The 1,138,986-nt window shown below is 44.5% G+C and overlaps 14 protein-coding genes and 2 long non-coding RNA genes across 29 annotated transcripts; 6 read left to right on the forward strand and 10 right to left on the reverse strand.

Moving 5' to 3' along the window:
• Positions 1-304: 304 nt before the first annotated feature.
• LOC127049906 (sodium/potassium/calcium exchanger 3-like) lies at positions 305-500,811 on the reverse strand. Of its 8 annotated transcripts, XM_050951276.1 has the most exons (28): positions 500,579-500,811; positions 451,821-451,958; positions 285,739-285,815; positions 249,196-249,270; positions 242,767-242,851; positions 241,078-241,181; positions 210,299-210,373; positions 198,275-198,300; positions 196,426-196,479; positions 195,627-195,760; positions 190,506-190,666; positions 189,611-189,875; positions 187,700-187,866; positions 185,205-185,319; positions 183,866-183,978; positions 160,394-160,459; positions 139,157-139,234; positions 79,088-79,180; positions 48,423-48,517; positions 38,037-38,229; positions 35,577-35,688; positions 33,140-33,212; positions 28,391-28,482; positions 24,281-25,411; positions 11,039-11,344; positions 8,866-8,997; positions 5,516-5,679; positions 305-811 (listed from the first exon to the last, which is right to left on the reverse strand). In XM_050951276.1, the coding sequence occupies exons 1-28, from the start codon at positions 500,787-500,789 to the stop codon at positions 491-493; spliced, it is 4,656 nt and encodes a 1,551-aa protein (XP_050807233.1). In that variant the 5' UTR covers positions 500,790-500,811; the 3' UTR covers positions 305-490. The 8 variants fall into 8 exon arrangements, with proteins under 8 accessions (XP_050807233.1, XP_050807236.1, XP_050807234.1 ...); XM_050951284.1 differs by lacking the exons at positions 305-811; positions 5,516-5,679; positions 8,866-8,997; ... (7 more) ...; positions 79,088-79,180; positions 139,157-139,234 and adding an exon at positions 143,744-159,574; XM_050951279.1 differs by lacking the exons at positions 139,157-139,234; positions 160,394-160,459; positions 183,866-183,978; ... (12 more) ...; positions 451,821-451,958; positions 500,579-500,811 and adding exons at positions 120,572-120,631; positions 124,701-124,776.
• LOC127049926 (uncharacterized) lies at positions 500,734-509,367 on the forward strand. The gene is made up of 3 exons (XR_007774110.1): positions 500,734-500,818; positions 502,585-502,670; positions 507,964-509,367. It is a non-coding gene; the product is annotated as an uncharacterized LOC127049926 (long non-coding RNA).
• Positions 509,368-635,216: 125,849 nt separating this feature from the next.
• Positions 635,217-635,934, reverse strand: SCP2D1 (SCP2 sterol binding domain containing 1). Its single transcript, XM_050950279.1, has one exon. It carries the CDS (start codon positions 635,932-635,934, stop codon positions 635,461-635,463), a length of 474 nt encoding a protein of 157 aa, XP_050806236.1. The 3' UTR covers positions 635,217-635,460.
• Positions 635,935-679,864: 43,930 nt separating this feature from the next.
• DTD1 (D-aminoacyl-tRNA deacylase 1) lies at positions 679,865-782,008 on the reverse strand. Its single transcript, XM_050951308.1, has 6 exons — positions 781,886-782,008; positions 774,491-774,581; positions 772,270-772,505; positions 764,338-764,435; positions 688,336-688,511; positions 679,865-680,476 (listed from the first exon to the last, which is right to left on the reverse strand). Exons 1-5 carry the CDS (start codon positions 781,926-781,928, stop codon positions 688,356-688,358), a joined length of 624 nt encoding a protein of 207 aa, XP_050807265.1. The 5' UTR covers positions 781,929-782,008; the 3' UTR covers positions 679,865-680,476; positions 688,336-688,355.
• Positions 782,009-785,730: 3,722 nt separating this feature from the next.
• SMIM26 (small integral membrane protein 26) lies at positions 785,731-788,224 on the reverse strand. Its single transcript, XM_050951312.1, has 2 exons — positions 788,052-788,224; positions 785,731-786,186 (listed from the first exon to the last, which is right to left on the reverse strand). The coding sequence occupies exons 1-2, from the start codon at positions 788,176-788,178 to the stop codon at positions 786,032-786,034; spliced, it is 282 nt and encodes a 93-aa protein (XP_050807269.1). The 5' UTR covers positions 788,179-788,224; the 3' UTR covers positions 785,731-786,031.
• A 3,102-nt stretch (positions 788,225-791,326) lies between these two features.
• On the reverse strand, positions 791,327-815,727 carry SEC23B (SEC23 homolog B, COPII coat complex component). Its single transcript, XM_050951297.1, has 20 exons — positions 815,610-815,727; positions 810,386-810,621; positions 808,717-808,774; positions 807,901-807,987; positions 806,730-806,966; positions 806,252-806,337; positions 805,011-805,155; positions 803,957-804,115; positions 802,962-803,077; positions 801,389-801,512; positions 800,233-800,313; positions 799,637-799,726; positions 798,929-799,035; positions 798,588-798,741; positions 796,099-796,176; positions 795,635-795,796; positions 795,048-795,134; positions 794,116-794,271; positions 793,169-793,234; positions 791,327-791,811 (listed from the first exon to the last, which is right to left on the reverse strand). Exons 2-20 carry the CDS (start codon positions 810,604-810,606, stop codon positions 791,722-791,724), a joined length of 2,304 nt encoding a protein of 767 aa, XP_050807254.1. The 5' UTR covers positions 810,607-810,621; positions 815,610-815,727; the 3' UTR covers positions 791,327-791,721.
• Positions 815,728-817,273: 1,546 nt separating this feature from the next.
• Positions 817,274-823,011, forward strand: RBBP9 (RB binding protein 9, serine hydrolase). Its single transcript, XM_050951307.1, is given in 6 exon segments — positions 817,274-817,351; positions 817,354-817,476; positions 818,966-819,008; positions 819,797-819,902; positions 820,543-820,628; positions 820,935-823,011. Coding segments are annotated over 6 exon segments (663 nt in total). The 3' UTR covers positions 821,162-823,011.
• A 12,167-nt stretch (positions 823,012-835,178) lies between these two features.
• On the reverse strand, positions 835,179-849,479 carry POLR3F (RNA polymerase III subunit F). The gene is made up of 9 exons (XM_050951303.1): positions 849,318-849,479; positions 848,953-849,070; positions 847,189-847,256; positions 846,105-846,172; positions 845,236-845,348; positions 840,582-840,725; positions 838,924-839,031; positions 836,907-837,098; positions 835,179-835,798 (listed from the first exon to the last, which is right to left on the reverse strand). Exons 1-9 carry the CDS (start codon positions 849,371-849,373, stop codon positions 835,721-835,723), a joined length of 945 nt encoding a protein of 314 aa, XP_050807260.1. The 5' UTR covers positions 849,374-849,479; the 3' UTR covers positions 835,179-835,720.
• Positions 849,480-849,517: 38 nt separating this feature from the next.
• Positions 849,518-883,894, forward strand: DZANK1 (double zinc ribbon and ankyrin repeat domains 1). 3 transcript variants are annotated; one of them, XM_050951291.1, is made up of 21 exons: positions 849,518-849,604; positions 851,210-851,421; positions 852,193-852,346; positions 854,233-854,350; positions 855,646-855,742; positions 856,581-856,705; positions 858,089-858,171; positions 858,616-858,733; positions 863,047-863,160; positions 864,256-864,348; positions 865,812-865,934; positions 866,902-867,066; positions 867,766-867,994; positions 872,148-872,251; positions 874,905-874,979; positions 875,894-875,990; positions 879,626-879,720; positions 881,239-881,319; positions 882,646-882,773; positions 883,270-883,344; positions 883,648-883,894. In XM_050951291.1, exons 2-21 carry the CDS (start codon positions 851,313-851,315, stop codon positions 883,811-883,813), a joined length of 2,349 nt encoding a protein of 782 aa, XP_050807248.1. In that variant the 5' UTR covers positions 849,518-849,604; positions 851,210-851,312; the 3' UTR covers positions 883,814-883,894. The 3 variants fall into 3 exon arrangements, with proteins under 3 accessions (XP_050807248.1, XP_050807250.1, XP_050807251.1); XM_050951293.1 differs by having other exon boundaries at positions 849,524-849,604; positions 851,297-851,421; XM_050951294.1 differs by lacking the exon at positions 849,518-849,604 and adding an exon at positions 850,087-850,100 and having other exon boundaries at positions 851,297-851,421.
• A 354-nt stretch (positions 883,895-884,248) lies between these two features.
• On the reverse strand, positions 884,249-887,165 carry BIRC5 (baculoviral IAP repeat containing 5). Its single transcript, XM_050951313.1, has 4 exons — positions 886,957-887,165; positions 886,631-886,740; positions 884,889-885,006; positions 884,249-884,609 (listed from the first exon to the last, which is right to left on the reverse strand). Exons 1-4 carry the CDS (start codon positions 887,083-887,085, stop codon positions 884,526-884,528), a joined length of 441 nt encoding a protein of 146 aa, XP_050807270.1. The 5' UTR covers positions 887,086-887,165; the 3' UTR covers positions 884,249-884,525.
• An 868-nt stretch (positions 887,166-888,033) lies between these two features.
• Positions 888,034-899,727, forward strand: LOC127050375 (uncharacterized). 2 transcript variants are annotated; one of them, XR_007774194.1, is made up of 5 exons: positions 888,034-888,508; positions 889,867-889,917; positions 890,001-890,067; positions 893,989-894,091; positions 898,124-899,727. It is a non-coding gene; the product is annotated as an uncharacterized LOC127050375 (long non-coding RNA). The 2 variants fall into 2 exon arrangements; XR_007774193.1 differs by lacking the exon at positions 893,989-894,091.
• Positions 899,728-899,806: 79 nt separating this feature from the next.
• KAT14 (lysine acetyltransferase 14) lies at positions 899,807-922,128 on the reverse strand. Of its 3 annotated transcripts, none has more exons than XM_050952069.1 (10): positions 921,589-922,128; positions 920,005-920,123; positions 914,676-914,797; positions 911,067-911,248; positions 910,051-910,467; positions 908,390-908,961; positions 907,677-907,813; positions 907,207-907,382; positions 903,327-903,517; positions 899,807-901,266 (listed from the first exon to the last, which is right to left on the reverse strand). In XM_050952069.1, exons 1-10 carry the CDS (start codon positions 921,842-921,844, stop codon positions 901,093-901,095), a joined length of 2,346 nt encoding a protein of 781 aa, XP_050808026.1. In that variant the 5' UTR covers positions 921,845-922,128; the 3' UTR covers positions 899,807-901,092. The 3 variants fall into 3 exon arrangements, with proteins under 3 accessions (XP_050808026.1, XP_050808025.1, XP_050808027.1); XM_050952068.1 differs by having other exon boundaries at positions 910,051-910,470; XM_050952070.1 differs by lacking the exons at positions 920,005-920,123; positions 921,589-922,128 and adding an exon at positions 915,872-917,326 and having other exon boundaries at positions 910,051-910,470.
• Positions 922,129-922,147: 19 nt separating this feature from the next.
• Positions 922,148-932,404, reverse strand: LOC127050369 (protein PET117 homolog, mitochondrial). The gene is made up of 2 exons (XM_050952259.1): positions 932,223-932,404; positions 922,148-922,304 (listed from the first exon to the last, which is right to left on the reverse strand). Exons 1-2 carry the CDS (start codon positions 932,316-932,318, stop codon positions 922,155-922,157), a joined length of 246 nt encoding a protein of 81 aa, XP_050808216.1. The 5' UTR covers positions 932,319-932,404; the 3' UTR covers positions 922,148-922,154.
• Positions 932,405-965,026: 32,622 nt separating this feature from the next.
• Positions 965,027-978,781, forward strand: OVOL2 (ovo like zinc finger 2). The gene is made up of 4 exons (XM_050952229.1): positions 965,027-965,145; positions 968,749-968,948; positions 973,166-973,355; positions 977,801-978,781. Exons 1-4 carry the CDS (start codon positions 965,046-965,048, stop codon positions 978,109-978,111), a joined length of 801 nt encoding a protein of 266 aa, XP_050808186.1. The 5' UTR covers positions 965,027-965,045; the 3' UTR covers positions 978,112-978,781.
• A 10,218-nt stretch (positions 978,782-988,999) lies between these two features.
• Positions 989,000-1,000,524, reverse strand: MGME1 (mitochondrial genome maintenance exonuclease 1). The gene is made up of 4 exons (XM_050952208.1): positions 999,933-1,000,524; positions 993,199-993,421; positions 992,451-992,583; positions 989,000-991,118 (listed from the first exon to the last, which is right to left on the reverse strand). The coding sequence occupies exons 1-4, from the start codon at positions 1,000,471-1,000,473 to the stop codon at positions 990,957-990,959; spliced, it is 1,059 nt and encodes a 352-aa protein (XP_050808165.1). The 5' UTR covers positions 1,000,474-1,000,524; the 3' UTR covers positions 989,000-990,956.
• A 4,077-nt stretch (positions 1,000,525-1,004,601) lies between these two features.
• On the forward strand, positions 1,004,602-1,042,965 carry SNX5 (sorting nexin 5). 2 transcript variants are annotated; one of them, XM_050952193.1, is made up of 13 exons: positions 1,004,602-1,004,669; positions 1,023,271-1,023,375; positions 1,028,002-1,028,112; positions 1,028,767-1,028,888; positions 1,029,417-1,029,540; positions 1,031,439-1,031,534; positions 1,033,504-1,033,609; positions 1,033,696-1,033,771; positions 1,035,665-1,035,704; positions 1,035,787-1,035,873; positions 1,037,674-1,037,833; positions 1,041,167-1,041,252; positions 1,042,362-1,042,965. In XM_050952193.1, exons 1-13 carry the CDS (start codon positions 1,004,652-1,004,654, stop codon positions 1,042,410-1,042,412), a joined length of 1,182 nt encoding a protein of 393 aa, XP_050808150.1. In that variant the 5' UTR covers positions 1,004,602-1,004,651; the 3' UTR covers positions 1,042,413-1,042,965. The 2 variants fall into 2 exon arrangements, with proteins under 2 accessions (XP_050808150.1, XP_050808149.1); XM_050952192.1 differs by lacking the exon at positions 1,004,602-1,004,669 and adding an exon at positions 1,004,764-1,004,899.
• Positions 1,042,966-1,138,986: the final 96,021 nt, after the last annotated feature.

Genomic DNA, 1,138,986 nt, shown 5'->3' on the forward strand with positions numbered 1-1,138,986 from the left:
CAGCCCATGTCCAGACTAACCCGCAGCATCAGGTGGGTTAAAATCGATTGCTCGGGGATCGATATATAGCGTCTAGTCTGGACGCGATGTATCGATCCCCGAGCGCGCTTACATCGATTCCGGAACTCCATCAACCCGAACGGAGTTCCGGAATCGACACGGAGAGCCGCGGACATCGATGCCGCGCCGTCTGGACGGGTGAGTACCTCGATTTTAGAAATTCGACTTCACCTACGTTATTCACGTAGCTGAAGTTGCGTATCTAAAATCGATTTTAATACCCTAGTCTGGACGTGGCCTCAGACACTGTGGTAGCATATACTGCACAATTGGCCGTAAGTACTGTATGTACATTTTCTATAGGCAGTGCTAAAAGCTGCTGCTCGTGTTCTTACTAGGCATTTAATCTATAGACTGTTTTTCCTCCTAAAGAAGAAGACAGCCACCCAAGAGATGTTTTCAACAAAAACACAAATAACAAGCATCTGTTCTATAAAGTGGAGTTGTCATCATTGTTCTGGAAAATGGCACCATAAGGATCACTGTTAATGCGCTTGTATACAAAGTGAAAAACCTGGGGTTGTGGCCGGCTGTGCAGCTCTGCCTTAATCTTCTGAGGGTAAGTATCTTCTGTTAGCTGCTGCCAGGTATCATCAATAAAAAGAAACAGGCTATAATCTTCTGGGCTGTCCACTTTAAATTTTTCAGCACAGAGCTGACACACATCTTCTGTGGTGATATAAGGTCTTACTAATAAGGTCTTTCCTGTACAGCCACTGTTAACCTCCTGAAATGCAACTCGAAGGTAGTTCTGTAAAGTGAGAAAACAGAGAGAAACCAAAAGTCAAATTAAACACCTAAAAAGAATATGAAACTGTTCTGCTCAGCCTAGCAGACTGAAAGGTCAACAAGTAAGCAGCAAGCCTCACCACACTAATTGTGAGAAATATCACACTACATTTCCAAGCTTCCAAAACTGATATCACTGCTGATGAACATGATTTGTAATGTTGGGAAGCAATACACACATCCTGGGCAGTATGTCCAAAAGATGCTGCTGCTGTTCTAGATTGCACAATAGAGACTTTAGGAAAGCACCAGAATTGGTTTAACAAATCAGATGAAATCTGAACTCTCCGCCTATTTTAAAATAAGTAACATTTTAATTTTAAGAGGCACAGAAAGATGGTACATGAAGACAATCCACTGTGCAATATCTGAATGCATCGATACAATTTCGAGGCAGAAATCAGATCTTTTTTCTCTTTGCAAAGTGACACCTTCTCCCCTAGGCATTACATATAAATACTAAATACTGCAACATAAGAAGAAATAATATTACCTTTCTGCTTTCCAATAAGCATTAGAAAAGTAAAATATGGAAACTGAGAAATAACATCCACATTTTTAACCAAGAAAAAATAAGTCTGCTACAGAGAGTTTCTACAGAAAAATTGTATCTGGGAGTGGAATTGGAGGAAAGGAAAAAGTCAGAAAGAAAAAGGGGTTATTATCGAGGAAGAAGAGGTTAGTATTGAGTGAGAACTGCAGATGGGACTTGTGTTTGTGTGTGACTAAATGGAATGAGCCATTAAAGGGGCCAACTCACATGTAAGTTGTGCATTTACAAAATGTCAATACAAGCCATTAAAAGCTAAGACAACACTAACATCTGTATAATTTTTAAAACTTTCAATGGAAACCTTTTTCTTAATAATTAAATATTCCCCTGCGGGGTTTGTAGCCCAAACCTTTCAGCCTCATTGACAGTGCATGAGATGACTAGAGTGAACATGACTGTAGTGAATGCAAAAAGTAAATAGCACAGATAGAGAAAAGTAAATTAGCTTTAATTTCTCCTCCAGTTTTTTTAATGATTTAATATGTTACTAACGTGAATACAGAGAAGTTTTAAACATGCATGATTTGAACCCTGACAGGATGCTTTAAGGAGAAGCTAAAACTTGGAAAAGTTCCCCCATAACTCACAGCTATCAAGGTAATAATTTATCCATCATCAACTTAGGGGGCAGTTTGCTTTTCAACTCAGATGAGGGGTGTGTACACCCCAGTATGTGACTGAGCTAACAGGAACCATATTATGTGCATCCAGCCACCATGAATTACTAAAATAGAACACCACATAGTTAAAGGTTAATTTGAAGCAGGCTTTTAGATACAAGGTCAAAAACTAGCTGGCAGCTTCTGCTAATCAGAATGGGAGGAGGGGACAAACAAGTCAACAGTTGGGACTGAAAACCTTGGTGGTTGGAAGACCTCGAGTCTGGGCTCCTCTGATATTAGAAGTTTATTGAAAGTTAGAAAAGTGATTATTTAGTAGGTGTCACTATGACCTGTGTGTTTTGCAGAAGTTAGTTATAAAAGATTAGCTAATAGAGTGTACTTTAGAGCAATCCTCTGAAGCCATCTTGAAAGATGTTTTTCCAAACACCTCTTCTCCTTGGCAGGAGAGCAAATGGCCACTGCGAACCTGCTGTTAATTACTCACTACCATTCCAGATGTTAGGTAAATATTTGGGATGTTCTAAACCTATTGTTTATGTCTGTGTGTGCTTAAATCTAATAAACTGCAATGTTAGACATGAGCACACTTGCATTTAATTATTGATCAGACAGAATTGCTGTGTTCCTACTGATTTCTTCCTGACACCCCCTAGAGTGACATAGTTAAGTTACCACTGCTGGGGGTTCTGAAAACCCTGGGTAACAGAATCTTTCCAGTGTCAAAGAGTAACTTTTTGATTAGCGACAAGACTGTTGCTGTGCAACTTAAAAATGATGGTGATGAAACGGGCATGTCTTCCCCCAGAAATAGCTGGAGCAAGAAAGTATGCAGCAATTCAAATCATCTGGGTTTGGCTTTGCACATCTGTCCATACAGGGGATATTTTATTTCAGGAACGCAGGATATGTGAGAAAGGATATGAAGAATTCTGGCATCTCCAGCAGCTAGCTAAGTGCATGAATTTTGCTAAACGTAATCTGGCTGGGGTATAATCCTGATGATTCAAAATTCTGTTTTGGAAGAAGCACCCAGAAAGGGAAGCTGTGGTCTCTCTTACGCAGTATCAAATCTGTTCTCCAGGCATCCTCACTCAGCAAAATTCCCAGTCATGTGACACACCCTGACTCTGAAATCTGAGTGCACAGGAAGAAGGAGTGGCACAGAGTATAGAATTTAGCCCACAGCAGAAGCATTCTGAGGTGAAGTCCTCCATGGGAGATGTATTAAAATTAGGACATTTCTTTAACAAAGTTGCTACAAAAAGTTTGCAATAGTCTGGTAGATGAGGAGGGTAGACTCAGGTAGATTGAGATGTCATATAAGTACAGGAAAATTGAGATGTATTTATAAAATGGATCTCAGTGAGACGTGACTAGCTCTGTGCAGTGATCAGGGTTAACTGCCAAAGTTAATCAATCCTCCTCCTAAAAAGAGACATTATGCAAGACTGCTCTTTTTCCCAACTCCCTCACGTTCAACCTCAATCTTTAATTCTTTGCAATGAAAACTGCCAGGCAGGCAGAGAGAACATCATAGCTGCCTTGAATGAAATAAGTTTTCACTATCCATTGACAGCCTCCTCTTATCCCCTCAGTCCTTGATTGTGCAATTTACTATAGATAATCATCATTAACTAATATGGAAACTTTGGAGACTATGATGTGAACTGTAAATAACTGAAACCAAAGAGTTTTCTATGGATCCACCCTCCACACACATATTTTAGTCCAGCAGTTGACCTATCTTGAGTTGTGTAACTCTAGACTTGAAAAACTATCCTCCCTTAATACAGATGTTGTCCCTAGCTCACCCTTTCTTAGCTGTGTTAGGAGGCAGTAAAACGCTTCCTTGTCACTGACAGCTGATATGATTCTGAATACACCCAGAACACAGGTCTGTACAAACACTTTTCAGAGTAGAACCATACTTCAGTCTTTTGTAAAGTTTAAACTTTGCACATGGATTATGGTGCGTTTACAGCCTCTTATACTAGGTTCTCAATACTGCCAATGTCATTACTACAGTCACTCTGTTAGCAAGATAGCCTAGAAATTCCAACTGTAATTACAATTTTTATCAATATTTTCAAAACCACTGTACTCAGCGGGAGCTAAGGGTTTGCAGTATTTTTGAGTCAAATTTATTTAACAGACTAACGTTAGGCGCTCGTTTTTTAATTCTTGGCCTTTATTTTCAAATGAAAGAAACGTTCAGAGAGAGATGGAACTTTCAGACTTTGAGCAAAATTATTGAAGTTGGGCTTTTATATATAAGTAAAAAAGCAAAGTAATGACTGTGTGTTAGTTCTAAAGGCATAGACTCAGCCTGGAGAGGAAGGTAGAAAGAAATACCACTTCAGTTTCTGAGTTTGTAGGAACGCAAATAAATGGCTCACAAATTATAATATTATAAAACACAATTTTAGGCAGGAAATACCTAGAGAAGAGAGGGGATGGAAACAACTTTTCTTATTAATGCTGATCTGAAAGGACAAGTTGTTACTGTCAAACATTCACAGGAAGTTGTAGGATGAGTATGTCCCAGGCAATAAGTGCGTCTACACAACCAAACAAATGATTTTAAAAGTCATTAAGTAAAAATCTAATTTCCTTGTCACAATCTAGCCAACTAATCTGAAGTAATTTGCAAGAACAGTCTGTCTAGACAGTACTTGGTTACACCACAATTTCTGTGAACGACTCTCAGTTCTGCTCTAAAGGGGTGACACAATCCTAACGCTAATATCAGTAATTTTTTAGTGGAATCTACAGCCCTACACTTAAAGAGTAGCAAGGAAAGGCAGAAAGACTACTAAATATCTGCAATTCAGCTTCTCAGAAATACAGTAAGCCAGATCCTCAGCTGCTGTAAATTGGATTGGCTCCATTATCTTCAACAGAGCTATGCTAAACTACACAAGCTGAGGGAATGCGCCTGTGCTTGGTTTATAACAACAGTAGTGAAGCAAATAGAGAAGTGAAACCAAATGAAGATGCAGCAGATTAGCACACTTGTCAGCCTTTATACTTGTACAAAGGGGAGGGAAAAATTAAGTTCCTTCAGTTAATATGTTTTCTCCAAGCCGTCCGGTAATTCAACTCTACAGTACGATGCAAGGACTGTCAAAAAAACTGAGCGAGACATTTTGGGTCAGGTTCTGAAGTGAAAGCTAAAAACATCTCTCTAGCTGGGGATTCTCCCAGCATAGGGTTGTCTCCACTAGGCATACAGCTCATGTAACTGGCTCCCTTATATAGGGAATATGGTGGGGAATGACAGAAGAGGTGGCCTGAAGGGCTACTGCCAGCTGCTGTAGGTTAGAGCAACCTCCAGGCTGCTCTAAGCTGTGCCACGGCCAAGGCACAGCTGGACAAGAATCAGGGAGCCATAACCATTTTCCTCATGGCCAAACTAACTGTTGCACCAAAGAGATCATAGCCACAATGGAGAATCTGGCCCTTTATTTCTCTCACAAGCCAAATGCAGTACCTGAAAATCATCAACTGAAGGAATTGTTCTGTTAGCTGTCCTCCTCTTATGCCACTGCCGAAGGGTATCTCTGGCTTCTGAACTCAGCAATCGGGCTGCTTGTTCTTCCTGGAAATTCTTGATCAAAGAAAGTGCTCCATACGCGCTTGTCAGGTAATAGCCTCCTGTGAAGGAGTGCAAGAAAAGAGATTTTCAAAATGTTCGGGAACATGAAATTAGTCAGCCCTGCTGATATAGCAGGGGAAAAACTATAATCAGAGTACACATAAAATTCTCTATACTGTTTCCAAAGTAGTCATATTCTGGCTAAAGAAAAAACCAAAACCACAGTGGGCCTGTTACCCTACATGAACATTCTTAATAATGTAACCAGACAACACTTCTACTAACACTAGTGGAAAATACAAATTCTTCTGTTGAAATCAGTCCATCCATCCATCCATGTAGTTTGCAGTAATGGATTTGGTTAATGTGCTGGCTGATTAGAATTGCTCTGTATCAGGGGTGCTCAAACCATGGCTTGTGAGATACATGCGGCTCTTTTACAGTTAGTCTAGCTCCCTACATCCCTTCCCCCGCATTCTCCACCCATCAGACTGGGGTGGGGGAGGGGGGTGTTGAGACCTCTCCCTTGCAGCACAGTGGTAGGGTCATGGCCGGCTCTGGCTTTTTTGCTGCCCCAAGCAATAAATAAATAAATAAAAATTCAGGGGGAGGGGAGTGAAAGCAAAAAAAAACCCTGCAGGGCAGCCGGAGCCAGGGTGCAGGGGGACTCCCTGTGCTGCAGACATGCTGCAGAGTGCGTGCCCAGTCTAGCAGGGGGAGGGGGAGAGAGAGAAGGGGGGCGGCCGGGCTTCAGTGGGGCGTCGCCTCATGGCCCTTCCCACCGCACCTGCTGGGAGGGCTCTGCACCACTCCGGTCGGCTGGGAGGGAAAGACAAAAGACGCAGGCTGCCCTGCTGAGTTTGCTGCAGGGCGCTCCCCTCCTCCGTGCCGCTGCCCTCTACAGGGCGTCCAGAGTGGCGAACCAAAAAGAAAAAGAAAAAAAAAGGGTGGCCAGAATGCCGCCCCTTGGAATCTGGTGCCCCAAGCACAAGCTTGCTGGGCTGGTGCCTGGAACCGGCCCTGGGTGGGGTAGGGGTTTCTGCCCAGTGGGCGGAAGGTCTCGGGGCTTCAGCCGGAACTGGGCTGAAGCCCCAAGCCCCGGCAGGCGTGCCTCAGTTCTCAAACTTCTGAATATCGTCATATGTGGCTCGGAGGGTCAGTAAGTTTCCCCCCTCCCTGCTCTGTACCTGTGTTTCTCAGTTTTATAGACACTGCACGTTATGAAGTGATAGGACATTTATAACACTACGCACAGCAATACTGTGCATAGTTACTTAAAATGTGCTTTCTTTAAAAACAAACAAAAAAAGACACATAAGCAATGCTCCTTTATTTCTGAGCATTTGCACTATGCTCTTTGAAGTTGGATATTATTTTCCCTTAATTAATTTGAACACCCCATTTTCAAATAGTGTTTTTTTAATTTCCCTCCTGAATTTTGGGTAGAAGTAAAATTAACAGGCTGTTTTTTAAAACAAAAATTTCAGTTTACAGTACACAAAATCTTATCATGTCAAATTATTGTAATTGCTCTCAAGCAACAGCTGAGAATTCAATTTGTTACACCCAGGAAATATTCCAGAGAGTCTGCTACAATTTGGAGGCTGAGACACAATCCAGTCTGAAGCTTGGCCCTAGTTTGTTTGTGTTTTTTTAAAAGGAAACCCCCCTGGCCTCTTTATCTCCTTCAGCATCCCCTTGTGTCAGTCTAGCTCAGGAGGTGGTCTCTAGTAAAAAGCTCTCTTGCTACTTACTTCATCTTTATTAGGGATTTAAATGAAGCCAAGACAGAATTACAGCCGAAAATGCAAGCCCCAAAGCAGTAAAAGTCCCAGAGTGAAGTCAATGGTAACACTGACTGAGCTCTCTGTAAGTAGGGGACACAGGGCATCCCTTTTATTTTTTTAAACAAGCCAGTCAAATGGGAGATTTCCACGGAGCTGAAGCTATAGCCATTCAGTGCCATTTAAAGATTACCAACATGCCGGTGGCAGTAGTTTCAGGATTATAGTTAGCATCCTCTTGGCTTTTAGTCTCCAAACAAAATTTATATATAAAACATGTGACATAACCACTAACCCCACCAGCCAAACTGGACAGTACATTCCTTTTGAACCACATGGTCTCAAATCACTAGACAGTTCTTCCTACACATTATCAGAACATCTAGTGTTAAAAGACAAGAGCCAATCAACTGTGGACTTCTCCTTTTATTGAACTAAAAACAAAACTTCCTGTTAGTTCAGCAGATGTTTCTGTGTTTCAAGCACGTTAATATTCTTCAGCTTCATACATCAAATGTTTTCCATTATGAGATTTCTGAACCATGTGCTGGAGGAGCTCTATACTCCAACGCAGGGAACAGACAACTGTGGGATCGGAAGAGACCTGACATAATCCTCTCAAACGTGCCAATTTCCAATGGGATACAGCAGTTTTGTTCAGTCTAATGAGAGCAGGAAGTTGAATTTTCTTGATGGCAAAAATATGTAAATTTAGACTCAAAAGTGACCTTGACCACAGGAGTTAAAAACTATCTTCCTAGCTATAGATAGTGATGGGCAGTCTGCAGGAGCACCTTGTTAAATATCACAATGAAACTGGAGAGGGCTGGGGTGATTTTCCTGCCTCTGATGGCATTTAGCCCTCTCTGTCATCCCAGCCACAGATAACTTGTTCCACAGGGCTAAAAAAAAGAAAAAAAAATTCCCAAGAAGCAAATATTTTGCCTTTGGAATGGGCCAGAGTGTATCACGTGGGAGGTATTCTCAAAGTATTTCCCAGGAAAGAATCCCCTAGGCATTCACCCCAGCCCCCGTTCCAAATTACATGTGAATTGAAAGCTGCTGCACTATAAATAGACTCAGAATATTTTTCAGGACTTGAGTATAAAACACATCCAGCATGTGCACATAATACAAGCTTGTTTGCTAAGTCATGCCACGTCCCTCTTGGGTTATTGAAATCCTAGTCACGGAAACGGGAACCCACACAAACAGATTCCCCAGTCCCTCACCTCTACATGCTGCAACCTCATGCACCCCTGGGACTCAGGGTATATCACAGCCTAACAAGGACAGTTTTGGGAGCCTCTCGTTAACCTACTGGCAGGACACCATTAGCTCTGGGGCTCCTTTAAATACTTTTGGTTAACATTATGTTATGAGGGAACTCCTCTCCCCACCTCCACCCCGCCCCCTGCACACTTCCAACTGATTTTAATAAAAACAAAAACAAACATTTACCTTCTCCATGTAGTAAAGACGGATCCAACAGTTCCATCATGTATTCAATTTCAGTATCAAGCTCCAGCATGTCACACTGGGCCACTACATAGGTCAGCACTGGCAAGAAGTCATCTGCTCCATACATCCTCCCTGGAGGAAAAGGAGCACAGACACTGATACAATGGCCAAACCCTTTTGCTGTTGACGTATCTTAGATTGACTTACTTCGCGTCCTCGTGGCGCAGGATTGAGGGCCGCTGCTCCCTCGTCGACTCCGTTTCTGCCTCTCGCCCTGGTGGAGTTCCGGAGTCGACAGGAAGCACGTTCGGGGATCAATGTATCGCATCTAGACGAGACACGATACATCGATCCCCGATAGATCGATCACTACCCACCGATCCGGCGGGTAGTGTAGACATACCCTTGGTTACATCAGCTAAATGGCCCCCTAGAGACTCCTCTGCTAGCTGGATATATAGCAGAGATTCTTAAGCAGCTCCTAACCCTTGAAAAAGCCCTCCTGCTGCACCCCTCATGATTTATATTACAGTAACACTTAGGAGCAACAATGTGCTTGCTAGCAATAGAGCACAACTCAGGAACATTCACCTGCTCCCAGCCCCACCACTTCAGTGCAGTAACTTACTGATATGGCCTTCTTAGTTAGGTAATATTTTTATTATCCATGCAAGAAACACTTCACCCAACACTAATGTAAGAGCCATTTAAATACCATGAAGTAACAACCTGCAGCAGTTTAGGGCCAGGAAGTAAACACTACTATATCAGACTGAAACTGCAAGAGGAATTCAGACAGGCGGAATATAACCTGGGCAGAATACCGGACCTAACTCGTGCAAAAGTGCCATCCATAGGAAGGAAAAATGGCACCTCCAAGAGCACTGGGCCTCTAGCACCATCCTGGAGTAGGGTGACCAGATGTCCCAATTTTATAGGGACAGTCTCAATTTTGGGGTCTTTTTCTTAAATAGGCTTCTATTATCCCCCACCCCATCCCAATTTTTCACACTTGTTGTCTGGTCACCCTATCCTGGAGTCCAGATTCAGTGTCTCCTTAGAGGGGAAAAATGCACCTACCAACATCACTTCCTGCAATATCTTGTATTTGCCTTGGGAACTCTCCCAACATAAGCTTCACCCAGCTTTGCTTGTGACACCCGATAAGGCCACAGCCTGAGAACAGGGTGACACCCCTGCATTCTCACCATCTAGCAGCACGTTTTAGCTGCATGCCTCCTGTTGACTCTGCACAAGTATTTTAAAAATGCCTCTTATCGATATGTAACTCCATTTCATTATCTAACTCTCAAGGTCGCTGGTTGTACTTTTGATACTTGTTGCAGTGTAGAAGTGGTAATGTTATTTTTGATCTAAAACATAAAAGATAGTGCTCAGAGTAGAGCATGCACAGGCACTGCTAGCCAGAAGTATAGGCTTTGTTTGCCACCTTCCAGTTACAAAGTATTTTTCAGACTGTAGTACTGTATCTACCTTATTAGACTCCACTACTGAAACACAGAATCTGTTTAACTGCATCTACTATGGCTTCCAGAAAGCATTCAGGCTTAGGTTATGTCTACACATGCAGCGCTGCAGTGATGAAGACACTCTATGCTGATGGGAGGGAGCTCTCCTGTCGGCATAAAAAAACCCACCTCAGTGAGTGGCAGAAGCTATGTCGGCAGGAGAAGCTCTTCCACCAGTATAGCCCTGTGCACAAGAGCACTTATGCCAGTGTAACTTGTGTTGCTCACGGGCGTGGCTTATTCACACCTATGAGTAACGTAAATTTTGCCGTAATTAAGCTGTAATATAGATACAGCCTAAGAATATCAAATTCAGGCTCAAAGGACAGCTATGGAAAGCCGTGCTCATAGCTTCAATACTTCAATAACTTCAAACGCTAGTAGTTAACCAGAGCTGTTCTTCCAAAGGCTGCTCCTGCAGTTCATAAATCTGCGTATGTGATCCGCTGCCAGGAGCAGCACAGCACTCTAGAAAGAAACTGAGTAGCAGAGTCTACCAGAGACTCTGAGGAACAGAGAGGCAGATGACAAGAGATCAAAGCTAAGGGAAGAAAGGGGAACTCCAATCAATAGGGAGACAAAGGATTTACTCCCCACTCCTAACTGTTTCAAGGCAGGGAGATTTAACCTGAAGAGAGAATTACCTGAGTTATTCTCCATGACAGTGTAAATCAGTTTGCACACTCTCAGCAGCAACATGACTTTCTTTTCAGGTGAATACATTTTCTGCATGGTCATGAATTTGACTTTAATCTTTTCAACGTCCACAAAGTCCGGTGTTGGGACATATACACCCAGTTCCTGAGGATTCCTCTGCCGCACTAGCTGCAGGTTTTCTTTCAACTGTTTCCAAGAGCCATCCACAGTATGGAATTCTTTCAGCATTGCTTCAATGTGGCCTTTCAAGGGCTTCAGGATACACTTGTGCATGGCCTTCTCCAGCACAACATCTGCAAAGGGAAACACAAATTCATTTGATTTCAGCATCTAGAGTAGAATCAGTATTAACGTATCCACTCCCAAAGGAGAAATTCGAGTAGACGCTATTCACTAAGGTCTATATACTAATGCAGCCAAGTTTCCAGATGTTTGCTAAGAAGGAATTAAAAGGCAAATCAGAATCTGTATTTCATTTGAATTCACAGTAGTCTGGCAAATATGAAAAACAAAATAAAAACAGACTATTCAGCTGTATGGAACATAGTGGCTCTAGTTCACAGGAGTATATGCAAACCTATCCTCTTGGATTTGATGGATAAGGATCTAGAGACTAAGTTTTGCTTTGAGTTTCAGTTTCAAACAAATCCCAACTCAATACAGTTCAGTCAAAACTCATAACTTGTCTCTGGTTTGGGGTTGAAACGATCCAGTTTTGCATAGTTTCCATCAGAAGCCATAAATCAATCCAGATTTGCTAAAACTTAGCCCAGCTTTGCCAAAAGGTTTATGAACTTTGGCCTGGTTATAGGTTTTTCCAACTGAAATGAAAATCAAGCTGTTTTTGTCCAGTTCAGATTTCATTATGGAAGTTATGCACAACTCTGTCATCAACCCTAATGGTCTTTGTTTAGCTACGGGGCGCACATGATATAGCAACCACTTGGCTTTTTATTCCTGCTCCTCCTAGGTTTAACAACAGATTCTCTGATTTTTTCAGTGTGGACCCCATCTTTGTGGATCACTTCCTTTCCAAATCATGGGTACACAGGTCTCCTCTTCTACCCTTGCAGTCATGCAGACCACATCACCTCTTTCACAACCATCTAGCATCCTTACAGCAATGACAACAGTAGCTCACATAGAAAAACAACTTAGGAAAGTATATGGTCACTACATGATTAATTGTACTGCAGTAGCTCCTAAAGGCTTCAATCAGGACTCAGGCCCTATTATGCTGAGCACTGTACCAATACATAGAAAGAATCTATACCATGCAGAGCTTTCAATCTCAAACCTCTCCCCCACTGCTTCCTCCCCCCGTTTCTCCACCACATGACCCTCCCCCCCATCTCCTCTTTCCCTGCACATACTTCCCAAAATACCAACACCTTTTTCTCCCACAGGCAGCTCCAGTCCTATAGAGAGCTCCTGCCTCCTCTAGCATGCTCCAGTCCTGCTGGTGGCTCCGACCTCCTGTTTCCACTTCTCCTCTTAGGTAGAAGCCCCTCATGGAGGTAAGTAAGCTGGCTCCGCCTCATTTCCAGCTGCTTTTATAGGCATTCAGGCGCTTGGCAATAGAGCCTGTAAAAGCAACTAGAAGCAAGTACGATGTAACTTGCCAGCTGTCCACAGATCAGACACCACTGATGATCCATCTAGGTCAAAGTATACACGATATACATCATGAAGGCTGGATTCAGCTAACCCATAAGTCTCCATTATGCCATAGCTGCCAATTGTGACCAGATGTGACATTTCAAATAAGTTGTATCTTATCTACAGCATTAGGGAATGAGCCAGGCAATCCTCTCCTGACCCATCCATTGAGATCCACTGTCCACCCAGCCAGAAGAAGAGCATAAAGGAATACTAGGCAGGAACAGAGGTGTAAATGGTGGATTCCAGAATAGAGTGAGAATCTTTAGACCCCATTTGGACTAACATTCACTCAAGATCAGATTTGATGAGAAAATACTTACATTCGTACTTGGTGGAAGAGAGATTTGTTCCCATCCAGGAAATACACACCCTCATCCTCAATGTAAATGAACTAGGATAATCCTATTTCAGTATGCTACATTCTATTCCTTGCTAAAATCATTAATGCCAGATTTTTTATTTATTTATGTATTTATTGGCAGTTTACCTTTTTTTTAAAAAAAACTTTACTGACTTTAAATATCAAAAGCTCTGTGTAACTGATGTGCTTATAAATGGAACACTTCTGTAGCTAGCATTTCATCTGTTGGAATTTGCTGAAGTCAAAATCAAAGGCTATTTTTTAAGTGCTGCCAAACATTACATTTAAGGCCTTAACTTTCCATTCACTGTGAATCAAAACTCCCATTGACTGACTTCAGCTGGAGTTGCTTACATAGACAGCTAGCAGGATCTGACCCTTAACAGAGACCACAATCTAAACAAATCATGTAAAAAATCATACAAAGGCCATTGGAATGTAAGAGATACAGTTTAGATTCCCTACATCTCCTGGTTCTAATGGCAGTGGGATGTCTGTGATAACTGTCTTTATCCAATGTATGCATCTAAGGGAGTGTCTAGGCTAGGATCTGAGGACAGAAGTCTTGCCCATGTCTTGGATCAATCACTACCTCCTGTAGTTTGAAGCTGGCGCACTTGTTTCTGATTGGGGCAAGGCACCTGTTTTGTTGGCTAGTCTTCAGAGGCTAACAGAACCTAAGCAGTCTCAAAGGGCTGAGAGAGAGAATGCTGCCAGCAGACTCACTCTACCAATAAGTTGTGAGGACAAAAGATTATGATCAAGCTCTAACCTTTGTGTGGGTGGTACCCTCTTCCCTGACTTCAATCTCATGGGTCACCCTGCTTTATGGATAAACAATGCGTAAGGTTAAGATTCTGTCCCGAGTATTTTTAGTCCAAATCAGAGACAGGTAGCGGGCAATAAACAAAAGTTCATGGAAGCCCATAACCTGCCCCCGATTATTACTAAAAATAACTGCAGAAAGGGAGGACAAAGGGGCTTGCAGCTGTCCCAACCTCAGCTGCTGCTCCGGTGGGCCCAGGGCTGGCCACTCGTCAGCTGTTCAGGGGCCCTGAGGCTGGCCACCCATCAGCTATTCTAGTGACATACACACATCCTGGCAGCTGCTGCAGCAGCCCTGGGGCTGGTCACTGGCCAGCTGTTCTGGGGGCCACTGTTCTGGTGGGCCTGGGGCTGGCTGCCGGTAGGCTGCTTGGCAGCCCCGGGGTTGACCACTGGTCAAGCTGTTCAGGCTTGACAGTGCTACAGATCGCAAGCTCCCACACAGCCACTAGCCAGCTGCCCTGGATGAGACAGCTCCTCTGCAAAGCAGTCAGGACAATCTTGCCATAAAGCAGGCAGCATAGCAGCACGAGCAGCAGCATGGTCTAGTGCAGAAATTCCCAAACTGTGATTCACAGAATAGTGGCTGGTGATTCATGAATGTTAACAGTCCTTGGTCTCATCCTTCCTGCAAAGAGTGAAATGTTTAATACAAGTCTGTTCCTAATGGCTTCTGTTACATTACTCTGATCAAGCAAATCTGACTATCTGGGGGATATTCATAGGGGGGGGGGGGCAAAGGGTAGGGTGAGGGTGTTAATCCTTCCATACAGCTCAGTTACTTAGAATCATAGAACTGGAAGGGATCTCGAGAGGTCATCTAGCCCAGTCCCCTTCACTTAAGGCAGGACTAAGTATTATCTAGACCATCCCTGACAGGTGTTTATCCAACCTGCTCTTAAAAATCCCCAGTGATGGAGATTCCACAACCTCCCTAGGCAATTTATTCCAGTGCTTAACCACTCTGACAGGAAGTTTTTCCTAATGTCCAACCTAAACCTCTCTTGCTGCAATTTAAGCCCATTGCTTCTTGTCCTATCCTCTGAGGTTAAGCAGAACAAATTTTTCTACCTCTTCCTTGTAACAAACTTTTATGTACTTAAAAACTGTTATGTTCCCCTCTCTCTTCTCTTCTCCAGACTAAACAAACCCAAGTTTTCCAATCTTCCCTCATAGGTCATGTTTTCTAGACCTTCAGTCATTTTTGTTGCTCTTCTCTGGACTTTCTCCAATTTGTCCACATCTTTCCTGAAACGTGGCACCCAGAACTGGACCCAATACTCCAGTTCAGGCCTAATCAGCACAGAGTAGAGCAGAAGAATTACTTCTCGTGTCTTGCTTACAACCCTCCTGCTAATACATCCCAGAATGATGTCTGGGGTTTTTTTGCAACAGCGTTACACTGTTGACTCATATTTAGCATGCAATCCACTGTGACCTCCAGATCCCTTTCCGCAGTACTCCTTCCTAGGCAGTCATTTCCCATTTTGTATGTGTGCAACTGATTGTCACTTCCTATGTAGAGTACTTTGCATTTGTCCTTATTGAATTTCATCCTATTTACTTCAGACCATTTCTCCAATTTGTCCAGATCATTTTGAATTTTAATCCTATCTTCCAAAGCACTTGCAACTCCTCCCAGCTTAGTATCATCCATAAACTTTGTAAGTGTACTCTCTATGCCATTATCTAAATCACTGATGAATATATTGAACAGAACCAGACCCAGAACCGATCCCTGTGGGACCCCACTTGTTATGCTCTTCCAGCATGCCTGTGAACCACTGATAACTACCCTCTGGGCACAATTTTCCAACCAGTTATGCATCCACCTTACAGTAGCTCCATCTAGGTTGTATTTCCCTAGTTTGTTTATGAGAAGGTCATGCAAGACAGCATCAAAAGCTTTACTAAAGTCAAGATATACCACATCTACCACCTCCCTCCTATGCAAAAGGCTTGCTACCCTGTCAATGAAAGCTATCAGGTTGGTTTGAAATGATTTTTTTTTGACAAATCCATGCTGACTGTGATTTATCACATTATCTTCTAGGTGTTTGCAAACTGGTTGCTTAATTATTTGCTGCATTATCTTTCTGGGTACAGAAATGAAGCTGGCTGGTCTGTTATTCCCTGGGTTGTCCTTATTTCTGTTTTTATAGATGGGCACTAGATTTAACCTTTTCCAGTCTTCTGGAATGTCTCCCGTCTTCCATGACTTTTCAGATATATTGCTAATGGCTCAGATATCTCCTCAGTCAGCTCCTTGAGTATTCTAGGATGCATTTCATCAGGCCCACTTCGTGACACATAATAAGAAAGATGAAAATTAAATAAAGGAAGACCACATTTTAAGAAAGAAAATGTATACACTATTCAAAGACACACTAATCACGCCTAGACTCGACTAGACAAATTGAGGCTAATGTCCCTTTTTAATATAGTGGTTTTGCACAGAGATAATCAATGACAAAGGCAGTCATTTACTTCTTTACTGCCAAAGAGAATATAACTGACAACATGACTTCACAGGCATTTGGTTTATATCTCATTGGTTAATTATTGTAAACAGCTGCTTTTCTTTTAATCTCATAGTCTCTATTGCAAAAATACTTCTTCCACCCTCCCAAACTATCAGAATACACTAAGAACAAAAGAACATTCAGTTAAATTAAAATGGCAAATTCAAAACTGATAAAAGGAAATATTTGTTCACACAACGTGAAGTTAGACTGTGGAACTCATTGCCACGGGAAGTTGTTGGAGGCCAAGAATTTAGCTAGATTCAAAAAGGAATTGGACCTCTATATGGATAAACAAGAATATCCAGAGTGATCACAATGAATTACAAAAACTTGGAAAAGCGACTAAACCTCATGCTTCATGCCATAAGGCAATTTCCAGCTATTAGAGATGAGGCCTAATGTGGGTGTGCCTACTGTAGGGTTCTTACACCTTTCTCTGAAGCATCTGGTGCCGGCCAGTGTCAGAGACAGAATACTGTGTTAGATGGCCCTAAGTCTGGCGATTACTATCTTCCTAATGGGCTGCACTGGTGACCAGTGGAAATCTGGGAACTGAAAATATGGCATTTCATGAATATTTGGTAGAATATATTGCACAGACAGCCTTAGTTGCTTGTGCTTTTCTGAGGTTGGCATTTTTTAAAGCACTCAGCATTGGCCTCACTCAACCCCCACTGGAATCAGTGATATAACACCGAATGATTTAATCAAGAGCACAGTTTGGCCAGTGCTGAGCACTCTTGAAAATTCTACCAAAAAGTGTTCAGGGGACATTACAGATGCTCCCCGACTTATGCAAGCATTCCGTTCTGGAATGCCTTGCGTAACTTGAATTTTGCATAAGTCGGAAACACATACCCAACAATTACACGAAATAAAACAACCACTTCCCCATATCTAGCTTACGGAACTTTTTCTGTAAGTGCAGATTTGCACAAGTCGGGTTTGTGTAACCTGGGGGGCATCTGTACAAAAAAATACATATACTTCACATTTTTAAGTGCTTATGTGATGGCCACCATCTTGGCCAAAGCACTGGAGATCAAACCAGGAACCTCCAGAACTAAAAGCATGGGCTGCTACAGCTTGAGCTTAAGTCCCAAGCCCCCCCAGCCAGGGGCTGTAACAACTCATCTCCTCAGTGGATCAGCACAAAGGGGGACCTGTCACACACACTTACTGAGGGCTTCCATGTAAATAATTTTAAATTAAGTCTTGTTAAGCCTTCTTTACTCCATATTTACTATTAGTCACTAGCCACAAAATGGGAACTGGAAGTGCTTTGATAAATTAAATGAAAGGCTAGCGAGTTTCGCTGCGGCTTGTGGAAATACATCTGTATCCTGTGCTGACATGCTGTTGTGTAACTCTGCAAAAGGGCAACAAAGGATAAGTTTAAATCTGGGATGTTTGATACACTGATCATAGCAAGTGTCTTTGCAAGTCCTCCATGCACTGAGAATACCGTGGTCTTCCACCGTCCCCCGCCTTCTCCAAGGTCCCAATTTTAAAACTTCACTGCACCCAGCTTCCAACTATAGCTCCTCCACTGAGATTATCTTCCCTCCTCAATTCCCCCTTCAGCCTCCATGCTCACACAGGCCATGTTTCCCTCTATTATGACCACAAGCACTGTTCTGTTCCTCACTTTGGTAATTTAAGATGGACAGTATTGAGGGGAGACGCGCCCAGTCTGGGCACTGCCACAGCAAGATGGAGCCTGTAGGAACAGAATTTCTTGGAAGGCTGAAAGCAAAAAGATCACCTAGGTACAGCAGAGATGGAAATGTGGGGGACCTGACTGCTACACACTATACTGCATTAGCCGAATTTGGGGTTTTCTCAATACCCTGCATACATCAGCAGGCTGGTACTACACCACATGGAGCTACAAGAGAGATACATGCCTCCTATGCTTGGTGGACTTTCTGGCATTTCTATAGTGCCTTTCATCAGAGTACGTTAAAGCTTCTGCAGACCTTAAACTAGATTGCTCAGTTTGCCTTTGAGGTAGCTATATATCATTACACTCTTCTTATCAAAAGAAGAAACTGAAGGACAGGAAATTAAATGATTGCTCAAAGTCACACAGCAAGTCAGAGGTACAGTCAGGAAAAGAAACCAGAAGTCATGTCTCTCAGTTCTGATCTCTCACCACAGGATAACATTGATTCCCATTTCTCAATCGTGGAACTGTCTGTGACAAAGGATGTCCTGAATGAAGGGACTGGCCAATTCCACACATACTAATAGGCCCTGCATTAAAATACAAACCTTAAAAAAGCATGCTGTGAACAGCTAAGAGTGCCAGAACAAACAATTTAGTTTATACACCTTTACACTGCTGTAACACAACCCGATATAACACACTCGGTAGCAGTGGGGCTCCGGTGGCACTTTAAAGGGTTCGGGGCTCTGGCTGCTGCAGGGAGCCCCAGTTCCTTGAAATCACCACTGGAGCCCTGCCACCACTACCCCAGGGTTGCAGCAGCAGGGCTCGGGCAGCGCTTTAAAGGGTACAGGGCTCCGGCTGCTGCGGGGAGCCCCGGGCCCTTTAAATCACCGCTGGAACCCTGCCGCCGCTGCCCTGGGGCTGCGGCAGCAGGGCTCGCCAGCAATTTAAAGGACCCTGGCTACCCACAGCAGCCGGAGCCCGGAGCTCTTTAAATCACTGCTGGAGTCCTGCCGGCGCTACCCCGATATAACAGGGTTTCAGCTATAAGGCAGTAGGGATTTTTGGCTCCCCACAACTGCGTTATAGCGGGGTAGAGGTGTATTTAGGTGCCTTTTTTCACCACTCAATGTTTTATTACCTGTTTGTATTTAAACTAGGAATTTCTCGGGATAGGCCTAGATTTTGGGGGTCAGGCTGGAGCTCTGGAGTTGTTTAGATCCTTTCTAGTCACAAATGCCTTCCATAAGCATTCACATTAATCTTTTTCTGGCCAGGGACAGAAGAAGAATCAGGGTTGTTGTTATTGTTTTGTCAAGTGCCACAGAGATAAAACATAAATAAAGCATCCAACATCTGTAATTCAAACATCTGTGAACTTTGAATTCAACCTGGGTTTTCCAAAACCAGTCTCAATCTCTATTTTGGGCTTATACAGCTGGACATGGATTCAACTCTTTACACTCAGTTTAGTTTCTCTCTTAAATAATAAAATGAGTTAGGACTGGATTTTCAAAGCATCCTAAAATATTAGGTGCTCACACTCCACTGAAATTTAAGGGGATTTAAGTAACCAAATCCCTTAAGATCTTTGACATCTCACCTTAGAGCTTTATTTTAAGTTTATTTTATTGATCAGCTGTTATTTACTATCCATCGACGTAAAAATATACCCCCATTTTACTATCCTAGCAAAACAGAATAGAAAGAACAGGTTCCCAGATTTAGAAGTGAGATTTTCAAAGGCACAAAGGGCAGATAGGCACCCAACTCCCATGCAATTGAGGCACTTAACTCCCTTTTATGCCTTCACAAATCTCCCCCATCATTTCCAAATTAGTGCCAAAGAGGAATACACGCATGCTCTGCTGAGTCCTAATGCACAGGAGCCTACTCCTTTGTTCTTACCGGGGAAGGCTGTTATTTCATAAGGGGTAGCAGTTTACAGCATTAAAATTAGGTGACATCTGTCAGGAATCATTAGAAAGGCTGGTGCATGTTCTTTGGATGGTTTGGCAGAAGTTAAACTACTTCATCTGCCTCTCTCTGGGAAACCTGGAAGATTTCCTACGGTATCTTTTGTTTTCAGGAGTCTGAGAAAAACTACACACGGTCATGCAGATAATTAAATAGAACTCTTAGAAACTGGAGCTCTGATGCCTAAGTACTTTGGGCTTGACTAAGCCCAGGGTTACACCAGCTTCCTGCAGCATAACCTCGGATATGGGGGAGCCTGTTGAAGAAAGTCTGACTGGCTGCAGAGGAACAAGCTGGCCAAAACATTTGTTTTGTTGGGGGAGGGGAGAGAAATGAAGCAGGAATTGGCTACTGCAGCTCTCAAAGTGTGCAGAACAGGCCAGGGAGGGGGAAGCAGTCAGGATGCCCAAAGATGGGCTCATTCAAAGCGTCCTGTATCCAGCCTCCACCAGCCCTAGTGACAAAATAAAGCTGCCTTTCCCCACAGGAAGGCAGTAGTGCAAACAGCACCTCTCCTCCTCCTGAGCATTCCCAATGGGGTGCAGCTGCGCCTACTGGCTCTAAATCTATCCACTCTTTGTGGCAGGGGCCATGACTGCCTCTATGGGCTTGTCTTCAAAATGGAGCTAAATCGGCGCTGCTGCAATCGATGAAGCAGCATCGATTTAGCGGCTCTAGTGAAGACACACTCAAATCGATGGAGAGCGCTCTCCCATCGATTTCTGTACTCCATCTCAACGAGAGGTGGAAGCAATGTCGGTGATAGAGCATCTCCTATTGACATAGAATAGTATGGACACTACAACAAGTAGATCTAAGCTGCAATGACTTGAGTTACACTACAGACGTAACTCAAATTGGGTTGCTTAGATCGACCAGCAGCTGTAATGCAGACCAGACCTATGTCTGTAAAGGGCCTAGCACAATGGGACCCTGATCAGAGCAAGTGTATATAATCATAAAATAAACATTTATTAATAACCACTACCAACACTACAGCATACTCTATGAAGGATATTAAAAGGAAATATTTTTCAAACATGGCAGAAGGTGCGGCATATCTATAAGCAAGTCAAATGTACCTACAGTAAGAGCCTTTGGGTTATGTCTACACTACAAAACCAACGTCTGTCTACACTGACAGGGGGGTGTTGATCTAAGATACGCAACTTCAGAAGAACTACAAGAATAGCGTAGCTGAAGTCGACGTATCTTAGATCGATTTACTTCACGTCCTCGCAGCACGAAATCGAGGGCCGCCACTCCCTCGTCAACTCCGCTTCTGCCTCTCGCCCTGGTGGAGTTCTGGAGTCGACGGGGAGTGCGTTCGGGATCGATGTATCGCGACTAGATGAGACGCGATACATTGACCCCCGACAGATCGATCACTACCCGCCAATCCGGCGGGTAGTGTAGACATACCTTAAGTCAATCTATATTAGTTCAACTTACAGCCACCACAGTAATTACTGTGGTGGTGCATGTCCACACTCCCTTCCTTGGGTCAGTGGTATGTGTCCTCATCAGGAGCACTTCCACTAACCTATGAGGGACAGTGTGGGGAGCTGAGAGCCCAGTCTCACAGCTCTGCTGGCAGCTCCCTGCCAGGAGCCCTGCTGCCCCAAAGGCTCCCGGTGGGCTGCCTCATGCCTGTTCCCCATGGGGAATGGGAGGAAGCTCCCTGGGGCTTCTTGCCATCTGGGAGTGGAATCCCACTGCCCCAGATTCTCACGCTACCCCCACCTGCTCCCCAGGACCCAGACAGCTTTGTCAATTTCACAGCTCATTGAGCTGTGAAATGGACAAGGCTGCCCAGCTCCAAACTGGGGGTGGGCAGGATCCAAAGCCACCCTGGGTCCCAGCTGGGAGTGGGCAGGATCCAAAGCCATCCTGGGTCCCAGCTCGGAGTGGGCAGGATCCAAAGTCACCCTGGGTCCCAGCTGGGAGCAGAGGTCTGAAGCTGCCCTGGTTTCAGCTCCCAACTAGGAGTGGGGGAAAGCCCCCTGGATTTCTCACCCCAGCTCCCAGTTAGGAGCAGGGTCCAGCCACCCAGCTCTCTAGGGAAGCAGGGGCTTTTTTTTGGTCAATCTGAGGGCTCCTGCCATGAAATTGACAAGACTGCCATTGTAAGGGATGTCATGTCTACACAGACTCGGTGTCACCCTAACTACACTGACATAAGCCTTACGCCTCTCGTGGAGGTGGAGTTATGATGTCGGTGTAGTAAAACACTTAGATCAGTGGGAGGAAGGCTGTGGCATAGACACTGACATAATTAGGCCGACATAAGGGACCTTATGTCGACCTAACTGTGTAGTGTAAACCAGCCCTTTGTCTCACAATGTAACTTTAATAGGAATTATAAATTAACAGACTATTTATCTGTAGTCACAAGTCTAGTTGCAATTCAGTACCAAAACTGTGAAATAAAACACTAAATGGGAGATTAGACTGGCCTTTGTTCTGTTGGAAAGGGTTTTGCTATGTAGGATGACTAAGTCTGTCTGCCACATAACTATCTGCTTAGGTCAGCAACATTTGATGTTCCTGCTCTGCTGTGGTGTTTTGCGGGCTCCAGTAGCGGTGAAAGAAACAGATTGTTCAAATGCAAGTTCCATGTTTGCTTAAACTTCCTCACTGTATAAATTATTTAGAAGAAACTGCACAAAGAAAGTAAGATGCTCAATCACTGTAGAAAACTTTGGTTACAGTGCTCAATAACTTCAGTCACTCTAATTTACTGAGGCATTCAAAAGCAAGCATCATTTTAGAAAGCTATGATGAGACCCACCGGCTGGATTAAACCACACCCTTGCAAAGAACCATGAAAGTTAAAATCAAACCTTGACCAAATCACAAAAAAGAAGCTCTGTATTTCTTTGTCAAATATCTAAGATTATGCAGAAACACTACAGAACTGATACATGTACAGAGCAAAAGCCCAACACACAATGTCCACACAGTACTTTTACTTTTCTAACTAAAGCAATCAGAATCTTTAAAATACTCTTGCTTTTACAGGAAACCTTTCAGAGTGTATTATTTGCCTGGCAATACTTGTTAGCCTCACTCCCTCCTTGTTGACTAGCAATGTGACAAAAGCACCTCTTTAAGTTCCAAACTTTCAAAACAAAAACACTAACTGCTGCCAGTGAAAGAAATATTTGCCAATTTTAAAAGTCACTGAGTTATTCACTCGTCAAACTGTTAGGACACTGAAGTGAGGGGGAAAACAAGCAAATTATAACTGAAATGACCTCATGAGGAAAGTATTTCTCCTTCAGGGATGTTTACCTTGTAAATGTGGCTTACAAACTCTTTTACTAACACCACTGAGAAACATCAAGACTAAGGAACAATCAGAGTTTTTATACAACAAATTCACTTTTGTACATACACAAGTCATTGTCTGTTATTAGAATGTGTGTAGCCATCCAACTATTTCACTTTTGTGCATACACAAATCCCTGACTGTTAGAAACATGTATATCCAACTATTTCACTTTTGTGCATACATAAATCCTTCTCTGTTAGTAAAATGTGAACCCAATCATCCAGTTCATTTTCAGACATTTATAAAACACTTACAGACAGAGGGACACAGAAATCCAGAGATTAGCATCTCCCTCTCCCTTTTATAAAAATCTCTTGTTTATATCACAACGCCAAGTGGAGACACTGCAAATTGCCGATAGTGAATGAGAGAGTATTTGGATAGTAACTTATGGAATCTCTCCATATCACCATCTGTTGTTCATTTTCAATGTATTTTAATTTTATGGTTGCCGTATATGATTAACACATGGGGGGTGCATATGTGTGTGTGTGTACACACTGTTTTAAATAAATACTAAAAATATTTCCACACACATCAGAGAAAAACTGCAGGGTAGAATCCGCCAATGTAACATTTCAGCTTTGAAATTAAAAAAAAAAATTGTCACTTATAAATTAAAGTCCAACATTCACCATTATAGTTTTAAGGCAACTTCTCAAAAACTCTTTTCATTCTAACATAGTTGTACGGAACTTTTGCATTTCAGCTTTAAAAGCATAAAAACAAAAAAAACCGGAAAATCAGTGGTTTTGAATTTTGCTAGAAAAATCTATATCCCCAAATCTGGTTCAAAGACTCAGACCACGGATTCAGAATTTTTTTTTTTTTTTTTTTACATGCCCTGAAAAGAGAGAGACAATGTTTTCTTACCTATTTGGTCTTCTGGAATCAGTGACTCAATGGGGGGGTCCAATTCAGAGCTTTGTGACAAATAGTTCTTAACTTGTGTCATGAACTGCCGAATTGTTTGTAACATGTCAGTACTCGAAACGTGGCATTCCTTGTTTTCCTGGAGAAAGCTGACATAGTCCTGCACCAGGCACCCAAAATAAGTGCGCTTGTCATGGGACAGCTCTGCAATTTTCTTGATCATCCTCTTTTCGGGGGTCATGAAAGAACTGAACACCCCACTTACTTTCCTCAGCTGGGATTTCACAATCTTGGGGAGAACAAATGAACTGTTTCGTTTCTTTTTGGGCTTCAAAGGGGGTGCCATGCTTTCCTGGTCACTTTCCCCTTCGAAGTCCTCCAGGCTGCTATTAGTGTCCCCTTCGTAGCCAAACAATGGCATACTACGATCAAAATCCAGCGAGTCAGATGAGGAGGTGGAAATGCTCATGTCGCTCAGTCTCTGCCTGCCTCCATTCCACTGTATTTGTGACTCAGAGTTTGTAGCCAAGGTCTTTCTGCAAGCTGCTAAATTTTGCTCACACAGGGCTTCACCTGGAACACTAGCAGCTTCTGACCCATGCACTGAGTTATGACTAGATCGAATTACTGCCAAGGTCTTTGCATTACCTTCCCCTTCTGAGCAAACAGCCTGCTTCTTTAGACGAGGAGGCGGAACAGGGGTTGGTTTCTTCTGCAGCAAATCCAAGTTCCTATGTTTGTTACGGTTCACTGTTCCTGGCATGCTCCCCTGCTTTATAGTCCTGGAGAGCTGTGGACTTGTGAGAAGGCTATTAATAGAAGGTGGTGGAGGTCTGGGTGGGGGGGAGCGAGGCTTCTCTGTCCCATTCACATCTTGAGTTCTTGGGCTTTGCCTTTTCAAACTTCCACTAACATCCTGGCTGTGCACTTTTAAGAAGAGAGGATTAATAAAACACAAGGCTCCGTTGGTCTGGCTACACTCCAGCTCCGAAGGCGTTCTGGTTCTTATAGAATGCACTCCATTTATAAGGCAGAGCTGACGTGAGTCTTTGCAAGCATTGTCTGAGGGCAGAGGCCTACGGGGAGGTGAAGGACTTGGGGGGTGGTTGTTAGCCGGAGAGTTCCAAAAATCTGAAAATCATTATTGTGTTAACATAAGAATTTAGATATTATGCAGTTGGCTTTCAGAACATTAAACTTAACAGAACAATGTTGAAGCATGGAAAACTTTAGACAAGCTTTTATTTTTTGAAAAAATTTCTTAATAAGCTTCATAAAACATTGCCAGACACAACTGAATGCTAAACCTTCAGGCTGCAGCTATTTGTCTGCAGAGTTTATAAATATCTTGGCCAATGTGAATCTTCATAGCAAGTAAACTGGGATATACAGAAAAGAATGATTGCTATAAAGTATTCATTATTTCTGTTTTGAGACTGAAATAAACCCTGAGCTAATACCCGCGGCCTTGATTAGAAAATAAGAGCCAGATTTTCAGCTTGTGTTAATCAGCGTAGCTCCACTAACATCAGCAGGACTATGCTGATTTACGGAGGTTAGGCCCTGGGAATTTGCGAAAAAACCTATATTTTTTTCTGGAGTAAAAAACTAATCAAACTGAGCATGACGAGGTTGGAATCAGATTTTTGTCCCCTTGGCAGATACAATCCTCAGCCATGCTGATCAGGCATTCGTGTCTGTGTTCCAACCTGCAGCTGTGCATTTGTAATAATTACACAATTTGTTTGTGATTTTAAGATACTCAGCAGCACATAAATAGATTGAATATGCAGGGCCATCAGCGAAAAATGTGTACTAACACTAAAATCTGTACTAACTTGTCAAATTGTAATTGAAGTCTCCTCATAGCCCTCAGTAAAACATCTGTGAGAGTCTATGGAAATCAGACAACAGTTCCTTCAGCAACCTCAGACTCCTGCGAACTATACTACAGGTGTTCAACACGCTTCAGCTTAACTAGCTCAAAAATGAAGTAATCGGACAGAAATAAATTCGGGCGCTACCTGACAGCTACATTCAAAAACTATCCAGATGCTTATATGGCCCCTATTATCACAGCAACTGAGTGTGTCGCACACAAATGAATTTAACATAAAAACAGCCATACTGGGTTAGACCAAAGATTCATCTAGCCCAGTATCCTGTCTTCCAACAGTGGCCAATGCCAGATGCCCCAGAGGGAATGAACAGAACAGGGAATCATCAAGTGATCCATCCCCTGTCACCCATTCCCGACTTCTGACAACAGAAGCTAGGGACACCATCCCTGCCAATAGTCACTGATGGACCTATCCTCCATGAATTTATCCCGGTCTTTTTTGAACCTTGTTATAGTCTTGGCCTTCACAATATCCTCTGACAAGGAGTTCCACAGGTTGACTGTGTGTTGTGTGAAGAAAAACTTCCTTTTGTTTGTTTAAAACCTGCTGCCTATTAATTTCATTTGGTGACCCCTAGTTCTTGTGTTATGAGAAGTAAACAACAACACTTTCTTCCAATTGGTCCTCCCAATACCCCATGAGGCAGAGAAACGCTATAAACCTCATTTTACATATGAGAAACTGAGGCAGAGACTCTAAGCGACTCATCCAAGGTCACGTCAGAAGACTGTGGTGGAGCAGGAAATTGAAATTGGGGCTCCTGACTCCCATGCTTACACCTAGCCACTAGATCATTCCTCTCTCAGCTTTCAAACACATTAGTTTTCAAAACCAAGGGCAGAGGAAGTCTAGGGATAGGGATTACAGGCCTGCACCACACAAGCAGTGGTGCTCTCGGGTATTCTGTCTGCACAGGACAAACACAAGCACAGTAACTCTAGGAATGGATGTAGCGGAGAGCTTGTGAGCAGTGGCCTATGCACCTCCTTTGGACAGATTCCTCTAATACATGTTGCCATCAGGTGTACAAGAGGCTGAGATTCCAATGACAGCCCAACCCAGCTCATCATGCCCTTCCCTGGGTACAGTGACCTAACAAACTCCCCCACAAGAGTGCTTGCCCCTTAGCCTGGCGGCAACATGTGTAAGTCTAAACGTTCATTAGTTACCTGAAGCTACAGATCATCGATGCAAAAGACAACACACTTTACACTGACTTCGATGACCAGAGTCTTATAAAACGATCACCACAGTTACTGCTGCAAAACAAAATCCAGAGCCACCTCAGGGGCTCACTGCAGAGTAAAATCCTGTGAAGATCCTTGTGTTCAAGTCCTATTACAGTGCAAATCACTGTGCTGGGAAAGGGCATACAAAAGTCCACTAGGCCAAATTCTGCTCTCGGTTAAATGGGTAAGTGGGCCAGATCCTGAAAGGTGCAGAGTGCCCTCAACTCCCACTGGCTTCAAAAAGAATTCAGCATGGCCCAGAGGTCCTCGATACTATCTGTTTCAGGTCCAAGTTCAAATTCTGCCAGGTTTCACTTCTGCTTTAGGCTCAAAACACATTTTGGGATGTGCTCGTATTTGTTTTAGCAGTGGAACTAAGCATTTGCTAGGGACACGCCCCTGTATTTTCCCTCCCACTTGAAAATACTCATCATACATATACTTCACATGTGTTTCTACTTGCGTTCGGATCAGCACACCTCCGAACAGTCAGTCCTAAATCGTTTTGCAAATGTAAGCATGTGCCAATTGGAGTAAAGAATGCTGTTCATGATGAATCCGTTCAAAATCTTCCAGCAATTACCAAGCTGAGAGCTATGACGTACAAGCCAATAACTGCCATTCCACTTTCAGCTGCATCTGCTCTAACCTGCAATGCATGTGGGACTGCACCAAACCCTGCTCTCAGGACTCTGGGACTGTATTTGGATCAGCCGGAGGTGTTCTGTGGGACCGAGTGCATACAGCTAGACAGAAAGTAGGGGCAGCGGTACAGCACACCTAATCACAGAGGCTTATCAGCAGGATAGGAAGGCAATAGACTGCTACTAAGTGGGATAATTAAGCTACTTGCAACAACAAAATCATTATTTAAAAAAACTAACTGGGCCACGGTTTACCGATTTTTTGCATAAGGACTATTTTACTGATACGGTTACAATGACACAGGGCAATAAACCTATGTAAAGAGTCATACTTACTCAGTCCCAGCTGAGCAATGTCTTCAAGTTCAGCTTCCGTCTTTGCTGCCGCAATAGCATGGGGCAATTTCAAGGTGAATGGCAGGACATCCCTGGTTTTAAAAGGAAGAACAGTATTGGTAGTTTTTGCTGTTATTTCCATACTTTAAATTTTTCATTATCTCCAGCATATGCAATGACAACAGGTCAGATCTTCATTTACAGCAAAGCTACTTTGAACTGCTCTGGCAGTTGAAAGGGGCCATAAAGTGATATGATGTAATCAACAATCCTTTAAACCCCATTGGTATAAAGAAACTTTAGTGTAAATGAGAATCAGTCCCCCGATGTTCCTTTCTTCTGGACTGACTCTCCCTGTTCCACCCACTTTTCCTCTTATTATAGCAGTAGCTTTTCCACTGCTCTTCTAGACTGCATCAGTCTGTTTATTGAAACATCCATCTGCCAAAATCAGCACTTTACCCAAAATTCCTATTTGTAAATAAAACTTGAGTTTTGTTCCAATTTAACCTCCAGTTTTCAAAAATCACCTGAATGGGGATTTAGGACAGAGAATACAGAAGTGCTTGTAAACTCTGTCAGTCTGAACATACCTCTAGTTTGAAAATATTTATTGCAATAAATACAGTTACATTCATACTACTGTCACCATATCTGTTTTCTATTCAATATGTATTAAAATAATAAATGGATGTTTACATATGGGACTCCACAGATGGTACTTAACTACAAACCACATTGACTATATAAATCCTTTGAAACAAGAACTTAAGAATTACTTTGTCTAAGTACTTTGTGTAAGCACTTATTACATTGTATATTAAATTTTTTCTCTACCCACTTGTTTATACTTGTACCAGTGCATTCTTAAACATCAGAGCCTGAAAAAACTGCAAAATTTGTAGAAGTACCTATGTAATGATAGTAAGTAAATAAGAACTGGTCGTGTAGCAAAAATGTCCTACACACTTTTATGTACATTCAGATACAACTGGTGTCAATACAGGTGATTTATTTTCAAAATTGTAAGCACACTGAGCATCTGGCGTAATACAGACAACAGGTCTTTGATAACTGAATTGACATATTTTATGTTTATACCCACAAAAATCAGCAACAGCAAACTCCAAACAGATGAAAATCACAAACATATGCAGTGAGTTGACACACTTACAAGTAATTGAAGGGACACTGTCAACACTCCATGGGCCAAAATCTGAACTCTATTTTAATCTAGGGTGGAATGTCTCCAAATGCTAAATATATAGTGTAAAATTCTGATCCTCCTTAAGGCTATGGCAAAATTCCCATTGATCTCACCAGGGCACGGCTTTCACCCATAGGCTGGGATTCTCAAAAGAGCCTAAGGAAATCAGGCACCCAAACCTTACTGAATTTCACTGTGACTTTGGTACCCAGCTCTCACAGGTTCCTTTGCAAACCCCAGCTGTGTTTTTTAAAATTCTCTATTCTTGTCAAGAATCTATTCTGTTTTCTCTTTGGCCATGTCTACACTTACCAGGGATTGACATTGCTGCGATCGATGCAACAGGGGTCAATTTAGTGTGTCTACTGAAGACCTGCTAAATTGACTGCAGAGTGCTCTCTAGTCAACTCCAATATTCCACTGGAACAAGAGGAGTAGGGTAAGTTGATGGGAGAGCGTCAAGTTGATGAGAGAGCAGTAAGTCCATCTAAGCTACGTCGACTCCAGCTCTGTTATTCACGTAGCTGGAGTAGCGTAACTTAGGCCATGTCTACATCTAAAATTTTGCAGCGCTGGTTGTTACAGCTGTATTAGTACAGCTGTATAGGGCCAGCGCTGCAGAGTGGCCACACTTACAGCAACCAGCGCTGCAAGTGGTGTTAGATGTGGCCACACTGCAGCGCTGTTGGGCGGCTTCAAGGGAGGTTCGGGGAACGCGAGAGCAAACCGCGGCGAAGCTGGTCTCCTTTCCCGGTTTGCTCTCTCGTTCCCCGAACCCCCGAACAAGCAGGTCTCCTTCCCTGCGGTTTGCTGGGTGGTTCGGGGAACGCGAGAGCAAACCCGGGAAAGGAGACCAGCTTCGCCGCAGTTTGCTCTCGCGTTCCCCGAACAAGCAGGTCTCCTTCCCTGCGGTTTGCAGGGTGGTTCCGGGAAACGCGAGAGCAAACCGCGGCGAAGCTGGTCTCCTTTCCCGGTTTGCTCTCGCGTTCCCGGAACCACCCAGCAAACCTCAGGGAAGGAGACCTGCTTGCTCGGGGTTCGGGGAACGCGAGAGCAAACCGCGGCGAAGCTGGTCTCCTTTCCCGGTTTGCTCTCGCGTTCCCGGAACCACCCAGCAAACCTCAGGGAAGGAGACCTGCTTGCTCGGGGTTCGGGGAACGCGAGAGCAAACCGGGGAAGGAGACCAGCTTGATTACCAGAGGCTTCCTCAGGTATGCTGGGATACCTGCTTATTCCACGGAGGTCAAGAAAAGCGCTGGTAAGTGTCTATATTTGATTACCAGCGCTGGATCACCAGCGCTGGATCCTCTACACCCGAGACAAAACGGGAGTACGGCCAGCGCTGCAAACAGGGAGTTGCAGCGCTGGTGGTGCCCTGCAGATGTGTACACCTCCTAAGTTGCAGCGCTGTAACTCCCTCACCAGCGCTGCAACTTTCTGATGTAGACAAGCCCTTAGGTCTATTTACCCTGGTAATGTAGACAAGGCCTTAGACACACATGCTCCCTCTGCTGCTCTGTCACAGTCACTGACTACAGCTTCCCCCAGTATTGTGCATACTCCCACTTACATCCCACATGCTGCCAAGACACAGTCTGAAAAGGATAGGAACTGGAATGGTTTCTGCTGCTTGAGAAACAGCAAAATAAAATGTTCATCAAAGAAAGACATTGAATGAAATAAACCACAAGCTTCTAGGAGCATCTTGCTAATGACGGAGGATAAAAAAAAATCTATTAAAATCTATTAAAACCCCTGGATATGATTTCAGGTGAGGGTGTCTTTATGAATATCCAGGAGCAGCATTTTGGAATAGTTACAGCTGTGTGGGTTTGCATCACCCTTCGGTTTTCTCCTCACTTTTCTTTGTCTTTCACTGTATGAGGGTGCAGCAAGAAAGGAACCAGGGCTGCAAATTAGTGTACAGCTGCAGGGATAGTGCAGTCTTGCATCCACCCCTGCAATTTCTGATTTATTCAGGCAGGATGATTCCATGAGACTGCTGGGCCTTCACTGGAGATTCAGGCTCAACCTTGCGTAGAACAAAAATTAATGTAAAGCTCCATATGGAAAATTAAAAGCCATTCTGTAGAAATCTCATTTTAAACAGAGTGTGAATGAGGATGAGATCGAGGACTTTTCATTGCCAGGTTACCAGTTTCAATCCAGTCTGGCTCAGTCACTCTCTGAATGCTAAGTTATTTATATGAGTGAGCTTGTCTTTTACCATGTGCATCTATAGCATCTAACACAATGGGGTCCTGATCTTGGGGGTTCTGTGTGCTCCATAACGGTAAATAACAGCAGCAAACTTGGTGCTCTGAGTCTTCTCTGGTAAATATTCACACTACCATTAATCACCACCATAACCAGCAATAATTGGCAACCTTGTTGGCAGTCTGAGCCAAGGAGATCGAATTCTTCCTGCCACTCGCCCTTAGAACAGATTCCCCTAGAGAAGAAGTTTGGCCTGGCTCTACCTGGTCTATGGCTAAACAAAGGACCTGACTCCCCAGAGCTATCAATCTGGGACTTGTCACAAATACTGAATTCACACTAAAATGAATGTAAGGGGCACATACCAGGCGCTTCAACACACACACGCAACTGTTTAACACAGGGGTGGCCAACCTGTGAGTCCGGAGCCAAATGTGGCTCGTCAGAAATTACTATGCGGCTCCTTGTATAGACACCAACTCCGGGATTAGAGCTACAGGCACCAACTTTCCAATGTGTCGGGGGGTGCTCACTGCTCAACCCCTGGATCTGCCACAGGCCCTGCCCCCAATCCACCCCTTCTCACCCCCTCCCCGAGCCTGCCATGCCCTTGCTCTTCCGCCTCCCTCCCAGAGCCTCCTGCACCCCACAAAAGAAACTGATTGGGAGGTGCAGGAAGGGAGGGGGAGGCACTGAACCCTGCCGGTGGCCAGGAGGCACTGGGGGAGGAGAGCTGATGGGGAGCGGTTGACGTTATTACTGTGGCTCTTGGGCAACGTACATTGGTAAATCTGGCTCCTTCTCAGGCTCAGGTTGGCCACCCCTGGTTTAACAAGACAATCATAACACTGAAATCTGTGAAAACTTTCACATTTTTTCTGCAGTTTACAAACCTTTTGGCTGTCCTGCTGCATAACAAACAGATATTTACCCAGTCTAGTCAATGAAGTGTTCTATACTACTTTCTGCAATAACGGTCACTATCCTTTGTTAGTCAGTGCCACGTAAGACAGTGGGTAACAAGGACTTTCTTTTGGGTTTTCTTAGCTTCAGTTCAGGCTCTCTTGTTATTTAGCCAGTTATCCTCTAAAACAGTCTATTAATATTTATAGATTAGTAATATTTATACTAGACTTAAGGTGGCTGGCAGTCTAGGTACTCATCTAAGCCAAGAAACCAATGGAAGTCAACCCTACCCAACCTTAGCAAAGGGAGATGATGAATATTTATACCATATTTAATCAAGAAAATCCTTATGGACAGTTACTCATTAATAAGGATGGTCTAGCAAACGCTACTCAAAACATAACATAATACAATCTTACCTGCTAATACAGTAGAAAGCGATGAGCCTGAATAAATCAGCAAAACTTATTCCAGAGCCCTCCAATGAAAAGGCTGCAAAGAAAGATTATGAAAAAAAACAGATCAGTCTTTCAATGCACATTCCAAGAAACCAGGCTTAATATAAAGACTCCTGGCTTTTGCACAGTGCAAGTAGTAAGGAGCTTGCACCATCAAACTGACTACTGTTTTGTTAATCAAAAACAACTGTGTGGAGGAGGAGTATGTCTCTCGGTCAAAAACATTCTAGTAAACATACTGATAGTCTGGACGGTGGGTTTGTTTTTTTCATTCCAAACATGTTCTAATCCTTAGGAAATGAATCAAAGGAGATTAAAATTGCACAACTTCTAACAAAACAGCCAGTCAACAACTGAGACCTTGTGTTATTCATAGTACTAATACAGACAAGTTAATGAAAAATCTCTCTCTTTCTCTTTCTTTCCTTCCCTTGGCACCCATTTTTTGCCTCAATTACATTAGCAGCAATACAGTAACCACTAGTAATAATAGGTGGCAAATCTTTGAATCATTCCCCTTTTAACAAAGCTCTCCAACCAAGTCTGATTTATACTAATGCCCTGTGACTGCTATTACAAATTGTTTAGCTAATTTTTTTTCTAATAAAATTGCACTAGAACTTTTCTAAAAATTCAAACATTGTTATTTTAAATGCACAGAAATAATAAAGACCTTTCCCATGTAATTTCCACCATGGTTTTGTATTGATATCAATACATGTTTACAGACCACGGAAAAATACAAATAGAAGCTGGTGCAACTCCATTGACTTCAAACATGGAGCCACCCATTCTGGTCTGTAGTAAATGTCACTCTGAGTAAAGAAGCCATGTAAGTAAAGATTCAGGGTAATAGTAATAGATAAACATGAGAAAGAAAAAAAAGCTCAATCACATAAGAACACTATAGAAAGATAAAGGTCTTTATTGCTTTTCCTTCACAGATCATTCCTGAAGAAGGCTGCTTAGCTGAAACTCTGCTGCTAAATTTCAGTCCCAGTTTTCAGCATGTTGTTAAGATAATCCCTTTGTTCTATCTGCATCTTCCAAACTGTGCTATAATCTGAGGAAGATACAGCTTCCTCTTTTATTCTCAGTTTTACCTAGAACTGTTTTTCACTCCCTCTTTTCATAGAGATCACCTACAGCTTTGTTTTGAAACTTACTGGAACCCAGCCTATGTTTTATTTCTAGTAACTAAGGCCTTGGCTACACTCACACTTTACAGCGCTGCAACTGGGGTGTGAAAAAACACCCCCCTGAGCGCTGCAAGATACAGCGCTGTAAAGCGTCAGTGTAATCAGGGCAGCAGCGCTGGGAGCACGGCTCCCAGCGCTGCACGGTACACCCGTAAGGGATGTGGTTTACATGCAGCGCTGGGAGAGCTCTCTCCCAGCGCTGCCGCTCTGACTACACTCACACTTCAAAGCGCTGCCGCGACAGCACTCCCGCAGCGCTGCCGGGGCAGCGCTTTGAAATTCCAAATGTAGCCATACCCTCAGGGTATGTCTTCACTACCAATGTTAGAGTGCTGCCGTGGCACCGCTTTAACGTGGCTGTGTAGTCACAGAACCAGAGAGCACTGTAAAAAACCCACCCCCACGAAGGGAGTAGCTCCCAGCGCTGGTGCACTATCTACACTGCCATTTTACAGCGCTGAGACTTGCATCGCTCAGGGGGGTATTTTTTCACACCCCTGAGCGAGAAAGTGTCAGCACTGCAAAAAGTGGCAGTGTAGACAAGGCCTTAGACATGGAACAAATAATACTTGCATCATCATGAAAACTAAGGATTATTAGAAATGTTTCTCAATGGTGTTAAATTTCTGATTGGTGAAAACTGTTTTTAGATCTGAGAAACAAACAACTAAAAATAATACATAAACCCAGATTCTCCTTTGTGCCCAGTGCAAAGATGTGCCAGAAGAGAAGTCACCTAGTGGAGAGTGATGGTGGCATCATCAAGGAAGGACAGTTTTAAATTCTGGTGGGGTTCAGTGGAAGCCTCACAAGTGGAGACTGCCTATAACAAGCAGTGAGGCCCCCATTCAGCATCGTACTTTTGCAAATGCCTGAACTTTAAACATATGAGTATTCTAATTGACTTCAGTGGGACTACTCACTTGCTTATGGCAAGTTAGGCATATGTTTGAATCGAAGCCTTAATCTGCACATTGTCCACTCTCTCCAGGGCCAGCCCCACTCACGGGAAGGTCTGCCCAGATGGTTTTGGAACCCACAGCAGAGTGTGGGTTGTAGGCAGCTTGCACAGTTATTCCCCTGACCCTGGTTGATTTTTTTGCTGCTTACAGCCTAGAGCCCAGACACTGGGTTTCACCGATGCAAAGTGAATCTAGCCCATACAGTATAGCAAATGATTCCCATAATACATGGCTTACTATATGTGCTTTCTTTTATTGCAAATTCCTTGAGGCGAGATCCAAATTCATTGGGTAGACGGAGCGATAGGACTTTCTTCTGCATTCTTGTGGATTTCCTAACCAGAAAGATCTATCAAGAGGGAAAAAGAAATACAATTTAGAAATCTTTGTTATAGATGCTTTTCATAGATTTTAAGGCCAGAAGGGACCATTAAAATAATCTAATCTGACCTTCTGCATAACACAGGCCAGAGAATTTTCCCAAAATTCCTCGAGCAGATCTTTTACAAAAACATCCAATCTTGAAGTAAAAATTGTTAGTGATGGAGCATCTATCATGACCTTTTGTAAATTGTTCCATGGTTAATTACTCTCACCATTAAAAACGTATACCTCGGTTCCAGTCTACATTTAGCTAGCTTCAACTTCCAGGCATTTGATGTGTTATACCTTTCTCTGCTACACTGAAGAGCCCATTGTTAAATATTTGTTCCCCATTTAGATACAAAGAGCTCCATCTATTTCGTTTATCACTACTGGCAGGTTTTCTAATCCTTTAATGACTCTTGTGGATCTTCTCTGAACCCTCTCCCATTTATCAACATCCTTCTTGAATTGTGGGTACCTGGATACAGTGTTCCATAAGTGGTCACAGCAGTGACAAAAACAGAGGTATAATAACTTGTTTACTCACACTTGAGATTTCCCCGTTTATGCATCCCAGGATTGCATTAGTTCTTTTTGGCCACAGAGTCACACTGGAAACTCATGTTCAGCTGATTATCCTCCACACCACATCTTTCAGAGACACTGGTTCCCAGGATACAGTGCCCCATCCTGGAAATGTGGCCTACATTCTTTGTTCCCAGTGGTCTACATTTACATTTAGCTGTATTAAAATGCATATTGTTTGCTTATATCCAGTTGATTAAGTGATCTAGCTCGCTCTCCATTACTAACCTGTCTTCTTAAATCCAGTAACTTATAGTGGAATTAAACTACATCTTTTAGAAAGATCCCACTTCATTTTAAAAGACAAGTGACAGCGTATCCACTATATCCATCTATACGCTGCTTCACTATTAAAAAAGAGGAGCTTTATTTCTGGTTTGAATTTGTCTAGCTTCAACTTCCAGGGTTATACATTTTAACACACAAATGCAATACAAATATTTGAGGATGTAAACAGCTATAATCAAGAATGCAAATTTCAATCCCCCAAAATATGTTTAATAAAATGTAAATTTTGATTGATTACAGGGATAAGAGAGTTGAAAAACTCAATCTGGGATGTTCAAAGAAATTTAAGTGAGTTAAGGTGCCCAATTCCCACTGAAATTCGCTTCAGTTGAAGGTTTGTTTTTTTTAAATGGATTTATAAGCACTTTTCTGCTCCCCTCCCAATACTCATAAAGGGCTTTTCATCAAGAAATAAACTAACTTTAGTCCTAGTCTTGCAAGCTGCTTTTCACATATTTGAGGAATAATCCGTGTAAGTCAACAAGGCTCCACATGGATTGAGGTCCACCCACACGGGGCTCATTGAAGGACTGGAGCCTGACTGTAGAGGGGAAATAATTACACTGACTACACAAATGCTGTCACCGACACAAAGTAAACAAAAGGAATTAAAAATGGTTTTCTACTAACTGCTTTCATCTTAGGCACAGTATTACTCATAATAATGGAAAATCAACATTTTCAGACAGAAATGAGCTATTCAAATTGATGATGGCCCTTTTAGGCCTGAGGCCAAGTGTGATGTGCTGATAGTTAGAAAAATATTTTTGTTTACACTTGTAAGCCTAGCAGGTTGGATTCTTTCCTGCACAGAGATCTGCTGAGGGTAGGAGAAAGATGGGGTGCTACAAGAGAGCCAGATAAGGCTCCCCGAATTAACATGCTGCATCTAATCCAGCTCCAGCACAGGCGAGAGAGATCTTGGAGAGTCCCCAAGGCCCATATACCAGCCAAGAATTAATGGAGTGCAGCTGCACTCCACCCTGCCCAATCCCACCTCTGACAAGCCCCCTGGGCCAGGAGGTGGGGTGCACCTAGAGAACAAACTGCCTACTCCAGCTTTACACTAGCCGAGAGCTCCCCCACCTGGGGAGAAAGTTTAGCTGAGCCCAGGGTCCAGCCCAGCAAATCTAATAATAGTGTGACCCATTGGTCAGTGTGCGTTACAGGTCCCTCCTCTGTGCCTGATCCATAGAGAACATGAGTCTTCTACAGCCCTAGCTAGAGAGGCAGGGCTCTGTAGCTATATCAGCTCATGTTTTTGGCCCTAGTTCAATCCACGAAGCATCAGCCAAGATGGTGGCTATCACATAAGAGGGATGACTCATCCCAGCCTCGAACTGCTGTGGCCCTAAGGGATGAGCTTCCTTTCATGTATGTAACCCACTGGTGAGTGTGTGCTACATTAGGAAGAGATACTTTAAATAAATAAAAACATATTGAAGATTTGTCTCTTACTCCGGGAGGCTGGGACTGCAGAATTTCCACTGCTTCAGCATCATTCAGGCCAAGCTGTAGCCACACAGGATGGGTGTGGAGAAGTTTATCTAGTATGCTGAGTTTATTGGAGAGGCTGTCATAGCCAGAGTCCCGGGGACAGCCTTTTAAGTCCTTTTTCTCAGGACAGACATTATCCATGTCCTTTACTAGGCTATGAGGAAGAGAATTAAACAACAATTAAAATGTAGGCAAGTACATTTCTCAAAGAACAAACAATTCTACAAACAGGGAATTCTCTTAAATGACCAAACTGCGGGTATCCCCCTTACTAGGTATGTCTGCTGTTGAGATTTCATATCACCAGTACTGACCACAAATTCTCTTTAAGAGCGAGTTCTAGTACATTACTATCTGGTGGACAATAGCCTTTTGACAATAGCAATTAATTACAAGGAGATACTATACACACCCATATGCATGCCGGTCTGCATTAAGTAGGATATCGTTTTTAACAGCCATTCCTCTCATGTTCATGTTAAAGGAGTTTTATTATTATTATTCAGATATTTTTATTCCCCTCTGGATCCCAAAAGTTAGAACCTGCAGAAAACCTGCCCCACTCAAGTCCATTCAAAATGCTTCTCAGTGCTTCGACCATGGCACTCCCCTCTTTGCACCACTCAACTAGCACTCCCTTTTCCTCCACATGAAGCAAAAGCTTCTTCTCTTTGATGTTAAGGCTCTTCATGGCTTAGGCTCCACCTAACCAGCCACTATTAATCTAGTGCTCCTGTCACTCAGCTTCTCCTTCAAACACCTCTATGCCTTCTCCCTTGGTGACCGTTATGCATGGGAGAAACCCCTCCAAAAAAATTCAAGCGATCCTCCTTAAGACTCACCTTGACTGTGATGCCTACAAAATGCTGCCAGCTGACGACAATGAGCTGTGACTATCAATTACAGTGCAAAAATGGCTTGTTTCACCAATCCCTCATCGTCCCATTTACCCATCTGTTGTGTTCTATCATAAATCGAAGATTGAATGCTTTTTGGGGCAGGCACTACTTTTGTCCTTCCTGTGTGTACAGCCTCAAGCACGATGCGACTCTGATCCTGACCAGGGCCTGTCAGTACTAATGTAATGCAAACCAACATGGCCTGCATTTTAAACCCACTTTCTTCCAGCTTCTCTATCGAACATTTTACTGTGTGTCAAAGTGAGGCCTTTCATCAGTACCTTTTTTTAAATGTCCTTGCCTCGCAGTTGAAAGTAAACAGATGTACAAAAGTTTAAAACGCTTTGGTTTTGACATTTAATTCTTCCCAAGTAGGGAAAGAAGGCAGAAGCTGGCCCTAAAAGGGGAAGTTGGCAAGCTATCCTGAGTTAAATTTATTTAGTGGCGGGGTAGCAAGTTATTAAAATACTAGTTTAACTGAATAATAACAGCATGCCCTGGGGCTGCTGATACTACATACTAAAAACATGTGCTTGCAGAGAAAGAAAATGAACTCAGCACTATATGGTTGTTTTATTCAAATTTTCTTCATCAATTCCAAACTTTTGAACACGCAGTATGGCTTCCACATAAATGTCTGCACTCCTTGCTTATTTCCCAATTAAAGAACATCCTGTGATTCTTCCCTTGTTAGAAACAATTACAGAACTGTTACTGTGGTAGCTGATCTCCTGATGCAGAAATTAGACCAGGCACAGGAAAACTCTGAGCACAAGTGCTGTATGCCCTAGAGATCAAGAGCAGAGATGTTTTCCCTCTGAATGAGAGAACATGGCTCTCAAGCCTACCAGTCACACCAGACTACGTTGTGACTTTAGGATCTGCCCTGAGTAAGAAGGGCTGGCACGTAGCTGTGCCACCCCAGGAGCAGATCAGAGACCAAATTGTAGGTCACATTTCCTCCATGCTCCCTGCTTGTTCTGAAGGGGGAGCAAGTTGCTTCACCCCTTTTCATGGAGCAGCTCGTTCTCCACTATTTACCCAGCCAGAATAGGAGAGGCAGCGTCACGCCCCACACCACATTGCTTCCCTACTCCCTGAATACTTGCTCACAGCCAGGACAGCTGGACAAAAAGTCCCAGTTCCCCCCACTATGGTCAAAGTCTGAGAAGAGATGGGGTGGGGGGAGTGACTCACTCTTATTGCATGGCCAAGTAAGAGCTACAACAGTCATTAACATTTTCTATTACCACACTGTGTCCAATCACCACCTGCCCGGCTTGCATCTCTCCATTCCCCTACCCTCCATGTCTGCTTGTTACATTAGAATACAAGCTATAAACAGAGACAGTCCCTTTTATATTTGCAAAACACCTAGGCTGCTGTTGGTGCTGCCAGAAACAAATGATTTGTTATAACAAGTTACAGAGATTTTTGACTTCTGTAATCATGGTAATATTTTCTGAAGCTGTAACTCAAAAAAGCCTAACAGATTTTCTGCAGAAACATTCAGTTTTTGCCTTCAGAGCAAGTTAGCAGTACTCAGCCAAATGAATTTTCCAAGCCAGAGTTATATGAGGGCTAAAGAAGATCTTTTTAATAGAATCAGCTGCAAACTTAACTCTTGTCAAGACTATTGCCTTTTGCCTACTCGGGTGGTGGAGACAGAGGGAGTGAGTTTTACTGCTGGCTTAAGTAACTATATATAAAGAGTGCCAAGGGGTGAGTGGCTGGGTGGGTGAGTGTATCCTAGCTCCCCACTTATTTACCAGTGGATTAAAAGCAACTCAGATCTTAATGCTTCCAAACACATAGTCATACACACCCTTTATGCTATATGTAAGAAGATTAACCTTGACATCTACTTATTTAAGCCAGAGAGTGTTTATCAGAAGCTCTAGCCACACAAACCATTTCACGTGCCAGGTACAGGAAGGAACATAGTACAGGTGTCCACACCTCCGTGACCTAGATACACAAAATTAAACTGCAGAAGCTCATTGCAGCTGTTTATGTTGGCCTCTCACATCGAGACAAAATATTATGGATACAAATCAGTGTAAAGTCTCTTTCCACCCCTACCAAATGCTCTCATTCACATGAACTAATGCTTCAGAGCAGGATCAGCAGTGGCTCATCTTACCGACCCCACGCAAGTTAACTGGGAACAAATTGCCCTTTTAAAATGTATAATATTCCCTACAGGTTTTCTGTATAGTAGATGGAAGGAAGAGACACCAGTCATGCATGAACCAGTCATGTGTGAACTAAAAGTCCAGGAAGACCAGTTGGCAAATGATTAAACAACCTGCAAGTCATTTATGTACAGCTAATTTAATAGACACCACGGGACAAATCCAGCCAACCATTTACACCACTAGAAAGGCACTTTTACACTGCCGTAGTATAAATGAGAATCAAGCCCCTAGTCCAGTGGTTCCCAAACTTGTTCTGCCGCTTGTGCAGGGAAAGCCCCTGGTGGGCCAGGCTGTTTACCTGCCACGTCCGCAGGTTCGGCCAATCGCGGCTCCCTGTGGCTGCGGTTCGCTGCTCCAGGCCAATAGGAGTTGCTGAAAATGGCGGCCAGTACGTCCCTTGGCCTGCACCGCTTCCAGCAGCTCCCATTGGCCTGGAGCAACAAACCGCGGCCACTGGGAGCCGCGATTGGCCAAACCAGCAGATGCGGCAGGTAAACAACCCGGCCCAGCCCACCAGGGGCTTTTCCTGCACAAGCGGCAGAACAAGTTTGGGAACCACTGCCCTAGTCTTTGCATTTTCTTTAAGAAATGGTCCACAAATCAAAGAAATAAGGATTATTCCAGAGAGAAAGGGGTTACAGATATACAGTCTAAACTGGAGAAGTGCTGAAAAACTCCTTGGGGCAGGGTCTTGTTATGTATTGTTTCTTTGAAAACAACAGTACCTTAACAATGAACAATAGAAAGTTAAAAGGATATTTGATTGAGATAGCAGATAGTAAAAAGTTGCTACAACACAACTTGTGCAATAGCAGCAAATAATTTTTAAAATGCATTACATTTTACTACTTAATGACTCTCCCGGTGTTTTATAATGTCGTCTTCTGTTGATATTCAAGACTAGTGCCAAGTAAACCAGAAAACCAAAACAAACAAAAATCTGCATGGAAGTTCTGTAGGTTTGAGATAAAAGTATTATAGATTCTGGTTTGTTCTGCACTGATTATGTTCAAATCCCCCTAGAAAGATTTATATTCTCCCTAGGTTTCAGCATAACTCACATGGGGACTAAAGAAAACCAGATATTTTGCCTAGTTTGTTTATGTTCATGAAACCCCACAATTATGTGGGAAATACCTGGAAGGTAAGAGCTGAAATGAATAATTAGCTGTATCCTAACTACAATTAACTCATGGTAATAAGTCCACAGCGCACGTTGAAACTTGTAATCAGTATGATCTACTGCCTGTAAGCAGAGGGCTAGAATGTGTGTCCACATCCATGTGCACACCTCTGCCACCCAATGTGACTGTTTCCCCTGGGATTGTCAGCTATAGTGGCTTTTTCATCAGTTTCTCAATCCCCTCTGGATCTCTTGCTTTGACCCTGTAACCTGCACTCCTGACTGTGTCTTTTTCATTCTTAGTCCCCCATAATCAATTCATTTCAGGCCTCTGCAGGCCCTTATTTACCTGAAGGAGCAGGCCTTTTAGTTGCTTTTGTGATCTCTGGCCATCATTGCCTAAGCTCAAATGACTTGCTCCAGCATTGTCAATACAGACGACCTCCATATGCAGTATTTCAATTTGTTAGTCCAGGAAGTGATACAAAAATACCCCAAACCAAAATAACAGGATTTTGTTGTGCTTAGCAGCCATGTCTAAGCATTCTGGGCTTTGGAAATCAAAATTTCAATTCTTGGGCAGTGAAGCCAAGAAAGCCTCACTGAAGCCCTCACCAAAACTGCAGAAACTGAAATCAACCAGTGTTGATTTTAAAACACCTGTAGTTAGAAATCTAATATGAGATCAGTGGTATCTAAGAAAAAGACACTTTTTCAGGAGAGGACATAAAAGAATAGCTGTTCTCTTATACAAATGGGGGATTATACAAACTTTAAAGGTTCTTGCCCATTGCTAGGCCAAGTCTCTTCTTAAGTCCTGCAAGCTTTACTGTGCCAGTTTATCCCTTCCAGAGAGAAAATGCAGAAAATGATCTTCTCCGAGCAAGAGGGCAGGACAGACATACCCCAAACACGGGAGACCTGGCTGGTCTGCTGTTCATATAAACAATGAGTTTAACCCACAAAGGTTAGGAAACTGAGTCCTTATAGTTTCCCGGGACTGTTACAAACAAGATGGTGAGTCTGATTCCCATTAACACAAAGGCCCCTATATATCACCCAGGCAGCATAAAGGAACCTTAAAGTGATCTTTAAATTTAATCCATGCTCACTGTAAAGTCTGTTGTAATAACTGGGCCTACAAATTTACCCTAACTGTAAGCTCAATTGTAAAAAGTAGGGCTGTTAATTAATCATAGCTAAGTCACACGATTAACTCAAAAAAATTAATCACCATTAATCGCACTTAATAGAATACCAATTGAAATTTATTAAATTTTTTGGATGTTTTTCCTACATTTTCAATATTGATTTCAATTACAACACAGGATACAAAGTGCACAGTGCTCACTTTATATTATTATTTTTTATTACAAATATATGCACTGTAAAAATGATAAACAAAAGAAATAGTATTTTTCAATTCACCTCAGACAAGTGCTGAAGTGCAACTTCTTTATTGTGAAAATGTAACTTACAAATGCAGATTTTTTTTTTTTTGGTTACATAACTGCACTCAAAAACAAAACTGTGTAAAAGGTTAGAGCCTACAAGTCCACTCAGTCCTACTTATTCTGTCAATCGCTAAGACAAACAAGTTTGTTTACATTGACGGGAGATATTGTAAAGAAGAAGAAGTAGCCAGCAGTGTCACCTGAAAGTGAGAACAGGCATTTGCATGGCACCATTGTAGCCAGCATTGCAAGGTATTTACTACCAGAGATGCTAAACATTCATATGACCCTTCATGCCTCGGCCACCATTCCAGAGGGCATGCTTCCATGCCGATGATGCTCATTAGAAAAATAATGCAACAATTAAATTTGTGACTGTACTCGTTGGGGGGAGAATTGTATGTCTCCTGCTCCATTTTACTCACATTCTGCATATATTTCATGTTATAGCAGTCTTGGATGGTGACCAGCACATGTTCGTTTTAAGAACACTTTCACAGCAGACTTGAAAAAACGCAAAGAAGGTACCTATGTGAGATTTCTAAAAATAGCTACAGCACTCAACCCAATGTTTAAGAATCGAAGTGCCGTCCAAAATCTAAAAGAGATGAGGTGTGGAGCATGCTTTCAGAAGTCTTAAAAGAGCAACAGTCTGATGCAGAAACTACAGAACCCAAACCACCAAAAAAGAAAAATCAACCTTCTGCTGGTGGTATCTGACTCAGATAATGATAATGAACATGTGTTAGTACACATTGCTTTGGATTATTATCAAGCAGAACCCATCGTCAGCATGGAAGCATGTCCTCTGGAATGGTGATTGAAGCACGAAGGGACATATGAATCTTGCAATGCCAGCTACAACAGTGCCATATGAATGCCTGTTCTCACTTTCAGGTGACATTGTAAACAAGAAGCAGGCAGCATTATCGCCTGCAAATGTAAACAAAATTTGTTTGTCTGACTGATTGGCTGACTAAGAAGTAGAACTGAGTGGATTTGTAGACTCTAAAGTTTTACACTGTTTTGTTTTTGAATGCAGTTTTTTTTGTACATGATTCTACATTTTGTAAGTTCAACTTTCATGATAAACAGAGTGCACGACAGGAATTTTAAAGGGCCATTACTGATGGCACATATTTCAGAGACACGAATTATGCTGCTGTAATTGTAGTAGCAATAATTGAGCTGCTGTCCCTCCCTGAGTCTAAGGCCTCGTGTAAAGGCATCTACACTGCTCTGCAATTCAGACTCTGGGGGTGTGAACAGCAGTTGTGCACTAAAGTGCTGCACTGTAACTCCCCTGCGTGGACCCTGCAAGTGTGAACTAAAAGGTTCCTATTTCGCATTAATACAGTTCTGTTTGAAGAGGACTGTTAATGAGAACTAGGAACCTTTTAGCTCATGCCTGCATCGTCCACATGGGGGAGTTACAGCAAAGCACTTTGGTGCTCACTGCTGTTCACACCCCTGTAGTCCAAACTAATAGAGAGTTTAGATGTGCCCTAAGTCTAAGGCCTTGTTTAAGGATTTGCACCAATGACAGCTATTAGTATACCTACACTGGTAGACAGATGAAGTAATTGTTTGCACTAGTGCTCTGCATCACTGTCTGCCATACTAGGGACTGTGCTGGTGCAGTTCTGATGACTGTCATTATAGCAAAGCCCCAGCCAAGACAAGCCCTAAGAGGATAGTGGAGCTTTCCCTCTTAAGCATGCACATGAAACACGTGGAGTCTTTTCCCTACTCTGTAACGTTGGGTATGTCTTCACTGCAGAGCTAACTCAGTGATCAGCACCTGGGTCTGAGCAGCAGGTTAGCCTAGCCCAGGTGTGAGCAGGCACACTGCAAATTCCTACCCAAGTTACTGTGTTCTCACCAGTGTGTTACTAGAACTTCTGAGGGCATATCCCATGGCTCTCCATGCTGCAATAAGTTGAACCACTCAATTATTTTTTCAGTAAACTGGAGGAGAGCCTGTCTGTCCTTCTGGGCACAAGGGGGAACTATGGGAAGGCACTGGAAGATTAACAACCTGAGTGGTCTAGCCTATGTCCTCAGCAATGTAGCCAGGTTACCAGCCCAAGGGTAGCACTGTAGCCTTCAGCTCCAGACAGGCCAGCTAACCCAAGTTCAAGACACCACCTCATTTGGGTGAGAGAGCTCTGCGTATGGACAGAAGGATGGCTGGCGCAACACTTTCGTAAGAGCCTGAGTTAACTCTGCACCAAGGACATACCCTCTTTTTGGTGCTTGCTGATGCATTTGTTCTTTCTTTCTTGGTCCCATTCCTCAACTGGTTTCCAGGCCACTTTTACTTTATCTCCACTCCTCAGATGCTCGGATACTAGGATGAAGGGTACCATGGTCTATAGACAGAGAGACAAACAGAGGCCCTGTGTCTCAAATCTGACTCTGGAGCGCTCACACCTCCTTGACAGTGCAGCTTAATGAAGACTTGCTGCAAGCTCTTCCTTTTGTCATCAGACCTTCTGGACCCTAGCTCCTCGAGGGGACTTCACTAGAGCAGAAAGGCTGCACAGCAGTCAACGCAGCAACTGGCTGCATAACTTTCCAGTGTAGCGTATGACAGCAAGTTCCTCATATAATAGTGGTGATGTGCATTCTCCCAGCCTGTTTCTCTCCCATCCACAAGGGTCAGGGCAAGGTTGGGGGAGGAAGGAGGGGAGAGAGAACAGAGCTGCAGACATGATTGTTTCCTCTCCTCCACTCAGGAAGCTCTGTGATGAATTTTCTCCATGCTGCTATGATTGGAAGGAAATGAATGGAACCATGGATTTAAAAAACCACTGCCAGATGACACTAATATGGACAATATACCTTAGAATACCACACCATGAAAACTATTTAAATACATTATTAATTGGCCCTGACAAATGTAAAAAATATTTAGACATAAGGCTGCCAGTCTCACTTAACCAGTTTAAAAAAAACAAACTTACATGAGACTCCATCTGAAAGAGGCAGGGCCAAATTCTGGCCTTATCAGGACAATAGGAGGGGGTGGGGGGGAAAGAGACGCATACGGACAGAATAGCAGCAGTCAAACAAAAAACCCCTGAGCTGTCCTGTAGGCACAAAGCAAGATGGCTCAGAAAGCATGGACAGCAATGGGCTTTGTGGCGCTCCTTACAGCTATACCCCTGTATGCCCTTCCCCCTCATGCCTGTTAATGAAAGGAGCCAACTCACAGAAGGTGGGGCAACACTAGCTACACTCCCCAAGATGCTGATTATATCTCTTTAAGACTTCTTTGTGCCACACAACTGCTGAAGTGAATGGAAGCTGAAACTTCACCATCTGAACATTTCTTTGGAGCGTTTTTAGAGCACAACTATGGGTCCTTGCAGCTGCTACATTTCTAAAATCCTGGGTATTTGAAAAGCAGTTAAGATGATTTAAATCATTTTTAAAAGGAAACCAAACAAACACACAGACCTCTATTGGCTTACAATTTGTATATTACTTTTTCTCTGGATTCAAATTCAAGTATCAAGTTATAGATGCCTGAACGAGCATCCGCAATGACAACAGCAACTAAGCACTAGCTACAGAGATATGAATAGGTACTGCAATAAGAGGTCATTCCACTGCCCTATAAAAGACCAGGTGGGTGAGGTAATATCTTTTATTGGACCAATAAAAGATATAACCTCACCCACCCTGTCTCTCTAATATCATGGGGCCAACACAGCTACAACAAGGTTGCATATTATAAAAGATCAGTTAGTTAGAAACCTGCATATTTACTCAATACACTCAAAGGTCTAGATCTGTTACTTTCCTTTCACAACTAATATTTCACCTTTTAGGAGGAATAAAAATCCCCTAAAATTTAACCTAATGGACTGAATTGTCAAACGTTTCTAGATATCAGTACTGCTAAAAAAGATAAAACCAAAGAGGTTTGGCCCTAATATTTACCATACACTATCTATTTCCCTAGCTTGACAACAGAAAGCAATAGATTTAGATTAACAGTTACAATAACCCACACCTGCACTCTGTTTCATTTAAAAGAGAGTCAGAACTTTATTTGTACTGTAACATCTTTCTTAGCCTTCCCAAAATTCATCAGTCTACTGTCCATATATTTAAAGATTGTTTCAATTAAACTAACTTCACACATATCTCACAAATACTTTAATAACGTGGGTCACTTTATAGCAGTTGATACTTCACTATTATTAACCTGTAAAGGCAAAACTACCATCTGTTATTGTACGAAAATTCCATTGAATCTTCACAAAATTGACTGAAGCAAGAAATATTTCTAAAACACTTTACAATGTAAAAGTTAGGTTCATCTCCACAGCCAGCAGTAATAATGTTAGTAGTTTCCGTGTTTAAAATTGTATCTGTTTCCTAGGTTTTTGTTGTTTGTTATAAGGAACTGGGAGTGCACAAAGTTCAACTGCTTCTAAAAGAAATTAAAACAAATACACATACAATATAATCAGCAGACACTCCCACTGCTCACAGGCAAACGCCTTCATCACTAATCTACACAGCACCTACAACATTTTGTGTTCGCAAGAGGAAAGCTAATGAATATGACAGAAATGTCAGCTTCCCAAATAAAGCGGCATGGTGAAAATAGGCTTTATGTTGCCAGGAACTATTACCGGTATATTATACTTTTTAATCACCTTTGCAAATCAGTGGATCCATCTTCCAGCATGAGATCTGTCTGTACCATCTCTTGTTTCAGTTCTCCAATTTCTGAGGCAATTGTGTCAATGAGCTAGACAGGGACAAAAATAGCATGACGTCAAGCAAGCGGAAGAGGCGTGGAAACAGAATGGACAAGTTTAGTCACTGAACATTACAAACCTTTTATCCCATTCTATTTGGACTTCCCTTGCAATAGAAAAAATAAAGGGTAAGGGACAGACTGTACTTGTTCTTGGAGGCAGGACAATTGAAGTTTAACAGCAGTATATAACATCCCATGAAATTAGATCAGATTATTATTTTAATTAGATATATTAATACTGTAGTCTCAACAGGCACAAACATAGTAAGGTATTAATTTAAAAAAAACACACCACATGGTTTGACTACTGTAACATTCAATTCTACAATTAAAAAAAGGTCCCAAAAAAACCCACAGACTTCAAAAGTTCTTTCAGAGGTACACGAAACCATATTTTCAGCATTCTTTGGTAAAAAAATAAATATATTTGCACAAATAAAAGAGCGATTACTTTTTGCACCAACTCTTGGACTGCATCTGAACAGATCGGTTATTAATTAAATGATGAAGTGGTCCAGTACTTTAACAGAGGGATCAGAATGAGGTTTCAGTTTAGGGTTACTGGGAAATCTCAGTGACTGTGCAACTGTGGGAATTATGGCCTATATGAATCCAATGTTTGCAAATATTTTGCTAGAAAACAGCAGAAATTGATTCTCCCATCAAGTTTACAAGTCATAATCATTCAAGCCCCTATACTTTCCATAGGGATAGCATCAGAGTGTGCTTGGTACATGATGCAAGTGAGATGGAATAAATACAGGAGAAGTCAGATTTTTAAAAAATAAAATAGCCAAAAGTAAGAAAAGCTTTAAAAAACAAACAAAACCCAGACCCTTTCCAACCCAACTCTAAGCTATCTTCTTCACTACATAAGAGGCAATATCCTAAGATCTCAGTCATATCCGTAGCCTTACAACAGCAGTGTTTTCAAAGTGCTGTACTATTACCAAACACCATTTTTCCCCATTGTGTCATAATCACAAAAAGACTTTCTTCTGACCTCAGATAGGCATGCCTTCTTTTACTGCACATTATTATTTTGATAGATCCAAAGGCAAGGTTTCAGTCTACATTTAGATTAGAGCTCTCCAGTCCTGTTATAGGTCCCAGGGTTTAGATAATAAAACTACAGGAAATAGAGTACATTCTTCTATCTTTTCATAGGTTTTTTCCCTTTCAGGATCACAATCCTAGTAAGTAATCTTAAGTACCAGTGTACCACTGTTTTGAGAATTTACTGAAGAAAGACTTTCCTCATGTTGACTAGGGAAAATGTGCATAGTGCATCCTTTGACCCACTACAGTGAACTTGGAAAAAGCATGGTGAGTCTCTAGGCATCAGAAGTATCCACATCAACAGTGAAATTGTACTGAAGTCAGTTTCTCGCCCTACGCTAGCAGGCAACCCACCTCTTGTGCACTACACACCAATGGAAATGGCATCTTTACTGCCAAGAACAAAGCTGTGTATTCAGTTGGCTTTTAATATATGGGGCCAAATTCATTCTCGATGTTACAGTAGGGATGAATCCAGCCCAGGTAGTCCTGCTTTATATGATTAAAATAAAGAGTCCTTGTTTCCATAGTTGAAAATCTAAACTAAAAGATGTAGTTGGCCAAACCTAATCCAATTCTAGCATGTGGTCATGTATTTCTGAGGTTATAAACATCGAACAACAAGCCTATCAATCAACCAGTTACTGGAAAGTGCTGGGTAGGAGAAGCTTCCTAGAAATAATTGGCAACCTGGTTGGTTGGAAAAAAGCAGGCTAGTCCTTGACAGACCTAGGCCACGAGGATGAGTGATCCCTTTGAGGTATTATCTATTTTATGTGCCTCCCCTTATCACGGTATCTGAGCACATTAAAATCTTTAATGCATTTATCTTCACAGCATCCCTGCAAAGCAGGGAAGTGCTATTATCCCCCATTTTACAGGTGGGGAACTGAGCCACAAAGAGATTAAGTGACTTGGTCATGGTCACACAGAAGTCTGTGACATAGCAGGGAATTGAACTCAGATCACCATAGTCCCAGGCTAAATTTATTCATCAGCTAAACTAGTCGAGAAATATATATGCCAAGTCCTATACAACCAGTACGACTTACTGGACTTCTCTGGCTTTTATAACCTTCTTGTTGTTCCTGACTCCACTTGAGTTTTTCTTCTCTTTCCTGTAATAAATCAGTGTGTCTTTTTTATGAATTGTCTTCAGGGTCTGCTTCCACTTTTCTTTCTCACGTCTCCTTTTCCCTAAATTGTGCACGCTATCTCCTCCGTTATATATTCTGTCGCTCTTTCTGTCACCACTTCTCTCTTCCACAATAAAATCTCACATATATTTATACAGATATGCACAAAATACACACAGAGGGCTTCCCTCTTCCCTCACCCAAACTTACCCCATCATCTGTGCACTCAAACAACAAGACTGGGAAATTTTTCCAGAGAACTAATTCTTCTAGCTGCAGACACAGACAAGAGATTCAGAGTTCCACTGCTCAGCAAATGAGTTACAGTAGAACCTCAGAGCTATGAACACCAGAGTTTCGAGCTGACCAGTCAATCACACCCCTCTTTTAGAACAGGAAGTATGCAATCAGTCAGCAGCAGAGAGGAAAGGAAAGGAAAAGCAAATAAAGTGCTGTCTTAAAAAAATGGTTACTCACCTTCTCATAACTATTGTTCTTCTTCGAGTGGTTGTTCATATCCATTCCAAGCAGGTGTGTGCGTGATTTTCCCTTAGCAGCATCCGTAAGGTCAGCCTGGACGCTCCCTGGAGTGGCGTCACCATGGCACCCTATATAGGGTCCCGCCGACCCCCCATCCTCTCAGTTCCTTCTTGCCGGCACTCCAACGGCGGGGCAGGAGGGTGGGTATTGGAATGGGCATGAACAACGCACCTCGAAGAACAGTTACAAGAAGGTGAGTAAACGTTTTTTCTTCTTCGAGTGGTTGTTCATGTCCATTCCAAGCAGATGACTCACAAGCCTGAATTTAGGCAGTGGGGTCGGAGTTCACTGCAGATTGGAGCACTGCACAGCTGAAGGCTGCATCGTCTCTCGCCTGATGTATGGCGGCATTATGCAACATGAAAGTATGGACTGGAGACCATGTGGCAGCTCTGCATATTTCCTGTGTCGGGATTTGAGCCAGGAATGCCGCAGAAGAGGCCTGTGCCCTTGTGAAGTGGGCTGTGATCGGCGGGGCAGGCATCTTAGCCTGATTGTAGCATTCACAGATGCAGGCCGTGATCCAGGAGGAGATACACTGTGACGAGACATGTAGCGCTTTCATCCTGTCGAGCACAGCAACGAAAAGTTGGGCTGATTTCCTGAATGGCCTGGTTCTTTCGATATAAAATGCTAGGGCCCTGCGAACATCCAGGGAATGCAGCCTACGTTCCCTGCTGGAGGAACGTGGTTTGGGATAGAACACAGGGAGAAAAATATCCTGACCCATGTGGAATTGGGAGACCACCTTAGGGAGGAATGCCAGGTGTGGCCTGAGTTGGACCTTGTCCTTGTGAAAAACAGTGTATGGAGGCTTGAACGTCAGGGCTCTGAGCTCCGAGACCCACCTGGCCAAGGTGATAGCCACGAGGAATGTGACCTTATAGGAGAGATAAAGTAGTGAGCATGTAGTGAGGGGCTCAAAAGGAGGCACCCATGAGGGCAGAAAGGACCAAATTAAGGTCCCAGACCAGGACAGATTGTATGACTTGTATGCAGGAAGAGTCTATCCAGGCCCTTGGAGAAGCAGCTGACCAGTGGATTAGTGAAGACTGAAACTCCATCAGCTCCTGGGTGGAACGTACAGATGGCAGCCAAGTGGACCCAGACCGAGGAGAGGGAAAATCCCTGCTGTTTCAGATGGAGTACGTAGTCTAGCATGAGAGGAATCGGCACAAGCAACAGAGCTCGACCCTGCTGTTCTGCCCAGATGGAGAAACGTTTCCACTTGGCTGTGTATCTGGCCCTGGTAGAGCACTTCCTGCTACCAAGGAAGACTTACCTAACCTGTTGTGAGCACTGCATTTCCATCAAGTTCAGCCATGGAACATTCAGACTCTGAGGTGGAGTGACTCCTGTGTGATCAGGTCCAGGAGCAGGGTCAACGCAAAGGGCGCCTGTACGGACATCTGCAGTAGCAACGTGAACCAGTGCTGGCGCAGCCACGCCGGCGCTATCAGTATGGCTCGAGCACGATCTCTGCGAATCTTGAGGAGTACCCTGTGGACCATCAGAATCGGAGGGAAGGTGTAGAGGAGGCCCCTCTTCCCATAAGAGGAGGAAGGCATCCATGAGAGACCCTGGACTGTGCCCATGAGGGAGCAGAACTGTTGGCACTTCCTGTTGTCCTGCAAGGTGAACAGGCCTATCTGGGGATAGCCCCAGAGATGGAAGATTGAATGTACCACATCCCGGCAAAGGGACTACTCGTGATCGTTGAACGAGTGGCTGAGGGTGTCCACTAGACAGTTTTGCACCCCCGGGAGGTAGGATGCCTTCAGGTGGATTGAATTCTGTACGCAAAAGTCCTATAACGTGAGGGCTTCCCAGCGCAGGGGAGAGAAGCGTGAACCCCCATTTGTTGATATAGAACATCGCCGAGGTATTGTCCGTGAGGACTGCTACACACCTGCCTGTCAAGGGGGATTTGAAAGTCTAGCAGGCAAGGCGCACCCCCCCACAGCTCCCTGACGTTGATGTGCAAGGAAAGGTCCTCTGGGAACCAGAGGCCCTGGGTCCTGAGATTCGCCAGATGCGCCCCCCATCCCAGATCTGACATGTCTGTTACCAGGGATAGGGCTGGTGAAGGGTACTCACGCGCAGACCTGTTGCAGGCCGAGCCACCAGTAGAGGGAGTCCAGCACTGCTTGGGGAAGCGTCACCACGGAGTCCAGTGCATCCCTGGCTGGTCGGTACATGGTTACTAGCCAGGACTGAAGAGGGTGCAGTCTGAGACTGACGTGATTCACCACATAGGTGCATGTGGCCATATGCCCCAGTAACTTGAGGTAATTCTTTGCCGTAGTGGTCGAGAAGCACCGGAGACTGAGGATGATGTTGGACATAGACCAAAACCTGGACTCTGGGAGGTACACTCTGGCTTGCATCAAGGCCAGGACTGCCCCTACAAACTCCATTCTGTGGACGGGAGACAGGGTAGATTTGGCCTTGTTTAGCAGGAGGCCGGGCTCGAGGAAGGTCTGTCTGGTAAAGGCCACTTGAGCCTCCACCTGATCTTTGGAATGGCCCTTGATGAGCTAGTCATCCAGGTATGGGTGGAGGTATTTGCGCCAGAACCACTGACATTGAGGAGACCAATGCGGACCTGGAGCGTGGGCCATGCACCTGACCCTGGACCTGATGGTAAGCCCAGGGGGTCCAGAAAGGCCACTGGGAGGGTGGTTGCCATTGCTGCTGCCAAGGCACCAGGTAAGGTTGCTGACTTCTTTGTGAAGCCAATCTCCTGCTCCTTGATCTATTGGAGTGGTGGGATTCCACCTCGAATTCCGAGCTTCCAACTATGAAGACCGAGGAGGGGCAGTACCCACTGTCGCTGGCGAGCGGTACAGAGCGTTTGTTCTTTCTGCGCCAGTGCCGCTGGAGCGGCATGGGGCAGGGACTGAGGCATCATTATAGCTGGCTTGCCCCTCGATTGGATCGGGTAGTCCCTGGCAGCTCTTCCCTCTGACGTGGGGAGGCCGGTACCAGAAGGCTTAACACGTCTGAGGCTGCCTCGAATGCCTTCGGCGTCGATGGGAGGCACACATCCTTGCAGAGGTCCAGGGACCTGGACCAGTCTGGACTCAACTGTACCCCCACAGGGGCAGGAGTCAACTGAACTTTGGGAGGTGGCTCCTGAGGCACGGCTTGTCCCACCACACTTGTGGACGCCACCGGCCTTTTAAGGTCCTGGCAGAGTGATCAGCCCCTCACCGGCCTCTTCTTTTACAAAGGCACTGGAGACGGTGATCGGTGCCACATGGAGGCCGATTTCCTATGTCCCGATTCTCTCCAGTGCCGGGACTTAGAGTTCTTAGATTGGGCCTCCTGTCTGGCTAATGGCGCTGGAGCGCTGCGTACCGAGGATGAGGTGCTAGGCGCCGGGTCGGCAGGCTCAGGGTCCAAGTGTGGCTGTAAGGCCGCCCCCATCAGGAGCACTCTAAGTCTTTGCTCTCTGCCCTTGAGAGTCCAGTCTCTTTGGTGGCTCTCTCTGAGTCACCTCAAGCAGGAAAAGTGCAGGTCACTCTTTGGCATAAACTTCCCGCAGTCCGCACAGAGTTTAAACCCTGGGGACCTGGGCATGCCCAGGAGGGGACAAGGGTTACGTTGGGGAGGGAACCCCCCCAACTACTACTAAACTTACAACTAATGCTAACTCTAAAACTAAGAAAAAAAGCGAAAACTATATATACGAACAGAGACACTGCTAGGCTTGCTGTGAGAGCGAGCAAAGTTCCAGCTACCGTCACCGGCAGTAAGAAAGAACTGAGGTGGTGGAGGGTCGGCGGGCCCCTATATAGGGCGCCACGGTAGCGCCACTCCAGGGGGCGCCCAGGCTGACCCTATGGGCGCTGCTAAGGGAAAATCTTCTGGCTGGCGTGCACACGGAGCGCACACACCGGCTTGGAATGGACATGAACAACCACTCGAAGAAGAACATCAACTACTAAAAAAATAAAAGGGAATGTTTAAAAAATAAGGTTTGACATGGTAAGGAAACTGTTTATGTGTTGGTTTCATTTAAATCAGTGGTTCTCAAACTTTTGCACTGGTGACTCCTTTTTTACTGCAAGTCTCTGTGCGACCCCCCTTTTAAATTAAAAACACTTCTTTACCTATTTAACACCATTATAAAAGCTGGAGGCTGACAGCTCGCGACCCTCCATGTAATAACCTAGTGACCCTCTGAGGAGTCCCGAACCCCAGTTTGAGAGCCCCTGATTTAAATTAAGATAGTTAAAAGCAGCATTTTTCCTTCTGCATAATAAAGTTTCAAAGCTGTATTAAGTCAAAGTTCAGTTGTAAATTTTTGAAAGAACAACCATAACGTTTGTTCAGAGTTACGAACATTTCTGAGTTACTAACCACGTCCATCCCAAGGCGTTTGTAACTTTGAAGTTCTACTGTACCATCCTTCCCCACCCTATCAAGATACAGGGAAAGGGTAATGTTCCAGGGCTCCATCTTTCATATCAGTTTCCAGCTAGCAGGTGTCTGAAAAAATTGGAAAAACTCATGTACCTTCTCTCTCCCTTCCCAACCTGCCTGACTTCTGGAAGAATGAAGGAGAATTCTCTCTCTCTCTCGCGGTTCCAGTACTCCCTTCGGTCTCCTGACTGCTACAACACAGACGTGAGAGTCCACTACTCTACCTCCTCCCTCAGCTTTCTGGCTGGAATATCAGTGTTTCCACTACTCTACTCTTCCTACAGCCTTCATTTTTGAGTCTCTCTCTCCAGCAAATACCTCAACTGACTATGTCTGCTGCTGCTGTTGCTAAGAGCTTTCCAAAGAGGCAGCAGAATGCAACTCAACTATTTTTGTCAGTTTCACTATCATTGCAGAGAACTGAAAACTGAAATATTGTGGCTTGTTTCCATTTTGCTACTGTTTGAAAAAGCAATGAGCAGCAGCAGAGGCACTGGAATAATCTGCACATTCAGAAAGGCAGCAGTGCAATGGATTAACCTTGGATTGGCAGGTTTTTTGGGTTTTTTTTGCACAATAAGGGCTAGAAATGGTTATGGGGGGGAGTTGGATTGTGTTTGTTTTTGTTTTGGAAAAAAGAAGAACGCTTAGGTTCTACAGAAAGTGATGGCACTTGCCCTCAGAAGTTTCCTATTCACTGTGGGGAAATAGTTTTCAAACTCTGAGCGTGAGTTAGAAAACCTGGGTTGAAACTCTTGATTGACAATGATGCACTGTGTGATCTGTAATTCTATTTACTTTTATTAAGTATGAGATACTTCAATGAAAATCACTACATAGAAGCAGATTTTTAAAATATAATATTACTAATTATTATTATTAAAGGATTATTCTGGTTAATTCGGTATACCAACTCTCAAAATGACCTTTGCAATATGAAGTAGTAAGATGACAGGGACATCTCTGAAGTCAAGAGAGCAGCATTTTGGGTATTTCGGAGCACCCTTAGACCTATGCTATGTATGTGGTGACACAGAGTCCCCTCTCCCCCTACCCAATCCTCCTGTCAGAGTGCCTCCAACACCACCACAGAGAATGGAGGGCCTGATCACAAGGGAGGGAGGAACTACAATAGTACCTCACACTTCTTTGCACAAGGTCCCATAAGCCCTAAGACCTGCCCTGCAAGCATCTTACATGATGCAAAGATTCAGAATAACTGTGTGGACTACTCTTAATTGGTTCATTAAAAGAGGGAGCCGCAGTTTTTAAGAAGACATTATCAAATAAGGCAAAGGGAACAGAGATTACTTAGGCACTGACTAGCAACCCAAGTGACTTCCACGATAGGTCTCTCTTTTAATTTCAGGTGCTTTCTTAGGACTTAGGGTATGTCTACACTATAGGATTATTCCGATTTTACATAAACCGGTTTTGTAAAACAGGTTGTATAAAGTCAAGTGCACGCGGCCACACTAAGCACATTAATTCGGCGGTGTGCGTCCATGTACCGAGACTAGCGTCGATTTCCAGAGCGTTGCACTGTGGTTAGCTATCCCGTAGCTATTCCATAGTTCCCGCAGTCTCCCCCGCCCACTGGAATTCTGGGCTGAGATCCCAATGCATGATGGTGCAAAAACAGTGTCCGGGTGAGTCTGGGTAAATGTCATCACTCATTCCTTCCTCCGTGAAAGCAACAGCAGACAATCATTTCACGCCCTTTTTCCCTGGATTGCCCTGGCAGACGCCATAGCATGGCAACCATGGAGCCCGTTTTGCCTTTTGTCACTGTCACCGTATGTGTACTGGATGCTGCTGACAGAGGCGGTACTGCAGTGCTACACAGCAGCATTCATTTGCCATTGCAAGGTAGCAGAGATGGTTACCAATCGTTCTGTACTGTCTGCTGTGCCATTGTAAATTGGCAATGAGATGACGGTTATCAGTCGTTCTGCACCATCTGCTGTGCCATTGTAAATTGGCAATGAGATGACGGTTATCAGTCATTCTGCACCATCTGCTGCTGTCATGGGTACTCCTGGCTGGCCTTAGCTGAGGTCGGCCGGGGGCGCAAAGACAAAAACGGGAATGACTCCCCAAGTCAATTCCTCCTTTATGGTTTATCTAAAAATAGAGTCAGTCCTGCCTAGAATATGGGGCAAGTGTACTAGAGAACCAGTGTATCAGAAAACCAGAGAGCACAGTCGCTCCATGTCAGATCCTGCAGAAAATGATGAGCTACATGCCATTCACGGGGGGGTGCCCCTGCAACAACCCCACCCGTTGATTCCCTTCTCCTCCAACCTTTCTGGGCTACCATGGCAGCGTCCCCCATTTGTGTGATGAAGTAATAAAGAATGCAGGAATAAGAAACATTAACTTTTTAGTGAGATAAAATGAGGGGGAGGCAGCCTCCAGCTGCTATGATAGTCCAGGCAGGACATTAAATGGTGGGGGGGAGAGGAGCCCAGCATCCCACTGCTATGATAGTCCAGGCAGTACAGAATCTTTTCTTTAGACATGAAAGGAGGGGGGCTGATGGAACTCAGCCCCCAGTTGCTATGATGAGGACAGTTACCAGCCGTTCTGTACCATCTACCGGGAATGACCGGGAGTCATTCCTATTTTTACCCAGGCGCCCCCAGCTGACCTCACCTGAGGCCAGCCGGCAGCACTCACGGGCTGATGATGACGATGGATAGCAGTCATATTGTACCGTCTGCCACCGGGGAGGGGAGGGGAGAGGATGCTGCTATTCATTGCCACAGCACCGCGTCTACCAGCAGCATGCAGTAGACATAGGGTTACATATAAAAAAGTCAATAAACGATTTTTTTCCCTTTTCTTTCACGGGGGGGGGGGGAAGGTGTAACTTGACGACATATACCCTGAAACACCCCGGACAATGTGGTTGACCCTACCGGCATTGGGAGCTCAGCCAAGAATGCAAATGTTTTTCGGAGACTGCGGGATAGCTGGAGTCCTCAGTACACTCTCCCTCCCTCCATGAGCATCCATTTGATTCTTTGGCTTTCCGTTACGCTTGTCACACAGCACTGTGCTGTGGCCTCTGTCTATCATAGCCTGGAGATTTTTTCAAATGCTTTCTCATTTCGTCTTCTGTAACGGAGCTTTGATAGAACAGATTTGTCTCCCCATACAGCGATCAGATCCAGTATCTCCCATACAGCCCATGCTGGAGCTCTTTTTGGATTTGGGACTGCATTGCCACCCGTGCTGATCAGAGCTCCACGCTGGGCAAACAGGAAATGAAATTCAAAAGTTTGCGGGGCTTTTCCTGTTTACCTGGCCAGGGCATCCAAGTTCGGATTGCTGTCCAGAGCAGTCACAATGGTGCACTGTGGGATACCGCCCGGAGGCCAATACCGTTGATTGGCAGCCACACTAACCCTAATCCGATATGGTAATACCGATTTCAGCGCTACTCCTCTCGTCGGGAGGAAGTACAGAAACCGGTTTAAAGAGCCCTTTATATAGATATAAAGGGCCTCGTTGTGTGGATGGGTGCAGCGTAAAATCGATTTAAACGCGTAGTGTAGACCAGGCCTTAGCAGGAGCAGAGGAAGGATTCTCCAGCTGCCCTCTGGCTGCCACAAAGGCAATTGGTACAGAGAAGTCTATCAGGAGTGGGGGGAAGGAAGAGTCATTTCTCTAATTACCTGTACTACCTTTGGCATCCCAGAGGTCTACCAACCTTGCCCACTTTTCAATTGTAGAGGTCTGCTCCCCCCAGTAGCTACAGCAGCAGCAAGGAGTTGGGTGTTTTAGATACCTCAGCCATGATCATGCATTACAGTTGAGAAACTTGCCATATAAAATGCAGAGGAGCTGGTCAGACGAGATAGTGCACTCTCACCACAATAGGAGCACTTGATTGCTTTCCTCTTAGCCTTTAACTAAACGGAAGAGGGGGGAAAAAACTAGCAAAAAGGAAATGTCTGAACAGTAAGGGAGAATATTAAAAATCATGGCGCTCCTCACTCTAAGGAAGGAACAGGAATCTAAAGACAACCTGGGTTGCCCCTACAAAGTTCTGCTATTCAATTGTTTCGTGGCCTCTGAAGTGTGACTCAAGCAAAATCTCATCTAGCTAGAGAACCATTTGTCCATCTGAGAAAAGGCCCTAGCTAGCCCACAGAAAGCTGGCCCGAAATTCTTTAGCAGGATCCCTGGAATCCATGGGGTATCAAACTGCCATTGTTGCAGCAGCTTCACTTATTTTTGAAAAATTGAGCTTTTTAATTAATTAAATATTGGAATAAAGCAACCAATTGATACAGTAGCTCCGTGTAATTTTTCTGTTAAAAGCAATTTTTTGTCACTGGATGACTGGCCCTTTAAGAGGGGCAGGGGCCAGTGCATCTGCGATGGATTACCTGCTACCCAACTGGGCTTAAGAAAAAGCACCTGGGCATTATAAAGGGGGAGACCGCAAAAGGGGACAGCTGGCTACCTGCTGAGTTCTCTCAACTCAGGGAGGTGAGGATGTTGCTAAAGGAAGTTGTGGCAGAGGCTATAGAGAAAAGACGGTTACTCACCTTTGTAACTGTTGTTCTTCGAGATGTGTTGCTCACATCCATTCCAGTTAGGTGTGCGCGCCGCGCGTGCACGTTCGTCGGAAACTTTTTACCCTAGCAACTCCAGTGGGCCGGCAGGTCGCCCCCTGGAGTGGCGCCGCCATGGCGCCCAATATATATCCCTGCCGGCCCACCCGCTCCTCAGTTCCTTCTTGCCGGCGACTCCGACAGTGGGGAAGGAGGGCGGGTGTGGAATGGATGTGAGCAACACATCTCGAAGAACAACAGTTACAAAGGTGAGTAACCGTCTTTTCTTCTTCGAGTGATTGCTCACATCCATTCCAGTTAGGTGAATCCCAAGCCATACCTAGGCGGTGGGGTCGGAGTGAGAAGTCGCGGCATGGAGCACAGCAGATCCGAAGGCCGCATCCTCTCTAGACTGCTGGACCAGGGCGTAGTGGGAAGCAAAGGTGTGGACCGATGACCAGGTCGCTGCCCGACAGATCTCCTGGATGGGCACACGGGCGAGGAAAGCCAGCGACGACGCCTGCGCCCTGGTAGAATGCGCAGTCACACGGCCCGTAGGGACGTGGGCCAAGTCATAGCAGGTCCTGATGCAGGACGTTACCCAAGAGGATAGCCTCTGGGAGGAGATAGGAAGCCCTTTCATGCGGTCCGCTACTGCTACAAAAAGCTGGGGGGATTTGCGGAAGGGCTTGGTCCTCTCCACGTAAAACGCGAGAGCCCTACGGACATCAAGCGAGTGGAGCTGCTGCTCCCTGCCTGAGGAGTGAGGTTTCGGGAAAAAAACCGGGAGAAATATCTCTTGGTTGACGTGGAAAGCTGAGACCACCTTGGGGAGAAAAGCAGGGTGTGGTCTCAGCTGCACCTTGTCCTTGTGGAAGACCGTGTATGGGGGGTCTACCACAAGAGCCCGGAGTTCCGACACCCGTCTAGCTGAGGTGATAGCTACTAGAAAGGCCGTCTTCCAAGAGAGGTAAAGCAGGGAGCAAGTAGCTAACGGCTCAAAGGGGGGCCCCATGAGTCGGGACAACACCAGGTTAAGATCCCAGGTTGGAGCAGGGGGACGGACGTTAGGGTATAAACGTTCCAGCCCCTTAAGGAATCTAGACACCGTCGGGTGGGAAAAAACAGAGTGACCATCCGCACCCGGGTGAAAGGTGGAGATAGCCGCTAGGTGGACTCGTAACGACGATATGGCCAAACCTTGCCCTTTGAGGGACCAAATGTAGTCTAAGATGTTGGCTACTGAAACTTCCATAGGGCGGAGATTTCTCTCCACGCACCAATAGGAGAATCGCTTCCATTTGGCCAAATATGTCGCTCTTGTGGACGGCTTCCTGCTGCCCAAGAGCACTTCCCTCACCGGCGTGGAACAGCGCAGCTCAGAGCCAGTCAGCCACGCAGGAGCCACGCCGCTAGGTGCAGCGACTGCAGGTCCGGGTGACAGAGGGTCCCGTGCTCCTGGGTAATCAGGTCCGGATGAAGGGGCAGGGGAACTGGGTCGGCTATGGTGAGGTCCAGCAGCATGGGGTACCAGTGCTGTCTGGGCCACGCCGGGGCTACCATGATCACGTGAGCCCTGTCCCTGCGCACCTTCAGAAGGACCCTGTGGACCAACGGGAATGGGGGAAATGCATAGTACAGGTGGGTCGACCACTGGATGAGGAAGGCATCCGCTATCGACCCGGGTTCCCTGCCCTGAAAGGAGCAGAACGCTTGGCACTTCCTGTTCCCCTTGGCCGCGAAGAGGTCCACCCGGGGATAACCCCACCTCCGGAAGATGGAGAGGGCGACGTCCGGGCGAAGGGACCACTCGTGTGACAGGAAGGATCTGCTCAATCGATCCGCCAGCGTGTTCCGTACTCCGGGGAGGAAGGAAGCCATGAGGTGAATGGAGTGGGCTACACAAAAGTCCCAGAGTCGTATCGCCTCGTGGCACAGGGAGGAGGATCTGGTGCCGCCCTGCTTGTTGATATAATACATGGTCGTCGTGTTGTCGGTGAACACCGCGACACAACGACCCTGGAGCTGATGACAGAACGTTTGACAAGCAAGACGGACCGCTCTCAACTCCCGCATGTTGATGTGTAGCCCCACCTCCTCCTGGGACCACAGGCCCTGCGTCCTCAGGGTCCCTGCGTGGGCCCCCCAGCCGAGATCTGAGGCATCTGTTGTTAGGGACACCGAGGGCTGAGATGGGTGGAAGGGGAGACCCGCACACAACACTGACTGGTCCAGCCACCAGCCGAGAGAATCTAAGACCCTCTGGGGGATCGTGATTAACATATCTAGTGGCTGTCTTGTCGGCCTGTAATGACTGATGAGCCACAACTGGAGTGGCCTCATGCGGAGCCGAGCGTAATTGGTCACGAAAGTACAGGCCGCCATGTGGCCTAACAGGGTTAGACACGTCCTCACTGACGTCAGGGGGGCTGTCTGTAGTCGTTGCACGATTGCCGACAAGGCCTGGAACCGCTGCAATGGCAGCAAGGCCCTGCCCACAGTGGCGTCCAGGACGGCCCCGATGAATTCCACCCTTTGTGTGGGGGCCAGGGTGGACTTGTCTGTGTTCACCAAGAGGCCCAGAGTGGCGAACATGTCGGTGATCACACGGACATGGCTGCAGACTTGTTGTTCCGACGTGCCCCGAATCAACCAATCGTCCAGATACGGGAACACGTGGATACGACTGCGCCGAAGCTGCGCCACAACAACTGCCATGCATTTCGTAAACACTCTCGGGGCCGTGGACAAGCCAAATGGGAGGACTGCAAATTGGTAATGCAGAGACCCCACAACGAAGCGAAGGAAACGTCTGTGGGGTGGCCAGATAGCAATGTGGAAATACGCGTCCTGCATGTCGAGGGCGGCGTACCAGTCTCCCGGATCCAGGGATGGGATAATGGTCCCCAAGGAAACCATGCGGAACTTCAACTTCACCAGGTACTTGTTGAGCTCTCGCAGGTCGAGGATGGGCCTGAGGCCTCCCTTGGCCTTGGGGATCAGAAAGTAGCGGGAATAAAACCCCTTGCCTTTCTCGTTCTCCGGCACCGCCTCTATAGCTCCTTTGCCGAGGAGCGTCTGCACCTCCTGCCGAAGGAATTGCTCGTGAGAGGGGTCCCTGAAGAGGGACGAGGAAGGGGGGCGGGGAGGAGGAAATGAAACAAACTGCAGGCGGTATCCCGACTGCACCGTGCGTAAGACCCAGCGGTCTGATGTTATTAGGGACCACGCCGGGAGGAAAAAAGAAAGGCGGTTGGAAAACGGGGGGAAAGGATCCAATGGGGAAACTGTTACTGCGCCCTCGGGCGCACCTTCAAAATGAAGGCTTGGGACCAGGCGGGGGCTTAGAGGAGCCTTGGTTTTGGCCCCCTTGGTTCCCCGAGTGCCTGCGCCTTCCGTTCCTGCCGCGGCGCCTGTTAAGGTCCTGCCGCTGGCGGAACTGGAGATACGGCCTGCGCTGTTGTTGTTGTTGCTGCGGCCGGAAGGGTCTGCGCTGCGTCACTGGAGTGTGCATCCCCAGTGACCTCATGATGATACGGTTGTCTTTTAGACTCTTGAGTCTAGGGTCTGTCTTATCCGAGAACAGCCCTTGGCCTTCAAAAGGAAGGTCCTGTATTGTGTGCTGGAGCTCCGGCGGAAGGCCGGAAACCTGCAGCCAGGAGAGGCGACGCATCGTTACACCCGACGCGAGGGTACGGGCAGCCGAATCCGCAGCGTCCAGAGAGGCTTGCAAGGACGTGCGTGCGACCTTCTTGCCTTCCTCTAGGATGGCCGCAAACTCCTGACGAGCGTCTTGTGGCAACAGCTCCTTGAATTTGTCTGCTGCCACCCAGGAGTTAAAGGCGTATCTACTTAACAGGGCCTGTTGGTTGGAGACCCTGAGTTGCAGCGCCCCCGCCGAGTACACCTTACGGCCGAGGAGATCCATCCGCCTAGCCTCCCTAGATTTGGGGGCTGGAGCCTCCTGACCATGACGCTCCTTATCATTGACGGATTGGACCACCAGGGAACACGGAGTCGGGTGTACGTGGAGGTACTCGTAGCCCTTAGAAGGAGCCATGTACTTCCTCTCGACGCCCTTCGCAGTGGGAGGAATGGAGGCCGGAGACTGCCAGATGGTGTTGGCATTGGCCTGGATGGTCCGTATGAACGGCAGGGCGACCCTGGTGGGAGCGTCTGCCGAGAGGATGGTGACAATAGGGTCCTCTACCTCCGAGACCTCCTCGGCTTGTAGACTCAGGTTTTGGGCTACTCGCCGGAGGAGGTCCTGGTGCGCCCTGAGGTCCAGCGGGGGGGGGCTGTTGGAGGAGGTCCCAGCCACCGCTTCATCAGGGGAAGAAGATGAGGAGACCCCCGGCAAGAGGGTGTCTAAAGGGGGGTCTCCCTCGGCCCTCGCCTCTGCCTCAGGAGCCAAAGTGGAGTCCTGTTGCTTGGATCCTTCCTCCCCATCCGGGGAGGGAGGGGGGCGAGACAACGAGGCCTCAGGTGCCCTGCGCTCTGCAGTCGCCGGCCTAGCAGGGAGCTGTTGGGGGCCCTGGGCCTGATGATACGCCCAGGGTGTCCAGAAACCCCATTGCTGTGGGGCTGCGTCCTGCTGTGGAGGCTCGCTGAACAGCGCCGCCTGCCGGTCGGTGCCGAGCGCGTACCCACTGTCCGCCAGCGAAGACACGGACGGCTGCCTCGAGGGCCATGGCGGGGCGGACCCTGGATGGTAAGGGTCCGCGCGGGCCGGCACGGGCGATCGTCTCGGTGCCGGGGACCGGTGCCGGGAGTCGTAACGGTGCCGGGAGCGGGACCGAGTTCTGCCACGGTGCCGGGATCTGGATCGGTACCGGGCGCCGCTTCGGTGCCGGGATCGGGACCTGCCACCGGTTCGGTACCGGGAGGTCGACCGGGACCGGGACCTGCCACCAGCTCGGCGCCGGGAGGTCGACCGGTGCGGCGAACGTCTGGATCGGCTCCTGGACTCGCGGTGCCGGTAACGACGGCTGGAGTCTGACCGCGATCGTCTCGGTGTCGACCGGCGCCGCGAGTGCGACCGGTACCGCTGAGGGGAGCGGTGCCAGGACTGCGAGCGGCGGCGGGATCTGGAGCGACCCTGACGTCGGGACCTGGAGCGAGAGCGAGAGTCCCGGGACGGTGCCGACATCATAGGCTTGCCTCTGGACACAACCCGCACCGGAGGTACCGGGGGTGGTAGCTGAGTGGGCTCGGTCATGGCTATGAGGTCCCGTGCCGAGGCGAAGGTCTCTGGTGTAGATGGCACCACTATCTCGACCCCAGATGTCATGGGGGAGCTTGGCGGCACCGGACTCGACGGACCCGCCGGGCCCGGAGTCGACGGTGCCGGCGGCGCCGCGGCCGATGCTGAGGCCGGGCGCTCCACTCGGGTGTGCCTGGCCGGAGTAATGGACTTCGACGGCCTAGGCTCTGTCCCCGGTGCCGGAGAAGGTCGGTGCCGGGGAGTCTTCTCGGTGCCGGTGCGATCCGGTGCCGGCGCCGACATCACGGCCTGCGAAGCCGCCGGGTCAAGTGCCGCCTCCATGAGGAGAGTCCGGAGCCTTTGATCCCTCTCCTTCTTAGTCCTTGGCTTAAAAGCCTTGCAGATGCGGCACTTGTCGGATCTATGCGATTCCCCCAGGCACTTCAGGCACGCGTCGTGGGGGTCGCTCGTGGGCATAGGCTTCTTGCAGGCCGCACACTGCTTGAAGCCCGGCGAACCAGGCATGAGCCCGGTGCCGGGTGCCGGGAAGGGCTAAGCCCCCGGCGAAAAACTATTTACAACTACTTAACACTTAACTACTACTATCTACTTAACAGTCTAATTAACACTACAATAGAGATAACGATAGAAAAACAAGGAGAGCTAGGGACGTGGAGGACAGCTATGCCGCGCTCCACAGTTCCAACGACCGACACGGCGGTAAGAAGGAACTGAGGAGCGGGTGGGCCGGCAGGGATATATATTGGGCGCCATGGCGGCGCCACTCCAGGGGGCGACCTGCCGGCCCACTGGAGTTGCTAGGGTAAAAAGTTTCCGACGAACGTGCACGCGCGGCGCGCACACCTAACTGGAATGGATGTGAGCAATCACTCGAAGAAGAACAGAAAGTTCCTGGCAGGAGACGCTGAATAACCAGAGGAGGGCCAGGAGAGCAGCAGAAGGGGGCTACCGAGAGACAAAAAGAGCTCAGCTCCAGTTAGAAAGGTCTGGGAGTGGCTGCTTGGTGAAGAGCAGACTGGAAGAAAAAAGCTTCAGGACTGGCTGAATGTCCCAGACTGGAGTATGAACGTCTATGTTGTTGTGGTGATGGACTTCATTTTAGGACTTTGAGGATTGTTTTGAATTGTTTGTTATTAAATCTGCTCCAGACAAGACTGGTGTTAGCCATGAGAGAGCCTGTGTGGAGTTTATTAATGGAGTAGTTCCCAAACTTTTTATGAAGGTGGCCCATAAACTGCATTCTCTCTTTTTTTTTGGCAATCCACCCAAGGTCCACGATGGAGGGGTGGGCAGGCTAAACATGAGTGGCATTGTGACCCCATGCTAGGGTTACTCTCTTTCAGGTTCCCAAAAAGAGGAGATTGCCGGAGGGGCAGGAACTGAGGGGGAGCTGAGGGAGAAGGATGGGGTACCTGCAGCGGAGGTACACACTGGAGGTAGGAAGCAGTGCTGCTCCCTGTCACAGTGGCAGGGCAGCTGGTGCAAGCCCAGGACACAGCGATTTGTTAAGGAAAGGCTGTGCATCATGGGGGTCCTCTGACCACGATGCATCATGGGAGCTGAAGCCCAGCTGACATGTACAAAGCACAGAATCGAATGGGGACATAAGCCAACTAAATTGCAATTCCCAGAAGGCATTGTAGCAACATATCCAAATCAAAATCTCTGTTTTTGGCCTAAATATTTTTGTTTTCAAGTTTGTTTTTTGTTTTTGTTTTGACAAAAGAAAAATGATTTTTTCACAGAAAGCACAAACAATTTTTTGCAAAAAAACAAACAATTAGTCAAAGCAAAAATAGTTGCCCTAGTCTTGACAGAATTCCAACTGGAAATTGTTATAAGAATGTTTACATTTTTGCTCTTTATAGGCAGATATTGTTACAAGAGCTACTATCAGCTAATTTACCAGCAGATGGAGCTCAAGAATGTGTAGCATAGTTCCTGGGTTTTCTAGGATCAATAAAAATATTTGTTGATGGGATGGATGTGGACCTTTTGGTAATATGTTAATGATTAGTATGCATGCCTGAACTCCCCTATGCACTTTGCACACTGATTGTAAAAGAGAAGGGATGAGATATTTGGATCACTTAACATTCTGGTTCAAGACCAGAATCATTAACGTGAACTGAATAGAACCTAGCCATATGAACGGATAAGCTGAAACAGACAAGACAAAAGGCTGCACATTCAAAATGGAGTTTGCACTTTAGTATATATGGAGAGAGAGTTCATAATCTCACACAGAGTGCATAGACTGTACAGCAGTGGTCTGCTACCTTTTTACGCACAAGATCACATTTTGAATTTAAGTGCCACCCAGGATCTACCCCGCCCCTCCCCCAAGGCCCCACCCCTCTCACTCTATCAACCCTCCTTCCATCGTTCCCTCTCCCCCACCCTCGCTCACTTCATGGGGTTGGGACAGGAGGCTGGCTGCTGGAAGAGGGTGTGGGCTGGGGCCGAGGGGTTTAAGAGCCTGGGAGGTGGCTCTGGGCTGAGCCTTAGGTAGGGGCTTGGGGTGCAGGAGGGGGTGTGGGCTCTGGGAGGGAGTTTGGGTGCAGGAGGGGGATCCAGGCTGGGGCAGTGTGTTGGGGTGCAGACTCTGGGAGGGAGTTTGGGTGCGGGAGGGGGCTCCGGGCTAGGGCAGAGTGTTGGGGTACAGGAGGGGGTACGAGGTTCAGGCTCCAGGAGGGGGCTCAGGGCTGGGGCAGGGAGTTGGGGGGTGGGGGGGTGCAGGCTTCCGCCAGGTGGCATTTACATCAGGCAGCTCCCAGTTAATGGCCAGAGATCGCGATTGACTGTCAGAGGTACCAGGATTGACCAGTCAATTGCGATCTACCAGTTGGTGACCACTGCTGTTCACACAGATCCCTCAGTTCCTCACAGTTGTACACAATAGGGCAGCTTGTGTGCAGGACTTTACATGGAGCTCTTAACAAACACACTTCTACCCAAAAGTACCAGCTAGAACGCTGAACATGTAATGACAAAAGTTATGATGTAAAGAGGTCAATGCAGTTGCAGGTGGTCGTTACCTCATAAGGGCCAATATAGTTGAATTCTTGAAATTCAGTTCTGCCTTCACAAAGGGTCTGTCTGAAATCTCATTTAACTCAATGGAAAAAAGACCACTGACTTTCAAGGAGTTTTAGATCAGGCCCCAAAAGACTAATATTTTGAGGAAATTTTCTTAAAAGATCAGATGAAAATGGCTCTGTACCAAGCTCATAGCAATCGTAAGTTTTAAGAGCACAGAAGTGATCTGCAGAGATCTTACAGGGATTATTCATGGCAATGAGATACTGATATCAAAGCCAATACTACAGGAATTACTGAAACTGGGACTATTGGTGCACATATACAAAGAATAAACAAATAAAAAAAACAACAACACACAGAGCAAATGCCTAGGTGGAAACAGAAGGCATCATCTGGAATTCAAGGTTTAAATTAAGTCAGTAATTTCTACATACATAACAACCAGTTTCATGTCCACAATGCCTCCTCAGAAATAATCCAAAACAGGAAAACCCTTTTCAAGGCCAAATTCTGTAATAACATCATTTAGCCATTCATTTTCATTTGAAGAAATACACAGCCATTATAAACCCAAATGATAGTTATCATGATCCAGAGAACATGACATCACATATTAGCATACCATCATAGTATATACATCAGCAACCACAGAACTCTTCTCTGGCATGATATTGCCCAACAAAATCTATTCCAAACATTACCCAAGTACTAACTGCTTACACTCACAAAATCCAGGAATGAAATTGCAAAATACAAGTATCTCAAAACCACACACACGTTTTCTTTTGTACGAAACCCATTATGCTTAATGGCAGCCAACAATATTCAACACATAGGCCTGGACTTTTGAAGGCTAGCGCAGATGGTATACGGACTAGTATACATTGTCCACAAATGGAGTAGACCACTGCTATTCATGCACATCAGTTTCCTCTGCTCCTGAACTGATGAAACTACTCTTCTACTCTGCTTTACAATCTTTAGGACCTTATTCCAGCGGTATAAGTCAGAACAGTCTCTAAGCCAGGGGTTCTCAAACTTTTGTTGTCAGAAGGGGGTCGCGGTGCAATGAAATTACAAGACGACCCCAGGGAGGGGGGACCGAAGTCTAAACCTGCCTGAGCCCTGCCGCCTGGGTGGGGGAAGGCCAAAGTCTGGACCCCACTGCACCGGGTGCGGGGACCAAAGCCGAAGCCAAGCGCTTCAGCCTCAGGCAGAGGTCCAGTAACCTGGGCACTGCTGCCCAGGACTGAAGTCTTCAGGCTTTGGCTTCGGCCCTACGAGGTTGGGCTCAGGCTTCTGCCTCGGGCCCCAGCAAATCTAAGCCAGCCCTGGTGAACCCATTTAAACGAGGTTGTGATCCACTTTGCGGTACCAACCTATAGTTTGAGAACTGCTGTTCTAAGCTATTCTATCAGACTCAGGGACCTATAACCATCTCCCAGAAGTCCCCCTCCCATCACCACACACTACTGCCCTGTGTCTAGAGGAGTGCAGCCACAATGGATAATCTAGTCCACTGGCTCACATAGCCCTCGGAAAGTTGTCCATACCATTGATTTTTACAGGCGGGTCTTTCTATCCATTGGACTGGTGCAAAAAGTCTCAGTGTTGCAGAACAGGTGCCTTTTGTCTAGATGGTTGTTGCAGGACATCTGCTAGAAAGAAAAATGATGCCCTATCTTTGCATGGCAGATGCATTACCTGCTTCTGTACTGCAATGTAACTAAAAGTTCACTGTGAATTTATGAAACCTCCAAGTTGCTCATAATGCACTTCAAAGATCAACTGTAGTGGCAACAGCTGAATGTTTCCAAGGGATCACACTCAGACCTTAAAAATAGCTAAGATGGAAAAAGAAGAATGAACATTTCTAACCTGGAAAGGGAGTATAGCCTAAAAACAAGGACCAATGCTGTACGTAACTCCCCGCTCTTGCTCCCTTTCCCCCCAGCATTTCCATTTTTCATTCTTTCTGGAGCCTTGCATCCTCTTTGGCATCTGAGCTTTTTCCTTCCTGTTTTGATAAGCAGAGTGCAGCAATTCTCAAAGGGCGTTCTGTATAAGAGCCTGGCCAAAAGCCAATCATGGCCGAATGCTCGAGAGTTCCTATTCGTGGACTTTTCCCAATGTCTGTGCAGAACTGAAGTATTTATATACTTCAGCAACTTGCAACTTGTGCTGTGAGCCAGGAATTTCTAATATCCCCTCCCTTGGGCTGGTAACATTTAACTCTGTTACGGATTAAAATCTGGTAAAGTAATAGGCAAGTCTTAGAAATTGTTTATTTTCAGGGAAGACAGACAATAGATGGGTCCCTCCAAAATGTTCTGACGGTTGGGAGAGCTGACAGAGAGGAAGGATGACCTGTTGGTTAGGTACTAACCTGGGACTAGGGAGATGAAGATTCAATTCTCTGCCAAAAAAAAAAAAAAAGATTTTGTGTGACCTTGGGGTGACTCACTTAGGGCAGATCTACACTATGGTCTACAACCAGGAGTGGGAGACAGGGGTGAAGGGGCAATTGCCCAGGGGTCCGTAAGATTTAAAAGGACCTGGAGGCTACCAGCCGCCACCACTGCTGCAGTAGCAGCGGCAGCAGCCGGGAGCCCCGGGCCATTTTAAATCACCCAGGTGGGCCGCAGGGCTCCTACGGACGTGCACAACCGCTCTGGGCCCTGCACTTTGGGGGGCCCCACAGGCTGGCATGGTTGGTCCCAGAAGTAATGGTGTCCTGGAAGTGATGAATCATCACTTCCACCGCAGGCCCCACCCCCACCAGGGACAACCCTGGTCCTGGGGCCCAGAATTGCTCTTGGCAGACCTGGACATAGCTTAGGTTGACCTTTTGCAGAGCCTACACCGCGCTGGGTCAACAGGAGAAATTCTCCCGTTGACTTACCTTATATTTCTTGTTCCGGTGGAGTACCAGAGTTGACGGGAGAGCGATCTGCGGTCATTTTAACAGGTCTTCAGTAGATCTATTAAATCAACCCTCAATGGATTGATCACCAGAGCGCTGATCCCAGTAAGTGCAGACATGTCCTTTGTCTTTTCGTAAAATGGGAATAGTAATATTTCCCTAGCTCCCTCCGTTGTGAGAATGAACATTAAAAATTATAAGGGGCTCAGAAGCTATTACAATGGGGGCCATTTCGATATTATTGAGAAAGGACAACAAGCTGATGAAATTTGCCATCGAAACCTGCTAGGAGGTTTTTTTGTGTTGGTTTATTGGTTGGATTTTTATAGTAAAAGATACTGAGAATTGCAAGACATTCCAGATAGATTTAAGTACATTCAGAAACTGGGCAGCAGATTAAATGTAACTTGAATAAATGTAAAATAAAACATATTAGCAAAATGTCCCTAAATTCTCCTATGACGACAGGCTGTGAATTTGGGAGGACATTCTAAGAAATCTCTCTTAGGAGTCATCATGGATATGAACATGTCTCTGATATGCCCTCCAAACACAAAGCAATGAAAGATTAAGTAAAATATTTGGGTGCAGTAATAAAAATTAAAAAAAAGAAAAAAAATATAGCATTCTTTTTTAAATCTGAACTTAGAAGTGTTTTCTTGTCTAACCCATCCAGATGCAGCTAAGTTACTTAGCTCTGCTCTAATGACCCCACATATGGAGAAAGAGAAGGAAATCCCCCTGTAGAGTGAAAGAAGTCACCAATACATCTGCTCTCCAACTGTACAATACAAAAGGAATGCAGTCTGCCTGAATACACAGATTGTTTGAAACTGCCAAGATGTTCTAGCTTAGATCCTGAACTACAGCCAAACTGTACTCAGCATAATCTCCAGTAGGAATTAAAAGGTAGCTTTGAGCTACATTTCCACCCGTCCAATCCAAGGGCCATCCACCTACTAGATCGGTCCCCAGCAAAAATTAGAGCAGCCTTGGGGCTGTTTTTTATATTGGCTGCTAATACCACAAGGGGACATTCTGGTAGCTGGAGATTACTAGGGCACACACATGCCCTAATCATACCCCTTTTTGTCTAGTTACCCACACACCAGTGCACAAGGCTGGCGGAAGGTGCCTGTACCACCCAAAAATCCCCTTAGTTGGGGAGAGAGGAAAAAGGAGGGTGGAAATCTTCAGTGACCAGTTAAATTGATGTTACGGCTGCTTACGTTGCTATAGTGTCAAAAAGAAGCCTTAGTAACCTGGAGAATTTGGTCTCCTAATATAATTGTCTTACAATAAGAAGGCTTGAAATAAAGCAGATTAAATGGTCAGTTTGTGTTGTTTGTTCTAGTTACCATGAGGTCTTGTTTTGTTTGTTTCTTGGCAGAAAACAGCAATAGTTTTCAACAATTATACACAAACTAATGAGAGCATCTCACTTACCAAAAAAAAAAAAAAAAAAAAAAAAAAAAATAATTCATCAGGACCCCATTCAGCAAAGCACAATGCATGTGCTTAAGTCCAACTGAAGTCAATGTAGACAATGCACACCCTCCTAAACTCCCGGCCTCCACCATGTCTGAAGATAATCTCCACATACTCCTGAGAAATTGAGCTAGTTTGGTCATATTAGTGAATTGTCTGGCCAGTCACTTGAAATGAAAAAGACTGTGGATTGCCACCAAATAAAGACAATGGCTGGGTTTATACAAAGCAGAACATAACCAGAAAGTGTTCCAAAAATGGAGAAGCTAATTCTATCCCCAAATGAACCGGTTATTTTTGATTGCATGAGGCTTTCCGTAAGTTAACACAGGGGAAAAAGTTCTATCACTGCAATATAACTCATGCCTCATTTGTTTTCCAATGACTTGCCTAATAAGACTGTGTTAAAATAATAGACAAACAAAATCTGTGCTGCATTAACTGAACATTTCAGCGTGCAAGTATGTCTTTGTAATCAGACTATGAACTGTCAAAGTGAAAATTAATGACATGATGCTTTGTCAATTAACATAATAACCCCCTATGTGCTGGGGAGTCTAGGCACGTCCACTGCCAGCTAAGGACTTAAAAGGAAGACCTGCACTTTGGTTTTTAAACAGCTGGATTGATAAATATATATTTTAAAATGAATATGACTGGGATTTTCCAAGGAACTTAAGGTGTCCAAATCCCTTTGAAATTCAGAGGAAGATGGGCATCTAACTCCTTTAGGTTTTGGTTTTTTTTTTTTTAAACCCCAGGATATAGCATTACAATTCAAACCCGACATACTAGCTAAGAAATGCCTATAGAAGTTTTAACTTCTCCATGGCTGTAGGTAGTTCTGATCCATCTTGCAGGACAGACAGTGAGTAGGTTGTGTCTGACCTGTCATACCCATATGTCCCACTGCACTATTGTGGACACTCTCCACTGCCACCTTTCCAGCACAGATATAGTGCGCAGTTCACAAATACTGACCATCCTTCATCAAGGAGGGGAGGAGCAGGGAGAAAGAGGAAAATCTCCCAGTTGGTTGAACCTTAAATACCAGAATCCAGGGACTTGTCTACACTTGGAAATTTTGTACCCATTTTCCATCAGTGTGCAGCAATATCAATGCTAGCAACAGAGAAAGCTCTAGTGTAGATAAGGTGTCAGTCACCGGTGTGTCAGTTGTTAAAAACTTGTGCCCTCTATTCTCCACTGCTTCCAACATTTGCTCAGTGCCTGAAGTACGCCAGGTTGAGGGGCTCACAGTCTTGAGAAATAAAATTTCTAATTAGTGAACTGGACAGCTCAAAGTTGCACATTCTTAGTACCACCTGGGAGAAAGCCACCTCAGACTGGTTGCTTTTCTCTACTTGCCTCAGCCTGTCTCCTGGAGTAGGTAGGGCAGTTGCAGGAAACAGGCACAGTTCTCTTCCTCCCCTTCCCCTTCAGCAAGGGAACATCACTCTCACACAAAGAGAGGGGGAGAAGGGAGCAGAAAGAACCAATCCCCTCAAGGCAGCTCCCTTCCCTCGTCCTCACCCTCCAAGCAACAACAGCTCCTCCACACTCCCTGACTCACCCAGCCTGGGAAGGAGTGTGGACCCCAGGCCAGGAGCTGAAGAAGGAGCAGGAGTGTGTGGGGGGAAATTGGCTGGGGGTGGGGCTGGAGGGGACAGAATAGATTGGGCAAAATTGATTTGGGAGTTGCGATGCAGAATTAATTGCTGGTCAGGACGATAAACTGATGTGAGGATACTGAGATACCCTACGCCCCCGCCCCCTCCCCCTCCCCCCTTTGCTGGCCATTTTAAGCACTGCATTTACTAGGCACCAGCATCACTAAGATTTTACTAGAAAACTGGTACAAAACACTATAGTGTAGACACACTGTAGTGCTGATTCCACTCTGGAGAACTGATCCATTTATAACTGAACTGGTGAGATTTCACTGGTACAAGTACCAATGCTGCTTTTAATTCACTTTTGCCACCCAGCTGCTCTTGCAATGCAGTTGTACTGTCCTCCAGATACTAGGGTGACCAGATGTCCCGATTTCATAGGGACAGTCCTGATATTTTGGGCTTTTTTCTTTAATATGGGCTCCTATTACTCCCCACCCCTTGTCCAGATTTTTCACACTTGCTATCTAGTCACCCTACTGGATACCTACCTCACAGCCCCCAGCCCAGTTCCCTGAAGCAATGGCTTCTGGGACAACTGTTTACACCAGTGGAGCTATTATGTAAGCTATCCTCATTCATACTGACACTAGTGAGAGGCACACCATGGTTAGCTTTGCTGGAAGCAAGTCTAATCCGAACTGCTGTGCTTGTCTCTGCACCACTGGGAGTACGGAGGTTCATGGGAACATGGGGTTTTGCTGGCATGCTAGGCATACCAAATGTCTCTTCTATAGACAAGGCATTAGGGTACAGTTTGCTGGGAGGGATTCATACAGCAAGAGATGTTTTCAGCCTTGGTGTGGGAGGGGCAACAGCTGTGAAATGTCTGGAATGTAACCTGCTGGGGGGAAGATTAGGGTATGATAGAACAGATGGGGAAGGCTGGGCAACTAAGACTCCGCAGGATGGCAGCTGCCAGGCGTCAGTTACCTTTTGGCTTTTTGCGTATGTTAGCTGCAATGCCAGGAGAAGAGTCAATACCATTATTTCTGAACGATCCATCTCTTCGGTGTCAAGTAGCTAAGTTTGCAGCAGTATGCCAATATTCTGAGACAAAAACAATCCAAACATATGAATTCAGCACCAGCCAGTCCTCCAAGCATTTCAGTCGCTACTTACAGGCCCTGTCTACATTTGAGAAAATTGTACTTTTTTCAGCAGTGGTGTAAGATGTAGTGCAAACTGGTCCGGGAGCAGAATTAAACCAAAACACCTGTGTCTGGTCTGCACTACTATTTACGCTGTCGGTAGAGCTGGGACAGAATTACAGATTTTCCTAGTGGAGAGTCTCTCTGTGGATACCTCTTCACTGCAGAGTCAACTCAGGCTTCTAAACAGGTGCTGCCCAAATTCCTCTCCCATCCACACAACATTCTCTCTCTCAAGTTTAGTGGGACTTTCAATCCAAGCCAAATGGCTCATCTGAGCCATCGACCAAAACCCAAGTGTTGCTTTCATTTGGGTGGGCAATCCACCCACTTCGCAGTAAGGATGCAGGCTAAACCACACAATGTCCTCCAATTCCCTTCTATGTGCCCAAAATGACAAACAAGTTCTCCCACAATTCATTGGGAAAGAATCTGAGTGGTTGCAGTGCACAGCATCCTAGCGACACACATGGGGAAGCGGAGCACCAGCGAGGATGCAGTAAATGGATTATGGCTTTGCAGTGTAGCTGCTCACACGCAGGCTGAGCTCCCCAGGTGCTAATCACTTGGGTTGAATTGGCAATGAAAAGGGGGAACAGCTAGGTCAAAAACTCAGCAAGATAGTTCCTGACACATGCTCCCTGGGGAAGTAGGAATCTGTAGCTGTGCACAACAACAGGTGGGAATGGGGGAGGAGGACAGTAGACTTTTCATTCATGGGGAGCCTAAGGATCTGTGGAAAGCTCTGGCCCACTGGTTTTGGGGAATCCACAGGGTGTTCCTTCCCCAAGCAGACGCTCATGATTAGCTTAGTGGGAGTAAAACACACTAGACCTGAAGTTAATGTTGTTCAGGAATTCAAGCACTTCCAAGGAGTATTCAGTGGGATTCGGAGGAGCCCATGATGCCTACAACAGGGGCTCCACACTGTCACCCAGCTCTGAGCAGTTAGATCTCCCCTCCAAATCCATAAAACCCCCAATGGGTGTCAGTGCTTCAGACGGTGTGCCAGGCTGTTGGTTCTTTTCCATCCTTCTATAAATGTCCTCCTGGCCCATTTCATGCAATTATTACACTTCAGCTCTATTCTGCAGTGCCTTTTGTATTGAAACACAGGATATCAGTACCCGTATGCCACTGTGACAGCTAAAAATAGTATCCCTAGAATCAGAGAGCCTGAACCAGTATCCTATGTGAAGCTATTAGCATTTCCTCTCAATAAACCCAAGGTGTATATTGCCATGGTGGATGGATTTCCTAATATCTGTTTCACCCAGTATATTGGTCTAAGCAACTTAAGGATCTAAGGGCCAGGGTTTCAAAGGCATTTAGTCTCCTAAAGATATAGATAGGTACCAAGCTGGGTTTTCAAAAAGACTTAAGTGAGAATTAGGTGCCTAGCCTTCTTAGATGCTTTTGATAATCTCACTAGATGCTTATCTGCATCTGTAGGCCTCTAAATGCCTCAGAAGATCTGATCCTAAATTAGCAGGGAAGATAACTGCAAATTCTTAAATTTAAAAAACAAGTGTTCCTGCAGTGTCCTCACTGTCTACTGTAACACCGTTTTCATTGTAATGTACAGGCGGATAATATCCAAAAGGGCAAGTATCATCAAAACCTCAGACATACACACACACGCCCCCTAGGAGTCACATTTTCCACATCACAAACTAATGATTTTTATGTCGACATGCAACAACCTTCTGTGTAAAAGCTTTCATTATATCCTTATCTTCAGGAGGGAAGAAGGATTTCTTAAATAAAATGAAAACATAAAACGAACTGCAATCCAGCAATACATTGTTGGTGCAACAGTGAGTTAACTAACTTGAGACGTTCTCTGCATATTAAGTATACTTTTAACATACCAACTACAGTAGTAATAAAAAATATTCATAGATTCCAAGGCCAGACGGAACAATTGTGATAATTTAGACTGACCTTGTGTACAATACAGAGGCCATAATTCCCTGAAATAGTTTCCGTTTGGACTACAGGATCTATTTTCGTAATAATCCAGTCCTGATTTTAAAATTGCCAATGATGGAGAATCCACCACAACCCTTAGCAAATTGTTCCCATGGTTAATTATTCTCACTGTTAAAAATTTCCTCCTTATTTCTAGGCTGTTTGTCTAACTTCAACTTCCAGCCACTAGATCTTGTTATATCTTTGTGCACCATGAGGGTAAATCAATGTTGCTATGAGAACTTTAACTGTTCCAATTTTATGACTGTTATGTTGAAATTTGCTGTCTTAATGTCAAATGCAACAAGCATTTTTCATGTAATTTCCATGTTTTTATTTACAAATATGTAACTCAGGGGAGTGGAAGAAAGAAAAATCCTGACTGTACAACTGTGGTGTTACACAATTATGTTTTTTTGCTATTCCATAGTGTTGCAGGTGAGCATGTAGCTTAAAACTTAACACATTATTTAACAGTAAATGCACGAACTCCACTTTTTCAGGTCACTTTTAACCGGGTATTTTAAAATATAGTCTCAGAATTGACACAGTTATTCCTCACTGAGGACTAGTCATGTATGAAATCCAGAATTTTAAAAGTCCAGTCATTTGAATTTATCAGTACATTAAAAAAAAGTCTTAAATATCTGCTTAAAGTAGAAAAACAATACATTTTTTCATGCTCAGGTAACTCAAAAACCATTAAAGACTTTTTTTTTTTTTTTTTTTTTAAGTTTTCATAACATAATCTATGGACTGAAACTAAGCAAGCAAAGATTCAACCAAAGGGAGAATTTTTTAGAAAAAATTATGAACAAAGCAAAATCAAGAGTTAGAATGAAAAAAGTCAAGGTTGTCTTGCAACTTTAACTACAGCAATACCTACTGCAAGAACTATAAGAACAGGTGGTGTCTGTGTGTGTATAATGTGTATTGTCAGTAGCAGATGCAGGGAAAGACACGAGAAACCTTTATACAGTATATAGCAAAAAACACACAAATGAAAGGATCGGACTTTAAATCAGACCTCAAAACTTGTAAAATGAGACACATAGTAAGATGCTTACCAATTTACCAATAAAGCACTCTATATATCAAAGGCTGTTTGGCATATTTGGCAGCATCAGTTTCACATAAAGCCATGTGCTTTTTGTGTTTGTATTTGTCTGTTCAATTACAAAATCCTAAACTGCTGGAAGACAGGATAAACTTCCAACTGTGCTAAGGCAAGTTCTCGCAGCATAGCTTTGTAAAAGTACCAAGGTTTTCTGCAGCTGGTAGTGAGATTATAAACAGCCATACTTTTCGAAGCAAATGTGTCTTCCTAATTATTGAAGTAAATCAGATCTTCCTTTTACCTTAAAGAAACTTCCTCTCTTTTCCAGACAACGGACTTCCATTGTCACAGACGACATCTTCCCTGGGAAGACTCCACTGAATGTCTTGAACTCCTAAAAGTAGAGACATTTTTAAAGGTTAGTCCAGTCTGTAGGAAATTCCTTTCTAAGCCACAGGAACAGTCACAACAACAGTGCTGCCAAGATCTTTTTCCGTCAACAACATAGTGCCATTGATTTCCCACCAAAGCCCTTACATATCCTTTTTGTCTATTATTTCCTATAAATTGCACTGCTTCAAAAGACAGCTACTAGAAGTTCCGTTTCCCTCCCCCTTTCCCCTTCACAACTGATCCTGTAATGCTAAGACGATTTTAATGCACTCATTAAAAAAGAATGCTAAAACATAATGATTGCTTTGTTTGTTTGCTTGACCTCAGTCTGAAGTACAAATAGAACAAATGTTAGATGTCACCACAATCCGCTCCCAAAGATTACAGCTTTAATGTAGCTGATCAGAGAAAAAAATATCAGCAGCAAGGGACAGAAAACAAGTAACTGTAAATGTAAGGGGGGAGGGGGAAAGGAATCCTACTTTAAGGCAATGAAATAATCATTAACCTTGCTGACCCTTGCGTCAGAGAAATGTATACAGAGGATGCAATTATAAAGATATCACCTTTTCCCATAGCAATTACAAAGATATCATCTTTTTCCATACCTGAATAAAATGTGATTCACTTAATATAATGACTGCACAAACATATCTATACTATATGCATTTATCCATAAACACAGTTAGCCGATTAGCAATGTTTAAAAAACAGTCTCAATTGATTCAAGTTTGTATTTCCTGCAAACAGTCCTGAACTAAACAAAGGCCAAAATCTGCAGTCTTTAGTCATCATTTTTCACCTTAAATTAAAAAACTCATTCTCTTCCTCCGCCTCCCCCGACTTCATTAAACTATATTAGTTTATTACATTGGAGTTTTCACCTAATTATCTACAAATCTTCGATGTGCAAAATGTACCATACTACAGAAAACATGATGCTTGTTTGGATACAAATGTAAGTGAAAAATTGAGTGCATCGAATAGCTGCAGTTTAAGTCTGAGTGAAAGTAGCAGCTGAGCCAAAAATGTCTGCAAGAGCTTTAAAAAAAACAAAACAACCAACAGCCACTCTTGCTTTCCTTTATTGGCATTATTAGAAGGAGCCAAAAAGGGCAAAGACCAAGGTTAAGGGCAAAGGAGGAGTTAAAAAAATAATAATAAGCGGGTGACTAAAAAGAGTGGAGAAGCAAAAGATAAAAGACCTACAAAAGAAGGAGAGGGAAAACTATGAGCTAGAAGAGGAGAGGGAGAAAACGGAGTATTTTCTTTCATTTTAGCATGTAGCAGGAAGCTTACCATTCGCCCCACCCTGAACCTGTGCCCATTTCTAGAGCTAATCTGAAAGTGCAGAACATTAGAAGAGGTGATCGTTTTTCACTTCTGAGGTGCGGCCAGAAAGAAAAGTATTAGGGCTGGGAAACTCAGGAACGAGCCTGTTTTCAAGAGACTTTCAATCTGATTTTGCAGACTGCAGAGGTCCAGATATGAATCTTGAATTCTGTACGCCTAACCAATCTGACCTCAAACTCCATTGGTTTACCAGGCTACTTTTACACTTCAAAGTGGAGGTGTGCATTCCAGTGGAAGGAGACATACCCATGTGAGCTCTGTTAGCACTGTAGCTTGAAGTATAGCCACAGCAGCATGAAATATTGGGAGGGGCTAGCTGCCCTGCCATGCACCTAGTGTCTTGGATGGGATGGTACCTGGGAGGCTGTCCCCGCCCACCACTTGTGCCATCATGACTACACTTCTGTTTTTAGCATGCTAGCTCAATCAGAGCTGGCATGGGTATGTCTCCTTGAGCTGGAATTTACACTTCCAGCTTGCACTATAGACATAAGCTCAGGAGTCGCTATAAGCAGGTACTCTCTTAAAGAGACGTGGTCAACTTTTCTAATTTTAAGAGATTTAACTTTCTGACAGAGCTCTCTTTAAATAGTAAGGCCTGATTTGTTTTGTTTAAATTTCATTATTTATATTTCCCGGCTGAGGCTAATAAGGGTCTTTTTCAGTAAGGAACTAACAAGTGATACTTGGACTAGTCACTTAATCTCTCTGTGCCTCAGTTCCACATCTGTAAAACGGGAATAAAACCTCTTCCCTTCTCCCAACCTTTGTCCCTCTTCTCCATTTAGATAGCAAGAGACTGCCCCAAAGAGTGTACAAGGTATATGTACAGCATCTAACACAGTGGTCTCAACTGGGGCTTCTAGGTGCTACCGTCATGCTAACACTACCACCACCACCCCACACAGATACACACCCCAAACGTGTTTAGGAGCTTTGGAGGAAAGGTCAGCCCCCAAGGTTTTGATCACGCTTTGTCTCCATGCAGGAGTCTGGGATATCCACGAAGCACAGAAGGGAGTTCTCAAATCTCCCATCCACCCTTCAATGCCCGAGGAATCCTCTTGCTCTCAAACTCTGTGTAGGGAACCCAGTAAACAGAGAGACTCTTCCAACCTCCAATTCAGGGGCTTGTCTTCACTAGTGAGTTAACACGAGGTATAGTTCAAGAGTTCTCTCTAACTTGTCTCCATGCACGCATAACTCATCACTTGTGTGTACTGGCTGTAGTAAGATTAGCTGGTTGGCATGACCATGTGCATAGGGCAGACCTCAAACGAGCTTTTCGTGAGAGCGGCTAACTTGATCTGTATGTAGGGTGGATGCAGTCTAGCACCACTATACAATAATGAAGTGCTGTTCATCCTCCATTACCTTCCCACAACCACTAGGATCCCTTGCCTCTCTCCTTTTCTTGACATAGACCTCTTTTCTGGTTTTCTGCTAACATCCCCAAAGAAGACATCACCACAAATTGTAGCCAGCTTGTCAGAGGCAGACACTAAGGTACTGAATGATTTCTGGTGTAATGCTACCAGTGCCCACAAATTTGGGAAGAAGAACAGAAGTGGCAAGCTCTATGATGAGATTTCTAAGAAGCTCACTTAGCTGAGAATTCAACGTATGGGACCACAGCTCAGGAAGAATACCAAAGGGGTTTAGATACTCTACTAAAAGGCCACAGATCATATCCCAGGCTGGTAATTCCCTGCTGACATGCCCATATTATGATGAGGTGAACTGCACCATTACCAGCACCCCAAGCACAGACCCCAATATCACTCCGAAGGGTTCACAGGCTTCCGTCAGAAAGGTGGATGAAGTGGAAGAGCATGATCTGGGGCATGTATGCAAGTTTCACTCAGTCATCCCCACAACAGCCCATGGGACATGAAGTGCAAATGAGGACCAATTAACTGTGAAACTAAGCAACAGATCCTCTGCTGGACTGACTGCAATGGAGCTGCACCCATTTACAGCAGCTGAGGATTTGGCCCAAAGTACATAAACTAAATAAAACAAATATTTATTTCCTCATTATCTTCCTTCAGTTACAGTCATCTTAGGGGGTTCCCATAACAATCATAGGTAAAAAGAAATGAAGACAGAAATGCAATTTTCAAGTTGCTGTCCCTTTAAAAGACAGCATCAAATTCATCCCCCATGCAACACCTCAGACTTTAAGAGCCTTACACTGGGGATTTATGAGCTATGTAATTTAATTACACATTCCTCTCTACACATTCACATAAAAAACTGATCTCATTAATAACTTCATTTGTAAGAAACAGTCCTTTCACAGGAAAATCTAATCTTCGGTTTTACTGCACCAGATGTATATCTATATACAGCCCCGGTACTACCAAAATAAGACTAAGCCAAGATTTCATTTTTAAATACATTTTTATTTCTACAAGTAGCAACAGTAAAATTAATGTTATAAGATTTCAAACACACACAAAACAAATATGTTACAAATACTAAGAAAAAGAGCAACATTTACAGTGTGATGATCTGTAAGAGGTTTTTAAGGTCAGGCTTGACAAAGCCCTGGCTGGGATGATTTAGTTGGGGATTGGTCCTGCTTTGAGCAGCGGGTTGGACTAGATGACCTCCTGAGGTCCCTTCCAACCCTGATAGTCTATGATTCTATGAAACTATTAAGCCTAGTTAGATTCAGCATCAGTAATAAACAGTACCTGGAAAACAAGATAACTGTACACTTTTCTTGCTGAGTATTTCAAGGCTGTACACTTTTGCATGGCTGCTTTTGTTACTACTATTTGTATTAAAGGTAACACAGAGGCCTCAACTGGGAACAGGGTCCCATTGTGCTCAAAAGTGTACAAACAGTGCTCCACAGATCTTACAGTCTAAACAGACAAGACAAAGGGTGGGAGGAAACAGAGGCAGGAAATGACTTGCCTTACCACCCAGGGTAACACAGCAGGTGAATGACAGCACTGACAACAGAGCCCAGCTCTCCCGACTCCCAGTCTAGTGCACTATTTATTAGGCTGTTACTGCATCCCTATAATATCCAAATGTTGTTGATTCACTTTATCATATGTATTTCAGGATTCAACTACTGAGCTGCTGCAGAGCGCCTCACTGCGGTAAACCGGTATCAAAGAAATGGATCACCTCTGCTTTCGGGGACTTTATAATAAACAAATTCCCAACAAGGTAGCTGACACCTACAAGTGTACCGGAAAACTCAAGATCAAACTCAGTTGATTCTTCAACATTTCCCCCAAAAAATTGACTCAAAAACCTTCTGTTAAACCAATTACAGTACTCTTAATTCCTCTTCCAGAGCAGTCCCTTATCCTCTTTAGAAGATCTTTCTAAATAATAATAATTATGTGTATTTCCTTTTGTGCTTCACATTAAAACAGAACTTCTCAGCTCCAAATAGGCCTCTCTATTCAAGATCCAGCACTAAGGGCAACTTTATATATCAGCCAAACCTTAGTTTCTGTGAAAAAAACAGACTCCCTAAATTACACCCATTCCTCCTTTAAAATATCCTGTTTCGTCTCCTCAGTTGCAAGAGACAGAAACAGCTTCATCTGTCCAGCGTAAGCTCCATGCATACTCTAGCATTTCACAATGAACTGAGCCACACTTGATCACACACATTTATCCAAAATAAAGGTGTAAAACAGACTGAAGTAGGTAAAGAACAAAAGCCTTCAGTTTTAGCAGTGGCAACTAATTTTCTCCTAAAACAATAGCACAAATGGAACCGTATAACCAGGAGATTAGGAAAGAAGTCTCATGAATTCTGGAAATAAAGCATAAGTTTTTAAACAGACAGTAATTAACCATTGGGACAACTGCATCACAATTTTAAAATCAAAATTAGATGATTTTCTAAAAGATCTGCTCTAGGACTTATTTTTTGGGATGTTCTACGGCCTGCGCTATACAGGAGGTCAAACCACATGATCATAGTGATCCCTTCTGGCCTGGGAAACTATGAATCAATTTTTGGAGGGGCAACATTGTGAAAACCAACAAGCAAGGAAATGATTCTGTGGCTGTTCTTATCAACAGGTAAATGCAACAAGAGAAAACGGTTTCCTCATTAAATATTAGCCTCATATTTTACGATATGTCCACGCTGCAATCAATGGTATGATTTTGCAGCTCATGTAGGCATACCCCCACTAGCTTTAGTGAAGATGCAGGCTTCAGCCCTGGCTCGAAATGCAAGTATGTACCCCTGGTTCCAGGTGGGCTTGTTCAGCAGACCCTGAAGCCCACCACTACCTCTTCACTGCTATTTTTAGCCACACTAGCTAAATTGTTGGGCCTATGCAAGCTGCAATCCCACTGCCTAAGGTCTGGTCTACAGTAGGGAAGGAGGAGGGAGGAGGAAATCAATCTAAGGGCTTGTCTACATCAGAAAGTTGCAGCGCTGGTGAGGGAGTTACAGCGCTGCAACTTAGGAGGTGTACACATCTGCAGGGCACCACCAGCGCTGCAACTCCCTGTTTGCAGCGCTGGCCGTACTCCCGTTTTGTCTCGGGTGTAGAGGATCCAGCGCTGGTGATCCAGCGCTGGTAATCAAGTATAGACACTCACCAGCGCTTTTCTTGACCTCCGTGGAATAAGCAGGTATCCCAGCATACCTGAGGAAGCCTCTCTGGTAATCAAGCTGGTCTCCTTCCCCGGCTTGCTCTCGCGTTCCCCGAACCCCGAGCAAGCAGGTCTCCTTCCCTGAGGTTTGCTGGGTGGTTCCGGGAACGCGAGAGCAAACCGGGGAAGGAGAGCAGCTTCGCCGCGGTTTGCTCTCGCGTTCCCCGAAGCACCCTGCAAACCGCGGGGAAGGAGACCTGCTTGCTCGGGGGGTCGGGGAACGCGAGAGCAAGCCGGGGAAGGAGAGCAGCTTCGCCGCGGTTTGCTCTCGCGTTCCCCGAAGCACCCTGCAAACCGCGGGGAAGGAGACCTGCTTGCTCGGGGGGTCGGGGAACGCGAGAGCAAGCCGGGGAAGGAGAGCAGCTTCGCCGCGGTTTGCTCTCTCGTTCCCCGAACCCCCGAACAAGCAGGTCTCCTTCCCTGCGGTTTGCAGGGTGCTTCGGGGAATGCGAGAGCAAACCGCGGCGAAGCTGCTCTCCTTCCCCGGCTTGCTCTCGCGTTCCCCGACCCCCCGAGCAAGCAGGTCTCCTTCCCTACGGTTTGCAGGGTGCTTCGGGGAACGCGAGAGCAAACCGCGGCGAAGCTGCTCTCCTTCCCCGGTTTGCTCTCGCGTTCCCCGAACCCCGAGCAAGCAGGTCTCCTTCCCTGCGGTTTGCAGGGTGCTTCGGAGAATGCGAGAGCAAACCGCGGCGAAGCTGGTCTCCTTTCCCGGTTTGCTCTCGCGTTCCCCGAAACCCCTTGAAGCCGCCCAACAGCGCTGCAGTGTGGCCACATCTAACACCACTAGCAGCGCTGGTTGCTGTAAGTGTGGCCACTCTGCAGCGCTGGCCCTATACAGCTGTACTAATACAGCTGTAACAACCAGCGCTGCAAAATTTTAGATGTAGACATGGCCTCAGTTAAGCAACTTCAGCCATGTGAATAATGTAGCTGAAGTCAACGTACTTAGATTGACTTACTGTGGTGTCTTCACTGCAGTAAGTCGACTGCTGCCAGTCTCGCAGCAGTGGAGTGCAGGAGTCAATGGGAGAGCACTTGGGGATCGATCTATCGCATCTAGACTAGATGCGATAATCAACTCCCACTGGATCTACCACTGCCCACCAGTCTGGCAGGTAGTGTAGACATACCCTTAGAGACAGAGTGTGAAAAAAGATCCGGAAAGCTCCTTAACTGGTGAAAAACATTCACACCCATATCCTTAAAAATGGCTCAATGGCTTTTAATGAAACTTTAAAAAAAATATATTTTTAGTGCTAAGATGAAGCAAGAAAATTTTTGGCTAAAATGCTGGTATACAGAGAGAGTTGTAAGAATAGAAGTGCCATTGCGACCTAAGGCCCCAATTCAACTAACCACTAACAGCTTAACTTTAATCACATGCTTAAATCCCATTCACTTTAATAAGACTTAAACATATGCTTATGCATTTTGCTGCTATGGGGCCTGAGTGATAGCACTGCTACCGCAATTCTGTAACACTTACCTACCTACTCAGGTTTTAATATAGTTGCTCCCATGAGCAATAAAGACAAATACACCAAGTTACATAAACATTTATCCCTTAGCCCTACTGGTAGGAACAAGCCGCAAGTCACTGTTTGTTTTTATGTAAAGCGTGACGATGCTGCTGTGTTTGAAAGAGTTAGTGCAAGAAAGCTAAGTGAAAGAGGTGGGTTTGGAATTTAGCTCAGAATATGCAGAAAGTAGCAGGTCGTGCTTATTTCTTTTAGCAGCAAATGTCATAGCCTTGGGTCCAGCTCCTGCCAATTTGGGTCTTCCCACGTTTGTCAACAGTATCGTTTTGCCAGTGCAGTGAAGCTGTCATCAGGTCATGGTCTCTAGAAGGGGACCTGGTCTCCCAAGGAGCCAGGGCCAGGACCAGGTAGGGCTTTGAACTCAGAGTCTAGTTCAAGGTCACTATACTGATTCAATCAGGACAGATATTATCAGGTGGTTTGTTCCCAATAACCTAGGTTGGCCAACAGATGGAATACATGTATTATTTATTTATTCAGCATTCAGAATGTAGTTAAGTGCTGTACAAAACACAGATGCTGACCCTGCCAGCAATGAGCTTCTATCTAAATTAGACACAGGGAGTACAGCCTTACACTTGATTCTACATTCAGGTCTGCTAGTACAGATGTCTACCAAAGTCAGTGGGGCTCTATGTTGGTACAGGGGTCTGTACTAGTGGATCTGATTGCAAAATCAGGGCCACCATTTCATATATCCATAAATCATTTTTGTAGATACAGACTAACACGGCTACCCCTCTGATAGCAAAACTAATAATAATAATAATAAAAATAAAAAAGCCTATCACAAGAGAGAGTGAAAATCTCTGCTATTTTCCCTAAGACAAAGGTCAGAAGTCTCCGTTACACTAAGGGCCAGAGAGGGTAAAGGTGCCTTAATGTAAATGAGAAGCAGCAGGTGGCAGCTTTTGGGGAAAAAAAATGAGTTCAGTTTTTGTAATGCAGAGCTTGAGTGGGTGTTGGGATATCCAGGAGAAGATGTAGTTTATGGCACTGCATTTCATAGGAATCAACAAAGCAGATTTTTTTCTCCCTGCCCCCTCCGCCCCCGTCCAGATTTGACACAGCCAAAGGAAAGCAGTACTTGTAATGGTGTAGTCTAGCACAAGGGTTCTCAAACTGGGAGTCAGGACCCCTCAGAGGATTGTGAGGTTATTACATGGGGTGGGGGGTCGCGAGCTGTCAGCCTCCACCCCAAACCCTGCTTTGCCTCCAGCATCTATAATGGTGTTAAATATATTTAAAAGTACTTTTAATTTATAGGGGGGCGGGCACACTCCACAGGCTTGCTATGTGAAAGGGGTCACCAGTACAAAAATTTGAGAATCCCTGGTCTAGCAGAAGGGAAGGAGCCATCCAGGAATTATAGAACTTGCATCTGCATCCAGGAATCAGGTAAGACGTCAGTGACAATATCTGCCTCTGTTTTTCAGGAACCAACAGCTCTATGGGTTACAATGCAGGTAACGCACTATATACTTTCACAAACACAAAAACAGTAAGATTACTGATTCTACCTTCCAGCTGGGTAGACAAAAAGGTACGTACACAGATAGTTCCCATTAATTATAGTTACACACTAAATGCTGTTCTGCTCTGAAAAATGCCATTGTGCAATTCGGCTTATTGTCTCTCTCTACTTTCCAGACCAAGTGTACTCTGTTTGAAATACTTCATTTTTTTCTCTTACTCGGCAACCCCATAAACTCACTCTGAGATCCGAAAATCAAACTGGGATTTTCCCTGTGTGACCATCATCCTCAGAAATACAGATTCTGCTGGTCAAACCATCTCTGCAGTTACACCTGTGAAATCCCCTGGTCCTCAAACATGCCCTGAGGAACACATGTGCAGCCTCAGTCATGGTTCAGCTGAATATGACATAGATGTAACAGAGAGCATAATTTGGCCTACAGAACTTGGATTCCTTGTGACAATCCATGAGAAGGAAAGAATGTAGTTTGGCTCTCAGATCCTGAAGTGAGATTACAGGACTAGTAGTTAAAAACAAAACAAACTTTGCTAAGTATGTTGATTGGACCAGGAAGTTACTGAGAAAAACATTAAACATGGAAACTTATGTTTAGGTCATGTCAAGAGCCATAAAATCTAATTGAAGCTATACAGTGGACAGAGATGAGGGTTTATATTTATTTGTTTAAAAGGCATTTATAGGTTTTTTTTTTTAAACAGAGTCTGAAAAAAACCTTTATGAAAGGGTAAAACACAATTTACTCATGTATTTGAGCATCATCTCTGCAGGCTTACTTTTGTGTTGGGTAGTAAGTAGCCAAAAGAAAAGCTCAGCCCTTTTAACAAGAGTGGTTATAATGATCTGATTCATTCTGGGTGTTGGTACACTATATACAATTAGGCATTTATTACATTATATGCAATGTATACATATTTATTATATTTTTTAAATTGTGTCAGTTAATATGCTTCTGCTCTCTTTCATACCAGTTTTTGCCAAGGGCAACTCCACTGATTTCAGTGAAGTTACCACCATATAAAATTGGTGGAACACAGAGGAGAATCAGGCCCAGGATGTTTACAATTCCTCCTTTTCCTCACTGAAACAGGCACTTAACACTTTCAGATTGGGCTTAAAGGCAACCTGAGAGCAAAAAAGCCTTAAACTAGGTGTAACTATCATTCACTCCACCTTTCTGGCCCTTGTATATGTCTAAAGCAATGTCAAGAGAGTCTTAGGGTAAATGAGAATTCAGGCCAAAAAATAGATTTGCTCATATTATGGAACAATTGCAAAGCAGAAGCTTAAAAGCCAAGACATGCAAATAAAAGTTAAGCACGCACCTGACTGTTTTGCTGAATCAGATATTTCTAATTTCAGTGCAGAGTGAATTTTTCTACCTGACGTGAAAGGACTGGTGCTCCTACCATCCATGCTAACTACAATCTCAAAGTGCTATCTAGGCCTGACCTACACTAGGAAATTTGGTTGTTTTTGCTATGCCGGTCAGGGGTCTGAAAAATCCACACCCCTGAGCAGCATAGTTAAGCCAATTTACATGCCTGTATAGACAGTGCTAGGCCAATGGAAGAATTCTTCTGTCGACCCAGCTACCAACTCTTGGGCAGATGGATATGTTGACTGGAGAACCCCTGACATCAGTATAGGTAGGGTCTACACTGAAGCACTACAGGGGCTCGCTGTGCTGCTGTAGCATTTTAAGTGTACAGGAGCCCTTAGTTACGTAGGAATGTTGGAGGAGGAGGAGGAATAGCAGATTAGAATGTTCTGCTTTAATGTCTTGTTCCAGGAATTCATGCAACACATTAATTATACAAAATATATTAATAAGGAATGCAACAAAAAGGTGCTGAGTTAGTTTGCTAAAAAAACCCTAATCTATTCACCTGTGTAAATGTGTTGTTTTTAAGAAATAAAAAGTTAGTCCTAATCTGAACATATCTGCATGTCTTTTGAAAGCTACAGGCTATTAAGAGGTTTTTTAATTAAAAATGTAATAGTAATAAAGGCAAAGTCCACTGAGTTCAGAGATTTTTTTTTAATTTAAAATGCTTCCAAGTACCAGTCAAATCCTTTAGTTCTCTTTTCCTACAAAAATGAAGCAGTTGTCACACTGTAGCTGTGAAATGGTGTCCAATTTAATAATCTTTTCAATGAAGAGTGTTAATGAAGGCCAGAGGAATCTCCCTTGGTGCCATGGAAACAATGACTATCAATAGGTTAGGAAGGACTAGATCTTTATTGACAAAAGTCAGTAAATATCCACTTCACTGTACATACACAAACCAAAAAAAAACATTTCCATCAATAATACTTGAAATTTACAGATAGGCAAAGAAAGAAAAATGATGCTTCTGATTTCATGGAGCTATACCATTTTATACCAGCTGAGGCTTTGGCCCATTTTATGCGACAGACACACACCGGAACAGTACTGCATAAAGCTCCAAATAGTTTCAGTTAACAAATTACATACATATGAGCTGTATTATCTAATTATACTGAACATGTAGTTTATATTACCTGTGCCAAGCTACCTAACCCTAGCTAGTTAGAAAATGTGTATTCGCCTGAGTAGGAGACCCATCTGTGAAAAAGTTAACTTGGTAACTCCACACAGCTCCTGATCCAAAGCCCATTTAAATCACTAGAACTTTGTACTGTGGGTAGGGTCCTGTATTGTAGATAATCCCAGCGAGGCAAACTCCAACATTTGTAGAATCCATTAACTCTGACCAGAGTCTACTCAGTACTTTTTTCTAGTATTCAGGTACTTACGGGGCCATATCATGCCTCAATCAGGGCATCCAACTCCCACTGATATCACTGGAAACTACACACAAGAACAGAGGATAACAGAGCCCTATCTAGTTTTCTGAGTCTAGACAGACTAGCCTGGAACGCTACACAACCTAACAGTAACCAAAGTCAGAGTAATCCCAAAGCACACATCCAGGGAAGAGTATGTCCTGTACTTTCAGTTATCACTGTTGTTATTTATTAGGCCTCATTTAGCACCCCTCACTGGGAAAATAAACTCATCTTTAGGACCATTTTCATTTTTGCCCTGTGTTTCTCTCCCTTTCACATCCTCCTTCATGTTTCTCTCTTCCTTTTGTCTTTGCATCTCTCCTCCTTTCCTCTCCCTACCCTGCAGGAGCTACCAATTCCTGTAACCTGTGGGTTTATTACAACCGAGTTCCCCATCCCATCTGATACGATGACCAGTGATGAAATGATTAACAATAGCAAGTAAAGTGCATGCATTGGCTTTGGAGTTAACACCTCAATCAGATTAATGGGGGAGCTGATGAGTTCATACCACTGCAGTGCCCTTGTTTCAGGCTGTCTGCAGACTCAGGAAGACAGAACTGAATTAGGGCATGGCTACACAGGAAACTTCAAAGCGCTGTTGCGGGAACGCTCCCGTGGCAGCGCTTTGAAGTGCGAGTGTGGTCATGTGCAAGCTTTGGCAAAGAGTTCTCTCAGAGCTTCTAGTAACCAACCTCCACAAGGGGATTAGCTCCGAGCACCAGGTGGGAGGCTCCCAGAGCTCAGAACCTGTCTACACTGGCACTTTAAAGCACTCAGACTTGCTGCGCTCAGGGGCGGGGGGGAGGGGTGATTTTTCACACCCGAGCCAGCAAGTTAGAGCCTATAAAATGTAAGTGTAGACAAGCCCTGAGATACACTCACTTAATATTTGCAAGCTTTCCTTTGACACTATGAGAGCTAGAAACTTAAAAAAAAAAAAAAAAAGCAGATTCCACTGAATCAAATATGCTACAGGGAATGCATAACTATATCAAATAGCCCAGATCCAGTCCATAAACTAGGTATCTGAAAGCTCTGAACTAAACACTGAAGCAATGGAGAAAAATGCAGGGCAATGCAGCATTTGATACTGAAATTTCTTTTATTGTTACAAAGTAACAATTTTACTGTCAAACTCAACTACCACCCCTTTGGCTCACAAAGATCAGGGGTGGGATCTTCGGCAGTGCTCAGCACTGACCTAATTCTTCTACCTTTGAAGACAACATTGAGTGCTTTTGAAAATCCCACTCTAGATCCCATTTTTGTTACTTACAGTTGTCAGGGTAGAGACAATCTTTGTTGTCGTTGTTGTTATGTTTGCATAGTGCCTAGCATAATGGAGCTTCTGATCCATGACTCGGGCTACTAGGAGCTGCTGCACTGCAACTAATAAATGATTGTTACTCCCTGCCATGGAAGAATACCATCAACTATAAGGGCCAATCCTCAGCACGTGCAGACTAGCATAGCTCCATTGAGGTCACTGCAGTTATAATTGTTTACATATCTTAAAATCTGGCCCCTTGCCTTCCATTTATCCAGTGTCTGGTTATAATATAGTAGCTGAAATATACTCTTCACCACCTCAGCACAGAAACACATGCTGGTTGTCGTGAAGTATTATTTATGTATCTAGTAGGCCATTGTGAATCACCACCACATATCACATCAGAGCAAGAATGTTACAGCAATAAAGGGTTTTTTTAGATTAAATTAACAAAATGCTAATAACGACCCCAGCAACAAAGCTGCACGCAGTTTCCGTGAATCTTTTTTCTGGGGGTTAAATTAAAAGCTCCCTAGCTTTAAGAAAATGTAGGCGACATACATTTTTTCAAACTCTTTTTAATGAGAAGGAACATTTCTAAAAAATCAGATTTGCTCTACAGGGTAAATCAAAAAGACAGACTAAAAACTTCAGATTGTAATCACATCATATGAGCCTCACACATTTCATTTCCCATTTTCTTGGTGCATTGCCCCAACTGCATTGCCCCATCTAATCCACAAAGCCCTAGGTTGTCTAATTACGATGTCTTTATCTGGATGTTGGCAAACTTAAATTCTTCCCTTTGAAATTATTTCCTTTTGGAGGTCAGATGAAGGCCTTGTTTAAGCAGCACATTGATGCAACCAAACACAGTATCACTTTGAATATCTATCAATTAAGGGCCTCAGTATGAAAACTATCTTTGGTGCCAGGATTTTAACAGACCTCTTAACTCAAACGTTGCATTGTGTTAGTACAGCTGTATCCACAAGCAAAAGTAAGAGAATTATATTAAAAGGATTCCAACTTCCGTCAGTTTTCTGACTGCAGAAAGAGATTATATTCATTCTTTCAAATTATGCAACTGTATTATGCCCCTATGTAAGTGTCCCTTTACTCCCCTGCATGGGGTACCGGCATCACAGATCGCAGAAGGGGGAAGAGCAGCTTCCATGAGGCAACTACTCTCCTTCCTGGGCAGGTGGGCAGTTAGGGGCAGGCATTGGACAGAGCCTTGACTATAGTGATGTCACATATAACTTCTCTCCTACCTCCTCCCACACCAAGGAGGAAGCAAGGACCCTGTTCCTAGGGCAATACAATTACATGACCCTGCTTACTTTGGTCTCATGGTAATTCCACACTCTAGCTTCAAGTGATTACACAAATAATACTATCCTAATACCAACAGTTTAACAGTTCCTATACTCTCTCTAGCCACCTGTATATCATTGCTTACCTAAAATTAAATTCAGCACTGTACACCATGAGGTATATATAGATACACACACACAGACAGGCACAAAATCAACAGTAATTTCCTATAGCCTCTATTTTACACACACACACACAAACTTCAAGGAACTAAAAATAGAGAACATAAATAAAATCTACTCAATGTAATAAGTAACCTATAAGGCAGGGGTAGGCAACCTATGGCATGGGTGCCGAAAGCGGCATGTGAGCTGATTTTTAGTGGCACTTACACTGCCCAGGTCCTGGCCAGCAGTCTGGGGGGCTCTGCATTTTAATTTAATTTTAAATGAAGCTTCTTAAACATTTTGAAACCTTATTTACTTTACATACAACAATAGTTTAGTTATATATTATAGACTTAGAAGGTCTCTTTCTATAAAAAGGTTAAAATGTATTATTGGCATGCAAAACCTTAAATTAGAGTGAATAAATGAAGACCCGGCACACCACTTCTGAAAGGTTGCCGACCCCTGCTATAAGGTATATAACAGGGATTGGCAAGCTTTGGCATGTGAGAAAGCCCCTGGTGGGCCGGGCCAGTTTGTTTACCTGCAGCGTCCGCAGGTTCAGCCAAATGCGGCTCCCACTGGCCACAGTTCGCTGTTCCAGGCCAATGGCGGCTGCGGGAAGTGGCAGCCAGGACATCCCTCAGCCCGCGCCACTTCCCACAGCCCCCACTGGCCTCAACCTGCAGACGCTGTAGGTAAACAAACTGGTCCGGCCCACCAGGGGCTTTCCCTGATGTGCCGCGTGCCAAAGGTTGCCGACCCCCGGTATAAAACCTATGGATGATCATATTTTTAAACCAATCTTTAAACCAAATTGTTAAGTAACTTTCCAGAAGTGACACAGACGTCCTCAGATTACCATGTGTCATTTCTTGTCTAAGCCTCCAAAGAGTCATCATTTCCTGTTGTCCCTTGACTGACCACAAAATGGAAACAACTTCAACCTAATAAAATCAGGGACCAGAGGTGTAATGAAGCATACATCCACAGAGCAGCAGCAACATCCTTACACAAGTGTTTGCCATCCAATGGCCCCAGTATATTTGTCTGAAGAAAGGGAGATTCAATACTATGCTGAAGGCAGGCTCTGTAAGTAATCCATTCTATTAATTTTGAGAGCAGGAATGGCCAATATGCTACTCAAGCATTAAGGTCAAAATTCTCAGAAAGAGCTAGTAATTTTTGGTGCCTCAGTTTCTAGGTGCCCAACCTGGGACATTTCAAAATGTGGCCTGATTTTCAGAAAGTCCAGGGCACCCACCACATGAAAAAATAAGGTCATTTTAAGGTGTCTGAGCTTGGACCTTCAAAAATTCAAGCCCCCACAAATTGCTCTTTTCTTTTTAAAATCTTGACCTAAAATTCCCATGTACTATCTAGTTAGCCTGAAAGCACTTTTAACTATTTTCTTATATTCATGTCCTTTCTTGCCCTAATGTCAGGAACCCAGTGGTTCAACTTAATCGAAGAGATGACATAGCACTCCTTATGTTTGGATACTGCTTAGTAATGGCCTTTGGCTGGTTCTCAATGAAGACAATTCCAATCCCAGTGTTAGGCCAATAGTGAATGATTTTGAAAATTCCACACTCCATATATGATTGACTTTCAGAATTCTGTTTGTTTACATGAAGTAGCATGCAGTAAAAGATACTATTCCTATGCAGGAGAGAGTTAGATAACAAAGTTAGCGTTGCTTATCTCCTGACTTTTGAGTGCTCAGAAATGCCACCTTTACATTTTCAATACACACATACACACACAGACGTAAAAGATAGCAGCCTTTTCAAATTACTTTGCTAAGATGCTCTATAGTATTTCAGTGAAAAGAAAACATGTATCTTTTAGCCATTTCAGTATTTTTAAGACTATTAAATATATTTAGAAAATTTGCATTTAAGTTCACACACGATAATTAGTGTTTAATGTTTTTCCCTTCTGCAAATTTATTCTGATGAAAACATTGTATTTTTAGTGATTACTTTTTGCTAAATTATGGAAATTAAGAAAGCGAAAGATTTTTCTGTTTGAAGTGGCTAATACATTAGAGGCCAAACCCAACGCATTTAAGACACCAGAAAGACTCATATTGATTTCCACAGCCACTGGGTTGGGACCCAAATTACAGTGCATTAAACAGCTTGCACAAAAAGCCAATGAAGCATTTAAGCCAGTAAACCTGTCATTCCAAATTAGATTTTAAAACAGAAGCAGTTTATAGTGCTCACCCGTTTTGCTGCATGCAATTTCTTAGTGTATTTGCTACAATTAATTGTGCATCTGGACTTGAGCACAGCATTAGAAGTTGAGGTAATGATTTACTAGAAGGAAAAGGTAAATTCTAGTTGTGTTACTAACTTTGAACTGTCTTATGTAAGACATTCTAAGAAACTATCTTTTAGAGTTTTAAATAATTTGCTCCCATTATTCTAACATTTTACTTATGAACTGGGGTATCACCTGCTTGTTCTAAAAAAAACCAAAACCAGTACTTTCAGAATCTTTATTTTTCAAAGAACTCCCAGTATAGAGCTGGTTGCCCCTTTACTGCTGGCATGCAGCTTGTCCTAGGAACACAAGTTAATGTTCTTGTTTTAACTGTCATAGCCCAAGTCCAGACTAACCCGCGGCATCGGCGGGTTAAAATCGATTGCTCGGGGATCGATATATCGCGTCTAGTCTGGACGCGATGTATTGATCCCCGAGCGCGCTTACATCGATTCCGGAACTCCATCAACCCGAACGGAGTTCCGGAATCGACACGGAGAGCCGCGGACATCGATGCCGTGCCGTCTGGACGGGTGAGTACCTCGATTTTAGAAATTCGACTTCAGCTACGTTATTCACGTAGCTGAAGTTACGTATCTAAAATCGATTTTAATACCCTAGTCTGGACGTGGCCATATTGGTTAAAGTTTAATATCCTTTGTCAGAGTATAAGGAACCATATGGTGGAAGAGGGGAAAGAAGATCCAGTGGGTAGGGCAGAGGCCAAGAGTTGGGAAACCTGCATTTGAGTAGCCTGCCAAAGATTTCCTTTGTGAACTTGGGAAGTCCCCAGTCCCTCTGTGTTAGTTCCCTATCTGTAAAAACAGGGATAATAGCACTATCCTATGTCACAGAGGTGTTGTGAGGATAAATGCATTAAAGAATGTAAGGCACTCAGATATGGTGTTCTGGGGGCCCTGTAAGTACCTGCAGCAGACAGGCAAATACAGGAGGCAATAAGCAGGAGGGAAAACACAAGAACAGTGGGCTGAGGGCAGAGAGCAAAATCAGGAGAGACCACAAGGAAGAAAGGAGAATATAAAAAAAGATGGTTGTGCCTAACTGGGAACCCTGTTCCAGTAGGAACGCTGGAGATGAGGATAAGGAGACAACATGTGACCACCATACAACAAATATAAAGTCTCTGATTGCATAATAATCATTAAAAAAGGAACTCCGGGCTTCTATACCACCATATATTATTAGGCTCTCTTTCACTACAAGCAAGGGCTACACCCATGACGGAAATGTCAAGAAAATGAGTATTTCCTCTCCATTTGACTTACCAGGAGCTTCACACAGATATGCTTTTATATATAGCACTGGAGTGGAAGTAGGTCTTGAGTTTATACTTTACAAGTGTGTTTATACAGAGGAGATAAGAAAGCAAAGTACAGACCTGTATTGTCCAAGTCTGCATCCCATGCTTGATTTTTATTTAATTAGGGGGGAGGAAAGTAAGAATGAATTCTTGAATGAAACCTTTGTTTCTTGCCTTCTTTCTGTAATTCAGTTTTTCCTATGATACTACTGCATGGTGTCACTTTATTTGCATAGCTCAATGGAATTCACATATTTAAAACCCTGATAATTATTTTATAAATAATGCAAAACCTATTCAGTTGTAACTTTATATTTATATGCAAATGAAAATATTTTGAGGGACATTGTGGTAAAGGTGAAATGGAAATAATCTATCTGGGCAGATACAGGATACTCTGTGCTTGTGCTCTCTGTGGGACAATGAACTGGAGAGGGCAAACATGGGTACTTAATTCCTGTGAATACCCCCTATGGAGGGCAAAACACCTAGGATGAAACCCTACCCCTACTGAAGTCAATGGAAGTTTTATCAGACCGCAGTGGGGCCAAGATTTCACCTCTAGGAGTGATTGCTCCATATTGTTTGACTTAATACACCTCTACACCGATATAACGTGACCTGATATAACATGAATTCAGATATAACACAGTAAAGCAGTGCTCCGGGGGGCGGGGCTGCGCACTCCAGAGGATCAAAGCAAGTTCAATATAACGCAGTTTCACCTATAATGCGGTAAGATTTTTTGGCTCCCGAGGACAGCGTTATATTGGGGTAGAGGTGTACTATATAACAGTTTGAACTTACTCCTGGGAATAAAAATCTTTGTATTAATAGTACTTCTGGGGAATAAGATTTAAGGTGGCACTGCCCATGGTTTCAGAAGTAGTTCAGAAAGGTAAAACTCACTAGCTTCACCACTAGGTGAGAAAGCATCTAATATCTGACCAATCTTTGAAGAGACATCAGCAGAGATAAAATAATTTTCGATTTCTTTGGTCTACAATGGACAGCTTTATTGAGCAGTCACAGCTATTTAGTTATTCTTTCCCCCAAAGGAAAACATTAATAGAAATTTGGCAGTTCATCCAGTAAGTGGTATGTGAAGCAGAACATGTATCTTATTTTAAAAAAAATCAGTAAAGATGGAATGGAATGCAATGATACTCCCCCGTCCCAAGAATGAGAACAGACTGAACATTTTGGACCAGCTGGAGTAAATGTTTGGAAATTCTTTGACTTCAGAAATATCATGGCTGAATTTTCATCATGTCTGTTGGGAAACATTATTGACTTTGAATTCTCACAAGCAGTTGCTTTTTATTGGCTCAGTTACAATTTATTAACTTTACTGGTATAAACTACAGAGTCTCCAGCAGAGACAACCCGGGCCTATGGATAGTGGGAGGGCACAGTGAGAGCAGTGGCTTCAGCAGATGTTACTGAGCATGTTCAATCCGTGTGAACATGCTCAGTACAAGCCAAGCAGCAAATTGGGGAGAGCATGTGACCCCCATGTGACCCACACACGCGTTGCCTCTGGTCTCAGGGGTTTTTTTTAGTTCGTGAACAATTGTGCATGAAATATTTCTAACAAAAGAGATCAGTTGTTTTTCTGACATCTTAACCTTCCCCTCCTATCCAGAAAGTTAATGCATGGATATCCCACATTACATGAACTACAAATAAGGTCCTCTATTATTCATCCCCACCACCCACATGAGACAGGATTTACAGACAGTTTTCACTTATTTTCTCACTGAACATTCACCTATAAGATATTTTGCAAAAGTACCATCCTCTCTTTTTAGTCCTCTCTTCTGCAGCACACTCTTCAAAGCTGCTGTCAATTCCTCTTGCAGATACACTGTATAAATACAGTGAGTCATGAAGTTTAGTACCAGGGAAAAACACATTTATGACTCACCCACCGACTGACAGAAAAGGTTCTCATTGGAAAAACCACAGACATGAAACGATAGTGTGTAAATGTCTCAATATGTTCATTTTCTGCTTTATCACACACAAAGATTGCTGGAGACATATACTTTATCTAACGAAAACAGACTTTTATTATCCCACAGAATAACAAAAAATCCTCCAAGTAAATTTAATAGACATTAATGAGAGCAGCCCTAAAACAGAGGTCTAAACACACACAGCTTTGACTGTCCTATATTCAATTAGAAGGCATTGGGAATATGCTGGTATGAAACATTCTGTGTCAGATAACTACTATTATTTGGCTTCACTTTGGAACAGGACCAGCTTGGTGATGTGAATAAGCCACACAGAGGAATAAAATGATCATAATACCCTACTGCCCCTCCCCTTAAAGTGTACCAGTGGCAATAGGGTATTAAGATCCTTTTAGGGAAAAGTACAGTCTTGCTCAGAATGTGTAATTTGTTCTTGAATCACACTCTCTCATCTAAGCTATGGAAATAAACAGGGACTGAGCCATGTACAGCATTGAACTGACTGACTCACAGACAAGTGTGCCAACATACCAAGCAGGATAATCCTCAAAGCACAACCATTTTCTTGGTCCTTTCAGTGAGGCCAGCTACATATCTCAGTGGATGAAGCCTCTGGAAAAAAAGTTTTATTGGCCCTTACTTCTCGTCCAATGTGTTTACTGCTCCAAGATTCTGAAGTTCTCCAGAATGCACTAAACATAGCACTGTTTTGCTGTGTTAAAGCAAACTTTACAAGTACTCAAGATGAATGCAAACTTTTGCTTTAAACAGAAACATAGCTGCAACCTGGATGATGACATAGCAAGGCACTGCACCACGTATTGAGATTACAGGGGTTTATATATCATCGGAAAACAGAAACAGACTATTTAGTAATGTAGGAAAACGGCATGGTATCCTGTGGAATCTTTTTGATAGAGTGTTATTCTCTCTCTGTTATGACCTCAGCTACCTTTCTTGAATAATTCATAGCCAGTATTATAGAATCCCCTTGAGTTTTGCCATCCCTTCATGTTTCAGAGATGCCTGTTCTGTCAAGGTTCTCTTCCCTGTACTCAACACCTGTCCTCCTGCACTTTAATTTCTCTCCTAGCCTATGCTGGATACAGATACATGTGTATTCTTGAGATCCCTACCAGATGTCTTTGGCAAACACCAGTGTCCCTTGGCACCTGTCAGCTTTCCTCCAGCTCCTAGTCTGAATGATCAACCCTGTGAAACCTAGTCAGCCAACTGTCTGTGCCAGCTCTCTGGTTCCACTTCGGTTAAGGGAGATCTTTCCCTTTCCTAAATGGTTCTTCAGTGCCTTATAAATGTAACTTCTTCCACTTGATATCATCTCCACCCACAGACATGCTGAAGTCCCTACTGTCTTGCTGTCCTTATCCACAGAACTGGAAGAAATCTAATATAGGGGCTCTGGACGTGAGTCTTTTTCTTAGTAATCTAAATGTAGCTTCCAGGTTCTCTCTCCTAGGCTTCTGTTTATTAGTTGCACCAATATGAACAACCACAGTGGGCTCTTCCCAAGCACTCACTAGAGAAGTTTGTCTATATGTCTTGGGAGATCTCCGAATTGGCAGAGCAGTCAACTGTTCTCACAGGCACCACATACCCAGCTATTGGTATTTCTAATGACACAGTAAGTCTATGTGAGCCCAACCACTTCACTATTTGATTCTTTTGAGAGAGACTGAAGAAAGAGGTTACATGTCTTTTAATATAAAATATCTATATACCCCTTATCCTTTCAATGCAATGAAGATAATTTGGCCTTGTGATTCATACACCGAGGTTACATATAACACTTCTAAAATGAGGCACCAAGTGCTGATGTCTCACTGACAGTCACTGGGACATCAGTGCTTATGTCGCTTTACCCTATAGCTCTAATTATGACTTATTTAATTTGTTCATTTACATTAGTAATGCTCTTCTAAATGGATTTTCCATACAGCTGACATGCTTCTTTTTCTTACATGCTAAGGTTTTTCTGGTTGTTTTTTTGGTTTTGTTTTTAAAATCAGATATCTAAGTATTTACTCTACAAGGCAATTTGGATTCCATTCTGAATATATATATTTACTGACAAGATGGGAAAGATGCCAAATGTGGTGGTCTGATCTATTATAGTGTGTTTAATTTTCTTGTGTCAAGAAAAGAGGATAAATAGTGAGATGATATTGAGGTTACAACACATGCTAACAAAACTCAGGAAATTCAATGCTAAAAATTGCTGAGCAGTCTCCTTGAGCTAATACCATTGCTCTTTCTTTATGTAAAACACTGTAGGATAGAGCTGAATGTCAGCCGTAGGCCAAAGCCAGGAAGCTCCAAGCTATGTGTCATGTAAACATGTTATCCTTCTCTCAGTCACAGTTCATTTGCCTTTGATTTTTGAGCCCTTAAATTGACTCATGTCATGTTTTCAAGCTCTTCTCTGCAACCACGAAGGCTAGAAACGCACTTGTAAAAAAAGAAAGCTGAGAATTTTGCCTAATCACACAATTCCAGAATCTGGTACATTAAGTAAGACATCAGATATCATGAGACTGGCAAAACCATGAGTGTTGGCAATGCTGCCTTTCCTGCTGAATTCCTTCAAGAAATTGTTTCCCTGTCCCTAAAGAAATCCTCACTTGATCCATTTCCCTTTCCCCACACGCCCTCATTCCACTTGTCTACACCTCTATGCTTACTGAGCAATCTGTTCCCAATGTCTTGAATTTTTTCCCTCCAATTTCTTCCTTGATCCACTCCAGTTTGACTTAGGCCTTCTCTAGCCCACTGACTTTACTCTAAACCTAGAGTCTCTTCATATTCCTCAATCTCCCGGCTATCTTTGAATCAGTCAGTCACAAACATTTCCTAAAAAACCTTCTTCTGGGTTTCTATGTCCCTCTTTTCCTGGTTATCCACTTACAAGGATAATCACTTCTTCAGCGTTACCTTCTATGAATCTTCTTCCTGTCACCTCCTCTGATCTAGTGGTGTCCCTGACCTCAAGGGTTTCTTCTTGGTTCCCTTATTTCCTACGTTTACACTCACCATGTGGGTGTCCACATACACATAATCAGGGTCGCACTATCACCTATTTGCTGTCCTCTCAAATCTCCCCAACCACCCTGAACAGACCCTCCACTGTTCAGACACTCATCTCTCTGTCTTTCCAGCATCTTCTCATCAACATCCCACCACTTTATTAAATTAAAGTCTAGAAGTGGTCACCAACAACATATAGAAATCTTAAGCTGAATATACCTCTGTTTAGGAATTGGTGGTCACATATACCACATAAAAATCACCCTTTTTCAGAAATCTCAGGCCAAACAGCAATCCCATCTGACTTTAGCAACAGAGATCAAGGCAGAAAGCCAACTCTTGCAGCTTACCACAGCTTTCCCAGAAGAATTTTCATCAAAACACTAAGGCCATGTTTACACTATCAAACTTACAGCAGCACAGCTGTACTGATTCAGCTCCACTGCTGTAAGATCACTCATGTAGCCGCTCTATGCTGACAGGAGAGCGCTCTCCCGTCGGCATAGTAAAACTACCTCAATAAGCAATAGTAGGTATGTCAGCAGCAGCAGTTCTCACACCCACATAGCGCTGGGCACACAAGCACTTATGCTGGCGAAACTTACGTCGCTCACAGGGGTATTTTTTCCCCACACCTATGAGAAACATAAGCTTTGTCCACATAAATGGTAGTGTAGATATGGCCTAACAATAATACACATTTCTTCCAAGACTATATACTATTCATATGCCAAGAAAAAGCTTGTAAGACTACATGTGACAGCTCTGCCTGGTGTCTTCTGCCATAACAGCACTCTCACTCCACTCTATCCTGCTTACTCCCGTCCACAAGGAGCACACAGAGCACTAGTGTCGGGAATATTCTGATGGAAACCAATTTAAACATTTATTTGTTTTCTCCTCTGGATTTGAGAGTTTATAGAGATCTCTAAAAGTGGAACAACAAGCCTCATACGGTAGGATCAAAGCAGTGACCAAACTAGAGGAGGAAAGGTTGAAAGTAAAACATGCTGGTAAGTGCAGATGCTGAGTCCAACACTTTATTATACTCAGGGATTTGTGTTATATGCGATGTGCTCATTAATTTAGAATTGTGTATGTTATGTATCTGATGTGAGTCAAAACATGGTGGTAAAACCCAGAAGGGAGTGTCAATCAGTTGAATATACATTTTCTGGCTAAAGGCTTTCTGGAATACTGGCACCTGGGGAATTCCCATGGCTGATAGTAACAACAAACATATCGACAACTTATATTAATTCTGGAAAAAAATAATCACTGAGGCTGCTGGAAAATAGGTTTTACTGCTCTTTTGGAAAAGAGTAAGTTAGCTTGTTTAAGTAATGTAACTAACATCTGGGGGAAGTGATTAAATCCCATCTCTTTCCAGAGACCATAAAAAGAAAACTGCCTGTGAGTAAAAATTGTTCTTTCACTTGTATGCCATAATTTCAAGACCTGTTTTTAATATGGCAATATTTGGACAATGTTTTGTTGCTATTGCTATTAGTGCCAGACAATATTATTCCTCTCTATATATAACAACCCAGGCAAAATGGTCCCAAAAATAATAAAAATCTTACCAGCCCTGATAGAAATCTGTTCACATATCCTTAAACACCAATACGTGCACTTCTCCCTGCGCTATGTAACATACATACACACACACACACACACACTCATACATGCAAACTTCATACCAATCTCTCACTCACACACACAAATCCTTTTTGTGTCTCAAACTACACAACCACATACCCCATCATTCACTCAGTTCTCAAGGTTATCTCATTTGGGCACATGCCTGCCATTCATCTCTCCATTTACCCTCAGCCTATCAATTCTCTAACCATACCCCACATTCACCAGTTCTCTTCCCGACCCACCTTTCAGCACCATCTATCCACAGTTGCACCAGCCATATATGCCTCACCCTGGCTTCCTCATGATTGCAGCATCTTTCCCTCAGTTGAGCCGTGAGTCTTCCCCTGATGGAAGCCCTCTCACCTCTCCTGCTGGCTGCTCCCAGTCCCCCCAGAAAGGGCTGGGGGCCCTGCTCTGCCCCTTCCTCCACTTATGAAGTTGCCCATGAGGGCTGGTAGAATATTTTGGCCTCTCCCTAGAGGCGGGTAAGGAGCTGGGTATTATCTTTTCCTTTCACTAGGCCTGGGGAAGCAATCTCTGGAACTGGGCAGGAGGAGCAGCCAGCTAGGGCCAGCCATGGGAGAAGGCCTCAGAGTGGTTAAGTAGGAGCACCACGGCCATGCCATCTGGTGAGGAGGGAAACATCTTGGCCCAGGAGAGGCAGAGCCCAGAGGGGCTGCTGATCATCCCTCCCCTTCCTCACGGTCCCAGAGGATTCAGCTGTTACACAACTGACCCGCCACATGCTCTGCTGCTGAACTGAAGGCAGAGCAAGGGACAGCAGTGGCAGCTCCTCTCCTATTGCCTGGCAGCTGCAGCACTGGTTACACTCAGCTCATGTTTTTAAGATTTTGTTCACAGCCTTAAGGGCGAGAGCCTGTTTTTAAATTTATTTTCAATAAATTCAGTTTCTGCAGAACCTGACCACAGTAGTCTCCCTTGTCCAAAGATACTATTATAAATCAGAGGCAGCATGTCCTAGCGGACCGGGACTCAGATGAGATGACCTGGGTTCTAGTCCCAGCTTTACCATGTCTGCTGTGTCCTTGGACAAGTCATTTTCCCTTCTTTGTGCCTCTCTTTCCCCTCCTACCCATTGTCCACCTTGTTGATTTAGACTAAGTTCTTTGGGCCAGGGAACAGCTCCTACTATGCATTTGTAGAGTGCCTAGTGCAAGGGGCAGCATTATACGTGCTGCCAAAGTATAAATAATTATAATAAGCACACATCTAGGGGCAACATCCCTTTGATAAAATGAATTTACTGCAGACCTTTGACTGCCTCTGCCCATTAATCTCCCTTTGCCAGGATTAATAACATTCCAATCTTGTGAGCAGCTTTAAACAGCTGCTGTTTCCTTAAGCAGCCTACCACAAGCATGCTTCCCTTCTTTCTCCCCAAATGTGGAATTTCACATGAACATACCCATCCCACGCCCACGTACGAGATACACAGGCAGCACCTTTTCATATTCACTCCTAGAACAGTGAGTTTAAGATCTGTGATCTCATGACTACCAAGGCTAGAACTTGGGAGTTTACCACTGAACATTGCTGCTTTCCATTAAGACAGAGCACATGCATCTAGTCCTGGGCTGTCTAGAGATATTGAATATTTAAAGATGACCTTTTTATGTCCAGAAAAACTACTTGAGGTTATTTGCAGAAGTTCTACAAAATATATTAGTTATGTTTCTTTCTCTCCCTCTGCTTCTAAGCACAGTTGGACATAGTAAATAAGGCACCTGGCTTTACAGATAGAAGTATACAAAAAATAATCAAAAAATTTAAGTGGCTTCCTGTTAAATATGTAGCTTATACTAGACTTTATTTTTATAACAGTGACATTCCATATGTGGTACTAGGCAATGTACAGACATGCAGGATGACCCAATCCCTGCTCCAAAGAGCTTACAAAGTAAAACAATAAAAAGGTGAGGGAAAGAGATACAAGGTATAAGCAAAGTGGTCAGAGTGATCACTTGGAAGATCATATTTCTCTTGTCCTGTTGGTTATATGTTCATATAATAAGAGATGAAGTTTTGGGGGGGACTTGCAAGTTACTTAGCTGATCCCAAAACTTGTGGTTTCACTAGCACTCATGGGTAATACAGCCATAACAAACTCATGCCAAAAAAAATTGTACAATGCCACCACAGATTCTTGCTATATAATCCCACACTTCAGAAATTCATTAATTTAAAAGTTAGGCTGTTCATGTGTATTTCCTCACAAAACGCAGACACTAAAAAAAAAAGGAACTAACAAGTCAAGACAACATTCACACCCAATACAACAACCTCTAAACATCAGCCTGCTACCATCATGACACCCAGCTCAGCACACTAAACACCTTCTCCAACATGTTGACATTCAATTATATTGCCACCCTCAGTACTTGCATCACAGAATGACAAGTCTCGCTGTGATGTATAATATTCACTCCAGTTTTCTAACAACAAACACAATTTTAGAATGACAGTTCCCGGCCAATAGGAGCTGCGGAGTTGGCGTTCGAGGCAGAGGCAGCGCATGGAGACCTCTTCCCCGAGGGGCTGCAGAGACATGCAGGTAGCTTCTGGGAGCGGTGTGTAGTTTGGATGCAGGCTCTGGCCTGGGGGTTGGGATGCAGGAGGAGGTGAGGGGTGTGGGTTCCGACCAGAGAGCACCTACCTCGGGTGGCTCCCAAAAGCAACCGGCATCTGCTAGGCGGGGGGACCTAGAGATCTCTGCGCACTGCTCCCACAGCTCCCATTGGCCGCAGTTCCTAGCCAGTGGGATCTGTGGAGTTGGCGCTCAGGGTGGAGGCAGCACACGGAGACCCCTTGCCTCGCCCTAGGAGCTTCAGGGACATGCTGGCCGCTTTCAGGAGTGACACAGAGCTAGGGCAGGTAGGACGCCTGTTCCCTGGTGTGCTGGGAGGCAGCCCGTGGACCCTCTGGAGTACCCTTGGTGGACGCCCAGGGGTCCACACATCCCAGTTTGAGAAACGCTGCTTTAATATAATGATACTAGAAAAATATGTGCAGCATTAAACTCAGTCTGCTAGCAAAACGGGAATTAGAAATGACAAGATAGATAGTTACTAACAACTTCATACCAGACTCAGCTGGAAAGCAGCTGTGTTTCAATATCCTTGTGACAAAGAAGGGTTCTGCATTCTATGCTTAGAATTTGAATCTTGGACTCTGCTTTGCAGTGCAAAATTTGATGGGTATAAGTTATCTGCGTCAATAATAATGAGGGAAAAATGGAGGTTTGAAAGCATTCAAGGAGGTGAACTTTCTATGAAAGGTAAACCCCTAGCAGCCTGTCTGTCTTGTGAACGTTAGAAGTAGCTCTACAAAGCTATCTTGTACATAACAGATGTGGCTGTCTTGCTTAGTATTTCCATCTACATTTTATTAAAGTTTCAAAATAAGGTAAGTATGTTCAAAAAGGAATTGTTGGGTGTGGCGTGACAGAGGCCTAACATACTAAATGAGTTGGAAAAGCAGACAAGAGGTCTCATTCTCATTTACACTATTGCTCCTTCTTCTGACACCAGTGTTACATTCCAATACAAACACTGCCCTTCTGTTAAGAGGTAGCAAATCAGCCTCAGTCAAGGAAAAAAATCACTGACTCCCAGTCTGGGTATATTTTATGTGTAACTTCTTTTATTTATATATATGCACCAGTCCTGGAACAGAGGTGGTCAAACAGCATGCAAGGCAATCCATCCTTTCAGGAATCTCAGCCTAACTCCAATGCCCAGTTCTCAGGAAACATCTGTCTCTCATGAACTGGCTCTAACCAGAGACCAACTCCCCTGTTGCTCACAGAGCTCGTGCTCGAAGGGCCACTCACTGCCTCAACACAGAACCTTGCGTAAGAAAAACTGACTACGACAAAACGCGACTTCCCAAAACTGAACACTTGCTCATATGGTGGATCTGTCTACACAGCTGCTGGGAGCGAGTCTTGCAGCCTAGGTCAACTAAAAAAGCTTACTAAAAAAGCAATATGGACATTTCAGCTCAGGCTCTGAAGCTTACCCACCCATCTCTAAGGACAGCTCCAGCTGAGCCCGAACGTCAAAGCAACGTCTACATGGCTATTTTTAGTGCTCCAGCACGAGGCTGTTGACCCAAGCTGTGAGACTGGCTCCGAGCAGCTGTGTACACATACCCTACATTTAACAGAAACACCTGGTGACACCTGCCATAACAACTATGCCTCCTTGTGCTGGGTCATTGAGAAAACATCCGTCAGAAGAGGGAGTAGCTCAGAAGAGGAAAACACATTTACTTTCTGTCTTGGGGAATCCTGAAGCAGCAGGTTCATCTTCAATGTCTGAGATGTTGAAGGAAGATCTGAATTGATACATCTCTTATTCAAATACAACCCTAATTTCACAGAGAAAGATACAGACTCTGTCCTGAAAAATATACAGTCTAAGTCCCCAATCCTGCAAAGACTTAAGTACAAGCCTAACTTTACACACAAGGAATAGTTTCATTATAGTCAATGGAACTATTGCCTGTGTGTAAAGTTAAGCACATGCTTAGGTATTTGCAGGATCAGGGCCTAAAACAGAACCTTAATCTAATGCCAATTTATCACAACAAAATGAAGAAATAATACCACAAAGTGTACACGGTATGCATGCCACATGTAGTAATTTGGAGTGGAACTCATGTGCACTGCCTGTTCACATTGCTGTAAAGTGATTCACTTGATTGGGAGTGATGCAATACAAAAAGTACATATAACTGGATAAATTACAAATATTAATTTGTTCATATTAGGCAGAAGTAGTATCATGCAGGTGGCTGCTCAGTATACCTTGTAGATTAACAATGTTATAAAATTAACATTTCTTATAACCCTTGTGATTCATTCAAGCAGACGTCCCAGTCCCAAAACTACACAAGGGAGAGGCTGTGATTCCAACATAAAAAGTAGGTTTTGGAAATAATATTTTAGGAGAGATGTCTGTAATGCCAGCTGACAACATTTGTCAGCATACATGTAAATTAAACATCTCCACGGTACAAGTCAGATCTATTCCAGAACTGCATGCTTGCCAACAGAGCCCAGTGGTTGCTGGAACATATCTGATATTTACTTCATTGTCATGGGTGTTACATTGACCTGATTTTTCACTGAGCCTCTGAAGCTTTGTGCTCATGTTTTGGATGCCAAGCATAAACTGTTGAAAACCAACAAGCCAAGAAAAATTCTATTGTCCATCAGGTCAGGACAACCCAAACTAGTTCCAGAAAAGTGACAATTAACTGCTGCATGCCAGACAAGCTGCTCCTCTGCACTTAGCGATACTCAGAGCATGGACTGATGATGGGTGCAGTCCATTTCAAGAATGGAAATGAAAGCTCACCCTTACTTTAGTTTACTTTTAAACACCTCTGGATGCAAAAAAAGAAAGCTGATATGGTCCTCTACTTTTCCTAAACTCCTCTGTGACAGCTCAGTCAGACCCCATCATGCACTTCGAGAAGACAAAATGACCAACTATACAGTACGCGCATTCTTCCCAAATTACAGTCTTGGGAGTAGCTGCTATTTAGAGATGGGATCAAAAAGAAGACTAAAGGAAGAGTCCTTTATCAAATATTTGTTCACCAGGAAGGTACTTACAGACTATGATAACCCCTTAACCTTCGCTTTGTTAAGCTAAATAGATTGAGATCCTTGAGTCTATCACCGTAAGGCCTGTTTTCTAACGCTTTAGTCATTCTCGTGGCTCTTCTCTGAACCCTCTCCAATTTATCACCATCTTTCTTGAATTGTGGGCATCAGAACTGGACACAGCACAGTCCAGTAGCAGTCGCAACCCTGACAAACAGAGGTAAAATAATCCCTCTACTCCGACTTGTGTCCCCTGTTTACACATTCAAGGATCACATTAGCCCTTTTGGCCACAGTGTCACAATGGGAGCTCATGTTCTGCTGATTATCCACCACAACCCTCAAACCTTTTTCAGAGTCACTGCTTCCCAGGATAGAGTACTCCATCCTGTACGTATGGCCTGCCTTCTTTGTTTCTAGATGTACATATTTATATTTAGCCATATTAAAGTGCATATTGTTTGCTTTATCTAGTTTACCAAGAGATCCAGATTGATCTGTATCAATGACATTTCCTCTTCATTACTACCAATTTGTGTCATCTGTAAACTTTATCAGTGATTTTATGTTTCCTGCCAAAATATTGATAAAAATGTTAAATAGTATAGGGCAAATAATCAATCCGTGTGGGATCCCACCACAAATGTACCAACTTGGTGATGATTCGCCATTTTAATCCATGCCGTGACACTAGTAAGGCCTCAGGTGGAGTATTGTCTCCAATTCTGGCAGCACACACTGAGATTTGTCTACATCTTTCCTAAAGTATCCAATGGAAAGCAACAAAAATTATAAAAGGTCTACAAAAGGAAAGGTTAAAAAAATTGGGCTTGTTTAGTTTTGAGAAAAGACGACTGAGATGGAGACCCAATAACAGTCTTCAAATATGTTAAAGGCTGCTACAAAGAGGATGGTGATTAATTGTTTTCCATGTCCACTACAGGTAGGACAACAAATAATGGGCTTAATCTGCAGCAAGGGTGATTTAGGTTCGATATTAGAAAAATCTTTCTAATTATCAACTCTGGAATAGGCTTCCAAGGGAGATATCATCATCACTGAAGGTTTTTAAGAACAGGTTGGACAAACACCTGTCAGGGATGGTCTAGGTCAGGGGTAGGCAACCTGCGGCACGCGACCTGATTTTCAGTGGCACTCACACTGCCTGGGTCCTGGCCACCAGTCCAGAGGGCTCTGCATTTTAATTTAAATTTAAATGAAGCTTCTTAAACATTTTACAAACCTTATTTACTTTACATACAACAATAGTTTAATTATATATTATAGACTTACAGAAAGAGACCTTCTAAAAACATTAAAATGTATTACTGGCACATGAAACCTTAAATTAGAGTGAAAAAATGAAGACTCGGCACATCACTTCTGAAAGGTTGCCGACCCGTGGTCTAGGTTTATTTGGTCCTGCCACAGAGCACAGGGCTGAACCTGATGACTTCTCAAGGTCTCTTGTAGCCTTGCAATTCTATGATTCTATGTTAATTTTATATTGTTCTAGTTTTTTAATCAAAATGTCATGTGGCACCAAGTCAAACACCTTACAGAAGTCTAAGTATACTACATCAGCACTATTAACTTTATCAACCAAACTTGCACTCTCATAAAAATAAAAATGATATCAAGTTAGTTTGATATTATCTATTTTCCATAAACCCATGCTGACTGGCATTACTTATATTACCCTCCTTTACACACAGGAAGTCTGTGGAGCAGGTGAGAGTGGAACCCAGGTCTCCTAAGTCTCAGAGTAGCACTCTGATCTCTGGGCCATCATTCCTCCAAATGTACTCAGCATCTTGCTCTTGAAGAAGGAAGATTTTAAAAACCCAAACTATTCATTTTAGAAAACCAAGACATTTGGAATAATTATATTTTCTTCAAGAACAACCTGACTCTCACATTTGGTCGTATGAGAACAAGTGACCTTCCAAATATATTTTCTATTCTGAAAAGCAGAGTGAGATCCTAGTTAAGGGATATAGTGACAGAGATTAAGCGGAAGTTTTTCAAATGTGAGTGCCCAAAATTAGGTGCTTAAACAGGCATTTAGGTACCTAAATGAAAGCGGCCTGATTTTCTGAGGTGCTGAGTACTCTCAGCTTTCACTGAAGTCTATGAGAGCTTCACTGATCAGCACCTTTGATAATCAGGACACTTTATATAGGTATCTACAGAGGGGTTTAGGAGCCATACTTAACAAGGCAGATATTCAAAAGGCACAAAGAGCAGTTAGGCACCCAACTTTTATCGGCAGTTAATAGGAGTTGGATGCTTAGCTGCCTTGTATGCCTTTGAAAAAAAACTCTCCCTCCATAAAGAAGGGTCCCTAAAGTTAGGCTCCTATGTCTTTATTTAGGCTGCTAAGTAAGTGACCTGATTTTCAAAACGGTTGCTCACTCAGAAGGTTCTACTGAGTCAATGGGAGCTACTGAGCAATCAAGCACTCTTCCAAATATGGATTTGGAAGCCCAACTTTAGGAACCTATTTCTGAAAATATGGACCAAAATCTTCCAGAGGGGATGAAGTCAGTAAACCTGCTATTTGGATTTGATTAATAGGCTGTGTAGAAGCTACTTGGAAGCAAAAAAGTTTGTTCACAGTCTGGGTCACTACAATACAGAGGAAAGTTTAAAGTGCAAGATAGTGGAAACATTTAATACGGTTCAAAGGAGTGATTTCTCACTGGCACCGAGTTTCATAGCATTAGACATTTAAATTCATAATTATGAATTAACCCCCAAACAACACTCATTGTATTGCATTTAGTAAAGTTCCATATTCTACATGTACTTCTGCTATTTAGTTATCAAGTAACAATATCTTGTATAATTTTAAAAGAACATCTGCTGTGTAATCTGGTCTGGTGCTTCCAAAAGTAAAATTAAAGTACTAATCTCATACCTGTGATTATCTGGCCCTGAGTTTCTCAATTCATAGGGAATAAATGCCTTTATAAAATTCATTAACATATAGCTATCAAAGGTACCAAGCATAATGAGACTTTTGCACGTATACATTTAAACGAGCAACCACATTCTGAATATTGTATAGGTTTTAAAAACAATGGGGACTCGGTATACAACCTCTACACCACTAAGGCCAATACTGTAGTAGGACCATTATAGGTACTCTAACAGTCAAACTTAAGCAAAATCTTTTCTTAGCCTTTGACATGATAGATCTTACTTAAGAATGTGCATAACTTTAAACGTGCATAGTCCCACTGAAGTCAAGTACCTCACTGCATCAGGGCACTACTGATCAGGATTGAGTTCCTTTCACTTGCCTTTCTTAAATTCATCACACTTGTCCTATGAAATCCAGATTTTATCAGGAAGCTACTCCAAATCAAGCTCTGATAACGAAGTAAAGTTTTTTTCCTTCTGTACAATTTGCCGGAATTCAAAAGAGTACACCAGGCTTGGTTACACACAGAGAGGAAAATAATTACTTACCTGTAACGTATTTTGTCGATCTGCCTCTTCTCCCATCCTGGAAAGGAAACATCCCTGCAGACAGTGTTATAGCTCCACCTATACCAGGAAGCAAGGAGGCAATAAATAAATAAAAGTCTGCCAGCCACAACTGACACACAGTTTCCTGGTAGGTGGAGTTATAATAATGTCTGTAAGGATGTTGATTTGGAAGGAAGAGGTAGCTGTATGACAAAGTATATTAATTGGTCTTATGAGAGCAGCCCTCTCTAGTCACTAGCAGAAAATAAATGTGTTTTATAAGAACAGCTAGAATAGCACTTTCTGCTTTTTGCCTTCTATTAAACACATTAATGGCATATTCAAAGGCTCCAAACTTTTCCACAATTCTACAGAGTAAACCTCTGTACTCCCACCTTATGACAGACAGCTCTGCAAAATACATGAGAAGCTAGTAATAAAGCCGTAGTAGCTGTAACTGATAAAGAAGGCAACTGTACTGTGTTACTACTGTTTCTTACACAACCTATAAAATAACTTTCAGTGATTGGCAAAACATAATACATTATGAAAATTAAGTAACACAAAATCAAGTAACTTGGCAGAATATTTTTGTGGATTGGTTGACCTCAAAAGAAAGCTGAAGCAGAATTAGGCTTTAGTTTGCCAAAACTGTCAAGGTGGGTGTTTTGGAGACATTTAATCTCCACTATATGCCACATCACAGAAACTGTAGGGATTTTCAGTCAGCACAACAACACATGGCAACTATAAAATTACCAAGAAAAAGAAGGCAGTAAACGGGAAATGCCTAGTCTAGAAGAAAGGTGGATACATATCATTAAGCTATCTTCAGCAAGGAACAAGAGATGTGAAGTAGAACCAAATCACTTCTTTGGTTTCTAGAACCACGGTTAACCATATGGGAAACATATATTATAAATGATAGCTTACATGTATGCAACAGTTGCTGAAATAATAAGAGATTAAATAATCCTTTTCTTCTGGACATAAAAAAAGTGAATCTAAAATTTAGTAAATTAAATATTTATCTTGGCAGTTTACGTGTCTTGAAAAAGCCTCAACAAAAGTGTGTTTTCAAAAGATACAGCATATAAAAAAAATGGTAAGTTTATATTTAATAATAATTCCTACTCAATTTGATGTGTTATCCATTTGCCTAGACAAGACAGAAATTTGATTATAATTGCAAAATTTGATGAAAAAATTAAGTAAAAACGTAATTAACCTTAGTAAGGCTTACTGCTCTCCAGATACTGCAGCTTCACTTCTAATACCAGCTATGCCAAGAATTCCAAGCACAGTAATTAGTGAAAAGCATAGTGGATAAGTAAATGGGAATTGACACAAGGTCAGGCTTGGTCTACATTATAGACTTATTTCACTATAACTATGGCGCTCAGGGGTATGGAAAATCCACACCTCTGAGCAACACAGTTATGTCGCCCAAACTCCTGTTGAGACAGCTTCTCCCGTCAACATAGCTACTGCCTCTCAAGCAGGTGGGGTACCAATGAGATAAGCTCCCCCATTGGCATAGGGAGCATCTTCACTAAGCACTACAGCAGCACCGCTGCACCAGTGTCGATGTAACACTGTATGTGTAGACGAGCCCTCAGACTTAAGGCTGTCTGTGAAACCTTTAGTTATCATTATTTATAATTTGCCAGACTTTGAAACATTTCTGTTATATTTTTTCAAAACGTTAACTTCAGTGTAGTTCCCAGCTTTCCAATATTTGGGTTTGTTTTTTTTGTGTTTTATAATCACAACTTTACTTTTTTAAAGAGATCCTGACAACTTCAAAAAAAAAACTGTCTGAAAATGTCACACTTACTAATGTCAGCAAAGATTCGAGAGCCTATTCCTAAAAGCACGTATACACACACACACACACACACACACACACACACACACATATACACACACAGAGTGTCCCAGGAAACTGAGTGAAACTAGTCATGGTCCCAATCCAGCAAACACTTGAACACATACACGTGTTTAACTTTAAGTACACAAGTAACCCCACTCATGTCAATGTGTTTAAGCACATGCTTAAGTCTTTCTAGGACTGGGTCTCATGTGTGTTTGCAGGACCACAACCTAACACTATTATAATTGAAAGCTATAGGAAAAACATTGTTTAATTTTGTGCATCTTGACTCTGTTTTGTATGTAGTCAATTCCACTATTTACTCTGCATAACCAATACAATCTTGTTTTCTTGCCTATGCAGGTCGTGTGGGGAGAGAAAAATATTTTAAATACATTTACACGGTAAAAGGAAAGGCTGTAAAATCACAAAACTTGGCAAGAGGACTAAAGGACACGAAGTACCTGAAGCTATTTTTATCTCAAATTTAAACCAGACTAGATTTCAAATGGATGGTGTTTCTTTATGTAATACATAGGTATCTACAACCTTTGTGGTCTATTAACTATAACTTTTATTGGAAATTTCCTTATATTTTTATATATGCATCAAGGAAAAATAGAGCTGCCACTCCTACATATAACTCTTAATAACACTGATACCATCACAGAATTAGCATATTTTGGTTTCATGCCTGGTAGCACTCCAAGTTCAGGCATGGTCATCACACACTTTTTACACTGGGAGGGAGGGACCTCACAGGATGCTGTGAGTCTCCTCAGATATTTCCTCCCACAGAGCCCCTTCCTATAGCTCTTAACACAGGATGGGGTAATGTGGCAATGGGATATATCTTCTACAGCCTGAATTTGCTCTGTACCATGCAACTTTCATGAAAGCTGTGCACTTGCAGTGGCTCTAGGTGATATTCTTGTAGCTCTTCCATTCTGACCTCAGGGTTTGCTGCTCAGAAATTTGTAAATGAGTTTTCTATTCTTTTGCTGTGCTGACACTTGGAAAAAGTCAGGTGTCACCATTGAACAATTTCCACCCTTCTATTCCCTGATATTAAAACAGAGAACTCTCTGGGATCCTTCAAATTAAGAAAGGCAATAAAACCAAAGCCTTCTACGGCATGTTTCTGTGCAAGTAGGAACCCTGATCCTGCAACTGTATCCATGCAGACAGATCCCTCCGACAAGTCCCAATGGGTTCTGTCTACATTTGATTTGATTCAAAGCCCATCAAAGTCAACAGAGTCTTTCCAGGATTGGTGTCTGTGCTCCTTTTGCAAGCACTGGGCCTGTGTTTGTATTTTTGCCATTTTATTTACAAATTCTCACATTGATATTTATAGTTTAACAAATCTAACTAAAAGAGGAAAAGTCTGCTCATTGCTAAGACATTTTCCAAGTTTCAGTTTGTATAGCCAACTTACAAAGCATTCAGCTCCCAGTTCCTAACGTATGTAATGGAAGATACTTGATCTTAGCTACAATAAACTGCTTCATACATACAAAAATCAAGGTCAAATGGCTCATATTATAAAAATTACAGGACCAAAAATATTATATCACCAAGTTACACTTTCCAAAACTGAAACTCATGTCAAATATTGATTGAGTTTTTGATCCAATTCCAATTCCAGTGTATTCACAACTTATAAGATTTTCTCTGGACTCTAATAAAAGCCATGTACAACAGCAGTGCTCATGACTTGGAACTTGGACAGAGAAATTTTAAATGATATATGGTACCCTGGTGTTCCCCAAGCAGCCAAACAGGTGTGGGCCTTATGAACACACTAAGAATTTTGGCTTCCTTTTTGATAGGTATTTAAAATTTCTAAATCATCTTTTCCATTTTGCATTAACTGCTCTGAACATTGCAAAACATTTTTTTAAATCCCCAACCATTGCTAGAACAGCTTATTATAAAAATTTTACTACTTGTCTATGTCCCACGGTTGCCAACATCTAAATTTTTCCCAAGAAATGCAGCAAGGGCCCAGACACGAAAGCAGTGGTGTTTATTCTCGTGAACTTGATGTTCTTTTTTATAATGATATGTTTATCGAAAACAGAATTCATGTGCACAAACTGATGAGCTGTTCCACACACACAGACAGTCTAATTAATGCTAGAGGAAATATTCGTATCACATTCTGGCCCTCAATTATTATCAGGTCAAACCTAATACATGACTCAATTATGGAGTTCCTGTGAATCCTGAGTAAAAGGCTGGATATAGCATAGCTATATTTGCCCAGGAGCAGATATGAGGCTGAACTGGGACTCAGAGAGGCACAATTTTGTCCTTTGCTCCATGGGGGAGTTTAAAGCATGCCAGCCCGTTACATGACACAAATTACTTCCCCCTGTGCACTAGCTCTGCTACCTTACCTGGCTGAGACCAGGCTCCATCCACTCATTACCCAATCTGCCATACCCTTCAGCTCCTGGAGGAACAAACCAGTCTCAGGTTGGCCAAGCTGGGATTTCCAGGTCTCTCCATATATTCGCCCTCCTAAGCATACAGTTGAATCTGCTACTTTAAGTCTGGCCAAGATGCAGTTTGGGTACTTTTCTCTAACTCGGTATATAAATATCTTATATGGCATATGTCCAAAGTCAATCATTAACAGAACAAAGGAAGCAAGAGTTTAGCTAAAAGAGGATGTTACGGATCTTCAAGTAGATGAAGCAAGGTAAGGGAATGTCAGCAAATGTAATGTCATGCATGCAGGGAAAGCCAATGAGACTGTATGTTATTTTCGTGTTGAAATGTATTTTGGCTCTAATACAGAATGAAAAGAACCCCAGAGTTAATTATTTGAACATAGGGACTCTGTGTTGACCAAAAACAAAGTAAAAGTAAAAAGAATAATTTTGAATGCAGAAACAGGGGTATCGTTTACAAGAAAGGAAAGACAATTCTTCTCTGCGAAGCACTTGTGAGGTCACATTTAGTCTTGTGCTTAGTCCTAGGCGTTGAGCCAAAAGACAGACATACACATTCTGGAGATGGTGCAAAGGAGAGCAAAAAGAGGTTCTGAAAGGAAAGGCTTTGAAAATTGAACAGGCCTCAAATTAGTGTGTGCAGTGCAGGCCAAGTCCATAGCTGGTGTCAATTTGCATAGCTCCATTAATGTCAATGAAACTGGACTGATTTACATCTGAGGATCTGGCTCCCAGTATTTAAATAGCTTACAAAACTACACAGGGCCGACCTTTTCAGAATTCAGGGAGATAATCATGGCCCAAGGGCAACATTGGATATTAAATGTGAACTGGGTATTTAAACACATGTTCTCCAAAGAACCTATTTTTGCAGGGAATTTTGCACTCACCTGTGTTCTGAGGTTAAGGAAGGAGATGACTAAGTTCCCTTTTATTACTGCTACCTTGTCCTTCTTCCCATGCCACCCACATTTTCGTCTCACCCACCTGGGTGGCATGGGAAGACACCTTGTCTTGTTTTTTAGACTGTAAGTACCTTGGGACAGGAACTGTCATTTATTATGTGTTGGTACAGCACCCAACCTGAACCTGCTGCCTGAACTTGGTGCACTGTCTACACTGGCACTTTACAGAGCTGGAACTTGCTGCACTCGGGGGGTGTTTTTTCACACCCCAGAGCGATAAAGTTGCAATGATGTAAAGTGCAGTGCAGACAAGCCCTCAGTTTCAAACAGCATGTGACACCTGGACCATGTTTCCAAACTGCACTCTCCGCACGAAGATCAAAGCAACAGTCAAAGGCCATACGAACCAGCATGCGGTCAGAAATGGAGGAAAGTGTTCCATATGTCAACAATAAATGCTGAAGTGAATTTTGATTCTGTTGTTTAAATGACTAGACACAGAATGCAAAACATTCCTGATCCGCTCCTTAATGGCTCTATAAGGGGCTACATCACAAAAATCCTTTCATGAAAATGCATTAAGAGGATATCACAATTGTTTGTCACTTTACTTAAGCAAACCACTTTTGAAATAAGATTTAAATATACAATCTTTTCCCCACACTATTGGTTAGATTAAATGAGGGTACAGTTTCAGGGACTCCCTTTGCAAAATGAATGTTCAGCTGTACTTAAAAGTACAGCATGTGCCCAGTGTAAGAGCACTGAATAATATATGTGCTTACATGCAAGTACAATGAGGCAGCAGCAAGTTATAGATGAAGATCAACTATTTGGACCAGACTCAGCTCTTATTGACAATGGTGTAAATCAGAAGTAAGTCCTCTGAAGTATGAATAAGTGTAAAACTAATGTAAAAGGAGAATCCGACCCCTAGTCTGGATCTAATAAAGGCTCTCCTTTCTGCTATTGTTACTGCAGACACAATCTTAGAGTGAGATTCACTTTTGATGCAAACTAGGATCCTTCCAACCCATTTCAGCTCTGTGGTTAGGCTACAAAGGGTATGGGGGGGGGGAAGAAGGGGAAGAGCAGGGGTGGCCAACCTGAGCCTGAGAAGGAGCCAGATTTACCAACGTACATTGCCAAAGAGCCACAGTAATACGTAAGCAGCCTCCCATCAGCTCCCCTCCCCTGCTCCCAGCGCCTCCCACCCACCAGCACCTCCCCCTCCTTCCCGATCAGCTGTTTCATGGCGTGCAGGAGGCTCTGAGGGGGAGAAGTCAGGGCATGGCAGGCTCAGGGGAGGGGGCGAGAAAGGGTGGAGTGGGAGCAGGGCCTGTGGCAGAGCCAGGGGTTGAGCAGTGAGCACCCCCCCAGCACATTGGATAGTTGGCACCTGTAGCTCCAGCCCCAGAGTCGGCGCCTGTACAAGGAGCGACATATTAACTTCTAAAGAGCCACATGTGGCTCCGGAGCCACAGGTTGGCCACCCCTGGTATAAACAGTCTCTTTCAGCACTGACATTCTGTTGCACACAAGAGCACAGTTTCAATAGCAACTGTATTACTTAATGACAGGTTTCAGAGTGGTAGCCGTGTTAGTCTGTATGAGCAAAAACAACAAGGAGTCCTTGTGGCACCTTAGAGACTAACAAATGTTTTGGGGCATAAGCTTTTGTGGCCTAAAACCCACTTCATCAGATGCTGGGTTTTAGCCCAAGGAAGTTTATGCCCAAATAAATGTATTAGTTTCTAAGGTGCCACAAGGACTCCTCACTGTATTTGTATTGCTTAAAGTCTTTTACCTTATCATACACCATCTGTAAGCAAAGAGGTATTTATTTTCAGTGTACTAAACTCAGACAAATATTGGATAGATACTCCCTCTGCCCTCAAAACAAAAACAAACCAAACCACATATCTATCACACTGCTACTACACCATACACCTCTACCCCGATATAACGCTGTCCTCAGGAGCCAAAAAAACCTTACCGTGTTATAGGTGAAACCGCGTTATATCAAACTTGCTGTGATCCGCCGGAGTGAGCAGCCCCGCCCCCCCGGAGCACTGCTTTACTGCATTATATCCAAATTCGTGTTATATCAGGTCATGTTATATCGGGGTAGAGGTGTATTAAGTTATTTTAAATCAATTTGTTTCCTAAGCAAATGTCCTAATCTTACCACCTCTAGGAGGTGAGGCAACAATTCAGTCTCCATGCCAGTCAGGTCCTGATCCAAAGCCCACTGAAAAAAAAAAAATCAATGGAAAGTCTCCCATGACTTTAATAGGCTTTCGATAGGGCCTTATCCCTCTGCAGAGACTGCCAATAAAGGTGGTAATTATCTCACTGGTTTTGTGATGTGCCTTAAGAGTAAGACTGAGACCACCAAATTCATTTCACATAGTGAAATACTGATTCTCTACAGTTGGAGGGATAAGAATTACAGAATGCATCACTACTGCATCATAGCCATGTTTGTTAAGCTGATAACATTGCACAGAAGCCCGTGAGCTGCTACGTTGTTGGTGGTGTTTTTGTGATAAGCTACATACTCAGAATTCAGCCTCCCAATTGTTCATTATAAAAAAAAAAGTTCTCCCAGTAAAATCAAAAGCTGCCAATTTTAACAACATATGGAGGATAGGTCCATTGATGGCTATTAGCCAGGATGGGTGGCGATGGTGTCCCTAGCCTGTTTGCCAGAAGCTGGGAAAGGGAGACAGGGGATGGATCACTTGATGATTCCCTGTTCTGTTCATTCCCTCTGGGGCACCTGGCACCGGACACTGTTGGAAGACAGGATACTGGGCTAGATGGACCTTTGGTCTGACCCAGTAGGGCCATTCTTATGTTGTTAGTAGGATCCTGTCTAAAATTAGTTTATAAACTCTCTAGGCAGGGACTGTGTCTTCCTAGGTGTATGCACAGAGCCTAGCACAAAGAAGTCCCAATTTGGCTGCAATTTTTAAGCAGTCCACTAATTCTCATGTTCAAAGATATGACCAATATGAAATTTCCAATGTTCTTTGCTTAGACTTGAATATTTACTCAGCCATTCCAAACTCTTGGTCAATCAATAACTTTGGTTTGTTTTATACAAGCACTTTTAGAGGCTATTTTTAAACGTTGGATTACTTTGCTCCACAACATATGTGGGTTACTGACTCACTGACCTATCAGGGATGCTTTCCATTTCCAGGCGAGACACCCTAGCTAGGTTCCCATTTCCATTCTTATTGTCTGGGTCAGGAGACACAAAGAATGCTGCAAAAAGATCATGTTTAGGCCCTAGAGAAGGAACTATCTTCTCTCACTCAACAATGATCCTCAGAACAATACATTTTGTAGAATACCAATTCCAGTCCAATTCTCCTCATCCTGAAAGACTACGGCTGCAACCCAGAGCCTGAAGGGATGTTAAAAATAGCAGCATGTTTGGGGGCAACCCTCAGAACACCACCACCATGGGACATGGAAGATCCTTGGGGGGAAAAGGAGGTGGGTATTTTGCTGTACAAATCCACCAGTTCATTTCACAATGATTATATCAAAAGCTGGTTGCAATTTTTTCATCTAAACATTTTTAGATGAAAAATGGCTATACCACCAAAGCAAAACTTTTCACAGAAAAAGTTTGTTTTTTCTTGAAGTTCTCCAATGAAAAGCCAGAAATTGATTTTCTTTAGGTAACAATGTATGGTGTTCCGTTCTTAAAAGAGTTGGGTTGCTTTACATTGAAAAATTTTGAGTTTTTATTTCAGCTTTTGATAAAACCAGAAAAGTTCCCTGGGAAATTTGTGGGAAAAAAGTGATTGACATTTTTGACCAGCTCTCCTCACAGCTTTGTATATAATCTCTTATTCGTTTATTAAATGTGAACAAATTGCTAGATAGATTTGCAACAAAATTATGATGAGAGCACTGAGAGCTATAAACATAGAATCTTCGATGAGTGGATTCAGGGAAAGTTGCAAGATTTAAGGATTTTCATCTACATGACTTTCCTCAAAATATGGAGGAACAGTTAATATTCATCCCCCCCATACTAATCTTGGTAAGCATTTAGTTTTATTTTTTAATTAATATAAAAGACAAATCAATGCATTTAGCAACACCTTTTGTTAGTGATATCAAATGCAGTCTGTATTTAATATTGTACCACTAAAGAGGACTGTTCCAAATCAGAAATTCAATTCAGATAGAAATATGGCATATTTTTCTTGCCTAGTTATGTGATTGAGAGAGAGACACACGGTAGTGAGGTAATATATTTTTAATTGAACCAACAAATGGTTACCTCACCTACCCTGTCTCATATGCTGGGACCAACCTGGTTGCTGTAATGACAACACTACAAATAACGTGTTATTAATAGATGTTTCTAGCTAGTAGAGTCCTAACTGCACACATAATCAAGTAATATTCAAAAAAATCTGTCCCAAATAAAGTTAACAATTAAATTATCTCAAAGATAACATATCTTACATATTAAAGAAGTGGTTGCATTTTCTCAGTCCAGATTTACACTAGGCATACTTTCCTGGTATAGCTATGCAATATATACTTCTGTCCACTGTTAATGAGCAAGGGCTTTTTAGGCACTCAGATACTACAGCGATGCATACAGTATACAAAACCTAGAATAGACTTGAATAGTACTGGCAAAGTGCCCCTAGCATGGATGAAGCTTATACTAGCAAAATGTGGTTTTGCTAGCATAGCTTATTCCAGTGCCCTACCCTTAACTACCAAGTGAAATAAATTATACCAGTATAACTCTAAACCAGGGGCTTTTGCCTGCATAGCTATATTGGCCAGGGATCATCCTTACGTTAACATAGCTATGCTGGCAAAAGTTTGTACCGGAGGCCTGGAATTCCTCACTCAATGATCAGACCCAATTGTGCTACACACCATATGCTAGAAGACGGTCCCTGCCCCAAGGAGCTCATAATCTACATATCAGACAGGATGCAACAGGTGGGCAAAACAGGTAAGTGGAGGCTGGCTGGGTTGGAAGGATGAGGAAGCAATAAAAAACAAAATTTTGCAGAAAATCAGAAGTCAAAGTTCTCAACCTGCCTAGCCAATCCCAGATGGGAGTAATTTGTAAATATCATAATATAGGCAGTTTTAAGGAAAGATTTAAAAGATGGTGGGTGGGTGTGGATGTGTACACAGCCATTCCATTTTGAAAGAGACTAACAGTCACTGGAACAGACTACTGGACCAAGTAATCACACTACGTTTGGTCCATCTGCTTATCATTTGTATTGCTGTAGCTCCAACAGACCCAGTTAGCATCAGGAGTCCATTGTGCTAGGCACTGTACAAACACATAGTAAGACACAGTCCCCGCCCCAAGGAGTTTATGATTTAAGTTAAGACAAAGTGACAAGTATGCATGATCAACAACAGAAGGCAAACTAAGGTGTGAACATGTGATAAGCAATGTCAGTTACACGTGCAACATAGGTGGGAATCCTTTTAAAGTAGTGTGGCTTTTTGTATAGGGTGACGATCTACCTCTTACAATTACTAAAGAGAAAATCAACCAAGCAGTTTTCCTCACGTATAGCCACTAGTAACTGAGTGTGAGACGCACAAAAGGATACCAGCCAATAAAGGAGAGTGATAAGATAATGTAAAGGGAGGTTAAAAATAGGAATTCTAATATTTTGCTTGGCATTGCTCAAAACAACAACTTCCGGATCAGTTTTTTGAGCTACCTATAGGTTATGAGTCTAACTGATCACCATATACAGGGTCAGGAAAGAACCCCCCCCCCCCCAGGTCAATGACCCTCCCCAGCAGTGCATAGGTGCGGGTCACTTGCCAGGACCAGTCATGTCCTTGCCATTGTGGGGGCCTTGAATAGCAGGCATCGGGGTCCATCCTGCTCCCTGCCTAGGGCACAGGGCAGGCTAGCCTGGGGCAGGCTGTGCTACTTCGGTCTCACTCCGGATGCTGAGGTTCCCTGCCACACGCAGGCGCTCAGACTAGAGGCGCTGGTGGCTCCCTTCTGGCCTTGAACTCTAGACAAGGGGTGGGAATTTCAAAAGCGGCGGAGCCATTTCAGGGCTCCAGACTGGCTCCCCAACCACCCAGATGGGTTTGAAAATCCCACCCCACAACAGGCCCCGAGTCTCCTCCCAGCCGGCGCGGCCCCCACGGGCGCCAGGCCACTGAGAGGAGCCGGCCCCGGCCCCGGCCCCGGCCCTGGCGCCGGGCGGGGGGACCCCTCAGGCCACGGGGCAGCGCTGGGGACCATGGCTCGGCCCAGCCCCCACGCGTGTCCGCGCCGCCCTTACCTGGCTCGGCCCCCTGCCCGCAGCCCGGCGCTGTCCGCCTCGCCGAGCAGGGAGCGAGGGAGGAGCCGGGGCTTTGTGCGGCCGCGCCGGCCGGGCTCCCGCGCCTCACTCCCGAGGGCCGGCCGGCCGGCGAGCCCCCTGGGGCAGGGCGCCTGCGCCGAGCCCCTCAGCTGCCCCCCGGGAGGGCGGGGCAGAAGGGTCCGGCGGGGGCAGGGGCCGGGCCTCGCTGCGGCCATTTGCCGCCCCGCCTGCTACGGGGAGCTGGGCAGCCGCGGGGGAGGGACGGTCCTGACGGCGAGGGGACGGGGGGGGAGTTGAGGGGTAGAGATTGGGGGCGGGGAGCAGGGCAGGAGGGCAGAGGTTGGGGGGCAGTGGTGGGGGTGGGGGCGGGGAGGGACGGGGGTGTTGGGTAGAGATTGGGGGCGGGGAGCAGGGCAGGAGGGCAGAGGTTGGGGGGCAGTGGTGGGGGTGGGGGCAGGGAGGGACGGGGGGAGTTGAGGGGTAGAGATTGGGGGCTGGGAGCAGCGCAGGAGGGCAGAGGTTGGGGGGCAGTGGTGGGGGCGGGAAGGGACGGGGGTGTTGGGTAGAGATTGGGGGCGGGGAGCAGGGCAGGAGGGCAGAGGTTGGGGGGCAGTGGTGGGGGTGGGGGCGGGGAGGGACGGGGGTGTTGGGTAGAGATTGGGGGCGGGGAGCAGGGCAGGAGGGCAGAGGTTGGGGGGCAGTGGTGGGGGTGGGGGCAGGGAGGGACGGGGGGAGTTGAGGGGTAGAGATTGGGGGCTGGGAGCAGCGCAGGAGGGCAGAGGTTGGGGGGCAGTGGTGGGGGCGGGAAGGGACGGGGGTGTTGGGTAGAGATTGGGGGCGGGGAGCAGGGCAGGAGGGCAGAGGTTGGGGGGCAGTGGTGGGGGCGGGAAGGGACGGGGGTGTTGGGTAGAGATTGGGGGCGGGGAGCAGGGCAGGAGGGCAGAGGTTGGGGGGCAGTGGTGGGGGTGGGGGCAGGGAGGGACGGGGGGAGTTGAGGGGTAGCGATTGGGGGCGGGGAGCAGGGCAGTGGTAGGGACGGGGGTGTTGGGTAGAGATTGGGGGCTGGGAGCAGCGCAGGAGGGCAGAGGTTGGGGGGCAGTGGTGGGGGCGGGGAGGGACGGGGGGGGAGTTGAGGGTAGGGCGATCAGACAGCAAGTGTGAAAAATCGGGGGGGGTTATGGGGTAGGGATTGGGGGCAGGAAGCAGCGCAGTGGTGGGGATGGGGAGGGACTGGGGGCAAGAAGCAGCACAACAGGGCAGTGGTGGGGGCAGGGAGGGACTGGGGGGATTTGAGAGGTAGGGAATGGGGGGAGCAGCGCAGGAGGGCAGAGATTTGGGGCAGGGAGGGACTGGGGGAGTTGGAGGAACAGAGGCAGTTAGGGCTGTGCAGCAGCAGGAAAGTTGAGGGGCAGGAGTAGCGGGTTTGGGAGGTGTGGCTGGAGCCATGAGGAAGTTGGGGGGCTGGAATCGGGAGAGGCTGGGGTAGTGGGGGGAGCAGGAATAGTGAGGACCCCTTAAAGCACCAGCCCCATTTCCCTTCAGCACCTGGCTCTCCCCTGAGCTGTAGGGGAGATCAGTGCTATGGAGGAAAATGGGACAAAGGGAAATGTGAGAGTCTCACCTGCTGCCTGGAAGAGAGTGGGTAGAGAATGGACCTGGAGCTGGACAACCAAAGGGCAGGAGGAGGAAGAGGATGTGAATCCTGCTAAACACTAACATAGGAAGCTAGTGAGCTGCATACTTAAAGAGCTACATTCCAAAGGCATCTGTTGAATCCCTTTGCTCCAAATGCATGCCTGTTTAGCTGTTTGTGCGCTTGAAACCCCAGCTTTGTGTGGGCAGAGGGACACAGATCATAGTGCTTTGTGCTATAAGCTCTTTGCATCCAAGGTCTCCCAGTGGCTTGTACACAGTAACTGACTAAATCTCCTGTGTCTCAGAGGCAGGAGAGGGTTAACGTCAAAAATGCAATAAAACCCAGCAAGTCCAGACTTGCTGAGGAGTGTGTGTAAAACTCATGACAATGTTGCGTTGGGTGTCTTAACACACTTCTTTCACTGATGTGGGTTAGGAACAAACTTCCCCTGGGGCAAATTATTCCACAACTGCCTGCTGCAGGGTTTTTTGGACCTTCATCCAAAACCGATACCACTGGCTTCCAGTGGAGACAGGATACTGGACTGATTACCCATCTGAGACTGTATGGCAATTACCATGTTCCCTCCCGCACCTTGTTGGTCTGCCTAATTTTTCCTGACCCAGTCTCGTTGACTTCAGCTAATGCAACAGAGACATTGAAAGCGAGCTACAGCACCCAATGCAATTTGAATATAAGGATTGTGTAGTTCAGACAAGGTGTGTTCCTTAGTTCATTCCAAGATCCACATGTGCAATATTTCACAAATACATCACACTTATTTTCTTGCATTTTACTTCATTAATAAAACTTTAAGAACAAGCCCTTCCCTGCGGTTTGGCTTTTGCTTTCTCCATAAATAGGGCACTCTTAAGAGAGCCATGTTGGGGTATTAGTGCAACCAAACACCATGTTGTTGTTTACACTTCAAACACTGGTAGGGCTTGATTCAAGCCAAAGCCCCAGGCATTGAAAAATCCATAGAAGGAGGTTGTGGTGGCACAAAGTATTTTCAGTTCCCTCACATATACTGGGTGCAAAGGGTCACAAGAATCCAGGGATGCTCCAAAAGGGCATTGATACCCAGGGAGGCAGATGTGGCCAGAATAGTCTGCGGGAGGCACAAGAACATCCATACTGGGTCAGACCAAAGGTCCATCCAGCCCAGTATCCTGTCTTCTGACAGTGGCCAATGTCAGGTGCCCCAGAGGGAATGAACAGAACAGGGAATCATCAAGTACATCTGAGCAGCTTCTGCTAATAGAGCTCCAATGTATCCCCAGCTGTAAATTACAGCTAGCTCCTAATGGTGTGATGTAAAGTTTTTATTGGAATGTCTGCATTAGTCACACGGGGTGTAGCAAAGTAGGTTCTGTAGGCCATCCTAAATAAGCACCAATAAAGCCTTTATATTTCACTCAACCAGCATCAGACTGGAAATAAGACATCATTTTTAAATGGTGAGTGTAACTACCCATTGGAACAATTTACCAAGGACAGTGGTGATTCTCAATCACTGACAATTTTAAAATCAAGACTGGATGCTTTTCTTGAAGATCTGCTCTAGGAACTATTTTGGGGAAGTTCTCTGGCCTGTGCTATACAGGAGGTAAGACTAGACTCATAGATTCCAAGACCATTGTGATCATCTATTCTGTGCACTCTACCCCGTTACTTTGTTTCAGAAATGTTTTAAGGAGTTTATAAACAGAAATATTAATATGACTTACTTTTCTATTCCTCATCTCTGAAGCCAGATGCCTTAGTTGGACTGGGCTGGCTTGGACTACATGCCCCAGCAGGAAGCAGGAAGATATTAGGTCAGGTTGTGAAATGCCTGCTTATTCCCCACTGGGGCAAGGGAGCAGGGAGAGACAGGGAGCCGTAGGCCATGCTATATTGTTAAAAGCAAACCCCGCTCTCCCCAAGACTGGTGATTTGACATTTTAATTTATGGAACCAATAGGTTTATACAGAGGGTGACACTTCATAACACCAAAGCATTTCACACATTTCTGCATGTGCTGGCATTGGAATATAACTTTCCCCAGTTGCTTTGCTAGCCAAAAAAACTCCTATTACTTTTTAAATAATTTACATTCCCCCCTTTCTTTTATGGAGCTAACTAGCAGGTGCCTTGGTGGAGTGAGGAACAAGGTCACTGTGGACAGCTACATGAAGTGAATGTTGAGATCAAGCAGGCTACTTAATACTTGCTTGTTGATTGCAACTGATTCTATTATTTCAGAATCCATCAGGAAGCTACAATTTAGAAGACAATTTTGGGCCAGATCCCCAGATGGATACACCTTTCTACTCCCCAGAACCTCAGGGCTGCTCTAACTTGCCCTCGTGGACGATTGCTCCCAAGGTGTTACACTTGAATAACAAACAAACCATTTTATGGAGCTTACTAACTTAAGGATATGTCGCAGCATTACTCGTATGTGCTGCACCAATAGTTGCACTGCTTATATTAACTAGCTATCATAGGGTGATGAAATTCACCCTAGGGTACTTTAGAAACTAGCTGAAGCAGTCTCGGAATCATTAGCAACTATCTCTGAGAACATCTGGAGGATGGGTGAGGTCCCAAAAGACTGGGGAAGGGCTAATATAATACCTACTTATCTTTAAAAAGGGGAACAAAGAGAACCCCGGGGATCTGCAAATCAGCCTAACTTTCATACCCAGAAGAACACTAGAATAAATTGTTAAAATAATTTGTAAAAGGATGATAGGCTGATAAGTAATAAATAACATGGATTTGTCAAGAACAAATCATGCCAAACCAACTTCATTTCCGTCTTCGACAGAATTACTGTTTTAGTGGATGAGGGGAAGCAGTAGATGTGATACATCTTGATTTTAGTAAGTCTTTTGCCCCACATACTCATATGGTAACTAAGAAATGTGGTCTAGATTAAATTACTATAAAATAGGTGCACAACGGATTGGAAATCCATACTAGGGATGTAAATACCATTTAAAAAGTTAACCATTTAAATGATTAAAAATGTCATTTAAACGGTTAATCACTTAAGTGGCTGGGGCCACCGTGGCTGGGGCTGGACCTGCTCTGGGCCAGGTGGCACGGCTCACTGCTCCGGCCAGCGCAGGGCTGTGGGGGTCAGCCAGCCGGCCGGCCCAGAGTTAACAGTTGAGGCAGGTTAACCAGTAAGACTAATACTTACTGGTTAAGCTTCTACATCCATAATTATCAATGGTTCTGCCTTCTGCTTAGTAACACTTACATCTCCAGTCTTTGTTAATAAACCTATTTTTGTTTTACTACAAAAAACTAACTCAGTGCTGTGTATTGAAGCAAAGTGTAAGGCTCCAAGCTAGATGAACAGGCTGGTGTGTACACTGTCTCTTCAGAAGCAGGGACCTTAATTCCTGTAAGAGTCACGGGGGGAAGGACTGGACACTGCAAAAAGACATCTCTGGGGAACTGGGATTCACTGATAGTTACATGCAAGCCGAGGTTAACACTGGCAGATGCTTGAGGCATTTGCTAGTAAGGCACACAGCTTAGCAGCAGCAAAGCTCTCACTTGCTGAGGCAGAGGGGTAGCACCGTGGCTTACAGCTCTGGATGTCCTGAGCAGAACATCACCATATCCCATGAAAATATGGGTGGCAAGGCATCCAGGTAAGCACAGAAACGCTCCTATATCATTTAACTGCTGGCTGCCAATGAAAGCCTGGGCTGAAAAGTGGTTTCTAGGGAGGAGAGGAAGGATGGGCTTATGGTTGAGGGCCTGGGCTGAGAATCAGAGATCTTGGGTCAATTCCCAGTTCTGACACAGGCTGCCTGTATGACTTTGAGCAACTAAGTGTGCCTCAGTTCCTTGTCTGTAATGGGGAACGGCCTCCAGGGGATATTGGATCTGTCGTTTCTGTGCAGTGATGTCTGTTGTGTGAGTAGAGGAGCACAGAAGTCTATTATTGCTGTAGACAGTTAGGGCTGTCTGTAGCATATTTGGCAGTGCATTGTAAGGCAGAGATAAGTGCAGCTGAGGTTCCAGAAGGACTCCTTGCGACAAAGGTCAAGAGGTGGTAACACTAAGGTGGTTTTGCAGAGTAGGGGAATAATGGGTCAATGATAGGTCATGCATAACCTGCCCTAGGTACAACTTAGTGAGGACATGCTCTGACAGTTGCACCTATTACCCCACATGCTGAGTTTCTGCAGTGCTCCATACCCTCTGGGAGGACAGAGCGCTATGAGGTGCATCAGGAATGGGCTGGGACATCACTTATTCACATTCATAACATTTTTGGGCACTGAATTTCCCTGGTTTTCTGAGCAAGTGTTAGAAGTGAGAGGAGCATGATTGGGAAGCACCTGTGTGTGTGAGGGGGGGAGATATAAAGAAGCCCCCTGGGAATACCTCACTGCCACACAAATATCAACTCTGCCCTCATCCTGGCTCTCCATGCCCCCAGCACCATGAGGAGGAAGGAAGATGGTAACTGATGGGCTGGGAGGAGCACATTATCAGCTGGAGGCAGCGATGGGGGTGAGGGAAGGGAGCCTGAGACTCTCCGCTCCACTTCCACGGCTAGTGTGCAAAGGGATGCACACCCCTCAGCAGCACAGTGGGACAAGAGAGGTGTGAAATCGCCTATTGATCTTATTTGGATGTTCTCCAATGAATCAGAAAACCACATGGAAGTGAATACAGCTCCGGAGGCATGAACAGACCCATCTGTCTCATGTCTCCTCTGCCTCTACCCCCTATTAAGGAATACCAGTTTTCAAAATAATCTCACTATCCATGTGGGTTTTGGATCAATTTAAATATTAAAATCAGGTCTTTACTGAGGGAGGTGTATCTGTGGGCTTGTCTCCATGAGGGAGCTATTCCAGAATAACATAGTGTGTGAATTTAAAACACAATAGCTATTCCTGAATAACTGTCTATGTGGACACTTATTCCACAATAAGAGTGTCTAAAGGGGGAAAGATTGCAAAGTTGCTATTCCACTCAGTTACTCCATGGAGACAAGCCCTGAAGAGCCTTGACCAAAATGACATCAATTTGCACCCACTAACTCCGTGGCACAGCAATATTATTGTGGGGCAATAGTGTTACCACTGTTCAGGCTACACCAGAGTTTCCATATTAACAGGGGTGAAAAAAGCATACAGATGGTCTGTCTGTTGGATTAGAGTAGGATTTACAGATGTTTATTGTTTATGCACTGCCTGATTTTTCAATAGGGTTTGTGAGGCGGGGGGATATAATTGGAGATTTGCTATGACTGTTTCAAAAAGGGACATGTGACTGAATGTTTTCTGGTGTCTGATATTTCCTTTGGACCCCTCCTTCCAAGAAACTACAGCACTGAGGGTTGCGAGTCATAGATGTAATCCCTTAGTTTGTGTAGCTTGGATGAATTATTGTAGAGAGCTCAAATTTGTTTTGTTTGTTTTTCATTCTAAAACAAAGTGACTGGTTTGTCTGACAACATATCCTGGTGCTGCCTTTTAGGGTATGTCTACACTGGAAACTTCAAAGCGCTGCCACGGGAATGCTCCCACGCCAGTGCTTTGAAGTGTGAGTGTGGTCACATGCGAGTGCTGGGAGAGAGCTCTCCCAGTGCTCTTGGTAATCTACCTCCATGAGGGGATTAGCTCCGAGCACTGGGAGGGTGGCTCCCAGCGCTTGGAGCCTGTCTACACAAAGACTTTAAAGTGCTCAGACTTGCTATGCTCGGGGGGTGATTTTTCACACCCGAGCCAGCAAGTTAGAGCACTATAAAATGTAAAGTATCAGAGGGGTAGCCGTGTTTGCTGCTTTTACAGATCCAGACTAAGAGTCCTGTGGCACCTTATAGACTAACAGATGTATTGGAGCATGAGCATCCAACGAAGTGGGTATTCACCAACGAAAGCTCATGCTCCAATACCTCTGTTAGTCTATAAGGTGCCACAGGACTCTTTGCTGCTTACAAAATGTAAGTATAGACAAGCCCTTAGCCAATGTCAACCATGTGCCAGTCCTTAGAATAGGGTTCTCTATTGGGAGTGCATTCCTGATGCTCAGCAGTCACTATGAACATGCTGCTATTGATGAAAACTGCAGTTTCTTGCTTTTCTTTGATCACATTCAGTGCCATTGTTCAGGCAATGGGTGAGGAGCATGCAGCGTGATTGCATTACACTAAAGCTAACTAAAGTCTTTCATCTTCTTTATATTTAATTAATTCTATTTTCCCTTATAATACTTCTGAAGTATTCAGAGACTCCCCTGGGGATAACAAGCCTGATACATATCAATTTCTTTGTTAAACTGACAAACTCATAACTTTGCAGCGTCCAGCTGGCGTAACTGGACACTGCAAGATGGCGGTTCCTAGGGTTGTGTCTGGGACCAGAGATATTGGTTAGTGTCATTCAGTTGCACAATCCAAATTACAGCTTACATGCCGGAGGCTGTGCATGAGCAGCCCAGGAGTGGGGGTTCTCACAGCAGAGCAGGGTAAGGCTGGCTCCCAGAGTCAAGGATTGGAGTGACCTATCAGATCACCAGTCCAGATAACACCAGAGGGGAATGTCACACCCCCTACAAAAGGACCCTGGCCTGCCACAGTCCTCCTGGCCCTCAAACCCAGGCTTCTTCCCCTGAGGTAAGAGCAGCATGTCAACTCTCCTCCCTAGTCATCCCCCAGCTGCTGGACTTTCCTCTTAAATCCAGTATGCCAGGACAGGTGTAGCAGAGTAGGATCACTGGCCCCAGACCGCCTGGCCCTGAACACAGACTGCTCTGTTACAGGGGGGCTGTATGTATCTCAGAAACCCTTATTTAAACAATTTCAAACTTGGACAACTAACCCCATCTCAGACCCTCACTAAGCACAGCAATTTTCAAGACAGAGTATGCCAGGATTTAGAGTGCTTAGAAAAGAGTTAAACAGAAAGCTAGTCCCAGATTCTCAATGGTATTTAGGTACCTGACTCCCAAGCCTTAGTCTCAACCTTAAGTATCATGATGGAGTAGCACCATTATGTTATCATACATCTTCACACCAGGGATCTCATTCAGCCTCTGTGCCTCCATCCCCAAACCACATGCTGGCCCTTCCAGTCATCAGGAGTCAGGACAGTCTTAACTTGCAGAACGCTAATGAACATGAGCCTTGCTTTCATCTTCAAAACTTTATGAAACAAAAGAAAAGAAAGGAAAATGGCCATGTTTCAGGTTGTGAGATCGGCCCATAAGCTATTCCATTAAAGGCAAATGAGAGTGATTTAAACCTCCAGTTAAAAGGGGAAAACAATACACAGGCTGTTCATTTAAAGGAAAACAAATCCCTAGAGCAACATTTAACTAATTATCTGTCACCGTGACATATACCTCTTAACACAAATTGCTTTTTAACTGAACCTAACAAAGATGTGTTAATCAGATTCACATTTAATTAGTGTAGCTAACATTTGTTCACTGCTCTCCAGGACTTCTATTACTATGCTCTTCTGGTATTGTGTGCGTGTGATGCTAAATGTGTTATTTTCAAGGTGACAAAAGAGTTTAAATTACTCTGTTGGTGCTCTCTTAAATATGGGCTTGCCTTGTGTGCAGCTGGGGATATAGTCTCTGAAAACCAGATCAACTCTTTTAAATACAAAAATAATTTCTTGTTGCTGGGGTGAAAGAAATAGGAAGAGGACTGTGTGTTGGTGTAAATCAACATAGCTTCATGAAGCAGGCAGTGGACTAGCACTTCCAGGACTGGGTCACTGGAATTTTTACTGTATGGCTACACTGGGTTAGTTCACTGTATTCATATGGTAGCTTCAGCAAGCCTTTGAGCAAGTCCCGCACCAAAGGCTCTTATGCAAGGTAAGCAGTCATGGAATAGGAGGGAAGGTTCTGCTATGAATCAGTAATTGGTTAAAAGGCAGGAAATGAAGGGTAGGAATAAATGGTTAGTTTTCACAACGGAGAGAGGAGTAAATAGCAGTGTCCCCACCAGGATCCACACTGGGACGTGTGCTGTGCAACATATTCATAAATGATCTGGAAAAAAAAAGGAGTAAACAATGGAGTGGCAAAATCTGAAGATGATACAAAACTACACAAGATAGTGAAGTCCAAAGCTGCCCATGAAGAGTTACAAAGGGATCTCACAAAACCGTGTTACTGGGCAACAAAATGGCAGATGAAATCCAGTGTCGATAAGTGCAAAGTAACACACATTGGAAAACATAATCCCAACAATACACACAAAATAATGGGATCTGAATTAGCTGTTACCATTCAGGAAAGATCTTGGAGTCATTGTGGATAGTTCCCTGAAAATATCTGCTCAATGTGCACCAGCAGTCAAAAAAAGCTAACAATGTTAGGAACCATGAGGAAAGGGAAAAATAAGACAGAAAATATACTACCACTATATAAATCCCTGGTATGCCCCCATCTTTAATACTGCATGCAGTTCTGTCTCCCCATCTCAGAAAAGATATGTTAGAATTGGAAAAGGTGCAGAGAAGGGGAACAAAAATGATTAGCTTCCATACAAGGAGATTAAAAAGATTGGAACTGTTCAGTTCAGAAAAGAAGACAGCTAAGGCATGGATATGATAGACGTCCATAAAAATCACAAATGGTGTGGAGAAAGTGAACAGAAATTGGAGTAATCCAATTAAGTTTAATAGACAGCAAATTTAAAAACAAACATAAGGAAGGACTTCTTCACACAATGCAGTCAGCCTGTGGAACGCGTTGCCAGGGGATGTTGTGAAGGCCAAAAAGTACAACTGGGTTCAACAGAGAATTAGATAAGTTCATGCAGGACAGGTCCATCCATGGCTATTAGCCAAGATGGTTAGGGATGCAACCCCATGCTCTGGATGTCCCTAAACCTCTGACTGCCAGAAGCTGGGACTGGACAACAGGGGATGGATCACTTGAAATTACCCTGTTCTGTTCATGTCCTCTTAAGCATTTGGCATTGGCCACTGTCACAGACAGGATACCGGGCTAGGTGGGCCATCAGTCTGACCCAATATGGCCATTCTAATGTTTTAGTTTAATAACAGGGTTGTTAGGAAACAAGCAGGAAGGCAACACTATGGATCCACATAAAGCACCTCAGGGTAAACTTGTCAGGAGGTTAAGCAACAATACCTGAGCTATTAGCTGTGAAGCTACTACTTGGAGACTCCAGCCAAAGCTATACAGCTGTTTTGCCAAGCCTGGGAACAAACAGATCAAAAAGGACCATAAACAGTTTAAAAACTCTGTCTGTGTCCAGAGGTGTGGCAGTTGTCAGGCACTGTCCATGAGGAACACTCACACTGGCTTGGTTTCCTGAAGTCATTGGACCTTCCTAAAGTTCTAGAGGAATGGTAAGCTTCGGGTAAGTAGAGGTCAGTGTAGACCAGTGGTGGGAAACCTGCGGCCCATCAGGGTGATCTGCTGGCAGGCCGTAAGACAGTTTGTTCACACTGACCGTCCGCAGGCACGGCCGCTTGGGGCGGGGGCAGCTAAAAGAAAGCTCTCTACTCCCTATATTAACCATTGCTCATAGCTCTTGAAAGGAAGACTTGCATGCTCTGAACCCAGTCAAACCTGCTGACAAATCACTGTTGGTACACATGGGCGGTACCCCAGGGGCCAGTCTGTGAATTGGAGAATCATGGGATTACATCCCAGAGAAGGAAAGGCTGGAGACCTAAATGAAGAGACGTCAGAGAGATTCAAGGGTAGGTCAAACATATAGCTAATCCTGTAGCCGTGATATCCCACCACCAGGCTGTGTGCATGTAACACATGCTGTAACATGGTAAGAGAGCACTGAGGAATAAAGGCTTGAACAGAGTGACACTCACCATCCAGTGTGCCTCCTCATGGCCAGGTGTGGTGCAAAAGGCTCTCCTCTGGCACACTCTGTCAACTGCCACACCTCTTCTTGTGAGTCAGCTGTCAGGAGGAGTTTCACATCACCTTCCTTGGGGCCAGTTGAGGGGCCCAGGCCTGCCTTTTTCTCTGAGTCCCAGACTCTTTCCTGTCTCTGGGGATATCTTTCTACCTTGGCCTGCCTCTAGGCCCCTTTCTGGGCTCTGCAGCATTCTTTCTGGCTTCTTGTACCCAGGGATGTCTCCCAGAGCAGCGACTCTCAAACTTTAGCAATCCCAGGACCCCCATTTTGATTTAAAAATTTATGGGGACTCCCAACAGCTGTTCCCTGGCATGCAGGAGGCACTCGGAGTGAGGAAGAGGAGTTGATCAGCTGGGCCTGTGTACCCAGGGTCCACAGACCCCAGTTTGAGAAACACTGTCCTAGAGTTTTCTCCCTGGAGGTCCACTTCCTGCTTTTTTATCAAGGCTTACCACAGAGACTTGCTCATGCCACCTTTGGCCAGAGTTCCCATTTCAGGAAAGGACCCTTAAGGCTCTGTGTTCCTCCCTTTATGAAGACGACCCAGCAGGGTCTGATAACAAATTGATTTGCCACACCCTCCCGGTGACAGCATGTGGGCTAGTTGAGGCCTCAGGCTCTTGTTAGACCTTCTGCGGCCAGTGTGGGGTAATCTGTCACACAGGGGTCTCCAGAGTCATTCCCTTGCATGATGCTCTGTATTGGTGTTAACCTCCCAGCCATGCCATGCACTGAACTCCCAGAGAAGCAGATAGGCATGCCACACACAAACCAGGCGCAAGATTGGGTCTTATCCTTGTTTGTGCAGTGATGTGCCTACTGTGTCGGTAGACAGGAAAGAAATGAGAGTAACTGTGTTAAGCACTCTTATGCTTTTTTTTTTATTAGCAACTGAACTGTGGACATTTCCCCAGGTGCTTTCATGTTATAACAACAAAGGGCTGTGCCTGTTGCTGTGAGAGGGGCTCCTCCACAGCTGTGCTTCACCTTCCCTGCAAAGTTATCAGCACCCTGCTGGGGAGGGTGCTTGGGATCTGCTCAGGGGGAGGCAGCACAGAGACCACAACTTACCTCAGCTTGTGAAAATGAGCCTCAATGTACCTCAGGTGATCTGCTGACTGGGGTGGGGGCAAGCCCAGGTCCCTGGTGTAAACCTATGTAGGAAATTCCCTATGAAGGTGATGCCCTCCTAAAACCTAGCCAAATGTTGGTGTCATTCATCAACAAGGCTGAGCCAAAAGATATCCAGTTCCTGCCCTTTTATCAAGGCTCACCACAGGGCTCTCTCCACCACTATCTTCTCCATGACCCTCCTGGCCTTTGGCCAGAGATCCCACCACAGAAGCGGATTCCAAGACACACTCTCCCCATGCCTCCCAGCTCCTCATCATTGCACTGAGCTCCTCCCCTTACAAAGAAGGCCCAGCTGCATTTAATTACGCCAAATGAGAGGATGCAACTGGAGTGAAAGTCCAGGACTGTACCCCTAAGCCTTGTCTACACTGGCAGCGGCATGCAGGGTACGTGTAACTACATACCACAGTGAAAAGTAGGCTGTGTCCACACTGCGGTGTGTAGCTACATGCAGCAGTGAAAGGTTCCAGTGGGACGCTATGCGGCTAAAAATAGCAGCGTAGATGGGTGAGGCACTGCTTAGGTGTGTTGAGAGCTGTGTAGGATACACACCTTAGGGTTCTGGTGTGTTTGTGCTCAATTTGCTTAAGCAGTGCGAGGGACATGTGCAGTGTATGTATTCTACATGCTAACGTTGGCATGGCCCAAGTGTGAGAAAGTATAGCTCTCGCGCATCCAGTTCAGTGTCACTCCACTGACCTCAGTGGAGCCATGCTGATTTATAGCAGCTGAAGATCTGGCCCTTAATCTTCTGCCAATTATTTATGATATAAAACAGCCCAGGTAATGGTTATATCCAGGGTAATAACACAGCTAAAATAGTGCCAGATTCTTATTGCCTTATTCAAGCTAAACAGCACCTTACTCTACATGTAGCCATGTTGATTTCAATGGGATTATTCAAGTAGTGCTACTCATCATGAGTATGGGTGCCAAAATGTGGCCCATAATACATACATTTTTCAGTTGTCATCCAAGGATACAAGATGGTAATTACCACATTGAGCTTTTCTACCCCCACACTGCACTAATCATTACCAGCCATAGCGGCCTCCAATGGTTGATGATTAGTAAGAATATCAATAAAGTGGTTATACCACACAGATTAAAATTATTAAGTGTATTATTATACACACACAAGCACAGTTAGCTTCCAAGTCTTTTTCACCAAGAAAAAGCTGTCATTTACTATCTGACAAAGAACATATCCTGAAAAATCAAAAGCCGCTACCAATAATAAGTATGACATGAGCAAAGCCTAATTGCATTAAAATAAGTATTAGAGATGCTCAGGAATGTTTGACAAAATGTTTTGCTCTCAAAAAATGTCCATTTATCAAACCAAACGTTTTCTGGAAAAGAGATCAGTTCAGTGAATTTGCCCTTTCAAAAAAAAATTGAAAAAAGGTGTTAAATTGTCAAAGTGTCCTGTTTTGACATTTTCTAAACATAAAGTACCATATTTTGGTTTGAAAGGACTTTTAGTTTTGAAATTTTAAGTTAATTTATAGAAAAAATTGTAACAAAAATAAAAACTTGAAAGCAAAACAAAACAATTTTGAAATTACAGAAATTAAACATTTTAATCAACCTGAACTAATTTTGTCCTCAGATTATTAGGTTGCAAACATTTTTGAGATTTCATCTTTTTGTCCCGATTTGGAATCGTAAAAAAGGTTTCAAATCTCAAATTTTCCCAGTACAGAAAAACTGTTTCCCATCCAGATCTAATGTATATTATTATCTGATTTAAGAGTGAAAAAAATACTCACCAGTATGTGTGTATGCACCAGATGGCATTGCTCTGCAACATTAAGAAATATAATGCTGAAAACCATCTTTCTCTGGAACTAAAGCAAACGATTCTATGAGCAGACAAAGCTTTGATTTAAGAAATATAACTGAGTTTCTTTTCAATGTTATTTGCCTGATACATTTTCACCACAGCTGATACTTTAATTATGCTGCATTATTCCCATGCATTCTCTAAAAGGGATCGCTTGTAAAATCTTCTTGTGTGAGAGGCATAGAATGACTGCTTAGTTCTGAAGTGGTTTCTCTGCACCTGCTCTCAATGCTGTGGTATTTGCTTGTTTTTAATATTTGATGCTGCTCATCTCTAGTGATCTGGTTGGCCCTACAGAGAGGGTCACCCAATTTCAGAGCATGCTTGGTGGTGACAGACAGGCGGTTTAAGATGCACTTCTCACTGAAAGCTAACTCCATCCCATTTAGAGCAGATGTAAGGGAAATGGGGCAGATGTTGAGCTGGTCTAAGGAGGGATGATTACTAAAGCAACAGCCACAAAAAAGGGTACCCGGGGTTTCCCCTGAGTCTTGCTTCTGCATAGTCCCACTTGGGAGATGTAGCCACCCATTTGCTAATGAGCTTCTGGAACTTGCCTGTCAGGACTGCATGAGAGCCCCTACCTCACAGCACCAAATGGTAGGAGCTGAGATTACAAAGGGCTGAGAGGTCTCCAATGCCTCAGTTTCTTCTGCTAAAAATCATATAGTCCCAGAGAGCAGAAACCTGAGGAAGTGGGCAGGGTGTGTGAATATACAAGTTCAACACTCTCCCAAGAGCCACCGTTACCAGTATGTAATAATTCTTTCTTCTGCAAGATGGCCTTTGTCTATTCTCACTTGTGGGAGTCTAGCTGCCAGTACAGCCCCTGGAAGGCGGGCGGAGGTGTTCTAACTAAACAAGTATTGTAGATTTCCCCTCCCAGAACAAGCACCAGCTCTGCTGCTAAGCTGAGAGAGCAGAGATGTGTGCAGAACTCCAGGTAGCAGCCTTTCACGCATCTGGAACTGGAACACTAGTGACAGGCCGTCCATGCTGCTTTAGTCCTGGTCAAATGAGCCTTATAACCTGCAGATACCGATGCTCTTGCCAGGATAGAATAAGGATCAGTGCCAAGCCTACTCCACTTTGATAGGCAGTGGGCGGAAATTGCACTCCCCTCATAGAACTCCAAACACAACTAAAAGTTTAGGTGATTGCCTAAAGGCCTTAGTCCTACCCAAATAAACAAACATGTAAGTCTTCTTTCTGGTGAGGGTATGGAGCCTAGTATCCTCTGGGTGAGAATGAGGGTTTGGAAGGAAAATCAGATTGACATTCTGGTCCGGGTGCATTCAGACACTACATTTTGGATGTGAATATAGGGCAACTTTGTCCCTGTAGATTGGAGAGATTGGAGGACCAACCATCAAAACCTGCATTTAACACTTCTTGCAGATGTTTTTTTCAGTGAAAAATAAGGCAACAGAGAAAATAATTAACTAGACCTTTGAAGTGCTCCAGGATGTTGAGATGGCTGAAGACCTTGTCAACTGGAGGCTGTATGATGAGGCTACAGGCAGGTGCAATTTGATCCATGACATGCAGAGGCAGAGATACTTCAGGTGTAATAAACAGCCCCAAATCAATGTGGCAGAGCATGGAGAGAGGATGATATCTGCTACCTCTAGAGACAGGCCTTTTAATTTCTGGGAGTAACATTTCAAAGCAAATGACAAAAATACAGGTTGAACCTCCATGGAGTAGGCTAAAGGTGACCTTCAAAGAGACAAATAAAATGGGTTTGTGCCCTAGTTTTTCCTTCCAGCATGTGGATGTGAGTGAGTAACACTAGAAATTCAGGTCCTGTCAAGGCTGGAAGCCTTTGACTGGAGAATAAGTGCAACAGTGGCATGACAGAAGTTAAGCGGCTGGCTGAGGAAGGTTTCAGAGTAGCAGCCGTGTTAGTCTGTATCCGCAAAAAGAACAGAAGTACTTGTGGCATCTTAGAGACTAACAAATTATGCTGAAATAAATTTGTTAGTCTCTAAGGTGCCACAAGTACTCCTGTTCTTTTTGGGTGAGGAAGGTATTTTTGAGTGAGAATGCTTAAAACTTTGTTTGTATTTTGTGTTTTATTTACACCTATGAAACTTCAGTAACTGATTAATATTTTGGCTTAAGAAAGTTCTGTTACAGATTCAACACTCTTACTCCTTCAGTCAAAGTGTTAGAACTTACAATAAACATCCCTGAGAGAGATACCTCTCAAAGGTTCTCCAGCAAAACCAGGAGAGACCAGTCTGGATGTTCCTGATATTTCTAAGGTTAAAAAAGCAGCAGTAATAAATACTGTCTCCCCAAACTTCCAGGCTCTTATACATCATACAGAATAAAATAACAGACTAAGCCCAGAGTTTTTTTAAAGTCCTTCGCAGCACACCTTTAAGACAGAGTCCGTTGAGCTAATGTCCCATGAGCTAAGTAGGCAGGTGGAGTGGCTCCAAATGAGGATGTGAACCTAGATTTTCCTGAGTCAAAAGGTTTAGGGATAGTGAAAAACTACATGAGGTGTCCCTGCAGATTTGTGCACCAACATAGTCTGGCCCAAGACAGAGCCATCAGACTGGCCTGGGCCCTCTGCCAACCACTTTCTGGAGTACCAACAGAACGACTGGAGATGCATACACCAATTCTTTTCCCAGTCTGTGTCTGTCTTGAATTGATGAAGAACATCAAGGCAGATTATTCTCCATTTATTCATGGACATGACAAACAGATAGTTTATCCTCGCCAGGACTTCTCAAAGGGAGTAAGCTTGAATCAGCCAGCAAGCTGTCCATGTATGGGTATATGGGTTCTTCCTGATGCAAGAGATATACAGCCGCTATGTGTGAACAGCTGTGGTGCTTCAGAATGGGCAAAGGAAAAACTTTGTTGTGGTAGTGGCTGTCACCAACAAACACAAAAGTATCTGAGAAGAGCTAGCCTGATGGGTGAAGAGCCCTAAACCAACCTCTGAGGGAAAGGATAAATGATAAGAGATGCCAAAGTCAGCATGTGGAGCCTGACATTTCTGATGAGACCATTCAGCTCGCTGGAATACTACTACCTAGCTCTTATACAGTGCTTTTCATTTGTAGCTCTCAAAGCACTTTACAAAGGGGGTCAGTAACATTACCTTCATTTTATAGATGGGGAAACTGAGGCACAGGCAGGTGAGGTGACTTGTCCAAAGTCACCCAGCAGGTCATTAGAAGAGCTGGGCATTGAACCCATCTGTCCTGAACCCCTGTCCAGTGCACTATCCAGTAGGCCACACTGCTGCCCATGAATAAGGAATTATATTGATTAGAAGCCACAAAGAACCTGTCACCCAAGCAGGAAGAGCTGACAGAGCCCTAGGAATTGTTATTACTGTACAGGCAGGAGGTGTCCTTGGAATAGAAACTTTTGATCTATTCTTGAGCTCCCTGGGTGAGGGGGTGTTCCTCCTTTATGATAGCACCCAGTCCCATGCTGTGGAGACTATCCATGGGCTCTGCTTATTCTTATCCTGGTGCTTGAGGGCAGAGGAGAGTCAGATCTCATATCCAAGGAGATCTTGGCACTGAGAAATGTGTGCTTATAACTATGGCTCTGAATCCTTGGTGCTGCAAAGGGAGAGCTTGTGCATTCCCAATGACCAACACTTTCCAAGAAGGTCCACAGAGATCAGCATCACCAGAGAAACAAATTTCACAAGTTAGGAGATGCAGAGAAAGATGAGCAGTTTTGTGGTCTTTGCATGGATGGGACAGTTCAGGTGTGGCAAATGTAGATGCCAATGTTTTGTGTGATCCAAGCAACATTTTGAATAGGGACAACAGAAGTCTAACCTTTATCCAAGTTCTTTTTGGTGCAGGGCAGAATGTACACTGGATAAATTCCATCTGATCGCAAGGCTATCCTACATAACAACATTGTCATTACCATATTTTTTTTATATCTGAAAAAATTACTGTCTGACTCATTAACTGAAGACAAAAAATGCTTCTCTTTAAGTTACTTACAGATACTTCACTATTCCAGAAGTATGTATAACCCTTCCTATCTATAATATTCCTTTTCACAGGGTACCTGAAGCTTGGCTCCCAACAAAAGTTGATTACAACAAGTCTTGCTGTACTAATAGCACCTCCTAAGTTTTGTCTTCTAAGGCTGGATCCATGGGCCTGAATCTGCACCAGTGAAGTCAATGAAAGCTTTTTCCATCAACTTCAGTGGTGCAAGACTGGTCCCAAAACAAGGATATTGGACTAGATCAGTTCCAGGTTAAACCAGGGTAAATCTGGAGCAACTCTATTAACTTCAATGGAGTGACTGCAGATTTATATGGATGTAAAAGAGCAGAAACTGGCCATCTATAAGGCAAATAAAATTCCTCAATGTCTGTTTTCTGTATGGCAGTCAGATACATAAAATCTAGCAGCCTCCTTCCGTACTACATCCAACAGAGCTTCTGAAGTCTCAGAGGGTGAAAATTTAATAGTGAAGGGAATGTAAAGTATAAACACTACTACATTTCTTTTCCCTGGTCTTTTTTTATTCAAATGTTCAGATCAAAACAATGGTACTGGATGTCCTTAGAAGAATAAGTCAGAAAATTAAAAAGTAGGATATTGACCCACAGTTGATTTTCTATTTGTCACAATGTGCCCTAAAGTGTTAAGTTAGTACCAAGAGAAGATTTTTTTTATTGATAAAACATATTGTCTTAGTGTAGATATCTGACACAGTATCAAATCAAATGACAAAACATTTACCAATCTATTAAAACTTTCTGATATTCCTTAGACAACAGTGATGTGAATTTTTGTTTATAGTTATAACACTTGAAAAACACAGAAAATACAAGTTTCTAATTCATAGGTTACCAGCGAATAGAGAAATGCATGCTCTCATTTCTGTTAAATTTCTAACTGACACAGGCAAGTGGAACAACTATGCATACAAGTAATACTCTATAACAAATTGCAAAACAAACGTACAGAAAGACAGACAATAATACTTGTACAAGTATGACAAAATTATTGTAACTTATCTGAAAAGGTAACAAATGTTTTGTCTGTGGCGCCGCCATTTTGACATTTCAAAAGCACGTTAATAAGAAGCTATTTGGAATAGAACTTTATTACTATAAACAGGTGAATTTTCTCCTTGCTGGTGAGCCCCGGCTGCTATGTGAACTATATGTTGTGTGCATTTCAGATTTACACTCAGTTGCACCTACATTTTCTTCATTATGGTTAGAAGCATCATGGAGTCTTCAAACTCAATGGGAAAGAATCCAGATAACGTTATTTGAATAAAAGATGTTCAGATCAGTCACTTTTATTGCTGTACTTCTGATGCATCATTAAGTAGAAAATTAAGCATGCACACAATAGTTTAAGGAAAGCTATACAGTTTGATCACTGTTTAGTTTAGAAAAAGCCACACCAGAGACTGCATTCAGTGGTCTAGAGACTTTAGCAAGGTTAGCAAAACAAAAAAGTTTTCCTTAAGCGTTCCAGGGAATACATTACATTATTCTTTATCTCTTACAACAATGTAATTGTAAACACATTCTAGCCACAGAAGCATGTGCTGTCAAGCCAGTGCCACTAAAAAAAAATAATTAAAAAATCAAAAGGGCTCACGCTCAACAGCACCCGTTACTTTCAATGGGAGTCACTGGGTGCTCAGCATTTTTTTTTAAATCCATCCATTTATTTAGTGCCTAAATGGGAGCTGTTGGGATGCTGACCTCTAATGAACATCTGACCCTGAAAGCACAGCTACTTATGATGGTTGAAATTCACCTCTCTGCACAGGGTTAGTACTAGGCTTATGTGGCACGTACGTCCTACTTAAATCCTATTTATGGGTTTAAATGTCTCAACAGCCTTGTACTGCCTTTCCGCACAGGGGTGAAGTTCACCCCATAGGACTGCTTATCCTGTGCCTATTTCTGGATACATAACAATGCACTAAAAAAAGCACCAATACTGTCTTCCTGTGTGTACACACCCTTTTGAATTTTTGCTCGTGCCTTCTAATCATGAGAACACTTCCATGGTTTCACCATTTTCCTGGCGAATTTGACATTGCACAGGACACTGCCAGACAGGGAAATATGTCTCTTCTAGCTTATTTTCCATCTTGTATTTCACTGTGGGGATTAAAGTAGCTCTTAACAATTATTTAATCAGCTAACCATGGAGTTAGGTACCGAAATATCTTTGAGTATCTAGGCCTAAGAGCCTAATTGTGACTTCCTTGTTCATGAGAGTAGATGTTGAACTGAGTGAGGCTTCTCTTATGAGAAAGTTGGTCACAATTTGGCCCTGAGAATTCAGTAATTGCAAGGGTGCAATTCATCTCTCAGGCCTATACTGACACATGTGCATGGTAGATTTTCATGATCAGTGATACACACGTATTTACCTAAAGTAAGAATCAAGTCTGATGCATGCAGTATTTTGGACTCATCTTCTCCATTTTGCCTGGTAAGGAAATACAGTACTTGTTACTGGAACAAACAAAACCAAACCCTTTTTCAGAACCAGGAAGAGAAACTGTAAAGATCAAATATTCTTTCAGACACATCACAACATAAATGCAATCCTTGAAAAACTTGCCAACATTCTCATTACACAAGAATCTGCGTTTCATAATGCAGTTTTATTTTCCTTTGCATTTGCTCTCTGCTTGTGCTGTATAAAACATGTATTTACCTGCTGTGCCCTTTTGATATGCCATTCATTTTTAAAATTAGAAAACTTTAATGACTAAGGTATCAAGAATTTATGTGTGTCTTTTTTCAAGATCTCAACAAATGCAATCTTCTAGCTGGAGTTTTAGTTTATCTAGGAATGTTCTGATTTCATATCCCAGTTTTGACACAAAGAAATGTATGTTGTACGTGAAGATTTAGACTCACTATGGAGAGCTACCAGAAAGAAAGATGTTTTCTGTGAGAACTTAAGAAGAATTCAGTTGAGTCATGAACTCTGCAATAAATGGAGAGTCATTTTATGCAATTCTTGCTTCATAATCAGCTTTTATCCTTTTGATTTGCAGGATTTTTTCCTAAAATGAAAAATACCTAAGCGTCTAAGAGCTTCCTCAAGCATAAAATTCTGACCTTTCCTCTCCACTGTCCCATTCTTACGAAGACTCCTGCACTGCTTCTTGCCTCCTCCACACTGAGCTCTACCATAATTCACCTCGACAGCAACGCCAGGTGATACATCCTCCTAGAATGGAGATGTACTGATCTACATGAAAAAACAGGTTTATTGAAATGGGGGTACCCACTTGCATGTTTGCAAGGAGTGAGAGCATTTTACTGCAAGATTTCAAGGGGCTGATCCATTGATCTGTCAATGCTGCCATGACAACTTACACCAGCTGAGGATCTGCACCCAAACATTTACTTTCATGTTACAAAGATGGAGGTCCAATTAGACTTTTTTTAAAAACAGTTTTTGGAAGAAATTGATGCAAACTTGGGAAAGGAAGATCTTTTATAAAATACCTGTTGGCACCTCATGAAATGTAAATGTTAATGACTGTAAATGGTGCTCAGAAAAAACACGGATGGTTGCCCTCAAAATATGATAGATTGACGGACGGAGATAAAGGTTTGATATTTACGCATTTCTACTCCGGTGATCAGTATAAGTGACCAGCACAGAGACATTTTTCAGGTTCTCTCAATGTTCGATAACTACCTGCACCATACAGGTTGCAGGAAGGAGAATAGCAAGCAGATTAAAAAATCACAGTAAATTAAATGTCTCACCGCTTTTCTCGAAAGTTCAAAAGAATGGTACTAATGTGTTTAAACAGCTCCAACTTTAGGACCTGATTCAGGAAAGCACCGATGCCTGCACTTAACTTTAAGTGTGGGCTTAAATTCTATTGACTGCCCTGGGTTTTAACTGCTCTTTCTGAACAAGGTAAAGCTTTCCTGATTCAGAGGTGTAATTCTTTGTGTAAGAGAAATAAATAAATAAGTGTATAAATATTTCAGTGCACAATTTCCTGACCACTTTAATCATTTTTAAAAAATTTTCTTACATTCAGGAAAAGGAACTAGAATTTAGCATAGTGGTAGTAACAATAATTGGAAATACTATTGAATTTACAGAGATATGCTGTTTCGACTTGTCCTGTTATATTTCTTATATACATATATGATTGGCATGCAACACTAATATTTACTTGCTGATACAAACATGGAAACAAATTAAAAACAAGTAACCATCTTTTGCACTTACAAAAAATGTGTTTGTGTGTGTGTATGTAAGTATCTTAAATACTGACATCAGTTTCTGTCTTCTCAATAGCCTGAATAGATTTATTTTCCTATTCACATGGCAGCCAGCTGCCACAGGACTTTGTTTTAATGACAGAGAACATACTGGGTTAAAGTACATAATATAAATCTTTGTTTAAAAATTTAAAAAAATAGGGCCCAAAATCTGTCATATTCACGACCAAATCCTTTAATGAATATAGTTAAATATGGGATGGCCTGGCTTCAGGAAGCTTAAAATACCCACATCAAAACTATTATCATTCAGTTGGATCAGTAATGCTCATAGTGTAATCATTGTCTTTGTCTATAAAAAAGCCAGGATCCTGTCCACTTCACTCGCTTACAGTGGACAGAACGTTTTGTCTATTTATAAATGAACAAAACAGGGATCCCCAGGAAGAGAATCGAATATAAAATACACCTGCGTATTGTGCAAATTTCACTTTGAAGAGACACTGATTTCTCTTTGGGAAAAGATTTTGGAAGAGGATTCCAATGGCCTGTTTATGAGCTGATGTTTCAATGAACATGTGCAGTGTAGGGTACACTGTGAGTTATACCAGTGTGCTATCGAGACAGGTACTTGAAGCAAGAGGTCCACTCTGCATTTTCTCCCATCTAGTCTTGGGCCCAAAACTGCTTCCTATTTCTGTTAGTCCAATGCATGACTTCTGTCTTAGGTGGTGCACTAGTAAACATTCAAATCCACAGGCTGACTGTATACTTAATAAAGAGATTATGGCAGCAAATCTCACATCCTTTTGACACAAGGAAACCAATAATACCCATCTACAAGCAACCAACCAAATTCAGAGGGGAAGCTGCTTTTGAAACAGAATCCACAGGATTTGCCCAACATTATTTTACATCTGCTAATTTTTCAAATTCTCCACCTCTCAAACTATATCAGAAGCCTTCCTATATAATGGCCTATGGACCAACCAGCCATCACTCGGGTTGTTGTGTCCTAAAAATGTGGTGGGATGTGCAGTCAGTCAGATATTTGTAGGGAAATCAGGGAATTTTGATCCTTCACCTTTCAAACATTCAAGAGCATCCCTGCTACAAAATGTATTTCTTTCACTCCATCCCCCCCACATATTTTTGTTCAGTTATTATTATCATTTGCTACACATATTATGACATGGAGCTATAGTCATCCTTGGTGTGACTCTATTACTCTTACAACAGGGATGACATTTTCCTGTGTTATAGACCTCATTTTATAGCTTTGAGACTGGTGGATGGATTCTGTATCACCCACCCCATAAGGACCTTCATAAATAAATTGCAAGGTGCATTCCCCATCCGACTAAAGGAAACTAACCTTGCCTCAGTTGACAAAGACTGTCCTGATGAGACTTGTACTGATAAAGGACTCATTCTGCAAACTCTCAGTCACAACAGTAGCCCTTCCTACAGTAATCCTATGGACGCAAATGGGTCTGTATGTGTAATTAATGACTGGACTCAGAATTTGGGTGAACTTTCACCTTATAACAGAATGTTATCGTAAGAGTGCTTTCAACATTTTGTGTTAAATCCTGGCTCCTTTGAAATCAATGGCAAAACTCCCATTGACTTGAATGGGGCCAGGATTCTGCTCTTTCGTTGTATCTTAGCCTCCACACCTATAGATGCAGCCATATACACAGAAGGAGAAAACGGGTAACTATCACTGCAGTACTTGAGCCCAAAATTTGTCAGCCATACCAGAAATCTCTTTCCTCCTTCAAACTAGGCTATAAATACTAAAATGCAACAAAGAGCTCCAAGTCTGTCAACGAACATTTGGAATACAGAGAAACTGCCAAGCTTACTAAACATACAGCATGTGCTATCTCACACCCTTTTATGTATTTATGAATCACTCAGAATCAAATGAACAGTGACACACAAACTTTGCTAATCAGACCAGCTGAACTGTGATCTATCTGTAGGAGAAAACAGTAATAAGCATTCTTGATTTTCCTGACTGTGGGCCTGATCCAAAGCTCATCGAATTCAAATGACTTCAGTGGGCTTAAGATCAGACCATGTTTGCTAAAAACATTCCGACATGCTGCCTCATTTGTGTAGCAAAATCCAGGAATGTGATATGCCAACTCATGGCAAAACTTAACAGGGAAAATCTACTTTCCTAAAGAATACTACAAAGAGTAAAAAGCTCTCTCAGTAGTTCACTCTTAGTTAAAATCTCTTTTCCGTCAAAGGCACATTCGGTAAAGACTCTCCTTGCTAGAGTCTTGTATTCTGCTCATTCATCACTGAATGACTTTTTCTACAGCACTGCTTGGAATGGGTATACTTTACTGCATCCATGGTTTATGCCAATGGGTTAGATCCACTGAACCTGACCTTTAGACTCCAATTCAGCAAAGCACATAAGCATATGCTTAGCTTTCAGTGCATGCTTAAGCTCCATTGACTTCCTTGAGACATAAGCACGTGCTTCAATGCTTTGTTGAATTGAGGCTTTAGGGCCTGATGCAATTCTCATCATAGTACATGGGACTCTGTCAGAGCCTGTAACGGGAGTTGGATCAGGCCCATAGGGAGGTGTAAATGACACCATGCTGTGTCAGCCTGGCCCCCTATATCCTTATGCGCATTTACCCCAATGAACCTCAGGGTCTTGGGTGGAGAGAGAATTTTAAGTTATGGTTGGACCTCCACAGGAGTGCTTCTGATAGAGGTTGCCAGGGAGGGAGGGATGTGTGCTACACAAAATCAGCACATTCCTAGCTATACTAGCCATGCCCCATCCCTGTTCAAGGCCATGCATTTTTTGAGTTTCACTGTGTCTTTGCAGGTTCCCAGACAAGCTTTCCTGATGTGCTGGCTGCCTCAGAAGCCCTGTGTGTGGCGTTAAGACCATAAGTACCATCATGACACTGGGCTGAATTATATCTACTGCACAACCCCTCTCCCCCAATACTGTAAGCCTATCTAATTTCAGAAACCAACAACAATGGAACATTAAGCACATTTTTCTTTTCCATAATGTCATGGCTAACTGAAAGGAAATATATTCTCAGAAACTCTATTCTGATTGTGGTTATCTCCCTTCTAACACTCTGTTGAACAGCAAAGTAACTGCAGCCTGACCCCTGTCAAAATGAAAGGGTATTGTATACATCTGCCTGAGTTATAACTGCAACTCTTCATAGGACTCAAAACATTTGCTTCATTCTCCAAGACAGTAACATTCAGGTAACGTATATTAAATGTGAAGAATGAAATTTAAAGCTACAGAAGTACTGAAACTTCAAAACAGCTACTCTGTTCAAAATACCCCTGATGTTATTAACTCAATGTCATTGGCAGTTGCATTCCTTTATAGCCTCTTCTGTTAACAGTGAAGGTAAAGGAGTGTTCTTTCCTAAGGCTCTCATCTAGTGTAACGGCTCAAAAATTTGGCATGAATCCTTATAATCTTGCCATTCTGTATGTAGAGACAACCAGCTATACAATGGTTTGTGAACAGTTTGTCTGTCCAAAGAATTATTTTACCAAAACCATCCAGTATCAGTTACTTATGTTCAAATCTAAATCTACCTGTATGTAGAATTTTATCTGGACACTTCTAGTAACATAGTAACTAAGATTAGCTTTCTTACCGCTGATGAAGCCCATTTATGTTGATAGACATTTTTTCTTTGCAAGAAGAGGTAAAAAAGAAACAGATACGATTTGTAACAATCTTACAGTTGATTCTATTATGAAATCTGTACACTGTTCTATGGGATCCAATAACAGAGACCTCCTAAATTACAGGTGAAAATTCCCTGCTTTACCTGTCACAGATATGCTGATCTGCAACCACAAGGCTAATGGGAAAATATTCAGCATTTGAACAAACTTCTGTGCCTATAATGATTGTCCATGAAAGTTCAGGTACTTAACACTGAATCTCATTTCTCCAACTTGCTATAAAAAGTCATGTTTATTATTAAAAATGTCCATGTTAATTTTAGCACATTCAAGTACTACTCAATTGAAAAGAACAAAATAGATAGGGGTTTGGGAGTTTTTTTTGGTGTGGAAGTTTTAAAACTTGTTTTACTGGTAATTTGAAAATTACAGTTAGAAACTATTAAAATATTTGGAACCTTACAAGAACTGTGCTTCTTTTACTAAAAGCTTTCATGAAATTAGCTGGCTCCACCCACGCTTCAAAGACTTGGCATAGTTAGTGGGCTGTTAGAAGTGGATAGAGTTAGATTCACAGCCAAATGTTACAAATTATAACACTTGATGTGTGATCAAAGAAACAAAACAAAAAAGTGTTTTTCTTCCATGCGTGCCTCGTTGGGCATACCATGCCTTTTCCCCTGTGGCATAAATTTGGCTTCAACTCCAGTTCTGGAAACTTAAAAACTTTTAATTGTCTATCCAATGAGTCAGCAGAGGCAGGGATAAAATAAATGAATTTTCTCCAAGTGAAATATGCTCCAAGTTCCAGGCTCCTACAGTTCCTAGCCCCTATAACACTTTCATGTGCAATCTCCTTCTTTGTGCCAAGCTGTATTAGTAAAAACTAGTTTGTTGATTTGGCTTAAAAAAAAAAAGAGTTCTGTGTCTGATTCACGTATTCATATTGTTAAATAACTGGTTTTAAGACCAACAGGATGTGCTGTTGTAAAGACATATAGGAAGAAATCTTGGCCCTGCTGAAGCAATGACATTTTTGCCATTGAGTCCAACGGCGCCAAGGTTTCACTCAGAGTCTTAGGGCACTGGAAACACTTATCTTTCTTTCAACTCAGAGCCTCACAATATACCCAATGCATTTGTATAGCTTATTCAAACTACACGCATTACCAGGCATAATTCCTTATGTTGGAAGCAAAGCTGCCAAGGCCATGTCTGTATTCAAACTCGCATCACTTCAACCTAAATGTGTGATTTTAAACTGATTCCATTAAATTTGTACAAATCCCTGTGAGGATGCTCTTAACTGGATTTAAAGCTACCTTATATTGATTTAGCTTAAGCCAATGCTTTACCAAATGAAGTTTCATTGCTATAAGGCAGGTTTAAATCCAATTAAGAATGTCTGTCCACATTGAGTTTGCACTGATTTAACTATATCATTTTAAAAACCATTTTAAAGTTAAACTGGCATATTATGGCATCCATCTTTGACAAGTGAGGATTTGTTCCCTGGACCAGCTTTTAAGGTGCACAATTCTTTATAGACAGTCCCACAGGCATTTCTGGCTGATGCAGTTTCCATCAACTGAGCCTTACTTGCCCCAAATGTCCTGCTTTAAAGCTGTGTTATGCAAGGCATTGGTATTCTTGGTTGTTCCCATTTTAGCAAGCCAGATGGTATTTTTCTTTGATGTCCAGGGTCTGTTCACAGATCCATTTATGTTTTGGCCTGGGGTGCCTTTTCCCCAGCACCTTGTTGATGGCATCCATAACAGAAGACTGGAAAGAGTCTCATAAATTGTTGACTTGCTCCTGTTCAAGGCTTTAATCTGCAAGGGCTAAAGCTTCAAATCAGTTGCAGATTTCAGCTGGCATTCCACTTTGACAGCAGCAGTCAATCAATTTCAGTAAGTCTAAATGACTAATGGAAGGCTTGCCTTCAACCTCAGTTCCACCATGGCGACAAGCAACCTGTGATAGATATTGACCACTTCAGCACACCCAAACACCCAATAGTGGTGCATACAACTTCTCCGCCAATTAAATATGAAAATGTGATCAAGTGCTTTGTGAGTTTGTCCCTCATTGGAATACCAAGTCCATGTGTGTATGTTCTTCCATTGGAAATTGGTATCAGAAACATGGAGTCCAGTTGCAGCACAAAGTTCAAGCAGTCGCTCACCATTGCTGTTCACAATTGCATCCGCAACAAAACTCCCAATGCTTTCTGGCCAAGCTTTCCTAGTATTGACTCCCAGTGTAGTGCTGGCATCGCATAGCACAATGATAATGTGATGAGGGATACTCCTCTGATGACATAACACATGGCTCATGAGTATTGTTCCTTGTCCTCCTCACTGGCAAGGTAAGTGGGGGCATAAGCATCAATGACAGTGATGTTGCCATGTCTATAAGAAAGTCCTTGCCACATGATACATTTGGAGATGGGAGATCAGCTTATAAGGGCTTTACAAGCATTCCTTGACAAGGCCAAGGTGACACTGCTGAGGCCTGACCATACATAATGATTGCTGTTAATAATTGTCCTGCTGGTGCAGCTCCAACAGGTCTCAGTGAGTCCTGCAACAGAAATGTTGTATTGGTTCAATTCAGTGATGGGAGGGTAGGAGCAACAATAGTTTTCAGGGTACGTTCCAAATTGCAAATCTACATTGTGTGCAAAGGTCCAAAAATTTTGGTTCCATCAGCCAGTAGGTGGGGGTGAGGGTGTCTCGTCTCTTCCGGGTTACAGTTTGAGTAATGTTTTGTGTGCACTGAGGCAGAATGTCTGAGTAGTTGGAAAGAAACATTTTCTGGTGTTTCTTAACCATCCTATCAGAGCTGCAGCTCCACAACTCCAGGAGGATGTGAAGAGCCCAATGAGAGCCCCTCCATGTAATGCAGAGGATGTCACTATCGAGGAGGTTTGAAGTGCAGCCTGTAAGCTCAAGAATGGCCATGCTGCCGATGTTTGTGGTATAGCTGCTGAGCTGATCAAAAATGGCCAGGATTCTGTCTTGGGATGGCTGACCCAAATTATCAATGAAGTATGGATTAATGAGAAACTACCTGATGACTGGAGCCACAGAATTATTCTCCCATTTTAGAAAGGACAAGGCGATGGTCTGGTGTGTTCCAATCATTGCAGCATGACTTTGCTTTCCATTGCAAGTAAAACTGTTCATGCTGATTCTTCGTGAGCATGCTAACCCCTGATAAAGAATCTATGCTACCTACAGCAAGCCGATCAACCACAGAACAGATTTTTACCATTAGACAAATTATTGGAAAAGATCAAGAGTTTTGGCACAGGGAATATGATGTATATACAGCTTTTATTGATGTAAATGCTGCCTCCAACTTGGTTGATCATTGCTCCCTGTGGCCCTGTCTGCAAGCTGCTGGTATGCCTGGTAAGCTTTTCCACCTTCTCATAGAAATATACTACCAAAGTGAGAGCTGTATCCATGTAGGTATCAGGATGTCCAACAGTTTTGAGTAGAACAGCACTGTCCATCAAGGATGCTTGGTTGTCCTGATATGCTCAATACTGTTACTGACTGAATGATGGAAACTGTCACTCATCGCATACCAGGGGTGGTACTGCATGATTCCCGCATAGCAGACCTGGAATATGCAGATACCACAGCTAGATCCTCATCCTCAAATACTAATCTCATCAATGCCCTGAATATATTTATGGAAAAAGCAAGTAAGAAGTAAGACTGGTCTTAGGGTGATAAGATGTCCCGATTTGATAGGGACAGTCCCAATATATGGGGCTTTTTCTTGTATAGGCTCCTATTACCCCCCACCCCGTCACGATTTTTCACACTTGGTATCTGGTCAGCCTAACTGGTCTTCAAGTCAATTGGAAGAAGACCAAACTGATGAAAGTGGCTAACAGACCTCTACCCCTATCCATCATAATCAATGGGCAAGAGATTGAATTTGTCAACTCCTTTGAGTGTCTTGGTTCTATTGTCATTAGGGAGACAGGTTGCCTTGCTGACATAAAACATCAACTCGGCAAGATCAAGGTTGTTATGCATGCTCTTTGGAAGCCTCTGTGGCACCAATACCATATATCAACTCTAAGATGAGTATCTATCAAGGAGCAGTGGCTTCCATCCTTTTGTATGGCTCTGAAACCTGGGACACCACAGAGATGCAAATGTGCCAACTGGATGCTTTTGACATGAAACAGTAACATCATATTGAAAGTATATGGTGGTTTCATCATGTTCTAAATGAGGATGTCAGGTGTCAGATCAAACAGTCTCCAGAGTCATCCCAAGTGACTCAACACCATCTCAGCTAGCTTGGCCATCTGCTTCATATACTGGAGGCCATACCAGTCCACCAGCTTTATACATTTGATTCAACAGAAGCAGGATGGAGAAGACCTTGTGGATGGCCTCGCACAGGCTGGAAGGATAGTGTGGCTTCCGACTTCGCCTGCCACAGCCTTAATATGGAGCAGGCCACAACCTTGACAGGAGACTGAGCTCTCTAGAAATGGTTGATCCAAAGTGTGTACTCTGCTCTCCATGAGCAGGAGAATTAATGAATGAAATGAATGGTGTATTTCTGAATATAGACAAGGCCTGATATTGTAGCATGATCTGACATGCCCTCATACTTAATTTGAAAAGATAAAGTTGATAAAAGAAACATCTGTCAGTAGTCAGAAAGTTGTAGTTTTTTTTTTTTAAAAGTATCCAACAGTATTTGCTACCTACATTTTATTTTACAGATTATTAAGAAAAGTAATTGAAAATCTGGGCTACTGTTATTGCACGTTAGATGTTAACCTCTGGTTCTTACACTGACATTAGACGTTGTGTCCTCAGCACTTGTGGGTCTTTTTCCCACTTCCTTTTCTTTGTTTTTGAAATAAATTTTTGTTAGGAATTTGAATGCTTAAAATTAGCATAAATTGCTGTTTCACAGGCGCAAAAGCCACAAATCCAAAGCATGCAAATTAACTAACTTCAGTGACACAGCTCAGGACACAAAGTCAAACACAAAGGAACAGAGCAACACAGAAACCTCCCAAACCACACTAGTGTAAATGCCCTCTACGCGAGATATTTTCTGTTGTAGGTACCTACAGCTACAAAAAATGCATTATTTCTTTAAAAAAACAATTATAATAATAATCAGAAAAAGGAAGGTATAGAATTCTACTTTGGCAGGGCAAAAGCAATCTTTCCTTTGTCTCTTAAAACCACCCACATCCACAAGATTTTGGCATTTAATCACTGTCAAGGGAGGGCTAACCATGTGTCAAACAGAGTTGAAACTATAGGAGCAGATATTTGGTGTCAGCCTAGACAAAATCAGGTCAAAAGTTACTGAGGAGAAGGCTCTTTAAGCTCTCTTTGAAATGCTCATTAAAAATTGTCTAGGATTGCTTGGAAGGAAAACTAAATGAAAGCTGTGAAAACTCACTGTATCAGTTAGCATAGGCAGCGATCTTATTAATGTATGCCTTAGGGAGACCTTTCACGAAGAGTGATCACAGAATAAACTTTGCACAGAAAAGTGCTTACATTTTTGTCTTGGGAGATTTTTCCATGGGCTTTAATCAAGCTATCAGTTTGAAAGGCTCTTTCTTTTAAAAACAAATGAGAACTCACACACTCAACCGGCCCTCAATTTCAAATCAAGCTTGCATCATGTGCTTTGGTTTCAGATCACAAGTACATCTAACTCAAACGGTTATCAAAGAAAACATTCTATTACATCTCATAAGAATATGGCACAGGTAAGAGCAGTTCAGTGCATCTAAGATACCTCTTTGCTTACACCTGGAATGAGCAACTTTCAGAATATTCTTGCAAAATGCACAAAGTTCAGGATACATATACAATGCAAAGCTACGATACTACAGTATTTGATGTATGTCAACAGGAAAAGTTCCTAAAAAATCAGTCATGCAGTTTTTGTGACATGGGATAGATAATGGCTATTTCGTAGAAATAGATCCAACTGGCTCCATTGGAGCAGCAGTATAAATATTCAAAATAGAAATAATAATAGGCCCTGATGTGAAACTTTTTTTGTCCAAATATTGTCTCTTCTGCGAGTAAGGAAAGATTCAGCTTAGGAGCTACTATATCTTGTTATAAGCTTATACTGTCCTCAAGGTTGGAATTTATTGAAATGTATCACATCGTGCTACTATTTTTTAATTTAAGGAAGTCTTTTGAGACATTTTAGTGGTTATTATTAATTAAAAACACACTCTGAAGGTACAATGGGGATTTCTAATGCAATGGGATTTCCATATGGTGTAGTTCTTAGCATGCTGTTCTTAGAATGCTGCTTAGAGAAACAAGTGGGATCACAGTTATGTTCCTGAAGAAAAAATAGCAACACATATATAAAATGGAGCCCCTCTTTTCTCTCTCCTTTATCCACATCTGCTCTGTCTTCACACCTACTTTCCTCCAGAGACCCACCAGTCTGCTTTTACCCAAGGTGGATGTGCATCAACTTTCCATGGAACTTGCCTGACAAACTTGTATTTTTGCTTGTTCCATGTGAAAAGGATAGAAAGTAACGTGCTGTGTCGAATGGAGATCACAGATTGGAAAGGTTTATTTGTCCGAAGAGAATTAATCTTAAATAATCAAGTGCAAAAGTGCAAGTGAGCTGCTAAACTGGTCTTCACTCTGAACTGTTTTTCTTCCGCTAGTTCAGATTTTTTTTCCCTCTTAGGGCCGTTTTGTTGTGTCCTGTCTACCAATATTGGCCACTGTCTGTACCATAGACAAAAACATTCACCTTGTTGGTAGTATCTTATTACACTTCATAGAAGAACATATACAAGGAAGAGGAAAAAACTATACCAAATGAATCAGAAGTGATCAATGCTTAAAGTAAATACAACAGCCAGCACTGGCAAGAATCCACAATTTCAATACATACAAGTGTGGCAATCATAGGTGTTCCCTCATGTAGTAGAATTTATCTGCATATTAATACAGTATTATACAAAACCTTGCAGGTCTGTTAGAACAGCGAATGGCAAAACTTTCATCATAACTTAAATTTGTGAGTGAATCTGCATTAAAGATATTCTGCATTTTAAAAGTGCCATTTCTCTCTCTCTCTTTCTTCCTCCAGAAGGAGGTGGAATAAATCCACAACAATCTGATATCAGATAAGTTCAGCTGTAAAAATTTTTGGCCAGGTCCAGTGTATTCTTTAATGAGTGGCAAATTATGACTTCAGTAATAATGTCAGTGCAAAGTATGCCTCTTTCCTTTTAAAGAAACCAGTGTCTACAACTCATTTTGAGAATGTGTGACTGTGCTTATGTCTCTCTCACAACGAATAAGACACAAAACTACACACTCCCCCAAAAAACTACAAGAAGTTGGATGATCCTCTGAAGTTCTGACCTTGCATCGCAATGTGTGGATCATTAAAAACCAGGACCCCTCCTCGTTAGCCCTCGTGGGCTGGCAGTCCTAAACCATTGCTTGGAAGTCATATAAATAACCTAGCAATAAAACTCTGACATTAATAATGAAAATGGTAGCAGTGTTTACCCTTTGAATCCATGTTCACCTTGCATTCCTTACAACACCTTTAAGAGATCCGTTAATCATAGTATAAGGATGTTATCCACTGCCTTGCCAGTCATTTTTTTTAACAAACAGTCAATCCACTCATATGCTGAGTATTTCAAATTGAGTTCCCATAATACACTGCACTTGTGACCTTTGGATCATTACATGAAATCCAGCACTCAGAAGGAGAAGTTGCAAAGAGAGGCTGTTGATCTCTGAAAAAAATAAAAATAAAAGATTCCCACAGTTCTGCTTGAAAAACACCCCATATACAATGTACCCTCTTCTTCTGCATTCTAGCAATAGTCTTAAATCATAAATTAGATTAGTCTTCCACCAAATAACTTAAAAAGGAGGGAATTGTAGCAGACCAGTTTTGCCTGGCTCAACGCCAGATAGCAGCCAGTTCATTTAGAATCCCAGTCACTGTTCAAAAACTGAACTTGGAAATCACATTAATGTTGAAAAAAAATTATCTTCACATCGATGCAGGATTTTTCCAGGTTTTGGGGTCGGAAGAGGGTAAACCGAGATGGGAGGAGAATCCTATGAACAGTGAGCAGGATCTATTTCACGACCGTTGGGTGCACCGTGTTCTGGAGACGCCAGCCGTGTTTGGTATTGCACAGGTAAGAAGGAAGTACCTCTTGACAGTCTGCCACCCGGATCAGTGATCTCTGCACATCGGCAAGTTCACAAAAGTGAAAACATTGAATTCTGTCATGATGGAGAAACATAAGAAGATGCCGTACAGGAAAAGGCACACAATTCCCAGCTTCTTGTCCAGCTTCCATTTGTTCATGTGGACACCAAATACCTACAATACACACAGTCATTTGCTCAGAGTAAACTGCAATATCACAAACATTTACAATCAGTGGCCAGCTCCTTTCTCAATAGCGTGACCATGAAATTTACTTTTCCGTTGCTGAGTGCCATTGACTTGCTTGAAGAATGTTCTGCTCTCAATTGCAACGTATCATTTTAGGATATTACTATACAGTGCGCCAGATGTATTGCTGGAGTAAACTGGCATAGCTCCATCAGCTGCACTGATTAATACCAGCTAATGATCTGGCCCAGTATTTTAATAGTCAGTTCATTCCGGCAAGAACAATTCCATTTAATTCTATGAGATTCATACCCCTTAAACTTTTCAATGGCCATCTCCCTTCTGTGTGTCTAAAACAGCTTTCACCTGTGTAGCTGGGCCTGCAATTTGCAGGTGCAAACACCTTAGTATGCTTTAAACAGTCTGATGCTTGAATATGAACATGTCAGTTTTGTTGTGTTTTATGGTAAACTCATATCTGCCCAGCTGGAGAGTGGATTGTGCACAAGAGTAAGTCTGGCTTCATTTCTACCATGGAAAGTGACTAATGATTACTAGTGAATTTCCCGGGGCTCCTCTCAGGAAAAAACATACAATGTATGAGACATCTTGTGTCAGGCCAGATAATTGCTTGCAAAGTACCAGATTAGGCCCCTGGAAATTTTACAGTAGGAATCAGCAGTACCTCTCAACGGGACTCACAGCAATTGCTGCTGCTCTAAGAGAAAAGGAGCACGTGGAGAAAAAATAAACGTCTATAAAATTACTATCTTGGAAATGAAGAACAAGAGATAATATACATACGGTGACAAAAACTGATGCCAGCAGCAAGCCAACGGAATAGATAAGTCCTCTGCTGTTTAACTGGATCTGAAAAGAAGGAATTTTATTAAAACTATGTGAGAAGTTTGAAGAATATAGTTAATCTCTGCTAATTATTCTGTAGCCATAAACCACAGTTTCTAAACATCTCCAGCAACGTAAAAGTCAAGTAAGACCATTATATCACTGTTTTTAGCCCACTCCTCATTCCAGAAGAAGGTGTTTGATCAAAGGGTGACATACTCAGAGCCTGAGAGCATTACAAAGCCTGCCACTCCCACCTCAACTTTCTTACTTGTCTCTTCATTATACCATGAGAATGTACCTTCCTTCTGATTGACTCCTGTGTGATTCCTGCATGAATAATATGGGGAAAGGCCTTTTATCCTGACCCCATCATTTGATTTTCCAACTATCATGAAATAAATTCCAGGATAAAAATGTCCTTTCCCCTGTACCGTTATTAGGCTGCATAAAGGAAACAAGATGTAATCTAATAGTGCAGATTGGCATGGCCAGTTTATGTCATTAGAGGGGATCTCAATTATCTAGTGCTAAGGCTCTTGGTTCTGTTTATCTAACTAGGGCTCCCATCACCCAGCGTATGAAAGCATCTCACAGTTGTTAATGAATTTATCCTCACAACAGCCTTGTGAGGTAGGGAAGTGCTATTATCCCTACTGGGCAGCTGGAGAACTGATGTGAAGAGACTAAGTGAGTTACTCTGGGTACGTCTACACTACGGGATTATTCCGATTTTACATAAACTGGTTTTATAAAACAGATTGTATAAAGTTGAGCGCATGCGGCCACACTAAGCAAATTAATTCGGCGGTGTGCGTCCATGGTCCGAGGCTAGCGTTGATATCCGGAGCGTAGCACTGTGGGTAGCTATTGCATAGCTATCCCATAGTTCCTGCAGTCTCCCCCGCCCCTTGGAATTCTGGGTTGAGAGCCCAGTGGCTGATGGGGCAAAAATCATTGTTGCAGGTGGTTCTGGGTAAATGTCGTCAGTCATTCCTTCCTCCGGGAAAGCAACGGCAGACAATCATTTCGTGCCCTTTTCCCCTGGATTGCCCTGGCAGATGCCATAGCACGGCAACTATGGAGCCCATTCAGCTTTTTTTTTTTTTTTTTTTTTTTAAAACAGTCACCGTATGTGTACTGGATGCCCCGGACAGAGGCGATACTCCAGCGCTACACAGCAGCATTCATTTGCTTTTGCATGATAGCAGAGACAGTTACCAGTCATTCTGTACTGTCTGCTGCTGGTGTAAATTGGCAATGAGATGACGGTTATCTGTCCTTCTGTACTGTCTGCTGCCATCATGGGTGCCCCTGGCTGAGATCGGCCAGGGGCGCAAAGGCAAAACTGGGAATGACTCCCCGAATCAATCCCTCCTTTATGGTTTCTAAAAATAGAGTCAGTCCTGCCTAGAATATGGGGCGAGTGTGCTAGAGAACCAGTGTATCAGACAGCACAGCTGCTCCGTGTCAGATCCTGCAAAAATGATGAGCTACATGCCATTCACGGGGGGGTGCCCCTGCAACAACCCCACCTGTTGCTTCCCTCCTCCCCCAACCTTCCTGGGCTACCGTGGCAGTGTCCCCCCCATTTGTGTCATGAAGTTATAAAGAATGCAGGAATAAGAAACAGTGACTTGTTAGTGAGATAAAATGAGGAGGAGGCAGCCTCCCGGTGCTATGACAGTCCAGGCAGGACATTAAGCGGTGTGGAGGAGAGGAGCCCAGCATGCCGCTGCTATGATAGTTCAGGCAGGACAGAATCTTTTCTTTACACAGGAAAGGGAGGGGGCTGATGGAGCTCAGCCCCCAGTTGCTATGATGAGGATGGTTACCAGCCGTTCTGTCCCATCTACTGGGAATGACCAGGAATCATTCCTATTTTTACCCAGGCGCCCCCGGTCGACCTCACCTGAGGCAAGCCAGGAGCACTCACGGGCTGATGGTGACGACGGATATCAGTCATATTGTACCGTCTGCCACCAGGGAGGGGAGAGGAGCGGATACTGCTCTTCACTGCTGCAGCATCGCATCTACCAGCAGCATTCAGTAGACATAGGGTGACATTGAAAGAAGTCAAGAAATGATTTCTTTCCTTTTTCTTTCACGTGGGGGGAGGGAGTAAATTGACGAGCTATTCCCTGAAGCACGCCGGACAATGTGTTTGAACCTACAGGCATTGGGAGCTCAGCCAAGAATGCAAATACTTTTCGGAGACTGCTGGGGACTGCGGGATAGCTGGAGTCCTCAGTGCCCCCTCCCTCCTTCCATGAGCATCCATTTGAGTCTCTGGCTTCCCGTTACGCTTGTCACGCAGCACTGCGTAGCCTGTAGATTTTTTTTTCAAACGCTTTGGCATTTCGTCTTCTGTAACGGAGCTCTGATAGAACAGATTTGTTTCCCCATACAGTGATCAGATCCAGTATCTCCCGTATGGTCCATGCTGGAGCTCTTTTTGGATTTGGGACTGCATCGCCACCCGTGCTGATCAGAGCTCCACGCTGGGCAAACAGGAAATGAAAATCAAAATTTCGTGGGGCTTTTCCTGTTTACCTGGCCACTGCATCCGAGTTCAGATTGCTGTCCAGACCAGTCACAGTGGTGTACTGTGGGATACCGCCTGGAGGCCAATACCGTCGATTTGCGGCCACACTAACTGTAATCCGATATGGTAATACCGATTTCAGCGCTACTCCTCTCGTCAGGGAGGAGTACAGAAACCGATTTAAAGAGCCCTTTATATCAATATAAAGGGCCTCGTAGTGTGGATGGGTACAGCGTTAAATCGGTTTAACGCTGCTAAAATTGGTTTAAATGTGTAGTGTAGACCAAGCCTCAAAGTCACCTAGAAGCAGAGAATTGAACTCATTGCTCCCAAGTCCTGGGATTAAACCCCTAACCACTGGACCATCCTTCCTCCCTTTACACTCATATGAGTCAGTCAGAGCTGTTATTGTTTGTTCCTTTAGGTACTTTAATTGTTTTTTTCTAACTGGCATATCGGAGAATTCAGTTCCGGACTCAAGCTGGTTGAGTCAAAACTCTCTGCTTCAACTGGCCCATGTACCTGGAAGGCCAGGTGTTTGCACTAGGATTTTAATGAGTGAGAGAGAAATGTACAAGAGTCTTTTCCTTCACTGGAAGGTTAATACCTTCCCAACTGGAAGCAAAGCAGCTGGCCATTGTGGAGTAGGTATCATAGGCTACTGCAATTTAACCCTTCAGACTACTGAATTTTTTAGTTTCTCCATCCAGTTAAAACCTTAAAGCCTAAATAATCTTAAGACTGTCTCAAATTCTGCTTATGCTTTCCTGGGTACACCTCACAGAATAAGTTTCATTAAAAAAATATTGTATATTATCATGTAAAAGCAAGTTAATGTAGAGAATTTTTGCTGGGTAGATGCTGCAATCTATTAAAGCAGTATTCCTGAAGTGCACCATTAGCAACAGAGCATTATAAAGTAACTGAGCCAAATTTAGTCCTCCACTCAAATCAGTGGAGTTACAGAAGGGAAGAATTTGGCTCATTCTGTGCAAAGAAATCATTAGCAAAGTTCAGCTAGAATCAACAGGCCTCCAAAAGGCAAATCATTTCGCTCAGTTTAAGATTCTTTGTAGCAGGAAGTCACTTTACACACTACAAGCATCTTTAAAAGATACTTCAAATGAGGACACTTCTAATGTTTGTCTGGGTGTGTTTATTTTCATTTACTGCCGGAATATTTCCAATAGCATAACTCTGCGTGTTACTGGGATCAAAAGGACAGCTGAAAGTGCAGTGTTCTTCCTTCAGTGGGCTCATTTCCAGCTCTTAATTACTCCGCTGGGTCTACAGATGTATACAGAGCAAAGCAAAGCATTAGTCCATTACTGCAAATGATTTGCAGAGCAGAAAATAATTCTGAGGATACAAGTTCATGTACCTCTAACAATGTGGGCCTTGTGTTTTAACAGCTGGATTTCTGTCTGGTTTGCAAAACTGTCCTTAATCTAATGAGCAATTCAAATGAGAATTTTCTGTGACAATGTAATTTACTCAAGTGCCAACAGGGGAAATAATGGTACACAGTGTATCACCAGCCATCTTTCAGCCCTCACATCCTCTCAGCTGGATTATAAAGTGGCATATCTGTAAGAGAATTAGGAATTGTAAATGCAAGGGACAGCTAAGAACTCAAGAACTACATGGCACAGGATTCCTAAGGCACTCACGGAGTTCTACAGTTACATGCAGGCCAAACTCTGGGCTCATGACACAGGTGCAGATCCACAATAACTCCATCGATTTCAGTCCCCCAGTGCAACTGAGAGTAGAATTTGACTGGAAAGGGGAGCTCAATTCTGGCATTTGGCAGTCACAATCCTGCAATAAACTCCATGCGGGCAGATCCCTCTAAGCAGGCACTACTACTTTTTCCGCTAGATTCCACTTCAACTGGCATATTTAATACCGACAGTTATGAAGTGGATGTCTGTGCTGGAGGCAGGGTGCACCTACATGGCAAGATCAGAGTCTTTCACAGGCTTGAAGAGGAGATTGTCTCTTATTTCGTGCTTGTTCAGAGCCCAGCACAACAGGACCTCTGGAAACCATTGGAATGAAACTAAATTATAATAATGAGAACCGTTCATTAAATTCGTATTGTTGCTGTAAACTGGAGATGTTACATGACCTGTAGCCCAATCAAATTCTGGAATTCTGTTGCTGCCACTGATTAACAAGACCATCATGGTTTATTCTCAGTAGTATGACTGCCCCAGGAAACTAGAACACGGATTGCTTCAAAACAGTAAATCTGGCATCACCTATGGAACTGAAGGAGGGAAAAGTACTGATCCTGCTTTTAATATAAACTGCAGGCTGCAAGTGCCACCCACGGAGCTGTGTGCTTGTGTAGCTGTGGCTGGAGAATGGAAGAAGGCTCCTGAGCCATTTCTGCTCACAGCATCAATTACCACTTAACAGTCCTCGCAGTTTTTCTGAAACAACATTTTCTCCTAGGGTTGGAAGGTGTCTCTGCCTCCTTGTCTGAGTTCTGAGGACCTTCTCCAGTACTTCTCTCTAAACCTGTCTGCTCTCCTCTGAGATCCTCACATTGTGCATGCTGTAATTATGGCGAAGGAGGTCTGGACAAGATTCCCTTCCTGGCCTGTTGACCATGCTGATACTTCCTCTTTGCTGAGGCTAGGCTTGTTGCCTTTGGACCACTCCCATCCTTTCCTGACCCTGAACTAGAACAGCAAGTAGTCTTACTGGCTCAATTAATGACGGTAGTATGGATTTACACTGGTGTAACCGATATCAGAATCCAGCCCCTAGGGGTCCTGCAGAGCTGTCAGGGGCTGACCAAGAATCACTAGGTTTTGTTGTACAATAAATCTTGTCTGGATTTTGATTAGAGGCTGTTTCTATCCAGGCTCCAATATATTTAATAGCTGGTGGTATTAAATAACCCAGCTAAAGTGGAATATAGCGGAAAAAGAAATAAACTGAAGCAGCTGAATATTTTTAGCATGGAAAATACCTGCATTCAACATGAAGGACAGATGGTGCTTCTCAGAGACATGACTGGACTGGTTTGAAAACAGGAAATGTACCTTTGAAAGCAGAAAAGTTCTTAAACCTACATCTAAAATGGGCCAAATGTTGATATATAAAAGGACAATTGTTACAGCGATTTGTTCTTCAGCCTGTCTGAAAAAAAATCCTTTTCTTAATTAATTAAGAATTATTAAAATGTACTAAATATATGTTAAGCATTTATTAATCTTTTATACACTATTTATAAATGGAGCCTTAAGAGAAGGCATGACCATATGGTCTGCTGGTCTTAAAACCCAGCAGACCTTACAAGAAGGTTGAGTTTATAAAGGGTTAATAAGGATTAACAAATGTTTTATTAAATGATTACTCAACTGTTACAGGGCAATGGATTGCTTATGACCCCTGTAACAACCCCCTATAACACACATGACTCAAGACTGTAACATGTTTACAATGTCTATTAATTATTTATTAACAGAAACTTAGTATAAAGTGTGTCTCATCTCACAACAGCAAATCAAATAATCCAATAACTGCCACCCATCGCAACACCTCAAGCTGGAGACTTGAGCATCAGTTTTCATGTAATGGAGTTGCATTAGGAGAGATGAACTCTCACTCCAGCCTGACAGTTCTTGTTTTCACCATTAGGTAACTAGATATGCTTCTATCCTTGAGTCAAACAAAATGATCCATTGTACACAGGCAATATGCAGCAGCTTTTCTTTTGTGAGGCTTGGCATCCTCCTAGAAAAGGATGATTTTTTGGAAGCAATGGGAGAATAGTTGTCTACTTTAATTTCCATGTCTGAGCACTCTATGCCTCTGTGATGGGGTGTCCACCCCCACACAAGACCTGAAGAGATAAATTAGGCCAATTAACCTCTTGGCTGCACCTGGAGGAAAGCTAGAGCATGCTAGGGCCTAACTAGCTAGGTGAGGAGCTGGGCAGAGTCTATACAGAGAGGAAGTTAGCAGCAGATAGGGGGCTGTAGCCAGGTGAGTCTGCGGTCACACTCCCTGAGACAAGGGGGAGAGCAGGAGCCTGAGACAGGCAGGGTAGGAAACGGTCAGGTCTGAGAGGGATAGATCTGAACCGTAGGTTTGAGGGACCCTGGATTGGAACCTGAGGTAGAGGGTGGGCCCGGATTTCCCTACTAACTACTGCAAGAGTGGCAGAATCAGCACAGTGGAGACTGCCTAACACTCTGAGGATAATATCCGAGAAGGAGAGGATGGTGGTGACTTGGCTGGAGGGCTAAGCCACGAAGGAGAGGGACTGCAGCTCTGGACTAGCAGGACATCAGTTGCAGAGCTACTGACTGGAGCAATGGGCTGAGTGACTACTGGACAGGGACGAGTATTTCCCCAGATGAGGCCCAAGGAGGTGCTGCTGAGCGTTACAGCCTTGTTGCAATGAAAATCGTTACATGAGCCTTTTTCTGATGGCAGGATTAAACCTTTTCCATGTAAACAGAGAGAGATGGTTTCCTTGGGGAAAACAATGCTCGCCATGGAATGCACTTTGTCAGGAAGCTCAGTTGGCTGGAATTGATATTGCAGCTGTATTTTCTGGAACAAAAACTACAATTCACTGGGCAAAAACCTTGTTGGGAAATGCAAAGTGTTATACAAGCGACTGAGAAGAAGTTTCCATGGTGGTTTAGGAGTCGGAAATGTGTCTGTGGTATGCCCCATGTGGGCCTAGCAAAGTGGAAGGACTCAGACTGGAAGAGGGAAAACTGGAAAGAATCTGCTGGTAGGTGAATTGAGAACAGACAGCAAAACTGCGTAAAGAAAGTTACCAATACAAAACTGCCCACGCGTCAGATTTTTACCTGTTGCAAACAGGCCCAGCTCCTGTGGTTTCCTCTGACTAGGAGCGGCATTGATTTGCACCAGCTGAGGACTTGGCCCGCTGTATGGATATAATCCATTTTTTTGTTCCAGCTTCAGCTCCTGTTTTTGCCTCCCTCCTGCTGCTGCGGGATGTGTAAGTGTCACTGAATACTAGGATCCTACAGGACTCTGTCATCACGGGCTTTACATTGGGCAGTCAGAAAAGGACCAGGCCTGTTTGAGATTAAGGGCATTTGGATCTGGAGTGCGATGCTGTTCCAGTTTTTGAGGGGCTGTTGCATGGGGTTCTCACTCTAGGAGAGAAAGGTCTCTTCCCAGCAGGGCTGAGCTCATTGCCTGAGCAGCACCGGGGAAAGAGATTGCAGCTGTGCACACTTAGCCAGCCAATTCCTAGCCCTAGCTGCACTTCTCATGAAGACACCTGAAGCCACTCCCCTAATATCAATGAAAGCACAGTAGCTTTTGTTCCAAAAGACACAGTTGTGATTCTTCTATCCCTGAAAGAAAGACGAGATGAGTGCTCATGGGGCCAGATTTAGACCTGGTGTAAGCAGGTTGCACCTCCCTTGCAAGTGCCTGCCTGGGCCAAATTATTTGGTGGTGTAAACAGTGGTGTCCAATGACATGTGACAATAGGGCAGGAAAGCAAAGCAGGTGTCAATGGGCTCCTACTGCTTTATTTTACCTGCTTAACCAGCTAGATGTTCTACCCGGCACACCCGCTTCTGTCACGTGGGGTGTAAGTTATGCCCATTTTACATACACACCTATGGCCAGAGCGATGCAGGTCACACTGCTTCATCGTCTTCCAGCCAACTTACTTCTGACATGTAACATACACTGCTGTTCTCCTCATCCCACAATATGGCTCAGTGTCTCACTGGCTTTACTGGCACATAGTTTTGCTGTTGTAGCCTTCTCACTGGCTCCTTTCGCCAACCACTATAATGCTGCAGCCTGACCTATTCCCACTAGCCACAGGGGAAGCCTCAATGGCTCTGAAATGTGATTCAAATGGTTAGGCAAAACTGTTCAGACCTCCCCAACTTTCAAACCTAAATTGGAAATAGGGTGGCCAGATAGCAACTGTGAACAAATGGGACAGGGGGTGGGGGGTAGTAATAATGATTGGAGATATACCTATCTCCTAGAAGTGGAAAGGACCTTGAAAGGTCATTGAGCCCAGCCCCCTGCCTTTACTAGCAGGACCAAGTACTGATTTGAGCAGAGTGGGAGTCGGGGTCTAAGAGGCAAGTGAAGGTTTGATTGTAACATGGGTAGGGCCTGGGTAACAAGAGTTAGCAGATATGTTGGCATGGACTTCAGAACAGGTTAGGAATCAGAGTCCATACCCAGGCTCCCCTGTGAGATTGTACTCTTGGTTGCTAGCCTGGGCAGAAGTCCGTGCTGCCACATCTACACTACTATTGTCACCTGTGTTTTAGATTAAAGCTAACCCGGGTTTGCTTACCCATGCTGCAATTACACTTTGACTTGCAGTGTAGACGCATCCTTAGTTGGATTTACCCTATTTCCAACCAACACCGCTTCCTTCTAAATCATAGAGGGGAAAAAAAACTCAACTCCCTCCCTTTATTTAAAAACAGGAAATCCTTTCCTGGGAGACAATTGTCTACAAGCAAAGCATGGTCTGGTATTGAAATCAGGAGAAATAAACTCTCCTTTGAGGTTTGGCTTGTAATCACATAGCTAAGCAGAACAAGAGAATACCCTGTGTTGACTGATTATGGTTGACAGGTTTGCAAGTTCAAAACATATACAGCTTGAATTTAAATGAAGTGCTTCCCTTCTTCCCTTTCTTGCACCGCACATGCAAGGATGCTACCATGAATTCCAGATAGCTCTTGCAGTAATGAGCATTGAAGGGCAACCAGCCTAGCAGCATCTGAAGTTGAATAATAGGGAAATAATGTAATTCCAATCTCCAGTTCTGTTCTGGAAATTGCTGAGAGGAAAAGGACTTGCTGTTGCCAAAACCAAAACTGATTTTGCTCCAGGATCCATATATGTAAGAAATTATCTCATTTGATCGCAATGGCTCTGGTATATTTCCAGCCCATCCTGCTGGCAAAAGCTGAGAGTTCTGAGTCTGCTCCCAAACCTAATTTTGGTATAGCTTCTCCTGCAGTGATGAGGTTGGCATCACAAGTTAGTGAACTCTGCATTCCCTGAAATATGATGGGGTCTCCAGAGTGCAACAAACCCAGCTGTAATTCAGGACATGTGCTACATTCCTGCCTGTCTGCGTGCATTTCCTTACTGGACAGTTTTGAGCTGGGCTGCTGTGTGAATTTCCTTTGTACAATCCAACACAATTAGTATCACCAAGGGCTTGGTTTTGAACAATGCAGGCATGTACAAACTCAAGGTAATAAGGAATGAATGCGGGAGTACAGGAGGACCGGATCCTGTGCTGAGAGCTCCCTTTGAGATCAGAAATAGGGTTGCCAACTCTCTAAATGCACAAAACCGAACATCCGTGCCTGCCCCCCTGCCCCGCCCATTCTCTGAAGCCCCACCCCCACTCACTCCATTCCCCCTCCCTCCATCGTTCGCTCTCCCCCACCCTCATTCACTTTCACCAGGATGGGGCAGGGGTTGGGGTGTGGGAGGGGATGTGGGTCCTGCCAGTACTTACTGTGGCTCCCAGGAAGTGTCTGCCAGGTCCCTGCGGCCCCTGGGTGCATAGGCGGCCAGGGGGAGGCTCCGTGCGCCGCCCTCGCAGCTCCCATTGGTCGCAGTTCCTGGCCAATGGGAGCTGTGGAGCTGCCATTCAGGGTGGGGGCAGCGCACAGAGCCTCCCTGTGCCTAGGGGCCGCAGGGACCTGGCGGCCACTTCCAGGAGCTGTGCAGAGCCAGTGAAGGTTGGAAGCCTGCCTTACCCCGCTGTGCTGTTGACTGGCCCAGCCCTGCTGCGCTGTCGAAAACCAGACTCTTGGCAACCCTAACTGGAAGCTTTTATCACTGTACATCATTCCAGCACCCAGTCATAAAAGCCTGGGATGAAGAGAATTAATCAGTCAATGCAAACTAAGTAAAGGAAGCTGCAGGGCTCAATTCTAGGCCGGCTATGCCCCTGCCTAGGGGAGTCATGAGCTCTGTTACTCCCAGTCACAGGCTATGGATATCATCAGGCTCTGGGTGAGGGGGAGAGCAGCTGCCACTCGGCTACTATTCCTCTGCCTGTGCAGATGAGCAGAGAGTGGGTGGAAAATTGGCTTCACTCCCCCAAGTCCAATACAGTTGAGCTGGCTCAGAGTGGGAAGGAAGTTGTCCCACCGCAAAGGCTGAGGCAATGGTGAAACAGAGACCCAATTGTGACTCTGTCACACCACTCAGTCTGTACCCTACCCCTGGCACAGGGCCTTGCTCAGACTGGACTGCCAGGGCCAATCCTGCCCCATGTGAACAGATGTGACTTAACATGAGTAAGGGCTGCAAAATTGGCCCCATGGTTGCTAGCACTTCAGAGGAAAACAAGACTTCACACCATGGAGGCTGAGTCGGAGGGCACACACCACTGGTGGAACAATACTTTGTCAGGCAGGACCTAGTTACACAAAACGGCTTCATGCCCAGTCAGTCGTTGTTATACTGTGATATAAATTGATGCCAACATGTGGTCATTGGTGGCACTTTTGCAAAGCACACTCATTAGCAGGTCAATATTAATACTGTACATCTGAATTTGAATAGGCCTAAGGACTAGGTTTTGTTCGAGAGCTCCTGGCCAAAGAAACAATACAGTCCCATGGCTGGAGGCAAGAACATTCCTCTGTGGGGACAGCAAGTGCTAGCCTCACCTCTCATCTCACAGGCAGTTCTCTCAGATACACCTGTGGGATTGCCCAAAACAGGAACCAGACATCAGCTTTCAACAGCCTTCACAGTTAAAGCCTGCCCCAGTGGCTGATGGGGAGATTGATCAACAGTCCGTAGTGCAGCTAGTACACTCGCTATACAGATACATAAGAAGAAAACAGATACAGGAGGGGACAGTGAGGTGAGATCAGTGACAGCTCCATTTCAAGGTGGAGCTGACCCTGCTCTCCTAAGGACGTTAAAAAATATGTCCTGGCCCAAACCTGTTCTGATTACTGAATGTGCTGCAGGTTCACTAAGGCTGCCAGATGAAGACTCTGAGAAGCACCTGGAAGAAAGATAGGAAACCTTTTCCGTGGATGGTTTTGTTTCTGTTCTGCATTTGCTAGGCCTGCATCACTTGGCTCCCAAGGCATTTCAGAAGCAACAACCAGTTCAGGACTCTGAGTGTTGAATAACTGAAAATGTGAGGGCTGCAGGGGACAAGGATGGTGTGGTTCTTTGATGGAAAGCTGTACATGAGGGCTGGATGAATGACAGGGCCAGTACAGAGGCAGGTAGAAGGGTGTGTGACCAAACTCTGTGAACAATGAGGCGAGTTCTGAAGGAGTAAGACTGACAGGTTTTTCATACTGATAGGCCTTAACAAGTAAAGAGGCTACCTTGAATGAATTTAACTGGGATATAGATGAGATGCAGAAGGAACCAAGGTAATCCGGTGAGGAAGCTTCTTGATATTTATTTTCTTAGACAAAGGCCAGGAGGGTTTCATTTGCATCTGATTTGCAAGCTGCTTTACTTTCTGGCGGAGAAAGGATGGAGGTGGTGGTCTGAGCAACAGCTGACGGCAGTGGGAGAAACCTAAGAAGACAAGGTGGATGAGGCAAAAAAAGGAACCACCAGGGATATCACAGGTTGAGATCATGGATAATTCTCCTGAAGGAGGAGACAGCGAACAACTATGGTACCTTTCAATCTGGTCACTAACAGTAGTTGTTCTGCCCTGGAGGAAAACTAGATTGAGAACTAGCTGTATGCTTTGACCAGACTCTTGTCAATTTGTGACCAAGAAGTAAGCCAGGGACAGAAAGAAAAGAAAGAAAGAAAAGAAAGAAAGAAAAAAATCCAGTAACCCAGATTGGTGACTGCACAGGGAGAGATTTGGCTCCAGGCATCTGTGTCCAGAGGGAAAAAAAATCAGAGTGGCTTCTTGCCTCCTGGTTGCCAGGAGAGATGATCACAATGAGGTTGTCTGACATTATAAAGGAGCAGTCCACATTTTAGTCCACGTGGGAACAACTGATTCGAAAAAGGGAGATTCACTATAGCCAAGATTCACTCCAGGCCCTTGGAAAAGAACTAAAGATCACCTCGGTTGAGCCCATCTTTTCCAACATCTTCCCAGTGCCGAGTGAGAAAGGGAGAATGATATCAGAGATCAAATGATAGAAGCAGAAAAATGGAGGGCTGGAAAGGATCTTGAAGTCATTAAGCCCAGCCCCCTGCGCTGAGGCAGGACCAAATAAACCTAGACCATCCCTGGCAGGTGTTTGTCCAGCCTGTTCTTATAAACCTCCAATGATGGGGATTCCACAACCTCCCTTGGAAGCCTATTCCAGAGCTTAACTGCCCTTAGAGTTAGAAAGTTATTCCTAATAACTAACCTAAACCTCCTTTGCTGCAGATTAAACCTATTAATTCTTGTCCTACCTTCAGTGGACACAGAGAGAACAAATGATCACTGTCCTTTTTATAGCAGTCCTTAACATAATTGAAGACTGGTATTTGCTCTCTCCTGAGCCTTCTTTTTTCAAGACTAAACATGCCCAGTTTTTTCAACTTTTCCTCATAGGTCAGGTTTTCTAAACCATTGATCATTTTTGTTGCTCTCCTCTGGACTCTCTCCAATTTGTCCACATCTTTCCTAAAGTGTGGCCACCAAGAATTAGACACAGTACTCCAGGTGAGATCTCACCAATGCTGAAAAAAGCAGGATAATTACTTTCCATATCTTACATACCATACTCCTGTTAATACACCCCAGAATATTAGCCTTTTTCACAGCTGCATCACACTGTTGACTCATATTCAATTTGTGATCCACAGTATTACCATCTAGCCAGTTATTCTCCATTTTGTAGTTATGCATTTGAATTTTTCCTTCCTATGTGTAGTACTTTGCATTTTCTTTATTGAATTTCATCTTGTTGATTTCAGACCACTTCTCCAATTTGTCAAGGTTGTTTAGAACTCTAAACTTGTTCTCCAAAATGCTTACCATCCTTCCCAGCTTGGTGTCATCTGCAAACTTTAGAAGCCTACTCTCCACTCCATTATCCAAGTCATTTATTAAAATATTTAACAGTACCAGATCCAGGACTGACCCCTGGGGGACCCAACTAGATACACCTTCCCAGTTTGGCAGCAAACCATTGATAACTACTTTTTGAGCATGGTCTGTCAACCAGTTGTGCACCCACCTTAGAGTAATTTCATCTAGACCACATTTCCTTAGCCTGCTTATGAGACTGTCATGTGGGACTGTTTCAAAGGCCTTACTAAAATCAAGATATATCACATCTATTTCTACTCCTCCATCCACTAGGGCATTAGCTCTGTCAAAGAAGGTATGATTTGTTCTTGACAATTCCATGCTGGCTATTCCTTATGATCCCATTATCCTCCAGGTGCTTACAAACTGATTGTTTAATAATTTGATACAGTATCTTTCCAGAGATCAAAGTTTGGCTCACTGGTCTATAATTCTCGTTCGTCTTTGTTCTCCTTTTTAGAGATAGGTTCTGTGTTTGTCCTTCTCTAGTCTTCTGGGACCTCACCTGTCCTCCGTGAGATGCTGAAGGTAATTGCTAGTGGTTCCAAGATAGCTTCAGCTAGTTCCTTAAGTACCCTAGGATGAATTTCATCAGGCCCTGCCAGCTTGAATACATCTAATTTAATATTCTTTAACCTGTTCTTTATCTATTTTGGCTTGCATTCTTTCTCGCTTGTTGTTAATATTAACTGTGTTGAGATTCTGATGACCATTAATCTTTTCAGTTAAGATTGAAGCAAAATAAGCATAAAACACCTCAGCTTTCCTAATGTCATGAGTTATTAGCTCTCCTTCTTCACTAAGTAGAAGACCTACTCTTTCCTTTATCTTTCTTTTACACTCTAATGTACAGTAACTCCTCACTTAAAGTCATCCCAGTTAATGTTGTTTCGTTGCTTATCAATTAGGGAACATGCTCGTTTAAAGTTGTGTAATGCTCCCTTATAAAGTTGTTTGGCAGCCGCCTGCTTTGTCCACTGCTTGCAGAAAGAGCAACCCATTGCAGCTAGCTGGTGGGGGCTTGGAACCAGGATGGACCAGAAGCCCCCCATCAGCTCTTCGCTCCCCTAAGTTCCCTGTGCGGCAGCTGCCCAGCAGGCTATCAATTGCCAGCAGTTCAGCTGTCCCTCCCCCCTACTGCCAAGTGCTGCTCCTGCCCTCTGCCTTGGAGCTGCTCTCAGGAGCCTCCTGCTTTCTGTGCAGGGGAGGAGGGAAGAGGGGAGCTAATGTCAGGGTGTCCCCCTCCCCCCTGTTCCTGCCCCCCGCTTACCCCTTCTCCATATAGAGCAGGGTGGGGACAAGATAGGGCTCAGGATGGAGAAAACTTGCTGGTCGCAGCTGCTGTCTCAACTTCCTGATCTTTTTAAAGACAATGTACTTAGAGTGGTGTCAGCGTACTTAACGGGGCAATGCGCATCTCTCTCTCTCTCCCACACACAGGGTGTGTCTCTCTGTCTCTGTTTGCCATGCTGTCTCCCCTCCCTCCATTCGTGCTGCCCTGTAGAGTGTGAGGCTACATTAACAACAACGTGTCAACCCTTGAGGGCTCAGCCTAGTGCTAGTTCATCATTTAGCAGTAAGGCATTCCCTGGGAAATATCTCACCCTCTAACTTCACCACCTCAACCAAGCTTCACAATCACCATTGCTGTGTACAGTATTAAATCGTTTGTTTAAAACTTGTACTGTGTGTGTGTGTGTGTATATATATATATATATATATATATAGTTTTTTGTCTGGTGAAAAAAATTTCCCTTGAACCTAGCCCCCTGCCCCCCTTTACATCAATTCTTATGGGGAAATTGGATTCGTTTAACATCGTTTCGCTTAGTCTCATTTTTCAGGAACAGAACTACAACATTAAGCGAGGAATTGCTGTATTTAAAGAATCCCTTCTTATTGCCTTTTATATCCTTTGCTAGGTGTAACTCATTTTGGGCCTTAGCCTTTCTGATTTTGTCCCTACATGCTTGTGCTATTCTTCTGTACTCCTTAGCAATCTGTCCATGTTTCCACTTCCTGAAGGATTCCTTTTTGATTCTGATGAATGATGCACCCATTTTGTAGATTCTCAGGGCACTGGAATAATGCCTTCTGTGATGAGTGACGTTTTGGATTAGGTCTCCATTTATGCAGATGGGTACCAACAGCCTTCATTCAAAATGCAGATGTGCTTGACACTACTTGGGAAAGTGGGAGGAGGGGAACTTCCACAAACTCAAACAATATGGCGCAGGATTCCACACACATAACAAGAGACAAGAAAGAGATTTTTTCTGAAATAAAAACTGAAGAATAAAATAATACATGCACTAAAACGTACACTCACCAAAGCAAAGAGCATGGGAAACAAGCCACCAGAACCAGGAGTGTCACTTACAGTGGGGAAGCTTGGGCACTGAACTGGGACTCTGAGTTCTATTCCCAGCTCTGACCTGCTGTGTGAGCTTAGGGAAGTCAATTCATCTCTCTCTGACTGGTTCCTTTCCCAGTAAGATTTTTTTTTCAGGGTCTCTGTTTATCTTATGTGTTTGTACTGAGCAAGATTTTTAAGGATATTTAGGTGCCAAAGATTTCAGTTGGAGATAGATGCCTCCAGTGACTAGGATGATGGCCCTTGCTTTCAGTTGGGGCCGTTAGGTGCGGCTGTAATACACATAATAAATAATACTGCTCTATTACTAAGGAGGCAGAACTGGGACCTTTTGGGATGAGTCTCATCACAGCACTGTTAGTACTGATCAGTACAATCTATCCAGAGTTTCTGTGATATGTTAAAGGTATTTACAAAGCTAGTGAGCTACAATTCAGCAAACAAAAGAATGCCGACCTCATGTCCTAATATCTCTGTGGCTCAATGGACCCTCTGTAAAATAGGCACAGGAATCCTGCTTTACAGTGGTTCTGTGAGGCTTACTGTTTGTAAGACACTTGGAGATCCTTGGATGAAGCACAACACAGTGTTAACAACACAATGGGGCCTCACTTTCAGAACTTTACCACTTAAACCTATTTCCTGCTATGAGCACTTGATCGGCTGGTTAGTGGGTGAAACCACATTACCACAGAAGGTTAAAAAAATGTCAGCATCTATAAAATCATAGCACAGCACACTGCCAGTTGTATCCACACATCACGATACCCAAGCTTGTCACATAGACAAAGAAAAAGAAATCAGATTCTGCTCCACATTTCACCAGTGTAAAACCAGCATAATGCCATTGATTTCCTCTGGATTTACACCAGTGTAAATGAGAGCAGAATTTGGCCACTGGTGATTATAAATCAGATGGGACAAAACAACAGACATAGAGGGATTTCACCAGACATTACATAGGAGAACAGTCTAGGAGCAGATGTCAAATGGATTCTTGCCCTGCCCATTCTCCTCCATCAGGAGGATCCCTCTAGGGTTCCCCACAGGCAGCCTCACTGACCTAGCCACAGGAAGGGGCGGGCAGCATTAGTATGTGACTAGGGATGTGTCTACACTGTGTTTTAAAACCCATAGCAGCGAGTTTCAGAGTCTACAGACTGGGGCTTGTGCTATGGCACTAAAACCAGCTGAGGAGACACTGGGCTGAAGCCCAGGGTGCGGGATGGGTCTGAGTCCAAGCTCCAGCACAAGCAGCAACATCTACAGTGTTGATTTTAGCACCACAGCGCAAGCCCTGAGCGCCCAAGTTGGTAGACTCAGACTCACTGCCATGGTTTTAAAACACAGTGTAAACATATCCTTGGTGCTGCAGAAGCCCTCCTGGCAGATACTGATGAAGGGATGTACTGAATCAATGTTTCACTGGCTGCTCTGTCCAGGACCTTGTCCCAACCAGCTAAATCCTTCCAGCTTCTGGGCTGCACGGTCATCACAGACCCGTTGGCTGCTTTCTGTCACCATTACCTTCCCAGCAAGCAGGCTAACCAGTTCAGGGACCCTGTGGATGGGTTTCCTCTGATGGACGATGGCATGAGCCCAAGCTAACTCTGGCCCCAGGAGCGCATGATATGGATGAAATCCTGCCATTCTCCCCACCCCGAAATCAATGGCTAAACTCCCAGGATTTCACCCTATGTGTTTTAAGATATTCATCCTGGACTGATTCAGCAGAGCATGGAAGCACGTGCCTAACTTTAAGCATGGACCTAAATCCCATTGACTTAATGTGACAAACATGTACTCAAGTGAAGAGATGGTTGGGAATTTTCCATCAAAAGGATTTTTCTATGGAAAATGAGGTTTCACAAAATCAAAATTTTTTCACAGAAAAACTTCAATTCTGCCAACATTTAAAAAAAATATTTCTTTCAGGAAAACCGAAACATTATTTTGTTTTGGATCAGGCTGTCATGAATTGAAAGGTTTTGATTTGTTGAAATGACCTGAAATGGCTTGTTCAATATTAAACTTCATTTCCCTATGGCACTGAAGCAAATGAACCTATTCACATGTTTAAAGTTACTTGTGCGCTTAAGCGCATTTCTGGACTGGAGGCTTCACTTTTAGCCCACCTACTCTTTCCACCAGTGTCTTTGCTCCATTGGTCTTAAAGCTACAAGTGCCTTAACAGTTTGTTTATTAAAATGCATTTACCCTCTGCTTTCTCTCAAATTTAATTTCAAATCCCCTCATCCGGCTGTGGCACGATTCAGTTATCTTGCTCATTCTGGTGGGGGTAATTTGCAGTTTTGTATGGTAATTTAAAAGTAATTATGCTCAAACTGGCTTTTCTTTTTTTAATCTTTTCTTGTGTGTGTGGGGGGAGAGGGGGCGAATGCTTCAAAGCTTCAGAAATAGCTTTGGGGACTTCCTCTTTTGGATGAGGCAATCCAAATGGGAAGTTGGGAATCAGCCAAACATTTACAGAAATGGTAATTATTAGCTTTGAAACCTTCCAGTGTTTAACATGTAAGCAAAGTCATATTTGTCTGTTAAAACCATGGGCCCAGTTGTGCAGGGCCTTAATGATGTGAGTAAGTCTTGTTCGTGTGAGGAGTCCTAACACTTATTTTCACAAATCCCTCAGCATAATCTTCGTGTGGTTGTCTTCTCTATGTTTAGTCCAGTACCAGGCACACTGATGGGGTTGAATAAATAATGAACAATCATAATTCACAAGTGTTGTCAGTGTCAGTGGACTAAATCTGAGCCAAGTGGAATCTAGTCCTTACACGCCAAATACAGTTTTTAGTTTAGCTAATTGTGGATTCTGGGCTAAATCCATGAACTTGAAGTAAATAGTGAGGAAACACTCATTGCGGATTATAGGGTTGTTTGTAAAACTGCTTTTTAAACATGTGACCACATTGCACAACAAATAATCTGGATAAATTAAACAGAGAGGACATTGTTACACATGCATGAAAGCAGTCTACTCATGTTCAGCCTCTTGTTTATGTCCCTTTTAGAGGAAAAACACAACAAATATAGGGATGAGCTACGATCTAGAAAAATGAATTTGATTCCTACTACAGTAAATTTAGTTTTGTTTTTAACCCCAGCCTCTTTTCCCAGTCCAAGTGAAATGTCAGAGTTCTGTCATAAAGTCACTACTCCTCCACACAGAGACTTTAACTTTGGATCTTTAGTCAAGATCAAAAGTATCATTATTCATGGAAGATGTTTAATACGTTGAAGCTTAAAACGATGAATAGGTGAAATAGAGGCACAGATCTTTTTGATATGCACTGAGTTTTAATTAGTCCTTTGCGCTCTCTTAGCGCCACGTGAGTGGGGTAGGGCAGGAGAGCTTCCACTGCTGCTATTTTTATTAGGTATTAGGAAAAAGTTTCTACAGATAAGGGTAGTTAAACTCTGGAATAGGCTTCCAGGAGAGGTTGAGGGGTCCCTGAACTGAGTGGGGGTCTCTAGGTGCTGTTGTAATACAGAATCATATTTGAAAGCCACTAAGTGTTGTTTATTGCTTTAAGTGTACGTAGTGCCACCAGTGGAGGTGTTTAAGAACTGGTTGGACGGACACCTGCCAGGGATAGTCTCGGTATATCAGGCCTCAGTGCAGGGGGCTGGACTTGATGACTTCTCAAAGTTTTTTCCAGCCTTACCTTTCTAGGATTCTGTATTACTGCAGATCCTTGAGACCCCTACTCAGATTGGGACCCCATCAGGTTAGGTGCTGTATGGACACATAGTAAGAGCAAGTTCCTGCCCCACAGAGCTTCCTATGTAAATAAACAAGGCTGATAAAGGGTGGGAGGTGAAATAGAGGCACAGAAAGGGGCAGTCACTTGCCCCAGGTCACACACAGAGCAGATCACTGGCACAGCTGGGAACAGAAGCCAGGTCTCCTGAGCCCCAGTACTCTACCCATTGGATCACACTGCCTCTAAATAATGAACATGCCCTGAAGACAGACAGGGGACCGCAGTCTTCAGGGATGCCAGGTAATATGCACTGCATTCACTTAAAGCAATAAGCAACACCTACTGGCTTTGTTCAATAGGGTGCCAAAGTTTAATCCATGTGCAAAGGTCTTTGTTCCTCTTATGAATTAATCCTGGATGCATTTGTGGGAGTGGGAAAACCTTCCTGCCAATTCCTGATCCTTGAATGCCTGACTGTGTGCCTTTAATGTTCCTTTATCACACAGGGTGTTGGTTGGGATAGATTAGGGTACGGGGCGGGGAGAGAAACCCATGAAACAAAAAAGCAGCAGCTTCACTTTGCAGGACTTGAAAGCTCATCTGGCTGGCAGGAACTGGCAATGGCACGTGTCAGTTCCATCATCAGGAGCTGTTTGGCTCAATGCCATCAGAAAGCACTTTCCTGTGCATCTTAGGCCTGGTCCACACTACACAGTTAAATCGATTTAAACAGCGTTAAATCGATTTAACTCCGTACCCGTCCACACTAGAAGGCACTTTAAATCGATTTTAAGGGCTCTTAAAATCGATTTCTGTATTCCTCCCCAACGAGAGGAGTAACCCTAAAATCGATATTACTATATTGATTTAGGGTTAGTGTGGATGGAAATCGAAGTTATTGGTCTCATTCCTTTAATGTAGCTACCCAGAGTGCACCGCTCCGGAAATCGATGCTAGACTAGGACCATGGACGCACACCACCGAATTAATGTGCCCTAGTGTGGACGCATAAAATCGATTTTATATTATCGGTTTTATAAAACCGGTTTTAGTAATTTCGATTTTATGCTGTAGTGTAGACGTAGCCTTAGGAGGGATACCCTCTCCTGAGCCCTCAGGAGGTCTGCTGGAGAGCAGCAGAGCGAAGGTACAACCATGCAAGAGCAAGCCCTGCTCACTAGCACTCCTAATCCCTTTGAATTTCACAAGACCCAGGGGTTTTTCACTATGGTCTTGATGGTCCCTAAGTCTGTGGGTGCTGGGGATAGTGGATGCCATAGGCCCATGACAGCCCTTGCTTGCAGCAGGTGGGCAAGGATAGGGTGGGGTGTGGTTACACCCTTGACTCTAGCCCCACAAAACTTTGGCCAGCTGAGCTGTCACAGGGGTGCAAACCTTTGCTGCTGATATAGGCTCAGGAGCAAGAAGGAAGCACAGTACAGGCCTCGTTAGCCAGGCATGTTGGGCTCGATCCTGCAACGTGCTGAGTGCTCTGGGCCTGACCTGGTGAGACACTTCAGCACATGCTTAAATTAAGCACAGGAGCAGTTTCACAGCCTGAAGCATAGACATTCCTGCTGGTTCCACTAAAGTGCACTCTTAGTAACTGCCTTGACATCTTACTTAGATTTGCAAGATTTTGGGGGCAGGGACTGTGTTTTTTGTTCTGTGTTTGTACTGTGCCCAGCATGGTGGGGTTCTGGTCCATGACTAGGGCTTGTAGATGGTATGGTAACATAAATAACGATGATAATTAAAAGGAGATGGTGTAATTGTGTCATTCAGTGACAAACATTGGAGAAAAAGGAAAAGTCAGATTTCAAAACTGCATTTTCCTTTTTCAAAAGTCTTTAGTCTGAATATCTGAAGTACAAGATATGGGGGTTTGCAACAGAACGACACGGTCTAGTGTCTTCTCTAAACAAGTTTAAATGATGTTACCAACTTCCCCAAAAGAATGAAGCATAATGAAAAATTGTTTCCTCAGAATAATTAAAAAAGCTATTTTAAAGTATATCAGAACAATTGCTGTTGGGGTGACCTTGAGGCTAGACACAACAGTTTTTCTTCCTACATTTTCTATAATTACTGCAATGTATGACATGTATGAAAAATGCACTCTTCATTGATCAGATTTAGCACTGTCTCAAAAATTAGCCAATTATTTTTTCTAAAACTTCCCAAATGACAGAAAAAGAGTGATTCCTCTGTTGTTCCCCCCTCCATTAGTCATGTTCTCCCCCCTCACAAGAAACAGAACATAATCTCAAACGTACATGATTACTGCAGCTTCACAAACAAATTCCAAATGTATCGGTAATCTAGGAGATAGAGGGACCAGGCACTAAAATACCTGTTATCAAATTTTTCCTCACCAATCAGCTACACAGGAAGATATAAAGTGAAGGCGAGCATGAGACAATAAGGGACAGATACTCAGTGGGTGTTTTGTTATAACTCCAATGACTTCCATGAAGCTATGACAATTTACACCCAATGAGGATCTACGCCTGAGTATCAAAAGATTGTTCCACAGGTAACGCTGTACAAATGTTATATACAAAAATCAGTATTAACAGAATGTTAAGGTTGCAAAGTCAAACACTCAAATGTTAGGAAATGCCAGAATTAAGGTTGCCTGTGCAACCTTAATTTGCCCATCTTCTGGGTATATGTTATGATACAGTCTATATCTACATGATCACCATAGTATCTTAGTGTTTTCCATTTAAAATTAATAGCAATACAAAGTCTCTAGAGGACTTGGGGGAGTCTCTGATACTTCTCCCTTTATGGGCACTCTAACACTCTGGTTTTTGACCACCATCACACATTTGGTAAATATTTTCATGGAATTATCCCCAACAAGGTCCAGGTCATTTCCCTGAGTAGTTAGTTATCTTATTATCTTGCAATATTAAGAAGCAGTTCAAATGATTCCTTCCTATGTGCATCACCTTGCACTTGCCAACAAAAAATTTAATCTGATATCATGTTGCCTAGTCACCTAATTTTGTTAGATTGCTCTTGATCCTCACAGTCTTCTCTAGTCTTAACTCACCTAAATAATTTTTTGTCACTTGCAAATACAACCATCTCACTATTCCCTCCCTTTTCCAGATTATCAATTGATCGATTAAACAACAATGGTCTTAATATAGTTCCTTAGGGCACCCCCACTGTTAAACTTCTCCTATGCTGAAATCTGATCATTTATTCCTACACTTTGTTTTCTGCCAAGTTAGTGATATTCTGATTCATGGTAGTGTTTTACCCATCATCCTGTGAATACTTAGTTTTCTTAACAGCCTCCTTCATGTACTAGTTTATTGACATGCTCCAACAATTCTGATGGCTTAGTGAGGCATGATTTTCCTTTCCAGAAGCTATACCCGTTTGTTCCTATCTAAACCTTTTCATCTATGTGTTTTATCATTTTATTTTTATCCCTTCAGAGTAGAGCTCTCAGTCTATTATTAATCAATTTATGTCTCTCTCATGTATCTATTCAAAATACAGTATAATATGGTATCTTATTGCAGTTTGGGCTATTGCATTCAACGGGAAATAAAAGTACTCATGCCACAAATCCTAGAATGAATTAACTACAATTTCCTACATCATACATAGGTATTGTTATTTGCTCACTCAAATTTCAACTGAAAGAACTTTTACCTGACAGACAACATGACAGGAGCCCAAAAGAAATATTTGTACTTAATAAAAAATAATCAAACACAGGACTTACATATGAACCATAATCCACTGCTAGAGTCTGCAGAGCCCATGGGAGACCCAGGCCAATTAAAATGTCAAAAACATTACTTCCAATGGAGTTCGACACAGCCATATCCCCCATGCCTGCAGAAACAGGAAACCGGATACAATCAGGCATTTCAGTAAAGGCTTCTTGCTCTTCAACAAGAATATCTGCATCTGAATTACTCCTGACTCTGCATAGATTAACACTAGCTAGATTTGGCCTCCTAAAGCAGTACTGCCAACTCAGTTCTTCTTAAAGCTCCAGCTTCTGGAGTCATGGGAAATCTGTTTTAACTAAAAATAATTTTCCAGCCCTCCTGATTGCAGAGAAAAGCTAGAGAAAATGACTCAAGTGCCCCCAAAGTCTCAGAAACCAGAAGAAGGCAAATAAACAGAAGCCCAATTTAAAAAATCCTTAATTTTCAAGTTAACCATGTTTTTTTGAGTGCTTGGCATTGGCTATGCTGCTAAAGCAAGGTCCAGATTCGGTAATGGCCTTTACTATCTCTGTGATGGCAAGTTAGTTCTAGGACAATCTCTTGTTCTCTCTGCAAATATTAAATTTCAAATCAGCATTGATTTCACTCCTCAGAACCACTCCCTGCTGCTCCTTTGGACATATGAGCATGCCACTAAAGTAGTTCAGCCACCCCACCCCCCAAATTTGACTGCTTGATATAAGTGGCCCTCCCCAAATGTTAAGTGGAACCAACACAAGACTCCAAGGACCATTCCTCTGCTCTAATGGAACTATGAGAATTTCCATCAGCTGATGAACTGCCTCTACAGGCATAAGAATTGGAAAAGAACAGAAGGACAGAGGCTGTTCTATCTCATATGTGTTATACTCCTCTGCCCATTCTGCCCTGCCCAGAGTATAGCTCTGGAAACCTATGGTTCTGAATAATACAGAGCAGATGTCCAAAGGCTGCAATGGCTTCAAGTAATTATGCCAATTAAAGATCTGTTGGAGTCTTATTTGAAACCCTTACATCTCTGCCACATCTTGGAAACCCTGGATTACAGAACCTGAGTAGCAGGCACACTAAACATCATACTCATTTTTCCAGTTGAGCTAGTAAGGGAGAGCTGGGGAATGCTCATGTCTTGCCCCTCAGCCCCAGCCTGTTTTTTTCAAAAGCTTGGACCCCCTGAGAATAGCATCTAGATACCTCAGGGAAGATGCAATTTCATATCATCCCCTTTATCGGGAAAGCTTATTTGGAGGTTAGCAATCCACACTTCCTCTGTACCTCCTTAAAAGGCAATGGACATGTAGGAGATGTTTTCACATCCATGTTTACTGATATAGGAGGCAAACCTACCTTGTCTTGCTACTATAAGGCTAGCCATGCAGTCCGGCACGCTGGTTCCAGCTGCCAGGAATGTGATACCCATGATCACATCTGGAATACCCAATGTGTAGCCAATGATCGTAACCTAGGGAAACAAATGGAACTGTCAAGAGGCTTAAATTCATTTAAAACCTAGTCAAACTTGTCCCTACATTGCAATATGTTCTAGGTCAGTTTCTATGTAAGTTTGATGGTGATGCAAAAGAACTTTTTAAAAAGGGAAAATGAAGAGAGGGAGGGGTTTAGTGGACAGGGCAACTGGTATAGGATCTGGCAACCTGAGTTCTATTCCCGCTCTGCCACTGACCATTGACAAGCCACTTCACCTCACAAGGCCTTTCATTTCTCTACGCCCTTTATCTGCTGTGACTATTTGAACTGTAAACTACTTGGGGCAGGGACTGTCTGTACGGTGCTGAGCACAACAGGGGCCTGATCTTCGCTAGGTTTTTTGCCTTCCTCTGCAGCATGGGGCACTGCTCACTTGCAGGTTTAAACTAGCATAAATGGTGGATTCTCTGGGCTTGTCTACACTTACATTTTATAGCGCTCTAACTCGCTGGCTCGGGGTGTGAAAAATCACTCCCCCCACCGCGTGCAGCAAGTTTGAGTGCTTTAAAGCGCTAGTGTGGACAGGCTCGGAGCTATTCCCCTTGCGGAGGCTGGTTACCAGGAGCGCTGGGAGAGCTCTCTGCTAGAGCTCATTCGTGACCACACTCACACTTCAAAGCGCTCCCACGGCAGTGCTTTGAAGTTTCTGGTGTAGACGCAGCCTCTGTCATTTGAAGTCTTTAAATCATGATTTGAGGATGTCCTTAACTCAGCCAGAGGTTAGGGGGCTCTGACGGGAGTGGGTGGGTGAGGTTCTGTGGTTTGCGACGTGCAGGTCAGACTAGATGATCATCATGGCCCCTTCTGGACTTAGGGTCTATGAATTAGAGCCATTAGGCATTACTATAATACAAGTAAGAATTAAATAATCATGGAAACCACAGATAACTGTATCATAAGCATACTGTATTCAGGGATATAGCCTCAAGTCAGTGCAGGTAACTTAACACAAAGGAGATACTGCTAATCATCTTTCGGTATGCATCCAATGAAGTGGGCTGTAGCCCACGAAAGCTTATGCTACATTTGTTAGTCACTAAGGTGCTGCAAGTTCTCACAATCTATTAGTGCTGTTTGAATCACTATGCATTTTGGAACTTTGGAAGCCCTTGCTTAACACAGAACTTATCAATGCAAGTTACACTTGTGGTCAAATCTGCCTACAGGGAGTGACATAAAAACGTTCATGGTATACTTGATTTCCATGCTCTCTAAAATGTAGTCTAACAAATTTGAACCATATGTTACAAGCAATCCAGTGATCCCATGTCTTCTGGTATTCCAGCTTTGGAAAGGTGGACAGGTACTCGTTCTTAAAAACAGTTCATCCTCTCAAATTAACATGGGGGGCGGCGGGGGAGACTAGTCACTCTCCAATTCCTATTTAGGGAATTAAGGCTTTCTTAAAAAATTCTTTCGCAAGATTTTGGCTTGGCTCTGAGAGAAAAACCTGACCTTAATTTTGCATTCAGTACAGGAGTTAACCGTGCATGGACTGGAAGATTTTCTTTAATTTCTGATCTCTAGTGAAGAAGGCGTGTTCAGTTCTTTAGAAATAGATTAGCTGTATTTCTGTAGTTCTAAAATCAGAGTAAGTGGTCAAACGCTCAGATGCTCAGTTACAAGTGCAGAGGCTTTATTCCAAGTACCCCCAAACCCTTCTCTGCACCCCATAACTGTCTGGTTTTTCCTCAAGACAGCTGGGATTGGAAAGGAAGCATGATCCATGCTGCATTGCTGACATTATTATAACTGGGGCTACAGAGATGTTATCACCTACCCAATTGTCTAATGAAGCCTGCAGCAGCTTAATGAACGAACAAGCACACAGGACTCTAATTGCAGAGAATAAGCCAATTACATTTGGATGGCTTCTGTTCATTCTATTGATCCCCAACCACCTTTTAAATAACAAGTTAGAAATAGATTAAGTAGTTCCTACTGAGTAGAGCAGTAATGCAGCAAAAGGCTGAGTTTCATGGCGTATCATGTGCAGGGGCTGGGCTGTACCGTTTGTCAGCCCTGCCATTCAAACTTGTTTACTCCATAGAGAAAGAGAGAACGCAATTAAAGAGCCTGATTCTCATTTACACTAAGGCCGTCTACACTATTCTGGAGGTAACATGGCCTTAAATTGTGTGTAAGTGGAATTTATTCCCAAATTAAAAACACTGGCCCCAGTGACATCAATGGGAGTTTTGCCCCGACTTCAAAGGGGCCAGCGTTGGATCCCCACCACGTAAAGGGGCTTTAGTATTTGTGGGAACTGATGCTGATGCAAAGAGATGTCCATTGATCTCAACAGGCTCTGGACCCAGCCCAAGTCAGCTTCCCGCCCTGGGTTCAATACGTACCATCCACACCATCACGTAGGATAAGGCTGCAATCCAGAGGGTAGAGGAAGCAAAGGTGACCATGAACCATTTTTCCCAGTAGGGCTTGTTACAGTTGGGGACTGTGAAGTGCAGAAGGAAGCTCAGTGGCCAGGTAAACAGCCACTTCAGGATTTCCATTTTGCCAGCTGCCAAAAACAAAAGGGGAAAACCATACGTCTCTGCCCCATCCTCTCTGCTTTAATCCTGAGCAGGATTTACTAGGTGTATTGTGCTCACAGCAAGAGCCGCTGAACCCCCTAAAAAACACATAACAAAGAGGCAGTCCTTGCCCAAGAAAATACAAGCTGAGGATAAGACAAAGGGCAGGGAGATGCAAGGGGACTGAGACGATCCCGATTACTGTGATAGGCCATGGTCATAGCACATCAGCTGCCTAGCTGCTGTCAAGTATTTTGTAGGTATCACGGAAGAAGAGAGTTTTAAGGAGGGATCAGATCTAGTGCCCTGGCTCACAGAGCCTCCTGAGAGCATTCTTAGAGCCTTCATTTTCCCCTGCTGAAGCACCATCCTCTTACTACAGCTGGGCTTTCTGGGTGAGTAGCACTGGAAAAGGACTTGCTGTGAAACCACTCTGGATCTGACAGGAGCAGTCCCTTATAGGGGCAGAGTATGCTGGTTAATTTGCAGCACTCCAGGTCTGTGTGCGCCTAGGGTTGTGACTCATCACAGATTTATAGAATTCATCCCAATTTTCAAAGGGCCAATCCCGAGCTGGCACGCCTAGTACTAGGGTGATAAAGAGTGGAACTGATGTAACGTTTGCACCCACACAGTGTTATTGCATGCTGGTAAAGGCACAGGAACAGGGCAGCACTGCATCATGAGGTGACACTGGATGTTGGCAGCCCTGGGAAGATGTCGAAGTGGGGAACAAGAAACCAAGACAGGAAAATAAACCCCAGATGTGCCCACTTGAGGCCCATCTACGTTGCCAGAGTGGTGGAAATGACACTCAGGACTTAAGGATGTTGAACATAATAGGCCAAGAGCTCATTTGCACTGAGGCCCCTTTACACTTCTCTTGAAGTATAAACAGGGACATAAAATAGGATTAAACTATATTCACATACACTTGAATCCCCTTTATATAGCCAGAGGAGCGTAAAGGGGGCTTGGTGCAGTTCAGAACTAGGCCCTGATGTCTGGTTCACCAATGTCCTGCATCTTGTGTAGTTGTTTATACCAGTGCAGAGAGATGATAAAATGCAACGGTTCTGACTGTTTGTGCAGTCCAGATGGACTATGGAGCTCATCGTGGGGGCATCTACACTAGGAATAAAGGTTTGTTCTTCCCTCATGTTAGTGAACTAGTATAAACAGGTGTTAACGTATGGAGGTAGATGTAGTCCCTAAGCTCCCCTATACTTTTAACCTGCTATCACCTGTTAAAACTACACACTGCCTTGTCTTCACTAGGATTTAACCTAACATGAGGAAAAATCCTAGTGAAGTTAAGGCAGTGTGTAGTTTTTAAAGGTGTTTACATTGACCTGTTAACATCTGTTAATAATACCACTGCCTTGTCTCCAGTAGGCATTCACCATGTGCTGTTATCAGGTTTTAGATAACACAAACAAGAACACACCTTTTTTCCTAGTCCAGACAAGTCTTAGGTGTCTGCAGCAATTACAGCAGCCTGGCTGGGTTCTGTCACATTCCATTCTACTGTTACTTCCCTCGGAGGGGAGGGGGCCTTATCTATTTAAACCGGATGGACACAATCCCATTTCATCAATGACGAGGAATTAAACCATTACGGTCAGAACGATGGGGTTATCAGAGAAGCTCCTAGAATTTCAAATGTAACTGTCCTGCTGTTTGGTGTTTTCAGAGTTATACTAACACAAGGAAAGCCCAAGAGCTTCTTACAGGGTAAGTCAAAAGGAGTGTAAGGTCCGTCATTATCATCCTCCTCTTCCTCCTCTTCCTCATCATTCTCATTGTTCTCATTGTCCTCATTCTCGGTCTCATTTCCAGCCTCAGCCATGTCCTCGTCTCTTCGGGTCCCATTTACGCCCCTTTCAGCGGAGTTGCTGGGGCCTGTCCCGTTCTCCAAGGCATGCTTGATAGGAATTTTGATAGCCACTTCTGATTCCCCATTGGTGTAGGCTCTGCTGTTTATCAGCCTTTGCCTCTGGAAACAGAGTTACAAAGTCTTGGTGAAAAAGAGATGATAACAAAAATAAGGAGAGATCTGAAGAACTTTGTTAAAGCAGGTTTTAAAAAATATGGAGCCAGATCCTCAACTGGTGTAAATTTGACATCTACTCCTGCTGCAGATCTGACATAAATACTATCATTTCGGCAAATGAAGGACCGAGTATACCGGAATCTAAAACAGACTGACACTGAAGGCACGGGTCATATACTAATCCAAATTACACTGGTGTAAATTTGAAGCCTACTGAAGTCAATGGAATTACAGTGTTTATAAAACCAGTGTAAGTGAGATCAGAATAAGACCAATGTCTGGGAGCATCTTCTCCTTGGAGGTGGTGATGGAGAGGGAAATGGAACTCTACTGCCATTTAGTGTGATCTGGTACATTGTGTAGAAAAAGCATTCTCTTCAGGTATCTTATCAGGGAACAGTGTCAAGGAATGGCTTAGCAGCATACTTGGACACAGGGGAGGGAGATGAGAAACTCCATCAGAGCACAGAAATGCTTGTCAGTCAGTCTCCCTTCAGTCTGAAGACAGCTGTGGCAGTAGATGAGTTCAGGATGGACACAGACTCAGGCTGAGAAGCAAGGAGTAACACGTACCTCATTGATCAACATGCGACTGGCCATGGAGAGACGGGTTTTGGGAGGGAAGTGGCTGGTGATCATTATCCGGAGCCCAGCCTCAGAGAAGGAAAGTTGGTGTGGGTAGGCAGACAGGAGCTCATCCACCATGATCACCGAGGCTTTACGATGGAAATTCCCTGCAGAGAATTAACAGAGAAAGGGGTGAGGTACCTTGCTTGCTGATCCAGTGGCCCCTCTTGGAGTGAGAGAGTTCTACAACCCTCCCTCTTTTCAAAGCTAGCAGTCTGAACAGTCAACTTTGCATTAGATCAACAGGTTTTCCATCTTTTTTTCACTCTGCACACCACACCATAAGAGAGCGACCTTTTCCTCTTAACATCCTTACCCCCAGGAGCTTAGGAACCATTTGGCAAGAGTAGTCCAGGAAAGATGACCTCTATCTCCCATCCCACACTACATGGTTCTCAAAAGGTTGAATTCAGTGAACCATAAAGATTCATGGGCCTAGGGTGAGACACTCGACTTCAGACACTGGCATCAAAAGTGTCTCTTCTCTCATTCATTTCTGTCCTTGAGCAACCAGATTTTGAAATAAATCTCTCACTTGGCACACCATTGAGGTATTTCATTGCAAAATCTAACCTACTCTCAAGAACGTATCAAGCACTTACTACACACAATGATTACACTCCAAAGAGCAGATGTCCCACTGCAGTAGATGTCATCTGGTGCTTAGACCTGTGGTACTGGCTGTATTGATTCCAACAGCATAATCTTTACGTGCACAAGGATATAATCCTCACTCACCATTTCATCATGTATTGGGGCAGGTAGCTTTTGCTGTGTATCTGCGGTGCAATAGGGCAAGCTCAATGCATGATCTTGTATCCTTGGGCAGTGTACTTACTGCTGGAAAGGGGCAGCAAATCTGACAGCAAGTGAGGCACAGCTGTTCTGTGATGGCGACTTGCCTGCTGCTGACCCAATGTGCAGAACCTATCCTGAGCGGCCAGAAAAAAAGGACACACACAGGGGGCATTTCAGCTCACTCTAGTTGTACCACATGGTTGAGGTCAAAACCTGATCCGTCTGAACTCAAACAACAACATCCCATAAGTAATTTGGGACAGGGAACATCTTTTTGTTCTGCATTTGCACAGATCCTAGCACAATGGGGTTCTGGCCCATGACCGGGGCTCTAACAGGCGACCACAATTAATAACTATTATTATTGTTATTTTATCCATATTGCCACAAAGAACAATATATTCTCAGCCTTAAGTCATTAAGGAAACATTTTGCCTGTGTTTTTGCTTTGTTTTTACTGAAGTGGGAAAATATGTTATTTTTATCCTAGTATAAATCAAAATGGCGGAACTGCTGTTGCTTGAATCTTTTGTCATATCTATATTTCAAGAATGGCGCTCGCGAGAAACGTAGCAGGCCCACGGGGCTTTCGATTTTCGGGCAGAACTCAGGAATTAATAAAAATGATCCAAAAAGATTTCACAGTTCAAAATACAGAAACCCTTTTTGGACTCTCTTATTTCAGTGTGGCCAGAAAAGCAGAGTCTCAGAAAGTGATTAGAAACCTGAGACCCTTGCAATAGAATTGCACTCCAGCTTATTATGTATTATTTGTATTATTGTCCACCTAAGAGCCCTAGTCATGAAACAGCTCCCCCTAGTGCTAGGCACTACACAAATACAGAACAAAAACACAGTTCCTGACACAAAGAGTTTACTGTCTAAGCTGGTAAAAACAGTGTGGTGTGCGAGCTAATACTGCAGATTAGCGTGTGAAACAACACTGGAGATTTAAAGTCAGTCATTTCTTGGCTACTAGTGGCCAATTGCCAGATAAACATTTTCAAAAAGTGAAGAAACATCTCTTCTCTCAAATGACTCGTCCGAGTAACCACAAAGTTTCAAAACAAAAAAGCTATCCAGACATGAGAAATGTCATGCAAAAAGGAATTATCTGTGAAGAAGTGTGCGTAAACGAATCCATAACTGAAACTCTCTTATTTGTGTTAGCAATCCTGATGTCAGCTGGTTACCTGAATGACGAAGGCCTGGCCTATGCTTAATTTTTTTCTGGCCTAACTATGTCAGTAAGGGTGTGATTTTCTGCAGACAGAGCTATCATGGTTAAGGCCACAACATATGTACAATTATATGCTTGTATTGCTTATTTCACTTCCTCAAACCAGAATAAAATATATTGGCATAAGCACTTTCATACCAGTATGTAATGGGATCGTCTGTCTCCTTTGCGCCCCGTCATGGCCTGTATGTGTGCATGTTGGGTCAGAGGGAAAGGCGGGGAGGGGCTCTGCAATACCATACCACAATTTCCCCTTTTGTTTAGGGTCCCTTAAGAAAGCCACACAGTCCAAAGACAGAAGACAAAAGTCCCTTGCTGGGGTTCTACACTGAAAAATAAAGTCTCTTCTGTCCAGACCTCAGCTGGGCCCTGCCCCTCCTCCCTGAGGGACTGTCTCATCCTGCTCAGTACCCAGCCCAAGCCAGGGAAGCTAATGATCCGACCAGCTGATCAAATTCAGTGATGAGTCCGCCAGAGGCACCCTGTGCATATGCTAAGATCCTGCTCCCTGAGCAGCTGGAGCAGACACAAGGCCCCTCCTGCCTTCTCCCTCCTCTCTGCTCCAGCCTCTGGCTCTCAGGCAGAGCTAGCGCTGGGCATAAGCAGACTAAGCCATTGCTTAGAGCCCCGAGCAGCTCAAGGGGGCCCCTTCTTTGCTTTTTTAGTATGTGTTGTGTGTTTGGAGGCGAGGCAAAAATATTCTTGCTTAGGGCCCCCGATGGGCAAGCATTGCTCTACACTGGAATAACTGACCCGCAGCATGGCCTTGGTGGCATATAGACATACCCTCATTCTCCTCTCTCCTTGAGTAAGGAGCCCCCAGCCCTCCTTCCCAGAGCCAGGTGCAGTTCCCCTTCTCTCCTGGAACCAGAAGCACCCCAGCCCTCCTTCCCAGAGCTGGCTTATAATCAAACAGACCCTTATAATTCCCTCCAGGAGTCAGTCTTGCTTTCTCAGGCCAGCGTCCTGCATGGTTTTCTCAGCTCCCCCTAGCTGGAGTGTTTGGCTCCCACACAACTTTCCTTCCCCAGAGACTAGCCAGGAATCTGTCTTTCCTCCCTTATGTCCCCAGGCCTAGCCTGAGCTAATCACACAACCACATTACTTCCTCATGGACTATTCCCTACCCGAGGAGGTGAGCTGATCCTGTCACAGGTGGGGCCTCAGCCCCATCTCCTCTTAAAAGGGACTAGCCACCTTGTATTTTTGCTGCTTTAAGTATGCTGGGACTAATTAAATGTCAAAACTATTAAACATAGACAAGGCAGGAGGTAGTGGTTTTCTGCCCTAAGACCTCCCTTTGTCATTAAGACACACAAATCAGGATGGTTCCAGACACTATTCAGGCCTCGTCTACAAGAGAAAGTGGTACCAGTTTAACCTACAGCGTGAATTTAAATTGATTTTGTTAAACTGGTGCAACTAGTGGTTTTTTTTGTTTAATTTAAATCAGCTGAGAACAGGTTTAAATTAAACTGAAATAAGACCTTCAGAGCTTGTCTACACAAGGAAAATTAAATTAGTATAAGGTAGGGTGTGAATTAAAGCACTATAGTTGTACCACTGTAACTCTCCCTGTAGACCCCCTTATTCTGGTATTAGAGTAGGGTTGTCAACTTTCTAACTGGCCAAAACCAAACACCCTTGCCCCATCTTCTTCCCTGCCCTGAGGCCCTGCTTCTTCTCTGAGGCCCCGCTCCCACTCACTCCAGCCCCACTCCCTCCACTGCTCGCTGTCCCCCACCCTCACTCACGTTGGGGTGCGGAAGGGGTGAGGACTCCAGCTGGGGATACAGGCTCCAGGGTGTGGCCAGAAATAAGAGATTCAGGGTGCAGGAGGGGGCTCTGGGCTGGGGGAGGGGGTTGGGGTGTGGGAATGGGTGACAGCTCTGGGTGGGGGGGGGTGTTGGCTCGGGGTGGGCTGGGGATGAGGGGTTTAGGGTGCAGGAGGGGGCTCCAGACTGAGGGCGAGGGGTTTGGAGTGCGGGAGCAGGCTCCGGGCTGGGGCAGGGGTTAGGTGCAGGAACGGGTTCAGGCTGAGGCACGGGAGGGGATGCGGGCTCTGGGAGAAGGCTCAGGGTTGGGGTAGGGGATTGGGTGTGGGAGGGGGTTCCAACCTGGGGTAGAGGGTTTGGGATGCGTGCTCTTGAAGGGAGTTAGGGTGCAGGAGGCGGTTCCGGTCTGGGGCCGCCAACCAGACTTTTAATGGCCCAGTCAGCAGTGCTGACTGGAGCCGCCAGGGTCCCTTTTTGACTGGGCATTCTGGTTAAAAACTTGACGCCTGGCAACCCTACATTAGAATGGTCTTTTTCCATATTGACATAAGCTTAAACTGAAAAAAGACCATTCTAATGTAGGGTTGGGAAAAAAAAAAAAAGCAGCTCTTAATGCCAGTTTACACCAGCTGAGGAACTGACTGAGAAGAGCAGCAGCAGTTGAAATTCTTGATTCAGAGCAGTAATGTTAGCTGGAAGAAACAGCTGTCTAATACAAGGAAAACCCCAGTTTCCAGCAGTAGCAAGAGCACATGCATAGCTCCCTAACTGCAAATCAGGAAAAGAAGTGCATGAGTGATCACTTCCTCACCTTAACTGGGGGTAGCAGAAAAACTCGAGCTGTTTTCCTGCTGCTGCGTTTCCGCTTGGTTTCTATGGTGCTCACCGGATGATGACTGTAATTCGAGCTCCGTATGGAATTCTGAACTGCGTCATTTGCAGAAGCGCTCTCATTCTCCTCTGGGAGCATATCTCTGTGCACACTGCCCCAGTGAAGGGAATCCTAGACTAAGACGTTTCAGGGAAGGGGTTCTCCAAGGATGGGATGCACACAACTGGAAATGGACCTGCATCCAGTGTAACTACACTGCCATCTGGTGGTGTGGGTTACAAACGGGCCAGTTCTTCTATATTCCCTTTCATCTCAATCCCTGGCAATACAGAACCATCCCAGGTCGCTCAATTACTAGCAAACGTGACTGAGAATTATTCAGAATGATGCAAACAAGCAGTGTGACTTACTGGAACAGTTACCTTTCTTTAGTAATACCACCGTGGCGTCACAATTGCTGTTATCGTCCATTTCTGTGTTATTTGCTAATCCGTTCACCATATTTGGAGCATTTTTTGTCTTCCTTTCAAAGCAGTGATGTATGGAGGAATTATACCTATGCAAAGAAAACAAACACCTGTTGTCTCTGTTCCCTATATGCAGCTTTCCCAGCTGCCCTTCTTTCCTTGAGCCAGACCATGTATGGCCAAACTATAGCATTCTAGAGGGCAAGGAAGACCCGGTGGTTTAAAAGAAATCTAGCCTTGGAATAGGACAGCTCTAGCTTAGTTACACGCAAAACAATCTCTGTGTCCTCAAACATGAAAGTCCATAAAACAGAATGTGTAAAAAGTGTCCTGGATGCTAAAACAAATGCAGATTGTAATTCTGTTACACCAGCCAGCCATGTCAGAGGAATCTGGTCAAAAGATGGATGGTTCAGGGGTCAGGGAGCTAGCCTGACACTCATGAGACGTGGGTTTAATTCTCTGACCCTCCCCATATTTTCTGTGTGACCTTGAGCAAGTCACTTGGTCTTTCTGTGCCTCAGTTTCCCCACTGATACACTAAAGATAATAGCACCGGCCTACCTCACAGAGGTGTTGTGAGGATAAATACATCAGAGATTGCCAGGTGCTCAGACACTAGAGCTAGGGAAGTACTGGGGTTAGATGGCATTATGGAAACCCTTCTCTGTCTCTTACTGCTCTGGAATTACCTTTGCAGCCTCTGAAAGCAGAGCCCTGTGTTTTAAACAGGCCAAGGGCATATTTGACTTACTTCATGATCAGGATGTAAATGAAGTACATCAGCACTAGGACTAGGGACTCCCACCTGCAAACAAAGGCAGATGAGGGACAAATCACAGGAGAGCAGAGAGATGTCACCTGTGCCCGACGGCACTCCCTGCTTTAGTCATTCAGTAAACCCACATGGAAATGTTCAACCCACTGGACGTTGTACTGCCTACCCAGAAAGGGGGTGAAGACGTAGGCTGCGCACAAAGCACCGGGATTCTAACTCCTACTCTGACCCTGCTTGGCGAAAAAATCGAAATCAACTAAAAAAAAAAAAGGAGTTGTGCAACCACTAAGCAACTTGGACATTTCAGGAAGGGCAGTCTGGGGCAAAGGGTGCAGTGGAGCAGGTGGAGATATTTTATGCCCACTTTGCACAGGGTGAATGTTGACACATGGTGCAAAGCAAATGGCGAATCAGGCCTATTGAGCTCCCAGAGCTGGTTTAAGAGTGCTACTGCTGCTGAGAAGAGACTGAACAAGAGGTAGCACCAGTTCTTTCCAGCTCTCTCTCCATGCTGTGGCTGCGGCTACACAGCTGAGCCAGCAGGCACTGGACAAGCAGCTCTGCATGATTTAAACTGCTACTTAAATGTTATGAAATGATATTTGTTGCAGTTTCTACTACAGAATGAAGGACATTAGTATTAAAATTAGACAGCCCACGGCTTTTGATACTTCTCACTATGGAGTTTTCCCCCTACACCTCTAACCAGACCTTTACATTTTGTATAGTTTACTGTGACAAATCACTAGCCCCAGGCATAAGCATCACCACAGATCTCCACAATAAGACTCGTTCATTTTCTTTTAAGCTGAGCTGTGGCTTTTTGATCTCTCAGTTTTAACACTGACCATTTTAATTCATTTTCCTTGTTTCTGACAGTCCAGCGCTCTGCTTCCCCGTTGACGTATTTCATTAAAAGGAAGCAGTTAAGTCTAATTTGCCCTCAAATTTAATTTTAGTTTAAAAAGAAAAGAAAAGAAAAGAAAAAACCTCTGCAAAACTGGAAATGTCTCAATTAAATTAAAAGTAAACATCCCAGGGGGAACAAATTAACCCGCCCCAACTCCCTGCAACGTTTGTAACCCAAACATTATAGAAAACCTGAAAATGAAGTTTAACTGACTATGAGCAAAAAGTTAAACTGACTAATGTCACTGTCCGATCTGAGAGACAGGCAGCAAACAGAGTAAACAGCTGAAAGTAAATTAGATTTTTCTATTTTCACCTTTACTAAGCTGTGGTGTTATTAATAACACAGGTAAATGCATTCATTTTAATATACAATTTTTAACTGGACAGTGTCCCTTTAATGCTATCTCAGGTCATTTTATTTTTAACACCATTACAAAGATACTTTTCTACCATTTAATTTCTTTTTAAAAGTTCAACTGTTTGAACAAACTCAGGGAAGACATTTTGGAAGACATTTCTAATGCTCATGTATCATGGCATTTCTCCTCTGGCTTTCACTGCCCCTTCCCAGTTGCTCTGACCTCATCCTGGCAGCAGATCTCTGACTAAGGGCCATGCTGTATTGCCAGTTTGCCCACGTAGACACCACTGCCCTCTGGGGGAGTGTGTGTGGGTGGACAGAGGGTTGCAGACCGACACTGCTGCCTCCTTGCATTAGGGGATGCTCTGAATGAACCTCTCCTGGGCATTCCTCCCGAGCGTAGAAAATGAATTATGCCTGTCCACCTGCTAATTGGGTTTCCTGCTGAGCAGGAAATTGGTGCCTGAATTGCTCTGCAGAACTTTAGCATTCCCCACCCTGATTTTTCAGCTCATGCAACATAATCAGAAAGTGACAGCTGGATACACTTACCAAGAAACGATTTCATCATAAATAAACTGTGGAGGAAATTAAAAAAAGGCACATTATCCATGAAATGCAACAGCGTACATTAGAGCTGAAAATACCCTTTTACCTGAACACATGGCACGGAGAGGCAGCATCATCTAGTGATCAGAGTGAGAGACAGAAGCATGAGGCCTAGGTACTAGGCGAGTGCTGTTTTTTTGAGCTCATTTAATTTCTCCATCCCCCAGTCTGTCCCATCAGTAGAATGGGGATGACAGTCTTACCCAAGTGCTCTGAGATTTTGTATAAAAGGTGCATTCAGAGCAAGTGTCCAAAGGATGTGAGTGATTTAATGGCGGTAAAGCACATGATGTCATGTGGGAAACAGGGTGTCCCATGGAAATCATGTGATAAACATGTATCATTGGGAGTGTAGATCCTCAGCTGGTGTAAATCAGCATCATTCCAATGAAGTTAGTAAAGCTACATGTGTTTTACCCCAGCTAAGAATCTGGCCCAGGGCCTGATTTTCATAGGTGTTGAGCACAGGGTGACCAGACAGCAAATGTGAAAAATCAGGTGGGGGGTGGCGGATAATAGGAACCTATATAAGAAAAAGACCCAAAAATCAGGACATCTGGTCACCCTAGCTGAGCCACCTACTATTCTAACTCAACTCAAAACACTGGTGAAAATCAGGGCTCACAATAACACCCCACAAAACCTTCTGGTGCAGGGAACATGTCTGTCTCCGAGTGTTGTCTCTTTCTGAACAACAATAACATCATGTCACAAAAGTTGTTACCTCTGACTTTTGTCAATTTATGCTTGGCTTCACTTTTTAAAGTAGAAACTTAAGGCTTAGCTTTTTCTAGTCACCACTAGATGGCCCTCATGTTCCATAGCTTATTTCCAACAGGGCCCCTGGGAGATGGGAGAGGCGAATGGAAGTGCCACTGGATATCGTGCTGGTAATAGTCAGCGGTGCCAGTCTTTCCATGTACTCTTACTTTAAATGGACATCTGCAATTTACTGGCTTCCCTGCTGATTCCTCACTGTCGCCCCCAACCACAGGCCTCATTTCAAAATCGTTTTCAGCCAGTGGAACGGTATCACTTTGTAATGCGCCATGACAAGATGCTGTGGCAACACAGTGTCAGGAAGATAGCTGGGCTTCCTTGGGTTGCTTATCCTGAAGTCTTCTGCCAAAGTGCCTGCTTTCTCCATCCCTTGGCGTCATCTACCCTTCCTGTTCTGCCGAACAGTCACATCATGTAACGTACCTGACAGCTAGGAAAGAGGCCCCACGGTTTTTTCCCTTCAGCTGAATGTCAGACCACTGCTGTTGCTAGAATGTGACCCTGTCAAGTCCAGCACTGCGTAGGTGACATGCTTACAGTAACCTGGGACCAGGGCATCCTCCCAGAATAGCTGAGTGCCAACATGCCACCACGTCAATGCCAGAGCTGTACTTCTCTGGGCCATGTGGCCTGCAGCCTCAGTACAACTTGACATCTCAGGAAATGACTGTGTGTTGTACTTGGTTTCAACTTTTATTAGATGGGGGGAAACTTTTGCTCAGCCATTCTAAAGCTTCATGGCTCTTTATTTGCCCTCATCTCTACACGACATGAAGAGAGATAGTTTCATTAGGAAAACATCATCATGAAAAAGCACTATTATGGTACCAGAGAACCACCAAGGGAAACAGAAACCCCAGTGAAACACCCCCTTAGCCTGCACCCTCTGTAAAGAGCAAACCTCTCTTTCTGTGTAATGTACGCCAGTAACATTGGTTATCAGATGATAACATGGCTGTGATATATCATGCACACCACAGGTTATTGCTCTACTCACCAGGGTTGTATGTGGCAACAACAGTTTCAGGCTACGATGTTTTGGTGTGATAGGACACGCAAGCACGCACACTCATCTTTGTGAATAAAAATGAAAATAAGCCGTGGGCCACATGTTTTGGCCTAATAACTTTGACAGCGGCCCAGATCCTCAAAAGTATTTAGGTGCCTAACTCCCATGGGAATTGGTGGAAGGTAGGAACCTAAATACCTTTGAGGGTTTGGGCTAGTGTCCCTTTAAAATTTGGAACTGTTGATTTTTTTCATTCTAATGCAGGATGAAGAATTGGAACAGTTTGAGAAATTAGATGTTGTTTTGCCAAACTCTAATTAAAAGAAAGTCTTGGTGGATTTTTTATTTGGAAAGGAGTTATAGAGCCAACTCCTCAGCTGGTGTAAATGAAGCCAAGCCAGTTTACATCTAACCCCTGGATTTTTAAGTGATTTAATGTTAAACCCATAACTTAAAAATATTCAGTATCAATGGGAACATATTTATTTGCCCACAGACACATATATGGTTAGGCAAAACAGTGGTGGAGCATTCACATCTATGAGAACATCACAGTCTATTTGTTAAAAAGAACATAGGATACCTTCCATACACAACATCATCCATTATAGAAGATCCCATATTGTGCTAACACTTAAGCATGTGCTTAAGTCCAATTTAAGTCAAAGGGACTTATTATAAATCACATACTTATGTGCTTTGCTGAGCAGGGATGGACTTATGTTCTTAAGTCCTTTGTTGAACTGAGACCTATATGTGATTGGACATTTCTTGTTTTTATACATTCAAGTCTTAAAATTAACAATCATATGGGATTTATTTATTCTAACCCAAGAAAATTTACTTCCTTCTTTCAATGATCAAGAAGCCCATTTTATCTCATAGAAAAAAGTGGCTAAGGGACCATTCGGATGACTGGTAGGGCAAGAATGATCAATTATAAGTGTAACAAGCCTGCACCTGTATTTTGTGAAATTTACTACTTTTCACTTTTCTTCTCTATGCCATTAATCTAGTTATTTTCATGGTTAATGTGAAATAAAGGTTCATTTCAGCATGACTGTGTCTTTGGAAGGCAAGAGAGAAACTGGTTCACTTCAAATCACAGAGCAGCCACTAAAATGGACCATGTCATTATTAATGTCTGTCCTTAACTCATCTTGCGTGGGCATGGTCCTGAAGACAATGCATTGTCTTAGCTCATCTCACAGGAGCGTGCTGAGGCTGAACTCATTCCAGCAGGTACGTGCCTTGCGACAGGAAGGTGCTACACAAGTACAATTTATGATCGGTACGATTTCAAGTCGGGAGCACAGCACTGAACTGGAACAGCCTCTAAAGACTGGGGGTGTGTGTGAAATCCTCATCTTGCTGAAGTAAATGGAAGTTTTGCCTTTTACTTCCGTGGGCCAGAATTTCACCCTGGGAGTTTACGCTAAGGAGGTTTCCATGTTCCTCTGCAATTGAGTGATACTATTTAAAATTCAGGCATTAAACATTACAGGATGGCGCGCTTAAGAGTGCTGCATGTGTAACTAACCTGATGCAAAACCTCAAAAGCAAAGAAATGAAAAGTTAAGCTACCTAACAGGACATCCCCTTTTTCCATTCACCCATCAGCACAGAACAGTGGGTGTCCCTTTGGTATAGTTCCAGGGCAGCACCCACTCGCTTCTGAGGTATGGGGGTTTGGAAAGCCAGCATCCCTTGTGGGGCAGAGTTAAGGTGATGGTGTATTCTTTGTCAGGTGGTTGTCTCTAGGTAGAAGTGGGGTCTCAGAGGGGAGGAAGGCAGGCTATGTATTTTAAGAACCAAACAAGTGCTGCCTCTGAAATCTGACTCTGTTTGACCTGTGACAAAGTTCCTCCTCTACCTTGGTGGGTCCTGCGCTTATTGGCGGATTTGCTCGCCTCACAGATTCACCCTGTGGGTCAGGAAACAGCCCAGAGACCTTCCCCTCTGGTAGAAACCACTGTCCAGATCAATTCCTTCTGTGTTTGATCAGGAGTTGGGAGGTTTGCGGGGAACTCAGGCCCGCCCTCTACTCTGGGTTCCAGCCCAGGGCCCTGTGGACTGCAGCTGTCTATACTGCCTCCTGGTAGAGTTGCGCGACAGCTACAACTCCCTGGGCTACTTCCCCATGGCCTCCTCCCAACACCTTCTTTGTCCTCACCACCGGACCTTCCTCCTGATGTCTGATAACGCTTGTACTTCTCAGTCCTCCAGCACTATGCCTACTCACTCTCAGCTTCTTGCATGCTTCTTGCTCCCAGTTCCTCACACGCACTTCCTCCCCTCTGGCCTGACTGGAGTGAGCCCTTTTATAGCATCAGAGGGGCCGTAATTAGAGTCAGATGCTTAACAGCCTCACCTGACTCTTAGCAGGTTAATTGGAGTCAGGTGTTCTCATTAGCCTGGAGCAGCCCCTGCTCTGGTCACTCAGGGAATAGAAAACTGTTAATCCAGTGGCCAGGATATCTCCCTTCTACTACTCTGCTGTTCCCAACTGGCCTGGGTCTATCACAGACCTAACAAGGTCTTTTAATGCCACTGGAGAAAATGTCAAGCAGATGTCAAATATTTTAACTATTTTTCGTTTCTCCCCATTCCCCTTTACGTGCATTTAACAAATGGTAATTGACATAGCCCTATTGATAGCAAGGAGCTGCCAAGGATCAGGCTTGACTCTGGGCAAAGGTACAGAATTTAACCTGAGGCCCAGGAAGGAATGATAATATCCTAGCCCTTTGAAGAGAAGATCCCAAGGAACAGAACTTTTGTAGTTCTGTAGCCGTGAAGAATAGCCCTCCATGGAAGATATTTGTGAGGGAAGAGATAAGAAATCAGAAAGAAAAAGTAATATATACCTTGTTTACAGGTACCAGAGAGTTCTGTTTAATGATCTGTTTGAGCCCTGGTCTACACTATGAGTTTAGGTCAAATTTAGCAGGGTTACATCGATTTAACCCTGCACCTGTCCACACGACGCTACTGTTTTTTTCGACATAAAGGGCTCTTAAAATCGATTTCTGTACTCCTCCTGCGACGAGAGGATTAGCGCTGAAATCGACCTTGCTGGGTCAAATTTGGGGTAGTATGGGGATAGTGTAGTTGCAATTCGACGGTACTGGCCTCCAGAAGTTATCCCAGAGTGCTCCATTGTGACCACTCTGGACAGCGCTCTCAACTCAGATGCACTGGCTAAGTAGACAGGAAAAGGCCCACGAACTTTTGAATCTCATTTCCTGTTTGGCCAGAGTGGCAATCTGCAGGTAAGTGCAAATATCATCAGCAGAGGTGACCATGATGGAGTCCCAGAATCGCAAAAGAGCTCCAGCATGGACCGAACGGGCGATACGGGATCTGATCGCTGTATGAGGAGACGAATCTGTGCTGTTAGAACTCCGTTTCAAAAGATGAAATGCCCAAACATTTGAAAAAATCTCCAAGAGCATGAAGGACAGAGGCTATAACAGAGACCTGCAGCAGTGCCACGTGAAACTTCAGGAGCTGAGAGAAGCCTCCCAAAAAAACAGAGAGACAAATGGCCACTCCGGGTCAGAGCCCCAGACATGCCGCTTCTATGATGAGCTGCATGCCATTCTAGGCGGTGCAGCCACCACTACCCCAACCCTGTGCTTTGACTCCATCAATGGAGTACCACGCAACAGGGATGTGGGTTTTGGGGACAAGGAAGTTGATGATGAGAAGGTTGAAGATAGTTCACAGCAAGCAAGTGGAGAAGCCAGGAACTGTTTCTCACTCTGGAGCCAGTACCCCACAAACACACCCAAGGCTGCCTCCTGGATGCGCCAGGCAGACAAGGGACTTCTGGTGAGTGTACCTTTGTAAATATTATAAACGGTTTAAAAGCAAGCGTGTTTAATGATTAATTTGCCCTGGCATTCGTGGCCAGTACAGCTACTGGAAAGTCTGTTAATGTGTCTGGGGATGGAGCGGAAATCCTCCAGGGACATCTCCATAAAGCTTTCCTGGATGTCTCCCAAAGCCTTTGCAAAACGCTTCTGGGGAGGGCAGCCTTATTCCATTCTCCATGGCAGGACACTTTACCACACCATGCCAGCAGTACGTAGTCTAGAATCATTGCATAACACAGCGTATGGTCCCGGTGTTTGCTGGCATTCAAACAGCATCGTTCTTTATCTCTCTGTGTTCTCCTCAGGAGAGTGATATCATTCCTGGTCATCTGGTTGAAAGAGGGTGATTTTATTAATGGGACATTCAGAGATGCCTGTTCCTGCTGGGCTGTTTGCCTGTGGCTGAACAGAAACGTTCCCCGCTGTTAGCCACGCAGTGGAGGGAGGGGTGAAGTGATCATCCCAGAGAATTGGGTGTGTGTGTGGGGGGGTTAGTTGGGTTTGTGCTGCACGTTAACCCGAAAACCACAGCCCTTCCTTTTAAATTGCCAGTCCATTTTAAATGGCCAACCCAATGGCTGCTTGGTATGGGAAATGAGGGCACTGCTGTTTGAAACCATTCCCAGACATTATGAAGGTTAAAGAAGCCAAAAGACAGTGTCTTACCATGGCTGCCTGCAAGCCAAATTCTGTTGCCCTGCCCTGTGCGAGTGATCTCTCACACCAAACCGGCATACCCCAAAAGAGGCAAAATGTGACCTTGTATCGAATGCACATGTGTTCTGTAATGTTAACAGCAAGGTTTACCATGAGAGAGTCTATCCACTGTTTTCTAAAATGTGTCTTTTTAAATACCACTCTCCCTTTTTTTTCCTCCACCAGCTGCAAATGTTTCAATGCTCACAGTATCTTCTTCTTCCCAGAGGCTAGCGAAGATTAGAAGGCGGAAAAAACGCACTCTCGATGAAATGTTCTCTGAGCTCATGCAGTCCTCCCACACTGAAAGGGCCTAGCAGAATGCGTGGAGGCAGACAATGTCAGAGTCCAGGAAAGCACAATATGAATGCGAGGACAGGTGACGGGCTGAAGATAATACGTAGTGGGCTGAAGATGATAGGTGGCGTCAGCTTGCAGACAGAAGGCAAGAGGCAATGCTGAGGCTACTAGAGGAACAAACTGATATGGTCCGGCGTATGGTTAAGGTTCAGGAAAGGCAGCACGAGTACAGACCACTGCTACAGCCCCTCTGTAACCAACCGCCCTCCTCCCCAAGTTCCATAGCCTCCTCACCCAGACGCCCAAGAATGCGATGGGGGGCCTCTGGGCACCCAACCACTCCACCCCAGAGGATTGCTCAAGCAATAGAAAACTGGCATTCAATAAATTTTAAAGTGCGGTATGGCCTTGTCCTTCCCTTCTTCCCCACCCCGCCTGGTGCTTCCCTCCTCCTCCACCCCTCCCGGGTGGCAGTTATTCCCCTATTTGTGTGATGAATTAAGAAAGAATGCATGAATATGAAGCAACAATGACTTTATTGCCTCTTCAAGCGGTGATCGAAGGGGGGAGGAGAGGATGGCTAGCTTACAGGGAAGCAGAGTGAACCATGGGGGGGGTGTCATCAAGGAGAAACAAACAGAACGTTCACACCGTAGCCTGGCCAGTCATGAAACTGGTTTTCAAAGCTTCTCTGATGTGCACCACACCCTCCTGTACTCTGCTAACCACCCTGGTGTCTGGCTGCGTGTAATCAGCTGCCAGGCGATTTGCCTCAACCTCCCACCCCACCATAAATGTCCCCCCTTACTCTCACAGATATTGTGAAGCACACAGCAAGCTGTAATAACAATGGGAATATTGGTTTCACTGAGGTCTATCCAAGTCAGTAAACTGCGCCAGCGCGCTTTTAAATATTCAAATGCGCATTCTACCACCATTCTGCACTTGCTCAGCCTATAGTTGAACAGCTCCTGACTATTGTCCAGGCTGCCTGTGTATGGCTTCATGAGCCATGGCATTAAAGGGTACGCTGGGCCCCCAAGGATAACTATAGGAATTTCAACATCCCCAACAGTTATTTTCTGGTCTGAGACGAAAGTCCCTTGCTGCAGCTTTTGAAACAGACCAGAGTTCCTGAAGATGTGAGTGTCATGTACCTTTCCCGGCCATCCCACGTTGATGTTGGTGAAACATCCCTTGTGATCCACCAGTGCTTGCAGCACCATTGAAAAGTACCCCTTTCGGTTGATGTACTTGCTGTCTTGGTGCTCCAGTGCCAAGATAGGGATATGGGTTCCAACTATTGCCACACCACAGTTAGGGAATCCCACTGCAGCAAAGCCATCCACTCTGACCTGCACATTTCCCAGAGTCACTACCCTTGATAGCAGCAGCTCTTTGATTGCGTTGGCTGCTTGGATCACAGCAGCCCCCACAGTAGATTTGCCCACTCCAAACTGATGCTCGACTGACCGATACCTGTCTGGCATTGCAAGTTTCCATAGGGCTATTGCCACTCACCTGTGAACTGTGAGGGCTGCTCTCATCCTGATATTCTTGCGCTTCAGGGCAGGGGAAAGCAAGTCACAAAGTGCTATGAAAGTGCCTTAAGCATGTGAAAGTTTCGCAGCCACTGGGAATCATCCCAGAAATGCAACACTATGCGGTCCCACCTGTCTGTGCTTGTTTCCCGGGCCCAGAATCGGCATTCCACAGCATGAACCTGCCACATTAACACCATGATATGCACATTGCCGGGGCCCGTACTTTGAGAGACGTCTGTGTCCATGTCCTCATCACTCTCGTCACCGCACTGCCATCACCTCCTCACCTGGTTTTGCTTTTGCAGATTCTGGTTCTGCATATACTGCAGGATAATGCATGTGGTGTTTACAGTGCTCATAATTGCTGCGGTGATCCGAGCGGGCTTCATGCTTGCTGTCCTATAGCGTCCGTGTTGAAAAAAGGCGCAAAACGATTGTCTGCTGTTGCTCTGATGGAGGGAGGGGCGACTGATGACATGGCTTATAGGGTTGGCTTACAGGGAATTAAAATCAACAAAGAGGGTGGGTTTGAATCAAGGAAAAACACACACCACTGTCGTATAGAATGACCCCCTCAGGGATTGAACTCAAAACCCTGGGTTTAGCAGGCCAATGCTCAAACCACTGAGCTAGCTCTCCCCCCATTATTCAGAAGGAGAGAGGGGGGAGCAAATTAATACAAATGAATCCAAAACAAATCTGGTCTCTCCCTTATTTTGATCCACTCCATCTCTCTTATACATCTTAGGCTGGCAGCAGACAGTGCAGTACGACTGCTAGCCATCGTCATCTCCTGGCTGCTCATCAGAAGACGGTGCAGTAGGTCTCCATGAGACAAAACTTAAAAAGAGAATGACCTGGAGACACTCCCATTTACGTCCAGGCGCTCCTGACAGACCTCACCAAGGTCTGCCAGGAGCAGCCATGTCTGCCCAGGTGCCCCTGACCGACCTCACTGAGGTCGGCTAAAAGAACACTCAGGAGACAACAACGGAATCATAGATTATTAGGGTTGGAAGGGACCTCAGGAGATCATCTAGTCCAAACCCCTGCTTAAAGCAGGACCAATCCCCAAATCCCTAAATGGCCCCCTCAAGGACTGAACTCACAACCCTGGGTTTAGCAGGCCAATGCTCAAACCACTACCAGTTGTAATGCACTGCTGGCTGCCAAAAGGCAATGAGCTACTGCTGTGTAGCAATGCAGTCCCATGTTTGCCAGCACCCAGGAGATGTACGGTGATGGTGAGCTTAGCGGGCTCCATGCTTGCCGTGGTATGGCATCTGCATGGGTAACCCAGGAAAAAAGGCTCGAAATGATTGTCTGCCGTTGCTTTCACGGAGGGAGGAAGGGAGTGGGGGCCTGACGACATGTACACAGAACCACCCGTGACAATGTTTTTGACCCATCAGACATTGGGATCTCAACCCAGAATTCCAATGGGCGGCAGAGACTGCAGGAACTGTGGCATAGCTACCCACAGTGCAATGCTCCAGAAGTCAATGCTAGCCTCAGTACTGTGGATGCACTCTGACGAGTTAATGGTCTTAATGGTCTCAAGTGGGGACACACACAATCGATTGTATAAAATCGATTTCTAAAAAATTGACTTCTATAAATGTGACCTAATTTCGTAGTGTAGTTTCTTGCTATATACTTAGTTTAAGGAATATGCTAGATATGACACAAAAAGGTATGATTGTATGAGGCCACTGTTAGGATGCCGAGAAACATCCAAAAATAAAGCTGCCAAGCCCTGTGAGCAGAAAGATCACTGGAAAGTTTTTTAAAAAAAAGACAAACAAAAAACCCCCATCCCCTTCCCCTGACTGATTTGCAGCTGTTCTGCAAATGAAACACAAAATCTAAACACTATGAGGTTAGAAGCAAAGCGGCTTTTGATAGCCACACTTCCTTTGGATGAAAAATAAACAAATAAATAAATGGAACGGCTGGGATGTTACATATGTGCCTTTCTGCCCTTGGGAGGTAATTTTTTACAATATATGGGGTTGTTGGTTTATTGTTCAAAAAGCCACTTTCTCGTGCTTCATTATTCTCAAGCCCTGGAAGTAACAAAGCAGCCTTTGTTGGTTTCACACATCATTGCTGTCAATTACATTGCTTTTATTCTTGCCTGGGTGTGGAGGTATGAATTAGATTGAAGACAAGCTATTTTTCATACATTGCAGAAGGCTGACCTTGCAGTGTTGAGATTACAAAGCACAAACAAGTTGAGGCAAACTCTTTGCTGGAAGTCTCAGGGGGAGGGACTAGCTATGCACATGGAATATGTACCCAGTATGCAGGCACACACATGCTAACGGCAAACTACAGCCAGGAAACTTTAATGTTGCCTAGTTACAGTCACACAAATTCTGGAATTGCAACCGTTCATCTTCTCACCACAACTTGACCTTACAAATGTATTAAAGTGAACACAAGAAGACTTCGCTCTCTCTTTCCCCTATTTAGTAGAGAATCATTTATTTTAGGCAATGTATCCAAGACGACAGTAATGTATAGATGAAAACAACATTTATGCAACATGCAGCTTTGCTCTGGGAAATGTAGCCTTTGCATTTCCTGACTTTGTGCGAGTTTGGATGAAAATGTGCCATTTAAGTGCTGTCGTTTTCACATTTCAATTTTATGCTAGCATTGTTTCCATTTGTGGCCTGATTTTCAGCCATTCTGAGCACCTACACTTCCCACAGCACATGATGGGAGCTGAACAGGGAGCATAGTTGATAACCAGGCCACTGGCTTCTAAATCCATGGTTAGGGTGCTATACAAGTGGCCTGATTTTCACAACTGCTAAATATTTTGGAGAATTATAACGATTGGTCACAAGGTGTTATCAATGAAATCATCTTGCAACCTCACCAGTAGGGTCTGGCACTAGTACCCACTAAATCCCATGAGTCTGTGTGCATGTATATGACGCATAGTAACGTTTTGTATTCATGAATTGATTTCCTTCCCACAGGGGCAAAGCATGTCCCTTCTTGAGTATGGAGGGCTTCCTGGTAGCAGAGCCAGAGGACCAAGGGGATGGGGGGGGGAAATGACTCAAATTTGAGGTAGGAAATGCACTGATCCTTCCATCCTCTCCCCACATAGGGAAACAAATCAGGACTACGCACCCACTCCATGGCCTGACTGGAGGCCCGAGCTCTGGGAGTATGTCTACACTGCAGTGGGAAGCAAGCCTCCCAGCCTGGGTAGACCAACTTGTGCTAGCGGGAACTGTGCTCGTGCATTTCTGGGGGCATGAAGGGTCCAAGCTTGGGTGGCAAGCCTGAGCCTCCACTGGTGACACAACATCCACACAGCAATTTTCAGTGGGCTAATGTGAGCCCCACTAGCACAAGTCTGTCTACCTGGGCTGGGAGGCTCTCTCCCAGCTGCAGTATAGATGTACTGTGGGTTTCAGAGTTACCACCCCATTGAGATGAATAAGGCTGTTCACTCCTCTCAGAGCTATTGTTTCATGCTCTCTGCAGACTCAAGCGAGCACTGCTGTATCAATACACCTGTGTTGCATTTTTAAGCTTTCCTCTGCAACCAGGAAGGCTAGAAGCAGCCTTTTTTTTAAAAAAAAAAGATGTTTGGCTGTGACATGACTCTTGGAGCCACGGTACAAGATTATAGTGCCTATGTCTTAATCTGTCCCCAGTGACAATCCTGATGAGGACAATAGGAGACACTTAGGTTTCCTGAGCAGAAGCACCATCATAATAACCTTCAAAAACTTACCACAATGAGCGCAACAACAGACAGTGTGTAGTAGGTTGAATCTCGCAGCAGACTCCATGATGACAGTGCAATCACCTGAGAAAATATGCAAAAAGGAGGAGTGAGCCAAGCTCTCCTCATCACAAGTTCTCTGTGTCAAAGGATGGACTGTCATTTCATAGTGCAAGCTGGCCCCATACATTAACACGTGACATGGGAAATCCAAGTTTAGGAATGCATTGCGTTTCTGAGAGCGCTGTCCAGAGACACAGAAAGGCCAGAGGTGAGACTGAATCTCTGGCACCTAAAGGTGGCAAAGTCATAGTAATGGACAGCACTTGCATTGCTTATCCAGGCTCACATTCTCCTCTCAGTTACTTCTAGGCAGCTCTAATCATCCCTGTGCATCAGTAGGTTTTTTAATAGCTGTAACTGAAGGCAGAACTTGGGCCCAAATCGTTTGGTTAGGAGAAAGTCACAGTTCTAGAGTCCTGTAGGATGGGTGGGTGGTAGAGGGAGTGAGTGCCCAATCCTTTGAGGTATTGATCGTCTGTTAAAAACTTTGCAAGCCCCCTGAGAGAGCTTTTGGCATCCTGTGTGATGGGCTCCGCACCACACAATATCCGATTTTAAAGGGGAAATGCAGGGAATGTTTATATTTTAAATGGAAAGGCATACAGATAGAATACTGGGAGGATGCAGGGGGCCCTGGTTCTCTGCTGCCTCCCAGCCTGCAGAGCCATTTACATGAGAGCTTCTCAACCTTTTTGGGCTCAGGACCCATTTGAGGGCCTGTTGCAAGCCAGTAAATAGACTGGAGGTGGGGTGTTGGGTCCTGGCCCCAGGGGGCGCAGCGGGAGGCCTGGGCATCTTTGTTGCAGATCCCACCCTGCAGTCTCCTCGCAGCAGCGAATCCTGCAGTTCCAGTCCTGTAGGGCTGGTTGGGCTCGGCCCCTCACTCTGGGTGTTGCAGCCTCTGTGGTTGCAGGTGCTGCTTAGATTTGGCCTTGAACTCCCTTGTGTGTGGGGGTAGCTGGACCAAATCTGTGTGAGCATAGTTGTGACCTGGTGCGTGGGCTCACAGTGCCGCTCACTCAAGTTTGACCCAGCTCCCTAGCCCCACATCTTCCAGACTGAGGGATGGTTGGGCCAAATCTGAGTGGTGCTGTAACCCTGCAGAAGGCAACACCCAGAGTAGGGAGCTGAGCCCAGCCAATCCGGCAGGACCGGAGCCATTGCGTGAACCTTTTGAAATGTTCTGCCTCCTCACCCCAATTTTGGGTGGTGATCCATGGATTGAGAAACGCAGACCAATACTGTACAGAAAGCACCTCCCACCCTAGGATCTCCAAGTATTCACCAATTAACTTCAAAAGAGACCTGTGAGGAAGTCTACTTGTCATTTTGTGAAGAGCCCACAAAAGGAGTTTTGCTCCAATGCATCTGAGATGCAGCACAGCTCCTAATGCAGTGTGGAGAGGAGCTGCCTTTTGTAGATCTCTGAAAATGCACCATGCTGGGCATTTTGGTGGTGTGTTGCCAAACACCTTCAGACACACACGATTGGTGCAAAACAGTCAACTAGTTACACACTCTGGATGGGATTTTCAAAAGGATGCAAGTGATTTAGGCACACAAGGCACAGCAAAAGTCAATGGGATTCAGGAGCACAACTATCAGCGGCAGTCAATCTGATCTGTGCTTCTAAAAGTCATTTAGACACTTTGAAAATCACAACCATTCTTCACAAACTTTTGCAAACCAACAGAGTTTGAAGTCCTGGACAGCAAAACTCTCTTTTCTTATTTTTTTCCTACTTTTTTTATTACCCCTGTCTCTCTCTTTAAAAAAAAAAGACTTAGGAAATCTCATACAAAATACTGTGTTATGGTCGCAAAGTTAAGCACTGAAAAATCAGGAAATGCTAAAGTAACATAACCTTAACTTTGCCCCTTAGTGCATATCTCGTACTATTTAGTCTTGAATTGCATGGTCACATATGCAAGTAGTACCATACAATATGAAGATGACTTTTCCTACACACTTAGATAGTTAAGTAGACTCTCATAGGACTGTGTATTATGACTTTGAGTAGGACAGGAAAACAGAAGTCATGAAAGTCAGAGGTTAAGGCCAAATAGAACACCAGATGATTTAGTCTGACCTCCTATATATCACAGGCCACCACCACCCAACAACCAAAATTACACCAAACTGTTACAGCCCAAAGAAGACTACACTATCATGTGCCACAGGCAAAGAATACGAGGGACTATGTTGCACCAATGCCAGAGGTCCCCCCAGTGGCAGGGAGCTGACTGAATGAGATACATCTAGATAAATCCTGACAAGTGATTTACACCCCTGGCTGCAAAGGAAGCTGAAACCTCCCCCTCACCCTCAAGGTCACTGCCAACCTAACACAGGGAGAAATTCCTTCCTGACCCCACACTTAGCAACCACTTAGACTCTGAGCATGTGAGTGAGAACCAGCCAGCCAAGCACCCTAGGGACAGAATGCTTGGTGCCACCTCACAGCACTGGCCCTGTCCAGGTCCCATCTCCAACATGGCCATCTCTAATGATTCAGAGGAAGGAGACCCAATACAGAGTACGCTGTATGTCTGGGGGGAGGAATTCCATCTTGACCTCTCCAGGTGTCTGGCTGAAACCCTGAAATATGAGCTTTCAGGAACAGAAGGTGTAAACTGGAAGTGAGACCGAGGGCTGTTGAGCCCTGCCACCTACCATCACAAGCAATCAGGACATACAATCACATTCATAAATTTGCCTAGCTTGCTCTTAAAATGAATTAAGTTGTTGCCCCTACAACTCCTATTAGGAGGCTGTTCTAGAACCTCATTCCTCTGATGGGTAGCAACCTTCTAATTTCCAGCCTCAGTTTGTCCCTGTCTATTTGTTCTTGTGCCAACATTTTTTTTTTAGCTTAAATAGCTCTCACTTTCCGTAGTGTTTATAGAGAGCAATCGTATTTCCCCCCCATCAGCCTTCTTTTAGCTAGGTTAAACAAGTCATGTTTTTCCAGTCTCATCAGATCAACTCTCCATTCCTCTGGTCATCCTAGTAGCTCTTCTGTATCTGTTTGTTTGAATTCATTTCTCCTGAACATGGGTGACCAGAGCTGTACACAGCATTCCAGTTGAGATCTTACCAGTGCCACATAAAAAGGCATTAGTACTTCTGTATCTCTACTGGAAATGCCTTGCCTGATACATCCTAGGATCCTATTTGCCTTTTCCACCATTGCATGATGTTGGTGGCTCATGGTGATCCTGTGTTCCACCAACACACCCAGGTCTGTCTTCTCCTCTGTTGCCCCAGCTTGTGGGAGAAATTCTTATTATTAGATCCTAAGTGCATGGCCTTAGTATTGAATTTCATCTCATTTCTGTGACTCTGGTCTTCAAGGTCATCCAGCTATTCCTGTATAATATTCTGATCCTCCTCTGTATTGACAATACTTCCTAACTTCATATCATCCACCAATGATTTGCTGATAATAAAGTCATGTATATGAAATGAACACAGTATACAATATCTATAGGTGCTACATATTAGTATATAGGATGGAGTAACAGTGAAAATTTGCTACAGATACAGACTACATAGAATCTCATTGATTTCAATGGAGCTCCATGAGATGCAACAGTTTGTTTTCCATCAGAGAGCAGGCTGCAGAATTGGGAGCTAAGTTTGCAGGGATATTAGCTTGTCATTGACTGCCTCGGTCTCTGAATTAAACCTAATTAAGTCTGCAAAGTACCTGGCTACAGAGTTAAATTAGAAGACACCTAAAACATTAAAGCTAGATAAATTCCAGTTAGAAACAAGGCACACATTTTTAACAGTCAGACAAATCATCGCGCTCAGTGAAGGGGTAACTTGGTGAAATTCTCTGGCCTATGTTATACAGGTGATCAGACTAGGTGATCTAATGAAGCATAACAACTCAGAAGTTATGAGATGATATCAACACAATAACAACTGAATGAGTTAATCTGGAAATATCTAAATCAAGTCCTTAGCATAGGGATTACTTACCTTAGAAGTTGTTTGAATGTAAGATTCTATTCTCGAGCAATACACACATTTTCAAACCATGTGCAAGGTCATTGAAAATATTTTTATAATATTTCTCAGAAACAGAAAAGCCTTTCTTTAGCTAGGTCGTACTGGATGAACATACTTGGGGAAAGATCAGATACACCACCAAGTCTTATACTCAGAATCTCCTTTTCGCAAGGCTTACATTTAAAGCAGCATAACTCTGTTACAATCAGAATTACAGTCCAAAGGCAAAAATCAGTGGAATGATCCCTATAACACTAGGCTCTCACATTTTTGACTGAGCTATTAGTATTTTAGCTTTCTTAGTTCATCCATTCTCCTGAGCTTTGGACATGTACTGGATGGTTATTTAAACCTCTAACACAAGATAAAGACTAGCAAGTGCAAATGTTCTGTTTTGAGGTCTCCTTAGGAAAACTCTGCAATATGCATGCACAATGGCTGCCATGAAAAAAGCAACATTTGTCAACAGTTATTTCACACTGCAGTATTTCCCTGTCTCGCTCAGTGGTCATTGCTGGCAAACATTGACTTTAAATGGGGACCACTGCATTCAAGTGGTTGCATTCAGTTTTAGAACTGTGAGAAGGGATTCTTTGAACTTCCGAAGGCCACATGGTGCCATTAGACACAGGTCTGTGATGGAGGTGGGGGCATCGCTGTACAAGCGCAGGGGTAGTTCTGATAGACATTGTTAGAGGAAGTCTTTACTCCACAGACATGGTCTGGCTTTCTGCCTGCCCACTTCTGGGTGAGGCAGCATCTTTCTAATGCTCTCTTCTGGCCTTAAAAATATGACTAAAATTGTGAGAGGTGACGATTCTGTGTACAGGACACAATGAACACACATTACTAAAATATATACATGAGAGACAACCATGATCCATGAAGACAGAAGCCTAATTTAGCTCTTGACTCTCTTAATTAAGAGCACTGATGGGGTGAATGACAAATTCTCATACAGTTGTTAACTTCTTCAATCAGCTAAAGTTTAACTGTGACTATTTTTTCCACAGCCCCATAACTAATCTGTCTCCTTAAACTCTTATTTTCAATTTCTAGACATTCCTTTACTAAAATATGGTTTCCATCCACATCCCCGAGTCATGTTTCTTCAAGAATTCAATCAAACCAAAAGAAACTTCATTTTCACTTTTCATTATCTGTAAAAACCCTTCTTGTCACAGAAGACTGAAGTGTAACTGTGTGCCCACATTGTCAACGATTAACCCTTAGAACACAAAGCATTTTGCAGCCTGCTGGCCCAAGGAACGTTCTGGAAGATGTCGGCCATGATTCTGATTTACACGAATTCAGGCAGTATAAAGGGGCCTTGGAACTGCAACCTACACCCAATCTGCGCCCTTTAGCCCTGAGCATTCACGGATTGCGAGCCTGCGCTGAATTCTGTGCCGTCACATCTTCACTGCTACTATTACCGGTGCTGGCTAGATTCAAGCTAGCATGGGTAGGCCTACCTGTGCTGCAATCACACCTTACACTGTGATGTAGATATACCCACACAGCGCTTGTGTTATTCGTAAGGCTGTCAGAAAGTTCTGATATTTTGGTTCAAAAGTTGCTGCCACTGTTTGTTAAAGTTGTGGTTTGGGGTGCTGCGTGTATGTGTGGGGGAAGGTGCAGGACCTAAACACTTGTTTTGTAACTGACTAGAGGTTGGGTCCTTTACCTTCTAACAGGGGCTGGCTATCCTCCCATTTCTCCAGTCAATGGGGTGGGGTGGGGTGGAGTGGGGGTGGGGCTGAGACCCCACATCTTAGAGCTGGCCCCAGCTCAGACCGCTGAAGGCCCTGTGTGGGGCTGGCTTAGCCCTGTGTTCTGTGAGAGGCACACGCCCCAACCCGCACCTGGCCCTCCCCGAGCCCATCCCGCAATGTGGCCAGGCAGCTATGGAAGGCAAAGAACATATATTTGAAATGAGAATCAGGCCCATGTGATCGGTGGGTCAGATTAGATTTACACCAGTTGAGAGTCTCTCTCTATGCAAGTCTGTAGGTTATGATTGAACTACTCAGATTTAGGTGCATAGAGGTATGCTTCTCAATCCATATTTAGGCTCCTAGATGGTCTATTTTCTTGGGATCCCTCATTTGATTTTGTTTTTTCATTTTTACAAGTGTTTTATAAAATTACATTTATTCTATTTAACTTTGTCCTTATGATGCTGTATATCATCCTGTGTGCTGGGGTGGGCAGAATCAGGCCTGGACATTTTACCCCTATAATCATTCGCGTTACTTAGAGATGTTGTAACATTTCTATCATTTCCCAAGTAAAGAAGTTTGTTTGTTGCCATGGAACCTCCATTTAATGAATGATCACTATATAAGGATAATACCCTGTATCAGCTGATTCACGTAAATTTTTCTGTGAACTCCTTCTGTAAGCTTCATGGGTCCATCTCAGATTGGAATCTGAAATTCAAGCTGGCTTTTTTCTGACTCATGGATGTAATAACAATCCTGAAGGTCAAAATCGACCTTCGTATACAGCCAGGCTATCCCACAGATGGTCAGATTCTGCCCTGCATCACATTATCTCAAATGGGATTACAAACGCGTACCCAATGGCAGACTAGAGATGCTTTAAGAGCTGGAAGGAACCTAGCTTCTGATGCCAAGTTGTGTGGGACCTATATAAGGAATTGAGTTTGTACGAGGAGTTCATGTTTCACATAGGTCATGGCACATCTATGCTGCTATTGCAAAGTAAAGCCGAGATTCCCCTCCATCTGGGTTGGGGGTGGGGATGGCATAGGTTACAGCAGATTTATGTCTGATGAGAACCCCCCAGGAAAATTCTCAGCAGGCCATATATGGCCAAATTCAGTTTCCTTTGTGCTGCTGGAGCAGTGCAATGGGACTGGGATGGGGGAGAGACTCTGGCCCTATATTTCTCTGTGAGATGAAGAATTTCATTATAGGGTTCAGCTGAACTGTAACTATGACATTACAGATTGCTCAGTTAAAAATATATCACTCTCCTTGTCTCTTTACGGTCAATCCCTCAAGAGTTACTGTGGAAAATGTGAAGGGCTGTTAGTTACATTTTTAAACCTTTCACACGCTGACACATACATCTTAATGTATCCAAGAGACAACTTAATTCTTGGTGTTGCCATTTAGGTTGTGCACTGCAACCATAGTAACCAAAGCAATATAAGCATCAAGATGTCAGTCCATGCAGCATGGAAAAGTTGCCTTATGGGGACTGATTGCAAATGCTCCTGAAACCCATATCTGGCTCAGCATGACCACGTGTCCCTCGGTGAAGAAATCTTTGGCGAGCGACAGTGAGAGTAGGGATAGAAATGACGTGGAGAGGAAAACACTCTGGAAAAAGGAAAACAGGAAATGCCATTTTTTTTCTTTTCTTGTGTTTAAAACATAGTTATTTATCTTGATCCTTTTAGACCAGTGATATTCAGACCTCAGGGGTTCAGAAGCGAAATTAGTGATCAACATTACCCAAAAGACCCATTGTAGTGTGAATTCATTGTTTCATTTATTATAGTACTATGTATTTGCTTTTAAACAGTATGACAGGGGAAATTATATAAAATTATATGTATAAAATTCTCATAGCAAAATGATTAACCAAGTATTATTATTTTATCAACTACAATTGGTTAATAACATAGTAAACACATCCTGATTAGTTAATAATTTAGATTGGTTAATAATTAAATCACATGGTGTTTTAATATGTGCTGCAAAGAGTCGCAGCGGACACATTAAAGAGTCACCTGTGGCTCGCATGCCTCTGTCTGAGTATCACTGCTTTAGACTGCTCGGTCGTTGAAAAGAACACTACAATACAGGAAAGAAATACTCACAAGGCAACAGACAGCATGTGCAGGGGAGGGGAGAAAGGAACTAATTAGCAAGAAAGGAAGACACTACATCCAGCCCATGTCAAGACTTTCCTATTTTGATTACTGCTGTCAAGACCTCAAACGCACTGGACACTGCTGACAAAATCTCTGATCAAGAGTGACTGGGCACATGCACATCCTGATGCAGAGCCCCTACAGGGACAATGTCTTGAAGTCTGCTAACATTTTCCCTTTGTAGGAGGAGAAAGAATGAAAGCAAGTTGAGAGAGAACTCTTAGTTTACTGGGCTCCCCTAGCTGAGATCTAGTGCATGCAGAAGCAGCTGTAAACATACAAGGAAAATGACCAAGAGAAAGCTTGCCACGTGGTGAAAGGAACAGTGGTTGATTCCAGTAGATGCCATTGGATAGCAGGTGGGTGCTGATTACTGCTTCTGATTCTGGCTAAGAACGTTATCTCACCTCCCACTATCCCCATCTTAGCTCACTTGTGTGTCTTATCATTTACTATACTTTTGTACAGTGTCTAACATAAAGGGGCTGTGATCTGGTTGTCCTCTAGGCGCTGCTGGACTATACATGTTTAATAAATAAAATAATAATATTTTCCCACTGTCCATGATGGAATAGCTCTTTAACACAAATTCCAGATTCAAGTCGCTTCCACGCCGCTAATAGCAGGCAAAAATATAGAGATAATTGCATCAACAAACAGGCTCTTAAGAGAAGATGAAGGAAAGTGTACTAGAGATGTTCAGAAAGGGATACACTGAAAGGCTTGCTGCTGCAGGATCTCCATCGTGCCACACATCCACCCTGCAGTGGCTACAGGAAAGGTAAGAGGGCGAGCTAGAATGGCTACCTCAGCTGTTCAGTACTCTTAATAAGCCCGTAATAAGCATTACAATGATCTAAAGGAACCTCAGAAGCATAGAGGATTGGATCATTCTTTGCACTTTTACCTTTCTGGTCTGAATTGCATGGGAGCAGTCAGTGAAGTTGTGTCTGTGCCACACAGCTGGAGGCCGAGATCAGGTTTCTAAATGTTTTCTGTGCTGCCTGACATATTGCTTGCTATCCATGGTAATTTACAAGCATTCCGATGCCCTGCAATTTGCAGGGAGCACACACAGTATCAGTTTCTTTAATTAGCTGTGGCAAGATATAAATTGGGAATGTCCTTGCACGCTACTTCTGATTTGTTTGAGCTATTCTAGGAACCAGGGAAGTCCCTTTAAAGCTAGAGGAAGCTCCCTGTGGAAGATGGCTTTCTGGGCCCAGTGACATGTCTGGCAGTCATGTTTCTTCACATTCTTGATGGAAACTGCTAATCAGTCCTCGGATATTGTAATAGGATTTCATAGTGATGGAAGTCAAAAGATTAATCACTGGCCACTGTTGCCATGAGGAATGAACTGAGATGAAAGTTCTGGGCCAGATTTTAAGTCAAATGAGGTTCTCAGTTGCCCATTTAAAAGGTGTGTCTAATTTAAATAAGAAGGGACCTCTCTCCAAGGTGTTGGCAACCCCAGTGGAAATGACAAGAATAAAATTAAATAGCACATGTACCTCCTAACAGCCGGCAGAATTCAGTGTCCAACACCACACAGAATTCCTCTCCCCATGCAGATCCAAACCCCAGTCTCTGCAGCAGCCCATGTAAACAGATAGACATTGCAACAAGCCGTGAGGGTCAACAGACCAGAGCTACCCTGGAGCTGGGGTGGAGGAAACACAGAGAGGAGGGTCAGGAAAACTTGTTTGAGAGCTGAGGGCATCTTGCTGAGAACCAGCCACCTGCCTGCTCTCTGAACAGAGGGGGAGCCAGCTGATTGCACTTGTGGTCCTGTGACTGGAGGCAAAAGGACTGCATATCCCAACAGCACAACTGTATGAATATGGAGTAACTGCATGGAAAAAATCACCTGCTGAACTGTTTGCCCACGCAGTTGCATTAAGTGCATAGTTAAATTAACCACAGTGTGTGTCCACACATCCTTTAGGAAGGGAATACTGTAGTATTATCGCTCAGCATTTGCTGTGGATATCTGCTAATCCCCTGGAATTGCAGCAGTATTTAAGTTTTTAATTAAACAGCTGACTATACTCTTACTGCCTCAGACTGGCAGGGTTGGGCTTGCCTGGCGCTTGACTGACAAGACGTCTAAGAAAAGCCTAGGGTCCTATGGAAAGTGATATCAACCAATCAGCACCTAAAGCCCTAACAAATCGAATTAAGTGACTCTAATATTAGTCGCTCCTCAACCCATTTAAGAGTGTCTGTGCTAGGGGGCTGCACGGAGTTACCCAAATCGATTTAGACACTGATTGCGTTAAACCGGTGCAATTTCTGAGGGTAGACAAGGCCCTACTTCGCATTAAGGACTCAAGCCAAAGTCCAGTGGACACACTCCCATTAATTTCAGTGGGCACTGGATGCGGTCCCAAATCTGAATTACTGGTAGACCAAAACTAATCTGTCCCAGGGCCAAATTCGGAGAGGTAGAGCGCAACTTGAATACCAGAGCTCTGCTCTGGACAGCTCCATGGAAAGGGAGAAAGGAACTGTGACAATTGCATGCCTCCTTGGAAAGAAGAAAGGATGGGAGAATCCATTTATCGTTAGTGTTACTGGAATGCCGACAGACCCCGGTTGTCAGAGAAGAGGATCAAACCCGGGACCTCTGGAGCTTAGTGCATGAGCCTCTATCGCATGAGCTAAAAGCCAACTGGCTGTTAGCTAAGGTTGTAGGGCAGACTCATTTAACTCTATCTAAGTGGTCTCGGTGCCACTAGATGGGCCAGAACAGCAGATCCAGGAGGTGTGTGGGTTACATTACCATAATGCCTAGTACGCCTCTACCCTGATATAACATGAATTCGGATATAACGCGGTAAAGCAGTGCTCCGGGGGGGCGAGGCTGCGCACTCCAGCAGATCAAAGCAAGTTTGATATAACACCGTTTCATCTATAAAGCGAAAAGATTTTTTGGCTCCCAAGGACAGCGTTATATCGGGGTAGAGGTGTACCTCCAGTCCTGCCCCAAGACCCCACTGAGCCACCTGCTGTACAAACACGTAACAAAAAGGTGGCCCCATGCCCCAAAGAGCTTGCAATCTACGTGGCAGTAAATCTAGATTTGTCCTTTCCCACCTGCAGTGCTCAGGAAAAGCTGAATTCTGAACCCCACAGGGGACGTGTCCCTCTGTATAGCCCTACAGAATCCTTCATATAGACACTGAAGCTTGTCAAACTCCATATTAAAATGGGTTTAGGATAGAGCTAAACAGGGCCGGCTCCAGGCACCAGCTTAGCAAGAGGGGCGGCACGTCCAGGTATTCGGCGGCAATTTGGCAGAGGGTCCCTCGCTCCCGCTCGGAGCGAAGGACCTCTGGCTGAATCGCCGCAGATCGCAATTGCAGATTTTTTCTTTTTTTTTTTTTTGGCTACTTGGGGCGGCAAAACCCCTGGAGCCGGCCCTGGAGCTAAATCCCCCCATGAAGAAGCAAATGCTGTTAAAACGCGGCATCATTGCATTACGCAAAAGCCTTAAATCCTGTCCTGAAATCCTCTCTTTTTCTAGAGAATGTGGAACAAAATGTTAGATGCAAGACTTTTCAAATCACTTTCGGGCAGGTCAGTAGCTGGCACAAGAGCTGTTTAGTTTGATAATCATTCAGATTCAGTTTTATTGCAGCAGTTCTAACATTCAGTGCAAGCAAAGTTGTGATAACTTTGCTTTAGTGCTTCTAGTTTTGTTTCTGCAGAGGTAATATACAGTACATTGAGAAATCATCATCTTGCTGATAAGTTTCAGGATCGTTAATTGCACTAGCAATAATAATTACTAATATTAGTGATCTTTAATTTTACTTATGCCACACTAATATAAATGGCAGCTGTATTGGTGATAAACATCATTAACAGTCCTTAATGGCCTTATGCAAATCCAACCAACGGTTCAAAGATGAGAAATCACAGCTGCTCAGTGAATCCAAGCAGAAAATTAAAATATCTACATGAAATAATTGGTGCTTTTCCTGACAGCTATTTGTGAAAGAGGTAACAACTTGATTTGACACCATAATACAATACCTACAAGAAGGCCAGGTTGCTGTAGACTAGACTGTAATGTTAACAAACGCGATATGGTAGGCTGCAATCTGACCTGTGCCCAAACTTCCGCTGCAAAGCTCAAATTTGCAGCAGGTTTTCTATCATTGTTTTGGGTGGAAATCATGTGAAACTGCATTTCGCAGGCATTCCACACAAAACGGTGACGTTTCTGCTGAAGTTTGTTCGGCTTGTTCAAATCTGGCACTCCAGTTGTAACTTGGGGATTAAAACCAATACATGAAGGGGAACAGAATTAAAATTTTTTTTACGGATCCTTCAAACCACAACAATCAAATGTCACAGAGCTTTACTTGCAAGGTGAAGCAAAACCGAGTGCAATATCTTAGGGCCCTTTGCTCCTCTCTCTTTACACATGAAGAAAGGCATCAACGAAACAACACTGGTGTCCAGAAAAGAGATGCAACCCCCTGAAGACATACAGATGTACAGAAATGTCTCATGCCAGGGCTCTTATGTTTTCTTATGTAAATGCAGCATGCTACACCCCATGGCATATGAGAATAAACAGAAGACCAAGCCAACCCCCTGGATTCACAGCATACGGGATCCATCCATTAATTACCCTTTCGCTTGGCATTTAGGAAGAGTTGGAGCACCTAGAGTTCTGTTTTGCCCTCTAACCAGGGCTTCGCTCAGTGAAATGGAAGGCCAGCTAGCTACTAGTTGCAGAGACATTCTAATGCTTGGGTGCTATTTTATACCAATTAAATTATATTACAAAGCTTCTGGAGGTAGAAATGGAAAAGGTTAGTCATGCTGGCAAGTGTGTAAAAATGGGAAGGTGAGTGGCACAAGGGGTTGGTTATGGTTTATTCATTTATCTTATCCACTTGGGGGGGACCCCATTACCAGAGTAGTGTTCAGATACTGCACCTCACAATCTTTAATGTATTTATCTTTAACAGCACCCCAGAAGGTAGGGCAATTCTATTAACCTCATTTTGCAGATGGGGAACTGAGATGCAGGTTAAGTGACTTACCCAAAAATCACACAGGAAGTCGATGAAAGAGCAGAGAATCAAACACCGATCTCCCAATCCCCAGGATTGTGCCCTAGCTACTCATTCACCCCTTCCTTTCTAATGCACTTCTGCCTCAACAGGGACTTTTACCTTCGACCCTCAGATTAAAAGGTCTGATGCGCTACCAGCTGAGTTTACAGATACTGTCAGCGCTAGGTCAGCAGGTTGAATGAAGCTGAGATGTTTAGTGGCTGAAGGTTTTCATCTGCTGGCTGGTTGGTGCTGTACAGTTCCCAGTGGGCCCTACTATACATGTCACTAGGAACAGCCTTGTTAGACAGAGCCAAAAGACGGAACAGACACAGAAATAAAATTACTCTCCCTATCAGGACAGAGGCACGTTAATGGGGCAATGACGAGAAGCCAGCATTGAGTGAAAACTTGCCATTGACTTCAATGGGGCAGGGTTTCCCCCACTCTCTCTCTTGTGTGATTATGTGGCAGGCTTCAGACCCAAGAGAGACACAAAGGTATTTTTCAGGCATTCTCAATTCATTTCCAAAGGGCATTACCTACAGTTCTGTGCTTGACATTTATTATTCTAACACTTCCTCATTACAGTCAGATAATTAAAGGGATTCCACTACCTGTCTCTTAATCACCATGTGTTGTTATTTTATGAAGCACTATATCTTAATTTAAGGTAGTGACATCTTGTTATTAGTATTAAATTATACAGCAAATCTGCCTGTAACTCACAATAAGAAATGACTGCAGAAAGCCAGTGTATAAGTTACTTTGGAGAGGAGGGTAGCAGTGCTTTTAGGCGCAAGTCAATATACAACATACAGGGCAGGGAAGATATGATCATAGTTAGCGTGTTAGACCCGGGTTCATGTTCCTGCTCCACCACAGACTTCCCGTGTGACCTTGGGCAAGTCGTAGAGCTGTGGTACCCAAACTTTTCCTGTCACCTCACCGCCCATTACCAGTAATGGAATCTGTCCATGTCCCTGCTCCACCACTGCACAGTTGGCTCAGCAGAGGAGCTTGGGCTGAAGGTGGAACTGGGGATGGGGGAAGAGCTGGGGCTAGAGGCGGAGCTGGCCTGGGGGTGGAGAGGGAATGAGGGCAGAGCTGGCCTGGAGCAGGGGATGGATTGGTGCAATGGCTGGGGCCGGGCTGTGGGTAGAGCAGGAGGTGGGGTGCAGCAGAAGTGCAGCTGGGTGGTGCTTCCTCCCCACCCCTCTGTGGGGGCTGGCCTGGGCCCTGTTGTGTGCCCCCCCTAGACACTCCTCCATGCCCCATAGGAAGGCGCACTCCACAGTTTGGAGACCATTGTCATAAAGTCATGGAGCTTAAGGCCAGAAGGGACCATCAGATCATCTAGTCTGACTTCCTGTGTATCACAGGCCACCAGCATCAGCAGCACTAAACCAAACAACCAGTTTGGTCTCTCTGGGCCTCAGTTTCCCGTCTGTGCAGCGGGGATAATAGCACTGTCCTATTTCCTGGGGTGCTGTGAGGATAAGTACATTGAAGATTCTGAGATGCTCAGATACTACGGTGGTGGCGGCCATAAGGACCTTAGAGAGATACAGTTATTGAACTGGGGGTCCTGATTCTGTTCTCACACTAGTTTTGTACTGGCATAACTCTAGGGGTTTCAACAGTGTTTCTCCTGTTTTACACCGGGGTAAATGAGAGGAGAATCAGGCCTGTGGGCTGTATGCCTGGGATCTAGCTGTTCAAGCCATCCTTTAGATAACTCTATGGTACTAGGGCACCCGACTGCACTGTGTGAACCAAGTTCACAAACCAAGTTTCATGGGCTTTGGATCAGGACTTCAGCCTGCTGCTGGCCTTTTATTCTTTGTAGAATCCAATGGGTTGCATGTGATGATCAGCACAGAATGCCTCCTTTGATGTTGATTAGTTCTCCGTGTATGTTCAGTTCTTTTAAGCAGCGCTTGGTATTCTGCTAGGGTGGCAGCAATCTGTCTCTGTGACATGCTCAGAATGGAAACAGGGAGGATGCTAATTCCAAACATGGCTAGGTAAACAAAATACTTTCCTCTTCAACTGACAGTCATAATCCTCAGTGAACTGCTTGGATTAATGCAACCTTTCAGCTAAAATTCCTGGAGTTCCTAGGCAGCTAGGTCAGTAGGTAGGTCCCTGTGCTGTGTATCAGAGAGGCCTTCTGAATCAAAGACACATTCTCTGACTGATTCACAGACGAGTTCAGAGAGATGTCGATATTTGGGAGAATAGTTGGCGAAGGACAGTGCTTCATAATCTTTTAACGCAGCTGGCCCCTTATTAGAAGCAATACTCTTTGTGATCTATTTACATTTACTGTAAGAGTAAAGTGTCTTGACACTAACAATGATAAACCTATAGAACTGATGTGTGTGTGTGTGTGTGTGTGTGTGTGTGTGTGTGTGTGTGTGTGTGTGTTTCGAGAGGTTGACAGAAAGTAACTGACCTTGATGGGTCTGGGTTTGGTGGGAGGGACATTTTCTTTGCTTTAGACCATAATAAAATTTTCAACACCTCGCCACTCCACCCCCACCTCCATTGTCTTTCATGACCTCCCTGGCTGATAACACTGTTCTAGGGCAACAAATGATGAACTGAATAAAGGGGCTTATGGTTGAGAAGTTGGCAGAACTTTCACGGCCTGTCCCTATCCAAAATCATCTGTAATCTGCTATTGAGATGTTGACGCCTGCCTCCACTCTGCCAGTGGTGCCAGCCTTATGGTCCATGGGTTAACTTTTTCAGTAAGTACCTACGCACTTTCTCTCAGGCCAGCTGCTATGCATGAGAGGAGCTCCCTGTAAACATCTGCCAGGCCACCTCACTGTCCTCCTTCAAATCCTTCTTCTCCCGTGCAGCCTACAAAACACTTGACAACTAATGGTCCGGCTGTTGGTGTGGTGAGACCACTGCCTATCATGCTGACCAGCAGTGTCTCATTATTATCTTGTGCTCCCTGTTTGTTAAGCCACCTGTCGTCTCTGGTCTTATACTCCCATTGTAAGCTCTTCAGGGCAGGGCCTGTATTTTTCTTCTGTTTGTACAGCACCTAGCACAATGGGGACCGGGTCCATGAGTAGGGTTCCTAGGTGTGATTGCAAAAATAATAGACTTGATCCTCAAGAGCAGAGGATGAAGGGCCTGATCCTACCCCCGTTAAAGTGAATGAACATGCCTTTACATTGTGGTTCTAGTTTAGAACTAGAAGCAAAGGCTCTGACACAGCAAAGCATGCAAGCCCATGCAGAAGTACCATGAGGGGGGCTGTTCTCAAGTAGTATGGGTAATTTGAGAAGAGTTTGCAGTGTTCTTGTAGCCCTGTTGCTCCCAGGATGAGAGGGCGACAAGTTGGGCGAGGTAATATCTTTTACTGGACCAACTTTTGTTGGTGAGAGAGACAAGATTTGAGCTCCACAAACCTGAAGAACAACTTTGTGGAGCTCGAAAACTCTCTTTCACCAGCTGAAGTTGGTTTTATAGGAGAGATTACCTCATCCAAGAAGGGTCAGATAAGCATAAAAACTCCTTTAGTGCTTACTCAAATTCCACATCTAACCCTTCAGAGATCCTCCTCTTTAAGGAACAAGCTTGATGTAACCTGTTAGAAGGAACAGATTTCAGGGACACCTTTGGCATAGCTTTCTCTATGTGCTAGAGTGGACAGGACAAAAGCAGCAGGGCGTAGTGCTGCACCTATAGAACTGGGAAAACAATCTTTTCCGCTAGTTTTTGGTACCACGTAAAGACATTTTCTTGCCTGGCACAATTTCGTCAGAAATCAACAAATATTCGATTCCCATGACTGCAATGTTTGTTGCATAGGGAGTGAAAGCTGAAGAGAAATCTAACTTGCTGTATCATTTGGCTTTGGTCTGACTGTTCTTTGTGAAGTCACCGGTGCCAAACCTCCTGGGGGAAAATCTGGAGAAAAAGGAGCATTCTTGGGAAAATACAGCACCAGAAAGATTCTGTTGCATTTGCAGTCAGTGAATGTCTTTTTGGAGGGGCTGCTCAAGGGAGAAATATTGAGAAAATGCAATTCTAGAAAAGTGAAGAGGAAAAATACAGCTCAATCATTTCAAGAGGTCAGTATGGGTAAAAGATGGAAAGTCCCACAGCACTCAGCAATACCTGTACAGCTAATGGGCAACATATAAAGGAAGTTGCAGCTGCTGCATCACCTCCTTTCACCCTGCAGTACGCGATGCCAATTCAACTTTTAGCTCAACTTGCTCTGTGACACTGCTGCAGATGGAGAGCTAGAGGGCTCACTGCTTGGGTGATTGGACACTGTGATTCTTTGTTTTTCAGGCTATTTCAATGTATTTACATTAGATGATGCCCCATAGTTCCGAAACCCTAGTGATACCCCACTTCCTCTCTATATGTTCTGCTGTGGCCCCTTTTTGATCCCCACCCCCCCAAAGCTACAGTATGTAATGAACAATACTGCCTTCTCTCTAGTCTTATATCAGGTTTCATGCATATACAGCCAGATGTGCAGCTATTTGGATATTTCCATTAAGGTCAATGTGCTGAACTTTGGGACAAATTTTGCATTTAACTAAAATCCTCAGGGCTAGATCCTCAGCTGGTGTTAAGTTGTGTAGCTGTGTTAATTTTCACAGAAGTACATCAACTGATACTAGCTGAGGATCAGGCCCACAGTTTCTGACACAAAACAAAATGTTGCCCTGTATTACTAAAACAGCACAGTAGCCTTAAACTACTGCTCCATGTCCATAAACCCTTTTCCAACACAAAAAAAAAAGAAATAAAATAAAGTCAGAGGGAAAGAATCTCATAAATACACTCACAAAACCAGAGGTCAATAGCTGGGCCAGTCTGAATGCATAAAGACGTGAAATTAAAGCTTAAAAGATTAAGATGCATGCAGACGAACTGCATGGAAAAACAAAATATACAACATTAGATTGCAAAATCCAAGTCTCTTCAATAAGCAGTATTCTCCCTGGTTATTAAATTCCCGTTAACAGCTTCCTTTTCTTACTCTTCTTTATTTATAACACCTATTTCATGGGGAAAGTTTTCACATTTCCAGATATATCAAAGCACAATCTAGCTTGCAACTTTTCAGAAGCATTCCTCAGTTACACATACAATAATAATAGCTCAGACAATGGAAAACCATCAGCATTCATTTTATTTATTCAGACAAAAGACTGCCACTGAGGCAGAAATGTGGCCAACCCAATGAACTTGATTTTGGCACTTGACAGCATCTGTCTCTTAGACACAATAATGAAAATGTACCATTAGGTTCTGAGAAGTTTTAGTGAGAGACAGACTAATAAGCTTAATGCAATGAACTGGGCTACCTTGAATGGGGTGTTTGAAAGATTGTGGGTAAGTAAGCACTGCTTATCTACCCTAACAAATTAGGTAGTTCAACACAGTTATCTGAGAGAGCCCTGAAGGAATAAGTATGACATCCAACAGCTCGAAGCTGAAGCTAGACAAATTTAGACTAGAAATAAGATTCAAATTTTTAACAGTGAGGTTAATTAAACATTGGGAAAACTTACCTAAGGATGCAGTGGATTCTCAATCAGATGGAATGTTAAAATCAAATCTGGATGCTTTTCTAGGAGATACACTCTAGTTGAAACAGGAATTAATTCAATTCCTATAGCCTGTGTTATATACGAGGTCACACTAGATGATCACAATGGTCCCTTCTGGCCTGAGAGTCTATGAATCTATGAAATACTCACAATTAGAAAAACAATGTCACTGCTGAACAACCAGATAACAACTGTAGAATCTCCAGCATGACCACAACTGCAAGCCTCGAATGCCATTCAGAACAGTCTCTTGTCTCATTATGGAGACGGGTACAGTGGTGAAACAAAAACCCAGCTGCTAGGTGCCTAGTTAACAAATGCAAGTTGTATGATATATATAAGAATTCTTCTACATCTGACAACACCATGAGCTGTCTGTTGCTCATGCTATTACAGCTGCTTTCTCTATTTTGGTTGAATACTGAGAAACATCAGTAGACAGGCTCTGAAGACTGCAGCAAAGTTGCAGGTCAGGGTGGGGAATCCAGATGAGATGCTCCCATCCACGCAAATTGGTATAACTCCCACTGGCTTTAATGCCAGCAGAGTTAGACCAATGCTGTGTGCTTGCAAAAATTCCACACCAGTCCAGCCTCATCCTCAAGGATGAGGAGAGGGTGGGAGGAAGGAGGTAAGGAGGTGGCACAGGTACAGTGGAGAACAGTGGGGCTGAAAATAAGGTGTGGGTGGAATTATGGGTTGAGGCATCATCTTCACATCTCTACAAATGTGACTGACAATGAAGGAACGATCCTGATTAAATCCACCACCAGCTCAAAGGGAAGTCTCCCACTCTCACATTTCTGTCCTACTGTATAACAAGCATCGTCCAGAAATGTTGCCTGATTTGCGTCTTAAGGGTGGAATTGATATCCTACTTTCACCACACACAATGTTCTCAGATTTCTCCCACTCCTCCTCATTTCCCCTCGCTCCCAAGTGTACAAATAAATCAGACAGCGGCTAAATATATCGTGTTAATGATATCTGACTTTGAGATCTTTACAGCTGAAGCGGAATAGACACAAGCTCCTTGAGCTACAGAGACAACGGGGGAAACAGCTTCTCTGATACCCATTCTGCAGCCTAGCCAGCACATTTAGGAGCCATGACACTGTACCATGAATCGAACCTGTGGAGGCCCCTTGGAAAATGTATCTAGAGCCCAGAGTGGCATAGCGCTGTCCGGGCAAACTCAGTCTCTCTCTGTGTTAGTGACAAACTACTTCAGTGATATTGTAGAGGTTCCAGGGAAGAAGTAATGCAAAGCTTTCTGGGTGCATAATCCTCTTTTAGTCAATGGGATTGTCTGGTAACTCAAGGGTCTGAGTTTCTCTCTTGCCTCAAAATACATGTCCAAAGTACACAGTGATTTTCGATGCCTCTGTTTTTCACTGCCCAAAGAGGCTTCATCTTCAGTGCGGGGCACTCAGCACTTTCTGAAATTCAGGCCATTTTGAGTGTGTCAGGTTGGGCACTCAGAAACTAGTCACTTCTGCAAAACTTGGCCCTCGGGTAACAGGATAAAAGGCCTGGGGAAATGTCACTGCTCATCTCAGTGAGAACAATATATACGCAAACCACCCCCAAGCAGGGGGGCAATCAGAATTTTCTTAAGGAACGGGCATGGGGGAAGGGCTGATTGGGGGGTTTTGCCCTGGGGCTGAGCATATGACCTGGGGGTGCAGGGGGGAAGAGCATGTTTGAGACTCCCTGGGTTGTCAGATCCACCTGAAATTCTTGTTTAGAAATTGATTTTGTGCCCAATGTCTCTGAGGCAGTGGCCAGACCCGCTCTGTGCTGCGGCCATGAGGGGCTCAGTGACGCACAGAGGCCACCCCCATCCCCAGCCTCACAGATAGATGCTCCCCCTGCCGAATAGGAATCCAAGGGCTTCCCCTTCTAGGGACCATTATCTCCTCAAACACCCCCCTTGTCCTCAAGCTCCCCTGCTGGATCAGTGGCCTGTAGTGCTCAAGCAGTTCCATGCTGCAGATGTGGTTGCCCTTGCAACCATGGAGGAAGGTCAGCAGGCTGGCCTCACTCAGCAGCTCCATGCTAGGCTGGGTCAGCACTGGGTGGGGCCCAGAGCACACGATCCTACAACAGTCCCTGTGCCATGGAACCACTCAGACTGAGGATGGACCAGGAGCTGCTGGGGGGAGTGTGTGGGGGAACCCGATGGGCTGAAGCTCTGGAGCGGGGGGGTTCAAGCTCCAGACAGAGCTAGGGAGACCTTTTCCAGCCTCTGCCCTGAACCCTGATTGTGTTGTAGGGCAGCCTTCCCTCCCCTCCTCTGCCCCCAGCGATGGGCACTGAGTCCTGTGATCGCCAGGGGTCAGTTTGGTCTTGGGGAGCAGGAAGCGTGGCTCCCATTCCTGTATTATTATACTCCTGGGCCTCTCCCTCTCCCAATGATCAATTCCGTCACTGCCTCTATGCATAATATTCTCACTGTTCTTAAATTATAATGGCTCATATCACTCACTGGAAGAGAAAACTGACCCACTTTGAGGCGACCATATCTTACATTTCAGAACACACCATAACTTGACTATCTCTGATGTACTCTTGATCCACTTCTGCCCCGAAGTCTAAAAGAAACCAGCCAATTTTAGGGTCAGATAGGGAGAGATGACACTTCGTTTGTACACATATAAATATCAGTACACAAGCTGTATTTTCAAATTTTAGGTACTGTTTTAAAAAGGGGCTAGGGGAGGAGGCAGGGCCTAATATTAATAGAAATGTGTTTATGATTTTTATCGTGTTCAGTGAAAGCAGTTTTGTTCATATTTATATCTCCTCCTTTCAGTGTTTGCAACTCAAAAACTGCAGCTCTGTGCTGGAAAATAAGTGCCACAAAGTGAATCTTCTTAGTCGCTGACCTTGTTCAAGGTGCTCTGATTTCTAGTCCACCCAGTCCTTTCTGGTGGGCCAAAAATGAACAAAGAGCCCAATGCAATAATGAACATGGTTTTCATCTACAGTAAGAGCTGAGTTTTAGTTTTTTAAAAGGACCCATGACATTAACACTCAGTTATTCAATAGGGCCATGATGAGATAATAGAACAAGGAAGAATTGGGTAGGCTAGAGATTCTACCCTTGCCTGTTAAGCTCTAATTCTGTAAGCGATCGAAACCAATGTGAGTGTACCAGACTGTGTCTGGATGGAGTCACTTGTGGGACTGGGGTCTTAGCTACCTGGCTAATAACTATCTTAGAAAATCCACATTCAATACGTAAATAAAGAAAGCAAAAGGGAAGCTGTATAATTATTGCACTGGCTTAGGGTGTCAGGTGCTCACTCCTGAATGCTATTTTACATTAATAATTATATCTGAATATTCTACTATCCTATTCAAATTCCAAAAGCTCCATCCTAGGTGAAGCATTTCTTTCTACTACCTTCTTGTTGCCTCTGTACCATGGAACCCTACCGCAGTCTTCTCCCATTATGGGAAGTCAGGCCTGACTTTTGGAGTGTGCTGCGGGGAGAACATAGCCAGCCTGTTTTCCCTACAGTAAAGTGCAGCCTCTAGGCAGAATTGGGACCATGACTACGCTATTTCAATACAAATAATAAATACATCTCTACCTCGATATAACGCTGTCCTCGGGAGCCAAAAAATCTTACCGCATTATAGGTGAAACCGCGTCATATCGAATTGCTTTGATCCACCGGAGTGCGCAGCCCCAACCCCCCGGACCACTGCTTTACCGCGTTATAACCAAATTTGTGTTATATTGGGTCGTGTTATATCGAGGTAGAGGTGTAATATAAAAGGCAGTATTGCCTAGACCACAGCCTGAGACTCCAGAAACCTGGGTTCTAGTCCCATCTCTGCTACCAGCCCACAGGGTAATCCCGAGTAAGTCATTTCATGGCTCTTTGCCTCAGTTTACCTATCAGTAAAATAGCGGTAATGATACTGACCTCCTTATAGACTCATAGACTCTAGGACTGGAAGGGACCTCGAGAGGCCATCGAGTCCAGTCCCCTGTCCTCATGGCAGGACCAAATACTGTCTAGACCATCCCTAATAGACATTTATCTAACCTACACTTAAATATCTCCAGAGATGGAGATTCCACAACTTCCCTAGGCAATCTATTCCAGTGTTTAACTACCCTGACAGTTAGGAACTTTATAAAGTGCTTTGAGATCTACTAATGAAATAATAATAATTCCTAGGTCTTTGCGTTGTAATAGGTAAGGTGCTCAACTAATTGGCTGGCAATGATCCATTTTCTCCCAAGGATAAAAAGCTGGTTGCATTTTTTTTTAATTTTCAAAATATTTTGTTGACATTAAAATAAAATAAAAAAATCCCCAAGAAAACCAACAAATTTCTAAATGTTTTTACCACTTTTTGAGCCATGTTAATCACAAGATCCTATAAACACATCTCGAAAAACTCTCTCTAGATGGCTTTCATTCCAGCTCTGAAAAGACAGACAAATTTGATACTGACATGCTAATTCTGGACTTCTTTTCCACATTTATTGCAGTTATAAAAATAGAGAGACAAGGTGAATGAGGTGATCTTTTCTTGGACCAGCTTCTGTTGGTGAGAGAGACAAGCTTTCGAGCTTACACAGAGCTCTTCTTCGGGGCTGGGAATGTACTCAGACTGTCATAGTTATAAAAACAGTCCTCTGAAAATAAACTCATTTCTCTGGGGTGAAATCAAAATAAAACCCCATGCTGTGTGGCCAGACTCCATCCTCAGAAGTGCCCTACCTGGCAGTCTGAACTCATTCCTGGAGCCAAGGCAGGAGTCTGGTGCACATTGTTCATTATTTGTTCTGCAGTGGCATTACACAACCATGTAACTAAGCGATGGTCCCTCAGAGCCACCTGGGGGAGGGGGTGTCAAGTGGGGCAATTTGCCCCAGACCCTGGACCCCACAGGAGCCCCCACAAGAGTTTTTCAGGGCCCCTGGAGCAGGGTCTTTCACTCGCTCTGGGGGCCCCAGAAAACTGTCGTGAGGCCCAGGCCCCCGGAGCGTTTTGCACTCCAGGTCTTCGGCAGCAATTTGGCGGTGGGGGGTCCTTCCACCCCAGGACCCGCCACTGAAGTGCTGGGTCTTCGGTGGCAATTCAGCAGCGGGGACCCCCTGCCTCTGAAGACCCCCAGACCCCCTGAATCCTCTGGGCGGCCCTGTGGTCCCTGACCAGGCCCTCCAACAGGGGGGAAAACGGGGCATTTGCCCAGGAGCCCGGGCGATTTCAAAGGCCTAGCCCCAGAGAGGGATACAACAGAACAGTCCCTGAACTCAGAAGCCATCAGGGGCTGCATTTGTGCCTGACCTGTACAGAGAAGAGTGTTCCTTGAATCCTTCCCCAACTTGTCCATCTCAAAGAGCCAGCCCGAATCTGGCCCATAGTATGGTATCTCTCACTCCCTAAACATATTCTGTTCATTGGTAAACCTAGACTGCAAGCTTACTTAGATTGCATACTGCTTGGGATGGTGGTTGTGATTCAGTTTTGTGTTCGTACAGCTCCCTGCACAAGAGGGTCCTGGTCTACTGCAACAGAAATAACACATAATAATATAGGCTCCTCCCTATGTTTAATTAAGATAAAATAACACACCCATTGCTGGAAAACAGTGCAGAAAAATCACTCCCAGAGCACTCCTATGCCCATTGTGCAGCATGATGACCTGGGAACCACTCTTACAGGGAACAGCTATGTCATAATTTCAAAACTGTTGCCGCATCAGTGCTGTAATTATCCAGGTTCGGTCATGACACCCCAGAGCCCAGATGGGCCATTAGCTGAAGAACCATCTTCCCTGAGATGTGAGGAGAGCTTCTTGCTCTGTGTCTGGATTAGCAGCCCTGTATGTTTTATGTAAGAATTCTCATTCAATTTACAATACAGCTGTTTGTTGAATTGCTTATGTGGGTCCTAAATAATGTCCCCATCCCTCACAACAAACAAAACCCGTCATATCAGAGAATCCTTTAGTCAAAGAGTTATGCTTGAAATGTCTCTCCAGTTTCTTTCCATTTAGCAACGTTACAAACTGCTCCCCCAAGGACTGCTGCATAGTTAAAAAACAGTTCTGATTTCATCTAGGGCACTGAAGCGGGTGGGTCTCATGGATCTGCCATGAGCTACTCTATAACGATTCAGTAGGGGTTGCAATACACAGTCACACAGCAACATTATGAAGTTAATGGCACGACGCCCATTTATGCTAGCCAAAGATTTGATCCATTTATATTGGTCATTAATTTCTGGTTGCTTCAATTTCTCCACTGTCCTCTAAGTTCCTTTAAGGCCCCCATATCACTACCTCTAAGATGAAGCTGACCAAGTCCTCGAAGAAGGAAAAGATTAACCACTTTGCTTCCTGAATTCAACTTCATCAAGCATTATTAGCTTGTTATAGAGTGCAGCAGCACAGACTTACTGTAGCTAGGTATGCAAAGCATTTTATTGACTGAAGATCGGCATACTCCCCCCTCCACACACGTGCTGACCGCTCCTCGGCCACATCTGAGGATCTGGGCCATGCTTCTGTGGCCCAAGGAGTGTACAATGTAAATTAGATGCTACGTGGGTTGATGTAGGGAAAAGTTATCAGGCAAAGGAGAGGGATGCTGACACACAACAACAGATTCCTAATGGAAAGCTGGCTCTTCAAAGTGATGTGCCTGGCACTGAGTAGCACTCAAGTAGTTACAATAATGAGCTGGAATAATGGTTGTTTCTAAATGCACATAGTCTCACTAAGAAAGAGTAATGAGGAAAAGGTGCTAGAAACCGGGACTAGTGCAATAAATCAAATGCTGAAACTAAAGCAGCTTTTCCTAATTCGCAGCCCCACAGGGTCTATTATCCCACTGAGGCAACTGTACAATAATAAGGTAGACAGCATGACCAGAGAGGCTAGTTAAGCCCTGTGTCCATACTGGCTATTCCTAACAGCCACAATTGGAAAGGAAGGCTGAGTAGGGATGAGTTAGTTGGTTAATTCCTGAATTTGAAGCTCACCTGAACTGAAATTGGCATAGAAAAGCTGCCTTGTAAAGTTCAATTTACCTCACTGAACACAAGCCATGCGAAGAGGCATCTGAGACTTGTGTGCTACAACGTCAAAACCAAAAGTCTCCTCTCCTTTTCTTCCGATGCACATTGTCTGCTTTGGAAGATCTTTGAGAATATACAGCGAAAACGGCAACCGTTTCATTATTGGACAAATCTGGGAAAACTCATAATTTTGGCCATGTTTACCACACAATACTGTGTTCTTCAGCAGAAACTGAATCACTATTCTTGGCCAAATTTAGAAAGCCTTGCAAAAAGCTAGTGGGGGATTTTCAAAAGCATTCAGTGTTGGATTAATTCTGCTCCCATTTAGGGGACGGTCAAACTCTCCCTAACTTCAATGGAAGCAGAGTTAGGCCAAAGCTGAGCACTTTTCGAAAACCCATCCACTGACGTTTTACTTCCAAATTCTCACAAACTGGAAATAATAATTCACTTTGCTACAGTCCCTTTCATCTGAGGATTTCAAAGCGCTTTGGAAGGTAAAGGTCAGAATTGCTTCATGAACTAAATGTAAACAAGTAGCCTCAGGGCTGCCCTGCAAGTGGGCCCTCACTTCAGTTTTCCTTTTGGGTCCCCGCTACCTCCATACGAACTTATCTTCCAATCCATCAACAGAGTTTATTAACTAACACTTAGCACAAACAGTCCATAAGCAAAAGTCCCCAAACATAGTCCATATCCCCCAGGACTTGTACTCTTTAAAAATCCAGCTTCAATCTCACCATCCCGGCATCTTTTGCCACCCTGGACTCTTCAGTCGTCCTCTTCTGTCCTTCTGCTAGGAGTGCCACCCCAGCCCTTCCTTCTGGGGCACAACCCTGCTCTTACCAGCAGAAGCTCATGCAGCCTCTCCGTTGGGAGCCTGTCATGGTTCCTCTAGAGTCCAGCTCTCTGGCAAAGGGAAGTCAGCAGGGAACCCCTTCTGCTGCTTCTCTTTCCTTCAGCCCTCTGCTCTGACTCTCCGGCTTAGAGCCAGCAGGCATCTCCCTCTGCCGCTGCTCCTCTTGCCTTCAGCCCTCTGTCCCATGCTCTCTGGCTTGGGGATGCCAGCCAGAAAATCCCTCTTACTGCTCCCCTGCTTTCAACCTCTCCCAGGAACCCCCTTCTCTCTCTCGGAGCTGACATTTCCTGGCTGACTCAGTCTGCTCTAACACTCTTTCTCACCAGGCCTCAGATAGCCCCTCCAGGCACTGCCCTACCCTCTTAATTGGCTCAGCACCTGGATGGGGAAAGGAGAGCTGAGCCCAATTGCATTTAAGGGGCCAGCTACCCTGTTACAGTAAGTCTGGTTATACCTGCTCTCTTACAGATGAAAACACTTAAGCAAACAAAGGTTAAAGGTCTAACATTTAAGGTGCTTAGGTAACCCACGTGTTGCTTGGGTGTGGTGCTCCGTCCCATCCGGTGGCATCGAGACCACTTACAGAGAGATTAACAAGCCTGCTGCAGCCTTAGCAAAGGGTCACGTGGCTTTTATGCGGTAGAGGCTCATGCACTAAGCTTCAGAGGTCCCAGGTTTGATCCTGCCTGCCGACGATAGGGGTCTGTCGGTGTTACAAGTGGGGGCTCATCCGGGATTTCAACTGGAAAGTCTCTGAAGTTTGGGGTGCACTTCCTCAGCTAGGGGAAGTATGTAACCCACATACCGCTTGGGTATGGTGCTCTGTCCCATCTAGTGGCACTGAGACCACTTAGAGAGAGATTAATGAGTCTGCTACAGCCTTCCCTAAGGGCCCTGTGGCTTTTAGTTCATGCATTTAGCTCCAGAGGTTCAATCCTGCCCACCAATGACTGGTGTCTGTCGGTGTTACACTTAACTTCCATTGAAATCAACGGGAGTTAGGCCCCTAACACCTCTAAAAGAACAAGTAGAGATCCACACTCCTAGGTCTGTAGTCATTAGACCACACACAGAATAATTTAGTGAAGCCAAGTCCCTCCTGAACTTCTGAAATGTATCCGGTGTGGGAAGGTGGAGGAGAGTTGAGACAGTTATAAGAAGTTTTTGGTTCCAAGTTATGTCTTTTAAAAAAATATCTAAGGGGCTTCCAAAATATTTTCAATTTTTTCTGGACTTCCAAACTTCTTTTCATCAAACTTCTAGGTCATCGTGTTGCACAGTTAATCTCCATCTGTTTGAATGTTGTTCATGGCAACCTGACTGAGAAAAATTCCTGCTGATTAAAAGAGAATACCTCCAGGGAACATTGCTCAATGCCCTGGGAAAGCTTTGGTAATTAATAACTGGCCTGAATCATATGGGCTTTCACAGTGCGAGTTACCATGGTGCCACTTAAACACTGAGCACATATAGCGAGTTTTAAACTGCACATTCCTTCAGGGAATCCATCTACAGAACATACCTGCTGCACAGCTTATCCATGACATTTTTCTAATAGCGAAAATATCCAGTTTCATCTTGAAAAAATGATAAAAGCTGGATTCCAAATTTTCTGGTGAAAACTCAAACTGCCGGCTCACTTTCTCCTACTGATCCAGGTATCCAATTCCCTTCTCCGTCTGGTCTTTTGGAGTTAATTGACCCATTGCCTTGTATTGCCTGCTCTACTGTTCTTCACTTCCCATTTATAGACAGGTTCATACAGTGACATTTCAAAGACCACCTTAAAGAGTATGAAAATATTTGACATTTCTGCTAACTCCAATACTCAGATATTTAATTACACAGAGTCAATCACCTGTCTAATTCAGACAGGAACTTAAATCTCACAATATAATTATTTTAAGTTCAGATGGATAACTCAGGAAACCATAGAATGTCTGACATGCAAAAAGCATTCAAGAAATAATACCAAGAGTTGATGGCACTCCTTTTCAATGATGCCCAAAGCTTTATATGGGTGCATTTAAATACATATTACACCCCAAAAGCTACATTAAAAGAACATTAAGGTTGCAAAGCCAAGCACCCAAAAGCTAGGAAATGTCAGAATTCAACTTGCCTGCGCAAGCTTAAATCTGTAGCCTCTGTGAGTATTGATTATAATACAGTCTTTAATACGTGATCACATACTATTTTTCCCTTGGTCCTGCGGCACTGACCTGGAGCCATAGGCGCTGACTTCGTGGGTGCTCCGGGGCTGGAGCACCCATGGGGCAAAATTAGTGGGGGTTCTGCACCCACTGGCAGCCAAGCTCCCCCCGACCCCAACTCACCTATTCCTCCGCCTCCTCCCCTGAGTGTGCTGTGTCCCCGCTCCTCTGCCTACCTTCCAGCACTTGTCGCCGCCAAACAGCTGTTTGGCAGCGTAGCAAGCTCTGGGAGGGAGTGGGGAGGAGCGGGAACGTTGCACACTCAGGGTAGGAGGCGGGGCCAGGGCAGAGATTTGGGGAAGGAGTTGGAATAGGGGCAGGGAGAGGGCAGAGTTGGGGCAGGGACTTTGGGGAATGGGTTGGAATGGGGGCAGGGCAGGCTGGAGTCGAGGTGGGGTTGGGGGCAGAGGGGGGTCAACCACCCACTGGGATGAGCAGAAGTTGGCGCCTATGCCTGGAGCAATATATAGTAAAAGCTTTTTTAACCGGTATGCTAGGAGAACAGGGGGTGCTGGTACATTTTAAATGCCGTTAACTCTGAGGGAGGGGTTTGGAGTGCAGGGCAGAGGCATGGGAGGAGCTGCAGGGCACAGGCTCTGGGAGGGAGTTCGGATCTGGGAGGGGCTTGGGGCGTGGGAGAGGTCTCAGGGTGCTGGATGGAGGGTTCTCAGCTCCAGCAGCTCCCTATCTCTGCTGCTTCTGGCAGATGAAATCACAGAGCTGACCTATGTAAAGTATTTCCATCTTCCTTAATGATCTGAAACCTGTTTCATAAAGTCTGAATTTAATCTGTCTAGGTTTTTATAGTGCAGTCATCACCATCCTTCATGGGACAAAACAGAAGAAAACTCTGTCAAGACTATAGGGCCAGGTCCTTGGCTGGTATAAAACAGCCTAGCTCCATGGACTTTGGCAGAGAGATGGCGACTTACACCAGTTGAGGATCTGGCCCGATGGTGTCTTCCTTTCCAACCTTCAATTATAAGGTCTGATTGTATGAGAAAATCAAGACATTCTTTTAAATTATTATTTATTTAACTGGAGTGAGGTGCTGCCAGGCCATTGTGTTCTTGTTGCTGTGGGAAGAGATGTTTCTTCCCTTTTGATCTGAACGAGGTGAGATCTGGGCTCATTCATTTCTGGTGGAATTGCATTCCATAGGCAAGGTCTTACTGCTGATAAAGCCCTGTCCTCTCTGCCGTAAACATTTCCAGTGTTTGCAGCTGTCGTCTAAGATGCCAATACAGCTGACATGCAGTTTCTTATAAGATGTTGTTTGTAAGATATTTTCATATCATTTGTTGCATTCCTTCTATAACTTCAGATTTGTTTCAGCAACTAGGCTTCAATGCCCAGAATGTGGTTCTCAATATCTTTGTACATAATGGTGAGAAACACAAAAGCTATCTGCAACCAAACCTCAAAGACCTTACTGGCTACTAATTTGGTCATGTCACAGCTGGTGACAGAGAAGCCTCAATTAGCCTGCACTAAATGAAGGAAAGGTGGGGGAAGAATGTAAAGTAAGAGTGAAAGCGGGGAAGAAGAGAAGGATGAATATTTCTTTGGGTTATCGAGTTCAATGAGCACAAGCTCAAGCCCTAAAGTATGTCTTGCTTGCACCCTATTTCATTTTTTCTTTTTACATGATGCTGGGGAATGGTCTTCAGACCTGCTGCTCCTTCCACTAAAGTCGAGACTCAAAACTTCCAGGAAATGTAGCTTTTCCTCCCTTCTCCCCCATTTATTTCTGAACCAGCTACTTCGGCAGCAGCATTGCTTACCTGCAGGTCCCTTCCATGCTGTTGCTGGTGATCCCAAAGCTGTCTTCAGACCCCCAATTAACCCAATTAAATAAAGCTCCCTTGTATTTTGCACACCCATATCTCCCCCAGGAACAGAAACTTTAGTCTGCATGAGTTGCTGACTTGCACTGGTATTTTGCTGGGATATAGGGAGAGCCAATGGAACGGAGAACCCTGTAGACCTCGTTAGCTGCTCTTACCTGTCCTGCGAAAAGGCCACACACACCGATTATACAGAGAATGTTGAATACGGCAGAGCCAACAATAGTTCCGACTCCTACGTCTCCTTTTGTGATAAAAACACCTGAAAAACAAGTTCAAGACAAACAGAGTAAGTCAGAAAGAACAGGGATCCTACTCCAAAAAACTGCACCCCTTTGCTGTATACGCTAGAACTTTCGAGTTCCAAACACCTCGGGAATGGAGGTTGTTTGTAACTCTGAAATATTCATAACTCTGAACAAAAGTTATGATGGGTCTTTCAAAAGTTTACAACAACTGAATAATGACTAATTTCAGCTTTGAAATTTTACTATGCAGAAGAAAATGCTTCTTTTAATCATCTTAATTTAAATGAAACAAACACAGGAACAGTTTCCTTACCTTGTCAAATCTTTTTTTTAAACTTTCCCATTATTTTTGTAATACACCTCTACTCTGATATAATGTGACCGAATATAACATGAATTCGGATATAGCCCAGTAAAGCAGCACTTGGGGTGGGGTGCGGGGGCGCTGTGCACTCCGGCGGATCAAAGCAAGTTCAATATAATGCAGTTTCACCTATAACACAGTAAGATTTTTTGGCTCCCGAGGACAGCGTTCTATCGGGGCAGAGGTGTAGTTTACGTTTCACACAGTACTGTACTATCTTTGCTTTTTTTGTTGTTGTCTCTGCTGCTGCCTGATTGCGTACTTCCAGTTCTAAATGAGGCATGCAGTTGACCGACCAGTATGTAACTCTGGTGTTCATAACTCTGAGGTTCTACTGTACCTGGATCTTGCTGCAATAGGATAGCCCCCTATTCTGCCCCCCATGAGCTGAGTGCTGCTGTGAGGGAGTCCCTCCAATCCTCTGTTCTATATTGTGCTCATCAGGGTAGTATCTGAGCATCCTCCAGCAGTGCCTTAAGCAATATGGCTACACATCCTTCTCTTCTAAACTGAGCCTTCTGGTGGGATGAAGGGTAATTTTTTTAATCTCTCAACTAATCTCTCCCTATAAAGATTTTGAATCCACAACTTCACAAGCCAGCAGCCTCCACTAGCTCTCACAGCATGCCCTTGTATGCATCACAGAGAGGGTCAGGAATTTCTTGTTCTTGGAGGAGGAGGAGAGGATGGTTGGACATGCAGGAGAACTGCTTGCATAGATCTCCAGTGCACACAGCTACACCCCTGTGCTCCAGCCTCTCATCCAAAACAAGACCAAACATAACCCCCCCCCCACGATCTGCACTAAAATTTCCATCTGCACTGTAATTGAGCTATGTAGCCCCTCAACACAGTTAAAAACATGGTTCTATCTTGCAGTGTAGATGGGACTGATCCATTCTCAAACTGTATTTAGTCATCTGTAATGGACACAAAGCATGGCCATTGTGTGTGTAGGTACACTTCAGTGGCGTGTTAATCTGTTCATGGTGCACAGAGCCTGGATTATGCTGGGTGACGCACATTGTACATAAGAACAGAAATTCAGGAGTTTGCTTTCATCCACATCAGGAGATTTATACATATAGCTCCTAGACTTAATAAGGATTTATCACAATTAATCTTCCATGTGTCCATGAGAGAACAGGTTAAGACTTATTACAATTCTTATGGCAATTAAAGCTGTACTTAGTGCCTTTAAAACCTGTTTAAAGAAGAAGTGGCTGGTTAGTTACCTATAACCGATGTAAACAACTCAGGAGCGGAGCTTCCAGCTGCCATGAAAGTTGCCCCAGCCACATCTTCACTAAGATGCAAGCGCTACAGAGAAACAAAATGAAGTCCATGATTATAACACTGGCACGTAGGAAGAAATTCAACTGAAAAAGTTACGTTGTCTGTCTGAGCAGGAAATCGCTTATATGCTTAAATGGAAAGAAGGGACAAACCAACAGGACAGAGAAGCATTTCTTACCATGGGGAAATATTGCATTCTCAATCTAATAAAGCAAGATGGTTGTGCCCTCTGATTTCAATTTACAGAGGGCTAGATTGTTCCTTTGAGCACTGCTCCACCCCAGGAGACATGATGACACCCCTCTGAGTCATGATTCCTTTCCTGTCTCCATGCACACGTTGTCTCACCTACTCTGGCCAGTACATGGTGGGGGCTGGAGGAATGGAGCCAAGTTCTTGCCCATGTGCTCTGGGGAGTATGTAAGAGTGTGAGTGCCCCAGACACAAGGTGCTAACTTGGCTGTACGGGATTTACCCAGAACTGCTAACACAGTGGTCCCCAACCTTTTTGTGGCCAGTAGCACATTCATGTTTACAGAAGAGTGTGGTGGGTGACAGCAATTACTCACACACAGGGCCGGCTCCAGGGGCAGCACATGCTACGGGGCGGCATTCTGTCCATTCTGCAGAGTCAGAGTGGGGTTTTTTTTTTGTTTTTTTTGTTTTTGTTTTTTGGCGCCAGTTCTGGGCAGTGCAGAGGGAAGCTGGAGAGAAGCCGGGAGGACAGAGAACACAGATGCCCGCAGCATGCAGCCTCGGAGTACCCTGTCCCCAGCGGGCGTGCGGCCCGGCTTCTCTCCCCTGATGGGCAGTAGGTGGGCCTCGCGACTGCCAGGGACAGAGAACACTGGCACCCGCAGCCCCGGAGTTCTCTGTCCCCAGCAGGCACGGGGCCGCGACTTCTCTCCAGCTTAAGCTGCGACCCCGCACCTGCCAGGGACCGAGAACACCGGCGCCCGCAGTCTGCAGCCCTGGAGAAGCCAAAGAGAAGCCGCAGCCCTGTGCCTGCCAGGGACCGAGAACACCGGCCCCTGCAGCCCTGGAGTTCTCTGTCCCCGGCAGGCATGGGTCTGCGGCTTCCCTCCCCTTCTGGGCACTAGGTGGGTGCACATAAATGCCCTGGAGGGCGCCATTGCACCCACGCGTACCACATTGGGGACCACTGCGCTAACATAATCTCCACTGATAATCAAGGACTGGCATTCTCTTAAAATACCCATACTTAACAAATTTGTTTTAGCTGCAAGAAACCCAAAAGCCCACTTCTAGCCTTCACAGCCCTAGACATATGGGGGCTGTTCTTATTTAAAACACTATTTGCTGAGAGGAAAAGCACTCACTACTGTATACAGATTTCATTGATATAAATCTTTTCCAAATATCGGCTCAGTTAACGATATACTCTCTGCTTTGTGCAGTCCCACCATTCCATCGGTACGAGCTATAGTTCAGTAAATGGGACCAAAGTACTGAAGCTAACAGGCCCAGCCAGCAACAGCCATTGTTTTATGCAAAGAACCTAGAAAGCAACCCCCCTCTAGCATGGCTGCAAACTGCTATCTTGTTTCTACACAAAACAGACCCAAACACGTAAGCTGCAGCGCCTGGGTATGGGTCATCAGTGGAAGGAGGGGCAATGGAATGTGAAGGAAAAGCTTTCCAGACAGCACTCGTCATTTAAAAGAACAAAGAGCAAGCAAGCAGACAAGTAATCTAAACACTTCCTCTATCTTCCATTAATTCCCACTGAAACCTGAAAAAAACCTGAAAAAAATCCCAAAGAGCCTTGTACTTTTACCACAAGAATCTCCGAGGGTTCTTCATAAATATTTACTCAGAAAACTATATAAATGCAAAGATAAGGTAGAGAGTTAATTCACTCTGCAAAAATGCAGAACAAGCAATCGAATCCTCAATTAACAGTGTGATCACAGCTTCATTTTCTCACAAGGACGCCAGATACCCTTAACTCTGCCCCCCTTACATGCAAATTATACAGTCTTTCAAATATGTTACAGGGGAGCAATGGAAGAAGAGGTGTGTGGGCAGAGTCTGGCCTCCATGGGAATGTTATATAAAAGTGTTTTATTGTCATAATAACGTGTGACAAATTGATTAACCAAAAGCTTTTCTGAAAGTGATCGAACCAGGACTGAAAATATTGTGAAAGACATATCTAGGAACAAAGTCAGATCTCCCAAAGAGCTAGTTTCTTCTACACCAGGCTCAGTGGAAACACAGATACGCTCATCATATAACATACAGCCTGCGCCCCACTGATGCCTTCAAAGGAGAGATAATCAGTCAATGGATATGCTTGAGTTCGTACTTCCTAAAGACAGATTATAATAACAGTGGCTTCCCTAGGACAGAAATCTGAGGCAATGTATTCAAATGGCCACGACAAGCTGGGTAGTCCAAAGATGTGGAAAAGGAAGTAAAAATCTATTCCATGGTGCTATCAGTTGGTGCCTGCATATGCTATTATAACCCTAATATTAATACACTTCCAAAGCTGATTGAACTAAAATAGAAAAAGCCATTCTTATCTGGAATAAGCATGTCCGCATGAGGAGCTATTGTGGAATATCAATTTCCAAGTGTTTACAAGCCCTTAGGTCAGGGGTGGGCAAACTACATCCTGCGGGCCACATCCAGCCTGCGGGCCACATCCAGCCCGCGGGACCATCCTTCTAGCCCCTAAGCTCCTGGCCCGGGAGACTAGCCCCCAACCCCTCCCTCGCTGTTCCCCCTCGCTCACAGCCTCAGCTCGCTCACTCTGCCACCGGCACAATGCTCTGGGTGCTGCAATGCTCTGGGCAGTGAGCCTCCTGGCCTGACCTGGTGCTCTGAGCTGCATGGTGGTGGGGGCGGCAACAGCGGCAGTGTGGCTGTAGCATGACCAGCCAACGGTGCTCCAGGCTGTGTGGTAAGGGGGCAGGGAGCAGGGGGGAGGGTTGGATAGAGGACAGGGGAGTTTGGGGTGGTGGTCAGGGGGTGGGGGTGTGGATGGTGGTCGAGGGGGAAACAGGGGGTTGAATGGGGGCAGAGGTCCTGGGGAGGGCAGTCAGGAAGGAGGGGAGGTTGGATGGGGTGGCAGGGGGAAGTCAGTGGCAAGGGTTCCGGGGCCAGTCAAGGGCCAGGGAGAAGGGGTGGTTGGATGGGGCAGGAGTCCTGGGGAGGCTGTCAGGAATGAGAGGAGGGGTTGGATAGGGTGATGGGGATCGGGGGCAGTCAGGGGACAGGGAGCAGGGATGTGTGGATGGGGCAGGGGTTCCAGAGAGGCTATTAGGGAACAGGGGGGTTGGATGGGGCAGGAGTCCCGGGGGGGGCAGATAGGAGGTGGAGGCCCGGCCACAACCCCCTCCCCTAACAGGCCCTCCATACAATTTACAAAAGCTGATGCGGCCCTCAGGCCAAAAAGTTTGCCCGCCCCTGCCATAGGCAAAAGGACTTCCCTAATGTGATTGAATGACAGCGAGACCTCTTTCCAATGACAAAGTTTTGCAAGTTAACAAGTGAGAGAAGCTATTAAATGTATAAAAAGCATACCACATCACCCGATAGGGTTGCATATCTGTCAGCTTTAGTGACACTGAATAATCCCTGGCTCTCAAAGCTGTCCTATTGATTTCAGTAGGACTTCTTGTGGAGCAGACAATTACTTTGTGCGAGGAAGGGCAGCAGAATCCAGCACCAGATGTTATCCGAAAGTCTGATCAAACTATTTCCCCTTTAGACTGAAAAAGGCAGAGAAGAGCGCCAGGAGAAAAGGCAGTGGAGACCCTTCTCAAGTTAGCTGGACCTCTTTCCCATGAACATCGGAATGCTAACACTGAAGGCTATGTCCATGCAAGTTGGAAGTTTTAAAGACAAGCCATTTCATATTAAGACCGAAAAAAAAAAAAAGTTGGAGCAACTCTGAAAAGAGGAACATGTATTTCTTTCATTGTCACAGAACTCGAGAGCAGCTTGATGTAATTGGAAAGAAAGGACTTTGTGTCCCAAAAAGGTCACCTTTGGGCTGAGAACAAATATATTGAAAAAAAAAAACCCTCATGTTTTTGAGAGAGTTAAGGCATCTTTGGATAATCATGGTTAACATGTATTGTTAACCTATATCACATTGCTATGGTCTGCAGTATGATCACATTTATATAATACTTGTTAAACCACACTCCCTCTTCTCTGCACCACAACTATATCTCTGGCACAGATCAGTTGCCCAATCACCCCTTTGATCATCCAAACGGTTTTTGCTGAGACGAGGCTGTGCTGTATTCCGATGAACCAGAAACACCAGTATAGTTTATGAGTCAGCTTCCATCAGAGCTGTCAGATAGAAATGATTTTGCAACTAACCTCCCACACCTCCTCCCCCAGCTCAGGAGCAGCTCTGTTTTCAGGAAGATGGATAATTGTGGTTCTACCATCAGGGGAGATCTGCAGGAGTCCTTCCCAATTGACAAAGATCTCCAAGTGGCAAAACCAATCTGTATTTCCTACCTGCAACACAGATTTCGTTGCATGGAATTGGCTTTGGGAAAGACTTGAAGACACTTCAAACACACGGCCCACACTCAACAGATAATTATCTTTCTGTGTTTATTCAGGCTGGGCAGTGCTCCTTATCTTTTAAAATTTCATCCTGCTGGCCTGAGCCAAATGGGGACAGCTCCCTTTGCAATTTCTTGAAATGTGTGAGAGCAGCTTTCCCTGCTGCTGTACAATTTAAAATAGAATTAGAATCTTGAAGGGAGGTCTGAAATCTAAATAAGGGATCAGAGCCTCAGCTAATGTAAATCAACCATAGCTCCTAATTTATATCAGCCGAGGATCTGGCCCAGTGTTTTAAACTGAAGTCTGCTCTGTGACATGCACTCAGCAGAATTTTTACCATTCATTATTATTGTTATTATACATTCATATTGCAGCAGCATGTACAGGCCAGCGAGCTAAGGGCTCCCAATTCTAGGTGCTGTAAAATGTAGAAAATGAAAGGCCCTGCCCCAAAGATCTCTCAGTTTACAAGACAAGACAGCAGGTGGGTGAAGCAGAGAAGCTGGTTGGGGTGGGGACTGAGGCAGCAAAAGTAATAGGATGCATGCAATTCTTAGCCAAGCAGGAGGAGCACAGATATCCCTCCATCTGCCCAGTGACTGCACATATAAGGAGACTGCTGCATATCTTTTGAATTTTGAATCCAAACCAAGACTTTGTTGTAATCAATGTCAGGGCAGTAGAATCCACATTTGTGGTGTGGGTGGTCCAAAATAGTCGTCTTTTGGCCCCTTTGGGTGACCTGTTTGCCCCAATGTGATGCAGAGCAGGTTTAAAACATCATTTGAAACTTGGAAGTATCCAGTGGATCAACATTTTCATGTCAAAGTCAAGACACATCTTAATTTCTCTCATTTCCCTCCCGCACCTACACACACCAAAGAATTGGCCAGTGAAGCTGATGGGATGATTTACTGGAAGTTTATCAGAATTTAGAGTGCACAAGTTTTAGAAGCTGGAAGAACTGTAATTCTGCAAAATTTAAAACTTAGTTTTTACTGGGAAAATGTCTATTTTAATGTAATCCAGGCTCAGACAGACGTTTTTCATCAGAAGGCTAAAAATATGCATTTGTTGGCGATCTTCGTCTGAATTACAGTACGCTAGATTGTATTTTTAGAACTGTATTACTCTCATTTTTATTTCAGTAGCACTGAGAGGTCCCAGTCAAAACTGGGAATTCATTTTGCAAGATGTTGAACAAATATGCACTATGACACAGTCCCTGCCTTGAAGAGCTTGTGAATTAAACAGATAAGACAACAAAATGTTGGGAGAGAAGAAACACCAACAACCTCTGGGGCACAGAAAGGCTAAGTGATTTGCCCAAAGTCTCATACAAGAAGTTTCTTACAGAGCCAGGAACTGAACTTCTGAGTCCCAGATGAGCAACTTAACCACAAGACCATTACCAGGTTTTTAACCATATAGTATTTACGCTTCTTCTACTGTAGAGGGCCTCTAACAATTTGCTAAAGAGAGGAGTGCTCTGCAGATATAGCTGTTCTTATTGTTATTGAAGTGGCAATCACAAGCTTTGTAAGGGTACCCTACAAACATTATTTGTTCAGTAAGAAATGCACACGCAGGCTCCCATAACAGAAACACACAAAGCCAAACCACTCATTTACACAATATTATAATCCAATGTAAACAAATATCTGTTTTCTTACCCATTATATTAAAAAAAAACCCACCAAGGAGATACTATAATATAATGCTATCTACTATGGACACATCTTGAGGTTTTCAAGGGAAATTGCTAGTCAAGTGACAAGCAGGTCCAAGAAACATCTACAGATACTTACTTCACTAATCTTTTCCAATGAAGGGACAAAGAAATCATCACAGACAATTGCCAAAGCGTAGAACATATACATGGCCTGAAAGAGAAAACATAATATTGAGTTTAGAAGGTGCAGGGAAAGATGCAGATTGCAAAGTCCCACTTGAGCTTGGGTTTTTTAATTCTATTGCTAGAGCAATTTATGGGCCATCTTAGTAGTTAATGGAAGGATCATGAAGTATTTATCCAAAACTTCGTACAAGTTTTCAAGTGCCACCGTCACTTAGCATCAGACAATGACAGATGATTTTTTTAAGTTCTCTAGACGTTGCTGAAACACATTCAATATCTCCTTTATCCCCCTTTTCCATAAATCAGGGATCTTTTTTTATTTTTTTTTTAAAGTATGAGTGTGTCCCATGAAAATCTGAACTCTCCAGAAGGGGTTTTCAATTGCTAGTACTTCAATGCAGAGCGAAGAAGTGTCTTTGTGCTTAGACTCCCTGGAATGATACCTAGAATTCTAATCCTAGGATTTTATTTAATCCAAAGTAATGCTAGTCTTAGAAAGAACTCCTTTCCCTTCCCGCCCCCCTCCAAATGAGTGGCTGGAAAAGATGTAAATTCATCATTTTAATGTTAACTAAAATCATAGGGCCCATTCTGCCTCCTCAGGGTCTGAACTGATTTGGGAGGAGACAGAGCCATGCGACACAGGAGCAGATCCCCAGCTGGTTTAAATCATTCTGTGGAGCTACTCCAATCTGCAACAGCTAAGGATCTGGCTTATTATGCTTTTGCAAAGCCTTATGCATCCAGTGGGGCTGAGGTCAGAGCAGTGAGATGCTGGACTCCCTTGGTGATGGGTTAGCCATGGCTTCTCCCAGGACGGAATGGGGAGGCACAAGAGGCAGAGTCCTCTCTCCAAATCTGGCTAGTGTGCTCCTCCTTGCGCTCTGGGTACCTGCAGTCGAATTATGACTGCTCTTTCCCCGTCCAGTGCATTCATGTAGGGTCTGCAATAATTTGGCTCTACCGGTTTTATGGAAAATGAGGTAGATGCTGTATTTATAAGCCTGGTATCCCCAACAGAGATTTGGAAATGATCTGTCTCAATCAGCTGCCGTGGAACAGCCCAGGGTGAATTGGGATACTACATTTCTCTCCTGGATCTCATTCGAGCAGACTACAGTATCGGTGAGTTTCACAGGGAGTACTCTGGGAGATCTTTAGGTGTTACAATAAATAATACTGTAAAGATCACAGTCTTGCATGGGGTTACTGTCATTAACGATGGTATTAGGGTGGATTCGAAAATGAATTGTATATATCGTTCACTGGAGTAGCAAAATGAACCATTAGCGTTAGGATAACATTGCACTGCTTCATGGCTGGTTTACAGTACCACAACAGCCTCTGTCATCTGCGGTTCCACCCTGCCAAGTGTTTATGGCCCCTGTCTCACTTGATTAAGCAAACCACCCCCACCTTAAAAACTCTCTTTCTGCAATTTTACTTTTTTTTTTTTAAAATGCATAGCCTGTCAGAGAGAGTAAAATTGACTGAGCATGTCTGAAAGCGAACAGCACAGATCCCCAGAAATAAGAGTTTTTTTACAGTTGGGCCCATGGAGAGCACCACTGTCTCCAAAATTCCCTTCTCTTTACATTTCTACTGAAGGCATTGCAACCTCAGTGGCCTTTCTAACCTTGGAGTGAGACTGAACTGTTTTAAAGTTCAAAGCAGGCTACACATTTTGCGCTGCCTGTCACATCCCTCGATAGCATTATTTTTACAAGCTGCGCAGGGAAAAAAAGACTGGTTTGAACTCCTAAAAAGAAGCTGTAGCAAGCTCTAGGCCCTGCGGTGGTACATTGTATTGTGATGCAGACTGATTTCTGAACAGGACTGCCGATGGTGCCTTGCAGAGAGCTAGTGATGACTCGGCATGGTGAAGAGGTAAAGAAGCATAGGCCCTGATCATACAAACTCTTATGCATCAAGGGCCTGATCTTGCATCAGGGACATTAATGGCAAAATTCCCATTGACTTCAGTGGTTCAGAATTCTGGCCCAGTGGAATTACTCATGTGCTTAAAGTTAAGCACAATCTTGTTTGCAAGATCAGGGCCGTAGGAGCCACAGAAGGAGCAGGGAATGTGCAACGGTACACATTGTTCTCCGTGCAGCTTTTCTACCGGTGTGAGCACCTAGGAACAGGGGGTCATGATCATAGCTCTCCACTGCTATTTTAAAAAAACACCACCCCCACCATCACACAAAGGGCACGTCTACACAGCAAAGACAAACCCACAGCTGGCTTGTGCCAGATGACTCAGCCTTGTGGGGCTTGGATTGCAAGGCTGTTTCACTGCTGTGTAGACTTCTGTATTCGGGCTGGTGCTCAGGCTGTGAGACCCCAGCCTGAGCCTGGAAGTCTACACAGCAATGAAATTGCCCTGTAGGCCGAGCTCCATGACCCTGAGACAGCTGGCACAGCCATGGGTTTTTCTTTGCTTTGTAGACGTACCCCAAACCACAAATGTGCCATCACATAGCATATCAATGATCCCCAAAAGCGGTAGGAAATGACTATGGACACTGATCCGTTTGGCTGCACATATTTATATACAGTAGAACCTCAGAGTTAAGAACACCAGAGTTACGAACTGACCAGTCAACCACACACCTCATTTGGAATCGGAAGTACAAATCAGGCAGCAGCAGAGACAAAAGAAAGCAAATACAGTACAGTACTGTGTTAAATGTAAACTACTAAAAAAAATAAAGGGAAAGCAGCATTTTTCTTCTGCTTGGTAAAGTTTCAAAGCCGTACGAAGTCAATGTTCAGTTGTAAACTTTTGAACAAACAACCATGATGCTTTGTTCAGAGTTACGAACATTTCAGAATTACGAACACCCTCCATTACCGAGGTGTTTGTAACTCTGAGGTTCTACTGTATATGAGGGATCGTTAATTGCATTACTTAATTTATCTGAATTGTGCAACTTCAGCACTACAGCTGTTTGTGGCACTTTTATTCAGCATTAGCTGCAATAGACTAATTTCCCATATGCCCCTTTACTGAATTTATACCTCCCAGGGTTTCTTTGTGGGTTTTTGATGGTTGTTTATAAGGTGGTTCTGGAGAAGTGGACTAGAGACTTGTGGGAATCAGTCTGGAATTCTGATGGAATTATGTTTGAATAAAGTCAATTATTTGTCCTCATTTGGCTTCATTCTCTGTTGCAAGTTAAATGATCACACACAATCATATTTATTTTCTGGTCATCTTTTTCCATTACAAACCCTACGACCCAGTAACCACACAGCTTGATAACTGTTTGGAGGCTAAACTAGGCCTTTCCAACTCCCTCACCCTGCTGACATGATCTAACCACTATTCCCATCTCCCTGTTCTCTCCTTGGCTTTTTTCAGCCAGCAGCCTTTTCTATAAAGAGGAACTGCTGATCGTAAAATAAAATGAACAAAGGAAAGAATCCCCATATTTGACTGGAAAAAAGGGCTCCTGTATTCCCCTGCTCCCCAATAAAGTGGAGTGGGCCTCTTCCCCTTCCCCTACAGCAAAATCAGTAGGGGCACTTGGAATGCTTGGCTGCCCCTCCCTTCCTGAGCAAGGGGGCAGGCCTCGGTGCCACTGTGCTCCTCAGCTCCCTACTTCACTTCTGGCAAAGCAGAACTGGGGCCTAGGCTGCTTGGTTTAGTTTCCCTTTCCCATCCTGAAGAAGACAGCAGTGATGCCTTTGGGCTTCTGCTCCCATGGGTTGCTCATGTGGCCTCCCCGCCCTGTGAATGTTCCCAGAATGCTTGCTTTACGCTGCTACTGAAGGGACAAGAGATTGCCATTTCAGAGTGTGTAATACCACGTGCCATGCACTGGGCCTTTAACACGCCTGTGGCACTGCTTCCCTGGGGATGGTGGATGCCAACGTTCTCACAGCACCAGTGTACCGTCCCTCCACAGTAAGCAATTAGCTACAGGTGTGTTATTTTTCAAGGCATTTAACACAAGCACAGTAGAGGAATGAGGACTCAGCAGAGAACACACTGCATGGGCTCCCTGGCCTCCAACTGCACCAGCTATGCTCAGGACTGGAAGCTCTGAAGCCAGAGATGGTTCAAGGGAATCAGGCCACCTGGTACCCATGCTTTGCACCTTTGCCCGCCATTAGGCGCTACAGACCTCCCACAAAGGGAGGTTTCATCTGCTTTCAACCACGACAACCATCCTCCAGTGGACTTCCTGCCATGTTTCACAGTAGCTAGTAAAACAGGTTGCCTCGATGGTCACTACCACTATTCTGATGGTACCTTAATTTGCTTCTAGGACACTCAATACCTTACTCATGATTATAATTTAGAAGAGGTATCGTTCCATAACATGGAAGTTACCAATTGCTTTGTGTTCTCTCAGGGAATTCAACAGCAATTTCTTCCACCCTGTGGCTAGTTGATTCTGTAGGTGCAATTCACATCCTAGAAGTCTTCTGTCACTCTGACTGCAGTTTTCCGGGTAATTTTAATGAGGTAACATTTTACACCTAGACATGGATTGTTGGTCGAGCCTCTGTTCTAATAATTTATATTAAAATCATGTATTTCTTCAAGATAAACATATCAAAATGAGAATTACTGGTCACAGAGAAAGATATTTTTTAGGAGTCTTTACTGTATCTTACTAAAGAGATGTAAATGAAGTTACATAAATCTCCATTAGGAATTACTGCATACAAGGCTGTTTTAATTTGCTGTAAATACTGAAAATCTGGTCGCTTTATAAAACTATTTTTAATTGTAAACACTGTCTCACACTATTTATCTACTGTAAACATTTGCAGTGACTCAAACTCAAGCAGCCTAATGTTTATGAGGGACCTTTTGCCTTTTTGTGTATGCATTCATCTGTCAGACAGTCGCACTCTGGCTTTTTGATAGTTGGTGTTTTATTGACACTATTGCAAACCCTGAGTCTCTCTTGACTTACTGAAGATCTCAAGAAGTTCTTGAGTTCCGTAAAAGTTTGGTTCTGCAGAAGCCACACGCACAGGAACAGTGGAGAGAATGCATAATGATACACCTGTGGTTGACAGTAAATCTGTGACTGGTCTATTTTTAACGTTAGAGTGAAGACCAGTGGGGAGGGAGATGGCATCTGTATCATTTCAGCACAACTTCTCTGGCTGCTCCTCATCCAAGTCAGGATGCCCGTTGGTTTTGAGCATAACTGTTTCGTTGAGCGCTTCCCAGCAGAATCTGGCTTAATATTTTTTTTTGTGGAGGTCGGGGCAGAGGTTGCAAAACAATGTTTTGCCACCCCAACAAATGTAAAGTCTTTGATCACAACAACATGCACAGGGCCAGACTGAGGATTTGGGATGGAGTTAGCAAGAGGATTCTTTGACTTCCCTTTCCGCCAGTAAACCCCCCCACTTAACTGTCTCTTTGCAACTCTGTCCCTCCATGTTTGCCTAGTCACCTCTCACTGTGTTGCTCCTCTGTGACCCTGCCAATGACCCTGGTCTCAAGATTCTATTTGTTTGACTCTTCCAGAACCATCTTTATGTTTTCTTCCACGTTACCCCACGTCTCAGATGCCCTATTTGAACTGATCAACAGGGTAACTTCTCTTTCTTCTTCTAAGTCCTCCCACAAGGCCCACTTCTGCTGTAAAATTCAACAATTAGGTCAAGGCTCAGCTGGAAAAAATACATGTTTTACCCTTCTTCCTCCAGCCTTCTCAGCTTGTGAGCTCTTCATTGCAGTGCCCAACTTACCGTATGCCGGACCTAGCCCACTGTGGGCCCTACCTTAATACAAGCAATGTTAAATAATAACAATCATCATGTACGAAACGTAGTTGGAAAAAATAATCCCAACTACACATATATATAATGATTAAGGCTACACTTATGTCACGGAGGCCATGGAAGTCACAGAACTGGTGACTTCCAGAGACCTCCGTGACATTCTCTGCTTCAGCCCCAGGGGCTGCAGGACTCTGGAGCTGGAAGCCGATGGGGTCCTGGCAGGGTTCCAGCAGCAGGAGACAGGGGACCTCCTGCAAGGTTCTGGTGACAGACTCCTGAGGGGACCCTCCTCAGGGTTCCAGCGATGGGCGACAGTCTTGTGTGAGGGACACCTTGGGTAAGCGGCTGGGGGGTGTCCCATTTTCTCTTGGGGAAAAATGGTCACCCTGCAGCTTCCAGCTGTCATGGGCAGAGGGGGACCCCTACAGCTCTCAGCCACCACGGTGGTGGGGGAAACTATGGAGCCGCAGCAGCAAAAGTCACAGACAGGTCATGGCTTCCGTAAATTTTTGTTTATTACCCGTGACATATCTGTGACTTTTACTAAAAATAATCATGACAAAATCTTAGCCTTAACAATGATCAGTTCTAAATTAGCTGTTACCACTCAGGAAAGAAATCTTGGATAACCACACATAGCTCTCTGAAAACTTCAGCACAATATGCTGCAGAAGTCAAAAAGGCTAACAGAACATTAGGAACTATTATGAAAGGAATAGAAAATAAGACAGAAAATATCATAAATCCACTATATCAATCTATCCTTTGCCCACACCTTGAATACTAAGTGCAGTTCTGGTGATCTCATCTCAAGAAAGATATAGTAGAACTGGAAAAGGTTCAGAGAAGGGCAGCAAATATGATCAAAAGTATGACTTCCACATGAGAAGAGACTTGAAGGATTAGGACTGTTCTTTTAAAAAAAATGTGACTAAGGGTAGATATCTTAGAAGTCTATAATATCATGAATGATGACAAATAAGTATCATTTACCCTTTCCCCAAAATACAAAAACCAGGGTTCACCTGGTGAAATAGGCAGCAGGTTTAATACAAACAAGAAGAACTATTTTTTCGCCCAACTAACCGGTGGAACTCATTGCCATGGGATGTTGTGATTGCCAAGAGTATTACTGGACTCAAAAAAACCTGGATAAGTTCATGGAGACTAGGTCCATCAATGGCTACCCAAGATGGTCAGTGATGCAACCCCATGCTTGAGATGACACTAAACCTCTGACTGCCAGAAGCTGGGAAGAGAATTCAGGGGTGGATCACTCCAACTTCTCTGTTCTGTACACTCCTCCTGAAGCTCTGGTACTGGCCGCCGCCAGAGACAAGACACTGGGCTAGATGGACCATCGGTCTGACCCGATAGAGTAACTCCTCACTTAACGTTTTGGTTATGTTCCTGAAAAATGCGACTTTAAGCGAAATGATGTTAAGCGAACCCAATTTCCCCATAAGAATTAAGGTAAATGAGGGTGTTAGGTTCCAGGGAATTTATTTTCACCATAAAATATATATATATATATTTTATGGTGAAAAAATATATATATACACACACACACGCAGTATAAGTTTTAAACAAATAATTTAATACTGGTACACAGTGATGATGATTGTGAAGCTTGGTTGAGGTGGAGGAGTCAGAGGGTGGGATATTTCCTGTGGAGTCTCAATGCGGAGCACAGAAAATTCTTACACAACACAGCTGTAAGCAAGTAAAAAATCTTCTTCTTTATTTTTACTTCTACTTCCTTATATAGTTGATTTCAGTTACATAAGGACTAGCCATGCATACTGACGTTGTACATACTGATCATATAATTGGACAAAAGCATACTATCACGCGCGCAGCATGCACAAAGCAACAATCCTGTAGGCACCATAAAAGGCCCTGTTTACTGTACTATGCAAGGTCAGATAAAACTCAGACAGTCACATGATTATAGCAAGGGTCCCAGTATTTTTCCAGACTGACTTGACAAATTGCGGCCTAAAATACACGATAGTTGCCCACAATTTCCCAGGGAATTCCTTACTGCTAAATGAACTAGCAACTGACTGAGCCCTCAAGAGTTAACTCTCACAGTACTCTACAAGGCAGCAGGAAAAGAGGGAGGGCAGACAGAGACACACACCCTGTGTGTGAGAGAAAAAAATGTGCATTTCCCCTTTAAGTAGCTGACCCCAGGCTTAAGTACACAGCCTTGTTAATTAAATCAGCTTGCTGAGACCTGAGACCCACAGCTACTGCCTAGAAACTCCCTCTGTCCGTAGTGTGTCCCCCCTGCTCTATGGAAGATGGGGTAAGTGGGGTGCAGGTGCAAGGGAGAGGGGGAGAAACCCTGACATTAGCCTCCCTCTTCTCCTCTTCCCCTGTACAGCAAGCAGGAGTCTTTGGGAGCAGCTCCAAGGCAGACAGCAGGAGCAGCACATGGCAGTGGGGGGAGGGACAGCCGCTGCACAGGGAACTTAGGGGAGTTGGGAGCTGATAGGGGGAGCTGATAGGGGCAGGGCCGGCTCTAGCCATTTCGCTGTCCCAAGCACGTCGGCACGCCGCGGGGGGAGCTCTGCCGCTCGCCGGTCCCGCGGCTCCGGTGGACCTCCCGCAGGCATCCCTGTGGAGTGTCCGCTGGTCCCGCAGCTCCAGTGGACCTCTCGCAGGCATTCCTGCGGAGGGTTCGCTGGTCCTGCGGCTCCGGTGGACCTCCTGCAGGTGTGCCTGCGGATGCTCCACCAGAGCCACGGGACCAGCGGACCCTCCGCAGGCACGCCTGCGGGAGGTCCACCGGAGCCGCCTGCCGCCCTCCTGGAAACCAGCAGAGCATCCACCGCGGCATGCTGCCCCAAGCACGCACTTGGCGTGCTGGGGCCTGGAGCCGGCCCTGGATAGGGGGGCTGCTGGTCCACCCTGGTTCCAAGCCCCCTCCAGCTAGCTGCAATGGGCTCCTCTTCCTGCAAGCAGTGGACAAAACAGGCAGCTGCCAAATGATGTTAGAAGGGAGCATTGCACAACTTTAAATGAGCATGTTCCCTAATTGATCAGCAGCTTAACATCGAAACAACGTTAACCAGGACGACTTTAAGTGAGGAGTTCCTGTATGTCAGTTCTTATGAATGCAAGGTGGATCTTTAGGCCCCATTCCCAGCAGGCTACAACTGCAGAAGTAAAGCCCAGTTGCTTGTGCTGGGTTGTGCCAATAGTTGCCAATATGCAGCAAAGTTTTGCACAGGACTATTGTCCACATCAGCTGAGGCTTTGGGGGCTGCTAAGTCCTCAGACACTGAGGGCTTGGCATGCATTTTGGAGAGGTTCAGGACTGATATAGACTTTACAAACATTAACTACTTAAATAGTAGTTTACATACAACCCTGCTGGGAGAGAAGTAGAGCCTTATTATCCCTGTTTCCCTGATATGTAAACTGAGGCACAGAAGTTAAAACCAAAGTAGTTAAGCTTGAATACATGAAATTAGGCACATAAATGCATATTTAGATACTGAAATAAGATTTACCTGATTTTTACACCACATCTCCCACAGAAGTCAATGGCAGTGAGCACTGGGATCAGCAGGGCCTGATTTCCAGTTAGGCATGGTAGGCCCGTGCCTAGGGGCACCAGCATTCTAGGGGTGCCTTGCCTCTCTAAAACTGTGTGCAACACAAAGGTCAGCTGTAGGCGGGTGTGTGTGTGTGTGTGTGTGTGTGTGTGTGTGTGCGCGCGCGCGCCTCAGAGTGCGTAAGGTGTAAATCCGTCCCTGGGGATCAATCTACCAAATCAGGCTCCACACATGCTACTGAGCTGCCCCTCCTTCTAGCCTGAGCTCATGCTGGATGCTCAGAAGAGAAGCTGGCTGAGCTATAGGCAGACTTCCAATGGCCCAAGTTCTCTCAGTGATATCTAGGGCGACCAGATATCCCAATTTTATAAGGACAGTCCCGATATTTGGGGCTTTGTTTTATATAGATGCCTATTACCCCTCACCCCATGTCCCGATTTTTCACACTTGCTCTCTGGTCACCCTAGTGATATCCTGGGTGGCACCTGTCACCTACAACTGTACATCTGGGGTCTTCCCAAAAATCCAGGTTCATCTGGTTATGGTTGTTCTAGAACCCAAAGCTCAGCCCTAGGTGGCTCTGCTGGGATTGTGAACAACAACGTTAATCATAATTTGCAAACTTCAGGAAAAAATCAGAGACAAGCTTTCAATCCTAGCCACTGGTATGGGAAAATGGCTAAAAATGTTATTTATTCTTAATGAAAGCTGAGGTTCCTGCTTACATTTCTGGGTCCCACAAATTAGAGGAAGCCCACAGCCATAGGCTTTGCAGGATGGCAAAAGCCATCTCTGATCTGGACTGACAGATCCCCAAAGGCACCGTTTAGCCCATCTTATACAGGCAAAGCCCACTGACATTCACCAGGAATAATGAAAGTCTTTTGATTATTATCAGTACACTAGGTACCATTGGGCAAGCACCTACACATGTCAGTGTCTGTAGAACAAGGATGCCTGAATTTCTTGACATTAACAGTATATCACAGTGGGGCTAGTTCCTTCATGTAATGGAAGTTTTGCTGAGTAAGAAATGCTGAAGAAAACCCTAAGGCAAAGATTTACGTACATACTTAACTTTATGCACTGGGTCTGTTCATGGTGCTTAAGGTGAAAACCATGCATAAGTCTTTATAGGATCCAGGCCAACATTTGGTTCAGCATTCAAGTGTTTGATGCAGAATGTGGGACACCAAGGCACAAAGGTTTTCTGAAGAACTTTCAGTGTAGCTTTTTATATCTTTAAATATTTGATTATGTTTTCATGATAATTCCTTGTCTGATCTACATTACCACAGAAAGGCTAATGCAGGCGCTCAAGCAGGAAAATGGCAAGTAGGAATACCTCTGAAACATGACCTTTACTCCAGCAAAAAACTAAAAGAGAAATGCTAGAGATAAGCAAGAAATGAATTGCCTATTTGTTATGTGAGAATCCACCTAATTCCAATTATAAAATGGCGTGGGCTCAGGAAGCCATCTAAATGACTCTGATAACTCACCCAATAAAAAAGTAATACAATTTCCTTTGTAGACACACTGGTAAAAAAGGAAAAACAAATAGCAGAAAGATCATTATTTTCTCCTACATTTTAAAAGTTATTTTAATTTAGATGAAAATAAAGCCAATGCATATCTTGCACGGAAGACTATAAAACTGCTGTTTTCCACAAACCTTGGTTGCTCTCCTCAGCTCTAATTATTTATCTGAATTGTAAACCTTAATACTAAATAGCAGCATTCTCATCCTTCCATCCTTTTTGCTATTGTGTCATGTCAATTTTAAGATAAGAAAGTTATAACAAAGCAAATAAGTAGGTTTATAAACTGGATTCAGTCTAAACAGACAAAAGATGGGATGGGAAACAGACACAGAGAAGTAAAGTGTACCCATTGAATTCTGAGAGTGGGCGGGTGCACGCATTGGAAGACCCCTCCACCAGCTTAAGGGGAGGAGCCACTAGACACAGGGTTCAAATAGTCAAGTGTATCTCAGTTTCCACATCAGGGAAATAAGGATCATAAGGCTTTACTTCTCTTACAGCAGGCCTGTGTGTAAACTACTACTTAAGTAGTTAATGTTTGCTAACATTAATGAAAGTAATAGGATGTGTGCAGTCCTTAGCCAATCAGGAGCAGCACAGATATCCATCCATCTGCGTAGTGACTGCACTTATAACTGCACATCTATTCAGTTTTAAATCCATACCAAGACTTTGTTGTAAACATGGTCAGGGCAGTAGAATCCACATCTGCAGGGGCGGCTCTAAATATTTCGCCGCCCCAAGCACAGCGGCATGCCGCGGGGGGGCGCTCTGCCAGTCGCTGGTACCGCGGCTCCAGTGGACCTCTTGCTTGGCGTGCTGGGGCCTGAAGCCACCCCTGCACATCTGTGGTGTGTGTAAGACCAAAACAGTTTCCTGGTCACCATGCCTTTGTCACGTGGCATGGGTCAGAATTCACAGACTTTGCTACATACTGTTACAGCATGGATTGGAACTTGGGAGGAGAGGAAAATTCCAAGAGAAACCCCTCAGGGTTTCCTAGGAGCTCTCCATGGTGGAGGTTTCCCTTGTTCTCCATAGAATGGGTAAGAGGGATTCAGCCTCCAAATACTATTGATTTGGTGGGACCTGCAGTAGGCTGGAAATACCTTGCGAGGCCTTCTCTGTCTCTGCTGGCTCTTGGCTAATGAGCTGTCACTGTCTCTGGAACTGGCAGCTACCTCAAAGCCCTACTTGGACTGATTCAGGAAGGTACTCAAGCCTAGACTTAACTTTAAGCACACAAGAAGCCCCACTGAAGTCAATCAGTTAAACTCTGGTGCATGCTGCTGCTGAATCGGCACCTTCGAGGGGAGTTCCGAGCCTGGGCTTGTGGATCCTTTCAAGTGGATTTCCTGCAGACCTCAAATTTTATGTCTTATCTTAAAACATTCTTTTAATCCTACTGTTTCTTCCCTTGCTTCACATTGTCAGGAAAGGAGGGAGGAAATGGTATTTTCTTCCTAGTAATCTTCATTTTGCCATAGTTCCCAGCCTATAAAGATGTTTGCTCTTCATTCCCATATTCTCCTGGGATGGGTTAGGAAGCAAAGGTAGGTAGGTTTCTTAGGTCAGCAGAAGGAGGGAATTTTTCACCATTAACTTTGTGTGTGTTTGTCCTTATTACCCAGCTCTCTGTGCTGTGGTTCTATCTACCCAATGCAGTTGAGATGGCACCCTCACATTGCTGAATTTTTCTCTTGCCCTCAGGTCATAACTAATGTACTAATGAAGTGTAAACTGAGTGCCAGGTCACTAATGGGTAACTCAACTTTGCTCGACATTGATACTCTAAGTAAGGCTGGTCGGCAAATGGATTCTTTTTGTAGAAATTTTTGGAAAAAAAATGGTTGACATTTTCCATGAAACAATTGGAATTTTCATCAAAAACCTGGCAGAAAAAGGTTTTTGTTTTCAGCTTTTCAAGGAAACATCAGCATTTACTATGAAAAACATTTTCCATGAAAATTTTCATTTTGTTGAAAACCCAGTTTTCCATCGAAAAAACTGTTGAGACAGAAAATTTCTACCAGGGCAGACTAGAGTTTGGTGTCAAAATAGTAACAGCCATTTTGAAGACTATGGTCCAGATTCTCATTTTCTCTGAGGCCCTTTATACTGGGCATATGAAAATAGATATAAATGGAATTTATGCCCATTTTAAGAACACTTTACACTGCCAGTAGGGTGCAAAGGGCCTATGCAAAAATGAGAATCTGGTCTTACAAATATACCTGGCATGATGGAGCCCCCTGATCCTTAACTGGGGTCTCGTGCTGCTACTGCAATACAAATAAACAACAACAACAACAGGGAAGCTCAAACATTATGCTTTATAGAAAAAATGTTGAGAAATGAGAAGTGGGCTTTTCAAAGGAGCCTAAGAGAGTTAAAGTGCCCACATCCCTCTGAAATAGAACTCCTTGGTGGATACTTTATTTTTTAAAAAGATGCCCTGCTATTTACGTCTTGCTACTATCTATTTCTCAGCATATAGTCAGTCTGCTGTGGGTCATTCCACCATGCTAGGCATCTTCCTTTTTAAAAGGCATTTTAATACCTTCCAGAAGCACTAATCCACACATCATCACCACTCTTAATTGACTGTGCTATTTTTGATATAATGTATATTCATCACAGAGCGCACGGGATACATATGTGTGCCTCAGATTCCTACAATCTGCTATTGTTTGGTAGTGTGGTTCTTATCCTGAGAAAAAAGCAAAGACTTAAAAGGCAAATCAGGTCATTTCAAGCCCTGCAAACTGTCCATTTCAGCATCTGTCTCAACATGAGGCACAAAATCTCCACTTACTGTATGCTTTTGCTTTTTTTTTAAAATTTTTTCCAGGTCACACAAGGTTATTATACTCTGTGCTACATGCAGTAGATACAGTCAGCAATTAGTCTGGACAGATACCGTAGTTAAACTGACTGTCTGATGAAGTGCATGAAAATCCTTGCGGGAATCTTTACATGAAAATCAAATGAAGTGAGAACTGTACTTACATCATTTGCAAATGCAGATGGGACTATGAGTAGCAGCAAGGGGAATCCATGCAATGCCTGTTCAAAAAATAGGTTTCACCCCTCCATGCTGAACTGAAGCAGATGAAATTCAATGCCCTTTTCGAATGAAAGTGCATCCAGCCTTCAGTAGAGAAAAGCAGCCCTCAGAACCAATAAGGGCCTGATCCTGCCAACTCTGAAGCATGTTCATAACTTTACTCATGTGAGTAGTCCTGGTGTATTTAGAACATATAAACCACAGATCACTGCACCCCACTGATTTTTTAAAAAGGAGCAGAATTGCAGCCAAGAAGGGATTACTCACATGAGAAAACTTACACATGTGCTTCAGTGGTTGTCTGGTCAGGGCCTGGAAGAACATTAAAAGTAGTGACATAAAACTATAAAATGGGGCAATTAACATGGAGTGCCATGAGTCCTCTAGCCTTTTCGGACATCAGGCTGTTGTGCCTACTGGAAATGCAAGCTGTGGTGGGACACAGGACCTGATCCTAAATACACTGAAGACAATGGGAGTCTGTTCACTGACTTCAACTGGCATTGGATCGAGCCCACTCAGGACAGCAGATTTGACCCATCACTTTGATTATTCTCTTACAACCAGCGTGGTATTGCTGAAATGCTGTTTTTGGCTGGGATTCGGCCGCTTTTTTAAAATGAGTGGGCGGTAGCGAGGCAGTGGTTGTGGTGTAATAAAGCACATGGAATGGCTGATCAGAAAACAATTTGGTTCCTAAACTGAAACACTGCCATATGGGCAACTCACACATCAGGGCTTTGAAATCTGACAGCAGACTTGGAGGGTCTCAGGTTTTGCATTCAACCCAAACTTGGCTTGCTGCTGCATCAGGACACCTACTGCTCTCTGTCTGGTAGCTGATCAGCTTTGCCCCCAGTGTAGACTTTCCCAGAGGCAGAACCTGACAAGGATAGATAGAGTTGCAACTGAAAGAGAACTGGGCAATTGTTTCTGTGCCCTGAGAACTCTCTAGTGTGGGGTAACACAAGGTCTCTCCTGTTTAACGTGTAAAGGGAGACAGTGAGATGATTTGGGCTGCAGTGTCATCAATGTATTGATCAAAGGCAGCATCCACTCTACTTACTGGACAGTGCAGTCTTCCCAGCTGTCCTAGTGCCTCCGCAAAACTGAAGCTTGCATGAGAGCTAGCTGGCTAATAACTGATCCAGATATGATATGAAAGCTCGACACACAGAAGCCAAGACACACTAGTGAATCCAGAGGTAGAGACAATCAAGGGGGATTTTCATCTCTTCGTTTCTTCCCTTACATTTATGGTAAGTTCAGTCCTTGTGGGCACCACAGAAGAGGTGGGTTTTGAGGCGGTATCTGAACAAGGAGATGGTGGTAGCTTGGTGAACTGGTACTCAGAGGCCCTTCCACATGTAGCAAAGGGCATGAAAACATGGACTGGGGTGGGAATGGGAGAAAAGAAGGAAATTAAGTGCCTAGGTTGGTGTTTGAGAAGAAGGCACACAGGGGGAGGCAACGATAGCAGAGGATGTCCAAAAAAATTAGGCTCAGGTCTTCATTTAGCAACGTTTAGCTCAGCACGTATTAAAGCCTTTAAATAGGCAACCTATTTATCTTGCATTTTTCCTCCCTGAAACGGCATTTTAAAAAATGAAGATACAATGCTTTTCATAAAAGGATTACAAATGCCAGATTGCGTGAAGTAATACATTCGGATCATTTTCTAAACAATGCTTCTAACAAACAAGGACAGGAAAAGTAATCACGTCCCTCTACATCAGAGCAGATCACATATCTTATCTGAAATGTGTTTTCTTGGGCTGGCTGATTACGAATGATAGTTTACCATATTTGTCCAATATATCTTCTAGTTATTCATAATAGTACTTATACTAAAATTAACTGCTGCTTTGTAGACCGTGCACAAGAAACAAACCATCAAAGAAGTATTGAAATGTTCTAGCATTTAGTGATATTTTTCGAAGAGGATATGGGAAGAGAAGAAATACTCTGTGTCCCTGAGGGACGTATCAGTTTCTTACACACACACACACACACACACACACACCCCTTTCTGTTTGCCAAGGCTAGTCAGGACTAAGAACTCATTAACTCCATTCTGTCCCATTAATTCACTTTCACTTCCTACGACCTACATCTGCCTCCTAGCCAACAAAGGGGACTCCTTAATCACCTACATTGGCAGATATATGGGGAAAGGAAGGAACTAGTCTCAGATGGGAATATTTAAAAGGCAAGAAGAGCCAGGTGTGTGTGCCACAATGTAGCCCCGAGCGCCACTCTGCCAAAGGGCTCGTCGATGACCTGCGAGCAGAATTAAACGCCAATGACTAAAAGGCTGTACATAGAGCAACAAAGGCTACCATACTATAAAAATGTAGAAAACTGATTTAATATCAGAGTGCAGCACAACTTGCAAAGCAATTATAAAGATAAACGTCAAGGTAATTTGAGTGTCCCATATTTAGTTGCATACTGCCTAAAACCCATAGGGCCAGACCCTGGCCCATGCTAAGACCTCCTTGCATGGCTTCAGTGGTTCGGAAAGGCCACAAGGCCCTATTAAATGGGAATGATGGGATTCCTACAGCTCTGCACCACCCCTCCTGGGAGTGTGCCAAATCTAAGATGGTGATGGTGATTCCAGTCCAGAATAACAGCCCTTCGGGGGCTATTATAAGGTTTGCATAGTTTAGAGAAGCCATAAGGTTGCTCTAATTTACCACAGAGGCTGAATTCTTGCTCCAAAGAATGTGGGAGCGCAAAGGCAGCTTAAAGTCACCTTTGCCCCTTCTCTTATCTGCACCAAATACAGCTCTGGCACAAATGAAGATCTAGGCTATACATTTTTAAGGAGGTCACATTGCTGTCACCAAAAGCTCTGTAATTAGTAGAGGCACAGCCAGCCTAGTCAAGGTGAGGGTTATTGGAACTCATGAATCTTCTTTCTCAGGGCAGCTGCCAGAGGAAATCCCGCTTCTTTGACTGCAGAGGAGCTCTGCGTAGGTCAGGAGAGGTGGGGAGACTGCTTTTGGCTATGCCTCCCCACTAGCTTCAGTTGAATACGCAGATGTCTGTACAGTTTTTCCAGACTCATTGTTTGCGCTTCGAAACTCAGACTCTCAGAAGTGCTGAGTCTTTAGTCATTGGGGATAATCTGTCAACAAGTAATTAATGTCTTTCCTCATCTTTTTCTTTTCAGGACCAGCTTTCGTAAGGCAGGAGTGATACAGAAAAGATGTGGTCTAATGGCTCACTGCATGACAGTGAGCTGTTATGTGTTGATCCTGCTCAACTTTGCGAAGTTAATCTCCTGTCCCTTCTGTATTCAGGTTGGAAGCTGCTCACACTATAGAAAGGCTCTGCATCTGGATGCACCACAGATACAACAGAGAAGAAGAGAAGGCATCAAATGACACTAAAAGGAAAAGAAGGAAGGTGAAAACCAGACCCGTTGAAGTCCACGAAAAATACTGCCATTGACTTAAATGGGGAAACAATTTCAGCCAGAATCTTTAGAGTTATTGAGTCATGTCATCCAGTGGCAGCTGCCACTGCAAGGGAACCCTGTCTGGGCTGGCATGCAGTAATGTGAGACTGTCAAAAGGTATGGGAGAAACAGACGTGACAAAAGGTGTAGATGATCCAAGGGCAACATACTCCATTTATAGAGCTAAGTTGTTAGATACGTTCCTACTCCCTAGCAGCGGGACTCAAAAGAATAGCCTGAGTAGCCTCCCACCTATGTAGGTCTGATCTACCTTGCTTGGGGCTTAACTACAGTAGATCGTAAGTTCCTTGAGGAATGGACAAAGTCATCTGTTTGTTTGACATGGGCCGAGTCTATTGTAGGTGCACCCACCTAATAACAATGACAGACCATTTATCCAACCATGCCAAGCTGAGTGTGCATGTTCACATCACGAGCAGGATCCTACCATCAGCGCTAGGTTCCATTGCCAACAATAGGGAGCTTTCATGTACAATTTAAGTGTGTGTATGAAGAGAAAAAACACCACCACACCCCTATGAGTAGTCTTCCAGTTAGGGGTTGTAGTAATCAACACAAGAACTCAATATGTTTTCCTTCCAGTGGCGCATTTTGCAGTATCAGTTACAGCTCCCATTGCCTTTCCCTTTTCCTCAATGTCTATTTCAAATATCAGATTTAAGTCTCTCCCTCCCCTTCTAGCTTCCCACCCCATCAGTTAAAACTCTGCCGTTCAAAAATAATATCTTCTACCTTTTAGTAGTATGTTATCTGCTTTATACCATGTAATTCTCCATCAAATCACTCAGCTCTCGCTAATCAGTCTGGACCGGTAGATAGGGTTATTTTATCTCTGGCATGTTTTTTTCCACCATCTTTTCTATAAGCTCTAGCTTATGGTGGAAATTGGCACTGGTAGCAGAGCCATCAAACATCTGCTCTTGAAGATGGTATGCTGAGTCCATCAGTGAGAATCTCACCTCTTCTACTCAAAGTCAAAGCTACAAAATCTGGACATGGTCAATAAACTAAATTGCCAAATGCTGCTGGATAAAATATGACAACATCTCGAAAGAGAAAATTCTACTGTTTAGATCACTTCTCTTATGCATATATAAGGCACCCACCCTTGGGTATCTAGGTGCCTCTAACATGAACTACAGTTCTGTGCCTAAATTTTCAAAAGTGACTGGTGATTTTAGGTGCCTTAATACTTGGATGCCCAACCTGAGACAACTTAAAAGAGGCTTGATTTTCAGAAAGCGCAGAGCACCTTCCCTTTCAATGGGAGTTGAATACCTTGGAAGATCTTGGACAAGGTCATAGAATCACAGAATAGAATAATAGAATATCAGGGTTGGAAGGGTCCTCAGGAGATGATCTAGTCAAAGCAGGACCAATCCCCAGACAGATTTTTACCCCAGTTCCCAGTAGGCGGTCAAACATACTGCATTGTGTCTCTTAACAATATACCCAAACCATACACCAATAGCCTACTAATCCAGACGGGCAAGTGGCTTTATTGCCATAAGAGAATACTTATTTTACTTGTTGGCTAATCAAGCCACTTTCTTTCCTGCAGTAGATTATTTACTATTTAGCACCACCCAAACACACAATAACTGCATATTCTGAAACTGATGGAGATCAATAACCAATAGTCATCAGCAATAAAGTCAATAACTGTTTACGTTTGGCAAATGTGCCCCATTGTTGCCTCTTAGCAGAACTTCCAATGCACGTGAGTGAAGCTGATGACGTTAAAGCATTCATAGCTTGAAGATAATTGAAAAGACTGGTTTCAAATAGTGTTTGTATCTCTCATCCGAAAAAGGTCTACAAACCAAACCAAGACTAGAATTTCTGGGCCTGATTCACTCCAGAAATCAATAGTTGCTCTCTTGGAGTAATGTGGAGGTGACTCAGACTCTATTTCAGGTCAATACTCCTAATTGGAACACGCATCTTCATTCATGATGAAATTATTCAAGAACTGCTGAGTTAATTGTGGTTTTTTCATCCCCAAAAGGAATTGATTTCTTTGAATGACTTACTTGGATTTATGAAAAATGTTTAAAAGGGCATCTCTTCTTATATTATAAGAAATTGAGAAAGTGAAATTTGGAATGAAAACTGAAATTGAAGCCGACTTATATTGGACCTTATATCCACTACACTACATTTTATACCAATGTAAACCCATTGACTTCTAAGAAATTACTTTTGATTTACACTGCTAAGTGTGGCCACTATAATACTACATCAACCACAATTTTTTTCTACTGTATGAGACAAATAGAAATAATAGCATTAACCTTAAAAATAAAAACACTGAATACATATTAGCTCCTTTTAAAACTCTAGATGCTCATTTTTCTTTGCAGACCATTTTCATAGATATGGCATTACTTCTATCGATGCACTTTTATTCATCCACTATAATCCCATTATGGAATCTTCTGGCACTCTTGCTTGAACCCAGCAAAGTAAAATAAAATTGTCCCTTGAAAGGGAAATGTGTATTATTCACCATTTACCTTGTGCATTCCTGGAAGGAACACCACTTTCAAAGCCTGAAACCTTTTATGACTGTCACCAAATAATAAACACCTTTGCATACAGCAAAACTGCAGATCTCCTATTAAGAATTTATGTATTTGGAGCAAGACATAAAATACTTTGAGAGGATGTTTGAGAGTGTTTATTTAATAAAATGTACAGATTTCAGGCTTATTCACTTTCCACATTATTATGGAATTTCCTTTTGAAAGCTAACAGCTGGATCACCAGCTACAGACTTAGGCCCTGATCCTGCAAAGATGTATGCACGTAAATATTTCCACTGACTTCAGTGGAATTACTATGTGTGTAAAGTTAAGAATGTACATAAATTTTTGAAAGACTATGACCTTAAGGTGGTATCTGTCTAATTCTGTTGGCATCATATGGCCTGATTTTCAAAGGTGCTAAGCAACTGTGGCTCTCACAATCAGCAACTCTGAAAGCCAGGCTAGTAGTGTTTAACATCCCTAATCACTACTGATCTTCAGAACCTGTCGAGGTTTGCAGATTGCTATGGTGACCTTAAGAACATAAGAATGGCCATACTGGATCAGACCAAAGGTCCATCTAGCCCAGTATCCTGTCTTCCGACAGTGGCCAATGCAGGTGCCCTAGGTGGAATGAACAAAACAGGTAATCATCAAGTGATCCATCTCCTGTTGCCCATTCCCAGCTTCTGGCAAACAGAGGTTAGGGACACTATCCCTGCCCATCCTGGCTAATAGCCATTGATGGACCTATCCTCTACGAATTTATCTAGTTCTTTTTTGAACCCTGTTATGGTCTTGGCCTTCCCACCATGCTCTCGCAAGGAGTCCCACAGGTTGACTGTGCATTGTGTGAAAAAATACTTCCTTTTGTTTGTTTTAAACCTGCTGCCTATTAATTTCATTTGGTGGCCCTTAGTTCTTGTGTTATGAGAAGGAGTAAATAACACTTTCTTATTTACTTTCTCCACACCAGTCATGACTTTATAGCTCTCTATCATATCCCCACCTTAGTTGTCTCTTTTCCAAGCTGAAAAGTCTCATTCTTATTAATCTCTCCTCATATGGCAGCAGTTCTATACCCCTAATCATTTTTATTGCCCTTTTCTGAACCTTTTCCAATTCCAATATACCTTTTTTGAGATGGGGCGACCACATCTGCATACATGCTTGTTGACTCCCTCAAAGAATTCTGAGTGAGGGGGGATTTGATAGCAGCCTTCAACTATCTGAAGGGGATTGACAAAGCCCTGGCTGGGATGATTTAGTTGGTGTTGGTCCTGCTTTGATCAGGAGATTGGACTAGATGACCTCCTGAGGTCTCTTCTAATCCTAATATTCTATGATTCTAGTAGATTGGTGAAGCATGATTTCCCTTTACAAAAACAATGTTGACTGTTCCCCAACAAATTATGTTCATCTATGTGTCTGACAATTTTGTTCTTTGCTATAGTTTCAACCAGTTTTCCCGGTGCTGAAGTCAGGCTTACCAGCATGTAATTGCTGGGTTCTCCTCTGGAGCCCTTTTTAAAAATTGGCGTCACATTAGCAATCCTCCTGTCATTTGGTACAGAAGTGGATTTAAATGATAGGTTCCAGACAACAGTTAGTAGTTCTGCAATGTCATATTTGAGTTCCTTCAGAACTCTTGGGTGAATACCATCTGGTCTTGGTGACTTATTACTGTTTAGTTTATCAATTTGTTCCAAAACCTCCTCTAATGACACCTCAGTCTTGGACAGTTCCTCAGATTCGTCACCTAAAAAGAATGGCTCAGGTTTGGGAATCTCTCTCACATCCCCAAGTGTGAAATCATTTTAGGACTGTCAAGCGATTTTAGGACTGTCAAGTGATTAAAAAAAATCACTATTAATTGCACTGTTAAACAATAATAAAATACCATTTATTTAAATATTTTTGGATGTTTTCTACGTTTTCAAATATATTTATTTCAATTACAACACAGGATACAAAGTGTACAGCGCTCACTTTATAATTATTTTTTGATTATAAATGTTTGCACTGTAAAAAAAAGAAACAGTAGTTTTGAATTCCCCTATTACAAGTACTGTAGAACAATTTCTTTATCATGAAAGTTGAACTTATATAGAATTATGTATAAAAACCGCATTCAAAAATAAAACAATGTAAAGGTTTAGAGCGTGCAAGTCCTCTCAGTCCTACTTCTTGTTCAGCCAATCGCTCAGACAAACAAGTTTGTTTACATTTGCAGGAGATAATGCTGCCTGCTTCTTGTTTACAATGTCACCTGAAAGGGAGAACAGGTGTTCTCATGGCACTGTTGTAGCCAGCATCACAAGATACCTACATGCCAGGTGCACTAAAGATTCATATCTCCCTTCATGCTTCAACCACCATTCTAGAGGACATGCATCCATGCTGATGACGGGTTCCACTTGATAACGATCCAAAGCAGTGCAGACCGATGTGTGCTCATTTTCTGTTTTGGTGGTTTGGGTTCTGTAGTTTACGCATCAGAATGTTGCTCTTTTAAGACTTCTGAAAGCATGCTCCACACCTCATCTCAAATTTTAGAAGGCATTTCAGATTCTTAAACCTTGGGTCAAGTGCTGTAGCTATCTTAGAAATCTCACATTGGTACCTTCTTTGCGTTTTGTCAAATCTGCAGTGAAAATGTTCTTAAAATGAACAACATGTGCTGGGTCATCATCCAAGATTGCTATAACATGAAATATATGGCAGAATGCTGGTAAAACATAGCAGGGGGCATACAATTCTCCCCCAAGGAGTTCAGTCACTAATTTAGTTAACAGAGTTTTTTAAAACGAGCGTCGTCAGCACAGAAGCATGTCCTCGGAATGGTGGCTGAAGCATGAAGGAACATAAAAATGTTTAGCATCTCTGGCATATAAATATATTGCAATGCTGGCTACAAAAGTGCCATGCAAATACCTATTCTCACTTTCTGGTGACACTGTAAACAAGAGAGCAGCATTATTTCCTGTAAATGCAAACAGCCTTGTTTGTCTTAGCAACTGGCTGTACAAGAAGTAGGACTGAGTGGACTTGTAGGCTCTGAAGTTTTACATTGTTTTGTTTTTGAGTGCAGTTATGTAACAAAAGAATAATTATATTTGTAAGTTGCACTTTCAAGACAAAGAGATTGCATTATGGTACTTGTATGAGGTGAACTGAAAATACTAATTCTTTTGTTTATCATTTTTACAGTGCAAATATTTGTTATAAAAATAATATACACTTTGATTTCAATTACAACACAGAATACAATACATATGAAAATGTAGAAAAAAACCCAAAGTATTTAACAAATTTCAATTGGTCATCTATTGCTTAACAGTGCAATTAAAACTGTGATTAATCGCGATTAAATTAAAGAATGTTCTATTTTCTGTTAAAAACATCCCTCACAAAGAGGGTTGGGAGAAGATTCTGGCTGGGTACTAGGCACTGGGTCCTAAGCACACATAACTGGAAGACTTGGTTGATTTTAATTAATTGAGACCTGAATTCAATTCCCTTCTTTGACACAGATTTAACAGCCAAGTCATTTGGGGTACATCTACACTGGAGTTGGAGGCAGACATACTCACGCTAGCTCTAACTGAGCTTGTACACTAACAATTAAGTGTAGCTGCAACTGCAAAGGCGGCAGGACTGGGTAGCTGCCCAGAGTACAATCCTATCTGAAACCCTAGGTATGGGGTGTCACTGGCTACACTGCTATTTTTAGTGTAATTGCTCGAGCAGAGCTAGCATGGGCATGTCTACCCAAGCTGGAAATTACACTTCCAGCTCCAGTGCCGACATACCCAGAGTTTCTCTGTGCTTCCGTTCCCCATCTGTTAAATGGGAATAATAGCACGTCCCTTTCTCAGTGGGGTGTTGTGATGAGAAATACATTAAAGAGTGCGAGGTGCTCAGACACTAGTGAGGCAGGCAATATGAGTACCTTAGGCTTAGCACATCTTTTGGATGCTATAAAAATATTATGTTTCTTAAAATAGTGAAAACAAGGATGAGAACACGTTGTTTTTTCCTGAGACAATCACAACAGGTTGAGGTTCCAAAACGCTGTCACTTCTTTACAAAAGACAAATTTTCAGACTTCAGTTCCTGGCCTGGGACATTTACAGTAAACAACACACACAAGCCTGTGGTGATCATTTCCCCTCGACATCAGTACCAGCAGAGCAATGCTAATAAAAAACTAGCCTGGATGAAAAAAGAAAGCTAATTTGCATGAGCTATAGGCAGTATTAATCCCTGAGAGCAAGAAGGTGCAAGATTCACATACCACTAACTGAAGGAAGGCACTAGAATATTATTGGTCTTTCCCGTCAAGAATGCCAACTCGCTGATTTTAATTCTGTTCCCACTTGCTCATTCTGAGCAGGGTTTTGGGTGGGAAAAGGCCATTTAGAAGTGTCCCTGGGGTGGCACTGCTAGTGAGGGTTATGGCCATTTTTTGGATAGAGTAAATAAGGACTACTTCATATTTATACAGTACCTTTAATGCATGACATCATGCACGCACCACTGAAATGCAGCCACTCTGGACTGGCAAATGGTCTCAGTGTTACCCTAGCAATGGTACATAACAGGTTATCAGGAGGGAAAGTGAAGAATACCAGACTGTATTGCCAGGGGAGGAAGAATATAATTACTCATATCGGAATCTGGCCAGGACCAGACAATACACATCTACTCTTGCAGAAAGTGCCACGGGATCGCTAATGATCACAAGTGGTCAAGATCTTGGTTTTATGTCTCAGCTGAAAAAAAATTGCCTCCAAGCAGCATAGTACCTCATAGCACCATGCCAGAGTATTAGCTTAATGGTGACTCGTCCTTTTACAATACAAGGAAGGAAGGGCTTTGTCCATTGGGAGTCAGGCTAAAGCCACCAGTATAGGTACAACCACTTTACTTAGGTCGATGACAAAGTCATCAGATGTTAATGACTTAGGGCCCTGTGTCAGCACGGGCTTTATTAAAGCAGTAACTATATGTCTAAAAAAGCAGCAAAACAGACACACTGGAGCATGAGCTTTTGTGGGTGAATACCCACTTTGTTGGATGTCTAGAGTGTCATAAGCTATTACCAATCCTTGAGCTAGCCAATGCTTTGATATATTCTTATTTGTTAACTAATATTCTGTTAAATATCAAATTATGTTTTTTACAGATCGGCCAGCTTTTCCATAAACACAGAAGTCCAGTAATCCCTAAAATTTTTAAAAAAGACTATTTTGAAACTCAAGAAAAGATGGAACTAAATTATTTGAGTCAATAACACAAAATAACACAGGCATTAAGGTCTGAAATGTCAAAAAAAAAACCAAAACCAACTATAATGGAGTCTTCCTATCCTCCCTAAGTATTATATAATTGTAGGTTGTGCGAACAATTTGCCATGCCATTTTGTATAGCTTTTGGTGCTCTTTAGAAATTCCTTGTATACAGTTACATAGGAGTTCTCAAATTCTGAGAAATACAACAGTCATTTTCTTTTAATCGCTTTGCTTATCCAATCGATACTCAACCAAACTAAGTTTCCCCATGTATTATTATTAATGTGCAATAAAAAGTAATTCTCTAAGAGCCTTTGAACATGTCCCTCTCTTTGCTGCGTCTCCAGAATAAGAGGCCATACCAAATCAACCAGGCCTTTGAACACATACTTTCCTTTCTTCCTGATCCAGTTCTCTTCCATTATTGGAAAAAAACAACCTGATTTCTTCACAAGCAGTGGGACCACAATGACTATCTTACAAAGCAACAGAAAGGACCCAACATGGATAATAACCCAAATTCTTCCCTGTCCAGTGTACAGTATCATATCCTGCTTCACCCATTTGCTGAAGTTACACAGCACTATAAAGTTAATCAACCGATCTAACATAAGAAATAAGGAATATATGGAAACAAGCTGGAAGTGTTGTTTAGTGGTCAAGGGTCAGGGCTTGGAGCTACAGCTGTTCCATGGCCAAAGGATCCAACTTATTAGCAAAATATATATATATCTCCCTTTTGGGTGAGTTGAACATTGTTCAAATGTTCTGGATCTGCATGACCAAAAATCCTTCATTCCAATGGAAAAGTCAAAAGGGTGCTGTCCATGGTTCTTTCAGGAAGTCTACTATCAAATTACCATTAGATCTGCCCCCCAGATCACTGCAGTAGTTTAGCCACTTGGTGTCTCACTGGATTAACAAAGCTTTTGTCATCTAGTTCTAGATAACCAAAGTTTCCTTGGATTTTAGTCAAACTGGCCACAAATACATCTCCACCCAGCAACCTCCAGTTCTCTTCTCCCGCCCCTCCCTATGGTGGGAAGAACCAAAATTGGAGGAACCATATCTGTTTTCACAGGCTATACCCCACTGCACAGAGTATTTGTTATGCACCATAATTTTCAGTCGCTTTTTATGCCTACGAGGTTTGATGTTAAAATTCTGTCATGTCCAGGGAAAGGTCTAAAGTAAACACAGCCAAAAATATAGTTGGGGAGGAGCAAGAGAAGAGAGAGAGAAGGGAATAATTCAAGGTAGCTCAAAGGAATTTGGTTACTTGCTTCCTAGCAGTTACTGATGTACCTCAGAAAACTCAACTGTTGCGTAACCAAAACTCTTTGTTTTAGAAACAAAGCTGAGTCTTGTAAGACTATTTTTAGTTTCTGATACTTTCTGGTTCCAACTGGGTCAGGGATTCTAGGAGAATGGCCTCTCTAACTATGTCTCAATATTTCCACTTCTGGTGCCAACATAAACCTGGACGTGTAAAAACATGTGGGGGGAATAAAAAGGAAACAAGTTACTTAGAACTCATTTGTTTTGAGCCCTGAACAAAGGACAAAGGCTGATCTGAATTTATATTTTATCTAAACCAGTTTGCCCATTCCTAACCACATGACCTCCACAGAAAAATATTTGCAAACTTATACAACGCAGGCATTGAAAACGTTCTACAATGAAATACTGAGGTTACAGTAATTGAAGATAGGACCTTCCTTTGTTTCATTCCAAATACTTACATGGCCATTTGAAGTCCACATAATGAAGGGGAATAAAAAAAAAGAGACCAAAGTCAACTCGGGGTAGAGGTGACTTTGCTGTACCAGTGCCTGATAAATAGCAATTCATGAACCAACAACTAGTCATAATAGTCTCCAATCAACTAAATAAAAATGTTCAGGAAGTACATATAAAAAAAATCAACAAGCTGAGACAATTACAGGTCATACAGATGTGGTGTGGATGGTCTCTAGTTTCATACAGAAGAAAAAAGGAAGACAATCTCTATAAAAAATGGCCTCGATTTTAGGAACTGCTCACACTAAAGCAGGCGCATAATTTGTGTACACACTTACCCTGACAGCAGCAAAGAGTCCTGTGGCACCATATAGACTAACAGACGTATTGGAGCATGAGCTTTCATGGGTGATTACTCATGCAACCAACAAAGTGGATATTCACTAACGAAAGCTCATGCTCCAATACGTCTGTAAGTCTATAAGGTGCCACAGGTCTCTTTGCTGCTTTTACAGACCCAGACTAACACAGCTACCCCTCTGATACTACCATGACTATATTCAAAAATGACATATAAATGCCCTAAAAATGCACATACAATTGCTCACTTGTGCTCAAATCACTGTAATTACACATGCAAATTATATGTGGGCACAATTCTGAAAATCTGTGCCTATATAGTCCTCATTTTTACAATAGTTGAACTCTGTTTGAAGGAAAGCATGATTTAATACTGAATGCTAGAATCTTTTTATACACATATACACACTATACATATTGGGGGCCAGACCCATAGATGGTGTAAATCAGTGTAGCTCTATTGACTGCAAACGAATTATTTACACCAACTGAGAATGTGGCCAAATTATAGGCAGGGCTGGTTGTACCATCTATTATTAAGGTTGCCTGATACTTCCCCTTATAAGATTCTATTTTAAGTTGCTTATAGCTTTGCCAAACCTTTTTAACCATGCGAGTTCACCTTTTCACCTCACAATGAAGAACATTTTACCAGTACCCTCTTATTATTTAAACTGTGGTGTCTCCAGCTTAGACATCTCTGCTGATCACAACTGCACACATCTGCAGTTGGCCACAGTGGAAAGAAGCACGTGTATATGTGACACCCCTTCTCTGGGCATAGCAAAACCATCCATGCAGGATTCCTGGATTTTTAAAGGTATTTGTAAAGAGTAATTTAATTCTTGACTTTGGAATGAATCAAATTATAACAACTTATTTTATATTATTATTTCTTTGTGTTATTGATTGATAGTTTTGTAATGCCAAGGGGAAGATGCCTCTGGACTCCCCTAGAAAGGCTGTATACTGCTCCTTCTAAAAATACTCAGTAACTTGTAGTATTTACCTGGGCTGCTTTGCAATTTTCAGCCAAGCCCTAAAAATAGTTCATCTGAAGCATAACTTACAGACACATAGTCACCAATAAGGATAAAGAGAAAGGAAGAGGGAAACACATTTTCATTAAAATTAGTAACAAAAGAGTTTCACAGAAAATCAACAAATGTGGGGAAAAGGCTCTTTCATCCCCTTTTAAAACTCTACTTTGTAAAGTTCAAATTTCTCCACAGGTTTAGAGAACTGTAATAAAAATTTGATTCTATGGTTACAACCTTCTTTAAAAAGTGCACTGTTGTGCACACTCTCTGATTTGATCAGACATTTGGTAAGTGTATTGCTGGAGGGGGAAAAAAGAAAACAAAACAGAATTACAGATTTAGCATCCTAGCCAGATGACAACTTCTTTTGACTGAGACGAAAGAGGCATCCTTATAAAAGCCCACTACGGTCTTCCATTTTTGTTCAGATCAGCTTTCACCATGACACTATGTTAAAATAACAGTTACACCCATTTGAAGAACAGGTGACATATTTACCAGTGCTGATAGGAATCTTTCCACTGATTTCAGTGGGCTTCAGTTCTGGCCCACTAAAAGATGCAGGCAGATCCTCAGGTGGTATAAACTGTCCTATCTTCAAATGGTGCTATGACAGTTTACACCAGCGGAGGATCTTCCCTCACATGTACAAATGCTGTCTCTAGGGATTCTGTTAGTACATTGTGGTTTGTATCATGCAACCTGTAACTGTCACTTTAAGTGATAACTAAACTTCAGCACTTAAGCCAAACTTATGGGAGGTCAGGATGAGGCTGGGATGGGGGGTAGATTAGCCCACATCTCCCTGCTGAGGGGTTCTTTGGAGGCATGTGGTGATGGCCACTGACAGAGACAGGACATTTGACCAGTTGGCGCATGAGTCTGATCCAGTCTGGCAATTCCTATGTTCCTAACTAGCCAGAGCTGCAGAAGTTTCAGTTACAGAGTCAGTTCAGATGCACAACTTTAAAACTGCTCAGAATCTTGTTTGGGTAAATATCAGTCGGGCAAGGATTATGAATCCTTAAATGAGGAAAGCCAGGTGGGAAAACCTCATTCAAACGGGTTGCCAATTCATAGCATAAGGAAGAGGAGACTCCATCCCAAATTCTTGCCCAAGGTCTGCTGTTGGGGTAGCAAATGAAGCAGTTCTACACAGAGAGTTCTCTGGTTTCCTAGACGAGCCTCTAGATTTCAACAATTCTGCCTGCAGGTTTGCATGGGCTTGGAGTCTGCATGTGACAGGCTGGGCTGTCGACATGCATGAAGTACAGAAAGAGACAAGGGAGCTGGCTGCAGAAAGTGGAACACTTATCTTCTTAAAGATGTTTTCAAGGTCATTGGAAAGAGAGCTATATTGCAGCTCTGGACAATAATGGCTAATATTAAACTCTTCCTTTGCCATCATAAGCTGAAATTAAGTACAGTCTCCTCTTTGTATCTAGCCGTGCACAAGGAATCCACCGTCAGTTAACACTTCTTAGCAGAGTTGCCAAACGCCGGTCAGCACATTGATGCAGGGCAAAAGTTAACTGCCACTGACCAACTTCCAGTCCAGAGGTGGGCAAACTTTTTGGCCTAAGGGCCACATTTGGGTATGGAAATTGTATGGCGGGCCATGAATGCTCATGAAATTGGGGGTTGGGGTGTGGGCTCTGGCCAGGGGTGCGGGCTCTGGGGTGGGGCCAGAAATGAGGGAGTTCAGTGTGCGGGAGGGGGCTCCGGACTGGGGCAGGTAGTTGGGGTGCGAGTGGGAAGGTGAGGGCTCCAGCTGGCGATGTGGACTTTGGGGTGCAGGACGGTAGTACCGAGGAGAGAGATCAGGGCTGGGGTACGGGGTTGGGGCACTGGAGGGGGTCAGGGCTCAGGCTCTGGGTGGTGCTACCTCAAACAGCTCCCGGAAGCAGACGCATGTCCCCTCTCCGGCTTCTATGCAGACGTGCGGCCAGATGGCTCTGCGCACTACCCCATCCGCAGGCGCCGCCCCTGCAGCTCCCATTGGTCATGGTTCCCCGCCAATGGGAGCTGCGGGGGCAGTGCTTGTGGCAGGGGCAGTGTGCGGAGACTCATGTTGCTGCTTCTGGGAGCTGCGCGGAGTGGGGCAAGCCCTGGATCCTGCTCCCCGGCAGGAGCTCGAGGGCTGGATTAAAATGTCTGAAGGGCCAGATGCGGCCCCTAGGCCGTAGTTTGCCCACCCCTGTTCTAGTTACTGCCTCTGGAGATGACAGTTCAGCACTGTGGAGGGGTGACTACATGTCTCTGATGTTAAAATCTTGTGGCCAGGGCTGAACATTTACATTAAAAAACAAAACAGAGTACTCTGACTTAGACGAGTCCATTGTTCAAACCAGATGGTTTTGACTGTTTATACATAACAAGGAATATATAATAAACACATTCATTATGCGGAATGAAAGCAAAATATGACCTAATAGGTCTTCATGTACTGAAGACCTATTAGGTCATATTTTAAGTATTAACCAATATATTATTAAAAATGTTAAAATATTAAACTGTTAAAACCATGCCTAGCTGATGAAATGAGTCGTGTTTAGACATGGTGTGATATGCATTCTTTTTTTTTGGGTTAACTTCTTCCATAATTTAACAATGTCATTCCCCTCCACAAAATACTGATTTTTTAAATTACATGGAATGACAATACCCCAGTAGAGTAAGACATCTGCTTCGCCACTTTGCATGTGTCACTGTAGAGAAAAAACCAAATATTCTGTTATTGGGGTCACAGATTCTTAAATATTGTTATATCAGATTCAAGTATACCGGTTTTGAATATTTGCTATATTTGAATCTGATATAGTTGCTATACCTTGAATTTTAGGCCTGCAAGAAACTGTGAACATATTTTCTTTTGATTTGTGTTCAGTTGCATTTCATTTGTTCAAAAATAATATAAAAGGTTATAAAATATTAAGCTGTCCTAGGAGCAGAAAATCTGACGCCCAAATCATGGGTAGATTGGAAAAGAACCTGACTCATGATTTATTCAGTCCCTTGTATCCACAAAACTTTATGTGAGTTCAATGTAATTAATAAATCAAAAATATAGCTCTCTCTTCTTTGCTTTAAGCAGCCTGGGCAAATGTGTTCTGTTCCATAGAGATGGAAAATAACAATTTTACTATCTCACTGTTACAATGGGGTCAATATGAAGCAATTTCTGGGTCTAGCTCGTTTTTTAAAATATCTTTTTTCTATTATTAAGACCTTAGAAACTTGAATAGTATAGGAATTTACGCATACACAGGTTCATATTTTGTCCTAGGCTGGAGTGAAAGGCTTCCAGTAAAGTCATTTCTACGGTTCAGGAGTAAGTTTACAGTCAGTGATTAAAGAAGGTAATATGGGTTGACAAAATACTCAAAGCAAAGTTGCATATCACTCAAGATACAAAGGCCAGTTTTACAAAGGTATTTAAGCACCTAAAGATAGCTGGGTGCTTATGAAAATCCCACTAGGTGCCTACAGTGCTTAATTTGTGCCAGGGCTTGCCGGGGTGAGCCCTGGCACCTCCAGTGGCAGTTCACAGCCCCAGCACCTCTGGGCTCCTGGCCAGCAGCTGCTGCTCCCTGTTTGCTCAGCTCTGAAGGCAGCATCGCTGCCAGCAGCATTACAGAAGAAAGGGTGGCATGCTACAGTATTGCAGCAAGGGAGATTTAGGTTAAACATTAGGAAGAACTTTCTAACTGTAAGGGTATTTTAGCCCTGGAACAAATTACCTAGGGAGGTTGTGGAATCTCTGTCACTGGAGGTTTTTAGGAACAAGTTAGACAAACACCTGTCAGGGATGGTCTAGATCATCTTTAGCCCTGCCTCAGTGCAGGGGACTGGCCCTAGATGACCCATTTCCCTCAATCCTTAGTAGACTGTGTACAGCGCACAGTGACAGAGTACAGGGATACTCGACAGCCTCACCTCATTCCACCTCACAAGATGTGCACACTCTAGGGTGACCAGATGTCCTGATTATGTAGGGACAGTCCTGATTTTTTTGGTCTTTTTCTTATATAGGCTCCTATTACCCACCGCCCCCATTCTGATTTTTCACACTTGCTGTCTGGTCACCCTAGCACACTCACTATGGGTGAAAGTTCTCAAAGTGCTCAGTCTCAGCAGAGTATGATCCCACTGAAGTCTGTGATAAAACCACAGGACTTCAATGGAGCAGAGGTAGGACTGAGGGAGTTTGGAAAGCCCATCCTGCATAGCTAGGGCACCAGCATGCATAGTCACCAAATGACGGTAAGTAGAATTAAAACCATCACCGCGAGTTTAGCATCAAGCCTAAGATTCACACCATAGTTTGGATTCCACAGCCAATCTCTACCATGCAAGGCCACACTGACTCCCAGCAAAGACATTGCACCCGTTCGGCCCTCGGTTACACCTGCTTACGGAGGTGTTGGCAGATCTCAAAGCAGTTTATAAAAGGTCAGTGCAAGCAGGATCCGCCTGATTTTACATTTGGCCCAAGTACAAAGGTTTGGCACCACCTATCGGAGAGCTATTGTCACGTGAGAGTTAGGCCTCCTCAGACATCAGGATTATTTTTCCTGCTCTGGCACATGCAAAACTTTCTGAGAAGTGGGATTTTTCTGATCATCTATTTCTTTTCCTAGAATATTTGCACATGACCAAAGTATCCTAAAAAAATTCACGCTTCTCAAAGAGTAGATACATTCAAACTGAATGCCTCAAATTAGGCTCCTAAATCCATATTTAGGCACCTTAAAGTAAATGGCTTGATGATCAGAAGCACTGACCACCCAAAAATCATTATGTAATCAGCGGGAACAACTGAGTACTCAGCACCTTTGAAAATCTGAATCCTTATTTAAGCACCTTTTCTTTGAGCACCCAGGTGTAAAAATTTGAAACTAAGCCACTAAATTAGCTCTTTCTCTAACCCTAATTTACGATACACACTCCAGAACATCCCATAGTCAAATATTTTGCCACCAATCCTTGGAAATATTCAGCTTTCCAATACTGATGCTATACAACAAATTTATAATTGGAGTCACTTAGCTCTTAAAAATCATAATGCAGAGTTATTTGCATGATGACAGAATTTGGTACATTGTAATTTGAAAGGGAAAGGCAATCACGAATCACACATTTATAACAGTGACTGTTCATTTAAGCCGACTAAAGATATAAAATGTTTTTAAATATTCATCAGAAGCAGGTATTTTCTTGGCTGTTTGAAAATGCATCTCACCCATGAGAAGTGGGGATGATTTGGCACTTCTATATAAATTATAAAGACATTAAAAGGAAAAGAATTGTCTTTCATCTACAGTGCAGAAGTTAATAAGAGACTCTGGAGGGAGAAGTGCACTTCTATTTCTTTGAGATTACAGCAGCTGTTGAGCATAAAGTCCTGCAGAATAATGGATTGGCAGACCAGAGTTTACGTCACACAATTCCAGTTTCAAAACACTCATTATTTTTACCCAGTTCCTGGAGTACAATAATTACTACTTTAGTATTTCAAAGCACCAATAAAGAAAGACACTTAAGCACATCTAATTTTAAGTACATGAGCAATTCCATTGGCTACAATGGGACTATTCACTTTTTAAAACTAGGCACGTGCTTAAGTACTTTGTGAAATCTGGGCTTTCAGTTGTGATTGCAGGGGATCTTCCATGATAACTGTGCTTCTGTGACAATTTTCAAATATCCCAGTCTTGCAAATTGTGGCACATACTCTTTATTACTAGAAGTATTTGAGAGACAGTGTTGCCAACTTTCGAGATTGTATCCTGAGCCTGATAATATTAGGCATTTTTCATAAAGCCCAAGCTCTTGGAGTCATGTGATTATACAAGACACTCAGCTTTCATTTAAAAACAATTTCTAGCCCTCATGATTGTGGGTAAAAGCTTGAAAACTAGAACCCAAAGGCTCCAAAACCAGAAGGCAAATTAAAAAAACCTAAAATGTGTTGACAAGGAATGGACTCACTTCTGGGGAGCACCTTCTTGTGGCCAGGTGTGGTATGGTAGCTTTTGCTCCATCTAGTGCCTTCTGCTGACAGCCGCTCTGGTCCTCCAGTGGCTGTCTCTTCCTGTGACTGAGCCCTCTGGCCAGGATAAGATTTAGTCCACCCTTTCAGTCCAAGACCCTGTATCACATCTTTGGCCTTGACTCTGGGCTCTGTGGGCCTCACTCCCTTTTCTCAGGTCTCTTCGTCGCCCATGTTCCTTCTGCAGCCTCATGCCACCACACCAGGGGCTTCGCTTGGGGAAGTCGGGCCCTCCCGCTACACTGTGTTCCAGCCTAGGGACCCTAAATCCAGCAGCCAAGATTTGCTTAGTCCAAGCCCTTGTGGCTGCTTCCTTGGGGCTCTTCCTGTGCAGCCTTTCTGAGGCCTACTCCCCACAACCACTCTAAGTCCTCCCTTCTCTCAGGGCCTTCTCCTAGAATCCCCTAGCAAACTCCAAGGCTGACCTTACATCCCTTTCAAGTAAATGACTCTCAGGGCTCCTTCCTCGGGACTCCAGTTCCTGCCCTTTTGCTAGGGCTCCCCATCAGTGAGGCTGTTCTATGCAACTCCTGGCAAGTTGCCAGCCTTGCCTACTCAGGTTGCTCTTCCTCTGGGCTTCCTCCTCTCTAATCCCAGAGTGATGGCAGACTCTCTCCCTGCAGCCCTCTTCTGCTCTAAACTTCCTGCCTTTATAATCACTCCCCAGCTCCTCCTGAGTTGGGCTTCAGCCTTTAATTAAGGCTTGTTCATTCTCTGGGTGCAACCAGATAACATGATTGACCTCTGAGGCCCACATTTCCCCTTCAGGGCCTGTGTGGGGTACACATCTCATCATAGTGTTACCTCTGAAATCTCATGATTTTTCAGGCGTGACTCTGACTTTGCAATGCTTTCGGCAGTACTGGAGAGAGAATATTGTATTTATGATGCTGCAGAATGTGGAGCACTAGATTTATTTGTTATTTATAGATACTTCTATGGTGCTCATCTCTGAAGTACCCAAGTACCTCATAATACTACAAAAATGCATCAAATTACTTCTAAAAGATAAAGTTATAGAGGCCTGGCAGTGACATTGCAATTAGTGAGGCATGGGGAGTATCCCGATGTAATGGCCACCATCTTGGGTGATACACCTGGGACTGAACCAGGGAATTTCAGAGCTAAAAGCATAAGCTACTATTGCTTAAGTGCAGACTTTCTAGCTGGTCCTGTAACAGATTTATACCCTCTGGGGATCTGGCACCAAGGGGGACCTGTACCACACACTCACCAGTTGCTTACAAACTTCCTCTGCTCAAAGGATGCTCATTCTGAGCACCTCAGGCCCATAGAAGTTTGACTCCTGGGCCAGGCCTTGCTCATGTGATGTACTGCACTCTGGCCCAGACTCGGCAGCATACTGTGCTATCCGTTGCACAGACGTAGTCCCTGCCACGAAAAGCTCCGAGATTTAACATTGTGTGTTCAGATTCCCTCAAGCTTGCCTGGCATTTCAGCCTGACAGTTGTACCTTCCCATGAAACCAGTTCTACTTGTTCGTTTCTCATGCAAGACTGTAACCCGTTAACTGATTTTTCATTAAAAAAAATTTTTTTTTGCCTACTGCATAACACCACCACAAAGAAGAGCTATCAAAAATAAAAAAGATGGCAAGTGAGCAGAGAACATTAAAGGCAGATACTATGTCAAAAAGCAGCCCGTAAAAGTGGAATCCTGAAGCTGTATAATTCTTATCTCCCAATGATTTCCACATATAATGTTTAACTTTAAACACATGAATTGTCCCACTGATTTTAAATGAGATTATTCTTGTGCAAATTTAAGCATGTGCTTACATGTTGGATTGGGGCCTTTAAAAGCATAACACAATGTATATAAAGGAAGAGATGTAATATTAAAGAATCAAAATTATTTGTAACTCGCCATTCTCAAACAAGGTTGAGAATGGCTCTTGGGAATTCTGTGCATAAGCATATATCCACGGGAAGAAACTGGAACAACAGAAAACCAGATGAATAAGAAATGACATCAGCTTGTCCGATAATATTTTACTTCCAGTTTAAAAAAAAGTGCAAATGAAGTCAAAACACTTACACAGAGGACATGCAGGACTACAGCTCCATGTCTTCTGTCCTCGTTTGTAAAGATGTCACTGGGGAATTCATGGAGAGCTGGGAAAGGAGAAAAAAGAAACACTTACTTGGGGTATTGGAAAGATGCAATATATTGCAAAGTAAGGTAATAAAAACAGATGAGTCCTTCTGTAGGTTGGTAATCTTGCAACAGACATGAATATGGGATCCCATGCCATAGGTTTTTGCTATTTGTTATGTTAGTTTGCTTAATCTGTCCTCTGGCCATTTATAGAGCTGTGTATATTTACCGTGTAATTCAGAGCCATAGCAACCAGAACGTTATATCTCACCACGACGCCTCGGAGATACCGAACAAATTCTAAGCTCAGCATCATACTCCATAAAATGTTAAGGAGGAAAATGTTCTATTCTGGATTGAGCAGATGTGCAGTAATACAGATCACAAAGCATTTTTTACACAATGCTTTGTATTTGAAAAGGAAAAACCCTCAGAATGGGATGGGGAGAAGAATGGCAGGTGCTAGAAATGTTTAAAATCAAAATGATTTATTGCCATGGGCTTCTCAGCATAATACACTCCTGGAATACACAAAACTCATCATGATTACGAACAGCTGAGTCTTGTCTCTGAGTCAGACCTCTCCTGCCACCATTTTGGTCTGGACAGGGGAATAAACATAATACAGAGATGTATGCAGAGAAGGCATTAACAATGTGATTGTGGTGTGTATGCTTGATCCACAGTGAAATAAATGTAGATGGTAATCTCAACCCTCAGAAAACACCATCCATCCGATCTGAACACACAGGAGGGAGGAGAACTATTCAAACCAAGCGTGAAGCAATCATTTTCAGAGTGGGCACCCACAGCTATCATGGGTGGATGTACAACAGAGGAAGTTTCCTCTCCAAGAGTGACAGGAATTGTCACCTGTGTATTCTGCTGGGTGGGGGAGATGTCACAGCTCCAATGGTAGGATAGCACTAACAGCACTATAAAATATAGCATCACCCCCTGGGCCGTACTGATGACCAGATGGCTGCTTGGCCCCATCTCCCTCTGGAGCAATAAAAGATCTGCACATGTACCTGCCTATATATTTTCGAACTAGTTCTTCTTTTGGCAGAAAGGACATTTCCCTGAGGTCCTGTTTGTTTTTCATATCTAGCAATTGTACTTAGTTCACTTGGTGTACTTAGCCCCTGGGAGCTGGGGACCTAAATACCTTTGCGGATCTGGGCCAAAGTGCCTTGCCCAAGATCACATAGGTCTCTCCTCTGGTTGAACCAAGATGATGCATGATGGGAGTCACATAACCATGGTGTATCATGGGAAAAGCGGTATGGCCAGTGAAAATGAGGCATGAGGTACTTGAACTACAATGCCCATGAATAGACGTGGCAGAATTTGGTTGGTTTCTTTTAAATAACAATTTTGATGGATAATATCAATGTTTATTTTAAGCATTTTTTTTAGATTTTTATAAGTGTAAATGTTCACAGTTGAGCAAAATGATAGGCTGTAAGCATTTTTTAGAATTAGAGTGATTTGAATTTTCACAGTTGTGTGAAATTGGGGGCAGTGAGTCAGAATTATTTAATGACAGTAGACGCTGAGATTCAAAAAGCTAAAGCTTTATAAATCATTAAAACACAAATTGTCAATATTGTGTCACAATAATAAAAATAAAAACCCTTAAATCAACAAATCCTACCTGTTTTCACTATTCATTCACTAGTCCATTTGTAATAAGCTTAAATCACTGGATTTTGACTCTGGTAAGTTCTCAAGTGAACTTTTCTTACTTTGCCTATCCTTAAATTTCAGTCATCATGGATGGAAATATTTTGTTGGAGGGTGTACATATGGTGACATTGACATTTGCCAATATTTAAAACTAAAAATCGAATCCTTTCAACTCTACTATGAGAAACCATGGCAGTTTTGGTGGATAATTGTTGAACCAAGTTGAAGCAAAATGCTTCAACATTTCTAGGCCAACATTTTTCAGGAGTTTCTGTGCCATGAAAAATTTTGACTTTTCATCCTGATTCAGAGTGAAAATAAATGTCAAAATATTGACCTTTCCCATGGCACAAAAATTCTGATTTTCAACTAGCTCTAGATAAATGGAAGATGATCTAAGGTGTGTCACATGGTATCATTTACATGTTGAGAAGGCATGAAAAAGGCGCAAATTATGTCACTATAGACACCCTTGATCTCACCTCTGAACTTTGCCCTGAATTTATTGTTTGTGGATCAGAACCAAATTCCTTTTTACCAAAAACATTTCTCCATGTCCCCAAGGTGAGCAAGACTCTTTCTGTATGACACTAGCTCTACCAGGAGCTTTGTTAGTTCTCAGAGCAAACTATGCCGAAAAATAGCAAAGAACTCTGAATGCAAGGATTTTCACTGTGCCTTACTGGTGCGACACACTTATTGACACTACAACCTCACCCCGCACAGCCATAATATGAAACACATAGCTGGAGAAGAGCAGCTTGCAGGTTGCACGGTGCCAACACTACATTATTCATCAGGTGAGTGTGTCACATGTGCTGGTGATTGCCAAGCTACTCCCCAGGAAAAAGGTAAATGCACTTAACATTACCTGACACTTAGAAGTATTATGAGGACTAAATATTATTATTTCTTTCATTTTTGTAATCACTGATAATACCTAGCTCTTATACAGCACTTTTTATCCACAGAGCTCAAAGTGCTTTACAAAGGAGAGCAGGATCATTATCCCCTTTTTTACAGATGGGGAAACTGAGGCACAAGGAGGTAAGTGCCTTGACCAAGATCAGCCAGCAGGCCAGCAAATCACATTTGAACATGTGTGACCTCTTTTTAAGGGCTAAGACACTACCAGCTGCTTATATCTTCACTCAGTAGCATTCCAGTGCACAAATAAATTGCTGGAAATAAGTCCTGTTTCAGGTTGCTATGCCCAGGGCCAATATCACTGGTAAGAGTTCCAGCTCCTACTCCTACTGTTCCTAATCAAAGTTTGCATGCTAGTTTGTGTGGGGTTGGTGTGTCTTTCAAAACCAAACCCCAGTTGCAGGGTCCAGTAAACACCCTCTGCACAGATAACAGCTGCTCTATATTTAGATGTATTTTTGCCTGTATGAGAAAAGATTCCATTGGACGTTCTGTATTCATTTCAAATAATAGCTTTTCCCCTGCAGCAGACTCAAAAGCAAAGTTATTATTGCTCTGAAAGAAGAATACGAATGTTTACTCTGCAGTAATGCTGTAGGATTCAGGCAAACTCCATGGTCTAATTAGCTTAGAAGAGAGCATCTGTTGGTAGAAGTGAACCATGAAGAAACATCATGCAGAGACATAATTATTTCAGATAATATGACGGAAAGAAATACCAAATCAGATGCATTTTAACTGTCCATCATGAGAAAAAACAGGCCCAGTTTCTGATTTCAGTTACTCTTGATGTAAACCTAGAATAACTTCATTGAAAACAGAGGGCTTACAACAGTGTAACTGAGATCAGAATTCGGCCCCTAGTCTCTTTGCTCGGTCAGACTGCTTTGGGTTGTGGATTCTTTAGGAATCTGTATCCTTAATATTGAAACTGAAAAGAAACAGATTAAAATCTGTTCAGTATTAATGCGTTTTGGCCAACCAAATGCTGGTGTTGCAAGCCACTAACGACACTAATTGCAGTACAATTGAAAGAGGGTTAAATTGTCTTGTAGCTACCTTGGTCACAAGCCCGCAGCCAATGGAGAGGAGCCACTGCTTCCTCACCTATATCCATGTTGCACCTGCTTTTGCTTCCCTCCTTCCTTACAGCAGGAGGGGAGGAATGAGGCCTAGCGTATTGATGTACATATATCAATGGTTTGCAGCTCGCCTCTACCGGTCCCGGATGCAAGTCCAGACTTTATTACAGTATAATACAGACTTACTGATTCTCTCCAACAACATAACAAGTGTCATGGAAAACTATAGACTAACTAGAGTGCAAACAAGACAAAACAAAGCCCACACCTCTCACTTGCTTAGATCATTCCATTTGCTGCCAGTAAATAAGGTGTTTTGCAGGATTAGCCAAAGTATTTCCAAGGTGGCAAGACAATTACTACCTCCGTCTAAAGAGGCATGTAATAGAGATGGATAATGTGTTGATTAGTATTGCAAATGTAGTTTTGTTAGTCAAATAAAGGCAAATTACTTTCATTTAATGAAATGCTGTGTTAATGCTACATGTGTTAATTGAATTAAAAAGCATTTAAAGATTGTCAGCCTGTTAGGTTGCCGGAATAGCTTTCAGTTATATGCTGAAAAGCAGTTGTCGAAATGGCCTTCCAAATGTGTGGTATCGCTCAATAACTCCAGATTGAGTTTGATCAGCTAACAAATAAAAAGCTGTCGTTTTTGCTAACCAACAACCCTACACATTCAACCAGGAGTCCAAAAATCAAGCTATGTTCTTCTTGGCTTTCACATCATTGTCATTAATAAAGTTCTACAGTTGGAATTGAATTAACAATTCTGTAGGTGATTACATCAAAAACAATCCAGCTCACTCTCCCATAGCTGGATTACCTCTGCCGTGTAAGAGGAGTAAAAAGCTACATCCTTATGTGACTAACGTAAGCAGCGAGGAGCCAATACACACAGAGAGCAGAGCTGTCAGGAGAAAAACTGCCATTTTCACATAGTTACTTTTCTAATAAAGTTTAGCATTTCTAATAATACATTTCAGAGAGTGTAAAAATGCAATGTTATAATGTGTCAATGGGAATGGGCGAAAGGGGATGGATCACTTGATGATTACCTGTTCTGTTCATTCCTTCTGTGCCACCTGGCACTGGCCTCTGCTGGAAGACAGGATACAGTGCTAAATGGACCTTTGGTCTGACCCAGTATGGCCATTCTTACATTCTTATAAATCCTGCCAAAGTTATCATCAAACTAGGGTGTGAGCCAGTATAAAAGTACAGAAGAGATCTTAATATTAGTCTTTCCATGAAAGAGGCAATATCAGCAATACCGCAGAGGGTATGTCTACAGTGCAAACAGAGGTGTGACTGCAGCATGCATAGACATCTCTAAGCTAGTTTTGATCTAGCTAGCTTGAATAACAATAGCTGTGACAGCACAGCTGCAGAGGCGGCAGTACAGGCTGGCCGCTCAGGTATATTATATTCCCAGAGTCCCAAGCCCACGCTGACATGCCCGAGTCCTCTATGGGTTTGTCTTCATTGCTGGAGTTTAAAGCACCACTTAACTGGAGCTAAAGATCTGTGTGTGTGGACGGGAGTCGGGCTGCGACGAAACTCAAGTTACAGCGCAAGCTAACCCTGCAAATAAGACGAGCCCGTGGTGATGTTTTGCAGCGTGATGACTCTGCTCTGACTCCAAAATACCTCGTGTATACTAACTGATGCTAACTGTTGCAATGAAGACAAACCTACAGTGTAGGAAAAGAGATCCTACAACAAATAAATCGTGTAGACGGTAGAACCCTGTGAAACAGGACAGTCTTTCTGTCACACCAGGCATCAGGTGAATGAAACCAGGGAAGTAGCTAGCAAGCACAATTTGTTCACTGCCTCATGCTACAATATACCCACAATTGGCAAAGCCAGGCCCATTAGCGCACACAGTCTGAAGGGTAACCTAGAGCTGGTGCAATTACATAGTTACTCAACAGGACCTTACTAAAAGCAATCTGTGGCAAAGACAAACATCCTGCCAGGTATCACCCACTGTCTCCAGCAATCAGAGGACAAAGCACACTTGGCTGTACACTTCATCTACACCCACTCTGTGGGCCACAAATGAAGCCATGTGAATGCCTCAAACGGCAGAATTTGGCCTTTTATATGGACTGATGTCTGTGACCCTTAGGTAGATGACACAATGGGTATTTTATTATTACTATTTTATTTTGTGGTAGCACCCAGATGCCCCAATCAAGATCACCTCTCCCCCCCCTTTGTTCTCAGCACTGTACAAACACATACTAAAACACATTGCCTGCCTCAAAGAATTTACTGTCAAAGAATCTATTTAAACAGATTCCAGCACTAATACTGGAGTTTAAAAAAAACCCAACACCACGGAAGGCAAAGATAAAAGGCAATGATGTGAAAACTATCTTAAATGATTCAATTTTCCTCAGCTAAAGCGCTGTTATGTGAAAGGCAAACATTCACATCACATCTTCCTTCCAAGAGATTTTTACAATCAATCACAACTACCAGGGATTGAAAAGGAAACATGACAGGCACGGTTTTATGAATGTACATGATGATTCACTAACACACAAGCAGCTACTCACTCCACCCCCACCCCCACCCCCACACGCACGCATAGGCATAAAAGAATTTAGCATGACAATTTTTGACACATGGAGATAATAAAAATTCAGTCTCCTACCCAGTGTCTGTACTCATTCAAGGAGACTGACTAAGGTACAGGCAGGTAGGAAAAAAATAGAGCACAAAAACAGAGCAAGCTGCAATCAGCTGAAAAGGGATGGGGAATCCGAGCCCTCACTCCTTCTGTGCATAACAGAAACATTTAATCCTATCCAAATTCAGCTCTCCCACCTCTCTAGCACAACACCTCTTTACCCAAGGTTTTTCTAAGATGTCTCTCACTAGGTTATCAAGACATAGTCGGAAGGCAAGCGCTTTGATTGGTTTGTATCTGAATTCATGGAGTTACAAAAGACTGCAAATTTGCATAAACTATCTGCTGCATTTTTTGTTAGAGGATGTTGGCGGGGATGAATCAGGTACAGATGAACACAGATACAAGCAATGTCTTACAAAAAAAGGAGCTCCTTTCTCTGAAGAAATGGAGGAAGCTACTCGGACAACAGGTGCCCTGTTTGAACTGCATGTTGGGTGTTTAGTTTATTACAGTGTCTTCAGATTGTGCAGCTTCAAGGAGAGAAGGTGGGCAGAGACTTTGCCAGTCTTATTTTGATTGTACCAGAAAAACCTTTAAATAAACCTGAAACCACAGAATAAATTACTCCTGCTGAGTTTCTGTCCAGTCGTACTGATTCTGGCCTTCAATGTCTGCAGGAAGCTTGGCTTACAAACTCTGCAGGAGAATAAGATTTCCATACAGGATCATGAAGATTTTCTATGCAGATATTAGGTTTGATATTAGTCAGCCATACTGGGCCCTTATTACTATTGTTCCTATGAATTTCAGCGTTGAAATGCCCGCAATTCACTTTTCTTTTGAATACGCGAAAAATGAAAGGGCGATGTCCTCAGAGAGAACTGGCTGCTTGAACAGCTCAAATTTTAAAGTGCACTCTGTTGTAAGCAACATTTTATTAGCAATTAAAAAAAAGTAAACATAGGAGCTATTAGATACTAGAAGTGGTAGAATCTGAATTAGCCAGATGCCATTTTATGGACTAACTCGTTAATAACAAATAATGAAGGGCCAGATCTTCAGCTTGTCTAAATGAAATTGGAGTTATGTTGTTTTACCTCCACTAGGGATCAGGCCCCAGTTCTTTAACTGTTTATTTAGTTGCTGCTACAGAGCAGCAGTAGAGACAATGGGTGTCATTCTGATCTCAAACATGGTGGTTATCATGTTATAACATCGGCTATTGATTTTACAACACACACATTGATATCCACTAACATATAAGAGATCAGGACTAATCCTGAGGCTGTTAATTTTAATCAAAATGTTCAAAAGGACACATAAGAGTGTATTCCCTGGTCAAGATGTGATGAGGATATTTATCTTTGCTTGGTAACGAGCAGTTATATTTCAGTCAAAATAAAATTCGTAGCTGGAATGAATTTTTGCCATTTTTTAAAATCAGCATGTCGTTTATTAAATCAGAATCCTGTTTATCTTCTCCTAAGCTTTAACTGCCTTACAAAATCATCTGTATTACACATGAAAATCCTTTGAACAGAAAAGTATTACAGAACCTCCTCTTTGTTCAGAGTAGCAGAGAGCGCGCGATCTCCGAGTGGTTTGCACGCTGCTATGGAGAACAGATGCACAAAGAACATGGCACTTCATCAGTCACTTGAACATTACCAAAAATATCTGCTCTCACCAACCTGGAAACCTCTCTTCTCCCTCCACCCTTCCCCCCATTTATTTGATGGTTCCCCTCCAAATTTTTTTTTTTAAATACGGCTCCCAAGACAAAGTGAGCTGTAGAGGTTTCCATAGAAACCTTGGATTCACAATAGCAAAGTTGCATTACTGAAGGGAACTAGTACCGATTCCTACATTTGTAGTATAGAAGGTTCTTTGTTTTCATGGGATGAATGACATTAGGATTTCATGTAACCAAGAGGGTACTTCTGCCTTAAAAAAAAAGATATTAGCAGTGTTACTTTTAGAGCTGTCAAATCTAATTACAAACAGTGGAACCCACCAGCTCTAGGGACTGTGTGAGAAGTATATAAAAAAATGCACTTGAGACCCGAGAAACCTATGAACTCAGGTCAACTCTCCTTTCGCTATCTCAGTTTAAATGAAAAACTAGGTCACTGCAAAGATTTGAATAACATTCTCTACCAGATCAATAGCTCTTGGAGCTGCAATAGGGTTTTAAACAAAATTCTTTACTCTTTTCTCGCCAGACTAACTACTCTGGGACCTGCTCTTGTCCCAAATAAAGCCAATGGGAGTTTTGACATTGACTCCAGTGGAGAGTGAATAAAACACTAGGGCTGTTGGCCCACCAGTCTATGTTTTATAAACAAAACTCTGCAGTCAGATAAGGTGGAAGACTCAGGAACCAGAAAGCGACTTCAGCGTATTTCTAAACTAACTTCTTTGTGTGTATAATTTCAAATCAATCAGGGAGCAAAAAGCCAGTTTATTACCTGTATTGCCCTAAGGCTCCTCCACACCATTATGGCAGAGCAGATGGCCCTTAAAGTGGATATGAATTAGGGTTGAAAAATTCTGAATTCTACATTTTTACCAAACTTCTCATTAAAAATACAATTACCTAGACTCCAGAACAATATGTTGATGACATTTTTTTATCAACAATTTTCGGGGCTCATGTGAATGGCATTTACGTTCGTTAAAAGGATGCTTTATGTTGCTAGAGAGCTGGAAAAGGTGTTTAAGGCTATGTCTACACTGGCCAACAGTTCGGACAATGGGGTCCGAATAGCAGTGCGCACCGAAGTGCTCCGCTGTAACTCCCCTGTGTGGCAGCTGCAGGTGCAAACCGAAAGGTTCCTAGTTTGCATTAATGGAGTTCCATTATGTGCACAGCACTTTTCACTTTGCTACTCTTCACACCCTGTAGCCCGAACTGCGGAGCAGTGTAGACAAACCCTTACGTAAATGAGAACCAGACCACACAGAGCCAGGAAATTCAGGGGTGGATTTTCAAAAGCACTCAGCATTTGGCCGGCTCATCTCCTACTGAAGTCAATGTATTTAGGTGCCTAAAGAGGCAGATGTGGAAAGAGACTGAAAACGTGACCTAGATGAACCATAAAGGCTCAAAAGCTAAGGCAAATAAAAAGCACCCAAAATGTATGTTTTTTACAAAAATCTTGTGGTTTTTGGAGCCTGACTCACTTGGGGCTGGAAATACCGTGATTAAATTTACAATTTGCTTATACAGCACTTTCCAAAATGGGCCCTAACCTGGTCGAGGCCTCTGCAATAACCGTAATAATTAATAGCTCCTCATTTTATCAACTTGACATTGCTATAGGCCCTACCAAAACCCAAAGGATAGAGAGTTAGTTCTTGGAACTCCATTTCCCAGCTAACAAGCCTCAGGGTGAGGTCACAGAAGGGAAAAGGCTGAAACGGTTCAAACTCACAGGGACAGGATAGCACCAGCTGCTCGCAGAACTCAGTTCTCCAAATAGCCACTCAGCAGCGGAAGGTCACAGAATGGAGCTGCCCCAGGCAGGGCTCAGACACATGCTTTTAGTAGCACCAGCTGCTCTCAGCCCTCAGTTGCTCTGATTGCTCCCCAGCATGGTGAGGGTACAGAAGGACGTGGGCTCAGTACAGACCATGTTAATGGGGAAACTCTGGATGCGCAGAATAAATGCCCTCGAAAGCACATCAAGTTACTAAAAGCTCCAACCCTAAAAGCTAATAATGGTTAGAACAAGATGTGGAATATCTGGCCATATGCTGAGGTTACATTTGACCCTAGATTTAAAGTCCAGAAGGGACTATTACAATTATCTAGTCTGACGTCCTGCGTAACACAGGCCAGAAAACTGAACCCAGTCTGTCATTCCTGCGTCAAGCCCATAACATCTGTTTGAGCTAGAGTCTAGTGCCGTGTGAAGCGAGCGAAGAAGTGGTACAGCAGCTTCCAGATGCTCTATTAATACATTAGAAGGACTAGCTCTGAACTGAACTGCAGCTTCATACTTTGGCTTCAGGACTCAATCATACAAAGTGGAGATTGCTCCACACTCAGTCCTCTGCTGCAGCGTTTAGCGCCTGGCCGGACCACTCGAATGAATTGTTTGAATCTAGTGGTATAAAACATGCAAGTGCTCATGGAAACCCTTGATTGTCTTTAATAGCACTGGGAGCTAATTCTGATTCAAAAAATTTTGAACTAGTGCAATTACAACAACATACAGATCCAGATTTCCATTCACCCACAGGCCAGACGGGCGCCAAGGGGTATCACCAGGCCAGATTTCCTCACCCTGGATTCCGCGTGCAAACAGTCCTCACACAGTTTTGCATTTGCCATGTATTCTAAGTGCCTTATTTACAGTGTGAATACAACAGAACACGTTCCCCGCAGCTCACTGTTCTTACATTCTCCCCAAGCACAGGGTGAGAGGGGAAAAGAGATCTCACTTCTCTGCAGTCCTGGGTTTCTCTGGCCTTTCCCTTCAGCCTACCTCTCCCCCTTCTTCTTCTTCCCAGCTCTCTCTTAGCTGTCCTCCCCTGATGAGCTGAGCCACCATGATCATTGATTAATCATTCCGTCCCTAACCAATTAGCTCTCTATTTGCCCCATGTGGGGATGCTTACCAAGTGCCCAGCGTAGCGTCAGCCCAAGCCTAATTACACTCTGTCACAAGGGGCCTCAGTGCAAATGAGCACCTGACCCACAGTTTTCTCCTTGAACTGCTTCCTTCAGAGTCAGCAAATCAATTAACAGGATGGTTATTTCCAATATTTGAATAAAGATAATGACTCCCCAAAAGGCTGATGAAAGTTCTCAGCTTATGGGCAGGCAGAGCATGGAGAGCAGTAACACAACCTCCTCATGCTGTCCCACTAGTGTGCTACAACTCAGACCTGTAGGGACCACCTCGCAGAGTGAAGGGATAGGATAGTCCCTGTGCTCATTCAATCCTTGACTTCTCTGCTGGGGCCGACCATCAAGAAGATGGGCTCTGTGCTTGTAACATCCAACCATTAGGAATTGGGTTGAGACCACCAACTTAATTCCCATGCTGTAAGACGGGTCGGCAACCTATGGCACGCGTGCCAAAGACGGCACGCGAGCCAATTTTTAATGGCACACTGGAGCCTGCTGGGACTCCAGCGTGCCATTAAAAATCCTGCCCAGCCCGGCCCGCTCTCCTCTGCCCTCTGTTCCCCCAGCAGGGGCAGGGAGCAGAAGCATAGCCGAACGCATGGGTAGGGCAAATGGCCCCACTCTTCCAGCACGGCAAGCCACGAAGTCCGCGCTCTTGGGCCGGAGCGCCGGGCCGAGCGCAGCAAACCGCCGGCCCCTCCCTCACCTTCTCCCCTCCCCTGGAGCCCTGCCATGGCGTGCAGCGCTCTGGGGTCAGGGCTGTGCACTCCCTCGGGGCAGCGTTTGGCTCCGTGGGGAGGCAGACATGCTCCCCGCTCAACTGGAGGGGTAGGGCTGTGTGATCCCGTGGAGCAGCATATCTAGCTCTGTGTGGAGCCTCATGGTAAGGGACTCAGGGCTGGGGGGTTGTATAAGGGTGGGGGCAGACAGGGAGCAGGGTGAGTTGGATGGGGGCGTGGTTAGGGGTGGGGGTCTCTGGAGGGGGCAGTCAGGGAGCAGGGGGGGTTGGATGGGTCATGGGAGTCCCGGGGTTTGTGAGAGGGAAGGGGGTGGATAGGGGTCAGGGCAGTCAGGGGACTGGGAGCAAGGAGGGTGCTGGGGGGCAGTTAGGGTGGGGGGGTCTCTGGAGGGGGCAGTCAGGGAGCAGGGGGGGTTGGATGGGTCATGGGAGTCCCGGGGTTTGTGAGAGGGCAGGGGGTGGATAGGGGTCAGGGCAGTCAGGGGACTGGGAGCAAGGAGGGTGCTGGGGGGCAGTTAGGGTGGGGGGGTCTCTGGAGGGGGCAGTCAGGGAGCAGGGGGGGTTGGATGGGGCATGGGAGTCCCGGGGTTTGTGAGAGGGCAGGGAGTGGATAGGGGTCAGGGCAGTCAGGGGACTAGGAGCAAGGAGGGTGCTGGGGGGCAGTTAGGGTGGGGGGGTCTCTGGAGGGGGCAGTCAGGGAGCAGGGGGGGTTGGATGGGGCATGGGAGTCCTGGGGTTTGTGAGGGGGCGGGGGGTGGATAGGGGTCAGGGCAGTCAGGGGACCGGAAGCAAGGAGGGTCCTGGGGGGGGCAGTTAGGGTGGGGGGTCTCTGGAGGGGGTGGTCAGGGGACAAGGAGCTGGGGGGTGTATGAGTCAGGAGTTCTGGGGGTCCTGTCAGGAGGTAGGGGTGTGGAGAGGGATTGGGGCAGGCAGGGAGCAGGGGTGGGGGTTGGATGAGTTGGGAGTTCTGGGGGTCCTGTCAGGGGGCGGGGAGTGGTTGGATAGGCATGGGAGTCCCGGGGGTCTGGCTGGGGACAGGGGTGTGGATGAGGGTTAGGGCAGTCAGGGGACAGGTAGGGGACAGGGTCCAGTCTGGAGACAAGGATCAGGGAGGCTTAGATAGGGTGTGGGGTCCTTGGGGGCAGGGGTCCCAGGAGGAGGTAGTCAGGGCACAAGGAGCAGCGGGTTGGGAGTTCTTAGGGGGGCAGTCACCTAGCCCTCTGCCCTGAGCCCTGACCCCCGACTCCCCACACACATACACCACGCCCTCTGCCCTGAGCCCTGCACACCCCCTAGGCCCCTGCCGTGAGCCCTGTACCTCCCTAATACACACCTATCCCTCTGCTTGACTCCTTCATCCCTCCCCGCACCCACAACCCTAGCCCTGACTCTGGCACCCCCACCCATACCCATTCCCCTCTCTGCCCTGCCACCTACACCCCCCCACATATCCAGACCCCAGCTCTGACTCCAGCCCTCTGCCCCCAGCCCTCTGGGTCTTGGCCACCGGCCCCGCACAGCCTGCTGCTGGTCTGCGGTTCTGTCTGACGGACCCTTGCCAGCCGGATTCCCGGCCACAGGCCTCGCTCAGCCCGCTGCCGGCCTAGGTGAACAGAACCCCAGACCAGCAGTGGGCTGAATGGGATGACAGCGTAAGATCAACATTTAAATTTCATTTTAAATGAAGCTTCTTAAACATTTTGAAAACCTTGTTTATTTTACAATACAACACTAGTTTAGTTATATAATATATAGACTTATAGAGAGAGACCTTCTAAAAAACATTAAAATGTATTATCGGCACGTGAAACCGTAAATTAGAGTGAATAAATGAAGACTCGGCACACCGCTTCTGAAAGGTTGCCGACCCCTGCTGTAAGACATCAGTCACTGGCTGGCAATATGCTACTGCCACGATAACCAACCCCACTTACATTAGAACTGTTGTTCTTGGAGATTCCACCACCAGTCCCAAGAGTCTGTCAATCAGGGCCGCCCAGAGGATTCAGGGAGCCTGGGGCAAAGCGGGGAAGCTGCGGCACTTGTACTCACCCGGCGGTGGTCCGGGTCTTTGGTGGCATTTCGGTGGCGGCGGGGGGGGGGCCTTCAGTTTGCTCCGCGTCTTCGGCAGCACGGTAGGGTGCCCAAACAACGAAATGCTGCTTAAGCCCTGGACCGCCACCGGGCCAGGGCTCACGGGGCCTCTGTGGGGCCAACGGCAAAGTACTCCACTTGCCCCCCCCTCCACTGGGCGGCCCTGCTGTCAGTGCCCCCAGTATATTTAAAAATGTTAAATTCTTGCATTCTGACTCCTTGCGGTGGGGGAAAATGTTCCTACATGGAAGACAGAAGGATGGCGTTTACCTTAGAGTGACATGAGTTACAATTTAAAGAAACCAAGTTATGTTTCCATATAATCATAAATCATCTTACTAATGTTTTACAGGCATCTCCACGTTCAACTACTGAAAACAAACAACTGAAATAGCAAAGTGCTGTTGAGTACGTTTATAAATCATGCAGCACCCGCACCCCCCGCCCAAGAGTCATTGCTGGCTCTATCCCATACACTGTAACAACGGTACAAGGCCTGACTCTTGTCTAACAATGCTTGATCAGATGGGATTCTCTGTACCTTTGCAGTAATGAATTCTAATGACTAAAAATGAAATATTTATTGTAGATGTTCAGACTGCAGTGAGTTTATTTAAGGATTCGTTTCTACGGTTTATTGCTCACTGCTCTGCTTGATCAGAGAAATACTGGAGATACACACAATACATATGGTCCTGGGTACCGGGAGAGCGAACAAAAGGGTTTCTTTTGTTCTTAGGCTTCTTTTATAGCTGCTTCCATTTTCTCCCCTGTTGTTTTTGTTGCACAATGGTTAAATGCGTGTGCAAAATCAGTATCGTGTATTATGTGTATGGCTATGAAATAAGGTTAGTCCTATCTCCAGCCAGTCAGTTCATGCTTGCAGTTTTGAATGTTTAGCAGAAATGTTATACTGAGAATGGAACAAGCCCTTGTGATTCTTGCTGGTTGATATATCTTAAGCCAGCATGTCCTGATGCACTGCACTGCTACAGCTGTTGGCATGTTCGCACCTGTGGCTTTTTTAGCATGTACGTCTGATGCGCACTTCCATTGAACCCAACCACATAACACGGCTATGGAGGCTTTTACCAATCCATCATCTCATTCTAGTTCTCAATTACACTTACACCCTTTGCACTGTTTAGCAATATGACGTGGCCGTAAAGTAATTATACATGTAATTTGCACCCCCTTTACACTACCAAAAATGATGCACAGAGGCCTGAGTATCAGAAAGAATCAGACCTAATATGTTTTATTATTAATAATTATTATTACTTATTTGAATTGCAGGAACACCTAGAAGCCCCAGTCATGGACCAAAGCTCCCGTTGTGCTAGGCACTGTATAAACACAGAACCAAAAGATTAGCCCCTGCCCCAAAGAGCTTACAATTTAAGTGTATGTATCTAAGTATGTAAAACACAGTTATACCAAGTCTTGTGATTGTATGGTGAATCTCACCATATTTGAAGTTGTTCTTAAAAGTCCCAGCTCCTGGAGTCAGGTGATTACGTGAAAAATCTCAGTGGGCTTTTTTGTTTTTAAGTGAAACTTCCTAGGTGTTGTGACTGCAGAGAACACGTGAACCCTGAAAGCTCAAAAGCCAGATGGCAAATAAAGGGATCCCGCATGTATTTTTTTTTAAGTCTTGTGCTTTTTAAGCCAATCTCATGATTTTGGGTGGCCTGACTCATGATTTTTGAACACTCAGGGATGGCAATACTGATAATATAGAGCTCCACATACCACACATGTCTAAGTACTGTCTATGTGACAAATCACACAGCAATGTGATGCATTTTTCCTGTATCTTTAAACACCTCGCCTTCTTTCTGCTTACTAATCCCTCTCCCTTGGGACTTAGTCTAACAATTCAGACAGCTGAGCAGTTTTCAATAGCCACCTTCTCCAATCTCTCCTCTTATGGAATTGAAGCACAGTGAAACATGGTCTGTCCCTGTAACGGAAGAGCTTTCATACCAAGAGAAGTGCTAAAGAAGAGGGCAGGCATTTAGAAGTTTAGTCTAAGTTTTAGCATACTCAGAGGAGAGTGACTCCCCAGCCAGCAAGCCAGAATCTTTAGCCCTGTTCTTTGAATATTAACCTGTGACCAGGGTCCCAATTGGGACCAGCTATGGTCACTCAGTTAGGGTGAACTGCAAAGAATGGGGCAGACAATCCCCATAAAGCTGGTGGATATTTCAATACTTAGATTCACCAAGCCCTCATAAAAGAGCTTCTTTATTACCTCACTAGTTACTCAGAAGTCCAAACAACACAGTTTCCTTAAAGTGATCAAGCCTCAGGCCTCCATCCAGGTACTCACGTCAAATATGTTGAAGATCCCTGAAAATCTTATTTCATCATATAAAAGAGAAGGTTCTACCATTCCCAAAGGATCAGACACATCACCTCCCAGGTTATTGACTATTCCAGATCTTACCCAAATACATGCTACAGCCAATTCTTGTTAACTAAACTAAACGTTATTAAAAAACAAAAGAGAGAGAGTATGGTTAAAAGATCAATATACATACAGACATGAATTGAATTCATTTAGGTGCAGATTCATAGCAGAGATGGTGAGCTTTGTAGTTGCAAAGAGTTCTTTCAGAAACAGTTTATGGGTTATAGTCCAAAGTCTAATGTTCATATTCAGGGCGTACCAGCATAACTGGGACCTCAGTCTTGTGACTCAAACTGCCCCCGAGGAAGCTTAAGCAGATCTGAGATGACAAAATCAGGACCCAAGGATCTTTTATACAATGTCATGTCTTTTGACAAGTTGGGAGTTCCTCCGGGAACAAAAGGTAATTAGGATGACTTTGAAGGCGGTCCATCACTGGTACTTAGCTACAGAATTGACATAAGGCAATTTGCTTGTTCCTCCACCATTCGCAATATATTTCAAAGAGAGATGAATACCAAGATATCCAGTGTTTACAATTCATTTAAATGCTAGGATGTTCTTTGGCTCTCAGAACTATCAGAATACAGCACAGACAGGGAGTCTTGATTCCATCGTTGACCCTACTCATATATATGTAAATACACAAAAACACAAACATTATCTCCCCAGACTTTTGAGGGTTATCTTTTTCGCAGGATGTTTAACTCTTTCTGGCCATGAGTCACATAACCCAATCCTGAATAAGTAACAAGTAGTGAACGACGTATGTGAATGTAATTTTGCCTGGCTAAAAAATTTAAAACAAAAAACACTCCAAAAATTTTTATCTTCCTTTCCTCCTTCCCCTCTCCCAATCTCACTATGCCCAGTGCCCGAGATGGGCAGAAATCAGCCTTGGCTCAATACCAGCATTTCTATACCTCAAAATATTACAGCTATAAACTCTGCTCTCTCTTGACACACACCCCTAGAAAGAGGAGCCTGGATTCAGGAAAGCACTTAACTTAAGCACATGCTTAATTCTCATTGTCTTCAGTATGAGTAACACATGCGCCCTACCTGAATAGGAAACTTATACTTCATACGACCAGAAAGGCAAGATTTCCCAGCTGTCAAGTTTTGCTCAGCACCATAATAGCAAAGGCCAGAGATAACAGACTTTAAATTCATTATGTTTATATGCACACAAAGGAGACCCCTTACTCATCCCTGAGTAAGGCAAGCTCTATCTGCTTATCCATGTCTGATGCATTATGAACATCCACAAATTCCGATAACAAATAACTCCTTCTTAGAGAAAGGCTCCAATTCTTCCATTGCACAGCCCAAGTAATAGGAAAGAACTCAAAAACCTTTCCACACAAATCCCACTGAACAAAAGGCTTTTACTATAAGTGGCTGTAAAAGGAAGGAGAAACCCTGTTTTTCTCGTCAAAACTCTTTTTTAAAACTATCTGAGAGGGAGACTTTTTTCCAAAGGAACAAATTCAGTCTCTCTGAAAAGTTGAAAGGAGATTGGAAGAAATATTTTTAATATTGTTTAAGGTAATTAGCATAATACACGATTCAGCATCAATAAAAACCCACCTTTCCCATGTCACTGGCTTTCTGTTTATCAGAGAGGCTATTTGCTTGAAGGAAGGAAAGAGCTGTCAGAAGCAGAGGTAGTGGCACAAATCAGAGAAGAATTAGGAGGGAACATGAGTTAATGAGCAAAGGGGACTTTGATCTGCACACACTTCGGATACATTTTCCTCTTAACTTTCTGACAATCTAATTTTTTGGACATCTAACTGAGGCTGAGATTCTGTGCTGTTTCCTGTAGGTGGCACAATACTGAAAGACACAGCTCAAACAGAGTGAGGGCAAAACTCTGCCTTTCTGCCTGGTGTGATGCTGGCAGATTCAGTGCCAGCCCATGCCAAGGCTCCAGGACTCAGTCAACACTGACAAATGCACAGCTGGAAACCAATCGGGCTCATCTGTGTGTTAGTGGTTAGACTTTATGGAACGCTTATAGGATGCTGCACATATTAATCCTACTTATAATATCTGTGTCCCATGTCATAAGGTAAAGTTTAAATCAGGGATCAGCAACCTTCAGCATGTAGCCCATCAGGGTAATCTGCTGGCAGGTCGCGAGACATTTTGTTTGTGTTGACCATCTGCAGGCAGGGCCCCCCGCAGCTCCCAGTGGCTGTGGTTTGCCGTGCCTGGCCAATGGAAGCTGCGGGAAGCGACAGGCCGCAGGGACATGCTGGCCACCACTTCCCGCAGTTCCCATTAGCAGGGAATGGTGAACCATGGCCACTGGGAGTTGCGGGGGGGCCATTCCGGCGGACAGTCAATGTAAACAAAATGTCTCGAGGCCCGCCAGCAGATTATCCTGAAGGTGCCGAAGGTTGCCGACCCCTGGTTTAAATGTTTGCTCTTTGACTGTAAAAATGTTTGCTAAGACTGTGAATTCCCCCCAGTCAGGGAAGAAGTATTACCAAGTGTGAAATACTAGTTTACCACAAGAGGTGTCATCTCCTCCTCAACAAAAGAAGGTCTACAGAAGTCAAACAAGCCATTGGGGACAAAGCACTTTGTAGATTGCTTCCCCCACACACCTGAAGTGGGTACATCCACAAGACCTTGTCCCATCACAGTTTGAACGCTGGGGGAAGGGAATAAAAATGCCTGTTAGGGAGAAATTGTGATCCCTATAGGCTTGAACTCTGAGGGCCAAAGATTTCTAAGCATAAGCAAAGGGTCTCCAGCTGTTTAGCTTGGGTTAGCCCTAATAGACATATAGAGTTTAGTTATTATAGAAGTTTCTATTATCTTTTGGAACCTAAGACTGTAACTCGTTTGTGTGTGGATGTTTATCTGCTTTAACTTTGTAAACAACACTCACATTTCTTTTTCCTAGTCAATAAATCTTTAGATGGTTTATTACAGGACTGGTTACGAGTGCTGTCTTTGGTTTGAGATCTGAGTACAGCTGACCTGGGGTAAGTGACTGGTCCTTTGAGACTGGAAGTACCCTGAATATTGTTGTGATTTTTGATGTAAAGGACCATCTATCACAGAGACAAGCTTGTCTGGATTGCAAGATAGACTGGCGTGCCCAGTGAAAACTGTCTGTGACTCCATGGTAAGGCTGTTATAGCGCTTTAGGAGTTCACACTTGTTCCTCGGATGGTGAAATTGAATTATAGAACATATCACCAGTTTGGGAGGGGAGTAGTCCTGTTCCTGGACAGTCTGCCCGTGAGCCTGGCACTCACGCCCGGGAGTCTCTCTGGATAGCTTGACATTTGGCTGATTCTGAGCAGCACCAGCTTCCCACAAAGTGGAGCAGCCAGGAACAACTCTACATTATGGTTCTCCTTCCTCTCTAGATATGCACTGCCTTGTAGTCTGCAGCAGCACAGAATACCCATGCAATGGGGATGTCCTTGCATTCCCATTCTCATCCTGCCCCTGCCCCCAGTATTTCCCTGCATGGGACCCTGTACAGTACCTTTGCTGGGGGGAATTCCCCCCGATCCCCTCTTAGGGTGACCAGGTGTCTGGTTTTGACTAGAACACAGGTTCAAAAGGGATCCTGGCAGCTCTGGTCAATACCACTGACCGGACTGTTAAAGATCCAGTCAGTGGTGCTGTGGAGCCAAGGCAGGCTAGTCCCTACTTGTCCTGTGGCACCGCACTGTGCCCAGGAAGCAGCCAGCAGGTCTGGCTCCTAGATGGGGGGGGCCATGGAGCTCCGTGCACTTCCCCCACCCCGAGCACTGGCTCCACACTCTCATTGCATGGGAACGGGCCAAAGGGAGCTTTGGGAGGGGACGGTGACTGCGGGCGAGAGCAGCGCATGCAGAGCCTCCTGCCCCTGCATCCCGCTGCCTACTAGCGCCAGACCTGCTGGTCGCTTCCGGCGTGCATGCAACGTGGTGTCAGAACAGGGAGGCAGCATGCCTTAGCGCTCCCTTTCGCTCCTCGTGCTGTGCCACTGATCGGGAGCTGTGCGAGGTTAGCCCACGCCCCAGCCCTTAGCTCCCCCCAAACCTGGAGCCCCCTCCTGTACCCCAACCCCCTCATCCCTGGCCCCACCCCAGAGCCAGCACCCCCAGTCCAGAGCCTATACCCCTCCTGTACCCCAACCCCCTCATCCCTGGCCCCACCCCAGAGCCAGCACCCCCAGTCCAGAGCCCATACCTCCTCCTGCACCTGCTCACTGAAAGTGAGTGAGAGTGGGGGAGAGTAAGCCACCAAGGGAGGGGGAATGTAGTGAGTGGGGACAGGGCCTCCGGGAACGGGCAGGTGGTGGGGCTTCAGGGAAGGGGCGGGGCTAAGGTAATCAGTTTTGTGTGATTAGGAAGCTGGCAATCCTAGTCCCTAAGGGTATGTCTTCACTGCAGAGAGAACTCAGGTGATTGTCACCTGACAACCCAGGTTAGCCAGGGCCTCCTGTGAGTGGCCACACTGCAAAACCCTACCCGAGTTACTGTGTCCTTACTGGTCCCAGCAACACACTTGGGTGGATGAGGCACTTTTAGGAACACATCCCATGATTCTTTGTGCTGCAGTAAGCCGAGCTACTTTAGCGTTCTTTCCTCATGCGTTGTCGGAGAGCTACCTGTACTTCTCAGCACAGGGAGGGAATTGTGAGAAGGTATTGGAGAGTTATCAGCACTCAGTTTAGCCTGTGTCCTCACTGCAAAGTGGGTGGATTCCAGCCGGAATGAAAGCAACAACCAGGCTGTAACCTACGTGGCCAGCCAGCCTGTGTGGAAAGCATCACCACATTTGAGTGTGAAGGTTTTGTATATGGATGGGAGGAGGGTTTAGGCAACACTCGTGTAAGATCCTGGGTTAACCCTGCAGCGAAGACATACCCTAATGGGCTTTTACGGCTGCAGCAGCATCCTGGGGCCATAGTGGGACCCAAAATCCCATCTAGTGTATTCATGCAAACAAATGGGAAGCAGTGTGGCTTAGTGGATACAGCACTGTACTGGCATTCGTGAGACTTGGATTCTATTCCTAATGCATCCGGTGGCCTTGGGCAAGTCACTTCACTTCCCTGTACCTCAATTTTCCCCTCTGTAAAATGGGGATAGTGAAACTGACCTAGTAAAAATTGCTGCATAAGAGCTGGTTGATATCATTATTGCTCACGTAAACCTCTCTAACCCCAATTGCACTCATCACATATATTGCTCTTCTGAAATGTTTCTGTTTGTGCATGTACTCACACCTTCCCGGCTGCTTGCAGTGCATACTTTAGAAAAGCAGCCCTTTAATTAACTATGGCAAGAAAAAAGGAGCTATGGCATATTGCCTGAATATAAATCATAGTGCAGTTTCAACTCCTTAATCACACAGGGCTGTGTATTTTGTTTGGGGTTTGTTTGCTTTTTGGTTAGTCAGGCTGAATGCAGCTGTGTTGAACTATTCCTAGCTGTCTGAAGATATCCAGCGTTACTGAGGGCAGAGTGCCAGTTAAGACAGATCAAAGGTGGAGTGAGATTGGAGGCAGTTTTTATTAATAAAAAACTGAAATGAATTGGATAGAGCAGGAAGACAGGGCACTGGTTGGGGATTTGGGAGAAGTGGGTTCTAGACCATTGATCTCGTATGTGAGCTTTGGCAAGTCACTTGGGTCCAAGCCAACAAAGAGACTTCACCATGTAACACCAGATTTAGGTCCCACTCAGCTGTCACCTAACTCAGGAGGCATCTACACTTTCACTGTAAAAGTTCCCTAGGTACCTATGTTTCTGCCTCTGTATGCACGCTGCTGCCTCAGGCAGGTACCCAGACACCTATCTAATGCCCCAGGCCCAGTGCAATCCTCAAACCAGGTGAAGACAGGCACTGTCCCGTCTATCTTACCTGCAGGGCTCCATCTATTTGGCCTGCCTAACTCCACACAAAACAACTGTGGGAGGCAGAAAGTGGCAACCACCTCCTTTATAACCCTTATGTGAGGGACTCTAGTTCAATTTCTACCTTTGCATAATGAGAAGGGATTTGAACAGGGTTTTTCCTGCTCTCAGGTGCGTGCCCTAACCATTAGGCTATGGTACAGGCTGAGGGGGGCTTCCTCAGCCTTGAAGCTGTTCTAGTGTGGATACATAAATACGCATTAGGCCAGGAGAGTCAGAATGACTCTACAGATCATTAGTTAGGGCAGACAGACACAAGGTCCCCATAGGTTTCTGCAGCTCCTTCCTGAGCAATTGTGCTATGCTGGAGAGGTGGAGGCTTCCCTGACTGTGTATATGCACCTGCACCAGCACCAGGATGTGAGGAGGTAGGACAAGCCACCACCAGATGACTTGCTAGGAGTGGCTGTCCTGATATAGTTGACTCCAGCATGATTTATGTAAGGTTATTTTCACTGTTCTTATTTGATCTTGGCAGCTTCCAGCAGGTGTGATCCACTTTCCCAACTTAAAAGCAGAGATTGCAACTTAGAAAACCCGCACTAAAGGTAACAAATTCAAAATCAAGAGGAGGGAACTTTTTCCACACACACGATATAATCAGTCTGTGGAACTCATTGCCACATGAAGTCACCGAGGACAAGAATTTAGCAAGTTTCAAAGAGACTGGACATCTCTTTGAACAATGTGAAGTTAAGGCTAAAACAGTATTTGGAAGGGAGAGAAAGCCTCATGTCTTAAGGTTTAAGACAATCTCTATCAGGAATTAGGATGAGACTTTCATGGGGGAACAGATTACCCCTCATCTGCCTACTGTGGGGAGTCATATACCTGAAGCATCTGGTGCTGGACACTGTCAGAGGCAGGATACTGGATCAGATGGACCTCAGGTCTGATCCAGTCTGAAAATTCCTATGTTCCTGGTATCCAGTGAAGTGACATTTTGAAATTTTAGGTTCTGGGACAAATTCATTGATGATTCACACCCTCTGTAATCCCATGGCCTCTCTAAGACCAGAATGGTGTGTAAATCCAATGAATTTCCCTGCTTGTTTCTTACTATAACAGAATTCTAATTAGATGCCCTTTAAAGAGCCATTGTCCCAAGAATTGCCGATTAGCCTGCCGTGTGTGCACAGCTCTCATCACCAAATTATACAGCAGAAAAATTACAATGAAAATTAAAGGCAAAGTGAATAGCACCACAGAACTTTGCTGCAAAACTAAAAATACACACGGACAATGGGAGGAATTGTGCCTTGCTTCCTGGTCTGGCGCCTATACTCTGTACCTCCATTCTGTCTCCCCTCCCGCAACAATCCCTAGCACGTGGGACATGTCAGGGTGGACGCAGGGACAGGGCTGTAGCACCCGCCATTCTGGCATGTGGTGCCAGCCACAGGCGGCATTGGGCACACTGCTGTTATATACCCCTTCACATTACACATGAACAAGGAGTCACCCCATGAAATTAACAGGCAGCTGGGACTGCATGACAGCGGATGGATCACTCGATAATTGCCCTGTTTTGTTCATTCCCTTTGAAACATCTGACACTGTCCACTGTCAGAGACAGGACACTGGACTAGATGGACTGTTGGTCTGACTATGGTTGTTCTTAAATTAGGAGCCCAAGAGTAGTAAGGGGATGTTTCAGGATCCAGAATAGTCCAGAAACCAGGAAGGCCCTGTGCTGAGTCACCTGTTCACAGACTCTGACCCTGCGTTTGTGTGTTTTTAAAAGGACTGATTGCATCCATTATAGAGAAATGATCAGGCAATCCCACTGGAAGAGATGGGCACCGTGAGGGGTTTCATTGCATTGGTCTCAGCCAACAAAGGATAGCAATACAGTAGCTGCAGATAAATGCAAACATCTCTTGCAAAGACACCCAGAAATCTAAAATCATTTGAAGCAACTTGTTTTCTATTGCATTCCATTCCAATATGCTGTGCTTTCCCTTTAAGAATGGGCAGAGTGTCAGTTTCAAACTGTTTCAGCTCATTTTTTTGCTCAGCAGATGAACATTTTTCTCATTGGATTCCAACATGCCTATAGTCGCTTGCATTTAGATTGGCTGGCTACATGCTTACAATGCAACAATGCTGAACTGTACTTGCTCTGAGAGATGAGGGAGGGAACCCAGAAACAACTATACATGACCAAATGTTTCCATACTCCTTGCCAGCCAATCAGAGCACAGGAAATTAAATAGGCATGCTTGAACAGAAAGGGATGCATTAAGAATGCCTCTTCTGCATCCTAACTGGCCTGGAATACCATCCAAAATGTATCAATCCCCAGTTCTTCCTTGTTTTCAAAGAGGGAAAAATGTTAACCACCACAGACATTTTAGGTTCAGGTTCTGATCTCAGTGCTAGCCGTGTAAATTTGCAGTCACTTCCTTGAATTAAAAGGAGTTGATTTATAATGGGAATTAGAACCTGGCCCTGAGATAGTTTGCACTACAGGTTAGGAACTACACCATTAGGGTTTTTTGCCTATTCCTCAAGAAGAAATCTTGCAATATTATCAGAATTGCCCAGCCAATTCGTCCCCGAAAAAAAAATCACTAGCAGGGAGCAATCAAAGATACGCTCCTCCTTCTCACCCCACTGCCCAGCAATCCTTTCGTCAGTCACTATAATGCTGCTGTTTCATGAATGAGCCCTCATCTCTCCATAAAAAAATAATCCAATTAGTCCAAAAATGCTTCTCTTAATCCAGCTAATTTGATGTTCATTGAGGGATTTACTTATATATCCTTTTCAGCAGCATGGAATAATATTTTAATAAAATTGTACATTTCCTACAGAAGCAATAATTCAGTATCACCCTCAAATGGAGGGAAAAGGATCAGACACAAGGACAGAGGATCTGGGGCCTGATCCAAAGCCCAGTGAAGTCAACGGAGAAAGAGTCCCATGGATTCAGTGGGCTTTGGATGTATACATTAATTTAGGCTTCTTATTATCCTTAACCCTAATGATCATATATTTTTCATCCATACCTTTAGCTTCCCTTACCAATTACCCACCTTTCCTAACTGCCAATTTGAATCCACCGCTGGCTAAACATAATTTGAATAGTTTGGATTTTTCAAAGAATGAAAAGGTGTGTGTGCAGGGGAGAGAGAGGAGGAGGAGTGTGAGGCCGCAGGATAGGAATGTATACAATAGCTAACATGCATAGTTAGACTCATAGACTTTAAGGTCAGAAGGGACCAATGTGATCATCTAGGCTGACCTCCTGCACAAAGCAGGCTACAGAACCCTACCCATCCACTTCTATAACAAACCCCTAACCTATGTCCGAGTTATTGAAGTCCTCAAATTGTGGTTTGAAGACCTCAAGCTGCAGAGAATCCACCAGCAAATGACCCATGCCCCACGCTGCAGGGGAAAGCGAAAAACCTCCAGGGCCTCTGCCAATCTGCCCTGGAGGAAAATTCCTTTCTGACCCCAAATATGGCGATCAATTAAACCCTGGGCATGTGGGCAAGACTCACCAGCCAGCAGGAAAGAATTCTCTGCAGTAACTCAGATCCCGTCCCGTCCAACATCCCATCATCGCCCACATGGCCTACTTATCCACTGATAATCAAAAAACAATTGCCAAAATTAAGCTATCCCATCATACCACCCCTTCCATAAACTTATCAAGCTTAGTTCTACTGCTTGTAATTACATGTTCACTCTCATAGGAAGTGATGGCTTGTCTCTCATTTCTGGGTGAATTAAGTGCTCATGAGAAACAAGAGACCAACAGCACTAAGCATGGCCCAACGGAGCTCAAGGTTTCCCTAATAAGCCAATCAGCAAATCTCCCTGTCTGTACATGTTCTCCCCATTAACTCCACCAATAAGCCCCACTCCTGACTTCAGTAGCAACTTTTGCTGTTCCTGCTGTAGGCTTTAGGGAGTGAAGGTCTGGCCACGTGTAGGTTACACCAGTGTGATATTTTGTGTTGGAGTTCTATTCTGTTTAACAGATAGCTGAAGAAAGAGCGATGCTGTTGTCATTATTTATAACAACGGATTTCCAGAAGTGACCTGTGATTTTAAGCGCCTCCATTTTTGGGTGCTGAGTTTGAGACATCCTGATTTTTCAGAAAGTGCACAGCACCCATCTTTTAAAATGCAGGCACCTTTAAAGTGGGTGCCTCTTTGATTACACCCAAGCTGCCTTGGTTGCAGGCTCCAGCCTGCCCCTTAAAGAAGTGGTACACTCCTTCCCAGGCACCCAAAAAGTCTTCTGAAAATCTGAATTCTATTTGTAGCACCTTCCAGTCCAAATACTGGTCAGGGCCAGAAATAAAGAGAGGCAGTTCTCGCCCTAGCATGTATGGCCCCAAACCTGAGAGCTGTTCCCTGAGGATGCACCCCAATATCTGCTTAGGGCCCCAGTGAGGGCCAAGGGGTTCTGCGCAAAATGTCTACCCATGTGTAACAGCTTCCAGGATCAGAGTCTAATTTAAAACATGAGGCAACAAATGAGTCTGCTAAACAAAGGAGGGAGCGGTCAAAGGAGGACGACAGTAATACAGGTGAGAGCAGGCAGTTAGAGAAGTGCTCTAGGCACAGCTGGATGGTTCGGGGGGGGGGGGGGCTGGCTAAGGACTACAGGTGCTTTTTCAAAAGAGATCGTTTTCTGCCATTTTTTAAGAGGAAAGGTTTTGTTTCTACTGCCGTAAGTCAGATTTGGGGCAGTGATTTTCAGGGCCCCCCCAGGCTTTTTGCAGATTCACTTTTAACATGCTGTGATTTTCTCACTGCTACCCTTAAAACAAGTTAAGGCATAAGTGAACTTGTCAATAGCTGGTAGCCTGTTGGAGGTAGTCCATGCAGGCCCAGTTCCAAAAGCTTCCCTCAGCAAACATAATGCTTATGTAAGGTTGTCAGTCATCAGCCAGGCCCCCTGGTCAGTAAAAACTGGCATTGAGAAAGCTCACTACAAACACCATGACCACAACAAATCCCTGACAAAGAAGAAATATCCTTGGCCAAATTGTGCCCTCCAATATACCGGTGGAAACCTGGAATAACTTTATTGGCTTACATACAATTACTCTGGCTTTACAAAAGCTACCAGAATGTTCGGAACCATTGGGAAAGGAAGAGCTAACAATACAGAAAATATCAAAGCCCTCACTATGTAAACCTATGGTACATTCACACCTTGAATACTGCAGGTAGTTCTGGTTGCCACATCTCAAAAGAGGTATATTAGAATTGGAAAAAGTACAGAGAAGGGCAACAAAATGGAGGAGCAGGATGGAACGGCTTCCATTTGAGGTGAGATTAAAAAGACTGGGACAGTTCATCTTAGAAAAGAGATGAACAAGGGAGGATGGAGGTCTACAAAATCACACATGATGTGGAGAAAGTGAATAGTAGTGCTATTTAGCCCTTCACATAACACAAGAACCAGGGGTTACCCATTGAAATTAATAGGTAGCAGGTTTAAAACAAACAGACGGAAGTATTTCTTCACATAAGGCAAAGTCAACCTGTGGAACTCACTGCCAGAGGATGTTGTGAAGGCCAAAAGTATTAGTGAGTTCAAAAAAGAATTAAATAAATTTTTGGAGACTAAGCCCATCAATGGCTAGTAGGCAGATGGTCAGGGACATGATCCCATGCTCTGGGTTTCCTTAAACCTCTGACTGGAAGAAGCTGGCACCAGTCACTGTCAGAAAGCAGGATATTGGGCCAGATGCACCATTTGTTTGACACAGTGTGGCCTTTCTTAGGCTCCTACAGTGCTCTCACTTTAACAAAGAGCAGAATCTGCTTCCTCTTCCATTAACTTCATTAATTTTTTTAAAATAAACCCACCCTTCATTTCTTGCGGTGTGGGGGGTGGGGTGACTTGTATTGGCTATAAGTGACTGCTGAAAAAGAAGATATCAAATCAGGAATGAAAAAAGGTAGCATTGTCACATCTTGGGGGAAGCAACTTGCATTCTGAGAGGAAATGTGCTGATGTTCTCAGATTTTGAACACAGGGAGTATGAGGTTACAGTAGGGCTCCACCCTGTTACCCTGTAGAATGTCCTGGGGCCAAATGCACAGCTGGTGTAAATTGTCATAGCTTCACTGAAGTCAACGTGTGGCCAGAGACATAGGAATATTAGCTATTTGGTACGGATGCCAAAGATATTCTCAGCAGAGAGAAATGCAGAAGTGATATATCCTGGCTTGCAGAAATTGAGACAATGTTTTCACTGCTGTTGTGATAACTAGGCCTACAAATGGACCCTAAGCGTGAGCTCAAGCATAAAAAAAATATGGCAAAGTTAATAAGATGTCACAATAACCTGTAATAACAAAAGTTTATGGGAAAAGGTTCACAAGGGAGACAGAAAGATTGAATTAGTCCAGACCAAGAGGCCTACGGATATGACATGGGGACTGTGTTGAGAAAATGCGTGATAAAGAAGATGCAAGCGTGGAACCAGAACTCACTGAACCAAAATTAGGGTGTCCGAAACTAGGCTTAATTGGTGGACAAAATAACAAGGGATGTGAGCTCCATCACTTCCTTTTTGGGTCCTTAAAGAAGATTTTTTTGGTTAGGGGGAGACTAAAGAATAGATGGAGGCTCTGCAGTGAGATTTCCCATAGAAGTTATGACCCCCACTGTCTCCTGGGGACCGGACGCATTCATCTCCCGGATTCTGAGGGATGCCCTGCTCAGACCAGGCCAGAGCGAGTGCTGCAGATGACATCACCACCTCTGCGGCTCCAGCTGAATCCAGCCGCTCCATGGAATGAAATAGGATTGGACGTTAATGACAGGAGCAACAGCTCATCTCAACTAACTTTTCGTTTCCCCAGAAGGACAGTTATTGCCATCCTGGATACTATCTAAGACAGTCAGACAAGGGGATTTCCTTCTAAAACTCCCTCCAGATAAAGGGGGAGTGAACAAGGGAAGCTGCTAAGATAAAAGCCTTATTTAATACTTTACATTTCAGATGTTTTAACTGTTTTTGCTGTTTTTCTTTATCTTTAATAAAAAGTTAAACGGATGTTTAATGGTGTGTTTGCCATGGTACTTTATATCAAACCCCAGACCTTGTTTAACACTGTTTAATATTGGACAGTGACTGTGTTATGTTAACACCTTTGGCCCATATATTCCATCTAAATTAAGATAAGACTGCGGAAATGGAGAGCTGAATAGAGACTGCTGGAGGGGACAGATACCATCATTCACCCTAATTTGTTCAGATATGGTAACAGTATTTTACACCAATTGGAACAGGCTGAGCTCAGACTTTGGACAAACTTCATCCTCTCCTCCCAGGAGAAGAGCCCAGTGAGGGATTTAAATGGCTCCACAGCTGCACAAGAGAAAGTTCCATCTGAACTTCCATGCAAACTCTCACCTAGAGACACACAGACACTGGAAAATTGCAGGCAATGGGTGAGCGGCATTGTCAGGAAGGAGATATTATATGCTGGCAACATCTTAGACGTTTGTTAGGCAGTCTAGTGTCCCTGCAGCTAGAAGAGCTACTTCTTATTTTCTTATTCATGATGGGCTGGATTCTGCTAAATGCACTCTCAAATCTGAGCCCAATCTTTGTGAACAATTGCAAGTGGAAGAAGAGTAGCATTTTGAATAGGTTCTCTAGGGCGGGGTTCTTTGGTTCAAGTGAAGGCAAGGCAGCATAGCTGTTCCTGGAAGGAGACAGAAAGTGTGTGTGTAATCCTAGGCCCATTGAAATCAATGGCAAAACTATCACTGACTTCTATAGGGTCAGGATTTCACCCTAAATCTCATTTTTGCTAGGACTCAAAGAGGTGATTTGTGTGCTTGGAACAGGCTGAACTGATGGGCTTACAAGCAAAACTACTCTACTACAATAGCAATAAGCCAAACTCACAGCTTTTAAAATCAGAACACTCTATTCCATCATCGAACAGAAATTAAATCATATTGTCCCCTGGCTAAGACTTGTTACACACAAAACAACTCCATTAAAAAAACAACACCACTAAGACTGCAAAGTAAGGCATTCGAGAGGTAGGAAATGCCAGAATTCAGGTTGTCTGTGCAATCTTTAATTTGGCCCCCTTGTGCATAAGCCTTATTTATTTATACCTTTAATTACATGATCATGTAGTATTTTTTCCACAGGACCCCTGCCTCATTCTATGCACCAAATGGATGGTGCTTACTTAACAAGCAGCTATTCAATGTTTTCTTTTCTCCTCAGTGTTTGATGTGTGACTCAAGCCTTATTTACCACACATGATTCAAACCCTGAGGTGAATACAGAATTATTAATTTTCTCATGGGCTTTTCTATGGTGCGCACCACAACAGGATCTAAGCGCTTCACAAACATTACTGAATTAATTTCACAGTGGCCCTGTGAGGTGAGAGGGTGGATCCCCATTTTCCAGATGGGACACTGAGGCACAAAGAGATTAAGGTCAAAATTAGCCACTATATTTGGGTGCCCAAATTGATCTGCCTAGGACCTGATTTTTCCAGACTAGTTAGCATTTACATAGCACTTCTGCAAATCAGGCCCCAGAGCCTCAAGTCATGCACCCAGTAAATATGGAACACAATCAGCAACCACTTGTGAAAAGTTTGAGGTAAGTGACTTGCCCAGCATCACACAAGAATACTGTGGCAGATGCTACATAGAATCCAATTCTCCAGGGCAACATTCAATTCCTTAATCAGGAGACCCTGCTTTTTCATCCTGCAATCCTCTGCCTCATTCACTACACACCTTCCAGCTTCTAAAACAAATGAGGCTGGGGTCCTACGGACAGCCACCAGCAATATACCACCCTGATTCATCCCTAGAGCAGATCCATCTTGTGCACTGAACGAGGCAGAGGTCCTGTGGGAAAAAAATACTATGTGCTCATCTAATTAAAGACTGCACCATAATGCACATGCACAAAGGAGCACAGGGGGGAAGGCAGACTGGGGTGGAGAGTACTCTCAGCCCAGGACTGGTGCCACAACAGATAGAATCTTCAGGGAATTTAGCTGCTTAAAAATCTAAGATGTCTCAACTGGGCATGTGCAAACAGCAATTTTTCAAAGGCTAATAATTTGGCCAAATTTGGGCCGATTTTCATGAGGACAGCAAAAGGCACATCCCTGACACAAAGACCACCCCACAGACAAATTTCAAGTCCCTACTGCAAAGCATGGGGGTGCTAGAGCTTATCGAAGAATTTGCCAGAATTTTTAACGCGGGAAAAACCGAGTTTTCCCCTAGCTTCGTTTTCAGAAACGGCAGAAATTTTAAAATCAGCCTGAGACAGACACCCAGTATGGAAGATTTCAGACAAATGGTTCAAGTTTTGCAAAGCTGAAAGCAACTGAGTACAAGATTTTATAATAGTGTCAGGCAACTTCAATAAGTAGGCCGTGCTACCAGCCCCTCCAATGACACAGGCAAAGTGTAAGCCCTCAGTTTGAAAGAAAAGCATTGCCAGAAATGAAGAGCTGCTCTACCCATTGCAGAGATTTTACAGAATATAAAGAAACCGGAGCACAACTCTTTTACTATATTGCTGTTTCATCGCTCACAATCACCTCTAAGTTAAATAAGGATATGTACATACGGGCTAAAAGTCCAAAGAAGCGTGCGTCTGAAGAATAAACATGTCTCCGAAAGCTCTTTTGATGTTTTGCCTGGATCTCAAAACAACGGATGATCTGAATAAAGAAAGCATCTTATCCGAATTAAAACAGATTTTCAATCTTAAGCCATGTCGATTAGAGCCTCTAACCACCTTGAGGTGGCAGGAGCCACTGCGAACTGGGGATGTTCAGAGGTAGTGACTTGCGGCATTCTGTGATGACATGAGAACAGATCTAGCCTTGTACCAATGACCATTAAGACAGACAAATGCTTCTAAATCCCTTTATGGAGAGGAGACCATGAGCCCAAAGCATGAGCTTTGATGTTTCCCAGGACACAAGAAAAATAACTTTTCATTAGAAGTAGCCTAAAATGATCAGCATCGTTCAAACAAAGCGTTTGCTGAAGACACCAGGACTGGATGTCAGGAAGAAGTTGAAAGTTTTAAGGAAGTGACCATGTCATCTCTAAAAATTTTCAAGGAATTCTTTTTGAGACTATAAAGATAAGTAACTTCACAATCTTTAGGGAGCAAATATAGAAACCACAGTCCACCGAGTTGCAAATTTGATCCTGTTCCAGCTAACTGTTCTCGGCACTCCCCTTCAAAAGCAATCAGATAATGGTCTTCCCTCAAAGAGAATGGATTATTATATTAACCCTACAAGATAAAGCTGTGAGCGCTACAAACGTCTGCCTAAAAGTCAGGCTCTGTTATGTTTTTCCAATGTTCTCTTTGCTCCAGTAGGCTAGGGTTGGCAACTTTCTAATCACACAAAACCGAACACCCTACCCCCATCCCCACTCCGTCATTCACTCTCCCCAACCCTCACTCACTTTCACGGGGCTGGAGTTAGGGTATGGGAGGGGGTGCGAGCTCTGGGGTGGGGCTGGGGATGAGGGGTTTGGGATGCGGGAGAGGGCTCCAGGCTTGGGCAGAGGATTGGGGTGTGGGGGGGTATGGGCTCTGGGCTGGGGGTGCAGGCTCCGTGTGGGACTAGAAATAAGGGGTTTAGGGTATAGGAGGGGGCTCCGGAGTGCGGGAGGGGATGTGGGCTCCAGCTAGGGGTGTGGGCTCTGGGGTGGGGCTGGGGATGAGGGGTTTGGGGTGCAGGATGGGGTTCCAGGCTGGGGAAGGTGGTTGAGGTGCAGGGTCCTGGCAGTTCTTACTGCAGCTCCCAGGAAGCAGCCACCAGGTAAGTTAATGGAATATAGGTCCAACAGTGGCTATTAGCCAGGATGAGGAGGGATGGTGTCCCTAGCCTCTGTTTGCCAGAAGCCGGAAATGGGCGACAGGGGATGGATCACTTGATGATTCCCTGTTTTGTTCATTCCCTCTGTGTCACCTGACATTGGCCACTGTCGGAAGACAGGATACTGGGCTTGATGGACCTTTGGTCTGACCCAGTATGGCTGTTTTAAATCTCATGATCTTTTGAGGCCAGACTCATGCTTTTTGAACATTTGGACATGGGATACTGCTAGTCACTTTAGAACACCTTGGCCAAAGTAAAAGTAACTGGTCTCCAGTTTCTGGCGTCAGAAGGCCAGATTCTGCCCACAGAACTACATGAGCAGCTCTCACTGATGTCATCAGGAGGTCACGTGTACATAGCTGAGGGCAGACCATGGTGTAGGTCTGAGGCTCTGGCAGAAGCACTGGGTAAAATTTTCAAGAGTGTCTTAGTGACAGGCCACAGGAGAGACAAGATGGGTGAGGTAATGTCTTTTATTGGACCAACTTCTGTTGGCGAGAGAGAGAAGCTTTCGAGCCACACAAGTACCTTTCCCAGACCCGAAGAAGAGCTCTGTGTGGCTTGAAAACTTGCCTCTCTCACCAACAGAAGTTGGTCCAGCAAAAGATATTACGTCATCCACCTTGTCTCTCTGGTTTCCTGGGACTGACATGGCTACAACTACACAGAAGTATGCACCTAAGCGCTTAGATGCAATTGATTATTGCATCATTATCTTTATTTCAGAAGAATCCTAAGGTTTTTTTGCTACAGTAAAATCAAATAGCTGTTTGAGCTTGGGAATTAGTTTGTCCAAAAATCGTGCCAAAGCATTTGGCTCTTGGGCTATCTGCTCTAGGGATCTTTCCTGTTTTTGTTGATTTTGTTGGCCCAGTTATTTCTTTCTCTGCTACACAGCATGCATTTCCAAGTCAAGCCATTTCTGAGTCTCTAAAAACCGCTAAGGGCAACTTCTGACAAAATGACAAACAATATAATTGAAATATGTTGTCATACCACTTTACTCATAATTTAACCTAGCACTATGGGATCCTGATCCCAACTGGGGTCCCCAGGCCCTACTGTACAGCTATAATACATTATTACGGTCTGAGTGAATTTTTCATGTTGTCTTCTGGTGGCTTACAGAGAAGACAAGGGACGTACTCCTACTAGCAGCTAAAAGAATTCCCTGGTAGGTCAAGTGGTGGAAGCAGATGAAGGATCAGGACTAGATCTAAGGGCAGGATCAGTCCAGCTAGTTTTTCTCTCTCTCTCTGACCAGCCGAAGATCAACTGGCAACAGAAGGACTGCAGGAAGCAGAGGGAAGGAGTGAGCTACCTGCTTGACACACACACTGGGCCTAAGGACTCACATGAAGGGGTGATCATATTCATAGGGGAGAGCATGTAGGGTTTTGCTCTTTTGCCTAAAGATCTGTAACTCTTCTATGCTTTGAGAGTAAAAATTACTGGTTTTAGAAATCCCCATGCAAAGTCTGTGTTCCTCATGTTCCCTGCCTTGTGGTCCCTGAAGAGTTGAAGAATAACCCAGAGAGCCCCCAGCGAGGTGGACCTCTGGGGTGAGCATGCATAAGCATCTGGGGAGTCTTGGGAGGTTTAGCACCAGTTTTTGGGCCTGGAACATTTGGACTGTGAAGTCCCACTTCCCAGGAAGTGGGGAAACAGTTGGTCAGCACCCAGGTGTATGCCTTAGAGGTCCAGCACTAGAAACAGGGATAGATGCTGCCCAGACCCAGTTGTCTTGGAAGCACTTGGGATCCCAAGGTTGGGTCCAGTTCAACAGATTGGTGACTGTCCACTAGGGGCAATCAGCCAGGTCCATAATAGCTGATATTTGCAATCCGAAGAGGATGGTGGAGGGACGACTTTTCACTGTTATGAATCACTTGTGTTTAAACAAGCTTCCAGTTCACCCTTCAATGTTGTCCCTTCCTCAGTTAAGTGAAATCCAGGGAAACAGAAATCCCATCACTTCTGCTTTACACTTTTTAAAGTCAACTGAGAAACCTTGAGTCTACATTGCATGCTGATCTGAAGAGCAACTTCAGAGTAACTGTGGTAAAGAGAGACAATTTCAGGAACTTTTAAACAGAAACAACTTAGAAAATTTCCTTGAAACTAGTCTCAGTTTTCAATCTACCCCTGAGCCGCCAAAGCCCTGCCCTTCCTTCCTGCGCACAAACTATTACCAATGAACTGTGATGGGGGGCGGGGGAAGAGGGTGCATGCTACACTGCCTTGGACAACTATGCAAGTGCTGCTGCTTAGCTCATTCTCTCTGTCCCTTCAGTACTCAAACAGGCACGGTGCTTCCACCTCTTATCCCTTCAGTGATGGGTCCTTCCAGCAGCCAAACCTGGATCAGGCTCTGTGGCCCACAACAGATGCTTTTGTTCCTTTATGTCTAAAGTAGGGGAATGTAGAAGACTCTACAAACAGACACACCATGACTGGGACCAAAGTGCTAATGTAATCAGGATGCCTTTGCAACCTGAAAGGATCTTTTGGGGCTGGGCGGAGTATGGGACTTGTGGACTAGCAGCTGATGGTAAAGAACTCAGACTGCCCAGTTAATGGGAGGTGATGCAATCAGAGAGCAACACAAAGCTATACACACCCTCCCCTTGCCTTGCAGGCTGAAGCACTAGCATATCCCTTATATAAGTTTCCAACCAAAATAAAACCGTTCCCACTTCCTGACCTGAAATGGCATTTCACCTGGCGTATGTCTGCTTCAGGTCACCCCAGACTACTTGAGCATTCGAGTCCGAGCACAAGTGTATGCTTTCCTCTTTCAAATCCCAAACCATTTCTCCTAAAAACCCGAGCTTGTTGTTTCCTAGAGGGCTTTTTACAAGAGACTATTGAATGTTACTGGCCCTGGGTGATGCTGACCTGTAGAGGAGGGTGGGCAGTGAAGGACAGAGGACAAGAGAGGAACGAAAGATCTTTCAAACCATCCAAAGACATTTTCTGCTCATAGCTATGGCTACCCCCTCCTCCCAACACATGCACACGCGCACACTCAGATGCAAATGAAGCAGAACATGGCTTTAACATCAACATTCAGAAAGTGACAAAAAGAGGCTGAGCCAGCAGCAAGGAAACAGTCAAATAAGTTTCTGGTTTTTTAAAGAGGGAGATTGTCGGTTTCTGGCAAAAGACCCCAGAATAAACACAGAAAGCTGGAGTCTTCTGCCCCTGGAGGTTATATGTAAAATACCAGAGTTTCTGGTGTGCTGATAGACCTTAGAGACAAAGTATGAGTGCATTAGATTATTGTGCCATTCTCCTGAAACAGTGCAGTAGGCACTTATATAGACTTGCTCTGTCATCGGGTGCATAAGGAGCTGTTAAACTAGAATGACTGAAATTCATCAGAGGATACTGTGAATAACAATGCAGGAACGACTTGACAGACTGTAGCAGCCTGAGCTAGACTTTTAAAGCAAAATGCATGATGGCAAGGTCAAAAACAAGGCCTGATGGCTGTGGGAGCAGGAATTCCAGTGTCAATCAAGTCAGTGTGATCTCTAAGAGAATGGAGAGGTCTGGGCTGGTTCATACTGTGCTGACTTGCTGAAAGAATACTTCAAGGTTCCTGTGAAGCACAGCACATAAGGTCAAATGGGCAAACAGTTTTAAACCCACCTTTGTGTCACCTGGATTCTGGATCTGGCTGGAGATGCTGCCATCCCTTATGGCTTCCAATGGAAGAAAAGGCATAGTAAAAGCGTTATGGCTACTCTCCCTCTTCCCCCATCATGTGGGCTGCAAGGGGGAGCAACATAAGGTCATGTACATCAGCCCTATGCTGCTCCTGCAGTAGGGAAATCCCTCCCACACCCATAGGAGCCACTGCAGCCCTACTATTGTCCTGGGATCATATTCTGGCCCCAAGTCTCATCACAACGCTTGGAGCTTTTCAGATGTGGTTTTCTCTGATGTATTTACAGAGGGTATAGGACTTGGTCCTCAAAGTTCACAATGGTTCCCTGACAGTCTGAGTCATTTAACCTGCTCCTCCACAAGCACTTCAGATGAGACAGCTGAGTTGTCTCTGCTAGGTGAAGGTAAGAGAATTAATAAGTCATCTACTCCCAGTCACTGCCCTAGAGAGCTGGGCTGATGTGAGAAGAGGATCCTTTTTTATTAGAGGAGCACCTTGCCTAGAAGAAGTTGATGAGAGTAACTAAACCCTCTTCCACAGCTGGTAATCAGACAGCTACCCAATGAACTACAACTACACAAGTTTGGGAGCAGGACTAGTCTAAACTTAAAGAAGGTTTCTGGCCACTCTGTCATATAACTACTTGGTCAGCTACAGAGCCCTAGTCAGGTGGTTGGCCTCCGTGGAGTGCAACTGGGACACCAGTTTCCTCTAGCTTAGCCATTCCCTGTATCAAAGCTATTGTTAAGGCAATGACCATTGACCACTCGTGTCAATCTGTCTCGAAGGCATCTAGCATTACAACAAGCTGCCTTGGTCTGTCCTTGACATCGCTACGCAATCACAGCTACACACTCAAAATGCAAGCCACGTTCTTCCAAATGATGGTTTCAACGTCAAGTGAAGGTCACAATGTGATACTGACTTGTGCAGACATATACCAGCCTGTCACCCCAACTCTCTTGGCTCATGTCTTTTTTCCTTTGTGGGGGGAATGGCTTATGGCACAGGAAGAATCCCACTAATTAGCACCCCCCTAGTTACAAGATTTAAAAAATAATACATTTGGGGTTCTTTTTCTTGGCCTTTGGCATCGGACCATTTCAAGTGCACATTTTCAAGCCTTCCCCTACATGAGGGCTAGCAACTTGTTTTTTTTTAATGATTCTAGCACATTAACATGACTTGGAAGAAACAAGACTCTAAAGGGAAATTCCAAATATCAAGATTCATAATAAAATGGCAAGAAACGGTAACGCTAACGTGAATGATCATGACAAGCTGAATGTGCAGCAGGGAGACATTTAAATCCTGGGAGTGGAAGGGTGGCTACCAAACACTGAGATCTTACTGTGAGTTTCAAAACACATCTGATTCACCTACCAAAAAACAGCTGGCAAACATGCATCCCCAAGTCCTGATTAAGACAGGTCTCCACATGTAACAGCATTTCTGCTCTTTGAGAACTGAAGGTGCAGCAATGTGACCCATACATTCTGGCATTCTCATACATGTGCTCTTCTCACCATTGCAGGGATTTGTAGCTGGTAAATGAAATTTGACTTTTAAACTGTCCAGCTCATCTGCGCAGCAAACTCTAATACTCTTTAAGCTCCCCCAAAATTCTAAACGCTTTAAGCTATTACAATCTCTTGGTTATTTTACAGTAGGCATCCCCATTAACTATTTAACTCTGATAAAGTCAGCATTTGGCATTATTGAGAGATTAATTCGGAGCAGCGTATGGGGGTTTAAGCTACCAGGCCTGTTCTTCCTCTAGCCAGACTGGCTCAGACAAGGCAAGTGAGATAAAATAATTGTTTCTCTATTAAAACAGTCATACCAACCCAGTGTCCACTGTCTCTGTTCCCTCTTTATGGTTATGTCCAACATGCTTTGAATCTCTAGCTACAGTAAACCCCAAAACAAAAAAGGGTCCATTTTAGTTGGCAAGGCTGCCAAATTCAGGCATTGCGGATGACAAACGCATTCCTGCAGCATTCAGCAGGATTGCAGGGTGTGACAGACAGGGCAGCTTCTGGCAATATCTTTGGGAGACCCTATCACATGCAGGGTATAAATGGTTTGCATGTCATTGTGGGCCAGGGATCGTGTGCACGCCACAGGGGAGGGTTTCCACAGCTCCTCCAGGAAGTGAAAACAGTAGAGAATGAACAATGCAAATCACTCAGGTTATAACACCTCCTGAGAGGTACCACCTCCTGAGGACACATACATCTTCTGGTTCCAACCAGGTTCTCCAGAAACCTGCAGGCCAAGAATCTTTGGATAAACAGCCTGAGCTTAAACTGACTCGGGCCCTTCATTCTGGTTCCTGATCTAAAGCCCGTCATGAACTTGTAACCATGTGGGAAATCCTGTTGTGGGGTTTGTATGACTGACCTTTACCAGAATGTTAGGTTGGAGCTGGGGGTGGACTCTGGTTAGCTTTTTAGCATGGGTGTATGTATATGCTCTCTCTAATGCTTTTACCTTAAGAATAAAAGTGCTTGATTAAAAGGAGCCGGGTGGTAACTTGTGACTGAGGACAATACATGGGTAATAGGAGACCTTGGTGAAGGCAAAGATGGGTGCTGGCCTTTAGGAGCAGTCTGGCTTGCTGGGTATATCACAGTGTAAATCAGGGGGCTATGCAGTCTTAAAACCCTGGGACAGAGGGGCATGAGAGGTGAGACTCTGCCCAAGAGAGGTGACAGCTGGGAGTGGTAAGCCTTTAAGTGGGGACCACAGAACGGGAAATACAGGTGCATTTACCCTGAAATTGTGACACAGAGACCCCATCAATTCACCCTCCTGGATATGTGGGGCCACTGAGAGCAGGGAGGTGGCCTCTCTTTGCTCTGCTCCCAGTGCTCCCTCTGCTGGTTACGAGCCAACATGGAGCTGCCACCTGCAAGGAGGAAGAGACAACAGACACTGGTCGCACCAGTGATTCAGGAGGAGATGGAGTCTACAGGAGTGGAGGGGGGAATGGGAACAGGGAGAGAAGAGGGTGGGATGGGAGAAGGTTAACAAGGACAGAGGAAGGTGTCAGAACCCTGTAGTTGGCAGTGATGGGATAAGTTGCCCCCCTGGAAAGTTTCTTCCTAGCCCCCAGTAGTTAGTGATTGGTTTATGCCCTAATTTGTGTTTCTTTTTCTACAAACACATTTTAAAACAATATTTACTATTATATGGTATATTCTTGTTCTCATATTTCATAATCCTGCCAATTACAAAGTCAACTATTAAAATAATGGCTGGTGCATTAGTACAATGGATTATTTTAAAAGATTTTATTAATTTATCAGATATGCCAGTGGTTCTCAGGCAGGCGTATATGTACTCCTGGGGGTACACAGAAAGGCAGGCCCTCTCAGAGGGCCAGAGAGGCCTGGGCCACTTCCAGCTTTTGAGGCCCCTAACCACAAGAAAAATAAAAAATGACAACACATGAAAACAAAATAAGGCACCAAAAAAAGAGCGATATACAATTTGAATATTTTTTTATTTAACAAATGCTTTTCTAGCCTTTTTCTGTGCAAATGCACAAATTATTGAGGAAAAATCTAGCTTTCGTGCAATGTCACAGTTGACCTTAAGCATGGCGAGCCCATTCAAATGCTCTTGGTCCCACAGTTGAATGGTGATAGTTCTTTACCTGCTTCAGCACGTTGAAGGTGTGTTCACCTGAAGCCACTGATGCAGGCAAACTGACAAAAATATGCAATGAAATTGTGATATTAGGAAACAGCCCCAGAGTTCAAGTTCAAATATTTCTTGAAGCAACTCCTTTGGCTTGCAATCCAATTTAAAGTTTGTGGAATATATTCGTTTGAGGAAGATGACCTCGTCACTGCGATCTTTTGAAATTTCTTTGTTGTACTGGTCCTGAAATTGTTCAGCTGCAGAAAGTAGATCTTCATTACTCAGTCTGTTGAACAGCCAAAGAAACCTCAAAAGGGTACAAATTAGTTGCAGTGACTCAAATCGACGTGTAAGACCTGATTGAACAGAGTCAATGATGACAAGGAAGACATTGACCCTATAATGCTGCTTGGCATCAGATTCAGTAGGTAAGTTGTGATTGGTGGAAAACTCAGATGAAATGCCTATACTCTGGGCTACTTATTTGGACTCAGTCAGGATTGCATCCAATTGTTTATGAATCTGTTGAATGTCATTGATAAGACTTTCAATGATATCCCTCTCAACATCAAGAGTAGCATTGCGTGCTTCAATTATCAGATTAGTTTGGTGGATCATTGTAAGTAGCTTCATCCACAAAGATGACATCAGAAGGCATTCAAATTTAGACGTGCTTCTGAATAGACTGAAGTTCAGTTCGAGCCTATGCAGTGAGATTGAGAGATTCAAGCTCTTTTAAAGCTTTTCTCATTGAATTCAAATGCTGCGCAACTTGTTGAACGCCATCCATCCGTGCAGACCATCTAGTTTTGGACATTCCAGGCACTGAAACAGGAAGATATTGCCTCAGAATTTCCCACCTTTGTGGACTGCTGCTGAAAAGTTGTACATTTGCTGAACAGTTCCAAACTAAGTAATTGCTTCCTTGCATGAATCAGCACAGTCAACGCAAGGTTTAGTGTGTGCTTTCCACAGCTGGAGAAAATACAGTTTGAATTATGCTCAAGCAGAACTGCTTGTACAACTCTGTAGTTTCCAGCAAGATTAGATCCACTGTCATAGGCTTGACCAATGCAGATTTGAAAATCTAACTTAAAACCTTCTAGAATTGCTAGTACTTGGGTAGCAATTTCTTTTCCAGTTTTTCTCGTGAAATTATCAAACAAAATAAACCTTTCTTCAACTGAAAATTGTAAGCTGTATACAATCATATAGAATAGCCATAGTAGTCTGTTCCTTTTGAGAACCATCTGGAGTGGCATCAACAATGACTGAAAAATACTTGGCATTTCGAATCTCATCAAGAATTGTTTGTACGAATGACCCACATAGCTCAATAAACTCGTTTTGTACGTGTGTGGAGAGATAACGGACTTGCACGTACTTTTGACTCTCTTGTGATTCTCGAACATGTTTAACATGCTGTGATAAAAGTGGGTCATATTTGTTGAGGAGCTCAACTATGCCTAGAAAGTTTCCATTTGACAATCACCAATACGTTGACTGGCACCAAAGAAAGTCAATCTCCGCTCACAAAGAACAAGGATGACATTCAGGATGTGCTCAAGAAGTTTTTTCCAGTTATTAGTTTCTGTAGAGAGGTCAGTCAAGAGTAAATTCTCAACTGAACTTTCAGCTGATGCTACCCTACTGGCTGATTTCCAAGCAACAGTTTTTTTTGTGCGACATTGAACTTTCATGTGATGGAATTCGGTCTTTCAACTTCCTCCAACCTCCGTTAATGCTCCATCCTGATTGATCAGAGAGAACTGATGCATCTGCAGCACTTTTGTTCAAAATGAAGCAGGGTACACAGTACAGAGATAGATTGTCTGTATTCCAGCATAACCAATCTCTTGTGCAGGTCTCACCATTTGGAAGAGTTTTTATTAGCAGACGCAATACTCCAGGTGTGGCCTCACCTGCCGAATAGAGGGGAATAATCACTTCCTTCGATCTGCTGGCAATGTTTCCACTAAAATAGCCCAATATGCCATTGGCCTTCTTGGCAAGAAGGGCACACTGCTTCTTTTCCACTGTAATCTCCAGGTCCTTTTCTGCAGAACTGCTGCTTAGCCAGTCGGTTCCCACCCTGTAGCAGTGCATGGGATTCTTCCTTCCTAAGTGCAGAACTCTGCACTTGTCCTTGTTCAACCTCATCAGATTTCTTTTGGCCCAATCCTCCAATTTGTCTAGGTCACTCTGGACACCATTCCCTCCCTCCATCGTGTCTACTTCTCCCCACAGCTTAGTGTCATCTGCGAACTTGTTGAGAGTGCAATTAATCCCATCATCTAGATTATTGAACAAAACCGACCCCAGGACTGACCTTGTGCTCACTATTAGCAAGCGGTCCAGCTATATTCATCTCTTGGACATGATCCTGTGCTCTATTTAGGATTAAATCACGAATTGCCTTCCCTCTTGTGGGTTCCAGGACTAGCTGCTCCAAGAAGCAATCATTTAACATGTCAAGAAACTTTATCTTTGCATCCCTTCCTGAGGTGATATTATGTACCAGTCAATATGAGGATAGTTGAAATCCCCCATAATTACTGAGTTTTTTATTTTAATAGCCTCTCTAATGTCCCTGAGCATTTCACAGTCACTATCACCATCCTGGTCAGGTGGTCTGTAATATATCCCTACTGCTATATTCTTAATATTCAAGCATGGAATTACTCTCCATAGAGATTCTATGGTACAGTTTGGTTCATATAAGATTTTTACTTCATTTGATTCTACGCTTTCTTTCACATGTAGTGCCACTCCCCCACCAGCACGACCTGTTCTGTCCTTCTGATATATTTTGTACCCTGGTACTACTGTGTCCCATTGATTATCCTCATTCCATCAAGTTTCTGTGATGCCTATTATATCAATATCCTCATTTAAAGAAGGCACTCTAGTTGACCCATTTTATTATTTAGACTTCTAGCATTGGCATATAAGCACTTTAAAAACTTGTCATTTTTTAGCTGTCTGTCATTACATGTTGTAAATGAATGGGACTTTTTTTCATTTGACTGTTTCTCACCAGATCTTGCCTGTATTTTATCATCTTCCATCCTCTCCTTATTAGGACATAGGGAATCTCCATTTATAGATCCTCCTCTAGGGGATATTCGAACCACAAGCTCCTCTGCACCTGTCAGCTTTCTCCCAGCCCTTAGTTTAAAAACTGCTCTATGACTCTTTTTATTTTAAGCACCAGCAAGCTGGTTCCATTTGGGTTTATGTGGAGCCCATCTTTCCTGTATAGGCTTCCCCTTTCCCAAAAGTTTCCCCAGTTCCTAATAAATCTAAATCTCTTCTCTCTACACCATTGTCTCATCCACACATTGAGACCCTGCAGTTCTGCTTGTCTAACTGGTCCTGCGCGTGGAACTGGAAGCATTTCAGATAATGCTACCATGGAGGTCCTGGACTTCAACCTTTTACCTAGCAGCCTAAATCTGGCCTCCAGGACCTCTCTCCTATCCTTCCCTATAAGGATACTGGTTAGCATAAGCAGTTGTCAGAGCACATCGAGTGACTGACCACTGTCAAGGAGATTTTGTTTTATTGGTTTATTTAAGTTAAGTGCCTGTTTTTGGTACAGAATTTGTGTGTACATGCAACAGAACATCTTGGTCTCTTATAAGTCTCTGGTTAATCATTAAAATTCAGTTTTAAAAAGGTTTACTTTAAAACTGCATCCCTGAAACCTTCTTAAGAAAAAGGCACATTGTCCAAGACCGTTTGATCTTATTACAAATAAATATGATAGATGAATAAAGTCTTTAAAAAAATCAGCCATTTTCAAAATGTTCATATTTGAATTTGTAATCAGCATGACTTATAAAATTGTTTGGGATATAGACAGATCATTTTATAAAGGTTTTGTTCTTTTATCAGTAATTCTTTAATGCAGCACTGTAAAAAACCACACATAAGCTTGGAAAAAGTAAAATCCAGCCAAGGACAGACTGAAAAGGAACCACAATGACACAGTGGTGTTTAAAAAATAAAAAATAAAAATTAAAGATTAAGACAACTTAAATCTACATCCCTGACCCATACGCTCTGTATCCTAAGACAAGGAGAGCAAAGTCTCCCGTGCAATCCATCATATCCCCTGAGATGTCTATTTTTCAATCAGGTTCTAATTGAACTTTCCTTCTGTGTTCTAGGCAGCTGCAACTGAGACTTGGGCTGGGAAACCGCACGGCACTTATCCAATTTACTTGTTAGAAAGAGACACAGACAGACGAAGCTGCAAGTCCCCTTAGCTGCAATTCCCTTTCAGTTTCCTTTACTGCAATGAATACAGAAGAGGTTGTGACAAAGATAACACGGTGAGCCTGCTAGAATTAGCCAGCACAGACACAAGATTTATCACAAACTTGGCCCCTGGCCCCTGTGAAGAACTTGTGAGGGAAAGCATCTTTATGACCTAGCAAAGATCTAGGCTTACATGCTGTTATGCATTCATGTCCCTGGAGCAGTCTTTCATCCATCATGCCTTTATGACACTGAGATAGTGCTTGTCAACTGGACTGCTTTGCCAGATGACAGCCACACCTCTACCAGCTAGTGCTAATTGCCCACCCAGTCTGTTGAATTTGCACTTTACACGACAGTGAAGATTGGGGTGTGAATTAGCCCAGTCTTATTGTCATGCTGCACTACAAATTAGAGTATGCACAGCTGAATGGAGGCCACAGATCATCCTTAAAGAGTAAGAGAGGCTGGAATCCACAAAGGAACTTAGATGTTGCAATGCTGAGCTTCGTGGCATGTAACTTCCAGGTGCCTAGAAAACTCCACTGCAATCCAGAAAGCCTGAGTTGGATGCCTAGGCTCCCTATGCAATGAATGGCAGGAGACAGGCACCAAAGAATGAGATCCACAAAACCCAACATGCTAGGCAGGGAGCCACCTAAGCTAGCCAATGGGAGATGCTGACGACAGGGATGTGTGCTAAGCCTCAGCGTTCTCAGAGGCAGACACCAGGTTCCAGGCTGCAGGGCGGTCCTTGGCGATCCACGAGCGGGCACCCTCCACTTGTAGTCAGACCCCAAGGCTCTTCTTGCAGGGAATGGGACAGGTGCCTGCTTTGCTTCACACAGCGGGGCCACTGCCCACCTTGTAACTTTTATCCCAGTGCTTAGAACTCTCTCATGGCATGTGCAAGGCACAGGGTTCAATTATCACCTCAAGCAGAGACGGAAAAGGGATTTGAACGGGGTCTCCCTTCTGCCCCTATACCTGAGAGGGGACATTAAATGGCACCTCCCAGGTTCTTAACCTTCTTCTTTCTGAGCTCCCCCACAAAGTGCTATAAAAACTCCACACCCATCTGTGGCACAACAACTGTTTTTATGCATATAAAAGCCAGGGCTGGAGTTAGTGAGTAGCAAGGAGGACAGTTGCCTGGGGCCCCACCACAGGAGGCACCACAAAGCAAAGTTGCTCAGGCATCGGCTTCAGCCCTGGGTGGTGGAGCTCTGGGTCCCAGGCTGCAATCCCACGTGGCAAGGCTTTGATTTTCTGCCCTAGGCCCTAGCAAGTCTAATGCCAGCCATACTTGGCGGATCCCCTGAAACCTGCTCACGGCTCTCCAGGAGGCCCCGGACCCCAGGTTGAGAACCACTGGGCTATGGGATATTCTGATGTGGGGGCTCCCTCAGTTCCTCCTGTTGAAGTTGTTCCACTGTGGATTAAATAATGAAAAAGTGGTTGGAGAAGGGGGTTGGACCCATGGTCTCCCACCTCATTCTCTCTCTCTAGCCCAGTGACCCTAAGTGTGTATCCACAGAGAACAGTTACTGGATCAGAGACAGAGAGAGAATGCTAACGTGGCTTAGATGGTTGAATGGCGACCTTCACCTGGTTCACGGATTGCTCTGCAGCTTAGGCAGGGGATAGGCAGCTGAAAGCCTAGAAAGACACAGCAGTGCACAAGCCCAGAGAGAGAAACTGAGGCACCAAGGGAACTTTAACTATGAAAACCTTAGGTGCTGGGTAAGCGAAGGTGCTTTTAGGGTTCAGTGGGAGGTCTGTGGATCACAGGGGTCCTGCAGCTGGGACTTAGGCACCCAAGTTTGGGGTTTAACTGCCTAAGGACTTTTGCGGCTCCCTCCCAGGGAGCCCAGCGGGCTCATCGCAGAAGCCTGAATTACCAATATTTGTATGCTCCAGTTAGCTGTGAAATGCTGCACTAAGTGAAGTGGAATCAGTACGATACCCAGGGTGTTGGAACAAGTTTTATAGTGGGGGGGTTCCAAAAGGCATTGAACAAAACTGTAGAGGCTGTACATGATGGAGAGCACTTCAAGCCAGGAGGTGCTGCCATACTCCCCGCACCCCAACTATACCACAGTGCTGGGAGTTCTGGAAACAGTGGGGGGAAAGGAGAGCAACTCTGACCCCTGCGTCTGACTATTCTCAGCAACATCAGAGAGTCACTGCTACCTTATCTCTGAAAAAGTTTGCATTAAATGAGCTCAAAATAACTAAGCAACAACAGCTGGATGTCGTCATTATACTGCTGTGACTTCCACAATGTGCAAAATATTGCACTAGTAACAAAATTACTAAACTGGATTGAGTCTTAATGTTGCAAAAACATGGCCAAAAAACGGCTTTGAAAGCTAGTAGGTTAGTGCTGACAAAGTTATTAAAATGCATTCCTTGAAGAAAATAGAGTATACCATATTAAAATCTAATTGAGACTACTCCAGTCAAGCCCTTAAAAGGTAGACGTGCTTAAGTGCTTTGCTGAGCAGGGCTATTAACAAAGATATATTGGAATATTAGACAATGAAATTAGCATAAATACACAAGAATGACCAAGGGGTGGTATAACAAAGAGGATGATCAATTGTTCTCCATGTCCACTGAAGATAGGATAAGTAGTAATGGGCTTGACCTGCAGCAAGGGGGATTTAGGTTAGATATTAAGAAAAACTTTTTCACTCTAAGGGTAGTTAAGCATGGAACAGGTTGCCAAGCGAGGTTGTGGAATCCCCATCACTGGAGATTTTTAAGAACAGGTTAGACAAACATCTGCCAGAGATGGTCCTACCTCAGCCAGAAGGATGGAGTAGATGACCTCTTAAAATCCGTTCCAGCCCTATGTTTCTATGATAGTTATTACAAGATGCTGTACCAGCACATCTATACAACTTGTATATTATACTATTGCTTAACAGATAGTATCTTACCATGTAATTAAAACACTGTAAGGCACACAGAAGGGGACAAGGTTTTACGTTCAGCCTTAACTTTGGTATTTCCTGACTTGGAGCCCTTAACTCTTAACTTCCATGACTTCCATGAATGTCATTTTTAATGTGACTTTGTTCTGTGGTAATTGAGGTTTTTGTATTTGGTTGATTTTGTTCAGGAAAAACTCAAGATCAGGAGAAACGGTCTCCGGGACTTTGAAGCTTTAATGGCTTGCATAATCTAAAAGCAAGTACAGCACATAAATGCCATGATGTGGACTAGACACTCTTCAAACTAGTTATCCTCAACCAAAGTCACTAGGACCCAGCAACTCTCAGTAAGGGCTCATGAGTGCCCAGGAAAACATACCATGAGGGGGAAATTTCAAAGCCATCTAGCAGATTTGGATGCCCAATTCCTATGAATTTTAGTTTTGAAAATCTAAGCTGTAATCTTTATTTAGCAACTGGTATATTAAAAATACCAACTAGCATTTCAAAGCTATTTAACACTTGGTTTCATTTCCATTAAGGCCCAGATCCTCTAAGGTATTTAAGTGCCTAACTCCCATTGATTTCAATGGAATTTAGCTGCCTAAATACCTAAGGCAATCTGGTCTTCGCTCCATTGACACTAATGTTATCCCAGTTAACCTGGGATCATTACGATTCATGATCACTAGGCTGCATCAGTTTCCTGGGAGATATATAAATAAGAGAAATGGCCTGTCATATTGCACGTCTCTGTTAAATAAGAGCACACTGCACTATTTTATGTTTATACAACACCTTCCACCCCAAAGCATCTTGCACATTATGACCCTGTCAACACTGGTTCTCCATCTGTGAGGTAACTCCCTTCTCTTCACGTGTCATTATATAATGCCTGCATCACTCCAGACATCTGAAGAAGTGGGTTTTTACCCACAAAAGCTTATGCACAAATAAATCTGTTAGTCTTTAAGGTGCCACCGGACTCGTTGTTACTATGCACACAGGGTATCATGGAATTGAAACAGTCTCTGAGTAAGAGGGTGGCAGCCAGCTGATGTTCAGGATGCTGAACTACAGTGCAGAGAGCTGGAGATGGGAAATTTCGAACAACGACAACTGCACAAACCCCGTAATCTTACAAAAAAGATGCCCGATGAGCTCATATGCAGCCACGACTGCTTTAGTTTGTATGGACTGGTCTTAAAAATCAGCAGTAAATTGCATGAAACAGTTTATCCACCTGAATGATGAAGGACTGATCCCACTCTACCAATGTGTGAACCAGTCACTTCACAGTGAGCAAATGTTTTCAAAGCTGATGTATAAAGACATCCCCTGCAGCAGCCTTTGAAAGAGCCATTGCTACTTTGGCTACTTCGCGCACACACACAGTGATTTATAATTCATTTTCCAAAAAGTTGCATCTCAACGGTTATTGGGATTTTTCTTTCAAATTTCAGACACTCAATGGATCAGCCTCACAAGTGAGAAGAGGAACATTGCTGTTACTTCCTTCTCCCATCCCAACACTAACTGTCCCAAGCAAGACACTCGCAATACTTACTTTGGTCAATTTTAAGAACAGAAAATACACAGTTAGAAATGAGTTCGAAACTGCAGGCACTCATATTTTTGCTTTTCTCACATAAAATTAAGACTTTAAATGTCCATCGCAAGGCTGCAAAGTGAAGAAGATATGCCAAACTAATGAAGCTTTAAAAGGGAAATTAAGAGTAATCCTTTATTTAATGGTATATTAATGAATGCTGATTTACAGGGAAACTCTTGTGGAAATAAACCTACAGTATTCATTGGAATACCAAATGCAATCATCATGATCAGTGTTGTAATCCATGCAAAACTGCGATAAATTAGTTGAAATAAACTGCTACTGAAATTAGCAACCTAAAACCTATTCAGACAAAGTGGGGCAGATTTCTAAAACAGCATACACTGAAGTGCACATCCAAATTGCATGTAAAAGCTCTAATGTGCATGCACGCATATCTACATACGAGCAAATTAAGGGTTTGTATGCGCAGAATAGAGTTTGAGCAAATGCTTTTGCAATCTCTCTGAGTATGTTTTTTCCACAGGTATTACACTTTCCTGTAGTTAATGCTCCAAATTATTATTATTTAAATAATAAGGGGAAAATTATCTAACGCACCTAAACGAATGAGCACAAGTCCCTTTGAAAATCATTGGGACTTGTGCTCGTAAATCCTCAGGTACTTTTGAAAGTCTTCCGCTATATTGAGATTGAACCTAGGAGCCCCAATCAGAACTGCTAGATGTGGTACAAAAGCATACCAAGATACAGTACCCGTCCCAAGCAACTAACCTTTACAAATAATTTACTGGCTAATCAATAGAGCCCAGCAAATCTGCGGATATCCGCTTTATATCCAAGGATCATGTTTGTGGATAGCAGACTGGATATGGATACAAATTTTGTACCTGTGCACGGTTCTGCTAATCAGTAATGTGGCTCCTACTTAAAGTGTTTAAGTACACCTCTACCCCGACATAACGCGACCTAATACAACACGAATTCGGATGCAATGCAGTAAAGCAGTGCTCCGGGGGGCGGGGCTGTGCACTCCGGGGGATCAAAGCAAGTTCAATATAACACAGTTTCACCTACAACACAGTAAGATTTTTTGGCTCCCGAGGACAGCGTTATATCAGGGTAGAGGTGTACATCCCTGAGTCTTGTAAGTCAGGCCACACATTTCTTGTGCTTCTGGCCACGTAAGCTGGAAGCAGACCCTGTCACTGGTCACCATCGGTGTAGCACAAAGTCCTCCTTCTCTAGGAAGCCATGTGTATGGTGCATTTACAGTACTCCCAGCTCCTACTGTCCTAGGGAGGAGAAACTAGTACAGGAAATCAAACCTGCGGGCTTGCCACATGAACACTGGTCACAGCTCACTCATTGTCGCCGATCACAATATGCCTCCAGCAATTACAGACCACACTCTAAAGCAGCCGAAGAGGAATATCGCAGCGAGTATCAGACATAGCAGGGCAGATCCTCAGCTGCTGTGCAGCTCCACAGCTCCATTTAAATCCATGGAGCGACACCCAGCTACGCCAATGGAGGAGCTGGCCCACTGAATTCAATGATACATTGCCAGCGGACACCAGCTGTGAATCCGTCTCACTGACTTCAGCGGAATGACACTGACTGACATCATCAGAGAATCTGTCACATTGACACCACTTTGGGAATCTCACCCACGGACTTCAGTGGATCTACACTGATACACACAAGTTAAAATCCAGCACACTAAACACAACAAAAAAAATTGAGGGCTTCAATCCATGAAACTGGAACAGCTGGCTATCTCGACCCACAGACTGGATAGGACACACGCTCCACTTGTCCCAAAATTCAAAACTTAAACTCTGCACGGCAAAGCTCGGATGACTTTGTTCTCTTTTGAGTTGTCTGCACAGAGCTGGTTCTTCAAAATGCTTTCTGTTCTGCAGGGAAGGCAATATCTTTGTTACAGCATCTCAATGTTGTTTAGCAGAATACACCCTGCAGGCCAAGAGAGCTTTTCAGAGGTCAGTGCCCCGGTCACACACACGTGCCTAACTTTAAACGCACAGTCCCTTTGAGACTTTGCAGGATCAGGGCTTAGGGACTGTACACTGGTTTGCACCAGTCTCAATTCTGGGTCACAGTGGGTGCTGTGTTCTCTCACTCTAGGGTTTATATAAGGTTGGTCATCTTGTTCTTCAGAATTTGTTTTGGTTGGGTTAATACGCTCAGAGTCCCCTTTGGGACTGGTCATCAGTTAACTAATTATTCATTAATACAAGACATAGTGCATTTAGTGCTTATAATTCAGAATACCCTTTGTGGCACTGAGTGTATTATCATAATACGCCAAATTCCCACAGTGGCTGCAGCTGTGAAGAGGGAACATGATGCTATTTCTTGCATATTCACTTAGACAGGATGTGCTGCGTGCTTTCTATGCCAAGTAACGAAGCACAAACCTAAACCTTAGGGCTGGATTCTTATTTATACTATGGCCTCTTTACATTGACCTGACATTCTACATTTATGCCCACTTTTACTCCACCAGATGTAAGGAGTCTTGGTGTAAATGAGAGTCAGAGTGGTCAGAGCATATAAAAAACAAAACAAAAACATCCACATGAAACTAGATCCTATGCAGCTTCCTCCGCAGAAACATATTTTGATTTATCCTGATGGACAGCCTGATCTCCGGCATAAAAACCGTATCAATCAAAGCCTGCATAACAGTCATACATCAGAAAGACAACACTGGCTTTAAATAGGTACCAGCAGTTGCAGAAGACTAGGCGCTTGCAGAGCTCCGTCCCTGAAGAGTCTTTTATCTCCCTCAGAAACTGAAAGCCGCTAAATATAGGACTGCTATTAAAAATGCATGATTTCCAGCAGCTATTTATCAAAGCCATGGAAATAGGATATTTCCATCATGGTGAACGGTTTGACATTCATTACTAATAAGCAAATGTGCACTTTATTACCACTTTTGAAGAGAACAGTGCTACAATATTCAAGGAACATAAAATGTATTATTACTAGGGATTAGCATTACAACACAAACACATTACTTCTGCCATCTGGACACCTCATGTATATTTGAGTAGGAATGGTGAGGGTGATCAAAACTTTGTGGAGGACATTTGTGAAAATTTACTGTGGGGATCTATATGGTCTTTTTTGGAGTGTGACGCTGAGTGGATCACTGTTGTTTCATTTCTCTTTGGTATCCTGTGTCACACCGAATTTTTTATGATATTCTGTCTGAAAAATTTGCCTAGCACTTTGCTCAGAGTGAAGATAAGATGGGGGAGGAGACAGAAGAACTCAGCCACCCTAGATGTACACGAGCTGAGAGTCACTGATCTCCACCAGTAGAATATGCTGCAAATACACAATTATTTATATAGAGCGGCAATTCAGAAGGTAACAAGAGTAGAGCTAAATTGCATTACATGTACTGCAAAGCATTCCTGTAGCTGTTGTTGGTATTGATTGGGACAGTTCTTCACTCTCAAAAGCAAATACTGAATCCTAGGAACTTTATTGACCAGGACTTCTCCTTGATGAAAATGCAGTCTTACTTTCAGACAAATGAAGTGACATACCAATACATTGCTTCTGGAATTGCTTCGTCCTTGACATGGAAAAGTTTCTACATACCTCAGAGACAGAATGCAATGAAGAAATATTCTATTGTTAAACATTCAGAAGGTGGCCTTGAGAACTGAAGAGTTGTTTATTATATAAACCAGATGGAGAAAGGAAAAATCCACCACTCCTCTTGATACTTTTGATATCAGTGTGTTCATTTGTCATGAGAAAGCTGTACTGAGAAAGCAAGTAGTTTAGTTCGGATGAAATCTTGAGAACTACTCTCCTGTTCCCAGGAGGCTTCAAATAAAGTAGATGCTGAAGATGCTATAGGTGTGTGCAAATGCGCAGCATGCTTTGGACAAAGATAAGGTTGTATTGGCTGAGATTATGCAGGACATTAACACCTATAGCTAGTGTGGTCATGAGTCAAAACATCCTTTTCTTTTTAAAAAAGCTTAATGGTATTGTAAACATACATTTGAAAAAAATGACATTAGAAGAACGCTGCCATTGTACACTCAAAAGTTCAGCAATGCTAGAATGAAGGATGCTTACCCAACTTTAATTTGGCCCCTTTGTGCGTTCAGGTTATAATACTCCTGCCCACCACCCTACAGGAAGTCTGTGGTACAGATAGAAAATGGACCTAGATTTCCTGAGTGATAGTCCAGTGCCTTTCCCACAAGACCATCCTTTTGCTGATGAGGAAATTATGTGAAATTCAGAAGGATGGAAGAGGCTGCAAGGGGAAGACGATGTTAATCCGTCAGGTGCCAGTCTGGGTTCAGCACTCTGAGGTATTATTACCTGGATTTAGATTTTGGGGAGGGCCAGAAGGCTACACCACTTACTAGCACTATTATTTATTTGTATTGTGGTAGCACCTAGGAGCCCCAGGCATTGAGCAAGAACCCCTCATGCTCCGTGCTGTACAATGATTGAAAAAACAGTCACTGCCCTAAATCATAGAATCCGAGAACATAAGGGCTGGAAGGGACCTCAGGAGGTCATCTAGTCCTACCCTCTGCTCAAAACAGGACCAATCCCAAACTAAATCATCCCAGCCAGGACTTTGTCAAGTCTGATCTTAAAAACCTCTAAGGAAGGAGGTTCCACCACCTCCCTAGGTAACCCATTCCAGTGCTTCACCACCCTCCTAGTGAAAAAGTTTTTCCTAATATCCAACCTAAACCTCCTCCACTGCAACTTGAGACCATTACTCCTTGTTCTGTCATCTGCCACCACTGAGAACAGTCTAGATCCATCCTCTTTGGAACCCCCCTTCAGGTAGTTGAAAGCAGCTATCAAATCCCCCCTCACTCTTCTCTTCTGCAGACTAAACAATCCCAGTTCCCTCAGCCTCTCCTCATAAGTCATATGCTCCAGTGCTCCATAAGTCATATTCTCCACTACTTGCTGCTGACCCAGACTGTGACCTTCCTGAAAGACAGAGGAATATCTTCTGCCAAAGTGGGGACTGAAATTGTGGGACATTAGAAGAACTACCTGCCTTAGGTCTCCCAAAAGGTGTCCAACAAGCCAGGGAAAGCCAAACATGACATTCCCGATGCTGCTATGGTTAAAGCAAAAATAATAATAATTAAAAAAAAAAAAACCAGCAGAAAATCTCCTTTTTCTTTAAAAATGAATAAAACCTGCCAGGCCTTCTTTGTTCATCACAGAGAAGGAAAAAGAGGGCAGAAGTCCAAGTTTTTTAAAACGACTTTGCAGGTCACCTTTAATACTCTTCCAAAATAACATCATGACAATGTTAGCAAGAAGTTGTAAAATTCTGGCAGCAGTGGCTTTCATTTTAGAGACATTTATAAAGCTTTATCCCTTCCTAGCTTCTCCCCTCCCCATGCTTGTCTTTGAAGTTTCCAAGGAGAACGTTTTCATGATTAATGACAGCAACACTGTGGTCTTTCCCATGTAAATATTTTATTTTTAGTATTGATCCCACAGTGCTCCTATAACCTTATAAGGGACATGAAAACTGTAGGCCAGATTCTCAGCTGGTGTAAATCAATCAGTTTAGCGCCACAGACTTGAAAGGAGCTAGCCTGATGTACTTGACTAAAGCTGTAACTTAAAGGAAAGGTCTGAGCAAGGTTGTGAACTCCAAGTTAGGAAATTTCTGAAGTTTGATTCTCTATTAACTTAGCCAACCTGCACATCTCAGGCTATGCCAAAGCTCTGTATACCTTAATAACAAAAAGCAATAATACAACATGATTTATAGTCAACAAGAGGAAAAGATGATACTATACATATGCAACGTAGCCAAGTTTTAACGGGTGCCAGAGCAAACTCAAACTTCGGAATTCTCTAAGTGTGCGAGCTTGACTTCAAATAATGAATGCTGCATGCAGCCTAGCTTTGCTTGTTTTAAAAATCTTAAGAAGTTTGGAGGGAGAATGGGGGAACAAAACAAACTAAAGAAAAAAGAAAATCTAGATGCAATCGACTTGCACTCTTTACAAGCTCCACTAATTTTTGTCATTTGAGCGTGAAAGTTCTTTGATCCAAACGCAAACTTACTCAGCTGTGCATGCATCTATGTTTCAGACCCTGATTCAACAAAGCACATATGCACATGCTTAACTTTAAGTGCATGAGCACCCTGGGACTACTCCCATGCTTGAAGTTAAGTGTGTGCTTAAGTGTTTTGCTGAATCAGGGCCTTAGTATGTACATTGAAAAGACGACATATTCTCCTGTACATGCTCAATGTGCAGTTTTCAAGTGCCAATGTCTATCCCAGAATCATAGGAATGCAGGACTGGAAGAGATCTTGAAAGGTCATCTAGTCCAGTCCCCTGCTCTGAGGCAGGACTAAGTATTATCTAGACCGTCCCTGACAAGTGTTTGTCTAAACTGTCCTTCATAACATTCAATGATGGAGATTCCACAACCTTCCTAGGCAATTTATTCCAGTGCTTAACCACCCTGACAATTAGGAAGTTCTTCCTAAACGTCCAACCTAAACCACCCTTGCTGTAATTTAAGTCCATTACTTCTTGTACTGTCCTCACTGGATAACGAAAACAGTTTATCACTCTCCTCTTTATAACAATATTTTACATACTTGAAGATGTATGTCCTCCCTCAGCCACCTCTTCTCCAGACTAAACAAACTCAGTTTTTTCAATCTTTCCTCATAGGTCATATTTTCTAGACTTTAAATTATTTTTGTTGCTCTTCTCTGGACTTTCTCCTATTTGTCCACATTTTTCCTGAAGTGTGGTGCCCAGAACTGGACGCATTACTCCAGCTGAAGCCTAATCAGTGCTGAGTAGAGGGGAAGATTTACTTCTTGCATCTTGCTTACAACACTCCAGTTAACATATCCCAGAAAGAGGTTTGCTTTTTTGGCAACAGTATTACATTGCTGACTCATATGTCATTTGTGATCCACTATAGCACCCCTATCCTTTTCTGCAATAAGCCTTCTTAGGCAGTCATTTCCCATTTTGTATTGTGCAATTGACTACTCATTCCTAAGTTACAGCTTTCTATGTTAAACCTTAGCCAATGTTTTTCAGAACAAGCAGAAGGCATTAGACCTTAGTGGGGGCTGTGGTCATGACTTTTCAGCCATTTCTGTCAGAACTAGTGCGGGGCAGAGGAAGACATTTCTGTTTGGTGGCAGATTGTATTATTTTGAAGTCTGGTTTTGTTCTAACTCAGAATTTAACCCTCTCCCTTCACCCGAAAATTAAATTCTCAGCAAATGGGAATGCAGCCCAGCTCCAGGGAAATCTGCCTGGTAGGCTACCAAGGAGCCCTGAGCTTGGGAGCTGGGATTCCCTGGACTTCCATGCTCCCTGTAAACCCACCAGGAAACAGGAACCTGGAAGGCTGGGCTCCCCAGCAACCTGCCAGGTGGGTAAGATAGCAGGAAACCAGACAGGTGTCCAACTGAACTTTATCGAAACACAACAGGCTCTGCAAAACATTTTGACCAAATCGACAGACTCCAACAAAAAGTGATTCATCTGCATTGTTTTGACCAGCTCTAAGTAGAACCCCGTCTGAAAAACAAAATAAAACAAAACAAAAAGGCAGGTACAATTTTGGTAAACTGGGGGAAACGTATTCTCACTCCCATTTAACATCAAAATGGCAGAAAAAAATTTGCTCAAGCTTTCTGAGAAATGTCACCAACACAGTGAGCCGAACTGCAGGCTCCAAGCCTGAAAAGAGATCCAGGCATGGGAGTCCCAATGAAATTAAGGGGACAGTGGGTGGTGATCAGGTTCCATTTGCACAGACCACTTTACAAGAAGTGAGCTAAGAACTTTTAAACCTCTAGAATGACAGGTGCATGTAGATTTGGTCTCCTCCCACTTAAAAAACTGGAAAAATAATCAGCAAATTACGACGGTGGCTATAATTTCATGTAAATCCATACATGTGCAGGACTTTATTTAGCGTAGGGCTACATAAAGGATCATCTGTTTTATCAAGATAGTAAAGCTCCTTCTTTATCCCCATTATATATTTTTTGTTTTAAATGGAACCAGTGCTCTGGCACTATCAAGAGTCTTAAAATGGGACAATACCTTACCATTGCTGGCGAGGCTCAGAATCAAGGTCGGAGGACACACAACTTGGTTACCCTGGAAGAAGCTACATTTACGGCTCAACAAATTAGAGAACTTTGCGTGGTGGCAAATGAGTGAGAAGTAATAGAAAACAGAGACAGAAAAAGCCTCTTTCTGTAAGTCACCTTGTTCACTCTGCAAATCCCAAAGAAGTTTCACCAGCGTTTTGCCCAGTCTAGTTTTTAATGATTCAAGTGATCCCTTGCCCTGGAGTTTTTGTTTAGCGACAGATGGCAGTTTCCCCTTTCTCTGTCTTTCTACTTATTACTCTTATTATCTGACACTGATTCTACTCCCCCCACTCAGGCAAAACCCAACTGGACGCATTGGGCCAGGTTTTCAAAACGGCAGCTTTCCTTGTTTACACCTGCACTGATGACAAGGATTTGGGCTCAGCAGTTAAAGTAGTTCGAAACAGGATGGGGAGCTCTCTTCCCACTGGTCCAGGAAGAGAGGGAGCTGCTCCCAGCAATCAGGCAGAGGAGAGGGACCTCCTCTCTGCTTTTAACAGAGGAAGAAGAGAAGTTGTGCTCCTCCATCTCTGCCCCTTCATTTAACCCCTGGTTGGGTTGTAGTGGGGGTGACACAAGATAGGAGTCTTGTCTTGGCTCCACCCGGTGACACCTTGGACAAGTCACTTCACTCTCTACCCCCATTTCCCCTTCCACCTTATGTCTTTCTTGACTAGACTGTGAGTGCTTTGGGGTAGGGACTGTCTCTTGTGTGTCTGTACAGCACTTAGAACGATAGGAACTCGGGTGCTAGTGTGATACCAATCATTATCTAAATCCCATAGGAGCCTTTCCATTTACTTCAATGGGCGTTGGATCAGACCCATACAGCCCTGATCCAGACAACAATTCTACTCTCAGATGAGCTAGATCAGTCAGTGTCAGGGCAGGAAACCTGGAAACAGCCTAATATGGAAGCCTGTGGACTGCGTGAAGGAGTCAACAGTTGCCCATTTCCAGAGCTGCTCTTTGAATTGCAGTTCAGCAAATCCCCTCTGTGTGAGCCTGTCAAAGAGAAAAGGGAAGAGATTGTTTGTTTCTTTGCTACTATTTAGTACAAATATCTAAGAACGCAGTTGAAAGAATAAAAGCAAATTGGCTCTAGGAGAATGACTCAGGCCAGCGTTTGAATCTGTTAGTTTTTAAGTGATATTTCTTCAAACTGATCAAACCCTGCAATCTCCAAAAGAAACAGTGAGCCCTACAAAACAAACACTCTCAGCCTATCCCCATAAGGGTTATAGTAAACAAGTATATTTTGCACCGCATTCTTCAGGCAGGAAAATACACACCTTTTGGGGGGAATCCTGGCCTCATCGACGTCAATGGGAATTTTGGCCTGGACTTCAACGGGGACTGGATTTCACTCCTGTTATTTATCTTGTCAAACAAGTAGGACCGGCGCCAGTGTTTTTGGTGCCCTAGGCACACGGCCATTTCACCGCCCCGCGCGCTGCTCCCGCGGCTCCGGTGGACCTGTGGACCTGCCGTCTTATTGTTCCTGCAGAGGGTCTGCTGCTCCTGCGGCTGTGGTGGAGCTGCTGCAGGCGTGCCTGAGGGAGGTCCACTGGAGCCGCGGGACCAGCGGACCCTCCGCAGGCACGCCTGCGGCAGGTCAACTGGAGCCGCCTGCCGCCCCCCCAGCAAAATGCCGCCCCTCAATAATCCTGGCATCCTAGGCGATTGCCTAGGTCGCCTAAATGGAAGCGCCGGCCCTGCAAACAAGGTATGTTACCATGTGCGCTTTGGGGATGAGCCGTCTTATTGTTCTGCGTTTGCAAGCACCTTGCAAAATAACAACAGAAAAATAATAAAATAATAACAGAAAATGTGGAAATGGCAGAAGTGCTTAATGACTTCTTTGTTTTGGTTTTCACCAAGAAGGTTGGTGGTGATTGGAGGTCTAATGTAGTGAATGCCAGTGAAAATGATGTAGGATCAGAAGAGGCTAAAATAGGGAAAAAACAAATTAAAAATTACTTGGATAAATTAGATGTCTTCAAGTCACCAGGGCCTGATGAAATTCATGCTAGAATATTCAAGGAGCTGACTGAGGAAATATCTGAGCCAGTAGCGATGATTTCTGAGAAGTCATGGAAAACGGGAGAGATTCCAGAAGACTGGAAAGGGGCTAATATAGTGCCCATCTATAAAAAGGGAAATAAGGACAACCCAGGGAATTACAGACCAGTCAGCTTAACTTCTGTTCCCAGAAAGATAATGGAGCAAATAATTAAGCAATCAATTTGCAAACATCTAGAAGATAATAAGGTGATAAGTAACAGTCAGCATGAATTTGTCAAAACAAATCATGTCAAACCACCCTGATAGCTTTCTTTGACAGGGTAAAAAACCTTGTGGATAGGAGGGAAGCGGTAGACGTGGTATATTTTGACTTTAGTAAAGCTTTTGATGAGGTCTTGCATGACCTTCTCATAAACAAACTAGGGAAATGCAACCTAGATGGAGCTACTACAAGGTGGGTGCAAAGCTGGTTGAAAAATCATTCCCAGAGAGTAGTTATCAGGGGTTCACAGTCATGCTGGAAGGGAATAATGAGTGGGGTCCCGCAGGGATCAGTTCTGGTTCTGGTTCTGTTCAGTATCTTCATCAATGATTTAGATAATGTCACAGAGAGTACACTTATGAAGTTTGCGGACAACACCAAGCTGGGAGGGGTTGCAAGTGCTTTGGAGGATAGGATTGAAATTCAAAATGATCTGGACAAACTGGAGAAATGGTCTGAAGTAAATAGGATGAAATTCAATAAGGACAAATGCAAAGTACTCCACTTAGGAAGGAACAATCAGTTGCACAAAATGGGAAATGATTGCCTAGGAAGGAGTACTGCAGAAAGAGGTCTGGGAGTCATAGTGGACCACAAGCTAAATATGAGTCAACAGTGTAACGCTTTTGCAAAAAAAGCAAACATCATTCTGGGATGTATTAGCAGAGGGTTGTAAGCAAGACATGAGAAGTAATTCCTCCTCTCTACTCCATGCTGATTAGGCCTCATCTGGAATATTGTGTCCAGTTCTGGGAGCCACATTTCAAGAAGGATGTGGGCAAATTGGAGAGAGTCCAGAGAAGAGCAGCAAAAATTATTAAAGGTCTAGAAAACATGACATATGAGGGAAGATTGAAAAAATTGGGTTTGTTTAGTTTGAAAAAGAGAAGACAGAGAGGGGACATGATAACAGTTTTCAAGTATGTAAAAGGTTGTTACAAGGAGGAGGAAGAAAAATTGTTTCTCTTAACTTCAGAGGATAGGACAGGAAGCAATGGGCTTAAATTGCAGCAAGGGAGGTTTAGATTGGACATTAGGAAAAAAATCCTGTCAGGGTTGTTAAGCACTGCAATAAATTGCCTAGGGAGGTGGTGGAATCTCCATCATTCGCGATTTTTAAGAGCAGGTTAGACAAACACCTATCAGGAATGGTCTAGATAGTACTGCCACAAGTGCTGGGGACTGGACTAGATGACCTCTCCAGGTCCCTTCCAGTTCTATGATTCTATGAAAACAAGGCCCAAGGCTGCTATGGGTGCTATGAGTAATACAAATAAGTATTAATTGTACAGCATCCAGCACATTGGGAACCCAACACCTCCAGGCCCTAACACAACCCAGTTAACAAGTAACAATTGCACATACAGAACGTCTATGAACAAACTCTTTGCTGACATAAATTATCACCAGTTTACATGGGGAGAGAATTTGGCCCATAAAGTTTAACCTAGTTTCAATGCGCAGAGTGCAACTGGATTTACCTGATTTACAAAATCAAATTATGTGGTTGGTAAGTTTTGATTGAAAGTATTTTTTGCCAAGCAAGAGGTTAAACTACTGTCCTTCTTATTTCATTGCTGTGGTCGAGCTCTTGCTTTTGAACAAGGGGTCAATCTCAGCATATGGGCCGTAGCATAATCCAGATTAATTTCAGAGGGAAAAACTATGGTTTTGGTTAAGAGTCATATAGTCAAAAGTGTTGGCCAGGAACAAGTAGATTATAAAGAGCCAAGCATGAAAGGATCATCCAAAAGCTTTACTGGACAAGCCTTCAAGTCTTAGCAGTCTAGAAGAGTAGCAGAGGGCAACATTGTGGATTATGTTGTCAAAGTTCTGGGTGCACAATCCAAACACATACTGCATTGGGCTAGAAGGTCCTTACGTCAAGTCCTATTTCTTTTCTTGTGTCAACATTATTTTCTAATACGAAGTCTATTAATACTGAGTGGCTTCTTTGTCAGGTCTCGGTCACCATTTCTTGAGCTGGCATGTTCACCTACTGGTTACATCTACAGCAGCAGACAGAAAAATGCAGTATAGTATATACCTTTCCACATTATGGTCCTTATTTAATTGTCTATTTCAAGTCTATCAATGCACTCTGCCCTGTCCAATCCCTCCTTCAGCCATCCTGAATAAAGTCAGCATTCCCAGGTTTGAGAAAGTTTCCTCGTCTGAATGGGCAGCTTCCCTCAAGAAACCAGACATGAAATGTGCATTTTGTACAAACTCTGTGCGCCACGTGGTAGTGATGAGGCTAGTGAAAAAATGAGATCCTTTTTCTGCATGAATCTGCACGAATCTCGTTATGCCCTGCTTTTCATTAGCATCTGCATAAGTATGCCTTAAGAGCAGCAGCCAGTGCCGACAGCTTACATCATGCATTTGAAGGGGGGATCTAGAGGCTGCAGAAATTCTCCTGAGATGACAGATCCATCCATTCCAATTATTTCTGCTCCTGTTGAGCTCAGGAGAGAGTTATGTGTGGGAACTGACTGAGCCACTTAGCTGCCTAGCTCAACCGTTCCTATGCAGAAAATTAAACCAGTTAGTCATCTACCTTCTGTTCTACAGGAAATCCATTCATTTCAATGTAATCCATTCCAGGCAACTGCACAATTAAGAAAATGCATTAATTAAAGGCAGGAAAGCTCCATGGCTGCCTGTAGAGTACAGCCATCTTAGTTGGAGAGCTCAAACATGCAGCATCAACTCTGAAAAATTACAACGTTACTTGGGTTAATTTACTGCAGACCACCTAGGCTCTCTCTTTAGCAAACTACATTTTTATATTTCATAAACCTCTAAAGGTTTAACAGAGTTCTTCAGAGCACAGAATAGAATTGAGTTCCATCCTATAGGAAATTATTCTCTAGAAACTCATTTAAGAAATGCACATTAAGCCCCTTAAACAGTTCAGAATGCTTCTTTCTGTGCTAATTTGACAAGGTCAGAGACATTGCCCCATTATATATCACAAAGGAACTGTGGGACTTTTAGCTCATGGTCCCAGTAGCTTGCTTGTTTGTTTCTTTTTTTTCTTGTCAGAGATCTTTGAACACATGCAATGTTAAAAAATAGGACCAATCTTATTCAACTTATTCATAAATGATCTGGAGAAAGGGGTAAACAGTGAGGTGGCAAAGTCTGCAGATGATACTAAACTGCTCAAGATAGTTAAGACCAAAGCAGACTGTGAAGAACTTCAAAAAGATCTCACAAAACTAAGTGATTGGGCAACAAAATGGCAAATTAAATTTAATGTGGATAAATGTAAAGTAATGTGCACTGGAAAAAATAACCCCAACTTTACATACAGCATGATGGGGCTAATTTAGCTACAACTAATCAGGAAAGAGATCTTGGAGTCATCGTTGATAGTTCTCTGAAGACGTCCACACAGTGTGCAGCGGCAGTCAAAAAAGCAACAGGATGTTAGGAATCATTAAAAAAGGGGTAGAGAATAAGACGGGGAATATCTTATTGCCCTTATATAAATCCATGGTATGACCACATCTTGAATACTGTGTACAGATGTGGTCTCCTCATCTCAAAAAAGATATACTGGCACTAGAAAAGGTTCAGAGAAGGGCAACTAAAATGCTTAGGAGTTTGGAACGGGTTGCATATGAGGAGAGATTAAAGAGGCTAGGACTTTTCAGTTTGAAAAAGAGGAGACTAAGGGGGGATATGATAGAGGTCTATAAAATCACGAGTGATGTGGAGAAAGTGAATAAGAAAAAGAAATTTACTTGTTCCCATAATATAAGAACTAGGGGCGACCAAATGAAACTAATGGGCAGCAGGTTTAAAATAAATAAAAGGAAGTTCTTCACACAGCGCACAGTCAACCTGTTGAACTCCTTGAGGAGGTTGTGAAGGCTAGGACAATAACAGGGTTTAAAAGAGAACTAGATAAATTCATGGCGGTTACGCCCATTAATGGTTATTAGCCAGGATGGGTAAGGAATAGTGTCCTAGCCTCTGTTTGTCAGAGGGTGGAGATGGATGGCAGGAGAGAGATCACTTGATGATTCCCTGTTCTGTTCATTCCCTCTGGGGCACCTGGCATTAGCCACTGTTGTAAGACAGGATACTGGGCTGGATGGATCTTTGGTCTGACCCAGTATGGCCGTTCTTAAGTTCTTAACGTTGCCCCTTCTAAAGTATAGATAGGCTTAGAAGGGTATTAGCTGTAAATGTCAATTTCACCAAACACACACACACAAATCAACAAAAAATATATCCATTGAAAGTAACTGAAATTTACAGACAGGCAAAGAAAGAAAAATGCTGCTTCAGAACTTAGAGTTTGATTTAAGGATATTTACTTTGTATATTTTGACAGGTGATGCTTACAACTTGTGTTTTAACCGTTATAATGCTTTAATGTTTTGAATCTCAATGTCCATAGTCAACAAGTAATTACTGCCTGACTTCCCTGCCTGATACTTTCCTGCCACTGTGAAAATGTAAATAGAAATTTGTTAAAATAAATCAATATCTGTCAGAATTACCTACATTTTTTAAAATCAAATTCTGCCATGCCTACGGACAGATTGCACATTTGTGAGAACCTTAATCATCGGTTGCAAAGATGCAGCTATTTGTAGTATAAGCCTCAAACGTTTTATTTTGCAATTTCATCAGTTCCCAACGGCGGGACTCTATTTCTTTTTAACATACCCATGAGCTGTAATAAGAAATGGACTAGGCTCCTGAAAACACCAATATAGAGAAAATCCACTTGCATAACATGTGGTTTTTAGCCTTAATGAACACAAGAAGATAAAAGACATCGACATCACAAAGCCAAGGAGGTTGGTAAACGTTTCTCTGTTTCAGCAGGCTAGAAGCAGAATGAGACTCTAGTAGCTAGAGATGCTGGGTTAGAATTTGAATTACCATTACTTTACAATTCACTCGCAGCTGAAAAGTGTGGGGAGGAAGATATCGCACAGGGTGATAAAATAGATAAGGATCCAGTCAAAAAACATAGCTTTCCACCCAAATTCGAGAAATTTCCAGTCAGGGTAGTTTGGATATTTTAGTTGCAAATATCTAGATTTCAGGGAATTGTTTGCAAATCTTTCACTGCTCTTGCCAAAGCATAAAATTAACACTTTTGTGACAAAGAGCCTGCATTCGCAGGGATAACTGCTCTACTGCTGTCAATGGCTCGGCATGCTGCACTGCTGTGCCTATAGCAAGCTCATCCTGTGTAATTAGAAGGCAGGTCTCAACAGTGGACTGAGCCATGAATAGCCTGCTGCCTCCCATTTACTCCACCTGCTCAGAGGTGTCCACCACAGTATTTCTATTGGATTAGTGGTCATGTCCTCTGACCAAAATCGGCCTGTCGGAATGTAGTTTCCCTACGCTTCCATACAGCCCCCAATGAGACAGCACTTAACATTAGAGGGCTATGGAGGAAAGAGATCCACAAGGAGTGAAAAGGAAGTGATTAGAGACAGGTGTGTGTGTGTGTGGGGGGGGCTGTTGCCATGAAAGTCTGAGCCAAAGGGCAGTGAGCAACTGCACTACCCAAGACTGGACCAGAAACCCACTGGTGACGGGAGGGAGTGGAGGTCTACCCCTGAACACAGGAGGAGTGCAGCCTTCACAGCCTGCTTGCCTTTGTGCAGAAGCTCCTCTATGCAGGGTTTGTGGGGTTCCAAAAGTGGGAGGAAGGCCAGAGTGTAGCCAGATGGAACCTTCCAGTTGCTTCCCTGAAACCTGAAGAGGAAGCTGATGCATGTGAACACAGCCTGAGGCTGCATTATGTTGGGCCTCCACTCAGGAAAGCCTGTATTGAAATCTATCCTTGTTCAGGCCAATCCTTAAGTATTTGCTTAATTTTAGGTATGCACGTAGACTCCATTGTGGATCCCATTAAGCACATGCTTAAGTACTACCTTGAACGGAGATGCTTCCATGAATCAGGACTTTGGAGTGCCTCCCCTGATCCGAGATGTGAGAAGGGTGCTTGTTTCAGTGCCTGAATCTGGACTGGTAGCTAAGAGGTCTGGTGCAGATTGGAGAGACAGTGAAATTACCTGCCACAACATAACGGTAGAGCAGGGGTCAGCAACCTTTCAGAAGTGGTGTGCCGAGTCTTCACTTGTTCACTCTAATTTACGGTTTCACGTGCCGGTAATACATTTTAATGTTTTTTAGAAGGTCTATTTCTATAAGTCTATATATTATATAACTAAACTAGTGTTGTATTGTAAAATAAACAAGGTTTTCAAAATGTTTAAGAAGCTTCATTTAAAATGAAATTTATTGATCTTACGCTGTCGGCCCGTTCAGCCCGCTGCTGGTCTGGGGTTCTGTTCACCTAGGCCGGCAGCGGGCTGAGTGAGGCCTGTGGCCGGGAACCCAGCTGGCAAGGGTCCGTCAGCCAGAACCGCAGACCAGCAGCAGGCTGTGCGGGGCTGGCGGCCAGGACCCAGAGGGCTGGAGTCAGAGCTGGGGGCTGGGTATGTGGGGGGGTGTAGGTGGCAGGGCAGAGGGGGGAATGGGTATGGGTGGGGGTGCCAGAGTCAGGGTTAGGGTTGTGGCGGGGGGTTGAAGGAGTGACGCAGAGGACTGGGTGTGTATGAGGGAGGTACAGGGCTTATGGCAGGGACCTAGGGGGTGTGCAGGGCTCAGGGCAGAGGGCGAGGTCTATGTGTGTGGGGAGTTGGGGCTCAGGGCAGAGGGCTGGGTGACTGCCCCCCTAAGAACTCCCAACCCCGCTGCTCCTTGTGCCCTACCTCCTCCTGGGACCCCTGCCCCCAAGGACCCCACCCCCTATCTAAGCCTCCCTGATCCTTGTCCCCAGACTGGACCCTACCCCCTACCTGTCCCCTGACTGCCCTAACCCTCATCCACACCCCTGTCCCCAGCCAGACCCCCGGGACTCCCATGCCTATCCAACCACTCCCCGCCCCCTGACAGGACCCCAGAACTCCCAACTAATCCAGCCCCCACCCCTCCTCCCTGCCTGCCCCAATCCCTCTCCACACCCCTACCTCCTGACAGGACCCCCAGAACTCCTGACTCATACACCCCCCAGCTCCTTGTCCCCTGACCACCCCCTCCAGAGACCCCCCCCACCCTAACTGCCCCCCCAGGACCCTCCTTGCTCCCAGTCCCCTGACTGCCCTGACCCCTATCCACCTCCTGCCCTCTCACAAACCCCGGGACTCCCATGCCCCATCCAACTCCCCCTGCTCCCTGACTGCCCCCTCCAGAGACCTCCACCCCTAACCACGCCCCCATCCAACTCACCCTGCTCCCTGTCTGCCCCCACCCCTATACAACCCCCCAGCCCTGAGCCCCTTACCATGAGGCTCCACACAGAGCTAGATATGCTGCTCCATGGGATCACACAGCCCTACCCCTCCAGTTGAGTGGGGAGCATGTCTGCCTCCCCGCGGAGCCAAACGCTGCCCCGTGGGAGTGCACAGTCCTGACCCTCAGAGCGCTGCGCGCCGTGGAAGGGCTCCAGGGGAGGGGAGAAGGCAGGAGAGGGGCCGGCGGTTTGCTGCGCTCGGCCCGGCGCTCCGGCCCAAGAGCGCGGCTTCATGGCTTGCCGTGCCGGGAGAGTGGGGTCATTTGCCCTGCCCGTGCGTTCAGCTATGCTTCTGCTCCCTGCCCCTGCTGGGGGAGCAGAGGGCAGAGGAGAGCGGGCCGGGCTGGGCAGGATTTTTAATGGCACACTGGAGTCCCGGCAGGCTCCAGCGTGCCGTTAAAAATTGGCTCGCGTGCCGTCTTTGGCACGCGTGCCATAGGTTGCCGACCCCTGCAGTAGAGAGTATTTAACAAATATTCTAATTTTAATCAGAGTTAGAAAATTCCCTGTTCATATCTAGCTACATCTGTATCATGTTTGGGGGAAACAGAAATACATTTCCAAAGCACTGCATGGAGATTTAGCCACAATGTCCATTGATTTCAATGAAACAAGGTGGGTGAAGAAATCTCTCTTCTTGGATCAACTTCTATTGGTAAAAGAGACAAGCTTTGGAGCTCAATAGAGCTCTTCTTCGGGGCTGGGAAAGGTACTGAGTGTCACAGCTCAATACAAGGTGGAACAGATGGTTTGCATACGGAGTTAATGCAGATTGTAAGAGACTATTCAAGGTGCAGTGGCCAGTTAACACCTCTGCAAACATAGAAGAAAAAAGGGGATTAGTGGGTTACAGAGTGTTGTAATAAGTAATAAATCCAGTGTTTTTATCATGACCCTGATTTTTTGTGTCTAGCAAAGATATGGAGTAAGCTCCCAAGCTTGTGTTTTGAAGGTGCTGTGCAGGTTTCCTTTGAGCACAAGGACTGAGATGGCCGATATGGAGTGATTGCGTTGTGAAAAGTTTGCCCATGGCTGACATGGTGTTTTTGTCTTTTATCGTTTTTCTGTAAGAGCTCATTTGAGAGCATCGTGATTATCTGGTTTCATCCATGCAGATGTTATTGGGACATTTACTGCACTGGATGAGATACACCATATGTTGTGAGACAAAGTGGATGAGGTAATTTCTTTTACTGGACCAACTTCTGTTGGTGAGAGAGAAGCTCTGTGTAAGCTCGACAGCTTGTCTCTCACCAGCAGAAGTTGGTCCAATACAAGATATTACCTCACCCAACTTGTCCCTGTAATATCCTGGGACCAACGCTTGCATACATATTGAGATAGGCATATGTGGGATCCATAAATCTTGGAAAGTGTGTTAAGAGGGGTGTTGATCATTGTAGCAGTGGAGAGATGTCTGCAAGTTTTGTATCCGTTGTTATGGCAGGGATTGGGGCTGCTTTGAGTTGGTGGGCCCTGGGCTGTGGGGAGCTTGCTTCTGGAGATGAGGTTGGTGAGGTTCAGGGGTTGTTTGAAGGCCAGAGAGGGGGTTTGGGAAAGGTTATTTCAGTATGTGATCCCCATCAAGTATGGGTTGTAACTGTTTCATGATATCCTATATGGATTCCATTGTGGGACAATTAGGGGTGTGCAGTCAGAGGATTTCCACCCCCTCTATTGAAGCAGTTTCTCTCAGGGTATTTGGGTGGCCCGTTCCATGATTAAATCTACTTCTCTGGTAGAGTGTCCTTGTTTGGTGAAGGAAATTCTGAGTATGTTCAGGAATGTTATCCCGGACTTTCTCCTCAGAGCATACTCTGTGGTATCTGAGTACCTGACTGTAGATAACAGATTTCTTGGCGTGTTTGGGGTGGTTATGGGATCTCTGTAGGTATGAGTGGTGAGCCGTGGGTTTCTCTTATATAGCTGATTTCAATGGGAGTTGTGCTGCTAACTATCATGTAACCCTTAGCAGTGTAACCTTTGCCTACTGGTTACAGTTTTCTGAAGTGAGTAATCGACAAACACCCCTCCAAGAGGCCCTATCATTCTTTTTTGCATAGACATTTCATTTACAGATGCACAAAACTGGAAATGCTGAACATTTTGAAGGAGACGCCGAGTGTGAATTCAAACCATCATACCAGCAGCTCAGCCGCAATTAGCAGAAGCACAAATACTGTATATGGCTATTTCTGCTGTTACCAGCTGCAGATAAGGCTTGGATTGTCAAAGGAGTCTAAGGGATAAGGCACTTAGCTGCTACTGAAAGCCAATGGGAACTGGATGTCTCACTACTGTTTGTGCCTTTTAAAATCTCTCCCTAAATAAATGAAACCTGCAAAGGGCATTCCAGAAGGGTGCCCCACAGGTTGTGATTTGTGTGGAGAGGTTCCATGGGGACTTTTGTCTGGAATGCTTGCAAATGCTCCCGACGGTGTTCGTAGAAGACGCAGGGAGTAATGTGATGCTAAACATTTCTGAGCTTCCAGCAAATTCATGCCACAAGGCTGCGGAATGCTGAGCTATCCGAATTGAGAAGCACAGTCACTACTGAAGGCCTGAGACAGTGGAGAACTGTGTGAGGGTGAGATCACTTAGGGCCAGTTCAGGATACCCTTATTCGCAAGGAGGGGTACTTTAGGGTAGGCGCTATGGTGCACCATCACCATTAAAGCACCCCTTTGAATCAGGGCAGAATGCTGCAGGTATCCTTGGCTCCAGCACCTGTTGCAGGCCATCCAGCTCTGGGTCTTTCGTGGCCCAGCCCTCCAGCCCAGTCACATGAGAGTTCAAAGTTCAATCCCCTTCTGTGATACTCAAAGGCTCAACACAAACCAAAGGTCCTTTGCCCCTCAGGGCCTGGGCTCAGCTCACAGTTCTTCCTGGTCTTCTTTTCAGTTCTCTGTTCCTTATAGGCCCTAGCTCAGGGCTTCTCCACAGGAGCCACCTACCCTGCTCCTCTTTTATCTCCCATTCCTCTACTGGAACACCAGCCCTAGGACTGCCTCCCTGGACACCTGGCTCTTGTTCTGGGGCTCCAGTTAGCTCTGCTCCTGCAGCTCAGCTTCCCTGGCACAACCAGTCCCCAACCTCTTGGCCTGTCCCCGCATAAGAGCCCTGTCTCCTCTGCAGTCACTCCCTCAGCCAGCTTGCCAGGCCTAGGTGCCTAACTGCTCACCGCCTAGCTCCACCCCTCTGGCCAGCGGGCAATCGATCACCACATCGGTGTGGAACATGTCTCGAATTGTGTTTATTTCCTCTTCTCTAGCAGGCAATGGGGCACCCCATCAAAACAGGATTTCCCAAAGCACCTACGTGTGCATGAGGGTCATTGGCTTTCAGTGGGAAGTCACTTAAATTTTGATCCTCATTCCACTTTGGCTAATTCTGCTCCCACTAAAATCCAAGGTAAAAAACTCCCACTGACCTCAGTAGTGACGTAACTGCTCACACTGAGCGCTTTTGGAAACTCCACTCTGTATGTTCCCGCACACACACAGTAGGCTGGCTAGGATGTTTGAACGCTACTAGTGTATCTGAAAGTACTGGATTCCTCATGTCACGTGCACTCGCTGTGTGACATCCAGCAAGAAAGCGTCTAGACAGCCCACTCTGGATTTTATAGTCACACAGAGGCACACACGCCCTGTAACTATTCATGGAGAGAAACTAAACTCTAAAGCAAAAATGGTTTCCTTGCTAAACAAATACCCTGTCATGCTGTTGAAACATCAGGAGTAGCTGAAAAAATGAGGCAAGACCACATTATCTAAAAATCCAACAAACTTTAGTGGAATCGGTGCCCTCAACCATCAGTGTCTACGTCTCCTACAGTGGGAGACAGCTGGCAACATCTAAATGATGCTTTGTTTCAATTTCCCACTTCCCTTGCTATTTCTCAAACCACACCCATCTGCCATTCAGTTGGTGTGGGAGGGGAGGCTTAATACACTATGAATTCTTGTTGCAAAGAAGAAAACAATGACCCATCATGATGCACTATGTCTGTCATTTGTCACATACAAAAAAAAGGAGCCATATTACATACACACACAACCTGAATGAAAGAGCAGGGTCTTTGTTGATGAATAAATGAAAAAGTAAACTACAATATTACAGATAATGGGTCCCAATGGCATCCCAGTGGCCAGAATTTCACCCTATTTTTCACAGGAAGACCATTCCATAAACAAAACCCATGCGGGCAGACAGACAAACTCAAAGGGCATTTCAGAGGCAATGAGAAGAAAATGCTGTGCTAGCTGGAAAAGCGGCCCTGCTGTATATCAGAAATGTAGCAAAGGATTGATTTTTAAAGGGTTAAAAAGCCAGTGAATTAACTTCATGTTCAATCTCTCATTCAACTAATAGCTACCAAGCCAGCTAGAAGCGTGAATGTGAAAGTTAGGAAAAGGCAGTGAACTGTGAACTTCAAGTCAGCTTTTTTATTGGGTGAACGTACTGAAGTTGCATCGGACAAGTCAGCCTGGATGAAATTAATGCATGCATTAATATCTTCAATTTCCTCTTCTGCAGGAACACTCAGATTCATTTCTAATTCTGCCAAGTCCCTCCTTCACTAAAAGGTAGGTGGTGTTTTCTCTTTACATCTGAATGCACAAAATGTGGATGCAGGGGACATTTCTTTCTCTGGTTATTGTTTTGTATAATTTTGAAAAACAAGGTAATAGGATTTAACAATGAAAAGGTGAGGTAGGATCTACCATGCTACTCTTCCTTTTCCTTGAAGAAATTGTTAGCACTGTATTATCCAGGACCTTCCTCTAGGTAGTCCACTAATTAGTGGTAGGCGAACCTTTAAAGTTTTGGAGGTTCTATTACCTACCTACTGCCTGCCCAAGCCCATTTAACCGTCAGAGGCCTTCTGCTTCCTCCTCAATCCACTGGCCTTCTCTACATGTCAGCCCTTCCCCTTTCTAACCCAAACAGAAAACCCATCTCTGTTTCCTGACAATATTTTTCTTTCTACTTAACTCCTTACTTTTGACCCCTTTCTCCCATATAGTGAGCTTTCTATTACTTCCCTGGTCTTACAGCCTGAAAAGGTGGCTTCTTTCCATTATCTACCCTTCTCTTCCAATGTTTAGATTCCTCCTCATGCCTCTTCCTTCTCCCTACACGCTCAGTCTCCCTCCCCACACACACTTTTGGTAAGAAATTTCCCTTCTTTTTGCAACTATTTCCCACTGTTGGCATTCAGCAGGAGTAGCACTTTCTGCTGGCCTCATTAAAATCTCACTCTCCTGGGTTCACTAGGATCAAAGACCCACAGAATCAACATGAACCTTTGACACTGAGGGAGCCCCAGAGATGGGGAGGCGCACAACAAGCCCACAAGCACCACCAGAGATTCTGTGGGCTATGAACAAAGGTAGGGAAATTGTAAGGATCCTGAGGCCTGGATCGGCAGGGCTCCAGATGACCAACAATTTCACACTGCCTGCCAGCAGCCATGGCTGAGGGGTGATCCAGGCATTATGAATCCTAGGGGATCAAGTACTGCAGGAAGTACCGCCCACAGAACACCTGATTGGCAGCATCCTCATCACCTCTGATTGGTCCAGGTGCACTATTTAAGCAGGGAGAACATCCCAGAAAGGGGCATCTATCTAGAACAAGAAATCCCAAGGCACCAGATGCTGTTAGCATTCTTCAGGCTGAGAACTGTCTTACTTAGCTAATAGTCCCATTAGTTTCAATCAGAGATGGAATTAACCAAAAAATACCAATAATTTTTCACATGAACGTCTGAAAAAAGCCCTCTTGTTTTTCCTCAAAGTTTCTGGTGAAAAACATTCAGTAGTTTGACAGAAAACAAAACACAAACAGTTGGTTTTGAAAAACTAGTTTTGGTTAAAAAACAGGTCAGTTTTTGGTTAAATAGTTCGGGTTCAAAAAGTTTTACAGACAAATGAAAACAATTTTTTTTACTAGAGCCACCAAACTTAAACCAAAAGTAAGTGTTTCAATTTTCAAGTTCTGCTTTTTCCATCAACAAAACAGAATTCTGACCAAAACACAAATTTTCTGCGAAAAAATTTGCTGTGGTCAAAAAAGCTATTATTCATTGAAAAAAAAGTTTTGAAGAAAATATGCTGATTAGTTCTGGTTTCAATGAGACTACCTGCCGAGCAAGATGCTACTTAACCAGGGTAAGTGTGGCAGAATCTGGCCCCAGATAAGAAAAATCAGGCAAATCCCAAGAGACTGAAATACTGGGTCACAATTTCACTTAAAAACAGTTAGTGCCATATCCTGAAAGAAATCTGTCCCGAGCCCCCTCTTCTAGCCTTCAAACAACCATCCAACCTTGCCAAGCTCCTAGGAACAAGATCCTGCCAGAAAAACAGCTGCAAAACCTGCAGCTGTATCTTCTCTGCTACAATGATCAATACCTCCAATGACATGCCTTTCAAGATCCCTGGGTCTTACGCATGCCTATCACAACGTGTGGTGTACGTCATCCATTGCACAAAATGCTCCAACAACTACGTGGGTGAAATCAGAGTCACTACGTTCTCAAATGAGCTCATACAGAAAAATGATAAAAGACAAAAATACCATATCACCTGTGGGCAAACACTTTTCACAAAATAATTACTCCACATCTGACCTCTCAGTCCTCGTCCTCAAAAGAAATGTCCACAACAGCTTCAAAAGATGAGCCTGGGAGCTTAAATTCATAACTCAGGTAGACACTAAAAATCATGGACTTGATAAAGACAATGGATTTATGGCTCATTACAACAGTCTATAACCCACTAACTCTCCTTTGTCCTACAATTGCAGTGGTGTTAACTGTTCACTTCACTTGAATGGTCTCTTACCATATGCGAATTCCTTGTGCTAAACAATGTTTTCCACCTTGCATTTGGCTGTGAAATGAAGTACCTTTCCCAGACCTGAAGAAGAACTCTGTGGAGCTCAAAAGCTTCTCTTTCACTCCAGTATCCTGGGACTAACAGCACTGCAACACCACTGCAAATATAAATTACATCACTTTACAGTAATATGGTTGCTGGCAGCAGAAGGCTCCGAAATGCCAATTTGAATCCAACCTTTCATTGCAAATGCAATTTTTAATTTATATGGATGAGGAGTTTCTCACTATGTGAGCTTTCCGAACACTGCCCTGAGCAAACTGGGGCAGCTTTCTTTAAAGAAAGCCTAACTCAAATGGTAAGTTTTGCCACATAAGCAAACAGGCATTTCTCCTTGTCACTGATAGGTATGCTGAAGTGAATTCTCCCTGAAACTTCTTAGCCCCTATTCCATGCAAGGAAAGGTGGTGTCCTCCTAGCCGACTGCAGGCACTATTCTTCCCTCAGGTAGTTCTCGCCACTCTTCTATGTTGGGGGACTTTGCTATAGATGTCTATCCTCTGTTCAGTTAAATGGGAGAGGAGTCACTCTGATATTCTCTCTGCTCCAGGATTTTTTCTCTTGTTAAATTACTTCTCTGGAATTCTGTAGCACTCCCTGTCCACTCAAATTGTGAGCTATCATCAGAACCTCTTCATAGATTACTTCCCTCATCAAGTGGTTCCAGGTCCAGTAGGTAAACAGATCAGTCCTGTGCTCACCCTTGCCCCTTATCAGATTAACTATTTAGTGTGAGATTCTCACTTATTCCTGTGAGTGGGTGCATAGAGTAAATGGTGCCCTATGTCCCTTAGTGCCATTGCCTGGATACTCATATCATGGACAGCAGGGCAGCGTGGGGAAGCAGCCACAGAGAGGCTGGTACTCCCTCTCCCATGAAGGTGGGCAAGGCATGGGTGGGCAGGGACAGCAAATGGACACAGCCTTGTCTGAGTGGGCACACACTGGGGAGAAGTCTGGGGGAGATATAGGAGTTGGAGCAGTCTATTTCCCCCCTGGAGTAAAGGGTGAAGCAGGAAGTTAGGACTAAACTGTGATTCGGGATTGCAGTCTGGCTCCTGGTCTGCTCCTGGGGCAGCACAACCATGTACTCAGGTCTTGTGGCCAAGCAAAAGTTGAGTCCTTAATACAATGCATTTAAATGTTATGGTTGACAGTTTGTTGATTCAAACAAAATTTCTTCAGGTTTGGCCAACACCATTTGTCTCCATGTCAGACTAAGACCCAGGACAAGTTTGACGATGATAAAGAAGTCATTCTTGAGGTGGGAAAAAATAGTACCTGGAAACTTTAACTAATGAAGAAACATCAGGTCTTCACCTTCAGTTTCACAGCATGCTTTAAATAGCATACGAGAAATCAATTCCAGGCTGAAAGGCAAATTTCTGCACACAGGAGAACTTTTTCCATACCGTTCACAGGGCTTAAAATGAAATTACCTTCTCACCCCATCCCGTTGCCGGCTAGATCCAATAGTCAATGTATGTGAAGTTAACTGTACAGTACACTCTCTCTGCAAGTAGTGTTGAGATAATGATAGAATTGTAGGACTGGAAAGGGCCCCTGAGAGGTCTTCTAGCTCAGTTCCCAGCAGTCATGGCAGGACCAAGTATTATCTAGTTCATCCATGACAGGTATTTGTCTAACCTACTCTTAAGTCTCCTATGATGGAGATTCCACAACCTCCCTAGGCAATATATTCCAGTCTTAACTACCTTGAAAGGAAGTTTTTCCTAATGTCCAACCTAAACTGTCCTTTGTGCAGTTTAAACCCATTGCTTCTTGTCCTATCCTCAGAGGTTAATGAGAATAAATTTACCTCCTTCCTCCTTGTAACAACCTTTTATGTACTCAAAAACTGGTATCATGTCCCCTCCTCAGTCTTCTCTTCTCCAAACTATACAAACCTAAGTTTTTCAATCTTCCCTCATAGATCATGTTTTCTAGACCTTTAATCATTTTTATTGCTCTTTTCTGTACTTTCTCCAATTTATTCACATCTTTCTTGAAATGTGGTGCCCAGAACTGGACATGATATTTCAGTTGAGGCCTAATCAGCATGGAGTAGAAAGGAAGAATTACTTCTGTGTCTTGTTTACAACCCTCCCACTAATACAGCCCAGAATGATGTTTGCTTTTTCTGCACCAGTGTTACATTGTTGACATATTTAGCTTGTGATCCCTTTCCACAGTACTCCTCCCTAGGCAGTCATTTCCCATTTTGTATGTGTGCAACTGATTGTTCCTTCCTAAGTGGAGTACTTCGCAATTGTCCTTATTGAATTTCATCCTATTTACTTCAGACCATTTCTCCAGTTTGTCCAGATCATTTTGAATTTTAATCCTGTCCTCCAAAGCACTTGCTCCAGCTTGTCCACAAACTTTCTCTATGTCATTATCTAAATCACTGATGAAGCTACTGAACAGAACTGGACCCAGAACTCATACCTGCAGGACCGCACTCGATACGCCCTTCCAGCTTGATTGTGAACCACTGATAGCTACTCTCTGGGAACAGCTTTCCAATTAGTTATTAACCCACCTTATAGCAGCACTCCATCTAGGTTGTATTTCCCTTGTTTGTTTATGAGGTCATGCGAGACAGTATCAAAAGCCTTATTAAAGTCAAGATATATCACATCTGCCGCTTCCCTCCTATCCACAAAGCTTGTTACCTTGTCAAAGAAAGATATTAGTTTGGTTTGACACGATTTGTTCTTGACAAATCCATGCTGACTGTTATTTATTATCTTCTAGTTGTTTGCAAATTGATTGCTTATTTGCTCCATTATCTTTCTGGGCCCTGAAATTAAGCTGACTGGTCTGTAATTCCCTAGGTTGTCCTTATTTCTCTTTTTATAGATGGACATTAAATTAGCCCTTTTCCAGTCCTCTGGTATATCTCCCATCTTCCATGACTTTTCAAAGATAATAGCTAATGGCTCAGATATCACCTCAGTTAGTATTCTAGGATGTGTTTCATCAGGCCCTGGTGACTTGAAGACTTCTCTAAGTAACTTTTAACTTGTTCTTTCCCTATGTTAGCCTCTGATCCTACCTCATTTTCATTGACATTCACTATGTTAGATGTCTAATTGCTACTAATCTTTTTGGTGAAAACTAAAAAAAAATAAGTAATTTAGCACTTCTGCCATTTCCTCATTGAGTAACAGGCCTACCCATAATAAGAATACACATTACAGAAATATCTGGCTATTCAAGGCTGTCAAATGCCTTTTTTCCAAATGCTGCCATAGGAAGTCAAGCAGTATGTTCCTGTATGTCTAAAGTTCTGTAAACCTATTCTGACAGCAGTTTCATCTGTTAGGAACTAAAATATATGTTTAGGGCATACTGTACCATTCTAAATAGCACCATTTAGGAAGCTACAAAAGTGTAAGAGATCTCTATTCAGCACGAGGAAGACACATTTGCACAATGTTTCTCCAGTCAGGACATATATCACATACCACAAATTTTCTCAATACCATATAACTTGCGCTGTAGTGGGTTTCATTATAGCCTTCCAGTGTAATGTCCTTTCAACTGATTTATTCATCTACTGGATTTCAGGACTTTGGCTGGCTTTGTGTCTTTCTAATGCATTATATTCAAAGTGTTGTGGTTTTCATGTCAAGCCAAAGGTTTCCCTACATATTTTAAACTCTCATGAAAAGTATGTGCTTCAATTATACTATCTCCTGTACGCCAAAGGTTAATCATATAGGGCCTGATCCTGAAAAGATTTATGTGTATGACTAATTCTATCTACTTGCAGGATTGGGTCTGCATCTTGCAGCAATATGAATGGGCAAGTGGACTTTTCAGACCCTGGCCTTCTGCAAATTAAGCCAAACAAAATGAGCCATTCCCGAGTCATAGATTCATAGACTCTAGGACTGGAAGGGACCTCGAGAGGTCATCGAGTCCAGTCCCCTGCCCTCATGGCAGGACCAGATGCTGTCTAGACCATCCCTGATAGACATTTATCTAACCTACTCTTGAATATCTCCAGAGATGGAGATTCCACAACCTCTCTAGGCAATTTATTCCAGTGTTTAACCACCCTGACAGTTAGGAACTTTTTCCTAATGTCCAACCTAAACCTCCCTTGCTGCAGTTTAAGCCCATTGCTTCTTGTTCTATCCTTAGAGGCTAAGGTGAACAAGTTTTCTCCCTGCTCCTGATGACACCCTTTTAGATACCTGAAAACTGCTGTCATGTTCCCTCTCAGTCTTTTCTTTTCCAAACTAAACAAACCCAATTCTTTCAGCCTTCCTTCGTAGGTCATGTTCTCAAGACCTTTAATCATTCTTGTTGCTCTTCTCTGGACCCTCTCCAATTTCTCCACATCTTTCTTGAAATGTGGTGCCCAGAACTGGACACAATACTCCAGCTGAGGCCTGACCAGCGCAGAGTAGAGCGAAAGAATGACTTCTCGTGTCTTGCTCACAACACACCTGTTAATGCATCCCAGAATCACGTTTGCTTTTTTTGCAACAGCATCACACTGTTGACTCATATTTAGCTTGTGGTCCACTTCAACCCCTAGATCCCTTTCTGCCGTACTCCTTCCTAGACAGTCTCTTCCCATTCTGTATGCGTGAAACTGATTGTTCCTTCCTAAGTGGAGCACTTTGCATTTGTCTTTATTAAACTTCATCCAGTTTACCTCAGACCATTTCTCCAATTTGTCCAGAGTCCTTACTTTTATGAGGCCAGTGCAGCTTGGGTGCATGGGGCTGTGTGCAAAGGTGGCTTTATACTAACTTTGGCCCTATCTGCCATTGGAACTGGCTGCCCATGGTTCCAATGGGTTTGTTTGTGAAAGATGATAAATATTGAGAGATTCCCCCAGAAGAGACAGTATTATGAATACAGGAATTTTGAGATGTGCTCTGGAAGCAAGGGTGTGGAGAACAGAGGTAGCTGTGTACCGCAGTTCATTGCGGATGTTCTCTCCTTTTTAAAGAAGTTTTATTTCTCTCATTCTCTGGTTCATTGTTTAATGAACCCCAAGATTGTTGCAGGGTTGTTCTGACAGATGGGGTCACCATAGCAATGCCCCTCTGCTCCATTCTACACCTCCTGTGTTGTGGAAGGAGGGAATGGATTGCCACTGCCCTGATACGTAACATTGGGCACGTCCCTTCACTTCCCTGTACCTTTCCTTCCCTTCCTGCCCTACAGACGAGAGTGTAAGATCTTCAGCACAGGGACTGTCTCTTGCCAGTTGTAGGTCTACGCTGCAATCAGAAGTTGTGACTGCAGCGTGTGTAGACATATCTGAGCTAGCTTTGATCTAGTAACAGCAACAAAGCTGCAGCAGGATAGGTGGCTGCACAGGCTAAGCCCACCTGCCTGGGAGCCTGGGTACATGCTCCAGCTGAATCAAAGCTAGTTTTGTTATGTTTCCACATGAGGCAATCACACCTCCTGATCAAAGTGTAGACATAGCTAGTGTATATACAGTTCCTTGTGATCTGCTTAAGGCCTCTAGGTGCTACTGCAGTACTGTTAACCTCAAGTGTTCAAAATCATGAGCAGACCTCACATAAAGATAAGACTGGCTTGAAAACCATGAGATTTAGAATAATAAATGTTAGGTTCTTTTTATATGCCCTTTGTTTCCTGACCCTATAGATCACACTTGCTTCATGTTTTTAAACTTTTATTTCTGCAACCACGAGGGCTGGAAACTTACTGTTTTTCCCCCTAATGAAAGCTGAGGTTCTCATGCCATCTCTGGATTGCAGCAGTTGGAGCTACAATATAAACTCCAGATATCATAAGACATCTCCAGAGTTGGCAACAGTGCCTCTGTAACATGACTATTGCTAATACAAGCATACCAAAAATTGGATGAAACCGACAGAACACTGTGTAACACGCTTGACATCTGCTTTGATTTGTAGGCCCCAGTCACAGGGCCGGCGCTTCCATTTAGGCAACCTAGGGTGCCAGGATTTGGGGGGGCGGCATTTTGCCACCCTCAGCGGCAATTCGGTAGCAGGGGGTCCTTCCGCGCTCCGGGTCTTCAGAGGCAATTCTGCGGCGGGTCCTTCTCTCGCTCCGGGACCCGCCGCTGAAGTGCCCCGAAGACTGGGAGCGCAGAAGGACACCCCCCGCCACAGAATTGCCGTCGATCGGGGGCATGGAAGGACCTCCGCCTAGGGCGCCAAAAACCCTGGCGCCACTCCTGCCCAGTCAATGGCTGAGAACTAGGGCTGTATTCTCTCTCTCTCTCTCTCTCCTCCATTTTAAATAAGATTCTGCCCAGCAATTTAACTTCTTTCTAAGGCCCGTTAATATGTTTAATGCTGAAGATGGTGCTTTAAAAAAAAATGAGAGATTTATCACAGGCAAGCTTTCCCTGCTTCAGTGTGACATAACGTCAGATATCTGTCTAGTAATCAACCAAACTGAAGATGCTTTTTTCTGGCCTGTGTAGAATTAAAAAGATAGCAAGTGCACTCATTTTTCTATTATTGTAAATTAAAAGGTCTTTCCAACATGCCTTATCTAGATCCTGCTAGGTTGGTGTGGTATATATTTAGGAGGCTCATGCACTATTTCTAAAGGAGCTTCAAATGAAGCAATATATCATCGATGAGCAGCAATATTAATAAGACTAAAAGGTATGGCTTTTATTCAGGAAAATCATGACTGGTTCCTCAAAGGGTGGGAGGCAAAATGGTTTGTCCCAAATCACACAGGTCAGTGGTAAAGATTGGAATAGAACCCAGATGCCCTGATTCACTGGCCACTACCTCACCCACTGGACTCAACCATCTTATTTTGGTCCTTCACACAAGGTTAACGTCACCTAGAAGGAGCAGCCCCTGGGCTCTGGAGAGAAAGATTCCCATTGGTTTCTATGAGCTACAGATCAGTCCCATACACACTGTAGCCTCCCACCCTTTCTAAAAAGAGTATCCTTTTAAATATCAAAGTACTGACTGTTTCACAGCAGGGAACATGCCTGGAGAAGCATGTCTCTGCTATAGAAGACATTCCTTTTTCTAGCCATTTGTACAGGGAAGTCTTGTGCGCTTTAGAAAAAAACGTGGTAGAGCTTATTCCACAGCTGGTGTAAATCAGGGTAGCTCTGCTGATTTCATTGACAGTAGATTGAGGATCTGGTCTATAAAGCAGAATCCTGACTAACCCCTAGCTACAGGGGAAGTACTGAATGAAAATATTATATTCTTTCTTCTTGTGTTGGAATTATGGACACCTCTGAAATATTAAACCTATGTCAATGATACATCTGGAGGGTTGTTTTCATAAGGTTTTCCCTTGCTACATATTGCATGTGTGAGTTTAGCTTCTTAACAATTCAGAGAGAGGGAAAAGCATGACAACATAATTGTGTGGAAGGCAATTAGTGGCCGGACAATCAATATAATATAACAGACAATGCAGGGGGTGATTGATGCTAATGTGGCATTGCACAAATGATGTAACCAAGAACATAATTTGCCATAACCTGTATCCTTCTCTTAGTGCAATGAGTCCTGTATGATAACTGTACAGACAGAAACGCTATCTGATGGTCCAGCACTGTGAATAATGCAGCGTTTTAGGTCACCGAGAATAACATCTCATGGGCTTTGAGAAACAAAAAACTGTAAGGCCAAGATTTTCCGAATGTTACTCTTGATTTTGGAGGCCTCAGTCTGAGTCTGTGGTGCCTAGTTTGAGATCCCTGAAGGGGGCCGTATTTGTAGAAAGTGCTGAGCGCCCACCTTGTGAAAAATGAGACCCCTTTAAGGGCTGAACACTCCAAAATCACCTTTGAAAATCCTGGCCTACAGAAACCTCTAAATAAAATTGAGGCTGTGACCATTCTACTGTAGTTCTGGCAGAAATATCAGATATGGAGACGTATACAGTACAGGGGGCACCAGATCACAGGTTATAGGACAGTAACTTCCAATGAAGATCCTGCCATTGGTATGCTGTGACTCCAGCTTATGATGCCACACTCGATCATGCTGTGCTTGCTTGTTTTTTCCACCTGTTGTTCTTTGCCATATGCTGAGGTCATGAGATCTTTAAGGCAGGCTTTGTCTTTTAATTTCACATAGAGATAGCACTTGGGACAGCACCGTACCCTGAGTGAGGCCACTGAGCGCTACCACAATATAAAAAAATGAAGTAATCATCATATTACTGACTGAGATCACACTGGTGACCCTCTCAATAGGTCTTACTGATGTGGATAAAAAACACACTTAAGAGCTTCATCTAGGAACCCTCAAGCAAATATTTTTCCAGAATTTTCAGGGGTCAAAGCAACATCCCATAGAAGTGTGCTTTCCTGTGCCAGGAGCAAGAAGAGGCTTATTTTTTCATTTTAGAATAAAAGTTGTGCCTCTCTCTCTTGTAATAGTATATGCCCCGGTTGAGATCCTACTAAATATCTAATAATACGAACAGTACACAAACCATTCCACCGATCATCTGCACAGTAACTAACAGTGGCAACCAGGGTGGATAAAAAAAAAAAATCAATGATTTAAAATAAATAAATAAATAAAATCAGACATTTTTTTAATTTAAATCAGATTTTTTTGATAAAATGCTTTCTGAGGAAAAACTATCTAAAGATAGTTTTAATTAAGATACGTTGTAGCTCAAAGATATCTCATCATGGAATACAGATTATAAATTCTAATTCTACAGTATGAGATAATATATTCATGTAATGTTTAAGAAAAGTTTTGTAAATGAGTTCCAATAGTTCATGGATTAGGGACCCAATTTCATGGCGTCCCAGGGGCTTCTGTATAGATTATTTAGGTTAATCTTTCTATCTACCCAATGGGACTCTGTGCTCAGTCTAGAAGATACCATCAGAGAGGCTTAATTTTGCAGTTTCTCAAACTGTGGATTTGTCTCTCCAGAGATAACATTCTTGTTAACAGCAAAAATGTTTTTAAATAAAATAAATAAATAATATATAGAGGTGAGAAATAACAAATCTCAACCCTATTGTCCCTCTGCAAATTTGTGTACACAGAGTCAATCCCTTACCTCTCTCTAAAAGTGAAAAGTTTCAAAAAGTTCAGTGAATAGAAGATTGTTGGGGGTGGAATAGATCTGGACAAGGAGAAGAAGTCTGGAGATAAATGTGAGAAGGGAGGAACAGGCAGTAGAAACAAAAGTGATTTGAGATCTACAAGACCATTCTCTCACTAGAAGGGAAAATCTATAATGGCAGCAGGCTGTAAAAAAGACCTAGTATGGGAATAAGAACCATTCAAAAAATATATGTTTGCTGATGATGTTTTAAAGAAAGTCACACCAGTGAACTGGTAGAAGTCACTTAGGCACTTGGATTCAGAGACTGTTGACATGATAATCTCACTTTTAACAGCAGAAGCTTCTTCTGCCAATGTAGAAATAATACTTTCTTCCTTTAGACTAATTCATTCCAAATTTAGATATCGTTTGGGACTTGAAAAAGCAGGAAAGCTTGTTTTTCTTTTTCGGATTATGAACAAACAGGAAAATGAAGGTTAAGACGACTGAGTTAGCTGCAGAAGCCAATATTTTAAGTTTCTCATGTTCACCTGACTGACATAGTCAATGTAATTTTTGTTTTTTTAATAATATTTCAGTTAACTATTTTAGTTAAAAACAATTTTGACAATAACAAACCTGATTTAAAAAAACTTGAATGTTTAACTAAATTCAAATATTCATATTCTTGTTTTGTTAAAATATTATATGTTTGCTGTTGAAGAAAAAAAAATCCATAATATATAACGCTGTTTTAGTTAAATAAAACAATTTAAATGTCTGTCTGGTGATGTTCTCCTCCTAATAAAGCAGGGCAAGAATATCCTCCAAATATTAATGATTAACCTGTTGAATTAGAGATAGTTTACCTCCCAATGACTTCATAAATATCTGCTTCAATTACCTTTGATAAATGAAATAACCAAATAATCATTAATTTTCTGATATAGCTCTAAAACTAATCTGAAAAGTTTTCAAAATAATAACACTTTAAAAGTGTATAGTGTGTACCTTCTAAAAATGAAACCTACATCTATCTCAGAGTTGTGAAGAATATGTATTAAGGTTATAACAACCAACAAGAATGTACTTTTATGTAGAAATCCTTGATTAAATCAAGTCAGCCTGATTTAAATCAAATCCACTCTGGTGGTAACTGATATGTACAGGTATGAGCTGACTCCCACTGAAGTTAATGGGAGTTGGACTGGGTCCTAAGCACGAGAAAGAAAGAGTGATGTTGCTAGACAAATACAGAGAGAACAGTGCCACTCCACTGATGATCTCGATACAAATCAAAATAAGGAGATCTAGTATATTGGCAAGGAAGAATGGCTTTTGCACTATTGACAGACAAGCGTTCAGCCGATAGATTTGAGGGGTCTGCTGTTTGGTTTTTAAATGAGAGAATTTAGTACTAGACTCATGGCTCTGTAAACTGAACTTTGTAGTTTAGCTACAGAACAAGTACAGGTGGGGTGATACAGTGTCAGCTCTCCGACCCTCCTGTGCCAAGTTGCTCCATTCTCAGGAGTGTAGGAGTCAGACTCTGTTTTGCTTGGGCTGAAATCCCAGCCTGCTAAACTCAGAGATTTTCAAATCTGATCAAGTAAAAGTTCAGTTTGGAGGATGCAGCTACTGCAACAGACAGGAGAGAGATGGGGTGGGGTTGGCAAAACTTTGCGAGCCATGGGCATTGCCATTGAGCCATTGATCGGGATTGTGTAGGTGGGGTGGCAATTTGCTAATTCCAGTAAAGTCCCAGTACATTTTGGGTCTGATCCAAAGCCCACTGAAGCCAATGGGAAGACTCCCTCCTCCAAAGCTCGCTGCAGTTGGCGGAGCTTGTGGCAACGTTCTTTGCTTGCAGTCCTGGGCAGGCATTTCACCAGCCTTGTCATAGGGGTGGCTAGACCTACAAACCATGTCGGGGGTGGCATTCTGACCCCAGTGAAGTCAATGGGAGTTTTACGATTGACTTAAAGGGGGCCAGAATTGCACCTTCAGTCGCTAGCACAACTAACAGGGGAACAGTTGAGATTCAAAGTAGAACGAAAACATCAACTAGTTGGGATACACTGGATTAAAAAAAAAAATCGGCTGTATATGAACTCTCCAGTATTACAGCACAAATCCTTAGTAGTAGCATCTAGACTGAAAGCCTCTGGAGCCATTGGCATTTTCATAATCAAAATGGTACAGTTCAGACTAAGGGATACCATTTAAAATATGACAGCACACTTTACAATCAAGCCGAGTGTGATATTTTAATTACTGTTTTTAACAGAGAAGTGAGACTGGCATTTCATAAAATAATCCTGCAAAGATAATTTGAAGGCAATTTGTGTATTGCATGTAAGGCACTTGATATTTGCAGACATAACATGGGTATAAATTCAGAGATGGATGAGTAGTTTTGAGCACTATGATTACAAATAACATTTTGCACTTCTAGACCATCTTTCATCTAATGAGCTCCAAGAGTATTACACTTGTGAAGCAGGTATTATTCTGCTCATTTTACCAAGAAGTAAAGGGAGAGAGAGAGAGAGAGAGATTAAGTAACTTGGCTAAAATCATACAGCAGGGAACTGTACTCGCAAAGTTGGGAATACAATCCAAGAGCTATGGTTCCTAGCCCCCTGCTCTAAACACCAGACAAAAAACCCTTTCTAAACTGAAATTTCCAATTAACACTTGCTAATTATTAGTCATCTGGAAGAAGACTAAACAGATATCATCCTCTTATGCTGTTGAACTAATAAAAAGCCCACAACTGCTGACTCACACCAGAACGTAGGAGCAGCTGGTTCAGCGGATTCACATTCCTTTGCTTTTCCAGTTATAACATCTCTCACCGTTTCATCATGAATGCAAAGTTTTGACTTCAAGCTGCGTTTTCTCAGATTCTTTGTGGCATTCGTTCCCATGATCTTTTTCCACTCCTTCTGAAGGGTGTGTGGATTTCAAATGCCCCCCCTCCACACACACACAAAAAATTGTTTGCATTATTTCACCAAGCAAACTGCATGGTTCCCACGTATGCTCACCTGGGGACTGGCTTCTTTTCAGCCTGATTTACTATTAGAGCTGGGCGACATTTTTTTGACCAATTGTTTTTTCCACCAGAAAAAAACAAGGTATTTTGGGGGGCCTGAAACTATTTGCCAAATTTATGTTGAATTCAATGAATAGATTTGGCTGGGGAAATTTTTCAAAAAAGAGTTGAGACATTTTGTGTCAGCTGTTTCCCTTTCAAAAGATTTGGTTTAGAAAAAGATATACGTGAAAAGGAATCTTGATTTCAAATTTGGCCAATACATTCAGATTTGGCCAAACATAAAAAAGGGTGGTGGGGAAACCTGAAACAGTCTAATCAAAATGAAGAACTCAAAATTTTTTTGCTGTGAGTCCACTCAAAGTTTCAGTCAATTTAAAATGAATTTTGAGGTGTTTATTCAATGAAAACATGTTTTCATTGAATACATTGAAAACACTCCTATCCTTACAAGGATCAATACAAACATTAAATGTAGCGCGACTCCATCTAAACTGCTTTTATGGAAGTTTAAAAATATCGTTTTCCCTCAACCTGTGCATCTCTGTCTTTATATTTCACTCCTGGAAGCTAGAGTCTTCGGCCTGATTCAAAGCTCACCCAAGCCAGTGGAAGTCTTTTCATTGACTTCCAAGGGCTTTGGATCAGGCCCTTAGAGAGCTTAAGCTGCAGGTTTTTCTCCATTGCACTCCTCATTGCTTGCTACCAGGCTCAGAAAATGAACTGAGTTTGCTCTGATTTGTCCTGGCTGAGCAGTAAAGCTTCCAGGCAATTAACAACACCACGCATGTCCCTGAAATCCAGTCCAACCATTTGGCACAGCAACATGGGGGAGGCCCGATGTTGGATCCAGCAGACAGGGGTTCCTGCTCAGATCTCAGGCTGGTGGAAGGGCTGGGATAAAGAAGAAAGGAACCGGACTGAGAGCCATCAAGAGCTAAGGGCTTCTACTGGGGAGCCTTATAAAAACAGTTCACTGGGATGCAAAAAGGGGAGGAATTAAGGTTAGTTAGTTTCCCTGCAAAGCTTCCAGGAGACCCACCTCAAAGTACAGCATCGGCCTTTAGGCTGGAATTGGCATGGATACCCAATTCCCTTTGAAAAGTAATGGGATTGGGAATCTAAAAGTGCTCATTAATAATTCAGGGCCAGATTCTGCTCTTAGAGATGCTGGTGTAAATCTGGAGTAAATCCACTGGTGTCAATGATAGACATTTTGGCTTCCTTCTGAGGGCAAAAGACCAGCAGCCCTTTAATGATCTTTGTAATATTTTCCAGGCAAACACTCGGTTGGATTTAAAAATTCCAAATAGTAATTGTAGACGCTGAGTGAAACGCAAAATGTAACAAGTAGCATAGATTGAGAAAAGGAAACCAGGTGATTAGAGGCAAAGCAGTTTTAAAAATGTAGCATGGGTGCAGGTGTTATTAAAACAATTAAGTTCACAGTATCTCTAACTCAGACCTCTCAGTCAAGGACTTTTGCCATTTTCTTCTGCACCACTAAATACTGGCTAAATGTGAGCCTAACCTACTTCTCCTGAATAGAGAAAGAATAATATGGTCAAGCATGCTACCAGATAAAGACGGTTCTGTGAAAAGGCTTTAAATATGGCTTCTCGGCAATCCCAGCAAGAGGCATTTTAAAAAGAAAAGTGCACTAACTAACTTCCACCTTCCACCTGGTATAGAGAGGGATCTCTCATGTTCATGGTGGATATGTTTGTTATAGGCCTTCTTCACCCCTTGTATGTTCTAGAGTCACATCCTTGTGCTTCAGATTGGAGCTGTCAGAATCTAGCCCCTTCACAGCCTGCTTACAGACAGACAGCCCTTAGAGTATGCCCACACAGCAGCTGGGAGCAAGCCTCTCTGCCCAGACAAGGTCAGAGTCATCCTAGTGACGCTCGAGGTATTACACTAAAGCCAGCAGTAGGGGTGCTGGGGCTCATGCTCCTAAGCTCAGCCGGATCCCTAAGGCTTGAAAGCCCAAGCTGCAAGGTTCATGCTGCTATTTTTGGCAGGCTAGTGTGAGTCTCTTCTCCTCCTCACCCCATCCAGTTTGTCTGTGTAGGCTGGGACACAACTTGACTCGTTTACAGGCTTCTGGGGGTTGGACTAGATGATCTCCTGAGGTCCCTTCCAACTCTGATATTCTATGAGTCTCTGATTCTCCCTCCCAATGGCTGAGATGGAACAATGCCAATTTGTATCAGCAGGGAATCTGGACCAGCCTGTAACATGCATTCAAACCTATCACCAAGTCTTGCAACAGTCTATGGAAGTGCTGGTTTTGCTGTAGCAATGCTTGCCTGATGGGCAGGATATTCCTACAAGACACGTGGAGAAAGTATTACAATTCTTCCCTAATATTATTTCTTATTAGTTTCCTGAAAGGCTTCCCATCTGGGTGACCAGGTCAGTTCAGCACAGCAGATTCTTTTCCTCAAGCACTCTGGCAGTATACCTAACCCTGCCTCTCTTCCATCCAAGAGCTACAATACCAAGTTTTTCCTCTTGAACTCTTTGGGATATGCAGCTCCCTCTCTAGAATATGTGGCCAGGACTCTTGAGCGAGTTCAATAGTTTCTACCCACTCTTGCAACTGAAGAACAGAGGTAGTTGGTAGTATAAACCTTCCTCTGACTCCCAAACTCAGTGTGGAAACATAAATACAAAATTATTCACTGCCAATCATCCACTCCTTAGCACCATCTATAGTTTTTTCCCTTAGATTTTAAGCATGCACCTCCCAGGACGGTGGTATCCAAAGTTGGCAGTGATTGGACTTTGTCAGTGCTGACGGATCCCAGGGTTTTGGAGGAGCTGGGGATGATGGTGCCAATGGAACACAGTCTGAAACCGAAAGACCTCAATGCTTAAGGGCTTGCTTGTCATGCCTCTGAGACTTAGGACATACTAAATCCTCGAGGGCCAAGCTGGTAGGCTTGCTTACAGCTGAGTCAGACTTCATTGAAGCGGACCTTGAGGAAGATTTCATCTTGTGCTTATGAGAGTGCTTCCCGGCTTCCCAAAAAGACCCTGTCATGGGGTCTGTGGGGGTAGATTCTCCTGGAGCAGAGTCAGACTTTGCAGCAGGAGGCGCACTCCTTGCTGAATCAGGCTGATGTACAGAGGCAGTTCCCCAGCCTGGATCCGACTGGGGCATCATGGCCTTCTCCAGAAGGCATTTGCAGAGGCAAAGTTCCCATTCTCATCAGGTACAGCTGGGGAACAATGGGCAGACACTGCACCTCACAGGTGATGTGAGCTTCACCAAAGTAATACAGGCAGCACTTGTGGTCGTCCCTGACTAAGAAGGATTGTGGGGAGAAAGCACAGAGTTTGTAGCCTGGAATACTGGGCACAGTCCAGTAGCCAAGCAGGGTACGGATGGGGTATGGGTGTCCTCGCAGGAGACTAAAATCTATTAAAACTATTTACAAAAGTAGAAGAGTTCTGTTTTGTAGAACAAAGCCAAATCTGCAGACACTAAAGGTTCCGACCTGGAGCATGCGGAATGAGAAGGAACTGGAGAGGTGGTGAGTCTGCCCCACCCTTTATCCCATCGGTCGGAGGTCAGCCAGGACGCATGCACGGACCAACGGACACTACCTTCAAATTCTCCGGTGCATATGAGTGTCCCACAGTGGAATACAATAGGGACCATCACTCAAAGAAGCAGTAAAATTACATTGTCAATGTATCAGTCATATTACCGTAGCACCTAGAGGCCCCACCCAAGTTCCAGAGCATATTGTACTAGGCGCTGTGCGAACACACAGTAAGTCAGTTCCTTGCCCTGAAGAGTTTATATGGGCAAGACACACACAGCAAGGGAGGAGAAAGGGGCACTGAGAGGGGAAGTAACTTACCCAAGCTCAGGAAGCAGACTAGAGACAGAGCTGGGAATAGAACAAAGGCCTCCAGAGTGCCAACACAGCGCTCTGTCCATTAGACCATGCAGCTAGAAAGGCCATTGCATCCCTATGAATTTATAAACCAAGCCCTGGGCTATTCACCTACAAGACAGCATGATACTTCAATAACTGCTGTTTGTTTGCATTTTGCTGATGTTACGTGTGTGCGTTGGGGCAGAGGTGGCGAACGTGGAGCACAGTTCATTTTGGTATTGTTCACTTTAAAAACAACTGGTCTCCTTTTTACAGAGGGCAGCCAGAACAGAGATTGTACTTCCGATACCGATCGCGAAGTTTATTCTTCAGCGCCAGCCCAGGCTGCTGTTTCCAGTTCTCTCTGTTGATCTCTGTATTTATCCCCAAAACAATGCCATTTGCTTAGCAGAGATATGTCAGGAGAAGGCAGAACACAAAATAACATCAGCAGGCGGGTCACTGGAAGTTTAACGGCTAGAAGCCAATCAGATAATTATTTGCAAGCTGGTGCTGCACACGTGGGTAAGAACACAGGACCCTGGGCTGCCAGCAAAAGGCACAGTTGTTTTCTTCTAGTACACTGAAGATTAAGCAAAAGCAACATATGAAATGATCAATCCACACTATGCTGGGGGTTACCTTTGATACCTGCTATTGTGTTTTCTATGTTACGTAAGTGAATGAAATAGAACTAAGAGAAATCAATGTAACCCTTCCCTTGTTTCTAAACTAACAAAGAATTGTTCATGAGACCTCTTCTGAGTTGAGAAATGCCTTTATAGTTTAGATATAAAATACAGGAGAATGGACTTATTGTCTCCAATTGTAAGCTCTTCGGGGCAGGGACTATGTTGTGGCTCTGGCTTCTAGAGTCCAGCAACACAAAAAGGGGGAGAAGAATTGTGGTCCAAACCCTACAACTGGAGTGACATGAGTCCATGCAGCTGGAGGCAAGCAAACATTATGTGTGTCAATACTGCCACATGTATAATCGGACCCCTAGGAACAAAGAATGCAGGCCATACATACAGGCGGGGCTCTGTCCTGGGAAGCAGCGACTCTGAAAAAGATTCGGAGGTCATGGTGGATAATCAGTTGAACATGAGCTCCCAGTGCAATGCTGTGGCCAAAGGGCCAATACCATCTTTGAATGTATAAACAGGGGACTACTGAGTACCAGACAAAGGTATAAGAAGATCCAATGGCTGGAAGTCGAAATGAGACACATTCAGACTGGAATTAAGACTTCTTTAATAGTGAGGATAATTAACCATTAGAACAACTCGCCAAGGTTTGCGGTCGATTCGCCACCACTAGCAGTTTTAAATGAAGACTGGATGCTTTTCTAAAAGACATGCTCTAGTTCAAAGAGGAACCAATTCAGGGAGGTCCTGTGGCCTGTGTTATGCAAGAGGTCAGATCAATGATCACAGTGGTTCTGTCTGGCCTTAGAATTGGTGACTATGAAACTCATCCCTTGCCAATGCCACGGCACCATCCCTGAAGTGATTTGTATGCCTTCCCACCCCTGTGACAAGGCTGGTGGAATGCCTGCCAGGACTGCATGGGATGAACATTGCAGCAAGCGTATACAGTCCCATTCCATAGCTCACTGCAGTCCTTGGGAGTCTTTCTGCTGGCTTCAACCAGCTTTGCATCAGATCAGCTCTACTTTACTTAAAGCGTAGTTGTGAGCAATGGTAAAGCATGCAGGCACAGTAAAATAATACAATAGTTATTTATAATAATATAAAAGTATATTTATAATAGTATAATTCACTACTTCTATAAAAAAAATCTAAGGCTTTAGGACCATATCCACTGATGAAGTAAGTCAACCTAGTCCCATTGAGGTCAATGGAGCTACGCTGATTTACAAATCTGGCCCAGAGGATTTTCTGTGACATGAATGTGAAGAGTTGGTATGAAGTGGTCCTGCATCCACAGATATATGTCTGTGGCCACAGTACTGAGTGGGAGTAGCCTGAAGGTTGGCGGATGTGCTCCCTTCACATACGACATGTAGTACAAAGACGGGGGACTGGCAGATGGAATATGGGACTGGGAACCAGAAACCGCTGAGTTCCAATCCCTGCTCTGACACTGACTTTTCACGGTGGTCTTGAGTGAGCCACTTGGCTGTTTTGCCTCAGCCTCCCCATCAGTAAAATTGTGATGATACCTTTCTACCAGGAAGGGTTAATTGGTTAATTTTTGTAAACCAGATAAATCGTCAGCATCAATTTACAAGTGCTGGTGCTGTTATCACAGTGGTTTTAGTCAGATCTGGCAGAGGGGTGGCATTACTAAACACTGCTGTGGCTCGGGCATTCATGTGGCACTAGTGAAGAAGGGAAGTCTTGGCTCTAGTCCCTGCTCAAAGGATGGTAAAGGTGGCCAAGTCTAACATGCTGAATGGGTTGCTGACTTCAGCTACCCCAGCCATTAACCCAGTCTAAAGGCCTAAGTAGGTGTTGTCTTTGGTTTTCCTTTTAAGAATTAAACCTGAAGCCACATGCTACCCTGTAAAACTGGTTACCACCAGCAGTGGATCTGTATTTGATTAGCACAGCACCAACCCCCAGCACCGCAGCTGTATGTAGAGGCCCTGCCGCTCCGCCCAGCCCAACAGGAAGGGGCAGAAAGTCTATGGGAGAACCGCATTAAGTGCTGGTAGCAAGATGCAGGAAGTTGTTAGCCAATCCCCATGGGATCGGGCATTAGCCCAGCAGTGTGCTGCCCAGGGAAAAAACCACAGCCCCTGCACTTGTTACCTCCATCACAATTCACAACACAAGGGGGAGAGCACAGGCTGCAGGGCCACAGCTCCCCCTCCCATGCAGGGCGTGGGGGAAGCCTTGATTCCATCTCTCTCCGGACCCTGGTACTGAACCCAGGCCCTCAGGCAGCAGGACGTATTGAACTGGCATTGCTGACCTCAGTCCTAATGCCCACAGCAGCCAGGCCCCTGACTGGATGGGCAAACAGTGCTCTCACTGGGCACTTGGACTATATAAATGCCCCCTACAGGAAGAGGAAGCTGTTTTAGCAGACTAGTACCTCCTGGTTGCTCCCCAGACCACCTTGCCCTGTTACCTCGCCGACCCCGCCCGGCCACCTCATCTGACCTCGCCTTCCCGGACTCTTGGATTGGATCTTCTGGCTCCTGACCCCGGCAAAGACTCCAACCATTGCCCTGCACTGCCTGTGATATGGCTTCACCTGCCGGCTACCCAACCACACACACACTTGACTACTGCTCTGGCCTGTCCCCCACCTTGCCTTGGCCACCGAGCGTTAGAACCTCCCATCCACCCATGTGCCAGCCAGGATACCTGAGCCAACCCTGAGTGGGAAGTGACCTCTACCAGGAGAAAGGCTGGCACTGCTTACTATGCCCCATGAGAGCAAAGGGGAAGCAGTGCTGACATGGAGACTCTCAGGCACCATTCAGTCTCTCTGTGCCCTGCACTTGGAGCAGTGTAGCTACACATTATCTCTTCTTCAGGCAGGACTGCAAGTGGCTGCCAATCCAGGCAAGTGACAGTAACGTGTTCATGGATGCATGTTAGTCTGTGGCCGCAGCAGTAAATGCTAACAGCCTTGTCACCCAACTGCGATTTTTAGCTCTAAACCAAATGAGAACACCCACCCCAAACTCACAAGACTAAAACTGACATTTGCAGTTGCACGTTCATTCTCCCTCCACATCAGATCTGATCAGTTTATGAGTTAATATAAGATTGATCTCTTGCTGCCAGAACAACTAGCGGAGCCCTGTGGCTCAAAAGCAAGAGCTCTTCTGTTAGTGATGCGCATAGCAGACAATCATAAGGATCCTGACATCACAGGAGAACAGAAATCCTTTTGCTCTTTTCCAGGTTCTTGTTATGTTCTTATGTAGGTTACTCACTCTGTGCTGGTGTCAGGAGTGAAAAGTCTCCATGTCAGTAAACCCAAGCAGACCATAGAGTTTAAGGCCAGAAGGGACCCCAGATCATCTAATCTGACCTCCTGTCTATCACAGGCCACCAGCACCCACACACTAAACCTAACAACCAAAATTAGACCAAAGCATTACAGCCCACAGGAAACGAGACTACTATGTGCCACAGGCAGATAATCAGAGGGACCAAAGTAGGCCAATGCCAGAAGCCCCCACAATGGCAGAGAAATGATTAAGTGAGATACATCCAGATAATCCTGGCAAGTGTCCCACACACTGCAGAGAAAGGTGAATCTCGCCCCCTCCTCCAGGCCACTGCCAATCAGAGCTGGAGGGAAATTCCTTCCTGTCCCCACCTACGGTGACCAGTTAGACCCTGAGCATGTGAGCAAGAACCAACCAACCAGCTCAATGTTCAGTGCCAACTCAGAGCCCTGGCCCACCTTGGCCAGTGTCCCGTTTCCAGCTGTGTCCATCCCTGATGCTTCAGAGGTAGGAGATTTTAAAAAAAAAACCTTCCCCATTGGGGGAGGAAATTCCTTTCTGACCCCTGAAGGTAGCTGTCTGAAACCCAGAAGCATGAGCTTTTAGGACCAGTATGAATCAAACGTGCAGAGGGGTAGACAAATGCTATAACAAGGTGATATTTTACAAAAGGCAACTTCTGACAGTGACCACACTTGAAAATCTGGTGCTTCCCTTTTAAACTCTTCTTAGCTTTTATTTACTTCCCTTTGGTGGGCGGGGAGGATGATGCGGGGGGCAAAGCAGTGTAAGGGGAACCTAGCATTTATAAGAATTAGGGCTCATGTTTTGGGTGCTGGGGAGGGTACTCCTGGTCAATGTAAAGTCAAGAAGTGTTGGTGTTCAAATTCATGGCCAACCTAGGACGTATCCCAGAAAGGAACAAAATCTAATACATTCATATGGTCCAGTTTAGAGCTGGCTTGAAAACAAAAGTTCTGTTTTGTGAAAGATTAGGAGGTTTTGGTATTTAGTTTCATTTGAAGATTTTTAATGAAAAAACAGGGAGAGAGAGAGAATCCCAAACCCATAACTAGGCTATAGCATTCACCTGAATGTGGGAGACCAAAGGTCCAGTCTTTGCTCTCAGTCAGGCAGATCAGGACTTGAACTTGAGTCTCTCTCACCAAACATTTCAATCTGGGTCTGAAAAAGTTTAGCCACAACTGGTACATTTCTGCATGAAGTTTTGGTTTCAACAAATCAGCAGTTTCTGATGACAAAAAAATGTTTATTAGAGTCAAAAAACTCCTTAAACACCCCCTCCCCTTCCCCCCACCTCAACACAGTCATGCAGAGCTTCCAACTGTGGTGATTTTATCATGAGTCTCTCAATACTTGGTGTTTTTCTTAAAGTTCCAGCCCCTGGAGTCACATTATTAGCAGAAAATCTCAGCTTCCATTGCATAACAGAAGTTTCTAGTCCTTGTGATTGCAGAGAAAAGCTGGAAAATGCAACCTTTATAGGCTCAAAAACCAGAAAGCAAATATAAAAGAACCCCAAATTGATTACTTAAAAAATCTCACAATTTTCAAGCCAGTTTCATCATTTGAGGCCCGACTCACAATTTTTGAACACCGCATCTCCAGCACACCTGAGTTTCACTGCTCTACTGTTCTAGTGGAACATCACTGTCATAAAAGGTCAGGATGCCACAGGGGGAGATAATCCCTCAGGTATTTAGGGCCAATCCAATAATGGATTTTGAAGATGAAGACTGAAATCTGCATTGATGAGCATACAGGCTGCTGTGTTTGAATTGAGCTGCATGAAATTACTCATTCTTCGGGAGGAGGGGGGATTGCATTTGTTAAAGCAAATTTTTTCACAACACACTATCGATTTTCTTTTTTCAAAGAAGTAGTGCCTTATCAGAACATTATAGAAAATGTTATCAACAGGATTAATGGACATCTTTTGTTTAGTGAACAAATAACCAATAACATGTTGATAAAAAATTAGGTGGGAAAGTCAAAAGAACTGAACATAAAATTTTAAAGACAAGAGAGGCTTTGAACCCTATGAAATGAAAAAACTTTGAAATGTTCGCAATTTTCTTTTTCATTTTTGAGCACTTCTAAGTTCTGAACCAACTATAGGCTTAATCTAGTCAGTTCAGTAACTAGCTCCAGGGTACACCTATGCAGCATTTCAGAGCACGCAGGAAGGAGCCCCTCAGCCTGGGTTGACAGACCATGCTAGCACTCTAAAAATAGCTGTATAGACCATGCTCTGAAGTTGGGACTTGGGCTGGAGCTCCGGCTCTGAAATCTAGGGAGAGGGGTGGGCTTCAGAGCTCAAGCTCCAGACCTAGCCATGACCAAAGCGCTGTCTACACGGCTGTTTTTCAAGTGCCAGCACAAGCCCCGTCAGCCTGAGTCTGTTGCCTTGGGGTGGCAGGCTCCCCTAGCCTCGCTCCAAAATGCTGTGTAGACACCCCCACAGAGACTTCCAGTCATCAAGCATGAAAGTCTTGATGCGTGGGGATCACTGTCCTTAATTCTAAATCCGACAGGAGGAGACATTCTTCTTTTCAGCTGTAGACAGAAAAAAAGGGCATTCTTCACAGACAAGCAAATGTATGCAAATATTATTCATTTAGGCAGTAAATTGCCATCTGGTTTGTGGATCACCCAAGGTTCAGTATTTTTGTTCCAGCTGATATGCCTTTTTAACCCCACAAATAAAAAGTGCTTTGCAAAAAGTGGTCTTAAAATTTGTTTTGCGTTCGACAACACTCTATAATCCCTAACCAGGTGCAATGCTTTTCTGGCACTTTATTTTTGTAAGAACAAATGGTTTTTATTTTACTACCCTGACAATTATCATTAACAACAACTGCCTTGACACCAAGCCATTCGTTATACTCCCTTAAAACCCCAACATTACAATAAACAATAATTAAAGTCTCAGACATACAAATCTAGAGAACCAGCAGAATAACCGTCGGGTGAGGACAGGGGACCATTCCTAGGGGCAGCTAGTAATTAAAACATAAATGATTAATTCAACGAGGGAAAGTCCAGTCAGCCCAATGGGGATAAACTGCAATTCATAGTGATCCATTTGATTACCCTGGATCTATCTGAGAAGTGGGAATTTGTTTTGTTTTGGGATTGCTAGAGATTCGAGGAGCTATTTCTTCCAGTAATTAAGCTCCTTGCTCTTTAGAGCTGCTTTTAAGCATGTGCCTGACGTTAGCGGTGAGATTTTCCACTGAAGGGGAAGCACTAAGGGCAACGTTTTAAAAAAAAAATCATGGCACCCACCATTTAGGGCCAGATTTTCCACAGAGCCCCACTCCCATTTCACCCAAATAAGTAGCCTAATTTTTCCAAAAGCTTAGTATGACAGGTACTACTGATGACACCAAGCGATTGACAATAGTGAGTCTGACCCCCTGAAAAAGTGATTGGTTTAAAACTCGAGTGATTTGGAAACCAATCAGAGTTGAGGTTTTTCTAATCACCTTCTAGTTTCTGAGCTTTAGAGTTCCTGTTTTCCAGCTCTTCTCCATAACTATGAAGGCTAGAAATGAAAGCCAAGCTTCTCATGTTATCACATGATGAGGGCCAAGTTCTCCATTAAAACTGTTTTTCTGATGGAAAATTGGCTTTTCAACAACATGAAATTTTTCCATAAAAACAGCCTACTTCACATGGAAAAAAATTGGTTTTTCTATGGAAAATTTGCCCAGAACATGAAATTTTTTGTTTCAGACATCATACTTCAGTGCTTCGTGGCAGTAGTAGTTCAATTTCCTCATAACCCCATTCTACTCTGAGGCAGTGCTGCCCAGCTGGACTACATGTTCCATGATGAACTACTGTCAGAGATTCCCATGATGCAGCCACCTTCTCTCAGCATGATGGGAGACTATGGTGCATCGTGGGAGATGTAGTCTGACCAGGAGCCAGGAGGCACCATTTCCAAACCAAAATATTTTGGTTTTTGCCAGAAATATTTTGGGTTTTACTTTTTCAACCAGTCAAATTTTCCCATGGAAAACAAAGCACTCTCTTGATGATGGAGATGATATTTGTTATGGCTATGGATGCAATAGTCCCTATGTAACCTCTCCCCAGCTGTCTTTAAATGTCACAGGTAAATATACTCAATCTAAAATCAAATGTATATCCAACTCCACTTACACAATTCATGCTACATAAAAAACACACTTTCAGTTCTTCACTTGGACACACGCAACCTCTAATCCTGACTTTCAGTTACTAACTTCAATTTTATGATTGTCTTTGTTCCTTGCTAACGATATCATACACAGCATAACGTTGAAATCTGCCTCAAATTACTCCACCACCAAATCAGTGGAGTGCCAGCAAATCTGATTGGCGCACGCAATATGAGACATGATCAGTTAAGGTTATTTAGTGCTGATGTTTTTGGTTAAACTCTAGTCTGAACTAAGGTTTGGAGGATAGTTTGGATTATTGTTTCAAGACCGTCATCGCATATCAGGTAGCAGGTACCGTTACAGGACAGCAAGGGCTTTTTCTATTGTAACACTGGGGAAAAGGGCTACAGAGCCACAAAAATTAAGAGAGAGTCGAATATTTCATTTACATGTACTCAGAGTTACGAAAATTCTTTAGACATATGGATAATTTAAAACATGGGAAGGGACTTTTTCTTTGTAAGGGACAAGTCATGGTCCTGCTGAACTCAATGGGTGTTCTTGCACTGACTTCAATGAATCCACGATTTTACCCTCCCTTCCCCCACTATCTACATAAGTGACACCAAAGGAACCAAATAGAAGCTGCATTGTGCTGTGCGTTTGGAGCTGATAACTAATCTTACAGCAGAGATTTAGTGCAATTTAAAATATATAAACCAAAACCAGAATTACCACAAAGTTATCTGGCCACATTCTTGGCTGGCGTAAATCAGTGCAGATCCACTCACGGCAAAGGGCCTGCGTTGATTAATACTCGCTGAAGAGCAGATTGCTTGTTTATAATCCAGTTCAGTTACATGTTATTTCTCATTGGTTGCATTGTGGCACGTAATTGTGCAAGCCACCTTGTCAAGGGAATCTTAAATGTCCTCTCTAATTGATAGACATGGGCCCTTGAGCTATCCCACTCAATATTCAGTATTCAGAGACAGAAGATAGCAAGAAATAGTTTGGTTATTAGAGGTGTAACCCTCTCCTCCTCAAAAAAACCCACTCCACACACTACTATACACCATTTTTGTTTTTAAATTGAAATGCTTGTAGCCTTCCTGCTCTTCACAGGTTTCCGAATGCCGTAGAGGCTTGTCCAATTCTTTTTAACGTCATCTTCACAATCCCATTCTTCAATCCTAGTCCTCCACTGTACAGAAGTTTTTCCACTTGTTCTAGTTCTCAGACTTTGATCTTTGCCACTTCCTCTTGTCTTCCAATTGCCATAATTTTGGTTTTCTCTGTACTGATCTTCAATCAAAATTTTCTGCTTTCCCAGTCAATCTTGTTAGTTATTCTCTGTAAATCCTCATTGGTCAATGCTATGAGGTCAATAACATCTGTGAATCTAAGGTTATTCGTTGTCCTCCCACATGACTCCTCCCCTTTCATCTCTCAGTGCTTCAACCATTACTGCTTCCAGAAATCTGGAGATAAAATGCATCCTTGTCTCACTCCTACGGTCGCCCTGAACCATCTTTCGGCTTCTTGTTTGTCCAGTATCATCAACTTGCTGTAGATGTTTTCTATCAACTTGATCAATTTCTCAGGGATGCCATATGTTCTCAAAACTTGACATAGCCCTTTCTGCAATCAAAAGCCTGTTTGAAGTCTATAAAGTTGTTGTAGCAGGTGAGATTGTGTTTTATGTACTTCATCGATATCTCTTATCACAAATGGCTTATCTGTTGTACTCTGTCCTGGTATAAATCTGGCCTGTTCCTCTGCAAGCACTATTTCCAAGTATCTCTAATCCCCCCCCAACAGTATCTTGGTGAACGCTTGTCCCAGAACACACTATAAGCTCATTCTTCTGAGGGTCTTGAGCTCACACACAGGACCATCTCTAAAAAAGGAGATTTCATTTTCACCAATTCCCTCGGCACTTGCTCGTTTGTAAATCTTGTTAACTACCTTGGGCATGGCCCATTTGTGTTCCTCGCATTCCTGCAGAAGCTCTGCTGTTATGTTGTCACTTCTCAGTGCCTTTTTCTTTTTCAAACTTTGTATCAAGGGGATTATTTCTTCTAAGAATTCCAGCATCTGCTCTCCCTCATCTCTACTGGGAAGCTTCTCCAGGACCGTTGCATCTACTGTGTTCTGCATCTTGTAATGTTCTTAGAAAGAATATTTTGGTTGCTTATTCTCTGCTTGTTCATCCTCAATTATTTGCCTGAGCTTGTCTTTCACTGCCAATATCTTCAGCTCATATGTCCCACTCAGTTCTCTTGCAATAATCCGTGTCACGTTTCTCTTTGGGTATTCTTCTGCTTCTTTACATTGTCAGATCAGATCAGAACAGTGGCACTTCATATTTCACGGATATAAATGACCCCACAAGATGCAGTGGTGAATTGGGCCCCATTGTCCAGGCACCATGCCTCCCACATTAGGTAGAGAAAACCCTCCCAAGAGTTTCAGATTTATTTTACAGATTTTGTGCGGAACCACAAACCAGCAGAGTCCATAACCAGGGCCGGCGCTTCCATTTAGGTGACCTAGGCAGTCGCCTAGGGCACCAGGATTTGGGGGGGCGGCATTTTGCCACTCTCAGCGGCAATTCGACGGCGGGGGGTCCTTCCGCACTCTGGGGTCTTCGGCGGCAATTCTGCGGCGGGTCCTTCACTCGCTCCGGGACCCGCCGCTGAAGTGCCCCAAAGACCAGGAGCGCGGAAGGACCCCCCTGCCGCAGAATTGCCACCGACCGGGATCGTGGGAAGGACCCCCGCCTAGGCAGGGCGGGCTCCGACCAGGAGTGCGGGAGGGCAGTAGGCGGCTTCGGTGGACCTCCCGCAGGCCTGCGGCAGGTCCACCGGAGCCACGGGACGTGCGAGCGGCAGAGCGCCCCCCGCGGCGTGCCGCCGTGCTTGGGGCGGCAAAATGGCTAGAGCCGGCCTTGCGCCTAGGGTGCCAAAACCCTGGCACTGCTCCTGTCCATAACCACATCCCCTCTGCAGCTTAATGGTCTGTAAACACAAAATAATATGAAAAGAACAACCTATGTTCCAGAAATCTTGATTCTAGCTCCTGTTCAACCCCCTCACCCAGACCTATTCAGCACCTTCTTTAAGGCTTTCAGCCCTCACTTTGCTGGCTTTGCTGCACCTTCCTCACTCAGGTGCAGATTGGAAGGCTAGATATGTCCCCAGTTACTTTTGGCTCAGGCAGGAGAATCTAGAAGCCAACTCTGGGCTTATTTTACTCCCAAGTGCCCAATTACTCTCTGGCTCACTGGACCTTCCCACCTGGGCAGCACTGGAAGGGGGCTGAATCATGGCTTTCAAGCCCCTTCCCCTGGTGCCAAAGAACATGTACATCCCATTGCAGCACAGAGAAATGTCAGCTATCAGAAAGGCTAAATAATTAACATGCTCCTCAAGCTAAGGGCCATATATTGTCTTTGATACATGCACACACCTTCCCTGAACAGCAACAGAAGTTTCCCATGCAAATAGAGGGCAGATTATGTCTGGAAGAGCTTATAAATCCAGTTAGGAGCAACTCAGTCAGGAGAGCTCTTTCATATACTTCTCCATCCAGCCAGTTCCTCATTATCTCGGAGGTTCATGCTGATGCCAAATGGCATCATACCTGCCACAGAGGCCTTTCAAGAAAAAGCTCAGACTTCAGAGACCTTACTAAAAACTTTCAACTGAAAAGGGAGTAAGAGGAATAGGAATGAGGCTGAGGTTTCAGAGGCACAAGAGATGCAGAGCTAGGCATGAGCCAAACAAGCAGCTCCAGTCACTCAGCGAGGAGGGCGAGTATAGTATAGTTTCATTTCTTTGTGTAGAGAGTTACCCTCTGAGTTCCACCGACATCAGCAAAAGTTGCCTGGCTATATTTCTCTGGAACCATACCTCTAGATGTCTCTGTTCAGTCACGCACTGTTGCAAAAGAACTAAAAGCAATTAACAACAGCAGTGGAGCCACTTATTTATAGAGGCAGATTTCCATGATGGTGCAATTTTTGTGCAGTTTAAAAAATAAATCTGTAGTCCCATATGGAATTAAGTTTCCCTATAGAGAGTACGTATTGCATCACACGTGCACTTTAATGATGCCAAAGAGTCGGATAAGTGATTGCTGAAGTAGGTGAGCAGTAAATGTATGTTTACTATTATTGGCTCTTATGCTCAAATGACATAATCATTAAATACTCAAAATTACCACTGAGGTGAAGCGAGGTAAAGTGGTGATGAAACTGAATCCCCGGCCCAGTGGAAATCACTGTTTCCGTCCATCACATGTGCTAAGAGATGAAGAGTACACAAAAATATTGACACTGTAAAACAGATTAATACATACACCTCGGTTTTTCCTGCTCAGTGATTGTCTCCTGTCCATGGACAGCTGTCAACTGCCAGCAGAGACTGTTAGAAACTGGCTCAACCCTCCATAGGCAGCACAGATCAAACATCTTTCAAAACGATGGTGCTTTGAAAAAGATGGTCCAAGACAGACACAGCACAAATTGATAAATAGGGCCTAAACACCAGCTCCACACAGAATCCAGGCTCCAGCTTTTTCTGAGGAGAACATGTCCATTGGCCATTCTGAATAAGGGAGAGATTTCCAAAGGGGAGTTGAATGCCCAATGCCCATGGAATGTTATTGGGAGTTGGGGGCCCAACCCCTCTGTAAGACGGTTCTAAGCCTTGGGGTCCATATACATGCTCCAATGTGCCTGTTACTGCCCTTTATAAAACTCAGGGTTGTAGTTGCTGGTTACATGACTTTGGAGCAAGCATGTGACCTGCAGAAAGCTAAATAGAAGGCTCCTCGACTCTGAGGAAAGTGCAACAGATGAGAGAATGAGTGTCAGGGAAGTCCTAGAATGTGTCTCTCCACAATAGCAAGGAAGGGGGTGACCTTTCCCCTTCCGATTGTTGGAGCTGGAAAAGCTCTAGCTGGTTAGTACCCAGCCCTGGGGAAAGAGTTTTACATTAGGAGATTGTTGTGAGTCCCCCCCCAAGTTTTCCAGTCAGCAAGTTTTCCCACTGGTTACATTCCACCTTGGGCTATGAGTAAAGGGCTAGGTCGTGGCCTGGCTTAGATGGCTGTGAAGGGGCATGATGGGGAGTTATTGGAGAATTGTTCTGAAATCAACATGATGAAATTCAATAAAAAACAAGTGAAAAGTATTGCCCTTAGGAAGGAAATATCAAATGCACCACTACAAAATGATGACTAACTGGCTAGGTAGTAGGACTGCTGACAAAAATCTGGGGGTTAGAATGGATCACAAATTAAATAGGAGTTCACAACGACGCAGTTACAAAAGAGTCTGACATCACTCTGGGGTGTACTGACAGAAGTGTCGTATGTAAGGCAATTATCCCACTCTACTCAGCACAGGTGAGGCCTTGGTTGGAGTACTGTGCTCAGTTCTGGGTGCCACACTTCAGGAAAGATGTGGACAAATTGGCAAGAGTCCAGAGGAGAGCAACAAAAATGCTTAAAGGTTAACATTATCTACAAGGAAACCTCACCTATGAGAAAAGGTTAAAAAACAAGGCAGATTTAGTATTGGGAAAAGAAGACTTGGCAGTGTGTGTGTGTGTGAGTGAGAGAGAGAGAGAGATAAACAGTCTTCAGATACAGTATGGGCTGTTATAAAGAGGATGGTAATCACTTGTTCTCCATGTCCACTGAAGGTAGGACAAGAATTAATTGGATTAATGCGTAGCAAGGGAGATTTAAGTTAGATATTAGGAAGAAGTTTCTAACTCTAAGGGCAGTTAAGCCCTGGAATAGGCTTCCAAGGGAGGCTGTGGAATCCCCAGCATTGGAGGCTTTTAAGAACAGGTGGGACAAGCACCTGACGGAGATGGTCTGTGTTTGCTTAGTTCTGCCTCAGTACAGGAGTTGGACTTCATGACTTCAAGGTTCCTTTCAGCCCTAAATTTCTATGCCCGTTCCCCTACGTGGCCATCCCGGACTTTGGGTCTGGGTGCGCACGGTAAGCGGGTGTTGCGCACTCAATCTTCTCTACCAGGCAAACGAGTGGAGAGTAGATGTAGCCTTGTCTCTACTCCCAGTGCACAGACCAGCAAAGATGAGCTGGACTAGGAAGTAGGGTAGTAATCTGCTACTGGTCCAGGCTAGTAGATTACTGTCTCCTTGGAGCAAAGGGGCATTATCCTCTTGGAGTCAAGATTGCTTTCCCATGATGCTCCTGGGATAGCATGGCTATGTGCTACCTGTTACACATGGTTGCAAATGCACAACCCAGGCCTAAGTGATATGAGATATAAAATGCACCCTCTGCAGGTAAGCAGAGAAAGAAAATTCTCCAATGTACCTGTTTCCAAGAGATGTGTGTTTTGCTGCATTTCTTTCTAGGAAACATTTAGCACCATTGTGCTGAGAACAGAGCTCTGCACAGGTCCACATGAAAACCTACTGCTGCTGCCTAGGAATGGAAATGCTCGTTTGCTCTTGATTTCAGTTTTTCCCTTCATTTCCATACAGTAGTGCTCCACTCAGCCTGATTCCAAGATAAGTCACTCATTTCAGATCAAGACATTCTTCTGTCCCAGACAAACCTGGCATTAACTCACCAGGTATTACTGTAAATTATTAACATCAAGAATGCTGAATCATGAATCCAGAGTACAGAACACTTTATACATGGTTTAAAAACAAATCCAGCATCATTTCAAGCTTCCCTCACCATTATCTTTGTCGTGTACTTGACTAAGGCTTGGTCTACACTACGCGTTTAAACCAATTTTAGCAGCGTTAAACCGATTTAACACTGTACCCGTCCACACAACGAGGCCCTTTATATCGATATAAAGGGCTCTTTAAATCGGTTTCTGTACTCCTCCCCGACGAGAGGAGTAGCGCTGAAATCGGTATTACCATATCGGATTAGGGTTAGTGTGGCCGCAAATCAATGGTATTGGCCTCCGGACGGTATCTCACAATGCACCACTGTGACCGCTCTGGACAGCAATCTGAACTCGGATGCAGTGGCCAGGTAAACAGGAAAAGCCCCGCGAAATTTTGATTTTCATTTCCTGTTTGCCCAGCGTGGAGCTCTGATCAGCACGGGTGGTGACGCAGTCCCAAATCCAAAAAGAGCTCCAGCATGGACCGTACGGGAGATACTGGATCTGATTGCTGTATGGGGAGACAAATCTGTTCTATCAGAGCTCCGTTACAGAAGACGAAATGCCAAAGCGTTTGAAAAAAAAAATCTACAGGCTACCCAGTGCTGCATGACAAGTGTAACGGGAAGCCAAAGACTCAAATGGACGCTCATGGAGGGAGGGAGGGGGTACTGAGGACTCCAGCTATCCCACAGTCCCCAGCAGTCTCCGAAAAGTATTTGCATTCTTGGCTGAGCTCCCAATACCTGTAGGTTCAAACAAATTGTCTGGCGTGGTTCAGGGAATAGATCGTCAATTTACTCCCCCCACACACACACATGAAAGAAAAGGGAAAGAAATCGTTTCTTGACTTTTTTCAGTGTCACCCTATGTCTACTGAATGCTGGTGGTAGACGCGATGCTGCAGCAGTGAAGAGCAGTATCCGCTCCTCTCCCCTCCCTGGTGGCAGACGGTACAATATGACTGATATCCGTCGTCACCATCAGCCCGTGAGTGCTCCTGGCTTGCCTCAGGTGAGGTTGGCCGGGGGTGCCTGGGTAAAAATAGGAATGATTCCTGGTCATTCCCAGTAGATGGGACAGAACGGCTGGTAACCGTCCTCATCATAGCAACTGGGGGCTGAGCTCCATCAGCCCCCTCCCTTTCCTGTGTAAAGAAAAGATTCTGTCCTGCCTGGACTATCATAGCAGCAGGATGCTGAGCTCCTCTCCTCCGCACCGCTTAATGTCCTGCCTGGACTGTCATAGCACCGGGAGGCTGCCTCCCCCTCATTTTATCTCACTAACAAGTCACTGTTTCTTATTCCTGCATTCTTTATAACTTCATGACACAAATGGATGGGGGACACTGCCACGGTAGCCCAGGAAGGTTGGAGGAGGAGGGAAGCAATGGGTGGGGTTGTTGCAGGGGCACCCCCCCATGAATGGCATGTAGCTCATCATTTCTGCGGGATCTGACACGGAGCAGCTGTGCTCTCTGATACACTGATTCTCTAGCACACTCGCCCCATATTCTAGGCAGGACTAACTCTATTTTTAGAAACCATAAAGGAAGGATTGACTCGGGGAGTCATTCCCAGTTTTGCCTTTGCGCCCCCGGCTGACCTCAGCCAGGGGTACCCATGATAGCAGCAGACAGTACAGAATGACAGATTACCGTCATCTTACTGCCAATTTACAATGGCAGCAGACAGTACAGAACGACTGATAACCATCTCTGCTATCATGCAAAAGCAAAGGAATGCTGCTGTGTAGCGCTGCAGTAACACCTCTGTTAGCGGCATCCAGTACACATACGGTGACAGTAAAAAAAAACCTGAACGGGCTCCATGGTTGCCGTGCTATGGCGTCTGCTAGGGCAATCAAGGGAAAAAGGGCGCGAAATGATTGTATGCCGTTGTTTTCCTGGAGGAAGGAATGAGTGATGACATTTACCCAGAACCACCCACGACAATGATTTTTGCCCCATCAGGCACTGGGATCTCAACCCAGAATTCCAAGGGCCGGGGGAGACTGCGGGAACTATGGGATAGCTACAGAATAGCTACCCACAGTGCAACGCTCCGGCAATCGACGCTAGCCTCGGACCATGGACGCACACTGCCGAATTAATGTGCTTAGTGTGGCCGTGTGCACTCAACTTTATACAATCTGTTTTATAAAACCAGTTTATGTAAAATCGGAATAAACCCGTAGTGTAGACGTATCCTTAGAATCTTTACGATAAATGTTAAAAGATTTGTGCAACCAATTTTGGCCTTGGAGGGTTGAGAGTTAGGCTAATTGCATTTTAAGTGTCAATAATTTTCTTTACCCACAAATATAATGAGAACTCATAAATACAGGGGCAAACACAAACAAGAGACTAAGACAGCATTATAGACTACAGCAAGAAGGCGTTGAATCTCTTTCTCCGAGAGAAAAATCTGGGTTCATCCTATAGCCAGCTGTAACCCAATCTAAAAGTTACAGAACTAGATGAACTTAGATCTTCACTGTTATGAGAGAGAGAAAGCAGCGGATATAGATAGGAAAAAAGGAGGAACAGATCTGGTAAAAGACAAATATCCCTATGTAGAAGGAACATAGGATTTCCCATGCTGGATAAGACCATTGGAACATAAAGTGCAGTGTCCTGCTTCTACCTGGTACTTGCAAAGATGACATAATGATGACCCCATAATACACCTGGCCAACTGGAAAAAATTCCTTCCTCCTCTTTGTGGTGATGAGTCTTGAAACATGTGATTGATTACCCTTGTCTTAGCAAGAATGATCTAAAGTGGGCGATTCTGATTACGTTCCCAAATCTATAGTTTAGCCACTTAAAGAGGTAGCACTGAGCACCTGGAAATTCCATTTGACTTCAACGGGAGTTGAAAATGAAATCACTGAAAATCAGGTGACTTATCTGTGTGGCTAAATATGGATTTAGGAGCAAGTCTTTGACAGTGCTGGAGAAGAGTTTGAAATGAAAAGACATAATGGACCCACGAAAGTCTAAACAAGGTGGACAAAAATACCAAAGCTAAGAACTATGAAAAATTAAAATGGAGGGCATATGGGGCTGGAACTAAGCCAGTAAAGAGCAAACAAACACTTCAGTGAGGTATTTCCTAGTGAAGAGAAGGCAAAGGCAAGGACAATCTTTAATTAAGTTGCACTGATCCTTATCCACTGTGAGAACTGCACTCTTAAAAAGGGTCTCAAAGTATGCAGAGATTAAACGTAAGGCAGTGTAACGGTTCCAGAGCTAGGGAATAAGTACACCAGTTTTTACCCCCCAAATTAAATTCAAACCCTCATTTAGACCCCATTTCCAGGCATCCCTAAGACAGGAACTTACTTAAGCATATGCTTAAGTCCAATTAAAATTGTAAGTCCTCCTCTGAATTGGGCCCTTACTTAGATGTAAAAATGAGAGTGGTGGTTTTATTTTACTCTTCCTTGGTACACAATCTAAAAGCGCCACATACTTTAGTAATGTCATTCTTTCAGCCTGAATAGAACCAATCCAAGAGCAGGATTGCTGCCGATCAGGATTCAAGTGCAGTGGCAGAGCTGTGTGACGGGTTGGAGGACACCTACTAGTCCTGTTAAACACTTCCTCACGTTCTTGGCCGCTGCGTGAACTCACATACTTAAAAGCTAAACAAAGGCTGTAATACCTGTATGTGAAACTCGACTCCTCAGGATACTTTGTTCTCAGGCTGACACAGAAACTATATGTATAGTTAAATTTTTTCTTTAAAAAAATTCAATGTAACATTTCAAATTTATGGGTGAGATTTTCCTTAAAGTAACTTTTTTGTAAATCTCAGCCTCCATTTTTAGCCTCCCCTAAAATACCACATACTTGAACTTGATTAGGATTTTTTTGCAGTTTCCAGAAGTGGCTTTTCTGACTAAATGAATAAGTTACCTTTTAATTTACATGGCTCACTTCTCCAAGTTCCTTTCACTACCTCTCTCCTTGCAGCATATTTTCTTTCTATCTTTCAGGACCCTGCTATAAAACCCCGATAAGCTGGGTCCCTAGGCATCATCCCTAGCCTATGTGTTAACAGCATGTTGAATCGTTGCCCTTGGTCAACAACCTTAGGGCACAAGGCCTGCAGCCCCACCCCAGGCTCCCGTTTGGCTGGTCAGACAGCATTCTCATTGGATTCCTAGACTACAGAAAGACTCCAACAGAAAGGAAGCTGTTTGAGCAGCAGGCCATTGCCTGCTGGTTGCTGCCTCACCCGACCAACCTTGCTGCCCTCACCTTCTTAACCAACAGATCTGCCACCTTGAATTGGATCTCCCAGCTACCAACCACTGTCAGAACTCCGGCCATTGCCCCAGAGTGCTACCAATACTGACTGACCTCCTGGCTACCCAACCAGTGCTAGGGTTGCCAACCGTCCAGGATTGTCCTGGAATCTCCAGGAATCAAAGATTATGTAATGTGATGAAATCTCCAGGAATATATCCAACCAAAACTGGCAACCCTACCACTCACACACATTTGACCACGGCTCAGAATTGCCCCTAGCCCACTTCAGCCGTCAGGCGTTATGATATCTTGTAGCTATATACCAACACAGTCCATGTCAAATGGCTGTTTCATACATTTTGTAAGACTTTAAACTGCTTACAAGCAAAACGATTCAGCTTTTAAGATGACAAGAATATTGGAGAATGTTCTGTTAATAAGTGTAGGAAATTAGATCCCCAACATCTACTGTAACACAAATAAAACACGTAAATACTTGTTTGTCCCAGGAGTAAATTTGTGCTAAGAACATGCCATAGTAATTCAATAGTGCTGTCTTTAAAAAACAGCCTCAGCTCAGTTGTTTAAGGAAGATGCTTAGGCCCTGATCCTGGAAACACTTACGTACATGCTTATCTTTACTCATGAGTAGTCCTCTTTAAATCAAGGAGACTACTCGCAGGCTAGAGTTAAGTCTCTAGGTGTCTGCAGCAGTTGGGGCTTTAGACGCTTCTAGTCCTATCCATCACTTGAATCCTACAACTTACTCCACAACTGCAGTCTTATAAACCCTTATAATCCTTGGGGCGGGGGTGGTAAAAAGCATTACTCTCAATTAATGGCAATTTCTTACCCTCAGGAAGCACTTCATTTGAAAAAGGCTAAAATCTACCCAAGGAAAGTATCCATAAAACCATGTCAGCACTGAATACAGTTGCCTATTGACCTAAAAGCAAGAAAAATACATTCTCTCTCTCTCTATTATATAGTTACTTGTAACTGCAAATATTTTCTGTATAATCAACGTTTGGTTCACTCAGTCAGAAGCACAGACTAGATAAGTAGAACAATCGCAGAAAGAAACTCACAGTTTTATCACACTGTTTCTCTGATGTTTTAAAGGCCCATCTTTCACTTAAACTGACTTTCAAAACATCATTATGAGTAACCGGGTGGCTAGGATATTTTGAATGCTCTGTTCCACTCTACATAGCATTTTCTAGCAGGATAAACGTCAAAATCCAACTTGATTGTACGGAAATACTGTTGTAAAATCATTGCAGAACACAGCTAGGTTCCAGCTATCTAGGTACCCATTTATGCATGTCAGTGCAGATGATGACTAATGAAAAAGAGACTACATCAAACTTATTTTTTCTTATTAAAATGTCTCCTTCTGTCAGAACATTTAAATCAAAGCAGCAGGCAGTGAGCAATGCCCCTGAAGGCTGCAGGATGAATTCATAGACTTGTTTTCAAGAGGGCTCCTCAAAACGCTTGTCTTACTATAATGTGTCTGACTGGATCTGAGACTCAGAGCATAGACCCAGACCTCCACAATTTCAGCACATTCCCCTCAGCCTCAATGCACCTCCCCATACCGCAGCAGGGGTCTGCCTTTCATGGGGCTGGAACAGTGGCAGCTCCTGGCGGGATCAGTTGGAGTGATGGGTGTTCAGCCCGGCAGCAGATCTGGACCCACTGGATTGCATGGCACCTATATGCATGTATAGATGTACACACTTGCCAGCCCACATTTATTCTCCGCCACTTCAAGTGACTCCACTCAACTGATTTCTCCATCCAAGAGGGCGCCTGTCAGGAATCATCAGGACTACATTGTTCTGTGGCTCTCACTTTCCTTGCAGTGAGCATGCTTCCTCCCCAACAGCCCCCTCCCCAACAGGGACATTGCAGGCATCTTGCTATCTCTACCCATCACTGGTCCTTCTTGCCACCTGTAAGTTAAATCAACAGCAGAATGGCAATGCACCGATGTCATGTGGGTCACATGTAGGGTCACCAGATGTCCCGATTTTTGTGTCTCTCTTTTATATAGGCTCCTATTACTCACTACCCTGTCCCGATTTTTCACACTTGCTGTCTGGCCATCCTAGTCACACAATGACTGGTGGCATACCGTGTGCTATCACGTAGGCCATGGGCCCTTAAGCGTGCCTGTGCTGGGAAACATGGAGGGTGGGTAGAGATTACAAAACCACAGAGCTGTGTCTTTTTAAAATGCCCAAAACTCTTCTCAACCCTCAGAATAAATATACTGTGCTTTAAAAAAACCAAGAGAAGACAATCAATCCCGGTTTCATGGAGCAAGTGATTCTCAGCCACAGCTCCAGCATGGGGACACTTTGGGCTTCACAGTGACAACATATAGGCGTCTGCAACAGGACTCAAGGCAGAGACGATCCGTAAGTAGGGTAAAATCCAGTGTTTCTATTGCTGGGCTCTCCATAATCCATCATGGTGCAGTGCATGCATAGCTAGGTTGTAAAATGCTCCAGATCAACAGCTGATGCTGCCATGAAACTTTTATTTCATTTTAATTTGACTAAAACCTTGAAAACTGATTAGATCCATGCCCCAGCCTAACCCTTCCCAAGTTATGTAATCCTTGAAATCCAAAAGCCTTGAAGGGCTTAAATCTGACAGCACCGGTGATGTCATAGTGCTGAAAGGTTGCTATGGCAACAGTTCATACTGCTGCCATATGCCCGTGGCAGACAATACAAGAAACCACGAGACCTCTACGAGGCAGAATTAGCATACAATCTCTGTGATCGCTGAAATTCAGCAGAATTCTAATAGAACAGCTAGGGAAATGTAAGATTGCCCTTCAACCCTGTGTTCTTAAGTCTTTTCTTATCAGTCAGACAGCTGAGCTACCAAAACTGTTCCTTTTCTTCCTCAAAGTCATCTACGTAAGAGGCTAACAAGCTTCCCACACCAAGCGGAAATACTAACCAACAGCTCTGGAGGAAAAGCAGTTGACACAGGAAGCCCTAGCCATCAATGCCTATTTCGGTTAAGTGAAACACAAATTCCTTTATTTATCGTCAGACCCTAGGAAAGCACCTGAATAGATACATTCTCACCGGCCAGAAGAAAACACTGGATGTGTTTTTCAGACAGTTCAGAAACACTAGTTGTGGTACATCCTAGGGATTGAACTGGAGACATCCCGAGTTAAAGGCATGAGATGATACAGCTTGAGTTACTGAGCCAAGACAGCCTAACCGTGGGCTGTACCAGCCTCATATCCGCTGTGGACCTGCAACACTCCCCCCACCGGCTTGCACATACACTGCAGTATGCGCTTCACCCTGCTTACATGAGTAATCTCTACACGCAGACATGCTTGCAGATCAGGGCCACAGCAGCAACCTGAGCATGTGCCACTGCTGTGCCACTGACAGTCGCTTGGTTGCCTTGTTGCCCCTGGTTACCTAAGGGAGCTTTCAGCGCACACGAAGGGTCAACACTGCTTGGAGAAACAACTTGAATGGTAAAGATCTGTGCAACTCCCATTGGTTTCTTCAGGAGACACGCCATGAAAGGTCATTGCTCCCTGCTCCTCCACCTCATCCACTCCTCCTCACCACAAAGTGGGGTGAGCTGTACAGCGGGTCTAATGGCACGTACGTAGCTGCATTTCCTCTCTAGACCCCTTCCTGCTCTTCCTTGACTCTTGGGCAACTTCTACTTTTCTCTGTGCAACAAGGGCCCCAACCAAGCCAGTGAAGCACTTGATCCAGCAAACCCACACTTAGGTGAGTAATCCTTACTCACACATGTAGTTTCAGCAACTTTCGCCTAATCATGTGACTAAAAATTGCCAGAGTCAGGCTACCATAGCCTAGCAAGGTCATTCAACTTCAAAGGCAGATATTTGTCTATACAGGGGTGACAATACTGACACGTCTGGAAAATAATGTCTCTCTTCTCTAAACAAGTCCCTAAGCCAGCAAAGCACTTAAGCGCATGCTCACCGCTAAGCAAAGGCTTAAGTCTCATCGCAATCAAAGGGACAACACACACGCTTTGTTGAAATTAGTAAATTTCTCACTTCCACAGTTCCACAGTTCGGCTTGAAAATGTGATTCCCAAAGCAGAATGCAAATAGGAACAACCCATCATTTTTCACTTTAATAAAAAAAAGTCATGATTTTTTGCCAACCTCGTAATTTTTAGGGACCTGACTCATGAACTGTGAGTGGTTGGGTTTGGCAATACTGAGTTGGTTTTTTGTTTTCCTTTTTTTCTTAAAGTGCTAGCACTCTATTTCCAGACGCACTCATTCTCCGCTATCTGATGAGCGGAATGAGAGATCAAAACACAGGATCTTTGGGTAACTGGAAATATAAGCAAAGGGAATGCCCTTGTAGATCTATGCCCTCCCCAGTCAGCAATCCCCAATTCAAGGAGTTCTGAATATTTAACTGTCTGCTCCTTTATAAGGATATATATCTCTCCTGACATTCTGACACATCCTTACATAAGGGCTATAAACCAATTTGCATGTCCTAAAACGTGGTATGGTTTTGGTTTCCATGTAAAAAAATGGATCAAAAAATGGGGCCCTCATTTAGTAGGCCATCTATTCTAATTATGACTTTAATGTTAGTAATAAAAATTATTCTTTCACTTTGAGTTCAAACAGCTGAAGCTTTTCTTTTGTTCCATGCCGTGGGGACTAGCTTAGTGGACGAAGCGAATCCTTTCTTAATCAACTTAATCTGTATTCCCTTCACCCTGCCCTACAGAGGAGAGTCAGCGACAATTTAGAATTAATTCATTGCAACAAGCATCCACGGACAATAATTTAAGCTTCTACGCTCAGATCTTAGTTCTTTATCTCCCCTTTTGGATTCAGATTTTTCCTCCCCCTTAAAAGATCAAGTTTCAAATGGTGGCGAGGAGGTCAGCCTAAGCAGTGTTTGAAATTTTGCAAGACTCAGATGAAGTGGTATGGAACCACAGCCTGCAGAATTTAAAGAATTGCTTTGCAATTAATCTCAAGGTGTTGGTTGACCAATACTTGCATAAATTACATTCCACAACCACTTCCACTCCCCTCTGTAGTGGGACGGACTGCCCTCGCTCATAGTGGTAGGATGGGCACTATGAAACTGAAATGAGTAAATCAGATAGAAGAACTTGCACTTTAAGATTGATTTAGGCCCTGAAAGGCAAAACAATGAGAGGGATATTGTTTAAGGCTGGGAATTTCAGATGAGCCTAAGGGAAGTTCAAATCCTACCAAAATAGGCACTGAACGTCCTTAGTCTCCTTTGGAAATTCCAGCCCACCCCAATGCAATAAGAACAAGTCGCAATGACCACAAGGATTCAAAGTAAATGGTCTCTGAGTTCAGGGTGGAGTCGTGTTGTCAGCTTTCATGTTTTAATGGCTCTACCCATGCCCCCAAGTTAGTGAGCGTACGGCTAGCAGGGGGTCTCATCAAGTCACTGTCTCCATGTGCCTTCTTATGGCTTGGCACGATGTAGAATCTCCTCTGCCTCGGTTTCCCCAACAGGGTTGCCAGCCTGATCTCTTGTCTTATGGCTCAACCCTCTGGCCAGGTCACTACAAAAGTTTAAACCCTGCCCCTTACAGGGCAGCAGGTTCCAAAATGACACAAAATAAAGGAGACTTTATCCCAGCTGGGCTTAATGCTCAGCCCCCTCTCTGAAGTTGCTTTTCTACCTGCCCCATCCCTCCCCTCACATGGGGCACCACCTACATTCTCCTGGCTTAACAACCAGGTCCCTAAGAAACTCAGAGTCCAGTGTCCGACCTGCCTTCTCTCCAGGCAGGCTCTGACCAGCCACCATACTAGGTGGCTCCTGGATCCAGCCAGGCTCCTCTCCCCAACTGACAGCAGTTTGGCTGCTCTCCTTCCCAGCCAGCTGGCTGCCAGTAGGTGAACTCTCCCCTTTCAGTCCCTTCCTACAGACTGAGACCCACTACAGCTGTAGCAGCTGGGGCTTATTGTACTCACCACAGTTCATTAACCCTTTCCAGCCTGTGCGGGGTTTGTATACCCCATCCCGGGGAGCAGGGAGGAGACTGCCAAACATACATGTTTCAGGGCACTGTGTTGCTTGATCAAAAGCCTGCTTCCAAGGAGATAAAATATGAGCCCCTTGGAACTCTGGACATTGGCTTTTTGGCAATACGCTTCCTGATCCGTCTGACATAAGGTGCATCAGATCTTAGTCCATGCTCAAAGAATGAAACTGTATTTTCCATGGTGAAAATCCCAAGGGTCTTTTTCCCCTTGCCTTGAGTGCCAGTGTGTTTAACTCAAGCCTTGAGTTCTATGAAATCCAAGATCAGAAACTAAATACCCAATAGCAGGTGTCTAATGTGAAAATCACATGGAAAAGGGAATGAATTGGCCAAGCAGCATCAACTAAAAGGCGGATATCCTCAGGGATCACCACTCTCACATCAATAGGTGCTGAGCCCAGGAAGTGTATTTGGAGAGGCCATTGTGCAGCAATGCTTAATGCACATGTTTCTGCAGCCTTCCCCAAAAGGCTTTTGCTGATGGAGATGTACGTATTATGGATGTGCAGTAGCAATACTCAGCCTGTTAAGGATCAGTCCTTATTTCCACTGCAATCACACTGTTGAAGGGTTGGTACCTCATCTATTTAATGCACTTCAGGCTGAACCCTGGCCCACGGCTTGTCAGACTCAATGCAGTTTTATCTGGTTGTTTGCAATTTTGTTTCACTTGAATCCATTTTTTTAATCATTTTCAGCCTTGTCCTGAGACTCTGGGGCATCTGTGCAGCAAAACTGACTTTTAGCAAATGCAATTTTGCGACCTTTAGTCTGTGGTGCTAATGTTTGTTCATAATGGTGCCGATTCAGGAAAGCATGTAAGCACATACTCACTGCTAAGTAGATGTTTAAGTGCCTTCCCTGACTAGGGATGCTTTCCTGAACTGGGCCCAAAATATATCCCTGAGTACTTCTTCCTAACTGAACGCTGAATAAGACTTTTCATTTTTGCCCCTCCCCCATGTTCCCTAGAATTGGTCAAGTTAACTTCGAAACAATGGTCACCGGACACTTCAGGTGACCTCTGACTCCACTGAAGACAATGGCACAGCTCCTACTGATTTCAGTGCAGCCAGGATTTCACCCTTCCACTGCAGTACTGTATGTTTCATGACATTAACCATGCCCTGTGTTACATAGGAATATACAAATTGCCAGACAGGCTCAAACCAGGGGTCTACCTAGTTCAGTGAGCACTCAGTATTTAAAGGTTTAACAAGTGCTTTATTCTAGGTCTGGTTTCAACTGACTATGCTCAGCCCCTAAAGGCACAGTCCCCAATACCACTGCTTCAGAGGAAAATACAAGAAACTCAGTCATGGGCAGTGATGAGATAACGGCCCCAGGAAAGTTCCCTCCTGACCTCCATTAGTTAGCGGTTCACTTGAGCCCTGAAGCATGAGGATTTATATCCCTTGCAACCCTCTTGTCTATTAGTTAGTATTGTTTATTTTTGCAGAATTTCATTCCACATGTACCACTCATTTACAGTATGTTCATAATCTCATCGATTATTAGTCATTTGTGATCTTTTGCAATTGGCCGGCAATAGAACCAACTTTCCCTGCCCCAGGGGGTATTGATGCTGGTCTCCTGCACAACGGTAGTCTTGTCCTGTACTGCACTAATCAATGATGTCGTTTACTGAGAACTCAAACTGAGGCACATTCCCCACCAGCATTAAGTGTTTGCACAAGGAACCTCACATTAATTCCAAGGAATTAGGAATAGTTACTTAGAAGGGGACACTTTAGACATCACCATACAGCTACGTTTAGTGAGAGTTTGAGGTATTGCTGATCCTGCTCCATTTCCCCCCTGCCAACATGTCCCTTATTTCTATGCACTGTACAAAATAAGGCCTTTCAGCTACGAGTGTAATCACTGGCCAGTCTCCACATGAGTAGAAAGGAGGTCATAACTGTTGTGTCAACTTGCTGTGTACAGTAAGGAATGTGAGCACATCCAGACAGAGCCACGACTCAAACGGCATTGAGAAGCTACGAGCTCAAATTCTATGTTGGCACGGCTCTTCAGTTCTGTTTACTTCCCCTTCCAGGTGCACCAGCTTTCATTCAGAGGGTACTAGTCCCGTAGTAACATATCATGGGCGAAAGCTGTGGATCTCTCTATAAGTCCATGCAGGGAAAGAAAAAGAAGAGTCCCCCTGAGTCCCCTGTATAGACTACCTGGCTAGCACAATGCAGAGGGGGGGTGGGGGATGGGATGGAAATAGCAGCCTCTTCAGGACAGCTAGTGCCCCTCCTGTGCATGTGGACAGGCAAGGGTGAGGAATGGGTGGAGCCCTCATCTCTGCACCATCCACTGTCTGCCAGCCAACAAAGTGGTGCTGGTATAGATGGGGAAGTCATATGTAGCTGATGTAGAAGTTCCAATAAGTACGTATTGAAGTACCTGTCTGCATCAGGGCCTTAGGGTCACAGTATTCAGACACTGCCTGGTAATGTTTATTTGATTTAAACACAACTGTTTTCCTGGGAGGTGAAACAATAAATTGGGGGAGGCATTTCTATGGGTTTTAGATTTTATAAAAGCTTGGTTTTATACCATTTTTATTAGGGGATCAAATATCAGTTGGCAGTGGCCCTTTTATACAATCCATCCCTTTGTCTAGGCCCTGTGTATGCATGATTTACACAGAAATGACTAACTTGTGCTACTTTGTCCTTTATTTAAACTTTTACTATTTGGCCCTGGGGTGTGGGGGAGAAGAGAGGGAAATGGAGAAGACTAGTGGGAGCTGCAGTAGACAAGATAAAAAAGAAGATACTTTAGGGAAATCTGATATTCAAATCATTAATGGCAACTAGGAAAATATTTAAGGGACCAGAGGGTTTTTATTTCAACTATGTCAGAAGAAGAATGTGATTCACAAAGAAGAAAAAAATACATATTCACAGATTTTAAAGCCATTCTGATCATCTGCCCTCCTTCATAACACTGTCCATAAAATTTCACCTAGTCATTGCTGCATCAAACTCCCAAACCTGTAGCTGAACTGGTGCAGTGTTCCTCAACCAGTTTGTCACATCCCATAAGGGGAGGACATAAAACACAACCGGGGCTGAATCACGTGATGTTGGACGTTTTAGTACAACCTAAAGCAAAGAAAGTCTCACTCCCCACATACCTCTCGCATACATAAATCAATTATCAATACTCAGCCTGTAGACACTTACTATAAAAGAAAGAGTAAAAATGTAACAGAGGAGTTGTGAAATGTTTTGAGTTCAAATGCGGGGTAGCCGAAGTGGAGAGGCTGAGAAACAATGAATTAGAGTGTTTTTTAGAAAGCTAAGGGATGGACAATCCACCACATCTATTGGTGAATTTCAAACTGCTAAGTGTACCTTAGACAATTCTGAAATATACAGTGGTCACACCTGAGAAAGGAGACAAAGTATTTACTGGAAAGTCTCATTGGTCTGCTGATCTGTTTTTCTTCTATGCTGTCTATTGCAGCCAGTGCACCTGATTATAAGCAAGTGGCTGTTTGTAACACTGGTCCCTCTGTCCTCTAGTTTGTCACAATCAATTTGTTTGTGTTAATGTTCCAAGAGTCAAAATACTTTAAATAACGAACTACTCATTTGCACTAGGGGGTGGCTTTGTTTCTGGCCCCTCATGCATCTTTCCAATTGGAAAGTCATTAGTGATTACTGTTCACACACCTTGGGAGCTATAACCCCAGGAGTAATGCTACTGAAAGCCCTTTCGAGGAATAGGTTTGGCAAGCATTCAGAAGGCCATGGCTCATTTCCCAACTCCATTGCCCATGTTGGATACCTCGTCTGCAGTAACTGCAAAATCGCCACATCTCAGCCCACCGGATGGGACGTAGCCATTCTGCACAGCTTCTGCTGGACTGTTGTCTCCCATTAAAGGATCTGATTGAAACCACCTGATTTGCAGAAGTACTCAGCAACCAGCAGTTCCCCCGTTTCGATCTGCATCTGTGGAAGTGCCATGGTGGGAGTTCTCATTTCTTTAAAACTTTATTCTGATGGATGGGTGCATGTGTGTGTGGTGGGGGGTGAGATTGGAGCATACCATTCACTCTGAGCATTCCTTAGATGCTCAGATTAGAGAGCCAACCATCTGTCATTTTTGAATTATCCATGTGGGAAAACACAATGACCTGCGAGAAAAATTTTTTTTTCCAGTAACTGCTAACTAAAAATGCCATCCTGGATTCTGTTCAAACTCCCTCCCCACAACGCAAACACTCCTCCCCAAAATAGGTCATTTTGGATCGCAACCAAGACTAGAGTATTGCAGACTAATGGGGAAATGTTGTATAGAATAGTGGCTGTGTAAGAACAGGGGAAGTGGTTCTGCAAACATTACATTAGCCGTCAACATTTAACTATAGTTTTGCTACCAATTATCTGCTATAACAGATACTGGGAAATTCTGCTTCTTTCCTTATGAATTTCAGGCTAACCCACTGAGATATTCCTCGCTGTGGTTTGTACATTCATGTGTACTCATCCCAGAAAATGACTATTTTGCCCTCACTAGCTAATGCATAACATAAAAGGCAGCCTGCATGGGGTTGCTTTCAGCAGCTGCTGCTCCCTACCATGGCTGAGCAGCTGTTATGACATGTTCTCAGTTTCCCCTCTGTTAGCTAAATCACCATTTAGCCCTGTGGCTGGTAGTTCCTTACTATCACTCCAGCTGGGTCATCAGTAGTCTCTTCCCTCTCCGACCAGCAAAGAATCTGGTGGGTCAGGAGGCCAATAACTCTAGCAAAGGGTCAGCACACAAGAGCCTCTTGGGGATCACACCCCTTTGCTCCACAGGCTTTACTAACCCCTCAGCTTGGGCTGGTAGGGGAACCAAGACCCATCCACCATCACGGTTGCAATCCAGGGGATCTGCGTGAAGCAGTTTCTCTCAGTCTCTCACTGCTTCCTACCACACCACTCCAGTAGGCTGTTTCCCAGACTCATGCACTGTGATCCTCTTCTCTTGGAGGTCCAATTACCAGGGGGGCTTCCCACCAGTCTGTTGCTGAAAATTGCTGGTTGCTCAGTCTCTCTGGCTGCCACCCCTCCCTGCTAATGCAGCCTTTTTATCTCCCCACCTGCTTGCATGACCACCAATCAGTCCCAGCTGAGGAGGCAGCATGTGTTTCTGTTAAGCCTTCAGCAGCTGGGACAGGATGCGGTGAGTATACCCCATGACACAACCCTAAACACAGAGAATCCTAAAACAGGTTTTAGAAAAGGATTCTGGTTTTTGGTAAATCAGAGCTGACAAAGTATCATGCAAAGAAAAAAATCCTACTTTGCTGATACATTTAATTGGTCCAGGATTTAATTCTTTTCACAGCAGCTAGGCGCAGCCCGGGCCGGAAACAAAGTACCTGAGGCCTGCAAAACAGAACAGGAGCTGTACCCAGCTCTCCTTTAGAGACTCACTACCTGTCCAATAACTGAACTACTGTGTCTCAGCCCGAGATTAGTGCTCAAAGCTCTGATTCCAAAGATACTCTTTACCCTTCTGGTATACACTGACGCTTCTACATTCATGAGTCCTTAGCTGAGAGCTCCAACAATACAGAACTTTCTCACCATGTAGGAAAAATATACAGAAGGGCAGAAGACAGCTGGTAGTTACAGAGATTCTGAAATAACATGGACCAGATTGTAATTTTCCAGCCATAACAAGTAAAGAAAAAAACCCAAAGAAATCATAGACAAGGAAAATTCCATCTTCATGCGACACATTTTTAGACTGAAGAGTGCTATATTCACTACATTTATTTTTAAATCGCTCCATGCCTTGCCTAGACAGCCTGCAGTCGACACACTTGGAGATCGAGTTAGAGATGTACATTCTAATCCATAAAAGTGGAGACAGGTCAAGATTTGCAAAGTGACTAGTGATTTTGAGTGTCTCTTTGAGGCATCTTAAATGGACTGGATTCTCAGAACATGGCTGAACATGTTGAAAATCAGGCTCCTTTATGGTGCTCCAAGTGCTCAAAACCATGGCGCTCAGAATCATAAGTTGCTTTCAAAAATCTTGTTCTTGTAGCTCCAGCCCTAGAAACAGAAGTTGGCACCTGGGGTAGACATGACCACATTTAATAGGCTCCACTTAAAATGAAGCACAGAAAAGATGCAGTGCTTCTAAATGCTCATGAGTAAGTCCAAAGCTAAATAAATAATGTTCTGCGGACAAAGTTTCTGGCGAAACGCCTTCTTTGCCTCTCTCTGCTCAGTGTCACACTGAAGAAGGCACTTAGTTAAAACATTTGCTTCCAGAACATCTATGCAGCTGAACAGCTGTGTGAAGCCCCATACAGGAGTTTCATGGGCTCATTTTTCAGAGCAGAACTGCACTTTACAATATTCAAAGTTACTTCCCTGTAAATCATCAAATGAAACTCACAGTGTTTGCCAGAGAATGCAGAAGTCAAGAGATCATCAGTGAACTGGCCATAAACCATATGCACAGCTCACGGGTCACATCAGTTACAAAGGGGAGCAGTTGGATTTTTTTAAACAGGCATTTCTACCAGAGATGCTGCTTATAGGCTGAGTCCTTGGCTCAGGACTAGATTCTGCAACCCTTCTTCGTACTGAGCAGTACCTTATTCCAGAAGCATATCCCATTGAATTGTCATGGAGTAAAGCGCCACTCTGCATAAGCATGGGTAGCAGAATCATGAGAGCTTTGCCTGAGTGAAGATTTCAAGATTGGATATTTAGGGCAGGTTTACATTACGAGGTTAAGTCGACGTAAGTTACGCAACTCCAGCTACGTGGTCGACTTATTGCAGTGCCTACACCACGCTATGTTGACGAGATAGTTTCTCCCATTGACTTCACCACAACGAGAAGCATCAGGTGAGTACTGGAATCAACGGAAGAGCAATCAGAGGTCGATTTAGTGAGTCTTCACCAGACCCTCTAAATCAACCCCCAGTGGATCGATCGCCATATGTCAATCCCCTGGTAAACGGAGACAAGCCCTTAGGGAGCACAAACTGCATAGATGTCCCCATTCAGCAGAACACAGGCACCTACCTTACCAAAGCACCTTTCAAGGTTCTCTTTCATGCACTGAATTTTCAAACTACTTAACCACCGAAGCAACTCAGGCCCAGATCCTCAAAGGTATTTAGGCTCCTAACATGCATTGAAATCAACAGAATTTAGGAGCCTAAATACTTGGAGAATCAGAGACTCAGTTATTTGAGCGAACAGGTCCACTGGAGAAGGCCTATGAGCAGGTGCCAGTCGTTGGGGGGGGGGGTTCGTCATGGGATGTATCAAATTCTTTAATCGTCTTCACTTAAGTGATTCAACCAGCTAATGGGGAAGGCCTGGAGTGTGAGAATGATCTTGTCTGGGCTAGATGTTGATGTCATGTGCATTTGAGTGCCCAGATGAAACTCTGAGGCTCACAATAATGGCATTGTAGCAAATCCCTTGGAAATTACTAAAGAGGTCCTTTTAATCCTTTAAAATAACTTCACAATAAATTGGGCAGCACTTCAATTAGCTTCTGAGCATGCAACATGCCACCCAAAGATATATTTATCACCCAGGGTTATTTTTCAGCACTGCACCTGGCAACTCAAGTGTAATTACCCTTCCTTTTCAACAACTCACTGCAGACCTGTGACAGCTCCGCAGGGCACCCCTCTCCCAAAGTCTCTCTGCACCTCAGAAACACTTCATCCAGAGATAATTAGGAACATGGGTCCTGTGTTTCAAAGATAATTCAGCTATTAACATTACCGGTCCGCGAGACCCTTTTCTGGGAAAATTTGCATTTAAAAGGAAAAGAGGTTGCTGTTGATGGTGCAGACGAAATCCCTGGGTGAAAATGCAGCCCTGCTGAAGCCATTCAGAGCACTGTCACTGATTTCAGTGGAGACAGGGTTTCACCCCAAGCCTCTCATGGAATGTTGCTGGTCACAAGGAAGTCTTGGTGTCACTTTTTTTTGTTTTGGAAAGTGACTTGTACCACTTTACTTAGACCCAAGACGGCGGGGGCTTTCAAAGGAACCTAAGGGAGTTAGGAGACCAATTCACACAGATTTTTAATGAGTTGGGTGCCTAACCCTTTCAGGCCACTTTGAATAGCCCAGCACAATTTCTTTGCTCTCCTGAGTAGTACAGTGGCTTTTGATGGCTCTTCTCATGTTAGAGAATCGGGTCTTGAGTGGCACAGTGCAGTGCACAAGTGCAGATGATATAACAGAGCTGTGCAGGACTAGACTGATTTGGGATTTCACTATAAAACCTTAACTTGCTCTGCACCCTCTGAGCAAACCTGGACTTATTTGGGGATTCCCATGGATCCCTACGACACTATCAAGTTTCAATCTGGTTGTGACTGTGTCTTCTTTTCAAAGTAGGGATCTTGCAGACAGTAAAGAATGGGATTGTGTGAAGAGACAGTGTCATAATGTACAGGGGAGCAAAGGTATGAATTTGCACACGCAACCTTACCTTTGACATGTCCAGAATTTGGATTGCTTTCAGATTTCAAGAGGTAGTTTTATTTTTAGAATAGTCTTTTTCACCCTGAATCTCAAATGACCTTCTCTTCTCAGCCCTGAATACATCAATACAGCTCCACTTCACTGAAAAGCTTTGTCATAACATACAGTATAAACCCTAACGCTTTCAGAGCCTCAGACAATTTTTGCTTTTAAAGAGAAAGACCAGCAAAAGGGTCTATGCTGTCACAGAATATAAGGTTATTTAAACCTCCCAGCGGCACTTAAACTTTATACCTTTTTTCCCTTGGTTTCTATACAGAAACTTTAGAAATGTCAGTAATGAATACTGCATTATTTTGTATTATGTTGCCTTCTATTTCTGCAATTTATAGCACTTACATAATAATGTAACACAGAGTTACAAAGTTGATGGGGAATGATCTTCACAATGCCAAGCACTGGATAATTAATTATGTTGTGGTTTTGCATACATCTAATCCATCACACATGCAGATGTCATTTTAATAGTTCAGCCATTTCTGAAAAATTTACTGCTAAAATAGAGAAAATGACTCTTCCCAAAATCTTATTGAAGCAGCATATTATGCAATAAATTAAGTCTGATTTATCTGATTTACATAAAGCTCTGTAATTAGGAAACAGACTTTGTCACCTTTCTATTCAATTTATTATTTATTATTAGCAGTAGTAGTATTTTTCTATTGTATTCATAGATTCTAAGGCCAGAATGGAGAATTCTGATCCTCTCCTGAAAAAATATAGGCCTGGATTTTCCCTAGCAGTTCCTTCCCAATGCCATGTGGTTGAACTAGAGTGTATCCCTTACGAGGCCATCCCATCTTGGTTTAAAGGTTCCAAGAGATGGAGAATTTGTCACATGGAACAATATGCCAGTTTAACAGCTACTGCATTCCCTAAGGGTGCTGTCATTCTTATGTATGCCAAAGTATTGAAGTCCAGTGCTTCATATTATCCAGCACGGTAGTGACTAAAATACTTTACTATATGGTGGCTTAGTGCCCTCTGTTTAATGAGTAAGTAGCCTCAGTCCAGTTCCTAGTAATACAGTTGTCCAGAACATAAACCCCACCATATGTTCCAATGTTCTAAGCTGTCCTGCTTGGACCTGATTCTCCTTTCACTTACCCAATTCTGCATGGCCATACCTGCGCTGATTTCAGTGGAGTTACTCCAAATGTTCACAGGTGTATGTTAGAGGTGAATCAGCGCCCAGACTCTGCCACTTTTCAACCACTTAATTACCTAAGCCATTCAAAATCACCCCAAATACTCAGCATTTAATAATATGGACACAATCTTTTTTTAAACAATGTATCTAATTTTCATGACATTGCACATACGCATAATACGGATCTCGCTCAGAATTTGAAAATGCCCTTTACGATCTACACAGCATAGGGAGTCATTTGCCTTGAAGTACTGTACTTGTTCTGGGCTGGGATAAAAGGCTGTAAAAAGTAGGAACATCCCTCTTTCAGAATTTCCCAAAAGCAGCACAATTCTGAAGAGGGGCGACACAAGACAAAACTGTGCCAGGTTCTGGTTTCCGGATCTAATTGCCACTTGTTCATGGGAATGATCAGCTTTCAAAAGGAAAGAGACAAGGTAGGTGAGGTAATATCTTTTATTGGCCCAATCTCTGTTTTTGAGCTCTGTATAGTTCCAAAGTCTCTCTCTTCCACCAATAAAAGACCTGGTCTCTCTCCTATCCTAGGAGCAACACGGATAAAAAAGCTTTGCAAACAACTTTGAAAAAGACAAGCAAAGTCAACCAGCTAGATGGCAAATGAGTGTTAAATCACTGGCCTTTATCCTGATGACCTAGACTGAAATCCAGTTAAGGTCATAAGGGAAAAATGTAAATGAGATTCTCACTCATACACGAAGGACCTTTTCGGCCACTCTGTTGGTCTAAAGAGATCTTAGATTGTCAGTGATTTGGGGCAGGGGATGTCTTTTTGTTCTGTGTTTATATAGCACCTTAGACAATGGGGCCCCAGTCCAGGATTGTCAGTGCGTCTAGGCACTACCACAATACAAATTAAATCATAGCAATAAGTAAATAATCAAAAATAAAGTGGGCATAAATTACATTTACACGCATTCTTAGGCACCTTTACACTCCCAGAGAGTGTAAAGAGCCCACAGTATAAATGAGAGACTCAGGCCCTCATGTGTTTTAATCCATTAATTCATCACTAGATATTTGCCTGGGTCACAAAACTCACAGGAACAGATCTGCTCACAGGAGGACCACGAATAGAAGAGTGGAGATGCTGCAGGCACATCAGCAGAGCTGGCGGGAGGAAGCCTGTATAGCAGCGTTTCTCAAACTTGGGTCACCGCTTGTGCAGGGAAAGCCCCTAGTGGGCTGGGCCAGTTTGTTTACCTGCCGCATCCTCAGGTCCAGTCGACTGCAGCTCCCACTGGCCGCGGATCACTGCTCCAGGCCAATGGGGGCTGCGGGAAGTGGCGTGGACCGAGAGAAATACTGGCCGCCTCTTCCTGCAGCTCTCATTGGCCCGGAGCAGCAAACCACGGCCAGTGGGCGCCACGATCAGCCGGACCAGCAGACGAGCAGCACCTTGACCCCAGTTTGAGAAACACTGCTGTACAGCATCTTCCACTAGGGTGCTGTGCGCTTGCGAAAACCTGACCCTTACTGAGGTGCTTCAGTGGGCCTTATTCTTCTCATTCTTGCTCAAAGCGCTCAGCCTTGACCTAACTCCATTCCCACTGAGTCAACGGGAGCTTGGTGGTTTGTTTTGATGACAGCAGAGCTGGGCCAAAGCTGAGGGCTTTTGAAGTTCCCACCTACATCATTTTAATAAGGAAGGCCCTTAGTCGTCTGTTCATATCTTCACCTCTGCCCATTCCTCTTCTTCCTATCATCTCTCCCCTCATGCTTCATGTCCTCTTCTCTGGGGGCCTTACCCTTCCCCTCCTTCTCTTCCTGGCCCCCTTCCAACTGACTCATTATGATCTATGCGCTAAACGTTATTTCTGGGGTTTGATTGTGCCACCTTTACTACTACTGGGGAGCGCTTACTTTTTAATGACCTGTAAATGGTTTGGCACCCTTCAGGAGCTATTTCAGTAAATGCAATCCTAATTATTAATGGTAACAGATACACAAATTCCACACGTTTTTCCCCTTCCTGTGTGTTAACCCATATATTAATTCTAAACTGAAGGAAAAGTTAAGTGTCCCTCCAAACAAGAGTCGTTCCCAGGAGTACAGAAGACATCAATACAATCCAAGGACATCCCGTTTATTATGCAGTGGGGGAAGGGAGAAGGAGATGTGTTTTGCATGAAGAAGGAGATACGTTGGCTTGTAGCAAAGCTCTGAAACAGTCTGTGACAATCTCACTTAAATGTAAAAAGAGCAAGTGAAAGAGGAACATAAAAATAATTCAAGCACGTACACCACATGAACACCTTATTTCCCCATCCCCCATTCCCACCGCCACCTCCACCACATTAGGTGATGGGTCAGTGGAACTTTCCATAGTCCAGCCTGAATATTTGCCTACTCGTGCATCCTGATTAAATCTGCAATTGTAGTTACTGCAGCCAGGGGGGAAAAAAAGCGGGGGGAGAAATTTGGCATTAGTTACCCATGTCCCACGCTCAGCAGGTGTTCAAAAGTCTCAATTTAAGACATATTCACTGATATTTATTCCCACTCCCTAGATGCTTCAGCTCTTTGGAGATTCTGGGTTTTTCTTTATTCCTCTCCCTTGGTTTTCATAACAGCCACCAGTGCATTTTAAAAAGGCTCATAGCAGCTGTGGGCCACTGGTGTGAGTTTGAGCTTTTGATTTCTATACGTTCAGCAACACCAGTCAGTAGTACGAATGGCAGCCCTGTCAATCTGCACTCCTTCAATCAGAGCCAGGCGGTGAGAAGAAAGTCAGTGATCTTCCCCCTTTCCTCCCCAGAATAGAAGAGAAACTGATGTTCATATTAATGTCTTGCAGAGCTGTAATGTTGTTAATCCAATGTAACTAGACACTGCATTTCCCTTGGCGTTAGTGAGACAATCCCCACTGCAGAGCTGACAGGCATGCTTGGATGTTACTGCTGATGCAATACGAATAGGGGTACATATGCACACATATGCTGTGGTCTCCCTCCACCCACACACCGGGGTCAGCACCGTGTTTTTGCTCACATCCTCTGATTGAGCTGAACTGTTATAGGTTATTTCATCATCTGCATTCCCATTAGCTAGGCATCTTCCATGTTATACTATCCGTCTACCTGCCTCAGCTGATGCAGTCAGCTGCCACTGCCTCGGAACTAGTTCCTGCAGCTGCAGAAAAACTGCCGCGTTCTGGGTCTCCAGCTCTTCCTTATACAGAATATCCCCTCTCGTGGAGGGTCCAATCTAACTCCCTTTAAGGTGAATGGAAAAAGACTCCCTCTCATCTCCTTGGGAGCTGGACTGGTGAAACCATGTGCATTAGTTGATGTTCACATTGTAAATTTGCATGGATTTGCTGGGATCAGATGCATTTTACACTTTCCTTTGTTAGAGACACTCTGAAACATCTCTTGTCTTGTACACTTTTATAGTCCTAAAGGGATGACTGGTCTCCAGTTTCATGGACTGGGGCATAGGTGGTCATGCCTATTAATTGAAGCAGAGGTGGCCAGGAACAAGGACAAGGGTCAGAGTCACAGTCAGAGACCATGAGTCAGAGCCAGAGTTAGGGACCAGGGGTCAGAGCTAGGAGACAGGAACTGAATAGGGCTGGAGCCAGGCTGGGAACAAGGCAGGCACAGGAATGATTGCAGCTGCAGGTGTAAGCATTGAGCAGCTGCTGGCCTATGGCTGCTGGGCATAAGAACAGGTCTGACGCCTCTCAGCCAGTTTCGTGGTTTCGTCCATCAGGATGTTCAGCGACAGGGCAGTTTCCTGGTCACAGGCTCAGCTGCAGGCCCTGATTTCTGATGCCCAGACCGAGCCTTATTCCCAACTTAATACTAAAAGAGTCAGACTGCAATGCCCAGGGCTCCCAGCATTGCTCTTACAGGGCAACACAACCTTGCTTCCAAACTCCATAGACCATAAGGTCATTTCCTTCGGAGACAGAGGTTCACAATTTGTCAGACACTTGGTCTGTGAATCTTCATGCTCCCGTTCGCCAGCCCATCCACAGTTAGAGGAACACACTTCTCATCCACCTGGCCATAACTGGGACCAAAGGAAAATTTGTGACCCATGATTCTGCTGATCTGCCTCTTAGTTTGGCAATTAATGATTAATTGCAGTTTTGATTTGTAGTGGAATTCTACAGCAGTAATTCTTCCCAGCTGAACACAAAACAATTATCACTTCTTTCTCTCTCCTCCTTCTCCCCTCAATTAAGCGATCAGAAGACAGCATCTTTTACTAATGGCTAATAACCACCTCTCATTCCTTGTTGCCAGTGCAGCTGGAAGTGATCAGGACACTGAAGGAGGTAACGTCTATCAGTGGTGGCACAAAGAACTGCGGAAGGACAGAAGTGTCACAATTCGGCAGGTCATTTGGAAGGCACGTAGCAGTTAGCAGGAGAACTAACTCTGCCATGCGTTTCTTCTGAGAGTCTCTTAACAAGTGCTAATCAGAAACGGACATTTACTCCATCATCCCCACCCTGTCAATCATCAAGTGCATGGGACTTATTTAATGTTGCTTCTGCATTTTTTCAGCTAACAGGTCTCCTAGACTCAGGACTGTTTTAAGCTGTAGATGTGGGTGTGATGCTTGGAACTGTTTTAATATTTTTTTAATAAAAAGGATTTGTTTTAAAGATTTTGTTCCTCAAACAGAAATCCAGCACCAGCTGTTACTATGATTAACTAACCCCCAAAGCTCGGGGCTGATGTTGCATCTAGTCTGCTCCGAATGGATGGGTTGGTTTGATATCTGCTATTGATAGCAGGGATGGGAGGCTGTAGTAGCTCCTGGCAAGTTTACTCACTGGCCACCAGTGCTGATGCCAAGTTCAATCGGGGTGAAAGAGGACACCTAGGATAGGAGAAAAAGGGTAGAAGAAAAGCTAGAAACAAGAGGTAAAAAGGGATGGATCACATAAAGCAGCCTTTTTGGATATTTAAATACTTCTCATTGGAAATAATTACCAGCTGTGAACATACTGCATTGGAGAGGGTGGGTTTTGTTTTGTTTTTTTGTCGGTATAGTTACACTTTTTTTCACAGTTTCATCCCAGAATGTACCGATATATTTCAAGAACTATTCCCTTTGGGAAGATGCTTAACAACAGCTCTCAAGCAAGCATTTACGCAGAGCTAGCGTTTTGTGCATAGTTAAGTGGTCAGAGCTGTACTGGAGACAGACTTTAAAAAAAAGTATTATTTTGAATACTGGCCTTATCCCAGAGGGAGCAGGCGAAAAAATAAATACTGGTGGCTGTTCTAAGCCTGGCAGCTCCCCACACATCCAAGACATACAGCTACAGTTGAATAAAGCACAACTTGCTAACTGATTAAAAAGCCATGCCCTGTGGATGCCACTTGCTTTCCTGAGCACTGCTGAAAATCTATGGTGCTGTGTACAGGCAAAGAAGGAACACCTCCATTTGGTTACATAGGTACACATCCTCCGTTGTCAACCGGCCTTAGTGACACTACAGATCTGGCCCAGAGTGACCAGCTGAAGGGGGCTTAGATGTCTCATGGCTGGATAAGAGCATGGTTGATTATGCACTTCAAAGGAGAAGATCTTCTTTGGGGTACAGAGACCTCCCAAGATGGATCTGATCAGATTCAGCAAAACCCTTAAGTACATTATTAAGTCCCGTGACAGTCAACAAATTGCTCAGCTGAACAGCAATGGAATTAAGGATATACTAAATTCAGTCTCATGTACTCATGTGCTCTCCATCATCACAGTATCTGAGCACCTCATAACAGTGCTATTATCCCCATTGTACAGATTGGAAAATGAAGCACAGAGCGATTCATCCAAGGTCAGTGAGGAAATCTGGGGCAGAACAAGGAGTTGAACCAAGCTCAGCTGAGTCGGAAGGAAGTACGCTAATCCCTGGACCACCTTGCCTCTCTAGTAGCTAGCACTGGAAGAGAAAACAAAGCCTGCAATGAAAAAGGTAAATAAACTAATTTGGAAATAACACGTTAGCATGAGACAAGCAGGCGGTGTGTTCAGTGTGACTTTAAAGTTGCAACTGCAGCCTAAGTCACAACAAAGTGGGTGACGCACGTGATGCACAAATGTTTAGCCAGTTTTAAAGGTCAGAGCAGTTTCCACTGAGTAACGTTGAGCTGAGCTGTATATTTTTAAAATTTCCATCTGATGCATTGATGACTTTTCAAATGTCAAACAGCCCCACTCAGTCTCAGGCAGGTATAATTTTTAAGCATAAGAGAGAAGATGCGTTATTACATTTCAGCACTCTGTTTTCTACTGTCTCATCCTTCCTTACCGTCTACATCTGTCATCCCTTGGCGTACACAGGATGCCCTCTCTGTGGCTAAGTGGATGGTGAGGCGAAAGGAGAGGAAGGCAGAATACACTTGCGCCAAAAATGCTTCACAACGATGAAAATTGTCATGCTGCCCTCTGACTGAGAAACAGTGTAGTCTAATGGGTAGAACACTGGCCTACGAATCAGGAGAGTTTGGGTATGTCTACATAGCAAAAAACACAAACAAACTCAAACGCCCCACTGTGGCTAAGAGTCTCAGAGCATGGGTCTAAAAATACCAAACGTAGCTGTTCCCACTCAGGCTCTGAAAACCGGAGGGTTGCAGAGCCCAGGCTCCAGCCCGAGCAGGAATGTCTACATTGCTATTTTAGCCTGGTAGCATAAGCCCAAGTCAGTTGATCCAGGTTCTGAGACTCGCTGTTGCAGGGTTTGTTTGGGTTTTTTGCAGCGTAGAGTTTCCTTAGATTCTAGTCTTGGCTGTGCCACTGATCTATTGCGTGACATTGTCAAAGTCACTTCACCTCTTTGGTATGTCTACACTGCACACTAATCCCAGGCTCTGATTCAGGTTTGAGCCCAAGTCCCCTTTCTGTCCACACACAAATCAGTCTGACTCAGGTCAGCAAGCACTCAGGACCAGGTCCTTGGACCCTCCCAGTGGGGCAGGTCAGAGTCCAAGTCCCACTGTGACATGGATCCAAGCCCTGTCACTTTGAAGTGTGGATGCAGCTCAAGCCACAGACCCAAGTCAGAAGTGCAGTATGGATGTGTTAGCACAGCTGTGAGATACGGGTCCAGCAATGGTGAACACAGATTTACAATGTAGTGTGGACGCTTGAGTGCGGCCTTGAAAACACCAACTCAGCAAGCCAGGGGCACTGAAACAATTTGTATAGTGGGAGTGCGGAGAGCCACTGAACCAAAGTGTAAACCCTGATGGAAACCACTTCAGGCCAGATAGTGCAGCCACACAGATAGTGCTAGAAAGTACCCCTAGTTCTAGCATCTATGCCACAAGCCCAGGTCTCACAGACAAAATGCAGCGTAGACATACCCTGTGTCTCCACATACCTTTTTCTTGTCTCTTCAGACTATAAGAACTTTGGGGTAAGGGCTGTCTTCTACTATGTGCCCAGCAAGAGAGGGGGCTGCCAAGTGCTGTCATCCATGGAAATCTGGCAGAAGAAGCCCAAACAGAAAAACAGTCCTCTTCCCTGGGAATCATCAGCAGCAATCCCTTGATTTCAGGATGATCTCTAGCACAGATTTACATATGGGTCCTGAGATAACTCAGAAATCCGATCCTGGAACCATAGATCTGCCTGCAGTAGGTACAGACATTTCCTGGCAGGCCAGCTGCGTGCTGGGAGAAAGTCCTTTCTTTTTCCTTCCTGCTCTCTCTTTTCAACTTCGAGGACAGGACACTTCTCCTTGAAGTGGGCCACTGCCTGATGGAGAATGCGGCACCATTGAGGTCGGTTGGTGTGTTGCGCCTCCCAGCTTGTGGTATACACATCAGTTTTCTTGCTATGCACTTTCAGTGTGTCTTTGCAGCATTTCCTCTGACCACCAAGGGATCTCTGACCATGGTGAGCTGAGAATACAGCCACCTGCTCCCGCCACTGAACCCACTCAACCAACAGCGAAGCCTCTCCTCTTCCTGCAGAGCTATCAGGCAGAACCATTTGCCTCTCCCTTCCCAAATGGAAAAAGGGCGGGGAGCAACAAAGAATTACACATATCAGTGACTATGGGCTCATCTAGACAATGCTTTATGCAAGCGCTGAAAAATTCCATTTTCATTAAATGCTTTTATTGTACCCACTGCTCTGCACTAAACGAGGCTGCTTTAACACTGACAATTCAAACCATAATATTGTGTGTGTGTGTGTGTGTGTGTGTGTGTGTGTGTGTGTGTGTGTGTGTGTGTGTGTGTGTGTGTGTGTGTGTGTGTGTGTGTGTGTGTGTGTGTGTGTGTGTGTGAAAACAATTTATATTAGCTGAGAATCTGGACCTTTGATGTTTAAATACCTGATATTGACACAAACTTCCCAAGTTCCAAAAACGTAAACAGCTTCTGGAGGGTCACCCACATTCTTCCTCTTTACTCATTTTAGTTTCAAAATTTAGCAATTTTGCCAGTTACAAAAACCCATTAAGGCAAGAATTATAATATAATACAACCCTAAATACAGTGGGCAAGATCCACAGCTGGGGGAAGCTAACACAACCCTATTGAAGTCAATGAAACTTTAATGTAGGGTTAAGGTCCTGAGTTAGTCATTCCTCTCTATTCAGAAGAGCATTTCAACATGTGCTTAACCTTAAGTAACGTGCTTAAATCCATTGGGCCTGATTCTCATTTACTCTAAGACCACTTTATCCTGTCCTGGCAGCATAAAGGAACCTTAGAAGTAGGTCAAAATTATATTTACACCTACAATCTAAGGCCTCTTTACATTACTAAAGTCCTAGACAGTGGCCTTAGTGGAAAAGAGAATCAGGCTGTTGACTTCAGTGGGACTTAAGCATGTGTTTGGAGTTAAGCACGTGAACAACTGCTTTACTGAACAGAGACTGACTTAAGCAAATGCGTCAAAGCTTTGCCGATTGGAGCTTGAATTAGTTAGATTTCTTTCTAGGTGTAGTTTGCCTTATTCTCTTTGGGACGATACACAAATCTACATTATACTGAGATCTTTCATTATGGACAAAAAAAAAAGACGATGTATTATTCAGACCCTGAGCCAGATTCTCAGCGTGTGCAAATTGGTGTCGTTCCATTCAATTAAAAGACTCACATTTTGGGGAAAGGCCCAAAACTCATTACTGTTAGCAACTCTGTATTTCTAGTGCCTATTATGTCTTGCTTTGTGGACTTACTGGAAACGAGAGAAATATGTTTTGGTCAGGTTTTCTTCCCCCTTCTAATTATTTTCTGAGCTTTAAGAAGTGTTTCATGTTGCATTTAATAGCAATAATCTCCTCTTCCAGCAATGCAGAAATTGTGTTAGGTGCTCCGCGTGCTGACATACCAGCAATACACAGCCCCAGTGTCATTGTGAAGTCCACTCTTCCACTCATGTCTAGCTTTTAAACTGTCTGCTTTGTAATTACTGTTGACACTTTGCAAACGAGTACCCCAACTGTCATGACTTCCTGCACTCTGGCAGCAGTCATGTTTTAAACAAAAGACCACTTAGCTCTGACATGTTCTTTATCTGATGTTGGGAATATTTTTTGAAGCATCTCTTGAAATTCTTTAAAACAATTAAGATGACATCCACTACACTGGGTCCTAGGAAGCGGATGCTAGGGTATCTTACATGTCAGATCATATTCCCTGGCATGAAATACCCTAGTATCCGCACTGGAAAGACACTCCAAAAAGTATCCAGTATGCAAATACTAGAGTAGATCCTCTTCTTGCTACATCTTCTTCTTTTTATTCTTTGCTTAGCGAACAGGAGCTGCTAACAGGGAGTTTTGCAAGGGAGTTCTCCAGGTGAAGGAGGAGCACATACAGCATCTGTGGGGTAAGTGACTGTCTGCAGTGTTTGGGTTTGTGTGTGTGTTTGGGGGTTACTTGCTGTGTGCTGAGCTTGTGTTTGTCAGTCTGTTTGGTTTGTTTGTTTGAAGGACCGTGTGCTGTAGCTGGCAGTTGGAGGTGGAGCTACTAGGAAGGTTTGAAAGCTAGAAGCCTCTGGTAATTGGCTGAGCCTTAACCAGTGGGCGGGGCATTCACTCAGGCCAGGGCTTTATAAAGCTGCGCACAAGCGACCAGGGAGCTTAGCGAACAGGAGCTGCTAACAGGGAGTTTGGAAGGGGAGTAGGAAGGGAGGAGGGGTCCCTTGTCGGTCTCATCTGTGATCCATTGGTCCCTTGAACCCATAACCTGAGCCACATCGAAAACCTTTCTGTTTACAGCAAAGAGGAGCGGACAGAGAGCTGTAGACAGGAATTTGAGAGTTTGACAGAGGGAGGCTTACAATGGGAGGAGGACCCGCAACACCTGTGCCAGCACTGCTTCTGTCTCCTCCACCTGCGCCTGTAGCCAGACAGAGCACCAAAGCATGGATGCTTTTACCCAGATTCTGGTGTGGGCTTGCAAAGACTGTAATTTGCAATTTCCACTTACTGATATCCAGGCTGGGGGTGGCATCCAATGTGAAAGGTGCCTACTGGTGGAATCTCTCAGGCAGCAGGTGGGAGAGCTACAGGAGGAGGTGGCCAGGCTGAGGAACATCCATGTCCATGAGCAATTCCTGGACAGTATTCATGTGGAGACAGCTGATGGTGCTGTCCCAGTTGACAGGACTACTGACACTCCAGTGGAAGAGGAGATGCCTCAGGGTGTACCTGACACACCAGTGGAGGAGGAGGCTCAGGGTGGACACAGCCAGCTGGTTACTTCTAGCAGCGGGCAGTGCTCCACTGCTGCTGCGAACCCTCCTGTTGTGGTAAAAGATACAGGAGAGAAGAAATCACCCCCAACAGTTAAGGGGGTGAAGCCTCGTACCGCTAAGGCTGGGAGGTCTGCTGCCACCACTGATAAGAAACGTAGGGTAGTGGTGGTTGGAGACTCTCTGCTGAGGGGGACGGAGACACCCATCTGTCGCCCTGACCGTTCATCCCGGGAGGTATGCTGCCTGCCAGGGGCCCGTATCCGAGATGTTACAGAGGCTTTGTCGAGGATTATCCGGCCTTCTGACTACTATCCCATGCTACTCATCCATGTGGGCACAAATGATACTGTGAGGTGTGACGCTGAGCAGATCAAGAGTGACTACAGGGCTCTGGGAGTACGGGTTAAGGAGTTTGGAGCGCAGGTGGTATTCTCTTCGATTCTTCCTGTTGAAGGTAGAGGTCCGGGCAGAGACAGATGCATCGTGGAGGTGAATGCCTGGCTGCGAAGATGGTGTCGCCAGGAGGGCTTTGGCTTCCTCGACCACGGGATGCTACTTGAGGAAGGACTGCTAGGAACAGATGGCGTTCACCTTTCGAAGAGGGAAAAGGCCTTATTTGCGCGCAGACTGGCTAACCTGGTAAGGAGGGCTTTAAACTAGGTTCGACGGGGACAGGTGAGCAAAGCCCACAGGTAAGTGGGGAACAAGACCTGGGAGATGGGTTGGAAACAGGAGGGAGCACGGGCTATAATGGCAGAGAGGAAGGAGGGTCAGGGCAAAGCTGGGAGGCAAAATCAAACCAGTATCTTAGATGCCTTTATACAAATGCAAGAAGTATGGGTAATAAGCAGGAAGAACTGGAAGTGCTAATAAATAAATACAACTATGACATTATTGGCATTACTGAAACTTGGTGGGATAATACACACGACTGGAATGTTGGTGTGGATGGGTATAGTTTGCTCAGGAAGGATAGACAGGGGAAAAAGGGAGGAGGTGTTGCCTTATATATTAAAAATGTACACACTTGGACTGAGGTGGAGATGGACATAGGAGACGGAAGGGTGGAGAGTCTCTGGGTTAGGCTAAAAGGGGTAAAAAACACAGGTGATGTCGTGCTGGGAGTCTACTACAGGCCACCTAATCAGGTGGAAGAGGTGGATGAGGCTTTTTTCAAACAACTAACAAAATCATCCAAAGCCCAAGATTTGGTGGTGATGGGGGACTTCAACTATCCAGATATATGTTGGGACAATAACACCGCGGGGCACAGACTATCCAATAAGTTCCTAGACTGCATTGCAGACAACTTTTTATTTCAGAAAGTTGAAAAAGCTACTAGGGGGGAAGCTGTTCTAGACTTGATTTTAACAAATAGGGAGGAACTTGTTGAGAATTTGAAAGTAGAAGGAAGCTTGGGTGAAAGTGATCATGAAATCATAGAATTTGCAATTCTAAGAAAGGGTAGAAGGGAGTACAGCAGAATAGAGACAATGGATTTCAGGAAGGCAGATTTTGGTAAGCTCAGAGAGCTGATAGGCAAGGTCCCATGGGAATTAAGACTGAGGGGAAAAACAACTGAGGAAAGTTGGCAGTTTTTCAAAGGGACGCTATTAAGGGCCCAAAAGCAAGTTATTCCGATGGTTAGGAAAGATAGAAAATGTGGCAAAAGACCACCTTGGCTTACCCTTGAGATCTTGCGTGACCTACAAAATAAAAAGGCGTCATATAAAAAATGGAAACTAGGTCAGATCACGAAGGATGAATATAGGCAAATAACACAGGAATGCAGAGGCAAGATTAGAAAAGCAAAGGCACAAAATGAGCTCAAACTAGCTATGGGAATAAAGGGAAACAAGAAGACTTTTTATCAATACATTAGAAGCAAGAGGAAGACTAAGGACAGGGTAGGCCCACTGCTCAATGAGGAGGGGGTAACAGTAACGAGAGACTTGGAAATGGCAGAGATGATTAATGACTTCTTTGTTTCGGTCTTCACTGAGAAGTCTGAAGGAATGTCTAGTATAGTGAATGCTTACGGGAAGAGGGTAGATTTAGAAGAGAAAATAAGGAAAGAGCAAGTAAAAAATCACTTAGAAAAGTTAGATGCCTGCAAGTCACCAGGGCCTGATGAAATGCATCCTAGAATACTCAAGGAGTTAATAGAGGAGGTATCTGAGCCTCTAGCTATTATCTTTGGGAAATCATGGGAGACAGAGGAGATTCCAGAAGACTGGAAGGGGGCAAATATAGTGCCCATCTATAAAAAGGGAAATAAAAACAACCCAGGAAACTACAGACCAGTTAGTTTAACTTCTGTGCCAGGGAAGATAATGGAGCAGGTAATCAAAGAAATCATCTGCAAACACTTGGAAGGTGGTAAGGTGATAGGGAATAGCCAGCATGGATTTGTAAAGAACAAATCGTGTCAAACTAATCTGATAACATTCTTTGATAGGATAACGAGCCTTGTGGATAAGGGAGAAGCGGTGGATGTGATATATCTAGACTTCAGTAAGGCATTTGATACAGTCTCGCATGATATTCTTATAGATAAGCTAGGAAAGTACAATTTAGATGGGGCTACTATAAGGTGGGTGCATAACTGGCTGGATAACCGTACTCAGAGAGTAGTTGTTAATGGCTCCCAATCCTGCTGGAAAGGTATAACAAGTGGGGTTCCGCAGGGTTCTGTTTTGGGACCGGTTCTGTTCAATATCTTCATCAACGATTTAGATGTTGGCATAGAAAGTACGCTTATTAAGTTTGCGGACGATACCAAACTGGGAGGGATTGCAACTGCTTTGGAGGACAGGGTCAAAATTCAAAATGATCTGGACAAGTTGGAGAAATGGTCTGAGGTAAACAGGATGAAGTTCAATAAAGATAAATGCAAGGTGCTCCACTTAGGAAGGAACAATCAGTTTCACACATACAGAATGGGAAGAGACTGTCTAGGAAGGAGTATGGCAGAAAGAGATCTAGGGGTCATAGTGGACCACAAGCTTAATATGAGTCAACAGTGTGATACTGTTGCAAAAAAAGCAAACGTGATTCTGGGATGCATTAACAGGTGTGTTGTGAACAAGACACGAGAAGTCATTCTTCCACTTTACTCTGCGCTGGTTAGGCCTCAACTGGAGTATTGTGTCCAGTTCTGGGCACCGCATTTCAAGAAAGATGTGGAGAAATTGGAGAGGGTCCAGAGAAGAGCAACAAGAATGATTAAAGGTCTTGAGAACATGACCTATGAAGGAAGGCTGAAGGAATTGGGTTTGTTTAGTTTGGAAAAGAGAAGACTGAGAGGGGACATGATAGCAGTTTTCAGGTATCTAAAAGGGTGTCATCAGGAGGAGGGAGAAAACTTGTTCACCTTAGCCTCCAATGATAGAACAAGAAGCAATGGGCTTAAACTGCCCCAAGGGAGATTTAGGTTGGACATTAGGAAAAAGTTCCTAACTGTCAGGGTAGTTAAACACTGGAATAGATTGCCTAGGGAAGTTGTGGAATCTCCATCTCTGGAGATATTTAAGAGTAGGTTAGATAAATGTCTATCAGGGATGGTCTAGACAGTATTTGGTCCTGCCATGAGGGCAGGGGACTGGACTCGATGACCTCTCGAGGTCCCTTCCAGTCCTAGAGTCTATGAGTATTACCATATCACCTACAAGCCTTAGTCATGGACCAGGGCTCCACTGTGGTCAGTGCTGTACAACACAGAACAAAAAAAAAAAAGACAGTTCCTTCCCAGAAGAGCTTACAATGTAAATATAAGACTTAAGACAACAGATGGCTCCAGATAGACCAGCGGGGGGGCTACAAGGATGTCAGATGTCTGGCAGTCAAAGCATGCTCATAAAAGCTCAGCTGTGTTGGTTTGGCTATCTCATTCATCTGGCCGACTTGAGAATACCAAGGCCATATGTTATAGGGAGCTAAAGAAAGGCTCCCAACCTCATGGTGGCCAGTACAAATGATACAAAGACACACCAAAGTCAAACTTGAAAGCATGTCACATTGGCCCCAGCAACTGGGAGGCCACATACTGGGATAGAGAAAAGTGACGGTAGATTTGTCTTGTCTTCATTACTCATTTGGAAGGAAGGTGCATTAACACCTTATGTGAAACACATGAACAGCGCAAAGCAAGGATACAACAGCCTGCAATGGATATGGACAATCTTGTCTGTTCCATATGTAACTATGTTTGCAATTCTTGCATTGGTCTGACCTCACATATATATGTTCATCTACAGTGCTTGCTGAATCCTCGTATGCTGGTGTCAATGAGACACTCCATTACATGGAATCAATGAGACAATATTGGTCAGCATGCATCTGACACGTTTCCTATAACCATTAATACAATTGATTCCACACATTGACAGAGGAGAGAAAATTTTATTATGAGAATTATTTAATTTGGGCAAGATAAAGCCTGAACATTATTTTACTAACGTTTATACGTATGCATTGTTGTGGTAGCCCTGTTGGCCCCAGGATATTCAAGAGACAAAGTGGGTGAAGTAATAACTTTTATTGGACCAACTTCTGTTGGTGAGCGAGACGAGCTTAAAAGCTTACACAGAACTGCTCTTCAGAGTCTTGTCTCTGTAATGTTTATTTGGGTCATCTGAAGAGTTCTGAGTCAGGCCAGAGTTTAAGCATATGCGTCAGTCCTTCCTTATTCAGGACAGTGCTTAGGCCTTGTCTTCACACAACCCTGTACTAGCTGTTAAACCGATTTAGTTAAACTTGTGCAAATCCCTCCACATGCAGACACTTAAATCCGCTTTAAAAAGTCTTCTGGTGCTATAAATTACATTGGTGAAGAATCAGCTAAGCTAAATCATTTAAAAACAGATTTTAGAATATCCACACAGGGGATTATATCAGTTTAAACTCAATAGGTTTAAAAACTGAGTTAGTTAAACCAGTGCATGTTAATCTGCAGACAAAGCCTAAGGTTAAGCACATGCCTGAGTGCTTTCCTAAATAATGATGCTTTACCAAACTGAGGCCAACGTGTAGTGTAGGGATGTCATTTAGATGGTACCATCAGACCCAAGAATGCCTGTCAATTTCTACCTCTGTGTCCTTCAGAGTAGTGGGATACTGGGTTCTGTGTCCTTTGAGCACAAAATGAATACTAGCCTATTCGTTCAAAAATTCATACAGCATTTGCAGGAGTACATGGTAACAGTGTAAGGGTCCCATTACTACAAATTCCTTGGGAGTCCATGAATTCACTTGGTGCTATTTCCATATGTTTCCCACAGTAATTTATTACACTTTAGTAAATGGACACTTGCAGTGCTAGCAGCTCTGGATCAGGTCGGAAAGATCCAAAACGCAGACTCTATTAAGAGAAGCTGTTTCAAGTTTACTTGTAGTTGGTTGTCTCAGAAACTCTGCAAGCTGCTAGTTTTCAGTGATAATATAAGCCTCATTGGCTGCAGAGGGCCTGATCCTCAGCTGGTGTGAACTGTCATGGCTCAGCTAAAGACAAGAGAGCTACACCTATTTACAACAATGGAGAATCTCGCCTAAGAATACAGCCTTATGCAACAGGTATAACTTCAAGTGTGCTATTTTGCTGATAATATAGAGTACCCCTAAAAGGTGAGTTTTAATATTTCTATTCAGCAATTCATTTCCCTCACTGGGTTTGTCTACACTGAAAAAAAGAGAGAAAAAACCTGCGGAAGTGAGTTTCAGAGCCTCGGTGAACAACAAATGTGGGTTCATGGAGCTCACGCTACAGCACTAAAGAGAGCTGTGTAGATGTTCTGACTCATGCTGGAGTATGAGCTCCGAAGCCCAGCAAGTGGGATAGGCCTCAGAGCTTGAGCTCCAGCCCAAGATGCAACTTAACACATGGTCTACATGGCTATTTTTAGCACCACAGAGCGAACCTCAGAGACTGTTAACGAAGGCATTGACACCCACTGCCACATATATTTAAGGAGAATAGGTCCATCATTGGCCATTAGACAAGATGGTCAGAGATGCAACCCCATGCTCTGGGTATCCCTAAGCCTCAGACTGCTAGAAGGTGGGTTTGGGCAGGGGATGAATCACTTGATAAATTGCTCTGTTCTGTTTACTCGCTGTGAAGCATCCCTGCTGGAAGGCAAGATACTGCGCTAGATGGACGATTGGTCTGACCCCATACGGCCACTCTTAGGTATCTAATGTCCTTCTTTCTTTGCATTTGGTTTTCTGAAAATGTATTGTCCCTTCTGATAAAAAAACCCAAAGCTCTCAGGTATTTATTGGAGCACAATAATTGAAAGTCTTTTTAAAAATGAAGTATTCAAGTATCTTCTGCCAAGTACACACGCATGTGCACCCACAACAGCTGGAGTTAGTAGAGTCTTCTATAGTTAAGACTGAATTACAATTTCTGTTCTAAATCTCCCTTTTCAATTACTTATAGCTATTCTTTAGGGTTGAGATTTCCCATGACCGGTCTCAATCTCCACTCAAAGGAGACTTCTTTTCTTTTGAATGTTTGAGCAAAACTAGCTTAGTTAGAAAAGATATTGTTTTTGCATATGCTTTGACCAGAAGTCTTCTTTTTTGTTTGTTTTTTTTAAATAGGAGTAAAAGAGAGAGAGCTAAAACTGGAAACTTCAAACTCAGCTTCTTTTGTAGATCTCATTGAGGTTTAACTATCAAGCCAAATTTTAAGCTAATTGGTCCAGTATTTGAAAATTGATGAGCATTTTCAGTTAGAAATTTCTAGTACAATTATTCTAGCTCAGTATAAGCTACAAAAAAGCCAATTTTGGCATCTAAAACGGAAGATAATTGAGTTATCTGAGTGTAATATTTTGAGAGAGAAAAACATAGAAGTCTTTTTAAGGATAGGTAGTTTTGGAAGGCTTCAGTTAAGGTGACTGACTTGATACATCCTCAACCCAAACAGCCTCATATTCAAATAGTATAAGACTAATAGCTCTGGGACAAAGAACATACATGACCCAGAAGCTGAATAGCTTGGATTTCTTTCTTCCCCCATCACATCCTTCATGCAAACTATGAAAATATAATTTAATGCAAAATACCAGCACTGGTCTTAATGAAATATGATGTTTCTGAAATCATATATTCAGCACTCAGGAAATTTCTAAGGCTAAGGCTGAAAAGCTCAACCATAATTCTGTCCCCTGGCGCATAAAATATGGTCTCCCTTTAAATCAAGGTATATTACTTGTCAAACAACAGGCTGTATATTATGATGCAGAGTGGCATTCTTGAACACTAACTATATTGGAGCAAATGCTGCCCCATTCCCTAATCAATGGGCTCATAAGGATTGCAAAGTGGTTGAACCATTGTATGGCACACAAGGAAGCAGGCCATGGAGAGATGTTGCTCAGGGATCCAACTTCTCTGACACCCAAAGAGCAGTGATCTGCAGTGGCTCTCTGCTCAGCATTTTGGAGTGGAATGTGGGCTGAGGCAGTCCAAGAGAGGATTGATGACTTTGTTTTTCAACTGTTCAGACTCCCCCTCTCCCACACAGAGGCATCATCTGGTGTTATAGGCTGAAGACACAGATGGAGGGAAAGATATGTACCCCAGAACACCCACAGAGATCCTGTTATTTTCCCAGGCTTTGCACAAGGGACCTGCACTTGTCCCACTGGACACACTATGCTTTAAATACTGTGTGACCAAGGGCCAGATCCTCACCTGGTGTAAATCAGAATTGTTCCACTGAGTCCAACAGAGCTCCTCTGATTTCCACCAGCTGAGGATTTGGCCAGCAGAGTCTGCCTTTAAATTGTCAGTATAATCACTGTATTGTCAGTGAGAAGATAGAAAGTGTAGAATTTCAATTATTCATAATCCCCCCTCTCACAAATCGCTATGTTTGTGCTACACAACAGGGATGGCTTGCAGACATTTGCGGAATTATGAGCACTTACATCTGTTCAGAGCTCTAAAATAGTTCAAAAACCCAGCTGTCGTCCTCTCTGAGCACTGTCATACAATGCCACAGGAAATACGTTTATAAAATGCCAGGTGTATGAAATAGGATGATGCTGCGGATTATGTCATTTTAGAAAACAGAGCAATATTTTTGGACATTTTAAAAATATTTAGATCAGTAGTTTGCATTCACTGCAACTTGAAAATAATATTTGGATGTAAAAAATTAATTACTCTTAAATTTGATATGTCAAGATTTTGCTTGCTAGAACATTTATATCTGGTATACATTTACTTTGATTTGCTATTTGTATTTCATTAGAGCCTACAGAGAGCAATATTCTGGACATTTTAGAGAAAGTCCCCGCCCCACAAAAGCTTAAAATCTTTACAGACAAGATCAACAAAAGGAAGTATGGTTAACATTATTATCCCATTTTTCAGATAGGGAACAAATAATGTTAATACCTAGTTCTTATCAGCAGTAGATCTCAGGAGCACTTTATAATGGAGTCAGTATTATTTCCCCTATTTTACAGCTGGGGAAACTGAGGCAATGAAAGGGGAAGTGATTTACCCAGCAGGCCTTGTGGTAGAATCAGGAATAGGTTTCTAGTGCCCCAAGCCAGTGTGCTATAGATTCAACCACACTGCCTTCCAGCTAAGGCACCTAGAGAGTAAGTGAACATCTCCCAGGGAGTCTGTACAAGTGCTGGAAACTGAACCAGATCTCTTGAACGGCAATCAAGTGCTTTAACTACGAGTTCTTCTTTCTTTTTGTAGCCTAGCTGATAATTCTGGTTTTACCAGCAGGCTTTCAGAGAGTCTTCATTTGCATAAGGAGAGCAAGGGTTGTAAGGATGGCCAGCATCTCTCTTGTGGCTATCCTAGCTTCCAGACATAATGTCTTTCCTCATAAGCCCATTTAGACTAGAATTTTATAAAAATAAACATTCTCAACAAAGTATCAGATATCTGCTGCCTGTTGGGCATGGAAAGTACCCACATTGCTCTGGTGTGAAGATTTCATTGCTAAAGAGGAGTGCCCTAAAAAGAGATGACTGAGGTCTGGTCTACACTACAAAGTTATGTCAATGTAAGCGATCTTGTGTCGACCCAGTTGTACATGTGTCTACATTTAAAATTTGTCTGCCACCTATGTAGGTGGCTCATTATGCTGACATAGAAACACCACCTCCACAAGAAGCATTGAGTCAAGGTCAAATGGAGATCGATGCAGCACGTGTACGCACATGGTGTTACCTATGTCCAACCTAACCATCCTTCAGCAGCTGCCCCACAATGCCCACTCTGATCACCATTGTGAACTCCACTGGCTGGATTCATGTAGACCAGAAGCCCTGCTCCTCTTAAAAGTGCTGTGAATTTCTGAAAAGTGCCTGTGGGGAGAAGAGGCTGTGTGGGCACAGCTTTGAACCAGCCATAGGAATATGAACAGCTGCAAGCTGATTGCTTAGAATATGGAGGGTTTGAAGGGACCTCAGGAGGTCATCTAGTCCAACCTCCTGCTCAAAGCAGGACCAATCTCCAGACAGATTTTTGCCCCCTCAAAGATTGAACTCCCAACCCTGGGTTTAGCAGGCCAATACTCAAACCACTGAGCTATCCCTGCCCCCATCCTTGGGGAATGCAAGAGAAAGGGGTACAACAAGGACCAGCAGCAGTGCTGCAAGAAAGCCAAGGAGCTGCAGCAAGCATACCAGAAGACCAGGGAAGCCAACAATCGATCTGGTGCTGAGCTGCAGACCTGCCACTTTTACAAGCTGCACGTCGTATTCAGCAGAGAGCCCATCCCACCCTGCACAACACTGTTGAAACCTATGAGGAGCCTGAATCACAGGCCTCTGCCATGAACAGTGAGGAGGAGATAGTGGACAAGGAAGAAGAGGAGAAATATCAGGGACAGGCAACCAGGGTTTCCAGCTGCGCAGCGAGCCAGGGCCTGTTTTTGACTCCATCACAGTCCAGCCACTCGAGCACATGCGAACCCGATGCAGGGGAAGGAACCTTGGGTAAGTGTATATATAAATTTTCCATTAGTAAGTTATAAATATACTTGTTTTAAAAATTCACTTTTTTTTGCACTGAATTCTGTTACAAAATAAATGTCTATTATCTAAAACAACATCTATTAGTTTGAAACATCTGCTACTGAGTGCTTAGCCGGTCAGAAAGCAACCAATTACTGGTTACTGACAGTGTGACGTAACTCCTAGGATAAGCTACAAACAAAATTAATAGATGTACTGACAATATTATATTCCTGCATGTACAGCAATCACCACACAATTCCTAACAGGCCACAGAAGAGCAGAGCCAGGTAGTGCACTATGCAAAGCAGCATTACTGGGGCTCACTGTTAAAATGGTCTTTCAAAGCCTCTCTGAGCTGTATAGTTCCGTGTTGAGCTCTAACAGCCCTTGCATCTGGATGTTCAAACTCAGCACCCTCCACCTCGGTGACAAGGTTCCCCCTTTGCTTCACTTATATTATGCAGGACGCAGCAGGCAGCTATAAACTATTGGGATATTTTTCTCACCATGGTCTAAGCTTGTGAGTAAAAATCAGTGTTCCTTCAATCAACCAAAACCATATTCAACTATTATTCTGCACCTGCTGAGCCAGTAGTTGAATTATTTGAATAGTTCCTTGGTGATGTCAAGATGGCTGATATATGGCTTTGCAAGCCAGGGGAGCAGCAGGTAGGCTGGGTTGCCCAGGATCAATACTGGTATTTCAACATTGCCAATGGTAATCTGCCGGTCAGGAAAGAAAGTCCCTGATTACAGCTTTCTGAATAGTCCTGTGCTCTTCAAAATATACCTTCTCTAATCAGCCTGCACTGATGTCAGTGAAGCATGTCTGACAATCCACTAATGCTTGCATTGCTATAGAAAAGTAGCCCTGTCTGTCGATGTACTCTGTAGCAAGGTGGTCTGGTGCCAAAATAGGAATGTGTGCGCCATCTACAGCCCCACTGCAGTTCATGAACCCCATTGCTGCAAATCCATCCACTATGTCCTGCACATTGCTGAGCGTCACAGTCCTGCATAGCAGAAGGAGATTAATGGCCCTGCACACTGGGCACTGGCATGACAACAGCCCCTGAGGTGGATTTCCTGACTCCAAATTGATTTCAGACTGACTGGAAGCAATCTGGCATTGCAAGTTTCCTTAGTGTGATCACCACTTCTTTCTCCACTGTCAGTGCAGCTTTCATTTTTGTCCCCCTGCTCTGGAGGGCTGTGCCAAGCTTGGCCCACAGATTTAGGAATGCTGCCTAGCGCATCCAAAAGTTCTGCAGCCACTGCTCTCATTCGCCTGCATTTCGATGTGATCCCACTAGCCAGTGCTTGTTTTTCAGGCCAAGAAGTGGCATTTCACCATCTGCAGCTATTCCATGAATGCCACCAACCATTTGAATTGGTTCTCACTATGTCCCACAGCAATCTGTCCTCCAAGGAATCATCATGTTCCCCACTGATTACGTCTTGTGGCTCTGCAAATACTTCAGGATCATGCTGCCTCTACTCGTCACAATAGTATAGAACTGTGCAGGCTCTGCGCTTCTGTTGGAGATGATGGACAGCAAGGAGGGCCGTGCAGGTTTGTGGGATTTGAAAAAAGGTGCAAAAATTATGGGATATGACTGACGGTATGTGATGGAGATAGTTGCATACTGGGAAGTTGACTCCATGCTCCCAGTCATCCCTTAGCAACTCATTTTGGCCCCTCATGCATTGCCAAAACTTCCCAAAAGGCGGTGCTCAGCAGCTGAAAGGAGGCATAAGAATGGCCATACTGGCTCAAACCAAAGATCCATGTGGCCCACTATCCTATCTTCTGACAGTGGCCAATGTCAGGTGCCCCAGAGGGAATGAACAGAACAGGGAATCATCAAGTGAGCCATCTCCTGTCGCCCGATCCCAGCTTCTGACATACAGAGGCTAGGGACACCATTCCTGTCCATCCTGGCTAATAGCCATTGAAGGACCTATCCTCCATGAACTCATCTAGTTCTTTTTTGAACCCTGTCATAGGCACCTAGCACTTTGCAGGATCAGGCCCTTGCTGCTAAGCAACCATTTACTAAGATGTAACATCCCTGTAACCAACCATGCAATGCACATTCTGATGATGGTACGTAAAGTGGCACATGGAATTCCATTTTTATATTCCGTTTGTATTAGTTAAAGATGGCTTGAAAAGAAGGGGAATGGGGAGAGGAGAGAAGCTTTGTGCCCTTTTCCAACCTCCCTTGAGATGTGCATAACAAAGGCCTGAAAGATCTGGGGTTTGCTTGTTAATTCTTTTTTCATTTTGAACTCTCAGGAACATCAGGTCTTTTCTTCCCTGTTTCTGTTGCAGGTATTCTTGTGGTGTATAGAAATGTGGGCTTTCTCCTCCCTTTTTTCCTTTGTAGGTCACGTTTAAATGAACACAGACTATATTTTAAGAAATTTGCACAAGGGGAAAAGTTATGGATAAGTTAAGCTGAACTTCTGAGATCTTCTGGCTTTGGAATGATTTATCAGCGTTAAAGTTGGCTCGTTACAGATACACTTCATTTATAGTATATTACCACACAATACACACACACACACACACACAAAGCAGATTCCCAAGAGAAATTAAGTTAATATTTTTTCTACACCTACAAACATACAAATCAAAATATGAAATCCTAAAATTATACAGTAGGGAATATAAACTGATTATCAGGACTTTCACTATTGCCCAATGAACTCCCAACAGGACATGGTGGGGAGGGCATAATCTCAGACTCTGGAAAGATTCAAATTAATTGGAAACAGAATCCAGTTTGTTACGAGCTCAGTTTCCAAGAATGCTGTTCCACTATTCAGCAAGTTTACCCTAAGTACAACAACTGCCTTTCCTCTAATGAGACCCAAGCACTGACAGCTGCGGAGAGTTCTACTCTTGCCTCTCAGACAAGGTCAACCAAATGTGAGAGGAACCCAATGAGCAGAAAAGTAGATTCTGGCCCAGACAGCATTACCTGCCCCATCACCCTGACAGAGCTTGGCTCAACCATACAAAATGAAATTCAAGAATTCCATAGCAACATTCAAGACACCACCTGCAAAACAGATCCATGCTAGTTAAAGCCAATGAACAACAACTACAGCCACTGGTAACAGAAATCACCAGAGAAGCAAACCTGCCTTCCTCCCTGAAAAAAATACTAGAGATTTACCAATCTTGAAACACCCAACACGGGGTGCAGAAAACCCCTCCAAATGCCTCCTCAGCCAACCCCCTGCCATTTCCAACCTCCCCTTTCTAGACAAGCAAAAAAAATCACTGAGAAGATAGTGACAACATGTGACATTTACCAATTCAAGATGCCTCACAATTAGGCACAGCCTGGAGTCAACCCTAGTGGACGGAGGCCACATCACATTCCGGATGCTATCTGAGCTATCTCCAGCCTTCGACTCAGTTGACCATGAGGTACAGTTGACTCACTCACATGACCCAGCTGGAGTAGATAGCACAGCGCTGCGGTGGCTTGACATAGAGAACTATAGTTGCCTACTGCTCTTCTTCCTCAAAAGGCCCTCACCTGACCAGTTCTATAAGAATCTACTGTCCCTCCTCTTTTCTAATAGAAGATGTACAGGAGACAGGGCTGGCTCCAGGCCCCAGCACGCCAAGCACGTGCTTGGGGCGGCATGCCACAGGGGGCGGTCTGCCAGTTGCCGGGAGGGCGGCAGGCAGCCCCGGTGGACCTCCAGCAGGCGTGCCTGCGGAGAGTCCGCTGGTCCCGCGGCTCCGGTGGAACATCCGCAGGCACGCCTGCGGGAGGTCCACCAGAGCCGCGGGACCAGCGGACTCTCCACAGGCACGCCTGCGGGAGGTCCACCAGAGCCGCGGGACCAGCGGACTCTCCACAGGCACGCCTGCGGGAGGTCCACCAGAGCCGCGGGACCAGCGGACTCTCCACAGGCACGCCTGCGGGAGGTCCACCAGAGCCGCGGGACCAGCGGACTCTCCACAGGGACGCCTGCGGGAGGTCCACCGGAGCCGCGGGACCAGCGAGCAGCAAAATGCCCCCCACTGCGTGCTGCCGTGCTTGGGGCGGCGAAATGGCTAGAGCCGGCCCTGACAGGAGGCAACATGGAGGAGTGCTCAGTCCCCCTGGGCTGCACTACAAAAGAGCTGCTCTCAGCAGTGCATCTTTCTTTCCAGAGATGTAACCAGTGCCACCACAAAGAAGTCCCAATGCCTACAACAGATTGGACACTGGCTGAACAGCAGCTGTCTCAGATGGAGTCTGGGCAAGATACTAGTTGGAAGGTGGAGATGCTTTGAAGAAATAGTTAAGACACTGTCCTTTCCCTTCTGAAGAATGCATCTACTTTCCATTTGTCAAACCAGTGCAAAGCCCACAGGTCCTGCTCAGATTGTCACTTAACCTAGAAGACCAGGTAGCGTTAGTGACAAAGGATGCCTTCTTCCCCCGCCCCTCCCCAGCGTGCTAGGAAATGTTGTCCCTTCCTCCCAGATGTGGATCTGACCACAGTGATCCATCGAAGAGTCACCTCCAGTGGGATTAATGTACCTCATTGTGTCTGGGGTCAAAGGTGTAAGCCATGCTGAGGTTCCAACTCTGGCAGAACATGACTGCCTGCCCCCTCAGTGGGACGGGACACCACAAACACATAATTTCCTGTGTTCTGATCCATCTGCTGGCTCCCAGTCCACCTCCACTGCCAGTTCAAGGCACTGAACCTGATCCTAAAAGACTACAAAAAGTGTTAGGACCCAGCCACACCAGCAATTCTATCCACAACCCCCCTGCACCCTAGACAGTTGGGTCCTCTTGGGACAACACACCTCATAAAGCCCACAAAAACATTTGAGAACTGGAGATAAAGCATCCTTAGTTGAGGGGATCCAGTGGCGATCAGGCTAATTTGGAGCCTGACTACATTTCAGGATTCTCTGCCAGACCCTACTCTTTGAGAAAGCTTCCACACCAAAATTAGAGTGACAGGAGAGATGCAGAAGGATGTATAACTCAAACAAAGCCCACTTAACCAGCGAAGGAAAAAACAGGGACCCATGGAGATCCCTAAGGAACTCACCATAGTGATCTAACGTACCTAGGAAGCTCTGATGCTCAGATTTTTAAAGGTATTTAGGGTTGCTCCACTCAGTGTTGTAAGGCCTCCGTGACAGATAGTGAAGTCCCATTTTCAGAAGCGACAGGCTCCTAGGAATGGACAGTCTCTACGAAAGCGACAGTCTCAATGAAATCAATGAGACCTAGTCTCCTAAGTGCCCAAGACACTTCTGAAAATGGGACTTAGCCATCTAAGTCACCTAGCCTTTGCATCACTGAGTGGAGCAACGTCTAAATACCTGTACAAATCTGGGCCTTAGATTAAGGTGATGGGTGCTCTCGAAACTCTAAGGGAGAGGCACAGAAGTTATCCCCAGCACATGGAATGTGATTGTGTATTGCAAAACTGACTCAATTCCAACACGCAGAAGTTTCTATGAGAGCCACAGCAAGTCTTGCAACAACAATGGTGCAGCTTGAAAATACTTATTCCTTTATCTAATGAAGCTCTGCCATTGTATTTGCAAAACTTGAAGTGTAGCTTTAATCCATGCTGATATGGCAGTGTTGACCTCAGACTGTCCATAAGAATGGAATGAAGAGCCCTCTTCTAAAGGACTCCACTCATCAAGGCTCATCTATCAAGCATACGATTACAGAGATGCAGCTCTCTAAAGCTTTTGCTAGCATGACAGGCAGTAGTTTGCTGACTGCACTGAGCCATAAGAAGGCAAGATCTCAAATAAAAGATAGGTATTCCCCAGAAAGTTATATGCTCTGTGGGCAGGTTTCTATGGGTCCACCCCTGTGCTCAGATATACATGATTCCCATTGTTTTCCATAGGAGTTGTAAGGCTACATCAGAGGGCAGAACTGGGCTCTGTGGTGGTGATGCAAAGTATTAGAATTTAATAAGAAAAAGTCTCTCAAAGGAGCCTGGTTCAAACAGACCTGATGCTGAAATTATTGGGTAAGGTATAGAATCTGTGTTCTGCACGAGATCAGGCTAAATGACCATCATAGTCCCTTCTGGTCTTGTAATCTCTTAATATAGAGAATAATACATACACCCACTGTATACAAATTGGCTTGGAGTCATGTTTGGCTTCTTTAGAATGTATACCAAAAAAAGAAAAGTATTTTCCCCTCCCCAAGAAAAATGTGTCGGGGTTTTTATTTCTTCTTGTTTTTATAACATTATAAATCCAGGTCTGGCTACCCTGGAAGATTCTGTGGGTAACTGGAGAACTACGGTAGCGCAGACAGTTGACATCAGAGGTACCAAAAAAGTGAAATCTTATTTGCTGAGACCAGATGTCATTTTTATGTGACTCTTTAAAACCAGGATTTCTAATGCTCTACCTTGTGCTCCTCCATTCTTTTTTAAACTGGGGAGCACTTTCACAAAGAGTCTCTTCCCTCCTCAATCCAACAAGCTGGGTTCCAGATCCCTGGTGGGCCACCGCTCATTCTTTGCGAGCCTGTGTTTTGCTCTGGTTTCAAAAGGGAAAACAAAGGGTTACGCTGGGAAGAAAGGAACAAAAATAGCAGTGGTCTCCGAAGTGAGTGGGATAAGTGCTCTGCTGGGTTGAGATGAACAGCGCAGCCCTGTCATGTTTGTTTTGCATTTTTTGGCAGCCAGCCAAGCTGAGGTCCAAAGCAAAATGAGTTTCAGGTTTTCAACCCATTCCAGAGCTGACAGCAACCAAGACACAAACACACAGTGTATTTCATTGCATGTTTTGGCAGGCCGTGCATTCTCAGGAGCTGGAGGCTTGCGCCCAGGGAAGACTGCAACGGCGCGCTCCGTCAGTGGAAGAAATTAAGGAAGTTCATCCCTTTAGGTTCAGGCCTATATAGTCTCTATGTCCTTCGGAGCTCCAGGTTAATAGAGAAATCAATTTGCAAGCCTGACACCTTATGCTGTCATTCTCCCACATGCCAGGCTCCAAATGCACTCGGCAAAGCATCAGTGAACCAAAAGGTCTCTCCCTCAGCCACCCTGGCCCCGGTGTCGGTGGGTGTATTGCAGGCCCAATTCCTTTCTCTGTGACTGCACATCCCTCCCACTCAGTGGAAATAAGACATCTCCAAGCATGTACCAAGTCAGCCTCTAGTTGCTGCCAGCATCCAGACTGAAAGGAGTTCTAATAAAAGCCACTGTGAAAGGAAACCTTCTCGCCATAATTGGCAGGTGTCAAAGTCAAGGTTTAAAATGCAGAGAATGTTTAGTGCCTGCAAAAGATGCTGGGTTAACAGTCCCCAGAGAACAGGGTTTATTAAATAGTGAGGGTGGGAGGAGGCTGGGGGATTTGTATTTAGCATAGTTCTGAGAAAGACAAAAGGAAAAAGTTGTCACACCCAACCTACGCCTAATTTAAAGGGTCCATGACTTTAATCTGAATATGCACATAGTCCCCGCTTATTATTTCAAAGACTGACTCATTTGTGCAGCCTATTGCTAGCACAGCAGTATTAAATGCAAAAGGCTAAGAGGTAGCGAGAGAGTGAGCGCGTGTTCGAAATAAGGACTCCCTGACCCTCTCCAGTACTTGTGTGGATTGCGTAAAGCCTGCCCAGAATTGCAGGTGCTGAGCTCAGGAGAGCTAAGGAAGGTAAGGCCCTTGGAAGATCATCTAGGTTGTGCTGGAGACCCTCTTCCAGAGGAAGTTCAGCACTGTGATCCTGATCAAATGTCACAATTTTTTTTTTGAGACAAGCAGAGGTTATAATCCTGTGGTCAAATTCCAAAACAGGTAATTCTATACAGGGCCCGATCTAACACCCATTCAACAATTCCCATCACTGCCAGTGAGTCAGGCCCTATCCCCCCTAACTTCACTGCTCTGTACATGCTATTGCTGTGATCCACCCCATACGCTGGCTGTGGATGCGGCTGCCCATGTACTCAAGAGGTCCTGTTTAAGTCTATTATATTTGCAATACTCTCTGGGCGCTTCAGGCTGAAGGCCACTAGTATCAGTGTCAGACTGTTAAAAGTTGCTGGAGATGGGACATCATACAAGGTGGGTCGGTGCTCTGAAGCAGTACTAAGAATTCTCTCTCTCAGATGCCTGGCTTGCATGTCTTGCTCATCTGCTCAGAATCCAACTGATCACCAGACACAGAGTTGGGAAGGAAATTTCTCCCCAGATCAGACTGGCAGTTGACCCCGGGGGACTGTCACTTTCCTCTACAGTGTGGAGCGCATGTCTTTGTCAGGATCATCTGAGTATGTCTCACATAATCAGTTCCCTGCCACTGTGGGGGCCTTGGGCATTGGTGCACCTTGGTCCCGCCAGTTCTCTTCCTGTGGTGCATAACAAAATAGTCTCCTAAAGCCTGTAATCCTTTAGTCTAATCCTGGTTCTTGGACTTGGTATGGGGTGGCCGGGCTGTGATCCACAGGATGTCAGCCTAGATGACTGGCTGGTCATTTCTGGCCTTAAACTGTATGGCTGTATGAGGTCCCATGTCAATTTCTGAAGACCATGGGATCTTTCTAATTGGTTCTTACTGATGCTCTGTCAATGTTTATCACAAACAGCACAAGACTTATTTTATGTATATATGTTCCTTTTTTTGGGAGGCATTATTTCTCAGGACAATTATTGTATTTCTTGGTTGGCTAAGGTCATTCATCCTTTGGCCGCCAATGCATGCTAAACGACATATAGAGTAATAAATACTCTATATGTCATTTGCTGCATAGCTAGGGTGTAACAATGTGGTAATTTCCACTAACAAATAATTACTATGGGGGAAACTTGCTAATAACTAGAGTCACCAATTAAGCAGCAAGTCACAACAAGATTTCCATTAGTAGATTATGGGAGCAAACCTTGGGCATGTTGAGACATGATGGATGAGCCAAAAGCCAAGTGGTCTAATGGGGCTTGTTTGTATTAGAGATTGTATGCCCTTTGGGGCAGGGACCAATTTTTGTGCTGTGTTTGTACAGCACCTAGCACAAGGAAGTGCTACTCCATCACTGTGTCTTGAAAACACAAGTGGAACATAAATAATAAGTATTTTCAAATACATATTGACATTTACAGTAACATTCTACAAACCAATAACTTTGTGCCAGAGTATTGTGGCACTTTCTAGTCCCCAGGGGATGAGGCATTAACAAACTTCCTCCTATGTAGAAAAAGTTGTTATAAAAGGAGAGGACTGTGTGAGGACATTCTCACTTTGGAAGAGCATAACCCTTTATTTTTTACATTTTGTTACATCTACTTTAATGTCACCAAACGCAAGACAGTGCACTAATGACAAATGGGGATATAGAATCACAAGTATTGGCAATGCCATCACAAACCTTGTGTTATCTGTGTTTTCCCTAAAGCCTGAGCTCCTGAAGTCTGGTGATTATGCGAGAAGCTCAGCTTTCCTAACAAATTCAATGTTTCTAGCCCTCCTCATTGCAGAGGACACACGAACAGAGTGGACTCGGGAGACTCAAAAACCCAAAGGCAAACAAGAAGAACCCCAAATGTATTATTTTGTAAAATCTCATGATTTTCAAGCCATCAGATGGATGGGAGGGGCGACATATGATTTCTGAAAACTTGGAGATGGCAATGCTAAGAAAACCAAAACTGCAGTCTATGGAACATACAAGTGTTTAATTGTCAGTAGGGTGATGTAACCAAGTAGCAGTTCCCATCTTGCTTTGAACAGAATATACACATTCTATATAATCTAATTTACTCCCTTGGTGGGGCTGGTCTTTTCTGATAATTCAGACAACCACCAACAAAGAGAAACTGAAGCCAAAATATTTCTCCCTAAATTTGGCTACTCCTTGGGTTTTCCTTGCAGAACCTCTTTGTCCCAGACTCTAGCTCCCGTGGTCCAGAAAGAAACTCCAATCTCTTTTGCATCTGGGTTGGAACTAACCCTTCATGCAGAGTTCAAGCACCTTGCTCATGGTGACAGCACTGTATTCCTATGCAGGTTTTGTCTGCCTCCCTGTTCATGGGCAGCTTACACCTGCCTTTTCTACTGGCAATTGAATTGCAGCTGCAGAACTGAGGACTTCAGTTTCAAACTCCCAGAGCAGGAAGCATAAAAATGTGGGTGCAAATAGCACCTACAAGCAGGGAGGTCTGGCTTCCGTCCCTTTGAAAATGGACCCCTTTAAGAGCAACCAACTGCAGGCAAATTATTTCCCTCCGTAGTGACTAGTGGAGGCAGCGGTGATCTCTCTAAATACCAGGGATCAAATTCTGGCCTCAGTGACACTAGAGCAATTTGGCACATGACCTTAATGCTTTTAGTACTATTCTAGCTGTGAAAGTCTATCGTTTTAACAGTGTGAAAATACACAGCCTTTGGTTCCTAAAACTGTGTTTTATAAGCGGTGACTAGCATGTACATTAAGAAAAATGGCTGTTACACAGAACTTTATACCTCAGCTGCTTTATAAGTCAGGGCTAAGATTTTCAAAGGCCCCTGAAGAAATGACACACAAATCCCATTAAAAAAAAAATGAGGAGTCCTTGTGGCACCTTAGAGACTAACAAATGGGTTCTAGCCCACGAAAGCTTATGCCCAAATAAATGTCTTAGTCTCTAAGGTGCCACAAGGACTCCTGGTTGTTTTTGCTGATACAGACTAACACGGCTACCACTGAAACAAATCCCATTGAAATTCAAAGTCAGCTGGCCATCCTTTCAGTTACTTTGAAAGTCCCAGCATAAGTACCCGACCATCTCCAATTAAAGAAACCAAACCCAGCCAAATAGGTCTAACAGATCCTATAGACAAAAGGCCAGCAAAACACAGTGTACAGAACAAACCTATTTACTAAGTGCAATACACAGCAATATCTAAAGTCAGTTCAAATATGTTGCTTGCACTGCTCTAATTTGAGAATGGCTAAACATACTTGTAAGGAATCAAAATAAAGTCACAGCACGACTCTGGAGCTAAAACTCTCGCACGGTCAAATTCCAGGAAGATCATTTTTATGACATTGCACTCTGCTGCATGCCCATGTGGATGGCACACAGAGACTATGCTTGTCACAGGACAGTCAGAGTATTCATGCCACTCCCATTGAGTATTTCCACAGCTAAACCCCACTGCAAACCCCAACACTGTTAGCTACAGTGCCATGAAGAGTGTCACCATGATTTCCTCCCCCTGGCCCTCCCCTTTCCAAGCACATATCCCCAAGAGCAAAGCACTGTTTCCCCACTTGGAGTATTAAGCAAAACCAGCTGTGGAGTCTTTTCTCACTGACAACAGACCCCTAGTTCTTTTTACATGTGCTCTCATGACCATGAAATATATGCTTAGCACTCAGCTTTACATATCATGGCAACAGCTGTGTCATTGACCATCATCGCTATTTTTTTTCCAGCCATGTGGTAGATAGAAGTTACTTTACCTTTAAGGAAAAGGCACGATTTCCCCTCTAAATAAGCTCCTCTATGCCTTGTCATTTTCATCTCTCCAGGTCTTTTATTTTTTGTCAGCTCCAGATAAAATGAATCAAGACCAGCAACGCTCACTAACAAGACTTTATATTTGCTGAGTGTTGTTCACAGCACATTTCTTCAGGGATGTGAGAGCCTAACTGAAGATTGTCCCCCTTCCTTGACCCACACCAACTTGTGCTGAGTGCACACAAGCGAATGTGCTGACAAGTTTGGTTTTTTAACTACCCTCAGAAAAAATGTTCCCCTGCAGAAGAAAAAATAATCCTAATTCCAGTTCACACTGAAAAACAATCCAACTGCGCTGAATGCATAGAGCTAGAAAGTAGGCAGGACAGCTGCAATATCAGAAGTCCAAACAGCCGTATTGCCATACCAAAAGGACCACAGGGAAGGAAACTACCCTTCAAAAACAGATTTCCAAAACAAGAGCTGCATGAATAACCACAAAAAAAAATGAAACAATGAACCACATGGAAATTATCTCTTAAGTATCTCAACAGCTTTTTATACCTTTATATTAACAGGCCAACTTCTCTGAGGTTGGTAAATTACAGTATGCAGCATTGTTGTAGCCATGACAGTCCTAGGATATGAGAGAGACAAAGTGGGTGAGGTAACATTTTTTACTGAACCAACTTTTGTTGGTGAGAGAAAACAGCTTTCGAGCAACACAGACTTCCTCATTCCTCTCCCAGACCTGAAGAAGAGCTCTGTGTAGCTTGAAAGCTTGTCTCTCTCACCAGCAGAAGATGGTAAATCATAACATTGGTGATCAAAACCAAACACCCTCCTCTGTCTCCTATCCTATCACCAGTCCTGTCTGAAACTCAGCACGTGGGACTATTATACATAGCCAGTGTTGCCAACTCTCATGATTTTGTCATGAGTCTCATGATGATGGTTTTCCTTAAAGCCTCAGCTCCTGGAGTCACGTGGATTGTGATGATTTCAGCCTTAGTTCTTAAAGAAAAAAAGTGAGTATCTAGCCCTCGTGGTTGCATAGAAAGCTTCAAAATGTGACCCCGGTGCACCCTAAAGGCTCAAAATGAGAAGGTAAATAAAACTGTTAACCTTTCGTTTGTGTCAGTGTTCTACCCCCTCTCTTACTTTTCTCTTTATGCCTTCTGTCTAATCAGAGACTGCTTACCCAGCCAGGACAATCCAGCTTTTGCAACGCTGCTGTGACCAGACAGGTCATGAGTTATGTCTGAGCCTGACTCTGCTTAAAGTTTGGCTAATGAGACAATGATCTAGATGGTCATGATAGTCCCTTCTGACTTTGAAGTCTATGAGACCATGTGCAGTGGCTGTAATTTTTCAAGCAGCTAAACCTGTGTGTGTATTCGTTTAAGGCAAATCAGGCTCTGACTTCCAATGACAGCAACCCAAAGGTTGCTCTCTTTTCCCCATCATGTTCGTGTGTCACCATCTTTAAGAGAGAGTACAAATGACTGTCAATCAAAAGGAGATTTCCTTTGACAGTCGGGAAAGGAACTAAGGAAAACTGCAAACACGAAAGTTTTTCATTTTAAGCTTCTGTCTTCATCTTCAGTGTGCTTAATAAAAAGGACAAAATGTATTTCATGGCTCACAGTAACTGAGCAAAACTCTGCAGTAATTCCCCCTGCCACAATTCAGTGTTCTAGGTTGTGCCAAGAATTCAGGATCTCCTTAACTGCCAAGGCCCAAGACCTCAATCCTGATTGAGAGTCCAAGCTGATCAGATCCCTATGAGACAAGAACCTGGTCAATTCCAGGTTGCCGGTGCTGCTGGCCCAGAGAAGAGGAACACAAAACAAAAGAGGATAATGGGAGAGGGGTAGGTTAGCGGAGGCCAACATTAACCTCTGCAACCAGCCAGGAGATCCTGAAAGAGGAAGTGGGGATGGAAAAACCATTCTTCTGTCTCCTTTCTACACTAACACCAGCACAGCAGAAATGCAGACAGCCAGCTTCCTTCTGTAGCCATTTCCGGGGCTTGCAGACCCTGCTCCGGGGGGAGGGGTCAGAAGTTGGTACCTCTCTGTTCTTAGGTCAAGGAGGAACAATCCACCCCAAGACAGTAAAACAACTGCCAGTTATTAGCACAGAGGGCCAGCTTAATCATTGCCTTGCACCTTGTGCATTCCTTCATGCCAGCATGGGTATAAATGCCCCAGGTTAGAACGATAATGACTTATACACAATTTGCACTAAAGTAACTGCATAAGGTGGGGTAGAACCAGGCCCAGAGTGTCTTAGTCCTCACAATGGGCTTCCAAACTTATTCATACTTGGGACCACTTCTCAAGTGGAAATGCTCTAGTGGGCAGTGTCCAAGACCCAATCCCCTGGCAGAAATGATAGCGCTCATTGGAAGGCGGTCATCTGGCCAACCATTGCGGACTGAGCGAAAGCATGATTCTCTACAGCCTGAGCTAGAAACTCTAGCTGGGCACTCAGGAGAACCATATCTTCTGGATTAGGCACAAAGGGGAGACATGACACACACTGATTGGTGGGTTACATGAAAAGTACTAAGGAGACCAGAAGAAAATACACTGCCTTCAGTGTGCTGTGTCTGCCTGCTTGGTAGCATCTTTTCCATTCCAAGTAGTGCTGTGTGACTCCTCGCTCCAGGTGTCAGACAACTTGAAATTTATCAGTCCTGGATGTCTCCTCATTGACTGCAGCCCTCACTGCTCTAAATTAGTCCAGGTCCCTTTGCAGTCCGGATCGGTTTTCCACTGTATTTGCCACCTTTTCCAATTAGAGTGTCATCCACAAATGTGATAACAGTTGAACTTTATACCAACAATACTCTCAGCAAATAAAACCATGGAGCAGCTGCCTGGGGTGCAGAAAATTGTTTATCTTTACTTTAGTTGGTCAAGAAAATCCTTTGAGCAGTCCTCCAAAGAGTCTAGGATTGGGCTGCAAGAAGGGGGAAAAAGTCGGTGCTTGAAAACTGATGCTGAAAGAAGCAACTCTATGGACCACCTGAAAGGGACTCTTCAACTACCATTGTCCATGGAGCACAGACTGGGATCCTCAGTTCTAGATAGTTCACCATCTCTGTTCATCATCAATAAGTTTTTTTCAAGCCATTTGCATCAGGACATCTGAAAAAATATTGTACACTGCACTCTTTAAACAGGATTTTTTTATGTTCTTGTAATGGGGCTAAAGCACTTGTTACATATCTGCTTAGCTCACTGTGTCCCTACTGCATTAATAATCCTGATCAGACAGAAGGATCAACTAATAGACCTAATGGTCTGCTTCTCCATTACCCTGCACATTGGCCCTAAGGTTCCTTTGCACCACTCTGACAACCTAAAAGGGCCAAATAAGTCTTTTCCAAGTTTAATTTCTATGATTTCTCCACGGTGACATATAGGGCCAGAGCGCTCAGATTTTGCCTCTTTGATTAAACACTTAGAAACGCCGACTGATTGCACTCTTGCTCGTTCAAAGGCATGGATGGGAGCTACAGTATAACCCTCCGTGCAGCCGGCAAAATGAACCCATGACACTACGTGTACCTGACAGCCTATTCCACTTTAGTATCCCATATTTCTAGCTTGGAAGCCCAGCCAGGCTATGCTGAAGGTTTTTGAGCTGTTTTAGGTCTCAGGCAGGATTATCATTGCTGGGGTTTGAGAGGTACTTGAATGTACAGCAAATGCAATCTGTCGCTAAATAAGGAAGAGGGGGTTTAAAACAAAAGCGAATCTGGAATCTATGGTTTTAATATTCTGCGATGCTCATTTCAGAAAATGAATAGATTCAATCATTTCTGAGGTGTTCACACCCAGCATTCTCCTCAGAAACTACGGAAGGGAGTCTCTTTCAAAAGAAGTCCAATCGGCTGATGTAACAGCAGGGCACAGTTTTAAAAAAAATCAAACTGTGACACTGGTACACATGTGAAGGTGGTTCATTCTGCCCCCTTAATTATATACTCTGTACATTGAACCCTCTGTCCCCTAGGCTAAAAGCCCTAGATCCTGCAATCAGCAAAGGGGTTACAGCCCGTATGGACTGCAGAGGGGCCTAATGCATATGGTGCCCATGCATCATGCTGGACTTCAGTCATGCTCATTTTTCTTTTTAAAAAGAGTGCCCACTTCTCTACAGCGCTCCGAGTAAATTTCCAGTGTGATACAGGAGAACATAATGATTTCCGTTAACACAAGTGGCAGCTACATGGTTATATCCCTGCAAATTTCTCCCCAATGTGTCCAGGGCACCCATGACAGAGCCTCCGTGCTATTTAGCAGTCAGCCTGGCTGCATCCTTTGATAGCAGTGATTTTTAAAGACCTTCTGAAAAATGAAGATCTTAGGCAGCACTGAATTGTTTGAAGTGCACATTATCAGGCTCTTTTACTTACATGCTTGAGAAGATGCTTTAAAATTATTCATTAGTCTGGAGTATAAAATCCCTGTCTAGTTCCAGCCTCCTGGTCCTTTGGCCTCTTGTGGGCCACTGTTAATTAAGAAGCTGCTATCGAGCATGTTTTCCTGGCCCATCTCCTCTGTGCAAACTCCTACTTAGAGAAATCACTTGCTGTATTACAGTAAGTCATTTGATTGTATTTATTTATATTTATTTATATTGCTTATGCTGTGAGTCCAACTGTCGAAAGATTATTAACTTCTGTTCATTATGGTTATGTGTATGAACAGTTTGCACAGACAGTGCAGAAAAAACTGGTCTCCTCTCAAAATCCTTCTACATGTCCCTTTGCATTTAAAAAAATAAATGTTAGGAGAGCTCCTTAATTAATAGTCAATATTCACTCTAATTCATTTAAGATCCACAACTGTTAAAGTGGCACATGGTCTTAAAAGCTGAAATGCATGGTATGGTTAATAAAAATCTTTTTTTCAAAGTGATTACTCACCATCATTTCTAGCTGTGGTTTTGAATGGTGAAGCTAGGAGAACATCTAAAATGTTCACATTAAACCCGAATCAAAATAAAAAAACTAGCAGATCCTGCAGCTGATACAGTGGAGGTGAAGGATCAGGCCTCTTTCCTTTTATGGCTGTTGATGAGCGACTTTGGATTCCCCCCACAACATGTTTCATCCATTACATTGCTATAGAGCATTTCTAGCTCAGAATAAGAGAGCAAACAGGACCTGATTTAAAGTTCACTTAAATCACAATGGGAGGCTTTCCATTAACTTCAATGGGATTTGCATCAGTAAAAGTGCTGCATAATCCCACTGATCACTGCTTTGAAACCAAGCAGTGAGGAAAAGGTGACGGTTGCAAAAAGGAGACAGAATTTCTTTTACCTAGGAGCATAATCAGCCACACCCATGTGGAACCACATTGACTCCAGTGGAGTGCAGATCTGATTGCAGGATTTGTGTCAAAAAGAGTAGAAATGCACAGACTGTAAATCAGTGGTGGGCAACCTGTGGCCTGTCACCGTAATCCACTGGTGGGCCGCAAGACAGTTGTTTACATTGGCATGGCCGCCAGCAGCTCCCAGTGGCTGCGGTTTGCCCTTCCCAGCCAATGGGAGCTGCAGGAAGTGGCAACCAGCACATCCCAACACTACGAGCTCTCTGGGGCAAGGGCCATCACTTTGTTCTGGGTTTACGTAGTGCTTAGTACAATGGGATCCATGACTAAGGTTCCTAGGTGCTTCCACAATACAAATAATAAATAACATTGCCATCCAAATTCTGTCCCTTGTATACCAGGCCCAACAGCGAGCAATATGAATTTCAAATGTACTTTCAGGTGCTGGGAGCTAGTAAGAATATGTAGCTAAAATTAATGAATATATTTGAAAAAATATGGTTTTCATTATAAATCCAGAAGCGAATCTCATCTCAGTTTGCAATGTACCTTCTTTTTTCTTTTAATAGCTGTATTCTAGTTTGGATGTGCACCTTTTGTCGCTTTTATAGCTGGTTCTAGCTTGCAGTAGCTTCTCAAACAGGTTGCTCACAAAAGATCAGGGTGTGTGATCCAAATATGTTTACATTAGCTAACAAATTCCGCATGTACTGATAAAATACAAAAGAGACAGGTGGTGATGGATATTAGATCAGCATTGCATATTTTACGTTTGACAGGTTTTATAAATAAAGACGTGCCAGTCTCCAGTTTTGGCCAACACCTAAGACTGTACCAAGGATCTTCCAGAGCTAATAGCAGGAGTTCCTATGGCTTGAGTTTAAGAGCCAGGTTCTACATCTAGGGGCTGCAACACTCACATGCTCCATGGAATGGGACCAGAGGGAACTGTGTAACACACAGTGTTCAGTGAATTATAAAGATAATGGGTCGAATTCATCCCATTCATTCATAATTCCAACAGAGTAACTAGTGATGGTTTCACAGAGTGAGAAGTTACAAGTATTTCAAAGTATGCATACAAATACTGTAGAATAACACACATGGGCCAGATTCTCTTGGTTCTACCAGGGTAACTGCATTAACTTGAGTGGTGTTGACACCAGTATTACAGAGCTCAGAATGTGCTTCTACTGATGAAAGATCTACTGATCTACTGAAAGATCTACCGATGAAAAATGCTACATACAAGCTAGGTATTATTTATTTATCTATCATTATTAATAATCATCATTTCCAGAATGCATTTAAATGTATATGTCAAAGGAAATTAAGCAAATGGTATTTTGTGTGAATCTTAATTAATGAAATTCTTTAACTGACTTACTTATGACCACTCTTTGAAAACTACCTAAAAAAGAGAAAGAAAAAAAAAAACAGAAGGCATAAAATGTAAGACTATGCTCTCAAAAGAAACTGAAAAAATACACTATGTTAAAAGAAGAGATATATACATTTTTACACAAAAGTGTGTTTCCAATTTGCACTGCAGGCTAATGGAAAAATAAAAGCCAAATATAGCAAAAATAGTCAAAATTACAAATTTTGATTCAACTTTTCCATCAACATTTCAACATAGAAAGGGATGAAATTTTCCTGAAAATTCTAACCCATTGTTGTTAGAAACCTCCAGGTTTCATAATGAAAATGCAGTTTTGTAACTAAACAAGACAAAAAATTATACTATCCTTTATGGGTATGACAGCAAATACTTGATTTGACTTCAAAGACTTTGGATCAGGCCCCAAGTCAGCTTTGTTTAGCAGTGGCAGAATGATCAGTATCAGTGAAGCTTGGCAGTGCATGAAATCACAACGCACCCTGTCCATGTGTGTAAATGTGAAAGTTGTTATTGGGGTTTGCTAAAAAGAGGTTCTTCCCATTCTAGGACAGAAGAAAAGAGAAAGGCAGGCTGGGAAATGGAATTTCCCTCTCAAAGAAAGTTCTGGCTTTGGCACGGGAGGGGGTGAATGAGAGGTGAATTTCTCTGAATCAGGATGAAAAAGTAAAATAAATTGAAGTTTTTCAAAGAACGAAAAATTCCATTTTGGGAGAACGGGCTTGCACCAAGTTGTCCAGTTCTCTAGGCAGCTGGCTCTTGAGGTTACCTGATTCTGCAGGCAGACAGTTGCCTGGGTGGTTGGGCAGTGCCAGAAGGCAGCTGATCGGGGGATCAGGAAGCCAGGGGTACCTGGTTGGGCTGGTAGGAAACCGGGCTGAGAGGCAGCAAGCCTGGCTGGTGTTTCGTCAAACATTTTGATGGAATCTATGTTCTCAAGGAACATCCAGATTCTGTCGAATCAGAATTGTCCAATGGAAAAGTTCCTTTTCGACCAGCTCTAACACAGGGGCTTATTCAAAAGTTTAGGAGACAAACAAAAAATATGTTTTTCTCCTTTAGGGCTGGCTATGTGTGGACTACAAAAACACCATTAGCTTTCAATTAAAGAGAAATCATTTTTAGAATCCTACTTGTCTACAATAGCCAATGTGTTAATTAGCTTCATAATTACCATAAAATAACATATTCTATCATCACCTCATGGCAATTCATGGTAACAATCATAATTTGCATTTACCATTGCGGCTTTATCTCATGGAAACCACACAGTTAACTTGTGTGATTACTGTTCTTCACATGCCTGCAAAAAACACATTTCAAATAGACAAAATTTATTTTGGGATAGTAATGGAAAAGGCTTATGGAGATGAGACAGCAGATGTTACGCTCAGAAAGAGGAAGATGGATTATTACAAATGTTGGTATGAAAGTGTAAGAAGGGATCTTCTTTGCATGGGAGGATTATAATCAAGGAAAGAGTGGTATAATAATTTTTGTAATATATTTGTCTTTGAAAATGGAACATAATCATCCAACTGTCTCAGAAATGTTATTAAGGATTACAAAGGGGGAAATATATATGCACAGAGTTACAATACAAACTGTATTTAACAGAATTTCTTCGAGAGGTTAATCAATATAATCCTTTGAAGATTACAGAACTGCCTTAAATTCTTTCCATAACTTTGAACTACATCAAAAATCTTCCATTAAAAAAATAAATACAGGATTGAGTTTCCTATAAAGCTTCTCCTACCATTGGTGATTTATTATCAGGGTTTTCAGTTAGGTAAATCAAAGGTGATACATAATCAAGTAAATGCAAATTAAAGAATCCCTACTCTTTTTTTATGCTCAGGAAGAGCTGTGAAAGTTTTGTGCAGAGCTGCAAGTGGTTTGTTTTTTAATGATGGTGAAAGGATATAACCCTGTAAATAAAGATGTGGAGGATTTTAGAATAAGCAAACAACTTGCAAAAGTAGCTTCAAAAAACAGCTTCAGCTCCGTCTAATCCCTCCTCCAAAATCAATTTTTGATTTTTTTTGTTACTATAAGACAACATCCCATACTTCCAGACCCGTTATCCTATTGGTGAGAGTCTCAGTTACCTGACTCCTGACGATTATGCCAAGGTTCGAGTTACATTTCCAGGCAGTAAATATACAAAACATTCCTCCTATGATCTCAACCTTCCCATCTCCTTGCTTAATCCGGAAATTCGGCTACTAATGCATCCCAAATATCTGCCTTGCTCGGTAGCCAATACCTGCCAACGTGTGGGACTCATCAGGAGAGGGAGTTTGCAACATTAATACATCTGGGGCTATATGATTAGAGTGTCTGAGGACTCAAACTAATACGTACAGCATTTGTGCAACCAAAGTCCCTGGTGGCATCAATACAGAATTTCAGTAGCTAGGCCAGCTCAAAAGCAGGAGAAGGAGGAATTATTCATTCCTACCTGGTTCAGTGCAGTTCTTGACATATCGATTTTCTGTTTCCTCTGGGATCTCAGTGGCATTGTCCTCTGTTGCCTGCAGCAGCCTCCTCCCACTCCACTTATCGTAAGTTTCCACAGGATAGTTCAGGACATCATAACCTAGAGGAAAAGGGCACGAGATGAATGCTCTTGCTCTGAGGAGGATAAAGAGGCTAGTGCCTATATTCTCCCAAGGGACTTTTCACACTTCCTTGATACAGACACTATCTGCTATGCCTTCACAGAACCGAGGCCCTGCAGTCCAGCTATCCTAGCCCCCCAGGACGAGTCTCAGATTTCCCGTTAGTTTAAGCACCCCTTTTCCAGAGCTCCATCTTGTGGTTACTCTGGGTTACAGTTCACATCTTCAGAGACACGTAGCAGATGTTGCAGATGGCTCATGCACAGGCTTTGAAAAGGTTTCTAAACACAATTACTCTGTACATAGCACAGAAGACATACAGAGCCAGATAAAATAATAAAACACCCATATACATTTCCTGGCCTCAGTTTCCTTACCACTCTGGAGCATTCTTTGGAATTAGGGGTGAAGTTCTCTAGGATGGCCAAGAACCTTCTCCTACAGCTCATGATTTTTCTTCCAAATAATGGAGTCTCCCCCTCTGCTCCATGAAATTTTGGGCTAAAACCCACTTCATCCGATGCATGCTGTGGAAAATACAGTAGGAAGATATATATACACAGAGAACATGAAATTTTTTCAACATGAATTTTTTTCATGTTCTCTGTGTATATATAGGTTTTCCTACTGTATTTTCCACAGCATGCATTGGATGAAGTGGGTTTTAGCCCACAAAACCTTATGCTCGAATAAATGTGTTAGTCTCTAAGGTGCCACAAGTACTCCTCTTTATTCTGTTATTACTTTTGTTTCTTATTTCCCCTCCCTCCTCTCACACACAATCTTTCTCATCTTCTCTCTCCGCTTTGGCTTAGAGAAGGTGCTGCTAAATGAAGCCCTACTTTAGCAATATCAACAAAAACACTTGGCCATTTTCCATAACATTCTTGGCATAACGCTGCTCAGGCCTGGACATTTCATGTTAGTCTAATTAGTGAGAGTGCATGCTCACATGTTAGCTACATCCATCCTACAGAGCTTCAGACTTTGAGGGAAAATATTGTTTTAAGACAGAGGGGTGCCCATTGTAAGCAAAAAAAAAAAAATTAAGCACATTTCCTACTGAATCCTTGAGCCCAATGTAATAAATAGCAAATGGAGTTTTGGCTGGATTTCCATCACATCTGTACATCTTTCTTTCATTAGAATCCAGTACCTCTTTAACTCGTGTTTTGCTAGTTCAGCATTTTACACGTTATCCTAAAGATGCATATAATTGCAGTTGGTCTCTTGCCCCCATGGTGACAGCTGTTCAGAGTGTTGTAAAGCTATGTCATTCTACCCATTAGAGAGGAGGTGAGGTTTCGTATCAATCGAGGCTCTTCCAGACAACTAAGAAACTACAGCCTTGAATCTGGAAGAGAATTTGAGAGCATGGGAGGGTCAGCTCAGCAGTAGAATCCTTGTACAGGACTGGGGACTACACGATGTAAGCTTCAAAAGGGAGCCTTGCCCCATCCTTCTCAGACAGAAGGATAGAGGGTATTTGTAAAATGGCTAACTGGCACGCAACAACTCCTTATAGCTGGGCACTGCAAGGCCTTCTCAGTTGTCTTCACCAAATGCCATTCAAGCCTGCTGGTGGGCCACTTCTTATGACTTGGCCCTCCAGCCAGGTTCCCACTGCATACCCACAGTCCAAACTGGATGCAAAGGAACATATGCTCTTCCAGCCTTGCTAGGCCCAATCCTTAACACATTTTTCACTGCCCTCCCAGGCTCTGCAAAGCACCCTGCTGCTCTCCTACAAAGTGCTGCCTCACAGGACTTTCCTCCCTTGACACCAGCTCCTCCCAACCAAACTGTTGACCCCTCAGGTTTTCTCCCAGACCTGTTTCAAGTGTTTCCTTCACTCCTGCTTCCCTTCCTCCTTCATGGTCCATCCCAGTTCCCTCCTACAGCTCCTCTCAAGCTTGGTTTCAGTCTTAATTAAACCTGATACACCCTCCAGCAGCCATCATGAGCACTAATTGTGCTCTCTAGCTCCCCTTAACCCTTCCAGTACCAGTGCAGAGTTCACACAGCCCATCACAGTACGAGAGGGAGAGAACATCATAGAGAGAGTGAGAGTAATACAGCAGGAAGGAGCATCAAATCTCTGGACTCAGGACACTAAGGATTAAAGAAAAGGAACAGTCCCTATATTTAGGTTGCCTGATATTTTCCACTATAAAAGCTTTTGTGACTTTTTTTTGAGAAGCTCTAACATCTCCATTGTTTGCAGCAAGCCTCTAAAATTCAGCAGGGAGAAATCACTGGGGTCAGAGAAGTGCCTTTTCTTTGTCCCAAGAAATTCCATTTTGTCTTTGTATTATGACATCGTTTAATTCTATGATCACATACTGTTTTTTCCACAGGACCCCGCCTCATTCAGTCCACAGAGGGGATATGCACAAGGGGGCAGAATTAAAGTTTCACAAGCAACATTAAATCTGCCATTCTGCAACTTTTGAGCACTTGACTTTGTAAATTTAAACATCAGTATTTTAACTTAACTTTTGTGCATGTCAAAACCACAGTCATTTAACACACTTTACACACTTCAAAATACACTGTTTCCTAATTGCTTTGTCTCTGAATGACCTTCAGGAGTTAACTGTATAAATATGTCATGGATGGAGACAGATTTTAATCCCAAAGCATTAATTCAGATGAATTTTGTAACGTCACTTACAACAGCACAGCATCAGCCTTCATTTTTCATAATAAACATACTTCCAGAAGCTGAGCTAAGCAGTCTGAGATCCACACAGCACTTGTTTTCAGAGCGAAGGGCTTTTTTCTGAGCAGTTACAGTTTCATTCTCCAGTGAAGGGAAAGAGAAAAAAAACCCATCCTCTTTCTAGGATTTTTATTCCCCAAAACTCCTGACAGATCTCTTCCTTCTGCTCACAATACAGAGCAGCTTTCTTGTTTCAGAATTTGGACCTATCCAAAAGGAAAACTAAACATAAGTCATTCAGAATGAGCTTGGGAAAAGCTCCATTTGGCAAGGACACACAGTGAGTAAAAGGATTCCATTCTGCACTCACTTAAATGGGTGTGCATAAGAGCAGAATTAGGTCCAGCTGAAATGGATGAAGCTATGTTGATGTACAGCAGTGAAGGATCTGGCTTAGTCTCCAGCTTTAATTAGGTTAAACCATCTCAGAGCTGAGTTTGCAACCTATAGGCCAAATTCTGCTTTTGGATACTCGGATGTAAATAGAATTTGTCTCTATAAATCAAGGAGAAATAGAAAAGGTGAAATGAAATTCTTTTTAAGACCCTGGCCCATGAACAGAATGCATGCCAAGATTTTAAAATTCCAGATAAATAATTTGATGATGTAATTAAAAACAAAAACAAAACAAACAAAAAACCACACCATTGCTGCTAAGGCCCAAAACTGGGGTTTCACATTTCCCCAGTGCATCCTGAAGTTGAGCAGGGAGTGGCTTGAAGCTAACCCTGCCTGAGGTGGTTGCAATGTCATCAGCTGGAGTGAAGAGAACACAGGAGCCTGAACTCGGTGTCTTGGCAGATTATGTGAAAGTGGGACTGACTTAACTCAGGTTTAACCCTTGAGATGCATCAAACCTCGTCAGTCTTCTGAGGTTTAGGGAGGACAGCAGGGAGTAGTGTGGTAGGCAGGAGGGAGAGATCAGTGCAAGGAAGAAAGGGCAGGGTAGATCAGAGGAAGCGCTAGAGTGAGTCAAGACTGGGTTTGCCCAGGCGTCCCTTTGAAAGTGAATTAAACTAAACCAAATTAAGGTCACTTAAATTCTGAGTAAGAGCATCCGCACAAGGTTTAATGTATCTTAACTAATGCCCTTTAAATATATGTTTTATGTTAATAGGATTAATTTTCCTGAGTATTCCTGTGTAGACAGGCCCTAAATAAAATAGATAGCATATGTGTGTTTATCCAAAACTCTTCTTGGAGCTGCCAAATTGGGGCGGAAGTCTTGTGAGAACAAGCTCTATGACGAGATGGCTGTTGCGTTCTGCTAATGGTTACAAAAGTGAAACAGAGGAAAAGAAACAGCTGATCAGCTCTCAGTTTTGTGTGAAGGTTTTTGTGGACAGGGTGTCTTATTTCATCCAATGTTGGTGTAGCCATGTTGGTCTCAGGATATTAAAGAGACAAGAGAGGGAAGCAAAAAGACATTCTAGTTATCACCACTGAGGGGACGCAGGGCCTTAAGAAATAAGAGAACAGCACCCTTTGAGCCCATGTCCCCTCAGTGAGGATAACTAGAATGTCTTTTTGCTTCCCTATCTTGTCTCTCTAATATCCTGGGACCAACATGTCTACAACAATACTGCAAACAACAGTAGAAGATATCAAATTTTACCATCTGAAATGAAACTCCACAACGTGAAGAAAAGGGAAAAAGGAGAAGTTGGCCCAATAACAGATATTACCTCATCCACCTTGTCTCTCATTTATTCATTCAAACAGACTGTCTATAGTATAGGGCTTGAAGTATCAAAGGAACACATCAAAATACCCTGCAGGCTGTGTCTTAATGGATCAAATACATTAGTGTGCAACGTACTCATGTCCCGCAATTACAAACTGATCTCAAGGATGTCTGTTGAATTTCAAAGTCAGACCTTAAGAGCTGATCACAGACTTAAAAGAGTCTTGAGAACAGCCTTAATAGGGTCTCAGAGATGATACCTGGTTATGTTCTGATGGGTACAAACCAAATTAGCCTTGGATTTCACACACACACACGGTTGGGGAGCAGGGGTGACTTCATGTGACCAGTCAATGTAACTATCATTTTAAAAAAAGCGTCTGGCAAGGGGAAGGCAAGTAGCTGATTTATTTGTAGGGGATTCTAATGATTTTTCCCTGGGGATAAAAATTAACCCTGCCCATCACTTCAATGGCCACGCACAAATATTCCCTAAAAACCAGTCAGCTGCATATGTAGGCTACTATAATATCCCAACACAGAAGAGGAAAAACCTGCCTTCTTTATTTTCTCTATGTTTATAGACGATCCTGCCCTTTCCCTACAATTTTTATTAGTAGTTACCTCTGCCATGGCAGTCCATCCCTGGGGATTGCACCTAGACGTGCTGGGAAGGCTTGCGTGTTCCACTGACCCTGTGGGAGTTATGCCAGGGTGAGTTTTAATTCCCGATAGGGCTACCCAGGCTGGAGAGGCCCAGGAGAGACAGGGGTGGTAGAGCCTTATTTGTGCCCTAAACAATGTTTGACCAGCTGGAAAGGATTCCGATTATGGTAATGCCTGTGGGGTGGGGGTCACAGTCAGGGATCAGGCCCCACTGCGTTAGGCACTGTACAGTCTCTGCTCCTAAGAGCTCACAATTTATACATAGGTCTAGGCACAGCAAGTGGATAAAACAAATAAATGGGGGAGAGTGCAAGGTAATAAACGGGAAGAATGGAGACATTCACAATCTGGGTGCTTATTCCAGATATTAACGATGACGTACCCCCGCGTATAAAGAATTGCTCATCCCACCCTGAGAGCTAGATCAATCTCAGTCATCTGCCCAGCCCCCCACAAAAGCCTGGGATTTGCAGCTTGCCTGGAGTTTAACACACATGGGCTTTGGTGAGGCTGGGGAGTGACCTCCAAACTCAAGGGACCCTCAAAGAGAACGCCCTGCCGAACATGTCCGTCCCTTTGCAATGAGGCAGCTCCATCCAAAGCCCTCCCTGAGAGCCTCTATAGTAGCATTGCACTGAGAAGTGGAGGGCCCTTAGGTAACTAGAACCCAAGCCAACTCCTGACTTTTAGGTTAAGACCAATGCTTTGGATTCCACACGATGGCCTGTTGAAAGCCATGTGCCGCCAACAAGAAACTCAACACAGTAAGGGAGCCACAGGATTTAGGAGCATATTCTTCCATCTGATTCCAGCAGGTGTGTACCTATGGCTCGGGGGCTGGATGGTGGGATAGAGAGAGGACTCAAGAGCCAGAGAGCAAGCTTGAGTTTTGCATAGTTGTCCTAATGGAGTCTGGGATGTGGACACAAGAACTCTGAGCTGGAACAACATTCATAAGAAGAGACAATGGGCCAGATCCTCAGCTGGTGTATATCAGGATAGCTCCCTGGACTCCAGCGGAGCTGCACTGATTTACATCAGCTGACAACAACAACAACAACAAAAAGACAGCGGAGAGAAGCTGACAGACCAGAGACTAGCCCAGCTGAACAAACAAAAGGGACTGATTTGTCATTGCGGCATTTCAAAAACATAATGCATTACCACTAAGGACTTTCCAGTGTTGGCAGGTATCCTCAGCTCTCGCTTACAATAATCTACTTTCTATGCGCACACATACTGCTGGCAGGAGCCGAAAACAACACAGCTTTTCTAAGACCTTTTGCCTTTCTCTCTCTCTCCTGTATTTTTTCCTCTTTTTGTCTCTATTTTTTTCCGCTTGGCTGGACAAATTATCTCCACCTCCCTAAAACTTCTATAATAACTCCAGCGATTACAACAGCACAGTATTCCTGGGGAGAACCAAACCGAAGCAACCAAGAACAATCTCATCTGCTGACATCAGCCAGCAAGCTGCTGGGGGTTCACAGCAAGCTATCCCACAGCAAGTCTCCTTAGTAGGATTGCTTTGGCTGCATTAATTGGAGCACTGCACCATATGAAGTTATCCTTTCATTTTTATTCCTTATTAATTTCATTTCACTCCTCTGAATGTACTGCTTTTGGTCCACTCCCCCCAGCATTTATAGGTGGGATGTGGTAAATAATCAACAGCCGCCTGGTCAGCTCAGACACAGCAGTTTTTCACAGAGTAATCTCAGCTCAGAATTGCATAAATTGATTATTTCACTGTAGTCTGATTTGGGGTGGGGGTGTTTCAACACAGACCATAAATGCTTATGCACCACAGGCTGCCTATGGAAAAACAAAATTCCTGGCTCTGAATAGCAGCCAGTTCTTTAAACCCACTTTTATTTTTACAAATTTCAGTGGAAGGGGAAAGGAGGGTATGCGACAGGAGTCCCCTAGGGCACCATCAGCTGTATTAGTATTAGAGTAGGACATAGAGGTCATTGTGCTAGATTCGGTACAGACACATAGCAAGAGCCATTGCCTGCCTTGAAAACCTTAGAACAGAGTGACAGAGGGTGAGGTGGGAACAGAGGCACAAAGAGATGAAGGGACATGCCCAAGGTCACAGAGCCAGTCAGGGGCAGAGATAGGTATAAAGCACTGCTCTCCAGACTCCCTGCCCAGTGCCCTACTCACTGGACGACACTACCTCTATGCTCTTGTTCTGAATTTCCACAGGTCTTCAAACCCACCTTTCTGGGGCCCTACAGAAGATTATGTTGCCTTTGATCACTGATTCACTGTGAACTGGAATCCTTTTAAAATACTGTCCCCTTTAAGACAAGACACGACGCTAAAGTAAAGAAGAGGTAGCTTCAGCAGCAGTGACAATATAAACAGAGGATCAGGAGGTCTCAGGTTTAAAGAACAAGCAGCAGATCACTTAAGAGGCATTTAAAAATTACCTAACAGTGGGTGGGATTTTCAAAAGCACCAAGGGGATTTAGGAGCCAATCTCTCTCCCCACTCCACTCCCCATGCATTGATTAGGGAGCGTAGACAGGGTTTGTGGATTCCACTGGCTGGCTAGGCCCCTAAAAGACAGGCACAACAATGACCAGCATTGTAATGCCTAAGGCCATTTGGGACTTAGGTACTTTTGAAAAATCTTTTAACAAGAAATTTTGTGAAATTAATATTAACCTCAGAATCAGTCATCCCCCAGCACTTTAACATGGCAGATGCAAAGCTTGTGCAGCACTGCACACTCAGAAAGGCCCTCCAGGAAGTGCAAACCTAACAAACACCCTTGAAAACAGAGGCTCTGGGAAAAATCAGCTGTCTCAGAGAAGCCAAACTGTTGCTGTCATTTTGACAGGGTGGATCATGCAGCTAGCTGAGAGTCTCACCACAACTGGTGCTATTAAAATCAAGTGGCCCTACTCCATGACAGGAAACCTAATCCATTTTCCCTGGCTAGTGGAAGATAACAGGGTGCAGGGGGGTATCCCTAGTATTTGACTGTGCAAAGGGAGGGCGGGGGGTGGGGACTTTGGCTCACAGAGAGGCAGAGGATGTGAAGGCAGATGTGGTTGGGTAACGGAACACAAAATGGTTTGTGTGCTGATGAGCTCCTTTTGGCTCAGGGCTGGGAGACCTCTACGCCTTTCATCATGGTTCTCATTAATCCTCATCGCTGACTTATGGAAAAGCTGATGACCTTGGCAGCTGAAGAGATGCAGGATTTCTTCTGCCCCAGCCCTAATAATTCATGCCTACAGCCTCACTACCCTGGCCCATACACATTGAAAGTATTTGGAGCCCCTTAACTGGATTCATCCTCTATCTCACAGGCCTTTATAGGAATTTACTCTTCCAAGCTGTTATAGTTTATCGCCCTGAGCGATTATCTTTTCTGGACAAGAACTGCCTGACTGGGTATTGATTTCTAAATCTCTCTGCCCAAGCCCATTCAGTACGTCTTAACCCCGAAGCAAACCCTGTACCCAGGACGTGGACATGGTAGCCTGTTAGCGCTGCAGTAACTCACCTCTGCACTGAGCCAGCCGATCTTGATAAAGCTTGAGACTGTTATGGAAGAGAGACTGTGGGAGCTGCTTTGTTACTTTGGGGGAAGGGGGGGAGAATCACTCCAGCAAATACTACCAGCCCATATCAGCCATCCAAAGAACGTATGTTGTCGTAGCTGTGTTTGTCCCAGGATGTTAAAGAGACAAGTTGGATGAGGTAATATCTTTGACTGGCCCTGAAGAAGTGTTCTGTGTAAGCTCGAAAACTTGTCTCTCTCGCCAGTCAAAGATATTACCTCATTCACAGATCCTGACATTCATCTCCTCCCTTCTGGGGCTACAGGGGTTACTACAGCTCTAGGGTCTAGGACCGGGATCCAGCACCTCCTCCAGGGGGAAGGGGCTTGGCGGGATGGAGAATCTGGGCCTTCTCTCTTTCCCTGCTCCCATGCGGGTTGTTATGAGGGAGATGGTCTTTGGCCTGATAGACTCTGTCCTCTCAGAATGTCTCATCTGATGTTATCTGGGGCAGTCAGAGGAGAGATCCAGGAGTCATGGGCATTGCTCTGTGGAGGAGCTGGCTGGTGACTTAGGTGACATATGCCCACCACTGCAGAAGCCATTTTAGTTTCCATGGCTACATAGCCAAGTTGACCTGTGAAGGTCCTGGGGGACTATCCCACAAACATGCCAAGGGCCAGGATCTGGCAATATACATTCCTTTTAGTACAGAGTCTGAGGGGATAGGGATGTCTCTTCTATTCTGATATGGATTTAGAGCAGTTCTCAAACTCTTCCCTGGTACAGAGTCTCTCTGTCTTGTGGAAAACCTTTTGTTCACAAACCCATGGGCCCCACTTCCCCACCCCTTCACATTCCCACAGGCCCACCTCCTCACCTTTATCACATGGATCCACCTTCTCTCTCCCTCACAATCACATGGATTCCCTCCACTCCTCTCTCACAAGGTTCTCCAATATCTCCATCTCACAACAACATGGACCCTGCTTCCCCTCTCCTCCCCAATTATACAAACCCTACATCCCTCCACTTCATAGTCATAGAGGCTCATAGACTTTAAGGCCAGAAGGGACCATCATGATCATCTAGTCTGATCTCCTGCACATCGCAAACCACAGAACCTCACCCACCCACTCCTGTAATTTGCCCCTAACCTCTGGCTGAGTTACTGAAATCCTCAAATCTTGATTTAAACACTTCAAATTACAGAGAATCCACCATTTACACTAGTTCAAACTAGCAAGTGACCCGCGCTCCACACTGTAGAGGAAGGTGAAACCCCCCCAGGGTCGCTGCCAATCTGACCTGGGAGAAAATTACTTCCCAACTCCAAATATGGCGATCAGCTAAACCCTGAGCATGTGGGCGACACTCACCAACCAGACAGAATTCACTGTAGTAACTTAGCCCTCCCCATCTAGTGTCCCATCTCCAGTCATTAGTGATATTTGCTAATAGCAGTCATGGATGGGCCATATGCCATTGTTGGCAATCTCTTCAGACGAGCACCTCCATAAATTTATCAAGCTCAGTCTTAAAACTAATTAGGGTTTTTGTCACCACTGCTCCCCTTGGAAGGCTGTTGCAGAACTTCACACCTCTGATGGTTAGAAACCTTCATCTAATTTCAAGCCTATACTTGTTGATGGTCAATTTATATCCCTTTGTTCTTGTGCCAACATTGGTCCTTAACTTAAACAACACCTCTGCCTCCCAGGAGTTTATCCCTCTGATGTATTTATAGAGAGTGATCATATCTCCCCTCAGCCTCTCTTTGGTTAGGCTAAACAAGCCAACCTCCTTAAGTCTCCTCTTGTAAGGTAGGTTTTCCATTCCCCTGATGATTCTAGTGGCCCTGCATCTGTTCTAGTCTGAATTCATCTTTCCCATAAGAATGGGAGACCAGAATTGCACAGGTATTCCAGATGAGGTCTCATCTGTGCCTTGTATAATGGTAATAATATTTCCCTATTTCTACTGGAAATACCTCGCCTGACACATCCTAGGATTACATTAGCCTTTTTCACAGCCAAATCACAGTGGCAGCTCATAGTCATCCTGTGATCAATCAATACACCCAGGTCTTTCTCCTCTTCAGTCACTTCCAACTGGTAAATCCCCAGTTTAGAGCAAAAATTCTTGTTGTTAGTCTCTAAGTGCATGATCTTGCACTTTGCACTATTAAAACTTCAATTTTCAAGGTTGTCCAGATCTTCTTGTATGATATTGCCCATCTCCTCCATATTGGCAAAACCTCCCAATTTTGTGTCATCTGCAAATTGTATTCACATCCCACTTTTTGTGGCAAGGGCCTTAATGAAAATATTAAATAAGTTTGGTTCCAAGACTCATCCCTGAGGAACTCCATTCGTAACTTCCCTCTGCCCTGACAGTTCACCTTTCAGCATGACTCACTGCAGTCTCCCCTAGAACCAGTCCCTTACTCATCTTTCAATTCTCATATTAATCCCCATCTTCTCCAATTTAACTAATAATTTCCCATGTGGAACTGTTTGTATCGTTTTACTGAAAACCAGGTAGATTAGATCTACTGCATTTCCTTGGTCTAGAAAATCGGCTATCAGGTTGGTTTGGCATGTCCTACCTTTTGTAAAACCATGTTGTCTTTTATCTCTATGTCCTTGGCTATTAGTTCTTTCAAAATTTGTTCTAAGACCTTACATACAAACGAGGTCAGACTAATGGGCCTGTAGCTTCCCAGATCACTGTTTCTCCTTTCTTAAAATATAGATACTATATTAGTTATTCTCCCTTCACAGGGTACTCATTAAAAATCCTTGCTATTGGGCTTGCAACTTTATGTGCCAGTTCCTTTAATATTCTTCCAGTTGGGTCCCATTAAGTGGTTTTGGTCTGGCTTCCACCCTGGATGTGGTAATTTCTACTTCCATGTCCTCATTACTATTAGCCACTCTGCCACTGCCCTGCAAGCTCCTCTTTGCCCTTTTTAATAAAGGGAGGCAACGCATTCGTTTAGCGCTTGGGCCATTTTTAGAGTATCTTTAATCTCCACCCAGCCTCAGTGCTTAACAGTCCAACTTCTTTCCCTGTTTTCTTTCTATTCAGATGACTAAAAAACCCCAACCTTTTACTATTGGTTTTAATTTCCTTAGCAAGGCCCAACTCTGCTTGGCTTTTGGAAGTTCTCACTTTTTTACCTTCTGACTGCCAAGAGATATCAGCAAGGAATGCTCCATCCCATCATTCCTTGTAGACTTCCTCTTACATGCCTGTTTGAGATGGCTGTTCATCCAGTTTGGGCTGCAACCCTTCCCTAAGAATTTATTCCCCTTGCTTAGGATGCAGGCTCCAGAGAGTTTCTGCAATTTTGACTTAAAGTAATTCCAAGCCTCTTCAACAATCAGATCCTTGAGTTCTTCAGTCCAGTCCACTTCCCTAACTAATTCCCTTAATTTTTTTTAAATTCTGCCCTTTTGAAATCAAGGACCCTAGTTGCAGATCTATTTTTGTTCATCTTTCCAGTTAGTTTAAACTGAATTAGCTCATGATCACCTGAACCAAGGTTGGTCTCTAAAACCAGTTCTTCTATGAGTTCATTGCTACTGACCAATACTAAAGCTAAAATGGCATCAACTTTTGTTGGTTCATGACTATTTGGTGAAGAAATCTGATGGCTTTCACATCCAGGATTATATGGGCCCTACCATTATTAGTAGCACATGTCCTCCAATCTGGGAAATTAAAGTCTCCCATAAGTCACACAAATTCCAGTAGTATGTTTTTCATTAAGACAGTAAAGAGGTTTTTATCCATATCCAAATCAGATCCTGGAGGTCGTTAGCATAACCCACCTCTTGCTGTTCAAACCAAGGCCTGCATGGAAAAGTACCAGCAGGGAAGCAGCTGTCTTTCAATGCAGTTTAGCACTTGGTGATAGGTTAGAGAGCCAGCACCATGTGATCAGAGAGCTGTCTCCAGGGCACTAGTGACTGCGACATGCTTCACATAGCACAATTTGGGAACCTATTGCTTAGAAGACTAACTTTTTTTCCATGAAAAAAGCTACCTCTCTAAGGCACCTATTGCTTGGGGGAGGAATTAGCCAAAAACATTCAATATGGGCCTCTCTCTTTTCCCATTGAAATCAATGAGAACTTCAGTGAGCACAGAGATGGAACAATGATGTGTGCTTTGGAAAACTCCACCCCCGCATATCTACATCCTAGATAAAGATTATTTTAAACAAAGGCTCCAAACTTGCAAACACTTCCATATCTGAGTAGCCCCATTTGTCACAGCCAGGGTTTGGATGACCAGACCTTGCAGTCAGAGCAGAAGTCTGAGTCAGGACTGAGCCGAGGGTCAGAGCCAGGGTCAGTAACAAGGCTGGAAGGCAGGAATCAGGAACAACGCAGAGAAGCCAGAATCCTGGGCTCAGCTGTCAGGCAAGGAGCAGGGCAAATGTAGCAGCCAACCAGGGATTCCTCCAGTTACAGGAAGCTGCCTATGCAGCTTCTTCTGTCTTAAATAGCACAGCCGGACCAACCAGTGGGACGGCCACTCCCCGAATCAGGACTGCTGTGGGCAGTGATTGTGGTGGGGCTCAGGTTCCCTTTACCACTCCAGTCACCAATTGCTAACAAGCTGCTGGATGGCAGCCAGAATGCAAAGGCTTCCTAATAACCCCTGATGCTGGGTTGAAGACTTGCAGCTCCTCACTCAATGAGCTAGTGTTGCTAGGACTTTTAATGATCTCTACAGGAGAGTGTTTCATTGTTTAGAAGTTTGAGAATAACAAATTCTCATTCACTGTTTTCCCTTTATGAATGGAGATACTGACATACCACAGACATGCAGATGCTATGGCTAACTCATCCATTTTTTAGTTAAGAAAAACTTGTCAAGTGGTTCACCTGAAACGGATCTTTTCCTTTCAAAAGTAAATGTGACACTGATCAGGGCATCTCCCACTTATGCGTGGTTCCGACATAGTTGTGTGCCTCTGTGCTGGTGTTCGAAATGTTCCATGCATCTAATTGTGCGCGTGCAGTTGTTAGTGCACGATCATAGTGAGCTGAGTTAAATGTTTACATAGCCCGCATAATGAAGTCCTATACATCAAAGAATGACACTGCAGGAGGCAGAACATTCTGTTGCTCACGTCACTAATTTAAAAAAAGAAATAACTTAAAAGAAAACAAAGGTCAGACTGGACCAGTCTGGGCCTGTGGATGGAGCACTAAGCACTGAGTCAGGAGTCTCAGCTTCTTACCTATTGTATGGCCTTAAGCAAGACATTTCATGTCTCTGTGCCTGTTCCCACCTTCTGTCTGTCTTGTCTCTGGGCACAGACTGTATCCTGCTAGTGTCTAACATGATGAGACCCTGATCTTAGTTGTGGCCTCTAGGTGCTACCATAATATAAATAAATAATCATTAATAATGGGGAAGTCAGACCCGTTACCTGAGTGCAGATGAAAGATAGATGCAATGACTTTGTGCAATGTTCAATACTTTTACTCCTAGCACTGGGATTCCCACACACACACACAGTTTCCTGGGAATAGCGATTCTCCTCCCTGTACGTATGAGTGTTAGCACTGTCTGTCACTGCTTTAGGAGTGATGAGGGCCTGAATTCATTAAAGGAAAAGGAGCGTTAAGGAAGCTGAATTAGTTCTGGAGGAATGACACTCTGTAGTGCCTGAATTCAGTGCTGTTCTACTGTGAGAAACGGAGGCCCTGCATTCTGAGTACTAGCAGCAGAAAATTAGCAGCTTAGCTAGCGAAGAACAAGATCTTTTAACCTCAGGTGCAGTTTTCCTTTTCTGCTCCCTAAAAGTCGAGTGGTCTTCCCAACATTCATTTAAAATATCTATTTATATAAGTGCGTCCAACGGTTTGACGTCTTCTGCATTTTCCACCAATATCCCCTGTAAGGGTTACTGGTAAAGTCAATGGAACTTTTTCCAAAATAAAAGATATTTCATGGTGAAAAACGGCCTTTTTTTTCAGTAGCAAAAAGTTGGGAGGAAGGTTGGCTTTTTCTAAATTTATCATGATTTTTATTATTTAGACAGAAAATATTACCAAGAGATTATAAAACATTTTTGTTTACTGAACAATGGTTTTTTTGGCAATCTTAAAATGTTGATTTTTTTAACCCTACAATTGCCCTAGTTCAGGAAAGCAAGTTAGCCTGTGCTGACTATTAAGCAGATGCATAAATTCAATTCAAGGCAATGGGACTTAAGCACATGCTTAAATTAAGCACTTGCTTAAATGCCATCCTGAGTAGGGGTGGACTTTAAGCACATGCTTAAGAGACTAACTGAACAGGAGACTAGATTTGTTACTTACTATCTTGTGGCAGAGAGTTTAACAGGTTAAGTATATGTTGTTTCAAAAATTACCTTTCCTTTTATTGGTTATTAATTTATTGCTTATTAGTTTAACTGGGCATCCCTTTATTCTTGTTTTATAAGTGAGGCTAGATAGAAGCGCCCAACTGACCTCCTCTATACCAACCATTATTTTATATACCTCTATCCTGAACCCTCTTATTCTCCTCCTCTCTATGCCAGTCTACATTTTTGAATCTCTCCTCCTAGGAGCATCTTTTCATGCCTCTCATCATTTCCACTGGGCATTGCTGGACCTTTCCCTTCTGCTATATCCCTTTGGAAATTATACCACATGCAATATTCAAGGTGAGAGTGCTCCCCTGATTTATACAAGGGCATTCTAGTATTTTTAGCACTATTCTCTGGTGCTTCGTTACTCAGGGGAATCTTAAATTCTCCACCAGGACATTTATTTCATTAACGAGCTGCCTTTTAAGCACAGATGATCTGAAAGCTGTTGATGTTATCGAAGATGCTTGGCATCTGCTGATTGTCAGGCTTGATTTTGTCTGTGTCCCTGGTATAATACCTCTCTCCTGACAAAGCGACAGACCATTTCTTTCCCCTCTGCTGCTGCTCCCAAAAATGGTACAAACACCAGTAATATCCCAACCCTGCCCAGGAGAAATACAACCAATTATACTTTGTATAGCCACCTGCTCTGTGTCTGCTCCAGAGACTAATCCTGGGGGCAAGTGGAGTGATGCCCTCTGGTTTGCCTTGCATGAGTTACTGGCAATTTCTTTTACTTACTAATCATGGATGAGCTTCAGGATTCATGAAGAGGGGAGATCTTCAAAGGCACAAAGGGATTTGGGCATCTAAATCTCATCTGTGACTGTGCAAATCTCCCCCAAAATGCACAAGTACCACAGCATCACCGAGGTCTTCCCCTTGACTCTCCCAATAAGCACTTAATTTCCCTTGAACCCTCCTCTCTCCTCTGTTTCTTCCAAGTTGCCTGATGCAGGTTGTGGACCAGACCCATCAGTGGAGTTGCTACGGGGCCTTTTATCTCTTTTTCTATGACTCCATGTTAACATTCCCCTTTTCCCTCCTCTCTTTCTGCTAAAAGACCTATCCACTCTTCCAACATCTCCGCTTACAACACTGTATCCTGCTGCTCCTCTCTCAGTTTACCACTTCCCCCTGCTCTAGTCTGTCCAAAACACTCCTAAACTCTTCCTCTGCCACTGCTCTAAGCATGGGCCAGATCCAAAAATCCAGCCGAGTCAATGGAAAGTCTCGCATTGACTTCAATGGGCTTCGGCTCAGGCCTCAAGGCCCCCTCCCTCCTTCACTGAGCAGCTTGTAAAAGGAACGAGGAGGAAGAGAAAACTAGGGGCAGAGCGATTTATCACTATTACTGTCCCATTCTCTACTCCCTGGGGGGATACCGATTTAGCCATGAGGCCATAATCCTGCCTTCCCGGTGTGAAAGCTGGCTGACCCCCCTTAATAGATTACAAGCGGCCAGTAGGTGTGGGGGGAGTAAGTACTGCTCATGGACACAGTAGTTTGCATTTTTTCACTATCTCTTTTCCTCTGCCTCAAGGCAAGAAGATCCTGCTCCAAACCAGTTAGTTCTACTTAGATAAAGGAAAACATGAGACTTTACACTTACCAATCAAGTATTAACACGCATGGGTCTTTGTCTGAATGTGTATAAAAGGTTTGTGAAATTTGTGTAAGACAGAGTCTTTTGTACCAAGCTACAGGCTCTCCTTTTTCTGCAGAATAAAGCATTTTTCCTTATCCCTGTCACGCTGTTAATTGGCTCTCAGCTAGGCAGACCCGATATTTCGGTAACAGTTTCTGGCGACCCAGATGGGACTCTCCTAGCTCGGACATTGGACTCCAGACGGCTGCGGTGAACTAGGAGTGGCGCCACTGGGGTGCTTAACCCCTCTTCCTCACTTCTCCGCAGCCCCTGGGGTTCGTGATCCGATAAGGTGAGCCCTAATAGGATAAGGAAATACTATCTGGTTCTGGTTAGAGGCGGGCCTCTTATCTGGTTATCTGGTTCTGGTGCACTATCTGGTTCTGGTTCTGTTCTGTTTAACCGGTTACTGTTGTTTTTCTGCTCTGTATACATTTGGGCGTTAGGAGTGTGGGCGGAACTGAACCTCTCGTTCGTAATTCCTTGGAGCGGAAGCCATGCGTGCGAGGAAGCTCTGAGGTTGTATTGAGATCCTTCTGTCCCGTCCCCTGTAGCGGTCAGTGTAATAGAAGTAGGAAAACCTGGATTAGACTGTAATTCCTTCTGCTCTCTGTGTAATTCTCTTTTCTGTTTGAGTGTCAGCAGACAGATTGGTGGGTCTCTGGATCTCTGAATAGTTAAATGCCAATGGACTATGCGTTTTTGCCCAGGTGGCAAGCCTCACGAGTGAGGACTCGGGTAGTCTTGTGAGTAAGAATGCTTAAGGGAAAAGACCAGGAAGGTTGGGGGCTAGTTGAGAAGCCCACCCTCCCAGCTAAACCGGTAGTGGAACAAGTTGGTGCCCATGGAAGGGGCGGTTCAGCGAGAAAAGCAGGATCGGGCCCAGGCGGGTAGGCAACAGACAGAGAAATTGGAAAACAGGTTGGAAATTCTGAAGGTATAGTGAAAGGAAGGAGTAAGTAAGTGTGAGCATGAAGATTTCAAATACCCAGGACAATACTTGAAATGGTGATTTGAGTTGACAAAAGTGGCTGTTGGGAGACAAGCAAGTGATTTAAGGAAGAGTAAGAAGTTAACTTTGTAGTTGCTGGAGGGAACAGCAGTTGAACTTTGTAAAATGCTAAAGAGGAAAGTTCTTGGTGTCTTTGAAATGTTTGTAAATAAATTCACGCAAAGAAATTATTAAATTGCAATCATTTGGCTATGAACAATTTAGCTAAATTAGCTAAAGAGATATATATACAGTGCTATGTAATTGAATTTTTATTAGGCTCTAAGGGGCACTGTAAGTGGTGATGTTTTCTTTCAATGTTTAAAAGCAGGAGTTAAAAGTAAAAAGCAATCACAATTCTGGTAAAATTAATTATGTCCCTTTTAAGGTAAGAATCTTTAAGCTGTGGATAGCTTTGGATCCAAAAGCAAGCCAGAAAGCATCTGTATTAATGTGAATTATCTAACTGATAAGGTAGAAGCCATTGAAACCTGGGCTGCCTATGAAACTAATACAAGAAAATATGGGGTAATTCCTCTCAGCTAGGCAGACCCAATATTTCGGTAACACCGGGCTGGCAGCAGAGGAAAGCAAAGGACGATTGGAGAGCACAGCGGTATAAAGTTTCATTGGCACATGTTTGGAATGGCTGCATTACAACTCATGCAGGTCACCCCAGATCATTACGTGAATGAAACCTTTCTATCACCACATGGTGTGGTTTTCTTTTTTTAATGGTAGGCAGAGAGGAAAAAATAGTGCTAATAAATTATTAACACATCTAAAAATAATCTAAAATTGATTTCCTATCCATCAGCATGTTACATTTTTAAGCTCCAAGATCTTGTGGCTACTTAGACCTGGAAACAAAATGCCACATGTAGCTGGAAAGGAAGGAATTTCCACTCTTCAATGTCATAAGACAAGTGTTTCTAACCAGATGGTTTAAGTGATGTCACTAGAAGCCACAAGCCCTAGAACCTAAAGCAGGGTCATCTTCGGGAGGGAACAAGCACATGTTCTTGGCAATGTGGAAGGAAGATGGATTTTTACTCTGTATCTGTACAGCACCTAGCACAATTGGTTCAGGGCAGAGGCTCCAAGGTGTTACTGCAATATAAACACATAAACAACAACAATGAAGTGATGTTACAAAAATAGCAGCTGTCTAAAAACTAGTCTCAAATTTTGAATATTAAAAGGTGGTACTGGCTGAGAACACACTGTGCAAGTGCTATTTATCACAATGTTGTTATGCTTGCATATAACATTTACTTATTTCAGTTTTTTTTAAAGGACCTGAGATCCTAGGTGTTTGCACAAAATTTTAGGTCACATCCAACAGACACAGCCTTCATAGCAAATTGCCTTTACCACCTAGAGCCACTGCAACATACAATCTACCTTATTATAAGAGCGAAGGACCTCCAAATTAGATAATAAACTGCTCCCACCAAGGAAAAACGGGCAGTGCTGTGAATCCTGAAGGTCAACAAATCCAGGTTCTGTCTGACCAAGAAGGGAAATGAATTCCAGAAATTAGGATCTCTCTGTGCCATCTCTATTAAATATCGGAGATACTGGCTCAGTTGTCTCCAGTGCTCACCAGCAGAGAGCCTGTCTCCTAGGTAAACAGACACCAAACCATTCACATCAAAACCAACACCTTAAAGTTCACTTAACCAGCAACTAGAGCAGATCTCCGAACAGCTGACATGCTGTCTGCATGAAATGCCGTGAAGCAAGCCCAACCACTTTCTATAACAGGCACATTTTGCATCAACCTTAGTACCCGGACAATCTGAGTCCACATAGATGGGGTTGCAACAATCCAAGATGGAAGTGAAAAAGGCACAGGTGTTGGTAGCAAAGCCTGTAAGTGAAAGAGAAGGAGGCACTTCCATGCCAAGCATAGGCAATAAAATGCAGCGTTGGCTATGTTGCCATTTAGAGAGACATAGGAATAGATGAGGATCTGCCAAGACCTAGGTTACGGATCCCAGTATCAATAGCTGGCGTACTCCCACAGATCAAGGAGCATGTGTCATAAACAGATAGCTAAGGGTTAATGTCTCTTTCACCTGAAGCACCTGACCAGAGGACCAATCAGGAAACCAGACTTTTTTCAACTCTGGGTGGAGGGAAGTTTGTGTCTGAGTTCTTTGTCTTCTGCCTGAATCTCTCTCAGCTAGAGAAGGATTTTTCTATTTCCTGCTTTCTAATCTTCTGTTTCCAAGTTGTGAGTACAAAGTTGGTTTTTTGTTTTGTATTTACATGTCTATAGTTGCTGGAGTGCTTTAAATTGTATTCTTTTGAATAAGGCTGTTTATTCATATTTCTTTTAAGCAATTGACCCTGTATTTGTCACCTTAATACAGAGAGACCATTTGTATGTATTTTTCTTTCTTTTTTATATAAAGCTTTCTTTTAAGACCTGTTGGAGTTTTTCTTTAGTGAGGAACTCCAGGGAATTGGGTCTGCAGCTCACCAGGGAATTGGTGGGAGGAAGAAGTCAGGGGAAAATCTGTGTGTGTTAGATGTACTAGCCTGACTTTGCATTCACTCTGGGTGAGGGGGGAAGAGAGATTGACTCTCGGTAATTCTGTTCTCCAGGCTGGGAACGGGGAGGGTGGAATCCCTCTGTTTAGATTCACGGAGGTTGCTTCTGTGTATCTCTCCAGGAACACCTGGAGGGGGGGAAAGGAAAAGGTTTATTTCCCTTTGTTGTGAGACTCAAGGGATTTGGGTCTTGGGGTCCCCAGGGAAGGTTTTTGAGGGGACCAGAGTGCCCCAAAACACTCTAATTTTTTGGGTGGTGGCAGCAGTACCAGGTCCAAGCTGGTAACTAAGCTTGGAGGTTTTCATGCTAACCCCCATATTTTGGACGCTAAGGTCCAAATCTGGGACTAAGTTACTGACAGCATGGTATAATTCAAGTCAGTTCTTCTTGCTATTTCTCTCTATTGTTAAGTCTTCTCCAGGATGTATCCCTCATCCAAGCTACAATTCAATTGAATTAGATCGGGTTAGATTACTGAATCTCAGCAGCAGCGCCAGATGAGTAGGAAACAAAGCCAGGTATCATCAGCATGCTGAAGGCATTGTCTCCCATGACCCTCTACAAACCAACAGTATGGAACCTTGCAAGAAGCAGCCATAGTGGAAGATGGGCACATGCCAAGAACAACCCGCAGATTCTTTTAGCTACCGCAACTATTATATGGATATGTAACATGCCAGCTGTGTGTGTGATGTACCTCTCTGGTGGCCAGCGTATTACATATCTAAAAATCACACACATGCACACACACAAAAAGAATAAGTACAACACAAGTAACCGTGAGCCAAGGCTGTCTAAACACCATGGTGCTCTGATGACAGAGTAACCATGCAAACGAAGCCAAAGAACTGTTTTTTTCTTCATTTTTGTTAAAAAAAAAAAAGAATCTTACAAAAAAAAACAAACACACAGAAGGAAAGGAGGGGAGTTGTGTCTGATTTCAATAAAAACATGTTTTTCTTGTTAAAAAGACTTTATTTTCTCCCCTCCCTCTGCCTCTTCATTTCTTCCCCCTATGCTTCTCTGGAATAGGGCTACATAAATCTCTGGCATTTAACAGCTGTTATGAACTGCTCATATAGTACCAAAAATGTGATAGGTGCTTTACAGGTAAATATGAGGACAAGGGCTCTGCCCAGAGCATATATCAGTTCTGGTATTTAACACTTAGAGAGAATTCTGTACCTGGACTGGTTCCCTGAAACCATTTGCAGATGCATTTGTGGGAAACGAAAATTAAGAAAACTTGGTGATAGCCACAGAATAACACACAAAACAGAAAAGCTGAAGATATGTGCATGTGTGCATTTATACCCCTCCCTTGGATTCTGACCCCCTTACAAACCACTCAAGCTTCATTCTCATGGGTCTTGTCTACACGAGTGCGCCCAGTGATATGGACACGGCTTGAACTTCCCCAGTGCTTCTATAAAGAGTGGGAGATATTTAGTGAAAAGCAAGTGTGGAGAAGCTGATGGATGGCATAGAATTAGAACCTGATGATGCATACACATGGTCGTTGCTCACAAAGGGGCATTAGTATCCTTTCCCTGTATGTTACAGCCCTGGTTCTGGAAAGCACTTAAGTATGTGCTTACCTCTGGGCTCAAGAATTATCTGTTCTGAATTAGCTACCACTATGAGCCAGCTGATACTGAGCCTCCTGCTTTCATGTGATCAAACTCCCTAGAGCTGTCCCCTTCCATCACGCATTTCCCAGTCCCCTGGGCTTGTATCTGTTAGGATTGTTTCGTCTGGTTCAGCAATCCAGCAGCCCCCTTTTCAAACTTGCTCTTTTCCATCTACGGGAGAACAAGCCTGTAGAGGACTCTGCCTCTGGCTGCTGGGCTGTGGAAGGGAGAAAAAAAAGCCATGGAAAGTCCTCATGTGAAGTCTGGCCTTTGTAGAGTATCCATACAGTGTAGGGCCATCATCCCTACAAGGTACATTAAAAATTGTGCTGAAGATGCAGAGGACCAGCAGAACTTTGTTATGTCTTCTTCAGCCTCTGTTTCTCCTCTCCGATTGATACAGTGATTCTCATATGCGATTGTCCGTACTGCAGACATTTAACTCTTCTCCATGTTTATCATGAAGCTGTGGTCTTCAAGGGTATGTCTACCCTGCAATGAGACACCACCCGCAGCTGGCCCGTGCCAGCTAACTCAGGTTGCGGGGCTATATAATTGCAGTGTAAACATTCTGGCTTGGGCTGCAGCCCAAGGTTTGGCACCCTCCCACCTCGCAGGGTCCTAGAGCCTGCACCCAAACATCTACCCAGCAATTAAACAGCACAGCAGCCCCACACCCACAAGCCCACATCAGCTGGCCTGGGACAGCTGTAGGTTTTTAATTACAGTGTAGCCAAACCCAAGGATCTGTTGTATCCCAGCAGCTGTTGCTGGGACTCAGAATGCTGTAGGACGCGGTGGACCTGCCGTGTTGAAGAATTACCTGGGTAACTCGACATATGTTTTCCTTATAGCTCTAGATTTATTAAATATTGAGGGAGCAATTACCTTTTAGCTATGTCAGTGTGGTTGTGTTTATTATTTATAACTTGGCATATTTATTATGAATTTTATCCCACTCACATATCTGCTGGTCTCACAACCTGCCTTTTTCAATCACTTTTTAGGCAGTTTATCCTGGCTGTCACAAGAAAGCATACAAATCCACCCGGAAAGCTCTATCTTGGCTCTCTCTGAGATTTTATAAGAAGAAGTAAATCAAGTTAATAAGTGAATTTAGAGCTCAAGAACCAAAAGGACAAATAGCATTGGTACAAGCCAAGAGTAGCGACGATGGGGGGTGAGCAGTTTAATGGGGCATACTGCTCCTTTAAAACAGGGTGCCATGCTATCTAACTTTAGCAGCAAGCCATCCGGGGACTTTGTCATTCACAAAGACACCTGGCTGCTACCATGGAGCACGCTGGGAAAGAGGGCTTGCTATATAAACCCTTCTCTCCTTCATACCAGGGAGAGAACCATAGAGAAAGCAGTGACTGTAGGTGGATCCCTGAAGAGTCTGGGCAGATGGCTTGGAGACAACAAGCAAAGAGAACAGGGAATAAGAAATCCCAGGCATGGGGAGTTGATTTTTTGGGGGGTCTATGTTTGGGTTTTTTCCACCCTCTAGGTGAAGGAAGTGAAGCTGTTTCCTTTCCAGCCCAGGGTTGTTACTTCTTCCAGAAGGCAGGAGTAACATCCCCTCTTTCATCCACTCTCTATTGCAATGAGAAGGAAGCTTGTTATATACTGGAGGACAGCATGAGATTATGCAGCTGATGTTCCAACCAGGGCCGGCTCTACCAATTTTGCCGCCCCAAGCACGGGAGGCACCGAAGCCGCGGGACCACTAGACCCTCTGCAGGCACGCCTGTGGGAGGCCCACCGAAGCCGTGGGACCAGCGGACCCTCCGCAGGCAAGCCGCCAAGGGCAGTCTGCCTGCTGCCCTCGCGGTGCCGGCAGAGCGCCCCTCGCGGCTTGCCGCCCCAAGCACGCGCTTGAAATGCTGGGGCCTGGAGCTGCCCCTGGTTCCAGCCACATACTGCTTAGCTTGGCCCTCCTTTGGTTACTTGTTTGACCATATCTGTATCCCAGCAGCTTCTGTACAAACTCCCTTGAAGCCACCTATGCTAATGCTTTCTGTGCTAATAGTGTAAGATGACTCGCTGCTCTGAGAACTCCCGCTAAGTGACCGTAGCCAAAATTTTTAAGTGACTAGTGATTTGTGGGGCCCAACTTGAGACACATTTTAAAAGGTCCTGATTTTCAGCAGCTGTTGAGCCCTCACCCTCTGAAACTCATGCTGCTTTAGGGCATCTCAAGTTGCTTTTGACAATCTTGTGCCACGTGTCAATGTTTGCACTACATTTATCTGGAAGAACTCCTGTAGAACAGCTCATGACAGATCCATGAGTACCAATACTTGGAACATTCCCCTGTGTGGTATATTTCACATCTTAACCCACATTATGACAATCTTAACTCTACTTTTGGCTTCTCCCACAGTAGGCTCCTCAGATACACACAAGCACCATGTGGCCTGGCATTCTATGCACTCTTCCATGCATGTGAAGCAGGCCTAGGTTTAGTCTTTCTGAATGCCTTATCTTTCCCTGGCTTTTGGGTACATGTCTTGTATTGTGGCATTGACCTGTTTGGGTCTCAGTTACTGGCCCTCCTGATTAGCCAGCAGGAGTCTCTGCTGAGCTACATCGGGTTAACTCTTTCCCTTCTGTCCCAGGATGCAAGTTGAAAGCCATTCCTCCTCTAGCATGGCTATTCAGGAAGCAAGATGTTATGTTTGTATACGAGCCTGGCTTGGCACAGCTACTCTAACAGAGCTAGTCATGGGGGTGGAGGGGGTGTTCTGTAATACCTGTGAGTAACAGGGCTGAGATAAAGTCTTTTGCTTTGGTTGTTTTATGTTTTGAACCTTTCGGGTACTTCTTCACTGCCATACATAGGGAAATTAGCAGTGGGATTCCCATCAATGTGCATCATTCTGAAAAGGTAGCTGCATGTTATTTTAACCTAGGTCCTTTGTTTCCAGTTTAATAGCTGTACAGCATATTGAAAACATTAGGCAGGACCTGTGGAAGAAAGTAAATGAGGAAGCTACTTATAAATCATTCTCTCACAATTAGTCTTGTGTAGGCACCGAAATGGAAGCAGAGCTGGGAATTTTGGAAAGACTTTTTTGAGCTCTTCTTTGAAGAATTCCAGTGTTGTAATCACACTTTCTCCTGTAAAATTAACACTCTTCTGTGAAACTTCCCCTGCCCATGAGAACTAACTCAGAAGAGTTGTTACCCAGGATTTTCCTTTGAACCCAAAACTATGGTAACTCGTCTTCCTTTTCCAGGTGGTTTCAACACATAAATCAGTGGGGGGACACCTCCTCTGTTTGATAAATGATCGGTACACCCAAGAGTGCATTAACTCAAAAATGTTTGTTTTTACTGCCTCTAAAGCACACATCTAAAACAATAGTCTAGAACAGCTCGGATATAGTTATGCAAAATCTGAGATGGTGTCAAGTGGTCAGAAGCAGGTTTCTAGTGGCCAGCCTTCCTCCTAGCTGCTGGAGAGTTGGATGTCAGTCTCCTAGCTTGTCGAAATACCTCTCCAAACTTCTCCAAATTTTACACACTAACTAATCTTAGTTCATCTACCGAATATCTCTACAGGTGCATGAGATTAGGAAAAGGAGTGTGTTAATCATTCACTACTTTTAGCATGGCCTTGGGAACAGCTCTCTAACTCCTGCATTACACTCAGACAAAACAGAAGCAGATATTAATGCTAGTAGTACATCAGCCACCCCATTTTTTTCCTCTCTCCAATAAATGATCCTCAGCCAGCTGAGTTCACTTACTTTTATTAAGAAATACAGCTCCTGTGCACCTCTTAATAACATAATTGAAGTCCTCCTAAAATATTTGGGAAGAACAAATGACTATACACTATAGAAAAGAGTGCTTCTATTTAATCAGAGAATTTTCTGCACTGGCTTTAATAAAAAAACTGTAACCATATCATCCCAAAACATTTGACACTATTCCTTCAGGAGGCAGTATTCACTTGTCATTTATCTCAGCGTGACATTAGGCAGACCTGGGTTTTATTCATTGCTCTGCTACTAGCCTGCTAGGTGACCTTAGGCAAGTTATTCTGGCCTGATTCTTGACTGATGTCAATCAGCATCATTCCAGCAAAGTCAAAGTCAATCTATACCAGATTAAAATCTGGTCTTTAGCCTTCTATGCCTCAGTTTTCTCATTTACACAATGAAGATAATGATATTTAACTCCATCATAAAGTGCTTTGAGATCTATGAAAGAAAGGCAATATATAAGAGGTTTGTGGTATTTATTAGTACAATTTTTCTGGCCTAGGAAAAGACTTCAGATATTTTTTTACTAAAAAGGAAAATCAATTCAATAATCTAAGATGTGAATAATTTATTTTAAAAACTTGATTGAAAGATAATTACACTTTTAAAGGAACATTTAAATGGAGATACTGTATTTTTAATTTGTAAGTTCTGTTAAACATTAACTGATGCATCATTACCTTAATGTAATTATCAGCATGAGGCAATGGGAAGTAATTGATTTTTTTATTTTAAGGGTTTCAGATATTCCCAATGTCTTCTCAACTTTCTCACAAACTGCTTTGTTGGCCAGTGTGACTAGGCAGTGCAGAATATGCCCACTGTCTGTCTTGGGAGCAAACAGCTTTAGTTTCATTCACACTAAGGGTGGAATGTCAGAAGGGGACTTGGGTTTCACCAGGACTTGTTCTCATAAATCACTTGTGCACTTTTGAAAATCCCCCCTTAAAAACAAGGAATCTGCTGGCACCTTAAAGACTAACAGATTTATTTGGGCATAAGGTTTTGTGAGTAAAAAACCCACTTCTTCAGCTGCATGGAGTGGGGTTTTTTACCCACGAAAGCTTATGCCCAAATAAATCTGTTAGTCTTTAAGGTGCCACCAGACTCCGCACTGTTTTTGTGGATACAGACCAACACGGTACCCCTCTGATACTTGCCACCTTAAAAAAAAAACTCCTTTGGGAGTGTATTAGGGTTACTGACCCACAATTAAAGGCATTTTTACATTGCCAGAGCAGTGCAAAATGAGACTCAGGCCCAAATATGTAGCTTTGCAAGACAGACAGCTTCTATAAATCTCATGGTCTCAGACAATCTTTTACCAAACACGCACCTCTGAGGCTTGCTGCAGTGTCATTAGCACTATTAAAATCACTGCTTTGGGTCTGACTAAATCCCTGGGCAATTAAAAAATCTCACAGTTAGTTGCTGTATGGGGTAGATGCTGTACTAACTTTTCACACTGAAATCCCACTGCCATCAGAAGAACATTTGGTCCACTGATATCTTGACCACTGTGTTAGGCAACATTGTAGAAGACACTTAGCTACACAGGGTATGTCTAAACTTATGTTGGCATGTAGAGTAAACACACACACGTGGCATGCCCAGTCAGCATGGGCATAAACAGCAGTGCAGATAGTGAGGCACTGCTTAGATTAGTAGAATGCCCTACACACCTCAGTTTCCAGCATATATATTCTGCACAAGATCTCTACTTGCCAAAGCAGTGTCTCCTATGTCTACATTGCTGTTTTTAGCAGTGGAGCCTTTCCCTGCAGCCTGTATGTAGTGTCCATATGTAGTGCCTGTGCCTTTCTAGACACTGCAGTAACTGCAGACATAGCCTCAGGCACAAGCTACTTAAGCACTGCATAACTGGTTGGCTGTACATAGCCAGTCAATGGAGCTACCCCATGCTTAAAGCTGAGGCATTGCTTAAGCCCCTTGCTGAATCAGGGTCTTAAAGAGTTAACGTCACTCTCGCAGTTCCTTAGGGTGACCAGATGTCCCAATAAAATTGGGACCGTTCCGATATTTGGGTGGTTGTCCCGCGTCCCGACCGATCTTTGACGCAATTTGTCCTGATATTTCACTCCGCCGGCAGCACTCGGCTTTTTTTTTTTTGCTCCGCTGACGGACTCCTCCACTCCCCATGTGTCCCGATATTTTCTTCATCTCATCTGGTCACCCTACTGCCCCTAGAGGTACTGCTGACTGCGATACTTTCCAACTAACAGAGATACCACCATCTTTTCATGGGATTACCATTTTCTGCACAGTATGGGACTGATCCAAAGCCCACTGAGATCAACAGAAGTTTTTCCATTGATTTCAATGGGGTGCGGATGAGGCCCTATAACCTTTCTGAAATCTGCTGTTGTACATTGCACTAGAATGGTAAGAGTGATGAGCATGGAGCTACACAAAAAGACAACGTTCCTAGAATGTATACTGAGATAGTATTCATTGCTCAGATGTTGAACTATTCCAAACAAGGATTTTTGTTCTTTAGGTTTCTTTGCTTTTAGGGTAAAGAATAAACAGGAATCCAAAACATATAATAATAAATAATAAATAGCCAGCATACAAAAATAAAATGAATTCACCATTTTTCTTTAAACATCTCCCCTCCCCCAGAATAAAAACACTTGTTTCTTCACCACCCTTCTTAAGAACAGGTGTCTTGCAGCACTCTTGGCAGATCAGGCTATTCTGAGCCAGTGTATATTAGTGAACACAAGCTACATTTAGTGAGAGTTACTTAGAGATTGTAAGCTCTCTGAGGCAGGGACCCCCTTTTTGTTCTGTGTCTGTACAGTACCTAGCACAGAGGGGTCCCAGTCACCACCACAATACCAATAAATAAGCTAAAGTTGCAGCAGGACACTTCATCCACGCCAAAAAATAAAAAACTTTATAAGCATAAGTAATAAGTTAAGAGGAAAGACTTGTGCATTGTGAGGGATAAGCCACTTGCCCCTCAAACCTGGGAGGCTCATGGCCACCACACCCAAGAGGAGGTGGCACAGGGGGTGATCTGGTGGTTGTGGACTCCTTTCTGAAGAGGATGGAGGTATCCATCTGCCAGCCTGATACATCTGTGGGAGCTGTGCTGTCTGCTTGGAGCCCACATCCAAGACATTACAGAAAGGATGCCAAGGCTCATCCATCCCCCTGACCACTACCCCATGCTGCTCATCCACCCGGGTACTAATGACAGGGCTACGTCTGACCCTGAGCAGTGGCTACAGGACTCTGGAGTGAGAGTGAAAGGTTTGAGGTGCAGATTGTATTCTCGTTCATCCTCCTCCTGGAAGGGAAGGGCTCAGGCAGAGACATGTGCATTGTGGAGATGAACACAAGTCTGCACAGATTATGTCTGAGGGAGGGCTTCAGCCTTCTCAGCTATGGGAGGCTGTACTGGGAAGGACTGAGGGGAATAGATAGGGTCCAGCTGGCCAAGAAAAGAAAACAGTATCTTCACGCATCAACAACTCACTAATCTAGGGAGGAGCACTTTAAAACTAGGTCCAAAGGGGCGAGGGGAATATCATAAAAGCCCATGGGTGAGCACAAAACAGTGCAATCTTAAAATACAGCAAGATGTTGGGAGGACATGGCAAATTCCAATAAGGTCATAGGAGCAACAAGAGGAAAACTAGTGGGGGAATCTGCTCAGTATCTTAGATGTCTGTACACAAATGCAAGGAGCATGGGGGGAAATAGGAAGAACTGGAAGTATCAGTATACAAGTCAAAATACAACTTAACTGGCAACACAGAGACTTGGTGGGATAAATCTCCTGGCTGGAATATTGGTACAGAAGGGTATAGCTTTTTCAGGAAGGACTGACAGGGAGAAAAAACAGGGGAGGTGTTGCATTCTACTTTAACAACATGTACACTTGTTCTGCGGTCTGGAAGTGGGTGAGAGGCAGACCAGTTGAAAGTCTCTGGGTAAAGATTAAAAGGAGAAAAAAAATAGGGACAACACCATGGAGTCTACTAGACACCAGCAAACTGGGAAGAGGAGATGAGTGAGGCATTTCTACAACAAACATCCAAGACAAAACCTGGTAGTAATGGGGGATTTTAACTACCCAGACATCTGTTGGAAAAGTAATACAGCAAAACACCCAATGTCCAATAAGTTCTTGAAATGTTTTGGGGACAACTTTTGTTACAGTAAGTGGAAGAGAAATCCAGGGGCAGCCATTTTAGATTGATTCTGAGCAACTGGGAGGAACTGTTGCAAATCTGAAGAGGGAAGGCACTTTAGGTGAAAGTGAGCATGAAACGATAGATTTCACGATTCTAAGGAAAGGAAGAAGAGCAGCAGAATAAGGAAAATAGGCTTCAAAAAGCAGACTTTACCTACCAGTCCTCTGAATTTGCTAATGTTCCAGGAGAAGAAAATCTAAGGGATAAAGGAGTTCAGGACAGCTGTTAGTTTCTCAAGAAGACCATATTAAAGTCACAATTGCAAACTATCCTGATGCAAAGGAAAGACAAGAAGAATATGATTGGGGTATGGAACAACTTCTATATGAAAGAAATTTTAAAAACTGGGACCGTTCAGCTTAGAAGAGAGACAATTAGGGGGGAATATGATAGAGGTCTATAAAATCATGAATGGTGTTGAGAAAGTGAATAAGGAAATGTTATTTACCCTTCATATAATACAGGATCCAGGGGTAACCCTATGAAATTAATAGGCAGCAGGTTTTAAAAGAAACAAAACGAAGCATTTCTTCACAAAATGCAGTGTCAACTTGTAGACCTCATCACCAGGAGATATTTGGAAGGCCAAAAGTATAATTGGGTTAAAAAATAATTAGATACGTTCTTGGAAGACAGGTCCATCAATGGCTATTAGCCAGGATGGTCAGGGATGCAACTTCCTTGTGTTAAGATCCAGAGGGACTGGGTCTTGGGGGTCCCTGGGCAAGGTTTTGGGGGGACCAGAGTGTACCAGGCACTGGAATTCCTGGTTGGTGGCAGCGCTACAAGTACTAAGCTGGTAATTGAGCTTAGAGGAATTCATGCTGGTACCCCATCTTTTGGATGCTAAGGTTCAGAGTGGGGAATTATACCATGACAGGCCAATATGGGTCCCCAATTTTCAGGGCATCCCTGATGACCTGAAAAATCAAAAAAGGAATCCTACAAAAAGCGGAAACATGGACAAATTAGTAAGGAGGATTACAAAAGATATGATATCTTGATTTTAGTAAGGCTTCTGACACAGCCCCGTGTGATATTCTCATAAGAAAACTACAGAACTGTAGTTTAGATGGAATTCCTGAAAGGAGGATGCACAACTCGTTGAAAGACGATCCTCATAGAGTAGTTTGGAATGGTTCACTGTCAGACTTAGAGGGCATATCCAGCGGGGTCCCATGGGGTCTGTCCCGGGTCCAGGACTATTCAATATTTTCATTAATGACTTGGAGTGGAGAGTATGCTTACAAGATTTGTGGGTAGAATGCAGATGAGAGGAGTTACAAGTACTTTGCAGGACAGGATTAGAATTCAAAATGACCTTGACAAATCAGAGAATTGATCTGAAGTCAACAAGATGATATTCAGTAGAGATAAATGCGAAGGAAAGAAAACTCAAATGAACTACAATAAAATGGGGAACAACTGGGAAGGTGGTAATATTGATGAAAAGTATCTGGGGCGGTTCTAATGGATTGTCTGTCAATATGGGCTGCAAACAAGGTTAATATCATTTTGCGATGTATTAACAGAACTGTCAGATGTAAGGGATAATTGTCCTGCTCTACTCAGCACTGGTGAGGTCTCAGCATGTGTCCAATTCTAAGTGCCACACTTTAGGAAAGATGTGGACAAACTGGAGAGAGTCCAGAGGAGAGCCACAAAATGATCAAAGTTTTAGAAAATTTGACCTATGAGGAAAGGTTCAAAAAAATTGGGCATGGTTTAGTCTTGAGAAAAGAAGACTGAGGAAGGACCTGATAACAGTTTCTGACTATGTTAACAGCTGTTATAAAGAGAAAAGTGATCAATTGTTCTCCATGTCCACTGAAAGACAGGACATGAAATAATTGGCTTAATCTGTAACAAGGGGGATTTATGTCAGATATTAGGAAAACCTAACTATAAAGACAGGTAAGTAGTGAGACAGGTTACCTAGAGAGGTTGTGGAATCCCCATCACTGGAGGTTTAAGAACAGATTGGACATACACCTGTCAAGGATGGTCTAGGTTTACCTGGTCCTGCCTTAGAGCAGGGGGCTAAACTTGATGACCTCTCAACGTCCCTTGCAGCCCATCGTTTTATTATTCTGTGCTACCTTTCCACCTTCATCTGACCAACAGCACTGTCACGAATTCGCTCCAATTCTCTGTAAGGCTTTTACCACCATCTCCAGCAGATGTTCAAAAGCAATTTCAACAAACCTGCACAAAATATTAAGTGACCCATATGCTTTTACATTAACAGATCAGCACAACTGACTGCCCCACCTGCTATGCATTTGGGAAACTATTCTGCCTTGACACGTCTGAGCTCACTGTTAAGTTTTGCATTAGAGTGAGAGTTTGATGAAGCTAGGGTACGTATTTCTTTATGGTGTCATCTGTATTGGAGGAGTATGATATATAGTTGATACTGCTGGACCATAATACACTATATACAGAAAGGAGCAGAGAGAGATTGGAGTGCATTATGGTTTGTACGAGAATGACTCAAACAGTTTACTATCACAGTTGATATGGCTGAAAGCCCATGACTTGTAAGGTACAGTAACTCCTCACTTAAGTCGTCCCGGTCAATGTTGTTACATTGCTGATCAATTAGGGAACATGCTCGTTTAAAGTTGTGCAATGCTCCCTTCTAACGTCCTCTGGCAGCCGCCTGCTTTGTCCACTGCTTGCAGAAAGAGTATTCCATTGCAGCTAGCTGGTGGGAGCTTGGAACCAGGGTGGACTGGCAGCCCCACTATCAGCTCCCCCTAAGTTCCCTGTGCAGCAGCTGCCTAGCAGGCTAGCAATTGCAGCTGTCCTTCCCCCCACTGCCATGTGCTGCTCCTGCCCTCTGCCTTGGAGCTGCTCCCCAAGACTCCTGCTTGCTGTGCAGGGGGGAGGGAAGGAAGAAGGGGACTAATGTCAGGGTGTCCTCCTCCCCCCTGCTCCTGCACCCCGCTTACCCCATCTTCCATAGAGCACAGGAGACACACCAGGGCTCAGGACCAAGGGAGCTTGCAGCAGCTGCGGACTCACTGATCTAATTAACAAGGCAGTGTACTTAAAGGTGAAATGCGCATCTCTCTCACACACACACACACACAGAGTGTTTGTCTCTGTCTGTGATGTCTCCCCTCCCTCCATTCCTGCTGCCTTGTAGAGTGTGAGAGTTAACCCTTGAGGGCTCAGCCAACTGCTAGTTCATCGTTTAGCAGCAAGGCATTCCCTGGGAAATATCCCACCCTCTGACTCCTCCACCTCAACCAAGCTTCACAATCATCATCATTGTGAACCAGTATTAAATTGTTTAAAACTTCTGCTGTGTGTGTATATATACACACACACAGTATAAGTATACTAGATAAAAGACTATATTATATATAATAGAGTCTTTTGTCTGATGAAAAAAAATTCCCTGGAACCTAATCCCCTCCCCCCTTATTTACATTAATTCTTATGGGGAAATTGGATTCCCTTAACATCGTTTCGCTTAAAGTCACATTTTTCAGGAACAGAACTACAACATTAAGTGAGGAGTTACTCTAATTAACAGTTTGCATGGCAATAAGTTTTCACTAAAACTCTCTACTCATCACTCCCTGTAGTTGCATATGTGGCACTTCGCTAAAAATGAGAAACACGGGAGAGAATCCCTTAAAACAATTTGTTCTGCAACTGTCAACTGGGATGGCTCATTTCCATGTACTGCGTAAAATAAACTCTTGCACTGCCCTGACATGCGCACACAATGTTCTTCTGAAAATGCTCCCAATGAACTGGGTGGGGAGAGAAGTCAAACAAAACAACCAGGGTGAAGGGAAGGTGCACTCAGAGGAACTAAAAGGCACATCTTCTCCACACAGAAAAAAATGCGCATGTAAGGATAGTTTTTTCTCTCTCTCTCTCTCTCTCTCTCTCTCTCCCCCCCCCCCCCCCCCGTAATATTGAAGGATGTTCTGGGCCATCTTAGAGAAAAGAAACGAGTCTGTCGCTGAATGAATATTATTTTAATAGCAGACCTTTCCATTATTTGAAATTCTGTTAACCTTTTTTTGGCTTGCCTATCAGAAAAGATTCTTTTCCTGGCCTTTAATGTGCTCTTGCATAACGGAAACTATTAAAATTTGTTTGAAGTTTTTATTTTGAAAACAGGTGCCGTTAGCAGGAACGAAAGGTGAAGTGACTATTAAAAATAGAAGGTCAAAGAGACAAAGCAGAAGGGAAATTCTCAATCTACAATTCTCTTGAAACAAAAATTCTTACCCCTTTCCAACACGCAACATTTACACATATCACCATCAATACGGCTCGTTTACTTTTTACCCTTTGGTCACCTTCAACACTGAAAAAGACTAACATAAAGCCTGAGCCTGCAAAGGACTTTCTGAGAGGCAGTGTAGTCCTACGGTTAGCACAGTAGACTGGGCTGTAGGAGCCCTGGAGTCTAGTCTTAGCTGTGCCACCAGCCTACTAAGTGACCTTGGGCAAGTCATTTCCTGTCTGTAAAATGGAAAGAATGATACTGACTTCCTTTGTAAATCACTTTGAAATCTACTGATGAACGAGCTAGGTATTATTATGCATAACGTCATGCACAGAGGAATTCCCATTGAAGTCAACTGCACTACGCTCATGGTCCAAGTGAAGCACGTCCTTTGTCAAGCCAGAGCCTAAGTTCCTATGGGCAAAGCCATCATCTCTTGCCTGTCTCAAGTATTATGCATGAGACATGCAAGAGGTGATGGCTCTTGAAGGTAAATAATGGTCAACATGTGGGGAAGCTTCAGTTTCAGGTTGGCACAGCAGCTGGGTTTACAGACCAAGGGAATATTTAAAGGCAACTAAATTCATTTTCTTTGAACTATTTTTACAACCAGTGCACACGTGAAGACAGTTTTATTTACAGTGGGGACTGTAACACCCCTCACCACATCCACTAATACAGTGGTCCCCAACGCAGTGCCCACCGAAATGCCACCGAAAAGCAGAGTCATCAAGAGGCGTTACTGCCGAAATGCCACTGATTTTCAGTGGCATTTCAGCGGCGACACCTCTTGACGTTGCTGCTTCTTGGCAGCATTTCGGTGGATGCTTGTCCGCTGGCTACGGTCCTCGGTGGCTCATCATCCGACGCCTGCCAGATGAAAAAGGTTGGGGACTGCTGCACTAATATTACGGAATTTCCCACAATCTTCTGCTTCCTCACACAAAAGACCCAGGTGGGGAGGAAGGGTGTTACCTATGTGGCTTGTTTTCCTTTCCCCTCACCTCCAAGCTTATGGACACAGTCCACCAGGAATCCCCAGTTCCATGCAGGGGACAGCATTAGGGGACCATTATGATCCCCCTAGAACTATGTGGCCATGGTACAGAACTACTCCTCTGGAGGAGGGTTCCTGGGCTGTCCACAGGTGTGTGAGCACTTAGACACCCTTTGCTTCCTTATCAGGCATGCATGTAGATGTCTCACCTCTAGTAGACCCCAGATGGATCTCAGGAGATCTCTGGCTAGAAACCCAACCCCTCCTGACAGGAGAATTCAGTGGAAACCAGGCAACTTAAAACTCCCTGAGTTGACATTCAGCTGCACAGGTTATTCCCACAGACAGAAGCCAGTCCTTAGTTTGGGGGCTAATAGTAGCTGGCAGCGCATGGCAGACAAACACATCATTAGCTTCCACTAGCTACATTCCCAGTTGTCTTCAGCCCTGGCTTAAGCTGATCTTACTCTAGTGAAAAGTTATTTCTGTGTTATTTGCAATATCGCTTTTTTGTGCAGAGATGCATAAAAATTAGTGAAGGGCTCAAACAGTTTGGGGATTTGGTCTCAATTAAGCACCACAAACTTCAGATGTTTCTGAACCTCTCAAATCTATAAAGTCAGCTGGGCGAACAATCACTGGAGCACGCTCTTCAGTCTTTCCTGCTTCTGGCAGCAGTACGAGACCAGTGAGCTGAATTCTCTCTTGCCCTGCATCTTATGTAGCCATTTACAGCATAAAGTGGATGTATTTTCACTTTGGGCCAGAGTCCCCTTTTGCTTATAATTATTTTACACCCGTGTAAGTCCACTGACTTCAATGGTGGGAGAAAAGAACTAGGCTCTGCCACTCTGCTGATTCTGTGCACAAACTTTGCACTGGTGTAAATGACTACACAAGCCATCTCGGAAAACCTCTGCTTTTCTGCTTGCAGTCCAGGACAAAGTTCAGGGGTGTTGGAGAACAAAAGTGATGTAAATAAATCAAAAATGTGAATTTCTTTTAACCCAAAAGGTTCTGGTTTAAAATTTTAGGCAAGAGTTCAGGTTGGGGGGGTGGGAGGAGAGAGAGAGGGAGGCAAGAGTTGTTAATTGAAACATTCCTGATGAGAAGGCAGATGATTTTGAAAGTCCAGATGTCATCTTAATGAGATTAAAAAGGGGTTATCTGGTCAACAGGATTTGCTGACTGGTCAGAGTTAGGTGTTAGGTGTGGTCTTTGAGATAAAGGCTAGTGAATTATCCAGTAAACCAACCACATGTATTTTGCCTCTAGAGATTAAACAGTTTGCATTTATTTGGAATCTCACTATGCAGTGGCACAGAAGTATTCTTTGGGGGCAGAGTTATGTAAGCCAGTTTGGGGTATCTTTTGCTGGAAGCCAAAAGAAAGAAAGATGAAACTGGCCCTTGTGTGTAGTTTCAGCGAGCTAACTGCAAAATCCCCAGTCAAGTTGTCCTTGACATTAAACAACGCAAGGACAAGCTGTACTAAAGTTGGGAAAGGATCTAATATTCTACCAGTGATACTCAGAAATGGAACCTTTCACATCAGCAGAGAGTCTGTACACTAACTTTAGACTGTGTCAAAACTTTTTTTCAGACGTTTTCCTCACCAGTGCTACAACCAGTTCAGCTCTCGCATAGACCAGCCTTGACATGTTAACCACTGTGTTATCTAACCCTACTCAGAGCATGTCTAGAGGAAATGGTGGTTAAAATACCACTACCCATCAATGTTGTCCAGGCTAGTACTCCACCCCCTGCTAGCACTGGTGAAGCTGCACCAGTGGAAAATTTCAGCGTAGAATTATCAAGAGCACCTACCTCTTTTCCCACAGAAGTAAAACTTCCTACAGAGCAGGCCAATGCTGAGTGCTTTTGAAAATCCCCTGCTTAAAGTCCCCTCTAGATAAGGCAATGGACAAAGTCAACAATGAAAAACCGAACACTAGCTGAAGAAATAGACAATCAGAACACAACTGCACAGTGGTTGCCCACATTAACATAACGTGAATTCAAGTGTGGCAATTCACAGCTCTACTCCAGCAAGTTGCAAATTCTCTCACAGGCCTTGGAAGAGAAGGGAATCGTTGTAAGGCAACAGCCTGGTCAAGAGCTTATTACTATTTGGGTGAGAAAACTACCTCTTTGCAAAATTACCCAATGAAGCCGCACCAGAGTGGAAACAACCAGATGCCTCTATCAGACATTTTAATTCATGAACTCATTATGTTCTCACTTGAAAAAAGCAACAAAAAGCCCTCAGCATTTTCTAGCTACACAAAGCAGGAATAGTCTCTCAAAAAGATCAGGCCAAATGATAAGGCCCTGTATTTGTGGACTTTTTTTTTTTTAAACACCTAAGCACGGATGCAACCGTCATTAAAATAAAACAGTGTGCAATCCAAACTAAACGTGTCCTGATGGAAAATGCTCTCACTGTGCTCATCGGGAATCAGTCTAAGGCAGTGTTGCCAACTCTTGTGATTTTATCATGAGCCTCACTCTATGCGGTGCTTTTCTTAAAGCCCCAGCTCCTCGAGTCATATGATTAGAGGACAATCTCTAAAAAGGGAAGCAAAGAGGACCAGGGAAATATAGACCAGTCAACCTAACCTCAATACCTTGAAAGATAGTGGAACAAATTATTAAACCATCAGTTTGTAAGCATGTAAAGGACAGTAGAGTTATAAGGAATGGCCAATAGGAATTTGTCAAGAACAAATCATGTCAAACCAATCTAATTGCCTTCTTTGATAAGGATCCTGGAATAGTGGGCGAGGAGATGACGGAGGGAGGGGGCGTGCACGCGGTGGAAGCTGCAGACATGATATATCTTGATTTTAGTATGACTTCTGACACAGTCCTACATGACAGTCTCATAAGAAAACTTGGGAAATGTGGTTTAGATGACGTTACAGTAAGGTGGGTGCATAACCGACTGAAAGACCATACTCACAGAGCAGTTATAAATGGTTCACTGTCAAACTGAGAGAGCATACCTGGTGGGGTCACACAGCGGTCTGTCCTGGGTCTAGTACTATTTAACATTTTCATTAATGATTTGGATAATGGAGCGGCGCATATGCTTCTAAAATTTGCAGGTAACATCAAGCTGGACAGGGTTGCAAACACTTGGAGGGCAGAGTTAGAATTCAAAAGAACTTTGACAAGTTGGAGAATTGATCTGAAATCAACTAGATGAAATTCAGTAATGAAAAGTGTGAAATACTACACTTAAGAAGAAAAACCTGAAATGAACAGGCAAGGTGGCTAATACTGAAGAAAAGGATCGAGGGTTATAGTCGATCACAAACTGAATCAGTCAACAATGTGATGCAGTTGCAAAATAGGCTAATATTCTAGGATGTATTAATAAGAGTGTTGTATTTAAGACAAGGGAGGTAATTGTCCCACTTTACTCAGCACTGGTGAGGCCTCAGCAGGAGTATGGTGTCCAGTATTGGGCCCCCCTCTTTAGAAAAGATGTTAACAAAGTAGAAAGATTCCAAAAGAGGGCAACAAAGATGACAAAAGGTTTAGAAAACGTGACCTATGAGGACAAGTTAGGAAAACAGGGCAAGTTTAGTCTTGAGAAAAGAAGACTGGCAGGCCGGGGACCCGATAAATCTTTGAATATGTTAAGGGCTGCTATAAAGAGCATGGTGATCAATTGTTCTCCATGACCACTGAAGGTAGGACAAGAAGTAATCAGATTAGTCCATAGCAAGGGAGATTTAGGTTAGATATTTGGAAAACCTTTCTAACTCTAAGGACGGTTCAGCACTGGACAGGCTTCCAAGGGTAGTTCTGGAATCCCCATCACTGAAGTTTTTTAATAACAAGTTAGGCCACTGGTTCTCAACCAGGGGTACACATAAATATTGGAGTATGCAGAGGTCTTCCAGGGGATACGACAACTCATCTAGAGATTTGCCTAGTTTTACAACAGGCTACAGAAAATGCACTAGCAAAATCAGTACAAACAAATTTAATATAATGACTTGTTTATGCCGCTCTATATACTGTACATGGAAATGTAAGTACAACATTTATATTCCAATCAATTTATTTTATAATTATATGGTTAAAAATGAGAAAGGAAGCAATTTTTCAGTAACATTGACTTCCTCTATTTTTAGGTCTGTTTTTGTAAGCAAGTAGTTTTTAAGTGAGGTGAAACTGGGGGTAACCCCACAAATCAGATTCCTGAAAGGGGCACAGTAGTCTGGAAAGGTTGAGAGACACTGGGTTAGACAAATACCTGTCAGGGATGGTCCAGTCATATTTGACCTGACTCAGCACAAGGGGATGGACTAGCTAATGTCTCGAGGTCCCTCCAGCCCAACTTTTCTATGATTCTATAATCTTGGTTATCATTTAAAAAAAATGAACATTTCAAATCCTCAGAGGTACAGAGAAGCTTGAAAGTATCCCTCAAGAGCAACCAAAAGGCTCAGAAACCAGAATGCAAATATAAAGAACTCCAAGTTTATTATTTTCTTAAAAATCTCATGATTCTTGGGGACCTGGCTCATGACTGACAAGTATCTACACAACACAATCCAGTTCAAGTGACAGTTCACTGAAAGATTTTATTTTTCCTTTAGACAATTTTTCCTGCTAGAAAACACACGTATCAGTTCCCAATGTAGAGAGCTGAAGACAGATGAAACAGAGAAAACCAAGTGGCCTGGGGCATATGACTGCCTTAAATGCATGAAACCACTAAAAGAAGTCAATAATGGGGGAAAGGAGGTGTCACAGCTATGCTACCTGTCACCATCCTGGTCTCTCAGAGCATGCCGTCAGGTGTCAGGCCTCTCACCTCTACCTCTTCTGGAGTGGCATTTTGTGGTTCTCTCACTCTTAGGTCAGACCGGGGCTAACAGCTCCCTGTATATGAACACTGCTTACCCAGCAGATTCCACTGGGTGCGACGAATGGGTATAAACTGGATATTAGGAAGTTTAGACTTGAAATTAGACGAAGGTTTCTGACCATTAGGGGAGTGAAGTTCTGGAATAGCCTTCCGAGGGAAGTAGTAGGGGCAAAAGACTTTCCTGGCTTTAAGACAAAGCTTGATAAGTATATGGAGGGGATGTTATGATAGGATCGTTAGTTTGGGCAATTGATCTTGAATTACCACCAGACAGGTCTGCTCAATGGTCTGTGGGGAGATGTTGGATGCGATGGGTACTGAGTTGCTGCAGAGAATTCCTTCTTGGGTGCTAGCTGGTGACTCTTGCCCACATGCTCAGGGTTTAGCTGATCGCCATATTTGGGGTCGGGAAGGAATTTTCCTCCAGGGCGGATTGGCAGGTGCCCTGGAGGTTTTTCGCCTTCCCCTGCAGCGTGGGGCACGGGTCGCTTGCTGGTGGTTTCTCTGCAGCTTGAGGTCTTCAAACCATTTTTGAGGATTTCAATAACTCGGTCCTGGGATAGGGGTTGTTATAAAATTGGATGGGTGGGGTTCTGTGGCCTGCCTTGTGCAGGAGGTCAGACTAGATGATCAGATTGGTCCCTTCTGACCTATGAGTCTATGAGTCTACCTGCAGTTCTTCCCTTCAGGAGTTTGTGACCAGTGGTGAACAGAGAGACCAGATGGCCTTCTTAACATCAATGTGCTGTTTAATTTTACCAATAGGAACAAAGTATTTAAACCTGCATAGGTCTATCTTACCTAGAGCCCTACCACCACTCCATTATGGAGGCCTACGCAGGCCTAGCTTCCTCAGAGAACTCAGCAGGTGCCAATGTCAGACTGGTTTCTGTGACATCAGCACCCTGATAACTTCTCCAATCTTCAAAGAGTCCCTTAAAATTCAGCCACAGTTCCTCATTTCTTCTCATTTCCTGAGCTTTTATTCTTCTTGACCAAACCAGGCCAGTAAGACAACTGCACCCAGGAGGTAGTCTTCACAGCTAATCGTTGTCTCTTAACAACCCTTAAGTGTTTACTGAGGAGTGGCATACCTTGAGCCATTGTTTCCTCCCTGCCTGCTTTTCCTTACAGCCCACTATTAAACTAACCTAATATATTCACACAGTGAACATCCCAATAACCAGGTAATCCTTCAGCCTCCATACAGTACTACAGAGCAACTCCACATTCATCACATAAAGAAAGAAAGTAATTCAGACGATGAGAAGTGACTGAGTTTCACTTAGCAGGAATTTCTGGAACAATCTGGTATATTTCACTATTCAGAGACAACTTAGCCATGATGGAACAAGAGAAATTTTCACCTGTACCTTCACCCCCGACCCCCAACCATGAAGCCATCCCACTCCTACATAAGGAGACTTTATAACCAGGATTCTGAAAAAGAACTTGTGATTTTGGTGGTTCTGTTTTTTAAAGGGATGCCTTGATGCACCTGCCTTTTGGAAATCAGACCCCTTTAAAATATTTGAATTAGGGCTTGTAACTGGGTGCATGCATCACTATGTGCCCCCTCGGGGCCAGGCACGGCACAGCAGCTCCTTGCTGGATTAGCATCCCCTGTCGAAGGTCACTCCAGCAGTTTCTCTGCCTGATAACTTGTCCGGAGACTCGGTCTTACAGCTAGGGCAATTTTTAGTCCATCCCGACAGGGAACACATAAATTCCATCAAAGTCACTTAGGGTATGTCTAGACTACGCAGTTGTCGCCAAAACTTTTGTCTTTTGTGGGTACTTTAAAAAGCCCCCTCACAAAAGACAAAAGTTTTGCCAACGCAAGCAGCAGTGTGAACGCGGTTTTGTTGGCAGGAGCGCTCTCCTGCCAACAAAGCTTATGCCTCTCGAGGGGCTGGAAGTATTTTGTCGGCAAAAGTGCTGACAAAATACCGCAAGAGCGTTCACACTTGCTGACTTTTAGTGACAAGCCTGTGTCGACACAGCCTTGTCGCTAAAAGCTCTGTGGTATAGACATGCCAGGTGGAGAGACCTGGGACAGACAGGGGCACAACACGGCATCAGTCAATGGAACTTGATTAGGTGCATTGCTAAAGGGGGGCTAAAGTCGTGGTGAAGGCACAGAGACAAAAGCAGAGCTGTTGGTGAGCACTGCTGCTGCCTATGCTGTCCTATGGCTAAACAGAGCACTTCGTTCTCCAGGGCTGTCAGTCCAGGACCTTGAACAAGCACTAAATAAACGAACAAGTAATTTCTCACAAGGCTTAACAAGCTCCCTGCAGAAAAGGTCACATATCAGGCTGTGACCTGATGCCCACCCTGGTTTCTGACAATATATTCCCATAGCCTGGAGTCCACTGACGACAGCAACACATCAGGGTTAGGATTAGAGTCACTCCAGAGGTGTGGAGGACGAATACTCTTTTGGTTTCATTATACGCGCCTTTAAGTTTGCTTTGAGTTTCTTGGTTCAAATTAACCCAAAGTTCAGCTGACACCTTTTTATGCTGCTCCAGCAACAATAAAGGGGCCTTAAAGGAGGTAGAAAACTGGAGCCTCCCCAGCCAGCAGAGAGCTGGCAGAAAGACCTTGCTCCCAACTGCCCACCCAGTCATGGGGGAGAGATCAGAGACATGTCAGGGACATGGCCAGAATGCACTTTGCTACAGCTATTCTCTGCTTCCAGTGTCCCATAGTGGGCCATGGGCAGAGGTCATGTGAGGTGAGGGGGACATGCAGGGCCATGTGCCTCCCCCTACATTTGCAGCTTGGCTTGTGCTGAGCATGCTCACACAGATTGAGCATGGTCAGTAACACTGCTGAAGCCAGCTGCCCTCACTCTGCCCTCCTCCCCCATCCCCCCACTATTGGCAAGCTCGGGTTGTCTCTGGCCATGGGAAGCAGAGTGTAATTTAGATTAGCCCTGAGGTTGTTCTAACTTACACCCTGGGCCTGTTGGACTCTTGAATGGGCCCAGAATAAAGGGAATGAAAATGGCATACAGTAATTTAGCCACTTTTCTCCTCCAACCCCACCCAAGTGCAGGAACGGTGTAACCAAGCATCAGCTTGTAAGTCACTTTTCACAGTAAGCTCTCTGAGACAGGGACTTTGTATTTGTACACTGCCCAGTACAATGGGGCCTCACGCTTGGCTGGCTCTTATATACAATCATAATAAACATGATTAATAATAAATAATAATAAATAATCAGGCTCAGAGCCCTCCTCTGGCCCACGATGGTCAAAAAGGCAGTGGAACTCAGCTAGCCTTTCTGTAAAAGCAGCCTGAATTTTGGATTCATAACAAGACACGGAACCTGACAAAGCTTGCCAGCTTGGCCTTCACTCAGAGTTCATTCTGAACCCGCAGTATGGCTCGAGTTAGAGCAAAACTCCCAAAAGGCCCTGTCCTGCAGCCCTTAACCATGTGAGTGGCTCGGTTTGCTTGGATGAGCCTAGTCACATGAGTAAGGGCTGCAGAACTGGGCCCAGCATTTCCTAACCCCAGTTCCAAAACCACAGACAATTAAAACAATCCTGGGGGGTAGAGTTTTCCCCCTTTTCTCCTGTACACAAGGCCAATACCCAACAGTCAGGACTCAGAAACCTGCCCCAAAACACTGGAATCATCGCAAGCTGAAGGAAAGTGTCACACTCCTCCCCTCTCCCGTAAAACACGCGTAAGAGTCAGGCTCATGAGCAAGGGGAAAAAATCCCAAGTGCAGGATTTTGGAACCTCTCTCTCCAGGGGAGTCTTAGAAATAATACACATTGCTAAAGGTAATGAGACACTTCTAAAATTCTCCCTAACCTCCAATCCACTGCACAGAGCATAGCAGATCCTGAGTGCGCTCAGTTACGCTCCAACACCACAGACGTGGGTCTGATATGCCTCACACCAGTGTGACTCCACTGACTCCTGATTTAACCCCGGCCTGAGGGGGGAGCCAGGCACCCCAGCTACACATTTATTTCTGGGCACAGAAAATGCATGTTGTGACTTTGGATTCCCCTCCATTTGCATGGAATGCATCTTGGAAGTTCCACACAACTGCCTAGGGGAGAATATGACGCATGAGAACACACTTTATACAATACTTGTAAGCCCTAGTAAGAAAATACAGCCACAAGTGATGGATGCACTTTTTTTAATTCGTACATCATTTTTCTTCCATGATACATCAATACTACCTAACTTTTATATAATATTTTTCATCAGTTGATCTCAAAGTACTTTACAGAGGAGGTCAGTATCATTTCCCCATTTAACAGATGGGGAAACTGAGGCACAGAGAGGGACTGTGACTTGTCCCAGGTCTCCTTGCAGATGAGTGGTAACACCAGGAATAGAATTCAGATCCCCTGAGTCCCAGTTCAGTCCTCTAGGCAGTAGGCCACACACAGTAAAGACAGTTACCCTTGGTTACCAGTCTCCCCAAATCCTCTCCTAGGGACGGCTTGCAAACCTCAGCTCTTCTCTAGCCTATTCTCCTAAAACTCTTCTATGTAGACTGAAATACTTACATGCAAACACAGAGAGAGAAACTAGACTCAGTCCAAATCTTAGAAATGAACAGTGAATATTTACATTTGTAGTGGGGAAGTGTTAGGGACAGAAACTCATTTCACATTTTATTGGGCTTCAGGGGTGTTGTAAAAATCGTGTCCTGTCAGGCTGATCTACACAGTCCTATGAGCTCTCTGTCAGTTCTGCCAGCTCTCCCTGGCAAAGAGTCCCATGGTGATGTCTCAGGCAACAGCGCTGCTGAAGTCTCGGGGGAAAGGTGGGTGAAAAGAACAGCTAGGAAAACTGAGAAAAGCAGAAGAGATCAAAGGAGAAAATGTAAAGCAAGGGAAAAAATGAACATGTATTAAATAGGGCTTAGATGATTCAAACATTGTGTTGTTTTAGTATTGTCATACTTGGATCTAAAAGGCATTATGAGAACTGAGGCTGCTTCCACGTCTCCATTTCAACCCCAGGTCAGCTGGGTACTTAAGCACTTGCGTAACTTTAAGCAGATGAATAATCCCAGTGACGTCATTGAGACTAATGTATTTAAAGTCAGACACACCTGCTTAAATACTTCACCGAGTTAGGGCCTCCGTCCTTAATTTAAAATCTTACATTAACTTTATATTAAAACAGACACTATAAACAGGGCTAGGCTGAAATCATCTTACTCACAATGGAGTAGGCTACAATGGAGCTACTTACGGTATAACGTATGAGTCAACACAAGGGTGCTAAGGGTGCTATAATCTAGCCCATTGCTTGTGTCTGGTCCCATTTTCCAAATAATTGTACAACTTTTGCACAGATTAAAAATCATTACAAAGTAACATGTAAAAATTCAAGTGAATCAAGTGAAAACATATAGGCTATTATGAGTCGGTGGAATTAGGGGCATAAATCCCATTGGAAAGTCGATGGGATTTGTGTTCCTCAGTCACTTGGGAGCTTTTGAAAGTCCCACCTATTGTGACTTGCATGCACAATGTAATTGTGCCCAGCTCCATCTTGCCACCTTGCTGATGTATACATGGTGGTGCATGTGTGATGCTCAATGCTCTCTCTCATTTCTCAGATCAGTTTTCATGTAACACTGACTAAAGATGATGCTAGACACTCACCAAAACTGAATGAAGGCAAAAACAGGGTCAGCAGTGACAAAATTTATTAGTACCCAGTGCAGAACATTCTGAACAATTTAAACAAAGTATGGTCATGCTTCTTTCCTATCTCAGTACAGATCTCTACAGCATGTTCTGCCTTTGTTCCACATATGGAGTTCCCATTGAGATCAGTGGGAAAACTGTGCGTTCAACCAGTGCAAAATATGCAACAGAAATCCACACTACAGATCAGAGAGAAGTTTGCCCTACATTTCCACTTTAAAATAGACTTGGTATTCCCCTTTTCCACATGATCTAATAACTGCTGTGTAGCAATGCTGTGCAATATTAAGGAGCTGCTACGTTCCATCTCAGAGGTGGCTGCATTTCAGTCATGTTAGGTTATGCAACTGATATAGAGAGAGGGTAAATCCTGGTTACTTTGAAGTCAATGGCAAAGCTCTCAAAGCAAAGGAGAACTTTGGGATTTTTCTGTAAGAAAGTCATTTATAAAAGTGGAAGATATCTGCATGTATTTATATTGAAGATGTTTTCGGTCTTTTCTGATCCTATATTGATCTCTCAAAGTAGAAAGAGCAATGAATATGTTTAAGAAGAAATAGCTCTAATTAAAAAATAATACGAGCAAAGAAACATTTAAATAGTTTAGGGGCATTAAGTCCAAAAATTACAACAACCCTCCAAAACATGGCTGTACACATAATAAATAACATACTGAATTCAACCATTATTCAGGCTGTTTACAACCTTTCCTAAATACCACAAACTACCTAGTTCTTTACTTTATACAGTTAAACACTATGAACATTAATGTTTCCATAGGACCAAATTTAAGCCATTGTACTGCACTTAAAGAAAAATAGCCTTGCACAGTTTTTGCTTACACCAGCGTATTTTAAATGCAAATATTAATCACGTCTTACAGCTTGATAAGAATATTGTGTGGTATTTTCACACTCCAGTCGTTTTTATAGCTGGTTGAAAAAATGAACCAGAAGGTGGTCAATGAACAGCTGAAATTGAATGTCACTCCTCCAGAAATCATTTCAATACAAAATGGCACACTGAGCTGCTTCAAATTTCTAACAAATCCTCTAGCATATGATCATAATTGCCCCAGCTTTCCTGCAGGTTTCAAAAGCCCACTGACTGCAGTGCCATCTATTTCACTCTCAGAAAACCAAACATTTCATTATTTCCCACCCATTATCTCCCATTTCATTATCTCCCTTGAAAAAAGTATACAGTGTTACTCTATAACTCACTGAACACGATTGCATGAACTGCAATCATAATAGACAACGCATGAATTGACATGGAATTTCTTTTATCTAAAGGTGAGTAAAATGCTGCAAACTGACTTTCATCTCATTAAGACCAACTGCACAGAGGATTAAATAAGTCTAATTGAATACCTTTTCAGCTAGAACTATACAACTGCAGCTCAACTGAACACAATTATATCCACAACTCATGCAAATGCACTCAGAAAGTTTCTCTCCTGTCACATCAGTGCAAACATGTCACATTCACAACGTCCCCATGTGGCAATCAATGTTGACAAGTGAACTCATGGAACTAGTAAAACATATGGAGAAGATCACATTTTAAAATAAATTAATAGAGAAGTCAGCTTGACAACTGAATACTTTACGTTTCACGGTCACCTTGTGATTAAAGCAAAGGCTGTTCAAATCAAATGAAGCTGCCAAAGCAGAAGTATGAACATTCATTTTAAATGACAATCAAACAAGATTTTAGATTTGTCTCTTAATAGGGATTTTTAAAGCACCTTAAATATTATGTATGCAATTCTAACCTTATGTTGTATCAGAGAGATGTTATTTTTAAAGAGCACTAATTTTCTTCTTAACGTAGTCAATATGTATTCACCAATTATGGAATTTAAGAGATTGGTTTAAGAGAATTCAAGAGAGTGGTTGAATGCACAGTTCTTCTGGAAACCTGGGTTTTAGCCTGCTTAGATCACAAGCGAAATGAGTACAGTGATCTCAGCCCAGGTAGTTTCCTCTGCACATCTGACTACCCCATTTTTCCATGACTGGTTATGTCATCTCAGGAAGGGCCCAGGACTGGGAAGTGTGAGGAGTGGGATTGTGCTGGTGCTCAGATCTGAGGCTGTGGAAATTGAAAAGGCACTGAGCTTAAAGTGGATGGTCAATCTCACTGAGGACTGCAGAAATTCAAAAACAGATTTGAAAAAGGCACATACAAAGCAAAATGTGAACATTCCCACGGCACCACAAGCACAAGTGATGGGATCTCACTGATACTAATCTAAACTGGAGGAATGGAAAGCCATGTCTAAGCCATGCCAAAAAGTTGCCTTTTATTCGTGATCGTTACTTTCCCAGCAAGTGAGGAGTGTTAATGGATATAGCATAAGGTGAAGTTATATTCTATGTAGAGGAATGTGAAAGATGTTGTCCATCTTTTCACTGTGCTGTAGGAAACCCAGGTGGTTATGTGCACAGCTACAGCGGTGGAGGTAAGTGCAGGAGACAGAATGTTATATATAAACATATTTATGGAGTGAGACCAGCTACTACAACTTTTCCTCACTTTCTTTCACAGGTGTCATGATAGAGGTCACTTCAGCAGCGCACCTGCCAGGAAATGACCTTGATTAGCGAATATCTTTAGATATTCGGCACAACTCAGCTGTAGGAGCTGGTCTCCAAGTAGGTGACAGTGACTTCTTGGAGATCACCAAGAGCCCGAGCAGTGCTGACTGCACAGCTCCAGAGCTAACACCTATCCACGCACACAAAGGCAAGAGAAAATGGATTTGATCGAATCCTTGAACAGCCACGGATCACCAGGACCCTTCTCTTGGGATACCTGCCTCTGAAATGACCCCCCGGGGAGCAGAACGCCTCGGCTGAACTCCATTCCCTGCCCCGGGGATCACCCCGTCCCCCCGGAGGGATAATCGATGGCCGCGCTAGGGGCTGGGGACTCACCGGATTGCCCAGCCCAGCTGGAGAGGGAAGCCAGGAGCAGCGCGAGCGAGCCCCCGAGGCAGAGCTGAGCCAGCAGCAGCTCCCTCCTTCTGCGAGCCTGGCTCCGGTGCCGCTTCCCGGGCTGCAGCGGCAGCATCTCCGGCCGGGAGAACCGAGCCCCGGCCACCGCCGCCGGGACTGGCTGCCGCCGCTTCTCCTTCGCCGCCTCCATGGGCTCCCTCGCGGGTGGCGCAGGCAGGGGTCGGGGGGCTGCGGGGCGCGCGGAGCTCCAAGGGGGGAACCCCCGGCTCGGCGCGGCGAGCGCGGCGCAGGAGGCTGCCTGGCCCCTAGTCCATGCCGCGCCGGGCTGGAGGGGCAGCGGCCCGGGGAGCGGCGGCGGCAGCGGGCGGTGCCATGGATGGGGAGCCGAAGTCGAGCCCCCAGCCTGTGTGCAGCCGCCTGCTCAGCCAGCCCGGCGAGGGGCGGAGGAGGGAGACACACACGGGCAGGGGAGGGGGAGGCGGCCAGGAGCCACCCGACGCTTTCCGATCCGTCCCGAGTGCCTTCGGCGCGGCCCCCCCCCTACACCTTCCCCAGGCTTGGGCGGCCGGCCCGAAGCTGCTCCCCCCGGAGCCCCGGCCCTGCCCCGGGGGAGCCGCGCTGCAGCGAGGGGCGCCCCGCCCGGCTGGTCCCCGGGCACTGGGGCGGAGGAGCGTGCGGGGGGCCGGGAGAGGTCCCCCATACACCACCGCCGCCCCACACAGCCAGGCTGCGCTGCTCCAGGCACCCCAACCCAGCCAGCTTCTCCCCTGGCGGGGCGACCAGAGGTCCCAATAGTATCAGGGTCATGACAATATTAGGGGCTTTGTCTTATATAATCCCCCCCCCCCCCGCCGAAAAAAGTGTCCCAATTTTTCACACTTGCTGTCTGGTACCTAGGGCGGCCTGCCCTGAACACTGTCTGAACCAAAGGGGGTCCCATGCGACCCTGCACTCCCCAGGGGACTACAGGGTGAAATGGGGCTCCTGGGCTCCTCCAAGCCAATCAGAACCGATGAGCCTCCCACCATCCAACTCCAGCTGCAGTCAGTAGGAGAGTCAGGTGCTTGGCCCCTCTACTGCACTGTCCCCCCAGTTCACAGGACCCCGGACTGTGTTTCCAAGCCCATCCTTAACTGCCCACAGTGCATGGGAAACCTGGTCTTATAATCGCAGGACCTGGCTCTCACACCCCTGCTAATACATCCATACTACACTACACTGACCTGGAGACTCAGGTCTGTAGGCTGAACTGTGTCCACATTGCAAAATAACAGGCCTTGGCCCCAAGTCCTGGCTGAACTCAGGCTCTGACCACCTCCACCTCCCCCAGCAAGGTTCTAGGAGCTGGGCCCTTTGTGCTTGCTGACTTGAGTGAGACCAGTTTGTGTGTGAAGGGAAATGGAGCTTGGGTTCAAACCAGCAATGGAGCCTGGCCGGATTTAGGGTGCAGTGTAAACACACCCTAACAGACAGGCCTCCAACAGGTCCTGTAACTAAAACCCTGGGCTGGGAGTAGAGAGCTAGTTCTGGCTCTGCTTTTGTGACCCACTTCCTGTGGGGCCTTGGCCATGTGTCAGGTAACTGCTCTATCCCTCATTCTGCCCATCTCTATAATGGGCAGAGCAAGGCTTTCCTACCTCATAGAGGTATAGTCCCTCAGCTTCAGCAGTGTGTATAAAGCATGCTGGGGAGGTGCCCTACAAATGCAAATATTCGTTATTTAGTCTTAGAGCAGGTTATCTCACTTTGATAAGATTATATTCCGCAGCCAAATAAACTGCACATAGACCCCACTACCCTGTCTATTTAAACGGCTGGTACAGAGTTCTCTAACCAAACACTCCCATTTCCAAACACTCAGGCTTTGTCTATTTGAGCATGTTGCTTCAAATCTCCCCCCAGCACAGCACCCCCAGTGGTCACACCAGCGAGAGCACTAGCGTAAACTGCTGCATTTTAACCACTCCGCTTCTCAGCAGGTCGAGTTAGACAGCGCTCTGGTGATAAACCTGACGGCCAGACTCCACTAGCACTCAAGCCAATACAACCACCGAGGGTTGCTACATCACAGGTAATGCAATGGTGGAGGATTTTGAGAAAAATGCCATTGTAGATAAGCTTTACTGTTTCCCATTGGCTTTAGTGGGCTGTGAATCAAGGTCTCAAAAGAGCTGAAATGGCCTGAATCTTTCCATTCCTCTCTCTTATTACCACCCAGCACCTAGAAGCTACAGCTGAAATCAGGGCAGTGTACAAATCCACTGTAAGAACAGCTCCTGACTCAAAGAGTTTACAGTCCAATCCACCAAGGGAGAATTATTATCCTCATGTTACAGATCAAGGACTGCGGCACTATGAGTGCACAGATCCCCAAATCACACACATGGGCACAGAAAACAATTCCTTCTCTTATTCTTTCCCACTGACAGTCTGGCGATAGCTTAGTTATGTAACCTGGAGCCATGGGAAAACCTTAGTTGTGGTCATTAAAAGGAAAGGTTTAGGATCATATACAGTGTTCTCTTCTGCACGAACATGTCCTCTGCAATCACCATGGGCTGGTGTAGTAAGTGAAAAGAAATCTCCAAAATATTTCACATATTTCCAAATATTTCACAACTAATATGCCCTGATACAATCCACAGAATGACACACATGATCACAGAAAGCTCCTTTTGGCTTCCAGCTGACACAGCTTTGAGATATGTCACACAGACAACACTAAAGAGGGTAGCACTGAGATATTTTCCCTAAATTTCAACATAATTATTCAGTGTCTGGAAACTCTGAACATTTTACCATAAGTTTCCTCACAAAAATTGTTTTCCCACCTCCACTGTTTATGCACGCAGTTTTATTATTGTAGGGTGGCTCTTGAGTGCTAATCTGGAGATATTTTATACTAGGAAAAGAGGCTGGCATTTTCAAGATAGCCTAAGTAATTTAGGAGCTTGAGTCCCACTGACTTTCACATGGGACTCGTGTTCCTGACAGAACTGAAGCACCAGCCTCCAAGCCTTGTCAATGCTATTTGCATTCACACAACCCTGGTATTCCTACGCATCTTCCTCTCAGCTGGAGCTACATGGTCAGCGAGCACTAACCAGAGCAGGAAAAAACACAGACCCTGCAAAACATCGGAATTGCCTAATGATCAGATGGAGGGAAGGACATAATGAAATAAAGAAAACGAAGTCGTGTCAGTTACATCAAGCTCATCTCAGGTCATGCCTCTTGAGCCCGCTCCACTCTGCTGCTCACAGAAAGATTCAATTCAACCTGAAATTTTGGCAGGCTTCCTGGGAAGCAGCAGAGCAGGGTTGAAGGGGAGCTTATGAAAAAGAGAGTTCCGTGTAACTAACCTATAACTAGGGGGCCTGCTAGTCAGTGGCTTAACAGCATATTAGTCCTGATGGTCTATTAAATAGACGGATACACTTCCTTATCGGAGACAGAAGAGAATTCCGTCTTCTCTCCCACTGATAATTGAGTATGTGGGTGGAGCAGGCTTTGAACTCAGCTGTCAGCATGAATGAAGCAGAAGGGAGAGAAATGTCAATGGCGGTTACTCTTTTGAGAGAAAAGCTGCTTTTTTTGTCTTCTGGAGCATGGCACATGAATAAACAACATAGAAGGCATAAGCCAGGGTTGGGGCAAACACTATTCTTCATATATTCCTAGATGTAAACCTCCTCTTCTCCTTTCTTCCTTTCACTCCTGCTTCTCATTTAGTTTTTATTATAGTTACTCCCAAGGAGTAACCTCTAGGGGGCAGTAGGTACTTTTGGTTATCCAAGATTTGCATGGCTCAGGGAGTGGTAGAGACTTTTACCACTAGGTCACCTGTCAAATCCAAGCTAAAATTGTTGATGCATCTGATGGGCCGTGCAGTGGCTTCTGTGAAATGAGTTTAGTGGTCTCAGTCCAGTTCCCAGTGCGTCCATGCTGCCAAAAGGAACCAGTGTATTTGGCCTAACTGGCAGCTTTGTTGGCATTCTCAGCAGAAAGGCCAAGGAGTGAATAGCTGTGGAGACTGAACTATCTTCTCACCCCTTAAGGATGCTCCTTTCATGTCAGCATTAAGGAACTTTAAGTACTACTACCCCTTGTGCTGGGACTACGGTCTGGAAAAATGTAGCACAGATTTCAGCCTGTGAAGAAAATGTTATGTTCTTCTTGCTCTTTGGCTAGGTTTCGTCTTATAATTGTTATATGTATAAGCAGGCAAAATTCTTCTATCCTTCTACCACATGGGTAAAGCTCACCTGTGTAGAAGACAGAGCTTTCCTGGGCACTGGTCCAAGACTGTCAAATGAGCTTCCCCAGGAACTAAGGACTATCATAAACCTTACCACTCTCCACTCTGAGTGAAGGGTGCATCCCTTCAATTCCTTCTCCAACATCAACACAGCACAGCATGGACATTTAAAACAAAAACAAACCCTACCAAAACAAAACATTGCACCGCACATGCAACTCTCTTCCAGAAAGAAGGAAGAGAGAAAGAACAAACTACATGTGACAGAGGTTAGTCACATGGCTTCACATACGACTGGAAGGTGTTCATATTCTATAGAGGTGAGCGTGGTATAAGTGCCTATATCGAATTAAACACATTTTTTCTAGAGGCTACAGAGAGCAAACAAAGTCACAGTGCCAGCTTTGAAGAGTATACAAAGTAGACTTAAGAAGACACAACCAGTAAAGGCCATAAAGGCAAGGAAGGGGGAAAGGAGTGCACTGATGATAATACACCCAGTTACTCATTAAGACATGCATAAATTAGAAAATCAGTGACAACAGATGGACTGCAGCTATATCTGAGTGGTATCTGCGAGAATTGAAACGGCCATGGGGTCAGCTTCCAAAGAAGTGGAATGATTTCCTAACGAGATATGGACAAGCATGGCAAAGGATGGTCAGAGTGAGAGAAGATTGGAAGATGTGTTGTGATCGGCTCAGTCTTAACTGATGAAGGACCGACAGTCTATGCAAATTAGAGATAGTGGAAAAATGAAAAACTAATTTTGAAAAAAAAAAGTTTTTGTTTCTAATTTGGAATTTTTTGTGAATTTTTACCTACACAATTTTTTTATTAAAAGCGTTGTCAAATTGTGATGATCATGTCAATAATGTTCTCTCTTAAAATGTTCAGTAGAAAAAAATGATCTTTTTTTTGAAAATCAAAAAATGTCAAGTTTTTGTGAAAAACTTCATTTTTGGGGAAAAAAAACCACCCACTTTTCAATGCCAAAATAATGTGTTTGACAAACTTCAACCCGTTCTAGTGGAAACCTTGTTGGATCAGTTACTTTTTCCCCTTAATGTTATTTTACTCCACCTCAGGTGAGCAGCTGGTAGTGAGGAGGGCTCAGGTCAGCCCTGCATAGTGTCCTGCTTTCCCTCTGAGAAATGTGGTCACCCTAGTTCTGTGGTTTGTGATGTGCAGGAGGTCAGACTAGATGATCACGATAGTCCTTTCTGGCCTTAAAGTCTCTGAGTCTATGTAATGTGGATGACTACACAGTGGGCAGAGCAGCAGGGGATTAGGCCCTCAAACACATGTGTACATAACAAGGTTAAAAACAATGAGCATCAAAGATGGTGGATGCACTGTGGGGCTGAAATTCATATCAAGACCACCAAGAGCAGGCGATTATTGTTCTTTAATTATTTGTTGGGGCTTCCTTTCACTTATTTCTTTTTTTTACTTTTTTTTGCCTCCTTTTCACAACACAGAGGAAAATCAACATTGTCTCCCCTTGCAATATTTGGAGTTACCTGCATCTAGGCCGCGCTGTAACTTGCTAGTATTAAAATTAAGCCTAGAGGGCTCAGCTGAGATCAGGGCCCCACATAGTACCAAAGCACTTGCAATCAAAATGGACAAGCCAGATAAAAGGTGGGAAGGGAAACGGAGGGAGAGAAACTTGCTCGAGGTCAAGCAGCAGATTGGCAACAGAGCAGGGAATAGAACTCGGGGCTCCTGACTATTCCAGGATAACTCACATTTAGCCAAGACTTAAGAAAAGGAAGACAAAAGAGTGAGATGGGAAATGCCACTGCTATTTTAGACACCCAGGGAAAGAACCTTCTGATGTACCTCCACTCCAAGCCACATCACTCCTATAAGGGTGAGTGCCTCCAGGCAGCAGCAGCAGAGCAAACCCTGTTAGGAAAGGAGAAGGAAGAAGAAAAGGTGGCGGGCTCTTCTCCTCCCTGAGGGATTGTCTGTGTTATGAAATGGCACAGCGTGTTGGAACACACTTGGGAGCGTCCCAGTGAGCTGGCAGGCTGGCACTGTGCTCAGCACGGGCCAGGACAGGTTGCATTCAGCATCATCTTAGCTATTCAGGGTTTGTGACAGCTCCACCTTGAGCACACAGTGGCAATCGGCAGCCTGTCAGACAGCCCGCGTGGCCCCCCTTTTGCTGTAGCTCCCGCTGTAATGATGGGAAGCCTCCTATTGACAGCAATGGCTGCTAGGGTTGGCAACACTCCAGATTGTTATGTGAAGAAACCTCCAGGTACACATCAACCAGAACAAGCAACCGTAATGCCTGCTGGATCAGGCCCTAAATACAAACTTATCACAACCAAGAGGGAGGAAGGGTGCTAGCCTAGGAAACCAGTGATCTAGGTTTCACTCCCTGCTCTGTCACAAATTTACTGTGTGACTTGGGCAAGTTATATGGTGTTTGCTGATAAAAGCCACCAAACAACGATGTATTAAGCCATTTTTATTGGTTTTGCATGGGCACGTTTTTTCCTCCAGAAATGATGAGACTATTTAGTGTGCGGCAAAAATCAACGTTTTGCAATATACTCACATGAAATGTTTTCACATGGCATATTCTTAATTGTCAAAGTACCTCACAAGCAATTATAAATTTTCTATATTTTCAGCTGAAATTTGCTAACCAGACCAATCTCACACTGAAGGTTGTGCCGCAGTAGTGGTAGATTGCATGCCCACAGTTTGTATTGCAGAGTGGGTAGATATAAATGTATGTGAATTCCTAATGAAATGCTTCTCCATTTGTAAGCTTCTGTACCTACAATGTGGCATCTAGTCTGCTTGGTATACGGTTTTAATTTGTAATTGCCAATGCATGCGGTGCTAGCCTTTGAAATATCCTGGAAACGAGCTTTTTGATTCAGCACCACTTATGCACAGTTTTAGAGATTAAAAATACACAGCTTCCTACAGGGCTTCAGTCGAAGTGCTCGCTCGACAAAAATGGCAATTTTGATACTAACAGAGAGATAATTTGCACAAGTCTGTATCCTTGTATAAAATGAAAACCAGTGGTAGTGGTAGGGGCAGTGCTAACCATATACCTTTGGAAATTTTACCTCCTCAGGGAATTACAGAATATGAAGACATGGAGGATACAAGCTTTTTAAAGCATCCACCAAAGAGAAAAAGACTCTCCGCAAACTTTGAAAAATGGGTTATTTATCAAGGAAATCAAACGGATGCAAAACTGGCAAAAGTCACCAGTGCTGGGTAGGATTCTGTGATGCTGGCAGCAGGAGCCCTGAGAGATTATATTGGTGGCTACTGGATGAGTCTCCTAGTAGAGATGATGTGCCACCAGTACTCCATCACAGGGGTTGCTTTCAGAAATACACAAGCTAGGTGAGTTTGGCACCTGTCAGAGTTGTAGTGAATTCATCCAGAAAGGAAAACAACCTCTAAATCTAATCAGAGAGCATGAGATTCACCTGCTCTGTAGCCACCTGAGCAAGCATGTCCTCCGGTGATTGGTCTTGTTGCATTGTTTGCCTGAGAACACACAAAGAAATCAAGAAACTTCATAAAACAGAAACATCTGAGAAAGCAACCAATCTGAGGGAGGCAGCATGTCCAGAAGATGATGACACGTGGCACAGAATATCTGTGGAAGACTTGATTGCTAAGGATGCCGTTTATCACTCGACACGCCTTTCTTCCTACTTGAGTCCAACAAACCTGAATGCAAAACCAGCTAGTTACACTGCAACAATACGGTCACCTTATGACCTTGAATTTTATCAGCTGATTGAAGAAATAGACAATGATCTTAGGTACAACAAGAAGGCTCTTCTCCTGTCCAAGCTGCTACAAAGATATGAAGAGCTGCTTCCCTCAGATGTACAAATGGCAAGCTATTCCAGCAGCAAATTACAGACATGATTTAGCAAAACACTATGGTTCTTCAATTTCATTCCATGCACAGCATGGACAAGGCAAATCTACCATGTTCTATGCAGCACAATAATATTAGCTGATGCTATCCAAGCTGCTAGTAATCTGAAGCAGGAATAGAGACATCCAAGTGTTTTGTGAATGTTCTTCTAGCGAGTGAGCCTGATGAACAGCTTTCAAATGAACAATGCACTGCGATGGTCAAAAGAGCTAACTGATGTGACATTCCGGCATCCCAATATTCACCACTGTCATGTCATTAGCATGTTTTGTACAAAGTATGCCCTGTGAGGTATCATTCTAAAAGTCTTGATCTGCTAGACATTAATATCTCGTTGGATTTTATGTGCTACTGTCATATGTGAAGTTAGGCTATGTCTGTGTCACTGAAACGTGTTGTGAGACTGAAAACACCCACAAGCAGCCTTTTAGGTAAGACAGTAAAAAGGCCAAACAATGTAAATGGCTTATTGAGGAGAGGCACACAAGCACAAGGATTACCCCAGGAACTGTGAACAATAGAAACCTCTCAGAAACAGCACTACACAATGGGAACTGTTTGACCCAGGTCACAGCAAAACAGCTTTCCAGCAAGTGGGAGGGAGATATAAAGGGGAACAATGGCATCATGAGGATACCTCACTCTTCCTGCAACAACACACCTGGAAACGACTGAGGGGCAAGGACTGAACTGTGGGAAGTGATGGTCCCAGGCTAGAGGGATTTTTAGCCTGTGTATGAAAACCTGGGAAAGCCAAGGCAACTTCTGCCTTAAGAATCTGCCAGCCTGTTTATCACTCAGGGTGAGAATTTGCTAATTCATATCCTACCTATTTAGTGTGTTAAGCTCAGTTTGAGGTTTTGTTTATTTACTAAGATAAGCTGCTTTGATCTGTTTGCTATCACTTAAAATTTATCTTTTCTAGTTAATAAAGTTGTTTTGTTTTTGTCTAAAACCAGTGTGTGTGTAAATTATAACTTGGGGCAGAAAGCTGTTGCATATCTCTCATCACATTTAGGGAGGGGACGAATATTATGAGCATATGCTGTACAGTTCCATTTGCAGTGCAAGATGGTATAATTTTGGGTTTACTTTGCAAAGGGGGGTGCATGCCTTAGGAACTGGGAGGTGCTTTAGCTGAGCCTTCCCATGCACAGCTGATCTCAGCATCTCTGTGAGGTTGCAGCTGAGTGTGTCCCTACCTGTATTTGTGCTGGAAGGGGCTTGAGAGCCTGTCACAGCAGTACAGTGTGAAAAGAAGCAGAGGCTGGTGGGTCAGGCAGGCTCAGTGGTACCCCAGTTCCAAGTGGCACCCTGGGGGGAACCCAACACAACTGGATGCTAGGAATGGTTAGGAAGAGGATAGAAAATAAGATAGAAGATATCATAATACTGCTATATAAATCCACTGTGAACCCACATCTGGTCACCCCATTTCAGAAAGATATAGTGGAAGTTGAAAAGGTTCAGAGAAGGGCAACAAAGATGATCAAGGGTACAGAATGGCTTCCATACAAAGAGAGACTCAAAATATTAGGGGTGTTCACCTCCTTATAGAGGTCTATAAAATCATGAATGGTGTGGAAAAAGTGAATAGAGAAGTGTTATTTACCCCTTCACAAAATACAAAAAACAAGGGTCACCCAATGAAATTAATAGGCAGCAGGATCAATACAAGCATGAGGAAGTACTTTTTCACACAATGCACAATTATCCTGTGGAACTCATTGCCATGGGATGCTGTGAAGGCCAAAACTGTAATTGGGTTAAAAGAAGAACTGGATAAGTTCATGGAGGATAGGTCCAATCACTGGCTATTGGCCAGGATGGTCAGGGATCTATGCTCGAGGTGACCCAAAACCTTTGACTAGCAGAAACCAGAAGGGGAAAATGGGTGGATCTCTCTAAAATTGCCCTGTTGTATATACTCCCCACAAACCTCTGGTAATGGCTGCTCATGGGGACAGGCTACTGAGTTAGATGGACCACTGTTCTGACCAAGTATGGCAGTTCGTATGTTCTTAAGTGCTTTTGTACAATGCTGCTTAAATCCTTATGTCTGAAATAGCTGAAATGAAACCCTCAGAATATTATTCAAAGCCACTTGATTGAAGTTTCCAGAGGTCAGCTACTTTTGTGCCCCAATTAGTGCAGGAACTTGTCCTCTGTTTGATACATAAAGCAGCATGTAATTCAGCTAGTAATGAGTATCATCCTTCAGAAGGCATTCAAAAAAGGTGCCTCTCCATTGTGCAGTGCATGGTATTTAACAGTTCCAAAATTATCACACCACTGCATAAAAGCCTTGCTGCACAGCTATACGTGATTTTGGGTATCACAATTTAACTGACATATTATCACCTTCATGGATTCTGTATTAGTTATGATGAGCAGAGTTGGCTCACCACTGCTGCAAAAACCAAAGTAGAAAGACTCCAGAGATGTATGTTCATTCCAAATGCAATAGTACCATGTCTTGCTGGTGGAAATCTCATCGGTGGAAGAGATGATTCTACAGACATCAAGGCAGAGGTCACTGATGGAAAGAACACTTAGAATCATAGAAGATTAGGATGGGAAAAGACCTCAGGAGGTTGTCTAGTCCAACCCCGTGCTCAAAGGAGGACCAACAACAACTAAATCACTTGACTTTCAGTGGCTGGAGGAATATTTTAAGAACAGTCTGCAGATAGTCCAGCATCACAAGAAATATCACTGAAGCATGTGAAAGAACAGTCACTCTCGTAAGGGCAATCAGAGTCCCATGCAGTGTGCAGCATTTGAAAAACCTAGAACACGTCCAGAGCCGCCTTGCCATGAAAAAGTACTTCAGAAAATAAACTCTTGTCATTTGCAGGTGAATGCTCTCTGAGGTCTCTGTTGCTGTCTTAGGACTACTACTTCATGATGTCCTGCCCATACCAAATGACACTGACAGTGTTCACATTCAGGTGATTCCCTTTTGGACTGGTTTCAACCACAAGGGAGGAGGCGCTCATGCAGTTCCAGTATTTGACTGGCAAAGGTTGGCTGACACTCAAAAGGTGTTTGAGTCTGAAGACACTGGGTGCTTACAACATGTCATTAAAGAGCTTGATGATGCTGATGCTCAGCACAGGCTACTGCCTTTGGGCCAGTTTCAGACATGGGAATATGCCCCGCCTCCTACATTCAAGTTCTGAGATCATATCTTCCAGATTATGCAGATACTATTTCTAAATGTCTGTACAGAGCAAGAGGATGATTAGAAACTTCACCTACACAGAGCGCATGCCATGTTTCCATTCTCCTTTACAGGAAACGGGCTAGTCTCTGCCAGGTCAATACCAATCTGCATTCTTGCTACGTTAACTTTCACGGAAGTAGTACGCACTGCCTTTGAATCGGGAGAAATCCTGGTTTTTTCCCAATGATCCTTGTATACATTTAGTATTAGAATTTTGTTTTAGCCTTTAGATTGTTGTTGGGATGCTTATATTTAAACAAAGGAATGCAAATATTTCAAAATGGTCATCTTAATGTGTGGATGGTGTTGTTGTTTATCCCCATTTCTATGGTAACGGCACCACTTGGCAGCTCCGCATCCTCACTTAGAGTAGACAAAATAAGATTTCAAATGATATATGATGTGTGAGCATGTAGCAGAAATGCATTAAGTGAAACAGGTGGTGTCTGCTGCTCGCCTTCATCTTTAGGGTGTGATGCTCTTGAAAATTCTAGGTAATTATACCTGTGGTTTAGGGTCTTCTTCAGTTCCACTGGCAGAAGCATTACCGTCCGGACACACTGGAGCTCGTTTACTACACGGTCAGTTTCAGAGAATGATTTTCTTTCTTTTGCTGGGTGCCAGAGTACAGTTGGGTGTTAGAGTCAAAACAACAGTGTGGTGAAATCCAGTCAGATCTCACAAGAAAAGCAGCACTAGCCTAGGTCAGTGTAGGGATGGGAAACCTCCAAAGAACATCCAAGTATATGTAAGTCAGGAGAGAGCATTCCTCCTTCTCGGTCAGCATTAAACCAATGCCCTAGCACTATGCTTTGAGTTTAGATGAGAACCTGCACTCTTGATTCTTATATTAACCGTGGTGTCCTGGCCAAACTCCAGTCTGGGTAATTAGCATGCTGTCTGCCTAAATTCTCCCAGCCTTTTCAAATGGATACAGCATTCTTCAGTTCCTGGACTAAATTGTTGTGTTGTCTTGAGTGTGTTGTTAAATAGCTGCTACACTCGGGTATCTATTTCAGTTGCAGGAGAAGGAATTACTACACTGAATTTACAGAATAAATGAAACAATTTGGGTTCCTTCAGGATGAAAGCTGCTATAAAAGTGCTGGTATGATTAAAAAAATATTAGTTACGGCACTGGATACCAGGGCTTCCTGTGGTTTGAAAGGGAGGTTGTGCCTATTTTGCAGCTTACCACTTGGGGATTTGTTTTAATTCCGGCAGCCAGGGTGCGAGCTTTTAAAGTGATCAAGTTTATAAATAAAGCAGTTCTGTGTCTATTAAACCTATTCAATGGGAATCCTCCTGCCTTCTGTTCCATTGCTCCACATTCTTACGCACGCAGACTAGGCCTATAATGTGTGTGATTAATTCATGCCTCTCATGCCGATGCAAAACCAGCCCAACCACCTCATCGCACCTGTTTGGAATAAAAGTGAGATGCTTGGCTCTTTTTCCCAGAAGAGATGTTTTGTCCGTGCGCCTTGGTTTGGATCCCACTCTCCCAAATCTTGATATTTTTCCAGTGGCTCTGGAGACTGGCACTGCTCACATCCCTTTCAGCTCTGGGTTCAGAGACTCCTTTGGGCTGATCACGAAGTGTTAACCAGGCAAAGCGTGGCCACTAGAAAGCCTGTCAGCACTGCAGAAAAGTGTTTGATGGACCTGACTGCAGCTCTATGCAATAAATCTTTGTAAAAGTGTAAATTGATAAGGGGTTATAAAAGTACCTGAAAGAAGACCCCATAGTGGAAGAGTGAAAATAACTAAGATGTTAGACTTGACATGTCTGATGAGTAAAGCTACGTTTTAGTCACGGGTATTTTTAGTAAAAGTCATGGGTAGGTCATGGGCAGTAAACAAAAATTCGTGGCCTGTAACCTGTTCGTGACTTGTACTATATACTCCTGATTAAATCTTGGAGGGGGGGTGCTGCAGGTGCTTGTGGCGGGGGATGGCCCCAGGGGGGTGCTGCGGGTGCTTGTGGGGTGGGGCGACCCAGAGAGGTGATGCAGGTGCTCGGGGCAGGGGCTCCCTACTGGCTCCCCGGAAGCGGCGACACGTCCCTCTCTCAGCTCCTAGCTCTGTGTGCTGTCTCCACCCCAAGCACCCACATGCTGACTGTAGTTACAGCAACACAACCGGACTAACATCGGCTTCATCTGGGCTCCTTCCTACCCCTACCTGCCCACAAAACTCCATTGCTCGTGGGTCCTAAGTCTGCTCGGGGTACTTGGACGCTGGCAGTCCCAGCAGTTCCCCTCCCTCGCGGTCCTCCTCCAGGGGCAGGGGTTGGTACAACTTGGCCCTGGTGCAGAGACCAGCCTCTTATACTTCCGTTTCCACCCCTCTGCTTCTGGCGTGAGGTGCGGGCCAGGCCTGGCTCTGCCCACCAGAGGGCGGAGAATGGTTCCTCCCTGTCAGCCACAGAGGGAGGCCACCCCAACTCGCTACAGCATACCTATTTTTTTTTTAATGCAAAAGGAAGCGCAAGGATTTGGTTATTCAGCCCTCACTCAGGGATTAGAGATGCAGCAGTGCTTGTCGCTTAGCTCCGCATCTCCGGAAAGTGACAGCAAATGGGCACTTCCCGGACACTTACTACCTTGCCCTTGTAAAATCAGTTGCTTTGTTAACGCTCTTTGGGGACTTTCCCATATTTTTTATTTTGGCCAGCAGATAAATATTTCTTTCCTCCTTCAATGCCATCGTCTCATGACTCTTTCCAGTTTTTGTAAGGCTCACAGAGAGCAGAGATGGTGTTCTGAACCCGCTGGGAATGGGCTGTTTGTTCTCTGTGCCCTGCAAGGTCCTGGACTATGTAGTGTTCCCTGGGTTAACCTCTAGCCCCAGATCAGCATATCGCATGTTGGCTGACACAGGCAGTTCTTGGTGGTGTAGCTTCACTGGAGACTCTGCTGTCTTTCTGCAGCCTGGCTGAGTGCGCTAAACTTACTGTACCCGCTGAAGTCATTTAATTAGAGTAGATGCAAGGATCAGAGTGGTGCTGATCTTTCCTGTTACTAGTTAGATGCTCTGCTGCTCACTATCCTTTTTACGTTGTCAGATAAAATGTGTGCATGGGGCAGGGAAGGCTCTATAGAACATTTAATCAATTAGCATCTAAAAATTCAGCAGCCTTAACTGAATGTGAAAAAGAGGTCAAAGTGAGAGCGCCCCAAAGAGTTAGGATGTGGCTGCTATACAGATATAGCACTCTCTTCTCCGGCCTGTAAACGCGTTCTTCAGATCCATCGCCAGTCCTCAGCAGTTTAACATTAGCGTGGCTAACATTAACCAGAACAGCTAAGCTGCAACAGTTCATGCATCAGCATAACTTCACTGCTCCAGGACCTGAGCTAGCTCAACTAATGCTGGCTCAGGTATGTCTACATGAGCTGCAACTAGACCCCATGATTGCAGTGTAGACACAACCTGCCTGCGACACTGTAGAGCTAAGCTTAGAAGTGGAAGGAAAGATCAGAGAGAATACAGTTTGCTTGAGTTTACAGCTTTGCTAGAAAGAAGTCAGTGAGATTTTCTCAATATGTGGGAGGGTTGGGATTTTTTAATAGACTGAATCTAGATCCACCAGCTCACCCCTTCCCATTACCAGATAACATTGCTGATCCCTAGTGTAGTGCAGAGGGCTGGACTTGATGGCTTCTCAAGATCCCTTCCAGTCCCCTATTTCTATGATTCTACACTATTCTAAACATTGGCCTCCATGCTGGGGAGAGGGATATCAGCTGGGAGTGCATGCCTGGGTGGAGACCAGCAGAGAGCTGAGCAAGAGTTGGAGAAGCAGGCTGATGGCCAACAGGTGAGGGAGCAGAAGGAAGAAGGGGTTGGTTAGAGGGAGCTATGCAGCTGGGTTACGAAGACAGGAGGGGCAGAGGGGAAGGACAAGATGCATCAGCACCACACCCCATATTAATCTCCCTTAATTCTGCAAAGGGGAATGCACTTTTAGGATCGACTGGATAAAACCCTCCTGCTGTTTCCTTTGAAAACTAATTGAGTTTTCTCTTGAACATAAGCCCAGCCACTGTTTAGCACTTGGACTGTTAAAACACCAGCCACTTCTTAGAAATTATTGAAAGCTTCCAAATTAAAAAAGAAAAAAGAAAGTCAGGGAAATTTCTGATAAATTTTCCCCCCCCAAAAAATTTCTCTTCCCCCCTCATTTTTTGGTGAGCTTTGGAACGAATGTTACTTTTTCAACATTTAGCATATTTTCAAAATTTGGAAAAAAAAAACAAGAAAAAAAATCAGTTTTTTAAATTGTGATTCCCCCAACCCATTCTTTCAACTAGTCCTACCATTTACCCTGGGAATTAATGGGAAATTCAGCTCCAAAAGGATTGCAGATCACTGGCAGTTACCTTCCCTTCACTATTCCACCATTCCCATCCAGATCATAAAAAACGGTTTCGTAAAGACAACAATGGTCGGAGTGCCACTATCTAGCTCACACTGCCCCGTGCACAAAACAGCAGCAGTTAAAAAGCTCTGAAATTAGTTATCACTTCTGTAAGAGACACAGCAGTAATTTGTAGCCAGTGAAACACAGTAATTAGTCAACTGTAATGCAGTAGAACCTCACTCATTTGCATGAATGACTGAAAGTCCTTATGCAAATGAGAATTTTTTCACAAACCACTAAGTAGTGTTACCAAAAGCAAGGCAAACATCAAAAAATGCTCTTTGTTGATTTGTATTTTCAATGGTAATGTAGGTTTCATTAATTCTGGTAATATTTTATAGCATGCTGTGTTAATGTCATGGCCTTTTGGTTAATGTATATTTTGTAAAAACAATGAAATAACAAATGTTAAGGCCAGAAGAGACCACTAGATCCTCTACCCTTACTTTTCTTAAATTTTGACACAAGTGCCTTCATCTTCCACTCACCTCTTTCCCAGTGCCTGGAGCAGAAGAGAGACAGACTTCTGCCGAAATGAGAACTCCTGAGCTGAATGGAAGCCATCGCAGAATTTCCATTCTCCTATCAGAGGAGATGAACAACACAGCCAGTCAGGTATTTATTATTATTACTATTCATTATTTGTATTCCTGTAGAGCCTAGGAGCCTTAGTCATGGGCCAGAACCCCATCGTGCTAGGGTTGTACAAACACAGAACAAAAAGACAGTCTCGGCCCCAAAGTTTCCCTCCCATACAGATGGCTGATTCAGCCAGCGTCTGTTACTCTTCCCACAACAGGATGCAGATCACCCACTCTGGTGGATAGTTAACCATCCCCTCTGACTTCTTACAGAGACCTGGTAGTCCAGTTATCACATTGTGACCTCATGGAACACACGCAGATGGACTTAGCTAATCTCTTCAGAGTGTTCGTGATTGTCCTCTGCTCCAACCGGCTGGTATTCTGTTGGGACCATCATTGACCCCATCATGATAACCCATTGGTGGGCCTCTAACCTCCTATGGTGATTCTATCCAGAGTGGCCTCTACCAGAGGTTGCCCCACAAAAGGCTAGGTATGGACATGATTGGCTGGAGCAACAGGGATATGTGCTGATTGTTCGTGGTGGTCCGACACAAAAGGGAAGAAGATCTGACAATCAAAGCTGCATAGAGGATTTGGACATTCCATTGTCATTATCTGAATTGGGCATTCAAATCCCATTAGGCATCTTTGAAAATCTTAACCTAATAGATCTAAAGCATGACAAAGACAGAAAATACAATGCATGTGTCACGAGGAGATTTTCTCCCAAACTCGACACCATGGCATTTCCTGACATTTGCACATTTACATTCATAGCCTAAACACGAGCTTGTGAAATGGGGCGTGGGGCTTGTTATAAGAGAAGTCTTGAGGGCAGGTCGGATGGCCCAGAGGTTAGGGTGCCACCCTGGGACTCAGGAGCCTGGGGTTTCATTCCCTGCTCTCGATGGACTCTCCTGTGTGACTTTGTCTTGGTTACTCAGGGTTTTTGGGCCTCAGATCCCAAACTGTACAACAGTGATGTTGCCTTAAAGGGGTGATGTGAGGATAAGCACAGTAAAGAGGACGAGGAAGGGGGACACTTATGAGAACAGCAGATGGGGAGTGCTAAACTGGGCATTTGCTATAATTTAACGCAGTGATTCTCAACCAGGGGTACTCGTAGCCCTGGAGGTACGCAGAGGTCTTCCAGGGGATACATCAACGCATCTAGAGATTTGCCTAGTTTTACAACAGGCTACAGAAAAAGCACGAGCAAAGTCAGTACAAACTAAAATTTCATATAGACAATGGACTTGTTTTTACTGCTCTACATACTATACCCTGAAACCTAAGTACAATATTTATATTACAAACCATTTATTTTATAATGATATGGGAAAAATGAGAAAGTCAGCACTTTTTCCAGTAATAGTGTGCTGTGACAATTCTGACTTTGTAAGCAAATAGTTTTTAAATTAGGTGAAACATGGGGTACGCAAGACAAATCAGCTTCCTGAAAGGGGTACAGTGATTTGGAAAAGTTGAGAACCACTGGTTCAGCAAAACTGGGATAGGATAAAACCATCTTACCTACTGGTCACAAACTAATATCACCTGTCTAGCTGATAGTATTACAATGACTGCACTAATACTTCACCTTTGCACAGGGCCCTTTAATTGGCAGATCTCAGAGCTACACAACTGGACCACCCTATGATGAAATGCTCTGTGCTAGCCAAGACCGATTTAGCATCACCAATATTAACTAACACATCCACTTCATCCTTTAAAATTTCTCCAATTAGCCAAGTAGGTATTCAGTCATTCTGCTTGTAATGCATTTTGTGGTGAACTCCTGTAGTATACTGGATAATTAGAAGTTATGTCATTAATTAGAGCAGTAAATGAGCACTCCCTTTCTGCTCATAGCAAAGCTGTATAGTTAGAAAGATACCAATATTTGAAGTAAATAGCTAAGGCTTTGAAAGAAGACTCTCTGGTGTTCATGGTATTGTTTCAGTGAGTTAATCATCCACATTCCCAGCCTTTCATTACCTGGCAACTCAGCAGGTTCATTAAATCCTTAGGCAACGGACTGATTCTCCTCTCCCTTACACCCATTTACTCCATTGATTTCAGCTGAGTTTTTCCTGTAAACAAAAAGAGAACGAGACCCATGCATTTTAAAACTTCGGTAGTGAAAGGTCAAAGAGTCTCCTTTTTTGAGATCTCAAAGCCCTTATGTATTATTATTTTGATACGAGAGGACCTGTACACAGCATAGAACAGCGCAGAGACCTCTGTTTATGCTTTCCTGCAGACTTCTGGGGATTTAGCACAGAATATTTAGACTTTATAATTTTGGAGGACAATGCAGCCATCATTTTGGAACCTGCAAGTGATGTGGATGGGAAAAGAGTTTATACTGATAATCACAGTAATAATTAAAATCAAGCATAGGTGTAGTTTGATTTCTATATTTTGGGGAGCACATCCAGTCAGGCCAACGGGGCTGCACATGATTGGGAAAATTCCAGACCATGGAATCAAGTTAGGTAATATAGGGGTTTTTTCTATCTCTATAGGAATTAACTGATTCAAAAAAGCACTTCAGCACATGATTAACTTTAAGCCCATGTTTAAACCCAGCCCCTATTCATCAAATCACTCAAACAGGAATTTAAGAGCTTTGGTGAACCGGGATAGATTTGCTCCCACATTTAAGGTTAAGCACATATTTAAGAGATCTGCTGAACCATGGCCTCAGACTGGGTGGTGCCATAGGAAAGACCTGTACAGCACACATCAGTGATCTCATTTCTGTAGATGAAGTTCAAACTTCTGTGGTCATCCTACTCGATCTATCTGCAGCCTTCAGCACGGTAAAATACAAGACACTCTTGACTGTCCTATAAGCCTTAGTAGGTATGAACAGCATAGTTATGGTGACCAGATAGCAACTGTGAAAAAAACAGGACAGGAGTGGAGGGTAATAGGCGCCTATATAAGAAAAAGTCCCAAAAAACGGGACTGTCCCTTCAAAAATGAAACAGCTGTTCACCCTATGCATAGTTCCATACTGACTGATAATAGAATAAACTTAGAGGAAAAAAAGAATCCAAGGACCAAGAGCAAAAAGCTGAGGCCACTATGGCTTCTAGGTTTATGCCTTTCTTACTTTATTGTATTTCAGGGCCTAGATAATCTGATGATTTGTGCTCTATAAATACCAAAGAAAGAAAAATAGTGATTGCAGATCTTCATTGTTTCCTGCCTCCTGTATTTAATCCCCATTCTACCCTCCATGGCTACAATTAACTTGTTTTCATAAAGATAAAGCAGTACAAAGCATTTCACATTACTAGCCATCTCCTATAATGTGCTCACGGGAACTGGTCGGAAAAAAGTTTAACAAAACTTTTCATTAGAATTTTCAGATTCATCAAAAACAAGCTGTTTCGTGGGAACAATTCAATTTCAACAAAGTTCCAACAGACCTCAGACAGTGGCCTACCGAACTCCCTGGCCTTCCCAGGCTTTCAGGCCCCTTGGCAGCTGGCTGCCATGGAGCAGGGAGCCTTGAAAGCCCAGCTGCTGACTGAATCTGACATAATTATTGTCATTTCCACAGCTGCCCATTGGGAAAAAGCAGCAGTGATATTGACCAGCCTCTTGTTAACTTAACAACACGAGTCAGGTCAGTTTCACTACTAAATCAGATAGAAATCAATTCTCTACAAAGAGTCCAGAGGCATTTTTTGTTAAAAGATGGTGACAACAGTTTCTAAAATAATTTGAACCTGCCTATTTAAAAAATGGCTGTTACCAAGGTGAATTTTGATGTTTAGACTCTCAAACTTGCAAATAAATATGGCTACCAATATTCACCGGAAATGTTTGATACACCAACAGCCTGTGCATGAATTGGTCAGCAAAATCAAGCTGTTTGACATAATTCTTTTTCAGCCTATTAAGAAATGAAATGACTAGAGACACATCATGGTTTTAACACCTATTATATTGAACTTTTTATAGCATTTAATTATCCATATATCATAATATTAGATATAAGTTAATCAGACACTGAAGTTATTTTTCCTGTAACGTGCAATCATTTTCTTGCATGCTTAGTATTTGTTTTTATAGTACATAATACTTTGTAGTTAGAACAGAATTAACGGGTTTGGGGTTGTCTTTTTTTTCAGAAATAGACAGTGCACCAGTAGTTAGATGAAATGTTGGTTTATGATACTCATATTGGTTACAATTGTAGGTAAACCATGCAACTGGTAGTCAGTTTCAGGAGATACATGCCAGTTTCCCACAGTCTGTGCATTATTTGCCGAGAACCAAGTAAAGATGTGCATGGAGAAGATGAACAAGAATTGCATAGAATAAAGGAGGCAACAGCCATTAGAAGGAGACTACAAGATGAGGGAGAGGGATAGCTCAGTGGTTTGAACATTGGCCTGCTGAACCCAGGGTTATGAGTTCAGTCCTGGTGGGGGGCAGGTATTTAGGGATCTGGACAAAAAAAAAAGTTGAGGATTAGTCCTGCTTTGAGCAGGGGGTTAGACTAGGTGACCTCCTGAGGTCCCTTCCAACCCTGATATTTTATGATTCTATGTCAAATACAGAGAGGCCATTGACAGAACCAAGTTCATTTTTCATTCAGAACAAACAGTGACAGTCATATGGCCTAGAAATTGCTATGCCCAATACACTGACAAAGGCAAAATCCAGAGGTTGCAGAAAAAAAGAGCATCTGCAACTGATGTATCAGTTGTGGCAATCCCTAAAAACACCAGTGTCTTTAATACAAGAGTCCAGTTCTGTGAAACCTATGGATGGAAGATGCTGCATGTTTTGTCAAGTGTGCTTTGAACAGAGACTCATCTCTATAACTACTTTCAAGATGAGAGCACAGGTAATGAAGGCAGCTGTATTTGACCACAAAATGAGTGTTCCTTTAGCTGGAATAAATGACTTCATAGCTGCTGAAGGCAAGTACCACCTGTCTTGCTACATCCCATTTATGAGGTTTGTGATGAAGAGTGAGGGCACCAAAATTACTGACACAGCAATGCTTTGGCTTCAAAATGAGCTTCAGCATGCAGCCAAATCAAGGCCAGGTTTTGGAGCTACCTGAGGTTTGGCATCATTACTGCAATCTTGCAAAGGAAACGAGCACTGAAATTCCACACTCCTACAACAGTTGTGGATCATCATACAAGGAAAAATGCCAAACTCAGATTGGGGATTTATTTCATTTCATTGCCTGATCTGTCTCCTGCTGAGAGACAAACACTCTTTGTTCCAGAGAAGTATGAATATGTACCCACCTCACAAATGGCCACCCCCATGTACTATCCCCAAGAGTCATATTTCTGTCACTGGTACATGTTGCATTGAAAATTCAGTGAGATACTTGGTCAAGCCCTGGCCAAAGAGGTTTGAGTGTCAGTGAGGATGATTCTTGCATTCCACAGAGCCTGTACATGTTCCTCCATCTGCTGTCGGAAGGCTGATCTCCTCTTGAGGGGGATATTGATGGAGAACGTTGAGAAACAAGAAGCAGTGACATTCAAGGTGCTTAGCTCAAGACATTGTCTATAATGTGAGGATGGAATGAAATGGACACCAAAGCATATTGGTTTTGGCTGGCCCCACCCTCAGGCAAAGTCCAGACAACCTGTTCCGCTTTTCCAGAAGGCTGGCCACTGTATTAGTCACAGAGAAAGGTGGACACAGCCCTAGCAGAGAAAATCTTACAAGCTATTCCCAGGAAGTTTGTTCACTACACAGCCAACGATACTGCCATCATGATGCTTCTCTGGATGGGAAAAACACATTCCATGCTACCCAAGTGGTTGCTTGGCAAACAGGGCTTGCCCTTGATCTGATGTTGAGTGGTTTAAAGCCATCAGATAAAAGCATACTCAATGTTCCTGATGCAATCTACACACTCGTACCAGCCAAGGCGAGGAAGGGTAAAGCTAAATCGGTATTCAAGGACCATGTTTGCAAACAGTGGTACTCTGAAGCTGAAGAAAACTGCAAAGCTGCAGTGCAGACAAAGCGCTACTGAGACAGCCTTTATCATAAACATCAGAATGAGAGCCCAGGATGTGGATGGACACATTTTAGTCAATTGCACATGACAACAGAACCAGAAATAACTGTGATTGGATACTTGTGAATCGTTCAAGCCACTGTCCATGAGCTAAACACCCTCGATACTGTTGTAGGAAAGTGCAAGCATGTCATCCATGCTTGGGCAGCAGCATGGGGTTCTAACTGTTGATGCAACTCTATACTGTAAACTGGTGGAACTAAAATGGGACACACCCGAGTACAGAGAGTTGCTTATTCCATGATTAGGAAACCCCCATATCTCAATGAACTTTCAGAAATGTACAGGCCAGCAAACACAAGCATCAGATGCCAGGATTGAAAATAAAGTTCTTGGCCTAAACTCAGCAGAACAAGTTATGAATGGCATGCCACATGCCAGGGTGATGGAGGCCCACAAACTGACATTTCAAGCACAGTGGTGATTGCTTCTTCCACAACGCTTGGACTTGATAGCAGCATGTGCTCAAGAGCGCAGTATGGAAGCTAATCGGTCACACTCTTATGATGAACTCACGTCAGTTCATACTTCACTAGGATTTCGAAATCTCTCCTCTGACCAGCAAAGGTAAAGGTAGTGTGAACTCCAGGTTTTGGTAGGAGTACATGGAAATGGTGGCGCTACTGCTCACGTCCAAGTGTGCCTAGACAGAAGGAACTTGGAAGCCACATCTTTTCACCTTCAAATGTATGCTGCCATTCTTCATGAGATATGACCACACAAACTGTGCAAGGTGGGGCGCCATCTATCTCGCAGAAATGCATCAGCTACTGGCTGAAGTGCTCAAGGAGTTCCAGCAAGGGAACTTGGTTGTTAAGAGATCATGTCAGAAGTTCAACCATAGGTGAGCATGACACTCAAAGACTGATGGTAAATGGGACAGGGAGATGGTACCATACAAAATTCTATCACAGCTCCCTATATAGACCTCATTGTCATGTAGCATCAAGCACCTCAGAACATTGTGGTGTATTGATCCAGGGAGGCAGAGCAGTACTATCATCCCCATTTTAGGAATGGGGCACTGAGCCATACCAAAGGTCACACAGGAATTCTGGAGCATAGCAAGGAACTGAATGTGGGTCTCTCAAATGTTAGTTTTGTAGCCTAATCATGGGACACATTGTCTCAAAGTGGTACCATGCTATGTATGCACATTGGAATTAACATTTCCTTTTTTTCCACCTCTAAAAAATATCAGCTAGTGAATGCTGAGGTCCAAATATAAATCAAATACAAAGGCTTTCTATTGCCACATAAGAGCAATGTGGGGATCCATCTAGCAAGGGTTGACAAGGTTTGTTACTCACCCCAGAGTTTGCAGTGATACTTTTCATGTTCCCAGGACAAAAAGAAGCAGAGAAGGTCACTAGAAGCAAAGTGCCAGAGTTCTAAGATCCAGGATTATTGTGTGTCCCATTCCAGTGCTAAAGGCTGGTGGTGACGTTTGCGTCTGGATCAGAACTTCCCCAGAGTTCAGAGGTGTTCGATTGGACCCTTCTCTGCTAGGATGAGCCAGCATTGGCGCTGACTCCATGAGTGCGCTGGGGCTGGAGCACCCACGGGGAGGTGGGGGGGGGAAAGGTGCTCAGCACCCTCCAGCAGCCCAGTGGATTAGCGCCCCCCTCCCCTCCAGCACCTCTTGCCCACCAGTGGCCCAGCTGATCAGCTTCTCTCCTTGCCTCCCAGTGCCTCCCGCCTGCCGCAATCAGCTGTTCAGTGGCATGCAGGAGGCACTGGGGGGAAGGGAGAGGAATGAGGACAGGAAAAGACTGAGGAGGGAGCGGGAAATGGTGAGTGGGGAGTTGGGGGAAGAGGTGGAGTGGGGGCAGGGCCTGGGGTGGAACTGGAGTCAAGAACACCCCAGGAAGAGAGGAAGTCAGCGCCTATGCGAGGAGGAGTGTGTTCCCCACATCCCAACCTTGGAGGGGGCAGCATTGGAGCTGGACCGGGTTGTTGCGGAGCCACTAGGGGAACAGGAGACTGAGCAGTAGGCCCCAGCCCTGTGGGAGAGATGGGGTGGGAGAGCTCTGCAGGGCTGCTCCATTTGCCAAGAGAGGAAGCTCCTCACTCCATGAAGCAGGCTGCCTTTCCAGAAGGGGTGGAGAAGTGGGGAAGGACAGCCAATTAGAGGGCTTTCTCCATCGACTCACAGGGTTTCTCCATAGTTCCTTAAAAGTGTCTGAAAACCACAGCCTACAGGGAATCCCCAGGACTGGCAACTCTTGCACGTCATCTCGGGTCTTGCCCTATTTGGTGAAGTTCCAGCTCCCAGAGTCCTGTGATTACATGAGGCTCTCAGCCTGCCGTAAAAATATTTAGCCATTCCTCTTCTCCACCTATCCCAATCTCTAATATAGCCATCTCTCCCCCGCTCTTTATCTCTCTATCTGCTCTCATTCATTTCACTCCCCTTAGCACTGGGCCTCTGCATCTCCCCCCGACTTCTTTGCTTCCTCACCCCTCAGTAGGGTTTCCTGGACTTATTCTCAAATGAGTTGAGCATCCTTTGTGTTCACTGGGGTATGAAGGTGTTCAGAACCTCTGACCATCAGGCCATGGGTCTGCCTTTGCCTCCCTGTCGCCTTTTCTGCTGCTGCAGCTCAGTTAATAAGGTGGCAATATGCAAATGAACTGGACGGGGAAGGTGAGGATTGGCTAACGGTGGCTCAGAGGTTGTAGTGACATCACTCAGCTCTGAGATGGCTTTGGACATAGCATCATAGAGCCCTGGCACAGGATACCTAGGGCCTACGTGGCACCCCTGCCTGCTAAAATTTGATCCCAAGCTGGTTCAGGCTGCAGCTGAATCTTGATTCACAAGAGGCTCTAGCCCATACCAGGATGTCAGAGAGGATGTGGAAGCTCAAATGCTGGAGCTCCTTCTGGGGGCCCCTGATCTGCTGCTTTGGGAGAAAGAGGAGGAGGTAGATTCAAAGCTAGGCTGGGACTGGATGGGAAAGGATCAGGGTGGGGGGACAGCAGAGACATAGGCAGTCTCTCTCACCAGCCTTAGATTAGGGGAGAAAGCTAACATGCCATCCATCTCTCCACCCGTCTATCACAATCCGTAGTCCATCCACTTATCTATCAATATATCTCAATCTCTATCCATCACAATCTCTAACCTAGACACTATTTATCTGTCAGCATCTCAATTTTAATACATCCCGCTCTCTAACCTCCCTACCAAGTCATCTTTATGTCTATTCCATCCGTCTATCTCAATCTCTCATCCACCTTCTATTTTACCATCCATCCATCTCGTATCATCAATCTAATCTATCTAATTCCATCTCTAAGACAACCTCTAGTTTCTCTGTTTCTATCTAATCTCTAAACTCTCCTCTCATCCCAGCACAAATGTGTAGCTCTATCATCTAGTCTCTGTTCTAATCTGTGGTTTTCATTATTTTGAGGGGTATTAATGGCCACAGGGAAGCCCAGTTTGACCTTCCCATTATAAGTGCTATGGGGCAGGTACAGAGGGTTACAGTATACATCTCAGCCCTGCTGTCTGAGATACAGGTTAGTTGGGGTAGGGGAACTGGTTTGGCTGTTAAATCCTTAACACAAAAGCATTGGGGGGGTGGGTTTCTTCCTATCTTTTGTTGTTCTCTTGATCTCGATATCTCCTTTTAGGGGCTGTTGTTAATATTCCCAGCCAAAGCATGGGATAGAATCCAGAAACTCTGACTCCTAGTCACTATGCTGTAACTACTGGCTCTCATTCCCCCTCCCAGAGCCAGGTACAGAACCCAGGAGTCCTGTGTACTGGAAGAGAGGCAGGGCACCTTGTCCCCTATATATACAGCTCCACCTGATCCTAACTCTCAGGTCTCTCCACAGTTCTGCAGAAGAGATCTTCAGCTTCTCCATCAGTGACTGGGACCCCTGTGGGCTGGAGAAGGTGAGGGTGGATGACTTCTCTCGCCTCTTCCCAGATGACACCAGCATGGAAGGGGACTGTGGAGACATTGAGGTGGTGGCCATGGTTCACAGGACAGAGGATGAAGGGAACTTGTTGGAGGAGATAGACCAGCCTGGGCAAGAGGAGGGTGAAGGTGTAGGAGACAATAATAGAGGTCCCCAGGGTGACGACCTGGGAGAAGAGGCCTCTACCATATTACACAGGAATGAAGAGAAGCAGCATGGGACATTGGGAGGCCCAGTAGACCAGATGCAGGGGAGCATCACTGGGGAACAGGAGCTCCCTGGGATCCTGAAAAGGCTAGTCAACCATAGAGAACAGGAGAACTTAGCCCAGAAACAGGGGCACCCTCAGACCCTAGTGGAACCAGTAGGTGAGGAAGAACAAGGGAGTAAGTCCATGGCAGGAGGGGACCACGCCAGGCTTCAGCCACTCACAGTCCAGGTCTGAGTCAAGGAAGTCCCCCTCCAAGCCTGTAGGCACAAGGAGGCTTGCCAGCTCCTCCTTTCTGGACAACACCACAGAGAAGTGCCTGACCCTGTCACCTTCCCTGATGATGTCCCCATGGGGCAGAAGATTTTGCTGCGATTCCCTGAGACCTGCCTGCCCTGTTCATGCCTCTGGTTGCTTGTGGTCTCCAGCTGCTTGTGGCCTCCAGCTTCCTCCTTTATTATGTATTGACCCTAGGTCTTTTCCTGAGCTGCTGGATCTCCTCTTAGAGCCAGATACAAGGCTCCCGGGTGTGTGACAGGATGAGCAACACATGGGGAACCCAGAAGAGCAGCACAGAACCCAGAAGAGCTCCATGCCACTCACTCAGAGAATTCAGAAGAGCTCCACACACCCTGGCCTGAATATGTCAGAGAGGTCCACGCTCAGCAGGCAGAGACCACAGCAGAGCTCCAGGCCCAGCTTTTAACCAACATTAAGAAGAACCAAAACACAGTTTTAAGATGTTCATGTGTCTAACATGTCACATTCCTTGTTGTGTATCTTGCACAGTTACATCGTTAGCATCCTACGCATGCCCCATTCTATCACAGGAACATTGCCCCCAAGAGGCAGTGGCTGTGAATACACTCACCTCTTAAGTGCCCGGCCTTGTCTTTCCCAGGCCCTCTGACCCAGCAGTTTGCGGCTAACTCGCTTTTACACCAGCTCTCTCGTTGGCCCAGAGCTGGTAGGGAGAAACTCCATTTCTCTAGTGGTGCTCAAGAGCCCAAGCAAAACGAAAGTGTATTGGCTGTCTCCGTCCAGTTCTGCCAAACCACAGCTCCAGAGAAGGGCTTACTTCCATCCATCTGTGCTACATGCTCTTAGATCTCTCGCTAACAGCCTCCTGCTCTTAGGCCTGGCCCAGAGGAGGCTTTCTCTGCTCTTCTGCTTTGTGCCACTCTGAACTCTGTTGCTCCAGCTTTCGGGGAAGGCACCTGCCCCTGGGAAGAGGGAGACAATAGTGCACACACTGCAAATGGGGCTCAGCACACAGCTGGGTGTCCAGGGGATTTTCAGATCAGCTGGGGAGTGGTGGTCCCATCCCTGAGTTTGGAGGCATGGGGCTGGGTTGTGGGTAAGGGGCAGGCTGCTTAGCCAGCATTTTCAATAGCACTCCCCCACATGCTGGGGCTTAGCTGTGTCAGAGGCATCATAAAAACAACAGGGGCAGATGAAGCTCCTGAGGTATCACCCACTCCAAATGTATTAAACTCCAGATACACAACAGAGCACAAATGGCTCTGTGAGTTTGTGCGCGCATGTGTACGTGAGCAAAACAGAGCACAACTGTGCTCCTCAGGGACTGATTCTCTGCTGTGGTGAGAGCCACTCAGAGAAGGAGAATGTGTGGGGGGAGAGTGTGGGGGGAAAACGAGTCACAGAGCTGGTTATGGTACCCTGATTCTCTGGGTTAGCCTGCGCCAGCCCTTGCATGAGTTAGAGCAGCCCAGGAGCTGCTCTAAGTTAGACCAGTTGTGCATAAGGGAACATGGTCCACCTGAGGATTGGCAGAGCTGATGGAAGCTCTGCCATGCCCAGACCCACTTCCAGTGCCAAGAGGGTTCTGGGTCAGTGGTTGCAGAAACCAACTCTGCTAGTTTTATACCACTTTGGAGCTCCAGTCATCAGGGAACTCTCTGCTGCCAGGTACTGCCAATTCTGGCTTCTCTGTGCCACTCAGGCCCTGCAAAGTCACTGGCTCAGAGATGAGAATCTGGTCCCTAGGGAGCAAGCAGTTAATCACGGAATTTAAGGCTAATGCAGGGCCATGGGACACCAGCAGGGGGGTGAAGCAGGGGTTTTGGCTGGGTGTCTTGGATTTGGCAACACCAGCCATTGGCCTCAACACAAATACCAGACCTTGCTATATTTGAGGAAAGCAAGGCTTTCCCTGGCTCAGGGATGGAGAAGACTTTGATGGGGAAAGCACTCACTGAAGGCATATTTGCTATTGCTGTTTAGGGTGGGCATGTCCTGAATCACATTAAGGTTCCCATGTGGTGAGCACATTGTCCCTGCTTGCACTGTTTGAGAGCAGAGCAACCATCTCCAGTTTCATGCTGGGTGAGTAGATGGTTCACACGCTATGTATAGCAAAGACTGACATGAGAACAACCATGCATATTTCTGTTCTGTATTTGCAAAGAAAGCAAATGATGTAGTCTCATTATATGGTGATACTAATGGAATGGAAACTCTCTTTGGAGGATGTTAACAGAAGCTACTAAAGTTAGACATTTTTAAATGTCCAGCAGGTCCGGGTAACTTGCACCCAAGAGTCCTAAAAGAGCTGGCTGAGGAGATCACTGGACCATTGATGCTGATTTTCAATAAGGTTCATAGCCCCAGGGAAGTTCCAGAAGACTGGAAGAAAACTAGTGTTGTGCCAATTTTTGAAAAGGGCAAACAGGATTACCAGGGTAATTATAGGTCGGTCAGCCTGACATAGATGCTGGGGAAGATAATGGAGTGACTGACACAGGAATTGATTAATAATGAACAAAAGGAGGGTAATGACTATAATTACTGCAAAGCAACATGGAATTATGGAAAATAGATCCTAACTGGATATCATTACAAGTTTGGCTGATAAAGGTAATACTGTTGACATAATATACTTAGACTTCTGTAAAGCATTTGACTCAATGCCACACAAGCAAAAAAAACCCCACCTAAATATAAAATTAACGTGGCACACATTAAATGAACTAAAAACTGGCTAACTGATAGATCTTAAAATGTAATTGTAAATGGGGAACTCTCATCAAGTGGGTCCATTTCCATTAGGAATTGGCCTAATGCTATTTAACATCTTTATCAATGACCTGCATGAAAACATAAAAGCACCACTGATCAAGTTTGCAGATGACACAAAAATTGGGAGAGTGGGAAATAATGAAGAGGACAGGTCACTGCTACGGGGCGATCTGGATGAATAAAAAGAAACTATAACACCCTATCACACATTAATACAGTAAGTGAAACAGTGTTGAGTTCAGAGACATTCACCTGGGAATACAACAAGGCACCGTGTACATTTCAGCAGCGGCCACAGCTCTTGAGGTTACGGTGCAGGAAGCAATGAGGCAGGTGCCTTCCTTCCTTCAGTTTCAGCATTCCATGGGATTGTATCAATCAGCAACTACATTTTGTTCTGTTTCACCATGCCGCTCTCAATGCTCTCCTGACCCATTATTGTTAGTGGCTGGCTGTTCAGTTCTGCCTGGCTAATGAACTGTCCATATTCAGAGCAAGGCAGAGCCTGACATGTGTGTTATTGCCTTCCTCCATTAAGCAGTGTCTGGCTTTTGGTGTCAGCACTTGGTAGGAATCATTTCAATAAATTCCCATTATCAGCCTCCTGGGAATGAAAACATCTGATGCTTCTTAAGCTTACAAGCCACACAATACATGTGAGATTAATAATACACCTTTAAAATTTATTTTTGTTTCATTCTCTTATATTAGAAATAGGAGAAGGTCCTAATTATAAAATTGTGCACTGCACTCAAAACAACCCTACTGACTGACATCAGGATGAGATAAAAACCATGTTGATTCATTTCCCTGTAACGTGCACTAGGGTAGTGTATTAATATACGACTAACTGGTTGAGTAAACTTTGTGTGACCTTTTCCAAAGTAATTTTGAAATAACTTTTGTGTATTTCTGTGTTTGCTACGTTGCTGATGGTTGAATCAACTGGAACAGAAAACAGTGTAGAATAAACATTTGTAGAGGATTCTGGTTTGCATCACATATCTACCCTTTCACATTTCTCTACACATTGCTATTACATCAACTACTTACACACACACTATTCTAAGCACATTTGTCTACACATGTAATAACGAGTGTAATAATTTGCCTATGAGTATAATAACATTAGTCTGTAAGAAATAACACCTTATGCTGTTGTCTGGGGCAGCTCTTATAAACTAAACAATCAGATCAAATCATTTCTTGGATAGGGGAGCCCAGGAGGAAAAGTAGTCATTGCATGCAGAAGACTGCCTGGTAGTTTTTGAAAGAGTTGGCATGTCCCAGCTAAATTACATTTTGGGTAATTACATTCTACATTCCCTCCTGTATTTTCAGTTGGATACAGGATACTTCCTGTCCTAAAACATCTGTACAGTGTTATTGTTCATTGTTAAACCGTGGCTGCCCAGAGGTGAATGCATTTCACTGGTGGGCTGTCTGAAGGGATTCCTAGATATTGGCATGTTGTAATTCTCTAGAGTGCCATGAGTAGGGGTGGCCAGAAAACAACTCCATTTCACAAAAAATTTCAAGGTTTCATTCTGATGCAAGACAAGGCCTTTAAAAAAAAATTGTGAAAAAACATGAGACACCCCAGAACAGCCAACTGCCTGGTGCTTAGGGCACTCACCTGAGATGTAGCAGACCCAGGGGTGCCTGCTCTGAACCAGGAGAAACAAAAACTTGTACTTGGATCTTCCACCTCTCAAGCATGTGCTCTGAATACCGGGCTATGAAGTCAGCCTCTCTGTCTTGGCAGTGTTCCACTTTATATAACTAATTAAATACCCACAGAGCCATAGAAACTGCTTCGATAGCCCAGGGTTTGAGGGCACTTGGCTAGGATGCAGGAGACAGGTTCATCATGCCTCTGCTCTGAATCAAGCCAAATAAGGCCTTAAAAACTGTCTTCCCTCCTCCCAGGTGAGTGCCCTAACCACTGGATTATTGGATAGGGATGGAGACTCACCCTGGACTCGCAAAATGTTTTGGTGAAAGGCATTTTTCAAAAAAGTTTGGTTGAAAGTTTTTCCACCAGTGCTATCCATGAGAGTCTTGCAAAGTGCTCTATACAAACCACTGATTTACAACGACTCATCTAGTAGGCGCTTTACAACTTCTTTAATATAGCGGACCTCTTGTAAAGCTGTTGAAATTACCTAGATCCCATGGACAGGTTTATTCTTCATTCATGGGGGATTTTCATGCATAACTCTAGGGCTAATTCCCATAGCCATCACAGGAAGCATGTATTCCTAAATCTGATAGAGAAATTACCTAATTGTGCTGCACAGGTGTAAAAATCTCCATATCTGGTCCAGGGAGGAGTATAAAAGCATATTTTGATCAATTCTATAGTCAATAGCTTGACCATGCTTTGGTTCATTATGAAATATACTCAAGAATCCAAATAACCAAAGTCAGTCAGGTTTATTAATAGGGTACAGGAAAAAGGTTCTAGATGATGTTAGTCTCTGAAGAGCAGTCCTATGCAGCCATGTTACATTCACCTTATGCAGAAGGTGGGCTCCCCAAGTTACATATTTTGTCTGGTATTATGTATGATGACGATTTTCTAAGTTACACATGCCTAAAAACCACCCCATCAGTTTGTCCCATTTTAGACATTAATATTCCAGATACTGGGCTGTGAAGGTACTTCTCTGTCTTAGTACAAGCTAGGGAACAAATGTATCTTGATTTTGACAAATTTCCTACCTACTTATGTCAAATGCTTACTTCAGCAAATGCAAGATGTTACGGAATACTTAGCAAAAGTGAACAGGGTTATGGTACATGCCAGTTTAGGCTATACCACTGTTGCAATTTTTGTTCTCCGTGTTATTGGTGCTTAATTCATACATACATTCATTCATACATATATGGTGTGGATAATACATATTAACATGATATATATTCATATGCTAGCCAGCATATATTAGTCAACAAATATAAATTAGACCATACAGAAATAGAAAATAATAGTGGGCCAGATCCTCAGTTTGTGTCTATTAGCATAGCTTCATTGACGTCAAAATAGCTATGCAAATTTACATCAGTGAATTGAGGTTCTGGGCTTATGTTTTTTACTGATTCTAAATCACAACTGATTTTTCCCCTAATCAGAAGAGGATCTCTCCAGCTTCTAAATATCCATTTTTTCTTTATTTGTTGTCTCTGACACATTATAAACCAGTCATCATTAACTATCTTTTACTATGTGCTTGTATAGCACGCGGCATAACAGGCCACAGTCACACAGATGCCTCTGGATGCTATTGTAAGACAAATATGAACTGACTGGCCCAGTACCAGTTTCTGGGCTTTGTTGCAGAGAAAGCCAGATGGGGAAGGACAAGTGAATTCACAAACCTTTTTTTGGACCTTTGGTGACATGCTTGATGGCACTTGGAATGGTAACAAGGAACAAGACGAAACACAGCATGTGAATTCAAATCAGCAGGGCCTGATGCTATTCACCAGAGGGTACTGAAGGAATTAGCTGAAGAAATATCAGAGCCTCTACAAACTCATGGATAACTGGAGAAGGGTTAACGTAGTGCTCATCTTTAAAAGGGGGGAAAGGAGGAGCTGTGGGATTATAGACCAGTCAGCCTGACTTCGATACCTGGGAAGCTACTACAGCAATGTATAAAACAATCAATTTATGAAGACTTGGAGGATGAAGGGCTGATCACTAGCAGCCGGCATGGATTTGCCAAGAACAAATCATGCCAAACCAGCTTGAGTTCCTTCTTTGACAGGGAACTGGTTTGGTGGATAGGGGGAAAAGCGGTGGAGATAATATACCTGGACTTCAGCAAGGCTTTTGACACAGTCCCACATGACATTCTGATAAGTAAGCTGGAGAAATGTGGGCTTGGTGGAACTACCATAATTGATTAAACAACTGCAAACAAAGAGTAACTATTAGTGGAACGATGTCAGATTGGAGGGAGGTCTCAAGTGGGGTTCCACAGGGATCTGTTCTGGGTCCTGGTTGTTTACAGCTCTATTAATGACCTGGATGTAGGAATAAGGAGATACTTGGCAGATGGCACAAAGCTAGGGAGATTGCCAACACTTTGAAGGATAGAGCTAAGATTCAGAGGGATCTTGATAAACTGCAGAACTGGGCTATAGACAAAATGACACCCTGCAAAGACAAATGTAAGGTGTTACACTTACAGAAGAAAAACCAAATGCACGAATACTGAATGGGGGATAACTGACTTGGCAGCAGCACTTCTGAGAAGGATCTGGGAGTTGTAGTGGATCACAACCTTAACATGAGTCAGCAATGCTCCTAATGGTAAGACTAGTAGGACAATGAAACAGATGCCTCGGGAGGCTGTGAAAGCTCCTTTACCAGAGGTTTTCGAAAGGGTGGATAGCCATCTGTCTTGGATGGTTTAGATGCAACAAATTCTACATCTTGGCAGGAGGTTAGACTACATGGCCCTTGTAGCCCCTTCTAACCCTATGATTCTGTGCCACATGTTGTGAGAAACCAGGGGAAATAATTGCTTGCCAAATAGATAAAACCAATTGGACTTCAAATTTCTAAACACAGAGGATGAAATCTTGGCTCCACTGAAGCCAATGGCAAAAAGCTCATTGATTTCAATGGAACCAGGGCACCAACATTACTACTGGCCACAGACCCATGAATAATCTGTCAACCATCGTATCTAGAGATATTTTAGGTACTTATACAGCTCCCATCAGCCTGGTGTCTGACCACATTCAATCTTTCATGGATTTATCCTACCTCCACTTTATCCTATCTATCCTACACCAGGAAGGAGGGCAGTACTATTATCCCCATTGTACAGATGAAGAACGGAGGCACAGAGAGTAACTGACTTGCCCAAGCTCACGCAGGACATCAGTGGCAGAGCATGGACTACCCACTGTTTCCAAGTCCTAGCCTAGTGCTCTAGCCACTGGACTATCCTTGCTCTCCATTAGCTGCTGCCATACTTTTTGTAGCTGTTGGGTTGTTCTTCTCTTTCTCCATAATGCTGGCAAATATTGAAACTTGGGGCATTGCTCTTTGTCTGAAAATGGGTGGGGGTTGGGGGAAGAGAATAGGCTTTAGTTTAACACAAGCCGGTGAACTGTGATGAATTTTCAGGGACTCCTACCAGGTTTTGCTTACAAGTTTCACTTACTGTCCCTAGAACTGCACTGTACACAGAGGGGAAAGGGCGCTCATTTCATTAATAGGTCTGACACCAGTCTGGGTCAAAGCTGGCTGCCATTTCCTGGATCATCCTCTCAGCTCTAACGGCTTCATAAAAGGTAATGTCAATAGAGTTGTTGTTCCAGAAGCTGCAAGCTAACTGCCTCTGCTTCACATGCTACATGCCCTTGTGGCCTCTCTCTCTCTAGACCCTGTGTCCTGTAGAGCTAAATTATGCAGCAGGGATGCTGGAATTCTGTGGCAGCAGGCTCACTGGGATCATGCAACGCTCTCCCCACCTTCCCTAGTCAAGTGAGTGCAGAATTCCTTGTGTCTATTTCACCCCCAATTCAATGTAATGCTGCCTCTCCGCTTACATTAATCAATGTGTAGCAAGATTTCTATATCAGCAGTGCATTGGGGAAATTATAAAGGGTTACTGACCAAAGTATCCCTTGTTCTCTGGGTGTATCACTTTGCAGGACCACATGTGTGGAAGCCATCTCAAAGCAGTCGGCTTTTGGGAGAGTGTGTGCAGTCCCGTTCTGTCCCAGAATTCTAGAGCCAAGGGTCTAACAGCCCCGGCCTCCCCCAGCACATCCTTTAAATCTCTGCCACAGAGGGGAGGGGGAAGGGCCATGCTGGCTCTGCAGAGGTGGTACATTTGAAGAAGCAAAGTTACGTTGGTTAGTATGCTTCTTCTGACATTGCCCCATTAGCTAGCAATGAAGAGGGACAGGGAGAACAACAGGGATGGTTCCAGGGTGAACAGTACCTTTGTCCCCTCACTCCATGGGAACTCCTTTCAAGGGACAAGCCCATCACCTGCACTTCTCTCAGAGTGGAATCCCACGATTCGTCCCACCTTTAGATGAGGTCTCTAGGTTATGCCAGCCCTGTTTACCAACCATGTTTCCTCAGCATGTCCAGTTCAGTTTGGCTCCTGCTATATGCTCCCTTCAGCTATGAACAGTAGGGCTTTGTCTACACTAGAAAGGGTTTGCCAGTAGAGCAGGGGTGGGCAAACTTTTTGGCCTGAAAGCCACATCAGGGTTCTGAAACTGTATGGAGGGCGAGGTAGGGAAGGCTGTGCCTCCCAAAACAACCTGTCCCCCACTCCCTATCCACCCCCTCCCACTTCCCACTCCTTGACTGCCCCCCTCAGAACCTCCGACCCATCCAACCCGTCCCTGCTCCTTGTCCCCTGACCACCTCCTCCCGGGACCCCCTGCACCTAACCGCCCCCCTAGGATCTCAACCCTATCCAACCCCCATTCCCCATCCCCTGACTGCCCCCCCCAGAACTTCTGCCCCATCCAACCACCCCCTGCTCCTGTCCCAACTGCCCCCCGGAACCCCCTGCCCATTATTCAACCCCCCCCACTGCTCCCCACCCCCTTACCATACCGCTCAGAGCACCAGGACTGGCAGCCATGCCACTGTGCTGCCCGGCAGGAGCTTGCAGCCCCACCGCCCAGAGCACTGGCAGCATGGCGAGCTGAGGCTGCAGGGGAAGGGGGACAGCACGGGCAGGGTCGGGGGCTAATTTCCCTGGCCGAGAGCTCAAGGGATGGACAGGACGGTCCCGTGGGTGGTAGTTTGCCCACCTCTGCAGTAGAGCTGTACCTCTACCAGTCAAGCTATACTAGCAAACCCTCCTCATAAAGACAGGGCTTATACCAGTAAGAGAGTGATTTTGCTGGTATAGGTTATACCAATTCCCTGAATGGAATAAGCTATACCCAGTAAAGCACTATAACTGCATCTCTAGTAGGGCTTTTGCCAGAACAGCTGTGTCAATCAGGGGCAGGAAAAATAACACCCCTGATTAACAAAGTTATGTAGGCAAAAGTTTTAAGCATTCCCCATGACTAGGTAAACGCACTAACACCAAGCAGTTTCCGACAAGCAAAATATTATTTATTTATCCGTAGAAACGCAGCAACTAGAGAGGAAAGGGTAAAAACAACAAAAAAAATTTTTGTCAGGTCAGGAAGCCCTGAGCCCCACCCTCTTCCCCATTTGCCATGGCAGAAGGAACCCAGGGAGGAGATGGTAAGACAAAGATCAAACACGTACAAAAGGAAAAAAAGACAACTATGAACATAAAAAGTGGCTCCTTTGCTCAATCTACTAACCCTTCTTCCCCACCCAACACACAATACACCTCAGCCACTAAGGAGAGTTCAGGCCAGATTTAAAGGAACTCAGGACCAGATTTTCAAGGGCTCAGCACCCACATGCGGCAGGGGGGCATTTGCCAGAGCACTTAGCTCTCATTTTGACATCTAAATAAGGGCCAGGTTTTCAAAAGCACTCAGTCCGCACCCAATCTGCTGAGTGCTTTGAAAAATCTAGCTACTTATTCTGGGGCACCAGAAAAATCTGGTTGCAGTTGTGGGTAATGATCACTTGCAAAAGTCTTGCCCTGTCTGCAACTGCTGTCGCCCACGAAAGCTTATGCTCAAATAAATTTGTTAGTCTGTAAGGTGCCACAAGTCCTCCTGTTCTTTTTGTACAGGCAAAGTAATTTTCAGCTGTATGACAGCAGTATCACAGCCCTGGTCAAGCTCCTCCTGCTGGACAGGCTGCTGTATTTAAACCCACATGCTGCACTCATGTGCATTCATAAGCTTACCTTTGTCTGGGCAGGCTTCAGTCAGTCTTCTTTTTTTTTTTGAGGACGGGGGTGAGGCTCTCCAGCACAATTCCAGGGCACAGATTCTGTGGTGCCCATCGGGAAATAGGACCCAACAGCCCAACAGACTTAGGCTTCTGGGCCCTGTTTGGGTCCCATGGCCTTAAGCTCACCTTCCTCAGAGCTCCACTTTGTGGACACTCTAGTTTACAGCTTAATCCTTCAGAGACTCATGATCGTTGAAGCAAATGGAGACAGGCTTTGCTGAAGGATTTCTGAACCCAATCACTCTTCACCTTAGACAGCTCAGGAGAGATGCATAAGTAGGCAAAACAACATACAGTTCTATGCTTTTCCTTGCCTCAGTTTCCTCATCACTCTTGAGCATTCTGTGGGATTTGACCAGAGTCCCCTCTTCTGGACTTTACTCCTCCAGCACATACTTCTCTTCCTGCTCTGGTCGGTGAGTGACAGCTGCTTTGAGCAGACCTGGCCCTTTCATAGACTTCCAGACCCCTTTATCACATGACCCTTCTGGTCACCCGCAAGCCCCCTGTCAGGTGACCAGTTGGGCAGTAGCTAACATGATGGATTGAAAACCATGTTAAAATTGTGATCACTTTAAAATTCGCAGAGGGTTTTCTAGTCCTGCTTTCAGACTAGGGAGCTTTGTAGAGACGAATGTGATCCGGGCATAGCAGCAGTCAGTTTGCAGACAAACAGCTGCAGTAAGGTTGGGTGAGTTGTGCCTCTATTTTTTTTAAGGGAGCAGCCTGTTTTGTCTTCCGTTTGGGGTTCTTGTGTTTTATTCTGGATTCTAAGAAATACAGTCATGTTACATTGCAACCTTCCAACAAGGGTGTTTTGTGTTTTTTATCTAACTTCTGTGTATCCACTGCAAAACAAAACAGCCAGTTTATCAACCTAGAGTGACTCCATTTGACTAGAAGACCATCAAAATTTAATGACCCACTACTGTTAACCACCCCTTGGAATTTCAGTCCAATACTCAGGTAAAAAGACAGCAGAGGGCACAGGCCCAACTTGCAATCAAAACAGAGCTAATAGTTTGTGATAGAAACATGCAGAGAGTTCATAATGTCAATCAGAATTCATAGGCAGGCAGACAGATAGATTCCCCGAATTGCTGCAAGCAATGCCAGGAGTCCCCCGTCAGCAATGGTGAATAATTTTTCCCCTCTCTGCTCATAACAGCAAAGGTGTAGTGGAACAATTTGCCTGGAATGCTTGGATGGTCAGAGAGCATGAATCATCATGTTCCTTGGCACTGAGGATTAACAGTGCGATTCTTCAGGATTCCTGTTTACAAGATTAAAACAATCTCTAGCAATGTTTTTTAGTGTGCAGCACTTCTGGATATTGCCAGGCACCAGAATATCAGACATCTGGGTAGAGACATGCTGGCCCGATAGGGGTTTACTTCTGAACTATTTTTGTATTGTCTGTGCAAATCAACACCAACATGACTGAACATACACAACAGCAGCTGGTTCCTGTATAGCTTAGTGTTTTAAGCCTGGCAATTTTGTGCCCATAGCTAGATCATATGATTGCCTTGACCAGATTTAGTGAGTGATAATAATCATTTTGCAATTAATGGATCTGAAGCAACCACCCAAGAGAACTGCAAATTTTTGGTCCCCAGATTTTTTTTTAATTAAAGGTCAAAATGATTTTTTTTTCTTCATCAGAAGATTTTCCTTCATTTTAAGTTAATAGGATTCAGAATTGTATGATTCCTGTGACAACTGTGGGGTGCAGCATGAGCTAGTGAGCAGAGTACCCAGACTGGGAGTCAGGAGACCTAAGTTTTATTCCTGGCATTGCCATTGACCTGCTGCAAGTTGCCCTTCTAAATAAGAAACAAAGAACTTGCAATGTGATGAAGGAGGTAACGAGTAGGCCAGGTTCCCTATTGCCCTGCACCTTGTGTTGTCATTTACACCTGTGTGAATGAATGCAGAGATGGATGTATAATGGTACCAGTATAGAACAGTGCAAAGAGAGAGTGAAATGCTACTGGTGTAAATGACTCCACAAAATGCATGGGAATGGAGAATTAGGCCCGAATTAGTGTTTTGCATGGAAAGATAGGACTAGAGCCACAGATTATGCAAATTGGCATGGGAACAATGGAGCTACACCAGTTTACACCAGCTGAGGATCTGACCCATTGTCTCCAGTATGTTTCCTCCACAGTAGTACTTTGCCCAAGCACGTCTTGTTCCTCACTCACTCAGTGCATTATACCCCCATAATTATGTAGGATTGTTAGCACCTTTGATTGATATAACACCTTTCATTGCAGGTGATCGTGTTCAGCCCATAAGCACCTCCCACCTACTCACACTGTGGGTAGAACATGGCAGCCATTCTATGCCAGCACCTCCATTACTGAGGGGCAGCGAAGAATAACGTAGTAACTGAGACTGCAGAGGGGAATGGAGAAGGCAGAATACTATAGCACAAGTTAGCACCTGGTCAAGAATTTGGTTAACCAGGCCCTATTCTTGCAGACAAAACAAACAAACAAAACCACCCTGTCCTAGGTCATGCCCATGGGAGGGCACTCAGCAGCACTCAGTTTTACATCTTATCCAAAAGAACTCACAAGGTTTTCCAGCTGACAGAGTTCCGAGCTTGGCTACAAGTTCTGAAGAGGCTGAGGTGTCATATTCCTCACCATCAGAACCCCAAAAGGTAAAAGCCTCTTTCCGACAGACCCTTTCCTAGCCTTCCACCACACTACCCCCTCTCACTCAACTGTCTCCATCTCTGGCCCCCTCTCTCCATACAGCTGCCAGCTTATCTTTCTGCCTTCTTCTTTGGACAGCTGATTTCTCCAGAAAGTAGGCAGGCCAGCTCCCTTGCCCTTTGGGCCTGTCCTTCGCTTCCAGAGAGGTGTGGTGGTAGGCCATACCATGAGTGCCCTGGCTGTGCTGCTGTCGAAGAGCACTCCTGTGTGGCAAGAAAGGTAAGAAACAAGCAAAACAGCTGAGCTGAAAATTGGCCTAGATCCATGGAAGTTAATGCCAGTTACACCAGCAGAGGATCTTGACCCAGGTTTGGAAAAAACACTCCAGGTCTGTCTCTGTCCTCTGCCAGCTAGATCTGATGTGGTTCCTGAACACCTTTGACCTAAACATTGAAGTAAGTCAGGCACTGTACCCAGCCATTGCATTGAACGTAACAGCACAGAAAAATGGATTTCAGACAGTTGCCTAACCAGTTCTAATTCAACTTCTGTCTGGACCTACTTTTCTATCCCCACACTGCTGCAGAGTCAGAGGGCCTAATCCTTAGCAGGCGTAAGTTAACATAGCTCCACTGAGCTGGCTCAGAAGTGTTGATTTCAGGTGAGTCAATCTGCCAAGCAAGTGCCATGTTCTTGATTAGTGGTGGGAACAGTTACATTCAGATTGCCATTTACTGACTGAACCTGGACTAAAGTAAGATGTAACCTACCCTTTGTTCCTGTGATGAACCTGGTTCATTGTTCAGGCAAACTGATGCCCAATAGGCAGATCCTACTGTAGGCAGTTACTCCATCAAAGGGTGTGGGTCAAGTCAAGGACTGGCAGCTAGCACCACCCCCCTCCATCTTGCTATGGCATGTAGGATTGCCACTTAAGCAGCTACCCTGGTCAGCAAAGCAATTAGTGTGACCTTACACATTCTAATAGAAATGACCCCAGCAGGATGAAACAGCTTGCATTCACAGGGCTCTGGCTCCGCAAAAGACGTTAATGACGCAGTGGCAGAGGAGCCAAGCGTGGGCAAGGAGACACGCAGAACAGAAGAGGCAAACAGCCTGGGAAGATGTATTAATAGCAACAACCTAGCACCAGCCATGGGCACAGCCGTCTTTGTTTATAGTGGTCCAGCTGTCGTTCTCATTGCTGGCCTTAGCAATTTTGCGTGAGCCTGCAAAAGAGTTTCAACATTCCATCCCCACAAACATAGCCTCCTCCTTCCTGCCATGAGCAATCGCACCACAATACATGGAGCCGAGGGTGGTGCAGTGAAAATTCCTTGGGGACATTCTTGCACTTAAATGACACATCCTGTGCATGTGCTGAAGAATGGGCTAGTGGTTAGTATGCTGCCCTAGAACTGAGCAGACCAAGGTTCAAATCCCTGCTCTACTACATGACTTTGGATAAGTCTCTGGGCCCCAGTCTACCTCTGTAAGAAGGGAGTAATAGCACTCCAAGAGGTGTGTGAGGATAAATCTATTAATGATTGTAAGGTGCTCAGAGACTACAGTGACCAGGGCCAAACAAATATCTAAAATAGATCTATCAGCTGCTTGGGCTGGACTCTGCACTGTCACCAGTGTTCTAAAACAGCACACTGTGCCCCCCATACTCACTGTTTTCAGATACCTCTGTTTTGTGGGCATCCATCTTCAGACACAAAGCAGGCTGGTGTGCAAAGAGAGAGCCTGTATCAGAAGACCGGGGAGTGCACTCTTAAAAATCAGGGGAATTTTCAAAGCTATGGGCAAGCAGTAGAGGATTTCTGAACGTTTGCTCCCTGCTCTGACTGCAGGAGTTGCCTGATGCTAACTACTCACTCAGCATCCAGATAGCGCTTGCTCCCCTGGGGCAATATATTGCACTATTCCAGGGCACTAGCATTTCCACAGGAGGCTGAGCAGAGTCTACGTGGTGACCATTGTGTAATGGGAGGAGCACACGTAGATCCAGGTGTCATAAACAGATAGCTAAGGTTTAATGTCTCTTTCACCTGGAAAGGAGTAACCTGAAACACCTGACCAGAGGACCAATCAGGAAACAAGACTTTTTCAAATCTGGGTGGAGAGAAGTTTGTGTGTGAGTCCTTTGTTCTTGTCTTGTGTCTGTCCCTCTCGGCTATGGGATGGATTTTTCTGTCTCCTGCTTTCTAATCTTCTGTTTCCAAGTTGTGAGTACAAAGATCATAAAACAATAGGGTTTTATTGTTTTTTTCTTTTGTATTTACATGTGTGTAGTTGCTAGAGTGCTTTGAATTGTATTCTTTTTGAATAAGGCTGTTTATTCATAATTCTTTTAAGCAATTGACCCTGTATTTGTCACCTTAATACAGAGAGACCATTTTTATGTATTTTTTCTTTCTTTTTATATAAAGCTTTCTTTTTAAGACCTGTTGGAGTTTTCTTTAGTGGGGGCTCCAGGGAATTGAGTCTGCAACTCACCAGGGAATTGGTGGGAGGAAGAAGTCAGGGGGAAAAATCTCTGTGTGTGTAGATTTACTAGCCTGACTTTGCATTCCCTCTGGGTGAAGGGGAGGGGGTGGAAGAGAGATTAGCTATCTCGGTACTTGTGTTTTCCAGGACTGGAAACAGCGAGGGTGGAGTCCCTCTGTTTAGATTCACGGAGCTTGCTTCTGTGTATCTCTCCAGGAACCCAGGGAGGGAACACCTGGAAAGGAGGAGGGGGAAGGGAAATGGTTTATTCCCCTTTGTTGTGAGACTCAAGGAATTTGGGTCTTGGGGGTCCCCAGGGAAGGTTTTTGGGGGGACCAGAGTGCCCCAAAACACTCTAATTTTTTGGGTGGTGGCAGCTTTACCAGGTCCAAGCTGGTAACTAAGCTTGGAGGTTTTCATGCTAACACCCATATTTTGGACGCTAAGGTCCAAATCTGGGAATATGTTATGACACCAGGAGACAGACTGACGGTATCGGAAATGCAAACGCCACTTGGGGCAGTTTCGACAACTCATCCCGTCAGCTATATGCCTGCTCAAAGGAGAAGTGATGCAGAAAAAAGGGGACTATTGCAGCAGACGTTAACCCAAAATCCTTACATGAAAAGAAAGTGGTAGGCTACAGCAGGAAATATCAACTACCAGCAGCATCCTGGACCAGTGAGCAACGTATTGAAGCAGGGGCAGTCACTTATGTCATGGTAAGTTCTGATCTGGGATCTTTATGTGAAGATGGGGAGGGGGCAGAGTTGCTCTGTATGAAACAGACTAGCTCCTGTGGTTGAAAATGTACAAACAATAACCAGGGACGGCACTGGCTAAACACTACTCAGCTTTCCATGTTTACAAGAAATCAACACCACATTGCATGCTATGCATCACCTGTCACGCATGCCCTGCAGTCAATTAAAAGGATGGGCCCAGAACTCAAGAGTACTTTCTCTTCCTAGTTCAACCTGATGTACTAAAAGATTCCTTGGATGCACCAGAAATGTGTGTCTCTCAGCAGTAAGATCTGGGCTAAGATCAGAAGGAAAATTGGTCACTTCAGATATCTCAGAAAGAGAGTTAATGGCTAGGCACATGGGCAGAGAGTAGTGTGCCTATCTGACCAATGGGTGAAGGAAAGGGAATGACTGATGGGAAAACAAGGTTCTCTCATTGGCTACAGGCAAATCAACCAAAATAGAGACCTTACTATGCTGGATAACAACAGCCTGAGCTGTTTATGTCAGAATGTACAGTCAAATTAACCCCGAATGACCTAAATAGTTAGCCAGGCATCTCCATAGCTCATGCACACCCCCTCACTCATGCCCACTGCAGGTACGTCTCACTGACAGCAAATAGAAGGGAGCCCCTGATGAACTACATACGTCTGTCTTATCAAAAAGCCACCTACGGGCTTAGACACAAATGTCCCTCCACTCATGCGGGAGGTCACACCATTCCCTGATGTCCTTCCTTTAAACAAGCCGATGTTTCAGATACTGGCTGTAGCTCACATTCACAGTACGATCACTGCAGACACCCTACTGGGTTCTGCAAGATGCACTCACTCATACTTAGCTACGTATGCACGTAGCAGTCTCACAGGCAGAGGCCCTGCACGACGTAGCAGAGCCAAAGATATACACTGAACCGGGGAGGAGAACAGCTTAAACAAGTATGTTGACAGAAGGAAAAAGAACAAACTGTTGTGATACTCTGAGGCTGGCACATGGATCAAAGCAAACACCATCCCTTAGCAGGAACTATTTGTGTTTCCACTGTCAGTTGTTCTGGACGGCCCAAAAATGTGTTCCATGAACTCTGCACTCTCCTGCTCAAACACACACCAACCGCAAAATGTGTAGGGAACAGATAGAATTCAACAGCCCCTTATTTCGGCTGCACGCCAACCAACCCACAAGCCTGTTGTCAGTGGGGAGCGAGCACCACAATGACAACGGTACTCGGGAAAGGAAGACTACAGAAATCCAGTGCTCAACACTACACAAATTGCGCAAGAAGAGGCAAAGGGCGACACAGCAGCCAGTTTCTATTAAATGCAATAGATTCTATCCAGCCAGGAACCAAAGCATGCATCACTCCCTCCCTCTCCACAGCTCAGCTTGGCCAGAAACTGCTACTCCATACGGGAAGACCCATAATGTCTCAATCTTATTTGACAAAAATAGCCAGCTATTCAGAGTCATGGCTTAAAAGCAATAAGAATGTAGGAACTGACAGACTGGATCAGATCCAGGGTCCATCTAGTCTAGTATCCTGTCTCTGATAGTTACCAATACCAGATGCTTCAGAGACAGGGTGTAAGAAATCCGGCAGAGGCAGCTATGGGATAATCTGCCTCCAAGAAAAATTCCCTCCTAAACCCCAGTAGTTAGAGTTTGGTTTGTGCCATGAAGCAGTTTGTATCCTTTCCAAACTCCTCTTTGTGTTTGTTGGGTGTTTTTTTTTAAATCTTTTCCTTGCTATTGTAACTCTTGATAGTCTTGTCATTTAATTCAATCCTGTTTTTGAATCCTGCTAAACTCTTGGCCTCAATGACATCTTGTGGCAATGAATACCAAGTAAAAAAGTTTACACTCTTATAAAGTTTTAAATCTGTGCATTTCCCTTTGGCTGTTATTGTTTCTGTATTGAGAGAGAGGTTGAATAGAAATGTCTGATCTAATATCTCCAGGCCATGCTCTTATTTCTCTCCTCTCTAAAAAGAAACAGTCCCAAGTCTTTTCACTCTCTCTTCCCATGGAAGTATTTCCATGTTTCTAATCACATCTCAGGACACCCTTATTCCTGCTGTATCCTTTTAGAAAGAGAGGATGCTCAGACTGAAAACAGTTTTCAACACAAGGGCTTATGATCCGTAGTATATTGGCAGTAATATTTTCTGTTAGGGCTGGTCTAAAGTTCTCTCTCAAAATTGTTTGTTGATAGGGGGAAAAAAAGAGCCTCCAGATACTTTTTGTGAAAATCTAGTTTATCTGCTTTCCATAGAAAATTTCAGTTATTCATCAATCAACTGAAAACTCAAGATTTGATTTTTTTCTAATGTGAAATGGTGCGGCAATCTCTCATGGGAGTTGTAGTTTGGATGCCTTATGCTTTCACTTTTCTTTTATGGGCCAGGCTCCTCTGCCAGACTTCATCTCCCATGATGTACCACCTCCCACCAGCAAAAGGGGAGACCATAGTGCATCCATGGGAGATGTAGTTCAACCAGGGAGTTGGCTTATAGAGAATAGGGGCATGCGGTACCTGAACTCCAACTTCCATGAGGCATCATAGCTGCATTTCAGAATGAAAATATTTCAGAGTTTGGCTGAAACATTTCAAATTTCAATTTTTAGCTGAAAATCTGATAATTTTGGTTTTAAGTTTTCCACAGAAAATGTCTAAAAAACAAAACAAAACATGTTTCCTCTCAACTCAATTCTCTATCCTATTCTTTATGCATCCTAACTTTTTAGTTGTTTTGGTTTGGGATTTTTTGGCCATCACTGAGCATTTGAGTTGAAGCCTTGGCGTTTTCCAAATCATTAGAGTCCTTTGAGAACCTACTTCATTGTATCCGCACAAGGACACTGGTTTGGACAAAATTGCTTTGAAGCATCTACCATCAGAATGCCTTGCAGCTGTTGCTGTGCTAGTGAATTGGAGGAGTTGTGAAACACCAACCCAATACTGCCAAGGTAATTTCCCAACCCGAGGCACTGCACCGTGAGATGCAGTTAGAAGGACTGACTGAATGGATGCTGGTGCAGTGCTTGTGACATCCTGTCTAGGAGGAGGATAGCAGCATGATTCACTGCATGGATCCAACCAGGCCTAGGGAAAGCTCTGCTCCCAGATGTTGTAATCAACTGTTACAACTAGGACTGGGTGAGTACTGTGAAAAAATTCAAAGTGAATATCCACGTGAATTTTAGAACATTTAATTCCACTGTGTGTTTGCTTCCTATGAATAGTCCAGCAAACAAGTGTGCTGGAAGGAATCTTCATAGAAACAGCATATTTTAAAGTAATTATGGAAAGGGAGGGTTTGCAGAAAGCTTTTTTTTTCTTCCATAAATCACAAGTCTTCACAATGGAAACTCAATTCTAAGGGTTACACTTAGCCAATCAGAGAAGAGAAAGCAGAGCATGTGACCCACATGGTCCAATTAAAACAGCCTGAATTTCAAGTAGCATATATTGGTAACAAACTGCTCAGGAATAAGCTGTAGACCAAGAATTCTTTGCAGAAATTATTCAGTGAACAACCTTGATTTTTCCCAGATGTGTTTGTTGTTCAATCTGTTCATGGACAATTCTCAAACAGGAAAAGAGACATAGTTCATTGGCTTCATCATTTGTTGCAAATGATGCACTCAGCTCTAATTACAAAAGAGTGCTTGTGAAACTCCTGGGATAGCTGTTGGATGCAAAGAGATGAATGGATATTGTAAACTCAAGATATTCCATGCTGTTATTTCTTATGTTAGTTTGTAATTATGGATCTCAGTTTTCCTGTCTACAATCAGGAAGTGCTGTAGAGGAAACATGAAGATTAAATGGTTTATACAGAAAACCTGTTAGTGAAAACTGACTCTAAGGTCTTGGTAGTACTAACAGAGCACTGAGTTACAACAAAGACATGACTGTTCGTGATAACTGGTAGTCAACAAAGACATGACTGTTCATGATAACTGTTTGTGATAACCAGTATCTTTGAAATCTCATCTAGGTCTCTCTCTCTGGAGTTAAGAGCAACTGGAAGGTTGGTGGGGAGAAAAATGGTCTGTCTCTCTTATTCATTATAACTGAATACCCGTTACCCACAATCCTCTTTCTTGGTGACTCCAGATATGTCAAGTAACCTTTTGTCAGGCTTTCCTGATTAGCTGTTTTTTAAAAACTACCTTAACCTTAGGCTTCACCCGTCAATGCCATGTGGTAAGACACCATGGTCACCTAATGCCCAATCCAAGTCCCACTGAAGTCTTTGGATCAACAGTTGGAGTAGGATCAGGCCATTATTTGAATCGAAGATCTTTCCATTCTTATTTGGGGTTGCAGCAACACCCTTTTGTTGGAGGAGAGTAAATTTAATTACACTTCCAATAGATTCAATTAATTAAATAATAAAGGAGTCTCATCTGCTTACTTAAAAGAAGTGGGAAGTCTGCCCTCGCAAGGGGAGAAAAAGTTTGAAGCTTGTTCTCTTAGGCTGTGTCTCTACACTAGCTTTCTCCCCCTACAAATCGCCAGCTGCTGTTACCTTGAGTGCAGTTTCACCAGTAGGCATAGCAGGAGATAAAGTCAATACAGGACTCCCCGGATCTCAAGCATTTTAAGCACCAGGCCTCCTAACCTGCTCAGAGCAGCTCTAGGGACTGTGATCACTGCTACCAGTAGCCACTGGTGTCTTGTCTCCATTAGCACTGCCACTGTTCCTACCACCAGGGGAGCAGAATTGGGGGTAGCAGTGGGGGGGATCTGAGGAATGTGTGGCAGAGGGACCCTTCTGCAGCAAGGTCCCAGCATCACAAAGACTCTCCACTAGAACTAAATCTCAATGAGTTACAGCAGAATGCTAGAAAGATGTCTTCTCTCTCTAATCTTGGTCACCATTTGCAGTTCAGCTTTAAGATCCAGTTCAAAGTAAAGGGCTGGATCCTCAGCTGCTGTAAAATCACCAGGGCCCACAATGTAGCAGAGCTTTTAAGCAGATGCTTAAATCTTTCCTTTTGAGCAAAGCCCTCAGGGTAGGATTGTCAAAAGCTCATTAAGAAGTGAGGTACCCACGCTCCATTGATCCTAGATGGAAACTGGGAGCACTCTTGAGAATCTTAGCCTTATCCTGGGCCCAACTTTAAGTTAAATTCAAGCATGTGCTGAAGTGTTTTGCTGAGCAATATGGACAGTTGAAGGAGAGCCATAGTGAGGATCTGCCTTCATAAAATACAAGATGTCACTATTATTAGTCCGCATAAGTAGAAGTCAAGAGTATTAAGAACATAAGAAGGGCCATACTGGGTCAGACTAATGGTTCATCTAGCCCAGTATCCTGTCTTCCAACAGTGGCCAATGCCAGCTGCTTCAGAGGGAATGAACAGAACAGGTAATCATCAAATGCTCCATCCCCTGTCACCCATTCAGTGATTTTGCAGCCACTCTGGCATTGGGTGAAATTTGAAATTGGAGCATTCAGATTTGTGGACATTTTCATGGTTGTGAATGGGATAAAGGCCTTGTAATCAATAAATCGGTTTTCGCTCTGATAATACACTTTGAACTATTGCTCAGAAGTCTCTTGGCAATGCCATTAGGGCATCATTAGTGAATTATTGCTCACCCAGATTCATGTAAGCAAGATATTAAGCAAGTGCCTAACTTTAAGCATGCATGTAGTCCTATTGAACAGTTCATGTACTTAAAGTAGGTACATTCTTGAGTGCTAAGGAGACCTGGATTCTAATTCTCTGCTCTGCCAGTGACCTGCGGGATGACATTAGTCAATTGCCCTGCTAAACCCAGGGTTGTGAGTTCAATCCTTGAGGGGGCCACTTAGGGATCTGGAACAAAAATCAGTACTTGGTCCTGCTAGTGAAGGCAGGGGGCTGGACTCAATGACCCTTCAGGGTCCCTTCCAGTTCTATGAGATAGGTATATCTCCATATATTAAGTCACTTCAGTCCAGATCCTCAAAGGATATTTGGGTGTCTAATTCCCACTGATTTCAATAGGAGTGAGGTGCCTAAATATTTTTGAGAATCTAGACCTATACAGATCTGTGCATCAGTTTTCCCATCAGTAAAATGAGGATAATTACACTTGTCTCCTTTGGAAAGTGTTTTGAGATCTATTGATGGATAGTGCTATAGAAAAGCTAGATATTCTTATTATTTTCTATAATGTGCTAGATTTAAATTAGTTTATAATGACCTATTTGGTAAATATCCCAAAGTATTCTTTCCTCCTTTGCAGAGAGACGCACCTCTGAATGGTAATCTTTCATAGTAATCTTTTAAGTGTTTCATAGGAGAATACCCATAGAGAATTATTATTATTAAATCGTTTGTATGATCATAGCTTCTAGGAGCCCTAGTCATGGATCAGGACTCCATTGTGCTAGGCACTGTACAAACACAAAGATAGATAGTCCCTGCTCCAAAGAGCTTGCAAAGACAAGCTATAACATATGGATACAGACAGACAGGGGAGCACAAGGGAAATAATGAGACAAACTGGATCAGGCATCACTAGCAGTGCACCAGCAGGCAAGCTGCATGAACACTGTAATTGTATAAACTCTCATACTGTGATTATGTATTTTCAATGGAGAAATTTGGGCAAGATACTATAATTAACTCCCAAATTCATGTTTAGACACCTGTCTCCTATTTCTAAAGTCCTGAGTACCCAACAGCTCCTATTGACCTCAGAGAACTTCAGACAATGAACTAATTTGTGGAAAGTGTGATCTTGTTTTTGCACCAGTTTGTAAAGAGGTAAAAGAAAAGGTTCAATTCAGTGAACAAACTGTTCATGGCCAATAGTTTGCTTATCTCCAGTTTGAAATTATTGTATCCGTGGGAAGGGTCTGATCTGCAGTATATGGTGAAGTCAGTATAGGAAAAATTAACTTAACACCTAAAACATCTCGCTAGGTTGTCATCCCTTAATTAAACTGATTTCTTTTTTGGCAGCATGTATGTTATTAGACGCTCAAGGTTAAAAAAACCTAAGACTGTGTTGTAGAGAGTTTGATCTAATATAGTGTGCGTAAGTGAGTCAGCTGGTAATTATTAAGAGATGAAAACATTTACTCATTTCCAGTGAATGTCACATGGTAATTATGTGCAATCTCCTCCCCCCCCACAATATATGTCTGCTAATTAAATCGTCTGATATCTGCTTTACGGGCTTTTAGTCGAGTTTCTTTTTATCAGCTATGAAACAAAAAGAATGGAAAATATTAATAAAACTTAGTAATAATACAACCTTAATACTTGCATCACTGAATGCAGGTCATGGGCATCAAAGAGAAAAGAACGAGAGAGTAACTGGAGGCTGATTCCCAGATGGTGTAAGTCAGCCATTGCTCCACTGAAGCCAACAGGCCAGATCCCCAGGCAGTGTAAACCTGTGTAGTTCCACTGCAGTCTGTGGGCCTGATTCTCAGCTGGTGCATCAGCCAATGGGTAGTCCCATGATTGTCTTCACCAGTCAACATATCCAACATCTCCACTCCTTCCCACCAGGAGCATGGCCGATCCACATCACAGGAGCACCCTATGAATGGCTACAGAAGCCCAGCTCTGCTCAGGAGTGATTGCAAGTGGCTGTCTCCTACACTAGACAATCTGGACTAGGATGATTTTAATTCTCTCAGACACTAAGGCCCTATGTTATGGTTGTGTGACCCTACTGATATCATGGAGGCTGCGTGAGTAACTCAGGGGCTGCTTTTAACCACTCTAAAGAAAACGCTTTGTGAGGCTCAGTAGCAACTGTGATAGACATAGCATGCAACTATCAGAGAGAAAGTGCTGTGTAGGAAGGGATTGTGGTTAAGGTGCTAGATGGATTCAAGAAGGTTCGGTTCAGTTCTCAGCTCTGCAACAAATTCTCTGTGCAACCCTGGGCAAGCTCCTTCATCTCTCTGGGCCTCAGCTCCCCATCTTTAAAATGGGGATAAACCTCTTCCCTGCTGTCTGCCTTGCCAATGTAGGTTGGAGGCTCCTTGGGCAGGGACTGACTTTCGCAACGTGAGTGTATGCTACCTAGCACAGCAGGGCTGCTCGGTGCTACTGTAATACAATGATCACGTATATTACTTACCTCTTGATTACGGCCAGTGACTGTAGGCGAGACATGGAGGGCTCTGGCCTCAGGGAACCTCAGCAAACTGTCATTAATATAAGCACCGGCTAGGGCAGGGGTGGCCAACCTATGAATCCAGAGGCACATGCGACTCTTCAGAAGTTAATATGCGGCTCCTTGCATAGGCACCAACTCCGGGGCTGGAGCTACAGGCTCCAACTTTACAATGGGCTGGCGGTGCTCACTGCTCAACCCCTGGCTCTGCCGCAGGCCCCAGCCCCACTCCACCCCTTTCCCCAAGGCCCCTGCCCCTTCCCCTGAGTCTGCCATACCCCTTTACCTCCCGCCCCCCTCCCCCCCCCGAAGCCTCCTGCACAAAACAGCTGATTGTGGCAGGCGGGAGGCACAAGGATGGAGGGTTAGGTGCTGATCAGTGGTGCTGCTGGCAGATAGGAGACATCGGGGGCGGGGGGAGAGCTGATGGGGAGGCTGCTGACATGTTAATATGGCTCTTTGGCAATGCACATTGGTAAATTCTGGCTCCTTTTAAGGCTCAGGTTGGCCACCTCTGGGCTAGGGTGACCAAATGTCCTGATTTTATAGGGCCAGTCCCAATATCCTGGGCTTTGTCTTATATAAGCACCTGTTACCCTTCACCTCCATCCTGATTTTTCACACTTGCTGTCTGGTCACCCTAGTACCTGCTGTTTGGTTTCCCACAACCTCCACAGAGCCAGTCTGAATGTAGGCCATGAGGTGATGTAGCAGAGTGGATCTTGGCTCCTGCCCTGAAGGGGTTAAAAACAGCCCGGGGAAGGGGCTGGCGCTGGGGCTGGAGAAAGCAGCCTTTAAGCTGGGCTGATTAGAGAAGTGGCTGCAGCTGGGGCCATGCCCCAAAATGAGCCACAGGGCCTAATAAGAAGGCCAGGGAGCCAGAAGCAGCAGAGAGTCTCTCTCTGACTTGAGAAGGAGACAGGCCTGGCTGCTGGGGAACTCACCCAGGGGATCTAGAGGAAGGCAGAGCTGGGAAGCCCTAGGCTAGCAACTCCCCAGGCTGCAGGGCCTAGTTCTAGGCCTCCCAGGTATTGGGCTTGCAGAGGGGTAGCTGGAGGGTGGGTAAAAGCAGCCAGTCCAAGCCCTTGTTGCCTGTGATGATTGGCTAATACACTGCAGTCTGCCCCAGCGGGTGGGGGCTAAATGGAGACTGGCAGTAGCCATGACTGAGGTGACATGGGGATAGGGAGTGGGGGTTCCCTGGGGGTGGGGAAACCCAGTAAGACTGTGGGGTACTGCAGGAGGCAGAACCCTGGGATAAGGGCACTGGGGTCCAGGGAGGGACATGGGGGCCAGCAGAGGACAGGTGGATCACTGGCCTGCAGAGGGTGCTCTGGGCTGGGACTGAGCTAGTTCCCTGAAGCAACCAGCAGGAGGTGCTGCTGGGGTGAGTCCACATGTTTACAAGTGAGCAGAGCAGGACAGTGCATCAGGGTGTCAGTGCTGGAACAGACTGGTTAGGGCAGCTGGACAAAAGGGAAGAGGGAGTGTGGTCTAGTGGGTAGCACACTAGCTGATGAGTCAAGGAGATCTGAGCTCTAGCCCCAGCTCTACCGTGACCTGGAGCAAGTCACGTCCTTCTACTTTCCCTCCCACCCTCTGTTTATATTTTAATACTTCAGGACAGGGACTGCCCTTGTGTGTGTGTTTGCACATTGAGTGTTCGTGGCTGCAGCCTCCAAGCACTACTGTAATACAAATAATTAGTGACTGAGGCCTCCAGGCACTGCTGCGATGTACCGCAATTAGAACATTTGGAAGAGGTCAGTGTTTCTGAGTTCTCAGTCGCTTCCAAAAGAATTCTGAGTGCTATTACATGTATGACATAGCTTTGTTGAGAGGTTTTGGTGGCCTGTACTAAGCACATTTCATTGTAGAATCTACTACTACAAGTGGTGCCTGTTATTTACATTTACCATTAGTAGCAAAAATTGGAGGTCAGTTTGTAATGCCATAAGCATATGTTGAGCTCATTAACGGCAACTATGCTGAAGTTCTTCTGTGCAATGATTTTGTTCAATCTCTTTTGAAGAAGCTTTCATTTGCCTTTCTCACGGAGTTTCCTTGGGCATTGTTTACAGTCATCTGTTCCAAAGTAGGTTGTTTTTGATCACTTCGATGGGATACTGGATTCAAAGGCCTTGGTAGTTAAAAGCCAAATAATAATCTGTTGAAACGCCCACTCCCATATGGCAAAACACATTCCTTCCAAAGCACCATGCTGTCTGCAGAACATAGAGGATGTGAGATTCCTTTGCTAAAGCTGAGCCTCAACACCACTTCACACAGCACAGGGTGTTGGGGTGGATTTGTACAATAAATGAAGTGTGAATTCAGCAGGCCAGAACTTAGGGGGAAATAAAGCAGTAGCTTAGATTTACAGAATACCTTTCACATTGAGTGATGATCAGCAGGGTTATTGGCCCAGTTGAGGAGGGGAGGGAAAGCTGTAGGCAGGATATATCTTGATTTGAGTATGGCTTTTGACACAGTCCCACATGACATTCCCATAAATAAGCTGGGGAAATGTGGTCTACATGAAATTACTATAAAGTGGGTGTGACAAGGTGCAATCCAAACCAGTGAAGGTTCTGTCATGACTTGTCCTGCATCCCTGGGTACCTTACAAAGCTTCGCTGCTGTAGTTCCCAGCCTGCGATGCTTGCTATCAGCCTACAAGTATGCAGATCATGCCCCGAGTGTCTGTGTGCTAGACAGCCTTGGTTCTGCAGCCCTAACCCCAGCAGTCTGTCTACAGCCCCAGCCTTGGTTACTGCCTGCAGGGTGACCCCAAAGCACCCGCAATCCTGAATTTGCCCCCAAAAGTGTGATCTAATATCCTACCCTCCTTGGACTGTTCAGAGAAATAATAAGGTTTGCTTGTTCCTCTGACAAGCACACCACAGTTTATTAACTGGGGTAAATACCTCTATCATTTCAACACAGCCCTGGGCTTGTTTAAATTAATAGTACAACACACAAAAGAAGATGGTTAAGTGATGCCAAATAAAAGAACGAAGTCAGAAAGGGTTACAAGCAAATAAACATGAAACCATGGAACAGCAGATGCAAAACTAGTTGAAAGACCATACTCAAAGAGTTATCATCTGTGGTTTGCTGTCAAAGTGGGGGGATACATCTAGGGGGGGCCCCATAGGGATCAGTCCTGGGTCCACTACTCTTCATTATTTTAATTAATGAGTTGGCTAATGGAGTGGAGAGTGTGCTTATAAAATTGGCAGGTGAGACCATGATGGGGAGGGGTTGCAAACTCATAGATCAGAAGGGACCAGTCTGATCATCTAGTCTGACCTCCTGCACAAGGCAGGCCACAGAACCCCACCCATCCAATTTTATAACAACCCCTATCCCAGGACCGAGTTATTGAAATCCTCAAAAATGGTTTGAAGACCTCAAGCTGCAGAGAAACCACCAGCAAGCGACCCGTGCCCCACGCTGCAGGGGAAGGCGAAAAGTCTCCAGGGCACCTGCCAATCCGCCCTGGAGGAAAATTCCTTCCCGACCCCAAATATGGCGATCAGCTAAACCCTGAGCATGTGGGCAAGAGTCACCAGCCAGCACCCAAGAAGGAATTCTCTGCAGCAACTCAGTACCCATCCCATCCAACATCTCCCCGCAGACCATTGAGCAGACCTGTCTGGTGGTAATTCAAGATCAATTGCCCAAATTAACGATCCTATCATAACATCCCCTCCATATACTTATCAAGCTTTGTCTTAAAGCCAGGAAAGTCTTTTGCCCCTACTACTTCCCTTGGAAGGCTATTCCAGAACTTCACTCCCCTAATGGTCAGAAACCTTGGTCTAATTTCAAGTCTAAACTTCCTAATATCCAGTTTATACCCATTCGTCCTTGTGCCTACATTAGTACTAAACTTAAATAATTCCTCTCCCTCCCTAACGTTAACCCCCTTGATATATTTATATAGAGCGAGCATATCCCCCCTCAGCCTTCTTTTGGCCAGACTAAACAAGCCAAGCTCTTTGAGTCTCCTTTCATAAGGCAGTTTTTCCATTCCTCGGATCATCCTTGTAGCCCGTCTCTGAACCTGTTCCAGTTTGAATTCATCCTTCTTGAACATGGGACACCAGAACTGCACACAGTATTCCAGATGGGGTCTCACCAACGCCTTATATAACGGTACTAACACATCCTTATCCTTGCAGGAAATACCCCGCCTGATGCATCCCAAAATCGCATTTGCTTTTTTAACAGCCGTATCACATTGGCGACTCATAGTCATCCTGCTATCAACCAGTACCCCAAGGTCCTTCTCCTCCTCCGTCGCTTCCAACTGATGCGCCCCCAACGTATATCCAAAATTCTTATTATTAATTCCTAAATGCATGACCTTGCACTTTTCACTATTGTATTTCATCCTATTTCTATTACTCCAGTTTACAAGGTGGTTCAGATCTTCCTGAATAGTATCCCTGTCCTTCTCCGTGTTAGCAATACCCCCCAGCTTCGTGTCATCTGCAAACTTTATTAGCACATTCCCGCTCTTTGTGCCAAGGTCAGTAATAAAAAGGTTAAATAAGATCGGTCCCAAACCCGATCCTTGAGGGACTCCACTAGTGACCTCCTTCCAGCCTGACAGTTCACCTTTCAATACGACCCTCTGGAGTCTCCCCTTTAACCAGTTCCTTATCCACCTTACAACTTTCATATTCATTCCCATCTTTTCCAATTTAACTAACAGCTCCCTGTGTGGAACCGTGTCGAACGCCTTACTGAAATCGAGGTAAATTATATCTACCGCATTTCCTTTATCTAAGTAATCCGTCACCTTCTCAAAGAAGGAGATCAGATTGGTTTGACACGATCTACCTTTGGTAAATCCGTGTTGCAATTCGTCCCAATTACCATTGACCTCTATGTCCTTAACTACTTTCTCCCTTAAAATTTTTTCCAAGACCTTACATACTACAGATGTCAAGCTAACAGGCCTATAATTACCCGGATCACTCTTATTCCCTTTCTTAAAAATAGGAACTACATTAGCAATCCTCCAGTCATATGGCACAACCCCCGAGTTCATCGATTGCTTAAAAATTCTCGCTAACGGGCTCGCAATTTCATGCGCCAGTTCCTTTAATATCCTCGGATGGAGATTGTCCGGGCCCTCCGACTTCGTCCCATCGAGCTGTTCAAGTACGGCCTCTACCTCAGTTGCGGTAATATCCACTTCCATATCCACATTCCCGTTTATCATCCCTCCATCATTGCAAGGTTCCTCACTAGTCTTATTAAAAACTGAGGCAAAGTACTTGTTTAGATGTTGGGCCATGCCTAGGTTATCCTTAACCTCCATTCCATCCTCAGTGTATAGCAGCCCCACTTCTTCTTTCTTTGTTTTCTTCTTATTTATGTGGCTGTAGAACCTTTTACTATTGGTTTTGATTCCCTTTGCAAGTTCCAGTTCAATGCGGCTTTTAGCCTTCCTCACTTTATCCCTACATGTTCTGACCTCACCAAGGTAGCTTTCCTTACTGATCCCGCCTTTCTTCCACTCCCTGTAAGCTTTCTGCTTTTGTCTAATCTCCTCTCTGAGTTGCTTGCTCATCCAGTTTGGCCTACAACTCCTGCCCAAACACTTTGGAGATAGGATTAGAATCCAAATGGCCTTGACAAATTGGAGAATTGGTCTGAAATCAACAAGATGAAATTCAATAAAGACAAGTGCATAGTAGTACACTTAGGAAGGGGAAAAATGCACAACTACAAAACGGAGAATAACTGGCTAGGTAGTAATATTGCTGAAAAGTATCTGGGACTACAGGGGTTCACAAACTGAATATAAGTTAATGTAATGCAGTTGAGAAAAGGCAAATATTCTGGGGTATGTTAACAGGAATGTTGTATGTAAGACAGGGGAGGTATTTGTTCCACTCTACTCACTGCTGATGAGGACTCAGCTGAACTAATTTTGTCCAGTTTTGAGCACTGCTTTTTAAGAAAGATGTGGACAAACTGGAGAGAGTCCAGGGGAGAGCAACAAAAGTGATAAAAGGTTTAGAAAATTCGACAGATGAGGGAAAGTTAAAAAAACTGGGCATGTCTAGTCTTGAGAAAAGAGACTGGGAAGGTGGGGGGCTAATAAGTCTTCACGATCCTCTTTATAACAGCCCTTAACCTATTTGATCAATTGTTCTCCATGTTGACTTGAGATAGGACAGGTAGTAATGGGCTTAATTCACAGCAAATTGGATTTAGATTACATAATAAAAGCTTTCTAACTCTGAGGGTACTTCAGCTCTGGAACAGACCCCTCCCGGGAGGTTGTGGAATCCCCATCACTGGAGGTTTGTAAGAACAGATTGGACAAACTCCTGTCGGGGGGTGTGTGTGTGTGTGTGTGCGTGTGTGTGTGCGTGTGTGTGTGCGTGTGTGTGTGCGTGTGCGTGCGCGCGCTAGGATTACAAGGTCCTGCCTCAGTGCCTTTATTTTCTACCATTATATAGATTTACTTACTATGGAATCTAGGCATCATGTTACACCAATGTCAAGCTTCAGCATTTCCCTGCTAGGTCTGTATTCTCAGCTCCACTCTTCATGGAGTTGTATTTCCTAGAGAACCTTTTCTGCGGGTCTGATGCAGTGGGGCAGATTCTTGTTGCTACCTGCTCTGGCTGTGCTGTGCTCTCTATTTATTTATACGTTTGCTTTACACATGCCACATTGACTTCATTTGGAGCCCAGCTGGTATAATCCCTAGCATGAGTATTTCCAGTCACCTGACTGCAGGAGAAAGAATCTCAGATTCCTTGTACAATCAATTCACGCAATAACAACATGATAAAGAAAACTGTTGTAATACTGGATGACTCAGGCCACCCGTCATGCCTCAGCGGCCTCAAGCAACATTCAGTTTCCAAACCTATTTAACTCTTGGCTTCTCTTACCATCACCCACCTGGGTGCTCATATTAGACATCAAGACCAGGGACAATTTTAAAGCTGGAGTTTTATTAAGCTTAGCATCCCAGAAACAAAACCACCACCCCGCCCCTGCTTGCACCATCCCCATTGTTGCAAAATCTTTTTGGAACACTCCAAAATCTGTAGCTGCAATCACACCTGCACCCTGTAACAGTCCCCTCCCTTTTGACTGCCTCAGCAGACCTTCAATCCTTAAAGAGACAGGGAACAGGTAAATTTAACCCTGGCATTCCCATATGCCTCCTGCAAATGGTGATGATGGGTCATGTGACATGCACAACTGCCCTCTAGAATTTGGGTGAAAACCAGCAACTCTCTTTATGCAGGACACCAGGCAGGGAGGGACACTTCCAGGTGGGTCTTCAGAGATGTCAAAGGGAGTTAGGCACCCAATTCCCACTGAATTTCAGTGGGATTTGGGTGTGTCCCCTAGAGTCCTTTGAAAGCCAAGCATTAGCCTCTGCCAACACGGACTGGATTCAAACGGCTGATGTACAGCTGAATACAGTCTGACCCCTCGGGAATCTTCCAGTCCCCGTCCCCATCCAGCCATACACCCGTAACCCTGCCCCTCACTCCAGCACCATTGCAATGGGGAGGAAAAATCAAGAGACATGCATGACCCTTTCTGCTCCTGTCAAGAAGCACAACGCCAGGAAGTGTCACTCCAGCTGGAGCACTACCAGCACTAACTCCGCTCCCCCTCCACGATGGTTTATTTTCAAGCATCCACAGGCAGCTGCTCCTCTGTCTCCCACAACACAAATGCTCTTTTGCTCCCGGTTGATCAACACGGAGGCTGCCGTTACACAAGAGACCACAGAGGCTTTGGCTTGCGGCCATCAAGCTGCGACAATTTTAAATTAGCGACATTTAACGGAAAATAAAAGAAGGAGGGTTTAACTGTCTTATTGAAACACGGTACAAAAGCCTGCATCCCAAATAGCAATGGCTCAAGAGGGCTGATGGCTGGGGTCCAAGATGACAACTGAGTCTAAAGGCAAGATTCTCAGCTGGGGTAAACTGGCTAAGTCCATTGAATTCCATGGAGCTGCACCAATTTGCACCACAGAGGATCAGGCCTTAAGCTCTTCTATACAGGGTGGGAGCTGGATCCCCAGCCCACCAAAGACCCTTTGGATTAGGCCCCTCACGCAGAAGTAAAGGGGCAGATCTGAAAGTCTCTTGGCCTTTCTTTTGGCAGGAGATGAGTGAGAGAAAGAGTCGTCATCCTGGACATTTTCACGGTTGCCCCTCCCCTCCTCCGGGCTGGCAGCAGTGAAAAAAGCTTTTCCGGCTAGTGAAGGGTCCTGTACTCCGCAGATTTGCTTCCTTGTGGCTTTTGCCGCATGTTATCAGTTGTGCACACTGTGGTCCCTCCACCTCTGGGACTCAGCCCTCCAGCCAGGTCACTACACACACATTACATATTACACACACACACACACACACACACACACACACACACACAGTTCTGAGGTAACGAATCCTACACGTGGCACATCTCAGGCAGTTTCCTATTCCAATTTCAGGTCCTGGGCCACTTTGCCAGGGGCAGGTAGGGGAAATCCAGGCCCACCTGCAACTCCAGGTTTCAGCCCAGGGACCCTATGACTAGCAATCCAGGTCTGCTCAGTTTCAGACCCTGGAGTTGCTTCCTTGGACTTCTTCCTATCCCACCTCTCTCTCACTCTCCGTTTACTACCACCACTTCCCCTGGTTCTCTTGGCAACATCACACTTCTTGGCCTCTTAAGATTTCCAGGGTCACTTTACATCCACCAGTCTGGCTTTTAATTCCAGTTCTTCATTGTTACACAACAGAACTTGCAGATTTCTCCCCAGGTTTCATTAGAGCTTCCCCAGCCAAACTTCCTTTACAACCTAGTCACATACCATCTACTGACTTAATTAGGCATCCTTTATTTTAAACAGGGGCAAAAAGGGGCCCTGAACCTGATGGAAGTATTTGAGTGCCACCACAGTACAAGCTGTTAATTAAATACAAACCCTCCACCTACAGTAAAAAAAAAAAAAAAGCTAGGGTTGCAAAGTCAAGCACTTAAAAGTTAAGAAATGCTAGAATTAAGGTTGCCTGTGTCACCTTAATTCAGCCCCCTCAAGCATATGCATTATGATACAGTCTTTTATGACGTGACCACATACTGCTTCCCGCACCACACACAGAGGACCCCCTGCCTCATTCAGTGCACGGATTGTCTGTTGCTGTTTTAAACAGTACAGGGAGCTGACCCCAGAATAAAGGTGATTTAAAGGGATCTTTGACCAATACTGCACCATTACAGGAATGGATGATCTGGCTCTGCTTAGAAAATCTGAGTGGGGTCTGTTATTTTAATACCAGAACACAAATAAATTCCCACCCAGGCAGTTACTGTGAAGTGTTTTGTATTTTCAGGAGGAATTCGTTAGAGGAAAACATCAATTAAAAGAAGGTCAAGCAGCATATAACTGTGGGTCATGAGACCAGCAAAAGGGAGTTGACATTTCTTTGCATCCATAGTCTTGGAGGGTAACTTCATGAACTTGCACACAAAATGCTCTATGACAAGCCCATCAGAAACCCACGCAGTTCAACCTCACTAGAGCTAGGTGACTTGCTCATTTCATCTGCTGAGGGTAGATGATTGCGCCTCCCATTTATAGCAGAATCACTGGGAACTCAGAGGATGCTCCTCATTAATTGTTGCCCTTTAGGAGGGAATTACTGATTACAAATTTTTGGGTATGCTTCTGTCCCTCCTGTTCAGTAGCACCTATTATTGGCAACCTGGAGCATTCAAAATGAGATGAGATTTGTGTACAATGATAACCATTTTTCTCCTGGTATCGTAGCATCTAGCGGTCATATGTTCAAGCTCCTATTCCCAAAGGTGACTGGTAGAAACTTAACATGAGAAATCTCAGCTTTCATTAAAAAAAGTTATCACCTGACTCCAAGAGCTGGGGCTTTAGGAACAGCACCAATGGTTTCAGATACATTAATTACTTGTTCAGCCTCAGATGCTTTAAAAAAACCCAGACTCACTATTAGTCTACGGCACCATCACTCCATCTGTAGAAGGTGACCTATTTTATACATATATACACACACACACACACGATAGCTGGTGGTAGTGTAAATAACACTTATTTCTTCACTTGTGCATCCCTTAGGAAACCTTGCAGAACCAGCCCCATTCTGCACTGTACATCCCACCCACCCTAAATCACTACATCCTTGGCTGGGGAGGTATGGATGATATTCATAGCCTGTTAATGGCACTTCCTCAATTGCCCAGAGGGGTCATTGTGGCTGAATACCACTCTTGACCCAGGGAGAAAAGGACTGCAGGCCCATTCTGGGGTTTGGCTTAGTTCTGCTTTGTGCAAGATCTGAGAAGGGGTGGACAATAGAGAGATTTGCATAGCATCCTGGGCCTCACTGGTTCGAGCTCCACAGCACAATTCAGAGCAACCTCAGGGCTACTCTAAATTGTCCCTGGCTGGTCACAGCCTCATGACAGTTTTCTGGGAGCAGTGAATAGCTCCAGTGCAACAGCGCTCTCCCCACACCTTCATTAATCTGGCCATGCACTCTACACCAGTAGCTGCAGAGAGGTGGCAGAGGAGATGCAGTTTCCTCCAGGTCCCCCATTTGAGAAAGCCCCCAAAGCAAGTGGCTTGTGACCAGGCACACGAGGCACCAGGCCAAACCTGAAAGGCTCTGCAACCCCGCCTGCCAGTTCCCAATACCACTCATTCAAATTAGCCCGACAGCCTCTCTGGCATAACAGAGGGGCAGCTAGGCCAAACCCAAGTGATGCTGTGACCCTGGGCACTGGGTTGCAATGCCTGGCATGAGAAGTCAGGCCCACTCTTGTGGGGCAGGAGCTGCCACTGCAGGGAAGGTGACCACCCATCTCTTATTTCAAGGAACCATCCCTTTTTTCATTGATCTGTCCCTTAGGGTGACCGCCTGTCTCTTATTTTAAGAGGTAGCGAAATGCATTAAAACTGATGAGTCCCTTTTAAACATTAAACTGAAGCTGATAACTGCACTGTGTTCTTGAGGGCAGGAGAAATGTACACTTGAAAGAGAAATAGGACACTAAAGGGAAGTGGTATTTCCCCAAAATAAAACATTGTCCCTTATTTCTCCATGTGGTTTTCCCTTCTTGCCACCCAACCCAGGTGGTCACCCTAGTTGCAGGTGAGTGTGGTCACCCTAGTTGCAGGTGAGTGTGGTGCAGGCTTCTTCTTTGCTTATCTTAGCCACTATCGTAAATTTTGTGGGAATGTGGCGGGGGGGGGGGCAGTTCAGTTCCAGATTTTGCCCTGGGCCCCCCAAAACCTCTGTGCGACCCTGGCTGCAGAAGAGGGGTGGGATGCAAAGCCAGGCCCACAAGCAGAATTATCACTGAGCCACCAGTGTTTGTTAGGGACACATTTTGCCTATGCATCCTGGGCCAGATCCTCCTTGCCTGGCCCCTTTGGGAGTCACACACACGTGTGCAAAGTGGGTATGAGATAGTTCCCTGCTGATCCACTCCTGTCCTGCCACATTGTATTTAAACATTCCACACCATGTCATGGGCTGGATTCCTGGCCCTGCAGCTAGCTGCTCTGTGATGCCGCAAAAGCAGTTCTAAAGCTGCCTCATAGGAAGGGTGCCCCCTCCAGTGCAGACATCCCCTCTCCTCCCAGCCCCCTATTCTCCACTTCTGCAGCAGGGGGGCCCTCAGCATCACCTGTTCACCCCTGCAACCAGGAGGAGCAGACAAATGGCTTAACCCAAGCTTGGTGCAGCTGTGAATCTGGCTCTCTGGTCTGACGCTGACATGTTTCTGGGAGCAGGGAGGTTACAAGGCTTAAATGCAGTAATTGAGGGTAATATTCTCCATCTCCCCTCTGTCCCTTCAGCAGAAACTCTTGGCCCAATCCTCCCCTACCCTGCAGAGCAGGTGTTATTAATTGTTATTTTATTTATTACAGTGGGTTGATTTTTAAAAAAAAAAAAAAAAAAAAAGGTTTTAAAACCAAAAGAGTGGCCTCTCTTTCCACAACCAATTGCGGACATTAGCAAAAAAGTATGCGTGCCTCCCTCCCACGCCCACCAATATATTTACTGCAAGTGTTAGCAAAATGGTTATAGAAATCTTGTGTTTACTAACAACTGCAGGGTTGATTTGACTTCAGTGGGCCTTGAACAACATTCTTAGTGCTTAAAATTCAGCCTGCGTGGGAGCGTTTGTTGAACAGGGATGGATAAAGCGCACACGTCAATACTTTGCTGAAGAGTGGAAGGATGGCCTAGTGGTGAGCTAAGTTCCCTCTAAGCTGCACACCTGCCCAGCCATCCACTGAGTAACATGCACATCAGATGCCTGTCCCCCCACTGCCACGCTGCTCCTGCCCTCTGCCTTAGAGCCCCTGGTCAGCTTCTCAGGAGCCTCCTGCTTCTTGTGCAGAGTGGGGTGGTGGGAGGTGGGCACTGATATCAGGGTGTCCCCTTCCCCCACATACCCCATCTCCGCAAAGCGGAGGGGGCAGGACGCAACAGGTCTCCAAAGTGGGATGGAGCTTGCTGCTGTGTTTGAACAAGCAGGCTTCAGACTGGTGAGGGCCGACATACTTAAAGGGGAAACATATTTAAAGGGGCAGCGTGTGTCATGTCTGTCTCTCTCTCTCTCACTCACATACAGTGTGTCTGTCTCAAACATACGCTCTGTATTATTGTTATTTCTTGATACTTCCTGCAATGCACATATATTCTCTGTAATTTTATTCCTTCAAAGTTTTGTTATTTGAGGTTTTTGACTGGTCTGTGCCTTTCATAATTTTTATTTCTCTCATGCTAAAAATGTAATTCTTTGAGTAGTGAGTTCTAAAATGTCTAACCTGTCCAGGCTGGAGTAGTTATCCGTATGGTAACTCATATATTATATCTAGGCTTTTTTTGTTTCTACTGGTGGCACACATCCGCACCTACCTCGATATTGGTGCACAAACAAAATTCATTCCGCGCATGGATTGAAAAAATTAGAGGGAACATTGGTGGTGAGGTATTAACCTAGGACTTGGAAGGCCTGGATTCAGTTCTGTGCTCTGCCACAAACTATGTATGGGATCCCAAGCAAGTCAGTCTCTCTGTGCCTCAGTTTCCTCTCTGTAAAATGGGGATACTAGCATTGCACTCACTCACATGGATGTTGCAGGGATAAGTACAACTAAATATAGTAATGGTACAAATACAGTAGAATTGGGGAAAGCACATTCTGCTTAAGAAGAAATTCAATTTGGGGCCAGATCCCTAGCTTCTGTAAACTGGCACAATTTCCTTGAAGTCAGTGGAGACATGTTGACTTATAGCGGCTGAAGAGCTGACTCTTGAGATTCATGCAGTAAAACAAAAATTGTTGAGACTCCAACCTCAATACCCATGCCTCAATGACACTTTCCTTTCCCTATTCTGATGCTATTTTAGCAAACACAGGGCTGGTATATTTAAGTAGAGGGTCATTACATTGAATCATTGTAGTTGCTCCTCACCACTGCTTTTGACTGGCTTGATTTCACAATCAAATGCAGGACCCTTTTCAATTCCAAGTGTCCTATTGTATGGAATCTCGGTCTGTCGCCCGGGGCAAACAATGTAACTGTTTTTCCAGCTATCCTGGCAAGTCCACATAGTGCTCCCTCGTTCCTCTGTCCAAATGATTTTTCTTCCTCATTGAAAGAAAGAAAAATAGTTGCAGCACATAAAATCTTTTATGCTTAATTCCCCGAAAAGGGCTTGTTCTATTCTACATAAATCCCTGTACGGCACTCATCCCTGAAGTAGCTACGCACCTTGCAGAAGTGCACGAAGCACCGCTGCTATACATCGGTCATGAGTTGTTTGTTCTCTTCTCCTCTCCTCAGGGCAGAAGCATGTGCAGTGGAGTATCCTGCTTTGGTAGGATTTGGGTTTAACAACGGTTAGGCAGCTAGTATCCTGAGACCACTGCCCATTATGGTGGCCAATAACATCCCCTTGGATATGTCTACATCTACACTGGAGCTGGGAGGTGCAATTCCCATGCTAGCCAAATAGCAATGTTTCCATGGTGCCATGGGTGGCTGCTCGGGCTAGCTACCCCAAGTACAATCCTGCCTGACCCCTGCGCACATATTCAGGTAGCTAGCCTGAGCAGTGCCACTGCTATTTTCAGGCTCTGCTTGAGCAGAGCCAGCACAGGTACATCTAAGGGAGCTTGTTATCACACCTTCCAGGCAAAATGTAGATGTACCCACTGCTGCCTTGTACTCTCCTGTCTGTATCCAGCGGTTGTCTCTTGGGGCAGAAACCCTCTTTTTTTTCCTGTGTTTGAACAGTGCCTGTCATGATGGAGTCCTGCTGTATGACAGGGGCTTCTAGTGCTACCATAATAATAAGAAAAAGGTAGGAAACAAGTTTGCTATGTGGGTTCCAGGGAGATAGTAAGTGACTCGGTCTGCACGGCCCACTGGGTTCCTTCTTACACCAAGGGAAAGAGGTCATTCTGCTGCAGAGAGAGATGAATTCAGTCATTTACACGAGTTACTGGAGGCTAGGATATTTCAGGCCATCAGCTGTGGCCTCTCACAGCCACAAGCTCATCTTGCAGCCGGGCAGGTATAGGATGCTGTTTAGACATGATGTGTCAAGGACTGCTTCTGCTTCACCTCAGGCTTCTTGTTTTGGAGAGGCTGCCATGAAGGCGTAACGCAGACAGCAAATCCGCAGGCCTCAGAGCACACAGGCTGTGCTCCAGAAAGGGGATCAAGACAGACTCATTTGCTGAGCAGTTTCCAACACAAATGCTTTTCTTTGCCTTTGTTTTAACTTCGTCAGTGAGTTAGTCTGAGAGTGGCTTTTTGCAGGGATAAAGGGAACAACCCTGGAGGCCCCCCTCGTTAGAAATCCTGAGGCAAACTTGTGTTGGGCCAAGTCAGTGCAGTGGCCTAGAGGCACTCACAGTGGGTGCCAAGTTTTCAGAAGAATTTGGGACACTGGCTGTGTGACACCCTGGCACCCCCATATTCACCACTATCATGTAATTAGGATCTGTTTCGTACAATGTCTTGTGAGGTATCATTCTAAAAGTCTTGATCTGCTCAACATTAATATCTCACTGGGTTGTATGAGCTACCGTCGTATGTATGTGTGTGTCACTGAAACATGTTGTGAGGTTGAAAACACCCACAAGCAGCCTTTCAGGTATAACAGTAAAAGGGCCAAACAATATAAATGGCTTATTGAGGAGAAGCACACAAGCACAAGGATTACCCCAGGAACTGTGAACAATAGAAACCTCTCAGAAACAGCACTACACAATGGGAACTGTTTGACCCAGGTCACAGCAAAACAGCTTTCCAGCAAGTGGGAAGATATAAAAAGGGGACAATGGCATCATGAGGGTACCTCACTCTCCCTACAACACCACACCTGGAAACAGCTGACGGGCAAGGACTGAACTGTGGGAAGTGATGGTCCCAGGCTAGAGGGATTTTTAGCCTGTGTATGAAAACCTGGGAAAGCCAAGGCAGCTTGTGCCTTAAGAATCTGCCAGCCTGTTTGTCACTCAGGGTGAGAATTTGCTAATTCATATCCTACCTATTTAGTGTGTTAAGCTCAGTTTGAGGTTTTGTTTATTTACTAAGGTAAGCTGCTTTGATCTGTTTGCTCACTTAGAATCACTTAAAATTTATCTTTTCTAGTTAATAAACCTGTTTTTGTTTTGTTTAAAATGAGTTTGTGGAATTCATAACTGGGGGGCAAAAAGGGGTGCATATCTTCCTCCACGTTGAGGGAGAGGGTGAATTGTATGAGTTTACGCTGTGTAATTGTCTGCACAGCACAAGATGGTACATTTTGGGGTTTATTTTGAGGGGAGAGAGGTGCTGTTGAGTACTGGGCAATTCCTTAGCTGAGTCTTCCCATGCAACACTGATTTCAAGCTGTGTGTGTTTCTGCAGCTAGGTGTGTCCCTACCTATAGGTGTGCTGGTAAAGTGCAGTCTGAAGCCTGAGGGAGAGTGTGGCTCACTTGCCTCAGCAGTACAGTGTAAAGAGAACCCAGGCTGGTGGGTCAGGCAGGCTCAGTGATACCCTGGTTCCAAGTGAAACCCGAGAGGAACCCATCACAGGCTGCTGAACACTTTGGGAAAGCCGGCCCCAGTTTGGGGTGCTGAGTTCCTGAAAATCTGGCCCTGAGCTCTCTTGAAAAAGCTGGCCCTTCAAGCATTAACCCTTCACCTCAGGAAGTGAGAGGGTCCAACATAGGAAGAGTTGGTGGCTTGTAACCAGCTGTCCTGAGACCAATACCAGGATTAGCCTGTAGGTTATGACAGCAGTTGATATGATGGTTCCATTGGGAAAAGAGGCCCAGGCCTGGGAGTTGCAGGTGAGGACTTAAGTCCAGTGGTGGAGGTTTAACAAGGTGAAACTTGGAGTACAGAAAAGAAATCAGACTCCTGAAAGGGGTACAGTAGTCTAGAAAAGCTGAGAGCCACTGGTCTAGATGGCTAACACTAGGGGAGTCTTTTCCATCTGCAGACTCTGTGGTTCCCCTCACCCCTTTTCAGGGCTACACTTTCATTTGGGGTCCTGTGAATACAAATGCAGGCCGGGTGCCACCTCAAAGCAGAGGCTCAGGTCTAAAATATGTCTTTAGTCTGACCAAGTATTGTTCTGCCAGCTCTCAGCAGAAGGAAAGTAGAACCAAGTGTTGCTGTGGTGGGTTTACTCAAATAATTAATGTACCATAGCCTACCACAAGTATTACTTATCCTTTATAGGCCTGTTTTTAAACAGACAGTTGGCTCACAATATTTGCCTCATTTTTAATAGGCCAAATTAATCCCTGACAAACTCAGCATGGCATTATGAAAAAATTTGGCCCTTGAACTCCATTGAGCTTCATGGAGTTTACGAAGGACGAATAACCCATTGTGTTTTTACAGTTCTGCTGGGAAGGTTTCATTTTTCAGTAAAGATCAGAGTTTTTTTTTTAAATGAAAAAGAGAGAGAGACACACACACAGGCTGGTGTCAGGCACATGAAGAAATGTAACAATTAAGATTTACATATCTATAGTCATCCTCCCAGTACCATTGGAAACTACTCTGTTTTAACACTCCGTACAAAGGAAGTTGGATCAACAGAAGCATGAAGATGCTCAGTAAGATAAGCAAGGCAGCCTACCTGCTGCGATAAGCTTATTACAGCTTCCCCTGCCCTGGCCTGGGACAGTTTCCCATCATAGTCACTCCCCAGGGCTGCTGCCTGTAGAACATTAGCATCCCAGCCAGAGCTTAAGTTGTGGTAACCTTCAGAATGAACACATAATGACTCCAACTACTAATGGCTCTAGCAGAGACTTTATTATTGGGTTAAGTCTGCTCCAGTGTGTGGCCAAAAGCTGGCAGACAGTCCTCTAGCCACTCATCTGAAATACTGCAGTCAAGGAGCTTCTGGTTACCAGTGTTGTGCGAAAGTTTGCAAACCACAGTAGCAGCTGCCTCAGACGACCACACAAGGAAAGCAGTAGATCTTAAATCAAAACCACACAATAGGCCTCTGGATCGCAACCAAAGCTCTGATTCTTGAAAGTTCAAAGGCTCAGCATACTACTTTAGTAGCACTTTGCTTCTGCTTCATTCCAGGTGCATGAAGAGCTACCAATGCTTTGCCAATCTGACACCATTACAATTAAGTAATGCTATTACCCCACCAGTCTGACTGGACTAGGGCATCACTTGCACCCAAGATGAACAACAAGGTTTTGTGAAGATAATTAGGAGGTTTCTGGGAGGTGACACTGTGTGCCTGCTAACCATTCTGCCCTCGTCTTTCAAATATGAAAGAGCCGTTTGCCCGTCTGTAGATTCAGTGAGACCCCTTCTGCTGTTTTCTGGCATTCAGGGGTGCAACTCAAATGAAGTAGGGAAACCAGGAGGAGGACGGGCTAGTTATGCAAGCTTGAAAAATGCATATTAACTAACACTGTGTTCCATATGGCCTTGACAATGGTTTTACATTGCAAGTGCCTTTGTGCATTAGAATACCTTAGAGGAAGAGGCCACATCTTCATTTGTGCCTTGTGAGCATTCAGAATTTTCTCAACTCTTACCAAACCAATTGCCTTCAATAACAATAATCTTTATGGTAAAATACAGATTTGAGCTCTTGTATCTACACAGGATCATTGGTACTTTTCAAAGCTTGTATTTTCACAGAATATCAGGGTTGGAAGGGACCTCAGGAGGTTATCTAGTCCAACCCCCTGCTCAAAGCAGGGCCCATCCCCAGATAGATTTTTACCCTGGTTCTCTAAATGGTCCCCCACAAGGATTGAGCTCACAACCCTGGATTTAGCGGCCCAATGTGCAAACCACTGAGCTATACCTCCCCCCATTTTGATTGGTGCTAAACTCTTCTCAAACAGGACCATAACAGAAGGAATTAGTGTTCAAACAGTGTATGCAAATAACTACCTTACATCCACCTGAGATAGGACGTTCAGAATTAGTTCTAAAATTCCACCTGTAGCACCGTCCCTTGTACGGATCTCAAAATAGCAGAAGATTTAAAATGCTGTGTGTGATGCTTTTGGTACACCCAACATGACTAGTTAAGGGTGAAGGTACAGCCTGGACTCTGCACAACAACTACAGCAGAGCAAGTTGGTTATGATCAAAAGGACTAGTTAACCAGACAGACTTTACCTCTGTCTCCTGATCACAAATGTCCAGGAATGGACTGTGAAATTCTCACATTTATTCATTATTCAGAATCTGTCAGCAAATAGCTCTTAGGATTGTGCGGTGACCATATCAGTCCATTTCTGTCATTTTGTGTATTCCTGTAATGATGATGATGATTAGTATTACATAGTGCCTAGAGGCCCTTATTGAAATCAGGAATCTCTTTTGTTAGATGCTATACAGGCCCTGCTCCAGAGACTTTATAATCTCTCGAGACAGAGGACGTATTGTTATCCACTTTTCACAGATGGGAAACTGAGGAACAGAGCAATTAAGTGACTTGCCCAAAGTCACGTAAAAACTCTGTGGCAAAGCCAGGAACTGGACTCACATCACCCAATTCTTCAGTGCCTTAACCACAAAGCTATCCTGCCTCTCCCGACATGAAGAACAGCCATATACTTTTAGCCTGAATACCTTATTCCTTTAACTACCCTAAAATTAAAGTTCAGTGCAGTACCCAACCAATGAGACAGACATTTCTCAACCTCTTCATGCTGGCAATCCTTTATTTGAAGTCAGTCATTTTAGCAATCCCCTTACATTTATTAGAGAAGCCAGTGTAAAACACGTCTCAATGCCTATACTTAGCCCACATAACGTGTGTGTCTGTGAGAGAGATGGAGAGAACACATGACCTTGAAGGGAAAGGTGTGCGGGGAGTGGGGGAGCAGGACTTGATTTGCTTTAGACCAGTGGTTCTCAAAGTCAGTCCACTGCTTGTTCAAGGAAAGCCCCTGGCAGGCCGGGCCAGTTTGTTTACCTGCTGCGTCCGCAGGTTCAGCCGATTGCGGCTATCGTCTTCCATGGATACAGGAAGTGAATATCAGCATCATGTTGATAAAGGGGTAGGGTTTTATTTTGCCATTGTATATGGGCATTTGAAAGGGAATGGCACATGTACATATGTACACACACACACAGAGTGTAAGCCAGATTCAACCCACTTATGAGCTGAAAAAGGAAGGGTTTTTGCTAATCACGTTTCCTTCATCAATACACAGCACGAATGTTGTCTGGCCACCAAAAGCTGCCTGTTGCCTTTTTCCTGTGGATTTCAAGACAGTCTGAAGACAGAAGAGTATTTTAATTACCTCCGAAGTTAGCGGGGGTGGGGGGAGATGAATGACTTAAGAACTGCAGAGATCACTCACTGCCAAGCATATAGCCTATAGCAGTGCTGTCCAAAGTGGGGTGTCCGAGCAGCTTTTTTTGTTGTCATTTTGTTTTGGCAAAAAGTGGCAGAGCCAGTGCAGCCAGGTGTGCGTGCTCAAAATTTTTTTAATGATAGGCGTGTGCAATCAAAAACAGTTTGGAGAACACTGGCCTATTGAATCTCCTTTGTCCTGCTAGTGTATTCACACTATTTGTCATTGGGCTAACTCCTGTTCTACCTAGGAATTTAAGCCATATTTTTTGTGCTAGAGTAAATGTACCATGCGCTGCAACCAGTTAACCACACAATTAACATCCTGGCAATCTGCACAGGCCAGGCGCTTTTGTCCTAAAAAAAAAAATGGCTTTGTGCGCCTTTTCCCATTCAAAGTGCATTGGATACTAAGGAAACAAATGATGCTATGATTGGAGAATTGTGGTGTCCACAAATACAGCAGAGATGGGCATGAGCAGAGTCTCTGGCTGTGAACCACTCCCCAGTTTTGGGAAAGTCCAGATCCGACCTCCATGGCCCAGGACCATAGTTCTGAATGGATCTTCTCATGACCGTCCACACATTGTCAGTGTTCTGGCCAATCTACTCTCCACCTACCCTGCAGGTTCCAGCTATCAGTGCAACATATGACCAAGCTAGAATACAAGGATCATTCCACATTATCTCCTGGTTAAATAGGTCTAGTGGTGTCTCATGTGAGACTGAGTTAGCTCTGGGGAATGAGGGCTGACACCACCCCAGTGGAGGTGACTGGACGCATTAAGCCTTTGAAAGGCATAGACCAAGGTTTTCAAGTAAGACTCGTGGGATCGAGGGCCTTACAATTCAGAGGCCCAATCTGAGTCACTGCAAACAAGCCTGAGTTTCAGAGCTGGGGGCTCAGCATGTTCTGAAGATCAGGCCATCTTACGACACCCCCCCAGGCACCCCAAATCACTAGTCATTTGTGAAAGTCTTGGCCAATGCCTTGCCAAGGCAGCTTTTGGTATCATTTAGGCTTGATCCAATGATTCCAGGGGGAAACTGGCCTTTCACTTTGCAGCAGGGTTGAATTAGCCTAGACCTTGGATGGTGGAAGACAGCTGGGTAATGCATGCTCAGAGCTGTCCTCTGTCTCCCTCCAGTGGTGGCTGAGTCACAGACAGAGGCCGATAAGCCTGCTACAGCCTCGGCAAAGGGAGCAAACGCCTTAGTTCAGGCAACAGGAGTTCACGCTTTTAGAATCAGAGGTAGGATGACCAGACAGCAAATGTGAAAAATCAGGACAGGGTAGGGGGGTAATAGGAGCCTATATAAGTAAAAGACCCGAAAATCGAGACATCTGGTCACCCTAATCAGAGGTCCCAGATTTGATTCCCACACAGGGGTGCAATGTTCCATTTGCAGCCAGCTGGATGAGTTCTCCCCCATGTGCTAGCATCCCTGCTAACTTGAGGAAGCAGACATTATATCTAGCATGAGGCACCATGTTACCACTGGCTACTGCCAATTATCACACAACACCAGCTTTCCAAATGGTTAGCCATTAGAAGCAGGGGAAATAGCAGTTAGTATCCACTGATCCCCTCCACAGAAATGGATCTGTCACAACCCTGCTTTAGAACCTCTCTTTAACCCACAGGGATATGCACTTATGAGGGTCTGGGTGCAGCGCCACCTTCCCACAGATCACACAGTCACACCTTTTCCTTGGAGCGCCAGCTGCCAAGACTTGGGGCCTGATCCAAAGCTCATTTTAAAAAAAAAAAAAAGCCAGTGGAAACCTCTCTCTTGATTTCAGTGAAATTTGGATCAGGCCCTTGTGATATTTTTACTTTAGTGGAAGGAGCAGTTGTAGACAGCAGGCTCCCTGTAGCATTTCTAGATCATGCAGAGCCACCCCGCTGCCTGGCTGTGCATAGAAATAAGCAATAAGCATATATTACAGAGTAGCAAAATTTAAATAGCCATAGTCATTTGCCATGCATGCATATTCCAGCAGTAGGGAGCCAGCAAGATAGAAAGCCATTGGACCAGATTCTTAGCTACTGTAAACCAGGGTAGCTCCAATTAATCCGATGAAGCTACATCAGCTGAGGATGTGGCCCCATAATTATATTCCTGTGTGTGTGTACAAGAAAAAAGTCTTATCCTTCTAACATTCTTCTCTGTTCCCATATAAAGGCCTGCAGAAAAAGGCCATGCAGCTAGACATTCTTTCCCCAGAGCAGTTAGGATTTTAGCATTGAAGAATGAACAAATTTTTAACACTCCTCCCCACACACACACACACACCTCACCAAGTCTTTTTAAGGCTTGTTTTAGCTGCACACATCTGCACTACAGCCTCGGAGCCCCACTTTGGCATGTCGGTTCCCAAGAGTTAATGCACTTGTATATGAAGGAAAAACAAATTAGCTCAAGCTAATTCATTTTTCCATTGCCAGTAGGCATAGTTGGAAAACTCTATGGAGGAGATCAAAGTGATAGGGTTAGAAAGGACAGTATAAGTGTTTATACCTTGCTACATTCCTAACACTCGGGAGCATGTAATGCCAGGCAAACTACATTACCAGACTGGTGTGTTAAATCTGTTCTGAAAAGGGGGGAGGGCTGCCTCATAAGTTTCTTTTTCATAGAAGTTTGTTACATTGAATTTGTAACCGCCAACCTCGGCTCATGCCTTTAGGGCTGTCGACATTTCAGAGGATACGTCTTCACTGCTGAGATATTTACACTCGAGTCACTCCCCTCACGGTAGCATAACAATGTGTGCAGGTCAACCAATGCAGCTGTGTCGCTGTAGCGCATCTGGTGAAGACACTCTGTGCCGATGGGCAAGCACTCTCCTGTCGGCATAATTATTCCACCTCTGCGAGAGCATCTCCCATCGACATAGCACCAGTAAGGTCACTGTAACTTGCGTTGCTGGGGGGGGGGTGTCTTTTTCACACTCCTGAGCAACACAAGTTACAGTGACTTAAGCAGTAGCATAAACTCGCCTTATGATAGAACACACAAGCGGCTGCATCCACGATGGTGTTGCACTCGCGTGAGTCGCTAAAACAGCCAGGGAACACAGCCTATGGTCGTTTGCACCACATGAAGCTGTGCTGCCTTGTGAATTTTTTCCCAGAGAAGTGTGGAGAGGTGGTCTGTTCTTTCTGGCACACAGGGAGGAATTGTGGGATAGCATTGGAGGACCAGTGGCATTCAAAGGGAGTGAGTGTGCGTCCATACTACCGAGTGGTTGTGTCAGCAGCTGATGAGTTGTACTAACTCCAGCTTTAGCCTATACTCCCTCTTAGCCATCCAGCTCCAGTTAAGAGCATCATGGCTCTCAAGTTAAGGGTTTGCATGTGTGAACAGGACTTGAGTTAAGGGCAACACTCAACTCAAATTAATTTTGCACTGAAGACAAGCCCTGAGTGTCACTTTTTAAAGATAAGCAGGGAAATCTCATTCTGCGGTGTCTGAGAAGTGTGCATCTCCTTTACTGAGAGATCGACGAACAGCATGTTTTCATATGGCTTCAGTCTCCATCCTGCAGCCCTTCCACAGGTGGAGCTCAGCTGGATCTAAGCCGGGGTGGACAAACTTTTTGGCCCGAGGGCCACATTGGGGTTGCACAAGTGTATGAAGGGCCGGGTAGAGAAGGCTGTGCCTCCACAAACAGCCTGGCCCCCCGCTCTCTATCTGCCCTCTCCCACTTCCTGCCCACTGACTGCCCCTCTTAGAATCCCCAACCCAGCCAACCCCCACTGCTCCCTGTCCCCTGACTGCCCGACCCCCATCCACACCCCTGCCCTGACAGTACCCCCGGGACTTCCACCTCCTATCCAACCGCCCTCTGCTCCTCATCCCTTGACAATCCCCTCCCGGGACCCCCCTGCCCCTAACTGCCCCCCAGGATCCCACCCCCTTATCCAACCCCTCCCTGCTCCCTGTCCCCTGACTGCCCTCCCAACCCCTATCCACATCCCTGCTCCCCGACAGGTCCCCCGGGACTCCCACTCCCAAACCTCCCTGTTCCCTGACCACCCCCCCAGAACCGCCACCCCTCCTCCCTGGCTGCCCCCCAGGACCCCCAGCTCCCTTACCAGCAGGGGGAGCTCGTAGCCATGACACCCGGCCAGAGCCAGCTGTGCTCCGCACTCTGCCCAGCAGGAGCAGCAGGCCAGAGCATGGCCCACGCGGCTGTGTGGCTGCAGGGGAGGGGGGACAGCAGGGAAGGGGCCACGGACTAGGCTCCCCAGCCGAGAGCTCAGGGGCCAGGCAGGATGGTCCCATGGGCCAGATGTGGTCCAGGGGCTGTAGTTTGCCCACAACTGAGCTAAGCAAAGATGGACAGAAGGCTAAGACCTTCAAATACAAGTTGGGTTTAAACAATACTTTTCATTCTTCGGACAGTTTCCTTGGTTTTCATAAAGCAAATATAGGGGTTTAGGATCATTTATGCTCTGTTTGCCTCTCTCTCCCTCCACCTCTTACATTTCATTTCCATTTGATCAGTTTCACTTTTGTTTCTAGTTGCTTTCTGGGTCTTCCCTGCTAGCACAACTGGATGTTGGTTTGGCGTTTGGGTTTGCATCATTACATGGGGAATGTTGAAATATAAAAACAACCGTTTCCCCTCATTTTTTTTTAAATGTGATGAAACCAGGCTGGTTCCTATTTGGGTTTGTAAAACACTTTTCAAACAAAGCAAGTGTTGGGCATAACCTGAGATGAGGCTGCTCCTTTACAAATTCTAGCACTAAAAAGATGCCAAAGTACAGAGCTACGAGGGATAACCATGGAACCCATTTCATATGTTCGAAGAACAGAGAGCTAATTCTTCAGCTGATGTAAATCAGCATTCGCTCAACTTAAGTCAATACCAGTTTATACACTCTGTGGATGTGGTCCCTACCATACAATGGGTTGGACTATAATATGTTAAATATTACACACCTATTACATATCCAGCCTTACCTGTGCTATACAGACAGGGGCAGGGAGAGGGAATTTAATTCGCGGTGAGAAGGAAAGGAGAATTCACTGCCAATCCTCTCAGCCTTTCATCGACTAGATGAAGCTGGGAGTATAAGGAAGTGTTTGCTGAAGGAATTCCAGACTCACATGCCATTTATAGAAGCCATTGCCAGACCCATCCTTCGCTCTGTGATTTTCACTCTGAGAGACAGGCAGTTTGGAAATCACAGTCTCCTCTAGGCTTTGTTTCTCGTCTGGCTTCACTGCACAAAACCGCTTTCATCTCCCGCTTCCCCGGCCCAGCCATGTTTACCAGATAGGCACATCTTGCGAGGCACAGCCAGGCACTTGGTTTAAACAAACAAGAGCGCTCTCCTTTTAACAGCGCTGCAACTAGTTTAGCAGCACAACAGCCTGTGATGTGGCTGGCAGTGGAGACAATGGCAGTTCAGCATTGTTTTAGAGTTACAGTATACTTCACACTGTGTGTGTGTCTGGAGGGCCTGACACCACGTTGCCGTTTCACATTACAAAACTGATGATTTCTACTCTCCCGCTATGACTTTTCCCCCTCTTGTCCAGTTTGCCAACCCGGCTCGTGGAGGACAATGTGGCATCGCCCACTGCTTTACTGCTGGCCCCTTCAACAGCCCCATCCATGCTGATTTCCCCTCCCCACCTCTGGTTGGTGTTGGCGGAAGGCAGCTCCCTGGCAGTGCTACTCCTTGAAAGGACATGAGTCAACACCTCCAATTCCCATCCGTGGCCAACTGGAGGGGCACCTTCTCCTCACCCACTAGTTCAGGCCCTTGTGACAGCTGAGCCTTGTTTCTCTGCTGTCGTTGCCTCTAACGAGAGACTTGATTTGCCCCTTCCCAGGACCTGCCAGCCACACACGTTAGGGAACAGTCAGGGGCCTCTTGGATGAAACAGACCCTTGTGACCATGGTCATTCAAGGATGGCTCTAAACCAGAGCTGCTTTCTACACTTAGAAATAAACTCAATGAAAACAAACAGGACACAGGTTTGCTACCTTCGAGACAGTCCCCAGCCTCCTGACGAATCATGTAGTCATGTTTTCCTGCCTCTCCTCCTTATTCCTGCCCCACATGCCCCAAACTTGTCATCTCCGGTTTGTCTTCACTTGCACGGTAAGCTCTTTGGGGCAGGGACTCTGTCTTTGGGCATTATAAAGTACCAGGCACACTTACTGCACTGTATAACTTATAAGTCAGACTGGTAACAATGCACTGCCTCATTATTATGCACAATTAATTTGTTTCAAATAAAGACAGTCAATTGCCTCACATCTGGCCTTTGGGAATGGGCAATCCGAACATACGCCATTATTACTTTCCATTTCTGAGGGAGAAAAACAGAGTTCACTCACCACTGGGCGCCCCCTCGTGGCCAGGTACGGCATCACGGATCTCTCGCTGGGTAGCACCTGAGCCAATGGTTACTATGGCAATTTCTCTGCCTGGTAAACGAGCTAGGTTCCTCCAGCTAGGTCACCATTTTCAGTCCATCCCCTTCAAGGTTCCAGTTACCCCAAAACTAGACATCCAAAAGCATCTTTACAGAGGAGACTCCGTCCACCATCTCTGGGGCTCCCCCACAGCCAGTTTTCAGCTCAGCCTACAGCCCCTTGGGGAGGGGGGCTCAATAATCCTTTCTAGGGGCTTGCTCTCCCTCCTCCTTGGGAACCCAGCCCCCCTCTTGACTCTTGGTTCTGGGCCAGGGCCATGCACCAAACAGCTAGGTCTGCTCCTTTATCTCTGCTTGTGCTTGCTTCCAAACACTCTTCTTAAATCCCCCCAGGTCTCTTGTTAGTCAGGGTCTCTCCCAGGCCTTTTTCTTGCCAGCACTAAGCTTCCTATGTAGCTCTCACTCCAGTTCATTCCCCAGCTGGGTTTTATCACCAGGAAGCATGGGCTCTTTATGGGGAATTGGCTTATTCACCTCAGGTGGGGCTCATTGTGTAATCAGACTGTCTTAGCTCAGGCTGTCCAGCCCATGGGGCAAACCCACCCTGCTGCATGGAGCATTATAGGAACAGGCAGTGTTTAATTTGCCAGGACTGAGCCCCGGCACCTCTAGGCTTAGCAGTTCATAACCCCCGTACCCCTGGGCTTGCCACATCAGTTATGAAAGCAAGAAAAGTACATGAGCTGTGGCACCTCTTTCTGCGGAGTCCTAGATTCGAGTGCCATTGTGCTATGCTGCCGTGTACACAAACATAACAAGAGACAACAGACCTTGCCCCAGACAGCTCACAGTCCAAAAAGAGGGGGCAGAATTATTGTCCCCATGTTACAGATGGGGAACTGAGGCACAGAGAGATTAAATGACCTGCTTAAGGTCACATGGGATGGGGCAGTAGAGCTGGAAACAGAAGCCAGGCCTGAATCCCAGTGCACTGTCTCAACTGCAATGCCATCCTTCCTCTCCAATGCGGCTGCACTAATTATGTTATATGCACAGGTGCTGGCTTCCAGTTTTCTCCGGGGTGCTGAACCCCAACTTAGCTCCAGGCCCCACCCCCACTCCACCCCTTCCTTCAAGCCCCCACCCTGCCGTGCCTCTTCCCACCCCTTCCCCCAAGTCCCCACCTCTTCCCACCCCTGCTCTGCCCCCAGCCTAGCCCCACTCCACCCCTTCTCTCAAGGCCCCACTCACCCTCTTTCCACCCCCTCCCCCGAGCATGCCCCATCTCCACTCCTCCCCCTCCGTCCCAGTGCCTCCTGCATGCCATGGAACAACTAATCACAGCGGGCGAGAGGCGCTGGGAGGGAGGGGGAGGAGTTGATCCGTGGGGCCGCTGGCGGGCAGGAGGCACTCGGGGGAAACAGGGAGCTTGGCTGCCAGAGGGTGCTAAGCACCCGCTAATTTTTTTCTGTGGGTGCGCCAGCCCTAGAGCACCCATGGAGTTGGTGCCTATGGTTATATGGACAGCTTTTTCCCAAGTCTGGAAGATAGCAAGATGCTCTTTGCCACATTAATGCATAAAGAAGCATTACTGATTGCCCCATGCAAGAAATCTATTAAACAGGTGGGAAACTCATGGGAACTGGGGTCTTCAGCAGTCAGTTGAAAGTACTATTCTATAAAGTGACTGAATGGATCTGTTTTCTCTGCATTGTTTTAGGTCACCTGCCCCCCATCCCCACATTCCCTATGACTAGTCAAATGATGAAGTGGAAGAGACCCCAGTGTAGGTTAACTTGCTCACAGCATGTGTCATAAACAGATAGTTAAGGGTTAATAGAACAGGAGTACTTCATGTCTCTTTTGCCTGTAAAGGGTTAACAAGTTCAGTGAGCCTGGCTGTCACCTGACCAGAAGACCAATCAAGGGACAGGATACTTTCAAATCTTGAGGGAGGGAAGTTTTTGTGCTGTGCTGTTAGTGTTTGGTGGTTGTTCACTCTGGGGGCTCAGAGGGACCAGACGTGCAACCAGGTTTCTCTCCAATCTCCCCGATACAGGTTCTTATATGTCCAGAATAGTGAGTACTAGGTAGATACGGCGAGTTAGGATTATGTTTGTTTTCTTTATTTGCAAATGTGTATTTGGCTGGAAGGAGTTCAAATTTGTATTTTGCTAAAAGGATTTTAATTTGTACTTGTATACTTAGGCTGGGAGGGTATTCCCAGTGTCTATAGCTGAAAGACCCTGTAACATATTCCATCTTAAATTTACAAAGATAATTTTTACTGTTTTTTCTTTCTTTAATTAAAAGTTTCTTGTTTAAGAACCTGACTGGTTTTTTTATTCTGGTGTGAGATCCCAGGGGACTGGGTCTGGATTCACCAGGAAATTGGTGGGGAGAAAGGAGGGAAGGGGGAGAGAAGGGTTAATTTCTCTCTGTGTTAGGATTACTTTCTCTCTCAGGGAGAGTCTGGGAGAGGGAGAGAGAAGGAGGGGAGAAGGTGAATTTTCCTCTCTGTTTTAGATTCAAGGAGTTTGAATCACACAGTGATCTTCCAGGGTAACCCAGGGAGGGGAAGTCTGGGAGAGGCAACGGTGAGGGAAAGGGTTTACTTTCCTTGTGTTAAGATCCAGAGGGACTGGGTCTTGGGGGTCCCCAGGCAAGGTTTTGGGGGGACCAGAGTGTACCAGGCACTGGAATTCCTGGTTGGTGGCAGCGCTACAGGTTCTAAGCTGGTAATTGAGCTTAGAGGAATTCATGCTGGTACCCCATCTTTTGAATGCTAAGGTTCAGAGTGGGGAATTATACCATGACAGCATGGAATTGTTACCTTCAACAATCTTGTAAGCCAAGGGTGCAATTACATAGGCCATGTTAATGGTTTAAAACTAGCAGGATAGAACCTTAAACAAGACTGAATCTGCAAAGATATGTTCTGCTGTTTTTCCCAAGCATTGAGGGGAACGTACTTTCATCGTATGTAAGATGTTCTAGAATAGCCATTAATGCAGAGTGAAGCTACACCCCTTTTGAGTATAGTATTCCGGTATTCACGTGTATAGGGGAGTAGCCCGTTAAACAGTGTGTGGGCCCTCTAGTGGCACTCACCCTGTTTATGTTCTAGAAAGCAGACAGAATAGCAGTGTGCAGCTGTAGCTAGGACTTGAAGTCATGGCTATTTGGACCCCCACTGTACCCCTGTGGTTCCTTCATGTTACGTTTGTTGTGTCAAGAGCAAACCACACAACCTCACTTAAGCCCAGATTCTGGGTTGCAGCAGAAATCCACTCAGCACAGCAGGTCTGAGGGGACAGAGGTGAGCAGGAGGTTTGGGATCTGCTCTAATCTGCAGCAGTTGCCAGTTGTCCCCAAGGCCCCATCTGTCAACAGGGGATGGGCAGACTGCAGTATATGCTGGCCATTCCTCCTCCGTCATGCCCAGTCTTTACCCACAAAGCACTCCCTGAGCTGGGTGATAAGTCTCAGTGGGGAGACAGGGCCACTGTCGGGGAGGTTTCGGCCACCAGAGTTGCACAAAGGGGACAATTCAGGGGGACAGGCAGGTCATAGGGAAGAAGGCATTTTGCACCTGTCACCCACCTCCACTCAGTATAATGCTCTGTCTCTCTCTGCTGATGGCTGGGCTGTAGACGGAGGTTGATGAGCCTTAGCTAACAGAGGTGGGTCTTTAGCTCAGGCAGTCCATGCTCATCCCTTAAGATTCTGCTGTCTTAGATTCAATCCCTGCTGGCTGTGTGCAGTGCTGAGAATGCAGCCCCGCCAAGCCACTGCAATTAGGAGCAGCTGGTGTGTTGGTACGAGTGCAGCAGAACAACCACATCGACGTGTTCCCCGTCAGTCTTCCAACTTACATTTTTTACATAACCAAGGAGCAGGACGGACTGACTGACAAGCCCAGCATTTCCAAGCACAAACATTTCGCTCCTTGGCCCCCACTGTGCTTTTTTACAGAGCTGGCCACGACGGCTTTTCCTCAGAGAACCTCCTCGATCCCATCAGCAGTAGCAATTCAAGGTATTCTCTATTGTCACGCTGTTTGAGCCTTAACTACTACCACCAACCAGGCTCCTTCCCCTCTCGCAGGGTCTTTACAAACTGCCTGCTTGGGAAAAGGCTGCCACAAACCAACAAGGAGAGAAAAAGGTTTAACCTATGAATGACAGAAACAAGATTATTGCCTCCAGATCCCCCGTTGCCATCATGAGAGGTAGTGTCACTGGACAAAGGAACTTAGGAGCCTACCAATGGGAGTTACGCATCTAAATACGGTTGAGGATCGGGACTGTCGGTATTTTCTGAAGCTCACACCTGCGAAGCAGTATGAAAAGTCACATGGCCATGGGGCCCGAGTGGTGAAAACATGCTGATGGAAAAAGAATAGTCCAAAGCAGGAGTCTCAATGAAGCCAATGGGAGCCTGGCTTCTTGGCTTTAATGTGCAGGAGACAGGCCTTAGCTGCACAGACCCTTGTTGCCAAGGGTAATGCTTAGCACCATGAGAGGGCTCATCCATGTTTCCTTGCTCCACCCTTTGTCTTTTTCAGTTAGTTTCAGAGCAGGGATGAGCTCTCACTGTGTGTTTGTGCAGCACCTAGCACAATGGGGCTCGGATCTTACAGCGGGGGGGATGACTACTGGCACTCCCACAATACAACAGCAGTGTTGAAAGTGTTGGCAGGCCTGGGTACTTATTGTAGGACTCAGGGGAGCTCATCACATGGGAATTAAACAGCTTGGGTCCCAGCACTGGTACTGGGTTACATAATAAGAATGTGGCTTTGCTCCAGGGGGTTCTCACAAGGTGCACTCTGTTTTCTGGTTACACTGAGCCTGCTTTCCAACCTGGATCATGCTGGATAGCAGGAGATCTATGTGCTACTCTGCGCTTTTGAACATCTAGCATATGGAGCAACTAACCAGGCCATTTTCCATATTCCATTTTAGAGAGCACTGGGGTCTACCACAATAAAGGAAGAGAAACAAAATGGAAGCGATGGGCTGGATCATTCCAGAGGGAAAATGCATCGCCTTGCCTCGGGGTGGATGAACCTGCCCCAGAGCTCTCGGAAAAGGGGCACCCATGAGAAGTGCCCACGCTCCAGGAGGAGGGACAGCGAGGCTGGGTGCATGGGATTGGAGGGAGGGAGCGAGACAGACTGGAAAGCCAAGGGTAGGAGGTGAAAAGCACCTTCACCCTGCTCCCCCGCCCCACTGGAACAGACATCACAGCTACCATGAACTTAGTAGCACGCAACCCCTATGATCGCTGTGATATCCTAGAATGATGCATTCTGGGATTTCTCCAGCAACCCACTGGATTTCACATAGCTTCCACAGAATATTTGAAAGGCGACTTCAAATGTATTTCAGGGTGGAATGGCCCCTCCCCGTGGCCTGGTTAGAATGAGAGACATTTGGAACAAGCTTGAGCTTGACTCAGCTTTTATTTTGGCTTTGCACTTCGCCAGCATCAATCGCGGCTGTCAGCACAGCCCTGGGAATTGTGCTTGTTATTTAACTGCCATTGACAAAGCCACCAGGCAGGAGCACAAAATATTGTGGGTTCTGTGGCACCCACAATAATAGAGGTTATATGATTTTCAGTTCACTTCTTGTATACAGAGATGGAATTTTAAAGCCCACTCAAACAGCAGATTTTCAACTATTCAAGATGCAAGTTCTTCTTTCTTAAAAGCCCTCTTTCCTCTTCATCCAAATAGATCAACTCTCCGCCTGCACTTTGCTATTACTAGAACAGGTTTTATTTCCCACTTTCAAGCCCCAGACGTATGGGGAGAGATTCTCCACTGCACTGAAGCCCCAATACACTGCTCAGGCGGCAGCCAGTGGGGCAGAAATATCCTGACACATTTGCTGCGTAGGGCAGCTATAAAATGCCAGACTGTGGCTCTCCATGCAAGCCCCAGGGAGCAGAAGTGGCAGGGCTGCAGTGTGGTGCACTCTAGGGAATCCTGGAAGTGTTCCAGAATGCAGAGCAGTCCACTGCTGGCCTTTAGGAGACTAATTTACACCGAGGGGCCACACTGACCCGGGCACTAGCCCAAAATTGGGAGTGGGAATTAAAGCAACCGTTGCCCTGTCCCCATAGTATGATGAGTAGAACAAGAGAAAGTGAGTCAGGTTCACAAGGAACCCAGTTTGGTGTGACACCAGCTCAGGAATGCAAGCTAGGCCAGGCTGTTCCCAAACACACCCGAGAGCATGCAGCACTGGCCTCTCACCATGCTTAGTAAGTTCTGGCTGATGCATCATTGATTGCTAATGAAACACATTGCTTTTGGCCTGCACATTGAGCCAGCTGCAGCACGGAATCCCACCCAGGCTCTGTCACACACATCCTTGTCTTTATTTTTAATCACTGTAAAAAACGGAGCTTGTTTGGCCATGAACCAATGCAGTGAGGTGGGAAGCTCTCCCCTCATCTCTGCTTCCTGCGGTGCTATTACAGGACTGCGTTGTAAAATGAAACAGACCATAAAAAGTTTACTTCTTGAAACAGCATGATGTGACTGGACAGGGAACTGCAGTATGTTCTTCGCCCAAAATAAATCCAGTCCGTGTCACCTAGAGTTGTAATGCAACCAGGACGACAGAGACAAATTGCTGCTTTGGAATGGCACAGTTGTTGTCCTTGTTTAAATTCTAGGAGCTAGCGGGTAGGAGACACGATGGCTGCCTGCAAACACTCTTTGCTCCCGTACGCAGAAGCTTTGTTGGGCCTGAATACTTGTGTTTTCTCCAAATTCAGACTGAGAGCCTGTTGTATCCTGCCTGCCCCAAGGGCTATAGACTGTTCCCTCGCTCCAGGGCAGTGTAAATGACATTAGTCTCACAGGGCTCTCCAAATTGCTATCCCTATTTTCTAGGAGACCTACGCTGTGCAGCCACTCATTTGCCAGCAGACAAAGAGAATATCAACATGCACCATCAGATGCAGGTCTTTGCTGGATGGAGAGAGCTAGGGAATGTGTGATGGGGCAGGGTCCGGTCAGAATCTTATTGCCATGAATCTGTGGTGGCTGCATTACGCCTGTGCACTGCGGAGGAACAAATGAGTTAGGGAGGTCCTCTCGTACAACTGACCCCTGAAAACAAAGCACCATGGCACTGCTTAGGGTCCAGGGTTCTGCACCTGGTTCTGCCACTGGCTTACGGTGAGCAAGTCCCTTAGGTTCTGTCAGCATCAGGAAAGTGAAACTTTGCTCATCATCTGCCTGCCCCTCTCAGCTGCTGATGAAAATGACAGAACCGGCAGCCTGACCAAGACAAAACCATTTCAATACTAGCCCCAGAAGGTTGCTGAGGCTTAGGGGAACATGAGCTGTTAGCACTTTCTGCTTCAGCTGCTCTGTCTGTAAAATGGGAGTAATGGCACCTTTTTAAAAGTTCTTTCAGATGCCCGGCCCTCTCATAGTGCAAGGGGCTGCAGTGTACGTTCAATCCCAACAACCGATTTGTCTTGCTTTGGCTTTTGTCCTTTCTTAAAAAGTCTCCTTCTGTTTGTTACCATGCAATGTCCATTGGTGGGCTAACGAGTATGATGGACACACAGCCCTCTGTAGGGCTACACTTCAAGTTAATACAGCTATGCTGGTTTTTACACCAGTCCTATAATTTCTGCGATGCCTGATGCTGCCCTTGCAGTAATCTGCAACATGAATGAGCATTACACACTTGTTTCATCCTATTGCAATACTTCCCTTCACTAGATTGTCCTTGATCAGTTCCTCAATACAACTGGTGCTTTGAGCACAACTACTTCTGGCAAACATGAAAAACAAAAGCCCTGCAGTGTTCCCTAACAATACACAAGGTGCCACAAAAATGAAATGCAAATGCACAGGACACCTTGGAAAGATTCTTCTTCATACTTCCTGGCCAAACATAGAAGCCAAGCAATGAATTTGGGACAGGGACTTTCCTCGATTGCATTACAGTAGAAACTCAGAGTTATGAACACCAGAGTTAAAAACTGACCAGTCAACCACACACCTCATTGGGAACTGGAAGTACACAAGCTGGCAGCAGCAGAGACAAAAAAAAAAAAAAAAAGAAAAGCAAGTACAGTACTGTGTTAAATGTAAACTACTAAAAAATATAAAGGGAAAGATTTTTAAAAAAAGATTTGACAAAGGGAGGAAACTGTTTCCTGTTTGTTTCATTTAAATTAAGATAGTTAAAAGCAGCATTTTTCTTCTGCATAGTAAAGTTTCAGAATTGTTTTAAATCAATGTTCAGTTGTAAACTTTTGAAAGAACCAGAATGTTTTGTTCAGCCTTACGAACATTTCAGAGTTACGAACAACTTCCATTCCTGAGGTGTTTTTAACTCTGAAGTTCTACTGCAATACAGCAGGAAAGCAGGTGAAGTAAGCAAGATCTGCAGTATAAAAATCATAATCCCTAGCATGTAGAGCTAGATTTGAGATTATGAGTCAGATCCTCTGCTGGCGTTAATTGACTTCAATGGAGACATGAAGATTTACACCACCTGAGGATCTGGCCTGACACTGTTAATATATGAAGGTTATTGTAGCTGAAAGAACACCATCACAAAAGATTGTGTTAAGATGGTAGTCAGGACAGCTTGTGCTGAAATATTTCACAGAGCTGTATTAAAAACACAGTCAGCATCAATTTTCTGCTTTTCAATGTGATTTCCTGCACAGCAAAGAAATCTCTCAGATTGCTGGGGGTAAAGGAAAAGAAAAGTCAGATAAAGAAAAGGGACGTGACCACCAATCAATGCATATCACTCCCTTCCCCCTGAACAAGTTTATATAAATCACAAGGAAAGTGACTAGTTATCACTGTTAAATAAACCTCTACTCTGAGAGTTTAAAACACAGACCCACCAGAATGTGTCTGTCTCCAAAGCCCAGAGTGAGATATAACGTGTCAGTGTCATGACCCCAGTTCAGCTGGCCACCCTTGTTTAAGTGAGGCCAGATTCTGTTTTTCACTAAGGTCTCTTTACACCATTCTGGCGGTGTAATGGGCCACAAGGTGGGTGCCCATTTAATCTGCATTTACCATCGGGGCACTGGAACAATTTATATAGTGGGGGTTCTGAGAGCCATTGAATCAAACTGTAAACTCTATATATGGTGGAAACCACTTCAAGCTGGGGGTGTAGCAGCACCCCCAGGTCCAGCACCTATGTTTACAACAGCTCCACAGTACAAATAAGAATCCGGTCCTCAGTTTCTAATTTTCCACAGAACAAGGTTTGGCCTGTGGAGTCATAGCCTGACAGCCATTTGGAAAGAGTAACATGTCCATTTGTTTTACTATTCTGTATAAAGAGCCTCACTGGTCCTCTACTGAGGACAAAACTAGTCTAGGTTCGTTGAGTACAAGGCAATAAAACAGCCTCCTGGCTTGATTTAAAGAAGACCCTCTGGTGGCCCGAATATAATTTAACATTTCTTTACCTCAAGACCTATGTGATCACACGATAGTCTTACAATTAAAGGGACTTAGATGAATTGTTTTATATTTTGACCAGAAATTCATTTTACTCAATACCAGGCCATTTTGATCGAGTCTCTCCTATGCCCACGTGAGCACAGGGCAATGAGCCACATTTTTATGACACTTCTGGTTTCAGCTCAAAGCCAAGCCAAGCTGAAAGCTCACCATGCCGAGGATAACGCAGCCACTTGTGCATATGATCACACACATGCACACGCACACGCACATGCACACACAGGTCCTGCTGATTTCATATAGTTTAACATTTTAAGCTGCTGCACTATAAAAGTAACCAGGCAGTACATAATACCTAGAACAGGTGCTGAAATTCAACCAGTAGATTAGAGATGAACACACACCCCAAGAGTAGGTTTGCTTTGGGTATAATGTGGATCATCTACGCCAGAAGCAGCCTGTATTATCTCTAATCCGCTCAGTTGGAACGAGATATCCTTTCTGACTTCAGTTATTCTCCAGAAGTTTCAAGGCTCACTCATTTCAATGCTTTGGGGCTAGATGCACTGTTATCTGGCCCAGATTGTTTATGTCCCTGTGGAATTTAAATGTTAATAGCAGTCACTGCAATGTGCAGGCTTCGGGCATACAGAGAGAGAAAAATTCTGTCCTTGTTTACGCCCTCTACAGCCCACACTGACCTCATTGAGTCATGGTGGAATCTGGCTTGTCGTTTGGATTTCAGCCACCCTGCTGAGGATATGGGATGTACCAGAAGGTGTGCCCCTCAGCCAGCACTAAACATACTTAACAGCAAATTCTGCGACCAGCACAGGAAATGGAGTGAGAATATCCTTGGACAGGGGCCTGGCCCCAAAGCACATGCCCTACACACGGTGGGAACAACTCTGTTTTCATGTCAAAGCTATGAGATAGAACTGTAACGTACTAGCTGGTGGCATACCATTGTGTCCTGTAATGGTGAGCATCAGACCTGCTCATGTGTATGCAACTATACCCCTTCCACTGGTTGTCCTAGAGAGAGGAAATAAACCCTAGCACTCTGCACCTAGTGGCCAGCCCATAAATAGGATAAGCACCCTAAGACTAATGGTATAAGCTCCTGCTCTCATTGAGTCCCTATTGACTTAACTGGAGCACGCTCAGGCCTCTGACATGGAGTCTCCTTTAGCTCCGATGGCAGAAGTTGCTGTTTTTGGAGTAGGAGACCCTGAGCTCTATTACTCCGACCCACATCTGTCTGTTTCAGGGGACAGCCAAGGAGTCTGTGAATGCAAGTGGCTTTAGACAGCTGCAGTAGTACCACAGAGGTCATCTTAAGGGTCCCCATTCCCACCTTCAGCTCAGTTCCCGTCTGGTCAGTAACCCTTCCTGTGCATCTGCTGGAGAACAGCCCTGGAGCAAAGAGAACTCACGTCCTCTTGCCTGAGGATCCTGAGCAGACAGACGTTCCACTCTCCCTTCCTTCGCTGCTTCTTCTTAGAGGACACAGGTTGTTTTTCTCCCTTCTCTGTCCTACTCTACGTGCAATTCCCCAGCAACAGCCTCAGACTCAAGTGGTCTAATTAGAAACAAGATTGATTAAAATGTGCAAGAGAACAACAGATCAAAGCCAAAGAAAGGGGATAAACACCACGTGTAGGGCCAGACCCTCAGCTGGCACAAATCAGGATGCCTCTGCTGACATCAATGGAGCGCTCTCGTTTACATCAGCCGAGAAGCTGGCCTAATGAAACTCTGCAAAAGCTCACCCAGCTGGGTTCACCTTAGGTTGAGTTACAGCCAATAAAAGGAATAAATAAACTCGTACATTTCTAAGGCAGCGCTTTCTCCTTTTCCCTCAGTGACCAGTTCAGCCTCCCAGTCTGTCAGTCCTTGGTTTCAGGTCTCTCAAATTCCCTGCACAACACTGTTATATTTCACAGGTTTCTTTGATGTGCCTGATGCTTTACCATACCAGACAACCCACCCCTGAAGCGATTCTCTCAGGGGTCCGTATCCCAGTTCATTCGGGGTTATATTCAGGGCTGCAGCTCAGTTTCCACTCCCCCTCTGCATCTTATCCCCCACATAGTGCTCCGAAGGTTGATCCGTACCACCGGGGACTTTCAACCCCATCTTACAGCAGGTGATTGTCTGTTGGCAGAGGAGATGCTTTCAGGATGCTAATTAACTCCCTTTCTGTTGCTTACTGTCCTCAGCTGAATGGCTAACTGAGCAGACAGCTCATTTTTGCCTTTACCAAAGCCTTTAAAGAGGGAGGGCTCGTACAATTCTTAGCAGAAGTTGTGCCCTAGATTAGTGATTCTCAACTATTTTGGGCTCAGAACCCATTTGTAAATCTGGATGGCATATTAGGACCCAGTAAACGGGAACAGTGCAAAAACCATCTGGCTTACTAAATATTTCTTACCCACAATATATAATACACACATGAGTGTAGTAAGTGCTAATTAAGTACATCATGCATTTCATAGCAGCAGCTCCTGTCCTCCTCACTCCTGGCATTGCAACCTCCAGGGCGCAGTGCTCTTCAGGTTTGGCCCAACCAGCCCTATAACAGCGACTGTTCAGGCCAAATTTGTGTGAGTGGCATTGCAACCAGGCACATGGCATTGCAGCGCCACTTACTCAAATTTAGCCCTCCTGGCCCCCCATCATCATGATGGAGCAGTGGCTGGGTCAGACCTGAACAGCACTGCGACTCCATGTACCAGGTCATAATGCCCGGAGCAGGGAACTGACCTCAGCCAGCTTCGTGCCACAGGAGGTGTCGCTGCGGGGTGAGTGTGGGACGGGCTCTACAAACCCCTCAACCTCCAGGGCCTTCCACAGCCCCACTCTCCCACCCGCTGCCCAGGCCTATGACATTTGGGTGACTGATTTTGAGTCGTCTCCCATGGGTTGAGAAACCCTGTCCTATGACACGTGTATTATGGAGAGACTACACCTAACCTGCTGCACAGTGCTAACTGAACAGCTTCTGCCGCTGCAGCACTAGCACACGAGATGTTTATGGGGATGTCACTCCTGAGAAAGAGCAAACATGGAACTGTTCACAGGGCCAGATCCTGACGGGTGTACGTAGTTCCCTTCAAGTTACATCCATTTACATTTGCCAGTGCAAAGACATTAGGCGTAGCCTGAGTAATTTATACCCCCTTCCTACTGTGTCTCACTAAGAATTTCCCCCAGAACAACAATGACCTGTTCCCCAAACGCTAGGATCTTTGCTTCAGTAGCATTTCCCTGTGGATTCATGTCACAGGCACCAGGTCATCTCTCCAGGGCACGGCTTTGAAACCCTTTCTAGCTTCAGTAGGGGCAGGCTGAGGTACTGATCTGAAGCCCACTGAGGTCAAGGGGTATCTTTCTCACTTCCTGGACAATGATCCCACACTTTCACAGGCCTTGGGTGGCAGGCCAGTCCTTGCCCACAGACAACCTGCCAACCTGAAACATATTCTCACCAGTAACTGCACACCGCACCATAATAACTCTAGCTCAGGAACCAATCCATACAACAAACCTCGATGCCAACTCTGCCCACATATCTACACCAGCGACACCATCACAGGACCTAACCAGATCAGCCACACCATCACTGGTTCATTCACCTGCACATCCACCAATGTAATATATGCCATCATATGCCAGCAATGCCCCTCTGCTATGTACATCGGCCAAACTGGACAGTCTCTATGGAAAAGGATAAATGGACACAAATCAGACATTAGGAATGGCAATATACAAAAACCTGTAGGAGAGCACTTCAACCTCCCTGGCCACACTATAGCAGACCTTAAGGTGGCCATCCTGCAGCAAAAAAACTTCAGGACCAGACTTCAAAGAGAAACTGCTGAGCTTCAGTTCATCTGCAAATTTGACACCATCAGCTCAGGATTGAACAAAGACTGTGAATGGCTTGCCAACTACAGAACCAGTTTCTCCTCTCTTGGTTTTCACACCTCAACTACTAGAACAGGGCCTCATCCTCCCTGATTGAACTGACCTCGTTATCTCTAGCTTGCTTGCTAGCATATATATACCTGCCCCTGGATATTTCCACCATATGCATCTGAAGAAGTGGGTATTCACCCACGAAAGCTCATGCTCCAAAACATCTGTTAGTCTATAAGGTGCCACAGGTTTCTTTGCTGCTTTTACAGATCCAGACTAACATGGCTACCCCTCTGATATTTGTATGTTGTGAAAATAACAATCACCACATTTTCTCTATCGCTTTTAGCACAACATGTGAGACACATCTCTTTGACATACCTTTGACACAACACTGACTCTATAGGCTGATCAACTAACCCAGCCACACATCCCTCAAGGGAAGAAGAAAATACCCTACACAATAAAAACTTACATAGATAACCTTACAATTAGTAACTTCCTCACACTCCTTAAGAATAATCCGAGAGAAGGGCAGAAGCAATAGTCTTTACAGCTTGAGATTGCTGATTGAAGCAAGATGGACAAATGGATAAAGTGCTCAAGTAGGAGTCAAGAAATCAAGGTTCAACATATTGGCTTTGCCAACAGACTCCTTGGGCACGTCACTGACTCGATCTTGACCTTAATCCCCAGTCTCTAAAATGGGGATGCTTGTGCTGCTTTTGTTTACCTCCTCCTTTTAGGGTATGTCTACACTGCAAACAAAACCTGTTCTTAGCTTGGGCTAGCTAACCCAGGTTAAAAGAACACTGAAGACATGGCAACTCAGCCGCTTAAGTTAAAGCCAATAGGGGAAACACGGATTCAACTCGAGCTGTTAACCTGTGTTAAAAGCCAAATCGCCTTGACTTCACTGCTCTTTTAACCTGAAATCAAACTAATCTGAGGAAAGAACATCTTTTTTGTTTTTTCAGTGTAGACATACAGACTGAGCAGAAGCTCTTTTGGGCATATGTTGTCTGGTAATATGTGCATACACGGAGTCTCACACACTGGGGCCCTGATCTCAATTTTTATACAAACAATACTTGTATAATTTTCTTGGCACTCAGACGTGATGATCAATGGTGCATCTCTGTCCCGCACTGAAGGCAACGGGTGTTTGGCCATTGACTTCACTGAGAGCAAAAATAAGCCCAGAGTACAGAAGGTTGTCGATTAAGGGGCGGGGCTGGAAATTTTCCATGAAAACTGCTTTTTGATGGGAAATTGGGTATTTGATTGATTTTTGTTAAAAGTCTGCTTTCCCCTGAAAATTAGTTTTTCATCAAAAAAACATCCAAAAAGTATTATAGTTCAACCTGGAAATGCTGCCACAGTGCCTCATGGGAGTTGTAGTTTGGGTTCCTCATGCCCTCATTTTCTTCTCTGAGGTTCCCCAGCCAGACTACATATCCCATGATGTCAAAAAAAACCAGACTTTTCTACAAGGGGAAAAAAATCCAAACTATCTTCCAACCAGCTCTGATGTAGGTTGACACTAGATTTACCTCAGACACGTGATCTTTATAATTTCTCATGGAAGAAACCAATGAAGAAAAGTGTTAGAAAATGGGTGGTGTATTTGAGATGCCCGTACTCCAGCTGGGGAGAGAAAAGCCACCTCCTTGTGTGGATGATAGAGAGGAGAGTGAATTGTCATGGAGAATAAATCCACTTGTCTAGGCAGTGACTGCCATGATCTCTCAGTCTTGGCAGAGGAGCTAGGGAAAGAATTTATTAGCTCTTGTTAGTCATGTGGATCCAATTGCAAATAGTCAATTGAACATCTGATTGCTTGGTTTGATATCAGTATCCAAAATAATTCCTCTTCTGGCACACAGAGGAAAGACAAATGCAGTGTTGTGTATTTATTAAAATATTGTAGCAGCAGTGGGGTTGTTGAGACTCAGCATGTATTATTCAAAGCTGTCCTGTGGGGAAAGGACGAGAGGTCTGTTCAGTTAATGATAAACAATCCATACCTAATAAAATTAGCAAACACAAACAAGCTGCTAATATCCAAGCCGCCCTCTGAAAGTGAAATGTGTTTAGAGATACAGTCTTAGAACTGGACTGAAAGTGACATTGCCAAGAACTGCACTCCTTTGAAAACTGTTTATCAGGAGGGTCATTTGGTATTTTTAATTTTTACTCTCCATTATTTACCATCGCCTGCTGTGAGCTGGACAATAAAATGCCTTTCCTTTCCAAGACCCAGACTGAGCATTCAGGCCCAGCCTCAGCAAGGGGCAGTGTGCGTAATTGCTCCATCCCAGAGCAGCCTCGGGAAGGAATTGGGACTCAGCTGTGACAGTTCCTCCCCTCTTACTGTGCCCCTTAGGAGGGTGCAGTTTATTTCCCTACCTTGTGCCTGGCCAGGTATTCTGGACAGGTGGGGAGAGCTAAAATCTGGCATAAACAGCTGCTATAGGAAGCTATTTGCAGAGCATGGCAAGTTTTGTTGGTCCTCCAGCAAAGAGACCACGCTATGAGTGCTTGAGCGCCATCTACTGGCACTGTATCTACTATTTACCTATACACAGATATGGTGCACTCCGGTGGCAGGGTGAGGCAAAGCCACGCTCAACCCACTCCCCACACATTTTTTGCAGTGTGTGTGGGGGAAATCTGGAAGGTAGGGGTTGCACTCTTCATCAGACCCAACAGCTGCAGAGGCCAAGCAGAGGCCTAGAGCACCCTTTTTCCCTCTTTACCTCCTGCTCAGCTGACTAAAAAAGGGCACAGTCCAGCCCCAGTGACTTTTGGCCAGACTGTCTCCTACAGGGGTTGCCCCATAGGGCACTGGGAACACATCAGTATTGCACTCACAGAGTTGCTCTGATTGTTCCCTGGGGGCCATGTTGCCCCAGTACAAGTCCTGTGTCTCTCGGGAGCAATGCTGGCTGCCTTGCGCCTCCGTCTTGGTCCCCAGCTCCCCAGGGCAACGGAAGCTACTGAAATGGGGAGCAGTTTCCATGCCCGAAGCGGGGAAGGGAGTCAGATGGCGCAGAGTGGGTCAGTGTGGTCGAATGGGCCGATCCCAGCAGCTTTCCAAGAAGACAATGCTGCGGTGAACATCTGTGGTTCCAGCCCAGTCCTGACTGTAGCTATGCATGTACACAGCACTCACCACCGCGGTATCTACGCCCTCCTGCCCCTGGGCAGCACCCACGGTGGAGCCTCCTCGGGGTCAAGATAAGGGGAGGGGGAGGCTGATGCAACTGAAGTGGCACGTCCCCTCTAACCCACTCCCTCAGCTGTGCCAGATGTGAGTCTCTTCCACTCAAAGCAGTGCAAGAGATAATCTGGGTCCTTTCTTCTATACAGGGACATTAATGTCCCTTCCCGCCTTCCCTGTCTCTGTGTTTTTCTTACCTATTTGTTTACATGCCAGCAGCAAAGTGTGGGCAATTAACCACTGGAACACCCTACCTAGAGACATGCTGGGATCTCCATCACGTGAAGCCTTTACATCAAGATGGGCATCTTTCTAAAGTAGATGCTTTATCTATGTAGTCAAGTATCAAGGAGTAGCCATGTTAGTCTGGATCTGTAAAAAGTGATGAGTCCTGTGGCACCTTATAGTGGTCCCAGGATATTAGAGAGACAAGGTAGGTGAGGTAATACCTTGTACTGGACTCTCACCAACAGAAGTTGGTCCAATAAGGTAGGTGAGGTAATATCTGTTGTCTCTTTAATGCTCTGTCTAGTCAACCATAGGATATGGCAGGAATCACAGGATGAAATTCTCTGGCCTGGTGTCACATGGGAAATCAGACTAGATCGTCATAATGGTCCCTGCTGGCCTTGAAATCTATGAACTTGTGGGAAAAAAGATGCCAACAAGCAGCCAAGAGGAGACAGGTAAGCTCATAAAATGTTGTTTTCTGTGCATCTGATATACATAGTGTTCATTGCTAGCTTCTGTTTGGTAATGTCCTTTTAAATGAAAAGAGCTCCTGTTGGCAGTTATACCTTTGTATTCTAGCTGAAAACTCAAGGGGCACAGAGGCTTACTGTGCAGATTTTTAATTGTCAGTGGCTTCCTTGATGTTGCTTTCTGAGGAGTGAAGCTGAATGCATAATGCAGCAATGAGTATGACAATTATAGAATTAAACTCATCTTCAGTGCCAGGCTGGAGAGAATACACAGCGGGGTTATTATGGACATGCAGTGCTGTGGACAATGTCTCCTAAATCAATTAATGATAAAAGTCACATATTTTCTCAACATTAAGTGCCATACAACTCCTTTTGTCACGTAGCTCTTATTATGACAAGTGACACTCAGCCTGGCATGAACCTGAGACTAAGCAATCAGTATGAACCCTCGGCTTCAAATACAGACCAAGACAGAAACCAGATCTGGTTGGAACTATTTAAATTCTAAAGTTACTTTATTGGTTTTTGGGAACAGACAAGTTGAACTGCCACTTTTTAAGAGGACTTTGGAAGAAAATGTACAGCTATTCACAGAACAAGAAAGATTCAAAAAACAAATCTAATTTACTGGATGACTAGTGAAGCTTTTGCATTATGATTCAGATGAAACATATGTCCATGCAAAGTTTTAGTGCTAATAACAAGCTAACAATATCACTTCACAAAACTCACATTTATTTTTATACCCGGTGTGTTACCTGTTCTTCTCAGAAGCCATTAATGAAGGTCTGTGAGTGTTAAAACTGCTAAATAATCCTGAAAAATTTCCCTCTTGCCCTCCTTTCTCCATCCTTGAGAGCTGTCTCTGGGCCCATTTCAAAAAGCATTTAAGCATGTGATTAAATCCATCCTTATTAAGCAAGTCACTTAAGCACATTTGTGACTAAATGCACCACTGTATTCACACCATACATACTATTGTAATAATATTTGTACACAATTTGCCTTGTGATGTATCATTTGAAGAAAAAAAAACCTCACTAGTCCATAATATCATGGTGAAGTGTGTGTAGCAACATTATGTGTAAAGTTATAAAATCCCCCCTGCATGATGTTAAAGGCATGTGTTCAAACTCACATAGCCCCACTTAGGTAGAACTGCTCAAGCAGGCCTGTCTTAAACAAAGGGCTGTATGTTTATCTCAATTTGCATACAAGATGTAAACAGAGTCTTCAGACAGTAAGAGGGGGAAGAATGAAGAGAAAGAAAATCTACATTTCAGCATAAACAGGTGAAAAGAAACATGATGTCTTCTTGGTCTCAGCTACAAATAACTTTATTTTGGCGTCACTCTCAGGAAAATACATTTCAAAGGGGGACTGGACTATAAAAGGGAAGGGCAAAAAACACCCCAAGTTCTCTCTCCCTGTCCATCTAAGAAGACAAAAGAAACAGTCTATGGACTTTGGGAGTAGATCCTGGCCTGCAGATTTGGTCAGCAGTGTGCTGAATACATGTGGTAAGGGACTGCATCTTGAACCAAGTCTAGTTTGGTGAGTTTAGAAAGCATTTTATCTTTCTTTCTCTTGTAACCATTTCTGACATTAATGCCTCGTTGTACTCACTTAAAAATCTCTCTCTTTGTAAAAAAGCTTGTTTTATTTTTGAATTAAAATTAATTCAGAGTTGTGAATTGTTTGGGTAACTCCATTTAGGGTGGCAAACTATTGTAGGTTGATCCCCTTAGAGGGGTGACAGACCTAATCTATCTGGACTATCCAGGAGAGGGCTGGACAGTGCAACATACACTTTTGGGAGGAAAACTCAGGACTGGGAGTGTGTTGGGGTCACACTGCAAGTGGTAACCAAGGCTAATGGAAGCCAGAGTGTGTCTGGTGTTTACCAACATGCTGCTTGGGTCAGAGCTGCTAGACCAGGGCAGTATCTATACACAGACACTCAGGGGATGACCTGCATGTTGTTTGTGAGGAGCCCAGGTTTGAAGCTAAATCAGCAAAGCATTGAGAGGCACCCCAGGTTGCAGAGCAAGTGGTGACACAGCCCCTGACTGGTCTGTATTGCACCTCGGAAGGTTGTAACATCTTTATCTTCAAGCATGTGCTTAAATCTCATTGAAAAATCAATGGGATTTAAGCATGTGCTTTGCTAAATGGGGATGGACTGCTGAATCGGTGCCCTAAAGAAGGCACTCTCTCTCATATCTTGCATCGTGGAAGTTTTTCCCTTGACTTCAGATGGAAGGGGATCAGGTTCTAAATATCCAACTCCACTGGGTCAGGGCTGGCTTTAGGCCTATTGCCCCAGTTCCCGGGAATCAGGCCCCAGGCTTTAGGCACCTTTTTAATTTTTTTTTTACTCACCCAGCACTCGCGGGGGGTAGGGGGGATTCTGGTTCTTTGGCAGCATTTTGATGGGTGGGGGTCTTTTGGTGCCACAGAAGACCCAGAGCGAATTCCTCCATCCCGCCCGTCAACAAAGTGCTGCCAAAGCCCCGGACCACCACCAGGTATTCAAATCGGGCCCCGCAGTTCATGAAGCCAGCCCTGTTCATTTTTACAGTGCAAATATTTATAATCAAAAATAATAAAATAAAGTAAGCACTGTATACTTTGTATTCTGTGTTGTAATTTAAATCAATATGTTTGAAAATGTAGAAAACATTTATAAATATTTAAATAAATGCTATTCTATTATTGTTTAACAGCATGGTTAATTTTTTTAATCTCGCAGTTAATTTTTTTAATCACTTGACAGCCCTATAAATTAATCACTGGTGAAATGAGGAACTAGACGCTAATTGTTAAGAAAGAAAGGCAGCAACATCTCCCACCTTCATTATGTCCTTATATGATGCAATACTTATTATATGGCACTTTCTAGCAGTAGAGCTCAAAGTGCATTACAAAAGAGGCAAATGTCATTATCTCTATTTTACTGAGGCACAGTTCAGGCTCCACCTCCTAGGTCACACTAAATTTTCTCAATATTTGTTCCACACGCCAAAGAAATTGCAGTATCGCTTTCATTTGATTGATGTGTCTATAACCCACACAAACACAAGCTGGGCCCTTTGTCACCTCTAGTGGACACGCCTCATAGAGGTAGGAATCTGCTATTTGAGGATAAGAACTTTTGCAGCTATACTGAGGCTTAATACAATTATAATAATTTATTACAAGTTAGGTTATTACAAACCTGCCTTTACCTTTATTGAACTTTAGGAGATACTTATAATTATTCTCATCCTCATGAGGCTTGGAGAATATTACAAGTCACAATCTTCTGGTTTGGGTTCCTTATTTTATTAAATGAAATGTTCAGTCTAATTAAAGAAACTCTTAGGAAATCTCTGCTTTCTCTCAGTAAGTGACAGGCACAAAAAGCATTGAGGAGAATGCTTGATGCCATCTCCTTGACCATAAATCTTTGCTTATCACCTCCAGATCTGATTGCACAGACTGTGGAATGCAGCTTTATTATATCTTATTTGCTTTAATAGTCTGTATTGTTTTATTTTATATTACAGGAGAAAGCTATCTGAATGGTTGTTATTTTTGCCTGGCTTAGCTGTCTTTAATTGTGAGTTGTGGCAGAAGCTGCTCCAGATCATAATCTTGGGAATTGTTTGGTTAAAGGGCACACGACCAACAAGTGTGTCTTCTCAAAGAGCAGGACACCTCACTTTTTGCTAAGGGAGGTGAACGTATTCAATTCCTAGGATATTTCAAAGAGAAGTGGTGTGTAGAACTTGGTCTATCAAGGCCACAAAAGCTAAGCCAGGAGATTCTTATCCTTCTCCCCAGCCTCTCTTCAGGGAGGAAAACCTCAAGTGTTGAGCATGCATGTGGTAGTAGCCCCAACATGGTGTAATTGCGAATGACAATTTTGCTTTTCAACAACAAGAATTCAGGCTGTTGTAGTTATACAGTCACCAAATAGTAACTCAAATAGGAATAGAAAAGTAGCAAAAATCAATGGAGATCACAGTTCAGATTCATAAAACAGAAAGTTTAAAAAGTCCAAGATTTTCTCCAAGTGGGACGACAAAGATTTAATATCTGGTTGGTTTCCACCAACCCCTTAGTCGTGTCTCTGTCCTAGGCTGTATAAAGTATACATTAGCAATAACAAAATCATCAGAATCTTTCCAGGAGCTCTTTGGGGAGGGAGGATTCCATGAACTAGATTTGAATAAGAAAGGTCTCAGTATTGACTCAGGTTTGAACAATGATTCTCAAATGCCTGGGGGCTCACAAAAAGTAACCAGAGCTTAGTCAAAGGCAGCATGGGACTTGGGCTGAGAATGCACATAGAGGTATCTACGTCTAGCTGACCCACCCAAGGACAAGGGATAGGAGCCTCAACAGAGCTCCCTTAATGGAGAACTCCCACTGCCTTAGGCTGCTTATAAAACAACAGTCTACACTTATTCTCTCTTTCTAATGAAGAAAATTCAACTGAGAACCAACTATACCTGGAGAACTCCCAGAAAGACATGCACCCTTGTGAAAACAGCTGTGAACTGGCCTGACGAAGATAACATTCATCCAACATAAAAAAAAACAACAACGAGAAGTCCTTATGGCACTTTAGAGACTAACAAATTTATTTGGGCATAAGCTTTCATTGGCTAGAACCCACTCAGCCCACGAAAACTTATGCCCAAATAAATTTGTTCGTCTCTAAGGTGCCACAAGGACTCCTCATTGTTTTCTCTGATATAGACTAAAACAGCTACCACTCTGAAACCTGTTCATCCAACATGTTTTCCTGGACATATTTTAACAGCAGCAATCAAAATAGTACAGAGAAGTGGGAACTGACTGCATCTGGGAACTGCAAAGAAAGACTAATAATCAGGACCTAATTAATCTTGCATATTGCCTGAGACTGAGACACCTATTGCTAACAGTGTTCTCATAATAAGTTCATCGTGGCGTGGCTGGCTCTGTGCTCATCTGAATTCTCTGTGCGGGGCTGAATTGTTGGGAACTGTGTGCTACCTATCTTTGCCCTCCGCCTGCAGAATCAAGTGGGGCTGCACGCAAAGTTCAACTGGTCACAACAAACCAGAGGCTTTTCAACTAATAGGTCTTGCCGTTTCCTGCATGAAGTCCATTCTTATGGATGCAAAAACATCTTTGCACTGAGACAAAGTCCAGAATCTATCAGAGTCTATCAGACCTGCATGCTGCCTATATTGCTATACGAGTGAGAAACCTGGACCCTCTTATAGGCAGGCTTGGAGCAGCTTGAGGCATTCCATATGCGCTGTCAGTACCAAATCCTAAGGATAAAACGTCTTGACTTTCTGCAAAATGTCATAATCTCATAGAGATCTTGTCTTCCTTCAATCACTTGGGTTATTGCTGATTATGTACTCTATGTATCATATGACTTTAAAAGCAAAGTTTGTTTTTATGAATAATCTAAGCACTGTACCCAGATGTACAGACTCTTTTCCTAGCCTATGTGTTATATAATTTTTATAATTTTTATTATATAATTTTATTATATAAATATATAATTTTTATTATATAATTTTTTTAACATTAGCTTTAATAAAATTTTTTAATCTGAACGTCTCAGTCACCAAAGAATGTATCCTCACAACAGCCCTGCAAGTTAGGAGGTAAAGGGCCAGATTTTCAAAGGTATTTAGATGTCTATAACTGCAGATAAGTGCCCCATGAGATTTTTCAAAAGCTCCTAGGTGCCTAACTCCCATTAGGTATGTTCAATGCCTGAACACCTTTGGAAATTCCACGAGACATGTAAATACCTTTGCAAAACTGGCATTGTCCTCCTTTTACAGATGGGGAACTGAGGCACAGAAAGATTCAGCGACTTCACGTTCACACAGAAATCTGTGGCAGAGCCAGATTTTGAACCCTCAGCCCTGCGACTTAGACACAAAACTAGCCTTCTTTAAAATGGTGCCGATTTTAATAATCATTCATAAATAATGGGGCGGCTAAACACCAAAATCATTTTCTGACTCTCAGACTTTAAGTCCAGAAGGGACCATAATGAACATCTAGTCTGGCCTGCCCACTGCAGGCCACAGAACCTCACCTGCCCACTCCTGCAATAGATCCATAGCCTCTGGCTGAGTTACTGAAGTCCTCAAATCTTGATTTAAAAATTTCAAGCTACAGAGAATCCACTGGGTGCTCTAGTTCCAACCAGACCTGTGCCCCATGCTGCAGAGGAAAATGAAAACCCCCTAGGGTCTTTGATGTGTGAGACATCAGCAGCAAACACTCAACCAGCCAGGGAATTCTCTGGGACCCAGAAAGAATATTGGGAAGGCTCATTTTAAATTTTTTGCTGAATTCTTACTTTTCCTGGACATGTTCCCTTTCAGTGCTCTTTGTAAAGTTGGGAAGGGGCTCCCTATGGTTAGCATTTTAAATGGACTTTTTTGGAGAGCTTTATATGCCGTTGTTTTTTTCAGGATGATCTAGCATAAGATCTAACAACAGCCGCTAATTTTATTTGGCAGGGGTTGAGAGAAGGAGATTGTTAGTGGTCAATTTTTTCCCAACGTACAGGCATTCAGCAGTGGATGCTCAGCTGGTGATCTGTTTTCTGGTGGTCTGCCCTTTTGGGCAGAAGGCCCAGGTAAGATTCCTCGTCTCAGTCATTAACAGTCTACCGCAGGCAGTACACAGCATGGGAGTGAAATCTCCAGCTGATGCTGCATCACACTATTCAGAGAAAGAAAAGAGACAGCAATGTCAAGTCCATTCTCCCTACAGCAGGGTGTAGCCCCTAGAGACTCACTCCGTGCATTGCAGGGAGGGCCAGAAAGGAGCAATTTTGCACTAAATAATTAAAAGAAGAATGCAGGTGTTGGGAGTCCACAGGGATTAGACCAGGAATTTCACCTCAATTTCCAGCCTAGTGTTACAGGGCAGATTCAGTGTTTCTCTTTGAACCCGCAAAAGTCCTTCCCCCGCAGAAGACAGGACCAGCACCTGAGGAGAAGAACAAGCATTATACTGGCCCTTTGGAGTCCCCTGGAGCAGGAGGCGGCATGGCTGGGGGAGTCCTACACCTGGACAATCCCCTGCTGCTGCAATCCCCAGAGAGGCCGTGGCTGCAGGGAGCACCAGGAGGACTGTCCTCCCAAATAGAGGAGATGCACGCTGCTGCCTCTCAGTCCCTGTGCCGTCCCGGCACCAGCTCCAGGATGCATTTGGCCAAAGGTCCCCAGTAGCTCTGGCACTGGTTTTTGATGCTTTGACTGTTACATGGGTAGAAACAAAAATCACAAAGAAGCAGGAAATGACCAGAATATGCACATGCAGCAAACTTCATCTAAAACCGATCGGCCCAAAGCTGGGCTGGCGTCAGTTGGGACAGAAACAGCTGGATTATGCAACCAAGGACAAGTTGCTCAAGAGTAAAGTTATCAAGCCATTAACCCCCTTGCAATGGTGTCAGTCAGTGGCCTGTGGACTCTACGACACTCTGAGGTGCAACCCAGACCAGTGAGGGGCTCTGCAACCTGGGGTGCCTCCCAATGCTTTGCTGCCATAGCTCCCAACGCGGGCTCCTCACAAACAGCCTGCTGAGTGTCTGTGTGTAGCCACAGCCCTGGGCCAGCTACTCTGACCCCAACAGCCTGTTAGCAACACACCCGCCCCCAGCTGCTTTGGTTACTACTCACAGGGTGACCCTAACACACTCCAAGTCCTGTATTTCCCCCAAGAAACCTGTTCTTCACTGTTCATCCTTCTCCTGGACAGTCCAGATACATTAGGTCCATTGTCCCTCTAAGGAGATCAGCACACAACAGTTTCCTACCCCAAATGGAGTTATCCATGCAGCTCAGTTTAAGTTTCCAGTTTAAACATAACACTAGATTAGTTTTAATTAAAGAGTAAAACAAGTGTATTTAACTACAGAGAGAGATGTTAAGTGAGTACAAGTATAAGGCATTAAAGTCAGAAATGGTTGCAAGAGAAATAAAGATAAAATGTTTCCTAAACTGAACTGGACTTGGTTCAAGGTGAAATTCTTACCACAGATCTCCACCAACATTGCTGACCCAGTTTCGGGCCAAGATCTGTTGCCAAAGTCCAATGGCTGTGTCTATTGTCTTCTTAGGGAAAAAGGAGAGAGGTGGACAGGGAGAGATAACAGGGGGCAGAGAGGCAGGTTTGCCCCTCCCTTGTATAGTTCAGTCACTCTTTGAAATGCATTTTCTTGAGGTTTAGCCCTAGATAAAATTCATTCCCATTGCGAGGTTGGCGTCAAGGAGTCTTGGGGTGAACAAGGTTCCATGCTGTTGTTCGCTAAGACGCAGATCTGTTTGTTCTCACCCAAGAATGGTCACTCAATAAGTGATGGCTCATCAGCTTTGACGACACCTAGCTAGAGGAGTCAGCTTGTCCTTTATCTTTGAGAAACAGGTTTACCCAGTCCCCAGATTTGTCTGATAAACACAATTCAGTCATGATTTCAGCTTACGTTTATAACTTTATGTGTAAGGTTACTACACACATCTCATCAGGATATTATTGACCAGTGAATTATTCATTTAAAAAAAATAGATTCCTCACAAGGCGTATTTTGTACAAAAATTACTACAATAGTGTGTGTGTGGGAGGTCAATACGGGGGTGCACTCCATCACAGCCTCATCTAAAGGGGGTGCTTGATGGGAATCTACGTGGATAGAACCTAGAATTAAAGATTTACACATGCATTTACCACTTGCTTGTGACTCAACAGTTAAGTTCTGGGGAGGGAAAGCAATGAAGTGTTTCGCAGGTACAAGGAGGCACCCTGTATATTTAGATATTGCTAAAGTAGAACTAGGTTGTGGCATGACTTAAAGGCCTGATAGCCTTCAATTAAGACTTGTACATCTGAACTGAGAACACATCCGTGTCACCTTCAGAAGGTTAAAGGAAAAGCAGTAATCACAGGGGACTGGGGAAGGCATTTTGATGGATTAATTTATATAGGCTGTGGCTCCCAGCTAGAGCGGAGGACGACAATTAATTTTCCAAGGCATTTAACAGGCTGAAGGGTGACCTAATCAGCTTGCAAAGCTAAGTATTATCTGCCAGCCTCCTCTTCCCTGCATGCAATCAGAACAGAGCAAAAGTGCAGGCTCAGCTGAAATTGTTAGGAATCTCAAACAATGCCCTAATCCTCCTTTGGCCTGCAGGATTAACGCGCAAACAAGGCTCCCCCCTCCCACTTTGCTCCATTTGCTGCTGCTGGATTGCTGCAAGAGAGTGTACCATTATGTCCCCGCGGATCGTGCAGAGCAAATCTAAATTATGTTTGATCTGCTGGAAAAAGGGGTTAGTGATGACGGATAACTTGGAGATTGGAGTTTTTTGAAGGCACAATATTTCTCTTGGCTTTAGCAAGGCTAAATCCCTCAAAAATCAGGGCTTTATCAGGGTGCACTTTCAAAAGCCATTTGGAATAAAAAGAGAATCTCTCATTGGGTTAAGGAACTTTGACTTCAAATCACTGGGGACAACTGAGAAAGGGACAAGCAGAAGCAAAGCTTAACTTGCCCCTTGAGGCAGAGTATAAATAGATCGTTTACTACATCAAAGAAAAAAATTGGAGATTTTCATTTTGTTCATAAAGTGATTTGTTCAGCCCTTGAAGCCAGAAGTAGAAATGCCGGCACCAGTGCATTCAGATGTGAGCAGTGTACCTGAAAATTGAAATAGCTGCTTTCTACAAACCTTCATTACACTTATTGTTTGAATCGCAACCAAATGAGCACTCATTCTCCATTCCCCAGCCCTAGTTTTAGGATAGAGTAAGGACATTGAGTTAATTGGGGTTACTCTTGATTTAGTCAGGCAAATACTCCTGATCCAAAGCCAACTGAAGTCAACTTCAGTGAGCTTTGGCCCAGGGCCTGGAGAGAAGATTCAAGTGCAGTATATTCACATGTGAGTACAATTCTGCTTTGTAAAGTGAAATGGCCCCTTCTTGCTCAACACATCTGCTCCCTGCTCACAGTCATAGCTATTGAGTGAGGAAAAAGGTAAACTTTTAGTGCTTTTGATTGATAGGAGTCCTGAAGAAGCAAAAGTGCTATGGGAGAGCGAGCTGGATTCTATTACTTTTCACTCAGCAGCAGAAATGCCAGCTCCTGGGGCAAAGAATGGCCCAGTTTCCCTTGTGCAACTCCACTGGAGACAATTAGTTACACCTATGCAGGACATGGACCATGCAGGTGTAACTGGGGACATTCTGATTTTGCCTATAGAATCTTCACTGTTGGTGATGATGCAAGTGAAAGAATCCAGCCTGATTTTCAGATCCCAGGGAGAATTTGCAGGGCTAGAGTTAGAATAGTCAAATGGGAACAGATCCTCAGTTAGTATAAATCCCTGGATTTCAGTAGCTGTGGTGATTGACCCAAATGATTTAGAATTTTGATCTGGAAACCAGCGAGGCAATAAAAATGTGATTTCACAATGCAGATTTTACAGTCACTGTCTGGAGTACACGTCCTGCTCAATCACAGATCTACCATTGATACAAATGGAAGTGCTGCACATGGCATGAGACTGAAATATGCAGAAGAGATTTGAATGGTGAAGAATGGACCCAAGGGTACACGTTTACTGCAAAAAAAATTGGGTTATTAACTCAGACTAACTAACCCGCATTAGCTAACTCAGGTTAAAACAGCAGTGAAGACACAACAACCCAGCTTTTAATTTGGGTCAGCAGCTGGAGTTCCACCTCACGCTCCCCTGTAGGTTTTAATTTGAGCTGCTGGCCCGAGTTAAAGGCTAAATTGCAAAGTCTTCATTGTTATTTTAAGCCAAGTTAGCTAACCTGAGTTAAGAACGCACCTTTTTTTGGCAGCGAAGACGTCCCCTGAGAGAATTTGGCCCTTAAAAATTAAACTACCTACATGCTTAGTTTTGCTTTAACCATTTCTGGGGGAGAGAAAAGTTCTGCAGGAATGCATATATTCCCCTTCACTTGAAAGGCAAGGGCTGTTGAGAAACTTTTTCAGAGCCCCTCACGTAGACTAGGTGGAATTAGAGGTCACTTGGAAAATGAGCCGCTATAAATGAAGTGAATGATGGGAGATTCCCTGCAGCTTATCTGCCCTTTCCAGCTTCTGAACATTATTGCAGCTAGCACAAAGCAGAAAGCCTCACAATGACAGCCTAAATTTGGATCCCATTTCACCGATGTTAAATGGGGTAGAGAAGCAAACCCAGATGCCCTTGCCAATGCTCTCTCTCTCTCCTTTCACACACAAAAGGAAGCGGCATTAACAGGCAGAAGTGGCTTTTATGCTGCCAGTCATCATAGCCAGTTCACAGAAGGAGGTTAGAGCTTGAGGGCAATGAACGTTTAAGAGAATTTGTGGTTTAATAAGGAGCTCTCCAGGCGAGATGCTTACAGTTCAAGGATAGCTTCATCAGGCTCAACCCTTTTATGGATCAGGAGCAGAGGGCTGAGAAAATGTCCTCCCCAAGTGAGCTATTAATGCCAGAGATTTCTTTCTTTTCTCAAATATAGTATCGAGGAAACAAAAGTAAACTGACCTCTGTGCCCAGGGAACCAGGCATTTCAATACAAATGGGCCTAAAAAGAAGTAGATCCTAAAAGGAAAAGTTGGTGAGATCAAGATGGAGCTGAATATCTAGGCCTTGTATCCAGATCAGCAGACAGCCACAGGAAGATGGCAGTAGGCATTTTCAGAGGGGGAGTCCCATAGACTTTACTCTTCAACTGGGAAGGTCCAGCTTGCTGGCTCGGTTCCGGTGGAACCACAGGACAGATAGCAAGGGCAATCCAGCCAACTCTATTGTCTTGGAGGTCCACAGCGGAGAGGATATTTCAGACCCAGATTGTTCATTTTAAACGTATACATTAACAAATCAGTCTGGAACACATATGGTCTTTGAGGGTGTGCTCCCTTCCCTCCATGTGGAGAATTCCCTGCCTTGTTGAGGGGCTTGGAAGGGGTAAGACGGGAAAGACTCCTTGGCTACACTTCTAAGCACACCCTTTTCAGGGAAATCACGGTATTATCTAAAACCCGCATTGTGCTAGGTGCTGTACAAACATATAGTATGAGACAGTCCTTGACCAGAAGCCCCTGCAGTCTAAATAGACAAGACAGACTAGGTGAGGGAGAAAAGGATACAACACACAAGCTGCAGATGTGGGATTAAGGCACAGAGAGACTAAAGCCAAGATCCACAAAGATATTTATGCTCTTAATATCCACGAAAAGCAATAGGTCATACTGGGACTCTCAGTGGTGCTGTACCCACGCGGCTAGGTTTGTGGTTCAAAGGAGTGTCAGCTGACCAATTCGCACAGCTTGGGCCCTTATCCCATGTCAACCACATCACACTAATGAATGCCCGTCCCCTCCTCCATCCCTTCTGCACGAAACGTCTTCCCCAAATTGATTTGAATGGACGCTGCTCAACCTCAACCTTCCATCCATTCGCAAATTGCCACGTGATACAGGCTAGGCCAGTGGCCTCTTAGTGACTCATTAACCTCTCCTGGTCACTCATCTAATTTTAAAAAACCCAAACAACTATGAAGCCGTGAAACGGTACACTTAGCAAATACATACAGCCTTGAGTTCCTGTCCCAGCCATCTGTGTCCACCTTCTCCCACTGTGACCTACTGTACTGTAATAAGTTAGAATATCTTAATATGAGTTTTTAAATTAAACTGTATCATTATTAAAGACGGACGATGGCATTTTATGTTTGGAAAGGTTATGTATGTAAGATTCAGAGACATGAATTATTCTTCGATCATTGAGCTTATCAAAAGCATATTCCCCACCCTACATCCCCAAGTTAGCATCCAGCCCTGACCCCAAGGGCGCTATCTTTAGGAGAGCTTCTTGATAGTTATTCATCCAGTTTAGACGTTGAGATACGGAACTGAGGAATCTCAACATCCTGTGCTCCTATGTCATCACGCTTTTAGATTATGTCCAAGGGCTGGATCAATTTTTAGCCCATTGATTTGAGCCAGCAAGAGAGACTGTACCACGATGTGGACCATTCAGTAGTAGGTGGGAAAAATTAGCTTAAATCAGCTTGTAATTTTAAATTTTTGATGTGCCTTAGAATTAGACTGGAATGTAACAGTGTGCCAGTGTGCCCAGATATTATAGAATGTCCAAATCCAGTGTGGTCCAGATCTTTCAAAATTGCACATGGCCAGATTGTGGCCAGTGCACAAACTCCTGTGCTTGCAAATATGGATGCATGCGCACAAAAGTTTTGGATGTGCACAAAAGTGCCCACACTTTTGAAGAGCAGGGTCTTTTTATTTCTTCTTCTCTTTTCTCTCTTGCTTATTACCTTAAAAATAAATGTCTTTCCCAGAGGTGCAATATATATACCACTGATGTTGTTGTACCCACTCTTACTTATTTATTCCTAGATACTTCACAACTTTCAAAGCAAAGATTCTTTAAGTGTTTGTTTAAAACCAAATAGGCCTGATTCTCAGCCTTGGTCTACAGTAGGGGTGTGGGGGAGGGAGATCGACCTAAGATATGCAACTTCAGCTATGAGAATAGTGTACCTACGAGAATACCGTAGCTGAAGTCAATGTATATAGGTCTACTTACTGCGGCATCTTCACGGTGCTGAGTTGACTGCTGCCACTCCCCTGTCGACTCCGCTTGCGCGTCTCACGGTAGTGGAGTACCGGAGTCGACAGGAGAACGCTCGGGGATCAATTTATCACGTTTACACTGTCGATCCGGCAGGTAGTGTAGACGTACCCTCAGTTACAGCTTGTCTACACATAGCTATTTCTGAATAACTCCATGTGTGGACACACTTAGTCCAGAATAGAAGTGCTTTGCTCTTCTTTAGTATGATTCACTGCTGTGCTAGGTTCTTTCATGGATTAAGCTAAACAGGAATAAGTGTCCACACAAGGGGCTATTCCGGAATAGCTACTGGGCTTTAAACGTACACCCTACGTTCATCCAAATTAACTTTCAAGTATAGACAAGGAGCCTTTCACTGTAATTTATACCCACTTTAAGGCTCCTTTGCCATGCCAGAGCAGTGCAGAGGTCTTAGTGTATGTGAGAATCAGGCCCAAATGTCGCTGTTGTAAGCGTAATGCAGTAAGATTGAATTCTGTGACAGTGATCAACATACACGACTGATATGAAGCTTGTGCAATACATGTTTCTTCTGTTCCTGCGTCTGGTACTGAGCTGCTGGATGAGTTACTTCACCTCTCACACCTTATATGTCTTGTCTGTGGAACGTGTAAGCTCTCTAGGGCAGTGACTTCTCTTCCTATCATTTTGTAAGAGACCTACCACAGGAAGGTGATTTCATTTGGGACCCAGAGGTAATACTGAGAATATCTGACACGCTCTTGTGTTTCTTCCTCTTGTAAGAAATGCCTAGCACAGTACAAGGAGGTACAAAACCCCCCAACTGGCAGAAACATTGATTCTTTTGGGGACCTGACTCAGTTCTGCTCACAGGCTGGCACCTAAGCAGCAGGCACAAAGCAGATCAGTGACAGCAAGTCGCCTGTAATTGCTCCATCTCACAGTGGCACGTGCAATTTAGGACGTCCTTTGTAATGAGCGTTCACCACTTAGCAGGCTCAGCAAATCACCCCAATGTCAGGATTAGGCAAATAGCAGGTAGCTTCCAAGCAGGGCCAGCTCTGGCTTTTTTGCTGCCCCAAGCCAAAAAAAACCAAAAAACCTGTGGGCTGGCCGGAGCAGCAAAGGGGGAAAAACAAAATAACCAACCTGCGGGCCGGCCGGAGCAGCGAAGGGGGAGGGGGAAAAAAACCTGCAGGACGGACGGAGCAGCAAAGTGAGGGGTCGGGAGGAACCTGCGGGCCGGCCAGAGTGGCGAAGGGGAAAAAGAAATAAAAACAAAACCTGCGGGGCGGATGGAGCACGGGTGCAGGGGGACTCCCGGCCCTGCAGATGTGTCCCGGGCAGCAGAGTGCGCGCCCCAGCTAGCAGGGGGGAGAGAGAAAAGGGGGGCAGCGAGGGCTTCCTTCAGCTGGGCGTTCGCCATGCCGCCTGCCTGGAGGGCTCCGCACCACTCCGGTCGGCGGGCAGGGAAGGACGCAGGCTGCCCTGCTGGGCTTGCTACAGACCTGGCACCATTCCCAGCAGGGCGTTCCCCTCCTCCGCGCTGCCGCTCCCCACAGGGCGGCTGGAGCAGTGAACCAAAAAGAAAAAACCTGCAGGGGCAGCCGAAGCAGCGAAGCAAAAAATAAAAAGAAAGGATTGGGCGGAATGCTGCCCCTTGGCATCTACCACCTCAAGCACAAGCTTGCTTGGCTGGTGCCTGGAGCCGGCCCTGCTTCCAAGATTTCCAGCAGGCAAAGGACAAGCGGAGACGGGCTGCCCAGTGTCCATGAGTTGAATATCTGACAAAGAGTTCTGGAATAGGATTGTTTTAATCTCACCCATTCCTCCCGCTGCATCTCTTCCTGCGTTAAGCACTGCAGTTCTTCACAGCATGATACTTAGCTAGATGCTGGCACCATTTCTTCTTCAGGTAAGCAAGGGGTATTTGCTGTGCCGACAGGAACGAACAGGAAAGATGAGGGATTCTCAGGCCCAGGACTGCATGGTAGGATAAAGTTTCAGGACTCCTCTTTGATCAAGCCATAATGCAGCCGCTGGCCCTGCTAACAGCTCCCCCTAGGGGGTCACACCTGGACCTGGGCAGAGCTTTTCCACACAACTTTTTTGGAGGGCAGCAGGGGGAAAATGCAGATTTAGCAAAATGCTTCCAGACTTCCTGTTGAATTCACCAAATTGTTCATGTCAAAAGAACCTAGAAAATTCAGAAAAAAAACCAAAACCTTTTATGGGGTTTTGATTTGAAAGGACTTTTCCTGTCAAATTTTCTATTTGTTTCATAATTATTTTTTAAAGTTCATTAAAGAAAACTTTTAAAACAGTCAAAAATAAAAAAAATAACAAAGTGTTTCACTTCACCCTCAATTATTATTTTATCTCTACTTTTTGATTCACTGGACTGGTGTGAAAATTTCATTCTTGCTTCTGTCCAAAACCATTTTTTGTTTTTTGGGTTTTTTGTTTTTGTTGTTGTTGTTTTGTTTTGTTTGCTCAAAGTTGCCAGGGATCCAAAAAAATCTGCTCTTCTGAACTGCAGCAAGGCACTGAAGGTGACCACTGTTTGTCCTAGATCATTCTCTGCTAAAACAAACAGCCAAGGAATCTTGCTGGATGCAGTGCTGAGCCCTGGATACTACAGAGAAAAGGAGGCTGAGCTTATTGGACCAGCACCTGCTGGTGAGAGAGAGACAGACTCTTTTTCAGGTCTGGGAAACTACCTCAGAGTGCTGTCAAGTGGAATGACCTCTTCGACAGAAATGGCATCTTAATGCGAACACTGTATTTTAAGACTGAGCAGTGAAATCCTTACAGTGACAGTCTGAGAGCATTTGGTTCTGATCAACAACTGCAAAGCAACTGCTTTGCATAATTCCATTGTGATTTCCCTTTTCTGCTGCATGTTCAAAGACACCAGCTGGCTCCTCAGTTTCTGAGGGCTTGTACATTTCAAAGCTGAACCATTTCAGGCAACACACAAGCTCCAGAAATTCAGAAATCCAGGGCTGGATTATTCAGCCAGATTCCGAGTCCTTGAGACAGGAGCCAGAACACAGTTGTGTGCCGCTCTAAATGTGAAATTAGGAAACAATATAAGAAAATTGCAAGGAATATTCATACGTGGAAGTCAGATGAACGGCTTGCGAATACTGCAATCACGAACAATAGCAAGAGATGAATAAAAAGAAATGAGGAGTCGTTAGATAGCGCTGACACTCATCTTTTCCCAATTTCTTCATCTACTGCCTCCCTCGAATGGTATTTAGAAACTGATTTTGTTTATCAAACCCCCACTGAATTCTTATATGCCTTTTAAAAAAATGTATATCTAGTCAAGTGCCAGGCACTAAATCCCACTCACAAAATGGCACAGAGTAAAAAAAAATATCAATGTCTAAGGTGGACAGCTAGACATCAGAAAGACTATTTGGAAAATAATTATTTGAGTTTAATGATTAAAGCAGCTGGTATGCTCTGGCCTCTTCTTATTACGCTAATCTTAGCTGTCACCTTGTGCTGCCCCAGCTGTTTGTTGCATCCACCAGTTGTCTCTTGTCTTGTTTTTAGTTACACGTATACATGAGTCTTGGAACAGAGGTGGTCAAACAGCTTGCAGCGCAATCTCGTCTTTAAGGAAATCTCAGCTCAACTCCAGTGCTTGGTTCCCAGAGAGCAACTCTGACTCAAGAACTGACTTTAATCAGAGGCCAAGGCAGACAGCAAACTCTTCTGCTGCTCACACAGCTCCCTCTCCGAGGGCCACTCACTGCCACCACATACTACGCTTCATAAGAACTAACTACAACACAGCATGTCTCCCCAAGAGTCAAATCTTGTTCACACACTAAGGGCTGGTCTACACTACGGAGGAAAATCGATCTTAGATACGCAACTTCAGCTACGTGAATAACGTAGCTGAAGTCGAAGTATCTAAGATCAAATTACTCATTGTCCTCATGGCGTGGAATCGATGTCCGTGGCTCCCCCTGTCGATTCCGCAACTCTGTTCGGGTTGGTGGAGTTACGGAATCAATATAAGCGCGTTCGGGGATCAATATATCGCGTCTAGATGAGACGCGATATATCGATCCCCGAGCAATCGATTGCTACCCGCCGATACGGGTACCCACCTGTTGACCAGGTGTGCTGGAACTAGAGGTGCTGGGGGGGGCCACAGCACCCCATGGCATGAAGTAGTAACAACAACAAAATACATGGTTTCTGCCTTCGGCACCCCCACTACAGAACTTTTCCAGCACTACCGCTGGTGACACCTGCCATAATAGTACATTCATCTAACAAAATGAGGCCCTAGCCCAGTGGCCCCCAAACTGTGGGGTGCACCCCCCTAGGGGGCACATAGAAACATCTGGGGGGTTGTGGACTCAGGCCAGCCACCAAGGGGGGCAGGGAGGGACCACCATTCAGCCCCATTCTGCCCCTGGCCACAGCCCCAGCTCCTGGCCCTGCGCCCAGACGCAGCTCTGTCTCCAGCCTTGGCCCCAGGCTGCTTCTCTGCTCCCAGCCCCACCCCCAGCCTCGGGGCAACCCTTAAAAGTTTGGGGATCACTGCCCTAACTCCTACTGGGGCTGCTAGGGGACCAGAATAACAATTAGCAGGTGAAGCAAGGTCCAAATTAATGCAACACCATGTTGGGGAAATAATTGAGTGAAACCCTGGCTCCATTGAAGTCAGTGGCAAAACTCCTCCTGTCTTCAGTGGGGCAAAGATTTCATCCTTATGTCCACATAGCACTCCAGGCTCCAGCAGACTCCCCAAAATATTTACTGACATCCAGAGAGGAATATCTTGGCCTTTCCCCCAAATGCAGCTACCTAAGGGGTAAAACGTGGCAGCTCTTTTAACAGCAGAGGCAAGAAGGGCTGGCAAGAGTAAGAAAGGAGAAAGAGTGAAGGGAGAGGTGGAAAGGAAGTAGGACAGAAAGCAGATCAGAGAGAAGCAGAGTGTGGGGCAGACTGTGTAGGGTGCGTGAGGCTGGGCAGTTGAGGGGCTGCAGTGGTAGGACAAGGAACACATCATCAGTGACAATAAAGCAAAGAAGGGAGGGGAAATCCAGAGTAGAGTATAAATGTCACGGCTTAGTGAGTGTCAGGAGACTGTGAAGGCTCCTACAAGCTGCTCCTGCTGTCCCCTATGCGGAGAGATGTGCAAACGATTAATAGCATCATCACGTTCCCCAGAGAGGTGTTTGCTTCTCTTGGTGATACCCAAGCCCAAGGTCTATAACCATCCCTCTTCAGTAAACAAGGGACAGAGGTCACTGCCAGTGCAGAAGATCAAATCAGTCACATCACTATCACTATCCGTCTCTTGGCTGAGCTAAGAGGTTTTCACACTGATCATGCCTAGACCTGGGAAAATTCAGTTTTAATCAATGTCATTGACTTCACCCGACATCCTTGTACACCATGGAAAAAAAGTGCCTCTTGTTGATCCTGAGAGAGGGCTTCAAAATGCTGAAAGTTCTTCGTGAACGGGTTTGAAAATTCAAAGTGTTGATGAATGTTTTCCATCAAAAAATGTTGCACTGAAATTTTGAAATGCCCAAAATTTTCAGCCAGCTGTATTGATACTCATTGTACACAGAGTGGGAAGGTAACATATGCTCTTGTTGACAACTGGGACCCTGTTTTGACATCAGTTCTACCAGTCAATTACTAAGAACGGATGTTTGGGATAGGATGGTAACACATCTGGGGCCATCTTCGAACGCCAGTATTGGAGCGGTGCTGCACTGTGGCAAGACGACACTCAGAACTTCATGGTGATAGTTTTACCCTTCCTGCACTCAAGGCATAGGCTCCCACCACTTGAGCTAAAGGAGAATCCCCTCCAGCAACAGCGATGTGTGTCAATATGAATCATCAGCTGCGCTGAGACCACTGCCTATCCCAGAGCTATCTCCTTGTGCCCCTCATCTGACTGTCTAGCTACTTGTTGTCTCTTGTTGTTTATTCAGCTTCTAAGCTCTCTTAAGCAGAGACAGTCTATGTGCCTAGCACAGTAGGGTCCTGGCCAATGACTAGGGCTCCTAGGTTACTACTTCACTATAAGTCATTATAAAACAAAGTGTTCTTCTTTTTCTTAATTTTGATTTTTACATTCATTCCATTTTAAATTAATTAATTTCTGAGTTTGATTTTAAAAAAATTTCACACTGATGCAAAAAATCAGAAGTCAGTAAAAAAAATTAGGAAAGAAACATTGATATCATCTGATGTAATTCAGAAAAAAAAAGTCCAGGGCCAGACCCTGAGCTGGTGTCACTCACTGTAGCTCCATTGACTTCAGTAGAGCAGTACTGATTACACCATCTGAGCATCTGGCCTCCAATCTTCCCATGCCTGTATCCCTGACATGGTAACATACACAACACCAGGCCAGTTGATGCCTTCTGTTCTGAGCTCAGTGGAAAGGAATTTCAGCCTACCCTGAATGTGAGAGCTCCAATGCTTGCCCCTACCAAGAACTATCTTGTCAACTTTCCACCCTGGCCAGCTGAGGCCAACCGGACCTGCACCACGGGACCAGTCAAGGATACCCTTATGCAACTTCACCATGGGAACCTCCTTGCGGGATGCACTGCCCAATATGTTGTCATGCTAGGCCGAGTGCATCACTGTGCACATCATTTCCAGTTCTTACATAAGGACTTCTCATATTTACAAACTCCCGGGACCTTCATGCTCTCTGAGCAACCAAGATGCTTAGACAGAGATCTGCTAAGCGTATCGCCAGCCACTTAATGGTTTTTTAAAATCCAGCGGGCATGCTGTATCTGATTGGATAACCTAGCAGCTCACAGGGCTTCCCTAGCCATGGGTTCACTGGACACTTCTGATCTATCTTCACAGGCAACATAGATAATTCAGCCTCTCCCTGGGTACAGCTCAGCGGGTTAGTCAGGTATTGAATTGTGTTCATCCTTCTGTGATAATGTCAAACATGCCATCCTCCAATACATCAATCTACTTGGACAGGTGACTCATTTAAATTAGACTGGAATTTCCAAAAGAAGCTAGGGGAGTTAGGAGCTCATCTGCCATTGAACTCCAGGCATGTCTATTTTACTTCTCATATCTACTAGATTTTAACAGAAAGAAAAGCCTGCTTTGCACAGGAGACTTTCCCTTCGAAGAAATCTAATGACCAGGTTTTCTTTCCCCTAATTTGTTCTCCTTCAGTTTTATTCTCGCTCTTTCTTTGTGGCACCCCAGAAAGTCCAATAGCCATTGTCAAGCAAAAGTCAGGAGAAAACGGGGAAGCAAGTAAACACATAAATCTAGCCCTCACAAAGAGTTTTTTGTTTGTGTGTGTTTGATTCCCTGAAATAAGACAGTGAAAAAAGCAGGGGGTGGGGGGGGGAGACATCATACATGGGGAGAAGATTTCTGATAAAGAGCTCTAATCTAGCAGATTTAGACAGAACAAGATCTGACAACTGCAAGATGAAGCTAGACAATTCAGACTAGAAATGAGTTGCATATTTCCAAAGATTAGGGTAATTGACAACTGGAACCACTTACCGAGGAAAGTGGTGGATTCACTTGAAGTTTTTATATCAAGACTGAATGTCTTTTTAAGAGCTCTGACAGAGCTCAACCAGAAGTTATTGGCCTGGTGCAGCAATTACGGGGAGAGATTCTGTGGTCTGTGTTATACAGAAAATCATAATGGTCCCTTCTGGCCTCAAAAAAAACCTGATGAATTGGAGACCCCGGTTTTGGAACATCTGACAGGAGAATGGTTACCTAACTAGAACTGATTTTTAGTTACCGGTAAGAGCCAGCAATTCTGACATGCAATTTACACAACCAGTCAAAATGATGATTTACCCAAAGGAACTTCTCAAAACATAGTGATCGCTGTAGCCAAAGTTTTCAAACCTGGGTACCTAAAATTAGATTCCAAGTCCATATTTAGGCACCTAAGGCCTAGCGCCTCAGTGGGAGGTTCGGTGCCTAGAGATCTTTGAGACTCTAGGCCCAAGTGTCTGGTTTCCAAAGATGCTGATCCCTGCTAACTGCAGCTGACTTGGGAGTCTAACTTTAAACACCCAGGACCCCACTGAGTAAAGAGGCATAATTATCTGCATTGCTACCTTTGTCTGGGAAACAGCTTTGGCATGGGACATGCCTTGTTTTCACTCCACTCCATCAAGAAGTGATCTTTAGAACCAACATCCATTTTCAAGCCTGGGGCCCCGATTCAGGAGCGCCAGCCCTCTTAGGGAAGCATTTAGTTCAGCCTCATTGAAGTGAAGCACATTGTGGTGGCTCAGCTAAAGCAGCGCCCCCTTGTGGACTTTCTGGGTGCCCTGATGTGGCCATACATCTCATCAGGGCTGGGGGTCTCTATCTCTGGAGTCCACTGAGGCAGGCTCTGGCTCACCAGCTAATTGTCCCTTCAATCTGACCACCTTCTTGCAGATGTTGATGGACTCAGCCCCAAAACATTTAACAAAAAGCAAACCTGGCTCAATACTGAGCCATCCGCCCAGCCTTCAGAGGGGAGGAGGGGGATATTCCTGCCCTTTCCTTTGGCCTTGATTCCCAAAGAGTCTCCAATTTGTGTTGCACTTGCTCCTTGGGGAGTCTAACTGTTCCTCCCCAGTGGCTGCTGTAGCTAGCAGGCCAACCTCTCTGCAAGCAAAGCCCCCTTCAGGCTGAGCTCCATTCTCACCAGTCAGCCCCAAAGTGAGCCAGGCTCTCTGTCTTTATTCCCCATCCAGGCTTGTCATTGGCTGCTGATATAACAGAGCGGGTCCAGCTCGACCCATAGGCTCTCCTTAACCCCTTTTCTGCTGGTGTGGGGCCTTTCTGCCTCATCACATGTGCTTAAGTGCTTTGCCAAAGAGAGTAGGGAATCACTGCTGATTCAGGGCCCGCGGTTTGCAAAGGTTGGTGCCTTAAGATCCCTTTTTGATGAAGCAGGGTGAGAACAAGGGACTTGCTTTCCAGCCCTAAAAGCTGTTTCCCAGACAAAGGGAAATGATGCAGATAATTATGTCTCTGCCGTGGCTCCACATAGTGACGACATTCATCACCTCAATCCAGAGTCACATGCAAGCGTATACACCAACAGACCATATATAAAACAACTGAAGGAAGGAAGAATGAAGGTAGCATATGCTCAGTGCTCCTTCTAAAGAGCCAATTTTATACATGATCATTTCATGATTAAGTGACAACACATCTGTAGCTTTCACTGCATTTGTTTGGAGAGAGTTTTTAACCTGGTAATTCAGCTGCCTGCTGAGCTGTGCTATTGTTATTTAAGTTTACTGCTCTGGGCTTTTAAATGTTTATTTCTGCATTTGCCATAGGTCTGCAGTGGTGAACTAGAAGGACTTCTTTTTAGCTGAATAAAAAAGCAACTTCTTGAGAACAGCTACTGCAGTATATTTTGTATTTAAAAAAATATGACAGCAGGGGAGAGCAAGAGAATCAGGTGAAGGCATATTGATAGCTTGTTAGTGGGAGATGGTGCAGCCATTGTACTAGACGTTGGGAGAGAAGCATTCTAATCCTGGCTCCCCCTCTAGTCTCTGTGCAACCCTGGACAATTTACTTCACCTGTATCTGCCTCAGTTTCCCTTCCTCATTACTTATCTAGGGTGACGGCAAATTCTGCAGGTCTCTTGTTGTGTCAGTGTCACCAACTCTGTGATTTGGTCTCGAGTCTTGCCATATTTCGTGTTTTTCTTTTTAAAAAATTACAGGTGCTGGAGTCAAGAGAGGATTTGCGATTTTCAACTTTTATTTTAAAACTATGCCCTTGTGGTTACAGAGCAACCACGGAAAACGAGAAGCGAGGGTAACCTCAAGGGTCAAATACCAAAAGACAAAGAAAAAAAACAGATTTTTTATTTTAAAAAAATAATCATTATCATTATTAAGCAAACTCATTATTTCTGAGCCCTTGGGGTTGGCAGTACTGCTACATGTCTGTACAGCCCCTGGCACAGTGGGGCCCTGATCTCAGTTGGGGCCTCTAAATACTACTATAATACAAATTAATAATCGTGAGCTGGGATTCCAAGAAAACAGCTTTACGGTGAAGCAGAATGAAAGTCCCACATGGGTTCAGTGCTTTGCATTGTACCACTCACCATTCCCGCTACAGCAAATCTCTCCGTAGGATCTGCTTGTTAATAGAAAGACTCACGTCGCTCATTTCTTGCAGGCATTATGGTAGAAGTGAGTCCTGCGGAGGTATTTGTTGGAGGAGAGTCTGTTGGCCCTATCAAACCATGCATGAAGGATGTCCCACAGGCAGGGGGCAGCATGGGAGAAAGCACAAAGGTGGCTGTAGCAGATCAAGAAATCCAATATGAAATCGAGGAGAATGCGATGAACAGAATTAAGAGGCCCACAGCCCAGCCAGATCTACAAGGGAACTGCTTTACTGAACCCGATGTCCCCTACCTCACTTATACGAACACGCCAGACAATTTACAATATTTGGCTACAACATAGTTAACTTCGTAAATGAGTAAATGGCTCCCTTGTGTTCCCTGTTTAACTGGTTTAATTACACACATGTGGACTGGGGGAAGGCCTGCTTCCCATCAAAACAGAATCCCCTGCCGGGGTAGGTACGGCTCTGACTGTCGCAGTTACAATTCCTCCCTCACAACCAGATCTATACAAACACCGACACCGCTGGCTTAGACAAACAGCAAATCAACAGGACTGGAACATATCACTGTTTTGAGAGCCACATATTTCCCCTCACAGTAAGTGCATTTCAAAAAAAATGATTTACCCAGCACACACAACTTCTAAATGAACGCTACTCTACAATGTTTGTTCTCTAAGGCTCCAGTTCAACAAAGCATTCAAGCATGTGCTTAAGACCATCCCTATAAAAGCTCAGGGAAATTAGAGAGGCTATTAAAATAAAATAAAAACTCAGTAATGAGGGATTTCAGCTATTCCCATATTGACTGGGTACATGTCACCTCAGGAAGGAATGCAGAGATAAAGTTTCTTGATACCTTAAATGGCTTCTTCTTGGAGCAGCTAGTCCTGGAACTCACAAGAAGAGAGGCAATTCTTGATTTAGTCCTAAGCGAAGCACAGGATCTGGTCCAAGAGGTGAATGTAGCTGGACTGCTTGGTAATAGTGACCATAACATAATTAAATTTAACACGCCAGCAACCCAACACTGTAGCATCTAATTTCAGAAAGGGGAACTACACAAAAATGAGATTAGGTGAACAGAAATTAAAAGGTTCAGCATCAAAAGTAAAATCCCTGCAAGCCGCATGGAAACTTCTTAAAGACACCATAATAGAGGCTCAACTTAAATGTATAACCCACATTAAAAAACCTAGTAAGAGAACCAAAAAAGAGCCACCGTGGCTAAACAACAAAGTAAAAGAAGCAGTGAGAGGCAAAAAGGCGTTCTTTAAAAAGTGGAAGTTAAATCCCAGTGAGAAAAATAGAAAGGAGCATAAACTCTGGCTAATGAAGTGTAAAAACATAATTAGGAAGGCCAAAAAAGAATTTGAAGAACAGCTAGCCAAAGACTCAAAAAGTAATAGCAAAAAAAATGCAAGTACATCAGAAGCAAGAAGCCTGCTAAACAACCAGTGGGGCCACTGGGTGATCGAGATACTAAAGAAGCACTCAAGGATGATAAAGCCATTGCAGAGAAACTAAATGAATTCTTTGCATTGGTCTTCATGGCTGAGGATGTGAGGGAGATTCCCAAACCTGAGCCATTCTTTTTAGGTGACAAATCTGAGGAATTGTCCCAGATTGAGGTGTCATTAGAGGAGGTTTGGGAACAAATTGATAAACTAAACAGTAACAAGTCACCAGGACCAAATGATATTCCCCCAAGAGTTCTGAAGGAATTCAAATGTGAAATTGCAGGACTACTAACTAGTCTGTAACCTATCATTTAAATCCGCTTCTGTACCAAATGACTAGAGGATAGCTAATGTGATGCCAATTTTTAAAAAGGGCTCCACATGTGACTGGCAATTACAGGCTGGTAAGCCTGACTTCAGTGCCTGGCAAACTGGTTGAAACTACAGCAAAGAACAAAATTGTCAGACATGTAGATGAACATAATTTCTTGGGGAATAGTCAACATGGTTTTTGTAAAGGGAAATTGTGCCTCACTAGTCTACTAGAATTCTTTGAGGGTGTCAACAAGCATGTGGACAAGAGGATCCAATGCATATAGTGTATTTAAATTTTCAGAAAGCCTTTGACAAGGTCCCTCACCAAAGGCTCTTAAGCAAAGTAAGCAGTGATGGGATAAGAGGGAAGGTTCTCTCATGGATTGGTAACTGGTTAAAAGACAGGAAACAAAGGGTAGGAATAAATGGTTAGTTTTCAGAAAGGAGCGAGGTAAATAGTGGTGTCCCTCAGGGGTCTGTACTGGGACCAGTCCTATTCAACATATTCATAAATGATCTGGAAAAAGGAGTAAATCATGAGGTGGAAAAATTTGCAGATGATACAAAACTACTCAAGCTAATTAAGTCCCAGGCAGACTGCAAAGAGCTACAAAAGGGTCTCCCAAACTGGGGGACTGGGCAAAAAATGGCAGATGAAATTCAATGTTGATAAATGCAAAGTGATGCACATTGGAAAACATAATCCCAACTATACATATAAAATGATGGGGCCTAAATTAGCTGTTACTACTGAAGAAAGAGATCTTGGAGTCATTGCGGATAGTTCTCTGAAAACATCCACTCAATGTGCAGTGGCAGTCAAAAGAGCAAACAGAAAGTTGGGAATCATTAAGAAAGGGATAGAGAATAAGACAGAAAATATCATATTGCCTCTATATAAATCCATGGTGCGCCCAGATCTTGAATACCGAATGCAGATATGGTTGCCCCATCTCAAAAAAGATATATTGGAATTGGAAAAGGTTCAGAAAATGGCAACCAAAATTATTAGGCATATGGAACAGCTGCCGTATGAGTAGAGATTAATAAGACTGGGAGTTTTCAGCTTGGAAAAGAGACGACTAAGGGGAGATATGATAGAGATCTATAAAATCATGACTGATGTGGAGAAAGTAAATAAGGAAGTGTTATTTACTCCTTCTCATAACAGAAAAACTAGGGGCCAGCAAATGAAATTAATAGGCAGCAGGTTTAAAACAAACAAAAGGAAGTATTTCTTCACACAACACACAGTCAACCTGTCGAATTCCTTGCCAGAGGATGATGTGAAGGCCAAGATTATAATGGGGTTCAAAAAAGAACTACATAAATTCATGGAGGAAAGATCCATCAATGGCTATTAGACAGGATGGGCAGAGATGATGTTTGCCAAAAGCTGAGAATGGGCAACCGAGAATGGATCACTTGATTACCTGTTCTGTTCATTCCCTCTGGGGCACCTGGCATTGGCCACTGTCGGAAGATAAGATACTGAGCTAGATGGACCATTGATCTGATCCAGTATGGGTGTTCTTATGGGTAATTCCCTGGTAATTCGGGGGGCCGGGGGTTATCCCCAAAAACAGGGCTGTCCCTTTAAAAACAGGACAGCTGGTCACCCTACCAATCTACCCATTACATTGCTATTGCATCTTTTCATCTGATTTTTTTAATCCAAAATTAAACTAATTAAATATATTCCCTAAATCAATTGGCCACAGTGCAATCACTTCTTACAGGGTATATCTTGTGAGCATTTTAAGCACAAAGACATTGAGAGATCATTGTGATGGAAATGAATGAGTTTTATTCACTCCTAGGCTAGGACAGGTGGAAGAGACCAATACAGCAAGGAGGACATAGCTTTTTGCTAATAGGCTTCTGCCAATATCTAGTCAGCGTTTAGAGCAGGGACAAGCAAACTTTTTGGCCTGAGGGCCACAACGGGTTTCAGAAATTGTATGAAAGGCTGGTTAAGGGAGCCTGTGCCTCCCCAAACAGCCAGGCATGGCCGGGCCCCAGCCCCCTATTCCTCCCCCCCGCTTCTTGCCCCCTGATGGCCCCCCCAGGCTCCTGCCCCATCCAACCCCCCCTGTTCCCTCATGCCCCCCCAGAACCCCTGCCCCATCCACCCCCCCGCTCCCTGTCCCCTGACCGCCTCCAGAACCCCCACCCCTGACTGCCCCCTGCCGCCCCATCCAACCCCTCCTCTCATTCCTGAATGCCCCCCCCGGGCTGTAGTTTGCTCACCTCTGGTTTAGAGACCCATAGTCCCCTACATGGGTCATTCCCACAGAGGGGAGTGGAATCTTCGTGGGTTTCCACTTGCAGTTTCCCCCTTCTTCCAATGACAGGTGGGGGGACCCAGCCCTCCACCCCCAGTTCTTGGAGCACCCACCAGAGATAAGAGCCATCAGGCAGGGTTGCTAACCCTCCAGGTTCGGCCTGGAGTCTCCCGGAACATTCGGCATCGATCTCCCAGTGACTATTGAAAGCAATGCAGGAGATTTTAATAGAAAATGACATTATGTCATGAGAGGGAAAATTTAGCAGGCCTTAAACTTTAGTCAAGGCCCTGAGTTTGGTCAAGCTTGCTTACAGGCCTTGAACTAAGATCCTGCTTGTTTCTGTGTACAAGGGGCAGAAGGAGTCAGAGTGGGGGGAAAAAAAAAATCCCCAAACAGAACAATTTGTAATAGCCCAAGCTTAGGAAATATATAACCACAATAGCACTGTTAGAAAAGTCAAACCGCAAATGAACCAGACTGTGAATAACAAGAAGAGTGATTGTTCTTTTTGCTTTTGACCTCTATTAATTTTGCAATGTATTCCAAATAAGGTAATTAATACGGAAGTATGTGTAATCTGTCTGTGGTTTTAAGCTTTAAAACGCTTGTGTGTTCCTGGACTCTGGGGGTGGGGAGCAGCTCCAAATAGCTCTCACCCCCTGTGTGCTTGTAATCAATAAAGGGCCTAGGGCTGATCTGATTGAAAACACAATGCGTGGATTGATTTTTTTCCACGTCAGTCATATTGGGGAAAAAAAACCTCCCGGAATAGCTTCAGTCAGAGTTGGCAACCCTACTTTCAGGGCAGTTTCTGTCCTAGAGTCACTGTTATACATGGGCCTGAATTTACATGAGCTCCTCTGTGTTTTGTTAGCAATACAGAATGCAACATGCAGACTTGCAGGAAATGGATCTTTATTAAGCCTGGTGAGAAGCCAGGGTTACATACTAATCCAAAGACCAGATCCTCAGCTGGTGTAAATCCATGTAGCTCCATTGACTTTACACCCACTGAGGATTGGGCCCTACATCTCAGTGTCTATTGAAAGTCTTCAAAATATCCCCAAAGCTTCCTAACAAGCAGGCTATTAATATGGGCTATAAATCTTGCAATGTGCTTTGGTGAGTTTCCAGCTGTTTTCAAGTGTTAACTAAACATTACTTTAATTATACTGCTGAGCTATATAAATATTATGCTTCACAAAATGGTACAAAGCAGTTATTTTTAGTAGTTGACAGATGTTTGTTATGATTAACCAAGTCAGAGACTTGGAGGGTGCATGTGGCTGTGTGTGTGTGTAAAAAATGACATCTTCCTTATCAGAAATTGGCCTCTCTTGCTTCCAGTGTTGGAATTCACTGGCAAAAATGGAGGGGGGCGGGAAAGCTCATTTGCAGTGAGCCTGATCTCTTGTCAAAGGAGGCAGTGTTGAATGAGTAGGGCTCCACTCTGGCATCATCCTAGCACTGGTCCCACGGCAAGAATGAAACCCTTAGGTTCCGAACTCCAGGGTAGTGCCTTTAATCCCAGCCATGAGCAACGAGGGGCCAGGAAAAGCCATTCCTCCCCTGCGTCCTCCTTGTGCTGGGGAAGGAGAGGCTCTCATTTACCGTTGGCCTGCACCAGCAGCAAATGCAGAAGTCTGCAGAAGAGGAGCGTGAGGGGGGATTTGATAGACGCCTTCAACTACCTGAAGGGGGTTCCAAAGAGGATGGAGCTGGGCTGTTCTCAGTGGTGGCAGATGACAGAACAAGGAGCAATGGCCTCACGTTGCAGTGGGGGAGGTTTGGGCTGGATATTAAGAAACACTATTTCACCAGGAGGGTGGTGAAGCACTGGAATGGGTTCCCTAGGGAGGTGGTGGAATCTCCATCCTTAGAGGCTTTTAAGGCCTGGCTTGACAAAGCCTTGGCTTTGATTTAGTTGGGGTTGGTGCTTATTTGAGCAGGGGGTTGGACTAGATGACCTCCTGAGGTCTCTTCCAACCCTAATCTTCTATGATGACATGCCCCATTCTGCCTCAACTGCCCAGGTCAGCAATGGTGATGGAGCCAAGGATCTACCCGGCCCCTGGCTACCTGCTCCAGATGAGGGAGAGGGGGGGTGAAAAAGCATGCAGCACAGTATGATCCAGTGAGTAGAGCACAGGACAGGGACTCAGGAAACCTGTTCTGTGACCTGAGGCATGTCCCTTCCCTTCTTCGTGCCTCTGTTTCCCCTCCCACCCTGTCTGTCTTGTCTAAATAGATTGTCAGCTCTCCAAGACAGGAACTGCATCTCATCAGATGCATGCGCAGAGCCCCATCATAATAGAGTCCCATTCCTGGCTGGGGACTCTGGGTGCTGCTGGAATGCAAATAATAAAACAACACATGCCCAGACTAAAGACACAGGCCAGGGAGTAAATTGAGTGCCCAAGGGAATCAGAAATCATGTTGTCCTAGGGTGGCATTTTCCAAAGCACCTAAATCCCATTTTCAAAAGAGGATCCTAATTACCCATTGACTTTCAATGAGATTTAGGCTCCCAAGGGCCAGATTTTCAAAGGTATTTCAGTTCCTTATGATGCAGCGAGGCGCCGAGTGGGATTGCACTTAAGCAGGTGAGGCAGCTAACGCCCGTTGCAGTCAATTTGAAAATGCCACTGGGTGCCTATCTGCTGCTTCAGGTGCCTAAAACCTTTTGAAAATCTGGCCCTCCATGTTTAGATCACTTTTTAAAATGGGATGAAGACTCCCAAGTTGCATTTTTTTACTTCAACTCCAAGCCACAATGAGTGGGTCTACATTGCAAGGCAGCAGAGCCTGAATGCCAACCTGAGCCCAAATGTTTACACAGCACTTTTTACACCATAGCACGAGTCCGAGTCTAGACCTGGGCCCTGAGGCTCACTGCCACGGGCTGCTGCTTGTACCCAATGTAGACTCAATTTTCCTTTTCGGAAGTTAGCAGCAAGTGGAATCTCTTCACAAATGGGGTAGGAGCATTAACCCAAGAATGGGACTTCGGCTGGGCTGGTTTTCTCTCTCTGCAAAGCACAGAAAAGAAGTAGAAGCATAAAAGGAAGAATCTTGAGTTGTTTCTCTCAAGATCCGTGCCTCTGAACCTACACTGGTGTGATGGATCTGCTAAGCAGGGACCTAGAACTCCCATCAGCCCCTTCCCCACTGCACATCTCCTGAGATCACACACCCCAGGTAATTGACTTGATCACAGAAAAAAAAACTGCATTTCACTGTTTCACCTTTAAATTGGCTTGGTGTAGCTTTTCCAGCACTTGCTTCAGTCTGTCTCAGCGACTCCCTCTTTTCCTAGCGCCTTGATGAACTGATAGTACTTGGGACACTGAATCTGGACACACAATCACCTTCAGGTGCCAGGTACCAAGCCCCATTCCCTGGTACATGACTTGGGGTCACACTGGCACCTCTCATTGCAACACAGCCTCTCATACTTTTGCCTAGGATCCGGGCCACTAGAAATTCATGTCAACCTAATGGTGGGGGTTCCCTCATGCCTTTGTAGCCCTTCTGTCAGGTTCCCCTTCACCAGTCCAGGAACAACCATCTCACTCCCCAGGGACAGAGTCACATTCATCTCCATGGTGACCTCGTACACCTTCGTTTAATCCCCAACAGGTGTCATGGCAAACTGTCTCTCCTTGACGACACAGGAAGTCACAGGCTAGATTGAGGGTGTCCCAAGCAATGGTTGTTTGCCATATTCCCATGATCTTAAGCTGAGTTTGGTTTTGTTTGGAACCTGGGACCACACAACTGAAAGGTCTCAAGGTTCTTCAACCTCCCTGGGTGGTTCTTATCCACAGTCCTGAGTGTGCAGTGGAAACCTGTGCCCAAGAGTCTACCAGCATTGGATGTGGATCTGCTGATCTCTCTTGTGGAGTAGTATTTGGCCCAGTCTCATTGGCAGTTAGAGTTTCTTGTTTGGAATCTAGTGGTGTGCGAGCAGGGGCCTGGCCATTGGATCCTGCCCTTGAGAGTTTCTTTGTTTCCCTGGTTATCCTTCTTGCCCCGACACACCTCAGCATGAGACAATACAACCATACTGTGATGTCAGCAGCCGAGGCCCAGTGACTGCCTAGAAATCCCACCATACTCAGGTCCCAGAGAGCAGCAGATCCAGGACAGGCTGGGGAAGCCAGGATCAGAACCGGACTGGAGCCTGCAAGCACTGCGATGGGGGGGAAAGAGGGCATGAAAAGTGGGGTGGGAGAAGTGACCCTAAGGGAGCATGAGAGGAGGAGGAACCATAAGGGAGTGTGAGAAAAGGATAAAGATTAATTACAAGGGAGCAGGCAGATGAGAAACCATGAGGGAGCACGGTGAGGAGGAACCACGGGGCAACGCACAAGGAAAAACCATGAGGGAGGATGCGAGGAGGATAAAGATGGATCACAAGCGAGCACACAGTGAGCCAAATGAGGAGGGAGCACACAAGGAGGAGAGACCATGAGGGAGCAGATGGTAACCCGGCTCTCTGGATGGGTCACCTTCTTTAGTCCACTCCTTCCAGGGTCCCAACTGTCCTAAACTAAAAGTCCAAAAATGTCTTCAACAGAAACAAAAATCCTTCTGCCCTCTCTGGGACTCTTCCTCAGCTGGTCCTCAGTTCAACCTGCTGCCCCTGAGCTGGACTCAACAACCCTTACAGTGGGCTGTATACCCCCTTTCTTGGGGCCAGTGGGGGAACCCAAGTCCCACCCTCAACTCTGGGTTCTGGCCCCAGCCCCTGTACTGACCAGCTGGATTTGCTCCTTTACCTTTGCTGCAGTTTTCCTTGGGCTACTTCCTGCCTCTCTTCTCAAGTTCCCCCAAATGTCTGCCAGAGCTTTCCCCAGTTAGTCAGGGTCTCATCCAGGCCTCACTGCTAGGAGAGCTTTCCTTTCTCCCTCTCTTCCCTGAAGCTTCCTTGCCTGCACTGAATTTTCCCCTGCTGACTTAGGGCCCTGCAAGAACCTTCTTGCTTCCTGCAGTCTTTACAGACACAGGAGAGCTGCAGCTCCTTTTATACAGAAATCACCTGATTCCTCTCAGGTGGGGCCCATCCTCAGTCCAGGCTGGCTTAGCCCCAGGCTCTCAACACAGAGTTCAAGCCCGCCCAGTACAATTTGTCTACAATTATTTTTTGCTGTGGGATGGTTACTATTTACCATTGTTAATCTAACTAATTGTTAAAGTGCCTGGAGTTTAGCGAATGGGCATTTATATTGTTCTTTAATCTAAACAAAACAAACAAACAAACAAACAGAGACCACTAAATTCAGGGCAGCACCGAGGAAAAGGCTGAACCAGTTTGTAAAGGAAACGAATCTGCTTGAATCGCCTCCAGAATACCAAGATGTATCAAAACTAACAGAAACATACACCCACATTTACTTTGTTTAAAATATGTTTATTTTCTTAATATATAAAATGCATCAGATAAAAACCTACTTATACTGAAATATAACACACCAGCCATATATGCAGGGGACTCAGATGAAAACACTACTGTAGCAGAAACATTAAAATAGACTGTCTAATATATTTACAATAGAAACAACAGCACATTTAAGTTCAGATATGGGCCCCTTAACTTCTTTAATGTCCCTGGATTACCTCCACATTGATAAATAATTAGGAGTAGTATTGCATATTCTACTGGGACACCTGTAAAACATTTGCAAGTTACAGATTCATCTGACCAACATCTCCTTGTTTGTGTGTGACAAGCCTGGAATAACTGCTATCTGAACATATTCAGAAGTGAATGTTTATGGTTTTTAAATATTTGTTTTACTGTGGTACTTGCACTCATTGTCTTTTGCTTGTGAATATATTGTTAACCAGGGGCACTGAATTGAAATAGGAACTGTGCCTATAAGAGGGCAGAATCCTCCATAGGGTGTTTGTTTGCTCAATGCCTGGAGCTTAGAGCAATCTGCAGGATTGGGAGTTTTGGGAGTTTTGTCTGCAGGACACAGAGCAGAGCATGAGAGATCCATTTGATATTGACAGTATCCGGAAAATCCCCCTCTATAAGCTCCCAGTTAGGACTTGAGTTAATAAACTGAACTCTCCAGAAAATAAGCCTCATGCATGTCCTCTTCTCTTTCAGCATTGCTCTCCTACATTTTCCTTGATATATTTAATAACTTTTTCTGAATTATTAAAAAAGCTACAACCTGGGTCTCACAAATCAAAAATAAACAGGAGCCCTTACATATGTTTCAACTTTGAATCAACCAGCACAAGTTTTCTACATCTCCACAAAGATTCTCGATCCCTGTTTTACATTGAGGTCACAGTTCTGAAATTACACTTGACGTTAGTTTGCTTGAGTGAGATATTCTGGTACTGAGTATTCCTTGCTGGAGGTGAAATGATATCATCCTGTATGATTGGTACAAATGTAACCAAATCTGCTCAAACGTCAAACACTGCTGTATGCCAGCATAAGAATTCGAAAAGCGTTCTTATCTGCTGGCTTCTTGGAATACCCCATATGGCTGCATTTGCAGATATTAGAAATTCATTGAGATATCATTTGAATATTTATCAGTCCTCTTGCTAAAGGTTTCATCTGAGGTTGTCTCAGTGCATTTCCCAAAACTGCATTCAAATGTCTGAGTAAATAAAAACTGACAGAAGCGACTAGTTAAGATATCAAACTTTGATCACTGCAAATGTCCTTACCAAAGACATCCTAATGCCTTACCAAAGACATCCATCGGCTTGATCATGTCTGCATGGCTCAGGAGACACATGTGGCAGCTCTTCTGTGATGCTGCTCAGCTTTGCAGGCACTTCTCATCAAAGCAGTTTGGATTTTGCTGTTGAGAAGCGGAGACGATCAGATCCTTGCTGTGTCTGTACTGAGGGAGTGTTTCCTGCCCAATCCAGACAAACCCAGAGATATCACATGTGCAGCATACAGATCAGAAATCATCCTGCAGTCACCTCCTTTTCTAAAGCTTCTAAGCACAGGATGGAAGCTCCATTTAGGAACAGCACAGGGCATCAGCATTCCCCCTCTGTGGCGCTTACAACTTTTGCAGGAGGAAGGAAAGTCTTGTAAAAGGCACTGGACTGGCAGTCAGTTCTGGGTTCAATTCCTGGCTCTGCCACACTCCCTGTATGACCTTTGGCAAATCATTTAACCTCTCTGTGCCTCAGTTCCCCAATCTGTAAAATGGAGATATTAATCCTTCCTTTGTCTTGTCTATTTAGACTGTAAGCTCTCTGGTACAGAGACTGTCTCTTTCTATGTGGATGTACGGTGCTTGCCACGATGGGGCCCTAATCTCAGCTGGGACCTCTATAAATGACTGAGCAGGAGGGATGACTTCAGAGAATGAGCGAGTAATCTGCATGCTGGAAAAGGAGAGCGGTGGTAGACTGATCACTTGAAGCCTGATCCTTGCATTAGACTCAATAGCCATTTTGTCACTGACTTCAGCAGGGAAGGCTCAGACCCTCGGATGTTATTCTTGTTGTCCTGCCAAACCATGAGGTGTGGCTCAGGTGGCTGCTTGCAGTGGCTTCTCTCCTCTCCTCACAGAGGTTGGGTCCTGCGTTCTTGTTTCTGATGTCTGGTGCCTCCACTCGAGGTGACTCCTTGCTGCACCTGGGATTCTGTCCCTTGAGAAAACTGACTAATGCTGCCACAGCTGGCAGGACACTCCCATCTGCATTCCAACTCACCCAACAGGGCTTGTTCTATTGGAAAAGCTTTGAGGCTGAAGGAGAATTCAGGGTTGTAAACACTCCAATGGGATTTCCCAGAAATGAAACGGTAACTGGTCAATGTTCCTTATATGTTAAAAAAATCCTTACTTCTTCCAAAACATCAATGATCCGAAGCACCATTGTAACCCAGATTGCTAGCAAACTGGCCCATATCACCTCCTGAGCCCCATTCCCATTAACTAAGGAGTGTGAAAAGGAAATAATAGCCAGGTGACACTGGGCCTCTAGATGATCTGGGGGGCCCTTCAGGCCTTAAACTCATAAGAATGACCATACCAGGTCACCTCTATGGTCCATCTAGCCCAGTATCCTGTCTCTGACAGTGGCCAATGCCAGATGCTTCAGAAGGAATGAACCAAACAGGGCTGTTTCAAGTGATTCATCCCTTGTCATCCATTCCCAGCTTCTGGCACGCAGAGGTTTAGGGACACTCGGAGCATGGGGTTACATCCCTGACCACCCTGGCTAATTGCCATTGATGGATCCATCCTCCATGAACTTACTTAATTCTCTTTTGAAGGCATTTATACTTCTGGCCTTCACAACATCCCATGATATACATATTTGGTGGGTGGGTGAGGTACAGTTTAATACCCAAAAGTCCCTGGGTAAAATTTTCAGAAGTGCCTAAGTGGTTTAGGAACCCAAGTCCCATTTTTCAAATGTGATTTAAGCACTTTGAGTCAGATTTTCAAAGGCATTTAGCTGCTTAAATCTGCAGATAGGCATCTAGTGGGATTTTCAAAACCCCATAAATAGGTTAAACACCTAACTTCCATTGAAAATCCTCTTGAAAAATCCTACTGATCACCTATCTGCATCTTTACGCACCTAAATACCTTTGAAAATCTCACTCTTAAGCACTTTTTAATATTTTACCCATTATCGTTATCTAAAGTATCCAAAACTCAAAGCTTCACAGCACTGTCATGGAAATCTTACAAGTGCAGGAAATTCCATGACATTTTTATTGCTTCCAGTTTGTGCTCAAACTGGGAACTGGACCTGGAAACACCACAAGCAGCACTTTGAGGCACTTAGACTTCCTAGCAGAATCCTGAAATACATAAATGTGAAAACATGAAAAATAACGAGATGGGTGGGGGAAGGGAACTGCACTATTTCAAGCCTCAAAAATACGGTTTGGCTCAGATTTGAGGTGAACGGTCCATTCTTTTACAATGAGGCAGGTCTCGTCACTTGATATCTTGGAGTGAACTAAAGATCAGTGACATTCAGGCCAGTGTAAAGATGTGAATATCACACCAACCTTTGCAGGATTCATCCTCTAGCAAAGTTTCTAACGGGAATACCATGGAATGGCAGATTCTAACCTCTATATAAACACCAAGAGCCTCATGAGCCTGAAGTGGGCATCGTAGCTAGAAGCAGACCCATCCCCCCAAACTGGGACAAAGATAAGGACAAGTTCTTATGACAAATGTGTGTTTTGATTTAGGTTAGCCAAGACTACTCGGGAGGGTGACCAGAAACTCCAGATGGTCCTTAGTTAATACGGCAACACCCTGAAATGCGGAATTCAGTAACACACACCTGCGCAGCAAAGGCTACATCTCAGCCTCCTGGGGGTTCAGAAGATCAGGAGTTTAGGTTCAGCTCATTAAGGATTAGATTGTCACATACTCTTCTTCGATGTGACTTACTTTTCACTGTGTGGATGGGGAATGGTGACTTGGAGTGGCAAGTGTTCCTTGCTCTTCCCCAGGGGCAGCTGCACACCCCTTATTCAGTGCAGATTGAAAAGTTACAGCAGAGCCCTGACTACCAAGGGCACCCGCCAGTCTGGATCTGAAGTTCCCCCAAAGTTCAGGAGAGTTGGACCATTGGGTTTGACTCAGGCCTATGGCCCGTTACATTTCAAACAACTTGCAATGTCATGTTCTATAGAATAAACAAGTCAAACGACTCAGCCACACTGACAATTTTTGAATGGTTGTAACTCTCAGGAAAAAGATCTAAGGTCCAGGTCCTCAAAGATATTTAGGGTCCTAAGTTAAGAGCCTAAATACTTTTGAGTATCTCAACAGTTTGCTTAGTGATAAACAAGATGTTAGGTTGCATTGAGAAGGGGATGTGGAATAACATAGTAACTGTTACCTAGCGCTGGGTGGAAATTTTTCATCAAAATACTTTGTTCAATGAAAAACGTAATTTCTGTTGAAATCAAAAAAATTTTTAAAGTGTCAATTTTTACAAAATTTTGTACAAAAAGAAATGAAGTGTTTTGATAATGTAACGTTTCGCTTCGGCATTTTCAGGATGGACATTTCAATGTCTCATTTCAAAAAGACTTGGTGAAACAAAGTTCATCGTTGTTTATATGCTTTTTTAAAAGTTGAAAAGGTCAAAATCAGAATGAAACATTTGGTTTTTATCAAAATCAAACATTTCAATCAACCCAATTTTTGTTCAGAATTTCATTTCACAGGAAATTTAAAAAAATGTTATTTGTTTTTGCTCCCTTACAGAATAGAAAACATTTCAAAATCATGGAATTTCCAGCAAAACAAAAAATCCAGCCCCTGCCCAGTTCTACTGTTATGGCACTGAAGGCAGTTAGGTGTAGTGGTGAAAGCAAAAATCTGGGAGTCAGGGTGTCTGAGTTCTAATCTCAGCTCTGCCCGTGATTTGTAAATCACTACACTTGTCTATGTCTCAACTGCCATGTATAAAATGTACACCTATCCTACAAGGGTGTTATGAGGACTCCACAATTTAATGTGGCAAGGGAAAAGTAACAGGAGATATGACAGAGATATATAAACTAATGACTAGAAGAGAGAAACCCAGGCAGGTGCTCCTAGTTCTCCTTTCCATCATGCAAGAACAAAATGATACTATGAATGGGGGGGAAATTAAAAGGATTTTTATACAAGGGCCCCTTAACCTGTGGAACCCACTGCTGCAGGAAAATATTAAGGCAAGTAATTTAGTAATTTTCAACAAGGGATTAGACATATGATAAGAACAGCATCTACATTTGCAGTAGTTAAGATAAAACAACATGGCCTATTAATCCTTATGCTTCACATATGACTGGGTTCACAGACTTGGTCAGTGGTCAGGAATTGGCCAGTGTCAGAAAAAGAGCCCCTGGCCTGTTCAGCTATGGCAATTCCTCCATAAAAGCATCATACAAGGCAGACAGTTGTACCTCTGAGCTCCCCAACCTTATGGAACACCCTGCTTTTGGTGTGTTGTGTTGCATAGCTTCCAGAACTCTGGGGAAGTCACAGCACTCGTTGGCTTCTCCAACTCATGTTGAACACACCTTAATGAAATGTTCCAGGAGTGATCTCCCTATGTTTAGAGATTGTCCCAGGTTACATCTTTCCCTCAATTTTACTATTTACTGGTACCTGTCTCCCCCACCCGCCTCCACAAACCCATGTTGCAGTGACCTCCCTCTGGTTAAAAGTACTGGCCACAAGTCCCTCTTATACATGTCTCAATGGGCCATATTCATCCCCAGTGTTCAATGGAGTTACCCCAGTGCTGAATCTGGCACAGTGTCTCACCACTACTTTCCCATTTGGCTGTGGAGGAACATTGGAGGTTCAAAACCTTCTCTGAGCAGATGATGACGGCAGAGCTCCCAGCCCCAGTCATCTTTGGAAGCTCAGGATGTGAACCCTCTTTCCTGAACTTCAGAGCAGCAGACATATACTTTCCTGCGACTGAAATGAAAAGCACTGTATGCATTCCATATGCTTGCTGTGGCTAAGCAAATGCATGAAGACAGATTCCATTGAGGACCAGTGAGAGAAGTAGTGCATTATGCTATTAACTCCCAGTTTACTGTAACAATAATAATTGAGCAAACAAATTAGCTGTAGATGTCTCCAAACTTGAATAGTAAGGATTTGCATTAAAATAGGATGTGCTTTTTTCAGTCTCCATTGTGAGCAACTTTGCTGTATGACAAAAGGAATTCAGTCTTGGCCGTTCTTGCCACCAGTAAGGCACAGTGCATCTCAGAGTTTAGCATGATTTTTAAGAATCATCTCCAGCTTCTGACCCAACATGATGTTGCCTCTTACCTTCAGCCTGCCAACAAAGAATGCCCTACGGGGCTTAATCTTGCCCAGGACCAACTGCATGAAATCATGATCGGAAAGGGTGAAGACTGTGTCAGCAGGACAACGTGAAGCTCCTTGATAGATCTCTCCAGAGCCAGTCTTTAAGTCAAGAGTCCACTGCACCACCATTTTTCCATCTCTAGTGATGTCCCACTGAAATATGGCATTCACTTTCTTGACCAGCTGGCTTCCCATTTCCTTGATGCGGTGACCGATTTCCTCAAATATAAGATCACTCTGGAGGCTGGCGGCTTTCCCTGAAGGTTTAGCAGAGGTGGATGTCAGAGTCACATAGGAGCCTGAGCCAGTGGCTTCTTCTGTCTCTTTGATCTTAGTCTGAAGGTACATTTTCTTTCTTTCCTTCCACATCTCTCTTTGCAGATTTTCTACAGACTACAATTTGACCTCAAGATGCCAAAAGGAAATCGTTGTCTGATTTGTCTGTCTGCTGATTATTGTACAGTACTTTTTTATGTCACTGTGTTTCCTTCGTAAACCTTGCCTTCTGCTTTGGTATAAAAGGTATTTAAATTTTTTCAATAATGTGAAATCATTGTTGGGTGGTGGCATTGTGACATCAGAGGTAACCCAGCCAATCAGCATAAAGTATTAGTTCATTTGCATACTGTAGTTCTATTGGTTAATGCTTTACAGTGTTAAAATTTGGGGAGGGTTGCATTTAATGTCACATTTCATGCTTTTTACTTAACAGCCATGATAATATCATTGTTGTAAATAAGTTGGGGTTTCTTCTTGTTGTTGGCTAGCAATGAGGAATGTTTGCTACATGCTTAATACAGGAATACTGCATTTGTAACCGGGGTCTGTAGACTACACACAACCTATATATGTTACAGGGTTAGACAACATAGCAGCCACAGACACTAAGTCTGAGTATTTGTGACAGTCTTTAGGTCTTCGAAATGTGTGTGCATAGCCACCTTGAGAAGTGTATATGTAGCCTTTGTTACATGTCCTGGCATCTAATAACACAATTATACATTTTTTCACTACTTACAGTAACTTTAACTGGGTCAGAACAAAACAGCAAGAAAATGATACAGTGTTCATTACCTACAAACTATAGCCAGCCACAGTCACTTCATTCTTGAGTCCAGCCTCCAACCAAGTCCAGCTGCAACAGTTGCCTGCTGACTTGTTTTCAGTCCAGAATGATCCAAATTTTAAAGGCATAGTAACCACACAAACTCACTATCTTAAAGCTCCATATGCCACAACCTTACTCCCAGGTTTTCTGTTCTGTATTTTACACGTTTGCTAGACACAAGAAGTTTTTAAAATATTAATAACAACCCACAACATGACTCTTTAGACTACCCAGGTGCTTTATCCTGTCGAAGGGTATATCTATATTACAAGGGCTACAGTGGCACAGCTGCAGCTACACTGCCGCAGCACTATGCTGTAGACACTGGGCACTTCCATCACTGTCGTAAATCCAGTCTTCGAGAGGCGGTAGCTAGGCTGATGGAAGAATTCCTCCGTGGACCATGCTACATCTACAACGGGGGCTAGGTTGACCTAACTATATCACACAAGGTGCAAACTTTTTCACAGCCCTGAGTAACATAACTAGACTGACTTGGGTTTGAGGTGTAGTCCAAGTCTACGGTATTAATATGGCACCCATCTGAGGTGTCTGAGTGCCTCGCAAACTTTAATGATTCAGCCTCACCAAACCCCTGTGTGGTCTCTAACTATGTATCCCAGGACTGTCTCAGTCAGAGGGACATTATTTTCACGATGTTTCAATGGGTCGTTTTTTATTCCAGTGGCGCCTATCTCTTCTTCAGATGGGAACTGAGCCACAGAGAGGCTAAATGACTTGCCAAAGGTCACACAGGAAGTCTGTGATTGACCAGGGAACTGAAACGGAGTCTTCTAAGTCCCAGGTCAGCACCCTAACCACTAGACCATCCTTCCTCACTGAGCATTCACCAATCCTGCTAGGCCAGCCACAAGTTTTCACCCAGCTCTAGTTGTATATGGATCTGGCTGCTTCGAAATTAGATGTTTTCTCATAGGCACAAGTGGGCCAGAGTTTTGTAGATTTTATGGGCCTCTTCAATCATCTAGTCTGACTTCCTTTATGACACAGGCCATAGAACTTCATCCACACGTGCATGTGCTATTCTGTAGGTCCACACATGGGCTTTGGTGCCCAGCTACACTTCAGCTTATGTTGTGTAGCCAACGCTGCATGGCAAAGGGAACTAAGGAGCTGATCGGTTCTGTGGAGAAGCGAGCTAGAGAAGCTGGAAATGAAAACGCAGATACTGTGAGAGTTTCTTTAGCAGGTGGCTCTCTGACTGAGCTGTAATGATTTGAGGGAATTTTAACTTTTACGCCAATCAGCTTTTTTCCTCTTCTGAGTTTTAACACTGCACTGGATTCTCCTGATGTGAAGCAATGGGTGGCTGACGCTGCAGTCTCACTTGGATGCTGCTTTGACCAACTGATTGTGCCTGTATCCTGGTGAGGGAGCAAAGTAACTTTCCATTTGCAGACCAAAGCTTTATTTCTTTGAACATTCCCTTTTCCCCAGCATCATGTTCTCTAGCTGGGTCTTCTCACTGGAAACTTGTCTCTCTTCCTAGCACAGACTGGAACGTTGCTGTAACTCAGACTTCACAGCAGCCTGTAGCAGAGCGAAGACTCACTGGCACGGCGCCTCCCCCTCGTTGTCCAGGGAATTCGTTTTTCAGCCTCCAGAGTGCCCTCTTCGGGCTGGTGTCTCACCTGCTGCTGGGCCCGTGTCCTTCCCAGACCTTGGTGCCTTTTGCCCAGGGGTTCTGCCCACCACAATACCTGGGGAACCCCCAACCCTCTAAACCCACCTTGCCTCAGTGGCTACTGCCAGTCATCGCCTAGCCCCAGCTCACTGGGGCAGACTGCAGTCTGTAAACCACTCATCATCGGCAAGGCGGGCTGGACCAGCTGCCTCTGCTTATCTCTGGGCTGCCCCTCTGCAGCACCAGTACCTTTGTGGGCCCTTAACTCAGCCTGCAGCCTGGGGCTTTGCCAGGCTGGAGCTCCCTCTGCCCTTCCACAACACTGCTCCGCCCTAGGTACCCTCCTCAGCTTCCCAGGCAGCCAGGTCCTTCTCTCTCTGAGAAGTTAGAGAGAGTGTCTGTGTCTGTTTCTGGCCCGCAGCCCTCTTCTAAGGGCCGGCTGCAGGGCAGATGCAAGGATGTTTCGCGCCCTAGGCAAAACTTCCACCTTGGGCCCCCGCCCCTCCCCGAGCTCTGTGGCAGCTCTCTGTCCCCCCTTCCCTAAGGCAGCCCCCCACCGCAGCTCTCCACCCACCTCTCCCGAGGAGCCCCCCACCTGCAGCAGCTCCCCCCCTCCGCCCTGAGGAGCCTCCCTCACGGTAGCTCGGGGAGCCATGCAGCAGCTCCCCACCCCAGCTCACCTCTGCTCCGCCTCCTCCCCGAGCACGCCGTTGCCACTCCACTTCTCCCATCTCCCAGGCTTGCAGCACCAATCAGCTGTTTGGCACAGCAAGTCTGTGAGGGAGAGAAGCAGAGCGGGGTGGCGTGCTCAGGGGAGGAGGAGGAGCAGGGGTGAGCTGGGGCGGGGAGCGGTTCCCCTGCATGCCACGACCCCCCTTACTTGCTGCAGGCAGGTCTCCCCGTGCCCCCCTGCCTCAGGTCCCTCTGCCTAAATGCTGACGATGACCGGGGTCTCTGAAGATCTGACCATCGCGGTCACCGCCGAAGGACCTGAAATGTCGCCCCCCCAATGCTAGTGCCCTAGGCAACCACCTAGGTCGCCTAATGGGTTGCACTGACCCTGGCCAGCTGGGCCCTGATTAAGCTGACCACAGCTGTGGCTACTTCTCCAATCAGCGCAGCTTTCGCTGCTGCAGCCCTCTCCAGGGCAGTTTTAACCTTTCAGGCAGGAGCAGGGTGACCACCCTGCTACACAGCCCATTGGCCAACAAATGGAATAGGGTAGCTCATCTGCAAGCCATCCTACAGTAACGATCCAGCCGGTGCCATCTCCCAGCTGTAGCCTGATATGAGGTGTGGAAGTAATGTTGATTTAATGTATCCACTTAATTTTATTGAATTAGTTAATTTAAAATTAAAATTAAGTCCCAAGCAAATGATAGAGGGGTGGGAGGTGTGTTCCCCTCTCTTCCCTCAGTGCCTCAATGGCTTGTAGCTGATCAAGAGGGCTTTTCCCTCTGTTGGGATCTGCCAAACAGCTGGGGATCTGAGGTAGATGGATCAGAGGTGCAGCCTGGGAGAGTTGTGGGGACTGAAGAACTATTAAAGTTCTGAGTTATTGCAGCCTCTTGGTGGCAATTAATACATATATTTATCAACTCCCCCGCCACCACTAGTGTGGGTCATCGGGTCCGATGCTACTGCTTATATCTTATTGGTACCATTTGTTACAACTTCAACTCCAACAAAGCCCCTTAAACAGGGGTTGTACCGTACGACTCAGGGGTTGTACCATATGACCGGAGAATTGCTAACATAGTTCCTATTTTTAAGAAAGGGGAAAAAAGTGATCCGAGTAACTATAGATGTGTTAGTTTGACATCTGTAGTATGCAAGGTCATGGAAAAAATTTTGAAGGAGAAAGTTAAGGACATTGAGGTCAATGGTAATTGGGACAAAGTACAACATGGTTTTACAAAAGGTAGATCATGCCAAACCAACCTGATCTCCTTTGAGAAGGTAACATATTTTGAGACAGAGGAAACACAGTGGATCTAATTTACCTCCCTTTCAGTAAGTCATTTGATACGGTTCCATATGGGGAATTATTAGTTACATTGGAAAAGATGGGGATCAATATGAAAATTGAAAGGTGGAGAAGGAACTGGTTAAAGGGGAGACTACAACGGGTCATACTGAAAGGTGAATTGCCAAACTGGAAGGAGGTTACTAGTGGAGTTCCTCAGGGATCAGTTTTGGGACCAATTTTATTTAATCTTTTTATTATTGACCTTGGCACAAAAAGTGGGAATGTGCTAATAAAGTTTGCGGCTGACACAAAGCTAGGAGGTATTGCTAACACAGAGAAGGACTGGGATATCATACAGGAAGAGCTGGATGACCTTGTAAACTGGAGTAATAGTAATAGGATGAAATTTAATAGTGAAAAGTGCAAGGTCATGCCTTTAGGGATTAATAACAAGAATTTTAGTTATAAATTGGGAGCACATCAGTTGGAAGTAACAGAGGAGGAGAAGGACCTCGGAGTATTGGTTGATCACAGGATGACTATGAGCCGCCAATGTGATATGGCTGTTAAAAAAGCTAATGCGGTTTTTGGATGCATCAGGCGAGGTATTTCCAGCAAGGATAAGGAGGTGTTAGTACCGTTATACAAGGCACTGGTGAAACCTCATCTGGAATACTGTGTGCAGTTCTGGTCTCCCATGTTTAAGAAGGATGAATTCAAACTGGAACAGGTTCAGAGACGGGCTACTAGGATGATCTGAGGAATGGAAAACCTGTCATATGAAAGGAGACTGAAAGAGCTTGGCTTGTTTAGCCTAACCAAAAGAAGGTTGGTGGGGATATGATTGCTCTTTATAAATATATCAGAGGGATAAATATTAGGGAGGGAGAGGAATTATTTAAGCATAGTACCAATGTTGAAACAAGAACAAATGGATATAAACTGGACACTAGGAAGTTTAGACTTGAAATTAGACGAAGGTTTTTAACCTTTAGAGGAGTGAAGTTCTGGAACAGCCTTCCAAGGGGAGTAGTGGGGGCAAAAGACATATGTGCTTCAAGACTAAGCTTGATAAGTTTATGGAGGGGATGGTACGATGGGATAGCCTAATTTTGGCAATTAATTTGGCAATTCATCTTTGATTATCAGCAGGTAAGTATGCCCAATGGTCTGTGATGGGATGTTAGATGAGGTGGGATCTGAGTTACTACAGAGAATTCTTTCCTGGATGCTGGCTGGTGAGTCTTGCCCACATGCTCAGGGATTAACTGATCATCATATCTGGAGTCGGGAAGGAATTTTCCTCCAGGGCAGATTGGCAGAGGCCCTGTAGGTTTTTAGCCTTCCTCTGCAGCATGGGGCACAGGTCACTTGCTGGAAGATTCTCTGCAGCTTGAGGTCTTCAAACCACAATCTGAGGACTTGAATAACTCAGACATAGGTTAGGGGTTTGTTACAGGAGTGGGTGGGTGAGATTCTGCGGCCTGCATTGTGCAGGAGGTCAGACTAGATGATCATAATGGTCCCTTCTGACCTTAAAGTCTATGAATCTATAATTCACAGGCAAATGACAGGATGCTGTATGGAGCTGGTTGTGTCTGCAGGAGAACCATGTGGTTCTCAGTTTCTAGGCTCCACTCCTGATTCTTCATTTCTATGGTGGTGGGGGAACAAATGTAGTTATAAACCACCTCTTGTCAGAACAGCCAGGCAATGGCCCGGGCTGGAGCAGGAGCCGGCCCAGAGTGGTGCCGGAGCTGTCTGCCAGAACTACCAGGCAGCTGGGTGCATCCCTGGCAAAGTAATGATATTTATCGGACTGGAACCGCTGCTTTCATTAGGAGCCTATATATCTACTTTAGGGTTACCTGGTTAGAGCCTGGCTTGTGGATTGGCTGGACTCTTAGGACTCACAGGGAATTACCTTAGATGACTCCTCAAGCACTAAACATCCGACACACTTCTGTGCTGCCTGTTTTCTGAGACCATGCGTGGGCTGGCCTCAGGGCTCACTCGACTTACTCTGTGCTTCCCCTGGGCCTGGGAAGCAGCGACTGGACATACTGGTGCAGTGTGCTCCTGATATGTCTCCAATCCATCCATTACTCTGGCGGCAGGGAACAGAGCCAGTGTCATGCCCGTATGCCATCTCTACCCCTGCCAGGGAGGGCCCCTGTGGTTTCAAACCTCCTTACACTGTCAGAGCCCTGTAAAAGGGGCCTCGTGTAGCTGAGACTCTGGCCCTGTGTGTACAAAGAGGGGGGTGACAGTCTTTCCACACAGGCCAGGGTTTTCCTCACCACAGAAACTCACTGCTGTGTGGCTTGCTTGGCAGCGTAGACATCCCCTAAGAACGTCTGTCTGTTGCAGGGAAGAGTTCTAATACCCCTCGGGTGGTGAACAGCTGATGAAAGCCATGACTATTGTAGCTGTTATGATGCGAAATGCTAATGGCTACCATGACAGGCGGGAGGGGTGTGTTAGATCCAAAGACAATCATAGACCTCATAAAGGAAGGCCAATTAAATTAGGTTACACCATGCTGCGGTGGGGTTGAGCATCCCCATGGAAAAGGGGCCATGGCAGCCTAGCAACCTCCTCGCTCCTCCTTTTATGAATGAACATCTGTGCTGATCGTAATGGTGGCCGGATAATTAGGGCTGCTTGGATTCCCCGCTATATGCAATTTGATTTGATTGCTGACTCTTCGAATTTTGGTCTTCGTGGCACTTGTCTGTCTGTGGCAGCATCCCTAATTGCAACTTCCTGGCTGTATTTGCAGTATTTCTTAATGACTGCCTCTCACACGCCTGCCCAATCCCCTGTGGCTGCTTTTGGCAAGGTTTGCACCTCATTTTTTCACCATGGCAACCACTGCTAACTCAAAAGGAGTTCGTTGTGGCCTGGTTTTGAAGCCTTTTGCTTTTAGGCCCAAATCCTGAAAGGTTTTTAGCACCTAATGCCCATTGATATCAATGGGAGCCGGGCACCTTTGAGGCTCTGGACCTTACCTCTTGTATGAGACCTTTCGCAGGGTGAGCTGGCCCTTTAAGAGGGTTAGAGCCTCAGCCTCGCCTACGCCAAGCATAGGTTGCCTCCCTGGGAAAAGGGAACGCACCCAGTGGTCATACAATAGGAGCATGTGAATCAGAGCTAGGCCTGCTGGGAGATATAACAGGCAGCCTGAGGCTAGGTAGAGAGGAATAAGGGAATAGAGCTGCTGGGAGATTTTCCACTAGAACAGCTGAAGAAGAACTATTGAAAAATGCCAATGTGATTAAACTGAAACGTTTTGCAGGAGTGCATGGAGTCCATTGAAATTTTGGATGGGGAAATTATTGAAATGTTTTATTTTGACTTTTGTGATACTGTGCACAAATCAGAATACAACCATTGAAATGAAGTGTTTCGCTGAGGTTGAAATGAAATATTTTGGGGCTTATTTTGATTTGCAAAAAAAAAAAAATCTGAGGCTTCGACTTTTTGTCCTTGTGTGGCTTAGGATGAAATCGGACTTTGAAATCTCTGTTTCCTGCAGGGTACAAATTCTGGTTTTTAACCAGCTGTACAGGTAAGCTTCTGCAGGAGCCCCTGCAGTAGGGGAAAGGATCCGGCTTATCTGTTTGATTTACGTGGAACTGTTTTCATTGGAGAAAATAAAATTCAGTCCTGAAGCAAAGGAACTAAAATCTTGGTGCTGATGGCAGTGTTATTCGATACAAGGGCTGGTACCTAGACCTTATCTCATCTGGCTCTTTTAAAAAGGCATTCTTAAATAAGAACAGCTATTGCCAGGGTTGAACTAAACAGCTCAATTAGTGACAATAATGTAGGCCCCATTTCTGCAAACACTTGTGTGCATCACATCAAGCATCTGAGTAACCCTATTGACGTCGGTGGGACCATGCACAGTGCTTGACGTGAAGCATGTGAGTAGGAAGATGTTGTGGTATAACTGTTGCTCCCTCATCACAGGGACTCTGGAGCACAGCACTAACCCAGCTGACTGGGAACAGTCCCGGCTTGAAACCCCAGTTTAAAAAAATGACATGAAATCTTCTTAAGAAAGGGTCTTTTTTTACATTTTGAAATTTTACAAAAATAAAATTGCCCCATTCTGGAGCTGGCTAAAGATCAGACCAAACCCTGAGAAAAACTTTTGGTCAAAAGCCAAATCTTTGAGAAATCTCATTGAAAAATCAAAATGGGAAAAATTTCAACTGGCTCTAGCCCTTGGTACCGTTCCAGGCAGCTAATGGCCCAGGAAAGCAAGATCACAGCCTCCCAGGCGCTACGCAGGTTGGGTCCCAAGGGGAAGTCTGTAGCGGGGCACTGCTGCCACCTGCTCACCCCTTTGCAGCTGAGTGTGGCTTTAGAAGCAGTCCTAGAACTCCTGGGTTTAGGAGCTTCTTCTTTAAAAGTCCCTGGCTGGGGAACCCAGGCCCACCACTCCGCTGGGCTCCACCTCAGGGCCCTTGTTTGGAACAGCCAGAACCAGCCCTTCTCAGTCCCTTGGTGTTCCCTGGGCTACTCCTTACCTCTGTAGCCTTCTCCAGCCTCCTGCTCTGTTTCTGCCTCTTTAGGGCGTCCGTTTGTCTGGCAGTTTCTCACCAGTTTGCTGGAGGGATCCTCTTCGTGCAATCTCTCTGGAAGCCACCTTTCTTCTCAGGAGGTTTTCCTCTACCTGAGGTCCTTAACCTTTGGCATGCCCGACAGCTTTCTTGTATAACTACCTGCTTCCCAGTCTCAGTAAGTTAACTACTCCCAGGTGAACCTGAGCTGCCTCAGTTCCCCTTGTGGATCCTGTCAGAGGTAGCTGGGCCCCTAACCCCTTCTGACAGCCAGCTACCCTCTGACACATGCCAATAGCTGGCAACCAGCATGCTCCTCCCAGGGCAATCCAGATACCCTGCCTCTGTGAATCACCCATCACCACACTCCAAGTGACAGAGAACCTTCCCTTGATGCTGACTAGAGCCCAGTGGAGTAAGAGAAGAGCACCACATATTACACAGCTCTCTGCTCAACTATTATTGCTCAGCAGATTCATCGCAGACAAATTGGAGCCTGGCTTCTTATTGTGTAATGCTTTGCTTGCAACGTTCCAGGCTGTTTAAACTTTACTCTGATATGTTAGGTTGGGTAGAGCTGGTCAAAAGTTTTCTGACAGAACAGTTTTCCCTCCAAAAATGCCATTTCATCAAAATCAAAACACTCCCCCGGGAACACGTTGCTTTCGAAGGAATTTTGTTTTGAAAACCTCCGAATGAAGTGTTACAGTCAAAACACTTTGACCATACTGGAATGGGACATTTTGAGTTTCATTTCAAATTCACATTGTTTGGAAATGTTATAGTTTAATATAAAAGTCAAAACATTTCAGTTGCATCAAAAGAAAATGTTTCGGTTGACCCCAAACTTTTTTTGTTGTTGCTGTTCCATTTTGGAACAAAGGCAGATTTCGAAATGTTGGCAATTCCAGTTCTTGATCAGCTCCAATTCTGGAATTTTGTTTTGTTTATTAGCTTTGAACTTCTTAAATTGTCTCCTTCTGCACAGAATTTCTCAGTATTTTCCCCTCCCCCCTCCTCCTTTTCATTTATACAAATCCTTATACTGTGCAAACTCTTCTTGTGTTCTCTGTACATTTTTAGCCTCTCCATATTGTCCTTTTAAGTTACTCTGAAGATTTTCATTAGCTTTGGATGAGTACACCCATGAGTTATGCAGAACATTTAAATTAGTGCAGTTGGAACCTTTCTACCACTGCACAAAATCATCTGGTTTGCTATGTTACATATCTGACAGCAAAGTTAACAAATTGTTAGAGTGTCTTGGAACCACTAAATCAATCCTGTCCTAGTAGTGCTCAACTTATTACCATAAATCTGACTGCCTCAGAAGAGATAGTACTAATAGGGTGTTAAAACACTATGTAAAATTGCTTGTCTATGAATACTGCGGTTCTTTTTGGGGGGTCTTCCATACAGACTCACTGCCATGGGTGGGAACCTACACGCATTCTCACTGAACCACATTAATTATAAGCAACCTTTCTTTTAAGGTCCTCAGTCTGTTGTACTTTATAGTGAGCAGTGTTCGTGAATCTTCAGCATGTGTTATGTAACAACATTAGTGGGGAAGATAAGTATGAACTGAATTGAGGACCACTGGATCTAAGAGCATGAGCTGCTACTACTTGAGCTGACTACTCTGTTAGTAGGAAGTTGAACCAGATTCTGATATAGCCCAGCTGCTAAGAGACAGAGTCCCATACTGCATTAATGGGGGTTACAGTTACTAAAAATGGGTTGCAGTGGGATTTATGGATTTTTTTCAAAATATGTTCATGCCATAATGGCGTGTCCTTGTATAACTCCTCCTGTTGTCTTTCCTCAAGTCAGATGCCAGAAGATTAACACAGTACAAATTGAGGACACGGTGGATAGAACATAAGCTGTGTGTGCGCCTTCCTCTTGGTCATGGAACATGCTGTTATATATCATTTAAAATTCTCAGCATGCTTCTTCTCATTGTACATTTTGGATAAGAGGTGGAGGGGCTGCTCGTCTGAACACTTTTTAGACGTGGACCCTCAGTTTTTTCAGAAGTTTGTTTTGTAAGCAAAAGGATTGGGAGGTCATGAATGAGATGGCACCTGAACAAATATCAGGAGGACCTCAGCTGCTAGAAGAGGGCCTCATCCTCCCTGATTGAACTAACCTCATTATCTCTAGCCTGCTTCTTGCTTGCATATATATACCTGCCCCTGGAAATTTGCACTACATGCATCTGACATAGTAGCTCCACTTTTCCTCTTGGAGATAAAACTCACTGATAGATTGTTTCAGGAGGAATTGTGGATGCTCGCCAATATTATGCTTCGAAGTCTGTGACCAAACAAAAGGAGAGAAACAGGTTTTCTCCCAGACAGGAGGGAAAGCAGCTATCCAGCTGTTCCCTACATAAATTAAGCATGGTGGAATCAAAACAATGATTTACAAATCAGCAGAGGAATGGAAAGGGAAGAAGAGCATGAGGTCATCCTGTCTCTTGAAACAAAGTCAGTGAATTCTAGGTTCTCTCCTAGCCCTTCTCATCCCTCTGTGCCTGGGAGCTCCCATCCCCATCAAACAGCCATTTAAGGATATTGATAGGCAGCAGAGCTGATAATATGAATGTGTTTTGATGATCCTGCAGCAAAAAAACTTCAGGACCAGACTTCAAAGAGAAACTGCTGAGCTTCAGTTCATCTGCAAATTTGACACCATCAGCTCAGGATTAAACAAAGACTTTGAATGGCTTGCCAACTACAAAACCAGTTTCTTCTCCCTTAGTTTTCACACCTCAGCTGCTAGAAGAGGGCCTCATCCTCCCTGATTGAATTAACCTCATTATCTCTAGCCTGCTTCTTGCTTGCATATATATACCTGCCCCTGGAAATTTGCACTACATGCATCCGACGAAGTAGATATTCAGCCACAAAATGTCTGTTAGTCTATAAGTGCCACAGGACTCTTTGCTGCTCTGTTCTCAAAGGGTTACTTCCACTTGCATCCTCTAAAACGTTCCCTTTCTAAGCGGTGAGTCAGTTGAAATACACAACTCTGCCAGTGCTGGGCAGGACCTGGGCTTGCAGAGTGACGCAAAAGCCAAAGTTTTCAAACACAGCGGCGTAAAGCTAGACTCCCAAATCCTTATTTAGGTGCCAGAATACGTCGCTGGAGTTTTCAGAAGTGCTGAGCAGCCAGATCCCATGGAAGTAAATTCAGGCTGTCAGACACTGACAGCACAAGAAAGAGCATGGTAATGATCCCCTAGAGTTAATCCCGTTACTTCCCACCTTACTGTTAAGGAGGCTGACCAGGTGAAAAGAACTGAAGACAGCTGAAACTGCCTTGGAGAATTCGGCACTGGAAGGAAGGAAGACGTTTCTCTCTTAGAGGCCCGTGTCTCTGTAGTTAGGCTCTCCCATTTCCAGCAACAGCCCTTTAAATCTATAGCTCTGACCTATCATGCCTTCTAAAGCCAACCTAGCCCAGATAATACCGTTGCCCCTTTTTGACCTGAGCAGCGAATCAAATTTTAGGGCCGTGGGGACGTTCCAGCTGGAAGCAGAAATTGAGGGAGTCTGGTATTGTCTTTGATGCGGTCTTGTTCATTTACAAGGAATGTACATAATCCTGCTTCTGCGGACACAGGCGGAACCAAGAACCAAAGGGAGCAGTTTCTTAGCTCACAGCCCCAAGCCTCTTTAGCCAACACCAGCTCTCTTTCCAGATTTCTCCAGGGTCAGACTGTGCTCACAGGCTGCTGCTCCGCTTGCTTCCTCTTCTGTTCCACTCAAGTTCTCAGCGTTCAGCTGGACTGTTTCCTTTAAGTTTTGCATTGCCAATTTCCCTTCTTTTAACAAATTGAGTGTCTCAGTTTTTCTAATCATTCAGTATGGTCACGAAGCAGATTAGAATCTCCTCTCTCCTCGCACACATTCGACACGGAGCTGGACTTACAGAGCTCATGGCAATCAGCTTCCATCTTCCTCACTAGTGGTTGCTTCCTCTAGCAGAGAACTGCTGAAAGGAAAGATTCAAGTTCCCTGGGCTATTTCCCCAGCCTCTCAGAGTGTTTTTTGGCTCCTTTCACTGATCTTGATCTGCGAGTCCACATCCAGCTAAGCATCTATAAACTGGTCCATCACTAGTTTATCTTGGAATGCCCTGTTGGTATCTGGGTACATCAGGAATACAAGCCTCCAGAGGTCCTCTGCCAGTTCAGGTGGGGTTTCTTTTTCCCAGCTCTTCTAGTCTTAGCTGTGTCCTGGCCCACTCAGATTGAGGTCTAGCTCCAAACCACATATCAAGGGCTTGCACCAGGCCTGGATAACTGTGTCTGTTTTCTGGGGGTAAGTCTACAGCACCGTCAGAGCTGGGCCAACCTGGCTACTAGTAACCCTCCTTTCTGTCCATCTTCCCAGCCATTCATTTGAGCTATAATGTTGAATTGAGTCAAATAAGCCTCCCAGGGAGTTCTACCCTAAAAGGTTTTGCATAACAGATAGAAACATAATTTGGCAACAATGCCTGGTCTTACCCAAGCCTTCTGGCTGGCTCAGTTCCTCATCTGGGAGGCTGCCTTCAGCTGTGCTCTGTGACTCTTTCATTTCCTTCTGGAGCTGGATTTTCAGCTCCTTAGGTCCTTGCTGCAAGTCATCTTGGTTAGCAAGTTTCAGACTGGCCAAAGCCTGTTTGGTCTCCACTGTTTTCATGGAAATTCTCCGCTCTGTGGCAGTTAGATTGCTGGTCCTGTCATCAATCTATTTACCATTCCAGCCTGGGTGTGTTGCAGCTGGGTTTCCCAATTTGTCCTTGCTGCTCTAACATGAATCTCTTCTTGATCTGCAGTTCTGTCTAAGCTCTTTCTGAAAAACCTCCAGCTCTTATTTTAGATCTTACTTTAAATCCTGCTGGCCAGTCCTGATTTCTGCAAGCACCTCCAATATTTGCTCCGTCTTGGTTGGATGGATACACCAGCTCACAATTTCTCTCCTTGGAAACTAAGTCCCACCACTAACAACAGTGTTGCTGCTTTTTGACCTGAGTGGCTAGTCAAATTTCGGGGCCCAGCTGGAAGTAGAAATTGATGGAGTTTGGTATTTTCTTGGATGCAATCTTGTTTATTTACAAGGAACGTATAAAGTCCTGCTTCTCTGAACGCAGGAGGACGCAAGAACCAGGAGCAGCCTTAGCCATTTTACTGGCAAGGGGAGGGGAAACCATTTTCAGTGCCCCCCTCCCAGTCTCACTGCACAGCAGTCCAGCACCCCCTGGAAGTTGGGGCCAGGGTCAAGGGCCCTACTTGCCTGCTCTGCCAAGAACCAAAGGGAGCAGTTTCTTAGCTTACAGTCCCAAGCCTCTTTACCCAACACCAGACCCCAAATCTTGCTCTCTCTAGCTTTTTCCACGGGCTACTGTGCATACAGGCTGCTGCTTGGCTTTCTTCCTCCTTTGAGCCTCTCTTCTAGTCCTCTCAGTTTCTGTGTTTCCCCATATACACAGAGCTGGTCACAATACCCAGTGGAACCCCCCTGCCCACAGGGTGCTAGTCTCTCAGCAGAGTCTATTACGCCTTGTTTTAGGTGTGGCCCCTTAAATATTACTTACAGCGCTCTTACGTGAAGCGGTTTGGGATCCAAGCAGTGCCCGATACCTTGCACTGTAACAGTACCTTTCAGCAGGAAGCGACGCAATGGATCTTCATTCCAAGGTTAAAATGTTACACTTTCTTGGCCTGGAGCAATAGCTGGGACATAAAGTCTGTCAGAGATCTCATAAAAGCAATCAGTGCTCAGCCAATGGCCCGTGACAAAGTCTGTCTGGTCAGGATGATCCTACAGTCAGGTGATACTTCATGATCTAATAAACCCAGTAGAGGAACCTAGCAGGGGGTTATTCCTCTTTTAGAAGAACAACTGAAATGAGGCGCCTCCAAAAAACAAAGGGACTCATTAGCCACTGTCCTTGTGCCATTGTTAATCTGGTAGCACTTTGTACTCACAACACGCAAAGTGCCAGGTAGTGGAGAAACTGGCCCGCAGTGAGAGAGTGCCTGTATTAAGCTGTATTAAATAGTGTATCAAATACTGACGGTCACATCCTCCGTGGGGGTGAGTCGGCAGCGCCCCACTGAAGTCATTGGAGCCTCACTGAATTATAGCAGCTGAGGAGCAGACCCAAGTATTTCCTCCAAAATGGCGTCTAGCTGGGACTGCAACTGAGATACTGGTAACATTTTCAAAAACACCTAAGTGACTTAGGAGGCCAGCTGGTCAAAATGTTCCATCAATACTTTTTTAATGGAAAATTGGGTTTTTCAGACCCAGATTAACCAGTGTGCACTAGATGGACTCGCACAGGGACCACATCGCTGTAGGAACCCTGAACACCAGAAAAAAACAAAAAATGAGTAACTCTGAGACATAGTGTGCCAGGTCACAAGGCCACTCACTCAGATTTGACCCAGCCCCTCTCCCCACCCCGCTGTCATGATGGAGGGGCAGCTGGGCCAAACCTGAATGAGTGCAACCTGGTACTTGGTGCACCTCCCACACTCTTCTACCATAACCATTGAACCATCAGAAAGCTCATTGTACCTCTTGTTCCCCTGGAAGTCTTCTCTCCCTTCCTGGCGAGCACTTCTGTTCTCAGGGGTAGGATGGGGCAGCACACTGAGTCTTGCCCCAGGTGGGGATTGTCTTGTATATCACATGCTCTGTCTGGGTCCCCCATTTTCCATAGTGTGCAAGGACCCCATATTTTTTACTCTGGGCTTTGTGGTTTTGACTAAACAAACATTCAGAGGAAATGTCTGGTTTACAAAATAGTTGAAAATCGGAGGAAAAAACGTTGGTTTTGGGCTGAAAACAGAAAAATGTTGGGGTTTTCAACAAAAAGTCAATATGTTCCCCTGCAATTTTCAACAAAACCAAGATTTGTTTGGCTTTTGCCAAAGTTTCCAATGGGGGGTATCCTATTTCTCGACCAGCTTTACTTGGCCTCCTGAGTCTCACTGACATACAGCTGCCTGGTGACTTTCAGTGGCCAGAGACTCTTCCTTCTGTGTTTGAGATGGCCACGTTGCTGGCTACTGTTGAGACCTTGAGCTATGGATGCACATAAACCTTTACATTGTGCCACAACAACAGGTATTTTGTATGGAAGCAGGTGCCTTTTCAGGACTAGAGAAGGGCTGCAACTCACGGCAAGTTTACAATCTGCAGCCACTTTGCACCTGCCTAGCACTTCCGGGTAGCCCTGCTGCTCTTAAGGGAAGGAATCTCTAATTGAAAGAAGCTGGAAAGAAACTTTCCCTGGGGGCAGGTTATCTCATCACCACATATTGTGGAGTTCACACACCTTCCCCTAAAGCATCTGGTTCTGGCCACTGTCAGAGGCAGACTACTTGGCTAGATGGACCACAAGTCTGATCTGGATAGGGAATGCCTAAGGATGATTAGAAAAAAGGCGAATCAACAGATACAAAAATGAGATCAAAGATGGACAAATAGGGGGACAACACTGTTGGTCTTAATACTGTGTCCCACCTAATATTTCTGCAGCAGTTATGGGCCATCTGAGTTTCGTGATGAGCTGTCAGACGGGGCAGTACGTAGCTGCCTAGACTACCATGTAGTAAAGCAATGTCTGGTTGGCCTTTCTGAATTTCTCTTGTAAGAGTGAGCTATAAACGGTGATCTGTACTGGAGCAAACTTCCAGGGGGAATTTCTACTCTCTCTGCAGGTATTACATTGTGCATTCAAATAGCATTTATTCCCCTTTCTTAAAATCCTAGAGGGAAACTGTGCCATAATTTTTTGCAGCTGTTTATAAACTGTGAGCCTAGAGGAGGGCAAACCGGAGCTATTCTAATCACATGTATATTTCTTCTTTCCACAGTTGCTGGGATGGAAGTTACCCACTTTATAGTTTCATTCCTATAATAGCTTAAGAGTGAAAACATTTATTTCAAGGGGTTTTTTAGTTCCTCTGTTGTGATCTCCATCAGGAAAGGACAGAGGCATTAACCTCTGATCTAAGACCTCTCTGAAGGTCCTTTAGTTGGGTTTGAGATTCTGGAATGAGATCCTCACCCACACTCCAGTTCCCTTCTGTCTGGTTAAAGGGCATGAGAGACGTTAAGGGGCCCTAAGAGGCCTGGTTCTGGCTGGATGAGAGAGGATTCCCTGGACATGCACTGTGGAAGACAACCCATACAGCTGTCCTCTGAGGATCTCTCACAAGTCCTGGGTGGGAGGGTGTCAGGGCTGCAGCATGCAGCACGGTGGAGGTTCTGGGCAGTGCTGCAGCCCATAGGGAAAACCAGCAAGCTTAGACAGGGCCCCAGGGCTGTCTAGGGGCATGACGACACTGCGGCTAGCTTTCATCTAGCTAACTCAAGTACCAGATCAGTGAAGCCACAGCAGCAAGGGCTGCATAAACCCACCTGGAACCGTGGAATTACTCTTGGGATAGCCTGTGCTGCCGCAGCTTCACAGCGGTAGCCAAAGTAGCTAGATTAAAGCTAACTTTGGTACAGCTACGCATGCTGCAAGTGTAACGCCGACAGACCCTGGTTGTCAGCAGGCAGGATCGAACCAGGGACCTCAGTGCATGAGCCTCTACCCATGAGCTAAGAGTCAGCTGGCTGTTAGGTAAGGCTGCAGAGCAGACTCATTTTGCTCTCTCCCTCTGGGTGGGACAGAACACCACACCCAGGATGTGTGGGTTACCCAAGCACACCTTATGCTTGCTGTGTAGACACAGCCTAAAGCCTTGTCGACCCTTGAGGCACCGCATAGGGTACGTGGAGCTGTGAACTGTGAACAGCAGGCCATATCCACACTGCGGTGTGTAGCTACACGCGGGAGTGAAAGGCTCCGGCAGGGGAGCGGGACACCACACTGCTAAAACAGCCATGGGAGGCGCTGCATGGGTGTGTAGCGAGCCAGGCCAGGTGTATACCCTAAAGTTCTGGCACGTCTGTTAACTCTACTAACCAAACCAGTGACTACCTGTCGACACGACTCTTCCCACCTGTGCGAGCTGGGCATGCAGCATCTGTGCTCTGTACACCTCTGTGGGCGTACACCCACCCAGCATCCAGAACAGCCCAGGACTGGGGGAAGACAACAGTGGTTTAAAGTCACCCTAGCGCCCCCCAGCCCTTGGGTCTGTGCAGGTGCAGTTCGGCCTCTTTCCTGCTGCTATAAAACATTGGGGACAGATTCTAAGCCGGTGTAAATCTATGTCGCCCTTTTGACTTTGCACCAGCTGAGGGGCTGGCCCACTCTTTCTGCCCTATGGTGTGTAGAGGTGAGGACTAGGCGCTGCACTAGGTTCCCAAAGAGGCTGTGGTCACTAGGAAACTAGCAAAGCAGTTGGATGGGACTGCAGCAGGGCCCGGAACACACCGTGCCAGCAGGTAGAGCAGCGTTCTAACAGTGAGCAGCCAACCAAGTACACAGGGATTAGCTATGAAAGCTCTTTGAAAAAAATCTGTCAAGGAATAAGAGCTGCAGGAATTAGAGAATGAACACATGGAACTTTCCTTGGCATTTGCATCCCCCCAAACAGCCGACAGTCCTGGAGGCACATACCTTCCTTTAGTTTGGCTTCTGAACTGGCATGGTCTCCCCCGATCCAGCAATTCATCCCTACTAAGCAAAGCCTTTAGCATGTGCTTAACTTCAGGCATATGCTTAAAATTGGATGTAAGCAGGTGCTTAAAGTTATGCATGTGCTTAAATGCTTTGCTGAATCAGGGTCTTCCATTGGTACTCAGCAGCTTTGTCTTCACTGAAGGTAGAGTTGACATCATGAGGAAGATTAAAGCCTCCTATCCAATTGACACCACTTGCTTTTCTTTTGTTTGGATGTCCTGAATAGTTCCTTGTTGTTCAGTCTCCCCAAGGGGGAGATTTTCCATGTGGAGTTGTTAATAGTCTGGTCAGCATCTTTCCTTAACACACTTTGTTGCTGCTTTGATTCATGCATTGGGCTTGAAGGGATGTTCCCTCTCCTTTGTCCCCATTACACTCCTCAGAAATGAGACCCAGAGGCAGAAGAGTGGAAATATAAATAAGAGTTTACCTATGGATTCATTGATGCTGATACAGGGCTGTTAAATCTGTGACTCAACTGTCTTCTCTCAAACCATTCAATCCCACTAGTATTTCACTGATGCTAACCTCACTGCTGTATGGAATTTAAATTCTAAATTTGATCCTTTGGAGTTGAAATCAGACCTGCTCGCTTTGAAAATGTCATTCTGGGACATGCATTCTAACGGGAGAGAAGAAAATGAAAGAACCCAGAGAAAATGACAGCACCAAAATCTGTGACTGAGCTACTTGAAAAGGAGAATGTACTGTAAAGGACATACATTGGAAACTAATGTAAATGGAAATGTCATTAAAGCAAATCCTGTGAGATTACTGTGTGTGCTTGATGAGTTAGAAGGTGAAGAACTCTTTTAACTATTTTTTAATTCTGATGCAGAATTTCATCTTCCATCCACTCCTTTTATAGGATTTTAAACACCTTTTTAAAGCCAACTCATTTTAAATCTCCTTCTTCCCTGTCTACATTTATTAGACCCATTATAGTTCCCTTGGTGTCAAAGTTTGATAGCAGTTTATGAATATGACGGAGCATGGATGACTACGCCCTGGTTTATGCTGGGGGGTAGGGGGGAGAATCGATCTAAATTACACAAGTTCAGCTACGTGAATAACATAGCTGAAGTCAATGCATTTAGATAGATTTACTGTGGTGTCTTACGGTGAGTTGACTCTGCCGGTGCTGGAGTACAGGAGTTGATGGGAGAGGACTCGGGGGTGGATTTATCACATCTAGACTAGATATGATAAACCGATACGCGCTAGATCGATCGCTGCCTGCCGATCCAGCGGGTAGTGTAGACACACCTATGGGTAACTTCTTAATAAGACATGTCATATTGCCCCAGATGATTATTATTAGTTTTCTGTGAGATTCTTTGATTATTGGGATGATTCTGATATTTTTATGGAAAAAAACAAGTGTGAGGGGAAAAGTTTCCCCTCTTCCCATGTATTGTTATCTACTGGGGGGAGGGAGAGGGTTAATTTATTTTCTTGAAACAAATCAGACAATGCAGTGACTAAGCGGAAGGCACTAAGCACAAATGAACCTTCAAGAATTAACAGCATCATGGGATAATTCATACCAGCTCTAGGCAGGAAAACAAGCCCACAGAAATACCACCCCCTGGGAGGAGACACATAGACTGCCTTTAACTGGGTTCAACAGGCCCAGCAAACTGAGAACGCTATCAAGTGGGCAGCCTGATACACAAGAAGTGTCTCTCTCACTGGATCCAAGTACTGACATGAGACTGTGACCAAGAGGGACAGACCCCGCAGCCACGGTATGAAGGACTTTGAAACATACCAGGGTCTCCTGGTGGAAGATGGAGGACGCTTGGTCAGACACGCATGCGTCCAAGCTGTTGCTTTTTTTTAGGATATTCCTCATCTACTCTGCTTCATGAAGGCTGACTGGTCACTGGTAAACCTGCCACTCTGCTTGGAAGAGAGCAGGATGGCAATTGCTGGACTATGCCAGGCTCGTTAGAGCGATCACACTGAATGGCAGGCAGAACTGCCTCCAAATCCTTGTTCTGGAGGAAGAGGACTGCGGAAGGGTTCCTGCCCTGAGAGGGCCGATGGCTGGAGGTCTGAGTGGGATACTCTCCAGGAGATCACGGAGAGCTCAGAGGTGCCGTTACGCTGGACCTATGCCAAACTGATCATGCAGAAATTCTCTCCCTAAAAATGCATTCATTACGGGTCACGATGCCGGTAGGATATTACCAGATTCTCAGTGTTGGTCTAACTCTGCTCCCATTGGAGTCAGTGGGACTTTTACCATTGACTTCAATGGGAGCCAAGTGGAGGGTGGGGGAGGGATTGCTCAGTGGTTTGAGCATTGGTCTGCTAAACCCAGGGTTGGGAGCTCAATCCTTGAGGGGGCCATTTAGGGGTCTGGTGCAAAAATCTGTCTGGGGATTGGTCCTGCATTGAGCAGGGGGTTGGACTAGATGACCTCCTGAGGTCCCTTCCAACCCTGATGTTCTATGATTCTAGGATAAGGCCAATGCTGGCAGCTTTTGAAAAACCCAGTGCCCATACTTTGTACTTCTCCCCACCCATGCATCTATGCTAAGGGCTTTTGTTCCTTTTGAGTGTGTCTGGAAATTCAGCTCACCAAGATGTCATTCAGTTTTTGTACTAGCACAGGGAACTATTTTGTATTCAGGGGGGCAAATCTCTGGAACATATCAGTGATATCGTCAGCAAGGAGAAGTTAGGAATGCTGGTAGAAACAACTACAGCATAAGGAAAGACTTGCACTAGTAGCCACATCCCCACAGGTGTTAGCTAATCAAACACACAAATGGGTTCTGCATAAACTCTCCAGTGATGAAGGGGGGGAAAATAGCTGAACAACTTACAAATCCTCTCTAGGTTGAAGCATACCCAAGCCAAAGAAATGAGATGCTTTGGTCAGCTCCACAGTGCAGGCATTCCCCTATGGTGGTGAAAGAGCAGCTCAAAAGGCTGTTAAGAAGGATTGAGGATTGGGACCAATAATGTTCAGATCAGTTGCTTTCAGGCATTCAAAGGCCTGTTGGAAAACAGTGTTAGTCAGAACTATATATTAATAATGTTAGAGCGATGCAGCATTTCAGAACACTGTTGAAACAGCGTCAGGGTGGTGTGAAACCTGGCTTGTCTCTCTTGCTTTGTAAAAACCCTTGCTCTGTAAAAATAGTAGGGTGAAACAGTAGGGTGAAGGAATTGTTAATTTCAAATGCTCCGCACCCCAAGCTAGCAAGCAAAAACCCAAGGCCACAAAAACAGACCAGCAAATTAAAACAACTGGGTGGAGCCAGTGGGATTAACAGCAGAGACCAGGTGGTAGAAGTAGACAAATATAAATGTAAGCAGGGTAAGCCAAAATGTGTGAGCTATTGTGAATTATGCCTAACATGATTTAGTCAAGGGGTTAGAATGGATGGGTACATAGATGAGGTAGCTGAGTAATGGAGGCTGCGTAGAGATATGAAAAAGATAATGATTGACAGCAAGAGAGTGGAGAAGACGTGGGGCAGAACATAGCAGGACTAGAAATCTGAAAAAAAAAGTCACTTTGTCTCCAGGAGAGGTAACTTGATCAATTACTCTTCTTGTCAGATCTGTTTTTGCAGGTATAAGTAATTTATAGGTGATAGTGTCTTAAAAAGTACAAAGTAAAGGCTACAAAAAACTGTTTAAACCTAAATTGGAGTGGATCACATCTGTCACCCAACAGGCCAGATCTTTTCTTAAAAAAAAACCCCTCTTAATTTAGAAGACAAGAAAGGCATGTAGTTAAATTGGACTGGGGAACAGAGGTCATGGGGTTATGACTCCCTTGCTCTTCCCACATTGCTAAATGGGAGGGAGATTTGTGGGGGAGGAGAGAGTCCAAGTATGCAGAAGGTTGACTGGTGTAACCCACATCCCTAATAGGCAAATATCTCTTTAAGATGTCTAAAGAGAAGCAGGGAGAAGGAATTAGTTGTCTGGGATACTGGTGCTGATGCACAATTAGCATTCCACATTTAGAAGTTTCTAGGAATCGCCCCTGTCTGAAGCTCACCCCCAGGACCAGAAAGCAAGCAGGTTTCTCCTAACTCTGAAGCGTTTTGAAGCAGGTTAGGTGACCCAGTTAACATTCCAACAGGAAAGCACCAGCAGCAGTAGTTACAGAAAGGGGAAATGAGATGGGAAAACTTTTGAGGGCAAATGCCAGGGCATCTGCAAAAGGACATGTGACCTGCGCTTTAAGACCTCTTTAAAGAAGATGTGGGAAGGGGTGCAAACTTCTGTTGAGAAGAAAATATTCTCCCCACAGTCCAGGAGAGTCGGCTGTTCAGTCCATAGGAACAACTAGATAAACACACTTTCATAGATTCATAGACTCTAGGACTGGAAGGGACCTTGAGAGGTCATCGAGTCCAGTCCCCTGCCCTCATGGCAGGACCAAATATTGTCTAGACCATCCCTAATAGACATTTATCTAACCTACTCTTAAATATCTCCAGAGATGGAGATTCCACAACTTCCCTAGGCAATCTATTCCAGTGTTTAACTACCCTGACAGTTAGAAACTTTTTCCTAATGTCCAACCTAAATCTCCCTTGGGGCAGTTTAAGCCCATTGCTTCTTGTTCTATCATTGGAGGCGAAGGTGAACAAGTTTTCTCCCTCCTCCTGATGACACCCTTTTAGATACCTGAAAACTGCTATCATGTCCCCTCTCAGTCTTCTCTTTTCCAAACTAAACAAACCCAATTCTTTCAGCCTTCCTTCATAGGTCATGTTCTCAAGACCTTTAATCATTCTTGTTGCTCTTCTCTGGACCCTCTCCAATTTCTCCACATCTTTCTTGAAATGCGGTGCCCAGAACTGGACACAATACTCCAGCTGAGGCCTGACCAGCGCAGAGTAAAGCGGAAGAATGACTTCTCATGTCTTGTTTACAACACACCTGTTAATGCATCCCAGAATCACGTTTGCTTTTTTTGCAACAGTATCACACTGTTGACTCATATTAAGCTTGTGGTCTACTATGACCCCTAGATCTCTTTCTGCCATACTCCTTCCTAGACAGTCTCCTCCCATTCTGTATGTGTGAAACTGATTGTTCCTTCCTAAGTGGAGCACTTTGCATTTATCTTTATTGAACTTCATCCTGTTTACCTCAGACCATTTCTCCAATTTGTCCAGATCATTTTGAATTTTGACCCTGTCCTCCAAAGCAGTTGCAATCCCTCCCAGTTTGGTATTGTCCGCAAACTTAATAAGCGTACTTTCTATGCCAACATCTAAATCGTTGATGAAGATATTGAACAGAATCGGTCCCAAAACAGACCCCTGCGGAACCCCACTTGTTATACCTTTCCAGCAGGATTGGGAGCCATTAACAACTACTCTCTGAGTACGGTTATCCAGCCAGTTATGCACCCACCCTTATAGTAGCCCCATCTAAATTGTACTTTCCTAGTTTATCTATAAGAATATCATGCGAGACCGTATCAAATGCCTTACTAAAGTCTAGGTATATCACATCCACCGCTTCTCCCTTATCCACAAGGCTCGTTATCCTATCAAAGAACGCTATCAGATTAGTTTGACACGATTTGTTCTTTACAAATCCATGCTGGCTATTCCCTATCACCTTACCACCTTCCAAATGTTTGCAGATGATTTCTTTAATTACCTGCTCCATTATCTTCCCTGGCACAGAAGTTAAACTAACTGGTCTGTAGTTTCCTGGGTTGTTTTTATTTCCCTTTTTATAGATGGGCACTATATTTGCCCCCTTCCAGTCTTCTGGAATATCCCCCGTTTCCTATGATTTCCCAAAGATAATAGCTAGAGGCTCAGATACCTCTTCTATTAACTCCTTGAGTATTCTAGGATGCATTTCATCAGGCCCTGGTGACTTGCAGGCATCTAACTTTTCTAAGTGATTTTTTACTTGCTCTTTTTTTATTTTATCTTCTAAATCTACCCTCTTCCCGTAAGCATTCACTATATTAGACATTCCTTCAGACTTCTCAGTGAAGACCGAAACAAAGAAGTCATTAAGCATCTCTGCCATTTCCAAGTCTCCCGTTACTGTTTCCCCCTCCTCACTGAGCAGTGGGCCTACCCTGTCCTTGGTCTTCCTCTTGCTTCTAATGTATTGATAAAAAGTCTTCTTGTTTCCTTTATTCCCATAGCTAGTTTGAGTTCATTTTGTGCCTTTGCCTTTCTAATCTTGCCTCTGCATTCCTGTGTTATTTGCCTATATTCTTCCTTTTGTAATCTGACCTAGTTTCCATTTTTTATATGACGTCTTTTTATTTTGTAGGTCACGCAAGATCTCGTGGTTAAGCCAAGGTGGTCTTTTGCCACATTTTCTATCTTTCCTAACCATCGGAATAGCTTGCTTTTGGGCCCTTAACAGTCTTCCTTTGAAAAACTGCCAACTCTCCTCAGTTGTTTTTCCCCTCAGTCTTGATTCCCATGGGACCTTACCTATCAGCTCTCTGAGCTTACCAAAATCTGCCTTCCTGAAATCCATTGTCTCTATTCTGCTGTACTCCCTTCTACCCTTCCTTAGAATTGCAAACTCTATGATTTCATGATCACTTTCACCCAAGCTTCCTTCTACTTTCAAATTCTCAAAAAGTTCCTCCCTATTTGTTAAAATCAAGTCTAGAACAGCTTTCCCCCTAGTAGCTTTTTCAACTTTCTGAAATAAAAAGTTGTCTGCAATGCAGTCCAGGAACTTATTGGAGAGTCTGTGCCCCGCAGTGTTATTTTCCCAACATATATCTGGATAGTTGAAGTCCCCCATCACCACCAAATCTTGGGCTTTGGATGATTTTGTTAGTTGTTTGAAAAAAGCCTCATCCACCTCTTCCACCTGATTAGGTGGCCTGTAGTAGACTCCCAGCACGACATCACCCGTGTTTTTTACCCCTTTTAGCCTAACCCAGAGACTCTCAACACTTCCGTCTCCTATGTCCATCTCCACCTCAGTCCAAGTGTGTACATTTTTAATACATAAGGCAACACCTCCTCCCTTTTTCCCCTAACCTTCCTGAGCAAACTATACCCATCCACACCAACATTCCAGTCGTGTGTATTATCCCACCAAGTTTCAGTAATGCCAACAATGTCATAGTTGTATTTATTTATTAGCACTTCCAGTTCTTCCTGCTTATTACCCATACTTCTTGCATTTGTATATAGGCATCTAAGATACTGGTTTGATCTTGCCTCCCAGGTTTGCCCTGACCCTCCTTCCTCACTGCCATTATAGCCCGTGCTCCCTCCTGTTTCCAACCCATCTCCCGGGTCTTGTTCCCCACTTACCTGTGGGGTTTGCTCACCTGTCCCCGTCGAACCTAGTTTAAAGCCCTCCTTACTAGGTTAGCCAGTCTGTGCGCAAATAAGGCCTTTCCCCTCTTCGAAAGGTGAACGCCATCTGTGCCTAGCAGTCCTTCCTCGAATAGCATCCCGTGGTCGAGGAAGCCAAAGCCCTCCTGGCGACACCATCTTCGCAGCCAGGCATTCACCTCCACAATGCATCTGTCTCTGCCCGGGCCCCTACCTTCAACAGGAAGAATCGAAGAGAATACCACCTGCGCTCCAAACTCCTTAACCCGTACTCCCAGAGCCCTGTAGTCACTCTTGATCTGCTCAGTGTCACACCTCGCAGTATCATTTGTGCCCACATGGATGAGTAGCATGGGGTAGTAGTCAGAAGGCCGGATAATCCTCGACAATGCCCCTGTAACATCTCGGATACTGGCCCCTGGCAGGCAGCATACCTCCCGGGATGAACGGTCAGGGCGACAGATGGGTGTCTCCGTCCCCCTCAGCAGAGATTCTCCAACCACCACTACCCTACGTTTCTTATCAGTGGTGGCAGCAGACCTCCCAGCCTTAGGGGTACGAGGCTTCCCCTCCTTAACTGCTGGGGGTGATTCCTTCTCTCCTGTATCAAGAAGAGCATAACAGTTATCTTTTACCACAGCAGGAGGGTTTGCAGCAGGGGTGGAGCACTGCCTGCTGCTAGAAGTAACCAGCTGGCTGTGTCCACCCTGAGCCTCCTCCTCCACTGGTGTGTCCGATACACCCTGAGGCATCTCCTCCTCCACTGGTGTGTCAGTAGTCCTGTCAACTGGGACAGCACCGTCAGCTGTCTCCACATGGATACTGTCCAAGAATTGCTCATGGATATGGATGTTCCTCAGCCTAGCCACCTCCTCCTGTAGCTCTCCCACCTGCTGCCTGAGAGATTCCACCAGTAGGCACCTTTCACATTGGATGCCATCCCCAGCCTGGATATCAGGAAGTGGAAATTGCAAATTACAGTCTTTGCAAGCCCACACCAGAATCTGGGTAAAAGCATCCATGCTTTGGTGCTCTGTCTGGCTACAGGCGCAGGTGGAGGAGACAGAAGCAGTGCTGGCACAGGTGTTGCGGGTCCTCCTCACCATTGTAAGCCTCCCTCTGTCAAACTCTCTCAAATTCCCATCTGCAGCTCCCTGTCCGCTCTGCTCTGCTGTAAACAGAAAGGTTTTGGATGTGGCTCAGTTTCTAGGTTCAGGGGACCAATGGGTCACAGATGAGACCGACAAGGGACCCCCACGCCCTTCTTACTCACCTTCCAAACTCCCTTGCAAAACTCCCTGTTAGCAGCTCCTGGTCGCTAAGCTCCCTGGTCCCTTGTGCACAGCTTTATAAAGCCCTGGCCTGAGTGAATGCCCCGCCCACTGGTTAAGGCTCAGCCAATTACCAGAGGCTTCTAGCTTTCAAACCTTCCTGGTAGCTCCGCCTCCAACTGCCAGCTACAGCACACGGTCCTTCAAACAAACAAACCAACCAAACAGACTGACAAACACAAGCTCAGCACACAGCAAGTAACCCCCAAACACAAAGACACACACTGCAGACAGCCACTTACCCCACAGATGCTGTATGTGCTCCTCCTTCACCTGGAGAACTCCCTGTTAGCAGCTCCTGGTCGCTAAGCTCCCTGGTCGCTTGTGCACAGCTTTATGCTATAAAGTTGTCTTGCTTAGCAAGAAAAGATCTGCATATGTTCATGCTCCATCCGAGCTGGATGTCACTCAAAGGGGAGCTCCCTTCACTTCTTAACCACAAGCCCTTGAGACAAAATAAACAATGTTGATTTCTAAAGCCTGATGGAGCCTTATTTTTTGCTGTCCTTTGCCAAATACTGTATGCAAAACACAGTGGATGATGCAGATGGAGAGAAAGCAAGGACTCTGGAGACCAGTGCCAGGCATATAAAGTAGTTCATTTACAGGCTCAGCAGCACAGTAAGAATACTGTGAGGAACAAATTGAATTAACATGCAGCTGAATAAAGAGCTAGGGTCTGAATACCACCCCCTGCAGTGCCATTCAGGTGCAGTTACAAGATCGGGTTGGTACAGACACACATCTTCTTGAGGCCAAACTGCAGTCATCCTGATTCTTAAATAAGCCATTATATTAGCTCTTGGCAGAGCTGGTGGGGAATTATCCCCCGTCCCAACAAAATTTTTCTGAAGAAAACGAAAACTTTCCATGGAACATTTTTGTGGTCTCTGTCCAAAACTGAACATTTGTCAGATGAAACATTCTCGGTTGCCAGAAACTAAACAAAAATGGGGATTTTTGTTTTTTTACCGAAACCTTCAGAAAAGATTGAAAACAGACACTTCCAATGGGAATTGCCATTTTTGACAAAAAGCCCTTTTCCACTGGAAAAAAACCCCATTGACAACGTTTTCAACCAGTTCTAGTTCTCAGTGCAGGATGTGTCAGATTTTCAAAGCACTCGGCGTTGCCCTAATGCCGAGCACGTGGAAGTTTTATCAGGAACTTGGAATGGGACCAGAGTTAGATCACCACTAAGGCCCAGATCGTCAACGGCATTTAGGTTCCTGACTTCCTTTGAAATCATTCAGAGTTGGATGCCTAAATACCTCTGGAGGATCTGGGCTTGAGTGCTTTTGAAAATTCCACCGGGTGCCTCTCCAAATTGCACTGCTTCATGTAAGAACAGAGACTTGCACGTGCCAGCTGATCCACAACATTTCTGTCTCCTGAGCAATATCTTGGGGAATGACAGCAGCCAGAACAATTGGTTAACAAGTGAATGTTGCATTTTTTTCCCCCCAATGTTGAAAGTATTTCTCCTGAGAGAGGCCAGATGAGCAGCCCTGCAGAATGAAGACTTCTGTTCATCCACATATAGTCAGTGGCCAGAAGTTTAACTTCCTCAAACATGGCATTTTCCATCATATTGTGACATTCCCTGTGTGTAATACCCTCCCATCCTAGCCCCAAAATAACCCATCAATGCCCTGCCCCGCCAGCCAGAAAAATTCAACCTGGAAATAAGACACACAGAGGGCTGTTGACCATCGGAGCAGCCTTTCCATAGGACATGGTAGATTCTCAATCACTTGCAGTCTTTAAATCAACTCTTTCTAAAAAATGCACTCGAGCTCAACTACAAGTCACTGGGCTTGATGCAGGGATCAAAGTGAGCTTCTCTGGTTTGCGTTACCCAGGAGGTCAGATTACATCAGGACTTCTCAAAACGGGGGTCAGGACCCCTCAAGGGGTCATGGGTTTATTACATGGGGGGTCGTGAGCTGTCAGCCTCCACCTCCAACCCCGCTTTGCCTCCAGCATTTATAATGGTGTTAAATATATTAAAAAGCATTTTTAATTTATAAGGGAGGTCACACTCAGAGGCTTGCTATGTGAAAGGGGTCACCAGTACAAAAGTTTGAGAATCACTGGATTATATCATAACAGAGGTAATGGCTGGTCTTGAAGTCTGACATTTAACAAAAGCCAAATTTTCCCCTTTTTTAACCAGCTCTCGCAACAACCTCTGTTTCTGAATTAACCCGTTCATAAAATGTGTCTAACACCAGCTACTTACATCATAAATAGGCTTGGAAGGATTCCATTTTTATTGGTAAACGTCAATCTCACCGTACACATAAACTGATGCAAAAATATTTCCATCAAAATGTACAGGCGAGCCCAGTAAGAAAAATGCTGCTAGAGAACTTATGAGAGTTTGACGTAAGACTATTTGCTTTGTATGTTTTGCATGTCACGTTGACAATGGTTTTAATGGTTAGACAGCTTTAATTTCTTGAATCTCAACATCTGCTGTCATGAAATAATCATCTTATCCACGCTGTTGTCTGATTGCCACCCTATAATTTCCCGCAACTGTGAAGATCTAAATTGGGGGTGGGGGGAATGCTTAAGCTAAACATCGAGATTTCTGTCAAAATTATAACAATCAAAATCAAATTCTGCCAAGCCTAATTATAAAGGATGGTGCAAGCCCTGGCAGAGCTTTCAAAGAATTCTGAGATTGGCAATTAAAGGACAACAGAGAAGTGCCCCGCATTATCAGTGTTAGCTGTAACAATTTGCCCTGTATATTTAATGACTTTTTTTTCATTCTTGTTGGTCCTAATTTTCAGCCTCCTCACCACAGATTAGCAAACTGACCAATCTTGTCTCGTGGTTTCCTTGTATTCCCCTCACAGTCTGTATCTATCTGATGTCTCTTGTTTTATACTTAGATTGGCATCTCCTTGGGGCAGAGACTGTCTTTTCATTCTGTGGTTGTACAGTGCCTAGCACGCTGGGGTCCTGCTCCAGGACTGGGGTGCTTAGGTGCTATGTAAAAACAACTATGTCAGTCCCAGTTCTGAGGTTCCAAAGCATCTGTAATGCCTTACGAACCCCAGGACATGAACCAGGACGCAATGTGTCTGGCTTGGGTTAATGATTCCGCTTGATTAAGTCAGTGAAATATATTTAATATGTTTCTTTGGAAGCCTCCTAAGGAGAATGTCACTGTGTACTCGCAGACAAATAGCTACTGGAGTCTGAATTACCATAATAATACACAGTTCCTTTTCTCTGCTGCCAGGAAGCCACATTCTGGCACCCTTTAATCCCCCTCCAACCCACGAAGGCCGCTCCTCGCTCCCCTTCCCTTTTTTAGTAGAACTCAACATTTGCAGGAGGAAACGCTGGTTACTGATATTTGTGCCAGGCTGTCAGTGTCTCTTGCTGCCGTTCCGGAGGGTCAGCCTCCTCAGGGAGAACTTGGCCCTTCTGTGCTGTACCTAGAAGGGAGAACTTGGCCCTTCTGTGCTGTGCTGTGCTTTGCCAACCTGCCCGCTTCAAAGACAAGCAATTAGTGAACTTCCACAGGGGTCTGTCCTGGGTCAGGTATTACTCAAGCATTCCCGTGCGTTCAGATTCCTGGCATGTACACGTGCCCCACTAATACCTACATGGCAGCGTACACTGGGAGGCACCCCGTGGGCTCTGATCACCTACAATTAGAGTATGCAACGTCAAACTAGCCTTCCCTCTCCCCCAGCACATGCCTACATTCCCCGCTAGCAGGGCACCAGTGGATGCAGAGTTTAAAGCAGGGTTGTCCCACCAGTCCATGGCCTCATTGGTAGAAAGGCCACTGCAGCCACATGCAGAGCACAAAGTGCTTTCCCCTATGTTCCTGCCTGATCACCTATTATTTATCATATACTGCACCGTGAAATGAAACCTCCCTCGATACCCGTGTCACTTCCTGTTGGACAGGGCTATAGATCCTTACACTTATCAGTGTGTTTCACGAGAAAGAGATTCCACGACCGTTACTTGTATTAGATTGAAAAATACTCTCTCTCTTGATTTTACAGTGCAAAATTTGTAATAAAAAATAATAATATAAATGAGCACTGTGCACTTTGTATGCTGTGTGGTAATTGAAATCAATGTGTCTGAAAATGTCGAAGCGCATCCAAAAATACTTAATAAATTTCAATTGGTATTCTAGTGCTTAACAGTGCAATTAATACGGTGATTAACTGCAATTAATTTTTTTAAATGGTGATTTTTTTTTTTAGTTAATCGTGTGAGTTAACTGTGATTAATCAACAGCCCTAGAATAAATCTAATTTATCTAAGCTGGCAGGGCCTGATGAAATTCATCCTAAGGTCCTTGCTGGAGCAATTCTCTTCAAGAACCAATGGAGGACAGGTGAGATCCCAGAGGACTGGAGAAGGACAAACACAGAACCTCTCTTTGAAAAAGGGAACAAGGAGAGCCCAGGGAAATATCGACCCATCAGCCTCACTTCAATACCGGGAAAGATACTGGAATAAATTATTAAACAATCCATTTGTAAATACCGTACCTGGAGTAGAACAGAGCGTGTCACAAACAAATCATGCCAACCCAACCTAATTTCCTTCTTTGACAGAGCTGCTGGCTTAGTGGATATGGGGGAGCAGTAGTTTTCAGTAAGGCTTTTGATACAGTCCCACATGACAGTCTCATAAGCAAACTAGAGAAATATGATCCAGATGAAATTACTATAAGGCAGGTGAAACAAGTGGTTGAAAGACCGTACTCAAAGAGCCATTATGGATGGTTCTCTGTCAAAGTGGGAGGGCGTGCTTAGTGAAATCCACAGGGGTCTGTCCTGGGTCAGGTACTCTCAATATTTTCATTAATGACTTGGATAATGGCGTGGAGAGTATGCTTTCAAAATCTGTGAACACCACTGCACTGGGAGAGGTTGCACACACTTTGGAGGACAGGATTAGAATTCTAACAAATGACCCTGACAAACTGGAGAACTGGTCAGAAGTCAACAAGATGAAATTCAATAAAGACAAGTGCAAAGTACTCCACATAAGAAGGAAAAATCAAATGAACAACTACAAAGTGGGGAATAGCTGGCTAGGTGCTAGTACTGCTGAAAAACGGTCTGCGGGTTGCAGCAATGTGATGCAGTTGAGGAAAAGCCTAATGTTCTTGGGTGTATTAACAGCCGTGTTGTATGTAAGATTTGGGAGGTAACTGTCCTGCTCTACTCAGCGCTGGTGAGGCCTCAGCTGGATACTGTGTGTAGTTCCGGGTGACACAGTTTAGGAAAGATGTGGAACAAATTGGAGATAGCCCAGAAGAGAGCAACAAAAATGATCAACGGTTTAGAAAACCTGACCTGTGAGGAAAGGTTAAAAAACTGGGCACGTTTAGCCTTGAGAAAAGAAGGCTGAAGGTGGGACCTGATAACAGTCTTCAAATACATCAAGGGCTGTTATAAAATGGAGAACAATTCAACCCTGTCCATGTCCACTGAAGACAGGACAAGAAGTAACAAACTTAATCTGCAACAGGGGAGATTTAGGTTAGATATTAGAAAACTGAGCCAGAGGGATAGTTAAGATCTGGGGTAGGCTGCAGATTTTTAAGAACAGGTTAGACAAACCCCTATCAAGGAAGGGCGAGGTTTACTGCTGGTGTCTCAGAGCAGGGGACTGGACTAGATGACCTCTCAAGGTCCCTTCCAGCCCTACGTTTCTATGATTTTGTGATTTTCACACTTGGGCTCAGTGAAAGCTGCAGGCACTCAGGCCCTCTACAGATCAGACCACTTGTATTTAGGTGCCAGCCTTTGGGCACTGAAATTTGAAAATTTTGCTCTGTGTTCAGCTTTAATTTCAGCCATTCCTGATTTTTTGAGTATTTATGTTTGTAACCCTAGAGTTCTATCTGTGTTCAATTTGTGAATGTGTGTCTCTATATCAAATACAAAGCCAAATTAAAATAGCCAATCATTTGCTCGATAGCAATTGACTTAATAAAGTAAGATCAAATATTGCTGGTATTGTCCAGCACACTTCAGCAGTACAGATTCCACAACATGACATAACAATACTGTCTTAGGCGACCCTTTCAGCCAGTCCAGATCATAGATTTAGTATTTGTCTCAAACATGTGCATGATGCACAATAAACTCTTTTATTGCTGTAATTACAGCTTTGCCTGAATATAATAGGCAGTGACAGATTTACTGAAAATTGAAAGGATTCATAGCATAATTTCTAGTGATCAAGAAGATATCCTTCCCCACCTCCACCCATGGTTGAGCAACCAATAGTAGGATTGGAAGGCAGGGCAATAAAAACCCTTGGTAAGTTGCTCAGTGTTGGTGTAAATCCCAACAGGATGATTTGCAAATATTCAATTCAGACAAAGAGCTGAAGTATTCAGCTTGAAGTTGTGTCCACCCCTCATGGGCATTTCAAGCTGAAAAACAAAAAGAACAAAATGCAGCATTTCTTGCAGTCTAATTTGTTGCATATAAACTTCACAAGGCTTTCTTGGGACTCCTGAGACGAAACATTTCCTAGGACTTTACAAGACAGCAGCCACTTTTTCATTCCACTGAGCCCATTATTAGCGGTGTTTATAGGGCTTGTGGTTTTACAGTAGTGAAAAGCTTCCTAGGTGCCTAACTGAACAAGACCACGAACCTCGCCCCATATGGCCCACAATCTAGAGTCAGTGGCCACATGGGGGTGGGGACCAATCACTCAATGAGCAGGGAATGAAGCAAGGCAGGAAGAGGGTTACAGCAAAACGGACAAAGGGTTACTCAACTGAGGCCCCATTTCCATTGGTAAAAGGTAATGATTATTTAATCCATATTCCTGCAATACAGCATCGTGAGGAATGACGGTCCCAGTGTCCCCAAAACATCCTCCTCTGATTCTGACTCCAGCAATGTCAGCGCGAAGGTAGCCAGCCTCAGGCTGGAGATTACAGATGCCAGGCTTTCTGAGAAAGAAGCAGCTTCATATACAAGCTGATGTTAACTGGCCACTCCCTCCTTTCACACACATCTTCTTCTCACTCCTCCTTTGCACAGCTTCGTCCTCTCCCATGAGCGAGCACAAGTAGATGTTCAGGAGTAGATTCTTCAGGAGTCCAAATCTGTGTAAAGGAGACTAAATGACCAGCCCTTGATTCATCACTTCTGAATCTGAATATTTATAAACAGATTAAAAAGGGAAAACTGCCTGTTAGCTAAATAAAGTAATGTTAACCCCCTCCTCCATGGAAGACTCATACATACACGTACATATCCTTCCATGTCAAAACGTCACACATCACAAAGAGGGGGAGACAGGTGATAAAAACTGACTGGGTGAGTTGACTCTGATCAAAATTCATTGGCTGAAGGAAAGGATTAAACTTTTGTAAGCATAGACTCAGACTTCAAGGCCAGAAGGGACCATTGTTATCATCTAGTCTGACTTCCTGCACATCGCAGGCCACAGAACCTTACCCACCCACTCCTGTAATAGACTCCTAACCTCTGCCTGAGTTAATGAAGTCTCAAATCATGATTTAAAGACTTCCTGTGACAGAGAATCCACCATTTACACTAGTTTAAATCTGCAAGTGGCTCGTGCCCCATGCTGCAGAGGAAGGCAAAAAACAAAACAAAACCCAAGGTCTCTGCCAATCTGACTTGGGAGGAAATTCCTCCCTGACCCCAAATACAGCGATCAGCTGGATTCTGAGCATGTGGGCAAGACCCAGCAGCCAGACCCCGGGGAAAGAAGTCACTGTAGTAACTCAGAGCCCTCCCTATCTAGTGTCCCATCATCAGCCCATTGGAGATATTTGCTGCTGGCAGTCGCAGATCGGCTACACGTCATTCTAGGCAGTCTCTTCTTACCATCCCCTCCGTAAACTGATGAAGCTCGGTCTTGAAACAAGTTAGAGGGCAGTGATGACAAAAAAAAAAACCAAAAAAAAAAAACCTTGGAAGGTTGTACCAGAACAACCACACAACAAATAGGTACAAGTTTGGAGTTTCTGAAATATTCGATGATATCTATCACTCCGTCTTTTCCAGTAGTGTCAGGAATTACCCTAGCAGTCTCTTCTTACCATCCCCTCCGTAAACTGATGAAGCTCGGTCTTGAAACAAGTTAGAGGGCAGTGATGACAAAAAAAAAAAAAAAAAAAAAAACCTTGGAAGGTTGTACCAGAACAACCACACAACAAATAGGTACAAGTTTGGAGTTTCTGAAATATTCGATGATATCTATCACTCCGTCTTTTCCAGTAGTGTCAGGAATTACCCTAGCAAAGGCAGTGACTGCTGGTTCTTGCACATTAACATGGGATCGGTAAGGCCTTTCTTCCTCTCACTACGTAGCATGATATCTCGATCCAGAGGACAAAACAATTTAACACCTAATGAGATCTAGATTTAACAAGAAGTTGTCATCGTTGCTACACAACAAAAACTGGCCAAAGGATCAAGCACAAAAGCTACATTTTCATACCATAGAAGGCTGTCATGTGGAAACTTGTTTCGGTGTAACACTGCCAGTATCTTAGGCCTCGTCAGAATTGAGTAAACAAAACTCTTGACCTAAGCTGCATGCATGACAGCATTAGTCATCTGTAGGCCGACCGTGGCATCATATTTATTGGAATGGGTTACAGACAAAAGGCTTGGGTGGGATTAACATTGATGATGTATTTGAAGCCATCAGACTTTTTAGCCTTGATGGACACAGTCCATCATATCCAGACAGCATCATGCAGCACACAGCAGTCTTGTCTTTCATTCAGAACTGACGGTTGTTTCAAATCCATTAGCACTTGGAATTATACCTACCCTTGGGTCTACATTATGTTGTTCTTGTAAATCAAAGCTTGTGGGACATTGAAGTTAAGATATTCACAGCTCACAAGAGAAGTCTTAGCTGTGTTAGGGGGATGCAAACATTGTTAACTTCACTGTAGGTATCTTTTGTGAACTGGGGCTCCTAACAGGGAGTTTCGCAAGGGAGTTCTCCAGGAGAAGGAGGAGCAAATACAGCATCTGTGGGGTAACTGACTGTCTGTTGTGTGTGTTTGTTTATGTTTGGGGGTTACTTGCTGTGTGCTGAGCTTGTGTTTGTCAGTCTGTTTGGTTGGTTGAAGGACCATGTCCTGTGGCTAGCAATTGGAGGCCGTAAGCTTCAAAGGAAGGTTTGAAAGCTCGAAGCCTATGGTAATTGGCTGAGCCTTAATCAGTGGGCGGGGTATTCACTCAGGCCAGGGCTTTATAAAGCCACACACAAGCAACCAGGGAGCTTTGCAAACAGGGAGTTTCGCAAGGGAGTCTGGGAAGGGAGCGGGAAGGGAACGGGGGTCCCTTGTCAGTCCTATCTGTTCCCCTGTAGTCCCCTTAAAACCTATAATCCAAACCACATTTCAAAACCTCTTTCTTTAAACCACCCTTCCATTAACTAGGAGACAATGCAGGCAGAAGGCCAGCAGCAGAGTGGAGGTTATCCAGTTTATTGCACTGAGTGTAGCATGTATGATTACCTGCCCTGTGGGTGGGTGGCATATATGTGCATTCGGTGCAAGGAGCTCCTGGTCCTCAGAGACCATGTACTGACTTTGGAGGCCAGAGTGGCGGAACTGGAGGAACTAAGAGAGGCAGAGAGGTATGTTGATGAGGCTTTCCGGGACACTGTAGAATTGTCCCACCTCCGCTCAGACAGCCCCTGCGCTGTTGAGGAGGAAGAAAGGCCCAGGGAAGCAGAGCAGTCAATGGGAGCAGAAGGAAACCTTCCCATAGTTGGGACCCTCCTTCCAGATGGTGCTGGGGTTGTCTCTTGCACTGAGGTTACCTCTCCAGGGGAGGGAACTCCATTTTCTAGGAAAAGGCAGGTATTAGTAATGGGAGATTCGATCAGTAGAAATGTAGATAGCTGGGTTTATGATGAACGAGAGAAACATATGGTGACTTGCCTGCCTGGTGCAAAGGTTGCAGATCTCTCGAGACATCTAGACAGACTTCTGTGTAGTGCTAGTGGAGAGCCAGTGGTCATGGTACATGTAGGTACCAGTGACATAGAGGAGGGTAGGAGAGATGTCCTGGAAGCCAAATTTAGGCTGCCAGGGAAGAGATTGAAATCCAGGACCTCTATGGTGGCATTCTCAGAAATGCTCCCAGTTCCACACGCAGGGCCAGGTAGGCAAGCAGAGCTTCAGAGTCTCAATCCGTGGATGAGATGATGGTGTAGAGAGGAGGGGTTTACATTCATTAGAAACTGGGGAAACTTTTGGGATGAGGGGAGCCTATACAGGAGAGATGGGCTCCGCCTAAACCAAAGTGGAACCAGACTGCTGGCACTAAACATTAAAAAGGTTGTAGAGCAGTTTTTAAACTAGGAGACGGGGGAAAGCTGACTGCTGCAGAGGAGCATGTGGATCTTAGGGGAGAGTCTTAGGGGAGAGTCTGATGATAGAGAATCTCCAGGTTATAGTCAGGAGCAGAGGATGGAAGAGGATAATGTAAGGGCCGGATCAGATGATAAACAGTCACATAAAAAAGAATCTGGCACATCAAAAAAGGGCAGACAAATAAACAGGGACAAGTTTTTAAAGTGCTTGTACACAAACGCTAGAAGTCTAAATAATAAGATGGGTGAACTAGAGTGCCTTGTGATAAAGGAGGATATTGATATAATAGGCATCACAGAAACCTGGTGGACTGAAGGCAATCAATGGGATGCAATCATTCCGGGGTACAAAATATATCAGAAGGACAGAACAGGTCATGCAGGGGGAGGAGTGGCACTATATGTGAAAGAAAATGTAGATTCAAATGAAGTAAAAATCTTAAGCGAACCACATGTTCCATAGAATCTCTATGGATAGAAATTTCATGCTCTAATAAAAATATAACATTAGGGATCTATTATTGACCACCTGACCAAGACAGTAATAGTGATGATGAAATGCTAAGGGAAATTAGAGAGGCTATCAAAATTAAGAACCCAATAATAGTGGGGGATTTCAATTATCCCCATACTGACTGGGAACATTTCACTTCAGGATGAAATGCAGAGATAAAATTTCTCGATACTTTAAATGACTGCTTCATGGAGCAGCTGGTACGGGAACCCACAAGGGGAGAGGCAACTCTAGATTTAATCCTGAGTGGAGCACAGGAGCTGGTCCAAGAGGTAACTATAGCAGGACCGCTTGGAAATAGTGACCATAATACAATAGCATTCAACATCCCTGTGAGGAGAAGAACACCTCAACAGCCCAACACTGTGGCATTTAATTTCAAAAGGGGGAACTATACAAAAATGAGGCGGTTAGTTAAACAAAAATTAAAAGGTACAGTGACTAAAGTGAAATCCCTGCAAGCTGCATGGGCCCTTTTTAAAGGCACCATAATAGAGGCCCAACTTCAATGTATACCCCAAATTAAGAAACACAGTAAAAGAACTAAAAAAGAGCCACTGTGGCTTAAACCATGTAAAAGAAACAGTGAGAGATAAAAAGACTTCCTTTAAAAAGTGGAAGTCAAATCCTAGTGAGGCAAATAGAAAGGAGCACAAACACTGCCAGCTTAAGTGCAAGAGTGTAATAAGAAAAGCCAAAGAGGGGTTTGAAGAATGGCTACCCAAAAACTCCAAAGGTAATAACAAAATGTTTTTTAAGTACATCAGAAGCAGGAAGCCTGCTAAACAACCAGCGGGGCCCCTTGAGGATCGAAATACAAAAGGAGCGCTGAAAGACAATAAAGTCATTGCGGAGAAACTAAATGGATTCTTTGCTTCAGTCTTCACGGCTGAGGATGTTAGGGAGATTCCCAAACCTGAGCTGGCTTTTATAGGCGACAAATCTGAGGAACTGTCACAGATTGAGGTGTCACTAGAGGAGGTTTTGGAATTAATTGATAAACTCAACATTAACAAGTCACCAGGACCAGATGGCATTCACCCAAGAGTTCTGAAAGAACTCAAATGTGAAATTGCGGAACTATTAACTAAGGTTTGTAACCTGTCCTTTAAATCGGCTTCGGTACCCAATGATTGGAAGTTAGCTAATGTAACGCCAATATTTAAAAAGGGCTCTAAAGGTGATCCCGGCAATTACAGACTGGTAAGTGTAACGTCAATATCGGGCAAATTAGTCGAAACAATAGTTAAAAATAAAATTGTCAGACCCATAGAAAAACAAAATGTTGAGCAATAGTCAACATGGTTTCTGTAAAGGGAAATTGTATCTTACTAATCTATTAGAGTTCTTTGAAGGGGTCAACAAACATGTGGACAAGAGGGATCCAGTGGACATAGTGTACTTAGATTTCCAGAAAGCCTTTGACAAGGTCCCTCACCAAAGACTGTTACGTAAATTAAGCTGTCATGGGATAAAAGGGAAGGTCCTTTCATGGATTGAGAACTGGTTAAAAGACAGGGAACAAAGGGTAGGAATTAATGGTAAATTCTCAGAATGGAGAGGGATAACTAGCGGTGTTCCCCAAGGGTCAGTCCTAGGACCAATCCTATTCAATTTATTCATAAATGATCTGGAGAAAGGGGTAAACAGTGAGGTGGCAAAGTTTGCAGATGATACTAAACTACTCAAGATAGTTAAGACCAAAGCAGACTGTGAAGAACTTCAAAAAGATTTCACAAAACTAAATGATTGGGCAACAAAATGGCAAATGAAATTTAATGTGGATAAATGTAAAGTAATGCACATTGGAAAAAATAACCCCAACTATACATACAATATGATGGGGGCTAATTTAGCTACAACGAGTCAGGAAAAAGATCTTGGAGTCATCATGGATAGTTCACTGAAGATGTCCATGCAGTGTGCAGAGGGGGTCAAAAAAACAAAAAGGATGTTAGGAATCATTAAAAAGGGGATAGAGAATAAGACTGAGAATATATTATTGCCCTTATATAAATCCACGGTACGCTCACATCTCGAATACTGTGTACAGATGTGGTCTCCTCACCTCAAAAAAAGATATTCTAGTACTAGAAAAGGTTCAGAAAAGGGCAACTAAAATGATTAGGTGTTTAGAGAGGGTCCCATACGAGGAAAGATTAAAGAGGCTAGGACTCTTCAGCTTGGAAAAGAGGAGACTAAGGGGGGATATGATAGAGGTACATAAAATCATGAGTGATGCTGAGAAAGTGGATAAGGAAAAGTTATTTACTTATTCCCATAATACAAGAACTAGGGGTCACCAAATGAAATTAATAGGCAGCAGGTTTAAAACAAATAAAAGGAAGTTCTTCACGCAGCACACAGTCAACTTGTGGAACTCCTTACCTGAGGAGGTTGTGAAGGCTAGGACTATAACAATGTTTAAAAGGGAACTGGATAAATTCATGGTGGCTAAGTCCATAAATGGCTATTAGCCAGGATGGGTAAAGAATGGTGTCACTAGCCTCTGTTCGTCAGAGGATGGAGATGGATGGCAGGAGAGTGATCACTTGATCATTGCCTGTTAGGTTCACTCCCTCTGGGGCACCTGGCATTGGCCACTGTCGGTAGACAGACACTGGGCTAGATGGACCTTTGGTCTGACCCAGTATGGCCGTTCTTATGAGGTCCATTGTCCATGGTCCCACTTGAGGAGCAGAAGTGCATGCTCAACGTTTGGCACATAATTCACTGCTGTCCTGAACAGGATTGCTTTCTTGAAATCAGGGTGCATACTTGAAAAAAATCCTAACTCAAACAGCAACTATGTATTGTATGCGGGGGCTGAACATTGCAAGCCTACTCTTGATAGGCCTTGTGCAGCAGGAAAGCCCCACTTTAAGTCTTCTAATCATGAGGTTTTCTAATTTCCACCCAGTTAGGGTGGTGCCAGGGTTGCCGATATCCTTACAGCCCAAGCCTGTGCTTTGCCATGACCAGAACAATTAAAACCAGGAGACATTCTAAAGTTCCATTCAGATTCCTGAGGCATTGTTGCAACATGAAAACAGATTATTTGGCTAGAAACTCTCCCATCTCCCCAAGCTTTGAGTCTGTTGTAAGACCCGTAGGCTTTCTGGTGTAGAAATGCAGCAGGATTGTACACTGGGATGTGAAGGAACTAAGAAAACCCATCCAGTATAATTTGGTAGCAAGGAGCTGTGAAGTGAAGACTGTGTGATATTCATTCACTGTGGAGTCCAGACTCTGGCTCCTGGTAACGCCCTTGTGACAGCGAAGCCACAGTGTAAGATCTAGCTCAATCTTTTCTACATAGTGACATCCACAGTGCCAGACTACTTCACAAACCATGACATGGTGCAGGGGTGGCGGAGGCTAGCTCTTCCACAACATAAATACTCGGGGAGTGGATCTTGGTTTCTCCCTCGGGTGGTTTCCATCCCCATGACTCTTGCAGAGGCGAGAGCAGGACCCAGCTATGTTTTCCCTCACACACAGGCACTCGGGGAGGGGTGCAGAGACAAGAGCAGAGCAGCAGAAGGGCTGGAATGGCCACCATGATGCAGGAGATTGGGCTAGCCACTGGGAAGCAGCTAGAGCTACCAGCGGAGACACCCAACCTGGGGGAGGGGCAGCAGCACCTGGACCAGCTCCCAGGCTGGTGCACCAGCACCTAAGTGGGTGACAGGGGATGTCACCGAGGGGAAAGCACTGAGCACCAGCTGCCCAAGAATGACAGTAGAAACTACCAGGATGCCCCTTCCCAGCCTCCAGCCAGCAGCCCCCCCAGTCTCAGTAGCTCTCCTCACTCCCTGTCCTAGCCCTCTGTCCCCCAATGTGGTGTGCGAACAATATTTCACCAGAGACAGAACGGTAGGAAGTCTCTGTCGTGGATATATTGTGTTGTTGGACATTGCCCGGTTCTGTCTGTCTGAGGTACTTATATGGCCCCCATCACCGGGGTATCTGAGCGCATCACATTCCTTATCCTCGCAGCACCCCTGTGAGGCAGGGCAGTGCTGTTAGCCTCATTGTACAGATGGGAACTGGACACAGAGGCTAAGTGATATGCCCAAGGTCACACAGGAAGCCTGTGACAAAGCAGGTTATTGACTGCATGGCTCCTCAGCTGCAGGCTAGCACTCATACCACCGGATCCTCCTTCTCCTCATTTTAATGACAGATCAGGAGAGAAACATCACACTCATCCCCCTAGAATTCTGCTGAAAGTTTCTTTAGTTTGTATTTGCTTTCTCTTTGGATTTTAAGAGCTATTCTTTGATTTAGATGCCTCACAATTTCTCTTCCTGAATGCAAAAGGGGGGATTTTGTCCATGCCATACTCTGAAGCTACAGGAGGGAATGCAAGAATTCAGACGCGGGCTTAGGTAGGTACAACGGACAGATCCCAAAGCAAGTGGAGCCATTGCTTCAAATATAGCGTCAGTGTTTCGGAAGTCTGGGACTCTGCTCTGAAGCTGGTCGGATTCATTCCTCACAACTGATTAAACTCTAATCTGATCCAGATTGTTAGGACACTGTTTACAGACCAGAAGACTCCAAAGTGACAAGATGTGTTAGGAGAGAAATGATCCCCTCCCTCCCAAATTAAAAACAACCACTTATACACAGAGACGCAAAATGCCTTTTGCACCAGGAAATGACTTGATATGGTTTATGGTCTGCGTGGGGGCAAGATTAGAGTCTCCAGTCAAGTGAACCATTAAAAGCAAGATTAAATGAAACCTTTCAACCTATGTTAGCTACTTATTGCTCTGTTGAGAGTGCCAAGGTTGTGGCCAGCCAAATCTTTGTAAAAATAGCCATACATGGCGAGTTTCTGAATTCTTCCTGTCCTCAGGCAAATATTTTATTAGACAATAAACTGTGAATTATAAACACAAGCAGAGAGCAGCATTTGGAAATGTGACATGGGCAAGTCAGCACAGATGGTTTTATAGTCTGCAATTATGTCAATACAGTAACAATTGGATTCAGAACGACAGTTCATTAGTGAGGTAGCGCTACAATACTGAATAGAACAGTTTTCACATCATAAGGTACAGAGACGGAGTTCAGAGGAAATCTAATGCTTCAGAAAGTAAATGGTTCATCTTGCAAAGGAATAATTTAGTGACACCAGTAATTTAGATTCCATCCAAGCATACAAGAAAATTTTAAAAATAAATGCTTCTGTTCACAGAACACTAAAACCAACGTATGACAAACTTTTATTTTTATTTTTTTTTAAATGAATCACAGCTATTCAGCGGGAATGATGTTCTTGCCTGGGGTTACCCTGGTAACAATGACTCCTTCCTTGACAAATACATTTTATAAATGTCCTACTACATCTAACAAAGAGGCAGACACCATAGCCTTTAATTTCCCCTCTCAGAAGAGTTAAAGGGACAGGACTGAAATTTCCTGGGCTTTCACTTAACTACAGTTTTTGTAGTCTGCTAGTTCTCTGCTCTCACTGCACTCTGCCAGTTTTCAAAGGCTATTCTGCCTCTCAAGCTGATACAAATGTCACCAGATGCAAGATACTGTAGATGGAGCAGCTGCCTCTAAAATTTTGGTGGCCGGAGGAAAGCGTCTAGAAGATCTAGACTGACTATGCCTAAAATGTTAAATGTACCAAGGTAGAAACTTTTGTCAATAGAATTTTTTTTAAGGATGAGAGGAATATGATACTCTTCTATTAAAAACTTTTCGGACAGATACTTGTGCTCTGCATCAGTTGCATTGTTAAAGTTCATTATGTTCCCAAGATCACAGCAATCCATATCAAATACCAACAGGCGATAAGGTAGTGTAATTTGTTTATTAAAGTGTTTTCTTTAAAAAAAAAGTTTTATAAGACACAGTATTTCACATGATTATCAATGACAGTTTTTTTTAACACATGAAAAAAGACTGTACTACCAAAACTGGTGTTAGACAGAGATTGTACAATATATGGTAATGTACACAGATTTATACATTGCTATGGAAACAGGCAGCACATGACACTACATAACGCAAATGAAAATACAAGCTCACTTTGAGATATCTTCGGAATTAAAGTCAGAATTTGAGGAAAAACCTGATTTATTTTTGGAAATTGATCATGTGCTCTGTTGTCATATGTTCTGTTACAATCTGCATTAAAAAAATCACCCTTCATTCAGTAAACCATGTGAAAACAAACACAGATGCACAGAAAAATGCTGTGAATCATTTTCACTACTACGAATACATTTTAACTGAAACTGGTAACTTTCCTTTGGTTGTTTTTAGTACAGAATGATGTAGAGTCATAATTTCTTAGTTCTATTTTCCTGCTTTTCTTTCTTTTCCAAAGTCTTTTAAGATCGACTCTGACGATAATGTAAACTGTGAATTCTTAAGGCTCCAACATAGCCTTTGTATGACAAACTGTTAAATGCAAAAAGAAATAAGAATATCACTAGAAACATATAGGAAACTTACAGGCTTCTGTCAAATCACATGAAGAAAAATATCTTTGCTTGCCGTTACGTGAAGTCTCCTTCATGAACGTTTTCCCTTTGCTAAGCACACCCCACTTATCGACACCACTCCAGATCAGAGCTCCATTTAAAAACCAGGACAAAAATGCATGGCTGACTACCTAAAATAAGTAACTAATGGAACCCCACAAAAAGGAAAAGCCCACATCTAGAGGAAGATACGCAGATTTGTATTCATGCAGTGTAACGGTGATACCAAAATTGCTGGGCTATTAACAAGATGTAGCAAAAATTTACTAAGTGCTTCCCCCTCCCCCAATCTTAAAACGAGATGTTGCAAACACGACCAGCCTCTGTTGCTCTGAAGTACAGACCATGTAATAGTAGAGGTCTTGAGAACATGACCTATGAAGGAAGGCTGAAAAAACTGGGTTTGTTTAGTTTGGAAAAGAGAAGACTGAGAGGGGACATGATAGCAGTTTTCAGGTATCTAAAAGGGTGTCATAAGGAGGAGGGAGAAAACTTGTTCACCTTCGCCTCCAATGATAGAACAAGAAGCAATGGGCTTAAACTGCAGCAAGGCAGATTTAGGTTGGACATTAGGAAAAAGTTCCTAACTGTCAGGGTAGTTAAACATCGGAATAAATTCCTAGGGAGGTCGTGAAATCTCCATCTCTGGAGATATTTAAGAGTAGGTTAGATAAATGTCTATTAGGGATGGTTTAGACAGTATTTGGTCCTGCCATAGGGGTGGGGGACTGGACTCGATGACCTCTCGAGGTCCCTTCCAGTCCTAGAATCTTGAATCTATAAGCTCTTAAAGTACCCACTCTACCTTCCGGCTTGATTTCAGCAATGATATGTCATAGAAACCTAATTTGTTTTGATTGCAGCGAACAGAGACAAATAATTGTCATATCCAGAACAAAACTTCTTCGGTAAACAGCACTTCATTAGAAATCCTGCATTCTCATCTGGCAACCCCCCAGACAAACCTCCGCATGCATACTGCCAGGGGTCAGAGCTCCTTTTGTTTACTAAAGTACATCGTAAGTAGTATCAGAACAAATAAAGGAATGGCAACTGGCCAATGGAAACGCAAGATGTACTGAATGTGTAATATGCCACTCAAGTACTAAAAACGAAGGGATCATCTAGTTTATCATGAGACGTTTTGAAGAGTGAACTGTAGGCTAGCTAGTGCTGGTAAGCTAGCAGGACGTTAACAGGTAGAGGACATTAACAGAGCCAAGGACTGGAGCATGGGACTGCATACTCCAGGATTCGAAGACAAAGAAATGTTTCGACTTAAAGGTTTCTCAAGATCTTCCCGGAACAGACTAAAGCCCTTATAGAGAACTCCTCTTGCAACCTGATTCATTCATTCATTTGTGACCTACCATACTGTGGCCCTATGCACCAGGCTGCATCACAGATATAAGCAGTTTCTAACTAAAACCTGATATGTGACCAGATAAATCATAGCCTACCCTTTGAGAGGAGGGCCAGGTCTAACTAAGTCACTCTGGTAATAAATTAAAATGAGTAACAAATAGCCATTCAAGGGAAGAACTGCTTTGCTATTAGTAAAGGAAAAAATGTCAAAGGTGCCTAAGTGATTTAAGCAACTATGTGCTATTGATTTTCCGTGGGAAGCAGGCACCTACATCACTTGGGCAGATCAGCAGACGTGTTCAAAGAAAGGGTGGGAAGCCCTGTCTTAGAGATCTCAAACAGGTCTGAGATTACAAGGTACTAAGCGATGTGGCAATTGAAGAGGACTAGATGTCGGACCAAAATGTCTCAATAGCAGCTGCCAGGGTGAATGGAAAGAGCCATTTGTCCAAGTCATCCTCAAAAATATTTAGAAACACTAGGAAGGGAGGGAGTCATAACTGGATGACTCATTTCTAGTCTCTCTTCCACTTTTAGATTGATTCCATACCAACTCTTGGAGACAATGTTTTCTGGAAATAAGTCCTGGTGGCCACTGCTTTCACAGAGATGCCTCGCTATCAGGGAAAGCCAGGAGGGCAACACATCTCAGTGCCTCTCAACGCTGAAGAGGACAAAGAATAGGATTTCCAGACAGGGCACCATAGAGCTTGAGAGTAAGAATTTACTAGACTCCAGCTAGAATCAGATCCAGATTCAGCTAAATCTCTATACACTAGATCTGGATTATGGCACGAATGGTTGTCAGGAGTTAAGAAGTTTCTCCCAAAGGCATTTATTACCACACTCAGAACTGTGGGGAATGGATCCTAACAATCCTATCAATTGTCAGGATGTGGGGTATTCTCTCAGCCCCAAAGAGTCACAGCTGGTTTTGTTTTTACAAATAATATTTTTACGACTGTTACCACTGTGTGCATTATTTTCACTTATGTATATCATAGGTCAAGACAAAGTCTCTCAGGTCAAACTAACAACAGACCCAGCGGGGCTTGATTTTCATTTACACCCAGGCTACTTTACACTTCTCTGGCAGAGCAAATGGAAGAAAATTACATTTGTACTCACTTTAATGCCCCCTCTGTGCTGCCATAGTGGTGTAAAATGGCTTGGGCGTAAATGAGACTCAAGCCCAGATGTTTTTAAAGACAAGGGATTTTGAGGAATAAAGCAGCAAAACACATACCAGGAAAGTCTGAGGTGTTGTGTCAGGAAAAGAAGGATGAAAAACTATAATTGATGATGCAGTTAGATTGTGTACACAATGGATATAAATAGGAGGAAGGGCTTTAGCTGGTGGAGAGACAGAGAAAACAAATGATTATTACAATTGGTCTGGTAGGTCTTGATTGATGGAACCTGGAGTGTGACAACCCAACAGCTGATTTGTGAATCCACAGTGACAGACTAAGATAAGGTGGGAGCAAGATTAATCTGCTCAGGGCAGGATATTTCATTCGAGTCACACTAAAGTCAGATCAGGACAAGAGCTGCTGAAAAAAATGTATCTTATTCTGCTTAAAGAGTCAGAATATGGAGCTTGACTTTGTCAGAATCTTTTAAAGGAGACACATTACAAACCCGTCTTCACTAGCTGGGACGGGGTTATGGATATAACTGGTATGCTTTTTGCTGCTAATGGGAAAGCCCTGTAATATTCTGGCTGGCGTGCCTTACAGCAAGCAGATAAGAAAAACAGAAGCAGCTTTTAGCAGTTTAATGTCCATTTGAGAAAATAAGCAAGTCACATTTCTTCCTGATATATGTAGAACTGTTGATCACCTGGAAACACAAACTGAACAGGAAGACATTTTCTTATCTTCAAAGGAAATTTTGCACAAGATTGTACATTTTTTTCCATCTCCCAAACAATCAATCCTTCAATCCCACTCTTATTCTTCTACGCTTTAACCCACCCTTCCATGTGTCCAATTTCTTCCACACAAGCTGTCTGAAAATTCTGGCTAAATGAGGGTAAGGAACGTCCCACGCTGGAAAACAAGAGACACATGAAAGCTTCTGTAAACGAAAACGCCACCAATTAAGATGTTTCCACACCACTAATCCATGTATCTCCACAAGTACAAGAAAATGATCAATAACTGAGGAAAATACCCACAGAACAAAGTTAGTTAAGAATTTAAACATTCCAGACAAAAATAAAAAAAGCCCACAAGAGCACTGACACCACTTGACTCCTACATGACAGTCTGAAAGGCAAAAGTACGGAGCTACCCAGTGATGATGATGAACTACTACAACTGGTCACTGAGAACTGCAAATGGGTCTCTGGTGACATTGTATAAGCAAAAGTCTGCAGCTGATAATTATCATGAACTGAAGAAAGTCCATCTGTGTTGTGAATGAAAAAGAAAAAGAAGACTCGCTATTCTTGTGTGTTCACTTTACACAGAACATGTCCATTTTTTCCGCATGCTGCTGCTCCTCGTTTGGGAGCATGCCAGATGCCAGTCACCTGGCTTCAAGTTTTCAAATATCAAAAGCATGGTCCTGTCGGAATGTTGCCTTGCAGATCTGTGACGTCTCCTTTCGTTCAGATTATTTTATTGAATTAAGTGGCATTTTGCGTGAGACCATAAGAGTTTTAAAACCTACAAAAAGCTTAAGAATGACATTTACAACACGTTAATAAAAGACAATTTAAACCCAAAAGAGTAAGGGACATTTATTCCACTAATCCCAGGCACAAATGAATTTACTACTTACGTTCCCTTTCCAAAGATCTACTTTCAAAGATGTATGACAACTCCTCTATTATTCCACCTATTTTTAAATCAAGATTGGATGTTTTTCTTAAAAAAATGCTCTCGTTCAAATAGGAACTAATTCAGGAAAGTCCTAAGGCCTGTGCTGTAAAAGAGGTCAGACAAGATGATCACACTGGTTTTATAACCTATGAATCTACTCTTCTTTTAGGAACAGAAGCATCGACATGTGGCACCAAACTAGTGGTCCATCTATTCCAGTATCCCATCTCTGAGAGTGGTCAATTCCAGGTACTAGTTAATGGCCAGCTTCTTATTTTGTTTGTAATTAAAAAATATATATAAAATGCCCTAAAACATGATGGTTTATATCCCTATTTTTAATACCATATAATGCCAAATGGGTGTCCTCATAAACCATATCAATGTCTAATTCTTCTAGACATTCACATAAGTCATACGAATGGCTCATCTGACTACTATTAAGATCTAGGATTCAATGTTATATCATGGCAATGCATATTGCAGGTTTTTTATGAGCTGTATGAAAATATTTCCTTTAATATGTTTTATATGGGTTGTCTTTCCGTTCTTTGAATGTTACTTGTTCTTCTATTATAAGAAAGGATAAGTAGGAGCATCTGATTTACTTTCTCTGTACCATGCATTATTATGCAGACCTCTACCATGTCCTCCTATTCATCTCTTCTAAATTAACAGCCCCAAGCTTGACAGTCTCTCTTATTACAGAAGCCTGCCTGTGAACTCCTATTTCTGCCATAGCTTTAGTTGTAGTTGGACTGTAGTCGGACTCAGGATATTAGAGAGACAAGGTGGGTGAGGTTATATCTTTTGTTGGACCAACTTCCGTGGGTGAGAAAAACAAGCTTTCAAGCCACACAGAGCTCTTCTTCTGGGCTGGGAAAGGAACGCCCAGCATGACCGCAAAATGCAAGGTGGAACAGATTGTTTAGCGTAAGTAGTTAGCACATATTGTAAGGGACCATTCACGCACCTCTGCAGTCACAGGACAAAAAGAGGGGTTAGTGGGTTGCAGATTGTTGGAAGAAGCCACAAATCCAGTGTTTCTGTTCAGTCCATGATTTTTAGTGTCCAGCAGAGTAATGAGCTCCCTGGCTCATCTCTGAAAGTGCTGTCCAGATTTCCTTTGAGGATGAGGGCTGATAGGTCAGATATAGAGCGATCGCTTTGTGAAAGAAGTGTTCACCCGCAGGTGATGGGAAGTTTTCGTGTTTTATCATTTTTCTGCGCAAGTTCTTTTGAGAGTGTAGTGATATGCTCTGAGGAGAAAGTCTGGGATATACACCTTATCACACACAAAACCACATTCACCAAACACAGACACTCCACCAGAGAAGTCGTTCACATTGTGGAACGAGCCACCCAAATACCCTGAGAGAACCTGCCTCCACACAGAAATAAACCCCCTCTGACTGTATCCCTAATTGTCACCTACCACCTCACACTGGAACCCATATGTGATATCATCAAACAACTACAGCCCATACTCTGTGGGGACACCATCCGGGAAGAAATTTTTCCTAATCCGCCTCTTCTGGCCTTCAAACACCCCCACAACCTCTCTACGTTCCTCATCAGAAGTAAGCTCCCCACAGACCAGGTCCCCACAACTCAAAGCAGCACCAGACCCTGCCAGAACAACAGATGCCAAACCAGCAGACTTCTCTCCTCTGCTACAACAATCAACACACACCAAGATCTGCGGGTCCTACACACACCTATCACAATATGTGGTGTACTTCATCCAGTGCACTAAATGCCCCAACAATGACTATATGGGTGAAACCGGACAATCTCTACACTCGAACAAACTCTCACAGGAAAATGATAAAAAAACAAAAACACCCTATTACCTGCAGGTGAACATAGTTCACAAAATGATCACTCTATATACATATTTTTAGTTTGAAATGCAAAACACAACTTTAGAGTTCATTTTAATGTTTTAAGTGTCTGGTTTAAAGAAACAGGGTATATTGTTTGGAAATAAATGCTTAAGAACTTTGCTACTTGAGTTCATAAAACTCAAAGATATCTTGAAACGCTACGTGTATATACATAAATATGTGGATACCTATATTCAGCCTTGGGCTGAATTTTGGGGGGACAGTTTCACCTAAACAAGTTTAGCTGTTTCAGAGAATGAGACTAAGAAAAAAGATGATTTGTCCATTAAAAAAAATTATCACAGTTTTGTTGAGACATTCTAGCTTCTCCCTGGCTTTGCAGCAGGGACTTGAAATTTGGTAAGGGATTCTCCACCGTAACTGGGATGTGCCTTTTGCTGTCCCCATGAAAATCCACCCACATCTGGCCAAGTTATAACTTTCTGAAAATCTCAGTTCGCACATGAGCAGTACAGACTTGTTCAAATTTGGCAGCTAAATTCTTTGGAGATCCTACCTACACTGAGTATGTTCCATGCCAGGGCTGGGGTGGCTGAGCAGGATTCTGCCTGCAAATTGCTCCTTCTGGCAGCCAGAAATCACTGCAGTGTCAGGTACCATAACTAAGAATAAGGAGACACACTATCCAGTGCTCCCAATGCATCCCATGCTGGTGGCACAAGCAGCAAGCAGGAAGAATCACCCCGAATGGAAGGCAGAGGGTGAGCAGCTGGGAGTGTCCTTACTCTCCTTGTTTCAGCCCGAAGAGGATTCCATAACCCAGGCTAATATAAGGGTAGCTTTAGAAAAGATTGTACCTTTTCCTACGTAGCCAAGAATTTGTCAGAAGTATACCTGTCAGTAGTCATAAGTGCAGGCCAAATTCACACTTGGGTCTTGTCTACAGACAACTCCTAGTGGTGCTGCCACCATTTCTGCTGGTAGTATTGGTAGAAGCCTTAGTATGTGCAAGGTCTGGACTGACTTTCAGCATTTTAACCACTAGGGGTGAGATTCCGAGCAGCACCTCTACAAGGCACAGCACAGAACCTGCCACCCAGCTGGAGAGGAGTTGGGAGAAGGCTATGGTGGCTTTAACCAATTTTGCTCTCTCCTAATCCTGGTCTGCTCCAGGGGCTGGAGAGGCAGCTGGCTTCGCTATGGGCTGCATGTTGCGACTCTGCCTTCAACACACCCCTCCTACCACCAACTCCTGGCACTCCTCCTACACCAGGACTTGCAGTGGGGTCCTGAGAAGGCAGCCAGGGTTCTTTATTGTGGGAGTCCTCTACTGGCTGGAACCAGGGCTTTCAGAACTTTTTTCTGCTTGGACCCTTTCGCCCAGCCTAAAGCGGGGAGAATGGGACTGAAGATTTCACTTGGTCATGTTTGGGTTCGGGGTGGGTAGAGGTATTGGAAATGCAACAAACTGTAAACGAGAAAAGAGTGACTGTTCAAGACGCTGAACTGAAGAGGAGATATACTTTTGAAATCTCTAAATCAAAGACGACGTCATCTACAAGTTAGCTGTCTACTTTAGGGCCAGGCTGAGGAGACCCTTGTTCACAATGAATAAGTACCTTGCCCAACAAATAGCCCCTGAGGCTAGTCACTGCAACCAAGGGTATCACTATTAGGCCTTTAGGCATTTGCAAGGTGATTGGCGGAGTATCCAGGCAAGTGACAAGGATTCATACCTGAGGCCTGCTTTTGAGGATCAAGGTTCCCTTTCAGAAGACACATCTCCCTCTGCTCCACTGCTTGCACTGGGGTCATCCTTATTACGAGGGGCATTTCTTTCTCTACTTGATTCAGAGGGTACCTTGGTTCTGGTCTTCTCTTTCCTTTGCTGCTGTTTTTCAAGCTTTGCCAGCTATTAACAAAAAGAAAGGAAAAGAAATACTTTAAAAAATACGAACAGATTATTAGACAATAGCACCAAAAACTTGCTGAATTTGAACCTCTCTTCTGCAACAACAATAAAAATATTTTCAATGGTTCCTAACATCAAGAGAAAAGTGAATAACTTATAAGATGTGATCTCAGTGGATCGGAGCTGAATAGAAGAGCGCTCATCCTCACGCTCTTCTTTTGGGAGTGCAGTATCTGCGGAAGATACAGTACCTGGTCATTTGCCAATATGGAAAACTGATTAAAGACCTGGATCAAAAGAGGAGAGAGAGTTTAATTACAAAGCCCAGGATCCACAAAGCGATTTGGACATCACAGTGCTGAGCACTACAGCACCCAACTTTTAGGCATCTAGAAAAATCACAGGAATACCAACGCAATCCCGAAGCCTGAGTTGGGTGCCCTATACAATGAATGGGAGATGGGTGCCTTAGAATGCAATCTGCAAAATCCAGTACGCTGGGCAGGGAACCGACGACGACAGGGCGGGTGTGCTAAAAAACCTCACCCTTCTCTCAGAGACAGGCTCCTAAGTCTGGGCTACACAGAGGCACCTATCTCTGCTTAGTGATCCATGAATGGGAACCCACCTGGAGTCAGTCACGCTCATGCTCTCTGGCCCAATGACTATTTAGGTATTTATTCACAGTGAAACTGCCATTGGGCCAGAAAGAGAATGAGGATGACTCTGTAGTCTAGAGGTTAGGGTGGCCACCTGGGAGACCCAGGGTCCAACCACCTGCTCCAGTCACTTTTTTCTTATCTATCCACAGCGGAACAGCTTCAACAGGAGAGAGTGAGGGGGCCCTGCATCATATTATCCCATAACTCAGTGGTCAGAGCACTCTCCTGAGAGGTGGGAGACCCCTGGGAAAATCCTCTCCCCACTTCTGGCAGAGAGGGGGTGGAACTGAACCTAGGTCTTCACATGCTAGGGGGTGCTCTAACCATTGGGTTAAAAGTTAAAAACCACCTCCTCCTAGATTTGAATAGGATATGATCCAGTAGGCTGCCTCTGAGCATGCCTACCAGATCAGACCCCATACCTGGGTTCGGTGGCCGAATGCCTGTCTTCCCGGGGTTGCAAATCACTCTGGGGCTCGGCAGGAGAAAGGTGTCCGGATGCCTAGAGGGAGGCAGCAGCACGCATGCCCAGAGGCAGAAATTGGGCGCTAAGGAAGTTTTACCCTGAAAACTTAAGCACCAAGTGAGTTTATAAGCCTACAGAATTCGGCAGGAGTTCTGTGAATGGCTGTGGAGCCAAACCCCCCAAACGTAGGTGTTTAAGTCTGAGGTTTAGGTGCCTAAGTCCCTTTGTGGATCTGGGCCAAAGCTCTTGTAGCATTCCAGTGGAAACCCACCAGCTCTATAGCCTTGGGTTTTAGAGGGGCTTCATCATCTCGGCCATTTCTCATTCTGTAATGTTCTGACTAAGGCAGAGCCAGGAACCAATCAGACACATTCCGTGTTCTGAGACCCAGCCTACACGCTAGAGGGGAGTGTTCTGAGACCCAGCCTACGCAGCCATGCTAGAGAGGAATGTTATTTTTATGGAGACAAACATTTGTATGCTCCAAAGCGAGGGAAACAGAACACTCGATTTCAGCCACATCAGAGAGAAACCTCAGCTAACGTTGTAGAGCTAATACTCAGAAGGAAGAAATCATTCCTCAATGCAGAAGCCTTCAACCCAATATGAAAAATCAAATTAAGTTGAATGTCAGTGTCACTTTGGCATTTATCTCTCATTTTTCAGAGATGCAGCCTGCAACACGCTTCAGGTTTGTTGCTTATCAATAGCTACTCTACTGACTGAAGAGACTTCATGATTTTAGTTTATCAGTTGATTTGATTTTCTGTAATCTACTGTAATTTATCAAACTGCTTTTTCCAATTTCTTCTGGGTTAATAATGTGTTAGCTGCAAATCATTGTTTCAAGGCCAGCAGAACTTTCAGGGAATGAAATCCACAGAAAACAAACTGAGCTAGTTTGCGTGTTACTGTTCAGTAAGCTGAGATACAGCTTCTTTTTCCTGCATGAGCTGGTATAGTATAACACAGGGGTAGGCAACCTATGGCTGATTTTCAATGGCACTCACACTGCCCGGGTCCTGGCCACCGGTCCGGGGGCTCTGCATTTTAATGTAATTTTAAATGAAGCTTCTTAAACATTTTAAAAACCTTATTTACTTTACATACAACAATAGTTTAGTTATATATTATAGACTTTTAGAAACAGACCTTCTAAAAAATGTTAAAATATATTACCGGCACGCAAAACCTTAAATTAGAGTGAATAAATGAAGACTCAACACACCACTTCTGAAAGGTTGCCAACCCCTGGTATAACATTTTAATTAATGCCACACAGTATAGTGATAAGTCAAGAGGACAAGTATGTAACCCAATGGATATGTCTCACCTATATGTACAACATTCTAAATCCCATATTATATAACATGCACATTATTTTCCCAACAATACTACAGATAATACAGCAAGTGAATGTTTTAAGTCAGTGGTTCCCAAACTTTAACAACCTGTGAACCACTGTCACTAAAATGTGAAGTCTCCTGAACTCTGTCCTAAAAATGAGTATTTCCAGGGACTTTCTCCCCTATCTCAGCATAAATGAGAAAAGCAGTGATCTTGCAAATATAAAATTTGTTTTTATGACATGCTTATTACACACTATTATTAATTATTATTTATCATTACAGTATTTTTATTACATTATGAAAACGGCAACACCCTTCCAAGATCTCACTTTCATAGTATGTATCACTTTGAATAAGCCTGTTATAAGACAAGGCTCCTATGTTTCATCAAGGAGTATCAGGTGGGAAACAGCATGAAGCTATTTAAGAAGCCAATTCAAAAAGTTCCTCCTACACAAGCATTCAGGTCTTGAGCAGTCCAGGCAAACAACATACGTTATAACAAAGCTTAAATTTGTTCTTCATAATAATTTTAAAAACAAGACTAGCTGCCTATTTAATTTAAAAACAGCAAAAAATATCCACCTCCCTTTCCGTTTCTTATGTGTCTTGAAGTTTAAATCTCCTCAGTGTGATAGATACGCTTGCTTTGATCTGCTTAGCTCTTGGAAGTCCAGAGGCTCCGGGGTGCTGGCCCCATGCTACCTACGGACAGCTCTGTCGGCCATTAGAGCATTTTTTCCCAAGAACCCCCTGTAACATTTTGCGAACCCCCATTTAGGAACCACTGTTTTAGGTGAAAATGGAAATTGGTACATTTGCATCCAAGGAAATCTCGGATACATTTACATTGCAAAAAACCAAACAAACACAGCAGCAAGTTTCAGAGCCCAGAGTTGGTTGACTTAGGCTTGCAGAGCTCACACTGCAGGGATAAAAATAGCAGTGTAGATGTTTCCACTTGGGCTGACGCCCAAGTTCTGGGACCCTGCCCTCTCGCTGGGTCTCAGAGCCCAGGCAGTTGACTCAGGCTCGCTGCTGTGGGATTTTTTTCTGTGGAGTATTTGTACCCCTAGACTAGAATTGTTACTTTAAGAACCTTTGTAATTTTTGGCTGTTCGACCTCTCGCAAAGCACTGACATGTGGTCCATGCAATTCATTGCGGTAATGGTAAACTCCAAAGACCCAAATCAGCAGCAGAGCCTCGTTGAGCACAGCCTGGTGTAAACACGACTGTCCCTACTGCAAGGAGTTTACAATCTAATCTAAGAAGCAATACAACAAGTGTGACAAATTGCACAAGGGAAGGAAAAATTGACGGTGAGGGAACAGAATGGGAACATGCTAGCAGCATGAATAACTCAAACATTCCCAACCAATTTTTAAAAATGTTATATGTATTGAGATATGTGCATAAAATAAAATAAACTAAATACCAGCAATAGTCAATCGCTTGGCCCTCAACCTAGCGGTTATCAGTTACATTTATAAATCTAATATTAACCTCCAGCTGCACCAATTCAAAAGTGCCACGAGGAGATGGTAGACAAGACCCACTATGGCTGACAAACCTCTAGGAAGTTACTCATATTATCAGTGTGTTTCCTCATAGAATTACAATTATTTCCTTTACTGAAATACGTTTAATCGCAACAATGACCCACCTATCTTAAATAAAGGTGGCAGAAGGTATAACTGTACCTTCCACAACTTTTAATAGTTTGTGATAATGATGCGATTATCTGAATAAAAAGAAACCCATTATTCTGTAACCGATGTTCTCCTGCTCCTCATATTAGTCAATTGTTTAAAAAAACAACATATGGCACCATGAATCAAACACAGTAAAATTTTCTCTGAGAACACTGCGAACCCACCTAAGAAATCTAAGTCTGTTCTTTCTGAACTATGAAAACAGCAGTGTATGCAAATTGTGGAATTTGCATTATGAAGCAGAGAAGCCACAATGTTTATTCCATATTTTTATATTATATATTTGATGTGCAAATGGACCAGATATGCTCTTAGATAATAGTCTTCAAGTTATGGGATAGATGCATATGAAAACAAAAATACAACCTCAAAAGAGATAGTAAAGAACCATGTATATTTAATGAAATATTTGCAAAGGTCATTTTTATCGGTTGAAACAGTTCATATTTCTAAAAATCAAACAGTCTAGACCAGGGGTCGGCAACCTTTCAGAAGTGATGTGTCGAGTCTTCATTCATTCACTCTAATTTAAGGTTTCGCGTGCCAGTAATACATTTTAACGTTTTTAGAAGGTCTCTTTCTATAAGTCTATAATATATAACTAAACTATTGTTGTATGTAAAGTAAATAAGGTTTTTAAAATGTTTAAGAAGCTTTATTGAAAATTAAATTAAAATGCAGAGCCCCCTGGACCAGTGGCCAGGACTCGGGCAGTGAGAGTGCCACTGAAAATCAGCCCGTGTGCTGCCTTTGGCACCTGTGCCATAGGTTGCCTACCCCTGGTCTAAACGAAGCAGAATAAGACACTACAGATAGCAAATTAACTAAAGATCCTAAGGCAACTCCAGATCCATCTCAAAGCAGGTCAAGAATCCAGGTGTTAGTATTTAAATAACCCCCTCTCTTATAGGACGTGGTACCTTTAATAGACAAGAAATGGGAACTGAGATAACTGTGGAATTCAGGTTGCAGTGGTCTATATAGCAGTATTTCCCTGCTAAAAATAGAAAAGATGTAACAAATGACTTGAAGAAAAGAAGGTGCCCACCTCTTTAGTTGCTATATTAGCCTACGGCCTGTGTCATACATGGGATGTAGTATCTACTACATAATACTTTATTAAAAGATTAAAGACTAGATCACAAAGAGCTGTGAAGTACATGTATAGAGACAACAATCTAACTATGTACTTACATGCTACCATCACCGTACCATTAATCTGTGGGTCAGAATTCAGATACTTAGGATGTGATCAAATAAGTATTCTTAGTAAAAGGCCTATTTTGACCTTAGCTTTTCATTTCCTTGCTTTTAAGTGCTTGGGTTTGTTAAAATGATGTGATAAGCAAGTACAATGTTGTCACTAGGTTTAAAAAAAGTTAAGGTAGTTCCATTTTTTGGCTTTCGACAGAAGATAATCTAAATTGTAAACATTCTGGTCCAACAAATCATGTCTTGCAAGCTTCCAGTGTATTACTGAACTTTTCATGAAGATTACAATGTCCTTTGAGATGGTTTTAAAAACAAGCATAAGACATTTTATTGTTAACATTACATTGTGTTTGTTGATTTATTATTGTTGAGAGACTTCACGTGTGCAAATGCTGTAGTCAGTGAAGAGCGTTTCCATATTTTCCAAGATATCCCAAGAGGATCACAAACTACATACCTTGTTAAATGAGTATGGGCTGCAAGGGGAGCAATTACGCCTTAAAACTAATTAAGAAACTATAATTTTCAGATGTAGACCCTGGAAACTCTGACCATCTAAATCTACTGATGCAGTATCCTGAAGCTCATTTGTGTTATCTTTCTGGTCCTCAGTCAGAGAGGGCCGGGGGGGGGGGGGAAGAGGGAGAATACACCATACCAAACCAATCAGTTATACAGAAATAATCATCCAATTTATTGCACCTGCATTTTCCACTCATGCTTTCTGAATCAAAAGAACCCATGATTATTTCTTTAAATATCAGCTTCAGTTTTGTTCAACTGCTGACTTCCTGGAGCATGGCAGGAGTCAAAAGTGTCTTGAAATATCTCAGGTGTTATAAGGCTATTTTTCTCTCATTCCATATAAAAATGCAAAAGCCCTCACTCCACAGAAGGCGACTTTTTCCATTTAATATTGATATTTTCTTTCGTTGAGACTGAGTTGATAATCAAAGCCTCTGGAACTATGTAAATACACAATTTTACCACCTCTAGAAAAAACAAAACAAAAAACCTTAAATAATCAACACACAGATTAACTAATGCATGGGATAAGAGTTTTGAAAAAGGTCAATATTTACATCTGGGTTAACAACTTCTGTGCCAAATTCAAGCATGAGGCAATTTAACAATACATGACAGATATGAAATCCTAAAAATGGAATTCTTATAATGGAAAGCTTGACAGAATGTTAAGACAGGAGGTTTCATCAACACTGAAAAGTCTGCCATTATATTAGTTAAAGTTTCATGTCACGTCACTTTTAAAAATCAATTTGCCTTTAAATAAAAACACTCTGAAACAAGCTAGCACATCAAGTGAAAGAAAGCGTAGAGTCAAATGAAATAAAAATCTTAAATGAACCAAAACTGTACCATGGAATATCTTTGGATAAAATATCAGAGGAGTAGCCATGTTAGTCTGGATCTGTAAAAGCAGCAGAGTCCCGTGGCACCTTATAGACCAGTGGTCCCCAACGTGGTGCCCGCGAGTGCCATGGCGTCCACCGGGGCATTTATGTGCGCCCCCTCTACTGCCCAGCAGGGGAGAGAAGCTGTGGCCCCGCGCCTGCCAGGGACAGAGAACTCTGGGGCTGCAGGCTGTGGGCACCAGCGTTCTCTGTCCCTGGCAGGTGCGGGGCTGCGGCTTCTCTGGGGCCGCAGACTGCGGGCACCAGTGTTCTCGGTCCCTGGCAGGTGTGGGACGATGGCTTAAGCCGGAGAGAAGCCACGGTCCTGCACCAGCTTGCTCCACTGCTGCCTGGAGCCGGCCCTGTATGTAAGTAATTGTTGGCGCCCAACACACTCTTCTGAAAACATGAATGTGCTATTGGCCACAAAAAGGTTGGGGACCACTGTTATAGACTAACAGAAGTACTGAAGCACAGGACTGCCCAGAGGATTCAGGGGCCCGGGGTAATTTTGAGGGCCACTTCCATTTAAAAAAGTTGCAATACTATAGAATACTATTTTCTCATGGGGGCCCCTGTGGGGCCTGAGGCAAATTGCCCCACTTGCCCTCCCCCTCTGGCCGGCCCAGCTGAGGCATAAACCTGTGTGGGTGAATACCCACTTTGTCAGACGTGTGGGTATTCACCCACGAAAGCTCATGCTCCAATACGTCTGTTAGTCTATAAGGTGCCACAGGACTCTTTGTATATTTGGATAGTAATTCCGTGCTCAAATAATAAGAATATAGCAGGAGGGATATACTATCTATCACCTGACCAGGATGTGACAGTGACTGTGAAATGCCCAGGGAGATTAGAGAGGCCATAAAAAATTCAGTAATAAATGGGGATTTCAGCTATCTCCATATTGACTGAGTGCATGTCACCTAGAACGGGATGCAGAGACAACGTTTCTTGATATCTTAAGTAACTGCTTCTTGGAGCAGCTAGTTCTGGAACTCAAGAGGAGAGGCAATTCTTGATTTAGTTCTTTGTGGGGCACTGGATCTGGTCCAAGAGATGAATATAGCTGAACCGCTTGGTAATAGTGACCACAACATAATGAAATTCAGTATCCCTGGGAGAAGGGAAACACAAAAGCAGCACACCATGGTAGCATTTAATTTCAGAGAGGGGAACTACACAAAAGTAATGCACACTGGAAAACAATCTCAGCTATACATATAAAACGATGAGGTCTAAATTAAACGATGAGGTCTGTTACCACTCAAGACAGAGATCTTGGAGTCCTTGTGGATATTTCTCTGAAAACATCCACTCAATGTGCAGCGGCAGCCAAAAAAGCAAACAGAATGTTGGGAATCATTAAGAAAGGGATAGAGAATAGGATAGAAAATATCATAATGGCTCTATATAAATCCATGGTATGCCCAACATCTTGAATACTGCGTGCAGATGTGGTCTCCCTATCTCAAAAAAAGATGTATTAAAATTGGAAAGGGTTCAGAAAAGGGCAACAAAAAATTATTAGGGGTATGGAATGGCTTCCGTATGAGGAAAGATTAATAAGACTTGGACTTTTCAGCTTGGAAAAGAGACGACTAAAGGGGGATATGATACAGGTCTATAGAATCATGACTGGTGTGGAGAAAGTAAATAAGGAAGTGTTATTTATTCCTTCTCATAACACAAGAACTAGGTGTCACCAAATGAAATTAATAGGCAGCAATTTTAAAATAAACAAATGTATTTCTTCACACAATGCACAGTCAAACTATGGAACTCTTTGCCAAAGAATGTTATGAAGTCCAAGACTATAGGAGGGTTAAAAAAAGAACTAGATAAGCTCATGGAGGATAGGTCCATCAATGGCTATTCGCCAGGATGGGCAGAGATGCAAAACCATGCTCTGAAGTGTCCCTAATCTCTGTTTGCCAAAAGCTGAGAATGGGCAACAGGGGATGGATCACTCATTAATCACCTGTTCTGTTCGTTGCCTCTGAAGCACCTGGCATTGGTCACTATTGCAAGACAGGATGCTAGGCCAGATGGACCATTGATCTGACCCTGTATGGCCTGTCTTATGTTCTTAAGTATCCAACTTACAGATGTTAATAACTCCAGGGGTCTTTTGTTTGGACAAAGTTAATTTTTCCAATCTTAGGTCTTGTGTTGTCAAATTTCTTCTACTTTCCATTGTTTTTAGAACATGGAAAGGTGACTCCCAATATTTTCCTTTTCCATTTGGCAAACGTCTGAATTTAGCTGAATCTCTTTCCTCCAGATCCAATATTTCTTTTTTGGCTGGACCCTAGAAACACAGACAATGTCAGTAGGAAGTGAACAATTCTGGCAATATTAATACTTCGTTAGCTGATTGCCTCATTTTGCTATAATTGTAATTTGGATTATATGAAAAGAAAGTGGGAGAAGGGTTACATAACCTAGTATGGATAGAAATGTTTTCATTTCACTATAAAAAAAAAAAGTCTGGGAGCCGGAGGGAAAAAAATTAAACATTTGCCTGCATTGCTGGAGCCCAAAATAACAGGGGCCGCATTGTTCTAGATGGATGAGATCTTGAAAGGGAAGCTATTAACAAAAGTGAAATTGACGAGTCACTACTCCTGATTAAAATGTAAAAAGTCAAAACAGCAGCATCTTTAGTTTTAATCATCTAAGTTACTGGTAATGGAGATAAGAGAGAACGTTTTGTCTAAACATGATTATTAGTTTGATAGTGCCTCTTTCAAAAATGGGATTCACTGCTTCCTAAATTCAAAACAGTCTGGGCCGGGGGGAGAGAAAGAGAGGTAAAATCCGCTTTTTGCCTCCGGCAATGTAAATGTCCAAATATACACAGATTACATTTGGGATGCCAAAATGTTATTATGCAAAATTAAAAGCCAGCCAGCTTTCCCCTGCTTTGCTATAAACTAAGAGCATACAATTTTTATGAAGGGATTTAGATAAGGCACATTTCTAATGAAAAGAGGGGGAAATTATAATTGGATGATGTGGTATTATGGTATCATTCTTAACAGTTATGCGAAGCTGCACAAAGATAAAGCAGCTGTCAGATAAACTTCACGACTAGTCCTGAAAAGCCCTTGCATTTTGCTTTAAATGCTATTGCTATTACAAGATGCAAAACAAACTGATGCCACAAACCAAAACCCCACAAAATTTTGTGGGTAAAAGTAACATAGTCTGTCTTTCTCCAACCCTTTATCAGAGACACAAAGCAACATGAATTCCACTTCTATTTAATCTTCAGCTCTGATAGATTTTCATAAATAAAATTTATAAAACAAGTGGATTTTAACAAAAAATGGCCAGTAAAAGTGTGTTTCTCTTGAATCCTGACCGGATTAGGAAGGATTGAGTGGGCAACGGATTGAACTTTCAACTCTGCAAACCTGTGCAAATCCAACTTTTGTTATTAACTGAAATGAGTTTAGTAGCAAAGGCTGCCTTTGCTCAATTCCTAGTGACCGTATTCCATTACTTCTAATTCCTCAATATTAATCACTGTAACATGAAAAGTCTGGAACTGGCATGAATCCTCCACTGAATGTGCATTACTTTCAATAACTCAGTCCTGGGTTAGGGGTTGTTATAAAAGAGGATGGGTAGGGTTCTGTGGCCTGCCTTGTGCAGGAGGTCAGACTAGATGATCATATTGGTCCCTTCTGACCTATGAGTCTATGAGTCTACTTCTTGCTAGTACAAGGAGTGGTCCCACCAGGACAGGTTATGGATTACTGCCCAATCCTGACAAAAAGTTAATGATTGAAGTCAATGAGACTACTCGTATGAATAAAGGTACCCACAAACTTCTGTCTTTGCAGGACCAGTCACTATATGAGGTGTTGAGTTAAGAATGCTTCCTATACATTGTAAGTTTTCCAACAATGTTTCAGAGATGTTTGTAGGTAAAGTTTATTGGACAGGGGGGAAAAGTGTCCCCGAAACTATATAAAACAAACAAAAATGCTTCAACATTTTGTTGCTAGCACCTTCTGATAGTTAGGGGTATGTACTCTTAAAAATAAGTTGAGGGTTTTTTTGTGTCTAGACTATTGCAAGTCTTAACAGATTTCTTCTACTTATTTGTATTAGAAGAAACTCTACAGAACGCATTGCATTCATAAGCAATCTAGAAGAAAAAAAACTAGACAACTCATCTAAAAGTAAGAAACCTTGCAAATTAAACAAACCTCATTACTGTTATTTGCATTCCGTTAGCACCTGGGAGCTCCAATCATGGACCAAGAACCCAAAACCATGTTAGGTGCTGCATCAACACAGAACAAAAAGAGAATCCATTAGCTCATTGTCTGTTATGCTTTAAAATAATTTACAGAAGGACAAGATGGCTGAGGGGATTAGCAACAGGATATACAGTTTTTCACTCAGTGATCTAAATCTGGTCAGTAGTAACTGAAAATAATTATCGGTCTAGAAACCTATTACATAAGATCAGTGTACAGGGATATCAGTCCAGTAACCAGCATCCACACCATGAAAAAGCACCACCAAAATTAGCATTAACCGATAATGCTCGTAGCAGAATTGCCAGACAGCGAGAATGGGCACTGGCACTGAAATGCACTCCAACCCTGCAAGACGATCCTGCCAGGTCAGATTTCAGACACGTTGGCAGAGCAGTGTGAGGAAGCTTGCACCGTTACTGCTCATGTTGTACTTGTTCTGTGGAGAGCAAATTTACGTCTCCAGGTTGGTCAATCCAGCACCCGTTGACAGGGACTAAATTCCCGCACAGAAGTAAAAGTGTGTTTTGTTGCATTTCTTTAAAGAAAAGGAGCTACTTTACACAATTCAACTTTGTTTTGTTTTTTCATTGAGCAAGTTTTAAATTCACTCAGAAAAGAAAGATGACAAGCACTGGATAGCAACAGGCAAAGCAAAGTCTCATCTAAATGGGCTAACGTCATCCCTGTTGTCAACAGAATTACACTAGGGATTAATTTGGCCCAATATTCAGACAGGAGCTTGCTTAAAGTCTTGTTCATTGAGGTATATTTTTCATTAGAACAGACCAGTTTTATGTTCAAGCAAAAATATTACATAAAAGTGAAAGACATCAATTTTGTGGTTAATAATGGATCAAGACTTTTTCTATATGGTTTATATTGCCTGCTCCTTTTCTTGGGACAATAGCATGCTCCTGAAGCAAGGTCTTGGCTAGCTAATTATCTCCATTTCTGAGATAAACTTGTTAATTAGAGAAGGATCAATTTTTTAGTCACTTCCAAACAAAACCATATTAACTAGTCTCAGAAACGAGCATGCAATGACAAGGAGATACAGTCCAGGGCTGACTGGACTTCTATCTGAAGTTCAGCTACAAGAAAGTTCCTTATCTACACTACAAAAATTAAACCCTGTATTTCATCATGGGTACAGCTCCACCATATGACATACCATATATAGGGCTCAGATGTTCTTACCACATCATCTGACCTTGCTCAGAGCAGGTCTAGATGACACAGAAGTAAACATGTCAATGTAACTACCAGTGGCAGCAACAGCGGGAAATTTTAAGAAAAAGTGTGTAGGGTAGAAAAGGTCCCAAGAGACAAGCCTCATTTCTGTTTCAAATGTTATCTTCCTCTCATGCAGAGGAACTTGCAAGTCAAATGCCTCTGCCTCAGATATTAAAATATTTAAATTAATGTTTTAAGGCTGGAAATCTCTCTTTCATAGAGTTGCTAAGTAAATATGTCTATATAAGATATGCTTTGTTTATCTTGCTTAATTCATATATTTCTTTCTAATGTAAATTTCAATTCCTTCAGGTTTCCACGTGAAGAACTGAATACTTATTTTACAAAACATGGAAATCAAATAGGTGGACTTGATTTTCTATGCATCTGAAGAAGTGAGGTTTTTTACCCACAAAAGCTTATGCCCAAACAAATCTGTTAGTCTTTAAGGTGCCACCGGACTCCTTGTTGTTTTTGTGGGTACAGACTAACATGGCTACCCCCGATACTAGATATTCTATGATTATTAAAAGATTTTTTAATGTTTCTTCCAAAATTTATTATTTATGTAGCTCTACTTTTTATCGTTTCATTTTTATTTTCTTCTCTTTTTGTCTTTTTAAGTTAATAATAAAATGAAGTTGTCACTTTTGTCTTTGTGGGATGAATGTTAGCCCTTCTTCTGTCTTTCACAAGTGTAACTTTATGAAGCAGTTCTTCAGGATTTTCTTGCAGTTCTAGCTCTTCTTGAGGAATAAACTGCTTATGTATGCGATGTATCGATCAATCAGTCAACTATACTTTTATATAGTCAGTTTTATAACATGTCAAACAGTTGGTTCAGAGCTTCATCTTCCTCTGACTAAATATGGACTAAAACATTTGCAAGACATCACCATCTACTGGCTATGAAGGGAAAACGCAATCCAGATATCTACCAGCCATACCTGTCACTAAGTACTTCTCAGACCAACAGGAATGAAGGGTGTTCTCCCATACCTCTGACAGGGCTCTGCAAACCTGAGTAAACCCCTATCAAAGATGCTCTACAACTGAACCCAGCCAGGTTGTTGTGGTTTCACTTCTGCTACAGCCTATAGTATTCACTGTACATTATCCTCACGCTCAAAATGGTCCAGCCATTCAATCAGGAAACGGAAACAATTCCATGTGACTATGGTGGCCAATCATACCACAGGAAACAAACAGCAAATAGAAAAGTGTGCAAGTATCCACCCAAACTATCCAACAAATAGTTATATACATACAATACATTCTCAGAAATCAGCACTGGTTTGAAAATGTTTTGCAAACAGAAAAAAAAATATTATGAGCCCAATGAATAATATTGGCAACAAATAATTCAGCTAACTTTAGTACTAATATACAAATTAATACAACATTATGCACAGGATCTGAAATATTAATCCATGGAAAAGGATGAGCTCCAACAAGAACACTACGTAACATTAGTGTTACTGTTAAATAACTCATCTATCAAGCATTTGATTTCATAGAAAGCTAAAAAGCTCAAGAGCATGGCAAGATTCCCAGTTTGAGCCCATGTACTCTTTAAAGGAGAGTTCCTTTTTTCTATGACTCTCTGAAATGTCCCATTACCTAACATTTCAGGAGCTGTTCTTGTGTCTAGTGAAGAAGCTTAAATGTGGAGGGGAGGGATTATTCTATTGAATAAGGGTGTCATCATACTGTTAAGAAAAATATGATCATTTTAAAATAGTTCAGTTGTTTTAAATACCATTCTTGTTGAGCAGCCAAGAACAATCAAAATCCCAGCCCAAAGAAATTAAGTTTAAATGACTTACCAATCGAACAAACTTCTGACCAAACAAGGTTCTAATTCCAATTGCACTGACTGGCCAAATGTCTGACTTTAAACTGAATATGAAAACAGGGCCAATATTTTTTTTTAAATGAACCCTTAAGTAAAGCTCCTGAATAAAAGTTTGCCTGATTTTTCATAACGCTGAGCATCCTTAGCTTCTGCTGATTTCAGGTGGATTTGAGGGTGGCCCACCATTTTTGGAAAAATCAGGCCAAACTTCTTTAGGATCTCACCTTTAGGCACCCACTTTTGAAAACCATGGTCTGGACTTCCATTTCAGTTTGTCACTGATGGGCAAAATAAATTAATATTCTAATCTCCCCAGCTATTTTGTTTTGCTGGCTCTATTCTGCCAGTGACATACCAATGCTGCAACAGGGAAAGAATGTATCTATGGCTTAAAAATAAATAAATAAATCTGAATCATTTTCCAGTCAGCCAATAATCTAGAAGCTCTATCCTTTGACAGGGTGTTTTAGTTTTTTCTTAATGTATTATGGTAATTTTTTTTCATGGGGATGGGCCATCTTATCCATTTCACATGTTACTGGATTCAAAGTAAAAGGTTCCAGAAATGAACAGTTATCACAATAATCAACTAAAGCAGCTAGGTTTATCCTTCCCAAATGCATTTTAACAAAGATGCCAAGTCAAGAACTGGATATAGCCATGGTATGTTTCATTATTTTTAAAATATATGTTCCATTTCTAATTTATAATCACAAGTTTGGAAGCTTGACACTGAAATCTATTTCTCCTACAGCATGTTTCCCCTTCATTACATCTGTGGTACTGTCTGGTCGTAAGGAGAGTTGTAACTACTGGATTGAACTGAGTAGTTCACACACACACACACACACACACACGCACACACACACACACAGGTTCATGCTTTAAAAGAAAAATTCATGAAACTAAGACTGCATTCCTACAAACATTTCTGCATACCATTAACTTTATCCATGTGAGTAGTGCCAGTGACTTTAATAGGATGACTCACATGAGTGAAGTCAGGCAAAGCCCATGCCCATGCAAAAGCATTTTTAGGAACCAGGTCTATGGTAGATGTGATGGGTTGGATCACAGAAACCCCTTAGACTACCTCTGAGCCTGTTTTCCCTGACAGCTTGGGACTTCAGTGCCCTGCCTGGTTTGAGCCAGACACACTAGCCTGCTACAAAAACAGACCCAGGTCTGAACTACGTCCCCCAAAAGCTGCAGGCTTAACTGAAAACAGCTTAAGAAGTGCTCTTGTCTCCAGCACTCAGATACACAACTCTCAATGGGGTCCAAACCCCAAATAAATCCATTTTACCCTATATAAAGCTTATATAGGGTAAACTCATAAATTGTTCACCCTCTATAACACTGATAGAGAGGTACGCATAGCTGTTTGCCACTCCCAGGTATTAATACATACTCTGGGTTAATTAATAATTAAAAAGTGATTTTATTAAATACAAGAAGTAGGATTTAAGTGGTTCCAAGTAATAACAGACAGAACAAAGTGAATTACTGAACAAAATAAAATAAAACACACAAGTCTAAACCTAACACAGTAAGAAAGTGATTACAGCTGAAATCTCGCCCTCAGAGATGTTCCAGTAAGATTCTTTACAGATTAGCCTCCTCCTAGTCTGGGTCCAGCAATCACTCACTCCCCTGTAGTTACTGTCCTTTGTACCAGTTTCTTTCAGGTATCCACTGGGGGTGGAAAGGTTACCTCTTGAGCCAGCTGAAGACAAAATGGGGGGAGGTCTCCCGGGACTTAATACAGTTTCTCTTTTGTCAGTGGAAATCCCTCCCTCACCACGTGTAGAATCCCAGCTACAAGATGGAGTCTTGGAGTCACATGGGCAAGTCACATGTCCATGCATAACTTACTTGTCTATAGGGACATCCCCAGGAAAGCTTAGATGTGGATTGGCGTCTATCAAGGACCATTGTTCGCCAAGTACTTCCATTTACTTGAATAACCCCTTCACCTTATGTTGATCAAATCTGCCTTAGGTGCTTTCTACAGCAAACACTTTAAATACAAGCAGAGCCAACGCTCAACTTCAGAGATAAAAATGATACATGCATACGAATAGGATGAATACATGCAGAAGAACAAAACCTTTGCAAAGGTATGTTTCATGGCATATCTAGCATAAAACATATTCTAGTTGTGTCATATTTACATTCATAAGCATATTTTTATAAAGCATTATGGGGTGCAATGTCACAGTAGATTCCTCAGATCAGAACAAACAATAGGTCAGTGCAGCTTATTTTAGCATGAAAGCTTCACTTACGATCATCTAGTCTGAGTTCCTGCCTAGCACCTGCCACAGAACTATACCCAACGATGCTTGGATCAAGTCTATAACTTCTGCCCCTTTCAGAGAGACATCTCATCCTGATTTAAAGACTTCAGATAACAGTGAATCCATCACATCCATTAGTAAACTCTTCTAGCAGTCAACAGCCCTCACATAAAAATGTTCTGCCTTATTTCTAGCCTAAATTGGTCCAGCTTCAGCTTCCAGCCATCGTATCTTATTGTTCCTTTGCCTGCTAGATTTAAGAGTCCTCTAGTATCAGAAATCATCTCCTCATGTAGATACTTATAGACTGTGAAGGGTTATATTCTGGGAGATTGACAACATTAACCCCTGGGCCCCAGCACCTCCCTCCACCTTTGGGGAGCCTTGCATCCTCCATGGTGCTAGGAGGGAGCAATGACTGGAATCATAACAGGACTGCAGTTGTACCACGTGCAGGAGATGGTGCAATACAGAGGAAGGCTTCTTGGGACCTCCTTCCTTGCACACCTATAGAAGGTCAATCCCAACCTGGCACTTGGACCAAGTAACCCAAAGGACTTAACTTTTATGACTGTACAAACCAGACTCTCTCTCAGAGTTCCCATCCTTTGAGTTACCCCTTTCTTCTCCCTCAGCTACTCTTCCCACTTACCACAAAGTCTACTGGACATGGACAATTCTCTCTCTCATGCACACAGGTTGAACTCACACACACACATGAAAATGTGAATAAGAAATTTTTTAGATGCAGTTTCCTCTAGATTTCCCTGGGAAAGGTTACTACTACCATGGAAATGTAGAGGCATCTTCAATTAAAATTTTTTTTTGAAAAGGATGTGGTGTTTGTTGACTGAGAGAGGAGCAAGGGATCTTCTGATACAGACAAAAATGAAGTTAAAGCACTAAGAATTTTAAGAGCCCCCCCATGTCTACTGCTATGCAAAACAAAGTCACCCCAAGGAATGGGAAAAAGCAAACAGCTTCACGTAGTGTGGCTTATTTAAATTAAGCTCAAACCTGAACTAAAGGAAAATGCTGTAAAAGGGCAGAATACAACTCACAGAATATACAGGGCTGTTTTAATATCGTTCACAAAACCAGATGCAAACAAGAAAATGGAGGATAAGCATCCCATAAGTTACATGAGCTCTCTGAACAATACCATACTAAGCAGAGCTGGGGGTATGCCTATCAAAGGCTGTCTAACACTTTCCATTACAAACCCCACTTTCAGTCATTTATAACCTGCCAGACTCGAGTTTGCTGTGCTTTTATACCTCCCTTGGACAATGACTTGTGAAAAGCAGTTAGAACAAATATGCTGAAATTGCTCATCACTTTAAAACACAAACCTAGAAATCTGAATGAACACTTTTCCAGCAATACCTTCCAGTGCTTTCCTGCTAAACAGGCCTGGTATAAATAAGCATGTTTCATCAATAATAAATTATAAATGTACTCCACAGGGTTTGTAAAATAGATGTCGATGCTGAACCATTCAACAAAAATAACATTCCATAAACAGCAGATTTACCCGACTAGCTAAAAAGCCATAAATTGCTGGTTCATCAATCAATCATGCATTCACAGTGAAAGCTGCCATAAATAGGGCTGCAGCCTGGAAATACTTTTTTAGCATGTCAAAGGGCTTAATTTTGGTTTTTAACTTTGCAATGGCATCAAGTTAAAAAAAATATCAAATATTAGATTTCAATATACAAAAATCTGTATATGAACAGAAATGAAATCAGTACTTCTAACACAGAGGTCCAGATGTAATTAAATTATAAGAGCTTCGCCAGAACCCTTGGACGGAATTGCTGCTTTATAATATACGCTGGGGAGGCACGTTATTGGTTATATTTTGCAGTGGCTGAAAACAGGATATTTTGTGAGAAAGTTAATGCACTTTAATTAACAATTTGGCTACTTGTTTTGAGGTATCTAGGGCAGTATGGCAGATAGGCAGTGTCATAAAACTTAATTACATATTGATTAGAAATCTAGATTCTGCCACTGTATTAGTGCTTTATCAGCAGCAGCAAAGGGTCTCTACAGAGATACAGTCCCTTGATGACTTATAAAAAAAAGATATGTTAAGGTTGTTAGGGCTAGGCTGTCACTACCTTTAATCCTGATTCAGCAAGATATTTAAGTACCTGAGGCTAAATTCACATCGCTCAGGGGTGTGAACATTCCACCCCATTGAGTGACATAAGTTACACCAATATAAGCACTAGTGTGCACAGCGCTATCATAACTTATGCTGCTCGCGGGGCCGGTTTTATTATGCTGACAGTAGAGCTCTCCCATCAGCATAGAGCGTCTTCATCACCTGCATCACTGCAGCGCTGTACGCGTAGATGTGGCCTGCGTAGTCCCGTTACCTTCAGCGGGATTACTCATGTTTAAAATGAGGCACGCAGTTAGGTACTTTGGTGAAGTGGGTCTTCTGAACACATGTGCCATGTGGGGGGCAGAACATACCTCTTCCTTGCACAGGGACCAGGCATTATCTCAGCTCTTGTCCTTTTGATGCACAAGGACCTGGGGAGTTCAGCACCAACACTACAGTCCAGAAGCATAATTAATAGCTAATAATTCCTTCTGGCCCTCAAAAGTTGGAAAATCTCCCTACCTCCATTTATCCCACAATAGGACCCACCTATGAAGACTAGAAGAAAATGGCTCACATCACATGAGACATTTTGTCTATGGATCCACTGATTAGCCAAGGCCAGGCGTTCCCCTTGCCAACTACAGAAACTCAAATAGCTTCATGAGGGTATTGTTAACCACCTAGGCAAGACTCTCTCATAATTTGCATAAACCTTTTTCTCCCTTCCTACCTGGCTAAAAAACTCTAAGGGTCACACCCTGCTTTTGTATGCAGTGTTTTCACCCCAAACTAACTATACACTATAAACAATGTGCTCCCTGCAAATGAAATATAGTTGTCAGATCTTTATTCTTCTACATATGAAAAATGTCTTTTGTTCTACTATACGTCCTAAATAATGTAAAAAGCTTATGTACATTCAAAGAATGCATAGAGTATATTCTCCAAATTTAGATGATTATAAAGATTTTGTTGGTTTTCATTGTAAGTAATTGCTGCACTCTAGAAGTAATAGGAATGGTCTGGCACAAGGAAGGAGGGGAAAAAAGATAAAAGCCAACGTATAACTTTGGGATATTAAGAACAATTACTTAAAAGGGGGACTCCCCAATTGATAGTAGCGGCAAATAATGAAATAGAATCCTTGAAATGAATCAAACTTGAAAAACCTCTGATAAAAAAAAAGATTAAGGAGATTTGTTATACACCAATGTCATTAGACACCAATGGAAGCAGCTGCAAAATTAAGAGCTGAAATCTGCGCAACCACTTGGCAGCTGTCCAACAGAAATCAGAGGGTGCCCCCTCCAATGAGCCCCAAAACTAGTATATATAAAACTGAGGTTACCATGCACTATGGGAGTTGACTGAACCCAACACAAGAAGCTGCAGAATCCTGAATGTAACTGATGCCAGGACCAGCCATGTGGAAAGGAATCTCTCCCATCCCTGGATTCAGAGGATAGGAAGTGGTGGTGAGATTTCATCTCAAAGATTGTATTTCCTCTTCTATTCTTTGATATAAATAACTATAGGTTATCTTGAGGAGTCTACACTCTCTAGTGAGACCTCAAGTAACCATATTTTAGATTTTAACTCCTTTATAAATCCAAATAAATTGGTCTAGGAGAGATTGAAAAGAATGGTTTTAAGTAATTGCTTTTAACATGCTCAACTTGTCCCTCTTGGATGAATCTAGTCAAAGAGAAGTAACCACACTTTTCACGGTGCCTTAAAGACAAGTGTACCATTGGAAGTCTGATAAATGAGTTAGGTACGAAAGAATTGAGAATTGTTGATCATAAATAAATGTAATAAGAAATCTTGGTAATTTGCATTGTTGTTTGAGGTAAGTACTGACCCTCAACTCCAGTCTGTGATAACTGCTTGCAGGGCTGTATTCTGTGTGTAATACACAACACTGATTGTGTGTATATTCGAGTGGGGAAACGCTGATTATGTATTAATGTGGTTCTGGGAGAATAAATAAATTGTGGTTGGTTAAGAATAAGCAAGTGTCCTGATTTGAGACATATTGTTCAAGTTAAAAGCTGAACATAAGAACAGCCATACTGGGTCGGACCAATGGTCAATCCAGCCCAGTATCCTGTCTTCTGACAGTAGCCAGCGCCAAATACTTCAGAGGGAATGAACAGAACAGGGCACTTTATCAAGTGATCCATCCCCTTTCATCCCAGTAGACTGTACTGCCACCTGAGACATGGCCAAGAGGAGAACAGAAGGCTGGTGACAGTTTAAAGCTGTTGGTCAAGCTGCCCACTGGATGACCTCTGTGGGCTGGAGCATGCACGAAAGGGACTAGGAATTGGTAACAATGTTGTAGTGATTCCAAGATTTCTTTTTTGAGTGATAACAGGTAATTTAAACCCCATCATTTTGTATGTATAGTCGGGATTATGTTTTCCAATGTACATTACTTTGATTTAATCAACACTGAATTTCACCTTCCATTTTGTTGCCCAAACACCCAGTTTCGTGAGATCCTTTTATATCTCTTCACAGTCAGCCCCAGACTTACATTATCTTGAGCAATTTTCTACCATCAGCAAACTTTGCCACCTTACTGTTCACCCCCTTTCCAGATCATTGATGAATATGATGAACAGCACTGGTTCCAGATCTTTAGAGGACTCCACTATTTACCTCTTTCCACTGTGAAATCTGACCGTTTATTCCTATCTTTTGTTTCCCATCTTTTAACCAGTTACTGATCCATGAGAGGACCTTCCCTCTTCTCCCATGACAGCTTATTTTGCTTAAGAGCTTTTGGTGAGGGACCTTGTCAAAGGCATTCTGGAAGTCTAAATACATTACATCTACTCTTCAAATTATTTTTTGGCCTGCCTAATTACACTTTCACACTTGACTTGCTACAGTTTGTGCTCCTTTCTATTTTCCTCAGTAAGATTTGACTTGGCCTGAAAAAACCCAGTGTTAAACTAGTACACTAATGCTCCCTGGACTCAATAAAAGGGGTTATCCGATTGGAATCCAATGTACTGGCAAACCTAGTTTGTTAGATTTCAGCTTTAAAATCTAACTGGCGCCATAGCAAATTCATAAACTGACCACCTTTCAAGCTTACAGGGCTGGAGCACTCTGCACTGGCCAGAAGACCTAGGCCAGTATGCATGTGTGGGGAAATGCACTCTGCACCCTCTAGAAGGGATGGAGAAGCAGTCACTGTTCTGGGTGCTTCCTAAAGGATCCCCCTGTGATTGACTCAGGGCACAATGCCTCTACAGGCCGCAGTTGGTGTTTTGCAACTTTTGAAGCCCCCCTACCAGAGCACTGTAATTTAAAAATATAATCCAGCCATAACTGTTTTATGCTACTTTCCTTAATTTTAACTAGGGCTGTCAATTAATCGCAGTTAACTCACGTGATTAACAAAAAAATTAATCGCAATTAACTGCAGTTTTAATAGCACTGTTAAACAATAGAATACCAGTTGAAAATTATTAAATATTTTGGATGCTCTTCTACATTTTCATATATATTGTATTCTGTGTTGTAATTGAAATCAATGTGTATACTAGTTTTATTACAAATATTTGCACTGTAAAAATGATAAACAAAAGAAACAGTATTTTTCAATTCACCTCATAGAAGTACCATAGTGCAACCTCTTTGTAATATAAGTGCAACTTACAAAAGCAGATTTTTTAAATAAAGCACTCAAAAACAAAACAATTTAAAACTTTGGAGCCTACAAGTCCACTCAGTCCTACTTCTTTTTCAGCCAATCGCTAAGACAAACAAGTTTGTTTATATTCACAGGAAATAATGCTGCCCTCTTCTTATTTACAATGTCATCAGAAAGTGAGAATAGGCATTCCCATAGCACTTTTGTAGCTGACATTGCAAAGTATTTACATGCCAGATACGCTAACATTCGTATGCCTCTTCATGCTTCAGCCACCATTCCAGAGGAAATGCTTCAATGTTGATGACGCTCATTAGAAAAATAATGCATTAATTAAATTTGTGACTGAATTCCTCGGGGGAAAATTGTGTCTCCCTTGCTCTGTTTTACCCACATTCTGCCATATATTTCATGTTATAGTAGTCTTGGATGATGACCCAGCACATGTTGTTCATTTTAAGAACACTTTCACTGCAGATTTGACAAAACGCAAAGAAGGTACAAATGTGAGATTTCTAAAGATAGCTACAGCACTTGACCCAAGGTTTAAGAATCGGAAGTCCAAAATCTGAGAGGGATGAGGTGTGCAGCATGCTTTCAGAAGTCTTAAAAGAGCAACACTCCAATGCAGAAACTACAGAATCCAAACCACCAAAAAAGAAAATCAACCTTCTGCTGGTGGTATCTGACTCAGATAACGAAAATGAACATGGGTCAGTCCACACTCCTTTGGATCGTTATCAAGCAGAACCCATCATCAGCGTGGATGCATGTCCCCTGAAATGGTGGTTGAAGCATGAATGGACATATGAATCTTTAGTGCACCTGCAGGGTGAGTGCAAGGATGTTTCATGCCTTAGGCGAAACTTCCACCTTGCACCCGCCCCCGAGCCCTGTGGCAGCTCTCCGCCCCCCGCCCCGCCCTGAGGTGCCTCCCCCGCGGCAGTTCCTTTCCTCACCCTGAGGTGCCCCCCCCGCGGCAGCTCCCCATTCCAGCTCATCTCTGCTCCACCTCCTCCCCGAGCACGCCGTCGCTGCTCCAGTTCTCCCACCTCCCAAGCCTGGGAGGGAGAGAGGCAGAGTAGGGCAGCGTGCTCACGGGAGGAGGCGGAGCAGAGGTGAGCTGGGGCAGGGAGTGGTTCCCCTGTGTGCCGCGCCCCACCTTACTTGCTGCAGGTGGCCCCCCTGCCCCAAGTCCCTCCAAGCTGACGACGACTGGGGCGGCTGAAGATTCGGCTGCCACGGTCGCTGCGGAAGGACTTGAAATGCCGTCCCCCAAATGCTAGCGCCCTAGGCGACCGCCTAGGTCGCCTAATGAATTGCACCGGCCCTGTGCACCTGGCATGTAAGTATCTTGTGACGCTGGCTACAACAGTGCCATGAGAACCTCTGTTCTCCCTTTCAGGTGACATTGTAAACAAGAAGCAGGCAGCATTATCTCCTGCAAATATAAATAAACTTGTTTGTTTGAGCAGTTGGATGAACAAGAAGTAGGACTGAATGGACTTGCAGGCTCTAAAATTTTACTTTGTTTTATTTTTTAATGCAGGTTTTTTTGTACATAACTCTACATTAGTAAGTTCAACTTTCATGATAAAGAGATTGCACTACAGTACTTGTATTAGGAGAATTGAAAAATACTATTTCTTTTGTTTTTTACAGTGCAAATACTTGTAATCAAAAATAAATATAATGTGAGCACTGTACACTTTGTATTCTGTGTTGTAATTGAAATCCATATATTTGAAAATGTAGAAAACATCCAACAATATTTATTGTTTAACAATGCGATTAATCACGATTAATTTTTTTTAATCGCTCGACAGCCTTAATTTTAACTCTTCATTACTGTAAAATGGACGTTCCAGGTCATGCTCATAGCTCAGTTTTTAAAAGTGAATGGAAAATAACTTGAGGATGTATAATGATAGGTAGATAATTATACATTTCTGCCACTAGCTGATATTTTTCTCTCTAATGTAGAATCGTAATTATATATTGATTGTTTTTTTTAAATCTGCAGGCAATTAATCTGTTGCTGATTAGGAAAGTGATACCAGCACTGTTACTCTAGAGTCTGAAAAATAATAAAATGTTCACCAAGATAATAAAAGGAAGACGATATATAACCACAAGGCATAATGGTCTATAACTCCTATTTAATTATACTGTAACTTACCCTAAGGTATTTAATATGGATCATTCCAACACTATTTACTTTCTTTGCTCCTCCTTCAGTTCTGAAATGTTAAGCCTGCTAGATCACAAAGTAAAAAAGTTTTTGTTTATGAGCATCGTTCCCAAATCTGAACCAATAAGTGTTATCTAATAAGCAGACACGCAGAACAATACGTCATGTACTCAGTACTGGTCTGTCTCTTGTGCCTTTATTTAAAAAATACCCAAACCCACTGTCTATTAGCCTACTAGTTCTCCCCATTCCACACCAATTAAGGACACACACCAAAAACACCCCAGAAAACACCAGCCTCCATTTTGTCTCAGAGACAAAATACAAGATTACTTGGCATCTGTGCCATTACTTTCACAAAGTATTACACCTGAAAGTTGCAATAAACAGTCCTCTACCCCATAAATAAGCCAATGACACAACCATGGCTCAGTATACTACAAAGTGCCTGATCCTGTGCCACTGAATTCAGTGGGAGCTGACTTCAATAGGTGCAGATCAAACCCAAAAAGCCACTAGGAACAAGAATTAAATTCTTTCAGTCACCAAGGAGTCAAATTATGAGAACTAAAGAAAAAGTCACATTTTCACCTATCCTAACAACAGAGAGAGACTGCCAAACAGATTAGTCTCAATACTGAACACTGCAGTATTGCCAACCTCAAGTTCAACATCATAAGACTGGTTTAAAAATCATGAGTTTTTTTTTTTAAATTGACTCTGTATTTGCCTTCTTGTTCCGGAGCCTCTGGAGTGCCCCTGTTTTATGTTGTCACAAAAACTAGAAACTTAGTAGAAATTTACTTTGTTTTAATGAAAGCTGAGATTCCCATCAATTCTATTGATTCTAACAACTGGGTTTTAAGAATAACACCAATATCATGGGAAAGTTTTCAGACTAATATATTCTAGAAGTAGCTTCATGTATGAGAAACCTAATGTTAACCTCAAATTGTTGGTTAAGGCAGATATACTACATAAATTAGCTGTTTCTCTGGTTCATAATATTCCAGATAAGGGATGCAAAATCCACACGTAGTAGCTTCTGTACGTGATATATTCCTTTCGACATGCCAGCATTCAGCACAGAACGCAACAAAATGCAGCAGTCAGCACAGATGGAATTAAATTACAGTGTAACGAGAAAAAATAAGCAGTCCTCAGCTTTTTATTTATTATTATTTACTGCTTTCTTTATGGTTTAGTTTAGGCAGGATTTTAAATACACTCTATGGGCTTGTCTTCACGGCACCAGTTTTCTCGACTTACTCCACTTGAGAGCTAGTAAGAGCAGAGTGAGGGGACAACTACACAGCAAAAGCTGTGCATGGCGTAGCTACCTGAGCTACCTTGAATTCCAGCCTTGCTAACAGCAGGAAGGAGAGTGCAGCGCAGGCTAGCAGGGTCTGTGGTGGGCTTGTACTACTTGTGCTGAAGCCCATGGTGCCCTGTCTTTCCTGCTATGGTTACCCATGCTAGCTGGATTCAGGCTAGCCCATGCACAGCTTCTGCAATGCAGACGTACCCTGAGAGTCACCACACTTCAAAACACTCGAGCTGCAGAGTGACTGGATTAGCAGCTGATGAGCGACTGCAACTGGAGCTGCTGCATCAGCACGGCATTGCTACCTTGAGCTTCAGTAGCACACTAGCTCCAATCCACACACGCCCCCACCAGGGCTGGCTCCATGCACCAGCAAAGGAAGCAGGTGCTTGGGGCGGCCAGTGGAAAGGGGCGGCACATCCGGGGCTTCGGCGGCGGGTCCCTCAGTCCCTCTCGGAGAGAAGGACCTGCCGCCAAATTGCTGCCGAAGAATGAAGTGGCGCGGCTGAGCTGCTGCCGAAGTGCTGCAGATCGGGGCTTTATCTTTCTTTTCCCCCTCCGGCTTCTCCACTTGGGGCAGCAAAAAAGCTGGAGCCGGCCCTGGCCCTCACCTTCCCAATAGGCCAGGTAGCTCCAGCTTAAAGCACCGCTTCACAGCGGCATTACAGAAGCTTTGATGTCCAGGCTATACAGAAAAAACAAACATGTGGCACGTACTGTAAAGAACAATCATCCACGCTGCCAGACATTTGCACTCATTTTTCCACTAGCTTTATTTTCGTTCATCTGTTTAGCCAGTTGGCATCCACTGACAGTGTACAGATTCCAGCTGGCATACATCTGCTGAGTTATGATAGAAAGTCAAAATGCAGCCTCTTCTGAGAAAATGTGAGCAGATAATATTTCTGTGAACTTGTTGAATGGTTAGGAATTAAATGGCCAGTATAGTTTCTCTTGCATAAATGAAAACTAGAGGGCTGGTCTACACTGAAAAGTTACATCATCATAGCTATGTCTGTGAGGGCTGTGAAAAATCCACGCCCCGGAGAGATGTAGTTATGCTGATCTAACTCCTGAAGTAAACAGATTTAGGCCAACAGCAGAAATCTTTTGTTGACCAAGCTACCACTTCCCGGGGAGCTGGATGACCTATAGTGATGGGAGAACCCATCCTGTTGCTGTAATAAGTGTCTACACTGAAGAGCTACAGTGGTGCAGAAGCAGCTGTGTCGCTGTAGCATTTTCAGTGTAGACACAGCCTTATGCATGGGAGTAAAGTTACACGCCTAAGGGGAGGACTACACTTAAAACGCTGCATCAGCGTTTAAGTGAAGACACTCCTACACCGACAAGAGAAAGCTCTCCCATTGGTGTACAGTAGAACCTCACAGTTACAAACACCAAGCTGATGGGTCAACCACACACCTCATTTAGAACCAGATGTATGCAATCAGGCAGCAGCAGAGACTCAAAAAATAAAAGCAAAGACAGTATTGTTCTGTGTTAAACGTAAATTACTAAAACAATAAAAGGAAAGTTTAAAAAAAAAGATTGGACAAGGTAAGGAATTGTTACTGTGCTAGTTTCATTTAAATTAAGATGGTTAAAAGCAGCATTTTTCTTCTACATATTAAAGTTTCAAAGTTGTATTAAAAGTCAATGTTCAGGCGTAAACTTTTGAAAGAACAACCACAATGTTTTGTTCAGAGTTACGAACAACCTCCACTCTCAAGGTGTTTATAACTCTGAGGTTCTCTGTAGTTAATCCATCTCCCCTAAAGGCGATAGCTGTGTTGGCGGGAGAAGGTCTCCCACCAACATAGCCCTGCCTACACGGGGAATTAGGTCAGTATAACTACATGGTTCAGGGGTGTGGATTTTCACTTGGGTAAGTGCTTGAGAAACAGGGCATAGCGTTGTATTAAACATATTAAACATTGCAGAAAAAATTATAGTCTTTTGACTATGTATTATTTTATGCAGTGTTTTTCTTCTGACGCAGCACATACCACCTGATAGTCCTTACAGAATGTAAGTAAAAGGTCAGTTCATATGTTTTCCTTAGACCAGGTTAGTTATTGATTTCTTCTGAGGCAGCTTATTTTACATTGTTGAAACCTCAGAATTATTATTTTTAAATAGGAAACTCCAACATCAGAAACAATATAGATATACATTTTCCGTACTAAAGCAAGCTATAACATTGGACAAACTAATTTTGTACCTTTCATATTAAAATTTAAACAGGCAATATTGTTTTAATCACCGGCTTCATCCCAGCCAAAGTAAGGCTTTGGAAAAGATGACCTATCATCAATAAAATAACACAGGGAACTGTTAGGAGGGTAGAGAAAACAGTTGCTCTAAAAGTCATATGAGATGAGGTTCAGACCAGCCCTCAGAATCAGGGAGTTAAAGTTATGCACGTGCTTATATGTGTTTCTAAATCAGGGCCTTCAGAAGACATTAGTGACAGAATCCACACAGTGCTCTGAGATTCTTCTAAATGAAACACACAATACAAACTATACAGCAAAGAAGGAATTAGGACCAAATTACCTCCTTTTGTCAACTAGGCAGACTAGAATTTCTTCAAGAATATTTTGCAAGAATCATAATCCTAGCTTTCTGAAAAACTAACATAATCCAAAAAAGTACATTCCTAAATCTACTTGCAATTAAATATATATGCTAATTATGTATTTGCTGCTGCTGCTGCTTTTTTTCTTTTTTCTTTCTTTTTGAACAAGCATGCAAAATATTTCTGGCTTTCAAGGCTGATGTACAACATTAACTCTTATTTGTCATATGTGGATGTGTGGTCTGCAATTATAATATTGGTAGGAAAGAAAATGTGTTTCGGTGAGTCAGTGATAGCATGCTGTATAGCTGAACTTTTAAAAAAACCAAAGGTTTTGGGGAGAACAGAATAAGCAAGGTTACCAACTGATAACCACACTGAAAAATTAAAGATAACAAAGCAAGAATGTTTTAGTGTTTAAATCATCTGAATTTCTTATCATTAACCCTCTAGCTAAGATTTCGTAGAGCATACTGAAGCGCTATACCAAAAACAGACACCAACCAATCTTAGCTTACGCAAAGGATTCTCAATGACATTTCCAAAACAGTAGGATGCATTCTGGGTATACCATTTTCTGGTGACACCATTCAGTCATCTATTTCGTAAGGAATATAATGATTTATTGAAGAACGCATTTCAAAACAAAACGAAGTTAATGAAAAGGGTACTATTGCTTCATTCTCCTCATGTTCAAACATAAGAATCTCATTAACTAACTATCATCTATGAAAAACCTAGAACAACAGAGTATTATCTGAATATTGTTTTTCCTCTATAAAGGAAGAGGCTAATGAGTTTCTTCCAGCAATTAATATATGTCTCACGTATCTCAAATTCTGATTATTAGCCAGAGGTGTAATACTAATAAAGGCATTGAATTCAAACACTCAGGTTGCCTCTACTGCTCCTGTTTGGCAGCTGAAAAATTATTTTGTGGGTGAGAGAGAGAGGCTATTGGCATCTTCTACATCTTGCAAGTTAATCTCTTTAAATATAATTAGTTTAAAGTAGGCAAAAAAACTTTCCAGCAAAAATGTAGGAAGCTACTGAAGGTCAAAGGAATTAGTAACTGGAAAGGATACAAGAAGTTTCACTTTTAATGAACATTAATGAGAGTAATTGCAAAGAGCGGAAAGCAAGGAACAGTAGCAAGTGCTACACTGCAGGGAAGGGTGGGGTCAATAATAGGACCCAAAGTCTTGCACTTAATATTTTCATTAGCAAGCTAAAGAAAGGAAACATTTCAGCCATGTGCGAATTTCCCCACCGCACTAAAAAAAGAGTGGCCATAAATACTGTACACAGGAAGACAGAAGTAAACTACAAATAATGGGGCAGACCAGTAGAATGAACACCAAAAGGGACGATTTGTTATTAACAAATGTAAAGGCATATGGCCAAGGAAAGGAAATAAACAGCACACCTGTAAAAAGAAGGCATCTACATGGAGAGGTGGAAGTCTGGAAAAGATCTGGTAGGATGATGGGGTTATTTTAGCAACAACGTAAATAAAATTGTTGTTTTCCACTTTTACAGCTAACTACATATTGCCCGGTGACATCATTAGCGAGATTTTGGATAAATCTAAAATATCCCAGTACTCATGAGTGTTAGGGAATATTTTAAAGCATCAGGGCAAGTTTTAGCATTGACTTCAATAGGATCAGATTTAGGCCAACAATGACTGCTTCTGACACTCTCACCCAATGCGTTTTAATCCAAGGGCTTTCAACAATTCAGTAACACTCAAGCTACTGTTATGTGCAAAATTTCTTTCAGGGTACATCCATACTACCAGCCAGATCGGCAGGTAGCAAATCGATCTATCGGGGTTTTATATATTGCATCTCGCCTAGATGCAATAAATCGATCCCCGAACGCGCTCCCCTAGATGCAGGAACTGCACCAGGGAGAGACGCGGAAGCGAAGTCGACAGGGGGAGCCGCGGCCATCGATCCCGCACCGTGAGGATGGGAGGTAAGTCGAAATAAGATACATCGACTTCAGCTACGCTATTCCTGTAGCTGAAGTTGCCTATCTTACATTGATCCCCCATACACACACACAGTGTAGACCAGGCCAAAGAACTGTACAGCCCACTATAAACTTACACTGGTATAACTACGTCGATCAGGGGTGTGAAAAATCCACACCCCTAAGCAATGCAGTTATACTGGCCTAATCCCTGGTGTGGACAGCACTGCATCAATGCAATGCATCTCCTGTTGGCACAGCTACAGCTTCTCGGGGAGGAGGATTAACAACTGCAATGGGAGAAGCTCTCTTGTCGGCATAGTGTATCTTCCCTGAAGCACTACAGTGGCCCAGCTGCACCGGTGAATCTGTGCCACTGCAGCGTTTGAAGTGAAGACCTGCCTTAAGCTTTTCTTTTCAGTAATCAGACCAATAGGGCTGGAGTTGCTTGATTTGGCCTAGCATGAAATCATCATCTCCAAGGAAGCAGAATTAGATTGACTTGAGGTGGGACTGGGCTCCGTGTACCATGATCTGTTTGATACCTGTGGAGTGATCATCTATCTATAGTATCAATCATCTATATACAGTACTTAGGGCTGGTCCATCGCAAACTGGAGTGTAAATCTACAGCATTCCAGCACACACGCACTAACTATCCATGTGGATCCTGATGCTGCTCACTACAAGTTCCCCAGTGTGTTTTGTGTACTGCTGTTTCTGGAAACTGAGACTCTTTTTGAATGGGAATTATCAACTAGCCCCTGTTGTGGGGTCTAGATCAAAGGACTACCTCCACGTATTAAACTAACAGACCCATCAGAGCTACATCTCTTTTCATAGAGGACTTTCTGTTAGATAGAGGATCTGATGTTGTCTTTTATTTCTCCCTTGTAGGTGGGAAGGAGAACAGTTTCCTCAGAGGTATACTGAATCACATTTCCAAATACTCATCATCTGAATTGGAATTTAAGGGGAAATAGCTGGGTCTTGTTTGCCACGTGATCCAATTCTCAAGTGCCCTGCATCTTGTGTACTCCCATCTGCTCAATGAGAGTGCAAAGCGGGTGTCCAACTACCATTTCTGATCTGATAACATTTTACAAAGTGCAAACCAGTGACTAATCAGGCCCGTGGAATCTGAAAAAGTCCAAGAAGTGATGAACCGCTGACATCATTGCTTGTTTCAACGCTGCATGGATTAACACCAATCATCTAGACCACAGCTGCCTATCAAGGCTGCTACCGTGACTTTCATTGTATTCTGCAGCCTCCAGGAGCTGCTGACAGTCTGAGTGGCAGTGCTTCGGACTGGAGATGACAGTCCTCTAGGTAGTGCTGACTATGGGAATACGAAGTAAGCACCAGATACTAGTTATTTATGTGGACCTACGATGATGAATGCAGACCTCACCAGCTCCATCCTGGGGTGTCTTTGTACCTGACATCTAGTACAGCTTTTTGGAAATATAAAATAGAGTAAACATCTCAGCAGCTCTCTTTGCAGAACTGGAATAATATCCCTACAGAAAAGAAGTGAAACTATAAATAAACAAATATGCCAGTTCTCTTTTCTGATTGTTCCTGGACCAAGGGAGATGAGGAACAGTTTCCTGTCTTGAAACAGAGGGAACTGGGAGAAGTCTATCTAATGCCATGCTGAAGTGCAGGCCTCATTTGCTGAGGTAACCTGCATCCCAAAAGAGTAGAAGGCTCCCTACTGGAGGAGTTGGTAAGGCAGAAGTATGTTAGACTTCCCAGAGCCATGGATAATTGAGACAGCTGTTTAAGGAAAGATTCCCCAGAGAGAAAAATCCTGATTTGGAGGTTTATACAGTTCTGCCTCATTTACTGCCTAGGAACATTTTTAGTTCCAGCAGACTATACTGGTAACCTATTTACTTCAGTGTCTCCTTTCAGAACAGTTTCTAAACTGAGCGCTCCTCTCTCTGATTCCCAGGACAGGTCTTCATCTCTCTGATAATAGCTTGGGGCTGCATGCAATAATCAGGGAATTAATCTTCCTCAACTGCCTTTGCAAACCAGGGCACTTTTTGATGGCTTGATGGACCACTGAGGGAAGGGCATGAGCTGGGTCCTCTAAAAAAAGTAAGCGAGGAACACTACAGCAAGATCAGATAGGAGGAGAGACATAAATTATTCAGCAGGCCCAGAGGCAGGAAGGCTTGCATCATATGGAGAATAGTCTGAATTCCTGTGAGTGGCATAGCAGGAAGTTTTAGGCTCACTAGTTTTGGAAGCCATACTTCTAGCCAGATAACTGCATGACAAAACCTAGTTTATTTGCTGTTTTGTTTGTAGGCCCATGACCAGGTGAGAAAGCTTCAGATTTGTCTATCCGTCTCACTCCCTTTGTGGGTCAGTGGTTGTCTCCCCACACACCGTGCAGAATTCAGCACTTTATCTGTTTTTCTTTTCAGTTTGATTTTTCCTTATTTTCTTATCAGGGGCTGCTTGCTGTGACTATCTGTGTGAGAGCCACAACAACAAGCAGAAAGGTCGCAGAGGGAGAGGTGCCAATAGACAGCATCAGACAGACAGGTTGCGGGTAGCTGTTGCTGCCGGAGGCAATATGAAGAACTCATTCCATCGTAACTGGTGAACAGAAGGAGCAGAATTACATTTATTTTAATGGCATCCATCCTTGGCCGTAACCTTTGAAGCAATTAATGGGTCATGTCCCAACTACACTAGAGATCACATCTCCATCTACCAACTGCCAGCACAGTTGCATGCCTCTGGGAGAATGCTGATCACAAAGCCCAGAATGAATCATGTGACCATCGGGAGCAGAGCATTCTAAGTTAGGGGGATCCAGCTACAGAATCAATTTCTAGAGACGATAGGTGAATCCAATGCCTGATCACCTTTCAAAAATGCCACAAAACTTTCCAAGCTGATAACACGTTTCCAATATAACCAGAACGTCCACAACGTCAACCACCTTTCTTTTACCCTTTGCCCCCTCCCCGCCACAAAAATTAGACAGACAAACCTCTATCTCAAGCAGAACTTCCTATAACCCCACACTCCTCTCCTGCCAATCTATTTTAGGGGGAAGCCTTGAGATACTATGTTGATGCGAAACCCTAAGAAGTGTTCATACTTAGTTTGACCACTGTTGGGTTTTAGTTCAATTTTCCTACACGGCCTTGATCTTTGAAACCTGAACATTAAACCTCCCAGTCTGGACTACTGTCAAAGATGGTGTATTTTTTGGTCTAATACCTTTAATATTGGTGTAAAGAAACCATAGAGGACCTGAACCTCATCTCATTTATGCCAATCTAATTGCACGGACTTCAGTAAAGTTACTCCTAATTTACACCAGCATACAGGTGGATCAGAATTATATCCTTAAGATTTAACAGATTGCTAAGAGATGGCTCAAAGACCTTATTGTGCCAGGCTAGGCTTGTTATCTAGCAGCAGATTATGCATTCCAGTGGCAAAGCCAATGTTGGGTTCCAAGAGACTGGGAAGACTGCAGAGGCAACTTACCCAGCCTCTGCTGGGAGGCGGCAACTCATATCCTTCAAACAATCCCCTACGCTTGGCATTTGGAGCACACTTAATGGACGCTTCTTCGAGTGGAGTCAAGAGGGCCACCATGATGTATGGTGAGAAAGAAAAATGAAGGGGAGAGTGAACCCAGAAAAGCCTCTCCTTGAAAGTAATAAAAGAAGAAGAAAACGGGATGGGAAGTCCTACAGATACAGGCCTGAAAGTTTTAAATATATCACCATGATGTGCCGTGATCAATCTCGTGTCAAATTTTTCCCTTTCTCTTCCTTTATTAATAGAACTTCAGCTGCAATTAATGTGCTTCTTATATCCAAGATACCATGTTCATGAGCCACCAGAAGGCAAGTAATCAAGATAATTCTGTTTTTAGGTTCGTTTGATGTTATCACATTTTATACCAATTGCCCAACAATATGCTATTACTCACATAATTCAGAGTCAACCGCCAACCCTACATAAAATACAATCACGCACCTCTTCTGCTTGTACCCTTGGGGAATCTGAGTGCCTGGAACAAAACCATATTAAAGGACTCTAAACTAAAAATGACAGGCAAATGACAGCACTGAAAGGGCAACACATTTATAGTAACATGTTTCATTTTTCATGGATTTCATAGATTCCAAGGCCAGAAGGGTAATTCCTAGACCTTATCTTTTAGAAAAACATCAAATCGTGATTTAAAAATTGTCAGTGGTGCACTCAGCAAAGATATCACTCTCCAGTGCAGAGTTATGGCATTTTTAACAATATAAACAACAGAAAATGTATCTGGAATTTACTTACTGAATTTTCTATAATCAAGATCATTCTGCCATTAAAAGTGCAAATTAATTAAATCTTACTCTTAAGCAATTCCACCCCCATTCAAAATCCTGTTCACTCAATTCACAGAGGCATTAAATTATCATTATTTATTACTTATAGAGCAGCCTATATGGGTGCAGTGCTTTACAGAACAGATAAGGCCAGATGCAATGACAAAGCCCGTGCCAATGTTCTCGTTCCTCTCTTCTCTCCCACGATTGTGTCCAGTTCCAAAATATGGGTCTAAAATAGAATGTAATTTATTTCCTTCTGGACAGTAATGGACTAAATGGGGACCTTGGAGATCAATTCAGTCTTCCATTACAGTACATGCATTAAACATTAAAACTGCTATACTCTTTCCTAACAGAAGTATTAAAAATGCACGGTACATTTCCAATTTAAACTTCCATAATTATGACTAATGCTTTCAAAGGTTTTTATTTTTTGATCTGTCACTATTCCACTGCCGCCGCCACCACCACTACCACCACCACCACCTCATCACCCCTACACCCTAAAACCTCCCAGCACCCCAGCTCTGGCTGTCATCTCCTGCTAGACACATGCTCCTTCAAAAGAAACTTGAAGATTCTATCTCCCAAGCCTTCTCCAAAACATGATATAAACATGATGTAAGTGTTTTATCTCGCTATAACTGTCCTAATCAGTCTTTTGGTGATTACCATGGAAACTAACTTATACACATCAGCACTGAATTCAGTTTACTGAAACAGCTTTACTTGGTGACAGTCTCTATGTGATATGGATGTGGGCAACATACAACTGTCAACATACATTATGTGAGTGCTAACTTTGAGACTTGTCTCTGTTCTTTAACTGACGGAAGGTATTACAAAAACTTAACATTCCGAGAAGGGTGTTTAAAACACCATTCGGGTCTTGTTTCTGTAACATATAGCGGGCTCCCTTAGGTGAGACAGTACCTATAGGATGCGGCCAGCTCTAGGTATTCTGCTGCTCACAGGGCTGCAGTCTCCCATGCAAGCAATTAACATAAGAATATAAGATCGGCCATACCGGGTCAGATCAAAGGTCCATCTAGTTCAGTATCTGTCTACCGACAGTGGCCAATGCCAGGTGCCCCAGAGGGAATGAACCTAACAGGCAATGATCAAGTGATCACTCTCCTGCCATCCATATCCATCCTCTGATAAACAGAGGCGAGGGACACTATTCCTTACTCATCCTGGCTAATAGCTATTTATGGACTTCACCACCATGAATTTATCCACTTCTCTTTTAAACGCTGTTATAGTCCTAGCCTTCACAACCTCCTCAGGTAAGGAGTTCCACAAGTTGACTGTGCGCTGCATGAAGAACTTCCTTTTATTTGTTTTAAACCTACTGCCTATTAATTTCATTTGATGACCCATAGTTCTTGCATTATGGGAATAAATAAATAACTTTTCCTTATCCACTTTCTCAGCATCACTCATGATTTTATGTACCTCTATCCTATCCCCCATTAGTCTCCTCCTTTCCAAGCTGAAGAGTCCTAGCCTCTTTAATCTTTCCTCGTATGGGACCCTCTCCAAACACCTAATCATTTTAGTTGCCCTTTTCTGAACCTTTTCTAGTGCCAATATATCTTTTTTGAGGTGAGGAGACCACATCTGTACACAGTATTCGAGATGTGGGCATACTATGGATTTATATAAGGGCAATAATATATTCTCAGTCTTATTCTCTATCCCCTTTTTAATGATTCCTAACATCCTGTTTGTTTTTTTGACCGCCTCTGCACACTGCGTGGACATCTTCAGAGAACTATCCATGATGGCTCCAAGATCTTTTTCCTGACTCGTTGTAGCTAAATTAGCCCCCATCATATTGTATGTATAGTTGGGGTTATTTTTTCCAATGTGCATTACTTTACATTTATCCACATTAAATTTCATTTGCCATTTTGTTGCCCAATCACTTAGTTTTGTGAGATCTTTTTGAAGTTCTTCACAGTCTGCTTAGGTCTTAACTATCTTGAGCAGTTTAGTATCATCTGCAAATTTTACCACCTCACTTTTAACCCCTTTCTCCAGATCATTTATGAATAAATTGAATAGGATTGGTCCTACGACTGACCCTTGGGGAACACCACTACTTACCCTTCTCCATTCTGAGAATTTACCATTAATTCCTACCCTTTGTTCCCTGTCTTTTAACCAGTTCTCAATCCATGAAAGGACTTTCCCTTTTACCCCATGACAGCTTAATTTACATAAGAGCCTTTGGTGAGGGGCCTTGTCAAAGGCTTTCTGGAAATCTAAGTATACTATGTCCACTGGATCCCCCTTGTCCACATGTTTGTTGACCCCTTCAAAGAACTCTAATAAATTAGTAAGACACGATTTCCCTTTATAGAAACCATGTTGACTATTGCTCAACAGTTTATGTTTTTCTATGTGTCTGACAATTTTATTTTTAACTATTGTTTCGACTAATTTGCCCAGTACCGACATTACACTTACCGGTCTGTAATTGCCGGGATCACCTCTAGAGCTCTTTTTAAATATTGGCGTTACATTAGCTAACTTCCAGTCATTGGGTACTGAAGCCGATTTAAAGGACAGGTTACAAATCTTAGTTAATAGTTCCGCAACTCCACATTTGAGTTCTTTCAGAACTCTTGGGTGAATGCCATCTGGTCCCGGTGACTTGTTAATGTTGAGTTTATCAATTAATTCCAAAACCTCCTCTAGTGACACTTCAATCTGTGACAGTTCCTCAGATTTGTCACCTACAAAAGCTGGCTCAGGTTTGGAAATCTCCCTAACATCCTCAGCCGTGAAGACTGAAGCAAAGAATCCATTTAGTTTCTCCACAATGACATTATCATCTTTAAGCGCTTCTTTCGTATCTCGATCATCAAGGGGCCCCACTGGTTATTTAGCAGGCTTCCTGCTTCTGATGTACTTAAAAAACAGTTTGTTATTACCTTTGGAGTTTTTGGCTACTGAATATTTTGTTGCCCCCAGGAATTTTGCTTCTCTAGGGGGCCATCTCTTCAGTCCATATCTCAAAGATGGCTCTTTGAACATTATACAGGTAGTGGCATATTCCAAAGCTATGATAAATAAGTGGATTCTGGTAACATAATTGCAAAAGCAACAATATGATGTTACTAAAGTTCTTGTTTTAAAGTTTATTTTTTACTATACATAGGAAGTAACAAATAGAAGACAAGAAAATATTCTCTCTGGTCTCCCATCCTATGCAATCTTCTCCCTTTTCTTCCTTCTAGTTCTTTCTTACCCTTTTATCTTCTTCTGCTAATTCCAATCTTCTACAGTGACACTCTTTCCATCTTATCCATTAGGATCAAACCAGTGGTGCATCTAGAACAGCAGCTTGTCTCCACCAGTGGCCAGTTCCAGATGTTTCAGAAAATGTTACAAGAAATCCTGCTGGAGATAGTTATGGATTAACCTGTCCACAGGTAAAGTTTCTACCTAAGCGCCATTAGTCAGTTGCTTGCTTATGCCTGCAGGATTTGGTGTTGCTTCTAGTTGTGTCTTTTTTTTGTACATGGACATATGTGCAATTTTTTTTTTAAATTCTGCTGTGCTCTTGGCCTCAAAGATGGCTTGGGGCAGTAAGTTCCACAGGCAAATGAAAGAACTTTTCACACAAAGCATTATCAGCTTTAAATTTGTAACTTTCAGTTTTGCTGAACAGCCTTCTGCTTTTGTATCATGAGCAAGCATGAACAGAAATCCCTGATCTACCTTTTCTAGAACATTTATTATTTTGAATGCCTTTATCAACACGTCTTAAGTGAAACGCTGGAACTGTTTTTAAAACCCTTTCTGTGTGTCTAATCATTTTTGTTGCCTGAATCCCCCATACTTTCCAGTCTGCTACATCCTTTTTTGAGATAGGGTGACCAGGACTAAACATAGTATTCCAGACAAAGTGCAACTGATTTATACAGTGGCATTGTAATAATTTATAGTATTATTTTATCTGTGATTGTGCCCACTATGCACTAAGCACTTTCCAAATTCCCTAAGAATCCTAAAATTTTGTTTGCTTTTTTGATTGGTGATTCACATTGAGCAGCGATCTCCATTGATCTCTCTGCAATGATCCTCAGATCTCTCTCCACCACACACCAAAGTAGTTACAGTTAATTTATATCCTAGTAAGGTGTGTAAGTAGTTCAAATGATTCCTTCTAATGTGCTTTACCTTGCACTTGTCAACATGCACCTGACATGGCTAAGTCCCTCTGAATTACCTCATCCTCTTCCCTGGTTTTGAGAAAACTGAAACAATTTTGTGATCTGTGAATTTTACCACCTCACTGCTTATCCCTTTTCTAAATTCTTAAACATATTAAACACCGGTCCTAGTATTGTTCCATCATCCCTCTGTTAACCTCTTGCTCTTATGAAAAAGCACCTTTTATTCCTATTCTGTTTTCTGTCTCTGAGCCAGTTCCTGATCCATGACAGTACTTTGCCTCTCATCCCATGACTAGCTAGTTTTCTCAATAGCCTCTTCTGAAAGACATTTTCAAAAGGTTTTTTGAAGGTCCAAATAAACTGTCATCAGCTTTCCTTTATGTCCTACTCTATTGACATGTCCACAGAATTCTAGTACATTAGTGAGTCACGACTTCTCCTCTGTAAAAGCCATAGTGGTTAGTTCTTTTCTCTCATGATCACATAGGTATATTCTAATTTTATATTTTACTTATTGTTTCAACCAACTTACCTCTTACTAAAGATACCATCCTTTTAACAATGTCAGAAAAAGAGGTTGGCACTTTTAAACTAATAGAATTATTGTGGCTACTGCTTTTTATTAGTGTTTCACCTACAACTGGGCCACTCTCAGCTTCTAATTTTTATTATACAACCTCTCAGAAGATGCTTATTGCTCTTACTTTGATTTTTAACTGATTTATTTATAACAGTGTAGTCCAGAGAAATATGAAGTATGTTTAGATTAAATAGCCAGAGTTAGATTAAATCAGCATTACAAAAGAATTATAAAGATTAGAATTACCATTTATAATCTGAAATAGCCACTCCCTTTTAAAATTAAGTGATAGTGAAATATACATAAAGACATGAATAAAACAATTGCTGAGAAGTAATTCAATCTCCTTTTGCCCATCTTACAAATCACATATTATCGAGCAATTTGTCTCCACTTGCTGAACTAGGAAGCAAGAAGCAACCCTTTCACTTCCAGTTAGAACATTTCCCATGCTACAAACATGCCACCAGACTACATAATAGCAGAGAACACCACGGTGCTGGGATGCTGAGGGAAGACGAGGGTGACAAACATAAATTACCAATAATTCTTATTTAACTAACATCTCTTCACCTTCCCTACAACCAATCATAAATGACAGCAGATACATCAAACAGTATTACGATGAAGAGAGCCTAAGAGTGACAGAAGTGACAGTGCCTCTGACAATGTGCGGTAAAGTCTCAGTACAAGCTACAGAGGAATTCCCTTTAAACTATGTCTGAACAATGCAAAAATACAGCAAACAAACATGCAGATGTGGATGCAACTGGAGCTTTGTTTCCTCCGCAAAGATCACGAGGACCAGAACTCTTGTTTTCAGGAATGTAAGATCTTCAAGACACTTTCAAGTTTACACCACTACTAGCTAGCATGCAGAAAATGTTTTCCCTTCCCAAGTTTTCCAAAGTGTAGGACAAAGCTTAAAAATCCCCTATCATAACCTTAGTCCCAGATTTGGACCTTAGCGTCCAAAATATGGGGGTTAGCATGAAAACCTCCAAGCTTAGTTACCAGCTTGGACCTGGTACTTGCTGCCACCACCCAAAAAATTAGAGTGTTTTGGGGCACTCTGGTCCCCCTGAAAAACCTTCCCTGGGGACCCCAAGACCCAAATCCCGTGAGTCTCACAACAAAGGGAAATAATCCTTTTTCCCTTCCCCCCTCCAGGTGCTCCTGGAGAGATACACAGACACAAGCTCTGTGAATCCAAACAGAGTGAATCTCCCTCTCTGTTCCCAATCCTGGAAACAAAAAGTACTTTCCTATTCCCCCCGAGGGAATGCAAAATCAGGCTAGCAATCCAACACACAGATCTCCCCTTGATTTCTTCCTCCCACCAATTCCCTGGTGAGTACAGACTCAATTTCCCTGAAGTAAAGAAAAACTCCAACAGGTCTTAAAAGAAAGCTTTATATAAAAAGAAAGAAAAATACATACAAATGTTCTCTCTGTATTTAGATGATATAATACAGGGTCAATTGCTTAAAAGAATATTGAATAAACAGCCTTATTCAAAAAGAATACAAATCAAAGCACTCCAGCACTTATATTCATGCAAATATCAAAGAAAAGAAACCATATAACTTACTAGCTGATCTCTTTGTCCTTACACTTAGAAACAGAAGACTAGAAAGTAGAAACTACTTCTCCAAAGCTCAGAGAAAGCAGGCAGGCAGACAAAAGACTTAGACACTCAATTCCCTCCACCCAAAGTTGAAAAAATCCGGTTTCCTGATTGGTCCTCTGGTCAGGTGCTTCAGGTGAAAGAGACATTAACCCTTAGCTATCTGTTTATGACACGCCCCCCAAATTGCAGACAGTGGGGAAGCTCACTGGCGGCGATTTTCTTCTAGAACTTGAAAATAAACAGATTAATACAACACATACACCTTTACATATACTCCTAAGTATATAACTAACAGACTTCTACATTTTAAGAACACTTTTTAACTACTGAATTCTGGGAAACTCTCACGGGAGAGTGCATCAGCTACTTTGTTAGAAGCTCCTGTGATGTGTTGAATTTCAAAATCAAAATTTTGGAGAGCTAAACTCCAACGAAGAAGTTTCTTGTTGTTCCCCTTGGCAGTATGAAGCCACTTTAGTGCAGCATGGTCAGTTTGTAGTTGGAATCACCGTCCCCAAACATATGGGCGTAGCTTTTTCAGGGCGTACACAATGGCATAGCATTCCTTTTCACTGACTGACCAGTGACTTTCCCTCTCAGACAGTTTCTTGCTGAGAAACACGACAGGATGGAAGTTGTGATCTGTTGCTTCCTGCATGAGCACCGCTCCTATACCACGCTCAGATGCATCTGTGGTTACTAGGAATGGCTTGTCAAAATCCGGGGCCCTGAGCACAGGGTCAGACATGAGCGTTGCCTTAAGTTGGGTAAAGGCCTTTTGACACTCATCAGTCCACTTAACTGCATTTGGCTGGGTCTTTTTGGTCAGGTCGGTTAGTGGGGCAGCGATTTGGCTGTAGTGTGGTACAAATTGCCTGTAGTATCCGGCCAAGCCTAAGAAGGATTGGACCTGCTTCTTGGACCGTGGGACAGGCCACTTTTGGATAGCATCCACCTTGGCCTGTAGGGGGTTTATGGTTCCTCGACCCACCTGGTGACCCAGGTAAGTCACTCTGTTTTGGCCTATTTGACACTTTTTGGCCTTAACAGTTAGTCCTGCCTGCCTGACGCGCTCAAAGACCTTTTCCAGGTGTAGTAGGTGTTCGGGCCAGGAGTCTGAAAAAATGGCCACATCATCGAGGTAGGCAACTGCAAATTTTCCCAGTCCAGCTAGTAGACCATCTACCAGCTTCTGGAAGGTGGCGGGTGCATTTCGAAGGCCGAAAGGAAGGACATTGAATTCATACACCCCCGCATGGGTGACGAATGCTGACCTCTCCTTGGCAGGTTCATTTAGCGGTACTTGCCAGTACCCCTTGGTTAAGTCTATTGTAGAGATGAACTGGGCACGTCCCAACTTTTCCAATAGCTCATCGGTACGTGGCATTGGATAGTTGTTCGGACGAGTTACAGCATTTAGCTTACGGTAGTCCACGCAAAAGCGTATTTCCCCATCTGGTTTGGGTACCAGAACCACTGGAGATGCCCATGCACTGGTAGATGGGCGGATTATACCCATCTGTAGCATGTTCTGGATCTCCCGTTCTATAGCAACTTGGGCATGAGGAGACACCCGGTAGGGTGGGGTTCTGATTGGGTGAGCATTACCTGTATCAATGGAGTGGTATGCCCGTTCAATCCGTCCTGGGGTGGCTGAGAACAATGGGGCGAAGCTAGTGCACAGCTCCTTGATTTGTTGCCGCTGCAGACGTTCCAGGGTGGTTGAGAGGTTCACCTCTTCCACGCCACCGTCTTTTTTCCCGTTGTAGTAGACACCGTCAGGCCACTCAGCATCATCTCCCTGGACTGTAAACTGACAAACCTGTAAGTCTCTGGAATAGAAAGGCTTGAGAGAATTAACATGGTACACTTTAGGCTTTAGTGAGGAATTGGGAAATGCTATGAGGTAGTTTACAGCTCCCCGGCGCTCTTGGACCGTGAATGGCCCTTCCCATGATGCTTCCATCTTATGGGCCTGTTGCGCCTTCAAGACCATAACCTGGTCTCCTACCTTGAAGGAACGTTCTCTGGCATGTCTGTCATACCAGGCCTTTTGTTCTTCTTGAGCATCCTTTAGGTTCTCTCTAGCAAGGGCTAAAGAGTGTCGGAGGGTGCTTTGTAGGTTGCTTACAAAGTCCAGAATGTTAGTTCCTGGAGAAGGCGTAAACCCCTCCCATTGCTGCTTCACCAACTGTAATGGCCCCTTAACCTCGTGACCATACACAAGTTCAAATGGTGAAAACCCTAAACTGGGATGTGGTACAGCCCTGTAGGCAAACAGCAACTGCTGCAACACTAGGTCCCACTTATTGGAGAATTCGTTGATGAATTTTCGTATCATGGCCCCCAAAGTTCCATTGAACCTTTCCACCAGGCCATTGGTTTGATGGTGGTATGGGGTGGCAACCAAGTGATTCACCCCATGAGTTTCCCACAGTTTTTCCATGGTCCCTGCCAGGAAATTAGACCCTGAATCTGTAAGGATGTCAGAGGGCCTACCTACCCTGGCAAAGATGTCTGTTAGGGCCAGGCACACAGTGTTAGCCCTGGTGTTGCCTAGAGCTACTGCTTCTGGCCATCGGGTAGCAAAGTCCACTAAAGTCAGTACGTACTGCTTTCCTCTGGGCGTCTTTTTTGGGAAAGGGCCCAGAATATCCACAGCTACTCGCTGAAATGGGACCTCAATTATGGGGAGTGGCTGGAGAGGGGCCTTGACCTGGTCTTGAGGCTTTCCCACTCTTTGGCATACCTCACAAGACCGGACATACTTGGCAACGTCCTTGCCCATCCCCTCCCCGTGGAAGGACTTCCCCAACCGGTCCTTGGTTCTGTTCACCCCAGCATGGCCACTGGGATGATCATGGGCTAAGCTTAAGAGCTTCTCCCGGTACTTAGTTGGAACCACCAACTGTTTTTGCGGCTGCCATTCTTCCCGGTGTCCACCAGAAAGAATTTCCTTGTATAAAAGTCCTTGGTCTATAACAAACCGGGATCGATTAGAAGAGCTGAGAGGCGGTGGGGTGCTCCGTGCCGCCGCCCAAGCTTTCTGAAGGCTGTCATCTGCTTCCTGCTCAGCTTGGAACTGTTCCCTTGAGGCTGGGGTCACCAGTTTTTCCTCAGACTGTGGACTTGGGCTTGGTCCCTCTGGAAGCGATGTAGGTGATGGGGTTGTTTCCGTTGCTGGTGAACCGCTCTCCGCTGGTGCACCTGAGGGTATTTCAGGCTCTGGCTGAGCCTTTTGGGTATGGCTGTCTGTTGCTTCTGCCAGTTCTGGCTCGCTGGCGCCCTCTGGCGTTGAGTTTGAAGATGTGGTTGCACTTGCTGGTGCTGGTTGCTGTTCCAGTTCCGGGCCTGGGACTGGAGATGCTGTGGCTGTTTCAGTGGTAGGCATGGAATCCGGGTCCACTACCTCTGTCTGGGTCTCTGGTAACACAGATGGGGCGTCTGTGGACGGCTCAGGAACAGGAATGGGTCTGGAAGCTTGCCTGGTTTGGCTACGTGTAACCATTCCCACTCTCTTGGCCCGCCTCACCTGGTTGGCCAAGTCTTCCCCCAGTAGCATGGGGATAGGATAATTGTCATAGACTGCAAAAGTCCACCTTCCTGACCAGCCTTTGTACTGGACAGGCAGTTGAGCTGTAGGCAAGTCTACAGCTTGTGACATGAAGGGGTAAATTGTAACTTTGGCCTTTGGGTTGATGAATTTGGGGTCAACGAAGGATTGGTGGATAGCTGACACTTGTGCCCCCGTGTCTCTCCACGCAGTAACCTTCTTTCCGCCCACTCTCAAATTTTCCCTTCGCTCCAAGGGTATTTGAGAGGCATCCGGGCCTGGGGATCTTTGGTGTGATGGTGGTGTAATGAATTGCACTCGCATGGTGTTCTTGGGACAGTTGGCCTTGATATGTCCCAGTTCATTACACTTAAAGCATCTTCCATCTGATGGGTCACTGGGCCGAGGTGAGTTACTGGAGACTGGTGAGGTTGAAGGGTAGGGTATCTGTGGCTTTACTTGGGTGGTATGTGGGGTCTTTGGCTGTCCTCGGTTGTAGGGTTTATGGTCTGTGTGCCCCCTGGGGTAATTGTTCCCCTTGACAGTAGCTTTTTTGCTTTTTGCCAGTTCCATCCATTTGGCTCCAATCTCCCCCGCCTCAGCGATATCTTTGGGATTTCCATCTTGTATGTACCGTGTGACGTCTTCAGGAACACCATCCAAGAACTGCTCCATTTGTATGAGGAGGTGCAGTTCTTTCAAGGTTTGAATGTTGTTTCCTGTTATCCAGGCCTCATAGTTTTTTGCAATGTAGTAGGTGTGTTTGGGAAATGACACCTCTGGTTTCCACTTTTGGGTTCTGAAGCGCCGACGGGCATGATCTGGGGTTATCCCCATTCTGTATCTGGCCTTGGTTTGAAAAAGTTTATAGTCATTCATTTGCTGCTTAGGCATTTCAGCTGCCACCTCTGCTAAAGGTCCACTGAGCTGTGACCTCAATTCTACCATGTACTGGTCTTCGGGAATGCTGTACCCAAGACAGGCTCTTTCAAAATTTTCCAAGAAGGCCTCGGTGTCATCACCTGCCTTGTAGGTGGGAAATTTCCTGTGCTGTGGAGCAATAATGGGCGCCGGGTTGTTAGGGTTGGCTGGCACATGCAGCCCAGCTTTTGCCAACTCCAGTTCATGTTTTCTTTGTTTTTCCTTCTCTTCATTCTCTTTTTGTTGTTTTTCCATTTCTTTTTGTTGTTTTTCCATTTCTTTTTGGTGTTTTTCCATTTCTCGGTGGTGGGCCGCCTCCTCTTCTTCTTGCTTCCTTCTGTGGGCCAACTCTTCTTCTGCTTGTTTCCTTCGGTAGGCTACCTCTTCTTTTTCTAGTTTTCTTTTGTGTGCTGCCTCTTGGGCTGCCTGTTCTCTTTGGAAGGCTGCCAGTTTGATGCTTTCTTCCTTTTCTTTCATCTCCATCTGTCGCCTGTGTTCAGCTTCTTTGATTTGTTCTTCGGCCTCAATTTTTGCCTTAGAAGTCATGGTTCCTGTTTTCTTGTGTTGGGGTGCCCTCCGGTGTTTATCTTCTGAACTGCAGGTTCTGTTGCCTCCTGAAGTCTGCCTAGCAACAGTGCCTTTAGCTAATCTTCAATGTTAAGTAAACCTGAAAAACCACTTTATTTGCATTTATATAGTGCTGGAACTTGCCTCCTAATGGGAGGGCTATTGCATGACAAAAGACCCTTAACAGTCTGGTAATGGCTTCTTGCTTAACATGCAAGCCACAAACTGCCAGAGAGAGCAGAAAAAAAAAATTCTCTCTGGTTCCCTTTTAAAACCAACTGTTTCTCTCTGCTAAAAAGCCCTTAGCAGAGAAAAGAAAAATATAATATTCCTACTGGCTTCTGGATTCTGTCTATATCCCACCCGCTGCTACACCATATCATAACCTTAATCCCAGATTTGGACCTTAGCGTCCAAAATATGGGGGTTAGCATGAAAACCTCCAAGCTTAGTTACCAGCTTGGACCTGGTACTTGCTGCCACCACCCAAAAAATTAGAGTGTTTTGGGGCACTCTGGTCCCCCTGAAAAACCTTCCCTGGGGACCCCAAGACCCAAATCCCGTGAGTCTCACAACAAAGGGAAATAATCCTTTTTCCCTTCCCCCCTCCAGGTGCTCCTGGAGAGATACACAGACACAAGCTCTGTGAATCCAAACAGAGTGAATCTCCCTCTCTGTTCCCAATCCTGGAAACAAAAAGTACTTTCCTATTCCCCCCGAGGGAATGCAAAATCAGGCTAGCAATCCAACACACAGATCTCCCCTTGATTTCTTCCTCCCACCAATTCCCTGGTGAGTACAGACTCAATTTCCCTGAAGTAAAGAAAAACTCCAACAGGTCTTAAAAGAAAGCTTTATATAAAAAGAAAGAAAAATACATACAAATGTTCTCTCTGTATTTAGATGATATAATACAGGGTCAATTGCTTAAAAGAATATTGAATAAACAGCCTTATTCAAAAAGAATACAAATCAAAGCACTCCAGCACTTATATTCATGCAAATATCAAAGAAAAGAAACCATATAACTTACTAGCTGATCTCTTTGTCCTTACACTTAGAAACAGAAGACTAGAAAGTAGAAACTACTTCTCCAAAGCTCAGAGAAAGCAGGCAGGCAGACAAAAGACTTAGACACTCAATTCCCTCCACCCAAAGTTGAAAAAATCCGGTTTCCTGATTGGTCCTCTGGTCAGGTGCTTCAGGTGAAAGAGACATTAACCCTTAGCTATCTGTTTATGACAGCCCCCTCTGCCACAATGCCTCTCTATATTAAAGTCCCAGTCTTGACAATCCTATATTCTACCATAAATGCTAGGCAAACAGAGATCAAAGCTATGATGCAGCTGCTGGAGGGGAAATAGTCACACAAAAGATACAGAAAAAAAATGCTAAGGGTACTGGATACAAACAAACATTATGCCAGTAGAAGTATCAGATACATACTATTTATGCTTGTTAGTTTATATAGTTTTAATTCTCATGTATTCTCTTTCCACTGGCTTTAGATGTACATTCTGTTTTAGAGAGATTAGTCTGTCTGCTGATAAGCGCTCAGCCCTTTTTTAAATTTAAAGTTTACATGTAACAGTTCATTCTTGGAGTAATTTGAAGGAAATTCTGGTACCCCGGAATAATGTTGCTCTTTTCAAACTTTGCCTTCACTTTTTTCCCCTGATGAAATTTTGATGTTAGAACAAATATTATCCAAGGTTATATGCAAAGATATTTTATTCAACAAATTCTCTAAATCTGCTAAGGGCTTTAACATGCAATAAAGAAAAAAAATAAACTTGGTAAGCATGCCCATTCCTTCTTGGCCTGTCAGCTAAGCCTGGCACTCACTGGCACAACTGTGGTAAGAGTCTGCTAACAAGTGTGCCACTCAGTGCCAACTGTGGTAGGTTTTACACTGTGGACATCTATGCACTAGGACTTGGATTAAGGCCACCAATTCATTTTCAGAGAGGCCACAGAAGAGGTTTCCGATACTTACTAGTTTTGCTCAGTAGGTGCCCCCAACCTGACTTCAGTTTGAACTCAATGGAACAGGTTTGGGGCCAAACTGCATCTCGCCATATTTAGGTGTGCAAGGCCAATGGGTAGAAGAGGGCACAGAAAAGCTTTCACCTCTTTCCATTTGATTTTTACAGGTTTTTCTCTGGTGCTCATCATTGCAGTATCTGAGCAACCCAACATGAATTAAGCCTCTCAACATCCCTGTGAGGTAGGGACGTGGTATTACCTCCATTTTACAGATGGAGAAACTGAGGGACAGAGAAATTAATGGCCTGATTTTCATAAGCGTTGAGCGCTTACAACTCCCACAGCCAGTGATGAGAACCGTGGTTGCTCAATACCTCTTAAAAAACCAGGCCATATGCAACTTTTCTGCAGTCACACAGGCAGTCTGTTTTCGGGCTGGGGAGCGTATTCAGACTTATCAAGACACAGTCCAATGCCTTAGCCACAAGGCTACCCTTCCACTCACTCATCCATGGGCAGGAACTAGACACAATATCAGTCCTTGCATTCACGGAACACAAGAAGCGCATACAGAGCTGGTCCGGTCCATGGAGCATGTACTTTGCTTTGCAAAGGCTGTGACAGCAGCTAACCTTCCAGAGACTGCACATTCATTGGGTACGAGGCCTCTGGGAGGTCACACTGGACTGTGTACTCTTCACTCATATTCTTGCCACTGGACTGAGGCTTAAAGCTGAAAACCTTTGTGTTTTCCACTAGTACAGTTCTCAAACATCTAGAACCCAGGGAAGATTATTCTAAAATATATTCAGGTCTATTCTTTGTTTTTCATTTCAACAGTAATGGACAATGGAGAGTTTAACAAAACACAACACAGCCGCATACAGAACTGTTTACCTTATTTCAAAGGCAAGTATTTCACTGACTGATTTGCATCTCTAGAAGTGGAGTGAAAATATAAGAAGCTATAAATCCCTCATAAAAAGTAGCTGTTATAAAAGCCATAAAAAGCAACTTTGAGAGCAATAAGGTGCAGAATTATGAGCCAGGAAATACAAAATAAGATATTTTTTAAAAAACCAACAAGCCGAGAATTTAGATCATGACGTTCAGTAATTTTCAGCTACTAATGTAACAGTGCAGCATGTTTCCCATAGCAACTGTTACCAAGATAGTTGGTCTTTCAAGCTGAAGCCACAGAAAAGGTAAATCACAATAGGCTTCAGTGAGTAAAAAATGCTTAATTCTCACTCATTACAGAATCATCCCTCTTTTTAAATAAGTACAGGAGTGGGAGTCAGCCCACCTGGGTTCCATCCCAGTCTCATCCACTCCATCTCTAGGCCCATTTCCCTGTCTGTAACATGGGGATGAGATCTCCCTTGCTCACAAAGGTGTTGACACATTTCACTCATTAATGTTTGTCAAGCTCATTGAGAGCCTCAGACATGCTACATAGCGCTGAGTATTCATACTGAAACTGGAGCCTTGATACCTCCAAGGCTGCCGGAGACAGACTGTCCCCCCGGCGTCCCCCTCCACAGATAGCCCTGTGCCCCACACAGATCTCAAGAGAGCTGCTGATTTGGGGCTGTCAAAGCCTCTGCAGTCCTCAGCCAGTCTTGGCCACTTTTGAGGCAACAGTTCCAGAAACATTCCATGAGGAGAAACGCGACAAGTTTCCAGACTGTGACACAGGCTACTCCCACATAAAGCATAATCTGGCCCAAAATTTATTATCAGTAAACTTCTAGTCTATGGACCTTGAGTTATTAGGTTTACCAGAAAGAACTTATTCTTAAATTACCTTATTTGTATTCTTTTATAAATACTATTTTTTGAAATTGCAAAATAACTTGTTACATAACAGTCCACCTATTAGAGTCATGAAATGTTCCAGGATATATGCAACAAATAGTTTGCGATTAATCATATTGAATCATAGCACTGTTTTTCTTTACAAAACATACAAAAATTCTACAACTACTAATCCATCAGACTGTAGCTGAGGAACCAACATGTTGAATATTTGCTGTTAAGGTTTTTATTGGTCTTGAAAATCCATCACTTACTCAGGTTTCCTTCGCTAGAAGAAAATGCAGCTGAGACTTGCTTTGGGACTACTCCATCTATAAAGCACTTTTCACACAAGAATCTCAGGGTGGTAAGGAGGGTTGGCAAATACCATTAATGAACACATAAGTATTCACTGACTTCCCCAAGGTCACACAGTCAAGCACCAGCAGTTAGAAGAAACCCCCAGATGTCTTTACTCCTAGCTCCCTATACTAACCATTAGCCAACACTGCCCCACCCCCACTGCTACCTAGGACATGTCTACACTTAAAACCCTGTACTGGCACAACTGCACTGCTTTAATGAAGCTGCTCTAAGCCAATGGGAGACAGCTTTCCCGTCAGCATAGTTAATCTACCTCCCTGAAAGGCAGTAGCTATGTTGGCGGGAGAAGCTCTACTGCTGACATAGTGCCATCTAGATGTGCGGTTAGGTCAGCATAACTACATTGCTCAGGGATGTGTATTTTTCCCATCCCTGAGCACTGTAGTTATACTGATATAGGTCTGTAGTGTAGACCAGACCTGAGATCCCTGCCCAGGCTGAAGATCTGCTGACAGTTTTTTAAAAGCACGTTAGTACCATCTATAATGATGAGGGACACCACATTAGCACCTTTCTAGAGAAATGTGTTTTAACAAGGCTTTCTAAAATGGTGCTAATGCATACACATCTCAGTGCTGCTCTACACTGAACACTTACAATGGCATAGCTTAGGATGCCGACCTATAGCCCCTCTTGCCCTGCAAAATTAGGCAGTGCTAGGTGAACGGAAGAATTCTTCCATTAACTTAGCTACCAGCTATTCGGGAGGTGGATTAGCTGTAGCAATCAGAAAACCCCTTCTGTCTCTGCAGTGAGTGTCTACACTGAAGTGCTACAGCGGAGCAACAACTGTGCTGCTGTAGCATTTTAACTGTAGATATAGCCTCAGTGTAGACAGGGCCTAACTTAACATTAAACAAATGGGAATTCAGTGGAGTGTTTTTCCAGACCCTCTTCTCTACTGGAAGCTCATTCCAACAAGCTTGTTTCTTTTGTACATAATTCAGTAATAAATTTGACCAGGTCAGGCATCGGTAGGTATCGTTCTTAATTTTATTTTAGTTCTGAAGAACTGCAAGCCAGACAGCCAGACAGACATTAAACAGACAAAAGTCAAAAATATTTTAACACTTCTTCCAACAAACACAAGTTAAAGTGTGATGACATAACCTACTAAAAGTCAGACAGAAGACAGCTTCAGTACTTTACACTATGTAATAAACAATACAAGGGTACCTTATTGCTCTTGTTCTTGGCTATAAGATTTAGGCTAAGAAGAGTGATGCTTTAAAAACCGCGTAGCATGGAGTCTACTCACCAGAAAAGCAAGCTGAATTTGTGTTGCTCAATATAGCATAACAGGGTCAAGAAATTATTTAAAACAGTTCTTTACTAATCAATTACATTTATTATGGAAAGGTGTTAAATACTCTGTGGCATTTCATATTGTGTTTTATTAGTCAGATTTCTTTTGTTTTTTAATAAAAGACTTTTGACTGGAGAAAGCAGATTCTAGCATTAATAGGTTACAAAGGAAAGAGAACTCAAATATGATTAACATTTATATTCCAGGCCAAGAACTGCCAAGCTGTAGAAAAATTAATCACAGGAGAAGCAGCATAAAGACTTCTATTACAGAAAGATTTACGTATGAAGTGGCACCTTTCCTTTTCTTCTAACGTTCTCTCTCTCTCTCTTTTTTTTTTTAAGTGATGGGAAAGGCAATACAATTTGTAAATACAGGTGAACCCAAAGGGCAGAAGTTACTGTAAAACTAGATAATTGGCACAGCCTCCACCACTTTGTGGATGAGGTTTCCCAGTTGACTTTGGCGCTAACGCAGGAGGTGAAGGTGAACTTGGAAAAGCCCATGTCAGGCAGGGGTTCTGAAATCTACTCAGAGGCTAGATACAACTTTTCAGTAGCCATAGGGAGACTAAGTGGGAATTCTATATCACCCAACAGAGCAAATAAGAGATTGTCTATTAACAGTGGAAAGTTGGTGGTTGGGTAAAGAACAGATATTGAAGACATCCTTTGTTGACCCAAGTACATGTTGAGATATCATCAATCCATGGGATTTGGCTTGGTGCTTTGCTCTGAGGTTAGTCTTGGGCCTTCACCTTAAGGAAGATGTGAATTTTTGAGGGTCATATCAGGATGGCCAGGAGGATTGAGCCAGAATCTGGAAGATTGATCAGTCTGGAGCATCAGCGTCCTCAGATTTTTTTAGTAACAAACCAGGAGAGATTAGATATTATAAAATTAACAGCCAAGCACAAATCAGTTACTAATCTGTCCATATTCCACATGCAGTAGTCATGACTCAAGTAAAAGACTGACATCTTCCCCTTAGGCCAGGGCTATGTAATGCAGGTCTGGTTCAATTGTGGGTAAGATGGCCAACTTCACTTGCACGGGCACTCAGTTTAGCATGCATTAGAATGGGCCGCAGAGAGGAAGTGACTGTGGATTTCCATCTGAGATGTAAGATGCGTGCTACCCCAAAAGTGGCATTTGTTCAAATGTGACGTGTCTACTTTGGCTAACCCTCTACATGATATTAACATAGTTGTGGTGGTGTACAGGTCATTCAGCCTCTCCCCTGGATTCCTGCTACCATCTGAGATCTTGTTAACTCTAGCACTGGGGTAATCAAAATGTATTGTACTTGGTGATTTCCACATTTACATCAATTACCACTGACAACAACGTGGACATTGGTTACAACAGATTAAAAGACCAAAAGATACAATAATAGGAGTGTCAGAAAATCCTAGATAAAAAGACCAGTCTAAGTTTAATGGATAAAAGCCTGTTTTGGCCTGTCACAACTCATGTATTGTACACGTTGAGAGAGAGTCATATGACTTGCCCCATAAGGAAAAGGGGAAGCCACAGATCTGCATTTAGGCCCTCAGATCAAAAAGATGATTTAACTGAGTTTTGGCACTGCTTGATTAAAGTGCAGTAAATAAATACAATTTATATTTTCCTCTTACAAATATCAATCTTATTCCTAGTTACAAATGCGGTGTTTGAGAGGCAGACCTAAGCTACTAATCTTGGTGGTATTTACAGCTCTAATTATAATTATATCCCAAAAAACTCCCAGTGGGTTCAAACTGCAACAGCCTATTTGCCTAGCAACACTGATTTCCATGAACGTCACCTTGTGTTCTACTCTCTGCAATGGCTCCTCAGTGCATAAAGTTCAGGTCAAGGTCTCTGTTCTGATGTTCCGAACCCTTCATGCCTCTCTGATACCAGAGAAATCATCTCTTTCTCCAGACTGGCCTACACTACAAAGGTAGACTGAACCAGCTATGCTTCTCAAGGGGTGTGAATTTTTCACACCCCTGAGAGATGTAATCAAGCTGACCTAATCCCATCACAGACAGCACTACGTTTATGGAAGAACCCCTTCTGTCTGTAGTTAATGTCTACAACAGCGGTTCTGAAACTTTAGCAACCTGAAGACCCCCATTTTGATTTAAAATTTTTCAAGGACCCCCCAACCCAGCTTCTAATTTTTCCCAAGGGTGCTCAACCCCCACTCAGCCCCAGGCCCTGCCCCACTCTACTGCTTCCCCACAAGGCCCCACCCCTGCACCACCTCTTCCCACCCCAACCCCTCCTCTTCCTTGCCTCTTTCTGCCCCATCCCCCGAATGCACCCCGTCTCTGTTCCTCCTCCTACCTCCCAGTGCCTCCGGCACACCGCTGAATAGCTGTTCCGCAGCATGCAGGAGGCACTGGAAAGGAGTGGGAGGAGTTGATCAACGAGTCCAGCGGTCCTGGATGTGATTCATGGATCCCCTGGAGCTGGACATGACTCATGGACCCCCTGGAGTATCCTCGTGGACCCCAGTTTGAGAATCCCTGGTCTACACTATAGCAGTGCAGCCGTATACACAAAGCCTCCATGGCCATGAACTCCTGCAATAATTGCAATTCTACCAGAACAATGGAAAAATCATCCACGACCTACAAGGGGGGTTGCAAACAGAGGAGACAGACCTTTTAGAGGAGCTGAAGTTAGGCTATGGAACTCACAACCTTGAGAGATAAGAACCACTATGGACCTTGATACTTCCACAGTTAAATTCAAAAACTCATTTCTTTGCCTGAGCTTTCTTTAGAAAATTTCTTCAAAATAGAGATGCACAGCACACCCACAAACAACAAAGCAAGCATGCAAGCAAAATACCCATATAAAACTAATCAAGCAGAAATTATTGGGTGAGGTTCCTTGGCCTGCACTAAGCAGGAGGTCAGACTAGATTGGGAGTTAAGGAAGGAAAGGAGAAATTATTATTTCTATTTTTAAATATCTGAGAGGAGCTCAGATACTACAGTGATGCGGATGGCTGAGAGTTCTGGTTCATCAAGCATTCTACAATAATCAAGATCTGAATACATTATGTACCACAATTTATGCTACAACTAGCCTGAACATGGTGTTCCCTTCTACAGCAATACCCTTTGTGCTTTTTAGTTTCAAAACATACTTCACAGGAGGAAGAAAAAAGTACTCATACTCTAAATAAATGTCATTTATCGTCTGACAGAAACACTGCCAAACAAATGGCTTGATTCTGAGCTGATATTTTCTTAGGAATTCAGCAATTGCTATGCAATGTGTTCCTATAACTCAGCAAACTACCATGATGCTATCCAACCTGTTCTTTGTCTCACATCCGACTGCCCAGAACAACTGCCTGTTTAAAGCGCTGCTTACTAGACTGTATGTCAAGATGAAAGGATCGGTGCCAAGACCTTTCTTCGTGATTACTCTGTCAAAGCCAAAAAACTGCCTTATAAGAAAGCAGAGTAGTTTACTTAAGAATACTACATTAATTAGGTGTACAAAAAATCTATCGTTAAAGGGGAGGTCTTTCCAAAATAAATGCTGTCATTCAAACGGAAGTTATGGGTTTGATATAGAAGTCCCTGGGTGAGGATCTTTGGCCTGCACTATGCAGGAGGTTAGATTAGATGATCATGATGGGCACTTCTGGGCTTAAATCTATGAAACTGTGGTTACACAGTCGGATAACTGACTATGATACAGAGGGGAGCGAACCTATGGAAAAAGCCTTAGTTGAAAAGATGAGCATGGCCATCCTTCCCTTCCTTATTGCAGCCATGCTACTCTCCATGAAAGAGCCACAGCAGAAAGGCACTGCATGTCTGAGGTGAGGAGGAATAACTGAATTCAAGCTCCCCACTATCAAGAACTTCATGTCTTCAACAGTAAAATATAAAGGCTGTTAATGCAGCTTTGAGCCCACTCAGAAGGTGAACTAACTCAGCAGGTTTAAGTGAGATGGTGGCAAAAATGCTGGATCTTTGTCCACCCTAGGGCTCCTATTATGATGTATATTGTAGTAGCACCCAGTATCGCCAGTGATGCACCAGGCCCCATTGTGCAAGGTGCTGTACACAGAACAAAAAGACTTTCCCTGCACCCAAGAGCTTACAATCAGTTCAACTTAACAGATGGCAGCACCAGTGGGAATTCCCTAGCATAGACACAGACACAGTGAAATGCAGGCCATCAAGCCAACGGCAGCATGGTTGTTGGCCTGGCCACACTGCCGTAGCTGAGGGACCTTCCATGCAGCTGTCCAGGATTCTTTGAGTTAGGATTGTTCCATAGTACCCTGGTGTGGTCCTGCCACTGTGAATCCCTTAGACTAGCCGGGGGAGAAGAGATCACGTGCTGATTCTACAGCTATTCAAAAGCCAGACTTTTTGTATTAGCTTTCTTCCTCCTCAGTGTGTATTTGTTCAGGAGGTACATACATGGCGCTATTTTAAAATATCACCTTCATAATGAAAGACTTTGCTTCCTATGAATATTCAGAGTAATATAGCCTTACTTTACTGACAAAAATAAACTTTGAAAAAAACACTGACAATACTAATGCACCACCAGAGCTATAAAAGAAGGAGAGAGCATGCTAGATTCTATTATGGTTTGAACTTTGGCAATAGAACTTTTAACCAGCCCAACTTTCAAATCCCCTGATTCAATCCACAGGGCTAAAGTTAAAAATATAATTTTCCACTTATTAATCAAAGGATTTAATATGAAAAAATTACCAAGAAAACATACATGGAATCCTATGGTTTTTTTACAACGTTACTTTTCAAAATATATTTTCCATCAGAGATTTTAGTTTTAACTACTGCCCTGGAAAAAATAAATGCCAATTTCATTTTCCAGCACGTAATTGCAGTTATTGAACTAAAAGCTTTTCACTTATATTACGAATAAAAAAAATTATAAGCACTAAAAAGCAATTGAACACTAAGGCATCTTAACTAACACGTGCATCACAGGAAGTAAAGTCACTAATGTAAATTACAGTGAGCTAGTCAGAGAACAGGGACCTGTAATTACTCATTTACAATCTTTCTGTAACTAGGGTATGCAAATCCTTGAAATCTAATTTGCTAATACCCTCAACTGAATATCTGTATGTCCACAGATATAAACTTGGCTAACCTTTTATCATAGCTTTTCTTTCAGTTCAAAAACTTACTTCACCCAAATTATGTTGCAAAACATAATAATAAAACTTAAGTATCTTTTCTGATAACTTGGTAATAACCTAGTCTATAGTTAATACCCAGTACATAACGGCTTTTTTTAAGGTAATAACTAGCATATTAATTGGAATTATGGATGAATTGACAAAGGAACAGATCTTTTTCTCCATTCCTACCCCCCTCCCGTTTTTTTTTAAGGAGTATTAGTCCTCTTCTTAAGGGCTTCGATATCACCAAGCTATATCTTAACAAGCTAATAAAAATGTAAACTAAAGTCAGAAAATTACTGTCAAAGAGAATAGATGTTTTTAAATTATATGAAATTCACTGAAAAGTACCACTCCACAGTAGTGTTAAAACACTTTGGAATAATGATATACCTCATGATCTCCCTACCATATGCCTTAAATATGGATTATTTCTAGCACTACACTTCTTGTAAATGACATTTCAAAAGGGTTTCACTAGCATTACAATTGCAGCATGGTTACTAGACTCTCAAAAGTCTTTACAAATGACAGTGTTCAGTACTCCTCAAGTATTGTTTGGGATCTAACAGCCTGTGTTTAATGAGGCCAATTGCATCTCTATCTCTGGAAAGGTTAGTCTCTGTGCTTGTGGAGGGTCATTGGTTTCTCCCCTAGGATGAAGTGAGGAATCTTGGAAGTTTCGATTCCCTGATGTTTCATAGAACACCAGCTGCTGATGAGAAGCAGGCATTGATTTGATGGGCACCAGCTGTTAAAACCAAATACAAAAGGTAATTGCTGCATTAGAATTGCTTCTTTAATGGAAAGCAACTTCATCTGAAAAGGATAGGCCCACGTCAAGAGAACAACAACAGGCCTGCTTTTCTCCTAAAGCTGAAGTACACCTCTAGCCCGATATAATGCGATCCAATATAACACGAATTCGGATATAACGCAGTAAGGTAGCACTCCAAGGGGGGCGGGGCTGCACACTCCGGCGGATCAAAGCAAGTTCGACATAACGCGGTTTCACCTATAACGCTGTAAGATTTTTTGGCTCCCAAGGACAGCATTATATTGAGGTAGAGGTGTATATCGAATCATCTCCCTCTCCACCCATCCCCTCTACCAGGAACTCACTCCAACTCTGCATCTTCTTATTTAGTATTCCTTCACACCTGCAGGAAAAGTGAAGAGCTTAATAAGCAAACAGAAGCTAGTCCGTATTGCCAAGTTCTGCCTGAAATGGCTCTCTCTTGTCTCAGCAGCCAAGGCCTCTTGAAATATATATATATACACACACACACACAAAATTTCCTGCTCTTCCTGACCCTCTACTCCCTAACACACACACAAAATTACATTTATTCAGCAATCTCTGGTGCCTGGGAAACTCCTCCTTTGCCTACTTTTTTACTATGACAGCCCATTAAAACAGAGCCTGTAGACAGATAATTTCTTAATTTCATCCTCTTCCGGTCTTTACTGAACACCACAGAAGGGTTATTTGTGGGTTCCCACATCACCCAGAATTCAGCCTCCATATCCGTGTCTGCCCAGCCTCAAGCACTAGCCACTTGATCTTGAGAATCAGTCACCATCACTCTCCTCCCTCTCGTTTGGTGGGTTCTGCCTCCCACCCCCAATAGTCACAAAGAGTTTAACAACTCTCATTGCCAAACCTTGTCAGATAGGAGTCCATGTGCCGGATAGCACTATCTGGACAACATGGTCACCAGCTCCCTGGCAACAGCTTTGCTGCAGAAGTCAAGAGAGTGTGTGTCAGGTTGTCTACAGTGGCTCATGACCATGAATGCCAAATGCAGGGCAGACTGTTAAGAAACAGGGCACACACCAAAACTAGCTGTGTGCTCTGTAACAACATTTCACCAACCAAATATCAAGTGTGACCTCCTCAAGCACCAGGATTATTCTGTAGCTCTTCATACCACTGGATCAGGTCTAGCTATAAGGCCCAGCAGGTCTAGAACACAGGCCTGCAGAGCTGCCAGGCAGCAGACACCTCCAGGCTGCTACTCAGTGGCAGCTGCAACCAGTTTGTGCTCCTCATGTGCTACTCATGACCCGCTGTGGACAGAGACCATGGGAAGTCCCACCTTGGGGGTCTGACAGGCAAGAGCCTCATGGCTCTTGATTGGCTCCCCACGCTGGGTAAACCAAAGGGGCATTCCAGGAAGTATCCAGGCAAGAGTGCTGATTTCCTGTAGCTGCCGTGAGCTCTTGGACTCGTGGTTTTGACCTCAGCTTGATTTGGACTTTGCCTCCTGACCCAGAAACCTGGTTCAAATTCTGACCCTTGATATTGACCCTGACCTGGAAGCTGACTACGAACGTCTCTGCTAGTCCCAGCCTCAGGTTTGGCCCTGCTCTGACCCTTGCTCCCGACTGCCCTTGTTCAGATCCTGACATTACCATACTTTACCATATGATGGATTGATTTAAACTGAAGTGATTTACATCACCAATTTTCATCACTTAAATCAGCAAGCAGGAAATCATTAATTTGTGTTTAGGAAAATAACTAAAAAGTACAAATGCTAAAGAAAGTTGAGAGATTTCTCAACCAATGAGAATCAACCTATTAAAAAATGTTGATTTGCAACTAGAAATAGTTGCACATTTAGTTACCACTAAATTTGGTGCTTCCTTTTGCTAATCAGGAGGATACTCCAGCTACGCATTTATTTAATCCAGGGGTTTCCAAACTTTCTGCCTGCATGACCCCATTTGGAGACTGTTTCAGGTGACCCCAGACAGCAACAAAGCAACACAGTGACCAACAAATTTACACATTAAGTATGTTATTTAATGCCATTACCGTGACACATGGGCTTGCATGTTGCAACACAGCTTCTCGAAGTCCGGTGGTGTGGGAGAAATTACATATCTAATCTCCGATGTGACCTCAACAGTAGATTGATACTGAGACTTGATGGACACAAGGGTGCTGAATCCAGCTTCACACAAATATGTGCTCGCGAATGGCACCATCAGTTTCAAGGCGCGTGTTGATATTCATTCTTGACATTGAACCAGAACTCCAGGAGAGAAAGCTGAGCACATGTTCCCTGAAAGAATCGATCACAGAGACTACAACAGGGTTCAAAAAAGAATTGGTAAGTTCAAAGAGGATAGGTCCATCAATGGCTATTAACCAGGATGGGCAGGGATGGTGTCCCTAGCCTCTGTTTGCCGGAAGCTGGGAATGGGTGACAGGGGATGGATCACCTGATGATTTCCTGTTTTGTTCACTCCCTCTGGGGCACCTGGCATTGGCCACTGTCGGTAGACAGGATACTGGGCTAGATGGACCTTTGGTCTGACCCAGTATGGCCATTTTTATGTTCTTATGAAATGTCAATGAGCTGTTCAGTTTCAGCTGCTGGCAAATCCATGGCCTCAGGCTTGCACCCAAAGGAGCTTTGCACCCAATTACATTTTGTCATGTCCAAGTCGGGGAAAAAGGATGCAAACTGTTCCTCCATCTGGCTGAGATGCTCAGCCACTACCTGTGTGGGAAGCTAAATAATTTCATTGTCAGCCAGGAACTTGCGAAGCTGTAGGAAGGATTCATAGTTTTTCTTCAATAGATTATTCTTCCAGAAAACAATTTGCTTCAAGAATCCTGTGAGTTGATCACTCGCTGAAGGACACAGGTATTCTTTCCATGCAGACCTGTATTCAATTCCTTCAGTTTCCCAAATATGTCTGTGGCACAGGCAAGAAGGCACATCTTCCTTTGGTCACATAGAAAATCAACAAATTCACTTTTTGCAGTCCATTGCATAGGCATGCAGCTCATCTCTCAGTTCAAAAAATTTGCCCGTGTTGTTCCTCCTTGAGAGCCAATGAGTGTCAGCATGGAACAACAACACGTCATAATTGGACCCCACGTCTTCATACAGTTTTGCAAACAAACGGGCGAACAGGCTGAGTCTTGTTGTGGTTCATAATAGATGAGACCTGCTGTAAAACTTCACCTAGGTCTGGACTCAGTTGTTCCCTGTGAAACATGCAGAGAGTCCAAACAACACATGGAGCAACTTTCTTTACCAAGACAGCTTGACCTGCTTTGTGGCCTGCTGTAGATGGAGCTCCATCTGTGCAAAAGCCCACCATACGATCACATGGGATATTTTTGTCTTGCATGTAGCACACTGAACATTCCTTGGGCAGTCTAGTGCCCAGGAAGAGGGAGTCAGAACAGAATATCTTTGAGAACTGCACACTCCCATGTGTATTTCAACCAGGAAACGTGCATCATGCCCTCAGTGCTCACATCAACTTGAAGAGCAAAAGCATCCATGTTTTTCAGACTGCTCCACCAGTGTGTTTTCCTAATCTGCCGCTATCAGCTCAATCCACTGCTTCACTGTGTTGTTGGAGAGTGGTATGGCTTTAAGTCTGTTGGCCTTGGTTTCCCCACACATTACCTTCCGCGTATCAACTGGAGCTGGTAAAAACAAAGCGTCTCCAATTGTGTGAGAGCTCTTGGCCTACGCAATGCAGTAACTCACCTCAAATGATGCCTTTGGAGCATGGTCAGAGTCAGATATAGCGCTCCTGAATTGCACTTGGTGCTGCAAAAATTCTTCTTTCCAGTGCTGGAAAAATGACCCTTCTGAAGGGTTTCCAAACGTTGTTTAAGTTTATTAGGCATCATGCTTTTACTAGATAACTCTGTGTGACAGGAGGCATTTTGGTTTTTCTTCGTTCTTGACAGAAACACACTGGTGATGTCATACTCAAAGAAAGTCTCATCAGACCTGCAAGCACGTTTCTTGCACTCTCATTTTTGTTCATAAGTTCATCACTAGACTCACAGCTGCAGGCTGAAGCACATACTCTGCATTACATGAGTCCATCATGCCTGTTATCACAAATCAGAAAAAGGAATTCAAAGTTAAGCAAATAAGGCCAGAACTTAGGAAGCCCCTCTGTGATGATCCTAGGACAGTGCAGACACTGTTACTCACAAGGATTCTTTATCAAGTGCTAATAGGGTACTCATGGTGGCATAAAACAAGATATGGGCCCTGCCTTAAGGAGCTTACAAGCCACTGCAGGTTCCTATCTCAAAAAAGGCTAACACAGGCTCCTACCAGCCCCAGCAGAGAGGATGCTCTGTTGATAAGGCTGTTGCCCAGAGATAAGGATTTTCTGGATTCAAGTCTCTCAACTGGATGCTTGCACAGACAGATGGTGCAAATGACAGAACAGCATCTGCACACCCACCTCCGCTCAGCCAACATGTCCAGACCTGCTCCACAAACACCACTCCAGGAGGCCACCATTTTACAAAATAGCAGCCTCTGCACAACTTGGCCTTGCACACCCAGTACATGTGAGGTCACACTACAAGAAGTCTGCCATTTTGATCTACAAAATGGCAGCCTCTGCACAATGTGACCTTAGATGCCTGTGCATTTTGTAGATTAGGTGACATCCTCTCATAGGCTGAATCTGGCCTGTTGGACCCAAGATCCCATCTGCTGATGGCATGACCCCATTTTGGGTCACGAACCACAATCTGGGAACTGCTGATTTAAGCAATTACACAGCTTAATTTACACTTATTCACATTCTTAATTTTTACATTTTTTATTATGTTAATTGCATCATTCATCATTTTCTGTTATTTACTAGATTTTTATAAGTGATTTGTGTCAAGCTCTATTTGGCTAGAAATCCAAATTAAATTAACAATCCACAAAAACAGCATTTTTTTTTAATTATTAGCTGAATTACTCCTGGGGTAATTCTGCACCATTGCGCAATGCAGAATTTTGCAGAAATTAATGGAGAATTTCCTCCCCCCCACCGCCCCACAGAAATGGACTGCAAAGATGTTGGCCACCACTAGGGTCCGCTGGACCCAGCAGAGCCCAGCTCACATATAGAAGACAAGGCCAGGGGGGAGGAGGAGGGAATTAGAGGGTTCCTGGCATTTGCAGTTCCCAGCATGCCCTGAAGGAAGGAGACTCTGGCAGGCAAGAAACTCCATGCAAGCTGGGGACCCAACATCAGGCTGTTTCTCATTCTGGATCTCTGGACTTTAGAGCGTGGGGGGCGCCCTGCAGCTGGCCTCTGACGGGGAGAGATGTGAGTATCTGGGCTTGGGGGGGGTTCTTACACATTCTAGTCCTAGCCAGCTGTAGCTGTAGATGATATATTGGGTATTCAGATAACTGTTTTCCATCTTTTTATAATCATTCTCGGTACTTTGCCTCAATATCTTGTGGCAATGAGTTCCGCATTTTTATGAAATTAAACTGTGAATCGCCTTTTGTCAGTTTTCAGTGTGCTGCCTTTTAATTTTGCTGGATGTTACCATGCTCTAGGATTGTGCAACAAGGTAAATAGGAGTATCTGACTAATCTTCCAAAGACCGATTATCTTATTCAATTCCAGCATGCTGCTACCTATTCGTTATCTACACAAATAAAATACACTCTCCTCCATATGGAAGTCTCTCCATGACCTTTCTGGGCTTCTTTGATTTCTGCTGTATCCTTTTTTAAATTAAGTGATCAAAATCGAGCACACTATTCAAGATTGCTTGTACTTAGCATTGGAATTTCAGTGATAGGTTTTTTGCCACCAGGCCAGTGTTGTAGGATGAACAGATTTCTCAGGGTTTTGCAATTTATTCTAAAGAACGTGTTAAATAAAGTCATAGCATATATGCTGGTTTCTACAAAGGCTGTAATGTCATCTGCCATCCAATGATGAAGAATAACATTGTCAGCAATGTCTTATAGGCATAACTTTGTCTTCTGAGCACTGACCCATACTGGGGTGACTCCCCCACAAAATGAGATAAAGCTAGAACCAAATATCCCAGGGTGCTGTTTAAAGTGTGCCATTTGACTGAAGTAGGACACGGTATTGGCAAATGAAGTACAAAGTGGACTCCGGAGACTCCAAGCAGCTTCCATTCCAGTAAACTTTCATCCCTTATTTCACTAGAAAAGTTTTAAATGATCACTAGTGCTGTGAGGCAATAGAGCTTTCCACTGAATTCATTATGTGGCAGGAAACGAGGAGCCTCTTTGCATTTACCACCTATTTGGTGCGTGTAAATTTCTGTCAATTTCTGATGGAGCTGACAGATGGTTTCCCCCTTTCAGCACTGTCTTACTTTTTACCTATGCACTTTGAATAGTGGAAACTTTTAAAATTGTAATAGACTAGTAACAGTACGATTGTCAGGCAACAGACTGTTTTTCCTTTGAATTGCATTGTACTGACTGCCCCAGGTCTGTGTTATTGTACTGAGTGTCTTATTTTTCCCTTGGCCTTACTTGATGGGCCTTTGGACTCTGATACTCGGGTGACAGCAGAAGTGAATTACAACAGATCTTTGAGAACTTTGCTTTCTGGTGGTGTGCGTGTGTTTAATTCTCACAGCTTTTTTGATAAATGTTGAGGTTTTGTTTTTATCCTTTTGCAAAATAACTTTCTAATGCATTTTGTGTTTACTTTTGGCAAGCTCAATGAGATTTAACATCAATGTTTAATTTGCTGGAGTAAAGCCTCACAGCAGATCAACTGGGACAGCCTTAGAACACTTTCTGATTGGAAGTTTCGTGGTGCTAGCCAGAAAAAAAGTACTCAGAATGCTTAGATCTGAGCTATAGTAAATAATCTATGTTAATATCTTTACCCGAACCTTGCTTTTCATAAATGTATCATGGGAGCTCATTCTTTTTTAACAACATCATTTACTAAATTTGGCTTTGTTTTTTAAAAATATTGAAACAATGCAGCGTTCTATTTCAGTGGTAGAAAGGACATCAATGGCTTTTAAATAAAGGGAAACAATTATCAAAGGACTTAAAAAAAGAATTAATACCTGTGTTTGCATCTTAAGAATTACTAGGGACACTATTAATCTTTCAGACCTTTGTGAAAAGTTTGATCTTGAATCGAATTGCCTTTTATTTTTTAAAAAGGCACCAGACAGTAACATAAAAGAATAATTTACTCTGACAGTGCCTGGCTTGTTTGATTTAGCTTGTGAAAGCAGTTCAGAGCCGAAGACCAACACACTGACTTCACTTTATAAAACAAAACATAAGTCATCTACTTTATACAAATTATATAGTTGTCAAAAATAAAATCCCTAGTTTTGAGGTTTTAATCTAATTGTTTAACTCTTTGAAAGTTAAAAGCACTGTCAAATGCAGTTAGGTGCGTAGGGCCCAGACATGTTCCCTTTCAGAGAACGAACATACACCACATCGAGACACTTGTAACTTAAAAATCTCAGCTGCTCCATCATTGTCCTTTGGAAAAATGCTAGAATTCTACTCAAGTTCTGCTTCCTCTCTCTTGGCAACTTCCACTCCACTTCTTACCTTCTCCCTTCTGCTTTTGATTGCTGTTCCTTTTCCTTTCCCCCATGCTGTGAGCCCTAGGGTACAACTAAGAGTAATGGGCTGAAATTAACTCCCTTTGTTGAATTTATCAGTTTGTTTTTAATGGAAAATATACTTTAATACATTTTTAGAACTTTTCTTAACTTATGTATCCAGCACATTTTAGGTAGCTCTGTTTGGTACTTCTGGGGGAATTCTGCATCAAAAAAATAAAAAATTCGGTGCCAAAAAATTAAAAATTCTGGCACAATATTTTAAAATTCTACAAATTTTATTTGTCAAAATAACACTACCTAATCAAGTCAGTTTCAATTATTTTGCTAATTTATTTCAAAACACCTGTCGGAAGTATGTCTGTAACAATAAAGACACACACAAAAATTCTCCCAGGAGTAGAGTTACAGAAACCCCTACAACAACCCAGGTCCTATTTCTCTGTCTCCTTTCCGCACCCCCCGTCCCCCTGAGGGGCCACCCCTCATGCTTCAGAACTAAAGCAAACCATTAGGCATATTATTGCATAGCTTCCTTTGAAATATCAGATACTGCATAACGGTAGAGTCAGGATACCTGATCTATGTGTGCCATCAATCTGATCCGCTATGGAAATTCCACAACTCATAAGGAGAAAGATCAGCATCACCAACTTATTTCATAAGAACGGGCATACTGGGTCAGACTCATGGTCCATCTAGTCCAGCATCCTGTCTTCTGAAAGTGGCCAATGCCAGGTACTTCAGAGGGACTGGACAGAACAGGTAATCATAGAATCATAGAATATCAGGGTTGGAAGGGACCTCAGGAGGTCATCTAGTCCAACCCCCTGCTCAAAGCAGGACCAATCCCCAACTAAATTGCTGAAGGGAATACCCTACATGGCAGAAACAAGCTCAGCAATAGCAGTAGAGCTCCCTCCCCAAACTCCAGGCCTTGCAATTATCATCACTGTTGTATAAAGTGCCCAAGATGCGCATGACTCCAGGGTCTGGTGATGCAGGGGAGATCTATCCTCTGGGAGTCTTGTGTACCGCACTTGGCTCTCCGCTCTGCACACATCGCTGCAAGCGCTCAGCAGGCCTGGAAGGTGACCCCACTGCCTCTGAGAGAAGTCACATCTCTGAGTCACGAGGCCACGTGTGCACAGAAGGGGTAGGCGGGGACAAAGGGCAGTGATGGTAGACAGGGAGGGCAGGTGAGCTAGACAGAGAGGGCAGCTCTTAAAAGTGATCCATCCCCTGTCGCCCATTCGCAGCTTCTGACACACAGATGCTAGGCACACTTCAGAGCATGGTTCTGCATCCCTGCCCATCCTGACTAATATCCACTGATGGACCTATCCTCCATGAACCTATCTAGTTCTTTTTTGAATCCTGTTATAGTCTTGGCCTTGACAACATCCTCTGGCAAAGAGTTTCACAGGTTGATCATGCATCGTGTGAAGAAATACTTCCTTTTGTTTGTTTTAAACCTGCAGTCTATTAATTTCATTTGGTGACCTCTAGTTCTTGTGTTATGAGAAGGAGTAAATAATACTCCTTATTTACTTTCTCCACACGAGTCATGATTTTATAGACTTCTATCATATCCCCACCTTAGTCATCTCTTTTCTAATCTGAATAGTCGCAGTCTTATCAATCTCTCCTCCTATGGAAGCTGATCCATACCCCTCATTGTTTTTGTTGCTCTTTTCTGTGCCTTTTCCAATTCCAATATATATTTTTTGAGATGGGGCAACCAGATGTGCATGCAGTATTCAAGTGTCCTTATTCCATTTCAGGACATTACTGAGCACTGACCCAGGACAGATTACATAGAATTCCCCTATCAACCCACAAGCAGCATGATATTGCCCATACTGGCTTGGTCCAGAACACAGCATCAGAATTTGATTCACTCGAAAGTCTGTTTTCAGTGTAGATCTGACAGTTTGCAACTCACTGAAGCACAAACTAGTTTGGTTCTGCTGAACAGTACAAATGTAATACAGATATTTAGACACTAGAATATTCTACCCAAACTACTGGTAGCTTACTTTTTTTTAAAATTACATTTTAGATAAAGAGCCATTACAAAACAATGCTTACTCCATGTGCAAGTCTATTCTCCAGAGAGGTTTGTTTTCAGATATAAAATGGCCCTTTATGTTTTGATACAAAGAATTTAATTTCATTGAAGAGCATGTAGCATGAACTAGTGTTCAGCAAAACTGGAAAGTCTCTACTGTAACCATAAAGCTGAATGTCTCTTATTAACCTAATTGCACAGAACATTCTATTAAACAGATATTACCATTTTTTCCACTTGTCAAAAAGCTGCTTGGAACTAATAAAATATGACAGACTGTGGAGACTCTAAATTGAGATTTCCGTGGCTTTGGCTGATAAAAGTGCAAACAGAACTGCAAGGACTTGAGTTCATAAGTATGGCATGAAGCAATATTGACATAATATCAATAGTGTGTCATCTGGAAAGATTTTAAAATAAAACATTGGGAATGAAAAACAACTGAAGCATTATATCCTCAGTAGTCTGAATCAGCAAAATCTTTCCAATTGCCCAGTCACAAATATAAGCATGAATCCAGGTACAACTTTCTGTAGCAGATAAACAGGTCTAATTTTTGTAAATCAATATTTTGAATGTTTTGGGTTTTTTTAAACAGCCACATAGACAAAACAAGAAAATAGTTATTAAAAGAAAAACGAACATACTGCAATTTCATAAAATTTCACTTCTTCTCTCCTGTCAACAGTTGTGATTATTTCTTTGTGGCAACTACGGGGTAACAGGAGTTCAACTCTCCAAAACATAGGGCATCTGAGGCTGAAAAATCCAATCGTCCATGGTAAAAAGGAACTTTCCCTTTTAAAGTGCCATCAACTTTTGCAGAATCTAGGCTTTCACTTAAAAAAAAAAAAAGAAAGGTAGAGAGATAGAGAGAGAGATTCCATCCAGTATGATTCAAGTAATCTTGCAGATAAGAATCGAGTGTCTTCCTACATCTGCCCACACCTCCAGTGCTTCTGCTGCAGCAGAGGGAAAACAGAACAGTCTGGTCCATTTTTAGTGCTGCTGTTCGCACCTCATGAGCAGCCGTGAAACCAACCAGGTTCAAGACAGCTGCATCCTACTGCATCTTGGGAAAGCTCTGAACAACAGGAGAGGCAGGAACTTGGGCTATATGGGGATGGGGGGAGGGGGACCCCCATGGAGGTTGGAAGAAGGATGAATTAGCAGAGATCCTCTCTTATAGAAGCCAGGGGCCTGCACAAAGTGAGAGGGGAGGAGAGAGCATGTGAACATTCAAGATCCTTTCCAGCAACCAGAGGCAGATGATGTAGATGTTTGAAGCCTGTAGAAAGAGGGAGCCACTGAAAAGGGTGGAAGGACAGCATCCTTGCAGGAATCCCAACAGCTACCCTTTCCTTGCAGATGAGTGGGGGAAGGGTTTGATTTCTGAATTGGGCATTACCTCTGCAGAGTGGCTCATCTTAGAGGCTACTGGGTGTTTGGAAAAGTTTTCAGCTCTTAGATTTGAGTAGCAGAAAGGAAAAGAAAATATAAAAGCCAGAGAAGTGGTGAAGGAGTCTGGTCCTTTCTGGCCTGCCCAGATTGCAGGTACAGCAGAGAGGCATGGTCACCCCCATGAGAGACTGACAGTAACTGCTGGCAAATGACATCCCTCTGTTGAGGAAGCTGCTATTGGTTAGTGCCCAGCACTTTTTCCAAGAGCTGGGATTAGCTAGTCAACGAGGGATCTACTTGTAAACGAAGAGCTGCAGGCGGAGCATTCCTCATTTTGATCCACCCTCTGTTGCTTCCCAAGGGTCCATGGCCTTTGCCAAGCCTGGGAATACGACAGGATCGTTAGGATGCCCAGTTAGAGCACAGAAAAAGTGGGGGGCTGTGGCTGCCCCTCCTCATCCCCTTCACTGCTGCCAGGACAGGTTGTTTTTAGGAGAACTCTTGTATTACAGTTCAACAAAGTTGCAGCCAAAAAATACTCTTTGTCTGTCTTCACTGCCATTCACAAGCAACATTTGACATGTTTTATTAAAAGGGAAAGTTGTTTTGACAATAAGGTACTAATTAACACAGCACATGACTCTTTCATTCCATTCGAGTGCTGGGGGCAAGGCTGCACAGGTATCTCTCATCCAGTCTGGTATTAATGGCCAACGAAGATTAATTATCTCGTACCCAATTCTTAACTGCAGGCTAGACACTATCTGAGGTACAGTCAGAAAGATTTGATTTTCCCAGCCAATGGTCCCCAGGGAGTGGCTATTTTCCTCAGCGGGTCTCTCTCAAGTGTATTGTTGCCAGATGCCATTTCCTACTCATTAAACTGGAATCAACACGACTCCAAGGTCTGCAAGGTTGCTGGCTGACAGATCTGTGACACTTCAGAAGTCAAGTGCTCTGAAAAGTTCAAAGAAAATATAACACTACATTACACATCTGGAAATCTACGGCTCACTAAACCAAGCACATCTCAAAAGTTGAGACGCGAAGATTAATAATGAAACTACAGCATAATAGGCTGAACTGTGCTCTCAATTACACCAGCTGAACCCCGGCGGGACCACTCTAACCAAGGGCAGAAGTTAGCTGAATACCCTTAGATTTGAAGTTCTTCGGGACAGGAGTTTTGCTTCATGGTATCTATTATTTTTGTTTAAAAAAAAACACTGTGTACATCTATCAGTCTGTGTAAATAACTCATTTCTCCTCTTCCTGGCTCCAGCCTAGACATTCTGGTCCATATATTTGTGAGCTCCAGGTTCCACTATCTTAATGTACTGTACCTAGGACACCAGCCCTGAAAAGAGATTCCATTTAGTTCAGAATGCAGCCCCCGTCCTTAACGACACAGGTCAGTCAACTGCTCTCTCTGGGAGCTCACTTGCTTCACTAGCTCCCCAGCAAAGGGGAGGAAGAGTCACATTCAAGATTTCAATCCTGATCTTCAAGGCTCTCCATGGAGAGAGGTACCTCTCTCCACTGCAGTCATGCCTCCCACAACAGCAATGTTCCTCAGAAGCAATGAAACAGCCTACCTGGAAATGGTAAGTGAAATAACTTGGTAACCAACTGTGGAATTTGCTTCTGCAAGAGATCAGAACGGCCACAGACCTCGCCACATTGAAAACAAAAATCTCATGTCACTTCCCCACAACAAACCAAATCAAAAGGATGGCGCAGAGAGCGGGAGAGGGAGAAAAACAGAAATGTATTCAATCTAACTTTTAGAAGCTGTCATGTGCTCAGGTAATATTGTGATAGGCACTGTTTAAATGCTGGAATAAGAGAGAATAGAATAATGGTCCATGTGCAACCACAACTTGGATACTTTTTAATTAGTGCATGGAAGGCAGACAAAGGTGTGATCTTAGATGTTGTCCATTGTACACTGGAAGTTCCCTATCCTCCCATGCTTGTCTTGATAGACACTGGCACTGGCCACTCAAAATGAACAAAGTCAACCAGATACTGCATTAGGCAAAGACTGTTCTGTTTAGATGAGCTCTCAAATTAGCTACTGGAACTTGAACAAGCCATCAGGAAAAAGGTTTCCTATGGAATTCCTCATGGAGTTACTGACAGGTTTTTTTAATGTAAGATGTGGTCCCCAGATCTGGTAAACAACAGATTCAGTTCTCCAAACCTCAGTGTCCTATTACAGCTGCAAACCCCAAATTATTTCCTTCCCAAAGATCATGAATATCTGGAACAGTCAGGACATTTATTTCCACGCATTTGAAATAAGAACTTTGCCACTGTGTCCTCCGAACTGGAACAGCTACTTATTTGAACTTATGGGACTGATTTTGGATCTCTTGTAGTTCTAATGCTCTGGCCTCATATGTTGTGCCATCAGGTATTGTTTCAACTATTGAAGAAAGATTTCACACATGTGCTTTGCAGTATCAGAGAATCTCCCTAGGACAGAAAAAACTAGGGCTGCATTTCTATGATTAAAATGAAAGAAAAACAAAACGCTTTCATGCTAAATACTCAAAAGAGTTCTGGCAAATGCCTCAATAGCTGTATTAATAACAATAAAAACAAGAAGGGTGTGTAACAAGTTAGGTATGAAAGGGCACTCCAATTTTTGCTCTGTGCACTGAGAAATCCCCGCTTTGCCTCAAGAGTGAGCATCTTCTAATCTCATATTTACATTTCATAAATTATACATCAACTTCAAGCCACGAAAAACTCTTCCCAAATAAGGAGAATCTATTTTTTCTTTATTATTCTCTGACTTTTATAAATTGATATGCATCATCTGGGACACGGATTTTTTCAGCTTTGCTAACAATATATTTATAAACAAAACAAACATGTGAAATGTGTTTACTGATCATACTTTAATATTTTTTTATGTTCATTAAAAAACCCAGATGCGGGAGTGGACTTTGTACTGTGTAGATGGCAGTAGTTGATCCACAGACCTGGGGTAATGGTAGCAGTGTGACCTTCCTCACACTGTCTGGCTATCGTACCTGAATCCTGATCTAACAGGGGCTAACGAGAAGGATTGGGGGAAGTTCAGCCTCTAAGCTTTTTTCATCCTTGACCACTCTGCTGAAAGTACCAAATCAGAAAAATGTAAGTGTCAAGCGTAGTATTGACTTTATTTATGTGCCATATCCCAATCTCAAACAAACACCAACACCAGGTCTACATGACAAAGTCCAACATAGCTGTGCCAACAGAAGAGTAGTAGTAACTACCGTAATAATATAATATCAGTATGGTGTTGTTATACTGACAGAAAAACCCCTTCTATCAGCAGAAGCTGCGTCTACACTAGAGGCCTCTGCAGGGATTGCTATACAGGTAAAGCACTGTTATGTAGACCAGGCCTGGCAAAAGATATTATCTACTATGGCCAATTCAGAGGCGAATGAGGAGCAAGTGCCAATGCAGCATGGTTCTCCAGGGGGACTACTCACATGCTTAAGTATCTTGCTGCACTGGGGCTACACAGCTGGGGTTCGTCAGCACGGTGACAACAGAACAACCCATATGAACCCATATCTTCACTAACCCCTCCCAGTGGCCTTATAAGCATGTGAAAGAAAAGGGGAGACAAGATGGGACTGTGAAGAACCACGGGAGAGCTGGCACTACGTTTTGAAATGGCTTGGCAAAAACAGCCACTTCATATTAATGGTACCAAAGGCAGCTAATAACTGTTTAACTTAACTCTACAGGTAGGCATGGCCAAATTCAGTTTTATTTATTTATTTCAACAGATAGTGATGTTTACGTTTAAGGAGTTTTTATTTTTATCCATTTAAATGTTCACAGTTGTGGAAAGGTATGGGAGGCTCAGATAATGAGCGCATTAGACAATATTATTTAAAGACAGTAGACGTTGAGATTCAAAAAGTTAAAGCTTTGTGAGCATTAAAACACAAATTGCCAACATATACGTCAAAATATACACAGTAAATAGCCTTAAATCAAATTCTAATAAGTTCTCAAGCAGCATTTTTCTTACTTGGCTTATCATGAATTTCAATTATTACCGATGGAAATATTTTTTCTTTGTGTGTGTTCGGTGAAATCAACGTTGATTGACATTTATCAATAAAAATCTAACCCCACCAAGCCTATCTATAGGTTTTATATTATATGCTTTTCAATGTCATTTAAAAGTCCATCTCTTTTCCCCTTCCTAGACATGACATATTGAGAGACATGTCAAGAATTATGTTTGCATTTGTACAAATAATTTGAAAGATAAAAGTTTCTATCTAGAAAAAAAATCTTGTAAGTAAAGACAATTGCTAATAAGTATTAAAATACATTTAAATATAAACATGTTACTGCAGCACCAAATTATTTTGAACTGGGAAGGAGAGAGTTAGTAAAACATGCTCCAATCAAATATTTGAATGTATAAATCTAAAAGTGCTATTGAATGAAAATCTGGAAGTCATATTACTGGATACATATTACCCAGCTCATCATGAAATAAAAGTCTGCTGCTTGCCTTTTGCAGGTAGAGTCTGTAATGCTGGAAAATCAGCCTGTGTGCTAAAAAACAGACTAAACATGTACGGTCTCATTAATGCTCTGAAGTGTAGAACAGTTTTAGCACAACAGATGTTTTGTTCAGCATTATAATCCAGGTTGGAGATTAGAAATGTTCTATAGTTCAACACAAAGATTAAACTGAGTCTCAAATTGAGATGCAGATTAGGAATAAGCCTAAAAGACTGGAGGTAAGGAGGGGGCACACTCAACAACACTTAATTTACGAGTAGTTCCAAGAACATGGAACAAAATCTTCCAGTTTTGCAATTTTAGTAACATGGGCTATAGAGTTAGAGAGGTAAAGTGGAGGACAATAAATCAGGACTTCATGCTATGCAATAGGCTCAAATTAACTGCTCTCTTGCACTTCCTGGAAATAGTTCTTTTACCTTGGTAATGCAATTATCAGATAGCAATCACAAGGCAGGCAAATTACAATACCTGTGTTTAAAATAGCTACCCCATTGCTTCTCTTCACGACCTTCTTTGGCAGGGAAGAACTATCACTCTTCAGTTAACCCCTGGCCCTTCAGACTTTTCACACTTATACAAAAAGGAGAATAGCTGACGATGCTTAGATATAATGGGCAGCTGAATTAACATTCAGTTACAACATGGCCCAATGTCATTCATTCCATAGATATAAAAAGGAGGAGTGTCAGGTTTGATGGTGAACTTGGAAGTATGTTTCCCCTACAGGTATCCCAAAGCGGTTACTCCTTTGGTCTATAGGTATCACTGCAGCAACACACCCATACAAGTTTTGAACAACCCTAATTGAAGAGAAATGGGAAACCGTACGCAAGAGAGACTAAAGTGATTCTGAAATACCAAATTAGAAATACCAAATACTCTACATGTTAATTTAGCACTAGAGGACCTTGTATTTATTTTTATCTGATGTTCTTCATTAAACTTCTACCTTCACCTTCCTAATCAAAGCAGTCATCACATTTGCCTTCAGCAAAGTCAGCTCTCAAGATAAATTATTTCTCAAGACAAGATCACTTTATTCAGTTTATGACAGGAATTTGTATTGATTAAACCTTTAATATATTTTGAGTTACCATCTCCAACATCCATCACAGCTTATCCTGTACACATAAAAATATAGTAGTTTAGGAAGGTAGCCAGACTTGCCATTACATACCCCTGTGTAGCTACAAAGACTCACTCAATGCAGGGGCAAATGAAGGAAGCTTTATTAATCACCAGAATTATCTGGTTGATCATCTCTCTACTTCCTTTGGGGCTCTCATATCCAATTTAGACATATTTTTTTTGCTGATTACCATTGTTTAAAGCTCTATCGTGCAATTTTAAAGGAATTCTATTCAAGAGATACTATGGCGGCTGAGACTTCTCTTAGGGTTTTTCCATTCTCCCTTTTTTGTAAGGCCCCCAATAACATTTGAAAAGTATCCAAGGATATCTAGAATTCCTGATTTACCTACTCTGATATTTGTTTTAAAACTGTATATAAGCACAATCTCTGAAATAACGTAACTCTACTGACATCTAGTGTTACGTGTGCTCGTCCAGGAATAAAGAAAAGTGGTGTGTTTTTTTTAAAGAAAACGTATTAAAGAAAAACTGATAAATCCTCAGTCTCCAATTCCAGAAGCATTGTCTGTTATTGCAAAAAGACTGTCCATAAAAAGGAAATACAGGTAAGATCCACACCTGGAAAATGTACATGACTTTTGTGAAACCCAGTATGAACCCAAGTCCATCACAGTTTATCTTATGCTATTATGCGTTGAGATTGAGTGCTGCTATATTATGCCAATTTTTAGGAATAGTCAAGCAGTCGTCATGGTGATAAGGGAAAGAATTATATAAGTATACTGTAGTAAAAAAGCATCAGGTATTACAGCCATTTGTATTCCAGAGACGTTAGACTATGTCAGTTCCATAATACAAGAGGACCGATACGAATATGCAATAGCAATTGTCGTTCTAGAATGAAACTGAAAAACCCAACGTAACTCTACAAATAATTATTTTTACCCTAGAGGGTGGGGAAACCTCATCACCCGAGAGGAATTAAATTCTCACAGTTCTCTAGTCTGATCCAATGCATCATAGCAGTGTTGCCCCTACTTCTCATTAGCCTCCCATGCTGCTCAGGGTTTAATCTGGAAGCACTCTAGTTTCTCAGAAAAACTAGTTTGCCTGTTGATCACCCCATGCACCCACCCACGTACAATAGCCCCAAAATGTCAAAAGTCTTGACTGTAAAATAAAAAGCAAATAAATACATTTGAAAAAAAACCCCAATCTATGACTCATGATTAAAAAGCAGCCTTAATGATGAATAAGAATGTACTATAAATGCTGCTCCGTATGACACATACATGACCTTTAGCAAGACGGTAGGCAGCTTCCAAGGAGCCACGGAACTAAAGAAAAATTATTTAACTTTGCAGGGGCAATTCAGAAAGCATTAAGACATCATGGCAAAAGTCAGCTGTACTGTGTGATACAGAACAAAGTAAACCACCCAAGCCACCCAATTGTCAGCAGGGCATGTCCACCCTGAGAACTCTGCAAGCATTTCCCCTCGCTCTGAATTAGAGCCTTCTAATGGCTTGCCTGCTTGGGGTCCACGGTGGCAGCAGGGGATTCCAGTTCTATAGTCACAGGACCATCATTCTGGATGTTTACTTGCATGTAGGCTCCAAACTTGCCATCTGAAAATTAAAAGAAAAAAAGTGTCACGGGACTCTTGAAAGAAGGATGCGCACCGAGGGATCACACTATTGAAAAAGTGCAGTCGACATTTTTTTTTCCAATGGCTTGTTAAAGATAGGCCTTTATTCCTACACGTAGGTGCCAAGATAAATGGCCTGACTTTCAAGAGTGTTGAGCACCCAGTAACCTCCTAGAATGAAATGCTTATAAATAAATTGAGCAGAAACACTCATGCTTTCGTCAAATAAAAATGAAATGCACTATAATTTGGGGAAGGGCCCATTTTTTTGTTCTGTGTTTGAATGGGGTTCTGGTCCATTACTAGGGCTCCAAGGCACTATGATAAATAATAACTCCATAGCCTGTTTTGGTAAATGGGGGCTCTCTGGAGTCTGTGGCCTCTGATAGATGCATAGCGTGAAGTGGCAAAAGGTAGGAACGTGGCTTACGATAGAGGGGGTCTGCTATTCACACAGCTAGGTGAACGCTGAAAGTATAACAGAGCTTCCAATACAGAAGGAGAAGCTGGATGGGTAGACTGGGCGGCTCTTAGTTCATGCCAGAATGGCAGACAAGAGATAGTGTTCTTTCGGTTGGAGGGTAAGGATGCAGCATGTGTTTTTGTTTTTGAAACCATATCAGGAAATCAGGATGGTAGAGGGCCATGTTTCTGGTCTGTATTTGAGGGATAAGAGGCAAGAACACAGTATTTAACCATAATAAGGAGCTAAAATGGAGGGCGGCATACAGGCTTTACAGGGTGGCTGGATGAAGGTTCATCGCTCATGTTGGAAAGGTATAGGAGGCAGGGACGGTGGGGCGTAAAAGGGGTTGTGACTTAACTTGCAACAGGGTGGAGTCAGAGAGGCCAACGTGCTCCTGTAAGGCTCAACAATGGATTACCTCAAATGGTGGTTTTGTTTTGGTTTTGGGCAGTTTTGACACTATCTATTTACAGCAGGGTTCCCAACATTTTTCCTAGCTTGCCCACTTCACCATGGATTGGTGCCTGCACACTTCAGTTCCCGCCAAATTTGGGCTCGAAACAGTCGCTGCGGTCTCAGGTTTTTTTCTGTACACGTTTTCTCCTGTACTTTTCTGCCTGCTCCTTTTCCTTCTCATCCCTGCTTTATTTCTCCTGCAGCTCTTTACATTTCTTCAGCTTCCTCCATCCCAAGTTTCTCACCCTGCCCCCTGTGCTCTCCTTGTCTCCCTTTCTTCCTATGTGGCTGAGACTGCTCTGCTGCCAGCCCCAACACATTCCCTCTCCTCATCCATGAGCTTCGGTCTCCTTTTTAGCCTTGCCGTAGAGACAGCAGGTAGCAACACAGAGAGAAAAACGTTGTGTAATGCCTCGTGGGAGAGGGAAAAGGATACCAGACAGACAGAGAGGAACAGCTACCCAGAGGCTCCTCTACCTGTGAACACGGGTATCTGGGAACCCCTTAAGTAGAGGGGAGCACCCCTAGGCTGGGACAGATCACTGACGCGCTGCCTTATGGCAACGCTACCACAGCTTAATTGTTTTGGTGAAGAACATCTGTACAGGCGCATAAAGATTGTGCTATTTTGGATAATGCTTGAAAAGGATTTTCAGCAGATAGGAAATAGCCATATCTCAAAATCTGCTACTCCAAGGTTTTGTGCCTGCTGAGCCAGTCTCTGAGGGAACATCTGGTTGTGAGCAAGTGCATCTTCAAAATTATGGACTAAAATGAGTTAAAACTCCCCAAACACAAGAGCTTCTTCCATTCTCCAAAGCAAAGTGGTGAATAACCCTGGGGGGAAATATTTCCCCTGACCTTGAATTGGTGTTCCCAGCACAGATGTGCATTAAGCCACATCTAATCGATCAGATACATCAGACGTTAGCAGACAGTGGAGGTGATGGAAAAGTCCCATTTCTGACTGCATAATACACCTGGAGAAATGTTCTGAGACTGTTTTCTTGTTCACCCAGATAAAAGCTGAGTTTTGCTATGAATAGTGAGCTTAATCCCCACATGCCTGTTGCAGGCACATACGTTTGGAATCTCAGCAGAAATACCAAGTTTCTGTTGCTCAGCAGGCCACACTACAAACAGCCCATCCAAGGGTACCGCACGGCCCAGCCCCGTGTCACGTAGAGTCCAGCTCCAAGACAGCTCTCCAAGAAAGTGCAAGGCGCTGCGTGTGACCCACAGGAATGGCATGGTTTGCCACAGCTGGTCCACTGCAGCACACACCTGTGTGTGCATGGGAAGAGAGAGAGGGTCTTCAGAACACAACTGCCTTCATAACACATTCTGTAGCAGTGGCTGAAACCAGCCTGCACAGTGCTTCAGATCCTCCCTTCAGGCCGAGAGGCTGAAGATTACACTCACTCTCCCAAACTCCTATGTTGTTCCCCAGTGCAAAGTCCTTTGCTTGGGCTCTGAACTGCAGACTGGAATTTGACCAAATCTTTCCGCACAGATGGGAGCAACTTGCTTTGAACAATGGTAACCAGAGAAGCACCAAAGCTGCTAGCTTCTTTCTGATAATCAAAGACGTAACAATGCACTGCTGCTCTTTCACGGCTAAAAGTCATAGCGTTCCAAAACACAAAGCAAAAAGAGATTTCTTGCAATGGAAACTCATTAATGACTTCCCTAAGGACTGACAATTATGAAGAATTATTGCTTCAAAAAAGCCATGGCAAACCATATTTTCCATTCAAATAAAGATACTGTGAAATATTCACTATCCTGGGGAAATGCCATTCTATTCTCAATTGCTAACTAGCTACGCACCAAAAATACCAAGTAATAATGGAAAATAAAACAATTTACGAGACTGGAGTGCTACCAAGCAAGTGAAAAACAGACCTGATCTGCCTCTTTCTCAATTTGCAAACTTGCAGGAGACTGGAACATGAAAGGGGTCCCACAGGGAGATGACGTCAGAGCAATCAAAAAGCCACAGCCATTACAATTCTTTTGCACATTTCTTAAACTCTTTGCCACCCACAACAGATTAAAACCCACAGAGAAACCCGAGATCATTTTTCTATATTTGTGGCCCAGAGGTTGCTGGTGAATCACATGGACAAATGTTTTCTGGGACGATTATAAATGATTCACAGCTGAAAAATAAGTTTTAGAACACTGAATTTAACAATGGTTAACCAATAGCTATGTCCACAGACTAAATACTTATTCAGATGTTTAGGGGAAATCTCTTTGCATTTATATTGATTATGGCACAGTACATCTTACAGGTTTGGTTCCCAATCAGAGGGAGAGGTTCCTGTTTCTGATAAACACATTAAATCTGGAACTCTAGCATTAAACACAGGCTAGCAGGGATGGTCCAATGCCTAAAAAAGTATGCAAAGTGGTTGCATGTTTACATAGCTTCCCCAGGAAGTGATTATAAACTCTGGATGAACTTGTACCAAAAAGGTGACTATTATTTGTATACTACATACTCCCATACGACAAGGACAACACCAGGTTTATAGCCCCATACTTAAAATGAGAAGAATTGTTTTGATTCAAACAACATTCACCTCAGGCAAAAGCCAAGCTTCTGAAAACAGCATCTTAAAACTGAAACACTTGCTGCTAATGCTCTGGCTCCTTATAGATGAAGGCTTGGTCTACACTAGAGCTTACTTTGGTATGACTTATGTCGCACAGAGGTGATGTAGCCGGGAGGTGCACGGGGGCCACCACCTGCATGCATCCACTACAACCTGCAGAAGACCCCGAAGGGGGGGTGCCAGGCTACAGCCTGAGCAGGAGAGGTGGGGGGTGCAGCTGCTCCCCGCTAGTGGCGCCACCTTTGCAAGGCTGCTGCCCCCCTGTGCCGCACTGGCTCCTCCATGACTGGGGCTTGCCACCACCACAAGTGGGATGCTCTGGCTCTCCGGTGCCTCCGGAAGGCGGCTTCTCCCTGCCGAGCTGCAGCAGCAGCCCAAGCCCGGCAAAGCTAGTGAGTGGACTCGGGGCGTGGGCCACCTAGCTGGGGTGGGGAGGTCTCGTGGGGAGGCTGTGAACCCTCCAGGGGAGTTCAGGGGGCGGGAAGGGAACCTGGTCTGGGGAGCAGCCCCTGGGCATGGCTGCCCCTGGGGTCTATAAAGGCTCATTGGGATTTGCCCTTCAATGAACTGATGTGCAGGGGTGGGAGCGCAAGGTGCAAGTTTCGCCTAGGGCGCAAAATACCCTTGCACTGGCCCAGCTCATATCAAATATGTTCTCCCTGCCTAAGCATTTATCAGTTGACCAAAATACCTTTCAACTTTCTCTTTGATACAAGAAGCTTATTGACATTAGTCTATATGTAAGAATTTAATTAAAATCACAAGTTCATTTGTGCTTATATCATCACCCTCTTCATTTTTTTAAATCCTTTTCCTTTAGAGGTTTGTATGTGTGGTACCTCCAGGGCCATAGAATTTTTCTTTTCTTTTCTGTGTTTAAGGTGAAACGAACAAGCCATTTCTGAGATACAGGACTTTAAAAATAGAAGTAATTTGTTTTTAGAATATTCTCTGGACATCTCTCAGACAGCATGGCCTAGAAACTTCACATTTGTTTTATTCATAATTCTATCTGAGGATATGTCTGCACTGCGCAATTAAACCCAAGCTCTCATCCAGGTTTTAGCCTTAACTCCCCTACTGTCCACACAAAGACCTCTGACCTGGGTTTGGAGGTGTTTTAAGCCCAGGCTGGCTGGGGATGAGGACTACAGCCTGGGCTCCAGTTTGACTTTGGCTGTAAGCTTCAGGCTAAATCATTCAAGTGCTAATAGTCCTCCAATACCCTTCCCACAATTCCCTCCCTCCTTCCCAAAGGACAGACAAGTTCTCATGGAATTGACACAAATAACTGAAAAAGAATCTTAGAGCTTCCCAGCACGACGAATCATAGGCTATGCCCCGAGACGGGGGAGTGCAGAAACAGTGAGGCCACAGTAACTCAAGTACTGCTTTGCAGTGGGCACGCTCATATCTGGGCGAGGCTAACCTGGATTCTAATCACATGGGTTAACTGTGTAGCGTAGACATAGTCTTAGATAATTATCTCCACCCATTCTGCCCCCCACCCCCCGCAATTTTCGTAATATCTTAGGGGAACTGAACTTGAGTCCCCAGCTAGTTCTCTGACCATTCCTCCCATTATCCTTCATAAGAGCTAATGTACAGAACAATTTCTGGCAATGTAGGCTGCTGACTTTAGGACGTTTTCAGTACAGATGTCAGGATGTTTGACTGGACTAGTTATTACAACTTTACCAAAGGCCTGGTGAGCTCCACAGGCCCCACTGGTATATAGCTTCACTGAATATGAAATCTCCATTAGCTACAGTGCTCCAGCTCAGCAAGATTATTACAGTTTGTGAACTCCATCAGCCAAATTACCGGGTATAGTAGGAAGAGAGCCTGAGATATAAACCTCTGTATCAGAGGCCTGATATGAGGCAGGACCTGCTCACAGAATCTGGCAAAAACAGGGCTAATATTGCAGAAATACACATTCCTAAGAAGCGCTAAGCACAGAGCACTCACGCAAACGTAACCTGATATCAAGTAGTACCAAAACATCCCAGTATCAAGGATGGCACAAAAACACTCCCCAAGGATAACAGGAACACACTAAAAGACAAGGTCAGGAAGACAGTACGTAATAGAGATGTTTTGATCAAACCAACATGTACCAGGTGGTGGGTGATAACTAGCCACATCAGGGGGCAGTAACTATGTCAGAGGCAGTACATAACTTGTTTGTATCAGGGTATAAAGATGCATCTCAAAGGGAGCATCTTTGTCCAGCCAAGGGGGGAATGGAAAGTCCTGCCGTTCACTGAGCAACATCCACTGTCACAAGAATACGTGTCTCAGTGTCCTCGCAGAGTCTGACAGGTGCTATTACCATACTTTGTTGGCAATAAATCTGGTCTGGTACCTTCGTACCTTAACAGATCTTGTTGTCATTGGGCGGATCACTCAATGTCTGCTGTGCCGGCTGTCTGCGCAGAGCAGGGGCAGCACACAGACTGTTTACAAACTTCAGAAAGTTTACAAATATGCTGGCAAAGGCATCGCACTCTGTAAGTCACACACTGCTGGAGGAGATTTTAATATCCATCAGAAGAATTTGATTCAGTAGGTCACAGACTGGCACAGCCTCCAGAAAGTATAAATTAGTAGATAGTTCTTATACTTGAGCTAGTTTGAAATGTGTATTACCTGGCAGGGCAGTGAGGACAGCAATTCCCAACCCCTGACACAACACTATTACAGACATTGTGCATTTTTAAATGTACATTTGCAGCAAGACAGAGCGGAAATCAAAGCTATTTTTAAAGTAAAAGCAGACATTCAAGAGACAGTGGTGACTACTATTTTATTTCAAGAGCACAACTATGATGTTGCTTGGGGAGGGAAAGAGGAAGCATTTAAAATATTGTTGTCAAAATGTAAGAAGCCTCAAAGTGAAGCACTGTGATATTAGAGTTCAGAAATAATGAAACAGAAAATTCCACAAAGCCAGAAAATAAAGCTAGATATGCCAAAACTTCTATATTTCCTTCTCTCGGTGAAAAACATACTTATGTTTTTCAGTTTAATTTCACTGAGAGATGAGGCTTCAACTAAGCAAAGCCAGTACTGGACCAGATTCTGGTCTTGTTGACTTCAAGGGAAGTTTTGTTACTGCCTTCATTGAGAGCAAAAACAGGCTCCTTACTTAGTAATAACTTGACATACACATAAAAGGAAACATGGGATTTAGGCTATAACTATGGTGGATAAGAAGCAGCCTGAAAGCTACCGTTTAAAATTTCAGGAAGCAAGAACTCTGTAATTTCATCAGATTTAGGTTACTATATTATGTGTCAAAACTGAAACATCTATTAGAACAACATTAGATCATTATCAGCACATTAACTGCAAAAAAATATTTTACTAAGACACTGGAAAGCTGACATGAGACTGACATTTTAGGAATGGATTTCATCACTAGCAGACACAATCTCTTTTGAAAGTGTATATGATACACCAGTACTGGGATAATTATGGTTCATATACTGTCAGTCAGGAGATTAACTCTTAAACCTTCCCCTCGCTACCGTTTTTCTGCTTACTTTTCTGCTTTCCTCTTAAGCAGGATGAAGCAGACCGTGACAAAACGAGTTATATTTTTATACTTCAATCTACCCTACTAGCGATAGCAATAGTTACACAAATGTACTTTCTGTATGCACTTGTTTGCTATACATTTACACTAGAAATTCAATACAAATTAGAAGAGGACCACAGGACGCAGAGAGAAAAGACAAACAGAGGGCTGATCACAGGAGAGATTGTTACTCACCATGTTTCCTTTAGCAAAGAGAAGACTGCTGTTTAGTTACTATGAACAGAGCAGAGACCAGACTGACTAGATTAGATCTTAGTATCAGCAACATACAACACATCCTACCACCATCATCAACATGTAACATGGTGAAAAATGAAGGAGTAAAAAGTGAAAGTCATAATGTTCACTACCCCGTTCACTTTTAAATGTGACTATTAGAAAAACCTTATGGAGAGAAGATTCTGGCTTGGTCTAGCTGTCTGGGGTAGCACCACGCATGGCCACAGGTGGGAAGAAAGACTGAGGCATCAGTCTATGGAGCTACAAAGTGGCAAAGAGAAGACGGCATTTCTTCGGGAGCAGTTTACGTAAGCAGCTTTTGCTGGTGACATTAAAGACTGGGGCGCAAACCGCAGAAAGGACTCAGCTCTACCTCAAATGGGAAAGACAAAAGTCACCCACAACATTTTTAAGTGTCCCTTTTTCAAACATACCGGCTCCACCTTACCTTTAATAAGCTCTGGCTTGTAGGCTTTTTTAAGTTGTTCTAGGAAGTTGTTGTAGAAAGACTCTGCTTGGTCTGCGGGCATAGCCATGTGATAGTCTGGTTTGTTTCCTTTCAGGATGCACTGCAGAGTAAACTGGCTGACACAAAGCACCTCATACTGTTTGTCCATCACGCTTTTAGACCAGTGTTTCCCGCTTTCGTCTTCAAACACACGCAAGTTTAAAATCTTGCGAACCCTGTGAGGAGAAACAGAACAAAGAAGGCTACTTGCATGACCCTGGCTCGTTCCGAATCATCATGTGTAAGGTTAACAGGTGTGAACGGCACACAGGTATTGATACAAGCACAGGTAACAAGAGATAGATTATAATACATAGGTACAGGTATTTGATCACAAGCCATTCATTCATCCCTTTCCCTAAAAAAGGGAAGTCTTATCAATATCACACATACAGAACCATAGGCATGAAAGCCCTTACAAACTCATCACGCTATTTGTATAAAAGCCTTCTCTTAAACATTTGGGGAAAAATAATTTGGAAGCAAAATTAACTGATTGGGGAGGACAATGATTTATTTGAGGAGGTAAAACTGATTTAGAAAACAGAACCAACTGCCTGGACTGGGCACACAAATGGGCCACAGGGCAACTATGAACTGGGCCCAACACTAGTCGTCAGCAGAGATAATTGCCCCCTCTGTATGTATGCATTGTTGGTTCATTTCTACTGTTCGATCAATAATAATACTCCATTCCCATCCATCTGGATTCTTTTAAGTTCTTCCTTTAACGTTTATGCTGTTTCATCACTTGCAGCACCTAGTAATGAGCCCTGCGAGTTTCAGTTTGTCTGAGGAGTACATCCAAGGCAAAACACTACAGTCATCACTTTAAATTGATCATTTTGTCCCACACTGAAGAGGATGTTATTAGCCTAAACTTGGAACGCACTTATCATCAAGCGGAAGGCTTTGCCTTTCAGCTGTTTTTATGGCACAGTCATATATTGATGTTCAAGAATCTCTGAGTATCAAAGAAACAGAAACTGCTCCTGAATCGAGCTGCTGATTAAAGGCTGCTGGAAGGCCTGCGGCAGAGACTTAAATCATCATCATCACTGATGCACTTAGCAGTTGATGACAGCATTGGAATTGTCTCACTTGCAGGATCAACAGACAAAGTTTCATTCAGTGGCATTTGAAGAACCTGCTTAAACCAGACTGTCATTTTTTCTCCTTAGCAATTCTGGACCATGTTTATATTTTATTTAAGAATAATTCTCTCTCTTCACTAGTTCAGTCCATTCAATTGTTTCCTGACTCTTTATTCAACTTCCATATACGTTGAGTCAGAGAAATTAATCCCTTGGAGTTTGGGAATCTCTACATTCTAATCACTCAGGTGCAGTATCGATCACCAGCTTTCACGGTTACTAAAGCAAGCATGAGATACAGTGACTCAGTGAACTGAACATACTTTGAAGACAGGAAAAGTGAGATAAGGTAGCCCAGCTTTACACAGAAGCACATTTTCAAATTTCCTGCCCATCTTCTAAAAATTTTAGATTCTAACAAGTCAAGCCCCAGGACAGTTCACAACTCCATGCACCATTCTCTCTTCAGCATCCAATGACAGTTGATTTAATCCAGTTTCCACTCTTCTCTCTAATCACCAATGACTTTATCTATTTCATTCCCCTTCTCCTTCCCTCTCTAGGAGTCTTTAGTTTTCTTAGCCTTTCTTACTTGACTTAACAAAGCGCTAAAGTTTTCATGTGCAGATTGAAAAGAGATCCTGAGATTTCCAGTATCACAAAATTTTTCAAATATGTTGTATGTTAACGTAAACAGTTTATAGTGACATACAGTAGAAATGTTTAAAACAACTATAACACCCAAAAAAAAAAAAACAGAGGTTATTTTCTGGGGAAAACATGTAGTGGTTGGTTTACTTGTTTTGGGGAGACTTTTCCACAGTGCTGCATAAAATGAAGTGAAACTACATTCGTTAGTCTCTAAGGCGCCACAAGCACTCCTCGTTCTTATAACCAGGAGGCCCACAATCAAAGTGTAACATAAAAAAACAAACACGGAGAAGCTCACATTTTCCTACAGCAAGAGGCCACTTTTTGAATATAGTTCTGAGATTACTGATTCAGAGTTAGTAGCATATGAATAAACAGGAATTAAAAGGGAACACTCAATGCATGTCGTGACTTACATGTGTTCTAGCTCTTTGTGAGTATCTTCCAAAGAAATACCCAGCAACACACAGATGCCTCTTCCAATGGAACTTATTTGTTCCCCACCCACTGCAGGACAACAACAAAAAAGAGTGTGAAATTAACACACTATCTGGCATTATGGCACATGCAAGCATCAATTCCAACAGGCAATGGTACAATAAACGCTTTCTGGATACGTCACTTGAATTTAAGGAGTTAACTAGCTGTCTACAGCATGTACACCAATTCAGTTTTACAGAGAGGACTGAAAGTCATTTCTGTGAAAGGAGAATTACCTTACAAGTAAGTTTAGCATCTTGCAATGCTGTAAGAAAACTCAGAACATGTACACACGCCATACCAGCATTCCAAATGTTTACTCCCCATTATACAATTCTATCCATCAGTTTAAAGGCAATATTTAGTGTCCCGCCCCCTTTTTTGGTGAGTTACAAAATATCAGCCCCTTGCCTCTCATGAAATCGATTTGCTAAATGAAGAGGTGATTTGGCAGCTCAATATGCTTGCTCCAGTGTTTCAAAACATTGCATGAAGAGTTTTAGCCTAGCAATTCTCATAGTCAACGTGAGTCACATGGTTAAGAACATGAAAAAATTCTTCGAAAATTTACCCAACTGTATGAAATCAATAAACTCATTTGATTTCTGCACTGCTGAAGTCTCTACAAAAATTAACATTTTAAAAGATTTTTTTTTGGTCGTTTTCACTGCAAAAAATAAGTTGCATTCAACGTTTTGGTTTTTCATGATTTGCAAAGAGACAAGCATTATGGCGCAGAGGTTAAGGCCCTAAGCTGAGACCAAACAGACCTGTGTTCTCTACAGCTCTCAAGTTGGCTGAGCAGTCTATGGGGTCCTGAGTGGTTGGGGGGGGTTGAGTGTTTTTCTAAACATAATGCTCTAATACAAGCACAGCTATTGAACTTGAAGCAGGAATTAATACAGGGACATCCTGTTACCTTGTTATGCAGAAAGTCAGATGAGATAATCACAACGGTCCCTTCTGGCCTTCGAATCTATCTACGAAAACTGATCTTGGTATAAATGGGCCAATTCTACCCAACCGCATGAAAACAAGTATCAGTTTCATGACATCTAAAATAAAATATGTCCCTCCAGACCCACTGTAATATGCTCAGAGAGATAAAAAGTGATTTTAATGAGAACTCGGGGCCATGGCTAGGATTACTTTATTTAGATTTATACAACATCTAAAAAAACACACTGAGCATTTTAAGATTGGTTAAAAAACACAACCATACCTGTACAAACAAGAAAAAAAGCCAGCAGCTACGCACAAAACAGAATATAAAATGCCATGAAAGCTGAGAGTTAAAGCCGTGAACAGAACCTTACCCACCCTCCAGCATGCCCTTGCTCAAAAACCTGCAACAAGTGACTGGTTGAGCAGCGCACCTGGAGGGTCAGTAAATTTGGACAATTTCCAATGAGGGGTTGGTTGGAAGGATCAAATTATAGAGCTGAAGGCCCTTCATGGAGACTATCTTGTACCCAGCCTCCTCTGATTGCTACTGAGAGGTTGCCAATTCAAGCACCTCTGCTGATCTCAACTGTATTTCCCTCAGATAGGAATGTCCCAAGCCACTTATGGCTTTGTGGGTCAAAGCCAACACCTTAAATCCCAATCCACAAATCAGGTAATCAGCGTGGATCACACAGCACTGGTGCCATGCTCCACGTAAGATACGCCAATTAATAAGTAGGGTTGCTGTATTGACGGTCTGCTTCAGTTTCCAGATGGATTTAAGGGGAAGCCCCAAACTGAATGTATTGCACTCTTATTATCTTGTCCTGAGGTAGCATCTCGGATCCCTAGTTATATACCAGTGCCCTGCTGTCATAGACAGACAGACAACCTGCCCTCTGGACTATGAAAACTGAATGAGATAGGTTATGAGCAGGTCAGGTCAAATCAAATGTCGCAGTCATGCTGGAAGTACACATCAATCAGTTCCTTCACTGAAAGAGGCCTTTTAACAGTCTACACCAACAACAAAACTTTGAACTTCATTGGGAGGCTCTCAGAGAGCAAGCGGAGCCGAATGTAGCTATGGGAGAATAATGATAATACAGATACAGACACTCCCCAGCTCAAATTTTGCATAAGTCGGAAATGTATAGCCAACCATTTGCAAAAAAAAAGAAAAAAATCCTCCTATTTCTAGCTTACGGAACTTTTTCCATAAGCACAGATTTGCGTAAGTCGGGTTTGCGTAAACCAGAGGGCGTCTGTAGACCTAAAAGCACTATACAAAGGAGTTACAAATCATTATCTCCATTTTACAGATGGGGAAACTGAGGCACGTAGAAGTGAAATAACTTGCCCAAGGTGACCCAGCAACCCGGAGCAGAGCTGGCAATAGAACCCAGGATTCAAGTCCCTGTCCAGTGCTCTCTCCACTACTCATCCTTTTCTTCAAGTCCTTCTCCCCCAATAAATAGCCATAGTGCCTGCTCCCACAGCTGCTTGGAGATTTATCCAACTGCAACAGAATGGTTTTCACTTTAGTGCTGTGGGCTCCGCCGCTGTCCAGAGGTCCTAAACATCAGAAGAGAGAACCAAGGGAGCCCTGGTCTGTTCTCTTTGTGGCACAACTCAGCAAAGCACTGAGCAGCAGCAGCGGCACTGGGGCTGGCTGGAGGCTCGGGAAGGCAACACTAACATTTAGACGGGTTTTTGTTTTGTTTTTAATCTTGAAGGAGATTTTGAATGAAAGCTTTGACTCAGTACAAGGTGATGCGGCTCGTCTAGGAAAGCTTTGTAGTGGTTCACTCAAGGTTTAGTAAAGAGAATGGGTGGGTGGGCCAGTGTGTGTGGAGTGGGGGAGGAACAGTGGGGTGGGATGGACTGTAGATACTTAAGGGGAGTGGGAGGGTGGGAACATGGGCTGAGGGGGCCAGTAGGTGGGATGAACGGTGGCGTCATAAACAGATAGCTAAGGGTTAATGTCTCTTTCACCTGGAAAGGAGTAACCTGAAACACCTGACCAGAGGACCAATCAGGAAACAAGACTTTTTCAAATCTGGGTAGAGGGAAGTTTTGGGTGCGAATTCTTTGTCTTGGGTCTGACCCTCTCGGCTATGAGAGTGATTTTTTCTCTCTCCTGGCTTTCTAATCTTCTGTTTCCAAGTTGTAAGTACAAAGATAGTAAGACAATAAGGTTTATATTGTTTTCTTTTGTATTTACATGTGTGTAGTTGCTGGAATGTGTTAAATTGTATTCATTTTGGATAAGGCTCTTTTACTCATTTTTTTGTTTTAAGCAAATGACCCTGTATTTGTCACCTTAATACAGAGAGACCATTTTTATGTCCTTTTCTCTTTCTTTTTATATAAAGCTTTCTTTTTAAGACCTGTTGGAGTTTTTCTTTAGTGGGGACTCCAGGGAATTGAGTCTGCAGCTCACCAGGGAATTGGTGGGAGGACGAAGTCAAGGGGAAAATCTCTTTGTGTTAGATTTACTAAGCCTAACTTTGCATACCCTCTGGGTGAGGGGGGAAAAGAGATTAGCTATCTCGGTACTTGTGTTTTCCAGGACTGGAAACAGGGAGGGTGGAGTCCCTCTGTTTAGATTCACGGAGCTTGCTTCTGTATATCTCTCCAGGAACCCAGGGAGGGAACACCTGGAGGGGAGGAGGGGGAAGGAAAATGGTTTATTCCCCTTTGTTGTGAGACTCAAGGAATCTGAGTCTTGGGGTCCCCCAGGGAAGGTTTTGGGGAGACCACAGTGAGCTAGGCACTGTATAAATCCCTGGCTAGTGGCAGCGTTATCATGTCCAAGCTGGTAACTAAGCTTGGAGGTTTTCATGCTAACACCCATATTTTGGACGCTAAGGTCCAGATCTGGGAAAAATGTTATGACAGGTGGGTACAGGGAATGTGTATGTGGGTAAGGAGGACAGTGGGAGAGGGTAGGACAGTGGGTGCAGGAGCGGGAGGGACACTGGGTCCATGGATAGGTGAGTGCTCGGGAGTATAGGTGGTTGCAGGGGTGAAACAGTGTGTGGGAGTGCAGAGGCAGCATTTGCAGGTCTGTGGGTGGGAAAGTCAGTGGGGGCCAGGGGCAGCATGTGAGTGGAATAGCAGATGCAGGTGCTGATGGGCGGGTGGGAAGGAGACGGGATGCAGGGGAGAGTTGGAAAGACAGGGGTGCAGGGGGAGGGTGGGCATGCAGGGAGGTGGGAAGATCACAAGGTGCTGGGGGAGGGTAGGACACGGGGTGCTGTGGAGAATGGGGAGGACAGTGGGGGAGGGCAGAGCGCAAGGGGAGAGATAAGAACAGGACTGCAAGGGGAGGGGGTGCAGGGGGAAGGATGCGTGGGGAGGAGGAAGGACGGGGGTGCAGGTGTGGGGGGCAGAGGGGGAAGGCCAGAGGGTGCAAGGGGAGGGGCTGCAGGGAGAGTGGGGAGGATGGGGCGCAAGAGAAGGACAGGGTGCAAGAAGGATGGGGTGCAGAGGACGAATGAGTTGCAAGAAGGACGGGGTTGAGGGGGAGGGGGAAGGAGGAGGGTTGTATGGGAGAGGGGAGTGCAGGGAAAAAATGGGGGATGGGGTATATCGGAAGGGGGAGCAGGGGGAAGGACAGGGGAGGGGTGCAGGGGTACATGGGGAAGGGGTGCAGAGGGAAGGGGGGGAAGGGGAAGGATAGGGTGCAGAGGAAGGGGGTTCAAGAGGAGAAGGAAGGACAGGGCAGGGGAAAGAAGAGGGGTACATAGGGTAGGCGGTGCGGGGTTACATGAGGAAGGGGGATGCAAGGGGAGGAGGAAGGACGGGGGCAGGGGAAGGACAGGGAGGGGTACATAGGGTAGGGGGTGCGGGGTTACATGGGGAAGGGAGATGCAAAGGGAGGAGGAAAGACGGGGGCAGGGGAAGGATGGGGCACATGGGGAGGGGTAGCAGGGGGTGCAGGGGAAGGATGGGGTGCAGGGGAACGGGGTTCAAGGGGAGAAGGGGTGGAAGGGGAGGAGGATGGACGGGGGCAGGGGAAGGAAGGGGGGTACATGGGGAAGGGGGATGCAAGGGGAGGGGGAAGGATGGGGGGCAAGGGAAGGGGGTGCAAGGGGAGAAGGGGGTGGATTGGGAGGAGGAAGGACGGGGGGCACATGGGGAAGGAGTGGAAGGGGAGGAGGATGGATGGGGGCAGGGGAAGGACGGGGGTACATAGGGAAGGGGTGCAGGGGAAGGGGGTGCAGAGGAAGGGAGTTCAGGGGGAGAAGGGGTGGAAGGGGAGGAGGATGGAAGGGGGCAGGGGAAGGACGGGGGTACATGGGAAAGGGGGTGGAAGGGGAGGAGGGAGGATGGGGGGGTGCAGGTGAAGTGGGATGCCAGGGGAGGGGGAAGGATGGGGGCAGGGGAAGGGGGTGCAAGGGGAGAAGGGGGTGGAAGGGGAGGAGGAAGGATGAGGATAAATGGGGAAGGGTTGGAAGGGGAGGAGGATGGACGGGGGGTAAATGGGGAAGGGGTGCAGGGGAAGAGGGTGCAGAGGAAGCAGGTTCAGGGGGAGAAGGGGTGGAAGGGGAGGAGGATGGCCGGGGGGCAGGGGAAGGAGGGGGGAGTACATGGGGAAGGGGGTGGAAGGGCAGGGGGAAGAACGGGGTGCAGAGGAAGGGGGTGGAAGGGAAGGAGAAAGGATGAGGGGTGCAGGGGAAGGACGGGGGTACATGGGGAAGGGGAGCGGGGGAAGGACGGGGAGGAGTGCAGGGGAAGCGGGTTCAGGGGGAGAAGGGGCAGAAGGAAGTACGGGGGGTACATGGGGAAGGATGGGGTGCAGGGGAAGGAGGTGCAGGGGGAGAAGGGGTGGAAGGGGAGGAGGACGGACAGGGGCGGGGGAAGGACGGGGGGTACATGGGGAGGGGGTGCAGAGGAAGGGGGGGTGCAGAGGAAGGGGGTTCAGGGGGAGAAGGGGCAGAAGGGGAGGAGGATGGATGGGGGTACATGGGGAGGGGGTGCAGGGGAAGGGGGTTCAGGGGAGAAGGGGTGGAAGGGGAGGAGGATGGACGGAGGGGCAGGGCAAGGACGGGGGGTACATGGGGAGGGGGTGCAGGGGAAGGGGTGCGGGGAAGGGGGTTCAGGGGAGAAGGGGTGGAGGATGGACGAAGGGGCAGGGGAAGGACGGGGGTACATGGGGAGGGGGTGCAAGGAAAGGGGTGTGGGGAAGGGGGTTCGGGGGAGAAGGGGCGGAAGGGGAGGAGGATGGACGGGGGGTACATGGGGAAGGGGTGCGGGGGGAAGGACAGGGGAGGGGCGCAGGGGAAGGGGGAAGGGGGTGCAGGGGAAGGGCAGGAGGATGGACGGGGGTACATGGGGAAGGGGTGCGGGGGGAAGGACAGGGGAGGGGTGCAGGGGTACATGGGGAAGGGGTGCAGGGGAAGGGGGTTCAGGGGGAGAAGGGGAGGAAGGGGAGGAGGATGGACGGGGGGTGCAGGGGATGGACGGGGGGTACATAGGGAAGGGGTGCAGGGGAAGGGGGTGCAGAGGAAGGGGGTTCAGGGGGAGAAGGGGCGGAAGGGGAGGAGGATGGACGGGGGGTACATGGGGAAGGGGCGGAAGGGGAGGAGGATGGATGGGGGGGTGCAGGGGAAGGACGGGGGGTACATGGGGAAGGGGTGCACGGGAAGGAGGGTGCAGAGGAAGGGGGCTCAGGGGGAGAAGGGGCAGAAGGGGAGGAGGATGGACGGGGGGGTGCAGGGGAAGGACGGGGGTTACATGGGGAAGGGGAGCAGGGGTAAGGACAGGGGAGGGGTGCAGGGGTAGATGGGGAAGGGGGGTGCAGGGGAAGGGGAGGAGGATGGACGGGGGGCAGGGGATGGACGGGGGGTACATGGGGAAGGGGTGCAGGGGAAGGACAGGGGAGGGGTGCAGGGGAAGGACAGGGGATGGACGGGGGCTGCATGGGGAAGGGCTACGGGGAAGGGGAGGAGGATGGACGGGGGGGTGCGGGGGAAGGAGAGGGGAGGGGTGCAGGGGAAGGGGGGTGCAGGGGAAGGGGAGGAGGATGGACGGGGGCTGCATGGGGAAGGGCTACGGGGAAGGGGAGGAGGATGGACGGGGGGGTGCGGGGGGAAGGACGGGGAGGGGTGCAGGGGAAGGGGGGTGCAGGGGAAGGGGAGGAGGATGGACGGGGGGGTGCGGGGTAAGGGCAGGGGAGGGGTGCAGGGGCGCATGGGGAAGGGCTGCGGGGGGAAGGGCAGGGGAGGGGTGCAGGGGAAGGGGAGGAGGATGGACGGGGGGGTGCGGGGTAAGGGCAGGGGAGGGGTGCAGGGGTACATGGGAAGGGCCGCGGGGAAGGGCCGGGTTGCAGAAGGGCGAAGCCGGGGGGCGGCCGGACAGGGGCCCGGCCCGGCACTGACCTGTCACGCTGGCCCGGCTGACCCGCTGGATTATCGCCTTCATGCTGCCGAGGCCGCGGAGCCAGGCCCGGCCGGGGATCAGCGGCGGGACCCGGAATCAGCGGCCGCGGCCGCCCCCTCCAGGCCCCAGCGGGCACTGCCGCAGCCCGGCCGGGAGCCAGCGCGGGGCGAGAGCTCCGCCCCTGGTGCGGGGAGGGGGACGGGACAGCCCCTATGGGGAGAATAGGGGCATTCCCCGCCAGGGAGGAATAGTCCGGGGGGGGGGGGGGTGAAGCAGCCCCTATAGAAAGAGGGATAGAAAGAGGACAGGCCAGATAGGGGAGGAATTGAGGCAGACCCCATGGGGCGAATGGGGGACACTCCCTCTAGGAGTGGGAAATGGGGGGCAGTCCCCACAGAATGGGGGACACTCCCTTTAGCAGTGGGAAATGGGGGGCAGTCCCCACAGAATGGGGGACACTCTCTCTAGGAGTGGGAAATGGGGGGCAGTCCCCACAGAATGGGGGACACTCCCTCTAGCAGTGGGAAATGGGGGGCAGTCCCCACAGAATGGGGGACACTCCCTCTAGCAGTGGGAAATGGGGGGCAGTCCCCACAGAATGGGGGACACTCCCTCTAGGAGTGGGAAATACTGTCTTCCTTGAAAATGAAATCAGGATGTTTGCTCAGATACAAAGGTCAGGAGAGGATCTTGCTTCACAGCCTCATAGCCAGTCCTGGACATAGGAGAGCAGGCTTTGATGCTCTGACAGTCAGCAGAAAGGCTGCTATTGATCCTGGCTGGTTTTAACGTAAGGGATACATACACACAGGTGAGAGATCCTGGTTTTAGCTTTGTGATTGGTTTTCCTCCACATTTATGTTAAGTGACCACATTAGAGCGCTCTGTGCATGCCGCTATTCTGTTGCCACAGAAATAGCCACTTTCACCACAAAATTCCTGAGTGTCATTTTGCCATCACTTCCTGGTGGCCGTTAGCTTATCCCCTTGACAGCATATGCTAGTGGCGGTTTTAAAGACGGAGCAGAAGGCACTGACGTGGTGAGCCTTTTCAAGTTCAGCACAGCACTGAACTTTAAGGATGACACTAATGGCACCAACATTAAAGCAAGGAACAACTGACAGGCAGGGAAGTCACTCTGAAGAATCCCAAGTGTTGAGAAAGGCGGAAGCATGAGGTGGTAGAAATATGAACTAATTAATTCTTGGTGGTGAATTTGAAGAGATAGGGGCAGGGCCTGGGAACCAGCATGGAACTAATGAATTGTGTGTGTTCAGAAGATGGGGAGTAATTTCTCCAAGGTTAATTTCTCTAACCTTCACTGAGCCTGCTGCAAATGGGTTTGGCAAGCTCCACATCTGATGACAATGACAACTGAGGTAGAAAATTGGAGGGAAGGCTGTGGTAAAGGTTTGCATTGCACTTCTATCTGAAAAATGTCTTTATGCTTCTGATAGCACTTTTTATCTACTGGGACTGGGCGACAGGAGATGGATCACTTGATTATCTGTTCTGTTCATTCCCTCTGAGGAACCTGGCATTGGCCACTGTACAAACAGGAAATAATATATCAGCCTGCAACAACTGGCAGCAAAACTCAGGTCAAATAGTTGTACCTGAAACTACTTGTAATTCTTTTTTAAATGACTAGATTGCAAGTTGCTTGCGTCCATTTTAAAGGGAAAAAAGTGAATAAGGCCTTGACCTGCTTTATAATTTAAAGTGTGCCACACACTTCTTTTGGCAAAGAAAGATGATGCATTTCATTAGCAGGATAAATAGAAAGATCCATTTCCCCTCCACAATTACTCCATAACTAGGCCTACATGCTTCTTAAAATACACTTAATTTAAAAGGTCTTTATGAAAATCTGCCTTTGGTTGCAATAATAGTCTTCCATGGGAGCAGGACTAGATTCTTTAACTCAGTAAACTCCACCTCCACCCTCTTACTAAAAGCTTTCTTTGGCTGTTCATTCACCATTTCACAGAGCAGCACAGACACTTCTTTCAAAGTAAATGCAAATATCTCCCACGGATGGACTCATCCCTTACCTACACTACATACTAGCAACTGTCAATGATCATGTATAAGGCTTTTGTGTTATGGAGTTCGTCTATCCTGGAGATATCACACTTAGGTGTTTTTTGTTTTAAAGTCCTTGGCGATACCTCAAGCAGGAATTTCTTTTCTAAACAAAGTTGATTTTTTTGTCCTGTTTCAAATACTGCTCAATTCATGGCTGTTCTTATAGGTTTTTTAAATCTACCTCACTTTAAACAATGCCTAATTGTAATCAAAAATTAATTACTTGTGGATTAGCATCACTGCTATCAACATGGATTTGGGAATACTGATTAGTTACTTAATACTATAAATCCAGCAGAGGAAGCACAAAACATCTCTTAAGCACCTTTTAAAATTTTCTAGTTTTCTGATTAATCCAGAAGATGTTCTCTCCCCCCCACCCATTATAATTTTGATTCTTTTAAGTACTGCAAAACAATCAAGGTTTAAGAGATGAAAGATTTTACTCTATTCCCAATCTGAAGTTATTCTAAAGATAGCATTCCACATTTATTGCTCTATGACCTCCACAGCATGTGTGTTCAATTAGTAAGTTTAAAAAAAAAAAGCTGCTTCCATAGCTGCTACTGCTATAAAATCCTGCTGAGCTCTGAAAATTAAACTCTGTTCTTTCCAGTTTACTGATCTTCCCTAACCCAGATGAGATATAATATAGTGGTAGTCAAAATGCAATTATGGCAAACACCTCATTGGTAAAGATTCTGTAAATGGTACTTTGTAAAAAAGATATAATCAACTTAAAGTCTAAGTAATTTCAAGTACACCTTCCCCATGTTTGCAGTTAATGTTAATCTCTCCTCTGTTGCTGTCTGAAAGAGCCACAAACACAAGGAAAAATGTCAAAGCACTAGATGAGCAAACTGAAAACAAAGATATTTCTCTACTCTTTTCAGTTAGTGATCTCAGATGTTACTTGTAATAAAAGAAGGCTAGTCAATGTTTGCACAGTACTTTGAGTATGGCAAGTGCTGGGTAAGTGTTACATATCAGTAGTAAATAAAATAAATGTTCAGGCATCACTTTTATATTTATAGTAGGCCTTAACAATTCTCTTGCTGAAGTTCCAGCCAGAAAACAGACCAGCTCAGTCTCCCATATCTGTGGGCTCTGCAATACGAAGAGAAATAAAAACACATTTACCAGTACAGTAACTCTGTATACACACAGAGGTGACTCTGAATACACATAGTGAACTGGTCTGTGGAGTAAAGTAGTGGGATTCTCACCAAAGTGCTCTTCAGAGGGGAGCCACACTTTTAAGTTGTTGCTAATGCAACTTTACATATAAACAAATTGCTTCAAGAAAGTGACCTTGTAGAACAGTTGAGTCATGAACATCGACAAAGCTATTGGTGAGAGTGCAGTTAATATTGGGCACTATTTACACCTTTAACTTCACTCCTTTAGGAAAAAGAGATGAAACAGATGAGTTATTCCAACTGAGTGCAGTACACTTGAGTCACTCAATTGTGTTTATAAGAGATGAATTTCTATATTCTTTTATGTATTAAAGTTGGAAAATGGGACTGGAAGTAGATAACATGAGGACTCTCTCAAAAGCCAACAAAGTAAAATATAATTCACCTTACTGGAAGAGCAGTTGGTGTCCAAGATTGTGAATGTGAGACAATCTCTAAACTGACTGCAATTTCTTATTATCTGATCAAAGCTAAAGCTCTAGAGAGGAAATCATGTTAATTTAGTAGACACTACGTGGGGTGCAAAATCATTAAAATAAACTTCAAACTATACAGATTTAATTACAGGAAGTTTAATAATTTGTAACTTGTTTACTATTTCAGCCCTGTAAAAGTTTTTGGGAAAAAACTCTGTCTTTAACAGAGTTGAAAAGGTTTACTAGGCTTTGCAAATCATTCTGGAGTTTGTTGTTTTTTGTGGGCAGGAGAAAGTGTGTGTGTGTTTGTGGTGTATTTTTTTTTTAATTGAAATAAATAAAACCTGCTCTTCATCAAAAGACTTTTCATGTCCAAGCAAGCTATCTTGATGCAAGCCATTTCTCTTGCATACGTATCAAATTCCTAATTTTCAGGATCAGTTACTCTTCTGGACCAGGGCCATCACTGGTTGCAAAGAATGATTTCACGGTATCATACAGGTCACTTATAGGATGTGCAGCATTCTGTTTATACGTTATTGTTGATGTGAAAAAGGCATCTGCTGGTATTTCCCTTGGAAGTGTTCTTTCTTCATCTAAAAAAACAAAATTAAAAAAAATCAATTCTTAGGCACTCTCTCTCGTTTCCCTGCTTATGGCTGCCAACACAGTTGTATCAGGATACTGTAACAACTATATTTTTAGTCAGTTTGTGGCTCACTTAATTGCTTCCCAAAAATGTAGGAAGGAACAAAAGACATTTTTAGAAACAATTTAAAATCCAGTTTAGAACACAAGAACAGCCGTACTGGGTCAGACCAAAGGTCCATCTAGCCCAGTATCCTGTCTACCGACAGTGGCCAATGCCAGGTGCCCCAGAGGGAGTGAACCTAACAGGCAATGATCAAGTGATCACTCTCCTGCCATCCATCTCCATCCTCTGACAGAGAGAGGCTAGGGACACCATTCCTTACCCATCCTGGCTAATAGCCATTTATGGACTTAACCTCCATGAATTTATCCAGTTCTCTTTTAAACACTGTTATAGTCCCAGCCTTCACAACCTCCTCAGGTAAGGAGTTCCACAAGTTGACTGTGCGCTGTGTGAAGAACATCCTTTTATTTGTTTTAAACCTGCTGCCTATTAATTTCATTTGGTGACCCCAAGTTCTTGTATTATGGGAGTAAGTAAATAACTTTTCCTTATCCACTTTCTCAGCATCACTCATGATTTTATGTACCTCTATCATATCCCCCCTTAGTCTCCTCTTTTCCAAGCTGAAGAGTCCTAGCCTCTTTAATCTTTCCTCATATGGGACTCTCTCCAAACCCCCAGTCATTTTAGTTGCCCTTTTCTGAACCTTTTCTTTTTGTGTACTAAATGAAATTTAAAACATTTGAAAGGGCCAGTTTGGTACTGGCAGCTGAATTATTAAGCCATAACACTAATAAATGGCAGGAACAAATGAATAACCTTGACAGCCTTTTCGGCACTATCCGCCAACCAGTTATAAAACCAGATTGAAATTTTGGGTGTATTCTGGGGAGATTTACAAGACAACTGAACGCAAGACTAATCCTAAATATATTTGGCATGCATGTAAGCCACATGGATTTTGTGTGTGTGGACATGGTGTATTTTACAAGCATGTTGAGCTAACAAATTTTTTCTTAAGTGTGTTGAGTATAGACAGAGCCTAGGAGTGAAAAGCTCAATCTCCAAGATCATTCATGTTTGGCCCCTCTGCTGAGACTTGCCAAACAGTGTCAATGCTGGGTTTTTCAATAGCCTCAGCATTGCTGACATTTCCAAGCTAAAATGAACAACCAGGAAACAAAATGTTTTTGACACAAAACTGTCAGGACTTCTTTACATATCATCCAGCAGCAAATATCGGTGCAAGCTTCCCTCCCTCTTAGGCCCTTTGTAGCTCGCCTCCAAGTTACAAGTCAAAGGCAACTCACCAACTGAACTGTGGCCTAAATATTTACTGAGCCCTTCCTTGACCCCCTCCTGTTGCAGGCGCCGCTAAACGAGCGCACAGTGAAGTGTGGGTGCAAACTGGCGGCCCGCCACCCACTCGCGCAGGGGCTCTGCCGGCGCACTCCGGGAGTCACGTTTCTGAACGCCAGCGCTTCCAGCCGCCCCTAATCTCCCCGACGTTGGGACCACCCCGCCCGGCACCCGAACCAGGGAGCGCAGCGGGGCCGCCTGGTGTCCGTCCCCGCCCCCCCGCAGAGCCCGGGGCAATGCCAGGGAGAAGCAGCAGCAGGGACAGGCCAGGGGAAGGGCACCACGCACGGTGCTGGGCAGAGGCCACGCTGCGTCCAAAGCGCCCCGGGATCAACACTAACTCCCCACACACGCGGGGGCCCGGGCCCGGGCCCGGCCCCGCCCCCCGGGACACATCCGGCCCCGGCCGGCGCAGCGGGGGAGGCCTCAGGCGGGCCCTGCCCGTACCGGGCGGCAGCCGCTCCCCGCGGTGGCTCCACTTGTAGTAGAGGACGCAGCCCAGCAGGCTCCAGCTGCCCACGGCGTACAGGACGGCAAAACGCGCCTTCCAGCGCAGCGCCTGCAGCGGGAACATCCCCGGGCCGGGCCGCGCCGCCTGCCAGCAACGCCCGCGCCTATTGGCTGCGCGCAGCGAACCAATCGGGTGCGGCCTCCCCCAAAGGCTGCGGGGGGGGGAATCGGGCTCCTTCCGGGAGCAAACGCGGTCTCGCGCAGGCGCTCTGTCCTGGCCGGTAGCCCCGCCCCGGGGCCGGTCCTCCCTACAGACCCCGCCCCCGTGCCCGCCGCTCCCAGCCCCCTGGGCCGGGTTAAGGCGGAGCGGCCGCCCAGGGCCCCGGCTCAAGGCAGCGACCTCGGGCCGCTAAAAGGGAGCGAGGGAGGGGGCTCTGCGCGCCGCCCCGCCTCCAGCCTGTCCCCGCAGCTCCCATTGGCCCGTCCCACCACTAGGGCCGCAGGGCCGTGCCAGCAGCTGGCTGCTTCCGGGGGACGGCGTGGGGGCCACTGCAGGCAGGCAGGCAGCCAGAGCCACCTGCGGTTAGCCACTCCTGGCCGGAGCCTGCACCTCGCAGCCCTCCTGTACCCCGCGCCCTGCCCCGGGTCAGAGCCCCCTTCTGAGCCCAAACTCCTGTCCACCCCGTGCCCCGGGTCAGAGCCCCCTTCTGCCCCCAAACTCCTGTCCACCCCGTGCCCCGGGTCAGAGCCCCCTTCTGCCCCCAAACTCCTGTCCACCGCGTGCCCCGGGTCAGAGCCCCCTTCTGAGCCCAGACCCTGCACCCCTCCTGCACCCCCGCGCCCTGCCCCAGGTCAGAGCCCCCTTCTGAGCCCAAACTCCTGTCCACCCCGTGCCCCGGGTCAGAGCCCCCTTCTGAGCCCAAACTCCTGTCCACCCCGTGCCCCAGGTCAGAGCCCCCTTCTGCACCCAAACTCCTGTCCAGACCCTGCACCCCTCCTGTACCCCCACCCCATGCCCCAGGTTAGAGCCCTCTTCTGCACCCAAACTCCTGCCCAGACCCTGCATTCCCACCTGCTGCCCCAGGTCAGAGCCCCCTTCTGAGCCCAAACTTCTGCCCAGATCCTGTACCCCTACCCCGGTCAGAGCCCCCTTCTGAGCCCAAACTCCTGTCCACCCCGTGCCCCGGGTCAGAGCCCCCTTCTGAGCCCAAACTCCTGTCCGCCCCGTGTCAGAGCCCCCTTCTGCACCCAAACTCCTGTCCACCCCGTGCCCCAGGTCAGAGCCCCCTTCTGAGCCCAAACTTCTGCCCAGATCCTGTACCCCTACCCCGGTCAGAGCCCCCTTCTGAGCCCAAACTCCTGTCCACCCCGTGCCCCGGGTCAGAGCCCCCTTCTGAGCCCAAACTCCTGTCCGCCCCGTGTCAGAGCCCCCTTCTGCACCCAAACTCCTGTCCACCCCGTGCCCCGGGTCAGAGCCCCCTTCTGCACCCAAACTCCTGCCAAGACCCAGCATTCCCACCTGCTGCCCCAGGTCAGAGCCCCCTTCTGAGCCCAAACTCCTGTCCAGATCCTGTACCCCTGCCCCAGGTCAGAGCCCCCTGCTGCACCCAAACTCCTGTCCAGACCCTGCACCCCTCCTGCACCCCCACCCCCTGCCCCAGGTCAGAGCCCTCTTCTGCGCCCAAACTCCTGCCCAGATCCTGTACCCCTGTTGGTGTCACTCTGGCATAACCCTAGGTAACTTGGGAGGGTGGTAGACCACAAGTATCAATGAAGCCCTCCTGTTGTAGGCCTCAATGAACCAATGTTCCTCCATGTTAAACGCTTTGTGTAACCTAATATGTTAAGAGCTGTAAAATGTAATGTCAGCAGTTAGTTTTCTGATTGTAACAGCCAGTTCCCTGCTGTAACACACTGGAGCTAAATTGAAGCAAGTTTCAAGGCCGCTTTTAGATACAGCATACATGTCTCTGTAGCAGAAAGGGGGAGAAGGAGGGGTAAGACAAAGGAGTGTGTGAGAAGAGAATGCTGCAGCTGGACAGAAGAGGGAGGGGAAACGGGATTGCTAGTCAGCAAGAAAAAGTTGTGTAGTAAACAACTGGGATATAAAAGGAAGAAACTGCTTGTTTTAGGTGTGCAGGATTTGAGACTGTTATTTCTCCCTTGCACCTTATTTGAGTTCAAATAAACTTGGTTTGCTTCTCCACGCTGGTGTCTTTATTGGCGCGGCACACCAGGCGACGGACCCCCTCCCGCTGTTGCTTGGCCTCAGGCAGTTATCTGCCAGCAACACCCCCACGCCCTGCCCCAGGTCAGAGCCCCCTTCTGCACCCAAACTCCTGTCCAAACCCTGCACCACTCCTGTACCCCTACCCCTTGCCCCAGGTCAGAGCCCTCTTCTGCGCCCAAACTCCTGCCCAGACCCTGCATTCCCACCCGCTGCCCCAGGTCAGAACCCCTCTGGATCCCTGAGATCAGGGGAAAAGAGTGCAAGTATTTTGGCAAAAGTGGGGGACAGCTGGGTAACTGGGCCAGGAGGTTACATACCCAAAGCAGGGAATTAGGAGAGGGAGCTGTTTGTGTCATTACATGGGCCCTGTGGGGGGGGGAGGCAGGGAGGGGTTCATAGCATCATAGGGTTGGAAGGGACCTCAGGAGGTCATCTAGAACAACCCCCTGCTAAAAGCAGGATTTAATCCCCAACTAAATCATCCCATGCCATTTTTTACAGTCACTTTTCAGACTGTATTTCAAGGGCATGGCATGTGTTAAAATTAGATTTTACCAATAGTGACACATGGGAAATCTAGCTATAGACACATTCCTCATTCTGGGTTCAGCAATTTTGAGCAGGGAAAATGAAATGCAGAGACTCGATGTATTAACAAGTCTGGAAAAAAACCCTCAAATTCTCTGATATTCTGGGCAAGAAATGTTAGTTTTTGATCTATATAAAAGAAGAGTTACATTCAACAAAGCCAATGTTAAATTTCTGTCAATGCAAGTCAATTTAGATGGTAACAACAGAGCTGAAATTAATAAAATGTAATTTAGATAGAGTCCTTGTGTTTTTGATCAACATAACCCTATATAGCAGAGAAGGTCTGAGTCTTAACATGATGAAGTAACAAGATGAAGCATTCTAAGATCTCCAGAACAAAGAAAAAGTTCAAGTTCATAGTGTACGTTATTGTGTGATAAAGTCAACCTTTTAGTGCGCGCGCACGCGCACACACACATACACACACACACATTCAGTCCAGCACTAAATATTAATGCTCTCCTCCTCCACTTTTATTTTTCATCAGTACAGTTCCCCTGGTACCTGATGAAGCTGCTGAAAGGCGAGTTACTGTTTTTTAATTATTTTACACACAGGCCATTAAAATTAATCTAAAAATGTATTAATAGCTATATCAGCTAAAACATCCTTGGGCTGCAATGTATGAAAAAAATACAGATCAGAGACATCACATAAAAGAGGAATACAAATAAATTAAAAACTAAAAGAACTAAGTACAAAACTCCCCTTGAATATTTGTTTTGTGTAATATTTAAAAGCCTTGATCTCAAAGAGGGAAAGGAATGTAGTTAAGGTTTTCAGTTAATTGTCACCATGATCCCGGTAATTCTTTGCTTTTTTTGTCACTTCTTTGTTAAGTCAAAGTTATGATGCACTTGACACTGCCAACTTTTTCAGATGATCCATGAACACCTGGAGACTAACATCATCTGTTAGGATGGGAGATCCCGATTCCTACAATTATATAAAATAAATTAGTAAATAACTGGAAGAACAAAGCAAACATGGTTACCACTAGGACTGTTCTGAAAGGATGTCAGGCTTCAGTGCCTTATCCTAATTGCCTGCTAAATCAATTGCATAAGGATATATTGGGAAGAAGCTGCTTGGTAACAAAAGCAACAATAACATTCCATATTGTGGATTCCCAAAAGAATATATAGTAATGAAATACACCGCTACCTCGATACAATGCCACCCAATATAACATGAATTTGGATATAACGCAGTAAAGCAGTGATCCGGGGGGCAGGGCTGTGCACTCCGACAGATCAAAGCAAGTTCAATATAACATGGTTTCACCAATAACGCGTTAAGATTTTCTGGCGCACAAGGACAGCGTTATATCGAGGTAGAGATGTATTTATTATTATTCATGAAGCAACCTGTGTATCCCTGCCCTGGAGAGTTTACATGGACAAAATAAAGGTAGAGGAAGAATGGAGAGTCACAAAATCAAGCACATTGTATATTCAGATGTGGTACACTTATACCTGGTGGACTGATTCATTTAATTATTAATATTTCTGCTCTATAGTACCAGAGTACTATTGTAAACCAGCTGTGATCTAATGGTATCAGACCAGTGAGTGAAGGGTAGATCAGTAAGATATTGTGGACATTTTCAAACCTGATTGCCTGAAGCTTTGGAATTGCAGCCTAAATCAGAGTAGCTTCATTTTCAGAGTTGCTGAGCTCTGGCAGCTCCCACTGAAGTCAGCAAGAGTTGTAGGTGCTCATGACCTAACAATCAGATTACTCTTGCCACTAATTATCACATTACCTTTATTTAGGATCTTAAATTTAAAAAAAAGTGAGGAGCTGAACTTTAGACATCCAGGTTTGAAAAGGTTATCCTGAATGTGCAAGTTATTTTTGTTCATTTACTTGTCCTCTGTTAATCTAGGTTAGCTAGTATATTCTAATCAATTGATATTTATTGTAATGAACACACGATGTACGTCTAGGTTATAAAGAAAATCTGGCTCCTCAGAACTGAGTTCTCAGTTTTTAAATACTGTGACGATCAAAGCCTACGCCCAGCAATTCCATTGTCAGCTCCATTGTTACATTGTCACAAAACATGACAGAATTTCAAATCATCAAGACATCAATGTCTGTGAAAGTTGCTAGCCAGGGGAGAAGCAAGAGAGTCTAAAGCAACCCACAGGAACAAAGCAAGCCATTGTTCATAGCCTAATGCTCTGTGATTAGAAAGCAAATAGAATGGGGGAAAATCAAAAAATGTGTGCATCTTATATGTGCACACTTCTGTCCTTCCTCCAACAGTAGTAATTCCTCCATAACTCACCTGTCCCCACGCATAGAGGTTATTGTGAGTCTGAGAGGGGTTCACTTTAGACAGGAGGAAGCGGGCCTATAAAAAAAAAAATATATATATACATATTACAAAAATAGTTTTTAAAATAAAGAACATCAACTCCCTCGGGACGTATCACCACAACCAGGTCACCACAGCAGTCTGGCTAACCTTTGCTTTCAGCCCCTTGTCAAGAGAATATTTATTTCTTATTTACTTCAACTGATGTCCCATTTAAGTTGAAATGCAATAACTATTATGAATATTACTCTGGTAACCAAATGATGCAATGGTTTTCATCTCTTGATCACTGTAATAGCTAACATATGACCAATATTTTTGGACATCAGTTACTGCTGCTAACTGATGTGGCAGTTATGCCATTTTTATGGGGGTGTAATAAGCAGAGAAGGGAATAAGAGGAAGATAAAGCTAAATAGCTTCTTATTACCAGCGGCATATGGACTATACCCATTTTTGTTGCCTTTTTTTTTTCCCTGAGGCACAAGTATTCCCACTTTTTACTAGTTATGAATGTTGCCATAAGCTATGGAAAAGAGAATGCCATGACTAGGCTTCTAATCCAGTGTGATTCAAACAAAGTTGCACTGAATGTATTACCTAAGCTAGATAAGTTTTGATATGTAACAATCAATCATTTATTCTCCATGTAGTATTTGACCTGACCATTTTCTTTTTTGCGCCCTTTTATTTCAAAGGCCTGTCCTATGAACAATTTCTCAAGCACACTTTTAAAACAGACTATTAGTGGTAAGGGCTCACAAGGAAAGATATACCTACAAGCTGTGCACTTTGAGGGTTGAATTACCGCAAAGTTATTTAGTCTACAGAATCAGCTAATTTACTAAACCTAAAGTTATGAACTTGCTTCATTCAGAACAAATATACATGTGCTCCTGGATAAGGCTTTGCTGTACCTGACTGCTTCCATGTTCAGTGTTAATATACCGCGGCATTGGGAATCTAGTCTGCAATATTTCCTGGGCATCATCCAATGGGGCTTGCAGTAAATGCTTGAAGTTTTCATATTCAGGCATGTCTTGGTAGCCAGCTTTCTGCCACTGTGCAATCGTCTATTGGAGGAAAAGAGAGACAGTAGGAGAGAAGTCTCCATGTTACCCCTCATTTTGTGACTTATGTGTTTTTGCTTTAAAAGACTAGAATGTTACAGGATACAAATTTTTATTATTTAGACGATTACTTTGTATTTGTCTAATCCTGAATTCAAATAAAGAGCATGCTAACAAGATGAGAAACTCAGCCAAATATCTACATTTATTTCTGTAGAGCTGCAAGAGCAATTTGTTGAAAATAAAATTGAAACTAATGGTTATCAAAATATACATTTATGAGGGATATGCACAGCATTGTTAAAAATTGCTATTTCTGAGTTTAACTAAGACTTAAATACCATGGCAGTAGCCATTTTCTGGTACTGTTTATAAGGCTACAGATACCTGACAACTGCTCCATTCACATACAAATTTACCCCTTCCCTTGACAGATTTCACCAAAACAGCTGATTGGCTCAAATTGCAACATTACAGGAAGGTGATGATTTCTTCAGACAACACTCAAAAGATCTATCCTCCTGCTTGACTCAGGTGTACATACAACTCACATTGATATTAATTAGATCTGTGTGCATATCTCTCGCAGAGAACAAATCTCTTAGAGAAACAGGTAGCAGATAACTGAACCACTGCAAACTGATATGCCTTTAGAGGCAATATTGTAGGGGAACTAACACTGGTGACATTACACTAGCCCAAGCTTTTCAAACAGCTCATTTTACACACACAGTAACAGTGCAGGGTAACAAGAGAAAGACACATGATTTGCACGTTACCTCGCCATGGTAGATTACAATCTGGAAGAAAGTATCCATCAGCAGAATTCTGTCAGCAAGAATGCTGCTGCTGTCCAAAAGCACAGGCTGGGAAAGATAAAATGAGAAGTCAGTCACTGTGATGCCCTCAGAACTGTATTAAACTTCAAGTTCAGTGCAATAGATCACTGTACTGCAGTGGTACACAACAGAATCAACAGATCGACAATCAGTTTGAATAAGCAAATTTCAGAGCGTAGCCAATGACACAAGTATCGCAGAACAAATCATAAAGATACCAGCCGCTGCAGGAAATGTAATGCATAGAAAAGCTATATTTCAGCTATATGAGTTTGATTTGAAATGATCTTGGACAAGAATCTCTCACTGAAATATTATGGTTACTGTATGTTCACAACTTTAGAATTTTAAAAAATATCCTTGTCTTTGAAATACAAAATATTTTTCTGAATAATTACTCTAATTAAAGGCAGACCATACTACAAGCTGGACCATTTGTATAAAACAATATCATTTTGATGACTGACTAGACACCATTAAGGATTGTTCCAAAGCTCTCTGCTCAACACAGCAAGTGAATGACTTACCTCGGGTGGTCCAGAGAAAGAATAGGAATAAAGGATGGGCTGGATCATGATGAGGGACTGGGTCAGATCTTGTCTGGAAAAGTGATGACGGTAAAAGGAAGATTCATCCGGGCTATTATTAAACACTTGAAGAAACGGAGATCGTCGCAAGTGGAACATAAACTACATTTACATAGAAAGATGAATGAGAAAAGAAAAAAAAAATTTTTTTTTTTTTTAACATCTTTATTCACAAGTCCAGTCTCAATGTACAATAAGTTACTGCCAAAGTCTTTCCTCTAATTAACTCTTTGGAAGCTTCATCTACCAGTCGTTTACAGCATTTAACTACATGCCAGGGTGTTGACTTGCATTACAACAAATTTAAAAATCATCAAACAATCATAATTGTATATTTTATTGACATTTCTGCCTGTAACTGCCTTTTTCCACATTTCCATATCTATACAAAGTGGAGTCCTTACCTGGGGATACAGAGAAAATGAATCTGACAGTCTGAAGGAATTTGGATCATCTTTGTTATACTGTCCAAACTTCTGACACTGTTAGAAGGAATGCATATATTTCAATCTCTGGGGGTTTGTTTGTTTCACACATTCGGTATTTGTAAGAATTTTTACAGAGTAACCCAGATAAGAAGAGGAGAATACCAATGGGTAATACAGAGAAACATTACACAATGTGGTGTCTCTAAAAACTTCTCACTGCTAGAAGCCAGGACTCGATGACACAGGATGGATCACTCAATAATTAACCTGTTCAGTTCATTCCCTCAGAAGTATCTGGCATTGGCCACTATCAGAAGATAGGATACTGACCTAGATGGCCCTTTGATCTGACCCAGTATGGCCGTTCTTATGTTATCACATTACTAATTAAGCCACTAATGTGTGGGGCTATTGCTGGAATAATGATTGGACTCCATCTTCACTTATCATATTTTAGCATGTAAATACATAACACACAACCTTAGTACAAAGGTCAGATTCAAAATAATTAAAGGGGAAAAAAATTGCTTCCAAGAAATTAATGTTTTTTATTGCATCAGTTATGATCCGATAACTCGCTCTTATTTAATGCTTCGTATATTACATCACTTAGGCGTCACTATGTATGCTACAAAACACTGGTTGGCCCAATGTTCCTTGGCTCTGTGACAGCAGACTGGAAATTCTGCAGCAGCATCATTGAAAACTAATGGTTTTAATGACTGAAATATGCAAATAAACACTGCAAAGAAGTGCAGTAGCCAGCCCCTCACATTTGTTTAGCATTCAATTCACTTTTCTTTTACATTTAACCCATATTTTCAGTACTGGACATGCCACAGATTTTTGTACTAACAGAACATGGCTGCATTATAGGCTATGTCTACACTTTAAATGCCACAGCAACACAGCTTCAGCACTGCAGCTGGACTGCTGTAGCACTTCAGGATAGACACTTACCAGAGTGACAGGAGGGGTTCTCCCATCACTGTAGTTAATCCACCCCCACAAGAGGCGGTAGCTAGGTTGAAAGAATAATTCTTTCATCAACCTAACACCATCTACCCGGGGACTTAGGTCGGCTTAACTCCATCACTCGGGGTGTAGATTTTTCAAACCCATGAGCGATGTAGCTGGGTCAGTTTAGTTTGTTAGCACAGACCAGCCCTAAAAGCTGTTGGGGCATAGCTGGAGATTTAGGCAGCTGGGACTTTTGGCCCCCTTAGAAGAGTTGGAGGCAGTCTGGAGTTGTAATATAATCATGTGGGCTAGAGGACTCTGCTAAAATTATCAGTAGTGGAGTAGCTGATGTTTATGGGCTGGTCTACGCTGAAACTAACATCAGCATAGCTGTCTCTCTCAGGGGTGTGAAAAAACTCTACATCCCTGAGAGTTGTAGCTCTGGCTAATCCCCAGCATACACAGCACTAAGCTGATGGACGAATTCTTCCATTGGTCTAGGTCAGGGGCGGGCAAACTTTTTGGCCTGAGGGCTGCATCGGATTTCGTAAATTGTATGGAGGGCCAGTTAGGGGAGAGGATCGTGACACGGCCCCCACCTCCTATCTGCCCTCTCCATCATCTTGGAATTCCTGCCCCATCCAATCCCCCCCGTTCCCTGATGGCCCCCCCCAGAACTCCTGCCCCATCCACACACACACCCCCTTTCCCTGTCCCCTGAGCACACCCGGATCCCTGCCCCTGACTGCCCCCTGCTATCCCATCCAAACCCTCCTCTCATTTCTGACGGCTCCCCAGGACCCCTGCCCCATCCAACCACCCCTTCTCCCTGGCCCCCGACTGCCCCTGGAACCCCAGTCCCTGACTGACCCCTGCGACCCCATCCAACCCCCCCCCCTCCCGACTACTGCCCCAGAACACCTGTTCCTATTCAACCCCCTGGTCCCCGATCCCTATCCACACCCCCACCCCCTGACCACCACCCTGAACTCCCCTGCCCTCTATCCAACTCCCCTGCTCCGTGCCCCCTTATCGCGCTGCCTGGAGCAGCAGTGGCTGGCGGTGCTACAGCCACGCTGCCTGGCTGGAACCGGGCCAGGCTGCTGCCACCACCGCACAGCACAGAGACTGGGTCAGGCTGGGCTCTGCAGCTGCGCTGCCCCAGGAGCTCACAGTCCCACCGCCCAGAGCACTGCGCTGGCGACAGAGCAAGCAAGCTGAGGTTGTGGGGGAGGGAGGACAGTGCGGGAGGGGCCGAGGCTAGCCTCCTGGGCCAGGAGCTCAGGGGATGGGCAGGATGGTCTCGGCCCGCGGGCCACACCTTGCCCACCTCTGGTCTAGGTACTACATCTTGGGGCGGTGGATAACTACAGCAATATCCTCCTCTCCCATCCCTGCAGTGCCTACATTGAGGAGCAACAGCAGGGCAGCATTTCAGGTGTAGACAGAGCCGATGTTTACACTATTTCAGATTTAACCCACTGAGATCCGCCCATCACACATACCAGTCTGATTAGCTGCCTGTCTAGCCATCGCAACACATCAGGTCCCTCCTCCGACTCAGCTCTGTAGACTCCCAGACGAGCCATTAGCACTGCAGCTACTTCCTGGTCAAACGCTGCTTCAATATGTTGGAGCTGACTCTGTGCATCTGCCCAACTGATAACAGGAAAGTTAGTGCTACATACATTCATCTTTACCAGGTACAAAAACTGGCTCATGCTATACAGGCAAAACACCCTGTGTCCAATCCACCCAGACCGCTGGAAAAATTCAGAAATACAGACTATATTAACGCTTCTGCCATCAAAGAACAATACAGTAGGGACTGGCCTATGGAGCTCACTTTCTTGCAATAGTGGTTACTCGAATGCGTCTCTGTGTACTGGAGTGCTGATACTGAGTGACAAACTGCACGGCGCCTCTGCCGCCCTGAGGTATCGGTGCATTGTGCTGCAAAACAGAGGAATAAAGTGTTACTCTCATAAAGAGTTTATAGGTAGAGTTACAGAACAGCAAAAGAACTGCAGTGCATTATACGTCAAGCCTGAGTATAATTGCAAGCTTGAGTCCCGCTGCTCAAGAATGTCATTTCTTAGGGCTGCTGGAAAATTAGGGGAGTATTAAGCAACCCCAGTAAGCATGGGGGTGGCGGGTTCATTAGCTACTTTGCTAACAGTTGGGCAATAAAGGATGGGAGCAGTTTATCATCCCTACAGCAGTGGAAAAATAGTGCATGGAAGGAGTTGGCAGGACTGAATAAATATAACAGGTAAGGAAGAGAAAAAAGAGAAACAATAGAGTCTTTGTGCAGGGTAAAAACATTTATTATTTAGCTCTTATATAGTGTTTTTCATCAGGACAGCAAGTAGGAGCATGAATGCAGTCTGTGTAAGACTGTTTTTTCTAGCTATGAAGCTTATTAATAGGTATCTCATATGTTACAAAGGCACCACTGTAATTACTCTTCATGGATCTACTAGGCAGGTGATGGCTACTACAGACAACACTATTCTGTAACTGTACATAAATGAGGAGAAAAAACTGGACTGACCTGATTCACCACTTCAAAATATATGGCAAGAGTTGAACTGGGATCAAGGCTACAGATTTTCCACTGACATGTACCTCCAATACCAAGTTCCTGGAGAGGGTTCAAAAGAAAGTGATGTTTTCTCTAGTGCAGGGTAAGTTAAGATCATTTTAAATTCTGATCAAAGGTAAGACTCAGCACGTGCCCTCTACTGGATCTTACACCTTTCTAGATACAAATTCAAGTCCAAAAATGAACCTGAAAACAAATAATTAGATGAAAGCTTTACTGTGTAACAGCTGAAGCCAGATTCAGCTGTCTTCTCCAAGGACACCAGTCACCTCTTTCCACTGGTCAGCCACTCGTGGGATACATTACGGGCAGTCCTGCAGGACAGACACGGTCACGGACACACACACCATTCAAAGACCAAGCACGTCACTTCCACAATGCACCCAATTTCCTCTAGCCTGAGGAGATGAACCCTAAAGACACTCCCAAACCAGTCTCTCCTCCTTGACAGGACCCGGCATTGCTGTCAGACCACAGCGCCAGTCAAAAGGCTTTGCACCATTTACTTACTTCTTTATAAAAGATTTTCCACATCAGTGACTTACGTTTTCAGAGACGCATGGTCCTTTAGCATTTAGGGATACGCACGGTCCAATAGCCCCTGAGATTTTCAGCTCCCTAGAAGTCTAAAACAGGGTCAGAAAAGTTTGAAAATCAAATCAGTCAAACGAAGTACACATCTGAAGTGACAGAAAAATCAGCTGCTCAGCTTTAATCAGAAAAGACATTGAGGATCAGAGTTTCCCAAACTGCTCTGCAGAAAGCTGGTGGGTCACATGGGGCTGCCTTCTCCTCCTCCTTTTCAGCTGCTAAGTTACATTAAAAGACAGTGAAACCACATCCACTAATTTCCCACGGCAGCTAGTGCTGCAGTTGCCACAGGGATGTTGTGCAATCATGAAGGGGAGGAAATGGAGCCCACGTGACTGTTCCTCTAAAAGCCACACTGCAATTAGAGTTTGAGAACCTCTGATCTACATAATCAGATTTCAGACAAAAAACACAAGCCCACAATTGCCTGTGGGAGTAAGAAATTCTACTTGACAAGTGTGGGTGAGCAGGGCTAAGCCCTTCATCTCTGCAAAGATTAAGCTTTCCCTAAGGAAGAACACTCCAAAAAATCCATTATCTGTGAAAGTGACAAGAAAATGGTCAATTTCTTTCTCCTGCTGCCTGGGAAAGACAAAAGCAATAGCCTGGGCAGGCACTGGAGCTATTCAGAGTGAGGAGGAAAACACTACAAATGGAGGCAGGGGAAGAGGAGAGTAGTGTTAGGCCAAGCCACTCACTATTCAACAGGCTCCAGAGAGAAATCTCCTCCCTTCCAGCAGCCCAAGGGACATGGGTGCTCCAAGTCAATGGGGCTGGGCACCAAGTGCAGGGATCTGCCTGCATGGAACAGCTTGGAGGGCTGAGGCATTAGGTTAGATACTAAGTGTCAGGATCTTAGAACTCCCTCAAGATAGGGCTGGAATTCCCTCCAAACAGGTTTTGGTTTCAAAACACACACACCCTCTAAGGTTTCTGCTTCCATCACTGAGAGCCACTGGAAATTTAAAATAACTCACTAAAATGTTGCAAAAAAAAGCTTAAGCATTCCATTGTTTATATCCTACACAGAACCAGCTATTTAACCCATTAAATCAGAGTGCTCTTTACTGATTTATCTGTTCATTCTGTTTAATCAGCCCTATCTCTTACCTTCACTTCTAACGTAGCACCAAACGCCATTCGGAATTCTCCATTGAAGTCTTTGCTAAACACCCGCTGGAAGGTCTGCTTGAAGAGAGAAGTGTTGAAAGAGTCCCCCATCATCATGTGACCCCTGGGAAGGGAAAATGACAAGGGAATTAAACAACAAGTAACTGGAACATAATCACAAAGGATGTCTCCCTTCACCCACCACACAGACAGACAGACACAATTTTTACAAGATTCCATGGTGAATTGCAAAATAAGGACCTAGCTACTGGTGGATACATTCCAGTCCTCAAATCTGAACATGCTGTCACTATCCCCAGGAGCGGGGCACAAAGGAGCAAGTTCTGAGTTAACACAAAAATGGAAAGTACAGTAAGTGTTTATGAAAGGTGGTAGACTGACAGCCAAGGAGCTGTCTGTTTGGCCACAGAACAGTTCTTGCAATGGCAGTGCAGTCTTCCCCATCTGTATGCTAGAATGGAGACTGGGGAAACCTAATTCTAGGGCTGGAGGGTAGTTCTGTCTTTATCTGTTTATTTTCCAATGTATGCAGTGCACCTAACTCACAAACTACTTGATGCCCTAGTGGTGATGATGCTTGACACATTACAGAACTCCTCAACCCACGAACAACCACTAACTAAATCCTCCACCAATTAACTCACCTCTCAGAAAAAGCCTGAGTAAATGGATAGGGCCTAATAGCGCAGACTGAAGGTCTATCACACCAAGGAAGGAAAGGCAATTCTAGAGCTAAGAGTCTTCTGTCAAAAACACACTGCTTCCAGAAAGACCAACATAGGGACTTCCCAGTTAACTGGCCCAGCTGATCTCAACTGGCAGATTAAAGAGACAGGCAGTCCCTACAATAATCCAGGTAGTGGTTGGCACCTCTGCAAATGCCACCAGCAAGGGTGCTACTCAGTGCAAATTATGATGGTGTTTGGACTGGGGATACGTGCCCACTTGGGACTGCAATGACTCTTGGCACTGGCTTTTTGACTCACAGAGGCCAAGTATCTGTAAGAAATTATAATTCTGCTACTACCCTGAAGCAAATTCAATCCAATGCCCTAGTACCAAGCCCTCCTGGTCCCTGCAGAACATCTCATTTTGTAGGACACAGTGCAAGATTAACAAGCACTTAACATTATGATCATAATGCCACTGCTCATAATGTGACTGCTTAATCTGTTTTTCACTCTCCCCTCTGGACTTGCTAAGTCCCAGTGAAATAAAACGTGTCTGTGGAAAAGACAGCATCCAGGGTTTAGGAGTTGGTTAAAACATTAAATCACCCTTCTCTAAACAGGATATCTGCTTTGCCACTGACTGCATCAAAATTCATCCCATACAAGCTGCCCTGAAGTACGACCCTGCACTACTAAAGTCAAGGGCAGCTTTGCCACTGAATACAACGGACACAAGATCAGACTGCTAATGCTCAGAATCAGAGAAATGACAACAATTGCTCACTTCCATACCTTTATATCAAACTAATCGTTTCCTATCCCACTCCTCCACCCCAAAAGACAGGGCTGTGCTTGCTCACTGCTCAGGGCTGAGGACATACCCAGTGAGGTTTGCACAACACTTCATCTCCAGAAGGCCAGTCTGATCGAGAGCGCAGGCATAAATATCTATGCAGTGGCCGTTGGCCGCCGTGCGATTAGCTAGAGTCTCATAGTGCTGTGGAGACAAAGGGCACACAGAGCTTTAAAAACATTCCAACAGGCATGTAAGGATTTCTTTGGGATCTACAGCTGGGGCCGACGCAGGAATTTTCCCCTGGGGAAAGCATGTTCTATTTTAATGGTGACACACCACCCCTAAAGTTAAGGACCTCAAATCCCAGAGCCACAATACACAACCAGCACTGCATTAGAGCTTGCTTTTCACTGCTATGACCTTTGCTACCATCTCCAAACGGCACTGTACATGCAGAATAAATGCAGTACATTTTAACCACTTAGCTATGTGTTAAGAAGACCCAGGAGGTATTTGGAGACTGACTGGTTCTCAGCAGGAAAAGCAAACTCTCTTTCTTGCCGGAAGGAGAAGAGGGGTTAGGATATGCCTGGAACTGGGGGTCAGATCCTTCTGCTCTCCAAATGGCTGAGGAAGAGATGCTAAAATACCTTCTTGTTCTTGGAGAAAGAACTGTGCTGGATGCAGACTGGGACTGAGGGACTTAGCCTTTTGTTTGGGACTTGGCAGAACAAAAGCTGGCCTTATACTTTGACCTAGGCAGTTGGCTGAAGAAAGCAGCATCTGTACCCCTGAGGCAGACCCAGGTCCATGTCTGGGCATACAGGCCTCAAGGCCACAAAGAAGCAGCATGCTTGTCACTAGTAAAGTCACACAAAAGGGTTAGTAAAGTGAAGGGCAGCTCATCAATACAGACCTAGGATTAGCTATTGGTTCCATAGGGGCAGCTTAGAACTGTGAGCTGATAAAACTGTGCTGCCACCACATACACCGTGACACCTAAACTGGTTGTACGCAGCAGGTCCACATCGTTTGTGCAGCAGAAGCAGTGTCTTTGCTTTAGCAGACAGGAAGACCTACCTTTGTAGCCTTTTTCATGAACCGTGCATTGTCCTTCTCTATGTCATGCCAGGAACGAATGGGTGTTTTCAGTTCATCTCCTACCACCATGCCTGGCCCTTGTGTGGGTGGCCCGCCTGTAAACAACATTATTCTGGCCCCTGTGTTTGGAAACGTGCCCTAAAATAAAATTAAAGCCCTATTTTAGAGCTGGGCAGATTAAAGGACAGCAATACTTTTAATCTACTTTTTGGGGCAAGGTCTGTGTCAACCTCTGTGTACAGCACCTAGCACATCAGGGGGCTGATTCTGATGGAGGCGTTTGGGTACTCCCTTCATAAATAATTCTTTCCTTCTTGACATGGAATACTGGGGACTGACACATTGCTGTCAATTTCTAAACACAGGGCAGGTCAGATTTCATGCTCCCACTCCAGGAAGCAGGACTGTATCTGCTCCCATCTTCCCCCTTGTGCCTCATGTGATCTATGCACAAAACCAGTGTATAATTCCAGAGATGTGGTGAGGCCCTGATGCATCTGAAAGCCAAATATTGGTTGTAAATATCTCTGAGATTCCTGAATGCCCTCATACAAAGCATCTTTCAAATATTATTTAAGCATAACTATCCTCAGCATCACACTCCAGGAGGCATCAAGTTGGGTCATTTTCCCATAACAAAAGTTGAATAGGTATTTCAAAAGTTAAGAGATGATACAAACTACACTCATGTCTGATACGCAAGGCCCTACCAAATTCACAGCCATGAAAAACACATCCTCTCCTCTCTGGCTGTGAAGTAAGGGTGGAAATCCCACAACCTACAATAGCCCTGCATCCCACCCTCACCCTGACCTTTTGGGTGAGGACCCCCATGGTTACAACACTCTGAAATTTAAAAACCCTGGCCATGAAATTGATCAAAACGGACTGTGAATTTGGTAGGCCCTACTGATATGCAATCAGGCCACAGACCAAGTCTTTCAAATACTGAGATATACTGACCAAGCACAGCATAACCCCATAATATTTTAATTTACCAGGTAATCTCACATTAAGAGTAAATTAGGATTACCTCCAATAAACCAACAGCAATTGACAAAGCTACTCCAGTTGATCGCAAGGGTCGCTTTCCCTGAGTCACTGGCCAAGGGTCCCTCTGTAGTTCCCCAAGAAGATCTGTCAGGTTCATGTCAATCTTGTGTACAGGCTGCAGGAACCTGCAAGAATTCAAAATGAACAATTATAAATCCTATTGGTTTGGTCTTTGCTGCCAAAAACTGCATCAAAGTAATGCGCTTCTTACACCTTAAGTTTTCAAAAAAACAGACAAGCACAAATAAACAAATTTGATCAGAGCAAGATACAAAGAGCACATAGCATGAGGACTTGGAAAAGTACTCCACCAAAATGTACAGGAGAGCTAGCCACAGAACAAGATCTTTAGGACTGAGTGAGTGACAGAGAGCACATGAGCTGGGACCCAACACAGGGAAACACAATTTAATCTGGAAACAAACTCCCGCTGTTTTCTAATCATTCAGTCTCTGCTTACACTCTAAGTACCATATATACTAGTTCAGAAGCTGAATATTTTTGGTAAAAAAAGTGACGCATCAAAGAGCGAGGATTGGCTTATAAATAGGTCTACACCAAAATCTGAAGATTTTAAACTCTATGAAATCATTGAATTGAGTATCTAATACATTGTCGTTTTGTTTACCTGGAGCATCTGCAGGCACGGAGGCCCTCAGCTCCCAGAGCGCCATTTCCCGCAGCTCCCATTGGCTGGGAACGGCAAACTGCAGACACTGGGAGCTGAGGGGCTCCGTGCCTGTGAACGCTTCAGGTAAACAAAATGTTCAGGCCCACTAGCGGCTTACCCTAACAGGCCAGGAGCCAAAGTTTGCCAACCCCTGAAATATAGGGTCGACTTATGAAAGGGTCATACAGTTTTTGCTATTTTTACCTAACCATCTGGGGAGGGGGGCGCCGTAGGCTTACAAATGAACAGGCTAATGAACGAGTATATAAGTTTTCCAATGCTGGCTCCAAACGGAACCCAGCCTGGATGGCGCTATTTTTGGAGTCTGTAAGAAACAGACTCTATGAAAGCACTATAGGCTGCTCAGATAAACTCCATCAATATAGATCTACAATTGTAAACAAGTTATTGCAGTTAGAGAACAACTCAAGCCATCTTACAAAGGATTCCCTTTCCGAAACCCGCATTGGGGCTTGGGTCCTACAGGTCATAATGTGAACATGGGCTCTGTCCTGCCCTTCTGGCATAGTGTGTTTCGCCGAGCCACTTACCTGCTTGAAATGGGTGGCTGTTCTTGAGGCTGAAGAGGTCTTCCCTGCTGAACAGGTACCACAGGCCTTGTAAGACCCAGCATATCCTACGGGACAGAGGGAGGTGGTGGCAAGGATAAACTTGTTGACTTATGATTTACTATCTAGTTACCATTCCTAGGTACTTATCTAGCCCCCCTTCCCCTAGTATCTAACTCATTCACAATCTTTAATGTATTTATCCTCATATGCCATCCTCCCCATTTAACAGACAGGGGAAACCAAGGCACAGACAGGTTAAGTGACTTGCCCAAGGCCACACAGGAAGTCTACAGCAGGGCAGGAAATCGAACCCAGGTCTCCCTAAGGTTAGTGCCCTAATCACCATCCTTCCTATTTGCTCTCTACAAGCCAAGAGTTTGAAAACGGTGGAATATGATAAGAGCCCTAAATGGAATTACACGTTGGATTAAGTGTAGGAAGAGAAGGCAGATCATACCTGTATTTGCTTAGCTGTCAGGTCCTTGGTCCCTCTGAAAACATAGCTCTTGGAGATTCCTTCACAGCTCAGTTCATGAACCTGGACCATTCTACCAAAAGTGATCAGCCCTACCAATGCCTCTGGAGGCAGCAGACTCAAGGACATCTGCAGGGATTCTTTCAATGCTTGCAAGTCTTCCTCTTCCAGACACGTGTCAACAACATAAAGGAAGATCAGTGGAGTTGGAGAACCTCTCTGTTGTGGAAAGAAAAAGGTTTACTATGAATCTGTATATGCTCTCAGTGACACACACTGCCCATCCTTCTTGGCCTGGGAATTACCATAATGAAACAAAATATTTTAATCAAAATGTTTATAGAATTAAGAAAACTCTTATGTCTTTCATTCACAAATATCTATTTAAAGTCAGCAAGTTAAAATATCTTGTTTTGGGACTATCACAGGGCTCCTCCTGAAACAGAGGACAGCAACAACAGATCCGCAACTGAATCAGCAAAAGATGGTCACCGTTTCTCATGACTGGAGGCATCAAGAACATAGCACAATGCAGGCAGGACAAAGACCTGGGAGACACTTCTCTCTCCATTGACTTATTTGAACTATGAAATTGGTTTTAGAGATCCACTGCTCACTGGGCTGGCAGGATTGGGCCACGGCCTATAACCACAAGACTAAGGGCTTGTCTACACAGAGATTAACTCTGAAATGGGTTAAACTAAACCAGAACAAGGCACTCTTGTCCTGGAATAAGGGTGTCTGCATATGGAGTTATTCAGGAACAGCTATTGCAGAATAGCTACTCTGGTCAATTTCCAAGTGTAGACAAACACTTAGAATATGGCTTGTATGGCTTCTATTTAGTTAAAATAGAGAACCTGGATGCTAAACGTAAGGAACTGCATCCATTTCCACTCTCCAGTCTTCACATTAAAGTTGTATACACAGATTTTGGAGGAAAGCTATTTAAATTAAAAAGCTAAAAGTGAATGGTTTAACCCAAGAGATCAGACAAACAGAAGGGGGTTTAAACTGTGCTTAATTAATCTAAAAACCAACTGCACTTTGCTCATGAAAACACTTTATTCAAATTATCTTGAATAATTTTACAGCATACATATGTGTTTCAAGTGTTTTCTGAGAATCCCAAGCTTAACCATGATGCACTTACCTGCACTATGTATTCGATTGTGGAAAACTGAGGCATAAGTTCTGCTGGTTGATTTATTTCGGATATGCCTGCATACGCTGGAGGGAACTGAAAATGAGAGCAAGGATTAGAACAAGCAAGTTAACTGTGCAGGTTATTTGAAGAAATGTACAACAGCAGAGATATCTCCTGCATTGTGAAGGCTGAATGATGTACAAGGGAGGAAAGCCTTCAAATTCAAGTACATGTTGCTCAAATGCTTATTTCCTGGTATAGCAGCAAACTCTTTTACCTGAATAAAACGCAACATTAGTTCTTCACTGCTTTTCATCATGAATGGATAGCAGTGGTGGTTAGCAGCATGTGTATAGGTCTGAGCCCAATTCAATTAGAAAGCAGCTGAGAATAGGTTAGTCAGATGATACACAGTGTTTCTGACAGCAGACATCCACTTCCAGCACAGCAAGTTTCATACTTAGAAAAACAAAAGAATGATAAGCGCTGGCCTCAACATGCACAAAGAATATGATATAATTGTAGGCACAAAAATAACCACAGATCTGCTGCCTATAGCACATGCACTGGCAAACAGCCACTGCAAAACTGAACCAAGATTAGAAGAGATGACATTCCACTGCTTTCACACCTCACTGATTAAAAAGAACACTGAACTAGGTGCACAAAGAGAAAGCGACCATGGGGAAGGGTCTCATTAGCAGAGATTTCTGCTTATTTTACTACCCTTCGCTAGAGAATGCTATCAGTTGAATACTCAATGGAGAGAGAATGAAGTGGATAGAGAAGATCATGAGAAAATGAAGCACTTTCCGAACCTACCTGGTTTCTCTGAAAACAGAAGTTACAGGCCCAGAGCTTGGCACGATAATCAACTTGACTATAAGAAAGGAAAGGTGGGACATTTAGTACAAAGGTATCAATTTTACAGCCAAACACCTACCAGACTTTACACTTGAGATGAAAGAAAATAAAAATACTCAATATATATTCTTAATTTTAATGACCGAGTTAAAGGGCCTCAGATTCAGATTTTAAAGCCAGAAGGAACCAGTAGATCTAGTCTGACTTTCTGTATAACACAGACCACAGCACGTCATCCACTTACCCCTAAATTGAGCCCAATAACTTGTGTCTGACTACAGCATAGCTGCCAGAAAGACAACCAAGTTTGATCTGAAGACATCAAGAGAACATAAAGCATCTATTTCAGAAAGGCATCACCATTTCCCTCGGTAGTTTGTTCCAATGGTTAATCACTCTCTCTGTTAAAAATCTGTGCCTTACTTCTAATTTGAATTTGTCTGACTTCAGCTTCCAGTCACTGGTTCCTGTTCCACCTTTCTCCGCTAGGTTAAAGAGCCATTTAGTACCAAATATTTTCTCCCTGTGGAGGTACTTACATGGGAATAAAGTCACCTCTCAATTTTCAGACTGTGTTTTGGGGTTGGTGTTTTTGCTCCCTATCAGCTAGTTAACAGATGCCACAAGTCAGTGGAATATCACTATCATTTATTTGTATTGCAGTAAGACCTAGGGCCTGCAGTCTTGGAGCAGGACCTTAACGTGCAAGGGATGTACAAACAAAATGATGGCTCCCTGCTCCAAAAAGCTTGGCCCTCGTAGCCCCTGTAATTTTAGAGTGTGAAGGCTAGCGCAGTAACACTTGGGTGTACTCTCCTTCCTATGGCCTTTCTTTACAATCACACTTCCTGTTGATCTCATTGGCAACACCTTCCTCCCAATACTTGTCAGCGGACGTGCACGTCCATAAGAGCATCATGGGAGTTTGAGAACACAGAAAGTATTTCCTCCCCTAAAATAAAAGCACACCCACAAACAAAACCTTTCTACTTACATCAAACCTCACCTACATCAAGGAGGACTACAGCATTGATTCAAATTCCCACTATGCCACCAAAATCACAGAGATCAGTCTCTTCAGACATTCACGGTCCTAATATGTAGAGCCCTGCAAATCCACAGATAACTGCTTTATATCCACATCCACAGATGTGGATATCCGTGGACCATTTTTGCAGATTGTGGATTGGATGCAGAGACAAATTTTGTATCTTGGCAGGGCTCTACTAATATGCCCATCACTGCAGCCTCTAGGCGTCAAGCATGATTGTCATTTAGTTTAAGCTGCATAGCACTAACGTTACACAAGGTCAATGTCTCAGTGATTATAACGTAGCTATTTACACATCAGTGCTGGTTTTCCTTTAACAGCTACCCCCTGACCTCGGATAATCATTTGCCATTTTTGCTTCCTTCTCATTCTGACAGCCCTGACTAAGAGACTGACGTTCTTTACTTATCACTAAGTGCACAAGCGTTTTAAAAATTGCAGGGCACCTAATTTGAAGGGTCTCTTGGGACAGGCCCTGGACTGAGAGACAAGTAAGGAAAGTGATGGAGATCAGAAAAAATAGATTTCCATCCACTGTTAACATTCATAGGTTAGAGTGAAGTCAAAACTTCATACCAAAGCGGGTTGAGCACTGCTTTGCAAGTCTGCCTGCTACAAAGCACTGGTTCATATTGTACAGGCGGCAGGTCTAGACGTTCTTTCAGGGGAGTCAGTAGACAGGCCAAGGGTACGACCATTCTTGTAGCCTCCAACCTGCTGGAAGGCCACACATTCCAGCTGAAACGCACCCCGTCTCGTTCTTCATTTTGCTGAATGAACTCCAGATATGTTGCCATGGAATCTTCAAGGTTCTGAAAGAAAGGACAACCAATATGACACAGGTTCATTCAGGAACCACTCACTCGAGCAACAGAACGACAAGGGAGCATATCAGTTGGCAGACAGACACAAGACGACAAGATTCCAGCCCTAAAGAGAATACCATCAAAAGCCTGAATCTCTACAAAGATGGCCACCCATCAGTGGGACTACTCACATGAGTAAGTTACACACATACACAAGCCGCTGCAGGATCAGGCCCTACATGATAAAATAAGTCACCTATGAAGCTCCCCTAGTGCTCTGGCCAAGCTACCAAATAAACATTTAGGAGCCAACTGAAATCAGCAGATCCCAAAGGCCACAGGCAGACCTCCCCTTCACAACAAGATTACTCTCCGTTAACCATGAGAATCTCTTTACGGTAAACACCCCAATTCCCCAACTCTGTTGCTGAGCTCAGCCCCACAGCTTCCAGACCAGTGGTGCTCAACGCACTTACTACTGTGGGCCACATATGCAGCTCTGTGTTATGGGGGCCGCATCCACACAGTACAGTAACTCCTCACTTATAGTCGTCCCGCTTAACGTTGTTTCGTTGCTGATCAACTAGGATACATGCTAGTATAAAGTTGTGCAATGCTCCCTTCTAGCGTCATTTGGCAGCCGCCTGCTTTGTCCACTGCTTGCAGGAAGAGCAGCCCGTTGTGGCTAGCTGGTGGGGGCTTGGAACCAGGGTGGACCGGCAGCCCCCCATCAGCTCTCCGCTCCACTAAGCTCCCTGTGCTGCAGCCCCCTAGCAGGCTATCAATCAGCAGTTCAGCTGTCCCTCCCCCCACTGCCATGTGCTGCTCCTGCCCTCTGCCTTGGAGCTGCTCCCAGAGACTCCTGCTTGCTGTGCTGGTGAGAAACGGGGGGTGGGCTAATGTCAGGGTGTCCCCCCTCCGCCCTGCTCCTGCACCCCGCCTATCCCTTCTCCATCTAGAGCAGGGAGCAGACCCGGACAGAGACAGCAGAAAAAGCTTGGGACAGCAGCTGCTGTCTCAACTTCCTGATCCACTTAAAAAGACAATGCACTTAAGAGCAAGTCAGCTTACCTAAAGGGGCAGTGTGCATCTCTCTCTCCTACACACAAGTGTTTGTCTGTCTCTGTCTGCTATGCTGTCTCCCCTACCTCCTGTTCATGCTGCCTTGATGAGAGGCTACATTAACAACGTGTTAACCCTTGAGGTTTCCCTGGAACCTAACCCCCCTATTTACATTAATTCTTTTGGGGAAATTGGATTCGCTTAACATCGTTTTGTTTAAAGTTGCATTTTTCAGGAACAGAACTACAATGTTAAGCGAGTTACTGTATATATACTTCCGGAATGGCCCTGAGAATGTCATGTGGGCCACAGCTGTGTGCTGATTGGGCCGCAAGCCACCCCACAGAAGGCTTGGAGAAAACCTTTTGGCTTGGAGAAAACCGGTCAAGCTTGGAATACAGCCTGAATGTCACCAAATGAAAATGTGGGTGAACCAAAGGAAAAAGCAAGTTGTCCTCTTTGACGGGGCCTTCGTTCTACATCTTGCTGCCAATCCTCCCCTGTTTGTAGCAGGAAAGGAAGCTGTTAGCCTGAGCACTTCAGATGATCTCTGCACTGTGGCAGCATGTGACGAAAGCCCTAAATAGTTTGGGGTCTTTTCAAGGTAGAAATGTAAGGTGGTGTTTCACCTGGAAATCACTGGTTACCATGCAGAGCATGGAGCATCGTGTAACATAGTCCCTATGTGAAATCCCCCCGAGATACGGGCGCCAGGCAGCCAGATTCTGCACCGGTTGCAATTTCTGAAGGGTTGCAAGGAGCAGACCCATGTAAAGTGCATTGCAATAATCGATCTTACAGGTGACACAGGCATGGCTAATCAGGCCAAAGTCTGTATCCAAAAGGAAAAGGACACAAAATCCTCACCAAGGGCAAGTAAGAAATACATTTGACCACCACTGCCGTCTGGGACTCCAGCAGCAGAGGTGGAGATAAAAAGATCCTCAGGTGCCCTTACAAACAACCAGACACAACCATTAAGCAGAGGTGCAGACAGAAGAAATGTCTCCCTCATATCTTGTGTAAGAATTCTCTCAGTCACAGCTGGGTTGTGGGTCAGTCACCCTAATGTGAATCCATGTCCCAATCTCTGTCAGAGACTAATTTGTCTGATCACATCTTACAGAGGATATGGCATGGAAAGAGAACTGATTTCCTTCAGCATACTGAAGAAATCATCATTCCCAATGCCTTACCAAACTCTCTAGCAGCACCATAAACATACTGAACTAGACATGACAAGACAAAACCCTGGGGACCCCATATGAGAGCACCTTCCTGACACATAAGCAACTGCCCACAATCCTTGATACATCCCAGAAGATACAGACCCACTTAAAAGCAAGACCACATCAGTTCCTGTTAGGATCCATATGCATGTTAATGGTCAATGGTCCAACACTGTAGCATTTAATTTTAGAAAGGGGAATTACATAAAAATGAGGAGGTTAGTTAAACAGAAATTAAAAGGTATAGCACCAAAAGTAAAATCCCTGCAAGCTGCATGGAAACTTTTTAAAGACACCATAATAGAGGCTCAACTTAAATGTATGCCCTAAATTAAAAACCTAGTAAGAGAACCAAAAAAGAGACACCGTGGCTAAACAAAGTAAAAGAAGCAGTGAGAGGCAAAAAGACATCCTTTAAAAAGCTGAAGTTAAATCCTAATGAGGAAAATAAAAAGGAACATAAACTCTGGCTAATGAAGTGTAAAAATATTATTAGGAAAGCCAAAAAAGAATTTGAAGAACAGCTAGCCAAAGACTCAAAAAGTAATAGCAAAGAATTAAAAAAAGAAAAAAAAAAAAAAGTAAGTACATCAGAAGCAGGAAGCCTGCTAAACAACCAGTGGGCCACTGGACGATCGAGATGCTAAAGGAGCATTCAAGGACGATAAGGCAATTGCGGAGAAACTAAATAAATTCTTTGCATCAGTCTTCACGGTTGAGGATGTAAGGAGGCATCCTCAAACCCACTACACAGTACTACTTCGGCCATGGCTACACTCACACTTTACAGCGCTGCAACTTTCGCGCTCGGGGTGTGAAAAAACACCCCCCTGAGCGCTGCAAGATACAGCGCTGTAAAGCGTCAGTGTAATCAGGGCAGCAGCGCTGGGAGCGCGGCTCCCAGCGCTGCACGCTACACCCGTAAAGGATGTGGTTTACATGCAGCGCTGGGAGAGCTCTCTCCCAGCGCTGCCGCTCCGACTACACTCACACTTCGCAGCGCTGCCGGGGCAGTGCTTTGAAATTCCAAATGTAGCCATACCCTCCCTCTCAGTGCTCAACACTGCCATCCCCAACGTTCAGAGCTCTCTCCCGTGAGCCACTCAGCTGCATCTAAAAGTCATGACACCCTCATCAGTGTCTATGTACTGAGCAGAGCCTGGGAGTCAGATAGGCAGGCTGATGACGGAATTGACTAATCCTGACATAGGGAAGTTAGTTTATCTTGGATTAATAGAGGAACGCCTTGCCTCTTTAGTTTTAAATATGGCCTGTATCCAAGATGTTCACAGAAGGTCTCTGTGAAGTTTGTTGGACTGCGAGTGTTAGCTAGAGAGCGAGCAGAACAGGGCAACATTTTTAAAAATGGAGACATTTTAGCTGTTTCCTCTGCAAAAGAGAGTAAAGGTTTACCAAAAATTACACAGAAAATGCAACAGTGATGCAGGGCCCCTCACACCAACCAATATTGGAGGAAATTGCTCCATTCCCTCCCCAACAGTGATATGGGAACTCCCACACCAACCCCATACTGGGGTAGACTCCCCCATCCCACTCCAACAGGAACACAGAGGCCTCACACCAACCCCCACCCGGAGTGGGAGAATCAATGACGTGGGGAGGTACTTGTCCCTCCTTCACTGCCCACAACAGTGGCCCAGGGGATCCCCCCCTCCCATTCTCTGAGCCCTAGGGTTGCCACCTCCAAAGTACAAAAACATCACACTATTCAGAATGATCCTGAGCCCATCAAGCTGGGCAGCTGGCAGTGTGTATTGTTGCCTGGCTAGATTCCCGGGGCAGTGACCTCAGAAAAGGGATGATATTGGGGAACTTGGACAGGTAGAGCAGCCCTACTCAGCTCCCAGGTCGTAGAGGAGATGGCCCCAAAAGCAACAGTGGGGCCCTTTCCCCTCCTACAGTGGCCTGGGGAAATTGATCCCATCCTCCACTACTGGGGACTGCCTCTTCTGGCCAGGGGGACCTCCTCATACCATCGCCCACTGGGGGGGGACCCCCTCCCCTGACCAGGGGGATCCCCCTCGACTGGTAGGACCCCCTCCCCCATCCCTTACAGGAGGGGAACTTCCTCCCCTGACCCAGGGAACTCCCCTTGCCTCATCCCCTACTGACATCTCCCCCTAACTCCATCGTCTGCTGGAAGGGGACCCCCTCCCCTGACCCGGGAGAGCCCGCTCGACCGATCCCTGACTGGCGGGACCCCCTCCCCCATCCCTTACTGGAGGGGGACCCCCTCCCCTGACCTGGGAGACCACCTTCGTCCCATTCCCTACTGGCGGGGCCCCCTCGCCCCATCCCCCACTAGAAGGGGACCCCCTCCCCTGGGCCGGGGGACCCCTCTCGACCCATCCGCTACTAGCGGGACCCCATCCCTTACTGGAGGAGGACCCCCACCCCTGACTCAAGGGACCCCCCTCGCCCCATCCCCCACTGGGGGACCCCCTCTCACACCATCGCCCACTGGAGGGAGACCTTCCCCCATCCCCCACTGGGGGACCCCCTCTCACACCATCCCCCACTGGGGGGGGGACCTTCCCCCATCCCCCACTGGCCCGGGGGGAGCCGTCGCCCTCTCCCGGGGAACCCTCCCGCACTGGGGGACCCCCTCTCCCATCTCCTCCCCAGCCTCAGCACAGGGGGCCCTGGCGGGACCTGCCCTCCCGTCGCGCCCCGAGCACCCACCTGCCCGCGGGGCTGTAGCTCTGCCGGCTCCGCTTCTCAGCGCCCGACGATCCCTGTCCCGGCAGCGCCCGCGCCCGAAAGGCCAGCTCAGCGGCCGGGCTGCCCGCCAACGAGATGGCGGCGCGAGCGTCTCGCCGGCTACATTGCCCTTCCCCAACATGGCGGCACCATTGCCTGGATGCTGTCGCCATTTCGGCTAAGGGCACCCGCGCCTCGTTACAAGCTTCCGCCCGCATCCAATATGGCGGGCGGCCGGAGTGAGGCTCCCGGTACTGGGCGGGCCTTGCGGGGTTAGCGCTGACTCGCCCTTCCAACGGGCGCTGGCGGATGGGGGTGGAGTGGGGGATGGGCAGCTGTGAGTCATGGTGATGGGGGCACCCCCCCCGCTGTCTGTGCCCTGGGCATGGGTGCGGCTCACCAAGGCACCTCGCCCTTCACCCCCCTGAGGTGGAGCCCACACGGCAAACGTGCTCACCTCCCACCCCACAGTGCCACCTCCGAGGGGGCCCGCGTCCTGGCACAAACCGTCACCCCACTAGGGTGACCAGACAGCAAATGTGAAAAATCACGGGGGGGGGGAGATGTGGTAATAGGAACCTATACAAGAAAAAGACCCAAAATCGGGACTGTCCCTATAAAATCAGGACATCTGATCACCCAACCCCAGACTCGGAGCAGCTATCTCATTAGGCTAAGGCCGGAGCGCTCCCACGGCAGCACCACTCCACCTCCCTGAGGGGATTAGCTTACAGCAAAGCTCCCAGCACTGGGGCGCTGTGTACGCTGGTGCTTTACAGCGCTGTAACCTGCTGCGCTCAGGGGGGTGTTTTTTCACACCCCTGAGCAAAAAAGTTGTGGCGCTGTAAAGCGCCAGTGTAGCCACAGCCTAACACATTCAATTCAACTCAGTGCTCTCATCAGAGAACTCAGAATTACCCTACAACTTGCAACCTTAACTTTGACATTCCAGCCTATTCTATTTAATCATCTAAAGACAATTATAACCATTAAGACAATCTTTGCACCTTTCACATACAGCAGACAGAGAACCCAAAGGACGATTACATTCTCAAATTTTCTTACCTTATCAAAAATACAAGCCTGTACTATATATTTACACTATGTCTTTCAAAAATTATATCAGCTATCCAATACATACTGCTAAACAAAACCATACACAACCATTAATGAAATGTATGCATACACATTTAGGTATATTGATAATATTATCTACTGAAAAAAATAATAGTATTTTGCATTGCATTAGTGTCTGTGGACCAGGACGGGCCCCATTGTGCTAGGCCCTGTACAAACATCCAACAAAAAGATGGAAATAAAATCAACAAGAAGAAGAAATCTGTGTAGCTTGAAAGGTTGTCTCTCTCGCCAACAGAAGTTGTTCCATAAAAGGTGTTACCTTCCCCACCTTGTCTCTCTCATATCCTGGGAGTTGGGACCAACATGACCAAAACACTGCAAACAAAATTGCCAAGGAGCAGGTAAGGCGCTAGCTTCCATTGTGATTTGCAGGTCTTTGACGTGTGGCTTTTGTCTCCTGAACTTGTGCTTTGGGGCTTCTAAATTAGCTCATTTCAGAGAGGAACAAATGACAGCAACAACCACACTATGAATGATTTTCTACAAAGAAAACTACAACTCCCAAGATGCCTCCTTTCTGTCTCCATTTCCCAGCATCCCCTCTTTTTGGCTTGAAACTGTGTTTCCGCTCCTCCTGCTGCAGTGTTGTGGCATGTTCCAGATGCGGCCGCAGCTTCGTCCCACTAGAGCTGTTATAGTGCCTGGGAACGGGTCAGGCGATGTAGAGAAATCCAACTGGTACAGATGGGTGTGGGAAGGACTGGAGGAGGTGAGACATGGTGATGACAAAAGGATTGATCTGACTGTGTTTATTGATTCTTCTCCCCACCAGCGGTTTGGAACACCCTGGATCAGCCTCCCTATCCAGCTGTGTGCCCCCGTCTCTGCTTCCCTTTTGTGAAGTTTAGCATATAGGTTCCCTTTCTTTAAATCCACAGCTGGCAAGCAGGCGGGGGACTGGGGAATGTTCTAACTTTTCTTTGTGGACCACTTTAAAATTGCTGAGGGTCTTGGCGGACCACTTAATGATCTTTCCAAATGCTGTTTGTACCGTTAGCTAACTATTGTCAAGTGCTTTGCATAAAAGTGCTATATAAAAACAACTTTTTTGTCCTAGACATAAAAGCACACAACTCATATTTTAATATCAGTAGTCTTACCTTTCTAATGTGATGGATGTGCCCTCTCGCCGCTGCCGCAGCAGCCCCCAAGCTGGGGCTGCGAAGGAGTAGGGTCTATCTCCAGCAGCCCCCTAGCTAGGGCTGGGAAGGAGCGGGGTCTAGCTCCAGCAGCTGCAGCCCTGGAGCTGGGGGAAGTCAGTTCTTTCTCTGGCTGCTACAGCCCTGCAAGTCCCAAATTCCCCCCACCCCCTCTTCTCACCCCACTGCCCCCTCCCTCCTACTACTCCCTATTCTCTGCCCCCAAGGCCACCACCTCACCTTACATGTGTATCTTCTCCAGGGTCCAGGCACCTAATTAGTGGAGCCATGCCTGCAGGGCTCCACTAATTAGGTGGGTGGCCCTTCATTCTCTCGTGTCTAGGCAGAAAATCTGCATTGAAGCAGAGAGAGAGAGAGATCATATTGTTTTTCTTACTCTAACAAACTTCCTTGTTCAGCATTAGAAGTAAGCGACTTTTTCTGTGATTCTTGTCTTTGTCATATAACATCTCCCCCCCAGGCTTGTTCAAAGCTCCCTTTTGGGGGAAGATATAGCATGCTGATTTGAGTGATGCCTGAAGGATGCAGAGTGTGATGTTTTATTGGTCCTCTAGGGACTCTCACCTGGTTCCCTGTAATACCACTCAGGTATTTCTGTTATGAAGTTCAGTCACTTGACATCATACGGAGGAGAAAGTTAGCACAGAAATAAGGGATCGCTCTTAGCAAGATGCAAGCACAAGAGTGCAGTGATTGGTCACCCAAGGGAGAACCCCAAAAGGTATGTTTGAGAGAGATTGCTGGTCATTCAAATGAGGAATATTTGTAGAATCCTTAATCTCTCTCCACCCAGGCTATAATAATTCGCAGTGTGAACAGTGCTTTACATTTCTAAAGCACTAGGTAAATACTAGCTACTCACTCTTCTCCATGTTCCCCAGGCATTTAACCTTTCAACCTGACACACTGTAGCAAGGCCCCTCTTTATAATCCCGAAGACCCATTGGAGGAAAGCGAGCAATGCAATAGTTGGCTAACTTTGTTTGCTAAGGGACTGTGCAACCTTTGACAGTGCAATCATTGGTCTTCTCCACACAGATACCTGGTTTCCAGTGTATACTTCGAAATATGCCTGACCCAAGTAAGTCTGGTTTTTCTTGTCCCCTTATTTTGCCTTATCCTATGCTCAATATTTCCAGAAAGTGCAGGCTAATATTCATTATCTCAGTGGCTGTCTTCATGCTTGGGGAGTTGCTGCGCCCCCAGCCCTCAGGGAGATCCATAGTGAATAGCCTGCTCAAATGCTTTAATGAGAAGAGGGCTTGGGATGCTCATCTGAATGCTACGTGCCTAGTCAAGCATGTACTGTCTAAGTCCTGCAAGCCCCAGAGCTTCCACAGGGCCCTGAATGAGCTGGAGCAAACTGGGGAGCTCAATGGGGAAGTGTTCATGAAGGCTAATGTTCCAGAGTGCTATTTTTGCCAGTAGTTCTAGACTAGACAAATAGTCTCTGTCTCAGCCCAGTTTCCAGCAGACTGGTGTCCACAATGCCGCCGCCGCCACCACCATCAGGACTGGTCTGTTTGTTGGCAATCTCAGCCAAGAGGCCAAAGACTGAGCCTTGGAGGTTAAACCACACACTGACCCTTACACCTGGTAGCTCCATATGGAAGCACTTTGGTGGGATAGCGTGGTTGGAATTTGCACAGCTGCAGCGTACCCTGGACACGTACTGGGGATAAACAGAGGCCTTTGGTCTCCAGGGCTGCTAACTTAACCCCTTTCACAAGCACTAAATACACCGAGAATTAAATAGAGAGACAATCCCTGAAAGAGACGCACACAGAGCATGCTAGCCGGGGTGGCGAGGAGGAGAAGAGCTCATTCTTTGCCAGATAAGGAAACACAAAACATTTCTGTAAAAATCAGTTACAGCTCGAGAGAGTATCTGGCTGCCGTTCATGGAATCGGAACTCCATTGCGATGAGCAGACTATCATTATTGGACATAGTTCTGGTGCTGCTGCTGCCATGAGGTACAGTACAGGGGACATTGCACAGAGCTTCATGTTTCACACTCTAATGTGAACAGGCCCATTTAAGCTAATGATCCCAGTTCTGCTTGACTTGAGATCAATGGCAAAACAACCCCTCTCCCCCGCCCGTATCAGTGTGAGTATAGAACCATGAGTAAGGGATTCAGGATTGGCTCTGTATTGCACCTCTTATCTGCCATTGAAAAACTGGACATGTAACAATGGGGACAGAACGTCACGATAAAACACCCCCAGCTAAATCGAATGTAATAGTTTGGGTGCTCTGGCATTACACGATCCATCTGAAAATCGTTGGGTGACTTGCCTGTAGCTGTAACCTGTCCAAATCTTTTACATGAACATCACCCCAGCTTTGCTGAAAGAACATTGTAAAGCCCTGCCATCAGATTCAATCAGTTACTGTCTTGGCTTCTGCTGTTCCCTGCTTCTCATTCTCCTTTAAATGTAAAAACAATCTGGATTTTTTTCATGTTCTTAACTGATAGATTAGAAGGTAAAAACCATCTCCCAGAGGTGTTTGTGAGCACTTAGCAAACTGCTTAAAATGACAGGAACTGTGTATTGTGTACCAGAATGACGTACAGCCTGCTTAGTCACTGGTTCCATTTTTTTCCCTCAGGTATGCAGAAACTCACAAGGTGTATGCAATTATTTTAGTGTCTGCTTATGTTTCTGACTTGGGAGATGAGAATGAAAGAGAGAGTGGTAAGTTGATCTCATTTGATCTATGCGTGGCCTTCTCTTGAACCAGTTAAATTGCTGGCATGACATTCACTAATCATTTAAAAGGAGAGTCCTGTCCTTTCAAACACATCTGCTGCCAAACCTGAGACTGCTTGCTTCACGCTGCAAAGTCAGAAATCTTTTAAATCTGTGACTGCTCCCAGTTTGCCTCTGTTCCCAAGAAGAAATTTGTTTGCATTGGAAATTTACAAGGAAGTAAATAGGACACTGAAGATACTACAGAGAGATTACACTCTGTTCCATAATGATTGTTTTTGTGCCCATCAGGATACTTTAACCGACCTTGGCAGTGGGAGAAGATCAAGGCTAATTGTCATCGCATTGTGCAGTTTGCTTCCACAGATGATCCTTTCCTTCCCTGGAGCGAGCAGCAGGCAGTGGCCAATGAGCTCAACACAGAGCTATACAAGTTCACAGACAGGGGCCACTTCCAGAGCAGTGAATTCAATGAGCTAATAAGTGTGATCCAGGGAATACTCAACAGTGCTGCTTAAAGCAGGGCCAGTTCATTTTGTATTTCCTTACCTTGGGGGCGGGAGCTGCAGGCTGTATTTCCGACTGAGCAATTTGAGAGCAAAGATCTAGAGCAGTGGCTTTCAAACTTTTTTTCTGGGGACCCAGTTGAAGAAAATTGTTGATGCCTGCAACCCAACAGGGCTGGGGGTGAGGGGTTTGGGAGGGGCAGAGGGTTGGGGTGCAGGGGTGAGGGCTGTGGGATGTGGCTGGGAATGAGTTCCGGGTGTGGGAGGGGGCTCTGGGCTGGGGCAGGAGGTTGGGGTGTAGGAGGAGGTCAGGGCTCTGGACTGGGGGTGCAAGCTCTGGGGTGGGGCCAGGGACGAGGGGTTTGGGGTATAGGAAGGGGTTCTGGGCTGGGGCAGGGATTGGGGTTGGGGCACAGACTTACCTGAGGCGGCTCCTGGTCAGCAGTGCAGCTAGGGTGCAAAGGCAGGCTTCCCACCTGTCCTGGCACCATGGACCACGCTGTGCCCTGAAAGCAGCCAGCAGCAGGTCCAGCTCCTAGGTAGAGGTGCGCAAGTAGCTTTGCGTGACTGTTGCCTGCAGGCACTACCCCCACTCCCCAGTTCTCATTGTCTGGTACCCAGCTAATGGGCATGCGGAGCTGGTGCTCGGGCAGGGGCAGCGGGCAGAGCTCTGTGGTCCCCGTCTTGAAGCTGGACCCACTGCTGGCTGTTTCCGGGGCACAGTGTGGTGTCGAAACAGGTAGGCACTAGCCTGCTTAGCTGGGCAGCACCACCGATGGGACTTTTAACCAGAGTGACCCAGTGCCTGACATGCCATGACTCAAAGTTTGAAAAACGCTGATCTAGAGCACGATTAAGACCATGTACCATGTGAGCAAAGCTTGAATCATCAGCTTGCCTGTTCTCTGGCAGCAGGCTCAGCCCCCACACTGCCTGGGAATTAAGAAAGAATTGACTGTTCGTGTAAAGGTTACAGAGGGATGGAATGTGTACGGGAATACAGTGGGAAGAAAATTAAATCGGAAAGAGAACAGCTAATCCAAGGGCTGGATGGGCACTGTCTGGGAAGTCCTCACTCTACTTTAAGGACCAGAGCCATTGCAGTCAATGGGTGTCTTTCCATTAATGCCATGGGGCTTTGGATCAGGACCTCGTATAGTGCAGTAACCAAACTTCCACGTGTTCTCTTTCCTAGTTCACTTTTGCTCTGCAGCTTGTGGGACATGTCCATTCTTTTGCCCTTTTTGTGTTGATTAGATTCATGGTTTCAAGGGTGGTGATAATTTTTGATACTTTGCAAAGGCTCTGACTTTTTTAATCTCACAATAATATGGCTTTTGTTAGACAAAATACGTATCATTTATTTTAAGGAGTTTAGGCTGTTACATGGGGCTATTCCACTACCTCTGGCTCAAGGCATGGTTATAGAGCCACAGATTTCAAGGTCAGAAGGGACCTCTGGTGGAACCCAAGCCAAAGAACCTCATCCCCTAACCCCCTCTGCTGGTGTGCTGTAAAGGGACATCATCTGCAGTATTGCTGTCAGGCTGTCCTTTAACATTGTTTCCAATAAAATATGGACAGGTGGGTCTGAAAATTGGCAATGTAACTAAGCAGCTGCCACTCCATTAAAGTAAATGAAGTTACACCATTCACAAAGAGCTATTACTCCAGACCAGACACACCTAATGTTGGTAATTAAAACTAACATAGGCATGGATATTTTGGGGGAAAATCACAGGCTGGGCAAGAAAAAAGGTATGGGATAAAAACCTCAGATATTGCTTTGTACTTAAAATAGTCTCCTTTTCTATTTGTTATGCCAACCTATCATAGTGCAACAATAAAAGATCCCTCTTGCATTGGAGAAGTACATTCCTCTGCTGGTGTGCTGGAAGATCAGTTAGAGTTGAGAGGGCATTCTTTCTGGTTACCCTTTACTACTCTTCTGGCTTCACAACATGAATTGAGATGTGGGTTTCAGGTGTTGTTGCCAGGGAGGCAGTTTGTCTTGCTGCATAGGGGACAATGCAAGCTTTTATTAAATGCTTTAAAAGAAAAACATACATTTAAACATTTTACATAAAAATGATCAAATGAATCTGTGTATCACTGTGTGTAATTTCCTCTTTGATATGTGCGTGTGTACATGCCTGCCTACCCACAGGCCCAAGCATCCTCTAAACTTTTTCAAAGAGAATAACTCTTGCTTGACAGTTTCTCAGAGGCTGTCAATTGTCCTTCGTAAAGAAGTATCATTTTGAGGTATTAGCTCTCAGGCCCTGATGTTCATAGAATATCAGGGTTAGAAGGGACCTCAGGAGGTCATCTAGTCCAACCCCCTGCTCAAAGCAGGACCAATCCCCAGACAGATTTTTGCCCCAGAACCCTAAATGGCCCCCTTAAGGATTGAACTCACAACGCTGGGTTTAGCAGGCCAATCTGCAAACCACTGAACTATCCCTCCCCCCTAAAATAATGTCAAGGAGGGTACTGAAGAGCTGCCTCTTGAAGTTCTTGGGGGATACCCCAGGGGGAAATGATCACCCCTACATCTGACCAGGGACCTGAACCCTGGACCCTCAGATTAAAATGATGCTCTACCACCTGAGCTAGCCAGGTTCACGAAGTTTCATGCTGTCTCCTCTCAAAACAGGATAAACACACGGTTACAGAGAGCTTAAGCTTTTGGGGTATGTCTGCACTGCAGTAAAAGACCCCTGGCACAGCTGCAGCTGGCCCTGACCAGCTGACTTGGGATTAGTGGTGCTCAGGCTGCAGGACTAAAAGTTGCTCGGTAGACTTTGGGCTCAGGCTCTGTGACCACCCCTCTCACAGGGTCCCTGAGCTCATGTACAGTGCCTAGCACAACCATGGGGTCCTGGTGTGCAGTACATAGAATTAACAGGGGAGGGATAAAAAGTGCAGTAAATGCTGCTTTGTCTCCTGCCTGGGTGGCAGTTCAGTTGTTGGAAAGCCAAAAACAAAGTACATGGCCCAAGACTCTGCCAGACACCCCAAGATCTGGCTTTACTCCTCTGCTCTGAGAAATGCTTGGCTGAGCTACATTTAATTTCCTCTGGCCAATCTAGGGGAGACAAATCTTTTTCACTGAGATTGGACCGCCCAGGACAACTCTTTGCTTGGAGAACTGACCCCAAAGCCTTGCAAGATTAGAGCTGTGCTGGCCAAAAGACAAGATGGGGGAAGAAGGAACGAGACAGAGGGTGCAATGTTTCATGCTGGGAGGAGATGACAAGAACCTTTGTACAGGGCATCACCATGGCGCTGGTGATGGCATTGGCCTGCCTTTCCTTGTCTGAGCCCACCATATCCATTTCAGGGTCAGCAAGAAAGGCTACAGGTAAAGCCCCAGGTCCCAGCATGGGTGGCCGTAGCAATGACCACAGTGAAGACATGCCCAGAAGGGTTAGGAAGCTGGACTTACCTAAATGATCCAAAGCACATTCCCTTGTCTTGCAACGATTTGCCTGTTAGCACGCTTGGGTAGCCTTATGAGCTGCCTGAGCCCCGTAGTCAGTGGGTCTTTTAGTTCAAACTCCCTTTGCATCACATCATTTCTTTGTCTCCCTTCTGGGCGTCCTTTCAACAAGGATTTTAACATCTCAACTATCCAGCTTGTCACACTGACTTGCTTGCCACTTTTCACCCACTTTGAGATTTCAGCTCAGAGGAGGGCTCAGCACAACAGGGTTTTAGGGATCTCCTGTCACCCATTGGGGCACCTTTCCGTCATTCTACTGTGTGTGTGCCTTGTGTCAAGCAGAAACAAGGCTGTGTGTCTGTAGTGGGAACGAGCCCTCTGCAGAAGCACTGTTCATTAGACTGAGCACCATCTCACTGTCCTAATGGAGACTCCCAGTACAGACTCCACTGGATCAATAATTTGATTTGCAGATTGGTCCAGCACATCACAGTAACTTCAACATCCAGGAAGCAGCTTCTTCAAATGAGGATATGGCTTTTCTTGGACGAGCTTCCTGTCTTGCTTGTGCTGCAGAAGTCACGGCTGTGCCAAACCTCTGCTCCCGCTGGTAATGAAATGGATGGAAATATACCTTGCAGTAGAAAAAGGAGGGGAAAGATTTTTTTTTAAATCATCATTTTGAAGGCTACAGCTTCAGTAAAATTAATAATCTTCTTAAGACTGGACTCTGAAGACTCACCCTATTCTCCAAAGGGAAGACACTGGATACAAATGCAGGACTACCCAGAGTAGGCAGCAGATGGTGCTGTAGGAGCAGCAGATAAACCTAACTAGCCATTGACTATTTCCAGTCAAATGTAATTGAATGAAAAATGCCAGTGAGTCACAGGGAAAGTGGTTTCTCTATCAAATATCCTGGTATATCATTACTGATACAGTCTGTAACCTTTGGACTTTTCTATGGAAGAGTGGCTCTGGTAGGCGCTGTTAAAGAGCACCTGTTAGCTCTCTGCTATCAGCATATGCTGCACAACCTGGCTACTGGAGTTAATTTTTTCTACCAGGAACTAAAGCAAATCTTGTGTCTGATTTCCCAGATGAGAACAGTATTTGGGTGTGACTATCATCAGCTTGCATTTGGACTGTTAGTTTCAGATCTCCAGCCTGCTTTTATAGGCCCTCCTGGCCAATGAATTTCTGATGTTTGAGCTACAGTGTCTTGAGGGTTTGAATGATAGTGAACATCCAGGTCTACTATAGTTAAGGTTTAGACCAGCTTTCAGCTTAAAGCTTCCAATTGCTCTAAAATCAGCACAGGTTTTACTTGGCTAGATAAAGGATTCAGAAACAGTCTACCCAGACATTTTTTCTTTGGAGGTGAAGTTTAAATCCAGTCATGTTACCGAAATGTCGGGTCTGCCTAGCTGAGAGCCAACAACAGTCTGACAGGGATAAGGAAAAGATGCTTTACTCTGCAGAAAAAAGGAGAGCCTTGCACCTTGGTACAAAGACTCTACTCCATACAAAAACCAAGGATCTTTTATACACACACACACACACACACACCCAGGCTTTGGTCGTGTTAGCATTTGATTGGTGGTTAGCAAACCCTGCACTTCTGCAATCTGCTCAGCAAAAAACAGCCTTGGACCAGCTTCAACTGCCTCAAGACTGATAAGGAAAGACCGTTCAAAAGTTCAGGCTACTGTGTCCGTGAGGTGTCCAATTTCTCCTAATGGTTGCCAGCTATTATAAAAGGCTACTAGCTGTTAGGGTGGGCTGCTAACTGTCACAGTCCCCCCTTCGGGCCTGACAATCCAAATTGTCAGGCCCATAGCGCAATTTGCAATAAAGCTGGAGGGAGAAATATTGTGTTCTCCTACAGACGGTAGCGCCCTTAGTAACAGCACTACACAAACATTTTGCACATTGCAACGTTACCCAAACAACACATAGAAATAAAAGAAAGAAAATAATCCATTTGACAATTGTATGGAAAAGGCCAGTAAACCATGACCCAAGGTCTGGGAGGAGGTCCTCAAAATTAAGGGCATGATCAAGAGATATAGCGTGGAAAACAACAGCTGCATTTTGTTTATACATAGGTCATCCTGATATCTTGTTTTTCTCACTTCTGAGAGATGCCAGTCTATCTACACATTATCTACACAAGGTCAAAACAACTTCTCACACAGTTCTTTTCTGCTCGCCTCACACAATCCTTGCTTCTACAAATCTCGCGTTATTAGGGTGACAGCTAGCCTAACTCTGGCTAACAGAGGCTGTCATGCATTAAGATCCCCTACAAATCCCTGTCAGTTCTTTCTGTATTTCCACACTGCCCCCTTTTGTACTTCTAGTACAACAAGTATTTTTAAACCTCTGTTTGCATTAAGCCATGGATTTCAGATTCTACATTAGATGTTTCAACCTTAGGGGTTTTGATTGGATGTAATGACAATGCATGATTAGCATGGACATGAAAGGTATTACTTTTAGTACATCCTTTACTACTACTACTACAACTACAAAAACAACAACAACAACATAATCCTAAACTAACTAATAGCAAAATAAGGAATAACATTTCCATAGCAATAATATGATGGGGTTGTTGTACAGTTTTAGTCACAAAGCACAATACATCATACTTAGTACATAAAGGAACATTCTATAAGCTGTATGAAAGGCATACTTTTCAGCTCGATATATATTTTGAAGCATGTGAATTTGCCTTTGTATTTTTGAGATTCTTTGAACCTCTGGTAACAATGAAAGCAAATTTTGAAACCATTTAGGTACTAAGCTGGTTCAATTAAAGGGTATCTGGAAACTAAGGGCTACTTGCAAAATTTTACCAGCAGGCCAGTAAACAATATGATTGCCTGCAGTGGTAATGAGATTAAAATGTATATCTTGCAGTGTGGTGGTTTTAACATACACACAACTATCATTAGCTTGAAAAAGTAAGTGTCCTGTCAGGATAGTTCCTTGTCCTCTACCCTCCTAGCAAACGTTATCATGAACAGTGACAACTTCCCCTGACTTCAGTTTATGGATACACTGACGCTGTAGGAGTTCTAACAGCCAAATGTCCATTGACTCTCTATTTCTATCCAAAACATCAGGTGTTATTCTAGGAGCACTGACTATAAATCAGTTAGGTATACCAGGTGGTCCAATTTCCCAGATGTCTCAGTGAATAATCCAGTCCCACAAGCATCCTCCCCATGGACCCGTCAGGATTCGGTATGTGGGAGCCCACACCCCATTAACCGGTCCAAATGCTTGGAAGGAGCACTGTGAACGTCCACACTTCCACCCAGAAAGTGTCCAAGTATGTCTCCATGACCACAGATCAGATGGTACTCCTGATGTGTCTGTAAGGGCAGTGGGCCAAGTCTGGTGCTCAAGATCACTCTGAATGGCCATCAGCTGGTCATTCAGGAAATCCTGAATTTCCAAACATACTAGATCCCACTGCAATGCCTTCCCAGCCTCAGTGATATTCAATACCATCTCTGTCAGTAACTTGTGGGTCACAGAACTAATGGTGGAAAATGACATGTAACTCACCAACTCCAGCCTGTACTTGGGTGTATTACAGGGGTAATAGTGTAATGGAGGAGATGGCAGGGGCAGTGGCAACAAGGTGCCTTTGGTATTTGTCTTTAAAATCCAATTAGGGAGAGCAATACATGCTGAAGGATTTATCCAGAACACAGAGCGCAGCCTGTAGAATAAACCCCAAAATCCAATCAATACCACATTCTCAAGCATGGGTCCCACGTATTTCTTCCTCCCAGTGTATAATTCTTTGTTTCTTCACCAGGGTCAGTTCTTAATATCCTTTCTAGTCAGGAATTCCTGGACTTTGGCAATTTCAGTGGAGTGTGTTCCTCCTTCTTTCCCGAAACAGTCGTGGTTCAGCATCCTACAGGGGAGAGGTTACCAGCACATCACCCTGTAATGGTTTTGATTCTTCTAGAAAAATCCAGAAGCCAGTAGATTTGTCAGTGGACAAGGGAGAGGTTACTAGCACTTCACCTTGTCCTTTTTCCCTGCTGTCCAGAAGGCACAGCAGAGCTAGAAGGAGGAATAGGCTAATCATCAGTAGGAGAATCCTCCCAAGGTGGAGAGGTCTTTTTGCAGTGAGAATCATGGGTCCAAGCAGTCAGTCTTTGGCACTTCACAGTGGTGTTGGTAGTCAGCAGGACTTAATAAGGGCCTTTCCGGCATGGAGCCAAAGCAGTCTTTCCTTGGTAGACCTTTACATAGATCCAGTGTCCTGGTTCCAAGCAGTGGCAGGGCTGCTAGAGTCTTTGGGTAGCGCTTCTTTACCTGTGAGAAAAGAAACCTAACACATTTCATTAGTGCCTGGCAGTGTTTTGCAGATCTCATAGCTGCTTGGGCACATTCAAGCCCCCCCCCCTCGCCTCCCTTTTCTTGGCTGTCAGCCAAGTCTTAGCTGTGAGCAGTGTCCTTGAATGGGGCCTGTGTCTTATCTTTAGACTGAACATGCTAGCTATTTTTTCTAGTTAATTCATTCTGTTCTTTTTCCTTCTCCCCTTCTTGGCTTCTTTTAACCTACAAAGTAAACTTCCACTCTTCACTCATACTTGCACTTTTCCCAATAATGAACACATAAAACATTGCCATTATACAGTGTATTAGTCTTATTATTCAGTGTATGTCACATATACCCTTACAGTAAAATAACATTATTACAGAGCTTTGGAGCAACAAGCCAGGACTAGCACGCCCACTTTGAGGAGTTCACTCAATACAACCTCTGGCGTCCCATAGCTTCCCACCATCCCCAGTGCTCTGGCTAGAAATCTGAGGTAGCCAGAAGGATCCCATGTACGATATGGGGAGTGGGTTAACTTTTCATGTCCTTGCTTCCAAAGACTGTTGGTATGCAAATTTTAATAACAATTTTCAATTAAAAGATTTGGCCAATGAAGTTTCTTTACTTACTTAAGGAAATGTATTAGACTTTAGTATATCACATTTTCCTGATTTATCCAAACACTTTGTATTCCAAGTTGAATAAAACAAGTATCTGCATTTTAATGTAACCCTTCTGTTTGATTTTAAACTAGACTATCCTATAAAAATATTAAAACACAACAATTCTGGCCACGAGACAAACACCACAAGACAGAACATAGAACACAAAACATAATTCCTATTGTGCCAATAAATACATGGTACGTTGAATGCTGTTCAGCTGGCATCAGTTTTCTCTGATTATCTGAAAGACAAAAAACAGAGGTCTACCCTTCTTCGGCTTGACAGTAACAGTGGAGAGGGCAGCTCCAGAGTCCAGAAGACAAGAATAAATGGTTCCTCTTTGACATTCCTTTCTGAACACCGGGTAAAGGCCATTTATTTAGCATATAATCCAAAGGGCTATCCTTAGAGGGTTTTCTCTGAGACCCACTCATCTGTCTTCTGAAACTCAAACAGAGAATTAAACAGAGAGCAGAGGGAATTATGGTCTAATCCAGGATTTTCTACTTCTATTACACTGACCGCTGCAGGGGATGGGACAGAGGGATCTCAATTTGACCTCAGAGCTTCATCGCACGCTATGGCTTCCACCCTGAGGAATTACAAACGAGAGGCTCAGTTCCACCCACACACCTAACACCCAAATGTACAAAGCAAAAAAAAGTTAATTGGTTAACCAAAACAGAACAGAACCAGAACCAGATAGCATTTCCTTATCCTATTAGGGCTCACCTTATCGGAGCACAAACCCCAGGGGCCGCGGTGAAGTGAGGAAGAGGGGCTAAACACCCCAGTGGCGCCGCTCCTAGTTTGCCGCAGCCGATGTCTGAGCCGATGTCTGAGCTAGAAAAGTCCCATCTGGGGTTGCCAGAAACTGTTACCAAAATGTCGGGTCTGCCTAGCTGAGAGCCAATAACAGCCTGACAGGGATAAGGAAAAGATGCTTTATTCTGCAGAAAAAAGGAGAGCCTTGCACCTTGGTACAAAGCCTCTACTCCATACAAAAACCAAGAATCTTTTACACACACACGCGCGCGCACACACACACACACAGACTTTGATTGGTGGTTAGCAAACCCTGCACTTCTGCAATCTGCTCAGCAAAAACCAGCCTTGGACCAGCTTCAACTGCCTCAAGACTGATAAGGAAAGACCGTTCAAAAGTTCAGGCTACTGTGTCTGTGAGGTGTCCAATTTCTCCTAATGGTTGCCAGCTATTATAAGGCTACTAGCTGTTAGGGTGGGCTGCTAACTGTCACAGTCATAGATTCTAGATTTAAAGGACAGCAGGCACCACTGCCATCATCTGGTCTGACCTCCTCGTGCTATTAAAGCTGGTTAAAGATCTAAAATTTATATTAATAAGCTATTCCATTTTCAGTACAAAATCCAGAATTGTGGTTCCCTCTAAACCAGTCTCTCTCAACGTTTCCAAAGTACTGTCCCCCTTCAGGAGTCTGATTTGTGATGTGTACCCCTAGGTTACACCTCATTTAAAGACTACTTGATTACAAAAATCAGACATAAAAATACAAAACTGTCACATCATACTATCTTTTACGTTCTCATTTTTACCATATAATTATAAATCAATTGGAATATAAATATTGTACTTACATTTCAGTGTATAAGATATAGAGCAGTATCAATAAGTCACTGTATGAAATTTTGGTTTGTACTGACTTCACTAGTGCTTTTTACTTTAGCCTGTTGTAAAACTAGGCAAATATCTAGGTAAGTTGAGGTACCCCCAGAAAGACTTCTGCATACCCCCAGGAGTACACATACCCCTGATTGAGAACCACTGCTCTAAACCATCACTGGAGTCCATCTTCTCCGTCAGACCAAGGAAACTGAAGGAATTCGAAAAATACTGACAATGTTTGTTTTGAGTTTGCCCTCTCTCATTAGATGGACAGTGGAGGCAACATAAACCAAGTTCAGAAAGGCCCAAATGATAGAAAGCTTGCTCCTCATTTCTTTATTTACTGAAACACATTTTCGCTACACCCAGCAGGAGTTTGATTTCAGAGACAGTAAAATAAAATTAGTAGCACTCCAGGGTTCCCATGAGAATCAGGGCCCCATTGTGCTAGGCAGTTTGGAGATCTGGGTAGATAGATGCCAAGCTGAAGTGCTTAATAAACCAGTTCTTCCTAGGTGATGTGCTCTAAGACTTTCAAAATACATTCCCATACCAGGAGGTCTCTCTTAATTCCAGTGCCATCCATCCATAATATTGCACACGTAACAAGAATATGCTGAAATTTCAGCTTCTGGTACTTATTTCCCTGCAAATCAGTTTCTAGTTCTTGTTTGAAAAAAACATCCATTGCAGGAGCCCTAGTCTCAGACTAGGACCCCACTGGTCATTCACAGTCTACCTTGGCTTGGACTGTTAACCTGAGTAGACAAGACAAAGGGGTACAGAAAGGTGAAATAACTTGAACAAACACACATAGCAGAAGTGACAAGCTGGAAGTCATATGACTCCCCTTTCATTGCCCTACTCACTAGACCCCATTGTGCTAGGTGCTGCACAAACACAGAACAAAAAGAAGACATTCTCTCCCTTGTACCTTAATGCTAATAATCTTTCTTTGAGTAGACAATGGATTCTCAAGCAAGGATTAGAGTAGCTCGTTCCCGAATCAGCATTCCCATTATCCTCTCAACACCCTGAGGTGAGGGCTAATTAGTCTCAGAAAGACAAGCATTCCTCCACTATGTCACAGCTCATCTGCCTGGAAACATGCAGCTCTGCATCTTTTAATCGTAATTTCAAGAGGAGCAATTGTGATCTGATCTACTCTTAAAAATTAGATCAACCTTGTTACATTGTTCAGGGCTGGGAAAAATTTCACACCCTGGGGCACTGTAGTTAAATCGATCTAATCCCCTGTGTAGATGCAGATGTGTCAGTGGAAGAAATCTTCCATCAAACTAGCTACCACCTCTTGCAGAGGGGGATTAATTTATGTACATTGACACTACAGCAGTTTTGCTGCAAAGCTAATCCAGTCCCCTGCACTGAAGCAAGGCTAAGTATTATCTAGACCATCCCTGACAGGTGTTTGTCCAACCTATCCTTAAAAACCCCCAGTGATGGAGATTCCACAACCTCCCTAGTAATTTATTCCAGTGCTTAGCCACCCTGACAGTTAGGAATTTTTTCCTAATGTCCAACCTAAACTGTCCTTTGTGCAATTTAATCCCATTACTTCTTGCCCATCCTCAGTGGATAAGAACACTTTGTCACCCTCCTCTTTATAACAACCTTTTATATATTTGAAGATAGGAGGTGGGAAACATAACACTTCCCCTCTCCTCCCCCCCCCCCCCCCCGTCGTCTTCTCCAGATTAAACAAAACCAGGTTTTTCAATCTTTCCTCCTAGGTTATGTTTTCTCCAGCAGAAACCTTATCAGTGCAGAGTAGAGTGGAAGAATTGCTTCCTGTCTTGCTTGTACTCCTCCTAATAAAGCCCAGAATTATTATTTTTTTCCATGTTTTTACACTGTTGACTCATATTTAGTTTGTGATCCACTCTAACCTCCAGATCTGTTTCCGCAATACTCCTTCCTAGGTAGTCATTTCCCACCTTGTATTTGTGCAATTGACTTGCTTGCCAAAGGATCTTACCTACCAACTCTCTGAGTTTGTAAATCTGCCTTCTTGAGGTCCATTGTCTTTATTTTGCTGTTTTCCCTCCTACCATTCCTTAGAATCATGAACTCGTCATTTTATGATCACTTTCACTGCCTTCCACTTTCAAATTCTCAACCAGTTCTTCCCTATTTGTCGGAATCAAATCTAGAACCGCCTCTTCCCTACTTGCTTTCTCCACCTTCTGTAATAAAAAACAAACTTGTTGGATAATCTGTGCCCTGCTGCATTACTTTCCCAACAGATATTGGGGTAGTTGAAGTCCCCCATCATCACCAAGTCTGGTGCTTTGGATGATTTTGTTAGTTTAATAGAAGCCTCATCCACCTCTCCTTCCTGGTTAGGTGGTCTATAGCAGACCCTTACAATATCAGGGTTGGAAGGGATCTCAGGAGGTCATCTTGTCCAACTCCCTGCTCAAAGCAGGACCAAATCCCCAACTGGCCCCCTCAAGGACTGAACTCACAACCCTAGGTTTAGCAGGCCAATGCTCAAACCACTAAGCTATCCCTCCCCCAATGATACCACACTTGTTTTTTACCCCCTTTTATCATGCCTCAGTGACTTTCAATAGGTCTGCCTCCCACTTCTGTCTCGGCCTCACTGCAAGTGCCTTGTATATCTTTATATACCCTTTTCCCCCTGCCTGTCCTTCCTCAACAAGCTGTACCCTTCTAAACCAATATTCTAGTCATGTGAATTATGCCAGCAAATCTCTGTGATACCAACTTCGTCATAATTGTGATTATTCACCAGTATTTCTAGTTCTTCCTGTTTAATCCCCTTACCTCTTGCATTAGTATATAGACCTTTAAGATGTTCATTGGATTTCCCCTCTAGACTCTCCTTTGTTCCAGCTTTGATTGCCCATGTTCCTCCCAGATTCCAACCCTTCACTCAGGTCTCCATTTTACAGAGTCATCTGTGGGCTTTTGTCTGCTGCCCCACTAGATTAGCAGGTCTGCATCCAAAGATACTATTCCCTTTCCTTGATAGGTGGACTCCATCTTTGTTCAGCAGTCCTTCTCCGAACAGTATCTTGTGGTCAAGAAAGCCAGTCATCCTGGCAACACCATCTGGGTGGTCACCATCAGGATGTTAATGTCTGTGCCTGGGCCCCTCCCCGTGACCAAAAGGATCGATGAGAACACCATCTGTGCCCCCAATCTCCTTCACCCCCATGTAAATATCAGACACAAAACAATCATTACAACATCTCTAAATAAGTTAGGAAAGTTTATTTACTGAATAGCTGGCCAATTGTGAGTATTTCATGGGTCTCCCAATCTTTGGTTCGTGATTTAGGTGAAGAGCTGGATCATTTGCAATGGGTGTCATTGGCGAAGGAAAAGAGCGTACGTTATTTCTAGTTCTAGCCCAATCCCACAGAGAAGCCTTTGCTAAAGGATGTGTGTACATTTCTGGAGGGCGTGATTTTACATTAATCCATGGTAAACCAGCGTTGTGAAATACACTCTCCTACCTGTAAGGCTAGACTGTGGAGATTTTTTAAAATCTCAGTGTCATTCTAGTCAAAGACTTTGCTTTATCTCTCAGTTATGTGATTTTAATCCCCAAAATGCAGTGACAATGATTAACAAGTTCCCTCTCTGGCTGTTTGCTGAGTGAAATGAAAATCTTAAATGACCCTCAGATCTGGGTACCCACAGCCAGGTTCTACTGTAGAACTGTAGGGCTAGAGAGGGCTGCAAGAGTCACCTACTCTAACCTCCAGTCAAGATGCAGGATGTGTTGTGTCTAAATCATCCAAGACAGATGGTGATCCAGCCTCTTTTTGAAAACCTCCAGTGAAGAAGCTTCCATAACCTCCCAATGCAGTTTGTTCCATTGTCCTACTGTAATAGAAGTAATGAAGAAAACAAAAATCAAATATACCCGATGATATTCAAATAGCATTTTATTTAAAACACTGGAGGAGAAGGAAGAATCAATGAGTGATGCTTGCCAATGTACTCAGAGCCTGCGTTATGCAACATTTGTCACTACTGGAGTAAGGTGCTGCCTTTAGGACTGCGCTCTCCACTCAGTATTACTGCTTTGACTTTGTAAACATCAGAGCTAGCGACTTATTTTCTCATGTTCAAAATATAACTTTCAGTAGAGAGCTATACATAACCCTCCAAGATTTTCTATTACATCTCAGTCCTTCTGTCATGTCTGTCAAGTAACCATGACTTCCTTTTTGGTGCGAGAATGGGGATAGGTTGCCACCAATCACTTTACCTCAAGCAGTGCATCACTTTTGGTCCATTATCAGGACTGCTAACAAACCAATGTGTAGCTTCTCTGCATGTAATTAAAACAAATAAACGCCATGTCCTGAAATTGCTCACAAAAAAACAAGTCCACGATTGAAAAGCAAACTGGTTCATGAAGGTAGGCTGCAAAGAGTGGGTACAATCCGTGGTTCTTATCTTGCCATCAAAATTCTAGCCACTCTGTCATATAAATGCAGTTTGATGGAGAAATCTCACCACCTTCATGACAGTCATCAAAGACCTGTGGTAAAATGAAAGCAGATGTAAATAGACTTCCTCACAGTTGGAAGTAAAACACTGAAATGTTTGCTCCATGGAGGGGTAGAATGAACACAAGACTGGGATCCATGGGATCTAATCCCAACCCTGATAGAGATTATTATTTATATTACTCTAGCACCAGAGGCCCCACTCAGGATCAGGACCCCATTGACTGTCCTGGCCTTGGACAGTTTATAAGTTAGCAGACAAGACAAAGGGGTACCGATAGGTGAAATAACTTGCCCAAAAGGCATACAACAGAGGAAGAGCGCTGGGATTAGAACCTGTTTTATGACTCCCCATTCAGTTCCCTATCCATAAGGCAAGACCACAGTGCCATCGCAAAGAACAGGAATAATCAACAGCTAGGCTGGGGCTTTGATGTGCAAGAAATCGATACAAAAAGCCTGTGGTAAAAACTCCATTCACACATTATACCAATAAATGAGTTGGCTGAGGGTAAAGATATTAAAAATGAGAGAGGGGCCAGAAAGAAGTTAAATGGACATTGTCCGGTTAAAACCCTGGTTTGAAAACATTTCCTACTCACGTTTTCAACGCCTTCGATTATTACAGCTAAAGAGTTTAGAAGCATTTACTGTTTATTTCTGCCTTTTTAGATTCTCATCTTGGACAGTGAAAGTAAACCAGGTAGTGTCACTTTTTGGTTCCCATGCATTATAACAACGCAACAATGTTTGGGTTGTCACTCAGCCGAGGCATGAGCTTCCCATTGGAATTAAAAACAAACAAAACAAAACATTATTAAAAACAGTTTCTACTGGTCTTAGATCTCCGAGACATTTGTGTATAAAAACTACATTTTGGAGCACATTTGACTTGACAGTGTCCTTTAACCATGCAATCAAGGGATGAGATGCAATGTGTAAATAGGAAACATCATAGGCTAAATGAAAGTATCAGTCTTTTATTTACTCCATAGCCAAGGTATGTGTGACCTCCGCTGCCTTTTTTAAGTCAATGAGACTACTCCTGTGTGTAACGTTAAGCACATGACTAAGTGTTTGCTGGACCTGAGTCTACATTTGTAAGTATTTCTTCCTCCATGTACATAGTAAGTAACTTACTGGGCAGAGTCCACAGGGTGTTCGGATTAACCCAGTGGGCTGGATGATAGGATTGACAGCTCTGTACAATTTCATGTGCCCATCCACACTGCCAACTGTCCCTTCTTTTGCGGCAATGATGGTCATCTCCACCTTTCCATCATATATTAGTGTGTTTAAAATAGTTTCGATATCCTCCATTGACAATTCGACCTAAAGGCAATTTTGTAAAAAAATAAAAAATATTGGTAACAACTAGAGAAAAAGTGTAGCAATAACACCCACAGAAAGGAAAATAAACTCTTATTTATTAATGACGACATTCATCCATCATTGCTAGGACTTTAGAGGTCTGGTGTAGCCTTGATACAGGCACGTAATTCACTGAATCACTGCAGTTATGCAGAAAAGAGGAGAGCAAAGAGAGATTTTTACTGTTTTTCTTACAGTTCTTTTAAAATAATGCTGGGCCTTCAGATAGATTTTCCAAGTGGGATTTCCCCATAATCCTCAAGTGGCTGCAATAATTCAGATACAATCCAATAATCCTATGGTGATTTAGGAAATCTAAGTAGAGTTTATTAATTCCGTTTGAGATTATGAACCATGGTCAATCATAATGTTTAACCCTTATGATTATCATTACGATGTTCTTGCCTCTAAGGAAACAGGGAGGAGTGCCAAGTGTCTATTTCTGAATAGGATGGCCTTTAGAGACCAAAGCCTGAACATAATCTTGCCCAAACAGAACGGGATGGCTGTCTCCTCAGGGAAACAACTTTTCTCATTTGTCTGCATACAGTTAAGGTTTTAAGGAGTGGAAAATCCCCCAAAAGAGGACAAAGAAGTAACAGGGCAGAAGCTTAAAAACACAAAGGATGAGAAGTTGGAGGAGGACTTAGAGGAAGACAGAGGAATAAAGGGCCAGGTGTCATGAGCTACAGGGAATCTTGTTGACTGTCAGATCAGCTGGAGCTGAAGGACACTGATTGAAGGGGGGAGAGAGACACACACATCATGATTTGGAGAAGCCTTGAGCTGGAGGATTGCAATTCAACAGAGAGGACATGGATCCTGAAGAGAGACTGATCCAAATCCCATAGAACTCTCGAGAGTGGTGAGGAAACTGAGACAGGGAATGGCACACAAGCATTTGTTGTTATTATGGCTCTGTATATTCCATGCTATCTAAAGCAGAGCGATATTTTTAGAAGTCCTTTAACAAAGTCTGTGTCTAGTCATTTCAACAATCATGCGTCCCTGAAGGTGACAACTGTAAATCAGAGTGTTCACAAGGCGAAAGCTCTGGGAATGGGCATGCTAATGCTACTGAGATATCTTGGGGGTCAGCACCAGTCCTAGGGCCAGGACAGCAGGGCCATAGGGTCCCACTTCCAGAAAGAACACCAGAGTCTGCACCCAGGAAGGGTGCCATAGAGGCCACAGCCAGAGAGAGCGGCTAAACCAGAGCCTACCCAGTGAGCAATGGGAGTTTTCGAGCACATGGCTCCAGCTGAGTCCAAACACAGGCTGGTGAGTGTCCAGCAGGGGGAGCTTCACTAGGGCTGTGATAGATCTTTACTTAACAGGAAACCTATGGCTGTTTTCTTGCTTTTAGATATTATGGTGGGGGTTTTTGAAGACAGCAAGGAATTTGTTATGTAGCTCCCATTAAAATTGTGTGGCTAAATTCCTAGCTGACTTCAAGAATCTCGGTTTATATTCATAGGGAAATTCCAACAGAGCAATTACAAAATTCACTGTAGCTGGGATTGCCAAAAGAAAATGGGTCCCAATTTGCATTGACTGGGCATTAGATGCCTAATTCCCTTAGGTGCCTTTGGAAATCCCAGCCTATATCAGCTCTGGAATGTAATGCAGCACAAATTGCCTACTCCATACACACTGCAATATAAGAGACCAATATGCAAACGTGGATGCATTGAGCCAGACACCAAAACTAGGACTTAGGGTCCAATTCTGAATGTTAGTCATTCGGCAGCAATTTGAAAGGTGGTAAGTTAAACGCCATTCTGACCTTACTGATGCCCAGCTCGCAAATGTATTTCCACACCTCATGGGATGATGCAAATGAACTGTTTCTCTGTATCATAGGGTTCTGTTTGCTGTCATGAGCTGCTTCTGCCTGGGGAAAGATGGAAGGGAGAGTGTGACATACACAGTCAGTGCTCCCTGTGAAGAAAACGTCTCTAGGTATACAATAGGCTGCTTTTAAACCACTGCAGAGGCAATTTTCAGAAAGACAATCTCTGCCATGTTTTAAGCCAGGGGTGGGAATCTGTCCCCCTGCTTAATTTCATCTGGACTGTGGGGGAAAACGAAGGTTGCCAGGCCATTAAAAGTCCAGTCAGCAGCACAGCAGGGCTAAGGCTGTCCCTGCCTGTCCTGGCTCCACGCAGCTCCTAGAAGTGACCTGCATATCCCTGCAGCCCCTGGCCAATGGGAGCTACGGGGTTGGTGCCTGCAACGCACACTGCACAGAGCCACCTGGCTGCGCCTCCACCTAGGGGCCGCACACACCAGCCGCTTCCAGCAGAGCCATGATAGGGAGCCTCCTTTTAGGCCTGCTGCACCGCCAACCGGGAGCTGCCTGAAGTAAGTGCCATTTGGCTAAAGCCCACAACCCAAACTCCTGCCCCAGCCCTGAGCCTGGTCCCACACTCCAAACCACCTGTCACCATCCCACAGCCCCCTCCCACACCCTGAACCCCTCATTTTTGGTCCCACCCCGGAGCCCGCACCTCTAACTGGAGCCCTCACCCCAACCCCCACTCCAAGACCCTGCCCCAGCCCAGTGAAAATGAGTGAGGGTCGGGGAGAGTGAGCCACTGGGTGGGGGTGGCTGGAGTGAGAGTGGGGTGGGGCCTCAGAAAAGGAGAGGTGTTCAGTTTTGTGCAATTAGAAAGTTGGCAACCCTAGGGAAAGCCCCAAGCCTTCGCAGCCCCCTTCCCCCAGGACTGCGTGTGGCCCCAAACTGATTTTTTCTGTGAGTCAATGGCCCCGATAGAAAAAAGTTTTAAGCAGATGATTGTCAACAAATGGAATAATCCTAGATACATATTGCACAATGAATAGTAAGTGGCAAACTACAAGTTAACACTATATACAGTAACATGAAACAGTACATTGACCTGAGGAGTTAGAATGTAGGGACCATCATTCTGAGTTTCCTGACTACAGAAAAAACGCAGCCATAGCTTGCGGCCTGTAACGTATATTTTGGAGGGAAAGGGAAATTAACACGATTGGACTAGGACTCAGAGAATGGAGGTTGAGCTTTCCCTGGAGAATGAATGGGGAGTACCACTTTCCAGGCACAGTTCACAATAATCAGGGCTGACAACTTTTTTTGCACAACTGAGGCAGTATGGGAAAGTTGACCTTTGCTAATTTGTTGTTTGAGATATGAATCTGGGGGAATGATGCTTTTTTTCTTTTAAAAGGTACAAATTATGGGTTTATTAAAGTGAATGATCCATTGCATACACTTGCAGTAGCAATTAAATTAGAAAATTAGAAAAATGCCAATGAAGAATTATGGTCCAGCAATTACATAGCAAAGTCCACCTATTTTTATATTAACAACTTTATACAAACTTTTCTTCCACCAGTTTAAGGAAAAGCAATTACTTGTAAAAACAATCAAAGATGGGTTAATCTGTAGCAATCCCTCACCTTAGTCTGTAAGAATTTACAACACTGTTGGTTTAACACCTCCACAAATTCAGATTCAAAGTCTTGGTCGCTGTACCAGGCCCCTCCAGTCACAGACCGGTCAGGCTGCAGATTATATAACATATACACCTTCTTCTTTGAGGCCTATTGAACAATACACACATTTTTTTTAATAGCTGAAAATCTTCCATGAAAGGAAAATTTCATTTAAACAAGCATACGAGCAATCCACGCAGTGCCATGTGCCCTGAAACATGGGAAGTGCATAGCTGCATCAAACCATTATTAGCACTATCTGCACTCCAAGAATACCTGAGTTAAAAAGGAGGTAGTACTTTTGGATTCTGACTCTCAAACTTGTTTTATGGAGCAGGGTTGGAAAAGGTAAACAAAATTACACATCAAAGATAAAGGGCTTTAAAGAAAATGGGACAGATTCACACTAGGGTGTGAACTGCTACAGCTTCATTTCAATGAAGTTGCAAAAGGTCTAAATTTATCCCGTTATCTGATGTCTTTCCAAGTTTCGAGCCTGATTTTGACCCTCCTTCAGGTCAGAATGCGGTTCAGCAACACTTGTTCAGCTACCCCTCCTATAATAGCATGACGATTAAACATGACTGATGACCTAATCTAAAGGGGATGAGAAACGGCTTTAAAAATTATTTAATACAGAACTAGCACTAGACATAGCCAAAAGCAGCAGTTGTGGCCCGCTATAAACATTTCCCAGTTAAACCAACTTCCATTTTAAAATCACTTCTGAGAGTTTACTCATTTTATGGAAAGGACACTCGTGCTGCTTTTTGACTCACGGCAGCTACAACAGGACATTGTCTGAGATGAAATACAGAGTCAGGTAACTTTGACATACACAATATAGTAAGGCTATGAAACTTCAGAGGGTTGACTTTTCAAGTTATACAATGGCATGGTTAAATTGGAGAAGTTAATCTTAAGATTTTTAAAGATAAACATGTATGTTTAGCCGTAAATTATAAGTCTTGCTCTGGTAATTTCAGAGCGATGTATTATGCTATAGGCAATAAGCAGTACTCAAGCTTTTGGTGAACATGAATTCAGTACTATGAAGAGGAAAAGGGTTTTATTACACTAAATACAAGTTAGAAAGACAAGGTGGGTCAGGTAATATCTTTTACTGGACTAACTTCTGTTGCTGAGAGAGAGAGAAGCTTTCAAGCTACACAGAGCTGCTTCTTCAGTCACAGACCTGAAGAAGAGCTCCGTGTAGCTCAAAAGCATCTCTCTCTCACCAACAAAAGTTGGTCCAGTAAAAGGTATTACCTAACCCACCATGGCTCTCTAATATCCTGGGACTGACACGGCTGCAGCAACACTGCACTAAAACACAACACTAATGAACACATTTTAATGTGAGCATTTCCGAAGCTTCATTAACAACTATGACAAGAGATGAAAAAATCTCAGAACATGCAGCAGCCGCAATAAAGCTCCTGGCTTCTGCAATAAATGAAGGATGAATACACTTCACAACGCCATCTTATAAATGGTTAACATTCCAAATCAAGTATTTATAAACTGGGTCAGATGCTTTTTCAACTGCATTGAAGCCATGTTGTTAGTATAGACTTTGATTCAGGGAAGCACTTAGGCATGTCTTTGAAGCCTGTCCTGAATAGGAATGCTTTCCTGAATCACAGCTATCATCATCAGCAGGTTAAAAACTCTCCCCCACTTAAGAGAAATTATGTCCAAAGAAAATTTTGGCTGTGGGAGAATCTGGAAAGAGCAGAGCACAGAAGTTTTAGTTTGGCCTAAGCAGTGCACTGTGACAGCAGAAAAGATGATTGTTATAAAGGTTACTGTGATTCCTACTGTTTTGAATAAAATGATACCAGCAACTCTTTGCTAAAGTTATTGCACCTCTACTCTTCTCCAATATTTGCACTTAGGTAATTAAAATATTGCCTCAATTTTATAGAGGAGCAAATTGAGGTACAGGTCTGTCGCATCTTACGCTGGGGTTACATTCCGTAGTCAGTGTGTAAAGCGAAAACTGCGTATAGTCAAAATGACCCTTGAAAATCCCTTAAATTACTCATAAAGTACTATGTATTGTATACAGCAATGTACAGTACAGTATATAATAAAGACTACATATGCAAAACAATTTTACAGTATTTTTAACAGAAAGAACAAAAAATGAAACAGTACAGTACTGTAAACCTGAACAGTCACCAGTCTTGTACTGTACACACTCACTAGTCTTCCTCTTCCCCTGACAACACTATTATTGAGTCGTCAGGGCTTGCTGTCGATCCAGGAGACGATGGGCCAGGCTTGGGTGACGGCGAGCGAGTCGTAGACGAAGTGGTTGGCTCTGATTCAGCTTGAGAAGTTGATTGTGTAGGCTCTGCTGCTGCTGGTTGTTTTTTCTTTAAAAGCCATGGTGATTGGCAACTGTCGCTGTTGTCTCTTGAGCTCCTCAAACATTTCTTGGTATGGTCTCAAATCATCTGTAATACGACGTGTGATTTTGAGGCTTCGTTCCATACAGGGATCATATTCAGAAATTAAATCATTCCAGTGTTTTGCTGCTTGGAACACTTCAGAAAATTTATGAAGATTCCAAGTTGCGGGCTCTTCCTGTTCGTCATCATCTTCGTTTTCTGTAGACGATTTTATCAGTTCCTCTAACTCTTCGTTAGTCAGTGTTTCTCTATGGCCCTCAATTAATTCCTCAATTTCTTCCTCGAGGATGTCGACAAAGCCATCACCACCCGCGTGCCTGGCCACCTGAACAATGAGTTGCACTTCTTTATCAGTGGTCGGGAAATCCTTAAAATCACTCACACAGTCTTCCCCCAGGTTTCACCAACATGCACTGACTGTTTCAGGCTTGACTGCATCCATTGCCTGTTTAATATAAGTGATGCAATCAGCAATGTTGAAGGACTTCCAACACTCCATCACATTAACATTGGGATCAGCATCCAAAGCGGTAAGGATCCATGAGAATGTAAGCCTCGTGTACGTGGCCTTGAAACAGCTAATGACGCCTTGGTCGAGAGGTTGGAGGATGGAGATGGTATTGGGGGGAGAAAGACTACTTCAACATCGTTATGTGCAAACCAGAGTGCCACAGGGTGGCCAGGAGCATTGTCTACGATCAGCAACACTTTAAAGTCAAGTCCTTTTTCTTCAAGATACTGCCTGACCTCCGGAATGAAACACTTGGGGAACCAATCCAGAAATAAAGATGCCGTCACCCAAGCCTTTTTATTTGATTGCCAGAACTCAGGCAGGAGATTTTTGTTCTTGCCTTTTAGTGCCCGGGGATTTGCAGCCCTGTAGAGCAAGCCCGGCTTTATTAAATGCCCAGCCGCATTGCCACAAAGCAACACAGTCACATGGTCTTTACCTGCTTTGAAGCCAGGGGCTTGTCTTTCTGATTTTGAAATGTAAGGGCGGGTGGGCATTTTTTTCCAGAAGAGCCCAGTCTTGTCAGCATTAAAAACTTGTTCTGGAAGATAGCCCCTCTCCTCTATGATTTTCTTTAATTGTTCGGGGTAGGCTTTTGCTGCGTCCTTATTGGCAGATGCAGCTTCACCAGTAGTCTGCACGTTTTTTGAGGTTGAAGCGGTTCCTAAAACTGTTAAGCCAACTGTGGCTGGCTTTGAATTCCTTCTTATCAGAAGGCTCTCTCTCTTCGGTGGGAGCTTTGAACAGCGCATAGATGCTAAGAGCCTTTTCTCGCAACACGTTGCCATTGATAGGCACATGTTTACGGTTCATGTCTTCCAGCCATAAGTTTAATGCCTTTTCAGTCTTCACTAAAGTCTTATCACGCACTTGGCTCGTCACCTTAGCAGTTACTGGAGCACTTGAAGCCACGGCTTGATGAATTTCTGTCTCTCGAATCTTGATGGCACGGATGTTAGATTCGTTGCGGCCGTATTTACGCGCCACGCTAGCGATGGACATACCGTCTCTCAATAAGTCCAACACGGCCAGTTTTTCCTCCGGCGTTGGAACACATGGCTGTTTCTTCGGTTGAGCACCAGATGAAGTAGGTGTCTTGCGTTTAGGGGCCATGTTATACAGTACGAAAAATACGTCCTGTCTTTTTAAACAGTACAGGCACAGCAGAATCTCACTGAGCACGTCGAGATGCGCACAGTATGAGAGGCACAGGGGGACTGAGTACTGTAGTGGGAATAGCAGATTCGCTTCTCCCATCTCACACTCACTCCGAGGCAGACACACTATTTAAACTTTTTTTTTTTGGCCAACCCTCCAGGGTTATTATAGGGGAGACCCTTATCACACGCCTAAAGACATGCTGCTGCTGTCAAGTCCCCCCTCAAATATTTTAGTGGGAACAGCAGATTCACGTCTCAGGCTGATGGAATTCGCTCTTTTTTTTTTTTTTTTTTTTTCCCTTTTTTTCCCCTCTTTCTCCCGACCGTGCAAAGCTGAAATCACACATGTTAAATGCGCGTAAGATGCGACAGACCTGTACAGAGATGTTAAGTGATCTTCCCAAGATCACAGAGTCAGTGATGTAGCTGGGAGAATAAACCAAGTTTCTTGACTGCCCGTCACCTGCTCTAACAAACATACTTTGCAATATATACATTATTTCAAGTATTTAAAACTACAGATTACTCACTGCCACAGACTTAACAGCTTTAATAAGTTTCTTGCTCTCCAAGTTTTTCAGTATCTTGTTGATCTCTGTTAAAGGTAGATTACTTTTGTATCTAATATCTCGGCTCCAAATACCTGTTTAAAATGAAAAAAAGGAAAGCTGAATTCAAATGAATATTAACAGAGCATTACAAGTCTCAGGCACATTACATTTGTTCTTATGTTCAAGCCAAGGCCCGAGCTGTTCCTTTCCGAATCAGAATTCACATCGCAGTGTTGTTTGAACACTACCTAAATAAGATGCACTGTGTAGCGTATCATTCAAACATCTCCCTACAGTTGTTATAACAAGAACTTGCCTGCTCTGAGAGCTCATAGAGGTGAGTTCTATTTTGTCAATAGACTTGAACAAAAAATGGGGAAAGCATTTTCTCTGAGGGAGCCCTTGGTTCTGGAACTCTCATCCCTTCACTTTTCAGTCTAACTTAAGACCAATTTGTTGGCCTTCATATTCTGCAAGGCTCATCTGTTTTCCTAGGCGCTCTCAGAGAGTTTGGGATATGAAACAGTCTGGTAGGGAGGATATTTTATAGGGAATCTGTACTTTCTAGTCACAGAAGGGGCTGGGAGAGGAATTGACTAAAGTCCTAATGTGGATACTGAAACTTTACTTGTTTATTTTTAGCGATTAGTTAAGCATGTAATACCTTAAACAGATGCTTTGAAAACAACTAGAGTAAAGAAGTTATACTAATGCCTCGTTTGTATATTACCATGCCTTTAATTCTTGAGTACTGAGAAATAATACATACCGTTTTCCCCAATTACATACTAAGCAACGGAGCTAGCACAGGTCATGAATAAAATTAAAACAGTCTTTGAACAATTCACCTTTGTTGGCTGCATCCTCTATAATTTGATAGACCAGCTTCTCTTGATTGTCAGATCCCTTCATTTTACTGTAAAGGACAGATTAGAATAGGACAGGTGTTCATTATTGTGAATGTCCAGCAGGATAGAAGTAAACTAGATTTGTTTTAAACTGTGGAAAGCAAAACTATCAAATGAATTCAATTACACAAAAACAAAGCAGCTGCACTAGCTGGTTATTGCAGTTCCTTGTTATTACAGACAGCTTTTATAATTTCTTCCATGTCATGTCAAGTCAACCATAGAAACTCTCAGCATTTTGTTGGTGTGCTACTCTGGTTTTCCCACAACTAGCATGACCACCAATTGCTCACCTACAACTGCAGTAGCTCAATCCTGAATGAAATCTTACCCAAAATAAGCAGCCCCTGGATGAAACATCTGGGAAGGTGCAGCAAAGTGCTCTCACCTCTGAAGTATGCTTTCCTCACTGGTCTAAGAAAGCCTGATTCTGCTGAGCTCCAGGCCACAACATCACTATTTTGAAGCATTTGAGAGTGGATTAGATGTGCGTGCATTTGAGGGGTGCCGTGGAGTGAGGAGGACTGTTAAGTTTGGGGGATTTCCTTTCTTTGAAGCAAACAGAGTACATCTTTATTCAGTTTTGAAAAGGCACATTTTATGAACCAAATAAAAACACCATTCAGTATATAAGTAATATACTCAGGGTTGGATGACTGTTACAAATGTAGGGCCTGATCCTGCACTCTGCTCCATCTAGGCAGAACCCTGGACCCACAGAAGAGCCCCAATGACTTCAGTGGGACTCGACTTGAGCATACAGATCTGCCTGCATGGATCAGATCACCTGATGGGGGACTTTACTACCCGCAATAGTGTTTCCAACACCTCATAATCCCACTTCAATGCAACTATTCACAGTGGGAAGCATAACCTCCAACAGCATTTACAAGATGGGACCCCAAAGCAAGTAAATGTGCCATCTTGGAATGAATGGGTGAATAACACTTGAAGATTGCTACCATCACCGCGACTGCACTGGGAGAGTGCATGAGAACTGTCCCTTCAACAAAAGAAAGCTTACCCTGCATTTTGAGACTCTTTGATCCTGTAGAGAAGGCCAGTGTTGCTCCTGAGAAGGTCTAGCTGTCCCTGAAGGAGACAGACACAAATACTATCATACAAGCTTGACATTTACCTTTTAAACATTAAATCTCATTTAATCTTGCCTAAATAGAAGAAACAGACCAAAATACATTTTCATCATTTGGAAACACTAGGACATTTTAGATAGCTCTGCTCATGAAACATTCTGTCCATTTATCATCCAGCTGCTAGAGAATATTGACATTGCTTCTGGCCTCTTCCTGCAACACGTGTCATTAACTAAAACGTAGAAAACTACTTTCCTCTTCCAACACTGCACAAAGGATGTAAAGCTCCAACATGCACCTCTCTCAGCCTGCACTAACATGTCCATTGAATCATTTTTTTAATTGCTCATTTACATAGCCAACAGTAAGCTTGAAAGCACAAGTCAATGTAAAAAAATATTACTTAGGATCAGCTCAGGTAAGATGGAGGTGATGTTATATGGTATGAGAAAGCATTTTAAACTGCAGTAAAAATCGGGACAGTTCCTTCAGTTGCATTTACCCACCTACTGTCAGAATAATTCACAGTCTCAGGATGCTGCTAGATTCTCCTCCTTACCACTCCCAGACTCCCATACAATACATTATTTCATCTTCAGCTGGCCAAGAGATGGTGACCATTCCCCTCAGATGCAGGCTTTGCTATGATTACCTATGTCTGTTACCTCAAGGCAGGACAAGTGCAACATGGTCTAGCTTGGGCTAACTTTGAAGATCTACCTTTGTAGGTAGGGCAAACAGATGGAAGCATACTATACCAGTGCATCATATTCTACATTGCCTGCCAATTAATTTACAAGCAGAAACCCTAAATAGTCCAGGCTCCCAGTTATCTCAAAGAATTCTCTTCTCATATGCCACATAACTTTGCTCAGAGGGAACACTTGCTATTTATCCCAAGGGTGAAGCATGTGAGATGAGTGCAGAGTATTCTCAGTGGCGGCCTCTTGCATCTGGAATTCAATTCTTACATATATATCTGTATCAGGACTCAGGCCTGGTCACTTTTAGAGCAAGATTCAAGATGCCTTGTTATTAAGGCTTTAATTATAACAGCAAGGCTTGGACTTTCCTGACGGTCTACTAAATTGTTAATCACCACTTCAATCCTCTCAGGGAAGCTGAGTTGGCTATGTAGAGAAATGCAAGAAATATGGTCACCATTTTGGGCAATATGTAGGTTGGTTCCATGCTCGCATATGAATGGCACTCAGTTATATTGGTTACATGTGCCTTATAAATAAATGCAACTAACAATACAGTCAATCAAAAGATATGAGATAATCCCATACACTTTGACCTAAAAGCTGGAATCTAGTAAACATTGGGTAAAATCCTGGCCCCACTGTAATCAGTGACAAAACTTCCTTTGACTTCCACAAGGCCAAGATGTCATCCTCCCTCTAAAAGCAGACACCAACAGGATTCAATAACGGTAGATAAATCTATGGCTCTTTCAGGTTATCTCTATATTACAGAACAATACCAATGAGGTTTAAGATGCAGTGACAGTCCTTAACAGAAACACACTTGTATTGCTTGCTAGATCCCAGAAGATGAATACACAAGGCCCAACTCTGCAGCTACTCTGCTGGTAATGGCTGATGAAGTCCACGGAGTTCATGCATACGAAAGGGCTGCGAGATTCCTCCAGCAGCGCAAAACTGGCTGCACTGCTGGGGAGGTGACCCTACCACGGAGAGCAGCCTGTTGATAGCCATGGCCCGCTGCTGGGGCTCCATGTGGGGCATGTCATTCTGGATCACTTGGTCGGTGATGCCGTGAGGGAACTGGTGGCAGAGCTCAATGATCCTGGAGGCGAGAAGAGGAGGAGCAGAGTCAGGTCACAACCCACAGCCCCCCGCAGGCCCGCCCCGCCCCAAACCAAACCCCAGCTGCGCTCCAGCCCTGCCCCCATCTCTGCCTACCGCCCCCACCCCCCAGCGCTGCCCCAGGCCACTGCCCAAGCGCTGGGGGCCCGCACCCCTCCGAGCAGCGCTCACCCCCACCCAGACAGACCGGCCCCGGCCCGAGCCCGGCCCCGGCCCCTCAGCCGCACCTGTTCTCTATCTCCAGCGGGTCCGGGACCTCCGGCTTCACCTTCACCTCGGCCATGGCAGCCGGGGCCCGGCCGTGTGTGACGGGGGACGGGAGGGGGGCAGCCCGCAGCGAGGCGGGTTAATCCACTACCCCGACGGCGCAAACCCCAGCCAGGCCCCTCACCGCCGCGGCGCGGAGAGATGACGTCACAAAGGAGCCCCGGTTGCTAAGGAGCTGCAGGAGGCAGACCAATCCGGGGCCGCCTTCTTGCGGGTTTTACAGCGTCTCTGGTAACGGGGGAGCCGGGTGAGTAACGGGAGGGAGCCGCGCGGGGGGCGAGTGGAGCCTGGGGTGCGGGGGTCCGGAGCCGGTCCTGAGCCCGGGATGGGGCGGGAGCAGTTTGGGGGGGTCCAGAGCGGGGGAGCCTGATGCTGTGGGGGGGGGGGATCCGGAGCCCAGAGCGGGGGGCAGCCTGATGCGGTGTGTGGGGGCGGGATCCAGAGCCCAGAGCGGGGGGAGCCTGATGCAGTGTGTGTGTGGGGGGGGGATCCGGAGCCCAGAGTGGGGCAGGAGCAGTTTGGGGGGGTCCAGAGCGGGGGAGCCTGATGCGGTATGTGGGGGCGGGATCCAGAGCCCAGAGCGGGGCGGGAGCAGTTTGGGGGAGTCCAGAGCGGGGGGAGCCTGACGCTGTGTGTGGGGGGGGGCGGGTATCCAGAGCCTAGAGTGGGGCGGGAGCAGTTGCGGGGTAGGGTGGTCCGGAGCCGGGGGAGCCGTGTAGAACAACCAGAGCCATCGGGTGCGGGTGGGTCCCCGGCTTTGGCATTTACTCTGAATGCGGTGAGACAACCTACTCTGTGCACCAACAGAATTACAAATTTTGGTTCTGCCTCCTGCAGGTGCATAAGAAACAATCAGCTGTTCAAATAAACCGGTGTGGTCAGCCGGCCACCTGAGGGTGTAGAAAACCAATCTGAATGATTCTGTCATCTTTTAATCCTGCGCTAGAGGTGGCAGATTCTGGCAAATGTGCTGCACCCTGGGTTTCTGATGGGAGCAGTAATGTCACTGCTGAAATTGCTACTCTAGTGCTTGCTATCTGTACAGGCAATACAATACTGCAGACTGACACTATAGTGACCCTTGATCAGAACAAGTGTAATCCCAGTGTTCACATGAACGACTGAACATCTGTACAGAATGGATAGAAGTTTTCTGTGCGAATGTGTGGGACGTTACAGACGTGTTGGGGGGTTGGAAAGTTGATTGTAAAACTAGAACTTGCTCATGTAGACAATGTATTTCGCTGTGAACATGATCACCAAGACATACACTAGGGGCTTGTCTGTATTATACATTTTTATCATCTCTAAGCACAGTTGTCCACAATTAAGTTCAATGACACAGTGCTGGCCATTGTAAATCATGCCAGAATCATATTCAGCATCATTTGTCTTAATATAGTATATGGCAGGCGAGACACCACTCAGGAATAGCAGAGATTGCCTTATTTTAGTCCTCTCCTGAATGAGATATTAGGTGGATGGTGCCACATCTATTATAAACAAGGCCAACACTCTAAATGATTATGTCATGAACTGTCACTCAGGTCTGGTGGCATGTATAACTGACACCTCGTGGACAGGGCTGACCTTGGCAAAGCTGGTTTCAGCTGTGTATGCAGAGATCAATCAAACTCCTGCAATGAAGATCAGATTGGAATGAAAGTAGTGGTACTTTTCTCACACTCCGTCCAAAATTCCAGAGTTGCAGAACTGGTCAAAATTTTGATTAGCTCTTAGCATGCTCAGATTGGTTCAATAAGAAAAAATTTTCAATGGACAGCAAAACAGATAAGAATGTTGTTGTTATAAGGATTAACAAGTTACTGCATCTAACGTTCTCTTTTTTCAGGGAGGTGCAATAGGGATGTTGAGTTGCATGAAGATTCATTTCTGCTTCACTCTTATGTTTTAAAAGAAACATATGCTATTTTTTCAGATCACTACAAAGAAAAATGACTGCTGGTTCAGTGTCAGTGCCTCAAATTATACCACTTCGACTCCCTCTGCCAGGAAAGGCTAAACATGAAATAGACACAAATACACATGTAGAAATAAAATCAGGTATAAACAACAGCTTTAAATCTGTACTATAAACCGTGTTCTTTTTATTCTGTAATTTGACTCTCACTTTTTGCATTCACATTTTATTGTGATTTTGATGAGTACCCATTTTCATAAGTACCTTGCATAAATTAACCCTTTACATCTCTATCCTGAAAACATGCATGTGGTTAACTTCATTAATGTGACTAGTTGCGTTGAAGCTAATAGGACTACTCGTGTGTAACTTAACTCAAATGTGTCGGTGTTTGCAGGATCAGGGCCTTATATTTCTGTGCTATTATGTCTGTTCCATATTCACAACGAAAGAGGAAAACCTTAGAATTTGATGATTTTGCGTTTTGTTGTGATTTTGCTAAACTGTTACTTGAAAATAGCAGGGGTCATTTTCACTCAAAAGGTCCTATCTGTTAGCAAGAGTCTCAGTTTTGAAATTCCAACTTTTATTTTTCAACCATGATCTTTTTTCTTATCAGAATGTGCCACATGTAGACCCTGTGCATATTTTCACTTACCCTTTTTGCAACTTTTGTGTGTGAAGATGAATGGCTTGTAATGAAATTGTGATTATTTTGTCACCAAATTTTGTGAGGAGAGAGACTGAAAAAACCAAAGCACACATTATGGCCCCAATCTTGCAATCCTTTACTCACATCTTTAATTTTTCTCATGTGAGTAAATTAAGCATATGTGTAAACATTTGCAGGAGTGGGGATTATTTTTGCACAGCCCTAATACTGTTTTGGTAATTATCTTATTTGTGTCTTTCAGATACTCCTGATGTTACTGTCTATTACACTTTAGATGGAAGTAAGCCAGAACTCTTTAGGAGACCTGGCTATGGAGAACGTAACACTTTTAAGTATAAGGGACCCATCACATTACCTGATGGGAAAATAACAGTAAAAGCTTTGGCAGTCACCAAGTAAGTAGCAACTGTCTATCTTGCATTATAATTATTGTAATTTTATTTGCTGTAGTGCCTAGGAGTCCCAGTCATGGGCCAGGACTCCATTGCCTAAGGCACTGTATAAACACAGAACAAAAAGACAGCCCCTGCTTCAAAGAGCTTACAATCAAAGTAATGTTCATGTATTCCTCTGTATGGACATCACTGTCTTCTATGCCAGAACATTTATTATTATTATTATATAGTAATTACTTATATTGCTGCAACCATGGATCAGGGAACAATTGCACTAGGCATGCTACAAATGCATAACAAAAAGACAGTTTTTGCCCTGAAGAGCTAAAAACAGAAGTACATTTTTACCATCAAAGTAAATTATTATTATACAATAATAAGCTCACTATATAAAGATTAACACATTCTCACAATGACACTGGAAGGTAGGCACATATTATTATTCCCGTTTTACAGATAGGGAAATAGACTCCACTGCTCCTGTTTCTATCTTTCTAGGTCCTTATACCACTCGCATCAGTGCTTTGCCCAACACCATGCTGGGAGTTAGTGGCAGAGCTAGAGTTAGAATGTAGTTGTTCCATGATCATTCCTAGATCATGCTGCCTCGTAACATTGGAAATCAATCACATGATATGACAATGGTACAATATTCTGTCATGCAGCATATGTGGGTATGGGAGCATTCTCGGAACTCCCTCTTCCCAGACTTCAGCCTGACCTATCAGTGACATGCTTAGTCAGTTGAGAGGGAGGGAGAGTGCTGACTATGCAGCTCTTAGAACGCCACCCTAAGGGCTCTCTTACTAGTTATGCTCATTAGGAGATAATAGTATACTTCCTGTGTTTTAGTCTGACAGGTAAAACTGCCAGGGATACCAATGCGATGTCAAAGTATCCAATGATTCACAGCCATATAGTAAATTTATAAAAATGTGCATTAACTTTCTAGCAATATGCTCAGTGGATATTGAACCAACAATGAGGACTTGATCCTCCATGGCTCAGATGCAGCGTTGCCTGTATAAGAGCAAGGTGAAATGAGAGGGGTAGGACAGGGAGAAACAGGGGACATGATCTTCCTTCAAGGCCATCAAGTGTCTTCTGGCTAGTAACAAAACTTCACATTTAAACCCAGTCACATCACACACGCTCACTCTCTGCCCTCTCCGACTTCCAAGGGAATGGAGACTTCCACTCAAGTTGAAGGACTGTGCCTATTGTTCCTTTACTGGCAATCATATATTGTCTTTGCTCATACTTGCCCTGGAGTGAAACTACCTTGCATTCCCTGTGCAAGGACTTGCAGAATCAAGGCTTATATATAGTTCTTGGTATCACTGTACAGACCATACTTTTTTTTTTTTTTAATTGTTGTGGTTGTGAAAAGACACATTCTCAGCTCCTTCATCCCATGCTAAATGTCAGTGAATGTCTGTGGTATCAAATGTTAACAAGGACATATAATGAATGGTATGGAATGGCAAACTAAATGTGGCTTGGTTTTGGAGGCAAGTGCTCCCATTCCATGTGGCATTATCACCTTTTCCCCGCACAAGTGAGTTGTACAGTAGTAGGGACAGAAAGAGGACATGGATTAAGGTATATCAGGAATATCTTATGTAAAAGGGAACCAGGTATTGAAATTATCCATATTTTCATCATTTTTAACTGGTAATTTTTCATCATGCGTAGAATTTCTGTTGTTTTTTAGAAGCACTGATTGATTGGGAGTATGAAGGGATCATGGCAGCTTGCTGAAATAGTAGTCTGGCTAGCAAGAGGCGTTTCAATAAAAGACCCATTTTCCCCACTGATTTCCTTTCTACTAATACCCATAATTTTGTGCTATAGCTATCTGTAGCCTTTTGTTTATTAACTTTTAGAGACTGCAGGGAGAGTGCCATTGTAACAAAGGTATTTCTGGTAGAATATGAGCCACCAAACATACTCTTTGCTGCTGAAGATAATGATGAGAATTTTCTGAAAGACCTCTCCAACCAGGCAAGTTACAGCAATGGTAAATCCCTGTTTGACCATAACATTTTGTATTATATTACAGAGAGACACCATCCAGGTAGCTGTCGAATTTCATTACTTTTATTTCTTTATCTGCCCATCTTTGTTGTTTTTAACCTTTTCTGGTATTGAAATCTATGAAAGTTCAAATGGTTCTTTATTGGGACAGCCAATTAAAACAATTGTAATACATCTCTTTTACTAATGCGCTGCTGACATTATGCAAGAATGGTTTTGTTTCAGCTGCTAGTAACTTACAACATTTGCCATTCCCCCTGCGTGGGGAATATTGTGTTTAACTGACAGGCTTATACAGAGACTTCCTTTTGGAAATAACACTTCAACTTGTCCCGTAATGTTTTCTCTGGGATTGTTCTGATCTCATTAGAAAAATTAACCCTCTGAAAATGAGTAGTCCAGAAAGGGCCAAATCTTGAAATTCTTACTCAGAGCCTGGTTGTGCCCTGCTGCTTGGGTGTGCAAAGGGGGAAATGTGTACAAGAAATCTGGTTCCACTTGTACACCAACACCACGTGCGACAGCCTGGCACTACTGTAGTTCTTGCACTCCACCACATGCTGAGATTGCACCCATTTACTATCTCCACGGGGTACAAATCTCATTGGTTAGGAAGAAATGTATACTGTGAGGGTGGTCTAGTAGTGCAGTGACAACCGTCCTCCTTCCATACCTTTCCTTCCCAATCCAAAGACCTGGACACCTCTTAAGTCCCTTCAGGGGAGCTTCCATGTAATTAGGGTAAGGGAACAATACTGCAAAGACTTGAATGGGGGAATGAAATGGTCTCAATGATGAGGAAGGATGATCGTTTTAGCATCTGTGTTTTAGGCTCTGTCTACACAGGCACGTTGGCTGGTAAAACTTTTGTCAGTCAGGGGTGTGAAAAAAACACCTCCTGACCGACAGAAGTTTCACTGACAAAAGCACTGGTGTGGACAGTGCTATGACAGCGAGACACATTCTCTTGCTAACATAGCAATGGTGGTTTAATTATGAGGGTGGTTTAATTATGCCAACGGGAGACCTCTCTCCCGTCAGCATAAAGCAGCTACACTGGAGACCTTACAATAGTGCTGTAGTGTAGACATAGCCTAAGACATACTGAAGGGGAATGATATTATCATCAGGAAAGCCAAAGGAGATGAGGCGACAATAATTGAGGCAAGTGATGACTAGACTGAGCACTGGCACATGTTTGAATTCACTGTTCTAAGGAATGTGCATGTGTGATTATAGACAGGTAATCTTTGTATTTATAGGAGCTGGAAGGTGGACTGTCAGTCACAAAATTAAAAAGGAAAGGAGTCAATGTGGAAAGCAAATCCAGCTGGAATGATACAGCCCAAGAGTTTCCAGGTATGACTTCATTAAAGCCAGATTGGACCTTAACCCCACTGAAAGTAGTTGGTAGAAGTGTATTTTTCTGTTCTCTGCAGGAAACTGCAGATAATCTCACAGATATCTCAGAGCCCAAGCATTCTCTGTGAGTTCACATGTGCTTATGCTTAACAGTCTGTCCCAACTTGTATTTAACTTAGACATTCTGGTTACCTTTCCCAGACCTGAAGAAGAGCTCTTTGAAGCTCGAAAGTTTGTACTGTCCACCAACAGAAGTTGGTCCAACAGTAGTTATCACCTCACCTGTCCTGTCTCTCTCATATCCTGGGACCAACACAGCCACAACAACACTACAAACATTTAAGTTAATGGCAGTTTCAGATGTCTTAGATGCAACTGTATCGAGAGTCTGCAAAGCTTTGCCTGCATAAGGAGTGCAGGATTTTACCACAAGGCAAAAACGAAAACTTAATTCAGCTTTTATTCATGCTATAAATAAAGCTAATTGTTACATAGCTATGATAACTGAGCCCGCTTACAAGCATAAGATCCTAAAGCCATTGCTGACTAATTTACTTTTGGATGGAGGTTTTAGGAGAAATTTTATTTTTTTAATTTTTTTATTTTAAATTAGGGAAAAATGCAAAAGGAAACATTTCTTTAGTGAGGAACTTGTGATAGATTTCCGCTACCAGAGAACTGCTTGCTAAATAACGTTTTCCAAAACAGCTAGAACTGTTCTTAGATATTGGGATGTGGTCCTGGGATAACATGTGGCATAATGTTAACCAAATCCCATGTTTTTATGAAGTGCATGATGGAGGAATGATGGTATGAAATTTGGCTGTAATTTTAGGCTTGGAGGTAGAGAGAAGAACTGTCCACAAACCTTTGAAAGGGCCACGGTTCTTGAATGGTCACTTGGAAACACCAGGTTATAGAGAAAAGTCAATCTCACCACCACCAACACATCAGTCCCAGGTAAATGAAACAGTTACTGGGGGAAACAATAAAGGCTAGGCCGAGAGTTGACTCTCAGCCCAGCGTGAGGAAATAGCTCCAGAAAGGATCCGAGAGTCAGAAACAGCCCTCTGAATCACAGTTCCTCCAGACCTCCTGCTTTGCACCCAGTTAGAGGCAGGGGAAGTTGATTGGGTTGGCCCATTTTCAGAATCAACAAGGTTGCTGGCTGGTATATAAAGGATGCAGGTTGAGGGCTCTTCTCGCTCACCATGCAGTACCTTGCAGGGTGCAATATCATGTCTATGGGCCTTACTGTTCCCTCAGGTCTGGATTTATGATGAGTGAGCCCTGCAGGGTGGCCTGAGATCTGTTTACTTTCCTGCACAGCCATGCAGGACTGGATGAGAACTGAGCCCTAAACAATTAAAAATGTTTGAAGGTTTCATAGTCATCCTCAGTCCTTCGTCCATCTAGTTCACGTCTCTGCCTATACCGTACAATACTGATTTAAACAAGCTGGTGATGACAAGCCTGTCGTACACAATTCTAGGAACGCCCAAAGCAGAACTTAGCCATCATTAAAGACTGGTGAGGCAGAGCAAATTATTGATGACTGACTCTTACTGTTTTTCTTTCTAACTCATTAGTGATTGACAGACCTGCAGCAGTAGTAGTTTCTGTTTCTTGAATACAGATAAAATTGTTAAAATTTAGGATCTGATCTTGCTCTCGTTGAAGTAAATAGTAAAACTCACATTTATTTTATCAGGAGCCAGAGGTCCTTAGTGTGGATCACAGATGAAATTCACTGGTTTAGCAGGCCTTATCTGAAGCCCCTGAATTGCAGTGAATTTTATCTTGAACAATAAGCATTCATATGGGGATGTAGCTGGGTCAGTCACCAGCCACACTCCTCAGACAGAGCTATGCTGACCTAAGGTCAAATGCAGACTCAGCTGTGTCAGTGGAAGAATGCCTCCACTTGGTTCAGGGAGGTGGAATTCCTACACTGACTGGAAAAACCCCTTCCATTGGACTAGGTTGCATCTACACTATGCCAGCATAACCTCATAAACTCTTAACTGTAAATGTACTTGGAGACTCATGCAGTATACACACAGCCTGTACTGACAGAAGGGGTTTTCCTGTCAATGTCAGAACACCACCTCCCCAAATGAAGCACTGACAGCTCTCTTCCACTGCCAGAGCTGCACCTGTTCTGTGGGTTAGGTTGGCTTAGCTACATTGGTCAGGGGAGTGGTTTTTTACATCCCTTGCCAAAGTAGCTATGCCAATCTAACTTTTGAGTGTAGATCAGGCCAGAGGTAATAAGTCATTTATAATCAAATTAATATTTTACGGTGCATGTTTCACTACCTTAAAGAAACATCTTTATTTCAGTTGATTGGTTCCACAGTATCTAGCAGGAAAAGTCTAACAAGCACCCAGACAATGAGAATCCAGAGGGAAACAGATTTCCTGAGGTAAGGTATTTTTTCTCCCCTGTTGTTTGTGGTGGGGGAATCACAAAGAAATTGCTTTAACAATTGAAGTGACAGTGCTGTTAAATTAAACTAAAATGAGGAAGGCAAGCGTGGACATTGGTTAATAAAAGGGGATTGCTGTTGTCATTTTTTTAATGTTACTGTATCTTACTGATAATGTTTTATTATAGTGAGATGTAAACCTAATTAATGATCTGCCATCCAAAGGAATGGCGACGGGGAGGATTAGGTTTAAAATTACAGTATGCAGCCCTTTCTCATGTTGGTGAGCATTTGCCCAGGAGTAGTCCCAGACAGTGTGTGTGAGTAAGTGCTCACCAGTCTGGGCTCTTTGATCCCCTGCGTTGGGTTTCACTGTAGGAGGTTGCAGGATTTAGCAACACAAATTGAGAACACGTTGAACCAGTTTGCTGTTATTTCTAGGTGTGCACATTGCTTAGCTCCTCGCCCATCTGATCCCTTTGCTCGCTTCTGTCAAGAATGTGGTTCTCCGATCCTGCCAGTGCCAGGGTGTCGCCTCCCACCCCCTGAAGGAGCTCAGGTCAGCAAAAAAATTGTAACCAACTCACTCCTATTTTGAGAATCAGAATAAGTTACTGCTGAGGGAACTGTGTTTTCATCACACTTTCAGTTGGAAAATCCTGCTTTCTGTGATTCTTCATATCTGTTAGTAACTTTGGCAGGAGGGACAATAATAATTCTTTCTAGTATGTTTTGCCTGTGGCTTTCAGCTGACCAGAGCAAGTTTCTAATGGGATCTGTTTTTTATAACGATATTTTGTAAAAATAATTTTTTTCTTCATCTGTGCCAGAAAAGAGCAATGATGTAGATACCCATTAGTGCTGCAGTGACCAACAAATCTTCAGAAACTGTAAAGTTAAAAACACATACAGGTCTTATTCAAAAGCTAAACATGGCACACAGTCCCATGACTTTTGCTTGTATTGCACTTAATAAGTCCCTGATTCTGTTATGTCACATATCTCTAAAAAGAGCACACTAGTATTCATAAACAGGAGGTGATTGTACAAGGTCGATAGACCAATATGTGCACATCTGAGATCTTTCTGTTTAGCTCGGTTTTTATAATAGTGCCCATCACTCTCCCCCAAGAGATAATAACCAAAATTCACAATGAGCCAATGGTCTAATTTTCTTCACTATTCAACCCGAGGCAGTCACAGATATGGCCATAGGACCCGATTCTGCAATGTACTGAGTGCCCTCAGCGCCTAGCAAAGTCATCAGAAAGTGAGGATATTCAGCCTCTTTCAGGATCAGAGTTAGGAAGATTTTAACTGCATACACGTTGATATTATTGTACCATTTTAGCTCTGTTAGGATCTAATTTAGCACCTTTCTGGTAAAATCTTCAGTAGTCAGTAAATTGTCCTCCTACCTTTCTTCTTTGTATCATCTTGTGTCCAAATCATAGATAAATTCATGGAATCATAGATTATTAGGGTTGGAAGGGACCTCAAGAGATCATCTAGTCCAACCCCCTGCTCAAAAAGGAGGACCAATCCCCAAATGGCCTCCTTAAGGATTGAACTCACAACCCTGGGTTTAGCAGGCCAATGCTCAAACCACTGAGCTATCCCTCTCCTCCTGCACCTATTCATTGCAATCAATTGCTAAATTTGTACTGGCTTCACTAAGAGCAGTGTCAGACTGTGTTTGGAAAAGAAATTGCCTTTGCAACTAACGTTTTTGCTCCTTCTGTCTCATACAGAGGGCAGCATCCAGTCATGAGCTGGTCAGACCAACAACAATGTAACTTCCACAAGAAGGTGTCTGCACCCAGGATTGTACTCTCGGGTTCTGCAGAAATCTGACTGAATAAGCAAAACCAATTGCAGGTTTTGTTTGTTCATGAGCTTTTTTTGCCTCAGTGAGCAATGTATAGGATTAAATATCATGGGAAGAGTAGATCTCTCTTATTTAAGCCCCATAAATGGCTCCTACTTGAAAAGTAAATGCCATTACTAGAGTCCACACATAAATCTGATCAGCAGCCTGATACTGAAAGTGGAAGGGTATAGGATCAGTTGTAACCCTTCTCTTGTGCTCATGATGGGGAACAAAAGTCAATAGGACTGGGCAAGAGAATGTGACATAACTAGAGATCAACGGATCTTCATCAAGCTCCCGCTGTGCCCAAGAAACCCCTCTGCAGGTACTGTCTTGGGTTTCGACCTCTGCAGATCTCAGGGGAATATATCAAACAGGAGGGGCTATAATGAAGGAGCAGCTACCGTACAGTCCCTGCTGAGCCCTGGGTAAAGACTGTTGAATTGTGGAAATCAACGAATGATCTGACCCTTATTACTTTGTGGCAGAGATGATTTGATGAAGAAGAAGGAGTTCCAAGCATGAAGGGAAGCATAGAAGAAAGTGCAAAGACAAAGGCCTGAGGACATGCAGGGACATTTAGTGGGAAATCGGAGTAGAGATATAGGCAGTGTCAAGCTTGAATGAAGGGAAAGATGCGACGTTTGAATCTGACGTGGAAAGCCAGTGAAAGGAGTGGTATGGTCAGAGTGACAGGAGAAGAACAAGTTTGGCAGTGGCATTTTGGATAGACTGTAGGAGTTGAAATAAGAAGCAGTGAGAACGGGAAGTAGGAGGTTATATCTGCTGAGAGCTGACCAATATAGTTTTAATAGGCCTGGACAAGAATTAGAGAAGAACTTTAGGGACGTTGAATGATATGGTATATCTATGGAATAAGTATAGCCGTAATTGCATGGGTAACGTTGATTCTGCTGTGTTAAGACTGCATGGATCAAAATAAGTAGTGTTGTGGGAATCGACTCACTTGTCCTATTATCCTAAAAATAATTCCTAGCAGGGTAATGCCAAATGACAGACACAGAAAAGCAGCAGGTATTTTTTGGTAAGAACCCATCGTGTAATCTCTGAGATCACATATGAAGAGAGAGAGATTGTTAGAAACAAATGAGAATATTCTCCCTCAAACACTGTCTTACGTGTCAGCACAGTACTCATGCTGGGCTCGTAATAGTAAATAAACACCAGGCCTGCAGAACAGCAACAGCCTTCTTATTTAATCTGCTGAGATGGGTAGCTGGAAGACAATCTGAATTGACTTATTTTTGAATGGCAACGTTACCCTGGAATTAACTCTTATAATGGCATCAATAGAGTTCATCATCAATTCCAATGAAACCATTGTTTTGAGGGGCATCAAATTTAGCTCTGAAATGTGTATAAATGGGCTGACAAATGAGGTTAAAAATTGCCACTCAGGCATCTATTTTTTTGAGCAAAACTTACCTTATATGAGTTGGTCCTTTGTTTTTGTTTTCTTAGTTTTACTGGACTCTGAAAAACAGTCCCTGCACTGGTTTCCAATCTCTACTTTGTCTCCTCTTTCCTCCAGCTAAAGTAACAATAATAATCTTTATTATTTGTACTGCAGTGGTGCCAGAGGGCTTGATCAGGACTTTATGCTAGGGGCTGTACACACACAGAGGAAGAACCAGCCTCTGCCCCAAGCTGCTTAGAATCCACTTTTTAACAGAGCACTTGTCTCATGGGAACAGTTCCTTTTGACAGCTAGGGTTCACGATGCTTTTTAGTATTCACTGTGTATTATACACTGGTTATTATGCATGTTGGGGAAAATCTTGCCCCATCTATTGCATGGCTGTAGAAAGCTTTGGGTCCATTGGAACATACGTAGCTCCTTGTGTGGTGGGTGGGTTGCAGCAGATCCTGTCTGGCACAGGGCGCATTTCTGCGAGGCTCATGGGGGAGGTGTAATTTATGGGCATGGCAAGAGCAGCTGATCCGTGGAAGTATGCACATACAACTGTTGTTCTCCTTGTGCAAGTGGCCCTCAGGCACATAGCATCTCCCTGGTCTACTGGAACCTAGAGGCAGCAATAAGTGCTGCAGAATGGCACTCTGCAGCCTGGAGGAAAGATTCTTTTCCCTTCTCCAGAAGCACCCATAGAGGTCCTGTGCAATGTAGACTCCAGCTCGGGGGGCGCTTAAATGAGGATGAGGTCAGAGGTTCCTGCTGTTCCCTTCCTCCTCCTTGTCCCCACTGTGTTACTGTTGCAGCCATAATAGAAGCTGTGAAGCTTCTCTACAGAGGTACGACGTTATCGGGGGAAAGGAGTCCTTCCCCACCACAACCATGAGGGCTACTCCAAGCATAGCCTAAAATGTATCTACTCAGGGCATAGCCTAGGATTTAAGTCTTTAGGAAGCAATTGCCAGAAGCTGGGAATGGGCGACTGAGGATTGATCACTGGATGATGCCCTGTTCTGTTCATTCCCTTTGAAGCGCCTGGCACTGGCCACTGTCGGAAGACAGGACACTGGGCTAGATGGACCTTTGGTCTGATCCAGGGTGGTGGTTCTTTTTTTCTTAATTTAATTCCACTTTCCTGCAGTGTGATTGCCATAGATGTTTCATTTTAATGCTCCGTGTGCTGCAATGTGTACGTTCCTTAGTATTCACTGACATCATACCTCAGAGGAAAAGAGACAGTTTCTTGTGAGTGTGTTATGACTCGATGCTGAGGCCCTTACTCAGGTAAGTGTCCCACTGGAATCAGTGTGAGGCTTTTTTCCTGAGTCAAGACTAAGGACTGCAGGGTTTGGCTTATAAAGAACCCTAGTAACAACATCTTACCGTTTGTAGCAGGAATAATATGTAGTGTAGGTGCTTCCTAGCTCAGCAAGTAGATATATAAAAATATCAGGCCCCTGTGCCTATTGCTTTACCCTCTGTGAAGTGATAATATCAAAAAGTCTGATATTAACTTTTGTGGGCGTATAATTTTCCATTATAAAGAAGCATCATGTTGTCTTTTGTACAGATGGGACTATGTGTAGAATGCAGAACCATGGTGCCAATGAACACACCAACTTGTATTGTATGTGAGGCCCCGATAGCTCCACAGCTGCAGCCCCAGGCCAGCATCTGCTTAAAGGTAATTGAGAATCAGTGTAACCAAGAAGTAAATTCCTAGAGCTTAGTATGTTTCCTATAGATGATTTTGGTACAGATGTTTTGATTCCATTTGGCTTTGGCTCTTTACCTTGCTGCGACTTTGAGTTAGTAGGATTTAAAATGTTTATTGAACAGTAGCTGTCATTAAAGGTCGACCTCAGTAGCATGACCAGGCACGTTGTACAAGAGCACAATATGTCAGTAATATCTATTTGAGTAAGGCAGGGATGCAGTTCTTCTGCACAGTATGAAGTACATTAATTTGGTCTGTCTAGGCATTTATACCTTGCTCATAGTTATTTTAACTCTAATAAATCTGTCCTCGCAAGTCTATTTACCTCTTTTGATGGTGAAATATTACTTATTACATGGGAATGGCACAGCTGGAGCAGTTACTGGAGATGGGGTGGGGGGGGAGAGACATGTTTGGGGGGGTTCCTGTGGGATGCAGAATGCAGTCTCAGCTGGTGATTCTCAGCTAGTGTGTTGTTGTGGGGTATGATGGGCTGAGGGGGCATTTCTGGGAAAGGGAGGAGGCTGCTGAAGGAGGAATTGTGGGCATGGGGATTGTCAGAAAGAATGGACGTTCACTGGCTGAGGACTCCTCGTTTTTTTTACAGTTGTCATAGACATCAGCTCACACTTTAAATGGTTTAGAGCAGCCCTAATGTAGGTACAGGGGCAGAGCATGGCTAGTGTGGACACACTTGTCAACACTAGAATTTGTCATACTCATAATTCCTAGCGCCTGTGGAAACTCACACTCCGTAGCAGTAACCAAGGCGGGCCAGTGAGATCTCCCCAGGAAGAGTAGCCCAAAGGTATAGGTGTCTTTCTCTTGATTTTCTCTTGCCAATTCAACAACACTGCCCTCAGCTGCAGCTCTGCACGGCAACTGGGCAAGGTAGCTTAACTTTATTAAAGCCCGCAGTACAGGAGTTATTTGAGCACTGTGTGTGCACGCTTGAGGGAGTTCCTCCATCTGCAGGACTAAGCTACTCGTACCTCTGCAGGCTCAAATCCCTGTTGAGCAGATGGTTTATCTTTACCATCCTGTTTTTTCTGTATTTTAAAGGGCAAAGTAATCTGTCGGGTATGTGGCACAGGAAATCCTATTCACATAAAACACTGTGTGACCTGTGAAAGCAGACTGCCTGAAATACAGACGGTAAGGTTCATGCACAAAACAGTCGCACTTGGTCACATGAGATCAGTGAATAAACTTCATTTTCTTTGTCTTGAAAACATAGGGCCAAATCTGGCTCTGTGCTGGGGGCTGTGCTTTCTCTTGTATAGCCTAGGGGACAATTCTAGCACCTAGCAGTTCTCCTTTTGAAATACCCTGCTCTGAGCTCTACAAGATACTGGAAATCCCATCATACACCTTCTTGTTTCTCCCACGGGAGCCACGATTTTACAGTGCTGCTGTCTCTGCCAAAAGGTGCTTTGAAAATGTGTCAAAGATGATGGTCTTGACTCAAAATTTCCTGAATTTAGTGACGCTTGTGTATGTTCAGTTCTCTTTTAAATTGCAGTTAAGAACTATAAATCTTGACAGTAATGATGGGTAATTGCAGCAGGAAAGATCACTCATATTGATTTAAAATTTTGTGTGTATTAGTGACCTTTTAATTATTTTTGTTATCTCCACTTCCTGCATGCCCCATCAGCGTACAACTACTATGCTTGTTTTTGGCAGTGACTCTGTCCAGAGGTGAGAGAAACAACAGTGAATTTTTCCCTCTAAGATCGCTGTCTGTTTCATCTTCCAGTTTAGCTGTGTTCATTTGGCTGGAGTAATTTTTAATTTCTTCCCCTTAGGCAAAATCTCTTCTAAATGCCCAAAGAGAGATTTCCTTTCGCTAAGCAGAGAGAGATACAGAGCTGAGAGAAGACAGTAATGATTTGGATCTCGTTGCCTACTGGTCACTATGACAACAATGCAAGATCGTAGCTAAAACTACCCGGACCTGGGTGTAGAGATTTCCTGTACAATCCCTGTAATCCTGAAAAGTCAGCGGGACTACTCGCAAGCTTTAAGCTAAGCACGTTGTGCACTCTAACTAGTTCATTGTAGTGGGGCTGGCAGTGAAACAACTATAGAAAATGAGAGATCAAAATAAATGCAAAATAAGTGATCTAATCCCCCCTAGCCCTCCACTCACGTCAACATTTTAAGATTTACACGACTCTTGCGAACAAATAAGAAAAATATCAGTCACATTTTCTATTGTGGAATGTAATTTTTTCAACATAGCTTCTTTTAATTTCAAAATTTCCTTATGCCCCCATGTTTTTAGGTGAATAATTGCACCATTAAAAAAGGGACAAAATATGTTAGGAAATAAGGTTTTGTGGTCAGATTTCTCAGAGGATGAATAATGGAAAGTTAGACACACACACAACTATTAAAAAACATAATTTTATTGAATCCTTTAAATGAGAAAATTCCACATTAGATCAGAGTAAGCCCAATGTTCATTCACTGCTGAAAGCATTGCTTTAGACTGAGCGTTCCCTTAGATTGAACGTTGCTTTGTGCTTTCAGATTAGCTTGCTTTCACCCTCTCCTTATTTCCCCTTTGGTTTTCTTTTACTGTAGCCCATGAAATTCTTGTTTTGCTTTACTAGCCTGCACTCAGTGGAGATGCACCCCCACCTTTATCAAGTCATCTAGGGAGAACAATATCCTGCTCAAAATGCGGCCGTGATAACCACTGTGATGCTCGTTTCTGTGATTGGTGTGGAGCCAAGGTATGCTCATAGGCTCAGGCTCCTGTAAAGACTGTTTTCTCTTTCATTGGCATTTGGTGTTTGTGTTGACAAGCCTGGTTTTACGCATCTGTGACCTGCAGCAATTCCATTCCCAGGAATCTTGTGGGTTAGGATATGTTTTTATATTATCATTATTTAATGTTTGTATTAAGTGCTATAGATGTGCAGAGCTCAGTAAAGAGAAATTAAAGACATAGGACGAAACTGTGATCTCATTAAAGTCAATGGCCAAACTCCCATTGCCTTCTGGAGGGCTAGAATTTCACCCATGTTCCCTGCCCAGAGGCGCTTTTACCTAAAATAGTCAATGTAAAGATGGCCCCATGTAATTAATGTATTTCTGCAACCATATTTCTATGTATTTCTGTAACTTCTTGTGCTAGATTCACCCCCACCAGAATGGGGAAGTTCAAACTGTATCCTCCAGGGCCACATAAAAATTAGAAACTCTGCTATATATGCCAGTGAAATCATGGGTTTTCATCGAGAGAGGGCCTGGGGAGGAGTACAGTTGAACAGACAATTAACTGAGATGTGTTGACATTCCAGAGTTCAATAGTACTAAAGACAGGGTTTCCAAGAGGAGAAAAATATTTTAAAAGTGCATTTGATATCAATATTTTAAAGTTGGCAGGTCTAAAAATTAACCTACGTAGATGCTGATTCCATCTGCAAAACCTTACCTCTGCATGGCCTGGTTCAGCCGCAGTTGACTGTGATGAGCTGCACGTTTGGTCTGGCTTTTGTCAGGGTGTGAGCCTGGTTTAGAACTGGCAACCAAGGTCACCAGTTTAACAATTGTAACTACTATCACTCTAGTTTCTCTAAATTCATGCTGGTTGGTCTGATTGGTCGCTTTATTTCTGGGAGTACAAGAAGGTAGATCTCCATTGTGCTACATATTTACCTGCTCCTATGGTGACAATAGTTTCATTGTACTTTTCAGCCAGGTCCTCCTCCAAGCTACTTTACTTGCTTCAAGTGTGGTGCAAGCAACCACCCATATGCTAGATTCTGTGGATCTTGTGGTGTCTATATTGAGCCTCCATCAAGACTGGGCTCTCAGAATAGCATGCTATTGAGTGCTGGAGATACCTTTGCATTTTCTAAGGTAAGTCATATAACGTCACAAACGAGGCTGAGACCACAGTAGAGACACTGGTATCCTCAGCTGGTATAAATTGATGTAACTCCATTGGCTTCTTTCATCTGAGGATACCATGTTCTGCTCGCAAACATTCTGTGAGCAGAAAAAGAGGTTACATACATTCACTGAAGGAATTGTTTGCTGTGGATATTTACTCATCCCTAATCATTAGTACGTATAGCAAAATGAGAAGCAGTCCGTCCCTTTTTAAAGTGTTTGCTCTTTTAAGTACTTTGATCTGGTTCTCACACAATCACTCACAAATTATATCTGGCTAACTTAAGGTTTTCTTTGATAATGCATATACCACATTGTTTTAAAAAACTATATTTTAAGAGAAAACCATAATACTTAGCAAGCACAAATGTAAGGATATCAGAACATAAGTCAATGTCTATTTACAAGAAATAGGTTGCATGGGTTTTTCTGAGTATTTGTGATATGCGAGGGTGGCATTTTTTCCAAATGTTAACTGTAATCAGGCATTATTAAAATTCCTTCTTTAAACAGTTTGCATCTCTGATGACTTTTGCATTCTTGGATTGTTTTTACACCCATGGATTCTTTCCTTTTTTGGTGATTTTTTTCTTGTATGAAGTTCTATAACTATTAATTACACTTTACTATCACTTTTGTCATCCGGGCACTGATCTTTCCCAATAGGATAAAGGATTACAGACTCGAGCTGCCTGGGAGCCTCTGGTTGTTTCATTACCAAAGTCGAAACTAGATAGAACAGAAAGAAAAGACAAAGGAACCCAGACCATTGGCCTGTTCTACCCATCCAGCACACTCTTAGAGAAGAAAGAACTTGAGCTGGTTTCTCAAAAAGAAAAACAGGAGAAGATGAGCGATCGCAAGCCCCTGCTCACAGCCATCAGTCCTGGAAGAGGTTAGAAATAGTTCATGATTGCACATGGTCAGCAAGGAAAACTTCCCCTGGTTCTGAAAGAAAACTACAGTACGTTACCTTGTATTCTTTTAAAATGGGTTCTCTGTGGCATAATAGCTTGACAAGCCACTCTTTTATATCATGGCATCATCTCTCTTCCCACTAATAACTGTACACCCTATGTCTGGTGCTTTGATCTAAGACCCCAGCCCTTCTTTAAAACACAGCAAGCCTTCACAGAATGCACCAGAATTACATTATAAGGCCTTTGTGCAGCCTTACCATTTGGCTGTGATGTCCTCCACTCTCACAAGTGAAGGGTCAGATTTGGTCTGTATTTGGATTGGAGACTACCAAGGACAACTCAGGTTTTGTTCACGTAATCAGTGTTGTTATTCTTTCTGGCAATAGTGGCATTTAGTGCTGGTGGAGGCACTGTCTTTTGGAAAATATGTAAGGGCTTGTCTGCACAGGGACATTGACCAGAATAGCTAGTGCAGAATAAACTGTGGAAACAGATTAAACTAAGATGGAAAAAGGCACTATTATTCCAGAATAAAGTGTCCACATAGGGAGCTCTTCCGGAATAACTATTGTAGAATAGATTATTCCACAATAACTATTCTGGTCAATTTCCCTATATAGACAAGTCTAAATCCAACATCTTGACTGTTTGTGGTCATTAAAAATTGTTTACGATTAGGGATCTTAGCCCCACTGTCCTGGCAAAATTCTAGTTTAGGGCCAAAAGAAGCCTTAAGACAGACTCCTGTAGCTATATTTAAGCACCTAAATAAGTGACTTGATTTTCAAAGGTGCTGAGCACCCAGCAGCTCCCACTGAGCTCATTAATTTCATGTTGTGTTCCAGTCTGTCAGCCCAGGGGATATTTTAACATTTAAAGAGCTAGTAGAGCCTCCATACAGCTAATGGGCAGCGGTTCGGTGGATTGATTTTTTTCCCCAGTTGGTTCACCCATCAGCTTTCAGTAGAGTACCTAACTCTGAGAACGCTGGGGTTTTTCAGTGTGCCAGCCAAAGAACAGGTTAGAATGAGGTATGTCTGTAGTGTAAAAAAAAAGGAGTTAATGATCTTTCAGGCCTTCCTACATGTTCTGTTAACATCTGTTTTATTTTTAACCTATTACAGTACTTGGGGATTAACGCTTTGCACTGCCTTGCAGTGAGGAGTCTCCTCCTAGTTCCATCACTGCAGTGAATAGAGTACTTGACCCAACATGTCAAAGAAGTTATCTTAGTCAGAGATGATGGTAAGGGACTGGCCCAAAATAGGGCTGAGAACATACTTAACTCTAAAGACTTTTGTGTCTGTGCATCGGAAGTGCAGCTTTCACCAGGGGAAAGAGAACTCCCTTCACAGGGGCAAGTTGGGGAGAAGCTTTGAATTGCTCTGTATTACAGTTGAACCTCACCAACTGACATAGCATTAGAGTCCCCTGAGAGCTTTGCTGAATATAGAGAGGGGGTGGCTGGCAGGTCATTCTCCATTAGAATCCCCTAGGCTTTGGCCCACACATTCATAACAGTTTGTTTGTTAGCCCACAGGCCTCAGCCTTCTACATCATCATCCTTGCTTCATGCTAAGCTACATAGGCCAGAGACACTTATACCAACCGCAGCCATTCAGTGACACCCAGGCTTGTCTCAGTTATACTGGCCACACACATCCATCATTTCTTCAATGCAACTGTATTTGACTTATGACATTATTGCTAAATTAAAAAGCCAATAATTAAGGTAATTGTTTCCTCCCTAAACAAATAAGCCTCCTGCACTAAATAGTCAATCAGGCTTCCAGGGAAAAATGTACAAGACAATTTGGAGAGAGAGAAATAACAACAAAATAGAAGTGTCAGTTTTCTGATCTGAGCTCTGTTTTTTGTTGTATTTTCAGTCAGGTTTGAACAGGAGCCAAAAGCATTTGCAAAGTAAATATTACAGAGAAGCCAACCCTTTTTTAACTGTAATGTACCGTAAATCAGTCCGATCTAGGTGTAACCAGTTAATGACAACATGAGTTCAGATGTTCAGTCAGGGCTGCCAGAAATCCTTTAAGATGCATAACAAACATAAGCAGCGTGAAGCCAAGTGCGCATAAGTGTATTTCTGGCGTCTCTGGTTTTACATCTTGATTTTTATGTCACAAGCACCTGGCCCAATTTAACCCTGGCCTAATCTAGTACAGCTATCACTGACTTCACTGTGTGTTGCATCCACGAAGTAGGAGCCCAGTCGTAAGGTTTAATTGTTACTTTAAATTAGTATTTATTTAAGTCTGTGATTTGGATTAAAGCAAAATGCCGTTGCTTTGGAAGCCATTAGGGGAACAGTTTGGGGTACTGTAGAGATGAGTACCCCTTAGTTTGTTTCTTTAATGCTTATCTTGATGATCAATACCTTATAAGTCTGTTGTTTGACTTTACCATAGTTTCTATATGGCCAACCTTTGAACTTGTTGATTTTCCTTCTAAGCCTCCATATCTTGATTTCCTCAAGGGCAAAAACGTTTTTGAGAATCATTTCTTTGTTATACTTTGACATGTTGTTTTTATATAATAAAATGCCATTTATATGGCAGTAGTGTCCAGAGGCCCCTGCTGGGTTGTGCCCCATTGTATATACTGATATTAAATCTGGGACAACTGTTTTTTATCTAAGTATATAACAGCTTTGGTACCGTGGATCCTTTCTAAGAATTAGTGACAGAATGGAGAGAGACCACCCAGTATATTTTTTCTTCTGCTTTTGGCTTGCCTTATTAAAGCCACACAGTACCATTCTTTTTCTGACTTGGCTTCCTGTTCCTGTTCTGGTCCTCAACCAGTGCTCCAGCAGGCCAGAGTAAGGTCAAGGTGATCTTACTGTTTTGACTAAACGAGGCTTGTCACACCTACACAGTTTATTTACTCTCTGTACTTTCTATAAGTGCACTTGACAGCAAAGTTGGCTGGATCCTGATACACAGCCACTTAAGGTTTAAAATGAATCCTTCCATCCATTTGTCCACTAAACACAGAATACTGCATTGGAGATATTGGATTCAGATTGCAAAAGAATTGAAAATAAATCCTACTCTGACTTCTTATTAATTATTTAGATTGTGGCAGCACCCAAAACGTGCCAGATGTTATTCACCCCACCTCAAAGAGCTTGCAGTCTGATAGACAGAGAGCAGGCAGAAAACTGGGGCGAGAGATACAACATACAAGCAGCGAGATCAGAGTTAGGACTGGGACATCTAATGGCAGCTTCCAATTGTTGTGTTTTTGTTTGCTATATGCATAAACTGTCTCCAGCTGCCGCCTAGATGCTACCTAGCAATTGGCTAATTTCTCATAGGTGTTGTCTCAGAAGTGGGTCTGGAAAAGGGAACTGAAAGATGAGAAGGCAATTGTCAGTTGTATCAGCTCAGTCCATTTCAAGAGGAGAGGCATCTAGGAAAGAAAGTACAGAGACAGTTTCATCTGGACTTAATGAGCCAATATTGATTTGTTAGAACTCCTCCCCTTCCCCACAAACTGCCTGTCAAAACTCAGCCTTATCTGTACTTCCTTGTGGTTATGCCTTAAAATATAATCTCTCTTTAGGAAATTATAAAGTATTTGTCCAATAATACAGTCTGTATTACTAACTGGAAACCCTTATACACTGCTACAGTGTGTGCAGTTTTCAGACCTGGCTTCATTTTTAACTCTCAGTGAGATCTACAAAGCAAGCCAGATTTCCTGAAAATCAGTTCAGTCATGCCTGAGAACTCAGGCTTAATATTGCACTAACACTAACTTTTTTTTCCTGAAATTGTTTTATATTCTCTGTCACTTAGAACTAGCTTGAGTCGTTAGACTCAACACTGAATATGGGGCAGCACGTAGCTTTTCCATCCCAAGAGAAGCTCTAAGAAGGAATGACTCAGTGCTCCACTGTTGATCTGAGGGAAGTGTATTATTTCACTCCTGTATAGGGTGCAGCTTGCTTCTCTTCCTCCTCCTTGGTCAGCTGGATTTGCTACAGAAAAATGCAGTGTTCTTTGTCCTGATCAAAATCTACAATTTTTACTTACTCCACCACATCAGTCGAAGAGTTATTGATGACAGTTACAGGGTATTTTCATTTTCATAACTCCTACTTTTTAGGGTACTGGAGAAAACAGTTAGATCATGTCTGTGCCCATCTTAGAAGCTATGCTCAGAACAACCCAGAGTTCAGGGCTTTGATTGGAGAACCTCGAATGGGAAAGGTAAGAAATAGCTTTTGCATCTAGCATTTTTCTTGTGATATATCAAGGAACGATTGAAGAGAAAATAAATCTGATCAAAATACTGTTTTATTTTCTAGAAAATTAGCCCCTTAGGCCATGTCTACACTAGGAGCGCATTATCAGTATAGGAATACTGGTACACTATACCAGCACAGCGCTCCTAGTGTGGATGCAGCCATACCAACAAAGCAGCACTTTGTACAGGTATTGTAAAACCACCCCCCATTAATGAAACAAGCTACGCCAGTTGAAGTGCAGCTTTGCTAGTAGAACTACATCTACATTAGGGGGTTCTGCTGGCACAGCTGGGTTGTTCGGGGATCACACACCTCTTCCCATCCCGACCGATATAGCTATGCAGGAGAAGTTTGTAGCATAGACCTGGTCTAAATAATTGTGCCAATTATTGTCTTGATTCATCTACCTGTGTTTTATTTCTGTCCTACTTTTTTTCCTGCTTGCTCTTTCTAATTCCCCTTTGTTCTCTTTTTCTCACTTCTTTCATTCTATTCCAGTCTTTTCTTCTTAGTTTGCTGTTGAGTTCTTTCTGCTTTCTCTCTAGTTATAATTCCCTTCCTTCTCTCACATATTCTCTTTGGAACCACCCCCAAAGTTAGGGGAGATGGTCACCACAACCTTAAAGGCCTTGCTGACAGATCAGAGCGGAGGTGTTATTCAACTGATTTTATTATATCCCAGAGCAGATGTTCACTCCTGTGCCTTGGGTCAGCACAAGGCCAATGCACTATTTAAGTCCTACTTATAAGCGGTGCATTTGCCTTGGGCTAGCCCTCTGCACAGGGATGAATTTCCTTGGTAGGCAGCAGCATGTAACTTTGTCTTGTATACTTTATTTCTGCCACAAACTATGCCATTATTGTAACAATGTGTTCTTACCTCAGTATTACGCACTTTGCTTGTGCATGTTAGGGATATTAGCTCACTAAATGTCACCAGTCAACACTAAAAAATGGTTAGCTGTGGCTGTATTGATGGCTAAAATGGTCATACTGGGGAGATGGAAATTTGAGGTTTCTTTTACATGCAGTGACTGCTCTCAATGGCACAAATGCAAAAATCATATCAAACAGAAACAGCTGGAAAAAATACATGCTTTAGATATGGTTACATGTGCCTGGGAGCAAGAATGGTATGTGCTTTGTGGAGGTATGGCATTCCATCAGATTCTTAGTACCACTCTGACACTGTGCAGGGTCCTGAATGTGAGAGTAATGTGAGTGGTGTCTATTTTAAAGCCTTTTTACGCTGCCAGAGAGCTGTAGAGGAGAATCAGGCCCATTGCAATTCCTTTTCTTTGAGAAGATTCAGGCATGTGCAGTTTGGAAAGATATGGATACACCTCTACCCCGATATAATGTGACCCGATATAACACGCATTCAGATATAACACAGTAAAGCAGTGCTCCAGGGGGGCTGGGCTGCGCACTCCGGTGGATCAAAGCAAGTTCAATGTAATGCGGTTTCACCTATAATACAGTAAGATTTTTTGGTTCCCAAGGACAGCGTTATATCGAGGTAGAGGTATATCTCTAGGCCTCTATCATCCTACTGTAATGAAACTTCTGCCAAGAAAAGTATCAGTGCTGATTCAAGGCAAATGCCAATATCTGGTCTTTATTAATGCTTTTTCATATTTCATGCAGAATATATATATATAAATGTATAAAAATCAAAGTTCTCACCCTGCAGTGATGCCAACTTGCATTGTAATCTTATCAGCTTTCATAAGCCAACCAGCTATGTGCCATTTGTCTAAAATTTCCCTGTAGTTTCAATTTTATAAATAAGATCATTTTCCCCTCTTTAAATCACTTTCATATAGTTATATGGTGTAGCTGCCACAGAATGGTGCCATTTCCTCCCCACAGCAGGCTGCATTTCAGTAGTGGGTGACGTTAGCTCTATATGCACAGTGCTGGCACAAACTGGCACAACCCAAGTGGAAATTGTCCACTGGTGATAAGTTTTCCTGGAGCACGGTGGCACAAGGTGCCCATATCTCATGCTCCATTGGGGCTCTGTAGCCATATAGTGCAGCCCAAAAGTGAGTGGGAGATAGGCCAGGTCAGCTGAGAAATATGCTTACTTAGCACCAGCCCCCCTTCATGGTAAAGCATTTCTATTTATCATATCAGTTGCATCTACTGTATTTATGTAGCACTGTGCACCATAGTATTTGCACATAGCTGCCCCTGTGGGTGCAGTGTGTGTGTGTGTAAATGCCATCCCTCTGCAGCCATGGGTGTGAATCTGTTTCATGACATGTACAACATTCTGGGATGAGAGTATAAGGAATCATTACTATTTTTAGACATTTGGCATATTCAGTCATTCAGGTTTCTCTACTTACCTCAAAATATTACGTTATAAATTCATACCCTTTCAGTCAGTTAAAGTGGAAAGATGATTAGTTAATGTGCATACAGTGCCATAAAGAAGTAAAGTGTGAATTATTAATTATTATTGTTACTATTACTGTATTATTTATTTATGAATATATTGGTTCAGTTGATAAACACTTTCAGCCGACAGCAGGACTACTTAGCATAACTGAAACTGTCTTCCTGTATTTTTATAAGAAGAGGTGTAACTTGTGCTTTTTTCCTTATAGATTATTTCTGCTACAGTCCATGAGGATGGTTATGAAGTCAGTCTCAGATTAAATTACATTCTTGCCATAAACAAGGTCAGTTTAGGGGACTTAGGCTAATCATTGGCGAAGTTGATCTACTGAGCCAATAGCCATTGCTTGACAGCTCAGCACAAATATGTATCTCTAACCCTATTCCAGAATTTCTCTTGTTGAGAGCATGTTACTCCTTTCTAAAGTGAAAGTCTTTTCTTTTTCTGTTTGAGCTAAGTAAACAGGAATCCCTATTGAGCAAATCGGACTTCATGGTCACGTTGCTGTTATCTTGTATTCATTGCCAAGGCATCTTATAAAGAATGCTATTAATATTAACATTCTTCTTTCAACGGAGAAATTTTTAATAGCCTTAATACCACTTTCCTCCTGCTCTCAAATCTTCCTACTCTCCAAACGGTTGTCTTCTGGCACAAGTTTTCTAATTCTAAATACTGTTGAGAGGCAGCACATGCCATAGCTTTTGCTAATTTTGCTCTGAGGCTCTGCATGTTCCTGCAATATTATCTTGTTTACCCACATTCCCAATCCTTCCAAGGAATCCAGTTCAACTCGGAGATTTTCTTTTGGACAGCACCCTGATGAAAGGTGTTTCAGAAGGTGTATCGTTTGGCTTCTTATTGCTGTATCTCATTTGACAAGCAATATGTTAAGAGGTTTTTTTCATCTCTCTCTCTCTATTTATATATATAAAATGCTTTTGCTTGGATGTGTATCTTCATTTCACAATATTGAGGTGATGTTCAAGTTTTTGCGTTAAAACAAGTCTTGAATAGTGAGGTGCTTTAAAAACCTGTTTCCTTTGCCTGTGTTGAAACAGTACTAACTAAGATGGAAGACATTAAATAGCTGTATGTCTTTTCTGATAATATAACTTCCTTCCATTTCATGCCACTGAGGATCTTACAGAATTATGCAATCATCTGATTAAATGTCCACATGTTCTGATTCCCCAGGGTATTCTCACTGGTCAACCAATGAAGTTTGACAATCATTATCTGAGCACTGTGACAGAAGGCAGAGATGGACGGTATGATAGTCAGGCTAGTTTGGGTGAGTTTTCCTATATCTTTACAATCTAACTACAGCACTCAAGAATAGGAATCTGTCTCCTATTAATAACATGTTAGATGCTCAAACAGGGAAATTTATCACCGTGCAGACAGCCTGCAACATTTAAAACCTCGAAATAGGATGTAAGTGGGATTTAAAGGTGGGTTCCAGAGAGGGACTTAAGCATTGAGGCACCTAAATCTTAGGTGCCTAGAAAAATCACAAGAACAACAACGGGATCCATAAAGCCTCGTTAGGTGCCTAGGTTCCCTATACAAAGAATGGGAAGAGACTGGTGTCTTAGAGTGCAATCCACAAAATCCAGCATGCTAGGCAGGGAGCCAATGGGAGATGCCAACGAGAGGGGGCTGTGCTAAATTCCTTCCCTCTCACAGATGTAGGCATCTAAATCAGGGCTGCAGAGAAATGCCTGTCTTTACTTAGCAGTGCATGACCAGTGCAAGTTAGTTTAACTTCTGTGCCAGGGAAGATAATGGAGCAGGTAATTAAAGAAATCATCTGCAAACACTTGGAAGGTGGTAAGGTGATAGGGAATACCCAGCATGGATTTGTAAAGAACAAATTGTGTCAAACTAATCTGATAGTGTTCTTTGATAGGATAACGAGCCTTGTGGATAAGGGAGAAGCGGTGGATGTGATATACCTAGACTTTAGTAAGGCATTTGATACAGTCTCGCATGATATTCTTATAGATAAACTAGGAAAGTACAATTTAGATGGGGCTACTATAAGGTGGGTGCATAACTGGTTGGATAACCGTACTCAGAGAGTAGTTGTTAATGGCTCCCAATCCTGCTGGAAAAGTATAACAAGTGGGGTTCCGCAGGGGTCTGTTTTGGGACCGGTTCTGTTCAATATCTTCATCAACGATTTAGATGTTGGCATAGAAAGTACGCTTATTAAGTTTGCGGATGATACCAAACTGGGAGGGATTGCAACTGCTTTGGAGGACAGGGTCAAAATTCAAAATGATCTGGACAAATTGGAGAAATGGTCTGAGGTAAACAGGATGAAGTTCAATAAAGATAAATGCAAAGTGCTCCACTTAGGAAGGAACAATCAGTTTCACACATACAGAATGGGAAGAGACTGTCTAGGAAGGAGTATGGCAGAAAGAGATCTAGGGGTCATAGTAGACCACAAGCTTAATATGAGTCAACAGTGTGATACTGTTGCAAAAAAAGCAAACGTGATTCTGGAATGCATTAACAGTTGTGTTGTAAACAAGACACAAGAAGTCATTCTTCCGCTTTACTCTGTGCTGGTCAGGCCTCAGCTGGAGTATTGTGTCCAGTTCTGGGCACCGCATTTCAAGAAAGATGTGGAGAAATTGGAGAGGGTCCAGAGAAGAGCAACAAGAATGATTAAAGGTCTTGAGAACATGACCTATGAAGGAAGGCTGAAGGAATTGGGTTTGTTTAGTTTGGAAAAGAGAAGACTGAGAGGGGACATGATAGCAGTTTTCAGGTATCTAAAAGGGTGTCATCAGGAGGAGGGAGAAAACTTGTTCACCTTAGCCTCCAATGATAGAACAAGAAGCAATGGGCTTAAACTGCAGCAAGGGAGATTTAGGTTGGACATTAGGAAAAAGTTCCTAACTGTCAGGGTAGTTAAACACTGGAATGGATTGCCTAGGGAAGTTGTGGAATCTCCATCTCTGGAGATATTTAAGAGTAGGTTAGATAAATGTCTATTAGGGATGGTCTAGACAATATTTGGTCCTGCCATGAGGGCAAGGGACTGGACTCGATGACCTCTCGAGGTCCCTTCCAGTCCTGGAGTCTATGAGACCAGGAGCCTCTCTCCTGGAATCAGGTGGCTTAGGCTCCTGAAGGGTTCTTGAGGGAATGAGGCCTGCCTTTCTCCACACAAAACAGCTGAAGAAGGAGGTAGTGCTGCTGGTACCCACCTTGTAACTTTTATCCTAATGGTTTTATCCCACTGCTATGAGATGTAGGAGACCCAGGTTCAGTTCCCCCCTCTCACAGGAGTGCTATAAGCACTGAGCTCTCATGTTGGAGCTGTTCCACTGTGGATAAATACTTAAATAGCCATTGGGCCACAGAGGGAATGACTCTGTGGTCCAGTAGTTAGAGCATCCGCCTGGGAGATGTGTTACCCAGAGTCCAGCCACCATGCTCTTCTCACTCTTTCATTATTTATTCACAGGGGAAAAGCTTCAGGACAGACTGAGGGACCCTGCTGTCCTCAGAATATCCACAGCTCAGTGGTTAGCACACTCTCCTGAGAAGTGGGTGATCTTGGTTCAAATCTTCTCTCTCCCATCCTAGGCAAGCGCTCTGACCATGGGGGCTAAACATTGTAAGGCAGGTACCACTCCTACCCACCCTAGTTTTTGAATGGGACCTGATCCAGTTGGGGGCCCCTGGACTGAGCCCTGTATGCAGGTTAGGCATCCATACGCCTATCTTGTGAATCACTCTAGGGCTTAAGTGGGGATACAGGCGTCTGAACACCTAATGGGAGGCAGCAGTGTGCATGCCTGGTGGGTGAAACATAGGCACCAAGCAAGTCTGGGGTTTAGGTGCTTCAGTATCTTTGTGGATCTGGGCCTAAGTGATTGATGTGCAGGCTGTGTCAAGTGCTCACAGACACTGAATTACGTCTTCAGAGAAAGCTGAAAAGATCACATAAGTGCAGCTGAAGCTCGGTTTTTTAAATCCTAGTTGTAAAATCTATGCACAGTGACACTGTATGGCTCTAATTGCGCAGTAATAGAATCATAGCAATGTAGGGCTGGAAGGGATCTCAAGTGGTCATCAAGTCCCAGCTCCTGCATACCTAGACCATCCCTGACAGGTGTTTGTTTAATATCTGAAGGCCACAACTTGTAGCTGTTGTTTGGAGGGGGTTGGTTTTGCTACATTTGACAAATGAAACAGAACTGACATGTAAAATCCTGAGCACTCGCAGCACCCATTGGCTTCAGTAGGAGGTGTAACTGCTCAACACATGTGAAAATCAGGCAACCGTTGTTAGATTCTGGCTTTTTGCTTCAACAGCTACTGCCATTTAAGATCAACACTAGTTTTATAAATGCACATGCATGTGAATTATCATTATATTTATTTCTGAATGCTTTTATACATACCTAGACAGACAAGATGGGTGAGGTAATATCTTTTATTGGACTAGCTTCTGTTGGTAAGAGACACAAGCTTTCGAGCGTGCACCTGAAGAACTCAGTGTAAACTCAAAAGCTTTTCTCTCTCAGCGACAGAAGTTGGTCCAGAAAAAGATATTCCCTCACCCACCTTGTCTCTGTAATATCCTGGGACCAGCACGGTTACAACAACACTGCATTTACACATTCCTGTCGGTTTTCCTTATTACAGCTATTATAAACCAAGTTACCTGAGATATGGGATGTGGCATGGTCTGTGGAGTTAACCCATTTTCAATGCTATTCAGATCTGAAACACTCCAGCTGAAGTTCATTCCAGTACAAATGGCCAGCACAAGGGGCCACTTAAATGGGGCACTCTGGCTAGGGGTTGATTTCATGCTGCCACAACAATGTATGAATGGCTCCTGAGTTCTTGTTACACCAGTAGTATCACTTTTAGTTTTAACTCTGGATTCTCCCATTTTAGTGTGTGAAGAGGGTCACAGCATCTCAAGCCCCCGAGAAAAAGTAAAAAGAACAAAGAAGACAAGAACATTTTTAGAAAAGGAAGATAAGCTATCTGTATGTATATGCTACAATTTGTGAGTGTAGGAAGGGTACTGAAACTGCCAAAGTGCTAATGCTAATCGATACATCCAATGGAAAAACTAGGCTGCTTTATTTTTTAACACCTTCCAAATGCATTGGTCTAGGAGAACATTTTGGAAGGGAAAGGTAGAAAATAGTCAAATTTGGTTTAAAAAATAAGGATTGTCTTTCCTAAATAGGAATGGTTGGTTGGCAGGTATATATTTTTGCAGAACTTGGATTTAACCAAATTTCCCCCTACTCTCTGAAAAAAATTTTTTTTAACTAGATAGCTTTCATTTTTTAACCAAAGCATTACTGTCTGGACATTATGCAAGTAGCTTAATGAAAGTATTTTGGACACATTCTTCTCCCTTTGAAGTGAATGGTAGCACTCCCATTGGAACAGGATCAGGTCCAGAATCTTTGTCACAGTTACAAATTAGGAATGTTAATGCTACAGATGTGTTATGGAAACCTTTAAAGGCAAGCCACCAGGGACATGTGGTTATATCATCTATCCAGTGGGGACAAGAGGAGACTTGTCATAAGAAATATAACACGAGTAACTGAATTTTCAGGGCTTTTAAAAAAATAAACGAACAAAAAACAAGATAACTGATTTTCAGTGCAAAAATAAAAACACTTCCAGTGAATTACACCCCAAATAAAAGATCACATTTCTGCAAGCCCTACTTCATGAGAACCTCTGTGTGGCAATATGCTGGGGCCACGGTATGGGTTTTACATGCAAAAGTGCTTCCTTCACTCCCTGCTATTTCATAGTCTCTCCTGGGCTTAGCACATACTCAGGCTCAGCCAAAAGCCACTGGGCCATAGATCTAGGGAAACTATGGGGTGAAAATAATTGTATAGGCTAATCCTGCCATTGGCTTGAGTTTGCATGCCATAGTGACTCTGAGGCCCAGCAGGATTTCCCACCTCTTCCTATCCTCATGTCACCCATGTACAGGCCAGATTTTCAGGCTGGGTGATGGAATTTGGCTTAAGTGAACAAACACAGTTAAAAAGCAAGACTAGCAAATCACAAAATATATTTTGTTAATGTGCTTTGGCAATTGGAGTTTAGTTTTATTTGATAAAACTTCACAGTATGCTAGTAAATATTATGCAGTGTATTTTGTAAAAATGAGGCCCTGAATTGTCAAAGATTCTCATGTGCTTACCCTTATTATCGTGAGTATTTATTTTATTTCAGTAGGACGACTCATGGTGGTAATGTTAAGCATGTATAAGTTTACAGGATTGGGACCTTAGTAATATGACAGTTGACGATAGCACCCTGCTGTTCAATATTGGCTCAGAAATGGGGGAAGACAGCCTTATTTTTGTAGAAATTGTGTGTGGATTAGCAAGGTTCAAATGCCTTACATGCATAAGACCAAATTCTGCCCTCAGCTACCTTTGCACTACTCTGCCACCATGAGTTCCCTATAATCATATTTCTACTTTGTAAAACATTGAGTGGTGTTGATTTCTGTATTTTCACAGCCTGAGGCTAGACAGCTCCTGAAAGAAGTAGGTCCAGAAGGGGAAGGAAAAATTTCACTGGTAGAACAATTGCTTGATGAAGTAAGTTTAAAAAGATAAGTAATTTCTAGTTCAGGTTTTCAAGACACAGATCCAGGCCCATTTTCCATTTACTTCATGAACTTTAGTCCTGCTTTCATGACTAATAAGAAAAATAATAGTAAACCCACAGAAATTGTTCTAACGGCAGATCACTGCAGTAGAGCTTTTAGGGCTAGATCCTCAAAAGTAGTTAGGCTCTTAACTTCCACTGATTTCAATGGAAATTAGGAGCCTAAGGGAACGTTTACACTAGAAATGCTACAGGGTACTACAGCAGCTGTGCTGTTATAGCATAGGCACTTACTACAGCAATGGAAGAGGTTCTTCTGTCGGTGTAATAAATCCACCTCTCCACAATGCAGTAGCTAAGTCAACAGATGAATTCTTCCATTGTCCTAGCAGTGTTACACTGGGGTTTGAGCAGCTTAATTACATCGCACACAGCATTTTACACAGCCCTAAACGATGTAGTTAAGTCAGCCTAACTTTGTACTTTAGACCAGCCCTAAATATTTTTCTGGCCCTGGGCCTTACTGCCCCCAGTATTAAAGAAAATGAACATTTAAATAAAAACCAAATAGGAAAATCTGTTTGCATATATTCTCTTCCAGAATTGATAATGAACAGGTATGAGTTTGCCCTGATCCCACCAAAAGCATTGTAGTAAGGGAAAAAAGTAACCTTTTCTGTAACCATTTTATGGGTTAAGGTCAAATCCTTAGTAGAACTGCTGCAAGCCTGCCCTACGGTAGGGCATGGTGGGTGGCACCATAACTCTATGGTGATGTGCTACACAGTCGAATGCAAGGAGAGCGAGAGCAGGTTAGGGAGTTCTCCACTGGTCAAATCCATCATCACAACACTACCACTACCTCTGCCTGGAGCTGTGGCCACAAAGCAGCTGCAATGGATGGGGAAGCCTTTGACCTTCTCTCCCTCCTAGCTTTTTTTAAATACGGAGATACACCTATGGAAGGGACCTTGAAAGGTCATCAAGTCAAGTCCAGTCCAGTCCCCTGCCTTCAAAGCAGGACCAAGTACTATTCCCCCCCTTCTCTTTTTTTTTTTTGTCCCAGATCCCTAATGGCCCCCTCAAGGATTGAACTCATAACCCTGTGTTTAGCAGGCCAGTGCTCAAACCACAGAGCTATCCCTCCCCTGACAAATACATGAAAGTTGAATTTTCCAGGTTTGACTGTTTCTGAATGTCAGAGCAGATTTCAGAGAGACTCTGACAACTAAAGCTGAGTTTGTGCTATTAAATCAGGGGAGGCAAGTTGAGACCTGTATAGCTTGTAATAGCTGGTCCTCTTCTGCACATTCCAGGGAGCTGACCCAAACTGCACCAACAGTGAAGACCGACCTGCTTTAACAGTTGCTGTCCTAAACAGACATGATGAAGTGGTTCCAGTTCTTGTCCAGAAAGGTGCTGATATTGACCAGCAGTCAGGACTGTAAGTAAGCAATTTCTATCCAGAATCCTCTATAGAGCTTGACCGGCAGAGGGACTTGAGACTTATATTTCACCAAAAGGGACTAACCTCCTAAAGTGACTGTGAATCAAATTTTCAAAACCAAACAAAACCACCCACACTTGGAAACAGGTAAATCAACAGACAACTTCCCCTTTTATTGCTTCACTTTAGTTGGCTGGCTTTGAAAATGTGGCCCCATATTTTAGCTCTACAAAGCCTCAATCCTCCTTTTAAGCCTTTCCCCTCAATCTTCCTGTAACTGGTACCTTCCTTCTCCCCCTCCCCCAAGTTCTCCTACCCCACTCTCAAAAAGAAGATAGTCACCTCACCAGAGACTACATTTGTTGGTCCTTGATTTTCCCACCTAGTTTGAAGCAATTGATACACTAGTAGAGATAAAACATTCCTCTAAATAGTCGTGACTTCCTTTTTAAATAATAGAAATTAGAGTGCACCCTGTTTTCCTCCCATACAGGCATAACAACACTGCTCTTCATGAGGCAACTTTGCTTGGATTAGAAGGAAAGAAATGCATCAAAGTCTTGTTAGGGTAAGTTCTGCTGTTGTGGCATCTAGTGCAGATCTGGGCTATGTGTAATCTATATGCATCACACAGAAGTAATCAGTAACAGGTATGGGCTTCATCCTGCAAGGAGCTGAGTGCCCTCAACTTATGTTGACTTAATAGTATGCTGTACATGTACAACAGGACCCAGGGCCAAACTCTGATATCACTCACATTACAACATGAGTAAGCATCAGAATCTGAGTTTGGGATTTACTTTTGAGTTATAGTAATTTAAAACAGATTCCTTTTCCAAAGTAGTTTGAGCAGTTTGTTCTTTATTTACAGCTGTAATGCAAACATTAAAAAGAAGAATGAAAAAGGCTTATCAGCATATGACTTGGCACTGAAGACTGGGAACGAAGAAATAATTTCCTTGTTTGCTAGTAAGCTTGGACAGGGAATGCTGGACAAACTGACCAAGCCCAAGAATATCAGTCTGGCCATGGCTTGATTGTAGCTTTCTTATCCAAGGTGGAGCTGGATGCTATCTATGTTTGGAAGAAAGTGGATTTTTTGTTTTTAAAAAACTGCATCGCCAAGGCTTTTTTTTTTTTTTTTTTTAAACTGACTCCAAGGGGCTTTGAATCAAGCAAGTAGCTGATGTGATTTTGATATCAAAATCACAAGTAATCTTCTTATACTTAGAAGAACTACAGGATTGAGCCCTGGAAGAGTAATTGTGCCTTTAAGATTAGGATGCTGTTGGAAATACCTTAAATGGATCATTCACCACTTGTGCAGTGGTGCCCCTAAGGCAGCATTTACTGTGATTAACTTATTTCACATTTTAAAATAAATAATAATTATGTGAACTATTCTAATAGGAGAGATTGTTAGACTTCACTACAGAATACTCAGTTTGAGCAGTTAAATAAATCATTGTGCATGAAGTTTCCTTTAGACATTTATTTATGTGTCAACATGAGAAAATTTCAAAGGAGGTTTGCAGAGTCATGTAAGAGATTTAGGAACACATGTCAATGGTAGTTGCAGTCCTAAATGCCTTATGTGATTTTGAAAATCTCCCCCTTTGTTTATAAGTATACATCCCTTTGATCCTTGCATGAAAGGGACCTCAACTACTACCACCACCCAGGCACAAAGAGGCAACTCTAGAGAACATATATACAAGTCAGACACTACACAAGGCAAGTCGCAGGGGCCTAGGAGACCAGCTTCTCAATATCACGACGTGCACGCTCCGATTCTTCCTTAAACTCCGTCACTTTCTGAGAGATTTGCTTTTTCTGGAAAGATCAAAAATGAAATTCCTTCAGCTTACTACAGGCAGTATCATGCTCAGCTTGGTGGGAAAGGACAAGGTACTACAGCTCAGCACTCCCCCCCAGGGCTGCAAGGTGACATGCTGGCTGGCCCAACACATGTCAGAGGGGAGACTAATGAAGTGTCTCATTGACAAGGAAGCCAACTACTCAGGAGGCTACCTAACAGGTCCTAGGACCGGAGGCTACATTAGCCTTTAGAATTAGAGGACCTAAAACACCCCAATTCTGAGCTGTACATACAATCATGTTTCTCGTTCGTTCCTTGTCCAGTTTCAGGAATTCCTGCAGTGTCAGGTCAACAGGGTTCTTACGGAGGGAGAGAAAAGCGCAGCCAGAGGAGTGTTTCCTGTGCTCATCTCTAGGAAAGGGAGACCAGGCTCATGTTAAAGGTACACAACTGTACTCCAGTGCAAAGCATTTCAATAGTTACTTGCTTTCACCCATCCTCTACCACAGCAGTTCTCAAACTGGAGTCCTTAGAGACTGCCCAGGAGGCCCACAAAATGTTATGAGCAGAGGCATGTGGGGTCCTGCTCATGGAGTCAGTGGTTTGACGCAACCCCTTCTGATGGCAGGAGGAGCCATCAAAATGTTCACGGGCCCAGGAGGGAGCACCACCTCCACCTCACCTGTCTGGGCTGGGGGAGCAGGGGCACACAACTAAAAATTGCAGTGTCACTGCAAAAGAGATCTCCCCCACCATCAGAAGGAGTTGCCTCACAGCCGCTGACTGCATGAGCAGGCAACAGCTAGCCAAGGAGAGACACCACTGCTCTGCCCTGCTACATCAGCTCTTCAGGTAGCAGGGCCAAATGGAAGGCAGAAATCTGGCAAGGCACATCTGCAGCCCCTCCCCCCCACACACACACCTCCCCATTGCCTCTGGATAGATGCTGCATTAAGAAGCAGGCACACCCATCTCACATCTGTAAGGACTTATACTTTTTTCCATAAAGCATTGCCAACAGTACATGTTCATATGAAGTACACATAGTTTTGTCAATCCATTTATCAGTTGGGAGACTATGATGAACATTGCATTTGACAAGGGGGCTGTCAACAAAGAGTTTGAGAACCTGTGCGCTACCGTATATCCACTACTCACAGAACCACAAGTGAGTCACTCCACAATCCCACTCCCTGCGATACTGAGAGATACCAGCGTACTGGTATTTTGCTAAAACACTCCACCCTTGAGGTTCAGCTGGCATTTCAATCCTGAGGTACTTTCCTCACTCTCAGCCATTTTAGTCTCCTCAGGGCTCACTCCCAAACCCATAGCAGCTGGGCTATGGGTTCAGGGAACTATTTAAAAGAGCCTAATTTTCTGTTGGGATTTCTATTAAGAAAAGTAGAACATAACTCTCTCTCACTTGGCACGAGTGAAGAACAAGGTCCTGGAGGCGGTTAAAGACAGGAGTGTTCCAGTTGCTGATCAGTGATGTGCTGTCTTGAATAGTATAGTATTCTGGCTTCACTCCCATATTTAGCTGACCTCTGTGTTTGTGACTTTCACACACTCCCAGAGGGGGAAGCTATTGTGAGTCCTACAGTGGAACTCCTTCCATTGAGGTCCAGTAGACCGGCTCCACTCCTGAGTGAAAATTCAGGTTACTTACTGAGGACACAGAGGACATTAGTTTTCCTCCTGATACTTAAAAGAACATTGGGTCCAGCTACCAAAGCAGCCCTGGGGCAGCAGAGGCTCCTTGTTCTCTGAGAATTCAATACATAATCCTGCATTCGTGCAATAGTCGGGGGATAACTCACCCAGGAGGCACATGCTGGGTAGCTTCCGATGTGTAATGAAACAGTAGTTGGCAATGTACCACACAGCCAAGAAAATGAAGGCTGCCATGGGACTTTTTGGCATCCTGGTTTGCAGGGGTCTATTCTCCCCTATTACAGGCAGCTTCTATCTGAAGAAGCCCCCGTGGGCAGAGTGCAGGGCTATTGTGGCCCCCACGGACTGGGATACTTACATGGGGTCATCCTCGGGCTCCCAGCCTTCCAGCTCCTTGAAGCAGAAGAAGCACTGCACCACATCGGGCCCATTCTCACTGGGGCAGTGGATGAATCCGGCTTCTGCCATCTGGAGCGGGGGGGGGGGGGAGAGAAAGACGGGATCAGCGAGACCGCCCAGCTCCTTCCCGCCAGGGCTGGCGGCGGGGGGGGGGGGGGATGCCCAGTCCCGCAGGCTCGGGGGGCCTGGGGGGGAGACCGGCGGCGGGAGGCCTGGGGCTCAGTGCGCCGGGGACCGGGCCGGGCCAGCCTCCGAGCCCCGCCAGGCCCCGGCTCCCAGCCTCACCCGCTGCGGGGTGCAGGCGCAGCCCTCGGTGAAGGGCCAGCTGCGGTAGGTGGCCAGGCGGGTCTCGCTCAGGTAGAGCTGCCACTCGGCGGGCAGCAGCGCGGCGGCGGGGGCCGCGGGGCACTTCATCTTCAAATCCTGGCGGCGGCGCGGGGGCTGCCGGGACTGGGCGCGGCCGCGCGCGCCGGGCACCCTGGGAACTGTAGTTTTGGGGCGGCCGCGCGCGCTGGGCCGTTATAACGGCTGCCCCTCGCGCGTGAATAGCGCGTCACAGAGAGGCGGGGTGGGAGCCGGGAGGGCTGACATGGGGGATATAGATAGATGTGTGTGTATCAGGATCATGGGGCATGGACGTGAGGGAGGAGCTATGGGGACATCGAGGCCATGAGGATTGTGGGGGGTGTCAAGGCTTTGGGGGTGTTTAGATGAGAGAGTGACTGGGGGGTGTGTGTCAGGGCTGCGGGGTTGTTGGCCTGAGGGAGGGGTTGTGGGAGGGGTGGGGGCTGTGGGGGGTGTCAGGGCTGTGGGGTTGTTGACCTGAGGGAGGGGTTGTGGGAGGGGCGGGGGCTGTGGGGGGTGTCAGGGCTGTGGGGTTGTTGGCCTGAGGGAGGGGTTGTGGGGGGTGTCAGGGCTGTGGGAGTGTTGACCTGTGGGAGGGGCATAGGGAATGTGGGGAGGTGTCAGGGCTGTGGGGTTGTTGACCTGAGGGACTGTGGGGCTGTGTCAGGGCTGTGGGGTTGTTGACCTGAGGGAGGGGTTGTGGGAGGGGCAGGGGCTGTGGGTGGTGTCAGGGCTGTGGGGTTGTTGACCTGAGCGAGGGGTTGTGGGAGGGGCGGGGGCTGTGAGGGGTGTCAGGGCTGTGGGAGTGTTGACCTGTGGGAGGGGCATGGGGAATGTCTGGAGGTGTCAGGGCTGTGGGGTTGTTGACCTGAGGGAGGGGTTGTGGGAGGGGCAGGGGCTGTGAGGGGTGTCAGGGCTGTGGGAGTGTTGACCTGTGGGAGGGGCATGGGGAATGTCAGGAGGTGTCGGCTGTGGGGTTGTTGACCTGAGGGAGGGGTTGTGGGAGGGGCGGGGGCTGTGAGGGGTGTCAGGGCTGTGGGAGTGTTGACCTGTGGGAGGGGCATGGGGAATGTGGGGAGGTGTCAGGGCTGTGGGGTTATTGACCTGAGGGACTGTGGGGCTGTGTCAGGGCTGTGGGGTTGTTGACCTGAGGGAGGGGCTGTGGGGGGAGATGTTGGAGCCATGGGGGATATTAGGGGTGTCAGGGTTGCAGGGGTGTTGACAAGTATCAGGGCAGGGGCTGAGGCACTCTGCCCTGAGTGGTATTGTTGCCCTGCTTTGCCCCAGCGCTGCTGTGTGGTAGTCTGGGGAGCAGGACAGAGCTCACCCCATTCGGTGAACGGCATGAGCAGTGATACAGGTAGCGAATCGCAACCCCCACCCATCAGTCTGAGCCTGTAACTAGAAAAGGAAAGTCTGGAGTCAAAGAGGATGGCTTTGGGTCTGTGCTGGGAGCAGAGATTGGGCCCTTATAGGGAACCAACAGAAACAGGTGAAAGCTCAGTTGATCCAGGTTTGACTGCTTCTTGCATTTTACTGAGCACTATTATTATTTGTTTTACCATCATGCCTAGGAGCCCGTTACAAACCAGGACCTCATTATGTTTGGCACTGTACAAACAGAACAAAAAGACAGTCCCCACGCCAAGAGGTTTATAATCTAAGCATGAAAGCCAGTTTTGTTTACTGCTACCTAAAGATGAAATTTTTATATTATAATTGAGGCAGGCTTGAAACCCTTGTATAGCTTGTAGTTACTAGTCTCCCTCTTCTATACAGTCCAGGGAGCTAATCCCAACTGCATCAACAATAAAGACTGACCTCAGACCACAGAACTCGGGGAGGGTGCGGGGGGGGGGGGTGAAATTGTGGCCCGTTTGGGGAAAGGTTGCTGATAGGCTGGCATCCCAGCTGAGGCTTGATTAATATTCTCAGGTATATGATGGTTGTGCTAAAGATGAGGTGTGTCTGAGTGGGGAAGTTGGGATATATATTTCTGTTACTTAACTTATTTCCTTCTGTTAGGTATGCTACGCACAGAGCAACCTTATCTGACGCACAACGTGGTGCTTTTGTGTATTAATTCATATGCGCTGGCTCCCGCAGAGTAACACTACAAAAGATGGTGGTGTTGCTATTGGTTTTAAAAAGAACAATACAAGCTGTAGCTGTCCATGTGTAATAACTGCCTGCTAAGATCAGTACTGAATTTGCATAGTAAATTAGCTCTTTCCAGTATGTTCTGCTTAACTCCATATATAATGTGAAAAGCAAGCTTTTATGGAAAATATACTGTAACTTTAATAACAGGTATTGTGAGACACTTAACCCCTTAGGCTAATCCTTAACAACCCAGTCCAAAGGAAATCCTGTTTTGTGAATGTTTGCCACAATTGGCAGATGAATAACAGCCTCTGTGTGGGTGTCTGTAATTCACAAGAAATCAAACGTTATGCTGTCTCTGTTTTCAGGGAGTTAGTCAAACCTTGTTTCTCAGTTCCACTGAAACTCATTATAAATACACCTAGATATATTACACAACTATCTTCATGAAAACTTCCAATGTTGTTTACATGACGTTTGTTCTGGATCATCTCAGGATTTTATGGCTGCCATCACATGTCATGTAGGCAGTTGCCATCTTTACTCAGTGTTGAACACACTCAAGTTGGGAGAAATTCTGGCAACTTTGAAATCAATGGCAAAACTCCCATTGCCTTCATAAGGCCAATAATGTTTGGCTCCAGACTGAAAGTTGAGCAGGAAAATATTATTTCTTTGTCATGGGCTGACAGTTGTCTTTTTTATTCTGTCAGGGCAATGAAACTTTTTTGCTGGTTTTGTTTCCAGATTGCTGTGACGGAGAATGTTCAGCTGAATGACTGCTCTATCAGTGGTGTGGTAAGATTTTATAGTGATTTGTTGTCTTCTGCTATTGCTACGATGGGCTTCGGACACTTTCTATACTAGCTTCATCTTCATAGGTCACAATGGTGGTAGACTGATTCCCTGCAGCAGAGGAGAGAGAGTATTCCTGGTGGAAATCTTGTGGTGAGTCTGACTGAGCTGCAGAATAAAGAGCTTTTGATGTTCAAAACTCTATAGTTGCAGGTTACCACAACAGATGGGACCATTGTGATCATCTAATCTGACCTGCTGCATAACACAGGCCTTAATTAATTTTTTTAACTAGAGCCTATCTTTTAGAAATATATTCTATTTTAAAGTTTTCCAGTGATGGAGAATCCACTACAATCCCTGGCAAGTTGTTCCAATGGTTATTACCCTCACTGTTAAATTTGTATCTTATTTTTACTCTTAATTTGTCTAGCTTCAGCTTTTAGTCACTGGATCTTGTTATGGTGAGGGGGGAAAAAAGATGCCTTCCTTCACCATTATACTGTCCACAGTTACATGCTGCAGAACTCTTCCAGGTGATTAAAAGGTTGGTTAATCATGTCTCCATTTGATATGGGGGGTTGATTTTTTTTCCTCACTGGGAAGAATGTTCGTTCATGTTACACTGCAGAGAATAGCTCACGGTGGATCTGAGTGATATCTCCTGCTGCTGAAGCAGTGTTTCAGGGGGATAAATGCCAAGTAGTGTGTACATTTCAGCTAGAGCAGCTCATTGATGCTGTGGTGGTGCTAGGGAGGGGCCTTGAGGCAGATGCACAAGGGAGTACTGTTGCTCAGCCTTTAGAATTTTTGAGTACTTGATTATTTGACTGTTATATTGTATTATTGATGCCTAAATGACCATTTTTCTGAGCAAGTACCCAGGTTGTGCCTGCAGCTACAATGATTGCACATACAAATATAGAAGTGCAACTAGGTACACATTTGTACCTGTGGACTTTGAGTCTTCATGTTTAAAAACTTGTTCCATAGTGTGTGCGTAATTCATAGTGCACTGAACTTGTGAATTAATATTATAGCCAGGTAGTACCATGTCTCTAAGGAGCCCTTGATGTTTCTCCTTAAGTAAGTGGAATATCTGGCATCCAGCCCAGATTTTCAGAAATATTCACTAATTTTGGGTGCCTCAATATTTTGGTGCCCCCAACTTGAGACCCAAGGGCCAGGAGTTTTGGAGGTGTAGCACAACTGGCTTCAGATGGAGCTGTGGGCATATTTAGCACCTCTGAAAATCAGACTATAGGTGTCTCAAAACATGTATCGAAAATCAGAGATTACTGCTGAAAATGTAGGCCTTAACTTTCAATAAAATTATTTATTTCTACAAAGAAATCAAAACTACTTCGGCCTCCTGCCCCCTCCCCCCAGCCTGTCTCAGAAAGAATATGTCTCTAATCCAGATTCTCAACATTCATTCCAGTGGATGGAAATAGATCTACTTTAAAACAGGCTGCACTGTTTTTTAACTTAGATGTCAATCACATGGAAGAAACTGCCTTGTTTGTCTCCCCCCAAATCGTGAGTGAATGATGGCACAATCAAAGTTTGGAATTATTCTACTTACCAGCTGGCCACTCTGCTGTGGAGGGAGAGAGGGTCCTCTGATATACTATTACTTAGATAATGCATTGACATTTCAGGCAGGTTGTGCTTTTGGCATAGAACCCATTGCAGTAATTGTGGATATTTCCTCATCTATGAGCTTCAGCAGTTCTTCACTGCAGTTAGCCCAGGTGATCAGCAGTTGGGTTAGCCTGGCCGAAGTGTGAGTGGCCACACTGCAAAGCCATACCCAAGTTACTGCACCCTCACCCATGTGTGTCGCTAGGACTGCCCATGATTCTTTGTGCTGCAGTAAGGTCAGCTGCTCTTTTCTTTCCCAGTGAATTGCGTGAGAACTTGACTGTCCTTTCGGGAACATGGGGTGGGAAGGCACTGGAGAACTGTCTGCACTAAAGTGGTTTACCCTGTGTCCTCACTCCAAAGTGGGCTGGTTGCCAGCCCAAGTGAAAGTAGAACCTGGCCTTTAATCCACATCCCCAGCTGCGTCAGATTGAAAGTATAACTAAATTTGTATGAGAAATTTCTGTGTGGTCAGGAAGGGGGTTAGAGAGCCAACACCAAGTAAAAACCTGGACTAATTCTGCAGTGAAGACATGTACCCTTTGAGGGTGGTCTCTGAGTCTGCTCCTTCAGGCTTCAGTTTTTGTGCTGATTATGCAGGCCTCATTTTTCCCATATAAACATGTTTTCCAGCTTCAGAAACAGCAAAGATGGAGAAGTTCTTAAAGGGCAGCTCTAATCTGAAAAGCAACTATGTAAAAGTGATGCTATCTTAATTAAAAACATGTTCCCATTTATAGTCAAAGCTGCTGACCTTACTGACTATAAATAAGTTATGCTACTTCTTATTCCTGTAAACATTCCAGAGCCAAGAGAGTAAGATGGATTGTATTTTGGTTTGTACATCATCAGCAGAACAATTAGCTAAGTTTTGACTGCAGAATTTTTATAGTTGGTAATACATGAGCCAGAAAAAAAATAACCTTGACTTTCAGATGCCAGGCTGAGTCTGCAGGACTGGCAGTTAAAAATCTATTGTTTTACTTGTAACCTGAACCAGTTTGATCAGGAAATTATGGAGACATATCAGACATGGCACCTCCCCAGTGTGGTCATTACAATGTCACTTCCACAGTAGTCACAATCTAAGGAAAGCTTGCTCTGTAGGTGGGTATTATGGTGGGGTGCTAGGGTTGTTGTCCCTTCTTGATGTTACAGGAAAAATTACATAAGATCTGGTGTATTCATTATGAAAGTGTGGTGAGGTTCAGTGGCAGGAGCCAGGCACACAAGAATGTTGAAGTTTCTTAGTTCTCCTGAAAGGACAAGGGAAGCCATGTGGAGTTTAGTGGTCACATTATGAGGCCTGGTTGATGTTGATGCAGCCCCACATACCCCTGTTCTGAGGATTATTTCTCTTGCTGGCATGAGTACTCTCTACGGGTATGTGCGCGCTTAATACCACAAAGACAGCATTCAGGGATGCCTGCTGCCAGGTAAACCCAAACTGTGCCAGCATGTGACCATTTAACTTCATATTTAAAATGATTTTTTAAAAATCATGAACCAGGCTTGGACCCAGAACTTTCTGATTGGCCATCCAAGATTTTATACTTATCAGTCATCAAGATACAAGTATAATCTGAGTCAACAGCATGTGTGTTTCAATACATGTGGAAAGGTTTCTTTTGGAATACCATGATAAATCCCATGCTTTACAAGTGAATAAAAAGATCTATAAGATTATAGTACTTCAGTAGCAAGAATCCACAATAATTGAGAATGATTACTGTGATCACACTTTAAGATCTGAATAGAACTGTGTAACTTAAGTCTCCTAAAGAGGTTTTTTTTCCTGTCCACTTCAAATGGATGCAGTGATCAAATGACAATACAGAACTTAAGTATCAGAGGGGTAGCCGTGTTAGGGCTCGTCCACACTGGGGGGGGGGGGGGGGGGGGGGGGGGGAATCGATCTTAGATACGCAACTTCAGCTACGTGAATAACGTAGCTGAAGTCGAATATCTAAGATCGGAGTACTCACCCGTCCAGACGGCGCGGGATCGATGTCCGCGGCTCTCCGTGTCGATTCCGGAACTCCGTTGGGGTTGATGGAGTTCCAGAATCGATATAAGCGCGCTCGGGGATCGATATATCGCGTCTAGATTAGACATGATATATCGATCCCCAAGCAATCGATTTTAACCCGCCGATACAGCGGGTAGTCTGGACATACCCTTAGTCTGGATCTCTTAAAGCAGCAAAGAATCCTGTGGCACCTTATAGACTAACAGATGTTCTGGAGCATGAGCTTTCGTGGATGAATACCCACTTCGTCAGATGCATCACGCATGAAAGCTCATGGTCCAAAACGTCTGTTAGTCTATAAGGTGCCACAGGATTCTTTGCTGCTAATACAGAACTTGAACATGTTTCATTTTAACACCCCTTACAAGCTAGACATTAACAATTTGTAATTGTATTCTCAGGAGAGACGACAAAGTGTCCTGCCAACTGTATTTACCTCCAGACCAGGCAATAAACTGGCTGATAACTTTTTTTTGTTACTAGGTGAGAACCTGGCTTACTCAGGTAGGAATAGATGAGCTCCTGTAAACATTGTTCTTCTGAATACATTATACACCACAGAAAAATATTACAAAGGAAAACAGTCATTAAGAAAATATAGTACAAATCCTATGGAGGCAGTGTTAACTGGTGGGTGGAGCAGTGAACTCCATTAGTTAAAACAGTGCAACTTCTAAATGTGACTTCTATGTGACAACAATTGCATGTGCAACTATAAAAGTGAGCAGTCTTATTTTGGTTACCTTCAGTCAATAAGTAATTGACTGAAGCCATACCAAAATAAGAGTGTCCACAAAGACTTTTGCACTGGTTTAACTAAGTTGATTTAACATCACATTTATAATTAAACTAGTGCAACATCTGTGTACAGACAAGTCCTAAGTGTCTTTACAGAGCCCAGCATAATGGGACTGCTGTCTCAGCTTGCACCTCTAATGCTATTGCAGTAGAAATAATATCAAACCCAGAAATAACATGGACAATTAAAAGCATATCTAGGGCAAAGTTTAACATTTTTGACCAACATTTTAAAATGACTGTAACACAAAGAAAAAGAAGAGTTTTGTACAGCTGGGTTGAGGAACTTTTCACAGCACTTTGCACAATTGTATGCTTATCTCTCTGGGGAAAGCTAATTTAATTACTTTTATTCAATATAAAAAGACATAGTGCTTGTACCAGCAGCCACTGCTGCAGGTCAAGTTGCAAAGCACTTCCTTTGTAACTCAAAATGCAGCCAAAAGTCAGAAAGTACAAATGTTAGGGTTAATCATGCTACTTATGTGTATGCATCAAATCAGCCTTTAAATACATGCTCATATGTTATTTTAGATTTGAGTGTATCTAAGGCTGTAAGGAAAATGCTATTTGAAATCCTATGAGATCACATGACTAAAAATCCCATTGTAAATGCCTACATGCAAAATGATAGAATGAAAGTTGCATGTTAAACCTTAACTTCGTCATTTCCTGACTTTGGAGTGCTTCCTTGTGGAACCTTAACTATACATTAACTTAGTGTTTTACACCAAGGTTGAAATGTTCAAAGCCGACTGGGGCATTTAGCCATATAACTCAATGGTATTTGTGGGGCAGAATCACCTAGTTGGCTCTGAAAATCTCAATGATAGGTGCACTGTACAGGCCTAATCATGCAAGCCCATGAGTAAGGACTAGTGAATAAGAATTTTGTGGCTTAAATCCTAAGGCCTTATCTATACAGCAACATCTCATGGAATTTGTATCCAGTTAACGGTGTGGCTGGCTCTAAAGACAATTTGTGTGACAGCAGAGAGCATGGCTAACGTTCTGTGTAGCCATCATGTGCTCATGGTGTTCTGCTCCTCACAGGCCTACGCTGCCATAGGGTTGTCTCTGTAAGCAGTTCAGCATGCTACTTTTGTGCAATATGGACAGGTCCCCTAACTACCTGCGTAATGGGTCTGGACAGTCATCCTTCTTTGCTCCAGCTCTCTGTAGTAGGACATCCCAGAGCACATTACTGGTGATGCTCTGTGTTTGTCCTCAGGCCAGTCAGTCCTTCCTACAGCAGAACGAAAACAGGCACAAATCCAGTTTTGTGGGGAAAGGAGGAAACATTTTTTTGTCAGGTTGTTTTTTTTTTAAATGACAGCTGTTAGAAGCTGCTCATTGATCTGGAATATTACTAGTCTTGGTGGAAAGGAATGAGTGACCATAGTGCACGTGTGGTGGGTGATGCAATTTATCCTGTTAGTCTGCAAACAGTCAGAATGCTCCACCATGTATGTTTGTAGTTGTGTAAAGGACATGTACACACAAGAGATGTAGCATTATATCAGGGGTTCTCAAACTGGGGGTCAGGAGCCCTCAGGGGGTCATGAAGTTATTACATAAGGAGTTGAAAGCTGTTAGCCTGCACCCCAAACCCCACTTTGCCTCCAGCATTTATAATGGTGGTAAATATATTAAAAAGCATTCAGAGGCTTGCTATGTCAAAGGGGTCACCGATACAGAAGTTTGAGAACCACCACAGTATATGTACCAGACTTTACCAGTTCCCAGCCTTGTTTGTCCAAAGAATAATCAGATTCCTCTGTCAAGGTGAAGTGCCAAGCATGATTTTGCCCAAATTATTTAGTGCTCAAAAGAATTATAAAACAATCTCTTTTGCCTACCCTGCTCATCTTATGTTGCAGATCTAGATTCAAGATGACCCAAATGAAATATCAGAGGGGTATCCGTGTTAGTCTGGATCTGTAAAAGCAGCAAAGAATCCTGTGGCACCTTGTAGACTAACAGACGTTTTGGAGCATGAGCTTTCGTGGGTGAATACCCACTTCGTCGGATACATGTATCCCACGAAAGCTCATGCTCCAAAACGTCTGTTAGTCTATAAGGTGCCAAATGAAATAGGCAGCTTCCATATCACGTAATATTAACATACACACTTAAGGCCACTTAGATTGATTTTTCTCCTGTAGGAGGAAGGTGAAATTTGGTTAGTCACAAAGGTAAGTTTGCTCAGCTGAATTTGGCTGTAATAAGGTGCTGGTTTAGTAACTGGAATTGCACAGTCATTCTATGGCTCAGTGGAGCTGCAACCGTAATTCACATTGATGGGGTGTTGGTTTTCTAATCAGTGATAAGATTGCTTGGCAGTCAAATGGCTGAGACACAAAGGAAAGGAAAGCTCAATAGTGAATAGCATGTGTTACTTACACTCTACCAGAGGGCTCTAGCTATTCCAGAGAAAGCCAGCTGCCCCATGGAGATTTGTGTGGGTGCTTGTTTTCATACTAATGGTCTTGAACAGCAGAGAGCAATTTGGAAGTTCAGGGTTCTGGGTCCCTTTTCCATTTATGTAAGGCCTTTTCTACACTACAAAGTTTTGTCAGCCAAAGCTGCCTTTGGCTGAAAAAACAGGGGATGTGTACACTCTACAAAGCTACTTTTGGTGTCAAAACTCTGCTGTTTTCCCAACAAAATAAAACTACCTCCATGAGAGGCATAGCGCTTTTTGTAGCAAAATTAAAGCGACAAAGCATCAGCATAGACACTGCTGTTTGTATTGTCGACATAACTGGCTTCCACCAGTATCCCACAATGCCTGCGGTGACTGCTCTGCTCACTGTTTTGATTTCTGCTGCCCTGCGGGCATGTGCCCCTCCAGAGCTTTGGAAAGTATCTGACAGCTGACCCTGCTGCTCCCTTTGAGGAACAAAGAGCAAATCATTAATGGGGAATGCTGCTATTCTGCCCTGCACCAGGAACACAGGGGCAGGCAGACTGCTGCTGCAGGGAGCATGGGGTGGGGAGACGGAAGGGGGGACTGCTGTGCTGCATTGACATTCCTCAGCATGGGGAGCTGAGCTGAGCTCACAGAGCTGCTCAGGATGCGGCTATAGGAGAACTCTGAGGGAATCACAGAACCATAGATACACAGACAGGCAGAGCGGGCTGTTTCAGGAGAGACTGCTGTGCCATGCAAAGCTAGGGGATGACATGGGGGGGGTTCCCCCTCACCCTGCCTCAGGGTAAGTCGGTAGGTCAGCCTGCTGTGTCCCCCACCCCAGACAAACTGCTCTCCTCTCCCTTCCCCACCACAACCAGTTGAAAAGTGGCTGACAATCTACTAGGATGCCCCTTGAAGGATGGGATTGAGAAACCTGCATCATGTGATGCTGTACCTGCCCCATGAAGCATTGCAAACCCTTCCCAAAGCACCCTGTGGCCAGCTGCACAGTGGGATGGCTACCCACAGGGCACTGCTCTCTGTGTCTGATGCAAGAGTTGTCGACAGAGTGCATCCACACTAACGAGCTACTGTGGACATGCAACAGCAGCTTTAATTAAAGCACTTTAATTAAGGCAGCATAACTTTTATGGACAAAACTTTATAGTGTAGACAAGGCCTAAGATAGATTCAATGTGTGAGGACGGGCTTATTTTGAGGACAGGAGATTGGAATCACTCCATAGTACAACCATAGCTGGTGGTTGGGGAGACAAGTGGTTAACATTCTGGGATGTAAAACTTCCTTTTTTACCTCTTCAGGTGGGTCCTCTGCTCGCAAAGAATCCCCCCTTTGGACTCCCGCCCCCTCAAAGGCCTCATGTTGTGGTGACAGGCTGTGCACAGCTCCCCTGGAACCCATCAAAACTGCACCATAGAGAAGGAAGTGCTTCCCCAGGACTGGACATGCTGCCTCCTCAATGCTATCAGCCTAGGGCCCTGACCCTGATCTCCCATAGTGCTCCATTATAGAGTGGGGACGGCCCAGCCCATCATCTCTAAAGGAAACTTCAGTTTAATTAGCTTTTCTGCATTCTCCCTGAAGCAGCTGAATTTTGAGACATTACAGCAGTTTGAGTCACAAGTGAAAACAAACTCCATATCCTATAGAGCCGTGAATCCAAACTTACCCTGAACAGGTACAACACGAGCAGCATGGCCCCACCCATCTACTTCAGACTCAGCTGGGAAGGACTTTCATGGGTCTTGAGGGTGCTTTCATTTCCATGACCATTGAGTGCCAGTGGTGTCTTGCTAGATTGCCTGCAAGAGCAATTTTACTGCCAGTTCTGGTGGCATCCTGCTTTCACACCAGAAGAACATTATAATGCAATATGAGAACCAAATTTCCAAAGGGGCCTCAACAAGGTAGCACTTTGTGAAGGGGACTTTGTGTATGCATAGGCAGCAAAATATCACACTGCAGAGAGTATATTCATCCTGGTAATCAGGTGTCTCATTTTAACCCGACAGTTCTGGGAGTACAGTAAACTATAGGAACCAGGGGCAGAATTTAGACAGCTAACTGGCTGACTTTACATGAACTAGCAATATTTGCAAGTCAGAGAATGTAGCCATCTCTGTATTACCACCTATGGCTACACTTCACTTGCCTACAAAACTGCAGAGGAATCTATTTTACGTATTTGTCCTCTATTGGCATGGCGTCTGAACACTTCACAATCGTTAATATATTTTGTTTATCACCACCCCTGTGAGGTATGGAAGTGCCACTACCCCCATTTTACAGATGCAGAACTGTGACACAGAGAGGCTAGGTGACTTCCTTACAATCACACTGTGAGTCTGTGGTAGAGCGGGGAACTGAAGCTGGATGATCTTCAGATCCTAGGCTAGTGCCCTAATCACTGGCCCATCCTTCCTCTCTAGGACGGGGTGCAGTTGTGCACATACAAAATTAAGGGCCTCTTGAAAATCTCTGCATATTTTGTCTTAAAATCCAAAGAATCATTTCATTTCCACGGTTTATTTAAGATACTGCTTGATTTCATCATAATCAAACTTCTTATGTTGTCTTCTGGAGAATGTGGAAAGGGCCTGTTTAGGCAAGATCCTCTATGGCCCTTATGCAGTTGTGCAATAGATGCAAGTGTAAGGAGCCCTCCCACCCCTACACACCCTGCTTGGCTTGTTGCTCTGTCCCTGCTCTCCTGGTGGTACATGGTGCCCTGGAGGGAGTAAGAAGTGGTATAGCCCCAGATTCTCCCACGTACAGACCGCGAAGAACATGCTGTACTAATGAATGAAAGGCTGTACCAGGGTGCACGTTTCCGCTGCACACTGGGGGGTTCCACAAGGCCATAATGAGCCATTTTGGAATAGCAGAAAATACTCTGCTAGACATGTTCGATTTTGCATGACATCAAAGAAAGACGGTAGAAGTGAATGGTAGAAAAATAAATTAACACACTATATGACTGCAGCTGGGCATGTCCAAGAGAAGGTCTTTAATTTCACTTAAGGACAGATCTTTCCAGAAACAGCTAACTCTTCACATCAGTAACATCAAGGATTTTCACACACAGTCATAAAATATTTGGAAATGTGCACAGATTGCAGGGCAGATAGTTCTCAAATGGTTTCAAAACGAGTTTTTTCTAGTACCAATTACATATGTTTCAGGGAGGGCTTACCTTGGCTGTACAGAAACAGATACGGTGTCTGTCTCTCTGCTCCTATTAGAATGCAGACTCCATTAAGGCAACAACTACCATACTTAGGCACCTGAAATGTATACAAGGTGGATTTAAAAAAACACATCTGTTCTCTGTAGCTTTGTGGCCTTGACATTAAAACTACACAGAAAGTGTGGTTCATGTTCCAGATGCACAGTCTGCCATGTCTACAACCTGCTAAATGGTAAAACAATCTGTCAAGCTACCATTCACCTGCAGTATAAGGGAAGTAGGAGTTGCTAAACTATGTAGGAAAAGGACTGGTCCTCAGTGTGAGGCAAGCCCTGTGTTTGCTTCTTTTGTTGCCTTAACATTTTTCTTGGCATACCCGGTAACATTCAGAGCCTTGCAATCACAGACTGGGTTTTTCTGAGAAAAGTTACTGCCTTATCTTTGCCCCCTGTTCCCGCTAGGTTACAATAGGTTAATGGCATAAAGCAAGGATCAGATTTCAAATCTCAGCTGCCTCTCCTCTTCTGCTAAGATTCCTCAAGCAGAGTGCCTATGGCATAGGGGGGTGGGGTGTCGGAGCCAGCAAGGCTGGGCCCATGGTTGGAGGGGTCTCTATAGCTTCAACAACTGATGGATGGATTTAAAGATTTCCAAGAGCTGACTTAGCAGCTCTTGTATCTAACCTCACCTAGCGATGAACACACCTGACATCCTGTTCCTGCTACTGCACAGCACAAACTTCCTACTGAATACACAACCACTGCAACACACGTAGGTTTGAGAAATTTAATGTCCTCAAGCCCCTTTAAAGTCTCAAATTGTTTGTCAAAGGGCTCTCCAAAAAGAGGGCAGGAAATTCCCCTTCCATTGTATCCCAGTTCATACTCAGGTCTGTTGCTCGACACCCCCATGGAGGCCATAAATCAAACTCGGATTGCACATTAAGCATACAGTATATCACTGCTGATGTTAGTGATAAAGGCATGATTGCACTCTAACAGCCAACCTCCTGAGCTGAAATCCATGGCAACTCTTAATTCAGCCTATCAAGTTTTCCACAGAGCTCTGTGTATCTGTGGTATATTATCGTCGCAATCTCAGGAAGAATGCATGCTTGCACTCCTTGCTATCTAAGGGGTAATATTTGTCGTAAAAATCCAAAATGTATTCTTCAGTCTTAAATCCAAATTTCTGGTACAGCAGCATAGCGGAGTTGCTTGCAGAGACGTGAAGAGTAACATCTTTGCCCATGCAGGTCTGCCAAAGGAAAAAAACAGCCAGAAAATGAGAGCGCCTCCAGGGAAAAGGAGGAGGTGAAGAAACTCTTATATTCTGGAATTTAACTAGTTAGGGAAACGTGAGAAAAGCAGAGGCCTTTGAAACAGAGAAATTACAACACATAGCAACAGCTGAAATCAGAGGGTAACTACTGTTTATCAAAAACCGTTGTGATCGAGTAATCAGCAGTCTGAGGGCAGGAACAGAAACTAGATAGGAAAATTGACAAATTACAATCTCCTTCTCAGTGTAATTGTTCATTGAAAATAATCTCAAACACTTCATAACAATGACCTAAAGAAAAAAAACAGCCAAAGGAGCAAGCATTCTGCTTCTGGGACTGGACACATCTTTGTCATCAAATAAACCTAGACTTGCTAGAATCACACTGGCACTACTAGGTTACCTACGGGTGTGTCACACTGGAATTCCAGTAGATCCCAGCCTGATCCACTCCCATCCTTCAGCCCCCGGGGCTCACTGCCTGAGAAGCCCAGCTAAATATCTATGTTCAGATAGTAAGTGGCAATTCTGACATTAACTTGGAGATTCCTTGTTATTTGGCAACCAGATTATTCATAAAACCTCTCCAATAATGTTTAATATAATAATTCTTCTGACTTTTAGAACTCCTTTCATGCCATGCTCTGAAAGCATTTTTCATCCATTACATCCAAACTGTAAGTACAAGGAAGGAGTAGGATACAGCCATTAAAGAATTTTAATGACAGGGCATTTGATCGTGGCTTGCAAGAAAACATAATTCTTGTTTTCAGAGGCTACTAATAAGACTCTCACCTGAATAAGGCCAGAATAAAGCAATCAAAATTAGGGACATTTTTGGAAAAGAAAAGTTAGAACTAGAACATTAGAAATATGCAGCCTTGCCCCCAATGAAATGTGTAACTTTTGGAAATGCATTCACACAATTCACAGCACCCTGCTTGCATCACAGGATGGAATATAGTCTATTGTAGATTATATTATTGCCAACAGTTCATCTTAATATAACCTGCCTCCCACCACAGACGCAAATACAGAGCAGATCAATGGTAGTCAAACAGAAGCCTAATGGGAAGTGGCAATCTCTTGTTATCACTGGAGTCAGTTTGTGGGACACCAATGAAAATCCTGGTTAGCTCTATTGAACTGGATGGCATTACTTCGGTTTTATCCCAGTGCAACTGGGAACAGAATTTGGTCAAAGGTTTATTACAGATCCTGCAAACAGTAGTGGTAATTTTCCACAATGGCCCATCAATGGGCCTAAACTCTGCCACAGAGAAGACCTAATTCAATTTTCATGCCCATCTGAATTTTGGCCTCTCTTCTAAGCATGTGTCCTCCCTAGACTTTCGTACTTTGAGTTCACTGATGCCAGTGAACTCAAGGCAGTTAACATGTTTGTAAAAGCTAATGTGGACATTCCTCACGTTTGAGTCAGGCAACAGACATTTGTTCTTTACCTAAACTGAGATACATTTGAACAAGCACCCTAAACGTGAGTCTATGGCATTAACTCCGCTTGTGATCAAGTCATCAGTGGCCAGTGACTGGTGTAGCTGAATTATAGGTAAGGAAAGCTATAACTGGTACTGATTGAGCCTTTCCCTAATTGAAACTGGGATTAGCTCATCCAGTGCAGATCGCAACTTTTCTTCTCTACTCTTGCGGTTTGCAATGTTGCTGCTGCACAGTTACTGGCTGCTATGGATGAATCAGAGCCAAACCCAAATACAGACAAGGCCTATATCACTCGGCTAATCTCCTCGGCCATCCAATCCCCCACAGCTTATTCTATTTGAAAATGTCCTTCTGAATCCATTAAAAAATTCTGTTTGAGTGTAATGATTTTCACAATAAAAATTCACACATGGTAGCATGTCACCCAAGTAAATACACAAACAAGAGAACAAAGGATAGGAAGTGGGGAGAGAGAGGATAAAAACAAGCGCCATTGACCCAGCACTGTTTACATTCAGACATAAAAACAGGGACAATGCTGGGCTCTTTATCGAGGAGAAGGATCTTCCAGCTACCTGAATAAGATGGTAGATCATAAAGGTTGCAATCCCCGCTCTTCTCCACTCAGGGTGAACAAACAGAAAAGAGATGTAAGCTTCATTGTATTTCACGTCTGGCACCATGAAGCCAAAGGCAATGATGACTTTTTTGTAAAGGACAACAACGCTGAAGTCTGGATACTGCAGGCATTCTGACAAATCAATTCCTACAGCGTGTGAGAAGAGCACAGCTATAAAGCACTGCAAACCAATGGGAATGTTAATGCAATACAATACAGTTCATACACTATCATACAGTCAGGGCATGATGAAATTTAAGGGAAATTAACAGCTGAAAGACTGTTAAAAAGCATGTTTTTCAGGAGAACCTGCTCAACTACTTTCTGTTGTCATTTTCAAACTCCTATGCATAGAAAGATTCTATCAGTCAATAGGGCCAAAATAGAAGTCTCACCGTTGAAGCCAATGGGAGCAGCATTTAGCCCATGTACAGAAGAAAAAAAATCCTTAAAAACGGACTCAACAGCAGCCAGTGCTAAGAAATTAACACGATTCACACCCAAATGGTATGAAAATAAAGACAAAAAACTAACTTAAAATGTGGTTCTGCTCTAAAAAGTGATGGCAAAAATGGCATCTTGTTACCCCACTGATCATCTTCCTGTGTGTACTCAGGAAGGACCCAGTTCCAAGCACACACAGGAATAAAGTTACATGTGTAAATGAGAGCTGGACTGGGCCCTAAATGTGTTTGTATTGTTCTTTGCTTCTGCCCTGCACAGCCAACAAAGCTATGGGACAGTGTAATGGATTCTATTACGGCTTGTTCATCAACAGGATTGTATTGCTGGCAATGTGTGACTCCCAAAGAATTTCAGGTTGAGATTGCAGGGCTGCAGACTGCAAAACTATTTTTACTTGTACATTGGTCAGATCTGGTCTAGAGCCAGGGAGGTACAATCAGTGTGGAACCCCAAGAAGCTGTGTGTAAGGAAGCCACCTCCTCTCTTCTGCAGCTGGGACCTCTTTTCATGAAGAAGGAAGATAGAGTAACACTGGACTTTCTGCAGATGCAATAAAGGGTTCATAGATTTTGAAATGAAGCACAGAAATTAAAATGATCCTGCCCAGATTTAAATCTGACCTAGTGAGCTTAGATTCACTAGAGATTTTTTGCATCAGTTAAATTGAGGAAGTGAGTATCGTTGGTTATGTCATCACTGCCAAAAAAAAAAAAAAGTTGTGGTTTTATGGCAAGATAACTAAAGTTAGTTTTCTTGATGCACAATCTTAGTGGAGACAAGACATTGTAGTTTTTATCTTAGCATAGCCAGTTAATCAGCCTTACAACCCCAACCTGGGGTTTACTTCAACTAGCTACCTCAAGAGGAAAACTATATTGCCTTATCTCCAGTAGGATTTTATTATCTGTATGTGAAAAACCCAAACTTTTTTTTTTGCAGCGAAGATGTAGTCTTTGTAAAAGCTAGCATGGACACTCCTCACATGTCTGTGATTTACCCTCTGCTGATCCCTCCTAGCCTGTAACAAAATATTTTAATTATCTGAGCCTTTACAAAGCTCCTAACTAACTTTAATTAAGTGGCAACAGACTTATCCTTGAAGTCACTTTTCAGAGTAGAATAGTGCATTTGATCGGTGTCTGTACAGTCCTCAGCGCAATGGGGTTCTGGTCCATGCCTGGGGCTCCTAAGCACTATGGTAACAGAAATCATTAATAATAAATATAAGATCCAGATTCTCCATTACACCTGTGCAACAGCAACGCCCAGTACATGTAAGCCATTACCATTCTAATTTGGTAGTATTTTACACCCATTTTCCACAGATGGAAATGCCTAAGCAAGATGCAAGGCAGGGAAGAATCAGACCCTTCATGTTTCCTCAAATGCTCATTAAAACCATCACAAAAATGCCAACCCATGTATTTGCAAAGGTGGAATAACAGAATAACAGCATGTGGTTTTTCTGTAACGTGTATTATTCCTGAGATTTAAAACTTCATGGAACACTGGAAGCAAACAGTGGAATTAACCAATCTCTTGCTTGAGAAAGAGCTGGGTGGAGAGGAATCAACTAGCGATAAGGAGAAATGTTAATTATCTCAGGGCTGCAGTCTACTGTGAAATGACTCAGAGCTTGTCTGTACATAAAGTTGTATGACTTTGACTATACTGGTTATAAAGCAGTACAACCCCAACATGGCTCATGTACTGGCTTTACGTAAGTACAATTTATGGCTCATGTACATGGGAGGTGTTTCCATTATACTAGTATAATTATACCGGTATGGTTAAAGCACTGTCCATTATATTAGTATAACTCCCATGTTTAGACACACTTATTCCAGAATGAGTAGCTTTCTTAGGCTGTTTAAACTGTTTCCAAAGCAACATAAGCTAAACCAGAAAAAAGCCACACTCATGCCATAACTACAGCTCTGTAGTCACTCTGGTATAATTAGAGCACTTTAAATTCACACCCTTCCTCAGATCAGTATAATTTCTCCATGTAGACAAGCCTTATTCGTGGAGGTTCCTGCATCAGTATCAGGCACCTTTATACCAATATAATTGTATCCACACTAGGGGTTGTACTGGTATAACTATTTCCGTAGAAAAATCACTCCTTTAACTGACACCCGGTGTGATTGTAGTTTGGGTACACATACCCAAGCTATCTTTAGCCTCATTAGCTCAGGTGCCAGAGCAGCTGATGAAAACCCTGGGTAATTACTCACAGAGTTAGCCCACTCCGTCGCAGCTTCAGTGCTCTGGTACATGAGCTAGCTAGATTAAAACTAGATAGATGGATTTCCATTAGGAGCCTAAATAATTTTGTGTATTTGGGCCTTGGTGCTTATCACAAATTCCTGTCTATGCCATAAGGATAATCACTGAGTGGATGGGGGATTGAGGGATTTGGAGGGGCATTGGGGAGATCTGTGATAAAGATGATCGGTTTCTGTTAGAACGAGAGGGTGTCTCATGCTTTCCAAAGTGACATGTGTAAAGAAAGACGTGCCATCTTATCTACTCCTGATTTGGGGCTTAATGGTGCTACTGCAATACAAATCATATCTAATAATAATAATCTGCCAAAGTGTAGTGCAAATATTGATTTTAAAATATAGGTGTGGACCGCTTGTGTGTTATGAAAAACTTAGTTTCCAGTATTAGAAATGCTGAACCACACAGCAGATCATCATTACTAAGTCTCTACTGCCTAGGAACCACACCCAAGATCAGGGCTGCACGGTGACATGCACATAGTAAGAGACAGTCCCTGCCCAAAGGAGCTTACAATAATTTAAAAAAAAAGCAACACAGACAAATAAATATTATAATACTTATTTTACCAAAGGGGAACTGAGACCCAGAGAGGTTAAGGACCTTGCCCATGGTCACATAGGGAGCATGTGGCAGAGCCAGGAATCCTACCCAGATCTCCTGAGTTCCAGTCCAGTGCATTGAGGCCTTGTGTTTACTGGGAAGAAACTTTCTTTTCACACCAGTTAGGAGCAAGTGTCTGATAAAACCTCTGTTTACTATGATAAGGCCCTGATTCAGCAAAACACTTAAGCAGGTGCTTCACTTTAGGCATGCAAGTGGTCCCAGCTCATGCTCAAAGCACAGTACATGTTTAAGTGCTTTGCTGACTCAAGGCCCAGTTGCCCAGTACTGTTTGATCTCAGAAATGCAGAGGCTGACATGTCTTTCCAGCACAGACCATCTGACAGAATTCCTCTTAAATAAATATTTATAGAATAACTGAGCCAAAAAAATACCCACTGAGAAAACAGACCTGCTCCAAAAATAATTTTTGAAACCAAACCTTTTCTTTCCTAGAAAACCAAGTACTGAGGGAATCCTACCAGGCCAGAAGAATTCATGGCACATGGAGTTGATAGTGGGGATGTGGTTCGGGCGAACATAGCAGTAATCAATGGGTGCTTCAGGCTGAGCCTTCCAGTCAGGATCATTCTTGTGTGGATGGGCACAGATTTCTGCCAGCAGCTGGAGTTTAGGAGGCTTGGTCTCATGGTCACGCCTGCACGTATCACAAAAACAATCAATAATATGAAAGACAAGTTGGTAACATTTAGCAGCAATGGCAGTTATTGTTTGCTGCACAGGAAATATTCCTCTGATAGACTACAAGTGCTACAAGAGGATATTGTGTTCCACTCGTTCATGTGGAAACTTGCGCCCAAGCAGGCAATAATACAAGCTATTTACCAGAAGCCAGGATGCTTTTGCAATCCCGAGCACCCTGCGCCAGCCTGCCCCTAAGGATGGGAGCAGAGAATGACAGAAGTGAGATTCAGACTCTAGGGGTCCGTACCTGATGTAGGGTTTCAGGACGCGAGACGTGTAGGGACTGACGATGCTGTGGTCTGTCAACAAGTCTTCTGAGCCTACCAATCGGTACAGAAATTTTGTTGTCTGGTGCCTATATCCCTTCATAGCAGGCAGTGCAGTCTACATGGCAAGACAAAAATAAACTGTCATGTCAAGGGAGTTGCCCAACAGCCTGATGTTTGGAACCCAAAGCTCCAGAAGGGAAAAAGACTTCTCACAGTCAGGGTTTCCACCTGTCCAACCAGGGCATCTGGTACCTACAGACCAATGCTTATGTCTATAGTGACTCCAAAGCTCCCCCCAATTTCAGAGCCTGATCCTGCAAAGTTCTGACTGCACCCATCACCCACTGTCATGTTGGGAGTGCTCAAGTTCCTGGATGGCAAAGTAATGCACTTTGTCAAGGTACTTACACAGGCTCCATCACGCTAGTGTTTGAGTATAGAATGAGCATGAGCAATTGGAACTTAGCAATGGTAGCATCTACACATGTTTGTATTTTACAGCGTATTACCCAACTTAGAATGGAGCTGGGAAGTGTGTTGGTGTGGATACAAGTCCTTTAAAAAATGAAGTTCATTCTTGTAATCCTTTTTACTCTGGCAGTCAGACGTCTTCAGTTTGAAGTCTACTGCCCACAACAGAAACCCTCATACAGCTGGCCCCACGAACTAACTTGGAATTGAAAGCACTCACCTGGTACCTGTCCAGAATCCTGAAGTCCTGGCTAGTCGTTCTGTACGTTGCATGCCCTGCTGGCAGCCTAGAAATACCTCTTTCTTTGGCTCCATAGATCCCATCAACCAAGAGCAGAGCAGCATTCACAACCTGGTCCAAGTCAAAGAGTGGCAGTCCCCTTTCCCTCTTGGCTTGCCGGACTATCAGCTTGCGTCTCAACCTCCGGGCCTCTGGGGTCATGCTCACGGCATTGGGACAGGCCTCCAGCCTCTTCAGAAGCAGCTTTTCCTCATAGATGCTAACAGATGTGTACTTGGGAGCTTTGGGCTTATTGTCCTTCTCCACCTGCGGCTTCCTCTTGTCTCGCCCTCTGGCCTGTAGGGATGAATTTGAATCTTCAGGGTCCTCGCTATCACCTTCCATCCTCTCTGCCTTCTCTTCTTCGCTCTCCACCTCTTGTTTGATCTGCTCAGGCGTTTTCACTTTCTTTCTGCTCACTATCATAGGCCCAGCACCCATTGGCCCACTAGGAGGAGGAATGTACTCTATTCCTGGATCTATGACTCCATCTCCTTCCATCTCTTCATCATCTGTACAGAAGACCAAAATAATGCAGTAGACACACACAAATGCAAGGCCAGCATAGAAAGAACATCAGCCTAGGGGGCTTGTGGCTTAAGTGTGAAGGAAATATAATGTGGCATTTACTTGTCATATCCCTCCAGTCATACACTTCTGGGCCTACATTTTCAAAAGTGACTAGTGATTTTGGATGCCCAACTTGAGAAATCTTAAAGGAGCCTGATTTCAGGAAATGCTGAGCACCTGCCATTTAAGGTCCCTTTAAAGTGTTTCATAGTTTGGCCCCTTAAAATTGGGGCGACCAAAATCAATAGTCCCTTCAAAATTTAGACTCATTTTTTTTCCTATTTTAAAAGAACGCTTTTTAAAATGGTTCTTTAGTTAATGGCTTCCTTAACAATTCCTGAAGGGCATGAAAACTGATGCAATAAAACAGCAGAGTGGAGCTGAAGCCTTACAGATCACAGGCCAGATGTTCAGCTGGTGTAAATTGGACAAGTTCCACTTAAGCGGATGTGATGTCCTTACTTACAGCGAGTAGTGCTTATTCCATGCGTTTCCTCTATTCATTTCAATGGGCTACTCATGGCGTAAAGTACTATTCAGCTTCAGTAAGCATCTCACAGCCTGACCCAGAATTCATCTCTTTGATTTGGGAATGTTACAGGTCTGTACTCAGACAAATGAAAGCACTAGGAAACAAAAACAAAAACCTCAATACTTTACTGATGTGAAAGACTCCTTCCTTTAAGAGAGCTCTCTGATTTTGCCTTGACCTGACACTGCTACACTATTACCTGTCATACTGTTTTATGCAGGAATTACTGGGTGAAATTGTCTGCCCTGTGTTATAAAAGATGTCACACTAAATGACCAAGTGGTCCCTTCCTGCCTTAGAATCTATGACTACATCTGTCTGTGAAAATCTAATTTAGATTGTCATGTAATTACGAAGAAAACTGCACTTTGCCAGTCAGTTTCCATCATGCCTTGAAGTAAAGCAAACAGGTTATTCTTTTGTCAAGGTAACTATGTCAACCCTATTGTTTGAAACTGCTTGTCACTTCCTATTAAACAAAACACATGGCATCTCTTACCATGAAACAAGGCCTGTGGCGGCATTACATCTGGGATGAGATCTGCTTCTGAGAGCAGGCTGGGAGTAGCTGAATGGGAAGCTGGTGTCCCAGGAGCGGAGAAGTCCAGAGATGGGGAAGGAGATGGGCTCGTTAAAGGAGTTCGATCCGAGGAGCTCAAAGATGAGAAATCAATCACCTCTCCCTTCTCAAGGACCATGTCAGGACGACGGCCTCGGCTGGTGAATTTGACAGGAGTGGAGGAGGTGCTTCGGTCCAGGAAGCCAGCTGCCTCCTTCTGGGCTCTCCTAATGTCCTTGGCTTCTTGAGTGCGAGACCTCTTCTCCTTCAGCTCCATTGCTGACTCTACAGGATTGCGGCTCACCCGCTTCCTCAGCCCCTCCACTGTAATGATGGGATCCAGAGGTGGTTTTGAAGCTGCTAGAGAATAAATAGCTTGTTTAATCTAAAAGGCACTGAGTTTTTGATGCCTCTTTACTCATCATTTGTATTCACAAGAGAAAGTTTTGATGGCAGTCTTTCAAACCATGGCTGAAATTCTCCCCTGTGCAGAGCATCCAGCATAAAAGTTAGGCACCACTGAAGTCCGATACTGGCCCTTTGCACAGGAGTGAATTTCACTCCATGTGACTGAACCAACAAAAGATGCTTTAAAAAGAGAAGAACATCAAGGTAACAGGCAGTAGAGAAACTGTGGTAATTACAGAGACAGGAAAGCAATACAAAATACAAAAGCACTGGGATCATTTAAATGACAACACGTGTATGTACACTACAAAGAGGGTGTACAGTACTATGAGCCTCTTCTCACACAGGTATAAATCTGGAGAAACTCCTCTGATGTCACTGGATTTACACCAGTGTAAAACTAGTGCAACTGAGAGCAGAATCAGGCCCTGTAACCCCACCCATGCCATCCACAGCTGTGCCATTTAAAATAAGCGTTATCTCATACCTTTAAACACTGTCAATTCGGACCTGACTAGCACTCCGTGTGTTGTCATCAGAAGAGTTACCTTTTGCTTTCAGTGCAGATGCAGAGAGCTTCTCTGCTTCAGGTTTCATCGTAGGAGGCTTATTGTGAACCAGTTTCCACCATCCTGGTTCTCCGAATTCCTGTGCCCCTGAGCGGAAAAACAAGGGGCTTCCTACAGAAAGACAGCCAGCAACAGTGCTCCACCAAGTTGAAGTCTTCTTCCTAAATCGAGAGAGGGAAAAATGAGAGACACCAAGAACATTTTAGTTGGACTTTAGTCTTCTTGGCCAAAAAGACTAAGGGGATGCTTGTGCCATTTACTCTGATGTAATAGTTCACTTGGCCTCCAAGCTTGAAGCATTTCAGCAATACTACTCTGATTTCCACTGGGTGATTTCCAGCTGGAATCTGGGGCACCAAGTTCCAAGACCCAGATAGATTCTGCTCTGAAAAGTGACTCCATTTTGATTCTCTCTCAGGGACTCACAATATCAAATATACTGAGTTTACAAGTAAAGGGATGGTTTTCCTAATTGCTGGTGCTTTGTTTATTCAGGCTTTCACATTACCAACCATAAAGATTCTGCAGTTGGGTCTCATTCAACAGTTCTACTGATGATACAAGAGCCAGAACAGAATCCAGCTCGCTCTCCAGTAGCTGTGTTAACTTAACAGGCTAAGAAGAGTAAAAACTTACTCTGGGTATGGCTACATTTAGAATTTCAAAGCGCTGCCGTGGCAGCGCTTTGAAGTGTGAGTGTAGTCAGAGCGGCAGCGCTGGGAGAGCTCTCTCCCAGCGCTGCATGTAAACCACATCCCTTACGGTGTAGCGTGCAGTGCTGGGAGCCGCGCTCCCAGCGCTGCTGCCCTGATTACACTGACACTTTACAGCGCTGTATCTTGTTTTTTCACACCCCAGTTGCAGCGCTGTAAAGTGTGAGTGTAGCCAAGCCTTCTGTTGTTAAAGTCAGTAGATAGGACTCAGGATACATGGGGGAGGGGAACTGGAAGGGGGAGAGAGAGAGAAGGGAGAGCTCTCCTTAGTAAGAAGTGTCATTTGACATCTTCCCCCTTGTGACGTTGCACTCTATATGATTTTATAAATATATGCTAATAAGTGAATGTAATATAACTGGAATATGCTTCATGCAAAAGGTCTCTTGTAAGGTATCATTACAAAGCTTTATTGTCTACTGAGTGTGGTCATCCTATTTGTATAAATGTATCACACTTGTATCTGAAACTGGAAATATGAAGTATAACTCTGAGGGCCTATTGTAATTATGCAAAGTGTGGGCCATTAATGGTGATTTGGAATTTTGATGGCTCCCATCAACCAGGACAATTGACTGTAAATGGCTCTGTTTGCAGGCAGGCCTTCCTGTGAGTCAGGCTGGGAGGAATGAAGGCTTGAAGTCTTACATTGACATGAGATCATGTCACCTGAACTGGAATCCATCTTTAACCTGGTGTCTTTCCATTGAGAAGGAGCGGGTGGGAACCCACAGAGGGACAAAGGATTCCTGCCTTATACAAAAGATATATAAATGGGTGGAACAACAAAGGGGAGAGCCATCATGAGGAATTCCCTAGCTACCACCTGAGCTGGAACAAGAGCTGTACCAGGGGAAAGAATTGTGCCAGGCCTAGAAGGTGTCTAGTCTGAGGAAAAAAACTTACTGAAGCACCTCTAAGGGTGAGATTATCTGTATTCCTTTGATTAGACATAGACTTGCATGTTTTATTTTATTTTGCTTGGTGACTTACTTTGTTCTGTCTGTTACTACTTGGAACCACTTAAATCCTACTTTCTGTATTTAATAAAATCACTTTTTACTTATTAATTAACTCAGAATATATATTAATACTTGGGGAGGCAAACAGCTGTGCATCTCTCTCTATCAGTGTTATAGAGGGTGAACAATTTATGAGTTTACCCTGTATAAGCTTTATGCTGGGTAAAATGGATTTATTTGGGTTTTAGACCCCATTGGGAGTTGGGCATTTGGGTGTCAAAGACAGGAACACTTCTGTAAGTTGCTTTCAGTTAAGCCTGCAGCTGTTAGGGGACGTGGTTCAGACCTGGGTCTGGGTTTGCAGCAGGCTAGCGAGTCTGGCTCAACGCAGGCAGGGCTCTGAAGTCCTAAGCTGACAGGGCAGGAAAGCAGGGGCAGAAGTAGTCTTGGCACATAAGGTGGCAGCTCCCAAAGGGAGGTTCTGTGATCAAACTCGTCACACCCCTAATTTAAACTCCTGACAAAACTGCTCTGAGAACCTGGATTTCAGTGTATTTGGCAAAAGTTTTCTATGGTATAGCACAGGCCCTCTTGTCTGTTTATGCTCTGTGGGCACTTGAAAAAAGCAGCCAGGAGTGTGGGCTTGAGAACCCCTAGCTGGTTCTGGGTGGAGGAGGCAGGTGCTGGTTGAGGGGTGGCTGCACAGTGATGCTTTTTGAAAAAAGGTAGGGGGATGCTCTCTCCCGACCCTGCCCTCGCCCCCCTCTGCTCCTGGGGAATGTGCCACTTCAAGATGAAATGGCAGCCACCTCCGTAGTATTTTGAAGTGGCGCTCCCCTGGGAGTCAGGCAAGGGGGAAGCAGGGAGACGTGGTGGGGACAAAGAACGAGGAGGAAGGGAGCAGAACTTCTCCTTCCTTTTCTTCCACTGAGTATTAGCACTAGTGGGATTTTTCGCTTTTGTTTCGGCGTTGGTGAAGAGTATGCGCTCTTTGCCTTTACCTACTCAGGCTTCCGGCACTGTCACTTCCTCGGGTTCCCCTTCTTCCTCAGTTAATCCAACTTCAGCCTGTGGGCCTTTTCTCACTAACTGCCCTTTTTCCATCCAGCCTTCCCAAATAGCTCTCACCTTTCATACAGGGTACGCAGTTCTGTGCATGCTGCAGCTCTTCTCCTCAGGCTCCCAGTCCTTTGCAGCCCTCCAAGCTGTGGCTTCTCCCCCAGCAGCAGCCCACTCCTGCAGGTCCCTCAGCTAAGACTTGTTCCTCAATAGACTCTTGCTCCCTGCAGTTCTGTCTCTCAGGCCTTCTGCCTGGGAGCACTGGAGAGTTGTTACCAACCTGCCCTCTTCCAGACTCCCTGAACTCTCTCTGAGTGCTTTCTCAGGCTGCCTTTGCATCTCCCAGCAGGCCTGGTTTTGAATCACATGATCTAGTGGACTGAGACATAACCTAGTCACATGCGAGACTGAACCCAGACTCCCTTTAAATGGCCCCTCACCCTGTGACAGCAGGTCAGACAGTGCTGGGTTTTTTGTAGGCTGCCACAGGGCAAGCCAGACATTTAAGATTGTCCTGGGTTCAGCTTGACGCTGCCGGCCTGGGGTCCCGGCTGCTGGCCCCTTACCAGCTGGGGCCCCGCAGGCCCCGCTCAGCCCGCTGCCGAACTAGGTGAACGGAACTCCAGGCCTGCAGCGGGCTGAGTGGGCCGGTGGCATAAGATCAGCATTTTAATTTCATTTTAAATTAATCTTCTTAAACATTTTGAAAACCCACTTTCTTCCTTCTTGTCTGCCCTGAATTGAAGAGAGAGAGAAATCTCTGAATAATCTGGGATTCCTGTTTCCAAACTGAGCAACACAATTTTTTCCCTCTCTGATCTCCATTCTGAGTTTCAGGGAAATATTGGCTTTACCTGTTCCCTAATAGGAAAGTCCAGTGTTTCTCAATAAAAGCACAAATATCTTCTTTCCATCTGAAGTATCCTTGACGGCCAGTTCCTTCCAGAGACAGGTTGTACATCGCCAGCATAACAACCTGGAACATAAAAGGGAATGGATTCAACTGGTCCATTACCATTCTGTCTGGTGGGGAAACACCCCTTCACTCTTTTCTCATTTTACCTATTTATGCAAAGCTTCCAATTCATTCACAACCATACAGCCAATCTATGTAACCCATGATCTTGTTACCTGCACTCATCCTTCCTTCCGTCCTTCCTAATGTTTGTCACGCTCGCCTGCTTTACTCACCCAGGGACTCTCTCATGCCAGGGGAATCCTCAGCTATCTGGTGATGCTACTTTACAGCCCCTCTGCACAGCTTGAGTGGCATAAAGGAACTATATCAGGGTTGAGGATCCAGACTGGGGACACAATATCTTTTCTCTCCAGAAAAGATTGGTAGCAAATGCTCCAGTTTACTAATCTTGCAGAAATGTGTGCACAAGAAGAGACTCTTTGGGTGGTTTTATTTGCTTAATGTCTTCTTTCCACTCAGAATCCAGTAAAAGCAGAACAATCCATAAAATACATTGTATCCCATGGATCACTCTGCTTTTGCTTTGTCTTTATTGAACACAGTCCTTTTAGAGCACATTTACATACATCACAAACAAACTCAATTGACTCACTAAGAGCCTAAATTAAAGCACAGTTTTGGAAATCAGTCTTGTTTGTGAATAAATCTAAGAGGACAAACTGTCAATTACACTGAACCATTTCAGCCTGGAATACAAGTATTCATGGCGCAGATGGGTTTGGAGCTCCTGCTGTCAATCACTCAACTACCTTGGAGGCTGCCTCTCTTCTTCCTTAGGGCTCTGGAACCTACTTTGGCAGGAGATGGTCTCCTAACCAGGTACTGTGCGTTTCTAGGCTTCGCTCCCACTAATGCTAATGGGAGAACACAGATACTCTCTAGTTTTTTTCCCAAAAATCCTTTCCATGTTTGATAACTGCGGCTCTAGAAGTTAACACACTGAACCCAGGGTCATTGCAGGAACAGCTAGGTGGGACAGTGTTCCACCAATGACAAAACACAAGTCAGAATTTTAAAAACACTGCTCCTTTCAATAGGTAGAATTAGATGGTCATGGTAGTCCCTTCTCACCTTAAGATCAAGGAATCTGGGTTTCTTCATATGCCAGCTAAGGTGATTCTGCCACTTCCCAACACCAGACTTGGCTATCCTGGAGACACTGCTTCTTGTCTAAACTGCCTCTGAGAAGGCGCATTTTCTTTGTCTTCTCTTGTCTTTCTTCCTTGTTACCTCTGACTCTCTCCCCTTTGTCACTCTTCTTCCTCTATTCTAGAAACCGATGTAGGCTAATGCTAGTAGCGTTTATTGAACCAGAATCTCTGGACTGGCCAAGCTAAACTCAGTGCATGTTTGGAGTAGGAGAGGTGAGGGAGGGCACATATGCATCCCCAAGATCCTATGATTTCCTGGCACCAGCCCAATCCCCGACAAATTCGGCTGTCAAGCTAGTCTATCCTGCACCTGCAGCCAATGATCCCTAAAAGCTTTTCTGGATCCAGGGATTGCTGAGGATCACGGGGGTGTCAAGATGCCCTGACTACAGCCCCTTCCACCAGGCCATACACCCATGCTGGCTGCTAGAAGAGGGTGACATAGGAGTTACTACAGAAGCTCTAAGCCACCTGAAGGAGGCCAAATCCTCAAGTGGCTGGATCTGCCAGCTGAGAGTCTGCTTAGTGCCAGCTGGAGTAGCACAAAGAAGCTCTAGTGCTCTGGGGCATCGAGTATTATTACTAACTTCAGTTAGAAAATGTGCGCACACAAAATGTTGGGCCCATGAGCAGCAGCAATGGCCAGTGGACATTTCTAGTGATTCATGCTGAGACAGAGCATCACTCTGCCCAGAGGGCACGAACACAGGCCTCAGCACCATGGCACTGTACATATTGGCAGGGATCCTGTATCTGAAATAAAGAATGCTGAACGGCAACAGCTGCCACTGCTGGATCAGATTCACCATTCTGCGATGCATATACGGATTTGTGACAACATGTCTAAGTTGGCTAAATTCTTCTCTTCCGTTTCCGTAACTGAACAGTAAGAAACATTCCAGCTGTTATACTCAGATGATGTACCCCAGTCAGATTCAGTCCTATTCCAGCTGAGTGAATATCCCAGCCTTGCCTAAACAAGGAAGTGAACTGGGGAAATACCTTAACATCTGTCAGATTTACTTAGCTCTTGAAGTCCTGCAGTGAGGACAACTGGGACTCTTGATTGCAACTGTAAACAAAACTAAGCTGCATATCCAGTAAGAAATCCTTCAGAGATGTCACTGTAGGGCCAAAGTTACTGCTACATAAATCAGAGATTATTTGGGGTTGCGGCTTCATGACTAGCTAAAATAGTAAATCCCAGCAAAGACTATTACTAATATGCATGCAGCCAGTCTGGAGCTTTTCTGAGCTCTGTGGAGCAGAGATTTGTTTGTTTTCTGGGACCCAGCAGCCAATTGGCTTGTACACAGACATCCCACTGGCTTTAAATCATAGCCAAATCAAAGAATCATAGGTCTGGAAGGGACCTTGAGAAGTCATCTAGTCCATTCCCAAAGGCAGGCCCAAGTATAGCTAGACGATCTTGGACAGGTGTTTGTCTAACCTGATCTTTAAAACTTCAATGACAGGGATTCCACAACCTCTTTAAGTAATCTACCCAGTACTTAACTATCCTTACACTTAGAAAGTTTCTCCTAACATCTAACCTAAATCTTCCTGGCTGCAGATTAAGCCTATTACTTCTTGTCTGTCCTTCAGTGAACATGGAGGAAAATTGATCACCCTCCTCTTTATAATAGCCCTTAATGTATTTGAGGACTGTTGTCCATCTGCCCTGTCTTCTTTTCTTAAGAATAAATATGCCTAATTTTGTAATCTTTCTGCATAGGTCAGGGCTTCTAATATATTTTATCATTTGTGTTGCTCTCCTCTGGACCCTCTCTAGTTTGTCCATATCTTTTTTTTTTAAAGCATGGCACCCAGAACTAGACAATACTCCAGCTGTGGCCTCACCAGTGCCGAGCTGAGCAGGATAATTGCCTTTTATGTCTTACATACCACATTCCTGTGAATACACCACAGAATTATATTTGCCGCTTCCCCCCCCCTTTTTTTTTTAAAACACAAACGCATCACACTGTTGGTTTGTGATCCACTATAATCCTCAGATTCTTTTCAACAGTACTATCATCTAGCCAGTTATTCCCCATTCTGTAATTGTGCCTTTGATTTTTTTTCCCCTAATTGTAACACTTTGCACTTCTCTTTACTGAATGTTTTATCTTGTTGATCTCAGACCAATTCTCCAATTTATCAAGGTCATTTTGAATTCTAATCCTGTCTTCCAAAGTGCTAGCAACCTCTCCCAGTTTGGTGACACCTGCCTATTTTATAAGCACATTCTCCACTCCATTATTCCAGTCTTCATTGTAAATACTGCACTGTACGAGACCCTAGACAGATCCCTTTGGGACCTCATAGATACGTCTTCCCAGTTTGACAGCGAACCACAGATAACTACTCTTTCAGTATGGTTTTTCAACAAGTGCACCTACCGTATAGTAATCTCATCTAGCCCACATTTCCCTAGTTTGCTAATGAAAATGTCTTGCAAGACTGTCAAAAGTCTTACTAAAATAAACATATATCACGTCTACTGCTTCCCCCATCCACTAGACCGGTAACCCTGTCAAAGAAGGAAATTTGGTTAGTTTGGCATGATTTGTTCTTGTCAAACCCATGCTGGCTTTTATTTATTACCCTATTATCCTCTAGGTGCTTACAGACTGATTGTTTAATAATTTGTTCCGATATCTTTCCAGATATCAAAGTTAGGCTGACTGGTCCCCAATTCCCAGGATCCTCTTTGTTCTCCTTTTTAAAAACAGGTTTTATATTTGTCTTTTTCCAGTCCTCTAGGACCTCACTCATCCTTCATGAGTTCTCCACGGTAATTGCTAGTAATTCCAAAATTGCTTCAGCTAGTTCCTTAAGTACCCTAGTATACCACTGATTTGAATACATCTAATTTATCTAAATATTCTTTAACCTGCACTTTCTCTATTCTGCCTTGTGTTACTTCCTCTTGTTAAACAGTGTTACGCATCTAGTCACAATTAATCTTTTTAGTGAAGACTGAAGCAAAACAGGCATTAAACACCTCAGCCTGCTTGGCTGTCATCCTTTATTAACTATCCTTCCCTGCCAAGTAGTGAACCTACACTTTCCTTCATCCTTCTCTTATTCCTAATATATTTATAGAACCTCTCCTTATTGCCTTTTACGTCCCTTGCTAGATGTACCTCAGTTTGTGTTCCTCAGTCTTTCTGATTTTGTCCCTACCTGCTTATGCTATTCTTTTGTACTCATCCTTAACTATTTGTCCATGTTTCAACTTTTTGACTGATTCCTTTTTGATTTTCAGGTCATCAAAGACCTCCTCAGGCAGCCACATTGGCCTATTACTATTCTTCCTCTCCTTCGCAGCAAGATAGTTTGCTGTTGTCGTGTTAATACTGTCTCTCTGAGGAACTACTAGCTCTCTGAATTCTTTTCCTTTAGAATGTTTTTCTTGTGAGACTTACCTACCAGTTCTGTGTTTGTTAAAGTCTGTTTTTTTTAAATCCATTGTTCTTACTCTGTGGCTCTCACTTCTTCCTTTCCTTAGAATCATAAATACTATCATTTCATGACCCCTTTCACCCAAACTGCCTTTCACCAGCAGATTAGCAACCAATTCCTCCCTATTAGAATCAAATTTTAAATGGCTGCCCCCTGATTACTCCCTCTATTTTCTGAAACAAAAAGTTGTGATCAAAACATTCCAAGAATTTACTGGACATTTTGTGTTTTGCTTATTACTTTTCCAGCAATGTCCATATGCCAAAAAATTGTTAAATGCACAGCAGCTAAATCACATTCTCTTTACTTTTCTAAAATTGTGTTCAGTTGTATTGTACAACGCAGAGTATTGATGAAAAATGGGGAATTTGGCTTTTTTACAAAAAGTTAAGATGATCTTTTCAATTTGCTCACAAAAGTCCCACTTCCTGATAAGCAGGTACATAGCAATCCACAAAAAACTCATAGGCAAATTTTTTTACCACCTGTGACTGACTCCAAATTTCTAGGTGTTATGTATATTGTACACATAGCAACTTTTGAAGGTCTTGTTGGTTTTATGCCCGAGTGAATGCTTTTACTTACTTGCTGCCAGGTTAGCCTCAGCCGTTCAAACTGCTCCTTCCCATCTTCTGAGCAATCAGAGCAAGTAAACCTGAAAAAGTTATCTCCCTTGAGGTAGCTGAGTTGTTCTCTCAGCTGGCCTAAAACAAACAAGCAAAAAGGATATGCCTCAGTCCTTTTATAGGAAAAATGGAACAAAGTAAACTCGAATTCAGAACAGTGTTTATCTGCTGAGCAAGAGATCAGCAATCCTGATGATTCCATAACAGAAGTATAGAAACTTGGTGTGATGCTTAATTTACAGTTACAGAAATCAACAAAGGATCAATTAAAAAACACACATTAAAGATGGGCTTTCCTATCTAATACTTGAATACATGTAAAAAGGCAAAGATTTTAATACATGCAGTGTTATTGGAGCCGAGTCAGTCCCAGGATATTAGAGAGAGAAAGTGTGTGAAATATTATCTTTTATTGGACCAACTTATGTTGATGAGAAAGACAAGCTTTCAAGCTACACAAAGCTCTTCTTCAGATCTGGGAAAGGTACTGATACTGACACACTCAGTACCTTTCTCAGACAGTAACTGAAACACTAACTGAAAGTGATTAAAAAAACATATTTCCATTTTTTTCAGTTTGTTTACATTGTGCATTTGACAGCACTTTGTGTCTAGTCACTTTCACTGATCATTCTGGTGATCGATTTCCCTTGTATGGGTCTGTCAAACAGAAAAAAAGACAGAAAAAAATGAAACATAAAACTGATTGTAAACATTGGCAAAAGGACACAGGATCAGATGTTGTACCTAAATAGACTAGGTTTCAAATTGACTGTGTTCCTTTAACTTCTTCCTACGCAACACCAAATGTGAAATCCTGGGTCTAGTAAACTCAATGGCAAAACTCTCAATAACTTCACTGGAGAAAGGATTTCACACTACAGCTTTTGGCAAACTAGGTAGAGTTGAACTAGCTGACAGGTATGGAGCAAGCCAGAAGAATTCAGTATTTCCTGCCACAAAATGAACAGTCTTCAGGTAGATCTTGATTTTGGAAAGGAAAAACCGCTGTACTAGAATACAAAGAAAGCTAAAAGAGTTTATGTAATGTTAAATAGAGATATTGAAAAGATCATTTTAGCTATTTAGCACAAAATACCTTCTTCCCAGGGCTGCTGCTACTGGTTTTATATTGTTCAGTGAATGCTAATCTAAGTTCAGGATATCACAGAACCATTCCTATATACAGAAGGCTGAAATTTATTCATATATCCCACTGAAATGACAGACCAATCAGGAAAATAATAATAGTTAGCTCTTATGTAGCGCTTTTCATTGGCAGACCTTTACAAAGGAATTGTCATTGTTCCTATTTTACAGATGGGGAAACTGAGGCACAGAGAGGGGTACTGACTTGCCCAAGGTCACACAGCAGGCCAGTGACAAAGCTGGGAATATAACCCAGATCTCCTGAGTACCAGACCAGTGCTCTATCCACTATACATTCAGGAAAAAAACATGCATTATTTTCTGGGAGGAAAAGAACAAGTAAACCCAGAAAAGGAAAGTGACAAAGATAACAGAGGAAAATCTTGACTCTTACTTGCTGGTATCCACTTTTGACACTTCTCACAGTAATAGGACATCTCCTCCATCCAGGATGCATCCCCCTCATCACTGTTCAAGGAGTCCCCACTCTGATCATGGGATAAATCCACTGAAGCCTGATCCTCAGATTCGACAATCAGGAGAGTCTCCCCTTCCACTTCACCCTCCTCCAGCCCTTCTGAAGTTGATGTCCTTGTAGCTTCGTCATCATGACGACTCATCAGCCCACTCATGTGAACGTTATTATCCATCCCTTCTTGGCAAGTAGAGGAAGATTTTTTTTACATTACATGGGGCTCTCCCTCCCAGCATTTAACATACTATCCATATAAGGTGAGCCAGCCAAGTATGAAGCCTTCTGCACAGGTGAAAATACAGAAGCTAGAGAAAAAACTTTGTGTTTGCACTTCTTAATGTCTATAATTTCCTGGACTTGATTAAAATGTATCTAACAGAGATGGACTTTCAGAAACGACTTCTGTTTACTCAAACACCTAAGAATAATCAAATACAAATCCTTGCTGTGTTCCTCAGTCCAATTCTAATACTTCAGTTCTAGGTCTAGGATTGTTGGGACCCCTTTTCCATTAACATCTGGTCTCTTTCTGCTTCGAGTTGCTTGGTCAGAGTAATCTGTTCTTGTAAAAGACGAATGTTTTCCAGTTTACGGCTTTGTCTCTCAAGGTCTCGGATTACTCCTTCATGCAGCCTCTGAAAATACAAGAGACATAGCTCATTATAGTGTGTCCTAGGTTGCGTAGAATGAATGCCTATTTGCATTCCAACATCTGTCACAGCACTGCCAAGTGTATAACTGTTGCAAACCTTTAATTCTATTAGTGACCTGAGCTACGTTTGGAGTCTAAAATTACAAGAGCTGAGATCTGATGTGTGGATGTTGATAAACCACTGGTCGCATGCCAGGAATACTGTATTTGTTGGCTTAGCTGTATGATCTTAATAGAATGATAAAGTGTTGGACAATAGTAAATATTGTATATTGATAAGCTCTACAATGTTCTGGAGAGACAGCAATCTCTCCACAGAAGACTGACTTCTCCTCCATCCTTACCAGAACTCAACTAATCTGCCCCAAATATCTCAACTTGTGTTCCTCTGCTTGAGAAGAATTTGAAGGTGACCTCAAAAGAATGTTAAGAAGAACTCTTCTGCTTCTTTATGATGTATAAAAGCTGGCTGAAAAGGTTTCTTTCAGCTTGGTTTTTTTTAAACTTAAAAATATCTAGTATGTAAAGTCTTCCCTGGTTTTGCTGGAGATCCACTGGAGGTCCCACAGCACGTTTATTGTGGGCTCTTGAAAAAGTAATATGTGATTTTACAAATATGTTCTTTCTTCAAAATGGTAATCAGACATTGATATATACAACACGGAGGCAACTTTTAAATGAAAATGTAATAGGATTACTGTAATTGAAAGAGAAACAGGTTTTCCGCTTTCTTTATTTTGTGCACTTGACAGCATTTTGGTCCTAATCCCATGGACAGACCTCTGCACCCATGCAGAGCCCCCAGACTTCAGTGGGGATTCCCATGCACACCTAGGGATCCACCCTCACAGAGCTCACAGTACGTTGTATATAGTCCATTTAACTGTTTTTCCTGTGTAGCCAGACCTTGATCCTGAAACTGGATCCCTGCAAGTGGATTCAACTGCTGAATCTGGGCCTTTGCCAATTTCCTTTTCTGTTTATGTGGGTGTTTTGCACAACAATAGGGGAAAGAAAGATATATTGAAACAAGAAAATACATCTGCAAAACCACAACAACTGGCAAAGGAACTATGTGGCAGGCGCAGTACCTGAAACTGTTTCTAACTCCTAGTAGATGTCAAGCTGATGGTGGCACATTTAACAGAAGATATTAAAATATGATATCTGATTAGGAAAACCCATGAAATGGTTGCATGGAAGCCAATACTGGAACAAGCACAGGGTTCTGTCCACATGGATCCAACTTCAGGATCAGGGCCATATTTTGTTACTACCAATGGTCTTGATCCTTGAGAGGCTTACATGCCCGCCTAATTTACTTACTGATATATGTAAAGTTAAGCTTGGGCATAAAAGTCTTTGCATCATGGATGATGTTTTTTTTTTAAACAACTAACAAAATCATCCAAAGCACAGGACTTGGTAGCGATGAGGGACTTCAACTACCCAGACATCTGTTGGGAAAATAACATAGCAGGGCACAAATTATCCAACAAATTCTTGTAATGTATTGGAGACAATCTTTTATTTCAGAAGGCGGAGAAAGCTACAAGGGGAGAGGCGGTTCTAGATTTGATTTTGACAAACAGGGAAGAACTGGTTGAGAATTTGAAAGCGGAAGGCAGCTTTGCTGAAAGTGATCATGAAATAGTAGAGTTCACGATTCTAAGGAACGGTAGGACGGAGAAAAGCACAATAAAGACAATGGATTTTAAGAACGCAGACTTTAGCAAACTCAGGGAGTTGGTAGGTAAAAGACCACGGGAAACAAGTCTAAGGGGAAAAACAACTGAAAGCAGTTGGCAGTTTTTCAAAGAGACATTATTAAGGGCACAGAGCAAATTATCCCACTGCATAGGAAAGATAGGAAGTACGGCAAGAGACGACCCTGGCTTAACCAGGAGATCTTCAATGATCTAAAAGTCAAAAAAGAGTCCTATAAAAAGTGGAAACTTGGTCAAACTACCAAGGATGAATATAAACAAAGAACACAAGTCTGTAGGGACAAAATTAGAAAAGCCAAGCCACAAAATTAGATCAAACTAGCTAAGGACATAAAAGGAAACAAGAAAACATTCTACAAATACATTAGAAGCAAGAGGAAGACCAAGGACAGAGTAGGCCTGTTACTCAATGAAGGGGGAGAAACAACAGAAAATGTGGAAATGGCAGAGGTGCTTAATGACTTTTGTTTCAGTTTTCACCAAAAAGGTTGGTGGTGATGGGACATCTAAAATAGTGAATGCCAGTGAAAATGAGGTAGGATCAGAGTCTAAAATAGGGAAAGAACAAGTCAAAAATTACTTAGACAAGTTAGATGTCTTCAAATCACCAGGAGCCAATAAAATGCATCCTAGAATACTCAAGGAGTTGACTGAGGAGATATCTGAGTCATCAGTGATTATCTTTGAGAAGTCATAGAGAACAAGAGAGATTCCAGAAGACTGGAAAAGGTCTAATATGGTGCCCATATATAAAAAGGGAAATAAGGACAACCCAGGGAATTACAGACCAGTCAGCTTAACTTCTGTACCCAGAAAGATAATGGCGCAAATAATTAAGCAATCAATTTGCAAACACCTAGAGGATGATAAGGTGATAAATAACAGTCAGCATGGATTTGTCAAGAACAAATCGTGTCATACCAACCTGACAACTTTCATTGACAGGGTAACAAGCCTCGTGGATAGAGGTGAAGTGGTAGATGTGGTATATCTTGACTTTAGTTAACACTTTTGATACTGTCTCGCATGACCGTCTCATAAACAAACTAGGGAAATACAACCTAGATGGAGCTGCTATAAGGTGGGTGCATAACTGGTTGGAAAATCGATCCCAGAGCATAGTTATCAGTGGTTCACAGTTATGCTGGAAGGGCATAACAAGTGGTGTCCCGCAGGGATCGATTCTGGGTCCAGCTCTGTACAATATCTTCATCAGTGATTTAGATAATGGCATAGAGAGTACATTTATAAAGTTTGCAAATGATACCAAGCTGGGAGGGGTTGCAAGTGCTTTAGAAGATAGGATTAAAATTCAAAATGATCTGGACAAACTGGAGAAATGGTCTGAAGTAAATAGGATGAAATTCAATAAGGACAAATGCAAAGTACTCCACTTAGGAAGGAACAATCAGTTGCACACGTACGAAATGGGAAATGACTGCCTAGGAAGGAGTACCACAGAAAGGGATCTGGGGGTCATAGTGGATCACAAGCTAAATATGAGTCAACAGTGTAACGCTGTTGCAAAAAAAGCAAACGTGATTCTGGGATGTATGAGCAGGAGTATTGTAAGCAAGACACGAGAAGTAATTTTTCTGCTCTACTCTGCGCTGATTAGGCCTCAGTTAGGGTATTGTGTCCAGTTCTGGGTGCCACATTTCAGGAAAGATGTGGACAAATTGGAGAAAGTCCAAAGAAGAATAACAAAAATGATTAAAGTCTAGAAAACATGACATATGAGGGAAGATTGGAAAAATTGGGTTTGTTTAGTCTGGAGAAGACTGAGTGGGTACATGACAACAGTTTTCAAGTACATAAAAGGCTGTTACAAGGAGGAGGGAGAAAAATTGTTTTTCTTAACCTCTGAGGAGAGGACAATAAGCAATGGGCTTAAATTGGAGCAAGGACAGTTGGACATTAGGAAAAACTTCCTAACTGTCAGAGCGGTTAAGCACTGGAATAAATTGCCTAGGGAGGTGGTGGAATCTCCATCATTGGGGATTTTTAAGAGCAGGTTGGACAAACACCTGTCAGGGATGGTCTAGAAGATAATACTTAGTCCTGCCTTGAATGCAGGGGGCTGGACTAGATGACCTCTGGAGGCCCTTCCAGTTCTATGATTCTATGATCATCAGCAGGGCCGGCTCTAGCAATTTCGCCGCCCCAAGCACAGCAGCACGCCGCGGAGGGCGCTCTGCCGCTCGCCGGTCCCACGGCTCCGGTGGACCTCCCACAGGCTTCCCTGAGGAGGATCTTCTGGTCCACCGGAGCCGCCTGCCACCCTCCCGGCAACGGCAGAGCGCCCCCCGCGGCGTGCTGCCCCAAGCACGCGCTTAGCGCACTGTGGCCTGGAGCCGGCCCTGATCATCAGGACACAAATGTATTCACAGGCACTACAACTGACTGGCTGAATGATGGAAAAAATAATTTATGAATAAATAAATAGCCAAATGACAAAAACGAATATTTTATTTAATTAATATCATCTGATACTATGTAGGGCTGAAATTATCAAATAACCTATTTGTGAATATTGTGACCAGTTCTAACAGAAAGAGGCTTTATTTCTCACCCAGAATCCAAGTACACATTTCAAGGGAAATAATTTGTTCCATCAAAATCATCAAGAAAAAATATTTTGTGCAAAAAATATTTTAATCGTATTGTCAAAAAATATGGAATCAAAGACAAAAAGTATTTCACCTAAAAATATCAATCTCTCTGGAAATGAATTTGATGAGAGAGATTTTTTCCCATCAGTTTCAGTCAATTTAATCCAGGTCATAAAATTACTACTACCCTGATAGACTGAGGAAAATACAGAAAAGAGGAAGAGATTTTGATTAATGCAGGCATCAAGCATCTCTCTTTATCCAATAAAATACAGCAGTCCTGTAACCTACCAGGCTGTTTTCATTCACTTTAGTGCTACACAGCTATATATGGGTTTTGCAAAAAAACCTTTCTATTTTGTCCCAAATGACAGAGATCTACCATTCATCATTAGCACAATCAGAATACATACAAACTGACTTGGGTCTGGTCGATATACAGAAGTTGCACCTGTTTATTTTTTCATCCATTTTGTTAAACCTGTGCAAGTTTAAATTCACTTGGCTTATCTCAAAATAGTTGATTAATGACAAAAATTTCTTAAATTAAATCAACAAAAACCAGACATGAACTGATTTAAGAGTGTCCACATTCGGGGTCTGCCTTGGTTTAACTAAATTTGAAAAACAGTTTAGATAAACTGATCCACTTTTGAGCATAGACAAAGCATTAGTACTTGCTGATCATCAGGCCCTGGATTAGAGAGGCCATTTTTGCTTATATAGTGCAGGAGAGCTGGAGGAAGAGTACACAAATGTGCAAGGTTTGAGCCATGTCTACACTATGGGCACGACAATGGCACAGTTACAGCGTCATAACAATGCCGCTGTAGCATCATAGCATAGCTGCTTCCTACAGGGACCGAAGGTGTTTTTCTGTTGCTGCAGGACACCACCTCCCCAAACAGTAGCTAGGCTCACGGAAGCATTTTTCAGGCCCTTGAGTACCATAGCTATGCTGACCTAACTTTTAAGTACAGACCAGGCCTTAGTTATAGCTAAGGGTTTGGCTACACTTGCAGCTGTACAGCGCTGGGAGTTAAAGCTGTCTTCGTACAGCTGTGTAGGGAAAGCGCTGCAGTGTGGCCACGCTGACAGCTACCAGCGCTGCAAGTGTGGCCACATTTGCAGTGGTGTTGGGAGTGGTGCATTGTGGGCAGCTATCCCAGCGTTCAAGTGGCTGCAACGTGCTTTTCAAAAGAGGGGGGTGGGGTGGAGTGTGACAGGGAGCATGGGGAAGACAGAGAGAGTGGATTTTTGGAGCTGACACTGTGTCAACTCCCTGCCTTGCAAGTTCCGACCCCTTCCCCCACCCCTCTCTCATTCACTAAATGCAAACAGCCTTCTTTCTTTGTTTTTTTCCTCACAGACCAGATAAGCAGCTGCTCCGAAACGGACCCTCCTCCTCCCGCCCCCCGTGCTGCTTCTCTCCTCAAGCAAACACTAGCTGTGGATGTTCCAAAGGGATCCCCCTACCTGCCTCATTCACAGCAAACAGGAGCTGTGTTTGTTTTTTAGATAAGCAGCTCTGGGAGCCCCCAGTTCACAACAAAACAAACAAGGGCATCACAACAAAACAAAGAGTGTTATCTTTACTTAAAAGCATTATGGGAAGGTTCCGGAGGTCAGTTACAGCGTAGTAAGATTAACCACTGTTTACACTGGCACTTGCAGCGCTGTTCTCTTTATTCCTCTCGTGGAGGTGGAGTACATGCAGCACTGTAGCCAGGGAGATACAGCGCTGTATGTGCCTTGCCAGTGTGGACGGGGAGTAAGTTACAGCGCTGTAAAGCCACCACCAGTGCTGTAACTCTCAAGTGTAGCCAAGCCCTAAGAAACTAGCGGAACTATGTGAACCTTTGAAGGCTGTATCCTTACACACCTCCGTCCCACTCTGCACCATCTTTTTCATTTCATGTCTCTGCTTTCCCTCATAGCCCTAATCAGGGACTCTGCTTTCCTTGTAATCTTTATGTCCCCATAAAGCCTATGGCCGTCGGTCCCCAGATTTGTGGTAACTAGAAATGTAATGGAGAACCTCAGCTTTCATTTAAGAACAGTAAGTTTTTGGCCCTATTGCTTGTGAACAGAGCCTTGAAAATGTGAACCATTAAGCTGATCACTAAAGTTGAAAGGATCAAGCAGTTGAAACCCACTTCTGCATCAAGGCTCTGGGGAATGCTAAGTATTGCCCAGTGAACACAATCATTTCATGTAAAATTCAGTTAAATTTGGGGTGTATCCCAAAGAATCATCTCACTAACCCTCCCTAAAATCTCTAGGCCAGCTGTCTGTGCCTAAAGTAGTGTGATCATGATGGACAGAGGAATAGATTACCATTTGGGTGGAAAGTGATGTGGACATAACATTGTTTCACAGGCCACCCAACAAAATACTAATGCTGACTGTGCCCTACCAGATTTTCCCAGCTGACCAGCAAGCTCCTATATACCCTCCACCTTTAAAGGGTTTCACTCAGTCCATTAGATCTGGCAATACAGTACATCTGCTTGGCAGCTGAACAATTGTTGAAATTCGTCATCCTCTGGAATTTCCAGTCAGAAGCACAGTGGCAATCTTGAATGTGCCTGACCAGAGACACTCAACACTATTCTGTGAATGGAGCTGAAGTTGAAGGTAGTAGCAGAAACACCGCTGAACCTACAGGAATCTTCACAGTCTAAGGAACAGGAGTGGGAAGAGAAGCCTTATGGTCTAAAGGAGGAATTGTGGCATGGGGCTACGGAAACTTATAGAAAGGTAGGAAGCATTGGAAATGATACAGAGAAAGGTGGAGACAGGGCTGTGTGGAGTCAGGCTAAGTCCCTATACTTTTTGTAACCTTAAAAAATATATGAGTCATTTTTGAGGGACTAACCACATGAATTTATCCACTACACAGTTCCCTTTTACATACACATACATGCACAAATTACATTAGAAGAACACTAAATTTGCACAGTTAAGCACTCAAGAGTGAGGAAATGCCAAATGTGCCATCTTAATTCAGCCCCTTGCATGGATGCGGTATGATACAGCCTTTAATTACATGATCACATGCTATTTTTCCTCACCACATCCCTGTGCACAGAATGGATGGTGCTGACTTAATGAACACCTTTTCTCCCTAAGGGTGATTCCTGTCCCAGTCCTCTAGGCTCCTAATCCCAGTCCAAGTCTCATTCCCTACCCAGTCCATCTTCCCTTCTGGGTTCCCCATCCAAGTCCTAGTTTCACCCTACCCCTCCTACTCATCCCAATTCCAGTTTCTTTCCAAAGCCACCAGGTTCCTTGTCTCAATCTAAGTCCCTCAATAACGCCGCTCCAAGTCAGGCTCTTGTACCTTCTACATACAAGTCAGGCAGTTTCCTCCTCCACGCTGCCTGGTGATGAAGCAGTGGGAAAACTGAGAGCACAAGACAGTCCCCCTGTTCTCAGTTCTGGTGTCCAACCCCAACCCAGCACAAAGCAGTGGGAGCAGCAATTGCAGGGAAAGTTCTGCTCAGATTCTAACCTACTGCCCCAAGATGGAGCATACTCAGCACAGACTGAATCTTCAATGAAGTTAGCTACTAAATGCCACCAAGTCTCTACTGAGCATGTGTGAAATGAAATATTTTAAAGGGTTATAATTTGGCCAGTTTTTCACAGAACAGCAGAAAGGCACATCCATGAAACAAAGGTCAAATGCCAAGCCTTTGCTCCAAATCAAGGACGTGCTTGTGCTTCTCAACAAACTGTTTGAAAGAATTATTTTAACGTGGGCAAAACAATGCATTTTCCCCATGTTGTCCTTTAAAATGGCTGAATTATTTTAGCTTGAAAAAAAATCAGACCAAGACATACAACCAGTATTAGAAATTTCCGTCTGAACAATTGCAGTTTGGCAAAGTTATAAGGACGTGAAAATGGGACCCTATAATGGGAACTGTTGGACAATCCTAGCTATAGGTGGTGCTCCCAGCCCCACCTACAAAAAAGTATTTCATTCCGAATTAGAACACTTGTAGTTGGATTCCTCCATACAAGGACTCAGCATCTTCTCAAGTGACACCTCATACCTTGTAGGACACTATCTTCAGGGTTGGGGTTCACTAGGAGTTATCAGATACATATGTACAAGGCAAGAACCTTCTCAAGTTTAAAGACCATGCAAAATCTTTGTCAGCTAAGAGATTGGATTGCTAGACTGAATATCCACCAGTGCAAACCATGAAATGCAAAGGAACAAACCGTTAAGTCAGTCAATGCCCCACCTCCCATCAACTCCTCTCCTCAACCACCTCCCATAACTTCACCAAAATCAGCAACCAATGTGCACCCTTAAGCAAGACAGAAGTCTACCCCAATATCAATTTAATACCTGAGTGTCTATATATTGCGCTTCTAGGAGATGAGCTTGAGGATGTGATAGGAGCTTGGAAAATTTACTGGCCATATACTAGCCAAAGGGCCAAACTTACTAGCCTAATGCTGATATGAACTAAAAGAGGAGGGCCATAACAGAGGAAGAGCTGGGCACAGACAGGGGAGAAAGGGTATTATTTGCAGATATGGGACAGGCAGATCTAGGCCTGCCCAAAACCAAAGGCCCTCCCGGGGAAAAACTGCTAAACCCGGGCCACAAGTGAGTAAATGGGACAACAAATGAAAAAACAGGAACAGAAGTGAGGTCAAAGGTTGAAAATCAAGGAACCAGAATGGGACCCCAAGCAGAGAATCCTGGACAGCACCCACTGCACCTCAAAGGCATCTAAGAACTCAGGGGACACTGCCCAGAGGAACTCTGCAAAGAGACATGATCAAACAAGGGAACAGAAATAGGCCCCACAATCAAAGAGTACCCCGCTTTCCAGCTTCCAGTGGCCATCTTGGCCATTCCAGGAGAAGGTAGATGAGGTCCCACATACAGAATCTCTCAGCATAGCTCAGAGGAGGGGAATGGCGTGAAGCACGAGTGGGTTCAGATGCTCCCGGGGCAGCTGGGAGAAAGGAGATACCATGGAACATGAGCGCGTACAGCGCAGCTCACAGGAAGGGGATCCCTTAGAGCATGCCCGCACCAGCGAGGAGAGTCCGAGACCGCTACCCAGGGCCCTGCGAGATTCAAAGGTGTGACCCCGGCTTTATGGGCACCATTTGGAACCAGCTGGATCGTGAGGGGGGGAAGGAACTGCAGGGCAGGCGCTGAATGACACGTTTGGAGGGCACTGGGGAGAGGAGCAGAGTGCTGGGTGGCACCTGGACTAGCAGGGGGCAGAGCTCAGTGACGGGCAGGACAGGAGGGGAGTCACTCTACTTGAGGGTCAGGGCCAGAACCATGTGTGGGCGGGGCCAAAGGTGAGGGGGCGTGGCTATGAGCGAGAGACAGGACAGCAGGGGGAGTGGCTCTGAGGGGCGGGGCCATAACCTCACGGGGGGTGGGGCTGAGTCAGGGCGCACCCCACGGGCGGGGCGGGGCGGGGCTATGAGTGAGAGACAGCACCTGCCTGGGGCGGGGCGCCCCCTCTCCCCCCAGTCCCCGGCCCCTCCGCTGGGGGGCGGCAGGTGACGCTCCCTCACCTCCTTGACGCGTCGCTGCTGGATGTGCACGGCGGCCACCGTCCCGGCCGAGAGCAGCACGGAGATGCCCAGCGCCACCTTGGAGGCCGTCGACATCCCTTCCCCCACCCGGCCGTTTGCGGAGCGCGAGCCGCCCAGCTCGAGCGGCCAGCGCCTGCGCGTGCGTGCCGGCCCGCTGCTGCCGGGGGCGGGACTCTGCACGGGCCGCGCGCGCGCGCTGACTCGCCCGATAAATAGAACGCGGAGAGACTCGATCCGAACGCCACCAGGCCCAGCCCAAAGTAATCGAAACCCGAGAAAGGGATTGGGGAAGGGGTAGAGCTCGGCAGGAGCGGGAGTCGTGCTGTAGTGTCCCCTGGGCAGGGGCCTGGCGGGGGCTGAGCTCCCGGTGCTAGCGCCTTGCACTGGTGCGAGGGGCGGGGGTGTCACTGCGCCATTGCCCTAACCCTGGCAAGGCATAGGAACAGCAGCCTGCCCTGGATGTTAAACTGGGAGGGAGCCAGGCCCCAGGGTCCCCCAGCAGTGGGAGCACCCACAGAGCCCCCCTGCAGGGCCCTGCCAGGTGGGACTGGTGTGATGGCCGCAGGAGGGCGAAGGACATGGGCCTGGGCATGCTGCACGGGAGACTCGCCAGGGCACTGATCTTCCAGCGCCGGGGGGCTGCTAGTAAAGCCCTGGCAGCAGAGGGGGCTGCAGCAGGCACGGTGTTAGTGCAGCCAGAGAGGGAAGGAGCTGGCTGGGGGTAGGAAATGGGGCCAGGGTGAGGGGCAAGCAGGAGTGGAGGCCCCAAAGGGGAGGCGGCAGGAGAAGAGTCACCAGAGGTGTGCTGTTCATAGTGGTGGGAAGATGAGGGCTGGGCAGGTGTTAGGGTCTAGGCCAGGCAGAGGACTCGCTTCACCTCCGTCGCTTCCTGGGCTCCCCCCCCAGCAGTGAGTTGGGAGCCCCGGGGAAGCCAGGCCTGAGTGGCAGGTGCCTCCTCTTGCTGCCTGGTGGTGGGAGGGCTTGGGCGATGCCTCCATGCCATTAGCACAGGGTCCAGTCTCCAAAGTACCTGTATCAGCCCAAATGGCATGAGGTCTCCCCATGCCATGCCCTGAGCTTGTGACCACAGCCCCTGCACAAGCCATGTGTACTACCGAGGGACATGGGACTGGTGGAGCCTCTGCAACAAGAGACAAACAGATGGGGCTGGAAGGAGCCAGCATCAGCACCAATCAACCGTCTGTGGGCATGGGCAGCCTGCCTCATGGCCGTGTGGGTAACTGTGACCCTCAGCCATCCCTCCGAGAGCCTTATAGATAGCTGGGATCCCCAATCCACCCTGCCCCAGGGGCTTGTGGGTAACTGTGACACCCCCCCCATCTCCCCAGGGCCTTTTGAATGGCTGGGATCCCCCATCCCCATCCACCCCAGGGCCAGCTGTGATCCGTTCCCAACCCAGAGTCTTGTGAATACCTGGGTTCCCCCTTGGTGTCCTCCTTGCCTGTCTGCCCCAGCACAGTCACTGCATTCCTGATAGATCTGCCTATGTCTGGGAGTTAGAGCTGGATCCAACACCCCTGTGTTTGGAGCTGTTCAGCCCAGGGCTTTGTGTCAGGCCCCTCATTCCCCAACCACTCACTTTTTCTGATGAAACCTCTGGTTTCCAGCATCCCCTTTGGCAGATGAGCAGCGCCACACTGCCCCGCTCACCCACTCTCCAGGAATGGAGATGGAGGAAGTCATGATGTTCTCCATGGGCCTCTGCCCCCCTTGGGCATGGACTCCCCTTGCTGATGACTGCCCCATCCCTCCTGAAACAGGGGCAGGGGGACAATCAAGCCTTTACATTTCCAGTCAGGATTAGGCACTCCAGGATTAAGGCCACCAGCCCAAGACTTTCCATGGGATTGCCCCCTGCTGAGGGGAGAGGCCATGCCTGCCAGAGGCCCTCAAAGGGCCAGTGACCCAGGTCTGGCTCACGCCCTGCTCTCTGCCCTGGAGTCGGCAGCAGCTCCTGATCCTGCTCCCATATCGTGAGCATCTCCGAGGTTCAGCGCTGTTGGGAAGCCTATGGGGATGGCAGGTTTGTACCTCAGCTGCTGGCTAGTGCCAGGGAAGACCCAGGGTGGGGAAAAAAGTGAAGGCAGCTTTAGAGAAACAGGAAGCCAGAGAGAAATGGCCCCTTGGGCAGTTTGTTAAAGGTGCTGTGGAAATGGCATAGGGGCTTGATATCTTAGGACCCCAACATTTTCACTGTTGCCATAGGGAGGGCATGGGGCTGTGGGGGATGGAGAGGGACCGACTCAAGAGAATTGAGAGATAGAACAAGGCCAGACTGAAGGAAGCGTCAGTGGGAAATAGGCTTTTCCTAGGGCATGTTGGAGGGATATGGGGTCTGGGGTGGGGTATGTGCCCACCCCTTGAAGAGGTGTGTGGGAGGAGGATACCTGTGCCTCAACCCTAATGCCTCCCAAGAGATCGCAACTGGAAGAATGTTTGAAGAGTCAATTGAGGGGAAGCTGAATGCAAAGACTCATGACCCCCAACTGAGCATTGGATCCGGTCCTTAAATTCCACAACCTCGCTTCCTAGACATGGTGCTGTAGGTCTAGAAAGCCTGCCCGCCCACCCACCTGCCATCTATACATCATCTGCATTGATGTGTCAGTCTATAACATTTCTGATGAGGTTAGGACAAGCTACCATGTAATTGATATCCAAGGAGACTCATTCCCCTTAGCACCCCCAGACCTAAAACCCATGATCCGCCCCTCAGACAACCTTCTCTTCCACCACCATGCAATAGAGACAAATGCTAAACAGAAAGCATAGCTTAATCACTACAACATAACACACAAACTGTCTACATGAAAACCAAGGGTCATTGCCCTATGAAAGGGACATCATCAGTTTAAGTCTCTTCTGTCTGAAATTGTTACCTATTGTGTTGAGGCAAGGCCAGATGGCTACAGTAAAGTTGTGAGGAACAGGTATGTTAGCCCCAGGCTAAAAAAATCCCTGGTACCATGGTAACCAAATGGCAGTTGCTCCAGGTTAATCAAGACACCTGGGGCCAATTAAGATCCTTCTAGAAGGCAGTGGAGCTAGCTACATTGATTGGGACACCTGAAGCCAATCAAGGGCTAACTGGAACTAGTTAAAAGCCTCCCAGTTAGTCAGTGAGGCACCAGGAGGGAGGTCCTGTGGTGAGGATAAAGAAGGTGTTTGGAGGGGGAGGGGAAGTAACCCAGGGAGTTGTAGCTGTTACAGAAGGCACTATAGACAGTTGTGATCCACAGGGCCCTGGGCTGGAACCTGAAGTACAGGGTGGGCCTGGGTTCCTCCCAACTCCTGATCAGACCAGGAGGAGTTGACCCAGACTGTAAGTTTCACCAGAGGGGAAGATCACTGAGGTGAGCAAATCTGCCAATAAGCACAGGACCCACCAAGGTAGACAAGGAACTTCATCACACTACACTAAGGCTAGGTCTACACTAGCACTCTTATTTGTAAAACTTTTGTTGGTTGGGATGTAAAAAACCCACACCCATCATTGACAAATTTCACAGACAAAAGTGCTGGTGTGAACAGTGCTATGTCCGTGGGAGACACTCTCCTGCTAACACAGCTACTTCCGGTCGGTCATTGGGGGTGGTTTAATTATGCCAATGGGAGAGGGCTTTCCTGTCAGCATAGGCTCTCAACCAGGAGTACATGCACCCCTCAGGGTATGCAGAGGTTCCAGGGGGTCCATCAACTGATCTAGATATTTGCCTAGTTTTACAACAGGCTATATAAAAAATACTAGCGAAGTCATACAAACTAAAATTTCATATAGACAATGACTTGTTTATGCTGCTCTATAGACTATACTGGGGTCAGCAACCTTTCCGTTGCTATGCTGAGTCTTCATTTAATCACTGTAATTTAAGGTTTTGCGTGCCAGTAATACAGTAATGTTTTTAGGTCTCTTTCTATAAGTGTATAATATAACTAAACTATTGTTGTATATAAAGTAAATAAGGTTTTTAATTTTAAATGGAGCTTCTTAAATATATTAAATTAAAATGCAGAGCCTGTTGGACCAGTGGCCAGGACCCAGGCAGTGTGAGTGCCACTGAAAATCAGCTCGTGCGCTGCCTTTGGCATGCGTGCCATAGGTTGCCTACCCCTGTACTATACACTGAAATGTAAGTACAATATTAAATATTCCAAATATCTGTTTTTATAAAGAGAAAAAGCAATTTTTCAGTAATGGTGGCTCTGACACCTTTGTATTTTTTGTCTGATTTTGTAAGCAAGTAGTTTAAGTGAGGTGAATCTTGAGGGTACGCAAGAGAAATCAGACTCCTGAAAGGGGAACAGGAGTCTGGAAAGGTTGGAGCCACTGTATTACAACCATCTTTAACGCACTAACAACCCCACACGCTTCCCTTCTCCCCCTTTCCCTTTATGATTGGAGGGGTATTAACATCCTCTTCACTGTGAATGAGCCCTTGAAATGTGTTAACTACTTATGCTAAACAATCTCAGTTCCACCTGGTATTTAGTTGTGACAAAGTTGGTCCAATAAAAGATATTACCTCACTCACCTCTTCAAACACAGAGACCTTCCTGAATTCAAGGCAGACAGCTTCATTGTGGGAATACTCCCAGGTCTGTATTTGTATTCTTGCCCTGAGCAACCAGGGTCCACACCACGCAAACTGCTGGAGAATGCAGCAGAGCTGGAGTGACCAAGCTGCCACGTCCTTGCAAGTTTTGGGGGTGTTATTTTGTAGTCCAGCAGTAATGTGGCATGCTTCTATGTGGCAGCACATCAGATGGTAGCCACAAATGGTTCAATCTTGTGAATCTTATTTCTGCGTGCAGCACTTACTATGGTGGATCAAGCCATAACCTGAAACAGGTCCTCCCCACACCCACTATTGTGTATATACAGGCAGGGGCAGCTCCTCAGCGGTAGTCAATTATATAGACCCGCTCACTTCCATAGTGCTATGACATTTGCCACTGCTGAGGACCTGCCCCACTGAGTACATAAGAACAGCCATACTGGGTCAGACCAAAGGTCTGTCTAGCCCAGTATCCTGTCTTCCAACACTGGCCAATGTCAGGTGGCAGAGAGGGAATGAGTAGAACAGGGAATCATGAAGTTATCCATCCCCTGTCGCCCATTCCCAGCTTCTGGCAAACAGGCCAGGGACACCATCCTTGCCCATCCTGGCTAACAGCCGTTGGTGGACTTTACATCATAAAGTGCTTAGTGCTTTTCATTATGAAGGAGCCCAAATCGCACTGTAGAGGACATAAGTTTTGCACAGAAGAGCATTAAATGCAGCTCTCAAAGGATGACCACCCCCTAGTAGGGCAGAAAGTACACTTAGTCTCTTCATTTACTCTGACCTTCCTGCTGCTCCTTAGCAAGAAAATACACTGAAGAAAACAGTTGCTGGAGAGGAAGAAAAGAATGGAGAGAAGGAAAGAAAGTGGGATTTTTTTTGGGGGGGGGAGAGAAAAAAGGGTAGGGGGCATGAACTACTCAAGTGGAAGGTTATGAAGTTGTATTTACCTGTGATTTCTTCCTGTTCACTCTAGCTTGTGTTTTAGGCAGGACTCAAGATTCTGGTTTAAAATGATAGACGGGAGGTGAGGCCACATGCCCTAGTTAGACAAGGCATGGCAGGCAGGAGACCTGCACTCTGCCCATGGTGTGATGGGACATTGGGCAAGTCACTTCCCCATCTGCCTTGTCGTTAGCTCTTGAAAGCAGGGACTGTCACAGCCCCAAGACTAACAGAGTTCTGATCTCCATCAAGGTCTCCAGGTGGTACAAATTACACACACACCACTGCATTGTTCAGGTTGAGACGTCCAGCATTTAAAAAGAGTGAAACTCACTGACACCTTTAACTCTGGGGTGTCCTGACTTTTAAGTGCTGGGCTTTTAAGTGTGTGCATGCAATTTCCTAGATTTAAAAAAAAAAACAAATAAATCAGACATTCCATCATGCAGCAATACATAGACTCCCACAAGAGTCAGCAACAGGTTTGGAACCTTGAGATCCACCACACAGATCTCTGCCTCTTGGGCTAATAGAGTAACCAATAGCAATAGTAGGTTGTCACCCTCTGTGTGGACCAGTGCTGGGAGGGGATGACACTTTCATAGGTATTTGTTGACAACAGAGAAATCTTCAGCCTCAGGAACCTTGGGTTCCATGCTCGGCTCTCAAGAGGAGTGTTGCCTAGTGGGCAGCCTCTTCTGCCCATTTCCTACAATCCTGACCCTTCTGTCCCGACCCATCTGTACTAGTTCTGTCTCATCCCCAACCCAGGTCCAGTTTCCTTGCCCAGCCTATCCTAGTCCCCCCCCCCCCCCCTCCAGTTTCCTAGTACACTTGCCCAGCCACTCCCAATTCCCTCACTTCCCAGCTCCTGGTTTAACCTGTCTCTCTGTCAGAGGTGGCTCTAGGGATTTTGCTGCCCCAAGTAGGCATGCCTGCGGGAGGCCCACCAAAGCCGTGAGACCAGTGGACCCTCCGCAGGCATGCCACCAAAGGCAGCCTGCCTGCCGCCCTCGTGGCGCCAGCAGAGCATCCCCCGGGGCTTGCTGCCCCAAACACACGCTTGGTGTGCTGGGGCCTGGAGCTGCCCCTGCTCTCTGTCCCCTGGCATCCAGTCTATCTTCCACCAAAGTTCTCCGTCCCTGCTGGCTCCCAGTCTCCCTCCTCAGGTCCTCGTCCAGTCTTAGGATAGGTGTACAGCTAAAACACTACAGCAGCTCGGCTCACTCCCAGGCCCTCTCTTTTCCCCTCTGCATTCAGATCAGTCAGCTTCCTCCACACTGCCTGGGCATCAGCACAGCAGGCATTCAGTGCTGAGAGGAGACAGACCCCCTATTTTCCATACCAGCGCCTGGTCCTGGCCCACACCAACCCAGAGCAGCAATTGCAGGGAACATCCTGCTCAGCCTAGCCCTGGATGGCACATGCTCAGCACAGATGGAATTACAGGGGATCTAGCTGCAAAACTCTAGTCCAGCAGTTCTCAAACTCTTGTACTGGTGACCCCTTTCACATGCAAGCCTCTGAGTGCAACCCCCCCATATAAATTAAAAATACTTTATATATTTAAATAAACACCATTATAAATGCTGGAGGCAAAGCAGTGTTTGGGGTGGAGGCTGACAGCTCACAACCCCCTATGTAATAACCTCATGACCCCCTGAGGGGTCTCAACCCCCAGTTTGAGAACCCCTCCTCTAGTCAGACTCTGAGCCTGTGTGGGCTGCAGTTTTTCAAGGGCTTATGATTCAGCCTGAGTTTCACAGGGACAGGAAAAGGTGCATACCTGGCTGTCATGGATCATGACTGCCCTATAGCACCTCCTGCTGGCCAACTGTGGCACTCTTTTAGTTTCCTTCCCTTGAAGATTGGTGGGTGAACAGCTGAGACCTGTCTCTGCTAGAGCAATGGCTAGCCTGCCAGCCAAGTAAACAAATTTAACCCCATCCATCCAGGCTGCCAAAAGTCTGGCTAAGAAATCGCAACAGACAAAGAGCTCTTCTGGACTTCAGGGGCTTCTTTTCAGCCCCCCTGCCCTGTTCCCAACTCCTTTCTAAGTTATTTTCAGGAGTCCCTCTGGCTCTGGGGTTCAGCACTCAGACCCCAGGCTGGTTCATCTGGAAAACCATTCTCAGCCCCTCCCATGCTCTAATCCTTGCATCTGCCCCGGCACAGCACACTAGGCTCCCAGACTGCCTACCCTAGCCCAGAGCATTCAACAGCAGCACACTCACTCTCCATAGCTTCACACCTCACAGACTGACCTCTTGCTTGCCCTCACAAGCCCTTTTTGTAAGGCCCAGGCACCCATTCAGCTACCACCTCCTTTGGCTGGGAAGCAGCTAATTTATTATGGCACAAAGATGAGTGGGCTCATCTCCCCTTAAAAGGGCCAGTCACCCTTTGAAACTGACACAAAGGTCAAACTTCCAGTCCCTGCCCCAAAGAAAACTGAGGTGCTGTGGATTCTCAGAGGAAAGATCACCGGTATTTACCACGGGCAAAACAACTTTTTTCCTCTTGGCCTTGTTTTTGGAAACAACTGAACCGTTTTGGCTGAAATTTTCCAGAAACAATCAGCCTGAGGCAGACACCTAATGCAGAAAAATTCAGCCCAAATAATTAATGTTCGGGAAAGTTATAAGCAACAGAAAACAGGGTCTTATAGTGGGAAGGGTTGGGCAACCTTAATTGGTGACACTACCGGCCCTGCCTATAATATCAATTTTGTACCGATATTCTGAAGGAGGAATGGGCATCTTACTTTTTAAAGTATATTTGTTGCTTTCTGTCTCTTCCTGATGTCTCTTTCCTGTAAAACAAAACAGTGTTGGCTTAAACAAAATACTCAATGATTCTATTTACATCTCTTTGGATTGAATGGTGTCGTTCCTTCCAAACGCCAACTTGGAAACTCTCAGTCCAAAAGGAGATTTTTTTTAAAAAAATCATGTTTAGGAAGTTGTGAGCCTGTGAAAGAGGAGGGTTATACTGCAAACAGGTTTGCAGCCCCAGCTGTAGTGTTTTGCCACCAGTTGAATGCTGCAGTGTATCTGAAACCCAGCCATGATCTGAATGGGAACCCAAACATCATGAAATGTATAAAGCTAATCGTTGTTCTCAGTTATAATCTTCTCATATCTGAATATTGAGCAAACACGATTAAACCACAGTGCAAAATTGGCTTGGCTGATGACATCTGAATTTGACATAACTGTTTTGTCCACATTGGTATGTTTACTAATGTGTAGATGATTATTCATATTTCTGTCTGGTAGCAGGAAATGATACCACATGGCATTACATGAGAGGGAGCCAGGCCAGATCCTCAGCTGGTGTCAATCAGCATAGCTCCATTGGTTTACACCAGCGGAGGCTCTGGTATTAGCAGTGCAAAGGGCTAAAATCCGAATCAGGATGGTTTTGTGAGAATGCAGAAACATATGAGCAAATGGGTCTTGCAGGTTATTGCACGACCAAGATGGATCTTATTGGTCCAGGACTGCCTCAAAGGTATTTCACGGGATCTAAGTTGTGCAATGAAGAAACTCAGGTGTCCAAGTGGTAGGATGAAGGCTGTCTACTTCAGGAGATCACAGTACATTAGTGGGGCCTGGTCTACTCTTAAATTAGATTGACCTAGCTACATTGCTCAGGGCTGTCAAAAATTTCACATTGTGCGTAATGTAGTTAGAGTGACATCAACACACCCCACCCCACCCCGGTGTAGACATAGCTAGGTCCTAGCTACCACCTCTCAGAGAATTGGATTAACTACTCTGATGGAAACCCTGCTTCTATTGATGTAGGAAGCATCTACACGATGGACCTACAGTCTCACAGCTGCATTGGCTGTAGCGTAGACAGCCTGGGTCTCCCATATAACAAGGAGTGGGGTATGGGAGAAAGGATGGCATTGTTAAGGCAGTGGATCGTGAGTGACTCAGGAGAAATGGGTTTAATTCTCTCCTCTGCTACAGAATCCCTCTGCGACCTTTGCCATGTCACTTAGTGTTTATGTTCCTCAATTCCCCCTATGTACAAAGGGGATAATAGCACTGTCCTAGCTCACAGAGGTGTTGGGAGGTGCTTATTTGCATGGGATGGGAGTCATATAAGTACCTACATAGGACAGTGGACCCTTTTTCTCCAGTGCAGACAGGCCTGACACATGTACAGTTGCCCTCTGTAGCACGTCTGAGGTCAGATGGTGAGTGGACAGCTCTTTTTAAACCAAGTCTTCAGAGAAAAATATCTTTGGCCAAATGAAGAAAAAATATCATTAGAATGCTTAGTCAAACACTTCTATGGGATTTTCAGAGGTTCTTGCTGAGGTCAGAGAGCCCCAGCACAACATGAGCCCTTGATCTTCCCTGATGTTTGTGCCATGTGCAGGCTGATAATGAACTGCTAACTGTATTTGCTTGTTTGGAGGTGCCTATAGACATATTGAGTATTGTGCAATTCACTGGAGGTGGGCCTACTAGGAGAGGCCTTAAAAACCAAAGTTCTGTCTGCAATGTGTGGCTACAGAGCCCACGAGGGCACCTTTTCTAAGAGTGGGAATTTGCCCTGGAGTCCTTAGCCAACATTTTCCCTCCCCAGACTAGAGCTGGTGGTGTTCCCGCATGCACTATATACAATCTGTGAGGCGCTTTGGAATGCAGGGCCTTACAATAAAGGTTTATTATTAATTATTATTATTACAAACAGAATAACTGAGTCTTAAACTTGCATTTTTTTCCCCCAATGTCTTTTTTGAATCTTAAAAACCAATGTCTTGTCTTTGTTTTTTGTTCCTGGAAGACACTGTGCACACCTGGAGAACAGATGTATGATGTCTCTGCTGTCATAAGCTAAGTAAAACCTGATTAACTGGAGCAGGGGCAGGTTTATTCAGACTTTAATTGTTTGTGTTTTGTTTTGAGTTATTTCTGTTAGCACCTTGTTAACCAAAAGAAACACGTTAAGAGAGGATTCTTTATCACTGATTCATTACTCACTCTTTCACTTAAGAGCTGCACTCTGCTGTCCCTGTGCCTCCCAATAAGTTCTCCAGCAAAGCCAGGGAAAAGCAAACTTGACATTTTCTGCTATTTCTGAGGCTAAAACTAAGCAGAAAATACTTTTCTGATGGAAGCTAATAACCATAGTACCTGACTGTTTATACAGCACTTTTCATCAGTAGATCACAAGCCACTTTGCAAAAGTGGTTAGTATCATTATTCCCATTTTACAGATGGGGAGACTGAGGCCTACATAGGCAAAATGAGTTGCCCAAGGTCATCCACCAGGCCGGTAGCGGAGCTGAGAACAGAGCCCAGGTTTTTCGGTTGAGAGCACAATGTAATGCTTTTATTTTCCTTTTCAGTTCACCTTGTAAAAAAGTTACTTTTAATTTGCCTTTGCCCTTCCTGGTTCAGGCCAGAAGCAGGCAACACTAGAAAGCCAGCAAGGAACTCTGTTCTTGTAAGGTCTCCCAGCCATGTTTTGTAGACCCAAGGGGTTCATATACATGATGGACAAAAATCTACATTTTGGGGCAGTTTGCGGAATCAAACCAAACCTCTGACCCATGTGAAGATCACCCAACACATTTGCAAAGCCTCTGTGGCTATAATGAATTGTAGGAGGTTATAAATCAGTTAGGGGCCAAAGTCTCATAGTCCAATAGTAGGAGGAGGGTATAAAGACAGAGAGCTTTATAATTACTGTACAGTGACATTTTATTTCACACAATCTTTTCCAGAGGTAGAAAGAGAGAGGCAGATACAGCAGCTGTAACGCTGGGAGTTTAGTCTGGGCAATACATTTAGAGGCGTGTTGTATCTGCAAACATTGTAAAACACAATGGTGATAAAAGCCCCTGTGCCAAAAGGGTAGTGAAGTAATCCAGAGCTAGGAAGGAGCTTGCACGACAAGGGAATTCTATGTATGGTTTGCATGCTGAGCTCCCCAGGATGGAATCCTGGGCACCAAATTATGGCCCCCCATGTAGGTGCACTGGGGGGCAGGAGGGAGAGCAATGGAATCCTCTCCCACAAAATGCCAGGCAAGGGCGGAGGGATACTAGTGCTGCTGGCAGCAGAGGGAGCATATCTGGGAGGGTGATTCGAGCCATGGCCTCACTCTTTGGGCAGCAGCAGAAGGGCTGTGCGGGAAGCAGTACAGGTGAGGGGCTGCTGGTGAATGCACTCCCCTCAGGGCAGATCCTCAAAAGCATTTAAGCGCCTAACTCCTATTGATTTCAATGGGACTTAGGCACCTAACCACCTTGGAGGGTCTGGGCTGTTATGCCTGTCTCTCTGTTATGCAGGCAGTGTACCCCTAGGCACCACTTGCTCTTGCAGGGCACCGCTGCCCCGCCCAGCTCCGTTCCACATCTCGGAGCCTTAATATGACCCTTAATATACAGGGGGACATTTCTTGTCAACACCATCTGCACTCAGCCATATGGGCACAGAAGGGAAACCGATCGCATCGGGGAGGGCGTTCACCTGGCTGAAAACAGGAGCCTGGCCAGCACAAACAAGCCAATAAGACCAACAAGGAGTCCGGTGGCACCTTAAAGACTAACCGATTTATTTGGGCATAAGCTTTTGTGGGTGTAAAACCCCATAGACTGCATCTGAAGAAGTGGGATTTTTACCCATGAAAGTTTGTCCAAATAAATCTGTTGGTGCCATCAGACTCCTCGTTGTTTTTACGGCTACAGACTAACACGGCTACCCCCGATACTTGAAGCCAGTAAGCGTGCAGAATAATTTTATTAATGATGGGTGCCTTTCCGAAAGGTCAGCTAGCTGTATGTTAGCTAGAATAGGGCATACCTAATGACAGGCACCAGTGGCCCAGCGGGTAACACCAGTACTGTGCTAAGAGGTCTGAGTTCAATTCCTGGCTCTCCCCTTAAGAAGCTGTGTGACTGTTTCTCTCTCCTCCCTCCTGTGCTTTGTAAGCTGTTGGGCCCATGGAGTGTCTCATGGGAGTGCAGCTCCTAGTGCCTCCAGATCTCAGTTCAGGCCTCCAATCACTATTGAAATGTCAGTGTACAAGTGACACTCAGCCTATCACCCCCAGGCTGAGAGAGACTTTCCCAGCATTACTGAAAGCCAGGGCAGTAGGATATAAGATAACAGGCATGCTTTCTGTAATATAAACTGTGTGTCAAGATCAGAGGGGTAGCCGTGTTAGTCTGGATCTGTAAAAGCAGCAAAGAGTCCTGTGGCACCTTATAGACTAACAGACGTATTGGAGCATGAGCTTTCGTGGGTGAATACCTGCTTCGTCGGATGCATGTGCTTTCTTATTCCACCTGTTTTTATGGCAAAATAAATTTGTCCAACCAATGCAAACAAAACCCAGGTTCCTTCTGTGTTTCATTTCCCCTATTTTCCTGTTATACTCCCCTTGGGGCAGGGCTGCACATACCAGATACAATGGTGATGATAGGTCGTTGTGGCATAAGGACTTCTGCTCACTGAAATCTGATAGCTTTACTCATGTTCAAGACTACCTTACTTGGCAAGTAGTCTCATTAAAATCAATAGAGCATGGGGCTTACCAACCTGCATAATCCCATTCTAGCCCACTATAAAATCCTAGTCTAAAGCCCTGGCCTGTGAAAGGCCCGTGGTTATTCTGTTCTGCTGCTGGATCAAGTCTGGTGTCTTTGCTCTGGACTGTTCACAACATTACAAAGTTTAAAAGTTAATAGGCCAGTTCCAGTTATGCTCTGCTCTAATATCAACTAATAGCTATGGCAAATGAATGCCCAAATACTCACCTCCCTGCAACAGAAGCAGTGAAAACACTTAATACACTTCTCTGGGAATTGCTGATGTGTCATGTTGTGCTAGTGCTCAAAGACCACAGGATTGGTTGGGCACAGAGGCATTGTACTAGGCACAATGGTACAAACCCATGGGGCCAGATCCTCAGCATGTCTATGCCAGCATTCAGTTCACATCACGTATGGCTCTGGCCCTGTACTCTTGCCCCTTGCCTAGCTATTTGTCCCTGTGCAGACCGAATGCAAAGCAGTGTAACATGCTCTCATGCTGACTGAGCAGCATTTTACAAGGCACTCACTTTCCACCGCAGTAAGTGACAGGCGAGGAGCAGGACAGAGAAGAATCAGGCCCGCTGAAAGGAATGGGCAATTAACAAATAAAAGCCATACGCTTCACAGATGCTTCTGCCAAAGAGCTCCAAATAGAGGTCCCAAGTACCCCATTTGACACTTGCATTGCTTTAGGCATTTGCATAGCAGACCCATAACCAGGTCTTTTCCAAATTGTGATCCTTGGTTTGCTCACTATCCCGCACAGGGAGGGCAAATCATCGGCCAGAGCCACTTCCAAGCAGTCTGGGGCATCCCCCTAATGTTCCCCCCTGCTACTACCACCGCCAGTGCAGGCCCACCGATGGGAGTGCTAGTGTAAACCTAGCCACGCTGTCATCTAATACTCCGGGCAGATCTAGGTGACAGAAGCTGCCAGCATGGTCCTGTCTATACTGTAGCACCTGTACCACAGGCACCACCTGGGGGAATGGACCAGTGGCAGCAATGATGGGAAACTTCAGGAAAAGAAGTGCAGTGTAGACCATGCCCATGAGCCTCTCAACACAAATGCTATTGGGAGAAAATGGGTGGGTACTGTACACCAAGCACAACCTGGCAGACAGTCTGATGTAAACAGAACTATGTTCATTTTAAAGGACAAGGAGATGCAATTTTCATGTTTGCGTACACCAGATTTTATTACAACTTGATAGTATGACATGCATGAGGAAGTCCCAGAACAGTGTAAGAGTTGCCATTTGTACTCCTCGTACAGGTAGTTTCTGTAATGCAAGGTTTACACTTAAAGGGGATTGCTAACACAGATATTGTTTGCAGGGGAGCTGAAGATGCAGATGTCCTAAAATACAGCCCCCACCTCCCCTTGGTACAGCTTAATAGAGATGTTTGAACTGTAGAAAGAGTTTTAATTATTTTTAGGAACATAGGAACTGCTACACTGGATCAGATCTGCGGGAAGCTATGAATAGGTAGTCATGGGGTAATCTGCCACTAAGGAAAATTTCCTCCTGACCCTTATTAGTTAGAGGCTGAATTATGCCTTGAAGCATATGTATTTATATCCCTGCCATGCTCTTGTTGTTTGTTAAAATGCTTCCTGTTATAACGCTGGATGTTCTCGTTATCTGTATAAATGTCTGCTCTCATTTTGACTCCCGCTAAGTTATTGGTTTCAATCACCTATTGCAGCTATGTGTTCCACAGGCTGTGTACCTTGTGAAAAAGCCTTTTCTTTCATCCATTGTAAACGGGTGGCCTTTAAATTGCATCGAATGTCCCACTGTAACAGGCATCACTAGGCGAACAAAATGCAAACAGTACAGAAGTTCTTGGTGTGGAGGGTTGAAAGTAAAGGGTTAAAATCAGCTTTAAGAAAGAGTAAAGTCAGCCAGAGCACTGGGTTTGTGTTGCTATGATGCGGACAAGTGTGTTGCATACTCATCCCTTCAAAGAGCGGCTGGTATTTCTGTTGATACACTGCCTTTTGCGAACAATTTGTCCAATGTGATTACTGCCAGGAGCAGCCGTATTGATGATGGGTGGACTGGCAGGTCCTGCCCCCTTGGCTCATCAAGGGTGTCGCTTTGGGCACTTGGCCTCCCTCCAGCAGCCCGTGGCTCCATGAAACATGGAAGGAAGGATTCCATCAACCGCCTTCTTGAGGAGCAGCCAGAACCCCAGGAGGCAGCAAGTCGTCCCTGTGCAGTGCCTGGAGCAGTGGGAGGGAGCACAGCAGGCAGGGGCCCCTCTCCAGCCTACCTCCCAGCACTCAACAGGGAGGGACACTGGTGCCATCAGGGCCCCAGCACCCACCACTCTGGACCAGATGGGCCTGGAGCCCCAGCCACCATCTCCCAGGGTTGGAGCCAGAACTCCAGAATGGGGCAGTGGTGTGTGAGCACTTGTTTGTGTGAGAGTGTGTGCGCATGACTGTGAGCGCGTGTGTGAGTGAGTGAGGGTGAGCAGAAGTGTGGGTGAGAGAGTGGGCATGAATGTGAGCACGTGTGTGAGACAGGCTGGGTGTGAGTGAAAGTGAGCACATGTGAGAGAGTATGGGCGTAAATGAGTGTGAACACACCTGTATGAGTGAGTCTGGGTGTGAGTTCGAAGCTCAGAGTTTCCTGTAATTACTAATGTAATCCCTACATTTTGGGGGTCCAGGAGAGGGGATCAGGCTTCCCGAGAGAGAGAGAGAGGGTGACCATACCTCCTGTTTTGGCCCAGACAATCCCTTTTTTAAGCCCTGTCCTGGCCGTTCCAATTATTTTGGCAAAAATGAGTATTTGTCCCATTTGCTCTTGTCAACTTGATCAGTGGGCAAGAGCAAACGAGACAAATGCCCACCTTTGTTGAAAAAGTGGGGTGCAGAGGAATGTGCAGGGGGGCAAGCGGCGATGCCAGTCCTGCGCGTGGGAGAGGCAAGGCTCCGGTGAGCAGCAGTGCCAGCCCCAGCCTCGCATGGAGGGAGGGGGGACAGGCAGGGCTCGGGTGACTCAGTGCAGTCAGGGGGGCTCGGCCAAGTGTCTTGGGCCAGCCCCACGCAGGGGTGGGGAGGTGCTCAGGCTAGCCCTATGCCATGTCCTGTTCTCCCTTTGGGAAATATGCTCACCCTAGAGAGAGAGAATCTATCCCTGCTGAAAACTGGAGTAAATTTAGCCAATACGAATCATGGCTCTCCTCGTCTACATTTGGCATTTGCCCTGGTGCAGCTACACTGGTTACTGGCCACTGATGGCTAAATCAGAGCTAATCTCAAATACAGAGAAGGCCAAAATTGCCATTGGTTGGTGCAGACAATTCCCCTCCCTGCTAAATAAAAAGAGAGAGGATCCAGTAAGGTATTCCAGTAGCCTGGGGAGCTGAATTGTGGAAGAACAATGTGTAATTGTAATCTCTGCTGGAATACAGAATAATTCATCAGGCGGACAAAGCTATCCAAATGTGCTAATATACAGCAAGGCAAACTTGCTTCACACCTATTCAATGGGAGCAATTTCACAGTGTTTGACAAGCTAGATTGCAATTGAGAGCTTTGATGCCACATTTAAAATGAAACAGACACAAAAAGAACAGGTGCAGCGTGATTTCTTTCCTTTTCACTTGGCTGGTTTGTTCGGTTAATACTGTATGGCTCGTGAAAATGTAACAAACTACAATGATAAAAAGGCAAAGTTAGGCTACTTTTAAAAACGGTGCGAATAGAACCTGGATTTTCAAAGTGGCCTAAGAGAAAGAATACAACATACAACAGGGTCTTCAACAGCAGGAGGGGCTTTGCAGCCTGAAGGTCTCCAGTGATCATCTTTCTACTCTTTGCTGATGAATTAACCAGAACAGGCCAGTTTTTATGCCCTGTTGTTGTGTTATTTGTAGGTGCCCAATTCCCGTTGGCTCCAGCCTTGTTTTTTATGCAAGGTCTAACCCACATAGCTGCTCACACCCTGGACCTGATCTTTGGCCTAAACATTAAAATAGAGGACATCACAACCTAGCCATCATCTTGGACAGACCATCACATCCTTAGAGCAGTGGTCAGAGACCTTCTATCATCCAGGCACTAAGAAAAACCAATGATCCTGCTTCAACCATGAAGATTCATGGATGCCAAATTCCATAGCCTGCTAAATCACAGTAGTACCCCACCCTTGGGACAAGCAGTTGAGGACCTGGTGAATCCTTTCTATTCTGCACATGCCTCAACCCTTGATACGCTTGCTCCTAAACAGCTCCTTCCTCCCCATCTCCCACAGAGATCTCCCTTGTTTCTGACATCCTGTGCTGGATGATAAGAGAGGGGCAGAAACTTGAGCATCAATGGTGAAAAACAGGCTGATTCAGGCAGGATGAAACGTAATTAATGCCTCCAAGCATATGCTGAGGCCATATTACAGCCAAGACAACCTGCCTGTCAGCTTCCTTTGAGACTGCCCCATCCCACCGCAAGTTGCTATGCAAGGTGTTAAACCGATTCTTCAATCCCAAATGCCTACCACCTGCATCAAAGCTGAGCACCAAGTGCTGTGAAGAACTATCACTCTACTTTGCTGAAAAGATCACACGGATTTGGGAAGCCTTCTCAAACAGCCTGGATCTGCTTCATCTTCACCCAACCCTCAACACCCCACCTGCATTCCCAGAATTCAGTATATTCACTCCTCAAGAAGTTCTGGACACCCTAAAAGAGTCTTGACCCAAGACTTGTGAACCCATCTCATGCCCTTCCTGGCTTGTGAAAGAGAGCCATGAACAACCCATGCCAGCATAGCCAACACCTCATTCAAAGAGCAAATCTTCCCTTCCTTCAAACACGCAATAGTGCGAGCGACACAAAGAAACTCACCCTGGACACTTCAGTTCTAGCTAACTACTGCCCAGTGTCAAACCTCCCATGCCTGAGTAAGCTCATAGAGAAGCTAGCCAGAGGCCAACCAGAAGCTCAGCTAACTGAAGCCAACATGTTAGGCCCAGCACAATCTGGATTCAGGCCAGGCTCAGGACACAGAATAGAAACCATTTTAGATGATATCGTCCCATCAGTGGTTAAAGATAAACATCATTCTCATCCTGCAGAACCTCTCTGCAGCATTTGACACCGTTGACTATGAGATTCTTCTGTCTCACCTGAGGGAGGTGGCAGGGGTCAAGGGTAAAGGGATAAAATGGTTTGAGTCCTTCCTGGAAGGACATGCTCAACAAATAGCCCCTCTGCCACTAGAGCCCCCACTTGTGGAATTCCACAGTGTTCAATTCTCCGGTCCTTTTCAACATCTCCTTGCACCCGTTAGGTGAACTGGTCAGATGCCATGGACTCAAATGCCAGCAATATGTAGATGATACACAGCTCTACCCAGGATGGCCCAGCTCTTACATGAGATCAGCTCATTGATGAACCCAGTGTAGACAGAGGTGATGCTGGAGGGCAAAGGGAAGCATTTTGAAGAGGTTAAACCAAGGAGAAGTCTCTATTGGCTGAGGACGCACACCCACAATTGGTCAATTCAGTCTAGTCTATGCGTACTCCTGGGTTCCTCACTGATGCTGAGTTAATACATAGCAGCATTGGTGAGTAGCGCTTTCTGCCATCTCTGGTCGGCTAGGAGACTCCATCCCATCCTCGTGGACAAAGACCAGTCCTCAGTTATTCATGGCTCCGTCACCTCTTGTCTAGACTACAGCAATGTAGTATATCTGGGCATGAAGCCTTCAGCACTTAGTACATTCCAGCTAGTACAGACCTCTGCAGTGCATCTCCTCACCAACACAGGCTACCAGGAATATACCAGACTTGTCTTCCACTCTGCACACCGGCTTCCCACAGAATATCGAATCACGGTCAAGGCCTCAGAACTTATCTTCAAAGGGCTGACCAGCCTGAGCCCCGGGGCTGGCAAAAGATTGTCTAACCTTCTGGGATGAAGACTTTGATCAACCATTTTGTTCTTCTGGGACAATGGAACTCCCAGTAGGAACAGCGGCGCTCATCTGTGTGGGAGACCGAACTTTTTCTGGGGACAGTATGACACTGGGGAAGAACTCTCCCAGGGACTAAGGACTATCGCAAACTTCACCACCTTCTGCTCCAAGCACAAGGTTCATTTCTTTGATCAGACCTTCTCTAACACAAACACTGAGCAGCAGGAATATTAAAAAGAAAGACATACACTACCAAAACAAGACATTCTGCTGCACAGGCTTCCCCTTCAGGGAAGAGGATGAGAGAACAAACAACACACGACAGATGTGTAGTCATGTGGCTTAATGAACTACTGGAAGGCATTCAGATACTACGGTGATGAATGTGGTTTAAAAACCTATGTAGAACAGAATAGAATGGAAGATATCAGGACTGGAGACAGATGTTGTTATTTAGCCACAGAAGAAGCACGGCAATAGCAGAACCCTCCCTGCCAACATTTTTCAAACCTGGCATAAGGGGATCCATCACTTTCCTTGCTGATTCTGTACCTGCCCTCTCTTCCGAGGCAACCAAGGAAGATGTCCGTTGCAACATGGAACCAAAGGACTGGAAGAACATAAGAATGGCCCTACTGGGTCAGACCAAAGGTCCATCTAGCGCAATATCCTGTCTTCCAACAGTGGCCAATGCCGTGCCCCAAAAGGAATGAACAGAACAGGGAATCATCAAGTGATCCATCCTCTGTTGCTCATTCCCAGCTTCTGGCAAACAGAGGCTAGGGACACCATTCCCACACATCCTGGCTAATAGGTCCATCAATGGCTATCTTCCATTAATTTATCTAGCTCTTTTTTGAACTCTGTTATGGTCTTGGCCTTCACAACATCCTCTGGCAAGGAGTTCCACAGCTTGACTGTGAGTTGTTTGAAGAAATACTTATTTTTATTTGTTTTAAACCTGCTGCTTTTTAAAGGGACCTTGAGAGGTTGTCTAGTCCAGTCCCCCACATTCAGAGCAGGACATAGGTGTCTATATAACACAAACAAGCAACTCCCCTCATACACCACCCAAAAGTCATTTTTATGCTAACTTCAGCCACAGACACATTTGAACTGGTGGCTTAGAACAGAACTACTCCCTTGAGCAAGCTAGGTCCCCTAACAAATTCTTCTAAGCAGCCAGTACTTTGTACAGACAGTCTGCTACTGACTGTACAGTGTCAAGAGTGATGAGTCGGGAAACTTTGGGATGTTTCTCAGTCATTTGAGCCTTCCAAGTTCTTCAGAAGCACCGCCCGTATACCAGCTAGCAACATCATTTGTGTTCACTGACAACTTGTCTGCCCATTTTCTTGACTTAATCATCTGTGCAAGGTTCGTATGCTGTGTATTTTCTGTCTATCTCTGAGGGTACATGGGAAGACTTTGCTATCAGTGGAGTTCAGGGGCTGGTACATTGGGATTTGGGGGAGGGCTTTGAAAACCAGGGAGTTTGGGATGTGGGACCACAAGAAGGCCATGGTGGGTGGAAGGCTGCCTCTTGGGTGGGACACAACCAGACTGTCCATTAGAAACGCAAGTGTTTTGGTGAAAGGGCGTAGGGGGGTTGGCAGAAATTAGAGGAGAGTAGGAGGGTGCATTGATCGGGAGGCTGTTCTAAGGCAGTGTAATGGGAGTGAGAAACAAGACACGAAGTCTGCAGCAGCCGGGTGAGGTGTAGAAGACAAAGGGAATGGTGATGTTAGAGGCTTGGATGGAATGCCAGGTGATGTAGGAGACAATGCAAACAGAAGTACTGTACTTCAGGGTTCTGGGGTGCCTCAGATGTGAAAAAGGAGACGTGCTTAGTTTAGTGTTTCTAGTATAATCGTGGGAGCCATTTCCCTGTATATGGAACTGTTCTTATCTCCCATGCAATGGTGCTGAAACAATTTTCATAATGCGGGTGTTGAAGGTGAACACAATGTATTTGGGTTGTTATTACTACTTCAAGCCAAGAGATGTGGCAGAACCCCCAGCATCCCTTCTTCCAGCACCTGTTCCCATCTTGTTCTACATACAAAGAAAGCAGATCACTGGGTCCTGGGAAGCCTGTGGATCCAAGATTCTGATCTCAAGTACAGCGGTAAAAATCCAGAGTCACTCCATTGGCTTCAGTGAGGTTACTTCAGATTTATCCCAGGAGAAGTGAGATCCGAATCTGGCCCAAGATCTGTATTTTTCATTGCATGGGGCTAATGCACATTACCCTCTCGTGTTATGAGTCTGATCCAAAGCCCACTAACGCCAATGGAAAGACTCCCACAGACTTTAGTGGGTTTTGGATCAGGCTCTCAATGCATTTCAGGATTGTACGAACATTCTTGAGTCTTTAAAATATCATTATACCAGAGCTGGGGCTCAGCTTTCCTCTTCCCCGTACATCTCACCCCAAGAAATAGACACAGCCAAACAGAGAGCTACTTGCCTAATAAAGAATATCCTTGAAGCTAGAGGCCTGGGCACTAGGCACAAGTTCAGGCTGGGCTTGGAATTGCATTATAGCTCTCCATAAAGAAGGCTGCAATTCAACCACGTCTGTTGGGCATTCACACAAATACAGAAACAGTTGTGAATCCTCAACTTCACAGGTACAGGATGGAGGGTGAAGGGGAGTTAAAATCTAAACAGTAGGGGTGCAAAGGGAAAGAACAGCTCCAAATTCATATTGCATTCTGGTGGGCAAATGATGCGGAGACAAAGTTGGGGGCATGAGTCAAATAAAACTGCTCCCAGGAATGCACTGTAGGTGGAATGTTGGTTTGGGCAGCATGGGTAGATACAGATGAGTTACTTTCCACACGCTGCACCATGCATAGTGCAGTATTTCCTTAAGCATCAGTCACCCATGTCTGTTTTTCCACATTTCCTTCCCCGGTGTTAAGGTACCAGGCCAGGTCCTGCCTCACTTCTCACTGCTTTGCACTGCTCTGGCAAACCAGGCTCAAGCAGCCAAGTGGGGATGGTGTGGAAGAATCTGCATGGTGCGTTTCAGATGCGCCCACAGGTTCTGCTGGGCTGCTCTGGTTTGGCTACCCCCCAGTGTTTTCAGACACCCCCCTGCTGGGCTGAACTCATTCATGAAGAAAAAGAAGGGGCAGTGACTCCCAAGTGCCACCTGCTTGTAGGGGTGAAGTGAGACATCACTCATGGCAGATTGTGCATAACCCAATCACCCCACCAAAGGGCTGCAGTTAGCAATGTTGCTATTTCAACAAGGGGTTAGCTCGGGTGTGTGATGTCCTAGGTCTCAAACCCAAGCCTAGGTGTTACCAGACATCTGCTGTACCCTGGCCTCCACCCATTAGCTGCTGAAAGCTGAGGTGATGGTCCAGGAGCTAGTAAGACTAACGCTTCAGTCAAAGCACCACCCACAGGGCCCCTGACTGGAGGATTGCCTGGCTCCACTCACTGGTCCAATCACTCTATTTAAGCCAGAAGGAGGCACTGGAAGTTTGCCGGAGCAACAAGGTGATTTCCTGTTGTGGCTGCATTGGACTCTGCTTGTGCCTGCCCGTTCCTGGTTCCTGCTCTGCCCCGGCTCCTGCCCCACCCCTCCCTTTGCTACTGTTCCCACCATGCTCTTTCTCCATGCTTGAAGCCTGATCCTTGCCTTCCTGCCCTTACACGTCATCTCCTATCAGCAGTTACCAGTCCTGGCTCTGACCCTGGCCTCCAACTTCTGACCCTGACTTGACCCTTGGCTCTGGCGTTTGATATCTGACCTCGGCTCTGACCCTCAGCTTCAACGCCTAGTTCTGACTCTGGCTTGCCCCCTGGCTTTGGTAACTGGCAGTTGACTCTGGTGCTGACCCTTGGCTTCATTCTCCACCTGGGTGCCTCCTCTGCCCACTAGACCTGACTCCTGCTCTGACTACTAGGCCAAGCCACCCACATTCCAGTCTATAACAAGGTGCTGGTATTGGAGTCAACACTTCACTTAGATTGGGGTTCTTAAACTGGGGGTCAGGACCCCTCAGGGGGTAACAAGGTTATTACATGGGGGGTCACGAGCTGTCAGCCTCCATTCCAAACCCCACTTTGCCTCCAGCATTTATAATGGTGTAAAATATATAAACAAGTGTTTTTAATTTATAATGGGGAGTCGCACTCAGAGGCTTGCTATGTGAAGGGTCTCCAGTACAGTAGTTTGAGAAACACTGACTTAGATGATGTGGGGTAGTTCAAACCCCTCAGACTTGTGGTTTCAGGCTCTCTGCAGACTCAGGCAGACACTGCTGTTACTCTTGGTTTGCATTCTGAAGGTTTTCTTCACAACCAGAAGATGTGCATTTTTAAAAATGAAATCTTAGATTCTGCAACACAGGTGGGTGCATGCCCTAATTTGCATCACTCCTCCCAGTTCAAACACTGCTGGCAACCTACAGCTCTCTGCTCAACTGTCAGTTCCCTGTGCCATCCAGTCCCTACCTGTTCTCTGTTTCAGTTTGTCTAAACTCAGTGGGACTATAAGAGCTGGAGAACCAACTACTGATTGAATGGAACTTGCAAAAGCCACAGAATAATTGCTGGGGGCATGCTGGCATTTTGCTGCAGGGATCCCATCATTGGTATTGCACGGTTACTAATATTACTGTGGATTGTCACATCATTGCAAAGCAATGTCAGCAGGTTGTACTGTAATGTGTCTTTCTCCCTTCTGCATTATTTGATCCTGCTTCTCACTCTCTCTGTCTCCTACACTGCCTGAGCATAATGAAACACATTATAGTAGTAAAGTAGTTATGGGTGTGTCCCATTATGCTCAGATACTGGAGGGCATATGGTACATTTATTTGACTTGTTACACCCAGAACTTTACTTTAGCAGAATGGATACTTTACCCCACCCAGCTAAGGTTGAAATTCAAAATAGATCCTATAAAAAGCTTTGCATGCTATTATCCTATTAGCATTGTTATTTATTAAGTCATTAAAGATCTAACAATGTATACACCCCATGAACCACTTACATTCGACAGATGGGTAGAAAAGGATACTGTCAACTTGCTTTTAAAAAAAAAATAAAAAATTGACTAATTTTTTAAAAAATCCACTTTGCCAGAGGCCTCACAAGACTTTTTTTTTTAGGAGTACATTTTTTCTCCTTACCTGGTGACATTCATTAAGGTGCTTTCAGCAAGGGAGAACCCAGGTAACAACTTGTCTGCCTTCAGAAAATTTGCAGAGGTGATGACTACTAAATCAAGTTGCATTGTCATCAGCTCTACTTTGCACCAGCATAGCATATTTAAATTTTTTATTAAAGCTAATGGTAAAAAAATATATAGCACACAGATTAAGAAAAGAGTGTCTGTCCATCTGGTCATAGTGCTTAGATTACCCACAAATACAAAGTTTGTTTTCAAGTCATAGGATACATGTAGTACATGATCAGTAATCACCCAAATATAGGTGAATATATTTAACAATACAGTTTAGATATCAGCATCCAAATATTTGGGTACATCACTCATGAAAAGTGACAGAGGGGGGCAAGCCCTGGACCCTGCTCCCCAGTGGTAGCTCAAGGGCCAAATTAAAATGTTTGTGCTGCCGTGGCTACGCTGCTATTTTTAGTGAGCTAGCTGAATCTCAGCTCATTCAGGTGTGTCTACCCATGCTGCAATTGTGCCTCTTGATTGCTGTGTTGACATTCATACCCTATGAAAAAAGATGTGATCTTAACTCAAGATAAAATCGTAGGGCAGTCAATACTCCCCCCACAGTCTTTAATTCAACCAGCTAACTTGTGTGAAAACAACAAAACGGCCTTGTCTTCAGTAAGATTGTACCCCATGTCAGTTAGTTCAGGTTAAGAACACCTGTTTTTTTCTAGTGAAGATGAGGTATAAGTGTTTGCGGGATCAACGCCTTACAGCAGGGGAGGGCAAAATACAGCCCATGGGCTGGATCTGGCCTGACTAACATTTCTGTCTGGATGCCTCTGCCCCCTCGTGATCTCTGAGTCCAAGACGATAAAAGTCCTGTTGTGCAGCGGGGCGCTCAGGCAGGCTGTCTGCCTGCGGTGGCCCCATGCTGCTCCTGGAAAGGGCCAGTTGCTGCTGGCACATCTCTGCATGCCCCTGGCGGGGGCGCGGGAGGCAGCTCTGCACACTGCCCATGCCCCCAGCGAGCTCTGGGGATGGTGCTTGTGGGTGCAGGCAGTGCACAGAGACCCGCTGCCCCATTCCTGCACCCCAATCTCCTGCCTCAGCCCCCTCCAGCACCAAACTCCCTCCCAGAGCCCACACCCCTCACCTTCTCCTGCACCTCAACACTGCACCAGCCTAGAGCTCCCTCCTGCACCCAAACTCCCTCCCAGACCCCGCACCCCTTCCATTAATATAGTAGAAATGTGCGGCCTGTGACGGCTTACCAAAATTTGTGGAGTGGTCCCCTGTGAAAATGATTGCAAGCTCCTGCCTTACAGTATGAGGAACTGATGTTACCAAACACCTTTTGCAGAACATACAAACACATAGAAGAAGAGAAGGTTTTAGATCATGTAGTCCCTGATTTAGGTAGGTATTTAAGCACATGCCTAATTTTAAGCATCTGATTAAAGTTAAGCCAGGGCTTAAGTACCTTGCTAAATGGGAGCCTCCAATCAGACATTTTAAAAAACCAAGAACATCTAAAAGACCCATATGTGATAATCGGCAGTACGTTATTGCTTTGTGAGGCTTATGATTGAAGTAATTTGCTAACCCTTTGGGCTTAAAGGACAAGGAGTGGTTAAAAGAAAAGAAACCTCGACTTGAAAGCATTGCAAAAATCAGTTAAATGCCTCTCAACCTGAAGCGAAATCTCAGACATAACAGAGAAATGAAATAGCTCATTTTCTTTAAAGTTATGAGTTTATTATTGTTAAAACTCCCTGAAGGCACTCTGTGGTCTCCTCTTCCCCAGTGCAGGCACATATCATAATCCCCAGGGCTGTTAGTGGGAGTTAGTGGGGTGACTCCTCTATGAGTCACTGTCTCTCACAAGCAGCTTGTACAATACAAGAAAGAGCCTCTTATGTTTTGATTCTATTTGGGTGGGATTTTCAAAAGAGCTCAGCATCGGCTTAATTCTAGTGCCACTGAAGTCAATTTACCATCGACACCAATGGCAGCAGAGTTGGGCTGATGCTGGAAAGCCCAGCCTTTGGATTCTGGAATCCTGGCAATTGAAATATCTTCAAAAAGAACAGGAGTACTTGTGGCACCTTAGAGACTAACACATTTATTTCAGCATGAGCTTTCGTGAGCTACAGCTCACTTCTTCGGATGCATAGAAATATCTTCAGTGATTATTGCTGGGCCGTGTGCTGTGTGCTGATAAACAGCTGATGTGGTTCACCTCAGAGAAGGCTGCATCTCCAGGTGGACAACGCATCCTTTGTGTCCTGTAGTTTGTACTGCAGTTTGTTAGGAACCAGACTGTGAGATCCTTATTCACCCTGGTGAGCAAGTTACTCCCATTGATGGGACTGCTTGTGTTAGTCAGGTTATGGCAGAGACACAGCCATGGCACTCTAGTGCCGTAGTATAGATGCTTTCTGCACACATGAAAGGGGGTTTCCTGACATTGTCATTAATCCACCTTTCCAAGAGGTGTTAGCTAGTTCAGTAGAAGAAGTCTTCTTTTGACCTAGATTGCTCCACACAGGAGGTTAAGTTGACCCTAACTACGTCGCATAGGGCTAGGGTGACCAGATGTCCTGATTTTATAGAGACAGTCCTGATTATTGGGTCTTTTTCTTAGATAGGCTTTTATTACCCCTACTCCCATCCCAATTTTTCACACTTGCTGTCTGGTCATCCTACAAAAGGCACAAGATTTTTCAAACGCTGAATGACGTTTTCTAATGTCTAAGGGTAGACTGGGCTTCATTGTTCACCAACGTAAGGGCTTCACAATCTGTTTCCAAAGGTCCCAGTCCTGAAGAACACCGGTGTGTAATTTTACTCATTGGAGGAATCTCTGGGATTACTCATACAAGCAATGATACCTGCATAAAATCATAGATTTATAGGGCTACAGGCTTCTGAGAGCAGATGTGTTTTAACAAGCGTCTGGCTGGATGTTTTCTAATTACCTGAATCACAGTAATCGTGTCTAATTACCTGCATCTTTCTGAATCCTCACACCTCTGCTGCTGGAATCAGCCGAGGCCCTTGTGCTTGATTCCTCCTTGGTGTAAAAGGGAGAAGAGATGCTAGAGGAGAGAGTCTCACCCTATCCCGAATCAAATACCAAAATAGCCAGATTTTGTTGTCCTTCCAGGCACATCTGTCTGAATGGGTGTTGGCAAAGGGGGCGGGCTGAGGATGGGATTTCTGTTTGGTGGGAAAAGAGAGTGGGGTTTAAAGTGGATTGGTTGCATGGCTGATGACTGAGGGCTGGTCCATACTGAAAACTTACATCGGCATAGATACGTCTCTTGGGTGTGTGTGTGTGAAAAATCCGCACTCCTTAGAGATGTAGCTATGCCGATCTATACCTGGTGTAGACAGCACTAGGTCAACAGAGGAATTCTTCCATTGAGTCAGCTACCGCCTTTCGGGGAGATGGATTAACTACATCAATGGGAGAAGCCTTCCTGTTGGTGTAGTAAGGCCTGGTCTACACTATACATTTACGTTGATATAGCTATGTCTCTCGAAGGTGGAGATGGGACAGTGTGAGAAAAATCCACATCCCTGAGAGATGTAGCTATATTGACCTAACCTCTGGTGTAGACAGAGCTAGGTTGACTGAAGAATTCTACTGCCTCTTGGGGGGTGGATTACCTACGCTGATGCTGCTGGAGCATTTTAAGTGTAGACATACCCTTTAACGTCTACACCAGAGGTGTGAAAACTGTGGCCCGTGGGATCCTTCTGCCCAACCCCATAGCTCCTGGCCCAGGAGGCTCGGCCCCAGCCCCTCCCCAACAGTTCCCCCGCAGCCTCAGCTCGCTCCACTACCAGCACAATGCTCTGGGGCCTGTGGCAGCTTCAGAGCCCAGCCTAACCTGATGCTCTGTGCTGCACAGTGGTGTCGCTGGCTCCAGGCGGGCGGCGTGGCTGTATGGGGGCGAGGCCAGGCCACAGCCTCCCCTAACCGGCCCTCCATACAATTTCCGAAACCTGATGTGGTCCTCAGGCCAAAATGTTTGCCCGCCCCTGGTCTACACTGTGGCGTCACAGCGGACATACTTTGACTCTTGGGATTAGAGCTGAGTGGGAACTGGGTTGTCTGCTTCATGGGACATTCCATGATTTCAAAACGTTGTGAAACTGAACAGAAAATGCTGAAATTTCCAGCCAAGTGAAATTTTGAAAAAAAAATGTTTTGCGTTGATAACATTTATTCCAATGTGATCATTTTATTCTGATTTGGGCCTTTTAAAAACTGTTCAAAAAGTAGATAAAATATGAAGTGCCTTTCAAGAAATTGTTTGAAAACTAAAAATTGAGGTGTTCCACTTTGAAAATATCAAAACAGGACTTTTTTTTTTCCTAATACAGTTTTTCTAAACATCTCAATTTTGTAAAAACCAGCCTTTGACTAAAAATGTCCAAACAGCTCTATCTGTGATTTTGAATGTAATGGCAAGGGGCCTCAGAGATTGGGAAGAAGTCTCCTTTGGGTGAGGGGTTTCTTGTAACTAAATGATTTAATAAATATATAGTAGTTTTCCATTAATGGGCACAATGGGGCAGATTCATCCCAGGCATGGTTATGCTATAAATGAACACTCTACTGACCTCATGTCATGTGGGATTTCATTCAGCAACTAGTTTAGTATCAGTGATTCAATGTTTCTTAACCAGGGGTACCTGTAGCTCTGGGAGGTACACAGAGGTCTTCCAGGAAGTACATCAACTCATCTAGATATTTGTCTAGTTCTACAACAGACTACAGAAAAAATACTAGTGAAGTCACTACAAACTAAAATTTTGCAAGCAAATAGCTTTTAAGTGAGGTTAAACTTGGGCATCCACAAGACAAATCAGACTCCTGAAAGGGGTACAGTAGCCTGAAAAGGTTGAGAACCACTGTGCTAACTCATCATTGTAGAAATGTGTTGGGCTTTTTTTTTGTAAATAGTCAAAGAAATACAGCCCTCATATTCTACACAGCATTATAAATAGAGTAACACGTATTAATCATTGCTGCTAAAAGGTGAAATGGAGTTTTTAAAGCTTTTAATCACAATTAGCCTTTCTAAGGACTTGTCCACACACAGAAGTTGTACTATTTTAACTAGCCCTGTTTAATTAATGTAATACAACGCCCCAGGTAGGGGTGGCTCTAGACATTTCGCCGCCCCAAGCACGGCGGCATGCCGTGTGGGGCGCTCTGCCGGTTGCCAGTCCGGCGGACCCTCCGCAGGCATGCCGCCGATGGCGGCCTGCCTGCCGCCCTCGGCGACCGGCAGACCCCCCCGCGAAATTGTAGGGTGGACACGGTTATACAGTATCAGTATAAAGCACCATTATACTTTATGCCAGTATAAAGGTGATTTATACTTGTGTAACTATTCCTGTACTGGAAGAGGAAAGTATAATGTTCCTTTATACCAGTATAACGTTGTCCACAATAGTGGGTGTACTGGTATAACTATTTTGGCAAGAAATTACATTTCTAGTTTAAAACCATGCATGGACCAGATCTTAGAATTTGATTCGTAGCCCACTGGAGTTGGTAGCTGGCTTTCCATTGACTTTGGCTTGGTCTATATTAGAAAACTTATCCCAGTGTAACAAAATCGATTTAAAATCAGTCTAGTTACACTGATGCATATCTGTATTATTTATCATTTCTATGGTAGCAGCATCCAGAGGCTCCAGACCCAATGTGTTAGGCACTGTACAAATAGGTCAGTGACAACCCCTGCCTCAAAAAGTTTACAAACTATAGCAGGGCTTTGCAATAAATTAAATACATCTATTTAGTTACATTGGTGCAAGTTTTCTGGTTACCTTTGGGCTTTGATCTGGCCCTTGGGGTGAAATTCTGACCTCAATGAAATGAATGACAAAAATCCCATTTGCTTCATTAGGGCCAGCATTTCACCTTGAGCAAAGAAGGTGTCATCATGAGTTTAGTGAGGAAGGATGGGGATAGATTTCCAGTGTTGTTTAATAAGGGTTTAATGAAATAGTTTTTAGTCAAGCTGGTTGAAAAATGCAAAAGGAAGGGAGAATTGCAAATAAAAAAAAATCTAAGTCAGTTCCTTTTGTGGGTTTTGAAAAGGAATTGTTTTTATTTGTGTGAACATTTTTATTGAAATCTTGATGTTTATTTTTTTTAATGTCTCCCTCTCTTCTAATTTCTTTTTCCATTTTGCCTCTGAAAAAGAGAGGATGGAAGAAGGGGAAAAAATAGGGGAATGGAGGGGGAAAATGAAAAAAACAGTAAACCAAAGCCAACTACAATTGTCATTTTCCAGTGGTGTAGATAAAAAGGAAAACTTCGAAGAAAATCATGAACATTTCTGATTTGGGTAAAAAGGCCACTTTTGATTCCTTTTGTATTGTTCCTTGGGAAAGTTCTGCTGACTCTAGTTTTCCGCAGGAAAGCTCTTGCAGGCTTCATTTTTGCCCTGTCCCCAGCAGACTGTCAGTGATTAACAACTCCCAATCATCAAACAAAGGCTGAAGGTGTGAAAGAAAAGCCTGTTGACACACCAGGTTAGACACTGAGAGATGAGACTCTGGTCCCATTTGAGTCAATTGCAACACTCCCACTGGGGGCCAGGATTCCTGCTGGTGACTCTCCCACAGCACAGCGGGACACGGGGAGCAGCCAAGGGGGGTTTAAAAGCCTTTAACAATAAGATCACTTCACAGCTGGGCCCTGGTGAGAATAGCTGGGTTCTTCCCCTCTCAGGAGGGCACAGGGGTCGCAACTTGCCTTGTTTTGCGTTGCTCCGCTTGGCACCCAGAGAGCTTTGAACGTGGACCCACTGATCTCAATGGAAAAGCTCCCACTCACTTCAACGGGGCAGGATTAGACCCCAGTAAGACTCCAGCTTCAAACGTGTAACCAAAAGGAAACGTTCTCCCTTCAGCCTGGAGATGATCCGCTTTGGGGTGAATTCCCACCCTCCCCCATGTTAATGGGCCATGCCCAGTGCACTGTGGCCTAGGTCTGTTCACCTCGCTGATGTGAAACTGGCACGAATGCAGAAAGGTTGATCATTCCCTGGGCTTGCATCCGACCAAGCAGGTATTCAGGCACAGAAAGCTCATGCTCCAAAACGTCTGTTAGTCTATAAGGTGCCACAGGATTCTTTGCTGCTTTTACAGATCCAGACTAACAGGGCTACCCCTCTGATCCCTGGGCTTGATTATCATCTGCAATCTCCCTTCCTCCAGGGCTCAGCAGCAGGAGCCCCAGGAAAGCCCTGCACTGAGGAGAACCAGGCCGGCAGAACGGATTCCTGGGAGTCCCCACGGCTTCCCGTTTGTATTCAAGGCTGCTTGGTCCAAAGCCCTCAGAGGTCAAGAGAAAGGCCCCCATTTTGGAGCAGGCAGAGTCCTGCAACGTGTGAGACTCACCCCGCCCTACAACGGGTGAACACATTGCTGAGCGGGGGCTGCACTCATGCTTATGGGACATGGTTGCCCTAAATCTCTCTGCTGTTTTAACTCGCTTGGGAGTCGTTTATAGAAGACCTCATCACTTCTTTGGCTCCAGCCAGGGCACTGCCCAAAAGGCCTGGCCAGGGACGCCAAGTCAGGAGAACTTTCCCTAAATCCGTTAAGAGGCTTCCTCCACCCATAGGAAAACCGTTGCATTTCCCCGCCTGTTCAAGGCAAGACTCTCAAGTTTCCACCAGGTAAAAAAAAGGAGGTGTCGGCTTTGCAAGCAGGGTCCCACCCCTCTCCGTTGCTGGAAGGCATCTCCATCACCGCGCTGGGGGAGCCAGACATCTGAGGATCGGTGCACGCCTGCAAAGCAGACACACACACACACACAGCAAAAATGCCCGGAGCTGCTCGCCTGCGCGCACAGGTCAGACGCTGCAGCTCCTGGAGGAGCCTGGAACGGCCGGTGTGTCGTTCCCACACGAGCGTGTGCCTGTGCAAAAAGACACGTGCGTGTGTGTGAGAGACGCTTGCCTCTGCACCAGGCTCCCGGGACTCTGGCGCGCGCCCGGGTCGCCCTGCACACTCACAATGGGTGTTGCTGCTGCGGCAGCGCTGGGTAGGGAGCCTGCAAGTCCCGCTCCCAATAAAGCAAAGCCCATTGTGCTGGGGACTGATAAACTGATCAAACAAGCAAAGCCCCCGGGGCAGCCTGCTGAGGGGGGTGGTGGGGTGCTCTACCTGGCTGTGGGGGAGGGGGGGAGTTAAAGGGGGGGGCAAGGAGAACATGGTGGATCCCCCCCCCCCAGACGCTGAATTCTTTTGCAAACATTCATGCCTAAGGAGGAAGGGCTGGAACAAAGCGGAGCCGCTCCAACCGGTCGGACAGGTAAGGAGGCTTGTTGACACCGTTATGTTTGCAGCACGCATGCTCCTCGCCGAGTTTCCTGGTGCATTTTTCTATTCCACCTTAGGAAACTTTCCCCCCGCTTTTGGGTGCGTGCGGGCTCCGCTCCCCGCTGCGGGACCCCCTGCCGGCGCCGGGGGTGCGGCCGGCCCGGAGCTGCAGCGGCCCGGCTCGGCGCTGCCCGGCCTGGGGCGGGGGGCAGCAGCAGGACCCGCGATCGGGGGCAGAAGGGGGGAGCCCGGCGGCGCCCGCCCGCACCATGCCCAGAGCCTTCCTGGTGAAGAGGCGAAGCCCGCAGCCGGCCAGCCGCAGCTGGGATGGGCTGCCGGACGAGGAGCGAGCGGACACCTACATCCCAGGTGCGGGGCCAGCGGAGCGCGGCGCTTTGGGGGGCGGTCACCTGCCTGCGACAGCACCGCTCGCTGCCCAGCAGGGGGAGGAGACAGGCGACACCCCCTCCCCGAAATAGATCGGGGCGCAGCGGGAAGGGGGAGCTCCCCCGGGACCCGGGGGGGCAGTTTTTGCAAGAGTTTGGGAAGGGAGGGTGAAGATGTTCAGCGAGAACCAACGGCGGGGGGGGGGGGGCGTCGCACGTGAGAGTAGATCGCAGCTGGGACACAGAAATGGACACGTGGGGTGGGGGGGGAACTGTGGGGCTGGCTGTGTGTGGGGGTGGTGTGTGTGTGTATGTGGGTGGGGGGCTGGCTGTGTGTGGGTGTGGGGGGGATGGGGTGTGGGGCTGGCTGTGTGTAGGGGTGGTGTGTGTGTATGTGGGTGGGGGGCTGGCTGTGTGTGGGTGTGGGGGGTTGTGGGGGGGATGGGGTGTGGGGCTGGCTGTGTGTGGGGGTGGTGTGTGTGTATGTGGGTGGGGGGCTGGCTGTGTGTGGGGGTGGTATGTGTGTGTATGTGGGTGGGGGGCTGTGGGGCTGGGTGTATGGGGGTGTGGGGGTGGGGTCCGGGGATGGGGTGTGTATGAGAGTGGGGGGCTGGCTGTATGTGAGGGGCTGTGTGTGGGGGTTGGGGTGTGTATGCGGGTGGGGGGCTGTGGGGCTGGGTGTATGGGGGTATATATGAGAGTGTGGGGCTGGATGTGGGAGGATCGGGGTGTGGGGGGATGTGTGTCCCCCCCGATCTTAGCTGATGCCCGGGGACGTTCCCAAACGGTGCTTGATCCAGACCCCCTGCCCTCCCCCGAGTGACTCCCAGTCCCGCTGGCCTCTCGGCCTGATCCAAAAGCCCCCCGAAGCCAAGGGGGGGGGCTTTCCATTGACACCTTCGGGCTCGAGCCCTGGTGCCCGGGGCAGCGCCCCCCGAACAGCCCGGGGCTGCTGCCCTCGGAGCCGGCTGCTGGGCGCACGGGGTGGGGCCCCAGGCTCCTGCCGCCTCCCCCTGCGCGGGTATAACGGGAAGGAGGAAGCCCCGGCCGGTCCCGGCTGGGCTGTTTGAACTTTGGGACCATTAAGTGTTTGAGTTTCCGATTGCCCTGTTCGCAGGGCCGCCCCGCCCGCCCGCTGCTCAAACAGCGCTGTCCCCCCCCCCCCCCGCCACCTGTGCCCTGCCTGGCACCACCTGCCCTCTGCCTGTCTGGCACCCCCCTGCCTGGCACCTCCTGCCCTCTGCCTGCCTGGCACCACTCCCTGCTTGCCCCCTGCCTGCCTGGTATCCTCCCTGCCTGGCACCCACCACCACCTGTGCCCTGCCTGGCACCACCTGCCCTCTGCCTTTCTGGCACCCCCCTGCCTGGCACCACCTGCCCTCTGCTTGCCTGGCACCCCCCACCACCTGGCACCCCCCACCACGTGTGCCCTGCCTGGCACCACCGCCCTCTGCCTGCCTGGCACCACCTGCCCTCTGCATGCTGCCCCCCATGCCCTGCCTGGCACCCTCTGCCCTCTGCCTGCCTGGCACCCTCACCACCTGGCACCCCCACCACCTGTGCCCTGCCTGGCACTGCCCCATGCCTGGCACCCCCATCACCTGTGCCCAGTCTGGCACCACCTGCCCTCTGGCTGCCTGGCACCCCCCATCACCTGTGCCCAGTCTGGCACCACCTGCCCTCTGCCTGCCTGGAACCCCCCACTGCCTAGCACCCCCACCACCTGTGCCCTGCCTGGCACCACCCCCTGCCTGCCCCATGCCTGGCACCCCCACCACCTGTGCCTTGCCTAGCACCACCTGCCCTCTACCTGCCTGGCACCCCACACCAACTGTGCCTTGCCTGGCACCACCTCCTGCCTGCTCCCACCTGGCTGCCCCCACCACCTGTGCCCTGCATGCCCCCTGCCTGGCACCCTCACCACCTGTGCCCTGACTGGCACCCCCATCACCTGACCCCTGCCTGCCTGGCACCCCCACCCCCACCACCTGTGCCCTGCCTGGCACCACCCCCTGCCTGCCCCATGCCTGGCACCCCCACCACCTGTGCCTTGCCTAGCACCACCTGCCCTCTGCCTGCCTGGCACCCCACACCAACTGTGCCCTGCCTGGCACCACCTCCTGCCTGCTCCCACCTGGCTGCCCCCACCACCTGTGCCCTGCCTGGCACCACCCCCTGCCTGCCCCATGCCTGGCACCCCCACCACCTGTGCCTTGCCTAGCACCACCTGCCCTCTACCTGCCTGGCACCCCACACCAACTGTGCCTTGCCTGGCACCACCTCCTGCCTGCTCCCACCTGGCTGCCCCCACCACCTGTGCCCTGCGTGCCCCCTGCCTGGCACCCTCACCACCTGTGCCCTGACTGGCACCCCCCATCACCTGACCCCTGCCTGCCTGGCACCCACCACGACCTGCACCCTGCCTGCCTGGCACCCTCACCACCTGTGCCCTGCCTGGCACCCCTCACCACCTGTGCCCTGCCTTGCACCACCCCACCACCTGCACCCTGCCTGGCACCGCTGCCATCTGAGCCTACCTGCCTGGCACCCATCACCACCTACCCCCTGCCTACCTGGCACTCCCCACCTCACCACCTGCACTCTGCCTGGCACCCTCCTCACCTGCCCACTGCCTGCGCCCTGCCTGCCTGGCACCCCCCACCACCTGCACCCTGCCTGCCCCTGCATAACACCTTGCCTGCCTGCTCCTCCCACGCCACCTGTGCCCTGCCTGATTGGCACCCCCTGGCCACCTGTGCCCTTCCTGCCTGGCACCCCCCACCACCCGCATCCTACCTGCCCCTGCATAGCACCCTGTCTTCCTGCTTGGCACCCCTCACTGCCTGCGCCCTGCCTGCCTGGCACCCCACCACCTCCTACCTCACTTGCCCCTGCATAGCACCCTGCCTGTCTGGTACCACCCCCTGCCTGGTTGGCACCCCCCTGCCATCTGCGCCCTGCCTGCCAGCCTGGAGCCACCTGTGCCCTGCCAGTCTTGCACCCCACCACCTGTCCCCTGCCAGCTTGCCCCTGGATAGTACCCTGCCTGCCCACCAGCCTGAAACCCCTCCCCCCAACCTGCGCCCAGCCTGGCATGCCTCCCCCTACCAGCCTGCTCACCCCGGGCAGCATCCTGCCCACCAGCTTGGCATCCCCTGCCACCTGCGCCTGCCTGCCAGCCTGGCATGCCTCCCCCTACCTGCCTGCTCGCCCTGGGCAGCGTCCTGCCCACCAGCCTGGCACTCCCTGGCACCTGCACTCTGCCTGCCCCCTTCCTGCCTCTTGCCATCGTGCCCACCACCTCTGGACAGTGCCCTGCCTTCCTGTCCCATGACATCCTGCCCCCTGCCAGCCTGTCCCTGGGTGGCACCTTCCCACTCTGATCCCCCAACCCTCTTCTAGGAAGGGCCAGAACCCAGCCTGCCCCCCAGCAGCACTGCAGCTGCTATCTGCACTCTGCTGCGGCTGCCCCTCCCCTGGCCACTGTTGCTCCTCTTGCAGGGGCTCTGAATCCGGGCCACCCCCTTTCCCCTGCAGCAAGTGTCTCTCCCTTTCCCAGTAACCCCCCTTCTCTGCCTCGCCCCAGGAGGGATAAGCTGCGTGCTGCTGAACTGCCGCATTGAAGACAGCTGCAGCTTGGAGAGCAATGGCAGTAGCACCGCCAGCACAAGGGAGGCCGAGCAGAGTGATCCCCCTACTCCACAGCCAGCAGCCGAGATTGGGAACACAGAGGGGACCCTTCTGGACTTGGCCATGAAGCGCCCAGTGGTCAGATCGAAAATCAAGGTACAGCCCAGCCTCCCATAATCTGCCCACCCGGCGCACAACCAGCCCAGTGACCGTAAGCCGGGGAACCCAAGGTATTTAGGCACCTGACTCCTATTCGAGTTAGACGCCTACATACCTTGGAGGATCTGGGCCACACACCTGACACACTGGAGCCTACTCATAGGCATAGTTTGACTTCTAGGCCAATGGGACTGCGTGTGGGGGAGCAATGCAGTTGGGAGGGGGCAAAGCCCCTCTTCCTCCTCCCAAAACTATACCCAGGGGCCTACTCTAAAAATGTCCTTTCCGTTAAATAAATACAAAGCTATGGAAATACCTGCCCTCAAAAACCGTGGATGAGCTTTGCAAGGCAGATTAGGGGATTTAGACACTCACCATGTGTTGAAATTCATGAATTGTCTGTTAACTAACTACACCTCTACTCCGATATAACGCGACCCGATATAACACGATTTCGGATATAATGCGGTATAGCAATGCTCTGGGGTCGGGGGGGGGCGGGGGCTGTGCGCTCTGGCGGATCAAAGCAAGTTTGATATAACGCGGTTTCACCTATAATGTGGTAAGGGTTTTTGGCTCCCGAGGACAGCGTTATATCGGAGTAGAGGTGTACTTGGAAAAATTCACTCTCCATGTGTGTTTCTTGCGTGTACACACATGCTCGTATTTGGAGCCTGACTGAGTAGAGTCAAAAACCAGTTGATTGTAATGGAGATTTCAGTAGAAATGGCAAGACAGAAAAAGGGCAGTTGATTTGAGTGTAAAAGAAAAAGTAGCCCGATCAGAGAAAATGACGTCAGCCTCACTACGGTGGCTTCATTCAAAATTTTGCAGCTGGCTTATGTTCTTTTCCATGAGCCAGTTTCTGCTAGCATTGCTTTGCTACTGAGGAGGAGGAGGAGGATCAGGCAAAATAACCAGGGCTTCAGGAAAACCTAATTCTCTGCCTCTTCATTGTTGTTATTTATTTGTATTTATTTGTATATGGTTCAGGACAGAATAGCTTTGTGCTGCTGTAGGCCCTGATTCTGCCGTGATCTCTGTGTAGGTAAAACCTCGTGTTTGTACCGAGCTGATTGCAGGATCTGGGCCACATGTAGCCAGGAAGAAAAGAATTTGGGGTTATTTTTTACTCAAACTGTGGAATTTCTACAAGGATTTATTTTGCTCACTAGTTTACTGACGACCCTTATACTTTAATCCCCGATATTGTTAGAGCCAGAGACGATCACGCAGAAATATGTATCATCTTATTAACTGAGTTTCTGCAGAACACGCCCAAGCTTTCTAAAAACACCGCTAAATGCACTGCAGATTCTCAAGAGTCTGCTCAACTCTTTTTTCGCTCTGACTGCTAAACTCATCTTTCACCCTGTGTTTTAGGGTATGTCTACATTGTGATAGGAGACCCGGGGCACCGAGGGGCTGGCACGAGTCAGCTGACGTGGGCTTACGGGGCTAGACAAGTCCAATATACACATTCCAGTTGGGGCTGGAGCCTGGGCTCTGGGATGCTCCTCCCACATGGGGTCTTAGGTTCCAGTCCCATCCTCAGTGACTACACTGCCTCCCAAGCCCCAGGAGCCTGAGTCAGCTGACCCTGCAGTGTAGATGTATCCTTAGTGGCAGATGGGGGCTATCAAATTAATGTTTAACTATTAGCATAATCAAAACATTGAGCCTCCCCCATAAAGTATGTTCTTCCAAATAGCTGAATCGCCAGCATCAGGTCCAGCCACTTCAGATAATCACATTAGCTCAGCCTTTCTTGTATTAGACTCAAGAATGAAAACATTAACTCATAATAACACTTTCAAGTTAATTAACAGGCAAGTGAGATAAACTGGGGAAGACTCTATTGTTTCAGTCTCTGCAGAGTCAACACAATGGCATGCTGGCTTACTTTGTAAGGATTATCTTCACAACCAAAACCTCTTAGAAACTTTTTGGTAAACAAATCGTCTGTTCCATTAAACACAGCAAAAGGAAGTCCTTAGCGATACATTGAAATCTTGTTTACATGAGAAAGCTGTATTGATTTCATAAAAGGTGTGATTCTAAACCAATTTAAGCCTTGTCTATACGGGGAAGTTTTTTCGGTGTAAACTAAGGTGTTAAGTCAAATACCCTCATAATCTTCTGTGTAGATGCTCTTATTCCAGTATAAGGGTGGCTTTTTTGTGTTTGTTTTATTATGTTGCTTGGAAGGGATTTAAGCTAAACTGAAAATAACCCGTAGCAGAGTGGCTGCCTGTGTCTGTCTAGGGCAGTGGCTCTCAACCTTTCCAGGCTACTGTACCCCTTTCAGGAGTCTGATTTGTCTTGCATACCCCCAGATTTCACCTCACTTAAAAACTGCTTTTTTACAAAATCAGACATAAAAATACAGACGCACACTATTACTGAAAACCTGCTTTTTTTCTCATTTTTATGATATAACGATAAATGTTTAATATTGTACTTACATTTCAGTGTATAGTATATAGAATGAAAGTTTAGTTTGTACTGACTTTGCTAGTCCTTTTTATGCAGCCTGTTGTAAAACTAGGCAAATATCTAAATGAGTTGATGTACCCCCTGGAGAACCTCTGCGTACCCCCCAGAGGTACGCGTTCCCCTGGTTGAAAACCACTGATCTAGGGAGTTCTACCTCTCTAACTGGTAAAACTTTCCTGTGAGAATGAGGCCTTAGTTAGACAGGCATAACTCTCTCATGAAGACAAGGACCTAGGTATTTTGCTGGATCAGGATCTAAGTATGAGGAGTCCCATTGAAGCCAATGGGTTACTCACAGGCTTAGAGTAAAGCATGTGCTGAAGTGCTTGGCTGGATTAGGGCCTAAATCTTCAGAATGTTTTCATTTTTTCTCATGACCACATGTTTCTGTTATCCCGGTTTATGACTCATAGGACAGTCCCCTTTTGTCCTGTGAAAAAGCCCACAGGGACTCTGAGATTGCTCCTTGTCCGTTGAATTGGGCTATGGACTTTGCCCCATAAGCTGCGAAACTCCTCAGATCTGTGTGGAGTCTGTGGTCTGTGCCTTAGGTTGTATAGTGCCTGAACAATTCCTTGTGATGGTGGATGGAGTCATCCTCATTTCTCAACGTCCAACCCAATGTCGTGCTAGCTGTTTCTCTTCCAGCACAAACAACCCACATTAACATGGCAGTAAGGAAGCTGGTATCCATGCCTCACTAAGTGACATACACTGCAAATTCAAGAAATCCCAAATAAGATTGTTTCACATGCTTTAGAAATCCTGTTCTCTTCCATTGAGTCAGTCCTGTCTCATATAAGTTTGAACAAGAATTAGAAATTCACTTAGCACTCTGAACTCTTACACCCCCCCACACATGAGCTTATCTTTTCAGCTCATTTTATGCAATATATCCAGAGGCTCACACAATGTTTGAGGCCGTTTCTGCAGAACTCTCCACTTCTTATATATGTCAAATCCTGAGCTGCTGTAAACTGGCGTAGCTCCACTGACTTAAATGGAGAGAAGTCGATTGACACCAGCTGAAGATCTTGCCCAAGTCCACATGGAATAATCTCCACTCAAATCTATGTTATTAAGATGCAAGTGTTTTTTACTACCCACAGACTCAAATCACTACAGCTCCTTTAGTGGGACTTTAGCGTTTTTTGCATTTTTTTTTAAAATAGGGCTAAAAAACAAACCCTCAGGCACAATATGTGTTAGAAAATATGGTCTAAAGGGCAGAATTAGGCGCACCATCAATGGAACTGGGCACCTGGCCATCCCTTGTGCCTTTGAAAGTCAGGCTCTGGATACAGGTGAGCAGGTAATTCAGTGTATTGTGAAATGGCACTCTATTTTCAGATCCAGGTTGTGACGCTGATTATGGGGGCACGGGGAGGGGACATGTAATGCGGAGACATTATGGCATGTTTCTATCGGATGCGATGGATCTCTGGCCTTAACGATTTAGGAGATGAAAGCCCTGATAATGCAGGGAGGTCGGTGTGAGGAATGTGGGTGCAAGAGGTCAGCCTCACGCAGCTCACTGCAAGTAGGAAGCTAAGACCTCAGACAATAAAAGCTGATTTCTCGTTCACAATACTGTTCAGTTTCTCCTATGTTGTTATCGTGAGGATTTTTTCACTGTGCAGAGAGAGAATCCCCCTGTTCTTTGCTCTTGCCTGTCGACCCAGAATCGGATCAAACCATGTTTTATTTCCATCCGCTAGTTCACGACGGGTACCTGCGATGATGCGGCGCTGCACAATTGTGAGCTATGCGGCAAAGGCTTTCGTTTGCAGAGGATGCTCAACCGTCACGTGAAGTGTCACAGCCAAGTAAAGAGACACCTGTGCACCTTCTGTGGCAAAGGATTCAATGACACCTTTGACCTGAAGAGACATGTAAGGACCCATACAGGTGAGAGCAGCTGGGAGAAGGTTCTGCAGCCCAACCGCGTGGTGTTCCTTTTTTAAAAACTAAAGTGCTCTGCCCCCTACAGGCAACAGAAAGCAGTGTTTTGGTGAACAGTCAAAGGGTGAACCGTAGAATAGGATTTTATATTCAGTACAACCTCAGATAAGTACGGTTTGGTTTGGTTACATCCCACTCCGCCTCCCCTCCAGACTGGCTGGTTTGAGGGAAGCCAGACAGCAAATCTGACTTCTCCTAGCCCTGAGCACAGATGCCCCACAGAGCCAGCTGTGACAGAATCACGCTGCTTTGGGCTTCACAGAAATTGCATCCATTAAATGAAGGGCTTGTGCAGCTCTGTGTGGAGACATTTAAGGTACAAAGGCTGCATGGACATTGTTGTTCCAGGTTAGCTTCACCCAGTTAGGAACAGTATTAAGCTAAACCAAAATAAGCTGCTGTCAAACTGAAATAAGAGTGTTTGCACCAATTTAAGTAAACCAGTGCGAGTGTGAACGCAGAGAGAGCTTAAATTGGTATAACCCCTTATGTGGACACTCTTGTAAGAGTGGCAGATAACTGAATTTAGCCAAATAAATATGGATTGATTGACTTTTAAGAGTGTCCACTAGAAGGTTGCCTTGGTTTCACTAAATCAATCTAGTTACACCAGTGCAATTTCTGAGGGACCCCTAGACCCCAGCCTCACCACTACAGACATTCTTGGGCAAGCTGGCTACCCTATAAAATAGGGGTCATTAAACCAGCAGGTGTTTAGCTTGTGCTGCAGGATTTGGACACCCAGTGACTGCTGGACAAGCTCCCTGATTTCTCTCAGTTTCAGTGCTAGCCAGGACCTTAGGGATGCTGTGGTGCAACCTTGATTAACCTTTTTGTTTATGGTATCTCCAAGCAGAGAGTCATTAGCCAGGTACCCCACTGCAGATCCAGGTGCAATAACTGTGTAGGCAAACACGGCATTTATGGCTTAGCAGTCGCTCCCACACAGCCACTGACATCTAATGTACTGAGAAAACGTTGGCCAAGATATTCGTCTTTCTCTTTGAAAAGCATTGTGGGATCTTCAGTTTGTGCATGGAAAGCTGTTGGAGACGAACAGCAGGAAACAACATTTTGAGACACACCGTCAGGTTCAATTTGGGCCAGAGTTTAGATTTTGTAAAAACAAACTTTTATTAAGGACAAAAAAAAAAAAAAAGCTAAGACCAGCAGACACATTTCCATATACAGTATAGTGTGACGTTTTGGTGAAACAATTGTTCCTTGCTGTGTTTGCAACCAAAACTTTGCAGCTCTCTGATAGTGCATGAGAGGGATAGCTCAGTGGTTTGAGCATAGGCCTGCTAAACCTAGGCTTTTGAGTTCAATCTTTGATGGGGCCATTTGGGGATTGGTCCTGCTTTGAGCAGGGGGTTGGATTAGATGATCTCCTGAGGTCCCTACCAACCCTAATAATCTATGATTCTATTAAAGTGAAACTGATTAGTCATCTTCCATTGCCTGAGCTGAATTCATTGTAAAAAGTAACCAGCATAAATTCTTTCAGTTTAATCAAAGGTATTGTTTGTAAAAGAGGTACATTTTGTTTGTTCTAGATACAATTTGAAACTTGACTGTTTTCCCTGAATTCCAACTGGACTTGATGGGAATTATGAAGAATTCCCACCCCGGAGCGCTGTAGCTATGCTGGTCTCCCCCGCACTGTAAAGGCGGCTAGGTTGACAAAAGAATCTGTTGACCTAGCTACCGTCGTTTGGGGAGATGGATTTTCTACTGCAGTGGAAACCCCCCTTGTGTCACTGTAGGAAGAATCTGCACTGTGGTGCTCCAGAGGCATAGCTGTGGCACCATAGCTGTACTGGCGGAGCACTTATAGTGTATACATGACCTAACTAATAGTGTGATTGGAACAAAGATTTCAACAGTACTAGAAAAATATGTGATTGAGAATCTCCCTCCTCCAGCCTCAGATTAGCTGGATGTTTCTGCTAAAATGATCCAGTAGCTGAGTCATCAGCAACGGAGGTGTACATTAGCACAATTCGATTACATTGTTATCATCCATTTATATGAATGGGGGAATTTTACTCCTCTTTCTTTTGTTTCTGTCTGCCTCCGGCATAAATCCCCGAGTTTACAAACTGTTTTGCACAGGTGTATACATTAGGGTTGTCAAGCGATTAAAAAAATTAATCGCGATTAATTGCACTGTTAAAAAATAATAGAATACCATTTATTTTAATATTTTTGGATGTTTTTTACATTTTCAAATATACTGATTTCAGTGACAACGCAGAATAAAGTGTACAGTACTCACTTAATGTTTATTTTTGATTACAAGCATTTACACTGTAAAAAACCAAAAGAAAGCGTATTTTTCAATTCACCTAATACGAGTACTGTACTGCAATCTCTTTATCATGACAATCAAACTTACAAATGTAGAATTAAGTCCAAAAAAACTTGCATTCAAAAAATAAAACAAGGTAAAATTTTGGAGCCTGCAAGTCCATTCAGTCTTACTTCTTGTTCAGCCAGTTGCTCAGACAAACAAGTTTCTTTACATTTGCAGGAGATACTGCTACCCGCTTCTTGTTTACAGCGTCACCTGAAAGTGAGAACAGGTGTTCTCCTGGCACTGTTGTAGCCATGTTGGAAGATATTTATGTGCCTGATGCACTAAAGATTCACATGTCCCTGCATGCTTCAACCACCATTCCAGAAGATACGCATCCATGCTGATGATGGGTTCTGCTTGATAACAATCCAAAGCAGTGTGGACTGACCCATGTTCATTTTCATTATCTGAGTCAGATGCCACCAGCAGAAGGTTGATTTTCTTTTCTGGTGGTTTGGGTTCTGTAGTTTCTGCACTGGAGTGTTGCTCTTTTAAGACTTCTGAAAGCATGCTCCACACTTCATCTCTCTCAGATTTTAGAAGGCACTTCAGATTCTTAAATCTTGGGTTGAATGCTGTAGCTATCTTTAGAAATCTCACATTGGTACTGTCTTTGCGTTTTGTGAAATTTGCAATGAAAGTGTTCTTAAAATGAACAACATGTGCTGGGTCATCATCCGAGACTGCTATAACAGGAAATATAAGGCAGAATGCGGGTAAAACAGAGCAGGGGACATACAATTCTCCCCCAAGGCGTTCAGTCAGAAATTTAATTAATGCTTATTTTTTTAATGAGAATCATCAACATGGAAGCATTTCCTCTGGAATGGTGGCCGAAGCATGAAGGGGCATACGAATGTTCAGCATATCTGGCATGTAAATACCTTGCAATGCTGGCTATAAAAGTGCCAGGCGAACGCCTGTTCTCACTTTCAGGTGACATTGTAAATAAGAAGCGGGCAGCATTATCTCCTGTAAATGTAAATAAACTTGTTTCTCTTAGTGATTGGCTGTACAAGAAGTAGGACTGAGTGGACTTGTAGGCTCTGAAGTTTTACATTGTTCTGTTTTTGAGTGCAGTCATGTAACAAAAAAAAAATCTACATTTGTAAATTTCACTTTCATGACAAAGAGATTGCACTACAGTACTTGTATGAGGTGAATTGAAAAAGACAATTTCTTTTGTTTATCATGTTTACAGTGCAATTATTTGTGAGCAAAAATAATATAGACTTTGATTTCAGTTACAAAACAGAATAAAATATATATGCAAATATAGACAGACAGCCAAAATATTTATTAAATTTCCATTGGTATTCTATTATTTAACAGTGCAATTAAAACTGCAATTAATATTTTGAAATTAACCTTGTGACTTAACTGTGATTAATCGACAGCCCTAGTATAAATATTAGAAGGATCACAATGTCTAAACACAAAATTGCACCAGTTTATCTAAGGTTGGAAATGGACCAAAATAGCTCAAAACTCGTGAGCCAGGGTCCTGAAAATCATGAGATTGGCTTAAAAATCAAGAGGTTTTTTTTTTTTTTTTAAATTAGTGTTTTTTATTTGCCCTCTGGGTTTTGAGTCTTTAGGGGAAAACATTTTCAGCTTTTTCTCAGCATCCCTAAGAACTGGAAACAGGGGAAACCCTGGCCCCATCAAAGTCAGTATCATGAGAGTTGGCAACACCGTATAATTTAGGACACTGATTCAAGAAAACCTCCCTGTTCAGCTTAAACATGTGCCTACGTCTTACTGAAATGCTTTTGTGCTTTCCTGAAACAGGGTGTTAGATGCCTAATATGAATTTAAGGCACCTTGCTTTAGGCACCCACTTCAGAAAATCTTATCCTAAGAAAGCGTAAATATTTATTTAGATTGTAAGTGGTTTGGGGCAGGGACTGTCTACTAATCAGTGTTTGTACCCTAGTGCAATGGGGCATTTTTCTTGGTTGGTCCTAAAGTGTTATTGCAATAAATGTGATTCATCATAATTAATAATAAATAACGTTGTCTGGCCTTGCAGGAATTCGTCCTTACAAATGTGAGATCTGCAACAAGGCATTTACCCAGCGATGTTCTCTGGAATCCCACCTTAAAAAGATCCATGGGGTGCAGCAGCAATATGCTTACAAACAGCGACGCGATAAACTTTACGTCTGCGAAGATTGTGGCTACACGGGCCCAACGCAAGAGGACTTGTATCTGCATGTGAATAACGCTCACCCTGGGAGTGCTTTCCTCAAGAAAACCTCTAAAAAGCTGGCAGCAGTCTTACAGAATAAACTGACCTCTGTCCTGCAGCGGAACCCTGAAGATGATGAGGAAGATGAGTAACGCAGTGGATTACAGCGGTCACATGCAATAAAGTTTACGTGTCGGGTATTTTTTCAAACAGCTTTGAAAGGGATCCGTGTAATAGCAGGCATCTTGTCCTTTTGGTAATGACAGGCTGTGGATGTTACAGTCTCAATGTGAGAGAAATGTTCTCAGCTTAATGCAAATACAAGGCTTTTTTAATCGTGAGAATAAAAGGGAAAATTTTGGAGCCAGCATCGCCTGTGGATAGAGCCCTGCACTGGTACTTGGGAGACTCCACGTCAGTTCCCAGCTCTGCCACTGGCCTGCTGTGTTACCTTGGGCAAGTCACTTAACATTTCCATGATTCAGTTTTCTCAACTGCGTAATGGAGATAATGACACTAATCAACTTCGTAAGGTGCTTTGAAATCTGTGGGTGAAAAATGCTAGATAAGAGCTAGGTATCCTTAATATTATTCCCAGATGAGAATCTACAGTAAAATGAAGTTAAGGATGAGAGTATGTATCATAAGGTAAGAAATGAACAATCAATACACTCAAACAACCTTAACTCTGCCCTGTAGTGAAACCATGCAGAAACCATGTGATTATGATTAAGGTTGTTAGGATTTGTAATCCCAGGTTAGAAAAAAATGAATTTTAAAGATGGTAGATTTTTTCATATTATTTCTGTCCATCTCCCCGGGGGGGGGGGGGCGGGGGGCGGGGCATGATTCCAGGGCAGAGTTAAGGTTTTTTTGTGCACCTTGACTGTGCATTTCTTACCTTAACATGTTTGGATTTCTTTTGAGTGTAATCTTAACTCTGAATTGCTTGATTTTTTAATGCTTAGTTCTGAGATCACTATCACATCCCTGTGGCAGTTGTTTAATTATTGAGGCATCTTTTCAACCTTAACTCCACCTTAATATATATTTTTTGTCTGGGAATTTCTCTAGTTCTAAAACATTTTCATAGATGAACACTAAATAAGAAACCCAAAGAGAATGCTACCAGATAGTTCTAAGGACTTGAAGATACACAGCACCAACCTTCAATCATTTAAAAAAAAAAAAATTAAACTTCCAAGGGTGGATTTCGCTAGGATACCAAAGCAATGCAAAGCAGCCAGAGGGCACTAGCCAGTTCACCTAGTTATAGAACTACATTGCATTGCCAGAGCGGCACAAATCAACCAATGCTTACTGGTGAATCTGGGCCTTGGTTTGCCATTGACTTATTGGTTTAGAAGGCTGCGTTAGTGAGACCACCACTCTGCTATGTGGCAGGATCAGGGAGAGAAAGACCCCAGGCCCGGAGTCCCAGTGTCTCTGCTTCCCGTTTGCTCCCCCTCTGGTTCCTTTGGCAGTGCTGGCCCAGTGCTCATTGGAGCCAAGCAGCAGTGCCATTGGGGAGCCTTACGGACACTGATGCCCAAACAAGTGTGCAGCCGCCGAATGGAATCTTTGAAGAGCAATGCCAGTTGGGCCAAGCCATCCGTCAGTCAGAACTCCTGGCACATGTGTCCAGTCTGCCTTGGTACCACTGAGTCATTACAGCCAGTAGTACCGTTGCTTGCAAATTACCTGGCCTGGAAGGGTGGTGATTGGTGCTCTACTCTGCTAAGATCGCTCAGGACAGAGAAAAGATTCATGCCAACACTCATTTCTTAAAGGACCCAGTTTGACTGCATAAACCAATGAATGAATTTACTTGTAAATTATCCAAAAACTCATTGTGTACTCAAAGAGTGAGTGCTGGACATTTGGGGAGGACACACACTTATTTTGTGTACAAAACAGAGATTGCATCCTGGTTTTAATGCAAAATGGAACTCAGCCTGAAGTACGGAACGGAACTCGTCAGCATCTCCATGGTTAATATATGAAAATGATGTCAGATTCTGGTTGTGTCTGTAAAAACTAAATTTTCTTTGATTGCCTGAGTCCTGGTGCAGAAATCTGCGAGGGCTTTGGAGGGGGGAGGGAAAGCTTTTGGGTGTTCTTAAGCATTTCTTAATGAAACAACTATTTTATGCAACAAGACTGAGGGTGCTTGGGGCCTTGAAAGAATCTTAATAAAGTGAAACTTTGATGTACCGAATAAGAAAGTGACTGTCCTATGTAACAGGAAAGGTTGCAAGGGATACTTTGCTAAACAGAATTCCAAGTACAAAGTGTTGAGATGAATGACAGAATATTCACTTAGTGACATTTTGGCTGCAGATTATATTTTGACTCTTAGTTGTTCCCTGGTCATGACTGTCTTATGCTTCAGAGATGAAAGCCAGCTTGAGTTCTTAGCTAGGGCAAGGACTGGCACGAAACAGCATCTAAAATAAAGATTATTCTTTTCTAGTAAGGTTTACCTCTCTGCAAGCACACTGATATGTAAGATCAGATCGTGTAAGATCGTAAAGTTTAGGTTTGATCACATGGGTTAGCAAAATAAAGGTGGATAATTGTATTTAATTCTGGTTTTTTTTAATTGTAGAAATTTTAGGCCAAAATATACTTGACATACCTGTAGTCCAGGAAATAATGTAATTTATTTGGTGGCGAATAAACAGTTCTATATGGCAAGAGCTAACACCATTCTTCCCTGACAACTTTATTAAACGGAAAAAACAAAACAACTAAGGATATTTCCTGACCAACTTACTTCTTCAACCCTAACTCTGTCCTAAGTAGCAGGAATGTAATAGAAAAAAGGCCCGAAGAGAACAGTGTCGCTTGAAATGACAAACTTTAGAACGCCAGGGAATTCTAAAGTGGAGTTACTTATAAAAGCCCTTCTAGAGCATGTTTTTCTCCTCTCACCACGCTGCATTTAATCCCCCCAACAGCTACAGTTCAGAGCCAGAGTATAGCAGCTTCATCACATGGGTTGTCCAGAAAGAGTGAACTGGGGATAAGGCATCAGCTGTACTCCAGAGGACTGGGTAGTGGTTGATACATGTTTTGAAATGCTTGAGCTTGTTTTACTTGAGGCTCAGGAGGAGGCAATGGTAATGGCAGGGTGTGATGAGGTGTTCATCCCGCACTAGCCTAGGAGGGACAGATCAACCAACTAGGCCACAGCTGAGGGGAATTAGGTGGCCCAAGTAATCCCCTGAAAGATGACCGAGCCCAGCTGTGAAGGATCAGGTGGGGCTAGGATAATGCCAGGAAGCTGGCAGTGAGGGAACCTGCAGTCACCCTCTGGCTGTTAGGGTGAGAAACCTAGGGAAAGGATGTAGGAAAAGTCTCAGGGAAACTGCAGGAAAGGTGAAGATAGTGCAGGCCTTGGCTGCTGAGTAGATGGTCCCTGGTCTGGAACCAGGAGTAGAGGGTGGGCCTACGTTCCCCTACCAGCCACTGGGGCAGTGCCACCAGCTGGGCAGTGAATAAGAAGATTGCTGGAGACAGTTTCTGTGGAAAGACTTTGATACCCCAGAAGGAGGAAACCATTGTGACCTGGAGGGAGGGCCAAGCCAGGAAGGGAGAGCACTTGGAGCCTCAGGGGGAGAGGCACACAACAAGTGGCAAAAGGGGGCATTGACTCTGCAAAGAGCTGATCCCCAGAACAACCAGGAGGAGGTGCCCTAGCAGTGAGCAGGACCCCATGACACAAGTGTTGAAATCAAAATGCTGTCTTGTCCCAGCTGTGCTTGGAGCCCTTTGGAGGGGCACCACCTGGGAGCCCTAGCCATGGACCAGAAACCCCCTGTGCTGAACAAAAAACTTACAAACTAGGTATATGCAGCTGTGGGGAAGGGATTCCTGGGAGCCCTGGGCTGTCTTGTTTTAGTCTCTCCCTGCTTTTCGCAACAGGGGGGTGATTTTCCCTCTTCCCCTGGGAGTGATCCCTCCTCAGCACTCTCCAATGGGAGGAGGAAGCCTTCAGAGTGTCAAATGTCATCCTCCCCATTCAGAAACTGTTTTCCCCTCGCTCTCCAGCAGGGGGTGCTGTATTCCTCCTCCACCCAGGCTTGCGGACTGTCTGTGCCATGTGATGTATTCATCTCTTAAGAACCCTGTGAAGCTCCTTTGAGAAGGCCCACAGGTGCCACAAATTCATTAAGTCTCCCCTTTTCTGTTGAAATTCCTAAGGTCCATGTAGACAGTCTCTAGAATCAATTCAACTGGCAGAATGGGGATCTATTTACTATGCAGCATATTTCCCATGGTCTCCTCCCACCTTAGGAAATTAATTACAATATATTGCACTGACCTTTGCAGCTGCTCCTGTTCTTGGATTGTTTTAATTTTATATATATATATATATATATATATTTGACTGGGGTTTGTATGTACCTGGTAGTGAGTTTAGTGTATTTCCTCTGGAAATAGGAAGCACATCGAAAAGTTATAGTATAACTTAAAAAACAAACCAAAAAATCCCTCAAGGTGAGCATTCCGCTCTTCAAACTGGATGGAGATGAGCAACTACATCATTAGTGCATGTCACAGGTCAATTGTAAGGTAACTTTCTCTAGTCTTAGAGTAATTGCTTAATTTTGCACTATAACTTCAATGTCTTGCTAGACACCTTTGAAAATGCCAGTCCTTAAACTCTGCTAGTCTAGCTGAGCCAGTAAACCCCACTGTGTGGATGTTGTTATTGGTATAAAACTTTGCTATAGCTGTTCTTGCATAGGAAGAGGAATAAGTTATATCAGTAGATGGCATCTTTATATTGGTATAACCACAGCCATGCTAGGGTTGTACTGGTATAAGTATTTTACTAATGAAAAAAGTGACCAATATAGTTGTGGTGTTTAAAAAATTAAATTAAATTAACAAAATCCTGTGTAGACCAGGCCTAAGTGGTGTGACAGACCCAGACCAGTGGGGTACAGGAGTCTGGTCGAGGGCAAATATACTGGTCACTGGATGAGTAGTTTTCTGTTCCCTGAGTGACCAGAGCAGGGGCTGCACTAGAGTAATCAGGAACTTGCTAGAACCAATTAAGGCAGACAGGCTGATTAGAACACCTGCAGCCAATCAAGGCAGGCTAATCAGGGCACCTGGGTTTAAAAAGGAGCTCACTCCAGCCAGGCAAGGGGGAGCCAGAGGAGAGGAAGTGTGTGAGAGAGAGGAGCTGGGAGCAAGAGACTCAAGGAGCTGAGAGTGAGAAGGTGTGCTGCTGGAGGACTAAGGAGTACACCTGTTATCAGATACCAGGAGGAAGGTCCTGTGGTGAGGATAAAGAAGGTGTTTGGAGGAGGCCATGGGGAAGTAGCCCAGGGAGTTGTGCTGTCATGCAGCTGTTACAGGAGGCACTCTAGATAGCTGCAATCCACAGGGCCCTGGGCTGGAACCCGGAGTAGAGGGTGGGCCCGGGTTCCCCTCCCAAATCTCCCAACTCCTGACCAGACACAGGAGGAGCTGACCCAGACTGTGGGGAAGATCACTGAGGTGAGCAAATCTGCCAATAAGTGCAGGACCCACCAAGGTAGAGGAGGAACTTTGTCACAGTGGCTAGACCTTGAAAAGTCCTGAACAACCTTTCCTGCCACCCTACTGACCTCTTTGGTGTAGTGCTGGTCATGTGCCTTTTGACTTCAGTGGTGCAGCATCAGATCCTAAATATGGCATTGGAAACTGTCTTAAGAACGGCCCTACTGGATCAGACCAAAGGTCCATCTAGCCCAGTATCCTGTCTTCCGACAGGGGCCAATGCCAGGTTCCCCAGAGGGAATGAACAGAACAGGTAATCATCAAGTGAACCATCCTGTCACCCATTCCCAGTTTCTGGCAAACAGAGGGTAGGAACACCATCCCTGTCCATCCTGGCTAATAGCCATTGATGGACCTATCTTCCATGAACTTATCTAGTTATTTTTTGAACTCTGTTATCGTCTTGGCCTTCACAACATCCTCTGGCAAGAATTTCCACAGGTTGGCTATGCATTGTGTGGGAAAAATACTTCCTTTTGTTTTAAATCTGGTTCCTATTAATTTCATTTGGTGGCCCCTAGTTCTTGTTATGAGGAGTAAATAACACTTTATTTACTTTCTCCACACCAATCATGTTTTTATCAACCTCTATCATATTCCCCTCTTTTCCAGGCTGAAAAGTCCCAGTCTTATTAATCTCTGCTTGTATGGCAACCATTCCATCCCCTTAGTCATTTTTGTTGCCTTTTTCTGAACCTTTTTCAATTCCAATATATCTTTTTTGAAATGGGGTGAGCACATCTGCACACAGTGTTCAAGATGTGGGCATACCCTGGATTTATATAGTGGTAATATGATATTTTCTGTCTTATTCTCTATCCCTTTCTTAATGATTCCCAACATGGTTTGTTTTTTTGGCTGCCACTGAACATTGAGTAGATGTTTTCAGAGAACTGTCCACAAGGATTCCAAGATCTCTGTCTTGACTGGTAACAGCTACTTTAGACCCCATCATTTTATATGTATCATTGGGATTATGTTTCCAATGTGCATCACTTTGCATTTTTCAACATTGAATTTCATCTGCCATTTTTTTGCCCAGTCACCCAGTTTTGTGAGATCCTTTTCTAGCTCTTCGCAGTCTGCCTAGGACCTAACTAGCTTGAGTAGTTTTGTATCATCTGCAAATTTTTCCACCTCACGAGTTACCCCTTTTTCCACATCATTTATGAATATGTTGAATAGGACTGATCCCAGTACAGACCCCTGAGGGACACCACTATTTACCTCGCTCCTTTCTGAAAACTGACCATTTATTTCTACCCTTTGTTTCCTGTCTTTTAACCAGTTACAAATCCATGAGAGAACCTTCCCTCATATCCCATGACAGCTTACTTTGCATAAGAGCCTTTGTTGAGAGACCTTGTCAAAGGCTTTCTGAAAATCTAAGTACACTATATCCACTGGATCCCCCTTGTCCACATGCTTGTTTACCCCCTCAAAGACGTCTAGTACATTGGTGAGGCATGATTTCCCTCTGCAAAAACCATGTTGACTATTGCCCAACAAATTATGTTCATCTACGTGTCTGACAATTTTGTTCTTTACTATAGTTTCAGTCAGTTTGCTTGGTACTGAAGTCGGGCTTACTGGCCTGTAATTGCCAGGATCAACTTCTGGAGCCCTTTTAAAAAATTGGCATCACATTAGCTATCCTCCAGTCATTTGGTACAGATGCTGATTTAAATGATAGGTTACAGACTACAGTTAGTAGTCCTGCAATTTCACATTTGAGTTCCTTCAGAACTCTTGGGTGAATCCCATCCAGTCCTGGTGACTTGTTACTGTTGTTTATCAACTGAGAGGCAGAATCACCTCTCCTCTTTAAACAGACGGTGTTTTAGTAAACGGCAGCGAGATGCAAACAGCCCCTGTACCAGCTTTGCCTCCTTTGGGCCACCTCCAGAGTAGAACTCCATACTGCATGCAGACATCTAGCGGCTGTGTCATATCCTATATTAAACAATTTCAGCGTTCTAATATTGTGCATCTGTTTTTGGAACTCTCGGTGCTCTCTTTCCTATTAGCCATTCTCCTGACTTTTACTGCATCTGTAACATAGATGATCCAACCTGACTGCAGGTTAGCACCTGTGGCTTTCTCTCATTTCCTAGTTTAAATGTTCTTCTGTTGTGCCATCCCTTTGCTATATACAGATTCACCCTTCCACAAATTATTGCCCATCAAATAATGCACTTGAAACCACCCACCTGAACACTGCAATTCTGAGTTGTGGGACATCCCTACATAACAGGTAGAATTACTGTGGCAGCCCTGACTAGGCATCTGCTCAGCCATCTAAATAGAGCTTTTAGGCCTGGCCTGAATGTTAATGTCACATTCTGGAGTGCAGTCCAGAGGGGTTGTATTATTGCCTGTCCTGTAACCCTACGTGCCTCAAAAGGCTCTGCTGCTGCGGTGCTCTTGTCTAGATGCTCCGAGCCAGCATACAAGTCTGGTCTGAGTGTCTGGGTTAGCTCTAATTCAGCATTTCTGATTCCAGCTTGTTACCCCAGCCCCACTCTGGTTACACCTGGTAAGATGACCCCAACACACTGCCAGACCTGAATTTCCCATGTTGTCTGCCCTGCGGAGTTGCTGCCCTCCCGTAGAACACTCAGAGCACCAGTGACATTGGTTTGCCCTTTTAACGAGACAATACACATTACAGCTTACTGACTTAGCTGGGGCAAATGCTTCCTTCCCTTCAAGCACAACTCGGAGTTGGTGTATTGTAAAAATAAAACAAAAAAATAACACAATGACACAGGTTGTGACACCAAGTAGAAGGAAGAAAGTTACAAAGGGTCGCAAACAAAAGTAAAAATCCAATTCTAATGGCTAAGACCTAACTTAACAAGCTACAGTCTTTGTTCAATGTTCTTCCCCGTCTTCCAGTCCCAGAGACTGTGACCCCCTTGGTGGAAGGAACTCCTCTTTCTTTACTTGCCAGAGCTCTGTTCCCTTGTCCGTCCTCTGATGGGTGCTAACATGGCTTCTCCATATCTCTTCCCAAACTTACTGTTTTGTCCCCTGGCTCAGGCTGACTCAGGGAGTTCTTCCCTTCCTGTGGGCTTCCCATCCCCCTGATGATTTGTATGTAAAAAGGACCTCTATGGTTTGTGGTCACATCTTGCTTAGCAGATACTTTTATAATACGGTAATATTGTATACAATCAGTTGTCTGAATTACTTATCATTTGAGGTTTAGGTCCTGTGTTTATAGTCCAGACAAGGTCTCTTTCTTGCTGGAATGCAGATGTCAAGCTGTCTTCTCGCCCTCTTGACAGCTTTGTTACCTTTTAAGTAATTAGACCTTTGCTGTCTCTGCCTGACAAACAAATACAAAGTCCTTTGTCCAGGGCAGACTGGGCTTATGCACTGCTTGCCCAACACATTTTAAGAAAATAATTCTAGCACATTCATAAGTCTTTGTACACACCCCGTACATGCATCATGTAAGAATATTAACTATCGGTGAGTTATTAGTTTACTAGTATCTTATGTGACACCGCTTAGGTAAAGCTTATGACAAATGTTAGGTGCAGTGAGTATGTCAGGCCTGAGAAGGGCTGCTGACACAAAGTAGTGAACTACAAATGCGCATCTGGATCATAGTTGTCCTTTTAGTTATGAAGCTAATTAGTGCTTACCAAACACCCAATTTACAGGCAAGATGTGAACAAGGAAGTGCCATAATAGCTGATTTGGAATTTCACTGCATTGCAGAGCACACAGCAGTGTGGAAAACAGGAACTGCAAATTCAAGTCTGGCTTTCTACAGCTAGAAGCTTATCCAACTTGCTTGAATAAACAATCTCTGTGGATAGCAAGTCCGTGCTTCAATTAGAAGAATATAGCACTGTGAATATACTGCTGACCCATTTCAGCAGAATGGCAATAGTGAAATGTTGAAGGTGATTAGAGAAGCTACACAAACAGAAAACCCAGCGATAAAGGGGTATTTCAACTATTCCCCTATTGACTGATACATGTCATCTCAGGAGAGGAAGCAGAGATAAAATGTCTATGCGCCATTTAAATGACTGCTTCTTGGAGCAGCTAGTTATGGAACCCACCAAGGGAGAGGCAATTCCTAATCTAGTTCTAAGTGGAGCACACGATTTGTAGGGCCCCGCAAATACGGGGATATCCGCACACCATGTTTGCGGACCGCGGATGGATGCGGATCCAAATTTTATATCTAGAGCCCTGCAAATCTGCGGATATCTGCTTTATATCCATGGGCCATGTACATGGATCACATGCAGAGACAAATTTTGTATCCGCACAGGGCTCTAAGGATCTGGTCCAAGAGGTGAATACAGCTGAACCACTTGGTGATAGCGCCCATAATGCAATTAAATTTAATATCCTTGTAAGGCGGGGAGGGAATACTAAAGAAACCCACCACAGTAGCATTTAACTTCAAAAAGGGGAATTACACAAAAACGAGGAAGCTAATTAAGCAGAATTTAAAAGGAACAGTGACAAGTGTGAAATGCTTGCATGGAAACACCATAATAGAGGCCCAAATATATCCCCCCTGCCAAAAAAAACACAAAAAAACCCCAAAACCAACCAACCAAACAGTAAGAGGTCCAAAAATATGCCACCATGGCTATACAAGAGAGTAAAATTGGTGGTTGGAGGCAAAAAGGCATCCTTTACAAATTGGAAGTGAAGTCCTATTGAGGAAACTAGAAAAAAACACTCTGGCAAGTCAATTGTAAAAGTCAGGAAAAAAAAGAATTAAGTGTAACTAGCAAGACATAAAAACAGCAATTTTTTTTTTAAGTACATCAGAAGCAAGAAGCCTGCCAAACAGTCAGTGGGGCTACTGGACAATCAAAGTGCGAAAGGAGCACTCAAGGAAGATAATGCTGTTGCACAGCACCTAAATAAGTTCTTTGTATCAGTCTTCACCGCAGAGGATGTGAGGGAAATTCCCACACTTGAGCCATTCTTTTTAGGTGACAAATCTGAGGAACAGTCCCAGGGTGCTGGAACAATTTTTATAGTGGGGGTGCTGAGAGCCACTGAATCAAACTGTAAACCTTGCATATGATGGAAACCACTTCAAACCCGAGGGGTGCAGCAACACCTGTAGTTCCAGCACCTATGAACTGTCCCAGGTTGAGGTGTCAGTAAAGGTGGTTTTGGAACAAACTGATACATTAAACAGTAGTAAGCCACCAGGACCAGATTGGATTCGCCCAAAAGTTATGAAGGAACTCAAATATGAAGTTGCAAAACTACTAGCTGTGGTATATAATCCTTTGTTTAAATCAGCCTCTATACCAGATGCCTGGAGGACAGGTAATGTAAAACTGATTATAAAAAAAGGCTCTAGAGGTGATCTTGGCACTTACTGAAGTTAGTCTTAACAGCCTGTACCAGACACTGTGGTTGAAACTATAGTAAAGAACAGAATTATCATACACCTATATGAACAGGGCTTTTGTAAAGGAAAATCATGCCTCATCAGTCTATTAGAATTCTTTAATGGCATCAACAAGAATGATCTAGTTGACATTGTATACTAGGACTTTCAGAACAGCTTTGACAAGATCCCACACCAAAATCTCTTAAGCAAAGTAAGCCGTCATGGGATAAGAAGGAAGGTCATCTCATGGATCAGTAACTGGTAACAAGATAAGGGGATGGATCACTTGATAATTGTCCTGTTCATTTGCTCTGAAGTGTCTGGCATTGGTCAGTGTTGGAAGACAGGATATTAGGCTACAATTCAGGGGTTCTCAAACTTCATTCTACTGCAACCCCCTTCTGACAACAAAAATTACTACAAGACCCCAGAAGGGGGGACTGAAGCCTAAGCCCACCTAAGCCCCACTGGCCAGGAGGGGGGGCCCACAGCAGAATCCCAAGGGCTTCAGTCTCAGGCAGGGGGCCCACAACCTGAAGCCCTCGGGCTTCGGCCCTGGGCGCTGGGTTTCAGCTTCAGCCTGAACAGGGTTGTGACCCATTTTGGGGTCCTGACCCACAGTTGAGAACCGTTGAGCTATGAGTCAGACCCAGCATGGCCCTTCTTCTGTTCACAAGCATACCTGTTCAGTCCTTTTCAGGTACTGTCTGGTTGGTAGTCTTTAAATTATAGATCAGCTGTACTTAAATACATAATCCTGAGTGATGACAAGAAAAGCTCAAGTGTATGATTCAAAGGAATGAAACAAATAAGAAAAGTTGACATACACAAAGCCACACCACCTAAGAAACGCTCAGTTTATTCAACATTTACAACACAATCTTGTTACCGTCTCTTCTTACAACCTTGTTTTTATGAAATGAGTCTCAAATGTGACTCCTGTGTTTTAGGACTAATTATTAATCGAAAAACTTGTTGTTTAGTCAACTTAACATAGTCAACAGAAAGCAAGATACTTTTGTAGTCCGTGAAGAATATGGTTGCCGTTTTTACTTGTTTATTGAAGAACTGGCATCAGCGTTCAGTTCTTAAATTTCAAAATCACAAAGTAAGGCTTCTGAAAAATATACTGTCACCAATATACATCCCAAAGTTCTGATCCTGCAGTTAGTTCTGCATGGGTGGGCCTCCTTAATCTATGCAACACCCCAGTGAAATCAGTGGAGCTGTGTTGGCACAAGAGTCTTTGCATGGGACTTATTGCCCAACTGGGGCCTAAGGTACAAAGCCTCAGTGTCATTCTCACTTTGCTTTATGGGAGAGACCCAGCTTTGTACTAAGGCAGAGAAACCTGTATGAGAGAGAGTCCACTCTTGTCTTAGGGGGCTCTTACAGGTAGTCTTCAGCTATGCCAATGACATTTCTGCTACTCTTCTGGGGGCCACTTCTGCTAAAGCAACCAATTTGTCTTAACATCCTGAGTGACTGCTTAATGCAGGTTTAGTTAGAATTCTTAGCACTTGCAGTTTTTCCGGCTTCAGAAGGACACTGTCAACATAAAAATCACATGTTGTAAACAGATGAGAGATTAACAAGAGCTGAAATGTTTAAAATCCAGTCTACTTGTCCCTATTTATGCTCTTTATTATTTGCATTTCACTCAGCTCTGACAATGCAAGTTTTGCTTTCGTTCAGAGTCAATTTCACTGTCTTGTTGTCAGTTCAGCAAGGGTTAGGTTTCAAACACTGCAAGAGTGTGATCCTTTGCTTACATAAACTTTTAACTGGATTTTTTCTTTAATTGTGGGAACACTTCTATTGATTTCAGGTTTTATAAAAGCTTGCTGCAAAATGTTAATATCAGCCTCATTTAAGTTGGCCCATTAAATCCTCTTTGCACCTCTGTAAGGTAGGCAACTATTAGACCCAATTTACAAATGGGACACTGAGCCAGAGATATTAAGTGATTTGTCCAAGGTCAAAGAGGGTCAGTATCGGAGACTAGATTAAAATTCAGAAGTTCCTGCTTCGCTTCTGTGCTCAGACCACACCCCTCTAACTTGTCTCAATTGCATTATTGTTTTTTGCCTTCTCTGTGTATTCTTCAAGGCGCAGGAGCCATTTGTTCCAATACTGAGAGCACAGATCCGAGTCCATGAAATGTGGATGTGCAGGGGAGCCATCTTTATAAGAAACCACAATGAGGCCACAATTAACCTGCAATGAAAAGCATGACATCAGTAGTGCAATATCAATATGCAGGTTCAGGTGACTATTCCAAAGATTAAATTGCATTTTCACCATGTAGATCAATGTAAAGATAAAATAAAAACCACTAACTTCACCAAGCAATGTTACTCGCAATAAAGCACTAGGAGCCCGGTTTCCCCAGGTATGGAGTGCCCACTGACTTGTGACTTGGAATTGTAGGTGTTCAGCAATCCTGCATATCAGGCCTTAAGGGTCTAATCCTGTGTTCTGGACATTGACAAAATTCCCATTGACTTTGAGTAGATTTTTGCCTGTACCAGTACAGATTCAGGCCCATGCCATTCAGCAAATCAGGCTGTAAGGAAATGGTTACTTCTGCATGTTCCACTACCTAACAGACTTGTCAAATTAAACAACATAAAAAGTTAACAGTGAAGAATAAAGTGATATCATTGGCCTGTTATCAGAGCCATTTTTTTTTTAAAGGAACAGAACGATGTAGCTACTTCGTATATTTTTCCATGAAATGATCCTGCCATAGCATTATACATGTCCTCAGCTTAACTGAGCTGTTTCTTTCCATTCCTAGAAAATCCTCGACAGGCCCTTGGGTATCCTCTCATTTTCTCCTGCTTTAATCTTCCCTCTCCAAATCAGGAACTGCCTTCCTTCAGGCCAAGCAGACCCTCTTCAGAGTCTATAAACACACATCCCTTCCTCAGCTGTTGAGTAATGGGCACCACTTCCCTTCACTGCTAAGGAACGGAGTAATGTTCCCGGATGGTTTAAGGAGAGCATTTAACCACATCCATTCAATTGCCAGTGGACAGAGGCAATCAAGGGTGCTTGTTGCTACTCATTTCCTTGCCTGCCTGCTCTTGAGTTTGATTCCTCTCCTCCCCTTTCACATGCCACGCTCACGCAAAGCAGCATGGAGCTGGATGGTTCTTCTCCACTGCTGTGCATTGCCCAGATGCTATGTTCTCGCTGTAAACTGGCTTGCTGTGTTAGGGTCTGACATTCTGTAGGACCATGCACCTGTAGCTCCCACTGAGTTCAGTTGGAGATTTGGAGATCAGCACTTCTCAATAGCTGCGCCATTAGCTAAGGGCCTGATGAGTGAAAAGTTCCTTAAGTACCCTGACGACATACTGCGGACCAAGGGAGGCAGCAGGAGCAGCAATGATGGTGGAATTAGCTTAGGCTGGGACAGGTACAAGCATGTAAATGCTAGCTGCAGTTCTATAGTGGATAGGGGGTGACTAAAGGATGTGAGTGGGAAAAATGAAGTTGGTGTGAGCACACCTGCTTGTCTCAGCAGGCAGTAGGCCTACCGACCTGGAAGTCGTAATTAGCATCATGGTTTATGGCTCCGGTATATGCTGCAACCTGTAGTGGGTTGTCAAATGTGTTCCGGAGATACGGCTTTGATTTCTCTGAAGTCTTCCAGTCAATCACACATAACTGGCCTCTGTAAAACCAAGCAAAAGGGGAGTATTTTAGTAAAACTTAGTGCTAATGACAAAACATGACATCAGACACGTAAGTCACTCACTCTACTCTATTTCTCCTGTTTCCTGCTGATGAGGTGTCACTTGTAATTATAATACTGCAGGTGCCAGCCTGAGTTATGAACTCCTTCAGCACAGGCTCGATCAGATCCAGGGACCAATAAGTACAAATACCAGTGGCAGTTCTAGATGATACCACTTTGGTTGACTTAGCCCTTTCGCGCTAACGTGACACTCCAGTGGCGTGCAGAGGTTACTCGCTAAAAGAAGAGCAGCACTGCTGTTAGCAGGGCAACCTGTGATCTCCCCTGTTCTTCTCTTCCCATCCCTATTTCTCATCCTGAACCTGCCTGACTTCCCCTGTTCCATTCCTGCTGCTGTTGCTTTGATGCTTCTTCAGCTCCACAGTCTCTCTGGCTTCCTCTCCCAGTCCACTCAATCTCCCAGCTGCTACTTGATGTGTCCTACCATCTGAGCCACATAACATCAAATAGGCCAGATTTGGCCCACAAGCCAGCTGTTTGGTCACCAGTCATAAAACACAGTGGGATATAATAGGAGAATCAGCATCTCACCGATACTCAGCCACACAATCTACAAGGCCTGAATAGTGAAGTGTCTCATGATGAACTGCACTTTCAAGAGCTTTTACTCCACTGATGTCTCTCAGGACATGCTGCACACTTGCTAAGTAGCCAGAGACAGTGGTATCTTTTTCCTGCTCCTTCAACGGAACCTCTTCAGACAAAAAGACAGATTCCAAAGCTGCATGGAATAGTTTTCCTTGAAGGAAGAGGTCTATGAAAGATGACAGAAAAAAAGATCTTTAAAACCCCTTTATTAATAAGCAATGCTCATATATGGAATAAAAACATATTTTAAAATCTACTATAAAATCAGCTTAGCTTATCTAAAAATCAGACTCTAAAATCAGCCCCATTTTGTGCTGAAACAGCTTCAAGGGTATAGGAAGGGGAAGGGAACAAATAATGGAATTATTTAAGGTATTAATCTAAATTAGCCTCTGTATTCATGAATTGTCCAGGAGCAATTTACGATGTGGTCATTTATTCTTTAGTCAAACGTATTTGCCATACAGGGCCGGCTTTAGGAAGTGCGGTGCCCAATTTGAACAGTATCTACAGGGCCCGGCAGGGAAGACAAAACAAAAAAACAAACAACCATTAAAAAAAAAAACACGTGGGGCTAGTACTCGCCGGGTGGTGCTCCCAGTCTTTGGCACTTCGGCGGCGGGCCCTTCACTCGCTCCAGATCTTTGGCGGCACTGAAGGACCCGCTGCCGAAGTGCCACCGAAGACCCAGAACAAGTGAAGCACCCACTGCCGAAGTGCTGCAGAACACCCGGAGCGCCGCCAGGTGAGTAAAAATTAAAAAGGCGCCTCATGCCAGGCAAGAGATTCTCACTGGGCACAGGAACCGATTCGGGGGAATTGGCCTAAAGCCGGCCCTGCTTAGGAAACCTAACCCTAGGGCAGGGTGCACAACCCTTAGGAACTCTAACCCTAGCTCCAAGTGCCCTACCCTTATGAACCCTAACCCTAGGACGGGAAGCCCTACCTATAGGAACCCAAACCCTAGCTCCAAGTTCCCTACACATAGGAACCATAACCCTGGGGCGGGAAGCCCTACCCATAAGAACCTTAACCCTAGCTCCAAGTGCCCTACCCTTAAGAACCCTAACCCTAGCTCCAAGTGCTCTACACTTAGGCACCCTAACCCTAAGGCAGGAAGCTTTACCCATAGGAACCCGAACTCTAGGGCGGGAAGTCCTACCCAAAGGAACCCTAACCCTAGCTGCAAGTGCCCTACACATAGGAACCCTAACCCAAGCTCCAAGTGTCCCATCCTTAGAAATCCTAACCCTAGGGTGGGAAGCTCTACCCATAGGAACCCTAACGCTAGCTCCAAGTTCCATACTCTTAGGAACCCTAACCCTAGCGCCAAGTGCCCTACCCTTAGGAACCATAACCCTAGGGTGGGAAGCCCTTCCCATAGGAACCCTAACCCTAGCTCCAAGTGCCCTACCATTAGGAACCAAAACCCTAGCTACAAGTACCTTACCCTTAGGAACCACAACCCTAGGGCGGGACGCCCTACCTATAGGAACCCTAACCCTAGCTCCAAGTGCCCTACCTATAGGAATCCTAATCCTAGATCCAAGTGCCCTACCCTTAGGAACCATAACCCTAGCTCCAAGTGCCCTAACCATAGGAACACTAACCCTAGGGTGGGGCGCTCTATGGATAGGAACCCTAACCCTAGCTCCAAGTGCCCTACCCTTAGGAACCACAACCCTAGGGCGTGAAGCCCTTCCCATAGGAACCCTAACCCTAGGGTGGGGAGCCCTACCAATAGGAACCCTAACCTTAGCTCCAAGTACCCTACCCTTAGGAACCTTAACACTAGGGAGGGGCGCCCTAACCTAAGGAACCCTAACCCAAGCTCCAAGTGCCCCACCTTTAGAAATCCTAACCCTAGGGCGGGAAGCCCTACCCATAGGAACCCTAACCCTAGCTCCAAGTGCCCTACCATTAGGAACCAAAACCCTAGCTACAAGTACCTTACCCTTAGGAACCACAACCCTAGGGAAGGGAGACCTACCTATAGGAACCCTAACCCTAGCTCCAAGTGCCCTACCCATAGGAACCCTAACCCGAGGGCGAGGTGCCCTACCCATAGGAACCCTGACCCTAGCTCCAAGTGCTCTACCCTTAGGAACCCTAACCCTAAGGCGGGAAGCCCTACCCAAAAGAACCCTAACCCTAGCTCCAAGTACCCTACATTTAGGAACCACAACCCTAGGGCGGGAAGCCCTACCCATAGGAAACCTAACCCTAACTCTAAGTGCCCTACCCACAGGAACCCTAACCCTAGGGTGGGAAGCCCTACCCATAGGAACGCTAACCCTAGCTCCAAGTGCCCTACCCTTAGGAACCCTTACCGTAGGGCAGAAAGCCCTACCCATAGGAACCCTAACCCGAGGGCGGGGTGCCCTACCCATAGGAACCCTGACCCTAGCTCCAAGTGCTCTACTCTTAGGAACCCTAACCCTAAGGCGGGAAGCCCTACCCAAAAGAACCCTAACCCTAGCTCCAAGTACCCTACCTTTAGGAACCACAACCCTAGGGCAGGAAGCCCTACCCACAGGAACCCTAACCCTAGGGTGGGAAGCCCTACCCATAGGAACGCTAACCCTAGCTCCAAGTGCCCTACCCTTAGGAACCCTAACCGTAGGGCAGAAAGCCCTACCCATAGGAACCCTAACCCAAGCTCCAAGATCCCTACTCACAGGAGCCCTAACCCTAGGGCGGAAAGCCATACTCAAAAGAACCCTAATCCTAGTCCAAGTGCCCTACCCTTAGGAACCCTAACCCTAGGGCGGGAAGCCCTACCCATAGGAACCGTAACCCTAGCTCCAAGTGCCCTACCCACAGGAACCCGAACCCTAGGGCGGAAAACCCTACCCAACGGAACCGTAACCCTAGCTCCAAGTGCCCTATCCACAGGAACCCTAACCCTAGGGCGGAAAGCCCTACCCAAAGGAACCTTAACCCTAGCTCCAAGTGCCCTACCCATAGGAACCCTACCCCTAGCTCCAAGTACCCTACCCTTAGGAACCACAACCCTAGGGCGGGAAGCCCTATCTATAGGATCCCTAACCCTAACACTAAGTGCCCAACCCATAGGAACTCTAAAACTAGGGCAGGACGCCCTACCCATAGGAACCGTAACCCTAGCTCCAAGTGCTCTACCATTAGGAACCCTAACCCTAGGGCGGGAAGCCCTACCCATAGGAACCGTAAACCTAGCTCCAAGTGCACTACCCTTAGGAACCCTAACCCCTAGGGTGGGAAACCCTACTCATAGGAAGCCTAACTGGAGCACCAAGTGCCCTACCCATAGGAACCCTAACCCTAGCTCCAACTGCCCTACCCTTAGGAACCCAAACACTAGGGAGGAAAGCCCTACCCATAGGAACTCCTAGCCCTAGCTCCAAGTGCCCTACCCCTAAGCCAGGCCGCCCAACTCATAGGAACCCTAACCCTAGCTCCAAGTGTCCTACCCATAGGAACCTTAACCCTAGCTTCAAGTACCCTACCCCTAGGAACAACAACCTTAGGGCAGGAAGCCCTACCTATAGGAATCCTAACCCTAGCTCCAAGTGCCCTACCCATAGGAACCACAACCCTAGGGTGGGAAGCCCTTCCCATAGGAACCCTAACCCTAGCTCCAAGTGCCCTACCCTTAGGAACCCTAACCCCAGGGCGGGGCGCCCTACTTATAGGAACCCTAACCCTAGCTCAAAGTGCCCTACCCATAGGAACCATAACCTTAGGGCGGGAAGCCCTACACATAGGAACCCTAACCCTAGCTCCAAGTTCCCTACCCATAGGAACCCTAACCCTAGCTCCAAGTACCCTACTCTTAGGAACCACAACCCTAGGGTGGGAAGCCCTTCCCATAGGAACCCTAACCCTAACTCCAAGTGCCCTACCCATAGGAACCCTAACCCTAGCTCCAAGTGCCCTACCGTTAGGAACCCTAACCCTAGCTACAAGTACCTTACCCTTAGGAACCACAACCCTAGGGAGGGAAGCCCTACCTATAGGAACCCTAATCCTAGCTCCAAGTGCCCTACCCATAGGAACCCTAACCCGAGGGCGGGCTGCCCTACCCATAGAAACCCTAACCCTAGCTCCAAGTACCCTACCCTTAGGAACCACAACCCTAGGGCGGGAAGCCCTACCTATAGGAACCCTAACCCTAACTCCAAGTGCCCTACCCATAGGAACCCTAACCCTAGCTCCAAGTGCCCTACCGTTAGGAACCCTAACCCTAGCTACAAGTACCTTACCCTTAGGAACCACAACCCTAGGGAGGGAAGCCCTACCTATAGAAACCCTAATCCTAGCTCCAAGTGCCCTACCCATAGGAACCCTAACCCGAGGGCGGGCTGCCCTACCCATAGAAACCCTGACCCTAGCTCCAAGTGCTCTACCCTTAGGAACCCTAACCCTAAGGCGGGAATCCCTACCTATAGGAACTCTAACCCTAGGGCGGGAAGCCCTACCCAAAGGAACCCTAACCCTAGTTCCAAATACCCTACACTTAGGAACCTTAGCCCTAGCTTCATGTACCCTACCCTTAGGAACCACAACCTTAGGGCAGGAAGCCCTACCTATAGGAATCCTAACCCTAGCTCCAAGTGCCCTACCCATAGGAACCACAACCCTAGGGTGGGAAGCCCTACCCATAGGAACCCTAACCCTAGCTCCAAGTGCCCTACCCTTAGGAACCCTAACCCTAGGGCAGGGCGCCCTACTTGTAGGAACCCTAACCCTAGCTCAAAGTGCCCTACCCATAGGAACCATAACCTTAGGTCGGGAAGCCCTACCCATAGGAACCCTAACCCTAGCTCCAAGTACCCTACCCTTAAGAACCACAACCCGAGGGTGGAAAGCCCTACCTATAGGAACCCTAACCCTAACTCCAAGTGCCCTACCCATAGGAACTCTAACCCTAGGGCAGGGCGCCCTACCCATAGGAACCCTAACCCTAGCCCCAAGTGCTCTACCCATAGGAACCCTAACCCTAGGTTGGGAAGCCCTACCCATAGGAACGCTAACCCTAGCTCCAAGTGCCCTACCCACAGGAACCCTAACCCTAGGACGGAAAGCCCTACCGATAGGAACCTTAACCCTAGCTCCAAGTACCCTACCCTTAGGAACCGTAACCCTAGGGTGGAAAGCCCTACCGATAGGAACCCTAACCCTAGCTTTAAGTGCCCTACCCATAAGAACCTTAATCCTAGCTCCAAGTGCCCTACCCTTAGGAACTCTAACCCGAGGGTGGAAAGCCCTACCCATAGGGACCCTAGCCCTAGCTCCAAGTGCCCTACCCATAGGAACCACAACCCTAGCGCGGGAAGCCCTACATATAGGAACCCTAACCCTAGCTCCAAGTGCCCTATCCACAGGAACCCTAACCCTAGGGTGGAAAGCCCTACCCAAAGGAACCCTAACCCTAGCTCCAAGTGCCCTACCCTTAGGAACCATAACCCTAGGGCAGGAAGCCCTACCAATAGGAACCCTAACCCTAGCTCCAAGTGCCCTACCCTTTTGCCATACATTTTCTATGAATCTGTCTAGGCCTGTAGCATGCTTGTGAGCAGTTCATTGTATTTTATATCAAAACTGTGATGGTTAGTTTTAATTGGATGCATCTGTTACCTGACTGAACATAACTCTTAGGATAAGGTATCTTAGGAATAATAGCTGCTTAAAATGTGCTGTTTCTGTAGAACATTCTTGCTGGTATGTTTGTTCATGAAAATATTCAAGAATACAGATGGGGTGTGACTTCAGCAAATTCAGCTTTTCAGCTGAGCAAAAATTTATGTAAGAAGTGTCACCAAGCTCTAGGTATAACAAGAGCTAGCCAACATCGCCAAGACTGGATGTTTCAGCAGGACTACGGTGCCTTAGCTCCACTGACCATGGGGAAATCAGTTGACAGCCTTCATGAATTAAAGACCTCATATGCATTAGGACTTCACAGAAAAACTTGCAATTAACATATAAAGTTAAGGACTTCAGTATACCAAGCAAGCCGCGGTGGCTGCCCAAATGCTGGTTGGTTTGGAGCACACAGCAGGACCAAAGACACTTAGCTAAAGAGCCTCAAGCTGTTGAGATAGCCAGTGGTCTATAATCAGATACAGTAACTGGCCAGCAGGCTTTGAAGTTTGCATTCAAGGACCCAGATCTGGAGTGCAAATATCAAAGTCTCCAGAACTGTCATCTCCAGTTATCTAAAAATTCTGGGTGTCCCATGATCCTCAGACAATTATTGTTACTGTGGTGTTATGTAGTGCAGTGAACCACTTTATTCCCAAACATGAAAAAACAAATCATTCTATCTGCAGAAGTGCTAGTCAAACTCCGGAAATCAGGTAGGAAGTATAAACCTGTTGCAGATTCTAGCAGGTACTACCCAACATAATCGGGGTTGGAGCAAGGAACTCCTAAATTCTAATCCCACTTTACCACTAAATACTATTAGGTTATTGGTTGAACTCCTGTGGTTCTTGTATTCAATGGGAGTATTCCTGAATAAGCAATCAGGGAAGGCCTCACAATGTGGTCCATTAATACCAGGCATTCCTGTTAAGTCCTTTGGATTCTGAAATGGACGCTGCTATATGGACATGCAAAGTGTGTGTGTCTTCTAGGGCCAGATCTGACAGCTATCTGCCCATTATTTTTAGAAGCATTTTGGTTAAACTTACTTTTGGTATATTCTGCAAACCCATCTTTTCCAAGTTCCAGAATCATCCGCTGCTTCCATCTCTTCAGGTACAATGCCTGGTGCAAAGGCATGGTCTGCTGAAGAACACTCGTCACACTGGGCACCTTGTGCCTTTGTAAACCGATTTTCAGCAGCTGCTTTCGGTCACTGTTTGGAGGCAAAGTTCTTTTACTGGAGTTTATCAGAGGGACCCAATTTTTTGGAAATTTTGCTTCAACATCCTTAACTGGAGACTTAAATTTATTCACTGGTCCGTATATCAGATTATCTTCTTCAAACAACGTTTCTGGTGTCTGAGGGCTGGCTTTGGAAGATGTGACAGAACGGACCAAGTTCATGTATCTTTCTTGGTCAACTTGCTCATAACCATTCTCTTTTTTCTTCTTGCTACAAAGGTAGGAGGAGATACACAGGCACACATATGGGACTTGATTTTTGCAAAAATGTTCTGTCAACAGCATTTTTAGTCTCCCAGATTTTCTGGTTAATAGCTCGATGGATTTCATTCTCAGTAGCAGCATTTATAGATGGTTAAACAGAGTTTTCTTTCTTCTGTTAGGAGCATTCATGACCTCCTACTGTAGAAAAGGAATTTCCATGATTTGAAGAGTTACTGCACTTTAGTATCATCAAGCTATCATCTCACTTTACAAATTAAAGCTGCACAGTATTCATTAGTGCCTTTCATATCAACTGAACTCCAACTACTTTGAGTTAAACAATACAGTAATAGTGAGAAATAACAGCAGATGGAAAGATAAAATAAGAGGTATAGACAAGAGGAAAAAATGTTTTCAGATTTGAAATGTGGTGGAGAGATAAAAGAAGGCTGTTGCCAGTGGGAGAAGCTGTAGTGCAGAAGGCTCTTACAGTAGCAAAACCGTAGGAAGGTACAAAGAAGATGGTACTGCATGCAGGGAGAAAGAGACAAGCTACATGGGCTAGACAAAAGCAAGTCCCTGAATTAGAATGAACTGACTAGAGAGGGCAGATGAGCTCTTCGGGAATGGCATGGATGTGTTTGTTCTCTGTACATGTGAGAAGGCAGCAAGCAGTATTATGTACAGCCTAGAATCTGGAGAGCTGAGACTTGGAGAACCCTAAGAGAAGGGAGATAAACTAAAAATATTTGCAATCTTCAAATACCAGTTTAAGCTCTTTTGGAAAATATATATTTTAAATTAAAACGTTAGATTTTTTTTCCAAACTGAGAATAAAACAAGTCCTCTTTTTAAGCGAAGACATTTAAGCTGCAGACCAAGAAAGTCTAGTTTATAACCTGGCTCTGAAAAGTATGTTGTAGTTGCAATTTTTGGCTCTGACCCTGAGAAGCTGCATTGAAATAAGTGTTTCCTCGTATGCTTAAAATTAAACATAGGCACAAGTCCTTACAGTATTAGGGCCTAAGTTTTCTTCTATTGAAAACTATCCACTTAGCAATCAAAGTTACTTCATTCCATGTTTTGCAAATAAAACATGCAGGCAGTACGTATTATAAGCTAACAGGACTGCTTTGTTCTTGAAACACTTCAGTATTTTTCATTTCATTCACTGCATTTTTCAAACACTCCACGCACTGTTCAAACAGTAGGAGTACTAGGAAAAAAACACAAAGGTCTTGATCTTACAAGTTATTCTGGATAGGGACATCCCCATGCTCACACGGAGTCCCAATTAAGTCAATGGGGCTCACAGAACAACTTGTAGGATCTGTGCCCAAAAGCACTTATAGCTTAGTAGATGGAGCAATCCTAGTGACAAAGGACCTTATGCAGTCCTAGTTAAGGTGCTTCCCTTAACTGCCAATTTATCAAGGGAATTGCTAGTAATTTTAGGATTATATCGTGGACTATAAAAGAGAAAGAAGGGGGGAAAAAAAACCAATACAAGCTGTTCCATCCCCGAATTGTTTGCACTTGTTTGTATAATGTAAGTTAACTCCTCTGGGAAACCATAAGGTATGTAGTGGAAATGAAAAATAAATCATAACTTCTTGGTCAATATAGTTATTGTCTTTTTTTTTTTTTTTTTGGTTTAGAATAAAAACAAGGTACTTTAAAAAGGAAACCTTTCCTACTAAGACATTTTGATTACCAAAATATACAGTTTCCCTATTATTACATTTGTATAGCAGAGAAGTCAGTATTCAAGCTTAGAGGGATGTCAAAATCTTGATCTACTTTTAAAATAAAATAAATTAGGATTGTGTTGTGTCCTGTTATGTTTGCCTTGTCCTCTTATATCTGTTTGCTCTTTTCCAGTGTGCAACAATGGGAAATTGACATGAATCTTGCTCTGAGCATCCTGACATTCAGACTCTTGTCAAGTTTAGTTTTCTGTCTGCATACGAGAATAGAGCAGTCAGGGGTATGTAGTAGGGAAGGGCAAATCAATCCATTCCAATCATTTTCTTACTAAGACAAGGTGTGCAACTATTGCCAAAATTAGATCATGAGTGGTAACAATGTATATTGGTTTTATGCAATGGGCTAAATTCTGCCCAGTTCAATCTCATTGAAATTAATTGCACAGGTTTTGAGTAAAATCTCAATATCAATTTTCATATTACTTCTCATTTTTACTTGGTGGCAGTCTGTTCCTTTGCCAGTTTTGCTCTTCCTACAATAGGGGCTTTATCCCTTCTTTTTAGCAATACATTTACTCTTTCTGGTAGTCTAAAGAAAAGTCTATACTTTGCATTAAGTACACATCAGTTTCAGTTCTTCTCAGACACAATTTTTAAGTCAGTCCACCTTGGGCTTCTTTTGAGCCTTATATTTCATGTTTGCTATAAATCACTGAACAGAAGCTTAACAAACAGAGAATTGATTAAAATGATCTGTTCTTGCCAATAGGCACTCTTCTTTAATCCTGTTGCCCACTCTTCATTTTTAATAGAATTATTTCCAGTCTCTGATTTAGGTCAGTTACCTGTCATAATTTGCTACTTGCTAGACAAAGAATAAGGAGTGATGTTTGTAAATTATGACAGAGGTATACATTCTAAAGATTGTCAAAATGTACTACCTTGTGTATGAAATGATGTGAAGTGGTGCATGTAGCAAATTGATATCTAAAGGTTAGGCTTTGTTACCAGGAGCAAGTTGTTTCAGGGAAGCACTGTCTCCCTATCCAGATTTTTATAATGAAACAACCCGTTCTCCCTTGCTCACACTACCAACTTTAGGGATTAGGGGAAATTTGCAACCTACCTCCTAATATGCCCATTGCCCTCTAGTGGTTGACACACAAAAGAAAGTCTTCTGCCTAATAAAAACTAAAGGACATCCTTGAGTTTTTATGGAGGAGAATGCTAAGCTCTGTGCCCTGAATCACGTTTGTGTGTAAAAAACCCATGATCACTTACAAAGGAAAATTAAACTCTGCCTACACTCACTGTACAGAGAGACAATGAAAAAAATATCTAGCCCTAACCCTTCAAATTCGGTGATAAATCCTGATCACGTGCCTCAGAGTTGACATATGCCAAGAAGACTGCTGCCTACTGGGTAGCAAATACAAGCCATCTATTTCACCTCAGGGGTAACTCCAATGAGCATCCCTCAACTTATTTATAACAATAGTATCTAGCTCTGATATTGTACTTCTCATCCATAGGGCTCAAATAGGGTGACCAGATGTCCCGATTTTATAGGGACAGTCCTGATATTTGGGACTTAGTGTTATATAGGCGCCTATTACCCTCCACCCTCATCCCGATTTTTCACACTTGCTGTCTAGTCACCCTAGGCTCAAAGTCCTTTATAAAGAATGTCAGTTACACGATCCCCTTTTCACAGATGGGGAAACTGAGGCACAAAAAGGCAAAGTTATCTGCCCAAGATCCCTGAGTAGTTCAATGGTCTTCTGAATCCCAGCCCAGTGCTCTAACTACTAGACAACACATGTTGCCAATTTTCACGACATTGGGGTGAGATTCCCCCTTCCTGGATGTTGATTTTAAACAGAGCAAGTTAACATTTCTCTCCGGGGAGGTGTGTTGCAATGAAGCAGCCTGGCCTGGTGCCTACAGCCGCAAACTGGGACTCCGGAGAGCTCTGCCACCGGCCTGCGGGGTGGCCATGGCCAAGTCACTTTCCCCGCTCCGTGCCTCAGTTTCCCCATCCACACAATGGGGATGATGGCGCTATCCTCCTCTGCAGAGCGCCGGGAGATCCAGGGCTGCAGAGCACTGGAGGCCTCCATCCCTGAGGAGAGCTCGGTCTCCACGCGGCTTGGGGCAGCTCCCCCAGCCGGCGGCAGCAGCGGGAGGCTGTTGTCTCACCGGGCACCTGGACATAGGGGGACACGGCTCTCGCCAGGCTCGTGGCCCTTACCCAGCGCCCCATGCGAGCGCCCTCTCTTCAGCCGTTAGTACCGTTACCTCCATTCGCTCAGCGCCCGGCCCGCCACTACCTTCCCGCCAGAACAGCGCGCCGCCTCTCGGGATTTGTAGTTCTCTGCTCCCTTCGCTCAGCCTACAGGCTGTACAGCTCCTGGATTCCGAGAACTACAACACCCACAATGCATTTCGCCTCCCCCTCGGCACGGAGCTCGGCGGTTGAGATTTACGTCGGCGGGAAGCCTCGGTTGTGATAGGAGGGGCAGTGTGAACACGTGACGGAGACGGGGGACTCTGACCTAAGGGCAGGGTCACCAAGCGTAAGTGCCCAGCCACGCTTTTCCGCCCGGATCCAAAATGGCCTCCCAAAGCCAGGCGAGTGCTCCCCCTTCTGGGAAAGGCTTTTGGATCTCTACGGCGGCCGCCCGCGTGCTGCCGGGAAGGTGGGGGAGGCGCCGAGGAGGCGGTGCCCGGCCCCGCTCGCGTGGGTCAGGTGGCCGGAGCCTATATGAGCCGCCGCGGGCGCTGAGGGAAGGGGTGGCTGTGGGCAAGGAGCGGCGGGCGTTATGGCTGCGCTGCCCGAGGAGCTGGAGGAGCAGAGGCAGGTACGAGGGGGGCCTCGTGTCGCTGTAGGGCGCCCTGGGGGCTGAGACCCCCACGCCCCCGCTTGAGGCTGCTTCCCCCTTCCTGGGGGAGGGGTCCAGGCTCCCCCTCCCTTGGGGCTGCTTCCCCCTTCCTGGAGGGGTTGTGACCCCCCCCCCCCGACTCCCTCTCTCCTGCGGCCGCTCCCCCCCCCCCTTGGGCTGGATGGCAGAGCCTCATACTGGGGGGTTGGTTACTCTTCCCAGCGGGGCTGTGACCCCCAACATCTGCCTTCCTTGCCAAGGGGCTGCTGGCTGAGCCACCCCTGCTGGGGGGTGATCCCCCCCACTGGTGGGGCTGGCTGCCTGCCTGTCCTGGAGCCCCTTCCCCTCGGCTGGGCTCTGCCTAGGGCTAGATCTGTTGTTTGTCTCCTCCTTGTGTTGTGCTCTTTGCCCTGTCCATGTCTTCACTCCCTGCTCTGCTGCTTTCTTCCTGTGCTACTGACTGGCCCTGCTTTAAATTCCCCTGGAGAGTGTATGTGTGTGTCTTGGCAGTACTGGTGCTGTAACTAACACACCGCGGCCCCTCCCTAGGGCACAGTGATGACTGACTAGCCACTTGAAACCTGTGGAGGCAGTACAGGTCTGTTGCATCTTACGCTGGGGTTATGTTCTGCAGTCAGCGTGTAAAGCAAAAATCACATATAGTCAAAATTACATTGAGTGTAGTGCTGGGTGGAATTGCCTGCACTACAGGTACAGTATTAAAATTGTTGCGTGTTTTTTTTTTTTTTTTTTTTTTTTTTTGCTGACTGCTTAAAGCTGAAATCATGCATGTTAGATGCATGTAAGATGTGACAGACCTGTACAGAGTAACTGCCCTGGAACTGCTGAGTGATTTTGGTTTCTTTGAAAGCTGAGAACCAAAATGCCTTAAACAAAATGTTCCCTGTACTCTAGGATTTTGTATTTATACAGTAGGGAGGAACAGGCAACTTCAGCTTAATACCCACAGCTCCAATGAAGTACCCATGGAGTGCTTAAGGGCATGAAAACAGCATATGACTTAAGCCAAATACCTGACCTGTGGGCAGGTTCTGCCCTCTCTGTCTACGTATGTGGCTGACTTGGTCTGTCTAGCCTTCATGGTTGCAAAGAAAGCTTTCATCACTTTTGGAAAGTGTAACTGATGTGCTGTGGTCTTCCCGAGTCTGCAGGCAGCTGAAATAATGACACAGAGGGGTGAATTTCTACCAGCCCCCATTAAACTCTTTTGGGTTTGAACTCTAAAGCTTATGTCAGCACTGTTTTAACTGCTGATCATTTTAACAGACTGATTGAGGGATAGGGTGTTAGTGAAGCTTGCAAGGGGGTTGGGAAAAATGTGAGTTGCAGCAGGGAAGAAAATAGAGGGGAGAAAGGAGGTGATGCACAAACTTAGGGAAAAGAAAGAAAGGAGGCTGGGGAAGGAAGAGAAACACAGGGCAGAAACAACAGTGGTCTTAGAAGGGAGCAAAATGTCATAAAAAACTATATTGAATGTTTCAGTTATTTGTTCAGCACTTCCATGAAAGTTCTGATAATGCATATAAACTGTTGGTGCTTAAACAAGATTGCTTCAGTCTCTTCTGGAGTCAGTTTCAGACAGCTGCTCTTCTTTCATGATCCAGAGTCATGCTATTTGTGAGACAGCCGTGATTTCTAGATGAAACACAGGCTGCATGTCCTTAATCACAGTCCACATTGATAGTTTTCTTTTAATGGTTGTATCTTGATACCCTGAAGCAGTGAGTCCTAAGGGACTTGTCATGTTAGAGCTCTTGTGGGAGGACAGGATGCTCACCATCATCCTGGATATGACTGGCATTAGCTTAGTGTGGTATCTGCTGGGACAGGCAGACTTCTAACAGTGTTGTGCCAATTCAAATTAATTTTAAAACAGAAATGTATAGAGTTATACTTATCTGGCACACCCCACCATGACTCAGAGCCCACTTTACCCAGAGCCCACTTTACACTTTCTTTAGCTAACACCAGTTTGTGTTAGCTTGTCTAATACCTTGGGGAAAATGGCATGTGAATGTCCATTTATAGCAGTAAACTGCCCTAGCATTGAACAAGCCCCTTGGCTGGCTGTACATAATGTAAACTTTTGTATTTTTGTGGTGGCTTTGAAAATTGTCATGCTTGCTATACTCCTAGTGCACACTGGACAATTTAGTGGTCTTGCCCTTAGATCAGACCACCGACACTAGTTTGGCGGGTGCGGGAGATGAGAGGGGACAGTTATAAATGTCTGAAGCAGTGTCTCCTGTTGGAGTCATAGAAATTTTCCTCTGGAAGAGAGTGGCTTTTAAGGGGCACCATACATTTAAATGCTCCAGTAAAAATGAGGAAAATTAAACCTGCACATATTTTTGTAATACACTTCAAAGCAACCATGAAATCTCACTTGGATTCCCTTGTTACTTCGGTTCTGAAATGCCACATTCTGTTTAGAACATGTAGAGGAAAGCAGAAGCTAAATACCTTCTCAGAAGCTCTTTCAGTACACTGAGATTATCAGCATGGACAAAAAAGGTGTTTTCTTCATCTATTAGCTCAATGGAATTGTCTTAAAATGACTAGAAAGCCTTCTCTGCATCAGTGTTGACAAAGCCCCTTTCAGCTGTGTTGTGGGGAGGACAGAGTTCTTATTCCTGGCTCACAGGCCATAAACTTAAAATTACAGTACCTCCCAGCTGTCAATCTGTGATGGAGTTTCCCCGGGGTCTTTGAGAGACTTGCATGAAGATTAAGGGTAAACAGAACATGGTCTCACTGTAGTAACTAAACTTCTTTCGCTGCTGCTTGCTTCAGTATTTCATTTAGAAGTAGCATCATGTAGTCAGAAAACTGGCTCCCTTTTAGGACCACAGATGTTCCTACTCCCTCTGTCTTCCCTCAGTTTCTTTCTTTGTGGATTTCACTTCTGGTCTCTCCCCCAAGTCTGTTGAAACCTGTAATTAAATGGTTATGCTGGCATTAAAGTGGCATTAATATCCCAGTGCACTTAGTGGGAAGCAGCATTTCAGTCACTGTTTCAAGCTGTTGGCAGGGCCAGGGAGGCAACTGTGCTGATAATGCTTGTGTAACCTTCCAGTTGTGACTCAAGGATTAGGTAAGTACTGTAAACAAAAGCTTAGATTCTGCTTGTTCTTGAATGTCTTCGGGCCCTAAATATTAATGGGTGTCTGACCTCTGTTTCATAAGTTAAGCTTCTTGGTGGGAACTGAGACTCTGTGTTTACACTGTGATGGAAGGGGATGGGGGTTGTGAGCAGGATAGGCTGGAGGTGGGAAAGGACTGGGAGGAGTGGTGTACTGGTCTAGCTTGGGGAAAGCAAAGGGAAAGGATAGAGATGACCATGAGGAGTTAAGTAAACTGGTTTAAAAACTCAAGTTATTAAAATCCAGAAGATGTCCAGAGTTGGAGTAGGTGGCCTCCCTAGCGACTTAGAATTCTGTCGTCCAGAAGGGACATCAAACCTGTCTCTTCCTTTAGAATCCTGGTTTCAAGGAGGATGAGGATGGAGTGATCATTTGCCCAGGGTGTCTAAGGCCAGGGCTACACTAAAATTTAAATTGACTCAGTTCAGTTGCTAAAAGGTATGAAAAATCCACACCCCTGAGTGACATAGTTAAGCTAACCTAAACCTGTATATAGACAGCATTTGAGTGACAGAAGAATTCTTCCAGCAGCCTACCTCTGTTCCCAGGGAGGTGGATTAACTACAGCGATGGGAGATCCATTGCTGTAGTGAATGTTGATGCTGAAGCATTACAGTTGCAGTGATTTAAGTGTAAATCTAGCTTACGACATGGCTTCTGGGAAGCCTCCCATCAACTTCTGCAGAACCTCGGCTTTCTTTAAGAGTTTAGCTCTTACGGTTGCGAAAGACCGTCCTAAATAAACCAGTGCTGTGCATCTATCAGTTAGCTGCTGCAGACTGTAAACTGGTCAGTCTTGTCTTTGCTGCTACCCAGCTGTGAAACCTGACAGTTCGTCTGCTGCTTGAAAAAGCTTGGCGCAACAGCCTAGACAGGTGGTGGAGTTATTTACTGGGGAAGAAGATCTCAAAACAGATACTCCCCTCAACAGCTAGAAAGCTGGGCGAGTGGTAGAGTAGTGGACAGCACTGCCAACCTTCATAGCAGTCAGGAAGATCTGGAAGGGGGTGGGGATTGGGGAACGGGAGAGAAGTGTGTTCCTTTCCCAAGGAGTTGGGGTGGCAAGAGGCTGATATACCAATCCCCAGGCAAGGTCCAGGTGCAACACACTGGTAAGAATTCTAACTCTAGCTTTTTCCAGTAGCTGAGAGAAAGTTGGCTTTTTCCAGACAGTGCCTGCTGCCACCCAACTTTGCATTGGATCTGTGGTATCAAGTGGCTAATAATTTCCAAGACCCATGTAAGGATAGATCTCTGGGCTTGGCATACATTTGCCCACTCTCACAGCACACTTTTCAAAGCAGAAGAAAGGAGCAGAAAATGTAGAAAACACATGGAAAGGAGGAGGGGTGTGTGTGGCAGCGGGTGGGGGGAAAGGAGTAGAATAAAGAGAACGGGAAATGGAATGCAAAGGACAGCATGATCTATTAGAGGAAGGAAAAGATACAGTACTTTAACAGTAACTATTCAGTCAACTCATTTACTTGACAGACTTCACCAGCACTTACAGACTTATCTGATGAATACTGTCCTATAGTGCTCAAACAGCCTTATAGCTGATCAGATGTTAGAACAGGAATATATTTAGCAAGTACCAGTGAAACTGATTGACCAGCAGAATAGAGTCGGTCCTAATAGTAGGTTGCACTTCTAAATAAGCCCTAAATAGAAGGCAAGGCATGCTACATGACCAGATAGTTACTGTATTGCTTAAATCAGGGGTTCTCAGCCCCTTTCTTTCTGAGGTCCCTCCAACAGGCTATTAAACTCCATGCACCACCTGTGACACAACTGTGTTTCTGCATGTAAAAGCCAGGGCTGGCATTGGAAGGTAGCAATTGCCTGAGACCCCATGCCACAGGTGGCTCAGCAAAGCTAAGTTGCTTAGGTTTTAGCTTCCATTAGGTCTGGTGGGATTTGGGGCTTGTGGCTTCAGCTTTCTGCCATGGGCCCCAGTGAGTCTGTCAGCCCTGCTTGGCAGGCCCCCTGAAACCTGCTTGCAGCCCCCCAAGGTCACCAGACCCTATTGAGAACTGCTGGCCTAAATTACTGGGGATAGTACTTGAGCAGCAATGTGGTGGTGTAGGTGTGATGATCATAGGTATTAGCAGGCTTAGTCCTTGGGCAAGTAGCTTTTTGGGTACGCTTTAATGCCCTAGGTGCTCTTAGGTGAAGAAGTTAACCTTTCGAGGACAAGTGGATTGACTCCAGTTCCCTGATACCCTGGGTTGATATTGGTGGAGGAGGGGAGTTGCAAGTGTCAGAGGGAAAGTAACTGGGTGCTCAGATAGTTCTAGCAGGAGCCATCACTGTACTAACAGTCCAAGAGTAGTGCTGCTCCTGGAAACTGAGGAGTTGCTTCCTTCTCGTGGCGGTGGCTGCTGCTGCTAGGACTTTTCTGGGGGAAATGAGTTTTCTTAAATTCTGCTCCACCTGTAGAGAGCACTGCTGGTAGATGAGGCTACTGGGACCTGTTGCTGAGAGGAAGGATGGGCAGGTAAGCCCTACTCAACAGCTTTCTCCCTGCTTTTTGCTGGCTGCATCACATTTTCATGTGCAATGAAAAAGAGCTTTGTAGTATGGACTAGTTGTTATGAGGCCCAAACCCTAGGACCTGAGTTTGACTGTAGTAATGCTTGAGTTGGGTTCTGCCTGAAGAGTCTGGCTGTCATAGTTGATTGGGCAGTTCCTGACACATTCTCTGAGTTGGAGAACTGCACCACTGAAACACACATGGTCATCATTTGTACCCATTCATCATCCATGCGCAGCATCTCTGCAAACATCTGCGGGGTTTAGGGATTGTTGCACCTATTGGACAATCCCTAGCATAGCTGGAGCAGATCCATAACCTCTGTGGTATGTCTGGACACTTTCTGTAGTCAAGACTCTTATTGCTTAGTGGTTCTGTCCTGCATGCAGATTTGCCCATGCGTTGTAAACCGGGGTTACATGATGCTATACCCTCAACCATCAGTGCCGATGACAGAATGGAGAGTCTCAAACCTCCCCCTGAACTGCTGTGAAATGAGACTGGGGCCTGTTCTGTTGCTGTTAAATCAGTTCTATACGTTGAAGGGCTGTGAGTTTTACTTAATCTCAGGGTGGCTTCAATTTAAATCAATTTGATTTAAATAACTAGTCAGGAAGACTCAGTTTAATCATTTTCAACATAAAAGTGCATTCTGTTGGTTGTTATAACCTTAACACATCATCTTCACAACTCAGATGATGTAGGTTTCATTTTTAGAAGGTACACACTACGCATTTTTAAACAGTGATTCTGAAAACTCTTCAGATTAGTTTTTACAACTATATCCGAAAAATGAACTGTTTGGTTATTTCAGTTACTAAAGGTAATTGAAGCAGATAGTTCACCTCTCAATGACTTCATAAATATCTCCAATTCAACAGGCTAATATTTGGAGGATTTTCTTGCCATGCTGTATTAGGAGGTGAACATCACCAGACATTTAAATTGTTTTATTTAAGTAAAACAACAACGTTGTATATTCAACAGCAAACATATAATATTTTAACAAAACAAGCATCTGTCCCTTGCTTCTCACATTTATCTCCAGACTTCTTCTCCTTGTCCAGATCTATTCTGCCTCAACAATCTTCTATTCATTGAACTTTTTGAAACTTTACAGTTTTAGAGAGAGGTAAGGGGTTGACTCTATTGTCCCTCTGCAAATTTGTGTACACACAGAGTTGAGGTCTGTTTCTCACCTCTACATATTTATTTAAAAACATTTTTACTTTTAACAAGTGTGTTACCTCTGGAGACACACATACACAGTCTGAGAACTGCAAAACTAAGGATCTGATATCTTTCAGACTGAGCACAGAGTCCCATTGAGTAGATAGAAAGATTAACCTAAATAATCTATACAGAAGCCCCTGGAACCCCATAAAATTGGGTCCCTAATCCATGAACTATTGGAACTCATTTACAAAACTTAAACATTACATTAATATATTGTTTCATACTATAGAATTGATAATCTCTGTATATTCCATATATATTATCCATGAGATATCTTTGAGCAATAATGTATCTTAATTAAAACTATCTTTAGAAAGGTTTTTTATCAAAATCAAATTTAAATAAAATCCCTTTAAAAAAAAATTTTTTTTTATTCACTGTGCTTAATCTCACTGGCTGGGAGTATTAGTATAGGCTGGCTGCCATCATTCTGCCATGTCGTTCAACCTGAACCACTGGTAGCCCATCACTAACCCTACTTCCTCTAGTGCTAGCATCTGTGGAATTACAAGAGTGGGATATTGTCAGAACGACGTGGGCACAGCCCTTCTGACTTCTCTTAGAGAACAATCTGGATCTCTAGTAACACTGATAGGGGTTTGCCCTTCAGTGCAGTCACCTCACTCAGGTGCTTAACAAATAAGGCCAAAATAGTAACACTAAACAGGGCAATGTCTTCTTGCTCTCAGGGTATGTCTACGCAGGGATAAAAACCCCATGGCTGGCCCAGGTCAGCTAACTCAGGCTTACAGGGCTCTGGCTCTAGGGCTGAAAAATTGCTGTGGGGACATTTGGGCTCAGGCTGGAGCCTGAGCTCTGGGACTCTGAAAGGGTGGAAGGTCCCAGAGCTTTTGAGTCCCCAGATCAAGCCCAACTCTCTACACAGCAACTTTTGGCCTCCTGAGCCAGAGTCAGCTGATGTGGGCCAGCCATGGCTGTGCTGTGGGTCTTTTATCCCTGTGTAGACCAGTGGTTCTCAAACATTTGTTCTGGTGACCTCTTTCACATAGCAAGCCTCTGAGTGTGACCTCCCCCCTTATCAACTAAAAACACTTTTTAAAAATATATATTTAACACCATTATAAATGCTGGAGGCAAAGCAGGGTTGGGGTGGAGGCTGACTCCTTGCAACCCCCCCATGTAATAATGGTGTGAACCCCCCCGAGGGGTGCCGACCCCCAGTTTGAGAACCCCTGGTGTCGACATACCCTCAGTTTCTTCGCTTAAAGTACAGATTAATGTAATTGCAACTCTAAGATTCCACAGATTAAAATCTGTAATGGGAAATGCAGCTAAGGTATTAATAGCAACACTAACGTGCATTGCACATATGTAGTGCATGTCCTGTTTTTCTGGTTAAATGCCTCACTTAATAGACTGCTTATAAAACATATTAAAATTTCAGGACTGATGTGGCAAAGCTACTCTTGCTTTTGGAACTAACTCTTGCATGTCCTGACTTTATTCCAGTTGCCCAACTATTTACAATATTGCATAACCTTCTGTTTCTTTGTACTGTATAGACTCTAGTACAGGGGTCGGCAACCTTTCAGAAGTGATGTGCCACGTCTTCATTAATTTATTCACTCTAATTTAAGGTTTCACGTACCAGTAACACATGTTAACGTTTTTAGAAGGTCTCATTCTGTAAGTCTATAATATATAACTAAACTATTGTTGTATGTAAAGTAAATAAAGTTTTTAAAAATGTTTTTAAGAAGCTTCATTTTAAAATTAAAATAAAATGCAGAGCCCCCCATACTGGTGGCCAGGACCCAGGCAGTGTGAGTGCCAGTGAACATCAGCTCACATGCCGCCTTCAGCACACGTGCCATAGGTTGCCTACCCCTGCTCTAGTAAAAGAAGGTTTGCGTACATGTTTTTCTAGTAAAACTAAAAGGAAATCAGAAACTGAATGCACAGTGTTTGAAGGATGCAGCATAGCTTTACCTTTGAATTATTTATATTAGTATCTGCAGGTCACTTAATATTTAAGATTACTGCTAGTGATCTAAAGAACACGGGGATCAGAAATTAAATGGAACAGAGATTTTTTTTCCTCTCTCTTTAAGAACTCTAGAACATAGTGCTATAGTGTGTCCAGTAGAAATACAACCAACTGTGAAAGCTTGCTCGTAACATTTATTCCATATTCGTTTCTTGGCTACAATCTCTAAGATCTAGCAGCCGGCATACATTCACCGAAATTACGTGATCTTGCTTTGCATGAAAAGAGGCTTTAAAGAGAACTGGTTAAAAGCAAAGCCACTTCATAAAATGAGACGCATCCTGTTTACACTTTTAGTAGCAATTACCTCTTGTTCCAATGTCCTAGCTAATAACTAAATTTCCTAATCAGGAGCTCTTGCACATGCTTAAAATTGATGAGAGATGCACGTGCAGTATAGTCTTACTGCTAGTGTCCACATGCTGTATCTGAGTTCTGCAAAGCAAGTTTACTGATGTGATTATTTGAAACTTTAGAGTTCCAAGCCATTATTTAAACAATGGGATCATTTATTATTGCAATAACTTAAACTATAACATCTAATTGGTTGGCATCCTTAATATTAGGAAAATATATAGTTACAGATATGTAGTACTGTATAAAATCAATAACAGAATTCAGGGACTTTTACAATAGCTATACCACATGGGTTGCTGAAAGCACTTGACTTTGTCATGTGGTGCTTAAAGACAGAATTTGCAGCTATGATAGGCAAATGCATTTAACTTTGGGAGCCTCACTTGCCCTTGATGGTACCAGTTGACTTTTGTCTGGAAACCAAGTTTAAAAAAAAAGAATATAAGCTGGAGTCAGAGTTGATGGAACGTATTGCTACTTCTGGGTAAACTTACGAACACTCTGTGTACTGAAACAATCACTAAATCCAGGAAATTCAGTTATTCAAAATACCCAAACACTTGAAAGCTTAGAAATACATAATCAAGGCATCTAAGCAACCTTAACTCTGCCCCTGTTGCTAGAGTGCACTCTGCAGGGTGACAGGTGGCATCTGCCTCTCCACCTGCCATTCCCTCTACTGGATTGCAGCATGCTAGATCTGAGGAAACACAGGCACCAGTAGCAAGGGGAGGTGAGCATGGGGCCCCCACTAGCACTAATCACTTCCATCTTCCCAGCCTGCTGCCTTTGGCATTTCCCATGCAGGACCACACCAAGATGCTTCCCCTGCAACTAGTCAGCCACCTCAGACAACTTTTCCTGCCGAGCTGTCCCCAGCACCTTTCACCACCAACTCGGCTGCCAAAAGTGCCACTGCATGAGTGAAGTAGTAATATCTTCCAGCTGTCTCTCCCACCTTCCCTAGAGAGCCTCACTGGATGGAGGAGGCCCTCCCACCATCTGTTTCTGGGTAGTGGGGGCGGGAGAGGTTCCTTTTTCTTCTCTACACCTGCTCCCATAGTTGGTTGCTGGAGGACAAAAATGATGAGGTCCTGTCTGGGAGAGCCCTCTCATGGAATAGCCCCAAACACAACAGATTCACTAACCCCGGGGGTCTAGGCGCTTTAGGAAGGTGAGAGAGACTGTCCCCTTTGAATGCCTCTCATCTAAGAGAGCACAGTCCAGTGGTCAGGATGCTCGTCTGTGACACTGGAGACCTGGGTTCATTTCTTGCTGATAGTCAAAAAAAGTCTGTGGCAAAGCAAGTCACTTATGGCTAGATTCACAAAAGGACTTGTGCACCAAACTGCCAATTCAGGCATCTAAATCCTAGAATCCAGCCCCACTGGGATTGACAGAACTCCCACTGAGCTGTCACTGAGCCAAGTAGGTGCCTGAACTTACTCTGTGCTTAAATGTTTACCGTAAAAGTTCCCACTTTGTCTGTTTCTGCCTCTGAGCATGCACGCTGCGGCCTCGCACCAGGCATCTGGACACCTAAGCCCCGCAGTGAGGCACGAATCGGGGAAAGATGGCTGTTCTCTGCCTAACTTGCCTGCAGGGCCTGATCTGGTCCATGGGCTCAGAGGTGGCTTACTGAATTGGGCCTCTGTAGGTGAGGTTACACAACAGGTGAGGGACGAGGAGGATTAGGGCCTGATAACTTTTAGCCCAGTGGTCAGGGTCTTTGCCTGGTGTGTGGAGACCACTGATTCAAGTCGCCCTTCTGCCTGAGGGAGAGGAGAGATTTGAACAGGGATCTGCCACCACTCAGATGAAACCCCTGAGTCACTTGGTTTGGTATGTTCTAGCGTGGAGCTTCCTGAGTCATCCATGGTGAAACCGCTTCAAGGGGAGAAAGTGATTAAAAGCAGCAATTGGAACAGAGGGACTGGATCCTGGGGCTCCCAGCTCCAGGAATGGGCTCTAACCACTGGGTACAGAGTTATTCTCATGCTTGGGTGTCTATCTCTCTGGCCCAATGATTGTTTCATTATTTATCCACAAGAATAACTTCAACAGGAGACACTGAGGGATCCCCACATCAGACTATCTCCTAGCCTACTGCTTGGAGCATTCACCTGAGAGGTGGCAAATCCCTTCCTCGCATGAGAGGGGGAAGACAGGGGTGGCTCTGTTTTTTGCTGCCCCAAGCACAGCAGGCAGCTTTAGGCGGACGTCCCGCAGAAACTCCACCAGTCCCGCGCGTTCAGCGTACCTGCCGCCGAATTACTGCGGGACCGGCGAACCTCATGCAGAAATGCTGCGGAAGGCAGCCTGATTGCCACCCTCACCGCGACCAGCAGGCCACCCCCCCCACAGCTTGCCACCTCAGGCACATGCTGATGCCTGGAGCCGCCCCTGGGGGGAGACTTGAACTGGTGGGGTGTCTGCTCCAGGTAAGTACCCCACTCACTGGGCTAGAGATTGATGAGGGAGGTCTTCCCTGCTCTTTCTCCTCCCACCAAACTTCTTGCAAAAATCGTACAGCTGCGTAACACCAGGAAAGGATTGGCAGCTGAGAAGTCCAAGCAGCAGGAGGGGTCTCTTTGCAGCCTCGATTTAGGTGCTGGACCCTGAGAGGGGAGGCTGGCTGGGGGGCTTGGTCTATCCCAGGGAAAAGGGTGAGTCCTATTGGCTAGTTTAGACAGCAAGTCACCTAGCATGCTGGCTTTTGTGAATACTCCAATCACAAGTTGGGGCAGGAAGGAAGAGAAGGTGGCTTTGAATGGAAGTTCAGACTTGGTCTCAGCAGTTGCATAGCAACTGACTCCTCGGTTAAGACTAATATAAAGTTAAAGGTTCCCCATTCTGCATTGTTAGCTGGGGCTTTAAGGGCAAAGAGGGCCATCTTAATTAGACTCCAGCTCAAATCACGTGTGAATTTTTACTTTGGAAGGAAAAATCTGTTCCACCAAGACTGAAAAGCTGCCACCTCACCAAGCATAAGCTGCACAAAAGGGATATGACGTGCTAGTTATGCAATGGGTTGCTTCTACAGGAAGGAACGCCACAGGATTTGATTGTGGTACAGAGATTGAGCATGTAGCCCCATGCTGATTTAAAAAGTCCCTGGATGTCTTCACATCCCCCTTTTTTTTTTCTTCTTCTTTTGAAGGAGAAAATAACTAGTTGTATCTAGAACCCAAGAGTAAAACAGCCTTCATACTAATCCCCCTTCTCCTCCCCCCTGGCTGAATCAGTCTCCTATTGCTAGCTGAAATGAAGTTGGGTACTGAACAAGGTAGGTCTGCAAATGTTTTCACATGCAGATCTTTGTCCAGCCATTTCCCCTCCATAGCCTTGTCTGTACTAGGAAAAGGCATGTAAGCCTTTCAGTGCCCATTCAGCTACAATGGTATGACCAGCAGTAGAAACTGTAGAGTAGACATTAGTACTTCTGCAGCTGACTGTGCCAGCTTGCAGGGGGAGAGGAGAACCTACAAAAGTCCAGTGCGGACGTATCTTTAAGTTGCCAGTAGCACTGCTAGCATGTCTGGTTCAGAGATCAAGGCATGTGGGTCATTGGCACGGGATTGCATGCACCTGGGATGTGTCCCTGCCTAGTGGAATGAGCAGCTGTAGATAACCTCTATGAGACTTTTTTTTGTAAAGCTTTCTTCACAGTCTAAATACTATAGAGAAACTTGTTACTTAAGTTAAACTAGCTTTTTTTCTTTAGAATGAACCATCCACAAAAGTTTGAACCGTAGGCTTTAGTCAAGATCCTACAGTGGCAGGTGACTTGAATTCGTTACCCTTCTTCCCCAGCCTCATTTGGACCTCTACACTTTTGAGTCATGTGTTGCAAATGTTCTCTAGTCACCAACTAATGCTAAGGCTCTGTGTCCTTCTCCCCTTTCACTGCAACTTTTCTGCTACAAAATCTCAAATGACAGCTCACAACTGTAGGACTGGCTGGGTTGTGCAACGTTTTCCTTGAAAACGAGCTGAAAGGAAGTTGCTTCCTCTGGCTTATCACGCTCTTCACAGACTCAGCAGTTTGTATTGTTTGTCCTGTCAATCCTGTTTGGACAGGGAAGCAAGTAACATCGAAAAGAGTAGGCTTTTAAAAGTTGCTGTACACTCCTATAATGCCCTGCCAGTAACTGAAACAAAGCTGTGAATCCTGTTTTACTGTCATTGTTAGCTAATGCTGAACAGCTTGTGCTCCTCAGAACGGCACTGAGCACTGGTTTCAGTTAACATGATTGACAGCTGTGCTGTGATCAGATCTAGTTAAACTGACCACGCCTGACAGGAACTAAGGCAGATACTGATCAAAAACTTTATCATTGTTAAAGGCTTCAGCTGCTCCTGGTTGAACCAGATTAAGCATGAACAGGTTTTTTTTTTTGTGTCCACACTTGCTATGCAGATTTGTGTCCTGAACCATCAACTTCTCCCTGTGTCAACAGTGGTGCTCTCAAACTATTTCGGTTGTAGTTGCTTCTGGTTCAAAGCAGCTCTTAGAAACTGTCAATTTTGGAAGATTTGAGAAGACCTCTGGTGCACTCTGGGAGAGTAGGACTACTTGCCCTACATTGACAATACAACACTTCAAACTCCTGGTACTCAGTGTTGTCAAAGGCAAATTTAAGCCAAACAGTATCTAGATGGTGTGTTGGAGCACTTGACAGTAGCAGGGTGCGCCAAACCGTTCTTACAGTAATACATCATTTGTAGACAGTGCCTATAGGTGGCTTGGAGCCAGGCCCTCTAACAGATTAGCCTGAAAAAATAAGAAGGGGACCTTAAAACACACACCCTACAACTCATTCATGTACTGCAGGCAGGAAATGTGTTCAGTAAAAAACAAATTTGTATCTGGCTTTAAAATAAACTATCTTGTGACTATTAAAGATGTGAAATGGTCAGACTTCCATATAGGTTGGCTTTATGGTGCAGTGAGCCCTTGGGTGTTTTGCTGCATAATGGCTGATCGTACAAGCTTTCTCTGCCCTTTTCATCCTTCCTAAAAGGGCATGGTAGGGCAAGGAGACTTTAATTCCCCTTCCTTGTATTCTACAAAATGAAAGGCAGGGGAAGCGCTAGGATTGCCAGGTTGGTAATATTTAAAAACCAAACATTCCAGCAGGAGTGCTGGAACCTCCCCTGCCCTGCTTCTCTCTCTGAGGCCACACCCCATCCACTCCTCCTACGCCCTCCCCACTATCATTTGCTGCTGCCCAGGTCAGGAGGGACTTGCTTGCAGAGACAGGGCTGGGAGCTGCAGCTGCCCGACAAAGGTAGGAGGTAGCCCTGGCTGAGTAGGGGCTGGAGTAGGTGGTGACCCATGGCCTCCTCTGCTCACAGCATCTGGATTTTGGGTGTTCGGTCAGTAGATCTGACAGGACACTGTCAGGTCTCCTTTTTGACACTCTCAGTGCATTGTGGGTAAAAGTCAAGAACACCTGGAAGAGCATCTGCTACAGTGTTGGAGTGTTGCTTTTTTTCCTGGGGATGATGTGTTCAGAATCCCATTTTTTTTAAAGAAGTATAGCCTTGTGGCTAAGTAGCTGGGGTAAATTACCAGCTCCCTCTGCCGCAAACATACCCAAGGTCACACCACAGGAAGTCACTTAACCTCTTAGTCACAGTTTAAAAGGGGGAATACTTCTGTTCTAATATCTAATTAGATTGTAAACTCTGAGGCCAGGGACTCTCCGTGGTAGTCTATACCACAGCAGGGGCCCAAATTCAATTAGGCTGAGGTCCTGAGATGTTACTGAACTACAAGCGATGACTACAGCTGGCTGATGATAACATTTGTGTCTGACTTGCCTGCAGGAGCTTTCACCTCACAATGTGCAGGCATCTACTGCAATAGCTTTTTGCTGGGTTTACAGGTTAATGTGCCATTTCTGTTTGTCCTGGGATAGAGGGTATTCCCATGGTCTGCTAGCCGAGCCTAAATTGACCAAAAAAACTAGGCTAGGCAGCAGGAAATTTTCTTTTGTATGTGTCTCTCTTTAAAATGAGAGAGCAACATGCCCCTCCTGCCTGGGGAAGCCTTTAAGTGTCTGTCGTGCAGGCAGGGGCCCAATGGAAGGGAGGGTACGCTGAATTTGTACTGTCCCTGCACACTAATCTGGCCTCTTTTTGTCACTTCTTGGTGTGCAGTGTGGGGAGAAGTTGTAAAGTTTAATCTGTTTTTGAGTGGGGAAAGCTTGGGCTTTGTCTTTTCAAAGAATGTTTGAGATTATGACCTTAGGAATCTAGCATGCACAGCCCACTGCTCTATCAGCTGAGTTGGCTATTCTGCTGCTTAGCAAATTGGCACATGCTACAACTAAAATGGTACCTGGTGCTAAAATGTTATATGGAAATGGAAAAGTGTCCCTGAAAGGAGGAGGAAAAACTAGCTTTATTGTTCCCTTTGCTGCTGTAAGGTGTATGGTACTGGCCTGAGACTTGACTCAACTGCAAAAACCCCACAAATTGTAAAACATCTGGAAGGTGTAGTCTGTCCTCTCCTGTTGATGTCCTGACTCAAAATAGTCTTGGAGCACCCTTAGCCCTTAGATTCAGCCACCCCCAAATCCTTTAATAGATTGTTCCTCCGAATGGCCAGTTAAATAGATGTAAACAGTTCTAGGACTCTAAAATCACATCCTCGCCCCTTGCTTCCAGTCCTGATGGTATTTGTGGTGATAGAAACCTGCCAGAGCTCCAGTTAGCAATGGGTTTCCAGGGTAGACAGCAAAGTCTGAATTTGTAACAGAGAAGAGGGTAATTTAATGAAGGTTTGGAAGGTTTTCCTAAGTTATGAAGAGGGGGCCCAAACAGCCTCTTCCTCTCAGTTACCTGTAGCACCCAAAGCGCCTTTCCTCAGCCTGCGATCTAAAACGTAATGGAACCAGCTGCCTCTGAGAGCTGAGTGCGGGGTGTTCTCAATTTAAGCTTGCTTTTAGATGCTATAATACTCCCTGTATCTCTTGGCTGGCCACCTGTGGACCTTGTTCCTGGCCCTAATGATCAAACTGCTGTATCTTTAAATTTGTGTATGACTCTTGTTATAAGACTTCAAACTCCCGTCTGCATGTTGTGACCCTAATCTCTGCAGAACTGAGGGAAGTTGTTGCCAAAACAAAACTACCTGAAATGAATTACATCCCAGTCCTCGTACAATATTTATGAAAGATTTGTGGCATACTTCTCAGATATCTGAGCTCGGGGGGCCAGTCTTCTTGGAAAGACTTGTATAATTGGCTCTCTATTTCTATACAGCTTGGCCTATAAATTTCAGTCTCATCCTAGAGCAGAGCACTGCCTCTCATTTGAAGGTGATGGCTGTAGAATTACATATTCTACTCTTCATTTGCAGACCGGAGCCATATTTTACAGTGGCAAAGTAAAGTGCTAATTAGGATTTGAGTGGTGGGATGGGCAGCGTGCTAGATGCTGTGACCGCGCTGCAGGCATATCCCTGCTTTACAACTTAGGCTAGGTCTGCACTACACAGCTTTTAGCAACAGCCGTGCTGCTACAAGTCGTACAGTGTAGCGACTGTTGTTGGCTATCCTGCTGACAAAAAACTTCCACCCCCCCAACGAGCAGCATTTTCATTGTCAGCAGGAGAGCGCTTCTGCCAACAACGTACTGTTCACATTGGTGCTTGTCGCGGGAAAACTTTTGCTTTTCCGGGAGGGGGGCCACCACTGAAAGACACAAGTTTTGTCATTCAATTGCCAATGTACACACAACCTCAGAAAGGCAAAAAACTCTGGAAAGGGCAGGTGAAAAGATACAAGCAAAATGGTGGGAAGCCCATATTAGGTTAGTTACCAGAATTTAAGATGATATTTTTTTAATAAAAAAAAGTTGGGGTTGGTGAAGGGCTTGTTTGAGTAAGCGGGGGAAGGGGGGGGAGATGGCTTAGTGAATGGAAAGTGTGAGGTTGAGCAACTGAAGGGGTGGTGCTTCTGTGGTATGAGAAGGGTGGCAAGAAGAAGAAACAGATTTCTGTACTCCATACTTATTGTAGCTTATAGTAAATGGTGCAGGTAGTGTGTTTATCCAAACACAGGATGCTCATAAATGAGCTAAAGACTGTAAACTGAAATTTTAAGGAAATGTTGTGACCAAAAGGACTGCAGGCTGGAAAAATTGCTCAAGGTGGGGAAGGAGTTAGTTGACTTCTGGACCCCCAAACATCTGCCTTTTTAAATGGAACCTTAACTTTGGATCTACCAGTCTTCCAAAGACCAATTTAATAACTGTTCCATTTTAAAAAGTGAGCTCCAAAAGTACAACTGAGTTTGTGCCTTAGTTTGCACTCTGATAACCTGCGAAAACCCTTGGGGTTCAGTTTCTTCAGCTTGGTTTTGATTTGATTTTTTTTTTTTTTTTAAAGTCTTGTTTCTGCAGTGACCAGAAAACTAGTAAATTGACATCCTAAGACTGGAAACCAAGCAGTGGTGGAAGGTGCTTCTAATTACTTGCTCTTTTTGTAAATACATCTTTAAAACTTACTGGTGGTTGACTATTGAAAGAAACGTCTCCAAGCTTCAACACCGCAACTTTAAGTTAAAAGCGCAAGACCTTAACAAACATCTGTGCTGCTGTGTGCCTCTGTCCCTGCCCCAAGGCCTCCAACAAAATCTGGGGAGAACAGACTTTATTCCCGTTAAACAAGCAGGGAAAACTTGTAAACAGAGCTTTCTATTTTATATATACAAGGCACAAACCAGGCTTCTGAAAACCCTTTACAGGTATCTTTAAGGACTCTTCAAAAGGCTAATGATTGTCTGTTTAAACTTAGCAAGAAGCTTTTGAACTTGGAGTTGTGTTTAGAGTGTGAGGAAGACTTGTAGTTCTTTTGCATTCCTTCAGCTGATGCGTACTGTTAGATATGCCCATGATACATCTGTCTCAAGATTTGAATCTTTTCAAGGTATTAAGAATTTCTGGTTGTGCACTGTCTCTTCATCAATTTTAGATTATTGGCAAGTCAAGATAGACTTTGGACTTCTGACTTTAGGCTGAAATACTTTAACTTGTGTTTCAGGTGAGGGCTGTGTCTGTGGATCTGAGTATTGATCCTTCCCTCCAGATTGACATCCCAGATGCACTGAGTGAAAAAGACAAAGTAAAGTTCACTGTACATACTAAGGTAAGTTCATGGTGAAAGGAGAAGGTGATTAATATACACACATGCAGGCTTAAAATCCAATTGAATGAGGCAAGTAGGAAACTTATCCTGTTGTCAAATGGGCCTACACCATTAACTCCTAGATTTTAGGCTTTCATTTAAAAAAATGGCAGGCTTTAAACATGAGGCTGTCCTGGATCAGAACAATGGTCCATCCAGCCCAGTATCCTGTCTTCCAACAGCAGCTAATGCCAGGTGCTTCAGAGGAAACTAAGGCCGGGTCTACACTACACGTTTATACTGATTTTAGCAGCATTAAACCGATTTAATGCACCCGTCCACGCAACGAGGCCCTTTATATCGATATAAAGGGCTCTTTAAACTGGTTTCTGTACTCCTCCCCGACGAGAGGAGTAGCACTGAAATCGGTATTACCATATCGGATTAGGGTTAGTGTGACCGCAAATTGACGGTATTGGCCTCCAGGCGGTATCCCACAGTGCACCACTGTGACCGCTCTGGAAAGCAATCTGAACTCGGGTGCACTGGCCAGGTAGACAAGAAAAGCCTCGCGAACTTTTGAATTGCATTTCCTGTTTGCCCAGCGTGGAGCTCTGATCAGCACGGGTGGTGATGCAGTCCCAAATCCAAAAAGAGCTCCAGCATGGATCGTACGGGAGCTACTGGATCTGATCGCTGTATGGGGAGACAAATCTGTTCTATCAGAGCTCTGTTACAGAAGACAAAATGCCAAAGCATTTGAAAAAAATCTCCAGGCTATGATACAGAGTCCACAGCACAGTGCTGTGTGACAAGCATTATGGAGAGCCAAAGAATCAAATGGATGCTCATGGAGGAAGGGAGGGGGGACTGAGGACTCTAGCTATCACGCAGTCTCTGAAAAGCATTTGCATTCTTGGCTGAGCTCCCAGTGCCTGTAGGGTCAAACACATTGTCCGGGGTGGTTCAGGGTATATCTCATCAGTTTACTCCCCCTCTGCCCCTGTGAAAGAAAAGGGGGGAAAAATCGTTTCTTGACTTTTTTTCAATGTCACTGTATGTCTACTTCATGCTGCTGGTAGACATGCTGCTGGGGCAATGAACAGCAGCATCCTCTCCCCTCCCTTCCCTGGTGGCAGACGATACAGTGCAGTAGGACTGGTAGCCGTCCTCGTCATCATCCTGTGAGTGCTCCTGGCTGGCCTCAGTTGAGGTCTGCTGGGGGTGCCTGGGTAAAAATAGAAGTGACTCTCGGTTATTCCCGGCAGATGGTACAGAGTGACTGGTAACCGTCCTCATCATAGCAACTGGGGGCTGAACTCCATCAGCCCCGCCCCTTTCATGTCTAAAGAAAAGATTCTGTACTGCCTGGACTATCATAGCAGCTAGAGGCTGTCTCCCCCTCATTTTATCTCACTAAAAAGTCAGTGTTTCTTATTCCTGCATTCTTTATTACTTCATCACACAAATGGGGGGACCCTGCAACGGTAGCCCAGAAGGGTTGGGGGAGGAGGGAAGCAACAGGTGGGGTTGTTGCAGGGACACCCCCTAAAATGGCATGCAGCTCATCATTTCTGTGGGATCTGACACAGAGCGGCTGTGTTCTCTGGTTCTCTGATACACTGGTTCTCTAGTACACTTGCCCCATATTCTAGGCAGGACTGACTCTATTTTTAGATACAACATAAAGGAGGGAATGACCTGGGGCGTCATTCCCATTTTTGTCTTTGTGCCCCTGGCCAACCTCAGCGAAGGTCAGCCAGGAGCACCCATGACAGCAGCAGACGGTACAGAACGACTGGTAACGGTCTCTGTTACCTTGCAAAAGCAAATGAATGCTGCTGTGTAGCGCTGCAGTACCGCCTCTGTCAGCAGCATCCAGTACACAAACGGTGACAGTGACAAAAGGCAAAATGGGCTCCATGGTTGCCATGCTATGGCATCTGCCAGGGCAATCCAGGGAAAAAGGGCGTGAAATGATTGTCTGCCATTGCTTTCATGGAGGAGGGAATGAGTGACATTATTTACCCAGAATCACCGGCGACACTGTTTTTACACCACCATGCATTGGGATCTCAACCCAGAATTCCAATGGGCGGGGGCAACTGCGGGAACTATGGGATAGCTACCCACAGTACAATGCTCCAGAAATCAACGCTCGCCTCGGTACATGGACGCACACCACCAAATTATTGTGCTTTGTGTGGCTGCGTGCACTCGACCTTATACAATCTGTTTTACAAAACCGGTTTTGTATGTAAGTAGGAATAATCCTGTAGTGTAGACATACCCTAACAGAACAAGGCAATTGAGGGGTGACAGGGCATGGATCAACTCCCAGCTTCTGGCAGTCAGACTTAAGGGCACCCAGAGCTCTATCTGTGACCATCTTGGCTAATAGCCATTGATGGACCTATCCTCTTTGAACTTGTCTAATTCTTTTTTGAACCCAGTTGTCCTTTTGGCCTTCACAACATCCTCCTGGAGTTCCACAGGTTGACTGTGCATTGTGTGAGGAGCACTTCCTTTTGTTTGTTTAAATGTGCTGCCTATTAATTTTATTAGGTGACCCTTAGCTCTTATGTGAAGCGGTAAATAACGCTTCCTTATTTACTGTGTCCACGCCAGTCATGATTTTGTAGACCTTTGTCATATCTCTTCTTAGTTGTTTCTTTTCCAAGCAGAAAAGTCCTGGTCTCATTAATCTCTCCTTAATCACTTCTGCTGCCCTTCTCTGTATCTCTTCCAATTCTAATGCATCTCTTCTGAGATCAGGCAACAGAACGGCATGCAGTATTCGAGGTGTGGGCATGCCATGGATTTATATAGTGGCATTATGATATTTTCTGATTATTAGCTATCCCTTTCCTATCGCTCTGTTAGTTCTTTTGGCTGCTGCCACGCACTGAGCAGATGTTTGCAGAGAACTATCCACAAAGTCTCCAAGGTCTTTTATTTTTTTTTTAGTGCTAACAGCTAATCTTGACCCCATCATTGTGTATGTATAGCTGAGATTATGTTCTCCAATGTGCATTACTTTACATTTCTCAACAGTGAATGTCATCTGCCATTTCGTTGCCTAATTACAGGTTTGAGACTCCTTTAACTCTTAGCCAAGTCCAAAGCAGACTGATCTTAAGTAGTTGTATTTTATGCAGATTTTGCTATCCCACTCTTTGCTACTGTTTCCAGATAATTTATGAATACTTTAAACAGCACTGGTCCCAGTACAGATCCCTTGAAGAGCCAGATATTTAACACTCTCTCCGTTCTGAAATCTGACCATTTATTCCTACCTGTTTCCTGTCTTTCAACCTGTTACTGATCCGTGAGAGGACCTTCTCCTTTTTGTCCCATAACTGCTTACTTTGCTTAAGAGCCTTTGGTTTGGAACCTTGTCAAGAACTTTCTGAAAGTTCAAGTACATGGTATCTACTGGATCCCTCTTAGCCACACATTTGTTACTTTCTCCTCCTCTCCCCCCGCCCCCTGGAATTCTAGTAGATTGATGAGACACTTCCCTTGGCAAAAGCTGTGTTGACTCTCTCTCAACAGGTTGTGTTCACTTGTGTCTGATAATTCTGTTCTCTAGTATAATTTCAGCTAATTTGCCTGGTACTGAAATTAGGCTTACTGGATGTAACTGCCAGGATCGCCTCTAGAGCTGCTTTTTTATTTTTTTTAAATGGTGTTCACTATTCTCCAGTCATCTGGTACAGAAGCTTATTTAATTAATAGGTTATGTACCATGGATGTTAGTTCTATAATTTCATATTTGAGTTTCTTCAGAACTGTTGGGTGAATCCCATCTGGTCCTGGTGACTTATTACTGTTTAATTTTATCAATCTGTTCCAAAACCACTTTTAGTGACACCTCCATCTTAGATGGTTCCTCACATTTTGTCATACAACAAGAATGGCTCAGGTGTGGGAATCCCCCTCACATCCTCTGCAGAGAGAAGTGAATCAAAGAACTCACTTAGCTTCTCTCCAATGGCCGTATTTTCCTTGAGTGCTCCTTTAGCATCTCGATTGTCCAGTGGGACCACTGAGTGTTTGGTAGCCTTCCTGCTTCAGATGCACTTAAAAAAATGAGCAAAACATTTTGTACATCTTTTTTTGCTAATTGCTTTTCAAATTCTCTTTTTTTGGGGTCCTGCCTATTTATACTTTGACACCTTAGGAAGGGGAAGAAAACTGTCCAAATGAAACCCAAGTAACTGATGCAGGGTTGTTGTCTTGAGTTCCAGACAGATCAGTACTGCCACTCTTAGCTTTGCTAAGCAGTGGTGGATTGAAATTAACCTCCCCATGCCTTTTTCTTCATCTGTAAAATGGGGATAATACTGCCTCATTTTTTTAAAGTTTGCAGTCTGCTGCTGAAAGCATTATATAAGAGAGAGGTATCATTAATTCTGGTCAGCTAAAGTGGTATAGCAAACTTGTTTCTACAAAATTATCCTTTCACTGCTAAGGGAGCTGTCCAAAGAAGGCTCACCTTAACTGAGGGCTAGCCAACACTAGAAAAGGCAATTAGGTGTGGCCTTTACTAGTCAAAAGGGCCTGCTATGGAAACTAATGAACAAAACTGCTTCTAAAAGCACTAGCTTACAAAACAATACGACTTCTGTATTTCATCTCTTCCAGACTACACTGCCAACTTTTCAAAGCCCAGAGTTTTCAGTTACGAGGCAGCATGAAGACTTTGTGTGGCTACATGATACGCTTACTGAAACTGAAGAGTATGCAGGATTTATTGTAAGTGTTTGTTTTGCTTAGGATTGAATTTTATAATGGGACAATGGTGCACCTAAGAGAAAGTTTGGTAAGGATGCTAACCCTGCTAAAGTAAATACTGCTAGTGTTTTCTGTCTTGGATCTTAACTATGCAGATTCTATGTGGTTGTAACATAGCTTTGCTTTTATCTTTCCTGAACAGTCTGCAAACCCTGCCATACCCTGCCCTCCACTCTTTTAAGCTCATGGTATTGGAATCCTGCAGGTACTGCAGAGTGGATTTGCCCCCATGTTGGTATCATTCCTGACCCCATAGAAGCCCTTATGGAGAGAGCGCCATTGATTACCCTGCTGCCAGGACTTTTGAGAACTTGACACTTCAGTGTTTTGAGTCCAGAGGTAGCAGCTGGTGGAGAGCCTCCCATTAGTATGGCTTCTCCAGGAGCCAATGCTGATCACAGGATAAACAGGCCCATGTCTCCACATCCCATGATACAGGATTTGTGGGCACTCTGGATGAGCCTTATTGTATCCACAAACAAACTGCACTACACAAAACCTGGGTAAAAAGAGCAGCAGTACACTAGTTTACAAGGTAGCTATGGAAATTCCAGGAACTTTCACTACAGAGTGATAGGTACTTGCAACTAATACGATCTATTTTATATTGACTAGATACCTCCAGCGCCTTCAAAGCCTGACTTTGATGGTCCCAGAGAGAAGATGCAGAAACTTGGGGAAGGAGAAGTCTCTATGACAAAAGAGGAATTTGCAAAAATGAAGCAAGAACTAGAAGCGTAAGTATGTAGCTGTATGTATACACCAAAGTCAGTCTGCATCTTGATGGAGGATCTGCTTGCATGGTAGCATCAACCCTGTTTAAAATAAGGCTCTGGCTTGAGGTGTAACTTCACCATAACACTTTTAACCAGGTCTCTGTTTCTCGAAAGTCTTGGACTTTGGTTAGATAAACCATATAAATGCCTAACACCCTTAGTACCTTTCCCAACCCTGAAGAGAAGCTCTGTGTAGCTTGAAAGCTTGTCTCTTATCAACAGAAGATGGTCCAATAAGAGATTACCCTACCTAGCTTGTGTGTCTAACCTTCATAAGATGTCTTTTGGTCATCACTGTGTGAGTTCTAAAATATACTGGAAATGGCCAGGTGGAGACAGGAATGCTTGTTCAGAAGCACTGGGCCAAAACCTGAAGCGTTAAATAAAATTATTTGTCAGAGCAACACTTTGTGCAGTGAAGTAGGTGGTACAGGCTACACATCTTCATCAGTGCTTAACTTTGAGGGTTTTTTCTCCTTGATCTTCCAGTGAATACCTTGCTGTCTTTAAGAAGACTGTATCATCACATGAAGTTTTCCTTCAGCGACTTTCTTCTCATCCTGTGCTCAACAAAGATCGCAACTTCCATGTTTTCCTAGAGTATGACCAGGATGTAAGGAATCTTCCTCCATTTCCTCTGCACTTCTGGGACAGGATGTTAAAAATGCAGTCAGTTTCCATGAACTCGTTTTATCAATTTTGTTACAACTACAGCAAATTCTAATGTAAACACACAATCCTACATAGGGTTTATACCGGGGTTCTCAAACTGGGGGTTGGGACTCCTCAGGGAGTCATGAGCTGTCAGCCTCCACCCCAAACCACACTTTGCCTCCAGCATTTATAATAGTGTTAAATATATTAGTGTTCTTAATTTGTAAGGGAGGGGGTTGCACTCAGAGGCTTGCTATGTGCAAGGGGTTGCCAGTACAAGAATTTGAGAACCACTTGTCTATACTGTTATCTCTGTAGGATTGTGCAATCAACGTCCCAAAAAATATCCTAGGGCCAAAAATGCCATCTCACTCAAAACAAACCAAACAAAAAAACTGAGTCAGTATTCATGACAGAAATATCATTGCATCAAAATATAAATTGCAACATACAAGCCAGGCTCGATTGACTTAAAATGCTGACTTTTTAAATAAGGACTTAAATTGGCAAATGGGAAACACTGATTTAAATCACTGATTCAAATCTTGTTTTTCATGTGTACCTTTCAGTTGTCTTCCAACAGAGGCTGATTCTCATGGGTGATATAACTTGGTATTACTTTTTGCTAGCTGGGAGATCCACTAATCGTGATTTGTGTCTAACTACATTTAGTTGGAAATTTTGGAATTCAGTTTTAAAATGCATAAACAGCATTGAAAAATGCTTTAATTAAATCCACTTTAAATGTTTTTGGACTGGATTTTTTTCTTACATATTCAAATGTTTTTAATTTTATAACTCATTCAATTGAGCTTTCACTGTAGTTAGGGAATTTAATTGACTTTTTGGTTCCCATGTAGTCAAGACTTTAGACCTTGTAGATCTCGTTCCCATACCTACTTCTATAGATTGGAAGGGCAGGAAACAAGCTTTCAACCTCCACTTTGAATAAACTAGTAATTGAATTGGACTAGCTGAATACACAAATGAAGAAAATAGCCTCTGCGTCTGTAGAAGAGGCTACTGCTAAGCTTGTTTAGCCCTTCAACAAACAATCATAGAATATAGGGTTGGAAGTGACCTCAGGTGGTCATCTAGTCCAAGCCCTTGCTCAAAGCAGGACCAATCCCCGGACTACCCCCCCCCCCAGTTCCCTAAATGGCCCCCTCAAGGATTAAACTCAACCCTGGGTTTAGCAGGCCAATGCTCAAACCACTCCCCCTCCAGGTGCTTAGCCAGTGACTTCCTGGAAGACTTCAGCAGCAAACATACTTCTCAAATATTCTTGGTTTTGAAGTGTTAGAGTAATTATAGGCCTTAACATAGGTTATCATAATTCAGAACTAATTTTCAATAGGATTATTTTTAAAGAAAAAGGTACTTAAATTTTTTTAAAAGGACTTTTTTATCTTCCCTAAAAATTCAGCCTCTTTTCAAAAGCCTGTGCACCTCAGACCCTTTGTCTTTCTCCAGCTGTAGGGGCTGCTGTGTAACATGCCCATTACACAGCATCTCTGCTTTGTATGTTCCCTCTTTATTTAGAGGGATTAAATTCAAGCTGTTGAAATGCACCTGCAGCTGTGGGAAAGACTGCTATGAACAAAGATGTTATAAATTTGTCTTTGTGCTGAATTTATTTAACTCCCTGTTTCTAACAATAGTTCCTTCCTTCATTACAAGAAGACCTCTCTGGTGCTATAACTTGAAAACAGGAATTCTAGAGCAAACTTGCAATTCGATCACTTTTTTAAAATATACCTGGAAGTTAGTGCAGTGACAACACCAGTACAAGATTAAACTTGAAGCTTGTTTTTGAATTGCTTTTTACTCCCCTAAAACGTTTGTTTGTTTTTTTAGCTAAGTGTTCGGAGAAAAAATACTAAAGAAATGTTTGGTGGCTTTTTAAAAAGCATGGTGAAGAGTGCTGATGAAGTCCTCTTCTCTGGAGTGAAGGTAAGAAGATTTGCCCCCCTTCAACAACCATCAGATACCTTTTCACTCTTGCTTTCCACAGTGTAGGATTGCTTTATTCCTGGTGCAGGTTTCTCCTAGCTTTGTCAAGGGTATACTCAATAACTTGCTTACCTCATATTTGCTGTCAAGTCTGAAGGGTCAGTTAAGCTAATCCATTGCAGAGTTGTGAGAGCACTTGATTGTGTCTGAATAGGTAAAACCTGCCTGCCTAGAGAAGTATGTGACTGGCAAGCTTGGGATGAAATTGACAAATCCTGGGCTCCAAAGATATAAAGGTGGCATCCAAGGAGTCAGTTTTTCTTTCCCTTAAAAAAACAAACAAAAAAAACAACTAAAGTTTCAGTACACCGTGAAGAATCACACAGTAGTATCCTGCTAAAGAAACTGCTCTGAATGTAGTTAACTCTTGGGCAAAAATGTGGTGGTTTGCTGAAACTTTTTACATATCTAATAGTATTAGAATGCCTCCACTCAGCTCCAGAAACCAATACACACTACTCCTGCCTGCACGCACCACCCTTGGAGCTCCCTACAGCCGGGGAACTGTAACCAATGGGAGCTTTGGGGGTGGTGCCTGCAGAGAGGTTCGGTGTGCAGAGCCACCCCCCCACCCTCCTGCCCAGCATATTGGCCCCTTCTGCGAGTGGTGTGGGGCTGGGGCAGGCAGGGAGCCTGCCTTAGCCTCGTTGAGCCGCCCAAGGTAAGTGCTAACCAGGGGGAGGCTGCCCCCCCAGCCCTGAACACCCTTCCCAGAGCCTGCACCCCAAGCCCCCTGCCAGAGCCAGCACCCTAATTCTCCTCCTCCTGCTCCTCAACACTGTGCCCCAGGCTCTGCCCAGATCCCCCTCCCACACTGCAAACCCCTTGGCCCCAGTCCAGTGACAGTGAGTGGGGGGCGGGGAGATGGAGGAGGTGGGTGTGGCGTGAGCAGGGTGGGGGAGATCTTGGGTTGCCCTTAAATTTCAAAAGTGATCTTGGGCATAAAAAGTTTGGAGACCCCTGCACTAGAACAATAGAACTATTAACATTAAGTGAAACCTTAGGAGACCAACCACTTAACCTGGAGCTTGCTTCTGAACCTCTGCCCCTTCAGACAGCAATGCTAATCTCCCATGACCCAGGCTTTTTCTAAGGAAATGTCACAAAAGATCAGATCTAAAGGGCCAGCTCCTGCTGACTGTAAGTAGAAAGTAGTTCTCTTTTGAAGTGTTCATAACTTGGGGAGGTGCTAACTAGTGATGGACAGCACGGAGTAGCACAGTTGTTTCTTAGACAATGAAAAGTTCAAGTAACTCTACACGACATTTCCTGTGGTTCTCGCAACCTTCTGAAGTGCAGAGCAACAGATGCAGGTGCATCATGTGTTGCAGTTGCACTAATTAAGAGTTGAATAAGAGCTTTTTCTTTTCATTTGCTTGTGCTTTTAAGTGGATTACCATGTTAATAAACTTAGCTGCACTAAATAAGTAGTAAAACACTAAACTTGGTAGTGCACACTGTAATGCCAGTTATGACTGTAAGAACCATAACTTCTGAACCTTTTTTTGTCGTGTTTTAAATTGCTACCCATCACACACCAGTGGCCTGGAGAACTGGGTCTGCAACATCACTAACTTGCAGTCCAGGGTGCCCTGGGGCTCTTTAGTAGCAACCCAAGTTGGGTGGAGGTACCTCAAAGGGAAAACGAATATCAGTGCCACCAGACTCTTCGTAGGGGTCCCTCATCACTTCTGCATAAAGAAGAAACTTGTACTAGAGAAATATTTTAAGCAGCTTTGGCTTGTTTCATTGTGAAAGGGGAGGCTAGAAATGTGTAGCCACACTTAATGGCCAGATTCACAACATAGGGGCAAAGGTTTAAAGTCTCTTACTGAAGTCATTGGTAAATGAAGGCAGTACTAATGATCTAGCTGTGCGATCGGTCTAACAGATCATATTCTCTTTTCAGGAGGTGGATGACTTCTTTGAGCAAGAGAAGACTTTTCTCGTAAACTATTACAACAGAATCAAGGATGCATGCGCAAAGGCAGATAAGATGACAAGATCACATAAAAGTGAACTTTTTTTACAAATCTTTTCTATATAATGTCAGTGTGTGTCACTGGAGACAAAACTGACAGCATTGTCCCTGTTCCCGCAGATGTTGCAGATGACTACATCAGCACTTCAGCTTGCTTGAACAGCTTGGCTTTAGAAGAGCCCACAATCACTAAAAAGTAAGCAAACCCACTAATTGTTCATGCAAAAGTCCAAGATTAGGTATTCACTGAAGTACTCCAATTCTTAATTTTGTTACACAATACACTGAATCCTGGCTTTGTCTGAGGTCCCCTCCTTGGTAATTAGTATCTCTAGTGTTGGTGTTCAGAATGTGGGATTTTTTTATTTCTATTTTTTTAATGGTGCTATCAATATGGCACAGTTGACATTCTTCCGGCCCCCCCCCCATCCACTTCCCCTTAATGTTTTTTAAATCGAATCCTAGTAGAATCCAGCAGATTTGGACTCGTTTTAGCCTGATAGAATCATAGAACTGGAAGGGACCTCGAGAGGTCATCTAGTCCAGTCCCCTGCACTTAAGGCAGGACTAAGTATTATCTAGACCATCGCTGACAGGTGTTTGTCCAACCTGCTCTTAAAAATCCCAATGACGGAGATTCCACAACCTCCTAGGCAATTTATTCCAGTGCTTAACCACTCTGACAGGAAGTTTTTCCTAACGTCCAACCTAAACCTCCCTTGCTGCAATTTAAGCCCATTGCTGCTTGTCCTATCCTCAGAGGTTAACAACAATTTTTCTCCCTCCTCCTTGTAACAACCTTTTATGTACTTGAAAACTGTTATCATGTCCTCTCTGTCTTCTCTTCTCCAGACTAAACAAACCCATTTTTTTCCCAGTCTTCCATCATAGGTCACGTTTTCTAGACCTTTAATCATTTTTGTTGTCTTCTCTGGACTTTCTCCAATTTGTCCACATCTTTCCTGAAATGTGGTGCCCAGAACTGGACACAGTACTCCAATTGCAGTCTAATCAGTGTGGAGTAGAGCGGAAGAATTACTTGAGTCTTGCTTACAATACTCCTAGTACATCCCAGAATGATGTTTGCCTGTTTTGCAACAGTGTTGACTCATATTTATCTTGTGATCCAGTATGACCTCCACATCCCTTTCCACAGGACTCCTTCCTAGGCAGTCATTTCCCATTTTGTATGTTATAGAAGCCCTGTCTAACATATAACTAAGTTTGTACCCTGTGTATGACAAGCTTGTCTGTAAGCTTGGCATGTGTCCATACATGGCCAATACTCATGGTGGCAACGAACTGTGTGTGTGTCCTTCACCTGGAGCCTGTAGTTGTCTGACATATGGCTGCCTTCTGGGGATGTCAGGTTTTTTAGCGTAGAAGGGACCCCTGACTACCTGCAAACAGGTTGGCTAGTCTTCCTTCTTCCTAGCTCCTGTTACCAGGTCGTACTAGAGTACATTGCCCTTAGGACATATAGAGGAGCACCCACAACATGATATTTTCTAGATGCTGTTAAGGTGCATCGGATAGCTGTCAGTATCTTCCCAGAATGCACTGATACCGTTCATTGGTTTTGTGGGTTTGGACAAACAGGTTTATAATTGTCTGCACCGAGGCTCTTTTCTCAATGCAAGTCAGCAATTTAATTTATCAGGCCAGTTTTTCCTGGGAGAGAACCATTATGTATCTGAGGCCTGAATGACTTGCATAAATAAGTGTGGTGCAATGCAAAATGTTCGCTCAAAGTGGTGTCCTGTAAACATTATTAAACACTTCTTCTTTGTGGCTCTAGAGCATAAAAACACGCCTGTTGGAACAAAGAGCTTGCACGTTGGGTAGACTCTCATAAGCAGGCTAAAGCTGAAAGCGCCTTGTCTTCTCTCACTGGTTTCAGTTTCAGTCCAGACACATTTTCTTACCTGTACTTGAATTTCCTCATTTAAATAAGGACTTGTCTAAACCAGCACCTACGGCAGTATGCAAATTTGTGTAGGTTTCTGCTCTTGTGCTAAGATTCTTGTATTCAAGTGGTACATTACAGATCTCAATGAAATGTAAGTAAATTTCTTTTACTTTCTTTTAGGTACTTGTTGAAAGTTGCTGAGCTCTTTGAAAAACTCAGGGTAAGAGCTTCTTTGAAGATCTGTAAACCTAGGCTTCATTGTCTCTTGTTCTGTCATTCCTATTTGCTCCTTTCTTCTGTAGAAGGTAGAGAGTCGTGTGTCATCAGATGAAGACTTAAAGCTGTCTGAACTGTTACGATACTACATGCTCAACATAGAAGCAGCAAAGGTGAGCCACTTCTGCTAAGGCTCATCCTGTATTATTCCCTGAAGTTACTTAGTTACAAACTTGCTAATTAGCACACGAGCTTGTGCATGTGTGTTCCAGCTGCCGCCCCCATCCCGCAACAAGGAATACAGCCTGAGTCTTTTCCCCTACCTTGTCCCTGGGAAAATAGATTTGCTGTGCATGTTTTCTGGGCTTTAATCCAGCGGAACAGAGTAGAGAAGTTCAGAGCAAAGTGTTGAGGGAACCCTTGACGACAACTCCTCCCTCCAAAACTGGGGATCTGCTAGCTGACAGCTTAAATAGCTCTGCAGTTGTCATCAACTGAGGGAGACTCTCAAGCAGTCAACTCCCTTTTTACCTCTTAATGTAAGAAACCAGATCTTCAAGACAGGAGGTCAAGTCTACCAGGTGTTTTAGTTCGAGTCTCTCAAAAGCCCTTCAGGTTTCCTATTGGATTGGGTTGTGTTGTGTGATTTTTTTTTTTTGTTTTTGTTTTTTGTTTTTTAAATCTTAATTTGTATGAAGATAATCAGATCATAAACAACTGTACCAACTTGAGTCTTGTTTTTCCTTTAATTGCCATAATCTCAGGTTAGCTATTCAGTGTGTAACAGCCTTTTTGTCCCCAATCCTGACAGACATGTGCTGGGACTGGATGACAGGGGATGGATCACTTGATTGCCCTTCATTCCCTTGGAAGCATCTGGCATTAGCCACTGCCAGCAGACAGGATACTGGGCTAGCTCGACCATTGGTCTGACTCAGTATGACTGTTCCTATGTTCCAAGTCCCCTGAGGATATGTCTGCACAGCAAAGAAACTTGTGGCTGGCCTGAGCTAGCTGACTTGGTTGCAGGGCTTTCATTGCTGTGTAGACTTCTGGGCTCAGGCTGGAGCCTGAGCTTTTGCGGCCCTGCACAATTGGAGGGTCCTAGAACTTGAGCTGGAAACCACACCACAATAAAAGCCCTGTGAGCCAGAGTTGGCTGGCCCTTGCCAGCCGCAGGTTTCTCTTTGCTGTGTAGATATACCATGAGCTGTCACCATTCCCATAAAGCTCTAGGGGGGACCTTTCAGAAGTGCTTAGTGTAGTCCGAACGCTGATCCCATTCAAGTAATGGTAAACCCACTGACCTCAATGAGGAGAGACTTAACTTAGCACGGAGTTCTTTCAAAAACACCCTTCATGTTTAAGATTAAAAATGGCACCTGCTTCCTACCACTTCTCATTGCTTTGTCATGGATTTGGTGTGAACTTGAGTTCCGATTCCATTAGATCAAGTTTGTGGTGGGACCTTCCATGTACCTTTGCTGGTCAGTGTTCCATTCTGATCATACTGGTGCTGTTGTGAAGGAGGGTGCCACACTGGCCTAGAGAAGATATTGCAAATAGTGCAGATGGAAACCCTGGTGTGTGTGTGAGAGAGCCTGCATTGGATCATTCAGAGAAATGCCATACAAACACTCTAGCCACTCAAACAGTGGCCTCCGTATTCTTTGTAGTTTTACAGGGCATTGTTGTTGATGCCTTAACTTCTTTTTACAGACCACTGTTCTGTACAAGTATTTCTAGATTAGTGTAAATACAGTGGTGGTGTATCTCTCTGCAGCCATTAATGTCACTCCTTAAGCACCTAAAGTCCTAAGCCAGCAGAGCACTTGATCCTATCTCTTAGAAGTACAGTTTGTTAGGCTTATTGCTTCCTTTACTCTGCAGTCAAAGCACAGAATCCAGAACCAGTTTCTCTAGATGCTGTTGATACAAGTAAGAGTAACATCCAATATTTTTTTTTCTTAAAGGATCTCCTATACAGACGTACCCGGAGTCTTGTGGACTATGAAAATTCAAACAAAGCCCTGGACAAAGCTAGATTGAAAAGCAAAGATGTCAGACTGGCAGAAACACACCAGCAGGACTGCTGTCAGAAGTTCGAAAAGCTTTCCGAGTCTGCAAAGGAAGGTAAAACATCACAGCGCATTAAATTCCATTGATCCTCTGCATCCTTTCCAGGCCTCTCAGAGGGAATTTCTCCATAGTAACTCCATGGAGTACTGTGCCCCATAGCTCACCTGAAGTCCCATTTCTCGTAACTCTTCCCTCCAGGCTAGCAGGCTTTGAGTAAGGTAGTCAAGCAAATCGTTTTACATCACATGGACAAGTCTCAGCATACCTAAATATTTCTTTCTAATAATTGGTGACCTCAATTTAAACAGTCATCTGGTGTTCTTCAAACTAAGGAGATCATTGTGATATTGAAGAAAGAACAAGGGCCTATCCATATAGTGCTTTAATGGTCGTGCGTTTTCCTTTTGGGTTGAAACTTCGTTCTTGCTATCTCCCTCCCCCAAGGGTAACTTTGGAACTAAATCCCTTCAGCTGAACGAAGTCAAGAGGCCCAAATGGGTGTAGGTCAGTGGTCTGTTTAGAGCAGTGTTTGAGTCATGCAGGTGTAATGTGAGAGGTATCTAATGGAAAACAAGGCAAAACTCTTCTGATAGAGCCCAAGCACGCTAGTAAAACATGCAAGAGGAAAGTGGTCTTCCCTCATTTTTGTTTCCCAAGTCTGCTCTGCCGCCTAGGAGCGGCATTCTAGGGCAGAGCTTACAGGTCTGCCATACTCTCAGCTGAACAACTGTGCACCTTTTACATAAGGGCAGGAGTGGTCTGGGAATGCACATGCTGCTGGCCAGAACGTAAATGTACATGACTGCAGCTTCTCTTGTAGCCAAATACAACTAGAGAACTGCATGCACCACTTCAGGAGTATAGAGCTGACACTTCAGAACGTCACATGTGGAGTGACTCTTCTGACTAGTCTGTCTGAAGGAAAAACTTGATTTATGAAACTGACTTAAGGGTTTCAGTATGTGCATAACAAACTCAGCACATGTTAAGATGCATGATGGTGCAACTCCAGATCTGTGACCTAACAGCTAGATGTCAAACAGATAGCTAAGGGTTAATGTTTTTACCTGTAAAGGGTTAACACAGGGAACCAATCAGGAAACAAGACTTTTTCAAATCTGGGTGGAGGGAAGTTTTGGGTGTGAGTTCTTTGTTCTTTGTCTTGGGTCTGACCCTCTCGGCTCTGAGAGTGATTTTTCTATCTCCTGGCTTTCTAAACTTCTGTTTCCAAGTTGTAAGTACAAGGATAGTAAGACAAGAGGTTTATATTGTTTTCTTTTGTATTTACATGTGTGTAGTTGCTGGAATGTTTTAATTGTATTCTTTTGGAATAAGGTTGGTTGTTCATTTTTCTTTTAAGCAATTGACCCTGTATATTGTCACCTTATTACAGAGACCATTTTATGTCCTTTTTCTTTCTTTTTATATAAAGCTTTCTTTTTAAGACCTGTTGGAGTTTTTCTTTAGTGGGGACTCCAGGGAATTGAGTCTGCAGCTCACCAGGGGATTGGTGGGAGGAAGAAGTCAGGGGGGAAAATCTTTGTTAGATTTACTAAGCCTGACTTTGCATACCCTCTGGGTGATGGGGGAGAGAGGTTAGATCTCTCGGTGCTGGTGTTTCAAGGACTCGAAGCAAGGAGGGTGGAATCCCTTTGTTTAGATTCACGGAGCTTGCTTCTGTATATCTCTCCAGGAACCCAGGGAGGGAACACCTGGAGAGGAGGAGGGGGAGGGGAAATGGTTTATTCCCCTTTGTTGTGAGACTCAAGGAATCTGAGTCTTGAGGTCCCCCAGGGAAGGTTTTGGGGAGACCACAGTGAGCTAGGCACTGTATAATTCCTGGCTGGTGGCAGCAATTACCAGGTCTAAGCTGGTAACTAAGCTTGGAGGTTTTCATGCTAACACCCATATTTTGGATGCTAAGGTCCAGATCTGGGAAGAAATGTTATGACACTAGAGCAGAGAACTGAATTCAGTTCTACTTGGAGAGCTGCCTCTGACTTGCTGTCACTTAGGGTATGTCACTTAACCTCTTGGTGCTGCTGTTTTATTGCATATAAAATCATAACCTCCCACCCAATTAAGTAAACATTGGATTTAAGGGTTTCTAAGCACTCTGCAAAGTACTTACTGTGCATAAAAGTTCATGTAGTATTGCAGCATGAATGACTAAAGCTACTCTATAATCTACTGCACATTGCATTCAACCACTGTTACTTAAGAGTCTAGGATAGGTTTGTGTGTTAAGGAGAGAAGAGGAAAAAAACAGTTGACTACCATTTCTGCTGCACTGTTGAGTATCTAGTCAGTGTCAGTCTTTAACTTATCAGAGGGGTAGCCGTGTTAGTCTGGATCTGTAAAAAGCGACAGTCCTATGGCACCTTCTAGACTAACAGACGTATTGGAGCATAAGCTTTTGTGGGTGAATATCCACTTCAAACATGCATCCAACGAAGTGGGTATTCACCCACAAAAACTTATGCTCCAATACATCTGTTAGTCTAGAAGGTGCCACAGGACTTTGTCGCTGTCTCTAACTTAGTCCTCTTTCATTTATATAGCAGTTTTTTTTGGTGTGTGCTAGGGATTCTGCAAACATGTTAGGTTCCTACTACAAACAGCTTAATCTAGGACTAAGCACACAAGGCATGAGGGAAGGGATTCAAATACATAAGCAGATGAGGTGAATGAAGTGCTGTCTAGTGGGTGCTGTGGTGGAGCCCCATGCTTCATGGTGGCTCTCAGGTGCTTCTGGAACATCAGGCAGTCTAGCAAGGGGTAGTCCCTCTTGTCTGATCTGCCTCCATGCAGAGAGGAGGCACAACACATTGTCTGACTGCCAGCCATTCCAACTGCTTTCCTACCTGAGGGAAGCCACACTTTCTTTCCCTCAGATTCCTTACATGTGGAGTCTAGCTCCATGTTAAGCAGGGTTTAAATGGTGTTAGTTCCCTTTCTCCTGTGGTACCACCCTATAGTCAGTCTCCCTATGCTGCAAAGGAGTTCAAAGTCCAGATTCCTGGGCTGTTGTACAGGTGCCACGCTACTGCTTTTATACTCTCCTTCTAGGAGGAAACGAGACCGGAAGGGCTATTCCTTGGGTCTGCTCTCTTAGGAATTTCAACTTCTTGGGGACACTGTCCTTCAGAGCAGGAGCTAGGCAGGGGTGTCACACTTATTTTGAGTGCTGAATGCTGCCTGTAGTCTGTGAATCACATTAGGATGGCTTGACTTGCAACCATAGGCATGTAAACTTTGCCAATTAAAACAGTAAGTTTAGCAGACTGATACCATGTGAATGAGGTGGAAGTAAAGAGCAGGTCCTTTTACATTCCCCGCTTCTCCAGAATTTAATGCTCATATATTCCCTCCCTCTTGTGTTTGTAGAACTGATCAGCTTCAAGCGGAAGAGAATAGCAGCCTTTCGTAAAAATCTAATTGAAATGGCTGAGCTGGAAATCAAGCATGCAAAGGTAAGAACTCTCTCCCTAATGTATGAAGGTGCACAGCTGTAACACCATATCTAGGACCACATATATTCCCAAACCTTTCTCCTGGAGAGACTGCTTTTTACTCTGGTTGCACATTAGAGAATTGTTCTTTCCTTGTAAAGCTAAGAAATTACATGCAAAATAACCTTTTTAAAAGGTTAAGTTTGAGTCAAGTACTAAAACTAGGAAAAGCCAGACTGGGTTGGCCCCTGTGTGTATGATTGCATACTAACTTTTTTTTCAACAGGCCTCTGCAGTATTCTGTGTGCAGGATGGAGGATGCTCAGGGATTGAATATCCAGTATGGATAATGAGACTGCTTGTACGGCCTCTGCCTCATTCGCTGGAGTAGTTGAAAGGTGTAGAGAAAGTTGCAGGAAGAAGATAGGACCCAGTTCTCCCGGGTCTCTTCCACAGACTCTCTGTGCCACTGCACAATCACTTAAATTCAGAGGTGGCCACTGTAGTCCTCATCTTCTGAGAGCCCAACTTGAGACACCTAAGGCCTCATTCATGAGTGCTGAGCACTCAGACCTCCCAATAGTCCATGGGAGCTGCAAATGCTCAGCACCTCTGAATAATCTGGCTACATTAATCATTCTGGCACCCAGTTAGTGGAAGCTTGCAAATCCTGGCCTTGAGTCTCCCTGTGCCTCAGTTACCCACTGTAAAATGGGGAGGGTACTTCCCATCTCATGAGTTGCACAGACAATCTTGCAAATGCTTGTTCCATAGTGATCACTGAATGAGATGGGGGCCCTGTGGGTGGAGGAGAATAGTATATGACCTCATAATTAAGGACTATATATGCACACTTCAAAAGGGGCAGAATTAAGCTTGCTTGTGCATCCTTAATTTTGGAACTTCCTAACTTGTTTTCTTGTCTGTGCAACCTTAGCATCCTTCTAGTGGACTTTGTAGTGATGATACTAAATGTAGCTTTCAGACAGAGTCCAGAAAATTCAGCCTTTCCGTTTTTGAGAGCAGAGCATCAAAACTGCTAAGCTCACTTGTTTCCAGAGTGTGAATTAATTTGGTGTCTGTTTTTGATCCCATGCTTCTCACTGAGAATGAACTGTCTTCCCTTCCAGAACAGTGTCTCGCTCCTGCAAAGCTGCATTGACTTCTTCAAGAACAACTAAGGCGCCTTAATCGGAAAGAATGTGAAAAAACAGCATGAGTTGCACTTCACAGCCATGGGAAAATTTATATTTAGCTTGACTTCATTAGGTTAAAATATATAAATAAAGACATTGGCTCAAACCTTTTGTTTGACTAATATTTAACCATGTTGATGCCAATCGTATTGGTTTCCATGGTATAAACGAAAGCTGAATTGCATATGAATTACTTGAATGTAGCCAGTTTCCTGTTGAGAGTTAATATCTCAAGGTAGGCAAAAAGTACAAGTACTAGATTCCAGAATGTTGACCAGTTTTCTAATGATGGAAAGGGGCAATTCTCTCCAAGTGTGAATGGAATTTAGGTGGTTTTGCAATCTTTCTCTAGCCTAAACTATATGTTAAAGAAGTTCATATCTGGGAGGGTCTTGTGTACATTCTTAAGCAATTTTATAAGGTAAAATACATTCCACTTCATAGACAGATTTCTACTACAATGTATTTTGGATTTCTATGACTACATTCAGTATTTGTACACTCAGCAATACAGCAAAAATAAAGATGTCTAATACTATGAAGTGGTGTTTCTATAAACTAAATGGCCTTGTATAATCTGTATATGGGATTTAAAGCCCCAAGTAGTTGGTTTTCATACCGTGAAAACCAGTACTGAATATCTAACCTGAATTATTGTTGCAGTTTAAGGCAAAAACAAGACTGAAGTCGGTACAGGTGCTTGTGGTCTGATCTTCTTACAAATTAACATTTAAAAAACCTGTTGCAAAACACAATCCAATAGGAAACCTGAAGGGTTTCTTGAGACTCTTGAACTAAAATGACTGGTAGACTTGACCTCCTGCCTTGAAGATCTGCTTTCTTGCTGTACTTTGCATCCTGGCACTTTCTTTTTCTCTAACAACTGGTAACTGAGCTCAAGTTGGTTGTCCTAAAGAAATACGTCTTGGCATGCTCAGAGTGGCAGGTGAATTGGGTATTGTCAGTGCAAGGGTGGGCAGATTGAGATCTGATAAAAACACTATACAGTCACAAAATATATGGTGGAATAATGAAATTCAGCTGTTTACAAAAGGTTGTCCCATGAGAGATCAGAGTGCTTTATGAAAGAGTAATATCACTGGGGGAGAGGGATAGCTCAGTGGTTTGAGCATTGGCCTGCTAAACCCAGGGTTGTGAGTTCAATCCTTGAGGGGGCCATTTAGGGATCTGGGGCAAAAATCCATCTGGAGATTGGTCCTGCTTTGAGCAGGGGGTTGGACTAGATGACCTCCTAAGGTCCCTTCCAGCCCTCATGTTCTATGATAGTTTCCCCCATCTGTAAAATGGGTAACAGAGGCATGGGGCTATGACATGCCTTGCCCACTGGCCTCCAACAGGCAAGTGGCAGAGGTGGGAAGAGAACTCAGGTCTCCAGAGTTCCAATCCAGTAGCTTTAATTAGTCACCACAAGACCTAGGCAGGATCAGTTTAGCTGGGCAGTAAATGTGACCCTGTCTAAAATGCAGTTGGCTAGTCCTATAACTAGCCACCCTCCTTTCCTTTCCCTGCCCCGTTGCTACATCCTGTTCTTGGGTCCCTGCCTCCATCCAGGGTTAGTCCTTTCACCTTTCCAAGATGGGTAGAAACTACCCAACAGGCAGTCCAACAGCTCTGCTCTGCTTATCTGAGAGGCCCTAGAGCAGGACTGGGGCCTTCTTCCAGGTGCTGCCTTAAGACAGGGTTGCTGCCTTGAAGAGTTTACAGTCTGGCAAGATGGAGTAAGTAGGTGTAGCGCTGCTGGGGAGGAGGGTATGGGAAAGGATAAGACAAGTCCTAAAATGGGCAAAGTATCTGTACACAACTTCTTTTAAAGAAGGAAAATAGACTTGCATGATCTGTGCTGGCTTATGAATATAGAGGCTGAGTGGTCTCTCAAAACCTGCTTTACTCTTATTATAAATTCAGGGTTTCATTACATACCAGTCGTCAGTAAAGCACGAGGCGTATCCACTACACCTCCTATAGCCACAGCTCCTCTAACTGCAACTGTTTTGCTTCCTGTTTAATTGGCCACTAAGTGTCTGACTTTGGCAAGAGCTGAAATTGCTTCTGACACTGTCCAAGAGGTTTCCAGGGAAGCGGGACAATAGTACTATCCCCAATGTGTATCTGCTTTTCTGTAAGGTTCTCGCTAAACCTTTTCTCCAGCCCTCTCCTGCGTGGGTTCCTGCTGTGGATTTAAAGAAGCACTACACTGCCCTCTTTAACCCACTTCTTCCCTGCGTAAACTATCTGGAGCAAGGACTAGTATTTGAAACTGACACCACTGACTCACTTAGAGCTACAATTTTCCAGATCGGGTGGCCTTGGTGGCCAGTTGGTTCATGTCAGAATAGTAGGCTCCTGTGCAGTAGCACTGATGCTCTGTCACAGGGGTTCTCAGACTCTTGCACTGCTGACCCCTTTCACACAGCAAGCCTCTGTGTGAGACCCCTCCCCCCCTTATACATTAACGCTTTTTTATGTATTTAACACCATTATAAATTCTGGAGGCAAAGTGGGGTTTGGGATGGAAGTTGACAGCTCGCAACCCCCCGTGTAAAAACCTTGGGACCCTCTGAGGGGTCCCAACACCCAGTTTGAGAACCCCCGCTCTGTCACTGTGGTTATCCCCTTTCTCTCAGGCACTTGCGTGAGTTCCATTTGGTTACAGGATTCTGTCCATTCACTCCGATCAGCCTAAGCCATGTGGAGTCTCTGGCTGCAGATCCTTCCTTTGGTAAAAGCTACAGCTGGCCAATGCTCTTTCCCATCAGTTTGACTTGGGAGGGGGTTTCCTTTCTCAAGTTTGGGTATATTTCAGGCTCCATTGTGACTCTTAAGCCATGTCTACAGGTACACTTACATAGGCAAAACTCTTGTCACCCAGGGGTGTGAAAGACCCCATCCCCCAGGGGCATATAAGTTTTGCCTACATAAGTGCTTGTGTGCACAGCGCTACGTTGGCAGGAGACACTCACTGACAACTGCCGCTGTTCGTTGAGCTGGTTTTATTGCATCTATGGGAGCGCTGTCATGTAGGCTCATATAGCCATGTTATGCCATCTTACAGCGGCGCAGCTGTAAGCTTGGACGTGTAGACAGGGCCTTAGTCAAAGCCTAAAGGTCATGTCGTGTCTTTGCCTCTCATACTCTAAAGCAGGGACCCCTTGCTGGGAAGACTTGTATGGTTTGCAACAGCTTTCCAAGCTGCCAGCCCACAAGTAGTTCATCTGGGCCACCTTTTGCAACCAGGGGAGTGACCCTGTCAGAATTGACAATGGGGCTTTTATCATAACCTTAGTCCCAGATTTGGACCTTAGCGTCCAAAATATGGGGGTTAGCATGAAAACCTCCAAGCTTAGTTACCAGCTTGGACCTGGCACCTGCTGCCACCACCCAAAAAATTAGAGTGTTTTGGGGCACTCTGGTCCCTCTGAAAAACCTTCCCTGGGGACCCCAAGACCCAAATCCCTTGAGTCTCACAACAAAGGGAAATAATCCTTTTTCCCTTCCCCCCTCCAGGTGCTCCTGGAGAGATACACAGACACAAGCTCTGTGAAACTACACAGAGGGACTCCCCCTCTCTGTTTCCAATCCTGGAAACAAATAGTACTTTCCTATTCCCCCAGAGGGAATGCAAAATCAGGCTAGCAATCCAACACACAGATCTCCCCTTGATTTCTTCCTCCCACCAATTCCCTGGTGAGTACAGACTCAATTTCCCTGAAGTAAAGAAAAACTCCAACCGGTCTTAAAAGAAAGCTTTATATAAAAAGAAAGAAAAATACATACAAATGGGCTCTCTGTATTAAGATGATACAATACAGGGTCAATTGCTTAAAAGAATATTGAATAAACAGCCTTATTCAAAAAGAATACAAATCAAAGCACTCCAGCACTTATATTCATGCAAATACCAAAGAAAAGAAACCATATAACTTACTATCTGATCTCTTTGTCCTTACACTTAGAAACAGAAGACTAGAAAGTAGAAATTGCTTCTCCAAAGCTCAGAGAAAGCAGGCAGACAGACAAAAGACTCAGACACTCAATTTCCTCCACCCAAAGCTGAAAAAATCCGGTTTCCTGATTGGTCCTCTGGTCAGGTGCTTCAGGTGAAAGAGACATTAACCCTTAGCTATCTGTTTATGACAGCTTTGTGTTGGGAATTCATAGCAGTTGATGCTTTCTCCCTCATGCCCGGGGTGGTAGGGGCTAGCAGTGATGGGCTTGAAAACCCATGGTCCCCACCAGCTGACAATCTAGAGCTGGTGAAATAGTAGCCCAACAAAGTTGCCTTGAAACACTTCTGTCACCAGCTGAATTGTGGGGCCAGCGGAAAAACAGAATTACCAGGAGAAGTAGCTATTGGCTGGACATGTGGTCTTTTTGTAACCACCTTCTCTGAAATAATCTCCCTCCCTCCCTCCCCAAAAGCAACCTGCAGGTAATAGTTCCTGGACTCTAGTAGGGTGTGGGAGCTGAAGGAGTGGGGCTCTCACTGGTCTGAATGGATGCTAGACTGCCAGATGATTCATCCACTGCCCCACAGCCCTCAAGGGGAGTGGTCAGTTGCAGATCAGGCTGTGGGCCTACCCTGAGCTGCCTCTGTCCACCTTTAGAGGTCTTTGCTCGGTGGCCAGCAGTTTGCAGCTGGGACGAGTACAGTATATGCAGTGATTCTGCAGAGCAATAGCAGCCAGTAGAGGGTGCCATTGTGTGATTTTGTGTTGTTTTTCTGAGAGCAGCTGTATCTTGAGATGTGCATGTGCAATTGCAGGCAGATGCTCTGTGCTCCCAGCACCTCACTCCATATACTGAATGTACCTAGAGGGAGGGAGCTGACCGGCTTTCAGGCCAGTGAAGGGCACTAGTTTTCCAGCAACTACCTGGATGCTCCTGGCTGAGCCTGGTGGCTACTGACCTGACAGCAGTAGTGACACTACAGAGGGGCGGCTGCTCCACCACAGTTAAGATTGTAACTGAATGTCCACTGTAAGCCTGACTTCTATCTCCTCCTCAAATTTAAAAAAATATTACCCTGAATCTCAGTGGGTTAGTTCTGTAACCCTGGGAGACTGTCACCCTGACAACTACTGTGATTCACATTAGGGGTTTATTATCTGGGCCACCTTGAAATATATGGTGGGTGAATGCAGTTCCTTAATTCTATTCTTTTCCTTGTCATTTTCCAACATACAATTGATTCCCCTAGTGGAGATCTAGTGCCTTTTAACACTTTGAGCAAGGACCTTGCTTAAGCAGCATTGCTGTCTCTTGCAATATTTGGTGTGTTTCTTAAAGCCCCAGCTTCTGGAATCAGGTGAGTGGGGAGAACTTATCTTCTCCTCCTCCCCCACATTTTTTATTTTTAAATGGAAGTTTCTAGTCCTCCTGGTTGGGTCACATCTTCAAACTTTTCCTCCACAGGTGCATTGAAAAGGCTAAAAACACAGAAAGCAAATAAACAGAACCTAAAATGTATTGTTCTTTAGAAATCTCCTGGGGAGGTTTTAAGCCAGTCTTGTCATTTTTGAACACTGGCGGTTGGAGATACCGCATAACACATCTCATTTTCTTTTGGAAGCACACGGGGGGACATCCTCTTGGTGTATTTGCTTATCTCTTTTCAGGGAGTGCTGTAGTGTTGTACCATACTGGAGCAGAGTTAAAGTTGTTACCGGCATGTAAGTGCCTCGTGTGAGGAATGTGACCATAACTCTGCAGTTCCTGGAGTCTGAATGTTCTCTCTTAAGCTAGCATTGGAAAGATTACAAGTGCTTCAAACCCAGCTATGTGCATGCAACTTTAATGATGGATTCCCACTTAAAACGACATTGATCAGTCATGCAATGCTGTAATTTAAATGGCTGATTTGCACTTACGTTGTACTGATGTAGCTGTTTCAGTTAGAGGGGCTGTGTGTGTGTGTGTTTACTAGAAATAAATACTGGTAAAAACCCTCTGGTGGGTGTGGTTCTATCAGTATAAAAAGTACATTATGCTGGTATAGTTATCCTCTGCCTGCAGAGTAGTAGCTACATCCCTATAAAACACACATCAATAGCACTGGGGAGGTGGTCCTGCTTTACGTTGATCACAATCAGGCCTTGACATCTGAAAGGGCCTGAGCTATAAGGGATTTCCTGATGGGTTGTGAGAATACAACTGGTTGTGGGTTCCCCTCTCTCCCCCCTTTCCCCTCAGCCCTGTGGGTGGCAGGCTTGGACAGCCTTCTACAGCTGGTAACTAACACTTTGTGCATGGATTTACAGTATGACTATAAGTAGCTGGACAATCCAGCTGCTTAAATGGCACATCTGTTAGGCTGCCAGCTCTGCGTTCATGCAGTAGGTTAGAGAAACGTTGATGGCACCAAACAACAAGCTGCCGCCCACACAACCCATCCATCCATAAATCTTGTGGGCAGCTGTGCTAAGATGACAGAAGATGTTGCCTCAGACTTTCTTTTGTAATTGGCTAAAGTTCGCTTTGGTTTCATTTTCCTTGGAGCTGGGCCTTGTCTAAGCCTTTGGCAGAACAAATGGACCAAAATGGAAGTGATTCATCTTAAAATAAAGAGGTTTTAAAAACTGAGCTCCATGATTCATGGGGTCACGTGGAGGAGCAACCAGCTTTCATGTATGATCCTGCTCAGGAATGAGTCTGTTCTGGTTGTGCTTATCCACCAGCTTGCCTTTACGCATGTGCCTAGAGCTAAGCCTTTGCATTGGTATTAGCAGCATGGGGCCTTAAAGCACATGCGGTATAGTGAGACTTTTGCTGCAGTGCGTGGATTGCAGTTCAACAGTCACTTCTGTCGCCTCCTTTTGAGCTTGATGTAGGAACACGGGCAGTCATCCTGAAGGAGGAAAACTCTTCCTCTCGCTGGTTTTCAACCTCTCCTCCATCTTGCTGGCAGAGACACTGAACAGATCAGCCGAGCTCTCTGGTCCATTTTTTTGAGACGAGGTGGATGATTCTTTTGTATTCGGGGAACTACAACTACCACTGGGGTGGGCAGGTGTGCAGCAGTGAAAATGAGACCATTAAGGAGAGGATACTGCTGTAGGCATTCACTGACCAGCTGCATGCCCCAGCGTGGCAGTTCTGGGTCTGTGAAATGAGCATCGGGGTATGAGGGGGTCAAAGTGTGGAAGGCTCAGCTGCAGAACTTTTGGATGGGGAAGGCCAGGTTCCTGGATCTGTGGGTCGAGCTTGTCCCCACACCTCAGCGTAGAGATACTAGAATGAGAGCTGCTTTGGCAGCGAAGAAATGGGTGGCCATCACGCTGTGGACAGCGAGTTTGGAGCTGGGAAATCTCTGGTGGGGTGATTGTCCTCCAGGTGCACCAGGGCCATTCAGCAAGTCCTGCTGTGCAGGACTGGGACTCTGGGCAATATGCAGGAAATAATAGATGGATGTGACGCATCGGGGTCCCATCCACTGCCTTACCTCTGAATAAAGAAATGGGGGACTTCATGGTTACACAGGCGCTGGTAGAGCACCCGGCGTGTTTCACTGATTTTAGTGTTGGCTGGTCAGGGAAGATGTATGGCACTTGCCTCTTTAGGAATACTGGACTTTTCCAAAAGCAGCAAGCAGGGAGATTTTTCCTAGGCTGCCATGCTCACATAGGAGAGGTTGCAATACCAATCGTGAGTCTCAGGGTCCCATCCTGCCCTTTGGTTCTCTGGCTGAGGAAGTGAAATGCAGGGCGCATGGACAGCAGCAAGGGAAGATTTCGCTATTGGCTGAGAAGTGCTGGCTGACCATGGAGCGTGCCTTGGGCTGATTAAAGGGGCGATGACGATGGCTTTATGGCCAGGCTGGATCTGAGAGAGCCAGCTGTTCCCACAGCTGTTGCTGCATATTGTGTTTTCCAGAATATTTGTGAGGCCAAGGGGGGAAATGTAACCAGCACGGTGGAGGGAGGAAGTGGACAGATGATCTGCACTTGCAAGCAGCTGGGCACAAGGGCATTTACCAGATCCCACTGGGTGCTGTGCAGATACAGGAGGGAGCCTGAAGCATGCTGTGCCTAGAGAGTGTGCTGCTTTGCGTTGTTTTTGTTACTTTGTGACCACACAGCCCATGGCCAGGTTATGAATTGTTCAGTCTGATGAGGGGTTACTGACTGGTGGGGTTGCAGCTCTGTATTGTGTGACACAGAAAACCAGTAATGGGGATCACAGAATAGAGCCTGATGATGAGATAATACACCCCATGCACACTGCTCGAAAGAGTGCACAGTGCTGGCTGCATCACAGGTCACGAGTATGCATGTACTCATAGCAGTTCTCCTTCGTGTCCTCTGGGGGATGAGTGGAAGGTATACAATTGCAGAGCATATAGGGGTAGGGGGAGTATATGTCCCTGGCCCTTGACGTCTATGCAGTGTTACGGGTGCTGGGATGTAGGCCACTGGATGCTTTCTCATCTTGGCCTTCCTGCCTTTCCTCCAGCAAGCGTTCCCTCCATTCCCTCGTCCCATAGACACTGGAGTTGAGACTCATGAGCAGCTCCCGGAACAAAGCAACCCCATGCTCTGGGTGTCCCTAAACACTGACTGTCACAAGCTGGGACTGGACGACAGGCTGGATCACTCACTGATTGCCCTGTCCTGTTCATTCCCTCTGAAGCATCTGGCCTAAGTGGACCATGGTCTGACCCAGTTTGGCCGTTCGTATGTTCTCATTTTTTTCTTTTCCTTATCTTGGTCAGTCTTTCAGCAGATTTGGAAGGGGTGGCTCTCAAGGTCATTTATAAACGATCAAGGTCAATTATAAACAACCAGACAGAGCTATTGTTAGATTTTTTGGGGGCTAGCAGATATCAACAGGCCATGACTCCCTAACATTTCCCCCATGTAGAGCTGCATAAAAATATGACCAGAACAGCGTCTCAGTCACTACTGCTTGCTTCAGGGCCGTGCACTAGCACATGGCATGGTGAGTATATGGCGGTGCTTTTCAAAATCCCATAGTCATGTCCTGGCTAGGTGCGGGTACAGTGTGGTGAATGCTGCTGAACTTACTCAGGCAGTGCTGACCCTTGTGGATGTACTGCTGCAAAGGTGCCAAAGGCCTAGAGAAGGCGGCTGCTCAAGATGGCTCAAGGTTGCTGGGCCCATACACTGCTGAGTCCCTCACAGCAATAGTGACCCCAGAACTCACTGCAGCGTGGCGTGGGAAGTGTCATACTGCAGTGGAGAAACAAGGCAGCTCTTCCTAGATACATGCAGGCAAAGGTCAAGCAATACACGCTCGGAAACTTCAGAGAAATTGGACCAGAGGACAAAAGGGACGTCCAGACTGATGTAAACCAGATGACCTGCAAGCAGAGAAGAATTGTGGTCACCAGCTAGTTCTGTGAGCCAGTCCCCTGAGCCAGCAACAGTCACACCTCCTTCCTGAATCCCAGCACAGCATGTGAGGAATTTTGTTTGGGGCTTTCAGGCTATGTCTGCGCTAGAAAGCTACAGTGGCACAGCTGCTGTGGCATTGACATTTACTACAGCAACAGAGGAAGTTCTGCTGCTGCTGCTGCTACAGTAAATCCACCTGTCTGCGAGGGGATAGCTAGGTCAGTGTCTACACTGGGCTGAGGTCAATTACTTACACTGCACAAGATGTGACTATTTTTCACAGCTCTGGGCTATGTAGTTAAGCTAAGCTAACTCTGTAGGATAGATCAGCCCAGACTTGAAAACCAGCATATTGTTTTGAACTAGCAGCCCTGCATCCAGTAAGTTCACAACAGGGTTGCAGCAAAACATGTTGCCTGATTGCCCAGTCACTGGATGAGTGAATCCAAGCATTCTTTTGTATTCCCAATGTATTTAATTTGGATGCTGGAGCACTGGTTGGCATGTATTTCTTTTTTGGGGTTGAGTGCAGTGAATATAGTCAGATTGCTTTTATTTTACTAGAAGATTTTTTTTTTTCTGCCCGCACTGATGGAAGTGTCCTGGTAGACAGCGTATATCACTCAGAGGTGGTTTAACTTGAACTTAAGTACAGCCATACTGGATCGGACCAATGGCCCAACTATGGATTTATATAGTGCATTATGATATTTTTTGTCTTATCTATCCCTTTCCTATTGGTTTCTAACATGCTTTTAGTTTTTTTTGACTGCCGCTGCACATTGAGTGGATGTTTGCAAAGAAATATCCATAATGACTCCAAGATCTCGTTAAGTGGTAACAGCTAATTTAGACGCCATCATTTTAAGAACGTAAAAACAGCCATACAAGATCAGACCAATGGCCCATCTAGCCCAGAATCCTGTCTTCGGTCAGTGGCCAATGCCAGGTGCCCCAGAGGGAATGAACAGAACAGGGAGTCATCAAGTGGTCCATCCCGTCAACCACGCCCAGCTTCTCACATTTTGTATGTCTAGTTGGGATTATGTTTTCCAATGTGTGTTTACTTTGCACTTTTCAACACTGAATGGGCAGTCAGGAGTTTTTCGGTGGGACTCAAAAGTGGAGTGTGGACGCATGTGAGGCTGTGCTGACACAAGGCCCGTGTTACCAGCAAAGCTCTGTACTGAAGACCAGGCCTGAGTTTAATTTTAAAAAACTATTGTTTCCCGCCTTTCTGGCTGTGGAGAGAGCCTTCCATATGGTGTGAGCTGGTCAATGCTGGTAATTCACTGTACAACCATAGGGCGGGACCATGGGCCCCTCTCTCCAAATTCCAGGGGTGAGGAGAACAGGAAACAAGGGGCAGGTGAGGCTGGTTCACAGAAGCTGGGGATGTTAGTGGAAAAGCTGCTAAAGAACTTTACTGAAGTGTTGGGTGCACTCTCCACTGGCGGGAGGCAGGATAGTCTTGTGGTTAGAGACTGGGCTAGGACTTGAAGAGCTCTCGGTTCAACCCTTGGTGGCTCTTTGAGTGCTGTCCCTGTGGGTGCTCCACTCCAGGTGACGGTTTGTCCCAGTTCTGTCCCAGACTGTGTGTGACCTTGAGGAGATCAGTTCAGCAGAGGTGCTGGAAGTAGGGAGTGGCTGGCTTGAAGTGGTTTCCATTGCAGACAGGGTTTGCAGCTTGATTCAATGGTTCTCAGCACCCCTACACTTAGGCCCAGATATTTAGGAGCCTAACTCCCCTTGGTTTCATCAATCTCTCTGTGCCTGAGGTCCCCATCTGTAAAATGTGAGTAACGATATTTTTTTCTCCCACTCATAAATTTAATTGTCTGTCGACTGTAAACTCTTTGGGGGCTGGGACAGTCTCTCACTGGAGCAGTGGGGCACTGATCTCAGTCAGGGATCCTACTGTAATATAAATAATTATTTCCAGTAACCGAAACTAGAATTTCCCAGAAAGAACCACAAGCGGGCCAAGAACATTCTAGTGGACTTCAATAGAGGATCTGACACATGCAGTCCTCTTAGCGAAATTGATCATAGCAAGAGGAACACAGATTCTGCAGAAATCACATGAGCAATGAACTCTGCAGAGCCCCCTTTTGTGGTCAGAGGGATCAGGGCATGACCCAACATTCTGTGACGACAGCCAGCTGTGGGATAGCGGTACTGAAAAAAGTCCTTTTTCAACTTGTGCTTCTCTGAAGAAAGGGTTGAGACGCGACCATGGCCAAGGAGTGCTGATCTGCAGTTCATTCATTCAGAGCGATCCCAGACACCAGGAAACTGGTAGAAAATAAAGCTGACTGCACTGCAACCAGGATCTTGAAGGTAATTGCTTGTGTGTAGAGCTTTAGATCTCATGCAATTCACTGCTTTTCCTGAAGGTGGAGCTAGTTTTCACCCTGATTCTATCCGCCACTGTAACCTTTTGTAACCTTTATGTTGAAATGTCCCCAAGTAATATTGAGTTGTTCAAGACAAGGGTGCCATAAAATCCAACTTAGATTTCAAGTTCGAGCCTGTAGGTTGGTTACAGAAAATTTGCTTAGTAGAGGACCACTAGGTGACACTTTAATGGTAAAACTAAACTTTTTTAAAAAAGGAAAATGATCAGCTAAGCAGACAGGCATGCAAATACCGCTTACACAAGACTACAATTAATTATACTTACACCATTCTATCCTGGAGTGTATCAGTGGGGGACAGGTTTATAATCCTGGAAGCTAAGGGTAACCGCTAGATGTTAAGTGGAGCTCTCCCCTAATTTAGCAAGACTACTCCTTTTATAATCCATTGTAACACTAATCAACATTAAACTGCCCCTTACCACAATTATATTGTCACCACCTCCTTATTGGCTATTTACAATACACATTATTTCAATGAATAGCTGCCCCAATGTCCTTCCTGTTTGATCAATATAGGTTGTCTTATTAAAATGCTTTCACAATTCTCCAAAACACTCAATTAAAAATCTTGTTCAAATCAGTTCTCAGCAAATCATAAAAGTCACCCAAGCCTGGCTCTTGTCCTTGCTAACTCTTAGCTGCCCATAACACTGTCTTTCCAACTTATCTCTAACTTTCTTCCACTAGCAACTTCAATTTCCCATACTGCTCTACACTCAAGCTGATTTGTCCAAGGTCCCACAGGCCATCTGTGGCAGAGCTGAGAATGTAACCTAGGTCTCCTGAGGGCTTGTCTACATCAGAAAGTTGCAGCGCTGGTGAGGGAGTTACAGCGCTGCAACTTAGGAGGTGTACACATCTGCAGGGCACCACCAGCGCTGCAACTCCCTGTTTGCAGCGCTGGCCGTACTCCCGTTTTGTCTCGGGTGTAGAGGATCCAGCGCTGGTGATCCAGCGCTGGTAATCAAGTATAGTCACTTACCAGCGCTTTTCTTGACCTCCGTGGAATAAGCAGGTATCCCAGCATACCTGAGGAAGCCTCTGGTAATCAAGCTGGTCTCCTTCCCCGGCTTGCTCTCGCGTTCCCCGAACCCCGAGCAAGCAGGTCTCCTTCCCTGAGGTTTGCTGGGTGGTTCCGGGAAGGCGAGAGCAAACCGGGGAAGGAGACCAGCTTCGCCGCGGTTTGCTCTCGCGTTCCACGAACCACCCTGCAAACCGCAGGGAAGGAGACCTGCTTGCTCGGGGGTTCGGCGAACGCGAGAGCAAACCGGGGAAGGAGACCAGCTTCGCTGCGGTTTGCTCTCGCGTTCCGCGAACCACCGTGCAAACCGCAGGGAAGGAGACCTGCTTGTTCGGCGAACGCGAGAGCAAACCGGGGAAGGAGACCAGCTTCGCCGCGGTTTGCTCTCGCGTTCCCCGAACAAGCAGGTCTCCTTCCCTGCGGTTTGCACGGTGGTTCGCGGAACGCGAGAGCAAACCGCAGCGAAGCTGGTCTCCTTCCCCGGTTTGCTCTCGCGTTCGCCGAACCCCTGAGCAAGCAGGTCTCCTTCCCTGCGGTTTGCAGGGTGGTTCGCGGAACGCGAGAGCAAACCGCGGCGAAGCTGGTCTCCTTCCCCGGTTTGCTCTCGCCTTCCCCAAAACCCCTTGAAGCCGCCCAACAGCGCTGCAGTGTGGCCACATCTAACACCACTTGCAGCGCTGGTTGCTGTAAGTGTGGCCACTCTGCAGCGCTGGCCCTATACAGCTGTACTAATACAGCTGTAACAACCAGCGCTGCAAAATTTTAGATGTAGACATGGCCTGAGTCCCAGTGCAGTGTGTTAACCAGCCTCCTCTCATCTCTTCTTGCCTCAGCCACTGAAATGCAGGCCTGGCCCCCCTTCCTCTGGGGAACAGCTGACTTCTCACAGTACAGAAGCTGGGCCCTTGCTTGGTGCTATTAGCGCAATCTCAGCATTGTGTTTTGTTTCCTCAGACAGTCTGTAAAGTCTGTCTCGCTGCTGTTTGCAAACCTTCCCGGCCCATTCTGTTGAGTAAATGCTCTTGTGAGTTGGGGTCAGCGTGCGCAAAAGGAGTGGCAGAAAAGCATTTCACGTACATTTAAAACTAGCCTGCAGCGTGGGTCTGAACTGTTGTCCTATTGCAGGGATCCTGCTGCTAGAGGATTAACACAACTCCACTTGCCTTTGAATTTGTGAAGGAGTCTGTTTAAAGCAGGCTCAAGACTGTTTCTCACTCCATGTGCTGTCTTGGAAACACTTAGCCCTTGCTTATCTCTTTCTCCCCTCCCCCATACACTCATGGCTCAGCTCAGATTGTAACTTGCTAGGGACCTGCTGAAAGATATTCTCCTAAGCTGCTACCTGTGGACAGTTCTGGTTGTGGAAAGCACTTGAGTACATGCTTTCATCCATCCCTGCTCAGGAAAGTCCTTTAACAGAGCTGAAGCACATGCCTCAGAATCTTCCTGAATCAGGGCCCAGATTCTGGGCTTGGGGGAAGCAATGCATGTTTGAATTCAGGGAGCTATTGGAGGAGCTCAGTCAATGAGCAGGTTACTTCTATCCTTTTCACTTCTGGCGGGCACGCTTAATTCCTCCCGCTGAGAACACATTGCAGACCCTTTAAGTGTAAAGCACCAGGTGGTTGCTAGTATGGAGCAGCCTGTGGCCAAGGGATCTGATCTGAGTCTTACTTGCAGGCTGATGAATTCACAAGATAGGGCCAGATTTTCACTGGTGTTAATGAGTGTTGTCCCACAGATACCAGTGGAGCTGTACTGATGTACCCCCCTGATATATTTTAATAATATAGACCAGAGGTAGGTAACCTAAGGCACACATGCCGAAGGCGGCACGTGAGCTGATTTTCAGTGGCACTCACGCTGCCCGGGTCCTGGCCACCGGTCCGAGGGGCTCTGCATTTTAATTTATTTTTAAATGAAGCTTCTTAAACATTTTTAAAACCGTATTTACTTTACATACAATAGTTTAATTATATATTATAGACATAGAAAGAGACCTTCTAAAAAGGTTAAAATGTATTACTGGGATGCGAAACCTTAGAGTGACGAAATGGAGACTCAGCACAGCACTTCTGAAAGGCTGCTGACCCCGGTAGAGAGAGTGTTTGACTTGCAATGTCGGCTGGCACACAATCAAGTTCCAAATCTGCATCAACTCTGAAAGCCAAACTCGCTTCTGGTTACACTGAAAATAAAATATGGTGAGCAAAGAAACCACTGCTGTCAAAGAGGCCTCTCCTCTTGCTGATAGGCTACTTCCTCTTAAGGGGCTGGATCCTCAGCTGCTATACATCTGGCTACTCCCTGGTAGTCAGCACAACTCCGCAGGGACACTGAATGATGATCTTGGTTCCCCAACTCCCAGCTGGTTTTCCTTGCACACGGCAAAGGGGCGTATATTAAAAGCTAGCATGACATTTGGGGTAAAAGAGCTAGAAGTGACTAAAGCGTGTGTGCTACGAAGCGGCGCCACTTTAAAACTTTTCATACTGCTGCAAGGATTATTGGCACAGGCGGGTGAGTCAGTCAGTGCAAGATTGTTGCTATGGAGGACAGGAAATCCTTCGTCTGCACTGAGTAGGAAAACACTGGAAACTATCCTCTGGTAAATCCCAACCGCCTTTGGAGTGAGAAAGGCGCGTTTACCTGGCGTGTTTTCCTAAAGTCTCGTTCTTTTCCTCTGCCAGTTTTGCACATATTTGCTCTGTCTCTGAATTCCCTTGTTGCACGTTGAAGAGCAGGAACTCACAGCGATGGCCGTGCTAGTATTATCTGCAGCAAGGATCTCCATATGGGAATTAGTTTATTAGCACGTGGCATATATTAATACCATACATCTGTGACCATATCTGTTCCTTTCCAGCTAGTTTGCTGCTCCCTGTGCACACAGTCACTCTGGGCAGGGAAAAAGGCAGTGTTCTCCTTGGTCTTTGATCTTCACAGCACTCCTTCTGCTGTCCTTCTTGAGACTAACTTATTCCCTTGCTGGGTGTGCTGCGGGATATCTGCCCCAACCAGCAGATGTCAAAGTCAATTCAGTTTGCTTAAAGCAGGGGTAGGCAACCTATAGCACACATGCCGAAGGCAGCACGCAAGCTGATTTTCAGTGGCACTCACGCTACCCAGGTCCTGGCCACTGGTCTGGGGGGCTCTGCATTTTAATTTGATTTTAAATAAGGCTTCTTAAACATTTTAAAAACCTTATTTACTTTACATACAACAATAGCTTAGTTATATATTATAGAATTATAGAAAGAGACCTTCTAAAAAACATTAAAATGTATTACCGGCATGCGAAAGCTTAAATTAGAGTGAATAAATGAAGACTTGGCACAGCACTTCTGAAAGGTTGTCGACCTCTTGCTTAAAGGAAAGAGTGTTCTATGGGCAACTGGAGCGTAGGATAGAAAGTCTTCCATCAACATCCCTGCATGCGGCACGAGGCTGAGCCGGTGGTTAGCTGCCCAGGGTATGATTCCTTCACACACACGAGTGACAGGTGAGTCAGGACATGTAGTTATCCTATGGTTCTGCCCCCTGCTGTTATAACAGGGTGTTGTTTGTATTGAGGCAGCCCCTAGTTGCACCAGTTCATGGACCAGGCCCCCACAGTGCTCCGTGCTGTACAGACACAGAACAAAAAGTCAGTCCCTGCCCCAAAGAGCTTCCACTTGGGTTAGTTTTTGTAGCCTAGGTAAGTGTCTTCAATGCAGTGCCATGGCTTCCTTAACGGAGTGTGGTCCCATCCACACAAGCAAAGCCAGGGCGTGATTCAGCATAACTGGGGCACAATCGCAATCCTAGCTACCCACACAATCAGTGTGCTTTCTGCCAGCCCCCTATGCCTAGCCCCACTTCCCTGACCCCATCCCCAGTGCCCCATCCTGTCCACATTTAAATCCCTCTTAACGGCCCATTTCTGCTGTGCTGCTTACCATGACTCAGGTTGATTTATAGAACAAACCCCTATTGATTGTCCCTCTAATCTCTGTGCGTCCATCGGCTGTTTGTGCCCTAAGAGAGGGTCTGCCTGCTCCTTCAGTATCTGGAGAATGTCCAGCCCTGGGAGAACCGGATGCCCCAACATGGATGGAATTATAAGATATAGGTCCTCTAGCTTTGTACTGAGTTTCTCTTTCTCTCTTTCCTCCAGTATGAGCACATCAGTTCAACCAAATAACCTATAAGCTGCGTCTACACTAGGGTGTTTTCCTCTAAACTTTCCCATTGTTGGTAGTCCTGCCTCAGCTCCACCAGCTGTGTCAGTGGTGGGAATGGCAGTAGAGAAAGGCCGGCGCTCTAACCAGTGTGTGTCAACTAACCCTGCTCAGAGCGGATCTACAGGATGTAGCCCGCTGATCAACGTGTGTTATGTGCCACCCTCTGTGCTCCGTCTACAGTGTAGTGCAAACCTACTTTAAATGATGCGTCATAGTCCTGTTTCTTTTTATGATTCTGATCGCCTGTTGTCAGGCCTGGCTCCTGCTCTGACCACTAGGTCAGACTGCCCATATCCCAGTTGTGACAGGGCCAACCCCGACACCCATATGGTTCCCAGGTTAGATACTCTGTGTCTGCCATGTTGGATTGCACTAGATTTGTTGTGATCATATGGCTTTCTTTGCCATTAATGAGCTGGACTGGCTTCCTGCGATGAGTGCAGGCCATGTCTCTACTGATGTCCTGGGGTTAGTAAGGACTAGGGTTGTCAAGCCTCCAGGATTGTCCTGGAGTCTCCAGGAATTAAAGATTAATCTTGAATTGAAGATCACATCACATGATGAAACCTCCAGGAATATGTCCAACCAAAATTGGCAGCCCTAGTACGGATAGGCATTAGAATCAAAGTGGCTTGGCATGTTGTCTCTGTTTCACCACGCTGGGTAGGAGGAAGCAGAAAGCTCTGTGTGATCCACTGTGACAAGGACTCTGTCATAAACAAAGGCCAGATCTGAACCCCCTGAAATTGAAGGGAATCTGTCTCATCGGCTTCAGCAGGCTTTGGATCAGGTCTCAGATGTGCTAGACCTGTGTGACATGTTCACAGTGAAACCTTGAATGTGCATAGCATTTATTTGGTTAACACGTTTGTTTCAATTGTGACCTGCATTCCAGCTTTGTGGAAAGGCTCCCTGGACTTTCAGATCAACGCCACTACCTTGATCCTCTGTGAAATTCAATGTTCTGCTGCAGGGTGGGATGACAAATCCCATGAAATGTGATGGGTTCAGGTTTCATGCTGACAATTTGTGTTCATGTGAACCCCAAACTCAAACCCAACTCAGGGGCATGGGCCCCCGGAGATCCAAACCAAGGACTGTTTGAATATTCATTTTAAACTCATAATGAACGTTAACGATCTTTCTCTCTATTTATTCCTTCCCCCTCTGTAGGGGAAATAGCTTGGCTAGTTCTAGGTTTTGGGGCTTGGTTCACATCTGTGTGAGTGGTTAGCGTGTTCTGTGTCCATGCCTCTGTGTGAAGAAATCCTGGAGGGTGGCTTAGTTGGAGAAATGAGTTTTGGGCATTGAGCGCTGAACATGGTGAGGTCCATGGTCATTCGTGTCTCCTGCTGAGGTTCTATAGTCTGGATCCAGCCCCTGGGAAGGTTCTGCCTTCTGCACCCCTGACCATCTCCCACTGGTCGACACTATCATTATTCCAGGGGAACGTGGCTGTCGTGGTCATAGGCTGAGAAACGATCTCTGAAGGAGCTGGGACCAAACCTGTGGAGAGTTTGAATATCTGGACAGACACTGTATGAGCTGCACTCTGCAGTGCTGGAAAGCCAGTGCGGAGACCAGAGTGGTGTGTTCAGGGCAGCCTGCATTGCTCAGCTGATGGCTATTGAAGTTGGTATCAGCTGGAGCACTTTCAGCGAGGGTGGTTTAATTCCTAGAGATGGTAAATCTCAAAGAAGCCTGGAGGTCACAAGTGAAAGGACACCCCCATGGCCAGGTCTGTGTCTGATAGGCTGGGGTACAGTCTTCCAGCCAATCACAGACAGAAGTGGGTGTTTTTGCCACCACAGCTATTTGGGCGTCTAGTAACACTGAGGATTCAGTCCCAAAGCACCCCAAGGCGGCAGGTCAGTGCAACTATTGGACTGTGCGTTAGGCCCAAAGGGGAGAGATCGCCACGCTGCTCAAAGTGTATGGCGTGTGCAAATGGGGACTTGAGTGGGGCTTGTCATGTCAGGCCCCGGGGGGCGGCCTGCAGAGCTGGGACGTGAGGCAACCATTACGGTGGGGTGGCAGGACAGTGTGTGGGGCCCAACAAGACCACTAGAGGCATGAATCAACCCGGGCCAGTGGCAGCTACAGGCTTAGTTGCTCTCCAGGAAAAGGATGGACTAGAAAGGGCACCTCGGTTACTGGGCACGAGGCTATCAATGCACCTCTGTTAGGCTGCCTCCTACAGGCCATGTTACGAGCTGCTCTGTGCAATCAATTGGACCTGGTGGATTTGTGTGATGGCTGTCCTCTTGTGGGTGAACTGAGGGCTACCAGCGCTATGGGCGTGAGCTCTAGCTGGAGGCTGTAACAGAGACTGGCACAGAGAGGAACCCGTAGCCCACACTCCCCAATGGTTTGCACTTGCACCCTTTCCTTGCAGGCAGCTCTGGTGAATAATCCTGTCCTTTAGGGGCGTGGGTGGACGGGTGTTAGAAGGGAGCTACCTGGTGCTGCAGCTGAAATGGCTAAGCAGCTGAAGTGCCCCCAATGCTTCCCTCTGAGTCCATGGCACAACTGGCATGTTACGACAGGTCTGGTGCACTCCAGTGACCTCCTGGGGTGGTGGGACTGCTGCGCTGTTAAAGGGATGGTGAAAAGACTTCAGCTGTTTTATAACCATGCCGTCCTGCTTTGCCTTTAATTGCAGGGACGGTTGGGATCCGGGTGAAAGTAAAGTAATTGGCAGTGCTGGTGGATTTGTTTGTGCAGCCAGTGGGAATGCTGATGACTAACAGTGTTGGCAATTCTGCTGTCCCTCACCTTGTCTGTAAATATTTGTATCCTCCCTGTGCTATTGGCAGGCTGGTATTTACACACAGGGAAGGTAACAGATGGCACAGCATTTAATTTTCCAAGCTGCCCACTCACATCTGTTGTGTTTCCAAATGCCTTTTCCAACAAGGTTTCCAAATGACTTTACTCTCCTCCAGTGGGCCACAGGGATGGATACAAAGTGAACAACGGTGGCATTTCTGCATTGTCTGCTGCACTGCAGGAGGGCACCTTCCTAACACCATTATGATGATGACTTATAGAGCACAATGCTTATATATTGATTAGCACCCCCTACATAAAAAACATCCTCTGCTCCCTGTGTAACATGTAGTAAATGCTCAGGAGTCACCATGCTCAGGAGACAGACAGCAATTTGTATTCTCTGTGCGTGCATGTTCAATATCTTTTTTTAAATCCTTACCTCAGTATCATGTGTCAATGAGTTCCACAGCCTGTATGTGCATTGATGTTTAAAAAAGTATTTCCCTACGTTGATTTCAAACATATTGCCTGAAGTGGGGAGGAAGGGGGTGGGGGTAGATGGAGGCATGTCTCTGCCCTTGCCTGCCATGCCAACCAGCAGAGTTCCATTTACAGCAGCTGAAGCTTTGGTTCCAAGACAATGAAGGAATATGGAAAAGTCAGGGCTAATATTCTACTCCTGTTCATATTCCACTGATCTTTCACTCTCCGATGCACAATAATGTTAGCTAGCATTTATATAGCAGTCGGAGCCAGTACATCTCAAAACCCTTTGCAAAGGAGGGCAAGATCATTATCCTCATTTTACAGATGGGGAAACTGGGGAACAGATTGGGAAGTGACTTGCACAAGGCCACACAGCAGAAGATTGACTAGAGCCCTGGCCTCTTGAGGTCAAGCCCGGTGCTCTACCTACTATGCTACACACTAGAGTTTTTATTGGAATTTTACTGGTGTTTTCCAGCAATACTTTCACAGATCTTAGCCCTTGAGTGCCATCTGAAAGCTGCTGTCAAAGAGTTAAGCTGGCTCTTCAGGGAACCCCATCTGATTTTCAGGCACGAGTGTGGTTTGTAGAGCAGAAATCAGAGGGGAGTTTTCTAAATATGCTGCTTTTCCAAAGGATCTGCCAGCTCCCAACTGTAATAACAGGCCTCCTCCAATCGAGAGTTTCTGATGAAGAAGAAACCCAAATCACAAGCACAGTTCAGGCTGGCCAAAGCGACCTCAAAGGAGAGTAGACACTATCTGATGTCATTATACTTTTCATCTGTGCTAAGAACATAAGAATGGCCCTAGTGGGTCAGACCAAAAGTCCATCTAGTCCAGTATCCTGTCATTCGACAATGGCCAGTGCTAGGTGCCCCAGAGGGAATGAACAGAACAGGGAATCATCAAAGGATCTATTCCTGTTGCTCATTCCCAGTTTCTGGCAAACAGAGGCTAGGGACTCCATTCCCACCCATCCTGGCTAATAGCCATTGATGGACCTATCCTCCATGCATTTATCTAGTTCTCTTTTGAACCCTGTTATGGTCTTGGCCTTCACAACATCCTCTGGCAAGGAGTTCCACAGGGTGACTGTGCGTTGTGTGAAGAACATGTGTTACCGAAGAGACGTTTGTCCTTGGTTTAAGCCACGTCATACTCATACCATGCTGGGAGGGAACTCTTTGTTTGATTTGTTAAAAGTGAAAGCCCTTACTGAAGGCATGACAGGAGCAAGGAAGAAAATATATAATCAATAGTATCTTTTGACATGTCAGAAGGCAGCGGTTATTTTTACTGATAAGTCTCTCTCTGTCCCCTGAAATGTATGATGTGCATATCATATATTCTAGCTTCCTTTCGAAACACAGCCAGGTAATTTTTCTGCAAACATCCATCACACTTTTAGAAATGACTTTCCTGCTGTTGGAAGGGGGATAGATTGACCGCGCTGGAAGTGAGTGCACTATTATCTTGCTCCAGAATTGGTAGAGTAGGGGTTATAGTAGTGCAAGTTTCCTTTCTTTGCTGGGAGAATGACTCTTGTGCTTAGATGTAAGTCACTCGCTATATTCTTTTGTTTTCCCTGCTGCCATATTAGGGCTGCCAAGTGATTGCAATGCGGACTCTTGTTCGCTATAACCTGCATGAGGTGAACAATCCCTTTCACTTAGGTCCCCAAATAGCTGTCAGCTGCTGTAGCTACCTCAAGCCATTACTGACCTGGGTGACAAGTATGATAGTTTTTTGCAATCTCCATTGCATTGCAGTGACGGTCTAGTGAGAAGCACATTCTACTGGGACTCCAGAGAGCCCCAGTTTTGTTCCTGAACAGCTGGGTATCCTTGGAGAAGTCACTTCCCCTCCTGTGCCTCAGTTTCCCCATCTGTGCAATGGAGATAATGAGACTGAGCTCCTTGATGAAGCAATTTGAGCTTTCCTGATGAAAAGTGCTAGATAAGAGCTGGGTATTATTTTGAATGGTGCTAAGAATGATATTGTGACTATACAGTCAAACACATTGCCTGTGCTTGACCATAGTCTTCCACTCATCTCTTGCCTTGAGAACGTGAACGCCCTTTTCTTCACCTGTCTCATTTCAGCGGAGCAGCGTTGTTCTTTCCCATTAACGAACCCAGAGAGTGTGGAATATGCCAGTTTGGCAGGACTTCAGATGAAGTTCCTGATTTATCCACAGGCCAAGTTTGGCCTGAGCGGAAGCTTTTCTATCCCATGCCTGGGTTCTGAAGATGGGCAGCCTGGATATTAAAAGGTGGCTGAGTCTCCATGTGCATTCCTCACTTGCTGTGACTTCCCTCAAAGTCTTACTTAGGTCCTGGTCCAAAGCGAATTGAAGTGAATGGGAGTCTTTCCACTGACTCCAATAGGCCCTGGATCAGGGCCTTGGTGCCAGCTTTGAGGATGGCGTTTGTGACCATCCATGAAGCTCGCCTGGGGCTCTCAGGAGTCATAGGCATTGGCTTTCAGCTGCTGTGACCAGGGCTGGGTTCATCCCCGGATCCTAGAGGTGAAAGGCCTCAACTCCCAGTGTCATTCTCTCCATCTTTTGCTGAGAAACACTGAACCCCAAAGGCTCTTCTACCGCCACGGTCCGGAAATACATGTCACCTAATGCATGGGACTACGTCTGACTCACCAGAGTACCTTGCTCTTTTTGTTTATGGCAGGGTGGCATAAATTTCCTTCCTTAGAGCTTTCTTTGGTGGCTGCCCAATCTTTTTTTTTTTTTTTTTTCCCCTTTCTAGTACAATACTGCTTCACCTGTTTGTCTTCTCTCCCTTGTGCCTTGCTTATCTGACTTCCAACACACCTTGTGGAAACTTTCAACCTGGGCCAGATCCTCAGTTGGGGTAAATTTGATTTAGATCAGCTGAGGATCTAGCCCATTGGTTTCCTGTCTCTCTGTCTTCACTCTTAGCTTGGCGGTTCATACTCATCTCTACTGGAGCACTGTCAGGCGGATGCTGAGCACTGAGACATGCTCATGGCGGTTGCTGCTGAGGAAATGCTGGAATCTGAGCATTAGGTCATGCTCTGCGGGCTTGAAAGTGAGCTCTCAGTGGGCGAGTGGGGTTGACTAATGTGCTAGGAAAGTTTCTCATGTACATCCTACTCCCCTCAGCGCTCACCCTTAATATCCATCGGAGGACGTTGCAGCCCTGAGGCTGGGCATTTCAAAGGACCCTGAAGGAGCTCATTTCCTGTGCAAAAGTTTGACAAAAATGCAGGGGAGGGAAACTGTTGTTTTTTTCCCCCCTATGGAAAGCAGATACTTTCTGTGAAAATTCCCATTTTGTTGAAACTCTAATTTTTGGTGGAATATTTTCCGCCAACCTTAATTCTTAAAAGAGAAAATTTTAAAACATGATGAAGTTGTTTCAGTTTGGCAGGCTTTGAAACACTCATTTTTTTCAATTTTTTTCATCCCTCCCCAGCTTTACTGAAATGGTTCTTTGACTGAAATTAATTCTTTTTTTTTTTTTTTTAGTAAAAGAAAAACCATTTCAATACGCTTTTTTGAAGAAAGAAAAAAGAGGTGAATCTAGAATAAGTCAACTTTTCTGTGAACATTTTCATTTATAAAAAGCCATTTTTGGACACACAACCCTTCCCCTCGCCCCGAAACAAAAAAAAAGTGTTGAAAAAATGCTGACCAGCAGTACTCATTCCACAGGGTGAGAGACGGGCTCCGGCTGGGATCTGAGTCACTGTCTCCTTACTGTGGTGATATGTAAATAACTGGAAAACTGAAGCCATCACTCTTTTTTCTCACCAAGCTGTGAATTGCAAAGGGATTGCTGGGTTTTTTTAGTGGTCTGGCAAACATACATAGTCCTTTTATTTTCTGTGTAAGGCCCTGGGCCTGCAGTGAGCTCAGGGAAAACCAGGGCTCTGCATGGGGGCAGAGAGCTGTCTGCCTGCTCACCGCAGGAGCAGAGAATCAGTAGCTGCCTTACTGTAGCCTTGTAAAGAACAAGGAAAAATGGGGAAGGGGTAGCCTACCTCCTTGCCTTTCATGGGTACCAAATCCCTGTTCGCTCCATTCCAAAGTGTAGAAAGCAATGAATGAAACTCCACAGCATGACACGATTTTAGAAGCCCAAAGGAGACAATGACAAAGACGTTTTGGTCTTCAAAGGGTTAAGGAATCTGGATCTAAGGAACGTGAGCTGATATTCCTTTTGTGATTTAAAGAAGGAAAAATGTGCTCCGTTAATTCCCTCTGTCCAAATAAGGACACAATAGGCCCTGTGCAATAACGTATGAGGCATTACTCATATGCTCTGGAGTAATTCAATTAAAAGCCCGGCTTTAAAAGGGCAGCTCATGAGAAATCAAATGTGACATTTAGAGGAATTCGCCTTCTGTAGGAAAGCCAAATGCGATTTCAGTAAATGGAGACACCTGTGTCATTAGCAGGCAAGCAAGACAAGGCCGTGTTAGAGAGAGAACCAGATACCGTCAGCCCATTAGTCATTGCAGATCATTAAACTCAAGAGGCTGGTTTGTCTTTTTGGCATGGTTTACATGCCTGGTAATAATCTCAGGCACTCAGCCTGGTTTACAGGGGCTTCTGGCTATTTAGGAAGTACATAGGTGAATGTGATAGAGCCTGAGCCCAAATGCATTCAAGTCAATGGGAGTCTTCCCGTTGACTTCAGTGGGCTTTAGATTAGGCCCCTAAATTACTTGTTAAAGACCTTTTCCTATAACCATGTTTCTCAAGAAGGTCTATCCTTAGCCCACGGGGGAGCTTGGCTAATATAAGGTATGATTCTCATTCTGTGTCTTGGTGCAGCAAGGGAAGGCACCCAGGTGCAGGGCAGCATCCACCTATTGGCTGGTTCATCTGTGTGTGTGGTCCTGCATCTCTTCCCCGCTTCTTTGTGTATCACCTAACATCACAAACTCTTTGTCTCAGTCAATGTGAAGTATCCCCAAAGCTTGGACTATGCTCAATATCTCCAGCATTGTTGTCATGGACACCTTCTCCTCCACTCCTTGCTCCTCTCCCCTCCCCCAGCTTCATTTGCAGCCCCCGCCTGTCCTGAACCACACACAGAACAAGTGTGTGTGTGTGTGTGTGTGTGTGTGTGTGTTTGTAATTATTCTCGGCCTCGCTTCCATCCCCACTCCCTTCTCCACAAAAAGCTCCCACAAACCAGCGCAGATTCTTATTGGTATGTTGGTAGAGGAGCATGACAGGAGAAAAAGGATCAGTGATGGTCTGTGCAAACGTTGTGCCTCTGGGTAGCAGAGTTGTGCCACAGCAAAGAACGGTACTTGTGAAATGTGTCTGTGTTCATTTGCATTCCTAAAATGATGGCTTTCCATGGACTTTTAGGGCACTTTATATTCTTTTAAGCAGATGATACACAGCTCTACCTCCCCAGTATCACATACCACCACAGCCCTACCACCAAGATGGCATAGTGCTGGGATAAGATCAGCCCACGAATGAAGAACAGCTGTCTGTACTTGAAGCTGAGCAAAACAGAGGGGATGCTGGTGGTCGGAAGACAGCACCTTGGAGAGATTGCAGCTGTGGTATAGTATCCTTTGAGTGAAGACGCACACCTGCCATTGGTCAGTTCAATCTGTAGTCTAGGAATACTCTTGGATTCTTCTCTGATGCTGAACTTTCATGTAGCAGCATCCATGTGTAGCCCTTTCTACCATCTCTGCTTGGCTAGGAGACTCCATCCCACCCTGGTGGATGGAGACCTGAGCTCAGTTATTTATGCGCTCGTCCCCTCTCAGCTGGATGACAGCAATGCAATATACATGGGCATGAAGCCTTCAGCACCCAGGAAACTCCAACTTGTACAGCAACTCAGACTTCTGTGGGCACATCACACATGTCCTCTGCTTGCTACGCTGGCTTCCCATAGAATATCGAATCACATTCAAGGTCTTGGCACTTATCTTCAAAATGCTCTGTGACCTGGGCCCAGGTTACCTACAGGATTGACCAGTGCTCCAGGATGAAGACTGTGCTCCACAACTGTGCTATTCTGGCACAATGAAACTGTCAACAATAACAATCAAGCTCGTCTGTGCGGGAGACAGAACTTTCTCTGGGGGTGGTGTGATGGGGTGTACCAACCCTGCACTGGACCAACAGGGCCCGACCAATCACTGTGGGCCCCTCGCCCCTGCTGCGCGTGCTCCAGGTGGAAGGGACAGATAAAAGGAGGCAGCCTAGCTCAGTCTGGACTGATTCAAGAGGAGGAAGGACGTGTGCTGCAGGCTCCTGTAGAGATGCCCGAGACTCTCCAAGTGGTGAGAACTGTGGACCCGGACTATGCTGCGGGTGACCGGCCTACTGCAGAGACTGACTGGGACGCCAAGCCGCTGCCAGCAAAGGAGATACCTAAAATGCACCTTGTGGTAGGTAGCAACCCAGGGAATGTATTGGACGCTGATGCTTAAATCCTTAATGTGGAATTTCCTGTCTTCATAGGGCCCTGGCTCGGAACCCGGTGGAGTAGGGTGGGCCCAAGTTTCCCTACCCCCAGCCCCCACTTGCCACTAAGTATGGCTACTGCTTATTTGCCCTGCCATGCCTGGGGGCCACAGACTGTTGTCCTGCCTTGCCCAGAGGGTCAGAACCCCCAAATGCCATTGCCTGCCCCAGCCAGGGGCCATAGACTCTGTGCTTTGCCCTGCCTCCCCTACGGGCCACAGACTGATTGTTTGCTCGGCCCCACTGGAGGTCCTGAGACCCCCTTATTGCAATTGGCTAACCCTACTAGGAGTCCTGACGATTGTGTGATGGGATGTACCAACCTGCACTAGCCAATGGGGCTGGCCCCACTTGACACACACCACCCTCCATGACAGGTGGTGGGGGATTGTGGAACGAGCTCCCCTAGGAACTAAGGATGATCAAAAACCTCACCTCCTTCCAATTCAAGTGTCAGGCGCACTTCTTTGCCTTTGCTAATATAAACACGGTGACCAGGGGGTGTATAATACCCTGCCAAACCAAGACACTCCACTGCACACACTTCTCCCTTTGGGGAGAGAATGAGAGAACAGCCAACCTGTGACAGAGGTGTAGTCACATTGATTAGTGCGCTACTGGAAGGTTCTCAGATACTATGGTGATGAGCACAGTAGGAGAACCTGTATAGAATACTATTCACGTGTGCAACAGTGTATGTGTAAAGTAAGTGCACCAGGCCTGATTGGAAATCAGATCCCCAGAGCCTTCTGGGCCCCAGTATCAGTCAAGTGGAAGGACTTATATGGCCCCTATCACCATGGTACCTGGGCGCCTCATAATCTTTGATATATTTATCCTCCCAACACTCCTGTGAAGTAAAGAAGTGCAATTGTCCCTATTTCACAGATGGGGAAATTGAGGCACAGGGAAGCTAAGTGTTGCCCCAGGTCACCCAGAAGTATGGGGCAGAGTAGGGAATTGAACCAGGGTCTCCAGCATTCTAGGGCGGGGCCTCAAACACTGGAACATTCTTGTCTCTGGTATGTTTTTAGTGGAGTATGCTGGGAGAAGGAGGATTTGTGGGTATGAGCCAGAGCTCCAGGCTCGTGGCTTCCTGCTGAAAGTTAACCTCCAAGATTTTCGTGAGTGTCGTAATCTTGATTTGGTTTTCACACAAGGCTCCAGAAGCCCTAGGAAAACAATGGAGGAACTCCACAGATGCATTGCAGGTCTGAACTGGGTAGCTATCAATGAAATCCATGGAATTACACCAGGGTGAATTTCAGCTCAAATGGTTAAAGTTTGGCAAACTTATAAGCACGGAAAACAGGCCTTAAAATGAAAGGTGTCAGGCAACCTTAATAATAGGTGGTGCTAAAAGTCCCAACCTGTAATGTAATATAGCTAATTGTGTTTGTGGTTGTGTTATAGTCTATACAATGCAACATTCATAATATGTCCACATAGCTCTCTCTCATGTAGAGTGTGTGTGTGTGTGTGTATAAAATAAGGCTGTATCACAAACTGGACATGATTTCTCTCCATATGTTCGGCAGTGGATACATTTCTCATGGCCTCGGTACGAGTACAATTGGGGTCATGTTGCTCTTGAACATGCTGGCCCCTAATTCTTGAATGTAGCTCTGAATCCCAGCCATACCAAAGAAAGATCTATAGCTACAGGACCGGCGCTAGGGGTTTGAGCGCCCTAGGCAGATGGGAATTTCGCTGCCCCCTGCACTGGTCCTGCGGCTCCGCTGGAGCTGCTGCAGTGGTGCCTGCGGATGGTCCGGTGCTCCCCGGCTCCGGTGGAACTACTCCACTCGTGCCTGTGGGTGGTCTACCGGAGCCGTGCGAGCAGCCAACCGTTTGCAGGCACGACTGCGGCAGCTCCACTGGAGCCGTGGAGCACCGGACCCTCCGCAGGCACCACTGAGGCAGCTCCACCGGAGCCGCCTGCCGCCCCCTCCGGCAAAACGGCACCCACCATTTATTCTGGCGCCCTAGGCTATTGTCTAGGCTCTCCTAAATGGTAGCGCCGGCCCTGTATAGCTAGCACATTGATTGAGTTCACTAGGGGTGAAATGCCCCGGTGTGCATGCGCTAGCGTGAAGACTATAAAGGTCTCATGCTGGTGTAACACTGACAGACCCCGGTCACCAGCGGGCAGGATCAGAGACCGCTGGAATGTAGTGCATGAGCCTCTACCGCCATAGGTGCCGACTCCGTGGGTGCTTCAGGGCTGAAGCACCCACAGGGAAAGATTAGTGGGTGCTCTGCACCCACTGGCAGCCAAGCTCCACTCCCCCCCGAATGCACCGTGTCCCCATTCCTCCACCTGCCTCCCAGTGTTTCCTGCCCAGCCGCTGCCAAACAGCTGTTTGCACATTCGGGGGGGGGGAGGAAGGAGAAAAGCGGGAACACTGCATGCTCAGGGGAGGAGGCGGGGCGTGGATTTGGGGAAGGCGTTGGAATGGGGTGGGGGCATGGGGTGGGAAGAGGCGGGACAGGGGCTCATAGATGAGGTGCAGTGGGGGTGGTGCTGAGGGCACAGCGGAGGTTGAGCACCCACGGAAAACAGGGGAAGTCGGTGGCTATGTCTACTGTGTGAGCTAAAAGCCAACTGGCCGTTAGCTAAGGCTGCAGAGCAGACTCCCTTTGTCTCTCTCTCTCAGTGCTCTCGGTGGCACTAGATGGGACAGAACCCCACGTCCAGGAAGTGTGCAGCTTACACTGGCCCTCTTCCCAAAGATGAATTTCACCCCACTTTTGAGCCCAGTTGATGGGTCTAGGAGGGGTTGCAGAAAGGGCTCCATTCTGTCCCCTCGCTCAGTATTATTAGGATGACAGTGGCATCGTAAGGGGCCAACACAGCACTAGGTGCTGGACATCCCCAAGAGCTGGTTCATGCCTTAACGAGCTTAGCGTCTAAGTAGGCAAACGGGGAGAGGAAACAGCCACAGAGACTTGGCTGCAGGCTGCTGTGAGAGCCAAGAGTAGAATCCAGCTCTCTCTGGGCCCCTCGAAGACGCTCTCCATTACACCACGCTGCCTTGTGGTTGCAGGGGATGTTTTCAGTTTTCAGTAGTACACAATGTTGTTGTGTGGTAGGGCGGAGTGCTGCACAATGGGGGTGGAGTCTCTGACCCTGCCGTCCCTCTGAAACCGAAGCCGGGTTTGGCATAAAATAGCTCAGTCTGTTACTAACGTTCATGCTAATTTGGCTGCAAAACCAGTTGATTTGTGTTTAAAATAAAATAACAAAAGGCTGGACAAGCACCCAGCACTGCCTTTGGGCCAGTCCGATGAACGTTTCCCCTGTGGTCAAACCAAGCTCCTGGCACAGCTCAGGCAGTGACGAATCAGGATCTCTTGCTTAACCAACACAAGGCTCAGGATGTGACTGAGAGAAAGTGGTGCACTGGGCCAGGATACAGACCATGACTCTTACAAACTGAATCCTGATGAAGGCATGTCCACTTCTCTTTGCACAGGCTGGCAGCTCCCATTGCTCTCTCTGGAGAGGAGAAAGAAGGTTCTTTATTATTCTCAGTGTTTGTTGTGCAATTTTGAAAATCTGGTGCTTCATTTCAGGGGTGCAGAGCTGTTTAGAAAACATGGCTCAAATATTCTGTTAATCAGAGATCCTGGGACTTGGGAACGGGACTGGGTGTGGAGGGGAGACTGGGACTTGGAGATTCTTGAGCAGCAGAGTAGGATTGACTGTGCAAGGAAGTTGGGCCTGGAATGAGAACATAAGAATGGCCGTACTGGGTCAGACCAAAGGTCCATCTAGCCCATTATCTGTCTATCGACAGTGGCCAAAGCCAAGTGCCCCAAAGGGAGTGAACCCAACAGGCAATGATCAAGTGATCACTCTCCTGCCATCCATCTCCATCCTCTGACAAACAGAGGCTAGGGACACCATTCTTTACCCATCCTTGCTAATAGCCATTTATGGACTTAGCCACCATGAATTTATCCAGTTCCCTTTTAAACATTGTTATAGTCCCAGCCTTCACAACCTCCTCAGGTAAGGAGTTCCACAAGTTGACTGTGCGCTGCGTGAAGAAGAACTTCCTTTTATTTGTTTTCAACCTGCTGCCTATTAATTTGGTGACCCCTAGTTCTTGTATTATGGGAATAAGTAAATAACTTTTCCTTATCCGCTTTCTCAACATCACTCATGATTTTATATACTTCTATCATATCCCCCCTTAGTCTCTTTTCCAAGCTGAAGAGTCCTAGCCTCTTTAATCTTTCCTCGTATGGGACCCTCTCCAAACCCCTAATCATTTTAGTTGCCCTTTTTTGAACCTTTTCTAGTACTAGAATATCTTTTATGAGGTGAGGAGACCACATCTGTACACAGTATTCAAGATGTGGGGGTACCATGGATTTATGTAAGGGCAATAATATATTCTCAGTCTTATTCTCTATCCCCTTTTTAATTATTCTTAACATCCTGTTTGCTTTTTTGACCTCCTCTGCACACTGTGTGGACATCTTCAGAGAACTATCCACGATGACTCCAAGATCTTTTTCCTGACTCATTGTAGCTAAATTAGTCCCCATCATATTGTATGTATAGTTGGGATTATTTTTTCCAATGTGCATTACTTTACATTTATCCACATTAAATTTCATTTGCCATTTTGTTGTCCAATCATTTAGTTTTGTGAGATCTTTTTGAAGTTCTTCACAATCTGCTTTGGTCTTAACTATCTTGAGCAGTTCAGTATCATCTGCAAACTTTGCCCCCTCACTGTTTACTCCTTTCTCCAGATCATTTATGAATAAATTGAATAGGATTGGTCCTAGGACTGACCCTTGGGGAACACCGCTAGTTACCCCTCTCCATTCTGAGAATTTACCATTAATTCCTACCCTTTGATCCCTGTCTTTTAACCAGTTCTCAGTCCATGAAAGGCCCTTCCCTTTTATCCCATGACAGCTTAATTTACGTAAGAGCCTTTGGTGAGGGACCTTGTCAAAGGCTTTCTGGAAATCTAAGTATACTATGTCCACTGGATCCCCCTTGTCCACATGTTTGTTGACCCCTTCAAAGAACTCTAATAGATTAGTAAGACATGATTTCCCTTTACAGAAACCATGTTGACTATTGTTCAGCAGTTTATGTTTTTCTAATGAGAAGCCTGAGGAGTGAAGGCAGAGAAGTGCAAGATAGAGACAAAGGGACTATGTTTCTTTGATGATGGCTGGATCTGGATGCCTTTCCGGAGGATATACTTTAGTCAAATGCAAAGTTATGGGAGTAACTGGATGAAATTATCTGGCCTGTGATACACAGGAAGTCAGACTAGATGGTCCCTTCTGGCCTTAAGCCCTCAGAATCTATGAAAAACATGCAGTATCACAGCCAGATGAGCTGAAGCAGGGCTCTGCCTTGGCTCTTGATGGTTTGTCCAGCACTGCAAACCAGAAAGGAAAAATACACTTGTGTCCTGTCTGAGAACATCAGGAACCACATGCTATCTGAGTCACCTGGGAAACAGACTCTGGATTCCTTGGATCTAGGTCCCAACTTATCTGAGCAACCTGAGGCCAACTGGTGCAGATAAAAGGTTTGAGTCTAGGAGCTTCTCTATCATGGGGGAACTCGAGTGGTCTCTGCTTTGCAAAAACCATCTCAGCTAGACTGGGCTTTTGCAAAACAAAATAAAAACAATGGAAGTTCGAGTCAGATCTGGGAACAAGTCAATTTTGTGGTGGTGGTGTTTCAGATCAAAGATTCCAGCTGATGTTTTCAAAGCAGCCAGAGGGATTTGGGACCCAATTTCCATTACTGTTAATGGGCAGTAAGAAAAGTCCAGGAAACTTTTAATATCTTACTGTCTATTTTTGCCCATTTCTAACTAGTATTGGCATCACTATAGTCCCTGGAAACTTGAGCAGTTTGCAGCTGCATTGTTCTGGGCATGGTCCATGCCCATTGAATAAGAAGTGGTCCCTGCAATGAATACTTTATTGTCATTAATAGGGCTGTGTGAATAACCAAATATTTGGTTCAGGTGCAGGTCAGAAAAATTGACAAAAAAAAATCACTTTGGGTCTATCCAAAATTTCAAAACAAAATGTCTTTCTGAAATTAACCATTTCAATATTTCTGAAATTCTGGTTTGACTGAGACACTCCACTAAAACCAGCCCAAATTTGTGGATTGTGTCAGTGACCCAAATCTGCATTTTTCATCACACACACAAAAAGTTTTGGATAAAAAATTTCATCCACCTCTAATCCTGTCTTCTTCTCAGTAGTCACTCTTAGGCAACCCACTAGGGGGCACAAGAGGGTCAACAGTTGTGGGGATTTACCAGCCTGGTAAAGAGTTCAGACTATAATTAATTAATTGAGATGTGTAAGGAGCTCTATAAATTCCTCATTAGCGCATAAATGGTGCTCCAGGCTGGAATGTCTGTTCAGGCTTTGAAACAAAGCTCTTCCATTTAGCTTAAGTGGTGCTTTGGGATGATTCTATTTTTGATCCTTCCATGGGTCACCAATCCCTAGTGAATAATTGTGACTGTTCCGTAAAGAAAAATACAAGCAATAACACATGAGTAAGGCAGCATGTAGAGAATCAGGTGGACATCAAAAATGATCTCACTGTGTGTCTCAGAAGAGGTCTGGATGCCTTCGCTTCCCTGGCTCTTTCGTTCGGGCTACATGGCACTCCCTTGCCTTGCCAACCTCTTTTTTTCCCCCTAGCCTTAAAAAAAATAATTACCAAGTAAGTCAGCTGAAACCTGCCACCAGGGAGTAGTAGAAGCGTGACTCAGCCTTTACAACAGCGAATCCTAACATGCCTGGGAACTCAGGGGAAATCAGTTGTTGATCAAGGGTTTCTAAGTGCCCGGGAGGTGCTCAGTGGCTTTTTTGCCTTGAAGTCCCCCATTTCCATCCATTTCTGATTGGAATAAGTGACTGCCTTCCTGACCGGACAGCGTTAACTGGCCATAAACAAACTGAGTGTGGGCAGGGGGGGTAGTATGGGGGGAAAGCAGCATTTTTCTCCAAACTATTACATACTCTTGTCATGGCTTTGAAAGAGATTGATAAGAACATGAAATAGGTGGGACTAAATATCCCCTCTTTCCTGAGATCCCACGCAACAGGGATAAACTTCACAAGAGGTATGTGATTTCCACATAGTCTGCCCGTCAAAAGAGGGCTTAGAACACCGAGTGTACTGTTCTTTCTAGAACTTGAACTTCAGTTTAACAACAATCGTTTATCTACAGCCGGCCGAAGTTTGGCCTTGGGTGTGTGTGTACAGCTGTTATTGGTTCCAGGGGCAATGGAGGCCCTGACCTAGGAAAGCACGTAAGAATGTACTTTACCTTAACCACGTGCCTAGTCCCACTGGGTGAGCATATGAAAAAGGCAGAAGCAAATGTCTGTCTGTCTAATCACCACCAACCAGCTAGATCCCTGGAGAGCGTCTATTCCATCCCTTTAACTCTTTTCTTCCATGGCCTCACATCAATGCCACCATCATACTGGGTGAAGAGAGTATGGGACTCCCTTTGGAGTTCTTTTACGCCACAATTTAAGTGGCCGTCTTGTTGAGCAATGCACAGTATCCTGACCTCTCCAGAGACCAGGCTAACTGCTGCTGGAGGTTGGGTGGGTCTAGGGGATGCGGTTTGAAGGGATCCTCGATTGACTGCAAGCAGAGCTTTGCCCACTGCGCATACTGTCTCTGCAGTCACTTCTGGCTAGAGCTGTGCAGAATTCACGATGGTTTCCCCACGGCATTTCACATGGACATTTTCACCACTATATTTCATGCATAGCTATGCTCTACTTCGAACAGGAATGAATTCAAAGATGTTCTCTGGCCTGTGTTATCCAGGAGGTCAGACTAGAGAAGCACAATGGTTTCTCCTACCCTTAGACTCTATGAACCTATGCAATTTTGCATCCTACTATTTGTTGACTAAACAGTTGAAAACCCATATGCTTTCACAGGCTTTTAATGCCTTGTGAAAACCTGGCCCAGCTTTGTTTAACAAAACCCCTAAACAGTCAATGTATTGTGAACCTTTCTGCTAAAATGACCCACAGTGGGGTTTGTTACAAAAGACCAGAAATTGAAAGGAGCAGAAATGGAATTTTCAAAATGACTAAATGACTTAGGAGCCAAAGTCCCATTTTCAAAAGTGACTTGGGAACCTAAGGTCATGTCTATGCTACAGTCAGAAGTGTGAGTGCAGTATGAGTAGACATACCCATGCTAGCTTTACCTGTGCTACCACTGCTAAAAAAAGCAGTTCAGACATGGGAGCACTGGCTTCAGTACCTCTGATTGCAGTGGAGACATGTAGACACACCCTTAGTCTCACTGAAATTCAGTGCTGCTTAGGCTCCAAAGTACCTAAGTCCCTTTTGAAAATGGGTCTTGGGCGCTTTTGAAAATGTGACCCTAGGTCTCCAAGCTAGTCCCTGCCTTAAGAAGGGTGTGATGACTTTCATGACCATGTAGGCTTTGACTGCATTGGGGTTTTGCCATGATTCCAACCACCGGTGTAGACAGAATAAGATGCCATTTGCACGAATGCAGCCTAACCTTGTTTGAAACTGGGGTTAGCAGCACCAGTGTGGTTTTCTTTATCTGCACTTGGGATTTGCACGTGTCTAGTGACACCATTGGCTGCACCAAGGCAGATTCCAAGCCTAGACAAAGCCCAGGTACTATGGGTGTCCTGTATTGTGAACAGGATCTCAGGCTCAGGTCATGCATGTGAGGTGTTTTGGGCATCACTGGCTGATTGTGTAGAAAAGGGGAAGGTCTACTGAGCAATGACAAGTCTTGCACTCTTGGCCTGTGACACTTGGTGTGTGTCTGACAGCCCCTGCACCTGGAGTCACATGATCACAACAAACTCTCAGCCTTCACGTGTTTAAAAAGGTTGGTTTCTAGCCCTCATGGTTGCAGGGAAAAGCTGGAAAACAGCAGCCGAATGCCCCCAATGGCTCAGAAATCTGAAGGCAGAGAAAATGTTCCCAAAGTTATGATGTTTATACATCTCATGATATTTACATGAATCCCCTTGTTCTGAGGGGTTAGACTCATGCTTTTTGAGCAGCAGGGACTGGCAACAGGCGGCTTAACACCAGTGCTGTAAATGGTGCCTGAGCAGTGATCCAAACCCTTGCCAGTAGTTCTTACGGTCCCAACTCCCTCCGAAGCCAATGGGGACCCATTCCAGTGATGTGTCTGGGAGCTGGATCAGGCCCTAAGGATACATGTGAGTGCTAATATCTATGGGTCAAATTCCAGCTGCTTCCTCCCTGGCTGGTGCAATGCAGGGTGGGAACGTGCAGTGCCTATTCCCTGCCTGCACCGGCCTGACCGCTAGCAATCACAGAGGGATTCTGGCCAACTCCTCAGGCAATCCTCGAGGAGCCATACATGATGGCTTCACTGTGCCAAACCTTCGAGTGAGCTTTGAGGCCAGTATCTATCTAGGCTCTGGAGGAGAGAAGCCCCTCGCCCACCTGTCTTTGTATTGCTAACTAAACCCTACCTACCTGGGGTAAATCTTAGCCCTGGCTCGGAACTACTTATTTTATTGGTCTTTGGAATCTGACCAATTGTCCACATGCTGCAGGGAAGGAGCATGGTCACCTGCTGCTCAGGCTTTCATAGAATCAGAATGATGGGCTGGAAAGGACCACGAGAGGTCATTTAGTGCCTGCACTCGCAGCAGGGCTAAGCATTGTCTAGATCATCCCTGCCTAAACAAACCCAATTTCTTCAGTCTTCCCTCATAGGTCATGGTTTCTAGACCTTTAATCATTTTTGTTGCTCTTCACTGGACTTTCTCTAATTTGTCCACATCTTCCCTGAAATGTGGCACTCAGGGCTAAACACAATACTCCAGTTGAGGACTAATCAGCGCGGAGTAGAGCGGAATTACTTCTTGTGTCTTCCTTACAACTCTCCCGCTAATACATCCCAGAATGATGTTTGCTTTTTTTGCAACAGCGTTACACTGTTGACTCATATTTAGCTTGTGTTCCACTATCACCCCCGGACCCCTTTCCGTGGTACTGCTTCCTAGGCAGTCATTTCCCATTTTGTATGTGTGCAACTGATTGTTCCTTCCTAAGTGGAGTACTTTGCATTTGTCCTTGTGTGTTCTCAGATCTCGCCGGGGCTGCTTGCTCCTGCCAGCAATGCTCTCCACACCATGTTTGCTGAGTGATTTATTCCCCCAGGCTGTACCAATGGCACAGGAAGATCCACAGGTCTAGAACCTGGAGCTGCTCATTCCTGGATGGTTACCACACCCACAGCACCACCCAACTGCTCTGGCAGAGCAGCCCTGAGTGGGCTGGGATCCTCATGGGGCCAAGCACAGCAGGATGTGCCACGCACAGGAGGCCTGATTGCCAATGCTCCTGGGGTCCCTGGTTGGTCCAGGCACACTCCTGAATCCTGGAGGACACAGTAGGAAGTTTTGTGCAACAAGGTGAGTCCTCAGCTGGCTGTTATGACAGACCCTGCTTCTTTGCCTTGTTCCTGACTCCAGACTCTGGTTCCACTCTCACTAGGCCTGATATAGCGGGTCAGCACCTCTAGCGCAGAGCACAGCGTGTATGATCTGCAGGGCTGGTGCAACCATTTAGGTGACCTAGGCGGTCACCGAGGGCGCTAACATTTGGAGGGGGCCATTTTCTTTGGCAGTGACCGGGGCGGCCGGATCTTCAGCCGCCCCAGTGGCCACCGGCATTTAGGCGGAGGGAGCTGGGGCAGGGGAGTGCGGGGAGGGCTGCCTGCAGCAAATAAGAGGGGGGACGGCACATAGGGGAACTCCCTGCCCCAGCTCACCCCTGCCCCGCCTCCTCCCCGAGCACGCCGTGGCTACTTCACTTCTCCTGCCTCCCAACTTAGGCGCTGCAAGCCTGGGAGGCAGGAGAAGTGAAGCAGTGACGGCACGCTCAGGGTGCTCGTGCGCGGAGCAGGGGTGAGCTGGGGTGTGGAGGGGTGCCTGAGGGTGGGGGGTGGGGAGCTGCAGCAAGAGGGGGCACCTCAGGGTGGAGGAGGGGGAGTTGCTTCAAGGGGGGCGCCTCAGGGCATGGGGGGGAGCTGCCACGGGAGGAGGGGAAGCCCGAGGGGGGCACAAGGTGGAAGTTTCGCCTAGAGAGCAAAACATCCTTGCACCGGCCCTGATGATCTGGCTGCACCTTGCCTAGTGTTCTCTCTGCTGCCTGCAGGCAAGAATTGCACACAGGCCGCGGCTGGCTTCACGGCAAGGCTCTCTGTCCATGCATGGATCTGAGCATGATGAAGCTGGTTGGTGCTGCTGCTGCTTCATACAGGCTTTGCTTTATGAACACTGTCAGAGTCCCCTGTCAACAGCTCCTGTCCTTCATTAGCTTGGGGGGACTTTCTTTTTACATCTATTTATTTTTCCCCTTTGGCTGCTTTCTCTGATCCCTTTTGCTCTTCTGCCTTTAGGCTTCCCCCTTCAATAGCATGCTGGCTGCTGCATGCTTTCCAGGTTTAAAAGGACGGCTGAAGTCACTGGGAGTTTTTCTATTGACTCCAATGGACTTTGGATATCAGCTCCTTAGTGCAAACCCATTTCATCAGGTTTAATCATTTCACCCCCCTCCTCTCCCCGCTGCTTTGTAAAAAGCTCCTGCCAGTTTGACATAGCAATGTGTGTCTCTAGCCACCTCCACCGCTCAGACACGTTAATTTGTTATTGTAGGGTTGCGCCTAAGCCCGGTGCCTCATTTTACAGATGGGGAAATGGAAGCAGATACATTTAGGGTGGGATTTTGAAAGAAGCCTTAAAAAGAGTTGAAATTCAAAGGGAGCTAGGTGCTCCACTCCTGCTCCACCCCAAGGCCCTGCCCCCACTCTGCCCCCTCCCCCAAGGCCCTGTTCTCCCGCCACTTGCTGCTCTCCTCCCTCCCGCAAGTGCCTCCCTCAGCCACCAAACAGCACTTTTTTTTCCGTGGACACCCCAGCCCTGAAGCAGCCCCAGAGTCGACGCCTATGCCCTTATGATCCTTTGAAAAATCTTGACTTGTCACGGGCCTGCTCTCCACCTAAAGATTAGGTCCACCTAGCTACATTGCTCAGGGCTGCGAAAAATTTCACACCCAGAGTTAGGTCAGGTCAGGTTAGGTTAGGTAGATGCAGCTCAGCTCGGTTGACAGAAGAATTCTTCCTGGAAGAGTGGATTATAGACGGGAAAACATCTTCCACTGATGTGAGAAGCGTCTACTCTACTGTGCTACGGGGGTAGCAGCTGCAGGGCCACAGCTGTGCCGCTGAAGTGTAGCCAAAGTCTGAGTGTTGCCAACATTAAAGTGTTCAAAATAGCATGACTCAGGTCCCCCTTAAAAATCGTAAGATTGGCTTAAAAATCATGGGATTTAAAAAACGAATTGAATCTGTTTTTTTTTATTTGCCCTCTGCTTTTTGAACCTGTAGGAGTCACATTTTCAAGATTTTCTTCACAACCATACAGGCTAGAAGCTCTTTTTAAATTTTGAAATGTAAGCCAAGGTTCTCAGGCAATCACCTGCCTCCTGGAGTTTGAGCTTTATGACCAACACCAAACATTGCAGGAATCATGGTTGAAGCTGGTGGGGGAATGGTTCTATTTGTTTCTGTGAAAAAAATTGGATGAAAAGGAACTCCTTTTCGGGTTTTGCTAAAATTTTTCTTGGAAGATTTTACACTGGAAAAGAAGAAAAGTTCTGAATTAACCCCTCCCGCCTACCGTGTTGACAAAACTGGACATTTCCTGCGAAATTTCCCATTTTGCCAAAGAAGCCAGTTTCCACAGGAAAAATATTTTGATTCGACTTACAAGAGGCAGCAGAAGGCATCTATACCAGAGCCAGGCGGATGGAATTTTCTCAGTGGAGAGACCACTTTGTAAAGTTATATGGTGATTCCTACAGACAGCAGCTTTCTTCTCCTTACAGATGCTCCTTAGTTACCAAATGGACACACATTTCCTAATCTCTCCCCCTCCCGCCAGCCCTGGCCCTCTTGCGAGTTGTGACCTGGCAGCATTGTGAGTCTCTGAGATGACTCACATCAGTGCCTGGTGGAGAGAGAGATGGCGAGCCCACCAGCCTGTGAGGTAACAGACTATTCTTTGTGCTGAGCTGCTTAAAGGAGCTTTATGGCTCCTCTCAGAACAGGGTGAGTGGGGGCTCCCACACAGGCCCTCTTTGTGGTGACGTTCTCCTCTGGTGGAAGGGGGGCAGGGCTGAGCTTGACGAACATGCCATACATCAGGTTTTCCATTTTGCTGGGGGGAGCTGAATAAACACAGGAGGCGTCTGGGCTGGTGGAGGGCAGCGGTGCTCCAGATCCTTGCAGGGCGACGCTACCCGCTGCAAGGAGGCAGGGTGATGGAGCAAGTTATCTAAGGTGAACGTACAGACCGGCAGAGGAGGCCCCGAGCCCTGGGAGAGCGCTGGGAAGGGAGCCAGTCGGGAGTTCTTTGAGGAAACGTTTTTGAGTCAGAAAATACCAATTCGTTTAAACTGATTTTTTTCCCACAGAAATAACAATAGTTGTGTCGACATTGAAGCTTGGATTGGAGCTCAGGCCCTGAAGCCTAGGGAGGAGGTGGTCTAGAAAAGCTGAGCCATGACTTAAAAGTGCTGTCTACATGGCTGTTTTTAGGGCCCCTGCACAAGCCTGAGTCCTTCGAGCCGGGCTCGGAAGCACCGATCAGTTGTAACAAAGTGGAACAGCTTCAATAGTCCAGAGGTTTGGGCGCTCAGGTGAGACGCGGGCAATCTAGGTTTGAGTCTCTCTCTCCCCTCAGGTGGAGCAGGCCCATAAACCCAGGTCTCCCAGGTCCTCGCTGAGTATCGTAACTACTGGGCTGTAGGTTATTCCAGGGCATCTCGCTCGCTCTGGTTTTTCAGAAGAAATTTCAGCAAAAATCGCCTGCGTCCTGCCGAGGAACAAAACCGGGACTGGTTTTCCAGCCAGGCTTAAGTGGGTGTAGTTTCATCGACTTCAGTGGGCTTGCATCAGACCCTATGCACAGAACAGCACAAAACCGTGATGAACGTAAACGTACACATGTGGGCATGATATAGCACTTTGGATGGGGTGCATTTTAAACACAAGGGAATGAATAAATAATACTCTGCCACACCTTCAAAGCATGGGACAGGTTATCATTGAGTAAGCCCCACAACAAACCTAAGATACTACTAAAATAACAATGAATATTAGAATGGAAGGGCTGCCTCAGAACTCTGCTGCTAGCATTCAAGCCAGTCTTAAAAAATCGCTTTGATTTACACTCTTTTCATTATTTGTGCTCCAGCAGTGCCTGTAGATCGAGGCCCAGCTGTGCTAGACCTACCAGGTCTCACTGGGGTGCTGGGCAGGGGCAGGTCTAGTTTGAGCGTGTCGTGGGGGGTTAGATGTGAACTAGTGAGTGGACCAGCTTGTGTGTTCGGCGATGGCACTGGAACAGAAGCAGAGTTGTGTGAGCCTATTGGTGGAAACGTAGGGGCCTATGCGGCAGCTGAGTGGTGGCTTGGGAGTTAGGCACACAAGTCCGTTTGTGGCTCAAGCTGATAGCCTTTATTGACAGCCCATTGTGGCCTGTTGGGGTGCTGATCTTTGAACCAGTCTCCTGCTTCTTGTTTGAGTTACGGGTTGCGGGAGGGGGGGCTTGTTTCCACCCTGTTTAGGGTTGTCACCCATCCGGGTTTTACCCGGACAGTCCGGGTTTTGGCTTCTGTGTCTGGGTGCCATTTAGGGTTGTCAGGTGCCCAGTTTTTGACTGGAAAGTCCAGTTGAAAAGGGGATCTGGCAACCCTAAATGGCACCCGAATCAAAAGTCCAATTACCGTGGGCGGACCCCTTGAGACAATCCAGTGAGCAATTGGTGGGGGGAAAGAGGAGTGAGCAATGGAGGGAAGAGGTGGAGCAGAGGCAGGGCCTTGGGGGAAGAGACGGGGCCTGGGAAGAGGCAGGGTGGGTCATTAGAAAGGTGGCAACCCTAACCCTGTTACTTCCTTTGTTCTGGTGGGTGGCGTCCTGTGGGTGCTCTAGGTGGTTCATGTCCCTCATTTCATCTGACTGTCCCACCTCTGGCTAGCTGATGGCTGAGGCTTGTTCCAAGTCCTCCTGGTCCCAGCCTTGGCCCATTCGTCTGGGTGCGTGGGCTGCCTGCTGCTAGTCCGTAGTTGCATTTGGGTTTTGTCTCCACCGCTGCCCTGAGTCTAGGTACAGACTCCTATGACTTGTTTCCCAGTGCAGCTTGGTCTGCTGCCTTTTGCTATTGCTTTTTGTGGCCAGTGCCAGGTGCCCCAGAGGAAATGAACAAAGCAGGTGATCATCAAGTGATCCATCCCCTGTCACCCATTCCCAGCTTCCAGCAAACAGCTTCTGTAGCATGTTAATAAACTCTCTCCTGTCCCACAGAGTCATCTATGTTGGACTCTGGAAGATCTGCCCTGCTCAATGTATCTGCCATCAACAGCGATTTCCTGGGCACTACCAAGACATGGAACGATGGCCTGTAAAATTGTGGGATTAACTAAATGGAAAAGGAGGGGACACCATATGCTTTTCAGATGCATGGCAAACATTTCTAGAGTGCGAAGAAGGATCAGCAGTAACTTTAGGTTTACGATAAGCCAGAAGGATATAGCAAGAGCACAGTTGTACGATGCCATGGGCTGCTCCTGCTCCCCAGATCTGTCCTCTCTCTGAATGTGGAAAATTTTCAGAAATTTTTGGGGACAAATTTTCAACAACAGTTTTGAATTTTCAATTTTGTTGTGACCTGCTCTATTCACCATGTTACCCTGGTTACAGTCCAGGTGTGTATCTTCAATGCTGGTGGTACACAGATATGAAACTGGAGCACCACAGTGGTGAATCAGACTCTTCCTGAGTGGGTAGGCAGCTAAGATTGACTAGGCTGGCTTTTTGTTCTGGGCTTGTACAGCACCGGGCACAGTGGAGGTCCTGGTCCATGTGTAGAATCCTATCTGCTATCGCAATACAAATAAATAATGATAATAAAACTGAACACAACAGTTCCACTGGTCTTAATAGGAAATTGTATTATATTTATTATAATTATATTATATTTAATTTAATAGGCAATTACACTATATTTTTCACCATGAACATTTTGAGGAAAAAATTTTTTCTTTAATTTTTTCCCCCAGGTTTTCATTGAAAACTGAAATACAAGCATTTTTTTACAACAATGGAATTTTTTTCCTGAAACATTTCAATGTAGTCAGAAAGCCATTTTCTGTCAGAAAAAAAATTATTACCATTGAAAACACTAGTTCACAAGGAACTTTTCGGAATATTCTGTGTGGCAGAATTCAAAGAGAGACTGGTCAGTTGGAGCTATAACGAAGACATCATGACTCCACACCAAGAGTCAAATGGGATGAAATGTGCCCAAGACCCAAAACAAGGGACCACCCCCCCAAACAATTATTCATTCAGGAAACATCAACAGTTGTGATTTCCTTCCTTTGGTGTCAACAGCGCTTCCTCTGCCCTCAAATTCATGATTCTTTATGTCTGATGCAAACCATTTTAAACAATAAAAGACACCAAATTTGTATGTAATGTAGACTAAAAGGAGTGACATTCATTGAAATGAGGGATGTGTAAGAGGAATGAGTGAAGATGAAGAACCATCTTTTGCCGCCTGAATGATCATGGCATATGATTTTAAAAGAAACCTTGTTTGGCCGGGTTCTCGGCTGGGGCAGATCTCAGCTAACGTTAATGGCGCTACCCCAATTTACACCAGGTGAAGATCTGGCTCATGAGATTTCACGTTTGGAACCATGAACGCAGAGCTGCTGGCAGTAAAACAATTACTTCCAATAATAGTACCTGTGTGTGGGAGTTATGACTTGGCACTGAAAGGAAAATCTGGTACAAATTATCACTGCAGGTTAACAGCTCCCCAGCACTGCCACCCACATGGAATATTTGCAAATTCCTTCTCCCTTTTGGTCCTTGAAAGCCACTGTAGAATGGCTTATACCCAAACCAAATCTGTCTGCACTTAACTATTGGCCTTCTCTCCACTGATGGTTTCCATGCAGAATTTCTTCACAACAGTTGAGCAGCTGGGAATCCGACAGTAGAAAGAAATAGATCCTGCTTAAAGAGCCAGCTATATGTGGGACCTGATCTCAGCCCCTCCGCAATAGCTGACAAGGAAACCCAAACCCTATTTCAAACTTTCAGTAGGGGAGAAAGAATGGGGAGGAGGAGTCAAGGGGGCTAGTCTGAGACTTGGGAGATCTCGGTTCTTTCCCCTCTTCTGTCACGGGCTACTTATATGACCTTGAGCAAGTCACTTAGCCTCTGTGTACCTCAGTTCCGCATCTGTACAATGAGGATAGCCGCATTTCCCTTCCTCACAGGGATGTCGTGAAGATAAATACATTGACGATTGTGAGGGAATTGTCCTGGTTGCAGTAAAGAAACATGACTGGATCCTTACCTGGAACAAGCTGACATAGCTCCATTGAAGTCAACAGTTCCTGCTTTCTAAAGTGCCCAAGGCTCATTGTCTTTCAATAAGACTTGGATGCCGCTTTTGAAAATGGGTCTCTGGCCTGCCAAAGAGCTGGCATGAGGCAATGGCATTTGTGGCCCAATGCAGGTCAGATTTCCAAAGGCTTGGCACCCACAATCAGGGCCAGGGCTTCAGCTAACTAAATCAGGGTTGGAGTTGGAAAAGTGTTGAGCACCCAGCAGGTCCTGTTGTGACACTTATGATCCATTGTGCTGAGCTCTCTTGAAAATCTGGCCCTACATGCTGATCTGACAGCACGACAGCCTGAAAGGTGGGAACGCTACTCTAGCGACTGCCTGCTGAACCAAACTCATGGTGTCTCAGACGTGGCTTGCTTGCTAGCCTTGATGCCAAAGGAGCTCTTTAGAAAGATGAAAATGGGTGGAGCAGGGGGCAGTTTGGTGGAACTGCAAGGCTGACAAAGGAGGGAGAATTTCAACAGGGGGCCTCAAAGAGACTTGAGGAAGGTGATTTTTATAGTGTGTGTTTGTAGTGTTTTCCTGTGGTGAAACACTTCCTAAAATCCATTGTTGTAAAAAAATGCGGGATCTACAGAGCCTGATTCTCCACCCTGCTACTCCAGCTGTTGTGCCACTGAGCTGTGGTGGAGGTGAGCCAGTTAGCACCAGCTGAGGATCCGGTTTGTTGACTTCAGCACAAGTCACACTGGCATTGAACTGGTGTAACAGAGTGGAGAATCAGTCCCACTGAAGTGCTTAGTCAATGCCTCACAGATTGAATGTTTCTGGACAGGAATGGGAGTGCCATAACCCTGAGTCATGGGACTGGAAGGAAGCCATAGCTCCATAAAGTTCCAGGATAAATCTCACCAGAGTGTAACGTCTAGCTGATTTGTCACCGGGAATAACAGAGAGTCCTTGTGACTGACGGCGAAGGTATGAGCTTGTGGTAAATCCAAAACCCAACATTGCTAATTACTAGGCTTTCCAATGACACGGCTCAGACAACGATATGAAGCAGAACATCTGTTACCCAGCCAGGATGCTAGAAAGAACCACCAGCTCATGGGGTTCAAACTAGCTGGTACATTTTCATGACTATGAAAAACAATCATTTCTGCTTTAAATGCTGAGATGCTCACAGAATTTATGCTTTCACTGAGGTTGATACATACACACATAGGGTGACCAGATGTTTTTAAAGGGACAGTAATGTTTTTGGAGTCTCTTTCTTATATAGGGGACTATTACTCCCCCCCCCCCTCGACCCATTTTTTCACAGTTGCTACCTGGTCGCCCTATACACACACATTGTCCAGCCCCCCTCTCAAGTCTAGCCCATTATTTCCAGGCTTAAAAATGGGATTTTAGGAGCCAAAACCAATGTAACCGAGGACAGTATTCTATACAAAGGAAATATTAGGAATAAAAATAATTTGATGTGACATGGTAAAGGGCTAAAACGGTTTTTATAAAAAGCAGGGCTCCCTTAGGATGTAACAAGCTGCTGTTAAAATATCTGCGCCATCACATCATCCCTCGGTCGCCCAGATTTCCACTCCCATCCATATAACAGTACCACGTCCATATAACGGTGATTACTGGGACTTGGCAGAACACAAAGCAAGTCCAAGAGTGGAGGGTGGACTAGGTGAGAGGCAGAGAGGGATCGTGCCAAGGAGGCCAAGGCTGGAGAAGAGAAATGAAAACAGGAAGCTGGGCTGGGGACTTGACAAACACATCATAAATGTAACATACTTGAAAACAGGAAATGAAGCCACGTGTCGGTTTTAGGGATAATGAGAACCAGACTGAGCAACTGGCTAAATAGCAGAAAATATATCTTTTATGTGGCATCCTATAGCGATGCACCTTCTGTCTGGTGTGTGTTAAGTGAAATATTTTTCTGGCTAAGTTTCCTTTTTCCACTGCAGGCCCTCAGACATAACTTCTTAGTTTTAGGATTATACATTTTTTAAGAGCCAGTGGCAGGATAGGGCTGATGTCACTGAAGGATTCTTTCTGTGGTTAGCCAGCTGTTTCAGATTGTAAGTTTTTTGGGGGGAAGAGACTATTATTTTATTCTCTGTTTGTGTACAGCACTTGTGCACTGGGGTCCTGATCAGAGCTGAGAGAAACAGTTTGGCTGAAACTTTTTTGTGTGAATTTGTGTCGGTTCTGCCAAATTTGTTTTGGTGAAAAAAAGAGAAACCACCCCTCTGCTCCAACTCTAAAAAATAAAGTAAAATTCTTAGGAAACTGAAATGTTTCAATTTTTAAGTTTGAAATGAATTTTCATTTCAAATTTTCCTTTAATTTCATTTAAAAAACCCCAGAGATGTTTACAAATGATAGAAAATCAAACAAAACATTTTGTTCCACCCAAAATGAATTTTTTTTCCAACTTCTTGATTTGCACCAGTTTAACTTAACTCAGTTGTTAAACAGATTTAATTAAACTGGTGTAAAACTCTTGTTTTGGTTGTAAAAATGGCTTGGACCCAGGCAAGAATTAAGTAAAGTTAAACTGACATTTCCATTTAGCTTCAGTTAGAAAGGGATCAACTTAAGTTTAAACAATATAAGCCACTTTTAAAGCAATATAGTGGTGTTTCTATGCAAACTTGCACTGGTTTAATTGGTTGCAATCAGTTTAATGACACCTCTCCAGTTCACTGGTGCAGCCGAGGCCTCTTAAATAGCAGAGAGGGTTACAAAAGGAGCATCATTAACAAGTGTTTCAGCTGTGGTCTCTCTGAGGGCACCCCCATCAGGTCTCAGGCCTTGTGACTTTCCCTTTCCTAGGGTGGAATCCCATGATTATTCCACTCCTGGCTCTGGGCTATAGCATCCTGTGTATTGACAATGCCTACTCAGCAGGTCTGACTGGCTTCGGCACCTGTGGTTCTTCCCTTTTGGAGTCTGTGGCACATGGTGAATATAGGGACTAGCACAATAGGAACAAAGTATTTAGAACAAATGGATTTTAAAACAACAAACACTCTACATGCATGTCGAGCCTACTTACAGGCTTGCCATTCCCTGCTGGCAGCCCAGCCTCACCTAGCTTTTTCAGCCACCTCAGATGTGCCTGTGTCAGTCTGAACAGCTCCCTAAGAACAACCTCCCCTGGAAGAGAGATTCTCTCTTTAGCCAGCCAGAGATCCTTTGTTCTTGTCCATTCCCAGGCCCTGCTTGTCAAAATCCAGTTCTGCAACTTGGCTGGAGTCAGAGGGAGAATCATCACATCTAATAGTGCAGGCATTGTCTTTTAACAGCCCATAAGGGTCTGCTGAGGGGTGTCTTATCTCGAACTGTTCTTTCCTTTCCTACATCTTTTTACTTACCACCTGCTATTAAACTAAACCAACATATTCAAACAGTCAACTTCACTATAACCAGGTCACATACAATCTTCATACTTTATTACAGTGCAGACCGCTCTGCCACAAAAATTCACCCCATAGTCAATGGGCAGATGGCAAACTGGAGCCTCTGGGACTGGGATTCCCCACGGGGCTGTTGTCTTGGAAAGCACCCATGTAAGTCTCACTCACTGCAGTGGAGAGTTGCCACCCATCCTGAAACCAAAGCAACAGTGCCAGGTGCCATGCCCTTCCGTCTAACAGAAGAGGAAAGAAGGAGTCAACTGAGAAAACACAGGAAGGAAGGGTACATACAGCTGTGGGTTTTGTACAGCTAATAGTGAAACAGAGTCAAACTGGCTCATCTACAATGTGCACAGCTGGGGGAGTCAGGCAAGAATCACCGTGCGCCTGGCTTTTGCATGCTTGCCACAGAAGACACATCATGCAGATGGCCACAAACAATGACTGAATTTGCATGCCAAGGAGTTCACAGCTCTGGGCAGCTTCAGGCTAAGAATTGCAACTGCTCATTCAAGATACCAGATCCTCAGCCAGTATAAATTGGCATAGATCTGCTGATTTCAATGGGGCTAAGATCCCAGCTAAGGGTCTGGCCCATTCACTCCCTTCTCACATCATCTGCAGTCATGTTTTTAAGCATGCAAGTGGACAGGGCCCGCAAAACTGACACTTTTGCTGAAAAGTCTATTTCTGCGTGTAAACGGCTGGTCGATCATCCGTGCACATCAGACGTGGAACCCAGGCGGGGTTGAGATGGGCACCTTGGGCTCAGATTCACCCCTGGAGCTGCACTGATTTTAATGGCTCTGCACCAGTGCAATAGAGGGCAGAATTTGGCTGCTTATGGGCAAAGTTTTGAGTCAACACTCTGGTGCTGGCGAAATCTAATCATCTCCTGCTTCCCAAAGCCCTGGATACTCACATGAGGATCTCCTCTCCACATAGGTTACAGCAGCGTTGGGACATTAGGTGCAGTGTGAGCAACGTCCACCTTCTTCTGCAACAGCTGCACTGCCAGGGATAAGATGGTCCACGTATTAGCTGAACCACTGCTGTGCTCTACCCAGGCAGCCCTTATGCGTCTGCCAGTAAAAATATACCAGGCCCATCCTGAAATCCTTCCTTAGTGTTTATTGAGGCAAAACTCCCATGGAACATTTCCAGGAATAAAAGCTTTTCAACCAGCCATTGGCTTGTGTGCATAAACGATAAAAAATAGGGGTAAGTGGCATGGAGACAGGTTTTCTGCCTCTTTACTGAAGGCTGATGTCTCTGAGTTTAGAGCTGTTTGGTCCAAACTCACTCAGAGATCTCACGGCAAACCTTCCTGGCCAGCCTCTTGTTGACAGCAACCATTAGTCTAACAAATAGGTGGTCTGTGCCAGCCACAGAGGGGTGTGTGACCAGGATGACTGGGGGACACATTAACCTAGAGCATCCTTTCTGTAGCATCTACCAGCAGGGAGCCTTTGGCACAGCTAGTAGAACTTAGAAACCCCAAGGGAAGCAGGCAGTGGAAGTGCTGGCTGCACTTCCTCGTAGGATGAACTCCTCTTTAGGGCTAGGCCGTACTGGCAGAGCGATGAGCTGTTTCTACTTCCCTGAGCCAGCATGAGAGAATCAGGCCCACGCCTATCCTACATTTATCTCGAACCGCCGGAAGGGACGATTATGATCATCTAATCTGCATCACGCAGGCCGTCACTCAGCCAGTCATTCCTGCATCGAGCCCAGGGATTCCTGCAGAACCACTTACACTTCTGAGGAGTCAAACAACATGCTCCCATGCAGAAGAATGCAAACTAATTTATGCAAAGCCAGGCTCATGGAGGGTCCTGTCCTCCTCTAAGCTAAAACTATTTACAGAATAATAATAGGCAGGAGGAAGTCTCATGGGCTAAAGACACCGAAGAGAAACACACTCCTGCTTTGGCTGGTTTCTAAAACACAGAACATAGTGAGCACCCTCAGAGGGCTTACTAACTGTTTAAATGGCTACTACCCAATTGCTGCACACTACAGCAGGGGACAGTATGGCTAGTTGCCCGAGTGCAAGTTTGCCCTGCCCCTGGGGCTGAGCTCTGATGGCTAGCCCAAGCTGCCACCTGTGCCGTAATCTTCATGCTGCTATTTTTCACGTGCTAGTTTGAGCGGAGCTTGTCCATGTCTCTCTACCCAGGCTGGGAAGCTTGCCCCCAGCTGCAGTGTGGACGTATCCTGTTTGTGGTGCAGGCGACGTGGTCTTTGATTTGAAAATCAAACCAGAGTGAATGACATGGACTCCACAGAGAAACAGAAGGAGGAAGGTCAGATTTTTGTGCCTGTCAACATTAACACAGAGTTTCCCTTGGAATTTGAAGAGGATTTTTGGCAGGATATTTATTATACACACCCAGCCAGAAAATCCCGTAGCTCACAGGGAGAAAGGAACAGGAGAAATCAGGAATGCAGAACAGAAGGAGATTAGCACGATGGCTATTTTCAAAATGTCCCCTTCATTACTGGTTATAAGCCATGAATTAAGGGCGAAAATCAGTGATATAAGGTGTCTGTTCAAGGTGAAAAATAACGCCCAGGCAGTCACATGTGGGCACTAAGCCAGAGTGACTGGCAAATGAATGCTATTGTTAACTGGCCTTTTCATTCCTGAAAGTCACAGGCTGTATTTTTAGCACAATGGTTACAGGTGGGTTCCCCACACCCGAAACCTCATACAGGGTTGAAAATCAACTGTGATTTGAGCCCTGTCCAACTGCTCTTGGGTAGCCAGGCCTGAAAGCAGAGCAAACTGGAGGTTCCCATGCAAACCATGGGGTTTCCCCCCACCCTCCCTCCAGGGACAGTGAGTCATAGAAGCTGCAAAATAGCCCTGAAGGGTAAAACTAAGAGCCTGCAGTGTGTTGTGCAGTGAGAGGAAATAGTTAATGAAACCTAATTGTCTCTCTCTCTCACCTTTCTTGACAGTGATTAATTGCAGCTTTTGTATATGCCACTTATGTCAAGCCAAAGCTCAGAAGCAGGGGTGGGGCAGGCATCCCACATCCTTATCCCACATCCTCGTTGGCCCTCCTGGCAGTGTGTCAGTAGCTGGACTTTCTCACTGAAGCTCAAAGAAACACTTGGGCTGACCCGGGAACACACCAAGAAGTTTCAAGCACAAGCTACAGCAACCCTGGCTAGTACAGCTGTCAGCCTCACCACTCTCCTCCATCACCACCTATGTGGGGAGGCAGCGTGGCCTTGAGGATAATGGCCTGGCCTGGGACTCCAGAGACCTAGTCCCAACTCTGCTGCTGGGCGACCTTGCATAAGTCACTTCCCTGCTCTGTGCCTCAGTTTCCCCATGGGTAGAACAAGGTTTATGAGACTGACCTCCTTTGTAACAGCCCTTGAGAGCTCCTGAGGAAAAGCGCTAGATACGCATATTAGTGCTATTAGATAAATTGCAAATAAAACAGGGCGTAGGCCCATTTTTGTTTCTTTATGATGCATAAAGTAGCTTTGAATAGGTCCCACCCTCTGCCAAACAACAGGTTCTTTACTGCTTATTTCAGACTAGAAAGTCAAGTCTTGTCTTCCCTGGAAGGTTCTAGAGCTTAGTCTGTTACCTCTAGTAGAAGCATGGTCTTGGGGCCAAGGCTTTGCTCTTCCCCACCCCTGCCTCCACTCAGGAGATGTAGGCTCAGTTCTGGCCTCTGCTATAGACTCCTTGGGTGAGTTACTTAGTCACTCTTCCCCTTAGTTCCATCTCTAAAATGGGGATGATGATGATACTTCCCTTGTACATGGGGCGTGGGGGGAGGCGGGAGGTGTGGTCGTGCACATTAATGATTGTAAGGCTCTCAGAGGGCTTGTCTACATCAGAAAGTTGCAGCGCTGGTGAGGGAGTTACAGCGCTGCAACTTAGGAGGTGTACACATCTGCAGGGCACCACCAGCGCTGCAACTCCCTGTTTGCAGCGCTGGCCGTACTCCCGTTTTGTCTCGGGTGTAGAGGATCCAGCGCTGGTGATCCAGCGCTGGTAATCAAATATAGACACTTACCAGCGCTTTTCTTGACCTCCGTGGAATAAGCAGGTATCCCAGCATACCTGAGGAAGCCTCTGGTAATCAAGCTGGTCTCCTTCCCCGGTTTGCTCTCGCGTTCCCCGAACCCCGAGCAAGCAGGTCTCCTTCCCTGAGGTTTGCTGGGTGGTTCCGGGAACGCGAGAGCAAACCGGGAAAGGAGACCAGCTTCGCCGCGGTTTGCTCTCGCGTTTCCCAGAACCACCCTGCAAACCGCAGGGAAGGAGACCTGCTTGTTCGGGGAACGCGAGAGCAAACCGCGGCGAAGCTGGTCTCCTTTCCCGGGTTTGCTCTCGCGTTCCCCGAACCACCCAGCAAACCGCAGGGAAGGAGACCTGCTTGTTCGGGGGTTCGGGGAACGAGAGAGCAAACCGGGAAAGGAGACCAGCTTCGCCGCGGTTTGCTCTCGCGTTCCCCGAACCTCCCTTGAAGCCGCCCAACAGCGCTGCAGTGTGGCCACATCTAACACCACTTGCAGCGCTGGTTGCTGTAAGTGTGGCCACTCTGCAGCGCTGGCCCTATACAGCTGTACTAATACAGCTGTAACAACCAGCGCTGCAAAATTTTAGATGTAGACATGGCCAGAGACTGTCATGAACTGGTTCAGTTCCACTAGTTTAGATTGAGTCTGGTGGCCAGAAGGGATGGAGCTCCCTGGATCCCTCTGCTGGTGAGGAGGGGAAAGGCAGTTCTGTTAGATTAGGGTGCATGATTGTTTACCCACAATTCCACCTAAGCGGTTTGATTTTGATTGGATTTTGTTTATCTTTGAAGTAGAAGGGTAATAATAAACAGCTACAGTATCTGGCCAGGCCTCAAAAATGGGGAATAGACATTGTGCCAAACAGGCCCTGAGTGAGGGGTCACCCTAACTCTACTAGAATTGGGTTTTGATGGGGTTGTAAAGCCTTGGCACAGAAAGGGGATGGACTCTACTGTGGGAGAAGGCTGATTCTGTGATGCAGGGTATCTGGTCAGGGGTTGGTGGGTACCTGGGCCCCCCAGCAGCCTGAGGAAGAAATCTGTAGATGCTGGGCTGGTAGCAGGCTGAGCCAGTAGTGGAACAGAGCAAACTCTGGGCTGGAGGTGGGGCAGACTCCATGGCACCCAGAAGAAGTGAGCCCAGCTGGCCTTGCAGGGCCCTGCTCTAGTCAGTGGTTAGGTAGATATGTGAGTGGTGTTTAGGGGCGTGGAGTTGTGTGCGTCAGGGTGTTGGACTTCCCTTTGCGGGCCTAGCCATACCAGTATACACTAACCCAGCAAAGCGCTTCTAGTGTGGATGCGCCTTATATGGAAGGCATAGCTCATTCCATCCCCCTGAGCAAAATACGGTACCCTGGTGGCAGCTGGGCCTTGCCTCCGCTAGTGGTCCCTCTGGTGGGAGCTGAACCAGTGGTGATGGCAACAAGAAATTTTAGAAGAAAACCAAACACATATAGGTGAGAGAGAAAGGATGGCCTAGTGGTTAGGGTGCTGGTTTGATACAGGGTGACCCAGAATTCCCTGCTTTGCCAAGATTTGACCTTGGGCTAGTCCCTTAGCCTCTGTCTGTCCCAGTTCCCCATCTGTACAATGGGAATAAAATCACCTCCCTACCTCACAGGGGAGTGGTGAGGATAAACACATTACAGATTGCCAGGAGCTCAGGTACTATGATATCTTATCTCGGGCCCTAAGATAAATAGGGCCTGTCATGACAGAGGAACTATGGGAATGTTGCCATTACAAGGCTTCAGGGAGCAAAAACTGAGCTATTGAGAGAGGAAGGGAAGTTCAGTCAGGCTGTTTAAATGGTTTGTCTTTGTGAACAGCTATTTTAAACTATTAACATTTTGGATGAAGGATGGCTTTGTTAACAATTCCTCACCTCTTTTCCTTTCCTTACAGTGAGAGCTCATGATAAATACCTCAGAGGCCCCGTCTGTGTTCCGTGTTGCACTCATTTAACTTTAAATCACTTTAAATGTTGATTTAATTAAACACAGTGTGGATGCTCTTAATTCAGTTTAAAGGGGATTTATATCAACGTAGCTTCAGTTGGTTCCTTACCAAGTTAAGCTAAATTGATACAAATCAGGTTCAAATCCAGTTCACATACTGTGTTTTGAACTAAATCAGTTTAAGCTCAGACCTTGAGTTCATCAGGTGCTACTTGGGGTATCAAGGAGGACTGAGACATCCAGTTGGCCTCCAGGGCAAGGAGGGAAGCCCAGACGACACTCTCATGACAGTTCTAAGGTTAAACAAACACAACAAACAAGAAAGAAAAACTTTTTAAAAAACAAACAACCCCCCCTTTTGGGCTTTCTACCAAAAAAAAAATCCAATTAAACAAATCTTTTGCAGGTCACCTTTAAAGGGCTATCAGCTATGTTAGGAAAATGCCTCCAAATAATCCCATAAACTGGTGCCTTGCAAAAAAAAAAAAAAAAGATGACATTGTATCTCAGCAATTCATACTGTAATGAACTGGCTAGTGTGTATATGTGGTATGTCAATTATCCTGTCCATAGGGTGGATCCAGCTCACTAGATGTATTTTTGTGGCCAGCGCGGTATACTCTGAACCTGCACTATCTCGTCGTTCATTACAATAAAGTTTCTTGCCCTTGCGTCTGCAAAGAAAACCTTTCAGATGTCACCAGTTTGTAACTGATGCAGCGCTGTGCGCTTCCGAGGAAAGGGTGAGCTAGAGGCATAGCTGTTAGGAGGTTGGTTGTTTTCTGTATGATCTGTACTCTCTGTGTATTTCTCATGGCATTAAGTCAAGAGCAATGTGTTAGAATGCTGTGCAAACGGTCCGTGCGTTTTGTGCAATTACATCTACCACACGTCCCCCTGAAGAGGGAAACCAGAAAGCTCACAGCTTGGATGGAGTTCTGGGAGAGGGTGCATTTACGCTACAGTAGAATCCGAGGTCAGCACTGATTCATGGGACTGTACAGTTCTCAGGATGGGGTGCCAGACACAGTGTCTGTTCCCTAAGATTGTGCCTAGAGACCCCAAGACAGGGACAGTACTTGGGCTCTGTTTAGACTCCGCAGGTTTAAAACACCCAGAATCCAGCAGCTGGATCCATTCACAATAATCCAGTGACCTGCTGGAAAGGGAGGGGGGGAACCAGATCCAGACAGTGCTGGAGTTTGCAGACAGCGTGAAACAAACTTGCAGAGGTGTGAACTCCCCCACAACCATTAATCTCATTGGGGTGAACGCTCTGAAGCCAGTGATGACTTACATTTATATGCTGGCCCAGAGGCCATAGTTAAAAGTGTCTCTCTCCCTATCTGACATCCCAGGTGTATATGTACCACTTTCCTCTACTGGAGGGCATGGGAACAGCTCAAGTGTGTGTCAAAGCTCCTATACTGCAAAGCATTTGAGGGGAACTCTCCCTTAGCTCAAGTAATGGAAGCATCTCTTCTTAGAGCAGAAGGATCTAACTTCCATCTTTGCTGTGGTCGCGAAGAATTGGATGGCCCCAGGGTTCAGTCCAGTGACAGTTTGTAGCAGGGTGGTCCCCTGCTCCTGCCCTGAAGGGCTTAAAACAGCCCTGGGGGAAGGTTGTGGCTGGGAGCTACTAAGCCTAGGCTGATTGGGGAAAGTAGACTCAGCTGTGGCCATGCCCCAATCAGGCCCAGCTGGCCCCTATAAGAGGCTGTGAGCCAGAGGCCCAGAAAAGGTCTCTTTCTAGCTATAGAGGGAGATTGGCCTGGCTAAAGGGAGCTAGACACAGGGTAGATCAAGTAGATCAGAGAGACTGTGATGATACACAGAGGGAGAAAAAGGACCTGTGGGGGCCAGTCTGCAACTGGTGTGAATTGGCCTAGTTCCATTGACTTTCCACAACTCTGGAACTGGACTGGCACAAACCACCTCCCATCAGTCCCTGCTCCAGCCTCAGGGCTGGTACAAGGATGAATTTTCCCCTCAGTGTCCTTAAAAAGTATGAGGAAAAGGAGCATTTGACAGCTCCCAAGAGATTGTGAGGGGGTTGGAATGAGTGTGCCCAGAGGTGGCCCAGGAGAAGCATTGATCTTCTGCCAGTAGACAGAGGATAATAATAGCTGCACTCAAAGTAATTTACGTCTTTCCAGCTAATTTATGGACCCGATTCCCACTCACTGAGCATTAAAAACCCCATGGGGGAACATCAGAACATTAGGAAGACAGTCAGTACATGCACGCTGGGCATGAGAGGGGAAGTAACGAAATACAGCGTGGGTGGCACGCTGCAGCCCGTACCTACATGCACAAACGAGAGGGGCCATTCCAAATGAACAGAGGAGTTAGCGTTCAAGGTCACCGTGCATTGATTGTTCAAATATTTGTTTGTAGCTGTGACCTTCAGCTGTTCCCGGCGGGGCAGCGATTTCAGGAGCAGCACGTTGCTGAAGAGAGACGGAATGAAAGAGTTCCCTGCAGACCACTCCCAAAGGAGTTATTCTTTCAAAGAGCCCTTCGTGGAGGAACTCCGTGGAACGCTTCAGGGCATGACGGACACAAAAGTGCATCCATGTTCTGCACAGACATTTCACTGAAAGTTTTACTGAGCAAAGCTGGTGCATTCTGAAACTTTACCCACCCCCACACACACCAAGAAAAGCAGACTTGATGGGCCAGGTCATCAGCCGGTGGAAAACAACGTAGCTCTCGGAGTCAGTGGAGCTGCTCTGATTTATACCTGCTGAAGCGTTTGCCTCTATTTAGGAAGCAGCTTTTGTATGGCACAATCCTAATTTTTGAGATGGTGCAAACGCGCCTTCTTCGCCTGAGAGTGGGAGAAAAACCTACATTCATTCACTCTTCTTTAGCCCTGGTGTGTGGAGGTGCGATAGAACCATTTTAAGTTCTTGCAATTGTCCATACCCAGGAAAAAACTTCCACTAACTTCAGTTCGTCCCACTGATGGCCACGTGCTTCAATGGGTGTTTTGGTCTAAGAGGGATCGGGTGATTGTGGTAAAGATATTTTATTACCCCTCAGAAAATGTTCATTCTGGAAGCCTGATTCTCCCTGCTGCGCACCTTGTGCGGTCATATAAACCCATGCTAAGGGGGTGTGAAACACACCAGATCATAGTGAGAGAGTTGTACACCCACCTGTTGCACAAGTGCGCGTGGTGACACGGTAGAATTTTCAAAAAGCACCTAAGTGTCTTAGGAACTGATGTCCTATTGACTTTCAGTGGGGCGTGAGGTTTCCAAGTCACTTAAGCACAGGTTATTTAAGGGATTTAGGCACTTAACTCCTGATATGCCTAAATATCTTTGCGGATCTGGCCCATAACTGTAAGACAGTTAATTTCCTTCTGCTTCACTGTGCTCCACAGAGCTCACTCTAGCTGATTCTTCTCCCTGCTTGACTTGAAATGCTGCTTGCTTTCGGTATTACTTTTTTAATTCTCAATACTGAACAACGAGCTTTGGGAGCGATTTAGTGCAGTAGGTTATGTGACTTACTAGCACACAGATAAATGCTGAGAGGTTTGTTTCACAGAGAGAATGTACACATGAAAGGTGATTTGCAAAGGTGAAGAAACATTGAGTTTGTGCTCTTTTCTTTTTCCCTTCTTCTTTACGATGCTTAAAGGGGGCTGGAAAGATGGGGAAAGAGGAGTCGTGGGGGAGGGTGGAGTGGCTTTTAATACAGGTCTCGTCTGGGCTGGAAGACTCTACAGTGACCAGCGTGCTAGTGAAATCATCCACTTACAAAAACTGTTGTTAAGATGGTGATTAGGTGGCTGCTGTGTAGCAGGGATCCTTGTCCCCACCCCAGCCCGTGCCCGTCTGGAGTGTGGGGCTTTAAACCCAGAGAGTGATATATTAGAAAAGCAGGGAGCACTCAGCAAAGCTCTATTCACGGCTCCTCGAAGGGACTGTGAGTGTGACAAGGAAAAAGCGAAGCACGGGTTTACAACACCCGGGAAACACGTAGGTTGACGTACTGCTTCGGACACAGCATAGCCTTAGCTCTGCTCAATTTGCAACCTGGCCCCAAGGGGTCCCTCTGGAATATCACAGCTCCTCCTTCACCCCTCCCAAAGCCTTTTGCTCTGGTGTGATCTTTGACAACCAGCAGCAAATACTCTCTAGCCGAGTGGTGCTACACTGGGGAACCTGGTGGTCCCACTGGAGCGCACGAACTGGCGTTGTGGTGAGCTGCTTTTGTCAGAGATGAGTAACCCTTTCCTCTTGGCGCTCCTATGGGAGCGGAGTTTGGCTGGTTATGCTGGGTGTGAGCCTTCCCCCGGCCCTGCAGGGGAACTCTCTCTGGAGTACGCTTGCTGCTCGCCCCACTACTCACCACAGCCCCCAGGGCGAGGGAGGTGACTGAGAGTCAATGCCATGCTGGTCCTCTGAAAGCCAGGTCATCCACACTGGCGGAGCGTGCAGGAGTGCTCAGGCACAACACGTGATGTTTGCTCCTCCCTGCAGTCAGTTCACTGTCATCCATGTGGTTCTGACTGTGACTCAGGAAGTTGTGTTTCCACAGTGCGAGTTCTTCTGGGGGGACCCTGCCGCCCCTCTGACCACACCTCCAAACCTGCTGGAAGACTCCAAAGAGACACCAAAAGTCAAGGATAATCATTACCGCCTCCCGGGACTCAGGTTTCTAGCCACTACCTGGCTCTGACGGGACTTGCGCAACCCTTCCACTCTCAGATTGGCCCTGGGCTGCAGTCTCCAGCGATCAAATGTGATTGCGTCAGCTGGGTGTTCCCTGATGGAGCAAGGACCGCGGTAGTCAGTGACCACACAGCTTTCTAAAAGCAGAGAATTATTTATTTAAAAGAAGACGGATCTTAAAACAAGCAAACAGACTCTAGCTCTTCCCTAAGGCTTACCATGGCCTGGACCTGAGAAGGCCTGATCTCCTTAGACTCCCTCCACATATTCTCTCTCTCTCTGGACAGCTGCTGCTAAGTGACTCCCTTCTTCCCCTAACTGGTCACTGTCTCGAGTTCCCAGCCTGGCAAAACGGTGGTGTAATTTGGGTTTGGCAGGCCATTGGCTGGTAATTGCCACCCCAAGCGGTTTGCGTGGAGGTTGCTGACCTGGGGAGCCGTTGATTTGCCTTCCTGTTCGCTCTTCCCACAGCCCCCCGTGAGAGAGATGGATACATTCACACAGGAAAGTCGTATAACCGGATACGCAGTAACGTCACCGGGTCACACACAGTGTTCATAAAATTGCTACATCTTAGTATTCTTAGATTACTGCATCACAGCTCCACAGTATTCAGAACATTATTCTATATTGGCTCCACTTCCATCAGACCCCGTAGCTTCTCTGTGAGCCAGAGCAGCGCTTTTAGAAAGACAGTGTGTCTTGATTTAAAGACTACACATAATGGGGTGTCCACCACCTTCCCGGGGAAGTTGTTCCAATGGTTAATTACACTCTCTGTTCAAAATGAGCACTTGATTCCTAGTCTAAATTTGTCTAGTTTCAGCTTCCAGCCATTGGATCTCCTTGTGTCTTTGTCGGCTGGATTAAAAAGATTTTGTTACCCTGGCTGGCTGTAAAGCCACCTGAGAGAGCAAATCCACAAACTGATCTCTCCACCCATCTTGTCTTCTGTGTAGCGACCAGATGTGGCGATCCTCTCCACCTTCGCTGCTGAGCAATCTCAACTATGCCTGTAAAATTAGTCTCCATTTGTTTAGCACTGGTGCAGCTGAGGTGTGGTTTCCATGGCGTGATGGTAAAAACCCCTGAGCCCACTGGTAGCAATGGTGCATCTGCACCGCTTATGAATCAGAGTCTCATTTGCCTCATATAGTCACACCCAGAGAACATTGCAGTCCTTTATTTTCACTTCCAGCCTCTTGGTTTTGTCCTGCTCTCAGAATCCATATGCAGCACATAAATTCTCTACCTTGGGTTCTCTCTCTGCCAGATAAAAGAGGATGGCCCTTTCCCCCACTGTGTTTATACAGCTCTAGCACCATTGGGTCTTGGCCTTTGACTGGACTCCTAGGTGCTGCCACAACACAAATAAATAGTAATGACAATTAATAAATAAATACCCAGTAGTGTTACTGTCTTTCTCAGGTTGCAACCAGCCTGTTCCATCCCTGAACGCCTCTTCAGCCAGTGTTACTGGAGGTTACACAGCACAGAACAGAAACAACCACAGCAGAACAGCTCTGTGGCTATTCCACAGCCAGAGTTCCTCCTTTCATATCCCATTTCCTGTCTGCACACAGGTGGGAGGATGGGCTTGTGATTCATACAGATACTAAGACTAGGAAGAGTTGGGCTTATTACTGACTCTGCCACGAACTGCCTGCGTGACCTTGGTAAGTTCCTTACTCTCTCTGGACCCTCGGTTCCTCATGTGTGAAATTGGGATAATGATCTTTCTCACAGGGGTGCTGGAAGGATAAATCCACTAAGAACATAAGAACGGCCATACTGGGTCAGACCAATGGACCATCTAGCCCCGTAACCTGTCTTCCAACAGCTGCTGGTATCGGATATTTCAGAGGGCGTGAGCAGAACAAAGCAAATTATTGAGTGATCCATTCCCTGTCATCCAGTCCAAGCATCTGGGAGCCAGAAGCTTAGGGACACCCAGAGCATGGGGCTGCATTCCTGATCATCTGGGCTAATAGCCACTGATGGTCCTATGCTCCAAGAACACATCTAATTCTTTTTTGAACCCAGTTATACATTTGGCCTTCACAACATCCCCTGGAAATGAATTCCACAGGTTTGCTCTGTGTTGCATTAAGAAGTACTTCCTTATGTTTGTTTTAAACATGCTGCCTATTTATATTAATCAGATGACCCCTGGTTCTTGTGTTTTGTGAAAGAGTAAATAACACTTCGCTATTCACTTTCTCTGCACCAGTCATGATTTTATAGACCTCTCTCATAAGCCTTTTAGTCGTCTCTTTCCTAAACTGAACAATGCCAGTCTTTTTAATCTCTCCTCATACAGAAGCTGTGCCACATCCGTACTCATTTTTGTTACCCCTCCCTTTTCCAATTCTAGTATCTTTTTTGAGATGGGATGAGCAGAACAGCACACAGTGTTCAAGGTGTGGGCTTACCATGGATTTATATAGTGGCATTACGATATTTTTTGTCATTGGTACAAATGAGATGCTCAAATGCGGTGGTGGTGTCATATCATGCTACAGCAGATACAAACAGTAAAACTATCTATGTCTTTCCACCCAATATTAAGGGAACAAACATAACCTGCATAGATACATGGAGGTCTTTACTCGCAAATGAGTAGAGATTTCATCAGGAGATATGCAGGTCTTTTGTAGGGGAGATGGATGTAGGTAGATGGCTAGTAAGCTAGTAAGCCACTGGTTTTATTATACTTCTTGATGATAATAAACCCAAACATACATGCCGTAATCTATGTTATATAGAAGCCAGATGCCAATTTGGAAAACTTGAACATAAGAACGGACATACTAGATCAGGTCAAAGATCCATCTAGCCCAGTATCCTGTCTTCCGACAGTGGCCAATGCCAAGTGCCCCAGAGGGAATGAACAGAACAGGGAATCATCAAGTGATCCATCCCCTGTTGCCCATTTCCAGCTTCTGGCAACCAGAGGCTAGGGACACCATCCCTGCCCATCCTGGCTAATAGCCACTGATGGACCTATCCTCTATGAACTTATCTAGTTATTTTTTGAACACTGTTATAGTCTTGACCTTCACAACATCCTCCTGCAAAGAGTTCCACAAGTTGACTGTGCGTTGTGTGAAAAAGTACTTCCTTTTTTTTGTTTAAAACCTGCTGCTTATTTATTTCATTTGGTGGCCCCTAGTTCTTGTGTTATGAGAAGGAGTAAATAACACTTCCTTATTTACTTTCTCCACACCAGTCATGATTTTATAGACCTCTATCATATCCCCCCTTAGTCATTTCTTTTCCAAGCTGAAAAGTCCCAGTCTTATTAATGTCTCCTCATACCCCTGATCACTTTTGTTGCCCTTTTCTGAACCTTTTCCAATTCAAGTATATATTTTTTTGAGATGGGGCGACCACATCTGCACATAGTATTCAAGATGTGGGCGTACCATGGATTTCTATAGAGGTAATATGACATTTTCTGTCTTATTATCTATCCCTTTCTTAATGATTCCCAATGTTCTGTTTGCTTTTTTGACTGTTCTGTTGTATGAGACTGGACATTTGGAGCTAATTCTGAAGGATACTTAGATTTATTGGGCAATCACTAATTTTTTATACGTTTGAGACTTGTATACAAACTCAACTAATTTTATTTTATTTTGTGGTAGTATCTAGAGACCTCAACCAGATCCTACCCCATTGTGCTGGGTTCTGTACCAACATGTAGCAAATCACAGGCTGTGCTCCAAATAGCTTACAATCAAAAAGTTAATCAATTATCTTGGAACTCCACTTAGTACATTATTTCTTCCCTCCATTTTATTAACATAATATCTATCCAGGGCTCACAGGAAATTTACTTACCTAGCTTTGGAAAAAACTTGCCATGTCAGTGAAGAGAATAAGACTGAATGTTGATCATTGACTGGATGCTCATTATAGAGTGACTGAAGGGTCATCGTTTATCATTGAACTTGGCACATGAGTAACTCATGCTAACACTCATGCTACTGCTTACACCACCTAGACAGGTTTATGAATTTGTTCTTGCCTCACCTGTAGCAATGTTCACCCTTTAACACAAACAGTAATGGCTCCTGCTGATAGATCTAGTGGTCCTGGATTCAGTCCCCACAAATAACACTCTATTCAGGGATGTTCGTACTAGAAATGGTTGGGGAGGGGTTTCTAATGAAAATTTTGATTAAAAAACATTTTTGTCCAAATTTTCAATTTTTTTGGCTAAAATTCAAATACCAAAATAATTAAATCCAAAACCTGAAAATCTTTGCTCTACAACCAAAATATTTCTAGTTGGAAATGCTGCCTCCTGGGAGTTGTAGTTCATGTGCTTCCTGCTCTCATCCTTCTGCCTAGGCCTGGTTGGACTACATCTCCCTTGATGCATGATGATCTCCCTTCTTGGAGAGGAAGGCAGGGTCAGAGTCCCTGGCCATAGTGCATTATGGGAGATGTAATCTGCCTGGAGAGACTGTCCCATGCGGAGTAGCGGAGACATGAGATAATTGAACTACAAATCCCATCAGGCACCACAGAAGCATTTCCAATGGAAATGGTCTGGGTTTGGGGTAAAAATTTTTGGGAATTCATTTTTTTAACAAAAAAATTTCCAGGCATTTTTTATGAAAAATGTTATTTAGTCAAAAACCTGATTTATTGTCAAAATAGTTTTGATGACAAATGTTTGACCGGGCCTCATTCTTACACATGGCCTATGTCCTGGAGTCAGGGTCCAAACGATCACTTTGCAATCTTTCCAATAATGTCATGGGGTTTTTGGGTGGATTTCAACTTTGTAACACGGTAATATCCAGCTTCACCCAAGTGCTGGCTTGTAAAGGACCATTCACACTCCGGCCTATTCAGGCCATGCTGGGGTGATGGCTTCAGCTTTAAGGCCATCGGACAAGGATGGAGCAGTGGCTCGATTGACTGCATGTGGCTTTAATTTACCTTTGAGAAGCCAGCTTCAAATGTGACTTCTCCCAAATGAAGATGGGTTGGTTGGTTTCCAGGTAGCTCCTGTATCCCGGTGATAAAATCTTGAACTGTACCATTGCAGTGTTAACTCAGGAGATGTTTGGGGCTCGAATACGGGCAAATCTCATCTTACGCGAGGGTTCCGTTCCGTGGTTAGTGCGTAAAGCGAAAAGCATGTATAGTTAAAATTACATTGAGTTGAATGGCAGGCGGAATCACCCGCACTACAGAAACAGTATTTAAATTGTTATTTTTCTCTTTTTTGTTTTGTTTTTGCCGACCGCGTAAAGCTGAAATCGCGCATGTTAAATGCGCATAAGATGCGTCAGATCTGTAGCAGGGATTTCTTTTGGTTTATGGGATGCCTACACAGCAGCTGGGAGGCATGATTCCCCACTCAGCTAGACAGATGTGCTAGATCTGCTCAAACTGGCATCCTAGATAGGTATGGCTGCAGCAGCTCAGATGTGCTGCCTGAGTACAATTCTGTCCAACCCCCTCGGATTGTGGTGTAACCACAGCACGTGCTAGTGCATGTATGGTTACATCTCCCACATGTTGTGCAGATATACCCTTAGCCTGAGGTGCCCTGGCAGGACAGTGTGGGGGAAATCTGGCTGCAATCTGGCTGTCTCTAGCCACTGCTTTTGGTCCCTCCCTTTCACTGATGATCTTTTGCAAGAAAAGTAGAAGACAATAAATTGGGGACGGGATGGGGAGAGATCCTGTCTGGAAGAGAAAAAAAAAGCGAGTGGCTAAATCTCTCGCTATGTGGCTGACCCTAACAGAAGAACAGGTGTTCAGCAGATATAATTCTAACAGCTCAATGTATGATCACTATGAAGAGTGCAAGCTGCACGGATTTTGGGAAATACTCTGAGCAGGAGCTCTGCTTCCCGCCAGAGGTTGTTGAAATAACATCTGTTGTGTGTTTTCTTTCTTCTGGGCCACTGCACTCCACCACAGGGGACAGTTAGTTGGCATGAATCAGGCAGGCTAAATAGAAACCTCCCCGACTGAGTGTTTCTTGGTGTTTTGCTGAAGAGCAGCCCAGAGCTGAGTGCATTTATTTTCCTAGAAGTCTGTCTGATACTGCTGCAGAGATTCCTTCTGAGTGTGCAATAAACACGCACACCAGAGCTCCTTGAACCATTAGTAACTGTAGAAAGAACTGAATCCATTAACCATACAGAATGCACAAGTGCTACGAGGAAAAGTACCCCGACCCGTGGGTTAGACCTCCAGATCCTGCCAGGATCCCAACATTAGCAGAAGCTTGGGTTCTGGCCCTCCGTTTGAGGAGGTCTTTGAATCTCAAGTGACAGCGGGTGCCTTTTGGATTTTGAACTGTGCATGAGTCATGAGTCTATATAACTGCTGGGGAGGGCAGAAGACATCTCACTGCAGCAATGAGGATGTATATTTCTTCCAGCTGTGGCCATGAAGCCAAGCAGGTGCATTTAACAGTACGGCCCAAAGGAAGGCCATGAACTATTCCTGGCTCTTTGCGCCACATGTTGCAATCACCCATGGAATACACTTGAGTGTTTCTGCCAGCTAAAGTAACGTGTCTTCAGACAAAGAACCAAAGCCATGAAAGTTAACACAGCCTATGAGTTCTATTGTCAGGAAGACCAGAAATGCAGCATACTAGGATACCACTGTGTCCTTTTTAGATGAGATTTTATACTCTGTTTAAACCCATGTTGGGATGGTGCAGAGCGGTAGCACTCCATAGGGACCTTGCTAGGCCCAATCCCAGCTGCAGAGCCATAAAGGATCTCCCAGTGTGTGCTCCTAGGCACAGCTGGAGTCTGAGTGAGTGGGACAGTGTGGTCTAGTGGTGTGTGCACCGGTGTGGGGCCCATGAGACCTGGCTTCTCTTCCTGACTTTGCCACTGAGCTGCGTCACTTCACCTCCATTTCCTCTTGCCCTTTGTTTCTCTTGTCTATTTAGAGTCACAGAGTTTGAAGCCAGAAGGGACCACCAGATCATGGAGTCTGACCTCCTGTGTATCACAGGCCTTCACCACCACCCACACACTAACCCCAACATGAGACCAAAATGAGACCAAAGGATTTAGGAGTTAGGATCTTAAATACCTTTGAGGATCTGGGCCTAAGCGCTTCACTGTCTCTCTTACTACATGTCTGTGAATCTCTCACCACAACTGAGCCCTGATCTCCATTGCGTCCTCCAGGTGCTAATGCGAATTGCTGTTTTCTAAATGTGTACAAGTTCCTGGGAACAGACAATATATTGTCACATCCAATACTGTAAGTGGCATCTCCACCTAATTCATCTGGAAAAAGAGCAGCAGAGTTTCTAGCAGCAGGTTAGAATATATTTTTTAACTCCATCAGTCCTTGATGTTTTTATCCCTGACAAACTGAAGATTTTTTTGGGTGGTGTTTGATTAATAAAAGTTAAGTAGTTTGTTAAAACATATTCAAATGAGTGTGTGGGGATATGTGTCCACCCCACACACGAGCCTGAAGGCATAAAGGCCAATTAATCTATAGGCTGCACCAGAAGGAAACCTAGGAAGTGCTAGGGCCTGATTGCAGATGAAGTCCAGCTGGGAAGAGGAGCAGGCCAGGACCTGAAAAGAGATGAAGCTGGTGGGCTGGGGGAGAAAAGCTGCAGTTGCACTGCTTGATGCCAGAGGAAGAGCAGGAAGCTACAAGATAGCATAGGAAGCAGTCCAGGGAAGGAGCAGTGAGAACTAGGAGAGTAACAGCTCAAAGCTGCTGGTTTGAGCGTCCCTGGACTGGAGCCTGGTGTAGAGGGCAGGCCTGGGTTCCCTACAAGCCACTGGGGAAGTGGCACAGACCACACAGAGGGGAAGGAGCACCTGGGACAGTTTGTCTCAAGGGACTCGCGATACCCTGGAGGAGGGGAAAACTTTAATGTGACTTAGCTGGAGGCCTAAGGCATGAAGAGGAAAGTGCTGCAGCTCCTGGCACATGAGAGGCCGCAGAGTAAGTGAGTGGAATGATGGGCTGGGTAACCGCAGGAAGGGGCATCAGACAAGGTGGCAGAGCCTCACTCTGCAGGTGGGGTGGGGTGACTGGGGAGGGAGAGCTGCACTCTGGGGCGAGGGGGCGACTGGGGCAGGATGGGGGGCAGCACCCGAGGGGCAGGGCACAAAGGAGGCTGAGAAGAGGGTCCGGACAGTGAGCTCAGCCACCGGCCCTGCTCCTCAAATGCCACGTACTTCGGGATCCCTCTCCCCAGCCACCGGCACCTCTCTCTGCCAGAGTTGGGGGCTCCTCCAGCTCCAGCATCAGCTGCTCTTCTCACCCTCCTGGTGGCAGAACGGAAGCTGATTGTGGACGGTTACTCAGGTAACCGGATGTTTGGTGTCTGGTCAGTAGTACTGACTGGTTACTGTCAGGTCCCTTTTTCGACTGGACTTTCTAGCAAAAACCAGGAAACCCGGCAACCCACCTGGGTGGATTCCCTTGCACTGCAGCACCTTGCTGCTCCCAGCTGTTTCAGTGCCACGTCAGAGCAAAACTGAAAGGCCCAAAAGGTTCATCAGGAGACATCAAACTCTGCAAGCTTATTTACAGAGAGCAAGGAAGGGAACTAGTACAGTCATCTTGCTGATTGTTTCTAAGGTACAGCATGCTTGGAGCTTTGGAGATGAGCCATACGACAGGCCCTGACCCCAAAGAGTTTCCAGTCAGAGAGTCTGGCTACACTGCAAGTATACTGCAGCTATTTTGCTGTAGCAAAGACACTTTCTACTGCTACGGAAGCGGTTTTTCAGTCACTGAAGTAAATCTGCCTCTCCTAGAGGCAGCAGCTAGACTGATGGAAGAATTCTTCCACTGACGTAGCTGCATCTACAGTGGTGGGTAGGTCGATCTAATTACATTACACAGGATGTGAAATTTTTCACAGGCCTGAGTGACATAGTTAGGGTGAGGTAAGTGTTTTGGTGTAGACCAGGCCTTAGACAATATAAAAACAATTATAGTGAGGAGGGGACAAAGCTCAGTTCTTCATGTACCTGTACCAGCAAAGTGTCCCGCTCTGGGGGTGGCCCATGGTGGCTAGCTGCCAGCAGTGGTGTTCAGTCATGACTCGGACCAGGTTCTCGCAGGCAGTGGTTCTCACCCAGGGGTACACACAGGGCCGGATTCTAACATGCTGAGGCCCTAAGCTATGTGAAGTGCAAGAGGCTCCATACCATAAAAAAAAATTAATTTATTATTTTCACAGAAAGGACATTGAATATATAAAGCTTTCCTGTTTATATTTGCATATATACAAAGGCGAAGTTGTAAAAATAGAATAATAATCTAACTAAAACATGTCTTGCAATATGTCTGTTTGCATTATAAAATAGTTTCTAATTAACATGTTTTCGTCTATGATTTCTTAATTAGTAGATGTGAAAACGTTGAATCTACAGCAACACAAAAGCAGTTACAGTTACACAGACCAGCTTACTTAATGGGCGCAGTACAGCCTGCAGCATGTCTGTTTGCACATCACATTAATTTTAGCACTGAAATTTAAAACATTTTCTTCCATGATTTTTGGAGAGCAAAGTCTTTGATGTCCTCAAATGATAAGCTGTGGAGTTTGTCACTTTCGGTGCACAGAATGTTTAGGGTAGATAGCTTTTCTTGCAGCATTTTCTAGGCAGACACCTCTCTTTGCGTTTGCTTCTTTATCCTCTGTCTTCCACAGGACCACTAATTAACCTCAAGTAAACACCTCGGACACACAGAGTGACAACAAGCTGTATGCGTGAAAGAGAAAGAAAGAAGTTACCAGGAAAAAGACTGGTAATCTCAAGACAGGCTTTGAGAAAGTGAGGAAAAACTAGTTTATAGTCAAGCAAATATGATGAATGTGATAGAATTAATAGCCTATAAAACATATATGCACATAGTTGAAATAACTTGCTTACCAAGTACTCTGAATATCTATATCTATATATATCTTCCTTCACTTCTCTCAAAACCCTTTATTTATCCTTTCGTCAGCACTCTCTGATATTAACAGTGAAGGTTCCCGAAACTGACAGAAGAAAGCCAGCACAAATTTATCCTCCCCAAGATCCACTCGACCCAAGTCCGTAAGACGATCACCTGCAAACTCAGTCATGTGAAGCATGGATAGTGCACGAAGCAGAAAGCAGTGTGCGCACTAAAATACACAATTGTACCTATGTACAGATCAAAAGAAGAAAACATATGAACACTTAAGAAAATGAAGAAAAGCAGGAGCGAAGACACTATAGGACTGAGTGTGCTAGACCGTAAACAAAAGATGGCTGCCTTCTGGCTATTACCAGCCAAGAGGGATGCTATACATGATGTCACTCCTAGGACGAGTCCCATACGAGTATGAGCTTGGCAAGATTGCTTCATGACACTGCCGTCTCCGACCTCACATTTTTCCCGATTTTTATCGGCAGTGAGATTATTTATTTAAATGTTATGAAGGTATGGTTAGAATTTTACCAGTAGCAGCTGACCAACAAAACACTGCCTTAAGAGACTGATAGCAGGCTTACTCATAGAAATACTAATTTTACAAGTGCAATTATAGTTTTTTTTTCTCAGTCCTGGCCTCCCACCTGTCAATAATTAACAGTTAATGAAGGGTTAGGATAGGGCAAAGGTATTTGTGTAGCCAGATGTGGATATTTTTGTCATATTTGAACGAAAATGTCTGTATTTAAAAATACTCTTCTTTTCCCCATGTCGCCTTTCATTTATCAACCGATTTTGATAACATTTGAAATGGAATCCGTTTTTTTCTTTTTCAGAGGCCCCTCATATTGCGAGGCCCTAAGCTGTATCTTAGTTATCTTATGCCTTAATCCGGCCCTGGGTGCACACACCCCTGGGGCGAGGCAGCGGTCTGCCAGGGGGTACATCAACTCATCTAGATATTTGCCTAGTTTTACAACAGGCTACAGAAAAAGCACTAGCGAAGTCCGTACAAACAGAAATTTCATACAGACAATGACTTGTTTAGACTGCTCTATATTCTATACACTGAAATGTAAGTACAATATTAATATTCCAGTTGATTTATTTTATAATTATATGATAAAAATGAGAGAGTCAGTGATTTTTCAGTAATAGTGGCTGTGACACCTTTGTATTTTTATGTCTGGTTTTGTAAGCAAGTAGTTTTTAAGTGAGTCTCAACTTGCGGGTGTGCAAGAGAAATCAGACTCCTGAAAGGGATACAGGCGTCTGGAAAGGTTGAGTGCCATTGCTGTAAGGTATTTAGGCTCCTGAGTTCGGTGGAAGTTAGGAGCTGAAATAGCTTTGAGGATTTGGGCCTCTAAGCACTTGCGACAGCTCTGCTTTATTCTGTGAGCCGACTGCGCATAACAACCTGAGCTTCTGCACCATCCAACCTCTCTGTCTAGGAAGCTCAGCCCTTAAAGGCACAGTCCCCAATACAGCATCAGCTAAGATGGCCTGTCGCTTGTACTTTGAAGCCACAGGTCTGCTTGTTTGTGCTTTGAGGCTGGCTGATAACTCAACCAGTGAATCAGTGTGTGTGTGTGTGTGTGTGTGTGTGTGTGTGTGTGTGTGTGTGTGTGTGTATAGCAGAGAGATGTGAGTTTTAATCTGTATTATCAATATAACGAATCTGGCCATTCTATATTATTGGTTCCTGTCCCCTATGGAAACTCGATAATTTAATTCATTTTTTTCTTAGTAAATTTCTTATATTATCCTTCTTATCACTTCCCCCTTCCTCACCCTCCCTTTGACTTTCCACTGGCTCATGCCACCTCTCCCTCTCCATACCCACTAAGCCCTCTTCCCAGAACTCACATTGCATCCCCATTAACAGAGCGAAAGGCTGCGCAGCTGACAGTACGGGGCTATGGGCAGCCTGAGGCTGTGAGCTAAGCCCCACCCTCCCTTCCTGGGGAGCTGTTATAGGCTCCCCCTGCTGGAGGTGCTACAAGGGCTTTCTGCCCTCTGTTGCGGGGCAGGGGGTGCGCTGGGTTGGCCTGCTGAGGAGGCTGGTATTCAGTTCTGTAGTGGATCAGAGACCTGCGAATAGCTGGAGAGTAGCTAGTTGCTCTCATTCCCTGCTGTTCCTGCTACTTTTTCTCTCTTTCTGTCTCTGGTATTTCCAAGGCTCCCAATGCTGCGGTATCTAACTGCCTGCAACATTTTTGTGTGCAAAACCCCATATTTTCACAGGCAACCATGCCCAATGAATTCATACCTCCCTAGCCTAATATTTAGAGGTGGCTCCAAGCCACAACATTTGCATGAAGCTTTTGAACACCCCAAAAAGTCTGGGCAAGGCCCAGTTTTGGAATTTGTCTTGGTCCCATTAAAACTAGGGGGACATATTAATATGAGCAGACCCCATTCTGAGGTCATCATGCCATTATCTTCAGAATCTGCTTTTGTTGTTTATGACGCCATCACAATCCTCTGATGCGTAAAATTACAGCCTTGTGTTATGTGTTTGCATAGGAAGCCTTTATAGCATAGTATTTGAGATGGAGCCTAATGAGGAATTTCTTCATCATAGTATGCGTCCTGCCATCCGTGTAATATGTATACACGCTGTACTGAGAGCAAAATCCATTGTGTATCGACTGTTCTATGTATTGCTAAAGCAAGTTACACATTTGAGAATTCAACAGACCTAATTCCCGGGAAGGAAGACTATTTAAAAGATGGACAAGTAAATAGACACGAGGAGACACTAAGGAAGGGAACCTGTCTGTGCAAAGTCAATGTGAAAAGATTGGGAAGACCTATTATTTTCAGGCATCGGTGAAATGGTAACATAAACTAGGAACTGGCTAGTGCGTAGAGATAATCAATGATCTGGGGAAAAGGCTCTTATGAGGGGATAGAATCTGAGCATGTAAAGGAACCAGGAAACCCAACACTTATCTTCTACGTGCTGTCGATGGCGAGGACACAAGTATAGACAGGACATGGGTAGCTTTACACTGTTCAGAGCTAGGTTAGGCAATGCAATGAGGAAAATTGTGATTATCCCACATCTGCCTAATACAAGGACTTTCCTCAGAAGTACGTGGTGCCGACCACCGCTGAAGAGAGGATATTGGGCTAGATGGACCTTCGGTCTGATATAGTCTGGCAGTTCCTGTGCGCCTACATTTCAGTGCTCAGTCTACACTAGTGCTTCCACTGTTGTTTCCATCAATGGCGCTGCACTGTATGTCTGGTGTAGATGAGGCCAGGGATTTTCAATGTCACATGCAAAGGAGTTGGGGAACTTGTTGTTGTTTCAGAGTTCAACCAGGGCTCAGGATGAAACATATCTATTTCACTGTTAAATCAAAAATGGGGACTGAGGAACAACTAGAACAACTGGCGATTCTAGTTCAAGCCATCCAGTGGCCTGAGACGTGCCAATCCCATATCCCCTGGGTTAAGCCGGGGACAGTGGAACCTCTTCAGATGACATGGCACTGACTATGTGATGACACAGTGTGCATGACCCTACACATCCATCGCTAGAGCAGAAGTGCAGAACCTTGAATAAAGTTAATTGGTGAGGAGGGGACCAGGGATGAAACTGAACAAGACTTCCAGCTGCATTGAGGGGGACATCAACAGGATAGCACATGTATCCTTGAATGTTTCCCACCTGTTGTAGCTACCCTCTGGAAGTTCTGCTGCTTTAGCAGTAGATTGTGCTGTTAGAAGTAGCCCTGTGATCACGGTCACCTTTCTGTGTCACAGTTCCTCCTTTGCATCCCTCCTTATGTGGGGGTGTGTGTAGCAATTTGCTACTGGCCTATACCACCAGCAAATTGTCTGGAGTGGCTTACGACCATGAATGCCAGCCTCAGGGCAGACTGTTATGAACCAGGGCACAAACCCCAAACTGGCTGTGGTTTCTAGCTATGCATTTGTCAGTGTACAGTAAGGCTTAGGGGCCCTGGCATGAGCTGGCACCTGGTCTGCCAGCATCACAGGGTAAAGCTAAGCTTCCGCCCTTTCTCCGTCTGATCCCTGCCCACCTGCTCTGGTGAGGGGGGCACATATCCCCACTTACTCCTGCATAGCCAGCCTCAAGGCACAGGGAAGTCTTGCAGATAAAGGGGTGGGAGTGGTTCTTATTTCTCTACCTGGGCATGTGATCCCGAGACACCGTTTTGAGTTGGTTGTGTGACGTTACACCCCATATTCTTTATGGAAATATGCTTATGATATGGATATGGCATAACTGAGATATATTTTATGCATGATGGGTCATATGAGGTATCTTTGGAAAGGTTATGATTTACTGAATGTGATTATCCAATTTGTATGCATGTATCATTTCTGTATCTAAAGTTAAGAGTATTGACAATGTAACAATTACAACTGGCTGGGCACTTGGAAACACCCACCAGACAACAGGCCATCAGCCTTGATTGGCAATTAGGAAGAAACAGTAAGACTGTGAAGATACTAATCTCTCTCCTTCCTGAGAATAACATCCTGGGATGTTGCTTTGATATGCTAGGTCAGGTGGTCATGTCACCAGGTATTAAACACCATCTTGGACTTCTAGTAACTTTCCACTAAAAGGAGAGGGAGGTCAGGACTGGGAAACAAACGATTCCCATCTTATGTAAATCTTATTTAAAGCTGGGGAGTAAGTTGATCTGGGTTCACTCTTCACTGAATCCCTACCCAGGATGACTGCTGGGAATACTTAAGGTCAAAGAGAAAGCGGGAGGAGTACTGAACCCAGGCTGGAAAAGGGATCTAGTCTGTGAATAAGATACTTGAAGAGTTAAGCCACAAGCAGGGGAGCTGACCTTCAAGAATTTCTGCAACCTGCCCAAAGTCAACATTTAGGGTGAGAAATTACTTCTTGAAACCAGTCTTTCTAAGATCTTAAGCTTAGTATGCGTCTTTTGTTTTATTTGCTTAGTAATCTGCTTTGTTCTGTTTGCTGTCCCTTATAATCACTTAACATTTCCCTTTTATAGTTAATAAACTTATTTCTTCTTTATAACAACCCAGTTTGTGCAATTCATATTGGGGGTGGACAAGAAGCTGTGCATATCTCTCTCCACATTGAGGGAGAGGGCGAATTTTTATGAACTTGGGCTGTGCAGACTTTTCTATACAGCACAAGACAATATTATTTTGGGTTTACACTCCCCAAAGGGGGTGGTGCAAAGCAGTGGCCTCTCTCCCAGGGCCTCCAGCAGCAGTTGGGCCCTGCCTCCCTCCAGAGTCACAAACTCTGGAAGTGCAGGCAGCTGGTGAATTCCCCACTTTCCCAGGGGTTGGGGAGGCAGGCTTTGGACATGGAGCGCTGGGTTCTGTCCACACAGGGGCAGGCTCTGGTTCCAGATTCCGGCCTCAGGCTCATCAACCCTGTCATTGTCCTGGGCTCCTCTGCCTCCTTGCCCACCTCCCCCTTCAGGGCTTAATTTATCCCAGGGCTTGCTGGGGCTGAGTAAGTCTGCTGTGAAAAGTGATATTTACAAACAAACGAATATCACTTTTCACAGCAGAAGACTTACCATCTAGCAAGTCTTTATTACTGAGTCTGAAAAAACCTACATAAATAAATCACAATGATTTGGACATGTTTATGTGCATGTTTATTTGTTTGTGCATGTTTATGTGCATGTGTATTTATTTGTTTTTTCCTAAAGTTAGTTAAGTATTTTAGGAAAAATTGTCAGTGCAGCCGGCAGCAAGATTCTAGTCATGTCCCATTAGCCATGGGTGGAGATGGGCCAGCAGGCCACAAGTACAGGAAACTCTTTGTGATTCTCTTTTACGAATGCAACTCTCAGCCTGCTCTGAGCAAGGCTTTTCAAGTGCAGCTGTAATCTCCTGCTGACTGTGAGTAAGGATCCAAACACCTTTTCCATGTGTTCAAAATGCAAATAAAACAGAGCGCCAGGCTGCAGCCAGCAGTGGTCTTTTACTTCTAGCTCTCTTTGGCTCATCATGAGGGAGCGGAAGATGTTTCCTGAGTCCTACTTTAGATCTTTTTATTATTTTTAATCGGAAATTGAGAGAGCATGAGGTCAACAGAGCCGTGGAGAGAGGGAAGGTCTGGAGTGGAGTATGTCTCTTGGGTGGAATGTTAATAGTTACACCTGAGCAGAGAATGTGTTCAAAATGGGTATGCTAGCCATTATGTTTCACATTAACATTTGCCACCCAAAGGATCATGCATTGGGAGCACCGGGGAAGTGGCGCACTGGAAAAGCTTTACAATAATGCAACTTCCATGTAGAATCCACTCACACTGGGACAGAGCCTGACACCAGTGTACATCCAGAGCAAGACCACTGAGGTCATTCAGGATTTGCGCTAGTGTAAATTAACACAGAATCTGTTTCTCTCTCTCTCTCTCCATTTTGGCCTTGGAATGAGGTTTGGTGCTGCAAGACAGAATGGAAAGGAGTGATCTGGAGGGCCAGAACATAGTCAAAAACAGGGTGGTGAAGATATGACCATTGACTAGGCTAAGGAGCTCAGATGGTGTAAACTGGTACAGCTCCACTGACTGCACCAAAGCTGCACCAGTTTTCACCCGCTGAGGTTCTGTCCCATTGGCTTCTCTGTTGTAAAAAGTGAATTACTCACGTGTTGTGTTGGAAAAGGCTTGTGGATCTGCTGAGGGAGGAAGGAAGAGAAGCATTGATGGTATCAGATAATAATATCTAGCTCTTCATAGCACTTTTCATCAGTAGATCTCTTTAGCCCCATTTAACAGATGGGAAACCTGAGGTTTAAAGAGGTGAAGCCACTTGTCCAAGGTCGCCCACTAGGCCAATGGCAGCGCTAGGTGTAGAACCCAGGTCTTCTGAAGCCAAAGCTGTATCCACTAAGCCCATTGCCTCTTAACTCCATATTGTAACTGGGATATCTCACTGAGATGCAGTAGCCCAGATGAAAGCTTCACAAAGCTAGGGCTAACGGGGGAAGTATGCCCATATCGTGGTAGAAATGGTTAATCCAGGGGTAGGCAACCTATGGCATGCGTGCCGAAGGCGACAGGTGAGCTGATTTTCAGTGGCACTCACACTGCCCGGGTTCTGGCCACCGGTCTGGGGGGCTCTGCATTTTAATTTAATTTTAAATGAAGCTTCTTAAATATTTTAAAAATCTTATTTGCTTTGCATACAACAATAGTTTAGTTATATATTATTGACTTATGAAAAGAGACCTTCTAAAAATGTTAAAATGTCTGACTGGCACACGAAACCTTAAATTCGAGTGAATAAATGAAGATTCAGCACACCACATCTGAAAGGTTGCCAACCCCTGGGTTAATCCCTTAACACACCCCTCAAACCACATCTGCCATTCAGAAACCCTTCAGAATGGAATGACGGACACCGTTGGCCTTTGGCTCCCGTCCAGCGTGTGGTGGTTTCCGTGCTGAGTTAAGTGTGTAATCAGAAGATGGCTCATGCACCTATGATACAGACCATGGTGAAAGTGTGGGTATTGGCCTAACCTCTGCAGTGGTTTTCCTTTCTAAGACATCACGACTGAGTCCATGGGCAAGAACAGCAAGGGGATGTTCCCATGTCACCTTTGTAATAGCTCCCAGTCTGGTTTGCTGCAACACACGGCACTAGGAAGCGATAGACCCTTCCCACAGTGGGCAAGAAGCCTCGGAGTGGGTAGACCTGGAAAGCCGGATTCTTCACCGCCGTGAACCATCCACAGAAGGGAGAATTCCGTAAGTGTTAAGAATTTATTTATCATCTTCAAGGTGAGTCCCAAGGGGTCTCCTCGTTGGATATCGAGCCCATTAGATCGATCTGCAGCTAGGTTCTTAAGATGGTCTGACTCACTGGTCAATTTTGTCCATCACTGGCAGTCTTACTACGCCACCTGGGCTTTTGGCAATCGCATGATTGCCAGCTGTGTAAGGGCATTCCTTGGTGAACACACTTCTACCTTGCTGGTAATTTGCCATTTATGTATGTTCCTTCCACCCTCATCTTCACAGTTCTGTGCAGCAAGCATCCCTAGTGCTTCTGGCCCTTTCCCAGGGCCTGAGAGGAGCAGAGGTCTCCTTTTGTGAAAGCTCTGTGAGACTGAGCTCAGCTAGTCCCAGTCCTCTCTCCTTTGCTTCCTTCCTGTGCCCTTCTTATTAGTTACTCTTGGGGGAATTCTGCGCCAAAAAAATTAAAAATTCTGCACACAATATTTTAAAATTCTGCAAAATTCTGCACACTTTATTGTTCAAAATAACACTGTATAACCACACTAGTTTCAATTATTTTGTTAATTTATTTCAAAATACCTGTTAGCAAGTATGTCTGTAACAATACATAAACACACACAAAAATTCCCCCAGGAGCAGAGTTAAAGAAACCGCAATGATAGCCCAGTTCCTGTTTCTCTGCCTCCTTCCCCAGCCAGGGGGGTCGAACACCCACAAACCCTCTCCCCCTCAGAGCCCACCTGCAGGACCTCCCCCCAGCCAATACACCCAAACCCCCTTCTTCCCAGAGCCCAACGGTGCCGCCCCCACCCAGATATCTGTCCTCTTCACCCCCAGAACCCAGCCATAGGGCCCCCAACCCAGACACCCGCCCCCCTACCCCTCAGAGCCCAGGGATCCAGAGGGAGAAACAACTTGATGCTTGGTCCCAGGCTTGCGTGGAGATTCCTGCCTGCCGCAGTCTCCTTCCCTCAGGACATGCTGGGAACTGCAGCTGCCAGGAACCCTCCAGTTCCTTTCCCCTCCCTCCGCCCTTGTCTTCTAGTTGTGAGCTGGGCTCTGGGTCTAGTGGCTTCTAGAGGCAGCCAGCAGCACTGCAGCCCATTTCTGTGGGGAAAGGAAATTCTGCACAACATTAATTTCTGCAAAATTCTGCATTCACAGTGGCACAGAATTTCCCCAGGAGCGATCAGTCTTGAGCTGATGGGATAATTTAGCTCACCCAGCCTCCACCATAAGATAAAGCACTTCAATTACCCCAATCAGCCTTCTCCCCAGGAATGAATTGGTTTCAGAATGACCAGAGTACAGGATCACCTGTTAACTCCCTGCACTCCATGACAAGGGCTACTTGTAAGGTAAAGCGCTGCACCATATGAGTAGAGGTTATCGTAATCTGGCCCTTATTTCCCTGCCCCTGTTGCAAACATTGCTAGCAAGATCCCCAAGCACAATCTGGTCTTTTCTAGTCAGCACTGTGCCCCCACCATCTAACCGGTGTTTCATTCTGAGTTTGTCTCATTGTTCCTACTTGTTGGTACACCTCTACCCCGATATAACGCTCTCCTCAGGAGCCAAAAAATCTTACCGTGTTATAGGTGAAATTGCTTTATATTGAACTTGCTTTGATCTGCCGAATTGAGCAACCCTGCCCCCCTGGAGCACTGCTTTACTACATTATATCCATATTAGTGTTATATCGGGGTAGAGGTGTATATAATTGTCTTCCAAAGGTAGCCCCATCCCTAGCTTCCAGGACTGGCTCTCACACACAGCTAATAATAAATAAAAATTCAGAAGTCGTTTTGAGAACAATGTCAAGAGTTTGAACTTGTTTTCATTTTGAAGGGTTCCAGATGGAACTGTTTTTCAATTTCTCGATTTTTTGGGGATCTTAACAAAAAAACAGTACTCCTCTCCCCCCAACACCCCACATTTTTATCAGAAAACATTATCAAAACCTTTTGTTTACCAACAAGCAAGTTTTTTTGGAAATTTGCCCAAACCTTTGTTTTGCTGGTAAATAGAAAATTACTCAAAGCATTTGGATAATGTTCTGATAAAAACTGTTTGTTTGTGTGTGTGTGGGGAAATAAAAAAGGTATGGATTTTTTTTTTACCAAAAACATGTAAAATTGTCAGCAATTTTTCATTAAAAGTCATTTTAGGCAAAATACTTCTTTTAAAATGAAAAATCTTTTGGAAAAACATTAATCTGCTCTACCCTGCAGCAGATGCAGGACAGACCAGTCTCAGGAAGGGCTGGTCTAAGTTACTTTGCTATAACTATGCCAGTCAATTTCCCATTGTAGACAAGCCCCAGAGCTCTAACATAGCGGCTGAGGCCAGATGCAGAAATCTGGAATGCATTTTTCTAGGTGTCACCCCGGGCTTCTTGGCTACCTTCCTTGGATTTCTAGGATATTTTACTGTAGAATTGCTTATGGGAATAACATAGGGATGGGCTGTTTTGCATTTTTAGGGCCTGATTCAGAGCCCATTGAAATCAGTGAGCAACTAGCCATTGATTTAAATGGTCTTTCGACCAAGCCTCCTATGACTGGCTTGGTTTCTTTTATATAAACAATATAAATATATATATGCCAGTTCCATATAAATCATATACATAATCCTTTATATGGGGGAAAGAAAGTAGTCTGTGGTTTTTTAAAAAAGAGGTGGTATTTCTTGCCAGTTGTCCCTGATTCACATGTATCCAGACACCAACTGAGATCATTCCTCTAGGCTACCTAAAAGTGTTCATAGTGTTTGGACAGTTAAAAACAAGCTTGCATTCTCAAGTGGCTGTATTCGATTTCTAGTTCCGTAGGGTAAATGGCTTTTTCCTCATTCCGCCTGCAGTTTGAAACCAGCCCAGTTCATCTCAGGGCTGTTGTACTGCATTGACCTTTTTGCTTTTAGGATAAAGATTGAAATGTCTTCCTGAACTTGCAGCGTTCTATATGTGTACATCTGACCCACAGCAAGACATATACCTGGCATGCTCTGCCTAGGTAGATGCCATGCTCAGTGCCTTAATACTGGGTCACCTTGACAGCTTGGTGGGAAGTACAACTAGCTGTGTTTTGATAACTGAATGTTGTTGTTCGTCCTTCAGACTTGGAAGATGACCACGACATCACTGATTGGTTTGGTTTCTGTGAACATGTGAGGCCAATTTGAGCTTTGAACAGTCTGTGGCATACTGAACAAGAGATGCCGCTATGGGTGACTTGATTAACAGTTTTCAGTGGTAGCCGTGTTAGTCTGTATCAGCAAAAAAACAAACAAACAAGGAGTCCTTGTGGCACCTTAGAGACTAACAAATTTATTTGGGCATAAGCTTTCGTGGGCCAGACCAGTGGTTCTCAAACTAGGGCTGCTGCTTGTTCAGGGAAAGCCCCTGGCAGGCTGGGCTGGTTTGTTTACTTGCTGCATCTGTAGGTTTGGCCGATCGTGGCTCCCACTGGCCACGGTTCGTTGCCCCAGGCCAACGGGGGCTGCAGGAAGTGGCACGGGCTGAGGTATGTGCTGGCCGCCGCCTCCAGCAGCCCCCATTGGCCTGGAGCAGCGAACCACGGCCAGTGGGAGCTGCGATCGGCTGAACCTGTGGATGCGGCAGGTAAACAAACCGGCCCGGCCCACCAGGGGCTTTCCCTGAACAAGTAAAAGATACAGGAGCAGGTATAAATACATGAAAGGATGTGGGTTGCTTTACCAAGTGTGTGAAGTGAAGAAACAGATTGACAGAGCCAGAAGGGTACTGAGAAGTCACCAACTACAAGACAGGCCCAACAAAGAAAGTGACAGAATGCCACTAGCCGTCACCTTCAGCCCCCAGCTAAAACCTCTCCAACACATCATCAAGGATCTACAACCTATCCTGAAGGACGATCTCTCACTGTCACAGTCCTTGGGAGACAGGCCAGTCCTTGCCTACAGACAGCCCCCCAACCTGAAGCAAATACTCACCAGCAACAACACACCACACAACAAAAACACAACCAACCCAGGAACCAAACCCAGCTACAAAGCCCTTTGCCAACTCTGTCCACATATCTATTCAAGGGACACCATCAAGGGACATATCTATTGAAGGGACCTAACCACATCAGCCATGCCATCTGGGGCTTGTTCACTTGCACATCTACCAATGTGATATATGCCATCATGTGCCAGCAATGCCCCTCTGCCATGAACATTAGCCAAACTGGACAGTCTCTACGGAAAAGAATAAATGAACACAAAATGGACATCAGGAATCATAACATTCAAAAACCAGTTGGAGAACACTTCAACCTCCCTGGTCACTCAATAACAGACCTCAAAGTGGCAATTCTTCAACAAAAAAACTTCAAAAACAGACTCCAACGTGAAGCTGCAGAACTGGAATTAATTTGCAAACTAGATACCATCAGATTAGGCCTGAATAAAGATTGGGAGTGGTTGGGACATTGCAAAACCTAAACTTAATTTCCCCAATACTACTTTCTCCCTACTGTTACTCACACCTTCTTGTCAACTGTCTGTAATGGGTCACTCTCTTACCACTTCAGAAGTTATTTCTCCTCCCTTGGTATTCTGCTGATTTATCTCATTAGACTGACTTAACACTTGGTAAAGCAACCCACATCCTTTCATGTATTTATACCTGCTCCTGTATCTTTTACTTCATACATCTGATGAAGTGGATTCTAGCCCACAAAAGCTTATGCCCAAATAAATTTGTTAGTCTCTAAGGTGCCACAAGGACTTCTTTTTTTTTCTCATTAACAGTGGATATGCTGCTGCTGAGAGATTTACGCTGCTGGTGCTTCTCTTCTGCCTCAGCAGTTCTCCTCCCCTCACAAACTGTAGCTCCAGTGGGGATGAGACTTCACCAGGGAGAACAATCATGAGCGAGATCTTTCCAAAACTTTAGGTCGATGTTGAAACACACCAAGGATAACTTGAGGGAAACGTTTCTTCTGGCCTCCCTGAGAGCACTTGGTCTCTGTTAGCTCATCATAAAAGATCTTCTTCTGCAGTCACTCATCCAACATTCTGGTGACATGGCCATCTCACCTGTGATTTCATCAACAGAGTATGGATGAGTCGAATACCCGCCTATAGGAGAACCTTAGTATCTGGAATTTTGCCTTGCCATCTTACCCTCATCAGTTTCCTCAGACAGCCTATAGAAAGGTGATTTAGCTTCATAGCATGGCGTCTTTACACTGTCCAGATTTCGCATTCATACATCAGAGTTGGCAATGTGGTGGCTTTGTAGACCTTCAGTTTTTTCTATTGACTAGTGCCTCTGTGCTCCCACACATTTGCATGTAGCCTACCAAAGGCCACACTTGCTTTGGCAATTCTAGCATTGGTTTCATCGTTGCCGTGAACTGCACATGACAGTGTACTGCCGAGGCAGGTGAACTTCTCCACAGGCTGGAGGATTTGGCCATTCACTGTCATAGCAGGCTCTACGTAAGTCTTTTCTGGTGCAGGCTGGTGCATCACTTCTGTCTTCTAGATGTTGATTGTGAGACCAAAATTGTCACAAGCTGAAGAGAAACGGTTTGTACTCTGCTGCATGTCAGACTCAGATGTGGCATTCAGGGAACAGTCATCAGCAAACAGAAGATCACAAACAATTACTTCCTGTACCTTTATCTTCACCTGTAGTCTCTTCAGATTGAAGTTTGCCATCAGTCCTGATGTCTGATGCCAATCCCAGTGTCACAGTCATTAAAGACATCTGTAAGCATGGCAGAAAACATCATACTGTAGAGGGTTGGTACCAATACACAGCCCTGCTCGACTCCATTGGTGACTGGGAATGGTTCAGATGACTCACCCTCGTCCATAACACAAGCGAGTGTGTCATCATGGAATTGCCAAGTTATTGCAATGAATTACTGAATACTGACAATGCAATTGGCAGTATCGTGATGCTGGATCAGTTAGGAAGGAGACAATGACACCTTGATACAAGCCTGGAGCACTGCTCCGGAAATCCAGCCCCAGAGAGATCTCGCCAGGCACCTCATCCGTCCTGATTGTTTTTCTTGGACCGTCTGTAATGAAAGGGATAACACAATTTATTAGATTTGGCATTCTGAGCACCCCTAGCTTGGAATCTGGCCCAGTGATTGAAAATCATTACCGTCCATAGCAGTGCAGTGGCCTGTGTGAAATGAATGAAGGACACTTGTCCATTAGGAACTGGGCTGTGGCCACCATGGTTGGCAGATGCAGTGGAGAAGACAAAGAGCAGCGAAACTAAACTAACCCATCAGTCCTAGAGACGGGTGCTCCTAGTCAGGGTTGAGGCACATTTGGTGAGGCAGGCCGGTTGTCCTGCACCTGTTCTGTGGCTGTGAATGGGAGGCTTCTTTCTCCAGGGCCGTCAGTCTGGCATTGGATCTGCTAGGACCTACGTTTTCAAAAGTGACTAGTGATTTTGGGTGTCTCTCTTTCCAAGTGCACAACCTAGAAGATCTTAAAGGGAGCTGTTTGTGAGAAATGTTGAGCACTGAAATTCCTGATAATTGGGCCCCTTTAAGGTGCTTCAAACTAGACACCCCAAAATTGAGACACTTCAAATCACTAGTTGCTTTGGGAAATGTAGGCCATTTTTTTTTTTTAAAAAAGAAGAGTTATGGTGGGTTTTTCCCACTCCTTGGCTCTTTCAATGATCTTCGTTTTAAACAAGTGGAGTAATTGTCAAGAGAGGGGAAAATCTGACCTTATAATGGGCAGTCCAGGAAGCGGCTATATATCCAGCAGATAAGGGGACATCTCTGATTGCATGTTTGTCTTTGGGAAACATCCTGAGCAGCTGCCCCTGCCAGTTCTTCCTTTGCCTGCAAAAGGACAGCAGGACAAAATCCACAAGGTTGGCTTCAGCATCACTGAGCCAGCAGTTACTGTAAAGATAATCACCGAAAGACTGGACCTGGAAAACGATGCCTTAATCTGCTAGGTTGGTTGCAGAAGGGGATGCATCAAGGGGGGCATGCAGTTTTCCACCACTGTGCTCAAATTGTAAACGCAATCCCCCATGTTTCCAAAGACAGGAAGGATGGTGCAACGTGAGGATCAGTCTATTAAAGATCATAAGGTGTTCAGATAGATACTATGGTGATGGGGCCATATACGTACTTAAAATAAGATATTACAGAATAGCTATGCTGGTCAATTTATCCATGTAGACAAGGCCTTATTCTACAGAGAGGAGATTCAAACCTCTCTTTTGTAAACTATTAGATGCTTGTCTGCTGGCTATATTGTAATTTCCTGCTCTTGCATTTTTTCTCACATTTTGTCTCTAGCATTGGGGCAGTCAGAGTATTTAGGCTGGTTTACCCCAGTGTATGCTCAAGGGGTTTTGTCTATTTATTTCCTTGGCAATTCTGAAGCAAAAGACAAAAATAACCAAGTGCAATCAGTACTCCGAGCTCGGCTGTCTTGTGCACAATCTGCCTTTGCAAACAGGATGCGGAAAGCCACTGGCCTAGCAGAGAGATGTTTGCACATTGGGCTTTTCCAAAACAAACACACAGAATTACTGTACTTTGTGTGCCGGGGAGAAAGCAAAGCACAAAAAGAATCCAAGTCCAAGGGAGAAGACTTCACGGAGCTCACTTCCGAGCCAGAAAAAAACTCCTGCATATGTTTTGAATGTCGGGCGCAGATTCAGGCCTGAATCGTTTATTCAGAATGCTAAGAAACCGTAAGGAATTACAACTTGTCCAAGAAGTGTTAAAGGAACATCCATCCAGTGATTCAGGGAAATGAGTTAGTGGGGGTGGCTTTATTAAAATGGTCATTTACCAGGGCAAAAAGAACGAGGTCAGAAGGAATTTAGCCCTAAGAACGTAACCCTTTAGGTAATGCAGACATATGTGACTCAGTTACAGCTGCTCTGGAAACTACCCCCTGAGAATACCGCCAGCACAGAGGCCTCCCTTGCTGACATATATCTGGCATTACGGTTCTACATGAGTAGGGTTGCCAGGTATCCGGTTTTCAACCAGAACGCCTGCTCAAAAAGGGACCCTGGCGGCTTGGTCAGCACTGCTGTCTGGGCCATTAAAAGTCCAGTCAGTGGCACAGCAGGGCTAAGGCAGGCTCCCTGCCTGCCGTGGCTCTGTGCAGCTCTTGGAAGCAGTGGCATGTCCCCCCCTCCAGCTCCTAGCATAGGGGAAGCCAGGCTGGGGCTCTGCACGCTGACCCTGCCCCAAGCGCCAGCTCCACAGCTTCCATTGGCCAGCAACCATGGGCCATGGGAGCTGTGGGGGCAGCGCATGTGGATGGGGCAGTGCGCAGAGCTGCTTGGTTACACCTCCACGTAGGAGCTGGAGGTTGGGAAAGTGCTGCTGCTGCTTCCGGGAGCCACCTGAGGTAAGCGCTGCCCAGAGCCTGCACCCCTCACCACCTCCTGCACCCCAAACCCCTGCCCCAGCCCTGATCCTCCTCCCACACTCCAAACCTCTCAGCCCTAGCCTGGAGCCCCCTCCTGTACCCCAAATCCCTTATCCTCACCCCCACCCCAGAGCCCATATCCCCAGCCAGAGCCCTCACCCCACCCCAACACTCCAACCCTCTGCCCCAGCCCGGAACCCCCTCCTGCACCCTGAACCCCTCATTTCTGGCTCCACCCCAGAGCCCTCATCCCCTCCTGCAGCCCTCACCCACTCCCACTTCCCAACCCCCAATTTTGTGAGTATCCATGGCTAGCCATACAATTTCCATATCCAGATATGGCCCTCAGGCCAAAAAGTTTCCCCATCCCTGGCTTAGTTGCTCAAAGTTTTGCAGGAAGTGAAAATAAATCTGAGTAAATACTGACACTCTCTCGGCATTATTCACCCAGCTGTAAAAAGCACCATATAAGTTGTCTGTCTGGAAAATAAATTTTGTACTGTTTTTGTTTAAGCACCAGTTTAATCATCGAGGCCTAAATTTACAAAAGTGACTGGAGAAGACACATTAGCAAATGAGGACAGTTGGTTAAGCCAGTGACCTACGCCTCGGAAGATCTTGGGTCAGTTCTCAGCTCTATCCCAGTGTGAGCTTGTATGCACCTTGGTGCCTCAGTTTCCAATCTATGACATGGGGGTCGCAATCCATCCTTCATGTATTTAGACTGTAAACTCTTAGGCACAGATATTGTCTCTAACTCTATGTTTGCACATTGCATAGCACAACGATCCCATTCCTTTTTAGGCACTAATACACTGCTACCTCGATATAACGCCACCCGATATAACACGAATTCGGATATAATGCAGTAAAGCAGTGCTCCGGGGGGGCGGGGCTGCACGCTCTGGTGGATCAAAGCAAATTCAATATAACACGGTTTCACCTATAAAGCGGTAAGATTTTTTTGGCTGCCAAGGACAGCGTTATATCAGGATAGAGGTGTTATAATACAAATAATTAATAATACTTAAAAATAATTAATGATTTTTTTTTGCTGCCAGTTTGTGACACCTTAAATCAGGGGTAGGCAACCTATGGCACGCGTGCCTAAGGCGGCACCCGAGCTGATTTTCAGTGGCACTCACACTGCCCGGGTCCTGGCCACCAGTCTAGGGGGCTCTGCATTTTAATCTAATTTTACATGAAGCTTCTTAAACTTTTTAAAAACCTTATTTACTTTCCATACAACAATAGTTTAGTTATATATTATAGTAAGAGACCTTCTGAAAATGTTAAAATGTATTACCGGCACGCGAAACCTTAAATCAGAGTGAATAAACGAAGACTCGGCACAGCACTTCTGAAAGGTTGCCGACCCCTGCCTTAAAGGGAGGTGGCTTTCTTAGGACGGGTGCTGAGTGCTTTCTGAAAATCAGGCCTCGGGAAGGTGACCTGAGTTGGGAACCTACAAACTGAGGCATCCAAAAAGCACAAGCCACTTTTGAAAATATAGGCCTTGACCTGGAGACAAACAGCTTCCAAAGTTTCTCCTTGAGAGCCCAACTCCCCTGGAGAGCTAGCAAGCAGAGTAATGTTGGGACAGCAGCTAGTGAAGGGAGAAGTGGGTGCAGATAGCTGGCTGAAATGGAAATACCTGTTTGGCAAGTGCAGCAAGTCTAGCAAATGCAATCTGGGAAAGTCGTCCATTTATTTGGCATCTGGGATTCACATTCTGTTTTACTGAAACGCTGCAGCTTTGATTGTCAGCCTGCAAGCAGCCTGACGGTATATGATACAGCTCTTTCCATGTGTCTGGCTATTTTGACTCCTAGGCTTCCTGAAAGCATAGGTCAGATCTTCTGCCTGGTTATTGTGAGCTATAAAATGTAAGCGTGTTGTGAAAAGCCGTATTTAATGGAATAAATAATTACAAATGACATTTCTGATTGGCAATATACCACTTACTATCCAGGACAATTGCTCTCCTGAAATGGCAGCTTTTTATAGCATACAGTCTTTTAAATTTTGTCTGAATTAGACTTTATTGTTGGGCTTCTAAAGATTCAGGCCAAGATTTTTTCAAAAGCGAGTAGGGAATTTGGTGCCCTAGTTTTTGGGTGGCTGAATCTGAGACACTTCAGGGGCTCGATTCTCCAAGGACCAGGACTCAGCACTTTCTGAAAATCAGACTTCTTTTAAAGCGCCTCAAGTTGGGCGTCCAAAAAACACATCCAACATCATGAGTCTCTTTTGAAAATGTACGACCTGGCGCCCGTTAAGTAACACAAGTCCCAGGAAATAGCCATGTTTCTCTGTCCCTCCTTGGCAACTCTATGTGACTGCCAGCTGTAGTGAGATGGATTGTACAATCCCTAATTGTCCTTCCCCCGTGGCAGCCTCTTGTATCAAGTCCTTTGATTTTCTCAGCCTGGAATGCAGGTGTTGATTAATGAATACAGCTTTATGAGTCCTGCCTGAATCATCTCCAAACTAGTGTTAGAGCGGGAAGGACTTCTGAAGTCCTTAGTCTATTATTTACAGTAAATCTCCTAATCTATAGATTTGTTAAACAGTTTTCTTTTCCATTCGGTCTGGCTCAATTATCCTACTGGTGGAGGCTCTTTATTCCCATATTAGAGGGCTAATACCATCCAGGAAAGACATAAACTCACTGCCATGTGGGAAAAGACTAGAGTTTAGTTTCTAGTCTCACATTCTAGCTTCTCAGACAAGCAGGAGAGATGGTCCTGTTATGTTTAGGACAGTTAACTGAACCGTGAGATCCAGCCCTTTGCTTCCCCATGGAAAATCCCACATACTGCATAAGAAGTCCGATTTTCAATCACAGTTAAGTAGTTCCTGCAAAATACGCACATGCGTGTGGGCAAAAAGATGGTTGCACATAGACCTGTGCAAAAAGGCTGTTTTCCGGTTCAATGGGCAAACCGCAAAAATCAGAAAAATACATTGTTTCTGGTTAACCCAAAAATGAAAAACTTCCAACATTTTCAGGAAACTGGAAAAGTTTGAAAAAAGTAGTTTTGAGTCAAACAAAATAGTTTATTCAACCTGAAATGAAATGTTTCCTTTCATTTTTGAGGCTTTTTTTTTTACCTTTAAAAAAAATTGAAGTAAAACTGAAAACAAAAAGTCAATTTGAATCGCAAGGTTGAAAGGAAACATTGTACCTTTTCCAAACAATTTTGAGACGAATCTATGAAATATTTCGTTCGACCTGACACTGCATTTTTTTGTTTGTTTCATCCTAAAAATGTTACCCAGCTCTAATTGCACATACATCGCTTCCACTGGTGAACATAAGGGGCATAGGTCCCTGGGTGAACCTGCATAGCCACTGTAGATACAAAATTAATTACTCATTTTGTGTGTGTAAATGTATGATTTGCGCACACAATTTTTTCTGCACGTACAAGTGCATAATGTGGGATAGCACTAGTAGCTCTTTAGGACATTATCTCTTTAAGATCCTTTCCTGGACTGGAAGTTAAGGCAATGATAGGCGTTTGCTGTGCACAACAGGAACATTCGGAGCCAGTGCGAAGCAGATATCTGATGGTAGGTCTATGAACGCCATGTTCAGTGTTGGACTTTTATTTCATGAAGCAATGGCCCAAATGCTCTATGGAGTAAAACGGTGCAGTTCTATTGACTGTAACGGAGCTAAGCTAATTTACACCTGCTCAAGATCTGACCCATAGTTTTGTGATGCATTTCCAGGCTGAAAGCTGTTGTTAATATTCTAAATTAGGCCCTCTTTGTTCTGAAGGTTTATAAATGTCTAATTCTTTTCCAAAGCACACTAATATATCTAGGTACGTACACAACCCCCAGCAGTGCATTATCTTAACACTTCATGATCTTTAATGCATTTACCTTTACAACACGCCCTATGAGCTAGGAAGTGCTATTTTCCACTTAAGGCACAGGATACATATAGGATTACCAGATAGCAATTGTGAAAAAATGTGACGGGGTAGGGGATAATAGGCATCTATATAAGAAAAAGTCTCCCAAAATGCGACTGTCCCTTTAAAAATGGGACATCTGGTCACCCTAGAGACACAGGACTGGAATCTGGCTGTTCTGAGCACTAGGACAGTCCCTTAATCACAAGATTATCTTTCCTCTTTATTGCCAACTTGTTGCAATTTTATCGTGAGACTTATATGTGCTGTTTTACTTAAGGCCCTAGCTCCTGGAGTCATGTGAATATGTGAGATTTTCTGCTTTTCATTAAAAAATTTAGTTTCTAGCCTCCTGGCTATGGAGGAAATCTGGGGGGCTGTGGCTCAAACACCAGAAGGCAAATAAAAAGAAGCCAACATTTATTATTTTCAGGATTTTTAAGCCTGTCTCATGATTTTGAGGGCCTAACTTGTTATTGAATGTTTGGGGCAGGCTGGAAAACAACATTTCTGGTTTGTGAAAAAAATGGAGGTTTCTAAATTTGTTACACTTTCAGGGGAAAAAATAGCCACTACTCCAGTGTTTAGGGCACTCGGTTGGGATGTGGGAGAGGCAGGTTCAAGCCACTGCTCTGAGTGAGAGTGCCTTCACCAGCAGGGTATAGAATCAGTCTCTCTCTTTTTCTCTGGCTTAGTGGACACTTAATGATTTATGCACAATAGGAGGACTTCACTTTATAGCCCTGTGGTTAGGGGACTCGCCTGGGATGTATGAGGCCTAGCTTCAAGCTCCTGCTGCTGAGTACGGGTGTGAACACATGTCCTCTACTGCTCAGGCAAGTGCTCTGTTTTCTTTGGTTTAGCCAGACATTTTTGCCTGGACCTGAGAAAACTTCTTTGTTGACGAATACCCAGCTGACTGTAGTTGACAGTTCTGCTTCCTATACTATTCTCTATGAGCTTCACAGGTTATTTATATGTGATATAACTAGACTTGGCAGATTTTCATTTTTAAATAATGTTGATGCATAATATTGATTATTTGTAAGCATTTTTTCAGTGTTTACCTATTTAAATTTTTGCAGTTGCAGGAATCGGGGGGCAGGAGAACGGGGAGGGGGCAGACATTGATTATTTAGTGGAAATAGACACAAATTCAAAAAGTTAAAGCTTTATAGCCATCAAAATACAAACCGTCAACATCACATCTCAAAATATACAAAGTAAATAGCTTTAATTCAAACTATAATGAGTTCTCAAGCAACCTTTTCTTGGCCTATCTGTTAATTTCGATTATGATCAATGGAATTATTTTTTCCATTGGTTTATGTGTGTATAGTGAAATTGACATTGACTGACGATTGATAAAAATCTAATCCCTTCAAGCCTATGTATAAAAAAAAAACCTAAATCACTTCACGGTTTTATACTGAAGTTCTAATGCTCAGGGAGTGTAACCAGTAGAGGCCCCACTGACTTTAATGGAGCTGTACTGCCCGTTTACATTAACATAGAATTTGGCCCTATATGTTCATGCAGCTCTCTCTCATTGGAATACGCACATCTGGGTGCTACTGTGATCATGTTATTGTCAGATCAGAGCTTAAAATGAGGTGCTGTTCACACAGGCGGCTGATATCTTACAAAATAAGTTGCAGGCCTGTCTGCCAGTCACTCTCTAGTATTGTTTCGGCAGGTTATTGTGTGGGAAACAACAACAGACGGCAACCTGCATTGCACTGAGAAATGGTGTTCCTTCTGCATTTGGAGTTATTAGCCCTCCCGCCAGGACCTGGGCCCTCCCTGCAGACAACCAGATCTACTAGAGTTTTGTCAGTCGGCATTGTTTGCTCTTGGTTTCCAGGGAGTATGTAAGCGTAAAAGGCCCCTGCCTACGAACTGTTCAGGCTCACTGACAGCATATCATGGGGTTTCCTGAGCGATGTCAAGATGACCGTGTTTCTCCCCCTGCCTTTCACTTATTCAATCTGCTGTTATTTTTAAAGAATTTGTCATACACCAAAAAATGTTTCCTTTTGCCAGGGCGATCACACACCAAAAGTCAGCTTGGATCGGAATTACAGAGACATATTGTCACAACCTTCCAGCTCTCCGTCCCTAAAGCCAGTGTTCTCAGAAGGTGAGTGAGTGTGTTGAGATCCTAGGCAGGGCACTTATCAACGGTGCTGCTTGTGAGCATATTGCGTTGCATGAAGGCATTTAGCAGGTCAGATAAAACCCATGTTATCTGTCTTAGTTCAGAAGGACGTCCAAGCTCAGCTATTACTGTGTTTATTAAGATAGCACACAGGAGCCAGCCGAGATCAGGTCCCCACTGTGCTAGGTCCTGTACAAATACATACTAAGAGATACCCTCTGCCCCGAAGAGGCTATAGACTTACTAGACAAGAGAGACATGGGGTGGGGTAGCACACAAGCAAAGTAATGGTTTGCAAGTGTCATGTTAGTGCCATGAGTTTTTGTTTGCCCGTTTTTTGTTTCAATCCATTTAGTCCCTATGGCTGAGAAGTGAGTATGGTGAATTTTGCCTTGGAGTAATTTCACTAGTGCTGCTTTGGACCTGTGCCTGCTTTATTGTCTTCCTGTTTTTTGCTGCCTTTAAAAAGACTGGGCGAGAGCCTCAACTGGTGTAAATTGGCCTAGCTCCATTCTCCTTAATGGAGCTATGCCAATATACATCATCAGCTGAGACTCTGGCCCATGGAATATAAAATGAAACACAACAGATTATTGGGGACGTGGGGCCGACAGTTCAAATAAAGCGAGGCCACTTTCTTCTTCTCTGTTAAACAAACAATACCCCCCCTCCCAGTTCACCCAATAAAAACCTAAATGTTCAGAGGTTCAAAAAACCATTTTTCTGTCATTATTTTTCATTTCTGTAAAGCTGTAGCATTGTAAGTGGCCTGGGAATAGTTAAAGCAGGACCAGCTCCCTCCCCAAGGTAGGGTGGGCTAGAGGATTGGGACTCAGGAGATCTGAGTTCTGTTGCTGGATCTGCCATGGGTCACCTGGAGCAAGTCACTTCCTCTCCCCATACCTCAGTGTCCCCAGTGGTAAAATGAGGATAATAATGAAGTGCTGTGTCACCTACTGATAACTGAGCAGGCCTAGAATGATTTCTTCAGAAGCATGTTGTTTGCTCTTCCAACTTCTCCTCGCTAGGGATCGCCGGCGGCAGGAGAGACTCTCAGATGATAATTGCAGCATGCTGGGTTTGATTAACGGTTATAACTAAATATCTAAAAACAAATTAGACTTCCTGATTCCTAGTGTCTCCCAGTAAGACATTATCTCTGTTTGCAGCTGCTGAGTCTGGCTTTCCCCTTTTGCTTTCATTGTACAAAGAAAATCCTCCTCCAAATCTTTCTCTTCCCTTTCTGGATCGTCTCCCAGAAATTTAGTAGCAGTCCCTCCCATCTTCACAGCCTGTCCAAGGGGATATCATCTGCTCCCCCCCAGATTGCAGGCAAATATTGTCCTAATGAAACATTTGACTAGTTGCATCTTTCAAATCTGCAATTCAGTCCCTATGGAATAATAAAAACGAATCGGAATGCCTTACGCCTACTTAGTGACTCTCTGTTCACTACCCTGTCTGCCCCTCGCAGACGTGGCAATGGCAACAGGCAGCAACAGGCAGTGTAAGTTACAAAGAACAATGATTTTGTAGAGGGCAGGGGCGCTGGAACAAGGCAGGGGCGGAGAAAGGACCATGGCTCCATCACTTTTAAACGTGGGGGTGGAGTCTTGGGGGAGAGAGAGTATAGGGACAGGGCCTCGGAGGAAGGGGAGGTGTGAGAGCGGGGGCTCGGGGTGATGGGCTGGTATAGGGGCAGGGTCTTGAGGGAAGGGGCAGGGCATCACATGGGCAGGGATGGGGCCACGGTTCGGGCACCAGTGGCCCCCCACTTTTAGGGGGCTTACGGTGCTCCTGGCTGAGAGGCATCTTTCAAATCATCCTCAGTGCTTTGGTTGCAAAGTTTTCAAAGGGGAAGTGCAGAGTAGCTGTTGGGAGGTCATGCTGTACCAAAGCATGTGGAGATACTTTTCAAAAGGGGAAAGTGCTGTGGCTGAATCACAGTGATTCCTGGCTATTTTCTTTCTCCCAGACACTGCCGGAGTATAAAGTTCCTTGGGACAGAGTGAGAATCATGCTTTTTATTCATATACTCAGCACAGCCCATGTCAGTGCCTGAGACAGCTGACAAGGAAATCTGCTTTTTAGTACAGGATGTTTAGAGTGACATCGATATTAGACCCATAGAAATGTGGGGCTGGAAGGAACCTTACGAGGTCATCTAGTCCACCCCCACCACGCAGAGGCAGGATTTAGAATACCTTAGACCCAATCCTTGATGGGTGATTGTCTAACCTGTCCTTAAAAACTTCTAAGGATGGGGATCCCACAACCTCCCTTAGTAACCTATTCCAGACCTTCTCTCTCCGTATGGTTATGTAAGCGGGGGAATGGTCCCGCTATTGTGGGGAACTTTCCTGGCTTCTGCACTACCCCGGTGAAGTGGGCTAGCGAAAGGATCTGAGTCCTCACTCCCACTTCCTTTACCCAGAGGCCTCCCTGCCCTTGAGGACTCCCCTTCTACTCTCCTATCTGGCAGAGTCCTCGTAACCCCAACAAGACTGGGCCCAGGATTCCTGAGGGGCTCAACCCCCAACCCTGCTGTGGTCACCCGGGACAGGGGCTAGGGTGTCCCCACTCCGGGGTACTCTCTTTGCACTGCGCACCTCCCTGACCCACTGATCACATCATACAATTTAAAGCAAATACAAGTTATTTAATTAACAATTAATTAAAAAAAAGAATAAGGAAAAATGGAAAAGGTTAAAGGAAAACACATCACCCCGCCCTGTGGCAGGGACCATCACAAACAGTGTCTCTGGGCATCAGGGCAGTTCACAGTCTGTTCCTGGTAGGTCCCAGGCCTCCTTCTCAGGCCCTGGCTGTGCTGCAGGGACGCTGCGGGTTGGACACTTGCTCTGGCAGTGGCCACACACTCTCAGGCTCTGGGTGGCAGGACCCTTCTCCCCAGCATCACCCCCACCCTGTCAGGGTTATGATCCCCCTCCAAGTCTGGCCTGCAGAGCCTCTTGGCTGAGGCGTCTCCCTGTGCTGGGCCCACTGCCCAGGGTCCCCCTCACTCTCCCCAGCTGCTCAGCACACCCAGCTCCGGACTGCTCCAGCCCCAGCTCCACACTGCCTCAGCACGGCTGCTGCTGCTGCTCTGCCTCCAGCTCCCTGCGCTGCTTCTCTGGCCTCTCTGGCTCCAGTTGCTACAGCTCTGCTCCCAGGGCAGGTCTGCTCTGCAGGCTGCTTCTGTGACTCTGCTCTGAGCTCTCACCTGCTTCCTGGGCTGCTTGTCTGGCCCCTCTGGCTCTGGTGGCTGCAGCTCCCCTCCCAGGGCAGGTCTCTCTCTCTGGGCTGTGCTCTGGCTTTTTGGGCTGCAGGTCTGCTCCTCGCAGCTTAGCTTAGGCCCCTGCTCTCTCCTTAGCTCAGCCCCACTCCTTCTGACCCAGGCAATTTCAGCTCACACGAGGATGGGACCCACCCTGGCCTTCTGTCTCTTTGATTAGCCTGCCCGCCCTGTCAATCAGGCTGACCTGGAGCATAGGCCTCTCGCCATTGTTCCTGGGGACTGTCAGTCTGAGGGTCCTGATTTGCCATCAATCCCTCCTCTTTTAGTGCTGGGAGCTAGCAACCTAACACCCCGACTGAATGTTTAGTAAGGGGATAACAGTCCTCTTACAGTTAGAAAGTTTCTCCTAATATCTAAACTAAATCTCTCCTGCTGCAGATAAAGCCGATTGCTTCTTGTCCGACCTTCAGTGGGCATGGAGAACAATTCATCTTCAGCCTCTCTATAACAGCCCTTAATATATTGGAAGACTGTAATCAGGTCCGCTTGCCCCAGCCTGCTCTTCCTGCACTAAAACTCTTCCAGTATTTCCTCACAGATCAGGTTTTCTAAAACTCTTACCATTGTTGTTGCTTTCCTCTGGACTCTCCAATTTGTTCATATCGTTCTTAAAGCGCAGTGCCCAAAACTGGACACAATACTCCAGGTGAGGCCTCACCAGTGCTGAATAGAGCAGGACAATTACCTCCTGCGTCTTTCTTACAACACTCCTGTTCATACATCACAGGATGACATTTGTCTTACTCTCCCTAGCCTGGCTGACTCCTTTTCAGCTTGAGATCCACTATAACCCCCAATCTTTTTCTGCCATAGGGTTGCCGAGCCAGTTATTCCCCATTTTGTAGTTGTGTGTGAGATGTTGCACTCCGTGGTCTTTATGAAAATGTGCTTGTGATGTGAAAATGACATAACTGAGATACACTTGATGCAAGATGGCTCATGTGAGATATCATTGGAAAAGTTATGACTTACTGAATGCGATTATCCAACTTGTATGCCTGTGTCATGTCTGTATCTGAAGTTAGGAATATTGACCATGTATCTGTATTTCAGCTATGCTATTGTGGGTGATCCCCTCCCTCCCGCTGGCTAACATTTCAGCTACAACAAGGAGAAAGCTGGACAGGGCTGATGGCCCATCAGCAAGAGACAAAGGAGTGTAAAAGAGCTTAATCTTCTTGTGAACGTGTGGGTCAGCCTGTGAAGAATGGCTACTGGGGCCCTACAGAGGCTGGTGACCATATCACTTGGTACTAGAACCTGGATAGCTCAGTGGTTTGAGCGTTGGCCTGCTAAACCCAGGGTTGTGAGCTCAATCCTTGAGGAGGGCACTGGGGTGAAAATCTGTCTGGGGATTGGCCCTGCTTTGAGCAAGGAGTTGGAGTAGATGAGGTCCCTTCCAACCCTGATATTCTATGATCTTGAATTCTGTAGTTTTCCACCAGAAGCTGGGGGATGTTTTTCAAACAAGGGAAACAAAGGACTCCCACCTTACACAAATCCTATTTAAGGGTGGGGAGTGAGGTGATCCAGGCCATCAGTTCTCCCCGGCTACCCCACCCAAGATGGCTGCTGGAAACAATTAAGACTGAACTGGGGGAAAGAACTGGACCCAGGCTGGAAAAGCATCTGGCCTGTGAAGAAGATTATTAGAACCACATTTAGGATGAGAACTTACATGCAACCAGTTTCTTTAGTGTATTAAGCTTTGTTTGCGTGCTCTGTTTTATTTTCTTAGTAATCTGCTTTGTTCTGTCTGCTACCTCCTTAACTACTTAAAATACACCTGTACTAGTTAATACATTTATTTCTGGTTTATAATATAACCCAGTCTATGTGATTTCTACCTAGGGGAGCGAGAAGTTGTACCCTCCTCCACACTGAGGGAAGAGGCGAATTTCATATACTTTGGGGTTTGTACTCCAAAGGGGGATGGATATCTGGGTGCTGTGGCAAGCCCCATAAGCTAAGCCTTCCCAGATCGGATCTGTATCTCTCTGTGCAGCTGGGTGTGTCCCTGCCTGTGTGCTTGGCTGGAAAAAACTGGGGAGCCTGGCCCAGCAAGACCAGGTAAAAGGGGGCCCAGGCTGGCAGAAAAGTCTGACTCAGTGGTGGCCCAACACCCCAGGTGACATCTCAGGGGGTCCAGCCCATCACAGTGTGTTTGATTTTTTCCTTCCCAAGTGTAGTACTTTGCATTTGTCTGTGCAGAATTTCATCTTGTTGATTTCAGACCAATTCTCCAATTTTTCAAATTTTTGAATTCTAAGCTCCTGATCTCCGAAGGGCTTGAAACCCCACCCAGCTGGTGTCAGCTGCAGGTTTTATAAGCATCCACTCCACTCTGTTATCCAAGTCATTAATGAAATACTAGACCCAAACCAGGCCACTGCAGGACCCCACCAGATATATCCTCCCAGCAAACCATTTGGACAGCAAACACTCGATAAGTATTCTTTGAGAATGGTCTTATGACCAGCTGTGAATCCGCCTTACCGTAATTTCATCGAGATCACATTTTCTTTGTTTGTGTATGAAAATGTCACATGGGACTATGTTACAAGCCTTATTAATGCATTAAATTGCAGCAAGGGCGGTTTAGGTTGGACATTAGGAAAAACTTCCTGTCAGAATGGTTAAGCACTGGAATAAACTACCTAGGGAGATTGTGGCATCTCCCTCATTGGGGATTTTTAA

This window comes from Gopherus flavomarginatus, chromosome 4, assembly GCF_025201925.1.
Source record: "Gopherus flavomarginatus isolate rGopFla2 chromosome 4, rGopFla2.mat.asm, whole genome shotgun sequence".
Lineage (NCBI taxonomy): Eukaryota > Metazoa > Chordata > Testudines > Testudinidae > Gopherus > Gopherus flavomarginatus.

Coding starts and splice junctions, on each gene's coding strand:
- SEC23B (XM_050951297.1), bottom strand. CDS start 810,606: ATGGCAACATATCTGGAGTTCATTCAGCAAAATGAAGAACGAGACGGG. Junction 796,177..798,587: donor ACAGGCAGCTAATCAGACTG/GTATGTGTGATG, acceptor TCCTTCTAACAG/TGTCAGAAGTTTGGACAGTA. Junction 795,135..795,634: donor CTTTCTCTGGACCACCCGAG/GTAAGTCATTCA, acceptor TATCTTTCCCAG/CCTGTGCTTTTGGACAGCAG.
- BIRC5 (XM_050951313.1), bottom strand. CDS start 887,085: ATGAAGTGCCCCGCGGCCCCCGCCGCCGCGCTGCTGCCCGCCGAGTGG. Junction 886,741..886,956: donor GCGCCTGCACCCCGCAGCGG/GTGAGGCTGGGA, acceptor CCCCCGCTCCAG/ATGGCAGAAGCCGGATTCAT. Junction 884,610..884,888: donor AACGAACGAGAAACATGATT/GTATGTACAGCT, acceptor TGATCTTTCCAG/AAAAAGCAAATCTCTCAGAA.
- SCP2D1 (XM_050950279.1), bottom strand. CDS start 635,934: ATGTGGAAGGAAAGAAAGAAAATGTACCTTCAGACTAAGATCAAAGAG.
- SMIM26 (XM_050951312.1), bottom strand. CDS start 788,178: ATGTTCCCGCTGCAGGCGCTGCGCTGGAAGGCGCGTTTTGCCGTCCTG. Junction 786,187..788,051: donor CGGGGAGCGGCTGCCGCCCG/GTACGGGCAGGG, acceptor TTGTTTTTTTAG/ATGAAGAAAGAACACTTCCA.
- OVOL2 (XM_050952229.1), top strand. CDS start 965,046: ATGCCCAGAGCCTTCCTGGTGAAGAGGCGAAGCCCGCAGCCGGCCAGC. Junction 965,146..968,748: donor AGCGGACACCTACATCCCAG/GTGCGGGGCCAG, acceptor GCCTCGCCCCAG/GAGGGATAAGCTGCGTGCTG. Junction 973,356..977,800: donor ACATGTAAGGACCCATACAG/GTGAGAGCAGCT, acceptor CTGGCCTTGCAG/GAATTCGTCCTTACAAATGT.
- DTD1 (XM_050951308.1), bottom strand. CDS start 781,928: ATGAAGGCGATAATCCAGCGGGTCAGCCGGGCCAGCGTGACAG. Junction 764,436..772,269: donor CAAGCCAGAGCTTATTAAAG/GTAAGGTGGAGC, acceptor TTTAATTTTCAG/ATGGCAAGTTTGGAGCCTAC. Junction 688,512..764,337: donor CCACCGTGGACCCCAAGCAG/GCAAGCCATTAG, acceptor TTTTGTTAATAG/CTGGCAAAGCTTGAAAAACA.
- MGME1 (XM_050952208.1), bottom strand. CDS start 1,000,473: ATGCTGCTACTGAGAATGAAATCCATCGAGCTATTAACCAGAAAATCT. Junction 992,584..993,198: donor GATTGTGTGGCTGAGTATCG/GTGAGATGCTGA, acceptor TTGGTTTTACAG/AGGCCAGTTATGTGTGATTG. Junction 991,119..992,450: donor ATGCTAATTACGACTTCCAG/GTCGGTAGGCCT, acceptor TTTTCATTGCAG/GTTAATTGTGGCCTCATTGT.
- LOC127049906 (XM_050951276.1), bottom strand. CDS start 500,789: ATGGAGGCGGCGAAGGAGAAGCGGCGGCAGCCAGTCCCGGCGGCGGTG. Junction 241,182..242,766: donor GTTGTTTACATCGGTTATAG/GTAACTAACCAG, acceptor CTTGTTTTTCAG/GTGTTTTTATCACAAAAGGA. Junction 8,998..11,038: donor TGTCATGGAGAATAACTCAG/GTAATTCTCTCT, acceptor CTTTTCCTCCAG/GGAGGATGTATGGAGCAGAT.
- DZANK1 (XM_050951291.1), top strand. CDS start 851,313: ATGACTGCTGGTTCAGTGTCAGTGCCTCAAATTATACCACTTCGACTC. Junction 865,935..866,901: donor GTGATTGGTGTGGAGCCAAG/GTATGCTCATAG, acceptor TGTACTTTTCAG/CCAGGTCCTCCTCCAAGCTA. Junction 867,995..872,147: donor AGCCATCAGTCCTGGAAGAG/GTTAGAAATAGT, acceptor CCTACTTTTTAG/GGTACTGGAGAAAACAGTTA.
- KAT14 (XM_050952068.1), bottom strand. CDS start 921,844: ATGGATAATAACGTTCACATGAGTGGGCTGATGAGTCGTCATGATGAC. Junction 907,814..908,389: donor GGATTCTGGACAGGTACCAG/GTGAGTGCTTTC, acceptor CTTGCCATGTAG/ACTGCACTGCCTGCTATGAA. Junction 903,518..907,206: donor CCATGAATTCTTCTGGCCTG/GTAGGATTCCCT, acceptor CACACGCTGTAG/GAATTGATTTGTCAGAATGC.
- LOC127050369 (XM_050952259.1), bottom strand. CDS start 932,318: ATGTCGACGGCCTCCAAGGTGGCGCTGGGCATCTCCGTGCTGCTCTCG. Junction 922,305..932,222: donor AGCAGCGACGCGTCAAGGAG/GTGAGGGAGCGT, acceptor TTGTATTTTCAG/AGGCTGCATGAAGGAGTAAT.
- POLR3F (XM_050951303.1), bottom strand. CDS start 849,373: ATGGCCGAGGTGAAGGTGAAGCCGGAGGTCCCGGACCCGCTGGAGATA. Junction 847,257..848,952: donor TCAACAGGCTGCTCTCCGTG/GTAGGGTCACCT, acceptor TGTCTCCTTCAG/GGACAGCTAGACCTTCTCAG. Junction 839,032..840,581: donor GTAAATTCTTACAGACTAAG/GTGAGGGATTGC, acceptor ATCTTTCCCCAG/GCAGAAGCAGCTCATGACAG.
- SNX5 (XM_050952192.1), top strand. CDS start 1,004,861: ATGGCTGCGCTGCCCGAGGAGCTGGAGGAGCAGAGGCAG. Junction 1,029,541..1,031,438: donor TCCTAGAGTATGACCAGGAT/GTAAGGAATCTT, acceptor TTGTTTTTTTAG/CTAAGTGTTCGGAGAAAAAA. Junction 1,033,610..1,033,695: donor GATGACAAGATCACATAAAA/GTGAACTTTTTT, acceptor CTGTTCCCGCAG/ATGTTGCAGATGACTACATC.